This window comes from Phyllobates terribilis, unplaced genomic scaffold, assembly GCF_046119375.1.
Source record: "Phyllobates terribilis strain yellow unplaced genomic scaffold, ASM4611937v1 Scaffold_9__5_contigs__length_417890890, whole genome shotgun sequence".
NCBI classification, from domain to species: Eukaryota; Metazoa; Chordata; class Amphibia; order Anura; family Dendrobatidae; genus Phyllobates; species Phyllobates terribilis.
In genome coordinates this window covers 224,047,784-225,201,216 of record NW_027362769.1, presented here as the reverse complement: position 1 = coordinate 225,201,216, position 1,153,433 = coordinate 224,047,784, and the positions used below count along the sequence as shown (strand labels likewise).

The 1,153,433-nt window shown below is 46.7% G+C and overlaps 3 long non-coding RNA genes across 3 annotated transcripts; 2 read left to right on the top strand and 1 right to left on the bottom strand.

The window, feature by feature from the left end:
* Positions 1-844,718: 844,718 nt before the first annotated feature.
* LOC141160935 (uncharacterized) lies at positions 844,719-845,867 on the bottom strand. Its single transcript, XR_012250581.1, has 5 exons — positions 845,481-845,867; positions 845,217-845,328; positions 845,043-845,138; positions 844,894-844,965; positions 844,719-844,814 (listed from the first exon to the last, which is right to left on the bottom strand). It is a non-coding gene; the product is annotated as an uncharacterized lncRNA (long non-coding RNA).
* A 3,385-nt stretch (positions 845,868-849,252) lies between these two features.
* Positions 849,253-849,872, top strand: LOC141160934 (uncharacterized). The gene is made up of 4 exons (XR_012250580.1): positions 849,253-849,374; positions 849,453-849,548; positions 849,626-849,697; positions 849,777-849,872. It is a non-coding gene; the product is annotated as an uncharacterized lncRNA (long non-coding RNA).
* Positions 849,873-853,718: 3,846 nt separating this feature from the next.
* On the top strand, positions 853,719-854,593 carry LOC141160933 (uncharacterized). Its single transcript, XR_012250579.1, has 3 exons — positions 853,719-854,102; positions 854,253-854,364; positions 854,443-854,593. It is a non-coding gene; the product is annotated as an uncharacterized lncRNA (long non-coding RNA).
* The last annotated feature ends 298,840 nt before the right edge of the window (positions 854,594-1,153,433 follow it).

Here is a 1,153,433-nt window from a genome sequence, read left to right as displayed (position 1 = left end):
GTGGGTTGACAGTAAGTGGGATCTCCAACCTCGTCATCATCACCCTGTGTGTTCTCACACCCGTCGTCCTCAGAGCCAACCTCTTCCTGCCCTAACCGAAAAGCCAAGCTGTCGCTCCCATCAGGTATTTGAGTCTCATCATCGTCTTCATCATTGTCTCCACCAACAGGAGTTACAGTTTGGGAACGAGGGTCTACATTATGCTCAGAACCTTCTTCATCTGGTCCTGGATCCGACTCATAAGGATTCTGGGCATCAGTGCAGATCATTTCCTCGTCTGGATTAACAGAAGCTCTGGAGCAGACCTCCATTTCACAGGCTATAGTATGAGTAAACAGCTGTGCAGACTCAACCATCTGTGTTACCCCATACTCAGACGGGCAGCTGGAGACTTGGGAGCTGTGAGGAAGCAAGTGCGATTTGGGTGACACCTCTGAGGACTGGAGTATTTGTGATGTTGAAGTTGAGGTGGAGGAGAGCCCACTTGAAGAAGCACTTGATATCCATTGAAGGACCTGCTGTTTTTGTGCCTCATCTGGAATTTGTAGCGATGGGCGTGTGCGTAAGAAAGGGATCGTATCACATTGTCCACGAAAAGAAGTAGACATCTTAGTTTGGCTGGAAGATGGTCTTTCTTCTGCAGATGTTACCCCCCCCCCACCGCGGGAGGGCTCGACCCACCAGCGGACAAGCACCAGTATTGGGAGAGGGGGGCTGGCCGTCAGGGTCCACTGCGGCTCTGGCACAAACCCGGCGACACGGAGGTCGCACGGGCAGGAACGGACTGGCCGTGTCGGCTTGGCACTCCAGTGTAGTCCCTCTGCCCGCTCGCGCCCGTAACCTCAAAGGGATGCACAAGCGGCTTTTCTTCCCAGGGCTGTTCCCCGCCCAGCAGGAACGTGGGGGAGCTCAGGTCGGCCTTCCACTCTACTCCCTTACCTCCCTCGCCCTCTTTCCTTCTTCCGTTCTCCATCTAACCCCTAGGCTCTGTGGTGTGCGCTCTCCCTCCTGCTCTCTCCTTCTCACAGGTGGACTACCGCGTGTATTCACACTGTGGCGAATCTTTTGGGCCCAGGCATAAGAAGTTGTCGAGGTAATGGATAATATGTGCCCCCTTAGAAACGTCCATTACAACCCATTCGAGGAAGCAACTAAATGCCTCAAATAGTAAGCAGGATCTGGACCACCCCATGGGCAAACAGCGATCTATATAGTATGCTCCTTCCCAAAAGCAGCCCAATAGGTGGACACTATTCAGAGGCACAGGTAGTAAGTAACCGGAACGCCACATCAATGTCTGTTTTGGCCATTAGGGTGACCCTTCCCAACTTCTTGATCCGCCTGATTGCCTTGTCAAAGGATGTACAGTATATACTACTGTACTTGGTTCCGCGTCGATGTTGTCGTTTACTGACCTGCCCCTTGGATATGACAAATGGTGGATTAGTCCGAATGTATTGGGTTCCGTTTTTGGCACAAGTCACAACGGGGATACCACTACGTCTTGTAAGGAAAGTGTTCTGAATGGAACCGCCATTCTACCTGAAGATATTTCTTTTTTTAATTTTCTTGTCACGACGTCTGGGTGTTGGTAGGCTGATTTTTAGATTTTTACTCCAGCCTTTCTTGATTTTAGAAATGCATGACATGCCTATATCTGTGTCTCCCCCTCCTTTTACTCCTCCACCTCTTTTCTTTTCGCATGACTATATGTACTTGGCCCTTTTCCATGTGTTAGTTGTGTTTTCTGAGCAGTTTTTCAGCTTTTGGACACCTTTGAAGTGTTTTCTATGTGTTTTTGTTTGCCTGCCAATGGTTTTAAAGGTGTTCGAAGGTGTTCGATGAACAGTTCGACGGACAGTTCGGCGAACATATGGGTGTTCGACGAACCGAACTAGAACACTACGGGGGTGGCTCAACTCTAGTCTCTAGGTTAGCAGACGGGTGGTCATGGCACGTGACGGCAGAGCAGGTAACAGGCAGGTAACAGGCGAGTGCTCCCAGGTGAGCGGGCTAGCAGGCACGGCAGGTAACAGGCAGGTAACTGGCAGGTGCTTCCTGGTAAGCAGGCGGACTTGCCCATAGACAGACTGGTGGGTAGAACGGAAGGCAGATTGTCGGGCTGGAGAGTAGTCAGACTGGCGGACTGGAACAGTAGTCAGGCTGGCAACTGGACCTGAGGGCTGAAGCAAAGGTAAGTATGCTGTGCTACAACTTTGCTCGGGCACCTCCATTTTGGAGGAGGTGCCTTATATATGGGAGGTCCTCCGGCTATTGGCCGGGGACTCCTTAGGACGGCGCGCAACCCCTTTAAGAGAGGGGGAGCGTGCGCGCGCCCTAAGCACAGTGCCCGGGAAGCTGCGCGCGCAGGCAGCAGCAGGAAGAGGAGCGCAGGAGGATGCAGCACGGGGAGCGGAGAGGTGAGAAGGACGGCGTCTCTGCCTGGCAGGGGGCAGAGACGCCGATGCTACAGTACCCCCCCCTTTACGCCCCCTCTTATTTAGGCCAGACAAAAAAATTTCTACGAGAAGCGGGGCATGGATGTTCTCCCTGGGTTCCCAAGTTCTCTCCTCTGGGCCAAACCCCTTCTAATCCACCAGAAAAAAGTTTTTTCCTCTTATCCTTTTGGTGGCCAGAATATTCTCTACCTCAAAAACGTCCTCAGCGGAAACTGGAGCAGGGGGAGTACCTGGATTATTGGAAAAAGAAGTTAAAGACAACTGGTTTGAGGATAGATACGTGGAAGGAGTTTGGAATCCGTAAGGTGGACGGGAGTTTTAACTTGTAGGCCACTGGGTAGATTTGTTTAAGGACTTCAAATGGATCGATGAACCGAGAACCCAACTTGTAGTAGGGTATTTTGAGCCGAACATGTTTGGAGGAGAGCCAAATCTTGTCTCCCGGATGTAATTGAGGCGGATCCAGACGTCTCTTGTCACCATGTCTCTTCATCCGCTCAGAGGACTGAAGAAGAGCGGACCTAGTATTCTCCCAAATGGTTCAAAATTCACTGACCAGAGACTCCGCGGCAGGGTTGTCCACAGAAACGGAGACAGGAAACGGAATCCGGGGATGTTGACCATAGACTATAAAGAACGGAGACTTGGAAGACGATTTGCTCTCATGATTGTTGTAGGAGAATTCGGCCCATGGCAGGAGATCTAAACAATCGGTATGGTGAGCGTTAACAAAGTGCCGGAGGTAGCTGGCAAGGATCTGGTTGATCCGCTCCACTTGACCATTGGACTGTGGATGGTAAACGGAGGAGAAATCCAGGGTGACATCCAGCAGCTTACACGTAGCTCTCCAGAAACGTGAGGTGAACTGAACCCCTCGATCCGACACGATATGGCAGGGTAGGCCATGGAGACTGAAAATGTGAAGGAAGAAGTCCTTAGCTAGCTCTGATGTAGACGGAAGACCAGGCAGAGGGATGAAGTGGGCCATTTTAGAGAAGCTGTCGGCGACCACCCAAATGACTGTACAACCGGCAGAGACAGGGAGATCTGTAATAAAGTCCATAGCAATGTGTTGCCACGGGGCATCAGGTATGGGAAGAGGCAGGAGATGACCGGCTGGTAGATGTCTGGGAACTTTGTTGTGGGCACAGGACGAACAGGCTGAGATGAAGTCTACCACATCCTTGCGCAGGGTAGGCCACCAGTAATGCCGGGTGATGAGCAGGAAGGTCTTCTTTTGGCCAGCATGGCCGGCTAGTTTAGATGAATGAAGAACCTTCTCACGATCTGGTACAGTTACAAACGTCTTACCAGGTGGAAGAAGAGTCAGATCCAAGGGGGCCACATTCATCACTTTGGAGGGGTCGATGATGTGCATAGGCTCCTCATCTTGATCGGAGGACAGGAAGGATCGGGACAAGGCGTTGGCTTTGACATTCTTGTCCGCCAGGCGGAAATGTAGGACGAAGTCGAAGCGGGCGAAGAACAAAGACCACCGGGCCTGACGCGGATTGAGTCTTTGGGCATTTTGGAGATATGCCAGATTTTTGTGATCCGTATAAATGATCACCGGGTATAGAGCCCCTTCAAGCAGGTAGCGCCATTCCTCCAGTGCCAATTTAACGGCTAACAATTCTCGGTCTCCAATGGAGTAGTTGCGCTCAGACGAGGAGAAGAGTTTGGAGAAAAAGCCGCAGGTAACCATTCTCCCGGATGAAGACTTTTGGGTGAGCACCGCTCCGGCTCCGGAGGAGGAAGCATCAACCTCCAGGTAGAATTGTTTGTTGCAGTCCGGACAGTACAGTACCAGAGCAGAGGAGAAGGCTTGCTTTAAGGAGAGGAAGGCCTCCTCAGCTTCGGGCGACCATACCTTAGGATTTTCTCCCTTACGGGTGAGCGCAGATATGGGAGCAGTCCGGGAAGAGAAGTGCGGAATGAAGAGACGATAATAGTTGGTGAAGCCCAGGAACCACTGAATCGCCTTCAACCCCTCCGGATGGGGCCACTTTAGGACAGCAGAGAGTTTCTCGGGATCAATTCGTAAGCCTGTCTGGGAGATAACGTAGCCCAGGAATGGAAGAGAGGTCTGCTCGAAGAGGCACTTCTTGTATTTTGCATAAAGGTGGTTCTGCCTGAGCCTAAGCAGGACCTGACGAACGTCCCTCCGATGTGTGGGAAGTTCTGGAGAGAAGACCAAGATATCATCCAGGTATACCACCACGCAGGAGTAAAGAAGATCACGGAAGATGTCATTGACCAATTCTTGGAAGACAGCAGGAGCATTGCAGAGAGCTAAGGGCATCACACGGTATTCATAGTGACCGTCCCGGGTATTGAATGCCGTCTTCCACTCATCTCCTTGACGGATTCGGACCAGGTTATACGCTCCATGTAGATCCAGCTTGGAAAAGATCTTGGCGCCTTTAAGGTGATCAAACCACTCGGAGATGAGCGGCAGGGGATATTTGTTTTTTACCGTGATCTGATTGAGTCCTCTATAATCAATACAGGGGCGTAGCGAGCCATCCTTTTTCTTGACAAAGAGGAATCCGGCTCCAGCCGGGGAGGTAGATTTCCGGATGAATCCCCTAACCAGATTCTCCTCAATGTACTCAGACATGGCCCGGGTTTCGACCGCCGACAATGGGTAAATACGCCCACGGGGTGGAGTGGCGCCAGGTACCAGGTCGATCGGGCAATCATATGGCCTATGAGGTGGCAGTGTCTTTGTTTCCTTTTTACCGAAGACATCCGCGTAGGACTAGTAAGGAGCCATTAGACCGGGTAAATTAGCTGGGGTAGGTGGTGGACGAGTCGGGCGCACCGGAATCAGGCAGGTCCTATGGCAGTCCTGCCCCCATCGGAGTACTTTACCGGACTGCCAATTCAGCACGGGTTCATGTGTCTGGAGCCAGGGTAGACCTAGCAATAGGGAGTGAGAGAGTCCAGACAGTACATGGAAGGAGATTTTCTCCGAGTGCAGCATTCCCACCTGCAGTGATAGGGGCTCAGTGACGAGCAGGAGGGTCACCGGAAGGAGTCTTTCATCCACGGAGGTGACGGACAATGGTTCAGCCAGAGGTTTGGTGGGAATTCGGTATCTCTCTACCAGGGACTGGGAAATGAGATTTCCAGCTGCTCCAGAATCCAGATAGAGACAAAGTCAGGGATGGAGAGGGCTTACTCTTGCCTAGGACGACCTCTCCGAGCGGTCCTAGACACTGAAGTTTCCAGGCCTCTCTGGGCAGGAACGGATCAGGTGCTCTTTACTGCCACAATAGAAACAGCTCCCCTCGGCTCGACGTGACTCTTGGCGAAATTTGACCATCTTGGTCTGGTCGATCTGCCTGGGTTCGGGGAGTGACTGGTTGAGAGGCAGGTCTCTGGAGAGTAGGAGCAAGGCAGAGGAATTTTCTCTCCCGGGTAGTCTCTTTGGTGCGTTCTTGGAACCGGATGTCAATCCGGGTAGCAAGTGACACCAGGTCATCCAGGGTGGTAGGAATGTCCGGACCAGCTAGCTCGTCCTTAATCCGGTCGGAAAGACTCTCCCGGAAGACAGACACCAGAGCCTCGTTATCTCAGGCAAGCTCAGAAGCCAGGGTACGGAACCGTATGGCATATTGGCCCATGGTGAGACTCTCTTGGCTGAGACGTAGCAGAGAGGAGGCTGAAGAGGATTTTCTTTCTGGTTCATCGAAGACTCTCTGGAAAGCAGCGAGGAAAGACAATAGGTCGGACACCAGGGGATGCCCTCTCTCCCACAGGGGATTTAGCCATGCCAGTGCTTCCCCAGTGAGATGGGACATGATGAATGCCACCTTGGCCCGGTTGGAGATGAACTGATGTGCCAAGAGTTCAAAGTGCAGGGTGCACTGGTTTATGAAACCCCGAGCTAAGGCGGGGTTGCCAGCAAAACGTGGAGGTGCCGAGAGTCGGGGTCCATAGCCGGACGCCATAATAGGACTAGGTTGTGGTGCCGCGGAAGTAGGCGCTGCCTGACCAGAGAAGGACACAGACGGATTGGACAATGCACCTAGGCGAGAGTTAACAGACCGCAGGTAGGACAGGACCGACTCCTGTAGAGCCCTCTGACGTAAGACCTCCTGGTGCAGGTCGTAGATTGCGGGGGTCTGGGGGCAACCGGGTTCCATGGCCCGAGCAAACTGTTACGGGTCCGGGTGGTGGAACCTCTGTGCCGCGGTGCAAGGTGGGACCCAGAGGGGCGTAACTAAGTATCAATTCAGACCGACCCTGGTCGTACGGCGGCTAACGACTCCGTGACCAGGGAGGGACCGAGCAGAGGGACCAGGTGCTACTCTGGGGACGACCTTGTAAGAGAGCAGGTGGTTCCCACGGGTCAGCAGACTGGAACTGACCGGTATAGCGGATGGACACAACCAGCAGGCAGAAGTCTCTAGGTAGCAGACGGGTAGTCACGGGAAGTGACAGCAGGAGCCTCCAGGTAGGCTATCAGGTGGTCACGGCAAGTGACGGCCAAGCAGGCAGAAGTCTCTAGGTTAGCAGACGGGTGGTCACGGCACATGACGGCAGAGCAGGATGAAGTCTCTAGGTTAGCAGATGGGTGGTCACGGCACGTGACGGCAGAGCAAGCTGAAGTCGCTAGGTTAGCAGACGGGTGGTCACGGCACGTGACGGCAGCGCAGGCTGAAGTCTCTAGGTTAGCAGACAGGTGGTCACGGCACGTGACGGCAGAGCAGGTAACAGGCAGGTAACAGGCGAGTGCTCCCAGGTGAGCGGGCTAGCAGGCACGGCAGGTAACAGGCAGGTAACTGGCAGGTGCTTCCTGGTAAGCAGGCGTACTTGCCCATAGACAAACTTGCAGTTAGAACGGAAGGCAGACTGTCAGGCTGGAGAGTAGTCAGAATGGCGGACTGGAACAGTAGTCAGGCTGGCAACTGGACCTGAGGGCTGAAGCAGAGGTAAGTATGCTGTGCTACAACTTTGCTTGGGCACCTCCATTTTGGAGGAGGTGCCTTATATATGGGAGGTCCTCCGGCTATTGGCCGTGGACTCCTTAGGACGGCGCGCGCGGCCCCTTTAAGAGAGGGGGAGCGTGCGCGCGCCCTAAGCACAGTGCCCAGGAAGTTACGCGCGCAGGCAGCAGCAGGAAGAGGAGCGCAGGAGGGCGCAGCGTGGGGAGCGGGGAGGTGAGAGGGACGGCGTCTCTGCCTGGCAGTGGGCAGAAACGCCGATGCTACACTTCCCAAAGGTCATGGTGCCTGATTTACCAACTATATGTGTGAAGGTTGAGTTTAAGCCAGTACATTGTGCTTTTGTCAAAAATTATTTGTGGTGTTTGTGCTAAAAGCAAGGGCATAATACAGCTGAGAAAGCACTAGTTATGTTACCATAAGAAAATAAAAAAAACAACAATTGGTATGATTATAGTGTACACCTACCCACATCCCGGACAGATTTGGCCAAAAATAATGAGCACCAACTCTAAATGTCTTTATATTAGAAGATATAAACTTTTGCTAAGCTTTAAACATATTATCATTTTATTGTCATTCAGTTTCCCATTTCTTTTTGGCCCAACTTAATTAATTTGCATTTTACATAGACAGTTAAAACTAATGCTCACATCATTTTTTTATCAAATGCCAAAATGTGAATATCTATTGAACTTTGACTACTTTAACTTTAGACCTCAATAATTTCCCTCTTCACTACTGCAGATGGGCTAAGCAATTTCCATATTAATGGACTGGCAAAAAGTGACACATTTGTAGAAAATGAATTTGCAAATTGAAGTAATTCCAAATATCCTAGTACTGTGTTAAAATACAATTAAATGTAGCAAGTTATTGATTATTTTTCTATTATAAGCTCCATGTGTAATCAGGCAGATGCAACTGCAGACAGATTTTTGCTTACATTAAAGAATGTAATGAATGTTATCATTTTCATAATAAAAACTGTTGTCAGGCTCTGAAGAAGTATCACCTGGCCTACTTAGCAAAGAAGGGAGAGAAAAGAGATGTCATTATGAATTAAAATTTTATTTCCACTCTAATAAAATATAAAAAAAGGATTTTGATTTTGTGTAATGTCTTTTTTAAAGCCTTTAACTATACAATTCATCCTGACCATACGTTATAGCTCAAAAAACATGTCCATGGCAAGGGCAGAACATTTAGCTGAGGCCCCCTATTTTGGAATTTTGCTCAACCAAATGAAAACCTATGAAAAGTCCCTAGGGACTGACAATCTGCACCACAGAGTATGTGTGCAGAGCAGGCTGTCAATCAAATTCCCAGGGAGTGACTACAGCGCACTCACCCTATAACTGAAAGTGATCAGTTTTTGAGTAGTATATAGGTTCATGTTCTCCCTGTAGATGCTCTTCCATTAAGGAAGCCAAGCAGAATTTTAAAGCTACTTTCTTGCATATCTACCCTATATCTGCAGGGAAATAGCATTTTTTGGACATGATATGTTTATTTTACATATTTACTAGTGATGAGCGAGCACTAAAATGCTCGGGTACTCGTTGCTCAAGTCGAGCAAATTTGAATGCTCGAGTGTGTGGCGCCCCTGAGGGTTCAGTCGCCACAGAGGTACTTTATCGCACCCAGAGGTGTGGTATCTCACTCTTAGGTAAGGAAGGAGTATGGTTCGGGACCCTAACACCTTCATTCACTACACCACATTTCCGGGGGACAGGGCGAGATTGCTCCTACGGGAGAGCACAGTCCCTGGTCCCTGGCTGGAGTGGGGGGAACCACCTAGAGAGGGGGAACCATGTAGTGGATGGGGTGGAGGATGTAGATCAAGGGAGAACTTCAGAAGGAGGTATAAAATAGAGACACCATCTTAGATCAGGGAGTTCATTCAGTCAGAGGAGGAGAAGTGAAGGAGCAGAGGCTCTGTATGAGCTCTGCTCCAGAGGCAGGCCTAGCCTGTGAGGCCCAGGACTGAAGGAGAGAAGAGAGGAGTGGGAGCAGGAAGGCTCCAGGAACAGAAGGGACCCTAGGGGTACGGGCCATGCAGAAGGCCACCCGTACGCCCGCTGCTACCAGGAGGTAGAGGGGTCAGGCCAGATAAGGGGAACTGGTCCCTCAACTAGCGGAGAAACAGCAAGGCTCAACTAGAAACCGGAGGCTGCAGCACCTTATGTACCGTAAGCCAAGAGTCCACACCAGTCTCACTAAGAAGGTAGCCACAGAGGACCCAGTGGACGGAACATACATCGCCCGCCAAGGCCCGAGGGTACCGGATAGAAGTGTCACGGAGTGTGAGGTGCAGGGAGAAGGCCAGAGAAAGGACACACGAAAGGGGGTCCTGCTAAATACTCCGGAGTTACCTGGGGGTCGGCTCAACCCCTCACTGAGTGAGCACAGAACGACGAGGGCCATTACATGGGTCCCTGTAACCAGAACTGCAACAACTGTGAGTAAAGATCTTGTGACTGCATCACACGGACTCTGTGTTCATTACTGACTCCCTGCACTACAACCACCATCATCCACCCACACTGCCCTGAAGCTACACTCCTCCTGTGTGGAGTAATAATACCCTTGCTGTCATGCCACCAGCTTTGGTGGACTGTTCCGCAGCGGCGGCCCCCTTTAGCCGCACTCCACAGGTGGCGTAGTCGGACATTATAAAAACCCATATAAATAACCCCATGGATTGACCGCCCTGGGTCACGGACCGGGTTACCGCCACAGTGACTACAACCCCCAGCATCTACCGGCCCGGCTCCGGGTACCCCATGGCCCAGGGGGCGCGTCAAGTGCCCGACCCGAGCAATGAGACCAATGTAAGTCTATGGGAAACTCAAGCATTTTTCCGACTGCCCCCCTGGATGTCTGCAGGGGGCCTAGAAATTGACGAAATCGATGGGAACAGTGCTCAAATGACATAAGAACAGCATGGGGAAGACCCCTGGAAGCATCTCTGACTCCCAGGTCACTCCTGTGAACAATGTTGTCAGAGAATTACGCCACTTATATGGACTCACAATAAAACATACAAAAATGAAACCAAAATGGATTTTCCTGAGAAAAATGTTAAGGAACATCCTTTCCAGGGTAATGACTTGTATATAAGGTAAAATAAATATCCCAAATTAAAAATGCTCCTCCACACCCTGGGCTATGTTCACACATAGCGTTTTTGATGCGTTTTTGCACTTTTGCATTGCTTTCAAAGGTGAAAAATACATTCATCGGTAAATGTAATTTTAACATTTTCCTACTTTATCTGGCCATGTGGTGTGTGAGACATGATCAGACACATCCATGCAGTGCTGAAAAGACATGGGAACAGCATGGGGAAGACCCCTGGAAGCATCTCTGACTCCCAGGTGACTGCCTAAAACTGTGGTCATCAGACATGATCCTATATTACTGCGGTATTAATACAGACATTTTTGACAAATATTAAACTCCATTTAAAATGGGCAATGTGTGTGGCAAGGGAAGGGAAGTGGATGTTATGGTGATGAAGCACGCAGAGGCCGAGGCCGTGGGCAAGATGAAACTGTGCCTGCTGAGGGAGCACAACAAAACACCCACATCATGTCAAACTACCTTCCTGTCCCAATTTCTAAGGTGCCGTGGAACACCACCATTGAAGCTAGAGCAGTGTGAAAAGATTGTTGGTTGGATAGCAAAGAGATAATGCTTCCAGTCAGTTTGCTACCACCACCTCCTTGTCTTCCACACAGTCCAGTCTCAGTAGCCGTGAGTCTGGACCACATTATTTTTATTACTTTAGCACTAGTGTTGAGCGAACATGCTAGACACTGATCAGTACTCGCCCGAGCATCACGCTACTCGGGATGTTCGGCGAGCACCGAGCATTTCCGGGTTACTCGGGCGGGAGCTCGGGTCTCCGCCCTGCATGTTTGGCGCTTTTTACAGAGCCAATGAACATGCAGGGATTGCCAGCCAGTCATTGTAATGCCGCAGCCGTGTTGTTTGTGGGCATTACAGTGATTGGCTGGCCGCACAGCGTCACCTCGAGTATTTAAAACCGGGCGCCGCCATCTTGGACACAGTCGCTCCAGATCAGACAGTGTAGGGACAGCGCTGCTGATTTAGGGAGAGATATATCCTGCAAAATAGTTAGTGTAGGGTCTGTAAAGGCTGCCAGATCAAACAAACAGTCCGTCTCAGGACTAATATCCATCCCAGGTGTATCAGGCAGGCAGGCAAGCAGGCTGTATAGGAGACGCAGTGGTTATACCAGCAAACGCTGCATTACAGTCCTGTGTGCTGCTCCTGTTGCTGAAATTGCTGGACTTAGCTCCAGGTCCCGGGGGCCAGGAAAAATCCTTTTTTTTATCTAAATCCTCTTTTTTTTTTCCTCCTTCACAATGTACGAATACCCATCTTATTAACCTTTTGGTACCCCCCCCCCCCAAAAAAAAAGTGTGCCTCTGATTTTTCAGACACAAATATATCTGTTGAAAATAGTCTGGTGTAGGCCAGAGAAATAGAAGTGTGGTTTTGCAGTTCTGTGGGCCATTTGTATCTAAAAAAAACAGTTTGAGTGTGTCGCTCACTGTTCAGCCGCAAATATTTATATATTTTAAAAAGCCTGGTATACACCAGTAAATTATTACTGTGGTTTTGATGTTCCACGGTAAAACATCTCTATTATCCTGTTTTTGGCATTTTTTGCTGTATAAAAATAATAATAGTGTCTCCCTGATTTTTCAGAAACAAATATATCTGTTGAAAATAGTCTGGTGTAGGCCAGAGAGACAGAAGTGTGCTTTTGCTGTTCCACAGTAAAAAATCTCTATTATCCTGTTTTTTGCATTTTTTGCTGTAAAAAAAAAAAATATAGTGTCTCCCTGATTTTTCAGACACAAATATATCTGTTGAAAATAGTCTGGTGTAGGCCCGAGAAATACAAGTGTGGTTTTGCAGTTCCACGGTGCAAACCTCTGTATTATCCACTTTTGGGCCATTTGTATCTAAAAAAAACAGTTTGAGTGTGTCGCTCACTGTTCAGCCGCAAATATATATATATTTTAAAAAGCCTGGTATACACCAGTAAATTATTACTGTGGTTTTGATGTTCCACGGTAAAACATCTCTATTATCCTGTTTTTGGCATTTTTTGCTGTATAAAAATAATAATAGTGTCTCCCTGATTTTTCAGACACAAATATATCTGTTGAAAATAGTCTGGTGTAGGCCAGAGAGACAGAAGTGTGCTTTTGCTGTTCCACGGTAAAAAAATCTCTATTATCCTGCTTTTTGCATTTTTTGCTGCAAAAAAAAAAAAAATAGTGTCTCCCTGATTTTTCAGACACAAATATATCTGTTGAAAATAGTCTGGTGTAGGCCCGAGAAATACAAGTGTGGTTTCGCAGTTCCACGGTACAAACCTCTGTATTATCCACTTTTGGGTCATTTGTATCTAAAAAAAACAGTTTGAGTGTGTCGCTCACTGTTCAGCCGCAAATATATATATATTTTAAAAAGCCTGGTATACACCAGTAAATTATTACTGTGGTTTTGATGTTCCACGGTAAAACATCTCTATTATCCTGTTTTTGGCATTTTTTGCTGTATAAAAATAATAGTGTCTCCCTGATTTTTCAGACACAAATATATCTGTTGAAAATAGTCTGGTGTAGGCCCGAGAAATACAAGTGTGGTTTTGCAGTTCCACAGTACAAACCTCTGTATTATCCACTTTTGGGCCATTTGTATCTAAAAAAAAACAGTTTGAGTGTGTCGCTCACTGTTCAGCCGCAAATATATATATATTTTAAAAAGCCTGGTATGCACTAGTAAATTATAACTGTGGTTTTGCTGTTCCACGGTAAAAAATCTCTATTATTCAGGTTTTGGTAGTTTTTTCCGTAAAGAAAAACAGTAGTGTCTCCTGACTGTTGTGACACAAAAATATATCTGTTAAAAATAGTCTTGTGTAGGCCCGACATCCCAGTGTGGTTTCGCAGTTCCACGGGTCAAATCGCTGTACTATCCAGTTTTGGGCCTTTGGTATCTAAAAAAAAAGCAGTTTGAGTGTGTCGCTCACTGTTCAGCCGCAAATATCTCTATTTAAAAAAGTGTGGTATACCCCAGTATACAATAACTGTGGTTTTCCTCTTCCACGGTTCTAATCTACTCTTTATTACCCTTTTTCCATTGATAGTGCAAGTGTAAGCTATTTTACTTCATTTACAATGGGCAAGGCGCGTGGCAAGGGACGTGGAAGTGCACGTTCTGGTGATGGTTCGTGCAGAGGACGGGGCCGTGGCAAAGGTGAAAATGTGCCACAACCAACAGCCACATCTTCTCGCTCCCACTTCTTGACCGAATTACTAGGGAAGCACAGAACAACACCAGTATTGAGAACTGATCAGTGTGAACAGGTTATTAATTGGATAGCAGACAATACTTCCAGTTACCTGGGCACCACCACCTCCGGTCTGTCTTCCACACGGTCAACTCTTAGTAGCCGTGAGTCTCGACCGCATACTCCTCCTCACCCTGATGCTCCTTCCTCCCACCATGCCGAGTGTCGTCAGACAGCAAGTGATCCCACACTTGGACACTCTGAAGAGCTGTTCACTGGTCCATTTCCATATTTGGGCCCCTCGCCTGATACGCTTGAAGTGGTGGAAGAGGAGATCCCATGTTGCGATGCCCAAATATTTGAACAGCCACGGCCACAGGAAGTTGACGTTGGCAATCTGTCACAAGAGGTGGACGATGACGAGACACAATTTCCAGGAAGTGAGGAGGAGGATCGTGGTGCGCAAGTGGAAGAGGAGGAGGTGGTAGATGATCTGATGATCTAGTAACTGACCCAACGTGGAAGGAGGACATGCAGAGTGAGGCCAGCAGCACACAGGGGGAGGGAGGCAGAGTACCCCAACAGGCAGGAAGAAGCAGTGTGGTGGCCGCAGACAGAAGGCAGGCAACCGTTCCCCGTAGCACCAACACGAGGGACGTTGCCAGTACAAGCGGTAGGTCTTCCAGAGTCTGGAATTCTTTTAAAGACTCTGCTGATAACCCCAAAAAGGCCATATGTTCCTCCTGCCATGCCAGCATCAGCAGGGGTGACAAAACTGCCAGCCTGACCACCACCAGCATGATCAGGCACATGGCAGCAAAGCACCCGACTTTGTGGGGCGAAACCCTGGGTCCACGACCAGTGTCAGCGGGTGTCACCACTGCTTCTTCCACTGTTGTGCGTGCAATAGAACCCCCTGTTGTGTGTGTGCAAGGCAATCCCCTGTCCATACTGCATGTAAAGATGCCCCCTCCTCTCAGTCTTCACTTGTTATGGCAGTTTCTCAAGAAACAGCATCAACGTCCACGTCCACGTCCCACCGCAGCGTTCAATTGTCCATATCCCAGACCTTTGAACGACCTTTGAACGAAAGCGGAAATTCGCAGCTAACGCCCCACAGGCCACAGTCCTAAATTCGCACATTTCACGACTGCTTGCATTGGAAATGCTGCCTTTTAGGCTGGTGGAGACGGAATCCTTCCGCAATCTTATGGCGGTGGCCGTCCCTCGGTACTCGGTCCCCAGCCGACACTATTTTGCCCGGTGTGCCATCCCCGCACTACACAAGCACGTGTCCCAAAGCATCTGCCGTGCCCTCAACAACGCAGTTACTGGGAGAGTCCACCTGACAACGGACACGTGGACAAGTGCTTGTGGCCAGGGACGGTACATCTCTCTGACGGCACACTGGGTAAACATAGTGGAAGCCGGGACCCAGTCGGACCTTGGGATGGAACACATCCTCCCCACACCGAGGATTGCAGGCCCTATGTCAGTCAGAGTTGCCCCCACAGTGTACAGCTCCTGCGCATCCTCCTCCTCCTCCTTCTCCTCATGTTCAGCCTCCATCTCAGATATCACCACATCAGTTACAAGCTGGAAGCATTGCAGTACTGCCTCCGCCAAGCGGCAACAGGCTGTGCTGAAACTCATAAGCTTAGGTGATAAACCTCACACTGCTTGTGAGTTGTGGACAGCTGTGAAAGAGCAGGCAGATCTGTGGCTGAGACCGCTGAACCTACATCCCGGCATGGTCGGGTGTGACAATGGCCGTAACCTGATGGCGGCTCTGAGGCGAGGTGAGATCACACACGTACCATGCCTGGCCCATGTGCTTAACCTCGTGGTTCAGCGGTTTCTTAAATCGTACCCCGAGTTGCCAGATCTGCTCGTGAAAGTACGCCGCCTGTCAGCTCATTTTCGCAAGTCGGCTACAGCTTCCGCCGCCCTTGCTGTGTTGCAGCAGCGTTTGCAGCTTCCGGCACACCGACTGGTGTGATGTCCCCACACGTTGGAACTCTACCCTCCACATGTTGCAAAGGATTTGTGAGCAGAAGAGAGCAGTTGTGGAGTACCAGCAGCAACAAGGCAGTCGATATTCAGGTCAGACTCCACACATAAGACCTCAGGAGTGGACCTGGAGTGGACGATGATGAGACTCAAATACCTGATTGGAGCGACAACTTTAGTTTTTTGTCAGGGCAGGAACAGGTTGGCTCTGAGGACGACGGGTGTGATGACACACAGGGTGATGATGATTAGTGTTGAGCCACCCCCGTAGTGTTCGAGTTCGGTTCGGTTCGTCGAACACCCGTGTGTTCGCCGAACTGTTCGTCGAACTGTTCGCCGAACTGTTCGTCGAACTGTTCATCGAACACCTTCGAACACCGTTAAAAGCAATGGCAGGCAAACAAAAACACATAGAAACACATAGAAAACACCTTCAAAGGTGTCCAAAAGCTGACAAACTGCTCAGAAGACACAACTAACACATGGAAAAGTGACAAGTACATATAGTCATGCGAAAAGAAAAGAGGTGGAGGAGTAAAAGGAGGGGGAGACACAGATATAGGCATGTCATGCCCTTCTAAAATCCAAAAAGTGAGAAGCCGACACGTTCAGTCCGCTCCTGCCCGTGCCAACTCCGTGTCGCCGGGTTTGTGCCAGAGCCGCGGTGATCCCTGACAGCCAGCCCCCCTCTCCCAATACTGGTGCCTGTCCGCTGGTGGGTCAAGCGAGCCCCCCTGTGGTGGAGGCAGCTCTAAGCTTTTTAATTTAAATTGTCTCTCTAATTTGAATGAATACACTTTAAATCCATTTACCAGGATCTATTGGAGGGCAAGTCTCATGCCAGCAGCCGCGTAATTCCAGCTCCAGTAGCGTCCACTAAAGCTGCTGCAGTTAAAAAGCTTTTAGAAGGATCGAGCTCGGCTGTCCACCGCAAGGCATCCTACTGCCAGTCCCAGCCCCTATGCCTTGGGGTGCCTCCTGATGCTCTTCACTGAGTATCCCGTGGTCCCGAAGCATTTCCTTTGAAAAAATTAAGTGTCCAAACTACAGGTGGTGTAGCTTGCTTAACAGCCGGGATAATCCGCTGACTAGCAGACACTGCTACTAGGCACAAAGTATTTCCTGGGCTAGATGCAGTTAAAAATTTGTAATTAGATACTCTCGTTGGATGCTGAGAAAGCATTCCATAGAGTCTCCTGGCACGCCATATATGATTCTCTTAAAAAGCTTGGGGTAGGGGTCTAGGGGACCCTTTTACATCCAAACTCACGGCCCTGTATCACAATACGTCAACTAGGCTGAAGATAAATGGAACTGTAGCACCCTGAAGGCTCGGTTGCTACAGAGGTATTGCACCTCACCCAGAGGTGTGATATCTCACTCTCAGGTAAGGATGGAGTGTGGATCAGGACCCGACACCTGCATGCATTACACCACATTGCCGTGGGGCAGGGCGACCAATATGCCTCTGAGATGGGCACGACAGTCCCTGTCCCTGGCTGGAGTGGGGGGAGGGAACACTGAGGAAGGGGAACCCTGTAGTGCAGGAGCAGAGAGGAAGCAGTTCCTGGGTGCATTGAGAAGGGAGTATAAAAGGTGGGCACCATCTTAGTTCAGTGCAGAGAAGTCTGAGCAGAAGTGGCAGGGAGCAGGGGCTTTGCATGAGCTCTGCTCCGGAGGCGGGCCTAGTAACAGAGGCCCAGGCCTGGAAGAGGGAGAAGGAAGGAAGAGGAGCGGAGAAGGCTCCAGGAACGAGGAATGAAGGGATCCCAGGGGTGCGGACGGGCGAGTCGCCACCGCACGCCCGAATCCACCTGCGTGGAGGGGTCAGGCCAAAGGGGGAGACCGGTCCCCGAAACTAGTGGAGGCAGGAAACGACCCTCAGCTAGAAACTGGAGGCTGTGACATTTTATGTGGCGCAGCCCCTCGCTACACCCGCTAGGAAGGCACCACATAGGGTCAGGGAAACTGGCGCCAAGTTTACCAAGAGGAGGCCCGAGGCAGCCGGACAGAAGGCTTGGTACATAGTGATACATAGTTTGTAAAGCCGAATAAAGACTTGCGTCCATCAAGTTCGACCTGTAAGTTCTGTAGTTGCTAAAGTTGATCCAGAGGAGGGCAAAAAACCCCAAATGATTTAGCCAATCTTCACCTGAGGAAAAATTCCCTCCCGACTCTGAAACCAGCAGTCAGAATAAATCCCTGTATCAACCTACTATTTTATTCTATTTTTAAGTATATGCAGAAATCTGCCTGGTATCTAGAAAAGCATCCAGTCCCCGCTTGAACTGGTGTAGTGAATCCGACATTACCGTCTCCTCACTCAGTGAATTCCATATTCTCACTGCTCTTACCGTAAAGAACCCCTTCCTATGCTGGTGCTGAAACCTTTTCTCTTCCAGTCTTAGTGAGTGCCCTCTTGTTACCGTAATATCCCTCCTTTTGAACAAATCCCGGGCAAGGTCTCTATACTATCCCCTAACATATTTGTACACATTTATTATGTCCCCCCTCAACCTTCTCTTTTCCAGGCTGAATAGTCCTAGTTTTGCCAACCTCTCTGGGTATTGCAGTCCCTCCATTCCCTTTATTAATTTTGTTGCCCTCCTTTGTACCTTTTCAAGCTCATTTATATCCTTTCTATATATTGGGGCCCATAACTGAGCACAGTATTCCAAGTGTGGTCTGACCAGTGCTTTGTACAGTGGAAGAACAATGTTCTCATCCTTTGCAGCTATACCTCTTCTGATACATCCCATTACCCTGTTTGCCCTTACAGCAGCGGCCTGACTTTGGGCACTCCAATTTAGTTTGCTATCAATCAAGATGCCCAAGTCCTTCTCCATCTCTGAATTCCCCAATGATTTCCCATTCAGTGAGTACTGGTGACTTCCATTTTTCCTTCCCATATGTATGACCTTACATTTCTCCTCGTTAAACCTCATTTGCCATTTAATGCTGCACCTACCTAGCTTATCCAAATCCCTCTGAAGGTCTTCACTATCCTCTTTTGTATTAATTGTTTTACATAACTTTGTGTCATCTGCAAATATTGATATTTTACTATTTATCCCGTTGACTATGTCGTTAATAAAGATATTAAATAACATTGGGCCTAGTACAGACCCCTGTGGTACCCCACTAGTGACGCTTACCCAATCTGAGTATATTCCATTTATAACCACCCTCTGCCTTCTATCCTTTAGCCAGTTAGCTACCCACTTGCAGACATTTTCCCCCAGCCCCATCATTCTCATTTTGTATACCAACCTATTATGTGGCACGCTATCGAACGCTTTTGAGAAGTCGAGATACACGACATCCACTGGTTCCCCCTGATCTACTCGAGAGCTAACCTCCTCGTAGAAGTCAATCAGGTTTGTTTGGCAGGAGCGATTCCTCATGAATCCATGTTGGTTCGGGGTTAATAGATTATTAGCGTCAAGATGCTCCATGATTGCCTCATTAATAAAGCCTTCAAAAATTTTGCCCACAACGGACGTCAGACTCACCGGCCGATAGTTTCCGGCGTCACTTTTTGCTCCCTTTTTGAATATTGGCACTACATTCGCCTGTCGCCAATCAAGTGGTACAGACCCAGTCTCAACAGAGTCCTTAAATATAAGATATAACGGTCTGTCTATCACATTACTTAGTTCCCTTAGTACCCGTGGGTGTATGCCATCAGGTCCTGGTGATTTGTTTATTTTAATGTTACTGAGGCGTTTCTGTACCCCAGCTTGGGTTAGATTTGTCATACTTAGTGGAGGATTAAGCTTGTCACTTCTCATTTCGCCTGTTAGTTCTTTTTCCTTTGTGAAAGTTGACGAAAAAAAATGTATTTAATAGATTAGCTTTATCCTCATCTTTCTCTATGATTTTGCCTTCATCACTTTTTATCGGTCCAATATTATTCGATTTAATCCTTTTACTATTTATATACGTAAAGAACAGTTTGGGATTTGATCTACTTTCCCTAGCAATACGTCTCTCTGTTTCCTCCTTTGCTATTTTTATTTGTTTTTTGCAGGTTCTCGTTTTTTCCTTGTAACACATTAGTGCCTCCTTGCTGTTTTCCTGTTTTAATCTCTTGAATGCCTCTTTTTTGCTATTTAACGCCCCTTTTACGTTCTTATTCAACCATATTGGTTTCCTCTTATTTCTGGCCCTTTTATTCCCATACGGTATATACCTCTCGCACTGAGTATTCAGAATTCTTTTGAAGGTTTCCCATTTACTATTCGTATTTCCTTGATTAAGAACTTTGTCCCAGTCTATAAGTTGAAGGTTTTCTTTCAGCTGATCAAACTTCGCCCTCCTAAAGTTTAATGTTTTAGTTGTTCCCTTATTGATAACCCTACTGAAGGGCATTTTGAAATTGATAATATTATGATCGCTATTACCTAGGTGCCCCCCTATCTGTACCTCAGTTAATCTATCAGGCCTATTAGTCAATATTAAGTCCAACACTGCCTTCCCTCTCGTTGGTTCCTGCACTAGTTGGGAGAGATAATTATCCTTGATATTTGTCAAGAACCTTTTTCCTTTCTGAGATCTACAGGTTTCTGTTTCCCAGTCAATATCCGGGTAGTTGAAGTCCCCCATTACAATCACCTCATTATGTTTTGCTACTTTGTCTATTTGTCCTAAAAGGACACACAAAGGGGGTCCTGTGAAGCGCTCCAAAGTTATCTGGGAGTTGTCTGAGCCCCTCACCTGGTGAGCACAGTACGACGTGGGCAGCCGTTACCTGCAGACCTGGTCTGGATAATAAGAACTGTGAGTAAAGGCCCTGGACTGCATCACTGACTCCGTGTCGTTACTGCTGCTGCCCTGCACCATCACCCCCATGCTCCGCATACACTGCCCTGAGGCTATACTCCTCCCGTGGGGAGTTATGCTACGCTCTGCTGCACCCACAACACCAGCCTCAGCGGTCTGCCCTGCAGCGGCGGTTCACTCTGACCGCAATCCACGGGTGGCGTAGTCGGACATTTAAACATCAAAACCACATAAATAGTTCCGCCACTGGTTTGACCACCCTGAGCCACGGAACCGGGTCGCCGCCACGAAGACTACAACCACCAGCATCCACCAAAAAGGGTCCGGCTCCGGGTGTCCCAAGGCACAGGGGGTGCATCAGAACATTTTCATCACCTTTCACAATCACCAATGGGACAAGGTAGGGATGTCCTCTGTCCCCTCTCTTATACATCCTAGTGACGGAGCACCTGCTCTCATCAATTCGCCATAACCCCAATATTAGGTGGATTGAGGTGGGAGGCACCGAGTACAAGTGCTCTCTATTTGCTGATGATGTACTAGTATATATCACTCAATCACATATATCCATCCATGCTGTTATGGCTGAAATAGATCACTTTGTTACATGGTCAAATTTTAAAATCAATGCAGCGAAGTCTGAGGCCATCGATGTCTCCCTCCCCAAATCCATATAGGATTCCATCCAGTCCAACTTTCCCTTTGCCTGGCCCTCACAGGGTATCAAATACTTAGGAATTCCTATTCATAGAGACCTCTCCCATCTATGTTATCTTAATTTTGGGCCCTTTATTGAACAACTCCATACAGACCACGGTTGGCAAGTTAGAACTGTAAGATTCACTACGTGAACCACTGGTGTTTTGTGGAAAAGCACATGTACACTGTGTTCCAAATTATTATGCAAAAAGTGTTTAGGAGTGATAAGGGAAGAATTTGTTTGTTTGTCAGTTAAACTCATTGATGGTGATGTGTGTCAGGGCTCTTTATATCACTGTAAGCAATTGCAGACACCTGTGCTAATTAGTTTGGCAGGTGTGTCCAATGAAAGGCAAGACTACTTAAGAAGGCTGTCTCACATTATTAAGCAGCCTACATTTTCTGCCAAAATGGGAAAGAAAAAGGATGTGTCGGCTGCTGAGAAGCAACAAATTGTGGAGTGTTTAGGTCAAGGCATGACTACAATCAACATTGTGCGATGATCAGGATGAAGTGTCTTGGCAATCAAGAAGTATGTAGCTGATTCACAGTACACACGTGTGCGTGCTGATAAGTGCAAATTGAGGACTCTTTCCTACAGGCAATTACGTCAGGTTAAAAGAGCAGCGGCAAAAAAGCCTTGTCATAGCAGCAGACAAATTTTGAAGCTGCTGGTGCCTCCAACGTCCCCCGAACAACAAGATGCAGGGTCCTTCAGAGGTTTGCAGCTGTGCATACGCCATCCTGTCGACCTCCTCTATCCACTTCACACAAGCAGAAACGGCTCCAGTGGGCCAAACATTACATGAAGACAGATTTCAAAACTGTTTTGTTCACGGATGAGTGCCGTGCAGCGCTCGATGGTCCAGATGGATGGAGTGGAGGATGGTTGGTTGATGGACACCCCACGCAAACACGGCTACAGCGCCAACAAGGAGGAGGTGGAGTAATGTTTTGGGCTGGATTCATGGGGAGAGAGATTGTCGGCCCCTTTAGGATCCCTGAAGACGCTAAAGATGAATTCCATAATGTATGTGGATTTTCTCAAACAGCACTTCCTGCCATGGTTCAAGAAGAAGAACCGTGTATTTCACAGCAAGATCATTTTTTTGCATGATAATGCACCATCTCATGCTGCACATAAAACATCTGCATCTCTGGCTGATATGGGCATAAAAGGGGACAAACTTATGGTGTGACCCCCATGCTCCCCTGACCTCTACCCCATTCAGAACCTCTGGAGCATCATCAAAAGGAGTGTCTATGATGGCGGGAGGCAGTTCACATCTAAGCAACAGCTCTGGGAGGGTTTTCTGTCCTCATGCAAAACAATTGAAGCAGAAACCATCCAAAACCTGACAAATTCAATGGACGAGAGAGTTCAGAAGCTCCTTTCGAACAAGGGGTCCTATGTGAAAATGTAACATCACCTAGAATAAAGTTTTGAGTTGAAAACTGTTTGATTTCAGTTTCTAATAACCTGCTAATGCTTATAATTGCAAAAATGACCATTTTTTTGGTCTTTATTAAAATGAAAAGTTGATCGAAAAGTTTGGGGGATCTAAGAGTGTGGCAACCCAGTAGTCATGATTATTTCGAATTCTGACAATATGAGGGACATGTTGCAGGTAGTGCAGCAAGAAGGCACTTATATGTCTTGCGCATCTCGGAGCCCAAAAATTATTTTCCGGGCTAGATGCAGCTAAAAATTATTATTAATTTTAAATCTGGTGGAGCTTAGTATAGATGGCCTAATAGGATCAGTGCTGCACACTGCTACAAAGCCCAAATTATTTTCCAGTCAAGATACAGATAAACATGATTAGTAATTTTAAATCTGGTGGAGCTTATTATAGATGGCCTAATAGGATCAGTGCTGCACACTGCTACAAAGCCCAAATTATTTTCCAGCCAAGATACAGATAAACATGATTAGTAATTTGAAAGCTTAAAACTGTTGGTAGGGTGATTTTAACCAATCATCAAGCTTTTACTCTCCCCAGGATGACACAGGGGTAGAAAAGTCGTTTCGGATCCATGATTTGTTCATCTTTATGAACGTGAGTCTGTCTACATTATCAGTGGAGAGCCGCGTGCGCTTATCTGTCAGCACACCACCAGCAGCGCTGAACACACGTTCAGACAGAACGCTGGCTGCGGGGCATAACAAGATCTCCAAGGCATAAGTGGCTAGCTCCGGCCATTTATCCAGATTGGAAGCCCAAAAAGAGCAAGGGTCCAGTGACACAGTCATGGCTTCAATGTTTACTTGGAGATACTCCTGTACCATCGTCTCTAGGCGTTGACTATGTGTCAGACTTCTTGTCTCCTGTGGCCTTGCAAAGGATGGGCTAAAAAAGTGGTGAAATGATTCCGCAAAATTGATGTTACCAGCAGATACTGTGGTTCTGTTACGGTTTGAGTGCTGAACACTTGACGGTCCCAGGGTTGGCAAGTTGGAACTGTGAGATTCACTACGTGCACCACTGGTGTTTTGTGGAAAAGCACATGTAAGATTCTGCAACAGTCTCTGCTGATACTCCTGCATGCATGCATCCCTTTCTATGGCAGGAATAATTTCTGCAAATTTACTTTTGTACCGGGGATCTAACAGTGTGGCAACCCAGTAGTCAGGATTATTTCTAATTCTCACAATTCGAGGGTCATGTTGCAGGTAGTGCAGCAAGAAGGCACTCATGTGTGTTGCGCATCCAGGAGCACCAAGTCCCTGTTGTGTTGGTGGCGAGGTAACAATCATGCTTCCTTCCTCTGTCCTCTCCCCCCAACCTCGCACAACAGAAATGTGATCAAGGTCTCCCTCATCTGATGAGTCTTCCATCAGTTCGTCCTCAACTTCTTCCTGGGCTCCTGCACCTTCCTCACTAGTTTGGCTGCTACCATGCGCCCTGGTAAAACCATCTCCCCCACCCTCACATGCCTGCCACCTTGGTGCTGCCGACCGTCTGGACCTTGCAGATGTTAGCCCTTCCGCATACAACTCCTCCTCCTCTACTTCCTCCACCTCCTCTTGTGCCACCACCTGACTCCGAATTCTGTTTAACATGTGCTCCAGCATGTAAATCACCGGAATAGTCATGCTGATAATGGCATCGTCAGCACTAAACATCTTCGTCGCCATTTCAAAACTGTGCAGAAGGGTGCATAGGTCCCTGATCTGAGACCACTCCTCCAGCGTGATTTGCCCCACCTCTGGATCTCGTTGGCCCAGGCTATATGTCAGAACGTATTGCACCAATGCTTGTCGGTGCTGCCACAGTCGCTGCAACATGTGCAGAGTTGAATTCCACCGGGTAGGCACATCGCATTTTAGCCGGTGAAGTGGCAGGCCCAACGACTTCTGTAGAGATGTAAGTCGCTGAGCTGTGGGATGCGAACAGCGGAAGTGAGCACACAGCGACCGTGCCCTCTGCAGAAGGCCATCTAGTCTGGGATAGTGGGCTAAAAATTGCTGGACAACCAGGTTCAACACGTGAGCCATACAAGGCATGTGTGTGACATAGCCCCGGCGAAGGGCCGCACCCAGGTTTGCAGCATTGTCGCACACGGCCTTCCCTGGTTTCAGGTCCAGTGGAGACAACCATTCATGAAATTGGTTCTCCAGAGCTGACCACAACTTCTCAGCTGTGTGACTCACATTTCCCAGACATTTCAAAGTAAAAACCGCCTGATGACGTTGAGCCCTACTGCCAGTATAGTAAGGAGGTGTGCAGGATCCCTTCTGCGCAGTTAGAAAGCTTGTGGCATGACCAGACAGGCTTTGGGTGCAGGTGGAAGACCGAGAGGAGGTTGAGGAGGCAGAAGTAGTGGAGGAACTTTGACATAAAGAGGATTGACGCACAACTCGTGGGGATGGCAAGACTTGGACAGCAGCCCCTTGTCCTGCTGTCACCATAGTTACCCAGTGCCCAGTCAGCGACATGTAACGCCCCTGTCCATGCCTACTCGTCCAAGTGTCTGTGGTGAAATGCACCCTGTCACACACAGAGTTTCTCAAAGAAGCGGTGATGTTGTGTGCGACATGCTGGTGGAGCGCAGGCACACCTTTCTTTGAGAAGTAGTGCTGACTGGGCATCTGGTACTGGGGCACTGCGACGGACATAAGGTCTCGAAAATCCTCTGTGTCCACCAGGCGGAAAGGCAGCATTTCTGTAGCCAAGAGCTTGCAGATGGTGAAATTCAACCTCTTAGCTTTCTCATGGCTAGGAGGAAATGGTCTTTTACTTGTCCACATCTGAGGGACCGAGGCCTGGCTATTGTGCTTAGACGGGGTTGATAAGGGTGTCCCCGGCAAACTGCCGGTCTGTAAGGAAGATGCAGGCGGACATGTTAGGTTGCCTTGATCCAAAGGTGGTGCTATCGATGTCGGACAGCGCTCAACACCAGCTGGTGTTACCACCTCCAAAGAAAATGATGACCTGCCAATCACGCTGGCTGTTGCGGGTAAAGAGGTGGCAGGTCTGCGCCCCAAAACAGGTGTGACTGCTGTCCCCCCAGTCACAGAGGATGAAGAGGCCGCGGATGCACAAGATATGGCAGACGGTGGTTGGCCCGGCCGGCTAGGCCGCATTGTAGCACACTGAGCTTCCCACTGCAACTTATGCTTCATGTCCATGTGCCGGTTCATGCATGAAGTACTCAAACTATGTATTTTTTGGCCTCTACTTAGCTTTTGCTGACAAATGTTACAGATAACACGAGTTGGGTCATCTTTATCGATCTGAAAAAATGCCCAGGCTATGCAAGGCTTAGCACCCATGCGACCTGAAGAGCCACCACGACTTGTGGTCAGAGGCAGAATTGTGTTTGAGGATGCAGTTGTTGACATGCTTCCAGTACTACGTCTCTGTCCAGGAAGGCGCAACCTGACCTCGTCGTCACTAGCATCTTCCTCCACCTCCTCTGCTGACCTCATCTCTTGGCTGACTGTGGGTTGACAGTAAGTGGGATCTCCAACCTCATCATCATCACCCTGTGCGTTATCACACCCGTCGTCCTCAGAGCCAACCTGTTCCTGCCCTGACAAAAAACTAAAGTTGTCGCTCCAATCAGGTATTTGAGTCTTATCATCGTCTTCCTCATTGTCTCCACCAACAGGAGTTACAGTTTGGGAATGAGGGTCTACGTTATGGTCAGAACCTTCTGCGTCTGGTCCTGAATCCGACTCATAAAGATTCTGGGCATCAGTGCAGATCATTTCCTCGTCTGGATTCACAGAAGCGCTGGAGTCGACCTCTGATTCCCAGGCTATAGTATGAGTAAAGAGCTCTGCAGACTCAACCATCTGTTCTACCTCATACTCAGACGGGCAGCTGGAGATTTGGGAGCTGTGAGGAAGCAAGAGCGATTGGGGTGACACCTTTGAGGACTGGAGTATTTGTGATGTTGAAGTTGATGTGGAGGAGAGCCCACTTAAAGGAGCACTTGATATCCATTGAAGCACCTGCTGTTTTTGTGCCTCATCTGGAATTTGTAGCGATTGACGTGGCCGTAAAAAAGGGATCTTATCACATTGTCCGCTAAAAGAGGTAGACATTTTAGTTTGGCTGGAAGATGGTCTTTCTTCTGCAGATGTTACTGTTTCTTTAACACCTACCCCACGGACACAACCTTTTTTCCCCTTCCCAACACGCCTATTCCCCTTTCCACCAGCAGCAGGCCTTTTTCCACTCATTTTGGTGGTTAACTAATTCACAACTCTGGAGTTGTTTGCACAAAAAAACAATGGATGGGAACCGAGCAGAGCTGAGTGGCCACACTGTAGTATTAGGCCAAAACTATTGGATGGGTTAGATGCAGAAAAAAATTATATTCAATTTGCAACCTGATGGAGGTCAGTATAGATGGACTAATAGAACAAGTCCCACACACAGCTAGAAGCCCAAATATTTTTTCAGAGGTAGATGCAGAAAAAAATTGTATTCAGTTTGCAACCTGATGGAGGTCAGTATAGATGGACTAATAGAACAAGTCCTACACACAGCTAGAAGCCCAAATATTTTTTCAGAGGTAGATGCAGAAAAAAATTGTATTCAGTTTGCAACCTGATGGAGGTCAGTATAGATGGACTAATAGAACAAGTCCTACACACAGCTAGAAGCCCAAATATTTTTTCAGAGGTAGATGCAGAAAAAAAATATATTCAGTTTGCAACCTGATGGAGGTCAGTATAGATGGACTAATAGAGAAAGTCCCACACACTGCTAGAAGGCCAAATATTTTTTCAGAGCTAGATGCAGATATAAATTGTTTTTAATTTGCAACCTGATGGAGGTCAGTATAGATGGACTAATAGAGAAAGTCCCACACACTGCTAGAAGGCCAAATATTTTTTCAGAGCTAGATGCAGAAAAAAATTATATTCAGTTTGCATCCTGATGGAGGTCAGTATAGATGGACTAATAGAACAAGTCCCACACACTGCTAGAAGCCCAAATATTTTTTCAGAGCTAGATGCAGAAAAAAATTATATTCAATTTGCAACCTGATGGAGGTCAGTATAGATGGACTAATAGAATGATGCTATGCCCAAAAGATTTTACTTCACTAGGTGTAGTAAAAAAATTGGTATTCTATACACAGGTGGTATATCTTGCAACACAGATAGGCTACTCCACTGACTAACACACTCTGCAATAGGCCAAAAAGGATTAGCTTTGCTAGATTCAGCCAAATGCTGTGAAAAAAACTTGCACAGCACTGGCACAGACCTGCCTGGCAAAAACTGATAGGAACTGATGTAACCTAGTCCTGAAAAGGACTGCAATTACAATTAGTCTTTACTCCCACAATCTATCTATTTAAGAGCACAGACCCGCCTGATAAAAGTCGTAGGAAATGCTGTAACCTAGTCCTTAAAAGGACTGCAATCACAACTATTCCCTACTCCCAAGCTATCTGTATATTTGTGCGAAAATTGGCTTGAAATTAACAAGGTATAGCGCACACAGCAACAGCGGTGCCGTCTAACACGCAGCTGCAGCAGTGAGAAAATGGTGGCGACTGGGAAAATGGCTTGGTCTTATAGGGCAAGGACATGTGACATACACTGCCAATGACACATGCCCTTGCTTGTGTGAAAAAAAGCACTTCGCTCCGTGTGTGCGCTGCTGATTGGCTGACAGATTGCACCTCCCCACTGTAAATGCGGGAAAGAGAAAAAAAAATGGAGATCTTCATTATTCCTGCAGAGATCCATCCCCTGCCCCTCCCCCCACCCCGCTGTACACTCAAACTGCGTATTAACATTAATTTTCATCATTACTGAGAAAAAATCCAGTTATGATTTTGGTGCACGAACAGTTATCGAACATAACCTCGAACAGCCGAATTTTTCTCAAATCGTTCGTGTTCGCCGAGCGGCTCGAACACCGCCCAAAACAGCTCGAATTTGAGATTGGCGAACAGTTCGAGTCGAACAACGCTCATCTCTAATGATGATGAGGTTGGAGATCCCACTTACTGTCAACCCACAGTCAGCCAAGAGATGAGGTCAGCAGAGGAGGTGGAGGAGGATGCTGGTGACGACGAGGTCAGGTTGCGCCTTCCTGGACAGAGACGTAGTACTGGAAGCACGTCAACAACTGCATCCTCAAACACAACTCTGCCTCTGACCACAAGTCGTGGTGGCTCTTCAGGTCGCATGGGTGCTAAGCCTTGCATAGCCTGGGCATTTTTTCAGATCGATAAAGATGACCCAACTCGTGTTATCTGTAACATTTGTCAGCAAAAGCTAAGTAGAGGCCAAAAAATACATAGTTTGAGTACTTCATGCATGAACTGGCACATGGACATGAAGCATAAGTTGTAGTGGGAAGCTCACTGTGCTACAATGCGGCCTAGCCGGCCGGGCCAACCACCGTCTGCCCCATCTTGTGCATCTGCGGCCTCTTCACCCTCTGTGACTGGGGGGACAGCAGTCACACCTGTTTTGGGACGCAGACCTGCCACCTCTTTACCCGCAACAGCCAGCGTGATTGGCAGGTCATCATTTTCTTTGGAGGTGGTAACACTAGCTGGTGTTGAGCGCTGTCCGACATCGATAGCACCACCTTTGGATCAAGGCAACCTAACAAGTCCGCCTGCATCTTCCTCACAGACTGGCAATTTGCCGGGGACACCCTTATCAACCCCGTCTAAGCACAACAGCCAGCCCTCGGTCCCTCAGATGTGGACAAGTAAAAGACCATTTCCTCCTAGCCATGAGAAAGCTAAGAGGTTGAATTTCACCATCTGCAAGCTCTTGGCTACAGAAATGCTGCCTTTCAGCAGCAGAAAGGACGGAAGGGAGACACAAATCCATTACTTAGTGGGTAGGCGGAGCACCATAGGATAGTTCACCTCAGATTAGTAAAAGTGACGACCGGCCCCTCCAGTATAAAGGCTCCTCCTACTCCCATGTTCTCCAGTCTTTTATCTGAGGTCTCAGAGGATAGTCGCTGCCTCGGCAGCTCCTCAGAAGAGTTTGTTATTTTATATCCAGCGAGACCTGGACCCCCCGTGGTCTAGAGGTCTCAGGGGGTCTCGGCACTACTGAGACCCCTGACCCTCCCCTGGCAGCTCTGTGTACCCCTTGAGGAGGTCCCCACAAAACGCCTGCCGGCCCCGGTGGATACAGGGCGCTCCCTGGCGGAGGCGCACACCACATCTGGGGGTCCCTGCGTGTTCCGCCATAGGGGGGAGCGAAGGGCCACGGCGCCACACATCCCTGAGGATCTCTGTGGCGTTCAGCCGGGTAAGTGCTCTTTTGTATAAGAGTGCCATAACGGCTGCGGCAGCAGCCGCCATTTCTAAAAGTGTGACTGCCTGTGTGTTTTTGTTTATTGCAGACGCTGCCTTTACTGGGGGGAGCAGAGACGGAGGCCAGTAATGTTTATATGTGGCCCCACATTGCTTAGCTTCCTGCCGTGTATCAGGCAGGAAGCTTTTTGTATAAGCGCACATTTTTTTCTTTAAGTTTTTGGCTTCCTGCCATCATTGGGGCAGGAAGCTCTCTTTATTAGCGCACGCTTTTTCTTTTCTTGCTTCCTGCCTTCATAGAGGCAGGAAGCTCTCTGTCTAGCACGCTTTTGCTTGAATAGCGTGGGCTCTGTCAGGGGCGTGACTTAGCGGGGGCGTGGCTTAGCGGGGCGTGGATTAGTGTCTCCTGGCTTCCTGCCGTCATATCTCAGGCAGGAAGCTCTTGGGTTGGGCGCACGCTGTGTCAGTCCCTGCTTCTCCTCCGGCTTCCGTGTCCATCGGGCACCTCCTGCTCTCTGCTCCCCGTCCACCGCCACACACTCAGGAGGAGCGGTCGCCGCGGTATCGGTGAGTTCCCGGTTCCCTGGCAGCGTTTTTCACTTTGGCTAACCTGCTAGGGAGACATAGTGAGTGCTACCGCTTCTCATTTGAAACTATTTACTTCGCTGACCTTAGTAGGCAGTGTAGTATTTTAGTTGCAGTGATATTAACCCCTACTGAACAGAATGGTTCTTTAGGGTTGTTTTTTCTTTTCCTGGGGAAACACCTTGTGTTTGAGGGCTCTTCTCCCAGTTGATTTAGTTAAATTATTTGCTCTGCAGCTCTGGGGTAGCTCTCTCTAAGGGTGAGCTTTAACCCTTCAGAGCTTGAGGCATACAAAAAAAAAAAAAAAAGAGTTTTTGAAAACAGGCTGTGCAACTTTCACACTTTTATTTGCCATCCTTATTGTAACATCCTGGCATCTGGAGTGGGTGGCATGTCGGATCAGGGGCCTGGGAGTGCGTACCACTCTCCTGATCCGTTCCAAGTTCGGTCGCACGCTTCTGATACACCCAGGCCTTCCATGACGTCAAGTTCGACCCTTAGTGATGTTAAGGTGGAAGCGCTCACTCGCTCCATTGATAGTCTTTCTAGCCTCCTGGGTCAGTGGGTGTCAGCCAGATCGCATCCGTCGCCACGAGGAAAAAAGCGCCACAGGACTGTCGCACTATCTCCCTCGCACAGCGCATCAGAGGTTTCGGTTTCACCATCGAGTTCGGTTGAGGAAATCGAAGATTCCGAGGAAGAGGATCGACGAGGTCGCTCTATATCACTTTCAGGCCGTGTAGATATGCTTATTAAGGACATGCGGGAAGTGTTACAGCTGTCTGAAGAGCAGGTAAGACCGTCTAAGTCTGCCCGGCTATATCAGGAAACGCGCCGTGCTCGTACAACGTTGCCTGCGCATGAGGAACTTAATGAGGCAGTGGAGAAGGAGCGCCGGTGTCCAGATAAATGCTTCCAGGGGATGCGGTTTTTTGATGCTCTGTATCCCTGCGCTAAGGAGATGGTCACTGATTGGGTTCCTTCTCCCGAGGTGGATATATCCCTGTCTCAGTTAAGCAAGTCCTCCTTGCTTCCGGTTAAAGGGAAAGCCAATCTTCAGGATCCTCTGGACAGGAGATCGGAGTCAGCGGCGAAATCCATCTATGAAGCCGCAGGTCATGGTTTCCGAGTGGCCTTAGGGGCCATGTGGGCCGGTGAGGCTTCCCTGCAGTGGTTGGATCAGCTGCGAACGGCATGGCAAGATGGGACTTCGCGTTCAAAAGTGGAAAGGCTTTTTCAGTTGATGGAAGAAGCCATGTGTTATGGCAGGGATGCAGTACTGGACACTACTTCAATTTTGTCCAAGGCTCAAGCTTCGGCCGTCACAGTTAGAAGAGCACTGTGGCTTAAGCAGTGGACCGGAGATACAGTATCCAAGCAAGGTTTACTTAGTCTTGCATATAGGGGCGGTCAGATTTTTGGTTCGGACCTTTCAGAGCTGATTGCCAAGGCCAAGGACAAGGATGTTTCCATGCCTCTAAAGAAGGCAGCGACATCCACATCTGGCAGGTCAGGGCCCGGTAGAGGTCATCGGTCCTTTCGGACCAGGGGACGATTCAGTCAGCCTTCTTGTAGATCAGGTCGTCCTTCGTCCTCCGGCAGATCCTCCCAGAAATCTCGTACTCCTTGGAAGCAACAGTCCCGTCAGGACAGACGGGAGGTTGACAAAAGATCCGCTAAGGCTAATTGACGCCAGGGATCCCCCGAGGGTTCTCGGGTGGGAGGTCGTCTGCTACAATTCGGGTCAATTTGGGCATCCCACATATCGGACGCCTGGGTGACGCGGGTTATGTTGGCAGGCTATTTCATAGAGTTTCATTCTCCACCTCCAGACAGGTTTCGTCAGACGTGCATTCCATCCGTGCCAAGGCTGGCTGCTGCACTGTTACAGGATGTCGACTCTCTCCTGCAGCAGGGTGTGGTGGTTCAGGTTCCTCCGGAAGACCTGGGAAGGGGTTTTTACTCCAACCTTTTTGTGGTCCCGAAAAAGGAGGACAAGTTTCGCCCGGTACTGGTTCTCAGAGATTTGAACATTTACGTCGGAACACGGAAGTTCCGCATGGAGTCTCTCCGTTCGGTGATAGCGACCCTGTCGCAGTACGATTTCTTGGAGTCTATCGACATCTGCGACGCCTATTTGCATATCCCTATCGGCAGGGCTCACCAGCGTTTTTTGCGTTTCGCCATAGGTCAAACCCATTACCAGTTTGTGGCCCTACCATTCGGGTTGGCCTCGGCACCCAGGGTTTTTACAAAGGTTCTGGCTCCTCTCATGGCGCTTCTTCGAAGACAAGGGGTTACAATCCTCCCCTACCTGGACGACCTGTTCATAGTGTCGCCCACAGCGGAGGAGGTGATAACAGCTCGCGACCCCTCCCTTCAGTACCTGATGGACTTCGGGTGGCTGATCAATTGGAAGAAGTCGTCATTGGAACCAGCGCAGTCCATTCTGTTCCTGGGGATGCATTTCGATACAGTTCGGGCAGTTGTGTCTCTGCCTCCTGTCAAACAGGCGAACCTTCGGCTTCTGGTCCAGGCTATGAGGTCGGCGTTGTCAATGTCCCTTCGGGAATGCATGCGCCTTCTGGGTCAAATGGTGGCAGCTATGGAAGCAGTACCGTTTGCACAATTTCATTCCCAGGATCTCCAAAATCTTATTCTGACACATTGGGATCGATCTCTGACTTCTCTGGATCACTCGGTCGTTATCTCCCGCAGGGTGCGAGAGTCTCTTGGATGGTGGTTACGTCCAGAGACTCTATCCCTGGGGAAATCCTTCCTTCTCCCGAGATGGTTGGTGATTACCACCGACGCCAGCCTGACGGGTTGGGGGGGAGTTTGGAACGACCTCTGGGTTCAGGGGGTCTGGTCGTCAGAGGAGTCGTCTCTCCCGATCAACATTTTGGAGTTGAGAGCGATATTTCTCTGCCTCCAATATTGGACGGTCTTTTTGAATGGTCTACCGGTCTGGATTCAGTCGGACAATGCGACAGCGGTCGCGTATATCAACCATCAGGGCGGGACGAGAAGTTCCAGACTCATGATGGAGGTCTCTCGGATCTTGGTTTGGGCCGAGTCCAGGATTCCAGCAATCTCTGCGATCCACATCCCAGGTGTGCTGAATATCTCGGCAGACTTCCTCAGTCGCGAGCAGGTGGATCCTGGGGAATGGAGTCTCCATCCAGATGTTTTTTCTCTGCTGTGTTCCCGTTGGGGGACTCCTCAGGTGGACTTGATGGCGTCCAGGCTGAATGCCAGGGTTCCGACGTTCATGTCCAGGTACAGGGATCCGGAGGCTGTGGCGGTAGATGCTCTAGTAGCCCCGTGGGACCAGTTCGAGCAGGTCTATGTATTTCCGCCGACATCCTTACTTCCTCTGGTAATCCGACGGATCAAACTCGAACGAGTATCAGTAATCTTGGTAGCACCGGATTGGCCACGAAGAGTGTGGTATTCGACGCTGGTATCTCTTCGAGCGGCGCTTCCATTTCCAGTACCCCTTCGCTCGGACTTGTTAAGCCAGGGGCCCATTCGTCATCCGGACCTGAGGTCACTTTGTTTGATGGCGTGGCTCTTGAGACCGAGATCTTGACCCGTCGCGGGTTTTCGCCCGAGGTCATTGCTACCTTGCGGGCAGCCAGGGGTCCAGCTACGACTAGGATTTATCACAGAACTTGGGAATCTTTCTATTCATGGTGTTCTGGATCTTCAAGAAACCCGAGGGTTTTTTCCATCCCCAACTTCTTGGCTTTTTTTGCAATATAGTTTGGCCAGGGGTCTAGCGGTTAGTACTGTGCGGGGTTAGGTATCTGCACTTTCCGCACTTTTTAGAAGGGCTATTGCCTCACGCAGGGATGTGCGTTCTTTTTTTTCGCGGAGTCGCACGTCAGTTTCCGCCGCGTAGGGCAGTTGTGGCTCCGTGGCGGCTTAATCTAGTCCTGGAAGCCCTTCAGCATAGGCCTTTTGAGCCTATGGATTCTGCTAAACTTTCGTTACTTTCTTGGAAGGTGGCCTTCTTGGTGGCAGTCACCTCTTTGAGAAGGGTGTCGGAGTTGGCGGCACTATCTTGCTCGCCTCCTTTTCTGGAATTCTTTCCGGATCGCGTGGTGCTTCGTACCCGTGAAGATTTTTTACCTAAGGTAGTGTCACAATTCCACATTAATCAGGACATTGTGTTGCTTTCTCTTTGTCCAAAACCTAAGAATCCAAGGAAGCGGGCCTTGCACTCGTTGGACTTAGTGCGGGCATTGAAGTTCTATCTTACAATCACACAAGGTTTTCGGAAGTCGGACTCTCTTTTTGTGATTCCGGCTGGTCGTCGGCGTGGTCAACGTGATTCCAACGTGCTTCCATAGCTCGGTGGATCCGTTCGGCTATCCTGGAAGCGTACCGGCTCAAGGGTGAGCCTTGTCCGGTTAAAGTTCAAGCTCCTTCCACGAGAGCCATTGGCTCATCATGGTCTTTTCGTCAGGGGGCCTCGGCAGCGCAGCTCTGCCGGGCGGCCACCTGGCGCTCCGTTCACATCTTTACTAAGTTTTATAAAGTGGACGTGAGTGCTTCCGCTGATGCGGCCTTGGGACGCAGGGTCCTGCAGGCGGCGGTAGTTTAAGTTATCTCTTTATTGTTTGTTTTTTCTTTATTCAGAGCGGTTTGCGCTCTTGCCTAAATTGTTGGGGTGCTGGAGATTCTGCCACTATTTCCCACCCTTAAGTGAGGTACTGCTTTAGGACGTCCCACTAAGTAATGGATTTGTGTCTCCCTTCCTTCCCCCTTCTGCTGCTGAAAGTCGGATTTTGGTAAGAACTTACCTGTAAAATCCTTTTCAGCGAAGGAAGGAAGGGAGACACAGCACCCTCCCATGGCAGAAGTGTTTTTTTTGTGTTTCCAGATGCAGCGCGTCTCCTTCCTGAGGACGACCATCTGGACTGGGTTTAGCACTCTACGGCTCTCCTTCAAGTATCGCCAGCTCTACACAGTTGTCAGGTCCAGTGAGGAATGCCAAAGACTGTGTGTTTCTATTACATAACCTGTTTTCTCTCATTTCTGAACTTTCAGAAGGGGATGTGTTGTTCTGCTGGTGTTGTCTGCTCTTCCTTAGCTTGTGTACGGACTGGAGAACATGGGAGTAGGAGGAGCCTTTATACTGGAGGGGCCGGTCGTCACTTTTTCTAATCTGAGGTGAACTATCCTATGGGGCTCCGCCTACCCACTAAGTAATGGATTTGTGTCTCCCTTCCTTCCTTCGCTGAAAAGGATTTTACAGGTAAGTTCTTACCAAAATCCGACTCTCCGCCTGGTGGACACAGAGGATTTTCGAGACCTTATGTCCGTCGCAGTGCCCCAGTACCAGATGCCCAGTCGGCACTACTTCTCAAAGAAAGGTGTGCCTGCGCTCCATCAGCATGTCGCACACAACATCACCGCTTCCTTGAGAAACTCTGTGTGTGACAGGGTGCATTTCACCACAGACACTTAGACGAGTAGGCATGGACAGGGGCGTTACATGTTGCTGATTGGACACTGGGTAACTACGGTGACAGCAGGACAAGGGGCTGCTGTCCTAGTCTTGCCGTCCCCACGAGTTGTGCGTCAATCCTCTTTATCTCAAAGTTCCTCCACTGCTTCTGCCTCCTCAACCTCCTCTCGGTCCTCCACCTGCACCCAAAGCCTGTCTGGTCATGCCACAAGCTTTCTAACTGTGCAAAAGGGATCCTGCACACCTCCTTACTATGCTGGCAGTAGGGCTCAACACCATCAGGTGGTTTTTACTTTGAAATGTCTGGGAAATGTGAGTCACACAGCTGAGGAGTTGTGGTCAGCTCTGGAGAACCAATTTCATGAATGGTTGTCTCCACTGGACCTGAAACCAGGGAAGGCCGTGTGCGACAATGCTGCAAACCTGGGTGCGGCCCTTCGCCGGGGCAATGTCACACACGTGCCTTGTATGGCTCACGTGTTGAACCTGGTTGTCCAGCAATTTTTAGACCACTATCCCGGACTAGATGGCCTTTTGCAGAGGGCACGGTCGCTGTGTGCTCACTTCCGCCGTTCGCATCCCGCAGTTCAGCGACTTGCATCTCTACAGAAGTCGTTGGGCCTGCCACTTCACCGGCTAAAATGCGATGTGCCTATCCGGTGGAATTCAACTCTGCACATGTTGCAGCGACTGTGGTAGCACCGACAAGCCCTGGTGCAATACGTTCTGATGTATAGCCTGGGCCAACGAGATCCAGAGGTGGGGCAAATCACGCTGGAGGAGTGGTCTCAGATCAGGGACCTATGCACCCTTCTGCACAGTTTTGAAATGACGACGAAGATGTTTAGTGCTGATGATGCCATTATCAGCATGACTATTCCGGTGATTTACATGCTGGAGCACATGTTAAACAGAATTCGGAGTCAGGTGGTGGCACAAGAGGAGGTGGAGGAAGTAGAGGAGGAGGAGTTGTATGCGGAAGGGCTAACATCTGCAAGGTCCAGACGGTCAGCAGCACCAAGGCGGCAGGCATGTGAGGGTGGGGGAGATGGTTTTACCAGGGCGCATGGTAGCAGCCAAACTAGTGAGGAAGGTGCAGGAGCCCAGGAAGAAGTTGAGGACGAACTGATGGAAGACTCATCAGATGGGGGAGACCTTGATCACATTTCTGTTGTGCGAGGTTGGGGGGGGGGGGGACAGAGGAAGGATGCATGATTGTTACCTCGCCACCAACACAACAGGGACTTGATGCTCCTGGATGCACAAAACACATGAGTGCCTTCTTGCTGCACTACCTGCAACATGACCCTCGAATTGTGAGAATTAGAAATAATCCTGACTACTGGGTTGCCATACTGTTAGATCCCCGGTACAAAAGTAAATTTGCAGAAATTATTCCTGCCATAGAAAGGGATGCACGCATGCAGGAGTATCAGCAGAGACTGTTGCAGAATCTTACATGTGCTTTTCCACAAAACACCAGTGGTGCACGTAGTGAATCTCACAGTTCCAACTTGCCAACCGTGGGACCGTTGAGTGTTCAGCACTCAAACCGTAACAGAAACACAGTATCTGCTGGTAACATCAATTTTGCGGAATCATTTCACCACTTTTTTAGCCCATCCTTTGCAAGGCCACAGGAGACAAGAAGTCTGACACATAGTCAACGCCTAGAGACGATGGTACAGGAGTATCTCCAAGTTAACATTGAAGCCATGACTTTGTCAATGGACCCTTGCTCTTTTTGGGCTTCCAATCTGGATAAATGGCCGGAGCTCGCCACTTACGCCTTGGAGATCTTGTCATGCCGCGCAGCAAGCGTTCTGTCTGAACGTGTGTTCATCGCTGCTGGTGGTGTGCTGACAGATAAGCGCACGCGGCTCTCCACTGATAATGTAGACAGACTCACGTTCATAAAGATGAACAAATCATGGATCCGAAATGACTTTTCTACCCCTATGTCATTCTGGGGAGACTGAAAGCTTGATGATTGGTTTAAATCACCTCACCAACCATTTTAAGCTTTCAAATTACTAATCATGTTTCTCAGTATCTTGGCTGGAAAATTATTTGGGCTTTGTAGCAGTGTGCAGTACTGATTCTATTAAGCCATCTATAATAAGCTCCACCAGATTTAAAATTACTAATCATGTTTCTCTGTATCTTGGCTGGAAAATAATTTGGGCTTTGTAGCAGTGTGCAGTAATGATTCTATTAGGCCATCTATACTAAGCTCCACCAGATTTAAAATTAATAATAATTTTTAGCTGCATCTAGCCCGGAAAATAATTTTGGGGCTCCTAGATGCGCAAGACACATGAGTGCCTTCTTGCTGCACTACCTGCAACATGACCCTCAGATTGTCAGAATTCGAAGTAATCCTGACTACTGGGTTGCCACACTCTTAGATCCCCCACACTCTTTGATCAACCTTTTCATTTTAAAAAAGAACAAAAAAATGGTCATTTTTGAAATTATAAGCATTAGCAGGTTATTAGAAACTGAAATCAAACAGTTTTCAACTCAAAACTTTATTCTAGGTGATGTTATATTTGCACATAGGACCCCTTGTCCGAAAGGAGCTTCTGAACTCTCTCGTCCATTGAATTTGTCAGGTTTTGGATGATTTCTGCTTCAATTGTTTTGCATGAGGACAGAATACCCTCCCAGAGCTGTTGCTTAGATGTGAACTGCCTCCCGCCATCATAGACACTCCTTTTGATGATGCTACAGAGGTTCTGAATGGGGTTGAGGTCAGGGGAGCATGGGGGTCACACCCTAAGTTTGTCCCCTTTTATGCCCATATCAGCCAGAGATGCAGATGTGTTATGTGCAGCATGAGACTGTGCATTATCATGCATGAAAATGATCTTGCTGTGGAATACACGGTTCTTCTTCTTGAACCATGGCAGGAAGTGCTGTTTGAGAAACTCCACATACATTATGGAGTTCATCTTTACCCCTTCAGGGATACTAAAGGGGCCAACAATCTCTCTCCCCATGATTCCAGCCCAAAACATTACTCCACCTCCTCCTTGTTGGCGCTGTAGCCGTGTTTGCGTGGGGTGTCCATCAACCAGCCATCCTCCACTCCATCCATCTGGACCATCGAGCGTTGCACGGCACTCATCCGTGAACAAAACAGTTTTGAAGTCAGTCTTCATGTATTGTTTGGCCCACTGGAGCCGTTTCTGCTTGTGTGCAGTGGATAGAGGAGGTCTACAGGATGGCTTATGCACGGCTGCAAACCTCTGAAGGACCCTGCATCTTGTTGTTCGGGGGACGTTGGAGGCACCAGCAGCTTCAAAAACTTGTCTGCTGCTATGACAAGGCTTTTTTGCTGCTGCTCTTTTTACCTGACGTAATTACCTGTGGGAAAGAGTCCTCAATTTGCCCTTATCAGCACGCACACGTGTGTACTGTGAATCAGCTACATACTTCTTGATTGCCAAGACACTTCATCCTGATCATCGCACAATGTTGATTGTAGTAATGCCTTGACCTAAACACTCCACAATTTGTTGCTTCTCAGCAGCCGACGCATCCTTTTATTTCCCATTTTGGCAGAAAATGTAGGCTGCTTAATAATGTGGGACAGCCTTCTTAAGTAGTCTTGACTTTCATTGGACACACCTGCCAAACTAATTTGCACAGGTGTCTGCAATTGCTTACAGTGATATAAAGAGCCCTGACACACATCACCATCAATGAGTTTAACTGACAAACAAACAAATTCTTCCCTTATCACTCCTAAACACTTTTTGCATAATAATTTGGAACACAGTGTACATGTTCTTTTCCACAAAACACCAGTGGTTCACGTAGTGAATCTTACAGTTCTAACTTGCCAACCGTGGTCTGTATGGAGTTGTTCAATAAAGGGCCCAAAATTAAGATAACATAGACGGGAGAGGTCTCTATGAATAGGAATTCCTAAGTATTTGATACCGTCTGAGGGCCAGGCAAAGGGAAAGTTGGACTGGATGGAATCCTGTATGGATTTGGGGAGGGAGACATCGAGGGCCTCAGACTTCGCTGCATTGATTTTAAAATTTGACCATATAACAAAGTGATCTATTTCAGCCATAACAGCAGGGATGGATATATGTGATTGAGTGATATATACTAGGACATCATCAGCAAATGCAGAGCACTTGTACTCGGTGCCTCCCACCTCAATCCACTTAATATTGGGGTTATGGCGAATTGATGAGAGCAGGTGCTCCATCACTAGGAAGTATAAGAGAGGGGACAGAGGACATCCCTGCCTTGTCCCATTGGTGATTATGAAAGGTGATGAAAATGTTCTGACGTGCTTCCTGGGCCTTGGGACACCCGGAGCAGGACCCTTTTTGGTGGATGCTGGTGGTTGTAGTCTCCGTGGCGGCAACCCGGTTCCGTGGCTCTGGGCGGTCAAACCAGTGGCGGAACTATTTATGTGGTTTTGATGTTTAAATGTCCGACTACGCCACCCGTGGATTGCGGTCAGAGTGAACCGCCGCTGCAGGGCAGACCGCTGAGGCTGGTGTTGTGGGTGCAGCAGAGCGCAGAATAACTCCCCACGGGAGGAGTATAGCCTCAGGGCAGTGTATGCGGAGGATGGGGGTGATGTGCAGGGCAGCAGCAGTAACGACACGGAGTCAGTGATGCAGTCCAGGGCCTTTACTCACAGTTCTTATTATCCAGACCACTTCTGCAGGTAATGGCTGCCCACATCGTACTGTGCTCACCAGATGAGGGGCTCAGACAACTCCCAGATAACATTGGATCGCTTCACAGGACCCCCTTTGTGTGTCCTTTGTCTGGCCTATCTTACCAACGCTTCTGTCCGGCTGCCTCGGGCCTCCTCTTGGTAAACTTGGCGCCAGTTTCCCTGACCCTATGTGGTGCCTTCCTAGCGGGTGTAGCGAGGGGCTGCGCCACATAAAATGTCACAGCCTCCGGTTTCTAGCTGAGGGTCGTTTCCCACCTCCACTAGTTTCGGGGACCGGTCTCCCCCTTTGGCCTGACCCCTCCATGCACGTCCGCACCCCTGGGATCCCTTCGTTCCTCGTTCCTGGAGCCTTCTCCACTCCTCTTCCTTCCTTCTCCCTCGTCCAGGCCTGGGCCTCTGTTACTAGACCCGCCTCCGGAGCAGAGCTCATGCAGAGCCCCTGCTCCCTGTCACTTCTGCTCAGACTTCTCTGCACTGAACTAAGATGGTGCCCACCTTTTATACTCCCTTCTCAATGCACCCAGGAACTGCTTCCTCCCTGCACCTGCACTACAGGGTTCCCCTTCCTCGGTGTTCCCTCTCCCCACTCCAGCCAGGGACAGGGACTGTCGTGCTCATCTCAGGGGCATATTGGTCGCCCTGCCCCACGGCAATGTGGTGTAATGCATGCAGGTGTCAGGGGTCCTGATCCACACTCCATCCTTACCTGAGAGTGAGATATCACACCTCTGGGTGAGGTGCAATACCTCTGTAGCAACCGAGCCCTCAGGGTGCTACAGTTCCATTTATCTTCTGCCTAGGTGACGTATTGCGATACAGGGTCGTGATTTTGGCTATAAAAGGGTCCCCTAGACCCCTACCCCAAGCTTTTTAAGAGAATAATATATGGCGTGCCAGGAGACTCTATGGAATGCTTTCTCAGCATCCAACGAGAGTATCTAATTACAAATTTTTAACTGCATCTGACTCGCCCCCTGGGCCGTGGGGCACTCGGATCCGGGCAATAGGGAAATGGTGGGAGTAGTAGTGGCAACCCGGTTCCGTGGCTCAGGGTGGTCAGGCCAGTGGTAGTCCGTTATGTGCTGATGGTTATGTCCGACTACGCCACCCGTGGATTGCGGTTATTAGGAACCGCCGCTGCATGCAGACCGCTGGGGCTGATGAGGTGTGCAGCTAGGGTAGTGTGACTCCCCACGGGAAGAGTGCGGCCCCAGGGCAGTATAATGGATGGTGGGAGTGATGGTGGTGAGAGTCCCAGTACCGGTAGTGCTGGAGGCGCAAAGGAGCACACAGACAACAAGTTACAGTCCAGGGTCTTTACTCACAGTTCATGTGCTCCGGGTCACTTCGGCACCTGTAGTCACCGCCCGAACCGTGCTGCGTCCACCAGGTGTGGGGCTCGGTCAACTCTCAGGCAGTTCAGAAGTATGGCTCAGGACCCCCTTTTGTCCTTTCTCTGGCCTGCTTCACCAGTGACCCACTTTTGTCCTGCTGCCGCGGACCTGTGCGGTTAAACGTGGGCCCCGTCCTCCGCTGTCCTATATCGTGCCTTCCTAGCAGGTTTGATGAGGTGTCGCACCAATAAATGATCACGACGACCGGTCTTTGGCTGAGGGTAGTTTCTCCTCCACCAACTTGGGATCCGGTACCCTTAATCTGCCTGACCCTGCACCCTAGATTCTCGTGGGTTCTTAGGGTCCCTTCCACCTTCTTGTTCCTGAGCCCTTCTGTTTCTCTGTCTCTTCTTCTCCTTTTCTGTTCCTTCCTGTTCCTTTCTGTTCCTTTCTCTTGGAGCTGGGATGAGACGCAATCTCAGCTCCCCTTCACCTCCTCCTCGGCCTCTCACTAGGCCCTCCTGGAGTAGAGCTCCTACAGAGCCTCTACTCCCTGTCTTCTCCTCTCTGGACAGAACGAACCGAACTCCTCCTAGAGCTAAGATCGTGCCCACCTTTTATACCTCCCTCTGACCATGAGCCCAGGTGACCAGCAACCAACGGGCTCCTACCTACGATCATTAACCAACCCCTATCTGCCCCTACAGCACTGGGTGTTCCACCCCCCTCCCCACTCCAGTCAGGGACATAGTCGGTCGTGCCTGCACTTCTGTCTAGTGGGAGCACCGTTGAGCTGTCCCTCGGAAATGGGGTGTGTGTGCTGTATGCAGCTAACTGAGCCCTGGTCCATACTCCATCCTTACTCGGGAGTGGAATATCACACCTCTGGTCTGAGGTGCAATACCCCTGTAGCGGCCGAACCCTCAGGGCACTACATTCCCCCCTGGTAAAGCACAGCACGTCCTCGGGCTGGAAAAGAGCAAAAACAGTTGATTACAGGACATGCAAAAACTTTTTCAAACTTTTTACGTTTAGAAACGGACGACACAGTTCAGTTCCCTTTAAGGGAAACACTTTTCTTTTCTTGTCACACTATTATAAAACGCTTACTAATACTTCTGGAACTCTTTTGACATATAAACACTATAGAAAACATTCACATTACTATCTAGCAGCATATAAAAACTTTTCATATAAAACATTTGCAGGAAAACATTTTTACAACACATTCTTGGATCCTGGCGGCGGTGCAACTTGCGACCAGGTGTGCATTCTTCTAAGTGCAAAACTTCAGTAAACTTGTGAACTTGAGGGACTTGCTGTCCCGAGGTAGACGTAGTAGTCTTTTTATAAAACCAGTAGGGGGCGCTTTAGGAAGCGCAACTATTTACAGGGATGGCCGCTCTCAGTCCTCGGCCAGTTTTGGGAAAGGAATGGCTGCTCACAGTCCTCAGCCTGGTAGGGGATGGAGGGGGTTAACTTGCACACTGTCAACAGTTCCATAGCAGTAAACAGTTCTCTGTACCCTGACGGGTAACTATGTACACAGGTACGTGGCTACTTACTAGTAGTGGTGTCCTCCATATGCTCCTTCTTCCTCCTCATATGGTTCTTCAGACCCGTCCGGATCCTCTTGGCTCTCCTCATAGCCGCGGTGTTGTAGTTCCTCCTCAGTGAGCCGATGAACATGTAGGGCGTATGGTCCTTTTGCACCTACGTAGCGGGTGAAGGTGACTACATCACCAGGGTACAAGTCACGGCCATGATGTCCCTCAAGTAGATGACTCTCAACGTCCCTGCGGGTCACAAAGACGTCGCCTGCGGTTTCTGGGCCCCTGATGAAACCCCAGCCGTTTTCCATGTGGAATTTGACTATGGTCCCGGTGATTCGGGGACCACGGGCTGCTCGGGGGTCTTGGCGGGCCATGCGTTTCTGTTCGGCACTCTGGGCCTGCAGCCGCTCCTCTCTGACGTGCCTCTCTCATCGTTCCCGCTCAAAGGTCGCCAGTTGTTGATGACAGGCCTCCAGACGACGGACCGCGTCTGCCCGGGTCTCTTGCGTGAACCCCATCAAGTTCTCGCCGGCGGGGTCCCACTCAAATTGGATGTCCTCCAGTGGGGGTAGGGTTACCTCTACTTGTTCTGGAGCCGGTATCAGAGGCTCGCGCGGGGGCTGGGCCTTCCATGGCTGACTGCTGGTCACTTCAGCCGGCCACTCCAGCGGCAGTCCATCCGGACCGGAATGATGTGCAATCAGGTCCACACCCAGCCGTGGTATAGTGGAGGGACCTGGTCTGGGAGCAGCGCCCGGGGGCACTCGGCCTTGCGACCAGGCCGGGGGTCTCTTGGTTGCGCTAGGTGGCAGTCCCGTCCGGGACAGGGGCGCAGGCTTAGCAATGGCGCCCGGGTCATCCAGGCCTTGCGACCGGGCCGATGACGCTTCTCTCTTTACGGCGCCCGGGGTCAAGGGGCATGGCGCCGGGCAGGGCGTGGCCGCGGCTTTTGCCGCTTGAGGCCTAGCGGGGAGCAGTGGCGGCGCAGCAACAGGTGCGGTGAGTGGGGCTTCGGGTCCTGCAATGGGAGGCTGGGGCAGGCTTGCGGTTGCTGGGCTTGGGGTGGTGACGTTGCCTTCACTTGCCTCAATCCTCGTGGCTCCCTCCGCGGCGTCGCCTCCGGTCCTCTCTCCTCCTGCGCCGTCCTCAGAGGCAGGAAGACTCCGGGGTGCAGTTGAGGCTTGTCGCTGGTGGATTCCAGCCTGCCGGGCCAGCTCTCCTCTCCACTCGCTGAGCGCACCCCGCTGCTCTTGGACCATCCTCCTCTCCAGATCCTCCAGTGCAGCTCGTGCACGCTCCGGGTCTCGGGGGAGCTGCGCTAGGACTTCTGCTAGGCTGCAGAGCGGTTCAGCCTGCAGCAGGCTTCGGGCCAGGAGGCTGATGCTGCTGAGGGCGTCCATCCCCGGGTGAGGTCTGTCTGGACTGATCCAGACCACCCCCTGCCCCGCAGTTTTCTTCTCTTTCCGCCCACATGGGGGGTGGTCCTGGGGCATTCTGCTGACAATCACTCTCAGGGACAGCCCCCCACGTCGACGGACATTTACACAGCCGTGCTCATGGTTGTTGGGGGCGGGCTTCCTCTTTGGCGCCATTCTGGGACCCGGCCCACGATGGGAGGCGGACTCCTGTGGTCTTTTGGCGTGCACATTATGGCGCTCGTTCTTCTGGGGCGGGCGCCATCTTTAGTACCGTAAAACAGTCTCTTTTCAGGCGCGCAGTACCCGTTGTTAGCGGGCACGAAATCAGGCCAGTGGTAGTCCGTTATGTGCTGATGGTTATGTCCGACTACGCCACCCGTGGATTGCGGTTATTAGGAACCGCCGCTGCATGCAGACCGCTGGGGCTGATGAGGTGTGCAGCTAGGGTAGTGTGACTCCCCACGGGAAGAGTGCGGCCCCAGGGCAGTATAATGGATGGTGGGAATGATGGTGGTGAGAGTCCCAGTACCGGTAGTGCTGGAGGCGCAAAGGAGCACACAGACAACAAGCTACAGTCCAGGGTCTTTATTCACAGTTCATGTGCTCCGGGTCACTTCGGCACCAGCAGTGACTGCCCGAGCCGTGCTGCGTCCACCAGGTGTGGGGCTCGGTCAACTCTCAGGCAATTCAGAAGTATGGCTCAGGACCCCCTTTTGTCCTTTCTCTGGCCTGCCTCACCAGTGACCCACTTTTGTCCTGCTGCCGCGGACCTGTGCGGTTAAATGTGGGCCCCGTCCTCCGCTGTCCTATATGGTGCCTTCCTAGCAGGTTTGATGAGGTGTCGCACCAATAAATGATCACGACGACTGGTCTTTGGCTGAGGGTAGTTTCTCCTCCACCAACTTGGGATCCGGTACCCTTAATCTGCCTGACCCTGCACCCTGGATTCTCGTGGGTTCTTAGGGTCCCTTCCACCTTTTTGTTCCTGTGCCCTTCTGTTTCTCTGTCTCTTCTTCTCCTTTTCTGTTCCTTTCTCTTGGAGCTGGGATGAGACGCAATCTCAGCTCCCCATCACCTCCTCCTCGGCCTCTCACTAGGCCCTCCTGGAGTAGAGCTCCTACAGAACCTCTACTCCCTGTCTTCTCCTCTCTGGACAGAACGAACCGAACTCCTCCTAAAGCTAAGATGGTGCCCACCTTTTATACCTCCCTCTGACCATGAGCCCAGGTGGCCAGCAACCAACGGGCTCCTACCTACGCTCAGGAGCCAACCCCTATCTGCCCCTACAGCACTGGGTGTTCCACTCCCCTCCCCACTCCAGTCAGGGACATAGTCGGTCGTGCCTGCACTTCTGTCTAGTGGGAGCACCGTTGAGCTGTCCCTCAGAAATGGTGTGTGTGTGCTGTATGCAGCTAACTGAGCCCTGGTCCATACTCCATCCTTACCCCGGAGTGGAATATCACACCTCTGGTCTGAGGTGCAATACCCCTGTAGCGGCCGAACCCTCGGGGCACTACACATCTAGCCCAGGAAATACTTTGTGCCTAGTAGCAGTGTCTGCTAGTCAGCGGATTATCCCAGCTGTTAAGCAAGCTACACCACCTGTAGTTTGGACACTTAATTTTTTCAAAGGAAATTCTTCAGGACCCCGGGATACTCAGTGAAGAGCATCAGGAGGCACCCCAAGGCATAGGGGCTGGGACTGGCAGTAGGACGCCTTGCGGTGGACCGCCGAGCTCGATCCTTATAAAAGCTTTTTAACTGCAGCAGCTTTAGTGGACGCTACTGGAGCTGGAATTACGCGGCTGCTGGCATCAGACTTGCCCTCCAATAGATCCTTGTAAAAAGATTTAAAGTGTATTCATTCAAATTAGAGAGACAATTTAAATTAAAAAGCTTAGAGCTGCCTCCACCACAGGGGGGCTCGCTCGACCCACCAGCGGACAGGCACCAGTATTGGGAGAGGGGGGCTGGCCGTCAGGGTCCACAGCGGCTCTGGCACAAACCCGGTGACACGGAGGTAGCACGGGCAGGAACGGACTGGCCGTGTCGGCTTCGCACTTCTTTGCTTTTAGAAGTGCACGGCATGCCTATATCTGTGTCTCCCCCTCCTTTTACTCCTCCACCTCTTTTCTTTTCGCATGACTATATGTACTTGGCACTTTTCCATGTGTTAGTTGTGTCTTCTGAGCAGTTTGTCAGGTTTTGGACACCTTTGAAGGTGTTATCTATGTGTTTCTATGTGTTTTTGTTTGCCTGCCATTGGTTTTAACGGCGTTTGAAGGTGTTCGACGAACAGTTCGACGAACAGTTCGGCGAACACACGGGTGTTCGACGAACCGAACTCGAACACTACGGGGGTGGCTCAACACTAGTAGTGAATCTCACAGTTCTAACTTGCAAACCGTGGGACTGTCGAGTCTTCATCACTCAAACCTTAACAGTAACACAGTATCTACTGGTAACAGCAATTTTGTGGAATCGTTTCACCACTTTTTTAGACCATCCTTTGCAAGGCCACAAGAGACAAGAAGTCTGACACATAGTCAACGCCTAGAGAGGATGGTACAGGAGTATCTCCAAGTGAACATCGAAGCCATGACTGTGTCACTGGACCCTTGCTCATTTTGGGATTCCAATCTGGAAAAATGTCCAGAGCTCGCCACTCACACCTTGTAGATCTTGTCATGCCCTGCAGCCAGAGTTCTCTCTGAAAGTGTGTTCAGCGCTGCTGCTGATGTGCTGACAGATAAGCGCACGCGGCTGTCCACTGAGAATGTAGACAGACTCACGTTCATAAAGATGAACAAATCATGGATCTGCAAGGACTTTTCTACCCCTGTGTCATCCTGGGGAGACTAAAAGCTTGAGGATTTGGTAAAATCACCTCACCAACCGTTTTAAGCAACTCTGGGGCAATTGATGCCACTTAAGTGGTGTCTGTAGCACAATTTTTGGAGAAAATGGAGACTCTTTTTGGAGTCCCCTTGCTTCGTTTTACGTCAAGTTGGCATCGTCAATTCCAGGTGGGTTGGGTCACCACCCCCCTTTTTAACTGTAAGAAACTACATACACTATGGATTGGGGTAACACAGATGGTTGAGTCTGAAGAGCTGTTTACTCAGTGGTCTGCTCCAAAGCTTCAGTGTCTGCTAGTCAGCGTAGAATTTTTAACTGCATCTAGCCTAGGCAATACTTTGGGTGTAGTAGCCCAGCTGTGAAGCAAGCTGCACCGCCTGTGTATCTAATAAGAATTTTTAAATGCATATAGCCTAGGCAGACTGTGGGGACCTACAACCAAACCCAGACGCTCAGCCCCCCTACTGCCCCCCTTTCCTTTACAATACAATAATGTAACTCTTACAACTGGATGGGTGAGGATCGGTAACAGCTTTATTAACTCTTTATACTCATTCCATTAGAAAGGCATTTTATTTCGAAAATAATTCTGCTTGTTGCAGCATGCCCTGGGTCTCCACACCGGCAAGTTGGCCAACAAGTGTAACTCTCCAACATGTCCTTTCTATTTCCAGGCCACGGAGGATCCTGCGTACTCATATGCAGGACTCTGACCCCCATCCATCACTCTTAACGCTTGTTCCACTCCGTCCGTGATGTCTCGCGCACCTTGCCATACCGCTATCGGCACAATCTCTGACCATACTATAGTTAGTTTTGTGAAAAATTCTCTGAAGCGCTCAGTGTCTAGTTTCATTATTGCCATTAGTTATGCGCTCTTGTGATGACCTAGGTTTTTTTCCCCCGGCCTGTATAACTAAGATGACCGGACCTCTTGCCTCTCTCCCTACCTTGATTACCTCCATTAGTACCTGTGGCCATAGCAGGCCTCTAATACCTCTCCAGTTGAAATATGTGTTATGAAACTCTAATTTCCTCCCGCCTGGGCGGACTTTCGCCCTTTTTTCTGCCCAATATATATACGAGTGGCCTATCACCCACACTGTTGGCTTAGCGTCACCTGTAAAAGAAACAAACCACGTTAGGATAACAAGTCCAGTCTTATGTATCTTGCCAAACACGTGGATCGCCATCTCCCTATCCTCTGAACTTCCGTTTCTGACAGTCCTGCTCTTGCTGCTTCTGTGGCCTCGCCTATGTGGAATGAGTGTGTCCCGTAATCTTTGGGGTGGTTCCCTGCCGATGTTATGCATTTATTAAATATAGCTTGGAACTGGTATCTTGATAATGGCATTCCATCAATGTGTGATAGGGAGAAATTACTTTGTGATCTGATGGTTATATATCTTTTTACTATTGTTACCCGACTCAGTGTACCGTTTGTGGGTTGTAGAAGTACCCAAGTGCCCCTGCCCGCTGGAACCGTTTTCGATTGGCGTATGCGTAGATGTATTGCATTATTGGCTATGACTACGTCCTGGTGTAATAAGCCTCCACTGGTGGTAATTTTGGATTGAGGGACTAATTCGCTTATGCATAGCGCCCCGAAGAAGGCGATCGCAAATGCAGTAGACAGTAGTGTTGCTTCAAATTGTGAGTGTCATGTTAATGGTGTTAGGGATATGATGTGAGAAATCAGTTTTAGTGACACATGATGGGACGTCTACACTCCTGACTTGGCTGACCCCTTTTCCACCCTTTTATGGATTGTCTGATGATGAATCTTTTTGTCACATCTCCCCAATACAGTAGTTGGAAGTGAAATGCTACTCCGGTCAGACACCGCTGTACTGACGCCCCTGATATGCCCCTCATCATTAGCTGGTGGAGAAATTCTATGGTGACTTGTAATCTGGCTTGTTCACATTCGTCAACCCGTCTGCCTGCTACTAGTCATGTCCACTCTTCCCATGCCTTACCGTATGCTTGCCACGTCGATGGGGCAACTGACGCTCTGATTAATGGCATCAACTATTCGCCACTAGATCCCATAGGGAGGATGGGCAACTGTTGCCCGATGGGTGGGTGTTGAGGAGGAGCTCTGTGAAAATCTGCCAATTGAATTGTGATAAAGTGTTAGCAGCAGCTTTAGACCCCTCAGCATCGAGGCTAGCGCGGACCCATACATTGTGTTTTAGGCACAGGAATGCTAGCCGGCGTAGTAGGCCTAGCACTGGGAGAGACGATGATGCTATCTTATTAATGCAGTGCGCTAGGCTGGTGTTTTTTGTTATGAAGCGTATATTTTTGTTAGCCAGGCGCGTGCCCCATATTTCTATTGCTACCACTATTGGGAAGAAAAATTATTTTCCGGGCTAGATGCAGCTAAAAATTATTATTAATTTCAAAGCTGGTGGAGCTTGGTATAGATGGCCTAATACAATGAGTACCACACACTGCTACTATGCCCAAAATTATTTTCCAGGCAAGATGCAGATAAAAATTATTTGTAATTTGCAAGCTGGAGGAGCTTCATATAGATGGACTAAGAATAAGTCCCACACACTGCTACAAGCCCAAAATTATTTTCCGAGCTAGATGCAGATAAAAATTATTACTAATTTGCAAGCTGGTGGAGCTTAGTATACAGTCATGGCCAAAAGTATTGAGAATGAGACAAATAGTAATTTTTCCAAAGTTTACTGCTTCATTTTTTGTAATGGCAATTTGCATATACTCCTGAATGTCAAAGAGTGATCAGCTTAACAGCAATTACTGTACTTGCAAAGTCAATATTTGCCCAGAAAATTAACTTTAACCCCCAAAACACATTTCAACATCATTGCAGTCCTGCCTTAAAAGGAGCAGCTAACATCTTTTTAGTGATTGATCCATTAACACAGGTGTGGGTGTTGATGAGGACAGGGCTGGCGATCAATCAGTCATGATTAAGTAAGAATGACATCACTGGACACTTTAAAAGGAGGCTGGTTCTTGGTATCATTGTTTCTCTTCAGTTAACCATGGTTATCTCTAAAGAAACACGTGCAGCCATCATTGCACTGCACAAAAATGGCCTAACAGGGAAGAGTATCGCAGCTACAAAGATTGCACCTCAGTCAACAATCTATCGTATCATCAAGAACTTGAAGGAGAGAGCTTCCATTGTTGTCAAAAAGGCTCCAGGGCGCCCAAGAAAGACCAGCAAGCGCCAGGACCGTATCTTAAAACTGTTTCAGCTGCGGGATCAGACTACCAGCAGTGCCGAGCTTGCTCAGGAATGGCAGCAGGCTGGTGTGAGTGCTTCTGCACGCACTGTGAGGCGGAGACTCTTTGAGCAAGGGCTGGTTTCAAGGAGGGCAGCTAAGAAGCCACTTCTCTCCAGAAAAAACATCAGGGTCCGACTGATATTTTGCAAAAGGTACAGGGAGTGGACTGCTGAGGACTGGGGCAAAGTCATTTTCTCTGATGAATCCCCTTTTCGATTGTTTGGGACATCTGGAAAACAGCTTATTCGGAGAAGAAGAGGTGAGCGCTACCACCAGTCTTGTCTCATGCCAACTGTAAAGCATCCTGAAACCATTCATGTGTGGGGTTGCTTCTCAGCCAAGGGAATCGGCTCACTCACAGTCTTGCCTAAAAACACAGCCATGAATAAAGAATGGTACCAGAATGTCCTCCAAGAGCAACTTCTCCCAACCGTCCAAGAGCAGTTTGGCGCCCAAAAATGCCTTTTCCAGCATGATGGAGCACCTTGCCATAAAGCAAAGGTGATAACAAAATGGCTCATGGAACAAAATATAGAGATTTTGGGTCCATGGCCTGGAAACTCCCCAGATCTTAATCCCATTGAGAACTTGTGGTCAATCATCAAGAGACGGGTGGACAAACAAAAACCAACAAATTCTGGCAAAATGCAAGCATTGATTATGCAAGAATGGACTGCTATCAGTCAGGATTTGGTCCAAAAGTTGATTGAGAGCATGTCACGGAGAATTACAGAGGTCTTGAAGAAGAAGGGGCAACACTGCAAATATTGACTTGCTCCATTAACTCATTCTAACTGTCAATATAACCAATTGGTACTCATAATATGATTGCAATTATATTTCTGTATGTGATATAAACATCAGACAAACACTAATAAAAACCAGAGGCCAGCAGATCATGTGAAAATATAATTTTGGTGTCATTCTCAAAACTTTTGGCCATGACTGTAGATGGCCTGATAGAATGATGCTATGCCCAAAAGGTTGTACTTGGCTAGGTGCAGGTGGTGTAGCTTTCAACACAGATACGCTACTCCACTAACTAACACACACTGCAAGAGGCCAAAAAGGATTTGCTTAGCTAGATTTAGCCAAATGCTTTGAAAAACACTTGCACAGCCCTTTCACGGACCTGCCTGGCAAAAAGTCCTAGGAAATGCTGTAAAATAGTCCTCAAAAGGACTGCAATTACAATTAGTCCCTACTCCCAACCTATCTATTTCAGAGCACAGACCTGCCTGTTAAAAGCCGTAGGAAATGCTGTAACCTAGTCCTCAAAAGGACTGCAATCACAACTATTCCCTACTCCCAAGCTATCTGTGTATTTCAGAGAAAATTGGCTTGAAATTAACACTGAAAGTATAGTGCACACAGCAACAGCGGTGCCGTCTAACACGCAGCTGCAGCAGTGAGAAAATGGTGGTGACGGGGAAAATATAGGGCAAGGACATGTGACTTACACAGCCAATGACACATGCCCTTGCTTGTGTGAAAAAAAGCAGTTCACTCCGTGTGTGCACTGCTGATAGGCTGACAGATTGCACCTCCCCACTGTAAATGCGGGAAAGAGAAAAAAAAAATGGAGATCTTCATTATTTCTGAAGAGATCCATCCCCTGCCCCTCCCCTCGCCCTGCTGTACACTCAAACTGCGTATTAACGGCTCTAACACCTCTCAAAACAGCTTGAATTTGAGATTGGCAAACAGTTCGAATCGAACAACGCTCATCTCTACTAGAGACTTCAGCCTGCTCTGCCATCACGTGCCGTGACCACCCGTCTGCTAACCTAGAGACTTCAGCCTGCTCTGCCGTCACGTGCCGTGACCACCCGTCTGCTAACCTAGAAACTTCAGCCTGCTCTGCCGTCACGTGCCGTGACCACCCGTCTGCTAAACTAGAGACTTCTGCCTGCTTGGCCATCACTTGCCGTGACCACCTGATAGCCTACCTGGAGGCTTCTGCTGTCACTTGCCGTGACTACCCGTCTGCTACCTAGAGACTTCTGCCTGCTGGTTGTGTCCATCCGCTATACCGGTCAGTTCCAGTCTGCTGACCCGTGGGAGCCACCTGCTCTCTTAAAAGGTCATCCCCAGAGTAGCACCTGGTCCCTCTGATCGATCCCTCCCTGGTCATGGAGTCGTTAGCTGCCGTGCGACCAGGGTCGGTCTGAGTTGATACTTAGTTACGCCCCTCTGGGTCCCTCCTTGCACCGCGGCACAGAGGTTCCACCACCCGGACCCGTAACAGGAAGCTTTCTTTTTGTTGTTGTTGAACTCACTAGAGAATAGGTATAGCCATCAATAGTGGGAAGTAGTGCTGACCTGTCACTATAGAGAGAGACAAGACTAGTCCTGCTCTTCCCACAGCTGGTTTCTACCTACTCCACTCCAAGTGATTGACAGATCTCTCCCTATATACACATATGGGAAAGACCTGTCCATCAATTACAGTGGGGCAGAGAGAAATCAGCAGGAGGCGGTGCCAGACAAGTTTTGTCTCTCCATATAGTCTCCAGCCAAATTTTCAAACTATTTTTTCTATTAACACTGTAGCGCTTCAGAGGAAAACTTTCCTGGCTGCAGTCATGCAGTTAAGCTCTGATACATGCTGTCCGTGGTTTTGGTAGCATTAATTAAATGGCAGTTTCCCTTTAAATGTTGTGCAAATGAGTGTAATATCTTATGGACAACAGGGTCCACTCTCTTCCCTGTAGAGTGTAAACTCTCATGATTAACGTGGTCCTTTCTCTCTCGGATCGCAAGTGTAAGGTCTTACGGTAAGCCAGGTCCTCTCAGTGACTACTGTAGAATATAAGCTCTTATGGCCAACTGTGTTCTCTCATTCTCATTCTTTCTCCTCTCCCTCACATGTATTTTCCGAGCAACTGCAAGCTTCCTAGTATTAAGATCAATGCTATTTTATTCGCCGTCAACCTAATTCTTTGGGCGAAAGTTCAGAGAAGACGGTAAATTCGAATTTTAAAACATCTACTCATCTCTAATAGCTAGTTCAGATCTTCTACAATGCTGATCCAGAGGAAATAAACATTTTTCCCCAATGTCATAAATACAAGAGAATAGATCCCTGGCTCAACCAACCATATCTAGTGATCCAGTTCAAATAAATTTTATTTTCACCAAAGGGTGAAATGTTAGAAACCTAATAATTCCAGGGATTGAACTCATTAAACATTACAATAAATTGTGGTAGCATTATTAAAAATAAGAGGGGATGTCCTTGTGACTTCACTGAGAAATACAGGACTGGGTTCACCTGAGTTCTGTAAGGACATTCTTTGTTTAGAGATGTAGCAGCCACAACATAATTGCTACCACACTATAGTATAGTATGAACCTGCATGAGTCATCATGAGTCTTCAACTTCTGACCCAGCTACTCAGCTCCTCCCTGCCAGGGACTTTTACAGTGATGACTCATGCAGGGAGAAGAGACTTCCTGTTTCTACATTGAGCTTAGAAGGATTCAGCTAGTCAGTATCTAATCACATGATGTCATAGACCTAATGGAAAACAGAAGAATTAACTGGGTAGAAAGGCAAAATGAGCAATAGTAAGTACACAGTGCTATTTAATATGATGACTGCAATATATTAAGAGGATATCAATTTTGACGGGAGTATTTCTTTAAAGCAATGTATTTTTTATATAAAACATTTATATCTACTCCCTGCCCATAGAATAAATGTCAGATCTGTGGTGGACCAACCACAAGGACCTCCCTGTTATGCGCTGTGTATCTGCGGTCTATTCTAGATGCCTCTGTAATTTAAACTGTGAAATTCCCTCCTGTACCACATGGGTTAATGCCAGTTCTATTGCCGTGTCCTGGTGGATGTGAGTTTCTGTGTGTCTTCTCCCCCTAGCCATTAAGTAGCCTCTCCTTCCATCAGGTGGTGCTGCTGATAGAGTTTCACTCTATACCTGGAAGCTCTGCTGTGCAGTCCTGTTCGCTTGTGCCACTGAAGTCCTTTCCTTTGAGATTGCTGTACCTTTGTTCTGTGGAGGGAGGTGAGGGGGATTAGCGCAGGGATTATGGAGGAGTTAGGGCTTAGGGTGGAGACTCAAACCTTCTCAACATCAGAGATACCTTCGGGGCCAGGGCTATTCAGGGTACCCAGTCTAGGGACAGACTAGTTTTCCCCGCTTACCCTGCCCGAATCTGCCATTTCTTCACCAGCATTCCCACTACACCGTGACAATCCCCTGAAAGGTCCTGTTTCATCCCACATCAATCAATCTCTTTGTGATTGCTGGTGGAAGTGCCAGGAGTCTGATCCTCACTGATTTATTACCTATCCAGTGGATTGCTAAAAATGTTATATGCCAATATTACAGGTAAAAAAAGATAAAAAAAATAGGTGGTATCAAAAAGTGAGGGTAACATTTAATAATTAAACAAACATTTTCTCTAAGGAAGTTTCGCACTTGAGAAAGACAATTTTATTTTAGATAAATGATTGCCTATTCTTTAACTGAAGTACACAACCCCATGCATCTCCATATTTCTTTCACTTTCTACATTACAGTTAGTTTTTCTACTCCATATATTATGACTTTTGTTTCAGCTAACATAAATTTAAACTCTCTCTTAGCATAATATTTATTGTGTTTCTTCTTAGCAATGTCTACTGTATTTTATCTTTATGTTACATTTTTTATTATTAATAGAAAGCCTGAAAGCAACTAATACATTGTCATAAATTAACATAGTTATCAACTCAGATCATTTATTCATGAAGATGTCAAAGAGAATAAACGGATTGGTGGATTTCATGTTTTCTGACACTGTTTTCTGTTTCCAGCCCAGCCTAAAAGTTTGCAACTTGCATTATATTATAAAAAATAATGTCACAGGCCAGACTCATTTCAGTGCAAATTTTCATCTAATATTTAGTTAAAATACTTGACAGTGAAATATATTTTAAGCTTTGTATCAGACAATTTAGAAACATAATGAAATAATATTATATAATAATAGTATAAAGAGAATACTACGGAAGACATGGTCTAACCTATGTATTAATGTTATATAATAGTGCTATAGTCAATAGTTTGATAGACATGTCATCTAATATATAGTATATACTAAACAAAGAGGAAATAAATTGCTCACCGTGCAGTAAATGACTAAATCTGTCCTTTGTATGCAATGGGTGCCATTTCAAATACTGCTGACCATCAGAAAATTAGTCCAAGAAAAAGTAAAGCTGAACGGCACATCCAAAAAATAGATAAAATCTTCAAATTCTATTCCAAAAGTATTAAATAATGAAAATCCACATGTTGGTGATAGAAAAACACGGTGACGAGTTTCTGACGTCCTATAGCTAAGGGCGCATGCAGCGCCAGAAATGCGTCAGTGTTTTTCTATCACCAACATGTGGATATTCATTGCTTAATACTTATGGGATAAAATTTGAAGATTTTATCTATTTTTTGGATGTGCTGTTCAACTTTACTTTTTCTTGGACTAATATATAGTATAATTTTATAACTAGAGATGAGCGTTGTTCTACTCGAACTGTTCGCCAATCTCAAATTCGAGCTGTTTTGGGCGGTGTTCGAGCCGTTCGGCGAACACGAACAATTTGAGAAAAATTCGGCTGTTCGAGGTTATGTTCGATAACTGTTCGTGCACCAAAATCATAACTGGATTTTTTCTCAGTAATGATGAAAATTAATGTTAATACGCAGTTTGAGTGTACAGCGGGGTGGGGGGAGGGGCAGGGGATGGATCTCTGTAGGAACAATGAAGATCTCCATTTTTTTTTCTCTTTCCCGCATTTGCAGTGGGGAGGTGCAATCTGTCAGCCTATCAGCAGCGCACACACGGAGCGAAGTGCTTTTTTTCACACAAGCAAGGGCATGTGTCATTGGCAGTGTATGTCACATGTCCTTGCCCTATAAGACCAAGCCATTTTCCCCGTCGCCACCATTTTCTCACTGCTGCAGCTGCGTGTTAGACGGCACCGCTGTTGCTGTGTGCGCTATACCTTGTTAATTTCAAGCCAATTTTCGCACAAATCTACAGATAGCTTGGGAGTAGGGAATAGTTGTGATTGCAGTCCTTTTAAGGACTAGGTTACAGCATTTCCTACGACTTTTATCAGGCAGGTCTGTGCTCTTAAATAGATAGATTGTGGGAGTAAAGACTAATTGTAATTGGAGTCCTTTTCAGGACTAGGTTACATCAGTTCCTATCAGTTTTTGCCAGGCAGGTCTGTGCCAGTGCTGTGCAAGTTTTTTTCACAGCATTTGGCTGAATCTAGCAAAGCTAATCCTTTTTGGCCTATTGCAGAGTGTGTTAGTCAGTGGAGTAGCCTATCTGTGTTGCAAGATATACCACCTGTGTATAGAATACCAATTTTTTTACTGCACCTAGTGAAGTAAAATCTTTTGGGCTTAGCATCATTCTATTAGTCCATCTATACTGACCTCCATCAGGTTGCAAATTGAATATAATTTTTTTCTGCATCTAGCTCTGAAAAAATATTGGGCTTCTAGCTGTGTGTGGGACTTGTTCTATTAATCCATCTATACAGACCTCCATCAGGTTGCAAACTGAATATATTTTTTTCTGCATCTACCTCTGAAAAAATATTGGGCTTCTAGCTGTGTGTGGGACTTGTTCTATTAATCCATCTATACAGACCTCCATCAGGTTGCAAACTGAAAATATTTTTTTCTGCATCTACCTCTGAAAAAATATTGGGCTTCTAGCTGTGTGTGGGACTTGTTCTATTAATCCATCTATACAGACCTCCATCAGGTTGCAAACTGAATATATTTTTTTCTGCATCTACCTCTGAAAAAATATTGGGCTTCTAGCTGTGTGTGGGACTTGTTCTATTAATCCATCTATACAGACCTCCATCAGGTTGCACACTGAATATATTTTTTCTGCATCTACCTCTGAAAAAATATTGGGCTTCTAGCTGTGTGTGGGACTTGTTCTATTAGTCCATCTATACAGACCTCCATCAGGTTGCAAACTGAATATATTTTTTTCTGCATCTACCTCTGAAAAAATATTGGGCTTCTAGCTGTGTGTGGGACTTGTTCTATTAATCCATCTATACAGACCTCCATCAGGTTGCAAACTGAATATATTTTTTTCTGCATCTACCTCTGAAAAAATATTGGGCTTCTAGCTGTGTGTGGGACTTGTTGTATTAATCCATCTATACTGACCTCCATCAGGTTGCAAACTGAATATATTTTTTTCTGCATCTACCTCTGAAAAAATATTGGGCTTCTAGCTGTGTGTGGGACTTGTTCTATTAATCCATCTATACAGACCTCCATCAGGTTGTAAATTGAATATAATTTTTTTCTGCATCTAACCCAGCCAATAGTTTTGGCCTAATACCACAGTTTGGCCACTCAGTTCTGCTCGGTTCCCATCCATTGTTTTTTTGTGCAAACAACTCCAGAGTTGTGAATTAGTTAACCACCAAAATGAGTGGAAAAAGGCCTGCTGCTGGTGGAAAGGGGAATAGGCATGTTGGGAAGGGGAAAAAAGGTTGTGTCCGTGGGGTAGGTGTTAAAGCAACAGTAACATCTGCAGAAGAAAGACCATCTTCCAGCCAAACTAAAATATCTACTTCTTTTAGCGGACAATGTGATAAGATCCCTTTCTTACGGCCACGCCAATTGCTACAAATTCCAGATGAGGCACAAAAACAGCAGGTGCTTCAACGGATATCAAGTGCTCCTTTAAGTGGGCTCTCCTCCACATCAACTTCAACATCACAAATACTCCAGTCCTCAAAGGTGTCACCCCAATCGCACTTGCTTCCTCACAGCTCCCAAATCTCCAGCTGCCCATCTGAGTATGAGGTAGAACAGATGGTTGAGTCTGCAGAGCTGTTTACTCATACTATAGCCTGGGAATCAGAGGTCGACTCCAGCGCTTCTGTGAATCCAGACGAGGAAATGATCTGCACTGATGCCCAGAATCTTTATGAGTCGGATCCAGGACCAGACGCAGAAGGTTCTGACCATAATGTAGACCCTCATTCCCAAACTGTAACTCCTGTTGGTGGAGACAATGAGGAAGACGATGATAAGACTCAAATACCTGATTGGAGCGACAACTTTAGTTTTTTGTCAGGGCAGGAACAGGTTGGCTCTGAGGACGACGGGTGTGATAACGCACAGGGTGATGATGATGAGGTTGGAGATCCCACTTACTGTCAACCCACAGTCAGCCAAGAGATGAGGTCAGCAGAGGAGGTGGAGGAAGATGCTAGTGACGATGAGGTCAGGTTGCGCCTTCCTGGACAGAGACGTAGTACTGAAAGCAAGTCAACAACTGCATCCTCAAGCACAACTCTGCCTCTCACCACAAGTCGTGGTGGCTCTTCAGGTCGCATGGGTGCTAAGCCTTGCATAGCCTGGGCATTTTTTCAGATCGATAAAGATGACCCAACTCGTGTTATCTGTAACATTTGTCAGCAAAAGCTAAGTAGAGGCCAAAAAATACATAGTTTGAGTACTTCATGCATGAACCGGCACATGGACATGAAGCATAAGTTGCAGTGGGAAGCTCAGTGTGCTACAATGCGGCCTAGCCGGCCGGGCCAACCACCGTCTGCCATATCTTGTGCATCCGCGGCCTCTTCATCCTCTGTGACTGGGGGGACAGCAGTCACACCTGTTTTGGGGCGCAGACCTGCCACCTCTTTACCCGCAACAGCCAGCGTGATTGGCAGGTCATCATTTTCTTTGGAGGTGGTAACACCAGCTGGTGTTGAGCGCTGTCCGACATCGATAGCACCACCTTTGGATCAAGGCAACCTAACATGTCCGCCTGCATCTTCCTCACAGACCGGCAGTTTGCCGGGGACACCCTTATCAACCCCGTCTAAGCACAATAGCCAGCCCTCGGTCCCTCAGATGTGGACAAGTAAAAGACCATTTCCTCCTAGCCATGAGAAAGCTAAGAGGTTGAATTTCACCATCTGCAAGCTCTTGGCTACAGAAATGCTGCCTTTCCGCCTAGTGGACACAGAGGATTTTCGAGACCTTATGTCCGTCGCAGTGCCCCAGTACCAGATGCCCAGTCGGCACTACTTCTCAAAGAAAGGTGTGCCTGCGCTCCACCAGCATGTCGCACACAACATCACCGCTTCTTTGAGAAACTCTGTGTGTGACAGGGTGCATTTCACCACAGACACTTGGACGAGTAGGCATGGACAGGGGCGTTACATGTCGCTGACTGGGCACTGGGTAACTATGGTGACAGCAGGACAAGGGGCTGCTGTCCAAGTCTTGCCGTCCCCACGAGTTGTGCGTCAATCCTCTTTATGTCAAAGTTCCTCCACTGCTTCTGCCTCCTCAACCTCCTCTCGGTCTTCCACCTGCACCCAAAGCCTGTCTGGTCATACCACAAGCTTTCTAACTGCGCAGAAGGGATCCTGCACACCTCCTTACTATGCTGGCAGTAGGGCTCAACGTCATCAGGCGGTTTTTACATTGAAATGTCTGGGAAATGTGAGTCACACAGCTGAGGAGTTGTGGTCAGCTCTGGAGAACCAATTTCATGAATGGTTGTCTCCACTGGACCTGAAACCAGGGAAGGCCGTGTGCGACAATGCTGCAAACCTGGGTGCGGCCCTTCGCCGGGGCAATGTCACACACGTGCCTTGTATGGCTCACGTGTTGAACCTGGTTGTCCAGCAATTTTTAGCCCACTATCCCAGACTAGATGGCCTTCTGCAGAGGGCACGGTCGCTGTGTGCTCACTTCCGCCATTCGCATCCCGCAGCTCAGCGATTTACATCTCTACAGAAGTCGTTGGGCCTGCCACTTCACCGGCTAAAATGCGATGTGCCTACCCGGTGGAATTCAACTCTGCACATGTTGCAGCGACTGTGGCAGCACCGACAAGCCCTGGTGCAATACGTTCTGACGTATAGCCTGGGCCAACGAGATTCAGAGGTGGGGCAAATCACGCTGGAGGAGTGGTCTCAGATCAGGGACCTATGCACCCTTCTGCACAGTTTTGAAATGGCGACGAAGATGTTTAGTGCTGACGATGCCATTATCAGCATGACTATTCCGGTGATTTACATGCTGGAGCACATGTTAAACAGAATTCGGAGTCAGGTGGTGGCACAAGAGGAGGTGGAGGAAGTAGAGGAGGAGGAGTTGTATGCGGAAGGGCTAACATCTGCAAGGTCCAGACGGTCGGCAGCACCAAGGCGGCAGGCATGTGAGGGTGGGGGAGATGGTTTTACCAGGGCGCATGGTAGCAGCCAAACTAGTGAGGAAGGTGCAGGAGCCCAGGAAGAAGTGGAGGACGAACTGATGGAAGACTCATCAGATGAGGGAGACCTTGATCACATTTCTGTTGTGCGAGGTTGGGGGGAGAGGACAGAGGAAGGAAGCATGATTGTTACCTCGCCACCAACACAACAGGGACTTGGTGCTCCTGGATGCGCAACACACATGAGTGCCTTCTTGCTGCACTACCTGCAACATGACCCTCGAATTGTGAGAATTAGAAATAATCCTGACTACTGGGTTGCCACACTGTTAGATCCCCGGTGCAAAAGTAAATTTGCAGAAATTATTCCTGCCATAGAAAGGGATGCACGCATGCAGGAGTATCAGCAGAGACTGTTGCAGAATCTTACATGTGCTTTTCCACAAAATACCAGTGGTGCACGTAGTGAATCTCACAGTTCCAACTTGCCAACCGTGGGACCGTCAAGTGTTCAGCACTCAAACCGTAACAGAACCACAGTATCTGCTGGTAACATCAATTTTGCGGAATCATTTCACCACTTTTTTAGCCCATCCTTTGCAAGGCCACAGGAGACAAGAAGTCTGACACATAGTCAACGCCTAGAGACTATGGTACAGGAGTATCTCCAAGTAAACATTGAAGCCACGACTGTGTCACTGGACCCTTGCTCTTTTTGGGCTTCCAATCTGGATAAATGGCCGGAGCTAGCCACTTACGCCTTGGAGATCTTGTCATCCCCCGCAGCCAGCGTTCTGTCTGAACGTGTGTTCAGCGCTGCTGGTGGTGTGCTGACAGATAAGCGCACGCGGCTCTCCACTGATAATGTAGACAGACTCACGTGAGTTCATAAAGATGAACAAATCATGGATCCGAAACGACTTTTCTACCCCTGTGTCATCCTGGGGAGAGTAAAAGCTTGATGATTGGTTAAAATCACCCTACCAACCGTTTTAAGCTTTCAAATTACTAATCATGTTTATCTGTATCTTGGCTGGAAAATAATTTGGGCTTTGTAGCAGTGTGCAGCACTGATCCTATTAGGCCATCTATACTAAAGCTTCACCAGATTTAAAATTAATAATAATTTTTAGCTGCATCTAGCCCGGAAAATAATTTTGGGGCTCCGAGATGCGCAAGACACATAAGTGCCTTCTTGCTGCACTACCTGCAGCATGACCCTCATATTGTCAGAATTCGAAGTAATCATGACTACTGGGTTGCCACACTCTTAGATCCCCCAAACTTTTCGATCAACCTTTTCATTTTAATAAAGACCAAAAAAATTGTCATTTTTGAAATTATAAGCATTAGCAGGTTGTTAGAAACTGAAATCAAACAGTTTTCAACTCAAAACTTTATTCTAGGTGATGTTACATTTTCACATAGGACCCCTTGTTCGAAAGGAGCTTCTGAACTCTCTCGTCCATTGAATTTGTCAGGTTTTGGATGGTTTCTGCTTCGATTGTTTTGCATGAGGACAGAATACCCTCCCAGAGCTGTTGCTTAGATGTGAACTGCCTCCGGCCATCATAGACACTCCTTTTAATGATGCTCCAAAGGTTCTGAATGGGGGACAGGTCAGGGGAGCATGGGGGTCACACCATAAATTTGTCCCCTTTTATGCCCATATCGGCCAGAGATGCAGATGTTTTATGTGCAGCATGAGATGGTGCATTATCATGCAGAAAAATGATCTTGCTGTGAAATACACGGTTCTTCTTCTTGAACCATGGCAGGAAGTGCTGTTTGAGAAAATCCACATACATTATGGAGTTCATCTTTAGCGCCTTCAGGGATCCTAAAGGGGCCGACAATCTCTCTCCCCATGATTCCAGCCCAAAACATTACTCCACCTCCTCCTTGTTGGCGCTGTAGCCGTGTTTGCGTGGGGTGTCCATCAACCAGCCATCCTCCACTCCATCCATCTGGACCATCGAGCGCTGCACGGCACTCATCCGTGAACAAAACAGTTTTGAAATCAGTCTTCATGTAATGTTTGGCCCACTGGAGCCGTTTCTGCTTGTGTGAAGTGGATAGAGAAGGTCGACAGGATGGCGTATGCACAGCTGCAAACCTCTGAAGGACCCTGCATCTTGTTGTTCGGGGGACGTTGGAGGCACAAGCAGCTTCAAAAACTTGTCTGCTGCTATGACAAGGCTTTTTTGCCGCTGCTCTTTCAACTGACGTAATTGCCTGTAGGAAAGAGTCCTCAATTTGCCCTTATCAGCACGCACACGTGTGTACTGTGAATCAGCTACATACTTCTTGATTGCCAAGACACTTCATCCTGATCATCGCACAATGTTGATTGTAGTCATGCCTTGACCTAAACACTCCACAATTTGTTGCTTCTCAGCAGCCGACACATCCTTTTTCTTTCCCATTTTGGCAGAAAATGTAGGCTGCTTAATAATGTGAGACAGCCTTCTTAAGTAGTCTTGCCTTTCATTGGACACACCTGCCAAACTAATTAGCACAGGTGTCTGCAATTGCTTACAGTGATATAAAGAGCCCTGACACACATCACCATCAATGAGTTTAACTGACAAACAAACAAATTCTTCCCTTATCACTCCTAAACACTTTTTGCATAATAATTTGGAACGCAGTGTACATGTGCTTTTCCACAAAACACCCGTGGTTCACGTAGTGAATCTTACAGTTCTAACTTGCCAACCGTGGTCTGTATGGAGTTGTTCAATAAAGGGCCCAAAATTAAGATAACATAGATGGGAGAGGTCTCTATGAATAGGAATTCCTAAGTATTTGATACCCTGTGAGGGCCAGGCAAAGGGAAAGTTGGACTGGATGGAATCCTATATGGATTTGGGGAGGGAGACATCGAGGGCCTCAGACTTCGCTGCATTGATTTTAAAATTTGACCATGTAACAAAGTGATCTATTTCAGCCATAACAGCATGGATGGATATATGTGATTGAGTGATATATACTAGGACATCATCAGCAAATAGAGAGCACTTGTACTCGGTGCCTCCCACCTCAATCCACCTAATATTGGGGTTATGGCGAATTGATGAGAGCAGGTGCTCCGTCACTAGGATGTATAAGAGAGGGGACAGAGGACATCCCTGCCTTGTCCCATTGGTGATTGTGAAAGGTGATGAAAATGTTCTGATGCACCCCCTGGGCCTTGGGACACCCGGAGCCGGACCCTTTTTGGTGGATGCTGGTGGTTGTAGTCTTCATGGCGGCGACCCGGTTCCGTGGCTCAGGGTGGTCAAACCAGTGGCGGAACTATTTATGTGGTTTTGATGTTTAAATGTCCGACTACGCCACCCGTGGATTGCGGTCAGAGTGAACCGCCGCTGCAGGGCAGACCGCTGAGGCTGGTGTTGTGGGTGCAGCAGAGCGTAGCATAACTCCCCACAGGAGGAGTATAGCCTCAGGGCAGTGTATGCGGAGGATGGGGGTGATGGTGCAGGGCAGCAGCAGTAACGACACGGAGTCAGTGATGCAGTCTAGGGCCTTTACTCACAGTTCTTATTATCCAGACCACGTCTGCAGGTAACGGCTGCCCACGTCGTACTGTGCTCACCAGGTGAGGGGCTCAGACAACTCCCAGATAACTTTGGAGCGCTTCACAGGACCCCCTTTGTGTGTCCTTTGTCTGGCCTTTCTTACCAACCCTTCTGTCCGGCTGCCTCGGGCCTCCTCTTGGTAAACTTGGCGCCAGAGTTTCCCTGACCCTATGTGGTGCCTTCCTAGCGGGTGTAGCGAGGGGCTGCGCCACATAAAATGTCACAGCCTCCGGTTTCTAGCTGAGGGTCGTTTCCTGCCTCCACTAGTTTCGGGGACCGGTCTCCCCCTTTGGCCTGACCCCTCCACGCAGGTGGATTCGGGCGTGCGGTGGCGACTCGCCCGTCCGCACCCCTGGGATCCCTTCATTCCTCGTTCCTGGAGCCTTCTCCGCTCCTCTTCCTTCCTTCTCCCTCTTCCAGGCCTGGGCCTCTGTTACTAGGCCCGCCTCCGGAGCAGAGCTCATGCAAAGCCCCTGCTCCCTGCCACTTCTGCTCAGACTTCTCTGCACTGAACTAAGATGGTGCCCACCTTTTATACTCCCTTCTCAATGCACCCAGGAACTGCTTCCTCCCTGCTCCTGCACTACAGGGTTCCCCTTCCTCAGTGTTCCCTCCCCCCACTCCAGCCAGGGACAGGGACTGTCGTGCTCATCTCAGAGGCATATTGGTCGCCCTGCCCCACGGCAATGTGGTGTAATGCATGCAGGTGTCGGGTCCTGATCCACACTCCATCCTTACCTGAGAGTGAGATATCACACCTCTGGGTGAGGTGCAATACCTCTGTAGCAACCGAGCCCTCAGGGTGCTACAGTTCCATTTATCTTCAGCCTAGGTGACGTATTGTGATACAGGGCCGTGATTTTGGCTATAAAAGGGTCCCCTAGACCCCTACCCCAAGCTTTTTAAGAGAATCATATATGGCGTGCCAGGAGACTCTATGGAATGCTTTCTCAGCATCCAACGAGAGTATCTAGTTACAAATTTTTAACTGCATCTAGCCCAGGAAATACTTTGTGCCTAGTAGCAGTGTCTGCTAGTCAGCGGATTATCCCGGCTGTTAAGCAAGCTACACCACCTGTAGTTTAGACACTTAATTTTTTCAAAGGAAATGCTTCGGGACCATGGGATACTCAGTGAAGAGCATCAGGAGGCACCCCAAGGCATAGGGGCTGGGACTGGCAGTAGGATGCCTTGCGGTGGACAGCCGAGTTCGATCCTTATAAAAGCTTTTTAACTGCAGCAGCTTTAGTGGACGCTCCTGGAGCTGGAATTACGCGACTGCAGGCATGAGACTTGCCCTCCAATAGATCCTTGTAAATGGATTTAAAGTGTATTCATTCAAATTAGAGAGACAATTTAAATTAAAAAGCTTAGAGCTGCCTCCACCACAGGGGGGCTCGCTCGACCCACCAGCGGACAGGCACCAGTATTGGGAGAGGGGGGCTGGCCATCAGGGTTCACCGCGGCTCTGGCACAAACCCGGCGACACGGAGGTGGCACGGGCAGGAGCGGACTGGCCGTGTCGGCTTCTCACTTTTTGGATTTTAGAAGGGCATGACATGCCTATATCTGTGTCTCCCCCTCCTTTTACTCCTCCACCTCTTTTATTTTCGCATGACTATATGTACTTGTCACTTTTCCATGTGTTAGTTATGTCTTCTGAGCAGTTTGTCAGCTTTTGGACACCTTTGAAGGTGTTTTCTATGTGTTTCTATGTGTTTTTGTTTGCCTGCCATTGGTTTTAACGGTGTTTGAAGGTGTTCGACGAACAGTTCGACGAACAGTTCGGCGAACACACGGGTGTTCGACGAACCGAACCGAACTCGAACACTACGGGGGTGGCTCAACACTATTTATAACACTACCATAAACCAGTTGAGACTGTATAACGTAAACATACATCATATAGGAGGAGGAGGTTTATGAAATTGGCTCAGAAACTGGAGCCCATGCCATACCTGGTATACACAGCTGGCATCTGCTTATAATAGTTAGCAGAAATTGCAGAGTAAATCAAAACCTAGTTGCTCAACTGGAACCAGGAATAATTTTCCCTGAAATGCTGGGGTAATATACTTAGAAATATAGTTTAAAGGGAAACTATCACTTAATTCATGCTGTTCAAACCATGGGCAGAATGAATTATAGCCAGGATTGGGCCCCTTTGAACATAAAGGGCTTTGGAAATGTTACTTTATTTATACTCTGTGTATTTACTACAAAACAAGTATGAGGTAGCTTTGGATCTTGCTCACTGCTGTTAGTTACATCTTCAAGAGATAGCGAATTAAACAATTATCTTAGGAAAGCATCACTTCTTCAAGGGTTTCAGGTTCAACAGAATTTAATTTACATTAGTAATGGCTAATTCTTCTGGAGATGAGTATCTATTGCTAGTTCTTCAGCTACAACATCACCACTCTCAAATACAGGCTCTTCATTAACACTAAGTTACATGGATGGAGAGTGTGATCATTTGAGGAATAGAACCCTGATACTCTGTTTGCTGTGGTCTGGACATCATGTTACCAATAGAAAGTATCATTCAAAAATGATAGGATACACAGATACAGAGTTGTTGCCACAAGACTAGCCCAGGACCCTTGGTGCATTGTTTATAAAATGCATGGTCAATCAGGTTTGGCGTAGACCACTGGCCTGGACAGGTGAATTCTAAGTTTGCCCCTTGCAGGAAATTTGAAAAATTTTCATGGATTTACAGGCAAGGACAGAATGTTGTGCCTAATCACAAAAGACTAAGAGGGAAAATTTTTGGACTGTCATTTTTAATTCTACAATGCACAAAATATCTGTCTGTGCAGTGTGTTTTTAAAGGGGTTGTTGGTTACCACTGGTTGCAAACTGTTTACCCATAGGCAAATATGTTGAAGTCACTTAGACATTACTAATGCTGTGTTTGCTTTTAGGAGCTCAAAGGGGTTAAATGCAGTTATAGATGACCTCAGAGAGTTATATATGTATTTTCTGGGCAAGTAGAAGCTCCACAAAGTTGAGAATAGTGAGGAATTTACTCACTGTGAATTGAATTTTTGTGAAAAATTTGTCATATGTGGCAAATTTCAATTGAAAAAAATTCAACCATCTTTAGTAGCAGCTTATCCTGGAAATATAGTTTGGTAGTCCGGGAGGGACAGCAGTAACAGCTATGTATCCCTAAAACTTGCAATTTAATGGACTTGGACATAGCCTTAGCACGCTATAATTCTTTGAACTTCAAGTATGGATAAACCAAGTGGTAGTACTAATTCAATGGCCTTTTCGTCTTTTGTACTGCTAAAATAACTAAGAAAGAAATAGCTGCTATTGATGAGTGCCTTAGATTTTCTTCTACTTGACAACTTATAAAATTCCCATTTACAGTGTATATACAGTGTATTCTTTTCAGTTAATTTATTAGGCTTCGGCCTAAAATAAACTTTTTTTTTTAAATTTGTGCAGCTATGACTCACTGCATTTTTTAATAAGATCCAGCAAGTATTGTACTCGTCTTGATTCTTCCCAGACAAAAGTCAATGAAATTCAGCAGAGCTAGTAATACACTATAATAAAGTTTTGGAATGATTACTGACTAAAATAATTGCTAACTTTCATAATAAAATGTCAATCACGCTAGATTTAGCCAGCATGTAGTAACATTTTAAAATAAACTAACATTGTGCAACATACAATCAAATGCGAAACATGATTGTTAATTTTCCTACTAATACAAAAGAATAAAATAATGTCTATTTGCCAATGCAAATTCACTTGTAAATGCATACATATTTTTTGGTCATGAAACCCATTGTCTAAGATAAAATGGGGTTGTCTAATCGATGGAGGTTTTGTTCATTAGAACAAGGCAGCAGCTAAGTTAACTTTTTCTCCTGTAAGCTCTGCTTGGCTTTGTTTTTCATTGGGTCTTTGTAATCAAACCAATCTACAGCCTTGGAGAAAAGTTTTGGCTTTAACAAAGTTTGCTGTTTCAGTTTTTATAGCAGCATTATTTCTATATTGTTATGAAAAGTGATCAGATGAATTGAAAAGTCATTCTTTGCCATGAACATTAACCCTTTCACGACATATGACATATATATATATATATACGTCATATGTTTCCGCCCTTTAATGCGGGCTCTGGCACTGAGCCCGCATCATTTTATGCACTTGACAGATGATCTGATCAGCTGTTATGTGTCTCTAACAGCTGCAGGTGTAATCGCAATCCACCCGCGGCTGTTAACATGTTGAATGCCGCTGTCAATCTCTGAGAGCATCATTTAACATGGCTGCGCCAGAAGGACGTCATAAGACACACCCATCAGCGCACCCATCACATGATCGTGATGGGTTGGCATAACAACCAGGGGTCTGCAGGAGACCCCTGTGGTTGTCATAGTCAATCTGCATAGAGTGCCGCCCAGCAGTCGGCGTTCATATCAGGTGAGCATTTTTGTTACTATGTGTTTCACAAGCAATCAGAAAATCCCAGCTTCAAGTCTCCTATGGAGACTATTGAAGCATGTAAAAAGTGTAAAAAAAGGTTTTAAAAATATAATAAAAATATAAAAGTTCAAATCACCCCCCTTTTTCCCCATTCAAAATAAAACAAAAAAATCAAAAATACACATATTTGGTATCGTCGCATTCCAATCTATCAAAATATAAAAATAATTACTCCGATCAGTAAATGGTGTAACAAGAAAAAAAATTAAAATGCCAGAATTACGTTTCTTTGGTTGCCACAGCATTAGAATAAAGTGCAATAACAGGTGATCAAAACATTGTATCTACACCAAAATGGTGTCAATAAAAACATCAGCTCAGCACGCAAAGAATTAGTCCTCACCCAGCCCTACATTCCGAAAAATGAAGATGCAATTTCACCACACTTGGAATTTTGTTCCCGTTTTCCAGTACACGATATGGTAAAATCAATGGTGTTGTTCAAAAGTACAACTCGTCCCGCAAAAAACAAGCGCTCACACGGCCATATTGACGAAAAAATAAAAAAGTTATAAAAAACGGAAAATGGCCCGGGGGTGAAGAGGATAACTTAATAAAAAAAACTCCTTTCCCACTGAATTTCGTCCTTGCCACAAAATGGTCTGCTTTGATCAATTCAGTGATTTTTTCATTAGTTCAGGCAAAAGTGTTAATATGGACAAGCCAGCTTATGTAATTTTGTAATGCTGATTGAATTAAAAGAGCTGATTGGTTACTTTAAAAGGAGCTGGTGGTTGAAATCATTGTATTCTGTTAATCATAGTTACCTCTAAAGAAACATGTTCAGTCATCATTGCTTTGCATCAAAATGGCTTTACAGGGAAGGACATTGCTACTTGTAAAATTGCACTTAAATCCACCATTTTTCACATCAGCAAGAACTTCAAAAAGAAAGATTCAGCTGCTGTGCAGATGGCTTTAGGTTGCCCAACAAAATCCAGCAAGTACCAGGACCTTCTCCTAAAGAGGATGCAAGTACAGGATTACTTCAACACCAATGCAGAGCTTGCTCAGGAAAAGCATCTTTGCACACAGGGAAGCAAAGGTTTTTGAAGGCTAGCCTGATGTCAAGAAAGGTTGCAAAGAATCAACTTGTCTCCAAGAAAAACATCAAAGACAGATTGACATGCTGCAGGAAGTACAGGAAATGACTGGGGTAATGTTAATTTTTCTAATAAAGCCCCCTTCAGACTGTTTGGTACATCTGGAAGAATGATTGTCTGGAGAAAAGAGGTGCCCGATCATGTGTACTGTATTATGCCAATAATAGTGCATCTGAAGATCATTCATTTGTGGGGTTGGTTTTCATTCAAGGGACTAGAAAGATAGGTGGGTGGACAATACAAGCGCAATAGGGTCTTATCTGATCCAATATAGGATTGAGAAATACAGTAACTGCTCACCTTGTGTGGTTTTAAAACTCACAACAAAGGTTAATAGGCTTTAAAACCAATTGTTCCAGCAGCTGCACCATCAACAGGTTGAAGGCTTCAGCTTAATTATCAGACAATAGAGAGGCGTTAGTGATCAGGACAGATCAACAACTTCTCTCTATTAGCATTCAAGGGACTAGGCTCACTCTCAATTCAGCCTAAGAACACTGCCATGAATGAGAAATGGAGTGAGGAGCTGCCCATTTGCTAAAGACTTTTCCAGCACGTAGCACCCATTTTTGTCAATCTTATTGTGTTTTGTTAGAAATTTACTTGCTGTGTTTTATTAGTGATTTGTTTGCTTATCAGTTCAACCTCAGGTATCAATGCTTCCATTCAGTGACCTTATCTCAGGGGCCTTGGGTCATTGTTCTCTCAGCCAATAGACCCCTTGTGCAGATAGGAAGAGTAGATGCAGATTTGAAGTCACCACAGGGAGTCTCACATGCAGACCCAGGTGATGGGTTAGACCTGAGAAAATATCTCCACTAAAACACACTTAGCTTTGGGGGGAGGGATGAGTTCTTCTGCCCATTCAGGGGCTGATCCCAGTGAAGGAAAAAAGAAGCCACATGTTTAATGCAGAGTTGGTGGAATGTCGTCGAAGGGAGAGGGTCTAATCTGAGGACCTGGACCATGGATGGATCGATGGCATATGGAGATCAGTACCGACTAGGCTGGCTAAACATGCTACAGTTGGGGGATATGTTGTTGGGATTTAAACTTTCTTAAAGGACTGTTGCTACTGGATAACTGTGCTTCCATTGTTTTATCTATCGTATGGAGGACTGTGGACTGAAATAATTGTATTTTGGACATTTACTTGGAATTGCTGTGTTACCTTGGATGTAAGGAATAAAATATTGTTGCATCGTTAACCTGCCTAGGTGATTAATAAAACCCACAATCTCAGATCTTCACAAGTGGTGGCAAGCAGTGGGATCACCTATCTCTGGACAGCATACCAGGGAAAGTTACTGAGAGGTGACTTGGCAGAAGAGATGGCAGACTCCATCTATAAGAGCCTCAAGAAGAAGGAGTTGAGAGCCCTTTGCTCTGAGAGAGAATTAGAGTGGTTGCCGGAACACAATCGGGCAACCCTAATGCAGCGCTTGGACAATTGGGACCATGAACAACCAAATGAGGAGGTCAGTTCAGACGCGGATAAGGGACAACAGCCCAGTGCTATCATCCAGATGACAGAAGATCGACCGACAGAGTTAAGACGGATGCTGGATGCACTAGCAGAGCGGGCCATGGAGATAGAGCGGGCAACAGCGTTAAGCAAATATCTTGTGTGCATGTAGCAGTACCCCCACATGCCCCAGCACAGAGGACAGTGGATTACAGGAGAGAGGGGCCCACATGTTTAAGGTACTGAAATATACCACAGTTCAAAGAGGACACCTTGGATATTGATGAACATCAGTGACTGGCCCAGTTTGTTGAGCATTGGCCTGACCGGAAAAGCAAAAAAAGCTATTAATAACTTGTCTTATGGGGATCAGAGATGGTATTATACAATTCGAAGTGCATTATTAGAGAGGTATGTCATCACACCTGAAACCTACCAGAGGAAGTTTCGGGAGACTGACAAGCCCGCTACACACATGCATCGGGAGTTTTCCAACACACTACGTATGGCATGCACTCGGTGGATAGAAGGACTGAAGATCTCGGGAAGCAAAACATGTCTTGGATATATTCATGCTGGAACAATTTATGTCCAAGCTCCCAGGTGACGTAAAAGAATGAAGGGCGGATAGAAAACCACTCAGCCTTGATGTGGTTGCAAGATTGGCTGATGATTGGTCTGCTGATCGACCAGGGCTACGTGGAAGTACAGCCCCAGCAAGTCGGGAACAGGAGCTTACAGGTAGTGTTGAGCAAATTTGTCCGGCATTTCAAATTCATGTTCCTGTGAGGGGTTCCGACTTGTTTGCGCCAAAAAATCGGCTCTGCCCATGAACATCCCGGAATAAAATATTGTTGCATCTTTAATCTGCCTAGGTGATTATTAAAACCCACAATCTCAGATCTTCACAAATGGGATCTAAAAATCCTCCTAAAGAAACTTCTCCTAATGATCCTTGAGCAATTTAGTGATGAACAATGATTTTTCCAACATGATGGAGACCATGTCACAAGGCAAAAGTGATAACTAAGTGGCTCGGTGAACAAAACATTGAAATTTTAGGTCCATGGCAAGGAAATATCCCAGATCTCAATCCTATTGACATCGAAAAACTGGAGAAAATTCAGAAAAGAGCTATCAGGATGGTGAGCGGACTGCAAAGTATGTCCTACGAGGAATGGTTAACAGATCTGGGAATATTTAGCTTGCAAAAAAGAAGGCTAAGAGGAGACTTAATAGATGTCTACAAATTTCTGAAGGGATGTCACAGTGTAGAGGGATCATCCTTATTCTCATTTGCACATGGAAACACAAGAAGCAATGGAATGAAACTTAGGCTATGTGCCCACGATTCAGAAATGCTCAGGATTTTTTCCTGAGCGTTTCTGCATCTCCTGGGCAGAAAAAACGCATGCGGATTGTACATGTTTTTTTCCTGCCAGGGACATGCCGATGTGAAGTGTTCTTCACATGCATTTCCGCATGTGGGTTGACAAGCGCTTTCCAAACTATTTTAGCATTACTTGGAAAGTGCTTGTCAACTTGGTCACACTATATAAATCCATGCAAACGGCATGGATTTATATAGTGTGACCTAAAGAATGGTTAAAAATAAAAAAATAAATCTACACTTACCTTCCAATGGCCCCTGGAGTCTTTATTCGCTCCGTCCTAGCTTGCCGGCAGCTCGCGGTACACTACACTGAAGGACCTGCCGTCACATGACTATGAAGTCAGCGCAGGTCCTTCAGTCCACCACGAGCTGCCGGCAAGTGAAGACGAGCGCACCGCGGGCCATCAGAAGGTAAATATAATATTTATTTTTTATTTTATTCTTTTTTTCACAGGTTCTATGGTACCTGGGTCCGGAGGAGAGTCTCCTCTCCTCCACACCTGGGTACCATCCGCACATTGATATGCTTGGATTCCGCATGTACAGATCCAGTGATGCAGAATCCAAGCGTTCCAATGAAAGTCAATGGTGGCGAAAACGCAGCGCTTCCGCAAAATAATTGGTAGTGCTGCATTTTTGTCCGCAATGATAACCCGCAGCGTATCCCGTATTATCTTTGGGGAACATGGCAGGCCTTCTACCATGCATTTTTTAAGCATTTCTGCAGCGTTTTTGCCGCTGCGGAAACGCTTAAAAACGCATCGTGGGCACACAGCCTTAAAAGGCGAAGATACAGATTAGATATTAGAAAAAACTTTTTGACAGTGAGGGTGATCAATGAGAGGAACAGGCTGCCACAAGAGGTGGTGAGTTCTCCTACAATGGAAGTCTTCAAACAGAGGCTGGACAGACATCTGTCTGAGATGGTTTAGTGAATCCTGCATTGAGCAGGGGGTTGGGCATGATGATCCTGAAGGTCCCGTCCAACTCTAACATTCTACAGTATGATTCTTTGATTCTAACCTTTGGTCAATCCTTAACAAGCGGGTGGACAAACAAAAATTGTGATAAACTCCACTCACTGATTAGGCAACATTGGACTGTCATCAGTCAGGGTTTGACCTAGAAGTTTATATTTAGCTACCAGAGTGAATTGCAGAAGTCTTGAAAAATAATGGTCAAGACCTTAAGGATATGTGTCCACGGTCAGGAGCCACTGCAGGTTTGAAGCTGCGTGTCTATGCAGTGTCAAACCCGCAGTGGCCAGATGTTACAGCATAGTGGATGGGATTTCTAGAAATCCCATGTCCACTATGTGTCCCTGTGCACCTGCGGATCACCCACAGAAACAGACATGTCAGGATGTCAATTTCTCTTGTGGGTCTGCTACTGGACTTTCCCCATAGATTAACATCTATGAGGAAAGTCCGCATGTAAAAAAAAAAAAATTGTGCCGCTCATTTGCATAAAATGAGGGTGGAAGCCGCACTGCTATTCCGCAGCGTCGGGGCCACAGGTGGCTCCTGACCATGGGCACATACCCTAAATACTGAGTCTTTGCATAAACTTGATGTATATGTCAATAAAAGTGTAAGAACATATTAAATCCTTAAATAATTAAAATTAAATTGTAACTAATTCTAATTCAAGTATTACTTCAGCAATTATACAAACAGCTGACTAGCACTGAAGCAAAAAGCTTTGTGAAAACTAAAATTTGTGTCTGTCTCAAAACTTTTGACTACAAATGTAGTGATCTTCAAGAGTCCGTCCATTTCAATAATAGTACAACTCCTAGCACCACCAATAATTAGCATAATGCTAGAATGTGCTTTCAGTGTCTATCCTAAGATATAATCTTAAAAGGGAACTGTTCATGTGTAGGCAGCAAGTTCTAGAGCTAGCGTTTACTTTTGTGGGAAATAGTGATGAGCGAGCATGCTCGTTTAACCCTTTCATCGAGCACGCTCGGGTGCTTTCCGAGTATCTTTGGCGTGCTCGTATATTATTTTCGAGTCACTGCGTCTGCATGATTTATGGCTGTTAGCTTCAACACATGCAGGGATTGCCTGTTTGTTAAGGAATAGTCACATGTGTTGAGGCTGTATAACAGCCATAAATCATGCAGACGCAGGGACTCCAACATAATATACGAGCACGCCAAAGATATTCGGAAATCACCCGAGCGTACTCGGTGAAAGGATTAAACAAGCACGCTCACTCATCATAGTGGGGAAATATCAAGTTCAACAATTCACAATGATTGGGTTTTGATCATTTGAACCACTGCTTACATTAAGTTTTGTGATTCAAAGCTCCCCCTATAAATGTACATACAGTGGTAGCTGCCAGTTCCTGAGTAGTACTGCCCAATACACTACTAAATCCGGTGAGCAGGAAAATACAAGTTCTATGGGACTTTTCCCTACAAAACTGTAGGAATCAACTCATCTCTTCAAGCTCTATCAGATCGGACAGCATGGTTAATGTGACAGTTTACCATTAAATTCGAGTAGACAACCTGAGCTTTGGTAGCTAAAAGAAAATATACTTGTACAAAAAATGCAATGTAAATAGGATCTCTTTAGAAGAAATTACCAAAGGAAATGTTGAACCCTGTTGACCCAAGGAGTTTAGCAAAAAAAAAAATCAGCACATGAATATTACTGCATAATAGTTTTTTACGCATTTACTCACTATAATAACCTTTGTAAGATTCTTTATGATAATAAATGCATCATTTGTGAAAATAATATTTTGTAGAAGAATTGAAATGTTTGTGAAAGAAGAAAAGTAGAAAAATACAGACTATAATTTTGAATTGCTTTTAAGGAGCAGTTTTTAGAAATTGTCAATACATCAGTGAATCAAGAACCTTTGCTAATGCCAGCCAAGTAGACGTAATGCTGAGAGTCGGTACAAAAAGTCACTGCGTGCTCATAATTGTATGCCTTTTAAAGCAATGATTTTTTGTAATAATATAACAAACTCCCGATATAAGCCTCCAGCTAATAATGGTGCATAAAGAAAACTAAAACATTAATTATCTAGAGTACAAAGTCGACATTTCTAAGAGTTAGTTATGCTTTTACTATAGTTTTTATATACACATAAGGAATTATTTAGGTAACTATCATTTTGCTTCAAGACTGAAGTTGAAAAATATGGTGACTGGGTCAACATTGCCCTTTGGATTTTTTTCTGATTAAACTCATGATCAGTCCTGCTGCAAATAAAATACATTTTGTTTCCAATCTGGATAATTTTTCTTGACGGTACTGATTTCTGTAAGGGCTCGTGCACACGACTGTTAAAATCCGACTAGTGCTATCAGTCGTTTTGCTAGATAGCACTCGTTCCCATGTTATTCTATGGGGTTGGCCCAAGGAGAATATTGCAGCATGCACATGTTGTATCAGACTATCAGATTGCACTTGGCTATGCATGTCTATGGGTTCATGGATAAAATCGGACCACACTCGGGTGACATCTGAGTGCCGGATGTTTTTTACAGGCTAACAGAACAGAGAAGATGGAGAATTTTTTCATTTCTATTTTATTCTTCTCATCCTAGGTAATCAGATCACACTTTGATGAAACTATGATCAGAGTATGATTAGCATGATCAGACTTATTCTCTTGGAAGAGAGAAAAATGGTCGTGTGACCCTAGCCTTGGGGCACAGTCAGACGGCAGTATAACATTGTGACGAAATAGCTTCTTATCTTAATCAGCCAGACGTTTAGATTTGTTAAGCCAGGAGAAATACACTATTATCTTTGTGTTGACCTTTCAATGTATGTGTTTCTTTTGCTGGTCAAGAAGGACAGTGACTCAGTGTTTGGGAACAATGATGTTTGTTACTATGCTAATTGCATATTGTACTAAACCAGGAAGTTTATTTACCAGAGCAGGGGGATTAGCTCACATAATGAGACCTGAGTGAGCCCTGAACCTTTACCTCTGACCTGTGACTGATGACCTTAGCCACTTATGTAAATATAAAAAGGGTTTTCTATCCTGCTGCAAAGAGAATCAAGGAGAAGCAGAGAATCAGACAGACATTCTTCAGAAGAGCAGCTTGGTAGCATGTCTCGATCCAGAGACACACAGATTTGGATTCTGCATGATTCTGGCCTAAGGTTATACAGCCCTGACTGGAAGGATACAGATCCGCTCCATTGACCATCAGAGAACCCATGGATACATTTGGGGAGATCAGGTTGGGACGATGAAGTCACCTGCCCCATGGATATGTTGTTTGGGATTGCCAGGTGGGACCCTCCAGTCGCTTGGAGCTCATGGAGACATTCGGAGAAGCCAGATTGGGACCAGCTGGTCATCTGGCCCCATGGAAACTCTCGGTATAGCCAGGGTGGGACCTTCGGTTCTCCTGGCCTTGTACCTCGATGGACTGTCAGCTTCTTAAGCTTGCTGCTACCTCCTCTCTGTGGGGGCCTGCCAAAAGCGAGGGGCCACTGGTTGAAGTAGTTGGCCCTGGAAGTTCCGAAGTCGCAGCTGATCGATTCTCTGTGGGCTAGAAGAAGGGTGAGACTGTGTTATATTGTACCATCTATTTGCTGGGACTGTTCTATCTGTTTATTGTTTGTTTGGTGGTTCAATAAAATATTGCCTCACCCTGTGTTGTCTGAGTAGTATTGTGCCCAGGGAAGACCCCGTGTCTTCACAAGCATTGCAGAATGTATTTCTATGCAGCTGTCACGCTTGGATCAGGAGAACCGCCGGCCAGTCTATACATTGCGATGAGATCGTAGTCTGTGTTATACGTCCATCTGAATGCTCCCATAATGTATATTTTCTCTCTCAAAGTAGATGGGCTCCTTCCGATGTGACGTAAGAGGTGTGGTGTGTGCGCTGACCAAATGAAAAGTATACTTTATGTCCCTCTGCTTCCATTATTGTGGCATGCAACATTTCATACATTGAAGAGGGCAAAGGGGCCTAAAGTAGTTCTTTAATTTGCTAAGTAGTACATAATTTAATTTGCATATGTGGATTTATGGTAAAGGGGTTGTCCGGTCTAAATTGATAAATCTGCCGTCACTGTAAGACTGCAGACTGATGAATCTGTGAGGGTAGTGAGGATGGTATCCCACTCCTCTGATATTTCTGTTGGTTAAATGTGTGAAAATATATTTTACATGTATGTTACTGCTATGTAGTTAATGGTTATTTCCCTGTGGACTGCAGTGCTGACTGGAGGCCACAAGATGTCACGGTCTTCCTTTTCACTCTTGTATAGAATGTAAGTGAAAAATGAAATATGCTTAGTAACACAGATGCAGCAGGCACAAAGACAGTTAGAGGGTTAATTAGAAGTACAGCCCGTAGTGGGAGGGAGTTCTGTGGATTCTGGGAGAAAGGAATCCATTTTAGTCAGTCTAGAAGAGGAAGAGAAAGAGGCAAGACAGGTTGTTCCTAGTGTGGAACTAGAAGGCTCATGAGGAAAAGGATCTAGTTACAGAGGCAGCAGGACGACACAGGCAAGTGGGGAACCCTGCAAGAGAGAAGCTTACAAGTCCGGGAAGCATACTGTCCAGTAAGAAAGGGAAAATTAAGATGAGGTAGCACCCTGCTGTGGGTACTGAAGGTACTGTCCAGTGAGAAAGGGACCTTGGGACAAGATATCGCCCTACTGGGGGTACTGAAACAGGGAGCATGTCTCAACGAGCGGCACCTGGGACTGAACTGCACCTGCACCTCGAACTGCACCTGATGAAACAGAGGAATGGAAGCATGTGACCCACAGAAGCAGGAGGATCGAGAGGCAGTCAGCACCCATACTGCTCAGGAACCAGTACCAGGCTCTCACGCAGGAGAACCATGAAGAAATACAGCAAAATAAGACTTTGCCAGCAATGAATAACCTTGTAAGCCCTCAGAATCCTCCTGGATGGAGAAAGAAGAATGTTGTGAAGAAAAAACGGAGAGTGGTGGTCATGGGGGATTCCCTGTTAAGAGGAACAGAGGCCGCTATCTGCAAACCAGACATAACCTCAAGAGAAATGTGCTGTCTTCCAGGAGCAAAAATTAAAGATGTGTCTGACAGGATATCAAGACTCTTCAGACCTACAGATCACTACCCATTCCTGCTAATACATGTGGGGACAAATGACACCGCAACAAAGGACCTGGAAACCATCTGCAGTGACTTTAAATACTTAGGCAAGAAAGTGAAAGAATTGGGAGCGCAGGTGGTCTTCTCATCCATCCTCCCAGTGGATGGCCATGGAACAATGAGGTGGAATAAGATTCTACAGGTGAACAACTGGCTACGTCGATGGTGCCGTCAACAAGGATTTGGATTTCTGGATCACGGAATGAATTACCTATACGATGGACTACTTGCTAGAGATGGGGTGCACCTTACGAAGACTAGAAAACATGTATTTGGAAGTCGCCTTGCTACACTCATCAGAAGAGCTTTAAACTAGAACAATGTGGGAAGGGAAGCAAGAGGCCAGAAATAGCCATACAGCTGACAAATACTATTGAGATCTCTGCTACTGGAAGTGGAAAGGAAGAACAAAGACAAAACAATTTAAATAATAAAAATATGGGAGGAAGAGAAACCAATCACAAACTAAAATGTTTTTATACAAATGCACAAAGCATGGGCAACAAACAAGGAGAATCGGAAATACTAATGCAGGAAAAGGAATATGATGTCATTGGAATCACTGAAACTTGGTGGGACGATACACATGATTGGAATAAAAGGCTAAAAGGACACAACTTATTTGCAAGAAACAGACTTGATAAACGAGGAGGAGGTGTTGCATTGTATGTTAGAAAAGCGTATATCTGCACAGTGATTGAAGCTTCAGAGACTGGGAGTTCTGTGGAAACTGTTTGGGTAAGAATACAAGGAGAGAACAACGGAAAGGACACCATTGTAGGCATTTACTACAGGCCACCTGGGCAAGCTGAAGATATGGATGAACTCTTTATGTATCAAATGACCAAGTTCTCCAAAAAATATGACGTAGTGGTCATGGGAGATTTCAACTATCCAGACATTTGTTGGGAATCTCTCTCAAGTAAAACTAACAGGTCAAGCAAATTCTTATCCTCTCTTGCTGACAACTTCATCTTCCAAAAGGTAGGGGAGAAAACAAGGGGATCTGCTACTTTGGATCTAATCCTTATAAGCAGGGAGGAAATGGTTGAGGAGGTAAAGGTGGCTGGGACCCTAGGAGGCAGCGATCATGCTATTATAGAATTTTGGATAACTAGAGGAGGAAGACATGTGAAGACTCAAACTTCAAGGTTAGATTTTAGAAAGGCAGATTTTAAGAGACTCAGAAAGAGAATAGGAGGGATCCAATGGCTGGATGTCCTTAAGGACAAAAATGTCCAGGAAGGATGGGAAATTTTTAAAAATGAGATTCTCAAAGCACAATCGTTAACAATCCCGAAACGTAGGAAGAATGGGAAGCATTTAAGGAAACCAGGATGGATGAACACAGAACTTAAACACATGCTAAAAAGAAAGAAAGAAATGTTTATTAAATGGAAAGAGGGAGGCATATCTAAAGAAGATTATAATGCAGTCTGCAGATCCTGCAGGGCACGTATCAGGTTAGCTAAAGCTGACAATGAATTAAGGCTTGCAAGAGATGTCAAAAGCAATAAAAAAGGATTTTGGGGGTATGTCAAAAGTAAAAGAAAAGTCAAAGATGCTATAGGATTTTTACAGGATGAAAATGGAGAAATGGTAAGAGAGGATGTTGAGAAGGCCGAACTTTTTAATTCCTATTTTGCATCTGTTTTCTCTCAGAAAGAAAATGTAACATCAACTGATCTTCACTGTCCTTTTAAAGGAATAGAGGAATCCAAGTTATCTGTAAACAGAAAGATTGTGAGGGAATATTTAGCTAACATAAATGAGTTCAAGTCTCCAGGTCCAGATGAATTACACCCCAGAGTACTGAAGGAGATCGTAGAAGAAATTTTAGAACCACTCTCCATAATCTTTGAAAATTCTTGGAGAACAGGAGAAGTCCCAGAAGACTGGAGAAGAGCAAATGTTGTTCCTATCTTCAAAAAGGGGAAGAAGGTGGACCCAGGGAACTATAGGCCGGTGAGTCTGACTTCTATACCAGGAAAGATCTTTGAACAAATTATTAAACAACATGTATGTAAGTACATGGATAAGAATGAACTGATTAACCAGAGTCAGCATGGGTTTGTAACTAACAAGTCATGTCAGACTAACTTAATTTCCTTCTATGACAGAATCACTGACTGGGTGGATCAGGGAAATGCTGTAGATATAGTATATCTTGACTTCAGCAAAGCATTTGACAAAGTATCTCACACCATCCTTATTGAAAAAATGACCAAGTATGCAATGGACCAGGCAACTGTTAGGTGGATTCATAACTGGCTTAGTGATCGGACTCAAAGGGTGGTTGTAAATGGCTTCACATCCAGCTGGATGAATGTCTCAAGTGGGGTACCACAGGGCTCCGTCCTGGGAACTGTATTGTTCAACATCTTTATCAATGATTTAGATGAAGGAATTGAGGGTAAACTGATTAAATTTGCTGATGACACAAAGCTAGGAGGGATAGCTAATACTAGAGAAGAGAGAGAGAGGATTCAAAAAGACCTAAATAAACTGGAGCAGTGGGCAGCAACCAACAGAATGGTTTTTAACAGGGAAAAATGCAAAGTACTACATCTGGGCAATAAAAATGAAAAAAGCATATACAGAATGGGAGGAATAGAGCTAAGCAACAGTACATGTGAAAAAGACTTAGGTATACTAATAGATCATAGACTGAACATGAGTCAACAGTGTGATGCAGCAGCAAAAAAGGCAAATACAATTCTGGGATGTATTAACAGAAGCATACAGTCTAGATCACGTGAAGTCATTATCGGTCTTTACTCCTCTTTGGTCAGACCTCATCTGGAATACTGTGTACAGTTTTGGGCACCACATTTTAAAAAAGACATAGACAAACTGGAGCAAGTTCAGAGAAGAGCGACCAGAATGGTGACTGGTCTGCAAACCATGTCCTATGAGGAACGGTTGCAGGATTTGGGAAAGTTTAGCTTGCAAAAAAGAAGACTGAGAGGAGACTTAATAGCTGTCTACAAATATGTCAAGGGCTGTCACATTGTAGAAGGATCATCTTTATTCTCATTTGCACAAGGAAAGACTAGAAGCAATGGGATGAAACTAAATGGGAGGAGACACAGATTAGATATTAGAAAAAACTTTTTGACAGTTAGGGTGATTAATGAGTGGAACAGGCTGCCACGAGAGGTGGTGAGTTCCCCTTCAATGGACGTCTTCAAACAGAGGCTGGACAGACATCTGTCTGAGATGATCTAGTGAATCCTGCTTTGAGCAGGGGGTTGGACCAGATGACCCAGGAGGTCCCTTCCAACTCTACCATTCTATGATTCTATGATATAAGCAAAGACACGGGATCAGGGCATAGCGACACACGTGGACCCTTATGACTCTACGCCTAAGGAAAACGCAGGCATTTAAGATCTCTCCTCACTACTGTGCCGTACCTGTTGCCAGAAACAAAGTGCAGACTGTAACACTGAGAATGGAGCCTGTGGAATGTGTGGCAAGTGATGAAAAATGCATAAACTGTCACTCTCTATTCACCTGTTTGACTGTGCACAAAATGAACAGCATTAGTGTTGAGCGAGCACTAAAATGCTCGGGTGCTCGAAGCTCGGGCCGAGCTCGCCGTGATACTCGGGTGCTCGACCCGAGCAACGAGCCCAATGTTAGTCTATGGGAGACTGGAGCATTTTTGCAGTGGCACCCCCGGCAGTCTTTTAAAAGCCTAACAAGTGCCCAAAACGATAGTGACAGTGCTCAAATGACATGGGGACAGCATGGGGATCGCCCCAGGAAGCATTTCTGACCCCCAGGTCACTGCTGTCAACAACGTGGTCAGAGGTATTAAGCCACTTTTGCAGGCTCACAATAAAACGAAAGTGAAACTTTTTTCCTGTGAAATATGTTAAGGAACATCCTTTCCAGGGAAAAGACTTCTGTATAAGTTAAAATAAATGACCAAAAACAAAAATACTCCTCCACACCTTCGGCTATGTTCACAAGTAGCATTTTTTATGCGTTTTTGCACTTTTTTATTGCTTTCAACTATGACAAATGCATTCACCGGGAAATGTCATTTTAACATTTTACAACCTTATCTGGTCATGTGCTGTGTGACACATGCATAAAGTGCTGAAAAGACATGGGAACAGCATGGGGAAGACCCCAGGAAGCATCTCTGTCTCCCAGGTCACTGTCTAAAAGTGTGCCCATCATAAGTGATCCTTGCCGCATCAGAAGATGCAGACTTGCAACTATCCCCATGCAAGTTCTAGTCCCAGGGCAGTGTTCAATTGTAACTCCCCCATTCCTTGCAATACAAGCGCAAGTATGCAGCCTGCCACCCACCCACCCCCAGGCTGCAATACCATACTGCTTGCTTGCTTGAACTTGAAATTGGGCCTTTTAGGCACGTGGAGGCGGAATCTGGCCACCACGTCATGGCTGTGTTGGCGGCCTGGAATCCATACTCAGTCCCCAGCCGCCCGGCGGCCGGGTGTCCATAAACGGTCCCCAGCAGCCCCCATTTCTCCTTGGAACATCCCCCCACACACTTTTCTTAGCCCGGCCTGCTTTAGGCAGCATTGGACGAGCCCACCAGAGAACCAGACTCCTCCGGTGGGCCCTGACTTCTCCATCGGTGGAGTTGAGAGTGCCAAGGTGAGGAGCATGATGATGATGACAGAAGTTAGCATCTGCTATGTTTTCTTTTAATGCAAGTGTAAGTGTGCAGCCTGCCACCCACCCACCCACCCCCAGACTGCAATTCATACTGCTAGCTTGCACTTGAAATGGGGCCTTTTAGTTTAGAGGAGGCCGAAGCTGGCCACGACCTCATGGCTGCTTCGGCAGCGAGGTATCCATACTCAGTCCCCAGCCGTCCCTATTTGTCCTGGTGTGCCTTATACATAAGATTAAGCGCGTATACCAAAACATTACATGTGCCCCCCCCAGTGCATTTAGTGGGAAGGAGAGCCTATTCCGCTGTAGTGTGTGCATGCCAAACCCCTGTTCATGGTACATGCGAAGATGCCTCCCACCTTGCACCTGTCGTTGCAGACTTGCAACTATCCCCATTCAAGTCCTTGTCCCAGGGCAGTGTTCAATTGTACCTCTCCCATTCCTTGCAATGCAAGCGCAAGTATGCAGCCTGCCACCCACCCACCCCCCGGCTGCAATACCATACTGCTTGCTTGCTTGCACTTTAAACTGGGCCTTTTAGGCATGTGGAGGCGGAATCTGGCCACCACGCCCTGGCTGTGTCGGCGGCCTGGTATCCATACTCAGTCCCCAGCCACCTGGTGGCCGAGTGTCCCCGCTTGCTCCCCAGGCTCCAGGGGGTGGCCGGGTGTCCATACTCGGTCCCCAGCCACCCCTATTTGTACCGGTAACCTTTCCCACACTTTTCTTAGCCTGGCCTGCTTTAGGGCAGCATTGGCCGAGCCCACCGGACTATCAGACTCCTCCGGTGGGCCCTGGCTTCTCCATCAGGGGAGTTGAGAGTGCCAAGGTGAGGAGCATGATGAGGATGATAGAAGTTAGCATCTGCTTTGTTTTGTTGTAATGCAAGCGCATGTATGTAGTAGCGGCTAGGCCTGAGGAGGTCAGCGTTTTGGCGCATATCCTACCTCCTCCGAGGATTGCTGGATGTTTTCCTGCTACTATCCAAGTTCTATGACTCCCGTTAAAACAAAGCTTCAGGTGATAAATGATGGATGAGGTAGTGGCAAAGGAGAAAGAGCAGGAGGAACAGGGACCATTCACATCAATATCAGGCCAGTCAACCAGATATGTCTTGTAGGATATGTTTCTGTAACAACAGGAGCGGTTTGGCTACATAGTTATAGGGCATACAGTGAGTTCAATACCTACCAAAAATTTCGAGGCACTCCAATGCCCCTTGGAAATGACATGGAGGTCAGAGGGCGTTAACTAAACCTTTTTTTCCATTTATAGCAACTGGGTCTCCTGTGCACTGTTGGCCTAAGCAGTGAATGTAATGCTTTCCAAAAATTATGAGGTACTGCAATGCCCCTTACAAGAGCCATGTGTGGCACCCCAGGGGTCTGGTCACCACAGTAATAGAGATTACGTCGGAGAGCAAGTGGGAGGTTTCCTGGTCAGGATCCCTTAAACATGCAACATCGTCCTGCCCCAGTCCTGGGAGGGGAGAATTCTGCCCTTATAAACTGGATCTGGGGTGGGGTTGAGTGAGTCAGAGAACAGTCAGAGTCAGAGTGAGAGCAAGGGAAAGTAACAGCAAGGAGCTCTGTAGGAGCTAGGAGCTAAAGACGAGGGGCTGGAAGCTGAGCAGAGCTCGCCCTGGCAGAAGACAATAGGAACCGGACACAGGAGTCCGAAGCTGTGAGGACTTATATATCCAGCAGCAGAAACCAGCCGGCAGGGGATTTCAGGACCTCTGGCCATAGAAGCCCGGAGGCTCAGTCACAAGCAAGGGACCAGCACCGCTGTCGTGGTGCGGAGGCTAACAGAAGGCCCCAAGTCACCAGCCATACTGGTGAGCACTACACGGTACACTCAGGGACGTGGGCTACTTCTACCCGCTTACAGCAAGGTAGCCAGGAAGAGTGCAGACAGACGGGGAGGCCTACAACTCCACCTGGCCAGGGGAACTCCTGCTTGCTCACAGACTGACCAGGCATCTTATGCTAGCCAGTACTCCCGGGAAGGTCTACCTTATAATCATCAGTAAAGACCCTGAACTGCACTGCAAAGACTCTGAGTCATTCCTGCTGCGCTCGTGCACCATCACCCCCATCATCCACACTCACTGCCCTGAGGCTATACTCCTCCCGAGGGGAGTTATCCCATTTTATGCTGTGCACACAACACCAGCCTCAGCGGTCTGCCTCGCAGCGGTGGTACTCCCTGACCGCAATCCACGGGTGGCGCAGTTGGAAAATTAACCTCAAAACCTAAGAAAGATTGCCACTGGTTTTACGAGCCTGAGCCACGGGACCGGGTCACTGCCACGGAGACTACAAACCCCAGAGACCTGGCACCGGGTATCCCACACACGTGTACACACGGCCCAGGGGGCGCGTCACATGCAGTACAGCATATTACAAATATAAGTCCCATTATTGGGGAGTGGGTGTCCCATAGTATTTGCTTATGCCTTGCAAGCAAAAGCTGCCAAAAATTAGGACGGAGCAACTTGCAATGCCCCTTACAAGAGCCATGCAGTACAGCATATTACAAACATAAGTCCCATTATTGGGGAGTGGGTCTCCCATAGTATTTGCTTATGCTTTCCCAGCAAAAGCTGCCAAAAATTGGGACCCAGCAACTTGCAATGCCCCTTACAAGAGCCATGCAGTACAGCATATTACAAACATAAGTCCCATTATTGGGGAGTGGGTCTCCCATAGTATTTGCTTATGCTTTCCCAGCAAAAGCTGCCAAAAATTAGGACGGAGCAACTTGCAATGCCCCTTACAAGAGCCATGCAGTACAGCATATTACAAACATAAGTCCCATTATTGGGGAGTGGGTCTCCCATAGTATTTGCTTATGCTTTCCCAGCAAAAGCTGCCAAAAATTAGGACGGAGGAACTTGCAATGCTGGCACCCTGGTGGTATAGTGGTGGTGGAGGCTGAGGATAAGGAGAAGAAGATTAAACAGCCGAAACGAGGAAGCGTATACCCATGTGTGGGTGTGAAGCGGTGCATGTGAATACACCTCCCGAAATAACACAGTAGATTTGACTTTATGTTATTCTGCTGTCATTTGGTGGTGATGAGAAGTCTGGCCCAATCTAGCCCTTGTTCATTTTGATAAGGGTCAGCTTGTCAGCATTGTCAGTTGACAGGCGAGTGAGCTTATCAGTTATAATTCCCCCAGCGGCACTAAAAACACGCTCCGATAACACGCTAGCGGCAGGGCAGGCCAGGACCTCCAAGGCGTACAGAGCGAGTTCATTCCAAGTGTCCAGCTTGGATACCCAATAATTAAAAGGCACAGAGGAATCACGGAGGATGCTGGTACGATCGGCAAGGTACTCCCTCACCATCTTTTGAAACTTTCCACTCCTTGTGAGAATACCCCGCGCCTCAGGGCCTGTAAGCTGGGCGGGTGTCAGAAAACTGTCCCAGAACGTTGACAGTGTTCCCCTGCCTCTGCTGGATTGGAGTTGCATCTCTCTCGCCTGTACGCCTTGGTTGGGCAACGAACTGTGACCTCTGCCGCTAGCGTGTTCAGATGGGAATTTTTTTAAGAGTTCTGCAGCAAGGGCCTTCTGGTATTGCCCCATTTTTGTAGACCTCTCCACCTCAGGAATAAGACAGTGAAAGTTCTCCTTGTAGCGGGGGTCTACAAGTGTCACCAACCAGTAGTGACTGTCACCCAACATTTTGACAACGCGAGGGTCACGGTTAAGGGAGCGTAACATAAAGTCAGCCATGCGTGCCAGACTGGTAACGGGCAAGATTTCCGTGTCATCACCAAGATGACGACTGACCATGCTCTCCTCCTCCTCCTCTTCCTCCTCCCCCCTGTCCTCAGGCCACCCACGCTGAACCGACGGTATGACACTTGTACAGGTACTACCGTCTACAACGCATGATAGCAGCTTCTGTTCTTCCTCCTCCTCCTCCTCCTCCTCTCCCTCATTGTCCCCTAATGCACGTTGGGATGAGATGAGGCTGGGCTTTGTGTAATCGCCCGCTATGGCTTCTTGATCCATCTCATCATACTCTGGTTGCAATGCCTCCTCTTTAATTCTCTGCAGAGAAGTGGGATGCTGACACTAATGATGTCGTCATCGCCACTCACCATCTTGGTGGCCTCCTCAAAGTTTGTCAGGATGGTACATATGTCAGACATCCAGGTCCACTCCTGAGGTCTTATGTGTGGAGTCTGACCTGAATATCGACGGCCTTGTTGCAGCTGGTACTCCACAACTGCTCTCTTCTGCTTACAAATCCTTTGCAACATGTGGATGGTATAGTTCCAATGTGTGGGGACATCACACACCAGTCAGTGTGCCGGAAGCTGCAAACGCTGCTGCAACACAGCAAGGGCGGCGGAAGCTGTAGCCGACTTGCGAAAATGAGCTGACAGGCGGCGTACTTTCACGAGCAGATCTGGCAACTCGGGGTACGATTTAAGAAACCGCTGAACCACGAGGTTAAGCACATGAGCCAGGCATGGTACGTGTGTGATCTCACCTCGCCTCAGAGCCGCCACCAGGTTACGGCCATTGTCACACACGACCATGCCGGGATGTAGGTTCAGCGGTCTCAGCCACAGATCTGCCTGCTCTTTCACAGCTGTCCACAACTCACAAGCAGTGTGAGGTTTATCACCTAAGCTTATGAGTTTCAGCACAGCCTATTGCCGCTTGGCGGAGGCAGTACTGCAATGCTTCCAGCTTGTAACTGATGTGGTGATATCTGAGATGGAGGCTGAACATGAGGAGGAGGAGGAGGAGGATGCGCAGGAGCTGTACACTGTGGGGGCAACTCTGACTGACATAGGGCCCGCAATCCTCGGTGTGGGGAGGATGTGTTCCGTCCCAAGGTCCGACTGGGTCCTGGCTTCCACTATGTTTACCCAGTGTGCTGTCAGAGAGATGTACCGTCCCTGGCCACAAGCACTTGTCCAAGTGTCCGTTGTCAGGTGGACTCTCCCAGTAACTGCGTTGTTGAGGGCACGGCAGATGCTTTGGGACACGTGCTTGTGTAGTGCGGGGATGGCACACCGGGCAAAATAGTGTCGGCTGGGGACCGAGTACCGAGGGACGGCCACCGCCATAAGATTGCGGAAGGATTCTGTCTCCACCAGCCTAAAAGGCAGCATTTCCAATGCAAGCAGTCGTGAAATGTGCGAATTTAGGACTGTGGCCTGTGGGGCGTTAGCTGCGAATTTCCACTTTCGTTCAAAGGTCTGGGATATGGACAATTGAACGCTGCGGTGGGACGTGGACGTGGACGTTGATGCTGTTTCTTGAGAAACTGCCATAACAAGTGAAGACTGAGAGGAGGGGGCATCTTTACATGCAGTATGGACAGGGGATTGCCTTGCACACACAACAGGGGGTTCTATTGCACGCACAACAGTGGAAGAAGCAGTGGTGACACCCGCTGACACTGGTCGTGGACCCTGGGTTTCGCCCCACAAAGTCGGGTGCTTTGCTGCCATGTGCCTGATCATGCTGGTGGTGGTCAGGCTGGTAGTTTTGTCACCCCTGCTGATGCTGGTATGGCAGGTGGAACATATGGCCTTTTTGGGGTTATCAGCAGAGTCTTTAAAAAAATTCCAGACTCTGGAAGACCTACCGCTTGTACTGGCAACGTCCCTCGCGTTGGTGTTACGGGGAACGGTTGCCTGCCTTCTGTCTGCGGCCACCACACTGCTTCTTCCTGCCTGTTGGGGTACTCTGCCTCCTTCCCCCTGTGTGCTGCTGGCCTCACTCTGCATGTCCTCTTTCCACGTTGGGTCAATTACTAGATCATCCACCACCTCCTCCTCTTCCACTTGTGCACCACGATCCTCCTCCTCACTTCCTGTGTCTCGTCATCGTCCACCTCTTGTGACAGATTGCCAACGTCGACTTCCTGTGGCCGTGGCTGTTCAAATATTTGGGCATCGCTACATGGGATCTCCTCTTCCACCACTTCAAGCGTATCAGGCGAGGGGCCCAAATATGGAAATGGACCAGTGAACAGCTCTTCAGAGTGTCCAAGTGTGGGATCACTTGCTGTCTGACGACACTCGGCATGGTGGGAGGAAGGAGCATCAGGGTGAGGAGGAGTATGCGGTCGAGACTCACGGCTACTAAGAGTTGACCGTGTGGAAGACAGACCGGAGGTGGTGGTGCCCAGGTAACTGGAAGTATTGTCTGCTATCCAATTAATAACCTGTTCACACTGATCAGTTCTCAATACTGGTGTTGTTCTGTGCTTCCCTAGTAATTCGGTCAAGAAGTGGGAGCGAGAAGATGTGGCTGTTGGTTGTGGCACATTTTCACCTTGGCCACGGCCCCGTCCTCTGTACGAACCATCACCAGAATGTCCACTTCCACGTCCCTTGCCACGCGCCTTGCCCATTGTAAATGAAGTAAAATAGCTTACACTTGCACTATCAATGGAAAAAGGGTAATAAAGAGTAGATTAGAACCGTGGAAGAGGAAATCCACAGTTATTGTTTACTGGGGTATACCACACTTTTTTAAATAGAGATATTTGCGGCTGAACAGTGAGCGACACACTCAAGCTGCTTTTTTTTTAGATACCAAAGGCCCAAAACTGGATAGTACAGTGATTTGACCCGTGGAACTGCGAAACCACACTGGGATGTCGGGCCTACACAAGACTATTTTCAACAGATATATTTTTGTGTCACAACAGTCAGGAGACACTACTGTTTTTCTTTACGGAAAAAACTACCAAAACCTGAATAATAGAGATTTTTTACCGTTGAACAGCAAAACCACAGTTATAATTTACTGTTGTATACCAGGCTTTTTAAAATATATATATATTTGCGGCTGAACAGTGAGCGACACACTCAAACTGTTTTTTTTAGATACAAATGGCCCAAAAGTGGATAATACAGAGGTTTGTACCGTGGAACTGCAAAACCACACTTGTATTTCTCGGGCCTACACCAGACTATTTTCAACAGATATATTTATGTCTGAAAAATCAGGGAGACACTATTTTTTTTTTCTTTTACAGCAAAAAATGCAAAAAGCAGGATAATAGAGATTTTTTTTACCATGGAACAGCAAAAGCACACTTCTGTCTCTCTGGCCTACACCAGACTATTTTCAACAGATATATTTGTGTCTGAAAAATCAGGGAGACACTATTATTATTTTTATATAGCAAAAAATGCCAAAAAACAGGATAATAGAGATGTTTTACAGTGGAACATCAAAACCACAGTAATAATTTACTGGTGTATACCAGGCTTTTTAAAATATATATATATTTGCGGCTGAACAGTGAGCGACACACTCAAACTGTTTTTTTTAGATACAAATGGCCCATAGAACTGCAAAACCACACTTCTATTTCTCTGGCCTACACCAGACTATTTTCAACAGATATATTTGTGTCTGAAAAATCAGAGGCACACTTTTTTTTTGGGGGGGGGGGGGGCACCAGAAGGTTAATAAAATGGGTATTTGTACATTGTGAAGGAGGAAAAAAAAAAGAGGATTTAGATAAAAAAAAAGGATTTTTCCTGGCCCCCGGGACCTGGAGCTAAGTCCAGAAATTTCAGCAACAGGAGCAGCACACAGGACTGTAATGCAGCGTTTGCTGGTATAACCACTGCGTCTCCTATACAGCCTGCCTGCCTGCCTGCCTGATATACCTGGGATGGATATTAGTCCTGAGAAGGACTGTTTGTTTGATCTGGCAGCCTTTACAGACCCTACACTAACTATTTTGCAGGATATATCTCTCCCTAAATCAGCGGCGCTGTCCCTACACTGTCTGATCCGGAGCGACTGTGTCCAAGATGGCGGCGTCCGGTTTTAAATACTCGAGGTGACGCTGTGCGGCCAGCCAATCACTGTAATGCCCACAAACAACATGGCTGCGGCATTACAGTGACTGGCTGGCAATCCCTGCATGTTCATTGGCTCTGTAAAGAGCGCCAAACATGCAGGGCGGAGACCCGAGCTCCCGCCCGAGTAACCCGGAAATGCTCGGTGCTCGCCGAACATCCCGAGTAGCGTGATGCTCGGGCGAGTACCGAGCAGTGTGGAGCATGTTCGCTCAACACTAAACAGCATTTATAAGAGCTGGTTTGGCTTCTTGACTGAGAGGGTTAAACGGGACAGTTCTGCACCCAGCGCATTAGCAGGGATTGTGGAGATCTCACATCCCAAAGCATCGTCACACATGCAACCTCACAGTACACTATTTCCTGTAGCGGGCCGGTGGGCCAAAGAAGCGACACTCGGTCATGACTACCACTCTGAGCCCCATTACAAATCCCCTCAGCAAAATTGCTGAAATTGCTATAGACTGACTGACAGCCGCGTATGGGTGGCTTTAGGCATGCAACTTTTAATCTTCCTCTTTGACTAGATAGGCAGTGTTCTGATCATGAAATTAGAGCTAGGGTACTAAGTCTATCTCTGTTCCAAAGAGCATCAATACTATTGTGACTAACTTTGAAGAAGATCACTCAAGGAGTAGACTCAGGGTTGCCATCCGTCCAAAAATTCTAGGACAGTCAATAAAAATAGGGCACTTTTTTTGCCCTGTCCATAAAATGTTTTTAAGGTGTCTGTGATTTTTTTGAAGCTGAACAAACATATTCAGATTAATATGACTGTAATTTTTGTCATTTTCCAGTTTCCAGTGCATGCAGCTGATATCTTCATATCAGAATTATGGGCTTTAGACCTGTATCACTGATAATCATAATGATTTATTATGGTTTTCCATAAAAAAGATGTCTGTCCGTGAATTTTTGATAAGCTGTCCAGATAAAATAAAATGTCAAGTTGGCAAACTGTGAAGTGGGTTTGTCTGAAAAGCCTATGATGAGACATAGCTGCCTTCTGCAGCAGAACATAAATGTTCAAGCTTGGACATCTACCCCCAAAAAAAGGGCAGTGGACCAAGCCTGTTTGTAATTCAAACAGGCAAATATATTGTAAAAGTCTTTATTATCTCTAGTGTATGACATAAGCTTCTCCATCCGCATTGTACAGTTAACATAGTAAAGAGTGATTTGCTTTTTCAAGGCATGCAACACCCATTTGGTGGCATTAAAGATCTTCCTGCTCCAGAGACCCTGTACTCATAGCCCTATAGCTGATTTTTGTCATGATGGCATGAGAGAGGGTCTGGAGTTTCTAAAAACTATCAACTACTTTTTAGAATGCATTAGAAAATCTATTGGAATAACAGTACCCTCATATAATCTCCTGCTGCTTAAATTGATTCTGTTGAAGGCCTGATATGTTTACTGGGTCTAATTCATATACTCTATTGATTATTTTGCAAATTCTATTTGATTAATTAATTGATTGGGTCACCTCTTAGTTCTCTTGTTTAGTCAGCACTGATGCTCTGATAAACCTCCATGTCTTTCTTTTGCTTGCAGCTGTTACAGGACTGCTGCTGACAATCAGTGGCCTTAGTAGTCACATACTGTAATACTGGCAGCACGGCTCCCATTGCTCAGCAATTATGTAAATAGTAAGGCATTTGATTTCTGTGGCTACTGAATGCCCACTGGAAATGAGCGATGAGCATAGTGTATGTTTCCTACTTTATTATATTTACAGCTATTTTTTATAAACATTGCATCCATTTAATCAGATAATGTAATCTCTACTCACAAACTATTTAAGAAATTTAATTGAGATTTTGTTCCACTCAGGTATGAGTTAAAGATTGCATAATTGTTCTGCAGTGTTTTAAAATAGTCAAAACTTTCCCAAACGTGTCCTATAGATATTATCTGTTAGTTCATTTTTTAGATATTCCTAATATATCTTGAGAAATTATTGTGCTACTGTCATGCGTCAGGGTTTGAGCCCTTAAGCCTGTGCTTTGTGGTCGACTTTTCAGTCTACCGAGCCACAGCACATACACATTTTCTCCCAGTGTTTAGTATCTGTTATCCTTTCTTCAGTCTTTTCAGGGTAACTGGTGTTTTCATTTACTTATTTGTCTGCCCTATCACCTTTCGGTGCGGTTTTATATACTTCTCCCTGTTGGTATTTCCTGGTGGTGAAAATCTCATTTGGATGTCCAGCCATACTGGTGTAGTTTAAGCCAGTCAGTGACAGACCAGCTAGGGTTTATCTCTCTGCTGTTTATGTTCTTTATCCTGCACATAGCTTCTGCTTCTTTTTAAGAAGTAGGCAGCATATTCTCTAACAGTGCATACTTAATCCTTTATTTTGTATTTCACAGTTTGTCTTTTTCTCTTTCTATTTCAGTACACTTTCCCTTCTGTAGGTAATTTGCACTCTGCTCTGTCCTCCAGTTCTTTAGGAGGAACATGAAGCACTCGACGGCCTTTCAGGCAGCATAGGTCAGAGTTGCCATCGTCTAGTCTATGGTTAGGGTTATCTCAGCTCACGCAGGAACCACTAGGGACTACGGGGTCAGGATCTCTAGTCTTTTTCAGGAACTGACGGGGTCAGTTGCAGTTTTTAGTGTGTTACCTATTTTACTGAGTGAGTTACCACACTATCATAACAGCTACATAAGCTGTTACACACCAGTCCCTGTATCCTGGACTCTGCTTCCTTCACTTTGATCCGCTGCCCTCTTTTGTACTCCACGTCAAGTTTTGCAGGTTATCTCTCATAGCTCAGCGATATCAACTCTCTAATCCCATTTAAGGTCCATAAGAGTCTCAATCCTAAAACACAGGTGTGTGTCCTAGTGGGCACACACCTGTGTTTTAGGATTGAGACTCTAGTGTGCCATGTTTGTTTTGCTACATTACATGTACTTTCTGTATTTTAAATTTGCATCCATCCCTATTGGGTTCCACTCCATCTGTCTGGCTGCTTCTGAGACTCTGGATAGTCCAAGTCTGCAATTCCACATATCCTCTGGGAAGCTGTACCAACTCCTGGAGTCCATGTATCCCCCCCCCCCCCCCCACCAGGCCAGAAGCCTAGTGGATCCACCTCACAAGATGAGCCTTACAGAACCATTCTACAATAGTGCAATCCACATTTTGCTTATTGGAAGGGTATTTTCTAACAGGTGCGTCCAATTTTTCTCTTCTTACAGTTTTGGTTTTAAATTCTACTCCATGTTAAATATACAATAAATTTCACGCCCCGGCTCTCTGAGTGACAGCCTGCCTGCAGCGTATTTGTGCAGATCAAGCTGTCACTCAAAGTGCCAGTGATTGATTACAGCCGCGCTCCCAGTATCTCGAGTGGTGACATAGTCACTCTCTTGCATCGACTGGGTGACTCAGAAAACCGTTACGTGATGATTACACCATGATTAAAACTTCATTTTCTCTGAGTGGCTATACTTCAAGTCAGCCCACTACACGGTGTTTTAACACAATTTACCTGCAGATTAACCCTATATCTGCAGGTAAATATTTTTGGAGGGTAATATCAGGTTCCCTTTAAACCCAATCTGAACTGTAACTTAGTTGTAAGAAATTTTTTCTAAACAAAGCAAGAGACAGTAATAACTATACAATCAGTTTCTAACAGAACTTGCACCTGCTATTCACTCATCTAGTTGTTTAGAAGCAAAACAGATTAGTTGAACGGCATTCCCAGTTTAATTCTAGATTGATACCTATGAGTCAGGAAAATACTTCTGCTAAGTTATAAGCTATAATTTATTTCCTGCCAGAGGCGGTGGACTTAGTCACCTAATAAACCCCTTTCTGCTCATTCTTTTGGAATGAATTGAGTTTTGCAATCACTAATAAAATGGTGGCCTCATGTTTTGTTGAGAGAAATTTCACCAAGAGGCCATCTGTGCATGTGCACAGGACCCTGGCTGTGGTACATTTGGAAGTAGATGAATGACTCTGTATTGAAATATCACTCTTTTTTACTTTTATTAAGCTTATTTTGTTTGTTTCCTGCTGTGGAGGATGATCCTTTAGATATGCTCATGGCTCAGTAATACACATAATTAATTACAGATACCTGGGGCATAACTGCTCATTGCATTTCTAATTACATTTGTATGCCAGAATGGATATTTCCATCTTTTGTGTTGCAAGCAAATTAAATGAGTTATGGTTTATAAACAGGAGGATATAGATTGAAAATGCCAGACTGTGTATGATTCTGACAAAACTCAGATTTAAATGCCATTTTATAGGATAGTTGGATAATGGTCGTAGCTTGAGGCAAAGAATAGGGAATCACAGAGGATACTCACGTCTGTGAATCTGGTCTGCTTTGTCCTAGCGTGATAGAAACCTTTTGCATATGCTACCTGGAGCTACATTATTTAACATAAAAAGCAGCCATTCAAATAACATGTATTGTGGAAATATACTATAATCTGACTTCATGACATAGAGGCAGCAGCCAGATTTAGAAGATTGTACTGTGAGGCTAAGTGCCCACGATGCAGAAATGCTGCATATTTTTTCAGCTTCTCCCTGGCAGGAAAAATGCATGTGGATTTTACATGCGTTTTTCCTGTCAGGTAGAAGCGTTTGTCAAGCGTTCTTCACATGCATTTCTGCATGGAGGTTATCAAGCGCTTTTCCAAGCGATTTTAGCATCACTTGGAAAAGTGCTTGACAACTTGGTCACACTATATAAATCCATGCAACCGGCATGGATTTATATAGTGTGACCAAGTAATAGTTTAAAAAAAAGAATAAAAATGGTAAAAAAATAAAAGATAAAGATTATACTTACCTTCCGATGGCCCCAGGTATTTTCTCCGCTCCGTCCGGTCTGTTGTATGGGTCGCGGTGGTGTGAAAGGACCTGCGATGACGTCATTGAGTCATGTGACAGGTCACGCGATCGCCGACGTCAGGGGTCGCGTGACCTGTCACATGACTAATTGACGTCATGGCAGGTCCTCACACAACCGCGACCCATACAACAAACTGGACGCATCGCTGAGGAGACTGGGGGTCATCAGAAGGTGAGTATAATCTTTATTTTTTATTTTAAATTCTTTTTTTAACAGGTTCTATGGTACCCAAGTCTGGAGGAAAGTCTACTCTTCTCCAAACCCGGGTACCATCCGCACATAGAATCGCTTAATATCCGTGTGTGCAAATGTGCTGACACGGATGTTATGCATTTCAATGCAAGTCAATGGCGGCAATTACGCTGCATGCCCACAAAATTAATGAACATGCTGCATATTTTTCCGCAATGATAATCCGCAGCGGAAATTTCCGCAGCATGTGCACAGCACATGCGGATTATCATTGGGGACCATGGGGCACGTATTACCAAGCGTTTTTTAAGCGTTTTCGCTGCAGAAATTCCGCGGCAAAAACGCTTGAAAAACGCATAGTGGGCACGCAGCCTGAGACTACGAAGTGCATTCCAAGTAAGACAAAATTAGTATTTTGAAGAAATAGCTAGGGTATCTGACTGTAATTAGGAACATAGTCCAAAATAGGGGAAACTCTTGGAAGATATGCAGCAATACACTGTGTTCCAAATTATTATACAAATAATATTTTCTCAGATTTTCCCAAATTACCTATATGAATTGCAGTCATTGTAATTTTCCAGTCAAATAACTATTAGAGTACAATTGAAAGGTTTTTATACAAACTGCCTATGATAACAGTATATTTTTAAAAAAATAAAACACTCAAACTGCACTCAAAATGCATGTTCCAAATTATTATGCACAGCAGAGTTTTCAACCTTTTCATTTTAATAAAGAACAAAAAAATGGTCATTTTTGAAATTATAAGCATTAGCAGGTTATTACAAACTGAAATCAAACAGTTTTCAACTCAAAACTTTATTCTAGGTGATGTTACATTTGCACATAGGACCGCTTGTTCGAAAGGAGCTTCTGAACTCTCTCGTCCATTGAATTTGTCAGGTTTTGGATGGTTTCTGCTTTAATTGTTTTGCATGAGGACAGAATACCCTCCCAGAGCTGTTGCTTAGATGTGAACTGCCTCCCGCCATCATAGACACTCCTTTTGATGATGCTCCAGAGGTTCTCAATGGGGTTGAGGTCAGGGGAGCATGGGGGCCACACCATAAGTTTGTCCCCTTTTATGCCCACAGCAGCCAGAGATGCAGATGTGTTATGTGCAGCATGAGACACAGTTATATGTGATAAATGTGATGGAAAACCACAGTTTTAAATAGCTGGCTTGTAGGTTACTGTTTTTCACAGTGACCTGGTGTCAATAACTACACTGACACACTGCAACAAAATTTAAATTGAGGCCAGAAATGGCTGAATTTGGAGCGCACCTATATGTGATACGTGTGATGGAAAACCACAGTTTTAAATAGCTGGCCTGTAGGTTACTATTTTTCACAGCAACCTCGTGTCAAGGACTTCACTGACACACTGCAATAAAATTTAAATGGAGGCCAATATTTTTCACGTTCACTAGAAATTTTTGGATTTTTATCGCTGTAATATGGAAAGGATCTGGCTGTATTCTGCAGTGCCAACAAGCAAATGGAGCAGAAAAACGATGTTTTCTGTATTGCTTTTTAAGTAGAGATGAGCGTTGTTCTACTCGAACTGTTCGCCAATCTCAAATTCGAGCTGTTTTGGGCGGTATTCGAGCCGTTCGGCGAACACGAACAATTTGAGAAAAATTCGGCTGTTCGAGGTTATGTTCGATAACTGTTCGTGCACCAAAATCATAACTGGATTTTTTCTCAGTAATGATGAAAATTAATGTTAATACGCAGTTTGAGTGTACAGCGGGGTGGGGGGAGGGGCAGGGGATGGATCTCTGCAGGAACAATGAAGATCTCCATTTTTTTTTTCTCTTTCCCGCATTTACAGTGGGGAGGTGCAATCTGTCAGCCTATCAGCAGCGCACACACGGAGCGAAGTGCTTTTTTTCACACAAGCAAGGGCATGTGTCATTGGCAGTATATGTCACATGTCCTTGCCCTATAAGACCAAGCCATTTTCCCCGTCGCCACCATTTTCTCACTGCTGCAGCTGCGTGTTAGAGGGCACCGCTGTTGCTGTGTGCGCTATACCTTGTTAATTTCAAGCCAATTTTCGCACAAATCTACAGATAGCTTGGGAGTAGGGAATAGTTGTGATTGCAGTCCTTTTAAGGACTAGGTTACAGCATTTCCTACGACTTTTATCAGGCAGGTCTGTGCTCTTAAATAGATAGATTGTGGGAGTAAAGACTAATTGTAATTGGAGTCCTTTTCAGGACTAGGTTACATCAGTTCCTATCAGTTTTTGCCAGGCAGGTCTGTGCCAGTGCTGTGCAAGTTTTTTTCACAGCATTTGGCTGAATCTAGCAAAGCTAATCCTTTTTGGCCTATTGCAGAGTGTGTTAGTCAGTGGAGTAGCCTATCTGTGTTGCAAGATATACCACCTGTGTATAGAATACCAATTTTTTTACTGCACCTAGTGAAGTAAAATCTTTTGGGCATAGCATCATTCTATTAGTCCATCTATACTGACCTCCATCAGGTTGCAAATTGAATATAATTTTTTTCTGCATCTAGCTCTGAAAAAATATTGGGCTTCTAGCTGTGTGTGGGACTTGTTGTATTAGTCCATCTATACTGACCTCCATCAGGTTGCAAACTGCATATATTTTTTTCTGCATCTACCTCTGAAAAAATATTGGGCTTCTAGCTGTGTGTGGGACTTGTTCTATTAATCCATTTATACAGACCTCCATCAGGTTGCAAACTGAATATATTTTTTTCTGCATCGACCTCTGAAAAAATATTGGGCTTCTAGCTGTGTGTGGGACTTGTTGTATTAGTCCATCTATACTGACCTCCATCAGGTTGCAAACTGAATATATTTTTTTCTGCATCTACCTCTGAAAAAATATTGGGCTTCTAGCTGTGTGTGGGACTTGTTCTATTAATCCATCTATACAGACCTCCATCAGGTTGCAAACTGAATATAATTTTTTTCTGCATCTAGCTCTGAAAAAATATTTGGCCTTCTAGCAGTGTGTGGGACTTTCTCTATTAGTCCATCTATACTGACCTCCATCAGGTTGCAAATTGAATATAATTTTTTTCTGCATCTAACCCAGCCAATAGTTTTGGCCTAATACCACAGTTTGGCCACTCAGCTCTGCTCGGTTCCCATCCATTGTTTTTTTGTGCAAACAACTCCAGAGTTGTTAATTAGTTAACCACCAAAATGAGTGGAAAAAGGCCTGCTGCTGGTGGAAAGGGGAATAGGCGTGTTGGGAAGGGGAAAAAGGTTGTGTCCGTGGGGTAGGTGTTAAAGCAACAGTAACATCTGCAGAAGAAAGACCATCTTCCAGCCAAACTAAAATGTCTACTTCTTTTAGCGGACAATGTGATAAGATCCCTTTCTTACGGCCACGCCAATCGCTACAAATTCCAGATGAGGCACAAAAACAGCAGGTGCTTCAACGGATATCAAGTGCTCCTTTAAGTGGGCTCTCCTCCACATCAACTTCAACATCACAAATACTCCAGTCCTCAAAGGTGTCACCCCAATCGCACTTGCTTCCTCACAGCTCCCAAATCTCCAGCTGCCCGTCTGAGTATGAGGTAGAACAGATGGTTGAGTCTGCAGAGCTGTTTACTCATACTATAGCCTGGGAATCAGAGGTCGACTCCAGCGCTTCTGTGAATCCAGACGAGGAAATGATCTGCACTGATGCCCAGAATCTTTATGAGTCGGATCCAGGACCAGACGCAGAAGGTTCTGACCATAATGTAGACCCTCATTCCCAAACTGTAACTCCTGTTGGTGGAGACAATGAGGAAGACGATGATAAGACTCAAATACCTGATTGGAGCGACAACTTTAGTTTTTTGTCAGGGCAGGAACAGGTTGGCTCTGAGGACGACGGGTGTGATAACGCACAGGGTGATGATGATGAGGTTGGAGATCCCACTTACTGTCAACCCACAGTCAGCCAAGAGATGAGGTCAGCAGAGGAGGTGGAGGAAGATGCTAGTGACGACGAGGTCAGGTTGCGCCTTCCTGGACAGAGACGTACTACTGGAAGCACGTCAACAACTGCATCCTCAAACACAACTCTGCCTCTCACCACAAGTCGTGGTGGCTCTTCAGGTCGCATGGGTGCTAAGCCTTGCATAGCCTGGGAATTTTTTCAGATCGATAAAGATGACCCAACTCGTATTATCTGTAACATTTGTCAGCAAAAGCTAAGTAGAGGCCAAAAAATACATAGTTTGAGTACTTCATGCATGAACCGGCACATGGACATGAAGCATAAGTTGCAGTGGGAAGCTCAGTGTGCTACAATGCGGCCTAGCCGGCCGGGCCAACCACCGTCTGCCATATCTTGTGCATCCGCAGCCTCTTCATCCTCTGTGACTGGGGGGACAGCAGTCACACCTGTTTTGGGGCGCAGACCTGCCACCTCTTTACCCGCAACAGCCAGCGTGATTGGCAGGTCATCATCTTCTTTGGAGGTGGTAACACCAGCTGGTGTTGAGCGCTGTCCGACATCGATAGCACCACCTTTGGATCAAGGCAACCTAACATGTCCGCCTGCATCTTCCTCACAGACCCTTATCAACCCCGTCTAAGCACAATAGCCAGCCCTCGGTCCCTCAGATGTGGACAAGTAAAAGACCATTTCCTCCTAGCCATGAGAAAGCTAAGAGGTTGAATTTCACCATCTGCAAGTTCTTGGCTACAGAAATGGTGCCTTTCCGCCTGGTGGACACAGAGGATTTTCGAGACCTTATGTCCGTCGCAGTGCCCCAGTACCAGATGCCCAGTCGGCACTACTTCTCAAAGAAAGGTGTGCCTGCGCTCCACCAGCATGTCGCACACAACATCACCGCTTCTTTGAGAAACTCTGTGTGTGACAGGGTGCATTTCACCACAGACACTTGGACAAGTAGGCATGGACAGGGGCGTTACATGTCGCTGACTGGGCACTGGGTAACTATGGTGACAGCAGGACAAGGGGCTGCTGTCCAAGTCTTACCGTCCCCACGAGTTGTGCGTCAATCCTCTTTATATCAAAGTTCCTCCACTGCTTCTGCCTCCTCAACCTCCTCTCGGTCTTCCACCTGCACCCAAAGCCTGTCTGGTAATGCCACAAGCTTTCTAACTGCGCAGAAGGGATCCTGCACACCTCCTTACTATGCTGGCAGTAGGGCTCAACGTCATCAGGCGGTTTTTACATTGAAATGTCTGGGAAATGTGAGTCACACAGCTGAGGAGTTGTGGTCAGCTCTGGAGAACCAATTTCATGAATGGTTGTCTCCACTGGACCTGAAACCAGGGAAGGCCGTGTGCGACAATGCTGCAAACCTGGGTGCGGCCCTTCGCCGGGGCAATGTCACACACGTGCCTTGTATGGCTCACGTGTTGAACCTGGTTGTCCAGCAATTTTTAGCCCACTATCCCAGACTAGATGGCCTTCTGCAGAGGGCACGGTCGCTGTGTGCTCACTTTCGCCGTTCGCATCCCGCAGCTCAGCGACTTACATCTCTACAGAAGTCGTTGGGCCTGCCACTTCACCGGCTAAAATGCGATGTGCCTACCCGGTGGAATTCAACTCTGCACATGTTGCAGCGACTGTGGCAGCACCGACAAGCCCTGGTGCAATACGTTCTGACGTATAGCCTGGGCCAACGAGATCCAGAGGTGGGGCAAATCACGCTGGAGGAGTGGTCTCAGATCAGGGACCTATGCACCCTTCTGCACAGTTTTGAAATGGCGACGAAGATGTTTACTGCTGACGATGCCATTATCAGCATGACTATTTCGGTGATTTACATGCTGGAGCACATGTTAAACAGAATTCGGAGTCAGGTGGTGGCACAAGAGGAGGTGGAGGAAGTAGAGGAGGAGGAGTTGTATGCGGAAGGGCTAACATCTGCAAGGTCCAGACGGTCGGCAGCACCAATGCGGCAGGCATGTGAGGGTGGGGGAGATGGTTTTACCAGGGCGCATGGTAGCAGCCAAACTAGTGAGGAAGGTGCAGGAGCCCAGGAAGAAGTGGAAGACGAACTGATGGAAGACTCATCAGATGAGGGAGACTTTGATCACATTTCTGTTGTGCGAGGTTGGGGGGAGAGGACAGAGGAAGGAAGCATGATTGTTACCTCGCCACCAACACAACAGGGACTTGGTGCTCCTGGATGCGCAACACACATGAGTGCCTTCTTGCTGCACTACCTGCAACATGACCCTCGAATTGTGAGAATTAGAAATAATCCTGACTACTGGGTTGCCACACTGTTAGATCCCCGGTACAAAAGTAAATTTGCAGAAATTATTCCTGCCATAGAAAGGGATGCACGCATGCAGGAGTATCAGCAGAGACTGTTGCAGAATCTTACATGTGCTTTTCCACAAAATACCAGTGGTGCACGTAGTGAATCTCACAGTTCCAACTTGCCAACCGTGGGACCGTCAAGTGTTCAGCACTCAAACCGTAACAGAACCACAGTATCTGCTGGTAACATCAATTTTGCGGAATCATTTCACCACTTTTTTAGCCCATCCTTTGCAAGGCCACAGGAGACAAGAAGTCTGACACATAGTCAACGCCTAGAGACGATGGTACAGGAGTATCTCCAAGTAAACATTGAAGCCACGACTGTGTCACTGGACCCTTGCTCTTTTTGGGCTTCCAATCTGGATAAATGGCCGGAGCTAGCCACTTATGCCTTGGAGATCTTGTCATGCCCCGCAGCCAGCGTTCTGTCTGAACGTGTGTTCAGCGCTGCTGGTGGTGTGCTGACAGATAAGCACACGCGGCTCTCCACTGATAATGTAGACAGACTCACGTTCATAAAGATGAACAAATCATGGATCCGAAACGACTTTTCTACCCCTGTGTCATCCTGGGGAGAGTAAAAGCTTGATGATTGGTTAAAATCACCCTACCAACCGTTTTAAGCTTTCAAATTACTAATCATGTTTATCTGTATCTTGGCTGGAAAATAATTTGGGCTTTGTAGCAGTGTGCAGCACTGATTCTATTAGGCCATCTATAATAAGCTCCACCAGATTTAAAATTACTAATCATGTTTATCTGTATCTTGACTGGAAAATAATTTGGGCTTTGTAGCAGTGTGCAGCACTGATCCTATTAGGCCATCTATACTAAAGCTTCACCAGATTTAAAATTAATAATAATTTTTAGCTGCATCTAGCCCGGAAAATAATTTTTGGGCTCCGAGATGCGCAAGACACATAAGTGCCTTCTTGCTGCACTACCTGCAGCATGACCCTCATATTGTCAGAATTCGAAGTAATCATGACTACTGGGTTGCCACACTCTTAGATCCCCCAAACTTTTCGATCAACCTTTTCATTTTAATAAAGACCAAAAAAATGGTCATTTTTGAAATTATAAGCATTAGCAGGTTGTTAGAAACTGAAATCAAACAGTTTTCAACTCAAAACTTTATTCTAGGTGATGTTACATTTTCACATAGGACCCCTTGTTCAAAAGGAGCTTCTGAACTCTCTCGTCCATTGAATTTGTCAGGTTTTGGATGGTTTCTGCTTCAATTGTTTTGCATGAGGACAGAATACCCTCCCAGAGCTGTTGCTTAGATGTGAACTGCCTCCCGCCATCATAGACACTCCTTTTAATGATGCTCCAAAGGTTCTGAATGGGGTAGAGGTCAGGGGAGCATGGGGGTCACACCATAAGTTTGTCCCCTTTTATGCCCATATCAGCCAGAGATGCAGATGTTTTATGTGCAGCATGAGATGGTGCATTATCATGCAGAAAAATGATCTTGCTGTGAAATACACGGTTCTTCTTCTTGAACCATGGCAGGAAGTGCTGTTTGAGAAAATCCACATACATTATGGAGTTCATCTTTAGCGCCTTCAGGGATCCTAAATGGGCCGACAATCTCTCTCCCCATGATTCCAGCCCAAAACATTACTCCACCTCCTCCTTGTTGGCGCTGTAGCCGTGTTTGCGTGGGGTGTCCATCAACCAGCCATCCTCCACTCCATCCATCTGGACCATCGAGCGCTGCACGGCACTCATCCGTGAACAAAACAGTTTTGAAATCAGTCTTCATGTAATGTTTGGCCCACTGGAGCCGTTTCTGCTTGTGTGAAGTGGATAGAGGAGGTCGACAGGATGGCGTATGCACAGCTGCAAACCTCTGAAGGACCCTGCATCTTGTTGTTCGGGGGACGTTGGAGGCACAAGCAGCTTCAAAAACTTGTCTGCTGCTATGACAAGGCTTTTTTGCCGCTGCTCTTTCAACCTGACGTAATTGCCTGTAGGAAAGAGTCCTCAATTTGCCCTTATCAGCATGCACACATGTGTACTGTGAATCAGCTACATACTTCTTGATTGCCAAGACACTTCATCCTGATCATCGCACAATGTTGATTGTAGTCATGCCTTGACCTAAACACTCCACAATTTGTTGCTTCTCAGCAGCCGACACATCCTTTTTCTTTCCCATTTTGGCAGAAAATGTAGGCTGCTTAATAATGTGAGACAGCCTTCTTAAGTAGTCTTGCCTTTCATTGGACACACCTGCCAAACTAATTAGCACAGGTGTCTGCAATTGCTTACAGTGATATAAAGAGCCCTGACACGCATCACCATCAATGAGTTTAACTGACAAACAAACAAATTCTTCCCTTATCACTCCTAAACACTTTTTGCATAATAATTTGGAACACAGTGTACATGTGCTTTTCCACAAAACCCCAGTGGTTCACGTAGTGAATCTTACAGTTCTAACATGCCAACCGTGGTCTGTATGGAGTTGTTCAATAAAGGGCCCAAAATTAAGATAACATAGATGGGAGAGGTCTCTATGAATAGGAATTCCTAAGTATTTGATACCCTGTGAGGGCCAGGCAAAGGGAAAGTTGGACTGGATGGAATCCTATATGGATTTGGGGAGGGAGACATCGAGGGCCTCAGACTTCGCTGCATTGATTTTAAAATTTGACCATGTAACAAAGTGATCTATTTCAGCCATAACAGCATGGATGGATATATGTGATTGAGTGATATATACTAGGACATCATCAGCAAATAGAGAGCACTTGTACTCGGTGCCTCCCACCTCAATCCACCTAATATTGGGGTTATGGCGAATTGATGAGAGCAGGTGCTCCGTCACTAGGATTTATAAGAGAGGGGACAGAGAACATCCCTGCCTTGTCCCATTGGTGATTGTGAAAGGTGATGAAAATGTTCTGACGCACCCCCTGGGCCTTGGGACACCCGGAGCCGGACCCTTTTTGGTGGATGCTGGTGGTTGTAGTCTCCGTGGCGGCAACCCGGTTCCGTGGCTCAGGGCGGTCAAACCAGTGGCGGAACTATTTATGTGGTTTTGATGTTTAAATGTCCGACTACGCCACCCGTGGATTGCAGTCAGAGTGAACCGCCGCTCCAGGGCAGACCGCTGAGGCTGGTGTTGTGGGTGCAGCAGAGCGTAGCATAACTCCCCAGGGGAGGAGTATAGCCTCAGGGCAGTGTATGCGGAGGATTGGGGTGATGGTGCAGGGCAGCAGCAGTAATGACACGGAGTCAGTGATGCAGTCCAGGGCCTTTACTTACAGTTCTTATTATCCAGACCACGTCTGCAGGTAACGGCTGCCCACGTCGTACTGTGCTCACCAGGTGAGGGGCTCAGACAACTCCCAGATAACTTTGGAGTGCTTCACAGGACCCCCTTTGTGTGTCCTTTGTCTGGCCTTTCTTACCAACCCTTCTGTCCGGCTGCCTCCGGCCTCCTCTTGGTAAACTTGGCGCCAGTTTCCCTGACCCTATGTGGTGCCTTCCTAGCGGGTGTAGCGAGGGGCTGCGCCACATAAAATGTCACAGCCTCCTGTTTCTAGCTGAGGGTCGTTTCCTGCCTCCACTAGTTTCGGGGACCGGTCTCCCCCTTTGGCCTGACCCCTCCACGCAGGTGGATTCGGGCGTGCGGTGGCGACTCGCCCGTCCGCACCCCTGAGATCTCTTCGTTCCTCGTTCCTGGAGCCTTCTCCGCTCCTCTTCCTTCCTTCTCCCTCTTCCAGGCCTGGGCCTCTGTTACTAGGCCCGCCTCCGGAGCAGAGCTCATGCAGAGCCCCTGCTCCCTGACACTTCTGCTCAGACTTCTCTGCACTGAACTAAGATGGTGCCCACCTTTTATACTCCCTTCTCAATGCACCCAGGAACTGCTTCCTCCCTGCTCCTGCACTACAGGGTTCCCCTTCCTCAGTGTTCCCTCCCCCCACTCCAGCCAGGGACAGGGACTGTCGTGCCCATCTCAGGGGCATATTGGTCGCCCTGCCCCACGGCAATGTGGTGTAATGCATGCAGTTGTCCGGTCCTGATCCACACTACATCCTTACCTGAGAGTGAGATATCACACCTCTGGGTGAGGTGCAATATCTCTGTAGCAACCGAGCCCTCAGGGTGCTACAGTTCCATTTATCTTCAGCCTAGGTGACGTATTGCGATACAGGGCCGTGATTTTGGCTATAAAAGGGTCCCCTAGACCCCTACCCCAAGCTTTTTAAGAGAATCATATATGGCGTGCCAGGAGACTCTATGGAATGCTTTCTCAGCATCCAACGAGAGTATCTAATTACAAATTTTTAACTGCATCTAGCCCAGGAAATACTTTGTGCCTAGTAGCAGGGTCTGCTAGTCAGCGGATTATCCCGGCTGTTAAGCAAGCTACACCACCTGTAGTTTGGACACTTCATTTTTTCAAAGGAAATGCTTCGGGACCACGGGATACTCAGTGAAGAGCATCAGGAGGCACCACAAGGCATAGGGGCTCGGACTGGCAGTAGGATGCCTTGCGGTGGACAGCCGAGCTCGATCCTTATAAAAGCTTTTTAACTGCAGCAGCTTTAGTGGACGCTACTGGAGCTGGAATTACGCGGCTGCTGGCATGAGACTTGCCTCCAATAGATCCTTGTAAATGGATTTAAAGTGTATTTATTCAAATTAGAGAGACAATTTAAATTAAAAAGCTTAGAGTTGCCTCCACCACAGGGGGGCTCGCTCGACCCACCAGCGGACAGGCACCAGTATTGGAAGAGGGGGGCTGGCCGTCAGGGTTCACCGCGGCTCTGGCACAAACCCGGCGACACGGAGGTGGCACGGGCAGGAGCGGACTGAACGTGTCGGCTTCTCACTTTTTGGATTTTAGAAGGGCATGACATGCCTATATCTGTGTCTCCCCCTCCTTTTACTCCTCCACCTCTTTTCTTTTCGCATGACTATATGTACTTGTCACTTTTCCATGTGTTAGTTGTGTCTTCTGAGCAGTTTGTCAGCTTTTGGACACCTTTGAAGGTGTTTTCTATGTGTTTCTATGTGTTTTTGTTTGCCTGCCATTGGTTTTAACGGTGTTCGAAGGTGTTCGACGAACAGTTCGACGAACAGTTCGGCGAACACACGGGTGTTCGACGAACCGAACCGAACTCGAACACTACGGGGGTGGCTCAACACTATTTTTAAGTAAATAATCAGGATTAAGATAAAAAAAAATTTCTCTGGCCCCTGATACCTGTGGCTATGTCTACAAATATCTGTAAGGACAGCAGCAGCAGGAACGTTCAATGGACCCTCATGTGCTGTACGCATTGCAGTCTGACAGATACCCTGCCTGCCTGCCTAGCTCTTGCTGTCACCACTGAATAGATGCAGCTGGATTAGCCCTCAGTAGGACTGTTAGTTGAGATGGATATATATATATATATATGTTGTGGAATACCTATACTAACTATAATCAAGCAAATTTCTCCCTGACTCAGCAGTACCTCTCCCTACTCTGCCTGTCTGAAGGTCAGACTGTGACGAGCATAGCGGAGCCAGGTCTTATATACACTTGATGATGCTGTGTGGCCAGCCAATCACTGTAATGCCACAACCAACACGGCTACGGCATTACAATGCGTGGCAGGCAATCCCTGCATTTTCATTGGCTCTCTAAAGAGTGTCAAACCTGCAGGGAGGGCACCCGAGCTCCCGCCCGAGCAACTCGGAAGTACTCGCCGAGCATCTCGAGCAGTAAGATGCTCGGGCGAGTACCGAGCAGTGGCGAGCACGTTCGCTCATCACTACTAATTATAGATATACAGTGGTGGCCAAAAGTATTGGCACCCCTGCAATTCTGTCAGATAATACTCAGTTTCTTCCTGAAAATGATTGCAATCACAAATTCTTTGGTATTATTATCTTCATTTAATTTGTCTTCAATGAAAAAACACAAAAGGATTGCCCTAAAGCCAAATTGGATATAATTCCACACCAAACCTAAAAAAGGGGGTGGACAAAAGTATTGGCACTGTTTGAAAAATCATGTGATGCTTCTCTAATTCGTGTAATTAACAGAACCTGTAACTTACCTGTGGCACCTAACAGGTGTTGGCAATAACTAAATCACACTTGCAGCCAGTTAACATGGATTAAAGTTGACTCAACCTCTGTCCTGTGTCCTTGTGTGTACCACATTGAGCATGGAGAAAAGAAAGAAGACCAAAGAACTGTCTGAGGACTTGAGAAACCAAATTGTGAGGAAGCATGAGCAATCTCAAGGCTACAAGTCCACCTCCAAAGACCTGAATGTTCCTGTGTCTTCCGTGCGCAGTGTCATCAAGAAGTTTAAAGCCAATGGCACTGTGGCTAACCTCCCTAGATGTGGACGGAAAAGAAAAATTGACCAGAGATTTCAACGCAAGACCTCGACTAACATCTAAACAAGTTCAAGCTGCCCTGCAGTCCGAGGATACAACAGTGTCAACCCATACTATCTGTTGGCGTCTGAATGAAAAGGGACTGTATAATAGGATACCCAGGAAGACCCCACTTCTTACCCTGAGGCATAAAAAAGCCAGGCTGGAGTTTGCCAAAACTTACCTGAGAAAGCCTAAAACATTTTGGAAGAATGTTCTCTGGTCAGATGAGACAAAAGTAGAGCTTTTTGGGAAAAAAGCATCAACATAGAGTGTACAGGAAAAAAAAAAGAGGCATTCAAAGAAAAGAACACGGTCTCTACAGTCAAACATGGCGGAGGTTCCCTGATGTTTTGGGGTTGCTTTGCTGCCTCTGGCACTGGACTGCTTGACCGTGTGCATGGCATTATGAAGTGTGAGAAAGCTGGGTCTCCCTCAGAGGTCATGGGTCTTCCAGCAGGACAATGACCCAAAACACACTTCCAAAAGCACTATAAAATGGTTTGAGAGAAAGCACTGGAGACTTCTAAGGTGGCCAGCAATGAGTCCAGACCTGAATCCCATAGAACACCTGTGGAGAGATCTCAAAATGGCAGTTTGGAGAAGGCACCCTTCAAATATCAGGGACCTGGAGCAGTTTGCCAAAGAAGAATGGTCTACAATTCCAGCAGAGCATTGTAAGAAACTCATTGATGGTTACCGGAAGCGGTTGTTCGCAGTTATTTTAGCTAAAGGTTGTGCAACCAAGTATTAGGCTGAGAGTGCCAATACTTTTGTCTGGCCCATTTTTGGAGTTTTGTGTGAAATGATCAATGATTTGATTTTTGCTTCATTCTCTTTTGTGTTTTTTCCTTGCAAGCAAATTAAATGAAGATAATAATACCAAAGAATTTATGATTGCAATAATTTTCAGGAAGAAACTAAGTATTATCTGACAGAATTGCAGGGGTGCCAATACTTTTGGCCACCACTTTAGCATGGGTTCGTCATTTAACCCTTTCATTATAAGGATAATTTTCACATTTTTTTTTTTAATACAAAACTTCATTTATAGTCAATGACGTCACGGCAGACCTACTAATTAGAGGAGGCAATGCATAGGTGCGCATTCACATTGTGGCCATTTTACAGAACCAAAGATAAAAACAAAATAAGCAAATACCCTGTAGTAAGTAAATGAATAAATTGTAATAGTACATGTAAATAACTTAGGGTACTTAGTTAATATTTTTTTGATCAAAAAGTGTTAAAGCCATCCTACTGTGACAAAGTGTACCCAATGAGATATCAAAATAGATAAGGACATAGCAGTATCGGGTCCAGACTGTTCATACACCTCCCCGTTGAAATGTAAATGGCCACAGAGTGAATGCCCACCTACCTATGCATTTCACTTACATAAACACCAGGACTGGCTCCCTCTTTTTGGGCTGTTCATTTTGTTTATATAGCTTTCCACAGGCAGGTGTCTAACCAGTTGGGACCTAATGCAGCTATGCCCTTATCTATTTTGACGTCTGCTGACACATAGTGAGGTAAGCTATAGTGTTGAGCGAGCACTAAAATGCTCGGGTGCTCGAAGCTCGGGCCGAGCTCACTGTGATACTCGGGTGCTCGACCCGAGCAACGAGCCCAATGTTAGTCTTTGGGAGACCCGAACATTTTTGCGGCGGCTCCCCCGGCAGTCTGTAGAAAGCCTAAAAAGTGCCCAAAACGATAGTGACAGTGCTCAAATGACATGGGGACAGCATGGGGATCGCCCCTGGAAGCATTTCTGACCCCCAGGTCACTGCTGTCAACAACGTGGTCAGAGTTATTAAGCCACTTTTACAGGCTCACAATAAAACGTTCAAAAATGAAAGTGAAAGTGCTTTCCTGTGAAATATGTTAACCCCTTAACGACCATGGGTCTTTCTGTTTTTGTGTTTTCCTTTTTTGCTCCCCTTCTTCCCAGAGCCAGAACTTTTTTAATTTTTGTTCAATATGGCCATGTGAGGGCTTATTTTTTGCGGGACGAGTTGTACTTTTAAACACCATCACTGGTTTTACCATATTGTGTGCTGGAAAATGGGAAAAAAAATTCAAGTGCAGTGAAACTGCAAAAAAAATGCAATTCCACAGTTGTTTTTTGGGTCCTTTTCTTACCACGTTCACACATTGCTAAAACTGACCTGCCATCATTATTTTTCAGGTCGTTATGAGTACATAGACACCAAACATGTATAGGTTCTTTTTTATTTAAGTGGTGAAAAAAAAATCCAAAGCTTGCTAAAAAAACCAAAAAAAATGACGCCATTTTCCGAGACCCTTAGCTTCTCCATTTTTCGGGATCTGGGGCCAGGTGAGGGCTTATTTTTTGCGTGCCGGGCTGACGTTTTTATTGATACCATTTTGGGGTAGATCCGATGTTTTGATCGCCCGTTATTGCATTTTATTGCAAAGTTGTAGCGACCAAAAAAACTTAATTCTGGCGTTTAAAATTTTTTTCTCGTTACGCCGTTTACTGATTGTATTAATTCTTCTTTTTTATTGATAGATCGGGCGATTCTGAACGCGGCGATAGCAAATATGTGTATGTGTTTTTTTTTTTATATATATATATTTTATTTTGAATGGGGCGAAAGGGGGGTGACTTAAACTTTTATATATTTTTTATTTCCTTTATTGTTTTAAAAACTTTTTTTTTTACACTTTCTGCTTGCTTCTATAGTCTCCAGAGGAGACTAGAAGCAGCAGTTGTCTGATTGCTTCTACTGCATACAAACGATGAGCAGATCGCTTGTATGCAGGAGAAATGCTCACTTGCTATGAGCGCTGACCACTAGGTGGCGCTCATAGCAATTGAGACATGACAACCACAGGCGTTTGCTGCAGACCCTGAGTTGTCATGCCCACCCATTGGTGACCCGCGATCACGTGACGGGGTCACTGATGGGCGGTTCTTAGGACTCCCGGAAGCGCGAGTTAAATGCCACTGTCAGAGATTTAACGTGTTAACAGCCGCGGGTGGATTGCGATTCCAATAATCAGCTGACATGTGCTCGCTTCAGTGCGGGCTTACCGCCGGAGCCCCCGCTGAACCGGCCTTCCCGACCTGGTGCGTACTATTACTGACCAGGTCGGAAAGGGGTTAAGGAACATCCTTTCCAGGGTAAAGACTTGTGTTTAAGGTAAAATAAATAACCAAAAACAAAAATACTCCTCCACACCTTGGCTATGTTCACAAGTAGCATTTTTTATGCGTTTTTGCACGTTTGTATTGCTTTCAACCGTGACAAATGCATTCACCGGGAAATGTCATTTTAACATTTTACAACCTTATCTGGCCATGTGCTGTGTGACACATGCATACAGTGCTAAAAAGACATGGGAACAGCATGGGGAAGACCCCTGGAAGCATCTCTGACACCCAGGTCACTGCCTAAAAGTGTGCCCATCAGAACTGATCCTTGCCGCATCAGAAGATGCAGACTTGCAACTATCCCCGTGCAAGTCCTTGTCCCAGGGCAGTGTTCAATTGTACCTCCCCCATAACTTGCAATACAAGCGCAAGTATGCAGCCTGCCACCCACCCACCCCCAGGCTGCAATACCATACTGCTAGCTTGCTTGCACTTGAAATTGGGCCTTTTAGGCATGTGGAGGTGGAATCTGGCCACCACGTCATGGCTGCGTCGGTAGCCTGGTATTCATACTCAGTCCCCAGCCGCCCGGCGGCCGGGTGTCCACGCTTGGTCCCCAGCCGCCAGGGGGCGGCCGGGTGTCCATACTCAGTCCCCAGCCGCCCCGCGGCCGGGTGCCCTCACACAGTCCCCAGCCGCGTTGGGGTGGCCGGGTGTCCATAAACTGTCCCCAGCCGCCCCCATTTGTCCCGGTGCGCCTTATACACAAGCGCGCATACCAAAACATTACCTGTGCCCTCCCCAGTGCATTTAGTGGGAATCACAGCCTAACCACAAACACGTGGACAAGTGAATGTGGCCAGGAATGGTCCATCTCACTGACACCTTCACACTGGGTTAATATTGTGGAAGCCAGGACACAGTTGGACACTGGGATGCAACACGTCCTCCAGACATAGAGGATTGCGGGTCCTGGGTCAATCAGGCTTCAACACAAAGTTCAGAAGGTAGACAGCAGCAGTGGTCGGCCTCCTACACAACGAGTAAATTATTCATAATCATGAGGCCATCCACCTCCTTAGCTTTCTGTTCCTTGGAATGCAAGCGCATGTATGTAGTAGCAGCTAGGCCTGAGGTGGTCAGCGTTTTGGCGCATATTCTACCTCCTTCGAGGATTTCTGGATGTTTTCCTGCTACTATCCCAGTTCTATGACTCCCGTTAAAACAAAGCTTCAGGTGATGAATGATGGATGAGGTGGTGGCAAAGGAGAAAGAGCAGGAGGAACAGGGACCATTCACATCAATATCAGGCCAGCCAACCACACATGTCTTGTAGGATATGTTTCTGTACCAAAAGGAGCGGTTCAGCTACACAGTTATAAGGCATACAGTGAGTGCAATGCCTACCAAAAATTTCGAGGCACTCCAATGCCCCTTGGAAGTGACATGGAGGTCAGAAGGCCTTAACTAAACCGTTTTTTCCATTTATAGCAACTGGGTCTCCTGTACACTGTTGGCCTAAGCAGGGAATGGAAGGCTTTCCAAAAATTATTAGGCAGTGTAATGCCCCTTGAAACAGATGTGGATTACAGCGTATTAAAAACCTTCTACCCATTATTGGGGAGTGGGTCTCCCTTAGTGTTCGCCTATGCATTGAAAAGCAAAAGCTGACAAAAATTAGGAGGAAATGCAATGCCCGTTGCAAGAGTCGTGGAGGTTAGAGGTAATTAAAAACAACATGTCAATGCCCCTTGGAAGAGCTGTGGAGTTCAGAGTGGTTTAACAAGACGGTTTTAATGCCCCTTAGAAGAGACGTGGAGTTCAGAGTGGTTTAACAAGACAGTTTTAATGCACCTTGGAAGAGATGTGGAGGTCACAGTAGCTTAACAAGATGGTTTTAATGCCCCTTGGAAGAGACGTGGAGTTCAGAGTGGTTTAACAAGACAGTTTTAATGCCCCTTGGAAGAGTGGTGGAGGTTACAGTGGAATAAAAAGACAATATCAATACCCCGTGGAAGAGACGTGGAGGTCACAGTAGCTTAACAAGACGGTTTTAATGCCCCTTGGAAGAGTGGTGGAGGTCGCAGTGGAATAAAAAGACAATATCAATGCCCCTTGGAAGAGTGGTGGAGGTTACAGTGGAATAAAAAGACAATATCAACGCCCTGTGGAAGAGACGAGGAGGACACAGTAGCTTAACAAGACGCTTTTAATGCCCCTTGGAAGAGTGGTGGAGGTCGCAGTGGAATAAAAAGACAATATTAACGACCCTTGGAAGAGACATGGAGGTCACAGTAGCTTAACAAGACGATTTTAATGCCCCTTACAAGAGCCATGCAGTACAGCATATTAAAAACATTATTCCCATTATTGGGGAGTGGGTCTCCCATAGTCTTTGCCTATGCCTTCCAAGCAAAAGCTGCCAAAAATTAGGAAGGGGGAACTTGCAATGTCCCTTACAAGAGCCATGCAGTACAGCATATTAAAAACATTATTCCCATTATTGGGGAGTGGGTCTCCCATAGTCATTGCCTATGCCTTCCAAGCAAAAGCTGCCAAAAATTAGGTCAGAGGAACTTGCAATGCTGGCAACATGGACCACGGTCACCCTGGTGGTATAGTGGTCGTGGAGGCTGAGGATAAGGAGAAGAGCAAAAAACAGCCGAAATGAGGAAGCGTATACCCATGTGTGGGTGTGAAGCGATGCATGGGAATACACCTCCCGAAATAACACAGTGGATTTGACTTTATGTTACTCTGCTGTCATTTGGTGGTGATGAGAAGTCTGGCCCAATCCAGCCCTTGTTCATTTTGATAAGGGTCAGCTTGTCAGCATTGTCAGTTGACAGGCGAGTGCGCTTATCAGTTATAATTCCCCCAGCGGCACTAAAAACACGCTCCGATAACACGCTAGCGGCAGGGCAGGCCAGGACCTCCAAGGCATACAGAGTGAGTTCATTCCAAGTGTCCAGCTTGGATACCCAATAATTAAAAGACACAGAGGAATCACGGAGGACGCTGGTACTCCCTCACCATCTTTTGAAACTTTCCACTCCTTGTGAGAGTACCCTGCGCCTCAGGGCCTGTAAGCTGGGCCGGTCTCAGAAAACTGTCCTAGAACATTGACAGTGTTCCCCTGCCTCTGCTGGATTGGAGTTGCGTCTCTCTCGCCTGTATGCCTTAGTTGGGCAGCAAACTGTGACCTCTGCCGCTACCGTGTTCAGATGGGAATTTTTTTAATAGTTCTGCAGCAAGGGCCTTCTGGTACTGCCCCATTTTTGTAGACCTCTCCAACTCAGGAATAAGAGAGTGAAAGTTCTCCTTGTAGAGGGGGTCTAAAAGTGTCATCAACCTGTAATGACTGTCACCCAACATTTTGACAATGCGAGGGTCACGGTTAAGGCAGCGTAACATAAAGTCAGCCACGGGTGCCAGACTGGTAACGGGCAAGACTTCCGTGTCCTCACCAAGATGACGACTGATAGTGTTGAGTAGTGTTGAGCGATACCTTCCGATATCGGGAAATATCGGATCGGATTGGATCGGACCGATACCGAAAAAGTATCGGATATCGCCGATTCCGATACCGGAAACCAATGCAAGTCAATGGGACAGAAATATCGGAATGAAAATAAACCCTTTCTTTCCTTGTAGGTTAATTCTACATGAAGGAAAACAACTAAGAATAATGTAGAATGTATTGGGGGAGGTGGGGGAGACAATAAAGGCATAGAGGTTTAGCCCAATCAAATGGAATAGCAGGAATTAATATATTTTTTTAAGACGTTCTGAGTTACGGAAATATTGACTATGTTAAGTATTTTTATATTTTGTCAGATATTTATGTTTCACTACTTCCATGCTCTTCACCTTCTTTTTTACTTCTCCCACACTTTCTCCTTCATCATCCTCAGCATCTTTTTCATCCACTTCTTCTTCACCTTCTTCATCTTCTTCTTCTTCACCTTCTTCGTTTTATTCTTTTTTTTTTACATTCTTCATATTCTACTTCCTCATCTTCTTCATCTTCTTCTTCTTCATCATATTCTTATTTGTGGCAGGCATTCCTGTAGTTGTTATCTATAAAAGGTTGGACATTACACCTTTCGTTCTGCCCGTCACAAAAGATTTACAACAGGATTTGTCCGCATTCAGTTTGGCCTGCAGCAGCAGGTCTTTTCCAGGGGCACCACGAGGAGGAACGGACTCACCCCCATACACTGCTTAGTCATCTTCTGCTTATAATTTAGATATTATCTTTTGCTCTGATTTTTAGTCTTATGCTTAATGTTCTTCCGCTTTTTGTTCTGCAGCTTCTTGTATTTCTGCTTCTTGGTTTTCTGTCTCTTGTTCTTCTGTATCTTGGTGCTTGTCTTCTCTTCTTTGTCCTCTTGGTCAACTTCTTCAGGGTCATCTTCTTGGTCTTCTTCGGGGTGGTCTTCAGGGTCGTCGTCTTCGGGGGTCCTCGTCTTCGGGGTCCTCGTCTTCTTCGAGTTGGTCTTCTGGGTCCTCGTCTTCGGGGTCCTCGTCTTCTTCGGGGTGGTCTTCAGGGTCCTCGTCTTCTTCGGGGTGGTCTTCAGGGTCCTCGTCTTCTTCGGGGTGGTCTTCAGGGTCCTCATCTTCAGGGTCGTCGTCTTCGGGGTCCTCGTCTTCTTAGGGTTGGTCTTCAGGGTCCTGGTCTTCAGGGTTCTCGTCAGGGAGATCTAGAGTGATTACCAAGAACCATTTCAAAAAGCTTGAACTTGGAAATGTAGCAGAAGGTACAAGAAAGCTGAGGAACTACCGAGGACCAGCTGACGGTACTGGAACCCGGATGGGTAGCAGAAGGTACAAGAGCCAATGGAACTGCCGAAGACCAGCTGACGGTACTGGAACTCGGTTACTAAGCAGGAGGTACCTGTGCCAGAAAGCACTTCCAAGGACCAGCAGACGTTGGTGGAACTTGGATACCGAGAAGGAGGCACCTAATCCAAAGGCACTGCCGAGAACCAGCTGACGGTACTGGAACCCGGATGGGTAGCAGAAGGTACCCATGTAAAAAAAAGTTCAAGGCCGCGAGCCGGCCGCAGTTACCAAAACCCACAGTCCTACAGAGGGTGCTTGTCCTATTGGCACTATGGAACCAGCCTTCATTGCCAGATCCTGCAGCCCACATAGGAGTCACCTAAACTGCAGGCACCATAGAGTCGGCTAACCCGAACGCAACACGACAGGACAATGCATTGGAGGCAAAGTGACGTTGACACTACCCGGAAACAGCTGGCGTGCTGGAACCAGGCTGGGCAGGAGGGAGTACCCGTGCCAATGTCACTGCCGAGAACCAGCTGACGGTACTGGAACCCGGATGGGTAGTAGAAGGTACAAGAGCAAATGGAACTACCGAGGACCAGCTGACGGTACTGGAACCCGGATGGGTAGCAGAAGGTACAAGAGCCAATGGAACTGCCGAAGACCAGCTGACGGTACTGGAACTCGGTTACTAAGCAGGAGGTACCTGTGCCAGAAAGCACTACCAAGGACCAGCAGACGTTGGTGGAACTTGGATACCGAGAAGGAGGCACCTAATCCAAAGGCACTGCCGAGAACCAGCTGATGGTACTGGAACCCGGATGGGTAGCAGAAGGTACCCATGTAAAAAAAAGTTCAAGGCCGCGAGCCGGCCGCAGTTACCAAAACCCACAGTCCTACAGGGGGTGCTTGTCCTATTGGCACTATGGAACCAGCCTTCATTGCCAGATCCCGCAGCCCACATAGGAGTCACCTAAACTGCAGGCACCATAGAGTCGGCTAACCCGACCGCAACACGACAGGACAACGCATTGGAGGCAAAGTGACGTTGACACTACCCGGAAACAGCTGGCGTGCTGGAACCAGGCTGGGCAGGAGGGAGTACCCATGCCAAAGTCACTGCCAAGAACCAGCTGACGGTACTGGAACCCGGATGGGTAGTAGAAGGTACAAGAGCAAATGGAACTACCGAGAACCAGCTGGCGGTGCTGGAACCCAGGGTAAATACTAAAAACAGAGTGGAGCCAGAGGTGTAATTGGAGCAAGTTTTAAATCCGTAGTACAGTGGATGTGGACAAAGCAGGAGAATTTGCTGGACACACAGCTGGGGATCAGCTGACGTTACTGAACCCCAATAACACTGGAGCAAGCGTTGACTGTGCAGACGGCACTTCTGAGCAGCGACTAGCGGTATTGGAGCCCAGGGTAAATACTAAAAACAGAGGAGCCAGAGGTGTATTTGGAGGAGGTTTTAAACCCGTAGTACAGTGGATGTGGACAAAGCAGGAGAATTTGCCGGACACACAGCTGGGGATCAGCTGACGTTACTGAACCCCAATAACACTGGAGCAAGCGTTGACTGTGCAGACGGCACTTCTGAGCAGCAACTAGCGGTATTGGAGCCCAGGGTAAATACTAAAAACAGAGGAGCCAGAGGTGTATTTGGAGGAGGTTTTAAATCCGTAGTACAGTGGATGTGGACAAAGCAGGAGAATTTGCCGGACACACAGCTGGGGATCAGCTGACGTTACTGAACCCCAATAACACTGGAGCAAGCATTGACTGTGCAGACGGCACTTCTGAGCAGCAACTAGCGGTATTGGAACCCAGGGTAAATACTAAAAACAGAGGAGCCAGAGGTGTATTTGGAGGAGGTTTTAAATCCGTAGTACAGTGGATGTGGACAAAGCAGGAGAATTTGCCGGACACACAGCTGGGGATCAGCTGACGTTACTGAACCCCAATAACACGGCAGCAAGTGTTGACTGTGCAGACGGCACTTCCGAGCGCCAACTGGCGGTGTTGGAGCTCAGGGATAATACTGAAAACAGAGGAGCCAGAGGTGTAATTGGAGCAACTTTAAAATCTGTAGTAGTGAGAATGTGGACAGAGCAGGAGAAATTGCCGTCCGCACAGCAGGGGAACAGCTGACGTTACTGAACCCCAATAACACGGCAGCAAGTGTTGACTGTGCAGACGGCACTTCCGAGCGCCAACTGGCGGTGTTGGAGCTCAGGGATAATACTGAAAACAGAGGAGCCAGAGGTGTAATTGGAGCAACTTTAAAATCTGTAGTAGTGAGAATGTGGACAGAGCAGGAGAAATTGCCGTCCGCACAGCAGGGGAACAGCTGACGTTACTGAACCCCAATAACACGGCAGCAAGTGTTGACTGTGCAGACGGCACTTCCGAGCGCCAACTGGCGGTGTTGGAGCTCAGGGATAATACTGAAAACAGAGGAGCCAGAGGTGTAATTGGAGCAACTTTAAAATCTGTAGTAGTGAGAATGTGGACAGAGCAGGAGAAATTGCCGTCCGCACAGCAGGGGAACAGCTGACGTTACTGAACCCCAATAACACGGCAGCAAGTGTTGACTGTGCAGACGGCACTTCCGAGCGCCAACTGGCGGTGTTGGAGCTCAGGGATAATACTGAAAACAGAGGAGCCAGAGATGTAATTGGAGCAACTTTAAAATCTGTAGTAGTGAGAATGTGGACAGAGCAGGAGAAATTGCCGTCCGCACAGCAGGGGAACAGCTGACGTTACTGCACCCCAATAACACGGCAGCAAGTGTTGACTGTGCAGACGGCACTTCCAAGCGCCAACTTGCGGTGTTGGAGCTCAGGGATTACAGTTCAGGTGGTAGAAACATGAACATAACAGGAGACCTGGATACTGTTGCCAACGAATTATTTATTCTGGAAGAGGACTGGCAAATTCATGAGAGATCCAGGCCTTGTTCATTTTGAGAAAAGTAAGCCGGTCAACGTTATCGGAGGATAGTCGCATGCGACGGTCTGTTAGTACACCACCTGCGGCACTAAAGACGCGTTCCGATAATACACTAACAGCAGGGCAAGCTAGCACCTCCAATGCATACTGACTAAGCTCTGGCCATGTATCCAGCTTACAGACCCAAAACTTGAAGGGAGAAGAGCCGTCTGGGAGTACACTAAGAGGGCAAGACATGTAGTCTGTCACCATCTGACGAAAACGTTGCCTCCTGCTGACTGGAGCCGTCTGTGATGGTGTAGACATTTGTGGCGGCGGGGACACAAAACTTTGCCACATTTCGGCCATACTGGTCTTGCCTTGTGCTGAGGCGCTGCTTCTGCTCCCTCTTTGTGCAGAGCTTCCTCCACTGCCTCGACGCACTGAGCTGCTTTGTAAAGCACTAGCAGCACTGCTCTCGGTTGGAATGGAGAACATGATGGAATGCACCAGTGCGTCTTGGTACTCCCGCATTTTACGCTCCCGGTTCAACGGTGTTATGAGGCTTTGTAAGTTGTCCTGGTAGCGAGGATCTAGGAGGGTGGACACCCAATAATCAGCCGTGTTGAGAATGTGGGCGATGCGGTGGTCGTTTCTCAGGCACTGCAGCATGAAATCAACCATGTGCTGCAGACTGCCAACTGGCCAAGAAACGCTGTCCCCTGCTTGAGGCGTGATCTCTGCCTGCTCTGCATCACCCCACCCTCGCTCTAGATACTGACCACTAGAGCATTGTGTACCTCCCTCCTCTGGACAGATGTCTTCCTCATCCATTGACTCCTCCTCATCCTCCTCACAAAGTGTCCCCTGCCTAGGCCTTTGTGAGGAACCACGTTGCGCAGACTGTAGAGAAGCAGATGGCATTTGTGACTCCTCATCCTCCACCTCTTCCAAAACCTCGTCCCTTAGTGCTTGCAGTGTTTTTTCAAGCAGGCAGATAAGGGGGATAGTCATGCTGACTAGTGCATCATCTGCACTCGCCATCCGCATGGAATAATCGAAGGCACGCAAAACGTGGCAAATGTCCTTCATAGAGGCCCACTCAGTGGTGGTGAAGTGTGAACGGCGCGCACTGCGACTTGTTTGCGCCTGCTGCAGCTGGTACTCCATTACTGCTGCCTGCTGCTCACACAACCTCTCCAACATATGTAACGTTGAATTCCACCTGGTGGGTAGGTCGCATATGATGCGATGTTCCGGAAGACGTAATCGGCGCTGCAGAGCTGCAATGCGCGATCTTGCATTGCTGGAACGCCGCAAGTGAGCGCACTCTATGCGGACCTTGTGAAGCAGTGCATCAAGATCCGGATAGTCCCTCAAAAAACTCTGCACGACCAAGTTGAGCACATGTGCCAGACATGGGATGTGAGTGAGGTTGCCTAGGCCCAGAGCTGCCACCAGATTTCGGCCATTGTCACACACTACCATGCCTGGCTGGAGATTCGCTGGCACAAACCACACGTCGCTCTGCTGCTTGATGGCATTCCAGAGCTCCTGCGCTGTGTGGCTTCGATTCCCCAAAGAAATGAATTTTAATACGGCCTGTTGACGTTTGGCCACGGCTGTGCTCATATTGGTCACCATAACAGGTAACCGTTCACGGGTCGATGTGGAGGTAGACCGTGACGGCTCCTGCAGCGCTGATTCAGAGGAACTGGAGTATGAGGAGGAGTCAATGTGTACAGACTGGATTCCTGCAATCCTTGGAGTTGGCAGAACACGTACAGCGCCACTCTCAAGATCTGTACCCGGCTCCACAACATTTACCCAATGGGCAGTGAGGGAAAGGTATGTCCCTGTCCATGCTTACTGGTCCACGCATCGGTGGTCAGGTGGACCTTGCTACTGACGGCGTTTTGTAGCGCATGTTTAATTTTTCCCTCCACATGATGTTGCAGGGCAGGGACGGCTTGCCTGCTGAAATAAAATCGGCTGGGCACGTTGTATTGTGGGACTGCCAATGCCATAAAGTTACGGAATGTGTCAGTCTCCACCAGCCTGAATGATAGCATTTCAAGGGCCAGAAGTTTAGCAATGCCAGCATTCAGAGCCTGTGCTCGGGGGTGGTTTGCCGAGTATGGGCGCCTTTTCTCCCATGCCTGTGCTAACGATGGCTGTAGACTGGCCTGGGAGTGTGAGGATGACTGGGAAAGTGGTGCTGTGGGTGGAATTACACTGTGTCTCTGTACAACAGTGCCAGAGATTCTTCCATGGCGATCCTGTGAGGAAGCCGAACCAGCTGTGTGTGAGCTGGAGGAAGAGGCTACAACATGAGCTGAAGAGGTGGTAGGTGGCGCTGTAGGTTGGCCTAGGTCTTCAGTGTGTTTTTGTAACTCCACCACGTGCTTGGTCCGCACATGTTTCCACATATTTGTGGTATTGAGGTTGCTGACACTTTTCCCTCTTTTCACCTTCTGATTACACAGCCTGCATTTGACAAAGCAAATGTCATCTGCAACTGTGTCAAAAAAGGACCAGGCACTGCAAGTCTTGGGAGCGCCCGCTTTGGATTTTGGAAGAGCCATGCTCCTAATGGGTGCCGAAGTGGAGGCTACAGGCAACCAAGTCTGCCCCCTCCCTCTCCCTCCTTTTTGGGCTGTTCGGGGAATCTCTTCCTCAGAGCTGCTCCCACCACCTTCCTGTCCCTCACACCATGATGGGTCAAGGACCTCATCATCTACACCACCCTCTTCAAACAACTGCTTCTCCTGGGTAGTCTCGACAGCACAGTACGCACCAGAAAGTGGCACCTGAGTCTCATCATCAGATGCGTACTGAGGTGTGCTGCTGACCATAGGCACTGGCCCACCCGCCTCTTCAGATTCAGAGAGACAAAACGGTTGCGCATCACTGCATACTACCTCTTCTTCAAATTCTCGAATTCTGCTTGGCTGGCCCCCTCTTTCCAAGCCAAGAGATTCAGAGAACAGAAGTAGAGATGGCTCCTGTCCAGGGCTCTCTGACTGCCTGGGCAATTTGGCAGGTGGTGAAGAGACAGATGGGTGCTCTTCAGTGCTCAGGACCTGAGAGGATCTGGAACTAATTGAAGTTGATGCGTTAGCTGCCATCCATCCGACAACGGCTTCAATTTGGTCCTCGCGCAGCAGTGGGGTACGGCTAGCTCCTACAAAGCTGCGCATAAAGGACTGTTCCCTGGTAAGACTGGGGGATGCTGAGTCACTGGTGCCCGCAGCAGGCACAGAATCCCCACGTCCTCTCCCTGCAGGCACAGAATCCTCACGTCCTCTCCCTGCAGAAACTCCACGCCCACGCCCACGACCACATGCCTTACTCCCTGCCTTCTTCATCTTGGTAGACTGATAAAGATAGGCAGAAAAGTACTAAGGGCTTAGTGTGCTTATTCCTGAACAGCTGCTAACAGGTATAAGAAACACTAATTTTATAAAGTGTGGACTAGACTTTAATATGAGCTAATGTGGCCTACACAACTGTAAAGTGGAGTGTTTGGTGAACTTTATTTAGGTTTTTTTTGTCACAAAAAGACACTGGATGTGCCTAAAGATGTAATAACGATAGTATCACAAACTTTTTGTAGCTATTACAATGTAGGAAGGTAACCTACAATGCAATAGATGAGGCTGCAAAAAATAGGCTAATACTAATCTGGCTGGGGCTGCAGGGCCCAATGCTGCAGAAAGGCTCCTCTAACTACTCCTATATAGTGTGTTTGGAACCAATTTAGCTGAATACGGATGGAACCACCACACTAATAGGAGAAATCAGGAAAAATTATGAATTGGCAAAAAAGGACAATGTATGAGGCAGTGACACACACTGAGTGCACTACAACCAGACGTGGTTGAAGCACACACTACAGGGTGAGCTGCACTCACACATCAGACCTTGCAGACAGCGGTGAACAGTACAGATGCATAGCACTGTGCACTAGCGCTGCAAGACCAAAAAAAATTCTCTATCTACTCCTATATAGTGTGTTTGGAACCAATTTAGCTGAATACGGATGGAACCACCACACTAATAGGAGATATCAGGAAAAATTATGAATTGGCAAAAAAGGACAATGTATGAGGCAGTGACACACACTGAGTGCACTACAACCAGACGTGGTTGAAGCACACACTACAGGGTGAGCTGCACTCACACACCAGACCTTGCAGACAGCGGTGAACAGTACAGATGCAGAGCACTGTGCACTAGCGCTGCAAGACCAAAAAAATTTCTCTATCTACTCCTATATAGTGTGTTTGGAACCAATTTAGCTGAATACGGATGGAACCACCACACTAATAGAAGATATCAGGAAAAATTATGAATTGGCAAAAAAGGACAATGTATGAGGCAGTGACACACACTGAGTGCACTACAACCAGACGTGGTTGAAGCACACACTACAGGGTGAGCTGCACTCACACACAGAGACCTTGCAGAAAGCGGTGAACAGCACAGAGAACTGTGCACTAGCACTGCAAGGCACAGCGATTTATAAAGTAGCTTGGGTAAAGCAGAATAGACCAAATAGGTAGCTTAAACTGTCCCTCAGAACAACAGCGTCCTATCCCTAACTGAATTCACAGCAGAGTGAGCTCAAAATGGTGGGGGCGGCTTTTATAGTGCATCATGACATCATTTCAGCAGCCAATCACAGCCATGCCATTAGTTAAGATGCCTATATGCCTAACAGGATGTGCCCACACTTCTTAGGATCCTCATTGGCTGAATAAAATGAAAATGGCTCATTGCATTATGGGAACTTCCGATTCCGGTATACGATATTGCAAAAGTATCGGAATTAAGTATCGGAATTCCGATACCGCGAATATCGGCCGATACCCGATATTTCAGTATCGGAATGCTCAACACTAGTGTTGAGCGATCACTAAAATGCTCGGGTGCTCGAAGCTCGGGCTGAGCTTACCGTGATACTCGGGTGCTCGACCCAAGCAACGAGCCCAATGTTAGCCTATGAGAGACCCGAGCATTTTTGCGGCAGCACCCCCGGCAGTCTGTAGAAAGCCTAAAAAGTGCCCAAAACGATAGTGACAGTGCTCAAAAGACATGGGGGCAGCAAGAGGATCGCCCCTGGAAGCAATTCTGACCCCCAGGTCACTGCTGTCAAAAACGTGGTCAGAGGTATTAAGCCACTTTTGCGGGCTCACAATAAAACGTTCAAAAAGAAAACTGAAACGGTTTTCCTGTGAAATATGTTAAGGAATTTCCTTTCCAGGGTAAAAACTTGTGTATAAGGTAAAATAAATAACCAAAAACAAAAATACTCCTCCACACCTTGGGCTATTTTCACAAGTAGCATTTTTCATGCGTTTTTGCACTTTTGTATTGCTTTCAACCGTGACAAATGCGTTCACCGGGAAATGTCATTTTAACATTTTACAACCTTATCTGGCCATGTGCTGTGTGACACATGCATACAGTGCTGAAAAGACAAGGGATCAGCATGGGGAAGACCCCTGGAAGCATCTCTGACCCCCAGGTCACTGTCTAAAAGTGTGCCCATCAGAAGTGATCCTTGCCGCATCAGAAGATGCAGACTTGCAACTATCCCCGTGCAAGTCCTTGTCCCAGGGCAGTGTTCAATTGTACCTCCCCCATTCCTTGCAATGCAAGCGAAAATATGCAGCCAACCACCCACCCACCCGCAGGCTGCAATACCATACTGCTAGCTTTCACTTGAAATGGGGCCTTTTAGTTTGGAGGAGGCCGAAGCTGGCCACTACCTCATGGCTGCTTCGGCAGCGAGGTATCCATACTCTGTCCCCAGCCGCCCGGCGGCCGGCTGTCCACGCTCGGTCCCCAGCCGCCCTGATTTCTCCTGTCACCTTCCCCCACACTTTTCTTAGCCTGGCCTGCTTTAGGGCAGCATTGGACAAGCCCACCAGAGAACCAGACTCCTCCGGTGGGCCCTGGCTTCTCCATCAGGGGAGTTGAGAGTGCCTAGGTGAGGAGCATGATGATGATGATAGAAGTTAGCATCTGCTTTGTTTTCTTGGAATGCAAGCGCATGTATGTAGTAGCGGCTAGGCCTGAGGTGGTCCGCGTTTTGGCGCATATCCTACCTCCTCCGAGGATTGCTGGATGTTTTCCTGCTACTATCCCAGTTCTATGACTCCCGTTAAAACAAAGCTTCAGGTGATAAATGATGGATGAGGTGGTGGCAAAAGAGAAAGAGCAGGAGGAACAGGGACCATTCACATCAATATCAGGCCAGTCAACCAGATATGTCTTGTAGGATATGTTTCTGTAACAAAAGGAGAGCTTCGGCTACACAGTTATAGGGCATACAGTGAGTGCAATGCCTACCAAAAATTTCGAGGCACTCCAATGCCCCTTGGAAATGACATGGAGGTCAGAGGGCGTTAACTAAACCTTTTTTTCGATTTATAGCAACTGGGTCTCCCGTGCACTGTTGGCCTAAGCAGTGAATGGAAGGCTTTCCAAAAATTATGAGGAACTGCAATGCCCCTTACAAGAGCCATGTGTGGCACACCAGGGGTCTGGTCACCACAGTAATAGAGATATTACGTCGGAGAGCAAGTGGGAGGTTTCCTGGTCAGGATCCCTTAAACATGCAACATCCTCCTGCCCCAGTCCTGGGAGGGGAGAATTCTGCCCTTATAAACTGGATCTGGGGCGGGGTTGAGTGAGTCAGAGAACAGTCAGAGTCAGAGTGCGAGCAAGGTAAAGTAACAGCAAGGAGCTCTGTAGGAGCTAGGAGCTAAAGACCAGGGGCTGGAAGCTGAGCAGAGCTCGCCCTGGCAGAAGACAATAGGAACCGGACACAGGAGTCCGAAGCTGTGAGGACTTATATATAGCTAAGCAACAGTACATGTGAAAAAGACTTAGGTATACTAATAGATCATAGACTGAACATGAGTCAACAGTGTGATGCAGCAGCAAAAAAGGCAAATACAATTCTGGGATGTATTAACAGAAGCATACAGTCTAGATCACGTGAAGTCATTATCGGTCTTTACTCCTCTTTGGTCAGACCTCATCTGGAATACTGTGTACAGTTTTGGGCACCACATTTTAAAAAAGACATAGACAAACTGGAGAAAGTTCAGAGAAGAGCGACCAGAATGGTGACTGGTCTGCAAACCATGTCCTATGAGGAACGGTTGCAGGATTTGGGAAAGTTTAGCTTGCAAAAAAGAAGACTGAGAGGAGACTTAATAGCTGTCTACAAATATGTCAAGGGCTGTCACATTGTAGAAGGATCATCTTTATTCTCATTTGCACAAGGAAAGACTAGAAGCAATGGGATGAAACTAAATGGGAGGAGACACAGATTAGATATTAGAAAAAACTTTTTGACAGTTAGGGTGATTAATGAGTGGAACAGGCTGCCACGAGAGGTGGTGAGTTCCCCTTCAATGGACGTCTTCAAACAGAGGCTGGACAGACATCTGTCTGAGATGATCTAGTGAATCCTGCTTTGAGCAGGGGGTTGGACCAGATGACCCAGGAGGTCCCTTCCAACTCTACCATTCTATGATTCTATGATTCTATGATATAGAGCAGCAGAAACCAGCCGGCAGGGGATTTCAGGTCCTCTGGCCATAGAAGCCCGGAGGCTCAGTCACAAGCAAGGGACCAGCACCGCCATCGTGGAGTGGAGGCTAACAGAAGGCCCCAAGTCACCAGCCATACGGGTGAGCACTACACGGTACACTCAGGGACGTGGGCTACTTCTAACCGCTTACAGCAAGGTAGCCAGGAAGAGTGCAGACAGACGGGGAGGCCTACAACTCCACCTGGCCAGGGGAACTCCTGCTTGCTCACAGACAGACCAGGCCTCTTATGCTAGCCAGTACTCCCGGGAGGGTCTACCTTATGATCATCAGTAAAGACCCAGAACTGCACTGCAAAGACTCTGAGTCGTTCCTGCTGCACTCGTGCACCATCACCCCCATCATCCACACTCACTGCCCTGAGGCTATACTACTCCCGAGGGGAGTTATTCCATTCTATGCTGCGCACACAACACCAGCCTCAGCGGTCTGCCTCGCAGCGGTGGTACTCCCTGACCGCAATCCACGGGTGGCGCAGTCGGACAATTAACCTCAAAACCTAAGAAAGACTGCCACTGGTTTGACCAGCCTGAGCCACGGGACCGGGTCACCGCCACGGAGACTACAGACCCCAGAGACCCGTCACCGGGTATCCCACACACGTGTACACACGGCCCAGGGGGCGCGTCACATGCAGTACAGCATATTACAAACATAAGTCCCATTATTGGGGAGTGGGTGTCCCATAGTATTTGCTTATGCCTTGCAAGCAAAAGCTGCCAAAAATTAGGACGGAGCAACTTGCAATGCCCCTTACAAGAGCCATGCAGTACAGCATATTACAAACATAAGTCCCATTATTGGGGAGTGGGTCTCCCATAGTATTTGCTTATGCTTTCCCAGAAAAAGCTGCCAAAAATTAGGACGGAGCAACTTGCAATGCCCCTTACAAGAGCCATGCAGTACAGCATATTACAAACATAAGTCCCATTATTGGGGAGTGGGTCTCCCATAGTATTTGCTTATGCTTTCCCAGCAAAAGCTGCCAAAAATTAGGACGGAGCAACTTGCAATAACCCTTACAAGAGCCATGCAGTACAGCATATTACAAACATAAGTCCCATTATTGGGGAGTGGGTGTCCCATAGTATTTGCTTATGCCTTGCAAGCAAAAGCTGCCAAAAATTAGGACGGAGCAACTTGCAATGCCCCTTACAAGAGCCATGTAGTACAGCATATTACAAACATAAGTCCCATTATTGGGGAGTGGGTCTCCCATAGTATTTGCTTATGCTTTCCCAGCAAAAGCTGCCAAAAATTAGGAGGGAGCAACTTGTAATGCCCCTTACAAGAGCCATGCAGTACAGCATATTACAAACATAAGTCCCATTATTGGGGAGTGGGTCTCCTATAGTATTTGCTTATGCTTTCCCAGCAAAAGCTGCCAAAAATTAGGACGGAGCAACTTGCAATGCCCCTTACAAGAGCCATGCAGTACAGCATATTACAAACATAAGTCCTATTATTGGGGAGTGGGTGTCCCATGGTATTTGTTTATGCTTTCCCAGCAAAAGCTGCCAAAAATTAGGACGGAGGAACTTGCAATGCTGGCACCCTGGTGGTATAGTGGTGGTGGAGGCAGAGGATAAGGAGAAGAAGATTAAACAGCCGAAACGAGGAAGCGTATACCCATGTGTGGGTGTGAAGCGGTGCATGTGAATACACCTCCCGAAATAACACAGTGGATTTGACTTTATGTTACTCTGCTGTCATTTGGTGGTGATGAGAAGTCTGGCCCAATCCAGCCCTTGTTCATTTTGATAAGGGTCAGCTTGTCAGCATTGTCAGTTGACAGGCGAGTGCGCTTATCAGTTATAATTCCCCCAGCGGCACTAAAAACACGCTCCGATAACACGCTAGCGGCAGGGCAGGCCAGGACCTCCAAGGCATACAGAGCGAGTTCATTCCAAGTGTCCAGCTTGGATACCCAATAATTAAAAGGCACAGAGGAATCACGGAGGACGCTGGTACGATCGGCAAGGTACTCCCTCACCATCTTTTGAAACTTTCCACTCCTTGTGAGAGTACCCCGCGCCTCAGGGCCTGTAAGCTGGGCGGGTGTCAGAAAACTGTCCCAGAACGTTGACAGTGTTCCCCTGCCTCTGCTGGATTGGAGTTGCATCTCTCTCGCCTGTACGCCTTGGTTGGGCAACGAACTGTGACCTCTGCCGCTAGCGTGTTCAGATGGGAATTTTTTTAAGAGTTCTGCAGCAAGGGCCTTCTGGTATTGCCCCATTTTTGTAGACCTCTCCACCTCAGGAATAAGAGAGTGAAAGTTCTCCTTGTAGCGGGGGTCTACAAGTGTCACCAACCAGTAATGACTATCACCCAACATTTTGACAACGCGAGGGTCACGGTTAAGACAGCGTAATATAAAGTCAGCCATGCGTGCCAGACTGGTAACGGGCAATATTTCCGTGTCCTCACCAAGATGACAACTGACCATGCTCTCCTCCTCCTCCTCTTCCTCCTCCCCCCTGTCCTCAGGCCACCCATGCTGAACGGACGGTATGACACTTGTACAGGTACTACCGTCTACAACGCATGATAGCAGCTCCTTTTCTTCCTCCTCCTCCTCCTCTCCCTCATTGTCCCCCAATGCACGTTGGGATGAGATGAGGCTGGGCTGTGTGTAATCGCCCGCTACGGCTTCTTGATCCATCTCATCATACTCTGGCTGCAATGCCTCCTCTTTAATTCTCTGCAGAGAGCGTTGCAAAAGACAGACAAGTGGGATGCTGACACTAATGATGTCGTCATCGCCACTCACCATCTTGGTGGCCTCCTCAAAGTTTGTCAGGATGGTACATATGTCAGACATCCAGGTCCACTCCTGAGGTCTTATGTGTGGAGTCTGACCTGAATATCGATGGCTGGTACTCCACAACTGCTCTCTTCTGCTCACAAATCCTTTGCAACATGTGGAGGGTAGAGTTCCAACGTGTGGGGACATCACACACCAGTCGGTGTGCCGGAAGCTGCAAACGCTGCTGCAACACAGCAAGGGCGGCGGAAGCTGTAGCCGACTTGCGAAAATGAGCTGACAGGCGGCGTACTTTCACGAGCAGATCGGGCAACTCGGGGTACGATTTAAGAAACCGCTGAACCACGAGGTTAAGCACATGAGCCAGGCATGGTACGTGTGTGATCTCACCTCGCCTCAGAGCCGCCACCAGGTTACGGCCATTGTCACACACGACCATGCCGGGATGTAGGTTCAGCGGTCTCAGCCACAGATCTGCCTGCTCTTTCACAGCTGTCCACAACTCACAAGCAGTGTGAGGTTTATCACCTAAGCTTATGAGTTTCAGCACAGCCTGTTGCCGCTTGGCGGAGGCAGTACTGCAATGCTTCCAGCTTATAACTGATGTGGTGATATCTGAGATGGAGGCTGAACATGAGGAGGAGGAGGAGGATGCGCAGGAGCTGTACACTGTGGGGGCAACTCTGACTGACATAGGGCCCGCAATCCTCGGTGTGGGGAGGATGTGTTCCGTCCCAAGGTCCGACTGGGTCCCGGCTTCCACTATGTTTACCCAGTGTGCCGTCAGAGAGATGTACCGTCCCTGGCCACAAGCACTTGTCCACGTGTCCGTTGTCAGGTGGACTCTCCCTGTAACTGCGTTGTTGAGGGCACGGCAGATGCTTTGGGACACGTGCTTGTGTAGTGCGGGGATGGCACACCGGGCAAAATAGTGTCGGCTGGGGACCGAGTACCGAGGGACGGCCACCGCCATAAGATTGCGGAAGGATTCCGTCTCCACCAGCCTAAAAGGCAGCATTTCCAATGCAAGCAGTTGTGAAATGTTCGAATTTAGGACTGTGGCCTGTGGGGCGTTAGCTGCGAATTTCCGCTTTCGTTCAAAGGTCTGGGATATGGACAATTGAACGCTGCGGTGGGACGTGGACGTTGATGCTGTTTCTTGAGAAACTGCCATAACAAGTGAAGACTGAGAGGAGGGGGCATCTTTACATGCAGTATGGACAGGGGATTGCCTTGCACACACAACAGGGGGTTCTATTGCATGCACAACAGTGGAAGAAGCAGTGGTGACACCCGCTGACACTGGTCGTGGACCCTGGGTTTCGCCCCACAAAGTCGGGTGCTTTGCTGCCATGTGCCTGATCATGCTGGTGGTGGTCAGGCTGGTAGTTTTGTCACCCCTGCTGATGCTGGCATGGCAGGTGGAACATATGGCCTTTTTGGGGTTATCAGCAGAGTCTTTAATAAAAATTCCAGACTCTGGAAGACCTACCCCTTGTACTGGCAACGTCCCTCGTGTTGGTGTTACGGGGAACGGTTGCCTGCCTTCTGTCTGTGGCCACCACACTGCTTCTTCCTGCCTGTTGGGGTACTCTGCCTCCCTCCCCCTGTGTGCTGCTGGCCTCACTCTGCATGTCCTCCTTCCACGTTGGGTCAGTTACTAGATCATCCACCACCTCCTCCTCTTCCACTTGCGCACCACGATCCTCCTCCTCACTTCCTGGCAATTGTGTCTCGCCATCGTCCACCTCTTGTGACAGATTGCCAACGTCGACTTCCTGTTGCCGCGGCTGTTCAAATATTTGGGCATCGCAACATGGGATCTCCTCTTCCACCACTTCAAGCATATCAGGCGAGGGGCCCAAATATGGAAATGGACCAGTGAACAGCTCTTCAGAGTGTCCAAGTGTGGGATCACTTGCTGTCTGACGACACTCGGCATGGTGGGAGGAAGGAGCATCAGGGTGAGGAGGAGTATGCGGTCGAGACTCATGGCTACTAAGAGTTGACCGTGTGGAAGACAGACCGGAGGTGGTGGTGCCCAGGTAACTGGAAGTATTGTCTGCTATCCAATTAATAACCTGTTCACACTGATCAGTTCTCAATACTGGTGTTGTTCTGTGCTTCCCTAGTAATTCGGTCAAGAAGTGGGAGCGAGAAGATGTGGCTGTTGGTTGTGGCACATTTTCACCTTGGCCACAGCCCCGTCCTCTGCACGAACCATCACCAGAACGTCCACTTCCACGTCCCTTGCCACGCGCCTTGCCCATTGTAAATGAAGTAAAATAGCTTACACTTGCACTATCAATGGAAAAAGGGTAATAAAGAGTAGATTAGAACCGTGGAAGAGGAAAACCACAGTTATTGTGTACTGGAGTATACCACACTTTTTTAAATAGAGATATTTGCGGCTGAACAGTGAGCGACACACTCAAACAGTTTTTTTTAGATATAAATGGCCTAAAAGTGGATAATACAGAAGTTTGAACCGTGGAACTGCAAAACCACACTTGTATTTCTTGGGCCTACACCAGACTATTTTCAACAGATATATTTGTGTCTGAACAATCAGGAGACACTATTTATTTTTTACGGCAAAAAATGCCGAAAGCAGGATAATAGAGATTTTTACTGTGGAACAGCAAAACCACAGTTATAATTTACTGGTGTATACCAGGCTTTTTAAAATATATATATATTTGCCGCTGAACAGTGAGCGACACACTCAAACTGTTTTTTATAGATACAAATGGCCCAAAAGTGGATAATACAGAGGTTTGTACCGTGGAACTGCAAAACCACACTTGTATTTCTCGGGCCTACACCACACTATTTTCAACAGATATATTTGTGTCTGAAAAATCAGGGAGACACTATTATTTTTTTTTTTTTACAGCTAAAAATGCAAAAAGCAGGATAATAGAGATTTTTTACCGTGGAACAGCAAAAGCACACTTATGTCTCTCGGGCCTACACCAGACTATTTTCAACAGATATATTTGTGTCTGAAAAATCAGGGAGACACTATTATTGTTTTTATACAGCAAAAAATGCCAAAAACAGGATAATAGAGATGTTTTACCGTGGAACAGCAAAACCACAGTAATAATTTACTGGTGTATACCAGACTTTTTTAAATATATATATTTGCGGCTGAACAGTGAGCGACACACTCAAACTGTTTTTTTTTAGATACAAATGGCCCATAGAACTGCAAAACCACACTTCTATTTCTCTGGCCTACACCAGACTATTTTCAACAGATATATTTGTGTCTGAAGAATCAGAGGCACACTTTTTTTTTGGGGGGGGGGACACCAAAAGGTTAATAAGATGGGTATTTGTACATTGTGAAGGAGGAAAAAAAAAAGAGGATTTAGATTAAAAAAAAAGGATTTTTCCTGGCCCCCGGGACCTGGAGCTAAGTCCAGCAATTTCAGCAACAGGAGCTGCACACAGGACTGTAATGCAGCGTTTGCTGGTATAACCACTGCGTCTCCTATACAGCCTGCCTGCCTGATATACCTGGGATGGATATTAGTCCTGAGAAGGACTGTTTGTTTGATCTGGCAGCCTTTACAGACCTTACACTAACTATTTTGCAGGATATATCTCTCCCTAAATCAGCAGCTCTGTCCCTACACTGTCTGATCCGGAGCGACTGTGTCCAAGATGGCGGCGCCCGGTTTTAAATACTCGAGGTGACGCTGTGCGGCCAGCCAATCACTGTAATGCCCACAAACAACATGGCTGCGGCATTACAGTGACTGGCTGGCAATCCCTGCATGTTCATTGGCTCTGTAAAGAGCGCCAAACATGCAGGGCGGAGACCCGAGCTCCCGCCCGAGTAACTCGGAAATGCTCGGTGCTCGCCGAACATCCCGAGTAGCGTGATGCTCGGGCGAGTACCGAGCAGTGTCGAGCATGTTCGCTCAACACTAGTAAGCTACAAGAGTTAGGTACTGCCCTAATTTGGGTACACCTTGTCGTGGTGGGGTGGGTTTTAAGCTTTTTTGATCAAAACAGTGACTGTTAACTAAGTAGCCTATGTTATTTACATGTACAATTAGCATGTATTCATCTACTTACTACAGGGTATTTTCTAATTTTCTTGTTATTTTAGGTTCTGTCTAATTAGAAGAGGCCATGATATGCTAGCAGGTTGGAGGAGTGTCGCTGGACTCTGGTACAGGGGCCACAAACTATGGATGTGCCAATGTGGCCACTGGACCAGGGCCCGTCAAATTTTTTTGCTCAACCTAAATGTCAGCACGGTGGCGCAGTGGTTAGCACTGCAGCCTTGCAGCGCTGGGGTCCTGGATTCAAATCCCACCGAGGACAACACCTGCAACGAGTTTGTATGTTCTCCCTGTGTTTGCGTGGATTTTCTCTGGGTTCTCCGGTTTCCTATGTTGGCACTATATAAATAAAACGATTATTATTATATTTCACCATTATATATATTTTTTTTTTCAAAAAGGATATACCTGGCATTATGAACTCCTTCATATAATTTGGCACCAAAGCAAAGCACACTTTTTTTTGAAAATAAAATCATTAAAATTGTTTGTGGCTAAATGTCTGTCTAAAGCAGAACATTAGAAACCTGTAAAAAAAAATCAGTATAGGTAGAGTTTATACATGTCACTTATGTGTACACGTACATATTATCTCATGTTCACAAGAAATTTTTAACCAAAAATATCAAAGATCCACATGGCAATTAAGCATTCATTTAAGCTGAGTTCATAATTTATCTGATAATTAAACATCATCGCACTCCTTTGGTAAAAAAAAAAATAAAAGAACCCAGCTCCATCCCCAAAGTGACAACCAAAGGGAACTTATACTCACGGGTTGGCAAGGGAGTGATCACATGAAAATAATGTGTCTGTATCATTGCGCTGGGGACTGTACTGTAAGAGAATTGACAGTAAACAACTATGATTTTTATTCCTGATGTCGCTTACAGAATCCCTCTGCCACCTCTCACTTAGGCCTCATTCACACGTCCGTGTTTAAACATGTATGTGAAAAAATGATACCGTGTCATCAGTGTTTATGATCAGGGTGTCATCAGTTTACGGACGGGGTGTCCATTTTTACCATCAGTGTGTGATCGGTGTTTTTCACAGATGGATAAATAAATAAATAAATGACAAAGCTGCTCCTATCCTTTGCCATGTTAAATACAGACAGCACAAGGACTGTACACTGATGCCCTCCGTATGCTGTACGTGTTTTTCACTGACCTATAGACTTGTTTTGGCTCTTTCCATTTGTGACACCGGAAAAAAAGGGACATGTCTCCTTGAATTTTGCATGAATACATGGTCAGTGAAAAAAGACAAACAGGTGAATAACACCATAGATTATAATGGGTACGTGTTGTATCCGTGAAAAAAAATGGATACAACACATACTTGCAACATGGACATCTGAATGAGGCCTTAGGCTGTGTGCCCACGATGCGTTTTTTAAGCGTTTCCGCAGCGGCAAAAACGCTACAGAAATGCTTAAAAAAGCATGGCAGAAGGTCTGCCATGTTCCCCAATGATAATCCGCATGTGCTGTGCACATGCTGCGGAAATCTCCGCTGCGGATTATCATTGCGGAAAAAAACGCAGCACTGCCAATTATTTTGCAGAAGCGCTGCTTTTTCGTCGCCATTGACTTGCATTAGAACGCGTGCATTCCGCTTCACTAGATAAGGACATGAGGAATCCATGCGTTCAATGCGCGGATGGTACCCGGTTCCGGAGAAGAGGAGACTCTCCTCCGGACCCGGGTACCATAGAAACTGTGAATAAAAGAATAAAATAAAAAATAAAGATTAAATTTACCTTGTGGTGGCCCCCGCTGCACTCGTCCTTTCATGCCAGCAGCTAGCAATGGACTGAAGGACCTGCGCTGACGTCATAGTCATGTGACGGGTCACGCGACGCTGACGTCGGCAGGTCCTTCAGTGTACCGCTGCCGGCAGCCAGGACGGAGGGAAGCAAGACTGCGGGGGCCATCAGAGGGTAAATATATATATATATTTTTATTTTTTACCATTCTTTCGGTCACAGTATATAAATCCATGCCGTTTGCATGGATTTATATATATAGTGTGACCAAGTTGACAAGCACTTTCCAAGAGATGCTAAAATAGCTTGGAAAGCCCTTGACAACCCGCATACGGAAATGCATGTGAAGAACGCTTCACATCCGCATGTCCCTGCCAGGAAAACGCATGTACAATCCGCATGCTTTTTTTTCTGCCAGGGAGATGCACAAACGCTCAGGAAAAAATCCTGAGCATTTCTGCATCGTGGGCACATAGCCTTAGAGACATAAAAAAACAGGATGTTCAGTTTCCAAAGCTGCTTCCTGAAGTCAAATGAGTTTTGTGCCTAGATCCCCTTGGCTTTGATATACCATACAACTAGCCTTTATAGTCTAGCTTTTTTTGGAAAACCTATTTAAAGTGAACCTGTCACCTAATTCAAGTTGTCCAAACCCTGACAGCATGAATCAGATCCTAAATAAATGATTGCAGCTAGGTATATTTTTCTCGGAAAACCCACGGTGTCTTAGTGAAAATATACTTTAAAGATCTGGCCTAGGAGCATAGCCAGAGATAAGACTAGTCCAGATCTGCCCGTTGGCTGACTTCTTCCAGCACCACTCTAGGTAATTGACAGGTTTCTCACATAGAGAGATACCTGTCAATCACCTCTAGCAGAACTGGGGGAAACTGGTCAGGGGTGGAGCCGGACTTCAGTCATATTTGGCTATTGTCCAAGGCCAGATCTTTAAAGTATGTTTTCTCCTAAATGCTAAGGTGTGCCACCAGGCTCTGATTCATGCTGCCCACAGTTTGGGCAGAGAGAATCAAGTGAAAAGTTCCCTTTAACTGCTTCTCATCTGAACTCTATCTATTTATACTTGTTATATAATGACTGCCAGTATATTATATCTGATCATTTAAAGTATAATTACTCTACATTATTCCTGCAATGCACAAAAAGAGGAAAAGTGACTACTATGCAATTATGGATAAGCTACTCTCTTGAGACCTGCAAATACAATACTGGCAAGAAAGCCATCAGTTTGAGATGTCCTTGGTAAAAATAAAACCTTACCAAAGATTTTCTCTGCCGAGGTTACTTTTCCCAATACAGGTTTCTCCTTTCTTTCTCTTGCTCTTGGCTCAACATAAACAGCTTTAATTACTTGCTTTAATTACTTCCAGACTGCCAATAGATGATAAACGTTTGGGTGGTCTGCAATCTACTCTGCAGTAATGTTAGAAAACATCACTCCGTAGTAGAGCAGCAGCTGGACTCCCCATACAAAAGGCAAGGATGCTTTGTTACTGTCTCTGCCTTCTTGATTTCTATATACACAGCACAAACAAGTTCTGTGTATGCAGTAAAAAAGAGCACTGTCAGGGCTTTCTCCTCTGGACCCAGCGGCCATTTGATTTCTTGATGTAGGGAGGAGCTGCTGGGTTTTAAGAGACATAGACAGCCAGAAAGCTGCATTTCCACTGTAACTGGGGCTAATATACCAGCCCAAGTTACAGGGAAAATCAGATAAAAAAAAAAAAGTATTTAAATGTTGAAATGTCCCCAAAGGTATTTAATGACCTGATGATGGGCACAATATGTGAAATAGATTAAAAATATAGAAATAAATAAAAAGTGAAAAACAGACATGTAGTTGCATTATTTTCTACCTGATATCGGCAACCAAATTTAAAAAGAGAGTTTGACAATGATAATGAAAAATAAAGCCTAATGTGTCACAAAAAAAGATGCAAAAATTATTTGACTATCTGAATGAGAAAAATTGCCCCATTCTGTTCCATAAAAAATAAAACAATTGAAGAAAAATATCAAATACACATATTTGGTATCATTGCATTCATAAAAGTCTGATCTGACATAATATAAAATAAATTAATCTGATCTTTAAACAGTGTAATGTGAAAAAAAAACAAAATGCCAGAATTACGTTTTTTTTGGCCGCCACAACTTTGCAATAAAATGCAATAAGAAGCAAGGAAAACATTGTATGTACCTCAAAATGGTACAGTATAATTAAAAACAGATACCAGCAGGTGTAGTTCTATAGAAACTTAAAACTTAACGTTTAATACCATTAGATAAAATATATGCCAAATGCAAGGACCTAAAAACACACAGTTTAACTGCCTGTGGTATATAATAACCAAGAGAACTTCCATATATTGTTACTTCCAGAGATATAAATATATGTCATATAAGCATATTACATCTCTAAAACAAACCAGGGAAGGAATGGCAAATAAGAAAAAAGATAATGAAGCCCACAGTACACTATAATGAAGCCCACAGTACACTATATCAACTTATTGTACCCCAATATGTGGGAACATGAAGGCATTCACCCTGAGATATGGGAACATGAAAACACTCGCCCCATCAATGGTGACCATTTAACTCTGCTATATAGAAATGGAACATCCTCACCAATTTTGATGACTGTCCATGCTCTCGGATCTCAGAGGGGGCTCCATATGATGGTGGTGAACCAAAATTCATAAGGTCACCAAACCAAATACCGCTCCCCAGATGCCGCTCCCGACGCGTTTCTTAGCCTTAGCTATTCATCAGGGGAAAGAAGAAAGAGGACATGCGGTATGCACGCTGCCCAAAGTCGCGCAGCTCATTCACCAGACAGCGCTACTTCATGCTCTATTAGATCCTCTTTTGAATCCTAATCGCGCTCTGTTCATAATCGTATCACTTCCGGTTCCGGTCACCTGACATCCGGTATGTGGAACGCAGATGCCGGCCGTGACACGCAAACGTCACTTCCGGTATGCGCGTCATAGACAAGGAAACATCGCACATAGCGGAGCGATAGCTAGGGGACATGCAGGATCACCAGCCGGCATCCTGCTTTGGATGTCACCATAAAAGGAGTCTCATCCATGAATATCCCAAGCCATGGAAAGTGTCCAGAACATATAATAACTGGCACTTATCCTGGCAACATACCATATGTACCGCGGTATATATAAAACACGCGTTCATTTTACCCCAGTGGTTAGAAGGCTGGAAATGCTTCATAGGTCCAGAATCGCACAGTGAAGCTACAGCCCAACCCCAAGAGCGCACTTTAAGCCCAAAATAGTAATGAAAAAAGAATGACAAAAACAGAAACAGAAAAAATAGAAACAGAAAAAAATATAAAAAAAAAATATAAAAAAGGAAGGAGAGGGGTATGAAGGGATATGAGGGAACAATGGAGAGGGACCGCACCTCATAGATTTGGAGAGTTAGAGGAAATGTATGTAGGGAGCCAGGGGACCTATAAACATCCCTATTCAGCACCTGAAAGAATATCCCTACCTGACAGTGGAGGTTGGCACCCTATAAACCTGCGCAAATGGCGCCCCCACTCCTCGACGGCTGTCCCTACACTCCTCTCCCTAATTCACCCTATATCTATAGGAACGGCCTGTAGGACAGCTGCTCGTTGAGGCCGTAGGGAGCCGTTGTCCGCATTCTGAAGATCCACTTCGTCTCTCTTTGCAGTATCAGTTTGTCCCAGTCGCCCCCTCTTGGTGGGGCCGTAACTTTGTCAATTCCCATATAGCGTATTATATCCCTACTGTTCGGATGTACGTTATTCACGTGTTTTGCCAGGGGGGTATCTCTTTTCAGGGCGATATCTCTTTGGTGCTCTCCTATTCTTCTTCTCAACTCTCTCTTTGTCTTCCCTATATATTCCATTCCGCAGACACATTTAGCCATATAGATAATTCCCTTCGATCTACAATTAATGAAATGTTTGACAACAAATGTTTTTCCGGTGACATTACTTATGAAGTCTTTCCCTTGCGTAATAACTTTACATGATACGCATCCACTACATCTAAAACAGCCAGTTATGGAGCTTTTCAGCTTTTTGTTCCCCATATGGCCCATATAGTGACTATGAACCAATCTGTCCCTAAGGGATCTGCCCTTTTTATATGTAATCATAGGTCTTGAGTCAACCATGTTACCAATATCCTCGTCCATTAATAGAATCGGCCAATGTTTTTGTAATATCCTACGGACTGTATACGACTGATTAGTGAAAGTAGTGATGAGTCTGCAGAAGGTGTTGTCCTTGTCCACATTTGGGGATGAGTGTAAAAAGGAGGAGCGGTCCCTGGCCAGAGTCCCCCCATAGGCCTCAGCTATCACCTTCTTTGGGTAACCCCTCTCATGAAATCTCTGACAGAGTATTATCTACTTTTGTGTAGTTGTTTCCATTATCCCCGTTGCTGCATTTTTATAATTAAAAACATCAGCAAAGGGCGCAAAAAATAAACCATCACACAGCCCCATATCCTGAAAAATGAAAACGTTATGGGTCTTGGAAAATGACGTCACAAGCTGATTTTTTTTTAACAAATATCTGAATTTTTTTATTTCCATACTCATACTGACCTGGTGATTAATATTACCAGGTCAATTTTACCATATAGTGAATATGGTAAATAAAAAACCCAAAAAACAATAGCATTTTTTCAATTTCAACACATTTGTAATTTTTTCCCACTTTCCAGTGCATCACGTGATGTCATTCAAAAGTCATCCAAAAAAGCCCTCATAAGGCTGTATTGATGGAAAAATAAAGTCTTTATGGCTCTTGTAAGAAGAGGGAAAAAAAACTAAATAGAAAAAATGGAAAATTACAAGACCCCTTAAAAAAGGGTGCTAAAAAGTGGAACAATCAGAATTCCTGAAATGTCTGTTTAGTAAAAATTAGCATTCCCTATGACAACTGGGCATTGCCATTGCCGATGTCCATAGGTTGTTTTCTACACAATATCTATATATATAATTGTCTTATCCCGTCTGTCTGTCTGTTTGTCTGTCTATCTGTCTGTCTTTCTGTCTGTCTGTCTGTCTGTCCAGGAAATCCCGCGACTCTCATTGGTCCGGCAGCGGCCAATCAGCGCCGCGGGATTTCTGAAAAAAGATGGCGGCTCATCAGCCGGACGGAGGTCAGCGGCGATGCAGCGGGGAGATGAGCAGCGCTAGCAGCACAACTATCCCCGACCGGCGCCGCAGACCTCCATGCGGCTAACGTCGGAAGATCAGCGGCTTGGCCCGCTGATCTCCCGACAGCAAGTGTGAACGGAGGACCGGGGAGCGGCGCCGCCGGTCGGGATGCTTCTGCTGCGAGTAGCCGCTCATCTCCCGGCTTCTCGCAGCAGAAGGAGCCGCACAGGCAGCGCCGCTCCCCGGTCCTCGCTAATACGGAGCCGCACAAGCAGCGCCGCTCCCGGGCCCACACTAATACGACGCTGATTGGTCGCGGTGGCCGGCCGCGACCAATCAGCGAGATGGGCGGCACATTTAAACGCCGCTGTGCTGATTGGTCGCGGTGGCCGACTGCGACCAATCAGCGAGATGGGCGGCAAATTTAAACGCCGCTGTGCTGATTAATCGCGGCCAGCCACCGCGACCAATGAGCTAGATGAGCGGCAAATTTAAACGCCGCTCTGCTGATTGGTCGCGGTCGCCGGCCGCGACCAATCAGCGATATAGGCTGCAAATTTAAACATCGCTGTGCTGATTTGTCATGGCCGCCGGCGACCGCTACCAATCAGCGATATCGGCGGAAAACTTAATCGCCGCTCTGCTGATTGGTCGCGGTCGCCGGCCGCGACCAATCAGCGATATAGGCTGCAAATTTAAACGCCGCTCTGCTCATTGGTCGCGGACGCCAGACGCGACCAATCAGCGATTTTGGTGCCAAATTTAAACAACGCACTGCTGATTGGTCGCGGTGGCCGGCCGCGACCAATCAGCAATTTTGGTGACAAATTTAAACAACGCTCTGCTGATTGGTCGCGGTCAACGGCCGCGACCAATCAGCAGTATTGGCGCCAAATTTAAACCTCGCTCTGCTGATTAGTTGCAACCACCGGCCGTGACCAATCAGCGATATTGGCGCCAAATTTAAACACCGCTTCGCTGGTTGGTCGTGGTGGCCGGCCGCGACCAATCAGCGATATTGGCGCCATATTTAAACACCGCTCTGCTCATTGGTCGCGGTTACCAGTCACGAATAACCAGCATTATTGGCGACAAATTTAAACACCGCTCTGCTGATTAGTCGCGGTCGTGACCAATCACCATTATTGGCGTCAAATTTAAATAACGCTCTGCTGATTGGTCGCGACCGCCGGCCGCAAACAATCAACATTATTGCCGCCAAATTTAAACCCCGCTCTGCTGATTGGTCGCGTTCGCTGGCCGCGACCAATCAGCATTATTGGCGCCAAATTTAAACCCCGCTCTGCTGATTAGTCGCGACCGCCGGCCGTGACCAATCTGCGATATAGGTGCCAGATTTTAACACCGCTTTGCTAATTGGTCGCGGTTGCCAGCCTCGACCAATCAGCGATTTTGGCGCCAAATTTAAATGCTGCTCTGCTAATTGCGCCCCGTCGGCCACATGCCTATTCTAGAATACCCGATGCGTTAGAATCGGGCCACCATCTAGTATTTTGATAAGGTTCCAGAATGTGAAGTGTTGCTACACCATTACCAAGACTCATCCTAGGAGGAAAGTAATCTTTAAATGTCATTACTACTTTAATGTTCTACTGTATTTATCAAACTGTTTGAATATTTCATATAAAATAAACAAGCCTCCGTCATAATATTTTTCTAGAAATATTTTATCTATCCTTTGTTTTAATAAGTTTGTCACCGACTATGTTAATATTTTAAGGTAAAACCATGTAGATTGCAGATTTTGTAGAGCCCTAATGGTGCATCATACTTGAATGCATTATGATCTTACTGGGACTATAAAAAATTAAGTGGCGTACTCAGGATAAAAACACTGATTGATTGCGATCTCTTTAATCTTCAGAATGCCAATGTAAATGACCATTATTTCTTTATATGGGCTATTAGGAAAACATGATAGACCGTATAAGTTAATTTGGCAGCTTTTATGTCTTCATAAAATTATATTAATTTTAAGTAAAAACATAAAACAAGCAAGAGAAAAATAACTATGGCAAGATCCTATTATTGAATCTATAATGTGTTTAACCCCTTTTTAGCTGTTATTAACCCCTTAAGAACCGAGCAATTTAAGGCCTTGAGAACACAGCTATTTTTTTATTATTGTATTCCAAAACACATTGCTGTTTCTTTTCTAATTAGAGATGATCAAAAAGATCTGTAGGATGTTGGGTCATGCAAAAATGCCTCATATCTACTAGAATTCCCTATGCCTTTTCTGATTTACAGGCTTGGAGTGATAACATCGTTGTGTCATGAGTAGTGTTGAGCGATACCTTCCGATATCAGGAAATATCGTATCGGATTGGATCGGACCGATACTCAAAAAGTATCGGATATCGCCGATTCCGATACCGGAAACCAATGCAAGTCAATGGGACAGAAATATCGGAATGAAAATAAACCCTTTCTTTCCTTGTAGGTTAATTCTAATGAAGTAAAACAACTAAGAATAATGTAGAATGTATTACGCGAAAAGCCGGCAATTCATCAGCGCATACACCGGTACCCGACAATTTAGAATAGAAAGAATAGAGCTTCACACATAGATTAGATAGAAACATGTCAGTCACATATATAATAATTACAGTGACAGTGTTGCTTAATGTACTTGTCATTTAGTGCAAAGGATTTATTAAAAAAAATATTAGTGTTTTCATGCACCGTCTCTTTAAAAAAGCCGGCCGGCAATTCAGCAGCGGTACCCGACAATTTATAACAGACAGAATAGAGCTTCACACATAGATTAGATAGATAGAAACATGTCAGTCACATATATATGAAGTACAGTGACAGTGTTGCTTACTGTACTTGTCATTTAGTGTTAAAATAAAGGATTTATTTAAAAGAAAATTGTCGTGGGGCTCTCCTTAATTTTAGTCTCTAGCGGAGGTTAAGCAGACAGCTGGGGCAGATGTTTGAAGCCTGGGAAGGGGGTAATACCCACGGAGCTTCCCAGGCTGCTAATATCAGCCCCCAGCGGAATACTTAGCCTTTACTAGCTATTAAAATGGGGGACCCCCCCAAAAAAATGACGTGGGGTTCCCCCTAATTTAATAGCTAGCAAAGGCTAGGCAGACAGCTGGGGGCTGATATTAATAGCCCAGGAAGGGTGCCATGAATATTGGCCCCCTCCCAGGCTAGAAACACCAGCCGTCAGCCGCCCCAGAAATGGCGCATCCATAGGATGTGCCAATTCTGGCACTTAGCCTCGCTCTTCCCACTGCCCTGTAGCGGTGGCAGTGGGGTAATAGGGTTGGGGTTATAATACCAGCTGACTTCAAGCCCAGGTTAGTAATGGAGAGGCGTCTATAAGACACCCCCATTACTAACCCCATAGTCAAAGTTAAAAAAAAAACACAAACACCCAGAATAAAGTCCTTTAATTGAAATAAACACACAATGCTTTATTGTTCTAAATTAAACCATACTTACCGTCACGCCCATTCCAGCTGAAGCCAATGATCTCCTGCAATAAAAGAAAAATAATAAAGCAACCTCATCCTTACCTTTCCATGGTTCCCACGATGGCTCCAGCTCTGCTGCATCGAGATGACAGGCTGGACCGCAGGAGAAAGCTGCCATCCAGCCTGTCATCCCGCAGACACTGAGAAGCGCAGGCATGCTTGCGCTCCTCAGTGTCTCTCTGTGACGGCATCCAGATGAGCTGACAATGAACTCAGCTCAACTCATGCACGTCACTGACAGCGTGGGAGAATTCTCCTGCACTCAGCGCTTCAGTGTGAGAATTTTCCCACGCTGTCAGTGACGTGCATGAGGTGAGGTCATGTCCAATGAACTCAGCTCACCTCATGTACGTCACTGACAGCGTGGGAGAATTCTCACGCTGAAGCGCTGAGTGCAGGAGAATTTTCCCACGCTGTCAGTGACGTGCATGAGGTGAGCCGAGTTCATTGGACATGATCTCACCTCATGCACGTCACTGACAGCGTGGGAAAATTCTCCTGCACTCAGCGCTTCAGCGTGAGAATTTTCCCACGCTGTCAGTGACGTGCATGAGGTGAGCTGAGTTCATTGGACATGAACTCGGCTCATCTGGATGACGTCACAGAGAGACACTGAGGAGCGCAAGCATGCCTGCGCTTCTCAGTGTCTGCGGGATGACAGGCTGGATGGCAGCGTTCTGCTGCGGTCCAGCCTGTCTTCTCGATGTAGCAGAGCTGAAGCTGTCGTGGGCTCCATGGGAAGGTAAGGATGAGGTTGGTTTATTATTTTTCTTTTATTGCAGGAGATCGTTGGCTTCAGCTGGAATGGGCGTGATGGTAGGTATGGTTTAATTTAGAACAATAAAGAATTGTGTCTTTATTTCAATTAAAGGACTTTATTCTGGGTGTTGTGTTTTTTTTAAATACTTTACTAGAAATTCATGGTGGTCATGTCTAATATTGGCGTGACCTCATGAATTTCGGGCTTAGGGCCAGCTGATAATGCCAAGCTGGCCTTAACCCCTTTATTACCCAGTGAGCCACCGCACCAGGGCCCTGGATGAGTTGGGTACAGCGCCAGAAGATGGCGCTTCTATGAACGCGCCATTTTCCTGGGCGGCTGCGGACTGCAATTTGCAGCGGGTGGGGCCCAGAAAGCTTGGGCCTCACTGCGCTGCAGATTCCAGCCCCCAGCTGCCTAGTTGTACCTGGCTGGACACAAAAATAGGGCGAAGCTCCACGTATTTTTTTTTAAATTATTTCATGAAATTCATGAAATAATTAAGAAAAAAAGGGCTTCCCTATATTGTTGTGTCCGGCCAGGTACAAATAGGCAGCTGGTGGTTGGGGGCATCCCGTTCCTGCCTGCTGTACCTCGCTGGACACAAATATAGTGCGAAGCCCCATGTCAATTTTTTTTTAATTATTTCATGAATTTCCTGAAATAATTAAAAAAAAATTGACGTGGGGCTTCGCACTATATTTGTGTCCAGCCAGGTACAGCAGGCAGGAACGGGCTGCCCCCAACCACCAGCTGCATATTTGTACCTGGCCGGACACAACAATATCGGGAAACCCTTTTTAAAAAAAAATATTTCATGAAGTAATTAAAAAAAAAAATACGTGGGGCTTCTCCCTATTTTTGTGTCCAGCCAGGTACAACTAGGCAGCTGGGGGATGGAATCTGCAGCGCAGGGAGGCCCAAGCTTTCTGGGCCCCCCCCACTGCAAATTGCAGTCCGCAGCCACCCCGGAAAATGGCGCGTTCATAGAAGCTGGATGCTGTACCTGGCTGGCATACAAAAATATGGCAAAGCCCACGTCAAAATTTTTGGGAAAAATTTATTAAAAAATAAATAATAATTTAGGGACTGCATCTTTATTAACTCCTCAAATGTCATTTAGTGTTAAAATAAAGGATTTATTTAAAAAAAAAATTGGCGTGGGATGCCCCATAATTTTAGTCTCTAGCGGAGGTTAAGCAGACGGCTGGGGCAGATGTTTGAAGCCTGGGAAGGGGGTAATACCCACGGAGCTTCCCAGACTACTAATATCAGCCCCCAGCTGCATACCTAGCCTTTACTAGCTATTAAAATGGGGGACCCCCCCCAAAAAAATGACGTGGGGTCCCCCCTATTTTAATAGCTAGCAAAGGCTAGGCAGACATCTGGGGGCTGATATTAATAGCCCAGGAAGGGTGCCATGAATATTGGCCCCCTCCCAGGCTAGAAACACCGGCCGTCAGCCGCCCCAGAAATGGCGCATCCATAGGATGCGCCAATTCTGGCACTTAGCCTTGCTCTTCCACGCTGCCCTGGTGCGGTGGCAGGGGGTAATGGGGCTGGGGTTCATGTCAGCGCCAGCTGCCATGAAGCCCAGGTTAGTAATGATGGGCGTCTATAAGACACCCCCATTACTAACCTACAAAGTGTTAAAAATAAAAAACACACTACACCCAGAAAAAAATAATTTATTTGAAATAAAACACACCATTTTATTTAATTCTTAGTTTACTAAAAAAAAATAGTTACCTGTCCACGTTCCTGCGCTGATCTCCCATGCACAGCTGTCACATCTGGAGATGGTGACAGCTGTGCATGGCTGCTGTAAGCTCACGCTGTAGGGAACACATCCGCTCCCGGCAGCAGGAGCCACTGACTGAGGTCACCGGAGTGCATTCAGGCAGCGCAGCTCCGGAGACCTCCTTTGCGGCACTGCTGTACCGTGGGAATTTCTCACGATACAGCAGGGCCGTAAAGGAGCTGACTGGAGCAGCGCTGCCTGAACTCCGGCGAACCCGCTTATGCAATGACGGGGCTGCTTTACGGCCCCATCATTCTAGCGGCGGCAGCAGTTCAGAGCGGTCACATTCTATGTGGCTGCTCTGAACTGGAGATCATCGTGGGACACTCGTGGACTACTACGGAGGGGTAAGGATAAGGTTGTGGTTTATTATTTTATATTTTATTACAGGAGATCGATGGCTTCGGGGAATTAGGTGTCTAGGTGAGTATAGGTGTAGTTTTTTATTTTTTACTTTATTTTAGGTGGCGATCGGCGGGGACAGGTTATGTATGAACTAATTTATTGTAGGTAACCACTGGCCACCAATGACATGTATTTAAAATTTATTGGGGACACAGTAGGGCAATTTAAATAGCAGGATCAGGCTGATGGGAACTACTGCTCCCATCGAGCTGATCCTGCTGGCACGAGTGGACGGGGGACAGACATAGGCCGATGGGAGTAGTAGTGTCACATCGGCCTATGTCTGCCTGCACGCACACACCCCCAGACATCGCACAGACACCGCACACACTCGCAGACATCGCACAGACACCGCACACACTCGCAGACATCGCACAGACACCGCACACACCCGCAGACATCGCGCAGACATCGCACAGACACCGCACACACTCGCAGACATCGCACAGACACCGCACACACCCGCAGACACCGCACAGACACCGCACACACCCGCAGACATCGCGCAGACATCGCACAGACACCGCACACACTCGCAGACATCGCACAGACACCACACACACCCGCAGACACCGCACAGACACCCCACACACCCCACACACCACGCACACCCGCACAGACACCCACACACACCAATCATGACCGGTCTGGGAGGTGTGGCTGACCTGTGCGACCGTGGGAGATTTCATTTCAGTTCATGCAGTCAAGCATGAACTCACATGAACCCTCCGAGGGCACCGCGGCGACTTCAAATGAACAGCTGATCAGCATCACCTGATACCTCAGCTGTTCATTTGAAATAACCAGCGGGAAAGCGCAGCACAGAACGGGAAAGCCGGCGGTGAAGTCTTTTCACTGCCGGCTTCCCCGCCCGGGTTCTTCGCTCCCCGCTCCTTGGTGCTGCGCTCCCCGCCCGGTCCTAACTTACGATCGGGATGGGAGGTGGCGAGGGGAGCGGAGGATCGGGGTGGGAGGCTGCGGGGAAGCAGTATGGGGCTGTGTGATTGTTTAAAAGCCGGCGGCTTTTACCGCGCACCGGCTTTTAAACAATCAGGAGAATTCTCCCACGCTGGGATGGCATTCTGATGACAGGCTGGATCGCAGCGGAGCGCTGCCATCCAGCTTGTCATCCTTCAGAGACACTGCAGAGCGCAGGCATTATGGGAACTTCCGATTCCGGTATTCGATATTGTAAAAGTATCGGAATTAAGTATCGGAATTCCGATACCGCGAATATCGGCCGATACCCGATATTTCAGTATCGGAATGCTCAACACTAGTCATGAGTAGAGATGAGCGTTGTTCTACTCGAACTGTTCGCCAATCTCAAATTCGAGCTGTTTTGGGCGGTGTTCGAGCCGTTCGGCGAACACGAACAATTTGAGAAAAATTCGGCTGTTCGAGGTTATGTTCGATAACTGTTCGTGCACCAAAATCATAACTGGATTTTTTCTCAGTAATGATGAAAATTAATGTTAATACGCAGTTTGAGTGTACAGCGGGGTGGGGGGAGGGGCAGGGGATGGATCTCTGCAGGAACAATGAAGATCTCCATTTTTTTTTCTCTTTCCCGCATTTGCAGTGGGGAGGTGCAATCTGTCAGCCTATCAGCAGCGCACACACGGAGCGAAGTGCTTTTTTTCACACAAGCAAGGGCATGTGTCATTGGCAGTGTATGTCACATGTCCTTGCCCTATAAGACCAAGCCATTTTCCCCGTCGCCACCATTTTCTCACTTGTGCAGCTGCGTGTTAGACGGCACCGCTGTTGCTGTGTGCGCTATACCTTGTTAATTTCAAGCCAATTTTCGCACAAATATACAGATAGCTTGGGAGTAGGGAATAGTTGTGATTGCAGTCCTTTTAAGGACTAGGTTACAGCATTTCCTACGACTTTTATCAGGGAGGTCTGTGCTCTTAAATAGATAGGTTGTGGGAGTAAAGACTAATTGTAATTGGAGTCCTTTTCAGGACTAGGTTACATGAGTTCCTATCAGTTTTTGCCAGGCAGGTCTGTGCCAGTGCTGTGCAAGTTTTTTTCACAGCATTTGGCTGAATCTAGCAAAGCTAATCCTTTTTGGCCTATTGCAGAGTGTGTTAGTCAGTGGAGTAGCCTATCTGTGTTGCAAGATATAACACCTGTGTATAGAATACCAATTTTTTTACTGCACCTAGTGAAGTAAAATCTTTTGGGCATAGCATCATTCTATTAGTCCATCTATACTGACCTCCAGCAGGTTGCAAATTGAATATAATTTTTTTCTGCATCTAGCTCTGAAAAAATATTTGGGCTTCTAGCAGTGTGTGGGACTTGGTCTATTAGTCCATCTATACTGACCTACATCAGGTTGCAAATTAAAAATAATTTTTTTCTGCATCTAGCTCTGAAAAAATATTTGGGCTTCTAGCAGTGTGTGGGACTTGGTCTATTAGTCCATCTATACTGACCTCCATCAGGTTGCAAATTAAAAATAATTTTTTTCTGCATCTAGCTCTGAAAAAATATTTGGGCTTCTAGCAGTGTGTGGGACTTGGTCTATTAGTCCATCTATACTGACCTCCATCAGGTTGCAAATTAAAAATAATTTTTTTCTGCATCTAGCTCTGAAAAAATATTTGGGCTTCTAGCAGTGTGTGGGACTTGGTCTATTAGTCCATCTATACTGACCTCCATCAGGTTGCAAATTAAAAATAATTTTTTTCTTCATTTAGCTCTGAAAAAATATTTGGGCTTCTAGCAGTGTGTGGGACTTGTTCTATTAGTCCTTCTATACTGACCTCCAGCAGGTTGCAAATTGAATATAATTTTTTTCTGCATCTAGCTCTGAAAAAATAGTTGGGCTTCTAGCAGTGTGTGGGACTTGGTCTATTAGTCCATCTATACTGACCTCCATCAGGTTGCAAATTAAAAATAATTTTTTTCTGCATCTAGCTCTGAAAAAATATTTGGGCTTCTAGCAGTGTGTGGGACTTGGTCTATTAGTCCATCTATACTGACCTCCATCAGGTTGCAAATTAAAAATAATTTTTTTCTTCGTTTAGCTCTGAAAAAATATTTGGGCTTCTAGCAGTGTGTGGGACTTGTTCTATTAGTCCTTCTATACTGACCTCCAGCAGGTTGCAAATTGAATATAATTTTTTTCTGCATCTAGCTCTGAAAAAATAGTTGGGCTTCTAGCGGTGTGTGGGACTTGGTCTATTAGTCCATCTATACTGACCTCCATCAGGTTGCAAATTAAAAATAATTTTTTTCTGCATCTAGCTCTGAAAAAATATTTGGGCTTCTAGCAGTGTGTGGGACTTGGTCTATTAGTCCATCTATACTGACCTCCATCAGGTTGCAAATTAAAAATAACTTTTATCTGCATCTACAGTACCTCTGAAAAAATATTTGGGCTTCTAGCAGTGTGTGGGACTATTTGTATTAGTCCATCTATACTGACCTCCATCAGGTTGCAAATTCAAAATATTTTTTTTCTGCATCTAACCCAGCCAATAGTTTTGGCCTAATACCACAGTTTGGCCACTCAGCTCTGCTCGGTTACCATCCATTGTTTTTTTGTGCAAACAACTCCACAGTTGTGAATTAGTTAACCACCAAAATGAGTGGAAAAAGGCCTGCTGCTGGTGGAAAGGGGAATAGGCATGTTGGGAAGGGGAAAAAAGGTTGTGTCCGTGGGGTAGGTGTTAAAGCAACAGTAACATCTGCAGAAGAAAGACCATCTTCCAGCCAAACTAAAATGTCTACTTCTTTTAGCGGACAATGTGATAAGATCCCTTTCTTACGGCCACGCCAATCGCTACAAATTCCAGATGAGGCACAAAAACAGCAGGTGCTTCAACGGATATCAAGTGCTCCTTTAAGTGGGTTCTCCTCCACATCAACTTCAACATCACAAATACTCCAGTCCTCAAAGGTGTCACCCCAATCGCACTTGCTTCCTCACAGCTCCCAAATCTCCAGCTGCCCGTCTGAGTATGAGGTAGAACAGATGGTTGAGTCTGCAGAGCTGTTTACTCATACTATAGCCTGGGAATCAGAGGTCGACTCCAGCGCTTCTGTGAATCCAGACGAGGAAATGATCTGCACTGATGCCCAGAATCTTTATGAGTCGGATCCAGGACCAGACGCAGAAGGTTCTGACCATAATGTAGACCCTCATTCCCAAACTGTAACTCCTGTTGGTGGAGACAATGAGGAAGACGATGATAAGACTCAAATACCTGATTGGAGCGACAGCTTTAGTTTTTTGTCAGGGCAGGAACAGGTTGGCTCTGAGGACGACGGGTGTGATAACGCACAGGGTGATGATGATGAGGTCGGAGATCCCACTTACTGTCAACCCACAGTCAGCCAAGAGATGAGGTCAGCAGAGGAGGTGGAGGAAGATGCTAGTGACGACGAGGTCAGGTTGCGCCTTCCTGGACAGAGACGTAGTACTGGAAGCACGTCAACAACTGCATCCTCAAACACAACTCTGCCTCTCACCACAAGTCGTGGTGGCTCTTCAGGTCGCATGGGTGCTAAGCCTTGCATAGCCTGGGCATTTTTTCAGATCGATAAAGATGACCCAACTCGTGTTATCTGTAACATTTGTCAGCAAAAGCTAAGTAGAGGCCAAAAAATACATAGTTTGAGTACTTCATGCATGAACCGGCACATGGACATGAAGCATAAGTTGCAGTGGGAAGCTCAGTGTGCTACAATGCGGCCTAGCCGGCCGGGCCAATCACCGTCTGCCATATCTTGTGCATCCGCGGCCTCTTCATCCTCTGTGACTGGGGGGACAGCAGTCACACCTGTTTTGGGACGCAGACCTGCCACCTCTTTACCCGCAACAGCCAGTGTGATTGGCAGGTCATCATTTTCTTTGGAGGTGGTAACACCAGCTGGTGTTGAGCGCTGTCCGACATCGATAGCACCACCTTTGGATCAAGGCAACCTAACATGTCCGCCTGCATCTTCCTCACAGACCGGCAGTTTGCCGGGGACACCCTTATCAACCCCGTCTAAGCACAATAGCCAGCCCTCGGTCCCTCAGATGTGGACAAGTAAAAGACCATTTCCTCCTAGCCATGAGAAAGCTAAGAGGTTGAATTTCACCATCTGCAAGCTCTTGGCTACAGAAATGCTGCCTTTCCGCCTGGTGGACACAGAGGATTTTCGAGACCTTATGTCCGTCGCAGTGCCCCAGTACCAGATGCCCAGTCGGCACTACTTCTCAAAGAAAGGTGTGCCTGCGCTCCACCAGCATGTCGCACACAACATCACCGCTTCTTTGAGAAACTCTGTGTGTGACAGGGTGCATTTCACCACAGACACTTGGACGAGTAGGCATGGACAGGGGCGTTACATGTCGCTGACTGGGCACTGGGTAACTATGGTGACAGCAGGACAAGGGGCTGCTGTCCAAGTCTTGCCGTCCCCACGAGTTGTGCGTCAATCCTCTTTATGTCAAAGTTCCTCCACTGCTTCTGCCTCCTCAACCTCCTCTCGGTCTTCCACCTGCACCCAAAGCCTGTCTGGTCATGCCACAAGCTTTCTAACTGCGCAGAAGGGATCCTGCACACCTCCTTACTATGCTGGCAGTAGGGCTCAACGTCATCAGGTGGTTTTTACATTGAAATGTCTGGGAAATGTGAGTCACACAGCTGAGGAGTTGTGGTCAGCTCTGGAGAACCAATTTCATGAATGGTTGTCTCCACTGGACCTGAAACCAGGGAAGGCCGTGTGCGACAATGCTGCAAACCTGGGTGCGGCCCTTCGCCGGGGCAATGTCACACACGTGCCTTGTATTGCTCACGTGTTGAACCTGGTTGTCCAGCAATTTTTGGCCCACTATCCCAGACTAGATGGCCTTCTGCAGAGGGCACGGTCGCTGTGTGCTCACTTCCGCCGTTCGCATCCCGCAGCTCAGCGACTTACATCTCTACAGAAGTCGTTGGGCCTGCCACTTCACCGGCTAAAATTCGATGTGCCTACCCGGTGGAATTCAACTCTGCACATGTTGCAGCGACTGTGGCAGCACCGACAAGCCCTGGTGCAATACGTTCTGACGTATAGCCTGGGCCAACGAGATTCAGAGGTGGAGCAAATCACGCTGGAGGAGTGGTCTCAGATCAGGGACCTATGCACCCTTCTGCACAGTTTTGAAATGGCGACGAAGATGTTTAGTGCTGACGATGCCATTATCAGCATGACTATTCCGGTGATTTACATGCTGGAGCACATGTTAAACAGAATTCGGATTCAGGTGGTGGCACAAGAGGAGGTGGAGGAAGTAGAGGAGGAGGAGTTGTATGCGGAAGGGCTAACATCTGCAAGGTCCAGACGGTCGGCAGCACCAAGGCGGCAGGCATGTGAGGGTGGGGGAGATGGTTTTACCAGGGCGCATGGTAGCAGCCAAACTAGTGAGGAAGGTGCAGGAGCCCAGGAAGAAGTGGAGGACGAACTGATGGAAGACTCATCAGATGAGGGAGACCTTGATCACATTTCTGTTGTGCGAGGTTGGGGGGAGAGGACAGAGGAAGGAAGCATGATTGTTACCTCGCCACCAACACAACAGGGACTTGGTGCTCCTGGATGCGCAACACACATGAGTGCCTTCTTGCTGCACTACCTGCAACATGACCCTCGAATTGTGAGAATTAGAAATAATCCTGACTACTGGGTTGCCACACTGTTAGATCCCCGGTACAAAATTAAATTTGCAGAAATTATTCCTGCCATAGAAAGGGATGCACGCATGCAGGAGTATCAGCAGAGACTGTTGCAGAATCTTACATGTGCTTTTCCACAAAATACCAGTGGTGCACGTAGTGAATCTCACAGTTCCAACTTGCCAACCGTGGGACCGTCAAGTGTTCAGCACTCAAACCGTAACAGAACCACAGTATCTGCTGGTAACATCAATTTTGCGGAATCATTTCACCACTTTTTTAGCCCATCCTTTGCAAGGCCACAGGAGACAAGAAGTCTGACACATAGTCAACGCCTAGAGACGATGGTACAGGAGTATCTCCAAGTAAACATTGAAGCCACGACTGTGTCACTGGACCCTTGCTCTTTTTGGGCTTCCAATCTGGATAAATGGCCGGAGCTAGCCACTTACGCCTTGGAGATCTTGTCATGCCCCGCAGCCAGCGTTCTGTCTGAACGTGTGTTCAGCGCTGCTGGTGGTGTGCTGACAGATAAGCGCACGCGGCTCTCCACTGATAATGTAGACAGACTCACGTTCATAAAGATGAACAAATCATGGATCCGAAACGACTTTTCTACCCCTGTGTCATCCTGGGGAGAGTAAAAGCTTGATGATTGGTTAAAATCACCCTACCAACCGTTTTAAGCTTTCAAATTACTAATCATGTTTATCTGTATCTTGACTGGAAAATAATTTGGGCTTTGTAGCAGTGTGCAGCACTGATCCTATTAGGCCATCTATACTAAAGCTTCACCAGATTTAAAATTAAAAATAATTTTTAGCTGCATCTAGCCCGGAAAATAATTTTGGGGCTCCGAGATGCGCAAGGCACATAAGTGCCTTCTTGCTGCACTACCTGCAGCATGACCCTCATATTGTCAGAATTCGAAGTAATCATGACTACTGGGTTGCCACACTCTTAGATCCCCCAAACTTTTCGATCAACCTTTTCATTTTAATAAAGACCAAAAAAATGGTCATTTTTGAAATTATAAGCATTAGCAGGTTGTTAGAAACTGAAATCAAACAGTTTTCAACTCAAAACTTTATTCTAGGTGATGTTACATTTTCACATAGGACCCCTTGTTCGAAAGGAGCTTCTGAACTCTCTCGTCCATTGAATTTGTCAGGTTTTGGATGGTTTCTGCTTCAATTGTTTTGCATGAGGACAGAATACCCTCCCAGAGCTGTTGCTTAGATGTGAACTGCCTCCCGCCATCATAGACACTCCTTTTAATGATGCTCCAAAGGTTCTGAATGGGGTAGAGGTCAGGGGAGCATGGGGGTCACACCATAAGTTTGTCCCCTTTTATGCCCATATCAGCCAGAGATGCAGATGTTTTATGTGCAGCATGAGATGGTGCATTATCATGCAGAAAAATGATCTTGCTGTGAAATACACGGTTCTTCTTCTTGAACCATGGCAGGAAGTGCTGTTTGAGAAAATCCACATACATTATGGAGTTCATCTTTAGCGCCTTCAGGGATCCTAAAGGGGCCGACAATCTCTCTCCCCATGATTCCAGCCCAAAACATTACTCCACCTCCTCCTTGTTGGCGCTGTAGCCGTGTTTGCGTGGGGTGTCCATCAACCAGCCATCCTCCACTCCATCCATCTGGACCATCGAGCGCTGCACGGCACTCATCCGTGAACAAAACAGTTTTGAAATCAGTCTTCATGTAATGTTTGGCCCACTGGAGCCGTTTCTGCTTGTGTGAAGTGGATAGAGGAGGTCGACAGGATGGCGCATGCACAGCTGCAAACCTCTGAAGGACCCTGCATCTTGTTGTTCGGGGGACGTTGGAGGCACAAGCAGCTTCAAAAACTTGTCTGCTGCTATGACAAGGCTTTTTTGCCGCTGCTCTTTCAACCTGACGTAATTGCCTGTAGGAAAGAGTCCTCAATTTGCCCTTATCAGCACGCACACGTGTGTACTGTGAATCAGCTACATACTTCTTGATTGCCAAGACACTTCATCCTGATCATCGCACAATGTTGATTGTAGTCATGCCTTGACCTAAACACTCCACAATTTGTTGCTTCTCAGCAGCCGACACATCCTTTTTCTTTCCCATTTTGGCAGAAAATGTAGGCTGCTTAATAATGTGAGAGAGCCTTCTTAAGTAGTCTTGCCTTTCATTGGACACACCTGCCAAACTAATTAGCACAGGTGTCTGCAATTGCTTACAGTGATATAAAGAGCCCTGACACACATCACCATCAATGAGTTTAACTGACAAACAAACAAATTCTTCCCTTATCACTCCTAAACACTTTTTGTATAATAATTTGGAACGCAGTGTACATGTGCTTTTCCACAAAACACCAGTGGTTCACGTAGTGAATCTTACAGTTCTAACTTGCCAACCGTGGTCTGTATGGAGTTGTTCAATAAAGGGCCCAAAATTAAGATAACATAGATGGGAGAGGTCTCTATGAATAGGAATTCCTAAGTATTTGATACCCTGTGAGGGCCAGGCAAAGGGAAAGTTGGACTGGATGGAATCCTATATGGATTTGGGGAGGGAGACATCGAGGGCCTCAGACTTCGCTGCATTGATTTTAAAATTTTACCATGTAACAAAGTGATCTATTTCAGCCATAACAGCATGGATGGATATATGTGATTGAGTGATATATACTAGGACATCATCAGCAAATAGAGAGCACTTGTACTCGGTGCCTCCCACCTCAATCCACCTAATATTGGGGTTATGGCGAATTGATGAGAGCAGGTGCTCCGTCACTAGGATGTATAAGAGAGGGGACAGAGGACATCACTGCCTTGTCCCATTGGTGATTGTGAAAGGTGATGAAAATGTTCTGACGCACCCCCTGGGCCTTGGGACACCCGGAGCCGGACCCTTTTTGGTGGATGCTGGTGGTTGTAGTCTTCGTGGCGGCGACCCAGTTCCGTGGCTCAGGGCGGTCAAACCAGTGGCGGAACTATTTATGTGGTTTTCATGTTTAAATGTCCGACTACGCCACCCGTGGATTGCGGTCAGAGTGAACCGCCGCTACAGGGCAGACCACTGAGGCTGGTGTTGTGGGTGCAGCAGAGCGTAGCATAACTCCCCACGGGAGGAGTATAGCCTCAGGGCAGTGTATGCGGAGGATGGGGGTGATGGTGCAGGGCAGCAGCAGTAACGACACGGAGTCAGTGATGCAGTTCAGGGCCTTTACTCACAGTTCTTATTATCCAGACCACGTCTGCAGGTAACGGCTGCCCACGTCGTACTGTGCTCACCAGGTGAGGGGCTCAGACAACTCCCAGATAACTTTGGAGCACTTCACAGGACCCCCTTTGTGTGTCCTTTGTCTGGCCTTTCTTACCAACACTTCTGTCCGGCTGCCTCGGGCCTCCTCTTGGTAAACTTGGCGCCAGTTTCCCTGACCCTATGTGGTGCCTTCCTAGCGGGTGTAGCGAGGGGCTGCGCCACATAAAATGTCAGAGCCTCCGGTTTCTAGCTGAGGGTCGTTTCCTGCCTCCACTAGTTCGGGGACCGGTCTCCCCCTTTGGCCTGACCCCTCCACGCAGGTGGATTCGGGCGTGCGGTGGCGACTCGCCCGTCCGCACCCCTGGGATCCCTTCATTCCTCGTTCCTGGAGCCTTCTCCGCTCCTCTTCCTTCCTTCTCCCTCTTCCAGGCCTGGGCCTCTGTTACTAGGCCCGCCTCCGGAGAAGAGCTCATGCAGAGCCCCTGCTCCCTGCCACTTCTGCTCAGACTTCTCTGCACTGAACTAAGATGGTGCCCACCTTTTATACTCCCTTCTCAATGCACCCAGGAACTGCTTCCTCCCTGCTCCTGCACTACAGGGTTCCCCTTCCTCAGTGTTCCCTCCCCCCACTCCAGCCAGGGACAGGGACTGTCGTGCCCATCTCAGGGGCATATTGGTCGCCCTGCCCCACGGCAATGTGGTGTAATGCATGCAGGTGTCGGGTCCTGATCCACACTCCATCCTTACCTGAGAGTGAGATATCACACCTCTGGGTGAGGTGCAATACGTCTGTAGCAACCGAGCCCTCAGGGTGCTACAGTTCCATTTATCTTCAGCCTAGGTGACGTATTGCGATACAGGGCCGTGATTTTGGCTATAAAAGGGTCCCCTAGACCCCTACCCCAAGCTTTTTAAGAGAATCATATATGGCGTGCCAGGAGACTCTATGGAATGCTTTCTCAGCATCCAACGAGAGTATCTAATTACAAATTTTTAACTGCATCTAGCCCAGGAAATACTTTGTGCCTAGTAGCAGTGTCTGCTAGTGAGCGGATTATCCCGGCTGTTAAGCAAGCTGCACCACCTGTAGTTTAGACACTTAATTTTTTCAAAGGAAATGCTTCGGGACCATGGGATACTTAGTGAAGAGCATTAGGAGGCACCCCAAGGCATAGGGGCTGGGACTGGCAGTAGGATGCCTTGCGGTGGACAGCCGAGCTCGATCCTTATAAAAGCTTTTTAACTGCAGCAGCTTTAGTGGACGCTACTGGAGCTGGAATTACCGCGGCTGCTGGCATGAGACTTGCCCTCCAATAGATCCTTGTAAATGGATTTAAAGTGTATTCATTCAAATTAGAGAGACAATTTAAATTAAAAAGCTTAGAGCTGCCTCCACCACAGGGGGGCTCGCTCGACCCACCAGCGGACAGGCACCAGTATTGGGAGAGGGGGGCTGGCCGTCAGGGTTCACCGCGGCTCTGGCACAAACCCGGCGACACGGAGGTGGCACGGGCAGGAGCGGACTGGCCGTGTCGGCTTCTCACTTTTTGGATTTTAGAAGGGCATGACATGCCTATATCTGTGTCTCCCCCTCCTTTTACTCCTCCACCTCTTTTATTTTCGCATGACTATATGTACTTGTCACTTTTCCATGTGTTAGTTATGTCTTCTGAGCAGTTTGTCAGCTTTTGGACACCTTTGAAGGTGTTTTCTATGTGTTTCTATGTGTTTTTGTTTGCCTGCCATTGGTTTTAACGGTGTTCGAAGGTGTTCGACGAACAGTTCGACAAACAGTTCGGCGAACACACGGGTGTTCGACGAACCGAACCGAACTCGAACACTACGGGGGTGGCTCAACACTAGTCATGAGGCATGCATGACATGGATTTGTTCCTTCTAATCAGTAGAGGCGCTGGAAATTCACCTTTCAACTATACCCAAAGTATTTTGGTCCTTGCTCTTAAAAGAATAGTGCAAGATTTATTGAAAAAAAGTAAACTTAAATCACAGACCTTTGTTGGATAACTAAATGGAGTATAATTGCAAGCTTTCCAAGATACTTAGATCTGTTTGAAATAAAACTTTTAATGTAAGACAAAACTTCATCTCAGCGCTAATGATAGTTATTCATATTGTAGAGGACAATGCACCATTCACGTTAAGTTGGATTATTCCATTATTTAAATGCTATGACATTAGAAAGTTATAAAGAGCTTTCCAGTGACAGAAACATAACCCCGCACTTAAAGTCTTAATGCCGAAATTCATTTAAAGTACATTACAAATAAAGTACTAAAGGTTTAATGAAGTTGGTGTCATTTTTTTTCAAGAAGTTAAAGAAAGTTTTGAAACATTATGGATCAAAATGAAGTATTAATTTTACTGTTTCCACACTAATAATATATTTTATATTTCACGCCAAGTATATACTAAGAAGGATAAAATTTTTTTTGCTGAATTAACAATGGTAACTGATAACTGGATCTTAGTAACAAATACAGTATAAAATGTGATATTGTTCTGCAACATTCAAGCCTTCTAGTTACACAGCTTGTGAGGGGTAAGTGTGCTTGTCGAAATGTGCAAAAATAATACAGAATGTGGTGGCCCTTGATGGTAGATTGGTTCACAAGTGAGAGTTTAACAATTTTACTCACAAGGAAGCAACAAGCCTGAGAGTTACAGAGTCTTACTTGAGGCAATGAACTTGTTGGTTTCAACAATCTTAAAAGAGGCAATGGCTTGATTTAAACAGAGACAGATAATTGACATAAGCAATGGTTGGCTATCACCTTCAACTCTATACTGTGTTGGACTGTATATAGCTGGCACAAAGTGCTTGTCACTAGAGGTGAACAGATCTTTTGAAATTCAATTTCTCTGACTTTGCTGAATTTTCCTAAAAAATTTGACTTGCTTCAAATAAATTAGCTTGAACCTTAAAGTGAATGTGTCACATAAATAAACACTATTAAGCTGCAGATATGGGGTTAGTCTGCAGGTTCATAGTGTTTTGAACCTGCCTGGTGCTTGAACTTAGACCCTCGGAATTTGAATTTATTCCTTCGGTAACATACAGGTTTCAGTCACTGGGAAGGCACCAGCACAGTTTCAGTTACCACTTTGTTAATAGAGAGCAGCAGCTGTATCCGCACCCCCGGCATTGACTGACAGTGGCTCAGCAATAGGGTCAGGTGCCAGTCAGTGTCAGATGTGCAGTTACAGCCGCCACGCTCTATACACAGAGCGATGACTGAACTAGCACAACCCCCCATCCCCCGTGACTGAAACCCGAATGTTACTGGAGGAATAAAGTTTATTTCATCCCGGCAGCATGGGTTTAAGTGCCGGTTCTGGGCAAGTTCCGAATGCTATTAACCTGCAGATTAACTTAATATCTGCAGGTTAATAGTGTTTTTTCACATGACAGCTTTCCTTTAATGCTGGAAAACTTGTAATTGCCTGAAAAATACATATGGGAGAGCAAGTAGAAAGAGAGAAACCGGCTGATCATAGGAGCTTAAACTCTACAGAAAAAGGAGAGAGAAGAACCGTTGGTAATCTTTATAGTAAAATGTGAATGTAGAGGGTATTAAAATATTATCCCTAATCAGACAAAACGATAAATAGACTAAAATTTATGACGTTCTGATGTTACCGTGGAGAGTCATCACTAGAGCTGAATGGGATAAATAAATCTCAGCACATGTCCCCCCTCAGATTAAAAGTTAAATATTATAGCCTGTTTAGAGAGGGATAATTATATGGGTTTTCCCATTTGGTTCATTATTTGTACCTACATTCCTTCAAGGCTATCCTTTTCCTCTTTGGTTGTGATAATCAATAGGATGTCATAGCTGCAGGGCATTATGGGGAGGCCCGCAATGCAAAATGTCATTAGCCCACTCCCTGATGCTTCAGCAGTGTGGGAAATTGTTCTGAGCAATTTGTTTTTTTTTTAACGAACCATGAATAAAATCTCAAAATGTCGAATTTGTGTGAAACCGTGAATTTCAGGAAATTTGCCTCAATTGATCCGTTCATGTCTACTAGTCACAACTAGTGTTGAGCGAACATGCTCGACACTGCTCGGTACTCGCCCGAGCATCACGCTACTCGGGATGTTCGGCGAGCACCGAGCATTTCCGGGTTACTCGGGCGGGAGCTCGGGTCTCCGCCCTGCATGTTTGGCGCTCTTTACAGAGCCAATGAAAGGGCAGGGATTGCCAGCCAGTCACTGTAATGCCGCAGCCATGTTGTTTGTGGGCATTACAGTGATTGGCTGGCCGCACAGCGTCACCTCGAGTATTTAAAACCGGGCGCCGCCATCTTGGACACAGTCGCTCCGGATCAGACAGTGTAGGGACAGCGCTGCTGATTTAGGGAGAGATATATCCTGCAAAATAGTTAGTGTAAGGTCTGTAAAGGCTGCCAGATCAAACAAACAGTCCTTCTCAGGACTAATATCCATCCCAGGTATATCAGGCAGGCAGGCAGGCAGGCTGTATAGGAGACGCAGTGGTTATACCAGCAAACGCGGCATTACAGTCCTGTGTGCTGCTCCTGTTGCTGAAATTGCTGGACTTAGCTCCAGGTCCCGGGGGCCAGGAAAAATCCCTTTTTTATCTAAATCCTCTTTTTTTTTTCCCTCCTTCACAATGTACAAATACCCATCTTATTAACCTTTTGGTGCCCCCCCCCCCCCAAAAAAAAAAGTGTGCCTCTGATTTTTCAGACACAAATATATCTGTTGAAAATAGTCTGGTGTAGGCCAGAGAAATAGAAGTGTGGTTTTGCAGTTCTATGGGCCATTTGTATCTAAAAAAAACAGTTTGAGTGTGTCGCTCACTGTTCAGCCGCAAATATATATATATTTTAAATAGCCTGGCATACACCAGTAAATTATTACTGTGGTTTTGATGTTCCACGGTAAAACATCTCTATTATCCTGTTTTTGGCATTTTTTGCTGTATAAAAATAATAATAGTGTCTCCCTGATTTTTCAGACACAAATATATCTGTTGAAAATAGTCTGGTGTAGGCCAGAGAGACAGAAGTGTGCTTTTGCTGTTCCACGGTAAAAAATCTCTATTATTCAGGTTTTGGTATTTTTTTCCGTAAAGAAAAACAGTAGTGTCTCCTGACTGTTGTGACACAAAAATATATCTGTTGAAAATAGTCTTGTGTAGGCCCAACATCCCAGTGTGGTTTCGCAGTTCCACGGGTCAAATCGCTGTACTATCCAGTTTTGGGCCTTTGGTATCTAAAAAAAAAGCAGTTTGAGTGTGTCGCTCACTGTTCAGCCGCAAATATCTCTATTTAAAAAAGTGTGGTATACCCCAGTAAACAATAACTGTGGTTTTCCTCTTCCACGGTTCTAATCTACTCTTTATTACCCTTTTTCCATTGATAGTGCAAGTGTAAGCTATTTTACTTCATTTACAATGGGCAAGGAGCGTGGCAAGGGACGTGGAAGTGGACGTTCTGGTGATGGTTCGTGCAGAGGACGGGGCCGTGGCCAAGGTGAAAATGTGCCACAACCAACAGCCACATCTTCTCGCTCCCACTTCTTGACCAAATTACTAGGGAAGCACAGAACAACACCAGTATTGAGAACTGATCAGTGTGAACAGGTTATTAATTGGATAGCAGACAATACGTCCAGTTACCTGGGCACCACCACCTCCAGTCTGTCTTCCACACGGTCAACTCTTAGTAGCCGTGAGTCTCGACCGCATACTCCTCCTCACCCTGATGCTCCTTCCTCCCACCATGCCGAGTGTCGTCAGACAGCAAGTGATCCCACACTTGGACACTCTGAAGAGCTGTTCACTGGTCCATTTCCATATTTGGGCCCCTCGCCTGATACGCTTGAAGTGGTGGAAGAGGAGATCCCATGTTGCGATGCCCAAATATTTGAACAGCCACGGCCACAGGAAGTCGACGTTGGCAATCTGTCACAAGAGGTGAACGATGACGAGACACAATTGCCAGGAAGTGAGGAGGAGGATCGTGGTGCGCAAGTGGAAGAGGAGGAGGTGGTGGATGATCTAGTAACTGATCCAACGTGGAAGGAGGACATGCAGAGTGAGGCCGGCAGCACACAGGGGGAGGGAGGCAGAGTACCCCAACAGGCAGGAAGAAGCAGTGTGGTGGCCGCAGACAGAAGGCAGGCAACCGTTCCCCGTAACACCAACACGAGGGACGTTGCCAGTACAAGCGGTAGGTCTTCCAGAGTCTGAAATTTTTTTAAAGACTCTGCTGATAACCCCAAAAAGGCCATATGTTCCACCTGCCATGCCAGCATCAGCAGGGGTGACAAAACTACCAGCCTGACCACCACCAGCATGATCAGGCACATGGCAGCAAAGCACCCGACTTTGTGGGGCGAAACCCAGGGTCCACGACCAGTGTCAGCGGGTGTCACCACTGCTTCCTCCACTGTTGTGCGTGCAATAGAACCCCCTGTTGTGTGTGCAAGGCAATCCCCTGTCCATACTGCATGTAAAGATGCACCCTCCTCTCAGTCTTCACTTGTTACGGCAGTTTCTCAAGAAACAGCATAAACGTCCACGTCCCACCGCAGCGTTCAATTGTCCATATCCCAGACCTTTGAACGAAAGCGGAAATTCGCAGCTAACGCCCCACAGGCCACAGTCCTAAATTCGCACATTTCACGACTGCTTTCATTGGAAATGCTGCCTTTTAGGCTGGTGGAGACGGAATCCTTCCGCAATCTTATGGCGGTGGCCGTCCCTCGGTACTCGGTCCCCAGCCGACACTATTTTGCCCGGTGTGCCATCCCCGCACTACACAAGCACGTGTCCCAAAGCATCTGCCGTGCCCTCAACAACGCAGTTACTGGGAGAGTCCACCTGACAACGGACACGTGGACAACTGCTTGTGGCCAGGGACGGTACATCTCTCTGACGGCACACTGGGTAAACATAGTGGAAGCCGGGACCCAGTCGGACCTTGGGACGGAACACATCCTCCCCACACCGAGGATTGCGGGCCCTATGTCAGTCAGAGTTGCCCCCACAGTGTACAGCTCCTGCGCATCCTCCTCCTCCTCCTCCTCCTCATGTTCAGCCTCCATCTCAGATATCACCACATCAGTTACAAGCTGGAAGCATTCCAGTACTGCCTCCGCCAAGCGGCAACAGGCTGTGCTGAAACTCATAAGCTTAGGTGATAAACCTCACACTGCTTGTGAGTTGTGGACAGCTGTGAAAGAGCAGGCAGATCTGTGGCTGAGACCGCTGAACCTACATCCCGGCATGGTCGTGTGTGACAATGGCCGTAACCTGGTGGCGGCTCTGAGGCGAGGTGAGATCACACACGTACCATGCCTGGCTCATGTGCTTAACCTCGTGGTTCAGCGGTTTCTTAAATCGTACCCCGTGTTGCCAGATCTGCTCGTGAAAGTACGCCGCCTGTCAGCTCATTTTCGCAAGTCAGCTACAGCTTCCGCCGCCCTTGCTGTGTTGCAGCAGCGTTTGCAGCTTCCGGCACACCAACTGGTGTGTGATGTCCCCACACGTTGGAACTCTACCCTCCACATGTTGCAAAGGATTTGTGAGCAGAAGAGAGCAGTTGTGGAGTACCAGCTGCAACAAGGCCGTCGATATTCAGGTCAGACTCCACACATAAGACCTCAGGAGTGGACCTGGATGTCTGACATATGTACCATCCTGACAAACTTTGAGGAGGCCACCAAGATGGTGAGTGGCAATGACGCCATCATTAGTGTCAGCATCCCACTTGTCTGTCTTTTGCAACGCTCTCTGCAGAGAATTAAAGAGGAGGCATTGCAGCCAGAGTATGATGAGATGGATCAAGAAGCCGCAGCGGGCGATTACACACAGCCCAGCCTCATCTCATCCCAACGTGCATTGGGGGACAATGAGGGAGAGGAGGAGGAGGAGGAGGAGGAGGAAGAACAGGAGCTGCTATCATGCGTTGTAGACGGTAGTACCTGTGCAAGTGTCATACCGTCGGTTCAGCGTGGGTGGCCTGAGGACAGGGGGGAGGAGGAAGAGGAGGAGGAGGAGGAGGAGAGCATGGTCAGTCGTCATCTTGGTGAGGACACGGAAATCTTGCCCGTTACCAGTCTGGCACGCATGGCTGACTTTATGTTACGCTGCCTTAACCGTGACCCTCGCGTTGTCAAAATGTTGGGTGACAGTCATTACTGGTTGGTGACACTTGTAGACCCCCGCTACAAGGAGAACTTTCACTCTCTTATTCCTGAGGTGGAGAGGTCTACAAAAATGGGGCAATACCAGAAGGCCCTTGCTGCAGAACTCTTAAAAAAATTCCCATCTGAACACGCTAGCGGCAGAGGTCACAGTTCGTTGCCCAACCAAGGCGTACAGGCGAGAGAGATGCAACTCCAATCCAGCAGAGGCAGGGGAACACTGTCAACGTTCTGGGACAGTTTTCTGACACCCGCCCAGCTTACAGGCCCTGAGGCGCGGGGTACTCTCACAAGGAGTGGAAAGTTTCAAAAGATGGTGAGGGAGTACCTTGCCGATCGTACCAGCGTCCTCCGTGATTCCTCTGTACCTTTTAATTATTGGGTATCCAAGCTGGACACTTGGAATGAACTCGCTCTGTACACCTTGGAGGTCCTGGCCTGCCCTGCCGCTAGCGTGTTATCGGAGCGTGTTTTTAGTGCCGCTGGGGGAATTATAACTGATAAGCGCACTCGCCTGTCAACTGACAATGCTGACAAGCTGACCCTTATCAAAATGAACAAGGGCTGGATTGGGCCAGACTTCTCATCACCACCAAATGACAGCAGAGTAACAAAGTCAAATCCACTGTGTTATTTCGGGAGGTGTATTCACATGCACCGCTTCACACCCACACATGGGAATACGCTTCCTCGTTTCGGCTGTTTAATCTTCTTCTCCTTATCCTCAGCCTCCACCACCACTATACCACCAGGGTGCCAGCATTGCAAGTTCCTCCGTCCTAATTTTTGGCAGCTTTTGCTGGGAAAGCATAAGCAAATACCATGGGACACCCACTCCCCAATAATGGGACTTATGTTTGTAATATGCTGTACTGCATGGCTCTTGTAAGGGGCATTGCAAGTTGCTCCGTCCTAATTTTTGACAGCTTTTGCTGGGAAAGCATAAGCAAATACTATGGGAGACCCACTCCCCAATAATGGGACTTATGTTTGTAATATGCTGTACTGCATGGCTCTTGTAAGGGGCATTGCAAGTTGCTCCGTCCTAATTTTTGGCAGCTTTTGCTGGGAAAGCATAAGCAAATACTATGGGAGACCCACTCCCCAATAATGGGACTTATGTTTGTAATATGCTGTACTGCATGGCTCTTGTAAGGGGCATTGCAAGTTGCTCCATCCTAATTTTTGGCAGCTTTTGCTGGGAAAGCATAAGCAAATACCATGGGACACCCACTCCCCAATAATGGGACTTATGTTTGTAATATGCTGTACTGCATGGCTCTTGTAAGGGGCATTGCAAGTTGAGGGAAGTAGAGAAAGTTAAGGGGGTATTTATATGTTGTTAAAGTGCTTTAGTTAGTTGTTAGTTAGAAAGCATGCAAATAAGCAAGTTTGCAATTGAATAGTTTTTTCTATCTGCTGTCATTCTCCAGCAATGAGAGTTTTTATCTTACATAGTGTACAGCTGGTTTCTATGGAGCTTGGCCACTAGCGTCTACCCAGATCCTGGCTGAGTGTGCAAAGAAGTTACATTCAAGTAGAGAAATTAACTCCTAACATACTAGTTAGCTCTATCCTGCCTACATTCCAGCCCATCGATTACTAAACAACAGTTAACTACTCACCTCTCTACCTCGCTCTTAGATCCTGACATATTGCTGTTATAAATCTTGCAAAATAACCAGCTACTGAGCAGGTCTCACAATCACGGTTCTCACTGTCTTAGCTGTGTGCTTGTTCAAATGCACTGTTATCTCAATAAGCTAGTATAGTGATATCAGTATAGCCTTCAGAACAATCCCTTGACAATTGAATATGCTGCAGGAGAACTTGTGCTGACCTTTACAGTTCAACTAATAGTTAACTCTTCTACTTACCAGAACTGTCAATCATAAAGGAGTGTACACCCTGCTAGAAACCGGAAAGTAAGGAGACTATATAAATCTGAGCTGCTCAAGAGTCAACATGAGAATAGCCCTTTAATGACATGACTTCATTATTAGTGTTGAGCCACCCCCGTAGTGTTCGGGTTCGGTTCGGTTCGTCGAACACCGGGATGTTCGAGGAACTGTTCGTCGATCTGTTCTTCGAACACCTTAGAACACCGTCGAACACCGTTAAAACCAATGGCAGGCAAACAAAAACACATAGGAACACATAGAAAACACCTTCAAAGGTGTCCAAAAGCTCACAAACTGCTCAGAAGACGCTTTCTTTAAAAAAGCCGGCCGGCAATTCAGCAGCGGCATACACCGGTACTCGACAATTTAGACATGAAGGAATAGAGCATCACACATAGATTAGATAGATAGAAACATGTCAGTCACATATATATGAAGTACAGTGACAGTGTTGCTTACTGTACTTGTCATTTAGTGTAAAGGATTTATTAAAAAATATAATAGTGTTTTCGTGCACCGTCTCTTTAAAAAAGCCGGCCGGCAATTCAGCATCTGTACCCGACAATTTATAACAGAAAGAATAGAGAATCACACATAGATTAGGTAGATAGAAATATGTCAGTCACATATATATGAAGTACTGTGACAGTGTTGCTTACTGTACTTGTCATTTACTGCAAAGGATTTATTAAAAAAAATAATAGTGTTTTCATGCACCGTCTCTTTAAAAAAGCCGGCCGGCAATTCAGCATCTGTACCCGACAATTTATAACAGACAGAATAGAGCTTCACACATAGATTAGATAGATAGAAACATGTCAGTCACATATATAATAAGTACAGTGACAGTGTTGGTTACTGTACTTGTCATTTAGTATTAAAATAAAGGATTTATTATTAAAAAAAATTGGCGTGGGGTTCCCCGTAATTTTAGTCTCTAGCGGAGGTTAAGCAGACAGCTGGGGCAGATGTTTGAAGCCTGGGAAGGGGGCAATACCCACGGAGCTTCCCAGGCTACTAATATCAGCCCCCAGCTGAATACCTAGCCTTTACTAGCTATTAAAAGGGAGGACCCCCCCCAAAAAAAATGACGTGGGGTCCCCCTAATTTAATAGCTAGCAAAGGCTAGGCAGACAGCTGGGGGCTGATATTAATAGCCCAGGAAGGGAGCCATGAATATTGGCCCCCTCCCAGGCTAGAAACACCAGCCGTCAGCCGCCCCAGAAATGGCGCATCCATAGGATGCGCCAATTCTGGCACTTAGCCTCGCTCTTCCACGCTGCCCTGGTGCGGTGGCAGGGGGTAATAGGGTTGGGGTTGATGTCAGCTTATAATGCCAGCTGACATCAAGCCCAGGTTAGTAATGGAGAGGCATCTATAAGACACCCCCATTACTAACCCCATAGTCAAAGTTAAAAAAAAAACACAAACACCCAGAATAAAGTCCTTTAATTGAAATAAAGACACAATTCTTTATTGTTCTAAATTAAACCATACTTACCATCACGCCCATTCCAGCTGAAGCCAACGATCTCCTGCAATAAAAGAAAAATAATAAAGCAACCTCATCCTTACCTTTCCATGGTTCCCAGGACAGCTTCAGCTCTGCTACATCGAGATGACAGGCTGGACCGCAGCAGAACGCTGCCATCCAGCTTGCCATGCCGCACACACTGAGAAGCGCAGGCATGCTTGCGCTCCTCAGTGTCTGACTGTGACGGCATCCAGATGAGCCGACAATGAACTCGGCTCACCTCATGTACGTCACTGACAGCGTGGGAAAATTCTCCTGCACTCAGCGCTTCAGCGTGAGAATTTTCCCACGCTGTCAGTGACGTGCATGAGGTGAGCTGAGTTCATTGGACATGACCTCGGCTCATCTGAATGCCGTCACAGCCAGACACTGAGTAGCGCAAGCATGCCTGCGCTTCTCAGTGTCTGCGGGATGACAGGCTGGATGGCAGCGTTCTGCTGCGGTCCAGCCTGTCATCTCGATGTAGCAGAGCTGAAGCTGTCGTGGGAGCCATGGAAAGGTAAGGATGATGTTGCTTTATTATTTTACTTTTATTGCAGGAGATCATTGGCTTCAGCTGGAATGGGCGTGGCGGTAAGTATGGTTTAATTTAGAACAATAAAGAATTGTGTGTTTATTTCAATTAAAGGACTTTTTTCTGGGTGTTTGTGTTTTTTTTAAATACTTTACTAGAAATTCATGGTGGTCATGTCTAATATTGGCGTGACCCCATGAATTTCGGGCTTAGGGCCAGCTGATAATGCCAAGCTGGCCTTAACCCCTTTATTACCCAGTGAGCCACCGCACCAGGGCCCTGGATGAGTTGGGTACAGCGCCAGAAGATGGCGCTTCTATGAACGCTCCATTTTCCGGGGCGGCTGCGGACTGCAATTTGCAGCGGGTGGGGCCCAGAAAGCTTGGGCCTCCCTGAGCTGCAGATTCCAGCCCCCAGCTGCCTAGTTGTACCTGGCTGGACACAAAAATAGGGCGAAGCTCCACGTATTTTTTTTTTAAATTCATGAAATTCATGGAATAATTAAGAAAAAAAGGGCTTCCCTATATTGTTGTGTCCGGCTAGGTACAAATAGGCAGCTGGTGGTTGGGAGCAGCCCGTTCCTGCCTGCTGTACCTGACTGGACACAAATATAGGGCGAAGCCCCACATCAATTTTTTTTTCATTATTTCATGAATTTCCTGAAATAATTTAAAAAAAATTGACGAGGGGCTTCGCCCTATATTTGTGTCCAGTCAGGTACAGCAGGCAGGAACGGGCTGCCCCCAACCACCAGCTGCCTATTTGTACCTGGCCAGACACAACAATATAGGGAAGCCCTTTTTTAAAAAAATTATTTCATGAAATAATTTTAAAAAAATTGACGTGGGACTTCGCACTATATTTGTGTCCAGCCAGGTACAGCAGGCAGGGACGGGCTGCCCCCAACCACCAGCTGCCTATTTGTACCTGGTTGGACACAACAATATAGGGAAGCCCTTTTTTTCTTAATTATTCCATGAATTTCATGAAATAATTTATAAAAAAAATGCGTGGGGCTTCGCCCTATTTTTGTGCCCAGCCAGGTACAACTAGGCAGCTGGGAGCTGGAATCCGCAGCGCAGGGAGGCCCAAGCTTTCTGGGCACCACCCGCTGCAAATTGCAGTCTGCAGCCGCCCCAGAAAATGGCGCGTTCATAGAAACGCCATCTTCTGGCGCTGTACCCAACTCATCCAGGGCCCTGGTGCGGTGGCTCACTGGGTAATAAAGGGGTTAAGGCCAGCTTGGCATTATCAGCTGGCCCTAAGCCCGAAATTCATGGGGTCACGCCAATATTAGACATGACCACCATGAATTTCTAGTAAAGTATTTAAAAAAACACAACACCCAGAATAAAGTCCTTTAATTGAAATAAACACACAATTCTTTATTGTTCTAAATTAAACCATACTTACCGTCACGCCCATTCCAGCTGAAGCCAATGTCTTCTGCAATAAAAGTAAAATAATTAAGCAACCTCATCCTTACCTTTCCATGGTTCCCACGACAGCTTCAGCTCTGCTACATCGAGATGACAGGCTGGATGGCAGCAGAAAGCTGCCATCCAGCCTGTCATCCCGCGGACACTGAGAAGCGCAGGCATGCTTGCGCTCCTCAGTGTCTCGCTGTGACGGCATAAAGATGAGACAAGTTCATGTCCAATGAACTCGGCTCACCTCATGCACGTCACTGACAGCGTGGGAAAATTCTCCTGCACTCAGCACTTCAGCGTGAAAATTCTCCCACGCTGTCAGTGACGTACATGAGGTCAGCTGAGTTCATTGGACATGAATGAGCTCACCTCATGCACGTCACTGACAGCGTGGGAAAATTCTCACGCTGAAGCGCTGAGTGCAGGAGAATTTTCCCACGCTGTCAGTGACGTGCATGAGGTGAGCTCATTCATGTCCAATGATCTCAGCTCACCTCATGCACGTCACTGACAGCGTGGGAAAATTCTCCTGCACTCAGCGCTACAGCGTGAGAATTCTCCCACGCTGTCAGTGACGTGCATGAGGTGAGCTCATTCATGTCCAATGAACTCAGCTGACCTCATGTACGTCACTGACAGCGTGGGAGAATTCTCACGCTGAAGTGCTGAGTGCAGGAGAATTCTCCCACGCTGTCAGTGACGTGCATGAGGTGCGCCGAGTTCATTGGACATGAACTCGTCTCATCTTTATGCCGTCACAGCCAGATACTGCAGAGCGCAAGCATGCCTGCGCTTCTCAGTGTCTGCGGGATGACAGGCTGGATGGCAGCGTTCTGCTGCGGTCCAGCCTGTTATCTCGATGTAGCAGAGCTGAAGCTGTCGTGGGAACCATGGCAAGGTAAGGATGAGGTTGCTTTATTATTTTTCTTTTATTGCAGGAGATCGTTGGCTTCAGCTGGAATGGGCGTGATGGTAAGTATGGTTTAATTTAGAACAATAAAGGAATGTGTCTTTATTTCAATTAAAGGACTTTATTCTGGGTGTTTGTGTTTTCTTTTAACTTTGACTATGGGGTTAGTAATGGGGGTGTCTTATAGACGCCTCTCCATTACTAACCTGGGCTTGATGTCAGCTGGCATTATAAGCTGACATCAACCCCAACCCTATTACCCCACTGCCACCGCTACAGGGCAGTGGGAAGAGCGAGGCTAAGTGCCAGAATTGGCGCATCCTAAGGATGCGCCATTTCTGGGGCGGCTGACGGCTGGTGTTTCTAGCCTGGGAGGGGGCCAATATTCATGGCTCCCTTCCTGTGCTATTAATATCAGCCCCCAGCTGTCTGCCTAGCCTTTGCTAGCTATTAAAATAGGGGGGACCCCACGTCATTTTTTTGGGGGGTCCCCCATTTTAATAGCTAGTAAAGGCTAGGTATTCCGCTGGGGGCTGATATTAGTAGCCTGGGAAGCTCCGTGGGTATTACCCCCTTCCCAGGCTTCAAACATCTGCCCCAGCCGTCTGGATAACCTCCGCTAGAGCCTAAAATTATGGGGATCCCCACGCCAATTTTTTTTTAAATAAATCCTTTATTTTAACACTAAATGACAAGTACAGTAATCAACACTGTCACTGTACTTCATATATATGTGACTGACATGTTTCTATCTATCTAATCTATGTGTGATTCTCTATTCCTTCTATTCTAAATTGTCGGGTACAGATGCTGAATTGCAGGCCGGCTTTTTTAAAGAGACGGTGCATGAAAACACTATTATTTTTTTTTAATAAATCCTTTACACTAAATGACAAGTACAGTAAGCAACACTGTCACTGTACTTCATATATATGTGACTGACATGTTTCTATCTATCTAATCTATGTGTGATTCTCTATTCCTTCTATTCTAAATTGTCGGGTACAGATGCTGAATTGCCGGCCGGCTTTTTTAAAGAGACAGTGCATGAAAACACTATTATTTTTTTTAATAAATCCTTTATACTAAATGACAAGTACAGTAAGCAACACTGTCACTGTACTTCATATATATGTGACTGACATGTTTCTATCTACCTAATCTATGTGTGATTCTCTATTCCTTCTATTCTAAATTGTTGGGTACAGATGCTGAATTGCCGGCTGGCTTTTTTAAAGAGACGGTGCATGAAAACACTATTATTTTTTTTAATAAATCCTTTACACTAAATGACAAGTACAGTAATCAACACTGTCACTGTACTTCATATATATGTGACTGACATGTTTCTATCTATCTAATCTATGTGTGAAGCTCTATTCTGTCTGTTATAAATTGTCAGGTACCGCTGCTGAATTGCCGGCCGGCTTTTTTAAAGAGACGGTGCATGAAAACACTATTATTTTTTTTGATAAATCCTTTACACTAAATGACAAGTACAGTAAGCAACACTGTCACTGTGCTTCTTATATGTGTGACTGACATGTTTCTATCTATCTAATCTATGTGTGAAGCTCTATTCTTTCGGTTCTAAATTGTCGGGTACCGGTGTATGCCGCTGATGAATTGCCGGCTTTTCATGTTTCACTGTTGGCACTGTTCCCATCGATTTGGGCAATCACTGTAATGCCACAACCACCATGGCTGTGGCATTACAGTGAGTGGCAGACAATCCCTGCATGATTGGTGCTCTAAATAGCGCCAGACATGCAGGACACGCTTTTGGTGCACGAACAGTTATCGAACATAACCTCGAACAGCCGAATTTTTTGCAAATCGTTCGGGTTCGTCGAACAACTCGAACACCGCCCAAAACAGCTCGAATTTGAGATTGGCGAACAGTTCTAGTCGAACACCGCTCATCTCTATTCATTATATTCTTGTTTTTTTTGTTTTTGAGGGGTGAGGGTAAAAATCTTCAAAACGTGAAATATTTCACTGGGTGAATAGGGCACTTACAGGAATCTCTCCCAAAAGTGAAAATTCCAAGAGTATTTTTCTGACCATTGGTGATCCTTTGATCTGATGAAACTTCTTTTAAATTAAACCCGTCAAGTTGAACGAAAAATGTTTGGAGAACTTTGTAATTTAGTTGCTGGTCTCATGGGGTGATAGGATCATTCTCACGGTATCAGACAATAAGCAATTGAAAATACAGTAAAGTCACTATGTCCTAGCATTGCTCTGCACTATACTTTTAATATTATGGCAATGTATATGAGGTTTTATGAGCAAAAGCAGGTGACTCCTCAAAGAGGAGACAAATCTCCCAAGCAGGATTGAAGAAGACTGCAGATTGCTTACTGCTAATTCTGGTCTTGGAACTGTATCTATTTAGTGGTCTGTATTTATTTTTGGGTCTTTCTAGGGTCTTACTTTAATGTTTGATTTGTACTGCAGTCTGTATTGATTTCAGGGTCTAATCTCTTCTCAAGGGTCTGTATTTATTTAATGATTTATTCTGGGGTCTGCATTTATTTTGGCGTCTGTTCTGTGGTCTCACTTTATTTTTTGGTTTGGATTACAATCTGTATTGATTTTGGGGTCTAATCTCTATTTATGGGTCTGTATTTATTTAATGATTTATTCTGGGGTCTGCATTTATTTTGGGATCTGATCTGGAGTCAAAATTTTTTTGGGGGGTCTTACTCTATTGTCTGTTTTCATTTTGAAGTGTGATAAAGAGGTATTTGGAACAATTTAAAATGAATATGCATTTTGGAACTCTTACTATGTACTTACAGTACTCCTTACAAGTGTAGATCTTTTGTAATGTATTGGGTGGTCTCTTTGAGTATATTATTTGGATATTTTGATTTTTGTATTGGATTTGATAAATAATATATTATCTTTTGAATTACTTTTTGGTTCTGTTGGACTTATTTGTATATTAGGTGATTTAATTTTATGTTATTAATACTAAGCCTCCTAGATTATATTAGGTAATGAAGGATATGATCTTTTTGGTTGAGACATAGATTTGGCTGTAGGTTTTTAGAGCAATGTTCTTCCTGTCTCTCTGATGTTGCTGCTTAAAGTAAGGCCACGTTCACACGTTCGATATTTGGTTAGTATTTTACATCAGTATTTGTAAGCCCAAATCAGGAGTGGGTGATAAATACAGAAGTGGTGACGTGTTTCTATTATGCTTTTCCTCTGATTGTTCCACTTCTGATTTTTTCTTACAAATACTGTTGCAAAATACTGACCAAATGCGGAATGTGTGAACGTGGCCTAATCTTGAGCCCAGAGGGCAGCCCTACACATTGATTTACATCCTCAGATGGATAAGCATGCCTGAAGCTTAATTTATTGCACTGCCTGTGCAAGGAATGAACAAAAATTTTGAGGTTCACACTTTAAAGTCAAGTTGTTTTTTGCTGTGATCGCAACAAAATAACGCAACTTGACCACAACATATCAACATAAGCTAATGGCTTTATATTTTCTTTTCTGTGAGGCTGGTAGCTTGACCACTTAAAGACCTTATACAAAAAGTTAATTGTCTCAAAACAGTGGAAATAATTTTGAGAACTAGTTGGAACATTTTGCATATTCTGCGCTCAAAGGTCAAGTGCCTTGTAAAAAAACAAAAAAAAAACAAAAAAAACAAATCGGTATTCCCTGTGAGCTTTTAATGTTTAATATTCTTATCCAATCTTTTTTTATCCTCACTCTTAGAAAATATTTTATTGTTTTAATATTTACATGGAACAGATGGCACATATAACCTGTGCTGCAAAGTGACTGCTAATTTATTGATTGCTTGATAAGCAGCCTCAAGGAACAAACATAATGCTATAAATTTATTATATTATTTGATTATGCCTTATTTGTAATCCTTGGAGGCAAGCTAGATCAGGCAGCAGAAAAAAAAGATCAAAGAGGAGAACCTTCTTTAATTCCTATGCTTTTCTAACTATTTCAGATAAGACATTACTTTGCCAGCTGCTTTCTTCCTTGCCTCTAATAACACTTAATATGTAACAGAATTGTCTGGTACTTGTTTCTGAAATTGAAGCCTTAAAGGAATTTTCTTTTTTTATTTTTAATGTAAGAAAAGTAGAATTATTGTTTAATAAAAAGTGATAAAGCTTTCTTACTTATTTTGTATATTATTTACTTAGCATTTTCAAGATCTTCGCTTGTTGACAGTGAAATAAAACATTGAGGGGGATTTACTAAGCTAAAGGCACAAAAATTGCATCACGTTTCTTTTGTGTTTTAGACTATTTGTGCACGGTGCTCGACAAGGGGGATGTGACTTCGCAGGAAATGTGTGTAGATTAGCAAAGAAGGGCAGAGCTTAAGATGTGTTTGTGGTAACTTTGCAACAAAATTGTGCAGCACATTTCTGGTGCAAAGTAAGCCAAGTAATAGATCTTATATAAAAAGTTAATGCAGATCCTTTTGGACTATACAATAACTACAGGCTTATACTGTGGAGTGTTAACCCCTTCACTCCTTCGTGAGCCATTTTCTTTTTTTCTTCTTTTCTTTCAAGATCCATAACTTTTTTTCTTTTATAGCTGTATGCGGGCTTGTTTTTTATGGGACGAGTTGTACTTTTGAATGACACCATTCATTTTACCATGTAGAGTACTGGAAAACGGGAAAAGATTTCCAAGTGCAGTGAAATTGCAAAAACGTGCAATTCCACAATTGTTTTTTTTGTGTGTACAGCCAAATATTAAGTTGGGGGTGCCAACAATTTTATCCGGCTCATTTTTGGGGTTTAGTATGAAATTATGTCCAGTTTTATTTTTTTCTCTTTTTTTGTCTTGTTCCCATACTCATAAAGGAAATAAACATGTGTATAACAAAATATATGTACTTTGCAATAATTTTCAGGGAGAAATACTTAATTTTCTGGAACAATTTCAAGGATGCCAACACTTTCGGCCATGACTGTATGTCATAAGCATATGTCATATATCGTGAAAGGATTAAGCAGACAACAGATGTGTCTGTATTAACTGTTCAGATTTATGTGCATGTATTTCCTTTTTAGAGTGTATTTAATGACCTCTACTTTCCTATAATCCTCCATGTGATGATGAAGCTAATGGTTTCTGTACGTCCCAAGTAAACAGTGCTGATGATTCTGCTATAGGATGAGATTGCAACGGGTTATGGGCCCCAGCCTACAGAAAGAGAAAGAGCCAAGACACACAGGAAGAAAACAGCACAGCTTGCTGAACAGACTGATACAAAGAATCTTTCAGAGGTTCTGTATGCAAGTAAGAGACTCTGTATATATCGAACATACAAAAAGGAAACTGTCCAGCAACTCAGAGTTTAAAGAGAACCTGTCAGTACGATTTTGTAATGTAAAGTAAAGACATGGTTGTAATGGTGCTGTAATGCAGATTAAATTGATACTTTAGTGAAGAAATCTGCTTTGTGGTTCTTTTTTTATCACCATTAGAAGTGTTCTGCTAATTCGATTTCAGCGCACAGGGGCCAGACTGTACAGTGGGTCTTCTCTTCCCTGTATGTGAGTCCCGGCCCGTCCAACTGCTACCGGTCTTTGGATAACAGGTCACTGCTGAAATTTCAAACACATGAGGCAGGCCATTCACAGACTGAAGGCAGTCGGAGGGGTCAGGAATTACAGACAAGGAGGAGAAGACCCAGTGTACAGTCCGGCCCCTGTGTACCGAAAGCTAATTAGCTGAAAACTTCAAAAGGTGATTAACAAAGAACAATAAAATAGATTTCTTCACAAAAGGTATCAATATAATCTGTATTACTGCACCATTACAGCAATGTCTGTATTTTACAATACAAAATCGTGCTGACAGGTTCCCTTTCAACTTACAGTGGCGAAACTGAGCAATGACAATTAGCAGCTTTGGAAGTTTAAATATTACTGCCCAGACATGATTTGTGGGAGATTATTACTACAGAGAGATCACAAATTAATAATTTGGAATTGAACAAAAACAGGTAGGCATGAACCATCATACAATTATTGTAGAGGATAAAGAGCACTGATAAAACATATGGCATGATTTGCAAAAGCTGCATGAAAAATCCAGTCTAAATAGTAATTTATTGTCACAATTCCACCCCTCAGTGTGTCTGGGATGCAGTTACTGACGGCTCAGCTGTCTAATCTGGTACAGGGGCGTGCTGAAGCTGTCAGTACTTTGATTGACAGCTCAGTGTTCATTCTGGTGCAGGGTGTGCTGAGCTGTCGGCTTTTTGATTGACAGCTCAGCTGTCCAATCTGAGACTGGGAGGTGCTGGTTGTCTCCAGGTGTTCATTGTCCCAGGTGATTGCCCGGCTACTTAACTGAGCTGTTAGTCCCAGACCTCTGCCAGGCGTACATTCAGCTTTTGTGTGGTTTGGCTCTCTGTGCCTTGTGTTCTGTTTGTTAATCTTTTGTTGCCTGACCTTGGACCCCATTCTGACCATCCATCTGTTTAACTCCTTTGTTATTATATGCTATCTTCCTGGTATTTTAACCTTGTACTACGCCTTTGTCTCTTCCTTCTGTTTATGACGTAACCTCCCGGATTTTGACCTCAGACTCCTTGACTATCCCAACTCACAGATTGTTCTTGAGAAGGGACGCTGCGTAACATTACGTCTGTCCAATAGGTTTCTCTTTTTCACCAGTATGGATCCTGTTCACATGCTTAGCGACCAGGTGGCAAATTTGATGCAGGAGACTCAGGATCTGGCTAAGAAATGCCAGAGTCTGGAGTCATCACAATATCAGTTGCAGGGTCAGATAATAAATTTTGTGAATTCCTCCTATAGCCCTGCACTGCCGGCAGTGGCTGTGACGTTGGCACCCTCTGATGTACAGTTGGTCTCTCCCAAACCTGTAATGGCCCTCCCTGATACATTTTTGGGAGATAAAGACCAGTTTAGTGTATTTAGGAATAGATGTAGGTTATTTTTTACCCTGCGCCCCATGAGTTCCAGCAGGTGGGAATAATCATGTCCCTACTGTGATGGGGTTCTCAGACCTGGGCATTTTCCTTGTCCTCACAAACTCCAGAACGGTCTTCTGTTGATGCTTTTTTTGACAGTTTAGGTCCGATCTATGACAAACTCGACAGGATTCCGGTCGCTGAGGCTAAGATCATGAACCCAGCACAGGTGGGTTGCACAACTGAAGTTATGTGGAAAGATGCAGCTGTCAGGTGGCGGTTCCACAAAGGCCTTTCCAAAACTCTTAAGGATGCTCTTGTCATTCATGACGCCCCTTGTTCTCTGGTGGAGGCCATGACAAAGGCCATACGAATGGAATCCATGAGAGACACGGTGAACAGCAGGTTGCCCGTTATACTTTCCCGGAGCAGGTCCATTGACAAAAGGTGGAGCCGTTGGGGGTTAAAATTGCCAGTCTTCATGTTGTGGAGAAAAGATGTAGACAAGATCTTGGACTCTGTCTGTACTGTGGTCTCTTTGCACATTTTCTCAAGAACTGTCCAACTCGTTCTCAGGCTAGCAAACTGTCGGGAGAACGTCTGAGTCTAGGTGACAGCCGAGGAGGTCACCCAGACTACCAGGTACCTTTTTCTTCCTTTGATAAAGTACTGATAAATACAGTGTTATCCTTCAAGAACCAGGTGTTATCAACATTAGCGTTCATTGACTATGGGTTTGCTGCTAACGTTATTGATTCGGAACTGGATCTGAAGTTAGGGTTAGGGAAATTTAGTTTAGAAAGACCCATTCAAGTCTTTGCCCTTGACAAGACACTATTAGCCCAGAATTTGGTCAAGAGGATAATGGTGGATTTCACTCTCCAAGTGTTAGCACTCCACTATGAATCCATCTCCTGTTTTGTTTTGGATAATTTAGCTGCTGGGTTGGTACTGGGGCATTCATGGTTTGGTTACAGATTCACAGTCCTGTTATTGATTGGTGTTAGAAGGAGATTGTTTAATGGAGCCCCAATTGTTACAAGAAATGTCTAAAATCTGTATAAATATGCTTCGCTTGTCTGAAGGGTCTGCCGGGGTACTGAAGGAATTCACAGGAAAAGAGGTGGAGATACTACCTCCCCATCATCCTTATGATTGTACTATTAATCTTCTCCCTAATGCCAAATTATCTAAAGCTCACCTTTAGAAATTGTCTGGGCCTGAACAGACCGCAAGGAAAGAATATGTTAACGAAAGTTTACAGAAGGGTCATATCTGTCCTTCCTCCTCCTCTGTAGCTGCTGGATTTTTCTTTGTAAAAAAGAAAGATGGGGGTCTCCTTCCATGCCTCAATTTCCAAGAACTAAACAAAATAACTGATAAAAATGCTTACCCACTTCCACTCAACCCTGACCTATATAATCATCTTCTGGGGGCCAGGTTGTTTTCTAAACTTGATCTTAGAGGGGCTTAAAATTTGATACGCATTTGGAAGGGTGATGATGGAAAATGGCGTTCTTAACTTCTGAGACTGAGAGTCTAATAGAAAATCTTGTCATGCCATCTGGATTATCCAGCGCATCCTCTGTGTTACAAAATTTTATGAATGATATTTTCTCTGATTGCATTGGAATATATGTTGTGATTTACCTGGATGATATTCTAATTTTTTCTCCTGATTTGGACTCTCACCAGTAACATGTTCATGTTGTATTACAAAGGTTGAGGGAGAACTCTTTGTTTGCTAAATTAGAGAAATATGTTTTTTTTGTTCAGGAAATCTCATTTTTGGAGTTTATCGTGTCAGCAGAAGGGTGTAAGATGCACCCTGGGAAGGTGCAGGCCACAATTGATTGGGTTCAACCTCACGATCTTAAGGCTTTGCAGCGTTTTCTGGGATGTGCCAACTATTATAGGAAATTTATTAAGGGTTTTTCTCAGATTGCTAAATTTCTTACTGACCTTACACATAAAGGGGGGAATCTCAAGGTTTGGTCGCCGGGTGCTATCAGGGCTTTCGAAAAATAAAAAGAATATTTCATGTCTGCTCCCATTCTAATCCAACCCGACATCCAAGAAACGTTCATTGTGGAGGTGGATGCTTTGGAGGTCGGGGTAGGTGCAGTTTTATCTCAGGGGCCCAAAACTTTGACTAACCTGCGTCCATGTGTTTTTTTTCCTAAAAAATTTCCGGCGGCGGAAAGAAATGATGATGTTGGGAATCATGAGTTACTTGATGTTAAATTGGCCTTTGGGGAGTGGAGGCATTTTTTGGAGGGGGCGGTTCATCCTGTTACTGCGGTCACTGATCACAAGAATCTAGCTTACATTGAATCAGCTAAATGGTGTTACGCTCACACCCGGACTGACTGGCGTGAGCATGATTAGTGATCCCACTGTACCATGAACCGAGGAGTGCCTGGAGGGCGTAACTAAGTATCAACCCGATCTGACCAAGGTTGCACGGTGGCTCAGTCGACTCCGCGAACCAAGGAGGAACCGAGCAGAGGGACCAGGTGCTACTCCAGGTCAGACCCCGGTCACAGCTGTTGACCCACACTGGGGAATGCAGGAACAGGCAGGTTAGACTGGCATGTAGACAGGTGGGTACTGGCAAACACGGCTGGTATGCAGACAGGTGGATATTGACAGGCACAGCTGGTATGCAGACAGGTGGGCACTGGCAGGCACGGCAGACATGCAGAGAGGCGGGTACTGGCAGGTAGAAACGCAGGCAGGATAGGGACCTGTACAGACTGGGACACAGGAACGGAGCCGCAGGTGCGGTAGACGAGCAGAGCAGAGCAAAACCCGCAGATGCGGTAGACGAGCTGAGCAGAGCAAAACCCGCAGATGCGGTAGACGAGCTGAGCAGAGCAAAAGCCGCAGATGCGGTAGACAAGCAGAGCAGAGCAAAACCCGCAGATGCGGTAGACAAGCAGAGCAGAGCAAAACCCTCAGATGCGGTAGACAAGCTGAGCAGAGCAAAACCCGCAGATGCGGTAGACTAGCTGAGCAGAGCAAAACCCGCAGATGCGGTAGACAAGCTGAGCAGATCAAAACCCGCAGATGCTGTAGACAAGCAGAGCAGAGCAAAACCCGCAGATGCGGTAGACAAGCTGAGCAGAGAAAAACCCACAGATGCGGTAGACAAGCAGGGCAGAGCAAAACCCGCAGATGCGGTAGACAAGCTGAGTAGAGCAAAACCCGCAGATGTGGTAGACAAGCAGAGCAGAGCAAAACGCACAGATGCGGTGGAGAAGCAGAGCAGAGCAAAACCTGCAGATGCGGTAGAACAAGCAGAGCGGAGCAAAACCGCAGGTGTGGCAAACAAGCAAAGCAGAGCGGAACCGCCGGAGCGGTGAACAAGCAGAGCAGAAGGTAAAGGCAGGCAGGACAGGGCTCTGTTCACATGGAACAGACTGGAAAATATAGGAAGATGGTTAAAACACAGGCGGTAGATACGGAGGCAGGGAAAGGGGACAAGCAGAACCAGATACACACAAGGTACTTACAATGAAGTAGTGAGTGGACACAAAACTCACAAACAGAAGTACAGAGACATCGAGTTGGAGTTAGGTGCAAGTTGAGACACTGCAGGCAAAGTGAAGGTACGGACATAGAGAGAAACAAGTAATGGGCTAGGACACTGTTCAGACAGGAACTGAACCGGGAATAAGATACAGGAACGAGCCAGGGAACTCAGCCCCCAGGGTGGCGGAAACAGACTAGAAGTCAGAGATACAAGTAGTGGCCCTGGGTACTCGGCCCCCAGGGTGGCGGAAACAGACTAGAAGTCACAGGTACAGGAAAAGGTCCTGGGTACTCAGCCCCCAGGGTGGCGGACAGACTAGAGTCTGGACAGGACCTGGCACCTCAGTTGAAAAAGACAAACTGAGTGAAAGTGTTGCTCTGGCCGCTCCTATTGAGTGGAGGGGGTTTAAGTATCCACTCACTCACAGCAATAGGCTGGGGACGCATTAGGACTGTGCACATGGTAGCTATAAGAAACAAGCAGAAAGCCGTGCCGACGCCCTAAGTAATCAGACAAGAGACATGGACACAGCAGGAACTGAAACAAAGAGTGCAGCATGGACTGACAGGTAAGATTGCGGTCTTGCATAGTGGGAGGTGGTTCACCATGCAAGCATGCCGCCAGGAATGTTACAAATGGTTAACTCCTAGACAGGCCACAAGATCCTTGTTTTTTTCTATGTTTAATTTTTCCATTACATTTAGACCGAGGTCTAATAATGTGAAAGTTGACACATTATGTTGTAGTCTCAATTCAGTTTCTCCTCCTGAAACTCCATCCTACATTATTCCTCAGGGTATTGTGGTTTCAAAGGTAACCTCAGAGTTGGAAGAGGAGATAACGTCCAGTTGTTTGAGCCTTCTCCTTCTCCAGGGTCCAAATTATTTGTGCCTGTGTATCTAAGATTGCATGTGTTACAGGAATTTCATGATTCTGTCTTGAATGGTCATCCTGGGGTTACTTCTACATGGAAAGCCATTGCCAGCTTTTTTGGTGGCCGTCCATGAATAATGATATTAAAGATTTTACATCTGCTTGTGAAGTCTGCGCACGCGCTAAAGTCTGTCATAACCGACCGCTCCATTGGCAATTCCAGAAAGACCATGAACTCATTTGTCTAAAGATTTCATCACAAATTTGCCTCTGTCTCGTGGGAAAACTGCTATCTGGGTGGTTGTTGACCGATTCAGCAAACAAGCTCATTTTGTTCCTTTGTCAGGATTACCTAATGCAGAGACTCTTTCCAGTTCGTTTAATTCTCATATTGTAAGGTTGCATGGAATCCCTCTTAACATTCTGATAGAAGAGTGCAATTTCTCTCTAATTTCTGGAGCACTTTTTGTGGTAAACTTGGAATTGACTTGCCATTTTCATCTGCTAACCAACCTGAAACCAACGGTCAGATGGAGAGGAAAAATCAATCTTTGGAACAAAGCTGCTTTTTGGTGGCGTTACCTCTCTCTGAATTTGCCTTTAGCAGTCGAATAAATCAGTTTACTGGTACCTCACTGTTTTTCTGTAATTATCGTTTTCATCCCCATTTTGGTGAATTTTCTAGGATTAGTTCTGAATGTCCTGGGGTGGATGTCACCCTGCAGAGACTTGAGGATGTCTGGAGGAAAGTTCAATAGAATATTAGAATCTCTCAGATTTGCCAAAAACAGAAGGTCGATAGAAGATGTTCGGTGGGTCTTGTTTTTAAGATTGGGGACTAGGTTTGATTGTTATCTAGGAACATTACACTTAAAAGTGCTGTTGGCGAAGTTGAGTCCAAAGTTTATTGGTCCATATGAGATCGTAGAGGTGATCAATCCAGCAGCATTCAGGTTGAAGCTTTCTCCATCCCTTTGCATCCCTAAAGTGTTCCATAAATCTCTACTAAAGGAGTTTGTCTTTTTGGCAGTGTCTCCCTCATCCCCGCTTCCTCCGGTTTCTGTCAACGGTGGCATATGGAGTATGAGGCTCAGAGGGTTGTGGATTCTTGTAGGGTCCAAAATTTTCTCCAATACCTCATCCACTGGAGGGGATACAAACCAGAGGAAAGATCCTGGGTCACAGCTTGAAATTTGAAGGCTGAGCGGTTAGTCAGGGCCTTCCATCTAAAATTTCCTGGGAAGCCAAGGGGTCCAGTGCCCCCCCCCAGATGAGGGGGTACTGTCACGATTCCACCCCTCAGTGTGTCTGGGATGCAGTTACAGATGGTAGAGTTGTCCAGTCTGGTGCAGGGGCGTGCCGAGCTGTTGACTGATAACTCGGCTATCCAATCTGAGACTGGGAGGTGCTGGGCTGTCTCCAGGTGATCATTGTCTTAGGTGGTTGCCCGGCTACTTAACTGGGCTGTTAGTCCCAGACCTCTGCTAGCCATTAGAGATGAGCGTTGTTCGACTCGAACTGTTCGCCAATCTCAAATTCGAGCTGTTTTGGGCGGTGTTCGAGCCGTTCGGCGAACACGAACGATTTGAGAAAAATTCGGCTGTTCGAGGTTATGTTCGATAACTGTTCGTGCACCAAAATCATAACTGGATTTTTTCTCAGTAATGATGAAAATTAATGTTAATACGCAGTTTGAGTGTACAGCGGGGTGGGGGGAGGGGCAGGAGATGGATCTCGGCAGGAATAATGAATAACTCCATTTTTTTTTCTCTTTCCCGCATTTACAGTGGGGAGGTGCAATCTGTCAGCCTATCAGCAGCGCACACACGGAGCGAAGTGCTTTTTTTCACACAAGCAAGGGCATGTGTCATTGGCAGTGTATGTCACATGTCCTTGCCCTATAAGACCAAGCCATTTTCCCCGTCGCCACCATTTTCTCACTGCTGCAGCTGCGTGTTAGACGGCACCGCTGTTGCTGTGTGCGCTACACCTTGTTAATTTCAAGCCAATTTTCGCACAAATCTACAGATAGCTTGGGAGTAGGGAATAGTTGTGATTGCAGTCCTTTTAAGGACTAGGTTACAGCATTTCCTATGACTTTTATCAGGCAGGTCTGTGCTCTTAAATAGATAGATTGTGGGAGTAAAGACTAATTGTAATTGCAGTCCTTTTCAGGACTAGGTTACATCACTTCCTATCAGTTTTTGCCAGGCAGGTCTGTGCCAGTGTTGTGCAAGTTTTTTTCACAGCATTTGGCTGAATCTAGCAAAGCTAATCCTTTTTGGCCTATTGCAGAGTGTGTTAGTCAGTGGAGTAGCCTATCTGTGTTGCAAGATATACCACCTGTGTATAGAATACAAATTTTTTTACCGCACCTAGTGAAGTAAAATCTTTTGGGCATAGCATCATTCTATTAGTCCATCTATACTGACCTCCATCAGGTTGCAAATTGAATATAATTTTTTGTCTGCATCTAGCTCTGAAAAAATATTTGGCCTTCTAGCAGTGTGTGGGACTTTCTCTATTAGTCCATGTATACTGACCTCCATCAGGTTGCAAATTCAAAATCATTTTTTGTCTGCATCTAGCTCTGAAAAAATATTTGGCCTTCTAGCAGTGTGTGGGACTTTCTCTATTAGTCCATCTATACTGACCTCCATCACGCTGCAAATTAAAAATAATTTTTATCTGCATCTACCTCTGAAAAAATATTTGGCCTTCTAGCTGTGTGTGGGAATTGTTCTATTAGTCCATCTATACTGACCTCCATCAGGTTGCAAACTGAATATAATTTTTTTCTGCATCTAGCTCTGAAAAAATATTTGGCCTTCTAGCAGTGTGTGGGACTTTCTCTATTAGTCCATCTATACTGACCTCCATCAGGTTGCAAATTAAAAATAATTTATATCTGCATCAAGCTCTGAAAAAATATTTGGCCTTCTAGCAGTGTGTGGGACTTTCTCTATTAGTCCATCTATACTGACCTCCATCAGCCTGCAAATTAAAAATAATTTTTTGTCTGCATCTAGCTCTGAAAAAATATTTGGCCTTCTAGCTGTGTGTGGGACTTGTTGTATTAGTCCATCTATACTGACCTCCATCAGGTTGCAAATTAAAAATAATTTTTTGTCTGCATCTAGCTCTGAAAAAATATTTGGCCTTCTAGCAGTGTGTGGGACTTTCTCTATTAGTCCATCTATACTGACTTCCATCAGGTTGCAAATTAAAAATAATTTATATCTGCATCAAGCTCTGAAAAAATATTTGGCCTTCTAGCAGTGTGTGGGACTTTCTCTATTAGTCCATCTATACTGACCTCCATCAGGTTACAAATTAAAAATAATTTTTTGTCTGCATCTAGCTCTGAAAAAATATTTGGCCTTCTAGCAGTGTGTGGGACTTTCTCTATTACTCCATCTATACTGACCTCCATCAGGTTGCAAACTGAATATATTTTTTTTCTGCATCTACCTCTGAAAAAATATTGGGCTTCTAGCTGTGTGTGGGACTTGTTCTATTAATCCATCTATACAGACCTCCATCAGGTTGCAAACTGAATATAATTTTTTTCTGCATCTACCTCTGAAAAAATATTTGGGCTTCTAGCTGTGTGTGAGACTTGTTCTATTAATCCATCTATACAGACCTCCATCAGGTTGCAAACTGAATATAATTTTTTTCTGCATCTACCTCTGAAAAAATATTTGGGCTTCTAGCTGTGTGTGGGACTTGTTCTATTAGTCCATCTATACTGACCTCCATCAGGTTGCAAATTAAAAATAATTTTTATCTGCATCTAGCTCTGAAAAAAAATATTTGGCCTTCTTGCAGTGTGTGGGACTTTCTCTATTAGTTCATCTATACTGACCTCCATCAGGTTGCAAATTAAAAATAATTTTTTGTCTGCATCTAGCTCTGAAAAAATATTTGGCCTTCTAGCAGTGTGTGGGACTTTCTCTATTAGTCCATCTATACTGACCTCCATCAGGTTGCAAATTAAAAATAATTTATATCTGCATCTAGCTCTGAAAAAATATTTGGCCTTCTAGCAGTGTGTGGGACTTTCTCTATTAGTTCATCTATACTGACCTCCATCAGGTTGCAAATTAAAAATAATTTTTTGTCTGCATGTAGCTCTGAAAAAATATTTGGCCTTCTAGCAGTGTGTGGGACTTTCTCGATTAGTCCATCTATACTGACCTCCATCAGGTTGCAAACTGAATATATATTTTTTCTGCATCTACCTCTGAAAAAATATTGGGCTTCTAGTTGTGTGTGGGACTTGTTCTATTAGTCCATCTATACAGACCTCCGTCAGGTTGCAAACTGAATATAATATTTTTCTGCATCTACCTCTGAAAAAATATTTGGCCTTCTAGCTGTGTGTGGGACTTTTTCTATTAATCCATCTATACAGATCTCCATCAGGTTGCAAACTGAATATAATTTTTTTCTACATCTACCTCTGAAAAAATATTTGGGCTTCTAGCTGTGTGTGGGACTTGTTCTATTAGTCCATCTATACTGACCTCCATCAGGTTGCATACTGAATATAATTTTTTTCTGCATTTAGCTCTGAAAAAATATTTGACCTTCTAGCAGTGTGTGGGACTTTCTCTATTAGTCCATCTATACTGACCTCCATCAGGTTGCAAATTCAAAATAATTTTTTGTCTGCATCTAGCTCTGAAAAAATATTTGGCCTTCTAGCAGTGTGTGGGACTTTCTCTATTAGTCCATCTATACTGACCTCCATCAGGCTGCAAATTAAGAATTATTTTTATCTGCATCTACCTCTGAAAAAATATTTGGCCTTCTAGCTGTGTGTGGGACTTGTTCTATTAGTCCATCTATACTGACCTCCATCAGGTTGCAAACTGAATATAATTTTTTTCTGCATCTAGCTCTGAAAAAATATTTGGCCTTCTAGCAGTGTGTGGGACTTTCTCTATTAGTCCATCTATACTGACCTCCATCAGGTTGCAAATTAAAAATAATTTATATCTGCATCTAGCTCTGAAAAAATATTTGGCCTTCTAGCAGTGTGTGGGACTTTCTCTATTAGTCCATCTATACTGACCTCCATCAGGTTGCAAACTGAATATATTTTTTTTCTGCATCTACCTCTGAAAAAATATTTGGGCTTCTAGCTGTGTGTAGGACTTGTTCTATTAGTCCATCTATACTGACCTCCATCAGGTTGCAAACTGAATACAATTTTTTTCTGCATCTACCTCTGAAAAAATATTTGGGCTTCTAGCGGTATGTGGGACTTGTTTTATTAGTCCATCTATACTGACCTCCATCAGGTTGCAAATTGAATATAATTTTTTTCTGCATCTAACCTAGCCAATAGTTTTGGCCTAATACCACAGTTTGGCCACTCAGCTCAGCTCGGTTCCCATCCATTGTTTTTTTGTGCAAACAACTCCAGAGTTGTGAATTAGTTAACCACCAAAATGAGTGGAAAAAGGCCTGCTGCTGGTGGAAAGGGGAATAGGCGTGTTGGGAAGGGGAAAAAAGGTTGTGTCCGTGGGGTAGGTGTTAAAGCAACAGTAACATCTGCAGAAGAAAGACCATCTTCCAGCCAAACTAAAATGTCTACTTCTTTTAGCGGACAATGTGATAAGATCCCTTTCTTACGGCCACGCCAATCGCTACAAATTCCAGATGAGGCACAAAAACAGCAGTTGCTTCAACGGATATCAAGTGCTCCTTTAAGTGGGCTCTCCTCCACATCAACTTCAACATCACAAATACTCCAGTCCTCAAAGGTGTCACCCCAATCGCACTTGCTTCCTCACAGCTCCCAAATCTCCAGCTGCCCGTCTGAGTATGAGGTAGAACAGATGGTTGAGTCTGCAGAGCTGTTTACTCATACTATAGCCTGGGAATCAGAGGTCGACTCCAGCGCTTCTGTGAATCCAGACGAGGAAATGATCTGCACTGATGCCCAGAATCTTTATGAGTCGGATCCAGGACCAGACGCAGAAGGTTCTGACCATAATGTAGACCCTCATTCCCAAACTATAACTCCTGTTGGTGGAGACAATGAGGAAGACGATGATGAGACTCAAATACCTGATTGGAGCGACAACTTTAGTTTTTTGTCAGGGCAGGAACAGGTTGGCTCTGAGGACGACGGGTGTGATAACGCACAGGGTGATGATGATGAGGTTGGAGATCCCACTTACTGTCAACCCACAGTCAGCCAAGAGATGAGGTCAGCAGAGGAGGTGGAGGAAGATGCTAGTGACGACGAGGTCAGGTTGCGCCTTCCTGGACAGAGACGTAGTACTGGAAGCACGTCAACAACTGCATCCTCAAACACAACTCTGCCTCTCACCACAAGTCGTGGTGGCTCTTCAGGTCGCATGGGTGCTAAGCCTTGCATAGCCTGGGCATTTTTTCAGATCGATAAAGATGACCCAACTCGTGTTATCTGTAACATTTGTCAGCAAAAGCTAAGTAGAGGCCAAAATATACATAGTTTGAGTACTTCATGCATGAACCGGCACATGGACATGAAGCATAAGTTGCAGTGGGAAGCTCAGTGTGCTACAATGCGGCCTAGCCGGCCGGGCCAACCACCATCTGCCATATCTTGTGCATCTGCGGCCTCTTCATCCTCTGTGACTGGGGGGACAGCAGTCACACCTGTTTTGGGGCGCAGACCTGCCACCTCTTTACCCGCAACAGCCAGCATGATTGGCAGGTCATCATTTTCTTTGGAGGTGGTAACATCAGCTGGTGTTGAGCGCTGTCCGACATCGATAGCACCACCTTTGGATCAAGGCAACCTAACATGTCCGCCTGCATCTTCCTCACAGACCGGCAGTTTGCCGGGGACACCATTATCAACCCCGTCTAAGCACAATAGCCAGCCCTCGGTCCCTCAGATGTGGACAAGTAAAAGACCATTTCCTCCTAGCCATGAGAAAGCTAAGAGGTTGAATTTCACCATCTGCAAGCTCTTGGCTACAGAAATGCTGCCTTTCCGCCTGGTGGACACAGAGGATTTTCGAGACCTTATGTCCGTCGCAGTGCCCCAGTACCAGATGCCCAGTCGGCACGACTTCTCAAAGAAAGGTGTGCCTGCGCTCCACCAGCTTGTCGCACACAACATCACCGCTTCTTTGAGAAACTCTGTGTGTGACAGGGTGCATTTCACCACAGACACTTGGACGAGTAGGCATGGACAGGGGCGTTATATGTCGCTGACTGGGCACTGGGTAACTATGGTGACAGTAGGACAAGGGGCTGCTGTCCAAGTCTTGCCGTCCCCACGAGTTGTGCGTCAATCCTCTTTATGTCAAATTCCTCCACTGCTTCTGCCTCCTCAACCTCCTCTCGGTCTTCCACCTGCACCCAAAGCCTGTCTGGTCATGCCACAAGCTTTCTAACTGCGCAGAAGGGATCCTGCACACCTCCTTACTATGCTGGCAGTAGGGCTCAACGTCATCAGGCGGTTTTTACTTTGAAATGTCTGGGAAATGTGAGTCACACAGCTGAGGAGTTGTGGTCAGCTCTGGAGAACCAATTTCATGAATGGTTGTCTCCACTGGACCTGAAACCAGGGAAGGCCGTGTGCGACAATGCTGCAAACCTGGGTGCGGCCCTTCGCCGGGGCAATGTCACACACGTGCCTTGTATGGCTCACGTGTTGAACCTGGTTGTCCAGCAATTTTTAGCCCACTATCCCAGACTAGATGGCCTTCTGCAGAGGGCACGGTCGCTGTGTGCTCACTTCCACCGTTCGCATCCCGTAGCTCAGCGACTTACATCTCTACAGAAGTCGATGGGCCTGCCACTTCACCGGCTAAAATGCGATGTGCCTACCCGGTGGAATTCAACTCTGCACATGTTGCAGCGACTGTGGCAGCACCGACAAGCCCTGGTGCAATACGTTCTGACGTATAGCCTGGGCCAACGAGATCCAGAGGTGGGGCAAATCACGCTGGAGGAGTGGTCTCAGATCAGGGACCTATGCACCCTTCTGCACAGTTTTGAAATGGCGACGAAGATGTTTAGTGCTGACGATGCCATTATCAGCATGACTATTCCGGTGATTTACATGCTGGAGCACATGGTAAACAGAATTCGGAGTCAGGTGGTGGCACAAGAGGAGGTGGAGGAAGTAGAGGAGGAGGAGTTGTATGCGGAAGGGCTAACATCTGCAAGGTCCAGACGGTCGGCAGCACCAAGGCGGCAGGCATGTGAGGGTGGGGGAGATGGTTTTACCAGGGCGCATGGTAGCAGCCAAACTAGTGAGGAAGGTGCAGGAGCCCAGGAAGAAGTGGAGGACGAACTGATGTTAGACTCATCAGATGAAGGAGACCTTGATCACATTTCTGTTGTGCGAGGTTGGGGGGAGAGGACAGAGGAAGGAAGCATGATTGTTACCTCGCCACCAACACAACAGGGACTTGGTGCTCCTGGATGCGCAACACACATGAGTGCCTTCTTGCTGCACTACCTGCAACATGACCCTCGAATTGTGAGAATTAGAAATAATCCTGACTACTGGGTTGCCACACTGTTAGATCCCCGGTACAAAAGTAAATTTGAGGAAATTATTCCTGCCATAGAAAGGGATGCACGCATGCAGGAGTATCAGCAGAGACTGTTGCAGAATCTTACATGTGCTTTTCCACAAAACACCAGTGGTGCACGTAGTGAATCTCACAGTTCCAAGTTGCCAACCGTGGGACCGTCAAGTGTTCAGCACTCAAACCATAACAGAACCACAGTATCTGCTGGTAACATCAATTTTGCGGAATCATTTCACCACTTTTTTAGCCCATCCTTTGCAAGGCCACAGGAGACAAGAAGTCTGACACATAGTCAACGCCTAGAGACTATGGTACAGGAGTATCTCCAAGTAAACATTGAAGCCATGACTGTGTCACTGGACCCTGGCTCTTTTTGGGCTTACAATCTGGATAAATGGCCGGAGCTAGCCACTTATGCCTTGGAGATCTTGTCATGCCCCGCAGCCAGCGTTCTGTCTGAACGTGTGTTCAGCGCTGCTGGTGGTGTGCTGACAGATAAGCGCACGCGGCTCTCCACTGATAATGTAGACAGACTCACGTTCATAAAGATGAACAAATCATGGATCCGAAACGACTTTTCTACCCCTGTGTCATCCTGGGGAGAGTAAAAGCTTGATGATTGGTTAAAATCACCCCACCAACCGTTTTAAGCTTTCAAATTACTAATCATGTTTATCTGTATCTTGGCTGGAAAATAATTTGGGCTTTGTAATGATCCTATTAGGCCATCTATACTAAGCTCCACCAGATTTAAAATTAATAATAATTTTTAGCTGCATCTAGCCCGGAAAATAATTTTGGGGCTCCGAGATGCGCAAGACACATAAGTGCCTTCTTGCTGCACTACCTGCAACATGACCCTCATATTGTCAGAATTCGAAGTAATCATGACTACTGGGTTGCCACACTCTTAGATCCCCCAAACTTTTCGATCAACCTTTTCATTTTAATAAAGACCAAAAAAATGGTCATTTTTGAAATTATAAGCATTAGCAGGTTATTAGAAACTGAAATCAAACAGTTTTCAACTCAAAACTTTATTCTAGGTGATGTTACATTTTCACATAGGACCCCTTGTTCGAAAGGAGCTTCTGAACTCTCTCGTCCATTGAATTTGTCAGGTTTTGGATGGTTTCTGCTTCAATTGTTTTGCATGAGGACAGAATACCCTCCCAGAGCTGTTGCTTAGATGTGAACTGCCTCCCGCCATCATAGACACTCCTTTTGATGATGCTCCAGAGGTTCTGAATGGGGTAGAGGTCAGGGGAGCATGGGGGTCACACCATAAGTTTGTCCCCTTTTATGCCCATATCAGCCAGAGATGCAGATGTTTTATGTGCAGCATGAGATGGTGCATTTTCATGCAAAAAAATGATCTTGCTGTGAAATACACGGTTCTTCTTCTTGAACCATGGCAGGAAGTGCTGTTTGAGAAAATCCACATACATTATGGAGTTCATCTTTAGCGCCTTCAGGGATCCTAAAGGGGCCGACAATCTCTCTCCCCATGATTCCAGCCCAAAACATTACTCCACCTCCTCCTTGTTGGCGCTGTAGCCGTGTTTGCGTGGGGTGTCCATCAACCAGCCATCCTCCACTCCATCCATCTGGACCATCGAGCGCTGCACGGCACTCATCCGTGAACAAAACAGTTTTGAAATCAGTCTTCATGTAATGTTTGGCCCACTGGATCCGTTTCTGCTTGTGTGAAGTGGATAGAGGAGGTCGACAGGATGGCGTATGCACAGCTGCAAACCTTTGAAGGACCCTGCATCTTGTTGTTTGGGGGACGTTGGAGGCACCAGCAGCTTCAAAAACTTGTCTGCTGCTATGACAAGGCTTTTTTGCCGCTGCTCTTTTAACCTCACGTAATTGCCTGTAGGAAAGAGTCCTCAATTTGCCCTTATCAGCACGCACACGTGTGTACTGTGAATCAGCTACATACTTCTTGATTGCCAAGACACTTCATCCTGATCATCACACAATGTTGATTGTAGTCATGCCTTGACCTAAACACTCCACAATTTGTTGCTTCTCAGCAGCCGACACATCCTTTTTCTTTCCCATTTTGGCAGAAAATGTAGGCTGCTTAATAATGTGAGCCAGCCTTCTTAAGTAGTCTTGCCTTTCATTGGACACACCTGCCAAACTAATTAGCACAGGTGTCTGCAATTGCTTACAGTGATATAAAGAGCCCTGACACACATCACCATCAATGAGTTTAACTGACAAACAAACAAATTCTTCCCTTATCACTCCTAAACACTTTTTGCATAATAATTTGGAACACAGTGTACATGTGCTTTTCCACAAAACACCAGTGGTTCACGTAGTGAATCTTACAGTTCTAACTTGCCAACCGTGGTCTGTATGGAGTTGTTCAATAAAGGGCCCAAAATTAAGATAACATAGATGGGAGAGGTCTCTATGAATAGGAATTCCTAAGTATTTGATACCCTGTGAGGGCCAGGCAAAGGGAAAGTTGGACTGGATAGAATCCCATATGGATTTGGGGAGGGAGACATCGAGGGCCTCAGACTTCGCTGCATTGATTTTAAAATTTGACCATGTAACAAAGTGATCTATTTCAGCCATAACAGCATGGATGGATATATGTGATTGAGTGATATATATTAGGACATCATCAGCAAATAGAGAGCACTTGTACTCGGTGCCTCCCACCTCAATCCACCTAATATTGGGGTTATGGCGAATTGATGAGAGCAGGTGCTCCGTCACTAGGATGTATAAGAGAGGGGACAGAGGACATCCCTGCCTTGTCCCATTGGTGATTGTGAAAGGTGATGAAAATGTTCTGATGCACCTCCTGGGCCTTGGGACACCCGGAGCCGGACCCTTTTTGGTGGATGCTGGTGGTTGTAGTCTTCGTGGCGGCGACCCGGTTCCATGGCTCAGGGTGGTCAAACCAGTGGCGGAACTATTTATGTGGTTTTCATGTTTAAATGTCCGACTACGCCACCCGTGGATTGCGGTCAGAGTGAACCGCCGCTGCAGGGCAGACCGCTGAGGCTGGTGTTGTGGGTGCAGCAGAGCGTAGCATAACTCCCCACGGGAGGAGTATAGCCTCAGGGCAGTGTATGCGGAGGATGGGGGTGATGGTGCAGGGCAGCAGCAGTAACGACACGGAGTCAGTGATGCAGTCCAGGGCCTTTACTCACAATTCTTATTATCCAGACCACGTCTGCAGGTAACGGCTGCCCACGTCGTACTGTGCTCACCAGGTGAGGGGCTCAGACAACTCCCAGATAACTTTGGAGTGCTCCACAGGACCCCCTTTGCGTGTCCTTTGTCTGGCCTTTCTTACCAACGCTTCTGTCCGGCTGCCTCGGGCCTCCTCTTGGTAAACTTGGCACCAGTTTCCCTGACCCTATGTGGTGCCTTCCTAGCGGGTGTAGCGAGGGGCTGCGCCACATAAAATGTCACAGCCTCCGGTTTCTAGCTGAGGGTCGTTTCCCGCCTCCACTAGTTTCAGGGACCGGTCTCCCCCTTTGGCCTGACCCCTCTACGCAGGTGGATTCGGGCGTGCGGTGGCGACTCGCCCATCCGCAACCCTGGGATCCCTTCGTTCCTCGTTCCTGGAGCCTTCTCCGCTCCTCTTCCTTCCTTCTCCCTCTTCCAGGCCTGGGCCTGTGTTACTAGGCCCGCCTCCGGAGCAGAGCTCATGCAGAGACCCTGCTCCCTGTCACTTCTGCTCAGACTTCTCTGCACTGAACTAATATGGTGCCCACCTTTTATACTCCCTTCTCAATGCACCCAGGAACTGCTTCCTCCCTGCTCCTGCAATACAGGGTTCCCCTTCCTCAGTGTTCCCTCCCCCCACTCCAGCCAGGGTCAGTGACTGTCGTGCCCATCTCAGGGGCATATTGGTCGCCCTGCCCCACGGCAATGTGGTGTAATGCATGCAGGTGTCGGGGTCCTGATTAGAGATGAGCGTTGTTCTACTCGAACTGTTCGCCAATCTCAAATTCGAGCTGTTTTGGGCGGTGTTCAAGCCGTTCGGCGAACACGAACAATTTGAGAAAAATTCGGCTGTTCGAGGTTATGTTCGATAACTGTTCGTGCACCAAAATCATAACTGGATTTTTTCTCAGTAATGATGAAAATTAATGTTAATACGCAGTTTGAGTGTACAGCGGGGTGTGGGGAGGGGCAGGGCATGGATCTCTGCAGGAACAATGAAGATCTCCATTTTTTTTTTCTCTTTCCCGCATTTACATTGGGGAGGTGCAATCTGTCAGCCTATCAGCAGCGCACACACGGAGCGAAGTGCTTTTTTTCACACAAGCAAGGGCATGTGTCATTGGCAGTGTATGTCACATGTCCTTGCCCTATAAGACCAAGCCATTTTCCCCGTCGCCACCATTTTCTCACTGCTGCAGCTGCGTGTTAGACGGCACCGCTGTTGCTGTGTGCGCTATACCTTGTTAATTTCAAGCCAATTTTCGCTCAAATCTACAGATAGCTTGGGAGTAGGGAATAGTTGTGATTGCAGTCCTTTTAAGGACTAGGTTACAGCATTTCCTATGACTTTTATCAGGCAGGTCTGTGCTCTTAAATAGATAGATTGTGGGAGTAAAGACTAATTGTAATTGGAGTCCTTTTCAGGACTAGGTTACATCAGTTCCTATCAGTTTTTGCCAGGCAGGTCTGTGCCAGTGCTGTGCAAGTTTTTTTCACAGCATTTGGCTGAATCTAGCAAAGCTAATCCTTTTTGGCCTATTGCAGAGTGTGTTAGTCAGTGGAGTAGCCTATCTGTGTTGCAAGATATACCACCTGTGTATAGAATACCAATTTTTTTACTGCACCTAGTGAAGTAAAATCTTTTGGGCATAGCATCATTCTATTAGTCCATCTATACTGACCTCCATCAGGTTGCAAATTGAATATAATTTTTTTCTGCATCTAGCTCTGATAAAATATTGGGCTTCTAGCTGTGTGTGGGACTTGTTGTATTAGTCCATCTATACTGACCTCCATCAGGTTGAAAATTAAAAATAATTTTTATCTGCATCTACAGTACCTCTGAAAAAATATTTGGGCTTCTAGCTGTGTGTGGGACTTGTTCTATTAGTCCATCTATACTGACCTCCATCAGGTTGCAAATTGAATATAATTTTTATCTGCATCTAGCTCTGAAAAAATATTTGGCCTTCGAGCAGTGTGTGGGACTTTCTCTATTAGTCCATCTATACTGACCTCCATCAGGTTGCAAATTAAAAATAATTTTTATCTGCATCTACCTCTGAAAAAATATTTGGGCTTCTAGCTGTGTGTGGGACTTGTTCTATTAATCCATCTATACAGACCTCCATCAGGTTGCAAACTGAATATATTTTTTTCTGCATCTACCTCTGAAAAAATATTGGGCTTCTAGCTGTGTGTGGGACTTGTTGTATTAGTCCATCTATACTGACCTCCATCAGGTTGCAAACTGAATATATTTTTTTCTGCATCTACCTCTGAAAAAATATTGGGCTTCTAGCTGTGTGTGGGACTTGTTCTATTAATCCATCTATACAGACCTCCATCAGGTTGCAAACTGAATATATTTTTTTCTGCATCTACCTCTGAAAAAATATGTGGCCTTCTAGCAGTGTGTGGGACTTTCTCTATTAGTCCATCTATACTGACCTCCATCAGGTTGCAAACTGAATATAATTTTTTTCTGCATCTAGCTCTGAAAAAATATTTGGCCTTCTAGCAGTGTGTGGGACTTTCTCTATTAGTCCATCTATACTGACCTCCATCAGGTTGCAAATTCAAAATAATTTTTTGTCTGCATCTAGCTCTGAAAAAATATTGGGCTTCTATCTGTGTGTGGGACTTGTTGTATTAGTCCATTTATACTGACCTCCATCAGGTTGCAAATTAAAAATAATTTTTATCTGCATCTACAGTACCTCTGAAAAAATATTTGGGCTTCTAGCTGTGTGTGGGACTTGTTCTATTAGTCCATCTATACTGACCTCCATCAGGTTGCAAATTAAATATAATTTTTATCTGCATCTAGCTCTGAAAAAATAGTTGGCCTTCTAGCAGTGTGTGGGACTTTCTCTATTAGTCCATCTATACTGACCTCCATCAGGTTGCAAATTAAAAATAATTTTTATCTGCATCTACCTCTGAAAAAATATTTGGGCTTCTAGCAGTGTGTGGGACTCATTGTATTAGGCCATCTATACCAAGCTCCACCAGCTTTGAAATGAATAATAATTTTTAGCTGCATCTAGCCCTGAAAATAATTTTTCCCAATAGTGGTAGCAATAGAAATATGGGGCGCGCGCCTGGCTAACAAAAATATACGCTTCATAACACAAAACACCAGCCTAGCGCACTGCATTAATAAGATGACATCATCGTCTCTCCCAGTGCTAGGCCTACTACGCAGGCTAGTATTCCTGTGCCTAAAACACAATGTATGGGTCCACGCTAGCCACTATTCTGAGGGGTATAAAGCTGCTGCTTTATAACAATTCAATTGGCAGATTTTCACAGAGCTCTTCCACAACGCCCACCCATCGGGCAACAGTTGCCCACCCTCCCTATGGGATCTAGTGGCGAATAGTTGATGCCATTAATCATAGCGTCAGTTGCCCCGTCAACGTGGCAAGCATACGGTAAGGCATGGGAAGAGTGGACACGAATAGTAGCAGGCAGACGGGTTGACCAATGTGAACAAGCCAGATCACAAGTCACCATAGAATTTCTCCACCAGCTAATGATGAGGGGCATATCAGGGGCGTCAGCGCAGCGGTGTCTGACCGGAGTAGCATTTCACTTCCAACTACTGAATTGGGGAGATGTGACAAAGTTTCATCATCAGACAATCCATAAAAGGGTGGAAAAGCGGTCAGCCAAGTCAGGAATGTATACGTCCCGTCCTGTGTCACTAAAACTGATTTCTCACATCTTATCCCTAACACCATTAACATGACACTCACAATTTGAAGCAACACTAATGTCTACTGCATTTGTGATCGCCTTCTTCGGGGCGCTATGTATAAGCGAATTAGTCCCTCAATCCAAAATTACCACCAGTGGACGCTTATTACACCAGGAAGTAGTCATAGCCAATAATGCAATACGTTTACGCATACACCAATCGAAAACGGTTCCAGCGGGCAGGGGTACTTGGGTACTTCTACAACCCACAAACGGTACACTGAGTCGGGTAACAATAGTAAAAACATATCTAACCATCAGATCACAAAGTAATTTCTTCGTATCACACATTGATGGAACGCCATTATCAAGATACCTGTTCCAAGCTATATTTAATAAATGCATAACATCGGCAGGGAACCACCCCAAAGATTACGGGACACACTCATTCCGCATAGGTGCGGCCACGGAAGCAGCAAGAGCAGGACTGTCAGAAACGGAAGTTCAGAGGATAGGGAGATGGCAATCCACGTGTTTGGCGAGATACATAAGACCGGACTTGTTATCCTAACGTGGTTTGTTTCTTTTACAGGTGACGCTAAGCCAATAGTGTGAGTGATAGGCCACTCGTATATATATTGGGCACAAAAAAGGGCGAAAGTCCGCCCAGGCGGGAGGAAATTAGAGTTTCATAACACATATTTCAACTGGAGAGGTATTAGAGGCCTGCTATGGCCACAGGTACTAATGGAGGTAATCAAGGTAGGGAGAGAGGCAAGAGGTCCGGTCATCTTAGTTATACAGGCCGGGGGAAACAACCTAGTTCATCACAAGAGCGCATAACTAATGGCAATAATGAAACTAGACACTGAGCGCTTCAGAGAATTTTTCACAAAATTAGCTATAGTATGGTCAGAGATTGTGCCGATAGCGGTATGGCAAGGTGCGCGAGACATCACGGCCATCGAACGGACAAGGCGGGTAATAAATATTCGGATGGCAAAATTTAGAAGAGACAGAGGCGGTGTAGTGATACGACACCGGCAACTGGAAGGAGATAAAGCAGGCCTCATACGGCCCGACGGTGTTCACTTAATAGATATTGGACTGGACATATTCCTGTCAGGACTCCAGGATGGAGTGGAACAAGCGTTAAGAGTGATGGGTGGGGGTCAGAGTCCTGCATACGAGTACGCTGGATCCTCCGTGGCCTGGAAATAGAAAGGACATGTTGGAGAGTTACACTTGTTGGCCAACTTGCCGGAGTGGGGACCCAGGGCATGCTGCAACAAGCTGAATTATTTTAGAAATAAAATGCCTTTCTAATGGAATGAGTAAAAAGAGTTAATAAAGCTGTGACCGATCCTCACCCATCCAGTTGTAAGAGGTACATTATTGTATTGTCCATGAAAGGGGGGCGGTAGGGGGGCTGAGCGTCTGGGTTTGGTTGGGGGTCCCCACAGTCTGCCTAGGCTAGATTCATTTAAAAATTCTTATTAGATACACAGGCGGTGCAGCTTGCTTCGCAGCTGGGCTACTACGCCCAAAGTATTGCCTAGGCTAGATGCAGTTAAAAGTTCTACGCTGACTAGCAGACACTTAAAATTTGGAGCAGACCTCTGAGTAAACAGCTCTTCAGACTCAACCATCTGTGTTACCCCAAGCCATAGTGTATGTAGTTTCTTACAGTTAAAAGGGGGGGTGCGACCCAACCCACCTGGAATTGACGATGCCAACGTCACGTAAGACACAGCAAGGGGACTCACAAAATTGTGGCACAGACACCACTTAACCCTAGAACGCATACCTGTGGCCTTGCAGGCCCGCCCAGTTAATTGTTTTCTATTTTCTGCAAGATTGCTTTAGTTAGAATTTTGAAACTCTAGGTATTCTTCATGTATATAGTTGTTTGTCATTTGAGTTTGAGTTATTCCATGTTATTTGCACACGGGCCTAAAGGGCCCCAGGTATGTGAAAGTGTAGATTTTTATGGTCATGCGTTCTAGGGTTAAGTGGCATCAATTGCCCCACTGTTGCTTAAAACGGTTGGTGAGGTGATTTTACCAAATCCCCAAGCTTTTAGTCTCCCAAGGATGACACAGGGGTAGAAATGTCCTTGCGAATCCATGATTTGATCATCTTTATGAACGTGAGTCTGTCTACATTCTCAGTGGACAGCCGCGTGCGCTTATCTGTCAGCACACCACCAGCAGCGCTGAACACACGTTCAGAGAGAACGCTGGCTGCATGGCATGACAAGATCTCCAAGGCGTGAGTGGCGAGCTCCGGCGATTTTTCAAGATTGGAATACCAAAATGAGCAAGGGTCCAGTGACACAGTCATGGCTTCGATGTTCACTTGGAGATTCTCCTGTACCATCCTCTCTAGGCATTGACTATGTGTCAGACTTCTTGTCTCCTGTGGCCTTGCAAAGGATGGTCTAAAAAAGTGGTGAAACGATTCCACAAAATTGCTGTTACCAGCAGATACTGTGTTACTGTTACTGTTTGAGTGATGAAGACTCGACAGTCCCACCGTTGGCAAGTTAGAACTGTGAGATTCACTACGTGCACCACTGGTGTTTTGTGGAAAAGCACATGTAAGATTCTGCAACAGATACTCCTGCATACGTCAATACCTTTTTATGGCAGGAATTATTTCGGCAAATATACTTTTGTACCGGGGATCTAAGAGTTTGGCAACCCAGTAGTCGGGATTACTTCGAATTCTGACAATCCGGGGGTCATGTTGCAGGTAGTGCAGCAAGAAGGCACTCATGTGTCTTGCGCATCCAGAAGGACCAAGTCCTTGTTGTGTTGGTAGCGAGGTAAGAATCATGCTTCCTTCCTCTGCCCTCTCCCTCCAACCTCGCACAACAGAAATGTGATCAAGGTCTCCCTCATCTGATGAGTCTTCCATGCCCATTGCCAGTTCGTCCTCCACTTCTTCCTCGGCTCCTGCACCTTCCTCAACAGTTTGGCTGCTACCATGCGCCCTGGTTAATCCCTCTCCCCCACCCTCCCATGCCTGCCGCCTTGGTGCTGCCAACCGTCTGGACCTTGGAGATGTTATCCCTTCCGCATACGACTCCTCCTCTACTTCCTCCACCTCCTCTTGTCCCACCACCTGACTCCGAATTCTGTTTAACATGTGCTCCAGCATGTAAATCACCGTAATAGTCATGCTGATAATGGCATCGTCAGCACTAAACATCTTCTTCGCCATTTCAAGACTGTGCAGAAGGGTGCATAGGTCCCTGATCTGAGACCACTCCTCCAGCGTGATTTGCCCCACCTCTGGATCTCGTTGGCCCAGGCTATACGTCAGAACGTATTGCACCAGGGCTTGTCGGTGCTGCCACAGTCGCTTCAACATGTGCAGAGTTGAATTCCACCGTGTCGGCTCATCGCATTTCAGCCGGTGAACTGGCAGGCCCAACGACTTCTGTAGAGATGTAAGTCGTTGAACTGCGGGATGCGAACGGCGGAAGTGAGCACACAGCGACCGTGCACTCTGCAGAAGGCCATCTAGTCCGGGATAGTGGGCTAAAAATTGCTGGACAACCAGGTTCAACACGTGAGCCATACAAGGCACGTGTGTGACATTGCCCCGGCGAAGTGCCGCACCCAGGTTTGCAGCATTGTCGCACATGGCCTTCCCTGGTTGCAGGTCCAGTGGAGACAACCTTTCATGAAACTGGGTCTCCAGAGCTGACCAAAACTCCTCAGCTGTGTGACTCACATTTCCCAGACATTTCAAAGTAAACACTGATGCGTTGAGCCCTGCTGCCAGCATAGTAAGGAGGTGTGCAGGATTCCTTCTGCGCAGTTAGAAAGCAGGTGGCATTACCAGACAGGCTTTGGGTGCAGGTGGAGGACCGAGAGGAGGTTGAGGAGGCAGAAGCAGTGGAGGAAGTTCGAGATAAAGAGGATTAACACACAACTCGTGGGGACGGTAAGACTTGGACAGCAGCCCCTTGTCCTGCTGTCACCATAGTTACCCAGTGCCCAGTCAGCGACATGTAACGCCCCTGTCCATGCCTTCTCGTCCAAGTGTCTGTGGTGAAGTGCACCCTGTCACGAACAGAGTTTCTCAAAGAAGCGGTGATGTTGTGTGCGACATGCTAGTGGAGCGCAGGCACACCTTTCTTTGAGAAGTAGTGCCGACTGGGCATCTGGTACTGGGGCACTGTGACGGACATAAGGTCTTGAAAATCCTCTGTGTCCTCCAGGTGGAAAGGCAGCATTTCTGTAGCCAACAGCTTGCAGATGGTGAAATTCAACCTCTAAGCTTTCTCATGGCTAGGAGGAAATGGTCTTTTACTTTTCCACATCTGAGGGACCGAGGGCTGGCTGTTGTGCTTAGACGGTGTTGAGTAGGGTGTCCCCGGCAACTGCCGGTCTGTGAGGAAGATGCAGGCGGACATGTTAGGTTGCCTTGATCCAAAGGTGGTGCTCTCGATGTCGGAGAGCGCTCAACACTAGCAGGTGTTTCCACTTCCCAATGAACTGACGACCTGCCAATCACACTGGCTGTTGCGGGTAAAGAGGTGGCAGGTCTGCGTCCAAAAACATGTGTGACTGCTGTCCCCCCAGTCACAGAGGATGAAGAGGCTGCGGATGCACAAGATGGGGCAGACGGTGGTTGGCCCAGCCGGCTAGGCCGCATTGTAGCACAGTGAGCTTCCCACTGCAACTTATGCTTCATATCCATGTGACGGTACATGCATGAAGTACTCAAACTATGTATTTTTTGGCCTCTACCTAGCTTTTGCTGACAAATATTACAGATAACACGAGTTGGGTCATCCTTATCGATCTGAATAAATGCCCAGGCTATGCAAGGCTTAGAGCCCATGTGACCTGAAGAGCCACTACGACTTGTGGTCAGAGGCAGAGTTGTGGTTGAGGATGCAGTTGCTGACGTGCTTCCAGTACTCCGTCTCTGTTCAGGAAGGCGCAACCTAACCTCGTCGTCAATAGCATCTGTGATGCCCCGCTGCGCTTGGTATCACAGATCCTACAAGAGTGCATTGATGGAATCCTCCACAAGAGGCCCCCATAAACATTCACACATCTCCACCTTCCACCTCAGACCAGCAGAGGGAGCCCATTAGGGATATAAATAGGGAAGGTGGAGCTAGGCAGTTCAGTTCCTCTGAAGAGTTCCTGCAGTAGAGAAGCCTAAGAGAGGTCAGTCTGCAGTGGAGCTCAGTCTAGTCTAGAGAACGCAGTTAATAGTTCAGCAGTGGAGCACGAGGCTCCTGCTTGCTAGATTCAGGGAGCCCAGATAGAGCTTAAGGTGTGCCGGTGCCGTAAGATCAGTGAAGCGCGGCAAGCTGCCGTTAGTGTGTATAGCCTAGTGAGGGCCCGAGTAGGCCGAAGGCGAGTGGCGAGTTAGTACATAAGGGGCAGAGGAGCTTAACCAGCTCACCCCGAAGCATTTACCGGACACAGGATCCGAGCTTACCGGTATCTCTATGACCCAGTAAGGCATAACCGGAATCCCTGGAGAACTACAAGTCCCAGGATCGCTAAGGTGCTGATATGTAACAGAGCCAGGAGATGCTTAGGCCCCGCATACTGGGAGCGTGAACTTCAAGAGAAGGCCCTACCACAAGGTCAGCCAGCGCAGGACAGAGACAAAGTTAGGCCTAGCTCCAGGCAGGTCAGAAACTTACTACGCAGAGGCAAGAAACAGGAAGCCCTACACCCGCTCATTGGGGAGGATCCTGATATGCACCCTTCACCCTACAGTGCTCCGGGATGTGCCTGAATTTCCACCAGTAAAAGGTACTGAAGTGACTACCGTGTCCATTCCAGTTCTTGCTCTGACCCAGCTGGGTCTCGCCTGTCCTGCATTCCCCCTGCATATGCTGCCCTGAGACCTAGCTCCACCTGTGGGGAGCTATACCATCGAGCTGCCTTATCACCGGCCTCAGTGGACTGCTGCAGCGCTGGTGCTTGTCACCAGATATCACAGGTGGCATCATGAACTCTTATAAAATTAACAATTATCCACCCTTTTAAAGAGAGACCCCAGGGTACGGGCCAGGGAGCCGACCACCGCGACATCCCCAAGGCCAGGCAAATGCCCGGGTACCGAGTCATCCCCATCCCCAGGGCTAGTCACATCCTCCTCCACCTCCTCTGCTGACCTCATCAACTGTCTGACTGTGGGTTGACAGTAAGTGGGATCTCCAACCTCGTCATCATCACCCTGTGTGTTATCACACCCGTCGCCCTCAGAGCCAACCTCTTCCTGCCCTGACCGAAAAGTCAAGTTGTCGCTCCAATCAGGTATTTGAGTCTCATCATCGTCTTCATCATTGTCTCCACCAACAGCAGTTACAGTTTGGGAACAAGGGTCTACATTATGCTCAGAACCTTCTTCATCTGGTCCTGGATCCAACTTATAAAGATTCTGGGCATCGGATCAGATCATTTCCTCATCTGGATTAACAGAAGCTCTGGAGCAGACCTCCGTTTCCCAGGCTATAGTATGAGTAAACAGCTGGGCAGACTCAGCCATCTGTGTTACCCCATACTCAGACGGGCAGCTGGAGACTTGGGAGCTGTGAGGAAGCAAGTGCGATTGGGGTGACACCTCTGAGGACTGGAGTATTTGTGATGTTGAAATTGAGGTGATGGAGAGCCCACTTGAAGGAGCACTTGATATCCGTTGAAGCACCTGCTGTTTTTGTGCCTCATCTAGAATTTGTAGCGATGGGCGTGTCTGTAAGAATGGGATCGTATCACATTGTCCACGAAAAGAAGTCGACATCTTAGTTTGGCTGGAAGATGGTCTTTCTTCTGCAGATGTTACTCCCCCCCCCACCGTGGGGGGCCTCGACCCACCGGCGGACAGGCACCAGTATTGGGATAGGGGGGCTGGCCGTCAGGGTTCACCGCGGCTCTGGCACAAACCCGGCGACACAGAGGTGGCACAGGCAGGAACGGACTGGCCGTGTCGGCTTCTCACTTTTTGGATTTTAGAAGGGCATGACATGCCTATATCTGTGTCTCCCCCTCCTTTTACTCCTCCACCTCTTTTCTTTTCGCATGACTATATGTACTTGTCACTTTTCCATGTGTTAGTTGTGTCTTCTGAGCAGTTTGTCAGCTTTTGGACACCTTTGAAGGTGTTTTCTATGTGTTTCACTGTGTTTTTGTTTGCCTGCCATTGGTTTTAACGGTGTTCGAAGGTGTTCGACGAACAGTTCGGCGAACACACGGGTGTTCGACGAACCGAACCGAACTCGAACACTACGGGGGTGGCTCAACACTAGTCCTGATCCACACTCCATCCTTACCTGAGAGTGAGATATCACACCTCTGGGTGAGGTGCAATACCTCTGTAGCAACTGAGCCCTCAGGGTGCTACAGTTCCATTTATCTTCAGCCTAGGTGACGTATTGTGATACAGGGCCGTGATTTTGGCTATAAAAGGGTCCCCTAGACCCCTACCCCAAGCTTTTTAAGAGAATCATATATGGCGTGCCAGGAGACTCTATGGAATGCTTTCTCAGCATCCAACGAGAGTATCTAATTACAAATTTTTAGCTGCATCTAGCCCAGGAAATACTTTGTGCCTAGTAGCAGTGTCTGCTAATCAGCGGATTATCCCGGCTGTTAAGCAAGCTACACCACCTGTAGTTTGGACACTTAATTTTTTCAAAGGAAATGCTTCGGGACCACGGGATACTCAGTGAAGAGCATCAGGAGGCACCCCAAGGCATAGGGGCTGGGACTGGCAGTAGGATGCCTTGCGGTGGACAGCCGAGCTCGATCCTTATAAAAGCTTTTTAACTGCAGCAGCTTTAGTGGACACTACTGGAGCTGGAATTACGCGGCTGCTGGCATGAGACTTGCCCTCCAATAGATCCTTGTAAATGGATTTAAAGTGTATTCATTCAAATTAGAGAGACAATTTAAATTAAAAAGCTTAGAGCTGCCTCCACCACAGGGGGGCTCGCTCGACCCACCAGCGGACAGGCACCAGTATTGGGAGAGGGGGGCTGGCCGTCAGGGTTCACCGCGGCTCTGGCACAAACCCGGCGACACGGAGGTGGCACGGGCAGGAGCGGACTGAACGTGTCGGCTTCTCACTTTTTGGATTTTAGAAGGGCATGACATGCCTATATCTGTGTCTCCCCCTCCTTTTACTCCTCCACCTCTTTTCTTTTCGCATGACTATATGTACTTGTCACTTTTCCATGTGTTAGTTGTGTCTTCTGAGCAGTTTGTCAGTTTTTGGACACCTTTGAAGGTGTTTTCTATGTGTTTCTATGTGTTTTTGTTTGCCTGCCATTGGTTTTAACGGTGTTCGAAGGTGTTCGACGAACAGTTCGACGAACAGTTCGGCGAACACACGGGTGTTCGACGAACCGAACTCGAACATTACGGGGGTGGCTCAACACTACTAGCCATACATTCAGCTGTATGTGTGGTTTGTCTCTCTGTGCCTTGTGTTCTGTTTGTTGATCTGTCATTGCCTGACCTAGGACCTAATTCTGACCATCTGTCTGTTCAATCATTACCTGACTATGCCTGTGTTTCTTCCTTATGTTTTTGACGGACCCTCCTGGCATTAGACTTCGGACTCCTTGACTATCCCGACTCATGGCTTGCCCGTGAGAAGCAACTCAGCATCACACTTATTTTTGCTAATGAAACAAAGTAAGGCTTGGGATACAAAATGTGACTCATTAAAGAAAGGCTATGCAGGAGCTCATATATGCTAGACTGAAAGTAATTTCGTAACTAAGATCAGTGGGTAAAGATGTGAAAAACAGGCATGGTGCAGTCATATTGTTAAGCCGTTTATCTGACTCACAGTGCACTGATTATTGCAACAGAGAAAAAGCCTAAGCTAGATCTAACATAAAAAAAAAGTTTTAAAGACCAGTATATGCAAAGGCTAGTAGATGAATAACAGAGAAGAAAGGAACTAGTGCAGAACTCCACAAAAAGTGACAATAGAAATGATTTTAATGTCACAGATACAAGGTCATACAAAAAGGAATGTAGTGCATGTGTCAAATTCCACAAACATGAACACTTAATGAAAGACTGTATGTGGAAAACATAACAACAGAAATCATTTACAAAAGTGACAAAACAAAAGGTCCAAGCTACAATCTATGATCCAAGTGTAAATAATTGGAATGACACGTTCAAAGTGATGAATATTTAGAAGGCCGGTGCATTGATTCTGAAGCAACAAGTCACATGGAAAGAGATAGAAGCTTTTTTACAAAACCTGACTCAAAGTGTAACTGTAATTTCTGGAAAACTTCCAGCAGTATGTCTGTGTCTAATTCCTCCCACCTTCACCTTCTATATATGGGCCCCAATATATAGTTATGGGCCCCAATATATAGCTATGGGCCCCAATATATAGAAAGGATATAAATGAGCTTGAAAAGGTACAAAGGAGGGCAACAAAATTAATAACGGGAATGGAGGGACTGCAATACCCAGAGAGGTTGGCAAAACTAGGACTATTCAGCCTGGAAAAGAGAAGGTTGAGGGGGGACATAATAAATGTGTACAAATATGTTATGGGACAGTATAGAGATCTTGCCCGGGATTTGTTCAAAAGGAGGGATATTACGGTAAGAAGAGGGCATTCACTAAGACTGGAAGAGAAAAGGTTTCAGCACCAGCATAGGAAGGGGTTCTTTACGGTAAGAGCAGTGAGAATATGGAATTCACTGAGTGAGGAGACGGTAATGTCGGATTCACTAAACCAGTTCAAGCGGGGACTGGATGCATTTCTAGATACCAGGCAGATTTCAGCGTATACTTAAAAATAAAATAAAATAGTAGGTTGATACAGGGATTTATTCTGACTGCTGGTTTCAGAGTCGGGAGGGAATTTTTCCTCAGGTGAAGATTGGCCAAATCATTTGGGGTTTTTGCCCTCCTCTGGATCAACTTTAGCAATTACAGAACTAACAGGTCGAACTTGATGGACGCAAGTCTTTATTCGGCTTTACAAACTATGTTACTATGTTCTCCTATCTCCGTTCTCCATAGAGTTTTATAAACATTAACTGTCATCTTCTATCTCAGTGATGTGAAATTCTGTCTTCAGTGAATACAGATTTTACCTATGAATGTAATATAAACCAACAGTGTAAGAGTAGAAAGAAGCAGATGTCTCTAGTAACATGCAATATATTGCAAAGTTTCTTACCTTCACTTGTATTGTTTATGAAAAAAATACAGTGACAAGCAAAAGAGAAAAGAGACCTGGGATCAGATTTCGGTTGAGTCATGCTTGAATCTGATCAAGAGCATGCCCAGAAGGATTCAGGTAGTGTTGAAAGCCAAAGGTGGATTTACAAAATACTAACAAAATAATAAACATTTAAATTTAGATTTTTAGGAGCAAAACAGTTAGGCTATGTGCTCTGTGGCAGAAAAAACGCATGCGGATTTTACATACGTTTTTTCTGCCAGGTAGAAGCGTTTGTGAAGCGTTTTTAGCATGCGATTACGCATGCGGGTTGTCAAGCTCTTTTCCAAGCGATTTTAGCATCACTTGGAAAAGTGCTTGACAACTTGGTCACACTATATAAATCCATGCAACCGGCATGGATTTATATAGTGTGACCAAGATACGATGTTGCAAATGCAGCATCAGTAGTAAAAAAAAAATAATAAAAATGGTGAAAATAAAAAGTAAACACTATACTCACCTTCTGATGGCCCTCGGTCTCCTGTGCGATACGTCCGGTGTCTTCGGCGGCTCACGGTGGTGTAAAAGGACCTTCCATGACATCATTTAGTCATGTGACAGGTCACGTGACCGCCGATGTCAGCGGTCGCGTGACCTGTCACATGACTAAATTACGTCATGGAAGGTCCTTTTACCACCGCGAGCAGCCGAAGACACCGGAGAAGGAGACCGGGGGCTATCAGAAGGTGAGTATATGTTTATTTTAATTCTTTTTTTAACTACAGGTACTATGGTACCCGGGTCTGGAGGAGAGCCTCCTCTTCTCCAGACCCGGGTACCATCTGCGCATTGAACCGCATAATATCCACATGTGCACGTGTAGTCGTGCAGATATTATGCGGTCCAATGCAAGTCAATGGCGGCTCAAACGCCGCGATTCTTCAAAATAAATGGACATGCTGCGGATTTTTCCACAATGATAATCCGCAGCGGAAATTTCCGCAGCATGTGCACAGCACATGCGGATTATCATTGGGGAACACTGCAGACCTTCTACCAAGCGTTTTTTAAGCGTTTCCGTGGCGGAATTGCCGCTGCAGAAATGCTTAAAAAACTCATTGTGGGCACACAGCCTAACAATGCAGTGACATGACAAGAATTTGCATAATTTCAAAACATTGTTATCCTTTTGCTTGTCACTGTAAATAAAACATTCATCCTTAGGCTATGTTCACACACATTGTGTTTTGCTGCGTATTTTGCAGCAGATTTTTATGCAAATTTTCAGCTGCCTCTTGCAGTACCAGCAAAGTGTTTGAAAAACCAGAATTCTCTGTTCACACATGTTGCCTTTTGTTTGCTGCATATTTTCTGCCTTGCTTGCGTTTTCGTAAAATAGAGCATGTCACTTCTTTCAGTGTTTTTCCACTCATAGGAAGTAATGGATGGTGAAAAAAATGCTTTTTTAGTGTTTTTTCAGCGTTTTTGATTGCAAAATATGGGTTCTATTTTGTGATTAACCATCTTGTCTTGGTCACTCAGATGGTTGTTTCTATTGTAGAGTTTAAATAAATTAGTGATGTGTAAGGTGTAAACATTAGCTGAGCTATATGTGAGAATGACCAATAACTGTCACGCAGTGAGGTGGGAAATTGAACAATGCCTATGCAAACTGAATGGCAGGCCCCATAGTGTTAAAGCAAATAGTGTCATACAAGCTCAATGCATTGCCAGTGTCTAAACTATGCCTGAACAATACATCTCCCCCACTATGCCAAAACCAGAATCATATTTTTTTTCACAGAACTTTATGTACATGCATGGATAGAGACAGAAGGACAGTGAAAAAAAAACGCATAATAAACGCATCAAAAAATGCAGCAAAACCTACATTTTTTATGCAGCTGTTTTCCTGCCAGAGAAAAGTTGCCAGCAGATTTAGCTGCAGGAAAAAGCACAATATGTGTGAACATAGCCTTAAATAGCAAGGAAACAAAGTTACTTATGGAAACAAAATACATGCATAAGCAAGGAGATGGAATCCTCACGTAACCTCAAAAAAATGGACAGAATTTTGCCATAGCAGTAAAAGATGTATTGTACTTTCCCTGTCTAGAAGGAGGACAGATATTCATAAACTATATGACAGTTAAATAACTTACCAATAAATTCCAAGGTGATGAGTATACTATGCTTAGGAAGCGGGTGATAGCCATTACCAAAGTGGATAAGCAGTTATATTTTCTGAACATAGATGAGATCCTGCACATATGGAAACCATAACTGTATCCACATATGTGTAACGGGTCTGGGAGGCGGAACCTCTGGGCTACTATACAAGGGAGCGGTCCTTGTAAGGGAGCGGGTGGCGACCAGGCAGGCAGTCACAGCAGGTGACCGGGACAGTCTCTGGGTGTACGGGCAGGAGGTCACGGCAAGTGATCAGGGCAGTCTCTGGAAGAACGGGCTGGAGGTCACGGCAAGTGACCGGGGCAGTCTCTGGAAGAACGGGCTGGCGGTCACGGCAAGTGACCGGGGCAGTCTCTAGGTAAGGGGTAGGTACGACCTGTGATGGCTGAACCTCCAGGTAGGCTAGCAAGGCAGATGGAGGATGTGTGCTCCCAGGTGAGCAAGCGAGAGTCTCTGGAATAGCAGGTGGTCACAGCACGTGACGGCGGAGCCTCCAGGTAGGCAAGCAGGCAGGTAGCGGAGAAGCGCTCCCAGGTGAGCGGGCAAGAGTCTGGAATAGCTGGTGGTCACAGCACGTGACAGCGGAGCCTCCGGGCAGGCAAGCAGGCAGGTAGCGGAGAAGCGCTCCCAGGTGAGCGGGCAAGCTGGTCCATAGACAGACTGACCGGAGTTGTAAGGCAGACCGTCGGACCTCAGGCAAGCAGGCAGGTAGCTGATGTGCGCTCCCAGGTGAGCGGGCAAGTTGGTCCTTAGACAGACTGACCGGAGTTGTAAGGCAGACCGTCGGACCTCAGGCAGGCAGGCAGGTAACAGGAAATCAGGCAGGATTAGGACAGCAAGCTGGCAGGAATCTGGCAGGTAACTGGCAACGGGACCTGAGGGCTGAAGCAGAGTAGAACGGTGCAACAACATTGCTCGGGCACCTCCATTTTGGAGGAGGTGCCTTATATATGGTAAAGTCCTCCGGCCATTGGCCGGGGACTCCTTAGGACGGTGCGCGCGGCCCCTTTAAGAGGGAGGGAGGGCGCGCGCGCGCGCCCTAAGCACAGTGGCCGGGAAGGAGCGCGCGCTGCCAGCAGAGCGGGAGAGGGACGCCAGGCACGGAGCAGAGCGGTGAGGGGAACAACGTCCCTGCCTAGCAGAGGGCAGGGATGCCGGCACTACAATATGCCAATGTACAAAAATGAAGAATCAGAAGTTCTGCCATAACTAAAGATGAAGCTCAAGGTCTTTATTATGATGATTAGGGAACATGTTTTGAGACTGGTCTGAACTCTTCCTCAGGTCCAGATAACATAGATGCTTTAAATACTGGTTGATGACTTAGATATGTAGTGAAAACAACATAGTAAAATACATATAAAATTAGTCAATATCACTTGATAATAAAAATGAGCTAAATAAGTAAATCAAGTTTAAGGTGGATAATTGCAATGGATCAATTAAAGGAACAGTATCTTAGGGAAGAAGAATAGAAAAATATTGAAAAATACTAAGCAGTACTGACTGGGTAGTGAACTTTCACAGGGGTATAGCAATTTGCAAGTTTAGTAGAAAATGTATATAAAGTATAAAATAAAAAGAAAACAAAATTACTCTTTTTAAGTAGCAACCGCATGAATGCAACTAAGAATTGTATTATGAGACAATGTTTTTATTATCCTTGTGCAATATGTATTTTAGGCAAATATTCAAATATAAATGGTTAACATCTGACTGGAATCCTGTTCTGATACTTTCTTGTCAACAATTTTTCTGATAACATTCCGATACTGAAATATCGGGTATCGGCCGATATTCGCGGTATCGGAATTCCGATACTTAATTCCGATACTTTTACAATATCGAATACCGGAATCGGAAGTTCCGATAATGCCTGCACTCTGCAGTGTCTCTGAAGCTGGATGGCAGCGCTCAGCTGAGATCCAGCCTGTCATCAGAATGCCATCCCAGCGTGGGAGAATTCTCCTGATTGTTTAAAAGCCGGCGGGCGGTAAAAAGCCGCCGGCTTTTAAACAATCACACAGCCCCATACTGCTTCCCCGCAGCCTCCCACCCCGATCCTCCGCTCCCCCCGCCACCTCCCATCCCGATCGTAAGTTAAGACCGGGTGGGGAGCACAGCACCAAGGAGCGGGGAGCGAAGGACCCGGGCGGGGAAGCCAGCAGTGAAAAGACTTCACCGCCGGCTTTCCCGTTCTGTGCTGCGCTTTCCCGCCGGTTATTTCAAATGAACAGCTGAGGTATCAGATGGTGCCGTTCAGCTGCTCATTTGAAGTCGCCGCGGTGCCCTCGGAGGGTTCATGTGAGTTCATGCTTGACTGCATGAACTCACATGAACTTTCCCACGGTCGCACAGGTCAGCCTCACCTCCCAGACCCGTCATGATTGGTGTGTGTGGGTGTCTGTGCGATGTGTGCGGGTGTGCGCGATGTCTGTGCGATGTCTGCGGGTGTGTGTGGGTGTCTGTGCAATGTGTGCGGGTGTCTGCGATGTGTGCGGGTGTGCGCGGTGTCTGTGTGATGTCTGCGGGTGTGCGCGGTGTCTGTGCGATGTGTGCGGGTGTGCGCGGTGTCTGTGCGATGTGTGTGGGTGTGTGCGTGCAGGCAGACATAGGCCGATGTGACACTACTACTCCCATCGGCCTATGTCTGTCCCCGGTCCACTCGTGCCAGCAGGATCAGCTTGATGGGAGCAGTAGTTCCCATCAGCCTGATCCTGCTATTTAAATTGCCCTACTGTGTCCCCAATAAATTTTAAATACATGTCATTGGTGGCCAGTGGTTACCTACAATAAATTAGTTCATACATTACCTGTCCCCGCCGATCGTCACCTAAAATAAAGTAAAAAATAAAAAACTACACCTATACTCACCTAGACACCTAATTCCCCGAAGCCATCGATCTCCTGTAATAAAATATAAAATAATAAACCACAACCTTATCCTTACCCCTCCGTAGTAGTCCACGAGTGTCCCACGATGATCTCCAGTTTAGAGCAGCCACATAGAATGTGACCGCTCTGAACCGCTGCCGCCGCTAGAATGATGGGGCCGTAAAGCAGCCCCGTCATTGCATAAGCGGGTTCACCGGAGTTCAGGCAGCGCTGCTCCGGTTAGCTGCTTTACGGCCCTGCTGTATCGTGAGAAATTCCCACGGTACAGCAGTGCCGTAAAGGAGGTCTCCGGAGCAGCGCTGACTGAATGCACTCCGGTGACCTCAGTCAGTGGCTCCCGCTGCCGGGAGCGGACGTGTTCCCGACAGCGTGAGCTTACAGCAGCCATGCACAGCTGTCATCATCTCCAGATGTGACAGCTGTGCATGGGAGATCAGCGCAGGAACGTGGACAGGTAACTATTTTTTAAAATGGTGTTTTATTTCAAATAAATTATTTTTTTCAAGGTGTAGTGTGTTTTTTCTTTTTAACACTTTGTAGGTTAGTAATGGGGGTGTCTTATAGACGCCCATCATTACTAACCTGGGCTTCATGGCAGCTGGCGCTGACATGAACCCCAGCCCTATTACCCCCTGCCACCGCACCAGGGCAGCGTGGAAGAGCGAGGCTAAGTGCCAGAATTGGCGCATCCTATGGATGCGCCATTTCTGGGGCGGCTGGTGTTTCTAGCCTGGGAGGGGGCCAATATTCATGGTACCCTTCCTGGGCTATTAATATCAGCCCCTAGCTGTCTGCCTAGCCTTTGCTAGCTATTAAAATAGGGGGGACCCCATGTCATTTTTTTGGGGGGGTCCCCCATTTTAATAGCTAGTAATGGCTAGGTATTCAGCTGGGGGCTGATATTAGTAATCTGGGAAGATCCGTGGGTATTACCCCCTTCCCAGGCTTCAAACATCTTCCCCAGCCGTCTGCTTAACCTCCGCTAGAGACTAAAATTATGGGGGATCCCACGCCAATTTTTTTTAAAATAAATCCTTTATTTTAACACTAAATGACATTTGATGAGTTAATAAAGATGCAGTCCCTAAATTATTATTTATTTTTTAATAAATTTTTCCCAAAAATTTTGACGTGGGCTTTGCCATATTTTTGTATGCCAGCCAGGTACAGCATCCAGCTTCTATGAACGCGCCATTTTCCGGGGCGGCTGCGGACTGCAATTTGCAGTGGGTGGGGCCCAGAAAGCTTGGGTCTCCCTGCGCTGCGGATTCCAGCCCCCAGCTGCCTAGTTGTACCTGGCTGGACACAAAAATAGGGCGAAGCTCCACGTATTTTTTTTTTTAAATTATTTCATGAAATTCATGAAATAATTAAAAAAAAATTGATGTGGGGCTTCGTCCTATATTTGTGTCCAGCCAGGTACAACTAGGCAGCTGGGGGCTGGAGTCCACAGCGCAGGGAGGCCCAAGCTTTCTGGGCCCCACCCGCTGCAAATTGCAGTCCGCAGCCGCCCCGGAAAATGGCGCGTTCATAGAAGCGCCATCTTCTGGCGCTGTACCCAACTCATCCAGGGCCCTGGTGCGGTGGCTCACTGGGTAATAAAGGGGTTAAGGCCAGCTTGGCATTATCAGCTGGCCCTAAGCCCGAAATTCATGGGGTCACGCCAATATTAGACATGACCACCATGAATTTCTAGTAAAGTATTTAAAAAAAACACAACACCCAGAATAAAGTCCTTTATTTCAATTAAAGACACAATTCTTTATTGTTCTAAATTAAACTATACTTACCATCACGCCCATTCCAGCTGAAGCCAACGATCTCCTGCAATAAAAGAAAAATAATAAACCAACCTCATCCTTACCTTCCCATGGATCCCACGACAGCTTCAGCTCTGCTACATCGAGATGACAGGCTGGACCACAGCAGAACGCTGCCATCCAGCCTGTCATCAAGCAGACACTGAGAAGCGCAGGCATGCTTGCGCTCCTTAGTGTCTCTCTGTGACGGCATAAAGATGAGCTGAGTTCATGTCCAATGAACTCAGCTCACCTCATGCACGTCACTGACAGCGTGGGAAAATTCTCCTGCACTCAGCGCTTCAGCGTGAGAATTCTCCCACGCTGTCAGTGACGTGCATGAGGTGAGCCGAGTTCATTGTCGGCTCATCTGGATGCCGTCACAGAGAGACACTGAGGAGCGCAAGCATGCCTGCGCTTCTCAGTGTCTGCGGGATGACAGGCTGGATGGCAGCGTTCTGCTGCGGTCCAGCCTGTCATCTCGATGTAGCAGAGCTGAAGCTGTCGTGGGAACCATGGAAAGGTAAGGATGATGTTGGTTTATTATTTTTCTTTTATTGCAGGAGATCGTTGGCTTCAGCTGGAATGGGCATGACGGTAAGTATGGTTTAATTTAGAACAATAAAGAATTGTGTGTTTATTTCAATTAAAGAACTTTATTCTGGGTGTTTGTGTTTTTTTTTTAACTTTCACTATGGGGTTAGTAATGGGGGTGTCTTATAGACGCCTCTCCATTACTAACCTGGGCTTGATGTCAGCTGGCATTATAAGCTGACATCAACCCCAGCCCTATTACCCCACTGCCACCGCTACAGGGCAGTGGGAAGAGCGAGGCTAAGTGCCAGAATTGGCGCATTCTATGGATGCGCCATTTCTGGGGCGGCTGACGGCTGGTGTTTCTAGCCTGGGAGGGGGCCAATATTCATGGCTCCCTTCCTGGGCTATTAATATCAGCCCCCAGCTGTCTGCCTAGCCTTTGCTAGCTATTAAAATAGGGGGGATCCCACGTCATTTTTTTTGGGGGGTCCCCCATTTTAATAGCTAGCAAGGGCTAGGTATTCAGCTGGGGGCTGATATTAGTAGCCTGGGAAGCTCCGTGGGTATTACCCCCTTCCCAGGCTTCAAACATCTGCCCCAGCTGTCTGCTTAACCTCCGCTAGAGACTAAAATTAAGGGGAACCCCACGCCAATTTTTTTTTAAATAAATCCTTTATTTTAACACTAAATGACAAGTACAGTAATCAACACTGTCACTGTACTTCATATATATGTGACTGACATTTTTCTATCTATCTATCTAATCTATGTATGATTCTCTATTCCTTCTATTCTAAATTGTCGGGTACAGATGCTGAATTGCAGGCCGGCTTTCTTAAAGAGACGGTGCATGAAAACACTATTATTTTTTTAAATAAATCCTTTACACTGAATGACAAGTACAGTAACCAACACTGTCACTGTGCTTCTTATATGTGTGACTGACATGTTTCTATCTATCTAATCTATGTGTGAAGCTCTATTCTGTCTGTTATAAATTGTCGGGTACCGCTGCTGAATTGCTGGCCGGCTTTTTTAAAGAGATGGTGCATGAAAACACTATTATTTTTTTAAATAAATCCTTTACACTAAATGACAAGTACAGTAAGCAACACTGTCCCTGTACTTCATATATATGTGACTGACATGTTTCTATCTATCTAATCTATGTGTGAAGCTCTATTCTTTCTGTTGTAAATTGTCGGGTACCGGTGTATGCGCTGATGAATTGCCGGCTTTTCGCATAATACATTCTACATTATTCTTAGTTGTTTTACTTCATGTAGAATTAACCTACAAGGAAAGAAAGGGTTTATTTTCATTCCGATATTAGTGTCCCATTGACTTGCATTGGTTTCCGGTATCGGAATCGGCGATATCCGATACTTTTTGAGTATCGGTCCGATCCAATCCGATACGATATTTCCTGATATCGGAAGGTATCGCTCAACACTAGTTATGGGTCATGATCACTGATGTTGCTGCAACCGGCATGGATTTATATAGTGTGACCAATTTAATAGTCAAAAAAAGAATAAAAATGGTAATGTGACCTGTCACATGACTAAATGATGTCATGGAAGGTCCTTTTACACCACGGCGAGCCGCCCAAGACACCAGACGCACCGTACAGGAGACCGGGGGCCATCAGAAGGTGAGTATAATGCTTTTTTTTATCTTAATTCTTTTTTAACTACAGGTACTATGGTACCCGGGTCTGGAGGAAAGTCTCCGTGCATTGAATCTCTTAATATCCGCATGTGAATATGTACTCATGGGGATATTATCCGATTCAATGCAAGTCATTGGCGGCAATTAGGCAGCGTTTCCACAAAATTAATGGACATGCTGCGTATTTTTCCGCAATGATAATCCACAGCGGAAATTTCTGCAGCATGTGCACAGCACCTGCGGATTATCATTGGGGACCATGAGGTACGTATTACCAATCATTTTTTAAGCGTTTTCGCTGCGGAAATTCCAAGGCAAAAACGCTTGTAAAACGCATAGTGGGGACGCAGCCTTAATCTGAAAGCAGCATAATAGAGAGACAGAGACTCTAATTCCAGCAATGTGTCACTTACTGGGCTGCTTGCTGTAGGTTTGATAAAATCCCCCTTTTTTAGCAGGAGATTATCAATTGAGGACTAGTAAATCTGCGGCCAAGTATTCATCCATATTCATAATCTCTGTATAATTCTGCCCTACTACTGATTGGCAGCTTTCTACCTATGCACAGTGTACACAGAAAGTTGCCAATCAGCGCTGTGGGAGGAGTTATATAGTACTCAAAATGTAGAGAACTGGTAGATCTGCAGCAGATAAAACAGGCATTTTATCAAAACTTCAGCAAACAGTCCAGTAAGTGATACATCTCTGGAATCAAGGTTTCTGCTCCTACATCATGCTGCATTCAGAATGGGTAGCCTGGTGACAGTTTCTCTATAATAGTATTTCAGGACTGATCACTAGTATGGCATTATACCACTAGGAATTAGGTTTCTAAGTTTAAAGAATAAAAATTGTTATGTATCTTCGGGGTGGTTAGCTTATTAGATACATGCAGGGCAATTCATTAACGCCGGCAATTCTCTCGCCTGCCTTGATGAGGGGACGTTTTGAAGCAGCTCAAACTAGGCGCCTAGTGGCGTGCTCCGCTATGTGCGCCTCTCCACAAATCTTACCTTAGCCTCAGCTGGGGTAAGATCTGTGGTGTAGCAAACACCACCGCTTGTCATAATTTTGACGAGCGGGTGTCGCCATGTCCCATCACGCCCCAATTCCACCCCAGCTTTGCCCACATTGTCATATCTGGGGCGAGAATGTTGTAAAAAATGAAAAAAGTCTAATTATTTTTGCGCAACCTCGCACTGCGCAAAAATTTTTACTTTTCAAAGCATTTTTCGCCAGACATCTGGCGAAAAAGCTTTGATGAATCATCTCCAAATGTCTGCTATTTGCTCTATAAAGAGGAGTTTGAGAGAGGATGGAATCGAGTTATTATCCATGATACACTGTGTTGAGAATGTGATGCTTTTATTTTTGATCTATGAACATTTATAAGGGATTTCACTTGATTTACGGCACATATGGGCACTCCAATAGATAGATAACAAACTGATGACTACAATTAATGAATGGTTTTATTTGAAGTGTTTCGCCTCTAATATGGGATTCAACTTATTTCCTCCCTTGGATGAAAAAGTTGGCAACAGTAATACTGTGCATGGTTATTCCTAGAGCTACTTATAACTAATGCAAACTAAATAACAGTTTCTGGGATTTTTTTGCATTTTGATTTTCTATAGGCAATTTGATTGTTTTTATGGTAGGAGCTCTTCTATCATGTCCCACAACTTGGGAATCATGCAGTATTGTATTATCATTGTATTGTTGCTATTACACTGCTTTGGAATCAGTTTGCTTTTTAAAGTTTGTCTTTTTTCTCTCCCTGTAGCCCAGCTTTGATATAAGTAACACCTCCATTCTTCCACCTTTGTCAGTGTTTGTGATCCATCATCATGGTTCATTTCTGTGCATCTCTGGTTCAGAATTGTCTTTTTACCTACTGTAGTGGTTTCAGCTGCTGCAGTTGTTGCAGCTGCTGCAGTTGTTGCTATTGTGCATAATACAAGAATTCAGCCTGAGAAGAAACTTCTTCTGGAGTCTTCATACATGCCTCCCTCTGCAGTGGAGTCAAGCGATCTGATGAAGTTTCTTCGTGTGAGTACTGGTTCATAGGTTCATACAAACATCCATAGAAATGCTGTCTCAAGAGCCCCACACTTGCAGCCTAGTTATAAGTTAGAATTCCTTCTAAATGTAAGACCTGTTTTAAATTGCAAGATTTTGTTCAAATAAGGATCCTCTAAGTAGATATGCCAATGTTTGTGTATTATTTTTCTTAATTTCAATTTAATTGCCAGTGAACATAGCAATGAAATTATGTTTAAAATTATCATAAATGATTCAGATCATTTTCCAAACTAACATACGTATTATATCTTTATCATAGCAGCATTAAGTATATTCAGTCTTGCCTCCTAGATTTTTTTTTTAATTCTGGGCAATAACATATTGCACCTAATTTACCAACTGAAATGCCAGCTCATTAATTCATAGGCAGACAAAAGCTCCGATGGACACCATTAACAAAAATCTGAATGCCAAGAATAATGAACATTGCAAAGGAAAATAGTAATGAGGTTCAATTTGATGGTATTTGTTTTCCACAAAACATTAGTAATTAGTGGCGTGAATAATGATGTCGGATTTACTTATCTGTAGAAAATCATTACTGTTATTCAGTAGTATTTCCATTATGAGAGTTCTTTCTAGATCGAGAATAAACAGTTTATTTTTACTTCTTCTTTTACATTGTTACATAGATTAGGAAGTAATTTGCAAAGTATTCTTTCATGGTCTTGTAAAAATAGGCGCCAGTCGCCGGAAGTGGGAATGGCACTGCCCTTACAGTCCCAAACAGACTGAGGCGTTCACAGAACTCTTGTTATGAGATCTCGTATCTTGAACAGATGCAACTGGACACCATGAGGTACATTGGCCATATGGAACCTCTTATCAACGTAAAGTGCAAATTCCTTTTTCAGATTTAAGGTCCTCAATAAGTCTTAAGCCTCAATACATATCACTTGCTGCAACAGATTTGTCCTAGCTTCTTCCACTGTTACCAACATTAAACCATCTGCACAAAATGGGGGTGATTCATTAAGACTGATGTTTTTGGATCCTTGGAGTATTCTGACTTGATCCATTAAACAACGTGTGTTGCTTAATAAATCAGGCGTGTTTCATACCTAGCATATGCCAGTGGGGTCTCAAATATATTTCTTTTTTTGTGAACTACAAATTGAATCTCAAAATTTTTTAATTCCAGTGAAACTTTGAATTTCATGAAATTCAATAAGAACTCCATCCTCCGTGGTTTCATACACTCATCTCTACAGAATATATATGAGGGCAGCACGGTGGCTCAGTGGTTAGCACTGCAGCCAGGGTTCAAATCCCACCAAGGATAACATCTGCAAGGAGTTTGTATGTTCTCCCCGTGTTTGTGTGGGTTTCCCCCGGATTCCTCGTTTTCCTCCCACACTCCAAAGACATGTAGGGAATGTAGATTGTGAGCACCAATGGGGACAGTGGCGATAATGTCTGTAAATTGTCTGAATTGTAACGCGCTGCAGAATATGTTGGCGCTATATAAATAAAAAGATTATTACTTATTATTAATATCATTCTGCAGTCATGTGTTTCACTCTCTACAAGGAGAAAATTTACACTTTGTATCATCTGTCAAAGGTCTCTTGTTTTGCACTGATGCGGGGCAAAAACCCCAAATGAGTCCGCAAATGGAGATTCTGGATTGGCTTTCTCTTGAGTCATGTGTCAAGGCTCTTTAAAGGGTTAATACTGACTTTTAAGATTGTTACTTCCAACAAATGGCACTAGAGTCCTTGTTCTCTTCCTCTGCCATCTCCTATTTCAGTAATATAACAATCTGTCTTCAATGAATACAGATTCTACCCGTGAATTGAAAATTTTGAGACTGAATTATCAGTCCAGGGGGGAGAACGAAGCAGATTTCTCTCATAAGATATATTACAAAATTTCTTATTTTCATGTGTACTATTGATTTATCAGATGAAAATTAAAATGACTGTTACTCTTTAAATACGAAAAAAGGAATATAACCAAATGTGAAAAAATTTCTTAAAAAATGTATTGTGGAAAAGAATGTGTTTCTTTGACTTTTCATTAGGTGTTTATCATAAATTAAAATGACTGAGGATCCTGGCGATTCATTCCGTCTCTTTCTGTCGTGTTCATATTTTGAATTATGTCAGTTATGATTTGTATTGTATTTTTCTATGAATGTCTTTTTTGTGAAATGGATTTTCCTAGACAGCGGGTACTCTCTATAGAATATAAGTAATGCATGAAAAGACAGAGCCCATTCACAGTCCATAAAGAATAGCACAAGACCATTTTAGACTTTGCAATTTTCCTTTTTCCATATAATAGAGACATGATTTGGTTTTCAGTAGAGGCAAAGATTGTCTAATGTTTTCAGGAAGAAGCAGATCATGTCAATCATCCTTTATATGAATCAAAAGAGAACTTGGCCTTCATTAAAGAAACATTATATCCAAAATGACACCCATTCAAATGTCATCAATTATTTTTTTTGAGTATGCTACATTAGTATAATTTTAGATTTCCAGTTATGCCTTATACTTTGCGCTATAGAGGAGTTATGGATTAGGTAAATAAATTCAATATCACTGGACAACTGGCAGCATCTCCAATAAGTAAATAATTAAATTAGCAATGCACTGATACATGGCAGAAAGGAAAAATTATCTTTTTGTATTTTTACAGCTAGAAGAGGGGTGCTAAAATATGCAGGAGAAGATAATGAACCCCAGGGTAGACTGTACGTCTCCAGCATACCTGGGACATCACATGATAATGGAAATGTAGTATTTCCATGCCATATCCATAATAATCTGATATCACCACTCTTCATGGATCTATCTGTGATCGGGGACACACCGTATTTTTAAATTATAAGGCGCACTTTCCAGCGGCCATTTTCCCGAAGCCCACCGCAGAGAACTGAATGGGAAAGGGGACTCCGCTCACCGGCGCCGACATCCAATGAACACCCAGGCACCGCCCCACTCCTGCCGCCAGCCTCCTGAAGCAGTGACTCTGCCCCCTGTGACCCTGCTCCACCACCGCCCACCCCCACGGTAAACTGCCATTAAAATGAACTATAAGACACACCACCATTTTATAAAAAAAAAAGTTTTTTTCCTATTTTCCACCCCAAAAATTGGGGAGGTGTCTTATAGTGTGGTGCATCTTATTGTCTGCAAAATACAGTAATTGCTTTTGGGGTTCAAACAACAGGATTTTGGGCTTTGGAAGACCACAGAAATGTAATATCAACCTAAATTATAGATATATCATAGTTGTGTTTGGTGTGTCTAGGATGGTGGAAGTAAGCTCAGAAATATGGCAGTCATATTATTCCACTAGGAGGATCCTGTAGGATAAAATAATATAAATTAGAATTATGTCTGCACGCCATCTTTCCCTGCATACAATTAGCCATCCAACCAGGGGAGGAGTCCTGAGGAGATAATTTGCATATTCCCACTGCATTTTGGGGTAAGTGAAGAGTCTCCGCGAGCTCAAAGAACACTGGATTTTGGCTGTTGGAGCTGAAAAGAGGACATCGGTAAACCAGGGGAGGAGTCCTGAGGAGATAATTTGCATATTCCCACTGCATTTTGGGGTAAGTGAAGAGTCTCCGCGAGCTCAAAGAACACTGGATTTTGGCTGTTGGAGCTGAAAAGAGGACATCGGTAAACCAGGGGAGGAGTCCTGAGGAGATAATTTGCATATTCCCACTGCATTTTGGGGTAAGTGAAGAGTCTCCGCGAGCTCAAAGAACACTGGATTTTGGCTGTTGGAGCTGAAAAGAGGACATCGGTAAACCATTTTGAAGCTTTTTTTTTAAGCTTTTTTCACTGTTTTCAGAACATTAACAATAAGAACATGGAAGAGTCCAGGAGCCATTTGGTGAGCTGCATATCCTGCTACATGTTCACAGACTTGCCAGTGGAAAAGCCAGACTTCACATGCCAGAAATGCAAGCTTGTGTCCCTGTTGGAGGAAAAGTTGCGAAATCTAGAAGAGAGGTTAACTACCTTGAAAATCATTAAGGAAGGTGAAGAGTTCTTAGACAGAGCAGAATTATCTCTTCATGATTCAGAAAGAGAAGAAATTCGAACTGCACCTGACGAAACAGAGGAATGGAAGCATGTGACCCACAGAAGCAGGAGGATCGAGAGGCAGTCAGCACCCATACTGCTCAGGAACCAGTACCAGGCTCTCACACAGGAGAACCATGAAGAAATACAGCAAGGTAAGACTTTGCCAGCAATGAATAACCTTGTAAGCCCTCAGAATCCTCCTGGATGGAGAAAGAAGAATGTTGTGAAGAAAAAACGGAGAGTGGTGGTCATGGGGGATTCCCTGTTAAGAGGAACAGAGGCCGCTATCTGCAGACCAGACATAACCTCAAGAGAAATGTGCTGTCTTCCAGGAGCAAAAATTAAAGATGTGTCTGACAGGATATCAAGACTCTTCAGACCTACAGATCACTACCCATTCCTGCTAATACATGTGGGGACAAATGACACCGCAAGAAAGGACCTGGAAACCATCTGCAGTGACTTTGAAGACTTAGGCAAGAAAGTGAAAGAATTGGGAGCGCAGGTGGTCTTCTCATCCATCCTCCCAGTGGATGGCCATGGAACAATGAGGTGGAATAAGATTCTACAGGTGAACAACTGGCTACGTCGATGGTGCCGTCAACAAGGATTTGGATTTCTGGATCACGGAATGAATTACCTATACGATGGACTACTTGCTAGAGATGGGGTGCACCTTACGAAGACTGGAAAACATGTATTTGGAAGTCGCCTTGCTACACTCATCAGAAGAGCTTTAAACTAGAACAATGTGGGAAGGGAAGCAAAAGGCCAGAAAAAGCCATACAGCTGACAAATACTATTGAGATCTCTGCTACTGGAAGTGGAAAAGAACAAAGACAAAAAAATCTAAATAATAAAAATATGGGAGGAAGAGAAACCAATCACAAACTAAAATGTTTTTATACAAATGCACAAAGCATGGGCAACAAACAAGGAGAATTGGAACTACTAATGCAGGAAAAGGAATATGATGTCATTGGAATCACTGAAACTTGGTGGGACGATACACATGATTGGAATAAAAGGCTAAAAGGATACAACTTATTTGCAAGAAACAGACTTGATAAACGAGGAGGAGGTGTTGCATTGTATGTTAGAAAAGCGTATATCTGCACAGAGATTGAAGCTTCAGAGACTGGGAGTTCTGTGGAAACTGTTTGGGTAAGAATACAAGGAGAGAACAACGGAAAGGACACCATTGTAGGCATTTACTACAGGCCACCTGGGCAAGCTGAAGATATGGATGAACTCTTTATGTATCAAATGACCAAGTTCTCCAAAAAATATGACGTAGTGGTCATGGGAGATTTCAACTATCCAGACATTTGTTGGGAATCTCTCTCAAGTAAAACTAACAGGTCAAGCAAATTCTTATCCTCTCTTGCTGACAACTTTATCTTCCAAAAGGTAGGGGAGAAAACAAGGGGATCTGCTACTTTGGATCTAATTCTTATAAACAGGGAGGAAATGGTTGAGGAGGTAAAGGTGGCTGGGACCCTAGGAGGCAGCGATCATGTTATTATAGAATTTTGGATAACTAGAGGAGGAAGACATGTGAAGACTCAAACTTCAAGGTTAGATTTTAGAAAGGCAGATTTTAAGAGACTCAGAAAGAGAATAGGAGGGATCCAATGGCTGGATGTCCTTAAGGACAAAAATGTCCAGGAAGGATGGGAAATTTTTAAAAATGAGATTCTCAAAGCACAATCGTTAACAATCCCGAAAAGTAGGAAGAATGGGAAGCATTTAAGGAAACCAGGATGGATGAACACAGAACTTAAACACATGCTAAAAAGAAAGAAAGAAATGTTTATTACATGGAAAGAGGGAGGCATATCTAAAGAAGATTATAGTGCAGTCTGCAGATCCTGCAGGGCACGTATCAGGTTAGCTAAAGCTGACAATGAATTAAGGCTTGCAAGAGATGTCAAAAGCAATAAAAAAGGATTTTGGGGGTATGTCAAAAGTAAAAGAAAAGTCAAAGATGCTATAGGATTTTTACAGGATGAAAATGGAGAAATGGTAAGAGAGGATGTTGAGAAGGCCGAACTTTTTAATTCCTATTTTGCATCTGTTTTCTCTCAGAAAGAAAATGTAACATCAACTGATCTTCACTGTCCTTTTAAAGGAATAGAGGAATCCAAGTTATCAGTAAACAGAAAGATTGTGAGGGAATATTTAGCTAACATAAATGAGTTCAAGTCTCCAGGTCCAGATGAATTACACCCCAGAGTACTGAAGGAGATTGTAGAAGAAATTTTAGAACCACTCTCCATAATCTTTGAAAATTCTTGGAGAACAGGAGAAGTCCCAGAAGACTGGAGAAGAGCAAATGTTGTTCCTATCTTCAAGAAGGGGAAGAAGGTGGACCCAGGGAACTATAGGCCGGTGAGTCTGACTTCTATACCAGGAAAGATCTTTGAACAAATTATTAAACAACATGTATGTAAGTACATGGATAAGAATGAAGTGATTAACCAGAGTCAGCATGGGTTTGTAACTAACAAGTCATGTCAGACTAACTTAATTTCCTTCTATGACAGAATCACTGACTGGGTGGATCAGGGAAATGCTGTAGATATAGTATATCTTGACTTCAGCAAAGCATTTGACAAAGTATCTCACATCATCCTTATTGAAAAAATGACCAAGTATGCAATGGACCAGGCAACTGTTAGGTGGATTCATAACTGGCTTAGTGATCGGACTCAAAGGGTAGTTGTAAATGGCTTCACATCCAGCTGGATGAATGTCTCAAGTGGGGTACCACAGGGCTCCGTCCTGGGACCTGTATTGTTCAACATCTTTATCAATGATTTAGATGAAGGAATTGAGGGTAAACTGATTAAATTTGCTGATGACACAAAGCTAGGAGGGATAGCTAATACTAGAGAAGAGAGAGAGAGGATTCAAAAAGACCTAAATAAACTGGAGCAGTGGGCAGCAACCAACAGAATGGTTTTTAACAGGGAAAAATGCAAAGTACTACATCTGGGCAATAAAAATGAAAAAAGCATATACAGAATGGGAGGAATAGAGCTAAGCAACAGTACATGTGAAAAAGACTTAGGTATACTAATAGATCATAGACTGAACATGAGTCAACAGTGTGATGCAGCAGCAAAAAAGGCAAATACAATTCTGGGATGTATTAACAGAAGCATACAGTCTAGATCACGTGAAGTCATTATCGGTCTTTACTCCTCTTTGGTCAGACCTCATCTGGAATACTGTGTACAGTTTTGGGCACCACATTTTAAAAAAGACATAGACAAACTGGAGCAAGTTCAGAGAAGAGCGACCAGAATGGTGACTGGTCTGCAAACCATGTCCTATGAGGAACGGTTGCAGGATTTGGGAATGTTTAGCTTGCAAAAAAGAAGACTGAGAGGAGACTTAATAGCTGTCTACAAATATGTCAAGGGCTGTCACATTGTAGAAGGATCATCTTTATTCTCATTTGCACAAGGAAAGACTAGAAGCAATGGGATGAAACTAAATGGGAGGAGACACAGATTAGATATTAGAAAAAACTTTTTGACAGGGTGATTAATGAGTGGAACAGGCTGCCACGAGAGGTGGTGAGTTCCCCTTCAATGGACGTCTTCAAACAGAGGCTGGACAGACATCTGTCTGAGATGATCTAGTGAATCCTGCTTTGAGCAGGGGGTTGGACCAGATGACCCAGGAGGTCCCTTCCAACTCTACCATTCTATGATTCTATGATTCTATGATTCTCTTCTCACCTGACTAGGAGGATGGGTGAGGGGTGTGGATGAAACCCTTTATATTATTTCATCCAGAAAACCTCAAAATCAGATCGAGGAGAGACAACATGAATTGTAAATCTGTCCTAATGTTTGATGCAATCTCCTCTGAAAAGAATCACTCCTCAATCTAATCATAACTTTTATGATTGTTATTGTTATTTATTATTGAACACAGATGACGTCACGCCAGGTCGGAAAATCAAATGATGAGCTGGGGAGCCTGGACGCTCAGGAAATTTGTGCAGCTCCTGTTATTGGCCAGGGACCAATGACCTCAACCTTCGACAGGAGTTGGTGAACATGGACCAGGGTTGTAATCCTGCATTTTATGATAAAGAGCCTACTGAAAACTCTTACTGAAAGGACCTGAATGTAATGTACAAAAGCCCCAGCAGCTAGTGTGAAAAATGCAAGATTACTATTTATTTTAATAAAGATCATCATATAAAAATTTAAATTGCCAATTCAACCACTACATTTACTCCCACTCCTCCCAGCATCATGGCTGACTTGTCCAAACACCTCTTTATGCCAAATAATGAACAATTTAATGGCAAAAGTCACAACTTTATCTATCTAATTACTTTGAATTAGGAGTTGTGCAAGCGGCCGTATATTTGGTCCCAGTGCGATCAAGCAAAACATCAGATTGCACTGCGACTAATATTATTCTATGAGGTCTTGAAGAGCTGGTCCAAGGAAAAAATTGCTACATGTCTGAGTTTGATACGATATTCTAATCGCACAAGGCCATGCAAGTCAACGAGTCCATGGAACCATCGGATGACATCTGAGTGCTGTCCGATTTCCGCGGACTGACAGAAAGTCCTAAACCAGAATTCTCCTCATCCAAGAGAATCAGAGCACACTGTGGTCACACTCTGATCAGAGTGTGATTAGCATAATCAGCCCAATTCTCTCAGAAGAGAGAATACAAGGTCGTCTACACCTAGCCTAAAGAACATAAGCTACATATGCAACATTGGCTGTCCTATTCAGAATAGAGTTCTGGTTTACTCTAGACAGATTTCTGGTGATGGAACCCAATTTAATTGGCTTGAGGTCTGGACTCTGACTACATCATTGCAACACCTTGATTCTTTTAGTTTTCAGCCATTCTGATGTAGATTTGCTGGTGTGTGCTTGGGATCATTATTGACACATCTCCAGTAGAACCTGTTCCTGTGACTTCTGTTTCTGCCGTAAGGCGCTGCCATATTCACTTTGTGGATGTCACTGGTGATAAAGGAGATGTCAGAACCAGAAGCTCTGGACAGCAGTCTCTGTCCAGCCACTAAAGTTAGAGTGGCTGGACCTGCAGTACTGTCCAATCTAGCAGTATAGGTGTGTGTGCTGTCCAGTTGAAGTTATCAGCTCCCTGACTCAGCCAATTGGAGAGCACCACACCTACTTAAGCTTCCAGTTTGCTGCTGGAAGCTGCCAGATGTAGCTTAGTGTTTCCCTGGCTAGGTGTGCGTGTTCTGCTCCTGCTTGGTTTAGGGTACTCCTGTTTTGACCCCAGCTGGTTTGTGACTATTCTTACGGATCCTGATTTTGTCCTTGATGTGACCTCTTGGCTCTAACCCTGCTTGGCGACTATTTCTACCTCTGGACTACAACCCTTCCATGGTAGCATTCTACTGGGTCCTATTGTAAAACCAGATCCCTGTACAGGGGTTAAAGGGTATTGAGATTTCTCTGCAGTATGCACACAGAGTGGCTTGTGCCAAGTCTGTCCAAGGCATCCTATTGAGCCTGTGGCTTCAGACAGATGTTACAATTATCCTCTTGCATGACCCAGTTTTGGTCAAGCATTAAGTTTTATTGGATAGATGGCCCCACATTTAACTTTAGAATACTTTAGTATACAGAGGAATTCATAGTGACCGAAAGGGAACTTTTCACGTTGGACCTGGAAATGTATGGTTGCATATATAAAGGAAGTGCGGCATCCATTAAAAAATCAACTATATTCCTTCCGGGAGCTGCTGGCTTTCAGCCATAGGGTGCAGACAGGCAGATGTATTTCTCATGCGAGGATTGCATTGCAGTGCGAAGGACTGGCCCCGCACCTCTCCTGACCTGAGCGTGACAGCGTGATGTATTTCTATGCTGCTGTAACACTTAGGTCAGGAGAGTCCACGGTTAGTCCGAGGATTGCAAGGCTATCCTCGCATGAGAAATATGGCCCTCTGTACTGGTATGCAGACACAGTTACAGTCACAAGCTGTTTGCACGCCCCGACACTTTGACTGACAGTAACAGACATTTTCTCTTGGGTGCGGCATGGCTGGGCACCTTCCTAAAGCTATTAACGAGCAGATTAACCCTATATCTTCAGGTTAATAGCATTATCCAACATGAAAGGTTCTCTTTAAAAAACAGGTCCTTTGGCTGCAAAGCAAGATGCAAAACTCATATTGATATGCACCACCAGCGCTCCCAGACACTACACATTAGAGATGGAGCATGAGATTCTAGATATGTATTATTATAATTATTATTACTAAAAAAAAAAAAAATTCCTGCTTGGTTTTGGATGAAACAAGCTATGTATTTAAAAGAAAAACCCTTATATATTGGAGGCACTGATTTTACCAGGGAAATCCTTCTCTGGTCAAACCTTAGCCTTGCTAAGAGAGGATGCAATAAATGGACAGCTCTACTTGAACAAAAGCAGCTCTTACCCCCCCCCGTGGATCATTGAGGGGGTTCAGTGACATCAATATGGCCTAAGATGGCATATGGACTGGGGTTATCAAGGCAGTAGAGAAATTAATGTAAATATGAACGTATCTCATCGCAATGATTTTTCTATAATACACTGTATGTCTTTTCACAAAGACTGTACAAATATTGATGCTAAATACATGGAAGATTAATCACTATTTGGGGAGAGAATATTGAAACACTCTTGTTTGAATTCAATACGGTTTATTAACACAGCATAAGTGAGAAAATGATGGCATTGGAGAAATTAATTAATTTTGTGCCAGTAGCTTTTTGGCATCTGTTCAGTGAGCGAAAAGGTGGAATATAATTATATAAAATGTAAGTCATGTATGAGAAGACAAGGGAATTTTCCATTTTTCTGACAGATAATCTTCTGTTGATAGCACTGATTGGATAGTTACTACATCTTCAGACTCCAGGTTTAATTTACATTAAATGTAACATTAACTCCATGATGACTAAGTGCCAGAAATGTAATCATGCGCTATAATAAATTTACAGCGCGGGATTAAAGCTCCTGCAATCTAGCAGGATCAGTAGGTTCTGTCAGGCACAACCCGGGATTTTCTACATTTTCTTCATAATAAAATTATATAAATTATACAGTAGTTTAAATGTACCCCAAAACGGCATTAAAAAGTAATACATCACTGCTCTAGAGGAGATCTGCATGGAGGAATGGGCCAACATACCAGCAACAGTGTGTGCCAACCTTGTGATGACTTACTGAAAACGTTTGATCTCTGTCATTGCCAACAAAGGATATATAACAAAGTATTGAGATGAACTTTTGTAATTGACCAAATACTTATTTTCCACCAAAATTTGAAAAGAAAATCTTTCCAAATCAGACAATGTGATTTTCAGGATTTGTTTTCTCATTTTGTCTCTCATAGTTGAGGTCTACCTATGATGTCAATTACAGGCCTCTCTCATCTTTTTAAGTGGGAGAACTTGCACAATTGGTGGCTGACTAAATACTTTTTTCCCCACTGTATTCTGATCACTCTTTTCTTGATGATTGGTAATATCCATGTCTTGATTCATGTTTTATCCCTTTAAATAGGTTTCTCCATCTTTAAAAATTATTGCACATTTCTAGGATACACAATCACTATATGATCAGTGGGAGTCCAGCCAGCAGTACTCCCACAATCCTGAGAATAAATGGCCCAAGGCTGGACAACGATATACAAGTGCTTCTCACTAAATTGGAATATCACCAAAAAGTTAATTTATTTCAGTTCTTCAATGCAAAAAGTGAAACTCATATTATATAGAGTCATTACAAACAGAGTGATCTATTTCAAGTGTTTATTTCTGTTAATGTTGATGATTATGACTTACAGCCAATGAAAATACAAAAGTCATTATCTCAGTAAATTAGAATACTTTATAACAACAGCTTGAAAAATGTTTTTAAAATCCGAAATGTTGGTCTACTGAAATGTATGTTCAGTAAATGCACTCAATACTTGTTCGGGGCTCCTTTTGCATCAATTACTGCATCAATGCGGCGTGGCATGGAGGCAATCAGCCTGTGGCACTGCTGAGGAGTTATGGAAGCCCAGGTTGCTTTGATAGAAGCCTTCAGCTCGTCTGCATTGTTGGGTCTGGTGTCTTTCATCTTCCTCTTGACAATACCCCATAGATTCTCTATGGGGTTAAGGTCAGGCGAGTTTGCTGGCAAATCAAGCACAGTGATACTGTTGTTTGTAAACCAGGTATTGGTACTTTTGGCAGTGTGGACAGGTGCCAAGCCCTGCTGGAGAAAGACATTTTCATCTCCAAAAAACTTGTCGGCCGAGGGAAGTGTGGCGCCCGTGTCTATAGCGTCACAAAAAAGCCTGCATGTGTGATATAATTCATATGTATTGCCAGTTATGGGGAGGGTAAGTTCTCTGCTGTTTTCATTACATACACATATTGTTATGGAAAAGAAGATGTGCCCACATGGACTAATGTGAGCTTTCAGCAGCCATTACGCTTTCTTTTCCTACAAGAACTCTTGTAAGGACTTATGAACTAAATGGAGCCTGATACATTGTGCCTTTGTCAAGGAGACATCCAAAACAGCCAGTGCAGTGAATTATATATTATGGTCTGTGTGCCCCACAGCTGCATTCGGGGACAATCAGGAGTGGTTTTGGGCTGTAATCCACAACTAGATTAATACGACTGTTTATGTGTTCAGGTTAATGTTATTTTGTTTTATTATGGACTGCCTATCGGCTAAGTAACCCAAGGATGTGTTACTCTTCACTAGGGGGTAATGTGACATCCGTGTCTATAGCGCCACAGAAATGCCTTCATGTGTGATATAATTCATATGTGTTGCCAATTATGGTGAAGGTAAGTTCTCTGCTGTTTTCATTGCATACACATATTGTTACCCGATCCCTTACTGGAGGATCGTGCATTTTTGTCCAAACCAGGAAGTTGTGCACAATCCCTTAGATAGGGGAGGAGGTGCTTCAGTTGTAGTTGTAGTTTTGAGGAGGAAAGATATAGCATCATGGAGGGTCCTGGTGCAAGGGAGAGAAGTGCTCCCTCTGCAAGGACAAGCTGCACAAGGCCGGGTCTCAGTCCCGCGAGCACAGAGATTTCCAGGGTCCGTGCTAAACTGAAAGACTGTTCAGTCTTTATGACTGGCAGAAAAGTGCTTTTTCCTAAGGTCTCAGGAACACTACAGGAAAAGTAGGGTTTTTTCACAGGATTAAAGCTGGCTGCTTGCTAGAAGGGATCACGGATCCAGTAACTGTTCACCTTGGACCCCTGAGGATCCATGGAATCGTCTACCAGAGGTATAATTAGCAGCAGGAAAGCTACACAACCTCACAGCAGAGAGTCTGAACCCTCACCATGCAGGTCTGTCCAAAACCCTGTATGTGCAGAAGCTTCTGGAACTGTTTGCAGAACTCCAGTAAATGGTACAAACTGGTTATCACCCTGTCTCAAGCTGATTATTTCCTGCTGTGCCATTCCTGCTCCAAATCCCCTGGGAGCCAGCCCTGGTTGGGAAGTGTTAATCATCTGACACTGCCCATCACAACCTAACTCCCAGGTGTTAGGCGTCGGTCTGATGCTGGATTCAAAATGGGTCCAGGACTTTCTGTGGTCTCCCATTTCAGTCCAGCTGGGGCTGATGCTGCTCAGCATCATCGTCAGCCCTAACGCCTAGCTGGTCCGCGAGCACTGTTTATCTCCCAGGTAGTTGTGCCTAACAATGTTAAGCCTGGGTTGCAGAGAGAGACAGTGCTTGCGGAGTCTAAGTCCAGAGTTTGCCGTACTGAGCATGTCCGTGACCTGGCGGATCATGATTGGTGGTTTGGCACCCACCTGACCCGGTGACCTGGCACCGCCTGATTGGTCCACGGGTAATGTCACCAATGGCGCGTTGGTGGGCAGGGCTTAGTCTTTAAAAGGCCCACCCACAAACATGGCGATGCGCTCAGATCATTTGAGCTGGTTGTTTGTGGTGTGCACGCTTAATCTCTTAGGCTCCTCTAAGAGCAATAGTTTTATGCAGGCAGGTAGCTTGAGTCATATAGAGCGGGTCTGCTCAGTCTGGTAGCACGCCGGCTAAGTGCACGAATACCCGGCGGGTTTCACACCCACATACTAGCGCCGTCTCCTATAGCGTAGCGCCTGTACCGAAGACAGGGCTACTGCTTCTTCTCCGGTCACCCGTCTCCCTGCGGTTCTTGGAGATTGTGTGAACTGCTTTAGCGCCATTCCCCATAGCGTAGCGCCTGTATCAAAGACAGGGCTACTGCTTCTCCCACGGTCGCACGTCTCCCTGCAGTTCTTGGAGATTGTGCGAACCGTCTTACCCTTCCGTGTGCATTACACGAAGGGCTAAGATAGTTGATAGGTGCGTCGCCGGTCGCTCTTCCTCCATGCAGTTAACGGAGATAGAGCGTATCGCCTTACCCGATCCGGTGTGCTGTTAACACGGATGGGTTATCAGTTTAGTTGTCGCATTCCTTTCCACCCGGAAAGTGTTCGGCAGCAGTCCATTAGGCTGCATTGCAGACCCCGGGGTCTGTTGCGTTCCATTAAAATAAAGTTGTCTGCAACCGCCCTCCTAACACCAGGGATCTTCATCAGTGCCCGGCCATACCAGGTTGAACATCCCAACTGGCGTCACGAACCCTTTTTATTATTTTATTATTAACCCCCACAATTGATAAAGACTGGCGTGTGCCCCCAGTCGAACCATACCAGCACTCGGACCGCCATGCACCAGTACCATGACCACAGTGGCTCGGACAGGGCGGCACAGAAGCATGAAGTGCTCTAAAATTTCCAGGTAGATGGCTGCGCTGACTTTGGTCTTGATAAAACACAGTGGACCTACACCAGCAGATGACATGGCTCCCCAAACCATCACTGATTGTGGAAACTTCACACTAGACCTCAAGCAGCTTGGATTGTGGCCTCTCCACTCTTCCTCCAGACTCTGGGACCTTGATTTCCAAATGAAATGCAAAATTTACTTTCATCTGAAAACAACACCTTGGACACTGAGCAACAGTCCAGGTCTTTTTCTCCTTGGCCCAGGTAAGACGCTTCTGGCATTGTCTATTGGTCATGAGTGTCTTGACTAGTGTTGAGCCACCCCCGTAGTGTTCGAGTTCGGTTCGGTTCGTCGAACACCCGTGTGTTCGCCGAACTGTTCGTCGAACACCTTCGAACACCGTTAAAACCAATGGCAGGCAAACAAAAAACACATAGAAACACATAGGAAACCCCTTCAAAGGTGTCCAAAAGCTGACAAACTGCTCAGAAGACACAACTAACACATGGAAAAGTGACAAGTACATATAGTCATGCGAAAAGAAAAGAGGTGGAGGAGTAAAAGGAGGGGGAGACACAGATATAGGCATGTCATGCCCTTCTAAAATCCAAAAAGTGAGAAGCCGAGACGGCCAGTCCGCTCCTGCCCGTGCCACCTCCGTGTCGCCGGGTTTGTGCCAGAGCCGCGGTGAACCCTGACGGCCAGCCCCCCTCTCCCAATACTGGTGCCTGTCCGCTGGTGGGTCGAGAGAGCCCCCCTGTGGTGGAGGCAGCTCTAAGCTTTTTAATTTAAATTGTCCCTCTAATTTGAATGAATACACTTTAAATCCATTTTTTTTTCAAGGATCTATTGGAGGGCAAGTCTCATGCCAGCAGCCGCGTAATTCCAGCTCCAGTAGCGTCCACTAAAGCTGCTGCAGTTAAAAAGCTTTTATAAGGATCGAGCTCGGCTGTCCACCGCAAGGCATCCTAGTGCCAGTCCCAGCCCCTATGCCTTGGGGTGCCTCCTGATGCTCTTCACTAAGTATTCCGTGGTCCCGAAGCATTTCCTTTGAAAAAATTAAGTGTCCAAACTACAGGTGGTGTAGCTTGCTTAACAACCGGGATAATCCGCTGACTAGCAGACACTGCTACTAGGCACAAAGTATTTCCTGGGCTAGATGCAGTTAAAAATTTGTAAGTAGATACTCTCGTTGGATGCTGAGAAAGCATTCCATAGAGTCTCCTGGCACGCCATATATGATTCTCTTAAAAAGCTTGGGGTAGGGGTCTAGGGGACCCTTTTATAGCCAAAATCACGGCCCTGTATCACAATACGTCACCTAGGCTGAAGATAAATGGAACTGTAGCACCGAGGGCTCGGTTGCTACAGACGTATTGCACCTCACCCAGAGGTGTGATATCTCACTCTCAGATAAGGATGGAGTGTGGATCAGGACCCGACACCTGCATGCATTACACCACATTGCCGTGGGGCAGGGCGACCAATATGCCCCTGAGATGGGCACGACAGTCCCTGTCCCTGGCTGGAGTGGGGGGAGGGAACACTGAGGAAGGGGAACCCTGCAGTGCAGGAGCAGGGAGGAAGCAGTTCCTGGGTGCATTGAGAAGGGAGTATAAAAGGTGGGCACCATCTTAGTTCAGTGCAGAGAAGTCTGAGCAGAAGTGGCAGGGAGCAGGGGCTCTGCATGAGCTCTGCTCCGGAGGCGGGCCTAGTAACAGAGGCCCAGGCCTGCAAGAGGGAGAAGGAAGGAAGAGGAGCGGAGAAGGCTCCAGGAACGAGGAATGAAGGGATCCCAGGGGTGCGGACGGGCGAGTCGCCACCGCACGCCCGAATCCACCTGCGTGGAGGGGTCAGGCCAAAGGGGGAGACCGGTCCCCGAACTAGTGGAGGCAGGAAACGACCCTCAGCTAGAAACCGGAGGCTCTGACATTTTATGTGGCGCAGCCCCTTGCTCCACCCGCTAGGAAGGCACCACATAGGGTCAGGGAAACTGGCGCCAAGTTTACCAAGAGGAGGCCCGAGGCAGCCGGACAGAAGTGTTGGTAAGAAAGGCCAGACAAAGGACACACAAAGGGGGTCCTGTGAAGCGCTCCAAAGTTATCTGGGAGTTGTCTGAGCCCCTCACCTGGTGAGCACAGTACGACGTGGGCAGCCGTTACCTGCAGACGTGGTCTGGATAATAAGAACTGTGAGTAAAGGCCCTGAACTGCATCACTGACTCCGTGTCGTTACTGCTGCTGCCCTGCACCATCACCCCCATCCTCCGCATACACTGCCCTGAGGCTATACTCCTCCCGTGGGGAGTTATGCTACGCTCTGCTGCACCCACAACACCAGCCTTAGCGGTCTGCCCTGTAGCGGCGGTTCACTCTGACCGCAATCCACGGGTGGCGTAGTCGGACATTTAAACATCAAAACCACATAAATAGTTCCGCCACTGGTTTGACCGCCCTGAGCCACGGAACCGGATCGTCGCCACGAAGACTACAACCACCAGCATCCACCAAAAAGGGTCCGGCTCCGGGTGTCCCAAGGCCCAGGGGGTGCGTCAGAACATTTTCATCACCTTTCACAATCACCAATGGGACAAGGCAGGGATGTCCTCTGTCCCCTCTCTTATACATCCTAGTGACGGAGCACCTGCTCTCATCAATTCGCCATAACCCCAATATTAGGTGGATTGAGGTGGGAGGCACCGAGTACAAGTGCTCTCTATTTGCTGATGATGTCCTAGTATATATCACTCAATCACATATATCCATCCCTGCTGTTATGGCTGAAATAGATCACTTTGTTACATGGTCAAATTTTAAAATCAATGCAGCGAAGTCTGAGGCCCTCGATGTCTCCCTCCCTAAATCCATATAGGATTCCATCCAGTCCAACTTTCCCTTTGCCTGGCCCTCACAGGGTATCAAATACTTAGGAATTCCTATTCATAGAGACCTCTCCCATCTATGTTATCTTAATTTTGGGCCCTTTATTGAACAATTCCATACAGACCACGGTTGGCAAGTTGGAACTGTGAGATTCACTACGTGCACCACTGGTATTTTGTGGAAAAGCACATGTAAGATTCTGCAACAGTCTCTGCTGATACTCCTGCATGCGTGCATCCCTTTCTATGGCAGGAATAATTTCTGAAAATTTACTTTTGTACCGGGGATCTAACAGTGTGGCAACCCAGTAGTCAGGATTATTTCTAATTCTCACAATTCGAGGGTCATGTTGCAGGTAGTGCAGCAAGAAGGCACTCATGTGTGTTGCGCATCCAGGAGCACCAAGTCCCTGTTGTGTTGGTGGCGAGGTAACAATCATGCTTCCTTCCTCTGTCCTCTCCCCCCAACCTCGCACAACAGAAATGTGATCAAGGTCTCCCTCATCTGATGAGTCTTCCATCAGTTCGTCCTCCACTTCTTCCTGGGCTCCTGCACCTTCCTCACTAGTTTGGCTGCTACCATGCGCCCTGGTAAAACCATCTCCCCCACCCTCACATGCCTGCCGCCTTGGTGCTGCCGACCGTCTGGACCTTGCAGATGTTAGCCCTTCCGCATACAACTCCTCCTCCTCTTGTGCCACCACCTGACTCCGAATTCTGTTTAACATGTGCTCCAGCATGTAAATCACCGGAATAGTCATGCTGATAATGGCATCGTCAGCACTAAACATCTTCGTCGCCATTTCAAAACTGTGCAGAAGGGTGCATAGGTCCCTGATCTGAGACCACTCCTCCAGCGTGATTTGCCCCACCTCTGAATCTCGTTGGCCCAGGCTATACGTCAGAACGTATTGCACCAGGGCTTGTCGGTGCTGCCACAGTCGCTGCAACATGTGCAGAGTTGAATTCCACCGGGTAGGCACATCGCATTTTAGCCGGTGAAGTGGCAGGCCCAACGACTTCTGTAGAGATGTAAGTCGCTGAGCTGCGGGATGCGAACGGCGGAAGTGAGCACACAGCGACCGTGCCCTCTGCAGAAGGCCATCTAGTCTGGGATAGTGGGCTAAAAATTGCTGGACAACCAGGTTCAACACGTGAGCCATACAAGGCACGTGTGTGACATTGCCCCGGCGAAGGGCCGCACCCAGGTTTGCAGCATTGTCGCACACGGCCTTCCCTGGTTTCAGGTCCAGTGGAGACAACCATTCATGAAATTGGTTCTCCAGAGCTGACCACAACTCCTCAGCTGTGTGACTCACATTTCCCAGACATTTCAATGTAAAAACCGCCTGATGACGTTGAGCCCTACTGCCAGCATAGTAAGGAGGTGTGCAGGATCCCTTCTGCGCAGTTAGAAAGCTTGTGGCATGACCAGACAGGCTTTGGGTGCAGGTGGAAGACCGAGAGGAGGTTGAGGAGGCAGAAGCAGTGGAGGAAAAATGACATAAAGAGGATTGACGCACAACTCGTGGGGATGGCAAGACTTGGACAGCAGCCCCTTGTCCTGCTGTCACCATAGTTACCCAGTGCCCAGTCAGCGACATGTAACGCCCCTGTCCATGCCTACTCGTCCAAGTGTCTGTGGTGAAATGCACCCTGTCACACACAGAGTTTCTCAAAGAAGCGGTGATGTTGTGTGCGACATGCTGGTGGAGCGCAGGCACACCTTTCTTTGAGAAGTAGTGCCGACTGGGCATCTGGTACTGGGGCACTGCGACGGACATAAGGTCTCGAAAATCCTCTGTGTCCACCAGGCGGAAAGGCAGCATTTCTGTAGCCAAGAGCTTGCAGATGGTGAAATTCAACCTCTTAGCTTTCTCATGGCTAGGAGGAAATGGTCTTTTACTTGTCCACATCTGAGGGACCGAGGGCTGGCTATTGTGCTTAGACGGGGTTGATAAGGGTGTCCCCGGCAAACTGCCGGTCTGTGAGGAAGATGCAGGCGGACATGTTAGGTTGCCTTGATCCAAAGGTGGTGCTATCGATGTCGGACAGCGCTCAAGACCAGCTGGTGTTACCACCTCCAAAGAAAATGATGACCTGCCAATCACGCTGGCTGTTGCGGGTAAAGAGGTGGCAGATCTGCGCCCCAAAACAGGTGTGACTGCTGTCCCCCCAGTCACAGAGGATGAAGAGGCCGCGGATGCACAAGATATGGCAGACGGTGGTTGGCCCGGCCGGCTAGACCGCATTGTAGCACACTGAGCTTCCCACTGCAACTTATGCTTCATGTCCATGTGCCGGTTCATGCATGAAGTACTCAAACTATGTATTTTTTGGCCTCTACTTAGCTTTTGCTGACAAATGTTACAGATAACACGAGTTGGGTCATCTTTATCGATCTGAAAAAATGCCCAGGCTATGCAAGGCTTAGCACCCATGCGACCTGAAGAGCCACCACGACTTGTGGTGAGAGGCAGAGTTGTGTTTGAGGATGCAGTTGTTGACGTGCTTCCAGTACTACGTCTCTGTCCAGGAAGGCGCAACCTGACCTCGTCGTCACTAGCATCTTCCTCCACCTCCTCTGCTGACCTCATCTCTTGGCTGACTGTGGGTTGACAGTAAGTGGGATCTCCGACCTCATCATCATCACCCTGTGCGTTATCACACCCGTCGTCCTCAGAGCCAACCTGTTCCTGCCCTGACAAAAAACTAAAGTTGTCGCTCCAATCAGGTATTTGAGTCTTATTATCGTCTTCCTCATTGTCTCCACCAACAGGAGTTACAGTTTGGGAATGAGGGTCTACATTATGGTCAGAACCTTCTGCGTCTGGTCCTGGATCCGACTCATAAAGATTCTGGGCATCAGTGCAGATCATTTCCTCGTCTGGATTCACAGAAGCGCTGGAGTCGACCTCTGATTCCCAGGCTATAGTATGAGTAAACAGCTCTGCAGACTCAACCATCTGTTCTACCTCATACTCAGACGGGCAGCTGGAGATTTGGGAGCTGTGAGGAAGCAAGTGCGATTTGGGTGACACCTTTGAGGACTGGAGTATTTGTGATGTTGAAGTTGATGTGGAGGAGAGCCCACTTAAAGGAGCACTTGATATCCGTTGAAGCACCTGCTGTTTTTGTGCCTCATCTGGAATTTGTAGCGATTGGCGTGGCCGTAAGAAAGGGATCTTATCACATTGTCCGCTAAAAGAAGTAGACATTTTAGTTTGGCTGGAAGATGGTCTTTCTTCTGCACCTACCCCACGGACACAACCTTTTTTCCCCTTCCCAACACGCCTATTCCCCTTTCCACCAGCAGCAGGCCTTTTTCCACTCATTTTGGTGGTTAACTAATTCACAACTCTGGAGTTGTTTGCACAAAAAAACAATGGATGGTAACCGAGCAGAGCTGAGTGGCCAAACTGTGGTATTAGGCCAAAACTATTGGCTGGGTTAGATGCAGAAAAAAATTATTTTTAATTTGCAACCTGATGGAGGTCAGTATAGATGGACTAATAGACCAAGTCCCACACACTGCTAGAAGCCCAAATATTTTTTCAGAGCTAGATGCAGAAAAAAATTATTTTTAATTTGCAACCTGATGGAGGTCAGTATAGATGGACTAATAGACCAAGTCCCACACACTGCTAGAAGCCCAAATATTTTTTCAGAGCTAGATGCAGAAAAAAATTATTTTTAATTTGCAACCTGATGGAGGTCAGTATAGATGGACTAATAGACCAAGTCCCACACACTGCTAGAAGCCCAAATATTTTTTCAGAGCTAGATGCAGAAAAAAATTATTTTTAATTTGCAACCTGATGGAGGTCAGTATAGATGGACTAATAGACCAAGTCCCACACACTGCTAGAAGCCCAAATATTTTTTCAGAGCTAGATGCAGAAAAAAATTATTTTTAATTTGCAACCTGATGGAGGTCAGTATAGATGGACTAATAGACCAAGTCCCACACACTGCTAGAAGCCCAAATATTTTTTCAGAGCTAGATGCAGAAAAAAATTATTTTTAATTTGCAACCTGATGGAGGTCACTGTAGATGGACTAATAGACCAAGTCCCACACACCGCTAGAAGCCCAAATATTTTTTCAGAGCTAGATGCAGAAAAAAATTATATTCAATTTGCAACCTGCTGGAGGTCAGTATAGAAGGACTAATAGAACAAGTCCCACACACTGCTAGAAGCCCAAATATTTTTTCAGAGCTAGATGCAGAAAAAAATTATATTCAATTTGCAACCTGCTGGAGGTCAGTATAGAAGGACTAATAGAACAAGTCCCACACACTGCTAGAAGCCCAAATATTTTTTCAGAGCTAAATGAAGAAAAAAATTATTTTTAATTTGCAACCTGATGGAGGTCAGTATAGATGGACTAATAGACCAAGTCCCACACACTGCTAGAAGCCCAAATATTTTTTCAGAGCTAGATGCAGAAAAAAATTATATTCAGTTTGCAACCTGATGGAGGTCAGTATAGATGGACTAATAGAATGATGCTATGCCCAAAAGATTTTACTTCACTAGGTGCAGTAAAAAAATTGGTATTCTATACACAGGTGGTATATCTTGCAACACAGATAGGCTACTCCACTGACTAACACACTCTGCAATAGGCCAAAAAGGATTAGCTTTGCTAGATTCAGCCAAATGCTGTGAAAAAAACTTGCACAGCACTGGCACAGACCTGCCTGGCAAAAACTGATAGGAACTGATGTAACCTAGTCCTGAAAAGGACTCCAATTACAATTAGTCTTTACTCCCACAATCTATCTATTTAAGAGCACAGACCTGCCTGATAAAAGTCGTAGGAAATGCTGTAACCTAGTCCTTAAAAGGACTGCAATCACAACTATTCCCTACTCCCAAGCTATCTGTATATTTGTGCGAAAATTGGCTTGAAATTAACAAGGTATAGCGCACACAGCAACAGCGGTGCCGTCTAACACGCAGCTGCAGCAGTGAGAAAATGGTGGCGACGGGGAAAATGGCTTGGTCTTATAGGGCAAGGACATGTGACATACACTGCCAATCACACATGCCCTTGCTTGTGTGAAAAAAAGCACTTCGCTCCGTGTGTGCGCTGCTGATAGGCTGACAGATTGCACCTCCCCACTGCAAATGCGGGAAAGAGAAAAAAAAATGGAGATCTTCATTGTTCCTGCAGAGATCCATCCCCTGCCCCTCCCCCCGCTGTACACTCAAACTGCGTATTAACATTAATTTTCATCATTACTGAGAAAAAATCCAGTTATGATTTTGGTGCACGAACAGTTATCGAACATAACCTCGAACAGCCGAATTTTTCTCAAATTGTTCGTGTTCGCCGACCGGCTCGAACACCGCCCAAAACAGCTCGAATTTGAGATTGGCGAACAGTTCGAGTAGAACAACGCTCATCTCTAGTCTTGACACAAGGAATGCAACACTTGTAGCCCATGTCCTGGATACATCTGTGTGTGGTGACTCTTGAAGCAATGACTCCAGCAGCACTCTACTTCTTGTGAATCTCCCCCAAATTTTTGAATGGCCTTTTCTTAACAATCCTTTCAAGGCTGCGGTTATCCCGGTTACTTGTGCACCTTTTTCTACCACACTTTTTCACTCCACTCAACCTTCTATTAATATGCTTGGATACAGCACTCTGTGAACAGCCAGCTTTTTTAGCAATGACCTTTTGTGGCTTACCCTCCTTGTGGAGTGTGTCAATGACTGCCTTCTGGAAATCTGTTAAGTCAGCAGTCTTCCCCATGATTGTGGAGCCTACTGAAACAGACTAATGGACCTTTTAAACGCATCGGAAGCCTTTACAGGTGTTTTTTTGTTAATTATAATTTACTGAGATAATGACTTTGGTACTTTCATTGGCTGTAAGCCATAATCATCAGCATTAGCAGAAATAAACACTTGAAATAGATTACTCTGTTTGAAATGACTCTATATAATGAGTCTCACTTTTTGTATTGAAGAGCTGAAATAAATTAACTTTTTGATGATATTCTAATTTATTTAGAAGCACTTGTAATTAGGGGGTCGCTTGGGTTTTCCTCTTATTACCTCCTTCTGAATAGTCCCCACCATCAATGAAACGAGGTTGCGGATCCCGTTATCTCCTCACTTCTTCTGGCAATAAATGGAGAGGCATGGTGGAGCATATATGAAACCACTCAATTCTGTGACCTCTGTATCAGTGCCTACCCTTCCTGCCTCTGCTTCTGTCGCCAGGTGGCTCTACACGCTCATTGACAGTTCTAGTTTTTGTTCTCTGGGACTTATTGTCCCATCCATACTAAAAGACGAAGAGCTGTTGTGTGGTTTGGGTGGGGCTGCCAGCTATTTAAGATCCTGAAATACTTCTGTCCCCAGCCAGTTATATTCTGACCTGCTTCAGTGTAACTTGCCTTGATATTCTCGCAGTGGACAATCCTGACTTTTGACCTCGGATTGCTTTTTTGACTATTCTTTTTCTTCACAATTCTGTCCCTGCACCAACCTCCTGATTCTGACTCTGGCTTGAATTCTGACTACCCGCTTGCCTTCTGATTTTGGCATTTAGGCCATGGCCCCACTATCAGTATTTGGTCAGTGTTCGGTCAGTATTTTTTCTCAGGAGTGGGAGACAAAACCAGGAGTGGGTGATAAATTCAGAATTGGTGCAATTGTTTCTATTGTACCCTTTCTCTGATTGTTCCTCACGTAGTTTTGACTCCCACTCATGAGAAAAAATACTGACCGAATACTGACCAAATACTGATAATGGGGCAGTGGCCTAACTCTATTTCTCAGCTTTGACCCTGCTTGGCGACCATTCCTGCCTCTGGATGTCAGCCCTACCATGGTAGCTATCCACTGGATCCCGTTGTAAAACCAGATCCCTGTATAGGAGTTAAAGTGTGTTGGAGTTCCTCTGGAATCTGCCAGATGGAGTGATTTGCACCAAGTCTTTCTGAGGTAGCCATTTTGAGCCCATGGCCATGACAGATGTAGCAAATCCACTGTCTATGGGACTAATACATATATCCAGGAAAAATATTCCGCTATCTCCATCAATGATGGACCCCTATTCTAGTGATTGATGGGGGTTCAAGCAGTGGAACCCCCAGCAATCAGTGTATGTGTGCATGTCTTGCAGATGCCACTACATAAATGAAAAAAATATATAGCTATGGTCTGATCACACGACTTTAATGCACTGAGCTACTGTATAAAGAAAAACTGATATTTATCTGGATGATCTGGAAGAGTTTTGGTGGATTGTCAATTACAATGTGCACTGGGCACAAGAAAATGGAAGGAATCATGAATACAATTTTGCTGTTTTTTTATATGCAAATAAAACTGAATTGCCTCCATTGTCCAAGCTGGAAAGAGAATTAATACAACATGTTGACATTAAATGACTGTTTTGTTGGCAGAGTGATACCTATTTCTCTGCCCATAACCATTCCTGGGTAAAGTGAGAACATGGCAATGTTAATGTTTTTATAGATATTGAAAGTGAAGACATTTAGATTGGCAGACAAATTGGCATGGCCATTTTTTTTTCTAAGTGACTCAAACTAGTCTGTCTTTGCTAAAATAGAATAATATGTGATACAAATGGTATTTTTTTCCAGCAAAAATAAGGCTCAAGTTTTACCACATTTTAAGCCGAATATCATAGATATTTGACCTACAAGAAGTTTTAGTTCTTATCATCATGATTATGCAGTTTTACAAAATATAAATATTCATTATTAATACCAGTAGACGACTACAAAATATACCCAATATGATGGAATCAAAGCCTAGCCCACAAAAAGTAACAATAATGTATAGGGTAGTCTGAGAACATGTGTTGGATGTACCATGAAAGGTTGAGCCTACTACTCATTCCGAGAATGGGGTCCATATACTGAACTACACATAGGCCCTCAAATTTATTTCAATATTACAGGGAATCTTGGCACCCTGATACCACAAGGCACTTATTCCCATCTCCAAGGTCCTGTCCCAATATGTGTTAGATATAATAATAATATTACCAAATGCCTCCAATTAAAAATATAGTGTAGTTCTTCTGATTCGCTATGTCACTTACCCCATGTGCAGGGCATTTCAGTTGCTTGGATATTCCTGGTTACGAACATTAACAACAAGCTAACTGTCACTCTACTATAGGAGCGGTGGTAACTAGAGATGAGCGAATGCGAACTTCGGTGTTCATCCTTCACAGTTACTGTCTGGTGCTAAACGCCAAACACAGACTCTCCCCGGAAGTCTGTTGCTATCAGCTTTCTGGGGGAAGTCCGCTGCAGACAGAGATTTTTTTTTCCAGCTCGAGAGTTTAGGTTCCCATTGTTTTCAATACAGTTCGGGTTCTGGTTCAAGTTCGGGTAGTGTTCTGGTAACCAAAACCGAACTTTGGACTAAAGTTTGGGTTAAGCACCAGAACCCAAACTTCATCCCTATTCGTAACCAATCCATGGATATCTAAGGTACTGCAATGTCCCCACTTGGGGTAATTGACATAGCTTATCAGAAAAACAATACTATTAGTGATGAGCGATGTCTATTTCTTACATATTCCTCACATGTATTAAAGCTGTCAAACAGTTGAAAATCATGCACACGGGAGTGATTCAAACATAACACCGAGCAGCTGTAAATACTCGGTACTCGCCCGAGCATACTCGGCGAAAGGTTTAACAAAACATACTCGCTCATCACTAGATACAATATTTCTAATTTGAGATATTTTCTAATATTATTATTATTATTACACCTACTACATATTGGGATAGGATCTTGGAGATGGGAATACCCCTTTAAATTAAAAAGGAAAAACTTACCTTTATGGCGAATGAAAAATTACTTGGAATATATGACATTACCACATTTCTAAAATCAAACCTTGTTTAATAACTGTATCCATGTATCAAGGCAGGAACAGAATCCACTAATGTACAGTTTCTTCTGGGTATCTCTATTGTGCTAAAAAAGAGGCCAAGTGACAATATTAGAGGGTAGTAAGAACCCTTGCAGGGTCTACTGGCATATAACACAATTGTGAATCTGTATTTGCCTTTGACATTAATAAACCATGCCCTAGATCCGTAGGCAGAGCCACTATCAGAGGTTCACCCACATAAGAAAGTCCAAACTCATTTTGTCAATTTCTCATCTGGAAAGTGTACGTATTGTGTCAGATGGATAGATATGTTCAGGGAATTGTATGATAGTGAAAACATGACATTTAGGCAATAACAATAAAAAGCATCTCTCTAGTCTATGCCAACTCCTACACTGTTATTGTTGCCCTAGGCATGGTCACAGCGTTTACACTGAGGCTTTGCCAATATCAATGTAAAAATGTAGTTTTTATTGTTTACATGATGCCAATGACAGGCATCTCCCAGCATGGACGTCTGCATGGAGCTACAATGTAATGAGGCAGCTGTTACCTACCTTGGTAATGCCAATCCAACTGTAAAGTGAAGTTTCTCCTTTAGATCAGAGGAAAATTCATAAATTTATAAAGCTTTTCTGCAACTGTAAAATAATAGTTTGGAGGTAGGTCATCTATATTTGATACAGCGACAAGTAAAGAGCAGGGCTTTATTACAACTCAGTCCTACTTACTTGAATGCGATTGAGTTGCAGTATCAACCAGAGTCAGAACCGTATGTACAAACTCACTGTACCTGGGTACACAGAGAAGGGGACACAATTAGGGATTAGAGATGAGCGGTGTTCAATTCGAACTGTCCGCCAATCTCAAATTCGAGCTGTTTTGGGCGGTGTTCGAGTCGTTCGATGAACTCGAACGATTTGCAAAAAATTCGGCTGTTCGAGGTTATGTTCGATAACTGTTCGTGCACCAAAAGTGTAACTGGATTTTTTCACAGTAATACTGTTAATCAATGTTAATAGACAGTTTCAGTGTAGAGTGGGCGGGGGGAGGGGCAGGGGATGGATCTCTGCAGAAATAATGCCGATCTCCATTTTTTTTTTCTTTCCCGCATTTACAGTGGGGCGGTGCAATCTGTCAGCCTATCAGCAGCGCACACACGCAGCGAAGTGCTTTTTTTTCACACAAGCAAGGGCATGTGTAATTGGCTGTGTATGTCACATGTCCTTGACCTATAAGACCCAGCCATATTCCCCATCGCCACCATTTTCTCACTGCTGCAGCTGAGTGCTAGACTGCACCGCTGCTACTGTGGGTGCTATACAATATAATTGTGTGAATTGCGAGCGAATTTCCAGTTACATAGAGAGATAGGTTTAGGGAGTAGGGACTAGTTCTAATTGCAGCCCGCTTGAGGACTAGGTTACAGCAGTTCCTAGCACTTTTTGCCAGGCAGGTCTGTGCCAGTGCTGTGCAAGTGTTTTTCACAGCATTTGGCGAAATGTAGCTCAGCCAATCCTTTTGGGCCTGTAGCAGTGTCTGTTAATCATTGGAGTAGCCTATCTGTGTTGCAAGCTACACCACCTGTGTATCTAATACCAATTTTTTACTGCATCTAAGCCAGTCAATCCTTTTGGGCCTGTAGCAGTGTCTGGTAGTCAGTGGAGTAGCCCATCTGAAGCAAGCTACACCACCTGTGTATCTAATAACAATTTTTTACTGCATCTAACCCAGTAAATCTTTTTGGGCATAGTAGCAGTGTCTCGTAGTCAGCGGAGTAGCCCACCTGTGAAGGAAGCTATACCGCCTGTGTATCTAATTCTAATTTTTTACTGCATCTAACCCAGGAAATCTTTTTGGGCCTAGTAGCAGTGTCTCGTAGTCAGCGGAGTAGCCCGCCTGTGAAGGAAGCTACACCGCCTGTGTATCTAATTCTAATTTTTTACTGCATCTAACCCAGGAAATCTTTTTGGGCCTAGTAGCAGTGTCTGGTAGTCAGTAGAGTAGCCCATCTGAAGCAAGCTACACCACCTGTGTATCTAATAACATTTTTTTACTACATCTAACCCAGGAAATCCTTTTGGGCTAGTAGCAGTGTCTCGTAGTCAGCGGAGTAGCCCACCTGTGAAGGAAGCTACACCGCCTGTGTATCTAATAAAATTGTTTTACTGCATCTAACCCAGCCAATCCTTTTGGGCTAGTACCACAGCTTGGCCACTAGGGTTTCCATCCATCGTTTTTTGTGCAAACAACTACAGAGTTGCCAATTAGTTAACCACCAAAATGAGTGGCAGAAGGCCTGCTGCTGGTGGAAAGGGGAATAGGCGTGTTGGAAAGGGAAAAAAAAGGTTGTGTCTGTAGGGTAGGTGGTAAAGCAACAGTAACATCTGCAGAAGAAAGACCATCTTCCAGCCAAACTAAGATGTCGACTTCTTTTTGTGGACAATGTGATACGATCCCTTTCTTACGGACACGCTCATCGCTACAAATTCCAAATGAGGCAAAAAAACAGCAGGTGCTTCAACGGATATCAAGTGCTCCTTCAAGTGGGCTCTCCTCCACCTCAACTTCAACATCACAAATACTCCAGTCCTCAGAGGTGTCACCCCAATCGCACTTGTTTCCTCACAGCTCCCAAATCTCCAGCTGCCCATCTGAGTATGGGGTAACACAGATGGTTGAGTATGCAGAGCTGTTTACTCATACTATAGCCTGGGAATCAGAGGTCTGCTCCAGAGCTTCTGTGAATCCAGACGAGGAAATGATCTGCACTGATGCCCAGAATGTTTGTGAGTCGGATCCAGACCCAGATGAAGAAAGTTCTGAGCATAATGTAGACCCTCGTTCCCAAACTGTAACTCCTGTTGGTGGAGACAATGAGGAAGACGATGATGAGACTCAGATACCTGATTGGAGCGACAACTTGACTTTTCGGTCAGGGCAGGAAGAGGTTGGCTCTGAGGACGACGGGTGTGAGAACACACAGGGTGATGATGACGAGGTTGGAGATCCCACTTACTGTCAACCCACAGTCAGCCAGAGGTCAGCAGAGGAGGTGGAGGAGGATGCTAGTGACGACGAAGTTAGGTTGCGCCTTCCTGGACAGAGACAGAGTACTGGAACACGTCAACAACTGCATCCTCAACCTCAACTCTGCCTCTGACCACAAGTCGTGGTGGCTCTTCAGGTCGCATGGGCTCTAAGCCTTGCAAAGCCTGGGCATTTTTTGAGATCGCAAAGAATGACCCAACTCATGTTATCTGTAACATTTGTCACCAAAAGCTAAGTAGAGGCCAAAAAATCCATAGTTTGAGTACTTCATGCATGAACCGTCAAATGGATATGAAGCATAAGTTGCAGTGGGAAGCTCACTGTGCTACAATGCGGCCTAGCGGGCCGGGCCAACCACCGTCTGCCCCATCTTGTGCATCCGCGGCCTCTTCATCCTCTGTGACTGGGGGGACAGCAGTCACACATGTTTTTGGACGCAGACCTGCCACCCACAACAGCCAGTGTGATTGGCAAGTCGTCAGTTCATTTGGAAGTGGAAACACCTTCTGGTGTTGAGCACTCTCCGACATCGAGAGCACCACCTTTGGATCAAGGCAACATAACATGTCTGCCTGCATCTTCCTCACAGACCGGCAGTTTGCCGGGGACACCCTACTCAACCCAGTCTAAGCACAACAGCCAGCCCTCGGTCCCTCAGATGTGGACAAGTAAAAGACAATTTCCTCCTAGCCGTGACAAAGCTAAGAGGTTGAATTTCACCATCTGCAAGCTGTTGGCTACAGAAATGCTGCCTTTCCACCTGGTGGACACAGAGGATATTCGAGACCTTATGTCTGTCGCAGTGCCCCAGTACCAGATGCCCAGTCACCACTAATTCTCAAAGAAAGCTGTGCCTGCGCTACACCAGCATGTCACACACGACATCACCGCTTCCTTGAGAAACTCTGTGTGTGACAGGGTGCATTTCACCACAGACACTTGAACGAGTAGGCATGGACAGGGGCGTTACATGTCGCTGACTGGGCACTGGGTAACTATGGTGACAGCAGGACAAGGGGCTGCTGTCCAAGTCTTGCCGTCCGCACGAGTTGTGCGTCAATCCTCTTTATCTAGAAGTTCCTCCACTGCTTCTGCCTCCTCAACCTCCTCTCAGTCCTCCACCTGCACCCAAAGCCTGTCTGGTAATGCCACCCGCGTTCTAACTGCGCAGAAGGAATCCTGCACATCTCCTTACTATGCTGGCAGCAGGGCTCAATGGCATCAAGCGGTGTTTACTTTGAAATGTCTGGGAAATGTGAGTCACACAGCTGAGGAGTTGTGGTCAGCTCTGGAGACCCAGTTTCATGAATGGTTGTCTCCACTGAACCTGCAGCCAGGGAAGGCCGTGTGCGACAATGATGCAAACCTGGGTGCGGCCCTTCGCCGTGGCAATGTCACACACGTTCCTTATATGGCTCACGTGTTGAAACTGGTTGTCCAGCAATTTTTAGCCCACTATCCCGGACTTGATGGCCTTCTGCAGAGGGCACGGTCGCTGTGTGCTCACTTCCGCCATTCGCATCCCGCAGCTCGACGACTTACATCTCTACAGAAGTCGTTGGGCCTGCCAGTTCACCGGCTGAAATGCGATGTGCCGACATGATGGAATTCAACTCTGCACATGTTGCAGAGACTGTGGCAGCACCGACGAGCCCTGGTGCAATACGTTCTGACGTATAGCCTGGGCCAACGAGATCCAGAGGTGGGGCAAATCACGCTGCAGGAGTGGTCTCAGATTAGGGACCTATGCACCCTTCTGCACAGTTTTGAAATGGCGACGAAGATGTTTAGTGCTGACGATGCCATTATCAGCATGACTATTCCAGTCATTTACATGCTGGAGCACATTTTAAACAGTATTCGGAGTCAGTGGTGGGACAAGAGGAGGGGGAGGAAGTACAGGAGGAGTCGTATGCGGAAGGGATAACATCTCCAAGGTCCAGATGGTCGGCAGCACTAAGGCGGCAGGCATGGGAGGGTGGGGGAGAGGGATTAACTAGGGCGCATGGTAGCTGCCAAACTTTTGAGGAAGGTGCAGGAGCCAAGGATGAAGTGGAGGATGAACCGGCGATGGGCATGGAAGACTCATCAGATGAGGGAGACTATGATCACATTTCTGTTGTGCGAGGTTGGGGGGAAAGGGCAGAGGAAGGAAGCATGAATCTTACCTCGCTACCAACACAACAAGGACTTGGTCCTCCTGGATGCGCAAGACACATGAGTGCCTTCTTGCTGCACTACCTGCAACATGACCCTCAGATTGTCAGAATTAGGAGTAATCCCGACTACTGGGTGGCCACACTCTTAGATCCCCGGTACAAAAGTAAATTTGACAAAATAATTCCTGCCATAGAAAGGGATTCACGCATGCAGGAGTATTAGCAGAGGCTGTTACAGAATCTTGCATCTGCATTTCCACAAAACACCAGTGGCGCACGTACTGAATCTCACAGTTCTAACTTGCCAACTGTGGGACTGTCGAGTCTTCATCACTCAAACCGTAACAGTAACACCGTATCTGCTGGTAACAGCAATTTTGTGGAATCGTTTCACCAATTTTTTAGACCATCCTTTGCAAGGCCACAGGAGACAAGAAGTCTGACACAGTCAACGCCTAGAGAGGATGGTACAGGAGTATCTCCAAGTGAACATCGAAGCCATGACTGTGTCTCTGGACCCTTGCTCATTTTGGGCTTCCAATCTGAAAAAATGGCCTGAGCTCGCCACTCACGCCTTGGAGATCTTGTCGTGCCCTGCAGCCAGCGTTCTCTCTGAACTTGTGTTCAGCACTGCTGGTGGTGTGCTGACAGATAAGCGCACGCGGCTTTCCACTGAGAATGTAGACAGACTCACGTTCATAAAGATGAACAAATCATTGATCCGCAAGGACTTTTCTACCCCTGTGTCATCCTGGGGAGACTAAAAGCTTGAGGATTTTGGAAAATCACCTCACCAACCGTTTTAAGCAACTCTGGGGCAATTGATGCCACTTAAGTGGTGTCTGTGCCACAATTTTTGGAAAAAATGGAGACTCTTTTTGGAGTCCCCTTGCTGTGTTTTACATGACGTTGGCATCGTCCATTCCAGGTGGGTCGGGTCGCTCTCTCCCCCTTTTAACCATAAGAAACTACATACACTATGGCTTGGGGTAACACAGATGGTTGAGTCTGCAGAGCTGTTTACTCATACTATAGCCTGGGAATCAGAGGTCTGCTCCAAAGCTTCAGTGTCTGCTAGTCAGCGTAGTAGCCCAGCTGTGAAGCAAGCTACACTGCCTGTGTATCTAATAACTATTTTTTACTGCATCTAACCCAGCCAATCATTTTGGGCTAGTAGCAGTGTCTCGTAGTCAGTGGAGTAGCCCATCTGAAGCAAGCTACACCACCTGTGTATCTAATAACAATTTTTTACTGCATCTAACCCAGGAAATCCTTTTGGGCTAGTAGCAGTGTCTCGTAGTCAGTGGAGTAGCCCATCTGAAGCAAGCTACACCGCCTTTGTTTCTAATAACAATTTTTAACTGCATCTAGCCCAGGTAATACTTTGGGCTTAGTAGCAGTGTCTGCTAGTCAGCGGAGTAGCCCAGCTGTTTTGCAAGCTACACCGCCTGTTGATCTAATTACAAATTTTTAACTGCATCTAGCCCAGGCAATACTTTGGGCCTAGTAGCAGTGTCTGCTAGTCAGCGGAGTAGCCCAGCTGTTAAGCAAGCTACACCACCTGTGCTTTGGACACTTAATTTTTTCAAAGGAAATGCTTCTAGCCCCCGGGACACTCAGTCAAGAGCATTGGGGAGGCGCCCCAAGTCAAAGGAGCTGGGACTGGCGGTAGCACGCCTTGCGGCGGACCGCCAAGCTCGATCCTTATAAAAGCTTTTTAACTGCAGCAGCTTTAGTGGACGCTACTGGAGCTGGAATTACCGCGGCTGCTGGCACTAGACTTGCCCTCCAATAGATCCTTGTAAAAGGATTTAAAGTGTACTCATTCAAATTACAGAGCCAATTTAAATTACAGAGCTTAGACCTGCCTCCACCACGGTGGGTCTCAACCCACCAGCAGACAGGCACCAGTATTGGGAGAGGGGGGCTGGCCGTCAGGGTCCACCGCGACTCTGGCACAATCCCGGCGACACGGAGGTCGCACAGGCAGGAACGGCCTGGCCGTGTTGGCTTCGCACTCCAGCATAGTCCCTCTGCCCGCTGGCGCCTGTAACCTCAAAGGGATGCGCAAGCGGCTTTTCTTCCCAGGGCTGTTCCCCGCCCAGCAGAAACATGGGGGAGCTCAGGTCGGCCTTCCACCATACTCCCTTACCTCCCTCGCCCTCTTTCCTTCTTCCGTTCTCCATCTATCCCCTCGGTTCTGTGGTGTTCGCTCTCCCTCCAGCTCTCTCCTTCTCACAGGTGGACTAACACGTGTATTCACACTGTGGCGAATCTTTTGGGCTCAATCATAAGACGTCGTCGAGGTAATGGATAATATATACCCCCTTAGAAACGTCCATGATGACCCATTCGAGGTAGCAACTAAATGCCTCAAATAGTGAGCAGGATATGGAGCACCCCATGGGCAAACAGCGATCTATATAGTATGCTCCTTCCCAGAACCAGCCCAATAGGCATACACTATTCAGAGGCACAGGTAGTAAGTAACCGGAACGCCCCCTCAATGTCTGTTTTGGCCCTTAGGGTGCCCCTTACCAACTTCTTGACCCGCCTGATTGCCTTGTCAAAGGAGGTACAGTATATACAACTGTACTTGGTTCCGCGTCGATGTTGTCGTTTACTGACCTGTCCCTTGGATATGACTAATGGTGGATTAGTCCGAATGTATTAGGTTCCGCTTTTGGCACGACTCCCAATGGGGATACCACTACATCTTTTAAGGACAGTGTTCTGAATGGAACCGCCATTCTACCTAAAGATATTTCTTTTTTTTAATTTTCTTGTCACGACGTCTGGGTGTTGGTAGGCTGATTTTAGATTTTTTCTCCGGCCTTTCTTGATTTTAGAAGGGCATGACATGCCTATATCTGTGTCTCCTCCTCCTTTTACTCCTCCATCTCTTTTCTTTTCGCATGACTATATGTACTTGTCACTTTTCCATGTGTTAGTTGTGTCTTCTGAGCAGTTTGTCAGCTTTTGGACACCTTTGAAGGTGTTTTCTATGTGTTTATATTAGTGTTGAGCGAGCACTAAAATGCTCGGGTGCTCGAAGCTTGGGCCGAGCTCGCCGTGATACTCGGGTGCTCGACCCGAGCAACGAGCCCACTGTTAGTCTATGGGAGACTCGAGCATTTTTGCGGTGGCACCCCTGGCAGTCTTTTAAAAGCCTAACAAGTGCTCAAAACGATAGTGACAGTGCTCAAATGACATGGGGACAGCATGGGGGATCGCCCCAGGAAGCATTTCTGACCCCCAGGTCACTGCTGTCAACAACGTGAAATGAGTGAGGCTGGACATGTCTAGTCAGAATGTGGCCGGAAATAAGCAAATTTTATACTTGCGTTCACATGGCTGCCTACTCAAGAGAGAGAGAGACCGCTAGCCCTTACTATGACCATTTTACAGCCCTTTTACACCATCAAAGTTTGGGTCACCATTGACCTCTATGGGGTTCTGGTTCAAGATTGGGAAGAGTTCTGGTACTGGAACCAAACTTTGGCCTAAAGTTCAGTCGAATCCAACGAACCCGAACAACCACAGGTCCGCTCATCCCTAATAGCATTGAGCCACCCCCATAGTGTTCAGGTTCGGTTCTTCGAACACTGGCATGTTCGCCGAATGGTTCATTGAACACCGTTAAAACCAATGGCAGGTAAACAAAAACACATAGAAACTAGTGTTGAGCGAACATGCTCGACACTGCTCGGCACTCGCCTGAGCATCACGCTACTCGGGATGTTCGGCGAGCACCGAGCATTTCCGGGTTACTCGGTCGGGAGCTCGGGTCTCCGCCCTGCATGTTTGGTGCTCTTTACAGAGCCAATGAACATGCAGGGATTGCCAGCCAGTCACTGTAATGCCGCAGCCATGTTGGTTGTGGGCATTACAGTGATTGGCTGGCGGCACAGCGTCACCTCGAGTATTTAAAACCGGGCGCCGCCATCTTGGAGACTACATTTCCATGCGCCTCAATTTTTTTTACTTATTGGGGTGTTAGTATTACTGTGGACATTTAGCTTTCAAAATGCCATTGATGTCATTATTGGATATTTGCTGAATACGCTACTGAGGACGCTGTTTGCAAAATTCATATGTGTACTCGTTGAATTGCATTATTAAGGTTCCTTGGGGACTAGGTGAAGGATAGCCGTGGTACAGTGGGGGCACTATTTGAATATTGGGGGCTGATATACTCCACTGCCAGAAAGGGATTAGTCTATTATCCCTTATAGCGTATTATTTACGGCCTAGCTGACACTATTTCTATTCCTTTTTCACCTTTATGTCCCTCTATGTCTCCTTTCTTATATGTTAGTTTGTCCCAACTGTACTATTGAGTACATTATTTTAGTGTGTTTAAATTAAAAGTTAATTTTTAATGGGTAATTGTCTTTTTTGGTAGATAACCTGTATGGCCCATATTAGAGGTCTACTTGCTTTGTAATAGCTTTTTATTAAATTAGTTTCAGCAAGCTTTGCGTTTGGGGGATGTGAAGAAATCCCAGCCTATTAGCTTAATTTCCATATTCCACCCCCCCTGCCCTGTGACGTGCAGTTCCCGGCCGGATCCCGCACCTGTGCAACTTACCCTGTACGGAAGTCGCTCTTCTTCCTGCTGTCTGTGTAGCCTTGTGGAGCAGGAAACTTGTGTGCAGGCGTCGGGAAGGCAGAGTGACTCACCGGTGCCTGCACACAAGTATCCTGCTCCACAAGGCTACACAGACGGCAGGAAGAAGAGCGACTTCTGTACAAGGTAAGCTGAGCAGGTATAGGGGATCGGCTCTTTAATTGGACATTGAATACACTGTGACTTTAAGGCATCATGCTCCCATCTGAGTGTTGTGTTTGGACTATTTGCCTCCCCCTGCTCTGGTTGGTATATGCTGAGAGAGAAGAACCAGGAAGAAGATACCTAGTGTGTGTCTGAGGTAACTGGGAGAGACCCATGCAGGATTCTGATCACAGAGACTATAAAGAAGACACTGTTACTCTATGGAAAGAGAAGATTATGGACTATAGCAAGTTTTGTTGTTGGGGAATGTGTCAAGTAGAAGTGAAATTTATCCTTTTCCTGAATGTTTTTCCCTGAAGATTGAACACTTGAGATAACACACAATACATCGTGTCAGCCATTTCTGTGAGAGTCAAACAAGGCTTGCCTGCTGTCTGCAAGAAAGAGATCCCATATACAAGGAAAGGATTCAACTGAATTCATCTCTTTCCCACCAGGAATAAGTGGCAGCCGCCATCTGCTCCTGATCTGTGCAACCATGAGTGACTCATCAGCGTGAACTGTTAGGGTTTAGCATAGTTTGCTGTAGCTATGACACTGTAGCAGCGTGGCCCGAATAGGGGATTAGCTCAGAGTAGTTTTTGAAAGTTGCTGTGCACTGTTCTGAGCTTTTTTTGCCATAGCTGAAGCATAGTTTGTGACTCACTTCCCATGTTCATTTTGATAATATTATTGTAAATATTGTTATTTTCATCTCCCGGCATATAATTTCTTTGTACATAATAAAGCCGTAGTTTTGTTTCAGTCTTCTCGTCTGCTGTCCCGTACTTGAATCTGCCTTGCGGTTTTCTTTGGATGCTACTACAAGTGGCGCTGCGAGCAGGGTACGGTCACAGAGATGGAGATGGCTGACAGCAATGTAGCTAATTTGAGTACTGCGGGTAATGGTGGAACCCCTGCAAGGGCCCTCCCCATGAGCTTGTTGTTAGTGTTCTGCCCAAATTTGATGGCCAGAATATAACCCTGACAGACTGGGTCACCAGATTGCAGAGCATTGCCAATATTTACAGTGTCAGCCCAGAACTACAAGTTGAAATCGCTCTGGCCGCCCTGGAGGGTGAGGCGTGCAGAAATGTTTTCTTGCAACCGGAAACCACACGTAGCACCTTAGAAGAGATGGTGAAGTTTATGGAAGAGATACACGGTGAAACTGCTTGTGCGGGGCACCTCCGGACAAAATTCTTCTATCGATTGCAGCGAGAAGAGGAAGGAGTCTCCCAATTGCCACAGCATTGCAGGAAGTACTTGCAGAGGTACAAAAGAAGGAGGCAGACTGAGTAGGCGGCTTAGGATCTGTAGACTGGATATTATGAGAATAATTTATTCTGGGACTCCACAGTACTTCACTGAGACAGATTCTGCGTGAACGAGTGAGAGTGAATCCGGCCTTAAGTTTTCGACAAATATTAGCAGAAGCGGTGGGCCGAAGTAAGGAAGATAGCTGTGCCTCCGGAGTGGTGTGTACTCAGGCCGTCACAACTGTCGGGGGCGGAGGTAATGAAGAAACTCTGTTCAGGGTAGTGCAGGACCTTCAGAGTTCTCTGAATATTATACAAGAAAAACTAATACAAATGGAAAGGAGGATGAGAGCCAGCTCCACCGCTGGGATCACATACCCGTCCCTAACAGATCCTTATCAGACCTTCCCTCAGGCCCCTGAACATAGACCTCACTACACTGGTCCGTTGAACCCTTACGGTCCCCTGCCTACAATGTCTGTGGGTTGGCCGTGTTATCAAGGTCCTCAATATCCTCCACCAGCGGACCCCCGGCCTGAGCCACTCTACTCGAGGCTCCAGCATTCTTCACAGTGGCCAGCCGGTTGGATGTCAAGGGCCCCGCCCACACGCGGATGAAGAGAGGGAAACCGATTTGCACAGTGCTGGCGATGTGGAAGTGAAAGACATTTCGCTAGAGAGTGTCGGAGTGATTTGCAGGGATGTCCAGTGCCGCCATTAAACTTCCATCCCCTGCAATAGTGTGGCATACTGCAGGGGGGGTAAGAGGACAAACCACCCAGCACAACTCTGAACATCTGGTTGCAGGCTGTCCCATCCTGCGAGCTGAGTTTGAAGGGATTTCAGTGGACTGTTTGGTAGATACCGGATCACAGGTGAAGACTATGCCGAGTCATACTTCACTCGCTACTTCAGGCGATGGCCAAGCCAGAGCGGGAGACGTTAATTCGGGTGATGGCAGCTAATCAGCAACTGATCCCAGTCACAGGGGTTGTGTGGATAAACGTGTGGTTATGTGGACAAGATGTGGGAAGGAAAGGTATACTGTTGGTCCCTGAACCATTCAAAGAAGATGTATCAGTGATAATAGGTATGAATATTCTGTGGGAGTTAGACAAGATCATGTTCACTAAATGGGGGCCTGGCTACTGGAAACAGGCCACCCCACATAAACCCACTCAGAAAGTGTTTCAACGGCTGATCAGCATTTGTGGGACTCAGAAGGGCGTCCCGATACACCAGTCTGGGAATTATCTGAGTGCTGGGAAGGGCGTTCCTCAACCTCCCTTCTGGTCAGGAGACCATTCTCCCACTGCTCGTGGGAACATTCCACAACCTTATGGGTACGGAGGTGGCTATTGAACCAGTGGGCCTAGGTGAAATCGACCAAAATGTCCTGGTGGCCCAGACCCTGGCAGTGGTCCGAGAAGGGAGAGTAGCCATCCAAGTCGTGAATATAGGGCAGAGAGAAGTCCATTTACCACCGAGAGTGGAGCTGGCCCAGGTGTACCTACATAGAACTGAAGTGTTGAGTCCGAAAGAAATGACCCTGGCCCCAGTCCAGTCTGGACTTTTGCCATCACAGCTGAAGAGACGGGGGCACCGAATCCAGAATGGAATGGGCGAGTCCTCTTGACTCAGATGGGGGTGGATGTGAAAGCCCTAATTCAGATCAGATACAAGCAGTGGAAGCAATGCTGTGGGAGGATCACGCCGCCTTCACTTGTCATGCTGACGACTTTGGCTGCACGGACGCCATCATTCATGAGATACTGACGGGGGACACTCCTCTGATTCAAGAAAAATATCGACAGATACCCCCTAAGCTGTACCAAGAGGAGAAGTCCCTGCTGAAACAGATGTTGGATTCGGGAGTGGTGCAGAGTAGTCAGAGCCCATGGGCAGCACCAGTTGTGCTTGTCAAGAAGAACAGGACCCTTCGTTTCTGCGTGAACTACAGGCGGTTGAACGCTTGCACTGTGCGAGATTTATACCCCCTGCGCCGTATCGAAGAGTCTTTGACAGCCGTGGGAAAAGCGAAGTACTTCTCTACTCTGGATTTAGCTAGCGGGTACTGGCAAGTACCGGTGGCAGAAAAGGATAAGGCAAAGACAGAGTTCATACTCCCCATGGGACTGTTTGAATTTAATAGGATGCCGTTCGGATTATCCAATGCATCGGGGACGTTACAGCGGTTGAGGAGAAGTGTTTGGGTGACCAAAACTTTGAAGCTACTCTGATATACCTGGATGATATCATCATTTACTCTGCTACTTTTCAGGAGCATCTGGACAGACTCGGGCAGGTGCTGGGACGATTGCGGACGCATGGCCTGAAGATAAAGCCGAAGAAGTGTTATCTTTTCAAGAAAGATATCGAGTACCTGGGCCACAAGGTGTCTCAGGATGGGGTCTTGCCTTCCCAAGCTAAAGTTGCTGCGATACAACAATGGCCAGCACCTAGGATCCGACTGGAGTTAAAGGCCTTCCTTGGATTGACCGGGTACTACCGGCGGTTCATCAAAGACTATGCGAAAATAGCAGGCCCACTACATGAGCTACTGAGAGGGATTGTTGGGGGACCAAGAAACCAGGGCATACCTTTGGAACATAAACACGAGAGGGCCTTCCAGACACTGAAAGACGCCCTGACATCAGCCCCCATCTTGGCCTACGCAGATTTTGACTGACCATTTCTCTTATACACGGATGGCAGTCTTCATGGACTAGGAGCAGTCCTCTCGCAGATTCAAGACGGGCATGAAAGAGTCATTGCCTATGCTAGTAGGTCCTTGAGGGATATGGAGAGGAACCCCCATAACTACAGCTCCTTCCGGATGGAACTCCTCGCCCTACTATAGGCCATGACGGAGAAATTCGCAAAGTACTTAACGGGAGCCAGGATCCAAGTGCGAACGGATAACAACCCGTTGGTGTTAGAATCTATGTTGTTTTACTTTTTGGCCATCTTTTGTGGTTTGCTGGCTTCTAGTCTTTTCCTCTGGTGCTGGGTGTCTTGGTCACGTGATCTCCTCACTCTTTATTACTCAGCACCTGTCTCCCATTCCTTGCTGGACATCAGTGTTGTTACTCTTGTGCTCTGGCTTAGTTGCCTTGTTAGTTCTTTGTGTTTAGGACAATTGATATCCTGGGACTTCTTGTTCCACCAGTTTTGTTCCCTTTAATCTTTGTTTCTGCAACTAAATTTTCTGTTAGGAGGTCTCCTGTTTTTGCTCCTAGTCCTTATAACTTTTAGGGACCCCTTTCCCCTTCCTTCTTGTGAGTTCAGTGCAGGAGTCGGTGGGGCTATTCACAAGGAATAGGGCATCCACCCCAGCGTAGGGTTTAAGCTGAGTCTCAGTGCAGGGACAGATTTTCCCTCCTATTCCTTAGTTCTTAGTTGCAGTACTTAACAGTATTTCCAGCCACGTTTAAAAAAGAAAAGAAAAGAAAAAAAAAAGTTTTTTCATTTAAAAACGCTTGTTTGTTGTATTTTCGGCTCAGACCTAGATCTTCTGAGAGTGAACTACAGCGTGTAGGGATTATTACTGTATGTCTCTATTGCTTAAAGAACCTCAAATCTGGGCATTTTCCTTGTCTCCTGATGATCATTGTCTGAGGTCTGTGGAGGCATTTTTTGATGCCATGGGTTTGCTGTATGATGATCCTGATCAGGTTACATCAGCTGAGGCAGAGCTCAGTCAACTCAAACAGGGTTTTCTTGATGCTGAGAGTTATTGCACCCTGTTCAGATGATGGTCTGCAGAGGTCAGGTGGAACGACCCTGCACTCAAGTTTCAGTTTCTGGCAGGCTTGAGTGAAAGGGTTAAAGATTTGCTCATTGCATTCCCTGCACCTGATACTTTGCAAGTTGCCATGCAGTTAGCTATCCGTGTGGATAGAAGGTTGAGGGCCAGACAGAATGAGGAGAAGTTTCCTGTATTGCTGGCTTCTGTTTCTCATGATAATCCTGCCGACACTGGGGAACCTATGCAAGTGGGGGCAATGTCATCCCGTTCCAAGGAGAGGGACAGGAGGTTCTCTGAGGGACTTTGCTTCTATTGCATTAAGGCTGATAATTTTTTAAAGCAATGCGAGGTTTGCTTAAGGAAAGAAAAAAAAATGGTCAGTAGAAATAACACTCTCGTTCGCATTGCGTTTTTACGTTCTGCTGGGGTGTTTTTTCCTGGTAATACCACCTGTCAGGGTCGTTCGATTGAGTTTCAGGTAATGGTGGATTGTGGTTCAGTACTTAATTTTATTGATCAACAATTTCTTGAAAAGTATAAGTTCGGTTCTGAACTTTTGTCGTCTCCTTTTCCTGTGGTGGCGATTGATAATACTCCCGTGGAGCATGGGAGCATTCTTCGAAAGGTCACTGGGTTTCCGCTTACTATGAATATGGAACATCAGGAGCAGATTGACTTATTTGTACTTGCTAAATTGCCTTCCCCGGTCGTCCTTGGGTTGCCCTGGTTAAAAGTGCATAATCCTTTGCTGGACTGGTCGTCTGGTTGCATAAGATCCTGGGGTCAGGGGTGTTATGGTGTTATGATAAGTGTTGTAATGTTCACATTGCTGCTGTTGTGAAGGGGGAGTTACCTGAACCCATTCAGGATTTTTGGAGGGTTTTTCCGGAGGTGGAGTCAAAAGCTTTACCACCTCATAGAGATTATGATTGCGCTATTGAGTTCGTCCCTGATGCTAAGCTCCCAAAGAGTCGGTTGTTTAATCTAACAATTCCCGAGAGAGAGGCTTTGAAAGAAAACATTCAGACTAGTTTAGCTGCAGGTCACATAAGACCCTCTAAGTCTCCTGTGGTGGTTGGGTTCTTTTTTGTCAAAAAGAAGGATGGGGGTCTTTGGTCATGTCTGGATTTTCAGGAGATTAATAAGATCACTGTGAGCAATCCTTACCCGTTACCACTTATTCCGGATTTGTTTAACGAATTGACCGGAGCTAAATGGTTTTCTAATATTGACCTTCGTGGGGCATGTAATTAGCTGAGGGTGAAGGACGGAGATGAATGGAAGACAGCTTTTAACACCCCGGAAGGTCATTTTGAGTGTTTGGTGATGCCTTTTGGGCTTACTAACGCTCCTGCATTTTTTCAAAATTTCATCAATGACATTCTGAGACCCTTGATCGGTAGGAGTGTTATTGTTTATCTGGATGATATTTTGATTTATTCATCGGATCTTGAGTCTCACTGGCAGAGAGTTGGCGAAGTTCTTCAGATACTGAGAGATAACACACTCTTTGCTAAATTGGAGAAGTGTCAGTTTGCTGTCCAGAAAATTAGTTTTTTGGGTTACTTTGTCTCTTGTGATGGTTTTGAGATGGACCCGGTGAAAGTTCAGGCTGTGCTGGAGTGACCAAGGCCTGAAGGTTTGAAGTCCGTACAGATGTTTTTGGGGTTTGCCAATTATTACAGGAAATTCATAAAGAATTTCTCTGTCATCGCTAAACCCATTATTGTTCTCACCAAGAAGGGTGCTAATACAGTCCAATGGTCCACTAAGGCTATTGAAGCTTTTAAGTATCTCAAGGAGAGGTTCAGCTCTGCTCCTGCTCTTATTCTGACTGATGAGCCAAAGCCGTTTTTGGTTGAGGTGGATGCCTCATCTATAGGCGTGGGGGCAGTTCTGTCCAAGGAGGGAGAGGATGGGGTGCATCCCTGTGCTTTCTTTTCAAAAAAAATTTCTGAGACAGAGCTCAACTATGATGTTGGAAATCGTGAGTTGTTGGCTATTAAACTCGCGCTCGAGCATTGGCTCATTTTTTGGAGGGGGCTCGACTTCCTATACAGGTTTTCACTGATTATAAGAATTTGATTTATCTGGACACAGCTAATTGTTTGAATGCCCGTCAGGCTAGGTGGGCACTATTTTTTGCCCGGCTCAATTTTTCCGTAACCTTTGTCCCGGGGACAAAGAATGTTAAGGCTGACGCTTTGTCTCATAGTTTCTCTCCAGCGGTGAGTGCTGAGAGGGAGGAGTGTATTTTGCACAGAGAGGTGGTGGTGGCCGTTGTGGATTCTGAGTTGGAGAATAGCATCCTAGGAGCTCAGAGTGCGCCACCAACTAACACTCCGTGTGGTAAATTGTTTGTGCCTAGAGGCTTGAGGAGAGCGTTGTTTGTTGAATGTCATGAGTCTCGGTTGGCTGGTCACCCAGGGATTTCGGAAACTAGGAAGTCTATCGGTCGGAGTTTCTGGTGGCCAGGGTGGCAAAGGGAAGTCATCAAGTGGGTGCATCAGTGTTCTGTGTGCGCTAGGTCGAAGGCCTCTCACGCTCCGGCTGCAGGGTTGCTATGCCCCTTGGAAGTTCCTAGATCGCCATGGATGCACCTTGCCATGGATTTTATAACTGATCTGCCTGTATCGGAGGGTTTTTCTGTCATCTGGGGTGTTGTGGACTGGCTTAGTAAAATGTGTCATCTGGTTCCATTCAACAAGTTACCTTGCGCCAAGACTCTTGCTAAGGCTTTTGTGAAGGAGATTGTCAGGCTCCATGGTGTTCCCACGGACATTGTTTCCGATAGAGGACCACAGTTTGTGGCTCGCTTTTGGCGTGCTTTTTGTGACAGATTGAAAATTCATTTGTCATTCTCGTCGGGGTATCATCCAGAGTCCAATGGACAGACTGAAAGGAAGAACCAGGATGTCGAGCAGTTTTTGAGATGTTTTGTGGCAGACAATCAGGAAATGTGGTCAGAATTTCTACCACTTGCGGAGTTTGCCCTTAATAATCATACTTCTTCCTCGGCTGGGTGTTCTCCTTTTTTTGTTGTACTGGCAGGTATCCATCTTTTGGTCCATTTTCCAAAGTTGGGGCTGCTGTACCGGAGGAGGACAGTTTTTCTGGTGATTTGGAGAGGGTTTGGACAAGTGTACAACTGAACCTTAAAGAGGCTAACAGGAGATCAAAAAGGTATTTTGACAAAAAAAGAAAGGAGTCCTTGCTTGCTGTTGGGGAAATGGTTTGGTTGCCCTCTAGGAATCTTCATTTGAAAATTCCTTCTAAAAACTGGGGCCTAAATTTGTGGGTCCTTTCAAAGTGGTTCAGATTGTCAACTCGGCAGCGGTGAGGTTGGGCATTCCCTCATCCTGGAGGATTAATTCTGTGTTTCATGTGTTGTTACTTAAGGAGGCGGACACGCCTGATAACAAGTCGAAGCCTACTGTTGTTCCTCCTGTTGATGAGGACGGTGAATTTCAGATTTCTCGCATTTTGAATTCCAGGTGTCATAGAGGGAGATTACAGTATCTTGTGTCCTGGAGAGATTTCGGCCACGAGGATAATTCCTGGGTGAAGGCCGAGGACGTCTCGGCCTCAAGGCTAATTAAGGCTTTTCACAGGAGATTTCCTGGTAAGGCTCGGCCAAGAGGATCCGTAGGATCCTCGTAAAAGGGGAGGTACTGTTAGAATCTATGTTGCTTTACTTTTCGGCCAACTTTTTGTGGTTTGCTGGCTTCTAGTCATTTCCTCTGGTGCTGGGTGTCTTGGTCACGTGATCTCCTCACTCTTTATTACTCAGCACCTGTCTCCCATTCCTTGCTGGACATCAGTGTTGTTACTCTTGTGCTCTGGCTAAGTTGCCTTGTTAGTTCTTTGTGTTTAGGACAATTGATATCCTGGGACTTCTTGTCCCACCAGTTTTGTTCCCTTTAATCTTCGTTTCTGCAACTAAATTTTTCTGTTAGAAGGTCTCCTGTTTTTGCTCCCAGTCCTTAGATCTTTTAGGGACCCCATTCCCCTTCCTTCAGGTCTTCTTTTGAGTTCAGTGCAGCAGTCGGTGGGGCTATTCACAAGGAATAGGGCACCCACCCCAGCGTAGGGTTTAAGCTGAGTCTCAGTGCAGGGACTGCTTTCCCTTCTATTCCTTAGTTCTTAGTTGCAGTACTTAACAGATGGCCCATCTGGACACTGCCAAGCTGGGGGCCATGGAGCAGCGTTGGCTTGCCCCTCTCGTGAAATTTGACTTCTCGATTCGCTACCGCTCTGCCACGGAGAATACCAATGCTGATGGATTGTCAAGAGTAACCTTCGAGACTCCGGGAGAAGACCTTGATAAGCACCTAGAAGAAGAGGAGATTCCAGATTTCCACAGATTGAAAGTTCGAGAAGCCTTTCTATACTGCAAATGGCAACAGCCTGCTGACTTAGAGGAGAGATGGCAAGTAGTAGTCCCTGGAAGAGTGGCACGAGAAATTACCAAAGAAGCTCATGAGTTTGGAGCTCACTTCGGCCCGGGAAAAACTTACAAGTGGCTGCAGCATTATGTATATTGCCCCCGGCTGGAGGAGACGGTTGAAGAAGTGTGCCGACAGTGTCAAATGTGTGACCTCACCAAAAGCACAGAACAGAGGGCACCCATACAGACCATAAGGACCAAGGAGCCACTTGAAGTGTTGATGATAGATTACCTCCTAGTGGGACAATCGATTAGAGGCCCACAGTACTGCCTGGTAATGACCAACCACTTCTCAAAGTTTGCGGTGGTCACCCCGACTTGGGACCAGACGACTGAGTCTGCTGCGCGAGCCGTCTGTCAGGATCTCATCCAGGTCTATGGGTGTCCGAAGTTGATCCATTCAGACCAAGGAGCGTGTTTTCAGGGTAAAGTGATGGAGGAACTGTACCAACTGTACGTCATTGGAACAACCCCATATCACCCCCAAGGGAATGGGGCCTGTGAGCACTTTAATCGAACTCTGCTTCAAATGTTGAGTTCATTAGAAGAAGACAAGAAGACGCATTGGCCTGACTATGTACCCGAACTAGTCTGGACCTATAACAATCGGGTCCACACCACCACAGGTTATACCCCATTCACGCTACTGTTTGGTAGAGCAGGCAGAGAAATCATCGAGCTAAATCTGGAACAGCCAGAGGATCTATCTTAATGATCTACCACCTCCTGGGTGAAAGAGCATTGGTCGACGACTTCAGACAATCCGCCGGATAGCAGGCCAGCGACTACAAGAGAAGGTGCACAACAGTCAACCGCCAATTCTGGAAGTTACGCTCCAGCCTGGAGACCGAGTGCTGGTGCAGTAAAAACGCCCCAAAGGGAAGCTGAGTGGACGTTGGGAGGTACAGCCATACAAAGTGATCAAGAGAGTGTATCCCAACAGTCCAGTATATGAAGTGCAAGCTGAAAATGAGGAGTCTTGTCGGAGAACTCTACATAGGAATATGTTACGACCATTCTGCTCCGAGGATCCAACACCTGTCCCAAGAGTTACTCCTCCTGTTCCTTCACCAAGACCGTTTTTTCCTGACAGTGACTTTGTTGAAAACTGGTGGACCGTTCTTGAGTCCGCGGAAGGTCCCCAGAAAGTGGGAGTTCGCGGAGAGGAGGAAACCATGGCTCCAGAAGAACCTTCATTTGAAGAGGACAGTCACAAGGCCGTTATGCCTATGGAGGACAGTCAAGATTTCCGAAGATCCAGTAGGCCTAATGCAGGGATTCCACCAGAAAGGTACAATGCTGATCAGTTTATTTGGTCCACTCATATGTATTGTATTGAAAGTGGTCCTGTGTTGTATACCGCTGCATGAAGCCTTTATTTCTTTCAGAGTTATACAGCGAGGCCGAGGACGGCTGTCTTTAAGTAGGGAGGCATGCAGGGGATCGGCTCTTTTATTGGACATTGAATACACTGTGACTTTAAGGCATCATGCTCCCCTCTGAGTCTTGTGTTTGGACTAGTCGCCTCCCCATGCTGTGGTTGGTATGTGCTGTGAGAGAAGAACCAGGAAGTAGATACCTGGTGTGTGTCTGAGGTAACAGGGAGAGACCCCTGCAGGATTCTGATCACTATTGGGAATTAATATTTTAGTAGCTTTGGATGATGCTCTTGATATCATAACTCATGTAGACTTGGCCGATAGCCTAAGGAACAAGTTATAAACTATAGGAAAAAATCAGTCTTTTCCTGAGAGTGGAGAGGATTTGCAAGAGATAAATTGCTTGTTTTTGCAAAAATTTTGAAAATGTAACCATTTAAGAACTTGGGGCAACTGTTTAAATCCATTGCTCTAATTGATCAATTTCTAAGAAAGCTGTTTTTGACAATACATTTTTGGCATAAAAAATTATCAAACATTCTAACTAGAGATAAGTGAATAAGTTAGAGTGGAATTGAATTCTACGTGTATTTTTTTAAAATAAATCTCCATTTGCCAAAACATTGATTTTTTGTGATTCACTTCTAGTAAATTTAGCAAAATGGCAATTGCTGTTCGCCATTTTTCTGAACTGAAGAAGGCCATCAAAAAGTAAAAAAAATACTCACCTTACTTATAATGACCTTATCAATCACGTCTCACGTCTCCAGGTCCTCCGTTACTCGCTGTCACCTGTCTCGTCTCTTTGCTGCATCTTCAAATTGCTGCTAAAATCCTCATGTGCATGGGCACACAAAGTCATGGCATCATGAAGTCATGGGGATTTCAGAGCGAGTGGCAGCGATGTCAAGATGCGGTGAGGACTGGATGGGTAATAATAAGGAGCGGAGAGAATTTTTTTATCCTTTACATCTTATTTTTATTATGCTCTGGATGCTCTGGGGACTGGAGAGTCCTCAAAGCAAAATAAGGGACATAAAATTCATGAAAAATAACTTCTCCGCAAATTAAGTTTCATGGGAAAATCCACACAAACTGGAAAATAAGAATTTTTATTTATCTCTAATTATTATTATTATTATTATTATTATTATTATTATTAGGAGAATTAGAAGGAGATTACACTGTGTTCTGCTGCAGGGACCCCCAAGATTAAATTTCAAAAGATCTAATGAATACAGCAAAATTAAATTTATTCTCTTAGACAAGCAAAGTATCAATATATTCCCTATAAAATATACATGACTGTATATAGCACTAATATCAAATCCCTAATATTGTGTTACAAGCAGAATCATTACCTACTACAATGTATGATGGTCATGCAGCTTTCTAATAATAACATGAATGTCTGCAGGGAAAATCTAATTGCTAGTACAAGACCCATCAGCAGCCCTGAAGGTTTTATCAGAATGCTGTTAATGCCTAAAGTAAAGCTTCACTTTTATAGGTCCTTAGACATGTCATTGAGAGTTGAGACATATCACAAAATATCAATGGAATCCATGAACTGGGATATTCTTTGTGATATACCGATGTAGTTCTAATGGCTAATGGGGGTGGTGCATGTACAATATTGCTATATATTACATCCTGTTTAAGTCCAAAAAAATCCACCAGCAGAAGGGCTTGCAATAAAATCCATAGATTTATTGTTGAATTCTTTGTACAAGAGTAAAAAACACCAAGCAGTCTGCACATAAAATCACATAGGAAAGAAACACAGGTTACTCATTTCTGGCCCTCAGGCACTTAGTCTCTACCTGTGAGCTGAAATACTAACTCTTTGTGCATTACATCCTGTTGCTCAAAAAAATTAGGAAAATATAACATGCATCATATTTATGAAAGCCTCCGTTTCAGACAGATATAATGTAGCCATATCTTACTGTCTAAACCCAAACTCCATAGTAATTAATGGTGATCTTAGTCCGGTTTAGTGATGAGTGAGCATGCTCGTTACTCGAGATTTGTGTGCATGCTCCGGTGTTTTCCGAGTATCTTCAGCGTGCTCGGGTGTTATGTTTTAGTCACTCCGTGCTCATGATTTGCAACTGTTTGACAGCTTTAATACATGTGAGGAATACTTGTTTCTTAGGCATTCCTCACATGTATTAAAGCTGTCAAACAGTCGCAAATCATGAGCACGGGATGACTAAAACATAACACCTGAGCACGCTGAAGATACTCGGCAAGCACCCGAGCATGCTCGACGAAAGGGTTAACAGAACATGCTCGCTCATCACTAGTCCTGTTCAAAAGAACCCATAAGAGGTGTCACAGTACAACAGTCTGTAAAATACATTATTTTTAATCATGCCCTTTCACAAATGTCAGATTTGTAAAAAGACAAAGGAGTGTGATTGAGCAACACAAGAGTGAGTTATTCCAAATAGAGATGAGCGAATATGTTCGGCGAATGATCGCCATTTTCAAATTCGGCACTAATATGGCACATTCGAATTAGTGTTCAGGTTACCGAGCTTTTTCGTAAAAATCTGCGAAAGTCAGCCCCGAACACGAGCATGGCCCTAAACATCCCTGGTTTCCCACGCTGTCATCTGTGTGACAGCGCGGGAATCACGGGCTGTGACCGGTGGTAAGATCATTACTGCCAGTAACAGCGCTGCGGGGATCATGCTGTCAGCTGTCAGCATGATCCCAGCAGCTGTGACAGTGACCCGGGAATCAGGGGCTGTGACCGGCAGTAAGATCGCTACCACTGGTCACAGCGCTGCAGGATGATACTGACAGCTGTCAGCATGATCCTCACAGCGGTGACAGTGACCCGCGATAATATCGCTACCACTGGTCACAGCGCTGCAGGATAATACTGACAGCTATCAGCGTGTTCCCACAGCTGTGACAGTGACCCGCAGTAATATCGCTACCGCCGGTCACAGCTCTGCGGGATTTAGCCCCATCATCCGGCACCTTCTGTCTCTGTTCACAAGCGCAGCTGATGGGAGAAGTAATGCTCACCTGCAATAAAGGTAAAATAATATATATCCATATACCAAGTGTCCCACGACGATCTTTCTGATAGCACAGCCACATCCGGAGATGTGACCATGCTATCAGGCAGCTGGAGATATACTGACAGGAGCAATGGCTCCTGCAGTGTATTGCCAGGCTCAGGTCCCCGGAGTTCAAACAGCTGATCATCAGCTGAGAGCTCTGGTGATCTCACTTACGCCATTAGTGCTGTGTGGGAATTTTCCTATGCAGCACTTAATGCCGTAAGTCAGATCACTGGAGCTCTCAGCTGATCATCAGCTGTTTGAACTTTGGTGATCTGAGCCAGCAACTTCTGGCAATACACTGCGGGAGCCATAGCTCCTGTCAGTGTATCGCCGGCTTCCTGAACATCTTTGGCTAATGGTTCCCTCCCCGGCTAGTAATATCAGCCCCCAGCTGTCGGATTTCCCTCTGCTGGTTACAAAAATGACGCAGGAGCCCACACCATTTTTTTAATTTAATTCTTCAATTTATTTAATTTATAAGAAATCCCATGCCCACTGTGCTTGTTTTTGACACTGTGTAAACTCACCCACAGCATGTAAATTTCTGTAGCAGAGACGCAACTCTCTGCTGCAGATTTTGACTGATTGAAAAGTCATTACATGAGGTGGATCCGCACGTACCAACAAAACAAGTGTGGCAGTAGAACATAGCTTTTTGGATGCAGCAAAAATGCTCACCCCTGGTCCGACGGTAATACAATGGTTAGGGTATGTGTACACGATCCGGACAAGCAGCATTATGGATGCAGTATTGCATCCAAAGCACCGTGTCCTATTGAACGCAGGTGAATCTGTGGCGCCCCTGCTGCGCATTCGTGCCACAGATCCTAGAGGGGTGCATGGACGGATTCCTCCACAAGGGGCCTTCACAGCATACACACACCTCCATCTTCCACCTCAGACCACCAGAGGGAGCCTGATAGGGATATAAATAGGGAAGGTGGAGCTAGGCTAGTCTGGAGAACAGTTTCCTCAGGGGACAGAGCTAGTTCCAGTCTGTGAGAATCCAGTCTGTAGATGGAAGCCTGTTGAGAGGAGCTCCTGCAGAAGCCATCCTGCAGTGAAGCACAGTCCAGACTCATTGAGCTCAGGTTAGTGAGCCTAAGGCGTGCCGACACCATAAGAGCGGTGAAGAGTAGCGAGGCCCACTGCCAGTGTGAAGCCTAGTGAGGGCCCCGAGCGTGGCCGAAGGCAAGTGGAGTAAGCGAGTACTGTGCAACTTTAATCAAAAACTGTGTATTTAACTATGGCGAAGATTGCCGCCATTGTTGGGCCGCCGAGCGGGAAGAAGGGCGTAACCGCGGGAAACTGAGGGGCGTACCTGCTAAAGCGCGCGAAGCCCCAGACACGCCCCACGCCTCGACGTCAAACCAGGAAGCGCCAGGTCCTGGAAGGAGCGTCGCTGAACGCTCTGACATAGGACGCAAGGTCCTGAAGAAGACCGTCACCTGCGGAGCTGCATTCTACCGGAAGAAAAGAAAAGAAGGTAGGCCATGGTTCGCTAGGGGGGCGCCAGAATGTCCGAAGAGCAGCACAATGCCGGAGTACCGGTTACCGGCTCTGATAACCAACCCGCGCTCGGCGCCGAGCAGGCCGAAGCAGCCGCTCCACCAGCAGGGCCTGTAACCCCTGTCATACCCATGGCCCTACCGTACATCCCTGGAGCAAAGTGGCTCCCCCAGTACAGCGGCAAACCAGATACCCTGTCTGGATTTAACGGAAATTATGCGGTATACTGCATATGTACTCTATGACAGGCAAGCAAAGAGCCGCTGTAGTATTAGGAGAATTGACTGGTGCTGTGGAGTGAGAAGTAGAAACCTGGTCGGCCGCAGACCAAGAGTCAGTGTCCGCAATCTTTAAAAAGTTACAGGCTGTCTTTGAGAATCGTACTGAGACAGACCTCCCGATGAGGTTCTACAACTGCTCTCAGCAACCGGAGGACAGTGTTCGGGACTATGCCTGGAGTTTACAAGGGGCCCTGCGAGCTCTGAAACAGGTTAGTCCAACCAGCATCGATAATGAAAATAAAATGCTGAAGGAACAGTTCATCCGGGTGTTGGCATATACAACAGATTAGAACTTATTGTAAGTGAAAGGAGGACTTTATACTAACCAGACAGCAGATGTCGATAGTGTGTTAAGTTATATGCTTGCTGTAATGTGTGGGAGGAAAGCTCTCAATTGTTGGTTGTTTTTACTTCCTGTGTGTTTTCTTCTTTTTCCTGAATGTGTTATGTCAGCAGTGCATGGACTGTGTGACACTGAATTGTATCTCTTGTTTAACCAGTATGAAGTAAATACTGTTTACTCAAGATATCTTGCTGATTGAAGCTCTCGTAAGTACAGTGGTGACTGTAAGAAGATGCACTCTGTGACAGGTTATGGGCCCAGGCCGGAGCGCAGACACTACAGCCCAGACACTACAGGACTGCACTACAAGAGGATCCTGGTTTATAACCCCAGATAATGGAGCACACAGATAAGCTCTGCAAACAGAAGGAAATAAATCCAGATACAGAGTGACAGAGGAATTCATGATCTCAGGGGCTGGATATAATTACAGAGAATTCAACACAGGCAGGACATACAGGAACTATCAGCAAGAAGAAAAAACAGGAGAATATCTTCAGTACAACTCTCTAAACAAGTAAGACTATATAAAGATGATGAGTAACACAGAACTGAAATTCACAGTAGCTAAACTCAATAGTGAAAATTATCAGTTATGGAAATTCAAAGTAGAGATGTGGTTATCTAAGGATGATTTATGGGAAGTAATTGTTACAGAAAGACCAGATCAAGATAATCAGACATGGGATAAGAAGAATAGACAAGCGAGAGCCACCATTAGCTTATTAGTGGATGATGCTCAATTAATACATATAAGAAATGAAGAAACAGCTAAAGGAATGTGGGAAGAATTAAGAAAACTGTATGAAAGACCTAGCTTGAATTACAAGTTATTTTTATTAAGAAAGCTTTACAGTATGAGATTGAGTGCAAATGATGACATGCAGAAGCACATATTCTCAATGATGGAAGTGATATCACAGCTAAGATCTATTGGTTAAGACATTAAAGATAGTCATGTAGCAGCCATATTATTGTGCAGTTTACCAGATTCGTATACAGCCTTGATAAATGCCCTTGAGACGAGACTAGAAACTGACATTACATTAGATTTTGTGAAAACAAGACTAATAGATGAATATCAGAGAAGAAAAGAGCAAAGAAATGATTCTTCTACTGAAAAGGACAGTGAAAATGCTCTTAAAGCTACAGAATTTAAAAAACCCTATAATAAAGAGACAAGAGAATGCTTCAGATATAAGAAAAAAGGTCATTTAAAGAAAGACTGTACCATATGGAAAGCAGAACAACAAAAATTAAAACATAAAAAGCATACACAGAAAGTAAAAAACACAATTTCCTATTCATGTGAGAATAATTGGAATGGCACATTTAAAGTAACAGACAAGAAATCATCACTTGATTGGTTTATTGATTCAGGAGCAACGAGTCATATGACAAGTGACAAGAATTTCTTTACTGATCTTGATTTAGATAAGAAAGAAGCCATTTATCTTGCAGATGGAAGCAAAATAACCGCAGAAGGTATCGGACAAGGTATGCTAAATTGTTTAAACAAGTTCGGACAAGATTCAAAGATACTTGTACAGGATGTGTTGTATGTTCCAAAATTGGAAGGTGGATTATTATCTGTGAAACGTTTAACAGCAAAAGGACTTACAGTAAAATTCAAAGACAATGAGTGTGCAATTATTGCAGGAAACAAGGTGATAACCAAAGTCAAGGCAGATGAACAACAATGTCATTTTGACACACCAAAGGAACAGATGAAGGTATGTACACATGATCACAAAAATTGTATTCACATGTGGAATAGGCGTCTAGGACATAGACACCCTAACAGTATAAGGGAACTACAGAGAAAAGAATTGACAAAAGATTTAAAGATATCAGATTGCTCAATTACCGTAAGATGTGAATGTTGTATAAAATCCAAAGTCACAAGGATATCTATTCCAAAAGAAAGTGAGATGAAAAGCGAAAGACCACTTGATTTGGTGCATACTGATGTATGTGGACCCATGAAAGTGACTACATCAGGAGGCAATAGATACATGTTGACTTTTATATACGACTACTCAAGATACACAGTCATATACTTAATTAAGAACAAAAGTGAAGTTTTTGATAAACTTGTAGACTATGTTACAAGATCAAGTAACAAATTTCAAAGGAAGCCAATTGTCATCAGAAGTGATAATGGAGTTGAATTTACAGGTCACAGAATAGAAGACTACTTAAGACAAAATGGAATAGAACACCAGAAAACTGTCCCATACACACCTGAACAAAATGGAGTAGCAGAAAGGAAAAACAGAACTCTAACAGAAATGATAAGATGTATACTGACGGATTCCAAACTACCAGAGAAATATTGGGGTGAGGCAGCAATGACAGCTACATATCTACAGAACCGACTTTTTTCCAGAAAACTGACGAAAACTCCATATGAACTGTGGCAAGGTATGAAACCAAGTGTCAATCATTTAAAAGTTTTTGGATGTAAAGTTTTTATATTCATTCCAACAGAAAAACGTTTCAAACTTCAAAACAGATCCATGGAAGGAATATTCGTTGGATATAGTGAAAATTGCAAAGGATATAGAATCCTAGATCCCAAAACAGACAGAGTTACGGTAAGTAACAGTGTGACATTCATTGAAGATTTAAATGAAGATATTATGATTTCAGTTGAAACAAAAAATGAGAAAAACGATAGTGATATAACTGAAGAAATATCTGATGAGAAAGAAGTAGAAATGAATGAAGAACAAAATACTGAAAGTGAAGAATCACAACTACAAACAGACACAGAACCAAGACGTTCAATGAGAGAGAACAAAGGAAAACCACCAAAACGTCTCTCATACAAGACAAGCATAAGAAAAATCTTTGAGCCTACCTCTTGGGAAGACATATCTAAACTTCCTAAAGAAGAAGCTAATAAATGGATAGAAGCAACAGAAACAGAAATTAAATCCATGCATGATTCAAATACATGGACACTAACAGATTTACCAGAAGGAAGAAAAGCCATAGGATGTAAATGGATTTTTAAAGTGAAATACCAAACAGATGGCACAGCTGAAAGATACCGAGCAAGACTCGTAGCTAAAGGGTAGTCTCAAAAATATGGAGAAGACTATGATGAGACATTTGCTCCAGTTGTCAAACACACTACAATAAGAACTTTACTTACAGTTGCAGCAATGAAACAGATGGAACTGAGACATCTGGATGTAAAGACAGCTTTTCTGAATGGAGATTTAACAGAAGACATTTACATGGAACAACCTCCAGGATTCAAAGATGAAAGAAATCCAAACAAAGTTTGCAAACTACAAAAAAGCATATATGGTTTAAAGCAAGCAGCTAAAGCGTGGAATGACAAAATCACGGAAGTACTTACAAATGAAAAATTTCAAAGAAGCAAAGCTGATCCATGCTTGTTGACAAAAAGGCTGATTAATAGATGGATTTATGTACTCATATGTAGTCAACATTTTGATTTGTTTTCAACAAGAAAGGGATAAAGAAAACATTCTAAAAATCCTGAAGCAACATTTCGAAATCAAAGACTTGGGAAATGTGAAACAGTACCTAGGAATACAGGTAGAAAGAGAAGAAGACGGAAGTTTCCTACTGAATCAAAATCACATGATTCAAGACATAACAGAAAAATTTGGATTAAAGGATGCAAAAACAGTAAAGTCTCCAATGGAAACTAATTATCTCAAAGAGATGAACAGTGAAAAAAATATGCTACCAAATAATGAAGAATACAGAACAGCAATAGGAAAACTACTGTATCTAGTGACCGTTACAAGACCAGACATCGCAGCAGCAGTAGGAATCCTGAGTGGAAAGGTATCAAAACCAAATAAAGCTGATTGGAATGCCGTTAAGAGAGTAATGCGTTATTTGAAAGGAACTAGCAATGTGAAGCTTAAATTACCCACAAGTGATAATTGCATTTTAACAGGATATGTTGATGCAGATTGGACTGGAGATCCAACTGACAGAAGATCTACCAGTGGACATATTTTTTTTCTCTCAGGTGGACCAATAAGTTGGACAAGTAAGAAACAGTCAATTGTGACACTGTCTTCAACAGAAGCAGAATATGTTGCTGCCACAAATGCGAGTCAAGAAGTACTGTGGTTAAGACAATTGTTGACAGAATTAGGACAACCACAGTTGGAACCAACAAAACTGAAAGAGGACAATCAAGGATGTCTTGTTCTTGCTCAGATGGAAAGAGTCAATCCAAGAACCAAGCATATTGATGTGAAATATCATTTCTTGAGAGATCATCAGGAACAAGGAGTCTTGAAGCTAGAGTATTGTCCTACTGAAGAAATGACAGCAGACATCTTCACGAAGGCGTTGAATGCTGATAAACACCAGAGACTAATAAAAATGTTGGGTTTGATTGAATATACAACAGATTAGAACTTATTACAAGTGAAAGGAGGACTTTATACTAACCAGACAGCAGATGGCGATAGTGTGTAAAGTTATATGCTTGCTGTAATGTGTGGGAGGAAAGCTCTCAATTGTTGGTTGTTTTTACTTCCTGTGTGTTTTCTTCTTTTCCTGAATGTGTTATGTCAGCAGCACACGGACTGTGTGACACTGAATTGAATCTCATGTTTAACCAGTATGAAGTAAATACTGTTTACTCAAGATATCTTGCTGATTGAAGCTCTCGTAAGTACAGTGGTGACTGTAAGAAGATGCACTCTGCGAAACCGGGGACTGAGGTCCCAAGAGGAGAACAGGACTGTGCGTTGGTGGTCCCTGGATCATCCAGATGCCACCTTTGACACCCTTAAGGACATGGCTATAAAATGACTACAGCCCCTGGAAACAACTGCTATCCAATGTTACCAGGGTGGGGCCACCCCAGTGCCTGCAGCATCCACCTTTTCCCTGGTGGCTGCTGAAGCCAAGGTGCAAGCAACGTCCCCTAGTGAGCTGGACAGCCTGCGCTCTGAAGTGCGTCAGTTGAGCAAAACCCTCACCACTGTACTGAGTGCCCTGCAGCTGCGGACGGAGCCCGAGGAGGAAGGAAGGATCCTGCTAGCTGACAGCCCTGAGGATGTCCCTTGGATGAGAAGGAGGATGACAATGCTACCCCATGGGAGGATCAGCGACCAACGCCGTCCACCGAGGGACCCTGTCTGCCACCGCTGCCACAAGTCAGGTCACACCATTCAGAGCAGTCCTTTAAACGAGAAAACCCTGGGGGGCGAGGGCCGACACCCAGGAGTAGACTCCCCAGGCCCAACAGACTGGTACAGCACGTTCGTGCGAGGAAGACCTTTCCTGTCCATTGTGCTGGACAGCATCGCGACATCCACTCTGTTGGACACAGGATTTCAGGTAACCATCATGCCTAACGTCCTCTACAAAAGGTTCTGGTCCATGGATGACCTAAGCCCACCAGTTCCAAATCTTTCCGTTCATGCCTCAAACGGCCTCCCCCTTAACCTAGTCAGGGTTAAGGATGTGGCAGTAAAGGTGGGAAGAGTGGAACTGAAGGACCAGGGACTAATTGTAGTAGAGACTGATCCTGATGATACAAACTTGTATATGGTACTTGGCACTAACATTGTTAGTAACTGTTTGGGAGAAGTTGTGTTCTTGCTCCAACAGATAGCTGACACTGCCAGACCAGGGCAGTGAAGGTCGCTGCAGAAAGAGATCCGAGCCCTTATGTACCAACAACAGGTAAAGCTAACAGGCGGTGAAATTGGTAATGTACGGGTGACAGACCCGGTACCCATTGTGATTCCCCCAATGAGTGAAATGCTGATATGGTGCAGATCAGCAATAGGCCTAAAAGGACGAACCTACCAGGCGGTAGTAGAGCCCATTAGCTTGGAACATAGGCCTACACTCTTGACTGCCAGAGGGATAGTAGATGTACGCAATGGGAGGGTGCCCATACGCCTCCTAAACTATGGGGAGGACGAGGTTAGATTACCACGCTATGCCACTGTTGCCAAGTTGTACACAGTAAATAACAACTCCATACATACGGCGGAGTCCTTAACCTCACCAGAAGAAGTGGAGGATAATGACCCGGCAACCCAGGTGGAGGATTGGTGTCAACAGCTCCATGTTGGGACAGACACCACTGCTGCCCATCAGAAGCAGGGTGTACACATGGTGGTTCAGGAATACGCGCAGGTATTCAGTAAGAACCCACTTGACTTTGGGAGGATTAAGGGGGTTCAACACCATATCCCCACAGGTGACCATCCACCCATCAAAGAACGTTACAGGCCTATACCACCCGCACACTACCAGAAGGCGAAGAAGATGTTGCACGACATGAAGAAGGCAGGGGTAGTAAGGGATAGTTGTAGTCCCTGGGCAGCTCCCCTAGTTCTAGTCAGGAAAAAGTACGGAAGCATGAGAATGTGCGTAGATTACAGACAAGTAAATCGCATTACACATAAAGATGCATACCCTTTACCACGTATAGAGGAATCCCTGGCTGCCTTAAAGTCTGCAAATTACTTCTCCACCCTTGACCTCACTAGTGGGTACTGGCAAGTAGCTGTTGCTGAGGAGGATCGGGAGAAGACGGCCTTCACCACCCCGATGGGACTCTGCGAGTTCAATAGTATGCCATTTGGACTCTGCAATGCCCCCGAAACGTTCCAGAGATTGATGGAGTGCTGCCTGGGACACCGCAACTTCGAGACTGTACTACTATACCTGGATGACATGATAGTGTACTCCAAAACGTATGAGGACCACTTGAAGCACCTGGCGGAGGTATTTGAGTCACTGTCCCGGTATGGGATGAAGCTGAAGCCCTCAAAGTGCCACCTGCTCAAGAGAAAGGTACAGTACCTGGGGCACATCATTAGTCCAGAGGGAGTAGCACCAGACCCGGAGAAGGTCACTGCCATCCAGAAATGGCCGGAGCCGAAGAGCCTCAAGGAGGTACGTCAGTTCCTGGGAATAGTTGGATACTACCGGAGGTTTATGAAGGACTATACTAAGAAAGCGGCGCCTCTGCAAAACCTCCTGGTAGGGCAGTCCCCCAGAGGCAGAAATCCCCCCTTCCAGTGGGGTAAGGAGCAAGCTGAATCCTTTAATGTGATGAAGGAGATCCTGACCGGCGAAGAAATACTAGCCTACCCTGACTACAGCCAACTGTTCCTACTGTACACTGATGCCAGCAACGAAGGATTAGGATCTGTACTGAGTCAGAAGCAGAATGGCAAAGAGAAGGTGATCACCTATGCAAGCAGGAAGCTCCGCCCGACCGAGAGGAACCCAGAGAGCTATAGCAGCTTCAAGTTGGAGTTCCTGGCCCTGGTCTGGGCCATCACCGAGCGGTTCAAGCAATATCTAGCCCCCAGTAAATTCACTGCCTTCACTGATAACAACCCCTTGACTCATCTAGAAACAGCTAAGCTAGGAGCCATGGAACAATGATGGATGGCTAGGCTGTCAAACTACCAATTCACTATTAAGTACCGGGCGGACCGCAAGAACACCAACGCCGATGCCCTGTCCAGGATGCCTCATCAGTCAGACACTGAAGAAGTGGATGACCTGGAGGAGATTGAACTACCTGCCTTTCATTGGAATGGAATGGTCCACGAGCAACGAACCTCCAGGAGGCCTCGCGGTAAGACGTTAAACCCCCAGCCTCACCACAGCTGGAAGGAGACCCAGGACAGCAACCCGGTAGTCAGCCGTATCAAAGAACTGATAACCCAGGAAGGTTCCTCCCTGGAGAAGGAAGCGTCTCTGCAAGCAAAGCAGCTGTGTAATGAGAGAAGCTGGCTGTTTATCTGCCGTGAGAAGCTGTGCCGGAGGTACGTCAATCCAAAAACCCAGATGGTATGGCAGATAGTAGTGCCCAAGACAGACATCCAGATGGTGTTGGAGGCCTACCACGATCAGGCGGGACACTTTGGCTGGAAAAAGCTAGAGACTTTGCTGAAGTGTCGATTCTACTGGGTGGGAATGCGCAGCTTCACTGAGAGGTGGTGCTGGAATTGTGGACCCTGTAGCCTCAGAAGAAAAGACTACAGCAGCCAGAGGGCACCCCTGCAACCCATCAAGACAACTCGACCTTTGGAGATCGTGGCCCTGGACCATATCAAGCTGTCACCCAGAAGGTCGGGATATTCCTATGCTCTGACCATGGTGGATCACTACTCACGTTTCCTGGTGGTCGCCCCCGTCAAAGAGACAGCAGCAAAGACATTCCAAGCGTATTTCTGCAGACCCCATGGATACCCTGAGCAGGTACTGACGGATCAAGGCCCAGCTTTTGAAGCCAAATTGTTCAAGGAGTTCTGCCATCTGTACGGGTGTAAAAAGATCAGAACTACACTGTACCACCCCCAAACCAACGGTCTCTGTGAAAAGATGAATAACATCATCATCTACCTGCTGAAGACCATAACACTAGAGGAGAGAAATCAATGGCCAGACCTACTACCTGACCTGGTAGATTTGTACAACCACATACCTGTGAGTTCCACCAATTGTACTCCAGCATATCTCATGCGAGCCAGACCCGGGAAGTTGCCCATGGACCTGGAGCTTGGTGTAGTAGAACCAGAAGCAGATATGTCCACTGAGGACTGGGACATGACCAGACAGGAGCAGTACAGAAGAGTACAGGCCTGTGCTGAAGACAGTCTCACTCGGGTGAGGGACAAGCAGGAAGCCCACTACAATAAAAGTGCGCCCGCAGAACCCTTCACACCAGGAGAAGTGGTGTTAAAAAGGAAAAGGAGAAACCACAAACTTGATGACCAGTGGGAGAGAGAACCCTACACTGTGTTAAATTCTTGGTAACAAGAAGACCTCTTTGATTAGCAAAGACGGAGGAATAATGACTGCAACGGTATCTAGAGATCATCTGAAGTTGAGTCCAGACCTGCTAAAGCCCCAAAAAGAAGTGCCTCTCACCGTACCGGAGGAGCCTAAAGAAGCAGAACTCCATACTGACTTAGGAGATTTCCCGGCAGATTGGCCTCACCTAGGAGGAGCAGTAATAATACCTGTGATCCACTTCTTTCAACAGCCAGAAGACCCTCCACAGCAAGTAGAGCCTGTAAGTGCTTCAGAAGAGCCTGCTCAAGAAGAATCCCCGGAAGAAGGATCCCCAGTTGGAGCAGAGCAAGAAGCCAGAGCCAACGGTATACTTGCCAGTCCTGTAGAGAGGTTAAGGCAACCCTGCAGTTCCCCAACACTTAGAACTGACAGAATGGGAGGTAGTGTAAATACTAGTGCCTCACGCATTCCAGTACCACGTAGGTCTACACGTAGTACACTAGGTCAAACCCCTGTCAGATACAGAGAGTTAAGAAGGAAACTCTGACAGTGTAAATAGTTGCCCTCGGGGTATTATATTGTATATTTTCATGTATATGTCTTTATTAATATGTGCTTTGCTTTATAATGGACAGTTTAAGTGAAATGGACACCTTCCCTAGTTACATACAGAACTTTGCGGCTGAGGACTATGTGCAGCCCAAAAACTATTTTCTTGTAAATAATTGCACTCACTGGAGTGCCCCTTTAGGTGACCTCAGAAGAAAAACCTGTCTGGTGTGGCACTAACGGAGGTCCAACTCAGGATCGCCATGCCCTGAAGCCACCCCAGGGCCTACGTGGAGGGTTTGAGACAGGTCCCTCAAGCTACCAAGTACTCTGCCCTGTGAGATGGACATCCTATCGGGGAACCTCACCAAAAGAGACTTGAATTCTAAGGTTGCTTATTGTAAATGTATTTATATATATTTGTTATTTATAATGTTTTATTATGTAACATTCAAGCAAATAGCCTCCCATAAAGGGAAGATTGTTATTATTGTTGTTATAAAAAAGTACTTCAGTCTGGGAATACTGAGCTTTGCTAGGGGGGAATGTGGCGCCCCAGCTGCGCATTTGTGCCACAGATCCTAGAGGGGTGCATGGACGGATTCCTCCACAAGAGGCCCTCACAGCATACACACACCTCCATCTTCCACCTCAGACCACCAGAGGGAGCCCTATAGGGATATAAATAGGGTAGGTGGAGCTAGGCTAGTCTGGAGAACAGTTTCCTCAGGGGACAGAGCTAGTTCCAGTCTGTGAGAATCCAGTCTGTAGATGGAAGCCTGTTGAGAGGAGCTCCTGCAGAAGCCATCCTGCAGTGGAGCACAGTCCAGACTCATTGAGCTCAGGTTAGTGAGCCTAAGGCATGCCGACGCCATAAGAGCGGTGAAGAGTAGCAAAGCCTACTGCCTGTGTGAAGCCTAGTGAGGGCCCCGAGCGTGGCCGAGGGCAAGTGGAGTAAGCGAGCTACATAGGGGGCAGAGGAGCTTAACCAGCTCACCCCTAACCATATACCGGACACCGGGTCCGAGTCTTCAAGGATCTCTAGGACCAGCAGAAACAACCGGAACCCCTGGCAAACTACATGTTCCAGGAATACCAAAAGCTGACTGTAATGACAGGGTCAGGAGTCACTGAGGCCCAAGAGACAAGGGAGTGTGATCTCCATCAGAAGGCCCTACAACCAGGTCAGCAGGTGCAAGACAGAGACCAAGTTAGGCCTAGCTCCAGGCAGGTCATAAACTTAACAGGAAAAGGCAAGAAACAGGAGGCCTCACACCCGCTCACTGGAGATAGTCCTGAAATACACCCTTCACCCTACAGTGCCCTGGATCGTGCCTGAAACACCACCAGTAAAGATACTGAAGTGAACTGTCATGTGTGTGCCTATTCTTCTTCTGACCCGGCCGGGTCCCCTCTGTCCTGCATCCCTTCTCCTACGCTGCCCTGAGGTCCCGCTCCACCTGTGGGGAGCTGCACCAACTAAGCTGCCGGACCACCAGCCTCAGAGGACTGCAGCAGCGCTGGTGATCCTCACCAGACACCACGGATGGCGTCACGAACTTTTCCTATCCCATACACCTTTCCCCCATTATCCATTCCTTGCTTTTTAAGAGTGACCCCAGGGTACGGCCCCGGGAGCCGGCCACCGCGGCATCCCCCCAAAACTAACAGCAAAGCCCGGGCGCCGAGTCGTCCCCATCCCCTGGGCGTGTCAAATACGCATGGGTTCATTGAACCATGCGGATTCACCGCATTCAATACATTGTATGGATCAGATTTCTCTTGCGGACTCTGCAAGAGAAATTAACATGCTGCAGTCTTGAAAGACGCGCCGCATGACCATGTATGCAGGTGACCCGCAGGCACAGATGAACGTGACTCGCCCAGGGGGGGAAAAGGGGGTTACTCGGTACCTTCATTGTAGGATGTCACGGCAGTCGGCTCTCTGTCCCGTCCTCTGGAGTCACTCTTTAAAAGGGGGTTTTTGTTAACAGTTTGTCTCATGACGCCACCTGTGGTTCCCGGTAATGAACACCGGCGCTGCTGCAGACCTCCGGGGGTGATGGGATGGCAGCTGGGATGTTTCTGCTCCCCACAGGCGGAGCGGGCCCCCGGGGCAGGGTTGATGGAAGGGATGCAGGTGAGAGGTGGCCCGATCGGGTCAGGGGGAATGACGGACACGCACACAGGGGATTCTCTTAAGTACCTTTACTGGTGTAGACGGCAGGTACGGTCCAGGGTACTTGATAGGAAGGGTGCACTTCTGGACTCTCCCCAGTGAGCGGGTATAAGGCCTCCTGATCTGTTTCTTCCTCTCTCTCTGAAGCTTCTGACCAGCCTGAAACTAGGCCTAGCTTCTGTACTCTTTCACTCTCCTCACCTGCATGCTTGGTGGTAAGAACTTTCTTCTGGCTACCACTATCCCTGGACACTGGGGATTCCTAGTTCTTTAAATGATTGTAGCTTTAGGTGGACCAGGGGTCTAGAATCCTCCTGGTATACCGGTTATTCCTACTGGGCGTAGAGGACCCTGTAGGCGTGGACCCGGTGTCTGGCTTGTGTTCTGGGGTGAGCCTAAGATGCTCCTCTGTTCCAATAACTCCTCTCACTCTTCTCCTTGCCTCCGGCCCCGCTCTAGGCCCCAAGGCTTCAGCACATGCTTTAGGCCCTGGCTGGCCCTCAGCACAGCAGCTCACATGCTGCTTCTTCACTGATCTGATGTGCCAGCACACTCTGCCTGCCTAACTCCACCCTCCAGTATATATATCCCTAACAGGGCTCCCTCTGGTGGTATGAGGTGGAAGGGTGGAGGTGTCTGTTATGTAATGAGGGTCTCTTGTGGAGAAGTCTGTCCATGCATCCTTTGGGTCCTGTGGTACCTGTAATAGCAGGGTGCCACATTCCCCCCTAGTACAACTCAGTACTCCCAGACTGAAGCATTTCCTTAAAACAGGTAACAACAATTACAATTACAATAACACATATCAAAGTTACAGTGAGTCCCATAACCAGGTGTCCATTTCACTGATAAAGGTGCAACATGAGTAGCATGAGGGACCCGTCCGAAAACCCTCAACGTAGACCCTGGGCGTGGCTACAGGGCATAAATGATCCAGGTGTTGGACCACGTCTTCGGCCATGCCAAACGGGTTTTTGTTCAGTGGTCTTTCAATATAAAGCCAATAGGGGGCACTTTAATAAGTGCAACTATTTACAATGGACAGTTTTTGGCTGCTCACAGTCCTCAGCCTACAAGTCCCTATACCCTTTACGGGTAATTAAATGCACACATAACTTTTTCAGTTCACACAAACAAATAACAGTAGGCAATACCCAACTGGGTAACTATTTACAGTACTTTAAAAGAACAGTTTAATAGTGGTGCTCCCTCCAGAGAAGCACCTGTCCACAATAGGCTGGCCCAGCCGGGTCATCAGCTCTAGGTTGCGAGGGTTTGCTCTCCTTCACCACCCTGTGGACATAAGGCAGGGCCATGGGTATCACTGGAGCTACGACCCCTGCTGGTGGGGCGGCCACTCCGGCCTGAGCAGCGCCGGGCGCGAGTTGCGCATCAGGAGCATTAACCGGTTCTCCGGCGTTTTTCTGGTCGTTGACCATGGTTGCGCCCCCCTAGTAAACCCTAGCCTACCTTCTTTACTTTTATCAGGTAGGCCGCTGCTCCGCAGATCACGGTCTCCTTCCAGGACCTGACTCTTTCTGATGCTGCGTTAGAGCGTGAGGCGGGGCTTGAGCTTCACGCGCTACCAATGGTCACGCCTCTCTTGTTCCCGCGGTTACACCCCTCTTCTTCCCGCGCGGCGACGCGGTAATGGCGGCGATGTTCACCACAGTTCAAACACAGTTCAAATACGGCACACAGTACTCGGTGATAACGGGCACAAAATCCTGTTCGTGACGCCAGGAAGAGCTGACTCGCCCAGGGTGGGATACAGGGGTTACTCTGTACCCGGGCCTTTACCTTCTTTGTAGGATGTCACGGCAGTCGGCTCCCGGGCCCGTCCTCTTGGGTCACTCTTTAAAAGGGGGTTTTTGTTAACAATTTGTCTCGTGACGCCACCTGTGGTTCCCAGTAATGAACTCCGGCGCTGCTGCAGACCTCCGGGGGTGATGGGGTCGCAGCTGGGATGTTTCTGCTCCCCACAGGCGGAGCGGGCCCCCGGGGCAGGGTTGATGGAAGGGATGCAGGTGAGAGGTGGCCCGGTCGGGTCAGGGGGAATGACAGACACGCACACAGGGGATTCGCTTCAGTACCTTTACTGGCGTAGATGGCAGGTACGGTCCAGGGTACTTGATAGGAAGGTTGCACTTCTGGACTCTCCCCAGTGAGCTTGTATAAGACCTCCTGATCTGTTTCTTCCTCTTTCTCTAAAGCTTCTGACCAGCCTGAAACTAGGCCTAGCTTCTGTACTCTTTCACTCTCCTCACCTGCATGCTTGGTGGTAAGAACTTTCTTCTGGCTACCACTATCCTTGGAAGCTGGAGCCTTCGTGGTTCCTAGTTCTTTAAATGATTGTAGCTTCAGGTGGACCAGGGGTCTAGAATCCTCCTGGTATACTGGTTATTCCTACTGGGCGTAGAGGACCCTGTAGGCGCAGACCCAGTGTCCGGCTTGTGTTCTGGGGTGAGCCTAAGATGCTCCTCTGTCCCAATAACTCCTCACTCTTCTCCTTGCCTCCGGCCCCGCTCTAGGCCCCAAGGTTTCAGAACATGCTTTAGGCCCTGGCTGGCCCTCAGCACAGCAGCTCACATGCTGCTTCTTCACTGATCTGACATGCCAGCACACTCTGCCTGCCTAACTCCACCCTCCAGTATATATATCCCTAACAGGGCTCCCTCTGGTGGTATGAGGTGGAAGGGTGGAGGTGTCTGTTATGTAATGAGGGCCTCTTGTGGAGAAGTCCGTCCATGCACCCTTTTGGGTCCTGTGGTACCTGTAATAGCAGGGTGCCTTAAACGCATAGTGGACATGGGATTTCTACAAATCCCATCCACTATGCTGTAACATCTGGCGCTGCGGGTTTGACGCTGCATAAGCCAACAGTGTCAAACCAGCAGCGGCTACTGATTGTGTGCACATACCCTTAAAGCGATGTCCCATGTTTATTTTTTCAAATATCTTTATTTAGCTCCAAAAACCATTCATTGCTGTACAAAAATGCATGCAAAAAATGCACCAAAAACTCAGCAGCAAAGTAAATGAGAAACGTGAAGTGTCATGCACACCCTGAGTATTTTTGACTTGCAAATTTGGTGCAAAAAATAATTATCAGCATGTCAATTCTCTGTGCATTTTTGCCGTGTTTTTTGCCTGCATTTTTTCAATGGAAAACGCACCAAAACCAAAATCGAAAATAATCTTCAGCATGTCAATTTTCTGTGCATTGAATGCACTGAAAAAATGCATCAAAATCGTGACAAAAAATGAGGCAAAATCTCAGCAAAAATGCAGGCAATAAAACGCATCAATATCGGGGAAAAATCATGGCAAAAACGCAATGTGCGAACATGTCACTTCTAGCATTTTTTCAGCGTTTTTCGCCCATTGTAAATAATGGGTGGTGAAAAAAAGCTGGAAAAAACGCAGGTGTCAGTTTTTTCAGTGTTTTTTCAGCGTTTTTTGTGCCAAAACCTGATGAGATTTTTTTTTTTTCACTGAACTTTAAGTACATGCATAAAGAGACAAAAGGACAGTGAAAAAACCTCATAAAAAAAGCAGCAAAAAAGCAAGAAAAATCCTGAAGAAACCTTCCTGGCAAGACATCAGGATTTGCTGCAGAAAAAAAAATGCAGCAAAAACTCATTGCTTTTTTCTGCGTTTTTTTATGCACATTTGCAGCTACGTTTTACAGTTCCAGCTAAGTCTATGAGACTTCCGAAATCTCATGCACACATTTTGTTTTTTTATCAGGATTTTGTGCTTTGCATGTTTTTTTTGCAGAATAGGGCTATGTTCACACATTGCATTTTTGCTGCGATTTTACCGCGATTTTGATGTGTGTTATTGCCTGCGTTTTTGCCGCATTTGTACCGCGATTTTCTGCACCAAATCTGCAAGTCAAAAATACTCAGCGTGTGCTTGGCATTTCACGTTTCTCGTTCACTTTTCTGCAGAGTTTTTGGTGCGTTTTTTGCATGTGTTTTTGTACAGCAATGAATGGTTTTTGGAGCTAAATAAAGATATTTGAAAAAAGAAATGTGGGACATCGCTTTAAGGGTAAGTGCACACAATCAGGAGCCACTGCGGGTTTGACGCTGCGTGCTTATGCAGCGTCAAACCCGCAGCTCCAGATGTTACAGAATATTGGATGGGATTTGTAGAAATCCCATGTCCACTATGTGTTCATCTGTGCCTGCGGCTCACCCGCGGACACTGACATGCGGCGCGTTTTTCAAGACCGCACCATGTCAATTTCTCTTGCGGAGTCACTAGTTTCTGCCAGAGAAATCTGATCCGTACAATGTATTGAATGCGGTGAATTCGCATGGTTCAATGAACACATGCGGATTCTCCTGCGTTCAACAGAACATAGCACTTTGGATGCAGCATAAAGTATGCTGCGTCCAAAATGCTGCCTGTCTGGTTCGTGTACACATACCCTAACCCTTGGATTACCGTTGAACCAGGGGTGAGTATTTTTGCTGCATCCAAAATGCTGCGTTCTAATGCCGCACTTGTTTTGTCAGCACATGCAGATCCACCTCATGTAATGACATTTCAATCGGTCAAAATCTGCAGTGGAGAGTTGTGTCTCCGCTACAGAAATTGACTTGCTGCGTGTGAGTTTACACAGCGTCAAAAACAAGCACAGTGGGCATGGAATTTCTTACAAATGAAATAAAATGAAGAATTAAATAAAAAAAAGTCGTGGGCTCCCGCGTCATTTTCGTAGTCAGCAGATGGAAAGCCGACTGCTGGGAGCTGATATTACTAGCCGGAGAGGGGGTTATTAGCCAAAGATGTTTCCTGGCTATTAATAACAGCTCACAGCTGTTTGCTTAGCCTTTTCTGGCTAGATTACAGGGGAACCCAAGAAAAAATTGACGTAGGGTCCCCCTATAAAATCTAACCAGCAAAGGCTAAACAGATTGCTGTAAGATGATATTAATAGCCAGGGAATGGCCATGGATCCTGGCCCCCCTGAGGCTAATAACATTGGCCCTCAGCAGTCCCAGATATGGCGCACCCATAAGAAGCGCCAATTCTGGCATTTAGGCTTGCCCTTCCCACTGCCGTGTAGTGGTGGCGAGTGGGGTAATAGGGCTGGGGTTCATGTCAGCCTTGTATTGGTGGCTGACATGAAGCCCAGGTTAGTAATGGTGCGGCATCTATAAGACATCCCCATTACTAAACCCGTAGTAACAGTTTACAACTCTTTTTCAATAAAGACACCGCCAGAATAAAGTCTTTTATTTAAATAAAATTTCACACGGTTTTAATAATGTATTTATTACTCACCCAGTGCCCGAAGCCCTCAATCTTCTGTAAAAAAAAAAAAACACAAAAATAAATAGCAACCATATATGTACAGTAACTATGAGATGGCATACAGCTAAAATTCATCTGTCAGCTCACTTAAACATTGCATTATAGGTGCCTATTGAAGTCTATGGATACTGTAGGGAGGAGAAGAATGAAAAATATGTAGAGATGTTGTTTTCTAGTAAGTGTTTTAACTCTCCCCAGTGTTACATTCACAGCAACACTTCTCAGTACTTCTACATAATACCTTATATGTTGCTGCAGCTTCTGAACATATGCTGCATAAAGCCAGGAGATTAGTAATCTCTCCTGACTCTGTATAATGGGTATGGTAAACATCATAGCAACTAACCCCACACACTAAATACCTATATTTTACCATATAGAATAAATGGATACTCCCAAAACTATATCTATCCAAAATAGACAGGAGTAGTACACCAATAGAATAAAAATTTAGATTTTTATTATTTATAGTAATTAAAAACCAAAAAACACTAAAAATTCATGGGGAGGAAAAATACAAGGCAGAGTGACGCTTCACCCAGTATGAACACATTAAGCCAAGCCAAACCCATGTATAGTAAGTATAGTGGAATACAAAGGTACTATTTTGTCATACAGAGATCACATGTACTAGTATCAATTAAATATTTCAAAAGATGTGAGACGCCTCCTGGAAGAAGCTAGTGCGAAACGCGAGTCTGGGGTTCCGCTCACCCAGCTGCCATGGTCACGCCAGGTACTGTTCTTGCACATGCTTTTATGCAATGTCTATATATATGATCATATTCACAGTCTCTGATACAAACCTATATGTAACATGGCTTCTTGGTATTACTCCAAATGATGCACCTTATATGTATAATGCACAAACAGCACTTTACTTTTATAGCTACCTTTTATGTATGATTTTGCCTATATGGTGCATAACCAACATTAGTTCAATATAGCTTCTGATCTTTACTTACAAACACATATACTGTGGCCATGTGTATTTTATTTTTATCTTTTGAGATATTTCATTGATACTAGTGCATGTGATCTCTGTATGACAAAATAGTTCCTTTGTATTCCACTATACTTACCATACATAGGTTTGCCTTGGCTTAATGTGTTTATACTGGGTGAGGCGTCACTCTGCCTTGTATTTTTCCTCCCCATGAATTTTTAGTGTTTTTTGTTTTTTTTACTACTATGTATAATAAATAATCAAAATTTTTATTCTATAGGTGTATTACTCCTAGCCCTACGCATTAGCTGAGAGACAACTGAAAGTTAGAGAAGTGGCAGAGGAGAAAACTGGTGAAACTATAGAGTACAAATCGTCTAATGGAAGAAGGAAGAATATAATGTTATTCCTCATTTACACACATGACAGCTTATTTCGAACAGTCATTTGAAATGACAGGCATTGTTTAATGTACACCTCCATTGGTGTTCTCATGTCATCCCTTATAGCTTCTTGCATTAGCTTCTTACATTATCATTTTCAGTCAATAAAGGAAAAATGAAAGAAAAGTTATAATTTTAAATCCCGGGGAAGATATTTATTTTCTAGTTATTGCTGGCTCTAAAGTTGCAGTTCATTTGAAATTCATTATTTATTTTAGAGAACACTGGATTTGGTGTTCTCGTCCTTATTACAATTACAGAGGACTTCATCTGAATATAATTTCTCCCGTTCTCCCGCAAGTAAATCCTTTGGTACACACTTTAATTCAATTACATGACACTCTGACCTTTTAAAGATAATAATACTATGAAACTTTGCAATTAAACTGAATGCAATTAGAATTTTTGGTTTTAATGTTATAAAGCAGTGTGTTATCTCTGCACTAAATTAAAACACCATTTCTTTATTTGACTTGCTTAATATAATGTAACAAGATCTACCACCCAGTGTCTGGGCACTTTTCTGTATGTAAAGTTAAGAAGTCATTAGACAATGGTTAGTTTTGCAAGCAGTTAGAATATTAACGCTGCATATTAAAGCATTGAAGAGATTAGATATCTGTAAGGGTGCGGCCAAACCATGGAGTTAGATGACCTGTCGAAAAGCCCCCCCACATACATTATAACAGTGGCAGCATGATTTCACACCAAAAAAGTGTGGGCGCACTTTGTTCATGTGGTAGACATTAATGAGGTTTGTAAAGGGAAGTGTGCCAGGTTGTACATGTATATATGTATCTGCATGCTAGCCATGCTTGCAGATAAGTATACATGTATATATTGGCCCCACATCTCCCCATGGGTTTCAGTGTGTTTGCTGCTGGGGGAGGATTCAATAGAATGTCCAGCCATGTGCTAAAACAGGTTTTGCTATTATGGTTGGACATGAACAAAGACCTTAGCCAGTGGGGGGGGGGGGTAATACATAATTTCCTGCGACATGAAGCTGGACACTTGCTGGACTTAAAACCCTAGAGCCCACATGTGCTAGCCCCTCTTTGACTCTTGGAGATGGACACAACAACACAAGGCTGAGTATCTCTCATCCCCTGTAACTTCTTTACTTACTAGCCCTACATACCCTGTACTAACTGTATATATATAGGGAAAGATAGCATAGTTGGGTGGGCCGATATTGCATGAGTGATTAGGTAACGTGGGTGGAAAATATATTAGGTAATTGGGAATTGTATATCCGTCTTGTGTGCTATTGTTATTATTATTGTGTACTGTGTTAGTGTGATAAATAGTAGTATATTAACTGTAGACTTGGTGTAATCAATACCTTTTATTAGTGCACGGTTTTGTCTAAGTTGGTATATAATATAAGGCACAGATAACATTAGTGGATATTAATTATTAATAGTCAAGTTTGATATTAAAAGTTAATATCGGACCTCAATAGAGGTGTAGGAGAGTGCCCCCATTAATTACTGATATTTTTGGAGGGAAACATGTCCTTTAACAAGGTTCAAAGTCTCAGAGAAATTTATGGACTCTCATAATGTACACATGCTAATCTGAAATTACTGGTTAAAGAGGATGTCCCGTTTCGATGAAATTTGTCCCTGAGTGCAGTTTGTTTTACAAAAAAACAAAGCTCGATGTACTCACCTTCCCCACTTCCACTGGAGAGTTTCTGCCGCTGTTCCCAATGTCTCACACAGGTGCCGTAATTCCATGGGTGTCCCATGTACAATGACATCCTGATGATGTTGCCAGAGCTGGAATATCTATCTGCACATGTGCCACCCCCAGGAATGATGACACCTACATCTCAATCCAGCGACAGCCCCGAAACCTGATAGATCTGGAGAAGATCTGTATGAAGGAGTGGGCCAAAATCCCTGCTGCAGTGTGTACAAACTTGGTCAAGAACCACAGGAAACGTCTAACCTCTTTAATTGAAACAAAGGTATCTGTACCAAATATTAAGTTCTGTTTTTCTATTGTATCAAATAATTACTTCATGCAATAAAATGCAATTTAATTATTTAAAAATCATACAATGTGATTTTCTTGATTTTATTTTAGATTCTGTCTCTTACAGGTGAACTGTATCTATGATAAAAATTACAGACCTCTCCATTCTGTGTAGGTGGGAAAACTTGCAAAATCGGCAGTGTATCAAATACTTATTTTCCCCACTGTACATGTGTTACAAACAAACAGTAAAGACAAATATGCCAAACAAAATATAGGAATTAGCATTTCTGAAAGTAAATGTGAGAAAATGGAAGAATACCCAAAATGTATATTCACAAATCCCAGTGGCCTTGGTACCACATTGATGTGGTTTATATTGCTGATGGATGATTGGACTCTTCACATACTTGAGCTGTGAATCTTCCTGGTTTTATACTTTTTCGAAAAGACAGGGCAAATAGGGAAGTAAGAAGAGCATGTCTGTACAGTATGTTACGAGTAACATGAAAGTTTGACAGATGCACTAATGGGGGAAGATTGGAAGTTGACATTTTGTGGATGGAATTACATAGTGAGGTAAACATTGAAAAAGTAATTTTTGGTATAATCTATAGACCCCCCCAACATCCCTGAGGAGTGGGAGGCCGTCTTTTTAATCATATGGCACATTACGTACAAACTGGAACAGTAGTGATTATGGGAGATTTTAACTACCAAGGTATTAACTGAGGTCATGGTCCAGTCTCAACTGTGAAGGGGAGAAAATTCCTCAGCTTGTTGCAGGATAATTTTATGGGCCAGTTTGTGGCACACCCAATAAGAGGTGATTCCCAGTTGGATCTGGTCATTCTAACTATGTCAGTATTTTGGGAATGTCATTGTTCATGAAAACCTTGGTACCAGTGACCAAAATTACATTTATTTTTGATTTTAACAAAAAAAAAGCATACTTGGAAGAGAAGGGAAAAATACAATTTTATAAAAAGGCAAATTTCTCCAAGTTGAAGGCTGCACTTCAGAGCATTGACTGTGAACAGCTACTGTCAGACACAAGTGATAAATAGGAGTGCTTTAAATCTATATTTATTAATCAGACTGTCAAATATTTCCCTGTAGGTAAGATGTATAGAAGGCAAATATTAAACCCCATATGGCTTAAACTTCTGGTTAAGATGGCTATTAAAGAGAAAAAAGGGCATTTAGAATATATTATACTGAGGAATCAGCTCTAGCATTTAAACATTATAAAGAGCTAAATAGAATCTGTAATAAAGTAATCAATGTAGCTAAAGTAGAAAATGAATAGCAGGTAGCCAAGGAAAGTAAAACCCAAGAATTTCTTTGTTTAAATATAGATATTATCCAAGCTAAGATACATAAAATTAATGTTAACAAGGCCCCAGGTCAGGATGGGCTGCAACCAATGGTTCTTAAGGAAGTCAGCTCAGTTATTGATGTGCCCCCCATACTTAATTTTTAGAGACTGGTACTGTGCAGTGAATGTGGCGAAGCTAATTTGGTGCCCATTTTCAAACATGACTCCAAGCCTTTTTCAGGTAATTATAAGTCAGGAAGCTTAACATCCTGCATGGAAATGTTTGAGGAACTTGTAAGGGATTATTTACAGGAGTATATGATAGAAAAGAACATTCTAAGTGATTTCATTTTCTTCTCCAAACAATTATTTTTCCAGATGCTCCAAACAGTTGAAAGGGGGCTTCAGAGAAACTAACTTAACCCAGTCATCTGTATTCCAATTCCTGTTCTTTCTGTAAAATTATTTTCTCTGATGAAGCCCCCTTTCAACTGTTTGGGACATTGAAAAGAATGATTATCTGGAGTAGAAAAGGTGAGCACTAGCACTACCATGAGTCCTGTGTCATGCCAACAGTAAAACATCCTGAGACCATTCATTTGTGGGGTTGCTTTTCATCCATGGAGGGGTCTCACTCACAATTTTACCTAAGAACACTGCTATGACTAAAGAATGAGATCTATACAAGAGCAATTTCTCAAAACTATCTAGGAGCAATATTGTGATGAGCAATGCTTTTTTTCCAGCATAATGGAGACCATGTTACAAGACAACAGAGATAACTAGGTGGCTCAGTTAACAAAACATTGAAAATTTAGGTTAGTAGCCAGGAAACTCCACAGATCTCAATTCCATTGAGAATCTGTGATTTATCGATTAATCCTCAAAAAGGAGGACAAACAAAAATATCGAAAAAATTGTAATGAACTCCAAGAACTAATTGGACACTAATGGATCGTCGTCATAATTCGGGATTTGGCCCAGAAGCTGATATCCAGCTGCCAGGGCGAATTGCAGACGTCTTGAAAAATAAGGATCAATACTATAAATATTGAGTCTTTGTATAAACTATATGTATTTATTGATAAAAAGTTTAAAAACTTAAGAAATACTTATAATTGTATTTCAGTAACTATTAGTGATGAGAGAGCACTAAAATGCTCGGGTACTCGTTGCTCGGGTCGAGGAAATTGGAATGCTCGACCAGAGCAACGAGCCCAATGTAAGTCTATGGGAAACTCGAGCATTTTTCCGGCGGCATCCCCCCGAGGTCTACAGGGGGCCTAAAAATTGCCAAGATCGATGGGAACACTGCTGAAATGACATGAGAACAGTGCTGAAATGACATGGGAACAGCATGGGGAAGACCCCTGGAAGCATCTCTGAATCCCAGGTCACTGCTGTCAACAATGTTGTCAGAGTATTATGCCACTTTTACTGGCTCACAATAAAACATAAAAAAACAAAACCAAAATGGATTTTCATGGGAAAAATGTTAAGAATATCCTTTCCAGGGTAATGACTTGTATAATAGGGCAAAATAAATAACCAAAAACAAAAATGCTCCTCCACACCTTTGGCTATTTTCACACGTAGCGTTTTTGATGCGTTTTTGCACTTTTGCATTGCTTTAAACCGTGAAAAAAACATTTACTAGTAAATGTCATTTTAACATTTTACTACCTTATCTTCCTATGTGGTTTGTGAGACATGATCAGACACATCCTGTTTCATTTATGAAGGAGGGACTCTGACATTCACAAAGCCTATTTTTATAGGGCCATCAAGCTACCCTTACGATTCTTAAAGGGCCAGCAGTTGGCCCTCACTATTGTTAAAGGACCATCAGCCGGCTATGCTTTGTTGTTCCCATTATTAAAGAGTGGGTCTCCTATACTGTTATTGCGTATGCAGTGACTCTAAGGGCTGCCAAAAATTTGGACGCACACAAATACCCCTTTGAAAAGACATAGAGGGGGGCCTCAGTAAAATAAATGTTCCCATTATAAAGGAGTGGGTTTCCTGTAGTGGTAATGCCCATGCAGTGACTGCAAGGTCTGCCTAAATTTGTGAGATACCCCAATACCAATTTGAAGACACATAGAGGTTGGCCTCAGTAATGACATGTTCCCATTAGAAAGTAGCGTTTCTGCTATACAGTTATTGCGTATGCAGTGACTGCAACGGCTGCCTAAATGTAGGAAAAACCCTAATACCAATTTAAAGAGGGCCTCCATAACAACATGTTCCCATTAGAAAGGAGAGGTTCTGCTATACAGTTATTGCGTATGCAGTGATTACAACGGCTGCCTAAATTTGGGGAATACCCTAATACCAATTTGAAGACACATAGAGGTTGGCCTCAGTAACAAAATGTTCCCATTAGAATGTAGCGGTTCTGCTATACAGTTATTGCATATGCAGTGACTGCAACGGCTGCCTAAATTTAGGAGGACAAGGACATGGATGTGGTTGCTGATGGTGGTAGTTGTGAGTGTGCAATGACAGGTGCAGGGTGGGAGGCATCTTTGCATGCGCCATGGACAGGGGATTGGCATGCACGCACAACAGCGGAACAAGCAGTGGTGTCACCCGCAGAAACTGTTTCCGGACCCTGGCGTTCGGTCCACCTGGTCAGGTGCTTTGCTGTCATGTGCCTGAGCATGCTGGTGGTGGCCAGGCTGTTAGTATTGCTATCTCTGCTGATGCTGGCCTGGCAGATGGTGCAAATTGTTTTTTTGGGGTTATCTGCAGAGTCTTTAAAAAAGAACCAGACTCGGGAAGACCTAACAGTTGTACTGGCAACTTCCGTCGTATTGGTGCTCCGGGGAGTGGTTGCCCGCTTTGTGTCTGTGGCCACCACACTGCTTTTTCCTGCCTGTTGTGGCGCTATGCCTCCCTTCCCCTGTGTGTTGCTGTCCTCGCTCTGCATGTCACCTTGCCAGGTTGGGTCAGTGACTTCATCGTCCATCACATCGTCTTCCACTACCCCAACCTGGTCCTCCTCGTGACTTTCTGGCAATTGTGTCTCATCATCATCCACCTCTTTCGACAGTAATTGCATTTTTCCATCGTTGCCTTCATGTGATCGTGGCTGCTCAAATATTTGGGCATTGCTACACGCGATCTCCTCTTGCCCCGCTTGAAGCTGGCCGGGCAAGAGGCACGAATCTATAAATGGAAAAGTGAACAGTTCTTCGGAGTGTCCGAGTGTGGGATCAGTTGTCTCTGGGCACTTGGCATGGTGGAAGAAAGGAGGATCAGGGTGAGGAATATGCAATCAAAACTCACAGCTACTGAGACTTGACAATGTGGAAGACAGGGTGGTGGTTGTGGCAAAGTAACTGGAAGCATTATCTGCTATCCAACCAACAACCTTTTGACACTGCTCTGGCTTCAATAGTGGTGTGCTGCAGTCCCCTAGTAAATGGGACAGGAAGGTAGGGCGACATGATATGGGTGCTTGATGTGACACAATTTCAGCTTCCTCACGGCCTCGGCCTCTGCATGCACCATCACCATCACGTCCAATTCCCCGTTCCTTGCCACACGCCTTTCCCATTTTAAGTGGAATATAATATCTTGAACGTCCCCTACAAATTTCTGGATTTGTACCGCAGTAATATCTGATACGTATGACAGGGTGCCCACGGTTTTAAGCACTGCCCTTCTAGTTTAATATTGCTCAGTGACCATGTGTGAATAGGTTCACTACCACACTGCTGACAAACTGTAAATGGAGTATAATATCTAAAACGTCCCCTACAAATGGCTGGATTTGTACCGCAGTTATATGTGATACATCTGATGGACGTCCACGGTTTTAAATAGCGGGCTTGTAGTTTCCTATTATTGCCAGTGACAACGTGTGAATAGCTTCACTGACACACTTCTACAAACAGTAAATGGAGGACAATATTTTCCATGGTGCATACAAATGGCTGGATTTGTACATCAGTAATATAGGATATGTCTGCCGGACGCCTTCGGTTTTAAATAATGTAATATTGGATCATGTCTGATGATGGAAAAGATCTGGCAGTATTCTGCAGTGCTAGCAAGCAAATGGAGCAGTAAAATGTTGGACACTATTACTTTTTTAGAAAATAATTAGGATTAAGATAAAAAAAAAAATTAGCTTTGGCCCCGGATATCTATGGCTATGTCTACGCATATCTGTAAGAGCAGGAACAGACAGAACGTGCAATGGACACTATTGAGCTGTATAGTGTTCACAAATTTTTCTGCCTGCCTAACTCCTGCTATCACCACTGAATGCATGCAGCTGGATTAGTCCTCAGAAGAACTGTTAGTTCAGATGGATATATATATATATATATATATATATATATATATATATATATATATATATATATATATATACTCCTGGAGTACCTACAGTGGGTACGGAAAGTATTCAGACCCCTTTAAATTTTTCACTCTTTGTTTCATTGCAGCCATTTGGTGAATTCTAAAAAGTTCATTTATTTTCTTATTAAAGTACACTTTGCACCCCATATTGACTGAAAAAAACAGAAATGTAGAAATTTTTGCAAATTTATTAAAAAAGAAAAACCGAAATATCACATGGTCATAAGTATTCAGACCCTTTGCTCAGTATTGAGTAGAAGCACCCTTTTGAGCTAATGCAGCCATGAGTCTTCTTGGGAATGATGCAACAAGTTTTTCACACCTGGATTTGAGGATCCTCTACCATTCTTCCTTGCAGACCCTCTCCATTTCCGTCAGGTTGGATGGTGAACGTTGGTGGACAGCCATTTTCAGGTCTCTCCAGAGATACTCAATTGGGTTTAGGTCAGGGCTCTGGCTGGGCCAGTCAAGAATGGTCACAGAGTTGTTTTGAAGTTACTCCTTTGTTATTTTAGCTGTGTGCTTAGGGTCATTATCTTTTTGGAAGGTGAACCTTCGGCCAAGTCTGGGGTCCAGAGTACTCTGGAAGAGGTTTTCATCCAAAATATCTTTGTCTGCATTGGCTGCATTCATGTTTCCTTCAATTGCAACCAATCATCCTGTCCCTGCAGCTAAAAAACACCCCCATAGCATGATGCTGCCATCACCATGTTACACTGTTGGGATTGTATTGGGCAGGTGATGAGCAGTGACTGGTTTTCTCCACACATACCGATTAGAATTATCACCAAAAAGTTCTAGCTTTGTCTCATCAGACCAGAGAATCTTATTTCTCATAGTCTGGGAGTCCTTCATGTGTTTTTGAGCAAACTCTATTTGGGCTTTCATATGTCTTGCACTGAGGAGAGGCTTCCATCGGGCCACTCTGCCATAAATACCCGACTGGTGGAGAGCTGCAGTGATAGTTGACTTTGTGGAACTTTCTCCCATCTCCCTACTGCATCTCTAGAGCTCAGCCAGAGTGATCTTGGGGTTCTTCTTTACCTCTCTCACCAAGGCTCTTCTCCCACGATTGCTCAGTTTGGCTAGACGGCCAGGTCTAGGAAGACTTCTGGTGGTCTCAAACTTCTTCCATTTAAGGATTATGGGCGCCACTGTGCTCTTAGGAACCTTGAGTAATGCAGAAATTCTTTTGTAACCTTGGTCAGATCTGTGCCTTGCCACAATTCTGTCTCTGAGCTCCTTGGGCAGTTCATTTGAGCTCATGATTCTCATTTGGTCTGACATGAACTGTGAGCTGTGAGGTCTTATGTAGACAAGTGTGTGCCTTTCCAAATCAAGTCCTATCAGTTTAATTAAGCACAGCTGGACTTCAATGAAGGAGCAGAACCATGTCAAGGAGGATCACAAGAAAATAGACAGCATGTAACTTAAATATGAGTGTTTGAGCAAAGGGTCTGAATACTTATGAACATGTGATATTTCAGTTTTTCTTTTTTAAGAAATTTGCAAAAATTTCTACATTTCTGTTTTTTTCAGTCAAGATGGGGTGCAGAGTGTACTTTAATGAGAAAAAAATGAACTTTTTAGAATTTACCAAATGGCTGCAAAGAACAAAGAGTGAAAAATGTAAAGGTGTCTGAATACTTCCCATACCCACTGTATATCTAACTATTACACTGCCAATTCTGTTCCTCACACAACAGCACCTCTACCTACTCTGCGTGTCTGAAGGTTAGACTGTGACGAGCCGAGCGTCACCAAGTCTTATATAGACCTGATGATGCTATGCGGCCAGCTAATCACTGTAATGCCACAACCAACATGGCTATGGCATTACAGTACAGTGGCAAGTGATCCCTGCATGTTCATTGGCTCTCTATAGAGCACCAAACATACAGGACAGGGACCCGAGCTTCCGCCCGAATATCCCGGAAATCTTCACCGAGCATCTCGAGCAGTGAGATGCTCGGGCTAGTAGCTATATAAAAGTCTCACTAAAAGATCTAAATCTCTGAAGTATGAAACTTTGTGTAAACCAAAATTCTTGTCAGTCTCAAAACTTTTGGCCATGACTGTATATAAGAAGATTATGTATATGGGTCCATATTGGATAATTCCACAAGAACCTAAGAACTTAATTGTTTATTTATTTGCTTCCTTTTGTTACAACTTGGAGAAAGATATGGTTGTCTATTTCAGTTTCCTAAAATTATTTCTTTAAAGCTAATAACAATGCAGAAAAAGAAACATAACCGAGAGGCACAAAGCAAACTCTGGTAATCTTACCTCAAGGGTATAGCATACATAACACAATATGATTATGTTGTTTTCTATATTTTTCTTACTGAGGGGGACAGTATCCTAATATCCTATTACATTTGCATAAGTAGTATATCACTTTGAAAGCTTAGATTCCAAAAAGACATTTTGCCTGTCTTCCAAATCCAAGTGGTAACAGAGATAATGCCATTTAAACATTTGTAAGAATTTGCACAGGATCTAAAAAGCATATGGTGGTTATTTTAAGTGGCATTATCTCTTGTGCCACATGGCATTTCAAGAATATTATTTTTTAGAATGGTGCAAGGCATGACTTGAAATTTAAATTGCTTATGGAAATGGTGATATTTAAAAGAATGTAGAAAAACTCATTCCTGCTTCTTATTTTTATCCTCAGTACAGTCAACTAATTATTTTTTATTAAATCTGTACATTATGTGTTTCTTCCTACTTATTTCTTTTTTTATGTTTAAATGTATCAGTATAATACAAAACCTATATAGGATTTCTATGTTAAATAACTGCTCTCCAGCAATAAAAAAACTATTGGCATGTCTGTTTTGAAGAATATGAAATGTGTAATTCTTCTGTTATTCTCTCTCAAAATATATGAAGTTATTACTAGCTAGGTTTTATTATTACCCTTTTCAATGGTGGCGAGTTTCTCCTTTGTCTCAGTCTGTCTACTCAGTGCTGTGCTGATGGCATCAGACAGTTTAGTGAAACAGTAATGGTCCCCCTAAGTCTCCATAATCTACCATTGATTGTGAGTTAAGATGAGTGGATTGTTTGAAATTCATATTCCACACCTTTGCCGAATTTTCAAAAGCGATTTGATTCGCGAAAAATAATTCCACACGAATCACATGATTAAAAAGCCTCTAATTGCTCCCCTTAGAGTCAAATTGACACATTTTAAGCTCTGTAATGGATATGCAACATTTTTAATGTGCTGATGACTTGAACCTATCTGGTTAGGAAAAATGGTTGGTAGCCAGAAGTATCCAACAGCATATTTAACAGCACACTACAGCATCAGACTTTTAAGGTAACTTAAATTGAATATGCAAATTGCCTCTTCAGAGTAAAAGAGGACTTGAACTTTATAGCACCACCTATTGGAAGCAGCAATCCTACAAGTCACAATCAACCCTTTAACGAGTCAATAAAAGCCAAATCCGAATCTCAATTTGCAGACACGGTGTTTCAGGCTGTTGGCTCTCGTCAGTGCAAAGTATGAGAACTGATTTGGCTAGATGAGAGGCTCTGGACTGAGGTCTAAGGGGTAACGTTTCTCCTTGTGGAGAGTGACATACCGACTCTGGCATGTCAAGGTAAGGAGACCTATTCACCATGCACTGCTCCTGTCATGTCAGGTGTGGGAAGGAATTAGTGCAATACAGAGGGAAAAGGGAAAGGGGGAAGTGAAGACCTCCTAGTCTGGTCTATCGTCACCCTGTCTCCCCTAACGTCCTTATATTACCTCCTCAGAAATCGCTGCACACGTGCCTCGCCCTACTCTCCCTGGTGTATGGCTATGGCTAGGGATGAAAGGAGATGAGCACTAGTCAACCTCCACTAAACGCTATAGACAACAAGGGTGGACAAAACAGGGGAAATGGCTTAGATGAACTCCAAATAATCCCACAAGCTCAAGCTCCAGAGAAGACAAAGTACTGCTCCTGCTAAGCTTCATAAGTAGAAATGGATATAGCCGGTGACTTCCTCTCAGACACACCAGGTATATATACACCCAGGCCAGAGAGCCAATTAGCAAGAGACAGGTAGCCGCTCGGTCCTAAAGACAGCCTCTTATCTAAGAAACTGTCTGCAATGCCAAACGTAGAGATCTCCTGCAACCTACTGCAGGGCGACTGTCTGTCAACTCTAAAAAAAAAACCTTGGCACTCAGTAGTATTGTGAATGGTGAGAATTTAATGCAGAGTGAATAGATGTAGGACTGAGAACCTGGTGTTGTAGGATGGTGGATGGATAACCTTGTTCTAAAAATTTTTGACGTTGTGTCCGTAGTGGCTCGTTAGAGACAATTTTATTGACCCTTTGAAATTGGAGTTTGGGTAGAACACTTCATGGCCCTAGGGTGGTTACTGGGAAAATGTAGTAGACTGTTCCAGTCTGTGGACTTGGTGTAAAGATCTGTTGTTAGAAGGCCGGATTCATCTTTCATGACCATAATGTCCAGTAAACTGACTCTCTGTGAGTTACTGGTCATGGTAAAACTTAGGTCTGGCCATGACGTATTGAGAATGGAGAAGAACTCCTCCAAGTACTCCAGTGGGCCTCCCAATATGCAGAAAATATCATCAATGAAACGTTTCCATATGATGGAGTGTTTCTGAAATAAAAGGTTGGGGTAGGCAACTTGACTCTCAAAAGCGGCCATATATCAATTAACATATGGGGGGGCCACATTGGACCCCATTGCGATCCCCTTGATTTTCAGATAAAAGGAGTCTTGAAACAAGAAGTAATTTTTGGTATGTACCAAAGTGAGAAGATCAATGCAGAGATCTATAATGCGGGGGTCTGTACGTGAATGCATCAATAAACGTTGTACTGTGTTTATGCCCTGGTCATGAGGATAGATGTATACAGATTTCTTACATTGAAGGATACCAATTTAGCACCCGAAGGGAACTGTTTAAGGTCTGCTAGAGTCATGAGGAATGCTCCTGTGTCGAGTAGGAATGAAGTACTTAATTTGGTTAAGAGTGTCAGGATTTTCTCGAGAAAAATGGAGAAAGGTGATAGGAGAGACTTGGTAGAAGACACAATAGGTCGGCCCGGTGGTTGGGTAAGGCTCTTGTGAATCTTGGGTAACACGTAAGGTATGGTTCATTTTTTCCTGTATCGGCACAGCACCAATGTATAGTAGCGGCACTCATTATATTCTCCATATTCTCCCTGTAGATCCCATGGAATTGGTTCCACCCCCTCCTCCAAATCTATTTCCTCACAGCAGTCGAGTAGGTGGTCCTTCTATTTCACTCCATTACTACTTGATACCTTATAATGCCTTATCATATCTCTGCATTAGAGCTAAGGTCCTTACAGTCTTTGACAATGAGACTCAATTTTGTAAATATTGATTTAATTTTAGTTACTTTGTTTTTGAATTTTGGTTTTATTTACATTTGTTCTTTTGCCTTAGAATGCACTGATGAAGATCATGTAGACAAAAACGTTTGTGTTGACTGCATTAAATTTTCACCATTCACAATACCACTGAGTGCTGAGGTTTTTTCATAGTAACAGTCTGGCATTGGACCCTACTCGTGCACCTGAGTCTGGTAGTGCTGCGGTTTTCTTCAATAAATATGTCTGTCAACTCTGACACACCCGTGACAGCTCCTCTGGGAAATTTAATATGCAAAGTGCTCAAATGACAGCATGGGGAAGACCCCTGGAAGCATTTCTGACTCCCAAGTCACTGCTGTCAACAACGTTGTCAGAGGTATTATGCCACTTTTACAGACAATAAAACATACAAAAACAAAATCAAAATGGATTTTCCTGGGAAATATGTTAAGGAACATCCTTTCCAGGGTAATGACTTGTATATAAGGCAAAATAAATAACCAAAAACAAAAATACTCCTCCACACCTTTGGCTATGTTCACACATAACGTTTTTGATGCATTTTTGCACTTTTGCATTGCTTTCAACCGTGACCAATGCATTCACCGGGAAATGTCATTTTAACAATTTACAACCTTATCTGGCCATGTGGTGTGTAAGACATGATCGTAAACATCGTGTTGTATTTATGAAGGAGGGACTCTGAAAGTCACAAAGCCTATTTTTATAGGGCCATTAGGCAGCCTGTACTATTCTTAAAGGGCCCACAGTAGGCCCTCGTTATTCTTAGAGAGCCATCAGCCGGCTATGCTTTGTTATTCCCATTACTAAAGAGTGGGTCTCCTATACTGTTATTGCATATGCAGTGAGTGGCAGGACTGTCCAACATTTGGACACACCCCAATACCCCTTTGAAAATTTGGACGCACCTCAATACCTCTTTGAAAAGACTTCGAGGACGGCCTCCTGAAAACAATGTTCTTATTATTAGTAAGTGGGTCTCCCATTGTGTTTGCCTGTGCAGTGAATGCAAGGGTTGCCAAAAATTTGGAGGCACTCCAATGCCCCTTGGAAGAGAAGTGGAGGTCAGAGGGCCTCCTGAAAACAATGTTCCCATTATAAGGAAGTGGGTCTCCCATTGTGTTTGCCTATGCAGTGAATGCAAGGGTTTCCAAAAATTTGGAGGCACTCCAATGCCCCTTGGAAGAGACGTGGAGGTCAGAGGGCCTCCTAAAACAATGTTCCCATTAATAGGAAGTGGGTCTCCCATAGTGTTGGACTATGCAGTAAATGCAAGGGCTGCCTAAAACTGGGAGGCACTCCAATGCACCTTGGAAAAGACGTGGAGGAGAGCCTCATAAAAAAATAATCCCATTAGATAGGAGTGGGTCTCCTATACTTGTAATGCCCATGCGCTAAGTGTATAGGCTGACAAATATTTACGCCTTGGGGGTATACATGAACATACTGTATATATTTTTTTTTTTATGGGCGTCATAAACACCCTTTAAAAAAACTATGTGGGTGTTGCATCACGGACCACGGTCACCCTGGTGATATGGTGGTGGAGGATGAGGATGAGGAGAAGGAGGAGGACAAGAGCAAATAGCCAAAATCAGAAAGTGTATACCCACGTGTGGGTGTGAAAAGGTGCATGGGAATACACCTCACAAAAAAAGACACAGAATTTGAGTTTGTTACGCTGCTATCATTCAGTAGTGTTGAGAAGTCTGGCCCAATCCAGCCTTTGTTCATTTTTATAAGAGTCAGCCTGTCAGCATTTTCAGTTGACAGGCGGATGCGCTTATCAGTTATAATTCCACCAGCAGCACTAAAAGCCCACTCTGATAAAATGTTAGCGGCAGGGCAGGCCAGGCACTCCAAGGCGTAGAGAGCCAGTTCATTTCAGGTGTCCAGCTTGGATACCCAATAATTATAAGGCACAGAGGAATCACGGAGGACATTGGTATGGTCGGCAAGGTACTTCCACAGCATCTTCCCAAACTTTGCACTCCTTGTGAGAGTACCCCGTGCCTCAGGGCCTATGCAATGGGAGGAGCTGAGATTACTCTGCTGAATTGGAGTTGTCTCTCTCGGCTGTACTCCTTGATTGTCCAACGAACTGTGACCTCTGCTGCCAGCGTCTTCAGATGTGAATTTTTTTTAATAGTTCCGCAACAAGGGCCTTCTTGTACGGCCCCATTTTTGCAGACCTGTCCGCCTCAGGAATAAGAGATATACAGTTGTCCTTGTAGCATGGGTCTAGAAGTGTCACCAACCAGTAATGACTGTTACCAAAAATTTTGAGAATGTGAGGGTCACGGGAAAGGCAGCGTAACATGAACTCAGACATGTGTGCCAGACTGCTAACAGGCAAGACTTCCGTGTCCTCACCAAGAGGACGACTGACAATGCTCTTCTCCTCCTCCTCCCTGTCCTCAGGCCATCCACGCTGAACAGACGGTATGACAGTTGTGCAGGTAGTACCATCTATAGCGCATGAAACTAGCTCCTGTTCTTCCTCCTCCTCCTCATTGTCACTCAATCCAAGTTGGGATGAGATGAGGCTGGGCTGTGTGCAAGCACACTGTATGGTTCCTTGCTCCATCTCATCGTGCTCCGCATGCAATGCATCCTCTTTGATTATGAGCAGAGAGCTTTTCAGAAGACAGAGAAGTGGGATGGTGATGCTAATTATGGCGTCATCACCACTCACCATCTTGGTGGAGTCCTCAAAGTTTTGGAGGATGGTACATATGTCTGACATCCATGTCCACTCCTGAGGTCTTATGTGTGCAGTCTGAACTGAATACCGACGGACTTGTTGATGCTGGTACTCAACAACTGCCCTCTCCTGCTCGCAAATCCTTCCCAAAATCTGCAGTGTAGAGTTCCAATGCACCACCAGTCGGTGAGCCGGAGGCTGCAAACGCTGCTGAAGTACGGCAAGGGCGGCGGAAGCTGTAGCTGACTTTCTAAAATGGGCACACAGGCAGCGTACTTTGACAAGCAGATACGGCAGCTCCGGGTAGCTTTTGAGAAACCGCTGAACCACGAGGTTAAGCAGATGGGCCAGGCATGGTACATGTGTGAGCTTGCCTCTCCTCAGAGCCACCACCAAGTTCCGGCCATTGTCACACACGACCATGCCTGGCTGTAGGTTCAGTGGTGTCAGCCACAGATCTGCCTGCTCTTTCAGAGCTGTCCACAACTCTTCAGCATTGTGCGATTTGTCACCTAAGCATATTAGCTTCAGCACAGCCTGTTGTCGCTTGGCCGAGGCAGTGTTGCAGTGCTTCCAGCTTATGACTGATATGGTCATTTCGGAGATAGAGGTTGAAGAGGAGGAGGAGGTTGAGGAGGATGAGATGCAGGAGCTGTAGAATTGGGGGCATCCCTGATTGACCTAGGGCCCGCAATCCTCGGCGTCGGGAGGATGTGTTCCGTCCCAAGGTCCGACTGGGTCCCAGCTTCCACTATGTTAACCCAGTGTGCCGTCAGTGAGATGTACCGTCCCTGCCCATAAGCACTTGTCCACGTGTCCGTCGTTAGGTGGACTTTCCCTATAACTGCATTGTTGAGGGCACGGTTAATGTTGTGGAACACATTCTTGTGTAATGCGAGGACGGCACACCCGGAGAAATAGTGGCGGCTGGGAAAAGAGCACGGAGGGACGGCCGCCGCCATCAGGTTGCGGAAAGCTTCCATCTCCACCAGCCTAAAAGGCAACATTTCAAGCGCAAGCAGTCGCGAAATGTGGGAATTTAGTAGTGTGGCCTGTGGGGTGTTGGCTGTATATTTGCGCTTGCATTCCAAGGAGTAGGGTATGGACAACTGAACGCTGCGCTGGGACAAGGACGTGCTTGCTGTTGGTGCTAGTTGAGAGTGTACAATGACAGGTGCAGGGCAGGAGGCATCTTCGCATGCACTATGGACAGGGGATTGGCTTGCACGCACAATAGCGGAAGAAGCAGTGGTGTCACCCACAGAAACTGTTCCTGGACCCTGGGGTTCGGCCCACAAAGTCGGGTACTTTGCTGCCATGTGCCTGATCATGCTGATGGTGGTCAGGCTGGTAGTTTGGCTACCCCTGCTGATGCTGGCCTGGCAGGTGGTGCAAATGGCCTTTTTGGGGTTATTGGTAGAGTCTTTAAAAAACAACCAGACTTGGGAAGACGTAACAGTTGTACTGGCAACTTCCATCGTGTTGGTGTTACGGGGAACGGTTGCCCGCCTTCTGTCTGCGGCCACCACACGGCTTCTTCCTGCCTGTTGGGGCGCCTGCCTCCCTCCCCCTGTGTGTTGGTGTCCTCGCTCTGCATTTTCTCCTGCCAGATTGGGTCAGTTACTATATCATTCACCACCTCATCTTCCATTTCCTCACCCGGGTCCTCCTCCTGATTTTCTGGCAATTGTGTCTCATCATCATCCACCTCTTCTGACACTTTCCCACCGTCGCTTTTGTATGACCGTGGCTGGTCAAATATTTGGGCATCGCTACATGCGATCTCTTCTTGCCCCGCTTCAAGTGGACCAGGCGAGAGGCCCGAATCTATAAATGGAAAAGTAAACAGCTCTTCAGAGTGTCCAAGTGTGGAATCAGTTGTCTTCAGGCACTCGGCATGGTGGAAGGAAGGAGGATCAGGGTGAGGAATATGGGGTCCTGACTCACGGCGAGTGAGACTTGACCATGTGGAAGAAAGGGTGGTGGTGGTGGTGATGGCTAAGTGACTGGAAGCATTACCTGATATCCAACCAATGCATATACAACACCTAGAAACGGAACCAAAATCTGCCAAAACACATCAAATTAGGTGTAGACACCAGGGAAATGCCATCAATTGACCCAGAGTACAAGTGCTATAATTATTATTACTGTGACAGAGACATTTATTCATTTGCGCTTTACATGTCAAAAGGGGTCACCAACTGGTACAACAGGAGAGAGGACCCTGCCTGCAAGGGCGCACTGTCATGGATGTGATTTGTGGAATCACTGTGTCACGGACCCCGGAGAGCCTGGAGGGGCGTGACTAAGCGAGCATCGGACTGTTCACTAAAGCCTCTGATGGTGAGGTTAGACTGGCTCCCGATGAATGCCTGGTGCCACTCCAGGACAGACCAACGGAAGCGCAGCAGCTGGACCCAGTAAGACAGACTAGATGGTGCAGCAGGCAGAGTCTGTATCAGGAGTGCAGCAGGCAGAGTTTGTATCAGGAGTGCAGCAGGCAGAGTCTGTATCAGGAGTGCAGCAGGCAGAGTCTGTATCAGGAGTGCAGCAGGCAGAGTCTGTATCAGGAGTGCAGCAGGCAGAGTCTGTATCAGGAGTGCAGCAGGCAGAGTTTGTATCAGGAGTGCAGCAGGCAGAGTCTGTATCAGGAGTGCAGCAGGCAGAGTCTGTATCAGGAGTGCAGCAGGCAGAGTCTGTATCAGGAGTGCAGCAGGCAGAGTCTGTATCAGGAGTGCAGCAGGCAGAGTCTGTATCAGGAGTGCAGCAGGCAGAGTCTGTATCAGGAGTGCAGCAGGCAGAATCTGTATCAGGAGTGCAGCAGGCAGAGTCTGTATCAGGAGTGCAGCAGGCAGAGTCTGTATCAGGAGTGCAGCAAGGACTGGTACGCAACTTTACACAACTTAGACTGCAGAACAGGAAGGTTCCACTACAGCCAACCCAATAGGTGGAGACCCAATCAGGATTCCCCACATTTAAAAAAAATGTGTGGCAATTGACAGCAAAGTGGCATCAATTTCACTACAGTAGAAATAGTATAAATAAGACCCACACCTCTTCCAGCACAGCCAACCCAGGAGATGGAGACCTAACCAGGAGTGATCACATTGCCCTAAATGAAGGCTTAACACGGCCGATGTGGCATCAATGTCATCAGACTACAAGTAGTTTAACGCAGACCCATACCTGTCCCACTACAGCCAACCCAGGAGATGCAGACTCAATCGGAAGTGTTTACATTTAAAAAAATAGGGCCTAAGACCACCATTTTGTGGCCAACAGATTGGAGATGGTGGAGTTCAACCTCTTAGCTTTGTCATGAGTAGGATGAAACAATCTTTCACGTGACCACAACAGTGGGATTGAGGGCTGGCTGCAGTGCTGAGAGAGGGAAGAGTACGGTGAAACGGACAAACCTATAGACCGTGAGTGAGGTGCAGGCGGAAATGTTCGGGTGGATTGAGAAACTTGTGGCGTGCTCAGAGAAACAAACACAGCATGCATGTCCGCTTCACTTACAGCTGACAGGCTGTCACTCAGCCTAACTGAAGCGGGTATACAGCTGGTTCTGTCGGACACCTGTGTGACACAACTTGGCGTGGTAACAGAGGAGGAGGAAGAAGCAGCAGAGGTGTTTGATGGGGTGGCTGATGGTTGTTTATTGAAAATCAATTTAGAGTTTATCATGTTTGTGTTGCTGTTTGGGGAGAATAATATCTGCACCAAATGCTCAATTTCACTACAGTATAACTATAGAAATGCATGAAGACCAAAACCTCTTCCACTACAGTCAACCCAATGAATGGAGACCCATTCAGGATTCCCCACATTTCCAAAAATTTGCGGCAGACACCAGCAAAGTGTAATCAATTTCACTACAGTAGAAATAGTGTAAATGAGACCCACATCTCTTCCAGTACAGACAACCTAAGAGATGGATACTTAACCAGGAGTGTTCACTAGTGTTGAGCATTCCGATACTGAAATATCGGGTATTGACCGATATTCGGGGTATCGGAGTTCCGATACTGAGTTCCGATACTTTTAGAATATCGAATACCGGAATCGGAAGTTCCCATAATGCAATGAGCCAGTTTGATTTTATTCAGCCAATGAGGATCCTAAGAAGTGTGGGTTCATCCTGTTAGGCATGTTAGGCATGTTAACTAATGGCATGGCTGTGATTGGCTGCTGAAATGATGTCATGATGCACTATAAAAACCGCCGCCGCCATTTTGGGTTCACTCTGCTGTGAATTCAGTTAGGGACAGGACGCTGCTGTTCTGAGGGACAGTTTCAGCTACCGATTTGCTTTATTGTGCTTTACCCAGGCTACTTTATAAAGCTTTCTTTTGCCTTGCAGCGCTAGTGCACAGTTCTCTACACTGTTCACAGCTGTCTGCGAGGTCTCTGTGTGTGAGTGTAGCTCACACTGTAGTGTGTTCTGCAGCCACGTCCAGTTGTAGTCCACTCAGCGTGCATCATTGCCTCATACATTGTCCTTTTTTGCATTAGTGCTGCTCATTTTTCCTGATTTCTCCTATTAGTGTGGTTCCATCCGTATCCAGCTGGATTGCTTCCAAACACACTATATAGGAGTAGATAGAGAAGCTTTCTTTTGCCTTGCAGCGCTAGTGCACAGTTCTCTGCACTGTTCACAGCTGTCTGCGAGGTCTCTGTGTGTGAGTGCAGCTCACGCTGTAGTGTTTTCTGCAGCCACGTCCTGTTGTAGTCCGCTCAGTGTGTGTCACTGCCTCATACATTGTCCTTTTTGCATTAGTGCTGCTCATTTTTCCTGATTTCTCCTATTAGTGTGGTTCCATCCGTATCCAGCTAGATTGCTTCCAAACACACTATATAGGAGTAGATAGAGGAGCCTTTCTGCAGCCTTGTGCCCTGCAGCCCCAGCCAGATTAGTATTAGCCTATTTTTTGTAGCCTCATCTATTGCATTGTAGGTTACCTTCCTGCATTGTAATAGCTACAAAAAGTTTGTGATACTATCGGTTTTACATCTTTGGGCACATCCAGTGTCTTTTTGTGAAAAAAAAAACGTAAATAAAGTTCACAAAACACTCCACTTTACAGTTGTGTAGGCCACATTAGCTCATATTAAAGTCTCGTCCACACTTTATAAAATTAGTGTTTCTTATACCTGTTAGCAGCTGTTCAGGAATAAGCACACTAAGCCCTTAGTACTTTTCTGCCTATCTTTATCAGTCTACCAAGAAGAAGAAGGCAGGGAGTAAGGCATGTGGTCGTGGGCGTGGGTGTGGAGTTTCTGCAGGGAGAGGACGTAGGGATTCTGTGCCTGCAGGGAGAGCACGTGGGGATTCTGTGCCTGCTGCGGGCACCAGTGACTCAGCATCCCCCAGTTTTACCAGGGAACAGTCCTTTATGCGCAGCTTTGTAGGAGCTCGCCATTCCCCACTGTTGCGGGAGGACCAAATTGAAGCCGTTGTCGGATGGATGGCAGCTAACGCATCGACTTCAATTAGTTCCAGATCCTCTCAGGTCCTGAGCATTGAATAGCACCCATCTGTCTCTTCACCACCTGCCAAATTGCCCAGGCAGTCAGAGAGCCCTGGACAGGAGCCATCTCTACTTCTGTTCTCTGAATTTCTTGGCTTGGAAAGCGGGGGCCAGCCAAGCAGAATTCTAGAATTTGAAGAAGAGGTAGAATGCAGTGATGCGCAACCGCTTTGTCTCTCTGAATCTGAAGAGGCGGGTGGGCCAGTACCTATGGTCAGCACACCTCAGTACGCATCTGATGATGAGACTCAGGTGCCACTTTCTGGTGTGTACTGTGCTCTCAAGACTACCCAGGAGAAGCAGTTGTTTGAAGAGGGTGGTGTAGATGATGAGGTCCTTGACCCATCATGGCGTGAGGTACAGGAAGGTGGTGGGAGCAGCTCTGAGGAAGAGATTCCCCGAACGGCCCAAAAAGGAGGGAGAGGGAGGGGGCAGACTTGGTTGCCTGTAGCCTCCACTTCGGCACCCATTAGGAGCATGCCTCTTCCAAAACCCAAAACGGGCTCTCCCAAGACCTGCAGTGCCTGGTCCTTTTTTGACACAGTTGCAGATGACATTTGCTTTGTCAAATATAAGCTGTGTAATCAGAAGGTGAAAAGAGGGAAAAGTGTCAGCAACCTCAATACGACAAATATGTGGAAACATGTGCGGACCAAGCACGTGGTGGAGTTACAAAGACGCACTGAAGACCTAGGCCAACCTACAGTGCCACCTACCACCTCTTCAGCTCATGTTGTAGCCTTTTCCTCCAGCCCACACACAGCTGGTTTGGCTTCCTCACAGGATCGCCATGGAAGAACCTCTGGCACTGTTGTACAGAGACACAGTGTAATTCCACCCACAGCACCACTTCCCTGTCATCCTCACACTCCCAGGCCAGTCTACAGCCATCGTTAGCACAGGCATGGGAGAAAAGGCGCCCATACTCGGCAAACCACCCCCGAGCACAGGCTCTGAATGCTGACATTGCAAAACTACTGGCCCTTGAAATGCTATCATTCAGGCTGATGGAGAATGACACCTTCCGTAACTTGATGGCATTTGCAGTCCAACAATACAACGTGCCCAGTCGCTTTTATTTCAGCAGGCAAGCCGTCCCTGCCCTGCAAAAGCATGTGGAGGGAAAAATTAAACATTTGCTACAAAACGCCGTCAGTAGCAAGGTCCACCTGACCACCAATGTGTGGACCAGTAACCATGGACAGGGACGATACCTTTCCCTCACTGCTCATTGGGTAAATGTTGTGGAGCCGGGTACAGATCTTGAGAGTGGCGCTGTACGTGTTCTGCCAACTCCAAGGATTGCAGGAATCCAGTCTATACACATTGACTCCTCTTCATACTCCAGTTCCTCTGAATCAGCGCTGCAGGAGCCGTCACGGTCTACCTCCACCTCGACCCGTGAACGGTTACCTGTTACGACAGATATGAGCACAGCCGTGACCAAACGTCAACAAGCCATATTGAAATTAATTTATTTGGGGAATCAAAGCCACACAGCGCAGGAGCTCTGGAATGCCATCAAGCAGCAGAGCGACGTGTGGTTTGTGCCAGCGAATCTCCAGCCAGGCATGGTAGTGTGTGACAATGGCCGAAATCTGGTGGCAGCTCGGGGCCTAGGCAACCTCACTCACATCCCATGTCTGGCACATGTGCTCAACTTGGTCGTGCAGAGTTTTTTGAGGGACTATCCGGATCTTGATGCACTGCTGCACAAGGTCCGCATAGAGTGCGCTCACTTGCGGCGTTCCAGCATCGCAAGATCGCGCATTGCAGCTCTGCAGCGCCGATTACGCCTTCCGGAACATCACATCATATGTGACCTACCCACCAGGTGGAATTCAATGTTACATATGTTGGAGAGGTTGTGTGAGCAGCAGGCAGCAGTAATGGAGTACCAGCTGCAGCAGGCGCAAACAAGTCACACTACGCATCGTTCACACTTCACCACCACTGAGTGGGCCTCTGTGAACGACATCTGCCACGTTTTGCGTGCCTTCGATTATTCCACGCGGATGGCGAGTGCAGATGATGCACTAGTCAGCATGACTATCCCCCTTATCTGCCTGCTTGAAAAAACACTGCAAGCACTAAAGGAGGAGGTTTTGAAAGAGGTGGAGGATGAGGAGTCACAAATGCCATCTGCTTCTGTACAGTCCGCGCAACGTGGTTCCTCACAAAGGCCTAGGCAGGAGACACTTTGTGAGGAGGATGAGGAGGAGTCAATGGAGGAGGAAGACATCTGTCCAGAGGAGGGAGGTACACAATGCTCTAGTAGTCAGTATCTAGAGCAAGGGTGAGGTGATACAGAGCAGGCAGAGATCACGCCTCAAGCAGGGGACAGCGTTTCTTGGCCAGTTGGCAGTCTGCAGCACATGGTTGATTTCATGCTGCAGTGCCTGAGAAACGACTGCCGCATCGCCCACATTCTCAACACGGCTGATTATTGGGTATCCACCCTCCTAGATCCTCGCTACTGGGACAACTTACAAAGCCTCATAACACCATTGAAACAGGAGCGTAAAATGCGGGAGTACCAAGAACACTGGTGCATTCCATCATGTTCTCCATTCCACCTGAGAGCAGTGCTGCTAGTGCTTTACAAAGCAGCTCAGTGCGTCGAGGCAGTGGAGGAAGCTCTGCACAAAGAGGGAGCAGAAGCAGCGCCTCAGCACAAGGCAAGACCAGTATGGCCCAAATGTGGCAAAGTTTTGTGTCCCCACCATAAATGTCTACACCATCACAGACGGCTCCAGTCAGCAGGAGGCAACGTTTCCGTCAGATGGTGACAGACTACATGTCTTGCCCTGTCAGTGTACTCCCAGATGGCTCTTCCCCCTTCAAGTTTTGGGTCTCTAAGCTGGATACATGGCCAGAGCTTAGCCAGTATGCATTGGAGGTGCTGGCTTGCCCTGCTGCTAGTGTATTATCGGAACGTGTCTTTAGTGTCGCAGGTGGTGTACTAACAGACCGTCGCATCCGACTATCCTCCGATAACGTTGACCGGCTTACTTTTCTGAAAATGAACAAGACCTGGATCTTGCATGAATTTGCCAGTCCTCTTCCAGATTAAATAATTGTTTGGCAACAGTATCCAGGTCTCCTGTTGTATTCATGTTTCTACCATCTGAACTGTAATCCCTGGGCTCCAACACCGCCAGTTGCTGCTCAGAAGTGCCGTCTGCACAGTCAACACTTGCTCCAGTGTTATTGGGGTTCAGTAACGTCAGCTGATCCCCTGCTGTGTGCCCGGCAATTTCTCCTGCTCTGTCCACATTCACACTACTACTGATTTTAAACTTGCTCCAATTAGGCCTCTGGCTCCTCTCTGTTTTCAGTATTTACCCTGGGCTATAACACCACCAGTTGCTGCTCAGAAGTGCCATCTGCACAGTCAACACTTGCTCCAGTGTTATTGGGGTTCAGTAACGTCAGCTGATCCCCTGCTGTGTGCCCGGCAATTTCTCCTGCTCTGTTCACATTCACACTACTACTGATTTTAAAATTGCTCCAATTAGGCCTCTGGCTCCTCTCTGTTTTCAGTATTTACCCTGGGCTCCAACACGGCCAGTTGCTGCTCAGAAGTGCCGTCTGCACAGTCAACACTTGCTCCAGTGTTATTGGGGTTCAGTAACGTCAGCTGATCCCCTGCTGTGTGCCCGGCAATTTCTCCTGCTCTGTCCACATTCACACTACTACTGATTTTAAACTTGCTCCAATTAGGCCTCTGGCTCCTCTCTGTTTCCAGTATTTACCCTGGGCTATAACACCACCAGTTGCTGCTCAGAAGTGCCATCTGCACAGTCAACACTTGCTCCAGTGTTATTGGGGTTCAGTAACGTCAGCTGATCCCCTGCTGTGTGCCCGGCAATTTCTCCTGCTCTGTTCACATTCACACTACTACTGATTTTAAAATTGCTCCAATTAGGCCTCTGGCTCCTCTCTGTTTTCAGTATTTACCCTGGGCTCCAACACCGCCAGTTGCTGCTCAGAAGTGCCGTCTGCACAGTCAACACTTGCTCCAGTGTTATTGGGGTTCAGTAATGTCAGCTGATCCCCTGCTGTGTGCCCGGCAATTTCTCCTGCTCTGTCCACATTCACACTACTACTGATTTTAAACTTGCTCCAATTAGGCCTCTGGTTCCACTCTGTTTTTAGTATTTACCCTGGGTTCCAGCACCGCCAGCTGTTTCCCAGCAGTGTCTTTGGCACGGGTACTCCCTCCTGCCCAGCCTGGTACCAGCACGCCAGCTGTTTCCGGGTAGTGTCAATGTTACTTTGCCTCCAATACGTTGTCTTGTCATGTTGCGGTTGGGTTAGCCGACTCTATGGTGTCTGCAGTTTAGGTGACTCCTATGTGGGCTGCGGGATCTGGCAATGAAGGCTGGTTCCATAGTGCCAATAGGACAAGCACCCCCTGTAGGACTGTGGGTTTTGGTAACTCCGGCCGGCTCGCGGCCTTGCAACTTTTTTTTTTTATGTGTCAATCTTGAATATGTCCCCCTGTGTTCCAGTAACATCAGCTGGTTCCAGGCAGTGCCTTTGGCTTAGGTGCCTCCTTCTCGGTATCCGAGTTCCACCAACGTCTGCTGGTCCTTGGTCTGCTTTCTGGCACAGGTACCTCCTGCTTAGTAACCGGGTTCCAGTACTATCAGCTGGTCCTCGGTAGTTCCATTGGCTCTTGTACCTTCTGCTACCCATCCAGGTTCCAGTACCGTCAGCTGGTTCTCGGCAGTGTCTTTGGCATGGGTACTCCCTCCTGCCCAGCCTGGTTCCAGCACACCAGCTGTTTCCGGGTAGTGTCAACGTCACTTTGCCTCTAATACGTTGTCCTGTCGTGTTGCGGTCGGGTTAGCCGAATCTTTGGTGCCTGCAGTTTAGGTGACTCCTATGTGGGCTGCGGGATCTGGCAATGAAGGCTGGTTCCATAGTGCCAATAGGACAAGCACCCCCTGTAGGACTGTGGGTTTCGGTAACTCCGGCCGGCTCGCGGCCTTGCAATTTTTTTTTTTCATGTGTACCTTCTGCTGCCTATCTGAATTCCAGTACCATTAGCTGGTTCTTTGTAAGTCAATCTTGAATATGTCCCCCTGTGTTCCAGTAACATCAGCTGGTTCCAGGCAGAGCCTTTGGCTTAGGTGCCTCCTTCTCGGTATCCGAGTTCCACCAACGTCTGCTGGTCCATGGTAGTGCTTTCTGGCACAGGTACCTCCTGCTTATTAACCGGGTTCCAGTACCATCAGCTGGTCCTCGGTAGTTCCATTGGCTCTTGTACCTTCTGCTACCCATCCGGGTTCCAGTACCGTCAGCTGGTTCTCGGTGGTTCCTCAGCCTTCTTGTACCTTCTGCTACATTTCCAAGTTCAAGCTTTTTGAAATGGTTTTTGGTAATCACTCTGGATCTCCCTGATGACGACCCTGAAGACGACGACCCTGAAGACCACCCCAAAGAAGACGAGGACCCCGAAGACGATGATCCTGAAGACCACCCCAAAGAAGACCAAGAAGATGACCCTGAAGAAGATGACCAAGAGGACAAAGAACAAGAAGACAACCACCAAGATACAGAAGGACAAGAGACAGAAAACCAAGAAGCAGAAGAACAAGAAGCTGCAGAACAAAAAGCAGAAGAACATTAAGCATAAGACTAAAAATCAGAGCAAAAGATATTATCTAAATTATAAGCAGAAGAAGACTAAGCAGTGTATGGAGGTGAGTCCGTTCCTCCTCGTGGTGCCCCTGGAAAATACCTGCTGCTGCAGGCCAAACTGAACGCGGACAAATCCAGTTGTAAATCTTTTGTGACAGGCAGAACGGAAGGTGTAATCTTCAAACTTTTATAGATAACAACTACAGGAATGCCTGTCACAAATAAGAATATGATGAAGAAGAAGAATATGAAGAAGATGAAGAAGTAGAATATGAAGAAGAATAATAGTTGAATAAGAAGAATATGAAGAATGTAAAAAAAAAGAATAATACGAAGAAGGTGAAGAAGAAGAAGATGAATAAGGTGAAGAAGAAGTTGATGAAAAAGATGCTGCTGCTGAGGATGATGAAGGAGAAAGTATGGGAGAAGTAAAAAAGAAGGTGAAGAGCATAGAAGTAGTGAAACATAAATATCTGACCAAATATAAAAAAGCTTAACCAAGTCAAAATCTTTGTAACTTTGAACGTCTTAAAAAAAATATTAATTCCTGCTATTCCATTTGATTGGGCTAAACCTCTATGCCTTTAATGCCTCCTCCACCTCCCCCAATACATTCTACATTATTCTTAGTTGTTTTCCTTCACGTAGAATTAACCTACAAGGAAAGAAAGGGTTTATTTTCATTCCGATATTTGTGTCCCATTGACTTGCATTGGTTTCCGGTATCGGAATCGGCGATATCCGATATTTTTTGGGCATCGGTCCGATCCAATCCGATCCAATATTTCCCGATATCAGAAGGTATCGCTCAACACTAGTGTTCACATTGCCCTAAATGAGGGCCTAACAAACCCTACCAAAGTGGCATCAATTTCACTAGAGTATAAGTATTGCAAAGGAGGCCAAAACCAGTTCCTCTACAGCCAACCCAATAGATGGAAACCCAATCATGATTCTCCACATTTCAAAAAATTAGTGTCAGACACTAGCAATGTCTAATCAATTGCACTACAGTAGAAATAGTGTAAATAAGACCCACACCTGTGCCAGTACAGCCAACCCAGGAGATGGAGACCTAACCAGGAGTGTTCACATTGCCCTAAATGAGGGCCTAACACCACCAAAGTGGCATCAATGTCATCAGACTACAAGTAGTTTAACGCAGACCCAAACCTGTCCCACTACAGCCAACCCAATGGATGGAGACACTATCAGAATTCTCCACATTTCCCAAAATTAGGGCCTAAAACCTGCAGCAGCAACAAGTGCAGGCACAGAAGCCATATCACAGACTGCAATTTCAAGAGATCAATGCAGCACACTCAAAACGACAACATCGTCTACTCTGTACTGTCTGCAATTGGGGTGCAAACGTCCTTGGAAATCCATGACTTGTTCATCTTTCAGGGGACAGCCCGGTGTGCTTATCCATCAAGTCACTACCAGCAGCGCTGAAGACACGTTCAGAGAGATTCGTGAGAGGCGAGCTCAGGCCATTCATCCATTTTTGAAGACCAAAATGAAAAAGGGTCCAAACCCTCCCTGATGGTATTGATATTGAACTCTAGATACTCCTGCACCATCCTCTCCAGTCGTTCACCACGTGTCAGACTTGTACACTGTTGTGCTGGTGCGCGAGCTGGTGCCAAAATTGTGTGTGAAAGGACTCCCAGAAATTGCTTCTGCCACTTACTCTGCTGCTGCTGTTAAAGTTTTGGCGTTCACGAACTGACGTGCCGGAGGTTGAAAGACTACAGCTGCGATGCACACTGTGTGCCTCACTATTATCTTGAGGAAAACCTCTATTAAGGTTGCTTAAAAGCTTGTTTTAATACTCCAACATAAGCGGGTTCCTTTTCCAGGGCGGGAAGCATCTGGCAAAATTGACTCTTATAACGTGGATTTAACAGAGTGGCAGTCCAGTAGTCAGCATTATTTCGAATCCTAAATATACGGAGATCATGTTGCAGATAATACATCAAGAAGGCACTCATATGTCGGGCTCTTCCAGGAGGTCCAAAGCCAGGCTGTATTGTGGGCTGCGTAACACTGATGCTTGTTTCCTCCGTCCCCTCCTGCCAACCATGTGCAAATGAGAGGGGATGATTATCCTCTTCATCCTCTGACAGCTGCTCGGCCATCACCTCTTCCTCCTCCATTAGTTCCTCGGCTCTTGCAACTTCACTAACAGTTTGCCTGGTATCACTAAACCCCCTTGATCACTGTAATCCACCATCACTTGGCATGCCTTCCGCCTACTCCTCTTCTTCTGGGGCCACCACCTCCTCCCGTAGGTTATTCAAAGTTTGCTCCAGCATGTATATGACCGTAATAGTGATGCTGACGACTGCATTGTCAGCGCTAACCAGTTTAGTAGCCATTTCAAAACCATGCGGAATGGTGCTGAGGTCGTTAATCTGTTCCCACTCAGCAAACTTGATATACCTGTAACATACCTGGCGGCGTCCTTGCATGGTGGTCCATCTCCCACTGTGCAAGAGCGCGCACTTGATCTCCAGTCCAGAATGTCTCTCTGGCTTCCCTCCATGCTGTCTGTTTGTGTCTGTTTCTGCTGCTTAAGGGCGGCGCCCGATCACTTCCTGCTTTTTGTACCTGCTGTGGGTCACACCCCTTGTGCGTCCTCAGCCTATTGCTCTCTGTCACCTGGTATATAGCTCAGCTGCTCCCATCTATTCCTGCCTGAGCATAGTGTTTCTTTCAGTGTGTGCTTGCACTCTGAAGGTGCCAGGTCCCGTTCTGTGTTCTCTTGTCTGCCTATCCTGGAGGCTGTATTTCCAGGCCTGTCTAACACGCTCCTTGCCTGTTCGTCCCGCCTCTCTGGGGGCCGTATTCCCAGACCCGCTCCTGTATTCCGCTGCAGTGTCGGTCTCCTCCGTACACTCAGTTCCAGTCTGAACTCTCTCCTATCCTTTACCTGTTTTGCCTCTATGTCCGTTCCCTTCCTTTTTCTGCAGAGTCTGAACTCGTACCTAACTCCTGCTTGTTGTCTCTGTACTCCCGTTTGTGGTCCACTCGCTACTTCTCTGCTAGTACCCTGTGGGTGTCTGGCTCTGCCTTTCCCTTCCTGTCTGTTCCGTGTGAACAGAGCCCTGTCCCCCCTACTCAGCCTAGCCTGCTCTGACTCCTTTGCTCACCGCTCCGGCGGTTCTAGCCTGCTCTGACTCCTTTGCTCACCGCTCCGGCGGTTCTAGTCTGCTCTGACTCCTTTGCTCACCGCTCCGGCGGTTCTAGTCTGCTCTGACTCCTTTGCTCACCGCTCCGGCGGTTCTAGTCTGCTCTGACTCCTTTGCTTACCGCTCCGGCGGTTCTAGCCTGCTCTGACTCCTTGCTCACTGCTCCGCAGCCTTGCTCCGCTCTGACCCTTTTGCTCACTGCTCCGGCAGCCTTGCTCCGCTCTGACCCTTTTGCTCACTGCTCCGGCAGTCCTGTCCTGCCCTGCTTCTGCCCGCTGCTCCGGCAGTCCTGTCCTGCCCTGCTTCTGCCCGCTGCTCCGGCAGTCCTGTCCTGCCCTGCTTCTGCCCGCTGCTCCGGCAGTCCTGTCCTGCCCTGCTTCTGCCCGCTGCTCCGGCAGTCCTGTCCTGCCCTGCTTCTGCCCGCTGCTCCGGCAGTCCTGTCCTGCCCTGCTTCTGCCCGCTGCTCCGGCAGTCCTGTCCTGCCCTGCTTCTGCCCGCTGCTCCGGCAGTCCTGTCCTGCCCTGCTTCTGCCCGCTGCTCCGGCAGTCCTGTCCTGCCCTGCTTCTGCCCGCTGCTCCGGCAGTCCTGTCCTGCCCTGCTTCTGCCCGCTGCTCCGGCAGTCCTGTCCTGCCCTGCTTGTGCTCGCTGCTCCTGCAGCCCCGTCCTGCTCTGTTCTTGCCCACCGCTTCGGGCGTTCCCTCTCTGCTGTGGTTGTCTACCGCATCTGCGGTTCTGTGACCCAGTCTGTACTAGGTCTTAACCTTTCTGTGCTCCAGCCCGTCCTTTCGGCCAGTACCTCCCTGCCTGCATACTCGCCTGTATCCACCCATCTGCATACCTGCCGTGTTTGCTTACATCCACCAGTCTGTGCCAGCCTAACCTGCCTGTTCCTGAGTCCCAGTGTGTACTGGGTCCTATCCCGCCTGTGTTCCTACCTGCTAGTGCCTCCCTGTCTGCACTCTAGCTGCGCTTGCCTTTACCCGCCTGCCTGCATACCAGTCGTGCCTGCCTATACCCTCCAGTCTGTGCGCCAGCCTAACCAGCCTGTTCCAGTAATCCCTGTGTGGGTCAACCCCCGTGTCCGGAGTTTGACCTGGAGTAGCACCTGGTCCCTCTGCCCGGTTTCTCCCTGGTGCACTGGCGTCGTATGCCGTCGTGCCATCTTGGTCGGATCGGCCAGATACTTAGTCACGCCCCTCCAGGCACTCTCCGGTTCATGGTCCAGTGGAACCACAACACCCGCACACGCCAGTCAGTCCGGGCGTGTGCATAACAATACCCCAAGTCCGTACTGCGTTGCCCCAAGCTATACGTCATGACATACTGCGTCAGAGCTCGTTGTTGCTGGCACAGTCACGGCAACATGTGCAGAGCAGAATCCCACTGCGTCAGCGTATCGCAGATCAACCTGTTAACTGGCACGGACAAAGACCTCTGTATAGATGCAAGTCGATAACTTGAGTGGTGCGAACGGCTGAAGTGAGCACACAGCTTCCATACTTTGTGAAGCAGCTTATCCAGGCCAGGATAGTGGCGGAGAGATCATTGTACCACCAGATTGAGGACGTGATCCATGCAAGGCACATGTGCGAGCTTGCCTCGGCCTAGGGCCGCTAACAGGTTCACACTGTTATCGCACACGGCCTTCCCTGGCTCTAGGTTCAGCGGAGACAGCCATTGCTCAAACTGAGCCTGGAGAGCTGCCCACAACACTTCACCTGTATGACTGCGATCTCCAAGGCATATTAATTTAAAGACTGCCTGATTACAGTGAGCCCTGACTGCGCAGTAAGGAGGTGGCGTGTATTTGCTCTGCACCCTTGGAACGCGTGTCTCGTTAAGGCAGAGGTTGAGTGCGCTGGTGGAGGCCCTAGAGGAGGTGGAGGACGTAGAAGCAGCGGAGGTAGTGGGAAATACAGAGGTTTGTGGAGGAGCCCCTTCCCCGCCTGCCCCCACAGCCACCTCAGTCACCCAGTGCCCAGTCAGCGAGATGTAACGCCCTTGGCCATGCTTACTCATCCAGGTGTCTGTGGTGAAATGCACCCTGGCACACGTAGATTTAGACAAGGAATGGGTGATGTTGTCTGCGACATGCTGGTGTAGCACAGGCACAGCTTTCTTAGAGAAGTAATGGCAACTGGGCAACTGGTACTGGGGAACTACGACGACCATCAGTTTTCAGAAACTGTGTGTATCTACCAGGCGGAAAAGCAATATTTCCGTGGCCAACAGATTGGAGATGGTGGAGTTCAACCTCTTAGCTTTGTCATGCTTAGGATGAAACAATCTTTTACATGACCACAACTGCGGGAATGAGGGCTTGCTAAGGTGCTAAGAGAGGGCGGAGTATGGTGAAGGGGAAAAACTGGTGGATTGTGAGTGAGGTGCAGATGATACGGTGGATTGAGAAACATGCGGTGTGCTCGGTGAAAAAAACATAGCAGGAGTGTCCGCTTCCATTACAGCTGACGGGCTGTCACTCAGCCTGACTGGAGCGGATAAAGAACTGGAGTTTCTGCGATGGGAGACCTGCGTGACAATACTTGGCATGGTAACAGAGGAGGAGGAAGAAGCAGTGGATGCGTTTGATGGGGCAGCTGATGGTTGTTGAGGTGAGCTGGTCCGCATTTCAGTGCGGTAAGATTCCCAGCGTCAAGAATGTTGTTTGAGCATGTGAATATTCATGCATGTAGTAGTTAAATTATTGCAGTTTTTCCCTCTACTGAGTTTTTTATCTCAAAGTTTGCAGATAACGTGAGTTGGCTCATCCTTTGCAGTGACAAAAAAAGGCCCATGCTAGGCAACCCTTGCTGCCCCTGTGAGCTGCAGACCTGTGACCGCTGCTGGCCACAGCCACGGTTGTGGCTAAGGATACAGTGCTCCTCGTGCTTGCATCACTCTGTATCTGCACCGTAGGGCGAAATGTAACCTTCTCGTCTTCCTCTTTCACCTCCACAGATGAGCTACTCGGCTGCGTGACTCTGGGTTCACACCAAGTAGGATCTTCAACCTCGTCATCATCCAATGTGTTATCCCATTCCTTGCCCTCAGAGTGACCCCTCTCCTCTTGTTGCCCTGACAGCACAGTCCGCATGAGCTTCAGGTATCCGAGTCTCATCAGGATCACCTCCCTCCCCTGCGGTTAACATCTGGTGACGAGGGTCAGGAACCTGCTTGGACCCTACTTCGTCCTACACCCGAATCCAAGCTAAAAAAAATTTGGGCATCAGTGCACATGCTTTCCTCCCCTTGACTTTGTGACTGTTTGGAGTACACTTCTGATGCCCATGGTGTAGAATGGGTGAAGGGTTCTACAGACTCGCCCATCTGTGGTTCGCTACAGTCAGTTGGGCAGTTGGCCAGTTGTGACGCGGGAGGAAGCATGGGTAATTGGGGTGCCACCTCTGTGGACTGTGATGTTGAGGTGGAGGAAGATGAGGAGAGGCCACTGGAAGCAGAGCTTGCCATCCACTGGAGCATCTGCTCTTTCTGGGCCTCATCAACAAGGTGCATCACTGTGCGGCTACCAAAGGAAGGGAGTGCAGTAGGCTGTCCACTAACATAAGTTGTTAGTTGCCTTTGGATAGGACCTGTTTGTATTGGTTCACTAGTGCTTTCACTAACATTACCACATACCCCATGTACACCTTGAACACCAAGCCTATTCCCCCTTCCACCATGCCCTCTCTTTTTTCCCACTCATGTTGGTCAGATACAGTGGTAGGAGCATGCAATTCACTAAAGAAAAATACGTTTTTTTTCCTGTGCAATAGCTCAGCACACACCTGAATTTCAGCGACACTAAATGACAAGGTAAGATATGGCCTGCCGTATAACATTACTAACAGACAAAATAAATTTGTTAGTGTGCATGAGGCCGATAAAACCTACAAGATATTCTCCAAACAATTTCAAACTGACATGTCCCCTGCTGTATTACTTTAGGAACAAAATATATATATTTTTTAATGTGAATGAGGCCAATATGACATAGAATATATGCTCCAAAATATTTCAAACTCAGATCTAGCCAGCTGTATCACTTTACCCAGAGCAAAAAATATTTTGGGGTTACTCTGCATAAGCTCTGCGTCCAGCTGACTTTGACCGCCACTGACGTAGTAGCTGGCTTATAGCACTGTATGACTTTTAGCACAGGAAAAAATATTTTTTGGACTGGGCCTAGTAAGAGAAGTTTTTTTTTTTTACTGTGAAACCAGGACAAGTTCAACACCACTAAAATAGGATCTGCCTTTTAGCAGACTGGATCAACTTTGCCACAGTAAAAAACCTTTGGTGGACTCTGCCTGCCAACCAAAAATATATATAGGTTTGACTGTGCATGCAAGCTGAATTTGACCACCACTGATGTAGTAGCTGGCTTATATCACTTTATGACTTTTGGCACAGGAAAAAATATTTTTTGGGCTGGGCATAGCAAGAGAAAAAATTTATTTTTTTACTCTGAAACCACCTGAAGTTCAACTCCACTGAAATAGTATCTGACACTAAAAAAACTTTAGTGCACACAGCTTTTAATATCGCAATAGCAACAGAAAAAAAATAGATTTTGTGCTCTGCAATAAAAAGCTCTGTAGACTGCAGAGCACAATTTCAACCACACTAAATGAAAAGGTGCACTGCGCTTGCTTGAACACATTAGCAAGTGCAAAAAAAGATTCAAGGTATACTGAGACATGGAGCTCTATACCAGAGGTGCACAGCACTATTGTACGGCATGGGCCCCCTGTTTCTGTCAGAATCTCAGTACTTGCACAAGAACACCAAAAATGCGCTGCAGAGGTACACAGGCCAGGAATTATCTACACTATTTGACTACCACACAAGCGCCCATCTATCTAGCTAATATCTCTCATAACACAGGAGAACACTGAGCTGCGTCTGTCTCCAGCAGTGACATGGATATAATGGCGCTGAGGGAACATGGCCGCTTTTTATATTGAGAAAACTTATGATTTCTGCAACCAATTGCAGAAGCCCTTATGTCTGGACAGTGTAGATGCTTTCTGCGCTATGATTGGCTGGCCTTGCTTTTCTCAGTTAAAGTTACCGCCCACAGGAAGAAAAACAAAAAACAGCACACCGCTGATCTGACCTGTTCTAAGCTCTCCACAGCCCCCACATTCACCTGGCACATGTCACCGCTCATCATACACTTGCACTATGCTAACAAAACTTGTGTGCTTCTGGAATCTGGTACGGCTTCAGATTCACTCTTACATGTGGCTCTGTTAGCACGTTATGCTCTACCACCTGAGTATGCCCAGGCAAATCTGAGAACAGCTACCGATTCAGCTGCTACAGTTCTCGACACTGTTGCTTCTGGGCCGGCGATAGAGTCTCTGCAATAGTGATCTCCTCCACCTTTCCACCGCTTCCTGGTCCCTCCACGGCTTGAACAAGTTTACATTGTATATTTGGTGAGGCTTCCTTTCCCAGGCTGGTACACTTTATAATTAAGCTCGCTGACTTACTCCACCACCTCGTACAGACCTTGCCATTTGGCCAGGAACTTGCTCTCGACTGTAGAGATTAGAACCAAAACACGGTCCCAGGGCTGGAACTGCCTCAGCCTCACCGATCGGTTTTAGACCCATACCTGGGCTTACTGCACCTGGAGGAGTTGCGCTTTTACGATCGGCATCACTCTCGCCTTTCTTTCCTGCATCTGGGCGACATGTTCAATGATGAACATCATTGACGTCCACTTTGAGAGGATTATTATGGACCTAGTATGGCCCTTAGTTAAATCAGCCTGAGGCCACCAATACATTCTAGTAATCATGGACTATGCGACCCGGTATCCAGAAGCGGTACTGCTAAGGAACTCTTCGAGGAAATGCATAGCCAGGGAACTGGTTCATATATTTTCCAGGACCAGGCTGCCGAAGGAAATCCTAATGGATCAAGGGACCCCATTCATGAGCAAGGTAATGAAGGAGCTGTGCAAGGTCCTCCAGATTACCCAGCTGTGAACATCTGTTTACCATCCGCAGACAGACGGCTTAGTAGAGCTCTTTAATAAGACCCTGAAAGCAATGCTCAAGAAAGTCGTAGAGAAGGATGGACGTGACTGGGATTACCTGCTGCCATTCCTGATCTTCTCGGTAAGGGAGGTTCCGCAAGCCTCTACCGGCTTTTCTCCATTTGAGCTTCTGTATGGACGACATCTGGGAGGGTTCCTGGACAGCACTAAGGGAAACCTGGGAAGCCGAGGTTACGCCACACCATTCTCTGTGGCAGGTACACGTGTTCCTGGATCTTTGCCAACTGTGGTAAAGAGAGTTGCTCCACTCTCCAGAGGCAGACACAGGACACACGGTTTGGGTTTGTTGCTCTCTGGTTTCACCCAAACACAGCCTGGAGACTTCCCTTTCCAGACCTCACACTCCAGACAAAGAAAGCTGACTGACCATTTAACCCTGCTCAACACCACCCTGAGAGGAGGTAGGGGAATGACTTCCCTCCCTTCTCTATGTCATTCCCATAAAACCACACCCTTTAAAAGAGGTAACCCGCAGCATATAACATGCTGGCAGAAAGTTTATTGGTTTTAGTTCACACACCTAGCAACCTGCGTGACACATAACTCCCCTCATATATTATACCAGAGACTCTGTCAAAGTATAAACAAAGCACATACATACAGATATTTATGTATACAAAAAATGCATAAATACATACACATTCTGAAAAAATGGTACCACAGCGAAGATCTACAGCAATTATTCCCAACGTCCGCGGGACAATCAGCTTCACAGATTTTGGAAGAGCTGTCTGAGGATAATGATCCCAGTTTGTTTGGTAGGGTACCATCCTGTATTTATCGCAGATCGCAAAGGTTTTCACCTTTGTCCACCTGTACTAATGTTGAGCTGATTGTCCAGCTGGTTTCCTCTGAATTTGAAAAAATTTCTACCAATATCCATATGTATAATTTGACGTGGGAAGAGCAAATTAGTCTGAACAAGCTTGCAAAAATCAGTGATGTAGCATACAAGCTTCCGGACAAGGGTGGAAATATTGTGATCTGGCCGACGAATGTATGAACAGCAGGCACGTCACCAGCTATGTAATAAACAGTTATCAAAAACCTACATTTAATCCCCTCTCTGCATACTGTGAATCCCTTTTAAAGATTCAGGATGGAGCATGCAATGAGGGGATTATTTATAAACAAATGAGGGATGCACTGATCGTATAAGATTAGTGATGAGCGAGCATTCTAGCAAGTACTCGGTACTCGCCTGAGCATCTCAGTACTCAAGATGCTCGGAGCTCGTCGAGTACTTGCGAGATGCTCGGGAGGATGCTAGGGTCCACTCCCTGCATGTTTGGTGCTCTTTAGAGCGCCAATCAACAAGCAGGGATTACCTGCCACTCATTATAATGCCGCAGCCATGGTGGTTGTGGCATTACAATGATTGGCTGGCCGCACGGCGTCATCAGGTCTATGTCAGACCTGTGCTCGTCAGTCTACTCCGCAATCCAGTGTAGGGAGAGGTGCTGCTGAGCTAGGGAGAGATTTGGTTGTGTATTACAGCCCCTGGCAAAAATTATGGAATCACCGGGCTCGGAGGATGCTCATTCAGTTGTTTAATGTTGTTGAAAAAAAGCAGATCACAGACATTGGCAAAAAGCTAAAGTCATTTCAAGTGGCAACTTAAGGGCTTTAAGAAGCACTAAAAGAAATCAAGATAAAAAATGTGGTACTCAGTAAGGGTATTTTTTTCAGACCAAGCAGAGGGAAATAAATATGGAATCACTCAATTCTGAGGAAAAAATTATGGAATCATGAAAAACAAACACACAAAAGAACACTCCAATACATCACTAGTATTTTGTTGTACCACCTCAGGCTTTAATAGCTGCTTGCAGTCTCTGAGGCATGGACTTAATGAGTGACAAACAGTACTCTTCATCAATCTGCCACCAACTTTCTCTGATTGCTGTTGCCAGATCAGCTTTGCAGGTTGGAGCCTTGTCGTGGACCATTTTCTTCAACTTCCAGCAAAGATTTTCAATTGGATTGAGATCTGGACTATTTGCAGACCATGACATTGACCTTATGTGTCTTCATTCAATGAATGTTTTCACAGTTTTTGCTCTATGGCAGGATGTATTATCATCTTGAAAAATGATGTCATCATCCACAAACATCCTTTTAATTGATGGGATAAGAAAACTGTCCAAAATATCAATGTAAACTTGGGCATTTATTGAAGATGTAATGACAGCCATCTCCACAGTACCTTAACCTGACAAGCAGCCCCATATCATCAATGACTGTGGAAATTTGCATGTTCTCTTCATGCAGTCATCTTTATAAATCTCATTGGAACGGCAGCAAACAACAGATCCAGCATCATCACCTTGCCCAATGCAGATTCGCGATTCATCACTGAATATGACTTTCATCCAGTCATCCACAGTCCACGATTGCTTTTACTTAGCCCATTGTAACCTTGTTTTTTTCCGTTTAGGTGTTAATGATGGCTTATGTTTAGCTTTTCTGTATGTAAATCCCATTTCCTTTAGGCAGTTTCTTACAGTTCGGTCACAGACATTGACTCCAGTTTCCTCCCATTCGTTCCTCATTTGTTTTGTTGTGCATTTCCTGTTTTGGAGACATATTGCTTTAAGTTTCCGGTCTTGACGCTTAGATGTCTTCCTTGGTCTACCAGTATGTTTGCCTTTAACAACCTTCCCATGTTGTTTGTATTTGGTCCAGATTTTAGACACAGCTGACTGTGAACAAATCTTTTGCAACATTGCGTGATGATTTACCTTCTTTTAAGAGTTTGATAATCCTCTCCTTTGTTTCAATTGACATCTCTCGTGTTGGAGCCATGATTCACGTCAGTCCACTTGGTGCAACAGCTCTCCAAGGTGTGATCACTCCTTTTTAGATGCAGACTAACGAGCAGATATAATTTGATGCAGGTGTTAGTTTTGGAAATGAAAATTTACAGGGTGATTCCATAATTTTTTCCTCAGAATTGAGCGATTCCATAATTTTTTCCCTCTGCTTGGTCTGAAAAAAATTGCCCTTACTGAGTACCACATTTTTTATCTTGATTTCTTTTAGTGTTTCTTAAAGCCCTAAAGTTGCCATTTGAAATGACTTTAGTTTTGTGCCATGTCTGTAATCTGCTTTTTTTCAACAACTTTAAATAACTGAATGAACATCCCCCGAGCCCGGTGATTCCATAATTTTTGCCAGGGGTTGTAGGCAGTGTAGGGAGAAAACAAGTACATTATGCAACATCCCTGGCGGCGTGCTTGCATAGTGCATCACCTCCCACCATGCAAGACCGCAATCTTACCCATCAGTCCAGCCTGCAAACCTTGCTCCAGTTCATGCTGTGTGCATGGCTCTTGTCTGACTGCTTAGGGCGGCCCGGTTACTTCCTGATTCTTGTAGCTGCTGTGGGCGCACCCCTAATGCGTCTCCAGCCTATTGCTGTGAGTCACTGGATATTTAAAACCCCTCCACCCAGAAGGAGGTGCCTGAGCAACACTATCTATCAGTGTGCTCCTTGCCTCTGAGTTTCCAGGTCTTATCCTGTATCTTGTCTGTTTCTGCCACCTTGGGGGCCGCATACCCAGGCCTGTTGTCTCTGACTTCTAGTCCATTTCCGCCACCCTGGGGGCCGTATACCCAGGCTCGTTCCTGTATCTCGTTGCAGTATCAGTTCCTGTCTGAACTGTCTTCTAGCCTGTTACCTGTTTGTCTCTATGTCCATACCCTCCCTTTTCCTGCAGTGTCTGAACTTGCACCTAACTCCAACTCGTTGTCTCTGTACTTCTGTTGGTGAGTTTTGTGTCCACTCGGTACTTCATTGTAAGTACCTTGTGTGTATCTGGTTCTGCTTGTCCCTTTTCCCTTCCTCCGTATCTACCTCCTGTGTTCTAGCCATCTTCCTGTATTTTCCATCTGTTCCATGTAAACAGAGCCCTGTCCTCTCTGCCTGCACCATCAGCCCTGTTCTGCTCTGCTTGCTCACCGCTCCGGCGGTTTGGCTCTGCTCTGCCTTGTCCACCGCACCTGTGGTTCCGCTCTGCTCTGCCTTGTCCTCCGCTCTGGCGGTTTCGCTTTACTCTGCTTGTCTACCGCATCTGCGGCTCTGTTCCTGTCTCCCAGTCTGTACTGGACCCAATCCAGCCTGTGCTCCAACCTGCTAGTACCTACCTGTATGCACTCCAGCTATACTTGCCAGTATCTCCCTGTCTGCACTCCAGCCATGCTTGCCAGTACCCACCTGTCCGCATACCAGCCGTGCTTGTCAGTACCCACCTGTCTGCATACCAGCCGTGCTTGCCAGTACCCACCTGTCTGCATACCAAGCCGTGCTTACCAGTACCCACCTGTCTGCATACCAGCCGTGCCTGCCAATACCCACCTGTCTGTATGCCAGTCTAACCTGCCTGTTCCTGCATTCCCCGGTGTGGGTCAACAGCTGTGACTGGGGTCTGACCTGGAGTAGAACCTGGTCCCTCTGCTCGGTTCCTCCTTGGTTCACGGAGTCGACTGAGCCGCCGTGTGACCTTGGTCGGATCGGGTTGATACTTAGTTATGCCCCTCCAGGCACTCCTTGGTTCATGGTACAGTGGGATCACTAATCACGCTCATGCCAGTCAGTCCGGGCGCGAGTGTAACAGTTTTCTCAGGCCATGGTTCCCCTTGAGCCCCATGGCCCTTCGCTCTCAGAGACATTTTGAATCCTTGTCTGGCGAATACGTGCACCAAGAAAAAAATTTTTTTTTCTCAAGCTGTGGCCCAGGCGATTTACGCACCAGCCCAAATGGATCTATCAGCACTCGTTCCTGCGGATCCATCACGGTACTAAGGGGATCCAAAACTAATTTGTGCATTTGTGGAGCAATGCATGCTGCATTTCAAGTTATATGCTCACTATTTTCCTACCGATCGGGTTAAAGTGGCATTTATGATGTCCTACCTAGCGGGTGACGCCTTGAAGTGGATCACACCCCTATGGGAAGCATGGGACCCTATCGTCTTTGACCTGCAGGCCTTCCTGGTGGCCTTTCTAATAGTCTTCGATGACCCTAATCCTGAAGCCTCTGCTAAAGCTTCCCTTCCCAATATCCCAGAGCAGCCCCGATGGGTAATGTTTGTAGGTAGCCTACCAGTTCTCCAGCCCGAAGAGACTGCTGCTCACCCAGAATCCACACTGGATGGCTATGGTCCACAGAATACTTCTCTTCCCAACCTCAAGAGGCAGTCCAGACGTGCAAGGCGTAGAGGTAAACCATCAAGCCAGGTTCTGTCCTCCCAAAGACCTCCTCTTCCCCAGGCTGTAGATGCAGCTTTCCGCACAGAATCCATGAAGGATGACTATGTTCGTCAGGCAAAGCAGAGGCCAGAACTCAGTCACAAAATCGGATTGCGGTCCTGCTGTGGTTGTTTGGAACCCCCTGACGGTCTTTGTCCAGCAAAGGTTGGAGAATCCCAAGACATTAGGCCTGTAGGAGAGGCTGCTCTTGGCGTAAGTGTTTGCTCTCCACAGATGACCATGACTGTCTCCGTGGCAAGTGAAGGCCTCGGATTAACCGGAAGTTTTGGGCTTAAAGCCTTGTAGAGTCGGTGTCTGATTCCCGTCCAAAAACTCCAGAAGCCGGTTTGGGCATTGTCAGCGGAAGGACGAGCCCTACTCAGAAACAGTCAAAATATGTCTGTACAAATTAAGCTCCAGATTGGAGCATTACAAATGAAAAAGTTCACATTCCAGGTGCTGACTGGCTTGCCCACAGGTCGTCCAGAGCCGAGAGATCTAGTGCCCGCTCAGGTCTGGAGATCCTGCATGGTGTATCCTGGGGGACTGCTAAGGTACAAGGGGTGTCCAGTCCCCATATCTTCAGGACAGTCAGCAGTTTCTTCTTCTTCTTCACCAGATCTGATAGTCGCTGACTCGCTGTGCGCAGAAGTCTCCGAGGGAAGAGAAGCGGAGGCGATGTCCCCACTCAGTCTCGACGATTGTACCAATGATCTGGCTAGAGGTACCGTCCCGCCTCACAGACATGTCATCTCTGAAACCAGATTGAAGATGGTCCCAAAGCACGCACTCTCCATCTCTAATAAATCTGGTCTTTCGTCCTTCAAGGCGGTGTTTACCCCCGAGGCTCTGCACCCCTTCAACCAGGCGGAGGACCTCCAGTTGTCTCCTGAGTCCTCCGGGGTACTACCTGATAACAAATGGAGAGAGACTTTCCTACACCTGGTACCTGGTACGCCGCCCACTTCTTCCAGTAAGCTTGGCAAAGTATACATCATGGTGGTGGTTACCCCCGAGTCTCTGCACCCCTCCAACCAGGCGGAGGACCTCCAGTTGTCTCCTGAATTCCCCGGGGTGCTACCTGATAAACGGAGAGAGATTTTCCTACACCCGGTACCTGGTACGCCGCCCACTTCATCCAGTAAGCTTGGCAAAGTGTACGTCAAGGCGGTGGTTACCCCCGAGTCTCTGCACCCCTCCAACCAGGCGGAGGACCTCCAGTTGTCTCCTGAATCCACCAGGGTGCTACCTGATAACAAATGGAGAGAGACTTTTCTGTGTGCTGTTCCTGGAACTTCACCCACTTCATCTGTTGCTGAGGATGGCTTGATAGGAGGAAGCATCCTAGTCACCAAGATGATGAAACCAGTTTCGTTTCCTCTAGTGGAAAGAAGAGGCAATCCTCTTGAAGAGAAGGATTGGCCTCCAAATTCTCTGCAGAAGACCCTTGCAGGCCTGAAGAAGAGGGGACGTAAAGGGGGGGGTACAGTAACATCCCTGGCGGCGTACTTGCATAGTGCACCATCTCCCACCATGCAAGACCGCAATCTTACCCATCAGTTAAGCCTGCAAACCTTGCTCCAGTTCATGCTGTGTGCATGGCTCTTGTCTGACTGCTTAGGGCGGCGGCCCAGTTACTTCCTGATTCTTGTAGCTGCTGTGCGCACACCCCTAATGTGTCTCCAGCCTATTGCTGTGAGTCACTGGATATTTAAACCACCTCCACCCAGAAGGAGGTGTCTAAGTCACACTATCTATCAGTGTGCTCCTTGCCTCTGAGTTGCCAGGTCTTGTCCTGTATCTTGTCTGTTTATGCCACCCTGGGGGCCGCATACCCAGGCCTGTTATCTCTGACTTCTAGTCTGTTTCTGCCACCCTGGGGGCCGCATACCCAGGCCTGTTATTTCTGACTTCTAGTCTGTTTCTGCCACCCTGGGGGCCGTATACCCAGGCTCGTTCCTGTATCTCTTTGCAGTATCAGTTCCTGTCTGAACTGTCTCCTAGCCTGTTACCTGTTTGTCTCTATGTCCGTACCCTCCCTTTTCCTGCAGTGTCTGAACCTGCACCTAACTCCAACTCGTTGTCTCTGTACTTCTGTTTGTGAGTTTTGTGTCCACTCGCTACTTCATTGTAAGTACCTTGTGTGTATCTGGTTCTGCTTGTCCCTTTTCCCTTCCTCCGTATCTACCTCCTGTGTTCTAGCCATCTTCCTGTATTTTCCATCTGTTCCATGTGAACAGAGCCCTGTACTCTCTGCCTGCACCGTCAGCCCTGTTCTGCTCTGCTTGCTCACCGCTCTGGCGGTTTCGCTCTGCTCTGCCTTGCCCACCGCTCTGGTGGTTCCTCTCTGCTCTGCCTTGTCCACCGCACCTGCGGTTTCGCTCTGCTCTGCCTTGTCCTTCGCTCCGGTGGTTCCTCTCTGCTCGGCCTTGTCCACCGCTCTGGCAGTTTCGCTCTGCTCTGCCTTGTCCACCGAACCTGCGGTTTTGTTCTGGTCTGCTTGCTCACCGCGCCAGCGGTTTCTCTCTGCTCTGCCTTGCCCACCGCTCCGGTGGTTCCTCTCCGCTCTGCTTGCTCACCGATCTGGCGGTTTCGCTCTGCTCTGCCTTGTCCACCGCACCTGCGGTTCCGCTCTGCTCTGCCTTGTCCTCCGCTCCGGGGGTTTCGCTTTACTCTGCTTGTCTACCGCGGCTCTGTTCCTGTGTACCAGTCTGTACTGGACCCTATCCAGCCTGCGCTCCAACCTGCTAGTACCTACCTGTCTGCACTCCAGCTGTACTTTGCAGTATCTCCCTGTCTGCACTCCAGCCATGCTTGCCATTACCCACCTGTCTGCATACCAACCGTGCCTGCCAATACCCACCTGTCTGTATGCCAGTTTAACCTGCCTGTTCCTGCATTCCCCGGTGTGGGTCAACAGCTGTGACCGAGGTCTGACCTGGAGTAGCACCTGGTCCCTCTGCTCGGTTCCTCCTTGGTTCACGGAGTCGACTGAGCCGCCGTGTGACCTTGGTCGGATCGGGTTAATACTTAGTTACGCCCCTCCAGGCACTTCTCGGTTCATGGAACAGTGGGATTACTAATCACGCTCATGCCAGTCAGTCCGGGCGCGAGCGTAACACATTACACATATTCATCTCAACAAACAGTCCTTCTGAGGACTAATCCATCGGCAGAGATATCAAGCAGGCAGTGTATATAGGCAGGCAGGCATTGTATATAGCAGACTGCAGTGGATATAGCACAAGAGGCTCCATTCCAGTTCTGTCTGCTGCTGCTGTTATATTTCTAGAAATAGGTCCAGGTCTCAGGGGCCAGGAATAATTTGTTTTTGGATCTTAATCCTCATTATTTGCTTAAAAAACAATCCAGTGAACACAGTTTTTCTATGCTATTTGCTTGTTGGCGCTGCAATACAGCCAGGTCCTTTCCATATTACAGCGCTAAAAATCCAGCTATCTAAAACTGTGTTTTCTCACACGGATCACATATACGTTTTCAGAAAATACTGCCATTTTTGGCCTCCATTAAATTTTTTTTTTCAGTGTGTCAGTGAAACAATTGACAACAGATTGCTGTTCAAAATAGCTACCTACAGGCCAGGTATTTAAAACTGTGTTTTCTCCATCACACGGATCACATATATGTTTTCAGAAAATAATGCCATTTCTGGCCTCCATTAAAAATTTGTTTCAGTGTCCCAGTGAAGCAATTGACACCAGTTTGCTGTTCAAAATAGTTACCTACATGTCAGGTATTTAAAACTGTGGTTTGTCCGTCACGCTGATCACATATACAGTGCAAACCAAAAGTTTGGACACACCTCATTTAATGATTTTTCAGTATTTTCATGACTATGAAAATTGTACATTCACACTGAAGGCATCAAAACTATGAATTGACACATGTGGAATTATATACTTAACAAAAAACTGTGAAACAACTGAAAATATGTCTTATATTCTAGGCTCTTCAAAGTAGCCACCTTTTGCTTTGATGACTGCTTTGCAAACTCTTGGCATTCTCTTGATGAGCTTCAAGTGGTGGTCACCGGAAATGGTTTTCTCTTCACAGGTGTGCCCTGTCAGGTTTAATAAGCGGGATTTCTTGCCTTATAAATGGGGTTGGGACCATCATTTGTGTTGTGCAGAAGTCAGGTGGATACACAGCTGATAGTCCTACTGAATAGACTGTTAGAATTTGTATTATGGCAAAAAAAAAGCAGCTAAGTAAAGAAAAACGAGTGGCCAACATTACTTTAAGAAATGAAGGTCAGTCAGTCCGAAAAATTGGGCAAACTTTGAAAGTGTCCCCAAGTGCAGGTGCAAAAACCATCAAGCGCTACAAAGAAACTGGCTCACATGAGGACCGCCCCAGGAAAGGAAGACCACGAGTCACCTCTGCTTCTGAGGATAAGTTTATTCGAGTCACCAGCCTTAGAAATCGCAGGTTAACAGCAGCTCAGATTAGAGACCAGGTCAATTCTACACACAGAGATCTAGCAGCAGACACATCTCTACAACAACTGTTAAGAGGAAATTTTGTGCAGCAGGCCTTCATAGTAAAAATAGCTGCTAGGAAACCACTGCTAAGGACAGGCTACAAGCAGAAGAGACTTGTTTGGGCTGAAGAACACAAGGAATGGACATTAGACCAATGGAAATCTGTGGTTTGGTCTGATGAGTCCAAATTTGAGATCTTTGGTTCCAACTACCGTGTCTTTGTGCGACGCAGAAAAGGTGAACGGATGGACTCTACATGCCTGGTTCCCACCGTTAAGCATGGAGGAGGAGGTGTGATGGTGTGGGGGTGCTTTGCTGGTGACACTGTTGGGGATTTATTCAAAATTGAAGGCATACTGAACTAGCATGGCTACCACAGCATCTTGCAGCGGCATGCTATTCCATCCGGTTTGCGTTTAGTTGGACCATCATTTATTTTTCAACAGGACAATGACCCCAAACACTCCTACAGGCTGTGTAAGGGCTATTTGACCAAGAAGGAGAGTAATGGGGTGCTACAACAGATGACCTAGCCTCCACAGTCACCAGACCTGAACCCAATCGAGATGGTTTGGGGTGAGCTCCACCGCAGAGTGAAGGCAAAAGGGCCAACAAGTGCTAAGCGTACTCCTTCAAGATTGTTGGAAGACCATTTCCGGTGACTACCTCTTGAAGCTCATCAAGATAATGCCAAGAGTGTGCAAAGCAGTTATCAAAGCAAAAGGTGGCTACTTTGAAGAACCTAGAATATAAGACATATTTTCAGTTGTTTCACACTTTTTTGTTAAGTGTATAATTCCACATGTGTTAATTCATAGTTTTGATTCCTTCAGTGTGAATGTACAACTTTCAAAGTCATGAAAATACAGAAAAATCTTTAAATGAGAAGGTGTGTCCAAACTTTTGGTCTGTAATGTAAGTTCGCTCCAAATTCAGTCAATTGTTGTGAGCATGGAAGATATTGTCCTCCATTTAAAATGGGCAAGGCACGTGGCAAGGGACGGGAACTGGACGTGATGATGATGATGGTGCATGCAGAGGCCGAGGCAGTGGGCAAGCTGAAATTGTGCCACAACAAACACCCACATCTTCTCGCTCGACCTGCCTGTCCCAATTAATATAGGACCACAGAACACCACTATTGAACACAGAGCAGTGTCAAAAGGTTATGGGTTGGATAGCAGATAATGCTTCCAGTCAATTAGCCACCACCACCACCTTGTCTTCCACACGGTAAAGTCTCAGTAGCTGTGAGTCTGGACTGCATATTCCTCACCCTGAACCTCCTTCCTCCCACCATGCCGAGTGACCAGAGACAACTACTCCCACACTTGGACACTCCGAAAAGCTGTTCACTTTCCCACTTATAGATTCAGTCCTCTCGCCCAGTTCACTTGAAGCGGGGCAAGCGGAGATCGCGTGTAGCGATGCTCAAATATTTGAGCAGCCACGGTCACACGAAGGCGATGGTGGGAAAGTGTCACAAGGGATGGTGGATGATGAGACACAATTGCCAGAAAGTCAGGAGGAGGACCAGGGTGCGAAAGTGGAAGACGAGGTGGTGGATGATATAGTAACTAACCCAACCTGTCAGGAGGACATGCAGAGCGAGGACAGCAGCACACAAGGGGAGGGAGGCAAAGCACGACAACAGGCAGGAAGAAGCAGTGTGGTGGCCGCAGACAGAAGGCAGGCAACCGTTCCCCGTAATAGCAACACGAAGGAAGTTGCCAGTACAACTGTTAGGTCTTCCCGAGTCTGATTGTTTTCTAAAGACTCACGCCGATAATCCCAAAAAGGCCATTTGCACCACCTGCCAGGCCAGCATCAGCAGGGGTGGCAAAACGACCAGCCTGACCACCACCAGCATGATCAGGCACATGGCAGGAAAGCACCCGACTTTGTGGGCCGAACCCCAGGGTCCAGGAACAGTGTCTGCAGGTGGCACCATTGCTTCTTCCGCTGTTGTGCATGCAAGCCAAACCCCTGTCCATGGTGCATGCGAAGATGCCTCCTGCCCTGCACCTGTTGTTGCGCACTCTCAAGTAGCACATCCATGTCCTTGTCCCAGCGAGAGTTCATATATCCATACCCCTGTCCTTGGAACGCAAGCGCAAATATGCAGCCTACGCCCCACAGGCCACACTACTAAATTCTCACATTTCACGACTGCTTGCGCTCGAAATGTTGCCTTTTAGGCTCGTGGAGATGGAAGCATTCCACAATATGATGGCGTCAGCCGTCCCTCGGTACTCAGTCCCCAGCTGCCACTATTTCTACCGGTGTGCGTCCCCGCATTACACAAGAACGTGTCCCAAAACATTAGCCGTGCTCTCAACAACGCAGTTACTGGTAAAGTCCACCTAACCACGGACACGTGGACAAGTGCTTGTGGGCAGGGACGGTACATTTCGCTGACGGCACACTGGGTTAACATAGTGGAAGCCGGGACCCACTCGGAACTTGGGACAGAACACGTTCTCCCGACACCAAGGATTGCGGGCCCTAGGTCAATCAGGGTTTCCCCCACGGTCTACAGCTCCTGCACCTCATCCTCCTCAGCCTCCATCTCCGAAATGACCACATCAGTCACAAGCTGGAAGCACTGCAGCACTGCCTCGGCCAAGCGGCAACGGGATGTGCTGAAGCTAATATGCTTAGGAGAAAAACCACACAATGTTGAAGACTTGTGGACAGCTCTGAAAGAGCAGGCAGATCTGTGGCTCACACTGCTGAACCTACAGCCAGGCATGGTCGTGTGTGACAATGGGTGGAACCTGGTGGTGGCTCTGAGGTGAGGCGAGCTCACACACGTACCATGCCTGGCCCATCTGCTTAACATCGTGGTTCAGCGGTTTCTCAAATCCTACCCGGAGCTGCTGGATCTGCTTGTTAAAGTACGCCACCTGTGTGCCCATTTTAGAAAGTCACCTACAGCTTCCACCGCCCTTGCAGTATTTCAGCAGCGGTTGCAGCTTCTGGCTTACAGACTGGTGTGTGATGTACCCACGCATTGGAACTCTACACTGCAGATGTTGGGAAGGATTTGTGAGCAGAAGACGTCAGTTGTTGATGCTGGTACTCAACAAGACCGTCGGTATTCAGTTAAGACTCCACACATAAGACCTCAGGAGTGGACATGGATGTCAGACATATGTACCATCCTCTAAAACTTTGAGGACTTCACCAAGATGGTGAGTGATGATGACACCATAATTAGCATCACCATCCCGCTTCTCTGTCTTCTGAAATCCTCTCTGCTCACAATCAAAGAGGATGCATTGCAGGCGGAGCACGATGAGATGGAGCAAGGAACTATACAGGGTGATGACACACAGCCAAGCCACATCTCATCCCAACGTGGATTGGGTGACAATGAGGAAGAGGAGGAGGAGAAGGAGGAAGGACTGGAGCTAGTTTCATGCATTATAGACGGTACTACCTGCACAGCTGTCATACCGTCTGTTCAGCGTGGATGGCCAGAGGACAGAGAGGAGGATGAGGAGGAGAGCATGGTCAGTCATCCTCTTGGTGAGGACACGGAAGTCTTGCCTGTTAGTAGTCTGGCACGCATGGCCGAGTTTATGTTACGCTGCCTTTCCCATGACCCTCGCATTCTCAAAATTTTGGGTGACAGTCTTTACTGGTTGGTGACATTTCTAGACCCACGCTACAAGGAGAACTTTATATCTCTTATTCCTGAGGCGGACAGGTCTACAAAAATGGGGCTGTACCAGAAGGCCCTTGTTGCGGAACAATTTAAAAAATTCCCATCTGAAAACGCTAGCGCCAGAGGGCACACTTTGTTGAACAACCAAGGAGTACAGTCGAGAGAGACACAGCTTCAATCCAGCAGGGGAACACTGTCAAATTTCTGGGAGAGTTTTCTCAGACCCTCCCATCGGACAGGCCCTGAGGCGTGGGGTACTCTCACAAGGAGTGCAAAGTTTGGGAAGATGCTGAGGGAGTACCTTGCCGATCGTACCAACGTCTTCCGTGATTCTGCTGTGCCTTATAATTATTGGGTATCCAAGCTGGATACATGGAATGAACTGGCTCTCTATGCCTTGGAGGTCCTGGCCTGCCCTGCCGCCAGCGTTTTATCAGAGCGGGCTTTTAGTGCCGCTGGTGGAATTATAACGGATAAGCGCATCCGCCTGTCAACTGAAAATGCTGACAGGCTGACTTATAAAAATGAACAAGGGCTGGATTGGGCCAGACTTCTCAACACCACCGAATGATAGCAGCGTAACATTAACTCCAATCCAGTGTTTTTTCTTGGGAGGTGTATTCCCATGCACCTTTTCACACCTACACATGGGTATACTCTTCCTGATTTAGGCTATTTGCTCTTCTCCTCCTCCTTCTCCTCATCCTCCACCACCATATCACCAGGGTGACCATGGTCCGTGATGCAACACCCACCTAATTTTTTTAAAGGGTTTTTATGATGCCCGTAAAAAAATGTTTTTATACAGTATGTTCATGTATACCCCCCAGGGGTAAATGTTTGTCAGCCCTTACACTTAGTGCATGGTCATTACAAGTATAGGAGGCCTGCTCCTTTCTAATGGGAACATTTTTTTATGAGGCCCTCCTCCACGTCTCTTCCAAGGGGCATTGAAGTGCCTCCAAATTTTTGGCAGCCCTTGCATTCACTGCATAGGCCGACACTCTCCTTTCTAATGGGAATTTGTCGTTACTGTGGCCCTGCTCTTTGTTTCTTTAAATTCTTAGTGGGGTTTTTCCTAAAATTGTCAGCTGTTGGACTCACTGTATACCCTAAAACTGTATAGCAGACTCTCTCCTTTCTAATGGGAACATGTCGTACTTGTTACTGTGGCCCTGCTCCATGTGTCTTTAAATTCTTAGTGGGGTTTTTCCTAAAATTGGTCAGCCGTTGGACTCACTGCATACCCTATAACTGTATAGCAGATCCTCTCCATTCTAATGGGAACATGTCGTACCTTGTTACTGTTTTTCCCAAATTTTTGCTGCCCTTGCAGTCACAACATGGGCATTACCACTATAGGAGACCCGCTCCTTTATAATTGGAACATTTTTTTTACTGAGACCCTCCTCTATGTCTCTTCAAAGGGGTATTGGGTTGCGTCCAAACTTTTGGCAGCCCTTGCAATCACTGGATACGCAATAACAGTATAGGAGACCCACTTGTTAATAATGGGAACAACAAAGCATAGCCGGCTGATGGCTCTCTAACAATAGTATGGGCCGTCTGATGTCCCTTTAAAAATAGGCTTTATGACTTTCAGAATCCCTCCATCATAAATAAAACAGGATGTGTCTGATGATGTGTCACACACCACATTGCCAGATAAGGTTATAAAATGTTAAAATGACATTTCCCGGTAAATGCATTTGCCTTAAAAAAAAACGTAAAAAAACCCCAAAACAATAGGATCTTTCTTTATTATAAAAAACAGCGTCACCAATTTAACAACAATGTAATCACATTGTTCAGCTCATGCACCTCCTCATCCATCTCCGAAATGACCACATCAGTCACAAGCTGACAGCACTGCAGCACTTCCTTGGCCAAGCGGCAACAGGCTGTGCTGAAGATAACATGCTTAATGCTTAATTGATAAACTGCCCATCGCTGCAGAGTTGTTGAAAGCTGTAACACAGCAGCCTGATCTGTGGCTCTCACCGCTGAATATACAGCCAGGCATGGTTGTGTCACACTGTCTCTGTATACTGGAGGTAGGGGGCCTAAGCTGACCCTAAGCTGGGGCCCTGACTAATCCCTCAACCTGGAGGTACTGTTAAAGGTACAGAGGTCCAGGCCGCCAGCGTAACCCCTACCTCCTGAGGATCCCTGCACCTAAGTAATCTAGTCCTGAGAAGGACCCCGATCACAACAAAAGAGGACAAGTAATAATATGCCCACACACAGTACTTAGACGAACGAGACAGTACAAGGGAAAAACCAAAACCACCTTGCATACAAAGACTACACAACTACAACAGAGGGAACACGAACGGGAAAGGAGATAAATGATAAAGCGAGGAAGGGAAAATACACTCCAAATACACTTATCTCAGAAACTCCAAATACCACGATCCGCTCTGTAAGTCTGTATGAAATGCTTTCACCGACACTTCCCAAACAGACCAGCAGGCATTTGAAGGAGACTCACTACAGCAGCATTGATTGCAGCTGGGCGAGGCTGGACCTCGTCTAGCACAGAGAGAAAGAGAATTAACTCCCTCACTGCCGAAAACACAAAGCACCAAAAAGTCAGCTGCGAGAAGTCAGGCTGTGTAATCGTGACGATCTTCGTGGCGACACACCCGTGACAGGTTGTGTGTGACAATGGGCGGAACCTGGTGACTAGTGTTGAGCCACCCCCGTAGTGTTCGAGTTCGGTTCGGTTCGTCGAACACCCGTGTGTTCGCCGAACTGTTCGTCGAACTGTTCGTCGAACACCTTCGAACACCGTTAAAACCAATGGCAGGCAAACAAAAACACATAGAAACACATAGAAAACACCTTCAAAGGTGTCCAAAAGCTGACAAACTGCTCAGAAGACACAACTAACACATGGAAAAGTGACAAGTACATATAGTCATGCGAAAAGAAAAGAGGTGGAGGAGTAAAAGGAGGGGGAGACACAGATATAGGCATGTCATGCCCTTCTAAAATCCAAAAAGTGAGAAGCCGAGACGGCCAGTCCGCTCCTGCCCGTGCCACCTCCGTGTCGCCGGGTTTGTGCCAGAGCCGCGGTGAACCCTGACGGCCAGCCCCCCTCTCCCAATACTGGTGCCTGTCCGCTGGTGGGTCGAGAGAGCCCCCCTGTGGTGGAGGCAGCTCTAAGCTTTTTAATTTAAATTGTCCCTCTAATTTGAATGAATACACTTTAAATCCATTTACAAGGATCTATTGGAGGGCAAGTCTCATGCCAGCAGCCGCGTAATTCCAGCTCCAGTAGCGTCCACTAAAGCTGCTGCAGTTAAAAAGCTTTTATAAGGATCGAGCTCGGCTGTCCACCGCAAGGCATCCTAGTGCCAGTCCCAGCCCCTATGCCTTGGGGTGCCTCCTGATGCTCTTCACTAAGTATCCCGTGGTCCTGAAGCATTTCCTTTGAAAAAATTAAGTGTCCAAACTACAGGTGGTGTAGCTTGCTTAACAGCCGGGATAATCCGCTGACTAGCAGACACTGCTACTAGGCACAAAGTATTTCCTGGGCTAGATGCAGTTAAAAATTTGTAAGTAGATACTCTCGTTGGATGCTGAGAAAGCATTCCATAGAGTCTCCTGGCACGCCATATATGATTCTCTTAAAAAGCTTGGGGTAGGGGTCTAGGGGACCCTTTTATAGCCAAAATCACGGCCCTGTATCACAATACGTTACCTAGGCTGAAGATAAATGGAACTGTAGCACCGAGGGCTCGGTTGCTACAGACGTATTGCACCTCACCCAGAGGTGTGATATCTCACTCTCAGATAAGGATGGAGTGTGGATCAGGACCCGACACCTGCATGCATTACACCACATTGCCGTGGGGCAGGGCGACCAATATGCCCCTGAGATGGGCACGACAGTCCCTGTCCCTGGCTGGAGTGGGGGGAGGGAACACTGAGGAAGGGGAACCCTGCAGTGCAGGAGCAGGGAGGAAGCAGTTCCTGGGTGCATTGAGAAGGGAGTATAAAAGGTGGGCACCATCTTAGTTCAGTGCAGAGAAGTCTGAGCAGAAGTGGCAGGGAGCAGGGGCTCTGCATGAGCTCTGCTCCGGAGGCGGGCCTAGTAACAGAGGCCCAGGCCTGCAAGAGGGAGAAGGAAGGAAGAGGAGCGGAGAAGGCTCCAGGAACGAGGAATGAAGGGATCCCAGGGGTGCGGACGGGCGAGTCGCCACCGCACGCCCGAATCCACCTGCGTGGAGGGGTCAGGCCAAAGGGGGAGACCGGTCCCCGAACTAGTGGAGGCAGGAAACGACCCTCAGCTAGAAACCGGAGGCTCTGACATTTTATGTGGCGCAGCCCCTTGCTCCACCCGCTAGGAAGGCACCACATAGGGTCAGGGAAACTGGCGCCAAGTTTACCAAGAGGAGGCCCGAGGCAGCCGGACAGAAGTGTTGGTAAGAAAGGCCAGACAAAGGACACACAAAGGGGGTCCTGTGAAGCGCTCCAAAGTTATCTGGGAGTTGTCTGAGCCCCTCACCTGGTGAGCACAGTACGACGTGGGCAGCCGTTACCTGCAGACGTGGTCTGGATAATAAGAACTGTGAGTAAAGGCCCTGAACTGCATCACTGACTCCGTGTCGTTACTGCTGCTGCCCTGCACCATCACCCCCATCCTCCGCATACACTGCCCTGAGGCTATACTCCTCCCGTGGGGAGTTATGCTACGCTCTGCTGCACCCACAACACCAGCCTTAGCGGTCTGCCCTGTAGCGGCGGTTCACTCTGACCGCAATCCACGGGTGGCGTAGTCGGACATTTAAACATCAAAACCACATAAATAGTTCCGCCACTGGTTTGACCGCCCTGAGCCACGGAACCGGATCGCCGCCACGAAGACTACAACTGTTATGTTCTGCTACCAAAGCTAAGGAAAGAGAGGAGATCTGTCCCTACTATAGGACTCAGCTGAATCCCTACGATGTAACAGGGAACCTGATCCTGCGATCAGACCTGCTAAAGTCCTAATCTAGTCTGTACGGAGACCTATAGATGTGGGGAGGGAATCCCTACAAGTACTAAGGACTGGGAGGAATATGGGACACCTCCTAACAGAAATAGTAGCAGACAGACGAACAAACAAAATAGATAGAACATAGAGGTCCGTAGACCAAGCAAACTAACAGAGTTAGATACAGAGCACAGGCTAGCTAGAAAGTAGATATACAATGAAGTCCAGCAAAGCCAGAAGGGCGGAGCAGGATTAAATAGGCCAACAAGGTCATGTGACCAGCAAAGGAAAAAAAACCTAACAGCAAGGTTCTAACAACAACCACCAGCATCCACCAAAAAGGGTCCGGCTCCGGGTGTCCCAAGGCCCAGGGGGTGCGTCAGAACATTTTCATCACCTTTCACAATCACCAATGGGACAAGGCAGGGATGTCCTCTGTCCCCTCTCTTATACATCCTAGTGACGGAGCACCTGCTCTCATCAATTCGCCATAACCCCAATATTAGGTGGATTGAGGTGGGAGGCACCGAGTACAAGTGCTCTCTATTTGCTGATGATGTCCTAGTATATATCACTCAATCACATATATCCATCCCTGCTGTTATGGCTGAAATAGATCACTTTGTTACATGGTAAAATTTTAAAATCAATGCAGCGAAGTCTGAGGCCCTCGATGTCTCCCTCCCTAAATCCATATAGGATTCCATCCAGTCCAACTTTCCCTTTGCCTGGCCCTCACAGGGTATCAAATACTTAGGAATTCCTATTCATAGAGACCTCTCCCATCTATGTTATCTTAATTTTGGGCCCTTTATTGAACAATTCCATACAGACCACGGTTGGCAAGTTGGAACTGTGAGATTCACTACGTGCACCACTGGTATTTTGTGGAAAAGCACATGTAAGATTCTGCAACAGTCTCTGCTGATACTCCTGCATGCGTGCATCCCTTTCTATGGCAGGAATAATTTCTGCAAATTTACTTTTGTACCGGGGATCTAACAGTGTGGCAACCCAGTAGTCAGGATTATTTCTAATTCTCACAATTCGAGGGTCATGTTGCAGGTAGTGCAGCAAGAAGGCACTCATGTGTGTTGCGCATCCAGGAGCACCAAGTCCCTGTTGTGTTGGTGGCGAGGTAACAATCATGCTTCGTTCCTCTGTCCTCTCCCCCCAACCTCGCACAACAGAAATGTGATCAAGGTCTCCCTCATCTGATGAGTCTTCCATCAGTTCGTCCTCCACTTCTTCCTGGGCTCCTGCACCTTCCTCACTAGTTTGGCTGCTACCATGCGCCCTGGTAAAATCATCTCCCCCACCCTCACATGCCTGCCGCCCTGGTGCTGCCGACCGTCTGGACCTTGCAGATGTTAGCCCTTCCGCATACAACTCCTCCTCCTCTACTTCCTCCACCTCCTCTTGTGCCACCACCTGACTCCGAATTCTGTTTAACATGTGCTCCAGCATGTAAATCACCGGAATAGTCATGCTGATAATGGCATCGTCAGCACTAAACATCTTCGTCGCCATTTCAAAACTGTGCAGAAGGGTGCATAGGTCCCTGATCTGAGACCACTCCTCCAGGAGTGGGTGCAGGTGGAAGACCGAGAGGAGGTTGAGGAGGCAGAAGCAGTGGAGGAAAAATGACATAAAGAGGATTGACGCACAACTCGTGGGGACGGCAAGACTTGGACAGCAGCCCCTTGTCCTGCTGTCACCATAGTTACCCAGTGCCCAGTCAGCGACATGTAACGCCCCTGTCCATGCCTACTCGTCCAAGTGTCTGTGGTGAAATGCACCCTGTCACACACAGAGTTTCTCAAAGAAGCGGTGATGTTGTGTGCGACATGCTGGTGGAGCGCAGGCACACCTTTCTTTGAGAAGTAGTGCCGACTGGGCATCTGGTACTGGGGCACTGCGACGGACATAAGGTCTCGAAAATCCTCTGTGTCCACCAGGCGGAAAGGCAGCATTTCTGTAGCCAAGAGCTTGCAGATGGTGAAATTCAACCTCTTAGCTTTCTCATGGCTAGGAGGAAATGGTCTTTTACTTGTCCACATCTGAGGGACCGAGGGCTGGCTATTGTGCTTAGACGGGGTTGATAAGGGTGTCCCCGGCAAACTGCCGGTCTGTGAGGAAGATGCAGGCGGACATGTTAGGTTGCCTTGATCCAAAAGTGGTGCTATCGATGTCGGACAGCGCTCAAGACCAGCTGGTGTTACCACCTCCAAAGAAAATGATGACCTGTCAATTACGCTGGCTGTTGCAGGTAAAGAGGTGGCAGGTCTGCGCCCCAAAACAGGTGTGACTGCTGTCCCCCCAGTCACAGAGGATGAAGAGGCCGCGGATGCACAAGATATGGCAGACGGTGGTTGGCCCGGCCGGCTAGACCGCATTGTAGCACACTGAGCTTCCCACTGCAACTTATGCTTCATGTCCATGTGCCGGTTCATGCATGAAGTACTCAAACTATGTATTTTTTGGCCTCTACTTAGCTTTTGCTGACAAATGTTACAGATAACACGAGTTGGGTCATCTTTATCGATCTGAAAAAATGCCCAGGCTATGCAAGGCTTAGCACCCATGCGACCTGAAGAGCCACCACGACTTGTGGTGAGAGGCAGAGTTGTGTTTGAGGATGCAGTTGTTGACGTGCTTCCAGTACTACGTCTCTGTCCAGGAAGGCGCAACCTGACCTCGTCGTCACTAGCATCTTCCTCCACCTCCTCTGCTGACCTCATCTCTTGGCTGACTGTGGGTTGACAGTAAGTGGGATCTCCGACCTCATCATCATCACCCTGTGCGTTATCACACCCGTCGTCCTCAGAGCCAACCTGTTCCTGCCCTGACAAAAAACTAAAGTTGTCGCTCCAATCAGGTATTTGAGTCTTATCATCGTCTTCCTCATTGTCTCCACCAACAGGAGTTACAGTTTGGGAATGAGGGTCTACATTATGGTCAGAACCTTCTGCGTCTGGTCCTGGATCCGACTCATAAAGATTCTGGGCATCAGTGCAGATCATTTCCTCGTCTGGATTCACAGAAGCGCTGGAGTCGACCTCTGATTCCCAGGCTATAGTATGAGTAAACAGCTCTGCAGACTCAACCATCTGTTCTACCTCATACTCAGACGGGCAGCTGGAGATTTGGGAGCTGTGAGGAAGCAAGTGCGATTTGGGTGACACCTTTGAGGACTGGAGTATTTGTGATGTTGAAGTTGATGTGGAGGAGAGCCCACTTAAAGGAGCACTTGATATCCGTTGAAGCACCTGCTGTTTTTGTGCCTCATCTGGAATTTGTAGCGATTGGCGTGGCCGTAAGAAAGGGATCTTATCACATTGTCCGCTAAAAGAAGTAGACATTTTAGTTTGGCTGGAAGATGGTCTTTCTTCTGCACCTACCCCACGGACACAACCTTTTTTCCCCTTCCCAACACGCCTATTCCCCTTTCCACCAGCAGCAGGCCTTTTTCCACTCATTTTGGTGGTTAACTAATTCACAACTCTGGAGTTGTTTGCACAAAAAAAGAATGGATGGTAACCGAGCAGAGCTGAGTGGCCAAACTGTGGTATTAGGCCAAAACTATTGGCTGGGTTAGATGCAGAAAAAAATTATTTTTAATTTGCAACCTGATGGAGGTCAGTATAGATGGACTAATAGACCAAGTCCCACACACCGCTAGAAGCCCAAATATTTTTTCAGAGCTAGATGCAGAAAAATTTTTTATTCAATTTGCAACCTGATGGAGGTCAGTATAGATGGACTAATAGACCAAGTCCCACACACCGCTAGAAGCCCAAATATTTTTTCAGAGCTAGATGCAGAAAAAAATTATTTTTAATTTGCAACCTGATGGACGTCAGTATAGATGGACTAATAGACCAAGTCCCACACACCGCTAGAAGCCCAAATATTTTTTCAGAGCTAGATGCAGAAAAAAATTATATTCAATTTGCAACCTGCTGGAGGTCAGTATAGAAGGACTAATAGAACAAGTCCCACACACTGCTAGAAGCCCAAATATTTTTTCAGAGCTAAATGAAGAAAAAAATTATTTTTAATTTGCAACCTGATGGAGGTCAGTATAGATGGACTAATAGACCAAGTCCCACACACTGCTAGAAGCCCAAATATTTTTTCAGAGCTAGATGCAGAAAAAAATTATTTTTAATTTGCAACCTGATGGAGGTCAGTATAGATGGACTAATAGACCAAGTCCCACACACCGCTAGAAGCCCAAATATTTTTTCAGAGCTAGATGCAGAAAAAAATTATTTTTAATTTGCAACCTGATGGAGGTCAGTATAGATGGACTAATAGACCAAGTCCCACACACCGCTAGAAGCCCAAATATTTTTTCAGAGCTAGATGCAGAAAAAAATTATATTCAATTTGCAACCTGCTGGAGGTCAGTATAGAAGGACTAATAGAACAAGTCCCACACACTGCTAGAAGCCCAAATATTTTTTCAGAGCTAAATGAAGAAAAAAATTATTTTTAATTTGCAACCTGATGGAGGTCAGTATAGATGGACTAATAGACCAAGTTCCACACACTGCTAGAAGCCCAAATATTTTTTCAGAGCTAGATGCAGAAAAAAAATATTTTTAATTTGCAACCTGATGGAGGTCAGTATAGATGGACTAATAGACCAAGTCCCACACACCGCTAGAAGCCCAAATATTTTTTCAGAGCTAGATGCAGAAAATGTTTTTATTCAATTTGCAACCTGATGGAGGTCAGTATAGATGGACTAATAGACCAAGTCCCACACACTGCTAGAAGCCCAAATATTTTTTCAGAGCTAAATGAAGAAAAAAATTATTTTTAATTTGCAACCTGATGGAGGTCAGTATAGATGGACTAATAGACCAAGTCCCACACACTGCTAGAAGCCCAAATATTTTTTCAGAGCTAGATGCAGAAAAAAATTATTTTTAATTTGCAACCTGATGGAGGTCAGTATAGATGGACTAATAGACCAAGTCCCACACACCGCTAGAAGCCCAAATATTTTTTCAGAGCTAGATGCAGAAAAAAATTATTTTTAATTTGCAACCTGATGGAGGTCAGTATAGATGGACTAATAGACCAAGTCCCACACACCGCTAGAAGCCCAAATATTTTTTCAGAGCTAGATGCAGAAAAAAATTATATTCAATTTGCAACCTGCTGGAGGTCAGTATAGAAGGACTAATAGAACAAGTCCCACACACTGCTAGAAGCCCAAATATTTTTTCAGAGCTAAATGAAGAAAAAAATTATTTTTAATTTGCAACCTGATGGAGGTCAGTATAGATGGACTAATAGACCAAGTCCCACACACTGCTAGAAGCCCAAATATTTTTTCAGAGCTAGATGCAGAAAAAAATTATTTTTAATTTGCAACCTGATGGAGGTCAGTATAGATGGACTAATAGACCAAGTCCCACACACCGCTAGAAGCCCAAATATTTTTTCAGAGCTAGATGCAGAAAATTTTTTTATTCAATTTGCAACCTGATGGAGGTCAGTATAGATGGACTAATAGACCAAGTCCCACACACTGCTAGAAGCCCAAATATTTTTTCAGAGCTAGATGCAGAAAAAAAATATTTTTAATTTGCAACCTGATGGAGATCAGTATAGATGGACTAATAGACCAAGTCCCACACACTGCTAGAAGCCCAAATATTTTTTCAGAGCTAGATGCAGAAAAAAATTATTTTTAATTTGCAACCTGATGGAGGTCAGTATAGATGGACTAATAGAACAAGTCCCACACGCTGCTAGAAGCCCAAATATTTTTTCAGAGATAAATGAAGAAAAAAATTATTTTTAATTTGCAACCTGATGGAGGTCAGTATAGATGGACTAATAGACCAAGTCCCACACACTGCTAGAAGCCCAAATATTTTTTCAGAGCTAGATGCAGAAAAAAATTATTTTTAATTTGCAACCTGATGGAGGTCAGTATAGATGGACTAATAGACCAAATCCCACACACCGCTAGAAGCCCAAATATTTTTTCAGAGCTAGATGCAGAAAAAAATTATATTCAATTTGCAACCTGCTGGAGGTCAGTATAGAAGGACTAATAGAACAAGTCCCACACACTGCTAGAAGCCCAAATATTTTTTCAGAGCTAAATGAAGAAAAAAATTATTTTTAATTTGCAACCTGATGGAGGTCAGTATAGATGGACTAATAGACCAAGTCCCACACACCGCTAGAAGCCCAAATATTTTTTCAGAGCTAGATGCAGAAAAAAATTATATTCAGTTTGCAACCTTATGGAGGTCAGTATAGATGGACTAATAGAATGATGCTATGCCCAAAAGATTTTACTTCACTAGGTGCAGTAAAAAAATTGGTATTCTATACACAGGTGGTATATCTTGCAACACAGATAGGCTACTCCACTGACTAACACACTCTGCAATAGGCCAGAAAGGATTAGCTTTGCTAGATTCAGCCAAATGCTGTGAAAAAAACTTGAACAGCACTGGCACAGACCTGCCTGGCAAAAACTGATTGGAACTGATGTAACCTAGTCCTGAAAAGGACTCCAATTACAATTAGTCTTTACTCCCACAATCTATCTATTTAAAAGCACAGACCTGCCTGATAAAAGTCGTAGGAAATGCTGTAACCTAGTCCTTAAAAGGACTGCAATCACAACTATTCCCTACTCCCAAGCTATCTGTATATTTGTGCGAAAATTGGCTTGAAATTAACAAGGTATAGCGCACACAGCAACAGCGGTGCCGTCTAACACGCAGCTGCAGCAGTGAGAAAATGGTGGCGACGGGGAAAATGGCTTGGTCTTATAGGGCAAGGACATGTGACATACACTGCCAATCACACATGCCCTTGCTTGTGTGAAAAAAAGCACTTCGCTCCGTGTGTGCGCTGCTGATAGGCTGACAGATTGCACCTCCCCACTGCAAATGCGGGAAAGAGAAAAAAAAATGGAGATCTTCATTGTTCCTGCAGAGATCCATCCCCTGCCCCTCCCCCCACCCCGCTGTACACTCAAACTGCGTATTAACATTAATTTTCATCATTACTGAGAAAAAATCCAGTTATGATTTTGGTGCACGAACAGTTATCGAACATAACCTCGAACAGCTGAATTTTTCTCAAATTGTTCGTGTTCGCCGACCGGCTCGAACACCGCCCAAAACAGCTCGAATTTGAGATTGGCGAACAGTTCGAGTAGAACAACGCTCATCTCTACTGGTGACAGAGAAATGACAGCCAGGGTAGATACGGTTTCCCTCTATGCGAGTCCTTTCACCGAGCTAAAGAATATGGCTGTGGTGAAATACAACTCTCACTGAGAAGCTGTTTCTGATTGAAAAACATTGTGCCCACCAGAGGATTTGATTCTGAGCGCTCACCTTTCTCCCCTGCTCAAGAGCCCCTTTGCAGCTGCAAAGTTAGCGCTATCATGAACTCTCCTGAGGTAGAAGCCAAGGCACACCAGAGGATTCTCTGGTGGGACTGTCCAACCCTGCCAAGAAGCAGTCCTGGCTAAGTAAAATGTGTGGAAAGGTTCCCGGACACTCTATGGCTGCTTTTTTACTGAGGAGGAAACACATGCAAACACGGGGAGAACATACAAAGTCCTTGCAGATGTTGTCCTTGCTGGGATTTGAACCCAGGATCCCAGCGCTGCAAGTCTTCAGTGGTAACCACTGATCCAATGTGCTGCTGTTCACCCTCTAATATCTAACAGGCTGGAGAAACTTGCACCTACTGCCACTCTATCTTCGGCTCCTTTGTGAGAAAATGTATTTGGGCAGCCACTCGGTCTACCAAATAAAATTTCTGAGAAGGAAATTGGGGATGGCTTCGGTACTGGTACTGGGGGCAGTGCTAATACCATGGCGTCGTACCATAGTTTGCTGGTAATATTCCAGGCTGGTAGGAGGCAAGCAAATTCCCACAGAAAAGTACCAGCAGTAATGTTCAGGGACCCCCGCTTGTAGAAGACGGAGACAACACCGGGAGAAATAGTGACGGCTGGGGACCGAGTATGGACACGAGGTATGAGGCATGTGGTTGTGAAAAGCTTCCGCCTCCAGTCCTTTCACCTAGCTAAATACAACTGTCAGCAAAAAAAGTTGTGGACTGGCTCCATACCGTCCCTGGTCACATTCACCTGTCTACGTGTTTGTGGTTAGGTGGTCCTTTCCAGTAAGTGCACTGGGGAGGGCATGGGTAATGTTGTGGAACCTGTGCTTGTGGAAGGCGGAGGCGATACCGGGAAATATAGTGGCGGCTGGGGACCAAGTATGGACACCCGGCCGCCGCCGGCATGAGGTTGTGAAAAGCTTCCGCCTCCATGAGATTCAAAGGCCATATTTCAAGTGTAAAAAGCTGCCCAGAAATCTGGCAGTTTAGTGTTGCGGCCTGTGGGTGGGTGGGTGGCTGGCTGCATACTTGCACTTACATTCATAGTAACAGAAAACTAAGCAGATGGTGGCCTCTATCATCATCATGGCCTCACCTCGGCACTATGATCTCTCCTTAAGCAGAAGCCAGGGCCCGCCGGAGGAGTCTGCGGTTCTCTGGTGGGCCCATCAAACCCTGCCGAAAAGCGGCCCTGGCTAAGAAAAGTTTGGGGGAAGGTTGGCTGCCTGCATACTTGCACTTGCATTCCAAGGAATGGGGTATGGACAACTGGATGCTGCACTGGGACAAGGACGTGAACGGTGACTGTTGCAAGTCTGCAACGACAAGTTCATGGCGGGAGGCATCTTCGCATGCGCCAAGGATCACTTATGATGGGCACACTTTTAGGCAGTGACCTGGGAGTCAGAGATTCTTCCAGAGGTCTACCCCATGCTGTTCCCATGACTTTTCAGCACTGTATGCATGTGTCTGATGATGTGTTACACACCACATGGCCAGATAAGGTTGTAAAATGTTAAAATTAAATCTCCTGGTGGATGCATTTGTCTTGGTTGAAAGCAATGCAAAAGTGAAAAACGCATAAAAAACGCTATGTGTGAACATAGCCCAAGGTGTGGAGGAGTATTTTTGCTTTTGGTTATTTATTTTGCTTTATATACATTGTACATGTCATGGTAAGGATGATCCTTAACATATTTCCCAGGAAAATCCATTTTGGTTTCGTTTTGATATGTTTTATTCTGAGTCCATAAAAGTCGCGTAATACCTCTGACAACGTTGTAAGACAGAAGTGACCTGGGAGTCAGAAATTCTTCCAGGGGTCTTCCCCATGCTGTCCCTATGTCATTTGAGCACTGTTCCCATCGATTTGGGCAATTTTTAGGCCCCCTGCAGAACGCCGGGGGGGGCACCTGAAAAATGCTCGAGTTTCCAATAGACTTACATTTGGCTCGTTGCTCGGGTCGAACACCCGAGTATTCTAATTTGCTCGACCCGAGCAACGAGTAGCATTTTAGTGGTCGCTCATCACTAATTCCTACCTGTCTTAGAAAAAATGGTAGTCCAAATGAAGCACTTCAGATATACGCGTGCAGCTTCCAGAGGTCCTTTGAAGAAGTCACAACTGCAACTAGAGGTGATGGACACGTGCCGGAGTCTATAGAACAAGCCGTGAGTATGGAAGAAAATGGGTTCAGACTGCGTGTTAACGCCGGAGATAGAGGGTTGCAGAGACTCTCAGAGACTCGGGCTTTCAGGTACATGCAACCGTTGCACTAAGTGGATACAGGGATGAAGATCATGGGTGAGATGAACTGCAGGCAGTCTGATAGGTGTGCCTGCCGGTCACACCTGCAGGACAGCTGATAATCAAGGATGTGAGCCCTTAGTATCTGTGTGATGTCACAACAGCTGGGGAATTCCACTGACCGAAAAACAGTCCAGCACTTATCCGACACGTGTCCAAGGTCACGGCCTCCTTCGTCAGGGATTTGCAGACATAGGGCGCTCCCTTGTATATATAGGTGGATAATCATCCCATAAATTAGCAAAAAGAAAAAAGTTGTTTGTTTTTTTTTAATTGAAAGCAAAGAGCTTGATCTCACTGTTGAGGCTATGTGGTTTCAGTGAGTTCATTCTGAATATCCATCTGCTTTCTGCTTTGGACATTAGTTTGACATAATCGCCACCTCTCCAATGTTTTTTAATTTATTCAATTCCCCAGAATTTAGTGACTGTTAATTTACCTTTATGGGCCATTTTGTAATGTAGAGATGTCGTCTGAACTAGTGTTGAGCGAGCACTAAAATGCTCGGGTGCTCAAAGCTCAGGCCGAGCTCGCCGTGATACTCGGGTGCTCGACCCGAGCAACGAGCCCAATGTTAGTCTATGGGAGACTGGAGCATTTTTGCGGTGGCACCCCCGGCAGTCTTTTAAAAGCCTAACAAGTGCCCAAAACGATAGTGACAGTGCTCAAATGACATGGGGATCGCCCCAGGAAGCATTTCTGACCCCCAGGTCACTGCTGTCAACAACGTGGTCAGAGGTATTAAGCCACTTTTACGGGCTCACAATAAAACGTTCAAAAACGAAAGTGAAAGTGCTTTCCTGTGAAATATGTTAAGGAACATCCTTTCCAGGGTAAAGACTTGTGTATAAGTTAAAATAAATGACCAAAAACAAAAATACTCCTCCACACCTTCAGCTATGTTCACAAGTAGCATTTTTTATGCGTTTTGCACGTTTGTATTGCTTTCAGCTATGACAAATGCATTCACCGTGAAATGTCATTTTAACATTTTACAACCTTATCTGGCCATGTGCTGTGTGACACATGCATAAAGTGCTGAAAAAACAAGGGAACAGCATGGGGAAGACCCCTGGAAGCATCTCTGACTCCCAGGTCACTGTCTCAAAGTGTGCCCATCAGAAGTCATCCTTACCGCATCAGAAGATGCAGACTTGCAACTATCCCCATGCAAGTTCTAGTCCCAGGGCAGTGTTCAATTGTACCTCCCCCATTCCTTGCAATACAAGCTCAAGTATGCAGCCTGCCACCCACCCACACCCAGGCTGCAATACCATACTGCTTGCTTGCTTGAACTTGAAATTGGGCCTTTTAGGCATGTGGAGGCGGAATCTGGCCACCACGTCATGGCTGTGTTGGCGGCCTGGAATCCATACTCAGTCCCCAGCCGCCCGGCGGCCGGGTGTCCATACTCGGTCCCCAGCCGCCCCGCGGCCGGGTGTCCACACACGGTCCCCAGCTGCCGTTGGGGCAGCCGGGTGTCCATAAACGGTCCCCAGCCACCCCTACTTCTCCTTGGAAGATCCCCCCACACACTTTTCTTAGCCCAGCCTGCTTTAGGCAGCATTGGACGAGCCCACCAGAGAACCAGGCTCCTCAGGTGGGCCCTGACTTCTCCATCGGTGGAGTTGAGAGTGCCAAGGTGAGGAGCATGATGATGATGACAGAAGTTAGCATCTGCTATGTTTTCTTTTAATGCAAGTGTAAGTGTGCAGCCTGCCACCCACCCACCCCCAGACTGCAATTCCATACTGCTAGCTTGCACTTGAAATGGGGCCTTTTAGTTTGGAGGAGGCCAAAGCTGGCCACTACCTCATGGCTGCTTCGGCAGCGAGGTATCCATACTCAGTCCCCAGCCGCCCATATTTGTCCTGGTGTGCCTTATACATAAGATTAAGCGCGTATACCAAAACATTACCTGTGCCCTCCACAGTGCGTTTAGTGGGAAGCAGAGCCTATTCCGCTGTAGTGTGTGCATGCCAAACCCCTGTTCATGGTACATGTGAAGATGCCTCCCACCTTGCACCTGTCATTGCAGACTTGCAACTATCCCCATTCAAGTCCTTGTCCCTATTCCTTGCAATGCAAGCGCAAGTATGCAGCCTGCCACCCACCCACCCCCAGGCTGCAATACCATACTGCTTGCTTGCACTTTAAATTGGGCCTTTTAGGCATGTGGAGGCGGAATCTGGCCACCACGCCATGGCTGTGCCGGCGGCCTGGTATCCATACTCAGTCCCCAGCCGCCAGGTGGCCGGGTGTCCCCGCTTGCTCCCCAGCCTCCAGGGGGTGGCCGGGTGTCCATACTCGGTCCCCAGCCACCCCTATTTGTCCCGGTAACCTTTCCCACACATTCCTTAGCCTGGCCTGCTTTAGGGCAGCATTGGCCGAGCCCACCGGACTATCAGACTCCTCCGGTGAGCCCTGGCTTCTCCATCAGGGGAGTTGAGAGTGCCAAGGTGAGGAGCATGATGAGGATGATAGAAGTTAGCATCTGCTTTGTTTTGTTGTAATGCAAGCGCATGTATGTAGCATCGGCTAGGCCTGAGGTGGTCAGCGTTTTGGCGCATATCCTACCTCCTCCGAGGATTGCTGGATGTTTTCCTGCTACTATCCAAGTTCTATGACTCCCGTTAAAACAAAGCTTCAGGTGATAAATGATGGATGAGGTAGTGGCAAAGGAGAAAGAGCAGGAGGAACAGGGACCATTCACATCAATATCAGGCCAGTCAACCAGATATGTCTTGTAGGATATGTTTCTGTAACAAAAGGAGCGGTTCGGCTACACAGTTATAAGGCATACACTGAGTGCAATGCCTACCAAAAATTTCGAGCCACTCCAATGCCCCTTGGAAATGATATGGAGGTCAGAGGGCATTAACTAAACCTTTTTTTCAATTTATAGCAACTGGGTCTCCCGTGCACTGTTGGCCTAAGCAGTGAATGGAAGGCTTTCCAAAAATTATGAGGAACTGCAATGCCCCTTACAAGAGCCATGTGTGGCACCCCAGGGGTCTGGTCACCACAGTAATAGAGATATTACGTCGGAGAGCAAGTGGGAGGTTTCCTGGTCAGGATCCCTTAAGCATGCAACATCCTCCTGCACCAATCCTGGGAGGGGAGAATTCTGCCCTTATAAACTGGATCTGGGGCGGGGTTGAGTGAGTCAGAGAACAGTCAGAGTCAGAGTGAGAGCAAGGGAAAATAACAGCAAGGAGCTCTGTAGGAGCTAGGAGCTAAAGATCAGAGGCTGGAAGCTGAGCAGAGCTCGTCCTGGCAGAAGACAATAGGAACCGGACACAGGAGTCCGAAGCTGTGAGGACTTATATATCCAGCAGCAGAAACCAGCCGGCAGGGGATTTCAGGTCCTCTGGCCATAGAAGCCCGGAGGCTCAGTCACAAGCAAGGGACCAGCACCGCCGTCGTGGAGCGGAGGCTAACAGAAGGCCCCAAGTCACCAGCCATACGGGTGAGCACTACACGGTACACTCAGGGATGTGGGCTACTTCTACCTGCTTACAGCAAGGTAGCCAGAAAGAGTGCAGACAGACAGGGAGGCCTACAACTCCACCTGGCCAGGGGAACTCCTGCTTGCTCACAGACTGACCAGGCCTCTTATGCTAGCCAGTACTCCCGGGAGGGTCTACCTTATAATCATCAGTAAAGACGCTGAACTGCACTGCAAAGACTCTGAGTCATTCCTGCTGCGCTCGTGCACCATCAACCCCATCATCCACACTCACTGCCCTGAGGCTACACTCCTCCCGAGGGGAGTTATCCCATTCTATGCTGCGCACACAACACCAGCCTCAGCGGTCTGCCTCGCAGCAGTGGTACTCTCTGACCGCAATCCAGGGGTGGCGCAGTCGGACAATTAACCTCAAAACCTAAGAAAGACTGCCACTGGTTTGACCAGCCTGAGCCACGGGACCGGGTCACCGCCTCGGAGACTACAGACCCCAGAGACCCGGCACCGGGTATCCCACACACGGATACACACGGCCCAGGGGGCGCGTCACATGCAGTACAGCATATTACAAACATAAGTCCCATTATTGGGGAGTGGGTGTCCCATAGTATTTGCTTATGCTTTCCCAGCAAAAGCTGCCAAAAATTAGGACGGAGCAACTTGCAATGCCCCTTACAAGAGCCATGCAGTACAGCATATTACAAACATAAGTCCCATTATTGGGGAGTGGGTGTCCGAGAGTATTTGCTTATGCTTTCCCAGCAAAAGCTGCCAAAAATTGGGACGGAGCAACTTGCAATGCCCCTAACAAGAGCCATGCAGTACAGCATATTACAAACATAAGTCCCATTATTGGGGAGTGGGTGTCCCATAGTATTTGCTTATGCTTTCCCAGCAAAAGCTGCCAAAAATTGGGACGGAGCAACTTGCAATGCCCCTAACAAGACCCATGCAGTACAGCATATTACAAACATAAGTCCCATTATTGGGGAGTGGGTGTCCCATAGTATTTGCTTATGCTTTCCCAGCAAAAGCTGCCAAAAATTAGGACGGAGCAACTTGCAATGCCCCTTACAAGAGCCATGCAGTACAGCATATTACAAACATAAGTCCCAGTATTGGGGAGTGGGTGTCCCATAGTATTTGCTTTTGCTTTCCAAGCAAAAGCTGCCAAAAATTAGGATGGAGCAACTTGCAATGCCCCTTACAAGAGCCATGCAGTACAGCATATTACAAACATAAGTCCCATTATTGGGGAGTGGGTGTCCCATAGTATTTGCTTATGCTTTCCCAGCAAAAGCTGTCAAAAATTAGGACGGAGCAACTTGCAATGCCCCTAACAAGAGCCATGCAGTACAGCATATTACAAACATAAGTCCCATTATTGGGGAGTGGGTGTCCCATAGTATTTGCTTATGCTTTCCCAGCAAAAGCTGCCAAAAATTAGGACGGAGCAACTTGCAATGCCCCTTACAAGAGCCATGCAGTACAGCATATTACAAACATAAGTCCCATTATTGGGGAGTGGGTGTCCCATAGCATTTGCTTATGCTTTCCCAGCAAAATCTGCCAAAAATTAGGACAGAGCAACTTGCAATGCCCCTTACAAGAGCCATGCAGTACAGCATATTACAAACATAAGTCCCATTATTGGGGAGTGGGTGTCCCATAGTATTTGCTTATGCTTTCCCAGCAAAAGCTGCCAAAAATTAGGACGGAGCAACTTGCAATGCCCCTTACAAGAGCCATGCAGTACAGCATATTACAAACATAAGTCCAATTATTGGGGTGGGTGTCCCATAGTATTTGCTTATGTTTTCCCAGCAAAAGCGGCCAAAAATTAGGACGGAGCAACTTGCAATGCTCCTTACAAGAGCCATGCAGTACAGCATATTACAAACATAAGTCCCATTATTGGGGAGTGGGTATCCCATAGTATTTGCTTATGCTTTCCCAGCAAAAGCTGCCAAAAATTAGGACGGAGCAACTTGCAATGCCCCTTACAAGAGCCATGCAGTACAGCATATTACAAACATAAGTCCCATTATTGGGGAGTGGGTGTCCCATAGTATTTGCTTATGCTTTCCCAGCAAAAGCTGCCAAAAATTGGAACGGAGCAACTTGCAATGCCCCTTACAAGAGCCATGCAGTACAGCATATTACAAACATAAGTCCCATTATTGGGGAGTGGGTGTCCCATAGCATTTGCTTATGCTTTCCCAGCAAAATCTGCCAAAAATTAGGACGGAGCAACTTGCAATGCCCCTTACAAGAGCCATGCAGTACAGCATATTACAAACATAAGTCCCATTATTGGGGAGTGGGTGTCCCATAATATTTGCTTATGCTTTCCCAGCAAAAGCTGCCAAAAATTAGGACGGAGCAACTTGCAATGCCCCTTACAAGAGCCATGCAGTACAGCATATTACAAACATAAGTCCAATTATTGGGGTGGGTGTCCCATAGTATTTGCTTATGTTTTCCCAGCAAAAGCGGCCAAAAATTAGGACGGAGCAACTTGCAATGCTCCTTACAAGAGCCATGCAGTACAGCATATTACAAACATAAGTCCCATTATTGGGGAGTGGGTATCCCATAGTATTTGCTTATGCTTTCCCAGCAAAAGCTGCCAAAAATTAGGACGGAGCAACTTGCAATGCCCCTTACAAGAGCCATGCAGTACAGCATATTACAAACATAAGTCCCATTATTGGGGAGTGGGTGTCCCATAGTATTTGCTTATGCCTTGCAAGCAAAAGCTGCCAAAAATAAGGACGGAGGAACTTGCAATGCTGGCACCCTGGTGGTATAGTGGTGGTGGAGGCTGAGGATAAGGAGAAGAAGATTAAACAGCCGAAATAAGGAAGCGTATACCCATGTGTGGGTGTGACGCGGTGCATGTGAATACACCTCCCGAAATAACACAGTGGATTTGACTTTATGTTACTCTGCTGTCATTTGGTGGTGATGAGAAGTCTGGCCCAATCCAGCCCTTGTTCATTTTGATAAGGGTCAGCTTGTCAGCATTGTCAGTTGACAGGCGAGTGCGCTTATCAGTTATAATTCCCCCAGCGGCACTAAAAACACGCTCCGATAACACGCTAGCGGCAGGGCAGGCCAGGACCTCCAAGGCGTACAGAGCGAGTTCATTCCAAGTGTCCAGCTTGGATACCCAATAATTAAAAGGCACAGAGGAATCATGGAGGACGCTGGTACGATCGGCAAGGTACTCCCTCACCATCTTTTGAAACTTTCCACTCCTTGTGAGAGTACTCCGCGCCTCAGGGCCTGTAAGCTGGGCGGGTGTCAGAAAACTGTCCCAGAACGTTGACAGTGTTCCCCTGCCTCTGCTGGATTGGAGTTGCATCTCTCTCGCCTGTAGGCCTTGGTTGGGCAACGAACTGTGACCTCTGCCGCTAGCGTGTTCAGATGGGAATTTTTTTAAGAGTTCTGCAGCAAGGGCCTTCTGGTATTGCCGCATTTTTGTAGACCTCTCCACCTCAGGAATAAGAGAGTGAAAGTTCTCCTTGTAGCGGGTGTCTACAAGTGTCACCAACCAATACTGACTGTCACCCAACATTTTGACCACGCGAGGGTCACGGTTAAGGCAGCGTAACATAAAGTCACTCATGCGTGCCAGACTGGTAACGGGCAAGATTTCCGTGTCCTCACCAAGATGACGACTGACCATGCTCTACTCCTCCTCCTCCTCCTCTTCCTCCTCCCCCCTGTCCTCAGGCCACCCACGCTGAACCGACGGTATGACACTTGTACAGGTACTACCGTCTACAACGCATGATAGCAGCTCCTGTTCTTCCTCCTCCTCCTCCTCCTCTCCCTCATTGTCCCCCAATGCACGTTGGGATGAGATGAGGCTGGGCTGTGTGTAATCGCCAGCTACGGCTTCTTGATCCATCTCATCATACTCTGGCTGCAATGCCTCCTCTTTAATTCTCTGCAGAGAGCGTTGCAAAAGACAGACAAGTGGGATGCTGACACTAATGATGGCGTCATCGCCACTCACCATCTTGGTGGCCTCCTCAAAGTTTGTCAGGATGGTACATATGTCAGACATCCAGGTCCACTCCTGAGGTCTTATGTGTGGAATCTGACCTGAATATCGACGGCCTTGTTGCAGCTGGTACTTCACAACTGCTCTCTTCTGCTCACAAATCCTTTGCAACATGTGGAGGGTAGAGTTCCAACGTGTGGGGACATCACACACCAGTCGGTGTGCCGGAAGCTGCAACGCTGCTGCAACACAGCAAGGGCGGCGGAAGCTGTAGCCGACTTGCGAAAATGAGCTGACAGGCGGCATACTTTCACGAGCAGATCTGGCAACTCGGGGTACGATTTAAGAAACCGCTGAACCACGAGGTTAAGCACATGAGCCAAGCATGGTACGTGTGTGATCTCACCTCGCCTCAGAGCCGCCACCAGGTTACGGCCATTGTCACACACGACCATGCCGGGATGTAGGTTCAGCGGTCTCAGCCACAGATCTGCCTGCTCTTTCACAGCTGTCCACAACTCACAAGCAGTGTGAGGTTTATCACCTAAGCTTATGAGTTTCAGCACAGCCTGTTGCCGCTTGGCGGAAGCAGTACTGCAATGCTTCCAGCTTGTACCTGATGTGGTGATATCTGAGATGGAGGCAGAACATGAGGAGGAGGAGGAGGATGCGCAGGAGCTGTACACTGTGGGGGCAACTCTGACTGACATAGGGCCCGCAATCCTCGGTGTGGGGAGGATGTGTTCCGACCCAAGGTCCGACTGGGTCCCGGCTTCCACTATGTTTACCCAGTGTGCCGTCAGAGAGATGTACCGTCCCTGGCCACAAGCACTTGTCCACGTGTCCGTTGTCAGGTGGACTCTCCCTGTAACTGCGTTGTTGAGGGCACGGCAGATGCTTTGGGACACGTGCTTGTGTAGTGCGGGGATGGCACACCGGGCAAAATAGTGTCGGCTGGGGACTGAGTACCGAGGGACGGCCACCGCCATAAGATTGCGGAAGGATTCCGTCTCCACCAGACTAAAAGGCAGCATTTTCAATGCAAGCAGTCGTGAAATGTGCGAATTTAGGACTGTGGCCTGTGGGGCGTTAGCTGCGATTTTCCGCTTTCATTCAAAGGTCTGGGATATGGACAATTGAACGCTGCGGTGGGACGTGGACGTAGACGTTGATACTGTTTCTTGAGAAACTGCCATAACAAGTGAAGACTGAGAGGAGGGGGCATATTTACATGCAGTATGGACAGGGGATTGCCTTGCACACACAACAGGGGGTTCTATTGCACGCACAACAGTGGAAGAAGCAGTGGTGACACCCGCTGACACTGGTCGTGGACCCTGGGTTTCGCCCCACAAAGTCGGGTGCTTTGCTGCCATGTGCCTGATCATGCTGGTGGTGGTCAGGCTGGTAGTTTTGTCACCCCTGCTAATGCTGGCATGGCACGTGGAACATATGGCCTTTTTGGGGTTATTAGCAGAGTCTTTAAAAAAATTCCAGACTCTGGAAGACCTACCGCTTGTACTGGCAACGTCCCTCGTGTTGGTGTTACGGGGAACGGTTGCCTGCCTTCTGTCTGCGGCCACCACACTGCTTCTTCCTGCCTGTTGGGGTACTCTGCCTCCCTCCCCCTGTGTGCTGCTGGCCTCACTCTACATGTCCTCCTTCCACGTTGGGTCAGTTACTAGATCATCCACCACCTCCTCCTCTTCCACTTGCGCACCACGATCCTCCTCCTCACTTCCTGGCAATTGTGTCTCGTCATCGTCCACCTCTTGTGACAGATTGCCAATGTCGACTTCCTGTGGCCGTGGCTGTTCAAATATTTGGGCATCGCAACATGGGATCTCCTCTTCCACCACTTCAAGCGTATCAGGCGAGGGGCCCAAATATGGAAATGGACCAGTGAACAGCTCTTCAGAGTGTCCAAGTGTGGGATCACTTGCTGTCTGACGACACTCGGCATGGTGGGAGGAAGGAGCATCAGGGTGAGGAGAAGTATGCGGTCGAGACTCACGGCTACTAAGAGTTGACCGTGTGGAAGACAGACCGGAGGTGGTGGTGCCCTGGTAACTGGAAGTATTATCTGCTATCCAATTAATAACCTGTTCACACTGATCAGTTCTCAATACTGGTGTTGTTCTGTGCTTCCCTAGTAATTCGGTCAAGAAGTGGGAGCGAGAAGATGTGGCTGTTGGTTGTGGCACATTTTCACCTTGGCCATGGCCCCGTCCTCTGCACGAACCATCACCAGAACGTCCACTTCCACGTCCCTTGCCACTCGCCTTGCCCATTGTAAATGAAGTAAAATAGCTTACACTTGCACTATCAATGGAAAAAGGGTAATAAAGAGTAGATTAGAACCGTGGAAGAGGAAAACCACAGTTATTGTTTACTGGGGTATACCACACTTTTTTAAATAGATATATTTGCGGCTGAACAGTGAGCGACACACTCAAACTGCTTTTTTTTTAGATACCAAAGGCCCAAAACTGGATAGTACAGCGATTTAACCCGTGGAACTGGGAAACCACACTGGGATGTCGGGCCTACACAAGACTATTTTCAACAGATATATTTTTGTGTCACAACAGTCAGGAGACACTACTGTTTTTCTTTACGGAAAAAACTACCAAAAGCTGAATAATAGAGATTTTTTACCATGGGATGGCAAAACCACAGTTATTGTTTACTGGGGTATACCACACTTTTTTAAATAGAGATATTTGCGGCTGAACAGTGAGTGACACACTCAAACTGTTTTTTTTTTTTAGATACAAATGGCCCAAAATGGATAATACAGAGGTTTGAACCATGGAAGTGCAAAACAACACTTCTGTTTCTCTAGCCTACACCAGACTATTTTCAACAGTTATATTTGTGTCTGAAAAATCAGAGACATGCTTTTTTTTGGGGGGGGGGGGGACACCAAAAGGTTAATAAGACGAGTATTTGTACAGTGTGAAGGAGGAAAAAAAAGGATTTTTCCTGGCCCCCGACACCTGGTGCTAAGTCCAGCAATTTCAGCAACAGGAGCACACAGGACTGTAATGCAGCGTTTGCTGGTATAACCACTGCGTCTCCTATACAGCCTGCCTGCCTGGTATCTGGGATGGATATTAGTCCTGAAAAGGACTGTTTGTTCTGGCAGCCTTTACAGACCCTACACTAACTATTTCGCAGTTTATATCTCTCCATAAATCAGCAGCGCTGTCCCTACACTGTCTAACCCGGAGCGACTGTGTCCAAGATGGCGGCGCCCCATTTTAAATACTCGAGGTGACGCTGTGCGGCCAGCCAATCACTGTAATGCCCACAACCAACATGGCTGCAGCATTACAGTGACTGGCTGACAATCCCTGCATGTTCATTGGCTCTGTAAAGAGTAGAGATGAGCGTTGTTCTACTCGAACTGTTCGCCAATCTCAAATTCGAGCTGTTTTGGGCGGTGTTCGAGCCGTTCGGCGAACACGAACGATTTGAGAAAAATTCGGCTGTTCGAGGTTATGTTCGATAACTGTTCGTGCACCAAAATCATAACTGGATTTTTTCTCAGTAATGATGAAAATTAATGTTAATACGCAGTTTGAGTGTACAGCGGGGTGGGGGGAGGGGCAGGGGATGGATCTCTGCAGGAATAATGAAGAACTCCATTTTTTTTTCTCTTTCCCGCATTTACAGTGGGGAGGTGCAATCTGTCAGCCTATCAGCAGCGCACACACGGAGCGAAGAGCTTTTTTTCACACAAGCAAGGGCATGTGTCATTGGCAGTGTATGTCACATGTCCTTGCCCTATAAGACCCAGCCATTTTCCCTGTCGCCACCATTTTCTCACTGCTGCAGCTGCGTGTTAGACGGCACCGCTGTTGCTGTGTGTGCTATACCTTGTTAATTTTAAGCCAATTTTCGCACAAATCTACAGATAGCTTGGGAGTAGGGAATAGTTGTGATTGCAGTCCTTTTAAGGACTAGGTTACAGCATTTCCTACAACTTTTATCAGGCAGGTCTGTGCTCTTAAATAGATAGATTGTGGGAGTAAAGACTAATTGTAATTGCAGTCCTTTTCAGGACTAGGTTACATCAGTTCCTATCAGTTTTTGCCAGGCAGGTCTGTGCCAGTGCTGTGCAAGTTTTTTTCACAGCATTTGGCTGAATCTAGCAAAGCTAATCCTTTTTGGTCTATTGCAGAGTGTGTTAGTCAGTGGAGTAGCCTATCTGTGTTGCAAGACATACCACCTGTGTATAGAATACCAATTTTTTTACTGCACCTAGTGAAGTAAAACCTTTTGGGCATAGCATCATTCTATTAGTCCATCTATACTGACCTCCATCAGGTTGCAAATTGAATATAATTTTTTTCTGCATCTAGCTCTGAAAAAATATTTGGGCTTCTAGCAGTGTGTGGGACTTGTTCTATTAGTCCATCTATACTGACCTCCATCAGGTTGCAAACTGAATATAATTTTTTTCTGCATCTAGCTCTGAAAAAATATTTGGCCTTCTAGCAGTGTGTGGGACTTGTTCTATTAGTCCATATATACTGACCTCCATCACGTTGCAAATTCAAAATAATTTTTTGTCTGCATCTAGCTCTGAAAAAATATTTGGCCTTCTAGCAGTGTGTGGGACTTTCTCTATTAGTCCATCTATACTGACCTCCATCAGGTTGCAAATTAAAAATAATTTATATCTGCATCTACCTCTGAAAAAATATTTGGCCTTCTAGCAGTGTGTGGGACTTTCTCTATTAGTCCATCTATACTGACCTCCATCAGGTTGCAAATTAAAAATAATTTTTTGTCTGCATCTAGCTCTGAAAAAATATTTGGCCTTCTAGCAGTGTGTGGGACTTGTTCTATTAGTCCATCTATACTGACCTCCATCAGGTTGCAAATTGAATATCATTTTTTTCTGCATCTACTTCTGAAAAAATGTTTGGGCTTCTAGCAGTGTGTGGGACTTGGTCTATTAGTCCATCTATACTGATCTCCATCAGGTTGCAAATTAAAAATAATTTTTATCTGCATCTAGCTCTGAAAAAATATTTGGTCTTCTAGCAGTGTGTGGGACTTGTTCTATTAGTCCATCTATACTGACCTCCATCAGGTTGCAAATTGAATATCATTTTTTTCTGCATCTACTTCTGAAAAAATGTTTGGGCTTCTAGCAGTGTGTGGGACTTGGTCTATTAGTCCCTCTATACTGATCTCCATCAGGTTGCAAATTAAAAATAATTTTTATCTGCATTTAGCTCTGAAAAAATATTTGGGCTTCTAGCTGTGTGTGGGACTTGTTCTATTAGTTCATCTATACTGACCTCCATCAGGTTGCAAACTGAATATCATTTTTTTCTGCATCTACCTCAGAAAAAAAATTTGGGCTTCTAGCAGTGTGTGGGACTTGTTTTATTAGTCCATCTATACTGACCTCCATCAGGTTGCAAATTGAATATAATTTTTTTCTGCATCTACTTCTGAAAAAATATTTGGGCTTCTAGCAGTGTGTGGGACTTGGTCTATTAGTCCATCTATACTGATCTCCATCAGGTTGCAAATTAAAAATAATTTTTATCTGCATCTAGCTCTGAAAAAGTATTTGGGCTTCTAGCAGTGTGTGGGACTTGGTCTATTAGTCCATCTATACTGACCTCCATCAGGTTGCAAATTGAATATCATTTTTTTCTGCATCTAGCTCTGAAAAAATATTTGGGCTTCTAGCAGTGAGTGGTACTTGTTCTATTAGTCCATCTATACTGACCTCCATCAGGCTGCAAATTGAATATAATTTTTTTCTGCATCTAGCTCTGAAAAAATATTTGGGCTTCTAGCAGTGTGTGGGACTGGGTCTATTTGTTCATCTATACTGACCTCCATCAGGTTGCAAATTAAAAATAATTTTTATCTGCATCTAGCTCTGAAAAAATATTTGGGCTTCTAGCAGTGTGTGGGACTCATTGTATTAGGCCATCTATACCAAGCTCCACCAGCTTTGAAATTAATAATAATTTTTAGCTGCATCTAGCCCTGAAAATAATTTTTCCCAATAGTGGTAGCAATAGAAATATGGGGCGCGCGCCTGGCTAACAAAAATATACGCTTCATAACACAAAACACCAGCCTAGCACACTGCATTAATAAGATGGCATCATCGTCTCTCCCAGTGCTAGGCCTACTACGCAGGCTAGCATTCCTGTGCCTAAAACACAATGTATGGGTCCGAGCTAGCCACTATGCTGAGGGGTATAAAGCTGCTGCTAACGCTTTATAACAATTCAATTGGCAGATTTTCACAGAGCTCTTCCACAACGCCCACCCATCAGGCAACAGTTGCCCACCCTCCCTATGGGATCTAGTGGCGAATAGTTGATGCCATTAATCAGAGCGTCAGTTGCCCCGTCAACGTGGCAAGCATACGGTAAGGCATGGGAAGAGTGGACACGACTAGTAGCAGGCAGACGGGTTGACCAATGTGAACAAGCCAGATCACAAGTCACCATAGAATTTCTCCACCAGCTAATGATGAGGGGCATATCAGGAGCATCAGCGCAGCGGTGTCTGACCGGAGTAGCATTTCACTTCCAACTACTGAATTGGGGAGATGTGACAAAGATTCATCATCAGACAATCCATAAAAGGGTGGAAAAGGGGTCAGCCAAGTCAGGAATGTAGACGTCCCGTCCCGTGTCACTAAAACTGATTTCTCACATCATATCCCTAACACCATTAACATGACACTCACAATTTGAAGCAACACTAATGTCTACTGCATTTGTGATCGCCTTCTTCGGGGCGCTATGTATAAGCGAATTAGTCCCTCAATCCAAAATTACCACCAGTGGAGGCTTATTACACCAGGACGTAGTCATAGCCAATAATGCAATACGTCTACGCATACACCAATCGAAAACGGTTCCAGCGGGCAGGGGTACTTGGGTACTTCTACAACCCACAAACGGTACACTGAGTCAGGTAACAATAGTAAAAACATATCTAACCATCAGATCACAAAGTAATTTCTTCCTATCACACATTGATGGAACGCCATTATCAAGATACCTGTTCCAAGCTATATTTAATAAATGCATAACATCGGCAGGGAACCACCCCAAAGATTACGGGACACACTCATTCCGCATAGGTGCGGCCACGGAAGCAGCAAGAGCAGGACTGTCAGAAACGGAAGTTCAGAGGATAGGGAGATGGCGATCCACGTGTTTGGCGAGATACATAAGACCGGACTTGTTATCCTAACGTGGTTTGTTTCTTTTACAGGTGACGCTAAGCCAACAGTGTGAGTGATAGGCCACTCGTATATATATTGGGCACAAAAAAGGGCGAAAGTCCGCCCAGGCGGGAGGAAATTAGAGTTTCATAACACATATTTCAACTGGAGAGGTATTAGAGGCCTGCTATGGCCACAGGTACTAATGGAGGTAATCAAGGTAGGGAGAGAGGCAAGAGGTCCGGTCATCTTAGTTATACAGGCCGGGGGAAACAACCTAGGTCATCACAAGAGCGCATAACTAATGGCAATAATGAAACTAGACACTGAGCGCTTCAGAGAATTTTTCACAAAATTAGCTATAGTATGGTCAGAGATTGTGCCGATAGCGGTATGGCAAGGTGCGTGAGACATCACGGCCATCGAATGGACAAGGCGGGTAATAAATATTCGGATGGCAAAATTTAGAAGAGACAGAGGCGGTGTAGTGATACGACACCGACAACTGGAAGGAGATAAAGCAGGCCTCATACGGCCCGACGGTGTTCACTTAATAGATATTGGACTGGACATATTCCTGTCAGGACTCCAGGACGGAGTGGAACAAGCGTTAAGAGTGATGGGTGGGGGTCAGAGTCCTGCATACGAGTACGCTGGATCCTCCGTGGCCTGGAAATAGAAAGGACATGTTGGAGAGTTACACTTGTTGGCCAACTTGCCGGAGTGGGGACCCAGGGCATGCTGCAACAAGCGGAATTATTTTAGAAATAAAATGCCTTTCTAATGGAATGAGTATAAAGAGTTAATAAAGCTGTGACCGATCCTCACCCATCCAGTTGTAAGAGGTACATTATTGTATTGTCCATGAAAGGGGGGCTGTAGGGGGGCTGAGCGTCTGGGTTTGGTTGGGGGTCCCCACAGTCTGCCTAGGCTAGATTCATTTAAAAATTCTTATTAGATACACAGACGGTGCAGCTTGCTTCGCAGCTGGGCTACTACGCCCAAAGTATTGCCTAGGCTAGATGCAGTGAAAAATTCTACGCTGACTAGCAGACACTGAAGATTTGGAGCAGACCTCTGAGTAAACAGCTCTTCAGACTCAACCATCTGTGTTACCCTAAGCCATAGTGTATGTAGTTTCTTACAGTTAAAAGGGGGGGGGGTGCGACCCAACCCACCTGGAATTGACGATGCCAACGTCACGTAAGACACAGCAAGGGGACTCCCAAAATTGTGGCACAGACACCACTTAACCCTAGAACGCATGCCTGTGGCCTTGCAGGCCCGCCCAGTTAATTGTTTTCTATTTGCTGCAAGATTACTTTAGTTAGAATTTTGAAACTCTAGGTATTCTTCATGTATATAGTTGTTTGTCATTTGAGTTTGAGTTATTCCATGTTATTTGCACACGGGCCTAAAGGGCCCCAGGTATGTGAAAGTGTAGATTTTTATGGTCATGCGTTCTAGGGTTAAGTGGCATCAATTGCCCCACTGTTGCTTAAAACGGTTGGTGAGGTGATTTTACCAAATCCCCAAGCTTTTAGTCTCCCAAGGATGACACAGGGGTAGAAATGTCCTTGCGAATCCATGATTTGTTTATCTTTATGAACGTGAGTCTGTCTACATTCTCAGTGGACAGCCGCGTGCGCTTATCTGTCAGCACACCACCAGCAGCGCTGAACACACGTTCAGAGAGAACGCTGGCTGCATGGCATGACAAGATCTCCAAGGCGTGAGTGGCGAGCTCCGGCGATTATTCCAGATTGGAATACCAAAATGAGCAAGGGTCCAGTGACACAGTCATGGCTTCGATGTTCACTTGGAGATTCTCCTGTACCATCCTCTCTAGGCATTGACTATGTGTCAGACTTCTTGTCTCCTGTGGTCTAAAAAAGTGGTGAAACGATTCCACAAAATTGCTGTTACCAGCAGATACTGTGTTACTGTTACTGTTTGAGTGATGAAGACTCGACAGTCTCACCGTTGGCAAGTTAGAACTGTGAGATTCACTACGTGCACCACTGGTGTTTTGTGGAAAAACACATGTAAGATTCTGCAACAGCGTCTGCAGATACTCCTGCATTCGTCAATACCTTTTTATGGCAGGAATTATTTCGGCAAATATACTTTTGTACCGGGGATCTAAGAGTGTGGCAACCCAGTAGTCGGGATTACTTTGAATTCTGACAATCCGGGGGTCATGTTGCAGGTAGTGCAGCAAGAAGGCACTCATGTGTCTTGCGCATCCAGAAGTACCAAGTCCTTGTTGTGTTGGTAGCGAGGTAAGAATCATGCTTCCTTCCTCTGCCCTCTCCCTCCAACCTCGCACAACAGAAATGTGATCAAGGTCTCCCTCATCTGATGAGTCTTCCATGCCCATCGCCAGTTCGTCCTCCACTTCTTCCTCGGCTCCTGCACCTTCCTCAACAGTTTGGCTGCTACCATGCGCCCTGGTTAATCCCTCTCCCCCACCCTCCCATGCCTGCCGCCTTGGTGCTGCCAACCGTCTGGACCTTGGAGATGTTATCCCTTCCGCATACGACTCCTCCTCTACTTCCTCCACCTCCTCTTGTCCCACCACCTGACTCTGAATTCTGTTTAATGTGTGCTCCAGCATGTAAATCACCGGAATAGTCATGCTGATAATGGCATCGTCGTCAGCACTAAACATCTTCGTCGCCATTTCAAAACTGTGCAGAAGGGTGTGTGGCGCCCCTGAGGGTTCAGTCGCCACAGAGTTACTGCATCTCACCCAGAGGTGTGGTATCTCACCCTCAGGTAAGGAAGGCGTATGGCTCGGGACCCTGACTCCTGCATCCAACACATACCCGCAGTGGGGGTAGGGCGAGATTGCTCCTAAGGGAGAGCACAGTCCCAGGTCCCTAGCTGGTTTGAGGGTCCTATGTAGTGGGTGCTTAGGGGAGCAGCTTAGGGGAGCACATGACAAGGAGAGTATAAATAGGAAGCCATCTTAGAAAGAGCAAGCCAGACAGAGGAGGAAAAGTGACAGGAGCAGAGACTAGGCATGAGCTCTGCTCCGGAGGTGGGTCTAGCCTGGGAGGCCCAGGACTGAAGGAGAGAAGAGAGGAGTGGGAGCTGGAAGGCTCCAGGAACCGAAGGGACCCTACGGCTACGGGCCGTGCCGAAGGCCACCCGTACTCCCGCTGCTACCAGGAGGTAGAGGGGTCAGGCCAGATAAGGGGAACCGGTCCCTCAACTAGCGGAGAAACAGCAAGGCTCAACTAGAAACCGGAGGCTGCTGCATTTCATGTACTGCAGGCCAAAGTCCACACCAGTCTCACTAAGAAGGTAGCCACATAGGACCCAGGGGACGGAACACACGTCACCCGCCAAGGCCCGAGGATACCGGATAGAAGTGTCACTGGGTGTGAGGTGCAGGGAGAAGGCCAGAGAAAGGACACACGGAAGGGGGTCCTGCTAAGTACTCCGGAGCTATCTGGGGGTGGACTGAGCCCCTCACTGAGTAGTCACAGCACGACGGGGGAGATTGCTCTGGTACCTGTAATCTGGACTACAACAACTGTGAGTAATATCTTGAGACGGCATCACACGGACTCTGTGTTCATTACTGACTCCCTGCACTACAACCACCATCATCCACCCACACTGCCCTGAAGCTACACTCTTCCTGTGGTGAGTAATAATACCGTTGCTGCAAAACCACCAGCTTCAGAGGACTGTTCCGCAGCGACGGCCCCTTTGGCCGCACTCCACAGGTGGCGTAGTCAGACATTATAAAATCCATATATACAAATTACCCTTGGATTGACCGCCCTGGGTCACGGACTGGGTCACCGCCACAGTGACTACAACCCCCAGCGTTTACCGGCCCGGCTCAGGGTACCCCATGGCCCAGGGGGCGCGTCAACTTCATAGGTCCCTGATCTGAGACCACTCCTGCAGCGTGATTTGCCCCACCTCTGGATCTCGTTGGCCCAGGCTATACGTCAGAACGTATTGCACCAGGGCTTGTCGGTGCTGCCACAGTCGCTGCAACATGTGCAGAGTTGAATTCCACCGTGTCGGCACATCGCATTTCAGCCGGTGAACTGGCAGGCCCAACGACTTCTGTAGAGTTGTAAGTCGTTGAACTGCGGGATGCGAACGGCGGAAGTGAGCACACAGCGACCGTGCCCTCTGCAGAAGGCCATCTAGTCCGGGATAGTGGGCTAAAAATTGCTGGACAACCAGGTTCAACACGTGAGCCATACAAGGCACGTGTGTGACATTGCCCCAGCGAAGTGCCGCACCCAGGTTTGCAGCATTGTCGCACATGGCCTTCCCTGGTTGCAGGTCCAGTGGAGACAACCTTTCATGAAACTAGGTCTCCAGAGCTGACCACAACTCCTCAGCTGTGTGACTCACATTTCCCAGACATTTCAAAGTAAACACTGATGCCGTTGAGCCCTGCTGCCAGCATAGTAAGGAGGTGTGCAGGATTCCTTCTGCGCAGTTAGAAAGCAGGTGGCATTACCAGACAGGCTTTGGGTGCAGGTGGAGGACCGAGAGGAGGTTGAGGAGGCAGAAGCAGTGGAGGAACTTCGAGATAAAGAGGATTGACGCACAACTCCTGGGGACGGTAAGAGTTGGACAGCAACCCCTTGTCCTGCTGTCACCATAGTTACCCAGTGCCCAGTCAGCGACATGTAACGCCCCTGTCCATGCCTTCTCGTCCAAGTGTCTGTGGTGAAGTGCACCCTGTCACACACAGAGTTTCTCAAAGAAGCGGTGATGTTGTGTGCGACATGCTAGTGGAGCGCAGGCACACCTTTCTTTGAGAAGTAGTGCCGACTTGGCATCTGGTACTGGGGCACTGTGACGGACATAAGGTCTTGAAAATCCTCTGTGTCCTCCAGGTGGAAAGGCAGCATTTCTGTAGCCAACAGCTTGCAGATGGTGAAATTCAACCTCTTAGCTTTCTCATGGCTAGGAGGAAATGGTCTTTTACTTTTCCACATCTGAGGGACCGAGGGCTGGCTGATGTGCTTAGACGGTGTTGATAAGGGTGTCCCCGGTAAACTGCCGGTCTGTGAGGAAGATGCAGGCGGACATGTTAGGTTGCCTTGATCCAAAGGTGGTGCTCTCGATGTCGGAGAGCGCTCAACACTAGCAGGTGTTTCCACTTCCCAATGAACTGACGACCTGCCAATCACACTGGCTGTTGCGGGTAAAGAGGTGGCAGGTCTGCGTCCAAAAACATGTGTAACTGCTGTCCCCCCAGTCACAGAGGATGAAGAGGCTGCGGATGCACAAGATGGGGCAGACGGTGGTTGGCCCAGCCGGCTAGGCCGCATTGTAGCACAGTGAGCTTCCCACTGCAACTTATGCTTCATATCCATGTGACGGTACATGCATGAAGTACTCAAACTATGGATTTTTTGGCCTCTACTTAGCTTTTGCTGACAAATATTACAGATAACACGAGTTGGGTCATCCTTATCGATCTGAATAAATGCCCAGGCTATGCAAGGCTTAGAGCCCATGTGACCTGAAGAGCCACTACGACTTGTGGTCAGAGGCAGAGTTGTGGTTGAGGATGCAGTTGTTGACGTGCTTCCAGTACTCCGTCTCTGTTCAGGAAGGCGCAACCTAACCTCGTCGTCAATAGCATCTGTGATGCCCCGCTGCGCTTGGTATCACAGATCCTAGAAGAGTGCATTGATGGAATCCTCCACAAGAGGCCCCCATAAACATTCACACATCTCCACCTTCCACCTCAGACCAGCAGAGGGAGCCCGTTAGGGATATAAATAGGGAAGGTGGAGCTAGGCAGTTCAGTTCCTCTGAAGAGTTCCTGCAGTAGAGAAGCCTAAGAGAGGTCAGTCTGCAGTGGAGCTCAGTCTAGTCTAGAGAACGCAGTTAATAGTTCAGCAGTGGAGCACGAGGCTCCTGCTTGCTAGATTCAGGGAGCCCAGATAGAGCTTAAGGTGTGCCGGTGCCGTAAGATCAGTGAAGCGCGGCAAGCTACCGTTAGTGTGTATAGCCTAGTGAGGGCCCGAGTAGGCCGAAGGCGAGTGGCAAGTTAGTACATAAGGGGCAGAGGAGCTTAACCAGCTCACCCCGAAGCATTTACCGGACACAGGATCCGAGCTTACCGGTATCTCTATGACCCAGTAAGGCATAACCGGAATCCCTGGAGAACTACAAGTCCCAGGATCGCTAAGGTGCTGATATGTAGCAGAGCCAGGAGACGCTTAGGCCCCGCATACTGGGAGCGTGAACTCCAAGAGAAGGCCCTACCACAAGGTCAGCCAGCGCAGGACAGAGACAAAGTTAGGCCTAGCTCCAGGCAGGTCAGAAACTTACTACGCAGAGGCAAGAAACAGGAGGCCCTACACCCGCTCATTGGGGAGGATCCTGATATGCACCCTTCACCCTACAGTGCTCCGGGATGTGCCTGAATTTCCACCAGTAAAAGGTACTGAAGTGACTACCGTGTCCGTTCCCGTTCTTGCTCTGACCCAGCTGGGTCTCGCCTGTCCTGCATTCCCCCTGCATACGCTGCCCTGAGACCTAGGTCCACCTGTGGGGAGCTATACCATCGAGCTGCCTTATCACCGGCCTCAGTGGACTGCTGCAGCGCTGGTGCTTGTCACCAGATACCACAGGTGGCGTCATGAACTCTTATAAAATTAACAATTATCCACCCTTTTAAAGAGAGACCCCAGGGTACGGGCCAGGGAGCCCACCACCGCGATATCCCCAAGGCCAGGCAAATGCCCGGGTACCGAGTCATCCCCATCCCCAGGGCTAGTCACATCCTCCTCCACCTCCTCTGCTGACCTCATCGACTGGCTGACTGTGGGTTGACAGTAAGTGGGATCTCCAACCTCGTCATCATCACCCTGTGTGTTATCACACCCGTCGTCCTCAGAGCCAACCTCTTCCTGCCCTGACCGAAAAGTCAAGTTGTCGCTCCAATCAGGTATTTGAGTCTCATCATCGTCTTCATCACTGTCTCCACCAACAGGAGTTACAGTTTGGGAACAATGGTCTACATTATGCTCAGAACCTTCTTCATCTGGTCCTGGATCCGACTTATAAATATTCTGGGCATCAGATCAGATCATTTCCTCATCTGGATTAACAGAAGCTCTGGAGCAGACCTCCGTTTCCCAGGCTATAGTATGAGTAAACAGCTGTGCAGACTCAACCATCTGTGCTACACCATACTCAGACGGGCAGCTGGAGACTTGGGAGCTGTGAGGAAGCAAGTGCGATTGGGGTGACACCTCTGAGGACTGGAGTATTTGTGATGTTGAAATTGAGGTGATGGAGAACCCACTTGAAGGAGCACTTGATATCCGTTGAAGCACCTGCTGTTTTTGTGCCTCATTTAGAATTTGTAGCGATGGGCGTGTCCGTAAAAATGGGATCGTATCACATTGTCCACGAAAAGAAGTCGACATCTTAGTTTGGCTGGAAGATCGTCTTTCTTCTGCAGATGTTACTCCCCCCCCACCGTGGGGGGCCTCGACACACCGGCGGACAGGCACCAGTATTGGGATAGGGGGGCTCGCCGTCAGGGTCCACCGCGGCTCTGGCACAAACCCGGTGGCACGGGCAGGAACGGACTGGCCGTGTCGGCTTCTCACTTTTTGGATTTTAGAAGGGCATGACATGCCTATATCTGTGTCTCCCCCTCCTTTTACTCCTCCACCTCTTTTCTTTTCGCATGACTATATGTACTTGTCACTTTTCCATGTGTTAGTTGTGTCTTCTGAGCAGTTTGTCAGCTTTTGGACACCTTTGAAGGTGTTTTCTATGTGTTTCTATGTGTTTTTGTTTGCCTGCCATTGGTTTTAACGGTGTTCGAAGGTGTTCGACGAACAGTTCGGTGAACACACGGGTGTTCGACGAACCGAACCGAACTCGAACACTACGGGGGTGGCTCAACACTAGTAAAGAGCGCCAAACATGCAGGGCGGAGACCCGAGCTCCCGCCCGAGTAACCCGGAAATGCTCGGTGCTCGCCGAACATCCCGAGTAGCGTGATGCTCGGGCGAGTACCGAGCAGTGTCGAGCATGTTCGCTCAACACTAGTCTGAACCCATTTTCTGCAATACTTACGGCTTGTTCTACAGACTCCGGCACTTGTTCATCACCTCTAGTTGCAGTCGTGACTTCTTCAAAGGACCCCTGGAAGCTGCACGCGTATATCTGAAGTGCTTCATTTAGACTACCATTTTATCTAACACAGGTAGGAATCACTCTTTTTGTATTTTATGAGTGGTTTGCAGCGCATCTCTTTTCTTCTAATCAGGGTTACAATTTTGTTTCTGGTGTCCTTTGACAGCTCTTTGGTCTTCACCATAGTGGAGTTTGGAGTGTGACTGTTTGAGGTTGCGGACAGGTGTCTTTTATACTGATAAGAAGTTCAAACAGGTGCAAGTACTACAGGTAATGAGTGGAGGACAGAGGAGCCTCTTAAAGAAGAAGTTACAGGTCTGTGAGAGCCAGAAATCTTTCTTGTTTGTAATTGACCAAATCCTTACTTTCCACCAAAATTTGAAAAAAATTTATTTCCAAATCAGACAATGTGATTTTCAGGATTCGTTTTCTCATTTTGTCTCTCATAGTTGAGGTCTACCTATGATGTCAATTACAGGCCTCTCTCATCTTTTTAAGTGGGAGAACTTGCACAATTGGTGGCTGACTAAATACATTTTTCCCCACTGTATATTGAATGCATATTTATAATTGTAATGGCCACTTGAGCCACCTTCTATGTAGCCTCAGATTATGGCTATTTATACTATGCCTCAGTCTCAACCCTGGATTATGGCCATCTATATGGTGGTTTAGTCTTCCCCCTTCCCTCTCCCTTTACCTTGACATATGTTTTGTATATGGAATCAGAGTTTTAGCTAGCCTCTGTGTATAACCTCCAGATCGAGCTGCTCAGCATTTAGATATGCCGGGTATTTGATATACCTGTTCCGTCATGCTGGTGTCCGGTGTGCATGTGATGCTGGTGCCCTGTGTTCCCTGTCGCTCTGAGGCACGCATCTGGGGGGTGTTTCTATAGGTGGCGCCGTAGTGACACCATCTGATCCATTCCCTTCTGGGTGTTTTTTTCAGGTTGCGTCATCGGACCGCTTCCCTTGATGCGTCCTCTGGATACGCCTCTCTAGGAGAGTGAGTGGACGTGGGCCGCTGCGGGCACTGATAGAGATGCACTTGGGAAGTGTGTGTGGGGGAGTGACAGTGACACCTCCCTCCCCCTCTCTATTATCTGTATCGTTGACGTGTTTATTACTACTGGTATCATAGGGGATGTATGGGAGGAAGAATAGAGGAAATACGGTAATGCCTCTCCCCTTCCTCCCTCCTAACATTTTCATTCTGACGTAGTGAGTGATAATGGGAGGCAGGTGTGTGTGATTGTGTTTGGTTAGCGGCAGTGAACTATTTAATGAGACCCAGCCTGAGTGTGGCAGTACCCCGGAAGCAGGCTAAGTGAGCCGAAATGTGCATAGGGTATGTGATGCCCTCTAACATGCATCAGGTAACCCTGTCTTGTCAGTAACTCCCTTCAGAGTGTGTGGGGGATATTGTACTCTTAGAATACATACTACTCCAACTCAAGTTAGGTTGGCGGAATGTGTTGTACCTATGTTAGTAGTAAATAGTGTATGTGTGGCGCCCCTGAGGGTTCGAACGCCACAGAGTTATTGCATCTCATCCAGAGGTGTGGTACCTCACTCTCAGGTAAGGAAGGAGTATGGCTCAGGACCCTAACACTACATTTACTACACCACATTTCCGGGGGACAGGGCGAGATTGCTCCTACGGGAGAGCACAGTCCCTGGTCCCTGGCTGGAGTGGGGAGGAACCACTTAGAAAGGGGGAACTATGTAGTGGATGGGTGGAGGACGTAGATCCTGGGAGCACTGGAGTAGGAGTTTAAGTATGGGAGCCATCTTAGATCAAGGGAGTCCCGACAGATAGTTCCAGTCCAGACGGACTGAGGTGAAGACAGGGAGCAGGGGCTCTGTATGAGCTCAGCTCCACAGGCGGGCCTAGTCAGGAGGCCTGAGCCTGAGAGGAGTGGGAGCAGGAAGGCTCCAAGAACAGAAGGTACCCCAGGGGTACGGGCCGTGCAGCAAGCCACCCGTACGCCCGCCGCTACTAGCATAGTAGGGGGGTCAGGCCAGAAAAAGGGAACCGGTCCCTCAACTAGCACGGTGCTACAAGGCCCAACTAGGAAACCGGAGGCTGCAGCACTTCAAGTACCGCAGGCCACAAGTCCACACCAGTACACTAAGAAGGTAGCCGCATAGGACCCAGGGGACGGAACACGCGTCGCCCGAGGATACTGGATAGAAGTGGAACTGGGTATGAGGTGCAGGGATCAGGCCAGAGAGAAGACACAAAGAAGGGGGTCCTGTAAAATGCTCCGGAGTTACCTGAAGGTCGGCTGAACCCCTCGCTGAGTGAACACAGGACGCCGTGGGCCTTGCACTGGCGCCTGTAACTGGAACTGCTATAATCGTGAGTAAAGACCCTGGGACTGCACTATCTGACTCCGTGTCATTACTGACTACCTGCACTATAACCACCATCATCTATACACGCTGCCCTGGAGCTACACTCTTCCTGTGGGGAGTTACACTACCTTAGCTGCTATACCACCAGCTTCAGAGGACTGTTCCGCAGCGGCGGTTCCTATTGATCGCATCCCACAGGTGGCGTAGTTGGACATTATAGACCTATACATAAACTACCCTTAGATTAACCACCTGGGTCACGGACCGGGTCACCGCCACGGTGACTACAACCCCCAGCATCTACAGGCCCGGCTCCGGGTACCCCTCGGCCCAGGGGGTACGCCAATTTTGGCTTAGTCGGCAGGATATGCAATCAACCCGTTATCACCGGGTATTGTGCGCCTAGAGACTGTTTCACTGTACTGAATGTGACGCCCGCCCCAGAAGAACGGATGCCATTATGTGCATGCTAAAAGACGACAAGAAACCACCTCCTATCGTGGGTCAGGTCCCAGAATGGCGCCAAATGCAGAACCCGCCCCAAACAGCAATGGTCATGTATGCAAGTGTGTCCATCAAGGTGGGGGGCTGACCCTGAAAGTGACCGACAGCAGGCTGCCATGGGACCGCAGCAAATTGCCCTGGGACCGCCCCCAGCAGGGGAGGGGAGAGAGGAAAACTGGCAGACAGGGTGTGGTCTGGATTAGTCTAGACAGACCGCATCCGGAGGGGAAGATGGAGGATGGCAGCACTAGAGCCCCAGCCAGCGTCCTGCTGCTGGCTGCAGCACCCTACACCCTGGAGGAGCTAGTGGCTAAGCTGCCCCAGGAGGACTCAGAGTTCCTCCGCTCCGGGATGGAAGACCTGGGCCGGAGGATGGAGAAGGCCCAGCACGACGCCATCGCCGGATGGAAGCGGGAGATGGAGCAGAGGATGGCGGACCGGAAGCAGATGACGCTGCCCAGCACCGGTAGTGCCCCAGCCGTCGTGGATCCCGACCAGCGTCCGGAGGCAACTTGTGACTCAGGAGTGGCCGTGGGAGCAGGTAGGAGGAGTCTCCCTGTCCCGGGCGTTGCCAGCGTTGACCTGCTCCTGGGCCCCCTGGTGGAGCCGCCGATCCCGGGCGCTACCGACACCGGCCTGTTCCTGGCCCCGCAGCAAGCCCCGCAGCCAAGTCCTCTAACCCCGGGCGCTGCCACCACAAGCCTGCGCCCAGGCCCAAGATCAAGCCCTCCAACCCTGAGCGCTGCCACCACCAGCCCGCGCCCAGGCCCAAGATCAAGCCCTCCAACCCTGAGCGCTGCCACCACCAGCCCGCGCCCAGGCCCAAGATCAAGCCCTCCAACTCTGGGCGCTACTACCACCAGCCCGCGCCCAGGCCCAAAGCTGCGCCCTCTGACCCCGGGCGTCATCAGCAGCGGCCCTTTCCAGGCCCGGCCGCAAGGCCTACAAGCCACGGGCGCATCCGCCCAGCAAGCTCCCCAGATCCTTGAAGCATCCAGCCAGCTTCTGGGCCCCCTGCAGGAGCCATCTCCCCCGCCAGCCGAATGGATGTACCGCCGCCGCCAGTGGGACTGGTCCGCGGAGGTAGAAGACCAGTGCCCCTCGGTCCAGCCCGCCCCGCAGCCGGCCGTCGTCTCCCAAATACCTGAGGACAAGGCCCAGTTTCAATGTATTATGTGCAGCATGAGACGGTGCATTATCATGCATGAAAATGATCTTGCTGCGGAATGCACGGTTCTTCTTCTTGAACCATGGCAGGAAGTGCTGTTTGAGAAACTCAACATACATTATGGAGTTCATCATTACCCCTTCAGGGATCCTAAAAGGGCCAACAATCTCTCTCCCCATGATTCCAGCCCAAAACATTACTCCACCTCCTCCTTGTTGGCGCCGTAGCCGTGTTTGCATGGGGTGTCCATCAACCAGCCATCCTCCACCCCATCCATCTGGACCATTGAGATCATTTCATGCATGATAATGCGCCGTCTCATGCTGCACATAACACATCTGCATCTCTGGCTGCTATGGGCATAAAAGGGGACAAACTTATGGTGTGGCCCCCATGCTCCCCTGACCTCAACCCCATTGAGAACCTCTGGAGCATCATCAAAAGGAGTGTCTATGATGGCGGGAGGCAGTTCACATCTAAGCAACAGCTCTGGGAGGGTATTCTGTCCTCATGCAAAACAATTAAAGCAGAAACCATCCAAGACCTGACAAATTCAATGGACTAGAGAGTTCAGAAGCTCCTTTCGAACAAGGGGTCCTATGTGCAAATGTAACATCAACTAGAATAAAGTTTTGAGTTGAAAACTGTTTGATTTCAGTTTGTAATAACCTGCTAATGCTTATAATTTCAAAAATGACCATTTTTTTGTTCTTTATTAAAATGAAAAGGTTGAAAACTCTGCTGTGCATAATAATTTGGAACATGCATTTTCAGTGCAGTTTGAGTTTTTTATTCTTTTAAAAATATACTGTTATCATAGGCATTTTGTACAAAAACCTTTCAATTGTACTCTAATAGTTATTTGACTGGAAAATTACAATGACTGCAATTCATATAGGTAATTTGGGAAAATCTGAGAAAATATTATTTGCATAATAATTTGGAACACAGTGTATAGCTGACTACAGAAAAAGTAGATCTGTCCCTGGAAGATATTTTGTCCAGTTGTAGGCAGTCCTCTTTATTGCTGATGGCGCAACCTTCTCCTCTGATGACATCACTATGACAACCTCCTCTCTTGTACCAAAATTCTGTCCACCACCCAATCATCATCATCATCCCTGATTCAGCTGACTGTTGTATTAGCGTGGGGAATGTCCTGAGCTCCTTTATCCCTCTCCTGATTCCCATCTCTAGATTTGCCCTGCCATTACTTTGAAATATTCACCTGGCAAAGTAGATTGGCCTTGCTGTAGGACAAAGTAACGTGGACTGTACCAGAGGTGAAATAATGGTATAGTAGGGCAGGTCTTGACTACAGTGCTGCAAGGCAACTCTGTTAACCACTGAGCCGCTGTGCTTCTCTGCTGCAAACTAGATATGTTAATAAGTAAATCTCTCAAACCTGATAAGACTGGTGTAATTACTTAGACTTACTTATGTCTACATAATCCTTTTAGGAAATCTAAACTCATCTCTACCCACTTGGATTAACAGTCCCTCATTGTCCCTCCTCTTTGCTTTTGCTGAGATCTCACATGGCTCAGTACAAGCTGCAGCTGTCACTTATGCTACATGGGCGGAGACCGAATACACTTGGACTCATGAGCAATTTCATTCTATAGCTGCACTCAAATGCTCATCTTAATATCAGAATTACACATTCATTCGATTTTCAAAGTAAAAACACCAGTGTTATCCAGACTATGAACTATGATGACAGATCTTTTTTAAATTTCAGCAGAACATTTTGTTGTTGTAATTCTTTACAACTAGGGATATTTCTTGCTTAAAATCTGATGGGCAATTTTATATTTATAAAACCACCTGCACTTATAATCCGCTTTGTATAAGTCTATCAAAAGGAATGGTGGGAGCATAAAGTTATTCTTGTGCATCTAATGAAAGACATGCAAGTTTATTTTGCCATTTAACAAGGATAATTTAAAGAGTAATTCTCATTTCTCACTCAACGAAAGATATTTAGTATAAATCCTTACAAAATCTAATTAGGATTTAAATGAAAGACTAGTCAATCACCAAGAGAGTAAGATTGAAATCTCTACAATATAGTAAAACATTATCCATGATATCTATATAAATAGATCTCTTTCCATGAAAAATACTGTTGTACTTAATAGGACTTGTCTATATGTCTTAAAGGGAACTTGTCAGGAGCTTTAGGTTCGCAAAACTAATTACATTGCTGGGTAGAGTAGTAAAAGACAAATTCACACATACCTTTGCGACTACTGTTAGCAGCAGCTGAACGGATGTCAATTAAGTCCATGGATTGATGGCCATGTTTTGAATTAATGCATTAGCCCGCCCATGGCAAAGTTGATCCTTAGCAAAGTTACCTACTGAAAATCAAATAGTTAATGACATTTAACTAATACCCCCAAAAGGTATAAATATATATGCCAAAACCTAAAAATCTTAAAGTATTTATTGTACTAAATGATAGTGATGGAAATTTTTAGGGAAACCTGATATTTTTAACATTAAACTTTCATCACTGTTTACCAGTGAGCTGTCAATGCCAGATATTATTCTGGGTGATAATAGTCAGGATTTCCTTGCCCAGAGAGCATAAATTCAAAAGTATTGAGGAAACTGAATATGGCAGTTGATAAACCAATAAATCTTTCCGTAACAGGGTTAAATAAAATTCATCACCTTTGTAAGTGACAATGCCAGAAACACCATGGCTGTCATGCATTTGGGCAAAGTAACAAATCCTCACTGCATGACACATGTCCTCAATTTCATCATACATAAAAGATGTAAAAAAATTTCAAACAAAAATTTTTAGTGATTTAAAAAAACTTTTAGGGATTGATTGATAAAACCCAGGAGAACAGGATTAGACGCTGTGCAGTACTGGGCGCAAAATGGCTTTAAGTCCCAGAAAAGAGTAACCAAAGGGGCCGGAGATGTGCCGAGAACAAGACAGTGGCCAGGGAGTAGCAGGGGGCAGAAAAGTGAGTGGTGAAGTGAGTATGAGTTTTTTTTCATATTTTACATTTATTATGCTCTGGCATCTGGAGATACCCCAGAACATAATAGGGAATATTTAATTAGTGGAGAATAACTTTTCTGCAAATTGAATTCCCCTGCAAAATCCACACGATTTGGCAAGTTCAAATTTTGTCAGATCAGATGATCTCTACCGATTACTTACTATTTGTTTATATGGTGAGATCACTGACATTACTAAGACTGTGATAAACCAAGTGAAAGAGTCAGCACTCACATCTTCATAAAAACTTCTTTATTTAGTCCAGATTAAAAAGCGATGGTAGACACAAGTGGCACAGAAAAAACTAAATGGCACCAGGGTAACACATAGTTACACAAACTAATACTAAGCTTAATGGTCTAGAATTCTGGCCTTATTTGTGACAAAAATAGCATGCATTACTTGTAGTGATGAGTGAGCACTAAAATGCTCGGGAACTCGTTGCTCGGGTGGAGCAAATTGGAATGCTTGAGTGCTCAGTCCGAGGAACGAGTCCAATGTAAGTCAATGGGAAACTCGAGCATTTTTCCAGTGCCCCCCCCCCCCCGGAGGTCTGCAGAGGGCCTAAAAATTTCCCAAATCGATGGGAACAGTGCTCAAATGACATGGGAACATCACGGGGAAGACCCCTGGAAGCATCTCTGACTCCCAGGTCACTGCTGTCAACAATGTTGTCAGAGGTATTACGCCACTTTTACGGACAATAAAACATACAAAAAGAAAACCAAAATGGATTTTCCTGGGAAAAATGTTAAGGAACATCCTTTCCAGGGTAATGACTTGCATATAAGGCAATATAAATAGCCAAAAACAAAAATGCTCCTCCACTCCTTGGGCTATGTTCACATGTAGCGCTTTTGATGCATTTTTGTACTTTTGCATTGGTTTCAACAGTGAAAAATGCATTCACCGGGAAATGTCATTTTAACATTTTACTACCTTATCTGGTCATGTGGTGTGTGAGACATCCGACACATTCATACAGTGCTGAAAAGACATGGGAATAGCATGGGGAAGACCTCTGGAAGCATCTCTGACTCCCAGGTCACTGCCTAAAACTGTGGTCATCTCATCAGACGTGATCCTATATTACTGTGGTAGTAATAAAGACATTTTTGTCAACGTGACAAATATTAAACTCCATTTAATATGGGCAAGGTGTGTGTCAAGGGACGGGGAAGTGGACGTTATGGTGATGGTGATAGTGCAGAGGCCGTGGGCAAGATGAAACTGTTACTGCTGAGGAAGCACAACAAACACCCACATCATGTCGAACTACCTTCCTGTACTAATTTCTAGGGGACCACGGAAAACCATTATTGAAGCCAGAGCAGTGTGAAAAGGTTGTTGGTTGGATAGCAGATAAAGCTTAAAGTCTGTTTGCCACCACCACCATCCTGTGAGTCTAAGGAGTATACATCGCAAAAACAATTACAATAATCTTGAACAAAAATGTGACAGCGACTGGTACAGTAGAGGAGAGGAGAGGACCCTGCCCATGAGGGCTCACAGTCTACAAGGGATGGGTGAGGATACAGTATGTGAGGATAGAGATGGTCATGCAGTAGTACGGTGGAGCGAGGGTTACTGCAGGTTGTACGCATGTCGGAAGAGGTGGGTCTTCAGATGCTTTTTGAATATTTCAACAGTAGGCGAGAGTCAGAAATGGTGGGATAGAGCATTCCAGAGGAGGGGGGATGCACAGGAGAAATCTTGTATGCGATTCTGGGAAGAGGAGATAAGAGGGGAGTAGAGAAGGAGATCTTGTGAGGATCGAAGGTTGCATGCAGGTAAGTACTGGGAGACTAGGTCACAGATGTATGGAGGAGACAGGTTGTAGATGGCTTTGCATGCCGAGGTTAGGGTTTTGAACAGAAGTCTCTGGGCAATGGGGAGCCAGTAAAAGGATTGACAGAGAGGAGAGGCCGGGGAATAGCGAGGGGACCAGTGGATTAGTCGGGCAACAGAGTTGAGGATATATTGGAAGAATGTGAGAGTGTTAGAAGGGAGGCCACAGAGCAGGAGTTTGCAGTTGTCGAGAAGGGAGATGATGAGGGCGTGCACTGGTGTTTTTGTGGATTCATGGTTGAGGAATGTGCTGATCCGGGATATTTTTTTACTTAAAGTCGGTATCTTCCTCACCCTGATCCTCCTTTCTCCCACAATTCCGGGTGCCCTGAGACAACTGATCCCACACTTGGACACTCCGAAGAGTTGTTTTGTTCATCTTTCCATTTACAGATTCTGGCCTCTTGCTCGGTCCGCTCGGAAGTGGAAAGAGCTTGGATATGTAGTTTGAAGGAGAAATTAGAGTCCAGGGTTACCCCAAGACCTGTTTAATTTTCCATCCATAGATTCGGGCCTCTCGACCGGCCAGCAGGGAAACAGAAGATCGCAAGTAGCGATTTGAGCAGCCATGGTCACCCAAAGGTAACGGTGGGAAAGTGCAATTACTGTCACAAGAGGTGGATAATGATGAGACACAATGGACAGAAAGTCAGGAGGTGGACCAAGGTGCAAAAGTGGAAGACGAAGTGGTGGACGATGAAGTCACTGACCCAACCTGGCAAGGGGACATGTAGAGCGAGGACAGCAGCATACAGGGGGAGGGAGGCATTGCACCTCAATAGGCAGGAACAAGCAGTGTGGTGGCTACAGACAAAAGGCGGGCAACTGTTCCCTGGAAGACCAACATGACGGCTGCAACATATCTGGACTGCTTGCACTTGAAATGTTGCCTTTTAGGCTCGTGGAGGCGGAAGCTTTCCACAACCTCATGGCGGCAGCGGCCGGATGTCCATACTCGGTCCCCAGCAGCCACTATTTCTTCCGGTGTCGTCTCTGCCTTCCACAAGCATGGGTCCCAGAACATTACCCATGCCCTCCCCAGTGCATTTAGAGGGAAGGACCGCCTAAAGACAAACACGTGGACAAGTGAATATGGTCAGGGACGGTACATCTCACTGGAGCCAGGCCACAGTAAAAAAGCAGACATAAAGTGTCTAGGAACCTTTCCGCAGACTTTTCTTAGCTAGGGCTGCTTCTCAGCAGGGTTGGACGGGTCCACCAGAGAACTGGAGACTCCTCCGGTGGGCCCTGGCTTCTCCTTTATTAGAGTTCATAGTGCCGAGGTTGTGCTGATGATAGAGGCCACCATCTCCTTAGCTTGCTGCTGGTACTTTTCTATGGGAATCGGCTTGGCTTCAACCAGCCTGGAAAATTTCCAGTGAACTATGGCACGACGCCATGGCATTAGCAGTGCACCCAGTACCAGTAGCGAAACAATCCACAATTTCCTTTTCTTCTGCCCAAACACATTAGTTTCTCACAGAGTAGCTGAAGATACTGATTGACAGTAGGTGCAAGCTTCTTCATCATATTACACTGCTCAAAAAAATAAAGGGAACACTCAAATAACACATCCTAGATCTGAATGAATTAAATATTCTGATTGAATACTTTGTTCTGTACAAAGTTGAATGTGCTGACAACAAAATCACACAAAAATCATCAATTGAAATCAAATTTATTAACCAATGGAGGCCTGGATTTGGAGTCACCCCCAAAATTAAAGTGGAAAAACACACTACAGGCTGATCCAACTTTGATGTAATGTCCTTCAAACAAGTCAAAATGAGGCTCAGTATTGTGTGTGGCCTCCATGTGCCTGTATGACCTCCCTACAATGCCTGGGCAAGCTCCTGATGAGGTTGCGGATGGTCTCCTGTGGGATCTCCTCCCAAACCTGGACACAAGCATCCACCAACTCCTGGACTCCTGTGGTGCAACGTGACATTGGTGGATGGAGCGAGACATGATGTCCCAGATGTGCTCAATCAGATTCAGGTGTGGGGAACGGGCCGGCCAGTCCATAGCTTCAATGCCTTCATCTTGCAGGAACTGCTGACACACTCCAGCCACATGAGGTCTGACATTGTCCTGCATTAGGTGGAACCCAGGGCCAACCGCACCAGCATATGGTCTCACAAGGGGTCTGAGGATCTCATCTCTGTACATAATGGCAGTCAGGCTACCTCTGGGAAGCACATGGAGAGCTGTGCGGCCCTCCAAAGAAATGCCACCCCACATCATTACTGACCCACTGCCACACTGATCATGCTGAAGGATGTTGCAGGTAGCAGATCGCTCTCCATGGCGTCTCCAGACTCTGTTACATCTGTCACATGTGCTCAGTGTGAACCTGTTTTCATCTGTGAAGAGCCAGAGCGCCAGTAGCGACTTTGCCAATCCTGGTGTTCTGTGGCAAATGCCAAGCGTCCTGCACAGTGTCGGGCTGTGAGCATACCCCCCATCTGTGGATGTTGGGCCCTCATACCACCCTCATGGAGTCTGTTTGTAATGGTTTGTGCAGACACATGCACATTTGTGGCCTGCTGGAGGTCATTTTGCAGGGCTCTGGCAGTGCTCTTCCTGTTCCTCCTTGCACAAAGGCAGAGGTAGCGGTCCTGCTGCTGGGTTGTTGCCCTCCTACAGCCCCCTCCACGTTTCCTGGTGTACTGGCCTGTCTCCTGGAAGTGCCTCCAGCCTCTGGACACTACGCTGATAGACACAGCAAACCTTCTTGCCATAGCTCGCATTGATGTGCCATCCTGGATGAGCTGCACTATCTGAGCAACTTCTGTGGATTGTAGAGTCCGTCTCATGCTACCACGAGTGTGAAAGCACAACCATCATTCAAAAGTGACCAAAACATCAGCCAGAAAACATTGGTACTGAGATGTGGTCTGTGGTCCCCACCTGCAGAACCACTCCTTTATTGAGTGTGTCTTGATAATTGCCAATAATTTCCATCTATTGTCTATTCCATTTGCACAACAACATGTGAAATTGATTGTCAATCAGTGTTGCTTCCTCAGTGGACAGTTTGATTTCACAGAAGTTTGATGTACTTGGAGTTATATTCTGTTGTTTAAGTGTTCCCTTTATTTTTTTGAGCAGTGTAGATATCAGAGGGAGAACATAAAGGGTAGCACAGTGGCTCAGTGGTTAGCACTGAATCCTTGAAGTTCTGGGTTCCTGGGTTCAAATTCCAAGAAGGACAACATCCTCAGGATTTTGTATGTTCTCAGCGTTTTTGCGTGGGTTTCCCCCTCAGTAAAAAATCAGCCATAGAGTGTCCGGGAACCTTCCCACAGACTTTTCTTACCCAGGGCTGCTTCTCGGCCGGGTTGGACGGGCCCACCAGAGATTCCTTGGGTGGGCCCTGGCTTCTCCATCAGGAGAGTTCATGATAGTGTGGCGCCCCATGGGCCGGTCACCACAGTAGCGTTGTCTCCTTCACCGGAGGTGATATTATGCTTGGAAGCAGGAGGAGCTCCCCCTGTCAAGTAAACCCCACATGCACACACTGGTTCTGATCACTGACCTGAAGGGGGAACTCTACACCCTATTTTGGGGAGCTGCCTTTTCGGGCTGGGGGGAGGAGTTAGTCAGTGAGTGTGAGAGGGGGGAGAAAGCAGCAGAGGGAGAAGGAGAAAGTTCTGGGGAGCAGAGCAAGGGAAGAGCTCACCCCAGGCAGCGGATGCCAGAGTCCTGGGTTGTACGGACATTGCACGTCCCAGCAACCAAATCTGGGGGACAGGAGACTGCAAGTTTCCTGGCCACAAGCAGAGGCCCGGCAGCACAGTGGTATAACTAGAGCCCGGAGTTGCACCCAAGACGGCAGTACTCGTTATAGGTTTGCACTGCCTGCTAGTACAGAGCTTAAGGCAGGAGTGAAGAAAAGGGACCGCATGATAGCTCACAGGCAGCGGGGCTCGCAATGGAGAAGTGCAGCAGGCAGGCCTCCAAACCCACCTGACGGGGTGGACTCCGATGGCTTCCAGGCTGACCGGACCCTCCTGGACCTAGTGCCCAGTGCCCCAGACTCCACAGCTTTCTCTGCAGTAAAGATAACCGTACTGCATTCCCCATGTCTGTCTTCTTCTTCTGCTCCTCCCTGCATCTGTGCTACCACCGCGACTATCATAACTGCTGCCGCCCTGCTCTCTGCACCCTGTTTCCCCCGCCGCCATACTTCATATAAGCTTTCTCAATCCCTGGGGGCCCACTTCACCCGTGGGAAGTGTTTCATCCAAGCTGCTATACCATCTATCCACCAGGGTCCCCACAGCAGCACTGGTCATCCCTGACCAGGCACCACAGGTGGCGTCATATAAAGACTACAAATCCCCTGTAAATACTCCCTTCATCTGCTCGGCCAGGGCCACGGAGCTGGGCCACTGCCACCGTGACCTCCCTGTAAGACTGCCGGCCCATCTACCGAGTACCCTAGGCCCTTACGTCCGCTGCATTAGCGCAAACTTTGCAGCTGCTATGGGACTCTTGAGCTGGGGAGAAAGGTGGGCACTCAGAATCAAATCCTCTGGTGGGCACAATGTTTGTTCAGTTTGACACTGCTTCTCGGTGAGAATTGTATTTCACGACAGTCATATTCTTTAGCTCGGTGAAAGGACTGACATAGAGGGAAAACGTATCTACTCCTGCTGTCATTTCTCCGCCACCGGGTTCCACCCATTATCACACATGACCATGCCTGGCTGTATGTTCAGCAGTGAGAGCCACAGATCAGACTGCTGTGTTACAGCTTTCAACAAATCTGCAGCGGTGGGCGGTTTGTCACCTAAGCATTAAGCATATTATCTTCAGCACAGCCTGTTGCCACTTGGCTAAAGCAGTGCTGCAATGCTTCCAGCTTGTGACTGATTATTTCGGAGATGGAGGCCGAACAAAAGAGGAGGAGGAGGTCCAGGAGCTGAACAATGTTGAGGTTACATTGTTCAACATTGAAGTTACATTGGCGAGTCTGTTTTTTTTACTAAAGAAAGATCCTACTGTGCTTTTATTTAATTATATATATATTTTTTTTTACGTCTCTTCAAATGTGTATTGGAGTTCGTCGTAATTTTTGGCTGTCCTAGAAATTGTTGGATATGCACTAACTGTATAGGAGACACACTCCTTAATAATGGGAAGGACAATTCAAATATATTCTATACTCTAGAATATTAACTGTCTTATCTGAAATTCCTTTACAGGTGAGGTATCGCAGTATGGATAGCGTATTACACTGATCCAGACACGTATTATTTGCTTTATACTGCTTGCTGCTTGTGCTGTCCAAAAAAAATTTAAAATCTATTCCCTATTGATAACGCTGTTAGATGCTTTTACAAAAGGGACAGGTGCCGTTAGGTGGTATAATCGCAGCTACAGATAAGTGTTCATTCTGGTCGCATAATTGTCTTCCACAGTCCATAACTTTATTTTTTTTTATGTCTTTTGGCTTTATACCCAAGTCATTACCCTGGAAAGAATGTTTCTCAAAAATTTTTCCATTTTAGCTTATTTTTTGTATGTTTTTTTGTCAGTCTGTAAATGTGGCATAATACTCTGACAATATTGTTCACAGATATGCTATTTGTCAGCAGCCAACTGTGAATAGGTTTGAACCCTCAACTGCAATACTTTAAATGGAGATTAATATTTGACACTCTCACAAAAATTGCTGGATTATTAGGGTAGTCATATGGGATAACGTCTGATGGCCACGGTTTCAGGCAGTCGCTTAATAGTATGGCATTTGTCAGCGACCAAGTGTCAATTGGTTCAACAAAACACAGGCGGCTGACATTAAATGGAGTGGAATATTTGGCACGCTCCACAAAATTTCTGTATTATTACAGCAGTCATATGGATCACGTGCGTCTGATCATTGAAAAAAGTTCCTCTGCTTCCACAATACCGTAATATGAATAAAACTAAAAAAATTTGGCTGTATTCTGTGAACAAGCAAATTGAGCTGTAAAATGGTGTACACTGACACACTGCTAAAATCTATAAATGGAGGACAATATTTTCCACGTTCACTATAAATGGCTGATTTAAGAACACTGTTATATGTGATTGTCGCGCCCCCGTGGGCCTTACTGTTTGGGGATGATATGTTTAATATGTATATCACGGTGGCTGGCCCAGGGCGGACAGTGCACAAACGGGGTAGTGTTTACTAATAAAGTTCTGAGAAATGCGTGACGCCACCTGTGGTGTCTTGTGAAGTTCACCAGCGCTGCAGCAGTCCTCTGAGGCAGTTTACAAGGCAGCTAAAGATGGTACAGCTCCCCATAGGTGGAGCGGGCCTCAGGGCAGTGTAGATAGATAGATGGTGGAATAGTGTGCTGGGCGGACAGACAAAGGGGGTTTTGCTTCGTTACCTTTACTGGTACACCTGGTATCCAGGGTACTCTAGGTGAAGGGCGCACTTTTGGATTTCTCCCCAAGGAGCGGGTATAAGGCCTCCTGATCCATGTCTGCCTCTGTGTAAGCTCCTGACCTGCCTGGAGCTAGGCCTGGCTTCTATGCTAGATCTCTCCTTCACCTGCTGACTTGGTAGTAGGACTTTCTTTTGGCAATCACTCTCCCTGGACGCTGGGGCCTTTGTGATTCCTAGTCCTGTATATGAGTTCAGCTTGGTATTCCAGGGACCTGTAGTTCTCTAGGGGCGCCGGTTGTCCCTACTGGGTGTAAAGTGTCCCTGTAGGCTTGGACCCAGTGTCCGGTATATAAATCGGGGTGAGCTTATTATGCTCCTCTGCCCCCTTTATCACTCCTTCCTTCCTCTCGCCTTCGGCCACACTCGGGGCCCTCACTAGGCTTCAGGGCTGCTGGAGATCTAGCTTGCCACACATAGCAGCCTGTGTGTTGCTACATCCTGAGCACACTAACTGTACTGTAATACTAATCTATTCTGAGCTGCCTAGCTCCACCTTCCCTTTATATATCCCTATCAGGGCTCCCTCTGCTGGTATGAGGTGGAAGGTGGAGGTGTTTACATGTAGTGAGGGCATCTTGTGGAGAAATCCATCTGTGCAGCCTTCTTGGTTCTGTGGCACCATACGCAGCAGGGCGCCACATGATATGTCTGACGGAGAACCACGGTTTTAAAAAGTGGGCCTGTAGTTTACTAATACTATTCTTCATAGCAACCTCATGTGAATAGCTTAACTGACACACTGCAAAAAAAAGGAAATGGAGGCCAATATTTTCCACGAACACCACAAATTTCTGAATTTTTATCGCTATAATATGGAAAAGATCTGGCTGTATTCTTCAGTGCTAAAAAGCAAATGGAGCAGAAAAAATGTGTACTCTGGATTGATTTTTAAGCAAATAACCAGGATTAAGATAAAAAAAAATAGCCCTGGCCCCTGATACCTGGGGCTATGTCTACAAATATTTGTCACAGCAGGATCAGTCAGAAATTTAACATGCAATGGACCTTCTTGTGTTGTATCATGAACTGTGGTCTGTCGCATACCCTGCCTGCCTTGGTTTTTAAGCAAATAACCAGAATTAAGGTCAACAAAAAAATTTGCCCTGGCCCCTGATACTTGGTGCTATGTCTACAAATATTTGTCACAGCATGGTCAGTCAGATCAGTCAGAAGTTGAACATGCAATGGACCCTCTTGTTCTGTATCATGCACTGCAGTTTGTCACATATCCTGCCTGCCTTGGTTTTTAAGCAAATAACCAGGATTAAGATTGAAAAAAATTTGCCCTGGCCCCTGATATCTTGGGCTATGTCTACAAATATCTGTAAGAACAGCAGCAGCAGACAGATCGTTCAATGTACCCTCTTGCACTATATGCACTGCAGTCTGCCACATACACTGCCTGCCTAACTCCTGCTATCACCACTGAATATATTCAGATGGATTAGTCCTCAGAAGGACTGTTAGTTCAGATTGATATATACACTGCTCAAAAAAATAAAGGGAACACTTAAACAACACAATGTAACTCAATTCAATAACACTTTTGTGAAATCTACCTGTCAAGTTATGAAGCAAAACTAATTGTGAATAAATTTCTCTTGCGGTTGTGCAAATGGAACAGACAACTCGTAGAAATGATCGGCAATTAGCAAGATACCCCCTATAAAGGAGTGATTCTGCAGGTGGTGACCATAGACCATTTCTCTGTTCTCATCCTTTTTGGCTGTTGTTTTGGTCACTTGTTCATTTTGCCATTGCTCTCAACCCTAGAGGTACTGTAGCTTAAGGCGGTGTCTACAGTACAACCCACAGAAGTTTCTCAGGTAGTGAAGTTCATCCAGGATGGCACATCAGTGCGAGCTGTGGCAAGAAGGGTAGCTGTGTCTGTCAGCATAGTGTCCAGAGCATGGAGCAGATACCAGGAGATGTGGAGGGAGCAACAACCCAGCAGCAGGACTGTTACCTCCTCCTTTCTGCAAGGAGGAAGAGGAGGAGCACTGCCAGAGCCCTGTAAAATGACTTCCAGCAGGTCACAAACATGCATGTGTCTGCACAAACTGTTAGAAACCGACTCCATGAGGTTGGTATGAGGGCCCAACTTCCACAGATGGGGGTTGTGCTCACAGCCTGACTGTTAGGCGTCAGGCGTTTGCTGGATCTGAATTGGGTTCAGAGCCATCTGAGGATTCTGTGGTCTCCCATTCAGGTCCAGCCAAGGCTGATGTTGCACAGCATTTCCTTCAGTCCCAACGCCTAGCTAGTGCACAAGATACTCGGGTTGTATCTCGGGTGTTTGTGCCTAGCACTATGAAGTATAGGTTGCGGAGGTAGTCGGGGCTCCGGCAGCCTAAGTCCGAGATGCGCCGCACTGAGCATGTCCGTGACATGGCGGACCGTGATTGGTGGTTCAGGAACCAGCTGATCCGGTGACCTGGCACCGCCTGATTGGTCACGGGTGTCGTCACCAATGGTGCGACAGTGGGGCAGGGCTTAATCTTTAAAAGGCCCGCCCACAAACATGGCGGCGCGCTCAGATCATTTGAGCAAGTGATGCCGTTGTTTGGACGAAGTGATGCCGTTGTTCGGACAACTCTGTTCCACGTGCTCCGTAGCTGTTCACTCCGTGGCCTGCCGATGCCAGAGTTCGCTCGGCTGATTAGCACAGGTCGCATAAGCAGGTTAGCTCCATAGAGGCAGGTAGCATCGCCTGGCAGCCTGGCTCAGCCAAAGGGGTCGCCTATCACCCCGAGCAGCCTGCAGACGTCCTGTGCACGGCTAACGCCGGTTCGCCACGAGGAGTTGAACCCATCAGTCCGGTAGCACGCCGGCTGGGGGCACGTGTACCCGTTGGCGTAGTCACACATGCATCCTAGCGCCACCAGAGTAGTCCCTGTGCAGTAACAGGGCTACAGATAGTTTCCGGTCTCTCATCTCATGTGCTGCTAATGGAGATTGTACGAACCGTTATACCCATTCCTGTGTGCTGTAACATGGAAGGGCATATCGTTTAAGTTGGTTGTGTACCTTTTCACCCGGAAAGTGTTCGGCAGCAGCCCACCTCGCTGCGTCGCGGACCCCGGGGTCGGTTGCGTTCCATTTAAATAAAGTTGTCTGCAACCGCCCTCCTAACAGTATCTGAGTGCCAGGGTCTTGCCGAACATGGCCGACAATCAGCAACTGCAGCGCTATATACAGCGACTTGATGCCAGACTTAAGTCTCTGGAGCAAGCTGCCCTAGTCGCTGATATTACTGCAGTAGCTACTAGAGATGAGCGTTGTTCGACTCGAACTGTTCGCCAATCTTAAATTCGAGCTGTTTTGGGCGGTGTTCGTGCCGTTCGGCGAACACGAACGATTTGAAAAAAATTCGGCTGTTCGAGGTTATGCTCGATAACTGTTCGTGCACCAAAATCATAACTGGATTTTTTCTCAGTAATGATGAAAATTAATGTTAATACGCAGTTTGAGTGTACAGCGGGGCGGTGGGAGGGGCAGGGGATGGATCTCTGCAGGAATAATGAAGATCTCCATTTTTTTTTCTCTTTCCCGCATTTACAGTGGGGAGGTGCAATCTGTCAGCCTATCAGCAGCGCACACACGGAGCGAACTGCTTTTTTTTCACACAAGCAGGGGCATGTGTCATTGGCAGTGTATGTCACATGTCCTTGCCCTATAAGACCCAGCCATTTTCCCCGTCGCCACCATTTTCTCACTGCTGCAGCTGCGTGTTAGACGGCACCGCTGTTGCTGTGTGCGCTATACCTTGTTAATTTCAAGCCAATTTTCGCACAAATCTACAGATAGCTTGGGAGTAGGGAATAGTTGTGATTGCAGTCCTTTTAAGGACTAGGTTACAGCATTTCCTATGACTTTTATCAGGCAGGTCTGTGCTCTTAAATAGATAGGTTGGGAGTAAAGACTAATTGTAATTGCAGTCCTTTTCAGGACTAAGTTACATCAGTTCCTATCAGTTTTTGCCAGGCAGGTCTATGCCAGTGCTGTGCAAGTTTTTTTCACAGCATTTGGCTAAATCTAGCAAAGCTAATCCTTTTTGGCCTATTGCAGAGTGTGTTAGTCAGTGGAGTAGCCTATCTGCGTTGCAAGCTACACCACCTGTGTATAGAAAACCAATTTTTTTCCTGCACCTAGGGAAGTAAAATCTTTTGGGCATAGCATCATTCTATTAGTCCATCTATACTGACCTCCATCAGGTTGCAAATTCAATATAATTTTTTTCTGCATCTAGCTCTGAAAAAATATTTGAGCTTCTAGCAGTGTGTGGGACTTGTTCTATTAGTCCATCTATACTGACCTCCATCAGGTTGCAAATTAAAAATAATTTTTATCTGCATCTAGCTCTGAAAAAATATTTGGGCTTCTAGCAGTGTGTGGGACTTGGTCTATTAGTCCATCTATACTGACCTCCATCAGGTTGCAAATTGAATATAATTTTTTTCTGCATCTAGCTCTGAAAAAATATTTGGGTTTCTAGCAGTGTGTGGGACTTGTTCAATTAGTCCATCTATACTGACCTCCATCAGGTTGCAAATTGAATATAATTTTTTTCTGCATCTAGCTCTGAAAAAATATTTGGGCTTCTAGCAGTGTGTGGGACTTGTTCTCTTAGTCCATCTATACTGACCTTCATCAGGTTGCAAATTAAAAATAATTTTTATCTGCTTCTAGCTCTGAAAAAATATTTGGGCTTCTAGCAGTGTGTGGGACTTGTTCTAATAGTCCATCTATACTGACCTCCATCAGGTTGCAAATTGAATATAATTTTTTTCTGCATCTAGCTCTGAAAAAATATTTGGGCTTCTAGCAGTGTGTGGGACTTGGTCTATTAGTCCATCTATACTGACCTCCATCAGGTTGCAAATTGAATATAATTTTTTTCTGCATCTAGCTCTGAAAAAATATTTGGGCTTCTAGCAGTGTGTGGGACTTGGTCTATTAGTCCATCTATACAGACCTCCATCAGGTTGCAAATTGAATATAATTTTTTTCTTCATCTAGCTCTGAAAAAATATTTGGGCTTCTAGCAGTGTGTGGGACTTGTTCTAATAGTCCATCTATACTGACCTCCATCAGGTTGCAAATTGAATATAATTTTTTTCTGCATCTAGCTCTGAAAAAATATTTGGGCTTCTAGCAGTGTGTGGGACTTGGTCTATTAGTACATCTATACTGACCTCCATCAGGTTGCAAATTGAATATAATTTTTTTCTGCATCTAGCTCTGAAAAAATATTTGGGCTTCTAGCAGTGTGTGGGACTTGGTCTATTAGTCCATCTATACTGACCTCCATCAGGTTGCAAATTGAATATAATTTTTTTCTGCTTCTAGCTCTGAAAAAATATTTGGGCTTCTAGCAGTGTGTGGGACTTGGTCTATTAGTCCATCTATACTGACCTCCATCAGGTTGCAAATTGAATATAATTTTTTTTCTGCATCTAACCCTGCCAATAGTTTTGGCCTAATACCACAGTTTGGCCACTCAGCTCTGCTTGGTTCCCATCCATTGTTTTTTTGTGCAAACAACTCCAGAGTTGTGAATTAGTTAACCATCAAAATGAGTGGAAAAAGGCCTGCTGCTGGTGGAAAGGGGAATAGGCGTGTTGGGAAGGGGAAAAAAAGGTTGTGTCCGTGGGGTAGGTGTTAAAGCAACAGTAACATCTGCAGAAGAAAGACCATCTTCCAGCCAAACTAAAATGTCTACTTCTTTTAGCGGACAATGTGATAAGATCCCTTTCTTACGGCCACGCCAATCGCTACAAATTCCAGATGAGGCACAAAACCTGCAGGGGCTTCAACGGATATCAAGTGCTCCTTTAAGTGGGCTCTCCTCCACATCAACTTCAACATCACAAATACTCCAGTCCTCAGAGGTGTCACCCCAATCGCACTTGCTTCCTCACAGCTCCCAAATCTCCAGCTGCCCGTCTGAGTATGAGGTAGAACAGATGGTTGAGTCTGCAGAGCTGTTTACTCATACTATAGCCTGGGAATCAGAGGTCGGCTCCAGCGCTTCTGTGAATCCAGACGAGGAAATGATCTGCACTGATGCCCTGAATGTTTATGAGTCGGATCCAGGACCAGAAGCAGAAGGTGCTGACCATAATGTAGACCCTCATTCCCAAACTGTAACTCCTGTTGGTGGAGACAATGAGGAAGACGATGATGAGACTCAAATACCTGATTGGAGCGACAACTTTAGTTTTTTGTCAGGGCAGGAACAGGTTGGCTCTGAGGACGACGGGTGTGATAACACACAGGGTGATGATGATGAGGTTGGAGATCCCACTTACTGTCAACCCACAGTCAGCCAAGAGATGAGGTCAGCAGAGGAGGTGGAGGAGAATGCTAGTGACGACGAGGTCAGGTTGCGCCTTCCTGGACAGAGACGTAGTACTGGAAGCACGTCAACAACTGCATCCTCAAACACAACTCTGCCTCTCACCACAAGTCGTGGTGGCTCTTCAGGTCGCATGGGTGCTAAGCCTTGAATAGCCTTGGCATTTTTTCAGATCGATAAAGATGACCCAACTCGTGTTATCTGTAACATTTGTCAGCAAAAGCTAAGTAGAGGCCAAAAAATACATAGTTTGAGTACTTCATGCATGAACCGGCACATGGACATGAAGCATAAGTTGCAGTGGGAAGTTCACTGTGCTACAATGCGGCCTAGCCGGCCGGGCCAGCCGCCGTCTGCCACATCTTGTGCATCCGCGGCCTCTTCATCCTCTGTGACTGGGGGGACAGCAGTCACACCTGTTTTGGGACGCAGACCTGCCACCTCTTTACCCGCAACAGCCAGCGTGATTGGCAGGTCATCATTTTCTTTGGAGGTGGTAACACCAGCTGGTGTTGAGCGCTGTCCGACATCGATAGCACCACCTTTGGATCAAGGCAACCTAACATGTCCGCCTGCATCTTCCTCACAGACCGGCAGTTTGCCGGGGACACCCTTATCAACCCCGTCTAAGCACAACAGCCAGCCCTCGGTCCCTCAGATGTGGACAAGTAAAAGACCATTTCCTCCTAGCCATGAGAAAGCTAAGAGGTTGAATTTCACCATCTGCAAGCTCTTGGCTACAGAAATGCTGCCTTTCCGCCTGGTGGACACAGAAGATTTTCGAGACCTTATGTCAGACGCAGTGCCCCAGTACCAGATGCCCAGTCGGCACTACTTCTCAAAGAAAGGTGTGCCTGCGCTCCACCAGCATGTCGCACACAACATCACCGCTTCTTTGAGAAACTCTGTGTGTGACAGGGTGCATTTCACCACAGACACTTGGATGAGTAGGCATAGACAGGGGCGTTACATGTCGCTGACTGGGCACTGGGTAACTATGGTGACAGCAGGACAAGGGGCTGCTGTCCAAGTCTTGCCGTCCCCACGAGTTGTGCGTCAATCCTCTTTATCTCAAAGTTCCTCCACTGCTTCTGCCTCCTCAACCTCCTCTCGGTCCTCCACCTGCACCCAAAGCCTGTCTGGTCATGCCACAAGCTTTCCAACTGCGCAGAAGGGATCCTGCACACCTCCTTACTATGCTGGCAGTAGGGCTCAATGTCATCAGGCGGTTTTTACTTTGAAATGTCTGGGAAATGTGAGTCACACAGCTGAGGAGTTGTGGTCAGCTCTGGAGAACCAATTTCATGAATGGTTGTCTCCACTGGACCTGAAACCAGGGAAGGCCGTGTGCGACAATGCTGCAAACCTGGGTGCGGCCCTTCGCCGGGGCAATGTCACACACGTGCCTTGTATGGCTCACGTGTTGAACCTGGTTGTCCAGCAATTTTTAGCCCACTATCCCGGACTAGATGGCCTTCTGCAGAGGGCACGGTCGCTGTGTGCTCACTTCCGCCATTCGCATCCCGCAGCTCAGCGACTTACATCTCTACAGAAGTCGTTGGGCCTGTCACTTCACCGGCTAAAATGCGATGTGCCTACCCAGTGGAATTCAACTCTGCACATGTTGCAGCGACTGTGGCAGCACCGACAAGCCCTGGTGCAGTACGTTCTGACGTATAGCCTGGGCCAACGAGATCAAGAGGTGGGGCAAATCACGCTGGAGGAGTGGTCTCAGATCAGGGACCTATGCACCCTTCTGCACAGTTTTGAAATGGCGACGAAGATGTTTAGTGCTGACGATGCCATTATCAGCATGACTATTCCGGTGATTTACATGCTGGAGCACATGTTAAACAGAATTCGGAGTCAGGTGGTGGCACAAGAGGAGGTGGAGGAAGTAGAGGAGGAGGAGTTGTATGCGGAAGGGCTAACATCTGCAAGGTCCAGACGGTCGGCAGCACCAAGGCGGCAGGCATGTGAGGGTGGGGGAGATGGTTTTACCAGGGCGCATGGTAGCAGCCAAACTAGTGAGGAAGGTGCAGGAGCCCAGGAAGAAGTGGAGGACGAACTGATGGAAGACTCATCAGATGAGGGAGACCTTGATCACATTTCTGTTGTGCAAGGTTGAGGGGAGAGGACAGAGGAAGGAAGCATGATTGTTACCTCGCCACCAACACAACAGGGACTTGGTGCTCCTGGATGCGCAACACACATGAGTGCCTTCTTGCTGCACTACCTGCAACATGACCCTCGAATTGTGAGAATTAGAAATAATCCTGACTACTGGGTTGCCACACTGTTAGATCCCCGGTACAAAAATAAATTTGCAGAAATTATTCCTGCCATAGAAAGGGATGCACGCATGCAGGAGTATCAGCAGAGACTGTTGCAGAATCTTACATGTGCTTTTCCACAAAACACCAGTGGTGCACGTAGTGAATCTCACTGTTCCAACTTGCCAACCGGGGGACCTTCGAGTGTTCAGCACTCAAACTGTAACAGAAACACAGTATCTGCTGGTAACATCAATTTTGCGGAATCATTTCGCCACTTTTTTAGCCCATCCTTTGCAAGGCCACAGGAGACAAGAAGTCTGACACATAGTCAACGCCTAGAGACGATGGTACAGAAGTATCTCCAAGTAAACATTGAAGCCATGACTGTGTCACTGGACCCTTGCTCTTTTTGGGCTTCCAATCTGGATAAATGGCCGGAGCTAGCCACTTACGCCTTGGAGATCTTGTCATGCCCCGCAGCCAGCGTTCTGTCTGAACGTGTGTTCAGCGCTGCTGGTGGTGTGCTGAAAGATAAGCGCACGCGGCTCTCCACTGATAATGTAGACAGACTCACGTTCATAAAAATGAACAAATTATGGATCCAAAACGACTTTTCTACCCCTGTGTCATCCTGGGGAGAGTAAAAGCTTGATGATTTGTTAAAATCACCTCACCAACCATTTTATGCTTTCAAATTACTAATCATGTTTATCTGTATCTTGGCTGGAAAATAATTTGGGCTTTGTAGCAGTGTGCAGTACTGATTCTATTAGGCCATCTATACTAAGCTCCACCTGATTTAAAATTACTAATCATGTTTATCTGTATCTTGGCTGGAAAATGATTTGGGCTTTGTAGCAGTGTGCAGTACTGATTCTATTAGGCCATCTATACTAAGCTCCACCAGATTTAAAATTACTAATCATGTTTATCTGTATCTTGGCTGGAAAATAATTTGGGCTTTGTAGCAGTGTGCAGTACTGATTCTATTAGGCCATCTATACTAAGCTCCACCAGATTTAAAATTAATAATAATTTTTAGCTGCATCTATGTAGCATACCTGGCGGCGTTCTTGCATGGTGTTCCATCTCTCATCATGCAAGATCGCAAACTTCATCTCCCGCCCAGCTTCCTGGTCTGGCTTCTTTCCTTGTGCTCTGCTCTGCTCCACTTTGGCTGCATAGGGCGACGCCCGCTGAACTTCCTGTTTCTTGTACCTGCTGCGGACACGCCCCTGTTGCACCTTCAGCCTATTGCTGTCCATCTTTGGGTATTGATACCACCTTCTTCCTCAAGATGGCGCCTGAGCATTGTTTCTTGTCAGTTGGCTTTTTGTCTCTGACATGCCAGGTCCTATCCTGTTTTCCTGCCTGTTTTCCAGTTCTGTGTCTGAACTGTTGCCTGTTCTTTCGCCTTCTAGGGGCCGTATTCCTAGTCCTGTTTGTGTTCCTGCCTTGCGGTATCTGTTCCCGTCTGAACAGAGTCCTGTTTGTGTTCCTGCCTTGCTGTCTCTGTTCCCGTTCCTCTGTTCCCTGTTGTCTATGCCTCGTTTCTACTTTAACCTTGTCTCCCTTTTCCCTCTATGTCTGTTTTCTGCGTCTTTCTGCAGAGTCTGAACCCGCTCCTAAATTCCTTCTCGTCGTCTCTGTACCTCTGTTGTGAATTTAGTGTACGCTCGCTACTTCTATGTAAGTACTGTGCGTGCTTCTGGTTCTGCCTTTCCTTCTCCGTCTGTTCTTTGTGAACAGCGTCCTATCCCCTTGCCTTGTTTACCGCTCTGCGGTGTCCGCTCTGCTCCTGCTTAGCTTGCCGCTCTTGCGGTTTCTGCTCTGCTCCTGCCTTGTTTACCGCTCTGCGGTGTCCGCTCTGCTCCTGCTTAGCTTGCCGCTCTTGCGGTTTCTGCTCTGCTCCTGCCTTGTTTACCGCTCTGCGGTGTCCGCTCTGCTCCTGCTTAGCTTGCCGCTCTTGCGGTTTCTACTCTGCTCCTGCCTTGTTTACCGCTCTGCGGTGTCCGCTCTGCTCCTGCTTAGCTTGCCGCTCTTGCGGTTTCTGCTCTGCTCCTGCCTTGTTTACCGCTCTGCGGTGTCCGCTCTGCTCCTGCTTAGCTTGCCGCTCTTGCGGTTTTCACTCTGCTCTTGCCTTGCTTGCCGCTCCTGCGGTTTCTGCTCTGCTCTTATCTTGCTTACTGCTTCTGCGGTTTCCGCCCTGCCCTGCTTCTGCCCGCTGCTCCGGCAGTCCTGTCCTGCCCTGCTTGTGCTCGCTGCTCCTGCAGCCCCGTCCTGCTCTGTTCTTGTCCACCACTTCGGGCGTTCCCTCTCTGCTGTGGTTGTCTACCGCATCTGCGGTTCTGTGACCCAGTCTGTACTGGGTCTTAACCTCTCTGTGCTCTAGCCCGTCCTTTCGGCCAGTACCTCCCTGCCTGCATACTCGCCTGTATCCACCCATCTGCATACCTGCCGTGTTTGCTTACATCCACCAGTCTGTGCCAGCCTAACCTGCCTGTTCCAGTAATCCCAGTGTGGGTCAACCCCTGTGTCCGGGGTTTGACCTGGAGTAGCACCTGGTCCCTCTGCCCGGTTTCTCCCTGGTGCACTGGCGTCGTATGCCGTCGTGCCACCTTGGTCGGATCGGCCAGATACTTAGTCACGCCCCTCTAGGCACTCTCCGGTCCATGGTCCAGTGGAACCACAACACCCGCACACGCCAGTCAGTCCGGGCGTGTGCATAACAATCTAGCCCGGAAAATAATTTTGGGGCTCCGAGATGCGCAAGACACATAAGTGCCTTCTTGCTGCACTACCTGCAACATGACCCTCAGATTGTCAGAATTCGAAGTAATCCTGACTACTGGGTTGCCACACTCTTAGATCCCCCACACTCTTCGATCAACCTTTTAATTTTAATAAAGAACAAAAAAATGGTCATTTTTGAAATTATAAGCATTAGCAGGTTATTACAAACTGAAATCAAACAGTTTTCAACTCAAAACTTTATTCTAGGTGATGTTACATTTTCACATAGGACCCCTTGTTCAAAAGGAGCTTCTGAACTCTCTCGTCCATTGAATTTGTCAGGTTTTGGATGGTTTCTGCTTCAATTGTTTTGCATGAGGACAGAATACCCTCCCAGAGCTGTTGCTTAGATGTGAACTGCCTCCCGCCATCATAGACACTCCTTTTGATGATGCTACAGAGGTTCTGAATGGGGTAGAGGTCAGGGGAGCATGGGGGTCACACCATAAGTTTGTCCCCTTTTAAGTTTGTTCATCTTTACCCCTTCAGGGATCCTAAAGGGGCCGACAATCTCTCTCCCCATGATTCCAGCCCAAAACATTACTCCACCTCCTCCTTGTTGGCGCTGTAGCCGTGTTTGCGTGCGGTGTCCATCAACCAGCCATCCTCCACTCAATCCATCTGGACCATCGAGCGTTGCACGGCACTCATCCGTGAACATAACAGTTTTGAAATCAGTCTTCATGTAATGTTTGGCCCACTGGAGCCTTTTCTGCTTGTGTGCAGTGGATAGAGGAGGTCGACAGGATGGTGTACGCACAGCTGCATACCTCTGAAGGACCCTACATCTTGTTGTTCGGGGGACGTTGGAGGCACCAGCAGCTTCAAAAACTTGTCTGCTGCTATGACAAGGCTTTTTTGCCGCTGCTCTTTTAACCTGACGTAATTGCCTGTAGGAAAGAGTCCTCAATTTGTCCTTATCAGCACGCACACGTGTGTACTGTGAATCAGCTACATACTTCTTGATTGCCAAGACACTTCATCCTGATCATCGCACAATGTTGATTGTAGTCATGCCTTGACCTAAACACTCCACAATTTGTTGCTTCTCAGCAGCCGACACATCCTTTTTCTTTCCCATTTTGGCAGAAAATGTAGGCTGCTTAATAATGTGGGACAGCCTTCTTAAGTAGTCTTGACTTTCTTTGGACACACCTGCCAAACTAATTAGCACAGGTGTCTGCAATTGCTTACAGTGATATAAAGAGCCCTGACACACATCACTATCAATGAGTTTAACTGACAAACAAAAAAATTCTTCCCTTATCACTCCTAAAAACTTTTTGCATAATAATTTGGAACACAGTGTACATGTGCTTTTCCACAAAACACCAGTGGTTCACGTAGTGAATCTTACAGTTCTAACTTGCCAACCGTGGTCTGTATGGAGTTGTTCAATAAAGGGCCCAAACTTAAGATAACATAGACGGGAGAGGTGTCTATGAATAGGAATTCCTAAGTATTTGATACCCTGTGAGGGCCAGGCAAAGGGAAAGTTGGACTGGATGGAATCCTGTATGGATTTGGGGAGGGAGACATCGAAGGCCTCAGACTTCGCTGCATTGATTTTAAAATTTGACCAATCAGCAAATAGAGAGCACTTGTACTCGGTGCCTCCCACCTCAATCCACCTAATATTGAGGTTATGGCGAATTGATGAGAGCAGGTGCTCCGTCACTAGGATGTATAAGAGAGGGGACAGAGGACATCCCTGCCTTGTCCCATTGGTGATTATGAAAGGTGATGAAAATGTTCTGACGCGCCCCCTGGGCCTTGGGACACCCGGAGCCGGACCCTTTTTGGTGGATGCTGGTGGTAGTAGTCTCCGTGGCGGCGACCCGGTTCTGTGGTTCAGGGCGGTCAAACCAGTGGCGGAACTATTTATGTGGTTTTGATGTTTAAACGTCCGACTACGCCACCCGTGGACTGCGGTCAGAGTGAACCGCCGCTGCAGGGCAGACTGCTGAGGCTGGTGTTGTGGGTGCAGCAGAGCGTAGCATAACTCCCCACGGGAGGAGTATAGCCTCAGGGCAGTGTATGCGGAGGATGTGGGTGATGGTGCAGGGCAGCAGCTGTAACGACACGGAGTCAGTGATGTAGTCCAGGGCCTTTACTCACAGTTCTTATTATCTAGACCACTTCTGCAGGTAACGGCTGCCCACGTCGTACTGTGCTCACCAGGTGAGGGGCTCAGACAACTCCCAGATAACTTTGGAGCGCTTCACAGGACCCCCTTTGTGTGTCCTTTGTCTGGCCTTTCTTACCAACCCTTCTGTCCGGCTGCCTCGGGCCTCCTCTTGGTAAACTTGGCGCCAGTTTCCCTGACCCTATGTGGTGCCTTCCTAGCGGGTGTAGCAAGGGGCTGCGCCACATAAAATGTCACAGCCTCCGGTTTCTAGCTGAGGGTCATTTCCCGCCTACACTAGTTTCGGGGACCGGTCTCCCCCATTGGCCTGACCCCTCCACGCAGGTGGATTCGGGCGTGCGGTGGCGACTCGGCCATCCGCACCCCTGGGATCCCTTCGTTCCTCGTTCCTGGAGCCTTCTCCGCTCCTCTTCCAGGCCTGGGCCTCTGTTACTAGGCCTGCCTCCGGAGCAGAGCTCATGCAGAGTCCCTGCTCCCTGTCACTTCTGCTCAGACTTCTCTGCACTGAACTAAGATGGTGCCCACCTTTTATACTCCCTTCTCAATGCACCCAGGAACTGCTTCCTCCCTGATCCTGCACTACAGGGTTCTCCTTCCTCAGTGTTCCCTCCCCCCACTCCAGCCAGGGACAGGGACTGACGTGCCCATCTCAGGGGCATATTGGTCGCCCTGCCCCATGGCAATGTGGTGTAATGCATGCAGGTGTCGGGTCCTGATCCACACTCCATCCTTACCTGAGAGTGAGATATCACACCTCTGGGTGAGGTGCAATACCTCTGCAGCAACCGAGCCCTCAGGGTGCTACAGTTCCATTTATCTTCAGCCTAGGTGACGTATTGCGATACAGGGCCGTGATTTGGGCTATAAAAGGGTCCCCTAGACCCCTACCCCAAGCTTTTTAAGAGAATAATATATGGCGTGCCAGGAATGCCTATGGAATGCTTTCTCAGCATCCAACGATAGTATCTAATTACAAATTTTTAACTGCATCTAGCCCAGGAAATACTTTGTGCCTAGAAGCAGTGTCTGCTAGTCAGCAGATTATCTCGGCTGTTAAGCAAGCTACACCACCTGTAGTTTGGACACTTAATTTTTTCAAAGGAAATGCTTCGGGACCACGGGATACCCAGTGAAGAGCATCAGGAGGCACCCCAAGGCATAGGGGCTGGGACTGGCGGTAGGATGCCTTGCGGTGGACAGCCGAGCTCAATCCTTATAAAAGCTTTTTAACTGCAGCAGCTTTAGTGGACGCTACTGGAGCTGGAATTACGCTGCTGCTGGCATGAGACTTACCCTCCAATAGATCCTTGTAAAAGGATTTAAAGTGTATTCATTCAAATTAGAGAGACAATTTAAATTAAAAAGCTTAGAGCTGCCTCCACCACAGGGGGGCTCGTTCGACCCACCAGCGGACAGGCACCAGTATTGGGAGAGGGGGGCTGGCCGTCAGGGTCCACCGCGGCTCTGGCACAAACCCGGCGACACGGAGGTGGCACGGGCAGGAACGGACTGGCCGTGTCGGCTTCTCACTTTTTGGATTTTAGAAGTGCATGACATGCCTATATCTGTGTCTCCCCCTCCATTTACTCCTCCACCTCATTTCTTTTCGCATGACTATATGTACTTGTCACTTTTCCATGTGTTAGTTATGTCTTCTGAGCAGTTTGTCAGCTTTTGGACAACTTTGAAGGTGTTTTCTATGTGTTTCTATGTGTTTTTGTTTGCCTGCCATTGGTTTTAACGGTGTTCGAAGGTGTTCGACGAACAGTTCGACGAACAGTTATTCGAACACTCGGGTGTTCGACGAACTGAACCGAACTCGAACACTATGGGGGTGACTCAACACTAGTAGCTACCCAGGCGGCTTCTCTAGCAGCCAATATGATTAACTCGGCCACGGTGAATACTGCGACCACTGCAAATGCCCCATTACCCCGTTTTGCTCTCCCGGAAAAATTTTCTGGGGACAGTAAAGCCTGCAGGGGTTTTATTAATTTATGCTCCATTCACTTGGAGATGATGGAGACAAGGTTCCCCTCCGAAAGAGCCAAAGTGGGTTATGTCATCTCATTACTAGTGTTGAGTCACCCCCGTAGTGTTCGGGTTCGGTTCGGTTCGTCGAACACCGGGATGTTCGAGGAACTGTTCGTCGAACTGTTCGTCGAACACCTTAGAACACCGTCGAACACCGTTAAAACCAATGGCAGGCAAACAAAAACACATAGGAACACATAGAAAACACCTTCAAAGGTGTCCAAAAGCTGACAAACTGCTCAGAAGACGCTTTCTTTAAAAAAGCCGGCCGGGAATTCAGCAGCGGCATACACCGGTACCCGACAATTTAGACATGAAGGAATAGAGCATCACACATAGATTAGATAGATAGAAACATGTCAGTCACATATATATGAAGTACAGTGACAGTGTTGCTTACTGTACTTGTCATTTAGTGTAAAGGATTTATTAAAAAATATAATAGTGTTTTCGTGCACCGTCTCTTTAAAAAAGCCGGCCGGCAATTCAGCAGCGGTACCCGACAATTTATAACAGACAGAATAGAGCTTCACACATAGATTAGATAGATAGAAACATGTCAGTCACATATATATGAAGTACTGTGACAGTGTTGCTTACTGTACTTGTCATTTACTGCAAAGGATTTATTAAAAAAAATAATAGTGTTTTCATGCACCGTCTCTTTAAAAAAGCCGGCTGGCAATTCAGCATCTGTACCCGACAATTTAGAATAGAAGGAATAGAGAATCACACATAGATTAGATAGATAGAAACATGTCAGCCACATATATACGAAGTACAGTGACAGTGTTGCTTACTGTACTTGTCATTTAGTGTAAAGGATTTATTAAAAAATATAATAGTGTTTTCGTGCACCCTCTCTTTAAAAAAGCCGGCCGGCAATTCAGCAGCGGTACCCGACAATTTATAACAGACAGAATAGAGCTTCACACATAGATTAGATAGATAGAAACATGTCAGTCACATATATATGAAGTACTGTGACAGTGTTGCTTACTGTACTTGTCATTTACTGCAAAGGATTTATTAAAAAAAATAATAGTGTTTTCATGCACCGTCTCTTTAAAAAAGCCGGCCGGCAATTCAGCATCTGTACCCGACAATTTATAACAGACAGAATAGAGCTTCACACATAGATTAGATAGATAGAAACATGTCAGTCACATATATAATAAGTACAGTGACAGTGTTGGTTACTGTACTTGTCATTTAGTATTAAAATAAAGGATTTATTATTAAAAAAAATTGGCGTGGGGTTCCCCGTAATTTTAGTCTCTAGCGGAGGTTAAGCAGACAGCTGGGGCAGATGTTTGAAGCCTGGGAAGGGGGTAATACCCACGGAGCTTCCCAGGCTACTAATATCAGTCCCCCAGCTGAATACCTAGCCTTTACTAGCTATTAAAATGGAGGACCCCCCCAAAAAAATGACGTGGGGTCCCCCCTAATTTAATAGCTAGCAAAGGCTAGGCAGACAGCTGGGGGCTGATATTAATAGCCCAGGAAGGGAGCCATGAATATTGGCCCCCTCCCAGGCTAGAAACACCAGCCGTCAGCCGCCCCAGAAATGGCGCATCCATAGGATGCGCCAATTCTGGCACATAGCCTCGCTCTTCCACGCTGCCCTGGTGCGGTGGCAGGGGGTAATAGGGTTGGGGTTGATGTCAGCTTATAATGCCAGCTGACATCAAGCCCAGGTTAGTAATGGAGAGGCATCTATAAGACACCCCCATTACTAACCCCATAGTCAAAGTTAAAAAAAAAACACAAACACCCAGAATAAAGTCCTTTAATTGAAATAAAGACACAATTCTTTATTGTTCTAAATTAAACCATACTTACCGTCACGCCCATTCCAGCTGAATCCAACGATCTCCTGCAATAAAAGAAAAATAATAAAGCAACCTCATCCTTACCTTTCCATGGTTCCCAGGACAGCTTCAGCTCTGCTACATCGAGATGACAGGCTGGACCGCAGCAGAACGCTGCAATCCAGCCTGTCATCCCGCAGACACTGAGAAGCGCAGGCATGCTTGCGCTCCTCAGTGTCTGACTGTGACGGCATCCAGATGAGCCGACAATGAACTCGGCTCACCTCATGTACGTCACTGACAGCGTGGGAAAATTCTCCTGCACTCAGCGCTTCAGCGTGAGAATTTTCCCACGCTGTCAGTGACGTGCATGAGGTGAGCCGAGTTCATTGGACATGACCTCGGCTCATCTGGATGCCGTCACAGCCAGACACTGAGTAGCGCAAGCAAGCCTGCGCTTCTCAGTGTCTGCGGGATGACAGGCTGGATGGCAGCGTTCTGCTGCGGTCCAGCCTGTCATCTCGATGTAGCAGAGCTGAAGCTGTCGTGGGAACCATGGAAAGGTAAGGATGATGTTGCTTTATTATTTTACTTTTATTGCAGGAGATCGTTGGCTTCAGCTGGAATGGGCGTGATGGTAAGTATGGTTTAATTTAGAACAATAAAGAATTGTGTGTTTATTTCAATTAAAGGACTTTTTTCTGGGTGTTTGTGTTTTTTTTAAATACTTTACTAGAAATTCATGGTGGTCATGTCTAATATTGGCGTGACCCCATGAATTTCGGGCTTAGGGCCAGCTGATAATGCCAAGCTGGCCTTAACCCCTTTATTACCCAGTGAGCCACCGCACCAGGGCCCTGGATGAGTTGGGTACAGTGCCAGAAGATGGCGCTTCTATGAACGCGCAATTTTCCGGGGCGGCTGCGGACTGCAATTTGCAGCGGGTGGGGCCCAGAAAGCTTGGGCCTCCCTGCGCTGCAGATTCCAGCCCCCAGCTGCCTAGTTGTACCTGGCTGGACACAAAAATAGGGCGAAGCTCCACGTATTTTTTTTTTAAATTCATGAAATTCATGGAAAAATTAAGAAAAAAAGGGCACGCCAATTTTTTTTTAATAATAAATCCTTTATTTTAATACTAAATGACAAGTACAGTAACCAACACTGTCACTGTACTTATTATATATGTGACTGACATGTTTCTATCTATCTAATCTATGTGTGAAGCTCTATTCTGTCTGTTATAAATTGTCGGGTACAGATGCTGAATTGCCGGCCGGCTTTTTTAAAGAGACGGTGCATGAAAACACTATTATTTTTTTTAATAAATCCTTTGCAGTAAATGACAAGTAAAGTAAGCAACACTGTCACAGTACTTCATATATATGTGACTGACATGTTTCTATCTACCTAATCTATGTGTGATTCTCTATTCTTTCTGTTATAAATTGTCGGGTACAGATGCTGAATTGCCGGCCGGCTTTTTTAAAGAGACGGTGCATGAAAACCCTATTATTTTTTTTAATAAATCCTTTGCAGTAAATGACAAGTACAGTAAGCAACACTGTCACAGTACTTCATATATATGTGACTGACATGTTTCTATCTATCTAATCTATGTGTGAAGCTCTATTCTGTCTGTTATAAATTGTCGGGTACCGCTGCTGAATTGCCGGCCGGCTTTTTTAAAGAGACGGTGCACGAAAACACTATTATATTTTTTAATAATTCCTTTACACTAAATGACAAGTACAGTAAGCAACACTGTCACTGTACTTCGTATATATGTGGCTGACATGTTTCTATCTATCTAATCTATGTGTGATTCTCTATTCCTTCTATTCTAAATTGTCGGGTACAGATGCTGATTTGCCGGCCGGCTTTTTTAAAGAGACGGTGCATGAAAACACTATTATTTTTTTGATAAATCCTTTACACTAAATGACAAGTACAGTAAGCAACACTGTCACTGTGCTTCATATATATGTGACTGACATGTTTCTATCTATCTAATCTATGTGTGAAGCTCTATTCTCTTTGTTCTAAATTGTCGGGTACCGGTGTATGCCGCTGCTGAATTGCCGGCTTTTCATGTTTCACTGTGAGCACTGTTCCCATCGATTTGGGCAATCACTGTAATGCCACAACCACCATGGCTGTGGCATTACAGTGAGTGGCTGACAATCCCTGCATGATTGGTGCTCTAAATAGCGCCAGACATGCAGGACACGCTTTTGGTGCACGAACAGTTATCGAACATAACCTCGAACAGCCGAATTTTTTGCAAATCGTTCGGGTTCGTCGAACAACTCGAACACCACCCAAAACAGCTCGAATTTGAGATTGGCGAACAGTTCTAGTCGAACACCGCTCATCTTTACTCATTACTCACCCACAGGGCTCTGGAGTGGGCTACTCCACTGTGGGAGCGGAATGACCCGGTAGTAACTAATGCGAGTTTTTTTCTTAGAGCCCTAAAGAGTTTTTTCCTGGGGCCTCAGGTCACGCATGATACGGCCCTTAAACTGCTTGAGTTGATCCAGGGTTCGGCCACCACCAGCCACTATGCCATCCAGTTCAGAACCTTAGCAGCTGAACTGGATTGGTCTGAGCGGTCGCTTATTCCGGTGTTTTGGAGGGGTCTGGCTGGGCATGTCAAAAATGCTCTATCTACCAGGGAGATTCCAACCTCTCTGGAGGAGTTAATCTCCCTAGATAACCGAATAGATTTGCGTCATGCAGAACATAGGTTAGAGCTGGAGGTCCCTGGACCTCAGTATCGGTTGGCACCATCGTTTTCCAGACCCATTTCCAAACCCGCGGCTCCCGACCCGGAGCCTGAGGCTATGGACATATCCCAGACTGTCTCTAGCCCCTCTCGTCCCCGACCTGTACATCTCTTGGAGTGTCCCATTAATAAGGGTTCCAAGCAGTTGGGAGAATGAGTGGGTTTAACCACCGTTGGAGTAGGTGCGTTAGACTCTGGGGCGCTTTCCTCTAAATTATTATGTAAGGTGACATTGTCCTTTGGCACAGCCACGGTTGCTGCCAAGGCCAGGGTGGATTCTGGTGCCGACGACAATTTTTTGTCACTCACATTTGCCCAGAGGCATGCCATCCCTATGGAGTCTTTGCAAAGCCCATGAACATCAGGGTGGTCAACGGTTCTCGGCTGGACACACAGATTGCTCATCAGTTGTTATGCACACGCCCGGGCTGAGCGGCGTGTGCGTGTGATTGTAGTGATTCCACTGGACCATGAACCGGAGAGTGCCTGGAGGGGCGTGACTAAGTATCTGGCCGATCCGACCAAGATGGCACGACGGCATACGACGCCAGTGCACCAGGGAGAAACCGGGCAGAGGGACCAGGTGCTACTCCAGGTCAAACTCCGGACACGGGGGTTGACCCACACAGGGATTACTGGATCAGGCTGGTTAGGCTGGCGCACAGACTGGAGGGTATAGGCAGGCACGACTGGTATGCAGGCAGGCGGGTAAAGGCAAGCGCAGCTAGAGTGCAGACAGGGAGGCACTAGCAGGTAGGAACACAGGCGGGATAGGACCCAGTACACACTGGGACTCAGGAACAGGCAGGTTAGGCAGGCACAGACTGGTGGATATAAGCAAACACGGCAGGTATGCAGATGGGTGGATACAGGCGAGTATGCAGGCAGGGAGGTACTGGCCGAAAGGACGGGCTGGAGCACAGAAAGGTTAAGACCCAGTACAGACTGGGTCACTGAACCGCAGATGCGGTAGACAACCACAGCAGAGAGGGAACGCCCGAAGCGGTGGGCAAGAACAGAGCAGGACAGGGCTGCAGGAGCAGCGAGCACAAGCAGGGCAGGACAGGACTGCCGGAGCAGCGGGCAGAAGCAGGGCAGGACAGGACTGCCGGAGCAGCGGGCAGAAGCAGGGCAGGACAGGACTGCCGGAGCAGCGGGCAGAAGCAGGGCAGGACAGGACTGCCGGAGCAGCGGGCAGAAGCAGGGCAGGACAGGACTGCCGGAGCAGCGGGCAGAAGCAGGGCAGGACAGGACTGCCGGAGCAGCGGGCAGAAGCAGGGCAGGACAGGACTGCCGGAGCAGCGGGCAGAAGCAGGGCAGGACAGGACTGCCGGAGCAGCGGGCAGAAGCAGGGCAGGACAGGACTGCCGGAGCAGCGGGCAGAAGCAGGGCAGGACAGGACTGCCGGAGCAGTGAGCAAGGAGTCAGAGCAGGCTAGAACCGCCGGAGCGGTAAGCAAAGGAGTCAGAGCAGACTAGAACCGCCGGAGCGGTGAGCAAAGGAGTCAGAGCAGGCTAGAACCGCCAGAGCGGTGAGCAAAGGAGTCAGAGCAGGCTAGGCTGAGTAGGGGGGACAGGCCTCTGTTCACACGGAACAGACAGGAAGGGAAAGGCAGAGCCAGACACCCACAGGGTACTTGCAGTGAAGTAGCGAGTGGACCACAAACTCACAAACGGGAGTACAGAGACAACAAGCAGGAGTTAGGTACGAGTTCAGACTCTGCAGAAAAAGGAAGGGAACGGACATAGAGGCAAAACAGGTAAAGGATAGGAGAGAGTTCAGACTGGAACTGAGTGTACGGAGGAGACCGACACTGCAGCGGGATACAGGAGCGGGTCTGGGAATAAGGCCCCCAGAGAGGCAGGACGAACAGGCAAGGAGCGTGTTCAGACAGGACAGACAAGATACAGGAGCGGGTCTAGGTAATCAGCCCCTAGAAGGCGAGAGGAACAGGCTAGGAGCGTGTTCAGACAGGTCAGACAAGATACAGGAACAGGTCTAGGTAATCGGCCCCTAGAAGGCAGGAGGAACAGGCTAGGAGCGTGTTCAGACAGGCCTGGAAATACAGCCTCCAGGATAGGCAGACAAGAGAACACAGAACGGGACCTGGCACCTTCAGAGTGCAAGCACACACTGAAAGAAACACTATGCTCAGGCGCCATCTTGAGGAAGAAGGTGGTATAAATACCCAAAGATGGACAGCAATAGGCTGAAGGTGCAACAGGGGCGTGTCCGCAGCAGGTACAAGAAACAGGAAGTTCAGCGGGCGTCGCCCTATGCAGCCAAAACAGACAAACAGACAGCAAGGAGGAAAGCCAGAGAGACATTCTGGACAGGAGATCAAGTGCGCGCTCTTGCACAGTGGGAGATGGACCACTATGCAAGGACGCCGCCAGGTATGTTACAGTACCCCCCCCCTTACGTCCCCTCTTCTTCAGGCCTGCCAGAATCTTCCGCAGGGAATTCGAGGGCCAATTCTTCACTTCGAAGACATCACTTCCACTGTCCACCGGAAAAACTGGTCTCCTCTGGTTAGCTAGGATGCTACCTCCCATCCAGCCACCCTTAGCAACAGACGAAACGGGTGGAGTACCAGGAACAGCACACAAGGAAGTCTCTCTCCACATATTTTCAGGTGGCACCCCAGAGGGTACAGGAGACAACTGGAAGTCCTCCACCGGGTTGCAGGGGGACAGAGACTTGGGGGTAATCTCTGCTTCGAGGTACATCTTGTCAAGCTCACAGGAAGAAATAGACGGGTTATCAGGTACATAATGAGGAAAAGTCACTGTCTCTTTGTTATCTGGTGGTACCCCGGAGGATTCAGGAAACAACTGGAGGTCCTCCGCCGGGTCAGAAGAGTGCCGAGGCTCAGAGAAAACATCTGCTTCAGAGTACACTAGGTCGGACTCACTGGACGAAGCAGGCGAGGTATCGGGTACCGAGTATAGGAAAGTCTCTCTCCATTCACCACCAGGTGGCACCCCGAAGGGTTCTGGAGACAACTGGAGGTCCTCCACCTGGTCAGAGGGGTGTAGAGACTCACGGGTAACCTCTGCTTCAGAGTACACTAGGTCGGACTCACTGGACGAAGCAAGCGAGGTATCAGATCCAGGATATAGGAAAGTCTCTGTCCATTCACCACCAGGTGGCACCCCGAAGGGTTCTGGAGACAACTGGAGGTCCTCCGCCTGGTCGGAGGGGTGTAGAGACTCGGGGGTAACTACCACTTTGGGGTACCCATTGTCAGGCTCACAGGACGAAGCGGACAAAGTATCGAGTACTGGGTGTAGAGAAGTCTCTCTCCATTTGTCATCGAGTGGTATCCCGGAGGATTCAGGAGGCAACAGGGGGTCCTCCGCCAGGTAGTAGAGGTGCACAGACTCTGAGGTAACCACAGCTTTGGAGCATCCTTGGACATGCACACCGGTTAAAGTGGGTGAAGCATCTGATGCCGGGTGCAGGAAGTTCTCCTGTGTGGAGTCTGGATGGGCAGAAGTCTCTTCGGGCAGGAGAACTGGTGCACTACCCACGCACATTACCCGTTGGGGCTTCTCCGGGATACAGGGAGATGAAGCTTCAGTAGGGACTTCAAGGTTGGGGTCAGGAGGTCTCAGGGAGGACAGACCCTGGCGTGACGGCTTGCCTCTACGTCTAGCACGTCTGGACTGCCTCTTGAGGTTGGGAGAAGTATTCCGGAAAGCGTAGTCACCCTGTGAGGATTCTGGGTGGGCAGTAGTCTCATTGGGCTGGAGGACTATTGCGCTACCCACACACATTACCCATTGGGGCTGCTCCGGGATATTGGGAAGTGAAGCTTCAGCAGGAGCCTCCGGGTTAGGATCATTGAAGACCATTAGAAAGGCCACCAGGAAGGCCATTAGGTCCAGGAGGATCGGATCCTGTGTTTCATATAGGGGGTTGATCCATTCCAAGGCATCACCCGCCAGGTAAGACATAATGAATGCCACCTTAACCCGATCGGTGGGAAAACATAGAGGGTAGAACTTGAAGTGTAGCATGCATTGCTCCACAAATGCACGACTTTGTCTTGGATCCCCATAATAACGTAGCGGATCCGCAGGAACGAGAGCAGATAGATCCATCTGGACGGGTGTGTAATTCGCCTGGAACTCAGCTAAAGGAAAAAAAAAATTTTATTTATTTATTTTAATGCATGTAGTCGCTGGAAAACTTCTCAGAGAGCGAAGGCCGTGGGGCTCAACGGGAACCATGGCCTGAGCATGCTGTTATGCACACGCCCGGGCTGAGCGGCGTGTGCGTGTGATTGTAGTGATTCCACTGGACCATGAACCGGAGAGTGCCTGGAGGGGCGTGACTAAGTATCTGGCCGATCCGACCAAGATGGCACGACGGCATACGACGCCAGTGCACCAGGGAGAAACCGGGCAGAGGGACCAGGTGCTACTCCAGGTCAAACTCCGGACACGGGGGTTGACCCACACAGGGATTACTGGATCAGGCTGGTTAGGCTGGCGCACAGACTGGAGGGTATAGGCAGGCACGACTGGTATGCAGGCAGGCGGGTAAAGGCAAGCGCAGCTAGAGTGCAGACAGGGAGGCACTAGCAGGTAGGAACACAGGCGGGATAGGACCCAGTACACACTGGGACTCAGGAACAGGCAGGTTAGGCAGGCACAGACTGGTGGATATAAGCAAACACGGCAGGTATGCAGATGGGTGGATACAGGCGAGTATGCAGGCAGGGAGGTACTGGCCGAAAGGACGGGCTGGAGCACAGAAAGGTTAAGACCCAGTACAGACTGGGTCACTGAACCGCAGATGCGGTAGACAACCACAGCAGAGAGGGAACGCCCGAAGCGGTGGGCAAGAACAGAGCAGGACAGGGCTGCAGGAGCAGCGAGCACAAGCAGGGCAGGACAGGACTGCCGGAGCAGCGGGCAGAAGCAGGGCAGGACAGGACTGCCGGAGCAGCGGGCAGAAGCAGGGCAGGACAGGACTGCCGGAGCAGCGGGCAGAAGCAGGGCAGGACAGGACTGCCGGAGCAGCGGGCAGAAGCAGGGCAGGACAGGACTGCCGGAGCAGCGGGCAGAAGCAGGGCAGGACAGGACTGCCGGAGCAGCGGGCAGAAGCAGGGCAGGACAGGACTGCCGGAGCAGCGGGCAGAAGCAGGGCAGGACAGGACTGCCGGAGCAGCGGGCAGAAGCAGGGCAGGACAGGACTGCCGGAGCAGCGGGCAGAAGCAGGGCAGGACAGGACTGCCGGAGCAGTGAGCAAGGAGTCAGAGCAGGCTAGAACCGCCGGAGCGGTAAGCAAAGGAGTCAGAGCAGACTAGAACCGCCGGAGCGGTGAGCAAAGGAGTCAGAGCAGGCTAGAACCGCCAGAGCGGTGAGCAAAGGAGTCAGAGCAGGCTAGGCTGAGTAGGGGGGACAGGCCTCTGTTCACACGGAACAGACAGGAAGGGAAAGGCAGAGCCAGACACCCACAGGGTACTTGCAGTGAAGTAGCGAGTGGACCACAAACTCACAAACGGGAGTACAGAGACAACAAGCAGGAGTTAGGTACGAGTTCAGACTCTGCAGAAAAAGGAAGGGAACGGACATAGAGGCAAAACAGGTAAAGGATAGGAGAGAGTTCAGACTGGAACTGAGTGTACGGAGGAGACCGACACTGCAGCGGGATACAGGAGCGGGTCTGGGAATAAGGCCCCCAGAGAGGCAGGACGAACAGGCAAGGAGCGTGTTCAGACAGGACAGACAAGATACAGGAGCGGGTCTAGGTAATCAGCCCCTAGAAGGCGAGAGGAACAGGCTAGGAGCGTGTTCAGACAGGTCAGACAAGATACAGGAACAGGTCTAGGTAATCGGCCCCTAGAAGGCAGGAGGAACAGGCTAGGAGCGTGTTCAGACAGGCCTGGAAATACAGCCTCCAGGATAGGCAGACAAGAGAACACAGAACGGGACCTGGCACCTTCAGAGTGCAAGCACACACTGAAAGAAACACTATGCTCAGGCGCCATCTTGAGGAAGAAGGTGGTATAAATACCCAAAGATGGACAGCAATAGGCTGAAGGTGCAACAGGGGCGTGTCCGCAGCAGGTACAAGAAACAGGAAGTTCAGCGGGCGTCGCCCTATGCAGCCAAAACAGACAAACAGACAGCAAGGAGGAAAGCCAGAGAGACATTCTGGACAGGAGATCAAGTGCGCGCTCTTGCACAGTGGGAGATGGACCACTATGCAAGGACGCCGCCAGGTATGTTACATCAGTCAGTTCCTCTCACCATGTCGTTCCCTCAGGGTCACCGGGAGGTTATCTCCATCCTTATTATCCCCGGGGGATTAGATGAGGTGCTATTGGGTCTTCCATTGCTACGTACTCATGCTCCACACATTGATTGGAGTACGGTGAGGATTTCTTCTTGGGGAAAGAATTGTGTGTCCCAATGTATGGTACCAGTCTCTTGGAGGGTAGCCTCTGAGCCTTCTACTAATTTGACCCCTGGCACAGATTCTTTGTCTGTCCCCGAGACTCAGGTCTCGTCAGTTTATGTCGAAAAGAATCCCCGGATAGACCTTTTGTCCCAGTCCATGAATATGGCTAGTGACGATGACGAGCCCAGTCTTACTCTTCCCCCTGGGAGGATGTTCGTTCCTCCTAATCTACAAAAGGAGGTGCTCTCCTGGGCTCATGCCCCTAAGATCGGAGGTCATTTTGGGGTCAAACGTACCACTAAGTTCCTTAAACGGTCGTATTGGTGGCCCCGGTGGCGCCAGGACGCTAAGGAACATATTCTAGTGTGTGCCATCTGTGCGAGAGATAGATCTTTCTGTCAAAGTCCGGCTGGACGTTGCCACTCGTTATCCGTGGCGGACTCCACAGATAGTGAGTCGGTTGACACTTCTTGTCGTACCGCTCCCGTGTTCTATCCGGGTGACAAAGTGTGGTTCACGGCTCGCAAAAATAAAGTACGCAGGGAATCTGCTAACTTTGCCCCCCGCTCTACTGGTCCTTTTAAAATTTTGGCCCGAGTAGAGCGTCAAGTGGAGGAGGATGTTAAAGGGGGGGATAATGTTAGGCGTCGGGCATTTGCTGGATCTGAATTGGGTTCAGAGCCATCTGAGGATTCTGTGGTCTCCCATTCAGGTCCAGCCAGAGCTGATGTTGCACAGAATTTCCTTCAGTCCCAACGCCTAGCTAGTGCACAAGATACTCGGGTTGTATCTTGGGTGTTTGTGCCTAGCACTATTAAGTATAGGTTGCGGAGGGAGTCGGGCTCCGGCAGAATAAGTCCGAGATGCGCCGCACTGAGCATGTCCGTGACATGGCGGACCGTGATTGGTGGTTCAGGAACCAGCTGATCCAGTGACCTGGCACCGCCTGATTGGTCACGGGTGTCGTCACCAATGGTGCGACAGTGGGGCAGGGCTTAATCTTTAAAAGGTCCGCCCACAAACATGGCGGCGCGCTCAGATCATTTGAGCAAGTGATGCCGTTGGGTGGACAACTCCGAGCAGCCTGCAGACATCCTGTGCACGGCTAACGCCGGTTCGCCACGTGGAGTTGAACCCATCAGTCCGGTAGCACGCCGGCAGGGGGCACGTGTACCCGTTGGCGTAGTCACACACGCATCCTAGCGCCGCCAGAGTAGTCCCTGTGCAGTAACAGGGCTACAGATAGTTTCTGGTCACTCATCTCACGTGCTGCTAATGGAGATTGTGCGAACCGTTATACCCATTCCTGTGTGCTGTAACACAGAAGGGCTTATCGTTTAAGTTGGTTGTGTACCTTTTCACCCGGAAAGTGTTCGGCAGCAGCCCACCTGGCTGCGTCGCGGACCCCGGGGTCGGTTGCGTTCCATTTAAATAAAGTTGTCTGCAACCGCCCTCCTAACACCGACACTGTGCAGGACGCTTGGAATTTGCAACAGAACACCAGGATTGGCGAGGTCGCCACTGGCGCCCTGTGCTCTTCACAGATGAAAGCAGGTTCACACTGAACACATGTGACAGACGTGACAGAGTCTGGAGACGCCGTGGAGAGTGATCTGCTGCCTGCAACATCCTTCAGCATGACCGGTTTGGCAGTGGGTCAGTAATGGTGTGGGGTGGCATTTCTTTGGAGGGCCGCACAGCCCTCCATGTGCTCGCCAGAGGTAGCCTGAATGCCATTAGATACCGAGATGAGATCCTCAGATCCCTTGTGAGACCATATACTGGTGCGGTTGGCCCTGGGTTCCACCTAATGCAGGACAATGCCAGACCTCATGTGGCTGGAGTGTGTCAGCAGTTCCTGCAAGATGAAGGCATTGAAGCTATGGACTGGCCCGCCCGTTCCGCAGACCTGAATCCAATTTAGCACATCTGGGACATCATGTCTCGCGCCATCCACCAACATCACGTTGCACCACAGACTGTCCAGGAGTTGGCGGATGCTTTAGTCTGGGAGGAGATTCCACAGGAGACCATCCGCAACCTCATGAGGAGCATGCCGAGGCGTTATAGGGAGGTCATACAGGCACGTGGAGGCCACACACAATACTGAGCCTCATTTTGACTTGTTTTAAGGACATTACATCAAAGTTGGATCAGCCTGTAGTGTGTTTTCCACTTTAATTTTGGGGGTGACTCCAAATCCAGGCCTCCATTGGTTAATAAATTTGATTTCCATTGATGATTTTTGTGTGATTTTGTTGTCAGCACATTCAACTTTGTACAGAACAAAGTATTCAATGAGAATATTTCATTCATTCAGACCTAGGATTTGCTATTTGAGTGTTCCCCTTATTTTTTTGAGCAGTGTATAGATGTTGTGGAATACCTATACTAGCTATAAACAAGCATATCTCTCCCTGACTCAACAGTAGCTCTCCATATTCTGCCTGTTTCCGGAGTAAACTGTGACGAGCATAGCGGCGCCAGGTCTTATATAGACCTGATGATGTTGTGCGGCCAGCCAATCACTGAAATGCCCACAACCAACAGGGCTATGGCATTACAGTGTGTGGCAATCAATCCCTGCATGCTCATTGGCTCTCTAAAGAGCAACCCGGAAATAGTTGCCAAGCTTGTCGAGCACCGTGATGCTCGGCGAGCGCCGAGTAGTGGCGAGCACATTCGCTCATCACTAATTCCTTGCACCAAATAAATTATATACTTTTGACACTTTTTGCATGCTAATAGAAATTTTTTTAAAGAACCAGAAAGAGGATGCTCTTATTGTGCCCAATTGTGCCAAATTTTTAGTCTAATATTAGTCTAATGGAAACCAAAATATAACCGGTTTACTTTTTCTAACAATATGGTAAATATTACAATGATAAGTGAACTACTGTGGACACATTTTATGATATGTATGCCAGGTTTTTCTGCTTTTTTTGTGAACAATGGCCAAGATTGAATATTTTGAACTGTTTTTACTGCACAGCGATATCTTATTCACAAAAAATATTCATCCTAAATCTGGTATATGAATTCACATGCTGTGCCAATTGTTCCGCCAGACTGATAGCAATACAGCAGAAGGAAGCACAGGAAGTTGAAAGGGAGAGGCATTCATTCCCTGGTGAGTAATATTAACACCAGGTACAGCATAATTCACAGGAGCAAATTAGCAACAACAGGAGGTTTAGTTGTTCTATAGCTTTTCATTGTAATAGCAGTTAATAAATTTACTGCAAGTTTTTGTACATAGATATCTCCATTCACTGAGACCTTCCATTTAAAGAATACTAATGTATAGATCTAGACATTTTGCATTAGGTGTTCTTTCTTAGAACATCTATGCTGCCTACACATAGGGACAAAATTGGCGGTACCCTTCTGCTGAAGTAAGAAAATCCCACAATGGTCACTGAAATAACCTGAAACTGACCAAAGTAGTTTTCAATTGAAATTTACTGAATATCACCTAATGAAAACCAGACTTTAGTTTTGAATTGTGGTTCCATAGAAAAATGTAAAAAAAAATGGCCTAGACTAAAATGAGGATAAGTAGTGATGACGAGCGAGTATGTTTGTTACTCGAGATTTACGAGCATGCTCGGGTGTTTTTCAAGTATCTTCAGTGTGCTCGGGTGTTATGTTTGAGTCGGGCTGTGTGCATGATTTGCGACTGTTTGACAGCTTTAATACATGTGTGGAATGCCTGTTTCTTAGGCAAGAACACGTCTTACCAACGCCAAGGATTGCAGGCCAAGGTCAATCAGGGTTGCCCACACAGTCTACAGCTCCTGCACCTCATACTCTTCAGCCTCCACCTCCTCCTCCTCTTCAGGCTCCATCTCCGAAATGACAACATCAGTCACAAGCTGGAAGCATTGCAGCACTGCCTCGGCCAAGCGGCAACAGGCTGTGCTGAAGCTAATATGACAAACCGCACAATGCTGAAGAGTTGTGGACAGCTCTGAAAGAGCAGGCAGATCTGTGGCTCACACCGCTGAACCTACAGCCAGGCATGGCTGTGTGTGACAATGGCGGCTCTGAGGAGAGGCGAGCTCACACACATACCATGCCTCGCCCATGTGCTTAACCTCGTGGTTCAGCGATTTCTCAAATCCTACCCGGAGCTGCCGGATCTGCTTGTCAAAGTACGCCACCTGTGTGCCCATTTTAGAAAGTCACCTCCAGCTTCCTCCGCCCTTGCCGTGTTTCAGCTGTGTTTGCAGCTTACGGCTCACAGACTGATGTGTGATGTCCCCACGCATTAGAACTCTACACTGCAGATGTTGGGAAGGATTTGTGAGCAGAACAGGGCAGTTGTTTACTACCAGCATCAACAAGGCCGTCGGTATTCACTTCAGACTCCACACATGAGCCTCAGGAGTGGGCATGAATGTCAGACATATGACCCATCCTTCAAAACTTTGAGAACTCCACCAAGATGGTGAGCAGCGATGACGCCATAATTAGCATCACCATCCCACTTCTTTGTCTTCTGAAACGCTCTCTGCTCTCAATTAAAGAGGATGCATTGCAGGTGGAGCACGATGAGATGGAACAAGGAGCCATACAGGGTGATTACACACAGCCCAGCCTCATCTCATCCCAATGTGGATTGGGTGACAATGAGGAAGAGGAGGAGGAAGAGGAAGAACAGGAGATAGTTTCATGCGCTATAGATGGTACTACCTGTACAACTGTCATACTGTCTGTCTGTGTGGATGGCCTGAGGACAGAGAGGAGGAGGAGGAGAGCATGGTCAGTCATCCGCTTGGTAAGGAAACGGAAGTCTTGCGTGTTAGCAGTCTGGCTCACATGGCTGAGTTTATGTTATGCTGCCTTTCCCATGACCCTCGCGTTCTCAAAATTTTGGGTGACATTCATTACTGGTTGGTGACACTTCGAGACCCATGCTACTTTATATCTCTTATTCTTGAGGTGAACAGGTCTGCAAAAATGGGGCAGTACCAGAAGGCCCTTGTCACGGAACTGTTAAAAAAATTCCCATTTAAAAACGCTGGCGGCAGAGGTCATAGTTCGTTGGACAACCAAGGACTACAGGTGAGAGAGACACAGCTCCAATCCAGCAGAGGCAGGGGAACACTGTCAAAGTTCTGGGAGAGTTTTCTCTGCCCCCCCATCGCACAGGCCCTGAGGCGCATGGTACTCTCACAAGGAGTGCAAAGTTTGGGAAGATGCTGACCGTACCAACATCCTCCATGATTCCTCTGTGCCTTATAATTATTGGGTATCCAAGCTGGACACGTGGAATGAACTGGCTCTCTATGCCTTGGAGGTCCTGGGCTGCCCTGCTACTAGCATTTTATCAGAGCGAGTTTTTATTGCGGCTGGTGGAATTATAACTGATAAGCGCATCCGCCTGTCAACTGAAAATGCTAACAGGCTGACTCTTATAAAAATGAACAAGGCTTGGATTGGGCCAGACTTCTCAACACCACCAAATGATAGCAGCATAACAAACTCAAATACAGTGTCTTTTTTTGGGAGGTGTGTTCCCAAGCACCTTTACACACCCACACATGGGTATATGCTTCCTGATTTTGGATATTTGTCCTTGTCCTTCTCCTTCTCCTCATCCTCATCCTCCACCACCATATCACCAGGGTGATCGTGGTCCGTGATGCAACACCCACATAATTTTTTGAAAGGGTCTTTATGATGCCTGTAAAAAAAAATGTATACAGTATGTTCATGTATACCCTCCAGGGGTAAATGTTTGTCAGCCCATACACTTAGTGCATGGGTATTACAAGTATAGGAGACCCCCTCCTTTCTAATGGGAACATTTTTTATGAGACCCTCCTCCACGTCTCTTTCAAGGGACATTGGAGTTCCTCCCAATTTTTGGCAGCCGTTGCTTCACTACATATGCAAACAGTATGGGAGACCCTCTCCTTTCTAATGGGAATTTGTCGTTACTGTGGCCCTGCTCTATGTGTCTTTAAATTGTTAGTGGGGTTTTTCCCAAATTTTGTCAGCTGTTTCAGTCACAGCATTGGCATTACCACTATAGGAGACCCTCTCCTTTCTAATGGGAATTTGTCATTACTGTGGCCCTGCTCTATGTGTCTTCAAATTGTTAGTTGGGTTTTTCCCAAATTTTGGCAGCCCTTGCGTTCACAGCATGGGCATTACCATTATAGGAGACCCGCTCCTTTATAATAGGAACATTTTTTTTACTGAGACCCTCCTCTATGTCTCTTCAAAGGGGTATTGGGTTGCATCCAAATTTTTGGCAGCCCTTGCAGTCACTGCATATGCAATAACAGTATAGGAGACCAACTCGTTAATAATGGGAACAACAAAGCATAGCCAGCTGATGGCTCTCTAACAATAGCCAGAGCCGACTGCTGGCCTTTTAAGAATAGTAAGGGCCACCTGATGGCCCTATAAAAATAGTCTTTGTGACTTTCAGAGTCCCTCGATCATAAATGAAACAGGATGTGTCTAATGATGTGTCACACACCACATGGCCAGATAAGGTTGCAAAAATGTTAAAATGACATCTCCCAGTGAATGCATTTGTCTTAAAAGATAAAGTTAAAAAAAAAAAGCAGTAGGATCTTTCTTTAGAATACAAAAAAGTGTCGCCAATGTAATCTCAATGTAATCACATTGTTCAGCTCCTGCACCTCCTCCTCCATCTCCAAAATGACCACATCAGTCACAAGCTGAAAGCACTGCAGCACTGCTTTGGCCAAGCGGCAACAGGCTGAGCTGAAGATAACATGCTTAATGCTTAGGTGACAAACCGCCCACCGGTGCAGAGTTGTTGAAAGCTGTAACACAGCAGCCTGATCTGTGGCTCTCACCGCTGAACACACAGCCAGGCATGGTCATGTGTGACAATGGGCGGAACATGGTGACGGAGAAATGACAGCCGGAGTAGATATGGTTTCCCTCTATGCCAGTCCTTTCACCAAGCTAAAGAATATGGCTAAGGTGAAATACAACTCCCACTGAGAAGCTGTTTCAGATTGAAAAACACTCGGCCCACCAGAGGATTTGATTCTGAGGCTCACCTTTCTTCCCTGCTCAAGAGCCCCATAGCAGCTGCAAAGTTAGCGCTATCATGAACTCTCCTGAAGTAGAAGCCAAGGCACGCCAGAGGATTCTCTGGTGGGACCGTCCAACCCTGCCGAGAAGCAGTCCTGGCTAAGAAAAGTGTGTGGGAAGGTTCCAGGACACTCTATGGCTACTTTTTTAAACACGGGGAGGACATACAAAATCCTTGCAGATATTGTCCTTGCTGGGATTTGCAAGGCTTCAGTGCTAACCACTGATCCAATGTGCTGCCGTTCACCCTCTGATATCTAACAGGCTGGAGAAGCTTGCACCTACTGCCACTATCTTCAGCTCTTTTGTGAGAAATTAATGTATTTTCGCAGCCACTCAGTCTACCAAATAAAATTCCTGAGCAGGAAATTGGGGATGGCTTCGCTACTGGTACTGGGGGCAGTGCTAATACCATGGCGTCATACCATAGTTTACTGGAAATATTCCAGGTTGGTAGGAGGCAAGCAGATTACCACAGAAAAGTACCAGCAGTAACGTTCAGAGACCCATGCTTGTAGAAGGCGGAGACAATAGAGGGAGAAATAGTGGTGGCTGGGAACCGAATATGAACACCCCGCCGCCGCCGCTGCCATGAGGTTGTAGACAGCTTCCACCTCCACGAGCCTAAAAGGCCACATTTCAATTGCAAGCAGCTACCCAGAAATCTGGCAGTTTAGTTTTGCGGCCTGTGGGTGGGTGGCTGGCTGCATACTTGCGCTTGCATTGCAAGTAACAGAAAACTAAGCAGATGGTGGCCTCTATCATCAACATGGCCTTACCTCGGCACTATGAACTCTTCTGAAGGAGAAGCCAGGGCCCACCGGAGGAGTCTCCGGTTCTCTGGTGGGCCCGTCCAACCCTGCTGAGAAGCAGCCATGGCTAAGAAAAGTGTGTGGGAAGGTTCCCGGACACTCTATGGCTGCATTTTTAATGTGGACTGGCTCCGTATCATCCCTGGCCACATTCACCTGTCCATGTGTTTGTGGTTAGACGGTCCTTTCCAGTAAGTGCACTGGGGAGGGCACGGGTAATGTTGTGGGACCAGTGCTTGTGGAAGGCGGAGACGATACTGGGAGAAATAGCGGCAGCTGGGGACCAAGTATGGACAGTATGGACAGCTCTCTACAGGTCATTCACTAGGTCCCCCCATGTGGCTCTGGGATTTTTGCTCACTGTTCTTGAGATCATTTTGACCCCATGGGGTGAGATCTTGTGTGGAGCCCCAGATCGAGGGAGATTATCAGTGGTCTTGTATGTCTTCCATTTTCTAATTATTGCTCCAACAGTTGATTTCTTCACACCAAGCTGCTTGCCTATTGCAGGTTCAGTCTCCCCAGCTTGATGCAGGGTTACAATTTTGTTTCTGGTGTCCTTTGACAGCTCTTTGGTCTTCACCATAGTGGAGTTTGGAGTGTGACTGTTTAAGATTGCGGACAGGTGTTTTTTATACTGATAAGTTCAAACAGGTGCCTGTTATGATCTGCAACAAGTACTAAGGAAAGATAGGGGAAAGCTGTCCCTACAGTAAGACTAAGCTGAATCTCTACGATGTAGCGGGCTGACTGTTCCTAGTGAACAGACCTGCCTTAGTCCTAGGCTAGTCTGAATGAAGACCTATAGCATAAGGGGAGGGGTCCCTAAAAGAACTAATGACTGGGACAAAAATGGGACACCTCCTAAACAGAGAAGTTGTTGCAGAACACAAAAAGACAAACTGACAAAAAGGTACTAGAGGTCCCAGAAGGACCAAGGAAACTGATAGAGAAAGGCACCGAAGCACCAGGCTAGAGAAACAGTCAAACACTGAAGTCCAGCACAGCCAAAAGGGCGGAGCTGGAATATAAAGGCAGATGGTCACGTGACCGCAAAACACAAGATGGAAAAAACAAACAGGAGGGTTCTAACAGTGCCAGTACTACAGGTAATGAGTGGAGGACAGAGGAGCCTCTTAAAGAAAAAGTTACAGGTCTGTGAGAGCCAGAAATTTTGCTTGTTTGTAATTGACCAAATACTTATTTTCCACCAAGATTTGAAAAAAATTTCTTTCCAAATCAGACAATGTGATTTTCAGGATTTGTTTTCTCATTTTGTATCTCATAGTTGAGGTCTACCTATGATGTCAATTACAGGCCTCTCTCATCTTTTTAAGTGGGAGAACTTGCACAATTGGTGGCTGACTAAATACTTGTTTTCCCCACTGTATGTATAACTTATACATACCCTCCCTTACTGAGTCTGAAACCGGCATGTCTGAGTGCATGCACTGGGGGGATTCATAAGTCTATAGTCAAAGAGTGAAAGCAGACTTATCACTTTTGACCAGACAACACCTTTAACCAGAAACCTGAAGGTTTTGATGCAACATTGGCTGATATTTGGAACTGTTTATAATTCCCTCCACCTTGATAGAGCCCCAGTTAAGAAGATTTAATAAGGACTGGACGGGACATGGTGAGATCTTTTTCACATATAACTTTTCATTATGTTGTGGGGACTTAGGAGACCACAGAGCGAAATAAAGAACATTCTATTAGGAGAGAATAACTGCCCTATGAATCGAATTTCCTGAAAAATTCTGAGAGATCTGGCAAACTCGAATTTTGCTAGATCTGCTCATCTGTAATTCTAATTATTAATGAAGATGTCCTTTAGACTCAGAAAATCATAATTTGAGAGTTCTGTTTGTGCACTAGTTGTTTGAAGATGCTTAAGAAAAAAAGCAGCAAAATCCACAATCATCTGGTGTCAACTTTGATGATCTGGTAGTGTCAATAGCTCAACTTCAAAAGGCCTCGTGTAGTATATTAATTTACACAAAGAACAATTCTTGGAACATTGCAAAAGAAGTGGATCCACTTCAGGATTTTCTGCTTATAATGCTGTGCTGTAAAGGGAAATTGGGGGTCGGGTGGACAGAATTTTATTTTCTCTTTGTCAGAACTCTTCTTTTTTACAGATCATCTGTAAGAGAAAAAAAAACTTTTTTTTTTTTTTTACATATTATTGCCATTCTAGGATACAGAGCTGCAGTCCTTTAAATATGGTTGGTTGGTTGTTAGATTGTTAGATTGAAAATTGCAGTGTCAAATAATAAGATTTTACACAGAAAAGTTTAGCTGAATTCTATATCAGAATATCTGGCAAATTTATCACAGTGCCTCATGCAGTATGATAAATTTTGGCACACCTGTTGTCAAAGCACACACCACATTTTAAATGGCTTAATTTAATGACAGAAAATTTGAAGCCAAATTTTTAGCAGTGTTGCATCTCAAGTCACTACACTTTCATGCTCTATTAGAAAAAGCACAAAGGGTGTCTAAAACATTTAGTAGATGTTGTACAAGGCATAAGTAACAGATTTTTGATGCAATATTCTTAGACTCTCTTGTAACAGGGTTGGTGCCACAGGATTGGATGAAGGCTAATGTGGTATCAATATTTAACCCCTTAATAACATCTGACGTACTAATACGCGTCTGTGCCCTGGGACTTAAGAGCCAGACCCGTATTAGTACGTCATCGCGATCGCGCGCGCACACAGGCTGTGCGGGCGCGATCGCCGCCGGGTGTCAGCTGATTGTCACAGCTGACACCCGGTACTATGTGCAGGGAGCGGTCACGCACCGCTCCCAGCACATTAACCCCCGCGATGCTGCGATCGAAGTCGATCGAAGTCGATCGCGGCATTGCGGGGGCAAGGGGAGGTGATCGGCGATACTCACCTCCTCTTCCGGCTTCCAGCGCAGTCTGCAAAGGCTTCCCGGGTGTTGCCATGACGACCCGATGTCGTCATGACAACATCCGGGTCACCAGAGAGCAGGAAGATTGCTTGGACATGCGCAGTGCATCTCCAAGCAATCTTCACACTGTGCACTTCTGACAGCCTTCATGGCATAGGGATGGTGCTCCATTCCTGTGCCATGCAGGCGATCAGAAAAAAAAAAGTGAAAGTCCCAGAGTGGGACAAAGTAATAAAGTGTATAAACTGTGTGAAAGTGGAAAAAAAAAAAAAAAAAAATGTGCAAAAATATTATAAAAAAATAAAAAAAATAATACACCAAAAATAAAAATATAATGTACCCATCAATAAATATTATTATAAAAAAAATAAAAAAAAGACAATAAAAGTACACATATTTGGTATCGCCGCGTCCGGAACAACCTGACCTATAAAACTGTCCCACTAGTTAACCCCTTCAGTGAACACGGTAAAAAAAAAAAAAAAAAAACAAGCAAAAAACAATGCTTTATCATCATACCGCCAAACAAAAAGTGGAATAACACGCGATCAAAAAGACGCATATAAATAAAAATGATACCGCTGAAAACGTCATCTCGTCCCGCAAAAAACCAGCCGCCATATAGCTCCATCAGCCGAAAAAAAAAAAAGTTATAGCTCTCAGAATAAAGCGATACTAAAAAATATTTTTTTCTATAAAATAGCTTTTATTGTGTATAAGCGCCAAAACATAGAAAAATGATACAAATGTGGTACCGCTGTAAACGTACTGACCCGAAGAGTAAAGCTGCCTCATCAATTTTACCACACGCGGAACAGAATAAAAAAAAAAAAAAAAAACAATTCCTGAATTGTTGGTTTTTGTTTATTCTGCCTCCCAAAAATCGGAATAGAAAGCGATCAAAAAATGTCACGTGCCTGAAAATGGCACCAATAACAACGTCAAGTCATCCCGCAAAAAACGAGCCGTCACATGACTGTCTGCCAAAATCTGGAAAAATTATAGCTCTCAAAATATGGCGATGCAAAAACTAGATTTTACAAAAAATGCGTCTTTTAGTGTGTGACAGCTGTCAGTCATAAAAAACCCATATGATTCTGGCATTGCTGTAATCACACCGACCCGAAGAATAAAGTCATCTAATCACTTATACCGCACAAGGAACGGCGTCAAAAATAAACTCTTGAGTTAGGATTGGGCTAGGGTTAGGGCTGGGTTTGGGGCTAGGGTTGTGCTGGGGCTAGGGTTGTGCTGGGGCTAGGGTTGTGCTGGGGCTAGGGTTGTGCTAGGGTTAGGGCTGGGGTTGGGATTTTTTTCAAAAGTAAGAAAAAAAGATGACGATATGGCGACTAGTGTTGAGAGCAAGTGCTCGCTACTTGAGTTTGCATCGGGTGCTCTGGTATGCATTTAGTATCGTGGGTATTTGAGTGACATGCTCGAGTCTCTGCCCCATATGCTTCGCGGCCAAAAAACTTTACGGGGATTGCCTGCCATGCACGAGCGATCCCCGCATGTTTTTTTTTGGGTGTCTAATAACCGTGAAACATGCGGAGCAGGGACTCGAGCATGTCACTCGAGCACACGCTGTACATGGTGCATACCTGAGTACCCGATGCAAACTCAAGTAGCGAACACTTGCGCTCAAGAATAATGAAAACTTATTCAATATGATGACCTAACGTAAACAAATAATGTGCCGTACCTCTGGGTTCAAAATGTTCACTATACACCTTAATAAAATCTTTGAGGGGTATAGTTTCCAAAATGGGGTTAGTTGTGGTGGAGCTCCACTGTTTAGGCACATCACGAGCTCTCCAAACGCGACATGGTGTCCGCTAACAAATTGAATGGAAAATCGGCTCAAATTGTTAGCGGACGCCACATTGCGTTTGGAGAGCCCCTCTGTGCCCAAACTTTGGAGCTCCCCCACAAGTGACCCCATTTTGGAAACTAGACCCCCCAAGGCACCTTTCTAGATGCATAGTGAGCACTTGGAACCCCCAGGTGCTTCACAAATTGATTCGTAAAAATGAAAAAGTGAAAAAAAAAATACTTTTTCATTTTTATGAATCAATTTGTGAAGCACCTGGGGTTCCAAGTGCTCACTATGAATCTAGATAGGTGCCTTGGGGGGTCTAGTTTCCAAAATGGGGTCACTTGTGGGGGAGCTCCAAAGTTTGGGCACAGAGGGGCTCTCCAAACGCAATGTGGCGTCCGCTAACAATTTGAGCCGATTTTCCATTCAATTTGTTAGCGGATACCATGTTGCATTTAGAGAGTCCCTGTGTGCCCAAACATTGGAGCTCCCCCACAAGTGACCCCATTTTGGAAACTAGACCCCCCAAGGCACCTATCTAGATGCATAGTGAGCACTTGGAACCCCTAGGTGCTTCACAAATTGATTCGTAAAAATGAAAAAGTGTTTTTTTTTTTCACTTTTTCATTATTACGAATCAATTTGTGAAGCACCTGGGGGTTCCAAGTGCTCACTATGCATCTAGAATGGTGCCTTGGGGGGTCTAGTTTCCAAAATGGGGTCACTTGTGGGGGAGCTCCAAAGTTTGGGCACAGAGGGGCTCTCCAAACGCAATGTGGCGTCCGCTAACAATTTGAGCCGATTTTCCATTCAATTTGTTAGCGGATACCATGTTGCATTTAGAGAGTCCCTGTGTGCCCAAACATTGGAGCTCCCCCACAAGTGACCCCATTTTGGAAACTAGACCCCCCAAGGCACCTATCTAGATGCATAGTGAGCAGTTGGAACCCCCAGGTGCTTCACAAATTGATTCATAAAAATGAAAAAGTGTTTTTTTTTTCACTTTTTCATTGTTACGAATCAATTTGTGAAGCACCTGGGGGTTCCAAGTGCTCACTATGCATCTAGATAGGTGCCTTCGGGGGTCTAGTTTCCAAAATGGGGTCACTTGTGGGGGAGCTCCAATGTTTGGGCACACAGCAGCTCTCCAAACGCAACATGGTGTGGCTAACAATTTGAGCCAATTTTGCGTTAAATTTGTTAGCGGACACCATGTTGCATTTAGAGAGCCGCTGTGTGCCCAAATATTGGAGCTCCCCCACAAGTGACCCCATTTTGGAAACTAGACCACCCAAGGCACCTATCTAGATGCATAGTGAGCACTTGGAACCCTCAGGTGCTTCACAAATTGATTCATACAAATGAAAAAGTGTTTTTTTTTTCACTTTTTCATTGTTACGAATCAATTTGTGAAGCACCTGGGGGTTCCAAGTGCTCACTATGCATCTAGATAGGTGCCTTGGGGGGTCTAGTTTCCAAAATGGGGTCACTTGTGGGGGAGCTCCAATGTTTGGGCACACAGGGACTCTCTAAATGCAACATGGTGTCCTCTAACAAATTTAACGGAAAATCGGCTCAAATTGTTAGCGACACCATGTTGCGTTTGGAGAGCCGCTGTGTGCCCAAACATTGGAGCTCCCCCACAAGTGACCCGATTTTGGAAACTAGACCCCCCAAGGCACCTATCTAGATGCATTGTGAGCACTTGGAACCCTCAGGTGCTTTACAAATTGATTCATAAAAATGAAAAAGTGTTTTTTTTTTTCACTTTTTCATTGTTACGAATCAATTTGTGAAGCACCTGGGGGTTCCAAGTGCTCACTATGCATCTAGAAAGGTGCCTTGGGGGGTCTAGTTTCCAAAATGGGGTCACTTGTGGGGGAGCTCCAAAGTTTGGGCACACATGGGCTCTCCAAACACAACATGGCGTCCGCTAATTATTCAAGCAAATTTTACAATCAAAAAGTCAAATAGCGCTCCTTCCCTTCCGAGCCCTGCCGTGCGCCCAAACAGTATTTTTTCCCCAAATATTGGGTATCTGCGTGCCCAGGGGAAATTTCACAACAAATTTTGGGGTCCATTTTTTCTTGTTACCCCTGTGAAAATAAAAAAAATTGGGTCTAAATTAACATTTTTGTGAAAAAAGTTAAATGTTCATTTTTTTCTTCCACATTCAAAAAATTCCTGTGAAGCACCTGAAGGGTTAATAAAGTTCTTGAATGTGGTTTTGAGCACCTTGAGGGGTACAGTTTTTAGAATGGTGTCACTTTTGGGTATTTTCTGTCATAAAGACCTCTCAAAGTGACTTCAAATGTGATGTGGTCCCTAAAAAAATGGTTTTGTAAATTTTGTTGGAAAAATGAGAAATCGCTGGTCAACTTTTAACCCTTATAGCTCCCTAACAAAAAAAAATTTTGGTTCCAAAATTGTGCTGATGTAAAGTAGACATGTGGGAAATGTTATTTATTAACTCTTTTGTGTGACATATCGCTCTGATTTCAGGGCTTAAAAATTCAAATTTTGAAAATTGCAAAATTTTCAAAATTTTCGCCAAATTTCCGTTTTTTTCACAAATAAACGCAAGTGATATCGAAGAAATTTTTCCACAATCATGAAGTACAATATGTCACGAAAAAACAATCTCAGAATCAGGGGGATCCGTTGAAGCGTTCGAGAGTAATTACCTCATAAAGTGACAGTGGTCAGAATTGTAAAAATTGGCCCGGTCATTAACGTGCAAACCACCCGCGGGGCTTAAGGGGTTAATGGGGTTTTGCCCCCATAAAGAATACATTTAACGAAGTAGAAAAGGTGGAAATAAATGGTTTTGTAATTTACAGTTATTAAAAATTATGCTCCATTCAAAAAATAACAAGCTTTCATCTGTTGAAGTGTGCCCCCTGGCGTTTTTCCATTCCAACTTTCCAGTGGCCAATCAGCAGGCAGAGCATGTGCAGTTCCTGTTACCTTAAGATTTCCCCCCACCTCCCAACCCCCAGTGTGCACATCCTATGCTCCCTGCGCTCACACAGGTCTGACAGCGAGTGCAGGGAGCAGATTCTTGAGAAGCACCTTATTTCTACCTTTTCTGCTTAGTTTAATATATTCTTTATGGTGGCACAACCCCTTTAAGAAAGGTAAGAAGGTGGATCTAGGAAACTACAATCCAGTAAGTCTGACATCAGTAGTGTGCAAAGTTTCTAAGGGCATTATAAGAGATGACCTGCAGAGATTGTATATTGCAGAGAATAATATAAAATAATAACTGACAACCAGCATGGATTCATGAAAGATAAGTCATCTCTAACCAATATGTTGGGGGTTTATGAGGAGGTAAGTGCAAATCTGGATGTTGGTAATGTGGCTGATGTGATTTTTCTGGACTTAGCAAAGGCATTTCATATTGTACCACTTAACAGCCTTATATTGAAGCTACAGAAGCAAGAACTGGGAGGACCTATATGCAGATGGGTAAGGAATTGGCTAAATAATAGGAAACAAAGAGTTGTCATAAACAGTACGTTCTCTAAATGGGATATAGTTAACAGTGGGGTGCCACAGGGATCTGTGCTAGGATCAATTATTTTTAATCTCTTTATTAATGAACTTGTGGATGGGATTGAGAGTAAAGTGTCAGTCTCTGCTGATGAAACCAAACTATGTAGGATATTAAAAACTGACCTGGCTTGTAAAATATTACAAAACGATCTGGATAAGATATCTGTATGGGCAAACACTTGGCAAATGAGGTTAAATGTAGATAAATGTAGAGTAATACACTGTGAAGACCCAGGGTCTTCCGTGGGCCGTAACGCTACTCAGACAACACAGGGTGAGGGTAAAACAGAGTGGCAATACTTTATTGAACCACAAAGTGGACAATAAACACACAGAACAGTCCCAGCAAATACCCAAGATGGTACAACATTACACAGTCTCACCCTTCCTCCTCCGACCGCCTGGGATAGAACAGCTGCGACTTTGGAGATTTCCAGGGCTGAGTACCTCAACCAGTGGCCCCACGCTTCTGGCGGGCCCCCACAGAAAGAATGTAGCAGCAAGCTTAGGAAGCTAGCAGTCCATTGAGGTACAAGACCAGGAGACCTGAGGGTCCCAACCTGGCCTCTCCGAGAGTTTCCCTGGAGCCAGGCAACCAGCGAGTCCCTCCTGGCAACTCCAAATGTCTCCATGGGTTCTAGGCGACCGATGGGTCCATCCTAGCAACCCCAAAACAGCATATCCATGGGGCCAGGTGACTTCTTCATCCTCTCCTGGACTCTCCAAAATGTATCCAAGTCTCTCTGATGGTCAATGGAGCAGATCCAAATCTTTCCAGTCAGGGACAGTACTCTTAGGTAGTGTTGAGCCACCCCCGTAGTGTTCGAGTTCGGTTCGTCGAACACCCGTATGTTCGCCGAACTGTTCATCGAGCTGTTCGTCGAACACCTTCGAACACTGTTAAAACCAATGGCAGGCAAACAAAAACACATAGAAAACACCTTCAAAAGGTGTCCAAAAGCTGACAAACTGCTCAGAAGACACAACTAACACATGGAAAAGTGACAAGTACATATAGTCATGCGAAAAGAAAAGAGGTGGAGGAGTAAAAGGAGGGGGAGACACAGATATAGGCATGTCATGCCCTTCTAAAACCAAAAAAGTGCAAAGCCGACACGGCCAGTCCGTTCCTGCCCGTGCGACCTCCGTGTCGACGGGTTTGTGCCAGAGCTGCGGTGGACCCTGACGGCCAGCCCCCCTCTCCCAATACTGGTGCCTGTCCGCTGGTGGGTCAAGCGAGCCCCCCTGCGGTGGAGGCAGGTCTAATCTTTTTAATTTAAATTGTCTCTCTAATTTGAATGAGTACACTTTAAATCCTTTTACAAGGATCTATTGAAGGGTAAGTCTCATGCCAACAGCGGCGTAATTCCAGCTCCAGTAGCGTCCACTAAAACTGCTGCAGTTAAAATGCTTTTATAAGGATCAAGCTCGGCGGTCCACCGCAAGGCGTCCTACCGCCAGTCCCAGCCCCTATGCCTTGGGGTGCCTCCCCGATGCTCTTCACCGAGTGTCCTGGGGGCCCAAACCATTTCCTTTGAAAAAATTAAGTGTCCAAACTACAGGTGGTGTAGCTTGCTTAACAGCTGGGATAATCCGCTGACTAGCAGACACTGCTACTAGGCACAAAGTATTTCCTGGGCTAGATGCAGTTAAAAATTTGTAATTAGATACTCTCGTTGGATGCTGAGAAAGCACTCCATAGAGTCTCCTGGCACGCCATATATTATTCCCTTAAAATATGTAGCGTCGGCGTCCCTGCCTCCTGCTAGGCAGAGACGCCATTCCTCTCACCTCCCTGCTCCGTCCTCGGCGTCCTCTTCCCGCATTGCTGGCAGCGCTCGCCGCTTCCTGGGCACTTTGCTTAGGGCACGCGCGCGCTCCCTCTCTCTTAAAGGGGCCGCACGCGCCGTCCTAAGGAGTCCCCGGCCAATTGCCGGTGGAGCTCCCATATATAAGGCACCTCCTCCAAAATGGAGGTGCCCGAGCAAAGTTGTTGCAAAGCCTTTCACCTCTGCTTCAGCCCTCAGGACCCGTTGCTAGTCTGCTTTCCAGCTCTGTCTACCTGCTTGCATTCCTGCGGTCCGACAGTCTGTCTACCTGCATCCGCCAGTCTGTCTATGGACCAGTCCGCCTGCTGATCAGGAAGCACCTGCCTGATACCTGCCTGATACCATCTGCCAGCCAGCCGAGAGACTCTTACCCACTCACCTGGGAGCGCTCACCTGCTACCTGCCAGCTAGCCTACCTGGAGGCTCTGCCGTCACTTTCCGTGACCACCTGCCAGCCAGCCGAGAGACTCTTACCGGCTCACCTGGGAGCGCTCACCTGCTACCTGCCAGCTAGCCTACCTGGAGGCTCTGCCGTCACTTGCCGTGACCACCTGCCAGCCAGCCGAGAGACTCTTACCCGCTCACCTGGGAGCGCTCACCTGCTACCTGCCAGCTAGCCTACCTGGAGGCTCTGCCGTCACCTGCCGTGACCACCTACCAGCCAGCCGAGAGACTCTTACCCGCTCACCTGGGAGCGCTCACCTGCTACACGCCTGCTAGCCTACCGGGAGGCTCTGCCGTCACTTGCCGTGACCACCTGCCTGTCTAGAGACTCTTACCCTGCTGTCACTTGCCGTGACCACCTGCCTGTCAAGAGACTGTTCCCGTTACTTGCCGTGACCTCCTGCCCTTCTTCCCAGAGACTGTTCCTGTCACTTGCCGTGACTACCTGCCCGCCTTCCCTGGGAGCCACCCGCTTCCTTAAAAGGACTGCCCCTTTGTATAGTAGCTCAGAGGTTCCACCTCCCAGACCCGTTACAGTTTGCTCGGGCCATGGAACCCGGTGGCACCCAAGCTCCCTCGCTCTCGGACCTATGTCATGAACTTTCCAGTCAGAGGTCCCAACAGGACTCCATCTTGGGCCACCTGCGTAGTGTTCACTCCCGCCTGGACACACTGACTGCCTCGTCGGGAGCTGCTTCCACTCGCACAACTACTACCCCGGCAGCGCCGCTGCCCATCAATACCATGGCATCCCTTCCCGGTCCCCGTCTTTCTGCCCCGCCTCGTTTTAGTGGAGATCCCGGTCAGGCACGGGGCTTCATTAACCAGTGCACCCTGCACTTCGAACTTTTGGCACACCAGTTTTCCACCGACCGAGCCAAAGTGGCCTTCATCATGTCCCATCTCACTGGGGAGGCGCTGGCTTGGCTAAATCCTCTATGGGAGAGAGGAGACCCCCTGGTGTCCGACCTGCCAGCCTTTCTCTCGGCCTTCCGGAAAGTCTTCGACGAACCAGGACGAAAGACCTCATCCGCCTCATCTCTGCTGTGCCTCCGTCAAGGGAGTCTCACCGTGGGCCAATATGCCATACGGTTCCGTACCCTTGCTTCTGAGCTTGCCTGGGATAATGACGCCCTGGTGTCCGTCTTCTGGGAAGGTCTATCCGGCCGGATTAAAGATGAACTTGCCGGTCGGGACATTCCTACCACTCTCGATGATTTAATAACACTTGCCACCCGGATTGACATCCGGTTCCAGGAGCGTACCAAAGAGGTCACCCGTGAGAGGAGGTTTCCTCGCCTTGCTCCTACCTTCCAGAATCCCGTCACTTCCTCTGTTACTCCCCAGGCGCACTCACCCGAGTATATGCAGGTCGACCAGACCAAGATGGTCAAAACCCGTCAAGAGTCACGCCGTGCCGAGGGGAGCTGCTTCTACTGTGGCAGTAAGGAGCACCGGATCCGTTCCTGCCCGGAGAGGTCGGGAAACGCCTGTGTCTAGGATCGCTCAGAGAGGTCGTCCTAGACAAGAATAAACCCTCTCCATCTCTGATGCTGTCGGTCTCTATCATCTGCGGGGAGAACCGTTACTTTGAACTAGCTCAACTTGATTCTGGAGCTGCCGGAAATCTTTTTTCTCAGTCCCTGGTAGAGAAATACCGCATTCCTACCAAACCTCTGGCCGAACCCTTATCTGTCGCCTCCATGGACGGGGGTCTCTTACCGCATCCTATCCAACTTAGCACTAGAGATGAGCGGTGTTCGACTAGAACTGTTCGCCAATCTCAAATTCGAGCTGTTTTGGGCGGTGTTCGAGTTGTTCGACGAACCCGAACGATTTGCAAAAAATTCGGCTGTTCGAGGTTATGTTCGATAACTGTTCGTGCACCAAAAGCTTGTCCTGCATGTCTGGCGCTATTTAGAGCACCAATCATGCAGGGATTGTCTGTCACTCACTGTAATGCCACAGCCATGGTGGTTGTGGCATTACAGTGATTGCCCAAATCGATGGGAACAGTGTCAACAGTGAAACATGAAAAGCCGGCAATTCAGCAGCGGCATACACCGGTACCCGACAATTTAGAACCGAAAGAATAGAGCTTCACACATAGATTAGATAGATATAAACATGTCAGCCACATATATACGAAGTACAGTGAAAGTGCTGCTTACTGTACTTGTCATTTAGCGTAAAGGATTTATCAAAAAAAATAATAGTGTTTTCATGCACCGTCTCTTTAAAAAAGCCGGCCGGCAATTCAGCAGCGGTACCCGACAATTTATAACAGACAGAATAGAGCTTCACACATAGATTAGATAGATAGAAACATGTCAGTCACATATATATGAAGTACAGTGATAGTGTTGGTTACTGTACTTGTCATTTAGTATTAAAATAAAGGATTTATTATTAAAAAAAATGGCGTGGGGTTCCCCTTAATTTTAGGCTCTAGCGGAGGTTAAGCAGACGGCTGGGGCAGATGTTTGAAGCCTGGGAAGGGGGTAATACCCACGGAGCTTCCCAGGCTACTAATATCAGCCCCCAGCTGAATACATAGCCTTTACTAGCTATTAAAATGGGGGACCCCCCCAAAAAAATGACGTGGGGTCCCCCCTAATTTAATAGCTAGCAAAGGCTAGGCAGACAGCTGGGGGCTGATATTAATAGCCCAGGAAGGGAGCCATGAATATTGGCCCCCTCCCAGGCTAGAAACACCAGCCGTCAGCCGCCCCAGAAATGGCGCATTCATAGGATGCGCCAATTCTGGCACTTAGCCTCGCTCTTCCACGCTGCCCTGGTGCGGTGGCAGGGGGTAATAGGGTTGGGGTTGATGTCAGCTTATAATGCCAGCTGACATCAAGCCCAGGTTAGTAATGGAGAGGCGTCTATAAGACACCCCCATTACTAACCCCATAGTCAAAGTTAAAAAAAACACAAACACCCAGAATAAAGTCCTTTAATTGAAATAAAGACACAATCCTTTATTGTTCTAAATTAAACCATACTTACCGTCACGCCCATTCCAGCTGAAGCCAACGATCTCCTGCAATAAAAGAAAAATAATAAAGCAACCTCATCCTTACCTTTCCATGGTTCCCACGACAGCTTCAGCTCTGCTACATCGAGATGACAGGCTGGACCGCAGCAGAACGCTGCCATCCAGCCTCTCATCCCGCAGACACTGAGAAGCGCAGGCTTACTTGCGCTGCTCAGCGTCTCTCTGTGACGACATCCAGATGAGCCGAGTTCATGTCCAATGAACTCAGCTCACCTCCTGCACGTCACTGACAGCGTGGGAGAATTCTCCTGCACTCAGCGCTTCAGCGTGAGAATTCTCCCGCTGAAGCGCTGAGTGCAGGAGAATTTTCCCACGCTGTCAGTGACGTGCATAAGGTGAGCTCATGTCCAATGAACTCAGCTCACCTCCTGCACGTCACTGACAGCGTGGGAGAATTCTCCTGCACTCAGCGCTTCAGTGTGAGAATTCTCCCACGCTGAAGCGGTGAGTGCAGGAGAATTTTCCCACGCTGTCAGTGACGTGCATGAGGTGAGCCGAGTTCATTGGACATTAACTCGGCTCATCTGGATGCCCTCACAGAGAGACACTGTGGAGCGCAAGCAAGCCTGCGCTTCTCAGTGTCTGCGGGATGACAGGCAGGATAGCAGCGTTCTGCTGCGGTCCAGCCTGTCATCTCGATGTAGCAGAGCTGAAGCTGTCATGGGAACCATGGAAAGGTAAGGATGATGTTGCTTTATTATTTTTCTTTTATTTCAGGAGATCGTTGGCTTCAGCTGGAATGGGCGTGATGGTAAGTATGGTTTAATTTAGAACAATAAAGAATTGTGTGTTTATTTCAATTAAAGGACTTTTTTCTGGGTGTTGTGTTTTTTTTAAATACTTTACTAGAAATTCATGGTGGTCATGTCTAATATTGGCGTGACCCCATGAATTTCGGGCTTAGGGCCAGCTGATAATGCCAAGCTGGCCCTAACCCCTTTATTACCCAGTGAGCCACCGCATCAGGGCCCTGGATGAGTTGGGTACAGCGCCAGAAGATGGCGCTTCTATGAACGCGCCATTTTCCGGGGTGGCTGCGGACTGCAATTTGCAGTGGGGGTGGCCCAGAAAGCTTGGGCCTCCCTGCGCTGCGGATTCCAGCCCCCAGCTGCCTAGTTGTACCTGGCTGGACACAAAAACAGGGCGAAGCCCCACGTCAATTTTCTTTAAATTATTTCATGAAATAATTAAGAAAAAAAGGGCTTCCCTATATTGTTGTGTCCGGCCAGGTACAAATAGGCAGCTGGTGGTTGGGGGCAGCCCGTTCCTGCCTGCTGTACCTGACTGGACACAAATATAGTGCGAAGCCCCACGTCAATTTTTTTTAAATTATTTCATGAAATAATTAAGAAAAAAGGGCTTCCCTATATTGTTGTGTCCGGCCAGGTACAAATAGGCAGCTGGTGGATGGGGGCAGCCCGTTCCTGCCTGCTGTACCTGGCTGGACACAAATATAGTGCGAAGCCCCACGTCAATTTTTTTTAAATTATTTCATGAATTTCCTGAAATAATTTAAAAAAATTGAAGTGGGGCTTCGCACTATATTTGTGTCCAGCCAGGTACAGCAGGCAGGAACGGGCTGCCCCCATCCACCAGCTGCCTATTTGTACCTGGCCGGACACAACAATATAGGGAAGCCCTTTTTTTCTTAATTATTTCATGAATTTCATGAAATAATTAAAAAAAATTGAAGTGGGGCTTCGCACTATATTTGTGTCCAGCCAGGTACAGCAAGCAGGAACGGGCTGCCCCCATCCACCAGCTGCCTATTTGCACCTGGCCGGACACAACAATATAGGGAAGCCCTTTTTTTCTTAATTATTTCATGAATTTCATGAAATAATTAAAAAAAAAGTACGTGGGGCTTCGCCCTATTTTTGTGTCCAGCCAGGTACAACTAGGCAGCTGGGGGCTGGAATCTGCAGCGCAGGGAGGCCCAAGCTTTCTGGGCCCCCCCCCGCTACAAATTGCAGTCCGCAGCCACCCCAGAAAATGGCGCGTTCATAGAAGCGCCATCTTCTGGCGCTGTACCCAACTCATCCAGGGCCCTGGTGCGGTGGCTCACTGGGTAATAAAGGGGTTAGGGCCAGCTTGGTATTATCAGCTGGCCCCAAGCCCAAAATTCATGGGGTCACGCCAGTATTAGACATGACTGCCATGAATTTCTAGTAAAGTATTTAAAAAAAACACAACACCCAGAATAAAGTCCTTTAATTGAAATAAAGACACAATTCTTTATTGTTCTAAATTAAACCATACTTACCATCACACCCATTCCAGCTGAAGCCAACGATCTCCTGCAATAAAAGAAAAATAATAAACCAACCTCATCCTTACCTTTCCATGGTTCCCACGACAGCTTCAGCTCTGCTACATCGAGATGACAGGCTGGACCGCAGCAGAACGCTGCCATCCAGTCTGTCATCCCGCAGACACTGAGAAGCGCAGGCATGCTTGCGCTCCTCACTGTCTCGCTGTGACGGCATCCAGATGAGCCGAGGTCATGTCCAATGAACTCGGCTCACCTCATGCACGTCACTGACAGCGTGGGAAAATTCTCACGCTGAAGTGCTGAGTGCAGGAGAATACTCCCACGCTGTCAGTGATGTGCATGAGGTGAGCTCATGTCCAATGAACTCAACTCACCTCCTGCACGTCACTGACAGCGTGGGAGTATTCTCCTGCACTCAGCACTTCAGCGTGAGAATTTTCCCACGCTGTCAGTGACGTGCATGAGGTGAGCCGAGTTCATTGGACATGAACTCGGCTCATCTGGATGTCGTCACAGAGAGACGCTGAGCAGCGCAAGCAAGCCTGCGCTTCTCAGTGTCTGCGGGATGACAGGCTGGATGGCAGCGTTCTGCTGCGGTCCAGCCTGTCATCTCGATGTAGCAGAGCTGAAGCTGTCGTGGGAACCATGGAAAGGTAAGGATGAGGTTGCTTTATTATTTTTCTTTTATTGCAGGAGATCGTTGGCTTCAGCTGGAATGGGCGTGATGGTAAGTATGGTTTAATTTAGAACAATAAAGGATTGTGTCTTTATTTCAATTAAAGGACTTTATTCTGGGTGTTTGTGTTTTTTTTAACTTTGACTATGGGGTTAGTAATGGGGGTGTCTTATAGACGCCTCTCCATTACTAACCTGGGCTTGATGTCAGCTGGCATTATAAGCTGACATCAACCCCAACCCTATTACCCCCTGCCACCGCACCAGGGCAGCGTGGAAGAGCGAGGCTAAGTGCCAGAATTGGCGCATCCTATGAATGCGCCATTTCTGGGGCGGCTGACGGCTGGTGTTTCTAGCCTGGGAGGGGGCCAATATTCATGGCTCCCTTCCTGGGCTATTAATATCAGCCCCCAGCTGTCTGCCTAGCCTTTGCTAGCTATTAAATTAGGGGGGACCCCACGTCATTTTTTTTGGGGGGGTCCCCCATTTTAATAGCTAGTAAAGGCTATGTATTCAGCTGGAGGCTGATATTAGTAGCCTGGGAAGCTCCGTGGGTATTACCCCCTTCCCAGGCTTCAAACATCTGCCCCAGCCGTCTGCTTAACCTCCGCTAGAGCCTAAAATTAAGGGGAACCCCACGCCAATTTTTTTAATAATAAATCCTTTATTTTAATACTAAATGACAAGTACAGTAACCAACACTATCACTGTACTTCATATATATGTGACTGACATGTTTCTATCTATCTAATCTATGTGTGATGCTCTATCTTTCTGTTCTAAATTGTCGGGTACCGCTGCTGAATTGCCGGCCGGCTTTTTTAAAGAGACAGTGCATGAAAACACTATTATTTTTTTAAATAAATCCTTTACACTAAATGACAAGTACAGTAAGCAACACTATCACTGTACTTATTATATATGTGACTGACATGTTTCTATCTATCTAATCTATGTGTGAAGCTCTATTCTTTCTGTTCTAAATTGTCGGGTACAGATGCTGAATTGCCGGCCGGCTTTTTTAAAGAGACGGTGCATGAAAACACTAATATTTTTTTTAATAAATCCTTTACACTAAATGACAAGTGCAGTAACCAACACTGTCACTGTGCTTCTTATATGTGTGACTGACATGTTTCTATCTATCTAATCTATGTGTGATGCTCTATTCCTTCTTGTCTAAATTGTCGGGTACCGGTGTATGCCGCTGCTGAATTTGCCGGCCGGCTTTTTTAAAGAGAGTGTCTTCTGAGCAGTTTGTCAGCTTTTGGACACCTTTGCAGGTGTTTTCTATGTGTTTCTATGTGTTTTTGTTTGCCTGCCATTGGTTTTAACGGTGTTCGACGGTGTTCTAAGGTGTTCGACGAACAGTTCGACGAACAGTTCCTCGAACATCCCGGTGTTCGACGAACCGAACCGAACCCGAACACTACGGGGGTGGCTCAACACTACTTAGCACCGAACCCATAACTCTGCAGGTGGGAATGCTACACTCTGAGAGCATCTTCTTTCATGTTCTACCTGGTCTCTCTCATGCCCTTTTGCTTGGCCTACCTTGGCTCCAGAGACATGCACCCGTGCTTGACTGGCAGACCGGAGAAGTCCTTCGCTGGGGACAGGACTGCAATAAGACTTGTTTAGTTCCCGTTCGTCCTGCCCGTCCTTCTCCTCCCCCAGCCAATCTACCCGGCCTGTCGGTACCCTATTGGTCTTATTCTGATGTCTTTAATAAAAAGGAAGCAGAGACATTACCTCCTCATAGACCATACGATTGCCCTATCGAGTTGGTACCTGGCGCTACTCCACCCCGAGGGCATATCTACCCTTTGTCCGCTGCTGAGACCCGGTCCATGTCTGAATATATCGAGGAGAACCTGGCCCGGGGATTTATCCGGAAATCTACCTCCCCGGCGGGAGCAGGCTTCCTCTTCGTTAAAAAGAAGGACGGCTCACTCCGTCCCTGCATAGACTATAGAGGCCTAAACCAGATCACGGTGAAGAATAAATACCCCCTTCTGCTCATTCCTGAATTATTTGACCCTCTGAGGGGTGCTAGAATCTTCACCAAGCTGGATCTCTGTGGGGCCTATAACCTGGTTCGTATCCATCAGGGAGATGAATGGAAGACGGCATTCAACACCCGGGATGGCCACTATGAATACCTCGTAATGCCCTTCAGTCTCTGTAATGCTCCCGCCGTCTTTCAAGAGTTGGTCAATGATATCTTCCGTGACCTTCTCTACTCCTGCGTGGTGGTATACCTGGACGACATCTTGGTCTTCTCTCCGGATCTCCCCACACACCGGAGGGACGTTCGTCAGGTCCTGCTCAGGCTCAGGCAAAACCACCTCTATGCTAAATTTGAGAAGTGCCTCTTTGAGCAGACCTCGCTTCCATTTCTGGGCTACATCATCTCTCAGACCGGTCTACGAATGGATCCTGAGGAACTTTCTGCCATCCAGAAGTGGCTCCGACCGGAGGGGTTGAAGGCTATCCAGCGGTTCCTGGGCTTCGCCAACTACTACCGCCTCTTCATTCCGCACTTCTCTTCTCGGACTGCCCCTATCTCTGCGCTCACCCTTAAGGGTGCTAATCCCAAAGAATGGCCGCCCGAGGCAGAGGAGGCCTTTCTGTCTTTGAAACAAGTTTTCTCCTCCGCTCCTGTGCTGCACCGTCCGGACAGCAACAAACAATTCTTCTTAGAAGTAGACGCCTCCTCCTCCAGAGTCGGAGCGGTGCTCACCCAAAAGGCGTCATCCGGAAGAATGGTAACCTGCGGCTTCTTCTCCAAACTCTTCTCCTCATCTGAGCGCAATTATTCTATAGGAGACCGAGAATTGTTAGCCATTAAGTTGGCACTGGAGGAGTGGCGTTACCTGCTCGAGGGGGCTCTTCACCCGGTAATAATCTACACGGATCACAAAAACTTGGCTTATCTCCAGAGTGCCCAAAGACTTAACCCGCGCCAAGCCCGATGGTCCTTGTTCTTCGCCCGCTTTGATTTCATTCTTCATTTTCGCCCGGCAGACAAAAATATGAAAGCTGATGCCTTGTCCCGATCCTTTTTGCTTTTCGATCTAGAGGAGGAGCCTAAGCACATCATCGACCCCGCCAAGGTAATGCTGGTGGCTCCCGTGGATCTAAATCGTCTTCCACCCGTAAGACGTTCGTAACAGTACCTGATCATGAGAAAGTCCTACACTGGGGACATTCGTCTAAGCTAGCTGGCCATGCCGGCCAGAAAAAGACCCTCCTGCTGATTACCCGGCATTACTGGTGGCCTACCCTGCACAAGGACGTAATAGACTTTGTCTCAGCCTGTGCGTCCTGCGCCCGCAACAAGATTCCTAGACATCTGCCAGCAGGCCGCCTTCTGCCTCTTCCCATACCTGCTGCCCCATGGCAGCATATAGCCATGGACTTTATAACGGATCTCCCTGTCTCTGCTGGTTGTACGGTCATTTGGGTGGTCGCTGACCGCTTCTCTAAGATGGCTCACTTCATTCCCCTGCCGGGTCTTCCGTCTGCATTTGAGTTGGCTAAAGACTTTATCCATCATATTTTCCGTCTCCATGGTCTCCCTCTCCACATCGTATCCGACCGAGGAGTTCAGTTCACCTCTCGCTTCTGGAGAGCCATGTGTAAACTGCTGGGGGTCACCTTGGACTTCTCCTCTGCTTATCACCCACAGTCCAATGGTCAAGTAGAGCGGATCAACCAAATTTTAACCAGTTACCTCCGGCATTTTGTTAATGCCCACCATTCCGACTGGGTGGATCTTTTACCGTGGGCCGAATTTTCCTATAATAATCACGAGAGCGAGTCTTCCTCCAAATCCCCGTTTTTTATTGTCTACGGTCAACATCCTAAGATCCCGTTTCCCGTCTCCGCCTCGGTGGATAATCCGGCCGCGGAATCTCTTGTTAGCGAATTCTCCTCCATTTGGGAGAGTACCAGATCCGCACTTCTTCAGTCCTCCGAGCGGATGAAGAAACAGGCTGACAAAAGACGTCTGGATCTGCCCCAATTCCGTCCTGGAGATAAAGTCTGGCTCTCGTCCAAGTATGTCCGGCTCAAGATTCCTTCCTACAAGTTAGGGCCTCGGTTCATCGGTCCACTGGAAGTTATCAAACAAATCAACCCGGTGGCCTATAAATTGAAACTCCTGGCCAACTTGCGGATCCCTAACTCCTTCCATGTATCTCTCCTCAAACCTGTGGTACTTAACTCTTTTTCCAAGTCTACAGGTATGCCTCCTGCTTCGGTTTCCGCTGAAGACGAGTTTGAGGTAGAGAGCATTCTGGCCACCAAAAGGGTAAGAGGAAAGACCTTTTTTCTAGTGGATTGGAAGGGGTTTGGTCCTGAGGAGAGAACGTGGAAGCCCCGGGAGAACATCCATGCCCCGCTCATCCTTGATAAATTTCTCTCCGGCCTAAAAAAGGGGGGGCCTAAATGGGGGGGGGTACTGTAGCGTCGGCGTCCCTGCCTCCTCCTAGGCAGAGACGCCATTCCTCTCACCTCCCTGCTCCGTCCTCGGCGTCCTCTTCCCGCGCTGCTGGCAGCGCTTGCCACTTCCCGGGCACTGTGCTTAGGGCGCGCGCGCTCCCTCTCTCTTAAAGGGGCCGCGCGCGTCGTCCTAAGGAGTCCCTGGCCAATTGCAGGTGGAGCTCCCATATATAAGGCACCTCCTCCAAAATGGAGGTGCCCGAGCAAAGTTGTTGCAATGCCTTTCACCTCTGCTTCAGCCCTCAGGTCCCGTTGCCAGTCTGCTTTCCAGCTCTGTCTACCTGCTTGCATTCCTGCGGTCCGCCAGTCTGTCTATGGACCAGTCCGCCTGCTGATCAGGAAGCACCTGCCTGATACCTGCTTGATACCTGCTTGATACCTGCCTGATACCTGCCTGATACCTGCCTGAGATCACCTGCCAGCCAGCCGAGAGACTCTTTCCCGCTCACCTCGGAGCGCTCACCTGCTACCTGCCAGCTAGCCTACCTGGAGGCTCTGCCATCACTTGCCGTGACCACCTGCCTGTCTAGAGACTCTTACCCTGCTGTCACATGCCGTGACCACCCGCCTGTCAAGAGACTGTTCCCGTTACTTGCCGTGACCTCCTGCCCTTCTTCCCAGAGACTGTTCCTGTCACTTGCCGTGACTACCTGCCCGCCTTCCCTGGGAGCCACCCGCTTCCTTAAAAGGACTGCCCATTTGTATAGTAGCTCAGAGGTTCCACCTCCCAGACCCGTTACAAAATGCTTGGGGTAGGGGTCTAGGGGACCCTTTTATAGGCAAAATCACGGCCCTGTATCACAATACGTCACCTAGGCTGAAGATAAATGGAACATTTTCATCACCTTTCATAATCACCAATGGAACAAGGCAGGGATGTCCTCTGTCCCCTCTCTTATACATCCAAGTGATGGAGCACCTGCACTCATCAATTCGCCATAACCCCAATATTAGGTGGATTGAGGTGGGAGGCACCGAGTACAAGTGCTCTGCATTTGCTGATGATGTCCTAGTATATATCACTCAATCACATATATCCATCCCTGCTGTTATGGCTGAAATAGATCAATTTGTTACATGGTCAAATTTTAAAATCAATGCAGCGAAGTCTGAGGCCCTCAATGTCTCCCTCCCCAAATCCATACAGGATTCCATACAGTCCAACTTTCCCTTTGCCTGGCCCTCACAGGGTATCAAATACTTAGGAATTCCTATTCATAGAGACCTCTCCCATCTATGTTATCTTAATTTTGGGCCCTTTATTGAACAACTCCATACAGACCACGGTTGGCAAGTTAGAACTGTAAGATTCACTACGTGAACCACTGGTGTTTTGTGGAAAAGCTCATGTACACTGTGCTCCAAATTATTTAGCAAAAACTGTTTAGGAGTGATAAGGGAAGAATTTGTTTGTTTGTCAGTTAAACTCATTGATGGTGATGTGTGTCAGGGCTCTTTATATCACTGTAAGCAATTGCAGACACCTGTGCTAATTAGTTTGGCAGGTGTGTCCAATGAAAGGCAAGACTACTTAAGAAGGCTGTCCCACATTATTAAGCAGCCTACATTTTCTGCCAAAATGGGAAAGAAAAAGGATGTGTTGGCTGCTGAGAAGCAACAAATTGTGGAGTGTTTAGGTCAAGGCATGACTACAATCAACATTGCCAAGACACTTCATCCTGATCATCGCACAATCAAGAAGTATGTAGCTGATTCACAGTACACACGTGTGTGTGCTGATAAGGGAAAATTGAGGACTCTTTCCTACAGGCAATTAAGTCAGGTTAAAAGAGCAGCGTCAAAAAAGCCTCGTCATAGCAGCAGACAAGTTTTTGAAGCTGCTGGTGCCTCCAACGTCCCCCGAACAACAAAATGCAGAGTCCTTCAGAGGTTTGCAGCTGTGCGTAAGCCATCCTGTCGACCTCCTCTATCCACTGCACACAAGCAGAAATGGCTCCAGTGGGCCAAACATTACATGAAGACTGACTTCAAAACTGTTTTGTTCACCGATGAGTGCCGTGCAACGCTCGATGGTCCAGATGGATGGAGTGGAGGATGGCTGGTTGATGGACACCCCATGCAAACACGGCTACGGCGCTAACAAGGAGGAGGTGGAGTAATGTTTTGGGCTGGAATCATGGGGAGAGAGATTGTCGGCCCCTTTAGGATCCCTGAAGGGGTAAAGATGAACTCCATAATGTATGTGGAGTTTCTCAAACAGCACTTCCTGCCATGGTTCAAGAAGAAGAACCGTGTATTACGCAGCAAGATCATTTTCATGCATGATAATGCACCGTCTCATGCTGCACATAACACATCTGCATCTCTGGTTGATATGGGCATAAAAGGGGACAAACTTATGGTGTGACCCCCATGCTCCCCTGACCTCAACCCCATTCATAACCTCTGGAGCATCATCAAAAGGAGTGTCTATGATGGCGGGAGGCAGTTCACATCTAAGCAACAGCTCTGGGAGGGTATTCTGTCCTCATGCAAAACAATTAAAGCAGAAACCATCCAAAACCTGACAAATTCAGTGGACGAGAGATTTCAGAAGCTCCTTTCGAACAAGGGGTCCTATGTGCAAATGTAACATCACCTAGAATAAAGTTTTGAGTTGAAAACTGTTTGATTTCAGTTTCTAATAACCTGCTAATGCTTATAATTTCAAAAATGGCCATTTTTTTGTTCTTTATTAAAATGAAAAGGTTGATCGAAGAGTGTGGGGGATCTAAGAGTGTGGCAACCCAGTAGTCAGGATTACTTCGAATTCTGACAATCTGAGGGTCATGTTGCAGGTAGTGCAGCAAGAAGGCACTCATGTGTCTTGCGCATCTAGGAGCCCCAAAATTATTTTCCGGGCTAGATGCAGCTAAAAATTATTATTAATTTGAAAGCTGGTGGAGCTTAGTACAGATGGCCTAATAGAATCAGTACTGCAAACTGCTACAAAGCCCAAATTATTTTCCAGCCAAGATGCAGATAAACATGATTAGTAATTTTAAATCTGGTGGAGTTTAGTATAGATGGCCTAGTAGAATCAGTACTGCAAACTGCTACAAAGCCCAAATTATTTTCCAGCCAAGATACAGATAACATGATTAGTAATTTTAAATCTGGTGGAGTTTAGTATAGATGGCCTAATAGAATCAGTACTGCACACTGCTACAAGGCCCAAATTATTTTCCAGCCAAGATACAGATAAACATGATTAGTAATTTTAAAGCTTAAAACGGTTGGTGAGGTGATTTTAACAAATCATCAAGCTTTTACTCCCCCCAGGATGACACAGGGGTAGAAAAGTCGTTTCGGATCCATGATTTGTTCATCTTTATGAACTTGAGTCTGTCTACATTATCAGTGGAGAGCCGCGTGCGCTTATCTGTCAGCACACCACCAGCAGCGCTGAACACACGTTCAGACAGAACGCTGGCTACGGGGCATGACAAGATCTCCAAGGCGTAAGTGGCTAGCTCCGGCCATTTATCCAGATGGGAAGCCCAAAAAGAGCAAGGGTCCAGTGACACAGTCATGGCTTCAATGTTTACTTGGAGATACTCCTGTACCATCGTCTGTAGGCATTGACTATGTGTCAGACTTCTTGTCTCCTGTGGCATTGCAAAGGATGGGCTAAAAAAGTGGTGAAATGATTCCGCAAAATTGATGTTACCAGCAGATACTGTGTTTCTGTTACGTTTTGAGAGGTGAACACTCGACGGTCCCACGGTTGGCAAGTTGGAACTGTGAGATTCACTACGTGCACCACTAGTGTTTTGGGGAAAAACACATGTAAGATTCTGCAACAGTCTCAGCCGATACTCCGGCATGCGTGCATCTCTTTCTATGGCAGGAATAATTTCTGCAAATTTACTTTTGTACCGGGGATCTAACAGTGTTGCAACCCAGTAGTCAGGATTATTTCTAATTCTCACAATTTGAGGGTCATGTTGCAGGTAGTGCAGCAAGAAGGCACTCATGTGTCTTGCGCATCCAGGAGCACCAAGTCCCTGTTGTGCTGGTGGCGAGGTAACAATCATGCTTCCTTCATCTGCCCTCTCCCCCCAATCTCGCACAACAGAAATGTGATCAAGGTCTCCCTCATCTGATGAGTCTTCCATCAGTTCGTCCTCCACTTCTTCCTGGGCTCCTGCACCTTCCTCACTAATTTGGCTGCTTCCATGCGCCCTGGTAAAACAATCTCCCCCACCCTCACATGCCTGCCGCGTTGGTGCTGCCGACCGTCTGGACCTTGCTGATGTTAGCCCTTCCGAATACAACTCCTTCTCCTCTACTTCCTCCACCTCCTCTTGTGCCACCACCTGACTCCGAATTCTGTTTAACATGTGCTCCAGCATGTAAATCACCGGAATAGTCATGCTGATAATGGCATCGTCAGCACTAAACATCTTCGTCGCCATTTCAAAACTGTGCAGAAGGGTGCATAGGTCCCTGATCTGAGACCACTCCTCCAGTGTGATTTTCCCCACGTCTGGATCTCGTTGGCCCTGGTTATACGTCACAACGTATTGCACCAGGGCTTGTAGGTGCTGCCACAGTCGCTGCAACATGTGCAGAGTTGAATTCCACCGGGTAGGCACATCGCATTTTAGCCGGTTAAGTGACAGGCCCAACGACTTCTGTAGAGATGTAAGTCGCTGAGCTGCGGGATGCTAATGGTGGAAGTGAGCACACAGCGACCGTACCCTCTGCAGAAGGCCATCTAGTCTGAGATAGTGGGCTAAATATTGCTGGACAACCAGGTTCAACACGTGAGCCATACAAGGCACGTGTGTGACATTGCCCCGGCGAAGGGCCGCACCCAGGTTTACAGCATTGTCGCACACGGCCTTCCCTGGTTTCAGGTCCAGTGGAGACAACCATTCATGAAACTGGTTCTCCAGAGCTGACCACAACTCCTCAGCTGTGTAACTCACATTTCCCAGACATTTCAAAGTAAAAACCGCCTGATGACGTTGAGCCATACTGCCAGCATAGTAAGGAGGTGTGCAGGATCCCTTCTGCACAGTTAGAATGCTTGTGGCATGACCAGACAGGCTTTGGGTGCAGGTGGAGGACCGAGAGGAGGTTGAGGAGGCAGAAGCAGTGGAGGAACTTTGAGATAAAGATGATTGACGCACAACTCGTGGGGACGGCAAGACTTGGACATTAGCCCCTTGTCCTGCTGTCACCATAGTTACCCAGTGCACAGTCAGCGACATGTAACGCCCCTGTCCATGCCTACTCGTCCAAGTGTCTGTGGTGAAATGCACCCTGTCACACACAGAGTTTCTCAAAGAAGCGGTGATGTTGTGTGCGACATGCTGGTGGAGCGCAGGCACACCTTTCTTTGAGAAGTAGTGCCGACTGGGCATCTGGTACTGCGGCACTGCGACGGACATAAGGTCTCGAAAATCCTCTGTGTCCACCAGGCGGAAAGGCTGAATTTCTGTAGCCAAGAGCTTGCAGATGGTGAAATTCAACCTCTTAGCTTTCTCATGGCTAGGAGGAAATGGTCTTTTACTTGTCCACATCTAAGGGACTGAGGGCTGGCTGTTGTGCTTAGACGGGGTTGATAAGGGAGTCCCCGGCAAACTGCCAGTCTGTGAGGAAGATGCAGGCGGACATGTTAGGTTGCCTTGATCCAAAGGTGGTGCTATCGATGTCGGACAGCGATGAACACCTGCTGGTGTTTCCACCTCCAAAGAAAATGATGACCTGCCAATCACGCTGGCTGTTGCGGGTAAAGAGGTGGCAGGTCTGCGTCCCAAAACAGATGTGACTGCTGTCCCCCCAGTCACAGAGGATGAAGAGGCCGCGGATGCACAAGATGCGGCAGACGGTGGTTGGCCTGGCCGGCTTGGTCGCATTGTAGCACAGTGAGCTTCCCACTGCAACTTATGCTTCATATCCATGTGCCGGTTCATGCAAACTATGTATTTTTTGGCCTCTACTTAGCTTTTGCTGACAAATGTTACAGATAACATGAGTTGGGTCATCTTTATCGATCTGAAAAAATGCCCAGGCTATGCAAGGCTTAGCACCCATGCGACCTGAAGAGCCACCACGACTTGTGGTCAGAGGCAGAGTTGTGTTTGAGGATGCAGTTGTTGACGTGCTTCCAGTACTACGTCTCTGTCCAGGAAGGCGCAACCTGACCTCGTCGTCACTAGCATCCTCCTCCACCTCCTCTGCTGACCTCATCTCTTGGCTGACTGTGGGTTGACAGTAAGTGGGATCTCCAACCTCATCATCATCACCCTGTGTGTTATCACACCCGTCGTCCTCAGAGCCAACCAGTTCCTGCCCTGACATAAAACTAAAGTTGTCGCTCCAATCAGGTATTTGAGACTCATCATCGACTTCCTCATTGTCTCCACCAACAGGAGTTACAGTTTGGGAATGAGGGTCTACATTATGGTCAGAACCTTCTGCGTCTGGTCCTGGATCTGACTCATAAAGATTCTGGGCATCAGTGCAGATCATTTCCTTGTCTGGATTCACAGAAGCTCTGGAGCCGACCTCTGATTCCCAGGCTATAGTATGAGTAAACAGCTCTGCAGACTCAACCATCTGTTCTACCCCATACTCAGACGGGCAGCTGGAGACTTGGGAGCTGTGAGGAAGCAAGTGCGATTGGGGTGACACCTCTGAGGACTAGAGAATTTGTGATGTTGAAGTTGATGTGGAGGAGAGCCCACTTAAAGGAGCACTTGATATCCGTTGAAGCACCTGCTGTTTTTGTGCCTCATCTCGAATTTGTAGCGATTGGCGTGGCCGTAAGAAAGGGATCTTATCACATTGTCCGCTAAAAGAAGTAGACATCTTAGTTTGGCTGGAAGATGGTTTTTCTTCTGCAGATGTTACTGTTGCTTTAACACCTACCCCACGGACACAACCTTTTTTTCCATTCCCAACACGCCTATTCTCCTTTCCACCAGCAGAAGGCCTTTTTCCACTCATTTTGGTGGTTAACTAATTCACAACTCTGGAGTTGTTTGCACAAAAAAACAATGGATGGGAACCGAGCAGAGCTGAGTGGCCAAACTGTGGTATTAGCCCAAATGTATTGGCTGGGTTAGATGCAGATAAAAATTATTTTGAATTTGTAACCTGATGGAGGTTAGTATAGATGGACTAATAGAGCAAGTCCCACACACTGCTAGAAGCCGAAATAGTTTTTCAGAGCTAGATGCAGAAAAAAATTATATTGAATTTGCAACCTGATGGAGGTTAGTATAAATGGACGAATAGAACAAGTCCCACACACTGCTACAAGCCGAAGCCCAAATATTTTTTCAGAGCTAGATGCAGATAAAAATTATTTTGAATTTGCAGGAGGTTAGTATAGATGGACTAATAGAACAAGTCCCACATACTGCTAGAAGCTGAAATAGTTACTCAGAGCTAGATGCAGTAAAAAATTATATTGAATTTGCAACCTGATGGAGGTTAGTATAGATGGACTAATAGAACAAGTCCCACACACTGCTAGAAGCCGAAATAGTTTTTCAGAGCTAGATGCAGAAAAAAATTATATTGAATTTGCAAACTGGTGGAGGTTAGTATAGATGGACTAGTAGAACAAGTCCCACATACTGCTTCAAGCCGATGCCCAAATATTTTTTCAGAGCTAGATGCAGATAAAAATTATTTTGAATTTGCAACCTGATGGAGGTTAGTATAGATGGACTAATAGAACAAGTCCCACACACTGCTAGAAGCCGAAATATTTTTTCAGAGCTAGATGCAGAAAAAAATTATTTTGAATTTGCAACCTGCTGGAGGTTAGTATAGGTGGACGAATAGAACAAGTCCCACACAATGCTAGAAGCCTAAATAGTTTTTCAGAGCTAGATGCAGAAAAAAATTATATTGAATTTGCAACCTGATGGAGGTTAGTATAGATGGACCAATAGAACAAGTCCCACACACTGCTAGAAGCCGAAATAGTTTTTCAGAGCTAGATGCAGAAAAAAATTATATTGAATTTGCAACCTGATGGAGGTTAGTATAGATGGACTAATAGAATGATGCTATGCCCAAAAGGTTTTACTTCACTAGGTGCAGTAAAAAAAATTGTATTCTATACACAGGTGGTGTAGCTTGCAACACAGATAGGCTTCTCCACTGACTAACACACACTGCAAGAGGACAAAAAGGATTAGCTTTGCTAGATTTAGCCAAATGCTGTGAAAAAAACTTGCACAGCACTGGCACAGACCTGCCTTGCAAAAAGTGATAGGAACTGATGTAACCTAGCCCTGAAAAGGACTGCAATTACAATTAGTCTTTACTCCCAACCTATCTATTTAAGAGCACAGACCTGCCTGATAAAAGTGATAGTAACTGATGTAACCTAGCCCTGAAAAGGACTGCAATTACAATTAGTCTTTACTCCCACAACCTATCTATTTAAGAGCACAGACCTGCCTGATAAAAGTCATAGGAAATGATGTAACCTAGTCCTTAAAAGGACTGCAATCACAACTATTCTCTACTCCCAAGCTGTCTGTAGATTTGTGCGAAAATTGGCTTGAAATTAACAAAGTATAGCGCGCACAGCAACAGCGGTGCCGTCTAATACGCAGCTGCAGCAGTGAGAAAATGGTGGCGACGGGGAAAATGGCTGGGTCTTATAGAGCAAGGACATGTGACATACACTGCCAATGACACATGCCCTTGCTTGTGTGAAAAAAAAGCAGTTCGCTCCGTGTGTGCGCTGCTGATAGGCTGACAGATTGCACCTCCCCACTGTAAATGCGGGAAAGAGAAAAAAAAAATGGAGATCTTCATTATTTCTGCAGAGATCCATCCCCTGCCCCTCCCCCAGCCCCGCTGTACACTCAAGCTGCGTATTAACATCAATTTTCATCATTGCTGAGAAAAAATCCAGTTATGATTTTGGTGCACAAACAGTTATCAAACATAACCTCGAACAGCCAAATTTTTTTCAAATTGTTCGTGTTCGCCGAACGGCTCGAACACCGCCCAAAACAGCTCGAATTTGAGATTGGCGAACACCACTCATCTCTACTCTTAGGCTAGAATGTAGAATTCAAATCCATGTCTCTTTGGATAATACCACGCAATCCATCTACTTTCCTGAAGGATGTCTCTCATTCTTCTTCTAAGGTGTTTCTGAATCTCTGTCCCAAGACTCACTCTGCTTGATTCTGTCTCAAGACTGCCTGCTACAGAAGAACATCTCCTTTTTAAATACACATCCACTGGTCAAGGGGATTTTGGAGGGCAGCCTCACAGGGCTCAGCTCGCATTGTTTTAGAAAATCAATTTACATAGTTGGTATCACTGGGGCTATTGCAGATAAACCTCTAGCTGACTTAGTACAATTTGTCATTAGCATAGTAAACATCATTGTTTCCAAATGAATAGAATTCAGCATTCAGGGTTATACAGATACACAAATACTGGTCTGTCCACAGACACAGAGATACACATATATTTACAAGTCAATTTAAACTCAATAGTGTACTTCTCTTAACTTAAATCTGAACGTCTGGCTATTTAAGAGTTTACTCTGTATAATCACATGCACCTAGGACAGAGTAATCCTATTGCTGCATATACATTAAGTGGAAGTATACTAAAGGCCCCGTCACACATAACGAGATCGCTAGTGAGATTGTTGATGCGTCACAGTTTTCGTGACGCAATAGCGATCTCGCTAGTGATCTCGTCTTGCTGCATATACATTAAGTGGAAGTATACTAAAGGCCCCGTCACACATAACGAGATCGCTAGTGAGATTGTTGATGCGTCACAGTTTTCGTGACGCAATAGCGATCTCGCTAGTGATCTCGTCTTGTCTGACAGGTAGCAACGATCAGGCCCCTGCTGTGAGATCGCTGATCGTTACAAAGCTTCCTGGACCATTCCTGGGTTGTTGTGCTCCCGCTGGGCAGTGTGCATCGCTGTATTTGACACCTTATCAACGACCTCGTTAGCGATTCAGAACTGAGACACGTAGGCGTGCATAAATTGGACTTTTCCGTGCCCCTCGTCCCCGATTGGTGGTCGCTACTGCGTCCTTGTTTTTCGGATCCCACCAGCGTTCTCCGGCTGTGACTCCACTTTGAAGAAATCAGACATCTTTAGTGAGGAAGTTATTGTTTGGGGTCTCAAATGAGTTTCCGTTTTTAATTCATTTATAGGACATCTACCAATTATCTGCTATCATTGCTCTTCAGGGAGGGAGGGCTTGGCTTCTATCTGTATATATATGCTTTTGCATGGGCAGATATTTTAGGGGTCTCGTGCACACACACCCACACAGCACGTTTTCTGACACGCTGTCCTGGCCAACCGCTTCAGAGTTTTTCACACGCCAATTAACATGAAGCTTAAATCAATTGACTCTGTTGTTTTGGCCTGTTGCACGCTTCACATCTTTCTTCGTCGACGTGATGCAATTACGTACTGTCCGCCTGGCTTCATGGACTCTGTGGACCTAGCCAATGGGGAAGTGGAGCTCGGTGAATGGCGTGCAAACGATCCTGCAATTGAAGGCCTTCAACCAGTGGGACATGGCAGAAACACCCATGATGCGAAGACCTGCCGCGACAACTACTGCCTGTATTTTAACGGTCCTGGTGCTGTTCCTTGGCAGCATCAGAACCTATAGTGGGCAACTACTCATGTTTCTACACTACTGACATTTCTGTACTGATGTGTCTAATAAACTGTGTGTTCTACTATGCAAAAGCTTTGTTTCTCATTCTTTCAGTAGTAGCACCAATTTTCCCGTCTGACCGGAGACGCAGCAGCGATCCCATCTGACTGGAGGCGCAGTAGTGATGTTAAACCAAGGCCGCCCAATCAGAACGCAGTAGCATCCACCAATCGGAGATAAGGGGGCGTGGAAAAGTAATTTTATGCTTGCCTTTGTGACACAGTACAGTCCCTATCAAGGTGTGGATCGTTGAAATAGCTGCTGTGTGAAAGCGTCCCAACGACCGCCGAGATCGTTAGTTAGATCGCTGGGGCGACCGAAATCGTTGGTAAGTTCTGCATGTTTGACAGCTCCCCAGCGATCACAAAACGACTCTCCAGCGATCCCAAAACCGTGACGTAATAACGATCTTGCTAGCGATCTCGTTATGTGTGACGGGGCCTTAAGGCAGGGACAGATTAACAGTAACAAGGGCCCCGGGCAGTTTAGAAGGCATGGGTCCTTCCCCTACTTACTGAAAAGGCGTTGCATGTAACGCGTTGCGCAAGTTTTTCCCTTATGTACAGAACTATATGTAACATAGCGCTATACATAATAGAGCAGGGGTGGGAGATTCATTTTCCCAAATGAGATGGCCCTTATTATAAACCATCTACTCAGGACTACAGAACAGGAGAAGGACTTGGGTATTCTGGTTACAAGTAAGCTGAGCAGTAATACTCAAAGTCAGGCAGCAGCTACAAAAGCAAACAAGATTTTAGGGTGTATAAAAAGAGAGATAAATTCCCGCGATCCCAACATATTGTTACCCCTTTATAAATCACTGATGAGGCCACATCTAGAATATGGGATCCAGTTATTGGCTCCACAATTTTAAAGGATATTCATAAGTAAGAGTCAGTTGAAAGGTGGGCAATTAGATTGTTACAAGGGATGGAAGGCCTCTCATATGATGAGACGTTGGAAAAGTTGGGCTTATTTAGCTTAGAAAAAAGATTCCTCAGAGGAGATCTCATTTACAGGTGTAAATATATGTGTGGTCACTACAAAGACTAGCGGGCACTCATTACGGGTGGAAGAAAGGAGATTTTGGCAGCTAAATAGGAAAGGGTTCTTTACAGTTAGAGCAGTCAGACTGTGAAATGCCAACCACAAAAGGAAGTAATGGCAGACACTATAACAGGTTTTTTTAAAAGAGCTGGATGATTTCTTCATTACACATAACATTGTGGGTTATAGATAATTTAGTAACAAAAATGTACAATTGGTGGAGAAAGGTTGAACTTGGTGAGCCTAGGTCTTTTTTCATCCTGTTTAATTATTTGACAGGTTTTTCAGTATTTCAACCTAAGGATATGTGCACACAGCATCTTTTAGATGCCTGGACAGCCACAAAGTTTTCTCCGGTGAAGCCACATGAGGAAAATGCCACAGCGGTTCACGCAACTAGAGATGAGCGTTGTTCGACTCGAACTGTTCGCCAATCTCAAATTCGAGCTGTTTTGGGCGGTGTTCGAGCCGTTCGGCAAACACGAACGATTTGAGAAAAATTCGGCTGTTCGAGGTTATGTTCGATAACTGTTCGTGCACCAAAGTCATAACTGGATTTTTTCTCAGTAATGATGAAAATTAATGTTAATACGCAGTTTGAGTGTACAGCGGGGTGGGGGGAGGGGCAGGGGATGGATCTCTGCAGGAATAATGAAGATCTCCATTTCTTTTTCTCTTTCCCGCATTTACAGTGGGAGGTGCAATCTGTCAGCCTATCAGCAGCGCACACACGGAGCGAAGTGCTTTTTTTCACACAAGCAAGGGCATGTGTCATTGGCAGTGTATGTCACATGTCCTTGCCCTATAAGACCAAGCCATTTTCCCCGTCGCCACCATTTTCTCACTGCTGCAGCTGCGTGTTAGACGGCACCGCTGTTGCTGTGTGCGCTATACCTTGTTAATTTCAAGCCAATTTTCGCACAAATCTACAGATAGCTTGGGAGTAGGGAATAGTTGTGATTGCAGTCCTTTTAAGGACTAGGTTACAGCATTTCCTACGACTTTTATCAGGCAGGTCTGTGCTCTTAAATAGATAGATTGTGGGAGTAAAGACTAATTGTAATTGCAGTCCTTTTCAGGACTAGGTTACATCAGTTCCTATCAGTTTTTGCCAGGCAGGTCTGTGCAAGTTTTTTTCACAGCATTTGGCTGAATCTAGCAAAGCTAATCCTTTTTGGCCTATTGCAGAGTGTGTTAGTCAGTGGAGTAGCCTATCTGTGTTGCAAGATATACCACCTGTGTATAGAATACCAATTTTTTTACTGCACCTAGTGAAGTAAAATCTTTTGGGCATAGCATCTTTCTATTAGTCCATCTATACTGACCTCCATCAGGTTGCAAATTGAATATAATTTTTTTCTGCATCTAGCTCTGAAAAAATATTTGGCCTTCTAGCAGTGTGTGGGACTTGTTCTATTAGTCAATCTATACTGACCTCCATCAGGTTGCAAACTAAATATAATTTTTTTCTGCATCTAGCTCTGAAAAAATATTTGGCCTTCTAGCAGTGTGTGGGACTTGTTCTATTAGTCCATCTATACTGACCTCCATCACGCTGCAAATTCAAAATAATTTTTTGTCTGCATCTAGCTCTGAAAAAATATTTGGCCTTCTAGCAGTGTGTGGGACTTTCTCTATTAGTCCATCTATACTGACCTCCATCAGGTTGCAAATTAAAAATAATTTTTTGTCTGCATCTAGCTCTGAAAAAATATTTGGCCTTCTAGCAGTGTGTGGGACTTTCTCTATTAGTCCATCTATACTGACCTCCATCAGGTTGCAAATTAAAAATAATTTTTTGTCTGCATCTAGCTCTGAAAATATATTTGGCCTTCTAGCAGTGTGTGAGACTTTCTCTATTAGTCCATCTATACTGACCTCCATCAGGTTGCAAACTGAATACAATTTTTTTCTGCATCTACCTCTGAAAAAATATTTGGGCTTCTAGCTGTGTGTGGGACTTGTTCTATTAGTCCATCTATTCTGACCTCCATCAGGTTGCAAATTGAATATAATTTTTTTCTGCATCTAACCCAGCCAATAGTTTTGGCCTAATACCACAGTTTGGGCACTCAGCTCTGCTCGGTTCCCATCCATTGTTTTTTTGTGCAAACAACTCCAGAGTTGTGAATTAGTTAACCACCAAAATGAGTGGAAAAAGGCCTGCTGCTGGTGGAAAGGGGAATAGGCGTGTTGGGAAGGGGAAAAAAGGTTGTGTCCGTGGGGTAGGTGTTAAAGCAACAGTAACATCTGCAGAAGAAAGACCATCTTCCAGCCAAACTAAAATGTCTACTTCTTTTAGCGGACAATGTGATAAGATCCCTTTCTTACGGCCACGCTAATCGCTACAAATTCCAGATGAGGCACAAAAACAGCAGGTGCTTCAACGGATATCAAGTGCTCCTTTAAGTGGGCTCTTCTCCACATCAACTTCAACATCACAAATACTCCAGTCCTCAAAGGTGTCACCCCAATCGCACTTGCTTCCTCACAGCTCCCAAATCTCCAGCTGCCCGTCTGAGTATGAGGTAGAACAGATGGTTGAGTCTGCAGAGCTGTTTACTCATACTATAGCCTGGGAATCAGAGGTCGACTCCAGCGCGTCTGTGAATCCAGACGAGGAAATGATCTGCACTGATGCCCAGAATCTTTATGAGTCGGATCCAGGACCAGACGCAGAAGGTTCTGACCATAATGTAGACCCTCATTCCCAAACTGTAACTCATGTTGGTGGAGACAATGAGGAAGACGATGATGAGACTCAAATACCTGATTGGAGCGACAACTTTAGTTTTTTGTCAGGGCAGGAACAGGTTGGCTCTGAGGACGACGGGTGTGATAACGCACAGGGTGATGATGATGAGGTTGGAGATCCCACTTACTGTCAACCCACAGTCAGCCAAGAGATGAGGTCAGCAGAGGAGGTGGAGGAAGATGCTAGTGACGACGAGGTCAGGTTGCGCCTTCCTGGACAGAGACGTAGTACTGGAAGCACGTCAACAACTGCATCCTCAAACACAACTCTTCCTCTCACCACAAGTCGTGGTGGCTCTTCAGGTCGCATGGGTGCTGAGCCTTGCATAGCCTGGGCATTTTTTCAGATCGATAAAGATGACCCAACTCGTGTTATCTGTAACATTTGTCAGCAAAAGCTAAGTAGAGGCCAAAAAATACATAGTTTGAGTACTTCATGCATGAACCGGCACATGGACATGAAGCATAAGTTGCAGTGGGAAGCTCAGTGTGCTACAATGCGGCCTAGCCGGCCGGGCCAACCTCCGTCTGCCATATCTTGTGAATCCGCGGCCTCTTCATCCTCTGTGACTGGGAGGACAGCAGTCACACCTGTTTTGGGGCGCAGACCTGCCACCTCTTTACCCGCAACAGCCAGCGTGATTGGCAGGTCATCATTTTCTTTGGAGGTGGTAACACCAGCTGCTGTTGAGCGCTGTCCGACATCGATAGCACCACCTTTGGATCAAGGCAACCTAACATGTCCGCCTGCATCTTCCTCACAGACCGGCAGTTTTCCGGGGACACCCTTATCAACCCCATCTAAGCACAATAGCCAGCCCTCGGTCCCTCAGATGTGGACAAGTAAAAGACCATTTCCTCCTAGCCATGAGAAAGCTAAGAGGTTGAATTTCACCATCTGCAAGCTCTTGGCTACAGAAATGCTGCCTTTCTGCCTGGTGGACACAGAGGATTTTCGAGACCTTATGTCCGTCGCAGTGCCCCAGTACCAGATGCCCAGTCGGCACTACTTCTCAAAGAAAGGTGTGCCTGCGCTCCACCAGCATGTCGCACACAACATCACCGCTTCTTTGAGAAACTCTGTGTGTGACAGGGTGCATTTCACTACAGACACTTGGACGAGTAGGCATGGACAGGGGCGTTACATGTCGCTGACTGGGCACTGGGTAATTATGGTGACAGCAGGACAAGGGGCTACTGTCCAAGTCTTGCCGTCCCCACGAGTTGTGCGTCAATCCTCTTTATGTCAAAGTTCCTCCATTGCTTCTGCCTCCTCAACCTCCTCTCGGTCTTCCACCTGCACCCAAAGCCTGTCTGGTCATGCCACAAGCTTTCTAACTGCGCAGAAGGGATCCTGCACACCTCCTTACTATGCTGCCAGTAGGGCTCAACGTCATCAGGCGGTTTTTACTTTGAAATGTCTGGGAAATGTGAGTCACACAGCTGAGGAGTTGTGGTCAGCTCTGGAGAACCAATTTCATGAATGGTTGTCTCCACTGGACCTGAAACCAGGGAAGGCCGTGTGTGACAATCCTGCAAACCTGGGTGCGGCCCTTAGCCGGGGCAATGTCACACACGTGCCTTGTATGGCTCACGTGTTGAACCTGGTTGTCCAGCAATTTTTAGCCCACTATCCCAGACTAGATGGCCTTCTGCAGAGAGCACGGTCGCTGTGTGCTCACTTCCGCCGTTCGCATCCCGCAGCTCAGCGACTTACATCTCTACAGAAGTCGTTGGGCCTGTCACTTCAGCGGCTAAAATGCGATGTGCCTACCCGGTGGAATTCAACTCTGCACATGTTGCAGCGACTGTGGCAGCACCGACAAGCCCTGGTGCAATACGTTCTGACGTATAGCCTGGGCCAACGAGATCCAGAGGTGGGGCAAATCACGCTGGAGGAGTGGTCTCAGATCAGGGACCTATGCACCCTTCTGCACAGTTTTGAAATGGCGACGAAGATGTTTAGTGCTGACGATGCCATTATCAGCATGACTATTCCGGTGATTTACATGCTGGAGCACATGTTAAACAGAATTCGGAGTCAGGTGGTGGCACAAGAGGAGGTGGAGGAAGTAGAGGAGGAGGAGTTGTATGCGGAAGGGCTAACATCTGCAAGGTCTAGACGGTCGGCAGCACCAAGGCGGCAGGCATGTGAGGGTGGGGGAGATGGTTTTCCAAGGGCGCATGGTAGCAGCCAAACTAGTGAGGAAGGTGCAGGAGCCCAGGAAGAAGTGGAGGACGAACTGATGGAAGACTCATCAGATGAGGGAGACCTTGATCACATTTCTGTTGTGCGAGGTTGGGGGGAGAGGACAGAGGAAGGAAGCATGATTGTTACCTCGCCACCAACACAACAGGGACTTGGTGCTCCTGGATGCGCAACACACATGAGTGCCTTCTTGCTGCACTACCTGCAACATGACCCTCGAATTGTGAGAATTAGAATTAATCCTGACTACTGGGTTGCCACACTCTTAGATCCCCGGTACAAAAGTAAATTTGCAGAAATTATTCCTGCCATAGAAAGGGATGCACGCATGCAGGAGTATCAGCAGAGACTGTTGCAGAATCTTACATGTGCTTTTCCACAAAACACCAGTGGTGCACGTAGTGAATCTCACAGTTCCAACTTGCCAACCGTGGGACCGTCAAGTGTTCAGCACTCAAACCGTAACAGAACCACAGTATCTGCTGGTAACATCAATTTTGCGGAATCATTTCACCACTTTTTTAGCCCATCCTTTGCAAGGCCACAGGAGACAAGAAGTCTGACACATAGTCAACGCCTAGAGACGATGGTACAGGAGTATCTCCAAGTAAACATTGAAGCCATGACTGTGTCACTGGACCCTTGCTCTTTTTGGGCTTCCAATCTGGATAAATGGCCGGAGCTAGCCACTTACGCCTTGGAGATCTTGTCATGCCCCGCAGCCAGCGTTCTGTCTGAACGTGTGTTCAGCGCTGCTGGTGGTGTGCTGACAGATAAGCGCACGCGGCTCTCCACTGATAATGTAGTCAGACTCACGTTCATAAAGGTGAACAAATCATGGATCCGAAACGACTTTTCTACCCCTGTGTCATCCTGGGGAGAGTAAAAGCTTGATGATTGGTTAAAATCACCCTACCAACCGTTTTAAGCTTTCAAATTACTAATCATGTTCATCTGTATCTTGGCTTTAAAATAATTTGGGCTTTGTAGCAGTGTGCAGCACTGATTCTATTAGGCCATCTATAATAAGCTCCACCAGATTTAAAATTACTCATCATGTTTATCTGTATCTTGACTGGAAAATAATTTGGGCTTTGTAGCAGTGTGCAGCACTGATCCTATTAGGCCATCTATACTAAGCTCCACCAGATTTAAAATTAATAATAATTTTTAGCTGCATCTAGACCGGGAAATAATTTTGGGGCTCCGAGATGCGCAAGACACATAAGTACCTTCTTGCTGCACTACCTGCAACATGACCCTCATATTGTCAGAATTCGAAGTAATCATGACTACTGGGTTGCCACACTCTTAGATCCTCCAAACTTTTCGATCAACCTTTTCATTTTAATAAAGACCAAAAAAATCGTCATTTTTTAAATTATAAGCATTAGCAGGTTATTAGAAACTGAAATCAAACAGTTTTCAACTCAAAACTTTATTCTAGGTGATGTTACATTTTCTCATAGGACCCCTTGTTCGAAAGGAGCTTCTGAACTCTCTCGTCCATTGAATTTGTCAGGTTTTGGATGGTTTCTGCTTCAATTGTTTTGCATGAGGACAGAATACCCTCCCAGAGCTGTTGCTTAGATGTGAACTGCCTCCCGCCATCATAGACACTCCTTTTGATGATGCTCCAGAGGTTCTCAATGGGGTAGAGGTCAGGGGAGCATGGGGGTCACACCATAAGTTTGTCCCCTTTTATGCCCATATCAGCCAGAGATGCAGATGTTTTATGTGCAGCATGAGATGGTGCATTATCATGCAAAAAAATGATCTTGTTGTGAAATACACGGTTCTTCTTCTTGAACCATGGCAGGAAGTGCTGTTTGAGAAAATCCACATACATTATGGAGTTCATCTTTAGCGCCTTCAGGGATCCTAAAGGGGCCGACAATCTCTCTCCCCATGATTCCAGCCCAAAACATTACTCCACCTCCTCCTTGTTGGTGCTGTAGCCATGTTTGCATGGGGTGTCCATCAACCAGTCATCCTCCACTCCATCTATCTGGACCATCGAGCGCTGCACGGCACTCATCCGTGAACAAAACAGTTTTGAAATCAGTCTTCATGTAATGTTTGGCCCACTGGAGCCATTTCTGCTTGTGTGAAGTGGATAGAGGAGGTCGACAGGATGGCATATGCACAGCTGCAAACCTCTGAAGGACCCTGCATCTTGTTGTTCGGGGGACGTTGGAGGCACCAGCAGCTTCAAAAACTTGTCTGCTGCTATGACAAGGCTTTTTTGCCGCTGCTCTTTTAACCTGACGTAATTGCCTGTAGGAAAGAGTCCTCAATTTGCCCTTATCAGCACGCACACGTGTGTATTGTGAATCAGCTACATACTTCTTGATTGCCAAGACACTTCATCCTGATCATCGCACAATGTTGATTGTAGTCATGCCTTGACCTAAACACTCCACAATTTGTTGCTTCTCAGCAGCCGACACATCCTTTTTCTTTCCCATTTTGGCAGAAAATGTAGGCTGCTTAATAATGTGAGACAGCCTTCTTAAGTAGTCTTGCCTTTCATTGGACACACCTGCCAAACTAATTAGCACAGGTGTCTGCAATTGCTTACAGTGATATAAAGAGCCCTGACACACATCACCATCAATCAGTTTAACTGACAAACAAACAAATTCTTCCCTTATCACTCCTAAACACTTTTTGCATAATAATTTGGAACACAGTGTACATGTGCTTTTCCACAAAACACCAGTGGTTCACGTAGTGAATCTTACAGTTCTAACTTGCCAACCGTGGTCTGTATGGAGTTGTTCAATAAAGGGCCCAAAATTAAGATAACATAGATGGGAGAGGTCTCTATGAATAGGAATTCCTAAGTATTTGATACCCTGTGAGGGCCAGGCAAAGGGAAAGTTGGACTGGATGGAATCCTATATGGATTTGGGGAGGGAGACATCGAGGGCCTCAGACTTCGCTGCATTGATTTTAAAATTTGACCATGTAACAAAGTGATCTATTTCAGCCATAACAGCATGGATGGATATATGTGATTGAGTGATATATACTAGGACATCATCAGCAAATAGAGAGCACTTGTACTCGGTGCCTCCCACCTCAATCCACCTAATATTGGGGTTATGGCGAATTGATGAGAGCAGGTGCTCCGTCACTAGGATGTATAAGAGAGGGGACAGAGGACATCCCTGCCTTGTCCCATTGGTGATTGTGAAAGGTGATGAAAATGTTCTGATGCACCCCCTGGGCCTTGGGACACCCGGAGCCGGACCCTTTTTGGTGGATGCTGGTGGTTGTAGTCTTCGTGGCGGCGACCCGGTTCCGTGGCTCAGGGTGGTCAAACCAGTGGCGGAACTATTTGTGTGGTTTTGATGTTTAAATGTCCGACTACGCCACCTGTGGATTGCGGTCAGAGTGAACCGCCGATGCAGGGCAGACCGCTGAGGCTGGTGTTGTGGGTGCAGCAGAGCGTAGCATAACTCCCCACGGGAGGAGTATAGCCTCAGGGCAGTGTATGCGGAGGATGGGGGTGATGGTGCAGGGCAGCAGCAGTAACGACACGGAGTCAGTGATGCAGTCCAGGGCCTTTACTCACAGTTTTTATTATCCAGACCACGTCTGCAGGTAACGGCTGCCCACGTCATACTGTGCTCACCAGGTGAGGGGCTCAGACAACTCCCAGATAACTTTGGAGCGCTTCACAGGACCCCTTTTGTGTGTCCTTTGTCTGGCCTTTCTTACCAACCCTTCTGTCCGGCTGCCTCGGGCCTCCTCTTGGTAAACTTGGCGCCAGTTTCCCTGACCCTATGTGGTGCCTTCCTAGCGGGTGTAGCGAGGGGCTGCGCCACATAAAATGTCACAGCCTCCGGTTTCTAGCTGAGGGTCGTTTCCTGCCTCCACTAGTTTCGGGGACCGGTCTCCCCCTTTGGCCTGACCCCTCCACGCAGGTGGATTCGGGCGTGCGGTGGCGACTCGCCCATCCGCACCCCTGGGATCCCTTCATTCCTCGTTCCTGGAGCCTTCTCCGCTCCTCTTCCTTCCTTCTCCCTCTTCCAGGCCTGGGCCTCTGTTACTAGGCCCGCCTCCGGAGCAGAGCTCATGCAGAGCCCCTGCTCCCTGCCACTTCTGCTCAGACTTCTCTGCACTGAACTAAGATGGTGCCCACCTTTTATACTCCCTTCTCAATGCACTCAGGAACTGCTTCCTCCCTGCTCCTGCACTACAGGGTTCCCCTTCCTCAGTGTTCCCTCCCCCCACTCCAGCCAGGGACAGGGACTGTCGTGCCCATCTCAGAGGCATATTGGTCGCCCTGCCCCACGGCAATGTGGTGTAATGCATGCAGGTGTCGGGTCCTGATCCACACTCCATCCTTACCTGAGAGTGAGATATCACACCTCTGGGTGAGGTGCAATACCTCTGTAGCAACCGAGCCCTCAGGGTGCTACAGTTCCATTTATCTTCAGCCTAGGTGACGTATTGCGATACAGGGCCGTGATTTTGGCTATAAAAGGGTCCCCTAGACCCCTACCCCAAGCTTTTTAAGAGAATCATATATGGCGTGCCTGGAGACTCTATGGAATGCTTTCTCAGCATCCAACGAGAGTATCTAATTACAAATTTTTAACTGCATCTAGCCCAGGAAATACTTTGTGCCTAGTAGCAGTGTCTGCTAGTCAGCGGATTATCCCGGCTGTTAAGCAAGCTACACCACCTGTAGTTTGGACACTTAATTTTTTCAAAGGAAATGCTTCGGGACCACGGGATACTCAGTGAAGAGCATCAGGAGGCACCCCAAGGCATAGGGGCTGGGACTGGCAGTAGGATGCCTTGCGGTGGACAGCCGAGCTCGATCCTTATAAAAGCTTTTTAACTGCAGCAGCTTTAGTGGACGCTACTGGAGCTGGAATTACGCGGCTGCTGGCATGAGACTTGCCCTCCAATAGATCCTTGTAGATGGATTTAAAGTGTATTCATTCAAATTAGAGAGACAATTTAAATTAAAAAGCTTAGAGCTGCCTCCACCACAGGGGGGCTCACTCGACCCACCAGCGGACAGGCACCAGTATTGGGAGAGGGGGGCTGGCCGTCAGGGTTCACCGCGGCTCTGGCACAAACCCGGCGACACGGAGGTGGCACGGGCAGGAGCAGACTGAACGTGTCGGCTTCTCACTTTTTGGATTTTAGAAGGGCATGACATGCCTATATCTGTGTCTCCCCCTCCTTTTACTCCTCCACCTCTTTTCTTTTCGCATGACTATATGTACTTGTCACTTTTCCTTGTGTTAGTTGTGTCTTCTGAGCGGTTTGTCAGCTTTTGGACACCTTTGAAGGTGTTTTCTATGTGTTTTTGTTTGCCTGCCATTGGTTTTAACGGTGTTCGAAGGTGTTCGACGAACAGTTCGGCGAACACACGGGTGTTCGTCAAACCGAACCGAACTCGAACACTACGGGGGTGGCTCAACACTACTTGCAACATCTCCACAGTTGGCATCTTTAGCTCTATACTCTCAATAAAGAGCTCCCAGCAGAATGAACAAGTTACTTCTTCATGGTTCCCAAATGAATTAACTATTAACTGTGAAGCAGCTAAAAGAAGTGACATAAGATGGAACATGTGAACAGAAATACCTTAGATCTACAAGAACTGCATCCAAACTCTTTCAAGCTCTTTAACGAAAACACAGCCTTAGCTACGTTAACATATATGCCTACTGTTAGTCGGACGGTAACTGGTGGCAACCTCCACCCCCTCCACCTGCCTTTCAAACATGGGCAGCAAGTCACTGAAATAGCAGTGACCTGTTATTCAAAGACTGGAGACAGACAGAAGGACGGGGAATCCCAGACAAGGAGAAGAAGACCCAGTGCACAATCCGGCCCCTGTGCACCGAAATCTAATTTGCAGAAAACTTCAAATAGTGATTAAAAAAAACACAAAATAGATTTCTTCAGCAAATGTATCAATTTAACCTGTATTACAGTGCCATTACAGCCATGTCTGTACCTTACATTACAAAATTGTGCTGACAGATTCTCTTTAAGTTACTCACATCAAGCAATACAAATAAAAAAGACACTGAACAAAAGAATTGACTTCAAAACATTTTGCACTTGTAGATGTTTTTGTGTATTACACTTTCAGATTCTTTTTTATTGTGAGATCAGGTTTCATATTAGATGCTAGGTAATTAGGTTCTTGAATTTAAATTGCGGATCAATTTGCAGGTGATTGAAATAATTGCTTCTCCGGGTAGCAATCATTTGGTGAAACTGACATAATTAGAGGTCCCCTCTTGGGTTGATTGAAATCCATCCAAAATAGTATGCATTAGCTGAATTTTTTTTAATATTTAATCAGAATGAAGTCGTTTGGAAATGTTTCATACTTTGACACATGGAAAAACAATCAATGTATTTTAAGTTCAAGGGATTATTTATGATAATTTATGAACTGTCAAATAACAAAGAGCTGTTCTCTGAGAAGCTTTCTTTATTTTTTTAACCCACTCACACATATCGGTGTAAGTGTATGTCCACGTCAGGGTGACTGCATGTGTAGGGGTCTCAAAAACTGTGCTCCCTCCACATATATCTGATGTCAGCTATATTAGCCGGCATCTGTCTCTCATTGCTGTGACTGGAAGCGACTAATGACCATTTAAACACTGCTGTCAGTCTCTGACAGCAGGATTTAAATTGTGTCACTAGCACCCCTTGAGGCAATTGTGAGACTCTGATGAGTTATGATGACAGCCAAGGGCCTACTGAAGGCCACTGTCACTGTCATCTTGGTACTCCTCTGAAGTTCAGCTATATAATATATATATATATATATATATATATATATATATATATATATATATATATATATATATATATATATATATATATATATACAGTGGTGGCCAAAAGTATTGGCACCCCTGCAATTCTGTCAGATAATACTCAGTTTCTTCCTGAAAATGATTGCAATCACAAATTCTTTGGTATTATCTTCATTTAATTTGCTTGCAAGGAAAAAACACAAAAGAGAATGAAGCAAAAATCAAATCATTGATCATTTCACACAAAACTCCAAAAATGGGCCAGACAAAAGTATTGGCACCCTCAGCCTAATACTTGGTTGCACAACCTTTATCCAAAATAACTGCGAACAACCGCTTCCGGTAACCATCAATGAGTTTCTTACAATGCTCTGCTGGAATTGTAGACCATTCTTCTTTGGCAAACTGCTCCAGGTTCCTGATATTTGAAGGGTGTCTTCTCCAAACTGCCATTTTGAGATCTCTCCACAGGTGTTCTATGGGATTCAGGTCTGGACTCATTGCTAGCCACCTTAGAAGTCTCCAGTGTTTTCTCTCAAACCATTTTATAGTGCTTTTGGAAGTGTGTTTTGGGTCATTGTCCTGCTGGAAGACCCATGACCTCTGAGCGAGGCCCAGCTTTCTCACACTGGGCCCTACATTATGCTGCAAAATTTGTTGGTAGTCTTCAGACTTCATAATGCCATGCACACAGTCAAGCAGTCCAGTGCCAGAGGCAGCAAAGCAACCCCAAAATATCAGGGAACCTCCACCATGTTTGACTGTAGGGACCGTGTTCTTTTCTTTGAATGCCTCTTTTCTTTTCCTGTACACTCCATGTTGATGCTTTTTGCCAAAAAGCTCTACTTTTGTCTCATCTGACCAGAGAACATTCTTCCAAAACGTTTTAGGCTTTCTCAGGTAAGTTTTGGCAAACTCCAGCCTGGCTTTTTTATGTCTAGGGGTAAGAAGTGGGGTCGTCCTGGGTATCCTACCATACAGTCCCTTTTCATTCAGACGCCGACGAATAGTACGGGTTGACACTGTTGTACCCTCGGACTGCAGGGCAGCTTGAACTTGTTTGGATGTTAGTCGAGGTTCTTTATCCACCATCCGCACAATCTTGCGTTGAAATCTCTCGTCAATTTTTCTTTTCCGTCCACATCTAGGGAGGTTAGCCACAGTGCCATGGGCTTTAAACTTCTTGATGGCACTTCGCACGGAAGACACCGGAACATTCAGGTTTTGGAGATGGACTTGTAGCCTTGAGATTGCTCATGCTTCCTCACAATTTGGTTTCTCAAGTCCTCAGACAGTTCTTTGGTCTTCTTTCTTTTCTCCATGCTCAATGTGGTACACACAAGGACACAGGACAGAGGTTGAGTCAACTTTAATCCATGTTAACTGGCTGCAAGTGTGATTTAGTTATTGCCAACACCTGTTAGGTGCCACAGGTAAGTTACAGGTGCTGTTAATTACACGAATTAGAGAAGCATCACATGATTTTTCAAACAGTGCCAATACTTTTGTCCACCCCTTTTAGGTTTGGTGTGGAATTGTATCCAATTTGGCTTTAGGACAATTCTTTTTGTGTTTTTTCATTGAAGACAAATTAAATGAAGATAATAATACCAAAGAATTTGTGATTGCAGTCATTTTCAGGAAGAAACTGAGTATTATCTGACAGAATTGCAGGGGTGCCAATACTTTTGGCCACCACTGTATATATATTTATATATATATAAACATATTTTATACAACCGCATTCATAAAAGTCTAATTTACTAAAATATTAAAGTCCTCAACTAGAAAAAAATAAAACCGCCAAATTACAGTTACACACCTCCATAAAAACAATACAATAAAAAAGTGATCAACGCGTCATATAAACCCCATAATAGTAACAATGAAAATGGGTCTCTTTTTTTATCAACATTTGCACTTTTTTCACCACTTAAATATAAAAAAATAAGACCAAAAAACAATATAGGAATTTCATGTTTTTTTCAATTTCACCCAATTTGGAATTTTTTTTCCCAATATTCAGTAAATGATACGGTAAAAAGAATGGTGTCATTCAAAACTACAACTCATCCCTCAAAAAACAAGCCTCATAAATTTTCTATCCTTGACTCTATCGTGCAACCTTTCCAAAGATGAAATTTATAACTTTTTAGAACTAAAGAAATATATTAGGGAGAAATTCTTTCCCCTTCCCCTCTATCTTTCCTAACTTTTCCTTCTACATCCTTTTCCTATTGCACCTACCCTTTTTTCTCTCTTGATTCTTCTTTGGATAGAACTTCTTACTTGTTTAGTTGAACTAGTTTTAGATCATTCTGTTATGCTTTATCACTCACTTTATTGACTATAATCCCCTCCCTAAAAATTGTTAAAAAATCTCCAAAATATAAAGAATATTATTATTAAAAAAAAAATTGTGGCTTTTTTTTTGTGTGGAAATGAGCCAAAAACGCTAGGGAATCCATGTGCCAGCTAATGCAATGGCAATCCTTAAGTGCTGTGCACATGATCAGGAATTTTCTTGTCAGGATTGTCATTGCATTTAAATCTGCAGCATGTCAATTGTTTGTGCGTTTCTGCAGCGTTTTTCACCCATTGACTTCAATTGAGTTAGTCAAATCTGCAGCAAAAACGCAGGTCTAAAAATATTTTGCATATTTGCTGCAGATTCTTGCTGCATATTTGACTGATTCAATTCAAGTCAATGAGTCAAAAACGCAGCAAAAACACACAAAGAATTACTCGTGGGAGACTACTCCTCATATCATCCTATGGCTGCTGCAGCTGACAATAGCGGGAGCAGGCGCGGCTGAGGGGAGAAGTAGTCTCCTCAGTCGGCGTCTGTGCACAGTGTAGAAAAAAAACTGTGAAAATAAATTGATAATAAAATAAAAAACCCTTATACTCACCTGTCCGTCGTACCCTGAGTGTATCTAGTGCTGTCTTCTACAACAGTCACACCAGTGATTGCTTGTCTGTCTGCTGTAGAAGTTACCCAGATCTTCGTTGGACACTGTGGATTATGTCATCACGGCGGACAGGTGAGTGATATGGTTGTTTTTTATTTTTGGTTTCTTACATTGGACAATGGCTTCAGCGGAATGGGCATTAGGTGCGTATACAGTGTTTTTTAGTTCTAAATAAATGATTAAAACCGTGTGTAATTTTATTTACAATAAAATACTTTATTCTGGCCGTGTCATTGTTTCAAAAATTTTACTATGGGGTTAGTATTTGGGGTGTCTTACAGACGCCCTCCATTACTAACCTGGGCTTCATGTCAGCTGCCAATACAAGGCTGACATGAACCCCAACCCTATAACCCCACTTGCCACCGCACCAGGGCAAGTAGGAAGAGCGGAGGCTAAGTGCCAGATTTGGCACTTGGAGATGCTCTGAGAGCTGATACTATTAGCCTGGGAGGGGGCCAGGATCCATGGCCCCTTCCTTGGCTAATAATATCAGCCTGCAGCTGTCTGCCTAAACTTTGCTGGTTAGATTTAATAGGGGGACCCTATATCAATTTTTTTCTGAGGTCCCGATGTAATCTAGTTAGTAAAGGGTAAGCAAACAGCTGTGGGCTGTTATTAATAGACAGAGAACATTTTTGCCCCTTCCCTGGCTAGTAATATCAACCCCCATTGGTTTGCTTTCCGCTGCTGGTTGTCAAAATGATGCGGGAGTCCATGCCATTTTTTTTAATTTTAGGCTATGCGCCCACGATCTGGATGTAGCAGCGCTTTGGACGCAGCATATTTTTATTCAATTGAACGCAGGTAAATTTGCATGTGTTCACTGAACCATGCCAGTTTTCCGCATTCAATACATTCTAGAGGTCAAATTTCTGTTGCAGAGACTAGCGACTCCACAAGAGAGATTGAAATGCTGCAGTCCTGAAAGATGTGCCGCATGTCAGTGTCTGCGGGTGATCTGCAGCCTCAGATGCACGCATAGTGGACATGGAATTTCTAGAAATACCATTCACTATGCTGTAACATCTGGTCGCTGCAGGTTTGATGCTGCATTAATATGCAGTGTCAAACCTGCAGTATTTCCTGATCATGTGCACATACCCAAACTCACCCGCAGCATGTCAATTTCTGTAGCAGAGATGCTAGTCTCCACTGCAGATTTTGACAGATTGAAATGTCATTACATGCGGTGGATTCGCATGTACTGACAAAACAAGTGCTGGTTGCTGACTGTGGAGGCGTAGCGGCTAACCAAACAGCTGTGGGATGTTATTAATAGCCAGGGAACATGTTGTCCTAATGGCCCCTTCCTAGGCTAAAAATAGCGGCTTTCAGCTGCCCCAGAATTCACATGAATCAGAATCAGGGCTATAAGTAAAGAGTTAAATAAACACACACATTGAAAGTAAAAAACTTTATTTGAAATACAAGACACATTCCTTAATCATTTAAATTAACCAATATGCTCACCCCAGGTCCAACAGTAATCCAAGGGTTAAAGTGATGTCCCACATTTCTTTTATTAATTACCTTTATTTAGCTCCAAAAAGCATCCATTGCTGTACAAAAACGCATTAAAAATGCACATAAAACACAAAAAATGCATAAAAAACGCATAAAAAATGCACCAAAATTGCAGCAAACTGCACATTTTTGCTGCCAAGAGATGAAGAAATCTTGCAGAAATTTCTGCAATCAAATCCTGATTTCTGCAATCAAATCAGATTGTAAGAATAGGGAAGGGAGGAGGAAGATCAGGGAGGAACTAGAGGCAGACTCAGACATTCTGCTGCAAGTTCTCTTTAAACAAAAGTTACACTTTAAACCTAAACTTTCATCTATGAAACAAAATGTTATAAATGCCCAAAATTATTAGTCGAAATTTAAACACTAAAAAAGTGCTACAAAACAATTAGAGATTTCTAAAATGTCATCTAAAAGTTTATCTATTAAGAGTAGACTAGTGATGATCGAGCACTAAAATGTTCGGGTACTCGTTGTTCGAGTTGAGCAAATTGGAATGCTCGAGTGCTCAGATTGAGTAACAAGCCCAATGTAAGTCTATGGGAAACTCGAGCATTTTTCCGGCAGCTCCCCCCGGCGGTCTGCAGAGGGCCTAAAAATTGCCCAAAATCGATGGGAACAGTGCTCAAATGACATGGGAACAGCATGGGGAAGACCCCTGGAAGCATTTCGGATGACCAGGTCACTGCTGTCAACAATGTTGTCAGAGGTATTACGCCACTTTTACGGACTCACTAAAAAACCAAATGGATTTTCCTGGGAAAAATGTCAAGGAACATCCTTTCCAGGGTAATGATTTGTATATACGGCAAAATAAATAAAAACAAAAATGCTCCTCCACACCTTGGCCTATGTTCACACGTAGCGTTTTTGATGCGTTTTTGCACTTTTGCATTGCTTTCAACCAAGATAAAATGTATTCACAGGGAAATGTCATTTTAACATTTTAAAATCTTATCTGGCCATGAGGTGTGTGACACATCAACAGACACATCCTGTTTCATTTATGATGGAGGGACTCTGAAAGTCACAAAGCCTATTTTTCTAGGGCCATCAGGCAGCCCTTACTATTCTTAAAGGGCCAGCAGCCGGCCCTTGCTATTGTTAGAGAGCCATCAGCCGGCTATGCTTTGTTGTTCCCATTATTAACGAGTGGGTCTCCAATACTGTTATTGCGTAGGCAGTGACTGCAAGGGCTGCCAAAAATTTGGATGCAACCCAATACCCCTTTGAAGAGACATGGAGGAGGGTTTCAGTAAAAAAAAATGTTACCATTATAAAGGAGCGGGTCTCCTATAGTGGTAATGCCCATGCTGTGACTGCAAGGGCTGCCAAATTTTTGGAAAAACCCCACTAACAATTTAAAGATACATACAGCTGGGCCACAGTAATGACATGTTTCCATTAGAAAGGAGAGGGTCTTCTATACAGTTAAAGAGGATGCAGTGAATGCAATGGCTGCAAAAATTTGGAGGAAGTCCAATGCCCCTTGCAAGAGACTTAGGGGTTGAAGGGCCTCCTGAAAACAATGTTCCCATTATTGGAAAGTGTGTCTCCCATAGTGTTTGCCTATGCAGTGAAAGCAACGGCAGCCAAGAATTTGGAGGAAGTCCAATGCCCCTTGCAAGAGACTTAGGGGTTGAAGGGCCTCATGAAAACAATGTTCCCATTATTAGAAAGTGTGTCTCCCATAGTGTTTGCCTATGCAGTGAATGCAACAGGTGCCAAAAATTTGGAGGAACTCCAATGCCCCTTGAAAGAGACGTAGATATGTTGATATGGTACATATGGTGGTGGAGGATGAGGATGCAGACAAGCAGGAGGACAAGAGCAAATGGAAAAAATCAGGAAGCGTATACCGATGTCTGGGTGCGAAGACAGAGGTGAATGGGAATAGAGTTAGAAATCCCAAAAAAAAGACACTGTATTTGAGTTTGTTACGCTGCTATCATTTGGTGATGTTGAGAAGTCTGGCCCCATCCAGCCCTTGTTCATTTTTATAAGAGTCAGCCTGTCAGCACTTTTAGTAGACAGGCGGATGCGCCTATCGGTTATGATCCCACCGGCGGCATTAAAAATCCGCTCTGACAAAAAGCTAGCGGCAGGGCAGGTCAGGACCTCCAAGGCGTAGAGAGTCAGTTCATTCCACGCGTCCAGCTTGAATACCCAATAATTATAAGGCACAGAGGAATCATGGAGGACGTTGGAACAGTCAGCAAGGTATTCCCTCACCATCTTCCAAAACTTTGCACTTCTTGGGAGAGTATCCCACGCCTCAGGGCCTGTGTGACTGGAGGGTCTGAGAAAACTGTTCCAGAACTTTTACAGTTTTCCCCTACATCTGCTGGATTGCATTTGTGGCTCTCTCGCCTGTACTCCTTGGTTATTCAACGAACTGTGACCTCTGCCGCCAGCGTTTTCATATGGTAATTTTTTTTAATAATTCCACAACAAGGGCCTTCTTGTACTGCACTATTTTATTAGGCCTGTCCGGCAATAGAATGAGACATAAAGTTCTCCCTGTAGCGTAGGTCTAGAATCGTCACCGACCAGTAATGACTGTCACCCGAAATATGGACAACTAGAGGGTCAAAGAAAAGGCAGCGTAACATAAACTCATCCATGTGTGCCAGACTGCAAAGAGGAAAGACTTCCGTGTCCTTACCATGAGGACGACTAACCATTCAATCCTCCTCATCTTCCTCCTCCTCTTTCTCCTCCTCCCAGTCCTCAGGCCATCCACACTGAACAGACGGTATGACAGTTGTGCAGGCAGTACCGTCCATAGTGCAGGAAACTAGCTCCTGTTCTTCCTCCTCCTCTTCCTCATTGTCACCCAATCCACGTTGGGTTGAGATGAGGCTGGGCTGTGTGTAATCACCCTGTATGATTCCTTGGTCCATCTCGTCGTGCTCCGCCTTCAATGCATCCTCTTTGATTGTGAGCAGAGAGTGTTTTAGAAGACAGAGAAGCGGAATGATGACGCTAATTATGGCGTCATCGCTGCTCACCATCTTGGTGGAGTCCTCAAATTTTAGAGGATGGTACATATGTCTGACATCCATGTCCACTCCTGAGGTTTTATGTGTGGAGTCTGACCTGAAAACCAACGGCCTTGTTAATGCTGGTACTCAACAACTTGTTAATGCTGGTACTCTTCTGCTCACAAATCCTTCCCAACATCTGCAATTTAGATTTCCAATGCATGGGGACATCGCAGATCAGTCGGTGATCTGGAAGCTGCAAACGTTGCTGAAGCATGACAAGGGCGGTGGAAGCTGTAGGTGACTAAGATGGGCACACAGGTGGCATACTTTGACAAGTAGACCCGGGTAGGTTTTGAGAAGCCGCTGAACTAAGAGGTTAAGCACATGGGCCAGGCATGGTACGTGTGTGAGCTCGCCTTGCCTTAGAGCCACCACCAGATTCTGTCCATTGTCACACATGATCATGCCTGGCTGTAGGGTCAGTGGTGTCACCCACAGATCTGCCTTCTCTTTTAGAGCTGTCCACAACTCTTCAGCGTTGTGTGGTTTGTCACCTAAGCATATTAGCATCAGCACAGCCTGTTGCCGCTTGGCTGAGGCAGTGCTTACAGATTGCGACTGATGTGGTCATTTCGGAGATTGATGCTGAAGAAGAGGATGTGCAGGAGCTATAGAATTTGGGGGCAACCCTGATTGACCCAGGGCCCGCAATCCTCGGCGTCGGTAGGATGCGTTCGGTCCCAAGGTCCGACTGGGTCCCGGCTTCCAATATATATACATTCCAACGATGCTCAAATTTTTGAGCAGCCACGGTCACATGAAGGTTACAGTGGGAAACTCTCACAAGAGGTGGATGATGATGAGGAGACACAATTGCCAGAAAGTCAGGAGGAGGACCAGGGTGCGGACGTGGAAGGCGAGGTGGTGGATGATATAGTAACTGATCCAACCTGGTAGGGGAACACAGAGAGCGAGGAGAGCAGCACACAGGGGGAGGAAGACGTAGCACCACAACAGGCAGGAAGTAGCAGTGTGCTGGCCGCAGACACAAGGCGGGAAAGCGTTCCTCGTAACACCAACACGACGGAAGTTGCCAGTACAACTGTTAGGTCTTCCCGAGTCTGGTTATTTTTTAAAGACTCTGCCGATAACCTCAAAAAGGCCATTTGCACCACCTGCCAGGCCAGCATCAGCAGGGGTGGCAAAACTACCAGCCTGACCACCACCAGCATGATCAGGCACATGGCAGCAAAGTGTTAGAACCCTCCTGTTTCTTTTTTTCCATCTTATGTTTTGCGGTCACGTGACCATCTGCCTTTATATTCCAGCTCCGCCCTTTTGGATGTGCTGGACTTCAGTGTTTGACTGTCTCTCTAGCCAGGTGCTTTCTCTGTCAGTTTGCTTGGTCCTTCTGGGACCTCTAGTACCTTTTTGTCAGTTTGTCTTTTTGTGTTCTGCAACAACTTCTCTGTTTAGGAGGTGTCCCATTTTTGTCTCAGTCCTTAGTTCTTTTAGGGACCCCTCCCCTTATTCTATAGGTCTTCGTTCAGACTAGCCAAGGACTAAGGCGGGTCTATTCGCTAGGAACAGGCAGCCCACTACATCGTAGGGATTCAGCTTAGTCTTACTGTAGGAAAAGCTTTCCCCTATCTTTCCTTAGTACATGTTGCAGATCATAACGCAAAGCACCCGACTTTGTGGGCCGCACCCATGGTCCTGGAACAGTGTCTGCGGGTGGCACCATTACTTCTTCCGCTGTCGTGTGTGCAAGCCAATCCCCTGTCCATGGTGCATGCGAAGATGCCTCCTCCCTGCACCTGTCGTTGCACACTCTCAAGTAGCAGCATCAGGAAGCACGTCCACGTCCTTGTCCCAGCGCAGTGTTCAGTTGCCCATACCACAGTCCTTGGAACGCAAGTGCACCTATACTGCTCAGGAACCAGTACCAGGCTTTCACGCAGGAGAACCATGAAGAAATACAGCAAGATAAAACTTTGACCACATTGAATAACCTTGTAAGCCCTCAGAATCCTCCTGGATGGAGAAAGAAAAATGTTGTGAAGAAAAAACGGAGAGTGGTGGTCATGGGGGATTTCCCTGTTGAAAGGAACAGAGGCCACTATCTGCAGACCAGACATAACCTCAAGAGAAATGTGCTGTCTTCCAGGAGCAAAAATTAAAGATGTGTCTGACAGGATATCAAGACTCTTCAGACCTACAGATCACTGCCCATTCCTGCTAATACATGTGGGGACAAATGACACCGCAAGAAAGGACCTGGAAACCATCTGCAGTGACTTTGAAGACTTGGGCAAGAAAGTGAAAGAATTGGGAGCGCAGGTGGTCTTCTCATCCATCCTCCCAGTGGATGGCCATGGAACAATGAGGTGGAATAAGATTCTACAGGTGAACAACTGGCTACGTCGATGGTGCCGTCAACAAGGATTTGGATTTCTGGATCACGGAATGAATTACCTATATGATGGACTACTTGCTAGAGATGGGGTGCACCTTACAAAGACTGGAAAACATGTATTTGGAAGTCGCCTTGCTACACTCATCAGGAGAGCTTTAAACTTGAACAATGTAGGAAGGGAAGCAAAAGGCCAGAAAAAGATATACAGCTGACAAATACTATTGAGATCTCTGCTACTGGAAGTGGAAAGGAAGAAAAAAGACAAAAAAATTAAATAATAAAAATATGGGAGGAAGAGAAACCAATCACAAACTAAAATGTTTTTATACAAATGCACAAAGCATGGGCAACAAACAAGGAGAATTGGAACTACTAATGCAGGAAAAGGAATATGATGTCATTGGAATCACTGAAACTTGGTGGGACGATACACATGATTGGAATACAAGGCTAAAAGGATACAACTTATTTGCAAGAAACAGACTTGATAAATGAGGAGGAGGTGTCGCACTGTATGTTAGAAAAGTGTATATCTGCACAGAGATTGAAGCAGAGACTGGGATTTCTGTGGAAACTGTTTGGGTAAGAATACAAGGAGAGCACAACGGAAAAGACACCATTGTAGGCATTTACTACAGGCCACCTGTGCAAGCTGAAGATATGGATGAACTCTTTATGTATGAAATGACCAAGTTCTCCGAAAAATATGACGTAGTGGTCATGGGAGATTTCAACTATCCAGACATTTGTTGGGAATCTCTCTCAAGTAAACCTAACAGGTCAAGTAAATTCTTATCCTCTCTTGCTAACAACTTTATCTTCCAAAAGGTAGGGGAGAAAACAAGGGGATCTGCTACTTTGGATCTAATCCTTATAAACAGGGAGGAAATTGTTGAGGAGGTAAAAGTGGCTGGAACCCTAGGAGGCAGTGATCATGCTATTATAGAATTTTGGATAACTATAGGAGGAAGACATGTGAAGACTCAAACTTCAAGGTTAGATTTCAGAAAGGCAGATTTTAAGCGACTCAGAAAGAGAATAGGAGGGATCCAATGGCTGGATATTCTTAAGGACAAAAATGTCCAGGAAGGATGGGAAATTTTTAAAAATGAGATTCTTAAAGCACAATCGTTAACAATCCCGAAAAGTAGGAAGAATGGGAAGCATTTAAGGAAACCAGGATGGATGAACACGGAACTTAAACACATGCTAAAAAGAAAGAAAGAAATGTTTATCAAATGGAAAGAGGGAGGCATATCTAAAGAAGATTATAATGCAGTCTGCAGATCCTGCAGGGCACGTATCAGGTTAGCTAAAGCTGACATTGAATTAAGGCTTGCAAGAGATGTCAAATGCAATAAAAAAGGATTTTGGGGGTATGTCAAAAGTAAAAGAAAAGTCAAAGATGCTATACGATTTTTACAGGATGAAAATGATGAAATGGTAAGAAAGGATGTTGAGAAGGCCGAACTTTTTAATTCCTATTTTGCATCTGTTTTCTCTCAGAAAGAAAATGTAACATCAACTGATCTTAACTGTCCTATTAAAGGAATAGAAAAATCCAAGTTATCTGTAAACAGAGAGATTGTGAGGGAATATTTAGCTAACATAAAAGAGTTCAAGTCTCCAGGTCCAGATGAATTACACCCCAGAGTACTGAAGGAGATCGTAGAAGAAATTTTAGAACCACTCTCCATAATCTTTGAAAATTTTTGGAGAACAGGAGAAGTCCCAGAAGACTGGAGAAGAGCAAATGTTGTTCCTATCTTCAAAAAGGGGAAGAAGGTGGACCCAGGGAACTATAGGCCGGTGAGTCTGACTTCTATACCAGGAAAGATCTTTGAACAAATTATTAAACAACATGTATGTAAGTACCTGGATAAGAATGAAGCGATTAACCAGAGTCAGCATGGGTTTGTAACTAACAAGTCATGTCAGACTAACTTAATTTCCTTCTATGACAGAATCACTGACTGGGTGGATCAGGGAAATGCTGTAGATATAGTATATCTTGACTTCAGCAAAGCATTTGACAAAGTATCTCACACCATCCTTATTGAAAAAATTACCAAGTATGGAATGGACAAGGCAACTGTTAGGTGGATTCATAACTGGCTTAGTGATCGGACTCAAAGAGTGGTTGTAAATGGCTTCACATCCAGTTGGATGAATGTCTCAAGTGGGGTACCACAGGGCTCTGTCCTGGGACCTGTATTTTTCAACATCTTTATCAATGATTTAGATGAAGGAATTGAGGGTAAACTGATTAAATTTGCTAATGACACAAATCTAGGAGGGATAGCTAATACTAGAGAAGAGAGAGAGAGGATTCAAAAAGACCTAAATAAACTGGAGCAGTGGGCTGTAACCAACAGAATGGTTTTTAACAGGGAAAAATGCAAAGTACTACATCTGGGCAATAAAAATGAAAAAAGCATATACAAAATGGGAGGAATAGAGCTAAGCAACAGTACATGTGAAAAAGACTTAGGTAAACTAATAGATCATAGACTGAACATGAGTCAACAGTGTGATGCAGCAGCAAAAAAGGCAAATACAATTCTGGGATGTATTACAGAAGCATACAGTCTAGATCACGTGAAGTCATTATCGGACTTTACTCCTCTTGGGTCAGACCTCATCTGGAATACTGCGTCCAGTTTTGGGCACCACATTTTAAAAAAGACATCGACAAACTGAAGCAAGTTCAGAGAAGAGCGACCAGAATGGTGACCGGTCTGCAAGCCATGTCCTATGAGGAACGGTTACAGGATTTGGGAATGTTTAGCTTGCAAAAAAGAAGACTGAGAGGAGACTTAATAGCTGTCTACAAATATGTCAAGGGCTGTCACATTGTAGAAGGATCATCTTTATTCTCATTTGCACAAGGAAAGACTAGAAGCAATGGGATGAAACTGAATGGGAAGAGACACAGATTAGATATTAGAAAAAACTTTTTTTAACAGTTAGGGTGATCAATGAGTGGAACAGGCTGCCACGAGAGTTGGTGAGTTCCCCTTCAATGGATGTCTTCAAACAGAGGCTTGACAGATATCTGTCTGAGATGATTTAGTGAATCCTGCTTTGAGCAGGGGGTTTGACCAGATGACCCAGGAGGTCCCCTCCAACTCTACCATTGTATGATTCTATGAAATACGCAGTCAATGCCCCACAGGCCACACTACTAAATTTTCACATTTCACGACTGCTTGCGCTCGAAATGTTGCCTTTTAGGCTCATGGAGATGGAAGCTTTCCGCAACCTGATGGCGATGGCTGTCCCTCTGTACTCGGTCCTCAGCCGCCACTATTTCTCCCGGTGTGCCGTCTCTGCATTACACAAGCACGTGTCCCAAAACATTAGCCGTACCCTCAACAACGCAGTTACCGGGAAAGTCCACCTAACCACGGACACGTGGACAAGTGCTTGTGGGCAGGGACGGTACATCTCGCTGACGGCACACTGGCTTAACATAGTGGAAGCCGGGACCCAGTCGGACCTTGGGACGGAATATGTCCTCCCGAGACCAAGGATTGCGGGCCCTGGGTCAATCAGGGTTGCCCCCATGGTCTACAGCTCCTGCACCTTAACCTCCTCAGCCTCCTCCTCCTCTTCAGCCTCCATTTCCAAAATGACCATATCAGTCACAAACTGGAAGCACTGCAGTACTGCCTCGGCCAAGAGGCAACAGGCTGAGCTGAAGCTAATATGCTTAGGTGACAAACCGCACAATACTGAAGAGTTGTGGACAGCTCTGAAAGAGCAGGCAGATCTGTTGCTCACACCGCTGAACCTACAGCCAGGCATGGTCGTGAGTGACAATGGCCGGATACTGGTGTTGTCTCTGAGGCGAGGCGAGCTCACACACGTACCAAGTCTGGCCCATGTGCTTAACCTTGTGGTTCAGTGGTTTCTCAAATCCTACCTGGAGCTGCCGGATCTGCTTGTTAAAGTACGCCGCCTGTGTGCCCATTTTAGAAAGTCATCTACAGCTTCCGCCGCCCTTGCAGTGTTTCAGCAGCATTTGCAGCTTCCGCCTCACAGACTGGTATGTGATGTCTCCACTCATTGGAACTCTACACTGTAGATGTTGGGAAGGATTTGTGAGCAGAAGAGGGCAGTTGTTTTTGTACCAGCATCAACAAGGCCGTCTGTATTCAGTTCAGACTCCACACATAAGACCTCAGGAGTGAACATGGATGTCAGACATACAGTACAGGCATTTAAAGATTTTTCTGTATTTTCATGACTAGGAAAATTGTACATTCACACTGAAGGCATCAAAACTATGAATTAACACATGTGGAATTATATACTTAACAAAAAAGTGTGAAACAACTGAAAATATGTCTAGGTTCTTCAAAGTAGCCACCTTTTGCTTTGATGACTGCTTGCACACTCTTGGCATTCTCTTGATGAGCTTCAAGAGGTAGTCACCGGAAATGGTCTTCCAAAAATCTTGAAGGAGTTCCCAGAGATGCTTAGCACTTGTTGGCCTTTTGCCTTCACTCTGCGCTCCAGCTCACCCCAAACCATCTCGATTGGGTTCAGGTCTGGTGACTGTGGAGGCCAGGTCATCTGGCATAGCACCCCATCACTCTCCTCCTTGGTCAAATAGCCCTTACACAGCCTGGAGGTGTGCCCTGTTGAAAAATAAATGATGGTCCAACTAAACGCAAACCGGATGGAATAGCAAAAGGTGGCTACTTTGAAGAACCTAGACATATTTTCAGTTTTTTCACACTTTTTTGTTAAGTATATAATTCCACATGTGTTAATTCATAGTTTTGATGCCTTCAGTGTGAATGTACAATTTTCATAGTCATGAAAATGCAGAAAAATCTTTAAATGAGAAGGTGTGTCCAAACTTTTGGTCTGTACTGTATGTACCATCCTCCAAAACTTTGAGGACTCCACCAAGATGGTGAGCGGCGATGACGCCATAATTAGCTTCACCATCCCTCTTGTCCGTCTTCTGAAACGCTCTCTGCTCACAATCAAAGAGGATGCATTGCAGGCGGAGCATGATGAGATGGAACAAGGAACCATACAGGGTGATTAAACACAGACCAGCCTCATCTCATCCCAACGTGTATTGGGTGACAATGAGGAAGAGGAGGAGGAAGGACAGGAGCTAGTTTCATGCGCTATAGACGGTACTACCTGCACAGCCGTCATACCGTCTGTTCAGCGTGGATGGCCAGAGGACATAGAGGAGGAGGAGAGCATGGTCAGTCATCCTCTTGGTGAGGACACGGAGGTCTTGTCTGTTAGTAGTCTGGCAAGCAAGGCTGAGTTTATGTTACGCTGCCTTTCCCATGACCCTCGCGTTCTCAAAATTTTTGGTGACAGTCATTACTGGTTGATGACACTTCTAGACCCACGCTACAAGGAGAACTTTATATCTCTTATTCTTGAGGCGGACAGGACTACAAAAATGGGGCTGTACCAGAAGGCCGTTGCTGCGGAACTATTAAAAAAATTCCCATCTGAAAACGCTGGTGGCAGATGGCACACTTCGTTGGACATCCAAGGAGTACAGGCGAGAGAGACACAACTTCAATCCAGCAGAGGCAGGGGAACACTGTCAAAGTTCGGGGAGAGTTTTCTCAGCCCCTCCCATAGCACAGGCCCTGAGGGGCGGGGTACTCTCACAAGGAGTGCAAAGTTTGGGAAGATGTTGAGGGAGTATCTTGCCGACTGTACCAACGTCCTCCGTGATTCCTCTGTGCCTTATAATTATTGGGTATCCAAGCTGGATATGTGGAATGAACTGTCTCTCTATGCCTTGGAGGTCCTGGCCTGCCCTGCTGCCGGCGTTTTATCAGAGCGCGTTTTTAGTGCCACTGGTGGACTTATAACTGATAAGCGCATCTGCCTGTCAACTGAAAATGCTGACAGGCTGACTCTTATAAAAATGAACAAGGGCTGGATTGGGCCAGACTTCTCAACACCACCGAATGATAGCAACGTAATAAACTCAAATCCATTGTCTTTTCTTGGTAGGTGTATTCCCATGCACCTTTTCACACCCAGACATGGGTATACTCTTCCTGATTTGGGCTATTTACAATTGTCATCCTCCTTCTCCTCATCCTCCACCACCATATCACCAGGGTGACCGTGGTCCATGATGCAAGACCCACATAATTTTTTTACAGGGTGTTTATGATGCCCGTAAAAAATTTTTTATACAGTATGTTCCTGCATACCCACCCAGGGGTAAATATTTGTCAGCCCATACACTTAGTGCATGGCCATTAAAAGTAAAGGAGGCCCACTCCTTTCTAATGGGAATATTTTTTTGTGAGACCCTTCTCCACGTCTATTCCAAGGGGCATTGGAGTGCCTCCCAATTTTTGGCAGCCCTTGCATTTACTGCATAGGCCAACACTATGGGAGACCCACTTCCTAACAATGGGAATATTTTTTTATGAGGCCCTCTACGTCTTTTCCAAGGGGCATTGGAGTGCCTCCAAATTTTTGGCAACCCTTGCATTCACTGCATAGGCAAACTCAATGGGAGACCCACTTCTTAATAATGGGAACATTGTTTTCAGGAGGCCCTCTGACCTCCATGTCTCTTTCAAGGGGCATTGGAGTGCCTCTAAATTTTTGGCAACCCTTGCATTCACTGCATAGGCAAACACATTGGGAGACCTACTTCCTAATAATGGGAATATTGTTTTTATGAGGCCCTCCTCTAAGTCTCTTCAAAGGGGTATTGGGATGCATCCAAATTTTCAAAGTGGTATTGGGGTGCGTCCAAATTTTCGGTGGCCCTGGCACTCACTGCAAACACAATAACAGTATAGGAGACCCACTCTTTAGTGATGGGAACAATAAAACATAGCCGGCTGATGGCTCTCTAAGAATAGTGAGGGCCGACTGCTGGACCTTTAAGAATAGTGAGGGCCGACTGCTGGACCTTTAAGAATAGTAAAGGCCGCCTGATGGCCCTATAAAAATAGGCTTTGTGACTTTCAGAGTCCCTCCTTCATAAATGAAACACAATGTGTCTGATGATATCTCACACACCACATGGCCAGATAAGGTTGTAAAATGTTAAAATGACATTTACCAGTGAATGCATTTGTCATGGTTGAAAGCAATGCAAAAGTGAAAAAACGCATCAAAAACGCTACGTGTGAACATAGCCCAAGGTGTGGAGGAGCATTTTTGGTTTTGGTTATTTATTTTGCTTTATATACAAGTCATTACTCTGGAAAAGATGTTTCTTAACATATTTCCCAGGAAATTCCATTTCGGTTTCGTTTTGGTATGCTTTATTGTGAGTCCGTAAAAGTGGCGTAATACCTCTGACAACGTTGTTGACAGAAGTGACCTGGGAGTCAGAAATGCTTCCAGGGGTCTTCCCCATGCTGTTCCCATGTCATTTGAGCACTGTTCCCATCGATTTGGGCAATTTTTAGTTCCTCTGCAGACCGCCGGGGGGAGCCGCCTGAAAAATGCTCGAGTTTCCCATTGGGCTCGTTGCTTGGGTCGAGGACCCGAGTGTTCCAATGTGCTCGTCCCGAGCATCGAGCACCCGAGCATTTTAGTGCTCGCTCATCACTACCACTGTGCCACTAACCTCGGAGAGCCTGGAGGGGGGTGACTAAACGAGCCCCGGACTGTTCACTAGAGCCTCTGATGGTGAGGTTAGACTTGGCTCCCGATGAGCGCCAGGTGCTACTCCAGGACAGACCAACGGACACGGAGCAGATGGATCCAGTAGGACAGACTAGATGGTGCAGCCGGCAGAGTCTGTATCAGGAGTGCAGCAGGCAGAGTCTGTATCAGGAGTGCAGCAGGCAGAGTCTGTATCAGGAGTGCAGCAAGGACTGGTACGCAACCTTACACAACTTAAACTGAAGAACGGGAAGGTTCCACTACAGCCAACCCAATAGATGGAGACCCAATCAGGATTCCCCACATTTAAAAAAATTAGTGACAGATGCCAACAAAGTGGCATCAATTTCTCTACTGTAGAAATAGTATAAATAAGACCCACACCTCTTAGAGTACAGCCATCCCAGAAGATGGAGACCTAACCAGGAGTGTTCAAATCGCTCTAAATGAGGGCCTAACACCACCGAAGTGGCATCAATGTCATCAGACTACAAGTAGTTTAACGCAGACCTATACCTCTCCCACTACAGCCAACCCAGGAGATGCAGACTCAAAAGGAAGTGTTTAGATTTAAAAGAATAGGGCCTAAGACCACCATTTCCGTGGCCAACAGATTGGAGATGGTGGAGTTCAACCTTGTAGCTTTGTCATGCGTAGGATGAAACAATCTTTTACGTGACCACAACTGCGGCACCGAGGGATAGCTAAGGTGCTGAGAGGGGGCCGAGTATGGTGAACCGGAAAAACTGGTGGAGCGTGAGTGAGGTGGAAATGTTATGGTGGATGGAGAAACAAGCAGTGTGCTTGGTGAAACAAACACAGCAGGCGTGTCCGCATCCTTTACCGCTGACAGGCTATCGCTCAGCCTGATTAGAGCTGGTAAAGAACCGGAGTTTCTGCGATGGGTGACAATACTTGGCACGCTAACAGAGGAGGAGGAAGAAGCAGCGGAAGCATTTGATGGGGCAGCTAATGGTTGTTGAGGTGCACTGGTCCGCATTTCAGCGCGGTAAGATTCCCAGCGTAAAGAATGTTGTTTGAACATATGAAGATTCATGCATGTAGTAGTCAAATTATTGCAGTTTTTCCCTTTACTGAGTTTTTTATTGCAAAGTTTGCAGATAAGGTGAATTGGCTCATCCTTTGCAGTGACAAAAAAGGCCCATGCTTGGAAACCCTTGCTGCCCCTGCGAGCTGCAGACATGTGACCGCTGCTTGCCACAACCACAGTTGTGGCTAAGGATGCAGTGCTCCTTGTGCTTGCATCACTCCGTGTCTGTGCCGTAGGGCAAAATGTAACCTCCTTGTCTTCCTCCTCCACCTCCTCAGATGAGCTACTTGGCTGCATGACTCTGGATTCACACCAAGTAGGATCTTCAACCTCGTCATCATCCAATGTGTTATCCCATTCCTTGCCCTCAGAGTGACCCCTCTCCACTTGTTGCCTTGACAGCACAGTACAGTCCGCATGAGCCTCAGATATCTGCGTCTCATCGGGATCACCTTCCTCCCCTGCGGTTAACGTCTGATGACGAGGGTCAGGAACCTGCTCGGACCCTACTTTGTCCTGCCCCGAATCCAAGCTAAAAAAATTTTGGGCATCGGTGCAGATGCTTTCCTCCCTTTGACTTCGTGACTGTTTGGAGTACACTTCTGATGCCCATGGTGTAGAATGGTTGAAGAGTTCTACAGACTCTCCCATCTGTGGTTTGCTGCAGTCAGTTGGGCAGTTGGCCTGTTGTGATGCGGGGGAAGCATGGGTAATTGGGGTGCCACCTTTGTGGACTGTACTGCGAGTGACGTTGAGGTGGAGGAAGAAGAGGAGAGGGCACTGGAAGCAGAGCTTGCCATCCACTGGAGCACCTGCTTTTTCTAGGCCTTATCAACAAGGTGTATCGCTGTGCGGCTGCCAAAGGAAGGGATTGCAGTAGGCCGTCCACTAACATAAGTTGTCAGTTGTCTTTGGATAGGACTTGTTTGTGTTGGTTCACTCGTGCGTTCACTAACATTACCACGTACCCCACGTACACCTTGAACACCAAGCCTATTTCCCCTTCCACCACGCCCTCTCTTTTTCCCACTCATGTTGTTCATATACAGTGATAGGAGCATGCAATTATCTAAAGAAAAATAGCTCAGCACACACCTGAATTTCAGCGACACTAAATGACAAGGTAAGATATGGCCTGCCGTATAACATTACTAACAGACAAAATAAATTTGTTAGTGTGCATGAGGCTGATAAAACCTACAAGATATTCTCCAAACAATTTCAAACTGAGATGTCCCCTGCTGTATTACTTTAGGAACAGAAGACATTTTTTTTCATGTGGATGAGGCCAGTATGACATAGAATATATGCTCCAAAATATTTCAAACTCAGATCTAGCCAGCTGTATCACTTTACTCGGAGCAAAAAATATTTTTGGGTTACTCTGCATAAGCTGATTTTGACCGCCACTGACGTAGTAGCTGGCTTATAGCACTGTATGACTTTTGGCACAGGAAAAAATATTTTTTGGACTGAGCGTAGCAAGAGAAAAAAATAGTTTTTTTACTCTGAAACCACCTGAAGTTGAACTCCACTAAAATAGTATCTCACACAAAAAAAACTTAGTGCACACAGCTTTCAATATCACAATAGCAACATAAAAAACAACAGATTTTGTGCTCTGCAATAAGAAGCTCTGCGGACTGTGCAGAGCACAATTTCAACCCCACTAAATGAAAAGGTGCACTGCGCTTGCTTGATCACATTAGCAAGTGCAAAAAAAGATTCAAGGTATACTGAGACATGGAGCTCTATACCAGCGGTGCACAGTACTATTGTATGGCATGGGCCCTCATGGGCACCAGTGGTTGCAGAGGTACACAGGCCAGGAATTATCTACACTATCTGACTACCACACAAGCGCCCATCTATCTAGCTAATATCTCTCATTACACAGGAGAACACTGAGCTGCGTCTGCCTCCAGCAGTGACATGGATATAATGGTGCTGAGGGAACATGGCTGCTTTTTATATTGAGAGGACATGTGATTTCTGCAGACAATTGCAGAAGCCCTTATGTCTGGACAGTGTAGATGCTTCCTGCACTATGATTGGCTGGCCACGCTTTCCTCAGTTAAAGTTACCGCCCACAGGAAAACAAACAAAAAAATTTTAAAAAGTGCGCCGCTGATCTGACCTGTTCTAAGCTCTCTACACCCCCCACACTCACCTGGCACATGACACCGCTCATCATACACTTGCACTATGCTAGCAAAACTGTTCAAAACGCCATGGTTGCCTTGTATTCACGGTCATGCGCAAAATCATCAAACTTTTCAGATTTTAAGAAAATTTGCTCACCTTTGCGATCACGAATTCGAATGAAACTGTAGAACAAATTTGCTCACCACTTCTCATCACAAGTGATGAGCGAGAATTCTCGCAAGTACTCGGTACTCGCACGAGCATCTCAGTGCCCGAGGTGCTCGGAGTTCGCCGAGTACTTGCGGATGCTCGGGTCCCCTCCCTGCATGTTTGGTGCTCTTTACAGAGCCAATAAACATTCAGGGATTGCTTGCCACTCATTGCAATGCCGCAGCCATGTTGGTTGTGGCATTGCAGTGATTGGCTGGCTGCACAGCGTCATCAGGTATATATCAGACCTGGCGCCGCCGCGCTTATCTGTCTACTCCACAATCAGACAGTGTAGGGAGAGCTGCTACTGAGCGAGGGAGAGATTTGGTCGTTTATTAGGTAGTGTAGGTAAAACAGAAGCATATTACACATATTCATCTCAACAAACAGTCCTTCTGAGGACTAATCCATCTGCAGAGATATCAGGCAGGCAGCGTATATAGGCAGGAAGGCAGTGTATATAGGAGATAGCACAAGAGGCTCCATTCCAGTTCTGTCTGCTGCTGCTGCTGTTAGAAATTTCTAGACATAGACCCAGGTCTCAGGGGCCAGGAATAATTGTTTTGGGGATCTTAATCCTTATTATTTGCTTAAAAAGCAATCCAGAGAACACCATTTTTCTGCGCCATTTGCTTGTTGGCAGTGCAGAATACAGCCAGGTCCTTTCCATATTGCAACGCTAAAAATTCAGATATTTAAAACTTTGGTTTCTCCGTCACACGGATCACATATAACTTCGCTCCAAATTCAGCAATTTGTAGTGAGCGTGGAAGATATTGTCCTCCATTTAAAATGGCCAAGGCACGTGGCAAGGGACAGGGAACTGAATGTGATGGTGATGGTGCATGCAGAGGCCGAGGCCAAGGCTGTGGGCAAGCTGAAATTGTGCCGCAACAAACACCCACATCTTCTCACCCAACCTTCCTGTCCCAATTCCTAGGAGACCGTAGCACACCACTATTGAACCCAGAGCAGTGTCAAAAGTTTGTTTGTTGGATAGCGGATAATGCTTCCAGGCACTTTGCTACCACCACCACCACCACCCTGTCTTCCATACGGTCAAGTCTCAGTAGCCATGAGTCTGGACTGCATATTACTCACCCTGATCCTCCTTCCTCCTACCATGCCGAGTGCCAGAAGACAACTGATCCCACACTTGGACACTCCGAAGAGCTGTTCACTAGTGTTGAGCCACCCCCGTAGTGTTCGGGTTCGGTTCGGTTCGTGTGTTCGCCGAACTGTTCGTCGAACACCTTCGAACACCGTTAAAACCAATGGCAGGCAAACAAAAACACATAGAAACACATAGAAAACACCTTCAAAGGTGTCCAAAAGCTGACAAACTGCTCAGAAGACACAACTAACACATGGAAAAGTGACAAGTACATATAGTCATGCGAAAAGAAAAGAGGTGGAGGAGTAAAAGGAGGGGGAGACACAGATATAGGCATGTCATGCCCTTCTAAAATCCAAAAAGTGAGAAGCCGACACGTTCAGTCCACTCCTGCCCGTGCCACCTCCGCGTCGCCGGGTTTGTGCCAGAGCCGCGGTGAACCCTGACGGCCAGCCCCCCTCTCCCAATACTGGTGCCTGTCCGCTGGTGGGTCGAGCGAGCCCCCCTGTGGTGGAGGCAGCTCTAAGCTTTTTAATTTAAATTGTCTCTCTAATTTGAATGAATACACTTTAAATCCATTTACAAGGATCTATTGGAGGGCAAGTCTCATGCCAGCAGCCGCGTAATTCCAGCTCCAGTAGCGTCCACTAAAGCTGCTGCAGTTAAAAAGCTTTTATAAGGATCGAGCTCGGCTGTCCACCGCAAGGCATCCTACTGCCAGTCCCAGCCCCTATGCCTTGGGGTGCCTCCTGATGCTCTTCACTGAGTATCCCGTGGTCCCGAAGCATTTCCTTTGAAAAAATTAAGTGTCCAAACTACAGGTGGTGTAGCTTGCTTAACAGCCGGGATAATCCGCTGACTAGCAGACACTGCAACTAGGCACAAAGTATTTCCTGGGCTAGATGCAGTTAAATATTTGTAATTAGATACTCTCGTTGGATGCTGAGAAAGCATTCCATAGAGTCTCCTGGCACGCCATATATGATTCTCTTAAAAAGCTTGGGGTAGGGGTCTAGGGGACCCTTTTATAGCCAAAATCACGGCCCTGTATCGCAATACGTCACCTAGGCTGAAGATAAATGGAACTGTAGCACCCTGAGGGCTCGGTTGCTACAGAGGTATTGCACCTCACCCAGAGGTGTGATATCTCACTCTCAGGTAAGGATGTAGTGTGGATCAGGACCCGACACCTGCATGCATTACACCACATTGCCGTGGGGCAGGGCGACCAATATGCCCCTGAGATGGGCACGACAGTTCCTGTCCCTGGCTGGAGTGGGGGGAGGGAACACTGAGGAAGGGGAACCCTGTAGTGCAGGAGCAGGGAGGAAGCAGTTCCTGGGTGCATTGAGAAGGGAGTATAAAAGGTGGGCACCATCTTAGTTCAGTGCAGAGAAGTCTGAGCAGAAGTGGCAGGGAGCAGGGGCTCTGCATGAGCTCTGCTCCAGAGGCGGGCCTAGTAACAGAGGCCCAGACCTGGAAGAGGGAGAAGGAAGGAAGAGGAGCGGAGAAGGCTCCAGGAACGAGGAACGAAGGGATCCCAGGGGTGCGGACGGGCGAGTCGCCACCGCACGCCCGAATCCACCTGCGTGGAGGGGTCAGGCCAAAGGGGGAGACCGGTCCCCGAAACTAGTGGAGGCAGGAAACGACCCTCAGCTAGAAACAGGAGGCTGTGACATTTTATGTGGCGCAGCCCCTCGCTACACCCACTAGGAAGGCACCACATAGGGTCAGGGAAACTGGCGTCAAGTTTACCAAGAGGAGGCCCGAGGCAGCCGGACAGAAGGGTTGGTAAGAAAGGCCAGACAAAGGACACACAAAGGGGGTCCTGTGAAGCGCTCCAAAGTTATCTAGGAGTTGTCTGAGCCCCTCACCTGGTGAGCACAGTACGACGTGGGCAGCCGTTACCTGCAGACGTGGTCTGGATAATAAGAACTGTGAGTAAAGGCCCTGGACTGCATCACTGACTCCGTGTCGTTACTGCTGCTGCCCTGCACCATCACCCCCATCCTCCGCATACACTGCCCTGAGGCTATACTCCTCCCGTGGGGAGTTATGCTACGCTCTGCTGCACCCACAACACCAGCCTCAGTGGTCTGCCCTGTAGCGGCGGTTCACTCTGACCGCAATCCACGGGTGGCGTAGTCGGACATTTAAACATGAAAACCACATAAATAGTTCCGCCACTAGTTTGACCGCCCTGAGCCACGGAACCGGGTCGCCGCCACGGAGACTACAACCACCAGCATCCACCAAAAAGGGTCCAGCTCCGGGTGTCCCAAGGACCAGGGGGCGCGTCAGAACATTTTCATCACCTTTCACAATCACCAATGGGACAAGGCAGGGATGTTCTCTGTCCCCTCTCTTATACATCCTAGTGACGGAGCACCTGCTCTCATCAATTTGCCATAACCCCAATATTAGGTGGATTGAGGTGGGAGGCACCGAGTACAAGTGCTCTCTATTTGCTGATGATGTCCTAGTATATATCACTCAATCACATATATCCATCCATGCTGTTATGGCTGAAATAGATCACTTTGTTACATGGTCAAATTTTAAAATCAATGCAGCGAAGTCTGAGGCCCTCGATGTCTCCCTCCCCAAATCCATATAGGATTCCATCCAGTCCAGCTTTCCCTTTGCCTGGCCCTCACAGGGTATCAAATACTTAGGAATTCCTATTCATAGAGACCTCTCCCATCTATGTTATCTTAATTTTGGGCCCTTTATTGAACAACTCCATACAGACCACGGTTGGCAAGTTAGAACTGTAAGATTCACTACGTGAACCACTGGTGTTTTGTGGAAAAGCACATGTACACTGTGTTCCAAATTATTATGCAAAAAGTGTTTAGGAGTGATAAGGGAAGAATTTGTTTGTTTGTCAGTTATACTCATTGATGGTGATGTGTGTCAGGGTTCTTTATATCACTGTAAGCAATTGCAGACACCTGTGCTAATTAGTTTGGCAGGTGTGTCCAATGAAAGGCAAGACTACTTAAGAAGGCTGTCTCACATTATTAAGCAGCCTACATTTTCTGCCAAAATGGGAAAGAAAAAGGATGTGTCGGCTGCTGAGAAGCAACAAATTGTGGTGTGTTTAGGTCAAGGCATGACTACAATCAACATTGTGCGATGATCAGGATGAAGTGTCTTGGCAATCAAGAAGTATGTAGCTGATTCACAGTACACACGTGTGCGTGCTGATAAGGGCAAATTGAGGACTCTTTCCTACAGGCAATTACGTCAGGTTGAAAGAGCAGCGGCAAAAAAGCCTTGTCATAGCAGCAGACAAGTTTTTGAAGCTGCTGGTGCCTCCAACGTCCCCCGAACAACAAGATGCAGGGTCCTTCAGAGGTTTGCAGCTGTGCATACGCCATCCTGTCGACCTCCTCTATCCACTTCACACAAGCAGAAACGGCTCCAGTGGGCCAAACATTACATGAAGACTGATTTCAAAACTGTTTTGTTCACGGATGAGTGCCGTGCAGCGCTCGATGGTCCAGATGGATGGAGTGGAGGATGGCTGGATGATGGACACCCCACGCAAACACGGCTACAGCGCCAACAAGGAGGAGGTGGAGTAATGTTTTGGGCTGGAATCATGGGGAGAGAGATTGTCGGCCCCTTTAGGATCCCTGAAGGCGCTAAAGATGAACTCCATAATGTATGTGGATTTTCTCAAACAGCACTTCCTGCCATGGTTCAAGAAGAAGAACCGTGTATTTCACAGCAAGATCATTTTTTTGCATGATAATGCACTATCTCATGCTGCACATAAAACATCTGCATCTCTGGCTGATATGGGCATAAAAGGGGACAAACTTATGGTGTGACCCCCATGCTCCCCTGACCTCTACCCCATTCAGAAACTTTGGAGCATCATTAAAAGGAGTGTCTATGATGGCGGGAGGCAGTTCACATCTAAGCAACAGCTCTGGGAGGGTATTCTGTCCTCATGCAAAACAATTGAAGCAGAAACCATCCAAAACCTGACAAATTCAATGGACGAGAGAGTTCAGAAGCTCCTTTCGAACAAGGGGTCCTATGTGAAAATGTAACATCACCTAGAATAAAGTTTTGAGTTGAAAACTGTTTGATTTCAGTTTCTAACAACCTGCTAATGCTTATAATTTCAAAAATGACCATTTTTTTGGTCTTTATTAAAATGAAAAGGTTGATCGAAAAGTTTGGGGGATCTAAGAGTGTGGCAACCCAGTAGTCATGATTACTTCGAATTCTGACAATATGAGGGTCATGCTGCAGGTAGTGCAGCAAGAAGGCACTTATGTGTCTTGCGCATCTCGGAGCCCCAAAATTATTTTCCGGGCTAGATGCAGCTAAAAATTATTATTAATTTTAAATCTGGTGAAGCTTTAGTATAGATGGCCTAATAGGATCAGTGCTGCACACTGCTACAAAGCCCAAATTATTTTCCAGTCAAGATACAGATAAACATGATTAGTAATTTTAAATCTGGTGGAGCTTATTATAGATGGCCTAATAGAATCAGTGCTGCACACTGCTACAAAGCCCAAATTATTTTCCAGCCAAGATACAGATAAACATGATTAGTAATTTGAAAGCTTAAAACGGTTGGTAGTGTGATTTTAACCAATCATCAAGCTTTTACTCTCCCCAGGATGACACAGGGGTAGAAAAGTCGTTTCGGATCCATGATTTGTTCATCTTTATGAACGTGAGTCTGTCTACATTATCAGTGGAGAGCCGCGTGCGCTTATCTGTCAGCACACCACCAGCAGCGCTGAACACACGTTCAGACAGAACGCTGGCTGCGGGGCATGACAAGATCTCCAAGGCGTAAGTGGCTAGCTCCGGCCATTTATCCAGATTGGAAGCCCAAAAAGAGCAAGGGTCCAGTGACACAGTCATGGCTTCAATGTTTACTTGGAGATACTCCTGTACCATCGTCTCTAGGCGTTGACTATGTGTCAGACTTCTTGTCTCCTGTGGCCTTGCAAAGGATGGGCTAAAAAAGTGGTGAAATGATTCCGCAAAATTGATGTTACCAGCAGATACTGTGGTTCTGTTACGGTTTGAGTGCTGAACACTTGACGGTCCCACGGTTGGCAAGTTGGAACTGTGAGATTCACTACGTGCACCACTGGTATTTTGTGGAAAAGCACATGTAAGATTCTGCAACAGTCTCTGCTGATACTCCTGCATGCGTGCATCCCTTTCTATGGCAGGAATAATTTCTGCAAATTTACTTTTGTACCGGGGATCTAACAGTGTGGCAACCCAGTAGTCAGGATTATTTCTAATTCTCACAATTCGAGGGTCATGTTGCAGGTAGTGCAGCAAGAAGGCACTCATGTGTGTTGCGCATCCAGGAGCACCAAGTCCCTGTTGTGTTGGTGGCGAGGTAACAATCATGCTTCCTTCCTCTGTCCTCTCCCCCCAACCTCGCACAACAGAAATGTGATCAAGGTCTCCCTCATCTGATGAGTCTTCCATCAGTTCGTCCTCCACTTCTTCCTGGGCTCCTGCACCTTCCTCACTAGTTTGGCTGCTACCATGCGCCCTGGTAAAATCATCTCCCCCACCCTCACATGCCTGCCGCCTTGGTGCTGCCGACCGTCTGGACCTTGCAGATGTTAGCCCTTCCGCATACAACTCCTCCTCCTCTACTTCCTCCACCTCCTCTTGTGCCACCACCTGACTCCGAATTCTGTTTAACATGTGCTCCAGCATGTAAATCACCGGAATAGTCATGCTGATAATGGCATCGTCAGCACTAAACATCTTCGTCGCCATTTCAAAACTGTGCAGAAGGGTGCATAGGTCCCTGATCTGAGACCACTCCTCCAGCGTGATTTGCCCCACCTCTGAATCTCGTTGGCCCAGGCTATACGTCAGAACGTATTGCACCAGGGCTTGTCGGTGCTGCCACAGTCGCTGCAACATGTGCAGAGTTGAATTCCACCGGGTAGGCACATCGCATTTTAGCCGGTGAAGTGGCAGGCCCAACGACTTCTGTAGAGATGTAAGTCGCTGAGCTGCGGGATGCGAACGGCGGAAGTGAGCACACAGCGACCGTGCCCTCTGCAGAAGGCCATCTAGTCTGGGATAGTGGGCTAAAAATTGCTGGACAACCAGGTTCAACACGTGAGCCATACAAGGCACGTGTGTGACATTGCCCCGGCGAAGGGCCGCACCCAGGTTTGCAGCATTGTCGCACACGGCCTTCCCTGGTTTCAGGTCCAGTGGAGACAACCATTCATGAAATTGGTTCTCCAGAGCTGACCACAACTCCTCAGCTGTGTGACTCACATTTCCCAGACATTTCAATGTAAAAACCGCCTGATGACGTTGAGCCCTACTGCCAGCATAGTAAGGAGGTGTGCAGGATCCCTTCTGCGCAGTTAGAAAGCTTGTGGCATGACCATACAGGCTTTGGGTGCAGGTGGAAGACCGAGAGGAGGTTGAGGAGGCAGAAGCAGTGGAGGAACTTTGACATAAAGAGGATTGACGCACAACTCGTGGGGACGGCAAGACTTGGACAGCAGCCCATTGTCCTGCTGTCACCATAGTTACCCAGTGCCCAGTCAGCGACATGTAACGCCCCTGTCCATGCCTACTCGTCCAAGTGTCTGTGGTGAAATGCACCCTGTCACACACAGAGTTTCTCAAAGAAGCGGTGATGTTGTGTGCGACATGCTGGTGGAGCGCAGGCACACCTTTCTTTGAGAAGTAGTGCCGACTGGGCATCTGGTACTGGGGCACTGCGACGGACATAAGGTCTCGAAAATCCTCTGTGTCCACCAGGCGGAAAGGCAGCATTTCTGTAGCCAAGAGCTTGCAGATGGTGAAATTCAACCTCTTAGCTTTCTCATGGCTAGGAGGAAATGGTCTTTTACTTGTCCACATCTGAGGGACCGAGGGCTGGCTATTGTGCTTAGACGGGGTTGATAAGGGTGTCCCCGGCAAACTGCCGGTCTGTGAGGAAGATGCAGGCGGACATGTTAGGTTGCCTTGATCCAAAGGTGGTGCTATCGATGTCGGACAGCGCTCAACACCAGCTGGTGTTACCACCTCCAAAGAAAATGATGACCTGCCAATCACGCTGGCTGTTGCGGGTAAAGAGGTGGCAGGTCTGCGCCCCAAAACAGGTGTGACTGCTGTCCCCCCAGTCACAGAGGATGAAGAGGCCGCGGATGCACAAGATATGGCAGACGGTGGTTGGCCCGGCCGGCTAGGCCGCATTGTAGCACACTGAGCTTCCCACTGCAACTTATGCTTCATGTCCATGTGCCGGTTCATGCATGAAGTACTCAAACTATGTATTTTTTGGCCTCTACTTAGCTTTTGCTGACAAATGTTACAGATAACACGAGTTGGGTCATCTTTATCGATCTGAAAAAATGCCCAGGCTATGCAAGGCTTAGCACCCATGCGACCTGAAGAGCCACCACGACTTGTGGTGAGAGGCAGAGTTGTGTTTGAGGATGCAGTTGTTGATGTGCTTCCAGTACTACGTCTCTGTCCAGGAAGGCGCAACCTGACCTCGTCGTCACTAGCATCTTCCTCCACCTCCTCTGCTGACCTCATCTCTTGGCTGACTGTGGGTTGACAGTAAGTGGGATCTCCAACCTCATCATCACCCTGTGCGTTATCACACCCATCGTCCTCAGAGCCAACCTGTTCCTGCCCTGACAAAAAACTAAAGTTGTCGCTCCAATCAGGTATTTGAGTGTTATCATCGTCTTCCTCATTGTCTCCACCAACAGGAGTTACAGTTTGGGAATGAGGGTCTACATTATGGTCAGAACCTTCTGCGTCTGGTCCTGGATCCGACTCATAAAGATTCTGGGCATCAGTGCAGATCATTTCCTCGTCTGGATTCACAGAAGCGCTGGAGTCGACCTCTGATTCCCAGGCTATAGTATGAGTAAACAGCTCTGCAGACTCAACCATCTGTTCTACCTCATACTCAGACGGGCAGCTGGAGATTTGGGAGCTGTGAGGAAGCAAGTGCGATTGGGGTGACACCTTTGAGGAGTAGAGTATTTGTGATGTTGAAGTTGATGTGGAGGAGAGCCCACTTAAAGGAGCACTTGATATCCGTTGAAGCATCTGGAATTTGTAGCGATTGGAGTGGCCGTAAGAAAGGGATCTTATCACATTGTCCGCTAAAAGAAGTAGACATTTTAGTTTGGCTGGAAGATGGTCTTTCTTCTGCAGATGTTACTGTTGCTTTAACACCTACCCCACGGACACAACCTTTTTTCCCCTTCCCAACACGCCTATTGCCCTTTCCACAAGCAGCAGGCCTTTTTTCTCTCATTTTGGTGGTTAACTAATTCACAACTCTGGAGTTGTTTGCACAAAAAAACAATGGATGGGAACCGAGCAGAGCTGAGTGGCCAAACTGTGGTATTAGGCCAAAACTATTGGCTGGGTTAGATGCAGAAAAAAATTATATTCAATTTGCAACCTGATGGAGGTCAGTATAGATGGACTAATAGAACAAGTCCCACACACAGCTAGAAGCCCAAATATTTTTTCAGAGCTAGTGTCACGGGTGTGTTGCCACGAAGATCGTCACGAGTACACAGCCTGACTTCTCGCAGCTGACTTGTTGGTGCTTTGTGTTTTCTCGGCAGTGTAGGAGTTAATTCTCTCTCTCTCTGGGCTAGCTGAGGTCCAGCCTCGCCCAGCTGCAATCAATGCTTCTTTAGTGAGACTCCTTTATATTCCTGCAGGTCTGTTTGGGAGGTGTCGGTGAAAGCTTTTCATTCAGACTTACAGAGCGGATCGTGGTGTTTGGAGTTGCTGAGATAAGTGTATTTGGAAGTGTGTTTTCCCTTTCCTCGCTTTATCATTTATCTCCTTTCCCGTTGGTGTTCCCTCTGTTGTAGTTGTTTAGAAGTTGTATGCAAGGTGGTTTTGGTTTTTCCCTTGTACTGTCTCGTTCGTCTAAATACTGTGTGTGAGCATATTATTTCTGGTTCCCTATTGTTGTGATCGGGGTCCTTCTCAGGACTAGATTACTTAGGTGCAGGGATCCTCAGAAGGTAGGGGTTACGCTGGCGGCCTGGACCTCTGTACCTTTAACAGTACCTCCAGGATGAGGGATTAGTCAGGGCCCCAGCTTAGGGTCAGCTTAGGCCCCCTACCTCCAGTATTCTGTGACAGTGTGACATTTTCACCGACCATCTTAGTTTTTCTCCAGCTACCATGGATCCAGTAGCCGGTCTAGCTCGGCAGTTGCAGAGTTTGTCCATGGGGCTGGCGGACGTTAGGTCCAAGGTTTTGCATCCTCTGGAGCAAGCCGGACCAGAACCTAAAGTAGCTCTCCCTGACAGGTTCACTGGGGGGCGGGACAAGTTTTTTGTTTTCCGGGAGGCATGCAAATTGTACTTTCGGCTGCGGCCTCGGTCATCGGGCAGTGAAGAACAAAGGGTGGGAATTGTCATCTCGCTCCTACAAGGGGACCCACAATCTTGGGCGTTCTCTCTTCCCCCAAGCTCCCCGGTTCTCCAGTCAGTGGATAGGTTTTTCGCTGCTCTGGGACTCGTATATGATGACCCAGATCAGATCTCCCTTGCTGAGTCTAAGTTACGTAGGATTCAGCAGGGAGATCGTCCGGCGGAGGAATTCTGTTCGGAGTTCCGTAGGTGGGCCACGGACACCCAGTGGAATGACCCGGCTCTTAGGAGCCAGTTTTGTCATGGTTTATCCGACAAATTACAGGATGTGTTGGCACAGTATGACTCTCCCGCGTCACTGGAAGCCGCTATGGCCCTTGCTATTCGCGTTGACAGACGGCTTCGGGAGAGGTGCGGGATAACTCTACCCCCTGTAATGTCTCCACCTCCTACAAGGTCCCCTCATATGGTGGTTCCCCTGGTCAGTCCGGAGGAGCCTATGCAATTAGGAGGGACATCATTTCGGGGAAGGGGACCGGTGGTGCGCCATAAGACAGGAAGGTGTTTTCTCTGCGGGAAAAAGGGACATTTTATTGGGGGGTGTCCATCCCGTCCCTTGCAGAGTAAAGAGTCGTCGAAAAAACTGTTGATCCCAGGTTGTGTGGTGGACGGCAATCTGGGAGTAGGTATTTCGTCCCTAGGTTCGTCTCAGTTTCTCGTACCGGCGGAGGTGGTGGTGGGTACGAGAACTGAGAGGATATCTGTTCTTCTGGATAGTGGGGCCGGGGCTAATCTGGTTGATGCTCGGTTTGCCCGGGTTCAAGGTATGCGATTGAGTGAGTTGGCTAAACCCATCCCCATATTCTCGATCGATGCCAGACCTCTCGGTCAGGGAAGTTTTTTGCAAGCTGTGCATGGCGTAAAACTTCAAGTGGGGGCAATACATAAAGAACTGTTGTCTTGCTACGTGTTGGAGGGTCTTCCCACTCCTATAGTGTTGGGCCTTCCTTGGTTAGCTAAGCATAACCCGGTTATTAATTGGCAAACCAGAGAGATAAGCCAATGGAGTAAATTCTGTAATAAAAACTGCATGAACACGGTCATCGGTGCGGTTACTCCTTGGGTCTTACCTCCATTTCTGGCGGACTTTGAGGATGTATTCTCGGAGAATGGGTGTCAGGAACTACCTCCTCATCGCGTGTATGACTGTTCTGTAAAACTGCTCCCTGAGGCCAAGTTACCTAAAGCTAGGTTGTATAACCTTTCTGGTCCTGAGAGGCAGGCCATGAAGGATTATATTTCTGAAAGTCTGGCTAAGGGGCATATTAGACCTTCAGCTTCTCCGGTGGCCGCGGGGTTCTTCTTTGTTAAGAAGAAAGATGGAGGCCTACGCCCTTGCCTGGATTTCCGTGAACTTAATCGGATTACGGTCCGAGATCCGTATCCGCTCCCACTTATTCCCGATCTCTTTAATCAGATCGTGGGCGCCAAATGGTTCTCTAAGTTGGATCTCAGGGGGGCGTACAATCTGATTAGGATGAAGGAGGGGGATGAGTGGAAGACGGCTTTTAACACTCCGGAGGGGCATTATGAGAACCTTGTCATGCCATTCGGTCTGACTAATGCCCCGGCGGTGTTTCAACACTTTGTTAATGATATTTTTCGCCACCTGGTGGGACAGTTTGTTGTCATATATCTGGATGATATCTTAATTTACTCGCCGGATCTGGTGTCTCATCAGGAGCACGTTAGACAGGTGTTACAGATCTTGCGGGATAATAAACTGTATGCCAAGTGGGAAAAGTGTGTGTTCGCCGTACAGGAACTCCAGTTTTTAGGCTTCCTGGTTTCAGCGTCCGGTTTTCGTATGGACCCTGGGAAAGTGCGGGCAGTTCTTGAGTGGGATCGGCCGGAGAATCTTAAGGCACTACAACGTTTCCTGGGGTTTGCTAACTATTACCGGAAGTTCATTCGTAATTTCTCGTCCATGGTTAAGCCTCTCACAGACATGACTAAAAAGGGGACGGATTTTTCTAGGTGGTCTGACAAGGCTTGTCAAGCATTCTCCTCCTTGAAAAAATGTTTTGCCTCGGCACCCATACTCATTCAACCTGATGCGTCTCAGCCATTCTTTGTAGAGGTAGACGCTTCCGAGGTAGGGGTGGGAGCAGTATTGTCACAGGGTTCGTCCCCTGGTAAGTGGCATCCGTGCGCCTTTTTCTCTAAAAAATTGTCGTCCGCTGAGAGGAATTACGATGTCGGCAATAGGGAACTCTTGGCCATTAAGTTAGCTTTTGAGGAGTGGCGCCATTTTTTGGAGGGGGCAGTTCATCCGGTCACCGTCATCACCGATCACAAGAACCTGCTATATCTGGAGTCCGCTAAACGTCTGAATCCCAGACAAGCTAGGTGGTCATTGTTTTTTACCAGGTTTAATTTCGTCGTTACATATCGTCCTGGGTCTAAAAATGTAAAGGCGGATGCCTTATCTCGTAGTTTCCCTGGGGCCGGGAATACGGACGACCCGATTCCTATTCTTCAGGAGGGGGTGGTGGTTTCGGCAGTATGCTCTGAGCTGGAGGAGGAGATATTGGAGGCTCAGGGAGACGCCCCTGTTGGACCTCCGGGGAGACTGTTCGTTCCAGATCAGTTGCGACAAAAGGTGATCGAGGCACACCATAACTCAGTTTTTGCAGGACACCCGGGGAGTAAAGCAACTGTGGATCTCCTCTCGCGTCAGTTTTGGTGGCCTAACTTACATAAAGAGGTGGTAACTTTTGTCGCGTCCTGTGGGGTTTGTGCGCGCTCTAAGACCTCACATACCCGTCCGTCTGGGGCCCTCTTACCTTTGAAGATCCCGGAGCGTCCTTGGACTCATCTGTCTATGGACTTTATTACTGACCTCCCTCCGTCTTCGGGTAAAACGGTCATACTCGTTGTAGTGGACAGGTTCAGCAAGATGGCACATTTTATCGCTCTTCCGGCTCTCCCTAATGCTAAAACTCTTGCGCAGGTGTTCATTGGGGAGATTGTGAGGCTTCACGGGGTACCCTCCGAGGTGGTGTCTGATCGGGGGTCTCAGTTTGTGTCCAAGTTCTGGAAGGCGTTTTGTGCACGGCGGGGGATGCATTTGTCATTCTCGTCGGCTTTTCATCCTCAGACCAATGGTCAGACGGAACGTATGAACCAGAGCTTGGAGACATATCTTCGGTGTTTTGTGTCAGAGAACCAGGAGGACTGGGCTTCTTTCCTACCTCTGGCAGAGTTTGCTCTCAATAATAGGCGGAGCGAGTCCACTGGTAAGTCCCCGTTTTTTGGGGCATATGGTTTTCACCCCCAGTTTTGTACTTTCAGTAGGGGGGGCTCTTCGGGGGTTCCGGAGGAGGAACGATTTTCCTCATCTCTCGCTTCAGTATGGACAGGGGTGCTGAAGAATCTGAATACTATGGGGAACCGATACAAACGTATGGCTGATAGGAGGAGAGTGTCTGGTCCGGACCTAAGTGTGAACGATCAGGTATGGTTGTCTACCAGGAATATTAAACTTAAGGTTCCCTCCTGGAAACTGGGTCCCAGGTTCATCGGGCCGTACAGAATCAGTTCTGTTATTAATCCGGTGGCATTCCGTCTTGACCTCCCCCCTACGTTTAAAATTCACAACGTGTTTCACAGATCATTGCTTAAGAGGTATGTGGCGCCGGTGGTACCGTCACCTTTACCTCCCCCTCCTGTGGTTGTCAATGGTAACTTGGAGTTCCAGGTATCGAGGGTTATTGATTCACGCTTTAATCGCCGGTCCCTTCAGTACTTGGTTCATTGGAAGGGGTATGGTCCTGAGGAGAGGATGTGGGTTCCTGCGTCGGATATTAACGCAGACCGATTAGTTCGGGCCTTCCACACGACTCACCCGGATAAACCTGGCCCTGAGGGTCCAGAGGCCCCTCGTAGAAGGGGGGGTACTGTCACGGGTGTGTTGCCACGAAGATCGTCACGAGTACACAGCCTGACTTCTCGCAGCTGACTTGTTGGTGCTTTGTGTTTTCTCGGCAGTGTAGGAGTTAATTCTCTCTCTCTCTGGGCTAGCTGAGGTCCAGCCTCGCCCAGCTGCAATCAATGCTTCTTTAGTGAGACTCCTTTATATTCCTGCAGGTCTGTTTGGGAGGTGTCGGTGAAAGCTTTTCATTCAGACTTACAGAGCGGATCGTGGTGTTTGGAGTTGCTGAGATAAGTGTATTTGGAAGTGTGTTTTCCCTTTCCTCGCTTTATCATTTATCTCCTTTCCCGTTGGTGTTCCCTCTGTTGTAGTTGTTTAGAAGTTGTATGCAAGGTGGTTTTGGTTTTTCCCTTGTACTGTCTCGTTCGTCTAAATACTGTGTGTGGGCATATTATTTCTGGTTCCCTATTGTTGTGATCGGGGTCCTTCTCAGGACTAGATTACTTAGGTGCAGGGATCCTCAGAAGGTAGGGGTTACGCTGGCGGCCTGGACCTCTGTACCTTTAACAGTACCTCCAGGATGAGGGATTAGTCAGGGCCCCAGCTTAGGGTCAGCTTAGGCCCCCTACCTCCAGTATTCTGTGACAGTGTGACAGCTAGATGCAGATAAAAATTATTTTTAATTTGCAACCTGATGGAGGTCAGTATAGATGGACTAATAGAGAAAGTCCCACACACTGCTAGAAGGCCAAATATTTTTTCAGAGCTAGATGCAGATAAAAATTATTTTTAATTTGCAACCTGATGGAGGTCAGTATAGATGGACTAAGAGAGAAAGTCCCACACACTGCTAGAAGGCCAAATATTTTTTCAGAGCTAGATGCAGAAAAAAATTATATTCAGTTTGCAACCTGATGGAGGTCAGTATAGATGGACTAATAGAGAAAGTCCCACACACTGCTAGAAGGCCAAATATTTTTTCAGAGCTAGATGCAGATAAAAATTATTTTTAACTTGCAACCTGATGGAGGTCAGTATAGATGGACTAATAGAGAAAGTCCCACACACTGCTAGAAGGCCAAATATTTTTTCAGAGCTAGATGCAGATAAAAATTATTTTTAATTTGCAACCTGATGGAGGTCAGTATAGATGGACTAATAGAGAAAGTCCCACACACTGCTAGAAGGCCAAATATTTTTTCAGAGCTAGATGCAGATAAAAATTATATTCAATTTGCAACCTGATGGAGGTCAGTATAGATGGACTAATAGAACAAGTCCCACACACAGCTAGAAGCCCAAATATTTTTTCAGAGGTACTGTAGATGCAGATAAAAATTATTTTTAATTTGCAAGCTGATGGAGGTCAGTATAGATGGACTAATAGAGAAAGTCCCACACACTGCTAGAAGGCCAAATATTTTTTCAGAGCTAGATGCAGAAAAAAATTATATTCAGTTTGCAACCTGATGGAGGTCAGTATAGATGGATTAATAGAACAAGTCCCACACACAGCTAGAAGCCCAATTTTTTTTCAGAGGTAGATGCAGAAAAAAATATATTCAGTTTGCAACCTGATGGAGGTCAGTATATATGGACTAATACAACAAGTCCCACACACAGCTAGAAGCTCAATATTTTTTCAGAGCTAGATGCAGAAAAAAATATATTCAGTTTGCAACCTGATGGAGGTCTGTATAGATGGACTAATACAACAAGTCCCACACACAGCTAGAAGCCCAATATTTTTTCAGAGGTAGATGCAGAAAAAAATATATTCAGTTTGCAACCTGATGGAGGTCTGTATAGATGGATTAATAGAACAAGTCCCACACACAGCTAGAAGCCCAATATTTTTTCAGAGGTAGATGCAGAAAAAAATATATTCAGTTTGCAACCTGATGGAAGTCTGTATAGATGGATTAATAGAACAAGTCCCACACACAGCTAGAAGCCCAATATTTTTTCAGAGGTACATGCAGAAAAAAATATATTCAGTTTGCAACCTGATGGAGGTCAGTATAGATGGACTAATACAACAAGTCCCACACACAGCTAGAAGCCCAATATTTTTTCAGAGGTAGATGCAGAAAAAAATATATTCAGTTTGCAACCTGATGGAGGTCTGTATAGATGGATTAATAGAACAAGTCCCACACACAGCTAGAAGCCCAATATTTTTTCAGAGGTAGATGCAGAAAAAAATATATTCAGTTTGCAACCTGATGGAGGTCAGTATAGATGGACTAATACAACAAGTCCCACACACAGCTAGAAGCCCAATATTTTTTCAGAGGTAGATGCAGAAAAAAATATATTCAGTTTGCAACCTGATGGAGGTCTGTATAGATGGATTAATAGAACAAGTCCCACACACAGCTAGAAGCCCAATATTTTTTCAGAGGTAGATGCAGAAAAAAATATATTCAGTTTGCAACCTGATGGAGGTCAGTATAGATGGACTAATACAACAAGTCCCACACACAGCTAGAAGCCCAATATTTTTTCAGAGCTAGATGCAGAAAAAAATTATATTCAATTTGCAACCTGATGGAGGTCAGTATAGATGGACTAATAGAATGATGCTATGCCCAAAAGATTTTTCTTCACTAGGTGCAGTAAAAAAATTGGTATTCTATACACAGGTGGTATATCTTGCAACACAGATAGGCTACTCCACTGACTAACACACTCTGCAATAGGCCAAAAAGGATTAGCTTTGCTAGATTCAGCCAAATGCTGTGAAAAAAACTTGCACAGTACTGGCACAGACCTGCCTGGCAAAAACTGATAGGAACTGATGTAACCTAGTCCTGAAAAGGACTCCAATTACAATTAGTCTTTACTCCCACAATCTATCTATTTAAGAGCACAGACCTGCCTGATAAAAGTCGTAGGAAATGCTGTAACCTAGTCCTTAAAAGGACTGCAATCACAACTATTCCCTACTCCCAAGCTATCTGTAGATTTGTGCGAAAATTGGCTTGAAATTAACAAGGTATAGCGCACACAGCAACAGCGGTGCCGTCTAACACGCAGCTGCAGCAGTGAGAAAATGGTGGCGACGGGGAAAATGGCTTGGTCTTATAGTGCAAGGACATGTGACATACACTGCCAATGACACATGCCCTTGCTTGTGTGAAAAAAAGCACTTCGCTCCGTGTGTGCGCTGCTGATAGGCTGACAGATTGCACCTCCCCACTGTAAATGCGGGAAAGAGAAAAAAAAATGGAGATCTTCATTGTTCCTGCAGAGATCCATCCCCTGCCCGTCCCCCCACCCCGCTGTACACTCAAACTGCGTATTAACATTAATTTTCATCATTACTGAGAAAAAATCCAGTTATGATTTTGGTGCACGAACAGTTATCGAACATAACCTCGAACAGCCGAATTTTTCTCAAATTGTTCGTGTTCGCCGAACGGCTCGAACACCGCCCAAAACAGCTCGAATTTGAGATTGGCGAACAGTTCGAGTAGAACAACGCTCATCTCTACTGTTCACTTTTCCATTTATATATTCGAGCCACTCGCCCGGTCAACTTGAAGCGGGTCAAGAGGAGATCGCATGTAGCGATGCCCAAATATTTGAGCAGCCACGGTCACACGAAGGCGACGGTGGGAAAGTGTCACAAGAGGTGGACGATGATGTGACACAATTGCCAGAGAGTCAGGAGGAGGACCAGGGTGCGGAAGTGGAAGACGAGGTGGTGGATGATATAGTAACTGACCCAACCTGGCAGGAGGACATGCAGAGTGAGGACAACAACACACAGGGGGAGGCAGAGCACCCCAACAGGCAGGAAGAAGCAGTGTGGTGGCCGCAGACTGAAAGCAAGCAACCGTTCTCGTAACACCAACACGAAAGAATTTACCAGTACAACTGTTATGTCTTCCCGAGTCTGGTTGTTTTTTAAAGACTCTGCCGATAACCCCAAAAAGGCCATTTGCAACACCTGCCAGGCCAGCATCAACAACGCAGTTACTGGGAAAGTCCACCTAACCACGGACACGTGGACAAGTGCTTGTGGGTAGGGATGGTACATCTAGTTGACGGCACACTGGGTTAACATAGTGGAAGCCGGGACCCAGTCGGACCTTGGGATGGAACATGTCCTCTCGATGCCAAGGATTGCGGGCCCTGGGTCAATCAGAGTTTCCCCCACAGTCTACAGCTCCTGCACATCATCCTCCTCACCTCCTCCTCCTCTTCAGCCTCCATCTCCGAAATGACCATATCAGTCACAAGCTGGAAGCACTGCAGCACTGCCTCGGCCAAGCGGCAACAGGCTGAGCTGAAGCTAATATACTTAGGTGACAATCCCCACAATGCTGAAGAGTTGTGGATAGCTCTGAAAGAGCAGGCAGATCTGTGGCTCACACCGCTGAACCTACAGCCAGGAATGGTCATGTGTGACAATGGCTGGAACCTGATGGCGTCTCTAAGGCGAAGCAAGCTCACACATGTACCATGCCTGGCCCATGTGCTTTACCTCGTGGTTCATCAGTTTCTCAAATCCTACCCGGAGCTGCTGGATCTGCTTGTTAAAGTACACCGCCTCTGTGCCCATTTTAGAGAGTCACCTACAGTTTCCGCCGCCCTTGCTGTGTTTCAGCAGCGTTTGCAGCTTCCGGTTCACAGACTGGTGTGTGATGTCCCCACGTGTTGGAACTTTACACTGCAGATGTTGGGAAGGATTTGTGAGCAGAAGAGGGCAGTTGTTGAGTACCAGCATAAACAAGGCCGTCGGTATTCACTTCAGACTCCACACATAAGACCTCAGGAGTGGACATGGATGCCAGACATATGTACCATCCTCAAATCTTTGAGGACTCCACCAAGATGGTGAGCGGCGATGTCGTCATAATTAGTGTCACCATCCCGCTTCTCTGTCTTCTGAAACGCTCTCTGCTCACAAATCAAAGAGGATGCATTGCAGGAGGAGCACAATGAGATGGAGCAAGAAACCATACAGGGTGATTAAACACAGCCCAGCCTCATCTCATCCCAACGTGGATTGGGTGACAATGAGGAAGAGGAGGAGGAAGGACAGGAGCTAGTTTCATGTGCTATAGACGGTACCACCTGCACAGCTGTCATACCGTCTGTTCAGCATGGATGGCCAGAGGACAGAGAGGAGGAGGAGAGCATGATCAATCATCCTCTTGGTGAGGACACGAAAGTCTTGCCTGTTAGTAGTCGGGCACGCATGGCTGAGTTTATGTTATGCTGCCTTTCCCATGACCCTCGCGTTCTCAAAATTTTGGGTGACAGTCATTACTGGTTGGTGACACTTCTAGACCCATGCTACAAGGATAACTTTCTATCCCTTATTCCTGAGGCGGACAGGTCTACAAAAATGGGGCTGTACCAGAAGGCCCTTGTTGCGGAACTATTAGAAAAATTCCCATCTAAAAACGCTGGCGGCAGAGGTCACAGTTCGTTGGACAACCAAGGACTACAGGCGAAAGAGACACAACTCCAATCCAGCAGAGGCATGGGAACACTGTCAAAGTTCTGGAAGAATTTTCTCAGCCCCTCCCATCTCACAGGCCCTGAGGCACGGGGTACTCTCACAAGGAGTGAAAGTTTGGGAAGATGCTGAGGGAGTACCTTGCCGACCGTACCAACGTCCTCCGTGATTCCTCTGTGCCTTATAATTATTGGGTATCCAAGGTGGATATGTGGAATGAACTGGCTTCCTATGCCTTGGAGGTCCTGGCCTGCCCTGTCCCTAGCGTTTTATCAGAACTGGTTTTTAGTGCCGCTGGTGGAACTATGGCTGATAAGCTAATCCGCCTGTCAACTGAAAATGCTGACAGGTGGATTCTTATAAAAATGAACAAGGGCTGGATTGGGCCAGACTTCTCAACACCACCGAATGATAGCAGCACAATATAAACTCAAATCCAGTGTCTTTTTTTGGTAGGTGTATTCCCATCCACCTTTTCACACCCACACATGGTTATACGCTTCCTGATTTTGGCTATTTGTTCTTCTCCTCCTTCTCCTCATCTTCATACTTCACTTCCATATCACCAGATTGACTGTGGTCTGTGATGCAACACCCACATCATTTTTTTAAAGGGTGTTTATGATGCCCGTAAAAAAAAATTTCATAAAGTATGTTCATGGGCATGGGCAGTGCACTTATAGGAGACCCGCTCCTTTCCAATGGGAACATTTTTTTATGAGGCCTTCCTCCACTTCTCTTCCAAGGGGCATTGTAGTGCCTCCCAATTTTTTTTACATTTACTGCATAGGCCAACACTATGGGAGACCCACTTCCTAATAATGGGAATATTTTTTCATGAGGCCCTCTGCGTCTCTTCCAATTGGCATTGGAGTGCCTCCCAATTTTTTTTCAGCCCTTGCATTCACTGCATAGGCCAACACTATGGGAGACTCACTTCCTAATAATGGGAACTTTTTTTCATGAGGCCCTCTACGTCTCTTCCAAGGGGCATTGGAGTGCCTCCCAATTTTTGGCAACCCTTGCATTCACTGCATAGGCAAACACAATGGGAGACCACTTCCTAATAATGGGAACATTGTTTTCAGGAGGCTCTCCTCTAAGTCTCTTCAAAGGGGTATTGGGTGCATCTAAATTTTGGGCAGCCCTGCCACTCACTGCATACGCAATAACAGTATAAGAAACCCACTCTTTAGTAATGGAAACAACAAAGCATAGCCGGGTGATGGCTCTGTAAGAATAGTGAGTGCCGACTGCTGGCCCTTTAATAATAGTAAAGGCCGCCTGATGGCCCTATAATAATAGGCCTTGTGACTTTCAGAGTCCCTCCTTCATAAATAAACAGGATATGTCTGATCATGACTCACACACCACATGGCCTGATAAGGTTGTAAAATATTAAAATGACATCTCCCGGTGAATGCATTTGTCACGGTTGAAAGCAATGCAAAAGTGCAAAAACGGATCAAAAACGCTACGTGTGAACATAGCCCAAGGTGTGGAGGAGTATTTTTGGTTTTGGTTATTTATTTTGCCTTATATACAAGTCGTTACCCTGGAAAGAATGTTTCTTAACATATTTTCCAGGAAAATCCATTTTGGTTTCTTTTTTGCATGTTTTATTGTGAGTCCGTAAAAGTGGCATATTAGTCTGACAACAGTGTTGACAGCAGTGACCTGGGAGTCATAAATGCTTCCAGGGGTCTTTCCCATGCTGTTCCAATGCCATTTGAGCACTGTTCCCATCGATTTGGGCAATTTTTAGGCCCTCTGCAGACCGCCGGGGGGGAGCCACCTGAAAAATGCTCAAGTTTCCCATAGACTTACATAGGGCTCGTTGCTTGGGTCGAGCACTCAAGGATTCCAATGTACTCGACCCGAGCAACGAGCACCAGAGAATTTTAGTGCTCACCCATCGCTACTCATCACTATTTAAGACATTACACGAATTCAAAAACTTATTGACATAAAAAGAAACATCAGTATATGTGAATTTACCTTGGTGCTTAGCAAACTTGATCAACTTTTTGAATGCATCTGCCCACAAAAGATATTTTCCTTGGGTTTTAAAATATTTATATTCAATTTTATTAAGAGTGAGATTTTAACATACTGTATATAGAGAAAAATAATAAAAATAATAATAAATGCAAAAGTAATCATGCAGGACTCTTACAAGGTAATTATTAGTGATGACAAGCGAACGTGCTCGCCACTATTCAGTACTCGCCCGAGCATCACGGTGCTCAACAAGCTCGGCGCTCGGTGAGCATTTCCGGGTTGCTTGGGCGGGAGCTCGGGTCCCCGTCCTGCATGTTTGGCTCTCTTTGGAGAGCCAATAAACATTCAGGGATTGCGTGCCACACACTGTAATGCCATAGCCATGTTGGTTATGGGCATTACAGTGATTGGCTGGCTGTACAGCGTCATCAGGTCTATATAAGACCTGGTGGCTCTATGCTCGTCACTGTCAACCCTGGAAACAGGCAGAGTAGGGAGAGGTGCTGCTGAGTCAGGGAGATATTTGCTTGTTTATTAGTTAGTGTAGGTATACCACAACATCTATATATATCCATCTGAACTTACAGCCCTTCTGAGGACTAATCCAGCTGCATATATTCAGTGGAGGTAGCAGTAGTTAGGCAGGGAGGCAGGGTATGTGGCAGACTGCAGTGCATGATACAGCACAAGAGGGTCAATTGAACGTTCTGTCTGCTGCTGCTGTTCTTACAGATATTGTTAGACATAGCCCCAGATATCAGGGGCCAGGGCAAATTTTTATTATCTTAATCCTGATTATTTGCTTAAAAAGCAATTCAGAGTACACCATTTTTCTGCTCCATTTGCTTGTTAGCCCTGCAGAATACAGGCAGATATTTTCCATATTACAGTGATAAAAATCCAGAAATTTGAACTGAACGTGGAAAATATTGGCTTTCATTTCCATTTTGTTGCAGTGTGTTGGTGAAGCTATTCACATGAGGTCTCTGTGAAGAATAGTATTAGTAAACTACAGGACTGCTATTTAAATCCATGGTTCTCTGTCAGACATATCACTTATAACTGCGTTCCAAAATCATCCATTTCTGGCTTCCATTTGCATTTTGTTGAAGTTTGTCGGTCAAGCTATTCACACGAGGTCTCTGTGAAGAATAGTATTAGTAAACTACAGGACTGCTATTTAAAACTGTGGTTCTCTGTCAGACATATCACTTATAACTGCATTCCAAAATCAGCCATTACTAGTGAACGTGGAAAATATTGTCCTCCATTTAAAATGGGCAAGGTGTGTGGCGAGGGACGGGGAAGTGGATGTGATGGTGATGGTGCAGTCAGAGGCCGAGGCCGTGGCCGTGAGCAAGCTGAAACTGTGCCACAACAAACACTCACATCTTGTCGCTCGACCTTTCTGTCCCAATTACTAGAGGAACACAGAACACCACTATTGAACACAGAGCAATGTCAAAATGTTGTTGATTCGATAGTAGATAATGCTTCCAGTCACTTTTCCACCACCACCACCCTGTCCTCCACATGGTCAATCCTCAGTAGCCTTGAGTCTGGACCGCATATTCCTCACCCTGATCCTCCTACCTCCCACCATTCTGAGTGCCCGGCGACAACTGATCCCACACTTGGACACTCAGAAGATCTGTTCACTTTTCCATTTGTAGATTCGGGCTTCTCGCCCAGCCAGCTTCAAGCGAGTCAAGAAGAGAATGCATGTAGTGATGCCCAAACATTTGAGCAGCCACGGTAACATGAAGGCAATGGTGGGAAAGTGCAATTACTGTCGCAAAAGATGGATGATGATGATTAGACACAATTGCCAGAAAGTCAGGAGGAGGACCAGGGTGCGGAAGTGGAAGAAGAGGTGGTGAATGATATAGTAACTGACCCAACCTGGCAGGGGGACATGCAGAGCGAAGATAGCAGCACACAGGGGGAGGGAGGCATAGCACCACAACAAGCTGGAAGAAGCAGTGGGGGTTCCCCGGAACACCAACACGATGGAAGTTGCCAGTACAACTGTTAGGTCTTCCCGAGTTTTTTAAAGACTCTGCAGATAATCCCAAAAAGGCCATTTACACCACCTGCCAGGCCAGCGTCAGCAGGGATAGAAAAATTACCAGCCTGACCACCACCAGCATGATCAGGCACATGGCAGCAAAGCACCTGACTAAATGAGACGAATCTTAGGGTTCAGAAACAGTGTCTTCAGGTGACACCATGGCTTCTTCTGCTGTTGTGCATGGACGCCAATCTCCTGTCCATGGTGCATGCGAAGACGCCTCTTGCCCTGCACTTGTCATTGCACACTTTCAACTAGCACCATCAGCACGCACATTCACGTCCTTGTGCCAGCGCAGCATTCAGTTGTCCCTACCCTAGTCCTTGGAATGCAAGCGCAAATACGCAGCCAATGCACCACAGGCCACATTACTAAATTCATGCATTTCGCGAATGCTTGCGCTCAAATGTTGCCTATTAGGCTTGTGGAGATGGAAGCTTTCTGCAACCTGATTCCGGCGGCATTCACTCGGTACTTGGTCCCCATCCACCACTATTTCTCCTGGTGTGCCCTCCCAGCATAACATGAGCACATGTCCAACAACATTAGCCGTGCCCTCAAAAACACAGTTACTGGGAAATTCCACGTAACCACAGACACGTGGACAAGTGCTTGTGGGCAGGGACGGTACATCTTGCTAATGGCACACTGGGTTAATATAGTGGAAGCAGGGACCCAGTCGGAGCTTAGGACGGAAAACGTCCCCCCGAAGCTGAAGTTTGCGGGCCCTGGATCAATCAGGGTTGCCCCCACATTCTACAGCTCCTGCACCTACTTCTCCTCTTCAGCCTCCATCTCCAAAATGACTACATCTGTCAGAAGATGGAAGCAGTGCTGCACTTCCTCGGCCAAGCGGCAACAGACTGTGCTGAAGCTAATATGATTAGGTGACAAACTGCACAACGTTGAAGAGTTGTGGACTGCTCTGAGCAGGCAGATCTGTGGCTGACACTGCAGACCCTACAGCCAGGCATGGTCATATGTGACAATGGCCAGAACCTGGTGGCGCTCTGAAGCGAGGTGAGCTCACACACGTACCATGCCTTGCCCATGTGCTAAACCTTGTGGTTCAGCGGTTTCTCAAAACCTACCCGGATCTGCCAGTTGTGCTTGTCAAAGTAGGCCGCATGTGTGCCCACTTTAGAAACTCAGCTACAGCTTCCGCCGCCCTTGCCGTGATTCAGCAGCGTTTTCAGCTTCCAGCTCACCGACTGGTGTGCGATGTCCCCATGCATTGGAACGCTACATTGCAGATGTTTGGAAGGATTTGTGAGCAGAAGAAGGCAGTTGTTGAGTACCAGCATCAACAAAGCCGTCTGTATTCAGGTTAGACTCCACACATAAGACCTCAGGAGTGGACATGGATGTCAGACATATGTGCCAGCCTCCAAAACTTTGAGCAGTCCATCAAGATGGTGAGCGGCAATGACGCCATAATTAGCATCACCATCCCGCTTCTCTGTCTTCGGAAACACTCTCTGCTCACAATCAAAGAGGATACATTGCATGATGAGATGGAGCAAGGAACCATACAGGGTGATTCCACCCAGCCTCATCTCATCCCAACATGGATTGGGTGACAATGAGGAAGAGGAGGAGGAGGAGGAAGAGCAGAAGCTAGTTTCCAGCACTATAGATGGTACTACCTGCACAACTGTCGTACAGGGAGGGGGAGGATGTTGAGGAGAGCATGGTCAGTCGTCCTCTTGGTGAGGACACGGAAGTCTTGCTTGTTAGCAGTCTGGCACAAATGGCTGAGTTTATGTTACGCTGCCTTTCATGTGACTCTCGCGTTGTCCAAATTTTGGGTGACAGTCATTACTGGTTGGTGACACTTCTAGGCTCACGCTACAAGGAGAATAAAATGGGGCAGTACAAGAATGCCCTTGTTGAGTAATTGTTAAAAAAAAAATCACATCTGAAAACGCTGATGGCAGAGGTCACAGTTCTTTGGACAATCAAGGAATACAGGCGAGAGAGACACAAATCCAATCCAGCAGAGGCAGGGGAACACTGTCAAAGTTCTGGGACAGTTTTCTCAGACCCTCCCATCACACAGGCCCTGAGGCGCGGGGTGCTCTCACAAGAAGAGAAAACAAGTGGCATGAACTGTCTCTCTACGCCTTGGAGGTCCAGTCCTGCCCTGCTGCTAGTGTTTTGTCAGAGCAGCCTTTTAGTGCCGCTAGTGGAATTATAATCGATAGGCACATCCGCCTGTCAACTTAAAATGCTGACAGGCTGACTCTTATAAAAATGAACAAGTACTGGATTGGGCCAGACTTCTCAACACCATCAAATGATAGCAGCGTAACATAAACTCAAATACAGTGTCTTTTTTTGGGAGGTATAACTCTATTTCCATGCACCTCCGTCTTCACACCAAGACATGGGTATACGGTGCCTGATTTTGTCTATTTGCTCTTGTTCTCCTGCTTCTCCTCCTCCGCCAAGGTATCACCACCATATCTACCATTTCACCATATCTACGTCTCTTGCAAGGGGCATTGGAGCTCCTATAAATTTTTAGCAGACGTTGCATTCACTGCATAAGCAAACAGTATGGGAGACCCACTTCCTAATAATGGGAACATTTTTTTCAGGAGCCCTCCGACCTCTACGTCTCTTGCAAGGGGCACTGGAGTCTCTCCAAATTTTTGGCAGCCATTACACTCACTGCATAGGCAAACATTATGGGAGACCCACTTCCTAATAATGGGAACATTGTTTTCAGGAGGCTCTCCGATCTCTACGTCTTTTGCAAGGGGCATTGGAGTGCCTCCAAGTTTTTGGCAGCTGTTGCAGTCAATGCATACGCAAGAACAGTATGTGAGACCCACTCCTTTCTTATGGGAACATGTCGTTACTGAGGCCCACCTCTAAGTATCTTTAAATTGTTATTGGGGTTTTTCCTAAATTTTGGCAGCCGTTGGACTGACTGCATACCCTATAACTGGATAGCAGACCAGCTCCTTTCTAATGGGAACATGTCATACTCATTACTGAGGCCCACTTTTATGTTTCTTTAAATTGTTATTGGGTTTTTTCCACTTCACCACTATAGGAGATGCAATAACAGTATAGGAGACCCACCCTTTAATAATGGGAACAACAAAGCATATCCGACTGCTGGCTCTTTAAGAATAGTAAGGGCCGCCTGATGGCCCTATAAACAAAGTCTTTGTGACTTTCAGAGTCCCTCCTTCATAAATGAAACAGGATGTGTCTGATCATGTCTCACACAACACATGGCCAGATAAGGTAGTAAAATGTTAAAATTACATTTCCCGATGAATGCAATACAATAGTGCAAAACAGCATCAAAAACGCTACGTGTGAACATAGCCCAAGGTGTGGAGGAGAAATTTTGTTTTTGCCTATTTATTTTGCCTTATTTACAAGTCATTACCCTGGAAAGGATATTTCTTAAAATTTTTCCAAGGAAAATCCATTTTGGTTTTGTTTTTGTATTATTTTATTGTGAGTTCGTGAAAGTGGCGTAATACTCTGACAACTTTGTTGACAGCAGAGACCTGGGAGTTAGAGATACTTCCAAGGGTCTTCCTTATGCTGTTCCCTTGTCAATTGAGCACTGTTCCTGTCAATTTGGGCAATTTTTAGGCCCTCAGCAGACCGCCGGGGGAAGGGGGAGGCAGCCGGAACAATGCTCGAGTTTCCCATAGACTTACAGTGCGCTCTTTGCTCGGACCGAGCACTTGAGCATTCCAATTTGCTCGACCCGAGCAACGAGTAACCGAGCATTTTAGTGCTCACTCATCACTAGTAATTATCATAGTAACAGAACTAACACAAGCCTCATGCTGTAATATTCAGTTGTACTGCCTATAGTCTCATAAACTAAATTGATTCAAATAGTTAAATACTAGTCATTTAAAACCAGAAAAGTTTACATAAGCTCCTTGGAGTAACATTTGGAAGGAATACAACCATTACTTGCAAGAGGCAAAGGGACGAATATCCTCTATACATTATTAACAGTGAAACTCTAATAGTGAAAAAGCAAAGTGTATTAAAGGGAACCTGTCACCAGAAAAAAACGCTATTAACCTGCAGCCATACAGTTAATCTGCATGTTAATAGTTTTATTAACATGTCTGGCACCTGCCCTTAGCTGAACGCTGCGGGGAGAAAATTAACTTTATTTCCCCGGCATTTGGGTTTCAGTCACGTGGGCGCGCACAGGCGCAGGTTCAATCACCGCTCTGAGAATACAGAGTGGCGGCTGTAACCACGCCCCCAGTCCTGACAGACAATTGCCCTAAGGCAGAGAGTGTCAGTCAGGGCCAGGGGGCGCGGTTACAGCTGCCTCTCTGTGTACTCAGAGCCGTCCCCTTGACAGGTTCCCTTTAAGGCTTAAGAGAGTGAAGCATAGAATTGAGAGAATGAGAAGTAAATGGACAGATTAAGGACAGGAAAAAAAAGGGGTAGGCATAGGGAGTGATGTGTTATCATGGGGTTGTGATGAAGGAAGCTTGGTTTGGGAAGGGGGAACCACCAGGTCTTCTCCAGGACATGGGACAATTAATGAGCCACAAGAACCTCAATAAAGAATGGAAATTAAGTCTTAATTAAATCCTACATAAATTGCAGTGTGCACATACCTTAAAGATACTGAAACTAAGGGGAAACCCTGAAAAAAATCCAAACTCTTCAGAGCTGTAAAAATGTATCATTATTACCTGCATTTTCTTCAGAAAACTCCTTCATCTGGCAATGATGTGACATCTCCCTGCATCACTCAACAAGAGTGTATGGTTGGACAGAGCGCCATTGGCATGGGATCACAGAACACGTGGCCGGTAAAGGGACCTACCATGTCCAAAAATGCTATTAACCTGCAGATATGGGGTCAATCTGCAGGCTAAAAGGGTTGTCCAGTCTAAATTGATAAGTCTGCAGTCACTCTGCTTGCAAACACAACAGTGGAAGAAGCAGTGGTGTCACCCGCAGACACTGTTCCTGGACCCTAGGGTTCGGCCGACAAAGTCGGGTGCTTTGCTGCCATGTGCCTGATCATGCTGGTGGTGGTTAGGCTGGTAGTTTTGCTACCCCTGCTGATGCTGGCCTGGCAGGTTGTGCAAATGGCCTCTTTGGGGTTATTGAAAGACAAAAAAGGGTGTGGGGTGTAAAAGCGCAGTGCTTGTGTGAACCTGTATGGAAATAGAATATACGTGCAGATACAGTGGGTTGCTCACCTGAGTGGGTTGTGCAGACCGCACAACCCAGGTTAAACAGCTACTGGCGCTGATGGCGCTGCCAGATGCCTTCAGTGTCTCCTCTGGATTAGCAGATGGAGCTTCCAATCATGTGATTCCGGGTGGAGTCACATGGGTGATGACATCATCGCAGGTCCTACAGGTCCTGCAGCAGAAATTGTATCCAGTTCTCTGCAGCCTCCAGCCACAACTCCCAAGGGAAAAGTGAACAGTGTGCAAATTGAAGTGGTCAGTGGGGCGCTAGAAACTGGATAAGGCGCTGGAAAAGGATAAAACAAACCTCTTTATTGAAGTATTAATGCCCACATTAATGCCACAGTGGGCATTAATACTTCAATAAAGAGGTTTGTTTTATCCTTTTCCAGCACCTTATCCAGTTTCTAGCACCCCACTGATCACTTCAATTTGCACACTCTTTAGGGTTATTGGCAGAGTCTTTAACCCCTTAACAACATTTGATGTACTAATATGCGTCTGTGCCCTGGGACTTAAGAGCCAGACCCATATTAGTACATCATGGCGATCGCGCGCGCACACAGGCTGTGCGGGCGCGATCGCCGCCGGGTGTCAGCTGATTGTCACAGCTGACACCCGGTACTATGTGCAGGGAGCGGTCACGCACCGCTCCCAGCACATTAACCCACGCGATGCTGCGATCGAAGTCGATCGCAGCATTGCGGAGTCAAGGGAAGGTGATCGCAGATACTCACCTCCTCTTCCGGCTTCCAGCGCTGTCTGCCGTGGCTTCCAGGATGTTGCCATGACGACCCGATGTCGTCATGACAACATCCGGGTCACCAGACAGCAGGAAGATTTTTTGGACATGCGCAGTGCATCTCCAAACAATCTTCTCCCTGTCCAGCGCTGACAGCCTGCATGACACAGGGATGGTGCTGCATTCCTGTGCCATGCAGGCGATCAGAGAAAAAAAAGTGAAAGTCCCATCGTGGGACAAAGTAGTAAAGTATAAAAACTATCAGAAAGTGAAAAAAAAATAAAAAAAAAATTTGTAAAAATATAAAAAAAAAATAATAATAATAAAATAATCCACCAAAAATCAAAATATAATGTACCCATCAATAAATATTATTATAAAAAAAAACAAAAAAAACAATAAAAGTACACATATTTGTTATCACCGCGTCCAGAACAACCTGACCTATAAAACTGTCCCACTAGTTAACCCCTTCAGTGAACACGGTAAAAAATAAAAATAAAAAACGAAGCAAAAAACAATGCTTTATCACCATACCGCCAAACAAAAAATGGAATAACACGCGATCAAAAAGACGAATATAAATAAAAATGGTACCGCTGAAAACGTCATCTCGTCCCACAAAAAACAAGCCACCATATAGCTCCATAAGCCGAAAAATAAAAAAGTTATAGCTCTCAGAATAAAGCTATGCTAAAAAATAATTTTTTCTATAAAATTGCTTTTATTATGTAAAAGTGCAAAACATAGAAAAACGATATAAATGTGGTACCGCTGTAAACGTACTGACCCGAAGAATAAAGCTGCCTTATCAATTTTACCACACCCGGAACAGAATAAAAAAAAAAAAACAATTCCTGAATTGTTGGTTTTTGTTTATTCTGCCTCCCAAAAATCGGAATAGAAAGCGATCAAAAAATGTCACGTGCACGAAAATGGCACCAATAAGAACGTCAACTCATCCCGCAAAAAAAAAGCCGTCAAATGACTGTCTGCCAAAATCTGGAAAAATTATAGCTCTGAAAATATGGCGATGCAAAAACTAGATTTTACAAAAAATGCGTCTTTTAGTGTGTGACAGCTGTCAGTCATAAAAACCCCATATGATTCTGGTATCGCTGTAGTCTCACCGACCCGAAGAATAAGGTTGTCTAATCACTTATACCACATGAGGAACGGCGTAAAAAATAAACTCTCAGGTTAGGGTTGTGCTAGGGTTAGGGTTGTGCTAGGGTTAGGGTTGTGCTACGGTTAGGGTTGTGCTACGGTTAGGGTTAGGGCTGGGGTTGGGGTTAGGGTTGGGGTTAGGGTTGTGATGGGGTTGGGATTTTTTTCAAAAGTAAGAAAAAAAGATGACGATATGGCGACTAGTGTTGAGCGCAAGTGCTCGCTACTTGAGTTTGCATCGGGTGTTCTGGTATGCATTGAGTATCGTGGGTATTTGAGTGACATGCTCGAGTCTCCGCCCCATATGCTTCACGGCCCAAAAAACTTTGCGGGGATTGCCTGCCATGCACGAGCGATCCCCGCATGTTTTTTTTGGGTGTCTAATAACCGTGAAACATCCGGGCGGGGACTCGAGCATGTCACTCGAGCACGCGCAGTACATGGTACATACCTGAGTACCTGATGCAAACTCAAGTAGCGAGCACTTGCGCTCAAGACTAATGACAACTTATTCAATATGATGACCTAATGTTATCAAATTCTGTGTCGTACCTCTGGGTTCAAAATGTTCACTATACACCTTAATAAAATCCTGTTTTTTTTTTCACTTTTTCATTTTTACGAATCAATTTGTGAAGCACCTGGGGGTTCCAAGTGCTCACTATGCATCTAGATAGGTGCCTTGTGGGGTCTAGTTTCAAAAATGGGGTCACTTGTGGGGGAGCTCCAATGTTTGGGCACACAGGGACTCTCCAATTGCAACATGGTGTCCGCTAACAAATTGTCGGCTCAAATTGTTAGCGGACACCATGTTGCGTTTGGAGAGCCCCTGTGTGCCCAAACATTGGAGCTCCCCCACAAGTGACCCCATTTTGGAAACTAGAACCCCCAAGGCACCTATCTAGATGCATAGTGAGCACTTGGAACCCTTAGGTGCTTCACAAATTGATTCATAAAAATGGAAAAGTATTTTTTTTCCACTTTTTCATTTTTGCGAATCAATTTGTGAAGCACCTGGGGGTTCCAAGTGCTCACTATGCATCTAGATAGGTGCCTCGGGGGGTCTAGTTTCCAAAATGGGGTCACTTGTGGGGGAGCTCCAATGTTTGGGCACACAGGGACTCTCCAAATGCAACATGGTGTCCGCTAACAAACTGAATGGAAAATCGGCTCAAATTTTTAGCGGACACCATGTTGCGTTTTGAGAGCCCCTGTGTGCCCAAACATTGGAGCTCCCCCACAAGTGACCCCATTTTGGAAACTAGACCCCCCAAGGCACCTATCTAGATGCATAGTGAGCACTTGGAACCCCCAGGTGCTTCACAAATTGATTCATAAAAATGAAAGTGTTTTTTTTTTCACTTTTTCATTTTTACGAATCAATTTGTGAAGCACCTGGGGGTTCCAAGTGCTCACTATGCATCAAGATAGGTGCCTTGGGGGGTCTAGTTTCCAAAATGGGGTCACTTGTGGGGGAGCTCCAATGTTTGGGCACACAGGGGCTCTCCAAACGCAACATGGTGTCCGCTAAAAATTTGAGCCGATTTTCCATTCAGTTTGTTAGCGGACACCATGTTGCATTTGGAGAGTCCCTGTGTGCCCAAACATTGGAGCTCCCCCACAAGTGATCCCATTTTGGAAACTAGACCACCCAAGGCACCTATCTAGATGCATAGTGAGCACTTGCAACCCCTAGGTGCTTCACAAATTGATTCGTTAAAAATGAAAAAGTGAAAAAAAAACACTTTTTCATTTTTGCGAATCAATTTGTGAAGCAGCTGGGTGTTCCAAGTGCTCACTATGCATCTAGATAGGTGCCTTGGGGGGTCTAGTTTCCAAAATGGGGTCTATTGTGGGGGAGCTCCAATGTTTGGGCACACAGGGGCTCTCCAAACGCAACATGGCGTCCGCTAATTATTCAAGCAAATTTTACAATCAAAAAGTCAAATGGCGCTCCTTCCCTTCCGAGCCCTGCCGTGCGCCAAAACAGTGTTTTTTCCCCACATATGGGGTATCTGCGTGCCCAGGGGAAATTGCACAACAAATTTTGTGGTCCATTTTTTCTTGTTACCCCTGTGAAAATAAAAAAAAATTGGGTCTAAAGTAACATTTTTGTGAAAAAAGTTAAATGTTCATTTTTTTCTTCCGCATTCCAAAAATTCCTGTGAAGCACCTGAAGGGTTAATAAACTTATTGAATGTGGTTTTGAGCACCTTGAGGGGTGCAGTTTTTAGAATGGTGTCACTTTTGGGTATTTTCTGTCATAAAGACCTCTCAAAGTGACTTCAAATGTGATGTGGTCCCTAAAAAAATGGTTTTGTAAATTTTGTGGGAAAAATGAGAAATCGCTGGTCAACTTTTAACCCTTATAGTTCCCTGACAAAAAAAAATTTTGGTTCCAAAATTGTGCTGATGTAAAGTAGACATGAGGAAAATGTTATTTATTAACTCTTTTGTGTGACATATCTCTCTGATTTAAGGGCATAAAAATTCAAATTTTGAAAATTGCAAAATTTTCAAAATTTTCACCAAATTTCCATTTTTTTCACAAATAAACGCAAGTGATATTGAAGAAATTTTACCACAATCATGAAGTACAATATGTCATGAAAAAACATTCTCATAATCAGGGGGATCCGTTGAAGCGTTCCAGAGTAATTACCTCATAAAATGACAGTGGCCAGAATTGTAAAAATTGGCCTGGTCATTAACGTGCAAACCACCCTCGGGGGTTAAGGGATTAAAAAACAACCAGACTCGGGAAGTCGTAACAATTGTACTGGCAACTTCCGTCGTGGTGGTGTTACGGGGAACGGTAGCCCGCCTTGTGTCTGCGGCCACCACACTGCTTCTTCCTGCCTGTTTGGGTGCTCTGCCTCCCTCCCCCTGTGTGTTGCTGTCCTCGCTCTGAATGTCCTCCTGCCAGGTTGGGTCAGTTATTATATCATCCACCACCTCATCTTGCACTTTCGCACCCTGGTCCTCCTCCTGACTTTCTTGAAATTGTGTCTCATCATCGACCACCTCTTGTGACACTTTCTCACCGTCGCCTTCATATGAACGTGGCTGCTCAAATATTTGGGCATCGCTACATGCAATCTCCTCTGGCCCCGCTTCAAGTGGACCAGGCGAGATGCCCGAATCTATAAATGGAAAAGTGAACAGCTCTTAGGAGTGTCCAAGTGTGGGATCAGTTGTCTCTGGACACTTCGCATGGTGGGAGGAAGGAGCATCATGGTGAGGAATATGAGGTCCAGACTTATGGCTGCTGAGACTTGACTGTGTGGAAGACAGGGTGGTGGTGGTGATGGCAAAGTGATTGGAAGTATTATGCGCTATCCAACCAACAACCTTTTGACACTGCTCTGTGTTCAATAGTGGTGTTTGTTGTGGCACAATTTCAGCTTGCCCACGGCCTCGTCCTCTTCATGCACCATCACCATCACGTCCAGTTCCCCGTCCCTTGCAATGCGCCTTGCCCATTTTAAATGGAGGACAATATCTTCCACGTTCACTACAAATGGCTGAATGTTAGCGAAGTTATATGTAATCCATGTGACGGAGAAACTACAGTGGCCTGTAGGTAACTATTTTTAACCGGTTCCCGACCGCCCACTGTACATAAACGTCGGCGCTGCCTGGGGTCTGTGCAGCGCCGACGTTTAAAAATGGTGGGTGGTCCCGCAGCGCTCAGGACTCCCAGGGTCCTGCAAGCGCTGCGGTTCCAGTGCAGAGCGATAGCTCTGACATATGGCATCATGGGGACCTGATTGGATCAGGTCCCCATGATGTTAACCTGTTCCTATCTTCTAGATGCCGCTATCCATAGCGATCGCGGCATTTAAAAGATAGTGACAGCCAGTGGCCGGTGATCGGGACCCCCACATACCTTAGCAGCGAGGGGATCCCGGTGCTGTGACCTCTAACATCATCCAGACCTGATTGGCTAAGGTCTCGATGATGTCAGCGTCACACCAGCCAATCAGAGAGATCCCTAGGGAAGTTTGTTTTAGCAACAAACTTTCCCGGGCGATCTGCCTGATAAATGCACTGTTTCTCCTCGGATCTCAGTGAGAGAGCAGAGGAGAAACAGTGTGACAACAGCTGTCAGCCTTGCCACTGTGAAAGTGAAAAAAAACAAAAAAAGAAAGAAAGTAAGAGTTAGGTTAGGGTTAGTCAGTCCTGTCAGGTCAGACAGTCCTGTCAGGTCAGACAGTCCTGTCAGATCAGTCAGTCCTGTCAGTCAGTCAGTCCTGTCAGATCAGTCAGTCCTGTCAGTCAGTCAGTCCTGTCAGATCAGTCAGTCCTGTCAGTCAGTCAGTCCTGTCAGGTCAGTCAGTGCGGTCAGTCCAGTCCGGTCAGTCCAGTCGGTCCTGTCAGTCCAGTCCAAAAATATAAAAACAAATAAAATGGCCCGTCAGACTTATACCGCAGAGGAGGTGTATGCCCTGCTATGTTCTGACAGTGATGACAGTGCAATGTCAGATGGAGATGTGGATTTTGAGGGCTTTAGTCGCGGCGACACTGAGAGCTCAGAAATGAGCAGTGATTCTGGTCCATCCTCAAGCCCAAGGACCAGTACAACAATAGGGGCAAATAGCGCTACTGGAGAAACGTCTCCAAATCAGGGAACACTGCCCAGTACAAGCGCTGTCCCTACTACTAGTGAATTGGTGCATGCCAGTGTACAAGGGGCTTTGCCACATGATCTAGCATTTCCCAGATAGGGGACTTCGGATTCGGCTGCTCCATTCAGCCCTGATTTCAACGCCATTCCTGGTATAAATGTGGAGGTGGAAGATTTTGGACCAATTCATTTTTTTAATTTGTTTTTTACAGACAGCTTGCTAGAGCATATTGTCGTGCAAACAAATATATACACATCCCAATTCATAAGCCAGAATCCCCGATGTTACTATGCTAGGGCAAATTTATGGACACCAACTTATGTCCCGGAAATAAAAAAAATTTTAGGACTTACATTTGCCATGGGGCTTGTTAAAACTACCCTGTTCAAGCCACCCCTATGTTTTCAGTCGTTCTAACTAGGACCCGTTATGAAATGCTCATGCAGTTTTGGCATTTTAACGACAATAGTCAATGCCTGCCCAGAAATGCCACAGAACATGACAGGTTATATAAAATTAGACCCATCACTGAAAATTTGTCAGAAAAAGTCTTAAGGCTCTACACCCCAACACAAAATATTTCTATAGATGAGTCCCTTGTAAAATTCAAAGGAAGACTGCACCTCAAGCAATTTATCCCATCTAAAAGGGCAAGGTTTCGCATATATGAGGGGAAAGATAGCCAACTAAACCCACCAGGATGCCCTACTTATCTGGGGACATCTGGAAAAATTGTTTGGGAGCTGATAAGTCCATTTTTTCAAAAAGGCTACAATCTATAAGTGGACAATTATTACACCAGCATACCCCTATTTAAAAGTCTGGTTGAACACAACATCGGGGCTTGTGGGACCATCCGTAAAAACAATCAGGGGTTTCCACAACCATAGGTCAACCAAAAGTTTCAAAAGGGGCAGTCAGGGGCTGTACGCAATAGAGAGCTGCTTGCCCTCAAATATAGGGATAAGAGGGATATTTTTGTCCTTAGCTTGATCCACACAGATGCCACAAGGGCCACTGTAGAACTAGGATCCACTACTCCGAAGCAAAAACCTGTGTCAGTCATTGACTACAACAAACACATGGGGGGTGTGGACCTTGCAGACCAGGTTCTACAGCCATACCAGGTATCAAGAAAGTCCTATACCTGGTATAAAAAGTTGGTTATTTATTTGCTTCAGGTGGCCACATACAATTCTTTTGTGATGTACAAAAAAGCAGGAAATTCAGATGCTTTTCATGATTATCAAGAAAAGGTAATTGAAAATCTTGTTTTTCAAAGTGTTAGCCCCGCTCATCCATTAGAATCTGAGGATGTGAAAAGACTCACTGAGCGACATTTTATAGCACTTATTCCAGCAACGGAAACGAGAAGGAACCCCCAGAATAGATGTCGTGTATGTACTAAGAGAGAAATGAGGCGTGATACCCGCTACTATTGCCCACAATGCCCATCATTGCCAGCCTTATGCGTCACTGACTGCTTTAAAATCTTCCACACAGAACCATGTTTTTAAACTGTAAAAACGTATCTCATTTTGTCATTCAAACATTTGGTTCATTTAGTGAATGACACAGTCGAGTAGAGCTCACTTAATTTCCAGGGGTGGGGGAGGGTTCTCCAGAATCTAAACCTTCCATTGCGTGCTTGTTTCTGGAAATCATCCATTGAGTTAAAATGGCCACTAAACCCATAGATGAATTCCCAGAGGGGTGTCATTTCCAAAATGGGGTCACTTCAGGGGAGATTCTTTAGTTCTGGTACTTAGCGCCTCTGAAAAGTGCCAGAACAGCAGAATCCCCCCTGAAGTGACCCCATTTTGGAAATGACACCTCTCTGGGAATTCATCTATGGGTTTAGTGACCATTTACCTATCTACTTATTTTCCCACCACTAGATTAATTTATACAGAGGAGTAGATTGTAAAATTCAGTCACTTGTTGGGGGTTTCCTCTGTTTTGGCACCTCAGGGGCTCTCCAAATGCAACAAGGCGTCCGCTATCGATTCCAGCCAAATTTCCATTCCAAAAGTCAAATGGCGCTCCTTACCTTCCAAGCCATGCGGTGCTCCCAAGCAGTGGTTTTGCACCACATATGGGGTATCAGCGTGCTCAGGAAAAATTGCACAACAAATTTTGGGGTCCATTTTTCTGGCTGCCCTTCCCTTGTGAAAATTAAAAATGTGAGGCTAAAGTAGCAGTTTTGTGTTAAAAATGTGTTTTTTTATTTTCACACTTCAACATTATAAAATTCTGTGAAGCCCCTGGGGGTTCAAGGTGCTCACCACACATCTAGATAAGTTCCTTGAGGGGTCTAGTTTCCAAAATGGGGTCACTTGTTGGGGGTTTCTTCTGTTTAGGCACCTCAGGGGCTCTCCAAATGCAGCAAGGCGTCCGCTATCGATTCCAGACAAATTTCCATTCCAAAAGTCAAATGGCGCTCCTTACCTTCCAAGCCATGCCGTGCACCCAAACAGTGGTTTTGCACCACATATGGGGTATCAGCTTGCTCAGGAGAAATTGCACAACACATTTTGGGGTCCATTTTTTCTGGCTGCCCTTGTGAAAATTAAAAATTTGAGGCTAAAGTAGCAGTTTTGTGCTAAAAATGTGTTTTTTTATTTTCACACTTCAACATTATAAAATTCTGTGAAGCCCCTGGGGGTTCAAGGTGCTCACCACACATCTAGATAAGTTCCTTGAGGGGTCTAGTTTCCAAAATGGGGTCACTTGTTGGGGGTTTCCTCTGTTTAGGCACCTCAGGGGCTCTCCAAATGCAACATGGCGTCCTCTATCGATTCCAGCCAAATTTCCATTCCAAAAGTCAAATGGCGCTCCTTACCTTCTAAGCCATGCCGTGTGCCCAAACAGTGGTTTTGCACCACATATGGGGTATCAGCGTGCTCAGGAGAAATTGCACAACACATTTTGGATCCATTTTTTCTGGCTGCCATTGTGAAAATTAAAAATTTGAGGCTAAAGTAGCAGTTTTGTGAAAAAAAGTTAAATGTTCATTGTTTCCTTCCACATTCCAAAAATTCCCGTGAAGCACCTGAAGGGTTAGTAAACTTCTTGAATGTGGTTTTGAGCACCTTGAGGGGTGCAGTTTTTAGAATGGTATCACTTTTGGGTATTTTCTGTCATAAAGGCCCCTCAAAGTCACTTCAAATAAGATGTGGTCCCTAAAAAAATGTTTTTGTAAATTTTGTTGTAAAAGTGAGAAATCGCTGGTCAACTTTTAACCCTTATAGCTTCCTAACAAAAAAAAATTTTGGTTCCAAAATTGTGCTGATGTGAAGCAGACATGTGGGAAATGTTATTTAATAACTATTTTGAGTGACATATCTCTCTTATTTAAGGGCATGAAAATTCAAAGTTTGAAAATTGCAAAATTTTCAAAATTTTCGCCAAATTTCCCATTTTTTCACAAATAAACACAAGTAATATCGAAGAAATTTTACCACTATCATGAAGTACAATATGTCTCGAAAAAGCAATCTTAGAATCAGGGGAATCCGATGAAGCGTTCCAGAGTAATTACCTCATAAAGTGACAGTGGTCAGAATTGAAAAAATTGGCACGGTCACAAAGGCAAAAACAGGCTCTGGTGCGAAGTGGTTAACAGTCAATAAATTCGCTGACACACTGCAACAAAATTTCAATGGAGGCCAGAAATGGCAGAATTTTCAGCGCAATTTTATGTGATCCGTGTGATGGGTAAACCACATTTTTAAATAGCTGGCCTGTAGGTAACTATTTCTAACAGCGACCTCGTGTCAATAAGTTCGCTGACACACTGCAACAAAATTTCAATGGAGGCCAGAAATGGCAGAATTTTCAGTGCAATTATATGTGATCCGTATGACGACCAAACTACAGTTTTAAATAGCTGGATTTTTAGCGCTGTAATATGGAAAGGACCTGACTGTAATCTGCAGTGACAACAAGCAAACAACGCAGAAAAACGGTGTTCTCTGGATTGTTTTTTAAGCAAATAATCAGGGTTAAGATGAAAAAAAAATTATTCCTGACCCCTGATACCTGGGGCTATTTCTACAAATATCTGTAAAAACCAGCAGACTAGTGTTGAGCGAGCACTAAAATGCTCGGGTTCTCGAAGCTCGGGCCGAGCTCGCCGTGATACTCGGGTGCTCGTCCCGAGCAACGAGCCCTATGTTAGTCTATGGGAGACCCGAGCATTTTTGCGGCGGCACCCCCGGCAGTCTTTTAAAAGCCTAACAAGTGACCAAAATGATAGTGACAGTGCTCAAATGACATGGGGACAGCATGGGGATTGCCCCAGAAGGATTTCTGACCCCCAGGTCACTGCTGTCAACAACGTGGTCAGAGGTATTAAGCCACTTTTAGGGCCTCACAATAAAACGTTCAAAAATGAAACTGAAACTGCTTTCCTGTGAAATATGTTAAGGAAGTTCCTTTCCAGGGTAAAGACTTGTGTATAAGGTGAAATAAATAACCAATAACCACCTTGGGCTATGTTCACAAGTAGCATGTTTTATGTGTTTTTGCACTTTTGTATTGCTTTCAACCGTGACAAATGCATTCACCGGGAAATGTCATTTTAACATTTTACAACCTTATCTGGCCATTTGCTGTGTGACACATGCATACAGTGCTGAAAAGACATGGGAACAGCATGGGGAAGACTCCTTGAAGCATCTCTGACACCCAGGTCACTGCCTAAAAGTGTGCCCATCAGAAGTCATCCTTGCCGCATCAGAAGATGCAGACTTGCAACTATCCCCGTGCTAGTTCTTGTCCCAGGGCAGTGTTCAATTGTACCTCCCCCATTCCTAGCAATGCAAGCGCAAGTATGCAGCCTGCCACCCACCCACCCCCAGGCTGCAATACCATACTGCTTGCTTGTTTGCACTTGAAATTGGGCCTTTTAGGCATGTGGAGGCGGAATCTGGCCACCACGTCATGGCTGCGTTGGCGGTCTGGTATCCATACTCAGTCCCCAGCCGCCCGGCGGCCGGGTGTCCACACTCAGTCCCCAGCCGCCAGGGGGCGGCCGGGTGTCCATAAACGGTCCCCAGCCGCCCCGCGGCCGGGTGTCCACACACGGTCCCCAGTCACCTGGGGGCGGCCGGGTGTCCATAAACGGTCCCCAGCCACCCCTATTTCTCCTTGGAACATCCCCCCACACACTTTTCTTAGCCCGGCCTGCTTTAGGGCAGCATTGAACGAGCCCACCAGAGAACCAGACTCCTCCGGTGGGCACTGGCTTCTCCATCAGGGGAGTTGAGAGTGCCAAGGTGAGGACCATGATGATGATGATAGACGTTAGCATCTGCTTTGTTTTCTTGCAATGCAAGCGTAAGTGTGCAGCCTGCCACCCACCCACCCCTAGGCTGCAATGCCATACTGCTTGCTTGCACTTGAAATGGGGCCTTTTAGTTTGGAGGAGGCTGAAGCTGGCCACTACCTCATGGCTGCTTCGGCAGCGAGGTATCCTTACTCAGTCCCCAGCCGCCCCTATTTGTCCCGGTGGGCCTTATACATAAGATTAAGCGCGCATACCAAAACATTAGCTGTGCCCTCCCCAGTGCATTTAGTGGGAAGGACAGCCTATTCCGCTGTAGTGTGTGCATGCCAAACCCCCAATCATGGTACATGCGAAGATGCCTCCCACCCTGCACTTGTCGTTGCAGACTTGCAACTATCCCCGTTCAAGTCCTTGTCCCAGGGCAGTGTTCAATTGTACCTCTCCCATTTCTTGCAATGCAAGCGCAAGTATGCAGCCTGCCACCCCCAGGCTGCAATACCATACTGCTTGCTTGCACTTGAAATTGGGTCTTTTAGGCATGTGGAGGCGGAATCTGGCCACCACGTCATGGCTGCGTTGGCGGCCTGGTATCCATACTCAGTCCCCAGCCACCTGGCGGCCGGGTGTCCAGACCCGGTCCCCAGCCGCCCCGCGGCTGGGTGTCCACACATGGTCCCCAGCCACCTGGGGGCAGCCGGGTGTCCATAAACGGACCCCAGCTGCCCCTATTTCTCCTTGGAACATCTCCCCACACACTTTTCTTAGCCCGGCCTGCTTTAGGGCAGCATTGGACGAGCCCACCAGAGAACCAGACTCCTCCGGTGGGCCCTGGCTTCTCCATCGGGGAGTTGAGAGTGCCAAGGTGAGGACAATGATGATGATGATGATGATGATAGAAGTTAGAATCTGCTTTGTTTTCTTGGAATGCAAGCGCAGGTATGTAGTAGCGGCTGGCCTGAGGTGGTCAGCGTTTAGGCACATATCCTACCTCCTCCAAGGATTGCTGGATGTTCTCCTGCTACTATCCCAGTTCTATGACTCCCGTTAAAACAAAGCTTCAGGTGATAAATGATGGATGAGGTAGTGGCAAAGGAGAAAGTGCAGGAGGAACAGGGACCATTCACATCAATATCAGGCCAGTCAACCACATATGTCTTGTAGGATATGTTTCTGTAACAAAATGAGCGGTTCGTATACACAGTTATAGGGCATACAGTGAGTACAATGCCTACCAAAAATTTTGAGGCACTCCAATGCCCCTTGGAAATGACATGGAGGTCATAGGGCCTCAACTAAACCGTTTTTTCCATTTATAGCAACTGGGTCTCCTGTACACTGTTGGCCTAAGCAGTGAATGGAAGGCTTTCCAAAAATTATGAGGAACTGCAATACCCCTTGAAACAGACGTGGATTACAGCGTACTAAAAACCTTCTACCCATTATTGGGGAGTGGGTCTCCTTTAGTTTTCGCCTTTTCATTGAAAAGCAGAAGATGACTAAAATTAGGAGGAAATGCAATGCCCGTTGGAAGAGTCGTGGAGGTTAGAGGTAATTAAAAACAACATTTCAATGCCCCTTGGAAGAGCTGTGGAGTTCAGAGTGGTTTAACAAGACTGTTTTAATGCCCCTTGGAAGAGACGTGGAAGTCACAGTAGCTTAACAAGACTGTTTTAATGCCCCTCGGAAAAGACGTGGAGGTCCCAGTAGCTTAACAAGACGGTTTGAATGCCCCTAGGAAGAGACGTGGAGGTCACAGTAGCTAAACAATATGGTTTTAATGCCCCTCGGAAAAATGGTGGAGGTCGCAGTAGCTTAACAAGACGATTTTAATGCCCCTTACAAGAGCCATAGAGTACAGCATATTACAAACATTATTCCCATTATTGGGGAGTGTGTCTCCCATAGTATTTGCTTATGCCTTCCAAGCAAAAGCTGCCAAAAAATTAGGATGGAGGAACTTGCAATGCCCCTTACAAGAGCCATGCAGTACAGCATATTACAAACATTATTACCATGATTGGGGAGTGGGTATCCCATAGTATTTGCTTATGCCTTCCAAGCAAAAGCTGCCAAAAATTAGGATGGAGGAACTTGCAATGCCCCTTACAAGAGCCATGCAGTACAGCATATTACATACATTATTCCCATTATTGGGGAGTGGGTCTCCCATAGTCTTTTCTTATGCCTTCCAAGCAAAAGCTGCCAAAAATTAGGAGGAAATGCAATTCCCATTCGAAGAGTCGTGGAGGTCAGAGTTAATTAAAAACAACATTTCAATGCCCCTTGGAAGAGCTGTGGAGTTTGGAGTTGTTAAACAAGACACTTTTAATGCCCCTCAGAAGAGATGTGGAGGTCCCAGTAGCTTAACAAGATGGTTTTAATGCCCCTCGGAAAAGTGGTGGAGGTCCCAGTAGCTTAACAAGACTAGAGATGAGTGGTGTTCGACTCGAACTGTTCGCCAATCTCAAATTCGAGCTGTTTTGGGCGGTGTTCGAGTCGTTCGACGAAGCCGAAGGATTTGAAAAAAATCCGGCTGTTCGAGGTTATGTTCGATAACTGTTCGTGCACCAAAATCATAACTGGATTTTTTCTCAGTAATGCTGAAAATTAATGTTAATACGCAGTTTGAGTGTACAGCGGGGCGGGGGGAGGGGCAGGGGATGGATCTCTGCAGAAATAATGAAGATCTCCATTTTTTTCTCTTTCCTGCATTTACAGTGGGGAGGTGCAATCTGTCAGCCTATCAGCAGCGCACACACGGAGCGAACTGCTTTTTTTCACACAAGCAAGGGCATGTGTCATTGGCAGTGTATGACACATGTCCTTGCCCTATAAGACCCAGCCATTTTCCACGTAGCCACCATTTTCTCACTGCTGCAGCTACGTGTAAGACGGCACCGCTGTTGCTGTGTGCGCTATACTTTGAGTGTTAATTTCAAGCCAATTTTCGCACAAATCTACAGATACTTTGGGAGTAGGGAATAGTTGTGATTGCAGTCCTTTTGAGGACAAGGTTACATCATTTTCTACGACTTTTATCAGGCTGGTCTGTGCTCTTAATTAGATAGGTTGGGAGTAGGGACTAATTGTAATTGCAGTCCTTTTGAGGACTAGGTTACATCAGTTCCTATCACTTTTTGCAAGGCAGGTCTGTGCCAGTGCTGTGCAAGTTTTTTTCACAGCATTTGGCTAAATCTAGCTAAGCAAATGCTTTTTGGCCTCTTGCAGTGTGTGTTAGTCAGTGGAGAAGCCTATCTGTGTTGCAAGCTACACCACCTGTTTATAGAATACAATTTTTTTTACTGCACCTAGCCAAGTAAAACCTTTTGGGCATAGCATCATTCTATTAGTCCATCTATACTAACCTCCACCAGGTTGGAAATTCAAAATAATTTTTATCTGCATCTAGCTCTGAAAACATATTTGGGCTTGTAGCAGAGTGTGGGACTTGTTCTATTAGTCCATCTATACTAACCTCCACCAGGTTGCAAATTCAAAATAATTTTATCTGCATCTAGCTCTGAAAAAATATTTGGGCTTGTAGCTGTGTGTGGGACTTGTTCTATTAGTCCATCTATACTAACCTCCACCAGGTTGCAAATTAAAAATAATTTTTATCTGCATCTAGCTCTGAAAAAATATTTGGGCTTGCAGCAGTGTGTGGGACTTGTTCTATTAGTCCATCTATACTAACCTCCACCAGGTGGCAAATTAAAAATAATTTTTATCTGCATCTAGCTCTGAAAACATATTTGGGCTTGTAGCAGAGTGTGGGACTTGTTCTATTAGTCCATCTATACTAACCTCCACCAGGTTGCAAATTCAAAATAATTTTATCTGCATCTAGCTCTGAAAAAATATTTGGGCTTGTAGCTGTGTGTGGGACTTGTTCTATTAGTCCATCTATACTAACCTCCACCAGGTTGCAAATTAAAAATAATTTTTATCTGCATCTAGATCTGAAAAAATATTTAGGCTTGTAGCAGTGTGTGGGACTTGTTCTATTAGTCCATCTATACTAACCTCCACCAGGTTGCAAATTCAAAATAATGTTTATCTGCATCTAGCTCTGAAAAAATATTTGGGCTTGTAGCAGTGTGTGAGACTTGTTCTATTAGTCTATCTATACTAACCTCCACCAGGTTGCAAATTAAAAATAATTTTTATCTGCATCTAGCTCTGAAAAAATATTTGTGCTTGTAGCAGTGTGTGGGAATTGTTCTGTTAGTCCATCTATACTAACCTTCCCCAGGTTGCAAATTAAAAATAATTTTTATCTACATCTAGCTCTGAAAAAATATTTGGGCTTATAGCAGTGTATGGTACTCATTGTATTAGGCCATCTATACAAAGCTCCACCAGCTCTGAAATTAATAAGCATTTTGAGCTGTATCTAGCTTTGAAAAAATATTTGGGCTTGTAGCAGTGTGTGGGACTTGTTCTATTAGTCCATCTATACTAACCTCCACCAGGTTGCAAATTAAAAATAATTTTTATCTGCATCTAGCTCTGAAAAAATATTTGGGCTTGTAGCAGTGTGTGGGACTTGTTCTATTAGTCCATCTATACTAACCTCCACCAGGTGGCAAATTAAAAATAATTTTTATCTGCATCTAGCTCTGAAAAAATATTTGGGCTTGTAGCAGTTTGTGGGACCTATTCTATTAGTCCATCTATACTAACCTCCACCAGGTGGCAAATTCAAAAGAATTTTTATCTGCATCTAGCTCAGAAAAATAATTTGGGGTTGTAGCAGTGTGTGGGACTTGTTCTATTAGTCCATCAATACCTACCTCCACCAGGTTGCAAATTAAAATTAATTTTTATCTGCATCTAGCTCTGAAAAATATTTGGGCTTGTAGCAGTGTGAGGGACTTGTTCTATTAGTCCATCTATACTAACCTCCACCAGGTTGCGAATTCAAAATAATTTTTATCTGCATCTAGCTCTGAAAAAATATTTGCACTTGTAGCAGTGTGTGAGACTTGTTCTATTAGTCTATCTATACTAACCTCCACCAGGTTGCAAATTAAAAATACTTTTTATTTGCATCTAGCTCTGAAAAAATATTTGGGCATGTAGCAGTGTGTGGTACTCATTGTTAGAGGCCATCTATGCCAAGCTCCACCAGCATTGAAATTAACAAGAATTTTTAGCTGCATCTAGCTCTGAAAAAATATTTGGGCTTGTAGCAGTGTGTGGGACTTGTTCTATTAGTCCATCTATACTAACCTCCACCAGGTGGCAAATTAAAAATAATTTTTATCTGCATCTAGCTCTGAAAAAATATTTGGGCTTGTAGCAGTGTGTGGGACTTATTCTATTAGTCCATCTATACTAACCTCCACCAGGTGGCAAATTCAAAATAATTTTTATCTGCATCTAGCTCAGAAAAAATATTTGGGCTTGTAGCAGTGTGTGGGACTTGTTCTATTAGTCCATCTATACTGACCTCCACCAGGTTGCAAATTGAATATAATTTTTTTCTGCATCTAGCTCTGAAAAAATATTTGGGCTTCAAGCAGTGTGTGGGACTTGTTCTATTAGTCCATCTATACTAACCTCCACCAGGTTGCAAATTCAAAATAATTTTTATCTGCATCTAGCTCTGAAAAAATATTTGTGCTTGTTGCAGTGTGTGGGAATTGTTCTGTTAGTCCATCTATACTAACCTTCCCCAGGTTGCAAATTAAAAATAATTTTTATCTACATCTAGCTCTGAAAAAATATTTGGGCTTGTAGCAGTGTATGGTACTCATTGTATTAGGCCATCTATACAAAGCTCCACCAGCTCAGAAATTAATAAGCATTTTGAGCTGTATCTAGCTTTGAAAAAATATTTGGGCTTGTAGCAGTGTGTGGGACTTGTTCTATTAGTCCATCTATACTAACCTCCACCAGGTTGCAAATTAAAAATAATTTTTATCTGCATCTAGCTCTGAAAAAATATTTGGGCTTGTAGCAGTGTGTGGGACTTGTTCTATTAGTCCATCTATACTAACCTCCACCAGGTGGCAAATTAAAAATAATTTTTATCTGCATCTAGCTCTGAAAAAATATTTGGGCTTGTAGCAGTTTGTGGGACTTATTCTATTAGTCCATCTATACTAACCTCCACCAGGTGGCAAATTCAAAATAATTTTTATCTGCATCTAGCTCAGAAAAATAATTTGGGGTTGTAGCAGTGTGTGGGACTTGTTCTATTAGTCCATCAATACCTACCTCCACCAGGTTGCAAATTAAAAATAATTTTTATCTGCATCTAGCTCTGAAAAATATTTGGGCTTGTAGCAGTGTGAGGGACTTGTTCTATTAGTCCATCTATACTAACCTCCACCAGGTTGCGAATTCAAAATAATTTTTATTTGCATCTAGCTCTGAAAAAATATTTGGACTTGTAGCAGTGTGTGAGACTTGTTCTATTAGTCTATCTATACTAACCTCCACCAGGTTGCAAATTAAAAATAATTTTTATCTGCATCTAGCTCTGAAAAAATATTTGGGCATGTAGCAGTGTGTGGTACGCATTGTTAGAGGCCATCTATGCCAAGCTCCACCAGCATTGAAATTAACAAGAATTTTTAGCTGCATCTAGCTCTGAAAAAATATTTGGGCTTGTAGCAGTGTGTGGGACTTGTTCTATTAGTCCATCTATACTAACCTCCACCAGGTGGCAAATTAAAAATAATTTTTATCTGCATCTAGCTCTGAAAAAATATTTGGGCTTGTAGCAGTGTGTGGGACTTATTCTATTAGTCCATCTATACTAACCTCCACCAGGTGGCAAATTCAAAATAATTTTTATCTGCATCTAGCTCAGAAAAAATATTTGGGCTTGTAGCAGTGTGTGGGACTTGTTCTATTAGTCCATCTATACTGACCTCCACCAGGTTGCAAATTGAATATAATTTTTTTCTGCATCTAGCTCTGAAAAAATATTTGGGCTTCAAGCAGTGTGTGGGACTTGTTCTATTAGTCCATCTATACTAACCTCCACCAGGTTGCAAATTCAAAATAATTTTTATCTGCATCTAGCTCTGAAAAAATATTTGTGCTTGTAGCAGTGTGTGGGAATTGTTCTGTTAGTCCATCTATACTAACCTTCCCCAGGTTGCAAATTAAAAATAATTTTTATCTACATCTAGCTCTGAAAAAATATTTGGGCTTGTAGCAGTGTATGGTACTCATTGTATTAGGCCATCTATACAAAGCTCCACCAGCTCTGAAATTAATAAGCATTTTGAGCTGTATCTAGCTTTGAAAAATATTTGGGCTTGTAGCAGTGTGTGGGACTTGTTCTATTAGTCCATCTATACTAACCTCCACCAGGTTGCAAATTAAAAATAATTTTTATCTGCATCTAGCTCTGAAAAAATATTTGGGCTTGTAGCAGTGTGTGGGACTTGTTCTATTAGTCCATCTATACTAACCTCCACCAGGTGGCAAATTAAAAATAATTTTTATCTGCATCTAGATCTGAAAAAATATTTAGGCTTGTAGCAGTGTGTGGGACTTGTTCTATTAGTCCATCTATACTAACCTCCACCAGGTTGCAAATTCAAAATAATGTTTATCTGCATCTAGCTTTGAAAAAATATTTGGGCTTGTAGCAGTGTGTGAGACTTGTTCTATTAGTCTATCTATACTAACCTCCACCAGGTTGCAAATTAAAAATAATTTTTATCTGCATCTAGCTCTGAAAAAATATTTGTGCTTGTAGCAGTGTGTGGGAATTGTTCTGTTAGTCCATCTATACTAACCTTCCCCAGGTTGCAAATTAAAAATAATTTTTATCTACATCTAGCTCTGAAAAAATATTTGGGCTTATAGCAGTGTATGGTACTCATTGTATTAGGCCATCTATACAAAGCTCCACCAGCTCTGAAATTAATAAGCATTTTGAGCTGTATCTAGCTTTGAAAAAATATTTGGGCTTGTAGCAGTGTGTGGGACTTGTTCTATTAGTCCATCTATACTAACCTCCACCAGGTTGCAAATTAAAAATAATTTTTATCTGCATCTAGCTCTGAAAAAATATTTGGGCTTGTAGCAGTGTGTGGGACTTGTTCTATTAGTCCATCTATACTAACCTCCACCAGGTGGCAAATTAAAAATAATTTTTATCTGCATCTAGCTCTGAAAAAATATTTGGGCTTGTAGCAGTTTGTGGGACCTATTCTATTAGTCCATCTATACTAACCTCCACCAGGTGGCAAATTCAAAAGAATTTTTATCTGCATCTAGCTCAGAAAAATAATTTGGGGTTGTAGCAGTGTGTGGGACTTGTTCTATTAGTCCATCAATACCTACCTCCACCAGGTTGCAAATTAAAATTAATTTTTATCTGCATCTAGCTCTGAAAAATATTTGGGCTTGTAGCAGTGTGAGGGACTTGTTCTATTAGTCCATCTATACTAACCTCCACCAGGTTGCGAATTCAAAATAATTTTTATCTGCATCTAGCTCTGAAAAAATATTTGCACTTGTAGCAGTGTGTGAGACTTGTTCTATTAGTCTATCTATACTAACCTCCACCAGGTTGCAAATTAAAAATACTTTTTATCTGCATCTAGCTCTGAAAAAATATTTGGGCATGTAGCAGTGTGTGGTACTCATTGTTAGAGGCCATCTATGCCAAGCTCCACCAGCATTGAAATTAACAAGAATTTTTAGCTGCATCTAGCTCTGAAAAAATATTTGGGCTTGTAGCAGTGTGTGGGACTTGTTCTATTAGTCCATCTATACTAACCTCCACCAGGTGGCAAATTAAAAATAATTTTTATCTGCATCTAGCTCTGAAAAAATATTTGGGCTTGTAGCAGTGTGTGGGACTTATTCTATTAGTCCATCTATACTAACCTCCACCAGGTGGCAAATTCAAAATAATTTTTATCTGCATCTAGCTCAGAAAAAATATTTGGGCTTGTAGCAGTGTGTGGGACTTGTTCTATTAGTCCATCTATACTGACCTCCACCAGGTTGCAAATTGAATATAATTTTTTTCTGCATCTAGCTCTGAAAAAATATTTGGGCTTCAAGCAGTGTGTGGGACTTGTTCTATTAGTCCATCTATACTAACCTCCACCAGGTTGCAAATTCAAAGTAATTTTTATCTGCATCTAGCTCTGAAAAAATATTTGTGCTTGTTGCAGTGTGTGGGAATTGTTCTGTTAGTCCATCTATACTAACCTTCCCCAGGTTGCAAATTAAAAATAATTTTTATCTACATCTAGCTCTGAAAAAATATTTGGGCTTGTAGCAGTGTATGGTACTCATTGTATTAGGCCATCTATACAAAGCTCCACCAGCTCTGAAATTAATAAGCATTTTGAGCTGTATCTAGCTTTGAAAAAATATTTGGGCTTGTAGCAGTGTGTGGGACTTGTTCTATTAGTCCATCTATACTAACCTCCACCAGGTTGCAAATTAAAAATAATTTTTATCTGCATCTAGCTCTGAAAAAATATTTGGGCTTGTAGCAGTGTGTGGGACTTGTTCTATTAGTCCATCTATACTAACCTCCACCAGGTGGCAAATTAAAAATTATTTTTATCTGTATCTAGCTCTGAAAAAATATTTGGGCTTGTAGCAGTTTGTGGGACTTATTCTATTAGTCCATCTATACTAACCTCCACCAGGTGGCAAATTCAAAATAATTTTTATCTGCATCTAGCTCAGAAAAATAATTTGGGGTTGTAGCAGTGTGTGGGACTTGTTCTATTAGTCCATCAATACCTACCTCCACCAGGTTGCAAATTAAAAATAATTTTTATCTGCATCTAGCTCTGAAAAATATTTGGGCTTGTAGCAGTGTGAGGGACTTGTTCTATTAGTCCATCTATACTAACCTCCACCAGGTTGCGAATTCAAAATAATTTTTATTTGCATCTAGCTCTGAAAAAATATTTGGACTTGTAGCAGTGTGTGAGACTTGTTCTATTAGTCTATCTATACTAACCTCCACCAGGTTGCAAATTAAAAATAATTTTTATCTGCATCTAGCTCTGAAAAAATATTTGGGCATGTAGCAGTGTGTGGTACGCATTGTTAGAGGCCATCTATGCCAAGCTCCACCAGCATTGAAATTAACAAGAATTTTTAGCTGCATCTAGCTCTGAAAAAATATTTGGGCTTGTAGCAGTGTGTGGGACTTGTTCTATTAGTCCATCTATACTAACCTCCACCAGGTGGCAAATTAAAAATAATTTTTATCTGCATCTAGCTCTGAAAAAATATTTGGGCTTGTAGCAGTGTGTGGGACTTATTCTATTAGTCCATCTATACTAACCTCCACCAGGTGGCAAATTCAAAATAATTTTTATCTGCATCTAGCTCAGAAAAAATATTTGGGCTTGTAGCAGTGTGTGGGACTTGTTCTATTAGTCCATCTATACTGACCTCCACCAGGTTGCAAATTGAATATAATTTTTTTCTGCATCTAGCTCTGAAAAAATATTTGGGCTTCAAGCAGTGTGTGGGACTTGTTCTATTAGTCCATCTATACTAACCTCCACCAGGTTGCAAATTCAAAATAATTTTTATCTGCATCTAGCTCTGAAAAAATATTTGTGCTTGTAGCAGTGTGTGGGAATTGTTCTGTTAGTCCATCTATACTAACCTTCCCCAGGTTGCAAATTAAAAATAATTTTTATCTACATCTAGCTCTGAAAAAATATTTGGGCTTGTAGCAGTGTATGGTACTCATTGTATTAGGCCATCTATACAAAGCTCCACCAGCTCTGAAATTAATAAGCATTTTGAGCTGTATCTAGCTTTGAAAAAATATTTGGGCTTGTAGCAGTGTGTGGGACTTGTTCTATTAGTCCATCTATACTAACCTCCACCAGGTTGCAAATTAAAAATAATTTTTATCTGCATCTAGCTCTGAAAAAATATTTGGGCTTGTAGCAGTGTGTGGGACTTGTTCTATTAGTCCATCTATACTAACCTCCACCAGGTGGCAAATTAAAAATAATTTTTATCTGCATCTAGCTCTGAAAAAATATTTGGGCTTGTAGCAGTTTGTGGGACTTATTCTATTAGTCCATCTATACTAACCTCCACCAGGTGGCAAATTCAAAATAATTTTTATCTGCATCTAGCTCAGAAAAATAATTTGGGGTTGTAGCAGTGTGTGGGACTTGTTCTATTAGTCCATCAATACCTACCTCCACCAGGTTGCAAATTAAAAATAATTTTTATCTGCATCTAGCTCTGAAAAATATTTGGGCTTGTAGCAGTGTGAGGGACTTGTTCTATTAGTCCATCTATACTAACCTCCACCAGGTTGCGAATTCAAAATAATTTTTATTTGCATCTAGCTCTGAAAAAATATTTGGACTTGTAGCAGTGTGTGAGACTTGTTCTATTAGTCTATCTATACTAACCTCCACCAGGTTGCAAATTAAAAATAATTTTTATCTGCATCTAGCTCTGAAAAAATATTTGGGCATGTAGCAGTGTGTGGTACGCATTGTTAGAGGCCATCTATGCCAAGCTCCACCAGCATTGAAATTAACAAGAATTTTTAGCTGCATCTAGCTCTGAAAAAATATTTGGGCTTGTAGCAGTGTGTGGGACTTGTTCTATTAGTCCATCTATACTAACCTCCACCAGGTGGCAAATTAAAAATAATTTTTATCTGCATCTAGCTCTGAAAAAATATTTGGGCTTGTAGCAGTGTGTGGGACTTATTCTATTAGTCCATCTATACTAACCTCCACCAGGTGGCAAATTCAAAATAATTTTTATCTGCATCTAGCTCAGAAAAAATATTTGGGCTTGTAGCAGTGTGTGGGACTTGTTCTATTAGTCCATCTATACTGACCTCCACCAGGTTGCAAATTGAATATAATTTTTTTCTGCATCTAGCTCTGAAAAAATATTTGGGCTTCAAGCAGTGTGTGGGACTTGTTCTATTAGTCCATCTATACTAACCTCCACCAGGTTGCAAATTCAAAATAATTTTTATCTGCATCTAGCTCTGAAAAAATATTTGTGCTTGTAGCAGTGTGTGGGAATTGTTCTGTTAGTCCATCTATACTAACCTTCCCCAGGTTGCAAATTAAAAATAATTTTTATCTACATCTAGCTCTGAAAAAATATTTGGGCTTGTAGCAGTGTATGGTACTCATTGTATTAGGCCATCTATACAAAGCTCCACCAGCTCTGAAATTAATAAGCATTTTGAGCTGTATCTAGCTTTGAAAAAATATTTGGGCTTGTAGCAGTGTGTGGGACTTGTTCTATTAGTCCATCTATACTAACCTCCACCAGGTTGCAAATTAAAAATAATTTTTATCTGCATCTAACTCTGAAAAAATATTTGGGCTTGTAGCAGTGTGTGGGACTTGTTCTATTAGTCCATCTATACTAACCTCCACCAGGTGGCAAATTAAAAATAATTTTTATCTGCATCTAGCTCTGAAAAAATATTTGGGCTTGTAGCAGTTTGTGGGACTTATTCTATTAGTCCATCTATACTAACCTCCACCAGGTGGCAAATTCAAAATAATTTTTATCTGCATCTAGCTCAGAAAAATAATTTGGGGTTGTAGCAGTGTGTGGGACTTGTTCTATTAGTCCATCAATACCTACCTCCACCAGGTTGCAAATTAAAAATAATTTTTATCTGCATCTAGCTCTGAAAAATATTTGGGCTTGTAGCAGTGTGAGGGACTTGTTCTATTAGTCCATCTATACTAACCTCCACCAGGTTGCGAATTCAAAATAATTTTTATCTGCATCTAGCTCTGAAAAAATATTTGGACTTGTAGCAGTGTGTGAGACTTGTTCTATTAGTCTATCTATACTAACCTCCACCAGGTTGCAAATTAAAAATAATTTTTATCTGCATCTAGCTCTGAAAAAATATTTGGGCATGTAGCAGTGTGTGGTACGCATTGTTAGAGGCCATCTATGCCAAGCTCCACCAGCATTGAAATTAACAAGAATTTTTAGCTGCATCTAGCTCTGAAAAAATATTTGGGCTTGTAGCAGTGTGTGGGACTTGTTCTATTAGTCCATCTATACTAACCTCCACCAGGTGGCAAATTAAAAATAATTTTTATCTGCATCTAGCTCTGAAAAAATATTTGGGCTTGTAGCAGTGTGTGGGACTTATTCTATTAGTCCATCTATACTAACCTCCACCAGGTGGCAAATTCAAAATAATTTTTATCTGCATCTAGCTCAGAAAAAATATTTGGGCTTGTAGCAGTGTGTGGGACTTGTTCTATTAGTCCATCTATACTGACCTCCACCAGGTTGCAAATTGAATATAATTTTTTTCTGCATCTAGCTCTGAAAAAATATTTGGGCTTCAAGCAGTGTGTGGGACTTGTTCTATTAGTCTATCTATACTAACCTCCACCAGGTTGCAAATTCAAAATAATTCTTATCTGCATCTAGCTCTGAAAAATTATTTGGGCAAGTAGCAGTGCGTGGGACTTGTTCTATTAGCCCATCTATACTAACCTCCACCAGGTTGCAAATTAAAAATAATTTTTATCTGCATCTAGCTCTGAAAAAATATTTGGGCTTGTAGCAGTGTGTGGAACTTGTTCTATTATTCCATCTATACTAACCTCCACCAGGTTGAAAATTAAAAATAATTTTTATCTGCACCTAGCTCTGAAAAAATATTTGGGCTTGTAGCAGTGTGTGGGACTTTTTCTATTAGTCCATCTATACTAAACTCCACCAGGTTGCAAATTCAAAATAATTTTTATCTACATCTAGCTCTGAAAAAATATTTGGGCTTGTAGCAGTGTGTGGGACTTGTTCTATTAGTCCATCTATACTAACCTCCACCAGGTTGCAAATTCAAAATAATTTTTATCTGCATCTAGCTCTGAAAAAATATTTGGGCTTGTAGCAGTGTGTGGGACTTGTTCTATTAGTCCATCTTTACTAGCCTCCACCTGGTTGCAATTTCAAAATAATTTTTATCTGAATCTAGCTCTGAAAAAATTCTTGGGCTTTTAGCAGTGTGTGGGACTTTTTCTATTAGTCCATCTATACTAACCTTCATCTGGTTGCAAATTAAAAATAATTTTTATCTTCATCTAGTTCTGAAAAAATATTTGGGCTTGTAGTAGTGTGTGGTACTTATTGTGTTAGGCCATCTATACCAACTCCACCAGCTTTGAAATTAATAAGAATTTTTAGCTGCATTTAGCTCTGAAAAAAAATTTGGGCTTGTAGCCGTGTGTGGGACTTGTTCTATTAGTCCATCTATACTAACCTCCACCAGGTTGCAAATTAAAAATAATTTTTATCTGCATCTAGCTCTGAAAAAATATTTGGGCTTGTAGCAGTGTTTGGGACTTGTTCTATTAGTCCATCTATACTAACCTCCACCAGGTTGCAAATTTAAAATAATTTTCATCTGCATCTAGCTCTGAAAAAATATTTGGGCTTGTAGCAGTTTGTGGTACTCATTGTATTAGGCCATCTATACCAAGCTCCACCAGCTTTGAAATTAATAATAATTTTTAGCTGCATCTAGCCCGGAAAATAATTTTTCTTCCCAATTGTGGTAGCAATAGAAATATGGGGCGCGCGCCTGGTTACAAAAATTTTACGCTTCATAACAAAAAACACCAGCCTAGCGCACTGCATTAATAAGATGGCATCATCGTCTCTCCCAGTGCTAGGCCTACTACGCCGGCTAGCATTCCTGTGCCTAAAACACAATGTATGGGTCCGCGCTAGCCACGATGCTGAGGGGTCTAAAGCTGCTGCTAACGCTTTATCACAATTCAATAGGCAGATTTTCACAGAGCTCCTCCCCAACACCCACCCATTGGGCAACAGTTGCCCACCCTCCCTATGGGATCTAGTGGCGAATAGTTGATGCCATTAATCAGAGCGTCAGTTGCCCCGTCGACGTGGCAAGCATACGGTAAGGCATGGGAAGAGTGGACACGACTAGTAGCAGGCAGACGGGTTGACCAATGTGAACAAGCCAGATTACAAGTCACCATAGAATTTCTCCACCAGCTAATGATGAGGGGTATATCAGGGGCGTCAGCGCAGCGGTGTCTGACCAGAGTAGTGTCACACTGTCCCAGAATACTGGAGGTAGGGGGCCTAAGCTGACCCTAAGCTGGGACCCTGACTAACCCCTCAACCTGGAGGTACTGTTAAAGGTACAGAGGTCCGGGCCGCCAGCGTAACCCCTACCTCCTGAGGATCCCTGCACCTAAGTAATCTAGTCCTGAGAAGGACCCCGATCACAACAATAGGGAACCAGAAATAATATGCCCACACACAGTATTTAGACGAACGAGACAGTACAAGGGAAAAACCAAAACCACCTTGCATACAACTTCTACACAACTACAACAGAGGGAACACCAACGGGAAAGGAGATAAATGATAAAGCGAGGAAAGGGAAAAAACACTTCCAAATACACTTGTCTCAGCAACTCCAAACACCACGATCCGCTCTGTAAGTCTGAATGAAAAGCTTTCACCGACACCTCCCAAACAGACCTGCAGGAATATAAAGGAGTCTCACTAAAGAAGCATTGATTGCAGCTGGGCGAGGCTGGACCTCAGCTAGCCCAGAGAGAGAGAGAATTAACTCCTACACTGCCGAGAAAACACAAAGCACCAACAAGTCAGCTGCGAGAAGTCAGGCTGTGTACTCGTGACGATCTTCGTGGCAACACACCCGTGACAGTACCCCCCCTTCTACGAGGGGCCTCCGGACCCTCAGGGCCAGGTTTATCCGGGTGAGTCGAGTGGAAGGCCCGAACTAATCGGTCTGCGTTAATATCCGATGCAGGAACCCACATCCTCTCCTCAGGACCATACCCCTTCCAATGAACCAAGTACTGAAGGGACCGGCGATTAAAGCGTGAATCAATGACCCTCGATACCTGGAACTCCAAGTTACCATTGACAACCACAGGAGGGGGAGGTAAAGGTGACGGTACCACCGGCGCCACATACCTCTTAAGCAATGATCTGTGAAACACGTTGTGAATTTTAAACGTAGGGGGGAGGTCAAGACGGAATGCCACCGGATTAATAACAGAACTGATTCTGTACGGCCCGATGAACCTGGGACCCAGTTTCCAGGAGGGAACCTTAAGTTTAATATTCCTGGTAGACAACCATACCTGATCGTTCACACTTAGGTCCGGACCAGACACTCTCCTCCTATCAGCCATACGTTTGTATCGGTTCCCCATAGTATTCAGATTCTTCAGCACCCCTCTCCATACTGAAGCGAGAGATGAGGAAAATCGTTCCTCCTCCGGAACCCCTGAAGAGCCCCCCCTACTGAAAGTACAAAACTGGGGGTGAAAACCATATGCCCCAAAAAACGGGGACTTACCAGTGGACTCGCTCCGCCTATTATTGAGAGCAAACTCTGCCAGAGGTAGGAAAGAAGCCCAGTCCTCCTGGTTCTCTGACACAAAACACCGAAGATATGTCTCCAAGCTCTGGTTCATACGTTCCGTCTGACCATTGGTCTGAGGATGAAAAGCCGACGAGAATGACAAATGCATCCCCCGCCGAGCACAAAACGCCTTCCAGAACTTGGACACAAACTGAGACCCCCGATCAGACACCACCTCGGAGGGTACCCCGTGAAGCCTCACAATCTCCCCAATGAACACCTGCGCAAGAGTTTTAGCATTAGCGAGAGCCGGAAGAGCGATAAAATGTGCCATCTTGCTGAACCTGTCCACTACAACGAGTATGACCGTTTTACCCGAAGACGGAGGGAGGTCCGTAATAAAGTCCATAGACAGATGAGTCCAAGGACGCTCCGGGATCTTCAAAGGTAAGAGGGCCCCAGACGGACGGGTATGTGAGGTCTTAGAGCGCGCACAAACCCCACAGGACGCGACAAAAGTTACCACCTCTTTATGTAAGTTAGGCCACCAAAACCGACGCGAGAGGAGATCCACAGTTGGTTTACTCCCCGGGTGTCCTGCAAAAACTGAGTTATGGTGTGCCTCGATCACCTTTTGTCGCAACTGATCTGGAACGAACAGTCTCCCCGAAGGTCCAACAGGGGCGTCCCCCTGAGCCTCCAATATCTCCTCCTCCAGCTCAGAGCATACTGCCGAAACCACCACCCCCTCCTGAAGAATAGGAATCGGGTCGTCCGTATTCCCGGCCCCAGGGAAACTGCGAGATAAGGCATCCGCCTTTACATTTTTAGACCCAGGACGATATGTAACGACGAAATTAAACCTGGTAAAAAACAATGACCACCTAGCTTGTCTGGGATTCAGACGTTTAGCGGACTCCAGATATAGCAGGTTCTTGTGATCGGTGATGACGGTGACCGGATGAACTGCCCCCTCCAAAAAATGGCGCCACTCCTCAAAAGCTAACTTAATGGCCAAGAGTTCCCTATTGCCGACATCGTAATTCCTCTCAGCGGACGACAACTTTTTAGAGAAAAAGGCGCACGGATGCCACTTACCAGGGGACGAACCCTGTGACAATACTGCTCCCACCCCTACCTCGGAAGCGTCTACCTCTACAAAGAATGGCTGAGACGCATCAGGTTGAATGAGTATGGGTGCCGAGGCAAAACATTTTTTCAAGGAGGAGAATGCTTGACAAGCCTTGTCAGACCACCTAGAAAAATCCGTCCCCTTTTTAGTCATGTCTGTGAGAGGCTTAACCATGGACGAGAAATTACGAATGAACTTCCGGTAATAGTTAGCAAACCCCAGGAAACGTTGTAGTGCCTTAAGATTCTCCGGCCGATCCCACTCAAGAACTGCCCGCACTTTCCCAGGGTCCATACGAAAACCGGACGCTGAAACCAGGAAGCCTAAAAACTGGAGTTCCTGTACGGCGAACACACACTTTTCCCACTTGGCATACAGTTTATTATCCCGCAAGATCTGTAACACCTGTCTAACGTGCTCCTGATGAGACACCAGATCCGGCGAGTAAATTAAGATATCATCCAGATATATGACAACAAACTGTCCCACCAGGTGGCGAAAAATATCATTAACAAAGTGTTGAAACACCGCCGGGGCATTAGTCAGACCGAATGGCATGACAAGGTTCTCATAATGCCCCTCCGGAGTGTTAAAAGCCGTCTTCCACTCATCCCCCTCCTTCATCCTAATCAGATTGTACGCCCCCCTGAGATCCAACTTAGAGAACCATTTGGCGCCCACGATCTGATTAAAGAGATCGGGAATAAGTGGGAGCGGATACGGATCTCGGACCGTAATCCGATTAAGTTCACGGAAATCCAGGCAAGGGCGTAGGCCTCCATCTTTCTTCTTAACAAAGAAGAACCCCGCGGCCACCGGTGAAGATGAAGGTCTAATATGCCCCTTAGCCAGACTTTCAGAAATATAATCCTTCATGGCCTGCCTCTCAGGACCAGAAAGGTTATACAACCTAGCTTTAGGTAACTTGGCCTCAGGGAGCAGTTTTACAGAACAGTCATACTCGCGATGAGGAGGTAGTTCCTGACACCCATTCTCCGAGAATACATCCTCAAAGTCCGCCAGAAATGGAGGTAAGACCCAAGGAGTAACCGCACCGATGACCGTGTTCATGCAGTTTTTATTACAGAATTTACTCCATTGGCTTATCTCTCTGGTTTGCCAATTAATAACCGGGTTATGCTTAGCTAACCAAGGAAGGCCCAACACTATAGGAGTGGGAAGACCCTCCAACACGTAGCAAGACAACAGTTCTTTATGTATTGCCCCCACTTGAAGTTTTACACCATGCACAGCTTGCAAAAAACTTCCCTGACCGAGAGGCCTGGCATCGATCGAGAATATGGGGATGGGTTTAGCCAACTCACTCAATCGCATACCTTGAACCCGGGCAAACCGAGCATCAACCAGATTAGCCCCGGCCCCACTATCCAGAAGAACAGATATCCTCTCAGTTCTCGTACCCACCACCACCTCCGCCGGTACGAGAAACTGAGACGAACCTAGGGACGAAATACCTACTCCCAGATTGCCGTCCACCACACAACCTGGGATCAACAGTTTTTTCGACGACTCTTTACTCTGCAAGGGACGGGATGGACACCCCCCAATAAAATGTCCCTTTTTCCCGCAGAGGAAACACCTTCCTGTCTTATGGCACACCACCGGTCCCCTTCCCCGAAATGATGTCCCTCCTAATTGCATAGGCTCCTCCGGACTGACCAGGGGAACCACCATATGAGGGGACCTTGTAGGAGGTGGAGACATTACAGGGGGTAGAGTTATCCCGCACCTCTCCCGAAGCCGTCTGTCAACACGAATAGCAAGGGCCATAGCGGCTTCCAGTGACGCGGGAGAGTCATACTGTGCCAACACATCCTGTAATTTGTCGGATAAACCATGACAAAACTGGCTCCTAAGAGCCGGGTCATTCCACTGGGTGTCCGTGGCCCACCTACGGAACTCCGAACAGAATTCCTCCGCCGGACGATCTCCCTGCTGAATCCTACGTAACTTAGACTCAGCAAGGGAGATCCGATCTGGGTCATCATATACGAGTCCCAGAGCAGCGAAAAACCTATCCACTGACTGGAGAACCGGGGAGCTTGGGGGAAGAGAGAACGCCCAAGATTGAGGGTCCCCTTGTAGGAGCGAGATGACAATTCCCACCCTTTGTTCTTCACTGCCCGATGACCGAGGCCGCAGCCGAAAGTACAATTTGCATGCCTCCCGGAAAACAAAAAACTTGTCCCGCCCCCCAGTGAACTTGTCAGGGAGAGCTACTTTAGGTTCTGGTCCGGCTTGCTCCAGAGGATGCAAAACCTTGGACTTAACGTCCGCCAGCCCCATGGACAAACTCTGCAACTGCCGAGCTAGACCGGCTACTGGATCCATGGTAGCTGGAGAAAACTAAGTGGGTCGGTGAAAATGTCACACTGTCACAGAATACTGGAGGTAGGGGGCCTAAGCTGACCCTAAGCTGGGACCCTGACTAACCCCTCAACCTGGAGGTACTGTTAAAGGTACAGAGGTCCAGGCCGCCAGCGTAACCCCTACCTCCTGAGGATCCCTGCACCTAAGTAATCTAGTCCTGAGAAGGACCCCGATCACAACAATAGGGAACCAGAAATAATATGCCCACACACAGTATTTAGACGAACGAGACAGTACAAGGGAAAAACCAAAACCACCTTGCATACAACTTCTACACAACTACAACAGAGGGAACACCAACGGGAAAGGAGATAAATGATAAAGCGAGGAAAGGGAAAAAACACTTCCAAATACACTTATCTCAGCAACTCCAAACACCACGATCCGCTCTGTAAGTCTGAATGAAAAGCTTTCACCGACACCTCCCAAACAGACCTGCAGGAATATAAAGGAGTCTCACTAAAGAAGCATTGATTGCAGCTGGGCGAGGCTGGACCTCAGCTAGCCCAGAGAGAGAGAGAATTAACTCCTACACTGCCGAGAAAACACAAAGCACCAACAAGTCAGCTGCGAGAAGTCAGGCTGTGTACTCGTGACGATCTTCGTGGCAACACACCCGTGACAAGTAGCATTTCACTTCCAACTACTGAATTGGGGAGATGTGACAAAGAGATTCATCATCAGACAATCCATAAAAGGGTGGAAAAGGGGTCAGCCAAGTCAGGAGTGTATTTGGCCCATCCCGTGTCACTAAAACTGATTTCTCACATCATATCCCTAACACCATTAACATGACACTCACAATTTGAAGCAACACTACTGTCTACTGCATTTGTGATCGCCTTCTTCGAGGCGCTATGCATAAGCGAATTAGTCCCTCAATCCAAAATTACCACCAGTGGAGGCTTGTTACACCAGGACATAGTCATAGCCAATAATGCAATACGTCTACGCATACGCCAATCGAAAACGGTTCCAGCGGGCAGGGGCACTTGGGTACTTCTACAACCCACAAACGGTACACTGAGTCGGGTAACAATAGTAAAAACATATATAACCATCAGATCACAAAGTAATTTCTTCCTATCACACATTGATGGAATGCCATTATTAAGATACCAGTTCCAAGCTATATTTAATAAATGCATAACATCGGCAGGGAACCACCCCAAAGATTATGGGACACACTCATTCCGCATAGACGCGGCCACGGAAGCAGCAAGAGCAGGACTGTCAGAAACGGAAGTTCAGAGGATAGGGAGATGGCGATCCACATGTTTGGCGAGATACATAAGACCGGACTTGTTATCCTAATGTGGTTTGTTTCTTTTACAGGTGACGCTAAGCCAACAGTGTGGGTGATAGGCCACTCGTATATATATTGGGCAGAAAAAAGGGTGAAAGTCCGCCCAGGCGGGAGGAAATTAGAGTTTCATAACACATATTTCAACTGGAGAGGTATTAGAGGCCTGCTATGGCCACAGGTACTAATCGAGGTAATCAAGGTAGGGAGAGAGGCAAGAGGTCCGGTCATCTTAGTTATATAGGCCGGGGGAAACAACCTAGGTCATCACAAGAGCGCATAACTAATGGCAATAATGAAACTAGACACTGAGCGCTTCAGAGAATTTTTCACAAAGCTAACTATAATATGGTCAGAGATTGTGCCGATAGCGGTATGGCAAGGTGTGCGAGACATCACGGCCATCGAACGGACAAGGCGGGTAATAAATATTCGGATGGCAAAATTTAGAAGAGACAGAGGCGGTGTAGTGATACAACACCGACAACTGGAAGGAGATAAAGCAGGCCTCATATGGCCCGACGGTGTTCACTTAATGGATATTGGACTGGACATATTCCTGTCAGGACTCCAGGACGGAGTGGAAGAAGCGTTAAGTGTGATGTATGGGGGTCAGAGTCCTGCATACGAGTACGCAGGATCCTCCGTGGCCTGGAAATAGAAAGGACATGTTGGAGAGTTACACTTGTTGGCCAACTTGCCGGTGTGGTGACCCAGGGCATGCTGCAACAAGATGAATTATTTTAGAAATAAAATGCCTTTATAATGTAATGAGTATAAAGAGTTAATAAAGCTGTGACCGATCCTCACCCATCCAGTTGTAAGAATTACATTATTGTATTGTCAAGAAAAGTGGGGTGGTAGGGGGGCTGAGCGTCTGGGTTTGGTTGGCGGTCCCCACAGTCTGCCTAGGCTAAATGCATTTAAAAATTCTTATTAGATACACAGGCGGTGCAGCTTGCTTCGCAGCTGGGCTACTACGCCCAAAGTATTGCCTCGGCTAGATGCAGTTAAAAATTCTACGCTGACTAGCAGACACTGAAGCTTTGGAGCAGACCTCTGAGTAAACAGCTCTTCAGACTCAACCATCTGTGTTACCCCAAGCCATAGTGTATGTAGTTTCTTACAGTTAAAAGGGGGGGGGGGCACCCAACCCACCTCGAATTGACGATGCCAACATCACGTAAAACACAGCAAGGGGACTCCAAAAAGAGTCTCCATTTTTTCCAAAAATTGTGACACAGACAGCACTTAAGTGGCATCAATTTACCCAAAGTTGCTTAAAACGGTTGGTGAGGTGATTTTACCAAATCCTCAAGCTTTTAGTCTCCCCAGGATGACACAGGGGTAGAAAAGTCCTTGCGGATCCATGATTTGTTCATCTTTATGAACATGAGTCTGTCTACATTCTCAGTGGACAGCCGCGTGCGCTTATCTGTCAGCACACCACCAGCAGCGCTGAACACACATTCAGAGAGAACGCTGGCTGCAGGGCATGACAAGATCTCCAAGGCGTGAGTGGCAAGCTCCGGACATTTTTCCAGATTGGAATCCCAAATTGAGCAAGGGTCCAGTGACACAGTCATGGCTTCGATGTTCACTTGGAGATACTCCTGTACCATCCTCTCTAGGCGTTGACTATGTGTCAGACTTCTTGTCTCCTGTGGCATTGCAAAGGATGGTCTAAAAAAGTGATGAAACGATTCCACAAAATTGCTGTTACCAGCAGATACTGTGTTAGTGTTACGGTTTGAGTGATGAAGACTCGACAGTGCCACGGTTTGCAAGTTAGAACTGTGAGATTCACTACGTGCACCACTGGTGTTTAGTGGAAAAGCACATGTAAGATTCTGCTACAGTCTCTGCTGATACTCCTGCATGTGTGAATCCCTTTCTATGGCAGGAATTATTTCGGCAAATTTACTTTTGTACCGGGGATCTAAAAGTGTGGCAACCCAGTAGTCGGGATTACTTCGAATTCTGACAATCCAAGGGTCATGTTGCAGGTAGTGCAGCAAGAAGGCACTCATGTGTCTTGCGCATCCAGGAGGACCAAGTCCTTGTTGTGTTGGTAGCGAGGTAAGAATCATGCTTCCTTCCTCTGCCCTCTCCCCCCAACCTCACACAACAGAAATGTGATCAAGGTCTCCCTCATCTGATGAGTCTTACATGCCCATCGCCAGTTCGTCCTCCACTTCTTCCTCGGCTCCTGCACCTTCCTCAACAGTTTGGCTGCTACCATGCGCCCTAGTTAATCCCTGTCCCCAACCCTCCCATGCCTGCCGCCTTGGTGCTGCCGACCGTCTGGACCTTGGAGATGTTATCCCTTCCGCATACGACTCCTCCTCTACTTCCTCCACCTCCTCTTGTCCCACCACCTGACTCTGAATTCTGTTTAACGTGTGCTCCAGCATGTAAATCACCGGAATAGTCATGCTGATAATGGCATCGGCGTCAGCACTAAACATCTTCATCGCCATTTCAAAACTGTGCAGAAGGGTGTGTGGCACCCCTGAGGGTTCAGTCGCCACAGAGGTACTGCATCTCACCCAGAGGTGTGGTATCTCACCCTCAGGTAAGGAAGGAGTATGGCTCAAAACCCTAACACCTGCATCCAACACATACCCGCAGTGGGGGTAGGGCGAGATTGCTCCTAAGGGAGAGCACAGTCCCAGGTCCCTAGCTGGCGGGAGGGTCCTATGTAGTGGGTGTGGGTGGAGAAAGCAGCTTAGGGGAGCACATGACAGGGAGAGTAAAAATAGGAAGCCATCTTAGAAAGAGCAAGCCAGTCAGAGAAGGAGAAGAGACAGGAGCAGAGGCTCTGCATGAGCTCTGCTCCGGAGGCGGTCCTAGCCTGGGAGGCCCAGGACTGAAGGAGAGAAGAGAGGTGTGGGAGTGGGAAGGCTCCAGGAACCGAAGGGACCCTAGGGGTACGGGCCGTGCAAAAGGCCACCCGTACGCCCGCTGCTACCAGGAGGTAGAGGGGTCAGGCCAGATAAGGGGAACCGGTCCCTCAACTAGCGGAGAAACAGCAAGGCTCAACTAGAAACCGGAGACTGCAGCATTTCATGTACTGCAGGCCAAAGTCCACACCAGTCTCACTAAGAAGGTAGCCACATAGGACCCAGGGGACGGAACACACGTGGCCAGCCAAGGCCCGAGGATACCGGATAGAAGTGTCACTGAGTGTGAGGTGCAGGGAGAAGGCCAGAGAATGGACACACAGAAGGGAGTCCTGCTAAGTACTCCGGAGCTATCTGGGGGTTGACTGAGCCCCTCACTGAGTACGCACAGCACGATGGGGGAGATTGCTCTGATACCTATAATCTGGACTGCAACAACTGTGAGTAAAGATCTTGGGACTGCATCACACGGACTCTGTGTTCATTACTGACTCCCTGCACTACAACCACCATCATCCACCCACACTGCCCTGAAGCTACACTCTTCCTGTGGGGAGTAATAATACCATTGCTGCAAAATCACCAGTTTCAGAGGACTGTTCCGCACTCCACAGGTGGCGTAGTCGGACATTATAAAACCCATATATACAAGTTACCCTTGGATTGACCGCCCTGGGTCACGGACCGGGTCACCGCCACAGTGACTACAACCCCCCAGCGTCTACCGGCCTGGCTCTGGGTACCCCATGGCCCAGGAGGCGCGTCAGCTTCAAAGGTCCCTGATCTGAGAACACTCCTGCAGCATGATTTGCCCCACCTCTGGATCTCGCTGGCCCAGGCTATACGTCAGAATGTATTGCACCAGGGCTTGTCGGTGCGGCCACAGTCGCTGCAACATGTGCAGAGTTGAATTCCACCGTGTCGGCACATCGCATTTCAGCCGGTGAACTGGCAGGCCCAACGACTTCTGTAGAGATGTAAGTCGTTGAGCTGCGGGATGCGAACGGCGGAAGTGAGCACACAGTGACCGTGCCCTCTGTAGAAGGCCATCTAGTCCGGGATAGTGGGCTAAAAATTGCTGGACAACCAGATTCAACACGTGAGCCATACAAGGCACGTGTGTGACATTGCCCCGGCGAAGGGCCGCACCCAGGTTTGCAGCATTGTCGCACACGGCCTTCCCTGGTTGCAGGTCCAGTGGAGACAACCATTCATGAAACTGGGTCTCCAGAGCTGACTACAACTTCTCAGCTTTGTGACTCACATTTCCCAGACATTTCAAAGTAAACACCGCCTGATGCCATTGAGCCCTGCTGCCAGCATAGTAAGGAGGTGTGCAGGATTCCTTCTAGAAAGCGGGTGGCATTACCAGACAGGCTTTGGGTGCAGGTGGAGGACCGAGAGGAGGTTGAGGAGGCAGAAGCAGTGGAGGAACTTCTAAATAAAGAGGACTGACGTACAACTCGTGGGGACGGCAAGACTTGGACAGTAGCCCCTTGTCCTGCTGTCACCATAGTTACCCAGTGCCCAGTCAGCGACATGTAATGCCCCTGTCCATGCCTACTCGCCCAAGAGTCTGTGGTGAAATGCACCCTGTCACACACAGAGTTTCTCAAAGAAGCGGTGATGTGTGCGACATGCTGCTGGAGCGCAGGCACACCTTTCTTTGAGAAGTAGTGCCGACTGGGCATCTGGTACTGGGGCACTGCGACGGACATAAGGTCTCGAAAATCCTCTGTGTCCACCAGGCGGAAAGGCAGCATTTCTGTAGCCAACAGCTTGCAGATGGTGAAATTCAACCTCTTAGCTTTGTCATGGCTAGGAGGAAATTATCTTTTACTTGTCCACATCTGAGGGACCGAGGGCTGGCTGTTGTGCTTAGACGGGGTTGAGTAGGGTGTCCCCGGCAAACTTGCCTGTCTGTGAGGAAGATTCAGGCGGAAAAGATAGGTTGCCTTGATCCAAAGGTGGTGCTCTCGATGTCGGACAGCGCTCAACACCTGCTGGTGTTTCCAATTCCAAATGAAATGATGACCTGCCAATCACACTGGCTGTTGCGGGTAAAGAGGTGGCAGGTCTGCGGCCAAAAACATGTGTGACTGCTGTCTCCCCAGTCACAGAGGATGAAGAGGCCGCTAATGCACAAGATGGGGCAGACGGTGGTTGGCCCGGCCCGCTAGGCCGCATTGTAGCACAGTGAGCTTCCCACTGAACTTATGCATCACATCCATGTGACAGTTCATGCATGAAGTACTCAAACTATGGATTTTTTGGCCTCTACTTAGCTTTTGGTGACAAATATTACAGATAACACGAGTTGGGTCATCCTTATCGATCTGAAAAAATGCCCAGGCTATGCAAGACTTAGAGCCCATGCGACCTGAAGAGCCACTACGACTTGTGGTCAGAGGCAGAGTTGTGGTTGAGGATGCAGTTGTTGACGTGCTTCCAGTACTCCGTCTCTGTCCAGGAAGTCGCAACCTAACCTCGTCGTCAATAGCATCTGTGACGCCCAGCTGCGCTTGGTATCACAGATCCTAGAAGAATGCATTGATGGAATCCTCCACAAGAGGCCCCCATAAACATTCACACATCTCCACCTTCCACCTCAGACCAGCAGAGGGAGCCCGTTAGGGATATAAATAGGGAAGGTGGAGCTAGGCAGTTCAGTTCCTCTGAAGAGTTCCTGCAGTAGAGAAGCCTAAGAGAGGTCAGTCTGCAGTGGAGCTCAGTCTAGTCTAGAGAACTCAGTTAATAGTTCAGCAGTGGAGCTTGAGGCTTCTGTTAGCTAGATTCAGGGAGCCTAGTTAGAGCTTAAGGTGTGCCGGCGCCATAAGATCGGTGAAGCGCGGCAAGCTGCCGTTAGTGTGTATAGCCTAGTGAGGGCCCGAGTAGGCCGAAGGCGAGTGGAGAGTTAGTACATAGGGGGTAGAGGAGCTTAACCAGCTCACCCCGAAGCATTTACCGGACACCGAATCCGAGCTTACCGGGATCTCTATGACCCAGTAAGGCATAACTGGAATCCCTGGAGAACTACAAGTCCCAGGATCGCTAAGGTGCTGATACGTAACAGAGCCAGGAGACGCTTAGGCCCCACATACTGGAAGCGTGAACTCCAAGACAAGGCCCTACCTCAAGGTCAGCCAGCGCAGGACAGAGACAAAGTTAGGCCTAGCTCCAGGCAGGTCATAAACTTACTACGCAGAGGCAAGAAACAGGAGGCCCTACACCCGCACATTGGGGAAGTTCCTGATATGCACCCTTCACCCTACAGTGCTCCGGGATGTGCCTGAATTTCCACCAGTAAAAGGTACTGAAGCGACTACCGTGTCCGTTCCCGTTATTTCTCTGACCCAGCTGGGTCTCGCCTGTCCTGCATTCCCCCTGCATACGCTTTTCTGAGGCCTAGCTCCACCTGTGGGGAGCTGTACCATCGAGCTGCCTTATCACCGGCCTCAGTGGACTGCAGCAGCGCTGGTGCTTCTCACCAGATACCACAGGTGGCGTCACGAACTCTTATAAAATTAACAATTATCCACCCTTTTAAAGAGTGACCTCAGGGTACGGGCCCGGGAGCCGACCACCGCGACATCCCAAAGGCCAGGCAAAGAGTACAGAGTCATCCCCATCCCCTGGGCTAGTCACATCCTCCTCCACCTCCTCTGCTGACCTCATCGACTGGCTCACTGTGGGTTGACAGTAAGTGGGATCTCCAACCTCGTCATCATCACCCTGTGTGTTCTCACACCCGTCGTCCTCAGAGTCAACCTCTTCCTGCCCTGACCGAAAAGTCAAGTTGTCGCTCCAATCAGGTATTTGAGTCTCATCATCATCTTCATCATTGTCTCCACCAACAGGAGTTACAGTTTGGGAACGAGGGTCTACATTATGCTCAGAACCTTCTTCATCTGGTCCTGGATCTGACTCATAAAGATTCTGGGCATCAGTGCAGATCATTTCCTCGCCTGGATTAACAGAAGCTCTGGAGCAGACCTCCGTTTCCCAGGCTATAGTAAGAGTAAACAGCTGTGCAGACTCAACTATCTGTGTTACCCCATACTCAAACGGGCAGCTGGAGACTTGGGAGATGTGAGGAAGCATGTGCGATTGGGGTGACACCTCTGCGGACTGGAGTATTTGTGATGTTGAAGTTGAGGTGGAGGAGAGCCCACTTGAAGGAGCACTCGATATCCGTTGAAGCACCTGCTGTTTTTGTGCCTCATCTGGAATTTGTAGCGATGGGCGTGTCCGTAAGAAAGGGATCGTATCACATTGTCCACGAAAAGAAGTAGATATCTTAGTTTGGCTGGAAGATGGTCTTTCTTATGCAGATGTTACTACCCCCCACCGCGGGGGGGCTCCACCCACCAGCGGACAGGCACCAGTATTGGGAGAGGGGGGCTGGCCGTCAGGCTCCACCGCAGCTCTGGCACAAACCCGGCGACACGGAGGTCGCACGGACAGGAACGGACTGGCCGTGTCTGCTTCGCACTCCAGCGTAGTCCCTCTGCCCGCTCGCGTCCGTAACCTCAATGGGATGCGCAAGTGGCTTTTCTTCCCAGGGCTGTTCCCCGCCCAGCAGGAACGTGGGGGAGCTCAGGTCGGCCTTCCACTGTACTCCCTTACCTCCCTCGCCCTCTTTCCTTCTTCCGTTCTCCATCTAACCCCTCGGCTCTGTGGTGTCCGCTCTCCCTCCAGCTCTCTCCTTCTCACAGGAGGACTACCGCGTGTATTCACACTGTGGCGAATCTTTTGGGCCCAGGCATAAGAAGTTGTCGAGGTAATGGATAATATGTGCCCCCTTAGAAACGTCCATTACAACCCATTCGAGGAAGCAACTAAACACTAGTGTTGAGCCACCCCCGTAGTGTTCGAGTTCGGTTCGGTTCGTCGAACACCCGTGTGTTCGCCGAACTGTTCGTCGAACTGTTCGTCGAACACCTTCGAACACCGTTAAAACCAATGGCAGGCAAACAAAAACACATAGAAACACATAGAAAACACCTTCAAAGGTGTCCAAAAGCTGACAAACTGCTCAGAAGACATAACTAACACATGGAAAAGTGACAAGTACATATAGTCATGTGAAAATAAAAGAGGTGGAGGAGTAAAAGGAGGGGGAGACACAGATATAGGCATGTCATGCCCTTCTAAAATCCAAAAAGTGAGAAGCCGACACGGCCAGTCCGCTCCTGCCCGTGCCACCTCCGTGTCGCCGGGTTTGTGCCAGAGCCGCGGTGAACCCTGACGGCCAGCCCCCCTCTCCCAATACTGGTGCCTGTCCGCTGGTGGGTCGAGCGAGCCCCCCTGTGGTGGAGGCAGCTCTAAGCTTTTTAATTTAAATTGTCTCTCTAATTTGAATGAATACACTTTAAATCCATTTACAAGGATCTATTGGAGGGCAAGTCTCATGCCAGCAGCCGCGGTAATTCCAGCTCCAGCAGCGTCCACTAAAGCTGCTGCAGTTAAAAAGCTTTTATAAGGATCGAGCTCGGCTGTCCACCGCAAGGCATCCTACTGCCAGTCCCAGCCCCTATGCCTTGGGGTGCCTCCTGATGCTCTTCACTAAGTATCCCATGGTCCCGAAGCATTTCCTTTGAAAAAATTAAGTGTCTAAACTACAGGTGGTGCAGCTTGCTTAACAGCCGGGATAATCCGCTCACTAGCAGACACTGCTACTAGGCACAAAGTATTTCCTGGGCTAGATGCAGTTAAAAATTTGTAATTAGATACTCTCGTTGGATGCTGAGAAAGCATTCCATAGAGTCTCCTGGCACGCCATATATGATTCTCTTAAAAAGCTTGGGGTAGGGGTCTAGGGGACCCTTTTATAGCCAAAATCACGGCCCTGTATCGCAATACGTCACCTAGGCTGAAGATAAATGGAACTGTAGCACCCTGAGGGCTCGGTTGCTACAGACGTATTGCACCTCACCCAGAGGTGTGATATCTCACTCTCAGGTAAGGATGGAGTGTGGATCAGGACCCGACACCTGCATGCATTACACCACATTGCCGTGGGGCAGGGCGACCAATATGCCCCTGAGATGGGCACGACAGTCCCTGTCCCTGGCTGGAGTGGGGGGAGGGAACACTGAGGAAGGGGAACCCTGTAGTGCAGGAGCAGGGAGGAAGCAGTTCCTGGGTGCATTGAGAAGGGAGTATAAAAGGTGGGCACCATCTTAGTTCAGTGCAGAGAAGTCTGAGCAGAAGTGGCAGGGAGCAGGGGCTCTGCATGAGCTCTGCTCCGGAGGCGGGCCTAGTAACAGAGGCCCAGGCCTGGAAGAGGGAGAAGGAAGGAAGAGGAGCGGAGAAGGCTCCAGGAACGAGGAATGAAGGGATCCCAGGGGTGCGGACGGGCGAGTCGCCACCGCACGCCCGAATCCACCTGCGTGGAGGGGTCAGGCCAAAGGGGGAGACCGGTCCCCGAACTAGTGGAGGCAGGAAACAACCCTCAGCTAGAAACCGGAGGCTCTGACATTTTATGTGGCGCAGCCCCTCGCTACACCCGCTAGGAAGGCACCACATAGGGTCAGGGAAACTGGCGCCAAGTTTACCAAGAGGAGGCCCGAGGCAGCCGGACAGAAGTGTTGGTAAGAAAGGCCAGACAAAGGACACACAAAGGGGGTCCTGTGAAGTGCTCCAAAGTTATCTGGGAGTTGTCTGAGCCCCTCACCTGGTGAGCACAATACGACGTGGGCAGCCGTTACCTGCAGACGTGGTCTGGATAATAAGAACTGTGAGTAAAGGCCCTGAACTGCATCACTGACTCCGTGTCGTTACTGCTGCTGCCCTGCACCATCACCCCCATCCTCCGCATACACTGCCCTGAGGCTATACTCCTCCCGTGGGGAGTTATGCTACGCTCTGCTGCACCCACAACACCAGCCTCAGTGGTCTGCCCTGTAGCGGCGGTTCACTCTGACCGCAATCCACGGGTGGCGTAGTCGGACATTTAAACATGAAAACCACATAAATAGTTCCGCCACTGGTTTGACCGCCCTGAGCCACGGAACCGGGTCGCCGCCACGAAGACTACAACCACCAGCATCCACCAAAAAGGGTCCGGCTCCGGGTGTCCCAAGGCCCAGGGGGTGCGTCAGAACATTTTCATCACCTTTCACAATCACCAATGGGACAAGGCAGTGATGTCCTCTGTCCCCTCTCTTATACATCCTAGTGACAGAGCACCTGCTCTCATCAATTCGCCATAACCCCAATATTAGGTGGATTGAGGTGGGAGGCACCGAGTACAAGTGCTCTCTATTTGCTGATGATGTCCTAGTATATATCACTCAATCACATATATCCATCCATGCTGTTATGGCTGAAATAGATCACTTTGTTACATGGTAAAATTTTAAAATCAATGCAGCGAAGTCTGAGGCCCTCGATGTCTCCCTCCCCAAATCCATATAGGATTCCATCCAGTCCAACTTTCCCTTTGCCTGGCCCTCACAGGGTATCAAATACTTAGGAATTCCTATTCATAGAGACCTCTCCCATCTATGTTATCTTAATTTTGGGCCCTTTATTGAACAACTCCATACAGACCACGGTTGGCAAGTTAGAACTGTAAGATTCACTACGTGAACCACTGGTGTTTTGTGGAAAAGCACATGTACACTGCGTTCCAAATTATTATACAAAAAGTGTTTAGGAGTGATAAGGGAAGAATCTGTTTGTTTGTCAGTTAAACTCATTGATGGTGATGTGTGTCAGGGCTCTTTATATCACTGTAAGCAATTGCAGACACCTGTGCTAATTAGTTTGGCAGGTGTGTCCAATGAAAGGCAAGACTACTTAAGAAGGCTCTCTCACATTATTAAGCAGCCTACATTTTCTGCCAAAATGGGAAAGAAAAAGGATGTGTCGGCTGCTGAGAAGCAACAAATTGTGGATTGTTTAGGTCAAGGCATGACTACAATCAACATTGTGCGATGATCAGGATGAAGTGTCTTGGCAATCAAGAAGTATGTAGCTGATTCACAGTACACACGTGTGCGTGCTGATAAGGGCAAATTGAGGACTCTTTCCTACAGGCAATTACGTCAGGTTGAAAGAGCAGCGGCAAAAAAGCCTTGTCATAGCAGCAGACAAGTTTTTGAAGCTGCTTGTGCCTCCAACGTCCCCCGAACAACAAGATGCAGGGTCCTTCAGAGGTTTGCAGCTGTGCATGCGCCATCCTGTCGACCTCCTCTATCCACTTCACACAAGCAGAAACGGCTCCAGTGGGCCAAACATTACATGAAGACTGATTTCAAAACTGTTTTGTTCACGGATGAGTGCCGTGCAGCGCTCGATGGTCCAGATGGATGGAGTGGAGGATGGCTGGTTGATGGACACCCCACGCAAACACGGCTACAGCGCCAACAAGGAGGAGGTGGAGTAATGTTTTGGGCTGGAATCATGGGGAGAGAGATTGTCGGCCCCTTTAGGATCCCTGAAGGCGCTAAAGATGAACTCCATAATGTATGTGGATTTTCTCAAACAGCACTTCCTGCCATGGTTCAAGAAGAAGAACCGTGTATTTCACAGCAAGATCATTTTTCTGCATGATAATGCACCATCTCATGCTGCACATAAAACATCTGCATCTCTGGCTGATATGGGCATAAAAGGGGACAAACTTATGGTGTGACCCCCATGCTCCCCTGACCTCTACCCCATTCAGAACCTTTGGAGCATCATTAAAAGGAGTGTCTATGATGGCGGGAGGCAGTTCACATCTAAGCAACAGCTCTGGGAGGGTATTCTGTCCTCATGCAAAACAATTGAAGCAGAAACCATCCAAAACCTGACAAATTCAATGGACGAGAGAGTTCAGAAGCTCCTTTCGAACAAGGGGTCCTATGTGAAAATGTAACATCACCTAGAATAAAGTTTTGAGTTGAAAACTGTTTGATTTCAGTTTCTAACAACCTGCTAATGCTTATAATTTCAAAAATGACCATTTTTTTGGTCTTTATTAAAATGAAAAGGTTGATCGAAAAGTTTGGGGGATCTAAGAGTGTGGCAACCTAGTAGTCATGATTACTTCGAATTCTGACAATATGAGGGTCATGCTGCAGGTAGTGCAGCAAGAAGGCACTTATGTGCCTTGCGCATCTCGGAGCCCCAAAATTATTTTCCGGGCTAGATGCAGCTAAAAATTATTTTTAATTTTAAATCTGGTGAAGCTTTAGTATAGATGGCCTAATAGGATCAGTGCGGCACACTGCTACAAAGCCCAAATTATTTTCCAGTCAAGATACAGATAAACATGATTAGTAATTTGAAAGCTTAAAACGGTTGGTAGGGTGATTTTAACCAATCATCAAGCTTTTACTCTCCCCAGGATGACACAGGGGTAGAAAAGTCGTTTCGGATCCATGATTTGTTCATCTTTCTGAACGTGAGTCTGTCTACATTATCAGTGGAGAGCCGCGTGCGCTTATCTGTCAGCACACCACCAGCAGCGCTGAACACACGTTCAGACAGAACGCTGGCTGCGGGGCATGACAAGATCTCCAAGGCGTAAGTGGCTAGCTCCGGCCATTTATCCAGATTGGAAGCCCAAAAAGAGCAATTGTCCAGTGACACAGTCGTGGCTTCAATGTTTACTTGGAGATACTCCTGTACCATCGTCTCTAGGCGTTGACTATGTGTCAGACTTCTTGTCTCCTGTGGCCTTGCAAAGGATGGGCTAAAAAAGTGGTGAAATGATTCCGCAAAATTGATGTTACCAGCAGATACTGTGGTTCTGTTACGGTTTGAGTGCTGAACACTTGACGGTCCCACGGTTGGCAAGTTGGAACTGTGAGATTCACTACGTGCACCACTGGTATTTTGTGGAAAAGCACATGTAAGATTCTGCAACAGTCTCTGCTGATACTCCTGCATGCGTGCATCCCTTTCTATGGCAGGAATAATTTCTGCAAATTTACTTTTGTACCGGGGATCTAACAGTGTGGCAACCCAGTAGTCAGGATTATTTCTAATTCTCACAATTCGAGGGTCATGTTGCAGGTAGTGCAGCAAGAAGGCACTCATGTGTGTTGCGCATCCAGGAGCACCAAGTCCCTGTTGTGTTGGTGGCGAGGTAACAATCATGCTTCCTTCCTCTGTCCTCTCCCCCCAACCTCGCACAACAGAAATGTGATCAAGGTCTCCCTCATCTGATGAGTCTTCCATCAGTTCGTCCTCCACTTCTTCCTGGGCTCCTGCACCTTCCTCACTAGTTTGGCTGCTACCATGCGCCCTGGTAAAACCATCTCCCCCACCCTCACATGCTTGCCGCCTTGGTGCTGCCGACCGTCTGGACCTTGCAGCTGTTAGCCCTTCCGCATACAACTCCTCCTCCTCTACTTCCTCCACCTCCTCTTGTGCCACCACCTGACTCCGAATTCTGTTTAACATGTGCTCCAGCATGTAAATCACCGGAATAGTCATGCTGATAATGGCATCGTCAGCACTAAACATCTTCGTCGCCATTTCAAAACTGTGCAGAAGGGTGCATAGGTCCCTGATCTGAGACCACTCCTCCAGCGTGATTTGCCCCACCTCTGAATCTCGTTGGCCCAGGCTATACGTCAGAACGTATTGCACCAGGGCTTGTCGGTGCTGCCACAGTCGCTGCAACATGTGCAGAGTTGAATTCCACCGGGTAGGCACATCGCATTTTAGCCGGTGAAGTGGCAGGCCCAACGACTTCTGTAGAGATGTAAGTCGCTGAGCTGCGGGATGCGAACGGCGGAAGTGAGCACACAGCGACCGTGCCCTCTGCAGAAGGCCATCTAGTCTGGGATAGTGGGCTAAAAATTGCTGGACAACCAGGTTCAACACGTGAGCCATACAAGGCACGTGTGTGACATTGCCCCGGCGAAGGGCCGCACCCAGGTTTGCAGCATTGTTGCACACGGCCTTCCCTGGTTTCAGGTCCAGTGGAGACAACCATTCATGAAATTGGTTCTCCAGAGCTGACCACAACTCCTCAGCTGTGTGACTCACATTTCCCAGACATTTCAATGTAAAAACCGCCTGATGACGTTGAGCCCTACTGCCAGCATAGTAAGGAGGTGTGCAGGATCCCTTCTGCGCAGTTAGAAAGCTTGTGGCATGACCAGACAGGCTTTGGGTGCAGGTGGAAGACCGAGAGGAGGTTGAGGAGGCAGAAGCAGTGGAGGAACTTTGACATAAAGAGGATTGACGCACAACTCGTGGGGACGGCAAGACTTGGACAGCAGCCCCTTGTCCTGCTGTCACCATAGTTACCCAGTGCCCAGTCAGCGACATGTAACGCCCCTGTCCATGCCTACTCGTCCAAGTGTCTGTGGTGAAATGCACCCTGTCACACACAAAGTTTCTCAAAGAAGCGGTGATGTTGTGTGCGACATGCTGATGGAGCGCAGGCACACCTTTCTTTGAGAAGTAGTGCCGACTGGGCATCTGGTACTGGGGCACTGCGACGGACATAAGGTCTCGAAAATCCTCTGTGTCCACCAGGCGGAAAGGCAGCATTTCTGTAGCCAAGAGCTTGCAGATGGTGAAATTCAACCTCTTAGCTTTCTCATGGCTAGGAGGAAATGGTCTTTTACTTGTCCACATCTGAGGGACCGAGGGCTGGCTATTGTGCTTAGACGGGGTTGATAAGGGTGTCCCCGGCAAACTGCCGGTCTGTGAGGAAGATACAGGCGGACATGTTAGGTTGCCTTGATCCAAAGGTGGTGCTATCGATGTCGGACAGCGCTCAACACCAGCTGGTGTTACCACCTCCAAAGAAAATGATGACCTGCCAATCACGCTGGCTGTTGCGGGTAAAGAGGTGGCAGGTCTGCGCCCCAAAACAGGTGTGACTGCTGTCCCCCCAGTCACAGAGGATGAAGAGGCCGCGGATGCACAAGATATGGCAGACGGTGATTGGCCCGGCCGGCTAGGCCGCATTGTAGCACACTGAGCTTCCCACTGCAACTTATGCTTCATGTCCATGTGCCGGTTCATGCATGAAGTACTCAAACTATGTATTTTTTGGCCTCTACTTAGCTTTTGCTGACAAATGTTACAGATAACACGAGTTGGGTCATCTTTATCGATCTGAAAAAATGCCCAGGCTATGCAAGGCTTAGCACCCATGCGACCTGAAGAGCCACCACGACTTGTGGTGAGAGGCAGAGTTGTGTTTGAGGATGCAGTTGTTGACGTGCTTCCAGTACTACGTCTCTGTCCAGGAAGGCGCAACCTGACCTCGTCGTCACTAGCATCTTCCTCCACCTCCTCTGCTGACCTCATCTCTTGGCTGACTGTGGGTTGACAGTAAGTGGGATCTCCGACCTCATCATCATCACCCTGTGCGTTATCACACCCGTCGTCCTCAGAGCCAACCTGTTCCTGCCCTGACAAAAAACTAAAGTTGTCGCTCCAATCAGGTATTTGAGTCTTATCATCGTCTTCCTCATTGTCTCCACCAACAGGAGTTACAGTTTGGGAATGAGGGTCTACATTATGGTCAGAACCTTCTGCGTCTGGTCCTGGATCCGACTCATAAAGATTCTGGGCATCAGTGCAGATCATTTCCTCGTCTGGATTCACAGAAGCGCTGGAGTCGACCTCTGATTCCCAGGCTATAGTATGAGTAAACAGCTCTGCAGACTCAACCATCTGTTCTACCTCATACTCAGACGGGCAGCTGGAGATTTGGGAGCTGTGAGGAAGCAAGTGCGATTTGGGTGACACCTTTGAGGACTGGAGTATTTGTGATGTTGAAGTTGATGTGGAGGAGAGCCCACTTAAAGGAGCACTTGATATCCGTTGAAGCACCTGCTGTTTTTGTGCCTCATCTGGAATTTGTAGCGATTGGCGTGGCCGTAAGAAAGGGATCTTATCACATTGTCCGCTAAAAGAAGTAGACATTTTAGTTTGGCTGGAAGATGGTCTTTCTTCTGCAGATGTTACTGTTGCTTTAACACCTACCCCACGGACACAACCTTTTTTCCCCTTCCCAACACGCCTATTCCCCTTTCCACCAGCAGCAGGCCTTTTTCCACTCATTTTGGTGGTTAACTAATTCACAACTCTGGAGTTGTTTGCACAAAAAAACAATGGATGGTAACCGAGCAGAGCTGAGTGGCCAAACTGTGGTATTAGGCCAAAACTATTGGCTGGGTTAGATGCAGAAAAAAATTATTTTGAATTTGCAACCTGATGGAGGTCAGTATAGATGGACTAATACAAATAGTCCCACACACAGCTAGAAGCCCAAATATTTTTTCAGAGGTACTGTAGACGCAGATAAAAATTAGTTTTAATTTGCAACCTGATGGAGGTCAGTATAGATGGACTAATAGAGAAAGTCCGACACACTACTAGAAGGCCAAATGTTTTTTCAGAGGTAGATGCAGAAAAAAATATATTCAGTTTGCAACCTGATGGAGGTCAGTATAGATGGACTAATACAAATAGTCCCACACACAGCTAGAAGCCCAAATATTTTTTCAGAGGTACTGTAGATGCAGATAAAAATTATTTTTAATTTGCAACCTGATGGAGGTCAGTATAGATGGACTAATAGACCAAGTCCCACACACTGCTAGAAGCCCAAATATTTTTTCAGAGCTAGATGCAGAAAAAAATTATTTTTAATTTGCAACCTGATGGAGGTCAGTATAGATGGACTAATAGACCAAGTCCCACACACTGCTAGAAGCCCAAATATTTTTTCAGAGCTAGATGCAGAAAAAAATTATTTTTAATTTGTAACCTGATGGAGGTCAGTATAGATGGACTAATAGACCAAGTCCCACACACCGCTAGAAGCCCAAATATTTTTTCAGAGCTAGATGCCGAAAAAAAATATTTTTAATTTGCAACCTGATGGAGGTCAGTATAGATGGACTAATAGACCAAGTCCCACACACTGCTAGAAGCCCAAATATTTTTTCAGAGCTAGATGCAGAAAAAAATTATTTTTAATTTGCAACCTGATGGAGGTCAGTATAGATGGACTAATAGACCAAGTCCCACACACCGCTAGAAGCCCAACTATTTTTTCAGAGCTAGATGCAGAAAAAAATTATATTCAATTTGCAACCTGCTGGAGGTCAGTATAGAAGTACTAACAGAACAAGTCCCACACACTGCTAGAAGCCCAAATATTTTTTCAGAGCTAAATAAAGAAAAAAATTATTTTTAATTTGCAACCTGATGGAGGTCAGTATAGATGGACTAATAGACCAAGTCCCACACACTGCTAGAAGCCCAAATATTTTTTCAGAGCTAGATGCAGAAAAAAATTATTTTTAATTTGCAACCTGATGGATGTCAGTATAGATGGACTAATAGACCAAGTCCCACACACTGCTAGAAGCCCAAATATTTTTTCAGAGCTAGATGCAGAAAAAAATTATTTTTAATTTGCAACCTGATGGAGGTCAGTATAGATGGACTAATAGACCAAGTCCCACACACTGCTAGAAGCCCAAATATTTTTTCAGAACTAGATGCAGAAAAAAATTATTTTTAATTTGCAACCTGATGGAGGTCAGTATAGATGGACTAATAGACCAAGTCCCACACACCGCTAGAAGCCCAACTATTTTTTCAGAGCTAGATGCAGAAAAAAATTATATTCAATTTGCAACCTGCTGGAGGTCAGTATAGAAGGACTAATAGAACAAGTCCCACACACTGCTAGAAGCCCAAATATTTTTTCAGAGCTAAATGAAGAAAAAAATTATTTTGAATTTGCAACCTGATGGAGGTCAGTGTAGATGGACTAATACAAATAGTCCCACACACAGCTAGAAGCCCAAATATTTTTTCAGAGGTACTGTAGATGCAGATAAAAATTAGTTTTAATTTGCAACCTGATGGAGGTCAGTATAGATGGACTAATAGAGAAAGTCCGACACACTACTAGAAGGCCAAATATTTTTTCAGAGGTAGATGCAGAAAAAAATATATTCAGTTTGCAACCTGATGGAGGTCAGTATAGATGGACTAATACAAATAGTCCCACACACAGCTAGAAGCCCAAATATTTTTTCAGAGGTACTGTAGATGCAGATAAAAATTATTTTTAATTTGCAACCTGATGGAGGTCAGTATAGATGGACTAATAGACCAAGTCCCACACACTGCTAGAAGCCCAAATATTTTTTCAGAGCTAGATGCAGAAAAAAATTATTTTTAATTTGAAACCTGATGGAGGTCAGTATAGATGGACTAATAGACCAAGTCCCACACACCGCTAGAAGCCCAACTATTTTTTCAGAGCTAGATGCAGAAAAAAATTATATTCAATTTGCAACCTGCTGGAGGTCAATATAGAAGGACTAATAGAACAAGTCCCACACACTGCTAGAAGCCCAAATATTTTTTCAGAGCTAAATGAAGAAAAAAATTATTTTTAATTTGCAACCTGATGGAGGTCAGTATAGATGGACTAATAGACCAAGTCCCACACACCGCTAGAAGCCCAAATATTTTTTCAGAGCTAGATGCAGAAAAAAATTATTTTTAATTTGCAACCTGATGGAGGTCAGTATAGATGGACTAATAGACCAAGTCCCACGCACTGCTAGAAGCCCAAATATTTTTTCAGAGCTAGATGCAGAAAAAAAATATTTTTAATTTGCAACCTGATGGAGGTCAGTATAGATGGACTAATAGACCAAGTCCCACACACCGCTAGAAGCCCAAATATTTTTTCAGAGCTAGATGCAGAAAAAAATTATTTTTAATTTGCAACCTGATGGAGGTCAGTATAGATGGACTAATAGACCAAGTCCCACACACTGCTAGAAGCCCAAATATTTTTTCAGAGCTAGATGCAGAAAAAAATTATTTTTAATTTGCAACCTGATGGAGGTCAGTATAGATGGACTAATAGACCAAGTCCCACACACCGCTAGAAGCCCAACTATTTTTTCAGAGCTAGATGCAGAAAAAAATTATATTCAATTTGCAACCTGCTGGAGGTCAGTATAGAAGGACTAATAGAACAAGTCCCACACACTGCTAGAAGCCCAAATATTTTTTCAGAGCTAAATGAAGAAAAAAATTATTTTTAATTTGCAACCTGATGGAGGTCAGTATAGATGGACTAATAGACCAAGTCCCACACACTGCTAGAAGCCCAAATATTTTTTCAGAGCTAGATGCAGAAAAAAATTATTTTTAATTTGCAACCTGATGGAGGTCAGTATAGATGGACTAATAGACCAAGTCCCACACACCGCTAGAAGCACAACTATTTTTTCAGAGCTAGATGCAGAAAAAAATTATATTCAATTTGCAACCTGCTGGAGGTCAGTATAGAAGGACTAATAGAACAAGTCCCACACACTGCTAGAAGCCCAAATATTTTTTCAGAGCTAAATGAAGAAAAAAATTATTTTGAATTTGCAACCTGATGGAGGTCAGTATAGATGGACTAATACAAATAGTCCCACACACAGCTAGAAGCCCAAATATTTTTTCAGAGGTACTGTAGATGCAGATAAAAATTAGTTTTAATTTGCAACCTGATGGAGGTCAGTATAGATGGACTAATAGAGAAAGTCCGACACACTACTAGAAGGCCAAATATTTTTTCAGAGGTAGATGCAGAAAAAAATATATTCAGTTTGCAACCTGATGGAGGTCAGTATAGATGGACTAATACAAATAGTCCCACACACAGCTAGAAGCCCAAATATTTTTTCAGAGGTACTGTAGATGCAGATAAAAATTATTTTTAATTTGCAACCTGATGGAGGTCAGTATAGATGGACTAATAGACCAAGTCCCACACACTGCTAGAAGCCCAAATATTTTTTCAGAGCTAGATGCAGAAAAAAATTATTTTTAATTTGAAACCTGATGGAGGTCAGTATAGATGGACTAATAGACCAAGTCCCACACACCGCTAGAAGCCCAACTATTTTTTCAGAGCTAGATGCAGAAAAAAATTATATTCAATTTGCAACCTGCTGGAGGTCAATATAGAAGGAGTAATAGAACAAGTCCCACACACTGCTAGAAGCCCAAATATTTTTTCAGAGCTAAATGAAGAAAAAAATTATTTTTAATTTGCAACCTGATGGAGGTCAGTATAGATGGACTAATAGACCAAGTCCCACAGACCGCTAGAAGCCCAAATATTTTTTCAGAGCTAGATGCAGAAAAAAATTATTTTTAATTTGCAACCTGATGGAGGTCAGTATAGATGGACTAATAGACCAAGTCCCACACACTGCTAGAAGCCCAAATATTTTTTCAGAGCTAGATGCAGAAAAAAAATATTTTTAATTTGCAACCTGATGGAGGTCAGTATAGATGGACTAATAGACCAAGTCCCACACACCGCTAGAAGCCCAAATATTTTTTCAGAGCTAGATGCAGAAAAAAATTATTTTTAATTTGCAACCTGATGGAGGTCAGTATAGATGGACTAATAGACCAAGTCCCACACACTGCTAGAAGCCCAAATATTTTTTCAGAGCTAGATGCAGAAAAAAATTATTTTTAATTTGCAACCTGATGGAGGTCAGTATAGATGGACTAATAGACCAAGTCCCACACACCGCTAGAAGCCCAACTATTTTTTCAGAGCTAGATGCAGAAAAAAATTATATTCAATTTGCAACCTGCTGGAGGTCAGTATAGAAGGACTAATAGAACAAGTCCCACACACTGCTAGAAGCCCAAATATTTTTTCAGAGCTAAATGAAGAAAAAAATTATTTTTAATTTGCAACCTGATGGAGGTCAGTATAGATGGACTAATAGACCAAGTCCCACACACTGCTAGAAGCCCAAATATTTTTTCAGAGCTAGATGCAGAAAAAAAATATTTTTAATTTGCAACCTGATGGAGGTCAGTATAGATGGACTAATAGACCAAGTCCCACACACTGCTAGAAGCCCAAATATTTTTTCAGAGCTAGATGCAGAAAAAAATTATTTTTAATTTGCAACCTGATGGAGGTCAGTATAGATGGACTAATAGACCAAGTCCCACACACCGCTAGAAGCCCAACTATTTTTTCAGAGCTAGATGGAGAAAAAAATTATATTCAATTTGCAACCTGCTGGAGGTCAGTATAGAAGGACTAATAGAACAAGTCCCACACACTGCTAGAAGCCCAAATATTTTTTCAGAGCTAAATGAAGAAAAAAAATATTTTTAATTTGCAACCTGATGGAGGTCAGTATAGATGGACTAATAGACCAAGTCCCACACACTGCTAGAAGCCCAAATATTTTTTCAGAGCTAGATGCAGAAAAAAATTATATTCAGTTTGCAACCTGATGGAGGTCAGTATAGATGGACTAATAGAATGATGCTATGCCCAAAAGATTTTACTTCACTAGGTGCAGTAAAAAAATTGGTATTCTATACACAGGTGTTATATCTTGCAACATAGATAGGCTACTCCACTGACTAACACACTCTGCAATAGGCCAAAAAGGATTAGCTTTGCTAGATTCAGCCAAATGCTGTGAAAAAAACTTGCACAGCACTGGCACAGACCTGCCTGGCAAAAACTGATAGGAACTCATGTAACCTAGTCCTGAAAAGGATTCCAATTACAATTAGTCTTTACTCCCACAACCTATCTATTTAAGAGCACAGACCTCACTGATAAAAGTCGTAGGAAATGCTGTAACCTAGTCCTTAAAAGGACTGCAATCACAACTATTCCCTACTCCCAAGCTATCTGTATATTTGTGCGAAAATTGGCTTGAAATTAACAAGGTATAGCGCACACAGCAACAGCGGTGCCGTCTAACACGCAGCTGCAGCAGTGAGAAAATGGTGGCGACGGGGAAAATGGCTTGGTCTTATAGGGCAAGGACATGTGACATACACTGCCAATGACACAAGCCCTTGCTTGTGTGAAAAAAAGCACTTCGCTCCGTGTGTGCGCTGCTGATAGGCTGACAGATTGCACCTCCCCACTGCAAATGCGGGAAAGAGAAAAAAAAATGGAGATCTTCATTGTTCCTGCAGAGATCCATCCCCTGCCCCTCCCCCCACCCCGCTGTACACTCAAACTGCGTATTAACATTAATTTTCATCATTACTGAGAAAAAATCCAGTTATGATTTTGGTGCACGAACAGTTATCGAACATAACCTCGAACAGCCGAATGTTTCTCAAATTGTTCGTGTTCGCCGAACGGCTCGAACACCGCCCAAAACAGCTCGAATTTGAGATTGGCGAACAGTTCGAGTAGAACAACGCTCATCTCTAGTGTTTAGTAGAGATGAGCATTGTTCTACTCGAACTGTTCGCCAATCTCAAATTCGAGCTGTTTTGGGCGGTGTTCGAGCCGTTCGGCGAACACGAACAATTTGAGAAAAATTCGGCTGTTCGAGGTTATGTTCGATAACTGTTCGTGCACCAAAATCATAACTGGATTTTTTCTCAGTAATGATGAAAATTAATGTTAATACGCAGTTTGAGTGTACAGCGGGGTGGGGGGAGGGGCAGGGGATGGATCTCTGCAGGAACAATGAAGATCTCCATTTTTTTTTCTCTTTCCCGCATTTGCAGTGGGGAGGTGCAATCTGACAGCCTATCAGCAGCGCACACACGGAGCGAAGTGCTTTTTTTCACACAAGCAAGGGCATGTGTCATTGGCAGTGTATGTCACATGTCCTTGCCCTATAAGACCAAGCCATTTTCCCCGTCGCCACCATTTTCTCACTGCTGCAGCTGCGTGTTAGACGGCACCGCTGTTGCTGTGTGCGCTATACCTTGTTAATTTCAAGCCAATTTTCGCACAAATATACAGATAGCTTGGGAGTAGGGAATAGTTGTGATTGCAGTCCTTTTAAGGACTAGGTTACAGCATTTCCTACGACTTTTATCAGTGAGGTCTGTGCTCTTAAATAGATAGGTTGTGGGAGTAAAGACTAATTGTAATTGGAGTCCTTTTCAGGACTAGGTTACATGAGTTCCTATCAGTTTTTGCCAGGCAGGTCTGTGCCAGTGCTGTGCAAGTTTTTTTCACAGCATTTGGCTGAATCTAGCAAAGCTAATCCTTTTTGGCCTATTGCAGAGTGTGTTAGTCAGTGGAGTAGCCTATCTGTGTTGCAAGATATAACACCTGTGTATAGAATACCAATTTTTTTACTGCACCTAGTGAAGTAAAATCTTTTGGGCATAGCATCATTCTATTAGTCCATCTATACTGACCTCCATCAGGTTGCAAACTGAATATAATTTTTTTCTGCATCTAGCTCTGAAAAAATATTTGGGCTTCTAGCAGTGTGTGGGACTTGGTCTATTAGTCCATCTATACTGACCTTCATCAGGTTGCAAATTAAAAATAATTTTTTTCTTCATTTAGCTCTGAAAAAATATTTGGGCTTCAAGCAGTGTGTGGGACTTGTTCTATTAGTCCTTCTATACTGACCTCCAGCAGGTTGCAAATTGAATATAATTTTTTTCTGCATCTAGCTCTGAAAAAATAGTTGGGCTTCTAGCGGTGTGTGGGACTTGGTCTATTAGTCCATCTATACTGACCTCCATCAGGTTGCAAATTAAAAATAATTTTTTTCTGCATCTAGCTCTGAAAAAATATTTGGGCTTCTAGCAGTGTGTGGGACTTGGTCTATTAGTCCATCTATACTGACCTCCATCAGGTTGCAAATTAAAAATAATTTTTTTCTACATCTAGCTCTGAAAAAATATTTGGGCTTCTAGCAGTGTGTGGGACTTGGTCTATTAGTCCATCTATACTGACCTCCATCAGGTTGCAAATTAAAAATAATTTTTTTCTGCATCAAGCTCTGAAAAAATATTTGGGCTTCTAGCAGTGTGTGGGACTTGGTCTATTAGTCCATCTATACTGACCTCCATCAGGTTGCAAATTAAAAATAATTTTTTTCTTCATTTAGCTCTGAAAAAATATTTGGGCTTCTAGCAGTGTGTGGGACTTGTTCTATTAGTCCTTCTATACTGACCTCCAGCAGGTTGCAAATTGAATATAATTTTTTTCTGCATCTAGCTCTGAAAAAATAGTTGGGCTTCTAGCGGTGTGTGGGACTTGGTCTATTAGTCCATCTATACTGACCTCCATCAGGTTGCAAATTAAAAATAATTTTTTTCTGCATCTAGCTCTGAAAAAATATTTGGGCTTCTAGCAGTGTGTGGGACTTGGTCTATTAGTCCATCTATACTGACCTCCATCAGGTTGCAAATTAAAAATAATTTTTTTCTGCATCTAGCTCTGAAAAAATATTTGGGCTTCTAGCGGTGTGTGGGACTTGGTCTATTAGTCCATCTATACTGACCTCCATCAGGTTGCAAATTAAAAATAATTTTTTTCTGCATCTAGCTCTGAAAAAATATTTGGGCTTCTAGCAGTGTGTGGGACTTGGTCTATTAGTCCATCTATACTGACCTCCATCAGGTTGCAAATTAAAAATAATTTTTTTCTGCATCTAGCTCTGAAAAAATATTTGGGCTTCTAGCGGTGTGTGGGACTTGGTCTATTAGTCCATCTATACTGACCTCCATCAGGTTGCAAATTAAAAATAATTTTTTTCTGCATCTAGCTCTGAAAAAATATTTGGGCTTCTAGCAGTGTGTGGGACTTGGTCTATTAGTCCATCTATACTGACCTCCATCAGGTTGCAAATTAAAAATATTTTTTTTCTTCATTTAGCTCTGAAAAAATATTTGGGCTTCTAGCAGTGTGTGGGACTTGTTCTATTAGTCCTTCTATACTGACCTCCAGCAGGTTGCAAATTGAATATAATTTTTTTCTGCATCTAGCTCTGAAAAAATAGTTGGGCTTCTAGCGGTGTGTGGGACTTGGTCTATTAGTCCATCTATACTGACCTCCATCAGGTTGCAAATTAAAAATAATTTTTTTCTGCATCTAGCTCTGAAAAAATATTTGGGCTTCTAGCAGTGTGTGGGACTTGGTCTATTAGTCCATCTATACTGACCTCCATCAGGTTGCAAATTAAAAATAATTTTTATCTGCATCTACAGTACCTCTGAAAAAATATTTGGGCTTCTAGCTGTGTGTGGGACTATTTGTATTAGTCCATCTATACTGACCTCCATCAGGTTGCAAACTGAATATATTTTTTTCTGCATCTACCTCTGAAAAAATATTTGGGCTTCTAGTAGTGTGTCGGACTTTCTCTATTAGTCCTTCTATACTGACCTCCAGCAGGTTGCAAATTGAATATAATTTTTTTCTGCATCTAGCTCTGAAAAAATAGTTGGGCTTCTAGCGGTGTGTGGGACTTGGTCTATTAGTCCATCTATACTGACCTCCATCAGGTTGCAAATTAAAAATAATTTTTTTATGCATCTAGCTCTGAAAAAATATTTGGGCTTCTAGCAGTGTGTGGGACTTGGTCTATTAGTCCATCTATACTGACCTCCATCAGGTTGCAAATTAAAAATAATTTTTTTCTGCATCTAGCTCTGAAAAAATATTTGGGCTTCTAGCGGTGTGTGGGACTTGGTCTATTAGTCCATCTATACTGACCTCCATCAGGTTGCAAATTAAAAATAATTTTTTTCTGCATCTATCTCTGAAAAAATATTTGGGCTTCTAGCAGTGTGTGGGACTTGGTCTATTAGTCCATCTATACTGACCTCCATCAGGTTGCAAATTAAAAATAATTTTTTTCTGCATCTAGCTCTGAAAAAATATTTGGGCTTCTAGCGGTGTGTGGGACTTGGTCTATTAGTCCATCTATACTGACCTCCATCAGGTTGCAAATTAAAAATAATTTTTTTCTGCATCTAGCTCTGAAAAAATATTTGGGCTTCTAGCAGTGTGTGGGACTTGGTCTATTAGTCCATCTATACTGACCTCCATCAGGTTGCAAATTAAAAATAATTTTTATCTGCATCTACAGTACCTCTGAAAAAATATTTGGGCTTCTAGCTGTGTGTGGGACTATTTGTATTAGTCCATCTATACTGACCTCCATCAGGTTGCAAACTGAATATATTTTTTTCTGCATCTACCTCTGAAAAAATATTTGGGCTTCTAGTAGTGTGTCGGACTTTCTCTATTAGTCCTTCTATACTGACCTCCAGCAGGTTGCAAATTGAATATAATTTTTTTCTGCATCTAGCTCTGAAAAAATAGTTGGGCTTCTAGCGGTGTGTGGGACTTGGTCTATTAGTCCATCTATACTGACCTCCATCAGGTTGCAAATTAAAAATAATTTTTTTATGCATCTAGCTCTGAAAAAATATTTGGGCTTCTAGCAGTGTGTGGGACTTGGTCTATTAGTCCATCTATACTGACCTCCATCAGGTTGCAAATTAAAAATAATTTTTTTCTGCATCTAGCTCTGAAAAAATATTTGGGCTTCTAGCGGTGTGTGGGACTTGGTCTATTAGTCCATCTATACTGACCTCCATCAGGTTGCAAATTAAAAATAATTTTTTTCTGCATCTATCTCTGAAAAAATATTTGGGCTTCTAGCAGTGTGTGGGACTTGGTCTATTAGTCCATCTATACTGACCTCCATCAGGTTGCAAATTAAAAATAATTTTTTTCTGCATCTAGCTCTGAAAAAATATTTGGGCTTCTAGCGGTGTGTGGGACTTGGTCTATTAGTCCATCTATACTGACCTCCATCAGGTTGCAAATTAAAAATAATTTTTTTCTGCATCTAGCTCTGAAAAAATATTTGGGCTTCTAGCAGTGTGTGGGACTTGGTCTATTAGTCCATCTATACTGACCTCCATCAGGTTGCAAATTAAAAATAATTTTTATCTGCATCTACAGTACCTCTGAAAAAATATTTGGGCTTCTAGCTGTGTGTGGGACTATTTGTATTAGTCCATCTATACTGACCTCCATCAGGTTGCAAACTGAATATATTTTTTTCTGCATCTACCTCTGAAAAAATATTTGGCCTTCTAGTAGTGTGTCAGACTTTCTCTATTAGTCCATCTATACTGACCTCCATCAGGTTGCAAATTAAAACTAATTTTTATCTGCATCTACAGTACCTCTGAAAAAATATTTGGGCTTCTAGCTGTGTGTGGGACTATTTGTATTAGTCCATCTATACTGACCTCCATCAGGTTGCAAATTAAAAATAATTTTTTTCTTCATTTAGCTCTGAAAAAATATTTGGGCTTCTAGCAGTGTGTGGTACTTGTTCTATTAGTCATTCTATACTGACCTCCAGCAGGTTGCAAATTGAATATAATTTTTTTCTGCATCTAGCTCTGAAAAAATAGTTGGGCTTCTAGCGGTGTGTGGGACTTGGTCTATTAGTCCATCTATACTGACCTCCATCAGGTTGCAAATTAAAAATTATTTTTTTCTGCATCTAGCTCTGAAAAAATATTTGGGCTTCTAGCAGTGTGTGGGACTTGGTCTATTAGTCCATCTATACTGACCTCCATCAGGTTGCAAATTAAAAATAATTTTTATCTGCATCTACAGTACCTCTGAAAAAATATTTGGGCTTCTAGCTGTGTGTGGGACTATTTGTATTAGTCCATCTATACTGACCTCCATCAGGTTGCAAACTGAATATATTTTTTTCTGCATCTACCTCTGAAAAAATATTTGGCCTTCTAGTAGTGTGTCGGACTTTCTCTATTAGTCCATCTATACTGACCTCCATCAGGTTGCAAATTAAAACTAATTTTTATCTGCATCTACAGTACCTCTGAAAAAATATTTGGGCTTCTAGCTGTGTGTGGGACTATTTGTATTAGTCCATCTATACTGACCTCCATCAGGTTGCAAATTAAAAATAATTTTTTTCTTCATTTAGCTCTGAAAAAATATTTGGGCTTCTAGCAGTGTGTGGGACTTGTTCTATTAGTCATTCTATACTGACCTCCAGCAGGTTGCAAATTGAATATAATTTTTTTCTGCATCTAGCTCTGAAAAAATAGTTGGGCTTCTAGCGGTGTGTGGGACTTGGTCTATTAGTCCATCTATACTGACCTCCATCAGGTTGCAAATTAAAAATTATTTTTTTCTGCATCTAGCTCTGAAAAAATATTTGGGCTTCTAGCAGTGTGTGGGACTTGGTCTATTAGTCCATCTATACTGACCTCCATCAGGTTGCAAATTAAAAATAATTTTTATCTGCATCTACAGTACCTCTGAAAAAATATTTGGGCTTCTAGCTGTGTGTGGGACTATTTGTATTAGTCCATCTATACTGACCTCCATCAGGTTGCAAACTGAATATATTTTTTTCTGCATCTACCTCTGAAAAAATATTTGGCCTTCTAGTAGTGTGTCGGACTTTCTCTATTAGTCCATCTATACTGACCTCCATCAGGTTGCAAATTAAAACTAATTTTTATCTGCATCTACAGTACCTCTGAAAAAATATTTGGGCTTCTAGCTGTGTGTGGGACTATTTGTATTAGTCCATCTATACTGACCTCCATCAGGTTGCAAATTCAAAATAATTTTTTTCTGCATCTAACCCAGCCAATAGTTTTGGCCTAATACCACAGTTTGGCCACTCAGCTCTGCTCGGTTACCATCCATTGTTTTTTTGTGCAAACAACTCCAGAGTTGTGAATTAGTTAACCACCAAAATGAGTGGAAAAAGGCCTGCTGCTGGTGGAAAGGGGAATAGGCGTGTTTTGAAGGGGAAAAAAGGTTGTGTCCGTGGGGTAGGTGTTAAAGCAACAGTAACATCTGCAGAAGAAAGACCATCTTCCAGCCAAACTAAAATGTCTACTTCTTTTAGCGGACAATGTGATAAGATCCCTTTCTTACGGCCACGCCAATCGCTACAAATTCCAGATGAGGCACAAAAACAGCAGGTGCTTCAACGGATATCAAGTGCTCCTTTAAGTGGGCTCTCCTCCACATCAACTTCAACATCACAAATACTCCAGTCCTCAAAGGTGTCACCCAAATCGCACTTGCTTCCTCACAGCTCCCAAATCTCCAGCTGCCCGTCTGAGTATGAGGTAGAACAGATGGTTGAGTCTGCAGAGCTGTTTACTCATACTATAGCCTGGGAATCAGAGGTCGACTCCAGCGCTTCTGTGAATCCAGACGAGGAAATGATCTGCACTGATGCCCAGAATCTTTATGAGTCGGATCCAGGACCAGACGTAGAAGGTTCTGACCATAATGTAGACCCTCATTCCCAAACTGTAACTCCTGTTGGTGGAGACAATGAGGAAGACGATGATAAGACTCAAATACCTGATTGGAGCGACAACTTTAGTTTTTTGTCAGGGCAGGAACAGGTTGGCTCTGAGGACGACGGGTGTGATAACGCACAGGGTGATGATGATGAGGTCGGAGATCCCACTTACTGTCAACCCACAGTCAGCCAAGAGATGAGGTCAGCAGAGGAGGTGGAGGAAGATGCTAGTGACGACGAGGTCAGGTTGCGCCTTCCTGGACAGAGACGTAGTACTGGAAGCACGTCAACAACTGCATCCTCAAACACAACTCTGCCTCTCACCACAAGTCGTGGTGGCTCTTCAGGTCGCATGGGTGCTAAGCCTTGCATAGCATGGGCATTTTTTCAGATCGATAAAGATGACCCAACTCGTGTTATCTGTAACATTTGTCAGCAAAAGCTAAGTAGAGGCCAAAAAATACATAGTTTGAGTACTTCATGCATGAACCGGCACATGGACATGAAGCATAAGTTGCAGTGGGAAGCTCAGTGTGCTACAATGCGGCCTAGCCGGCCGGGCCAATCACCGTCTGCCATATCTTGTGCATCCGCGGCCTCTTCATCCTCTGTGACTGGGGGGACAGCAGTCACACCTGTTTTGGGGCGCAGACCTGCCACCTCTTTACCCGCAACAGCCAGCGTGATTGGCAGGTCATCATTTTCTTTGGAGGTGGTAACACCAGCTGGTGTTGAGCGCTGTCCGACATCGATAGCACCACCTTTGGATCAAGGCAACCTAACATGTCCGCCTGCATCTTCCTCACAGACCGGCAGTTTGCCGGGGACACCCTTATCAACCCCGTCTAAGCACAATAGCCAGCCCTCGGTCACTCAGATGTGGACAAGTAAAAGACCATTTCCTCCTAGCCATGAGAAAGCTAAGAGGTTGAATTTCACCATCTGCAAGCTCTTGGCTACAGAAATGCTGCCTTTCCGCCTGGTGGACACAGAGGATTTTCGAGACCTTATGTCCGTCGCAGTGCCCCAGTACCAGATGCCCAGTCGGCACTACTTCTCAAAGAAAGGTGTGCCTGCGCTCCACCAGCATGTCGCACACAACATCACCGCTTCTTTGAGAAACTCTGTGTGTGACAGGGTGCATTTCACCACAGACACTTGGACGAGTAGGCATGGACAGGGGCGTTACATGTCGCTGACTGGGCACTGGGTAACTATGGTGACAGCAGGACAAGGGGCTGCTGTCCAAGTCTTGCCGTCCCCACGAGTTGTGCGTCAATCCTCTTTATGTCAAAGTTCCTCCACTGCTTCTGCCTCCTCAACCTCCTCTCGGTCTTCCACCTGCACCCAAAGCCTGTCTGGTCATGCCACAAGCTTTCTAACTGCGCAGAAGGGATCCTGCACACCTCCTTACTATGCTGGCAGTAGGGCTCAACGTCATCAGGCGGTTTTTACATTGAAATGTCTGGGAAATGTGAGTCACACAGCTGAGGAGTTGTGGTCAGCTCTGGAGAACCAATTTCATGAATGGTTGTCTCCACTGGACCTGAAACCAGGGAAGGCCGTGTGCGACAATGCTGCAAACCTGGGTGCGGCCCTTCGCCGGGGCAATGTCACACACGTGCCTTGTATGGCTCACGTGTTGAACCTGGTTGTCCAGCAATTTTTAGCCCACTATCCCAGACTAGATGGCCTTCTGCAGAGGGCACGGTCGCTGTGTGCTCACTTCCGCCGTTCGCATCCCGCAGCTCAGCGACTTACATCTCTACAGAAGTCGTTGGGCCTGCCACTTCACCGGCTAAAATGCGATGTGCCTACCCGGTGGAATTCAACTCTGCACATGTTGCAGCGACTGTGGCAGCACCGACAAGCCCTGGTGCAATACGTTCTGACGTATAGCCTGGGCCAACGAGATTCAGAGGTGGGGCAAATCACGCTGGAGGAGTGGTCTCAGATCAGGGACCTATGCACCCTTCTGCACAGTTTTGAAATGGCGACGAAGATGTTTAGTGCTGACGATGCCATTATCAGCATGACTATTCCGGTGATTTACATGCTGGAGCACATGTTAAACAGAATTCGGAGTCAGGTGGTGGCACAAGAGGAGGTGGAGGAAGTAGAGGAGGAGGAGTTGTATGCGGAAGGGCTAACATCTGCAAGGTCCAGACGGTCGGCAGCACCAAGGCGGCAGGCATGTGAGGGTGGGGGAGATGGTTTTACCAGGGCGCATGGTAGCAGCCAAACTAGTGAGGAAGGTGCAGGAGCCCAGGAAGAAGTGGAGGACGAACTGATGGAAGACTCATCAGATGAGGGAGACCTTGATCACATTTCTGTTGTGCGAGGTTGGGGGGAGAGGACAGAGGAAGGAAGCATGATTGTTACCTCGCCACCAACACAACAGGGACTTGGTGCTCCTGGATGCGCAACACACATGAGTGCCTTCTTGCTGCACTACCTGCAACATGACCCTCGAATTGTGAGAATTAGAAATAATCCTGACTACTGGGTTGCCACACTGTTAGATCCCCGGTACAAAAGTAAATTTGCAGAAATTATTCCTGCCATAGAAAGGGATGCACGCATGCAGGAGTATCAGCAGAGTCTGTTGCAGAATCTTACATGTGCTTTTCCACAAAATACCAGTGGTGCACGTAGTGAATCTCACAGTTCCAACTTGCCAACCGTGGGACCGTCAAGTGTTCAGCACTCAAACCGTAACAGAACCACAGTATCTGCTGGTAACATCAATTTTGCGGAATCATTTCACCACTTTTTTAGCCCATCCTTTGCAAGGCCACAGGAGACAAGAAGTCTGACACATAGTCAACGCCTAGAGACGATGGTACAGGAGTATCTCCAAGTAAACATTGAAGCCACGACTGTGTCACTGGAACCTTGCTCTTTTTGGGCTTCCAATTGTAGTGCCGGCGTCCCTGCCCTCTGCTAGGCAGGGACGCTGCTCCTCTCACCGCTCTGCTCCGTGCCCGGCTTCCTCCCCCCGCTCTGCTGTCAGCGCGCGCTCCGTCCCGGCGTCCTCCTCCTGCTCTGCTCTCAGCGCGCTCTCCTTCCCGGCCCCTGTGCTTAGGGCGCGCGCGCTCCCCTCCTCTTAAAGGGGCCGCGCGCGCCGCCCTAAAGAGTCCCCGGCCAATGGCCGGAGGACTTCATCATATATAAGGCACCTCCTCCAAAATGGAGGTGCCCGAGCAATGTTGTTTGCACCTGTGTCTCACCTGTGCTTCAGCCCTCAGGTCCCGTTGCCAGTTACCTGCCAGTTTCCTGCCAGTTTCCTGCCAGTTTCCTGCTAGTTACCTGCCAGTACCTGCCAGTTACCTGCCTGATTCCTGCCTGAATACTTGTTACCTGTCTGCCAGTCTGAGGTCCGACGGTCTGCCTTACTACTCCTGTCAGTCTGTCTAAAGGACCAGCCTGCCCGCTCACCTGGGAGCGCATATCAGCTACCTGCCTGCTTGCCTGAGGTCCGACGGTCTGCCTTACTACTCCGGTCAGTCTGTCTATGGACCAGCTTGCCCGCTCACCTGGGAGCGCTTCTCCGTTATCTGCCTGCTTGCCAGCCCGGAGGCTCCGTTGTCACGTGCTGTGACCACCAGCTACTCCAGACTCTTGCCCGCTCACCTGGGAGCGCATCTCCGTTACCTGCCTGCTTGCCAGCCCGGAGGTCCCGTTGTCACGTGCGGTGACCATCAGCTATTCCAGAGACTCTTGCCCGCTCACCTGGGAGCGCTTCTCCATTACCTACCTGCCTGCCAGCCCGGAGGTTCCGCCGTCACGTGCCGTGACCACCTGCTATTCCAGAGACTCTCGCTTGCTCACCTGGGAGCACACATCTACCACCTGCCTGCTAGCCTACCCGGAGGCTCTGCCATCACAGGTCGTACCTACCCCTTACCCAGAGACTGCCCTGATCACTTGCCGTAACTCCCTGTCCGTTCACCCAGAGACTGCCACCCGCTCCCTTACAAGGGCCGTCCCCTTGTATAGTAGCTCAGAGGTTCCGCCTCCCGGACCCGTTACAGTCCGCCTCCCGGACCCGTTACAGTTTGCTCGGGCCATGGAACCCGGTGGCACCCAAGCTCCCTCGCTCTCGGACCTCGGTCTTGAACTGTCCCGTCAGAGGTCCCAACAGGAGGCCATCCTGGGTCACCTGCGGAATGTTAATACTCACCTGAACACTCTGTCTGATCCACCAACAACCTCCGCCAGTGCCATATCTTGCAATCCGGCGGCTCCGCTGCTCACTAATACTATGGTATCCTACCCCGGACCCCGGCTTTCTGCACCTCCTCGCTTCGGAGGCGACCCCGTCCAGGCTCGGGGCTTCTTGAATCAGTGCACCCTGCATTTTGAACTTTTGTCCTACCAGTTTAACTCCGACCGGGCCAAAATTGCCTTCATCATGTCCCATCTCACCGGGGAGGCCCTGGCCTGGCTGAATCCTCTATGGGAGAGAGGAGACTCCCTGGTGTCCAACTTGCCTGCTTTTCTCACGGCTTTCCGGAAAGTCTTCGACGAACCCGGACGGAAGACCTCATCTGCATCATCGTTGCTACGCCTCCGTCAGGGGAGTCTCACCGTGGGCCAATATGCCATACGGTTCCGTACCCTTGCCTCGGAGCTGGCCTGGGATAACGACGCTCTGGTTTCCGTCTTCTGGGAGGGTCTGTCCGGCCGTATTAAAGATGAACTTGCCGGTCGGGACATTCCTACCACTCTCGATGACTTAATAACTCTTGCCACCCGAATTGACCTACGGTTTCAGGAGCGTGCCAAAGAGGTCACCCGTGAGAGAAGGATTCCACGTTTAGCTCCTACTTTCCAGAGACCCGTCATTCCCTCCATCTCTCCCCAGGTACACTCTCCTGAGCCTATGCAGGTCGACCAGACCAAGATGGTCAAAACCCGTCAGGACTCACGCCGTGCCGAGGGGAGCTGCTTCTACTGTGGCAGTAAGGAGCACCGGATCCGTGCCTGCCCGGAGAGGTCGGGAAACGCCTGTGTCTAGGTTCGCTCAGAGAGGTCCACCTAGACAAGAATAAATCCTCTCCATCCCTGCTGTTGTCAGTTTCGATCATCTACGGGGAGAACCGTTATTTCGAACTAGCCCAACTTGACTCTGGAGCAGCCGGGAACCTTATTTCACAGTCCCTGGTTGAGAAATACCGCATCCCCACCAAACCTCTGGCTGTACCCTTGTCTGTCGCTGCCGTGGATGGGGGCCTCTTACCTCGCCCCATTCAACTCATCACCGAATCCATTACCCTGCAGGTGGGAATGCTGCATTCTGAAAGTATCTCCTTTCATGTTCTGCCTGGACTCTCTCACGCCCTCTTGCTAGGTCTGCCCTGGCTCCAGAGACATGCACCCGTGCTAGACTGGCAAACCGGAGAGGTCCTTCGCTGGGGACAAGACTGTCATAAAACCTGCCTGGTTCCCGTCCATCCCGTCCGTCCCTCTCCTACCCCAGCTAATCTACCTGGACTTCCGATTCCTTATTGGTCTTATGCAGATGTCTTTAATAAAAAGGAGGCAGAGACATTACCACCACATAGACCATACGACTGTCCCATCGATCTGCTACCCGGTACTACTCCTCCCCGTGGGCGTATCTATCCTTTATCCGCTGCTGAGACCCGGTCAATGTCCGAATATATTGTGGAGAATCTGGCCAGAGGATTCATCCGGAAATCTACCTCCCCGGCGGGAGCAGGCTTCTTTTTCGTCAAAAAGAAGGACGGCTCTCTCCGTCCCTGTATAGACTATAGAGGCCTAAACCTGATCACGGTGAAGAATAAGTACCCCCTTCCACTCATTCCAGAATTATTTGATCGTCTGAGGGGGGCTAGGATCTTCACCAAACTGGACCTTCGTGGGGCGTACAACCTGGTTCGTATTCGTCAGGGGGATGAATGGAAGACGGCATTCAACACCCGGGACGGCCACTATGAATACCTGGTAATGCCCTTTGGTCTCTGTAACGCTCCTGCCGTCTTTCAAGAGTTGGTCAATGACATCTTCCGGGACCTTCTCTACTCCTGCGTAGTGGTGTACCTGGACGACATCTTGGTCTTCTCTCCGGATCTCCAGACTCACCGGAGGGACGTTCGTCAGGTCCTGCTCAGGCTAAGGCAGAACCATCTCTACGCTAAATTTGAGAAGTGCCTCTTTGAGCAGACCTCGCTTCCGTTTCTGGGCTACATTATCTCTCAGACCGGCCTTCAAATGGATCCTGAGAAACTGTCTGCCATCGAGAAATGGCCCCGACCGGAGGGGTTGAAGGCCATTCAGCGTTTCCTGGGCTTCGCCAACTACTACCGCCTCTTCATACCACACTTCTCTTCCCGGACGGCCCCAATTTCTGCGCTCACCCGTAAAGGTACTAATCCCAAAGAGTGGCCACCCGAAGCAGAGGAGGCCTTTCTTTCCCTTAAACAGGCCTTCTCTTCCGCCCCGGTGCTGCATCGCCCAGATGGCAACAAGCAGTTCTTCCTGGAAGTTGACGCCTCCTCCTCTGGAGCCGGAGCGGTACTTACTCAAAAATCATCTTCCGGGAGGATGGTAACTTGTGGCTTCTTCTCTAAACTCTTTTCCTCCTCTGAGCGCAACTATTCCATAGGAGATCGAGAGTTATTGGCCATCAAACTGGCATTGGAGGAGTGGCGTTACCTGCTCGAGGGGGCTCTTCACCCGGTAATAATTTACACTGACCACAAGAACTTGGCTTACCTCCAGCATGCCCAGAGACTTAACCCGCGCCAAGCCCGGTGGTCCTTGTTTTTTGCTCGTTTTGATTTTGTCCTTCATTTTCGCCCGGCTGACAAAAACGTCAAGGCGGATGCCTTGTCTCGATCCTTTCTGGTGTCTGATCTCGAGGAGGATCCGAAACATATCATCGATCCCGCCAGAGTAATGCAGGTGGCTCCCGTGAGTCTAAATCGTCTTCCTCCTGGTAAGACGTTCGTACCAGTACCTGATCGGGAGAAGATTCTACACTGGGGTCATTCGTCTAAACTAGCTGGCCACGCCGGTCAGAAAAAGACCCTCCAGCTTATTACCCGGCACTACTGGTGGCCTAACCTGCACAAGGATGTAATAGACTTTGTTTCTGCTTGTGTGTCCTGCGCCCGCAACAAAGTTCCGAGACACCTGCCGGCCGGCCGCCTCCTACCTCTGCCAGTACCTGCTGCCCCCTGGCAGCATATAGCGATGGACTTCATTACTGATCTGCCCGTCTCTGCCGGTTGTACGGTCATTTGGGTGGTCGCTGACCGCTTCTCCAAGATGGCTCACTTCATTCCACTGCCAGGTCTTCCGTCTGCACCCGAGCTGGCTAAAGACTTTATCCGCCACATCTTCCGTCTTCATGGCCTGCCCCGTCACATCGTGTCGGATCGTGGGGTACAGTTCACTTCCCGTTTCTGGAGAGCCACTTGTAAATTGCTGGACGTCACCCTGGACTTCTCCTCCGCTTACCACCCACAGTCTAATGGTCAAGTGGAGCGGATCAATCAGAACCTGACCAGTTACCTTCGGCACTTCGTTAATGCCCACCATTCTGACTGGGTGGATCTCCTGCCATGGGCCGAATTCTCGTACAACAATCACGAGAGCGAGTCTTCCTCCAAATCCCCGTTTTTTGTAGTCTACGGTCAGCATCCTCGGATCCCGTTTCCCGTCTCCACCTCGGCGGACAATCCGGCTGCGGAATCTCTTGTTAACAAATTTTCCTCCATATGGGAGAGTACCCGGTCCGCACTCCTTCTGTCATCCGAGCGTATGAAAACACACGCTGACAAAAAACGTCTGGACCCTCCTCAATTCCGCCCTGGGGATAAAGTCTGTGTCACGGGTGTGTTGCCACGAAGATCGTCACGAGTACACAGCCTGACTTCTCGCAGCTGACTTGTTGGTGCTTTGTGTTTTCTCGGCAGTGTAGGAGTTAATTCTCTCTCTCTCTGGGCTAGCTGAGGTCCAGCCTCGCCCAGCTGCAATCAATGCTTCTTTAGTGAGACTCCTTTATATTCCTGCAGGTCTGTTTGGGAGGTGTCGGTGAAAGCTTTTCATTCAGACTTACAGAGCGGATCGTGGTGTTTGGAGTTGCTGAGATAAGTGTATTTGGAAGTGTTTTTTCCCTTTCCTCGCTTTATCATTTATCTCCTTTCCCGTTGGTGTTCCCTCTGTTGTAGTTGTGTAGAAGTTGTATGCAAGGTGGTTTTGGTTTTTCCCTTGTACTGTCTCGTTCGTCTAAATACTGTGTGTGGGCATATTATTTCTGGTTCCCTATTGTTGTGATCGGGGTCCTTCTCAGGACTAGATTACTTAGGTGCAGGGATCCTCAGGAGGTAGGGGTTACGCTGGCGGCCTGGACCTCTGTACCTTTAACAGTACCTCCAGGTTGAGGGGTTAGTCAGGGTCCCAGCTTAGGGTCAGCTTAGGCCCCCTACCTCCAGTATTCTGTGACAGTGTGACATTTTCACCGACCCACTTAGTTTTCTCCAGCTACCATGGATCCAGTAGCCGGTCTAGCTCGGCAGTTGCAGAGTTTGTCCATGGGGCTGGCGGACGTTAAGTCCAAGGTTTTGCATCCTCTGGAGCAAGCCGGACCAGAACCTAAAGTAGCTCTCCCTGACAAGTTCACTGGGGGGCGGGACAAGTTTTTTGTTTTCCGGGAGGCATGCAAATTGTACTTTCGGCTGCGGCCTCGGTCATCGGGCAGTGAAGAACAAAGGGTGGGAATTGTCATCTCGCTCCTACAAGGGGACCCTCAATCTTGGGCGTTCTCTCTTCCCCCAAGCTCCCCGGTTCTCCAGTCAGTGGATAGGTTTTTCGCTGCTCTGGGACTCGTATATGATGACCCAGATCGGATCTCCCTTGCTGAGTCTAAGTTACGTAGGATTCAGCAGGGAGATCGTCCGGCGGAGGAATTCTGTTCGGAGTTCCGTAGGTGGGCCACGGACACCCAGTGGAATGACCCGGCTCTTAGGAGCCAGTTTTGTCATGGTTTATCCGACAAATTACAGGATGTGTTGGCACAGTATGACTCTCCCGCGTCACTGGAAGCCGCTATGGCCCTTGCTATTCGTGTTGACAGACGGCTTCGGGAGAGGTGCGGGATAACTCTACCCCCTGTAATGTCTCCACCTCCTACAAGGTCCCCTCATATGGTGGTTCCCCTGGTCAGTCCGGCGGAGCCTATGCAATTAGGAGGGACATCATTTCGGGGAAGGGGACCGGTGGTGTGCCATAAGACAGGAAGGTGTTTCCTCTGCGGGAAAAAGGGACATTTTATTGGGGGGTGTCCATCCCGTCCCTTGCAGAGTAAAGAGTCGTCGAAAAAACTGTTGATCCCAGGTTGTGTGGTGGACGGCAATCTGGGAGTAGGTATTTCGTCCCTAGGTTCGTCTCAGTTTCTCGTACCGGCGGAGGTGGTGGTGGGTACGAGAACTGAGAGGATATCTGTTCTTCTGGATAGTGGGGCCGGGGCTAATCTGGTTGATGCTCGGTTTGCCCGGGTTCAAGGTATGCGATTGAGTGAGTTGGCTAAACCCATCCCCATATTCTCGATCGATGCCAGGCCTCTCGGTCAGGGAAGTTTTTTGCAAGCTGTGCATGGTGTAAAACTTCAAGTGGGGGCAATACATAAAGAACTGTTGTCTTGCTACGTGTTGGAGGGTCTTCCCACTCCTATAGTGTTGGGCCTTCCTTGGTTAGCTAAGCATAACCCGGTTATTAATTGGCAAACCAGAGAGATAAGCCAATGGAGTAAATTCTGTAATAAAAACTGCATGAACACGGTCATCGGTGCGGTTACTCCTTGGGTCTTACCTCCATTTCTGGCGGACTTTGAGGATGTATTCTCGGAGAATGGGTGTCAGGAACTACCTCCTCATCGCGAGTATGACTGTTCTGTAAAACTGCTCCCTGAGGCCAAGTTACCTAAAGCTAGGTTGTATAACCTTTCTGGTCCTGAGAGGCAGGCCATGAAGGATTATATTTCTGAAAGTCTGGCTAAGGGGCATATTAGACCTTCATCTTCACCGGTGGCCGCGGGGTTCTTCTTTGTTAAGAAGAAAGATGGAGGCCTACGCCCTTGCCTGGATTTCCGTGAACTTAATCGGATTACGGTCCGAGATCCGTATCCGCTCCCACTTATTCCCGATCTCTTTAATCAGATCGTGGGCGCCAAATGGTTCTCTAAGTTGGATCTCAGGGGGGCGTACAATCTGATTAGGATGAAGGAGGGGGATGAGTGGAAGACGGCTTTTAACACTCCGGAGGGGCATTATGAGAACCTTGTCATGCCATTCGGTCTGACTAATGCCCCGGCGGTGTTTCAACACTTTGTTAATGATATTTTTCGCCACCTGGTGGGACAGTTTGTTGTCATATATCTGGATGATATCTTAATTTACTCGCCGGATCTGGTGTCTCATCAGGAGCACGTTAGACAGGTGTTACAGATCTTGCGGGATAATAAACTGTATGCCAAGTGGGAAAAGTGTGTGTTCGCCGTACAGGAACTCCAGTTTTTAGGCTTCCTGGTTTCAGCGTCCGGTTTTCGTATGGACCCTGGGAAAGTGCGGGCAGTTCTTGAGTGGGATCGGCCGGAGAATCTTAAGGCACTACAACGTTTCCTGGGGTTTGCTAACTATTACCGGAAGTTCATTCGTAATTTCTCGTCCATGGTTAAGCCTCTCACAGACATGACTAAAAAGGGGACGGATTTTTCTAGGTGGTCTGACAAGGCTTGTCAAGCATTCTCCTCCTTGAAAAAATGTTTTGCCTCGGCACCCATACTCATTCAACCTGATGCGTCTCAGCCATTCTTTGTAGAGGTAGACGCTTCCGAGGTAGGGGTGGGAGCAGTATTGTCACAGGGTTCGTCCCCTGGTAAGTGGCATCCGTGCGCCTTTTTCTCTAAAAAGTTGTCGTCCGCTGAGAGGAATTACGATGTCGGCAATAGGGAACTCTTGGTCATTAAGTTAGCTTTTGAGGAGTGGCGCCATTTTTTGGAGGGGGCAGTTCATCCGGTCACCGTCATCACCGATCACAAGAACCTGCTATATCTGGAGTCCGCTAAACGTCTGAATCCCAGACAAGCTAGGTGGTCATTGTTTTTTACCAGGTTTAATTTCGTCGTTACATATCGTCCTGGGTCTAAAAATGTAAAGGCGGATGCCTTATCTCGCAGTTTCCCTGGGGCCGGGAATACGGACGACCCGATTCCTATTCTTCAGGAGGGGGTGGTGGTTTCGGCAGTATGCTCTGAGCTGGAGGAGGAGATATTGGAGGCTCAGGGGGACGCCCCTGTTGGACCTTCGGGGAGACTGTTCGTTCCAGATCAGTTGCGACAAAAGGTGATCGAGGCACACCATAACTCAGTTTTTGCAGGACACCCGGGGAGTAAAGCAACTGTGGATCTCCTCTCGCGTCGGTTTTGGTGGCCTAACTTACATAAAGAGGTGGTAACTTTTGTCGCGTCCTGTGGGGTTTGTGCGCTCTCTAAGACCTCACATACCCGTCCGTCTGGGGCCCTCTTACCTTTGAAGATCCCGGAGCGTCCTTGGACTCATCTGTCTATGGACTTTATTACGGACCTCCCTCCGTCTTCGGGTAAAACGGTCATACTCGTTGTAGTGGACAGGTTCAGCAAGATGGCACATTTTATCGCTCTTCCGGCTCTCCCTAATGCTAAAACTCTTGCGCAGGTGTTCATTGGGGAGATTGTGAGGCTTCACGGGGTACCCTCCGAGGTGGTGTCTGATCGGGGGTCTCAGTTTGTGTCCAAGTTCTGGAAGGCGTTTTGTGCTCGGCGGGGGATGCATTTGTCATTCTCGTCGGCTTTTCATCCTCAGACCAATGGTCAGACGGAACGTATGAACCAGAGCTTGGAGACATATCTTCGGTGTTTTGTGTCAGAGAACCAGGAGGACTGGGCTTCTTTCCTACCTCTGGCAGAGTTTGCTCTCAATAATAGGCGGAGCGAGTCCACTGGTAAGTCCCCGTTTTTTGGGGCATATGGTTTTCACCCCCAGTTTTGTACTTTCAGTAGGGGGGGCTCTTCGGGGGTTCCGGAGGAGGAACGATTTTCCTCATCTCTCGCTTCAGTATGGAGAGGGGTGCTGAAGAATCTGAATACTATGGGGAACCGATACAAACGTATGGCTGATAGGAGGAGAGTGTCTGGTCCGGACCTAAGTGTGAACGATCAGGTATGGTTGTCTACCAGGAATATTAAACTTAAGGTTCCCTCCTGGAAACTGGGTCCCAGGTTCATCGGGCCGTACAGAATCAGTTCTGTTATTAATCCGGTGGCATTCCGTCTTGACCTCCCCCCTACGTTTAAAATTCACAACGTGTTTCACAGATCATTGCTTAAGAGGTATGTGGCGCCGGTGGTACCGTCACCTTTACCTCCCCCTCCTGTGGTTGTCAATGGTAACTTGGAGTTCCAGGTATCGAGGGTCATTGATTCACGCTTTAATCGCCGGTCCCTTCAGTACTTGGTTCATTGGAAGGGGTATGGTCCTGAGGAGAGGATGTGGGTTCCTGCATCGGATATTAACGCAGACCGATTAGTTCGGGCCTTCCACTCGACTCACCTGGATAAACCTGGCCCTGAGGGTCCGGAGGCCCCTCGTAGAAGGGGGGGTACTGTCACGGGTGTGTTGCCACGAAGATCGTCACGAGTACACAGCCTGACTTCTCGCAGCTGACTTGTTGGTGCTTTGTGTTTTCTCGGCAGTGTAGGAGTTAATTCTCTCTCTCTCTGGGCTAGCTGAGGTCCAGCCTCGCCCAGCTGCAATCAATGCTTCTTTAGTGAGACTCCTTTATATTCCTGCAGGTCTGTTTGGGAGGTGTCGGTGAAAGCTTTTCATTCAGACTTACAGAGCGGATCGTGGTGTTTGGAGTTGCTGAGATAAGTGTATTTGGAAGTGTTTTTTCCCTTTCCTCGCTTTATCATTTATCTCCTTTCCCGTTGGTGTTCCCTCTGTTGTAGTTGTGTAGAAGTTGTATGCAAGGTGGTTTTGGTTTTTCCCTTGTACTGTCTCGTTCGTCTAAATACTGTGTGTGGGCATATTATTTCTGGTTCCCTATTGTTGTGATCGGGGTCCTTCTCAGGACTAGATTACTTAGGTGCAGGGATCCTCAGGAGGTAGGGGTTACGCTGGCGGCCTGGACCTCTGTACCTTTAACAGTACCTCCAGGTTGAGGGGTTAGTCAGGGTCCCAGCTTAGGGTCAGCTTAGGCCCCCTACCTCCAGTATTCTGTGACAGTGTGACAGTCTGGCTCTCGTCCAAATATGTCCGGCTCAAGATCCCTTCCTATAAGTTAGGGCCTCGGTTCATCGGCCCACTGGAGGTCATCAGTCAGATCAACCCGGTGGCCTATAAATTGAAACTCCCGGCCAACTTACGGATCCCTAACTCCTTCCATGTGTCTCTCCTCAAACCTGTGGTACTTAACTCTTTTTCCAAGTCTACAGGTACGCCTCCTGCTCCGGTTTCTGCTGAGGACGAGTTTGAGGTAGAGAACATTCTTGCCACCAAAAGGGTAAGAGGAAAGACCTTTTTCCTGGTAGATTGGAAGGGGTTTGGTCCTGAGGAGAGAACGTGGGAGCCCCGGGAGAACATCCATGCCCCTCTCATCCTAGCTAAATTTCTGTCTGGCCTAAAAAAGGGGGGGCCTAAAGGGGGGGGTACTGTAGTGCCGGCGTCCCTGCCCTCTGCTAGGCAGGGACGCTGCTCCTCTCACCGCTCTGCTCCGTGCCCGGCTTCCTCCCCCCGCTCTGCTGTCAGCGCGCGCTCCGTCCCGGCGTCCTCCTCCTGCTCTGCTCTCAGCGCGCGCTCCTTCCCGGCCCCTGTGCTTAGGGCGCGCGCGCGCGCGCTCCCCTCCTCTTAAAGGGGCTGCGCGCGCCGCCCTAAAGAGTCCCCGGCCAATGGCCGGAGGACTTCATCATATATAAGGCACCTCCTCCAAAATGGAGGTGCCCGAGCAATGTTGTTTGCACCTGTGTCTCACCTGTGCTTCAGCCCTCAGGTCCCGTTGCCAGTTACCTGCCAGTTTCCTGCCAGTTTCCTGCCAGTTTCCTGCTAGTTACCTGCCAGTACCTGCCAGTTACCTGCCTGATTCCTGCCTGAATACTTGTTACCTGTCTGCCAGTCTGAGGTCCGACGGTCTGCCTTACTACTCCTGTCAGTCTGTCTAAAGGACCAGCCTGCCCGCTCACCTGGGAGCGCATATCAGCTACCTGCCTGCTTGCCTGAGGTCCGACGGTCTGCCTTACTACTCCGGTCAGTCTGTCTATGGACCAGCTTGCCCGCTCACCTGGGAGCGCTTCTCCGTTATCTGCCTGCTTGCCAGCCCGGAGGCTCCGTTGTCACGTGCTGTGACCACCAGCTACTCCAGACTCTTGCCCGCTCACCTGGGAGCGCATCTCCGTTACCTGCCTGCTTGCCAGCCCGGAGGTCCCGTTGTCACGTGCGGTGACCATCAGCTATTCCAGAGACTCTTGCCCGCTCACCTGGGAGCGCTTCTCCGTTACCTACCTGCCTGCCAGCCCGGAGGTTCCGCCGTCACGTGCCGTGACCACCTGCTATTCCAGAGACTCTCGCTTGCTCACCTGGGAGCACACATCTACCACCTGCCTGCTAGCCTACCCGGAGGCTCTGCCATCACAGGTCGTACCTACCCCTTACCCAGAGACTGCCCTGATCACTTGCCGTAACTCCCTGTCCGTTCACCCAGAGACTGCCACCCGCTCCCTTACAAGGGCCGTCCCCTTGTATAGTAGCTCAGAGGTTCCGCCTCCCGGACCCGTTACAGTCCGCCTCCCGGACCCGTTACACCAATCTGGATAAATGGCCGGAGCTAGCCACTTACGCCTTGGAGATCTTGTCATGCCCCGCAGCCAGCGTTCTGTCTGAACGTGTGTTCAGCGCTGCTGGTGGTGTGCTGACAGATAAGCGCACGCGGCTCTCCACTGATAATGTAGACAGACTCACGTTCATAAAGATGAACAAATCATGGATCCGAAACGACTTTTCTACCCCTGTGTCATCCTGGGGAGAGTAAAAGCTTGATGATTGGTTAAAATCACCCTACCAACCGTTTTAAGCTTTCAAATTACTAATCATGTTTATCTGTATCTTGACTGGAAAATAATTTGGGCTTTGTAGCAGTGTGCAGCACTGATCCTATTAGGCCATCTATACTAAAGCTTCACCAGATTTAAAATTAAAAATAATTTTTAGCTGCATCTAGCCCGGAAAATAATTTTGGGGCTCCGAGATGCGCAAGGCACATAAGTGCCTTCTTGCTGCACTACCTGCAGCATGACCCTCATATTGTCAGAATTCGAAGTAATCATGACTACTGGGTTGCCACACTCTTAGATCCCCCAAACTTTTCGATCAACCTTTTCATTTTAATAAAGACCAAAAAAATGGTCATTTTTGAAATTATAAGCATTAGCAGGTTGTTAGAAACTGAAATCAAACAGTTTTCAACTCAAAACTTTATTCTAGGTGATGTTACATTTTCACATAGGACCCCTTGTTCGAAAGGAGCTTCTGAACTCTCTCGTCCATTGAATTTGTCAGCTTTTGGATGGTTTCTGCTTCAATTGTTTTGCATGAGGACAGAATACCCTCCCAGAGCTGTTGCTTAGATGTGAACTGCCTCCCGCCATCATAGACACTCCTTTTAATGATGCTCCAAAGGTTCTGAATGGGGTAGAGGTCAGGGGTGCATGGGGGTCACACCATAAGTTTGTCCCCTTTTATGCCCATATCAGCCAGAGATGCAGATGTTTTATGTGCAGCATGAGATGGTGCATTATCATGCAGAAAAATGATCTTGCTGTGAAATACACGGTTCTTCTTCTTGAACCATGGCAGGAAGTGCTGTTTGAGAAAATCCACATACATTATGGAGTTCATCTTTAGCGCCTTCAGGGATCCTAAAGGGGCCGACAATCTCTCTCCCCATGATTCCAGCCCAAAACATTACTCCACCTCCTCCTTGTTGGCGCTGTAGCCGTGTTTGCGTGGGGTGTCCATCAACCAGCCATCCTCCACTCCATCCATCTGGACCATCGAGCGCTGCACGGCACTCATCCGTGAACAAAACAGTTTTGAAATCAGTCTTCATGTAATGTTTGGCCCACTGGAGCCGTTTCTGCTTGTGTGAAGTGGATAGAGGAGGTCGACAGGATGGCGCATGCACAGCTGCAAACCTCTGAAGGACCCTGCATCTTGTTGTTCGGGGGACGTTGGAGGCACAAGCAGCTTCAAAAACTTGTCTGCTGCTATGACAAGGCTTTTTTGCCGCTGCTCTTTCAACCTGACGTAATTGCCTGTAGGAAAGAGTCCTCAATTTGCCCTTATCAGCACGCACACGTGTGTACTGTGAATCAGCTACATACTTCTTGATTGCCAAGACACTTCATCCTGATCATCGCACAATGTTGATTGTAGTCATGCCTTGACCTAAACACTCCACAATTTGTTGCTTCTCAGCAGCCGACACATCATTTTTCTTTCCCATTTTGGCAGAAAATGTAGGCTGCTTAATAATGTGAGAGAGCCTTCTTAAGTAGTCTTGCCTTTCATTGGACACACCTGCAAAACTAATTAGCACAGGTGTCTGCAATTGCTTACAGTGATATAAAGAGCCCTGACACACATCACCATCAATGAGTTTAACTGTCAAACAAACAAATTCTTCCCTTATCACTCCTAAACACTTTTTGTATAATAATTTGGAACGCAGTGTACATGTGCTTTTCCACAAAACACCAGTGGTTCACGTAGTGAATCTTACAGTTCTAACTTGCCAACCGTGGTCTGTATGGAGTTGTTCAATAAAGGGCCCAAAATTAAGATAACATAGATGGGAGAGGTCTCTATGAATAGGAATTCCTAAGTATTTGATACCCTGTGAGGGCCAGGCAAAGGGAAAGTTGGACTGGATGGAATCCTATATGGATTTGGGGAGGGAGACATCGAGGGCCTCAGACTTCGCTGCATTGATTTTAAAATTTTACCATGTAACAAAGTGATCTATTTCAGCCATAACAGCATGGATGGATATATGTGATTGAGTGATATATACTAGGACATCATCAGCAAATAGAGAGCACTTGTACTCGGTGCCTCCCACCTCAATCCACCTAATATTGGGGTTATGGCGAATTGATGAGAGCAGGTGCTCCGTCACTAGGATGTATAAGAGAGGGGACAGAGGACATCACTGCCTTGTCCCATTGGTGATTGTGAAAGGTGATGAAAATGTTCTGACGCACCCCCTGGGCCTTGGGACACCCGGAGCCGGACCCTTTTTGGTGGATGCTGGTGGTTGTAGTCTTCGTGGCGGCGACCCGGTTCCGTGGCTCAGGGCGGTCAAACCAGTGGCGGAACTATTTATGTGGTTTTCATGTTTAAATGTCCGACTACGCCACCCGTGGATTGCGGTCAGAGTGAACCGCCGCTACAGGGCAGACCACTGAGGCTGGTGTTGTGGGTGCAGCAGAGCGTAGCATAACTCCCCACGGGAGGAGTATAGCCACAGGGCAGTGTATGCGGAGGATGGGGGTGATGGTGCAGGGCAGCAGGAGTAACGACACGGAGTCAGTGATGCAGTTCAGGGCCTTTACTCACAGTTCTTATTATCCAGACCACGTCTGCAGGTAACGGCTGCCCACGTCGTACTGTGCTCACCAGGTGAGGGGCTCAGACAACTCCCAGATAACTTTGGAGCACTTCACAGGACCCCCTTTGTGTGTCCTTTGTCTGGCCTTTCTTACCAACACTTCTGTCCGGCTGCCTCGGGCCTCCTCTTGGTAAACTTGGCGCCAGTTTCCCTGACCCTATGTGGTGCCTTCCTAGCGGGTGTAGCGAGGGGCTGCGCCACATAAAATGTCAGAGCCTCCGGTTTCTAGCTGAGGGTTGTTTCCTGCCTCCACTAGTTCGGGGACCGGTCTCCCCCTTTGGCCTGACCCCTCCACGCAGGTGGATTCGGGCGTGCGGTGGCGACTCGCCCGTCCGCACCCCTGGGATCCCTTCATTCCTCGTTCCTGGAGCCTTCTCCGCTCCTCTTCCTTCCTTCTCCCTCTTCCAGGCCTGGGCCTCTGTTACTAGGCCCGCCTCCGGAGCAGAGCTCATGCAGAGCCCCTGCTCCCTGCCACTTCTGCTCAGACTTCTCTGCACTGAACTAAGATGGTGCCCACCTTTTATACTCCCTTCTCAATGCACCCAGGAACTGCTTCCTCCCTGCTCCTGCACTACAGGGTTCCCCTTCCTCAGTGTTCCCTCCCCCCACTCCAGCCAGGGACAGGGACTGTCGTGCCCATCTCAGGGGCATATTGGTCGCCCTGCCCCACGGCAATGTGGTGTAATGCATGCAGGTGTCGGGTCCTGATCCACACTCCATCCTTACCTGAGAGTGAGATATCACACCTCTGGGTGAGGTGCAATACGTCTGTAGCAACCGAGCCCTCAGGGTGCTACAGTTCCATTTATCTTCAGCCTAGGTGACGTATTGCGATACAGGGCCGTGATTTTGGCTATAAAAGGGTCCCCTAGACCCCTACCCCAAGCTTTTTAAGAGAATCATATATGGCGTGCCAGGAGACTCTATGGAATGCTTTCTCAGCATCCAACGAGAGTATCTAATTACAAATTTTTAACTGCATCTAGCCCAGGAAATACTTTGTGCCTAGTAGCAGTGTCTGCTAGTGAGCGGATTATCCCGGCTGTTAAGCAAGCTGCACCACCTGTAGTTTAGACACTTAATTTTTTCAAAGGAAATGCTTCGGGACCATGGGATACTTAGTGAAGAGCATCAGGAGGCACCCCAAGGCATAGGGGCTGGGACTGGCAGTAGGATGCCTTGCGGTGGACAGCCGAGCTCGATCCTTATAAAAGCTTTTTAACTGCAGCAGCTTTAGTGGACGCTACTGGAGCTGGAATTACCGCGGCTGCTGGCATGAGACTTGCCCTCCAATAGATCCTTGTAAATGGATTTAAAGTGTATTCATTCAAATTAGAGAGACAATTTAAATTAAAAAGCTTAGAGCTGCCTCCACCACAGGGGGGCTCGCTCGACCCACCAGCGGACAGGCACCAGTATTGGGAGAGGGGGGCTGGCCGTCAGGGTTCACCGCGGCTCTGGCACAAACCCGGCGACACGGAGGTGGCACGGGCAGGAGCGGACTGGCCGTGTCGGCTTCTCACTTTTTGGATTTTAGAAGGGCATGACATGCCTATATCTGTGTCTCCCCCTCCTTTTACTCCTCCACCTCTTTTATTTTCGCATGACTATATGTACTTGTCACTTTTCCATGTGTTAGTTATGTCTTCTGAGCAGTTTGTCAGCTTTTGGACACCTTTGAAGGTGTTTTCTATGTGTTTCTATGTGTTTTTGTTTGCCTGCCATTGGTTTTAACGGTGTTCGAAGGTGTTCGACGAACAGTTCGACGAACAGTTCGGCGAACACACGGGTGTTCGACGAACCGAACCGAACTCGAACACTACGGGGGTGGCTCAACACTACTAAACACCTCAAATAGTGAGCAGGATCTGGAGCACCCCATGGGCAAACAGCGATCTATATAGTATGCTCCTTCCCAGAAGCAGCCCAATAGGTGGACACTATTTGGAGGCACAGGTAGTAAGTAACCGGAACGCCGCATTAATGTCTGTTTTGGCCATTAGGGTGACCCTTCCCAACTTCTTGATCCACCTGATTGCCTTGTCAAAGGATGTACAGTATATACTACTGCACTTGGTTCCGCGTCGATGTTGTCGTTTACGGACCTGCCCCTTGGATATGACAAATGGTGGATTAGTCCAAATGTATTGGGTTAAGTTTTTGGCACTACTCACAACGGGGATATCACTACATCTTGTAAGGAAAGTGTTCTGAATGCAACCGCCATTCTACCTAAAGATATTTCTTTTTTTAATTTTCTTGTCACGACGTCTGGGTGTCGGTAGGCTGATTTTAGATTTTTACTCCAGCCTTTCTTGACTTTAGAAGGGCATGACATGCCTATATCTGTGTCTCCCCCTCCTTTTACTCCTCCACCTCTTTTCTTTTCGCATGACTATATGCAGGGCCGGCTCCAGGTTTTTCTGGGCCCTGGGCGAAAGAGTCTCAGTGGGCCCCTTTAACACATACCACGATTCATGATGCAGAGATACCGCAGAGAAATATATATATATATAGTACAATGCAAAGATTTCACTTCTTACATTACATGAGTGATATCTACTGTAAATTCCACAATAGCTCAGAAACCGGTGAATCGCTCCACACAGAATAGTGGCCCCCATATAAGGCTCCATACGGAATACTGGCCCCCATATAACGCTTCATACGGAATACTGGCCCCCATATAAGGCCCCATAAGGAATACTGGCCCCCATATAAGGCCCCATACGTAATACTGGCCCTCATATAAGGCTCCATGCGGAATACTGACCCCCATATAAGGTTCCATGCGGAATACTGACCCCCATATAAGGCTCCATGCGGAATACTGGCCCCCATATAAGGCTCCATACGGAATACTGGCCCCCATATAAGGCTCCATACGGAATGCTGGCCCCCATATAAGGCTCCATACGGAATACTGGCCCCCATATAAGGCTCCATACGGAATACTGGCCCCCATATAAGGCTCCATAGGGAATACTGGCCCCCATATAAGGCTCCATATGGAATACTGGCCCCCATATAAGGCTCCATGCGGAATACTGACCCCCATATAAGGTTCCATGCGGAATACTGACCCCCATATAAGGCTCCATGCGGAATACTGGCCCCCATATAAGGCTCCATGCGGAATACTGGCCCCCATACGGAATACTGGCCCCCATATGGAATACTGGCCCCCATATAACGCTCCATACAGGATTCCGGTCCCCATATAATGCCCCATACAGGCTGTCCCCCCCTTATAATGCTCCATGCAGGCTGTTACCCCCCACATAATGCCCCATACAGGCTGTTACCCCCCCACATAATGCCCCATACAGGCTGCCCCCCCCCTTTATAATGCCCCATGCAGGCTGTTCCCCACCTTATAATGCCCCATGCAGGCTGTCACCCCTCCTCTTTATAATGCCCCATGCAGGATGTCACCCCTCCTCTTTATAATGCCCCATGCAGGATGTCCCGCCCCCTTCTTTATAATGCCCCATGCAGGCTGTTCCCCACCTTATAATGCCCCATGCAGGCTGTCACCCCTCCTCTTTATAATGCCCCATGCAGGATGTCCCCCCCTCTCTTTATAATGCCCCATGCAGGATGTCCCCCCCTATCTTTATAATGCCCCATGCAGGATGCCCCCCGCCCTTCTCTTTATACTGCCCCATGCCTCCATACATTAAAAAAAAAAAATCAAATACTCACCTCCCTTCTCCTCACCTGCTACCTGCTACCTGATGCCCGCTGCCCGCTGCCTGCTGCTCGGGTCCGAACTCCAGCGTTGTCGGCGTCTTCCCGCTCAGCGCTCCCTGTGACGGCTCAGGGGAGGGCACGGTGTAAAGACGTCACTGCGCCCTCTGACCTGAGACGTCACAGGGAGCGCAGAGCAGGAAGACAGCTGATCTGCAGAGGCACGGGGAGAGGTAAGTATCCGCCTGCCGGGGCCCTGAGCAAGCGGCGGAGAAGGGCGGGCGCTGACACCGCTCTCCTCCGTTCATAGCCCAGCGGGGTGCGCGACCGCCAGTGGGCCCCTCTGCCTGCTCAGGGCCCCGGCATTTGACCGGGTGCGCCGGGTGCTGACGCCGGCCCTGACTATATGTACTTGTCACTTTTCCATGTGTTAGTTGTGTCTTCTGAGCAGTTTGTCAGCTTTTGGACACCTTTGAAGTGTTTTCTATGTGTTTTCTATGTGTTTCTATGTGTTTTTGTTTGCCTGCCATTGGTTTTAACGGTGCTCGAAGGTGTTTGACGAACACTTCGACGAACAGGTCGGAGAACATACGGGTGTTCGACGAACCGAACCGAACTCGAACACTACGGGGGTGGCTCAACACTAAACAAGACTCTTTTAATGCCCCTCGGAAAAGTGGTGGAGGTCCCAGTAGCTTAACAAGACGCTTTAAATGCCCCTCAGAAGAGACGTGGAGGTCCCAGTAGCTTAACAATACGCTTTTAATGCCCCTCAGAAGAGACGTGTAGGTCCCAGTAGCTTAACAAGACGCTTTTATTGCCCCTCGGAAAAGTGGTGGAGGTCCCAGTAGCTTACCAAAACGCTTTTAATGCCCCTCAGAAGAGACGTGGAGGTCCCAGTAGCTTAACAAGACGCTTTTAATGCCCCTCGGAAAAGTGGTGGAGGTCCCAGTAGCTTAACAAGACTCTTTTAATGCCCCTCAGAAAAGACGTGGAGGTCCCAGTAGCTTAACAAGACGGTTTTAATGCCCCTCGAAAAAGTGGTGGAGGTCCCAGTAGCATAACAAGACGCTTTTAATGCCCCTCAGAAGAGACGTGGAGGTCCAAGTAGCTTAACAAGACGCTTTTAATGCCTCTCAGAAAAGTGGTGGAGGTCCCAGTAGCTTATCAAGACGTTTTTAATGCTCCTCAGAAGAGACATGGAGGTCCCAAAAGCTTAACAAGACGCTTTTAATGCCCCTCGGAAAAGTGGTGGAGGTCCCAGTAGCTTAACAAGACCCTTTTAATGCCCCTCAGAAGAGAAGTGGAGGTCCCAGTAGCTTAACAAGACCCTTTTAATGCCCCTCAGAAGAGACGTGGAGGTCCCAGTAGCTTAACAAGACGCTTTTAATGCCCCTCAGAAGAGAGGTGGAGGTCCCAGTAGCTTAACAAGACGCTTTTAATGCCCCTCGGAAAAGTGGTGGAGGTCCCAGTAGCTTAACAAGACGCTTTTAATGCCCCTCAGAAGAGAGGTGGAGGTCCCAGTAGCTTAACAAGACGGTTTTAATGCCCCTCGGAATAGTGGTGGAGGTCCCAGTAGCTTAACAAGATGCTTTTAATGCCCCTCAGAAGAGACGTGGAGGTTCCAGTAGCTTAACAAGACACTTTTAATGCCCCTTGGAAAAGTGGTGGAGGTCCCAGTAGCTTAACAAGACCCTTTTAATGCCCCTCAGAAGAGACGTGGAGGTCCCAGAAGCTTAACAAGACGCTTTTAATGCCCCTCGGAAAAGTGGTGGAGGTCCCAGTAGCTTAACAAGATGCTTTTAATGCCCCTCAGAAGAGACGTGGAGGTTCCAGTAGCTTAACAAGACACTTTTAATGCCCCTTGGAAAAGTGGTGGCGGTCCCAGAAGCTTAACAAGACCCTTTTAATGCCCCTCAGAAGAGACGTGGAGGTCCATTCATGATGCAGAGATACCGCAGAGAAATATATATATATATAGTACAATGCAAAGATTTCACTTCTTACATTACATGAGTGATATCTACTGTAAATTCCACAATAGCTCAGAAACCGGTGAATCGCTCCACACAGAATAGTGGCCCCCATATAAGGCTCCATACGGAATACTGGCCCCCATATAACGCTTCATACGGAATACTGGCCCCCATATAAGGCCCCATAAGGAATACTGGCCCCCATATAAGGCCCCATACGGAATACTGGCCCCCATATAAGGCTCCATGCGGAATACTGACCCCCATATAAGGTTCCATGCGGAATACTGACCCCCATATAAGGCTCCATGCGGAATACTGGCCCCCATATAAGGCTCCATACGGAATACTGGCCCCCATATAAGGCTCCATACGGAATACTGGCCCCCATATAAGGCTCCATACGGAAAACTGGCCCCCATATAAGGCTCCATACGGAATACTGGCCCCCATATAAGGCTCCATACGGAATACTGGCCCCCATATAAGGCTCCATATGGAATACTGGCCCCCATATAAGGCTCCATGCGGAATACTGACCCCCATATAAGGTTCCATGCGGAATACTGACCCCCATAAAAGGCTCCATGCGGAATACTGGCCCCCATATAAGACTCCATGCGGAATACTGGCCCCCATACGGAATACTGGCCCCCATACGGAATACTGGCCCCCATATAACGCTCCATACAGGATTCCGGTCCCCATATAATGCCCCATACAGGCTGTACCCCCCTTATAATGCTCCATGCAGGCTGTTACCCCCCACATAATGCCCCATACAGGCTGTTACCCCCCCACATAATGCCCCATACAGGCTGCCCCCCCCCTTTATTATGCCCCATGCAGGCTGTTCCCCACCTTATAATGCCCCATGCAGGCTGTCACGCCTCCTCTTTATAATGCCCCATGCAGGATGTCACCCCTCCTCTTTATAATGCCCCATGCAGGATGTCCCCCCCCCTTCTTTATAATGCCCCATGCAGGCTGTTCCCCACCTTATAATGCCCCATGCAGGCTGTCACCCCTCCTCTTTATAATGCCCCATGCAGGATGTCCCCCCCTCTCTTTATAATGCCCCATGCAGGATGTCCCCCCCTCTCTTTATAATGCCCCATGCAGGATGCCCCCCGCCCTTCTCTTTATACTGCCCCATGCCTCCATACATTAAAAAAAAAAATCAAATACTCACCTCCCTTCTCCTCACCTGCTACCTGCTACCTGATGCCCGCTGCCCGCTGCCTGCTGTCCGCTGCTCGGGTCCGAACTCCAGCGTTGTCGGCGTCTTCCCGCTCAGCGCTCCCTGTGATGGCTCAGGGGAGGGCGCGGTGTAAAGACGTCACTGCGCCCTCTGACCTGAGACGTCACAGGGAGCGCAGAGCAGGAAGACAGCTGATCTGCAGAGGCACGGGGAGAGGTAAGTATCCGCCTGCCGGGGCCCTGAGCAAGCGGCGGAGAAGGGCGGGCGCTGACACCGCTCTCCTCCGTTCATAGCCCAGCGGGGTGCGCGACCGTCAGTGGGCCCCTCTGCCTGCTCAGGGCCCCGGCATTTGACCGGGTGCGCCGGGTGCTGACGCCGGCCCTGACTATATGTACTTGTCACTTTTCCATGTGTTTGTTGTGTCTTCTGAGCAGTTTGTCAGCTTTTGGACACCTTTGAAGTGTTTTCTATGTGTTTTCTATGTGTTTCTATGTGTTTTTGTTTGCCTGCCATTGGTTTTAACGGTGCTCGAAGGTGTTTGACGAACAGTTCGACGAACAGGTCGGAGAACATACGGGTGTTCGACGAACCGAACCGAACTCGAACACTACGGGGGTGGCTCAACACTAAACAAGACTCTTTTAATGCCCCTCGGAAAAGTGGTGGAGGTCCCAGTAGCTTAACAAGACGCTTTTAATGCCCCTCAGAAGAGACGTGGAGGTCCCTGTAGCTTAACAAGACGCTTTTAATGCCCCTTGGAAAAGTGGTGGAGGTCTCAGTAGCTTAACAAGACGCTTTTAATGCCCCTCAGAAGAGACGTGGAGGTCCCAGTAGCTTAACAATACGCTTTTAATGCCCCTCAGAAGAGACGTGTAGGTCCCAGTAGCTTAACAAGACGCTTTTATTGCCCCTCGGAAAAGTGGTGGAGGTCCCAGTAGCTTACCAAAACGCTTTTAATGCCCCTCAGAAGAGACGTGGAGGTCCCAGTAGCTTAACAAGACGCTTTTAATGCCCCTCGGAAAAGTGGTGGAGGTCCCAGTAGCTTGCCAAAATGCTTTTACTGCCCCTCAGAAGAGACGTGGAGGTCCCAATAGCTTAACAAGACGCTTTTAATGCCCCTCGGAAAAGTGGTGTAGGTCCCAGTAGCTTAACAAGACTCTTTTAATGCCCCTCAGAAAAGACGTGGAGGTCCAAGTAGCTTAACAAGACGGTTTTAATGCCCCTCAAAAAAGTGGTGGAGGTCCCAGTAGCATAACAAGACGCTTTTAATGCCCCTCAGAAGAGACGTGGAGGTCCAAGTAGCTTAACAAGACGCTTTTAATGCCTCTCAGAAAAGTGGTGGAGGTCCCAGTAGCTTATCAAGACGTTTTTAATGCTCCTCAGAAGAGACATGGAGGTCCCAAAAGCTTAACAAGACGCTTTTAATGCCCCTCGGAAAAGTGGTGGAGGTCTCAGTAGCTTAACAAGACCCTTTTAATGCCCCTCAGAAGAGACGTGGACGTCCCAGTAGCTTAACAAGACCCTTTTAATGCCCCTCAGAAGAGACGTGGAGGTCCCAGTAGCTTAACAAGACGCTTTTAATGTCCCTCAGAAGAGAGGTGGAGGTCCCAGTAGCTTAACAAGACGGTTTTAATGCCCCTCGGAATAGTGGTGGAGGTCCCAGTAGCTTAACAAGATGCTTTTAATGCCCCTCAGAAGAGACGTGGAGGTTCCAGTAGCTTAACAAGACACTTTTAATGCCCCTTGGAAAAGTGGTGGAGGTCCCAGTAGCTTAACAAGACCCTTTTAATGCCCCTCAGAAGAGACGTGGAGGTCCCAGAAGCTTAACAAGACGCTTTTAATGCCCCTCGGAAAAGTGGTGGAGGTCCCAGTAGCTTAACAAGATGCTTTTAATGCCCCTCAGAAGAGACGTGGAGGTTCCAGTAGCTTAACAAGACACTTTTAATGCCCCTTGGAAAAGTGGTGGCGGTCCCAGAAGCTTAACAAGACCCTTTTAATGCCCCTCAGAAGAGACGTGGAGGTCCATTCATGATGCAGAGATACCGCAGAGAAATATATATATATATAGTACAATGCAAAGATTTCACTTCTTACATTACATGAGTGATATCTACTGTAAATTCCACAATAGCTCAGAAACCGGTGAATCGCTCCACACAGAATAGTGGCCCCCATATAAGGCTCCATACGGAATACTGGCCCCCATATGACGCTTCATACGGAATACTGGCCCCCATATAAGGCCCCATAAGGAATGCTGGCCCCCATATAAGGCCCCATACGGAATACTGGCCCCCATATAAGGCTCCATGCGGAATACTGACCCCCATATAAGGTTCCATGCGGAATACTGACCCCCATATAAGGCTCCATGCGGAATACTGGCCCCCATATAAGGCTCCATACGGAATACTGGCCCCCATATAAGGCTCCATACGGAATACTGGCCCCCATATAAGGCTCCATACGGAATACTGGCCCCCATATAAGGCTCCATACGGAATACTGGCCCCCATATAAGGCTCCATACGGAATACTGGCCCCCATATAAGGCTCCATATGGAATACTGGCCCCCATATAAGGCTCCATGCGGAATACTGACCCCCATATAAGGTTCCATGCGGAATACTGACCCCCATATAAGGCTCCATGCGGAATACTGGCCCCCATATAAGGCTCCATGCGGAATACTGGCCCCCATACGGAATACTGGCCCCCATACGGAATACTGGTCCCCATATAACGCTCCATACAGGATTCCGGTCCCCATATAATGCCCCATACAGGATGTCCCCCCCTTATAATGCTCCATGCAGGCTGTTACCCCCCACATAATGCCCCATACAGGCTGTTACCCCCCCACATAATGCCCCATACAGGCTGCCCCCCCCTTTATAATGCCCCATGCAGGCTGTTCCCCACCTTATAATGCCCCATGCAGGCTGTCACCCCTCCTCTTTATAATGCCCCATGCAGGATGTCACCCCTCCTCTTTATAATGCCCCATGCAGGATGTCCCCCCCCTTCTTTATAATGCCCCATGCAGGCTGTTCCCCACCTTATAATGCCCCATGCAGGCTGTCACCCCTCCTCTTTATAATGCCCCATGCAGGATGTCCCCCCCTCTCTTTATAATGCCCCATGCAGGATGTCCCCCCCTCTCTTTATAATGCCCCATGCAGGATGCCCCCCGCCCTTCTCTTTATACTGCCCCATGCCTCCATACATTAAAAAAAAAATCAAATACTCACCTCCCTTCTCCTCACCTGCTACCTGCTACCTGATGCCCGCTGCCCGCTGCCTGCTGTCCGCTGCTCGGGTCCGAACTCCAGCGTTGTCGGCGTCTTCCCGCTCAGCGCTCCCTGTGACGGCTCAGGGGAGGGCGCGGTGTAAAGACGTCACTGCGCCCTCTGACCTGAGACGTCACAGGGAGCGCAGAGCAGGAAGACAGCTGATCTGCAGAGGCACGGGGAGAGGTAAGTATCCGCCTGCCGGGGCCCTGAGCAAGCGGCGGAGAAGGGCGGGCGCTGACACCGCTCTCCTCCGTTCATAGCCCAGCGGGGTGCGCGACCGCCAGTGGGCCCCTCTGCCTGCTCAGGGCCCCGGCATTTGACCGGGTGCGCCGGGTGCTGACGCCGGCCCTGACTATATGTACTTGTCACTTTTCCATGTGTTAGTTGTGTCTTCTGAGCAGTTTGTCAGCTTTTGGACACCTTTGAAGTGTTTTCTATGTGTTTTCTATGTGTTTCTATGTGTTTTTGTTTGCCTGCCATTGGTTTTAACGGTGCTCGAAGGTGTTTGACGAACAGTTCGACGAACAGGTCGGAGAACATACGGGTGTTCGACGAACCGAACCGAACTCGAACACTACGGGGGTGGCTCAACACTAAACAAGACTCTTTTAATGCCCCTCGGAAAAGTGGTGGAGGTCCCAGTAGCTTAACAAGACGCTTTTAATGCCCCTCAGAAGAGACGTGGAGGTCCCTGTAGCTTAACAAGACGCTTTTAATGCCCCTTGGAAAAGTGGTGGAGGTCCCAGTAGCTTAACAAGACGCTTTTAATGCCCCTCAGAAGAGACGTGGAGGTCCCAGTTGCTTAACAATACGCTTTTAATGCCCCTCAGAAGAGACGTGTAGGTCCCAGTAGCTTAACAAGACGCTTTTATTGCCCCTCGGAAAAGTGGTGGAGGTCCCAGTAGCTTACCAAAACGCTTTTAATGCCCCTCAGAAGAGACGTGGAGGTCCCAGTAGCTTAACAAGACGCTTTTAATGCCCCTCGGAAAAGTGGTGGAGGTCCCAGTAGCTTGCCAAAATGCTTTTACTGCCCCTCAGAAGAGACGTGGAGGTCCCAATAGCTTAACAAGACGCTTTTAATGCCCCTCGGAAAAGTGGTGGAGGTCCCAGTAGCTTAACAAGACTCTTTTAATGCCCCTCAGAAAAGACGTGGAGGTCCCAGTAGCTTTACAAGACGGTTTTAATGCCCCTCGAAAAAGTGGTGGAGGTCCCAGTAGCATAACAAGACGCTTTTAATGCCCCTCAGAAGAGACGTGGAGGTCCAAGTAGCTTAACAAGACGCTTTTAATGCCTCTCAGAAAAGTGGTGGAGGTCCCAGTAGCTTATCAAGACGTTTTTAATGCTCCTCAGAAGAGACATGGAGGTCCCAAAAGCTTAACAAGACGCTTTTAATGCCCCTCGGAAAAGTGGTGGAGGTCCCAGTAGCTTAACAAGACCCTTTTAATGCCCCTCAGAAGAGACGTGGAGGTCCCAGTAGCTTAACAAGACCCTTTTAATGCCCCTCAGAAGAGACGTGGAGGTCCCAGTAGCTTAACAAGACGCTTTTAATGCCCCTCAGAAGAGAGGTGGAGGTCCCAGTAGCTTAACAAGACGCTTTTAATGCCCCTCGGAAAAGTGGTGGAGGTCCCAGTAGCTTAACAAGACGCTTTTAATGCCCCTCAGAAGAGACGTGGAGGTCCCAGTAGCTTAACAAGACGGTTTTAATGCCCCTCGGAATAGTGGTGGAGGTCCCAGTAGCTTAACAAGATGCTTTTAATGCCCCTCAGAAGAGACGTGGAGGTTCCAGTAGCTTAACAAGACACTTTTAATGCCCCTTGGAAAAGTGGTGGAGGTCCCAGTAGCTTAACAAGACCCTTTTAATGCCCCTCAGAAGAGACGTGGAGGTCCCAGAAGCTTTACAAGACGCTTTTAATGCCCCTCGGAAAAGTGGTGGAGGTCCCAGTAGCTTAACAAGATGCTTTGAATGCCCCTCAGAAGAGACGTGGAGGTTCCAGTAGCTTAACAAGACACTTTTAATGCCCCTTGGAAAAGTGGTGGCGGTCCCAGAAGCTTAACAAGACCCTTTTAATGCCCCTCAGAAGAGACGTGGAGGTCCCAGTAGCTTAACAAGACACTTTTAATGCCCGTCAGAAGAGACGTGGATGTCCCAGTAGCTTAACAAGACGCTTTTAATGCCCCTCAGAAGAGACGTGGAGGTCCCAGTAGCTTAACAAGACGCTTTTAATGCCGCTCAGAAGAGACGTGGAGGTCCCAGTAGCTTAACAAGACGCTTTTAATGCCCCTCAGAAGAGACGTGGAGGTCCCAGTAGCTTAACAAGATGCTTTTAATGCCCCTCGGAAGAGTCGTGGAGGTCCTAGTAGCTTAACAAGACGCTTTTAATGCCCCCCGGAAGAGACGTGGAGGTCCCAGTAGCTTAACAAGACGCTTTTAATGCCCCTCGAAAAAGTAGTGGAGGTCGCAGTAGCTTTACAAGATGCTTTTAATGCCCCTTACAAGAGCCATGCAGTACAGCATATTACAAACATTATTCCCATGATTGGGGAGTTGGTCTCCCATAGTATTTGCTTATGCCTTCCAAGCAAAAGCTGAAAAAATTAGGATTGAGGAACTTGCAATGCCCCTTACAAGAGCCATGCAGTACAGCATATTACAAACATTATTCCCATGATTGGGGAGTGGTTCTCCCATAGTATTTGCTTATGCCTTCCAAGCAAAAGCTGCCAAAAATTAGGATGGAGGAACTTGCAATGCCCCTTACAAGAGCCATGCAGTACAGCATATTGCAAACATTATTCCCATAATAGGGGAGTTGGTCTCCCATAGTATTTGCTTATGCCTTCCAAGCAAAAGCTGCCAAAAATTAGGATGGAGGATCTTGCAATGACCCTTACAAGAGCCATGCAGTACAGCATATTACAAACATTATTCCCATGATTGGGGAGTGGGTCTCCCATAGTTTTTGCTTATGCCTTCCAAGCAAAAGCTGCCAAAAATTAGGATGGAGGAACTTGCAATGCCCCTTACAAGAGCCATGCAGTACAGCATATTAAAAACATTTTTCCCATTATTGGGGATTGGGTCTCCCACAGTCTTTGCTTATGCCTTCCAAGCAAAAGCTGATAAAAATAAGGACGGAGGAACTTTCAATAATGGCAACACGGACCACGGTCACCCTGGTGGTATAGTGGTGGTGGAGGCTGAGGATAAGGAGAAGAACATAAAACAGCTGAAATGAGGAAGCGTATACCCATGTGTGGGTGTGAAGCCGTGCATGTGAATACACCTCCCGAAAAATTTGACTTTATGTTACTCTGCTGTCATTTGGTGGCGATGAGAAGTCTGGCCCAATCCAGCCCTTGTTCATTTTGATAAGGGTCAGCTTGTCAGAATTGTCAGTTGACAGGCGAGTGAGGTTATCAGTTATAATTCCCCCAGCGGCACTAAAAACACGCTCCGATAACACGCTAGCGGCAGGGCAGCCCAGGACCTCCAGGGCGTACAGAGCGAGTTCATTCCAAGTGTCCATCTTGGAAACCCAATAATTAAAAGGCACAGAAGAATCACGGAGGACGCTGGTATGGTCGGCAAGGCCTCCCCATCTTTTGAATCTTTCCACTCCTTGTGAGAGTACCCCGCGCCTCAGGGCCTGTAAGCTGGGCAGGTCTCATAAAACTGTCCCAGAACATTGACAGTGTTCCCCTGCCTCTGCTGGATTGGAGTTGCCTCTCTCTCGCTTGTACGCCTTGGTTGGTCAACGAACTGTGACCTCTGCCGCTAGCGTGTTCAGAAGGGAACTTTTCTAACAGTTCTGCAGCAAGGGCCTTCTGGTACTGCCCCATTTTTGTAGACCTCTCCACCTCAGGAATCAAAGAGTGAAAGTTCTCCTTGTAGCGGGGGTCTAAAAGTGTCACCAACCAGTAATGACTGTCACCCAACATTTTGACAACGCGAGGGTCACGGTTAAGGCAGCGTAACATAAAGTCAGCCATGGGTGCCAGACTGGTAACGGGCAAGACTTCCGTGTCCTCACCAAGATGACGAATGACCATGCTCTCCTCCTCCTCCTCCCCCCTGCCCTCAGGCCACCCATGCTGAACCGACGGTATGACAGTTGTACAGGTACTACTGTGGCACCCCAGGGGTCTGGTTGCCACAGTAATAGAAATATTATGTCTGAAAGCAAGTGGGAGGTTTCTCTGGTCAGGATCCCTAAGCATGCAACACGGCCCACCCAGACCTGGGAGGGGAGGAATCTGCCCTTATAAACTGGGTCTGGGGCGGGATTAAGTTAGTTCCAGACACAGGGAGAGTTACAACAGGAGCTCTGTAGGAGCAGGAGCGAGTACCAGAGGCTGGAAGCTAGAAAGCTCGCCTTGGCTGAAGACACTAAACCCGGACACGGAGTCCGAGGCTGTGGGGACATCCAGGTCCAGCAGCAGAATCCAACCGGCAGGGGATTCCATGTCCTCTGGCCTTAGAAGCCCGGAGGTACGGTCACAAGCAAGGGACCAGCACCGCCATCGTGAAGCGGAGTCTAACGGAAGGCCCCAAGTCACCGGCCATACGGGTGAGCACCACACGGTATACTCAGGGACGTGGGCTACTTCTACCCGCATACAGCAAGGTAGCCAGGAAAGAGTGCAGATAGCCGGGGAGGCCTACAACTCCACCTGGCCAGGGGAGATCCTGCTTGCTCACAGACTGACCAGACCCCTACTGCTAACCAGTACTCTGCTTTACACCATCAGTAAAGACCCTGAACTGCACCACACGTCTCTGTGTTCCATCGCTGCACCAGCACCATTACTACTGGGACGCTCACACCATCACTCCCATCTTCCACACTAGCTGCCCTGAGGCAATACTTCTCCCGTGGGGAGTTATCCCATACTCGGCTGCGCAAACAACATCAGTCTCAGCGGTCTGCAGTGCAGCGGCGGTCCCCACTGACCACAATCCACGGGTGGCGTAGTCGGACATTGTTATTACTTAAGACTGCCACTGGTTTGACCGCCCTGGGCACGGACTGGGTCACCGCCACACTGAGACTACAACCCCCAGCGATCCGGCTCCGGGTATCCCCCTGCACAGCACAGGCCCAGGGGGCGCGTCAACGTTGGCATAGTTGCCAGGATTTCGTGCCCGCAACCTCCGGGTACTGCGTGCCTGAAAAAGACTTTTATACTTACCTGTGGTGAAGTTTCCCGCCGTCCGGAGCCGTTTCCCGCCATCGGACGCCATCTTGCGTCGTTTCCCGCCGTCTTCTGCTGTCTTCCCGCCATCAGCAGCTGCTTCCCGCCTTCGGACGCCATCTTCGGGACGCCGCACGGGAAGAAGAGGGGCGTGGACGCCGAAAGTGCGTGAGATCCGAAGCTCCGCCCCACACTCCGACGCTGCGTAAGGTCCTGGAAGGGAGGAAGAGCGACGCTGACGTCATCGGAGCGCGACGCAAGGTCCTCTACCCCGACGATTGACTGCGGAGCCGCGGCCTACGGAAGAAGAGCATCGCAAGGTAGGCCACGGTACACTAGGGGGGAAGGAGGATGTCGGACACCGAGGGGAGCTCCACCGCCACACCGCCGCCAGCGCAACCGCTGCTGCGGTCATGCCATTCACCATGCCCTATATCCCGGGGGCAACCTGGCTACCCCAGTACTCAGGGGAGTCACATACCCTGAATGACTTTAGGGAAAGACTTGATAGCCTCTTCCAGGTATACCCCCTCACGGAAGAGCAAAAAGTGAGCATCCTGGTGGCCCAGTTAATCGGGGCGGCCCAAAGGGAGGTAAAGTCCTGGTCACCTGGGAAGAAGAGGACTGTCAGAGAAATACTAACCCGGCTGAAAGACAAATTTGATACCCGATCCTCAGCCAAAATAAAGCTCAGATTTTACGGGTGCAAACAATGGGCACATGAAAGTATAAGAGACTATGCTCTAAACCTACAAGAGGCCCTGAGAGCCATTAAACAGGCAGACCCTGACAGCGTGGGGAATGAAGACAAGCTGTTGACCGAACAATTTATTGAGGGTTTACTGTGCAATGCCCACCGAACCCAGTTGCGGGCAATGGCCTTACAGGACCCTGACCTGGACTTTGAACAGTTCAAGGACTGAGCCATCCGGGTGCTCCGAAATCCGGCACCAGGTGGCGCTGTGACCCACAGGCGCCCTGCTATCACTTATCACCAGGACGCGGCGCCCTTGTCTGTAGGGCCTGTGGGAGCTGATGCGCAGGCTTTGAACAATGACCCGGCAACAGACCTGCACCATCAGGTCCAAGAGCTGACTAAGAGCGTTGCCGCGCTAACCAGAACTGTGCAGTCTTTACAGGTCTCTTCTCCAGGAAAGATCCAGCTGCCATCCGGACCGGAGGATGTCCCGTGGCGCCGACTGAAGAGGACCCCACCGGCCAGAGGAAGACCCAGCGACCGATACAACGAGGACGGACAACCCATCTGCCGCCGCTGCAATCAACCCGGACATATGGCAAGGTACTGTCATTTAAACCGGCACAACCTGGGGTAGAGGGCCAACCCCCAGGCTTAAGATCATCAGGCCCATCAAACTGGCGTGACAAATACGTAGGGGGACGTCCGGTCTTGCCTGTGGTACTGGATGGCATTCCTATGAGTGCCCTACTAGACACCGGGTCGCAGGTCACCACCATCCCGTACGTGCTCTTCAAGCGGTACTGGAATGACTCGGACATAACCCGCTACCCAGATGACGACCTGAGCATTATCGCCAGCAATGGTCAGCCCGTGCCACAGATAGGATTTAAGGAAGTGACCATCAAGGTCGGTAAAGTTGAACTGCCGGCACAAGGACTTATCATTGTGGACATTGACCGTCGCGAGAGTCACCCAAAAATAACCCTAGGTACTAACGTAATTGAAAACTGTCTTGCAGAGGTGATTCTTATTTTGCAACAGGTTGCCAAGAACGCCAGTTCCAGCCAGCAGCGTGTGCTCCAAAAAGAGATCCGGGCACTGATGAAGCAGCAACAAGTAGAACTATCTGGTGGTGAGATAGGTAGCGTGAGAATGTGTGACCCGTTCCCTGTTGCCATGCCCCCGAAAAGTGAGATGATGATTTGGTGCCGGGAAGCTATTGGTCTAAGAGGTAGAGACTACCAAGCAATGGTAGAACCCGTCTACTCAGACAGTAGGCCCACCATTTTGACAGCACGGGGGGTGGTCGATGTACGCCATGGGAGTGTGCCCGTCCGCATCATAAATATCGGGGAGAGAGAAGTGTACCTGCCCCGGTATGCCACGCTAGCCAAATTGTTCACCATCAACCAGAACTCTGTACAGGCCGTGGAACCCTTGCCTCCATCTCAACCAGAGGAAGGTAACGGCTCTAAGAAACCAATGGAGGACTGGTGTCAGCAACTGCATTTGGGTACTGACTCCACTTCCTCACACCAAAAACAGGGAGTCTATCGGGTGGTTCAAGAGTATGAGAGGGTGTTTAGTAAACACCCGCTGGACTTCGGGCGAGTAAAGGGGGTAGAACATCACATCCCCACGGGAGACCATCCTTCCATAAAGGAGAGATACCGACCCGTACCCCCTGCACACTATCAACACGCCAAGGGGATGCTAAAAGACCTGAAGGAGGCTGGGGTAATTAGGGACAGCTGGAGCCCCTGGGCAGCTCCACTAGTCTTAGTGAAAAAGAAAGACAACACCATGAGAATGTGTGTAGACTACAGGAAGGTCAACCGTATCACACACAAAGATGCGTTCCCGTTACCAAGGATAGAAGAGTCCTTAGCTGCATTAAAATCTGCTAACTTCTTCTCTACTTTGGACCTCACTAGCGGGTACTGGCAGGTTCCTGTAGCAGAGGCAGACCGGGAGAAGACCGCATTCACCACCCCGATGGGACTCAGCGAATTTAACTGTATGCCGTTCGGGCTCTGCAACGCACCAGGAACCTTCCAACGGTTGATGGAATGCTGTCTGGGACACCGGAACTTTGAGACGGTCCTATTATACCTGGACGATGTCATCGTCTATTCCAAGACCTATGAGGACCATCTGGAACACCTGGCAGAAGTGTTTGAAGCCCTGGCAAACTATGGCCTAAAGGTAAAACCCTCAAAGTGTCATCTACTGAAGCCAAAGGTACAGTACCTGGGACACGTGGTGAGTGCTGACGGGTGGCCCCCAACCCTGACAAGATCACCGTGATTAAGGACTGGCCAAGAACATCCAGCATAAAGGAAGTGAGGCAGTTCCTCCGGTTGGTAGGCTACTACCGAAGATTCATTCCCGGCTTTACCAAGAAGGCAGCTCCTATGCAGGACCTCCTGATAGGCCAGTCCAGGAAGGCCAAAAACCAGAAGCCACCCTTCAAATGGGAACAGCTGGAAGAGGAGTCCTTCCGCCAGCTGAAGATGGCCCTCATGGGGGATGAAATCCTGGCGTACCCTGATTACAGCCAGCCCTTTATCCTCCACATGGACGCAAACAACATCGGGCTAGGAGCCGTACTGTCCCAGATCCAGCAGGGGAGAGAACGGGTAATTGCTTACGCCAGCCGAAAACTGCGACCCACGGAAAGAAACCCTGAGAATTACAGCTCGTTCAAGCTAGAGTTCCTGGCAGTGGTGTGGGCAGTAACCGAACGTTTCAAGCATTACCTTGCCTCTTCCAGGTTCACCGTGTACACAGACAACAACCCGCTGACACACCTGGACACTGCAAGACTGGGTGCCCTGGAGCAGAGATGGATGGCCCGCCTGTCCAATTTTGACTTCACAATCAAATACCGGGCAGGACGCTCCAATACCAACGCGGACGCCCTGTCCAGGATGCCAAACCTACCGGACGAAGGGGAGGATCCAGAAGAATTGGAAGAGATCGAACTCCCTGCGTTTCACCGTCATGGGATTACCCAGTATTCCCACCGTGTGAGGGGCCAGCGATCCACTACGTTCAACCCCTTACCCCACTACAACTGGGCGGAGACGCAAGACAGTGACCCCGCAGTCCGTCTGGTGAAGGAGATGCTGACCCAGGTTGACGCCCGCCTGGACCCAGACGCTCCGGAAGAGACCAAGCAACTGTGGACGGAAAAGAGCAGACTGTTTCTCTACAAGGAGAAGTTGTGCCGCAGAATGGTCAATTCCCGGACACATGAACTGATCTGGCAGGTTGTGGTACCGAGACGGGACGTAGCTATGGTGCTGGAGGCCTACCACAATGGGGCAGGGCACTTCGGATGGAAGAAGCTGGAGTTCCTGCTGCGTGAACGGTTCTACTGGATAGGCATGAGAGAAGCCATTGAGAGGTGGTGTAGAGACTGTGGCCCGTGCAATCTAAGAAGAAGGGACCGTGCCAGCCAGAGGACTCCCCTTCATCACCAGGCAGCCGCTGGAACTGGTCGCTCTGGACCATGTTAAACTGGCTCCAAGCAGAAGCGGGTATGTCTACGCCCTAACCATCGTGGATCACTACTCCCGGTTCCTGGTGGTGGTCCCTGTCAAAGACTTGACGGCTCAGACAGCAGCCAGAGCCTTCCAGCTGCACTTCTGCCGCCCACACGGGTACCCGGACCAAGTGCTGACTGACCAAGGACCAGCCTTCGAGGCGGAGGTCTTCCAGGAGTTCTGCAACCTGTATGGCTGCAAGAAGATAAGAACAATGCCCTATCACCCCCAAACAAATGGACTCTGCGAGAAGATGAACCAGGTGGAGATAGATCTGCTAAAAACATTGCCCCTGGAATAACGCAGTCTGTGGCCTGAGAAACTGCCCGATCTGGTGGACCTGTATAACCACATCCCGGTAGGTTCCACCAACTGTACCCCGGCTTACCTAATGCGAGCAAGACCTGGTAAGCTGCCTGTCGACATGGATATGGGAGTCCTGACACCCGAGGACACCTCGCCAGAGACAGACTGGGATACAGAACGGCAGCAGCAGTACCGGAAAGTACAGGAAAGCGTCGAGCGAAGTCTCTGTCAATCAAGAGAAAGGCAGGAGAGGACTTATAACCAACATGCTCCCGCTGTTCCCCTGGTACCTGGAGAGCAGGTCTTGAAAAGAAAAAGGTGGCTCCATAAGTTGGATGATCAGTGGAAAATGGACCCTTACACCGTACTGCCCTCAAGCCACAATAAACCAAAAGTGTACGTCATCAGCAAGGATGGAGGAGAGACCACAGCCACTGTCTCCAGAGACCACCTGAAAAAGTGCCCCGAGAAGTTGCAAAGCACGGATGAAGATCAGGAAGACCCTCAACCCGTAGAGGAAAAGGAGGAAATGATCAGCACCGTACTCGGAGACTTTCCCCAGTCCTGGACACAAGTAAACAACGCTATCGTGGTGCCCGTCCTCACCTTTCTCCAGCCAGCCCCTCAAGTGCCTACAGAAGACCAGGTAGAGCTGGAAGAGCAGCCGGCCCAGGAGGCAGAAGAGTCCACACCAGCAGCGCAGGAGGATCAACCCTCTGCTAGTAGTGAGCCTGCCGTGCCCCTAGTGAGCCAAAGAGTGCGCAGACGGCTGCCCAGCATGCCCATAACACCTCCTACACCCTGTAGTGCAGGACCAGTTAGTGAGCTCCGTAGATCCACTAGAGTCACTAGAGGTCAGATGCCCGCTCGCTGGAAAATCTAAACTAATGCACTGTGAATTTATCTGTTTAACTGTTTATGGTTTATGTTTGTTGCCTGTTATTAATTATGTTTCTCAGTTACCCTGCAGATTTCTTTGGACTAACAGGTTATGGACGCTGGATAACCGGAACAATTCTTGTAGATAGTTGCACCTTGGTGCCTCTTGCGAAGATGGCCGCGGAAGAGAAAACCTGTCTGGCGTGGCCTCCTTGCGGCCCAAAGTAGCTAGCTTCAGCCTTGCAGCCACGCCCAAGGCCAACGCAAGGGGTTTGCTTTGGACAGGTCCCCTACTTCGCTTAAAGCTTCACCTTGGGTGACATGGACACCCTCTTGTTTCAAAAACTTCACCTTGGGTGATATGGACACCCGGTTGCGGACACGCCGTGACCTTTAAAGAACTAAAGCTTCTTGTAAATATGTTATTGTGTTATTGTTATACCCTGCATTTATGTTTCTTTAAAAATGTGTTTAGTCCTGGAGTACTAAAATTTACTGGGGGGGAATGTGGCACCCCAGGGGTCTGGTTGCCACAGTAATAGAAATATTATGTCTGAAAGCAAGTGGGAGGTTTCTCTGGTCAGGAGCCCTAAGCATGCAACACGGCCCACCCAGACCTGGGAGGGGAGGAATCTGCCCTTATAAACTGGGTCTGGGGCGGGATTAAGTTAGTTCCAGACACAGGGAGAGTTACAACAGGAGCTCTGTAGGAGCAGGAGTGAGTGCCAGAGGCTGGAAGCTAGAAAGCTCACCTTGGCTGAAGACACTAAACCCGTACACGGAGTCCGAGGCTGTGGGGACATCCAGGTCCAGCAGCAGAATCCAACCGGCAGGGGATTCCATGTTCTCTGGCCTTAGAAGCCCGGAGGCATCGTCACAAGCAAGGGACCAGCACTGCCATCGTGAAGCGGAGGCTAACGGAAGGCCCCAAGTCACCGGCCATACGGGTGAGCACCACACGGTATACTCAGGGACGTGGGCTACTTCTACCCGCATAGAGCAAGGTAGCCAGGAAAGAGTGCAGATAGTCGGGGAGGCCTACAACTCCACCTGGCCAGGGGAGATCCTGCTTGCTCACAGACTGACCAGACCCCTACTACTAACCAGTACTCCCGGGAGGGTCTGCTTTATACCATCAGTAAAGACCCTGAACTGCACCACACGTCTCTGTGTTTCATCGCCGCACCAGCACCATTACTACTGGGACGCTCACACCATCACTCCCATCTTCCACACTAGCTGCCCTGAGGCAATACTTCTCCCGTGGGGAGTTATCCCATACTCGGCTGTGCAAACAACATCAGCCTCAGCGGTCTGCAGCGCAGCGGCGGTCCCTGCTGACCGCAATCCACGGGTGGCGTAGTCGGACATTGTTATTACTTAAGACTGCCACTGGTTTGACCGCCCTGGGCACGGACCGGGTCACCGCCACACTGAGACTACAACCCCCAGCGATCCGGCTCCGGGTATCCCCCTGCACAGCACAGGCCCAGGGGGCGTGTCACTACCGTCTACAGCGCATGATACAAGCTCCTGTTCTTCCTCCTCCTCCTCCTCTCCCTCATTGTCCCCCAATGCACATTGGGATGAGATGAGGCTGGGCTGTGTGTAATCGACCGCTACGGCTTCTTGATCCATCTCATCATACTCTGGCTGCAATGCCTCCTCTTTAATTCTCTGCAGAGAGCGATGCAAAAGACAGACAAGTGGAATGCTGATGCTAATGATGGCGTCATCGCCACTCACCATCTGGGTGCACTCCGCAAAGTTTGTCAAGATGGTACAGATGTCAGACATCCAGGTCCACTCCTGAGGTCTTATGTGAGGAGTCTGACCTGAATATCGACGGCCTTGTTGCAGCTTGTACTCCACAACTGCTCTCTTCTGCTCACAAATCCTTTGCAACATGTGGAGGGTCGAGTTCCAACATGTGGGGACATCACACACCAGTCGGTGTGACGGAAGCTGCAAACGCTGCTGCAACACAGCAAGGGCGGCGGATGCTGTAGCCGACTTGCGAAAATGAGCTGACAGGCGGCGTACTTTGACGAGCAGATCTGGCAACTCGGGGTACGCTTTAAGAAATCGCTGAACCATGTGGTTAAGCACATGAGCCAGGCATGGTACGTGTGTGATCTCGCCTCGCCTCAGAGCCGCCACCAGGTTACGGCCATTGTCACACACGACCATGCCTGGATGTAGGTTCAGCGGTCTCAGCCACAGATCTGCCTGCTCTTTCACAGCTGTCCACAACTCACAAGCAGTGTGAGGATTCTCACCTAAGCTTAGGAGTTTCAGCACAGCCTGTTGCCGCTTGGCGGAGGCAGTACTGCAGTGCTTCCAGCTTGTAACTGATGTGTTGATATCTGAGATGGAGGCTGAACATGAGGAGGAGGAGGAGGATGATGCGTAGGAGCTGTACACTGTGGGGGCAACTCTGACTGACATAGGGCCGCAATCCTCGGTGTGGGGAGGATGTGTTCCGTCCCAAGGTCCGACTGGGTCCCGGCTTCCACTATGTTTACCCAGTGTGCCGTCAGGGAGATGTACCGTCCCTAGCCACAAGCACTTGTCCACGTGTCCGTTGTCAGGTGGACTCTTGCAGTAACTACGTTGTTGAGGGCACGGCAGATGTTTGGGGACACGTGCTTGTGTAGTGCGGGGATGGCACACCGGGCAAAATAGTGTTGGCTGTGGACCGAGTTCCAAGGGACGGCCACCGCCATAAGGTTGCGGAAGGATTCCGTCTCCAACAGCCTAAAAGGCAGCATTTCCAACACAAGCAGTCGTGAAATGTGCAAATTTAGTACTGTGGCCTGTGGGGCGTTAGTTGCGAATTTCCGCTTTCATTCAAAGGTCTAGGATATGTTCAATTGAACGCTGCGGTGGGACGTGGACGTGGACATTGATGCTGTTTCTTGAGAAACTGCCATAACAAGTGAAGACTGAGAGGAGGGGGCATCTTTGCATGCAGTATAGACAGGGGATTGCCTTGCAAACACAACAGGGGGTTCTATTGCATGCACAACAGCGGAAGAAGCAGTGGTGACACCCACTGACACTGGTCGTGGACCCTGGGGTTCGCCCCACAAAGTCGGGTGCTTTGCTGCCATGTGCCTGATCATGCTGGTGGTGGTCAGGCTGGTAGTTTTGTCACCCCTGCTGATGTTGGCATGGCAGGTGGTACAAATGGCCTTTTTGGAGTTATCAGCAGAGTCGTTAAAAAAATTCCAGTACAACCGGTAGGAAGACCTACCGGTTGTACTGGCAACGTCCCTCGTGTTGCTGTTGTTACGGGGAACGGTTGCCTGCCTTCTGTCTGCGGCCACCACACTGCTTCTTCCTGCCTGTTGGGGTAATCTGCCTCCCTCCCCCTGTGTGCTGCTGGCCTCACTCTGCATGTCCTCCTGCCACATTGGGTCAGTTACTAGATCATCCACCACCTCCTCCTCTTCCACTTGCGCACCACGATCCTCCTCCTCACTTCCTGGCAATTGTGTCTCGTCATAGTCCACCTCTTGTGACAAATTGCCAACGTCGACTTCCTGTTGCCGTAGCTGTTCAGATATTTGGGCATCGCTACATGGGATCTCCTCTTCCACCACTTCAAGCGGGGCAGGCGAGGGGCACAAATCTGGAAATGGACCAGTGAACAGCTCTTCAGAGTGTCCAAGTGTGGGATCAGTTGCTGTCTGACGACACTCGGCATGGTGGGAGGAAGGAGCATCAGGGTGAGGAGGAGTATGCGGTCGAGACTCACGGCTACTAAGACTTGACCGTGTGGAAGACAGCCCGGAGGTGGTGGTGCCCATGTAACTGGAAGTATTATCTGCTATCCAATTAATAACCTGTTCACACTGATCAGTTCGCAATACTGGTGTTGTTCTATGCTTCCCTAGTAATTCGGTCAAGAAGTGGGAGCGAGAAGATGTGGCTGTTGGTTGTGGCACATTTTCACCTTGGTCACGGCCCCGTCCTCTGCACGCACCATCACCAGAACGTCCACTTCCACGTCCCTTGCCACGCGCCTTGCCCATTGTAAAGGAAGTAAAATAGCTTACACTCACACTATCAATGGAAAAAGGGTAATAGAATGTAGATTAGAACCGTGGAAGGCGAAAACCACAGTTCTATTTCTCTGGCCTACACCCGACTCTTTTAAACAATCTGAACAATCAGGGAGAAACTATTACTGTTTTTCTTTACGTAAAAAATGTCAAAAGCAGGATAATAGAGATTTTTTACCATGGAACAGCAAAAGCACAGTTATAATTGACTGGTGTATACCAGACTTTTTTAAATATATATATTTGCGATGAACTGTGAGCGACACACTCAAACTGTTTTTTTTAGATACAAATGGCCCAAAAGTGGTTAATACAGAGGTTTGAAAATTGGAACTGCAAAACCACACTTGTATTTCTCGGGCCTACACCAGACTATTTTCAACAGATATATTTGTGTCTGAACAATCAGGAGACACTATTATTTATTTTTTACGGCAAAAAATACCAAAAGCAGGATAATACAGAGATTTGACCCGTGGAACTGCAAAATCACACTTGTATTTCTCGGGCCTACACCAAACTATTTTCAACAGTTATATTTGTGTCTGAACAATCAGGAGACACTATTATTTATTTTTTACAGCAAAAAATGCCAAAAGCAGGATAATACAGAGATTTGACCAGTGGAACAGCAAAACCACACTTGTATTTCTCGGGCTTGTACCAGACTATTTTCAACAGATATATTTGTGTCTGAAAAATCAGGGAGACACTATTATTTTTTTTTTTACGTCAAAAAATGCCAAAAACAGGATAATAAAGATTTTTACCATGGAACAGCAAAACCACAGTTATAATTTACTGGTGAATACCAGACTTTTTTAAATATATATATTTGCGGCTGAACAGTGAGCGTCACACTCAAACTGTTTTTTTTACATACAAATGGTCCAAAAGTGGATAATACTGAGGTTTGAAACGTGGAACTGCCAAACCACACTTGTATCTCTCGGGCCTACACCAGACTATTTTCAACAGTTATATTTGTGTCTGAACAATCAGGAGACACTATTATTTATTTATTATGGCAAAAAATTCCAAAAGCAGGATAATACAGAGATTTGACCCGTGGAACTGCAAAACCACACTTGTATTTCTCAGGCCTACACCAGACTATTTTCAACATATATATTTGTGTCTGAACAATCAGGAGACACTATTATTTATTTTTTACGGCAAAAAATGCCAAAAGCAGCATAATAGAGATTTTTTTACCATGGAACAGAAAAACCTCAGTTATAATTGACTGGTGTATACCAGACTTTTTTAAATATATATATTTGCGGCTGAACAGTGAGCGACACACTCAAACTATTTTTTTTAGATACAAATGGCCCAAAAGTGGATAATACAGAGGTTTGTACCGTGGAACTGCAAAACCACACTTGTATTTCTCGGGCCTACACCAGACTATTTTCAACAGATATATTTGTGTCTGAATAATCAGGAGACAGTATTATTTATTTTTTACGGCAAAAAATGTCAAAAGCAGGATAATAGAGATTTTTTACCGTAGAACAGCAAAACCACAGTTATAATTGACTGGTTTATATCAGACTTTTTTAACTATATATACAGTACAGACCAAAAGTTTGGAGACACCTTCTCATTTAAAGATTTTTCTGTATTTTCATGACTATGAAAATTGTACATTCACACTGAAGGCATCAAAACTATGAATTAACACATGTGGAATTATATACTTAACAAAAAAGTGTGAAACAACTGAAAATATATCTTATATTCTAGGTTCTTCAAAGTAGCCACCTTTTGCTTTGATGACTGCTTTGCACACTCTTGGCATTCTCTTGATGAGCTTCAAGAGGTAGTCACCGGAAATGGTCTCCCAACAATCTTGAAGGAGTTCCCAGAGATGCTTAGCACTTGTTGGCCCTTTTGCCTTCACTCTGCGGTCCAGCTCACCCCAAACCATCTCGATTGGGTTCAGGTCTGGTGACTGTGGAGGCCAAGTCATCTGGCGTAGCACCCAATCACTCTCCTCCTTGGTCAAATAGACCTTACACAGCCTGGAGGTGTGTTTGGGGTCATTGTGCTGTCGAAAAATAAATGATGGTCCAACTAAACGCAAACCGCATGGAATAGCATGCCGCTGCAAGATGCTGTGGTAGCCATGCTGGTTCAGTATGCCTTCAATTTTGAATAAATCCCCAACAGTGTCACCAGCAAAGCACCCCCACACCATCACACCTCCTCCTCCATGCTTCACGGTGGGAACCAGGCATGTAGAGTCCATCCGTTCACCTTTTCTGCGTCGCACAAAGACACGATGGTTGGAACCAAAGATCTCAAATTTGGACTCATCAGACCAAAGCACAGATTTCCACTGGTCTAATGTCCATTCCTTGTGTTCTTAAGCGCAAAGAAGTCTCTTCTGCTTGTTGCCTGTCCTTAGCAGTGGTTTCCTAGCAGCTATTTTACCATGAAGGCCTGCTGCACAAAGTCTCCTCTTAACAGTTAATGTAGAGATGTGTCTGCTGCTAGAACTCTGTGTGGTATTGACCTGGTCTCTAATCTGAGATGCTGTTAACCTGCGATTTCTGAGGCTGGTGACTTGGATAAACTTATCCTCAGAAGCAGAGGTGACTCTTGGTCTTCCTTTCCTGGGGCGGTCCTCATGTGAGCCAGTTTCTTTGTAGCGCTTGATGGTTTTTGCAACTGCACTTGGGGACACTTTCAAAGTTTGCCCTATTTTTCGGACTGACTGACCTTCATTTCTTAAAGTAATGATGGCCACTCGTTTTTCTTTACTTAGCTGCTTTTTTCTTGCCATAATACAAATTCTAACAGTATATTCAGTAGGACTATCAGCTGTGTATCCACCAGACTTCTGCACAACACAACTGATGGTCCCAACCCCATTTATAAGGCAAGAAATCCCACTTATTAAACCTGACAGGGCACACCTGTGAAGTGAAAACCATTTCCGGTGACTACCTCTTGAAGCTCATCAAGAGAATGCCAAGAGTGTGCAAAGCAGTCATCAAAGCAAAAGGTGGCTACTTTGAAGAACCTAGAATTAGAATATAAGACATATTTTCAGTTGTTTCACACTTTTTTGTTAAGTATATAATTCCACATGTATTAATTTATAGTTTTGATGCCTTCAGTGTGAATGTACAATTTTCAAAGTCATGAAAATACAGAAAAATCTTTAAATGAGAAGTTGTGTCCAAGCTTTTGGTCTGTACTGTATTTGCGGCTCAACAGTGAGCGACACACTCAAACTGTTTATTTTATATACAAATAGCCCAAAAGTGGATAATACAGAGGTTTGAACCGTGGAACCTCAAAACCACACTTGTATTTCTCGGGCCTACACCAGACTATTTTCAACAGATATATTTGTGTCTGAACAATCAGGAGACACTATTATTTATTTTTTGCAGCAAAAAATGCCAAAAGCAGGATAATACAGAGATTTGACCTGTGGAACTGAAAAACCACACTTGTATTTCTCGGGCCTACACCAGACTATTTTCAACAGATATATTTGTGTCTGAAAAATCAGGGAGACACTATTATTTTTTTTTTACGGCAAAAAATGCCAAAAGCAGGATAATAGAGGATTTAGATGAAAAAAAATGGATTTTTCCTGGCCCCTGAGACCTGGAGCTAAACCCAGCAATTTCAGCAACAGGAGCACACAGGACTGTAATGCGTTTGCTGGTATAACCACTGCGTCTCCTATACAGCCTGCCTGCCTGATATCTGGGATGGATATTAGTCCTGAGAAGGACTGTTTGTTTGATCTGGCAGCCTATACAGACCCTACACTAACTATTTTGCAGGATATATCTCTCCCTAAATCAGCAGCACTGTCCCTACACTGTCTGATCCAGAGTTTTAAATACTCGAGGTGATGATGTGCGGTCAGTCAATCACTGTAGAGCCCTTTTTTTCCTACAGACCCATTGAATACATGCATAGGTGAGTTACCATCCAACCTAAAGATACACTACATGTATATGTAACAGTACACTTTTAGCACCTCCCCCCTAATACACAAGTCTACCACCACGGTGTCAATATGACAAGCTATGCACATGACGCTCCGCCTCCGGGTATTATATGACATACATATGGGGTGCTTAATACCTGTATCTCTCTGGATGTACTCCCTATAGACAATGTACTGCTCTATAACATATGCCACCACAAGCACAATACCAAATCTTACTTCTGGCTGCCTTGGAATATTTCCCCTGTGGCACATTACCCTATATTCTGCTCTACATGCTCCACTATGCTCTGCGCATGCGTTAGCTAACGCACCATAGCAACCGAAACACCCACACATGAGTCTCTTAGTAGCGCGACGTCACTTCCGGGTTCCCGCCCACGTGTGTGACGCACTTCCGCCCCAACGCCTGGCGCGCACATACTTAAGTGAGAGCTCCCAGTACATAACCCACAGCGCTGGGAGACGCTCACGCTGCCCTTCCTCCACAAGCCATACCTGGGAGCCCCACACCACCACAGACAACAAACAGGAACAAGGTACGCAGCTCCTAGGAGCGCCCCCCACCCCCCTTTTTATCCCCTTCCCCCCTTGTACACTGGTTACTAACTGGGACGCTCTTTCCACTCCAGACTCCCATGGTGCACAAATAACAATACAGAGAAACGGCTATACCGCCCCTCCTCTCCTCTCCCTGCCATATCTGAGACACCAGCACTGTACCAAGACACAGATGTGTCATACCACACCAGCAAATGAATCTCTTATAGATTGTGGTACACGTGATACAAGAGGTATAGATCCTTTTATAAAAATCTACTATTTGACCATGTTGTGTGCATTCCCTTAACATGCATTTCTTGCTATTACAGCACCATTAAAAAGATTTCTATCTTTACCTCTGTCGGCACATACCTGCATGTAAACCTATATAAGGTAACCCTACTAAATACTGTACGACACTCGGCAACCCCCTTTTTTGTATATAATGTATATATGTAATAATTGTGATTTTATTAAGTCTTATCTCTGTCACCTGCCTCTATCCCTCTTCTTCTCTCCTGATACCCTTCCCTCCCTCCCACCCTCCATCTTTTTCCCCCCTTTCCCACCCCCACCACCCCCACCCTCCCCTCTACCTTTCCCTATCCCATTTCCTCTTTTTTTCGTCTATCAACATCTTTCACAATGGAACTCCTACTTACATCATGTTTTAATTTCATATGTCTGTATCCTTAACACTGTATTTCCCTTTTTTAGTAGCGCGACTTAATGAATAAGGCCTGGATGAGGCCGAAACGTCTTCAGTCGCCAATCACTGTCACAACTACAACTATTTGGTTTGATGTTATGCCTCATTAATAAACGAACACTGCATTTGAACCTCTGAGTGTGCGATGATATAATTTACTGTACGTATTGGGCACAACGTGTCCCTTCATCAGCACCTCCCTCTTTCTGACGAGAGTGCACGCTAACTATCTATTCTGCATTATAGTGTGTGGCAGACAATCCTTGCATTTTGATTGGCACTCTAAAAAGCGGACCCAATCTAAAAAGGGGACCCGAGCATCCGCCCGAGCATCTCGGAAGTACTCGGCGAGCTCTGAGCATTTAGTATACTGAGATGCTCGGGCGAGTACCGAGTACTTGCGAGGATGCTCACTCATCACTAATAATAATAATAATAATAAATAGGTACTCTATAAGGCCCTCCTACACAAGAGGCTTACTGTACTATTCACATAGAACCCAAACGGCCAAAATTACCACCTAAACAATCTTCAGTCATTGTGTTCAAAAACAAAAGATTGGCAGGGAGTCTGCCTGTTATTTGTCCTTAAAACCACTGCCCTCTATTGCTAATGAGATACCTCTGAAAGTCCTGCCCCAACCTACATAGCAACACTGGCAATTCTGCTGAAGGAATCAAGAGATGATAAAGTGATAAGTAAAGAAGCGTCCTTTATTTTCAGTTACTCAATGATGCAATATAATTGCATCATGTGAGCATCAAGTGATTAATTACATCTATTGACTACAATAGGATGACCGAATAATTGCTCAGCCAGGCAAATTTTTAGAGCTTCTGCATAGAAAATGCTCATTGAAACAGAAGATATAGGAGACATTATTTGGTCAGGGTGATTAACCTCATTAGAGTAGCATAAAGTAGATCAATATTTCCTTGGTTATTAATCTCAGTGATTTAATCATGGTTAGGCAACACTGGAGAAAATGAAAGAAGATTTCACTTTGCAAAATATTCATGTTTAAGGAAAACGGCTATAACAGCTGAATATACTGTATGCTGTTACTGACAGTCGTAGAATGTATATGACTCGCCCCCTGGGGCCATGGGGTACTCGTTAGCCGGGCTGGTCGGTTCTATTGGGGTAGTCATGGTGGCAGTGACCCGGTCCGTGGCCCAGGGTGGTCAATAGGGAAAGTCAATTGGGGAAATAAAGATTTGTGACGCCACCCGTGGTATGCAACTATAGGTGGTCGCCGCTGCTGTTCATGTCCAACTGGGGCCGTTGGTGATGCAGCAGAGATGGTTCAGCTCTCCACAGGTAGAGCTAGGCCCCAGGGCAGTTAAATAGGAGATTTTGGATGTTGGTGTTGTAGTGCAAGGCAGGGGACGCAGCAATTAAGTCAAGGACACACCAGGGTGCAGTCTTCAAGTGTTTACTCACAGTTTTTATGGTGTTCCAGATTACAATGGCTAGCCAGGTTATAACTGCCCACCGAGTCCTATGTCCTCTGGGGAAGTGATCCAGACAACGCTCAGATAACTTGAGTGCACTTGATCGGGACCCCCTTTTTGTGTACCTTCCCAAGTCATTTCTCTGCGCTGTCTCTCGCCCTCCTGCCCTGTGCCTCACACACAGTGTCCCAAGCCAGTGGCCGCGGGCCTTGTTGGGCAATGTCCTTTCTGTCCCCTTTGTCCTATATGGCCACCTTTTCAGTGAATGTGTGTGGCTGTTGGCTATGGCACTTGAAGATACCGCAACCTCCGGTTTGCTAGCTGAGTCTTGCAGTCCTCCACTAGTCTGGGGCCGGTCCCCTGCTGTGACCTGATCTCTTCACGGTCGGCATGAACTCGGGCGCACGGGTGGACTCCGCACTTCCCATGCCCCTAAGATCCTTTCTCTCTCTGGAGTCCTTCTCACTGCTCCGGTCTTCTCTCTTCACTCCCTGTGACAGACTCCTGTCACCAACTGTTCCAACTGACTAACTCTCTAACGCCTCCATGGTCCTCTCTTACTGCGCTCTTGCTCCTAGGACCGGAACTGAATGCTCTAGCTCTTTCTACCCTTCTTTTTATACTCTCTCTCATGTGACCCACATCACCAACTGTCACTCTATGTGGTCCCCTCTATTTTCAGTCCTTCCTTCAGTGCTCCCCTTAACTACTTCCTCCACCCACCTCCTCTACTTAGTTCCATCCTCTAGACAGGGACCGGGTCTGTGCTCTCCCTTAGGAGCAATCTTGCCCTTCCCTGAAGGAGTGGTGTATTGTTGGATGTGAGTGTGTGGGTCCCCTGTAGTGCTCCCTCCTTACCTGATAGTGGGGTACCACACCTCTGGCTGAGATGCAGTACCTCTGTGGCAACTGGACCCGCAGGGGCGCCACATTTATACCATAGAGGCAGCTATTATGGGGGCTTTAGAAGGGAGGGCCCAGCCTTGACTAAACGCAGCCACAATTTTATCTATGCTATGTGGTCAACTCTGTTATTTTACATCAGTGTGACAGTCATGCTTACTTTTATAGAGAATGGATACTCAAAAAACTTTAGTTTTTAAGAAGGACTTAAGCCTCCTATTCTCAGTAAGAATTGAGGTCCAAGAGGTAAGAGCTTCCATGACACTTTATAAATTGTCTGACAGTTCACAAATTAAAACGTACCTGGTAAAGTATCTTAACAGATGAAACATTAATGCAAAAATAATTTATGAGGTATCTAAGGTCTTTAAATTAGTTTCAGTTCATATGTCACATTTTAGGAGAGCTTATCATGGTTAGAGATCAGCTGATCAATCTGCGGAGAATCAACTTCAGGTTGAGGTTCCCAAAATATGCAGCTCTACTCGAATTCGAACACCATAAGGATCACAAAAAAAAACATGCCTCGCACCATTTCTCACACTGCTGAATAATCAGAGAGTGGGCTAATGATATTTTGAGTGGCCATGCTGGATTCGCCATAATTCTCTGCAGTTATGGCCTATTCATGACATCACATGGCCTATTCTAGTTTATCGGGTGGATTATCATAGTTTATATGGTGGTGTATAGTACCTGGGAGATCAGCAGATCAAACTGCAACACAAATGGGTTCCAGACTGCCAACTTGTACAGTAGATTTGGACTCCATTTCCAGATTCACTGCGTGAGTGGATTATACAGTTTATAAACACAAACTGTATCTCTCCTTTTCCCTCTCTCCACCGCAAATCAAATCTACTTGAATAATTTGGCAAAGCCGATGAATTTGAATCTAAAACAATCTGCTCAACTTTAGTCAATTCTAGTCTTCTTAAATGTTGACTGCCAAAAAAGCATTTTTCATGTTCTTCCAGGGACTCTAGCTGGTTTTAGTTTATTTTTCTGGGGCAATAACCTGACCACTTTAGCCACTCACTGGCTTTAACGGCCCAGCATGATCAAAAAACATATGTGCATACAGCATCAATTAGACACTGGCGCAGCCACTGAGTTTTCCCAGGAAAACACTTCAGGAAGACTCGTTTTCATAAGGTGGCATACAATCCAATTCATGGAGGGGGTGGCTGTGTAGCATTATACACTGCATGTGGCCAGGCCTCTTTAGTGACTGGGTGACTGGGTGAATTGGGGCGTCTGTCCTGTGGGGGTGCACATATATAGTGCTGGGCAGCTCGCCTGATCTAATAGTAAGGGTGTCATCAATAGGCTGCAAGCCAGACACTGTGCACCACACATATTTGTGTGACTGGTGCCCTAAGAAAATTCCATCGGTGTGCATGTATAATACTACACAGCCACCCCCTCTATGAATTGGTAAGTTAGTGAGTGGCTGTCTGCATCAGTATCCTGCACATGTGTTGCCCCCGCCTTTATCATGGAGGATTGCTGCATCCTGCAGTGCATTGATAATCTGTCTTGGTGTTGGTAAGGCATTATCTTTTACTGTAATGTTTTTTTTCCAAACACTGAAGCAGTTAAAAGAAGTGACATAAGATTGATCACGTGCACAGCAATGTCGCTTTGACATTGCTGTGCATTATGTTCATTTATTTGGGGCGCTATTGCGATATATTTTCAGATGGATTCTTGAAAAAGACCCAATGTGCACATAACCTAAGGCAAGTCATTTTGCTGCAGTAGTCACCTTATGCTACAGCAAGCAATTGCTCCAGAAAAGTACACAGCGTGGACCACATAAGCATTGCCAATTAAGAGGTAGGGGATTTAACAGGGAAGTAAAATAATTTATTTCCTTTGACTTCTCTTTTAGTTGAATTACAGCTACATATCCTTAATTATTATCTAAGTTCTGTTCTCACAGCATGTTTATTTGGTGGACACATTAGTCAATGCCCAAAAACTACTTTGGACTTTGAGATGGAAAATTTCCGGCTCTAGCCTCAAGGAAGACACCAGTTGAAAAATGAACTAAATTTTGGACTGCCAGAATTTTCCAACATTCTAATCTTGAATTATTTTTTTTCCCAGTTTTTTTCCTTAGAGTTTACCTTTGAAGTCAAAGCTATACATCCTTAATTAAAAGAAGAATTTTGTTCTCACATTTATTTCATAGAAACATTAATCTATGTCAATGTAAAATGAAAAATATATACTCAACCTGCTATTAAACATTTAATTAGTGAAGGTTTTTACACTAAATTCAATAATAGATCAAAATCCATATGAAGAAGATAAATTAGTCATTAATAAATATGAATAAGATAAAGACATAGTTGTCCTTGGTAATAATCATTTTAATTTTACAGCATTTGAAAAATATGGCCGATTAGGATGTAAATTCTGGAAATCCCCGGCCTCAGTTGCAGAAAAGCATATTGGTCAAGGTCTTAATAATAATGTTTAATAAAGTCGGATGCTAAATTTCATTTACTAAGGATTCATTATTGCATTTGCGCTCTACTTTTTGTCTAATTATTGAATTTTGCCTTTTTTAAAGTCTAATTTCTATTTTTCTTTTTTTTCATGTTTTCATCACACTGCAGTTTCCCCCCTAGAGAAATTTTATGTACGTCTGGAATTTTTGCTCAAATTTTATGACATTTTGGTGGAACATGTGACTTTTTGCACTAAAAAAGATCTTTCTATTTTTTAAAAAGTAAAAATTTAAAAAAGCCTGATTCATTATGGCATTTTGACTCTAAATTAGTTATTTTGATTTGCATAAAAATTCATCAAAAGATATGCACTTTTCTAAAGCTGCCTTTTGTTGTTTAATTTCCTTATGTTTATGTCAAAATGGCATTTCCAGATGTTTTACACTGATTCATCAACAACAACTTTTTAAAATGTCTGAAAATGTTTGCGCAAATATACACTAGTTCCCCTTGGAGTGATTTTTTTCATGCCTGAAATTTTGGTGCAAATTTTGCTGAACATATAACTTTTTGCTCTAAAAAAAAGTTTGAAGACAAAAATAAAATTCCTGGAGAATCTGTAAAAAAAGAGCATTCCTTACCGGATTTGTAAAAAAACATCTGATGTTTCCAAGAAGCTGGAAAAACTTGTACAGATGATTATGACTAGGGACGAGTGAATCTGAATGGAAAAGTTGTGGTTCATACTGTACACCTAGTGTCTGGTGCTGAATCTTGAACACGAACTTGTAACCAGAAGTCAGTTTTACTGTTTGGCTATGTGCCCACGATGCAGAAATGAAGCAGAACATTTCTGCAGCATTTCTGCATCTCCCTGGCAGAAAAAACGCATGCAGATTGTGCATGCGTTTTTCCTGCAGAATACATGCGGAATACATGCGGATTCACATGCGTACCCACATGCGTTAGCGCATTTGTTTCCGCATGCGGACTGACAAGCACTTTCCAAGCGATAGCATCACTTGGAAAGTGCTTGACAACTAGGTCACACTATATAAATCCATGCAAAAGGCATGGATTTATATAGTCTGACCGTAAAAATAAAAAAATAAAGCTATACTTACCCCCGATCCCCTGCCGCGTGTGCTGTCGCGCTCGTCCTGGCTTCTTCCGGGTTGCCGGCATCTCGCGAGACAGCCTGCGGTCACATGACCGCGACGTCATCTCAGGTCCTGGAAGGTAAGCGCTGCAGGGGCCGCCGGACAGGTGAATATAAACTTTATTTATTATTTTATTCTTTTTTTTACAGGTACAATGGTACCCAGGTCTGGATGAGAGTCTTCTCTCCTCCAGAACTGGGTACCATCCGCACATAGAGATGCATAAAATCCGCTTGTACAAATGTACAGACACGGATTCTATGCTTTTCAATGCAAGTCAATGGCGGCGCATCCGCTGCGCTTCCGCAAAATTAATGAACATGCTGCGGATTTATTTGCGTTGCAGAAACACTGCAGAAAAATCCGCAGCATGTGCATTGACATTGCGGAATGCCATTGGGGACCATGGGGTGCGGATTACCATGCGTTTTTGATGCATTTCCGCTGCTGAAATTCCGCAGCATAAACGCATGTAAAACGCATCGTGTGCACGCAGCCTTAGGGTTCGCCAGGCGAATAACACTTGTTGAAAGGCTGCTGCACAGCCGATCAACAAGCCTTAATTTTAAGGCTGTGGGCAATTCCACCCAGTGATTTTCCAGTGCACCACATGACCTGGCCTGTATAACCATGTTAATAAAATAAATAAATAATTAAAAAAAACATCTTGCGGTCCCCCCTATCTATCTATATAATTGTCTTATCCTGTCTCTCTGTCTTTCTGTCTGTCTGTCTGTCCAGGAAATCCTGGTCGGTGATTGGTCCGGCAGCGGCCAATCAGCGACGCGGCATTTCAGAAAAACATGGCGGCCATTAGCGGCTCATGTGCGGCACCGAGGTCAGCGGCGATGCAGCCGGGAGATGCAACTGGCTGCTCGCAGCATAAGTCCCCCGACCGCAGGCGCCGCTGACCTACATGCGGCTATTGTCGGAAGATCAGCGGCTACGGCCGCTTATCTCCCGATGACAAGTGTGACGCCCCTCCCCTCCTCTCCCCTCCCCTCCTCTTCCCTCCCCTCTCATCTCCTCTCCTCCCATCCCTCCCCCCGCTCGATCAGGACCCCGGCACCCGGCGTCATACTTACCCCTCCCCGTGGCTGCGCAGTAGCACCTGTGTCTTCCGCTGATGCTCTGTGACGTCTCAGATCAGAGGGCGCGGTGACGTCTTTACACCGTGCTCTCTCCTGAGCGGTCACAGCGCACAGCGGAAAGATGCGGGGGATGTGACATCCTGCATGGGGTATTATATGCATGGGGTATTATATACGGGGGATGTGACATCCTGCATGGGGTATTATATAGGGGGGATGTGACATCCTGCATGGGGCACTATAGGGGGATGTGACATCCTGCATGGGGTATTATATAGGGGGATGTGACTTCCTGCATGGGGCATTATATAGGGGGGATGTGACATCCTGCATGGGGTATTATATACGGGGGATGTGACATCCTGCATGGGGTATTATATACGGGGGATGTGACATCCTGCATGGGGTATTATATAGGGTGGATGTGACTTCCTGCATGGGGCATTATAAGGGAGGGGGGGATGTGACATCCTGCATGGGGTATTATATAGGGGGGATGTGACTGCCTGCATGGGGAACTATGAAGAGAAGTGACATCCTGCATGGGGTATTATATAGGGGGGATGTGACATCCTGCATGGGGCACTATAGGGGGATGTGACATCCTGCATGGGGTATTATATAGGGGGATGTGACTTCCAGCATGGGGCATTATATAGGGGGGATGTGCCATCCTGCATGGGGTATTATATACGGGGGATGTGACATCCTGCATGGGGTATTATATGCATGGGGTATTATATACGGGGGATGTGACATCCTGCATGGGGTATTATATAGGGGGGATGTGACTTCCTGCATGGGGCATTATAAGGGAGGGGGGATGTGACATCCTGCATGGGGCATTATAAAGGAGGGTCGGGAGACATATGCTAGAATACCCGATGCATTAGAATCGGGCCACCATCTAGTTTTTTATAAGCAGCCAAGGGAAAGCAGACAGCGGTGAGCTTGTTTTATTATGCTGGAAAGGGGCCAATATCCATGGACCTAATACTATCAGCCCACAGCTGTCTGCTTAGCCTTTCACTATTTTTAATAACCAGCAAAGGCTAAGTCAATCAGATATACAAAAGGTATTTAATTCAGACGTTGTCCCAATAGATATATCAAATAAAGGTAAATGGAATTCTTAATATGTAAAGAGTATATCATGCAAAATACTAAATATCAACATGATAAAATGATAAAATTACCACCAGTCAAATAAGAATAAAATATACATATACATATAAAAGTGACATAAATGATATACCCAAGAAATGTTATAAATGATTGCATGAAAAAATACCAGTAATCCCACAAGGTTAAAACCTTGTGAGTATATCAGAGATGAGTGCCAAGTGTGAGCGAAATACGCTCTCTTCTATGCCTTCCGAACTCCAAATATTAAAATTATATTTTCAAGATCTCGAGGAAATCAATACAGCACAGCCTTGTATGGTGTACTAGAAAAGACTTCTGCTTTATTAACACATGTGGCACCTTTAAATAGGATCAGTGACAAAGGAATATTTCCCTCTGACCTATGAACCAATAGTAACCTTAGGGAAGTGAACAGTAATGTGAAACCTCACTGCCCATCAGTGTTACCTGATGACCATTACATGAGAGTGAAAACAAAATGGATACCACAGACAAACAAGATGGATTCTTTTCTCTCACATTTCCCCCCTTTTGTGACCAATTATGGCATCTCAGTAGGTATATAGGAGCGCGCTAGTCGCGTCCTCAGGACTTTCCTACCTGCTTCGACTCAGTTCCCTACCTAAATACCTATAATTGCATCACAACAATGGATATTTTCTTGTCTGAGGTCCATAGTATACAATCAGGGGTTCTGTGACACGGTTTTCCTTACATATAAACCTGAGTAACTTAGGTGTAACATAGATCAGCGCTTTTATGGCTACATACAGTACAGACCAAAAGTTTGGACACACCTCATTTAAAGATTTTTCTGTATTTTCATTACTATGAAAATTGTACATTCATACTGAAGCCATCAAATCTATGAATTAACACATTTGGAATTATATACTTAACAAAAAAAGTGTGAAACTACTGAAAATATGTCTTACATTCTAGGTTCTTCAAAGTAGCCACCTTTTGCTTTGAAGACTGCTTTGCACACTCTTGGCATTCTCTTGATGAGCTTCAAGAGGTAGTCACCGGAAATGGTTTTCACTTCACAGGTGTGCCCTGTCAGGTTTAATAAGTGGGATTTCTTGCCTTATAAATGGGGTTGGGACCATCAGTTGTGTTGTGCAGAAGTCTGGTGGATACACAGCTGATAGTCCTACTGAATAGACTGTTAGAATTTGTATTATGGCAAGAAAAAAGCAGCTAAGAAAAGAAAAACGAGTGGCCAACATTACTTTAAGAAATGAAGGTCAGTCAGTCCGAAAAATTGGGCAAACTTTGAAAGTGTCCCCAAGTGCAGTTGCAAAAACCATCAAGCGCTACTAAGAAATTGGCTCACATGAGGACCGCCCCAGGAAAGGAAGACCAAGAGTCACTTCTGCTTCTGAGGATAAGTTTATCCGAGTCACCAGCCTCAGAAATCGCAGGTTAACAGCAGCTCAGATTAGAGACCAGATCAATGCCACACAGAGTTCTAGCAGCAGACACATCCCTTCAACAACTGCTAAGAGGAGACTTTGTGCAGCAGGCCTTCATGGTAAAATAGCTGCTAGGAAACCACTGCTAAGGACAGGCAACAAGCAGAAGAGACTTGTTTGGGCTAAAGAACACAAGGAATGGACATTAGACCAGTGGAAATCTGTGCTTTGGTCTGATGAGTCCAAATTTGAGATCTTTCGTTCCAACCATTGTGTCTTTGTGCGACGCAGAAAAGGTGAACGGATGGACTCTACATGCCTGGTTCCCACCGTGAAGCATGGAGGAGGAGGTGTGATGGTGTGGGGGTGCTTTGCTGGTGACACTGTTGTGGATTAAATTGAAGGCATACTGAACCAGCATTGCTACCATAGCATCTTGCAGCGGCATGCTATTACATCCGGTTTGCGTTTAGTTGGACCAACATTTATTTTTCAACAGGACAATGTCGACAAACACACCTCCAGGCTGTGTAAGGGCTATTTGACCAAGATGGAGAGTGATGGGGTGCTGCGCCAGATGACCTGGCCTCCACAGTCACCAGACCTAAACCCAATCAAGAGGGTTTGGGGTGAGTTGGACTGCAGAGTGAAGGCAAAAGGGCCAACAAGTGCTAAGCATCTCTGGGAACTCCTTCAAGATTGTTGTAAGAGCATTTCCGGTGACTACCTCTTGAAGCTCATCAAGAGAATGCCAAGAGTGTGCAAAGCAGTCATCAAAGCAAATGGTGGCTACTTTGAAGAACCTAGAATATAAGACATATTTTCAGTTGTTTCACACTTTTTTGTTAAGTATATAATTCTACATGTGTTAATTCATAGTTTTGATGCCTTCAGTGTGAATGTACAATTTTCATAGTCATGAAAATACAGAAAAATCTTTAAATGAGAAGGTGTGTACAAACTTTTGGTCTGTACTGTATACTGTTGATGACCATGAGTAAAAGCAAATAAATACTGGCAGTCTGGGTGCAGAGGCACAGAAAAAAATGCATTTGCTAAGTCAATCACCGTGAAATATGTGGAATTGTGTAGGATTTGAGCCAATAAAGTGTGAGGATTTGGCATTATGGGTGTTATAAGTAGTGTTGAGCCACCCCCGTAGTGTTCGAGTTCGGTTCGGTTCGTCGAACACCCGTGTGTTCGCCGAACTGTTCGTCGAACTGTTCGTCGAACACCTTCGAACACCGTTAAAACCAATGGCAGGCAAACAAAAACACATAGAAACACATAGAAAACACCTTCAAAGGTGTCCAAAAGCTGACAAACTGCTCAGAAGACATAACTAACACATGGAAAAGTGACAAGTACATATAGTCATGCGAAAATAAAAGAGGTGGAGGAGTAAAAGGAGGGGGAGACACAGATATAGGCATGTCATGCCCTTCTAAAATCCAAAAAGTGAGAAGCCGACACGGCCAGTCCGTTCCTGCCCGTGCCACCTCCGTGTCGCCGGGTTTGTGCCAGAGCCGCGGTGGACCCTGACGGCCAGCCCCCCTCTCCTAATACTGGTGCCTGTCCGCTGGTGGGTCGAGCCCCCCGCGGTGGGGGGGGAGTAACATCTGCAGAACAAAGACCATCTTCCAGCCAAACTAACATGTCGACTTCTTTTCGTGGACAATGTGATACGATCCCTTTGTTACGGACACGCCCATCGCTACAAATTCCAGATGAGGCACAAAAACAGCAGGTGCTTCAGCGGTTATCAAGTGCTCCTTCAAGTGGGCTCTCCTCCACCTCAACTTCAACATCACAAATACTCCAGTCCTCAGAGGTGTCACCCCAATCGCACTTGCTTCCTCACAGCTCCCAAGTCTCCAGCTGCCCGTCTGAGTATGGGGTAACACAGATGGTTGAGTCTGCACAGCTGTTTACTCATACTATAGCCTGGGAAACGGAGGTCTGCTCCAGAGCTTCTGTTAATCCAGACGAGGAAATGATCTGCACTGATGCCCAGAATCTTTATAAGTCGGATCCAGGACCAGATGAAGAAGGTTCTGAGCATAATGTAGACCCTCGTTCCCAAACTGTAACTCCTGTTGGTGGAGACAATGATGAAGACGATGATGAGACTCAAATACCTGATTGGAGCGACAACTTGACTTTTCGGTCAGGGCAGGAAGAGGTTGGCTTTGAGGACGACGGGTGTGGTAACACACAGGGTGATGATGACAAGGTTGGAGATCCCACTTACTGTCAACCCACAGTCAGCCAGTCGATGAGGTCACCCGGGCCTTTGCCTGGCCTTTGGGATGTCGCGGTGGTCGGCTCCCTGGCCCGTACCCTGGGGTCACTCTTTAAAAGGGTGGATAATTGTTAATTTTATAAGAGTTTGTGACACCACCTGTGGTATCTGGTGAGAAGCACCAGCGCTGCAGCAGTCCACTGACGCCCGTGATAAGGCAGCTCGATGGTATAGCTCCCCACAGGTGGAGATAGGTCTCAGGGCAGCGTATGCAGGGGGAGTGCAGGACAGGCGAGACCCAGCTGGGTCAGAGCAAGAACGGAAACGGACACGGTAGTCACTTCAGTACCTTTTACTGGAGGAAATTCAGGCACATCCTGGAGCACTGTAGGGTGAAGGGTGCATATCAGGATCCTCCCCAATGAGCGGGTGTAGGGCCTCCTGTTTCTTGCCTCTGCGCAGTAAGTTTCTGACCTGCCTGGAGCTAGGCCTAACTTTGTCTCTGTCCTGCGCTGGCTGACCTTGTGGTAGGGCCTTCTCTTGAAGTTCACGCTCCCAGTATGCGGAACCTAAGCGTCTCCTGGCTCTGTTACGTATCAGCACCTTAGCGATCCTGGGACTTGTAGTTCTCCAGGGATTCCGGTTATGCCTTACTGGGTCATAGAGATCCCGGTAAGCTCGGATCCGGTGTCCGGTAAATGCTTCGGGGTGAGCTGGTTAAGCTCCTCTGCCCCTTATGTACTAACTCGCCACTCGCCTTCGGCCTACTCGGGCCCTCAATAGGCTATACACACTAACGGCAGCTTGCCGCGCTTCACCGATCTTATGACGCCGGCACACCTTAAGCTCTATCTGGGCTCCCTGAATCTAGCTAGCAGGAGCCTCGTGCTCCACTGCTGAACTATTAACTGAGTTCTCTAGACTAGACTGAGCTCCACTGCAGACTGACCTCTCTTAGGCTTCTCTACTGCAGGAACTCTTCAGAGGAACTGAACTGCCTAGCTCCACCTTCCCTATTTATATCCCTAACGGGCTCCCTCTGCTGGTCTGAGGTGGAAGGTGGAGATGTGTGAATGTTTATGGGGGCCTCTTGTGGAGGACTCCATCAATACACTCTTCTAGGATCTGTGATACCAAGCGCAGCGGGGCGTCACAGATGCTATTGACGACGAGGTTAGGTTGCGCCTTCCTGGACAGAGACGGAGTACTGGAAGCACGTCAACAACTGCATCCTCAACCACAACTCCGCCTCTGACCACAAGTCGTAGTGGCTCTTCAGGTCGCATGGGCTCTAAGCCTTGCATAGCCTGGGCATTTATTCAGATCGATAAGGATGACCCAACTCGTGTTATCTGTAATATTTGTCACCAAAAGCTAAGTAGAGGCCAAAAAATCCATAGTTTGAGTACTTCATGCATGTACCGTCACATGGATATGAAGCATAAGTTGCAGTGGGAAGCTCACTGTGCTACGATGCGGCCTAGCAGGCTGGGCCAACCACCGTCTGCCCCATCTTGTGCATCTTGTGCATCCGCAGCCTCTTCATCCTCTGTGACTGGGGGGACAGCAGTCACACATGTGTTTGGACGCAGACCTGCCACCTCTTTACCTGCAACAGCCAGTGTGATTGGCAGGTCGTCAGTTCATTGGGAAGTGGAAACACCTGCTGGTGTTGAGAGCTCTCTGACATCGAGAGCACCACCTTTGGATCAAGGCAACCTAACATGTCTGCCTGCATCTTCCTCACAGACCGGCAGTTTGCCAGGGACACCCTACTCAACCCCGTCAAAGCACAACAGCCAGCCCTCGGTCCCTCAGATGTGGACAAGTAAAAGACCATTTCCTCCTAGCCATGAGAAAGCTAAGAGGTTGAATTTCACCATCTGCAAGCTGTTGGCTACAGAAATGCTGCCTTTCCGCCTGGAGGACACAGTGGATTTTTGAGACCTTATGTCCGTCGCAGTGCCCCAGTACCAGATGCCCAGTCGGCACTACTTCTCAAAGAAAGGTGTGCCTGCGCTCCATCAGCATGTCGCACAAACTCTGTGTGTGACAGGGTGCATTTCACCACAGACACTTGGACGAGTAGGCATGGACAGGGGCGTTACATGTCGCTGACAGGGCACTGGGTAACTATGGTGACAGCAGGACAAGGGGCTGCTGTCCAAGTCTTGCCGTCCCCGCGAGTTGTACGTCAATCCTCTTTATCTAGAAGTTCCTCCACTGCTTCTGCCTCCTCAACCTCCTCTCCGTCCTCCACCTGCACCCAAAGCCTGTCTGGTAATGCCACCTGCTTTCTAACTGCGCACCTCCTTACTATGCTGGCAGCAGGGCTCAACGGCATCAGTGTTTACTTTGAAATGTCTGGGAAATGTGAGTCACACAGCTGAGGACTTGTGGTCAGCTCTGGAGACCCAGTTTCATGAATGGTTGTCTCCACTGGACCTGCAACCAGGGAAGGCCGTGTGCGACAATGCTGCAAACCTGGGTGCGGCCCTTCGCCGGGGCAATGTTACACACGTGCCTTGTATGGCTCACGTGTTGAACCTGGTTGTCCATAAATTTTTAGCCCACTATCCCGGACTAGATGGCCTTCTGCAGAGGGCACGGTCGCTGTGTGCTCACTTCCGCCGTTCGCATCCCGCAGCTCAACGACTTACATCTCTACAGAAGTCGTTGGGCCTGCCAGTTCACCGGCTGAAATGCGATGTGCCGACACGGTGGAATTCAACTCTGCACATGTTGCAGCGACTGTGGCAGCACCGACAAGCCCTGGTGCAATAGTTTCTGACGTATAGCCTGGGCCAACGAGATCCAGAGGTGGGGCAAATCACACAGCAGGAGTGGTCTCAGATCAGGGACCTATGAAGTTGACGCGCCCCCTGGGCCGTGGGGTACCCGGAGCCGGGCCGGTAGACGCTGGGGGTTGTAGTCACTGTGGCGGTGACCCGGTCCGTGACCCAGGGCGGTCAATCCAACGGTAATTTGTATATATGGATTTTATAATGTTCGACTACGCCACCTGTGGAGTGCGGCCAAAGGGGCCGCCGCTGCGGAACAGTCCTCTGAAGCTGGTGGTTTTGCTGCAATGGTATTATTACTCACCACAGGAAGAGTGTAGCTTCAGGGCAGTGTGGGTGGATGATGGTGGTTCTAGTGCAGGGAGTCAGTAATGAACACAGAGTCCGTGTGATGCAGTCCCAAGATCTTTACTCACAGTTGTTGCAGTTCAGATTACAGGTACCAGAGCTATCTCACCCGTCGTGCTGTGCGTACTCAGTGAGGGGCTCAGTCCACCCCCAGATAGCTCCGGAGTACTTAGCAGGACCCCCTTCTGTGTGTCCTTTCTCTGGCCTTCTCCCTGCACCTCACACCCAGTGACACTTCTATCCGGTATCCTCGGGCCTTGGCGGGCGACTTGTGTTCCGTCCCCTGGGTCCTATGTGGCTACCTTCTTAGTGAGACTGGTGTGGACTTTTGCCTGCAGTACATGAAATGCTGCAGCCTCCGGTTTCTAGTTGAGCCTTGCTGTTTCTCCTCTAGTTGAGGGACCGGTTCCCCTTATCTGGCCTGACCCCTCTACCTCCTGGTAGCAGCGGGAGTACAGGTGGCCTTCTGCACGGCCCGTAGCCCTAGGGTCCCTTCGGTTCCTGGAGCCTTCCTGCTCCCACTCCTCTCTTCTCTCCTTCAGTCCTGGGCCTCCCAGGCTAGGCCCGCCTCCGGAGCAGAGCTCATGCCGAGCCTCTGCTCCTGTCACTTTTCCTCCTCTGACTGGCTTGCTCTTTCTAAGATGGCTTCCTATTTATACTCTCCCTGTCATGTGCTCCCCTAAGCTGCTCCCCTAAGCACCCACTACATAGGATCCTCCCACCAGCTAGGGACCTGGGACTGTGCTCTCCCTTAGGAGCAATCTCGCCCTAACCCCACTGCGGGTATGTGTTGGATGCAGGTGTTAGGGTCCCGAGCCATACGCCTTCCTTACCTGAGGGTGAGATACCACACCTCTGGGTGAGATGCAGTAACTCTGTGGTGACTGCACCCTCAGGGGCGCCACACACCTTTCTGCACAGTTTTGAAATGGCGACGAAGATGTTTAGTGCTGACGACGATGCCATTATCAGCATAACTATTCCGGTGATTTACATGCTGGAGCACACATTAAACAGAATTCAGAGTCAGGTGGTCGGACAAGAGGAGGTGGAGGAAGTAGAGGAGGAGTCGTATGCGGAAGGGATAACATCTCCAAGGTCCAGACGGTTGGCAGCACCAAGGAGGCAGGCATGGGAGGGTGGGGGAGAGGGATTAAACAGGGCGCATGGTAGCAGCCAAACTGTTGAGGAAGGTGCAGGAGCCGAGGAAGAAGTGGAGGATGAACTGGCGATGGGCATGGAAGACTCATCAGATGAGGGAGACCTTGATCACATTTCTGTTGTGCGAGGTTGGGGGGAGAGGGCAGAGGAAAGAAGCATGATTCTTACCTCGCTACCAACACAACAAGGACTTGGTCCTCCTGGATGCGCAAGACACGTGAGTGCCTTCTTGCTGCACTACCTGCAACATGACCCTCAGATTGCAGAATTCGAAGTAATCTCGACTACTGGGTTGCCACACTCTTAGATCCCTGGTACAAAAGTAAATTTGCCGAAATAATTCCTGCCATAAAAAGGGATTGACGCATGCAGGAGTATCTGCAGACGCTGTTGCAGAATCTTACATGTGCTTTTCCACAAAACACCAGTGGTGCACGAAGTGAATCTCACAGTTCTAACTTGCCAACCGCGGGACTGTCGAGTCTTCATCACTCAAACCGCAACAGTAACACAGTATCTGCTGGTAACAGCAATTTTGTGAAATCGTTTCACCACTTTTTTAGACCATCCTTTGCAAGGCCACAGGAGACAAGAAGTCTGACACATAGTCAATGCCTAGAGAGGATGGTGCAGGAGTATCTCCAAGTGAACATCGAAGCCATGACTGTGTCACTGGACCCTTGCTCATTTTGGTATTCCAATCTGGAAAAATGGCCGGAGCTCGCCACTCACGCCTTGGAGATCTTGTCATGCCCTGCAGCCAGTGTTCTCTCTGAACGTGTGTTCAGCGCTGCTGATGGTGTGCTGACAGATAAGCGCACGCGGCTGTCCACTGAGAATGTAGACAGACTCACGTTCATAAAGATGAACAAATCATGGATTCGCAAGGACTTTTCTAATCCTGTGTTATCCTTGGGAGGCTAAAAGCTTGAGGATTTGGTAATATCACCTCACCAACCGTTTTAAGCAACTGTGGGGCAATTGATGCCACTTAACCCTAGAACGCATGACCATAAAAATCTACACTTTCATATACCTGGGGCCTTTTAGGCCCGTGTGCAAATAACATTGAATAACTCAAACTCAAATGACAAACAACTATATACATGAAGAATAACTAGAGTTTCAAAATTCTAACTAAAGTAATCTTGCAGAAAATAGAAAACAATTAACAGGGCGGGGCTGCGAGGCCCCAGGTATGCGTTCTAGGGTTAAGTGGTGTCTGTGCCACAATTTTGGGAAAAAATGGAAACTCTTTTTGGAGTCCCCTTGCTGTGTCTTACGTGACGTTGGCATCGTCAATTCCAGGTGGGTTGGGTCGCTCCCCCCCCCCTTTTAACTGTAAGAAACTACATACACTATGGCTTGGGGTAACACAGATGATTGAGTCTGAAGAGCTGTTTACTCAGAGGTCTGCTCCAAATCTTCAGTGTCTGCTAGTCAGCGTAGAATTTTTAACTGCATCTAGCCTAGGCAATACTTTGGGCGTAGTAGCCCAGCTGCGAAGCAAGCTGCACCGCCTGTGTATCTAATAAGAATTTTTAAATGTATCTAGCCTAGGCAGACTGTGGGGACCCCCAACCAAACCCAGACGCTCAGCCCCCCTACCGCCCCCCATTCCTTGACAATACAATAATGTAACTCTTACAACTGGATGGGTGAGGATCGGTCACAGCTTTATTAACTCTTTATACTCATTCCATTAGAAAGACATTTTATTTCTAAAATAATTCAGCTTGTTGCAGCATGCCCTGGGTCTCCACTCCGGCAACTTGGCAAACAAGTGTAACTCTCCAACATGTCCTTTCTATTTCCAGGCCACGGAGGATCCTGCGTACTCGTATGCAGGACTCTGACCCCCACCCATCACTCTTAACGCTTGTTCCACTCCGTCCTGGAGTCCTGACAGGAATATGTCCAGTCCAATATCCATTAAGTGAACACCGTCGGGCCGTATGAGGCCTTCTTTATCTCCTTCCAGTTGTCGGTGTCGTACCACTACACCGCCTCTGTCTCTTCTAAATTTTGCCATCCGAATATTTATTACCCGCCTTGTCCGTTCGATGGCCGTGATGTCTCGCGCACCTTGCCATACCGCTATCGGCACAATCTCTGACCATACTATAGTTAGTTTTGTGAAAAATTCTCTGAAGCGCTCAGTGTCTAGTTTCATTATTGCCATTAGTTATGCGCTCTTGTGATGACCTAGGTTGTTTCCCCCGGCCTGTATAACTAAGATGACCAGACATCTTGCCTCTCTCCCTACCTTGATTACCTCCATTAGTACCTGTGGCCATAGCAGGCCTCTAATACCTCTCCAGTTGAAATATGTGTTATGAAACTCTAATTTCCTCCCGCCTGGGCGGACTTTCGCCCTTTAATCTGCCCAATATATATACGAGTGGCCTATCACCCACACTGTTGGCTTAGCGTCACCTGTAAAAGAAACAAACCACGTTAGGATAACAAGTCCGGTCTTATGTATCTTGCCAAACACGTGGATCACCATATCTCTATCCTCTGAACTTCCGTTTCTGACAGTCGTGCTCTTGCTGCTTCTGTGGCCGCGCCTATGCGGAATGAGTGTGTCCCGTAATCTTTGGGGTGGTTCCCTGCCGATGTTATGCATTTATTAAATATAGCTTGGAACTGGTATCTTGATAATGGCGTCCCATCAATGTGTGATAGGAACAAATTACTTTGTGATCTGATGGTTAGATATGGTTTTACTATTGTTACCCGACTCAGTGTACCGTTTGTGGGTTGTAGAAGTACCCAAGTGCCCCTGCCCGCTGGAACCATTTTCGATTTGTGTATGCGTAGACGTATTGCATTATTGCCTATGACTACGTCCTGGTGTAATAAGCCTCCACTGGTGCTAATTTTGGATTGAGGGACTAATTCGCTTATGCATAGCGCCCCGAAGAAGGCGATCACAAATGCAGTAGACAGTAGTGTTGCTTCAAATTGTGAGTGTCATGTTAATGGTGTTAGGGATATGATGTGAGAAATCAGTTTTAGTGACACGGGACGGAACGTCTACACTCCTGACTTGGCTGACCCCTTTTCCACCCTTTTATGGATTGTCTGATGTTGAATCTTTGTCACATCTCCCCAATTCGGTAGTTGGAAGTGAAATGCTACTCCGGTCAGACACCGCTGCGCTGACGCCCCTGATATGCCCCTCATCATTAGCTGGTGGAGAAATTCTATGGTGACTTGTGATCTGGCTTGTTCACATTGGTCAACCCGTCTGCCTGCTACTAGTCGTGTCCACTCTTCCCATGCCTTACCGTATGCTTGCCACGTCGACGGGGCAACTGACGCTCTGATTAATGGCATCAACTATTCACCACTAGATCCCATAGGGAAGGTGGGCAACTGTTGTCCCGATGGGTGGGCATTGTGGAAGAGCTCTGTGAAAATCTGCCAATTGAATTGTTATAAAGCGTTAGCAGCAGCTTTAGACCCCTCAGCATAGTGGCTAGCGCGGACCGATACATTGTGTTTTAGGCACAGGAATGCTAGCCTGGGTAGTAGGCCTAGCACTGGGAGAGACGATGATGCCATCTTATTAATGCAGTGCGCTAAGCTGATGTTTTTTGTTATGAAGCGTATATTTTTGTAAGCCAGGAGCGCGCCCCATATTTCTATTGCTACCACTATTGGGAAGAAAAATTATTTTCAGGGCTAGATGCAGCGAAAAATTATTATTAATTGAAAAGCTGGTGGAGCTTGGTATAGATGGCCTAATACAATGAGACCCACACACTGCTAGAAGGCCAAATATTTTTTCAGAGTTAGATGCAGAAAAAAATTATATTCAGTTTGCAACCTGATGGAGGTCAGTATAGATGGACTAATAGAACAAGTCCCACACACTGCTAGAAGGCCAAATATTTTTTCAGAGGTAGATGCAGACAAAAAATTATTTTGAATTTGCAACCTGATGGAGGTCAGTATAGATGACTAATAGAACAAGTCCCACACACTGCTAGAAGGCCAAATATTTTTTCAGTGCTAGATGCAGAAAAAAATTATATTCAGTTTGCAACCTTATGGAGGTCAGTATAGATGGACTAATAGAACAAGTCCCACACACAGCTAGAAGCCCAAATATTTTTTCAGAGGTAGATGCAGAAAAAAATTATATTCAGTTTGCAACCTGATGGAGGTCAGTAGAGATGGACTAATAGAACAAGTCCCACACACAGATAGAAGGCCAAATATTTTTTTAGAGCTAGATGCAGACAAAAATATATTCAGTTTGCAACCTGATGGAGGTCTGTATAGATGGATTAATAGAACAAGTCCCATACACAGCTAGAAGCCCAATATTTTTTCAGAGGTAGATGCAGAAAAAAATATATTCAGTTTGCAACCTGATGGAGGTCAGTATAGATGGACTAATACAACAAGTCCCACACACAGCTAGAAGCCCAATATTTTTTCAGAGGTAGATGCAGAAAAAAATATATTCAGTTTGCAACCTGATGGAGGTCTGTATAGATGGATTAATAGAACAAGTCCCACACACAGCTAGAAGCCCAATATTTTTTCAGAGGTAGATGCAGAAAAAAATATATTCAGTTTGCAACCTGATGGAGGTCTGTATAGATGGATTAATAGAACAAGTCCCACACACAGCTAGAAGCCCAATATTTTTTCAGAGGTAGATGCAGAAAAAAATTATATTCAGTTTGCAACCTTATGGAGGTCAGTATAGATGGACTAATAGAACAAGTCCCACACACAGCTAGAAGCCCAAATATTTTTTCAGAGGTAGATGCAGAAAAAAATTATATTCAGTTTGCAACCTGATGGAGGTCAGTAGAGATGGACTAATAGAACAAGTCCCACACACAGATAGAAGGCCAAATATTTTTTCAGAGGTAGATGCAGAAAAAAATATATTCAGTTTGCAACCTGATGGAGGTCTGTATAGATGGATTAATAAAACAAGTCCCACACACAGCTAGAAGCCCAATATTTTTTCAGAGGTAGATGCAGAAAAAAATATATTCAGTTTGCAACCTGATGGAGGTCAGTATAGATGGACTAATACAACAAGTCCCACACACAGCTAGAAGCCCAATATTTTTTCAGAGGTAGATGCAGAAAAAAATATATTCAGTTTGCAACCTGATGGAGGTCTGTATAGATGGATTAATAGAACAAGTCCCACACACAGCTAGAAGCCCAATATTTTTTCAGAGGTAGATGCAGAAAAAAATATATTCAGTTTGCAACCTGATGGAGGTCTGTATAGATAGATTAATAGAACAAGTCCCACACACAGCTAGAAGCCCAATATTTTTTCAGAGGTAGATGCAGAAAAAAATATATTCAGTTTGCAACCTGATGGAGGTCTGTATAGATGGATTAATAGAACAAGTCCCACACACAGCTAGAAGCCCAATATTTTTTCAGAGCTAGATGCAGAAAAAAATTATATTCAATTTGCAACCTGATGGAGGTCAGTATAGATGGACTAATAGAATGATGCTATGCCTAAAAGATTTTACTTCACTAGGTGCAGTAAAAAAATTGGTATTCTATACACAGGTGGTATATCTTGCAACACAGATAGGCTACTCCACTGACTAACACACTCTGCAATAGGCCAAAAAGGATTAGCTTTGCTAGATTCAGCCAAATGCTGTGAAAAAAACTTGCACAGCACTGGCACAGACCTGCCTGGCAAAAACTGATAGGAACTGATGTAACCTAGTCCTGAAAAGGACTCCAATTACAATTAGTCTTTACTCCCACAATCTATCTATTTAAGAGCACAGACCTGCCTGATAAAAGTCGTAGGACATGCTGTAACCTAGTCCTTAAAAGGACTGCAATCACAACTATTCCCTACTCCCAAGCTATCTGTAGATTTGTGCGAAAATTGGCTTGAAATTAACATGGTATAGCGCACACAGCAACAGCGGTGCCGTCTAACACGCAGCTGCAGCAGTGAGAAAATGGTGGCGACGGGGAAAATGGCTTGGTCTTATAGGGCAAGGACATGTGACATACACTGCCAATGACACATGCCCTTGCTTGTGTGAAAAAAAGCACTTCGCTCCGTGTGTGCGCTGCTGATAGGCTGACAGATTGCACCTCCCCACTGCAAATGCGGGAAAGAGAAAAAAAAATGGAGATCTTCATTGTTCCTGCAGAGATCCATCCCCTGCCCCTCCCCCCACCCCGCTGTACACTCAAACTGCGTATTAACATTAATTTTCATCATTACTGAGAAAAAATCCAGTTATGATTTTGGTGCACGAACAGTTATCGAACATAACCTCGAATAGCCGAATTTTTCTCAAATTGTTCGTGTTCGCCGAACGGCTCGTACACCGCCCAAAACAGCTCGAATTTGAGATTGGCGAACAGTTCGAGTAGAACAACGCTCATCTCTAGTTATAAGCTCAGTGACATTGTTTACAGCCCTCAAATCATGAACCATATGGTAGTTTGCTGGTTGTCCTTTTTCAACTTTTTCTTTATTGGGTACAGGGGCGTATTACAGGTGGAGGTGGCAGGAATGATTGTCCCTGACTTGAGTAATTCTTGAATTGATACTCCAATGGCTGCATCTTGTCCAGTGCTGAGGGGGTACTGTTTAACACGTGGCAGTGGAGCATCTGGTTTTAACTTTATCTCCACTGGTGGGACTGGTAGTCGGCCGACATCAGTCTTCCCAGTTGCCCACAATGTTTCAGGGACCTGAGCTAGAAAATCATCTGGCAAATGATTTTTGTCCTCAGTTGTAGACTGGTGAAGGTACAAAAATGCTCCAATTGCACCACTTGCTCTTCTGTAAGCTTAGAGGTTAATGATACTGTCCCATCTCCGTTGTATTGAATATTTGCTTGCAGGGCACGAAGGACATCTGCTCCCAACAGATTTGTTGGTGCTGTGTGTAGCGGGTCTGGGAGGCGGAACCTCTGAGCAACTATACAAGGGGGCGATCCTTGTAAGGAAGCGTGTGGTGACCAGGGAAGACGGGCAGGTAGTCACAGCAGGTGACCGGGACAGTCTCTGGGTAAACGGGCAGGAGGTCACAGCAAGTGACCGGGACAGTCTCTGGGTAAACGGGCAGGAGATCACAGCAACTGACCGGGGCAGTCTCTGGGAGAACGGGCAGGGGGTCACAGCAAGTGACCGGGACAGTCTCTGGGTATAGGGTTGGTACGACCTGTGACGGCTGAGCCTCCAGGTAGGCTAGCAGGCGGATGGCAGGTGTGTGCTCCCAGGTGAGCAGGCGAGAGTCTCTGGATAAGCAGGTGGTCACAGCATGTGACGGCGGAGCCTCCAGGTAGGTTAACAGGCGGATGCAGGTGAGCGCTCCCAGGTGAGCGGGCAAGAGTCTCTGGACAGGCAGGTGGTCACAGCTTGTGACGGCGGAGCCTCCAGGTAGGCTAACTGGCAGGTAGCAGATGAGCGCTCCCAGGTGAGCAGGCAAGAGTCTCTGGACTGGCAGATGGTCACAGCACGTGACGGCGGAGCCTCCAGGTAGGCTAACAGACAGGTAGCAGGTGAGCGCTCCCAGGTGAGCGGGCAAGCTGGTCCATAGACAGACTGACAGGTGTCGGAAGGCAGACCGTCGGACCTCAGGCTAGCAAGCAGGAAAGCGGATGACAGGCAGGAATCAGGCAGCAAACTGGCAGGCAACTGGCAGGCAACAGGCAGGCAACAGGCAGGTAACAGGCAACGGGACCTGAGGGCTGAAGCAGAGTAGTGAACAGTGCAACAACATTGCTCGGGCATCTCCATTTTGGAGGAGATGCCTTATATATGGTGAAGTCCTCCGGCCATTGGCCGGGGACTCCTTAGGACGGCGCCCGGCCCCTTTAAGAGGGGGGGAGCGCGCGCGTGCCCTAAGCACCGTGGCCGGGAAGGAGCGTGCGCTTCCAGCAGAGCGGGAGGAGGACGCCGGGCTCGGAGCGGAGGGGTGAGGGGAACAGCGTGCCTGCCTAGCAGGGGGCAGGGACGCCGACGCTACAGTACCTCCCCCTTTAGGCCCCCCCTTTTTTAGGCCAGACAGAAATTTAGCAAGGATGAGAGGGGCATGGATGTTCTCCCGGGGCTCCCACGTTCTCTCCTCAGGACCAAACCCCTTCCAATCTACTAGAAAAAAGGTCTTTCCTCTTACCCTTTTGGTGGCCAGAATGTTCTCTACCTCAAACTCATCTTCAGCAGAAACCGGAGCAGGAGGCGTACCTGTAGACTTGGAAAAAGAGTTAAGTACCACGGGTTTGAGGAGAGATACATGGAAGGAGTTAGGGATCCGTAGGTTGGCCGGGAGTTTCAATTTATAGGCCACCGGGTTGATCTGACTGATAACCTCCAGAGGACCGATGAACCGAGGCCCTAACTTATAGGAAGGAATCTTGAGCCGGACATACTTGGACGAGCACCAGACTTTATCCCGAGGACGGAATTGTGGAGGATCCAGACGTTTTTTGTCAGCGTGTCTTTTCATCCGCTCGGACGACTGAAGGAGTGCGGATCGGGTACTCTCCCAAATGGAGGAAAATTTGTTAACGAGAGATTCCGCAGCCGGATTATCCACCGAGGTGGAGACGGGAAATGGGATCCGAGGATGCTGACCGAAGACTACAAAAAACGGGGATTTGGAGGAAGATTCGCTCTTGTGGTTATTGTACGAGAATTCAGCCCATGGCAGGAGATCCACCCAGTCAGAATGGTGGGCATTAACGAAGTGCCGGAGGTAACTGGTCAGGTTCTGATTGATCCGCTCCACTTGACCATTAGACTGTGGGTGGTAAGCGGAGGAGAAGTCCAGGGTGACGTCCAGCAGTTTACAAGTGGCTCTCCAGAAGCGTGAGGTGAACTGTACCCCACGATCCGACACCATGTGGAGGGGCAGGCCATGAAGACGAAAGATGTGGCGGATAAAATCTTTAGCCAGCTCGGGTGCAGACGGGAGGCCTGGCAGGGGAACGAAATGAGCCATCTTGGAAAAGCGGTCAGCGACCACCCAATTGACCGTACAACCAGCAGAGACGGGGAGATCAGTTATGAAGTCCATAGCTATATGCTGCCAGGGGGCAGCAGGTACAGGAAGCGGAAGGAGGCGACCGGCTGGCAGATGTCTCGGAACCTTGTTGCGGGCGCAGGACACACAGGCAAAAACAAAGTCAATTACGTCCTTGTGCAGGGTAGGCCACCAGTAGTGCCGGGTAATAAGCTGGAGGGTCTTTTTCTGACCGGCGTGGCCAGCTAGTTTAGACGAGTGACCCCAGTGTAGGATCTTCTCCCGATCAGGTACTGATACGAACGTCTTACCGGGAGGGATACGATTTAGACTCACGGGAGCCACCTGCATTACTCTGGCGGGATCGATGATGTGTTTAGGTTCCTCCTCGAGATCAGACACCAGAAAGGATCGGGACAAGGCGTCCGCCTTGATGTTTTTGTCAGCCGGGCGAAAATGAAGAACAAAATCAAAGCGAGCAAAAAACAAGGACCACCGGGCTTGGCGCGGGTTAAGTCTCTGGGCATGCTGGAGGTAAGCCAAGTTCTTGTGGTCAGTGTAAATTATTACCGGGTGAAGAGCCCCTTCGAGCAGGTAATGCCACTCCTCCAATGCCAGCTTGATGGCCAATAACTCTCGATCTCCTAAGGAATAGTTGCGCTACGAAGGGGAGAAGAGTTTGGAGAAGAAGCCACAAGTTACCATTCTCCCGGAAGACGATTTTTGGGTAAGTACCGCTCCGGCTTCAGAGGAGGAGGCGTCAACTTCCAGGAAGAACTGCTTGTTGCCATCTGGGCGATGCAGCACCGGGGCGGAAGAGAAGGCCTGTTTTAAGGAAAGAAAGGCCTCCTCTGCTTCGGGCTGCCACTCTTTGGGATTAGTGCCCTTACGGGTAAGCGCAGAAATTGGGGCAGTCCGGGAAGAGAAGTGCGGTATGAAGAGGCGGTAGTAGTTGGCGAAGCCCAGGTACCGCTGAATGGCCTTCAACCCCTCCGGTCGAGGCCACTTCTCGATGGCAGACAGTTTCTCAGGATCCATTCGTAGGCCGGTCTGAGAAATTATGTAGCCCAAAAACGGAAGCGAGGTCTGCTCAAAAAGGCACTTCTCATATGTAGCGAAGAGGTGGTTCTGCCTGAGCCTGAGCAGGACCTGACGAACATCCCTCCGGTGAGTCTGGAGATCCGGAGAGAAGACCAAGATGTCGTCCAGGTACACCACCACGCAGGAGTAGAGAAGGTCCCGGAAGATGTCATTGACCAACTCTTGAAAGACGGCGGGAGCGTTACAGAGACCGAAGGGCATTACCAGATATTCATAGTGGCCGTCCCGGGTGTTGAATGCCGTCTTCCATTCATCCCCCTGACGGATACGGACCAGGTTGTACGCCCCACGAAGGTCCAGTTTGGTGAAAATTCTAGCCCCCCTCAGACGATCAAATAATTCCGGAATGAGCGGAAGGGGGTACTTATTCTTCACCGTGATCTGGTTTAGGCCTCTATAGTCTATGCAGGGACGGAGAGAGCCGTCCTTCTTTTTAACGAAGAAGAAGCCTGCTCCCGCCGGGGAGGTAGATTTCCAGATAAGTCCCCGGGCCAGGTTCTCCTCAATATATTCGGACATAGACCGGGTCTCAGCAGCGGACAATGGGTAAATACGCCCACGGGGAGGAGTAGTACCGGGTAACAGGTCGATAGGGCAGTCGTATGGTCTATGAGGGGGTAGTGTCTCTGCCTCCTTTTTATTAAAGACATCAGCATATGACCAATAAGGAATCGGAAGTCCAGGTAGATTAGCAGGGGTAGGAGAAGGTCTGACGGGATGGACGGGAACCAAACAAGTCTTATGGCAGTCCTGTCCCCAGCGAAGGACTTCTCCGGTCTGCCAGTCAAGCACGGGTGCATGTTTCTGGAGCCAAGGTAGGCCTAGCAAGAGGGCATGAGAGAGTCCAGGCAGAACATGAAAGGAGATACTCTCAGAATGCAGCATTCCCACCTGCAGAGTAATGGATTCGGTGATGAGTTGGATGGGACGTGGTAAGAGGCCCCCATCCACGGCAGCGACAGATAAGGGTACAGCCAGAGGTTTGGTGGGGATGCGGTATTTCTCTACCAGGGACTGTGAAAAAGATTCCCGGCTGCTCCAGAGTCAAGTTGGGCTAGTTCGAAATAACGGTTCTCCCCGCAGACGATTGAGACTGACAACAGCAGAGATGGAGAGGATTTATTCTTGTCTAGGACGACCTCTCTGAGCGATCCTAGACACAGGCGTTTCCCGACCTCTCCGGGCAGGTACGGATCCGGTGCTCCTTACTGCCACAGTAGAAGCAGCTCCCCTCGACACGGCGTAAGTCTTGACGGGTTTTGACCATCTTGGTCTGGTCGACCTGCATAGGCTCAGGAGAGTGTGCCTGGGGAGAAATGGAGGGAATAACGGGTTTCAGGAAGATGGGAGCTAGACGTGGAAACCTTCTCTCACGAGAGACCTCTTTGGCGCGCTCCTGGAACCGTAGGTCAATCCGGGTGGCAAGAGTTATTAAGTCGTCGAGAGTGGTAGGAATGTCCCGACCGGCGAGTTCATCTTTACTACGGCCGGGCAGACCCTCCCAGAAGACAGACACCAGAGCGTCGTTATCCCAGGCCACCTCCGAGGCAAGGGTACGGAACCGTATGGCATATTGGCCCACGGTGAGATCTCCCTGACGGAGGCGTAGCAGAGACGATGCGGATGAGGTCTTCCGTCCGGGTTCATCGAAGACTTTCCGGAAAGCCGTGAGAAAGGCTGACAAGTCGGACACCAGAGGGTCTCCTCTCTCCCATAGAGGATTCAGCCAAGCCAGAGCCTTCCCCGTGAGGTGGGACATGATAAAGGCCACTTTGGACCGGTCGGAGATAAACTGGTGGGACAAGAGTTCGAAGTGCAGGGTGCACTGGTTTATGAAGCCCCGAGCTTGAGCGGAGTCACCTCCGTAGCGAGGAGGTGCGGAAAGCCGGGGTCCAGGAAAGGATACCATGGTATTGGTGGGCAGCGGCGCTGCCGGGTTGCGAGTCATGACACTAGCGGTGGTTGCTGGTGGAGCAGTCAGAGTGTCCAGGCGAGAGTTGACATTCCGCAGGTGACCCAGGATGGACTCCTGTTGGGACCTCTGACGGAACAGTTCATGACATAGGTCCGAGAGCGAGGGAGCTTGGGTACCACCGGGTTCCGTGGCCTGAGCAAACTGTAACGGGTCTGGGAGGCGGAACCTCTGAGCAACTATACAAGGGGGCGATCCTTGTAAGGAAGCGGGTGGTGACCAGGGAAGACGGGCAGGTAGTCACAGCAGGTGACCGGGACAGTCTCTGGGTAAACGGGCAGGAGGTCACAGCAAGTGACCGGGACAGTCTCTGGGTAAACGGGCAGGAGATGACAGCAAGTGACCGGGGCAGTCTCTGGGAGAACGGGCAGGGGGTCACAGCAAGTGACCGGGACAGTCTCTGGGTATAGGGTTGGTACGACCTGTGACGGCTGAGCCCCCAGGTAGGCTAGCAGGCGGATGGCAGGTGTGTGCTCCCAGGTGAGCAGGCGAGAGTCTCTGGATAAGCAGGTGGTCACAGCATGTGACGGCGGAGCCTCCAGGTAGGCTAACAGGCGGATGCAGATGAGTGCTCCCAGGTGAGCAGGCGAGAGTCTCTGGATAAGCAGGTGGTCACAGCATGTGACGGCAGAGCCTCCAGGTAGGCTAACAGGCGGATGCAGGTGAGCGCTCCCAGGTGAGCGGGCAAGAGTCTCTGGACAGGCAGGTGGTCACAGCTTGTGACGGCGGAGCCTCCAGGTAGGCTAACTGGCAGGTAGCAGATGAGCGCTCCCAGGTGAGCAGGCAAGAGTCTCTGGACTGGCAGATGGTCACAGCACGTGACGGCGGAGCCTCCAGGTAGGCTAACAGACAGGTAGCAGGTGAGCGCTCCCAGGTGAGCGGGCAAGCTGGTCCATAGACAGACTGACAGGTGTCGGAAGGCAGACCGTCGGACCCCAGGCTAGCAAGCAGGAAAGCGGATGACAGGCAGGAATCAGGCAGCAAACTGGCAGGCAACTGGCAGGCAACTGGCAGGTAACAGGCAACGGGACCTGAGGGCTGAAGCAGAGTAGTGAACAGTGCAACAACATTGCTCGGGCACCTCCATTTTGGAGGAGGTGCCTTATATATGGTGAAGTCCTCCGGCCATTGGCCGGGGACTCCTTAGGACGGCGCGCGCGGCCCCTTTAAGAGGGGGGGAGCGCGCGCGCGCGCCCTAAGCACCGTGGCCGGGAAGGAGCGCGCGCTTCCAGCAGAGCGGGAGGAGGACGCCGGGCTCGGAGCGGAGGGGTGAGGGGAACAGCGTCCCTCCCTAGCAGGGGGCAGGGACGCCGACGCTACACTGTGTCACCAATTAAAAATCTGGTAATCAGTCTTTGGGATGGGTGTAGTGTCACTGCAAGAGGTTTGGTAAGTGGTGTATTTCTTGGATCACCATCCACCCCAATACATTCAATAAAATCATCGGTGATTTCCCACGGAAAAACATTCTTTGCATGCATGACTGACTTGGCTACCCCAGTATCTAATAAGAAATCTAATGTTCTATCTCCAGGCAGAGTTAATTTAACCATTGGGGTAGGACCTGTAGAACTTGGACCTAAAATAGGGTGCATGCTTGCTACTGGGTTGCCGAATTCCTAGTGTGAAGAAGAATCATTCACAGCAATCTGCTGAGTGGGAGGAGGCTGCTGCTTGGGGGGTACTCTGCAGTTTCTTTGTATGTGACCCTGCTGTCCACAGTTGTAACAGACGATAGAGCCACGCCTCCTGCCATATCCTCCCTTCCTCCCCCCTTCCTGGTAAGACATAACGCCTTTTGTTCTGCGAGTTTGAATCAACTCTTGCTCCATCCCTTTGGCTACTTGTAACAAATCCTTTGGGTCCTTTCCTCTCCACTCTGGGCACGCTTTTACAAGTCCCTCTCTAATTGGTTTCTTTAACCCATCCACAAAAGCATTTCCAATATACGTATATTAAGAGTGTCCCCTGGAAAATATCCCATATCTGTCCAAGTCATCTGTATATGGGCAAAATATTTTTCTACAGCTTCATCTTTTTCTTGAGTTATGTAATTTAAAGATATAGATTGTTCTCTCTGTTTTGTCAATGCCCAACGCTGCAACATCTTACAATATTCTTCCCCTGACTCTAATGTCTGTAAATATTCTGTTCCATGTCTGTCAATCAGATAGTCTTTTGATGGTCCTGTGTCTTGCTTTATAATATGTGCAGTCATATCTCCTCCTTTTGCATCTACTAATGATTCTAAATCCTGCCATGTACAGTTGTATGTAATCTGTATCTGCTGAATTTGTCTATAGAAAGGAACAGGCTTCTTGTCAGGGTCAGAAAGTTGTTTCATCATAGCTAATTGCTCACTGGGACTCCAAGGCTTGTATTCCCTTATAGTCACCTTGTGAGGGGGGGGGCATGCCTCGTGTGCGAGGAGTACTGGTCGTTGGTATGTGAAAGTATCCTCTATCAGTCTCCCCCTCTCACTGCTTTCTTCCCCCTCCCCATCCCATGTAATTAGCTTTGGGGGAGGAGGTGTATTATCAGCTACCACATGCATCTTTGCTATAACTGGTAGAATAGGAGCATATGGAGAACTGAATTTAGATTTAGTTATCTTGCAAATTGAACAGTTATTTTTCCATCCCAAATTCTGTACCCTACAAATTGTAAATGTCCACCGTCCTGGTCCGTTATAAGGAGGAGGTACTGATGATTCTGTCTCATTATGTCCGTCCAGTCCATTATCAAAACATTCATACAAAATTCTATTTCCCATCGTGGTTTCTTTACAACCTCCACTTATTACCTCTTCAGCCACTTTCTTCCACTGTTCAGCTTTTCCTGTCAGCCCATTATCCAACAACCAACCACGATGCTCTTTCATGAACAGTCTCCACTTAATCACATCCAGACTTCCCTCAGAGGGCATTCCAGCCTTTTTCAACATTCTTGTACAATCTCTGACAGCATCTTTTCCTTGACGTTCTCTAACTATTCTTTTTGCTGTTTTTCCGATTGTATCTTTGTTCCATTTACTCGACAAGTTTCCCATACTTGCTTTAAAATCAGTGCTAGCACAATATCAACAATAGGCACCCAGGGTCAAATTCTGTAGTCAGGCACCTAGCCACTAATACTACAATACACCCAGTAAATGGTCTATAAGATACCCTTCCTGCTGAGTTGATCACTCTCCAAAGTCAAACAAGATACAGCAACACCAACAATCCTCCAAGTATAAGTACCATGATATCACACTCATACACTGATCACATCACATGCACACAGTTCAAAAAGGCATAGGTATCTCTTCCCTGTTCTTGGACTAAACTATTAATTGCAAAAATAACTCACCCAGATTGGAGGTGACCAGCTCGCAGTAAAAGTGAAATACAATTGTAAGAATAAGCTTCTTACCTTATGCTGCAGCGATTGAATTCACTTTTCCTGGAGGGTCCTCCTCACTCTTTATCCGGATGGTATAATGCGCGTCTAGTCCCGGGACTTTTCGGCACCAAATTCTGTGAGCAAAATACGCTCTCTTCTATGCCTTCCAAACTCCAAGTATTACAATTATATTTTCGAGATCTCAAGGAAATCAATACAGCACAGCCTTGTATGGTGTACTAGAAAAGACTTCTGCTTTATTAACACATGTGCACTTTTAAATAGGGTCAGTGACAAAGGAATAGTTCCCTCTGACCTATGAACCAAGAGTAAACTTAGGGGAGTGAACAGTAATGTGAAACCTTGAAACCTCACTGCCCATCAGTGTTACCTAATGACCATTACATAAGAGGGAAAACAAAATGGATACCACAGACACACAAGATGGATTCTTTTCTCTCACACAAGTTATAAGTCTAAATTTGTTTTTGAACGGGGCTCCATACACTGGACCATGGAGAAAGGGATCGTAATGGGACCTCGATGTGGACTACAGCGGACCGGCGTTTGTTTTTTTTTCTTTAAATAAATGGTTGAAAAAGAGAAATTGTTGTTTTTTTCAATTAAAGGACTTTAGTGTATGTGTTTATTTCTATTGACTACGATTGCCAATGCACCAGGGCAATCAGGAAGAGCCAAGGCTAAGCTCCATCTAAAGGATGGACCATTTCTAGGGTGACTGAGGGCCAGTATTTTTAGGCTGGGAAGGGCAAGATAACCATGGGCCTTCCCAGCCTATTAATATCAGTCTGCAGCTGTCTGCTTTGCCTTAGCTGGTTATTAAAAATAGGAGGACCCCAAGTCACTTTTTTGCATCCCCTATTTTTTATAACCAGCAAAGCAGACAGCTATGGGCTGATATTAATAACCTGGGAACATCCATGGTTATCTGGCCCTTCCCAGTCTAAAAATACCAGTCCACAGCTCGCTGCTTTCCCTTAGCTGGTTATTAAAAATAAGGGGCACCTCAAGTTGTTTTTTTAAAATATATTTATTTAATAGGTTAAATAAGGCTAAAAAAAACCCTTTAGTGCCACATGAAAGTCACTAAAGGCAGCTAGTTTATTATATTTTGGGGGCTTGCGGCATTAAATATATACAGGACATCTATCCTATCTATTCTATCTATCCATCATTTTTTATCCACATTTGTTTGCAGGGCAATTATCCTGCTCTTCCCCCCATTTTTCAGCCCCATACCATTTACTGCCCCCGTTTTACAGCCATTTTACAGCACCACAGTTCAGGTCCCCATTGGCTCCTATGAGTTTGGGGTTCGGTGTCAAGTTCGGGTGCCCGAACCAAACTTTGGACTAAAGTCCGGCTGAACCCGACGAACTCAAACTTTTACCGGTCTGCTCATCCCTAATTATGACTGAAATTTTCATAATTTTACAGGTCGTAGTAAATGCAGCTAATGTTTTCATATCTGAATTTCAGGCACAGGACATGTATCACTTAAAAACCTAATGATTAATTGTGGTTTTTCATCCATATCAGTAAAAATTTTGTTTGTCCGTGATTTTTTGGTAAGATTAGCTGTATCAAGTTGATGACCCTGGGCACAGTACACCGTCTAAATGAGTACTTTGCTGCTTTTGGACTGATATTCCAGCAGAATATTTTTTGATCCACTCTTAAATTGCTCTGAGGATCTAGGCCATGACTCATCATTGCCTTTGCACCTGTTTTTTCTCTAGTTTTATGTGTTTTGTACCTTGTTTGCACCCAATTCATTATTACATTGCTCCTTTTTTCAAATGTGTTTTATATGTGCTACCCTGTTTTTTTTTTTAGCTTACTTTATGGACACAGTCTAGCGATTCCAGATGTTTTCATTTTTACTCATTAATTGCGACTTTTTAAAAAGACGTAACATTTTGTACAAGTTTCCCTGTTGTGTATTTTTGAGTACTACAGACTTTCGGCACAATTTTTCTGACTTTTTGTAGAAAAAGTTGCTAAAACAGCTAAGACAGGAAGAAAGCCGATACTGACTTTGTGTCAAATTCATTTATCATGTGTGCGCCATTTTGATGAATTTGGCTTAAAAATGCCAACTAATACCGCAAGACAGAAAAGGAAAGTGACTTTAAAAAGTGCAACTGATGAATCGGGCCCTTAGTCTTCAGGCATCTCCTATAAAACAATGTCTTTGGTCAGTTGCTCAATATGACACTCCTAAAACCATTCCTGCAAGTATGATACATAAACAGAGGTTTCATATAATATTAAAAACTGTTTGCAGTTTTTTTGCCCCAAAATTCAATATAGTGTACAGAGTCTATTGACTTTCTTTAAAACTGACAGTAGTCCGCCTGATGAATTCAGAGGTGTAAATGATTGCGATACAGATACATTTGTTGTATTGATTAGTATTTTTCTTGAGAAGGTTTTGCAGTTTTTCTTCTGCTTCAGGATACAAAACAGTATTTTCTCACTGTGAACCATTTTTCCTACTGCAATAAGTGCTGAAATGATAGTCTTGTTACACAGACTTTTTTCCCCTCCGTAGAGAGTATTTTGATGTTTAGATTGGAAAAACAATGATTTCATCATCCGCCAGAATTTTTTTCTGAGCCATTTTCAAGCAGAGAAGCAGTTTCACATGAACACTTATACTCTGGTGTCTCTGTTATGATGTTTATAGCACTATTTCTAGCAGCAAATCATACAAACCTAATGCACAGCATATTAATAGATACGTAAGCCAAGATACTTTTATAAATGTATTCATGAATAAAATAATTACGAAAATTTCAAATGATGTCACACCATGACAGCGGGTGCAAGATGGTTCACATTATATACTGTACATTGAATATATAGAGATTATTTGTAAAATAGTTTAGAACCAAATTCTTGAGATCAGTTGATGTCCCAGGAGTCATACCCTCACAGATTTGCGAGTTGTCATAAATACTTTTGATAGGTGATAACCTTTATTGATGGGAACGCACAGGTTCAATATTCATAGCCTAGGTTAGGAGCAGAGAGATCAGGATAAACTGTAAACAAGTAGGGTCAGGCTACTAGGGATAGGCTGAGGAAGGCAAACCCTGCAGGACAAAGCAAGGTTAAATTCCTGCAGGATCTGTCCTCGCCTCCCTATAGCCAGGTAGAGATTCTCTAGGAGCAGAACTGGCAGTGAGCACAAGATAGCTGAGGGAGAAGGTCTGACACTGGGGTAGTGAAGCAGGACCGGCGTCAGCAACCGGGCAAGTGCCAGGGCCCTGAGCAGGCGCGGGGGGGCCCACTCACCGTCGGGCACGCCGATGCGCTATTGGACCCCTGAGCAGTGCGGTGCCGGTGTCAGCGCCCGCTCTCCCCTGCTTGCTCAGGACCCTGACACAATACTTACCTCTCCCCGTGCCTCCGCAGCAGCTTCGGTCTCTTCCACGGTGGCTGCACTGTGACATCTCAGGAGAGAGGTTGCGGTGATGTCTTTACACCGCGTTCTCTCCTGAGCTGTCACAGGCAGCGCAGAGTGGGAAGACGCCAGCGCGGGTGAGGGGTCCGGAGCAGTGGCAGCAGGTGAGAAGTGAGGTGAGTATTTGATTTTTTTCTTTATATGTATGGAGGCATGGGGCATTATATGGTGGGGGGGACAAGTGACATCCTGCATGGGGCATTATGTGGGGGGGGGGAAACAAGTGACATCCTGCATAGGACATTAAATGGGGGGAGGTAACATCCTGCATGGTGCATTATATGGGGGGGGAGAGGTGACATCCTTCATGGGGCATTATATGGGGAGAGAGGGGACATCCTGCATGGGCATTATATGGGGGGTGACATCCTGCATGGGGCATTATATGGGGGGGGAGAGGTGACATCCTGCATGAGGAATCATATGAGGGGGGAGAGGTGACATCCTGCATGGGTCATTATATGGGGGGAGAGGTGACGTCCTGCATGGGGCATTATATGGGGGGAGAGAGGTGACATCTTGCATGGGGCATTATAAGGGGGGAGATGACATTCTGCATGGGGCATTATATGGGGGGAGGTGACATCCTGCATGGGGCATTATATGGGGGGGAGGTGATGTCCTGCATGGGGCATTATATGGAGAGAGAGGTGACATCCTGCATGGGGCATTATATGGGGCTGACATCTTGCATGGGGCATTATATAGGGGGGAGAGGTGACATCCTGCATGGGGCATTATATGGGGGGGAGAGGTGACATCCTGCATGGGGCATTATATGGGGGGGTGACATCCTGCATGGGGCATTATATGGGGGGAGGTGACATCTTGCATGGGGCATTATATGGGGGGTGACATCCTGCATGGGGCATTATGTGGGGGGGGGGAAGTGACATCCTGCATAGGACATTATATGGGAGGAGGTAACATTCAGCATGGTGCATTATATGGGGGGGGGTGACATCTTGCATGGGGCATTATATGGGGAGAGAGGAGACATCCTGCATGGGGCAATATATGGGGGGTGACATCCTGCATGGGGCATTATATGGGGGGAGAGGTGATATCCTGCATGAGGAATCATATGAGGGGGGAGAGGTGACATCCTGCATGGGTCATTATATGGGGGGAGAGGTGACGTCCTGCATGGGGCATTATATGGGGGGGAGAGAGGTGACATCCTGCATGGGGCATTATATGGGGGGAGGTGACATCCTGCATGGGGCATTATATGTGGGTAGGTGACATTCTGCATGGGGCATTATATGGGGGCGAGGTGACATCCTGCATGGGGCATTATATAGGGGGGGTGACGTCCTGCATGGGGCATTATATGGGGAGAGAGGTGACATCCTGCATGGGGCATTATATGGGGCTGACATCTTGCATGGGGCATTATATGGGGGGAGAGGTGACATCCTGCATGGGGCATTATATGAAGGGGGAGAGGTGACATCCTGCATGGGGCATTAAATGGGGGGGAGAGGTGATGTCCTGCATGGTGCATTATATGGGGGGAGGTGACATCTTGCATGGGGCATTATATGGGGGGTGACATCCTGCATGAGACATTATATGGGGGGAGAGGTGTCATCCTGCATGGGGCATTATATGAGGGGGAGAGGTGAAATCCTGCATGGGGCATTATATGGGGGGAGAGGTGACATCCTGCATGGGGCATTATATGGGGAGTAGAGGTGACATCCTGCATGGGGCACTATATGGGGGGAGAGGTGACATCTTGCATGGGGCATTATATGGGGGGAGAGGTGACATCTTGTATGGGGCATTATGAGGGGGGTGACATCTTGCATAGGGCATTATATGAGGGGGAGAGGTGAAATCCTGGATGGGGCATTATATGGTTGGGAGAGGTGATATCCTGGATGGGGCATTATAAGGGGGTGACATCCTGTATGGGGCATTATGTGGGGGCCAGTATTCTGTATGGAGAGTTATAAGGGGGCCAGTATCCTCTATGAAGCATTATATGAGGGCCAGTATCCTGTATGGAGCATTATATGAGGACCAGTATCCTGTATGGAGCGTTATATGGGAACCAGTATCCTGTATGGAGTGTTATATGGGGACCAGTATCCTGTATGGAGCGTTATATGGGGACCAGTATTCTGCATGGAGTGTTATATGGGGACCAGTATCCTGTATGGAGCGTTATATGGGGACCAGTATCCTGTATGGAGTGTTATATGGGGACCAGTATTCTGCATGGAGCAATAATACTGTGGGGCCCATAATACTGTATGGAGGACTATACTTTCCGGTCTGTACTGTGCGTTGAGAGAATTCACCGGTTTTTGAGCTATTGTAGAATTTACAAAAGATTTCGCTTATGTAATGTAAGAAGTGAAATCCTCGGCATTGTACTATATATATGACGCGCCCCCTGGGCCGTGGGTTACTCGTTGCCAGGCCAGTCATTGCTAGGGGAGATGTCACTGTGGCGGTGACCCGGTCCGTGACCCGGGCGGTCAATAAAAGGGGATATTTACAGGGGATTTATAGTTTTTATATAAAGTTCATGACACCACCTGTGGTATGCGGCAAAAGGGAGCCGCCACTGCAGAGCAGGTCCTCTGGAGCTGATGTTAGTGCAGCAGAGTTGGTTCAGCTCTCCACAGGCAGAGCTTAGCTCCAGGGCAGGAAATGGTGATGTTATAGATGTTGCTGTGCAGTGTAGTGCAGGGGATGATGGCGCAGTAATAATTCGCAGAGACAGTGGGGTGCAGTCTTCAGGGTTTTACTCACGATTTTTAGACTCCAAGTTACCAGGGCCAGGGTAACTTCCCATGTCGTCCTGTGCTTACTTAGGGAGGGGTTCAGCAAACCCGCAGGTACCTCCGGAGTACATAAAGGGACCCCCTTCTGTGTGTTCCTTCTGGCCTAGTCCCTGCACCTCACACCCAGTGTCCCAAGCCAGTGACCGCGGACCTTGTCGGGCGACATCTTCTCTGTCCCCTGGGTCCTCTTCGGCCACCTTTTTGGTGTGTTAGATGTGGCTTTTGGCTGCAGCACCTGAAATGCTGCACCCTCCGGTTACCTAGTTGAGGCTTGAAGAACTCTGCTAGTTTAGGGGCCAGTCCCCTTCTGCGGCTCAATCCCTCCACTGCCTGGTAGATTCGGGCATACGGGTGGCCTCCAGCACTGCCCGTACCCCTGGGATCCTTTCTGCTTTACTGGAGCCTTCCTTTCTGCTCCTCTCCTCTCTTCTTTCTGTGCTGGGCCTCTCTCACTAGGCCCTCCTCCTGAGCAGAGCTCCTGCTGAGCTCCTGCTCCACACACTCTCTTCCTCTGACTGAACTCACCAGACTGACCACCACTCACAAGATGGCTTCCCCTTTTTATATCCTCCTTCTCAAGTGGTCCCCTAATCTGCTTCCTCCACCCACACCCACTACATGGTTCCCCCTACTTTTGTTCCTCCCAATCCAGCCAGGGACAGGGCTCAGCAAAGGAGCAGCGCATCTTGCCCCTCCTGCTGGTCTGGAGTAGTGTAATGTTGGATGCAGGTGTTAGGGACCCGGGCAGTACTCCTTCCTTACCTGAGAGGGAGATACCACCCCTCTGGGTGAGATGCAGTACCTCTGCGGCGACTGAACCCTCAGGGGCGCCACATATACACTGCTCAAAAAATAAAGGAACACTTAAACAACAGAATATAACGCCAAGTAAATCAAACTTCTGTGAAACCAAACTGTCCACTTAGGAAGCAACACTGATTTACAATCAATTTCACATGCTGTTGTGCAAATGGAATAGACAATAGATGGAAATTATTGGCAATTATCAAGACACCCTCAATAAAGGAGTGGTTCTGCAGGTGGGGACCACAGACCACATCTCAGTACCAATGCTTTCTGGCTGATGTTTTGGTCACTTTTGAATGTTGGTTGTGCTTTCACACTCGTGGTAGCATGAGACGGACTCTACAACCCACAGAAGTTTCTCAGGTAGCACAGCTCATCCAGGATGGCACATCAATGCGAACTGTGGCAAGAAGGTTTGCTGTGTCTGTCAGCGTAGTGTCCAGAGGCTGGAGGCAGTACCAGGAGACAGGCCAGTACACCAGGAGATGTGGAGGGGACCGTAGGAGGGCAACAACCCAGCAGCAGGACAGCTACATCTGCCTTTGTGCAAGGAGGAACAGGAGGAGCACTGCCAGAGCCTTGTAAAATGAACTCCAGCAGGCCACAAATGTGCATGTGTCTGCACAAATGGTTAGAAACCGACTCCATGAGGGTGGTATGAGGGCCTGACGTCCACCGATGGGGGTTATGCTCACATCCCAACACCGTACAGGACACTTGGCATTTTTCCACAGAACACCAGGATTGGCAAAGTCGCCACTGGTGCCCTGTGCTCTTCACAGATGAAAGCAGGTTCACTCTGAGCACATGTGCCAGATATGACAGAGTCTGGAGACGCCGTGGAGAGCGATCTGCTTTCTGCAACATTCTTCAGCATGACCGGTTTGGCAGTGGGTCAGTAATGGTGTGGGGTGGCATTTCTTTGGAGGGCCGCACAGCCCTCCATGTGCTCGCCAGAGGTAGCCTGACTGCCATTATGTACTGAGGTGAGATCATCCTCAGACCCTTTATGAGACCATATGCTGCTGCGGTTGGCCCTGCGTTCCTCCTAATGCAGGACAATGCCAGACCTCATGTGGCTGGAGTGTGTCAGTAGTTCCTGCAACATGAAGGCATTGAAGCTATGGACTGGTCCGCCCATTCCCCAGACCTGAATCTGATTGAGCACATCTGAGACGTCATGTCTCGCTCTATCCACCAACGTCACATTGCACCACATACTGTCCAGGAGTTGGTGGATGCTTTAGTCCAGGACTGGGAGGAGATCCCACAGGAGACCATCCGCAATCTCATCAGGAGCATGCCCAGGCGTTGTAGGGAGGTCATACAGGCACGTGGAGGCCACACAATACTGAGCCTCATTTTGACTTGTTTTAAGGCACGTGGAGGCCACACACAATACTGAGCCTCATTGATGATTTTTGTGTGATTTTGTTGTCAGCACATTCAACTTTGTACAGAGCAAAGTATTCAATGAGAATATTTCATTCATTCAGATCTAGGATGTGTTATTTGAGTGTTCCCTTTATTTTTTTGAGCAGTGTATATTTGTCTGTGATATCTGTGCATCATGAATCGTGGTATGTGTTAAAGGGGCCCACTGAGACTCTTTCGCCCAGGGCCCACAAAAACCTGGAGCCAGCCCTCTAGTGAAGGCAGTGAGCAGGGCAGTGCTCAGAAGGTGTAAGAGACACCGGCGTGACATTAGGTAATATGGATGATGTTGCAACTCTTTACAGCATTTCGAGTTTTGCGTCAGTCTGGGGCACAGCAGACTCTTTGCAATAACTTTTGCAAAGAACTTGCAGTAGTGAGTCATATCGAACACAAATGAATATTACACTACAGGTCTCCTCACAGTGGGAAATCCATCACTGCTTATGTAACATTTATAGAGCCCAAGCAGTTCTAGATCTGCAGTATACCTAACAAAGGAGACACCAAAACTGCTGTGTAAACTTCACATAGGAGACACTGAGACAGCTGTATATACATCAAAGGACACATGGGGCTGCGGTATATACATCACAGGAGATATGGAGCTGGGGCATAGACATCACAGGAGACATAAGGATTGAGCATAGACATCACAGGAGACGTGTAGGTGGTGCATAGATGTCACAGGGGGCATGAGGCTGGTTCATAAACATCACACGAGACATGGAGCTGTCTGGTACCGAACTCTGACTTTTTCCCGGAAGTCTGTTTTACTGTTCGCGTTCAGTGCCGAATAAAGTTTGTTGAAAGGCTCCATCATAGCCAATCAACAAGCTTTTAGGCTGCGGGCCCTTTTAGAGTCATTACAGTCATGCCAAGTATCAACATGTCTGTGATTGGCTGGCACAACACGTGACCCGGCCTGTATAAACATCAGATCAAGGATGGTGTCACCATTGTGCTCTGATAAGGGTAGAGACAATATAAAATATATAAATAATTGAACAAAAGATGTGGGGTTCCCCCTATTTTTAATAACCAGCCATGTAAAAGCAGAGAGCTGTGAGATGGTCTTATTATGCTGGGAAGGGGCAAATATCAACGGGTCTTCCCAGCCTATTAATATCAGCCGCCAGCTGACTGCTTTGCCTTTTCTGGTTATTAAAAATGGGGGGACCCCACATCATTTTTTTGGGGTCTCCCCATTTGTAATAATCAGCAAAGACAAAGCAGACAGATGGGGGCTGAAATTAATAGGCTGCTGATCTCCATGGGTATTGGCCCTTTCCCAGGATAATAAGACCAGCTCACAGCTGTCTGCTTTACCTTGGCTGGTTATTAAAAATAGGGTAAACCCCACATGGGACCCCACGTCATTTTATTCATTAATTTATTTATTTATTAACAAGTACAGTAAACTACACATGCAAGGCACTTTTCCACTCCTCCACTTGGAACTCTGCCTCCTGGTTCAAGATTATTATTTTAATACTTTTTTATTCTATGTTATTTTAAGTAATTTCCCTATTTACATTTGTTTGCAGGGCAATTGTCATGCTCTTACTCCCATTTTGCTTCTTTTTGCAACCCCATAGCTCTTACTACAACCATTTTACAGCACCAAAGTTTGAGTCCCCATTGACTTATATGGGGTTTGGATTTGGAGTAAAGTTCGGGTCAAGCTCTGGTACCCGAACTGAACTTTGGACTAAAGTTCGACCGATCCCGACAAATCTGATCTTCCATGGGTACACTCATCACTAGTCACTGCTGGAACAGTGGTTGAAATGCACCACCTAGCAGGAGATTAGCATACACTATTTTTATGTTAATTGAGTTCTTGAATTAATTAGGCTAGAGTGATCCAATAGTGGACAGCCCTTTTAAATCTTCTCTATTGTGCATAAGACTTAAAGACTACAAGACTTAAAGGTGATTCAAGGGCCATATTACCTCCAGTCTCATAGGACCAAATCCGAGAATCCTACAGATTTTTCTTCAACACTTTTGGGCATTAGTAGAAGCTCAAAGTGTTTTTTTTTCATACTTGGCTTCTTTATTCAATCTATCCAGATTTCCTTTGTTTAGAGCCCTGTTCACTTCATCCCATTATAGTGGCACGAGTCTTTGATTTTTCTAAGGAGAACATTCTTAGAAGTCACAGACACTCCAGCCTCTCCCCTTAATGATAATCCAACTTTGGTGCTAATCCTATAAGACAACAGAGGACAGATTTGTCTTTATCTTCATAGGGATGTGAGCCTTAAAAGGGTGGACCAGAACTAAAATTTATTTTAATCCTAAATGCCAATGCTAATGTCATGACCTAATATATTTTCTGATATGCATTAATTAAAAAGTCCTTACCATTCACTCACTGTAAATAACTGCTTTATTTTATTTTTTAACTACTTCTTCTTTGATGGCACTTCATTTGAGAATACCCAATGCATGCTGGGATAGTCAAACGAGTTATCATAAGGGAGCAGAAGCTGCGGTAACTGACGCAGCTTCTTCCCCCTCCCTGAAATGAAGCATCATCAGTGACGCCCACTTCAGTAGCTGGGCCAGTCCCTACTGTCAATTCCGACGTATGCTCAGTAGATTCTTGCCACTGCACTTGCTCACGGACTCTGGTTATAAGTAAGTAGCTGGCAAGAGAGAGCACTATCAGTGTGTATTCTAAGAAGAATACCTGGTGTGTAAGAAAACCAGAGATCAGCACTGCCCCCAAAGCAGTTGCAGGGGCGACACTGGTCTCTGCTTTTCCCACATGTTGGGTATTCTTCTTGAAACGCACACTCACAGTGTGCTCTCTTGCCAGCTCCTTACTTCTGATCAGAGCCAGAAAGCAAGCGCACTGTCACTATGGAGGTTCAGTAGAGTGTTGTGACTGTACAATATGCACAGTGCGCTCCCTTACCGTCCGTGAACAGAAATAACGAGCCACCAACAAGAGAGTGCTCTGTTAGTGCACGTTGTAAGAATACCAGATGTGCAGAGACTTCCACAAGTGACATCACACTGTAATAAAAATCTACTGAGCATACGACAGAATTGACAACCAAAACATGCTCAATAGAGCAGGGACTAGTCCAGCCCCTGAAACAGATGTCTCTGATGATGCTTCATTTCAGGAAGGGAGCAGAAGCCTCAGCAGTGACCACAGCCTCTGCCCTCTGAAGATGACTTGTTTGACTTTCCCACCATGCACTGGGATTCTCAAACAAAGCATCATCAAAGAGGAAGTAGTAAAATAAATAAATAAATAAAGCAGTTAGTGTAATTAAGGAATGATAGGGACTTTTTAATTAAAGTATACTAAAAAAACAGATTAGTTTATGACATTAAATAAATAAGCATTTAAGATTAAAATACATTTTAGTTTGGGACCATCCATTTAAAGTAATATAGAATCTCTGGATCTGATAGATGGATATTTAAATAATTCTGAATTTGTTTTGGAATCTCAATATACACTGGGCTATATCTGTGGGTACCGTAATATGGTTGATTTCCTATTGAGGTATCACATTTAATTGTGCCAAATGACAAACTCCTGACATAAATCCTGTTGTTAATGTGTACTGAAAATAAAAATGCTGAAAATGAAACTGTGAGAGGTCCCTTAGATTCATGTTGCAACTTAGTGTTTTCCGCATTTTATATTTATGCATCCTTATGCAATAATGATGTATAATACAATAGATGCACATTATCATAAACCTGGAATTACGACTGAAAATCTAGTTTATTATGTGTAGGAAAACATACACCCCGGAGCAGAAGCAAGCTCTGATAAGCTTCATTAGCCTTTCTAACAAAGTATTTTCTTGACTGAAATTCGTCTTTCATGTCATTTCTCAGGGGAAAAACATGCATCATGGTCATCACAACATAATAGAAGAATACATGTATTCCATGTAGTAAACAGGTGTAAAATATTTATATAATGTGCCTACTGTGCTTTGATTGTTTATTACATTTTGATAAATTATTTCTACCGGCTTCGTAGTGAAAGGGCCACTCAGCAGATTTTGGTAACAGGAGAAAACTGCTTTGTAAAACATTTAGCCCAATTGAAAGCCATTGTAAATGATTTATGATTCCCTGTGTTGTTACTAAAGAAAAACCATTATAAACTAAAACTGTACTGCATCACAAGGGATTCCATCACACAGGGGCAGACAAAGACATTAGAGGCCCCCTGTGCAAGAACAGTAAACAGCATGGGCCCCTTGTGTTCCATTAGCCCATCATAAAGCCCCTCTACAGTCGGTCTGTAATATAAATTAACAGTAATTGTCATCTAGGAAGCATCCTTACATGAAACCTAACTGACATTAGAAAGCTACTAGCTGCTTTAAAGTTGATAAAAGTTGCCCCTTTATTTATTTTCTTTAGTTTCACCAATAGTATTGCCACCGTTAGGAGCGTACATATCATTGGTGCAACCTGTGCAGCTGCACAGGGGCCCAAGAGGTAAGAGGGTCCATTTCCACCTCCAAAAGATGTGGGATTGTGCATTATGATGACCTAGAGCTATTGGACTGCAAACAGCCCTTATATTCTTCTTGCATTGGGGCCCTTTTCTGCCTGTGTCCACCAGTGGCCACCTTTATCGTAATGTGCTAGAAATGATATATGAGTAGAACCATAAAAATGAAAATTCAAGCAAAACAAAGTAATGTGACTCGCCCCCTGGGCTGTGGGGCACCCGGAACCGGGCTTCTATGCGATGCTGGGGGTAGTAGTGGCAACCCGATCCCGTGGCTCAGGGTGGTCAGACCAAATTGTAGCAGTCTATTTATCAGTGTTTTGAATGTCCGACTACGCCACCCGTGGATTGCGGTCAGAGATAACCGCCGCTGCGAGGCAGACCACTGAAGCTGGTGTTGGTGTGCAGCACAGGGGTAGGACAACTCCACACGGGAAGAGTGTAGCCTCAGGGCAGTGTAGGTGAATGCTGGGGGTGATAGTGCAGGCTGCAATAGTAAGAGTTCAGAGTCCGCTTCAAACAGTCCAGGGTCTTTATTGTAGATGTTATTACTGACCCAACAGTAGTACCGGTTAGGAATGTGCCTGGGTATCTGAGAGCATTCGGGCAAGCATCACTGGTCAGGGTGAGTGTGTAGGCCTACCATTCTCTCTCTACGCTCTTGCTGACTATCCCCCTTTTCGTGGTGTAATAGCCCACGTCCCTGAGCTGGCCGTGTACTTTGCCTGTATGGCTTGCAACTCGGGCCTTGGGTACCTTTTGCTTCTCCTTGCTGTACTGGTCCCTCTGTGTGGCTGAACCTCCAGGCTTTTTAGGCCAAGGGACCTGAAATCCCTCGCGGGTTGGTTCTCTGCTGCTGGGCTTGCAACCCTGACAGCCTCGGACCCCAATGTCCGGTTGTGTACTTCTCTCAGCCAGATCCGGATCTCGTCGCCTCTGTCCCTGGCTCGCAGTCTCTCCTCTGCCTCACGGACTCCTCAGCTGCTGCTGACCTGTCCCTCTTCTCTAAGAACCCTTCTGGACACTTCAGAACTGGGTTCTGGTCTCTCTAACCCTGCCTCAGTTCCAGCTTTTATAGGGGCAGCCTGCTCCCCCTACTGGCCTGGGACAGGAGGTACTGCATGCTAATGGTCCCTGACCAGGGAACCTCCCTCCTGCTCTCAGACACAGCCTTTAATATTTGTGGCATCCAGGCCTGGGGTGACACATTCCCCCCTAGTAAAATGTAGTACTCCGGGACTAAACAGGAAACACAAATACAGGGTATAAACAATAACATAACATATATACAAGTACATTTTATCCTTAAGGTCACGGCGCTTCCGTGACCGGGTGTCCATATCACCCAACAAGGTGAAGTTTTCCACAGTGTGTGGACCTGTCCCTATAAACCCCAAGTTCCTGGCCTTGGGCGTGGCGACAAGGCCGAGCTAACTACTTTGGGCCACAAGGGAGCCACGCCGGACAGGTTTTTCTTCTGTGGCCATCTTCACAAGAGGGCACCAAGTGCAACTATCTACAAGACAGTTCCGGCCATTCAGTGTCCATGACCTGTCAGTCCATTATACTAGGAAAAACTGGAAAAACATTATTAATTATCAGGTAACAACCATAAAACATTAAATATTTACAGGTAAATGTAGACTTTGTACTTAGATCTTCCAGCGAGCTGGTACTTGACCCCTAGTGCTCCGGGTTGACCTGCGTAACCCACTGTCTGGTGGTGGTCTAACCTGGCTTTCCCCACTTGCATTTAGGGTACAGCTACTAGCTGGGTTTACAGGCAGGGCAGGCAGCTGTCTGCGGGTCCTTTGGCTTACCGCAGACATGGCAGGCTCACTGTCTATAAAAAATGTGTTTATGATATCCTGGATGATAATGAGACGTATAAAAGGATACAATTTAATCCTACAGAATCATGCAGGAAAATCTTGAGTAAATTGGTTGAAGATGGAGATAAAATGGGGGTGTTTACTGAAAAAATGAGTTATAATATAATACCTGATAATCCGATGGCACCAATTTTTCATGGGCTCCCTAAAACCCACAAACTAGAATTTCCTACACCTTTACGCCCCATCATATCGAGTATTTCTTCTTTGAACGAAAATTTAAGTCGGTGGGTAGAATTTTATCTACAGCCATTAATTCCCAGAACACTGGGTTATTTAAAAGACACGTCATCAGTGATTGATTATATGAAAAATGTAAAATGGTCTGAAAAATCTAAATTTCTGTCTTGTGATGTGGTAAATCTGTTTTCATCTATTCCACATAATCTGGCATTAACTGCTGTGTTCCACCATCTACAAAAATATAGTGGCTATACGGATGAAACAAAAGAAATGATTATCCGGAGTATTGAATATCTTCTGGAGCATAATTTTTTTATGTTCAATGAAGAATATTATTTCCAAATCAAAGGTTGCCCAATGGGCTCATGTTTCTCCCCATCCTTAGCCATACTTTTTGTATCATGGTGGGAAGAAAGTACTATTTTTACAGACAAAAATCCTTTCAAAAATGACATTGAACTATATGTTAGATATTTGGACGATGTTCTGTTAATATGGGTAGGAGAAGTGGAAAAAATTCCATACTTTTTATCTTATATCAATGCTAATGATGTTAATCTAAAATTTACTTATACTGAACCGCAGGATAAAATTAGCTTTTTGGATTTGTATCTCATGGGGGATGTAAAACAACAAAGGGTTAAATATCGCAACTATAGAAAACCTGTCAGTGGGAACACTACACTTAGAGCAGACAGCTGCCACCCCGCCCATACTGTGAATTCAATCCCCTATGGGGAATTAAATAGAATTTATAGAAATAGCTCTGATATCACACTATTTAATGAACAAGCAAAGGTAGCAACATCTAGCTTAATAGAAAGGGGGTATAAGAAAAAACATATTGATTCAGCATTAAAAAAAGTTCTTGCAAGAAACACTCATTTAAACAACAGAGATGATGGTATTAATAACAGTCAGAAACTAATAACAAAAAACCAAACAATATGGACAAAAAAAACATCTTCAGTACCCCATATAGCTGCCAATTTCAGGAAATAAAAAATATTGTAAACTGATCTGTCCCTATATTATTTCAGGATCGAGATTTAAACAAAATCCTGGAAAATGGATTAGTATGTGTGCCGAGAAAAGGGAGATCATTAGGTGCTACTCTTTCCCCAAGTCTATACATACCACAAAAAAAGTGATAAAAAAATCTGGCTTAGTAGTAAAGGTTTTTCTAAATGTGCATGTTCCAAATGTACGATGTGCAAGTATACATTGCAAACTCAGAAAATTGATGCAGCCAATGATATAAAAAGGTTTATTAATTGCAATACTAACTATGTTGTGTATTGCATATTTTGCAAAGAATGTAAAATTAAATACATTGGCTGCACAATACGCAAATTAAAGAAAAGGATGGCAGAACATGTCACCAACATCAAAAATAAAAATGCATCCTATTCAGGAGCTTGCAAACATTTTGTAGAGAGACATAAAGGGGAATTAAATAATTTTTCTTTCTATGGGTTAGAAAAAGTGGATATTCCTATTAGAGGAGGGGATTGGAGGAAAAAACTCCTCCTAAGAGAGTTATTTTGGATTATCAAACTGGATACAAAATACCCCAATGGCATGAACTATAGGAATGATACCCTTTATCTATATTAGATCTCAGAGAATTTAATGTCGTTTTTTTTTTTTTTTCTCTCTCTTTTTTTCTGGCTTTCTTGGATTTAGGCTTGTGATTATGCTGATTATTCTCAAGTGTGATTGATTGCTAACATATGTGTTTATTGATCAACGGTTAGTCACTATTTGTTTTTATACCATGTATCATAAGGAATCTGTATCTCAGTGAATAAGGGCTTTTGCCAGAAACGCGTTGAGATGTATCCCCAACCTGTATGATCTTTTAATTATTTTCTAATAAATTGAGGATTTTAATTATTCTTGGGACTCACCAAATTTATTTTTCCCATCATAAAGCACCTCTACAGTCGGTCTGTAATATAAATTAACAGTAATTGTCATCTATGAAGCTTCCTTACATGAAACCTAACTGACATTAGAAAGCTACTAGCTGCTTTAAAGTTGATAAAAGTTGCCCCTTTATTTATTTTCTTTAGTTTCACCAATAGTATTGCCACCGTTAGGAGCGTACATATCATTGGTGCAACCTGTGCAGCTGCACAGGGGCCCAAGAGGTAAGAGGGTCCATTTCCACCTCCAAAAGATGTGGGATTGTGCATTATGATGAGCTAGAGCTATTGGACTGCAAACAGCCCTTATATTCTTCTTGCATTGGGGCCCTTTTCTGCCTATGTCCACCAGTGGCCACCTTTATCGTAATGTGCTAGAAATGATATATGAGTAGAACCATAAAAATGAATATTCAAGCAAAACAAACTAATGTGACTTGCCCCCTGGGCTGTGGGGCACCCGGAACCGGACTTCTATGCGATGCTGGGGGTAGTAGTGCAACCCGATCCCGTGGCTCAGGGTGGTCAGACCAAATTGTAGCAGTCTATTTATCAGTGTTTTGAATGTCCGACTACGCCACTCGTGGATTGCGGTCAGAGATAACCGCCGCTGCGAGGCAGACCACTGAGGCTGGTTTTGGTGTGCAGCACAGGGGTAGGACAACTCCCCACGGGAAGAGTGTAGCCTCAGGGCAGTGTAGGTGAATGATGGGGGTGATAGTGCAGGCTGCAATAGTAAGAGTTCCGAGTCCGCTTCAAACAGTCCAGGGTTTTTATTGTAGATGTTATTACTGACCCAATAGGAGTACCGGTTAGGAATGTGCCTGGGTATCTGAGAGCATTCGGGCAAGCCCCACTGGTCAGGGTGAGTGTGTAGGCCTACCGTTCTCTCTCTATGCTCTTGCCTACTATCCCGCTTTTCGTGGTGTAATAGCCCACGTCCCTGAGCTGGCCGTGTACTTTGCCTGTATGGCTTGCGACTCGGGCCTTGGGTACCTTTTGCTTCTCCTTGCTGTACTGGTCCCTCTGTGTGGCGGAGCCTCCAGGCTTCTTAGACCAAGGGACCTGAAATCCCTCGCGGGTTGGTTCTCTGCTGCTGGGCTTGCAACCCTGACAGCCTCGGACCCCAATGTCCGGTTGTGTACTTCTCTCAGCCAGGTCCGGATCTCGTCGCCTCTGTCCCTGGCTCATAGTTTCATAGTTTCATAGTTTATAAGGCTGAAAAAAGACAATCGTCCATCCAGTTCAGCCTATTTCTTGTGCACTGCAGCTATTCCGCAGCGTTGATCCAGGGGAAGGCAACAAAAAAACATGCGGTATAGGCCAATTTACATCATTGAGGAAAAATTCACTTCCCGACACCAATCTGGCAGTCAGATTAAATCCCTGGATTAATTAACTAAGCATAAGATGTAATTTTATTGTTCTCAAGAAAGGCGTCCAGGCCTCTCTTGAACTCGTTAAGTGAGTTGGACATCACCACTTCCTCTCCCAGAGAGTTCCAGAGTCTCACGGCTCTGACCATAAAGAATCCCCTTCTATGCTGGTGCAGGAACCTCCTTTCCTCCAGACGCATAGTGTGCCCCCTCGTCTTTGTCACCATCCTTGGTATAAACAGGTCATGGGAGAGATCTCTGTACTGCCCCCTGATGTATTTATACATGTTTATGAGGTCTCCCCTAAGCCTTCTCTTTTCCAACGTAAATAGGCCTAATTTTGACAACCTCTCTGGGTATTCTAGTCCCTCCATTCCCTTTATTACCTTAGTCGCCCTCCTTTGTACCCTCTCTAGCTCCAATATGTCTTTCCTGACATATTGGAGCTAGAGAGGGTACAAAGGCTCGCAGTCTCTCCTCTGCCTCATGGACTCCTCAGCTGCTGCTGACCTGTCCCTCTTCTCTGAGAACCCTTCTGGACACTTCAGAACTGGGTTCTGGTCTCTCTAACCCTGCCCCAGTTCCAGCTTTTATAGGGGCAGCCTGCTCCCCCTACTGGCCTGGGACAGGAGGTGCTGCATGCTAATGGTCCCTGACCAGGGAACCTCCCTCCTGCTCTCAGTCACAGCCTTTAATATTTGTGGCATCCAGGCCTGGGGTGACACATTCCCCCCTAGTAAAATGTAGTACTCCGGGACTAAACAGGAAACACAAATACAGGGTATAAACAATAACATAACATATATACAAGTACATTTTGTCCTTAAGGTCACGGCGCTTCCGTGACCGGGTGTCCATATCACCCAACAAGGTGAAGTTTTCCACAGTGTGGGGACCTGTCCCTATAAACCCCAAGTTCCTGGCCTTGGGCGTGGCGACAAGGCCGAGCTAACTACTTTGGGCCACAAGGGAGCCACGCCGGACAGGTTTTTCTTCTGTGGCCATCTTCACAAGAGGACACCAAGTGCAACTATCTACAAGACAGTTCCGGCCATTCAGTGTCCATGACCTGTCAGTCCATTATACTAGGAAAAATATTATTAATTATCAGGTAACAACCATAAAACATTAAATATTTACAGGTAAATGTAGACTTTGTACTTAGATCTTCCAGCGAGCTGGTACTTGACCCCTAGTGCTCCGGGTTGACCTGCGTAACCCACTGTCTGGTGGTGGTCTAACCTGGCTTTCCCCACTAGCATTTAGGGTACAGCTACTAGCTGGATTTACAGGCATGGCAGGCAGCTGTCTGCGGGTCCTTTGGCTTACCGCAGGCATGGCAGGCTCACTGTCAGCAGAGGGTTGACTCTCCTGGGCTGCTGGCATGGGTTCTTCTGCCTCCGGGGCTGCTTGTTCCTCTTGTTCTTCCTGCTTTCCTGTAGGCTCCTGCTGGGTAAGTTGAAGGAAGTGTAGGACGGGTACCACTATTGCGTCGTTTATCAGAGTCCAGGTCTGGGGGAACTCTCCAAGCACTGTTCTGATCATTTCTTCTTTGTCCTCTTCGGGTTCAAGGTCATCTTGATCTTCTCCTGCACTCTGTAGTTGCTCGGGGCACCTTTTAAGGTGGTCTCTGGAGACGGTGCTAGTGGTTTCTCCTCCATCCTTGGTAATTACACATACCTTCGGGTTGTTGTGGTCGGACTGCAGTACTGTGTACGGATCGCTCTCCCACTGGTCATCTAGCTTGTGAAGCCTTCTCTTCCGCTTCAGGACCTGCTCTCCAGGTTCCAGGGGACCAGCAGGGGCGTGTTGGTTGAAGAGCCTCTCTTGCTTTTCTCTCTCTTGAGCCAGACTCCTCTCCACACTCTCCTGTACCTTCTTGCACTGTAGCCGCCGTTCCGTATCCCAGTCCGCATCTGGGGAGGTGTCCTCGGGTGTCAGAACTCCCATCTCCAGGTCCATAGGCAGCTTACCTGGTCTTGCTCGCATCAGGTAAGCCGGGGTGCAGTTGGTAGCATTCACCGGGATATGGTTGTATAAGTCTATCAGGTCTGGCAGCTTCTCTGGCCACAGGCTGCGTTCTTCCAGGGGCAACGTCTTGAGGAGATCAATGACGATATTGTTCATTTTCTCACACAGGCCGTTGGTTTGTGGGTGGTAAGGCGTTGTCCGAATCTTCCTACAGCCGTAGAAGTTGCAGAACTCCTGGAAGACTTCCGCCTCAAACGCTGGACCTTGATCTGTCAAGACCTGTTCCGGATACCCGTGTGGACGGCAGAAGTGTTGTTGGAAGGCTCTGGCCGCTGTTTGGGCCGTCAAGTCTTTAACCGGGACCACCACCAAGAACCGGGAGTAATGGTCCACAATCGTGAGGGCATAGATGTAGCCGGACCGGCTTGGAGCCAACTTCACATGGTCCAGAGCTACCAGCTCAAGAGGCTGCCTGGTGACGATGGGCCTCAAGGGTGTCTTCTGGCTGGTACGGTCGTTCCTTCTGAGGTGACATGGGCCGCAGTCTCTGCACCACTTCTCTATGGCCCCTCTCATACCGATCCAGTAGAACCGCTGTCTCAGTAGGAACTCCAGTTTCTTCCACCCGACGTGTCCTGTCATGGTAGGCCTCCCGGACCATTGCTGCATCCCGTCTCGGGACCACTACCTGCCAGGTCAGCTCGTGCGTCCGGTAGTTGACAAGCCTTCTGCACAGCTTACCTTCGTAGAGGAATAGCCTGCTTTTCTCCTTCCATAACTGCTTGGCTTCCTCTGGAGCGTCCGGGCCAGGGCTAGCGTCTGCCTGGGTTAACAGGTCTTTCACCAGGCGAACTGCAGGGTCACTATCTTGCGTTTCAGCCCAGCCATGGTGGGGTAAGGGGTTGAACATGATGGTGGTTAGGTCTTTGTCTCTTACCCGGTGAGAATATTGAGTGGCCCCATACCGGTGGAACGCAGGGAGCTCTACTTCCTCCAGCTCTTCCGAGTCTTCTTCTCCTTCGGGTAGGTGGGGCATTCTTGATAGGGCATCTGCGTTGGCGTTGGTTCTGCCTGCCCGGTATTTGATTGTGAAGTCGTAGTTTGATAGCCGGGCCATCCACCGCTGTTCTAGGGCACCTAGTCTTGCATTGTCCAGGTGTGTCAACGGGTTGTTGTCCGTGTACACAGTGAACTTTGCGGAGGCCAGGTAATGTTTAAACCGTTCTGTGATGGCCCACACCACTGCTAAGAATTCTAGCTTGAAGGAGCTGTAATTCTCCAGGTTCCTTTCAGTGGACCTCAGCTTCCGGCTGGCGTACGCAATCACCCTTTCTCTGCCCTGTTGGTTTTGGGACAGTACGGCTCCTAGCCCCACATTACTGGCGTCTGTGTGGAGGATAAAAGGTTGGCCATAATCGGGGTAGGCCAGGATCTCATCCCCGGAGAGGGCCATCTTCAGCTAGCGGAAGAACTCCTCTTCCGGCTTGTCCCACTTGAAGGGTGGCTTTTGACTTCTGGATTTAGACTGACCTATCAGGAGGTCCTGCATTGGAGCCGCCATCTTTGTGAACCCGGGGATGAACCTTCGGTAGTAGCCTACCAACCCGAGGAACTGCCTCACTTCTTTGATGTTTGAGGGGCTTGGCCAGCTCTTGATTACTGTGACCTTGTCGGGGTCGGGGGCTACTCCTTCTGCACTCACCACGTGCCCCAGGTACTGAACCTTCAGCTTTAACAGATGGCACTTGGAGGGTTTCACTTTCATGCCAAAGCCTGCCAGGGCCTCGAACACCTCGGCCAGGTGCTTTAGATGGTCCTCATAAGTCTTTGAATAGACAATCACGTCGTCCAGGTAAAGTAGGACCGTCTCAAAGTTTCGGTGCCCTAGACAGCGTTCCATCAGCTTCTGGAAGGTCCCGGGTGCGTTGCAGAGACCAAATGGCATACAGTTGAATTCGCTCAATCCCATCAGGGTGGTGAAGGCGGTCTTCTCCTTGTCAGCCTCTGCTACAGGAACCTGCCAGTAACCGCTAGTAAGGTCCAAAGTAGAGAAGAAATTAGCTGATTTTAGTGCGGCTAAAGACTCCTCTATCCTAGGTAACGGGTACGCGTCTTTATGGGTGATACGATTGATTTGTCTATAGTCCACGCACATTCTCATGGTACCGTCTTTCTTTTTTACCAGAACCAAAGGGGCTGCCCAGGGGCTACAGCTGTCTCTAATGACCCCGGCTTCTTTCATTTCTCTCAGCATGCCCTTTGCATTCTGATAATGTGCAGGAGGTACAGGTCTGTATCTCTCTTTTATTGGTGGGTGGCAACCCGTGGGGATGTGGTGTTCTACCCCTTTCACCCTGCTGAAGTCTAGCGGGTGCTTACTAAAGATTCTCTCGTACTCCTGAACCACCCGGTAGACTCCTTGTTTTTGGTGCAAGGGAGTGGAGTCTGCACCCACGTGGAGTTTCTGGCACCAGTCCTCCTTAGGTTTCTGGGAGCCATTACCCTCCGCCTGGTGAGATGGAGGCAAGGGTTCCACAGCCCTGACAGCATTGTGTTCAACAGTATACAATTTGGCTAGTGTAGCGTACCGGGGCAAGTGTACTTCCCTTTCCCCAATGTTTAAGATCCGGACGGGCACTCTTCCATGGCGGACATCAACCACCCCCAAGGCTGTCAAAATGGTGGGCCTGCTGTGTGAGTACACAGGTTCTACCATGGCTTGGTAGTCTCTCCCTCTTAACCCGATTGCAGTCCGACACCAGATCATCATTTCACTTTTGGGAGGCATGGCAATGGGGAACGGGTCGCTCATCCTCACGCTACCGATCTCACCACCAGACAGTTCTACCTGTTGCCGTCTCATCAGGGCTCGTATCTCCTTCTGGAGGACCCTCTGTTGGCTGGAGCTCGCATTCATCGCCACCTGCTGCAAAATTACAATCACTTCTGAAAGACAATTTTCAATCACGCTAGTACCCAAGGTTATTTTAGGGTGACTTTCTCGACGGTCAATGTCCACAATGATCACTCCCTGTGCCGGCAGTTCAACTTTACCAATCTTAATGGTCATCTCTCTGAACCCCACCTGCGGCACGGGCTGGCCATTGCTGGCGATGATGCTCAAGTCACTGTCTGAATAGAGGGTTATGTCAGTGTCGCTCCAATACTGCTTGAAAAGTACATAGGGGATGGTAGTCACTTGGGACCCGGTGTCCAGCAGTGCACTCATGGGGATACTGTCCAGCACTACGGGTAAAATCGGGCGTCCCCCTCCATACTTATCACGCCAATTAGACGGGCCTGGTGACCTTATGCCTGGGGGTTGGCCCTCTGCCCCAGGTCGGACCCATTTAAAGTACAGTACCTGGCTACGTGTCCCGGCTGGCTGCAACGGCGGCAAATCTGCTGTCCATCCTCAGTGTAACGATCGGCGGGTCTCCCTCTGAACGACGGGATCCTCCTCCGTCGACACCACGGGACATCCTCCGGACTGGAAGCCAGCTTGATTGGTCCTGACGGGTCCATCTGTAACGACTGTACGGTCCTGGTCAATGCATCAACACTCTTTGTTAGTTCTTGGACCTGATGGTGCAGGTTTGCAGGCGGGGATGGGTTTAGGGCCTATGCATCAGCCCCCACAAGGTCTGCAGGGTAGGGCGCTGCCTCCTGGTGGTAAGTGATGGCAGGGCGCCGGGAAACTACAGTGCCACCTGGTGCGGATTATCGGAGCACCCGGATGGCCCTATCTTTGAACTGTGCAAAAGTCAAATCGGGGTTGTGTAGGGCCATGAGGCGCAGCTGAGTTCTGTGGGCGCTGGACAGCAGACCTTCTATGAACTGGTCAGTCAATAGTTTATCTGTATCCTGCACGATGCCAGGGTCAGCTTGCTTGATGGCTCCCAAGGCTTCCTGTAAATTTAGGGTATAGTCTCTAATGCTATCTTGAGCTCGCTGCTTACATCCATAGAACCGCATCTTGATTTCTGCTGAGGTACGGGTATCAAAGGTGTCCCGCAGACGGGTCAGAACCCCCTTTACAGTCCTTTTCTCCTCAGCTGTCCAAGACTTTACCTCCCGCTGGGCCGCACCAGTTAACTGCCCTATCAGAATGCTTACTTTCTGTTCTTCTGTCAGGGGATAAACTTTGAACAGGCTATACAGCCTTTCTTTAAAGTCGCCCAAGGTATGCGACTCGCCGACATACTGTGGCAGCCAGGCCGCTCCAGGGATATAGGGCATTGAAAACGGCATCACAGCTGCAGCGGCTATGCTGGTGGTAGAGGGTCCCTCCGCGTCTGACATCTTCCTCCCCCCTAGTTAACCGTGGCCTACCTCTTCTGTAGGCCGCGGCTCCGCTCGCGATGCTCTGGGCGAGGACCTTGCGTCGCTTGGTGATGACGTCGGCGTCCTCTGGATCTCCTTCCAGGACCTTGCGCAGCGTCTCAGCGTAGGGCGGGGCTTCAGGTCTCGCGCGGTTTTGATGTCCACGCCCCTCTTCTTCCCGCCCGGCGTCCCGAAGATGGCGCCCGATGGTGGGAAAACGGCTCCGATTGTCGGGTAATGGCCCCGAATGGCGGGAAACTTCACTCAGGTAAGTATAAAGTCTTTTTCAGGCACGCAATACCCGTTTGTGGCGGGTTGGTCACGATCCTGCCGACTATGCCAAAAGCTGACTCGCCACCTGGGCTGTGGGGCACCCGGAACCGGGCTTCTATGCGATGCTGGGGGTAGTAGTGGCAACCCGATCCCGTGGCTCAGGGTGGTCAGACCAAATTGTAGCAGTCTATTTATCAGTGTTTTGAATGTCCGACTACGCCACGCATGGATTGCGGTCAGAGATAACCGCCGCTGCGAGGCAGACCACTGAGGCTGTTGTTGGTGTGCAGCACAGGGGTAGGACAACTCCCCACGGGAAGAGTGTAGCCTCAGGGCAGTGTAGGTGAATGCTGGGGGTGATAGTGCAGGCTGCAATAGTAAGAGTTCAGAGTCTGCTTCAAACAGTCCAGGGTCTTTATTGTAGATGTTATTACTGACCCAACAGGAGTACCGGTTAGGAATGTGCCTGGGTATCTGAGAGCATTTGGGCGAGCCCCACTGGTCTGGGTGAGTGTGTAGGCCTATCGTTCTCTCTCTATGCTCTTGCTGACTATCCCCCTTTTCGTGGTGTACTTTGCCTGTATGGCTTGCGACTCGGGCCTTGGGTACCTTTTGCTTCTCCTTGCTGTACTGCTCCCTCTGTGTGGCGGAGCCTCCAGGCTTCTTAGGCCAAGGGACCTGAAATCCCTCGCAGGTTGGTTCTCTGCTGCTGGGCTTGCAACCCTGACAGCCTCGGACCCCAATATCCGGTTGTGTACTTCTCTCAGCCAGGACTGGCTCTCGTCGCCTCTGTCCCTGGCTCGCAGTCTCTCCTCTGCCTCACGGACTCCTCAGCTGCTGCTGACCTGTCCCTCTTCTCTGAGAACCCTTCTGGTACGCTTCAGAACTGGGTTCTGGTCTCTCTAACCCTGCCCCAGTTCCAGCTTTTATAGGGGCAGCCTGCTCCCCCTACTGGCCTGGGACAGGAGGTGCTGTATGCTAATGGTCCCTGAGCAGGGAACCTCCCTCCTGCTCTCAGACACAGCCTTTAATATTTGTGGCATCCAGGCCTGGGGTGACACAAATGCATCATGTAAACTATAGTAGTGCATTTCAGAGCCCCGTCTCATGCTGCACATAACACATCTGCATCTCTGGCTGATATGGGCATAAAAGGGGACAAACTTATGGTGTGGCACCCTTGCTCCCCTGACCTCAACCCCATTGAGAACCTCTGGAGCATCATCAAAAGGAGTGTCTATGATGTCGGGAGGCAGTTCACATCTAAGCAACAGCTCTGGGAGGGTATTTTGTCCTCATGCAAAACAATTAAAGCAGAAACCATCCAAAACCTGACAAATTCAATGGACGAGAGAGTTCAGAAGCTCCTTTCGAACAAGGGGTCCTATGTACAAATGTAACATCACCTAGAATAAAGTTTTGAGTTGAAAACTGTTTGATTTCAATTTGTAATAACCTGCTAATGCTTATAATTTCAAAAATGACCATTTTTTTGTTCTTTATTGAAATGAAAAGGTTGAAAACTCTGCTGTGCATAATAATTTGGAACATGCATTTTGAGTGCAGTTTGAGTTTTTTGTTTTTTTTTAAATATACTGTTATCATAGGCAGTTTGTACAAAAACCTTTCAATTGTACTCTAATAGTTATTTGACTGGAAAATTACAATGACTGCAATTCATATAGGTAATTTGGGAAAATCTGAGAAAATATTATTTGCATAATAATTTGGAACACAGAGTAGAGCAAGGAAATAAGGAAATATAAGGAAAAAAAAAACAACACCTTACAACAAAAGGGAACCTTTCTCGTTGGAAAATGCTATTTACCTGCAGATATAGGATTAATCCGCAGGTAAATTACATAAAATCACTGCCCTGAGTCTGACGCCTTACTGAAAATGTGGCCAGGAGCCACAGGCTTTCAGTCATAGGGCTCTGAAACACATCTGTTCCAGGGCATGCTTACAGCCAGCACTCACAGTATGGTGAGCGGTGCTGTGAGAGGTGACTGAAGCTGCTCCTTTCATGCCTTATAACTGAATTCTGGCTGCTCCCGGAATGAAATAAGTTAATCTTCTAGTTGCTGCACTTTCAGTAAGGAAACCATGCAGCATTGTTGTGCTGTACAACTGCGGATTCACCCTATACAGTCATTGCCGAAAGTGTTGTCAACCTTGAAATTGTTAAAGAAAATGAAGTATTTCTCCTCAAAAAAATTATTGCATGCTTTGTTATACACATGTTTATTTCATTTGTGTCTATTGGAACAACAGAAAAAAGGCAAATTGGACATAAGGTCACACAAAACTCCAAAAATAGACCAGACAAAATTGTTGGCAGACAACTTTGTTTCAAGCATGTGATGTTCCTTCAAACTCACATGTGGCAAGTAACAGGAGTGGGTAATATGAAAATCTTACCTGAAACCAGATAAAAAGGGGAGAAGTTGACTCAATCTTTGCATTGTGTGTCTGTGTGTGCCACACTAAGCATGGAGAACAGAAAGAGAAGAGAACTGTCAGAGGACTTGAGAACCAAAGTTGTTGAAAAATACCAACAATCTCAAGGTTACAAGTCAATCTTCAGAGATGTACCATTGTCCATGGTGCAGAACATAATCAAGACGTTTACAACCCATAGCGCTGTAGCTAATCTCCCTGGATGTGAACGGCAGAGAAAAAATGATGAAAGGTTGCAATGCAGGATAGTGCGGATGGTGAATAAGCAGCCCCAATCAAGTTCAAAGAAATTCAAGCTGTCCTGCAGGCTCAGGGTGTATTAGGGTCAGTGTGAACTATCCATTGATATTTGAACTAAATGAAGCGCTATGGCAGCACACCCATGAAAATCCTACTACTGAAAAAAATATAAATATAAAAAATATAAAAAAAGCTAGACTGCAGTTTTCCAAAATGTACATGTACATGAGTAAGCCATTTTTTTTTCCTGGGAAAGTGTCTTGAGGACAGATGAGACCAATCTAGAGCTCTGTAATAAAGCACATCATTCTACTGTTTACCAAAAACAGAATGAGGCCTAAAAACAAAAGCACATTGTACCTACAGTCAAATATGGTGGAGGTTCAAATAATGTTTTGGGGTTGTTTGGCTGCTTTTGGCACTGGGTGCCTTGACTGTGTGCAAGGCATCATGAAATCTGAAGATTACCAAAATATTTTGGGTTGCAATGTAGTGCCCAGTTTCAGAAATTTGGATTTGCCTCCCAGGTCATGGAAACTTTCAGCAGGACAATGACCCCAAACATACTTCATGAAGCACCCAGAAATAGATGGAAACAAAGCACTGGAGAGTTCTGAAGTGACCATCAATGAGTCTGGATCTAAATCCTATTGAAGATCTGTAGAGAGATCTGAACATTGCTGTTGGGAGAAGGTGCCTTCAGATATGAGGGACCTGGAGCAGTTTGCAAAAGAAGAGTGGTCCAAAATTCCAGCTGAGAGGTGTAAGAAGCTTGTTGATGGTTATAGGAAGCGACTGATTGCAGTTATTTATTCCAAAGTGTGTGGAACCAAATATTAAGTTGAGGGTGGCAACAATTTTGTCTGGCCCAATTTTGGGGTTTTGCGTTAAATTATGTCCAATTTGCCTTTTTTTCTCAGTTTTTTTTTTGTGTTGTTCCAATACACATAAAGGACATAAACGTGTGTATAACAAAACAAATATAATTACAATAACTTTCTGGGAGAAATACTTCATTTTCTGGAACAACTTCAAGGGTGCCAACACTTTCGGCCATGATTGCATCTGCAGGGAAATAACGTTTTCCAACATAAGTTCCCTTTAAAAAACACTTAAAAAAGAAAACCCTACAATTCTAGCTCTTTACTCATGATGTATAATACGAAGTTATATTGTGGAACTGTGTTAGCCAGAAAAATCGATGTAAATACTTTTATGTCACAGATGACAAAAGTATTCTCGGAGTGATACCCTTATTGGCTAACCAGAAATATATATATATATATATATATATATATATAATATATATATAATATATATTATATAATAATAATATAATAATAATAATATAATATATAATATAATATAATATATATATATATATATATATATTATATACAGTACAGACCAAAAGTTTGGACACACCTTCTAATTTAAAGATTTTTCTGTATTTTCATGACTATGAAAATTGTACATTCACAGTGAAGACATCAAAACTATGAATTAACACATGTGGAATTATATACTTAACAAAAAAGTGTGAAACAACTGAAAATATGTCTTATATTCTAGGTTCTTCAAAGTAGCCACCTTTTGCTTTGATGACTGCTTTGCACACTCTTGGCATTCTCTTGATGAGCTTCAAGATGTAGTCACCGGAAATTGTTTTCACTTCACAGGTGTGCCCTGTCAGGTTTAATAAGTGGGATTTCTTGCCTTATAAATGGGGTTGGGACCATCAGTTGTGTTGTAAAGTAGTGTGGTGGATACATAGCTGATAGTCCTACTGAATAGACTGTTAGAATTTGTATTATGGCAAGAAAAAAACAGCTAAGTAAAGAAAAATGAGTGGCCATCATTACTTTAAGAAATGAAGGTCAGTCAGTCCAAAAAATTGGGAAAACTTTGAAAGTGTCCCCTAGTGCAGTTGCAAAGTCCATCCAGCGCTAAAAAGAAACTGGCTCACATGAGGACGGCCCCAGGAAAGGAAGACCAAGAGTCACCTCTGCTTCTGAGGATAAGTTTATCCGAGTCACCAGCCTCAGAAATCGCAGGTTAACAGCAGATCAGATTAGAGACCAGGTCAATGCCACACAGAGTTCAAGAAGCAGACACATCTCTTCAACAAGTGTTAAGAGGAGACTTTGTGCAGCAGGCCTTCACGATAAAATAGCTGCTAGGAAACCACTGCTAAGGATAGGCAACAAGCAGAAGAGACAAGTTTGGGCTAAAGAACACAAGGAATGGACATTAGACCAGTGGAAATCTGTGCTTTGGTCTGATGAGTCCAAATTTGAGATCTTTGGTTCCAACCACCGTGTCTTTGTGCGACGTAGAAAAGGTGAACGGATGGACTCTACATGCCTGATTCCCACCGTGAAGCATGGAGGAGGAGGTGTGATGGTGTGGGGGTGCTTTGCTGGTGACACTGTTGGGGATTTATTCAAAATTGAAGGCATACTGAACCAGCATGGCTACCACAGCATCTTGCAGCGGCATGCTATTCCATCCGGCTTGCGTTTAGTTGGACCATCATTTATTTTTCAACAGGACAATGACCCCAAACACACGTCCAGGCTGTGTAAGGGCTATTTGACCAAGAAGGAAAGTGATGGGGTGCTACGCCAGATGACCTGGCCTCCACAGTCACCAGACCTGAACCCAATCGAGATGGTTTGGGGTGAGCTGGACCACAGAGTGAAGACAAAAGGGCCAACAAGTGCTAAGCATCTCTAGGAACTCCTTCAAGATTGTTGGAAGACCATTTCTGGTGACTACCTCTTGAAGCTCATCAAGAGAATGCCAACAGTGTGCAAAGCAGTCATCAAAGCAAAAGGTGGCTACTTTGAAGAACCTAGAATATAAGACTTATTTTCAGTTGTTTCACACTTTTTTGTTAAGTATATAATTCCACATGTGTTAATTCATAGTTTTGATGCCTTCAGTGTGAATGTACAATTTTCATAGTCATGAAAATACAGAAAAATCTTTAAATGAGAAGGTGTGTCCAAACTTTTGGTCTGTACTGTATATATATATATATATATATATATATATATATATATATATATATATATGCGCAAGCTTTCAGAGCACAGAGGCTCCTTCGTCAGGCAAGATTACAAATGAATTCATAAGTAGTGTTGAGCGATACCTTCCGATATCAGGAAATATCGTATCGGATTGGATCGGGCCGATACCCAAAAAGTATCGGATATCGCCGATTCTGATACCGGAAACCAATGCAAGTCAATGGGACACAAATATCGGAATGAAAATAAACCCTTTCTTTCCTTGTAGGTTAATTCTACATGAAGTAAAACAACTAAGAATAATGTAGAATGACATGAAAAGCCGGCAATTCATCAGCGGCATACACCGGTACCCGACAATTTACAACAGAAAGAATAGAGCTTCACACATAGATTAGATAGATAGAAACATGTCAGTCACATATATATGAAGTACAGTGACAGTGTTGCTTACTGTACTTGTCATTTAGTGTAAAGGATTTATTAAAAAAAATATTAGTGTTTTCGTGCACCGTCTCTTTAAAAAAGCCGGCCGGCAATTCAGCAGCGGTACCCGACAATTTATAACAGACAGAATAGAGCTTCACACATAGATTAGATAGATAGAAACATGTCAGCCACATATATAAGAAGTACAGTGACAGTGTTGCTTACTGTACTTGTCATTTAGTGTAAAGGATTTATTTAAAAAAATAATAGTGTTTTCATGCACCGTCTCTTTAAGAAAGCCGGCCGGCAATTCAGCATCTGTACCCGACAATTTAGAATAGAAAGAATAGAGAATCACACATAGATTAGATAGATAGAAACATGTCAGTCACATATATATGAAGTACAGTGACAGTGTTGATTACTGTACTTGTCATTTAGTGTTAAAATAAAGGATTTATTTAAAAAAAAATTGGCGTGGGGTTCCCCTTAATTTTAGGCTCTAGCGGAGGTTAAGCAGACAGCTGGGGCAAATGTTTGAAGCCTGGGAAGGGGGTAATACCCACGGAGCTTCCCAGGCTACTAATATCAGCCCCCAGCTGAATACCTAGCCTTTACTAGCTATTAAAATGGGGGAACCCCCCAAAAAAAATAACGTGGGGTCCCCCCTAATTTAATAGCTAGCACAGGCTAGGCAGACAGCTGGGGGCTGATATTATTAGCCCAGGAAGGGTGCCATGAATATTGGCCCCCTCCCAGGCTAGAAACACCAGCCGTCAGCCGCCCCAGAAATGGCGCATCTATAGGATGCGCCAACTCTGGCACTTAGCCTCGCTCTTCCACGCTGCCCTGGTGCGGTGGCAGGGGGTAATAGGGTTGGGGTTGATGTCAGCTTATAATGCCAGCTGACATCAAGCCCAGGTTAGTAATGGAGAGGCGTCTATAAGACACCCCCATTACTAACCCCATAGTCAAAGTTAAAAGAAAACACAAACACCCAGAATAAAGTCCTTTAATTGAAATAAACACACAATTCTTTATTGTTCTAAATTAAACCATACTTACCATCACGCCCATTCCAGCTGAAGCCAACGATCTCCTGCAATAAAAGTAAAATAATAAAGCAACCTCATCCTTACCTTTCCATGGTTCCCACGACAGCTTCAGCTCTGCTACATCGAGATGACAGGCTGGACCGCAGCAGAACGCTGCCATCCAGCCTGTCATCCTGCAGACACTGAGAAGCGCAGGCATGCTTGCGCTCCTCAGTGTCTCTCTGTGACGTCATCCAGATGAGCCGAGTTCATGTCCAATGAACTCAGCTCACCTCATGCACGTCACTGACAGCGTGGGAAAATTCTCCTGCACTCAGCGCTTCAGCGTGAGAATTCTCCCACGCTGTCAGTGACATACATGAGGTGAGGTCATGTCCAATGAACTCAGCTCACCTCATGCACGTCACTGACAGCGTGGGAAAATTCTCACGCTGAAGTGCTGAGTGCAGGAGAATTTTCCAACGCTGTCAGTGACGTACATGAGGTGAGCTGAGTTCATTGGACATGACCTCGGCTCATCTGGATGCCGTCACAGCCAGACACTGAGGAGTGGAAGTATGCCTGCGCTTCTCAGTGTCTGCGGGATGACAGGATGGATGGCAGCATTCTGCTGCGGTCCAGCCTGTCATCTCGATGTAGCAGAGCTGAAGCTGTCGTGGGAGCCATGGAAAGGTAAGGATGATGTTGCTTTATTATTTTACTTTTATTGCAGGAGATCGTTGGCTTCAGCTGGAATGGGCGTGATGGTAAGTATGGTTTAATTTAGAACAATAAAGAATTGTGTGTTTATTTCAATTAAAGGACTTTTTTCTGGGTGTTGTGTTTTTTTAAATACTTTACTAGAAATTCATGGTGGTCATGTCTAATATTGGCGTGACCCCATGAATTTCGGGCTTAGGGCCAGCTGATAATGCCAAGCTGGCCTTAACCCCTTTATTACCCAGTGAGCCACCGCACCAGGGCCCTGGATGAGTTGGGTACAGCGCCAGAAGATGGCGCTTCTATGAACGCGCCATTTTCTGGGGCGGCTGCGGACTGCAATTTGCAGCGGGGGTGGCCCAGAAAGCTTGGGTCTCCCTGCGCTGCGGATTCCAGCCCCCAGCTGCCTAGTTGTATCTGGCTGGGCACAAAAATAGGGCGAAGCCCCACGCATTTTTTTTTTAAATTATTTCATGAAATTCATGGAATAATTAAGAAAAAAAGGGCTTCCCTATATTGTTGTGTCCAACCAGGTACAAATAGGCAGCTGGTGGTTGGGGGCAGCCCATTCCTGCCTGCTGTACCTGGCTGGACACAAATATAGTGCGAAGCCCCACGTCAATTTTTTTTTAATTATTTCATGAAATAATTTTTTTAAAAAAGGGCTTCCCTATATTGTTGTGTCCGGCCAGGTACAAATAGGCAGCTGGTGGTTGGGGGCAGCCTGTTCCTGCCTGCTGTACCTGGCTGGACACAAATATAGGGCGAAGCCCCACGTCAATTTTTTTTAAAATAAATCCTTTATTTTAACACTAAATGACATTTGAGGAGTTAATAAAGATGCAGTCCCTAAATTATTATTTATTTTTAAATTAATTTTTCCCAAAACTTTTGACGTGGGCTTCGCCATATTTTTGTATGCCAGCCAGGTACAGCATCCAGCTTCTATGAACGCGCCATTTTCCGGGGTGGCTGCGGACTGCAATTTTCAGCGGGGGGGGGGGGCAGAAAGCTTGGGCCTCCCTGCGCTGCAGATTCCATCCCCCAGCTGCCTAGTTGTACCTGGCTGGACACAAAAATAGGGAGAAGCTTCACGTATTTTTTTTTTAAATTATTTCATGAAATTCATGAAATAATTAAGAAAAAAAGGGCTTCCCTATATTGTTGTGTCCAACCAGGTACAAATAGGCAGCTGGTGGTTGGGGGCAGCCCGTTCCTGCCTGCTGTACCTGGCTGGACACAAATATAGTGCGAAGCCCCACGTCAATTTTTTTTAAATCATTTCAGGAAATTCATGAAATAATTAAAAAAAATTGATGTGGGGCTTCGCCCTATATTTGTGTCCAGTCAGGTACAGCAGGCAGGAACGGGCTGCCCCCAACCACCAGCTGCCTATTTGTACCTAGCCGGACACAACAATATAGGGAAGCCCTTTTTTTCTTAATTATTCCATGAATTTCATGAATTTAAAAAAAAAAAACGTGGAGCTTCGCCCTATTTTTGTGTCCAGCCAGGTACAACTAGGCAGCTGGGGGCTGGAATCTGCAGCGCAGGGAGGCCCAAGCTTTCTGGGCCCCACCCGCTGCAAATTGCAGTCCGCAGCCGCCCCGGAAAATGGCGTGTTCATAGAAGCGCCATCTTCTGGCGCTGTACCCAACTCATCCAGGGCCCTGGTGCGGTGGCTCACTGGGTAATAAAGGGGTTAAGGCCAGCTTGGCATTATCAGCTGGCCCTAAGCCCGAAATTCATGGGGTCACGCCAATATTAGACATGACCACCATGAATTTCTAGTAAAGTATTTAAAAAAAACACAAACACCCAGAAAAAAGTCCTTTAATTGAAATAAACACACAATTCTTTATTGTTCTAAATTAAACCATACTTACCATCACGCCCATTCCAGCTGAAGCCAACGATCTCCTGCAATAAAAGAAAAATAATAAAGCAACCTCATCCTTACCTTTCCATGGCTCCCACGACGGCTCCAGCTCTGCTACATCGAGATGACAGGCTGGACCGCAGCAGAACGCTGCCATCCAGCCTGTCATCCCGCAGACACTGAGAAGCGCAGGCATACTTCCACTCTTCAGTGTCTGGCTGTGACGGCATCCAGATGAGCCGACAATGAACTCGGCTCACCTCATGTACGTCACTGACAGCGTGGGAGAATTCTCCTGCACTCAGCGCTTCAGCGTGAGAATTTTCCCACGCTGTCAGTGACGTGCATGAGGTGAGGTCATGTCCAATGAACTCGGCGCACCTCATGCACGTCACTGACAGCGTGGGAAAATTCACACGCTGAAGCGCTGAGTGCAGGAGAATTTTCCCACGCTGTCAGTGACGTGCATGAGGTGAGCTGAGTTCATTGGACATGACCTCGGCTCATCTGGATGCCGTCACAGCGAGACACTGAGGAGCGCAAGCATGCCTGCGCTTCTCAGTGTCTGCGGGATGACAGGCTGGATGGCAGCGTTCTGCTGCGGTCCAGCCTGTCATCTCGATGTAGCAGAGCTGAAGCTGTCCTGGGAACCATGGAAAGGTAAGGATGAGGTTGCTTTATTATTTTACTTTTATTGCAGGAGATCGTTGGCTTCAGCTGGAATGGGCGTGACTGTAAGTATGGTTTAATTTAGAACAATAAAGAATTGTGTCTTTATTTCAATTAAAGGACTTTTTTCTGGGTGTTTGTGTTTTTTTTAAATACTTTACTAGAAATTCATGGTGGTCATGTCTAATATTGGCGTGACCCCATGAATTTCGGGCTTAGGGCCAGCTGATAATGCCAAGCTGGCCTTAACCCCTTTATTACCCAGTGAGCCACCGCACCAGGGCCCTGGATGAGTTGGGCACAGCGCCAGAAGATGGCGCTTCTATGAACGCGCCATTTTCCGGGGCGGCTGCGGACTGCAATTTGCAGCGGGTGGGGCCCAGAAAGCTTGGGCCTCCCTGCGCTGCGGATTCCAGCCCCCAGCTGCCTTGTTGTACCTGGCTGGACACAAAAATAGGGCGAAGCCCCACGTATTTTTTTTTTTAATTATTTCATGAAATTCATGGAATAATTAAGAAAAAAAGGGCTTCCCTATATTGTTGTGTCCGGCTAGGTACAAATAGGCAGCTGGTGGTTGGGGGCAGCCCGTTCCTGCCTGCTGTACCTGACTGGACACAAATATAGGGCGAAGCCCCACATAATTTTTTTTTAATTATTTCATGAATTTCCTGAAATAATTAAAAAAAAATTGACGTGGGGCTTTGCACTATATTTGGGTCCAGCCAGGTACAGCAGGCAGGAACGGGCTGCCCCCAACCACCAGCTGCCTATTTGTACCTGGTTGGACACAACAATATAGGGAAGCCCTTTTTTTCTTAATTATTCCATGAATTTCATGAAATAATTTAAAAAAAAAAAACGTGGAGCTTCTCCCTATTTTTGTGTCCAGCCAGGTACAACTAGGCAGCTGGGGGATGGAATCTGCAGCGCAGGGAGGCCCAAGCTTTCTGCCCCCCGCTGAAAATTGCAGTCCGCACCCGCCCCGGAAAATGGCGCGTTCATAGAAGCTGGATGCTGTACCTGGCTGGCATACAAAAATATGGCGAAGCCCACGTCAAAACTTTTGGGAAAAATTAATTAAAAAATAAATAATAATTTAGGGACTGCATCTTTATTAACTCCTCAAATGTCATTTAGTGTTAAAATAATGGATTTATTTAAAAAAAAAATGGCGTGGGATCCCCCATAATTTTAGTCTCTAGCGGAGGTTAAGCAGACGGCTGGGGCAGATGTTTGAAGCCTGGGAAGGGGGTAAAACCCACGGAGCTTCCCAGGCTACTAATATCAGCCCCCAGCTGAATACCTAGCCTTTACTAGCTATTAAAATGGGGGACCCCCCCAAAAATATGACGTGGGGTCCCCCCTATTTTAATAGCTAGCAAAGGCTAGGCAGACAGCTGGGGGCTGATATTAATAGCCCAGGAAGGGTGCCATGAATATTGGCCCCCTCCCAGGCTAGAAACACCAGTCGTCAGCAGCCCCAGAAATGGCGCATCCATAGGATGCGCCAACTCTGGCACTTAGCCTCGCTCTTCCACGCTGCCCTGGTGCGGTGGCAGGGGGTAATAGTGGTGGGGTTCATGTCAGCGCCAGCTGCCATGAAGCCCAGGTTAGTAATGATGGGCGTCTATAAGACACCCCCATTACTAACCTACAAAGTGTTAAAAAGAAAAAACACACTGCACCCAGAAAAAAATAATTTATTTGAAATAAAACACACAATTTTATTTAATTCTTAGTTTACTAAAAATAATAGTTACCTGTCCACGTTCCTGCGCTGATCTCCCATGCACAGCTGTCACATCTGGAGATGGTGACAGCTGTGCATGGCTGCTGTAAGCTCACGCTGCCGGGAACACGTCCGCTCCCGGCAGCGGGAGCCACTGACTGAGGTCACCGGAGTGCATTCAGGCAGCGCAGCTCCGGAGACCTCCTTTACGGCACTGCTGTACCGTGGGAATTTCTCACGATACAGCAGGGCCGTAAAGGAGCTAACTGGAGCAGCGCTGCCTGAACTCCGGCGAACCCGCTTATGCAATGACGGGGCTGCTTTACGGCCCCGTCATTCTAGCGGCGGCAGCGGTTCAGAGCGGTCACATTCTATGTGGCTGCTCTGAACTGGAGATCTTCGTGGGACACTCGTGGACTGCTACGGAGGGGTAAGGATAAGGTTGTGGTTTATTATTTTATATTTTATTACAGGAGATCGATGGCTTCGGGGAATTAGGTGTCTAGGTGAGTATAGGTGTAGTTTTTTATTTTTTACTTTATTTTAGGTGGCGATCGGCGGGGACAGGTAATGTATGAACTAATTTATTGTAGGTAACCACTGGCCACCAATGACATGTATTTAACATTTATTGGGGACACAGTAGGGCAATTTAAATAGCAGGATCAGTCTGATGGGAACTACTGCTCCCATCGAGCTGATCCTGCTGGCACGAGTGGACGGGGGACAGACATAGGCCGATAGGAGTAGTAGTGTCACATCGGCCTATGTCTGCCTGCACGCACACACCCGCACACATCGCACAGACACCGCGCACACCCGCACAAACATCGCGCACACACCCCGCACACACACCCCGCACACACACTAATCATGACGGGTCTGGGAGGTGAGGCTGACCTGTGCGGCCGTGGGAAAGTTCATGTGAGTTCATGCAGTCAAGCATGAACTCACATGAACCCTCTGAGGGCACCGCGGCTACTTCAAATGAACAGCTGATCGGCATCAGCTGATACCTCAGCTGTTCATTTGAAATAACCGGCGGGAAAGCGCAGCACAAAACGGGAAAGCCGGCGGTGAAGTCTTTTCACTGCCGGCTTCCCCGCCCGGGTCCTTCACTCCCCGCTCCTTGGAGCTGCGCTCCCCGCCCGGTCCTAACTTACGATCGGGATGGGAGGTGGCGAGGGGAGTGGAGGATCGGGGTGGGAGGCTGCGGGGAAGCAGTATGGGGCTGTGTGATTGTTTAAAAGCCGGCGGCTTTATACCGCCCGCCGGCTTTTAAACAATCAGGAGAATTCTCCCCCGCTGGGATGGCATTCTGATGACAGGCTGGATCGCGCTGCCATCCAACTTGTCATCCTTCACAGACACTGCAGAGCGCAGGCATTATGGGAACTTCCGATTCCGGTATCCGATATTGTAAAAGTATCGGAATTAAGTATCGGAATTCCGATACCGCGAATATCGGCCGATACCCGATATTACAGTATCGGAATGCTCAACACTATTCATAAGACAAAAGGCACAACATTTGAGAGATGTTACAACAAGACATTTGTTCATGAGGTGTAAGTTGTGATGCCTCCTACTGATAAGTTAGGGAGATCAAGTTAGTTTTTTTTTTGTTGCAAAATGAGAGGCCTTGGGAATGTTTAATTATCTGGAGGTGTGAATTGTGTCCATGTAGTGAGTCATAAACCCAGGTGTTATATTTAGTCCTGTTGGAGGATGTACATGAAAAGACATCCATGATTTTGTAGTCCTGATTTGTGTTCTTCTCTTATCTCCTACAAACAGCCCCCTAACTTAAGGAATCTCCTTGTCAGAAGTGTCCTCTCATCACCATCAGTGACGGACACATTCCCATGTGAAAACAAAAAATGCAAAACTTGTACCCACATATTACCATCGAATACAGTCTGCATACCTAACACAAATCAGGACTACAAAATCATGGATGTCTTTTCATGTACATCCTCCAATGTGGTGTACATGATACAATGTACAAGGTGCCCAGAAGGAGTTTATATTGGAGAAACGATGCAAAAACTGCAAACGAGAATGAATTTACACACAAACACAATAAAGAATGAACTTAACACACCTGTGGGAAAACATTTCTCTGGCCGGGGACACTGTATGAAAGATCTAAAAGTTTTAATACTAAAAGGTCACTTCAAGGGCAACAGAGAAAGAAAAATTTGGGAATTCAAATTGATAAGGATGTTCAGTTCACTGACAACAGAACTAAATATAACACCTGGGTTTATAACTCACTACATGGACACAATTCACACCTCCAGATAATTAAACATTCCCAAGTCCTCTCATTTTGCAACAAAAAAAAAACTAATTTGATCTCCCTAACTTATCATTAGGAGGCATCACAACTTACACCTCATGAACAAATGTCTTGTTGTAACATCTCTCAAATGTTGTGCCTTTTGTCTTATGAATTCATTTGTAATCTTGCCTGACAAAGGAGCCTCTGTGCTCTGAAAGCTTGCATATATATATATATATATATATATATATATATATATATATATATATATATATATATATATATATATATATATATATTTCTGGTTAGCCAATAAAGGTATCACTTTGAGAATACTTTTGTCATTTTTGGCATAAAAGTATTTACATAGCTCTTTACTCCAAACCTTCGGCCCAACTGAAGATTAATAATGAACTTTCTCCCATCTTATAAAAAATAAAGAATGGGATGAGACAAGGCTGCCCGTTTTCTCCTATCCTGTTTGTTCTGGAAATGGAAACTTTCCTACAAAACATAAGACAAAATGCAACAATTCAGGGCATCAAGTGTGGTAAAACAGAACATAAAACTGCTGCGTTTGCAGATGATGTCCTTTTCTACCTCACAGATCCTTGGTAATCTATTAAATCACTTCTCAAAGAAATTCAAATGTTTGGTTTAGTATCAAACTTTAAAATACATTTTCAAAGTCTGAGTTGTTAAATATTAACACAGAGCCTGACAACTGGATCCTCTTGTCCAAAATTGCTCCATTCAAACATAACTGTTTATTTTTTATGTACATATTATGTACCTAGGAACCAAGATCAGCAATTCCATTTCCTCATTGTAGGACTTAAACTTTGTACCATTACTCCATAGGCTAGAACGTGATATCTCTTAGTGGAAGGAAGCCCCTGTCTCTTGGTTCCGTAGAATCAACTTATTAAAGATAATTGCCCTACCCAAAATTTTATATCTTCTTCAGGCTCTACATATTAACATCCCACAACCCTTTTTTCGAAAAAACAAAACTGTCATTTCTAAATTGATCTGGCAAAATAAATGCCACAGAATGAAATACTCCACACTAATAAAAAGGAAAAAAAGAGGAGGACTGGGATTTCCAGACTTCGATAAGTATAGACTTGCCACATACCTGGCTAGAATCAGGGAATGGCGAACATCCCCACCCAGGAAACTATGGTTGACTTGGAGCTCAGCTCCCTTAATGGAAAGATTAATCAATATCTCTAGACAACACCGTACAATAAATGTAAATACTGTGAAATAAAGAATCCACTTACCAAGCTAACTATAGGTATCTGGAACAGGACTAATAAAAAATATAATCTGGTCCCTAATATATGTCTTCACACTCCGTTAATGTATCTGATTCCAAATAGATATAAATCCATCAAAAATAAAATTAAATTCTCAGGAAACTTCTCTAGCATGCAAGTCGGCCAATTAATTCAAAAAATAATATCCCCCCATCAGTAAACTTAAAATCTTATTTAAAAACATGAAATTGACAGACCCTGAACTTGAGATTCTCAAGGAAACAGCTAGAATCAACTTACTAGATATCTCCAAAGACCAAACTAATAACACAATACAAAATATCTTTATCAAGACAAATGAAAACAAGAAAGTAATCTCTAAAATATACAAAATCCTCTGTGACTCAGGAGAAACTACCCAATTTATTAGCAAATGGGAGAAGGAATTAAATATTGAATCAGAAGAAATTAAAAAATTACTACAAGATATACACTTTATCTCCCCCTAAGTTAAATATCAAGAGTTAAACTACAAAATTACATCCAGATGGTATAAAACCCCAGATATTCTCAATAGAATGAATAATTCCAATTCACCTAATTGCAGGAGATGCAATCTAGTGCATGGAACGCCTTCCAATATTTGGTATAATTGTGCCAAAATCACATCTTTCTGGGATACAATATATAAACATACAAAAAGAGCTATAAACGTATCATTCCCTTTAACTCCTCAACTAATCCTCCTCAATCTTCATTCCCAACGTCAACATCTGAACACTTGCAGTGGGGAAAAAAAGTATTTATTCAGCCACCAATTGTTCAGATTCTCCCACTTAAAAAGATGAGAGAGGCCTGTAATTTACATCATAGGTAGACCTCAACTATGAGAGGCAAAATGAGAAAAGAAATCCTGAAAATCACATTGTCTGATTTGGAAAGAATTTTTTTTCAAATTTTGATGGAAAATAAGTATTTGGTCAATTACAAACAAGCAACATTTCTGGCTCTCACAGACCTGTAACTTCTTCTTTAAGAGGCTCGTCTGTCCTCCACTCATTACCTGTAGTACTGGCACCTGTTTGAACTTGTTATCAGTATAAGAGACACCTGTCTGCAACCTCAAACAGTCACACTCCAAACTCCACTATGGTGAAGACCAAAGAGCTGTCGAATGACACCAGAAACAAAACTGTAGCCCTGCACCAGGCTGGGAAGACTGAATCTGCAACAAGCAAGCAGCTTGGTGTGAAGAAATCAACTGTGGGAGCAATAATTAGAAAATGGAAGACATACAAGACCACTGATAATCTCCCTTGATCGGGGACTCCACAAAAGATCTCACCCTGTGAGGTCAAAATAATCTCAAGAACGGTGGGCAAAAATCCCAGAACCACACGGGGGGACCTAGTGAATGACCTACAGAGAGCTGGGACCAACGTTACACAGGCTACCATCAGTAGCACACTATGCCACCAGAGACTCAGATCCTGCAGTGCCAGACGTGTCCCCCTGCTTAAGCCATTACATGTCCGGGCCTGTCTGAAGTTTGCTAGTGAGCAATTGGATGATCCAGAAGAGTATTGAGAGAATGTTATATGGTCAGATGAAACCAAAGTTCAGCTGTTTGGTAGAAACACAACTCGTCGTGTTTGGAGGAGAAAGAATGCTGAGTTGCATCCAAAGAACACCATACCTACTGTGAAGCATGGCGGTGGCAACATCATGCTTTAGGGCTGTTTCTCTGCCAAGGGACCTGGATGACTGATCCGTGTACATGAAAGAATGAATGGGGCCATGTATCATGAGATTTTTAGTGTAAACCTCCTTCCATCAGTAAGGGCATTGAAGATGAAACGTGGCTGGGTCTTTCAGCATGACAATGATCTCAAGCACACCGCCAGGGCAACGAAGGGGTGGCTTCGTAAGAAGCATTTCAAAGTCCTGGAGTGGCCAAACCAGTCTCCAGATCTAAACCCTATAGAAAACCTTTGGAGAGAGTTGAAAGTCTGTGTTGCCCAGCGACAGCCCCAAAACATCACTGCTCTATAGGAGATCTTCATGGAGGAATGGGCCAACATACCAGCAACAGTGTGTGCCAACCTTGTGAAGACTTACAGAAAACGTTTGACCTCTGTCATTGCCAACAAATGATATATAACAAAGTATTGAGATGAACTTTTGTAATTAACCAAATACTTATTTTCCACCAAAATTTGAAATTTCTTTTTTCCAAATCAGACAATGTGAATTCTGGATTTATTTTCTCATTTTGTCTCTCATTGTTAAGGTCTACCTGTGATGTGAATTACAGGCCTCTCCCATCTTTTTAAGTGGGAGAACTTGCACAATTGGTGGCTGACTAAATACTTTTTTTCCCCACTGTTTATTACAACATCTCATCTTCTCAATGCAGACAAAGGTCTTATTGCAAGACATTGGAAAAACACCTATCCTTCCTCCCTTTTAGAATGGGTCAACGAGGCCAATAGTATATATCTATTTGAAAAGATACAGAAGGAACTCCTGAAAAATTGGCATTAATGGCATGAATATCAAAATAGAACTATATTACAACCCATGGATTTAAGCAATTAAATATGTTTGTGCTATATTTACCTATACATTTTCATAATTTTCCTACCATAAATGTCAAATTTCGCCTTCTCTCAACAGGACTTCTCCCCTACCCTCCCCTTCTACTCCCCCTTCCCAGTTTAATATTCCCCTTCCCCTTCCCACCTCTCTTAGTTCTCACCAACCATTGTTTCCTTAACATAAAATGAATGTTGTTTTCTCAGATATTATGTTTATATGTATACATTGGTTGTTTATTATGTATGCATATGTTTGTTACTTGCCACAAAATTCTAAAATAAAGAATTTATAAAAAAAAAAAAGAAAACCCTATTTGGCGAAAGGAGATATTAAAAAAATAATCTGTGCTTTTCCTTCAGCATATTAGAGGTGCACAGTGGTAAAATATGGGTGAATGGCAAGCTATGGACATTGTATTATTAATCTGTACAAAGCAAATTTCAATATATCATTAAAAATTGCAGGTGTACCAAGGTGCTGTTGATCCAATTGAAAAAAGTTCAGGACGAGTTGAAAAAAGAAATTTTATTGTATTTATTTTACCATTGCCTTCAACAGGATAAGCAATGTTTAGCATCGCTATTACAAATCAAATCTATACTTTGCCTGTGTACATGAACCATAAATTCTGTTCATTTCATTTCATTTTATTCACAAGGAATTAAAAATTATTTCTGCTGATTTGCCTTTCTATCACCTTTGAAGCAATAATCAGGCCACAGGGTTCAAAAATTCCTCTTGATTAGTGTTGAGCATTCCGATACTGAAATATCGGGTATCGGCCGATATTCGCGGTATCGGAATTCCGATACTTAATTCCGATACTATTGCAATATCGTATACCGGAATCGGAAGTTCCCATAATGCAATGAGACATTTTCATTTTATTCAGCCAATGAGGATCCTAAGAAGTGTGGGCACATCCTGTTAGGCATGTAGGCATCTTAACTAATGGCATGGCTGTGATTGGCTGCTGAAATGATGTCATGATGCACTATAAAAGCCACCGCCGCCATTTTGAGCTCACTCTGCTGTGAATTCAGTTAGGGATAGGACGCTGTTGTTCTGAGGGACAGTTTTAGCTACCTATTTGCTCTATACTGCTTTACCCAAGCTACTTTCTAAATCACTGTGCCTTGCAGTGCTAGTGCACAGTTCCCTGTGCTGTTCACCGCTATCTGCAAGGTCTGTGTGTGTGAGTGCAGCTCACCCTGTAGTGTGTGCTTCAGCCAAGTCTGGTTGTAGTGCACTCAGTGTGTGTCACTGCCTCATACATTGTCCTTTTTTGCCAATTCATAATTTTTCCTGATATCTCCTATTAGTGTGGTGGTTCCATCTGTATTCAGCTAAATTGGTTCCAAACACACTATATAGGAGTAGATAGAGAAATTTTTTTCCGTCTTGCAGCACTAGTGCACAGTGCTCTGCATCTGTACTGTTCACCGCTGTCTGCAAGGTCTGGTGTGTGAGTGCAGCTCACCCTGTAGTGTGTGCTTCAACCCCGTCTGGTTGTAGTGCACTCAGTGTGTGTCACTGCCTCATACATTGTCCTTTATTGCCAATTCATAATTTTTCCTGATATCTCCTATTAGTGTGGTGGTTCCATCTGTATTCAGCTAAATTGGTTCCAAACACACTATATAGGAGTAGATAGAGAATTTTTTTCCGTCTTGCAGCACTAGTGCACAGTGCTCTGCATCTGTACTGTTCACCGCTGTCTGCAAGGTCTGGTGTGTGAGTGCAGCTCACCCTGTAGTGTGTGCTTCAACCCCGTCTGGTTGTAGTGCACTCAGTGTGTGTCACTGCCTCATACATTGTCCTTTATTGCCAATTCATAATTTTTCCTGATATCTCCTATTAGTGTGGTGGTTCCATCCATATTCAGCTAAATTGATTCCAAACACACTATATAGGAGTAGATAGAGGAGCCTTTCTGCAGCATTGGGCCCTGCAGCCCCAGCCAGATTAGTATTAGCCTATTTTTTGCAGCCTCATCTATTGCATTGTAGGTTACCTTCCTACATTGTAATAGCTACAAAAAGTTTGTGATACTATCGTTATTACATCTTTAGGCACATCCAGTGTCTTTTTGTGACAAAAAAAACCTAAATAAAGTTCACCAAACACTCCACTTTACAGTTGTGTAGGCCACATTAGCTCATATTAAAGTCTAGTCCACACTTTATAAAATTAGTGTTTCTTATACCTGTTAGCAGCTGTTCAGGAATAAGCACACTAAGCCCTTAGTACTTTTCTGCCTATCTTTATCAGTCTACCAAGATGAAGAAGGCAGGGAGTAAGGCATGTGGTCGTGGTCGTGGGCGTGGGCGTGGAGTTTCTGCAGGGAGAGGACGTGAGGATTCTGTGCCTGCAGGGAGAGGACGTGGGGATTCTGTGCCTGCTGCGGGCACCAGTGACTCAGCATCCCCCAGTTTTACCAGGGAACAGTCCTTTATGCGCAGCTTTGTAGGAGCTAGCCGTACCCCACTGCTGCGCGAGGACCAAATTGAAGCCGTTGTCGGATGGATGGCAGCTAACGCATCGACTTCAATTAGTTCCAGATCCTCTCAGGTCCTGAGCACTGAAGAGCACCCATCTGTCTCTTCACCACCTGCCAAATTGCCCAGGCAGTCAGAGAGCCCTGGACAGGAGCCATCTCTACTTCTGTTCTCTGAATCTCTTGGCTTGGAAAGAGGGGGCCAGCCAAGCAGAATTCGAGAATTTGAAGAAGAGGTAGTATGCAGTGATGCGCAACCGTTTTGTCTCTCTGAATCTGAAGAGGCGGGTGGGCCAGTGCCTATGGTCAGCAGCACACCTCAGTACGCATCTGATGATGAGACTCAGGTGCCACTTTCTGGTGCGTACTGTGCTGTCGAGACTACCCAGGAGAAGCAGTTGTTTGAAGAGGGTGGTGTAGATGATGAGGTCCTTGACCCATCATGGCGTGAGGGACAGGAAGGTGGTGGGAGCAGCTCTGAGGAAGAGATTCCCCGAACGGCCCAAAAAGGAGGGAGAGGGAGGGGGCAGACTTGGTTGCCTGTAGCCTCCACTTCGGCACCCATTAGGAGCATGGCTCTTCCAAAATCCAAAGCGGGCGCTCCCAAGACTTGCAGTGCCTGGTCCTTTTTTGACACAGTTGCAGATGACATTTGCTTTGTCAAATGCAAGCTGTGTAATCAGAAGGTGAAAAGAGGGAAAAGTGTCAGCAACCTCAATACCACAAATATGTGGAAACATGTGCGGACCAAGCACGTGGTGGAGTTACACAAACACACTGAAGACCTAGGCCAACCTACAGCGCCACCTACCACCTCTTCAGCTCGTGTTGTAGCCTCTTCCTCCAGCTCACACACAGCTGGTTCGGCTTCCTCACAGGATCGCCATGGAAGAATCTCTGGCACTGTTGTACAGAGACACAGTGTAATTCCACCCACAGCACCACTTTCCCAGTCATCCTCACACTCCCAGGCCAGTCTACAGCCATCGTTAGCACAGGCATGGGAGAAAAGGCGCCCATACTCGGCAAACCACCCCCGAGCACAGGCTCTGAATGCTGGCATTGCTAAACTACTGGCCCTTGAAATGCTATCATTCAGGCTGGTGGAGACTGACACATTCCGTAACTTTATGGCATTGGCAGTCCCACAATACAACGTGCCCAGCCGCTTTTATTTCAGCAGGCAAGCCGTCCCTGCCCTGCAACATCATGTGGAGGGAAAAATTAAACATGCGCTACAAAACGCCGTCAGTAGCAAGGTCCACCTGACCACTGATGCGTGGACCAGTAAGCATGGACAGGGACGATACCTTTCCCTCACTGCCCATTGGGTAAATGTTGTGGAGCCGGGTACAGATCTTGAGAGTGGCGCTGTACGTGTTCTGCCAACTCCAAGGATTGCAGGAATCCAGTCTGTACACATTGACTCCTCCTCATACTCCAGTTCCTCTGAATCAGCGCTGCAGGAGCCGTCACGGTCTACCTCCACATCGACCCGTGAACGGTTACCTGTTATGATGACCGATATGAGCACAGCCGTGGCCAAACGTCAACAGGCCGTATTAAAATTAATTTCTTTGGGGAATCGAAGCCACACAGCGCAGGAGCTCTGGAATGCCATCAAGCAGCAGAGTGACGTGTGGTTTGTGCCAGCGAATCTCCAGCCAGGCATGGTAGTGTGTGACAATGGCCGAAATCTGGTGGCAGCTCTGGGCCTAGGCAACCTCACTCACATCCCATGTCTGGCACATGTGCTCAACTTGGTCGTGCAGAGTTTTTTGAGGGACTATCCGGATCTTGATGCACTGCTTCACAAGGTCCGCATAGAGTGCGCTCACTTGCGGCGTTCCAGCAATGCAAGATCACGCATTGCAGCTCTGCAGCGCCGATTATGTCTTCCGGAACATCGCATCATATGTGACCTACCCACCAGGTGGAATTCAACGTTACATATGTTGGAGAGGTTGTGTGAGCAGCAGGCAGCAGTAATGGAGTACCAGCTGCAGCAGGCGCAAACAAGTCGCAGTGCGCGCCGTTCACACTTCACCACCACTGAGTGGGCCTCTATGAAGGACATTTGCCACGTTTTGCGTGCCTTCGATTATTCCACGCGGATGGCGAGTGCAGATGATGCACTAGTCAGCATGACTATCCCCCTTATCTGCCTGCTTGAAAAAACACTGCAAGCACTAAGGGACGAGGTTTTGGAAGAGGTGGAGGATGAGGAGTCACAAATGCCATCTGCTTCTCTACAGTCTGCGCAACGTGGTTCCTCACAAAGGCCTAGGCAGGGGACACTTTGTGAGGAGGATGAGGAGGAGTCAATGGATGAGGAAGACATCTGTCCAGAGGAGGGAGGTACACAATGCTCTAGTAGTCAGTATCTAGAGCGAGGGTGGGGTGATGCAGAGCAGGCAGAGATCACGCCTCAAGCAGGGGACAGCGTTTCTTGGCCAGTTGGCAGTCTGCAGCACATGGTTGATTTCATGCTGCAGTGCCTCAGAAACGACCGCCGCATCGCCCACATTCTCAACACGGCTGATTATTGGGTGTCCACCCTCCTAGATCCTCGCTACCGGGACAACTTACAAAGCCTCATAACACCATTGAACCGGGAGCGTAAAATGCGGGAGTACCAAGACGCACTGGTGCATTCCATCATGTTCTCCATTCCAACCGAGAGCAGTGCTGCTAGTGCTTTACAAAGCAGCTCAGTGCGTCGAGGCAGTGGAGGAAGCTCTGCACAAAGAGGGAGCAGAAGCAGCGCCTCAGCACAAGGCAAGACCAGTATGGCCGAAATGTGGCAAAGTTTTGTGTCCCCGCCGCCACAAATGTCTACACCATCACAGACAGCTCCAGTCAGCAGGAGGCAACGTTTCCGTCAGATGGTGACAGACTACATGTCTTGCCCTCTTAGTGTACTCCCAGACGGCTCTTCTCCCTTCAAGTTTTGGGTCTGTAAGCTGGATACATGGCCAGAGCTTAGTCAGTATGCACTGGAGGTGCTAGCTTGCCCTGCTGCTAGTGTATTATCGGAACGCGTCTTTAGTGCCGCAGGTGGTGTACTAACAGACCGTCGCATGCGACTATCCTCCGATAACGTTGACCGGCTTACTTTTCTCAAAATGAACAAGGCCTGGATCTCTCATGAATTTGCCAGTCCTCTTCCAGAATAAATAATTGGTTGGCAACAGTATCCAGGTCTCCTGTTCTGTTCATGTTTCTACCACCTGAACTGTAATCCCTGAGCTCCAACACCGCCAGTTGGCGCTCGGAAGTGCCGTCTGCACAGTCAACACTTGCTGCCGTGTTATTGGGGTTCAGTAACGTCAGCTGTTCTCCTGCTGTGCGGACGGCAATTTCTCCTGATTTGTCCACATCCACTGTACTACACATTTTAAAGTTGCTCCAATTACTCCTCTGGCTCCTCTGTTTTCATTCTTATCCCTGGGCTCCAGCACCGCCAGTTGGCGCTCGGAAGTGCTGTCTGCACAGTCAACACTTGCTACCATGTTATTGGGGTTCAGTAACGTCAGCTGTTCCCCTGCTGTGCGGACGGCAATTTCTCCTGCTCTGTCCACATTCTCACTACTACAGATTTTAAAGTTGCTCCAATTACACCTCTGGCTCCTCTGTTTTCATTCTTATCCCTGGGCTCCAGCACCGCCAGTTGGCGCTCGGAAGTGCCGTCTGCACAGTCAACACTTGCTGCGGTGTTATTGGGGTTCAGTAACGTCAGCTGTTCCCCTGCTGTGTTCACGGCAATTTCTCCTGCTCTGTCCATATTCACTGTGCTACTTATTTAAAACTTGCTCCAATTACACCTCTGGCTCCTCCGTTTTTAGTATTTACCCTGGGCTCCAACACCGCCAGTTGGCGCTCGGAAGTGCTGTCTGCACAGTCAACACTTGCTGCCGTGTTATTGGGGTTCAGTAACGTCAGCTGTTCTCCTGCTGTGCGGACGGCAATTTCTCCTGCTTTGTCCACATCCACTGTACTACACATTTTAAAGTTGCTCGAATTACACCTCTGGCTCCTCTGTTTTCATTCTTATCCCTGGGCTCCAGCACCGCCAGTTGGCGCTCGGAAGTGCCGTCTGCACAGTCAACACTTGCTGCCGTGTTATTGGGGTTCAGTAACGTCAGCTGTTCTCCTGCTGTGCGGACGGCAATTTCTCCTGCTTTGTCCACATCCACTGTACTACACATTTTAAAGTTGCTCGAATTACACCTCTGGCTCCTCTGTTTTCATTCTTATCCCTGGGCTCCAGCACCGCCAGTTGGCGCTCGGAAGTGCCGTCTGCACAGTCAACACTTGCTACCATGTTATTGGGGTTCAGTAACGTCAGCTGTTCCCCTGCTGTGTTCACGGCAATTTCTCCTGCTCTGTCCATATTCACTGTGCTACTTATTTAAAACTTGCTCCAATTACACCTCTGGCTCCTCCGTTTTTAGTATTTACCCTGGGCTCCAACGCCGCCAGTTGGCGCTCGGAAGTGCTGTCTGCACAGTCAACACTTGCTGCCGTGTTATTGGGGTTCAGTAACGTCAGCTGTTCCCCTGCTGTGCGGACGGCAATTTCTCCTGCTCTGTCCACATTCTCACTACTACAGATTTTAAAGTTGCTCCAATTACACCTCTGGCTCCTCTGTTTTCATTCTTATCCCTGGGCTCCAGCACCGCCAGTTGGCGCTCGGAAGTGCTGTCTGCACAGTCAACACTTGCTACCATGTTATTGGGGTTCAGTAACGTCAGCTGTTCCCCTGCTGTGCGGACGGCAATTTCTCCTGCTCTGTCCACATTCTCACTACTACAGATTTTAAAGTTGCTCCAATTACACCTCTGGCTCCTCTGTTTTCATTCTTATCCCTGGGCTCCAGCACCGCCAGTTGGCGCTCGGAAGTGCCGTCTGCACAGTCAACACTTGCTGCGGTGTTATTGGGGTTCGGTAACGTCAGCTGTTCCCCTGCTGTGTTCACGGCAATTTCTCCTGCTCTGTCCATATTCACTGTGCTACTTATTTAAAACTTGCTCCAATTACACCTCTGGCTCCTCCGTTTTTAGTATTTACCCTGGGCTCCAACACCGCCAGTTGGCGCTCGGAAGTGCTGTCTGCACAGTCAACACTTGCTGCCGTGTTATTGGGGTTCAGTAACGTCAGCTGTTCTCCTGCTGTGCGGACGGCAATTTCTCCTGCTTTGTCCACATCCACTGTACTACACATTTTAAAGTTGCTCGAATTACACCTCTGGCTCCTCTGTTTTCATTCTTATCCCTGGGCTCCAGCACCGCCAGTTGGCGCTCGGAAGTGCCGTCTGCACAGTCAACACTTGCTGCGGTGTTATTGGGGTTCGGTAACGTCAGCTGTTCCCCTGCTGTGTTCACGGCAATTTCTCCTGCTCTGTCCATATTCACTGTGCTACTTATTTAAAACTTGCTCCAATTACACCTCTGGCTCCTCCGTTTTTAGTATTTACCCTGGGCTCCAATACCGCTAGTTGCTGCTCAGAAGTGCCGTCTGCACAGTCAACGCTTGCTCCAGTGTTATTGGGATTCAGTAACGTCAGCTGATCCCCAGCTGTGTGTCCGGCAAATTCTCCTGCTTTGTCCACATCCACTGTAGTACGGATTTAAAACCTCCTCCAAATACACCTCTGGCTCTTCTGCTTTTAGTATTTACCCTGGGCTCCAGCACCGCCAGCTGGTTCTCGGCAGTTCCATTGGCTCTTGTACCTTCTGCTACCCATCCGGGTTCCAGTACCGTCAGCTGGTCCTCGGTAGTTCCATTTGCTCTTGTATCTTCTGCTACCCATCCGGGTTCCAGTACCGTCAGCTGGTTCTCGGCAGTGTCTTTGGCACGGGTACTCCCTCCTGCCCAGCCTGGTTCCAGCACGCCAGCTGTTTCCGGGTAGTGTCAACGTCACTTTGCCTCCAATGCGTTGTCCTGTCGTGTTGCGGTCGGGTTAGCCGACTCTATGGTGCCTGCAGTTTAGGTGACTCCTATGTGGGCTGCGGGATCTGGCAATGAAGGCTGGTTCCATAGTGCCAATAGGACAAGCACCCTCTGTAGGACTGTGGGTTTTGGTAACTGCGGCCGGCTCGCGGCCTTGAACTTTTTTTTTACATGGGTACCTTCTGCTACCCATCCGGGTTCCAGTACCGTCAGCTGGTTCTCGGCAGTGCCTTTGGATTAGGTGCCTCCTTCTCGGTATCCAAGTTCCACCAACGTCTGCTGGTCCTTGGTAGTGCTTTCTGGCACAGGTACCTCCTGCTTAGTAACCGAGTTCCAGTAACATCAGCTGGTCCTCGGTAGTTCCATTGGCTCTTGTACCTTCTGCTACCCATCCGGGTTCCAGTACCGTCAGCTGGTCCTCGGTAGTTCCATTTGCTCTTGTATCTTCTGCTACCCATCCGGGTTCCAGTACGGTCAGCTGGTCCTCGGTAGTTCCATTTGCTCTTGTATCTTCTGCTACCCATCCGGGTTCCAGTACCGTCAGCTGGTTCTCGGCAGTGCCTTTGGATTAGGTGCCTCCTTCTCGGTATCCAAGTTCCACCAACGTCTGCTGGTCCTTGGTAGTGCTTTCTGGCACAGGTACCTCCTGCTTAGTAACCGAGTTCCAGTAACATCAGCTGGTCCTCGGTAGTTCCATTGGCTCTTGTACCTTCTGCTACCCATCCGGGTTCCAGTACCGTCAGCTGGTCCTCGGTAGTTCCATTTGCTCTTGTATCTTCTGCTACCCATCCGGGTTCCAGTACCGTCAGCTGGTTCTCGGCAGTGCCTTTGGATTAGGTGCCTCCTTCTCGGTATCCAAGTTCCACCAACGTCTGCTGGTCCTTGGTAGTGCTTTCTGGCACAGGTACCTCCTGCTTAGTAACCGAGTTCCAGTAACATCAGCTGGTCCTCGGTAGTTCCATTGGCTCTTGTACCTTCTGCTACCCATCCGGGTTCCAGTACCGTCAGCTGGTCCTCGGTAGTTCCATTTGCTCTTGTATCTTCTGCTACCCATCCGGGTTCCAGTACCGTCAGCTGGTCCTCGGTAGTTCCATTTGCTCTTGTATCTTCTGCTACCCATCCGGGTTCCAGTACCGTCAGCTGGTTCTCGGCAGTGCCTTTGGATTAGGTGCCTCCTTCTCGGTATCCAAGTTCCACCAACGTCTGCTGGTCCTTGGTAGTGCTTTCTGGCACAGGTACCTCCTGCTTAGTAACCGAGTTCCAGTAACATCAGCTGGTCCTCGGTAGTTCCATTGGCTCTTGTACCTTCTGCTACCCATCCGGGTTCCAGTACCGTCAGCTGGTCCTCGGTAGTTCCATTTGCTCTTGTATCTTCTGCTACCCATCCGGGTTCCAGTACCGTCAGCTGGTTCTCGGCAGTGCCTTTGGATTAGGTGCCTCCTTCTCGGTATCCAAGTTCCACCAACGTCTGCTGGTCCTTGGTAGTGCTTTCTGGCACAGGTACCTCCTGCTTAGTAACCGAGTTCCAGTAACATCAGCTGGTCCTCGGTAGTTCCATTGGCTCTTGTACCTTCTGCTACCCATCCGGGTTCCAGTACCGTCAGCTGGTCCTCGGTAGTTCCATTTGCTCTTGTATCTTCTGCTACCCATCCGGGTTCCAGTACCGTCAGCTGGTTCTCGGCAGTGTCTTTGGCACGGGTACTCCCTCCTGCCCAGCCTGGTTCCAGCACGCCAGCTGTTTCCGGGTAGTGTCAACGTCACTTTGCCTCCAATGCGTTGTCCTGTCGTGTTGCGGTCGGGTTAGCCGACTCTATGGTGCCTGCAGTTTAGGTGACTCCTATGTGGGCTGCGGGATCTGGCAATGAAGGCTGGTTCCATAGTGCCAATAGGACAAGCACCCTCTGTAGGACTGTGGGTTTTGGTAACTGCGGCCGGCTCGCGGCCTTGAACTTTTTTTTTACATGGGTACCTTCTGCTACCCATCCGGGTTCCAGTACCGTCAGCTGGTTCTCGGCAGTGCCTTTGGATTAGGTGCCTCCTTCTCGGTATCCAAGTTCCACCAACGTCTGCTGGTCCTTGGTAGTGCTTTCTGGCACAGGTACCTCCTGCTTAGTAACCGAGTTCCAGTAACATCAGCTGGTCCTCGGTAGTTCCATTGGCTCTTGTACCTTCTGCTACCCATCCGGGTTCCAGTACCGTCAGCTGGTCCTCGGTAGTTCCATTTGCTCTTGTATCTTCTGCTACCCATCCGGGTTCCAGTACCGTCAGCTGGTTCTCGGCAGTGTCTTTGGCACGGGTACTCCCTCCTGCCCAGCCTGGTTCCAGCACGCCAGCTGTTTCCGGGTAGTGTCAACGTCACTTTGCCTCCAATGCGTTGTCCTGTCGTGTTGCGGTCGGGTTAGCCGACTCTATGGTGCCTGCAGTTTAGGTGACTCCTATGTGGGCTGCGGGATCTGGCAATGAAGGCTGGTTCCATAGTGCCAATAGGACAAGCACCCTCTGTAGGACTGTGGGTTTTGGTAACTGCGGCCGGCTCGCGGCCTTGAACTTTTTTTTTACATGGGTACCTTCTGCTACCCATCCGGGTTCCAGTACCGTCAGCTGGTTCTCGGCAGTGCCTTTGGATTAGGTGCCTCCTTCTCGGTATCCAAGTTCCACCAACGTCTGCTGGTCCTTGGTAGTGCTTTCTGGCACAGGTACCTCCTGCTTAGTAACAGAGTTCCAGTAACATCAGCTGGTCCTCGGTAGTTCCATTGGCTCTTGTACCTTCTGCTACCCATCCGGGTTCCAGTAACATCAGCTGGTCCTCGGTAGTTCCATTTGCTCTTGTATCTTCTGCTACCCATCCGGGTTCCAGTACCGTCAGCTGGTTCTCGGCAGTGTCTTTGGCACGGGTACTCCCTCCTGCCCAGCCTGGTTCCAGCACGCCAGCTGTTTCCGGGTAGTGTCAACGTCACTTTGCCTCCAATGCGTTGTCCTGTCGTGTTGCGGTCGGGTTAGCCGACTCTATGGTGCCTGCAGTTTAGGTGACTCCTATGTGGGCTGCGGGATCTGGCAATGAAGGCTGGTTCCATAGTGCCAATAGGACAAGCATCCTCTGTAGGACTGTGGGTTTTGGTAACTGCGGCCGGCTCGCGGCCTTGAACTTTTTTTTTACATGGGTACCTTCTGCTACCCATCCGGGTTCCAGTACCGTCAGCTGGTTCTCGGCAGTGCCTTTGGATTAGGTGCCTCCTTCTCGGTATCCAAGTTCCACCAACGTCTGCTGGTCCTTGGTAGTGCTTTCTGGCACAGGTACCTCCTGCTTAGTAACCGAGTTCCAGTAACATCAGCTGGTCCTCGGTAGTTCCATTGGCTCTTGTACCTTCTGCTACCCATCCGGGTTCCAGTAACATCAGCTGGTCCTCGGTAGTTCCATTGGCTCTTGTACCTTCTGCTACCCATCCGGGTTCCAGTACCGTCAGCTGGTTCTCGGCAGTGCCTTTGGATTAGGTGCCTCCTTCTCGGTATCCAAGTTCCACCAACGTCTGCTGGTCCTTGGTAGTGCTTTCTGGCACAGGTACCTCCTGCTTAGTAACCGAGTTCCAGTAACATCAGCTGGTCCTCGGTAGTTCCATTGGCTCTTGTACCTTCTGCTATCCATCCGGGTTCCAGTACCGTCAGCTGGTCCTCGGTAGTTCCTCAGCTTTCTTGTACCTTCTGCTACATTTCCAAGTTCAAGCTTTTTGAAATGGTTCTTGGTAATCACTCTGGATCTCCCTGACGAGGACCCTGAAGACGAGGACCCTGAAGACCAACCCTAAGAAGACGAGGACCCCGAAGACAATGACCCTGAAGACGAGGACCCTGAAGACCACCCCGAAGAAGACGAGGACCCTGAAGACCACCCCGAAGAAGACGAGGACCCTGAAGACCACCCCGAAGAAGACGAGGACCCCGAAGACGAGGACCCAGAAGACCAACCCGAAGAAGACGAGGACCCCGAAGACGAGGACCCCCGAAGACGACGACCCTGAAGACCACCCCGAAGAAGACCAAGAAGATGACCCTGAAGAAGTTGACCAAGAAGACAAAGAAGAGAAGACAAGCACCAAGATACAGAAAAACAAGAGACAGAAAACCAAGAAGCAGAAATACAAGAAGCTGCAGAACAAAAAGCGGAAGAACATTAAGCATAAGACTAAAAATCAGAGCAAAAGATAATATCTAAATTATAAGCAGAAGATGACTAAGCAGTGTATGGGGGTGAGTCCGTTCCTCCTCGTGGTGCCCCTGGAAAAGACCTGCTGCTGCAGGCCAAACTGAACGCGGACAAATCCTGTTGTAAATCTTTTGTGACGGGCAGAACGAAAGGTGTAATGTCCAACCTTTTATAGATAACAACTACAGGAATGCCTGTCACAAATAAGAATATGATGAAGAAGAAGAATATGAAGAAGATGAAGAAGTAGAATATGAAGAATGTAAAAAAAAGAATAATACGAAGAAGGTGAAGAAGAAGAAGGTGAAGAAGAAGTGGATGAAAAAGATGCTGAGGATGATGAAGGAGAAAGTGTGGGAGAAGTAAAAAAGAAGGTGAAGAGCATGGAAGTAGTGAAACATAAATATCTGACAAAATATAAAAATACTTAACATAGTTAATATTTCCGTAACTCAGAACATAATAAAAAAATATTAATTCCTGCTATTCCATTTGACTGGGCTAAACCTCTATGCCTTTATTGTCTCCCCCACCTCCCCCAATACATTCTACATTATTCTTAGTTGTTTTCCTTCATGTAGAAATAACCTACAAGGAAAGAAAGGGTTTATTTTAATTCCGATATTTATGTCCCATTGACTTGCATTGGTTTCCGGTATCGGAATCGGCGATATCCGATACTTTTTCGGTATCGGTCCGATCCAATCCGATCCGATATTTCCCGATATCGGAAGGTATCGCTCAACACTACTCTTGATTAATAGCAGTTAGAAAAAATAAAACTAAATCTAAGGCTGCGTTCACATGCTGATTGTTGCTGCAGTTTTTTCATTGCTTCTTTGTGCAATCTCATATTTTTACAGTGAAACAGTTGTTTCAAATGCAAGACTACATGGCCATTAAGGGCATTGTCCAGGCTTGGTACAGTGCGCAAGCCGTTGTGATTTCTTGTTATTCCCGCAGCAAATGGGCAGTTGTAGCACCCCGAGGGCTCGGTTGCTACAGAGGTATTGCACCTCACCCAGATGTGCAATATCTCACTCTCAGGTAAGGATGGAGTGTGGATCAGGACCCCGACACCTGCATGCATTACACCACATTTCCGGGGGGCAGGGCGACCTATATGCTCCAAGTAGAGCACGACAGTCCCTGTCCCTGGCTGGAGTGGGGGGAGGGAACACCGAGGAAGGGGGAACCCTGTAGTGCATAGGAGGGAGAGGGCAGTTCCTGGGTGCACCTAGAGGGAGGTATAAAAGGTGGGCACCATCTTAGCTCAGTGAGAAGTCAGTGAGAGAAGAAGAGGGAGCAGGAGGTGGAAGCAGAGTCTCTGCATGGGTTCTGCTCCGCAGGCAGGCCTAAGAGGGAGGCCAGAGCCTGGAGGAAGCAGAAGGAAGGAGAAGGAAGAAAGAGGAGCGGAGGAAGCTCCAGAAACAAGGAACGAAGGGACCCCAGGGGTGCGGACCGGGGAGTCGCCACCGCACGCCCGAATCTACCTGCGTAGAAGGGTCAGGCCAAAGGGGGGGAACGGTCCCCGAAACTAGTGGAGGCGGGGAACTACCCTCAGCTAGAAACCGGAGGCTGTGACATTTCACGTGGTGCAGCCCCTCGCTACACCCACTAGGAAGGCACCATATAGGGTCAGGGAAACTGGCGCCAAGGTTTACCAGAGAAGGCCCGAGGCAGCCGGACAGAAGCGAGGTCACTGGCGGGGTATGACAGGCCGGAGAAAGGACACATAAAAGGGCTCCTGTGAAACGCTCCAAAGTTATCTGGGAGTAGGCCGAGCCCCTCACCTGGTGAACACAGTGCGACGAGGGACATTATGACCAGCTGTAGTAACGTGGATAAAGAACTGTGAGTAAATACTCTGGACAGCATTACAGAGACTCTGTGTCGTTACTGCTGCTCCCGTGCACCATCACCCCCAACATCTCCACTTGCTGCCCTGAGGCTATACTCCTCCCGTGAAGAGTTATACTATTTCCTGCTGCACTCATAACACCAGCCTCAGCGGTCTGCCCTGCAGCGGCGGTTCACTCTGACCGCAATCCACGGGTGGCGTAGTCGGACATTTAATATCCCAAAACCCTATAAATAGACTGCCATTTGGGTTGACCACCCTGAGCCACGGGACCAGGTCCCCGCCACACGAGGACTACAACCCCCAGCATCCGCAACGGGTCCAGTTCCGGGTATCCCCACACACGCACGGCCCAGGGGGCGCGTCACAGTCATGTGACTCTATGTATTTGTAGCACCCCGAGGGTTCGGTTGCTACAGGGGTATTGCACCTCAACCAGTGGTGTGGTATTCCACTCCTGGGTAAGGATGGAGTATGGACCGGGACCCAGTTAGCTGCATGCATCACACACACCCCATTTCCGGGGGACAGCTCAACGGTGCTCCCATTAGACAGTAATTCAGGCACGACAGAATCTGTCCCTGGCTAGAGTGGGGAGGGGGGAGGAAAACCCAGTGATGTAGGAGCAGAAGGGGACGGTTTCTGAGCATAGGTAGGAGCTCATTTGTTGCTGGTCACCTGAGCTCACACACTAAGGGGAGGTATATAAGGTGGGCACCATCTTAGTTCTGTGTGCAGAAAGAAGCTGAGTTCAGTGAGAGAAGGAGTTCAGCCAGAGAGGGCTGACAGGAGGCTGTGGCTCAGTCTGGGCCCAGCTCCACGAGGCAGGCCTAGCGTGAAGGCCGGAGCCAGAAGAAAGGAACAGAAACAGAAAAGAACAGAAACAGAAAGGAACAGAAACAGAAAGGAACAGAAAGGAACAGCAAAGAAAAGAGAAGAACCCAAAGTGTAGAAGGGCTCATAAACAAGAAGGCAGAAGGGACCCTAAGAGCCCATGAGAATACCGGGTGAAGGGTCAGGCAGATTAAGGGTACTGGATCCCAGGTTGGTGGAGGAGAAACTACCCTCAGCCAAAGACCGGAGGTCGTGATCATTTATTGGTGCGACACCTCACCAAACCTGCTAGGAAGGCTCCATATAGGACAGCGGGAAACGGGGCCCACGTTTACCCGCGCAGATCCGCGGTAGCTGGACAAAAGTTGGTCACTGGTGGGGCTGGCCAGAGAAAGGATGAAAGGGGGTCCTGTGCCATATTCCTGAACTGCCTGGGGGTTGACCGAGCCCCTCACCTGGTGGACGCAGCACGGCTCGGGCGGTCATTGCTGACAGAAGTGACTGGGAATATACGAACTGTGAGTAAAAGACCCTGGACTGCAGCACGTTGTCTTTGTGCTTTTTGCTTCGCCAGCACTAACGGTACTGGGACTCCCTGCACCATCACCCCCACCATCCACTACACTGCCCTGGGGCTGCACTCTTCCTGTGGGGAGTTACACTACCTCAGCTGCAAACACCATCAGCCTCAGCGGTCTGCCTTGCAGCGGCGGTTCATAATAGCTGCAATCCATGGGTGGCGTAGTCAGACATTACCTACAGCACATAGCAGACTACCACTGGTCTGACCACCCTGAGCCACGGAACAGGGTCGCCACCACTACACCCCAGCGTCTCCCTATTGCCCGGCTCCGAGTGCCCCACGGCCCAGGGGGCGAGTCATATTCATTTGATTTGTATCCTTGAGGGCATGTACCAACTAAACACATTCATCTTCTCTCAGTGGAAGTGAATTGAGAGAAGCCAGATGTGTTTAGAGTAGACATCACGTACCCAAAAGTTTACAAGTTGCATACTTACATGACTGCCCACTTGCTCCTGGAATATCAGGATATCGTGATAAATCAGAATATCATGAAATCATATTAAGTGACTGCAGACTTTTGTTCCAAACCAGAGCGATCCCTTTAAATGTAAAATCAAATATGTCTTTTAAATAAATCGAGTCAATCAACAAATCTTTCACTCTAGAATTCTGGAGTAAAAACTTAAAAAAGTCACAAAATGTAGGCGCAACTTGGAGTTGTGGCTAAATTGTCTGACTTTTGGCGTCTTCATTCCAGTTTCTCCAATCTTTGCTAAAATGGGCAGAGCTGGGGCAGAACGGGGGCATGGTGACCACTGCTGGTTAATTTCATGATGACTGGTGGCTTTCTCTACTCCACAAATCTTACTCCATAAGAGGTTATAGTAGGATTTGTAGGAGGTGTATGCCGTACGGCCAATGCTCCTGATTCATGAAGAGTCATGCGCCAATTCATGAATCAGAAGCGTCTGACTCTAGCACATCTACCCATCAAGACTGGCATGAACAATGCTGATCTTGATGAATCAAGCCCATAGTTTAAATTGTTTTAAGTTCATTAGAGAAGGACTGCATATACTGTATATGTACCGCTCTCCATATAATGGTAGGTTCACACAACCTTATAAAAAAAGTTCAGTTTCATCCTCAAAACTAAGATGATTTTCTTCTCACCTATCATCCATACACAATCTGCCTTTTATAGTTTTCTATTTTACAAAATTGCAATGTATCTGTTAACAATGTATTCTATACTGTGGCTCTGTATGTGCACCCATTGTCTTGAATGGGTGAGTCTCACCCGATTCATGGAATAAATTACTGCATGCTTCAATTTTTTTCACAGGCAGATTTGGCAGTGAAAAAAAAAATCGCTCATCTGTACTACCCCATTGAATAACATTAGTTTAAGTGCTGCCCGATTTCTTCATAGACAGCCCTCAGAAATATATCCAAAATACAGCCGTGTGAAGAAGACCTTAGAGAAACACTTCAGGAACAAATAAAGTTTCTTCTCCTCCTAACTAATACATTGATGTTCTTGTTTGTATCACAGCAGAGGATATCAACACGTACAAATCATTTGTAATTCTTTGTTAAATGGTTAAAATATAATATAAAATCATACTGAGACAGAAGCAATTTATCTTACTAAAATATCCGCGATTCAGCAGGGAGCAAAGAGATCTTGATTTCCATTCTAATCAGATAAATGAGCTGTAATTCTGCCCTGACAGACTCGAACTGTCATTTAAAATGGTCTTTCTCTTAAAATCATTTCATTAAAATCTTAGAAAATGTTCACTCCTCGCTGAATTTTGTCTGCTATTATATAGGCCTTTTATGACAGATGTGATTCATACTCCAAGGAGAAATGGGCACATTTTTGCATGTTATTGGAGTTTCATATCACAGAAAGTGTATATTCACCATGGAACTGAATATCATTTCACAGCATCCATGATACATATAGAGTTGCAATCAAAATGATTTAATCTCCAATGAAAATGATGCTTTTTAACTAGTGTTGAGCCACCCCCGTAGTGTTCGAGTTCGGTTCGGTTCGTCGAACACCCGTGTGTTCGCCGAACTGTTCGTCGAACTGTTCGTCGAACACCTTCGAACACCGTTAAAACCAATGGCAGGCAAACAAAAACACATAGAAACACATAGAAAACACCTTCAAAGGTGTCCAAAAGCTGACAAACTGCTCAGAAGACATAACTAACACATGGAAAAGTGACAAGTACATATAGTCATGCGAAAATAAAAGAGGTGGAGGAGTAAAAGGAGGGGGAGACACAGATATAGGCATGTCATGCCCTTCTAAAATCCAAAAAGTGAGAAGCCGACACGGCCAGTCCGTTCCTGCCCGTGCCACCTCCGTGTCGCCGGGTTTGTGCCAGAGCCGCGGTGGACCCTGACGGCCAGCCCCCCTCTCCTAATACTGGTGCCTGTCCGCTGGTGGGTCGAGCCCCCCGCGGTGGGGGGGGAGTAACATCTGCAGAAGAAAGACCATCTTCCAGCCAAACTAACATGTCGACTTCTTTTCGTGGACAATGTGATACGATCCCTTTGTTACGGACACGCCCATCGCTACAAATTCCAGATGAGGCACAAAAACAGCAGGTGCTTCAGCGGATATCAAGTGCTCCTTCAAGTGGGCTCTCCTCCACCTCAACTTCAACATCACAAATACTCCAGTCCTCAGAGGTGTCACCCCAATCGCACTTGCTTCCTCACAGCTCCCAAGTCTCCAGCTGCCCGTCTGAGTATGGGGTAACACAGATGGTTGAGTCTGCACAGCTGTTTACTCATACTATAGCCTGGGAAACGGAGGTCTGCTCCAGAGCTTCTGTTAATCCAGACGAGGAAATGATCTGCACTGATGCCCAGAATCTTTATAAGTCGGATCCAGGACCAGATGAAGAAGGTTCTGAGCATAATGTAGACCCTCGTTCCCAAACTGTAACTCCTGTTGGTGGAGACAATGATGAAGACGATGATGAGACTCAAATACCTGATTGGAGCGACAATTTGACTTTTCGGTCAGGGCAGGAAGAGGTTGGCTTTGAGGACGACGGGTGTGATAACACACAGGGTGATGATGACAAGGTTGGAGATCCCACTTACTGTCAACCCACAGTCAGCCAGTCGATGAGGTCACCCGGGCCTTTGCCTGGCCTTTGGGATGTCGCGGTGGTCGGCTCCCTGGCCCGTACCCTGGGGTCACTCTTTAAAAGGGTGGATAATTGTTAATTTTATAAGAGTTTGTGACACCACCTGTGGTATCTGGTGAGAAGCACCAGCGCTGCAGCAGTCCACTGAGGCCCGTAATAAGGCAGCTCGATGGTATAGCTCCCCACAGGTGGAGCTAGGTTTCAGGGCAGCGTATGCAGGGGGAATGCAGGACAGGCGAGACCCAGCTGGGTCAGAGCAAGAACGGAAAAGGACACGGTAGTCACTTCAGTACCTTTTACTGGAGGAAATTCAGGCACATCCTGGAGCACTGTAGGGTGAAGGGTGCATATCAGGATCCTCCCCAATGAGCGGGTGTAGGGCCTCCTGTTTCTTGCCTCTGCGCAGTAAGTTTCTGACCTGCCTGGAGCTAGGCCTAAATTTGTCTCTGTCCTGCGCTGGCTGACCTTGTGGTAGGGCCTTCTCTTGAAGTTCACGCTCCCAGTATGCGGGGCCTAAGCGTCTCCTGGCTCTGTTACGTATCAGCACCTTAGCGATCCTGGGACTTGTAGTTCTCCAGGGATTCCGGTTATACCTTACTGGGTCATAGAGATCACTGTAAGCTCGGATCCGGTGTCCGGTAAATGCTTCGGGGTGAGCTGGTTAAGCTCCTCTGCCCCTTATGTACTAACTCGCCACTCGCCTTCGGCCTACTCGGGCCCTCAATAGGCTATACACACTAACGGCAGCTTGCCGCGCTTCACCGATCTTATGACGCCGGCACACCTTAAGCTCTATCTGGGCTCCCTGAATCTAGCTAGCAGGAGCCTCGTGCTCCACTGCTGAACTATTAACTGAGTTCTCTAGACTAGACTGAGCTCCACTGCAGACTGACCTCTCTTAGGCTTCTCTACTGCAGGAACTCTTCAGAGGAACTGAACTGCCTAGCTCCACCTTCCCTATTTATATCCCTAACGGGCTCCCTCTGCTGGTCTGAGGTGGAAGGTGGAGATGTGTGAATGTTTATGGGGGCCTCTTGTGGAGGATTCCATCAATACACTCTTCTAGGATCTGTGATACCAAGCGCAGCGGGGCGTCACAGATGCTATTGACGACGAGGTTAGGTTGCGCCTTCCTGGACAGAGACGGAGTACTGCAAGCACGTCAACAACTGCATCCTCAACCACAACTCTGCCTCTGACCACAAGTCGTAGTGGCTCTTCAGGTCGCATGGGCTCTAAGCCTTGCATAGCATGGGCATTTATTCAGATCGATAAGGATGACCCAACTCGTGTTATCTGTAATATTTGTCACCAAAAGCTAAGTAGAGGCCAAAAAATCCATAGTTTGAGTACTTCATGCATGTACCGTCACATGGATATGAAGCATAAGTTGCAGTGGGAAGCTCACTGTGCTACAATGCGGCCTAGCAGGCTGGGCCAAACACCGTCTGCCCCATCTTGTGCATCCGCGGCCTCTTCATCCTCTGTGACTGGGGGGACAGCAGTCACACATGTTTTTGGACGCAGACCTGCCACCTCTTTACCTGCAACAGCCAGTGTGATTGGCAGGTCGTCAGTTCATTGGGAAGTGGAAACACCTGCTGGTGTTGAGAGCTCTCTGACATCGAGAGCACCACCTTTGGATCAAGGCAACCTAACATGTCCGCCTGCATCTTCCTCACAGACCGGCAGTTTGCCAGGGACACCCTACTCAACCCCGTCAAAGCACAACAGCCAGCCCTCGGTCCCTCAGATGTGGACAAGTAAAAGACCATTTCCTCCTAGCCATGAGAAAGCTAAGAGGTTGAATTTCACCATCTGCAAGCTGTTGGCTACAGAAATGCTGCCTTTCTGCCTGGAGGACACAGTGGATTTTTGAGTCCTTATGTCCATCGCAGTGCCCCAGTACCAGATGCCCAGTCGGCACTACTTCTCAAAGAAAGGTGTGCCTGCGCTCCACCAGCATGTCGCACACAACATCACAGCTTCTTTGAGAAACTCTGTGTGTGACCGGGTGCATTTCACCACAGACACTTGGACGAGTAGGCATGGACAGGGGCGTTACATGTCGCTGACAGGGCACTGGGTAACTATGGTGACAGCAGGACAAGGGGCTGCTGTCCAAGTCTTGCCGTCCCCGCGAGTTGTACGTCAATCCTCTTTATCTAGAAGTTCCTCCACTGCTTCTGCCTCCTCAACCTCCTCTCGGTCCTCCACCTGCACCCAAAGCCTGTCTGGTAATGCCACCTGCTTTCTAACTGCGCACCTCCTTACTATGCTGGCAGCAGGGCTCAACGGCATCAGTGTTTACTTTGAAATGTCTGGGAAATGTGAGTCACACAGCTGAGGACTTGTGGTCAGCTCTGGAGACCCAGTTTCATGAATGGTTGTCTCCACTGGACCTGCAACCAGGGAAGGCCGTGTGCGACAATGCTGCAAACCTGGGTGCGGCCCTTCGCCGGGGCAATGTTACACACGTGCCTTGTATGGCTCACGTGTTGAACCTGGTTGTCCATAAATTTTTAGCCCACTATCCCGGACTAGATGGCCTTCTGCAGAGGGCTCGGTCGCTGTGTGCTCACTTCCGCCGTTCGCATCCCGCAGCTCAACGACTTACATCTCTACAGAAGTCGTTGGGCCTGCCAGTTCACCGGCTGAAATGCGATATGCCGACACGGTGGAATTCAACTCTGCACATGTTGCAGCGACTGTGGCAGCACCGACAAGCCCTGGTGCAATAGTTTCTGACGTATAGCCTGGGCCAACGAGATCCAGAGGTGGGGCAAATCACACAGCAGGAGTGGTCTGAGATCAGGGACCTATGAAGTTGACGCGCCCCCTGGGCCGTGGGGTACCCGGAGCCGGGCCGGTAGACGCTGGGGGTTGTAGTCACTGTGGCGGTGACCCCGTCCGTGACCCAGGGCGGTCAATCCAACGGTAATTTGTATATATGGATTTTATAATGTCCGACTACGCCACCTGTGGAGTGCGGCCAAAGGGGCCGCCGCTGCGGAACAGTCCTCTGAAGCTGGTGGTTTTGCTGCAATGGTATTATTACTCACCACAGGAAGAGTGTAGCTTCAGGGCAGTGTGGGTGGATGATGGTGGTTGTAGTGCAGGGAGTCAGTAATGAACACAGAGTCCGTGTGATGCAGTCCCAAGATCTTTACTCACAGTTGTTGCAGTCCAGATTACAGGTACCAGAGCTATCTCACCCGTCGTGCTGTGCGTACTCAGTGAGGGGCTCAGTCCACCCCCAGATAGCTCCGGAGTACTTCGCAGGACCCCCTTCTGTGTGTCCTTTCTCTGGCCTTCTCCCTGCACCTCACACCCAGTGACACTTCTATCCGGTATCCTCGGGCCTTGGCGGGCGACTTGTGTTCCGTCCCCTGGGTCCTATGTGGCTACCTTCTTAGTGAGACTGGTGTGGACTTTTGCCTGCAGTACATGAAATGCTGCAGCCTCCGGTTTCTAGTTGAGCCTTGCTGTTTCTCCTCTAGTTGAGGGACCGGTTCCCCTTATCTGGCCTGACCCCTCTACCTCCTGGTAGCAGCGGGAGTACAGGTGGCCTTCTGCACGGCCCGTAGCCCTAGGGTCCCTTCGGCTCCTGGAGCCTTCCTGCTCCCACTCCTCTCTTCTCTCCTTCAGTCCTGGGCCTCCCAGGCTAGGCCCGCCTCCGGAGCAGAGCTCATGCCGAGCCTCTGCTCCTGTCGCTTTTCCTCCTCTGACTGGCTTGCTCTTTCTAAGATGGCTTCCTATTTATACTCTCCCTGTCATGTGCTCCCCTAAGCTGCTCCCCTAAGCACCCACTACATAGGATCCTCCCACCAGCTAGGGACCTGGGACTGTGCTCTCCCTTAGGAGCAATCTCGCCCTAACCCCACTGCGGGTATGTGTTGGATGCAGGTGTTAGGGTCCCGAGCCATACGCCTTCCTTACCCGAGGGCGAGATACCACACCTCTGGGCGAGATGCAGCAACTCTGTGGTGACTGCACCCTCAGGGGCGCCACACACCTTTCTGCACAGTTTTGAAATGGCGACGAAGATGTTTAGTGCTGACGACGATGCCATTATCAGCATAACTATTCCGGTGATTTACATGCTGGAGCACACATTAAACAGAATTCAGAGTCAGGTGGTCGGACAAGAGGAGGTGGAGGAAGTAGAGGAGGAGTCGTATGCGGAAGGGATAACATCTCCAAGGTCCAGACGGTTGGCAGCACCAAGGAGGCAGGCATGGGAGGGTGGGGGAGAGGGATTAAACAGGGCGCATGGTAGCAGCCAAACTGTTGAGGAAGGTGCAGGAGCCGAGGAAGAAGTGGAGGATGAACTGGCGATGGGCATGGAAGACTCATCAGATGAGGGAGACCTTGATCACATTTCTGTTGTGCGAGGTTGGGGGGAGAGGGCAGAGGAAAGAAGCATGATTCTTACCTCGCTACCAACACAACAAGGACTTGGTCCTCCTGGATGCGCAAGACACATGAGTGCCTTCTTGCTGCACTACCTGCAACATGACCCTCAGATTGCAGAATTCGAAGTAATCTCGACTACTGGGTTGCCACACTCTTAGATCCCCGGTACAAAAGTAAATTTGCCGAAATAATTCCTGCCATAAAAAGGGATTGACGCATGCAGGAGTATCTGCAGACGCTGTTGCAGAATCTTACATGTGCTTTTCCACAAAACACCAGTGGTGCACGAAGTGAATCTCACAGTTCTAACTTGCCAACCGCGGGACTGTCGAGTCTTCATCACTCAAACCGCAACAGTAACACAGTATCTGCTGGTAACAGCAATTTTGTGAAATCGTTTCACCACTTTTTTAGACCATCCTTTGCAAGGCCACAGGAGACAAGAAGTCTGACACATAGTCAATGCCTAGAGAGGATGGTGCAGGAGTATCTCCAAGTGAACATCGAAGCCATGACTGTGTCACTGGACCCTTGCTCATTTTGGTATTCCAATCTGGAAAAATGGCCGGAGCTCGCCACTCACGCCTTGGAGATCTTGTCATGCCCTGCAGCCAGTGTTCTCTCTGAACGTGTGTTCAGCGCTGCTGATGGTGTGCTGACAGATAAGCGCACGCGGCTGTCCACTGAGAATGTAGACAGACTCACGTTCATAAAGATGAACAAATCATGGATTCGCAAGGACTTTTCTAATCCTGTGTTATCCTTGGGAGGCTAAAAGCTTGAGGATTTGGTAATATCACCTCACCAACCGTTTTAAGCAACTGTGGGGCAATTGATGCCACTTAACCCTAGAACGCATGACCATAAAAATCTACACTTTCATATACCTGGGGCCTTTTAGGCCCGTGTGCAAATAACATTGAATAACTCAAACTCAAATGACAAACAACTATATACATGAAGAATACCTAGAGTTTCAAAATTCTAACTAAAGTAATCTTGCAGAAAATAGAAAACAATTAACAGGGTGGGACTGCGAGGCCCCAGGTATGCGTTCTAGGGTTAAGTGGTGTCTGTGCCACAATTTTGGGAAAAAATGGAAACTCTTTTTGGAGTCCCCTTGCTGTGTCTTACGTGACGTTGGCATCGTCAATTCCAGGTGGGTTGGGTCGCTCCCCCCCCCCTTTTAACTGTAAGAAACTACATACACTATGGCTTGGGGTAACACAGATGATTGAGTCTGAAGAGCTGTTTACTCAGAGGTCTGCTCCAAATCTTCAGTGTCTGCTAGTCAGCGTAGAATTTTTAACTGCATCTAGCCTAGGCAATACTTTGGGCGTAGTAGCCCAGCTGCGAAGCAAGCTGCACCGCCTGTGTATCTAATAAGAATTTTTAAATGCATCTAGCCTAGGCAGACTGTGGGGACCCCCAACCAAACCCAGACGCTCAGCCCCCCTACCGCCCCCCTTTCCTTGACAATACAATAATGTAACTCTTACAACTGGATGGGTGAGGATCGGTCACAGCTTTATTGACTCTTTATACTCATTCCATTAGAAAGACATTTTATTTCTAAAATAATTCAGCTTGTTGCAGCATGCCCTGGGTCTCCACTCCGGCAACTTGGCCAAGAAGTGTAACTCTCCAACATGTCCTTTCTATTTCCAGGCCACGGAGGATCCTGCGTACTCGTATGTAGGACTCTGACCCCCACCCATCACTCTTAACGCTTGTTCCACTCCGTCCTGGAGTCCTGACAGGAATATGTCCAGTCCAATATCCATTAAGTGAACACCGTCGGGCCGTATGAGGCCTGCTTTATCTCCTTCCAGTTGTCGGTGTCGTACCACTACACCGCCTCTGTCTCTTCTAAATTTTGCCATCCGAATATTTATTACCCGCCTTGTCCGTTCGATGGCCGTGATGTCTCGCGCACCTTGCCATACCGCTATCGGCACAATCTCTGACCATACTATAGCGAGTTTTGTGAAAAATTCTCTGAAGCGCTCAGTGTCTAGTTTCATTATTGCCATTAGTTATGCGCTCTTGTGATGACCTAGGTTGTTTCCCCCGGCCTGTATAACTAAGATGACCAGACATCTTGCCTCTCTCCCTACCTTGATTACCTCCATTAGTACCTGTGGCCATAGCAGGCCTCTAATACCTCTCCAGTTGAAATATGTGTTATGAAACTCTAATTTCCTCCCGCCTGGGCGGACTTTCACCCTTTAATCTGCCCAATATATATACGAGTGGCCTATCACCCACACTGTTGGCTTAGCGTCACCTGTAAAAGAAACAAACCACGTTAGGATAACAAGACCGGTCTTATGTATCTTGCCAAACACGTGGATCACCATCTCTCTATCCTCTGAACTTCCGTTTCTGACAGTCCTGCTCTTGCTGCTTCTGTGGCCGCGCCTATGCGGAATGAGTGTGTCCCGTAATCTTTGGGGTGGTTCCCTGCCGATGTTATGCATTTATTAAATATAGCTTGGAACTGGTATCTTGATAATGGCGTCCCATCAATGTGTGATAGGAACAAATTACTTTGTGATCTGATCTTTAGATATGGTTTTACTATTGTTACCCGACTCAGTGTACCGTTTGTGGGTTGTAGAAGTACCCAAGTGCCCCTGCCCGCTGGAACCATTTTCGATTTGTGTATGCGTAGACGTATTGCATTATTGCCTATGACTACGTCCTGGTGTAATAAGCCTCCACTGGTGCTAATTTTGGATTGAGGGACTAATTCGCTTATGCATAGCGCCCCGAAGAAGGCGATCACAAATGCAGTAGACAGTAGTGTTGCTTCAGATTGTGAGTGTCATGTTAATGGTGTTAGGGATATGATGTGAGAAATCAGTTTTAGTGACACGGGACGGGACGTCTACACTCCTGACTTGGCTGACCCCTTTTCCACCCTTTTATGGATTGTCTGATGATGAATCTTTGTCACATCTCCCCAATTCAGTAGTTGGAAGTGAAATGCTACTCCGGTCAGACACCGCTGCGCTGACGCCCCTGATATGCCCCTCATCATTAGCTGGTGGAGAAATTCTATGGTGACTTGTGATCTGGCTTGTTCACATTGGTCAACCCGTCTGCCTGCTACTAGTCGTGTCCACTCTTCCCATGCCTTACCGTATGCTTGCCACATCGACGGGGCAACTGACGCTCTGATTAATGGCATCAACTATTCGCCACTAGATCCCATAGGGAAGGTGGGCAACTGTTGTCCCGATGGGTGGGCATTGTGGAAGAGCTCTGTGAAAATCTGCCAATTGAATTGTTATAAAGCGTTAGCAGCAGCTTTAGACCCCTCAGCATAGTGGCTAGCGTGGACCCATACATTGTGTTTTAGGCACAGGAATGCTAGCCTGGGTAGTAGGCCTAGCACTGAGAGAGACGATGATGCCATCTTATTAATGCAGTGCGCTACGCTGGTGTTTTTTGTTATGAAGCGTATATTTTTGTAAGCCAGGAGCGCGACCCATATTTCTATTGCTACCACTATTGGGAAGAAAAATTATTTTCAGGGCTAGATGCAGCGAAAAATTATTATTAATTGAAAAGCTGGTGGAGCTTGGTATAGATGGCCTAATACAATGAGACCCACACACTGCTAGAAGGCCAAATATTTTTTCAGAGTTAGATGCAGAAAAAAATTATTTTGAATTTGCAACCTGATGGAGGTCAGTATAGATGACTAATAGAACAAGTCCCACACACTGCTAGAAGGCCAAATATTTTTTCAGTGCTAGATGCAGAAAAAAATTATATTCAGTTTGTAACCTTATGGAGGTCAGTATAGATGGACTAATAGAACAAGTCCCACACACAGCTAGAAGCCCAAATATTTTTCAGAGGTAGATGCAGTAAAAAATTATATTCAGTTTGCAACCTGATGGAGGTCTGTATAGATGGATTAATAGAACAAGTCCCACACACAGCTAGAAGCCCAAATATTTTTTCAGAGGTAGATGCAGAAAAAAATTATATTCAGTTTGCAACCTGATGGAGGTCTGTATAGATGGATTAATAGAACAAGTCCCACACACAGCTAGAAGCCCAATATTTTTTCAGAGGTAGATGCAGAAAAAAATATATTCAGTTTGCAACCTGATGGAGGTCAGTATAGATGGACTAATAGAACAAGTCCCACACACTGCTAGAAGGCCAAACATTTTTTCAGAGCTAGATGCAGAAAAATATTATATTCAATTTGCAACCTGATGGAGGTCAGTATAGATGGACTAATAGAACAAGTCCCACACACAGCTAGAAGGCCAAATATTTTTTCAGAGGTAGATGCAGAAAAAAATTATATTCAGTCTGCAACCTTATGGAGGTCAGTATAGATGGACTAATAGAACAAGTCCCACACACAGCTAGAAGCCCAAATATTTTTTCAGAGGTAGATGCAGAAAAAAATTATATTCAGTTTGCAACCTGATGGAGGTCAGTATAGATGGACTAATAGAACAAGTCCCACACACTGCTAGAAGGCCAAACATTTTTTCAGAGCTAGATGCAGAAAAATATTATATTCAATTTGCAACCTGATGGAGGTCAGTATAGACGGACTAATAAAACAAGTCCCACACACAGCTAGAAGGCCAAATATTTTTTCAGAGGTAGATGCAGACAAAAAATTATTTTGAATTTGCAACCTGATGGAGGTCAGTATAGATGACTAATAGAACAAGTCCCACACACTGCTAGAAGGCCAAATATTTTTTCAGTGCTAGATGCAGAAAAAAATTATATTCAGTTTGCAACCTTATGGAGGTCAGTATAGATGGACTAATAGACCAAGTCCCACACACATCTTGAAGCCCAAATATTTTTCAGAGGTAGATGCAGAAAAAAATTATATTCAGTTTGCAACCTGATGGAGGTCTGTATAGATGGATTAATAGAACAAGTCCCACACACAGCTAGAAGCCCAATATTTTTTCAGAGGTAGATGCAGAATAAAATATATTCAGTTTGCAACCTGATGGAGGTCTGTATAGATGGATTAATAGAACAAGTCCCACACACAGCTTGAAGCCCAATATTTTTTCAGAGGTACATGCAGAAAAAAATATATTCAGTTTGCAACCTGATGGAGGTCTGTATAGATGGATTAATAGAACAAGTCCCACTCACAGCTAGAAGCCCAATATTTTTTCAGAGGTAGATGCAGAAAAAAATATATTCAGTTTGCAACCTGATGGAGGTCAGTATAGATGGACTAATAGAACAAGTCCCACACACTGCTAGAAGGCCAAACATTTTTTCAGAGCTAGATGCAGAAAAATATTATATTCAATTTGCAACCTGATGGAGGTCAGTATAGATGGACTAATAGAACAAGTCCCACACACAGCTAGAAGCCCAAATATTTTTTCAGAGGTAGATGCAGAAAAAAATTATATTCAGTTTGCAACCTGATGGAGGTCAGTATAGATGGACTAATAAAACAAGTCCCACACACAGCTAGAAGGCCAAATATTTTTTCAGAGGTAGATGCAGAAAAAATTTATATTCAGTTTGCAACCTTATGGAGGTCAGTATAGATGGACTAATAGAACAAGTCCCACACACAGCTAGAAGCCCAAATATTTTTTCAGAGGTAGATGCAGAAAAAAATTATATTCAGTTTGCAACCTGATGGAGGTCTGTATAGATGGATTAATAGAACAAGTCCCACACACAGCTAGAAGCCCAATATTTTTTCAGAGGTAGATGCAGAAAAAAATATATTCAGTTTGCAACCTGATGGAGGTCTGTATAGATGGATTAATAGAACAAGTCCCACACACAGCTAGAAGCCCAATATTTTTTCAGAGGTAGATGCAGAAAAAAATATATTCAGTTTGCAACCTGATGGAGGTCTGTATAGATGGATTAATAGAACAAGTCCCACACACAGCTAGAAGCCCAATATTTTTTCAGAGGTAGATGCAGAAAAAAATATATTCAGTTTGCAACCTGATGGAGGTCTGTATAGATGGATTAATAGAACAAGTCCCACACACAGCTAGAAGCCCAATATTTTTTCAGAGGTAGATGCAGAAAAAAATATATTCAGTTTGCAACCTGATGGAGGTCAGTATAGATGGACTAATAGAACAAGTCCCACACACTGCTAGAAGGCCAAACATTTTTTCAGAGCTAGATGCAGAAAAATATTATATTCAATTTGCAACCTGATGGAGGTCAGTATAGATGGACTAATAGAACAAGTCCCACACACAGCTAGAAGGCCAAATATTTTTTCAGAGGTATATGCAGAAAAATATTATATTCAATTTGCAACCTGATGGAGGTCAGTATAGATGGACTAATAGAACAAGTCCCACACACAGCTAGAAGGCCAAATATTTTTTCAGAGGTAGATGCAGAAAAAAATTATATTCAGTTTGCAACCTTATGGAGGTCAGTATAGATGGACTAATAGAACAAGTTCCACACACAGCTTGAAGCCCAAATATTTTTTCAGAGGTAGATGCAGAAAAAAATTATATTCAGTTTGCAACCTGATGGAGGTCAGTATAGATGGACTAATAGAACAAGTCCCACACACTGCTAGAAGGCCAAACATTTTTTCAGAGCTAGATGCAGAAAAATATTATATTCAATTTGCAACCTGATGGAGGTCAGTATAGATGGACTAATAAAACAAGTCCCACACACAGCTAGAAGGCCAAATATTTTTTCAGAGGTAGATGCAGAAAAAATTTATATTCAGTTTGCAACCTTATGGAGGTCAGTATAGATGGACTAATAGAACAAGTCCCACACACAGCTAGAAGCCCAAATATTTTTTCAGAGGTAGATGCAGAAAAAAATTATATTCAGTTTGCAACCTGATGGAGGTCTGTATAGATGGATTAATAGAACAAGTCCCACACACAGCTAGAAGCCCAATATTTTTTCAGAGGTAGATGCAGAAAAAAATATATTCAGTTTGCAACCTGATGGAGGTCTGTATAGATGGATTAATAGAACAAGTCCCACACACAGCTAGAAGCCCAATATTTTTTCAGAGGTAGATGCAGAAAAAAATATATTCAGTTTGCAACCTGATGGAGGTCTGTATAGATGGATTAATAGAACAAGTCCCACACACAGCTAGAAGCCCAATATTTTTTCAGAGGTAGATGCAGAAAAAAATATATTCAGTTTGCAACCTGATGGAGGTCTGTATAGATGGATTAATAGAACAAGTCCCACACACAGCTAGAAGCCCAATATTTTTTCAGAGGTAGATGCAGAAAAAAATATATTCAGTTTGCAACCTGATGGAGGTCTGTATAGATGGATTAATAGAACAAGTCCCACACACAGCTAGAAGCCCAATATTTTTTCAGAGCTAGATGCAGAAAAAAAATTATATTCAATTTGCAACCTGATGGAGGTCAGTATAGATGGACTAATAGAATGATGCTATGCCCAAAAGATTTTACTTCACTAGGTGCAGTAAAAAAATTGGTATTCTATACACAGGTGGTATATCTTGCAACACAGATAGGCTACTCCACTGACTAACACACTCTGCAATAGGCCAAAAAGGATTAGCTTTGCTAGATTCAGCCAAATGCTGTGAAAAAACTTGCACAGCACTGGCACAGACCTGCCTGGCAAAAACTGATAGGAACTGATGTAACCTAGTCCTGAAAAGGACTCCAATTACAATTAGTCTTTACTCCCACAATCTATCTATTTAAGAGCACAGACCTGCCTGATAAAAGTCGTAGGAAATGCTGTAACCTAGTCCTTAAAAGGACTGCAATCACAACTATTCCCTACTCCCAAGCCATCTGTAGATTTGTGCGAAAATTGGCTTGAAATTAACAAGGTATAGCGCACACAGCAACAGCGGTGCCGTCTAACACGCAGCTGCAGCAGTGAGAAAATGGTGGCGACGGGGAAAATGGCTTGGTCTTATAGGGCAAGTACATGTGACATACACTGCCAATTACACATGCCCTTGCTTGTGTGAAAAAAAGCACTTCGCTCCGTGTGTGCGCTGCTGATAGGCTGACAGATTGCACCTCCCCACTGCAAATGCGGGAAAGAGAAAAAAAAATGGAGATCTTCATTGTTCCTGCAGAGATCCATCCCCTGCCCCTCCCCCCACCCCGCTGTACACTCAAACTGCGTATTAACATTCATTTTCATCATTACTGAGAAAAAATCCAGTTATGATTTTGGTGCACGAACAGTTATTGAACATAACCTCGAACAGCCGAATTTTTCTCAAATTGTTCGTGTTCGCCGAACGGCTCGAACACCGCCCAAAACAGCTCGAATTTGAGATTGGCGAACAGTTCGAGTAGAACAACGCTCATCTCTATTTTTAACAAAATGTACAAACTTTCTGCTGTTTATAGCTCAACACAACTAATACAAGTAGTTTCTCCAAATTCAGCAGAAAATTATACTTTTAATCATGGGCAGTCACAGACAGAAGAGGACCCTTGTACAAGAACAATATATGTGCCCTTTGCAATCCAATATCTCATAATGCACAATTCTACCTACTGGAAATTGACCCCCTTTTCTCTTGGGCCCTTGTGCTGCTGCCCAGATTGCACCAATGGTATGTCCACCCCTGCTTTTAATGACTACTGCATTCTCAGAATTATTCAGCCATTTTGTGACAAATGTCTTTAGTAATTAGTAGAGCTTCCTTTGACCTTTATGACTTTTATGTCTTACTGCAAACATGGTTGTAATTGCCACTATGCACCCTCGAGCAATTGCCTAAAGCGGCAATATTTTGAGGGTGGAATTTTAAATGTTCCATTCAGCCGATTCTGGGGATTGTTGGACCCGCAGGGATTGGAAAGTTATCCCCAAAACTGTGACTCTATTCTTCTGTAGCCGTTCTTTTGTAGAACGACTTGTGTGCTTCGGTCGGTCTCTTGCTGCATGGTCCAAGTTCTTTTGAGTTTCAGCTCGTGGACAGATTTCCTGACAATTTACTTTAGAATTTGCTGGAAAAAATAAGAATTCATTGTTTCATCAATGATTTCAAGTCATCCTTGCCCAGATTCAACAAGGAGGTATTCAACAAGCCTTGGGTATCAATGACCCTGTCGTTTCGCCAATGTCTTTACTTCAACTTCTTTTGATGCCTACTTTTAGGAACAAAACATTGTATGCTGGGAACATCCCACTTTGCAGATGCTCTAACGTAATTGTCTAAGATTTTGCATTTGTCAAAATCACTCAGTTCATTAAGATTACTCCTTTTTCCATCTTATAACACATCAAATTCAATATCTAACTGTTCATTGGCTTTTATAATATGCTTCCTTTTGATTGGTAGCTTTGTAACAAGATTATCAATGTTACTCCTTTCACCTGGAACATGACACATTTTGTTTTTCTTTCCTTGCGAAATCTGTATGAAGTCATGAAGAAACCTATTGTGCGTCCCCATTTAGGCTGACTGAATTATGGATCAATGGACAAAACTGTAATACAACTGTGTGCATGGACCTATTGTTACTCTGTACCCCCGAAGTATATTCTTATTTACTTTTCTATCTGTAAATAGTCTGTATAAGAGATTGTAAAAGGTATTACTTCGTGTCAAAGTTCCTATTAGAAGACTAAGAGGCACCAGAAAGAATCTAATGATCATTTTTTAGTTGTACACTGAATGAATTCAAAAGTTTTATTTTTCAAGTTTTGAAAAATGATTCAAAATGTTTTGTTACACCTTACATTAGATTGTACGCAAGATTTTCCAGACAACTCCTTCCTGTAAGATTTATTATAACTTTATTTTACTTTAGCTTACATGTTATTTTTATGAGGCCGAGTTATTGTTTTTTTAGGAAACTGAGAAAAGCACTATTGTTAATCTTAATACTTTCTAAACAATTATTGTATTTTTCCACTTCTGAATACAGAAAGCTGCACTTCATAGCCCATACAGTGTAATGCACCACCATATAGTATAATGCACCCCCATAGCCCATACAGTATATTGCACCCCATAGCCCATACACTATATTGCACCCCATAGCCCATACACTATAATGCACCCCCATAGCTTATACAGTATAATGCACCCCAAAATAGTATAATGCACCCCATACAGTATAATGCAACCCTATAGCCCATACAGAATAATGCACTCCCATACAGTATAATGCACCCCCATATAGTATAATTCACCCCCATAGCCCATACAGTATAATGCACCCCCATATAGTTTAATGCACCTCCAGAGCCCATACAGTATAATGCACCCCTATACAGTATAATGCAACCCCATAGCCCATGTAGTATAATTCTTCCTCAAATAGTATAATCCACCCCCATAGCCCATACAGTAAAATGCACTCCCATACAGTATAATGCACCCCATAGTCCTCAATACAGTTTTATGGCCATCACAATGTTTTTTTTTAAAAAAAATACTATACTCACCTCTCCTTTCTCATTCCCTGCTGATCCGGTCACCGCAGCTTGTCTTCTGAAGCATCGCAGATCTCAGCGTAGAGGATGCCATGTAGTGAATTATGGGGGAGGAAGCATCAGCTGACGCTCCCTCCTCCATCGCTTTCAACTGTATCAGCAGGTGCCGATACAGTTGAACTTGCAGTGGGGCCCCTCAGCTCATGGGCCCCATGGTGGCAATGGAGGGAGATAGTGTCTCTTTGCTCTGCTGCAGAGTTTACCTGTATCGGTGGGCGCTGATACAGTTAAAAGCGTAGCTCCAAGTAGGCCCCTTAGAGCGTGGGGCCCGGGGCGACCGCACCCTTTGCCCCCCGGTAGCTATGCTACTGGTCTACAGTAACCTTGTTACTAGTGTTGAGCCACCCCCATAGTGTTCGAGTTCGGTTCGGTTCGCCGAACACCCGTATGTTCGCCGAACTGTTCGTCGAACTGTTCGTCGAACACCTTCGAACACCGTTAAACCAATGGCAGGCAAACAAAAACACATAGAAACACATAGAAAACACCTTCAAAGGTGTCCAAAAGCTGACAAACTGCTCAGAAGACGCAACTAACACATGGAAAAGTGACAAGTACATATAGTCATGCGAAAAGAAAAGAGGTGGAGGAGTAAAAGGAGGGGGAGACACAGATATAGGCATGTCATGCCCTTCTAAAACCAAAAAAGTGCGAAGCCGACACGGCCAGTCCGTTCCTGCCCGTGCGACCTCCATGTCGCCGGGTTTGTGCCAGAGCCGCGGTGGACCCTGACGGCCAGCCCCCCTCTCCCAATACTGGTGCCTGTCTGCTGGTGGGTCGAGCGAGCCCCCCTGCGGTGGAGGCAGGTCTAATCTTTTTAATTTAAATTGTCTCTCTAATTTGAATGAGTACACTTTAAATCCTTTTACAAGGATCTATTGAAGGGCAAGTCTAATGCCAGCAGCCGCGGTAATTCCAGCTCCAGTCGCGTCCACTAAAGCTGCTGCAGTTAAAAAGCTTTTATAAGGATCGAGCTTGGCGGTCCACCGCAAGGCGTCCTACTGCCAGTCCCAGACCCTGTGCCTTGGGGTTCCTCCCTGATGCTCTTCACTGAGTGTCCCGGGGGCCCGAACCATTTCCTTTGAAAAAATTAAGTGTCCAAACTACAGGTGGTGTAGCTAGCTTAACAGCTGGGATAATCCGCTGACTAGCAGACACTGCTTCGAGGCACAAAGTATTTCCTGGGCTAGATGTGACGCGCCCCCTGGGCCAGTGCTGTTTGGGGATTACCAGGAGCCGGATCAGATGGGGGTTGTAGTCTCCGAGTGGCGGCGACCCGGTCCGTGCCCAGGGTGTCAAACTCAGTGTGTGGCAGTCTTTACAGATGTTATTAGTTGTTCTTAGTGTCGACTACGCCACCCGTTGATTTGCGGTCAAAAGGCCGCCGCTGCAGCAGGGTCCGCTGAGGCTGGTGGTATATGTGCAGCTGTGGTAGTATAACCCCCAACGGGAGGGGTATAGCCTCAGGGGGTCAGGTGTAGAGGATGGTGGTAGTGGTGGTGCAGTGTGGATGGTAAGAAGACTCAGAGTCGGGCTGTGCAGTTCAGGGTTTTTACTTACTGCTGTTTTGTTGGTCACTCTGGCCTTGAGTGACCGCCCGAGCCGTGCTGCGTCCACCAGGTCCTGGACTCGGCCAACCCCCAAGCAATTCTGGAGCGTGGTCCTGAGCTCCCTTTCTGACTGTCCTCTCTACTGGCCGTTCCCACCAGGGGTCCACTTATGTCCGGCTCCCTCGGGTCTCCTGTTGGGTGAACCTTATTTGGCTTCCCTGACCCTATGCTCGGTGTGCCTTCTTAGTGGACTTGGTGAGGGGCTGCTCCACATGTAATGTCGCAGCCTCCGGTTCTTAGTTGAGGGTAGTTTCTCTCCTCCACTAATTTGGGATCCGGTTCCCTTGCGTGCCAACCCTTCACCCTTCTGGTTGTATACTGGGTTCTTGGGGTTCCTTCTTCTCCCCCTCTGGGTCCTTCTCTTCTCCTCTCTCTCTTCTCTCTGCAGGCGCTCCTGAACCTCTCTCAGGACTGACTGACCCTCTACAGAAGACTGACCCTGATCTAAGATGGTGCCCACCTTATATACTCCCTCTATGTGTGAGCTCAGGTGACCAGCACCCAATGAGCTCCTAGCCTTACCCAGACTACTCCCCCTATCTGCCCCTACACTACTGGGATGTTCCACCCCCCCTCCCACTCCAGCCAGGGACAGACGCTGTCATACCTGCACATATACTGGTGGGAGTACCGTCGGTCTGTCCCCCGGAAATGGGATGTATGTAGTGTACGCAGCTATCTGAGCTCAGTTCCACACTCCATCCTTACCCGGGAGTGGAATACCACACCTCTGGCTTGAGGTGTAATACCCCTGTAGCAGCCGAGTCCTCAGGGTGCTACATTCCCCCCTGGTAAATCACAGCACGTCCTCGGGCTGTAAGAGAATAAAACATCCATAAACATACAATTTTTTTTCATAACAACATAAACATATAAAACATTATATATATATAATTCTGCAGCATAAAACTTTTTCATAATAAACATTCTTGCAAACTTTCTTGTTCCTCCGGCCACGGTGCAACTTGTGACCGGGTAAAGTGCGACAGTCTCTTGTAGAATAACACAGCTTTCCTATAAAACCAGTAGGGGGCGCCTTAAAAAGCGCAACTATATACAAGGGAAAATATGGCCGCTCTCAGTCCTCGACCAGTGGGGAAAAGGGATGGCTGTTCACAGTCCTCAGCCTGTGGGGAGATGGGACACACTGTAACTGTTCACTGGTCCCAACGGGGACTATATTTTAACTAGCAGTAGTAAAAGTTCTTATACCCTGGCGGGTAACTATGTATAGTCTCTTTACCGTACTTTAATGACGGCATACTCCTGCTCCTCCTTCAGACCCGTCCGGGTCCTCTTGCTCCTCTTCACACCGTAGCTACTCCTCCGTCAGCCGGTGTACATGGAGGGCGTAGGGTCCTTTGGCACACTTGTGCCGGGTGAACGTGACCTCGTCCCTTACATATAGGTCACGACCTCTGTGTCCCTCCGGCAGATGGGACTCCACGTCTCTTCTGGTCACAAAGACGTCGCCGGGGGTGTGGTGATCCCTGATGAAGCCCCACCCGTGCTGCAATTGAAACTTAATCACAGTCCCTGTGGTATGGGGACCATGAGCTGCACGGGGGTCTCTCCTGGTCCTGCTCTTCTGCCCTGCGCTCTGTTCCTGCAGCCGCTGCTCACGGACCCACCTCTCTCTCCGTTCTTGCTCGAAGACTGCCAACTGCTGGCGGCAGCACTCCACACGCTCCGCTGCGGCTGCCCGAGTTTCCTGAGTGAACCCCATGAGTTCTCCTCCGGTGGGGTCCCACTCGAACTGCGCTTCTTCCAGCGGGAGCGGGGTCCTCTTAACGGGCTTCGGAGCCGGAATCAGGGGCTCGCACAGGGGCCTTGCTTTTTGGAGTTCCAGTTGGTAATACTCCGGTGGCCATATAAAGGGCTGCCCATCCGGGCACGTATGCTGGGCAAATAGGTCTTCACCCAGGTGTGGCGCTGTGGATGTTGAGGGCGCGGTGGTGGTAGCGGCGCCCGGGTTGACCAGGCCTTGCGACCAGGCCTGGGGTACCCTGAACGTAAAGGGCACCGTGAAGACGGCGGCGCCCGGGGTTACTTGGCCCAGCGACCAGGCCGGTGGTGTTTCCTGCTTTGCCGCGCTCAGGGTTGAGGCGCGTGATGTCACAGGGGTCGCGGCCGCGGCTTCTGCTTGAGGCCTTGTCTGGAGCGGTGACGATGCAGCAACGGGCACGGCAGGGGGAATTTCGGGCTCTGCGACGGGGAGCTGGGGCAGGCACGCGGTTTCTCGGCTCGGGGTAGTGACGTCCCCTTTACCTGCCTCCATCTGTTCAGCTCCCTCTTCGGCGCCGTCTCCGGCCTTCACTCCTCCTGCACCATCCTCAGAGGCGGTCTGTCTCCTCGTCTCGGGTGGCGTGCTTCGCTGGCGGGTTCTTGCCTGCAGGGCCATCTCTCGGCTCCACTCCGTCAGCGTCTCTCGCTGCACCTGGGCCATCCTCCATGCGAGGCGCTCCAGCGCGGTCTGCGCACACTCCCGGTCTCGGGGGAGCTGTGCCAGGATCTCCACTAAGCCTAGTGGGGTTGTTGCTTGCAGCAGGCTCCTGACCACAGGGTCGGTGCTGCCTGACTCTCCTTCCATCTCCGGGTACGACTTCTCCGGAGTCCTCTCCAGACTTCTTGTCTCCGGGTGCACTCTCTCCAGACTCCTCCAGGCTGCACCCATCTTCGCTCTCTTGTTCTGTCTCCGCCCACATTGGGGGTGGTCCTGGGGCAACTTTGTGATTGTCAGTTCCAGGGGCAGTTCTCTCACGCTGATGGACATCTCTAGCATCACAGTCTCCGTTGGTGGGGGCGGTTTCCGCTTTTGGCGCCATTCCTTGACCTGGCCCACGATGGGAGGTGACCTCTTGCCACCCTCTGGCACGCCCATAATGGCGTCCGCTCTTCCAAGGCGGGAAATCTTCTGGAAATGGCGGGAATCGTCTCCCAGTGGCGGGAAACTCCGTGGATGGCGGGAAAAAGCTGCAGATGGCGGGCAACCGGCGGGAAACAATCCGTGATGGCGTCCCATGGCGGGGACCCTCTGGAACCGGCGGGAGACTTCTTCTTGAGGTAAATTTGAACTTTTCTTCAGGCACACAGTACCCGGTGGTTGCGGGCACGAAATCCTGCCGACTACGCCAAAGTTGACGCGCCCCCTGGGCCAGTGCTGTTTGGGGATTACCCGGAGCCGGATCAGATGGGGGTTGTAGTCTCCGAGTGGCGGCGACCCGGTCCGTGCCCAGGGTGTCAAACTCAGTGTGTGGCAGTCTTTACAGATGTTATTAGTTGTTCTTAGTGTCGACTACGCCACCCGTTGATTTGCGGTCAAAAGGCCGCCGCTGCAGCAGGGTCCGCTGAGGCTGGTGGTATATGTGCAGCTGTGGTAGTATAACCCCCAACGGGAGGGGTATAGCCTCAGGGGGTCAGGTGTAGAGGATGGTGGTAGTGGTGGTGCAGTGTGGATGGTAAGAAGACTCAGAGTCGGGCTGTGCAGTTCAGGGTTTTTACTTACTGCTGTTTTGTTGGTCACTCTGGCCTTGAGTGACCGCCCGAGCCGTGCTGCGTCCACCAGGTCCTGGACTCGGCCAACCCCCAAGCAATTCTGGAGCGTGGTCCTGAGCTCCCTTTCTGACTGTCCTCTCTACTGGCCGTTCCCACCAGGGGTCCACTTATGTCCGGCTCCCTCGGGTCTCCTGTTGGGTGAACCTTCTTTGGCTTCCCTGACCCTATGCTCGGTGTGCCTTCTTAGTGGACTTGGTGAGGGGCTGCTCCACATGTAATGTCGCAGCCTCCGGTTCTTAGTTGAGGGTAGTTTCTCTCCTCCACTAATTTGGGATCCGGTTCCCTTGCGTGCCAACCCTTCACCCTTCTGGTTGTATACTGGGTTCTTGGGGTTCCTTCTTCTCCCCCTCTGGGTCCTTCTCTTCTCCTCTCTCTCTTCTCTCTGCAGGCGCTCCTGAACCTCTCTCAGGACTGACTGACCCTCTACAGAAGACTGACCCTGATCTAAGATGGTGCCCACCTTATATACTCCCTCTATGTGTGAGCTCAGGTGACCAGCACCCAATGAGCTCCTAGCCTTACCCAGACTACTCCCCCTATCTGCCCCTACACTACTGGGATGTTCCACCCCCCTCCCACTCCAGCCAGGGACAGACGCTGTCGTACCTGCACATATACTGGTGGGAGTACCGTCGGTCTGTCCCCCGGAAATGGGATGTATGTAGTGTATGCAGCTATCTGAGCTCAGTTCCACACTCCATCCTTACCCGGGAGTGGAATACCACACCTCTGGCTTGAGGTGTAATACCCCTGTAGCAGCCAAGTCCTCAGGGTGCTACAGATGCAGTTAAAAATTTGTAATTAGATACTCTCGTTGGATGCTGAGAAAGTCTCCTCGCACACCATATATTATTCTCTTAAAAATCTTGGGGTAGGGGTCTAGGGGACCCTTTTATAGGCAAAATCACGGCCCTGTATCACAATACGTCACCTAAGCTGAAGATAAATGGAACATTTTCATCACCTTTCATAATCACCAATGGGACATGGCAGGGATGTCCTCTGTCCCCTCTCTTATACATCCTACTGACGGAGCACCTGCTCTCATCAATTCGCCATAACCCCAATATTAGGTGGATTGAGTTGGGAGGCACCGAGTACAAGTGCTCTGCATTTGCTGATGATATCCTAGTATATATCACTCAATCACATATATCCATCCCTGCTGTTATGGCTGAAATAGATCACTTTGTTACATGGTCAAATTTTAAAATCAATACAGCGAAGTCTGAGGCCCTCGATGTCTCCCTCCCCAAATCCATACAGGATTCCATCCAGTCCAACTTTCCCTTTGCCTGGCCCTCACAGGGTATCAAATACTTAGGAATTCGTATTCATAGAGACCTATGTTATCTTAATTTTGGGCCCTTTATTGAACAACTCCATACAGACCACGGTTGGCAAGTTTGAACTGTAAGATTCACTACGTGAACCACTGGTTTTTGTGGAAAAGCACATGTACACTGTGTTCCAAATTATTATGCAAAAAGTGTTTAGGAGTGATAAGGTAAGAATTTTTTTGTTTGTCAGTTAAACTCATTGATGGTGATGTGTGTCAGGGCTCTTTATATCACTGTGAGCAATTGCAGACACCTGTGCTAATTAGTTTGGCAGGTGTGTCCAATGAAAGGCAAGCCTACTTAAGAAGGCTGTCCCACATTATTAAGCAGCCTACATTTTCTGCCAAAATGGGAAAGAAAAAGAATGTGTCGGCTGCTGAGAAGCAACACATTGTGGAGTGTTTAGGTCAAGGCATGACTACAATCAACATTGCCAAGACACTTCATCCTGATCATCACACAATCAAGAAGTATGTAGTTGATTCACAGTACACACATGTGCGTGCTGATAAGGGAAAATTGAGGACTCTTTCCTACAGGCAATTACGTCAGGTTAAAAGAGCAGCGGCAAAAAGCCTTGTCATAGCAGCAGACAAGTTTTTGCAGCTGCTGGTGCCTCCATCGTCCCCCGAACAACAAGATGCAGGGTCCTTCAGAGGTTTGCAGCTGTGCGTAAGCCATCCTGTCGACCTCCTCTATCCACTGTACACAAGCAGAAATGGCTCCAGTGGGCCAAACAATACATGAAGACTGACTTCTAAACTGTTTTGTTCACCGATGAGTGCCGTGTAACGCTCGATGGTCCAGATGGATGGAGTGGAGGATGGCTGGTTGATGGACACACCATGCAAACACGGCTGTGGCGCCAACGAGGAGGAGGTGGAGTAATGTTTGTGGCTGGAATCATGGGGAGAGAGATTGTAGGCCCCTTTAGGATCCCTGAAGGGGTAAAGATGAACTCCATAATATATGTGGAGTTTCTCAAACACTTCCTGAAATGGTTCAAGAAGAAGAACCGTGTATTCCGCAGCAAGATCATTTTCATGCATGATAATGCACCGTCTCATGCTGCACATAACACATCTGCATCTCTGGCTGATATGGGCATAAAAGGGGACATACTTATTGTGTGACCCCCATGCTCCCCTGACCTCAACCCCATTGGGAACCTCTGGAGCATCATCAAAAGGAGTGTCTATGATGGCAGGAGGCAGTTCACATCTAAGCAACAGCTCTGGGAGGGTATTCTGTCCTCATGCAAAACAATTGAAGCAGAAACCATCCAAAACCTGACAAATTCAATGGACGAGAGAGTTCAGAAGCTCCTTTCGAACAAGGGGTCCTATGTGCAAATGTAACATCACCTAGAATAAAATTTTGAGTTGAAAACTGTTTGATTTCAGCTTGTAATAACCTGCTAATGCTTATAATTTCAAAAATGACCATTTTTTGGTTCTTTATTAAAATGAAAAGGTTGATCGAAGAGTGTGGGGGATCTAAGACTGTGGCAACCCAGTTGTCAGGATTATTTCGAATTCTGACAATCTGAGGGTCATGTTGCAGGTAGTGCAGCAAGAAGGCACTTGTTACGGGTCCGGGTGGTGGAATCTCTGTGCCGAGGTGCAAGGAGGGACCCAGAGGGGCGTGACTAAGTATCCACCCGAACCGACCCTGGTCATACGGCAGCTAACGACACCGTGACCAGGGAGGATCCGGGCAGAGGGACCAGGTGCTACTCTGGGGACGACCTTGTAAGAGAGCAGGTGGCTCCCACGGGTCAGATGGCTGGGACTGACCGGTATGGTGGATGGACACGGCAAGCAGGCGGAAGTCTCTGGTAGCTGACAGGTGGTCACAGTTAGAGAAAGCAGGGCAAGTAGCAGTCTTTAGGTTTACCAGGAAGGTGGTCACAGCAAGTGACGGCACGGTCTCCAGGCAGGCTGGCAGAAAACAGGCAGGTGCTCCCAGGTGAGCGGGCAGACAGACGAGGCGGGTAACTGACAGGTAATTGGTGGGCACTCCCAGGTGAGCGGGCTGACGGACACAGCAGGTAACAGGCAGGTAACTGGTGGACGCTCCCAGGTGAGCAGGCAGACAGACGAGACAGGTAACAGGCAGGTAACTGGTGGACGCTACCAGGTGAGCGGTCTGACAGACGAGGCAGGTAACAGGCAGGTAACTGGTGGACGCTCCCAGGTGAGCGGTCTGACAGACGAGGCACATAACAGGCAGGTAACTGGTGGACGCTCCCAGGTGAGCAGTCTGACAGACGGGGCAGGCGGATGGTCCCAGGTGAGCGGGCAGATAGCCAAGGCAGGTAACAGGCAGGTAACAGGGGAGCGCTCCAGGTGAGGAGGCTGGCAGGCTCGGCAGGTAGCGGACAGATAACAGGCTGGCAGGCAGGACGAGAAGTCAGGCTAGCAGCAGAACCTGAGGGCTGAAGCACAGGTGAGACACAGTGCAAACAACTTTGCTCGGGCACCTCCATTTTGGAGGAGGTGCCTTATATATGGGAAGTCCTCCGGCAATTGGCCAGGGACTCCTTAGGACGGCGCGCTGCCCCTTTAAGAGAGGGGGGGCACGAGCACCCTAAGCACAGTGCCCGGGAAGGAGCGTGCGCCGGCAGCAGCGAGGGAAGGAGCGCTGGAGGACGCCGCACGCTGAACAGGAAGGTGAGAGGGACGGCGTCTCTGCCTAGTAAGATGCAGAGACGCCGATGCTACAGTACCACCCCCTTTAGGCCCCCCCTTTTTTAGGCCAGAGAGAAATTTCTCAAGGAGAAGCGGAGCGTTGATGTTCTCTCTGGGTTCCCAAGTTCTTTCCTCAGGACCAAACCCCTTCCAATCCACCAGGAAAAAGGTTCTCCCTCTTACCCTCTTGGTGGCCAGCATGCTCTCCACTTCAAAGACGTCCTCAGCAGAAACCGGAGTAGGAGGAGTACCTGGATTGTCGGAAAAAGTGTTAAGGACAACGGGTTTGAGGAGGGATACGTGGAAGGAGTTGGGAATGCGCAGGGTGGCCGGAAGTTTTAATTTGTAGGCCACTGGGTTAATTTGCCTGAGGACTTCGAATGGTCCAATGAACCGAGGGCCCAACTTGTAGGAGGGTACTTTGAGCAGCACATATTTGGAAGAGAGCCAAACCTTGTCTACTGGACAGAATTGAGGTGGATCTAGACGTCTCTTATCAGCATATCTCTTCATCCGCTCGGAGGACAGAAATAGAGCGGACCTGGTACTCTCCCAAATAGTAGAAAATTCGCTGACAAGAGACTCTGCGGCAGGGTTGTCCACAGAAGCGGAGTCAGGAACTGGATTCCGGGGGTACTGGCCATAGACAATAAAGAATGGGGATTTGGAAGAGGATTCGCTCTCATGGTTATTATAAGAGAACTCGGCCCATGGTAGGAGATCCACCCAATCCGAATGGTGGGCATTAACGAAGTGCCGGAGGTAGCTGGTCAGGATCTGATTGATCCGCTCCACTTGACCATTGGACTATGGGTGGTAAGCGGAGGAGAAATCCAGGGTGATGTCTAGCAGCTTACATATGGCTCTCCAGAAGCGTGAGGTGAACTGAACCCCACGATCCGACACGATGTGGAGGGGTAGTCCATGGAGACGGAAGATGTGGCGGATAAAGTCTTTAGCCAGCTCGGGTGCAGATGGGAGACAAGGCAGGGGAATGAAGTGGGCCATTTTAGAAAAGCGGTCAACGACCACCCAAATGACTGTACAACCGGCAGAAACAGGAAGATCGGTGATAAAGTCCATAGCAATGTGCTGCCATGGAGCAGCAGGTACGGGCAGGGGCAAGAGATGGCCATCTGGTAGATGTCTGGGAACTTTGTTACGGGCACAGGATGAACAGGCCGCGACGAAGTCTACAACGTCCTTACGCAGGGTAGGCCACCAGTAATGCCGGGCAATGAGCTGGAAGGTCTTCTTTTGGCCAGCATGGCCAGCTAGTTTAGAAGAATGTCCCCAGCGAAGAACCCTCTCCCGATCTGGTACTGCTACAAATGTCTTACCGGGTGGAAGACGAGTCAGATCCAAGGGGGCCACATTCATCACCTTGGAGGAGTCAATAATGTGCCTAGGCTCCTCCTCTTGATCAGAGGACAGAAAGGACCGGGACAAGGCATCAGCTTTGACGTTCTTATCCGCCGGGCGGAAATGAAGAATGAAGTCGAAGCGGGCAAAAAACAACGACCATCGGGCCTGGCGAGGATTGAGTCTCTGGGCATTTTGGAGATATGCCAGGTTTTTGTGATCCGTGTAGATAATTACCGGATACAGGGCCCCTTCAAGCAGATAGCGCCACTCCCCCAGTGCCAATTTGACGGCTAGCAGTTCACGGTCTCCTATGGAGTAGTTGCGCTCAAACGAGGAAAAGATTTTGGAGAAGAAGCCGCAGGTTACCATTCTCTCGGTATAAGATTTTTGGGTGAGAACCGCTCCGGCTCCGGAGGAGGAGACATCAACCTCCAGGTAGAATTGTTTATTACAGTCGGGACGGTGCAGGACGGGAGCAGAGGAGAAGGCTTTCTTTAAAGAAAGGAAGGCCTCCTCGGCTTCAGGCGACCATACCTTGGGATTTGCCCCCTTAGGGGTAAGCGCAGATATGGGAGCAGTCCGGGACGAGAAGTGTGGGATGAAAAGACGATAGTAATTGGCGAAGCCCAGGAATCGCTGTATCGCCTTCAAACCTTCTGGACGGGGCCATTTTAGAACGGAAGAGAGCTTCTCGGGATCCATTTGCAGACCTGTCTGGGAGATAACTGTTAGAACCTTGCTCTTAGGTTTTTTCCTTTGCTGGTCACATGACCTTGTTGGCCTATTTAATCCTGCTCCGCCCTTCTGACTTTGCTGGACTTCATTGTATAACTACTTTCTAGCTAGCCTGTGCTCTGTATCTAACTCTGTTAGTTTGCTTGGTCTACGGACCTCTATGTTCTATATATTTTGTTTGTTCGTCTGTCTGCTACTATTTCTGTTAAGAGGTGTCCCATTTTCCTCCCAGTCCTTAGTACTTGTAGGGATTCCTTCCCCACATCTATAGGTCTCCGTACAGACTAGCTTAGGACTTTAGCAGGTCTGATCGCAGGATCAGGTTCCCTGTTACATCGTAGGGATTCAGCTGAGTTCTATCGTAGGGACAGATCTCCTCTCTTTCCTTAGCTCTGGTAGCAGAACATAACAATAACATAGCCCAAGAAAGGTAGGGAGGTCTGGTCGAAGAGGCACTTCTCATATTTGGCATAGAGGTGGTTCTGCCGAAGCCTAAGCAGGACCTGACGAACATCCCTTCGGTGTGTGGAGAGATCCGGAGAGAAGACCAAGATATCGTCCAGGTATACCACTGCGCAGGAGTACAGGAGGTCACGGAAGATGTCATTGACCAGCTCTTGAAAGACAGCGGGAGCATTACAGAGACCAAAGGGCATCACAAGGTACTCATAGTGACCGTCCCGGGTATTGAATGCTGTCTTCCACTCGTCTCCTTGGCGGATACGGACCAGGTTATATGCTCCTCATAGATCCAGCTTGGAGAAGATCCTGGCGCCCTTCAGACGGTCAAACAATTCGGAGATGAGCGGCAGGGGGTATTTGTTTTTTACAGTGATTAGATTGAGTCCTCTCTAGTCAATACAGGGACGTAGCGAGCCATCTTTCTTTTTAACAAAGAAGAATCCGGCTCCAGCCGGGGAGGTAGATTTTCGGATAAATCCCCTAGCCAGATTTTCTTCAATGTATTCAGACATGGCCCGGGTCTCGGCTGCAGACAATGGGTAGATACGCCCACGGGGAGGAGTGGCGCCAGGTACCAGGTCGATGGGGCAGTCACATGGCCTATGGGGTGGCAACGTCTCTGCCTCCTTTTTACCGAAGACGTCCGCATACGGCCAGTAAGGAGCCGGGAGACCTGGTAGATTAGCTGGAGTAGGCGGAGGGCGAGCTGGGCGGACCCGAACCAGGCAGGTCTTATTGCAGACTGGACACCACCGGAGTACATCACGGATCGCCAGTTCAATACGGGTTCGTGTGTCTGGAGCCAAGGTAGACCTAGCAACAGGGAGTGAGAGAGTCCGGACAGCACATGGAATGAGATTTCCTCAGAGTGCAGCATTCCCACCTGCAGGGTTATGGGTTCAGTGAAGAGCAGGATGGTCACCGGGAGAAGACTTCCATCCACGGATGCGACTGACAATGGTTCAGCCAGGGCCTTGGTGGGAATACGGTATCTCTCTACCAAAGACTGGGAGATGAGGTTTCTAGCAGCTCCAGAATACAGGTGGGCGAGTTCAAAGTGACGGTTTTCTCCCCAAGCAATAGAGACCGACAAAGTCAGAGACGGAGAGGGCTTACTTTTGTCTAGGACGACCTCTCCGAGCGGTCCTAGACACTGGCGTTTCCCGGCTTCTCCGGGCAGGAACGGATGGAGTGCTCCATACTGCCACAATAGAAACAGCTTCCCTCGGCTCGGCGAGATTCTTGGCGAGATCTGACCATCTTGGTCTGGTCGATCTGCATAGGTTCAGGCGAGTGCGCCCAGGGAGTGACTGGTTGAGAGGCAGGTCTCAGGGAAGTAGGAGCAGAGCGAGACAAGTCTCTCTCCCAGGCAGTCTCTTTGGCACGTTCTTGGAGCCGGATGTCAATCCGGGTAGCTAGTGACACCAGGTCATCCAGAGTGGTAGGAATGTCCCGACCAGCTAACTCGTCCTTAATCCGGCCGGAAAGACCCTCCCAGAAGACGGACACCAGGGCCTCATTTTCCCAGGCAAGCTCAGAAGCGAGGGTGCGGAACCGTATGGCATATTGGCCCACGGTGAGACTCTCTTGGCGGAGATGTAGCAGAGAGGAGGCAGAAGAGGTTTTCCATCCAGGTTCATCGAAGCCTTTCCGGAAAGCGGCGAGGAAAGACGGCAGGTCGGACACCAGGGGGTCCCCTCTCTCCCACAGGGGATTTAGCCATGCCAGTGCCTCCCCAGTGACATGATGAAGGCCACCTTGGCCTGGTCGGAGATGAACTGTTATGCCAATAGCTCAAAGTGCAGGGTGCACTGGTTTATGAAACCCCGAGCTAAAGCAGGTTCGCCGGCAAAGCGTGGAGGTGCCAGAAGCCGAGGTCCATAGCCGGGTGCCATGAAGGGACTGGATTGCGGTACCGCAGGAATAGGCACGGCTGGGCCAGAGGTAGACATAGACAAGTCACACAATGCACTTAGACGAGAGTTAACGGACCGTAGATAGGCCAGTACCACTTCCTGCTGAGTTTTCTGACGTAAGACTTCCTGGTGTAGAACGGAGATCTGGGGGCCACCGGGTTCCATGGCCCGAGCAAACTGTTACGGGTCCGGGTGGTGGAACCTCTGTGCCGAGGTGCAAGGAGGGAGCCAGAGGGGCGTGACTAAGTATCCACCCGAACCGACCCTGGTCGTACGGCAGCTAACGACACCGTGACCCGGGAGGATCCGGGCAGAGGGACCAGGTGCTACTCTGGGGACGACCTTGTAAGAGAGCAGGTGGCTCCCACGGTTCAGATGGCTGTGACTGACCGGTATGGTGGATGGACACGGCAAGCAGGCGGAAGTCTCTGGTAGCTGACAGGTGGTCACAGTTCGAGAAAGCAGGGCAAGTAGCAGTCTTTAGGTTTACCAGGAAGGTGGTCACAGCAAGTGACGGCACGGTCTCCAGGCAGGCTGGCAGAAAACAGGCAGGTGCTCCCAGGTGAGCGGGCAGACAGACGAGGCAGGTAACTGACAGGTAATTGGTGGGCACTCCCAGGTGAGCGGGCTGACGGACACAGCAGGTAACAGGCAGGTAACTGGTGGACGCTCCCAGGTGAGCAGGCAGACAGACGAGACAGGTAACAGGCAGGTAACTGGTGGACGCTCCCAGGTGAGCGGTCTGACAGACGAGGCAGGTAACAGGCAGATAACTGGTGGACGCTCCCAGGTGAGCGGTCTGACAGACGAGGCAGGTTACAGGCAGGTAACTGGTGGACGCTCCCAGGTGAGCGGTCTGACAGACGGGGCAGGCGGATGGTCCCAGGTGAGCGGGCAGATAGCCAAGGCAGGTAACAGGCAGGTAACAGGTGAGCGCTCCAGGTTAGGAGGCTGGCAGGCTCGGCATGTAACGGACAGATAACAGGCTGGCAGGCAGGACGAGAAGTCAGGCTAGCAGCAGAACCTGAGGGCTGAAGCACAGGTGAGACACAGTGCAAACAACTTTGCTCGGGCACCTCCATTTTGGAGGAGGTGCCTTATATATGGGAAGTCTTCCGGCAATTGGCCGGGGACTCATAAGGACGACGCGCGCGGCCCCTTAAAGAGAGGGGGAGCGCGAGCGCGCGCCCTAAGCACGGTGCCCAGGAAGGAGCGCGCGCAGGCAGCAGCGAGGGAATGAGCGCTGGAGGACGGTGAGAGGGACGGCGTCTCTGCCTAGCAGGAGTCAGAGACGCCGATGCTACAGCACTCATGTGTCTTGCGCATCTAGGAACCCCAAAATTATTTTCCGGGCTAGATGCAGCTAGCAAGTTGGAACTGTGAGATTCACTACGTGCACCACTAGTGTTTTGTGGGAAAGGACGTGTAAGATTCTGCAACAGTCTCTGCTGATACTCCTGCATGCGTGCATCTCTTTCTATGGCAGGAATAATTTCTGAAAATTTACTTTTGTACCAGGGATCAAAGAGTGTGGCAACCCAGTAGTCAGGATTATTTCTAATTCTCACAATTTGAGGGTCATGTTGCAGGTAGTGCAGCAAGAAGGCACTCATGTGTCTTGCGCATCCAGGAGCACCAAGTCCCTGTTGTGTTGGTGGCGAGGTAACAATCATGCTTCCTTCCTCTGCCCTCTCCCCCCAACAGAAATGTGATCAAGGTCTCCCTCCTCTGATGAGTCTTCCATGAGTTCGTCCTCCACTTCTTCCTGGGCTCCTGCACCTTCTTCACTAGTTTGGCTGCTACCATGCACCCTGGTAAAACCATCTCCCCCACCCTCACATGCCTGCCGCCTTGGTGCTGCCGACCGTCTGGACCTTGCAGATGTTAGCCCTTCCGCATACAACTCCTCCTCCTCTACTTCCTCCACCTCCTCTTGTGCCACCACCTGACTCCGAATTCTGTTTAACATGTGCTCCAGCATGTAAATCACAGGAATAGTCATGCTGATAATGGCATCGTCAGCACTAAACATCTTCGTCGCCATTTCAAAACTTTGCAGAAGGGTGCATAGGTCCCTGATCTGAGACCACTCCTCCAGCGTGATTTGCCCCACCTCTGGATCTCGTTGGCCCAGGCTATACGTCAGAACGTATTGCACCAGGGCTTGTCGGTGCGGCCACAGTCTCTGCAACATGTGCAGAGTTGAATTCCACCGGGTAGGCACATCGCATTTTAGCCGGTGAAGTGGCAGGCCCAACGACTTCTGTAGAGATGTAAGTCGCTGAGCTGCGGGATGCGACCGGCGGAAGTGAGCACAGAGTGACCATGCCCTCTGCAGACGGCCATCTAGTCCGGGATAGTGGGCTAACCATTGCTGGACAACCAGGTTCAACACGTGAGCCATACAAGGCACGTGTGTGACATTGCCCCGGCGAAGGGCCGCACGCAGGTTTGCAGCATTGTCGCACACGGCCTTCCCTTGTTTCAGGTCCAGTGGAGACAACCATTCATGAAACTGGTTCTCCAGAGCGGACCACTACTCCTCAGCTGCGTGGCTCACATTTCCCAGACATTTCAAAGTAAAAACTGCCTGATGATTTTGAGCCCTGCTGCCAGCATAGTAAGGAGGTGTGCAGGATCCCTTCTGTGCAGTTAGAATGCTTGTGGTATGACCAGACAGGCTTTGGGTGTAGGTGGAGGACCGAGAGGAGGTTGAGGAGGCAGAAGCAGTGGAGGAACTTCGAGATAAAGAGGATTGACGTACAACTCGTGGGGATGGCAAGACTTGGACAGCAGCCCCTTGTCCTGCTGTCACCATAGTTACCCAGTGCCCAGTCAGCGACATGTAACGCCCCTATCTATGCCTACTTGTCCAATTGTCTGTGGTGAAATGCACCCTGTCACACACAGAGTTTCTCAAGAAGCGGTGATGTTCTGTGCGACATGCTGGTGGAGCGCAGGCACACCTTTCTTTGAGAAGTAGTGCCGACTGGGCATCTGGTACTGGGGCACTGCGATGGACATAAGGTCTCGAAAATCCTCTGTGTCCACCAAGTGGAAAGGCAGTATTTCTGTAGCCAAGAGCTTGCAGATGCTGAATTTAAACGTCTTAGCTTTCTCATGGCTAGGAGGAAATGGTCTTTTACTTGTCCACATCTGAGGGACCGAGGGCTGGCTGTTGTGCTAAGACGCGGTTGAGAAGGGTGTCCCCGGCAAACTGCTGGTCTGTGAGGAAGATGCAGGCGGACATGTTAGGTTGCCTTGATCCAAAGGTGGTGCTATCGATGTCAGACAGCGCTGAACACCAGCTGGTGTTTCCACCTCCAAAGAAAATGATGACCTGCCAATCACACTGGCTGTTGCGGGTAAAGAGGTGGCAGGTCTGCATCCCAAAACAGGTGTGACTGCTGTCCCCCCAGTCACAGAGGATGAAGAGGCCACGGATGCACAAGATGTGGCAGACGGTGGTTGGCCCGGCCGGCTAGGCCGCATTGTAGCACAGTGAGCTTCCCACTGCAACTTATGCTTCATATCCATGTGCCGGTTCATGCATGTAGTACTCAAACTATGTATTTTTTGGCCTCTACTTAGCTTTTGCTGACAAATGTTACAGATAACACGAGTTGGGTCATCTTTATCGATCTGAAAAAATGCCCAGGCTATGCAAGGCTTAGCACCCATGCGACCTGAAGAGCCACCACGACTTGTGGTCAGAGGCAAAGTTGTGTTTGAGGATGCAGTTTTTGACGTGCTTCCAGTGCTAGGTCTCTGTCCAGGAAGGCGCAACCTGACCTCGTCGTCACTAGCATCCTCCTCCACCTCCTCTGCTGACCTCATTGACTGGCTGACTGTGGGTTGACAGTAAGTGGGATCTCCAACCTCGTCATCATCACCCTGTGTGTTATCACACCCGTCGTCCTCAGAGCCAACCTCTTCCTGCCCTGACAAAAAACTAAAGTTGTCGCTCCAATCAGGTATTTGAGTCTCATCATCATCTTCCTCATTGTCTCCAACAACAGGAGTTACAGTTTTAGAACGAGGGTCTACATTATGGTCAGAACCTTCTGCGTCTGGTCCTGGATCCGACTCGTAAAGATTCTGGGCATCAGTGCAGATCATTTCCTCGTCTGGATTCACAGAAGCTCTGGAGCTGACCTCTGATTCCCAGGCTATAGTATGAGTAAACAGCTCTGCAGACTCAACCATCTGTTCTACCCCTTACTCAGACGGGCAGCTGGAGACTTGGGAGCTGTGAGGAAGCAAGTGCGATTGGGGTGACACCTCTGAGGACTGGAGTATTTGTGATGTTGAAGTTGAGGTGGAGGAGAGCCCACTTAAAGGAGCACTTGATATCCGTTGAAGCACCTGCTGTTTTTGTGCCTCATCTGAAATTTGTAGCGATTGGCGTGGCTGTAAGAAAGGGATCTTATCACATTGTCCGCTAAAAGAAGTAGACATCTTAGTTTGGCTGGAAGATGGTCTTTCTTCTGCAGATGTTACTGGTGCTTTAACACCACGGACACAACCTTTTTTTCCCTTCCCCACACGCCTATTCCCCTTTCCACCAGCAGCAGGCCTTTTTAATTCACAATTCTGGAGTTGTTTGCACAAAAAACAATGGATGGCAACCGAGCAGAGCTGAGTGGCCAAGCTGTGGTATTAGCCCATAAGTATTGGCTGGGTTAGATGCAGATAAAAATTATTTTGAATTTGCAACCTGGAGGAGGTTAGTATAGATGGACTAATAGAACAAGTCCCACACACTGCTACAAGCCGAAATATTTTTCAGAGCTAGATGCAGATAAAAATTATTTTGAATTTGCAACCTGGTGGAGGTTAGTATAGATGGACTAATAGAACAAGTCCCACACACTGCTACAAGCCGAAATATTTTTTCAGAGCTAGATGCAGAAAAAAATTATATTGAATTTGCAACCTGGTGGAGGTTAGTATTGATGGACTAATAGAACAAGTCCCACACACTGCTACAAGCCGAAATATTTTTTCAGAGCTAGATGCAGATAAAAATTATTTTGAATTTGCAACCTGGTGGAGGTTAGTATAGATGGACTAATAGAACAAGTCCCACACACTGCTACAAGCTGAAATATTTTTTCAGAGCTAGATGCATATAAAAATTATTTTGAATTTGCAATCTGGTGGAGGTTAGTATAGATGGACTAATAGAGCAAGTCCCACACACTGCTACAAGCCGAAATATTGTTTCAGAGCTAGATGCAGATAAAAATTATATTGAATTTGCAACCTGATGGAGGTTAGTATAGATGGACTAATAGAACAAGTCCCACACACTGCTACAAGCCCAAGCCCAAATATTTTTTCTGAGCTAGATGCGGATAAAAATTTTTTTGAATTTGCAACCTGGTATAGGTTAGTATTGATGGACTAATAGAACAAGTCCCACACACTGCTACAAGCCGAAATATTTTTTCAGAGCTAGATGCAGAAAAAAATTATATTGAATTTGCAACCTGGTGGAGTTTAGTATAGATGGACTAATAGAAGAAGTCCCACACACCGCTACAAGCCAAAGCCCAAATATTTTTTCAGAGCTAGAGGCAGATAAATATTATTTTGAATTTGCTACCTAGTGGAGGTTAGCATAGATGGACTAATAGAACAATCCCACACACCGCTACAAGCCCAAGCCCAAATATTTTTTCAGAGCTAGATGCAAATAAAAATTATTTTGAATTTGCAACCTGGTGGAGGTTAGTATAGATGGACTAATAGAACAAGTCCCACACACTGCTACAAGCCCAAGCCCAAATATTTTTTCAGAGCTAGATGCAGATAAAACTTATTTTGAATTTGCAACCTGGTGGAGGTTAGTATAGATGGACTAATAGAATGATGCTATGCCCAAAAGGTTTTACTTCACTAGGTGCAGTAAAAAAAATTGTATTCTATACACAGGTGGTGTAGCTTGCAACACAGATAGGCTACTGCACTGACAAACACACACTGCAAGAGGCCAAAAAGGATTTGCTTTGCTAGATTTAGCCAAATGCTGTGAAAAAAACTTGTACAGCACTGGCACAGACCTGCCTGGCAAAAAGTGATAGGAACTGATGTAACCTAGCCCTCAAAAGGACTGCAATTACAATTAGTATTTACTCCCAACCTATCTATTTAAGAGCACAGACCTGCCTGATAAAAGTCGTAGGAAATGATGTAACCTAGTCCTCAAAAGGACTGCAATTACAATTAGTCTTTACTCCCAACCTATCTATTTAAGAGCACAGACCTGCCTGATAAAAGTGATAGGAACTGATGTAACCTAGCCCTGAAAAGGACTGCAATTACAATTAGTCTTTACTCCCAACCTATCTATTTAAGAGCACAGACCTGCCTGATAAAAGTCGTAGGAAATGATGTAACCTAGTCCTTAAAAGGACTGCAATCACAACTATTCCCTACTCCCAAGCTATCTGTAGATTTGTGCGAAAATTGGCTTTAAAATTAACACTGAAAGTATAGCGCACACAGCAACAGTGGTGCCGTCTAACACGCAGCTGCAGCAGTGAGAAAATGGTGGCGATGGTGAAAATGGCTGGGTCTTATAGGGCAAGGACATGTGACATACACTGCCAATGACACATGCCCTTGCTTGTGTGAAAAAAAAGCACTTCGCTGCGTGTGTGCGCTGCTGATAGGCTGACAGATTGCACCTCCCCACTGTAAATGCGGGAAAGAGAAAAAAAAATGGAGATCTTGATTATTTCTGCAGAGATCCATCCCCTGCCCCTCCCCCCGCCCCGCTGTACACTCAAACTGCGTATTAACATTAATTTTCAGCATTACTGAGAAAAAATCCAGTTATGATTTTGGTGCACGAACAGTTATCGAACATAACCTCGAACAGCCGATTTTTTTTCAAATTGTTCGTGTACGCCGAACGGCTCGAACACCGACCAAAACAGCTCAAATTTGAGATTGGCGAACAGTTCGAGTCGAACACCGCTCATCTCTACTTGTTACTTGTCTGAGGTCTACAGTAACTCTGCTATCTGCTTTAGGTCTTCAGTAACTCTACTATCTGTCTGTGGTTTCCAGGACTTTATTAAACTTTTAGTTTGCATTCCATGTGTCCGTGATGGAGCAAGTGTTCCATCTGGCTGCTACACCGATGCCCGTAGCCCATGTGCCCACCAGGACCTTAGAGGATCCACCTCACTGTATGATCACGCTGTACGTAACAAATTGGTTAGTTTGAACCATACCTCTAGGCTTAAATCTTTCAGAAACCCTGAGAAGACATGTTAAGCTCAACTTACACCACCCAACTAGCAGCATTAAACGAATGCCAAATGGCAACATGCCTACCAATTGACAGTCATCTAATATGTATAAAAAGGCAGACCACGAATCAGATGAACACAGAATTATCAGTAGTAGATTGTTCTGTGCCCATAGACTGCCACTGTTTTTTGGCAGCACAGGTCTTGTTTGCACAGGAGGATGTCCTTCTTAGAACAATGATTATTTAACTAAGTCAAAAGATTATTTCACCCAACTAACGTGTTTTCACAGGAATGCTTTTTCTCAATTATAAAGCAGTGATTTTACATTTTAATCTGAAGACCTACAAAAACCATGTTAAAAAACAAATCGTACAATTTCATTTCTTCTAAAAAACTGAGCTTACATCAATCCTTGAGTAGGCAAGTGGCCTACAAATGAAAAAAATCTGAATTATTCTTATAACATAACAAGCAATCCTGAAAGAGGTGAGAAAAAAACCCCAAGGATAATAGTAAAAAAGACTGAAACAAATCACAGTTAGCTGCAAAATATTAGAGATGAGTGAATACATTCGAGTGAAATTTAATTGTACTTAAATATTACAAAAGCCTTAGTTACTTACCGATAACAGGATTTTTCGGAGCCCATGACAGCACCACAAGAGAGAAGATCCGCCCATCAGGGACAGGAAACCTACAGGTTAAAAAGGGTGGCACCTCTCTCCCGCCTCAGTTTAAGTTAACAGAGCATGAGAGGACCGCCAAGGTTAATTACAAAAAGACAAAAAACACAATATTCATTTTAAGCCAAAGACGTTAACTAACTTTCCCCGAGGGTGCAAAAAAAGAAAATAACCCTACGGGGGTGCAATGTAGTTACTTACCGGTAAGTAACTAAGGCTTTATTTGTACTCCCATGACAGCATCACGAGAGAATTACAGAGACGAAGAAGGTTAGGGAGGGACCACAGCCTGACGCACCCTTCTCCCAAAGGTGAGATCAGAGGAATCACCCAAATCTAACCTATAATGCCTATAGAAGGTGGAGGGAGAAGACCAGGTGGCAGCCTTACATATGTGTTCGATGGAAACCCCCGTCTTCTCGGCCCAGGAAGTTGCTACTGCTCTGGTGGAGTGTGCCCTCAACCCCTCCGGTACTTCCTTATCTCCCGAAGAGTAGGCGAGGGTGATGGCCTCTCTAATCCACCTCGCAATTGTAGATTTTGAAGCTTTAAAACCTTTCCTAGCCCCCTGATGGCATATAAATAGGGAACTATCTTTCATAAAACTCTGTGAGGCCTCCAGATATTTAAGTACGCACCTCCTAACATCTAATGTGTGTAGTTTCTCCTCTTTCTGATTTTTAGGGGGAAAAAAAAAGTTGGAAGAATTACCTCTTGAGTCCTATGAAATCATGAGACTACTTTTGGAAGAAAGGCTGGGTCAGGCCTTAGTACAATTCTATCATCCAGAATTCGAGTAAACGGTGGGGATATAGAGAAAGCCTGTATGTCACTTATAGAGATGAGCGTTGTTCTACTCGAACTGATCGCCAATCTCAAATTGAACTGTTTTGGGCGGTGTTCGAGCCGTTCGGCGAACACGAACAATTTGAGAAAAATTCGGCTGTTCGAGGTTATGTTCGATATCTGTTCGTGCACCAAAATCATAACTGGATTTTTTCTCAGTAATGATGAAAATTAATGTTAATACGCAGTTTGAGCGTACAGCGGGGTGGGGGGAGGGGCAGGGGATGGATCTCTGCAGGAACAATGAAGATCTCCATTTTTTTTTTCTCTTTCCCGCATTTACAGTGGGGAGGTGCAATCTGTCAGCCTATCAGCAGCGCACACACGGAGCGAAGTGCTTTTTTTCACACAAGCAAGGGCATGTGTCATTGGCAGTGTATGTCACATGTCCTTGCCCTATAAAACCAAGCCATTTTCCCCGTCGCCACCATTTTCTCACTGCTGCAGCTGCATGTTAGACGGCACCGCTGTTGCTGTGTGCGCTATACCTTGTTAATTTCAAGCCAATTTTCGCACAAATCTACAGATAGCTTGGGAGTAGGGAATAGTTGTGATTGCAGTCCTTTTAAGGACTAGGTTACAGCATTTCCTACGACTTTTATCAGGCAGGTCTGTGCTCTTAAATAGATAGATTGTGGGAGTAAAGACTAATTGTAATTGGAGTCCTTTTCAGGACTAGGTTACATCAGTTCCTATCAGTTTTTGCCAGGCAGGTCTGTGCCAGTGCTGTGCAAGTTTTTTTCACAGCATTTGGCTGAATCTAGCAAAGCTAATCCTTTTTGGCCTATTGCAGAGTGTGTTAGTCAGTGGAGTAGCCTATCTGTGTTGCAAGATATACCACCTGTGTATAGAATACCAATTTTTTTACTGCACCTAGTGAAGTAAAATCTTTTGGGCATAGCATCATTCTATTAGTCCATCTATACTGACCTCCATCAGGTTGCAAATTGAATATAATTTTTTTCTGCATCTAGCTCTGAAAAAATATTGGGCTTCTAGCTGTGTGTGCGACTTGTTGTATTAGTCCATCTATACTGACCTCCATCAGGTTGCAAACTGAATATATTTTTTTCTGCATCTACCTCTGAAAAAATATTGGGCTTCTAGCTGTGTGTGGGACTTGTTCTATTAATCCATCTATACTGACCTCCATCAGGTTGCAAACTGAATATATTTTTTTCTGCATCTACCTCTGAAAACATATTTGGGCTTCTAGCTGTGTGTGGGACTTGTTCTATTAGTCCATCTATACTGACCTCCATCAGGTTGCAAATTAAAAATAATTTTTATCTGCATCTACAGTACCTCTGAAAAAATATTTGGGCTTCTAGCTGTGTGTGGGACTTGTTCTATTAATCCATCTATACAGACCTCCATCAGGTTGCAAACTGAATATAATTTTTTTCTGCATCTACCTCTGAAAAAATATTTGGCCTTCTAGCAGTGTGTGGGACTTGTTCTATTAGTCCACCTATACTGACCTCCATCAGGTTGCAAATTCAAAATAATTTTTTGTCTGCATCTAGCTCTGAAAAAATATTTGGCCTTCTAGCAGTGTGTGGGACTTTCTCTATTAGTCCATCTATACTGACCTCCATCAGGTTGCAAACTGAATATATTTTTTTCAGCATCTACCTCTGAAAAAATATTGGGCTTGTAGCTGTGTGTGGGACTTGTTCTATGAATCCATCTATACAGACCTCCATCAGGTTGCAAACTGAATAAAAAATTTTTCTGCATCTACCTCTGAAAAAATATTTGGGCTTCTAGCTGTGTGTGGGACTTGTTCTATTAATCCATCTATACAGACCTCCATCAGGTTGCAAATTGAATATAATTTTTTTCTGCATCTAACCCAGCCAATAGTTTTGGCCTAATACCACAGTTTGGCCACTCAGCTCTGCTCGGTTCCCATCCATTGTTTTTTTGTGCAAACAACTCCAGAGTTGTGAATTAGTTAACCACCAAAATGAGTGGAAAAAGACCTGCTGCTGGTGGAAAGGGGAATAGGCGTGTTGGGAAGGGGAAAAAAGGTTGTGTCCGTGGGGTAGGTGTTAAAGCAACAGTAACATCTGCAGAAGAAAGACCATCTTCCAGCCAAACTAAAATGTCTACTTCTTTTAGCGGACAATGTGATAAGATCCCTTTCTTACGGCCACGCCAATCGCTACAAATTCCAGATGAGGCACAAAAACAGCAGGTGCTTCAACGGATATCAAGTGCTCCTTTAAGTGGGCTCTCCTCCACATCAACTTCAACATCACAAATACTCCAGTCCTCAAAGGTGTCACCCAAATCGCACTTGCTTCCTCACAGCTCCCAAATCTCCAGCTGCCCGTCTGAGTATGAGGTAGAACAGATGGTTGAGTCTGCAGAGCTGTTTACTCATACTATAGCCTGGGAATCAGAGGTCGACTCCAGCGCTTCTGTGAATCCAGACGAGGAAATGATCTGCACTGATGCCCAGAATCTTTATGAGTCGGATCCAGGACCAGACGCAGAAGGTTCTGACCATAATGTAGACCCTCATTCCCAAACTGTAACTCCTGTTGGTGGAGACAATGAGGAAGACGATGATAAGACTCAAATACCTGATTGGAGCGACAACTTTAGTTTTTTGTCAGGGCAGGAACAGGTTGGCTCTGAGGACGACGGGTGTGATAACGCACAGGGTGATGATGATGAGGTTGGAGATCCCACTTACTGTCAACCCACAGTCAGCCAAGAGATGAGGTCAGCAGAGGAGGTGGAGGAAGATGCTAGTGACGACGAGGTCAGGTTGCGCCTTCCTGGACAGAGACGTAGTACTGGAAGCACGTCAACAACTGCATCCTCAAACACAACTCTGCCTCTCACCACAAGTCGTGGTGGCTCTTCAGGTCGCATGGGTGCTAAGCCTTGCATAGCCTGGGCATTTTTTCAGATCGATAAAGATGACCCAACTCGTGTTATCTGTAACATTTGTCAGCAAAAGCTAAGTAGAGGCCAAAAAATACATAGTTTGAGTACTTCATGCATGAACCGGCACATGGACATGAAGCATAAGTTGCAGTGGGAAGCTCAGTGTGCTACAATGCGGCCTAGCCGGCCGGGCCAACCACCGTCTGCCATATCTTGTGCATCCGCGGCCTCTTCATCCTCTGTGACTGGGGGGACAGCAGTCACACCTGTTTTGGGGCGCAGACCTGCCACCTCTTTACCCGCAACAGCCAGCGTGATTGGCAGGTCATCATTTTCTTTGGAGGTGGTAACACCAGCTGGTGTTGAGCGCTGTCCGACATCGATAGCACCACCTTTGGATCAAGGCAACCTAACATGTCCGCCTGTATCTTCCTCACAGACCGGCAGTTTGCCGGGGACACCCTTATCAACCCCGTCTAAGCACAATAGCCAGCCCTCGGTCCCTCAGATGTGGACAAGTAAAAGACCATTTCCTCCTAGCCATGAGAAAGCTAAGAGGTTGAATTTCACCATCTGCAAGCTCTTGGCTACAGAAATGCTGCCTTTCCGCCTGGTGGACACAGAGGATTTTCGAGACCTTATGTCCGTCGCAGTGCCCCAGTACCAGATGCCCAGTCGGCACTACTTCTCAAAGAAAGGTGTGCCTGCGCTCCACCAGCATGTCGCACACAACATCACCGCTTCTTTGAGAAACTCTGTGTGTGACAGGGTGCATTTCACCACAGACACTTGGACGAGTAGGCATGGACAGGGGCGTTACATGTCGCTGACTGGGCACTGGGTAACTATGGTGACAGCAGGACAAGGGGCTGCTGTCCAAGTCTTGCCGTCCCCACGAGTTGTGCGTCAATCCTCTTTATGTCAAAGTTCCTCCACTGCTTCTGCCTCCTCAACCTCCTCTCGGTCTTCCACCTGCACCCAAAGCCTGTCTGGTCATGCCACAAGCTTTCTAACTGCGCAGAAGGGATCCTGCACACCTCCTTACTATGCTGGCAGTAGGGCTCAACGTCATCAGGCGGTTTTTACATTGAAATGTCTGGGAAATGTGAGTCACACAGCTGAGGAGTTGTGGTCAGCTCTGGAGAACCAATTTCATGAATGGTTGTCTCCACTGGACCTGAAACCAGGGAAGGCCGTGTGCGACAATGCTGCAAACCTGGGTGCGGCCCTTCGCCGGGGCAATGTCACACACGTGCCTTGTATGGCTCACGTGTTGAACCTGGTTGTCCAGCAATTTTTAGCCCACTATCCCAGACTAGATGGCCTTCTGCAGAGGGCACGGTCGCTGTGTGCTCACTTCCGCCGTTCGCATCCCGCAGTTCAGCGACTTACATCTCTACAGAAGTCGTTGGGCCTGCCACTTCACCGGCTAAAATGCGATGTGCCTACCCGGTGGAATTCAACTCTGCACATGTTGCAGCGACTGTGGCAGCACCGACAAGCCCTGGTGCAATACGTTCTGACGTATAGCCTGGGCCAACGAGATCCAGAGGTGGGGCAAATCACGCTGGAGGAGTGGTCTCAGATCAGGGACCTATGCACCCTTCTGCACAGTTTTGAAATGGCGACGAAGATGTTTAGTGCTGACGATGCCATTATCAGCATGACTATTCCGGTGATTTACATGCTGGAGCACATGTTAAACAGAATTCGGAGTCAGGTGGTGGCACAAGAGGAGGTGGAGGAAGTAGAGGAGGAGGAGTTGTATGCGGAAGGGCTAACATCTGCAAGGTCCAGACGGTCGGCAGCACCAAGGCGGCAGGCATGTGAGGGTGGGGGAGATGGTTTTACCAGGGCGCATGGTAGCAGCCAAACTAGTGAGGAAGGTGCAGGAGCACAGGAAGAAGTGGAGGACGAACTGATGGAAGACTCATCAGATGAGGGAGACCTTGATCACATTTCTGTTGTGCAAGGTTGGGGGGAGAGGACAGAGGAAGGAAGCATGAATGTTACCTCGCCACCAACACAACAGGGACTTGGTGCTCCTGGATGCGCAACACACATGAGTGCCTTCTTGCTGCACTACCTGCAACATGACCCTCGAATTGTGAGAATTAGAAATAATCCTGACTACTGGGTTGCCACACTGTTAGATCCCCGGTACAAAAGTTCCAACTTGCCAACCGTGGGACCGTCAAGTGTTCAGCACTCAAACCGTAACAGAACCACAGTATCTGCTGGTAACATCAATTTTGCGGAATCATTTCACCACTTTTTTAGCCCATCCTTTGCAAGGCCACAGGAGACAAGAAGTCTGACACAGTCAACGCCTAGAGACGATGGTACAGGAGTATCTCCAAGTAAACATTGAAGCCATGACTGTCACTGGACCCTTGCTCTTTTTGGGCTTCCAATCTGGATAAATGGCCGGAGCTAGCCACTTACGCCTTGGAGATCTTGTCATGCCCCGCAGCCAGCGTTCTGTCTGAACGTGTGTTCAGCGCTGCTGGTGGTGTGCTGACAGATAAGCGCACGCGGCTCTCCACTGATAATGTAGACAGACTCACGTTCATAAAGATGAACAAATCATGGATCCGAAACGACTTTTCTACCCCTGTGTCATCCTGGGGAGAGTAAAAGCTTGACGATTGGTTAAAATCACCCTACCAACCGTTTTAAGCTTTCAAATTACTAATCATGTTTATCTGTATCTTGGCTGGAAAATAATTTGGGCTTTGTAGCAGTGTGCAGCACTGATTGTATTAGGCCATCTATAATAAGCTCCACCAGATTTAAAATTACTAATCATGTTTATCTGTATCTTGACTGGAAAATAATTTGGGCTTTGTAGCAGTGTGCAGCACTGATCCTATTAGGCCATCTATACTAAAGCTTCACCAGATTTAAAATTAATAATAATTTTTAGCTGCATCTAGCCCGGAAAATAATTTTGGGGCTCCGAGATGCGCAAGACACATAAGTGCCTTCTTGCTGCACTACCTGCAGCATGACCCTCATATTGTCAGAATTCGAAGTAATCATGACTACTGGGTTGCCACACTCTTAGATCCCCCAAACTTTTCGATCAACCTTTTCATTTTAATAAAGACCAAAAAAATGGTCATTTTTGAAATTATAAGCATTAGCAGGTTGTTAGAAACTGAAATCAAACAGTTTTCAACTCAAAACTTTATTCTAGGTGATGTTACATTTTCACATAGGACCCCTTGTTCGAAAGTAGCTTCTGAACTCTCTCGTCCATTGAATTTGTCAGGTTTTGGATTGTTTCTGCTTCAATTGTTTTACAGGAGGACAGAATACCCTCCCAGAGCTGTTGCTTAGATGTGAACTGCCTCCCGCCATCATAGACACTCCTTTTAATGATGCTCCAAAGGTTCTGAATGGGGTAGAGGTCAGGGGAGCATGGGGGTCACACCATAAGTTTGTCCCCTTTTATGCCCATATCAGCCAGAGATGCAGATGTTTTATGTGCAGCATGAGATGGTGCATTATCATGCAAAAAAATGATCTTGCTGTGAAATACACGGTTCTTCTTCTTGAACCATGGCAGGAAGTGCTGTTTGAGAAAATCCACATACATTATGGAGTTCATCTTTAGCGCCTTCAGGGATCCTCTCTCCCCATGATTCCAGCCCAAAACATTACTCCACCTCCTCCTTGTTGGCGCTGTAGCCGTGTTTGCGTGGGGTGTCCATCAACCAGCCATCCTCCACTCCATCCATCTGGACCATCGAGCGCTGCACGGCACTCATCTGTGAACAAAACAGTTTTGAAATCAGTCTTCATGTAATGTTTGGCCCACTGGAGCCGTTTCTGCTTGTGTGAAGTGGATAGAGGAGGTCGACAGGATGGCGTATGCACAGCTGCAAACCTCTGAAGGACCCTGCATCTTGTTGTTCGGGGGACGTTGGAGGCACCAGCAGCTTCAAAAACTTGTCTGCTGCTATGACAAGGCTTTTTTGCCGCTGGTCTTTCAACCTGATGTAATTACCTGTAGGAAAGAGTCCTCAATTTGCCCTTATCAGCACGCACACGTGTGTACTGTGAATCAGCTACATACTTCTTGATTGCCAAGACACTTCATCCTGATCATCGCACAATGTTGATTGTAGTCATGCCTTGACCTAAACACTCCACAATTTGTTGCTTCTCAGCAGCCGACACATCCTTTTTCTTTCCCATTTTGGCAGAAAATGTAGGCTGCTTAATAATGTGAGACAGCCTTCTTAAGTAGTCTTGCCTTTCATTGGACACACCTGCCAAACTAATTAGCACAGGTGTCTGCAATTGCTTACAGTGATATAAAGAGCCCTGACACACATCACCATCAATGAGTTTAACTCACAAACAAACAAATTCTTCCCTTATCACTCCTAAACACTTTTTGCATAATAATTTGGAACACAGTGTACATGTGCTTTTCCACAAAACACCAGTGGTTCACGTAGTGAATCTTACAGTTCTAACTTGCCAACCGTGGTCTGTATGGAGTTGTTCAATAAAGGGCCCAAAATTAAGATAACATAGATGGGAGAGGTCTCTATGAATAGGAATTCCTAAGTATTTGATACCCTGTGAGGGCCAGGCAAAGGGAAAGTTGGACTGGATGGAATCCTATATGGATTTGGGGAGGGAGACATCGAGGGCCTCAGACTTCGCTGCATTGATTTTAAAATTTGACCATGTAACAAAGTGATCTATTTCAGCCATAAGAGCATGGATGGATATATGTGATTGAGTGATATATACTAGGACATCATCAGCAAATAGAGAGCACTTGTACTCGGTGCCTCCCACCTCAATCCACCTAATATTGGGGTTATGGCGAATTGATGAGAGCAGGTGCTCCGTCACTAGGATGTATAAGAGAGGGGACAGAGGACATCCCTGCCTTGTCCCATTGGTGATTGTGAAAGGTGATGAAAATGTTCTGACGCGCCTCCTGGGCCTTGGGACACCCGGAGCTGGACCCTTTTTGGTGGATGCTGGTGGTTGTAGTCTCCGTGGCGGCGACCCGGTTCCGTGGCTCAGGGCGGTCAAACCAGTGGCGGAACTATTTATGTGGTTTTCATGTTTAAATGTCCGACTACGCCACCCGTGGATTGCGGTCAGAGTGAACCGCCGCTCCAGGGCAGACCGCTGAGGCTGGTGTTGTGGGTGCAGCAGAGCGTAGCATAACTCCCCACGGGAGGAGTATAGCCTCAGGGCAGTGTATGCGGAGGATGGGGGTGATGGTGCAGGGCAGCAGCAGTAACGACACGGAGTCAGTGATGCAGTCCAGGGCCTTTACTCACAGTTCTTATTATCCAGACCACGTCTGCAGGTAACGGCTGCCCACGTCGTACTGTGCTCACGAGGTGAGGGGCTCAGACAACTCCCAGATAACTTTGGAGCGCTTCACAGGACCCCCTTTGTGTGTCCTTTGTCTGGCCTTTCTTACCAACCCTTCTGTCCGGCTGCCTCGGGCCTCCTCTTGGTAAACTTGGCGCCAGTTTCCCTGACCCTATGTGGTGCCTTCCTAGCGGGTGTAGCGAGGGGCTGCGCCACATAAAATGTCACAGCCTCCTGTTTCTAGCTGAGGGTCGTTTCCTGCCTCCACTAGTTTCGGGGACCGGTCTCCCCCTTTGGCCTGACCCCTCCACGCAGGTGGATTCGGGCGTGCGGTGGCGACTCGCCCGTCTGCACCCCTGGGATCCCTTCGTTCCTCGTTCCTGGAGCCTTCTCCGCTCCTCTTCCTTCCTTCTCCCTCTTCCAGGCCTGGGCCTCTGTTACTAGGCCCGCCTCCGGAGCAGAGCTCATGCAGAGCCCCTGCTCCCTGCCACTTCTGCTCAGACTTCTCTGCACTGAACTAAGATGGTGCCCACCTTTTATACTCCCTTCTCAATGCACCCAGGAACTGCTTCCTCCCTGCTCCTGCACTACAGGGTTCCCCTTCCTCAGTGTTCCCTCCCCCCACTCCAGCCAGGGACAGGGACTGTCGTGCCCATCTCAGGGGAATATTGGTCGCCCTGCCCCACGGCAATGTGGTGTAATGCATGCAGGTGTCGGGTCCTGATCCACACTACATCCTTACCTGAGAGTGAGATATCACACCTCTGGGTGAGGTGCAATACCTCTGTAGCAACCGTGCCCTCAGGGTGCTACAGTTCCATTTATCGTCAGCCTAGGTGACGTATTGCGATACAGGGCCGTGATTTTGGCTATAAAAGGGTCCCCTAGACCCCTACCCCAAGCTTTTTAAGAGAATCATATATGGCGTGCCAGGAGACTCTATGGAATGCTTTCTCAGCATCCAATGAGAGTATCTAATTACAAATTTTTAACTGCATCTAGCCCAGGAAATACTTTGTGCCTAGTAGCAGTGTCTGCTAGTCAGCGGATTATCCCGGCTGTTAAGCAAGCTACACCACCTGTAGTTTGGACACTTAATTTTTTCAAAGGAAATGCTTCGGGACCACGGGATACTCAGTGAAGAGCATCAGGAGGCACCCCAAGGCATAGGGGCTGGGACTGGCAGTAGGATGCCTTGCGGTGGACAGCCGAGCTCGATCCTTATAAAAGCTTTTTAACTGCAGCAGCTTTAGTGGACGCTACTGGAGCTGGAATTACGCGGCTGCTGGCATGAGACTTGCCCTCCAATAGATCCTTGTAAATGGATTTAAAGTGTATTCATTCAAATTAGAGAGACAATTTAAATTAAAAAGCTTAGAGCTGCCTCCACCACAGGGGGGCTCGCTCGACCCACCAGCGGACAGGCACCAGTATTGGGAGAGGGGGGCTGGTCGTCAGGGTTCACCGCGGCTCTGGCACAAACCCGGCGACGCGGAGGTGGCACGGGCAGGAGCGGACTGAATGTGTCGGCTTCTCACTTTTTTGGATTTTAGAAGGGCATGACATGCCTATATCTGTGTCTCCCCCTCCTTTTACTCCTCCACCTCTTTTCTTTTCGCATGACTATATGTACTTGTCACTTTTCCATGTGTTAGTTGTGTCTTCTGAGCAGTTTGTCAGCTTTTGGACACCTTTGAAGGTGTTTTCTATGTGTTTTTCTATGTGTTTCTATGTGTTTTTGTTTGCCTGCCATTGGTTTTAACGGTGTTCGAAGGTGTTCGACGAACAGTTCGACGAACACTTCGGCGAACACACGGGTGTTCGACGAACCAAACCGAACTCGAACACTACGGGGGTGGCTCAACACTAGTCACTTAGGGCAATTAACAGGGCTGTCGTAAGAAGAAAAATTTTATGGGAGTCTTAATCTAGGGGCTCGAAGGGAGGGTTAGTCAAGGCTTTTAAGACCAGGTTTAAATCCCAGGGAGAGGATCTGGATTTAATAATAGGTCTACACCTGAAGGAGGCTTTTATAAACTGTGTTACCCAAAAATTAGCCGCTATATCAAAAGAAAATTAGGCTAATAAAGCTGAAACTTGTACTTTCAATGTACTAGTGGTTAGGCCCTGTTCTAAACCCTGCTGTAGAAATTCTAGTATCTTCCCAATAGGGACCCCATCCTCTGGTTTGAAGTCTGAAAAGGACAGGAACTTCCTCCAGGTTTTAGCGTAGATGCGGGTAGTAACAGGCTTTCTGCTACATAGGAGAGTGTTTACTAAATTCGTGGAAAACCCTTTGCTGTTTAACAGTGCCCTTTCAAATTCCATGCCGTTAAATGGAAATTTGAGGCTCGAGGATGGGAAACCGGACCCTGAGTGAGAAGGTCCGGAATCTCCGGAAGGACCCAGGGGTCTGATATTGACATTCTCCGGAGACAAGAGAACCATGGTCACTTCGGCCAAAAGGGGCATATGAGGATAATTCTGGCTCTGTCTGCCCTGATTTTCCTTATGACTGACGGAAGCAGGATCATGGGAGGGAATGCATACGCCAAAGGAAACTCCCAGGGAATCATGAAGGCGTCCACTGCCAGGGGCCTTTCTCTGGGGTTTAGAGAACAAAACGTTGCCACCTTCCGATTGCATTTTGTCGCAAACAAGTCCACTGTTGGAAGACCCCACATTGTGACAATCTTGGAGAATATCTGAGGTTTCAAGGACCATTCTCCTTCTTTTAGGGAATTGTGGCTGAGAAAATCTGCTCTGATGTTTTCTTTTCCTCTTAGATGTACAGCAGAAAGGGAGAGAAAATGTTCTTCTGCTTTCTGAAGAAGTTTGTCTGCTACTCTCATTAAATCTTTTGAACGGGTTCCCCCTTGATGATTTATATATGCTACTGTCACTTGATTGTCCGAGAGTATGCGGACATCCTGGCCCTGTAAATATAGGTACAAGGAACCCATTGAGCGCATGATCAACCGCCAAAAGTTCCTTAACATTCGAGGAAAATTGTACCTCATTGGTTGACCAGGTCCCCTGAATTAAGTTACCTTCAAAATGAGCTCCCCAACCTGTAGAACTTGCATCCATCGTCAAGACTGCAGTAGGTTTACTTTCCCAAGGGACTCCCCTAGAAAGATTAGTATATACCAACCACCAACGAAGGGATTGTAAGGAGCGAGGGACCAAGGTGAATTCCTGGTCTAGATGACCATCTAGAATTGAGTGGTTATATAATATATCCCATTGAAGTGCCCTTGAGTGAAATTGGGACCAATGCATCGCGGTAAAACGTCAGGTCAGGGTCCCCAATAATGACATGGCTCTACGGAGTGACATAGAGGGTCTATCCATACATTGTTTCACTAGGCCCTGGATTTTTGCAATCTTTTTCTCTGACAAATGGCATACTGACTTTCTGAATCTAAAACGACCCCCAGGAACTGTTGAGCCTTTTGTGGTGTCAACCTAGATTTTTCCAGAGTTTGAAACCAACCTAGGCTTTCTAAGACAGAAATTGTCACTTGAAGGTGGGCTTCGCATTGTACAAAGGAGTCCCCCACTATCAGGAAATCATCAAGGTAAGGGATTATCAAGATGTCTTTTTCTCTTATATGGGCCATAACCTCTGCCACTAGTTTGGTAAAAACTCTCGGGGCTATTGCCAACCCAAAGGGAAGGGCGGTATACTGGAAGTGTTTAACTACCCCTTTTATTTCAATGGCCACCCTCAAAAACGTTTGATAATCATTATGAATGGGAACATGGTAATATGCGTCTTTAAGATCCAAGACCACCATATAACAGTGGGGAAAAAGTAATTTTATTGTTGTTTTTAATGATTCCATTTTAAAGGTATCTATTTTAAGAAAGCTATTGAGGATCTTAAATTTATGATTGTCCTGAAGTACCCATCTGGTTTGGGGACCAGGAAGAGCGGGGAGTAGAATCCGTATCCCTCTTCTGTTTTCGGAACCTCAATCAGGACGTCTTTCCTTATTAGTTCTGGAATGTCCGATACGAGGGCTGTCTGCAGCTCTGGGGAGGAACTAGAGGGAATAATCATGAATCTTCTGTAAGGAAGGGTTTGAAATTGAAATTGAAGGCTAAATCTAATTAGGCTCAAAATCCAACTGCTATGTGAAATATGTTCCCAAGCCGGGAAAAAAAACGATAATCTCCCTCCCATCTGGGCCGATTGTGATTCCCCTGGCTTCTGCTCATCTTTGGAAGAAGAACCAAAGAGTAGGCCTCTACCTTTGCAACCTTTTTCTTCTAATTTTTCCTGTTCTCTAAAAAATCTTCTTCGGACAAATTTCTTTCTCCGAAATGATTTCTTAAGAGAGGGTAGAGATACAGACGGAAACCCCTTCTTAGGATCTCCAGCTTTTTCCAAAGGTTCATCCATGGTTTGGCCGAAAAGATATTCCCCCTCACAAGGAATTATACAAAGTCTAGATTTTGTATATACATCCCCAGGCCAGCATTTAAGCCATATGGCTCTCTGAGCAGCATTTGATAGAGCTGATGATTTCGCTGCCAGTCTAACTGAGTCCGCAGACGCTTCAGCAAGAAAGGCCGCTGCACCCTGGGCTAGGGAAAGGGAAGAGATAATCTCCTTCCTGGAGACACCCTTCTTCAGTTGGTTGTCTAGCTGTTCCAGCCAGACCATCAGGGCTCTGGATGTGCAGGTGGCTGCTACTGCTGGTTTCAGGGCTCCTGCAGTTGTCTCCCATGCACCTTTCAAAAAGGTATCTGCTCGTCTGTCCAGGGGGTCTCTTATTGCTCCCATGTCGTTGAAGGGGATAGAAGACTTTTTTGATGCCTTAGCAATGGCAACATCTAGCTTTGGTGCCTTTGACCAAGAGGAACTTGCAGCATCATCAAACGGATACCTCCTTTTGAAGGAGGGAGGAATGCTGCCTTTCCTCTCTGGCTTTTGCCACTCTCTATCAATGAGATCTTTAATTTTAGTATTCATAGGGAAATATCTCTTCTTTTTCTGACCTAATCCCCCAAACATTACATCCACCAAAGATTTTTCTGGTCTAGTGTCCACAATGCCCATGGTAGTTTGGACAGCTTTCACCAAGGCATCAACCTCATTCAGAGGAAAACATTGTCTATCAGACTCGCTATTAGAGGTAGAGAGGGAAGAGGAAGAAATGCTTGAGATATCAGAGTCTGAGTCTGACTGAGGGTCCTGAGAAGAATGCCTGGGCTCAGAATTCCCTCGCAAAGCCTTGCCTATTTCTTCTTTAATTAAAGTTTTTAGACCTAAGGAAAACCCTGGAGTTTCTTCCGTCATCACCTTGTCAATACAAGGTTGGCACAATTTCTTAACATATGCATCAGGGAGCGGGTTGCTGCATAGGGCACATTCCTTATGTTTTGATTTAAATGAACATTTCTTGGTCTGAAAAAATTATAGACAGAGAAGTAGAAGAAAAATTAGTAGAACTTTCACGAAGATTCCACTTACCCCCTGGAATATGTGGTAACGTAGAAACAGAGGAATTCTTCTTAGCCGGTGGAGAATCACACCGAGCAATAGGACCTTCCTTCCTGCTTTTTGCGGTGAACTTCCTAGTCGAACGACTGGACTGAGAACGGGAACGACGTTGCACCGCCTGTTGTGAGTGCTCCCCAGAGGGCTGCTCCTGCAGCAGTTGTTCTTGCTGAGGTGATAGCTGCTCCTGTGAATCTCCCGTGTTGAAAAAACAATGGGCTGGGAAGCACCTCTGTATGCTGCCAGGTCCTTTTTATACTGGCCATACCTGGTACCTGTGTGGTGGGCCCCCTCCCCCCTTGTCAGCGGTGAACAGACCGCTAAGCCCCGCTCCAGCGTCCTCACTCGCACGCGGCCCATACACTTCCTGGCCTCACGCGCGAACCACGCCCACTTCCAACGGAAGCCTCTGGCGCACTGGAAATACGTCATAGGGCCGCGCCTGCCACGTTCCCCGCCGGCGCGGCCCGATCTCCTGCATAGTATAGCGGGGGGTGTTGCCCGCATGCGGACAGTCACACATAGTGGACAATCCACCTCATGAAGAGGGGATGTCACACTCACCGCAACGCACACTGAGGTGCCCCAATGAGCCCTGCCGTGGCGTCTCCAGAAGTCCAGAACCGACCAGGGCAGGGACTTCACCGCCCCAGGCACCCTGTCTATTCCATCTGGGACAAGAGATCTTTTCTTCTTCCTGCAGGTAAGCCTGATAGGTCTCCCATCAAGGACAGGAAACCTAAACTGAGGCGGGAGAGGTGCCGCCCTTTTTAACCTGTAGGTTTCCTGTCCTTTATGGGCGGATCCTCTCTCTCATGGTGCTGTCATGGGAGTACGAATAAAATCTGCATTTGATAAAATGCAGAATTTTTGTAATTCGCTTTTGTGTGGTTTCAGTAAAATTATGGCCACTCGCATATCCAGCCCATCCGCTCCTCATTGTTACGGTACTCATAACATCTGATCCTTGGCAAGAGCTTGATATCCCAGGGTCTCTCACACTACCAGCTTTGATGAGGTCCAGGGTGGATTTGCGCATGCACACTCAAGTCATGTGCACATGTCGTGACGTTGTTATGTCACAACATTGTGACCTTTTGTGTGTTTGTGCATAGCACTCCGGGGCCTTATCAGAGCTGGAAGGTACGGTTCAGTGTGAGAGGCCCATGGATTTCAGCACTCATGTCTGAAAACAGAAGACGCTAAGAGGACAGGATATGTGACGGTGAGGAGCAGAGGGGCAGAGAGGTAAGAGGTGAGATGAGTATGAGTTTCTTTTATTTTTTACATATTACATATATCATGCTATCGGGTCTAAAAAGAGACCCCCCAGAGAATAACAGGGAACATTAAATTTGCAGAGAATACATTTTCTGTAAATCTAATTTTCCAGGAAAATCCGCACAAACAGGCAAATCCAAATCTTGCCTGATCCACTCATTTTACTAAAGACTCTACAAAGCGCAAAAACATTTGTTCATGTGTCCCCTAAAAAACACTATACTAGAATGGTGTTCATAGCGGAGCACTACAAAAGAAGCTAGTAAAAAAAAATGGTTGGATGTTACACAATGTTTTTTTGTTTTTTTTTACAGAGATCTATGGGGGTTTTTCCAGCAAGCATATGGACATAGGAAAACTAGAGAATAGGGAGGAAAAATGGAGTCTCATTGACTCAAGATACAACAGATTTTTATTAAAGAATAATTAAAAACAGTTATTACATGTAACAAACAGTACAAAAGACAAGAGACAAATAAAGTGAGGCTGTGCATAGCCTCACTTTATTTGTCTTTTGTCTTTTGTACTGGTTGTTACATGTAATAACTGTTTTTAATTATTCTTTAATAAAAATCTGTTTTATTTTGAGCCAATGAGACTCCATTTTTCCTCCCGATTCTCTATAATTATACAGTTAGACTGAGGGTTCTCTTGGGGCATTTTCCCCTTTGACTCCCTCAACATGCATTTTTTGCCATATTTGGGGTCACGCTTATTTACATAGGAAAACTAGTAGGAAAATAATCTGTTGTTTTATATGAGATGTGAGCAATGCATGACAAGTCACATGTGCAGAGGGAAGGAGAACTTCAGTTATTTCAATCACTTATAGCATAATTTTGTATTGTCTGCTTTCAGCATGATAAGCCCTCTCATAATTATATGATGAATACTGACCGTCACTCAGAAATGTATAGATAACAAACAGCAGGTAACTCTATGCTTTAGGCTACTAATTGTCATCCAAGACATGTTATACAAAATTTACCAGTAGGAAAATATGAGGGAAAATAGATGTTGCACTACAGAAAAACAGTATTCCCATGAATGTTCCATCATAGACACCCGATTTTTTGAAAAAAGGATACTCAAATCAAATCCTAACTTGAGCAAAAAAGATAGCCAATTCCAAATCCCGAAATCAATACCTTACACAATATAACACGGTAAAGAAAAAGATATATAGAAAATAACCCTATAATTTTTTCTACCCAGTATAGCAGCTCATATTCGCAAATTACCAATATTATAAAAAAAATTTGACTATTCAGTATACTGATAATTCCTTGACAAATATTTTACAATGGGGTTACAAATTTGTGTCTAAACGTGGAACACTATGGGCAATATATCGCCAAGTGATCACACTAATACAAATAAAAACATTTCTGAAAATTAGCTATCAACAAATGGTTCTTTCAAATGTGGTAAAAAACTGTGTGGTTTGTGTGCCTATATGATAAACACAAAAGCCTGCATTCTTCGTCTACTAATAAGGAATGCAAATTAATTTCTTTATCAACAGTAGTACCACCCACACCATTTATTTTATTACTAGTGTTGAGTAGAGATGAGCGTTGTTCTACTCGAACTGTTCGCCAATCTCAAATTCGAGCTGTTTTGGGCGGTGTTCGAGCCGGTCGGCGAACACGAACAATTTGAGAAAAATTCGGCTGTTCGAGGTTATGTTCGATAACTGTTCGTGCACCAAAATCATAACTGGATTTTTTCTCAGTAATGATGAAAATTAATGTTAATACGCAGTTTGAGTGTACAGCGGGGCGGGGGGAGGGGCAGGGGATGGATCTCTGCAGGAACAATGAAGATCTCCATTTTTTTTTCTCTTTCCCGCATTTGCAGTGGGGAGGTGCAATCTGTCAGCCTATCAGCAGCGCACACACGGAGCGAAGTGCTTTTTTTCACACAAGCAAGGGCATGTGTGATTGGCAGTGTATGTCACATGTCCTTGCCCTATAAGACCAAGCCATTTTCCCCGTCGCCACCATTTTCTCACTGCTGCAGCTGCGTGTTAGACGGCACCGCTGTTGCTGTGTGCGCTATACCTTGTTAATTTCAAGCCAATTTTCGCACAAATATACAGATAGCTTGGGAGTAGGGAATAGTTGTGATTGCAGTCCTTTTAAGGACTAGGTTACAGCATTTCCTACGACTTTTATCAGGCAGGTCTGTGCTCTTAAATAGATAGATTGTGGGAGTAAAGACTAATTGTAATTGGAGTCCTTTTCAGGACTAGGTTACATCAGTTCCTATCAGTTTTTGCCAGGCAGGTCTGTGCCAGTGCTGTGCAAGTTTTTTTCACAGCATTTGGCTGAATCTAGCAAAGCTAATCCTTTTTGGCCTATTGCAGAGTGTGTTAGTCAGTGGAGTAGCCTATCTGTGTTGCAAGATATACCACCTGTGTATAGAATACCAATTTTTTTACTGCACCTAGTGAAGTAAAATCTTTTGGGCATAGCATCATTCTATTAGTCCATCTATACTGACCTCCATCAGGTTGCAAACTGAATATAATTTTTTTCTGCATCTAGCTCTGAAAAAATATTTGGGCTTCTAGCAGTGTGTGGGACTTGTTCTATTAGTCCTTCTATACTGACCTCCAGCAGGTTGCAAATTGAATATAATTTTTTTCTGCATCTAGCTCTGAAAAAATATTTGGGCTTCTAGCGGTGTGTGGGACTTGGTCTATTAGTCCATCTATACTGACCTCCATCAGGTTGCAAATTAAAAATATTTTTTTTCTGCATCTAGCTCTGAAAAAATATTTGGGCTTCTAGCTGTGTGTGGGACTTGGTCTATTAGTCCATCTATACTGACCTCCATCAGGTTGCAAATTAAAAATAATTTTTTTCTTCATTTATCTCTGAAAAAATATTTGGGCTTCTAGCAGCGTGTGGGACTTGTTCTATTAGTCCATCTATACTGACCTCCATCAGGTTGCAAATTAAAAATAATTTTTTTCTGCATCTAGCTCTGAAAAAATATTTGGGCTTCTAGCAGTGTGTGGGACTTGGTCTATTAGTCCATCTATACTGACCTCCATCAGGTTGCAAATTAAAAATAATTTTTTTCTGCATCTAGCTCTGAAAAAATATTTGGGCTTCTAGCAGTGTGTGGGACTTGGTCTATTAGTCCATCTATACTGACCTCCATCAGGTTGCAAATTGAATAAAAAAATTTTCAGCATCTAGCTCTGAAAAAATATTTGGGCTTCTAGCGGTGTGTGGGACTTGGTCTATTAGTCCATCTATACTGACCTCCATCAGGTTGCAAATTAAAAATAATTTTTTTCTGCATCTAGCTCTGAAAAAATATTTGGGCTTCTAGCAGTGTGTGGGACTTGGTCTATTAGTCCATCTATACTGACCTCCATCAGGTTGCAAATTAAAAATAATTTTTTTCTTCATTTAGCTCTGAAAAAATATTTGGGCTTCTAGAAGTGTGTGGGACTTGTTCTATTAGTCCTTCTATACTGACGTCCAGCAGGTTGCAAATTGAATATAATTTTTTTCTTCATTTAGCTCTGAAAAAATATTTGGGCTTCTAGCAGTGTGTGGGACTTGTTCTATTAGTCCTTCTATACTGACCTCCAGCAGGTTGCAAATTGAATATAATTTTTTTCTGCATCTAGCTCTGAAAAAATATTTGGGCTTCTAGCGGTGTGTGGGACTTGGTCTATTAGTCCATCTATACTGACCTCCATCAGGTTGCAAATTAAAAATAATTTTTTTCTGCATCTAGCTCTGAAAAAATATTTGGGCTTCTAGCGGTGTGTGGGACTTGGTCTATTAGTCCATCTATACTGACCTCCATCAGGTTGCAAATTAAAAATAATTTTTTTCTGCATCTAGCTCTGAAAAAATATTTGGGCTGCTAGCAGTGTGTGGGACTTGGTCTATTAGTCCATCTATACTGACCTCCATCAGGTTGCAAATTGAATAAAAAAATTTTCTGCATCTAGCTCTGAAAAAATATTTGGGCTTCTAGCGGTGTGTGGGACTTGGTCTATTAGTCCATCTATACTGACCTCCATCAGGTTGCAAATTAAAAATAATTTTTTTCTGCATCTAACCCAGCCAATAGTTTTGGCCTAATACCACAGTTTGGCCACTCAGCTCTGCTCGGTTACCATCCATTGTTTTTTTGTGCAAACAACTCCAAAGTTGTGAATTAGTTAACCACCAAAATGAGTGGAAAAAGGCCTGCTGCTGGTGGAAAGGGGAATAGGCGTGTTGGGAAGGGGAAAAAAGGTTGTGTCCGTGGGGTAGGTGCAGAAGAAAGACCATCTTCCAGCCAAACTAAAATGTCTACTTCTTTTAGCGGACAATGTGATAAGATCCCTTTCTTACGGCCACGCCAATCGCTACAAATTCCAGATGAGGCACAAAAACAGCAGGTGCTTCAACGGATATCAAGTGCTCCTTTAAGTGGGCTCTCCTCCACATCAACTTCAACATCACAAATACTCCAGTCCTCAAAGGTGTCACCCAAATCGCACTTGCTTCCTCACAGCTCCCAAATCTCCAGCTGCCCGTCTGAGTATGAGGTAGAACAGATGGTTGAGTCTGCAGAGCTGTTTACTCATACTATAGCCTGGGAATCAGAGGTCGACTCCAGGGCTTCTGTGAATCCAGACGAGGAAATGATCTGCACTGATGCCCAGAATCTTTATGAGTCGGATCCAGGACCAGACGCAGAAGGTTCTGACCATAATGTAGACCCTCATTCCCAAACTGTAACTCCTGTTGGTGGAGACAATGAGGAAGACGATGATAAGACTCAAATACCTGATTGGAGCGACAACTTTAGTTTTTTGTCAGGGCAGGAACAGGTTGGCTCTGAGGACGACGGGTGTGATAACGCACAGGGTGATGATGATGAGGTCGGAGATCCCACTTACTGTCAACCCACAGTCAGCCAAGAGATGAGGTCAGCAGAGGAGGTGGAGGAAGATGCTAGTGACGACGAGGTCAGGTTGCGCCTTCCTGGACAGAGACGTAGTACTGGAAGCACGTCAACAACTGCATCCTCAAACACAACTCTGCCTCTCACCACAAGTCGTGGTGGCTCTTCAGGTCGCATGGGTGCTAAGCCTTGCATAGCCTGGGCATTTTTTCAGATCGATAAAGATGACCCAACTCGTGTTATCTGTAACATTTGTCAGCAAAAGCTAAGTAGAGGCCAAAAAATACATAGTTTGAGTACTTCATGCATGAACCGGCACATGGACATGAAGCATAAGTTGCAGTGGGAAGCTCAGTGTGCTACAATGCGGTCTAGCCGGCCGGGCCAACCACCGTCTGCCATATCTTGTGCATCCGCGGCCTCTTCATCCTCTGTGACTGGGGGGACATCAGTCACACCTGTTTTGGGGCGCAGACCTGCCACCTCTTTACCCGCAACAGCCAGCGTGATTGGCAGGTCATCATTTTCTTTGGAGGTGGTAACACCAGCTGGTCTTGAGCGCTGTCCGACATCGATAGCACCACCTTTGGATCAAGGCAACCTAACATGTCCGCCTGCATCTTCCTCACAGACCGGCAGTTTGCCGGGGACACCCTTATCAACCCCGTCTAAGCACAATAGCCAGCCCTCGGTCCCTCAGATGTGGACAAGTAAAAGACCATTTCCTCCTAGCCATGAGAAAGCTAAGAGGTTGAATTTCACCATCTGCAAGCTCTTGGCTACAGAAATGCTGCCTTTCCGCCTGGTGGACACAGAGGATTTTCGAGACCTTATGTCCGTCGCAGTGCCCCAGTACCAGATGCCCAGTCGGCACTACTTCTCAAAGAAAGGTGTGCCTGCGCTCCACCAGCATGTCGCACACAACATCACCGCTTCTTTGAGAAACTCTGTGTGTGACAGGGTGCATTTCACCACAGACACTTGGACGAGTAGGCATGGACAGGGGCGTTACATGTCGCTGACTGGGCACTGGGTAACTATGGTGACAGCAGGACAAGGGGCTGCTGTCCAAGTCTTGCCGTCCCCACGAGTTGTGCGTCAATCCTCTTTATGTCATTTTTCCTCCACTGCTTCTGCCTCCTCAACCTCCTCTCGGTCTTCCACCTGCACCCAAAGCCTGTCTGGTCATGCCACAAGCTTTCTAACTGCGCAGAAGGGATCCTGCACACCTCCTTACTATGCTGGCAGTAGGGCTCAACGTCATCAGGCGGTTTTTACATTGAAATGTCTGGGAAATGTGAGTCACACAGCTGAGGAGTTGTGGTCAGCTCTGGAGAACCAATTTCATGAATGGTTGTCTCCACTGGACCTGAAACCAGGGAAGGCCGTGTGCGACAATGCTGCAAACCTGGGTGCGGCCCTTCGCCGGGGCAATGTCACACACGTGCCTTGTATGGCTCACATGTTGAACCTGGTTGTCCAGCAATTTTTAGCCCACTATCCCAGACTAGATGGCCTTCTGCAGAGGGCACGGTCGCTGTGTGCTCACTTCCGCCGTTCGCATCCCGCAGCTCAGCGACTTACATCTCTACAGAAGTCGTTGGGCCTGCCACTTCACCGGCTAAAATGCGATGTGCCTACCCGGTGGAATTCAACTCTGCACATGTTGCAGCGACTGTGGCAGCACCGACAAGCCCTGGTGCAATACGTTCTGACGTATAGCCTGGGCCAACGAGATTCAGAGGTGGGGCAAATCACGCTGGAGGAGTGGTCTCAGATCAGGGACCTATGCACCCTTCTGCACAGTTTTGAAATGGCGACGAAGATGTTTAGTGCTGACGATGCCATTATCAGCATGACTATTCCGGTGATTTACATGCTGGAGCACATGTTAAACAGAATTCGGAGTCAGGTGGTGGCACAAGAGGAGGTGGAGGAAGTAGAGGAGGAGGAGTTGTATGCGGAAGGGCTAACATCTGCAAGGTCCAGACGGTCGGCAGCACCAGGGCGGCAGGCATGTGAGGGTGGGGGAGATGATTTTACCAGGGCGCATGGTAGCAGCCAAACTAGTGAGGAAGGTGCAGGAGCCCAGGAAGAAGTGGAGGACGAACTGATGGAAGACTCATCAGATGAGGGAGACCTTGATCACATTTCTGTTGTGCGAGGTTGGGGGGAGAGGACAGAGGAAGAAGCATGATTGTTACCTCGCCACCAACACAACAGGGACTTGGTGCTCCTGGATGCACAACACACATGAGTGCCTTCTTGCTGCACTACCTGCAACATGACCCTCGAATTGTGAGAATTAGAAATAATCCTGACTACTGGGTTGCCACACTGTTAGATCCCCGGTACAAAAGTAAATTTGCAGAAATTATTCCTGCCATAGAAAGGGATGCACGCATGCAGGAGTATCAGCAGAGACTGTTGCAGAATCTTACATGTGCTTTTCCACAAAATACCAGTGGTGCACGTAGTGAATCTCACAGTTCCAACTTGCCAACCGTGGGACCGTCAAGTGTTCAGCACTCAAACCGTAACAGAACCACAGTATCTGCTGGTAACATCAATTTTGCGGAATCATTTCACCACTTTTTTAGCCCATCCTTTGCAAGGCCACAGGAGACAAGAAGTCTGACACATAGTCAACGCCTAGAGACGATGGTACAGGAGTATCTCCAAGTAAACATTGAAGCCACGACTGTGTCACTGGACCCTTGCTCTTTTTGGGCTTCCAATCTGGATAAATGGCCGGAGCTAGCCACTTACGCCTTGGAGATCTTGTCATGCCCCGCAGCCAGCATTCTGTCTGAACGTGTGTTCAGCGCTGCTGGTGGTGTGCTGACAGATAAGCGCACGCGGCTCTCCACTGATAATGTAGACAGACTCACGTTCATAAAGATGAACAAATCATGGATCCGAAACGACTTTTCTACCCCTGTGTCATCCTGGGGAGAGTAAAAGCTTGATGATTGGTTAAAATCACCCTACCAACCGTTTTAAGCTTTCAAATTACTAATCATGTTTATCTGTATCTTGACTGGAAAATAATTTGGGCTTTGTAGCAGTGTGCAGCACTGATCCTATTAGGCCATCTATAATAAGCTTCACCAGATTTAAAATTAAAAATAATTTTTAGCTGCATCTAGCCCGGAAAATAATTTTGGGGCTCCGAGATGCGCAAGACACATAAGTGCCTTCTTGCTGCACTACCTGCAGCATGACCCTCATATTGTCAGAATTCGAAGTAATCATGACTACTGGGTTGCCACACTCTTAGATCCCCCAAACTTTTCGATCAACCTTTTCATTTTAATAAAGACCAAAAAAATGGTCATTTTTGAAATTATAAGCATTAGCAGGTTGTTAGAAACTGAAATCAAACAGTTTTCAACTCAAAACTTTATTCTAGGTGATGTTACATTTTCACATAGGACCCCTTGTTCGAAAGGAGCTTCTGAACTCTCTCGTCCATTGAATTTGTCAGGTTTTGGATGGTTTCTGCTTCAATTGTTTTGCATGAGGACAGAATACCCTCCCAGAGCTGTTGCTTAGATGTGAACTGCCTCCCGCCATCATAGACACTCCTTTTAATGATGCTCCAAAGGTTCTGAATGGGGTAGAGGTCAGGGGAGCATGGGGGTCACACCATAAGTTTGTCCCCTTTTATGCCCATATCAGCCAGAGATGCAGATGTTTTATGTGCAGCATGAGATGGTGCATTATCATGCAGAAAAATGATCTTGCTGTGAAATACACGGTTCTTCTTCTTGAACCATGGCAGGAAGTGCTGTTTGAGAAAATCCACATACATTATGGAGTTCATCTTTAGCGCCTTCAGGGATCCTAAAGGGGCCGACAATCTCTCTCCCCATGATTCCAGCCCAAAACATTACTCCACCTCCTCCTTGTTGGCGCTGTAGCCGTGTTTGCGTGGGGTGTCCATCAACCAGCCATCCTCCACTCCATTCATCTGGACCATCGAGCGCTGCACGGCACTCATCCGTGAACAAAACAGTTTTGAAATCAGTCTTCATGTAATGTTTGGCCCACTGGAGCCGTTTCTGCTTGTGTGAAGTGGATAGAGGAGGTCGACAGGATGGCGTATGCACAGCTGCAAACCTCTGAAGGACCCTGCATCTTGTTGTTCGGGGGACGTTGGAGGCACAAGCAGCTTCAAAAACTTGTCTGCTGCTATGACAAGGCTTTTTTGCCGCTGCTCTTTCAACCTGACGTAATTGCCTGTAGGAAAGAGTCCTCAATTTGCCCTTATCAGCACGCACACGTGTGTACTGTGAATCAGCTACATACTTCTTGATTGCCAAGACACTTCATCCTGATCATCGCACAATGTTGATTGTAGTCATGCCTTGACCTAAACACTCCACAATTTGTTGCTTCTCAGCAGCCGACACATCCTTTTTCTTTCCCATTTTGGCAGAAAATGTAGGCTGCTTAATAATGTGAGAGAGCCTTCTTAAGTAGTCTTGCCTTTCATTGGACACACCTGCCAAACTAATTAGCACAGGTGTCTGCAATTGCTTACAGTGATATAAAGAGCCCTGACACACATCACCATCAATGAGTTTAACTGACAAACAAACAAATTCTTCCCTTATCACTCCTAAACACTTTTTGCATAATAATTTGGAACGCGGTGTACATGTGCTTTTCCACAAAACACCAGTGGTTCACGTAGTGAATCTTACAGTTCTAACTTGCCAACCGTGGTCTGTATGGAATTGTTCAATAAAGGGCCCAAAATTAAGATAACATAGATGGGAGAGGTCTCTATGAATAGGAATTCCTAAGTATTTGATACCCTGTGAGGGCCAGGCAAAGGGAAAGTTGGACTGGATGGAATCCTATATGGATTTAGGGAGGGAGACATCGAGGGCCTCAGACTTCGCTGCATTGATTTTAAAATTTTACCATGTAACAAAGTGATCTATTTCAGCCATAACAGCAGGGATGGATATATGTGATTGAGTGATATATACTAGGACATCATCAGCAAATAGAGAGCACTTGTACTCGGTGCCTCCCACCTCAATCCACCTAATATTGGGGTTATGGCGAATTGATGAGAGCAGGTGCTCCGTCACTAGGATGTATAAGAGAGGGGACAGAGGACATCCCTGCCTTGTCCCATTGGTGATTGTGAAAGGTGATGAAAATGTTCTGACGCACCCCCTGGGCCTTGGGACACCCGGAGCCGGACCCTTTTTGGTGGATGCTGGTGGTTGTAGTCTTCGTGGCGGCGATCCGGTTCCGTGGCTCAGGGCGGTCAAACCAGTGGCGGAACTATTTATGTGGTTTTGATGTTTAAATGTCCGACTACGCCACCCGTGGATTGCGGTCAGAGTGAACCGCCGCTACAGGGCAGACCGCTAAGGCTGGTGTTGTGGGTGCAGCAGAGCGTAGCATAACTCCCCACGGGAGGAGTATAGCCTCAGGGCAGTGTATGCGGAGGATGGGGGTGATGGTGCAGGGCAGCAGCAGTAACGACACGGAGTCAGTGATGCAGTTCAGGGCCTTTACTCACAGTTCTTATTATCCAGACCACGTCTGCAGGTAACGGCTGCCCACGTCATACTGTGCTCACCAGGTGAGGGGCTCAGACAACTCCCAGATAACTTTGGAGCGCTTCACATGACCCCCTTTGTGTGTCCTTTGTCTGGCCTTTCTTACCAACACTTCTGTCCGGCTGCCTCGGGCCTCCTCTTGGTAAACTTGGCGCCAGTTTCCCTGACCCTATGTGGTGCCTTCCTAGCGGGTGGAGCAAGGGGCTGCGCCACATAAAATGTCAGAGCCTCCGGTTTCTAGCTGAGGGTCGTTTCCTGCCTCCACTAGTTCGGGGACCGGTCTCCCCCTTTGGCCTGACCCCTCCACGCAGGTGGATTCGGGCGTGCGGTGGCGACTCGCCCGTCCGCACCCCTGGGATCCCTTCATTCCTCGTTCCTGGAGCCTTCTCCGCTCCTCTTCCTTCCTTCTCCCTCTTGCAGGCCTGGGCCTCTGTTACTAGGCCCGCCTCCGGAGCAGAGCTCATGCAGAGCCCCTGCTCCCTGCCACTTCTGCTCAGACTTCTCTGCACTGAACTAAGATGGTGCCCACCTTTTATACTCCCTTCTCAATGCACCCAGGAACTGCTTCCTCCCTGCTCCTGCACTGCAGGGTTCCCCTTCCTCAGTGTTCCCTCCCCCCACTCCAGCCAGGGACAGGGACTGTCGTGCCCATCTCAGGGGCATATTGGTCGCCCTGCCCCACGGCAATGTGGTGTAATGCATGCAGGTGTCGGGTCCTGATCCACACTCCATCCTTATCTGAGAGTGAGATATCACACCTCTGGGTGAGGTGCAATACATCTGTAGCAACCGAGCCCTCGGTGCTACAGTTCCATTTATCTTCAGCCTAGGTGACGTATTGTGATACAGGGCCGTGATTTTGGATATAAAAGGGTCCCCTAGACCCCTACCCCAAGCTTTTTAAGAGAATCATATATGGCGTACCAGGAGACTCTATGGAATGCTTTCTCAGCATCCAACGAGAGTATCTACTTACAAATTTTTAACTGCATCTAGCCCAGGAAATACTTTGTGCCTAGTAGCAGTGTCTGCTAGTCAGCGGATTATCCCGGCTGTTAAGCAAGCTACACCACCTGTAGTTTGGACACTTAATTTTTTCAAAGGAAATGCTTCGGGACCACGGGATACTTAGTGAAGAGCATCAGGAGGCACCCCAAGGCATAGGGGCTGGGACTGGCACTAGGATGCCTTGCGGTGGACAGCCGAGCTCGATCCTTATAAAAGCTTTTTAACTGCAGCAGCTTTAGTGGACGCTACTGGAGCTGGAATTACGCGGCTGCTGGCATGAGACTTGCCCTCCAATAGATCCTTGTAAATGGATTTAAAGTGTATTCATTCAAATTAGAGGGACAATTTAAATTAAAAAGCTTAGAGCTGCCTCCACCACAGGGGGGCTCTCTCGACCCACCAGCGGACAGGCACCAGTATTGGGAGAGGGGGGCTGGCCGTCAGGGTTCACCGCGGCTCTGGCACAAACCCGGCGACACGGAGGTGGCACGGGCAGGAGCGGACTGGCCGTCTCGGCTTCTCACTTTTTGGATTTTAGAAGGGCATGACATGCCTATATCTGTGTCTCCCCCTCCTTTTACTCCTCCACCTCTTCTTTTCGCATGACTATATGTACTTGTCACTTTTCCATGTGTTAGTTGTGTCTTCTGAGCAGTTTGTCAGCTTTTGGACACCTTTGAAGGTGTTTTCTATGTGTTTCTATGTGTTTTTGTTTGCCTGCCATTGGTTTTAACGGTGTTCGAAGGTGTTCGACGAACAGTTCGACGAACAGTTCGGCGAACACACGGGTGTTCGACGAACCGAACCGAACTCGAACACTACGGGGGTGGCTCAACACTAGTGTTGAGCGAGCACTAAAATGCTCGGGTGCTCAAAGCTCGGGCCGAGCTCACCATGATACTCGGGTGCTCGACCCGAGCAACGAGCCCTATGTTAGTCTATGGGAGACCCGAGCATTTTTTGCGGCGGCACCCCCGGCAGTCTGTAGAAAGCCTAAAAAGTGCCCGAAACGATAGTGACAGTGCTCAAATGACATGGGGACAGCATGGGCATCGCCCCAGGAAGCATTTCTAACCCCCATGTCACTGCTGTCAACAACGTGGTCAGAGGTATTAAGCCACTTTTAAGGGCTCACAATAATACGTTCAAAAACGAAACTGAAACTGTTTTCCTGTGAAATACTGTATGTTAAGAAACATCCTTTCCAGGGTAAAGACTTGTGTATAAGGTAAAATAAATAACCAGAAACAAAAATACTCCTCCACACCTTGGGCTATGTTCACAAGTAGCATTTTTTTATGCGTTTTTGCACTTTTGTATTGCTTTCAACCGTGACAAATGTATTCACCGGGAAATGTCATTTTAACATTTTACAACCTTATCTGGCCATGTGCTGTGTGACACATGTATACAGTGCTGAAAAGACATGGGAACAGCATGGGGAAGACCCCTGGAAGCATCTCTGACACCCAGGTCACTGCCTAAAAGTGTGCCCATCAGAAGTGATCCTTGCTGCATCAGAAGATGCAGACTTGCAACTACCCCGTGCAAGTCCTTCTCCCAGGGCAGTGTTCAATTGTACCTCCCCCATTCCTTGCAATGCAAGCACAAGTATGCAGCCTGCCACCCACCCACCCCCAGGCTGCAATACCATACTGCTTGCTTGCACTTGAAATTGGGCCTTTTAGGCATGTGGAGGCGGAATATGGCCACCATGTCATGGCTGCGTCGGTGGCCTGGTATCCATACTCAGTCCCCAGCTGCCCCGCGGCCGGGTGCCCACACATGGTCCCCAGCCGCTTGGGGGCGGCCGGGTGTCCATAAACGGTCCCCAGCCACCCCTATTTGTCCCGGTGCGCCTTATACACAAGCGCGCATACCAAAACATTACCTGTGCCCTCCCCAGTGCATTTAGTGGGAAGGACAGCCTAACCACAAACACGTGGACAAGTGAATGTGGCCAGGGATGGTCCATCTCACTGACGCCTTCACACTGGGTTAATATTGTGGAAGCCGGGACACAGTTGGACACTGGGATGCAACATGTCCACCAGACATAGAGGATTGCGGGTCCTGGGTCAATCAGGCTTCAACACAAAGTTCAAAAGGTAGACAGCAGCAGTGGTCGGCCTCCTACACAACAAGTAAATTATTCATGATCATGAGGCCATCCACCTCCTTAGCTTTCTGTTCCTTGGAATGCAAGCGCATGTATGTAGTAGCAGCTAGGCCTGAGGTGGTCAGCGTTTTGGTGCATATTCTACCTCCTTCGAGGATTGCTGGATGTTTTCCTGCTACTATCCCAGTTCTATGACTCTCGTTAAAACAAAGCTTCAGGTGATGAATGATGGATGAGGTGGTGGCAAAGGAGAAAGAGCAGGAGGAACAGGGAACATTCACATCAATATCAGGCCAATCAACCACAGCAAAAGCTGACTAAAATTAGGAGGAAATGCAATGCCCGTTGGAAGAGTCGTGGAGGTTAGAGGTAATTAAAAACAACATTTCAATGCCCCTTGGAAGAGCTGTGGAGTACAGAGTGGTTTAACAAGATGGTTTTAATGCCCCTTGGAAGAGACGTGGAGGTCACAGTGGAATAAAAAGACAATATCAATGCCCCTTGAAAGAGTGGTGGAGGTCGCAGTGGAATAAAAAGACAATATCAATGCCCCTTGGAAGAGTGGTGGAGGTCCCAGTGGAGTAAAAAGACAATATCAATGACCCTTGGAAGAGACATGGAGGTCACAGTAGCTTAACAAGATGATTTTAATGCCCCTTGGAAGAGACGTGGAGTACAGAGAGGTATAACAAGACGGTTTTAATGCCCCTTGGAAAAGACGTGGAGTTCAGAGTGGTTTAACAAGATGGTTTTAATGCCTCTTGGAAGAGACGTGGAGGTCACAGTGGAATAAAAAGACAATATTAATGCCCCTTGAAAGAGACATGGAGGTCCCAGTGGAATAAAAAGACAATATCAATGACCCTTGGAACAGACGTGGCGGTCACAGTAGCTTAACAAGATGATTTTAATGCCCTTTACAAGAGCCATGCAGTACAGCATATTAAAACATTTTTCCCATTATTGGGGAGTGGGTCTCCCATAGTCTTTGCCTATGCCTTCCAAGCAAAAGCTGCCAAAGATTAGGACGGAGGAACTTGCAATGCCCCTTACAAGAGCCATGCAGTACAGCATATTAAAAACATTATTCCCATTATTGGAGAGTGGGTCTCCCATAGTCTTTGCCTATGCCTTCCAAGCAAAAGCTGCCAAAAATTAGGATGGAGGAACTTGCAATGCTCCTTACAAGAGCCATGCAGTACAGCATATTAAAAACATTATTCCCATTATTGGGGAGTGGGTCTCCCATAGTCTTTGCCTATGCCTTCCAAGCAAAAGCTGCCAAAAATTAGGACGGAGGAAATTGCAATGCCCCTTACAAGAGCCATGCAGTACAGCATATTAAAAACATTATTCACATTATTGGGGACTGGGTCTCCCATAGTCTTTGCCTATGCCTTCCAAGCAAAATCTGCCAAAAATTAGGACGGAGGAACTTGCAATGCTGGCAACACGGACCACAGTAACCCTGGTGGTATAGTGGTGGTGGAGGCTGAGGATAAGGAGAAGAGCTAAAAACAGCCGAAATGAGGAAGCGTATACCCATGTGTTGGTGTGAAGCGGTGCATGGGAATACACCTCCCAAAATAGCACAGTGGATTTGACTTTATGTTGCTCTGCTGTCATTTGGTGGTGATGAGAAGCCTGGCCCAATCCAGCCCTTGTTCATTTTGATAAGGGTCAGCTTGTCAGCATTGTCAGTTGACAGGCAAGTGCGCTTATCAGCTATAATTCCCCCAGCAGCACAAAAAACATGCTCCGATAACATGCTAGTGGCAGGGCAGGCCAGGACCTCCAAGGCGTACAGAGCGAGTTCATTCCAAGTGTCCATCTTGGATACCCAATAATTAAAAGGCACAGAAGAATCACGGAGGACGCTGGTACGGTCGGCAAGGTACCCCCTCATCATCTTTTGAAACTTTCCACTCCTTGTTAGAGTACCCTGTGCCTCAGGACCTGTAAGCTGGGCGGGTCTCAAAAAAACTGTCCCATAATGTTGACAGTGTTCCCCTGCCTCTGCTGGATTGGAGTTGCGTCTCTCTCGCCTGTACGCCTTGGTTGGGCAACGAACTGTGACCTCTGCCGCTAGCGTGTTCAGATGGGAATTTTTTTAACAGTTCTGCAGCAAGGGCCTTCTGGTACTGCCCCATTTTTGTAGACCTCTCCACCTCAGGAATAAGAGAGTGAAAGTTCTCCTTGTAGCGGGGGTCTAAAAGTTTCACCAACCAGTAATGAATGTCATACATGAAGAAAGCGAGGTGGCACACTGATGTAACACAATCTTCTTTTAATTCCATTTCCATTAAAAATGCAGGGAAGCGGCGCCTTTTGCGGACGACGGCCGTTTCGCGTGTCTATCACGCTTCTACGGGTCCAGGCATATGGCCATGGGGGTGTGCAGGGGTAAAATACTCCCGACCCAACCCCCTGGACCAAACAGCCATACAAAATTAAAAACAACTGTTTTTAAAAAAATAAAAAATGTATACAAAATATTCATGGAACCATCATAAAAATACTGCCATGTCTAGCTTGTCGATTAAGCCGAGGTGTCGCTGGGCATTAGTTCGGAGGATCCATTTCACCTCCCTCTGTAAGAGGATCCTATTGTGGTTTCCTCCCTTGCGTGGCAATTCCACTTTTTCTAATCCTGTGAAGCGCAAGACTTCAGGATTACCCCTATGCTCAGTGCGAATATGCTCTATTAACCTTTTAGAGCCCTTCCCTGAAAGGATTGAATTGAAATGCTCTCTGAACCGTGTGAACAGGGGTCTAATTGTTTTGCCTATATAGAACCTTCTACACGGGCAAAAAATTGCATAAACCGTGAATTTGGTTCTACATGTAATCAGATCCCTGATCACATGGTGTACCCATCCAAGTTCTATTTGCCGGGCATTCTCATGAAAACTGCAAAAATTACACGTACTACATTTGTGATTGCCCGTGATTACTGATTTATTTAACCAATTCCTCGCCGAGTTACCCTCTATGCGATTCTTTACAAGCTTGTCTTTCAAATTTTTTCCCCGGCAGTAAGTAATCAATGAGTTTCCCACTCCCACCTGGAAATCCCTGTCTGCAGTGACAAGATGCCAGTTTTTCAGAATTGCTGATCTAATTTTTTTATCCATAGGACCAAACTTTAAAATTGAAAATGAATCTCTTAAACTTATCTGTATTGTCCTCATTTTTTGGGTGATTTAATAACGAGGTCTGAGGAAATTGGCATGCCCTTTGATAGGCATTATCTATGATATCGTCTGGATATCCTCTTTGTTTGAACTTCATTTTCAGATTTCGTGCTTCTTTTACAAAGGAGGCAGTATTGTTATTAATTTTTCCAAAGCGTAAAAATTGACTGTAGGGTAGAGATTGCTTCATGTGTAAAGGATGCGCACTCTGATAGTGAAGCAGTGCATTACAGGATGTGGGTTTTGAAAAAGATTCTGTGGATAGATTGCCATCCACAATTTTAAGTTTTACTTCCCAAAAATTCAATTCCGTGTTTCTAAACACTGAGGTGAACGACATGTTCATGTCATTGTCATCATTCAAATACTTGACAAAGGAGTCAAAATCACTCCTATTGCCTGACCAGACAATGAAAATGTCGTCCACAAATCGGACATAGAATTTAAGGAATTGGGAGAAACGGTTATTACTGGAGGAGATTAATTTTTCTTCAAAGGAATCCAGGAACAAATTAGCCAGAACACAAGCCGCTGGGGTCCCCACCGCGGTCCCAGTGCACTGAACGTACCACTGGTCCATAAATTTGAATGAGTTGTGACTCAAATTAAATCCTATCGATTCACACACAAACGATATCAAATTTTCACTCCTGTTTGTGTGGGAGAGGATGTTGCGAACAGCCCCAATATTTTGATGATGTGGGATCCTCGTATAGAGGCTCTCCACATCTATTGAGGCTAAGGCAAAATCCCCCTGCCATTCAAAATCCTTTAAGGACTTTAAAAAATCTCCCGTGTCCTTAATATACAATGGAATCTCCCTCAGCAGAGGCTGGAGAAGCCAGTCAATATATCTGGACAACGGTTCAGTAAGTCATAAGTACAATATTCCCCCCTTGTCTGCCTCTCGTATTACAGTGTCCTCCCATTTCTGAATCTCTTTTAAGGCCTCCCACTCTCCTTTTTCTACATTTTTAGGTAATTCAGGATATATTAAAGCCTCTACATTCCTGATCACAGCTTCCTGAAATAAATCAATGTTATTACCAGGAATAATGGGGGGGCATAAAGGTTGATGTAACACCCCCCTGAAAAAAAAGGATTTAAACAGATACATGTATCATCCGAGGCACTAGAGTCAGTATCAGATGTCCAGTAATTACGTGGTATGCTTTTTTTATTTATATTTTTCTTGCTTTTATTTTTACGTGGACGTGTTTTTTGGGACATCTGATACTGACTCTAGTGCCTCGGATGATACTTTCCAGCAGGAACGTAAGGCAGGATTGACAACTAAAAGGAGGCCCCCTTTGGGAAACGAACAAGGAGGGGGGTAAGAAAACATAGGTCGAGGAGGAACAAAATGAAAACAGGTGTCTTGGCGGAGATAACTGAAGGAACAGATCAATCTTTAAATATTATTAATTTAACACAGCATATGCTTGATAAAGATATGGTATCTCTGTTGAAAAAAGGACTCAAGTATTGTATACCCGATAAATTTGATATTGTGGACTTTAAGGTGGACTTATTTAAGGCTACATGTAAAATGCATCTGTTTAAATCCTTTTTGAAGAATAAATCAGGAGTGAACCAAGAATTAGAGGGAGAGATCCCCTGATCAACGGGTGCCGGAGGTTTCATGACGGATGAGACAACCAGACACCTGTTGGGCAGTGATGTATCCCTATTGTTGAGTTTGAATGATGATGACACAATTGGGGCGCACTCCACACAGACTAGTAGGGAGGCTTTTCAGGGGGTTATTACATCAACCTTTATGCCCCCCACAATTCCTGGTAATAACATCGATTTATTTCAGGAAGCTGTGATCAGGGATGTAGAGGCTTTAATATATCCTGAATTACCTAAAAATGTAGAAAAAGGAGAGTGGGAGGCCTTAAAAGAGATTCAGAAATGGGAGGACACTGTAATATGAGAGGCAGACAAGGGGGGAATATTGTACTTATGACTAAGGAATATTACATACACGAAGCACACCGCCAGCTGTCAGATAAAAATACGTATAAACCCCTCAAATTCAATTCCTTAACAAAATTTCAATTGAGATTGAAGTCTCTATTGGAGAAGTATGATGCAAAAGGAATTCTTACGGCTAAAAAAGCGAACAAATTGTATCCGGATTTTCCACAGATCGCTAATTGGTATTTTATACCGAAGGTCCACAAATCCACAACGCAGCCGCCGCGTCGCCCCATCATTGCGGGCATTGGCTCGCTTACTGAACCATTGTCCAGATATATTGACTGGCTTCTCCATCCTCTGCTGAGGGAGATTCCATCGTATATTAAGAACACGGGAGATTTTTTAAAGTCCTTAAAGGATTTTGAATGGCAGGAAGATTTTGCCTTGGCCTCAATAGATGTGGAGAGCCTCTATACGAGGATCCCACATCATCAAAATATTGGGGCTGTTCGCAACATCCTCTCCCACACAAACAGGAGTGAAAATTTGATATCGTTTGTGTGTGAATCGATAGGATTTAATTTGAGTCACAACTCATTCAAATTTATGGACCAGTGGTACGTTCAGTGCACTGGGACAGCGATGGGGACCCCGGCGGCTTGCGTTCTGGCTGATTTGTTCCTGGATTCCTTTGAAGAAAAATTCATCTCCTCCAGTAGTAACCGTTTCTCCCAATTCCTTAAATTCTATGTCCGATTTGTGGACGACATTTTCATTGTCTGGTCAGGCAATAGGAGTGATTTTGACTCCTTTGTCAAGTATTTGAACTATGACAATGACATGAACATGTCGTTCAGCTCAGTGTTTGGAAACACGGAATTGAATTTTTTGGATGTAAAATTAAAATTGTGGATGGCAATCTATCCACAGAATCTTTTTCAAAACCCACATCCTGTAATGCACTGCTTCACTATCAGAGTGCGCATCCTTTACACATGAAGCAATCTCTACCCTACAGTCAATTTTTACGCTTGAGAAAAATTAATAACAATACTGCCTCCTTTGTAAAAGAAGCACGAAATCTGAAAATGAAGTTCAAACAAAGAGGATATCCAGACTATATCAAAGGGTATGCCTATTTCCTCAGACCTCGTTATTAAATCCCCAAAAAAATGAGGACAATACAGATAAGTTTAAGAGATTCATTTTCAATTTTAAAGTTTAGTCCTATGGATAAAAAAATTAGATCAGCAATTCTGAAAAACTGGCATCTTGTCACTGCAGACAGGGATTTCCAGGTGGGAGTGGGAAACCCATTGATTACTTACCGCCGGGGACCAAATTTGAAAGACAAGCTTGTAAAGAATCGCATAGAGGGTAACTCAGCGAGGAATTGGTTAAATAAATCAGTAATCACGGGCAATCACAAATGTGGTACGTGTAATTTTTGCAGTTTTCATGAGAATGCCCGGCAAATAGAACTTGGAGGGGTACACCATGTGATCAGGGATCTGATTACATGTAGAACCAAATTCACGGTTTATGCAATTTTTTGCCCGTGTAGAAGGTTCTATATAGGCAAAACAATTAGACCCCTGTTCACACGGTTCAGAGAGCATTTCAATTCAATCCTTTCAAGGAAGGGCTCTAAAGGTTAATAGAGCATATTCGCACTGAGCATAGGGGTAATCCTGAAGTCATGCGCTTCATAGGATTAGAAAAAGTGGAATTGCCACGCAAGGGAGGAAACCACAATAGGATCCTCTTACAGAGGGAGGCGAAATGGATCCTCCGAACTAATGCCCAGGGATCCCTCGGCTAAAACGACAAGCTAGATATGGCAGTATTTTTATGATGGTTCCATGAATATTTTGTATAAATTTTATTTTTTTATTTTTTTTTTTTTTAAAACAATTGTTTTTAATTTTGTATTTTTTGTTGTAACATTTTGTATGGCTGTTTGGTCCAGGGGGTGGGGTCAGGAGTATTTTAACCCCTGCACACCCCCATGACCATATGCCTGGACCCGTAGAAGCGAGATAGACACGAGAAACGGCCGTCGTCCGCAAAAGGCGCAGCTTCCCTCCATTTTTAATGGAAATAGAATAAAAGAAGATTTTATTACATCGGTGTGCCACCTCGCTTTCTTCATGTATGAATTGTGACTTACTTTGTTTCTGTAGGGAGTTGCACCCGATGGTAAGATTGATTGCTCCAGCTGATGAGGTCGAGCTTCTGGAGTCTCTGCACAAGGACTGAGTCACTGCAGTGCTGGTTGCCTGTGCATTAGCAATGACTGTCACCCAACATTTTGACAATGCGAGGGTCACGGTTAAGGCAGCGTAACATAAAGGCAGCCATGCGTGCCAAACTGGTAATGGGCAAGACTTCCGTGTCCTCACCAAGGTGATGACTGACAATGCTCTCCTCCTCCTCCTCCCCCCTGTCCTCAGGCCACCCACGCTGAACCGACGGTATGACAGTTGTACAGGTACTACCGTCTACAGCGCATGATACCAGCTCCTGTTCTTCCTCCTCCTCCTCCTCCTCCTATCCCTCATTGTCCCCCAATGCACGTTGGGAGGAGATGAGGCTGGGCTGTGTGTAATCGCCCGCTACGGCTTCTTGATCCATCTCATCATACTCTGGCTGCAATGCCTCCTCTTTAATTCTCTGCAGAGAGCGTTGCAAAAGACAGACAAGTGGGATGCTGACGCTAATGATGGCGTCATCGCCACTCACCATCTTGGTGGACTCCTCAAACTTTGTCAGGATAGTACATCTGTCAGACATCCAGGTCCACTCCTGAGGTATTATGTGTGCAGTCTGACCTGAATATCGACGGCCTTGTTGCAGCTGGTACTCCACAACTGCTCTCTTCTGCTCACAAAACCTTTGCAACATGTGGAGGGAAGAGTTCCAACCACCCAGCATATCCGGGATCACATCTCACAACACAAATCTACCATTAGATGCTCCTGTACAATGCTACCCATTCCGGCTCACTTCCAGACAATGTCCCATGAGGTGTCACAATTGAGATTCCAGGTAATTTAGTATATCCCATTAAGTAGGAGAGGAGGCGATCGTGTATTAAGACAGAAAGAACGGGAATCCTATTGGATTCACACACTACAGACTCTCACACCAGAGGGTCTCAATAGAGAGTATGAAACCCAATACCGATAAACAGTATATTGTTAATATGTTAAAATTCTTACTACTATTGCCAATGTTATGGTTGGATTGATTTATTATTTTATATCTCATGATTGTCTCCCCTTTTTTTCTTCCCCTTTTCTTCCCCACAGGTTAATACCTAAAACAAAACTATTCTTTTTGCCCAAAATAGGGGATTTCAGCTATCCCTTTTCCTTCCTTTTATGTTAGGCATCCCTAGTTCCTTATTCATTGCAGTCTCTCGTTTCCTATACGTTGTGCGCACGCGCAAGTATCCCCGTGCGTTCCACAGTGCGTTCCAATAAGCGGAAGTAGCCATCACAGGCACCGGAAGTCGCACGATAACACGTGACTGAATGCACATGCAATGCATCTGACAAGCCCACATTTCACTTACGCAGCGCATATATAATAGCGCCATAACGGATCACTTCATGCACTGCCCTGAGCACCAGCACATCCCCTTTGGAGGCTCCGTTCTCTATTATACCAGGTATGCTTGACTTATATATACACTTCACCCTGTTAGATGCACTCATACCAGCTATCATAATATCTTTATGATTGTCTTCTACTTCTCTTTAGTATCCCTCTGGTCCAACCAGCAAATGTCTATTTGAGCCAGTAAGTCCCCTTTCCAAATCTTTGTTTGCATTTATTATGGACTCCCTCTTTTGACACATACAGTTATATGAAAAAGTTTGGGCACCCCTATTAATCTTAAGCTTAATGTTTTATAAAAATTGGTGGCTTTGCGTCAGCTATTTCAGTTTGATATATGTAATAACTGTTGGACACAGTAATGTTTCTGCCTTGAAATGAGGTTTATTGTACTAACAGAAAATGTGCAATCTGCATTCAAACAAAATTTAACAAGTGCATAAGTATGGGCACCTCACCAGAAAAGTGACATTAATATTTAGTAGATCCTCCTTTTGCAGAAATAACGGCCTCTAGTCGCTTCCTGTAGCTTTTAATGAGTTCCTGGATCCTGGATGAAGGTATTTTTGACCATTCCTCTTTACAAAACAATTCCAGTTCAGTTAAGTTTGATGGTCGCCGAGCATGGACAGCCCTCTTCAAATGATCCCACAGATGTTCAATGATATTCAGGTCTGGGGACTGGGATGGCCATTCCAGAACATTGTAATTGTTCCTCTGCATGAATGCCTGAGTAGATTTGGAGCGGTGTTTTGGATCATTGTCTTGCTGAAAGATCCATCCCCTGCGTAACTTCAACTTTATCATTGATTCTTGAACATTATTGTCAAGAATCTGCTGATACTGAGTGGAATCCATGCGTCCCTCAACTTTAACAAGATTCCCGATGCTGGCATTGGCCACACAGCCCCAAAGCATGATGGAACCTCCACCAAATTTTACTGTGGGTAGCAAGTGTTTTTCTTGGAATGCTGTGTTTTTTTGCCGCCATGCATAACGCCTTTTTGTATGACCAAACAACTCAATCTTGGTTTCATCAGTCCACAGGACCTTGTTCCAAAAAGAAATTGGCTTCTCCAAATGTGCTTTTGCATACCTCAGCCGACTCTGTTTGTGGCGTGCTTGCAGAAACGGCTTCTTTCGCATCACTCTCCCATACAGCTTCTCCTTGTGCAAAGTGCGTTGTATAGTTGAACGATGCACAGTGACACCATCTGCAGCAAGTTGATGCTGCAGCTCTCTGGAGGTGGTCTGAGGATTGTCCTTGACTGATCTCACCATTCTTCTTCTGTGCCTTTCTGATGTTTTTCTTGGCCTGCCACTACTGGCCTTAACAAGAACTGTCCCTGTGTTCTTCCATTTCCTTACTATGTTCCTCACAGTGGAAACTGACAGGTTAAATCTCTGAGACAGCTTTTTGTATCCTTCCCCTGAACAACTATGTTGAATAATCTTTGTTTTCAGATCATTTGACAGTTGTTCTGAGGAGCCCAAGATGCCACTCTTCAGAGGAGATTCAAACAGGAGAACAACTTGCAAGTGGCCACTTTAAGTAGCTTTTCTCATGATTGCATACACCTGGCTATGAAGTTCAAAGCTCAATGAGGTTACAAAACCAAAAAAGGGCTTTAGTAAGTCAGTAAAATGTAGGTAGGAGTATTTAAAACAAGAAAATGATAAGGGTGCCCATACTTATGCACCTGTCAAATTTAGTTTGAATGCAGATTGCACATTTTCTGTTAGTACAATAAACCTCATTTCAAGGCAGAAACATTACTGTGTCCAACAGTTATTACATATATCAAACTGAAATAGCTGTTGCAAAAACACCAATTTTTATAAAACATTAAGCTTAAGATTAATAAGGGTGCCCAAACTTTTTCATATAACTGTATGTTTATCCACTCTGATTCTTCTATTTAGTGAGATGACCAGTTTGCCTCCATTTCACCTTTTTCTTTTCTTTTCATTCTGAATGACCAAAAACATTTTTTATATGCAATATTTCTGTATACTATGTATCAACTATGTTTACTATGTATTATGTATTTACTGTCTTCCCCCCCCCCCTTGCCTCCCTCCCTTTTTATCCCTTTTTAATTTGCATCACTTGTTTTTTCATAGAGTAAACCTTGACAAAGACCTACACAGGTCGAAACGTTGGTCCATTATGTTTGACCTACAAAAGCTTTAAGATGCATGATGAATATATTGCCAAATGAAAGGGATCATGCTTGGTGTGAATAAAATTTGATTTTGCTGCACCTCCAGAACTCTTTGGAATTTTCTTCATACACATATTGGTGTGCCGAGGTTTCTCTTTATACAATAATTTGCACTTTACCTCTGAGCACCCACTCTACAGTGAGCGACCCCTCATTTATTATTGACATCACACACTAGTCGGTGTGCCGGAAGCTGCAAACGCTGCTGCAACACAGCAAGGGTGGCGGAAGCTGCAGTCGACTTGTGAAAATGAGATGACAGGCGGCGTACTTTGACGAGCAGATCTGGCAACTCGGGGTACGATTTAAGAAACCGCTGAACCACGAGGTTAAGCACATGAGCCAGGCATGGTACGTGTGTGATCTCGCCTTGCCTCAGAGATGCCACCAGGTTACGGCCATTGTCACACACGACCATGCCTGGATGTAGGTTCAGCGGTCTCAGCCACAGATCTGCCTGCTCTTTCACAGCTGTCCACAACCCAAAAGCAGTGTGAAGTTTATCACCTAAGCTTAGGAGTTTCAGCACAGCCTGTTGCCGCTTGGCTGAGGCAGTACTGCAGTGCTTCCAGCTTGTAACTGATGTGGTGATATCTGAGATGGAGGCTGAACATGAGGAGGAGGAGGAGGAGGAGGAGGATGATGCGCAGGAGCTGTACACTGTGGGGGCAACTCTGACTGACATAGGGCCCGCAATCCTCGGTGTGGGGAGGATGTGTTCCGTCCCAAGGTCCGACTGGGTCCCGGCTACCACTATGTTTACCCAGTGTGCCGTCAGGGAGATGTACCATCCCTGGCCACAAGCACTTGTCCACGTGTCCGTTGTCAGGTGGACTCTCCCAGTAACTGCGCTGTTGAGGGCACGGCAGATGTTTTGGCACACGTGCTTGTGTAGTGCGGGGATGGCACACTGGGCAAAATAGTGTCGGCTGGGGACCGAGTACCGTGGGTCGACCACCGCCATAAGGTTGCGGAAGGATTCCGTCTCCACCAGCCTAAAAGGCAGCATTTCCAACGCAAGCAGTCGTGAAATGTGCGAATTTAGGACTGTGGCCTGCGGGGCGTTGGCTGCGAATTTGCGCTTTCGTTCAAAGCTCTGGGATATGGACAATTGAACGCTGTGGTGGGACGTGGACGTTGATCCTGTTTCTTGAGAAACTGCCATAACAAGTTAAGACTGAGAGGAGGGGGCATCTTTGTATGCAGTATGGTCAGGGGATTGCCTTGCACACACAACAGGGGGTTCTCTTACACGCACAACAGCAGAAGAAGCAGTGGTGACACCCGCTGACACTGGTCGTGGACCCTGGGGTTCACCCCACAAAGTGGGGTGCTTTGCTGACATGTGCCTGATCATGCTGGTGGTGGTCAGGCTGGTAGTTTTGTCACCCCTGCTGAAGCTGGCCTGGCAGGTGGTACAAATGGCCTTTTTGGGGTTATCAGCAGAATCTTTAAAAAAATTCCAGACTTTGGAAGACCTACTGGTTGGAATGGAAACGTCCCTCGTGTTGGTGATACGGGGAGCAGTTGCCCGCCTTCTGTCTGCGGCCACCACACTGCTTCTTCCTGCCTGTTGAGGTACTCTTCCTCCCTCCCCCTGTGTGCTGCTGGCCTCACTCTGCGTGTCCTCCTACCACGTTGGGTCAGTTACTAGATCATCCACCACCTCCTCCTCTTCCACTTCTGCACCACGGTCCTCCTCCTCACTTCCTGGCAATTGTGCCTTGTCATCGTCCACCTCTCGTGACAAATTGCCAGCGTCGCCTTCCTGTGGCCGTGGCTGTTCAAATATTTGGCCATCGCTACATGGGATCTCCTCTTTCACCACTTCAAGCGGAGCAGGCGAGGGGCACAAATATGGAAATGGACCAGTGAACAGCTCTTCAGAGTGTCCAACTGTGGGATCAGTTGCTGTCTGACGACACTCGGCATGGTGGGAGGAAGAAGCATCAGGGTGAGGAGGAGCATGCGGTCGAGACTCACGGCTACTAAGACTTGACCGTGCGGAAGACAGACCGGAGGTGGTGGTGCCCAGGTGACTGGAAGTATTATCTGCTATCCAATTAATAACCTGTTCACACTGATCAGTTCGCAATAGTGGTGTTGTTGTGTGCTTCCCTAGTAATTCGATCAAGAACTGGGAGCGAGAAGATGTGGCTGTTGGTTGTGGCACATTTTCACCTTGGCCACTGCCCCATCCTCTGCACGCACACTCACCAGAATGTCCAGTTCCACGTCCCTTGCCACGCGCCTTGCCCATTGTAAATGAAGTAAAATAGCTTACACTTGCACTACCAATGGCAAAAGGGTAATAAAAAGGAGATTAGAACCGTGGAAGAGGAAAACCACAGTTCTCTTTCTCTGGCCTACACCAGAATCTTTTAAACAGATATATTTGTGTCTGAACAGTCAGCGAGACATTCAAACTGTTTTTTTTATGTAAAAAAGGCAAAAAGGTGGATTACACCCAGATTTGAACCGTGGAAGAGGAAAACCACAGTTCTAATTTCCTGGCGTATACCAGACTTTTTTAAATAGATATATTTGTGTCTGAACAGTCAGCGAGACACTCAAAGTGTTTTTTTTTATGTAGAAAAGTGGATAATACAGAGATTTGAACCGTGGAACTGCAAAACCACAGTTCTAGTTATTTGGCCGAAACCAGACTCTTTTAAACAGATATATTTGTGTCTGAACACTCACAAACACACTCAAATTTTTTTTTTGGGGGGGGAAATACCAAAAGGTTAATATGACGGGTATTTGTACAGTCTGACTGAGGAAAAAAAAAAAAGAGGATTTAGATGAAAAAAAAAGGATTTTTTCCTGGCCCCTGAGACCTGGGTCTAAGTCTAGCAATTTGAGCAGCGGCAACACACAGGACTGTAATGTAGTGTTTGTTGGTATAACCACTGCGTCTCCTATACAGCCTGCCTGCCTGATATCTGGGATGGATATTAGTCCTAAGAAGGACTGTTTGTTTGGTTTTGCAGGCTTTAGAGACTCTACACTACCTATTTCGCAGTATAAATCTCTCCCTAGCTCAGCAGCACTCTCCCTACACTGTCTGATCCGGAGCGACTGTGTCCAAGATGGCGACGCCCGGTTTTAAATACTCGAGGTGACGCTGTGCGGCCAGCCAATCATTGTAATGCCCACAAACAACATGGCTGAGGCGTTACAGTGACTGGCTGGCAATCCCTGCATGCTCATTGGCTCTGTAAAGAGCACCAAATATGCAGGGCGGAGACCCGAGCTCCTGCCTGAGTAACCCGGAAATGCTCAGTGCTCACCGAACATCCCGAGTAGTGAGATGCTCGGGCGAGTACCGAACAGTGTTGAGCATGCTTGCTCAACACTAGTTATTACACGTGAAGCCTGCAAATTACAATTTGTGGGGTGTACTACACGCCTGCTTAGAAAACATTTATCAGAACACATATATGAAGATCGAAACAAAGCCACACAAAGTCTTTCAGGTGCTTCCCAACATTTTCTACATATTCACAAAGGGAATATCAGCACTTTGAGGATTAACACTATAGAAAAAGTATCCATACCCAAATGAGGAGAAGATATATTCCATGCCTTAAAATACAGAGAGACTTCTTGGATCTTTAATTTAATACTCCAAAAGGGATGAATATTAGATCAGACCCTATGTACATCTATTGAAGTGGCATATTCCATAATTTATCCATTAATTATATTTTCTTCTTAATATATGAACATCACTTCTCCTTTACTTGGATAAAAATAGACTCTATACTTACCGTAATTGGATATGAATAAGAACTGACCTGTTGAGTAGAAATTTGCTTCTTCTTTGGTCAGGTTGAGAGCAGGTGATGCTGCACATGCTGTTGATGGAGGAGGAAAACTGGAGCTTGGGTTACTTTGAAATACGCCATTGGCAGCAGTTGAGGGCCATGTGTCGCCTACATTAGCCCTGTAAAGGATACTAAATTTGTCAATAGGGTGAACTGTGGCATCAGCAATGTCATCCTCTCATATTTATCTTGGGAAAAAAACTCACCAGGATGAAACAGGGGAAGGAGGAAGAACAGTAACTTGTACATGTTCACTGCCACCCTGTCACTGTTGGGTACTCTCAAGGTTCATTTAACATGCAGCTGGATGTGGAGAAAGAAGAGAAAGGAGGAACAGCGGCAGGCATATGTATAGGGTGACATTGAGTTATTCCTAGCACAGGAATGATACAAGGCTGACAGTAAGAGTGAAAATTCCGACAATGGGAATGTTGGTCATGACGACCATCTGTTACAATGGGGTTTGGAAAGCGAACCAACATGTTCCTCATTCATGCTGGTGAGCATGTTAAGCTGCATGCCCTCTTGCTTGAGTGATGACACGTGTATCAATAACATCAAACAAAGGGATGATTATTAGTGATGAGCGAGCATGTTCGCTACTGCTCGGTGCTCGCCCGAACATCACACTGCTCGACATGCTAGGCTCTCGCCGAGTATATCTGGGGTTGTTCGGCGTGAGCGCGGGTCTACTCCCTGCATGTTTGGCACTCTTTACAGAGCCAATAAACATGCAGGGATTGTCTGACACTCACTGTAATGCCGCAGCCATGTTGGTTGTGGCATTACAGTAATTGGCTGGCCGCACAGTGTCATCAGGTCTATATCAGACCTGGAGCAGCCATGCTCGTCACAGTCACTCCAGAATCAGACAGTGTAGGGAGAAGTGCTGCTGAGCTAGGGAGAGATTTGCTTGTTTCTAGTTAGTGTAGATGTACAAAACTAAACTAGAAAGATATATTCATCTAAACAAACAGTCATTTTGAGGACTAATCCATCTGCAGAGATATCAGGCAGCAGTGTATATAGGCAGGCAGGCAGGGTATATAGCAGACTGCAGTGCACATAGCACAAGAGGCTCCATTCCAGTTTTGTCTGCTGCTGCTGATTCTAGAAATAGGCCCAGGTCTCAGGGCCCAGGAATAATTTTTTTGGGGGTCTTAGACATCATTATTTGCTTAAAAAGCAATCCAGAGAACACAGTTTTCTGCGCCATTTGCTTGTTGGCACTGTTGAAAACAGCCAGGTCCTTTCCATATAACAGCGGTAAAAATCCAGCTATTTAAAACTGTGGTTCGTCCGTCACAAGGATCACATATAATTGCACTGAAAATGTTGCCACTTCTGACCTCCATTAAAAATTTGTTTCAGTGTGCCAGTGAAGCAATTGACACCAGATTGCTGTTCAAAATAGTTACCTACAGGCTAGGTATTTAAAACTGTGGTTTGTCCGTCACACGGATCACTTATAAGTTAGCTCCAAATTCAGTCATTTGTTGTGAACGTGGAAGATATTGTCCTTCATTTAAAATGGGCATGGCAAGTGCATGTGACGCGCCCACTGGGCCGTGGGGTACTCGGTGCCGGGCCGGTCGTTGCTATGGGAGATGTCACAGTGGTGGTGACCCAGTCCGTGACCCAGGGCGGTCATTCAATAGGTGATTTTTATAGGAGATTATGTACAAAGTTTGTGACGCCACCTGTGGTATGCGGCTAAAGGGAGCTGCCGCTGAGGAGCAGGTCCTCTGGAGCTGTTGATGTTACTGCAGTAGGGATGGTGTGGCTCTCCACAGGTAGAGCTTAGCTCCAGGGCAGTGTAGATGTTATGGGTTATGCTGGGCGTTGTAGTGCAGGGGTTGATGGCGCAGCAATAATCACAGAGACAAGGAAGTGCAGTCCTCAGAGTCTTTACTCACGGTTATTGCAGTCCAAGTTACAGGTACCACAGTAACTTCCCTCGTCGTGCTGCGCTTACTCAGGGAGGGGTTCAGTCCACCCTCTGATATCTCCGGGGTACTTAGCAGGACCCCCTTCTGTGTCGTCTCTCTGGCCATCTCCCTGCACCTCATACCAAGTGTCCCAATCCAGTACCTGCGGGCCCTGTCGGGCGACGTCTGTTCCGTCCCCTGGGTCCACTATAGCTACCTTCTTGGTGAGATTGATATGGACTGTTGGCTGCAGGACTTGAAATACTGCAGCCTCTGGTTTCTAGGTGAGTCATAAAGTTCTCTGCTAGTTGAGGGACCGGTCCCCTTTGTGTGGCCTGACCACTCCACCTCCCGGTAGATTCGGGCGTATGGGTGGCCTCCAGCACTGCCCGTACCCCTGGGGTCCCTTCTTCCGTTCCTGGAGCCCTTCCTGCTCCCTCTCCTCTTTCTTCAGTCCTGGGCCTCTCCTCAGGCCCTCTGCCTGAGCAGAGCTCCTGCAGAGCCCTGCTCCACTCCTCTCACTGTAGACTGTTCTCTCTCTCTCCTCAGACTGACTGGCATGTCTTTCTAAGAAGGCTTACCTTTTTATACCTTCCTCTCATGTGCTCCCCTAAGCTACTTCCTCCACCCACACCCACTACATAGTTCCTGCCCCCCAGCTAGGGACCGGGGACTGTGCTCTCCCTTAGGAGCAATCTCGCCCTACCCCCACTGCGGGTATGTGTTGGATGCAGGTGTTAGGGTCCTGAGCTGTACTCCTTCCTTTCCTGAGAGTGAGATACCACACCTCTGGTTGAGATGCAGTACCTCTGTGGCGACCGAACCCTCAGGGGCGCCACACACCCCCCTGGTAAAAGACAGCACTTCCACGGGCTGGAATAGAGTAAAACACAGGGTATTTCAGACATGCAAATTTTTAGATGCATCACATATAAGATCATAAACACAACATCTTTTCTTCCCTTTATGGGAGGCACTTTTTCTTGAACGTTACTGGTTACGTTTTTATCAAAACATTATAAGACTTTTTAAAGAACATCTTACTTTACACTTATAAAACATTTCTGCACATAAAACATTTTTCATATTGAACATTTGTCAACAGGTTACAGCACGTTCTGCAACTGGGTGTCCATTTTCTTTATCAAGGTCCGAAAACCCCCAACATAGGCCCTGGGCGTGGCTGCAGGGCATAGGTGATCCAGGTGTTGGACCACGTCTTCGGCCACGCCAAACGGGTTTTTGTTTTGAGGTCATTTTTGTATATATAAAACCAATAAGGGGCACTTTAAGAAGTGCAATTATGTACAATGAAAAGTTTTTAGGGAGATCACCGTCCTCTTCCCCAATGTCTCTATATCCTTACCAGGTAACTAAATGAACACACATATAAATCAGTCAAAGTTGCAGTGTCTCTGCCATACCTTTCCAGGGAACTATATACAAGCAGATTTTAGAGCAAACAGTTCAGCAGTGAGGTTCCCTCCGGGGAGGAAATTTCTGATTTTTACAGGCTGACCCAGCCAGGTCTTCTGCCTGGGGCTGCGGGGGCAGGTCTCCTTTCTTTACCACGCGGTATACTTGCAGGGCATACCAGCCGCGCTCGCCCTTGTGCCGGGTAAATGTGAAGTAGTCACCGGGATACAGATTTCGACCGGGATGCCCCTGTTGGAGGTGGGGTTCCACATCTTGCTGGTTTACAAACACATCCCTGTCGGTATGTGGTTCCCTCACAAAGCCCCACCCCGCGTTTAGGTCGAACTTAACGACGATCCCCTCCAGACGGGGACTAGGGGTGGTAGCTCAGGCTTGGCGGGCCCGGTTTTTGGCCGCCATGTTCCGGGCCTCCATCTTTTCCCACCGCACCTGTCGGTCATGACGTTCCCGCTTCAGCTGCAGGAGCTCCCTCCTGCAGTGCTCTTCCCTCCGGAGCGCCTGGGCCTGCGTTTCCCATGGGAACCCCATGATGTCCCCTCCCCGGTTATCCCACTGGAACTCTTCTCCTCCTGGGAAGGTAACTGGGGTTGCAGGCGCAGGTGCGTGTGGAGGTCCTTGCTGGTCCTCATATCGGGCGGACCAGTCATAGCCAGTGTCTCCGTAGATCCACTAAGGTGAGGGGACAGATGGCTCCGGTAGGGAGCCCAGGAGCAGGTTGGCGGAGCAAGCTTCCGGGTGTGGGATTTCCGCCAGGGGGTCCGGGAGCAAGTCTGCTTAGCAGATGTCCAGGAGGGAAGAATCCGCCTGGGACCGGCAGCAGATCGGCAGAGCAGGCACCCGGGATCAGAGGTTCCGCCGGGGAGCCCAGGGGCAGGTCAGTGGAGCAGGCGCCCGGGATCGGAGGTTCCGCCGGGGAGCCCAGGAGCAGGCTAGCACTCTCAGCGCCCGGGACAGGAGTCTCTCCTTACCTGCTCCCTCGGCCGCGCTTGTGCCATCCTCTGTCTCCTGGCTCCGTTCAGGTTCCTCCGGGGCTGGAGCGCTGCTGGTGGAGTGCAGCACTGGCTGCTGCCAGATCATCAGCTTCTCCAGCAGCTCCTTGCTCCAGCCGGCGATGGTGTCCTGCTGGGCCCTCTCCATTCTCCTTCCCAGCTCCTGGATTTCCACCTGGAGGAATTCAATATCCTCCAGGGATAGCTTTGCCATGGCCTCCTCCAAGGTAAGAGGCCTGGCCGCCTGTTGCAGACCACGGATGGGAGCTGGCTCCTGACTCTCCATCTTGCCCTCCGGGTGCGGTCTGTCTGGACTGTTGGAGACCACACCCTGTCTCCAAGGTTTCTTCTCTCCTCTCCCCTTTTGGGGGTGGTTACATGGCAACTTGCTGTTGGACACACTTTGGGGCGGCCCCCCCAGCTTTACAGACACATCCACATACATGGTCACTGTTGCTCGGGACGGGCCTCGCTTTTGGCGCCATTCAGGAACCCAGCCCCCTGGGCCGTGGGGTACTCAGTGCCGGGCCGGTCGTTGGGAGATGGGAGATGTCACAGTGGCGGTGACTCGGTCCTTGACCCAGGGTGGTCATTCAGTAGGTGATTTTTATAGGGGATTATGTACAAAGTTTGTGACACCACCTGTGGTATGCTTCTAAAGGGAGCTGCCACTGCGGAGCAGGTCCTCTGGAGCTGATGATGTTACTGCAGCAGGGATGGTGTTGCTCTCCACAGGTAGAGCTTAGCTCCAGGGCAGTGTAGATGTTATGGGTTATGCTGGGCGTTGTAGTGCAGGGGCACAGCAATAATCACAGAGACAAGGAAGTGCAGTCCTCTGGGTCTTTACTCACGGTTGTTGCAGTCCAAGTTACAGGTACCACAGTAACTTCCCTCGTCGTGCTGCGCTTACTCAGGGAGGGGTTCAGTCCACCCTCTGATATCTCCGGAGTACTTAGCAGGACCCCCTTCTGTGTCCTCTCTCTGGCCATCTCCCTGCACCTCATACCAAGTGTCCCAATCCGGTACCTGCGGGCCTTGTCGGGCGACGTCTGTCCCGTCCCCTGGGTCCTCTATAGCTACCTTCTTGGTGAGACTGATATGCTGCAGGACTTGAAATACTGCAGCCACCGGTTTCTAGTTGAGTCATAAAGTTCTTTGCTAGTTGAGGGACCGGTCCCCTTTGTGTGGCCTGACCCCTCCACCTCCCGGTAGATTCTGGCATACCGGTGGCCTCCAGCACTGCCCGTACCCCTGGGGTCCCTTCTTCTGTTCCTGGAGCCCTTCCTGCTCCCTCTCCTCTTTCTTCAGTCCTAGGCCTCTCCTCAGGCCCTCTGCCTGAGCAGAGCTCCTGCAGAGCCCTGCTCCACTCCTCTCACTGTAGACTGTTCTCTCTCTCTCCTCAGACTGACTGGCTTGTCTTTCTAAGATGGCTTCCCTTTTTATACCTCTGGTTGAGATGCAGTACCTCTGTGGTGACCGAACCCTCAGGGGCGCCACACATGCAGTGGCTGAGGCCGTTGGCAAGCTGAAAATGTGCCACAACAAATACCCACATCTTCTCGCTCGACCTTCCTGTCCCAATTAGTAGGGGACCGCAGAACACCACTATTGAACACAGAGCAGTGTGAAAAGGTTATTGGTTGGATAGCAGATAATGCTTCCAGTCACTTAGCCACCACGACCACCACCTTGTCTTTCACACAGTCAAGTCTAAGTAGCTGTGAGTCTGGACCGCATATTCCTCACCCTGAGCCTCCTTCCTCCCACCATACCGAGTGCCCAGAGACAACTGATCCCACACTTGGACACTCCGAAGAGCTGTTCACTTTCCCATTTATAGATTCTGGCCTCTCGCCCGGTCCACTTGAAGCAGGGCAAGAGGAGATCGCATGTAGCAATGCCCAAATATTTGAGCAGCCAGGGTCTCATGAAGGCGACGGTGGGAAAGTGTCACAAGAGGTGGACGATGAGACACAATTGCCAGAAAGTCAGGAGGAGGACCAGAGTGCGGAAGTGGAAGACGAGGTGGTGGATGATATAGTAACTAACCCAACCTGGCAGGAGGACATGCAGAGCGAGGAGAGCAGCACACAGGGGGAGGGAGGCAGAGAACTCCAACAGACAGGAAGAAGCAGTGTGGTGGCAGCAGAAAGAAGGCAGGCAACTGTTCCCCGTAATACCAAAACGAAGGAAGTTGCCAGTACAACTGTTAGGTCTTACCGAGTCTGATTGTTTTTTAAAGACTCTGCCGATAACCCTAAAAACGCCATTTGCACCACCTGCCAGGCCAGCATCAGCAGGGGTAGCAAAATGACCAGCCTGACCACCACCAGCATGATCAGGCACATGGCGGCAAAGCACCCGACTTTGTGGACCGAACCTCAGGGTCCAGGAACAGAGTCTGCGGGTGGCACCATTGCTTCTTCCGCTGTTGAGCATGCAAGCCAATCCCCTGTCCATGGTTCATGGGAAGATGCCTCCTGCCATGCACCAGTCATTGCACACTCTCAAGTAGCAGCATCAGGAAGCACGTCCCCATCCTTGTCCCAACACAGCGTTCAGTTGTCCTTACCCCAGTCCTAGGAACGCAAGCGCAAATACGCAGCCAACGCCCCACAGGCCACACCACTAAATTCCCACATTTCACGATTGCTTGTGCTCGAAATGTTGCCTTTTAGGCTCGTGGAGACGGAAGCATTCCGCAACCTGATGGCGGTGGCCGTCCCTCGGTACTCAGTCCCGAGCCGCCACTATTTCTCCCAGTGTGCCGTCCCCGCATTACACAAGCACGTGTCCCAAAACATTTGCCTGCCCTCAACAAAACAGTTACCGGGAAAGTCCACCTAACCACGGACATGTGGACAAGTGCTTGTGGGCAGGGACGGTATATGTCGCTGACGGCACACTGGGTTAACTTAATGGAAGCCGGGACCCAGTCGGACATTGGGACGGAACATGTCCTCCCGACGCCAAGGATTGCGGGCCCTAGGTCAATCAGGGTTGCCCCCACAGTCTACAGCTCCTGCACCTCATCCTCCTCAGCCTCCTCCTCCTCTTCAGCCTCCATCTCCGAAATGACCACATCAGTCACAAGCTGGGAGCACTGCAGCACTGCCTCGGCCAAGCGGCAACAGGCTGTGCTGAAGCTAATATGCTTAGGTGACAAACCGCACAATGCTTAAGAGTTGTAGACAGCTCTGAAAGAGCAGGCAGATCTGTGGCTCACACCGCTGAACCTACAGCCAGGCATGATCTTGTGTGACAATGGCCAGAACCTGGTCGCGGCTCTGAGGCTAGGCGAGCTCACACACGTACCATTCCTGGCCCATGTGCTTAACCTCGTGGTTCAACGGTTTCTCAAATCCTACCCGGAGCCGCCGGATCTGCTTGTTAAAGTACGTCGTCTGTGTGCCCATTTTAGAAAGTCACCTACAGCTTCCGCCGCCCTTGCCGTGTTTCAGCAGCGCTTGCAGCTTCCGGCTAACAGACTGGTGTGTGATGTCCCCATGCATTGGAACTAGTGTTGAGCCACCCCCGTAGTGTTCGAGTTCGGTTCGGTTCGTCGAACACCCGTGTGTTCGCCGAACTGTTCGTCGAACTGTTCGTCGAACACCTTCGAACACCGTTAAAACCAATGGCAGGCAAACAAAAACACATAGAAACACATAGAAAACACCTTCAAAGGTGTCCAAAAGCTGACAAACTGCTCAGAAGACATAACTAACACATGGAAAAGTGACAAGTACATATAGTCATGCGAAAAGAAAAGAGGTAGAGGAGTAAAAGGAGGGGGGGACACAGATATAGGCATGTCATGCCCTTCTAAAATCCAAAAAGTGAGAAGCCGACACGTTCAGTCCGCTCCTGCCCGTGCCACCTCTGTGTCGCCGGGTTTGTGCCAGAGCCGCGGTGAACCCTGACGGCCAGCCCCCCTCTCCCAATACTGGTGCCTGTCCGCTGGTGGGTCGAGCGAGCCCCCCTGTGGTGGAGGCAGCTCTAAGCTTTTTAATTTAAATTGTCTCTCTAATTTGAATGAATACACTTTAAATCCATTTACAAGGATCTATTGGAGGGCAAGTCTCATGCCAGCAGCCACGTAATTCCAGCTCCAGTAGCGTCCACTAAAGCTGCTGCAGTTAAAAAGCTTTTATAAGGATCGAGCTCGGCTGTCCACCGCAAGGCATCCTACTGCCAGTCCCAGCCCCTATGCCTTGGGGTGCCTCCTGATGCTCTTCACTGAGTATCCCGTGGTCCCGAAGCATTTCCTTTGAAAAAATTAAGTGTCCAAACTACAGATGGTGTAGCTTGCTTAACAGCCAGGATAATCCGCTGACTAGCAGACACTGCTACTAGGCACAAAGTATTTCCTGGGCTAGATGCAGTTAAAAATTTGTAATTAGATACTCTCGTTGGATGCTGAGAAAGCATTCCATAGAGTCTCCTGGCACGCCATATATGATTCTCTTAAAAAGCTTGGGGTAGGGGTCTAGGGGACCCTTTTATAGCCAAAATCACGGCCCTGTATCGCAATACGTCACCTAGGCTGAAGATAAATGGAACTGTAGCACCCTGAGGGCTCGGTTGCTACAGAGGTATTGCACCTCACCCAGAGGTGTGATATCTCACTCTCAGGTAAGGATGGAGTGTGGATCAGGACCCGACACCTGCATGCATTACACCACATTGCCGTGGGGCAGGGCGACCAATATGCCTCTGAGATGGGCACGACAGTCCCTGTCCCTGGCTGGAGTGGGGGGAGGGAACACTGAAGAAGGGGAACCCTGTAGTGCAGGAGCAGGGAGGAAGCAGTTCCTGGGTGCATTGAGAAGGGAGTATAAAAGGTGGGCACCATCTTAGTTCAGTGCAGAGAAGTCTGAGCAGAAGTGGCAGGGAGCAGGGGCTCTGCATGAGCTCTGCTCCGGAGGCGGGCCTAGTAACAGAGGCCCAGGCCTGGAAGAGGGAGAAGGAAGGAAGAGGAGCGGAGAAGGCTCCAGGAACGAGGAATGAAGGGATCCCAGGGGTGCGGACGGGCGAGTCGCCACCGCACGCCCGAATCCACCTGCGTGGAGGGGTCAGGCCAAAGGGGGAGACCGGTCCCCGAAACTAGTGGAGGCAGGAAACGACCCTCAGCTAGAAACCGGAGGCTGTGACATTTTATGTGGCGCAGCCCCTCGCTACACCCGCTAGGAAGGCACCACATAGGGTCAGGGAAACTGGCGCCAAGTTTACCAAGAGGAGGCCCGAGGCAGCCGGACAGAAGGGTTGGTAAGAAAGGCCAGACAAAGGACACACAAAGGGGGTCCTGTGAAGCGCTCCAAAGTTATCTGGGAGTTGTCTGAGCCCCTCACCTGGTGAGCACAGTACGACGTGGGCAGCCGTTACCTGCAGACGTGGTCTGGATAATAAGAACTGTGAGTAAAGGCCCTGGACTGCATCACTGACTCCGTGTCGTTACTGCTGCTGCCCTGCACCATCACCCCCATCCTCCGCATACACTGCCCTGAGGCTATACTCCTCCCGTGGGGAGTTATGCTACGCTCTGCTGCACCCACAACACCAGCCTCAGCGGTCTGCCCTGCAGCGGCGGTTCGCTCTGACCGCAATCCACGGGTGGCATAGTCGGACATTTAAACATCAAAACCACATAAATAGTTCCGCCACTGGTTTGAACACCCTGAGCCACGGAACCGGGTCACCGCCACGAAGACTACAACCACCAGCATCCACCAAAAAGGGTCCGGCTCCGGGTGTCCCAAGGCCCAGGGGGCGCGTCAGAACATTTTCATCACCTTTCACAATCACCAATGGGACAAGGCAGGGATGTCCTCTGTCCCCTCTCTTATACATCCTAGTGACGGAGCACCTGCTCTCATCAATTCGCCATAACCCCAATATTAGGTGGATTGAGGTGGGAGGCACTGAGTACAAGTGCTCTCTATTTGCTGATGATGTCCTAGTATATATCACTCAATCACATATATCCATCAATGCTCTTATGGCTGAAATAGATCACTTTGTTACATGGTCAAATTTTAAAATCAATGCAGCGAAGTCTGAGGCCCTCGATGTCTCCCTCCCCAAATCCATATAGGATTCCATCCAGTCCAACTTTCCCTTTGCCTGGCCCTCACAGGATATCAAATACTTAGGAATTCCTATTCATAGAGACCTCTCCCATCTATGTTATCTTAATTTTGGGCCCTTTATTGAACAACTCCATACAGACCACGGTTGGCAAGTTAGAACTGTAAGATTCACTAGGTGTTTTGTGGAAAAGCACATGTACACTGTGTTCCAAATTATTATGCAAAAAGTGTTTAGGAGTGATAAGGGAAGAATTTGTTTGTTTGTCAGTTAAACTCATTGATGGTGATGTGTGTCAGGGCTCTTTATATCACTGTAAGCAATTGCAGACACCTGTGCTAATTAGTTTGGCAGGTGTGTCCAATGAAAGGCAAGACTACTTAAGAAGGCTGTCTCACATTATTAAGCAGCCTACATTTTCTGCCAAAATGGGAAAGAAAAAGGATGTGTCGGCTGCTGAGAAGCAACAAATTGTGGAGTGTTTAGGTCAAGGCATGACTGCAATCAACATTGTGCGATGATCAGGATGAAGTGTCTTGGCAATCAAGAAGTATGTAGCTGATTCACAGTACACACGTGTGCGTGCTGATAAGGGCAAATTGAGGACTCTTTCCTACGAGCAATTATGTCAGGTTAAAAGAGCAGCGGCAAAAAAGCCTTGTCATAGCAGCAGACAAGTTTTTGAAGCTGCTGGTGCCTCCAACGTCCCCCGAACAACAAGATGCAGGGTCCTTCAGAGGTTTGCAGCTGTGCATACGCCATCCTGTCGACCTCCTCTATCCACTTCACACAAGCAGAAACGGCTCCAGTGGGCCAAACATTACATGAAGACTGATTTCAAAACTGTTTTGTTCACGGATGAGTGCCGTGCAGCGCTCGATGGTCCAGATGGATGGAGTGGAGGATGGCTGGTTGATGGACACCCCACGCAAACACGGCTACAGCGCCAACAAGGAGGAGGTGGAGTAATGTTTTGGGCTGGAATCATGGGGAGAGAGATTGTCGGCCCCTTTAGGATCCCTGAAGGCGCTAAAGATGAACTCCATAATGTATGTGGATTTTCTCAAACAGCACTTCCTGCCATGGTTCAAGAAGAAGAACCGTGTATTTCACAGCAAGATCATTTTTTGTGCATGATAATGCACCATCTCATGCTGCACATAAAACATCTGCATCTCTGGCTGATATGGGCATAAAAGGGGACAAACATTTTTGGTGTGACCCCCATGCTCCCCTGACCTCTACCCCATTCAGAACCTCTGGAGCATCATCAAAAGGAGTGTCTATGATGGCGGGAGGCAGTTCACATCTAAGCAACAGCTCTGGGAGGGTATTCTGTCCTCATGCAAAACAATTGAAGCAGAATCCATCCAAAACCTGACAAATTCAATGGACGAGAGAGTTCAGAAGCTCCTTTCGAACAAGGGGTCCTATGTGAAAATGTAACATCACCTAGAATAAAGTTTTGAGTTGAAAACTGTTTGATTTCAGTTTCTAATAACCTGCTAATGCTTATAATTTCAAAAATGACCATTTTTTTGGTCTTTATTAAAATGAAAAGGTTGATCGAAAAGTTTGGGGGATCTAAGAGTGTGGCAACCCAGTAGTCATGATTACTTCGAATTCTGACAATATGAGGGTCATGTTGCAGGTAGTGCAGCAAGAAGGCACTTATGTGTCTTGCGCATCTCGGAGCCCCAAAATTATTTTCCGGGCTAGATGCAGCTAAAAATTATTATTAATTTTAAATCTGGTGGAGCTTAGTATAGATGGCCTAATAGGATCAGTGCTGCACACTGCTACAAAGCCCAAATTATTTTCCAGTCAAGATACAGATAAACATGATTAGTAATTTTAAATCTGGTGGAGCTTATTATAGATGGCCTAATAGAATCAGTGCTGCACACTGCTACAAAGCCCAAATTATTTTCCAGCCAAGATACAGATAAACATGATTAGTAATTTGAAAGCTTAAAACGGTTGGTAGGGTGATTTTAACCAATCATCAAGCTTTTACTCTCCCCAGGATGACACAGGGGTAGAAAAGTCGTTTCGGATCCATGATTTGTTCATCTTTATGAACGTGAGTCTGTCTACATTATCAGTGGAGAGCCGCGTGCGCTTATCTGTCAGCACACCACCAGCAGCGCTGAACACACGTTCAGACAGAACGCTGGCTGCGGGGCATGACAAGATCTCCAAGGCGTAAGTGGCTAGCTCCGGCCATTTATCCAGATTGGAAGCCCAAAAAGAGCAAGGGTCCAGTGACACAGTCATAGCTTCAATGTTTACTTGGAGATACTCCTATACCATCGTCTCTAGGCGTTGACTATGTGTCAGACTTCTTGTCTCCTGTGGCCTTGCAAAGGATGGGCTAAAAAAGTGGTGAAATGATTCCGCAAAATTGATGTTACCAGCAGATACTGTGGTTCTGTTACGGTTTGAGTGCTGAACACTTGACGGTCCCACGGTTGGCAAGTTGGAACTGTGAGATTCACTACGTGCACCACTGGTATTTTGTGGAAAAGCACATGTAAGATTCTGCAACAGTCTCTGCTGATACTCCTGCATGCGTGCATCCCTTTCTATGGCAGGAATAATTTCTGCAAATTTACTTTTGTACCGGGGATCTAACAGTGTGGCAACCCAGTAGTCAGGATTATTTCTAATTCTCACAATTCGAGGGTCATGTTGCAGGTAGTGCAGCAAGAAGGCACTCATGTGTGTTGCGCATCCAGGAGCACCAAGTCCCTGTTGTGTTGGTGGCGAGGTAACAATCATGCTTCCTTCCTCTGTCCTCTCCCCCCAACCTCGCACAACAGAAATGTGATCAAGGTCTCCCTCATCTGATGAGTCTTCCATCAGTTCATCCTCCACTTCTTCCTGGGCTCCTGCACCTTCCTCACTAGTTTGGCTGCTACCATGCGCCCTGGTAAAACCATCTCCCCCACCCTCACATGCCTGCCGCCTTGGTGCTGCCGACCGTCTGGACCTTGCAGATGTTAGCCCTTCCGCATACAACTCCTCCTCCTCTACTTCCTCCACCTCCTCTTGTGCCACCACCTGACTCCGAATTCTGTTTAACATGTGCTCCAGCATGTAAATCACCGGAATAGTCATGCTGATAATGGCATCGTCAGCACTAAACATCTTCGTCGCCATTTCAAAACTGTGCAGAAGGGTGCATAGGTCCCTGATCTGAGACCACTCCTCCAGCGTGATTTGCCCCACCTCTGGATCTCGTTGGCCCAGGCTATACGTCAGAACGTATTGCACCAGGGGTTGTCGGTGCTGCCACAGTCGCTGCAACATGTGCAGAGTTGAATTCCACCGGGTAGGCACATCGCATTTTAGCCGGTGAAGTGGCAGGCCCAAGGACTTCTGTAGAGATGTAAGTCGCTGAGCTGCGGGATGCGAACGGCGGAAGTGAGCACACAGCGACCGTGCCCTCTGCAGAAGGCCATCTAGTCTGGGATAGTGGGCTAAAAATTGCTGGACAACCAGGTTCAACACGTGAGTCATACAAGGCACGTGTGTGACATTGCCCCGGCGAAGGGCCGCACCCAGGTTTGCAGCATTGTCGCACACGGCCTTCCCTGGTTTCAGGTCCAGTGGAGACAACCATTCATGAAATCGGTTCTCCAGAGCTGACCACAACTCCTCAGCTGTGTGACTCACATTTCCCAGACATTTCAATGTAAAAACCGCCTGATGACGTTGAGCCCTACTGCCAGCATAGTAAGGAGGTGTGCAGGATCCCTTCTGCGCAGTTAGAAAGCTTGTGGCATGACCAGACAGGCTTTGGGTGCAGGTGGAAGACCGAGAGGAGGTTGAGGAGGCAGAAGCAGTGGAGGAACTTTGACATAAAGAGGATTGACGCACAACTTGTGGGGACGGCAAGACTTGGACAGCAGCCCCTTGTCCTGCTGTCACCATAGTTACCCAGTGCCCAGTCAGCGACATGTAACGCCCCTGTCCATGCCTACTCGTCCAAGTGTCTGTGGTGAAATGCACCCTGTCACACACAGAGTTTCTCAAAGAAGCGGTGATGTTGTGTGCGACATGCTGGTGGAGCGCAGGCACACCTTTCTTTGAGAAGTAGTGCCGACTGGGCATCTGGTACTGGGGCACTGCGACGGACATAAGGTCTCGAAAATCCTCTGTGTCCACCAGGCGGAAAGGCAGCATTTCTGTAGCCAAGAGCTTGCAGATGGTGAAATTCAACCTCTTAGCTTTCTCATGGCTAGGAGGAAATGATCTTTTACTTGTCCACATCTGAGGGACCGAGGGCTGGGTATTGTGCTTAGACGGGGTTGATAAGGGTGTCCCCGGCAAACTGCCGGTCTGTGAGGAAGATGCAGGCGGACATGTTAGGTTGCCTTGATCCAAAGGTAGTGCTATCGATGTCGGACAGCACTCAACACCAGCTGGTGTTACCACCTCCAAAGAAAATGATGACCTGCCAATCACGCTGGCTGTTGCGGGTAAAGAGGTGGCAGGTCTGCGCCCCAAAACAGGTGTGACTGCTGTCCCCCCAGTCACAGAGGATGAAGAGGCCGCGGATGCACAAGATATGGCAGACGGTGGTTGGCCCGGCCGGCTAGGCCGCATTGTAGCACACTGAGCTTCCCACTGCAACTTATGCTTCATGTCCATGTGCCGGTTCATGCATGAAGTACTCAAACTATGTATTTTTTGGCCTCTACTTAGCTTTTGCTGACAAATGTTACAGATAACACGAGTTGGGTCATCTTTATCGATCTGAAAAAATGCCCAGGCTATGCAAGGCTTAGCACCCATGCGACCTGAAGAGCCACCACGACTTGTGGTGAGAGGCAGAGTTGTGTTTGAGGATGCAGTTGTTGACGTGCTTCCAGTACTACGTCTCTGTCCAGGAAGGCGCAACCTGACCTCGTCGTCACTAGCATCTTCCTCCACCTCCTCTGCTGACCTCATCTCTTGGCTGACTGTGGGTTGACAGTAAGTGGGATCTCCAACCTCATCATCATCACCCTGTGCGTTATCACACCCATCGTCCTCAGAGCCAACCTGTTCCTGCCCTGACAAAAAACTAAAGTTGTCGCTCCAATCAGGTATTTGAGTCTCATCATCGTCTTCCTCATTGTCTCCACCAACAGGAGTTACAGTTTGGGAATGAGGGTCTACATTATGGTCAGAACCTTCCGCATCTGGTCCTGGATCCGACTCATAAAGATTCTGGGCATCAGTGCAGATCATTTCCTTGTCTGGATTCACAGAAGCGCTGGAGTCGACCTCTGATTCCCAGGCTATAGTATGAGTAAACAGCTCTGCAGACTCAACCATCTGTTCTACCTCATACTCAGACGGGCAGCTGGAGATTTGGGAGCTGTGAGGAAGCAAGTGCGATTGGGGTGACACCTTTGAGGACTGGAGTATTTGTGATGTTGAAGTTGATGTGGAGGAGAGCCCACTTAAAGGAGCACTTGATATCCATTGAAGCACCTGCTGTTTTTGTGTCTCATCTGGAATTTGTAGTGATTAGCGTGGCCGTAAGAAAGGGATCTTATCACATTGTCCGCTAAAAGAAGTAGACATTTTAGTTTGGCTGGAAGATGGTCTTTCTTCTGCAGATGTTACTGTTGCTTTAACACCTACCCCACGGACACAACCTTTTTTCCCCTTCCCAACACACCTATTCCCCTTTCCACCAGCAGCAGGCCTTTTTCCACTCATTTTGGTGGTTAACTAATTCACAACTCTGGAGTTGTTTGCACAAAAAAACAATGGATGGGAACCGAGCAGAGCTGAGTGGCCAAACTGTGGTATTAGGCCAAAACTATTGGCTGGGTTAGATGCAGAAAAAAATTATATTCAGTTTGCAACCTGATGGATGTCAGTATAGATGGACTAATAGAGAAAGTCCCACACACTGCTAGAAGGCCAAATATTTTTTCAGAGCTAGATGCAGACAAAAAATTATTTTTAATTTGCAACCTGATGGAGGTCAGTATAGATGGACTAATAGAGAAAGTCCCACACACTGCTAGAAGGCCAAATATTTTTTCAGAGCTAGATGCAGATATAAATTATTTTTAATTTGCAACCTGATGGAGGTCAGTATAGATGGACTAAGAGAAAGTCCCACACACTGCTAGAAGGCCAAATATTTTTTCAGAGCTAGATGCAGAAAAAAATTATATTCAGTTTGCAACCTGATGGAGGTCAGTATAGATGGACTAATAGAGAAAGTCCCACACACTGCTAGAAGGCCAAATATTTTTTCAGAGCTAGATGCAGACAAAAAATTATTTTGAATTTGCAACCTGATGGAGGTCAGTATAGATGGACTAATAAAGAAAGTCCCACACACTGCTAGAAGGCCAAATATTTTTTCAGAGCTAGATGCAGACAAAAAATTATTTTTAATTTGCAACCTGATGGAGGTCAGTATAGATGGACTAATAGAGAAAGTCCCACACACTGCTAGAAGGCCAAATATTTTTTCAGTGCTAGATGCAGATAAAAATTATATTCAGTTTGCAACCTGATGGAGGTCAGTATAGATGGACTAATAGAACAAGTCCCACACACAGCTAGAAGCCCAAATATTTTTTCAGAGGTAGATGCAGAAAAAAATTATATTCAGTTTGCAACCTGATGGAGGTCTGTATAGATGGATTAATACAAGTCCCACACACAGCTAGAAGCCCAATATTTTTTCAGAGGTAGATGCAGAAAAAAAATATATTCAGTTTGCAACCTGATGGAGGTCAGTATAGATGGACTAATAGAGAAAGTCCCACACACTGCTAGAAGGCCAAATAATTTTTCAGAGCTAGATGCAGACAAAAAATTATTTTTAATTTGCAACCTGATGGAGGTCAGTATAGATGGACTAATAGAGAAAGTCTCACACACTGCTAGAAGGCCAAATATTTTTTCAGAGCTAGATGCAGAAAAAAAATATATTCAGTTTGCAACCTGATGGAGGTCAGTATAGATGGACTAATAGAGAAAGTCCCACACACTGCTAGAAGGCCAAATATTTTTTCAGAGCTAGATACAGAAAAAAATTATATTCAGTTTGCAACCTGATGGAGGTCAGTATAGATGGACTAATAGAACAAGTCCCACACACAGCTAGAAGCCCAAATATTTTTTCAGAGGTAGATGCAGATAAAAATTATTTTTAATTTGCAACCTGATGGAGGTCAGTATAGATGGACTAATAGAGAAAGTCCCACACACTGCTAGAAGGCCAAATATTTTTTCAGGGGTAGATGCAGACAAAAAATTATATTCAGTTTGCAACCTGATGGAGGTCAGTATAGATGGACTAATAGAATGATGCTATGCCCAAAAGATTTTACTTCACTAGGTGCAGTAAAAAAATTGGTATTCTATACACAGGTGGTATATCTTGCAACACAGATAGGCTACTCCACTGACTAACAAACTCTGCAATAGGCCAAAAAGGATTAGCTTTGCTAGATTCAGCCAAATGCTGTGAAAAAAACTTGCACAGCATTGGCACAGACCTGCCTGGCAAAAACTGATAGGAACTGATGTAACCTAGTCCTGAAAAGGACTGCAATTACAATTAGTCTTTACTAGTGTTGAGCCACCCCCGTAGTGTTCGAGTTCGGTTCGGTTCGTCGAACACCCATGTGTTCGCCGAACTGTTCGTCTAACTGTTCGTCGAACACCTTCGAACACCGTTAAAACCAATGGCAGGCAAACAAAAACACATAGAAACACATAGAAAACACCTTCAAAGGTGTCCAAAAGCTGACAAACTGCTCAGAAGACACAGCTAACACATGGAAAAGTGACAAGTACATATAGTCATGCGAAAAGAAAAGAGGTGGAGGAGTAAAAGGAGGGGTAGACACAGATATAGGCATGTCATACCCTTCTAAAATCCAAAAAGTGAGAAGCCGACACGTTCAGTCCGCTCCTGCCCGTGCCACCTCCGCGTCGCCGGGTTTGTGCCAGAGCCGCGGTGAACCCTGACGGCCAGCCCCCCTCTCCCAATACTGGTGCCTGTCCGCTGGTGGGTCGAGCGAGCCCCCCTGTGGTGGAGGCAGCTCTAAGCTTTTTAATTTAAATTGTCTCTCTAATTTGAATGAATACACTTTAAATCCATTTACAAGGATCTATTGGAGGGCAAGTCTCATGCCAGCAGCCGCGTAATTCCAGCTCCAGTAGCGTCCACTAAAGCTGCTGCAGTTAAAAAGCTTTTATAAGGATCGAGCTCGGCTGTCCACCGCAAGGCATCCTACTGCCAGTCCCAGCCCCTATGCCTTGGGGTGCCTCCTGATGCTCTTCACTGAGTATCCCGTGGTCCCGAAGCATTTCCTTTGAAAAAATTAAGTGTCCAAACTACAGATGGTGTAGCTTGCTTAACAGCCGGGATAATCCACTGACTAGCAGACACTGCTACTAGGCACAAAGTATTTCCTGGGCTAGATGCAGTTAAAAATTTGTAATTAGATACTCTCGTTGGATGCTGAGAAAGCATTCCATAGAGTCTCCTGGCACGCCATATATGATTCTCTTAAAAAGCTTGGGGTAGGGGTCTAGGGGACCCTTTTATAGCCAAAATCACGGCCCTGTATCGCAATACGTCACCTAGGCTGAAGATAAATGGAACTGTAGCACCCTGAGGGCTCGGTTGCTACAGAGGTATTGCACCTCACCCAGAGGTGTGATATCTCACTCTCAGGTAAGGATGTAGTGTGGATCAGGACCCGACACCTGCATGCATTACACCACATTGCCGTGGGGCAGGGCGACCAATATGCCCCTGAGATGGGCACGACAGTCCCTGTCCCTGGCTGGAGTGGGGGGAGGGAACACTGAGGAAGGGGAACCCTGTAGTGCAGGAGCAGGGAGGAAGCAGTTCCTGGGTGCATTGAGAAGGGAGTATAAAAGGTGGGCACCATCTTAGTTCAGTGCAGAGAAGTCTGAGCAGAAGTGGCAGGGAGCAGGGGCTCTGCATGAGCTCTGCTCCGGAGGCGGGCCTAGTAACAGAGGCCCAGGCCTGGAAGAGGGAGAAGGAAGGAAGAGGAGCGGAGAAGGCTCCAGGACCGAGGAACGAAGGGATCCCAGGGGTGCGGACGGGCGAGTCGCCACCGCACGCCCGAATCCACCTGCGTGGAGGGGTCAGGCCAAAGGGGGAGACCGGTCCCCGAAACTAGTGGAGGCAGTTAACGACCCTCAGCTAAAAACAGGAGGCTGTGACATTTTATGTGGCGCAGCCCCTCGCTACACCCGCTAGGAAAGCACCACATAGGGTCAGGGAAACTGACGCCAAATTTACCAAGAGGAGGCCCGAGGCAGCCGGACAGAAGGGTTGGTAAGAAAGGCCAGACAAAGGATACACAAAGGGGGTCCTGTGAAGCGCTCCAAAGTTATCTGGGAGTTGTCTGAGCCCCTCACCTGGTGAGCACAGTACGACGTGGGCAGCCGTTACCTGCAGACGTGGTCTGGATAATAAGAACTGTGAGTAAAGGCCCTGGACTGCATCACTGACTCCGTGTCGTTACTGCTGCTGCCCTGCACAACACCAGCCTCAGCGGTCTGCCCTGCAGCGGCGGTTCACTCTGACCGCAATCCACGGGTGGCGTAGTCGGACATTTAAACATCAAAACCACATAAATAGTTCCGCCACTGGTTTGACCGCCCTGAGCCACGGAACCGGGTCGCCGCCACGGAGACTACAACCACCAGCATCCACCAAAAAGGGTCCGGCTCCGGGTGTCCCAAGGCCCAGGGGGCGCGTCAGAACATTTTCATCACCTTTCACAATCACCAATGGGACAAGGCAGGGATGTTCTCTATCCACTCTCTTATACATCCTAGTGACGGAGCACCTGCTCTCATCAATTCGCCATAACCCCAATATTTGGTGGAATGAGGTGGGAGGCACCGAGTACAAGTGCTCTCTATTTGCTGATGATGTCCTAGTATATCACTCAATCACATATATCCATCCATGCTGTTATAGCTGAAATAGATCACTTTGTTACATGGTCAAATTTTAAAATCAATGCAGCGAAGTCTGAGGCCCTCGATGTCTCCCTCCCCAAATCCATATAGGATTCCATCCAGTCCAACTTTCCCTTTGCCTGGCCCTCACAGGGTATCAAATACTTAGGAATTCCTATTCATAGAGACCTCTCCCATCTATGTTATCTTAATTTTGGGCCCTTTATTGAACAACTCCATACAGACCACGGTTGGCAAGTTAGAACTGTAAGATTCACTACGTGAACCACTACGTGAACCACTGGTGTTTTGTGGAAAAGCACATGTACACTGTGTTCCAAATTATTATGCAAAAAGTGTTTAGGAGTGATAAGGGAAGAATTTGTTTGTTTGTCAGTTAAACTCATTGATGGTGATGTGTGTCAGGGCTCTTTATATCACTGTAAGCAATTGCAGACACCTGTGCTAATTAGTTTGGCAGGTGTGTCCAATGAAAGGCAAGACTACTTAAGAAGGCTGTCTCACATTATTAAGCAGCCTACATTTTCTGCCAAAATGGGAAAGAAAAAGGATGTGTCGGCTGCTGAGAAGCAACAAATTGTGGAGTGTTTAGGTCAAGGCAGGACTACAATCAACATTGTGCGATGATCAGGATGAAGTGTCTTGGCAATCAAGAAGTATGTAGCTGATTCACAGTACACACGTGTGCGTGCTGATAAGGGGAAATTGAGGACTCTTTCCTACGAGCAATTATGTCAGGTTAAAAGAGCAGCGGCAAAAAAGCCTTGTCATAGCAGCAGACAAGTTTTTGAAGCTGCTGGTGCCTCCAACGTCCCCCGAACAACAAGATGCAGGGTCCTTCAGAGGTTTGCAGCTGTGCATACGCCATCCTGTCGACCTCCTCTATCCACTTCACACAAGCAGAAACGGCTCCAGTGGGCCAAACATTACATGAAGACTGATTTCAAAACGGTTTTGTTCACGGATGAGTGCCGTGCAGCGCTCGATGGTCCAGATGGATGGAGTGGAGGATGGCTGGTTGATGGACACCCCACGCAAACACGGCTACAGCGCCAACAAGGAGGAGGTGGAGTAATGTTTTGGGCTGGAATCATGGGGAGAGAGATTGTCGGCCCCTTTAGGATCCCTGAAGGCGCTAAAGATGAACTCCATAATGTATGTGGATTTTCTCAAACAGCACTTCCTGCCATGGTTCAAGAAGAAGAACCGTGAATTTCACAGCAAGATAATTTTTTTGCATGATAATGCACCATCTCATGCTGCACATAAAACATCTGCATCTCTGGCTGATATGGGCATAAAAGGGGACAAACTTATGGTGTGACCCCCATGCTCCCCTGACCTCTACCCCATTCAGAACCTTTGGAGCATCATTAAAAGGAGTGTCTATGATGGCGGGAGGCAGTTCACATCTAAGCAACAGCTCTGGGAGGGTATTCTGTCTTCATGCAAAACAATTGAAGCAGAAACCATCCAAAACCTGACAAATTCAATGGACGAGAGAGTTCAGAAGCTCCTTTCGAACAAGGGGTCCTATGTGAAAATGTAACATCACCTAGAATAAAGTTTTGAGTTGAAAACTGTTTGATTTCAGTTTCTAACAACCTGCTACTGCTTATAATTTCAAAAATGACCATTTTTTGGTCTTTATTAAAATGAAAAGGTTGATCGAAAAGTTTGGGGGATCTAAGAGTGTGGCAACCCAGTAGTCATGATTACTTCGAATTCTGACAATATGAGGGTCATGCTGCAGGTAGTGCAGCAAGAAGGCACTTATGTGTTTTGCTCATCTCGGAGCCCCAAAATTATTTTCCGGGCTAGATGCAGCTAAAAATTATTATTAATTTTAAATATGGTGAAGCTTTAGTATAGATGGCCTAATAGGATCAGTGCTGCACACTGCTACAAAGCCCAAATTATTTTCCAGTCAAGATACAGATAAACATGATTAGTAATTTTAAATCTGGTGGAGCTTATTATAGATGGTCTAATAGAATCAGTGCTGCACACTGCTACAAAGCCCAAATTATTTTCCAGTCAAGATACAGATAAACATGATTAGTAATTTGAAAGCTTAAAACGGTTGGTAGGGTGATTTTAACCAATCATCAAGCTTTTACTCTCCCCAGGATGACACAGGGGTAGAAAAGTCATTTCGGATCCATGATTTGTTCATCTTTATGAACGTGAGTCTGTCTACATTATCAGTGGAGAGCCGCGTGCGCTTATCTGTCAGCACACCACCAGCAGCGCTGAACACACGTTCAGACAGAACGCTGGCTGCGGGGCATGACAAGATCTCCAAGGCGTAAGTGGCTAGCTCCGGCCATTTATCCAGATTGGAAGCCCAAAAAGAGCAAGGGTCCAGTGACACAGTCATGGCTTCAATGTTTACTTGGAGATACTCCTGTACCATCGTCTCTAGGCGTTGACTATGTGTCAGACTTCTTGTCTCCTCTGGCCTTGCAAAGGATGGGCTAAAAAAGTGGTGAAATGATTCCGCAAAATTGATGTTACCAGCAGATACTGTGGTTCTGTTACGGTTTGAGTGCTGAACACTTGACGGTCCCACGGTTGGCAAGTTGGAACTGTGAGATTCACTACGTGCACCACTGGTATTTTGTGGAAAAGCACATGTAAGATTCTGCAACAGTCTCTGCTGATACTCCTGCATGCGTGCATCCCTTTCTATGGCAGGAATAATTTCTGCAAATTTACTTTTGTACCGGGGATCTAACAGTGTGGCAACCCAGTAGTCAGGATTATTTCTAATTCTCACAATTTGAGGGTCATGTTGCAGGTAGTGCAGCAAGAAGGCACTCATGTGTGTTGCGCATCCAGGAGCACCAAGTCCCTGTTGTGTTGGTGGCGAGGTAACAATCATGCTTCCTTCCTCTGTCCTCTCCCCCCAACCTCGCACAACAGAAATGTGATCAAGGTCTCCCTCATCTGATGAGTCTTCCATCAGTTCGTCCTCCACTTCTTCCTGGGCTCCTGCACCTTCCTCACTAGTTTGGCTGCTACCATGCGCCCTGGTAAAACCATCTCCCCCACCCTCACATGCCTGCCGCCTTGGTGCTGCCGACCGTCTGGACCTTGCAGATGTTAGCCCTTCTGCATACAACTCCTCCTGCTCTACTTCCTCCACCTCCTCTTGTGCCACCACCTGACTCCGAATTCTGTTTAACATGTGCTCCAGCATGTAAATCACCGGAATAGTCATGCTGATAATGGCATCGTCAGCACTAAACATCTTCGTCGCCATATCAAAACTGTGCAGAAGGGTGCATAGGTCCCTGATCTGAGACCACTCCTCCAGCGTGATTTGCCCCACCTCTGGATCTCGTTGGCCCAGGCTATACGTCAGAACGTATTGCACCAGGGCTTGTCGGTGCTGCCACAGTCGCTGCAACATGTGCAGAGTTGAATTCCAGTGGAGACAACCATTCATGAAATTGGTTCTCCAGTGCTGACCACAACTCCTCAGCTGTGTGACTCACATTTCCCAGACATTTCAATGTAAAAACCGCCTGATGACTTTGAGCCCTACTGCCAGCATAGTAAGGAGGTGTGCAGGATCCCTTCTGCGCAGTTAGAAAGCTTGTGGCATGACCAGACAGGCTTTGGGTGCAGGTGGAAGACCGAGAGGAGGTTGAGGAGGCAGAAGCAGTGGAGGAACTTTGACATAAAGAGGATTGAAGCACAACTCGTGGGGACGGCAAGACTTGGACAGCAGCCCCTTGTCCTGCTGTCACCATAGTTACCCAGTGCCCAGTCAGCGACATGTAACGCCCCTGTCCATGCCTACTCGTCCAAGTGTCTGTGGTGAAATGCACCCTGTCACACACAGAGTTTCTCAAAGAAGCGGTGATGTTGTGTGCGACATGCTGGTGGAGCGCAGGCACACCTTTCTTTGAGAAGTAGTGCCGACTGGGCATCTGGTACTGGGGCACTGCGACGGACATAAGGTCTCGAAAATCCTCTGTGTCCACCAGGCGGAAAGGCAGCATTTCTGTAGCCAAGAGCTTGCAGATGGTGAAATTCAACCTCTTAGCTTTCTCATGGCTAGGAGGAAATGGTCTTTTACTTGTCCACATCTGAGGGACCGAGGGCTGGCTATTGTGCTTAGACGGGGTTGATAAGGGTGTCCCCGGCAAACTGCCGGTCTGTGAGGAAGATGCAGGCGGACATGTTAGGTTGCCTTGATCCAAAGGTGGTGCTATCGATGTCGGACAGCGCTCAACACCAGCTGGTGTTACCACCTCCAAAGAAAATGATGACCTGCCAATCACGCTGGCTGTTGCGGGTAAAGAGGTGGCAGGTCTGCGCCCCAAAACAGGTGTGACTGCTGTCCCCCCAGTCACAGAGGATGAAGAGGCCGCGGATGCACAAGATATGGCAGACGGTGGTTGGCCCGGCCGGCTAGGCCGCATTGTAGCACACTGAGCTTCCCACTGCAACTTATGCTTCATGTCCATGTGCCGGTTCATGCATGAAGTACTCAAACTATGTATTTTTTGGCCTCTACTTAGCTTTTGCTGACAAATGTTACAGATAACACGAGTTGGGTCATCTTTATCGATCTGAAAAAATGCCCAGGCTATGCAAGGCTTAGCACCCATGCGACCTGAAGAGCCACCACGACTTGTGGTGAGAGGCAGAGTTGTGTTTGAGGATGCAGTTGTTGACGTGCTTCCAGTACTACGTCTCTGTCCAGGAAGGCGCAACCTGACCTCGTCGTCACTAGCATCTTCCTCCACCTCCTCTGCTGACCTCATCTCTTGGCTGACTGTGGGTTGACAGTAAGTGGGATCTCCAACCTCATCATCATCACCCTGTGCGTTATCACACCCGTCGTCCTCAGAGCCAACCTGTTCCTGCCCTGACAAAAAACTAAAGTTGTCGCTCCAATCAGGTATTTGAGTCTTATCATCGTCTTCCTCATTGTCTCCACCAACAGGAGTTACAGTTTGGGAATGAGGGTCTACATTATGGTCAGAACCTTCTGCGTCTGGTCCTGGATCCGACTCATAAAGATTCTGGGCATCAGTGCAGATCATTTCCTCGTCTGGATTCACAGAAGAGCTGGAGTCGACCTCTGATTCCCAGGCTATAGTATGAGTAAACAGCTCTGCAGACTCAACCATCTGTTCTACCTCATACTCAGACGGGCAGCTGGAGATTTGGGAGCTGTGAGGAAGCAAGTGCGATTGGGGTGACACCTTTGAGGACTGGAGTATTTGTGATGTTGAAGTTGATGTGGAGGAGAGCCCACTTAAAGGAGCACTTGATATCCGTTGAAGCACCTGCTGTTTTTGTGCCTCATCTGGAATTTGTAGCGATTGGCGTGGCCGTAAGAAAGGGATCTTATCACATTGTCCGCTAAAAGAAGTAGACATTTTAGTTTGGCTGGAAGATGGTCTTTCTTCTGCAGATGTTACTGTTGCTTTAACACCTACCCCACGGACACAACCTTTTTTCCCCTTCCCAACACGCCTATTCCCCTTTCCACCAGCAGCAGGCATTTTTCCACTCATTTTGGTGGTTAACTAATTCACAACTCTGGAGTTGTTTGCACAAAAAAACAATGGATGGGAACCGAGCAGAGCTGAGTGGCCAAACTGTGGTATTAGGCCAAAACTATTGGCTGGGTTAGATGCAGAAAAAAATTATATTCAGTTTGCAACCTGATGGAGGTCAGTATAGATGGACTAATAGAGAAAGTCCCACACACTGCTAGAAGGCCAAATATTTTTTCAGAGCTAGATGCAGAAAAAAATTATATTCAGTTTGCAACCTGATGGAGGTCTGTATAGATGGATTAATAGAACAAGTCCCACACACAGCTAGAAGCCCAAATATTTCTTCAGAGGTAGATGCAGATAAAAATTATTTTTAATTTGCAACCTGATGGAGGTCAGTATAGATGGACTAATAGAGAAAGTCCCACACACTGCTAGAAGCCCAAATATTTTTTCAGAGGTATTGTAGATGCAGATAAAAATTATTTTTAATTTACAACCTGATGGAGGTCAGTATAGATGGACTAATACAACAAGTCCCACACACAGCTAGAAGCCCAATATTTTTTCAGAGGTAGATGCAGAAAAAATTATATTCAGTTTGCAACCTGATGGAGGTCTGTATAGATGGATTAATAGAACAAGTCCCACACACAGCTAGAAGCCCAATATTTTTTCAGAGGTAGATGCAGAAAAAAATATATTCAGTTTGCAACCTGATGGAGGTCAGTATAGATGGACTAATAGAACAAGTCCCACACACAGCTAGAAGCCCAATATTTTTTCAGAGCTAGATGCAGAAAAAAATATATTCAGTTTGCAACCTGATGGAGGTCAGTATAGATGGACTAATAGAATGATGCTATGCCCAAAAGATTTTACTTCACTAGGTGCAGTAAAAAAATTTGTATTCTATACACAGGTGGTATATCTTGCAACACAGATAGGCTACTCCACTGACTAACACACTCTGTAATAGGCCAAAAAGGATTAGCTTTGCTAGATTCAGCCAAATGCTGTGAAAAAAACTTGCACAGCACTGGCACAGACCTGCCTGGCAAAAACTGATAGGAACTGATGTAACCTAGTCCTGAAAAGGACTCCAATTACAATTAGTCTTTACTCCCACAATCTATCTATTTAAGAGCACAGACCTGCCTGATAAAAGTCGTAGGAAATGCTGTAACCTAGTCTTTAAAAGGACTGCAATCACAACTATTCCCTACTCCCAAGCTATCTGTAGATTTGTGCGAAAATTGGCTTGAAATTAACAAGGTATAGCGCACACAGCAACAGCGGTGCCGTCTAACATGCAGCTGCAGCAGTGAGAAAATGGTGGCGACGGGGAAAATAGCTTGGTCTTATAGGGCAAGGACATGTGACATACACTGCCAATGACACATGCCCTTGCTTGTGTGAAAAAAAGCACTTCGCTCCGTGTGTGCTGCTGCTGATAGGCTGACAGATTGCACCTCCCCACTGTAAATGCGAGAAAGAGAAAAAAAAAATGGAGATCTTCATTGTTCCTGCAGAGATCCATCCCCTGCCCCTCCCCCCACCCCGCTGTACACTCAAACTGCGTATTAACATTAATTTTCATCATTACTGAGAAAAAATCCAGCTATGATTTTGGTGCACGAACAGTTATCGAACATAACCTCGAACAGCCGAATTTTTCTCAAATCGTTCGTGTTTGCCGAACGGCTCGAACACAGCCCAAAACAGCTCGAATTTGAGATTAGCGAACAGTTCGAGTCGAACAACGCTCATCTCTAATTGGAACGCTACACTGGAGAGGTTGGGAATGATTTGTGAGCAGAAGAGGGCAGTTGTTGAGTACTAGCATCAACAAGGCCGTCGGTATTCAGTTCAGACTCCACACATAAGACCTCAGGAGTGGACATGGATGTCAGACATATGTACCATCCTCCAAAACTTTGAGTACTCCACCAAGATGGTGAGCGGCGATGACGCCATAATTAGCATCACCATCCTGCTTCTCTGTCTTCTGAAACGCTCTCTGCTCACAATCAAAGAGGATGCATTGCAGGCAGAGCACGATGAGATGGAGCAAGGAACCATACAGGGCGATTACACACAGCCGAGCCTCATCTCATCCCAACGTGGATTGGGTGACAATGAGGAAGAGGAGGAAGAACAGGAGATAGTTTCGTGCGCTATAGACGGTACTACCTGCACAACTGTCATACCGTCTGTTCAGCGTGGATTGCCAGAGGACAGAGAGGAGGAGGAGGAGGAGGAGAGCATGGTCAGTAATCCTCTTGGTGAGGACACGGAAGTCTTGCCTGTTAGCAGTCTGGCACGCATGGCTGAGTTTATGTTACGCTGCCTTTCCCATGACCCTCGCATTCTCAAAATTTTGGGTGGCAGTCATTACTGGTTGGTGACACTTCTAGACCCACGCTACAAGGAGAAATTTATGTCTCTTATTCCTGAGGTGGACAGATCTACAAAAATGGGGCAGTACCAGAAGGCCCTTGTTGCGGAACTAGTAAAAAAATTCCCATCTGAAAACGCTGGCGGCAGAGGTCAATGTTCGTTGGACAACCAAGGAGTAAAGGAGAGAGAGACACATGCAATCCAGCTGAGGCAGGGGAACACTGTCAAAGTTCTGCGACAGTTTTCTCAGACCCTCCCATCGCACAGGCCCTGAGGTGCGGGGTACTCTCACAAGGAGTGCAAAGTTTGGGAAGATGCTGAGAGATTACCTTGCCGACCATACCAACGTCCTCCGTGATTCCACTGTGCCTTTTAATTATTGGGTATCCAAGCTGGATACGTGGAATGAACTGGCTCTCTACGACTTGGAGGTCCTGGGCTGCTCTGCCACTAGCGTTTTATCAGGGCGGGTTTTTACTGCCGCTGGTGGAATTATAACTGATAAGCGCATCCGCCTGTCAACTGAAAATACTGACTGGCTAACTCTTATGAAAATGAACAAGTGCTGGATTGGGCCAGACTTCTCAACACCACCGAATGATAGCAGCGTAACAAACTCAAATCCAGTGTCTTTTTTTGGGAAGTGTATTCCCATGCACCTCTTTACACCCACACATGGGTATACGCTTCCTGATTTTGGCTATTTGCTCTTGTCCTCCTCCTTTTCCTCATCCTCTTCCTCCACCACCATATCACCAGGGTGACCGTAGTCTGTGATGCAACAACCACATATTTTTTTTTAAATGGTGTTTATGATGCCTGTGACAAAATGTTTTTATATAATATGTTCCTGTATACCACTCAGGGGTAAGTATTTGTCAGCCCATGCACTTAGTGCATGAGCATTACAAGTATAGGAGACCGGCTCCTTTCTAATGGGAACATTTTTTTATGAGGCCCTCTAAGTCTCTTCCAAGGGGCATTGGAGTGCCTCCCAATTTTTGGCAGCCCTTGCATTCACTGCGTAGGCCAACACTATGGGAGACCCTCTGCTTTCTAATGAGAGTTTGTCGTTACTGTGGCCCTGCTCTTTGTGTCTTTAAATTCTTAGTGGGGTTTTTCCTAAAATTGGTCAGCCGTTGGACTCACTGCATACCCTATAACTGTATAGCAGACTCTCTCCTTTCTAATGGGAATTTGTCATTTCTGTGGCCCTGCTCTATGTGTCTTTAAATTCTTAGGGGGTTTTTCCTAAAATTGGTGAGCCGTTGGACTAACTGCATACCCTATAACTGTATAGCAGACCCTCTCCTTTCTAATGGGAACATGTTGTACTTGTTACTGTGGCCCTGCTCTATGTGTCTTTAAATTGTTAGTGGGGTTTTTCCTAAAATTGGTCAGCCATTGGACTCACTGCATACCCTATAACTGTATTGCAGACTCTTTCCTTTCTAATGGTAATTTGTCATTACTGTGGCCCTGCTCTATGTGTCTTTAAATTCTTAGTGGGGTTTTTCCTAAAATTGGTCAGCCGTTGGACTCACTGCATACGCTATAACTGTATAGCAGATTTTCTCGTTTCTAATGGGAAATTGTCGTTACTGTGGCCCTGCTCTATGTGTCTTTAAATTCTTAGTGGGGTTTTTCCCAAATTTTGGCAGCCCTTGCAGTCACAGCATGGGCATTACCACTATAGGAGACCCGCTCCTTTATAATGGGAACATTTTTTTAACTGAGACCCTCCTCTATGTCTCTTCAAAGGGTAATTGGGTTACGTAAAATTTTTGGCAGCCCTTGCAGTCACTGCATACGCAATAACAGTATAGGAGTTAATACTTGTTAATAATGGGAACAACAAAGCATAGCCGGCTGATGGCTCTCTAACAATAACTAGGGCCAACTGCTGGCCTTTTAAGAATAGAAAGGGCCGTCTGATGGCCTTATAAAAATAGGTTTTAAGACTTTCAGAGTCCCTCCATTATAAATGAAACAGGATGTGTTTGATGATGTGTCACACACCACATTGCCAGATAAGGTTGTAAAATGTTAAAATAACATTTCCCGGTGAATGCATTGGTCTTAAAAAATTATGTAAAAAAAAAATAACAATTTGGATCTTTTTTTAGAATAAAAAAAAGCGTCGCCAATTTAACCCCAATGTAATCACATTGTTCAGCTCCTGCACCTCCTCCTCCATCTCTGAAATAACCATATCATTCACAAGCTGACAGCACTGCAGCACTGACTTGGCCAAGCGGCAACAGGCTGTGCTGAAGATAACATGCTTAATGCTTAGGTGACAAACCGCCCAGCGCTGCAGAGTTGTTTGAAAGCTGTAACACAGAAGCCTGATCTGTGGCTCTCACTGCTGAACATACAGCCAGGCATGGTTGTGTGTGACAATGGGCAGAACCTGGTGATGGAGAAATGACGGCCGGAGAAGATACCGTTTCCCTCTATGCCAGTCCATTCACCGATCTAAAGAATATGGCTCTGGTGAAGCACAACTGAGAAGCTGTTTCAGACTGAAAAGCATTGTGCCAACCAGAGGATTTGATTCTGAGGGCTCACCTTTCTCCCCCGCTCAAGAGCCCCATACCAGCTGCAAAGATAGTGCTATCATGAACTCTCCTGAGGTAGAAGCCAGGGCACACCAGAGGATTCTCTGGTGGGAACATAAAACCCTGCCGAGAAACAGTCCTGGCTAAGAATAGTGTGTGGGAAGGTTCCCGGACACTCTATGGCTGCTTTTTTACTGAGGAGGAAACACACACAAACACGGGGAGAACATACAAAGTCCTTGCAGATTTTGTCTTTGCTGGGATTTGAACAAAGGATCCCAGCGTTGCAAGGCTTTACGGGGAGAAATAGTGACGGCTGGGGCCAAGCATGGACACGAGGCATGAGTCATGAGGTTGTGAAAAGCTTCCGCCTCCACGAGCCTAAAAGGCCACATTTCAAGTGCAAGCAACTGCCCAGAAATATGGCAGTTTAGTATTGTGGCCTGTGGCTGGGTGGCTGGCTGCATACTTGCGCTTGCATTCCAAGTAACAAAAAACTAAGCAGATGGTGGCCTCTATCATCATCATGGCCTCACCTTGGCACTATGAACTCTCCTGAAGGGGAAGCCAAAGCCCACCAGAGGAGTCTCCGGTTCTCTGGTGGGCCCGTCCAACCGTGCCGAGAAGCAGACCTGGCTAAGAAAAGTGTGGGGGAAGGTTCCCGGACTCTCTATGGCTGCTTTTTTAATGTGGATAGGACGTGGTTATGCATGTTATTTCTCAAACTGCATTGCAGATCAGGCCATTGCCTAACTCTGTAGTCATGAAATTAAATGCGCAAAGAAAGATGTTTGTGTGTCAAAGCACCACCGACAAGTGCGAGTTGATGTTGGACAGGCTGCCATTGCTTCTGCAACAAGCTGCATTAGAGGACTTCCTGGGAAAAATGACACCCAGAGTAGATACGGTTTCCCTCTATGCCAGTCCTTTCACCGAGCTAAATACAACTCTCAGCAAAAAAAGCTGTGGACTGGCTCTGTACCTTCCCTGGCCACATTCACCTGTCCACGTGTTTGTGGTCAGGTGGTCCTTCCCAGTAGGTGCACTGGGGAGGGAACGGGTAATGTTGTGGGACCCGTGCTTGTGGAAGGCGGAGACGATACAGAGAGAAATAGTGGCGGTTGGGGACCGAGTATGGACATCCGGCCGCCGCCGCCATAAGATTGTGGACAGCTTCTGCCTCTACGAGCCTAAAAGGCTACATTTCAAGTGAAAGCAGCTGTCAAAAATTTGGCAGTATAGTATTGCAGCTTGTGGGTTGGTGGGTGGCTGGCTGCATACTTGCTCTTGCATTCCAAGGAATGGGGTAGGGACAACTGAACGCTGCACTGGGACAAGGACATGGACGGTGATTGTTGCAAGTCTGCAACGACAGGTGCATGGCGGGAGGCATCTTCACATGCGCCAAGGATCACTTATAATGGGTACACTTTTAGGCAGTGACTTGGGAGTCAGAAATGCTTCCAGAGGTCTTCCCCATGCTGTTCCCATTTCTTTTCAGCACTGTATGCATGTGTCTGATATCTCACACACCACATGGCCAGATAAGGTTGTAAAATGTTAAAATGACATTTCCCAGTGAATGCATTTGTCTTGGTTGAAAGTAATGCAAAAATGCAAAAACGCATCAAAAACGCTACTTGTTAACATAGCCCAAGGTGTGGAGGAATATTTTTGGTTTTGGTTATTTATTTTGCCTTATATACAAGTCTTTACCCTTTTAAAGGATGTTCCTTAACATATTTCCCAGGAAAATCCATTTTTGTTTAGTTTTTGTATGTTTTATTGTGAGTCCGTAAAAGTGGCGTAATACTCTGACAATGTTGCTGACAGCAGTGACCTGGGAGTCAGAAATGTTTCCAGGGGTCTTCCCCAAGCTGTTCCCATGTCATTTGAGCACTGTTCCTGTCGATTTGGTCAATTTTTAGGCCCTCTGCAGACCGCTGGGGGGGAGCCGCCTGAAAAATTACTTGAGTTTCCCATAGACTTACATTGGGCTCATTGCTCGGGTCGAGCACCCGAGCATTCCAATTTGCTTGACTCGAGCAACGAGTACCCGAGCATTTTAGTGCTCACTCATCACTTATGATTATTGGATATATTTACTTTTAAACCCTTGGTTTAAAGGCAAAATGCATGGTGCATTTCCTGGGTAAACTGTGTTCCATGCTCAGAGAAAGCTTCCATCGCTTGTGTCAGCGCTAGGGCTAGAACAAGCAGTAGAGACAGCAACTGTGATTAGGGTATATATAATATGATGTACCAAATGTTTTTCCTGCCAGGGCACCAATTTGACGCACTTCAGTAAATAGTGATGCAGCCAGGTTTAGTCTTATATGGACTTTGACTTTTTTAGGGCAGATACCCATTAACTTCTGGGTCAGCAGATTGGACCAGTGGGAAGATTGGACCACGTTTGCCATTGGCATATTCTTATGTTCCTCTTCCAATGTACAGGGTGGGCCATTTATATGGATACACCTAAATAAAATGGGAATGGTTGGTGATATCAACTTCCTGTTTGTGGCACATTAGTATATGGGAGGGGGGAAACTTTTTCAGATGGGTGGTGACCATGGTGGCCATTTTGAAGTCGGCTATTTTGGATCCAACTTTATTTTTTGCAATGGGAAGAGGGTCATGTGACACATCAAACTTATTGAGAATTTCATAAGAAAAACAATGGCGTGCTTGGTTTTAACGTAACTTTATTCTTTCATAAGTTATTTACAAGTTTCTCTCCATTGACATGTCGCAGAGTTTAACACGTGAGGAGAGGATAGAAATTGTGTTGATGTTTGGTGAACGCAGTACTTGCAGTCATTGCAGCAGATTTCAATGCAAGACACCCAATGAGACCACCCATCTCCCATGCTACAGTTAGCAAACTGCTTGCAAAATTTCGTGAAACAGGTTCAGTGTTGGATTTGACAAAATGTGGACGCAAGAAAACTGCACTAATGAAGAAACATCAGTGGCTGTCCTAGCTTCATTCAGCAAGAGCCCACAGCGTAGCACTCGCCACATTTCACTGGAGAGTGGCATCAGTCGAACATCCCTTCGGCGGATATTAGCTACTCATAAATGGCACCCTTACAAAATCCAGCTGCTGCAGCATCTCAATGAGGATGACCCAGATTGGCGCACTGAATTTGCAGAATGGGCCAAACAAAAATTGGAACAGGACCCTCAGTTTATACAGAACATTATGTTCAGTGATGAGGCAAACGTTTTTGTGAATGGTGAAGTTAACAAACAAAACCACCGCTATTGGTCTGACACTAACCCACAGTGGATAGATTCCTCCAAGACTGTTGGAACACAAAAATTGATGGTATGGTGTGGTATATGGGGTACAAAGATAGTGGGGCCATTCTTCCTCAATGGAAACCTCAATTCCACTGGATATCTAAAATTGCATGATGATGCGTTGCCCTCTTTATGCACTGAAGATGGCACGTTCCCTGAGTTTTTCCAACAAGATGGTGCACCACCACATTATGGGTGTCAGGTCCAAGCATTCCTACATGAACAGTTTCCTGGAAAGTGGATTGGTCATCATGGGCCAGTTGAATGGCCACCAAGGTCTCTCGATCTGACCCCCTTAGACTTTTATCTTTGGGGTCATCTGAAGGCAATTGTCTATGCTGTGAAGATACGAGATGTGCAGCATCTGAAACAACGAATACTGGAAGCCTGTGCTAGCATTTCTTCTCCGGTGTTGCTATCAGTTTGTCAAGAGTGGGAGAAGAGGGTTGCATTGATAATCCAACACAATGGGCAGCATTTTGAACACATTTTAGAAGTGGTCATAAACTTGTAAATAAGTCATGAAAGAATAAAGTTACGTTAAAACCAAGCACACCATTTTTTTTCTTATGAAATTTTCAATAAGTTTGATGTATCACATGATCCTCTTCCCATTGAAAAAAATAAAGTTGGATCCAAAATGGCTGAATTCAAAATGGCCACCATGGTCACCACCAATCTGGAAAAGTTTTCCCCCTCCCATATACTAATGTGCCACAAACAGGAAGTTGATATAACCAACCATAGCCATTTTATTTAGGTGTATCCATATAAATGGCCCACCCTGTACTGTCAAAGAGGGTATTCAGCATGGCTGGTGGATTTGTCATGCTCAAGCAGAACAGGTTGTTATACACAAGAGAGTAAAACCTAACATTTGTCAAAGTAAATCAGACATGAATCAGTGCTAACTTTGATTCACCTACAGCTGATGCCAATGTTTGGACTTGCCATCTGCCTGCCTTCTTGTCCATTGTGTTCTATACTGTTTTTCTGCCACCATTGCTGATATTCCATGCCCTTCCCGATATCTACTCCCTGTCCATCATGTTACCTATTCTATGCTGCTCCTGCCAGAGCTGCCTGTGCTGCCTCTACACTGTCAGATACCTCCTTGTCTTCTCATCATATTCTATAGGGTGCAGCTTCTGCCTCTTCCATTGCCACAAGACAGCAATGCCAACCCCATACCTCCTACGAGTCCACTATGTTTTTTATATATTATACTGTACTGCTACTACTGGGTCTGCCAGTGCTGGCCCTATGCTGCCAGACATCTCCTTGCCTGCTCTGTCATAATATTCTATACTATACAGTTGCTGCCCCTGCCACTTCAGCTGACACTGCTGGTAGATGGCTATACATATCTCCTGATTGTCCAATTTGTTGTATAGCTATACTGTACTGCTGCATGCAAACATGCTTCTGCTCCCACAAAAGGGATAATTTTTGCACAGCTTCTTGCTTCTTCACTTTCAAACCAGCTATCTGTTACTGGTCCCCAAAATAGAGATAATTATTTTTGGAAAGATTGGTAAAAATACATGACTTTGTTTTGCAAACAGCTAACTTGTTGCTTATCCTAAATCAATAGAGATAATTTTTGCATGGCTTGTTGAGAAGTCAATGACTTTCAAAACAGCATATCTGTTCCCTATCCCTGAATAAAGGGATACTTTTTCTTTGGCTTGATAGGAAGCTATTGTTTCTCCATTTTGCAATCAGCAAACCTGCTGATAAACCCAAAATATGGATAATTTTTGGAAGGCTTATGATATAGCTACAGCATCTTCATTTAGCAAACAGCAAACCTCTAACTGATCCCCAAACAGGAATTATTTCTGAAATAAACGAGATCTACTGCGCTGGTATACTCACTTTAAATGACACGAGAGGTTAAGGAGATAAAAAATATATTTTTATTTTTATTCATACAAAAGCTAGTTAAAATAAGGATAAAATATGAGGCTAAAAATTCCCAGAAGAAGCGAGGTTCAGTGGAGGAATATGAGCGAAATATCAGTGGATTATTCTCGGTATGTCCAGGACGTACAGGTACCTGTGAAGGGTATATATACTATGGTAAGTATAGGAATAGTTGGCGGATTATCTTATTAGTATATAGAGATTTTAGTTACCTGAAACGTAATTAGGTGGTGGAAGAGTAATCACATATGGATGCCTCTGGTTAGTTCTCTTGAACCTGTCAGCTGTGAGTAAAAGAAGGGGGGCTAATTATTAAGAGACAGGGTATTACCACGTTTAGAGTTTGAGTTGGGTATTTTACCTGTATAGTAGAAATCTTAAATAAGTGGAGGGGTCTGTATATATCTGGTAGGATTAGGGGGTTACTCCCCTGGGTTATTGCAGAGACTATAGGGTACTATAAAGTGGAAATAGAAAATTAAAACGTTAAAACGTATATAAATCTAAATAGCACACTTATCACAGTTTATCTTACCCGTAGGGAAGTAGTTTTGTGGATCTAGAGGGTAGTAGTTGTCCAATGGTGGTGGATGTAGTCACAGTATAGTCATCCAGACTAGTGTAGTCATCAAGATTAGTTATACCACCTAGGGGAGCTGTGTGTCAATTGTGGTTATTATAAATAATAACTATTATAATACAGTACTCATAGGTAAAAAGAAAAGTAAAATGATCTCATATATATATATATATATATGTATAGAGTTACGTACTGCTGCAATAAAATGAGAGGTCTTACCACTATTGGCTCTGTGTGATGGAAAAAGAATCAGCTTTGGAGTAGGTTGAGCTGTATAGAAAAAATCCTGGTTTGTAGCAAGAGGTAGAGAGCGCTGGTAAGTGTTTTAAAGCTGTTTCTTTCAACAGTGGTGCTGATAAGAATTCCTTGGGGCGGTGGAGTCTGTCGTTCGTGCACGTGTAGTCCCGGATGGGCACGTGCTGCTGGAGTTGTTATCTTTGTCGGCGTCCTGGTTAGAATGCCTGCTTCGTGGGGACGGGACTGCTGGATGTCAGGGCTGAGGGCGTCGGAGTCCCGGCCGGAGACTCCGGCACCTGCGTGCAGCACCCGAGAAAAGAAAGATGATGATCTCAGTAGGACCTGCGTAGCGTAAGGTCCTACTAGTCACGTGACTGGGAGACGGAGAGCAGGAGAGGCCAAACTTCCTACGCGTTTCGGATACTACGGTATCCTTCCTCAGGGATGGTCATGATTCTCACTGCTCTCATTATATACCCGCCAAAGCTTCTGGGAGGTATTTGTGGTTAATTATCATTAAAGGCAAAAAGTTCAATTCCGGTGTTTAGGCCCCTTGGCCTCAAAGAGTCCATCTTAAATATCCATTCTGTTTCCTTTTTAGACATTTGTTTAATGTAATTGCCATTCCTCCAGTTTTTTTGGATAATCTGTATCCCTATAACTTCCATGTCTTTTATGGATCCTTTGTGCTTATCTTTAAAATGTTTGGATAGGGGATGTCCCTCAAATTTGTTTTTAATATTTCTAACGTGTTCACTGATCCTTTTATTGAGAGCCCGTATGGTCCGTCCCACATATAATTTTTTACATGGACACTTTAACCCATATATCACACCTTTAGTGGTGCACGTAATCTGGTCTTTTATGGGGAATTTTATAAGTCCATGAGAGATGTGGCTTTGTTTTTTTGTGTGTAGAGCTTTACATATTTTACAGTCTCTACATGGAAAGAAGCCCACAGTATCTGTTGTGTGGAGGGGCTGTGGATTTTTGATTGTAGGTGCCACTTTTATGCCAATGTTTTTAGCTTTCTTAAAAATAAATTGGGGGTATGGAGGTATCAAATCCCCAATTATCTTATCATCCTTTAAAATGTCCCAGTGTTTTTTAATGATAGTTTTAAGTATATTAGAGTTGGAGTTGTAGGTGGTAATAATGGGCACTTCCAGTGTGGGTTCCATACGTATGGGGCGGTTCGTATTTTTGGAGTTATTAGTTATTAATAGTTGGCCGCGTGGAATTGTTTTAATCTGATTTTTGGTTTTTTGTAGAAAGTCTTGTTGGTACCCTTTGACAATAAATTTATCTGTAAGGAGATTCGCCTCTTCGTTAAAATCTGATGTTTTTGAGCAATTCCTGCGTAATCTTACATATTGACTCTTTGGTACATTTAAGAGCCATCTGGGTAGATGACAACTATCCAGATGGATATATCCGTTTGTATCCGTGGGCTTAAAAAAGGTGTTAGTACATAGTTGTTCATTATCAATGAAGATGTTTAAGTCCAGGAAGTTAACCTGTTCTTTGCTAATGGAGGCAGTAAATTTCAAGAAGTATTCATTTTGATTAATATCCTCTAAAAATTGGTCTAGGGCTGGTGGGCTGCCTGACCAGATGAAGAGGATATCATCTATAAACCGACGCCATAAGACTAGGTTAGAACGTAGGTGTCCTTCTGGGTAAATGTTAGAATGTTCCCACATACCCACATATAAATTTGCATAACTAGGTGCAAATCTCGTACCCATAGCGGTACCCCACCTCTGGGTATAGTAGTTCTTACCATATTTGAAAGAGTTGTGATTCAAAATGAAGTACATACATTCCTCTATGAAGTGAATTTGTGTGTCTGGTATATTACTTAGCTTTTTTAGAAAGAAAGTAGTGGCTTCACAGCCTTTGTGATGCTGAATTACCGTGTAGAGGGAGGTAATATCCAATGTACCTAGGATATAATGTTTTTGCCATTGGATTTGGCTTAGCAATTGAAGAGCATGCTTTGTGTCCTTCAAGTGGGCAGGTAATTGTGGTACTAAAGATTGGATATGGCGATCCACATATCTTGAAAGATTAGAGGTGAGGCTCTGGATACCGGATATAATAGGTCTACCTGGGGGGTTCACTAGGGATTTGTGTATTTTAGGGAGGTGATAGAGGATTGGTGTTCTGGGGTGAAGGGTCTGTATATAATCAAACTCATTTTTGTTTAGGAAACCTTCATTGAGGCCTTTTTCAAGGAGAACTTTCATTTCTCTTAGATGTTCTCTAGTAGGATCCTCTTTTAGTAGTTCGTATGTACGGGTGTCGTTGAGAAGTCGCATAGCTTCCGCATGATATTGCGAGTAGTCCAGAATTACTATGCCTCCTCCTTTGTCCGCTGGGCGTATGGCGATACTTTCGTTATTAGCCAAACTATGCATTGCTGTGCGTTCCTTGTTGCTGAGGTTATTTTTAAACCTCATGCATTTTTTCTCACTAATTCTTCTAATATCATCCACGACATTTTTTTGGAAGGTTTCCATTGATTCTGAATATTCATGGATAGGGTGAAAATTAGATTTTTTCTTTAGATCTGTGTGTATAAACATAGAATCTGCAGATGTAGAAAACGTAGAAAACGTAGTTGGACATGTTTTTTTCTTGAGAAAATGTTTTTTAAGAGCTAGATTACGCATGAATTTTTTTACTCCTATGAAGGCATCAAATTTATTGAATTTTGTGGATGGGGCATATTTTAACCCCTTATTTAATAGTTGTATTTCATTTGGTTGGAGAATGTATTGACTTAAATTAAAAATTGATGTAGTTTTTGTTGTGTTTAATTCCTGAGATTGTATCTTTTTCTTTTTGGCGAATTTCCTCCCCCTACAGCCCCTCTGACGTTTCCTCGATTGGCCACACGAAAAAAATCCGTGGTAGTAGGTCTTTTTCTAACTTGTGGATGTTGGGGATTTCTATCTTTGGGCCTGGTATCGGTATTAATATGATTGATAGTATTCTGAGAGGGCAAGTGGGTAGATGTAGAGGGTAAGGAGAGAAGGGGGGGAGGGGGAGGGGGAGGAGGAGAGGGAGAGGGAGGGGAAGAGAGGAGGGGGAGAGGAGGTGATCCTCCTATGTTATGTAATGCCCTGTATCTATTGTGAATAGAAATAGGGGTCCCGATATTATTTAGATCTGGTTCCTGGTTATTAGGTGTTTCTCTATTCCTTGGGGTGATGTTGCGTTGGTTATCATCTTCAGGAGTTGAATGTATAGAGAAGTCTTCTGGGTTGGTTATAGGGCTAGTTGGACTGGCATCTATTTGGTCAATGATCTTATAACCATTCTCTGTAATTAATGCACTTAGAGTGGGTTCAGGGATGCAGTCCCTGCCAAATTTTTTGCGTTTCCTTTCAATGATCTCTTGCTCTTTATTATCTATTCTATTTATAATATTTTTAGATAATTTGATAATAGCTGGGTGGTTCTGGTGGGGTTTAATGGTTCGAAATAGTTTAGAGATTTTACTCTTACTTTCCATAAGTTGCTGTTTCCTTTTCTATATAATGAATATTACAGCTTGTTTAGAGAAAGATTTAAACATGTCTTCCCATTCAGTTAGGGTTGTTGGATCACCTATGTCTCATTTTATTGCAGCAGTACGTAACTCTATACATATATATATATATATATAAGAGATCATTTTACTTTTCTTTTTACCTATGAGTACTGTATTATAATAGTTATTATTTATAATAACCACAATTGACACACAGCTCCCCTAGGTGGTATAACTAATCTTGATGACTACACTAGTCTGGATGACTATACTGTGACTACATCCACCACCATTGGACAACTACTACCCTCTAGATCCACAAAACTACTTCCCTACGGGTAAGATAAACTGTGATAAGTGTGCTATTTAGATTTATATACGTTTTAACGTTTTAATTTTCTATTTCCACTTTATAGTACCCTATAGTCTCTGCAATAACCCAGGGGAGTAACCCCCTAATCCTACCAGATATATACAGACCCCTCCACTTATTTAAGATTTCTACTATACAGGTAAAATACCCAACTCAAACTCTAAACGTGGTAATACCCTGTCTCTTAATAATTAGCCCCCCTTCTTTTACTCACAGCTGACAGGTTCAAGAGAACTAACCAGAGGCATCCATATGTGATTACTCTTCCACCACCTAATTACGTTTCAGGTAACTAAAATCTCTATATACTAATAAGATAATCCGCCAACTATTCCTATACTTACCATAGTATATATACCCTTCACAGGTACCTGTACGTCCTGGACATACCGAGAATAATCCACTGATATTTCGCTCATATTCCTCCACTGAACCTCGCTTCTTCTGGGAATTTTTAGCCTCATATTTTATCCTTACTTTAACTAGCTTTTGTATGAATAAAAATAAAAATATATTTTTTATCTCCTTAACCTCTCGTGTCATTTAAAGTGAGTATACCAGCGCAGTAGATCTCGTTTATTTTAGGTTTTATGCTTATGTGGTATATGGTGCCCCTTACTACGTGCTGCAGGTTAACTTAACTATACCCACCAGCGCCCTTAAGACCCTTTTTTTATATACTTTTACTTGTACACCACCATAGTAAGTGGCAGCGGTGGGCACACATGACACGAGTATATTAAAATTAGCCCCAGACGTCTCGAAATCCAATATCTTTAAATACTTCAGTAGATCCGGAAACTACCAATCAATATGAGTGACCTCTGGACTCATAGAACTGATAGAATCCAAAACATTCAAAAATTTTTTAACATACGACAAGAATCCACTAATTCTCTCCCTACAGGTAACTTAGATCATATTAAAGAATCGCTCAAAATATTGGAGCAATTACTACTAAAAGAAATGCGTGACCTATGGGAAGTGGCTACACTGGAAAGATATTTGACCTATGACACATTTCCAGCGGGTTTATGTGTCACAAAACCTCTATCAGGAGACATAGGTGATCCAACAACCCTAACTGAATGGGAAGACATGTTTAAATCTTTCTCTAAACAAGCTGTAATATTCATTATAGAGAAAAGGAAACAGCAACTTATGGAAAGTAAGAGTAAAATCTCTAAACTATTTCGAACCATTAAACCCCACCAGAACCACCCAGCTATTATCAAATTATCTAAAAATATTATAAATAGAATAGATAATAAAGAGCAAGAGATCATTGAAAGGAAACGCAAAAAATTTGGCAGGGACTGCATCCCTGAACCCACTCTAAGTGCATTAATTACAGAGAATGGTTATAAGATCATTGACCAAATAGATGCCAGTCCAACTAGCCCTATAACCAACCCAGAAGACTTCTCTATACATTCAACTCCTGAAGATGATAACCAACGCAACATCACCCCAAGGAATAGAGAAACACCTAATAACCAGGAACCAGATCTAAATAATATCGGGACCCCTATTTCTATTCACAATAGATACAGGGCATTACATAACATAGGAGGATCACCTCCTCTCCCCCTCCTCTCTTCCCCTCCCTCTCCCTCTCCTCCTCCCCCTCCCCCCCTTCTCTCCTTACCCTCTACATCTACCCACTTGCCCTCTCAGAATACTATCAATCATATTAATACCGATACCAGGCCCAAAGATAGAAATCCCCAACATCCACAAGTTAGAAAAAGACCTACTACCACGGATTTTTTTCGTGTGGCCAATCGAGGAAACGTCAGAGGGGCTGTAGGGGGAGGAAATTTGCCAAAAAGAAAAAGATACAATCTCAGGAATTAAACACAACAAAAACTACATCAATTTTTAATTTAAGTCAATACATTCTCCAACCAAATGAAATACAACTATTAAATAAGGGGTTAAAATATGCCCCATCCACAAAATTCAATAAATTTGATGCCTTCATAGGAGTAAAAAAATTCATGCGTAATCTAGCTCTTAAAAAACATTTTCTCAAGAAAAAAACATGTCCAACTACGTTTTCTACGTTTTCTACATCTGCAGATTCTATGTTTATACACACAGATCTAAAGAAAAAATCTAATTTTCACCCTATCCATGAATATTCAGAATCAATGGAAACCTTCCAAAAAAATGTCGTGGATGATATTAGAAGAATTAGTGAGAAAAAATGCATGAGGTTTAAAAATAACCTCAGCAACAAGGAACGCACAGCAATGCATAGTTTGGCTAATAACGAAAGTATCGCCATACGCCCAGCGGACAAAGGAGGAGGCATAGTAATTCTGGACTACTCGCAATATCATGCGGAAGCTATGCGACTTCTCAACGACACCCGTACATACGAACTACTAAAAGAGGATCCTACTAGAGAACATCTAAGAGAAATGAAAGTTCTCCTTGAAAAAGGCCTCAATGAAGGTTTCCTAAACAAAAATGAGTTTGATTATATACAGACCCTTCACCCCAGAACACCAATCCTCTATCACCTCCCTAAAATACACAAATCCCTAGTGAACCCCCCAGGTAGACCTATTATATCCGGTATCCAGAGCCTCACCTCTAATCTTTCAAGATATGTGGATCGCCATATCCAATCTTTAGTACCACAATTACCTGCCCACTTGAAGGACACAAAGCATGCTCTTCAATTGCTAAGCCAAATCCAATGGCAAAAACATTATATCCTAGGTACATTGGATATTACCTCCCTCTACACGGTAATTCAGCATCACAAAGGCTGTGAAGCCACTACTTTCTTTCTAAAAAAGCTAAGTAATATACCAGACACACAAATTCACTTCATAGAGGAATGTATGTACTTCATTTTGAATCACAACTCTTTCAAATATGGTAAGAACTACTATACCCAGAGGTGGGGTACCGCTATGGGTACGAGATTTGCACCTAGTTATGCAAATTTATATGTGGGTATGTGGGAACATTCTAACATTTACCCAGAAGGACACCTACGTTCTAACCTAGTCTTATGGCGTCGGTTTATAGATGATATCCTCTTCATCTGGTCAGGCAGCCCACCAGCCCTAGACCAATTTTTAGAGGATATTAATCAAAATGAATACTTCTTGAAATTTACTGCCTCCATTAGCAAAGAACAGGTTAACTTCCTGGACTTAAACATCTTCATTGATAATGAACAACTATGTACTAACACCTTTTTTAAGCCCACGGATACAAACGGATATATCCATCTGGATAGTTGTCATCTACCCAGATGGCTCTTAAATGTACCAAAGAGTCAATATGTAAGATTACGCAGGAATTGCTCAAAAACATCAGATTTTAACGAAGAGGCGAATCTCCTTACAGATAAATTTATTGTCAAAGGGTACCAACAAGACTTTCTACAAAAAACCAAAAATCAGATTAAAACAATTCCACGCGGCCAACTATTAATAACTAATAACTCCAAAAATACGAACCGCCCCATACGTATGGAACCCACACTGGAAGTGCCCATTATTACCACCTACAACTCCAACTCTAATATACTTAAAACTATCATTAAAAAACACTGGGACATTTTAAAGGATGATAAGATAATTGGGGATTTGATACCTCCATACCCCCAATTTATTTTTAAGAAAGCTAAAAACATTGGCATAAAAGTGGCACCTACAATCAAAAATCCACAGCCCCTCCACACAACAGATACTGTGGGCTTCTTTCCATGTAGAGACTGTAAAATATGTAAAGCTCTACACACAAAAAAACAAAGCCACATCTCTCATGGACTTATAAAATTCCCCATAAAAGACCAGATTACGTGCACCACTAAAGGTGTGATATATGGGTTAAAGTGTCCATGTAAAAAATTATATGTGGGACGGACCATACGGGCTCTCAATAAAAGGATCAGTGAACACGTTAGAAATATTAAAAACAAATTTGAGGGACATCCCCTATCCAAACATTTTAAAGATAAGCACAAAGGATCCATAAAAGACATGGAAGTTATAGGGATACAGATTATCCAAAAAAACTGGAGGAATGGCAATTACATTAAACAAATGTCTAAAAAGGAAACAGAATGGATATTTAAGATGGACTCTTTGAGGCCAAGGGGCCTAAACACCGGAATTGAACTTTTTGCCTTTAATGATAATTAACCACAAATACCTCCCAGAAGCTTTGGCGGGTATATAATGAGAGCAGTGAGAATCATGACCATCCCTGAGGAAGGATACCGTAGTATCCGAAACGCGTAGGAAGTTTGGCCTCTCCTGCTCTCCGTCTCCCAGTCACGTGACTAGTAGGACCTTACGCTACGCAGGTCCTACTGAGATCATCATCTTTCTTTTCTCGGGTGCTGCACGCAGGTGCCGGAGTCTCCGGCCGGGACTCCGACGCCCTCAGCCCTGACATCCAGCAGTCCCGTCCCCACGAAGCAGGCATTCTAACCAGGACGCCGACAAAGATAACAACTCCAGCAGCACGTGCCCATCCGGGACTACACGTGCACGAACGACAGACTCCACCGCCCCAAGGAATTCTTATCAGCACCACTGTTGAAAGAAACAGCTTTAAAACACTTACCAGCGCTCTCTACCTCTTGCTACAAACCAGGATTTTTTCTATACAGCTCAACCTACTCCAAAGCTGATTCTTTTTCCATCACACAGAGCCAATAGTGGTAAGACCTCTCATTTTATTGCAGCAGTACGTAACTCTATACATATATATATATATATATGAGATCATTTTACTTTTCTTTTTACCTATGAGTACTGTATTATAATAGTTATTATTTATAATAACCACAATTGACACACAGCTCCCCTAGGTGGTATAACTAATCTTGATGACTACACTAGTCTGGATGACTATACTGTGACTACATCCACCACCATTGGACAACTACTACCCTCTAGATCCACAAAACTACTTCCCTACGGGTAAGATAAACTGTGATAAGTGTGCTATTTAGATTTATATACGTTTTAACGTTTTAATTTTCTATTTCCACTTTATAGTACCCTATAGTCTCTGCAATAACCCAGGGGAGTAACCCCCTAATCCTACCAGATATATACAGACCCCTCCACTTATTTAAGATTTCTACTATACAGGTAAAATACCCAACTCAAACTCTAAACGTGGTAATACCCTGTCTCTTAATAATTAGCCCCCCTTCTTTTACTCACAGCTGACAGGTTCAAGAGAACTAACCAGAGGCATCCATATGTGATTACTCTTCTGACGCGCCCCCTGGGCCATATTCTTTAGGGGAATACCCGGAGCCGGATCAGATGGGGGTTGTAGTCTTCCGAGTGGCTGTGACCCGGTCCGTGCCCAGGGTGTCAAGCTCAGTTGTATGTGGCAGTCCTACAGATGTTATTAAGTTCTTTATTGTCGACTACGCCACCCGTTGTATTGCGGTCACTATGGCCGCCGCTGCAGCAGGGTCCGCTGAGGCTGATGGTGTTGGTGCAGCTTTTGGTAGTATAACCCCCAACGGGTGGGGTATAGCCTCAGGGGGTCAGGTGCAGAGGATGGGGGTTGTGGTGGTGCAGCATAGATGGTAATGAAGACAGAGTCGGGTTGTGCAGTTTAGGGTATTTACTCACTGCTGATGTTCCGGTCACTCCAGCTTCAAGTGACCACCCGTTCTGTGCTGCGTCCACCAGGTCCTGGACTCAGCCAACCCCCAAACAAGTCCGGAGCGTGACCCTGAGCTCTCCTTCTGTCCTTTCCTCTGGCCGTCCCCACTAGTGATCCACCTAGGTCCAGCTCCCTCGGGCCTTCTGTTGGGAGACCCTTGGCCTTGGGTTCCCTGACCCTCCACGTGGTCTGCCTTCGGGGTGGATGTGGTGGGTGGCCGTGGCAGACGCTGCCCACGGCCTCCGGTCTCTGGCTAGGGTGTGCTTTTGCCCCCACCAGTTTGGGATCCGGTACCCTATTGCCGACTCTTCACCCGGGGATTGAATTTGGGTTCTCAGAGTCCTTTCTTCTTCCCTCTCTGGGTCTTTCCTTCTCTGCTCCACTCTCTCTCTGCAGGCTCATCTGGACCTCTGCTTCTTACTGGCTCGGACAGACTGACCCTGATCTAAGATGGTGCCCACCTTATATACTCCCTCTATGTGTGAGCTCAGGTGACCAGCACCCAATGAGCTCCTAACTTTACCCAGGCTGCTCCCCCTATCTGCCCCTACACTACTTGGGATGTACCACCCCCCTCCCACTCCAGCCAGGAACAGACTCGGTCGTACCTGCACATTTCTAAGTGGGAGTACCGTTGGTCTGTTCCCCGGAAATGGGATGTGTGTAGTGCATGCAGCCTACCGAGCTCAGGTCCACACTCCATCCTTACCCGGGAGTGGAATATCACACCTCTGGGTTGAGGTGCAATACCCCTGTAGCAGCCGAATCCTCAGGGTGCTACATTCCCCCCTGGTAAATCACAGCACGTCCTCGGGCTGTAAGAACAAAACACCACAAACATACAAATTTTTGCATAAACATATAAAACATCATACAAACATTATATATATATATATCAATAAAACTTTTCATATAAAACATTCTTGTAGACTTTTCCTCGCTTCTAGCTCCTCCTCCGGTCACTGTGCAACGCGTGACCGGGTAAAGTGCGACAGTCTTTTCTTGAAAAATGGTTTTCCTATAAAACCGGTAGGGAGCGCTTTAGGACGCGCAACTATATACAGGGGAAATGGCCGCTCTCAGTCCTCGGCCAGGTATAAGGGAGGAATGACCGCTCTCAGTCCTCGGTCAGTGGGATTAAGGGTTAAACGGGTAAACAGTTCACACTTGCTGGTCCCAACGGGGACTATATTAGCAGCAGTAACAGTTCACTGTGCCCCGACGGGCAACTATATACAGCTTCTGCTCCGCTGTACTTAACGACGACGTCCTCCTGCTCTTTCTTTGTGGTTTCCTTTAACTTCAGACCCGTCCGGGTCCTCTTGTTCTTCCTCCTCACACCGCAGCTCTTCCTCCGTCAGGCGATGCACATGGAGGGCGTAGGGTCCTTTGGCACACTTGTGCCGGGTGAAGGTGACCTCATCCCCGATGTAAAGGTCACGACCTCTGTGTCCCTCCGGTAGGTGGGATTCCACGTCTCTCCTGGTTACAAAGACGTCGCCTGGGGTGCGGTGGTCTCGGATGAAGCCCCACCCATGCTGCATGTTAAACTTGATCACAGTCCCGGTGGTGCGGGGACTATGCACTGCACGGGGGTCTCTCCTGGCCCGGCTCTTCTGCTCCGCGCTCCTTACTTGAGCTTGCTGTTCCCGGACCCGCCTCTCTCTCCGCTCCCTCTCGAAGACCTCGAGCTGTTGGCGGCAGCACTCAGCACGCTCCGCTGCAGCTGCCCGAGTCTCCTGAGTGAACCCCATGAGATCTTCTCCGGTGGGGTCCCACTCAAATTGGGCCTCTTCTAGCGGGGGCGAGATCCTCTTTACGGGCTTTGGAGCCGGGATCAGGGGTTCATCTAGGGGCCTCTCTTTCCGGAGTCGGGGATGGTGAAACTCCGGTGGCCATATGAAGGGCTGCCCATCCGGGCACGTGTGTTGGGTAAACAGGTCCTCTCCCAGATGCGGCACTCTTGGTCTTATGGGCGCGGTGGTGTTAGCGCCCGGGTTGCCCGGGCCTTGCGGCCAGGCCTGGGGTATCTGGAAGGTGAAGGGCACCGTAAGGACGGCGGCACCCTGGGCTACTTGGCCCTGCGACCAGGCCGGGGGCTCCGCGGAGGAAGGGGGTGCTGTTGGTATTGCGGCGCCCGGGGGTACTAGGCCTTGCGACCAGGCTGGTGGTACTTCCTGCTTGGTCACGCTCGGGGTCGAGGCGTGTGACGTCACAGGGGTCGCGGCTGCGGCTTCCGGTTGAGGCCTAGTCTGTGGCGGTGACGTTGCGGTTACGGGCACGGCAGGGGATACTTCGGGCTCTGCGACGGGGAGCTGGGGCAGGTACGCGGTTTCCCGGTTTGGGGTGGAGACGTCCCCTTTACCTGCCTCCACTCGTTCGGCTCCCTTCTCGGCGCCGTCTCCGGCCTTCAGTCCTCCCGCGCCATCCTCAGAGGCGGTCTGTCTCCTCGTCTTGGGTGGCGTGCTCCGCTGACAGGTCTCGGTCTGCTGGGCCATCTCACGGCTCCACTCCGCCAACGTCTCTCGCTGCACCCGGGCCATCCTCCTTGCGAGGCCCTCCAGAGCGGTCTGTGCACACTCCCGGTCTCGGGGGAGCTGTGCTAGGACCTCCACTAGGCCTAGTGGGGTCGTTGCTTCCAGCAGGCTCCTGACCAACGGGTCGGTGCTGCTCTGCTCTCCTTCCACTGTTTCCAGCAGGCTCCTGGCCAACGGGCCGGTGCTGCTCTGCTCTTCCTCCTCTGTTTCTAGCAGGCTCCTGGCCAACGGGACGGTGCTGCTCTGCTTTCTCGCCATCTCCGGGTAAGCTCCTCCGATACGCTTCTCCAGGCTTCTTGCCTCCGGGTGCGCTCTCTCCAGACTGCTCCAAGCGACACCCATCTTTGCTCTCTCCTTTTGTCTCCTCCCCCTTCGAGGGCGGTCCCGGGGCCACTTGGTGATTGTCAGCTCCAGGGGCTGTTCTTTCACGCTGACAGACACCTCTAGCATCACAGTCTCTGTTGGTGGGGGCGGTTTCCACTTTTGGCGCCATTTTCGGTCCTGGCCCACGATGGGAGGTGGCCTCTTGCCACCCTCTGGCACGCCCATAATGGCGTCCGCTCTTCCAAGGCGGGAAACCTTTGGAAATGGCGGGAACCGCTTCCCAGTGGCGGGAAACTCTGCAGATGGCGGGAAAACGCTGTTAATGGCGGACAACCGGCGGGAATCGACTGGTGATGGGGTCCGATGGCGGGGACCCTCCGGAACCGGCAGGAGACTTCTTTTTGAGGTAAACTTGCACTTTTCTTCAGGCACGCAGTACCCGGGTGTTGCGGGCACGTAATCCTGCCGACTACGCCAAAGTTGACGCGCCCCCTGGGCCATATTCTTTAGGGGAATACCCGGAGCCGGATCAGATGGGGGTTGTAGTCTTCCGAGTGGCTGTGACCCGGTCCGTGCCCAGGGTGTCAAGCTCAGTTGTATGTGGCAGTCCTACAGATGTTATTAAGTTCTTTATTGTCGACTACGCCACCCGTTGTATTGCGGTCACTATGGCCGCCGCTGCAGCAGGGTCTGCTGAGGCTGATGGTGTTGGTGCAGCTTTTGGTAGTATAACCCCCAACGGGTGGGGTATAGCCTCAGGGGGTCAGGTGCAGAGGATGGGGGTTGTGGTGGTGCAGCATAGATGGTAATGAAGACAGAGTCGGGTTGTGCAGTTTAGGGTATTTACTCACTGCTGATGTTCCGGTCACTCCAGCTTCAAGTGACCACCCGAGCCGTGCTGCGTCCACCAGGTCCTGGACTCAGCCAACCCCCAAACAAGTCCGGAGCGTGACCCTGAGCTCTCCTTCTGTCCTTTCCTCTGGCCGTCCCCACTAGTGATCCACCTAGGTCCAGCTCCCTCGGGCCTTCTGTTGGGAGACCCTTGGCCTTGGGTTCCCTAACCCTCCACGTGGTCTGCCTTCGGGGTGAATGTGGTGGGTGGCCGTGGCAGACGCTGCCCACGGCCTCCGGTCTCTGGCTAGGGTGTGCTTTTGCCCCCACCAGTTTGGGATCCGGTACCCTATTGCCGACTCTTCACCCGGGGATTGAATTTGGGTTCTCAGAGTCCTTTCTTCTTCCCTCTCTGGGTCTTTCCTTCTCTGCTCCACTCTCTCTCTGCAGGCTCATCTGGACCTCTGCTTCTTACTGGCTCTGACAGACTGACCCTGATCTAAGATGGTGCCCACCTTATATACTCCCTCTATGTGTGAGCTCAGGTGACCAGCACCCAATGAGCTCCTAACTTTACCCAGGCTGCTCCCCCTATCTGCCCCTACACTACTTGGGATGTACCACCCCCCTCCCACTCCAGCCAGGAACAGACTCGGTCGTACCTGCACATTTCTAAGTGGGAGTACCGTTGGTCTGTTCCCCGGAAATGGGATGTGTGTAGTGCATGCAGCCTACCGAGCTCAGGTCCACACTCCATCCTTACCCGGGAGTGGAATATCACACCTCTGGGTTGAGGTGCAATACCCCTGTAGCAGCCGAATCCTCAGGGTGCTACACTTCCACCACCTAATTACGTTTCAGGTAACTAAAATCTCTATATACTAATAAGATAATCCGCCAACTATTCCTATACTTACCATAGTATATATACCCTTCACAGGTACCTGTACGTCCTGGACATACCGAGAATAATCCACTGATATTTCGCTCATATTCCTCCACTGAACCTCGCTTCTTCTGGGAATTTTTAGCCTCATATTTTATCCTTACTTTAACTAGCTTTTGTATGAATAAAAATAAAAATATATTTTTTATCTCCTTAACCTCTCGTGTCATTTAAAGTGAGTATACCAGCGCAGTAGATCTCGTTTATTTTAGGTTTTATGCTTATGTGGTATATGGTGCCCCTTACTACGTGCTGCAGGTTAACTTAACTATACCCACCAGCGCCCTTAAGACCCTTTTTTTATATACTTTTAGGAATTATTTCTGCATCACCCCTTGTGAAAAAAACCACGGCTTCTTCCATGAGCACCACCTGTGTACAACTAACAGCAAGGCAGACATCTGCCCCACAAATAGATAATTTTTGGAACTGTTTTACAATTAAAATGCTAAAAATATCTGTTACTGCAGTGGGTTGTTTAACAGACTGGTATTTACCACTTTTTTTCCCATAACCAGGTACAGTACAGACCAAAAGTTTGGACACACCTTCTCATTTAAAGATTTTTCTGTATTTTCATGACTTTGAAAATTGTACATTCACACTGAAGGCATCAAAACTATGAATTAACACATGTGGAATTATATACTTAACAAAAAAGTGTGAAACAACTGAAAATATGTCTTATATTCTAGGTTCTTCAAAGTAGCCACCTTTTGCTTTGATGACTGCTTTGCACACTCTTGGCATTCTCTTCATGGACTTCAAGAGGTAGTCACCAGAAATGGTTTTCACTTCACTGGTGTGCCCTGTCAGGTTTAATAAGTGGGATTTCTTGCCTTATAAATGGGGTTGGGACCATCAGTTGTGTTGTGCAGAAGTCTGGTGGATACACAGCTGATAGTCCTACTGAATAGACTGTTAGAATTTGTATTATGGCAAGTAAAAAGCAGCTAAGTAAAGAAAAATGAGTGGCCATCATTACTTTAAGAAATGAAGGTCAGTCAGTCTGAAAAATTGGGCAAATTTTGAAAGTGTGCCCAAGTGCAGTTGCAAAAACCATCAAGCGCTACAAAGAAACTGGCTCACATGAGGACCGCCCCAGGAAAGGAAGACCAAGAGTCACCTCTGCTTCTGAGGATAAGTTTATCCTGGTCACCAGCCTCATAAATGGCAGGTTAACAGCAGCTCTGATTAGAGACCAGGTCAATGCAACACAGAGTTCTAGCAGCAGACACATCTCTTCAACAACTGTTAAGAGGGGACTTTGTGCAGCAGGCCTTTATGGTAAAATAGCTGCTAGGAAACCACTGCTAAGGACAGGCAACAAGCAGAAGAGACTTGTTTGGGCTAAAGAACACAAGGAATGGACATTAGACGAATGGAAATCTGTGCTTTGGTCTGAGGAGTCCAAATTTGAGATCTTTGGTTCCAATCACCGTGTCTTTGTGCGACGCAGAAAAGGTGAACGGATGGACTCTACATGCATGGTTCCCACCTTGAAGCATGGAGGAGGAGGTGTGATGGTGTGGGGGTGCTCTGCTGGTGACACTGTTGGGGATTTATTCAAAATTGAAGGCATATTGAACCAGCATGGCTACCACAGCATCTTGCAGCGGCATGCTATTCCATCCGGTTTGTGTTTAGTTGGACCATAATTTATTTTTCAACAGGACAATGACCCCAAACACACCTCCAGGCTGTGTAAGGGCTATTTGAGCAAGAGGGAGAGTGATGGGGTGCTACGCCAGATGACCTGGCCTCCACAGTCACCAGAACAGAACCCAATCGAGATGGTTTGGGGTGAGCTGGACCGCAGAGTGAAGGCAAAAGGGCCAACAAGTACTAAGCATCTCTGGGAACTCCTTCAAGATTGTTGGAAGACCATTTCCGATGACTACCTCTTGAAGCTCATCAAGAGAATGCCAAGAGTGTGCAAAGCAGTCATCAAAGCAAAAGGTGGCTACTTTGAAGAACCTAGAATACAAGACATATTTTCAGTTGTTTCACACTTTTTTGTTAAGTATATAATTCCACATGTGTTAATTCATAGTTTTGATGCCTTCAGTGTGAATGTACAATTTTCATAGTCCTGAAAATACAGAAAAATCTTTAAATGAGGTGTGTCCAAACTCTTGGTTTGTACTGTATATTAAGGTCACTTTCACATTTCTAAGGCTGTGTTTGCATTCAAGAGCTCAAAAGGGGATAAATATAGCCATAGGAGACCTCATACTGTTCCACATCATTTCTTGGCAATTGAAGGCTTAGCAGTACTTGTGATTCACTGAAAATTGATTCATTGCAAATTAATATTTTTGAAAACTTTTGACAAAGCTAACAAATTTGAATTTTAAAAGATTCAATCATCTCTAGCAATATGCATTGATATACTGTAATTAGGATTGTGTTCCACCAATGCAGTAACGTATCCTTGATCGTTATTCCTCCACCGTTATCTGCTGGTTTCCTCACTAAAGTCTTATTTTTTTATAAGATTATCCAGACCTTTATGTTAGTTAGAGGAGACGTTCCACTGTAATCAGAACTCCCCTCGATGTATCTGATCCAATTTCTGTCTCAATTAACGAGAAAGATGTATGTCTCAACAGGATAGTAGGTTTTAAGAGGGTTGTAGCTGCTCCAGCTCTGGAGGTCTAGTTGATGATGGGAGAACTGAGTTGTTTGCTTCATCTGGCTTAGCATGTGTCCTGCCATCTGTACACTCGTCTGTGGAGATAATCCTGTAATGGCTCTGATATCTTGGATTTTTGATTTCTAATTTGTTCTTGAATTCAGCTGTAGATTTTACAATATTAGATTTAACCGTATGCCATTCATCAGTGGAAAAGTGTTAATAAGTTGTTCAATGGTTTCAATCTGTTTTTCTTAATTTCACTTATTGTTGTATATAGATATTCTAAAGTAAGCAGTATTAGGTCAATGGAACACACATTGTGAATGGTTTAAAATTTCGTACAGTAATCCATTTTAATTTGAATAAGGGTTGAGTGTAGTTGAACCTGAAGACCTCTCATAATTAATTTTACTCAATTTTATTGTCACACTAGGGTATGGAGAGAACCCAGCGTATAACAGGAAAAGGGGATAGAGCCCTGCAACTAGGTAAAGGGAGAATGAAGACCCCTAAACAGATCTAAAGACAAACCCTGACTCCCCTATAGACCCTAAATAGGTTCTACACGTATTGCCGAGCAGAAAACCTGGCCCTAGCTGACCCTAAGGCTAGGCCTTAGGTAGGGAGCTAGAGGGGTGAGCACTGAGTCAGCCCCACTACAAACTAAAGTACACTCAGGGGAAACAAACAGGGGAATGCAATGAGCTCCAAGATGTCACCGGAGAAAGCACAGCAACAATCCACAAAGGAACTCCAAGGTAATTCTAGTCAACTACTAGAATCCCAGGCCTGAATAGGTATAACACCCTATCACCAGCAACTCTCTGAGGATCTGAGTGTATTTAAGGACACAGCAAGGAAGTGCTGGTTAACAGCAGAAAGGAGAGGATACCTCAGGGTCCTAAAGGGAAAGGTATAGTCCCCAAGCAATTTGAGGATCACCACTGGGTCATAAAGAGAGAGGAGTCATAAAAGGATCAGGGAGATGTTTGTAAGGCGAAATGCAGCGACCTTTTACAGCCGGACACCGTATGATTGTCTGTCAACCTTGACACACCCTGACACATCCGTGACAGGTATTCAGCAAGGGTTGCATTGTGAAGAGAAATATAGATTATCAGTTCCCGTTCATAGTCTCTGGTTTTGATTTCACCAGTTCAGACCTGTAGAAGACATTTGCTTCATGATGAAATCTTTGAGATTATCTCCATTCCTTCTGCCTCATTGTAGGCTATATTTGTAAGCTACACAGTTACATAAATTGAAAAAAAGACTTCGGTACATCAAGTTCAACCTTTCTCCACTAGTTCTACATTCTCTGTTGCTAAGTTATTTATAACCCAAAAGGCCATTTGCTGTAAAAAAAAAAAAAAGCATTCTGCCCTTTTTTTCTGTTAGCAGATTTTTGCTATGCAATCGGAGAGCTGCATGATGTAGGGACAGAGATCCTGATTCTAATGATGTGTCACTTATTGGATTGCTTGGTTTAGTTTTGATAGAATCCCTGTTTTCTCTGTTGTAGATGTAACAGTTGTAAGAATGCTGAGCTGTTAATAACCCCGGACACAACCCTGATTGGCAGCTTCCTGTATTTTCGACAAGCTGCTAATCAGTGGTAGGGGTGGAGTTACACAGATTAGCCTGACTGGTCTGCACATGAGACCTAGTCAGGCAGGCATACTCTTCTGCTAGTAAAACACTGATTGCATTGAAACTACAGCAAAAAGCCAAATAAGTGAAACATCCCTGCAATCAGGGTGTCTGCCTCTACATTATGCTGTTCTCAGGTTAAATCGCAAAAACCTGGTGACATTTCCTTTAAATGTAGATATAGTATCTGCCTTTGAAGTGACGCTAAATTTGCAATATTCCAATTTTAAAATGTGGAGCCCAAAACTTGATCCTATATTCGAGATGTGGCCTTATGAATAATTTAAAGAAGGGTAATAATAATTGGGATCATGGGATTTTATTTCTCTTTTTATACATCCTAAAATTTAGTTTGCTTTTGCAGCTGCTGCTTGACATTAATCAATGCTCCTTATGCTCCTTAGCTTACTTGTAATTGTCATACCCAGTTTCTTCTCCTGTTCTGTAGTCTTGAGTATGCTCCCATTTAATGTATATGCAGCAATAGGATGACTGTGACCAAGGTACATTATTCTACAGTTATCAATATTACACTTCATCTGCCATGTGTTTGCTCATGGAGACATCTTATCTAAATTGTTCTGTAATATTATGCTGTCTAGCTCAGTTTTTATGATCTCACAAAGTTTTGTGTCATCATCAGCAAAGACTGACACTTTACTCTCATTTCCATCCACAAGGTCATTAATGAAGAGAATAAAAAGAATTGGACCTAAGACTCATCCTTGTGGTCCCGACTGCTGACTTTAGCCCATTTAGAGAATGAAGCATTGACAATGAATCTGTACAAGTTTGAACAGGTGAGATGGCCAATTAATATGAATAGCCAATGTAAGAGGAAAAAGCCAGCACCTTTCCTATTCTGGAGGATTTGTGCACAGGAAAAAGGACTGTGATCTAAGTACCGTATACCTTCACCATAAAACCCCAGCACAGAAAAGAATGAAGATAGTCGGTATCATTCATTTACTGTAGTCAACTTTTATTTGACCTAGCAATGTGTAAAGCACATATAGTTTACTGTTTTAGCCTGTGAAAAAGTATTTTTCAAGAACATCTAGTAATATAAGTTACCGTATTTTTTCGGATTAAAAGACAGACTATCTTTCCTCCAAATTTGGGAGCAAAAGGGGGTGCGTTTTATAATCCAAAGTGAGCTTACAGGGTTGTGGCGGGGTGGAGCTGGGTCACAAGAGGCAGGGTCACTGCTTCAAGAGGTCAGCGGCAGGAGCGAGGTGATGCTGTGGTGCCTGGACTCTCAGAAGAGGTCGGTGCCAGTGAGCGAAGTCACCTTTCCCTTAGATTTACCTGTCGTGGGCTTTGGGAAAATGGCCGCTGAAGTAGCCGCATGCGCAGATTGAGATCGTGGCTCCTGCTCCTGCCACCGGCCTGCTGAATCAGCGACCCTGCCTCCTCAAACCCTGCTCCATTGCATCTGCCCCTCAAGTAAGCTACCGTTAAAATGGAGTATAACAGATTCGACCTCAAGGCTGTGGGGTCTAAAAGATAGGGGGAGGTCGAGAAACAAGCGCAGATCTAAGTGTAGATTTTCTATGTAGGTTAAAAAAGAAAAAGGTTTTAGGCTCACCCTTAAATTATCATCTGGATGCTGAATTTTTGGACATATGTACTAAACATAAAATTATACCAAAAGGTTTACAAATCCATTTCAATAGTACTTTTCCTATGGATACAGATTTTTCGAGTAGATGGCAAGAAATTTTGAATACTTGTTCATATGGTCTAATGTCACTACTAATATCGAAACGCAAGGAGCTAGCACTCCAAGCAACAAAAAAATGTGAGTCGTTGGTTGAAGATCTCAACCAATATAAAATGATTCCATACTATGATACATTGAATAGTGATATGAATAAGAATTTAAAACATTTTGAGAACAATCTTATGGAAACAAAAACAAAAAAATTATGTAGGGATGTGTTTTTAAATAATAAAATCGACCTAAGTGTTGGGAATAAATCTAGACCCACTAATAACCAACTGGGATCCAAATCTTTGGATTCCCTTTCTAAAAAACAGAGAGATACAGTAGATCATTTACGGACATTCTATAAGTCTCGATTAGCAAAAAATACTGCTTATAAACCCTTGAGACATACAGGTGCGATACCTAAAAAAAATATGCAAATCATTCTACTCCGGTTAACAAACATAAATGTGATCTAGAAAATTTCCCCATGATTACTAATAATAATATAAATCGCCACCTTGTAAATAATAAAGACCAAAACAAGGATAATAACAGTCCTATGAAATCAATGCCACCAGCACCGAACCCAGGATTACCGGCTTTGGATAAGCCCATAATCCGGGGTGATATACAACAGGTTATTTTACCCAATTCGAAAAAATTTATAGGCATTTTGGGCGATACCGCTAATGGAATTTCAGATGCTGAAAATGGCTTCTTTGATTTGAATGATTTGACAACACATAGCAATGAAGATACCCCATCCACTCTTGTTACGATGATATAAGCACCCATCTCATCACCGACCTCCCTTAGTTCACAGATATCTTTTTTAGAGACTGGCCCCATGCGCCCCCTACCGTTCGTGGAGACGATAGTACCATCAATATTGCGCCAGTCCAATCTAGCTCCCACTTTGATTCCATCCATGCATATTCTCCCATCACAACCACAGATCACCAAATTTTTCCCCCCACTAATAACTACCTTAAGAAAAAGAAAAGGAGGCCCCGAGGGACTAGAGGAGGCAGAAACTCCGAAAAAAATACTAAAAAATCCCACCATTTCGGACATAAAAAAGAAATAGAAATAAAAACAAATTTGAAAATATCTCCTACATGTGCACTTGAGGAAAGGCCAACACAGGATGGAGATTCTCCCAGAAAAAGAATCTTCAATCTATCTAAATACAATCTTAAAGAGGCAGAGGAGAGGATATTAGTAAAGGGACTTAATTTTTGCCCCAGTCAAGAGGCGAATAATTTTGATCTCTTCGTTGATCTAAATAGATTTGTAAGACGACTGACTCTCACAAGACATTTTGCACTTCAGAAGAGAAACAATGATATACAGATTCTAAAAACTAAAGTAAGTACATCAATAGCTACAGGTACTGAAACGGTAGAGGATACTAATATACATATGGAAGTGAAAACTCGCTCCAATTTTAACCCTATACAACATAGGGGGAGCTATATAGAAACCTTTCTTGCTCTAGTGGGTGAGGAATTCCGTTCTATGTGAAATTAAAAAGGCGTTAAAACATCCTTTAGAAAACTGACTAAAATAATGACTAATCAAAATGGAAGATATAAAACAAATATTACAGCTGAAGTAAAAACAGCGATAATCAATTTAAAAAATAATAGAGAAATTGTTATTTGTGAAGCGGATAAATGGGGGGGGGGTCGTAATATTGGATAGAGATGCCTATCTCAAAAGGGCATCAAATATCCTATCAGATCTTAAATATTATGAAAAATTAAGTATAGATCCATCAAAAACCTTTTCCAAGGAATATCACACCATGATTAATAATGCCTTTATGGAAGGAATCCTGACCAAAAAAGAAAAAAGTTTTTTGACTAACAAAGAATTTTCCGTGGCTTTTTTCTATCATTTACCAAAATTACATAAGGATCCCAATAACCCCCCCAGGTCGTCCTATCATCTCAGGGATCAACTCATTGAACAGTTATTTATCCCATTTTCTTGATCTCTATCTTCAGGAACATGTTAAAACATTACCCTCTTTTTTAAGAGATTCTACACAGCTTATTCATGATTTAAATACTCTGGAATGGGGGGAGGACTATCTAATGCTGACACTTGATGTGAATGCATTATATTCAAATATTGATCATAATTTAGGCATAGATGCAGTCAAATTTTATTTAGAGAAAAATTGAAATATGCCAGGGAAACAGATCGAATTTCTCTTAAAAAGCCTCAAGCACAATGTTTTTGAATTTGAGGGTCAGCTTTATCTGCAGAGACATGGTACCGCGATGGGGACTCGGGTAGCCCCAAGTTTTGCTAATTTATTTATGGGGCTATTAGAGTCCCAATCGCCCCTCTGCTCATCTGAGTATACAGATAGGCTCATACTCTATAAACTATATATTGATGATCTGTTTGTCATGTGGAAGGGGGGGTTTAGAGAGGCAGAAACATTAGTAAAAGAACTCAATAATAATAACTGGGGAATTTTCTTTGTGGCTAACATTGAAAAGGAAAGAGACAATTTTCCTAGATTTGGAAATTACACATGAAAATAAAAAAATTATTACCAAAACACATTTTAAAAAAGTTGATGTCAATGGGTATCTTGATTATCAAAGTGCCCATTACCTCAAATGGAAGAACAATATTCCATTTAGTCAGTTTTTTCGTATTAGAAAAAACAATATTAAAAAATCTGATTATGTTCTGCAATCTCAAATACTAAAGAAAAGGTTTTCTGAAAAAAAGTATCTGAAGCAGGTAGTAAATGAGGCGTATCAGATAAATCTGAAAAAAACTCAGGATGATTGTTTAATAATGAAAACACAGGAAAATGGAGTTAGAGTTAATAGGAACGACAAACTAGTAATTAATGCACATTCAGGTAAAAATACGACGGAGGGTAATAATAATAAAAAATGTCATCAAAATTTTATCACTTCATTTAATAAAGATAATGTATGGATTAGAGAGGTTTTACAAAGACATTGACATAATTTACTACAGGACCCCGTCCTAGGTGATACTCTGCCGAATAGACCAGGTATCACATTTAGAAGAGGAAAAACGCCGAGAAATATCATCGCACCAAGTCGTTTGAAAAGACAATGCACAAAAGAACAGATAAATATTTCCAAAAACAATATTATAGGATATGTTCCAAGTAAACAAAGTGGCACCTTTAAGTGATTACAAAAAAAATGCCAGTGTTGTCAATCCATTACACATGGGCACCAATCTATAAAATCAAAAAGGACAGGTGAGACCTTTCCTATTCAAAGCCATCTTACAAGTACCAGCAGCTATGTTATTTATGTGATCACGTGTGAATGTGGGCTTCAATATGTCGGTCGGACAACACAGATGGTCAGATCACGCTTGAACGCACACAGACATAATGCCAAGTTCGGACTCCTAATGCACAGTCTATCAATACATCTCTTAACAGCCCATGATAAGAAATTTGTAGTAAACATATCGACAGTGGAGGAGATTCCTTCCTACCTGATAGAATCCATCAATTGAATAGGAAAGAGGCCTTATGGATATATAGGCTACGTTGTCTATATCCTGACAGCCTCAATGATAAAATTGAAAATGTGTGAAAGTTGTTTTTTTTTTTCCTTTGATGGCGATTCTAATGCTACATACTGCGAATCAACTGGATATTGAATTATCAGAGATACCTATATAAGCTTCTTAAAGAAAAGAAAGGAAAAGTAGGGAGGGGGAATAATAATCAAAAGAAAATAAATTTTATAGATAATATATGATAACTTGAAAATTAAAAAAAAATGTTGAACCTACCATTCAAAAGTTTGGGGTCACCCAGACAATTTTGTGTTTTCCATGAAAACTCATACTTTTACAGTATTTATCAAATGAGTTGCAGAATGATTAGAAAATATAGTCCAGACATTGACAAGATTAGAAATAATGATTTTTACTAGAAAGAATAATTTTCTCCTTCAAACTTTGCTTTTGTCAAAGAATGCTCCCTTTGCAGCAATTCCAGCATTGCAGACCTTTGGCATTCTAGCTGTTAGACTGTGTGCCCACGATGTGTTTTTTAAGCGTTTCCACAGTGGCAAAAACACTGCAGAAACGCTTAAAAAATGCATGGTAGGAGGCCTGCCATGTTCCCCAATGATAATCCGCATGTGCTGTGCACATGCTGCGGAAATTTCCGCTGCGGATTATCATTGCGGAAAAAAACGCAGCACTACCAATTATTTTGCGGAAGAGCTGCGTTTTTGCCGCCATTGACTTGCATTAGAACGCATGGATTACGCATCACTGTATATGTAGATGCGCATTCCATGCATTCCAATGTGCGGATGGTACCCAGGTCTAGAGAAGAGGAGACTCTCCTCCGGACCCGGGTACCAAAGAACCTGTAAAAAAAAAAGAATAAAATAAAAAATAAATAAATATATACTTACCTTCTGGCGGCCCCCGATGCGCTCCTCCTCTCATGCCGGCAGTTCGCGATGGACTGAAGGACAAGCGCTGACGTCATAGTCATGTGACGGGTCACGCGACGCTGACGTCGGCAGGTCCTTCAGTGTAACGCGATCTGACGGCAGCCGGGACGGTGAAGCAAGACTGCGGGGGCCATCGGAAGGTAAGTATAGATTTATTTTTTATTTTTTGACATTCTCTCGGTTCACACTATATAAATCCATGCTGTTTGCATGGATTTATATAGTGTGACTAAGTTGACAAGCACTTTCCAAGTGATGCTAAAATCGCTTGGAAAGTGCTTGACAACCTGCATGCAGAAATGCATGTGAAGAACGCTTCACATCCGCATGTCCCTGGCAGGAAAAACGCATGTACAATCCGTATGCGTTTTTTCTGCTAGGGGAGATGCAGAAACCCTCAGGAAAAATCCGGAGCATTTCTGCATTGTGGGCACATAGCCTTAATTTGCTGAGGTAATCTTGAGAGATTTCCCCCCATGCTTCATGAAGCCCCTTCCACAAGTTGGATTAGCTTGATGGGCACTTTTTGCGTACCATACGGTCAAGCTGCTCCCACAACAGCTCAGTGGGGTTGAGATCTGGTGACTGCGCTGGCCACTCCATTACAGATAGAATACCAGCTGCCTGGTTGTTCCCTAAATAATTCATGCATAATTTGGAGGTGTGCTTTGGGTCATTGTCCTGTTGTAGGCTGAAATTGGCTCCAATCAAGCGCTGTCCACAGGGTATGGCATGGTGTTACAAAATGGAGTGATAGCCTTCCTTATTCAAAGTCCCATTTACCTTGTACAAATCTCCCACTTTATTAGCACCAAAGCAACCCCAGACCATAACATTACCTCCACCATGCTTGACAGATGGTGTCAGGGACTCTTCCAGCATCTTTTCAGTTCTTCTGCGTCTCACAAATGTTCTTCTGTGTGGTCCAAACACCTCAAACTTTGATTTGTCTGTCCATAAAACTTTGTCCAATCTTCCTCTGTCCAATGTCTGTGTTCGTTTGCACATATTAATCTTTTCCTTTTATTAGCCAGTCTCAGATATGGCTTTTTCTTTGCCACTTTGCCCTGAAGGCCAGCATCCCGGAATCGCCTCTTCACTGTAGACGCTGACACTGGCGTTTTGACTGTGTACTATTTAATGAAGCTGCCATTTGGGGAGCTGTTAGGCGTCAATTTCTCAAACTAGAGACTCTAATGTACTTGTCTTGTTGCTCAGTTGTGCAGCGGGGCCTCCCACTTCTCTTTCTACTCTGGTTAGAGCCTGTTTGTGCTCTCCTCTGAAGGGAGTAGTACACACCGTTGTAGGAAATCTTCAGTTTCTTGGCAATCTCTCGCATGGAATAGCCTTCATTTCTAAGAACAAGAATAGACTGTCGAGTTTCACATGAAAGTTCTCCTTTTCTGGCTATTTTGAGAGTTTCATAGAACAAACAAATTTAATGCTCCAGATTCTCAACTAGCTCAAAGGAAGGTCAATTTTATAGCTTCTCAAATCAGCCAAACCATTTTCAGCTGGGCTAACATACTTGTGCAAGGGTTTTCTAGGGTTTTCTAAACATCCATTAGCCTTCTTACACAGTTAGCAAACACAATGTACCATTAAAACACTGGAGTGGTGGTTGTCGGAAATGGGCCTCTATACACCTATGTAGATATTGCAATAAAAACAAGACGTTTGCAGCTAGAATAGTCATTTACCACATTAACAATGTATAGAGTGTATTTCTGATTCATTTAATGTTAGCTACGTTGAAAAAAAATGTGCTTTTCTTTCAAAAATAATGAAATTTCTAAATGACCCCAAACTTTTGAACGGTAGTGTATATGTATAGAAAAACAGCTGACACGATTCACTGAAACAATACCCGGTATTTATATGGTTAATCCAATCTAATTAACACAACCAGGTGCAATTGTGAAGACTATATAACTTTCATATACTCTAAGATATGTTCTACCTGAAGAAGGCTATGTGTTTTTTATTTTTATAGCCGAAACACGTTGTTTTATTGTTTTAATATATGCTATATTGAGAAAACAGAGTGAAATAAACCTTTTGAAGACCAAGAGTTAATTTTTCAATCCTTGCAAGTCTGGGAGCGCTAGTCCTATCGGGTACTTTTTTTTTGTTAAAATGGAGTATAAGAAGCACCATCATTTTATTGAAACATTTTTTTTCCCTTTTTTCCACCCGAAAGTTTGGGGTGCGTCTTATGGTCCAGTGCGTCTTATAATCCGCAAAATACGGTACATTAGTGTGGAGAATAGAAAGAGGTGGGAATGAGGAGAAGGGGGAAGAAAAAAGGACAAAAATCTAGTATAAATGCTAACTATAGAGCACAGTAATAACAAATTCATATTGGGATGCAAAGAGAATAAGTTAATATAAGACACTAGGAATAATGTATAAATAAAAATAAATAAATGAGACTGGAGCATAGGTGAGAGATTCAAAATTGTAATAAACTGATATATATTAATATATAATGTGGCCTGTATGGGAAAGTTCTCGTATCCAAAGAAAATGGGTGAATAAGAAAAACAAGATACTAGAGGAGGTGGAGGGAAGAGATGAGGATAATGAGAAAAAAAGAATGAAAAAACAAGATGAAGAAAAGAAGGGAAAGAGAGAATGGATCAAACTGAAAAGGGGTGAAAGATCTACAATTATATAAATGAATAAAAATAGGATTGTAGGCAAAATAAAGCATATGTGTCAATTAATCATAAAAGATGTTTCAAATAGTAAGTATAACATATAATTACTAGTGTTGAGCGAGCACTAAAATGCTCGGGTGCTCGAAGCTGGGGCCGAGCTCACTGTGATACTCGGGTGCTCGACCCGAGCAACGAGCCCAATGTTAGTCTATGGGAGACCCGAACATTTTTGCGGCGGCTCCCCCGGCAGTCTGTAGAAAGCCTAAAAAGAGCCCAAAACGATAGTGACAGTGCTCAAATGACATGGGGACAGCATGGGGATCGCCCCTGGAAGCATTTCTGACCCCCAGGTCACTGCTGTCAACAACGTGGTCAGAGGTATTAAGCCACTTTTACAGGCTCACAATAAAACGTTCAAAAACGTAAGTGAAAGTGCTTTCCTGTGAAATATGTTAACCCCTTAACGACCATGGGTCTTTCTGTTTTTGTGTTTTCCTTTTTTGCTCCCCTTCTTCCCAGAGCCAGAACTTTTTTAATTTTCGTTCAATATGGCCATGTGAGGGCTTATTTTTTGCGGGACGAGTTGTATTTTTAAACAACATCACTGGTTTTACCATATCGTGTGCTGGAAAATGGGAAAAAAATTCCAAGTGCAGTGAAACTGCAAAAAAATGCAATTCCACAGTTGTTTTCTGGGTCCTTTTTTTACCACGTTCACAGATTGCTAAAACTGACCTGCCATAATTATTTTCCAGGTTGTTACGAGTTCATAGACACCAAACATGTATAGGTTCTTTTTTATTTAAGTGGTGAAAAAAATTCAAAGCTTGCTAAAAAAGCAAAAAAAAATTACGCCATTTTCCGAGACACTTAGCTTCTCCATTTTTCAGAATCTGGGGCCAGGTGAGGGCTTATTTTTTGCATGCCGGGCTGACGTTTTTATTGATACTATTTTGGGGTAAATCCGATGTTTTGATCGCCCGTTATTGCATTTTATTGCAAAGTTGTAGCGACCAAAAAAACGTAATTCTGGCGTTTAAATTTTTTTTCTCGTTACGCCGTTTACTGATTGTATTAATTCTTCTTTTATATTGATAGATCGGGCGATTCTGAACGCGGCGATACCAAATATGTGTATGTTGTTTTTTTTTATATATATATATTTTATTTTGAATGGGGCGAAAGGGGGGTGACTTAAACTTTTATATATTTTTTATTTTTTTTATTTTTTTAAAAACTTTTTTTTTACACTTTCTGCTTGCTTCTATAGTCTCCAGAGGAGACTAGAAGCAGCAGTTGTCTGATTGCTTCTACTGCATACAAGCGATGAGCAGATCGCTTGTATGCAGGAGAAATGCTCACTTGCTATGAGCGCTGACCACTAGGTGGCGCTCATAGCAATTGAGACATGACAACCACAGGCGTCTGCTGCAGACCCTGAGTTGTCATGCCCACCCATTGGTGACCCGCGATCACGTGACGGGGTCACTGATGGGCGGGGCTTGGGACTCCCGGAAGCGCGAGTTAAATGCCACTGTCAGATTTAACATGTTAACAGCCGCGGGTGGATTGCGATTCCAATAATCAGCTGACATGTGCTCGCTTCAGTGCGGGCTCACCGCCGGAGCCCCCGCTGAACCGGCCTTCTTGACCTGGTGCGTACTATTACTGACCAGGTCGGAAAGGGGGTTAAGGAACATCCTTTCAAGGGTAAAGACTTGTGTATAAGGTAAAATAAATAACCAAAAACAAAAATACTCCTCCACACCTTGGGCTATGTTCACAAGTAGCATTTTTATGCGTTTTTGCACGTTTGTATTGCTTTCAACCGTGACAAATGCATTCACCGGGAAATGTAGTTTTAACATTTTACAACCTTATCTGGCCATGTGTTGTGTGACACATGCATACAGAGCTAAAAAGACATGGGAACAGCATGGGGAAGACCCCTGGAAGCATCTCTGACACCCAGGTCACTGCCTAAAAGTGTGCCCATCAGAAGTGATCCTTGCTGCATCAGAAGATGCAGACTTGCAACTATCCCCGTGCAAGTCCTTGTCCCAGGGCAGTGTTCAATTGTACCTCCCCCATAACTTGCAATACAAGCGCAAGTATGCAGCCTGCCACCAGGGCCGGTGTCAGCACCCGGCGCACCCGGGCAAATGCCGGGGCCCTGAGCAGGCAGAGGGGCCCACTGGCGGTCGCGCACCCCGCTGGGCTATGGCCGGAGGAGAGCGGTGTCAGCGCCCGCCCTTCTCCGCCGCTTGCTCAGGGCCCCGGCAGCTGGATACTTACCTCTCCCCGTGCCTCCGCAGATCAGCTGTCTTCCTGCTCTGCGCTCCCTGTGACGTCTCAGGTCAGAGGGCGCGGTGACGTCTTTACACCGCGCCCTCCCCTGAGTCGTCACAGGGAGCGCTGAGCGGGAAGACGCTGACAACGCTGGAGTTCGGACCCGAGCAGCGGGCAGCAGGTAGCAGGTGAGGAGAAGGGAGGTGAGTATTTGATTTTTTTTTTTTTTTTTAATGTATGGAGGCATGGGGCAGTATAAAGAGAAGGGGGGGGGTGGCATCCTCCATGGAGCATTATAAAGAGAGGGGGGGGCATCCTGCATGAGGCATTATAAAGAGGGGGGGTGACATCCTGCATGGGGCATTATAAAGAGGGGGGGCAGCCTGTATGGGGCATTATAAGGTGGGGAACAGCCTGCATAGTGCATTATAAGGGGGGGGGCAGCCTGTATGGGGCATTATGTGGGGGGTAACAGCCTGCATGGAGCATTATAAGGGGGGGACAGCCTGTATGGGGCATTATGTGGGGGGTAACAGCCTGCATGCAGCATTATATGGGGGCCAGTATCCTGTATGGAGCGTTATAAGGGGACCGGTATCCTGTATGGAGCGTTATATGGGGGCCAGTATCCTGTATGGAGTTTTATAAGGGGACCAGTATCCTGTATGGAGCGTTATATGGGGGCCAGTATCCTGTATGGAGCTTTTTAAGGGGACCAGTATCCTGTATGGAGCGTTATATGGGGGCCAGTATTCTGTACGGAGCCTTATATGGGGGCCAGTATTCCGTATGGAGCCTTATATGGGGTCCAGTATTCCGTATGGAGCCTTATATGGGGGCCAGTATTCCGCATGGAGCCTTATATGGGGGCCAGTATTCCGCATGGAGCCTTATATGGGGGCCAGTATTCTGCATGGAGCCTTATATGGGGGCCAGTATTCCGCATGGAGCCTTATATGGGGGTCAGTATTCCGCATGGGGCCTTATATGGGGGCCAGTATTCCGTATGGGGCCTTATATGGGGGCCAGTATTCCTTATGGGGCCTTATATGGGGGCCAGTATTCCGTATGGAGCCTTATATGGGGGCCAGTATTCCGTATGGGGCCTTATATGGGGGCCAGTATTCCGTATGGGGCCTTATATGGGGGCCAGTATTCCGTATGGGGCCTTATATGGGGGCCAGTATTCTGTGTGGAGCGATTCACCGGTTTCTGAGCTATTGTGGAATTTACAATAGATATCACTCATGTAATGTAAGAAGTGAAATCTTTGCATTGTACTATATATATATATATTTCTCCGCCGTATCTCTGCATCATGAATCATGGTATGTGTTAAAGGGGCCCACTGAGACTCTTTCGCCCGGGGCCCAGAAAAACCTGGAGCCGGCCCTGCCTGCCACCCACCCACCCCCAGGCTGAAATACCATACTGCTAGCTTGCTTGCACTTGCAATTGGGCCTTTTAGGCATGTGAAGGTGGAATCTGGCCACCACGTCATGGCTGCGTCGGTAGCCTGGTATTCATACTCAGTCCCCAGCCGCCCGGCGGCCGGGTGTCCACGCTTGGTCCCCAGCCGCCAGGGGGCGGCCGGGTGTCCATACTCAGTCCCCAGCCGCCCCGTGGCCGGGTGCCCACACACAGTCCCCAGCCGCGTGGGGGTGGCCGGGTGTCCATATACGGTCTCCAGCCACCCCTATTTGTCCCGGTGCGCCTCATACACAAGCGCGCATACCAAAACATTACCTGTGCCCTCCCCAGTGCATTTAGTGGGAAGGACAGCCTAACCACAAACACAAGGACAAGTGAATGTGGCCAGGAATGGTTCATCTCACTGACGCCTTCACACTGGGTTAATATTGTGGAAGCCGGGACACAGTTGGACACTGGGATGCAACACGTCCTCCAGACATAGAGGATTGCGGGTCCTGGGTCAATCAGGCTTCAACACAAAGTTCAGAAGGTAGACAGCAGCAGTGGTCGGCCTCCTACACAACGGGTAAATTATTCATAATCATGAGGCCATCCACCTCCTTAGCTTTCTGTTCCTTGGAATGCAAGCGCATGTATGTAGTAGCAGCTAGGCCTGAGGTGGTCAGCGTTTTGGCGCATATTCTACCTCCTTCGAGGATTGCTGGATGTTTTCCTGCTACTATCCCAGTTCTATGACTCCCGTTAAAACAAAGCTTTAGGTGATGAATGATGGATGAGGTGGTGGCAAAGGAGAAAGAGCAGGAGGAACAGGGACCATTCACATCAATATCAGGCCAGCCAACCACACATGTCTTGTAGGATATGTTTCTGTACCAAAAGGAGCGGTTCAGCTACACAGTTATAAGGCATACAGTGAATGCAATGCCTACCAAAAATTTCGAGGCACTCCAATGCCCCTTGGAAGTGACATGGAGGTCAGAGGGCCTTAACTAAACCGTTTTTTCGATTTATAGCAACTGGGTCTCCTGTACACTGTTGGCCTAAGCAGGGAATGGAAGGCTTTCCAAAAAGTATTAGGCACTGCAATGCCCCTTGAAACAGACGTGGATTACAGCGTATTAAAAACCTTCTACCCATTATTGGGGAGTGGGTCTCCCTTAGTGTTCGCCTATGCATTGAAAAGCAAAAGCTGACAAAAATTAGGAGGAAATGCAATGCCCGTTGCAAGAGTCGTGGAGGTTAGAGGTAGTTAAAAACAACATGTCAATGCCCCTTGGAAGAGCTGTGGAGTTCAGAGTGGTGTAACAAGACGGTTTTAATGCCCCTTAGAAGAGGCGTGGAGTTCAGAGTGGTTTAACAAGACAGTTTTAATGCCCCTTGGAAGAGATGTGGAGGTCACAGTAGCTTAACAAGATGGTTTTAATGCCCCTTGGAAGAGTGGTGGAGGTTACAGTGGAATAAAAAGACAATATCAACGTCCTGTGGAAGAGACGTGGAGGACACAGTAGCTTAACAAGACGCTTTTAATGCCCCTTGAAAGAGTGGTGGAGGTCGCAGTGGAATAAAAAGACAATATTAACGACCCTTGGAAGAGACGTGGAGGTCACAGTAGCTTAACAAGACGATTTTAATGCCCCTTCCAAGAGCCATGCAGTACAGCATATTAAAAACATTATTCCCATTATTGGGGAGTGGGTCTCCCATAGTCTTTGCCTATGCCTTCCAAGCAAAAGCTGCCAAACATTAGGACAGAGGAACTTGCAATGCTGGCAACATGGACCACGGTCACCCTGGTGGTATAGTGGTCGTGGAGGCTGAGGATAAGGAGAAGAGCAAAAAACAGCCGAAATGAGGAAGCGTATACCCATGTGTGGGTTTGAAGCGATGCATGGGAATACACCTCCCGAAATAACACAGTGGATTTGACTTTATGCTACTCTGCTGTCATTTGGTGGTGATGAGAAGTCTGGCCCAATCCAGCCCTTGTTCATTTTGATAAGGGTCAGCTTGTCAGCATTGTCAGTTGACAGGCGAGTGCGCTTATCAGTTATAATTCCCCCAGCGGCACTAAAAACACGCTCCGATAACACACTAGCGGCAGGGCAGGCCAGGACCTCCAAGGCATACAGAGTGAGTTCATTCCAAGTGTCCAGCTTGGATACCCATTAATTAAAAGGCACAGAGGAATCACGGAGGACGCTGGTACTCCCTCACCATTTTTTGAAACTTTCCACTCCTTCTGAGAGTACCCTGCGCCTCAGGGCCTGTAAGCTGGGCAAGTCTCAGAAAACTGCCCTAGAACATTGACAGTGTTCCCCTGCCTCTGCTGTATTGGAGTTGCGTCTCTCTCGCCTGTATGCCTTAGTTTGGCAGCGAACTGTGACCTCTGCCGCTACCGTGTTCAGATGGGAATTTTTTTAATAGTTCTGCAGCAAGGGCCTTCTGGTACTGCCCCATTTTTGTAGACCTCTCCAACTCAGGAATAAGAGAGTGAAAGTTCTCCTTGTAGAGGGGGTCTAAAAGTGTCAACCAGTAATGACTGTCACCCAACATTTTGACAATGCGAGGGTCACGGTTAAGGCAGCGTAACATAAAGTCAGCCATGGGTGCCAGACTGGTAATGGGCAAGACTTCCGTGTCCTCACCAAGATGACGACTGATAGTGTTGAGCGATCACTAAAATGCTCGGGTGCTCGAAGCTCGGGCCGAGCTCACCGTGATACTCGGGTGCTCGACCCGAGCAACGAGCCCAATGTTAGTTTATGAGAGACCCGAGCATTTTTGCGGCAGCACCCCCGGCAGTCTGTAGAAAGCCTAAAAAGTGCCCAAAACGATAGTGACAGTGCTCAAAAGACATGGGGGCAGCATGGGGATCGCCCCTGGAAGCATTTCTGACCCCCAGGTCACTGCTGTCAACAACGTGGTCAGAGGTATTAAGCCACTTTTGCGGGCTCACAATAAAACGTTCAAAAACGAAACTGAAACGGTTTTCCTGTGAAATATGTTAAGGAATTTCCTTTCCAGGGTAAAAACTTGTGTATAAGGTAAAATAAATAACCAAAAACAAAAATACTCCTCCACACCTTGGGCTATGTTCACAAGTAGCATTTTTCATGCGTTTTTGCACTTTTGTATTGCTTTCAACCGTGACAAATGCGTTCACCGGGAAATGTAATTTTAACATTTTACAACCTTATCTGGCCATGTGCTGTGTGACACATGCATACAGTGCTGAAAAGACAAGGGATCAGCATGGGGAAGACCCCTGGAAGCATCTCTGACCCCCAGGTCACTGTCTAAAAGTGTGCCCATCAGAAGTGATCCTTGCCGCATCAGAAGATGCAGACTTGCAACTATCCCCGTGCAAGTCCTTGTCCCAGGGCAGTGTTCAATTGTACCTCCCCCATTCCTTGCAATGCAAGCGAAAATATGCAGCCAACCACCCACCCACCCGCAGGCTGCAATACCATACTGCTAGCTTTCACTTGAAATGGGGCCTTTTAGTTTGGAGGAGGCCGAAGTTGGCCACTACCTCATGGCCGCTTCGGCAGCGAGGTATCCATGCTCTGTCCCCAGCCGCCCGGCGGCAGGGTGTCCACGCTCGGCCCCCAGGTGTCCATACTCGGTCCCCAGCCGCCCTGATTTCTCCTGTCACCTTCCCCCACACTTTTCTTAGCCTGGCCTGCTTTAGGGCAGCATTGGACGAGCCCACCAGAGAACCAGACTCCTCCGGTGGGCCCTGGCTTCTCCATCAGGGGAGTTGAGAGTGCCTAGGTGAGGAGCATGATGATGATGATAGAAGTTAGCATCTGCTTTGTTTTCTTGGAATGCAAGCGCATGTATGTAGTAGCGGCTAGGCCTGAGGTGGTCCGTGTTTTGGCGGATGTTTTCCTGCTACTATCCCAGTTCTATGACTCCCTTTAAAACAAAGCTTTAGGTGATAAATGATGGATGAGGTGGTGGCAAAGGAGAAAGAGCAGGAGGAACAGGGACCATTCACATCAATATCAGGCCAGTCAACCAGATATGTCTTGTAGGATATGTTTCTGTAACAAAAGGAGCGGTTCGGCTACACAGTTATAGGGCATACAGTGAGTGCAATGCCTTCCAAAAATTTTGAGCCACTCCAATGCCCCTTGGAAATGACATGGAGGTCAGAGGGCGTTAACTAAACCTTTTTTTCGATTTATAGCAACTGGGTCTCCCGTGCACTGTTGGCCTAAGCAGTGAATGGAAGGCTTTCCAAAAATTATGAGGAACTGCAATGCCCCTTACAAGAGCCATGTGTGGCACCCCAGGGGTCTGGTCACCACAGTAATAGAGATATTACGTCGGAGAGCAAGTGGGAGGTTTCCTGGTCAGGATCCCTTAAACATGCAACATCCTCCTGCCCCAGTCCTGGGAGGGGAGAATTCTGCCCTTATAAACTGTATCTGGGGCGGGGTTGAGTGAGTCAGAGAACAGTCAGAGTCAGAGTGAGAGCAAGGGAAAGTAACAGCAAGGAGCTCTGTAGGAGCTAGGAGCTAAAGACCAGGGGCTGGAAGCTGAGCAGAGCTCGCCCTGGCAGAAGACAATAGGAACCGGACACAGGAGTCAGAAGCTGTGAGGACTTATATTTATTTATATATCCAGCAGCAGAAACCAGCCGGCAGGGGAATTCAGGTCCTCTGGCCATAGAAGCCCGGAGGCTCAGTCACAAGCAAGGGACCAGCACCGCCGTCATGGAGCGGAGGCTAACAGAAGGCCCCAAGTCACCAGCCATACGGGTGAGTACTACACGGTACACTCAGGGACGTGGGCTACTTCTACCCGCTTCAAGCAAGGTAGCCAGGAAGAGTGCAGACAGACGGGGAGGCCTACAACTCCACCTGGCCAGGGGAACTCCTGCTTGCTCACAGACTGACCAAGCCTCTTATGCTAGCCAGTACTCCCGGGAGGGTCTACCTTATAATCATCAGTAAGGACCCTGAATTGCACTGCAAAGACTCTGAGTCGTTCCTGCTGAGCTCGTGCACCATCACCCCCATCATCCACACTCACTGCCCTGAGGCTATACTCCTCCCGAGGGGAGTTATCCTATTCTATGCTGCGCACACACCAGCCTCAGCGGTCTGCCTCGCAGCGGTGGTACTCCCTGACCGCAATCCACGGGTGGCGCAGTCGGACAATTAACCTCAAAACCTAAGAAAGACTGCCACTGGTTTGACCAGCCTGAGCCACGGGACCGGGTCACCGCCACGGAGACTACAGACCCCAGAGACCCGGCACCGGGCATCCCACACACGTGTACACACGGCCCAGGGGGCGCGTCACATGCAGTACAGCATATTACAAACATAAGTCCAATTATTGGGGAGTGGGTGTCCCATAGTATTTGCTTATGCCTTGCAAGCAAAAGCTGCCAAAAATTAGGACGGAGCAACTTGCAATGCCTGTTACAAGAGCCATGCAGTACAGCATATTACAAACATAAGTCCCATTATTGGGGAGTGGGTCTCCCATAGTATTTACTTATGCTTTCCCAGCAAAAGCTGGCAAAAATTAGGACGGAGCAACTTGCAATGCCCCTTACAAGAGCCATGCAGTACAGCATATTACAAACATAAGTCCCATTATTGGGGAGCGGGTGTCCCATAGTATTTGCTTATGCCTTGCAAGCAAAAGCTGCCAAAAATTAGGATGGAGCAACTTGCAATGCCCCTTACAAGAGCCATGCAGTACAGCATATTACAAACATTAGTCCCATTATTGGGGAGTGGGTCTCCCATAGTATTTGCTTATGCTTTCCCAGCAAAAGCTGCCAAAAATTAGGACGGAGCAACTTGCAATGCCCCTTACAAGAGCCATGCAGTACAGCATATTACAAACATAAGTCCCATTATTGGGGAGTGGGTGTCCCATGGTATTTGCTTATGCTTTCCCAGCAAAAGCTGCCAAAAATTAGGACGGAGCAACTTGCAATGCCCCTTACAAGAGCCATGCAGTACAGCATATTACAAACATAAGTCCCATTATTGGGGAGTGGGTGTCCCATGGTATTTGCTTATGCTTTCCCAGCAAAAGCTGCCAAAAATTAGGACGGAGGAACGTGCAATGCTGGCACCCTGGTGGTATAGCGGTGGTGGAGGCTGAGGATAAGGAGAAGAAGATTAAACAGTAGAAACGAGGAAGCATATACCCATGTGTAGGTGTGAAGCGGTGCATGTGAATACACCTCCCGAAATAACACAGTGGATTTGACTTTATGTTACTCTGCTGTCATTTGGTGGTGATGAGAAGTCTGGCCCAATCCAGCCCTTGTTCATTTTGATAAGGGTCAGCTTGTCAGCATTGTCAGTTGACAGGCGAGTGCGCTTATCAGTTATAATTCCCCCAGCGGCACTAAAAACACGCTCCGATAACACGCTAGCGGCAGGGCAGGCCAGGACCTCCAAGGCGTACAGAGCGAGTTCATTCCAAGTGTCCAGCTTGGATACCCAATAATTAAAAGGCACAGAGGAATCACGGAGGACGCTGGTACGATCGGCAAGGTACTCCCTCACCATCTTTTGAAACTTTTCACTCCTTGTGAGAGTACCCCGCGCCTCAGGGCCTGTAAGCTGGGTGGGTGTCAGAAAACTGTCCCAGAACGTTGACAGTGTTCCCCTGCCTCTGCTGGATTGGAGTTGCATCTCTCTCGCCTGTACGCCTTGGTTGGGCAACGAACTGTGACCTCTGCCGCTAGCGTGTTCAGATGGGAATTTTTTTAAGAGTTCTGCAGCAAGGGCCTTCTGGTATTGCCCCATTTTTGTAGACCTCTCCACCTCAGGAATAAGAGAGTGAAAGTTCTCCTTGTAGCGGTGGTCTACAAGTGTCACCAACCAGTAATGACTGTCACCCAACATTTTGACAATGCGAGGGTCACGGTTAAGGCAGCGTTACATAAAGTCAGCCATGCGTGCCAGACTGGTAGCGGGCAAGATTTCCGTGTCCTCACCAAGATGACGACTGACCATGCTCTCCTCCTCCTCCTCCCCCCTGTCCTCAGGCCACCCACGCTGAACCGACGGTATGACACTTGTACAGGTACTACCGTCTACAACGCATGATAGCAGCTCCTGTTCATCCTCCTCCTCCTCCTCCTCCTCTCCCTCATTGTCCCCCAATGCACGTTGGGATGAGTTGAGGCTGGGCTGTGTGTAATCGCCCGCTACGGCTTCTTGATCCATCTCATCATACTCTGGCTGCAATGCCTCCTCTTTAATTCTCTGCAGAGAGCGTTGCAAAAGACAGACAAGTGGGATGTTGACACTAATGATGGCGTCATCGCCACTCACCATCTTGGTGGCCTCCTCAAAGTTTGTCAAGATGGTACATATGTCAGACATCCAGGTCCACTCCTGAGGTCTTATGTGTGGAGTCTGACCTGAATATCGAAGGCCTTGTTGCAGCTGGTACTCCACAACTGCTCTCTTCTGCTCAAATCCTTTGCAACATGTGGAGGGTAGAGTTCCAACGTGTGGGGACATCACACACCAGTGTGCCGGAAGCTGCAAATGCTGCTGCAACACATCAAGGGCGGCGGAAGCTGTAGCCGACTTGCAAAAATGAGCTGACAGGCGGCGTACTTTCACGAGCAGATCTGGCAACTCGGGGTACGATTTAAGAAACCGCTGAACCACGAGGTTAAGCACATGAGCCAGGCATGGTACGTGTGTGATCTCACCTCGCCTCAGAGCCGCCACCAGGTTACGGCCATTGTCACACACGACCATGCCGGGATGTAGGTTCAGCGGTCTCAGCCACAGATCTGCCTGCTCTTTCACAGCTGTCCGCAACTCACAAGCAGTGTGAGGTTTATCACCTAAGCTTATGAGTTTCAGCACAGCCTGTTGCCGCTTGGCGGAGGCAGTACTGCAATGCTTCCAGCTTGTAACTGATGTGGTGATATCTGAGATGGAGGCTGAACATGAGGAGGAGGAGGATGCGCAGGAGCTGTACACTGTGGGGGCAACTCTGACTGACATAGGGCCTGCAATCCTCGGTGTGGGGAGGATGTGTTCCGTCCCAAGGTCCGACTGGGTCCCGGCTTCCACTATGTTTACCGAGTGTGCCGTCAGAGAGATGTACCGTCCCTGGCCACAAGCACTTGTCCACGTGTCCGTTGTCAGGTGGACTCTCCCAGTAACTGCGTTGTTGAGGGCACGGCAGATGCTTTGGGACACGTGCTTGTGTAGTGCGGGGATGGCACACCGGGCAAAATAGTGTCGGCTGGGGACCGAGTACCGAGGGACGGCCACCGCCATAAGATTGTGGAAGGATTCCGTCTCAACCAGCCTAAAAGGCAGCATTTCCAATGCAAGCAGTTGTGAAATGTGCCAATTTAGGACTATGGCTTGTGGGGCGTTAGCTGCGAATTTCCGCTTTCGTTCAAAGGTCTGGGATATGGACAATTGAACGCCGCGGTGGGACGTGGACGTGGATGTTGATGCTGTTTCTTGAGAAACTGCCATAACAAGTGAAGACTGAGAGGAGGGGGCATCTTTACATGCAGTATGGACAGGGGATTGCCTTGCACACACAACAGGGGGTTCTATTGCACGCACAACAGTGGAAGAAGCAGTGGTGACACCCGCTGACACTGGTCGTGGACTCTGGGTTTCGCCCCACAAAGTCGGGTGCTTTGCTGCCATGTGCCTGATCATGCTGGTGGTGGTCAGGCTGGTAGTTTTGTCACCCCTACTGATGCTGGCATGGCAGGTGGAACATATGGCCTTTTGGGGTTATCAGCAGAGTCTTTAAAAAAATTCCAGACTCTGGAAGACCTACCGCTTGTACTGGCAACGTCCCTCGTGTTGGTGTTACGGGGAACGGTTGCCTGCCTTCTGTCTGCGGCCACCACACTGCTTCTTCCTGCCTGTTGGGGTACTCTGCCTCCATCCCCCTGTGTGCTGCTGGCCTCACTCTGCATGTCCTCCTTCCACAGTGGGTCAGTTACTAGATCATCCACCACCTCCTCCTCTTCCACTTGCGCACCACGATCCTCCTCCTCACTTCCTGGCAATTGTGTCTCGTCATCGTCCACCTCTTGTGACAGATTGCCAACGTCGACTTCCTGTGGCCGTGGCTGTTCAAATATTTGGGCATCGCAACATGGTATCTCCTCTTCCACCACTTCAAGCGTATCAGGCGAGGGGCCCAAATATGGAAATGGACCAGTGAACAGCTCTTCAGAGTGTCCAAGTGTGGGATCACTTGCTGTCTGACGACACTCGGCATGGTGGAAGGAAGGAGCATCAGGGTGAGGAGGAGAATGCGGTCGAGACTCACGGCTACTAAGAGTTGACCGTGTGGAAGACAGACCAGAGGTGGTGGTGCCCAGGTAACTGGAAGTATTGTCTGCTATCCAATTAATAACCTGTTCACACTGATCAGTTCTCAATACTGGTGTTGTTCTGTGCTTCCCTAATAATTCGGTCAAGAAGTGGGAGCGAGAAGATGTGGCTGTTGGTTGTGGCACATTTTCACCTTGGCCACGGCCCCGTCCTCTGCACGAACCTTCACCAGAACGTCCACTTCCACGTCCCTTGCCATGCGACTTGCCCATTGTAAATGAAGTAAAATAGCTTACACTTGCACTATCAATGGAAAAAGGGTAATAAAGAGTAGATTAGAACCGTGGAAGAGGAAAACCATGTTATTGTTTACTGGGGTATACCACACTTTTTTAAATAGAGATATTTGCAGCTGAACAGTGAGCAACACACTCAAACTGCTTTTTTTTAGATACCAAAGGCCCAAAACTGGATAGTACAGCGATTTGACCCATGGAACTGCGAAACCACACTGGGATGTTGGGCCTACACAAGACTATTTTCAACAGATATATTTTTGTGTCACAACAGTCAGGAGACACTACTGTTTTTCTTTACGGAAAAAACTACCAAAACCTGAATAATAGAGATTTTTTACCGTGGGATGGCAAAACCACAGTTATTGTTTACTGGGGTATACCACACTTTTTTAAATAGAGATATTTGCGGCTGAACAGTGAGCGACACACTCAAACTGCTTTTTTTTTAGATACAAATGGCCAAAAATGGATAATACAGAGGTTTGAACCGTGGAAGTGCAAAACAACACTTCTGTTTCTCTAGCCTACACCAGACTATTTTCAACAGTTATATTTATGTCTGAAAAATCAGAGACACGCTTTTTTTTTTTTTTTGGGGGGGGGGGGGGGACACCAAAAGGTTAATAAGACGGGTATTTGTACAGTGTGAAGGAGGAAAAAAAAGGAGGATTTAGATGGAAAAAAAATGATTTTTCCTGGCCCCCGACACCTGGTGCTAAGTCCAGCAATTTGAGCAACAGGAGCACACAGGACTGTAATGCAGCGTTTGCTGGTATAACCACTGTGTCTCCTATACAGCCTGCCTGCCTGGTATCTGGGATGGATATTAGTCCTGAAAAGGACTGTTTGTTTGTTCTGGCAGCCTTTACAGACCCTACACTAACTATTTCGCAGTTTGTATCTCTCCCTAAATCAGCAGCGCTGTCCCTACACTGTCTAATCCGGAGCGACTGTGTCCAAGATGGCGGCGCCCGGTTTTAAATACTCGAGGTGACGCTGTGCGGCCAGCCAATCACTGTAATGCCCACAACCAACATGGCTGCAGCATTACAGTGACTAGCTGGCAATCCCTGCATGTTCATTGGCTCTGTAAAGAGCGGCAAACATGCAGGGCGGAGACCCGAGCTCCTGCCCGAGTAACCCGGAAATGCTCGGTGCTCGCCGAACATCCCGAGTAGCGTGATGCTCGGACGAGTACCGAGCAGTGTCGAGCATGTTCGCTCAACACTAATAATTACCATTAAAGAGGTTGTCCACTACTATATAAAATGCCCAAATGTATTTAAACAGTGGAGATAAGAGTTTTTGTAAATACCTTCTGCTGTGCGTCTTGCCTGTGAGTGGCGCTATCGCTGGCCGCTCAAAGTAAGCACGTGATCCCCGGCTCTGACATCCGCTGATATCATGTCAAGTTCTGGCTGCAGTTGGGCATGACCCGGTGACGCGCTCCCCCTGATTGATGGGCTGTGGGCGGGTTTCAATGCACGTCACAGCCCCGTATCCACCACAGGCTTTCCCAAAGTGTGCAGAGGAGAGAGAAAGCGTTGTCATGGCTGACAGGGGCCTAACAATGATTGCCATCTTGGTCCTCCTTTTAAACCCAGCCAAAAAGAATGCCTCTCAATGTTATGCTGGCTAGAATAATACACTACAATGCAGAAATGTTATAGTGTAATATATGAGAGATCAAGAGCAATCAACTTCAACTTCCAGTCCCCAAGTTTTCTCTATAGTAGTGGAAAACGTCTTTAACCAGTTTTCTCAAATTTAAAATAAAGTACATTCCACATTTTAATTATTTGAAATTTTCTAACTATATATTTTTTTAAGACTGTTTACAATGCAGTTTGACATCTGTGATCTCTCTCCAGTAAGCACATTAATATGGATAAACTAGCAGGAAAATAATCTGTTGATTTAGATGAGATATGAGCATGCTAGGTGACATGTGCAGAGGTCACTGCACAGAGAGGGGGGAGGAGAAGCTGTGCGATTTCAATCACCTATAGTGTGATCTTGCATTGTCTGCCTCCAGCTTTATAAGTCCTCTCATAATAACGAAATGGCTTCTGACACTGCCTCAGCGTAAAAAGTATAGGCACATTTTCTTTTATGTATTAAATTATCACATTTGAATATGTATTAATTGTTTGTCAGTGAAATCAATTCAGTTTAGTAAATTTATTCAGGATGATATCAATAGCCATAGTTTTAACCATATGTCTTTTACAATGTGAAATTCATGCCCATAATAACTTACGTTGTAGAAGCAAATGCATAAAGGTTATACAAACCAAGAACAAATGTCTTTGCTTGGTTTAATTGATGAACGCATGCTTTAATATGTATTGACAAGTCAAGATCATTTCATGTTACAAAGGACAAAATCACCAAACCATGCCTGAATTTTATTTCCAAAGACTTTGGGAACTAATCACAAAATAGAAAAATGTTAAATGACTGAATCTTTTAATCTTATACATGTAACCTTGTAATGCTATATAACAGCTATAGCCATCATGCTGGTCGGTCGGGTATTGCTTGTGTACCCATGCGATGAGCTGCGGGAGCCCAGCTGATATATAGGAGGGTTCCTGCTGAAACTTTGGTGATTGCTATGGTTAATAGCAACTGATGCATCTAGTTGATTCAGCAGAGACCAGTCCACAGAGATGCCAATCTGTTGTCATGGCTGACAGAGACCTAACAATGGACCCAATGATTGCCATCTTGGTCCTCCTTTTAGGCCCAGCCAAAAAGAATGCCTCTCAATGTTATGCTGGCTAGAATAATACACTACAATGCAGAAATATTATAGTGTATTATATGAGAGATCAAGAGCAATCAACTTCAAGTTCCAGGTCCCAAGTGGGACAACAAAAAAAAAGTTTATGAAAATGTTAGTGACGCGCCCCTGGGCCTGTGTCGCGCTGCGTTGCGCACGCGGGAGCTTACCCGGAGCCGGATCTGTTTAGGGTTGTAGTCTCGTGGCGGTGACCCGGTCCGTGCCCAGGGAGTCAAACTGGACGGCAGTCTGTTAGCGGTAGAAAATGGTTGATGACTACGCCACCCGTTGAATGCAGCCAGGGGGCTGCTGCTGCAGGGCAGACCGCTGAGGCCGGTGGAAGGATGGTGCAGCGTGATAGTATAACCCCCAACGGGAGGGGTATGGCCTCAGGGCAGCCGACGTGGATGATGGGGGTAGCAGGAACCACTCAGAGACGGTATGGTAGCGTTCAGGGTCTTTACTGGTAACAACGATAGACCCTCCCGGAGTACTTGCTAGCGAACGGGGCCTGGTCAGTCCTTGAGCAGATGGGATCTCCCCTGGCCAGGCGTAGTTGTAGGCCTCCCAAGCTGACTGTACTCTTCTGGCTACCTTGCTAGAAGCTGATGTAAGTAGCCCACGTCCCTGAGTGTACCGTGTGGTGCTCACCCGTATGGCCGGTGACTCGGGGCCTTCTAATGGCTTCCGCTCCACGATGGCGGTGCTGGTCCCACGCGTGTGACCGGGCCTTCGGGCTTCTGGGCCAGGGGACCTGAAATCTCCTGCCTGACGGATTCTGCTGCTGGGTAGAAGTTAGTCCCCACAGCCTCGGACTCCGGGTCCGGTAAAGAATCTTCTTAGTCAGGGCGAGCTCTTTAGCTGCCAGCCCCTGACTCCTTGTGACTCTGCTGCTTCCTATGCTGCTCTTGTCTCTACTCTTCCTGGACTCACCAACCCTGCCTCAGCCCCGGGTTTATACAGGGGAAGTTCTTCCCCTCCCAAGGCTGGGCAGGAGGTGTGGCATGCACAGGATCCCTGACCAAAGGACCTCCCACCTGCTCTCAGACGTAATATCTCTATCACTGTGACAACCAGACCCCTGGGGTGTCACACTCCCCCCTAGTGAAATGTAGTACTCCGGGACTAAACACTTTTTAGAAAAATATAACAAGGTATATCAAAGAACAATAAAATACAATAAGGAAACACAATAAGATGGTCACGGATGTCCGCAACCGGGTGCAGTCTTTGAAGAAAAGCAAAGGTGTCCATTTCACCAACACAGGGAGACGTAACCAGGTAGGGGTCTGTCCTACCCCGAGTCCTTAACAGTCTCTAGTCCATCCTGGGTTACGCTCCAACTATATACAAAGGATTCCCGGTAAATCCACCGAAGACTCCTAAAAACAACTAGAAACACAAAATTACACACAAGCAACAATAAACAGGTAAACATTGTAAAACAACTTAAACATTTAGATCCTCCAACGTGCGGGTAACTGGCCTCTAGTGGCCCTAGTGGACCTACGGAGCTGACTGTCTGGCCCTGAACTACAGGGTGTAGGAGCTGTCAAGGGTAAACTGGGCAGCTGTCTACCGGCTCTTTGTCTCACTAGGGGTACGGCAGGCTCACTATAAGCAGAGGGTGGATTCTCCTGTTCCGCTTGGGTGGAGTCTTCTGCCTCCTGGACCGGCTGCTCTTCCAGCTCTACCCGTTGCTCCGTAGGTTCTTGGGATGATGGTTGGAGGAAGGTGAGTACGGGTACCACAACTGCACCATTGACTTGAGTCCAAGACCGAGGGAAGTCCCCGAGCACGGTACTAACCATATCTTCCCTTTCTTCCACGGGTCGATGGTCTTCCTGTTCCTCCTCAGGGTTCCTCAGTTGTTCGGGGCACTTCTTCAGGTGGTCCCGGGATACAATGGCTGTGGTTTCCCCTCCGTCTTTACTGATGGTACAGACCTTCGGGTTCTCGTGGCTTGAGGGCAGTACGGTGTACGGGTCCTTCTCCCACTGGTCGTCCAACTTGTGGAGCCGTCTCTTCCTCTTCAAGACCTGCTCTCCGGGTACCAGGGGAACAGCGGGAGCATACTGGTTGTAAGTCTTCTCTTGTCTTTCCCTAGCCTGACAGAGACTTCGCTCCACGCTCTCCTGTACTTTCCGGTACTGCTGCTGCCTCTCTGTGTCCCAGTCTGTTTCTGGTGAAGTGTCCTCGGGCGTCAGGACTCCCATTTCCAGGTCAACAGGTAACTTACCAGGTCTTGCCCTCATTAGGTAAGCCGGGGTACAGTTGGTGGAACCTACCGGGATGTGGTTGTATAGGTCCACCAGATCGGGCAACTTCTCAGGCCACAGACTGCGTTCTTCCAGGGGCAACGTTTTTAGAAGATCCATTACCACCTGGTTCATTTTCTCACAAAGTCCATTAGTTTGCGGATGGTAGGGTGTCGTCCTTATCTTCCGGCAGCCATACAGATTGCAGAATTCCTGGAAGACCTCCGCTTCAAAGGCAGGTCCCTGGTCCGTCAGCACTTGGTCCGGGTACCCGTGTGGACGGCAAAAGTGCTGCTGGAAGGCTCTAGCTGCTGTTCGAGCCGTTAAGTCCTTGACGGGGACGACAACCAGAAACCGGGAGTAATGATCCACGATGGTTAACGCGTAGACGTAGCCACTTCTGCTGGGGGTCAGTTTTACATGATCCAAGGCTACCAGTTCCAACGGTTGCCGGGTGACGATGGACTGCAGGGGAGTCTTCTGGCTGGCCCGGTCCTTCCTTCTCAGATTGCACGGGCCACAGTCTCTGCACCACTTCTCGATGGTTCCCCTCATGCCTACCCAGTGGAACCGCTCGCGCAGCAGGAACTCCAGCTTTTTCCACCCGAAGTGTCCAGCTCCGTCGTGGTATGCCTCCATCACCATGGCTGCGTCTCTTCGTGGCACCACTACTTGCCAGAGTAGTTCATGCGTCCTGGAGTTAACCATTCTGCGGCACAACTTCCCCTTGTAAAGGAACAGTCGACTCTTCTCTGCCCATAGTTGTTTGGCTTCCTCTGGAGCGTCTGATTCCAGGCTAGCCTCCGGGCGAGTCAGCATCTCCTTCACCAGTCGGACGGCAGGGTCGCTGTCTTGCGTTTCCGCCCAGTTGTAGTGAGGTAAGGGGTTCAACGTAGCAGCCTGCTTACTCCTTACCCGGTGGGAATACTGGATAGTCCCATGACGGTGGAACGCAGGGAGTTCAGCTTCTTCCAGTCCCTCCGGATCTTCTCCTCCGTCCGGCAGGTTGGGCATCCTGGACAGGGCGTCCGCGTTGGTATTGGAGCGCCCTGCCCGGTATTTAATTGTGAACTCGTAGTTGGACAGACGGGCCATCCACCTCTGCTCCAGGGCACCGAGTCTTGCCGTGTCCAGGTGTGTCAGCGGGTTGTTATCCGTGTATACGGTGAACCGGGAAGAAGCGAGGTAATGCTTAAAGCGCTCGGTGACTGCCCATACCACGGCCAGGAACTCTAGCTTGAATGAGCTATAATTCTCGGGATTCCTTTCGGTGGGTCGCAGTTTTCGGCTGGCATAGGCGATTACTCGCTCTTTCCCCTGCTGAATCTGGGACAGTACGGCTCCTAGCCCGACGTTACTGGCGTCGGTGTAGAGGATGAAGGGCTGGCTATAGTCCGGATACGCCAAGATTTCATCCCCCGTGAGGGCCATCTTCAGCTGGCGGAAGGACTCTTCCTCTAGCTCTTCCCATTTGAAGGGCGGCTTCTGGTTCTTGGCCTTCCGGGACTGGCCTATCAGGAGGTCCTGCATAGGCGCCGCCTTTTTGGTGAAACCGGGAATAAACCTTCGGTAGTAGCCTACCAACCCTAGGAACTGCCGCACTTCTTTTACGCTGGAAGGGCTTGGCCATCCTTTGATTGCGGTGATCTTATCGGGGTCGGGAGCCACTCCGTCAGCGCTCACCACGTGTCCCAGGTATTGCACCTTTGGTTTCAGGAGGTGACACTTGGAGGGTTTCACCTTTAGGCCGTAACTCGCCAGAGCTTCGAACACCTCCGCCAGGTGTTTCAGGTGGTCCTCATAAGTTTTGGAGTATACGATGACATCGTCCAGGTACAACAGGACCGTCTCGAAGTTTCTGTGGCCCAGACAGCACTCCATTAATCGTTGGAAGGTTCCTGGGGCGTTGCAGAGTCCGAACGGCATGCAGGTGAACTCGCTAAGTCCCATCGGGGTGGTGAATGCGGTCTTCTCCCGGTCCGCCTCTGCTACAGGAACCTGCCAGTACCCGCTAGTGAGATCCAAGGTAGAGAAGAAGTTAGCAGATCTTAAAGCAGCCAATGACTCCTCTATCCTTGGTAAGGGGTACGCATCCTTGTGTGTGATACGGTTGATTTTCCGGTAATCTACACACATCCTCATGGTGTTGTCTTTCTTTTTGACTAAAACTAGTGGGGCTGCACAGGGGCTACAGCTATCCCGGATTACCCCAGCCTCCTTCATGTCTCTAAGCATCCCCTTGGCGTGTTGGTAATGTGCAGGGGGTACGGGTCGATACCTCTCTTTTATGGGAGGATGATCTCCCGTGGGGATGCGGTGTTCTACCCCCTTGACTCGCCCGAAGTCTAACGGGTGTTTACTAAACACTCTCTCATACTCTTGAACCACCCGATAGACTCCTTGTTTCTGGTGTGAGGGAGTGGAGTCAGTACCCAGATGTAGTTGCTGACACCAGTCCTCCATGTCTTTCTTAGAGCCGTTACCTTCCTCCGGGTGAGATGGAGGCAAGGGTTCCACAGATTGTATAGAATTTTGATTAGTGGTATATAATTTGGCTAGCGTGGCATACCGGGGCAGGTACACTTCCCTCTCCCCGATATTTATTATGCGAACGGGCACCCTCCCATGGCGTACATTGACCACCCCCCGTGCTGTCAAAATGGTGGGCCTACTGTCTGAGTAAACTGGTTCTACCATTGCCTGGTAATCTCTACCTCTCAGACCAATAGCTGCCCGGCACCAAATCATCATTTCACTTTTTGGGGGCATGGCAATAGGAAAAGGGTCACACATTCTTACGCTACCAATCTCACCGCCGGAGAGTTCCACTTGTTGCCGTTGCATCAGTGCCCGGATCTCTTTCTGGAGCACCCGCTGCTCGCCGGAGCTGGCATTCTTGGCAACCTGCTGTAAAAGGAAAATCACCTCTGCAAGACAATTTTCAATTACATTAGTTCCTAGAGTTATTTTTGGGTGACTCTCATGTTTGTCAATATCTACAATGATCAGTCCCTGTGCGGCCAGTTCGACTCTACCAATTTTGATGGTCACCTCTTTAAATCCGATCTGTGGCACGGGCTGACCATTGCTGGCGATGATACTCAAGTCGTCGTCAGGGTAGCGGGTAATATCCGAGTCATTCCAGTACTGCTTGAAGAGCACGTACGGGATGGTGGTGACCTGTGACCCGGTGTCCAGTAGGGCACTCATGGGAATGCCATCCAGTACCACAGGCAAGACTGGACGTCCTCCCACATATCTGTCGCGCCAGTTCGATGGGCCTGGTGATCTTTTTCCTGGGGGTTGGCCCTCTACCCCAGGTTGTGCCCGTTTAAAGAACAGTACCTTTCCATATGTCCGGGTTGATTGCAGCGGCGGCAGATGGGTCGTCCGTCCTCGCTGTATCGGTCACTGGGTCTTCCTCTGGCCGGTGGGGTCCTCCTTGGTCGACGCCACGGGATGTCCTCCGGTCCGGATGCCAGCTGGATCTTCCCTGGAGTGGAAACCTGTAAAGACTGCACAGTTCGGGTTAGCGCAGCAACGCTTTTAGCTAGCTCTTGGACCTGATGGTGTAGGTCTGGAGCCGGGTCATTGTCCAAAGCCTGCGCATCAGCTCCCACAGGCCCTGCTGACAAGGGCGCCGCCTCCTGGTAGTAAGTGGTAGTGGGGCGTCTGTGGGTCACAACGCCACCTGGTGCCGGTTCTCGGAGCACCCGGATGGTTCTGTCCTTGAACTGTGCAAATTCTAGATGAGGGTCCTGTAAGGCCATTGCCCGCAACTGGGTGCGGTGGGCATTGCAATATAAACCCTCTATAAATTGTTCGGTCAACAGCCTGTCCTCGTTTCCCACTCCATTAGGGTCGGTCTGCTTAATGGCCCTCAGGGCCTCTTGTAGGTTGAGTGCATAGTCCCTTATACTCTCATGCGCTCGCTGCTTGCACCCGTAGAATCTAAGTTTAATCTCGGCTGAGGTGCGGGTATCAAAGGTGTCCTTCAGCCGGGTTAGTATCCCTGCGACAGTCTTCCTCCCAGGTGGCCAGGATTTTACTTCCCTTTTGGCTGCCCCAGTTAGTTGGGCCACCAGGATGCTCACTTTTTGCTCTTCTGTGAGGGGGTACACCTGGAAGAGGCTATCCAGCTTTTCTCTAAAGTCATGCAGGGTATGTGACTCCCCTGAGTACTGGGGTAGCCAAGCTGCTCCCGGGATATAGGGCATGGTGAAGGGCATAACTGCAACAGCGGTAGCGCTGGCGGGGGTTGAGGCAGTGGAGCTCTCCTCCGTATCCGACATCTTCCTCCCCCCTAGTGGACCGTGGCCTACCTTGCGATGATCCTGTTCCGTAGGCCGCGGCTCCGCAGTGGATCGTCAGGGTTGAGGACCTTCCGTCGCGCTCCTGTGACGTCGGCGTCTGCTGGGCTCCTTCCAGGACCTTACGCAACGTCCGGACGTGAGGCGGGGCTTCAGTTCTCGCGCGCTTTCGGAGTCCACGCCCCTCTTCTTCCCGCGCGGCGTCCTCAAGATGGCGTCCAATGGCGGGAAAACTCCACGGATGGCGGGAAGAAGGTCGAAGATGGCGCCGGATGGCGGGAAAACTTCGCAGATGGCGGGAAGAAGGTAGAAGATGGCGCCGGATGGCGGGAAACCTTCACCACTGGTAAGTTTGAACAGTCTTTGCTTTTCAGGCACGCAGTACCCGGTGGTTGCGGGCACGAAATCCTGCCGACTACGCCAAAGTTGACGCGCCCCTGGGCCTGTGTCGCGCTGCGTTGCGCACGCGGGAGCTTACCCGGAGCCGGATCTGTTTAGGGTTGTAGTCTCGTGGCGGTGACCCGGTCCGTGCCCAGGGAGTCAAACTGGACGGCAGTCTGTTAGCGGTAGAAAATGGTTGATGACTACGCCACCCGTTGAATGCAGCCAGGGGGCTGCTGCTGCATTGCAGACCGCTGAGGCCGGTGGAAGGATGGTGCAGCGTGATAGTATAACCCCCAACGGGAGGGGTATGGCCTCAGGGCAGCCGACGTGGATGATGGGGGTAGCAGGAACCACTCAGAGACGGTATGGTAGCGTTCAGGGTCTTTACTGGTAACAACGATAGACCCTCCCGGAGTACTTGCTAGCGAACGGGGCCTGGTCAGTCCTTGAGCAGATGGGATCTCCCCTGGCCAGGCGTAGTTGTAGGCCTCCCAAGCTGACTGTACTCTTCTGGCTACCTTGCTAGAAGCTGATGTAAGTAGCCCACGTCCCTGAGTGTACCGTGTGGTGCTCACCCGTATGGCCGGTGACTCGGGGCCTTCTAATGGCTTCCGCTCCACGATGGCGGTGCTGGTCCCACGCGTGTGACCGGGCCTTCGGGCTTCTGGGCCAGGGGACCTGAAATCCCCTGCCTGACGGATTCTGCTGCTGGGTAGAAGTTAGTCCCCACAGCCTCGGACTCCGGGTCCGGTAAAGAATCTTCTTAGTCAGGGCGAGCTCTTTAGCTGCCAGCCCCTGACTCCTTGTGACTCTGCTGCTTCCTATGCTGCTCTTGTCTCTACTCTTCCTGGACTCACCAACCCTGCCTCAGCCCCGGGTTTATACAGGGGAAGTTCTTCCCCTCCCAAGGCTGGGCAGGAGGTGTGGCATGCACAGGATCCCTGACCAAAGGACCTCCCACCTGCTCTCAGACGTAATATCTCTATCACTGTGACAACCAGACCCCTGGGGTGTCACATTAGCAACTATAAGAAAATAATCTCCTTTTATCCCTTACCTATTTCTTTCTTAGGTTAATAAATTAAATATTACATCTTGTACATAATTGTTATTGTTGTTATTGTCAGATTTGTAATAACCCCAGCTATAAAGATTTCATATTAGTTAAATTATACTGCTTTAAAAAATATGGCAGAATAGCACAGGTTTAAAACACCCTAAGAGGAAAAAAAAAAAAATAAGCAAAAAATGTAATTGAAACAATAGAAATCAATCAAAAATATCATATGTTCCCCAAAATGGTACAAATAAAAACTGAAACAATGCCAAACCAAGCCTTAGCACAGCACAGCTCTAGTGACACAGAAATGAAAAAGTTACATCTCAGAAAATGGTAACAGAAATCAAATTTTTAGAGTTCAGAATTTTTTTTTAACCATTACAATAGAAAAAACTATACAAGTTTAGTATCACCCAAAAAGTTAAACAGCTATTTGTCTTGGAAAACAGGAATGAAAAACCTAGTAAATGACTGCGTTCTCAAAGGGCAGGATATTTGCATCTTTGGGTGTTGCTCAGAAGAACATACATTTGTACATGTGCACCATGGACTGCACACGGACATCCTATAGATACAGAATAGTCAGTGTTTCAGTGCATATGGGCAATTTTCCACATGGACCATTGGTCTATTAGAGCATATGGATAGAGATTATCAACATAGATTCAAATGATAGGTCAATGAGGTCCTGAAACTCAATTCTATATGCCCCAAGTGATGCATATGGGGTATTAGGATTTGGGATAGAATCAGGACTATGCTAGGCTAGGTTCACACATATATATTGCACCACAAACAGGATTTCAAGAGAAACTTATATGTCAAGTGATTGTTTACATCTGACTCCATCAACCTCGTAATATTGAATGGCCCCAACAGGACTCTGTCTGGTTTCCATCGGAATCATGTTTTTCGGGCATTCATATGGAAACCCCAACCAGTGCTCAGAAGAAAACAGACTGCATGTGTAAAACTACCTTAAGAGGTAAAATAAAGTAATAATCAGATTATCGGAAAGTGACCTCATGGATACTGTATAAATCATCATCACTATGAGAATCACTATGAGAAAAATTCACTTTATGAAATGTACATATGCAAGGTTCAAGGTCCTTATTAGTGCAAATAAACCATAAAGCAAGGTGAGAAACTGACCAAGAAAATGCAAGAAGAGATAAGGTTATGATTAGTAAAAAATTAAAAGACTTGTACAGTGAAAATATCACTAATCGACACTTAAATAATTTTAAATAAGTTCATTGTTTATATATGAAAATGAGTTAAAAAATGTGAAGAAGGTCAGAAATTTACTCTATCAAATAGTGAACCTGTTACAGCTAAGAGAACAAAGAATCTGCTTTCATTTTTTAAATGATTTTGTTGTGCCTTGTGGCATTAGGCTTATAATTGAAAACTACATTTTGGGGGTTTGGCATTTTGAATGTTCTCTAATGAAATGATAATGAGTTTAATTAAAGCTTTTGAAGTGACATATAAATGCCAGCCATTGTTACAACAAATTGTTAATAATTTGCATACATTAGGTGTTAAGAACATTCTTAACTCTTTTATTGGTGATATTCAATATTTAATCTTTTCTGTAGCTACATATTATTTTCTAAGAAACTTAAAGGGAACCTGTAGCCAGGTTTTTCCTATATAAACTAAAACCAATACCTTTAAGGTCTCTCTTATCACAGTTCAGCAACTTGCCTCCAACTACCTCTGCATATCCATTATACTGTGTATAGGGGAGCTAAGTGAAGCTAAGTGGCATCAAACTGTGTATAGGGGTTATGGGCCATCATACTGTGTATAGGGATTATGGGCCATCGTGTTGTCTGTGTATAGCTATTGGGCATCATACTGTACTGTATATGGAGCTATGGACCATCATACTGTGTGTAAGAGGACTATGAGGATCATACTGTTTACAGGGAAACTATGGGGTATTGTAGTATGTGGTTTGATGTGGGGAATAATAATATGTGTGTGGAATTGTACTTCGGGGGCCATCGTACTGTGAATGGGAGATTGTGGGAGCCATCATACTGTGTATGGGAGAATGTACTGTAGGGTCCATCATACTGTATATAGGGGGATGTTGGTGACATCATAATTGTATAAAGGCTATGGTGACCATCATACTGTGTATTGGGGCAGTGGGTCCGTCATACTGTGTATGGAGTCTGTGGGGACAATTATACTGTGTAAGGGGAGCTGTGTTGGCCATCAAACTATTTATAGTGGACTTTGGAGGCCATCATACTGTGTTGGTGGCTTTGGGGGTCATATTAATGTTTTAGTGGCAGTGGGGACCATGATCCTGTATAGGGGGGCTGTGGTTGCAATCATACTATGTGGGTGGAAAGGTGCACTGAACAGTTTGGCCACTCCAAGGATGCACAGAGTGCCTGTCCTTGGTTTAACAGTAATTTTGGGCTAATAGACTCTATTTAAAATAGTTGTCCCATGATTAAAGAGGTTTTCCACTACTAGGATATTGATGGCTTATTCTAAGATAGGTTATAAATATTAGATAGGTGGGGATTAGCAAGCAGTCCATAGAGATCAGCTATTACCCTCTCTGGCAGTGGCCGAACATATAGAGTATGAAGCAGAATACCACTGCAATGTCCAGATCATAGGCATAGATGAGACTGTTGAGTTTGGGTCAGGATTCCTATGGTTGGTCCAGGCATCTCAGTCTGCACTCGCACTGAGAATGTGGGGCATTAGATATCAGCTTTAATGATGAATATCCAATTTTAGAAATTTCAATCTTTTCACACCAAAAAAATGTAATTGAATGAATCCTACAAATAAATGCCAATATTTAAGGATTGACATTTGGTTTCATTATAAGTACATTGGCCAATGTTCAATGTGCTTTGTTAAAGACCAAATTAAAGTATGGACCAACATCACAGAGCTCACATTTTGCAAGATAGACCATACTGCTCGTTTTAATGATCCTCACAGGCATTATAATGCTTTGTTAGTTTCAAATGACACAATAATTCTTTGTTATATGTTGACTTTTTATTTTTTTTAATTGCTTACTTTTCAGTGGTGAACACTTAGGGAACACTTGGGGATGAGTTTAAAGGTCTCCTTGCTTGTGTAGTGTAATTGCATCAATGTGCATATAGTGTATAATGAAAAACTTGATTGAGATCATATATGATTCACTGTAGATTGATAGGGGTGGGGGGGATTTTTACTATGGCAGCAGCCATAAAGGCTGAAGTAATTTCTATTTCAGAATACTTTAATCTACTGTATGATCTGCTATCTTCACACTTGCATTAGCTCTTTTCTAATTAGTATAAATAAAAGATTACTTGATATAAACAGGAGAGACACATTAGTCAATTCAATATAACAGATCATAAATATATCAATAATTATTAAATGATCTATCATATTAAAGTCATGACATTTATGCAAGCAGAGCTGAGGATAAATATACATCCTGCAGTTATGGGATGGCATCAAGCTCTGCTCCTTCTGTACCGCAAAAGCTGAAGAAACTTGAGAGCTAGAAAGTTATAGAAACACCATACAGGTGCATCTCACTAAATTAGAATTTCATCAAAAAGTTAATTTATTTCAGTTCTTCAATACAAAAAGTGAAACTCATATATTATATAGAGTCATTACAAACAGAGTGATCTATTTCAAGTGTTTATTTCTGCTAATGTTGATGATTATGGCTTACAGCCAATGAAAACACAAAAGTCATTATCTCAGTAAATTAAAATAATTAACAAAAACACCTGCAAAGGCTGCCTAAGCATTTAAAAAGGTCCCTTAGTCTGTTACAGTAGGCTCCACAATCATGGGGAAGACTGCTGACTTGACAGATGTCCAGAAGGCAGTCATTGACACACTCCACAAGGTCCCAGAGTTCCAATTTTCATTTGGAAATCAAGGTCCCAGAGTCTGGAGGAAGAGTGGAGAGGCCACAATCCAAGCTGCTTGAGGTCTAGTGTGAAGTTTCCACAATCAGTGATGGTTTGGGGAGCCATGTCATCTGCTGGTGTAGGTCCACTGTGTTTTATCAAGATCAAAGTCAGTGCAGCCGTCTACCAGTAAATTTTAGAGCGCTTCATGCTTCCCTCTGCCGACAAGCTTTTTGGAGATGGAAATTTCATTCTCCAGCAGGACTTGGCACCTGTCCACACTGCCAAAAGTACCAATACCTGGTTTACAAACAACAGTATCACTGTGCTTGATTGGCCAGTAAACTCGCCTGACCTTAACCCCATAGAGAATCTATGGGGTATTGTCAAGAGTAGTGTTGAGCCACCCCCGTAGTGTTCGAGTTCGGTTCGGTTCGTCGAACACCCGTGTGTTCGTCGAACTGTTCGTCGAACACCTTCGAACACCGTTAAAACCAATGGCAGGCAAACAAAAACACATAGAAACACATAGAAAACACCTTCAAAGGTGTCCAAAAGCTGACAAACTGCTCAGAAGACATAACTAACACATGGAAAAGTGACAAGTACATATAGTCATGCGAAAATAAAAGAGGTGGAGGAGTAAAAGGAGGGGGAGACACAGATATAGGCATGTCATGCCCTTCTAAAATCCAAAAAGTGAGAAGCCGACACGGCCAGTCCGCTCCTGCCCGTGCCACCTCCGTGTCGCCGGGTTTGTGCCAGAGCCGCGGTGAACCCTGATGGCCAGCCCCCCTCTCCCAATACTGGTGCCTGTCCACTGGTGGGTCGAGCGAGCCCCCCTGTGGTGGAGGCAGCTCTAAGCTTTTTAATTTAAATTGTCTCTCTAATTTGAATGAATACACTTTAAATCCATTTACAAGGATCTATTGGAGGGCAAGTCTCATGCCAGCAGCCACGTAATTCCAGCTCCAGTAGCGTCCACTAAAGCTGCTGCAGTTAAAAAGCTTTTATAAGGATCGAGCTCGGCTGTCCACCGCAAGGCATCCTACTGCCAGTCCCAGCCCCTATGCCTTGGGGTGCCTCCTGATGCTCTTCACTGAGTATCCCATGGTCCCGAAGCATTTCCGTTGAAAAAATTAAGTGTCTAAACTACAGGTGGTGTAGCTTGCTTAACAGCCGGGATAATCCACTGACTAGCAGACACTGCTACTAGGCACAAAGTATTTCCTGGGCTAGATGCAGTTAAAAATTTGTAATTAGATACTCTCGTTGGATGCTGAGAAAGCATTCCATAGAGTCTCCTGGCACGCCATATATGATTCTCTTAAAAAGCTTGGGGTAGGGGTCTAGGGGACCCTTTTATAGCCAAAATCACGGCCCTGTATCACAATACGTCACCTAGGCTGAAGATAAATGGAACTGTAGCACCCTGAGGGCTCGGTTGCTACAGAGGTATTGCACCTCACCCAGAGGTGTGATATCTCACTCTCAGGTAAGGATGGAGTGTGGATCAGGACCCGACACCTGCATGCATTACACCACATTGCCGTGGGGCAGGGCGACCAATATGCCTCTGAGATGGGCACGACAGTCCCTGTCCCTGGCTGGAGTGGGGGGAGGGAACACTGAGGAAGGGGAACCCTGTAGTGCAGGAGCAGGGAGGAAGCAGTTCCTGGGTGCATTGAGAAGGGAGTATAAAAGGTGGGCACCATCTTAGTTCAGTGCAGAGAAGTCTGAGCAGAAGTGGCAGGGAGCAGGGGCTCTGCATGAGCTCTGCTCCGGAGGCGGGCCTAGTAACAGAGGCCCAGGCCTGGAAGAGGGAGAAGGAAGGAAGAGGAGCGGAGAAGGCTCCAGGAACGAGGAATGAAGGGATCCCAGGGGTGCGGACGGGCGAGTCGCCACCGCACGCCCGAATCCACCTGCGTGGAGGGGTCAGGCCAAAGGGGGAGACCGGTCCCCGAAACTAGTGGAGGCAGGAAACGACCCTCAGCTAGAAACCGGAGGCTCTGACATTTTATGTGGCGCAGCCCCTCGCTACACCCGCTAGGAAGGCACCACATAGGGTCAGGGAAACTGGCGCCAAGTTTACCAAGAGGAGGTCCGAGGCAGCCAGACAGAAGGGTTGGTAAGAAAGGCCAGACAAAGGACACACAAAGGGGGTCCTGTGAAGCGCTCCAAAGTTATCTGGGAGTTGTCTGAGCCCCTCACCTGGTGAGCACAGTACGACGTGGGCAGCCGTTACCTGCAGACGTGGTCTGGATAATAAGAACTGTGAGTAAAGGCCCTGGACTGCATCACTGACTCCGTGTCGTTACTGCTGCTGCCCTGCACCATCACCCCCATCCTCCGCATACACTGCCCTGAGGCTATACTCCTCCCGTGGGGAGTTATGCTACGCTCTGCTGCACCCACAACACCAGCCTCAGCGGTCTGCCCTGCAGCGGCGGTTCACTCTGACCGCAATCCACGGGTGGCGTAGTCGGACATTTAAACATCAAAACCACATAAATAGTTCCGCCACTGGTTTGACCACCCTGAGCCACGGAACCGGGTCGCCGCCAAGAAGACTACAACCACCAGCATCCACCAAAAAGGGTCAGGCTCCGGGTGTCCCAAGGCCCAGGGGGTGCATCAGAACATTTTCATCACCTTTCACAATCACCAATGGGACAAGGCAGGGATGTCCTCTGTCCCCTCTCTTATACATCCTAGTGACGGAGCACCTGCTCTCATCAATTCGCCATAACCCCAATATTAGGTGGATTGAGGTGGGAGGCACCGAGTACAAGTGCTCTCTATTTGCTGATGATGTCCTAGTATATATCACTCAATCACATATATCCATCCATGCTGTTATGGCTGAAATAGATCACTTTGTTACATGGTCAAATTTTAAAATCAATGCAGCGAAGTCTGAGGCCCTCGAGGTCTCCCTCCCCAAATCCATATAGGATTCCATCCAGTCCAACTTTCCCTTTGCCTGGCCCTCACAGGGTATCAAATACTTAGGAATTCCTATTCATAGAGACCTCTCCCATCTATGTTATCTTAATTTTGGGCCCTTTATTGAACAACTCCATACAGACCACGGTTGGCAAGTGTAGCGCCGGCGTCCCTGCCCTCTGCTAGGCAGGGACGCTGTTCCCCTCACCTCTCTGCTCCGTGCCCGGCGTCCTCCTTCCGCTCTGCTGGCAGCGCGCGCTCCTTCCCGGCCACTGTGCTTAGGGCGCGCGCGCTCTCCCTCCCTCTTAAAGGGGCCGCGCGCACCGTCCTAAGGAGTCCCCGGCCAATGGCCGGAGGACTTCACCATATATAAGGCACCTCCTCCAAAATGGAGGTGCCCGAGCAATGTTGTTGCACTGTTCACTACTCTGCTTCAGCCCTCAGGTCCCGTTGCCAGTTACCTGCCAGATACCTGCCAGATTGCTGTCTTATTCCTGCCTGATTATCTGCTACCTGCCTGCTAGTCTGAGGTCCAACGGTCTGCCTTACTACTCCTGTCAGTCTGTCTAAGGACCAGCCTGTCCGCTCACCTGGGAGCGCACTTCAGCCACCTGCCTGCTTGCCTGAGGTCCGACGGTCTGCCTTCCAACTCCTGTCAGTCTGTCTATGGACCAGCTTGCCTGCTCACCTGGGAGCACACATCTGCTACCTGCCTGCTAGCCTACCTGGAGGCTCCGCCGTCACGTGCTGTGACCACCTGCCTGTCCAGTGACTCCTGCCCGCTCACCTGGGAGCGCTCATCTGCTGCCTGTCTGCTAGCCTACCTGGAGGCTCTGCCGTCACGTGCTGTGACCACCCGCCTGTCCAGAGACTTCTGCCCGCTCACCTGGGAGCGCTCATCTGCCACCTGTCTGTTGGTCTTCCTGGAGGCTCCGCCGTCACATGCTGTGACCACCCGTTCATCCAGAGACTCTCGCCTGCTCACCTGGGAGCTCACGTTTATCATCAGCCGCCACAGGTCGTACCAACCCTTTACCCAGAGACTGCCCCGGTCACTTGCCGTGACCATCTGCCCGTTCATTCAGAGACTGCCCCGGTCACTTGCCGTGACCATCTGCCCTTTCATTCAGAGACTGCCCCGGTCACTTGCCGTGACCATCTGCCCGTTCATTCAGAGACTGCCCCGGTCACTTGCCGTGACCATCTGCCCGTTCATCCAGAGACTGCCCCGGTCACTTGCCGTGACCTCCAGCCCGTTCACTCAGAGACTGTCCCGGTCACCTGCTGTGACTTCCTGCAGGTCTTCCCTGGTCGCCACCCGCTCCCTTACAAGGACCGCCCCCTTGTAAAGTAGCTCAGAGGTTCCGCCTCCCAGACCCGTTACAGCAAGTTAGAACTGTAAGATTCACTACGTGAACCACTGGTGTTTTGTGTTAAAGCACATGTACACTGCGTTCCAAATTATTATGCAAAAAGTGTTTAGGAGTGATAAGGGAAGAATTTGTTTGTTTGTCAGTTAAACTCATTGATGGTGATGTGTGTCAGGGCTCTTTATATCACTGTAAGCAATTGCAGACACCTGTGCTAATTAGTTTGGCAGGTGTGTCCAATGAAAAGCAAGACTACTTAAGAAGGCTGTCTCACATTATTAAGCAGCCTACATTTTCTGCCAAAATGGGAAAGAAAAAGGATGTGTCGGCTGCTGAGAAGCAACAAATTGTGGAGTGTTTAGGTCAAGGCATGACTACAATCAACATTGTGCGATGATCAGGATGAAGTGTCTTGGCAATCAAGAAGTATGTAGCTGATTCACAGTACACACGTGTGCGTGCTGATAAGGGCAAATTGAGGACTCTTTCCTACAGGCAATTACGTCAGGTTGAAAGAGCAGCGGCAAAAAAGCCTTGTCATAGCAGCAGACAAGTTTTTGAAGCTGCTTGTGCCTCCAACGTCCCCCGAACAACAAGATGCAGGGTCCTTCAGAGGTTTGCAGCTGTGCATACGCCATCCTGTCGACCTCCTCTATCCACTTCACACAAGCAGAAACGGCTCCAGTGGGCCAAACATTACATGAAGACTGATTTCAAAACTGTTTTGTTCACGGATGAGTGCCGTGCAGCGCTCGATGGTCCAGATGGATGGAGTGGAGGATGGCTGGTTGATGGACACCCCACGCAAACACGGCTACAGCGCCAACAAGGAGGAGGTGGAGTAATGTTTTGGGCTGGAATCATGGGGAGAGAGATTGTCGGCCCCTTTAGGATCCCTGAAGGCGCTAAAGATGAACTCCATAATGTATGTGGATTTTCTCAAACAGCACTTCCTGCCATGGTTCAAGAAGAAGAACCGTGTATTTCACAGCAAGATCATTTTTCTGCATGATAATGCACCATCTCATGCTGCACATAAAACATCTGCATCTCTGGCTGATATGGGCATAAAAGGGGACAAACTTATGGTGTGACCCCCATGCTCCCCTGACCTGTACCCCATTCAGAACCTTTGGAGCATCATTAAAAGGAGTGTGTATGATGGCGGGAGGCAGTTCACATCTAAGCAACAGCTCTGGGAGGGTATTCTGACCTCATGCAAAACAATTGAAGCAGAAACCATCCAAAACCTGACAAATTCAATGGACGAGAGAGTTCAGAAGCTCCTTTCGAACAAGGGGTCCTATGTGAAAATGTAACATCACCTAGAATAAAGTTTTGAGTTGAAAACTGTTTGATTTCAGTTTCTAACAACCTGCTAATGCTTATAATTTCAAAAATGACCATTTTTTTGGTCTTTATTAAAATGAAAAGGTTGATCGAAAAGTTTGGGGGATCTAAGAGTGTGGCAACCCAGTAGTCATGATTACTTCGAATTCTGACAATATGAGGGTCATGCTGCAGGTAGTGCAGCAAGAAGGCACTTATGTGTCTTGCGCATCTCGGAGCCCCAAAATTATTTTCCGGGCTAGATGCAGCTAAAAATTATTATTAATTTTAAATCTGGTGAAGATTTAGTATAGATGGCCTAATAGGATCAGTGCTGCACACTGCTACAAAGCCCAAATTATTTTCCAGCCAAGATACAGATAAACATGATTAGTAATTTGAAAGCTTAAAACGGTTGGTAGGGTGATTTTAACCAATCATCAAGCTTTTACTCTCCCCAGGATGACACAGGGGTAGAAAAGTCGTTTCGGATCCATGATTTATTGATCTTTATGAACGTGAGTCTGTCTACATTATCAGTGGAGAGCCGCGTGCGCTTATCTGTCAGCACACCACCAGCAGCGCTGAACACACGTTCAGACAGAACGCTGGCTGCGGGGCATGACAAGGTCTCCAAGGCGTAAGTGGCTAGCTCCGGTAATTTATCCAGATTGGAAGCCCAAAAAGAGCAAGGGTCCAGTGACACAGTCGTGGCTTCAATGTTTACTTGGAGATACTCCTGTACCATCGTCTCTAGGCGTTGACCATGTGTCAGACTTCTTGTCTCCTGTGGCCTTGCAAAGGATGGGCTAAAAAAGTGGTGAAATGATTCCGCAAAATTGATGATACCAGCAGATACTGTGGTTCTGTTACGGTTTGAGTGCTGAACACTTGACGGTCCCAGGGTTGGCAAGTTGGAACTGTGAGATTCACTACGTGCACCACTGGTATTTTGTGGAAAAGCACATGTAAGATTCTGCAACAGTCTCTGCTGATACTCCTGCATGCGTGCATCCCTTTCTATGGCAGGAATAATTTCTGCAAATTTACTTTTGTACCGGGGATCTAACAGTGTGGCAACCCAGTAGTCAGGATTATTTCTAATTCTCACAATTCGAGGGTCATGTTGCAGGTAGTGCAGCAAGAAGGCACTCATGTGTGTTGCGCATCCAGGAGCACCAAGTCCCTGTTCTGTTGGTGGCGAGGTAACAATCATGCTTCCTGCGCTGAGCCCTCACTGAACGGAGCACATGTCAGCTGATTCTTACAGCTGACATGTGCCCGCAACAGCCGCGGGTGGAATCGCGATCCACCTGCGGCTGTTAACATGTTAAATGCCGCTGTCAATCTCCGACAGCAGCATTTAACGCGCGCTTCCAGGTAGCGCGTCATAAGCCCCGCCCACCGGCGACCCAGTCACGTGATCGCGGGTCGCCGATGGGTGGGCATGACAACCCAGGGTCTGCAGCAGACGCCTGTGGTTGTCATGATCTTGTCGCTATGAGCGCCACCTAGTGGTCGGCGCTCATAGTACAGGACCATTTCTGCTGCATGCAGGGGACCTGCTCATCCCCTGTATGTAGCAGAGGTGATCGGATAGTTGCTGCTTCTAGTCTCCTATGGAGACTATATTAGCATGCAAAAAGTAAAAAGAAAAAGTTTTTAAAAATATAAAAAAAAATAAAAAAATATAAAAGTTTAAATCACCCCCCTTTCAAAATAAAATATAAAAAAAAAAAAAGCCACATACACATATTTGGTATCGCCGCGTTCAGAATCGCCCGATCTATCAATATAAAAAAATAATTAATCCGATTGGTAAACGGCGTAACGAGAAAAAAATTCTAAACTCCAGAATTACGTTTTTTGGTTGCCGCAAAATTTCAATAAAATGCAATAACGGGCGATCAAAACATCGGATCTACCCCAAATGTTATCAATAAAAACGTTTGCCCGGTGCGCAAAAAATAAGCCATCAAACAGCCCCAGATCACGAAAAATGGAGACGCTACGGGTCTTAGAAAATGGCGCTATTTTATTTTTTTTTTTTACCAAATTTTGGATTTTTTTTTCACCACTTAAATATAAAAGAACCTATACATGTTTGGTGTCTATGAACTCAAAATGACCTGTAGAATAAGAAGGGCAGGTCAGTTTTAGCATTCAGTGAACGTGGTAAAAAAAATAAATAAAAAACAACTGTGGTATTGCACTTTTTTTGCAATTTTACCGCACTTGGAATTTTTTTCCTGTTTTCCCGTACAGGATATGGTAAAACTAGTAATGGCGTTGAAAAGTACAACTCGTCCCGCAAAAAATAAGCCCTCACATGGCCATATTGACCAAAAAATAAAAACGTTATGGCTCTGGGAACAAGGGGAGCAAAAACGAAAATGCAAAAACGGAAAATGCTCCGGGGCTTAAGGGGTTTTTAATATCCCAACTATAAAAAAGCTGAGATGGAAATATTCCTTTAAGTTGTAAAAAAATATATAAGATAAACTTTGACATCTTATTTATTAATACACGGTCATTCTTAGGCTATGTGTCAAAGTTTTAGTTAAAAATGTGGTTCTTTTTAAAATGCCCTTTGGTTCCTCTATTATCTCAGCTTGATTTCAGTCGGCACCAACCTCAGGTGCAGGAACCTGACGCTGAGCAGTACAGATTATAGGTTTAATCAGCTTTTTACATTAATGTTGCAGCTTCCATTCATTTAGCAATGACAGATCGAAAGGATTCCAACAATAATGGAAAGGATCCTATTGACGCATTCATTATCTTTTTTTATATCTTATATGGCAAAAATAATAATGCAGACAATGCCATTCTTGTTCTTAAAAGTAACAGAAACCCAACAAATTGGAAACCAGCGCCAGCGTGAAAGTTGCCCTAGGGTTAATTTGAAAATTGTTCTATTAAATTAGATCCCTATATTGCCAGCTCTCAGAGGTGAGATTGTAGGGTATGCAGAGCCCTGGTGCCAGAGGGGCAGACTAACAGTACCACAAACCTATGGACACACATGTACTCATAAGCACGCTCCCCACATAGTCATATATAAAATACATGCTATATTTTTGGTCTCTTATCTCTCTCAGTGATACAGGCATTTGAATTCCAAATAGTCCATATGACTCTTTCATAACTCTTCAAAATGAATAGAAATCCCTTACAAAGACCTCCAGACCAAACTCACTAAAGAAATAGTAGCTACCAGAACAGACCCCCTTGAACACATGTGGTCCTTGAATAAGACCAACTAAATACAGACCCAGACTCAACTCTTGACTTGATTAGGAATGGGCATATAATTACGTTGATAGGTTTACCATTCTATACCTTAGTGTACTTTTGTGTGTGTCATATTGACCTTTCCCATTTTACTATTCTTTGTTTTTTGTCTTTTAATATGTTTTTATTAATTACTTAATAAAAGTCAGTAATTTTATCCATTCTTATGGTTTTGTGTCTATCTGTCGGTTATACATTGATTAGGAAAGTCGAAGATTATAAATAAATGGCATATTACCTAACTGTGTGGCCATCAGTAAGAGAGGAAAGAGAGAAATGTAGGATGCACCTTTTCGACACATCTCAGATGAAGCGATGATGAGCCGTATAGACTTTTTTATATTCAGGCCCAGTAAATGGACCACTGGGCCCCAGACAGTCCACATGATTGTGACCCTTAGGCCACACTTTAAGTATTTGGTGAGTTTTTTAAGCCAAAACCAGGAGCGGGACAATCAGAGGAAAAGTATCATGGAAACACGTCACCACTTCTGCACTTTTCACCCACTCCTAGTTTTGGCCTACAAATACTGAGGTAAAAAACTCAAATAATCAGAGTGTGCACATGGCCTTATATTATGCACTTCTACATAGATTTGTCAAAGATTTTGTACTGGGTCGGTGGTCTTCTGACATGAACCTGCAGCCTCATGTATGCCTATGAGGTCATAAATTCAAGTCAGAAGGCCCATGGTCAGTCTGGTCACTGTTGTCCATCTATAGACCATAAAATATGGCCACCTGAACATGGCTTTACATAGATTAGGTCTATCACACAGAAAAATAGTAAGATAAATAAAGTCAGGCATAAGATAACAAAAAAAGGAAAACTATAAAACACTCACGTTAGCCCTTTCTTTTTTGCCCTTCATTTTCCTGATTTTATCTATCCTCGGGAAAATCATTTCTCATCATTAAAATATATTTCCTGATTAAATATCCTTGTCTTTAATAATGCAAGAATGCTTTTCAATATCACATTATGCAAAAAAAAAAAAAATGATTAGGGTAGTACAGTATATTGTGTCATATTGTTTGCTACTAGAGATGAAAGAGATTTTGTGGGGGTACTCCGCTTACTTTGACAGACCCCTAGCCCTTACTATGGCCATTTTGCAGCACACAAAGTTTGGGTCCCCATTGACTTCCAAGGGGTTCGGGTTCAAGTTCGAGTAGAGTTCTGGTACCCGAACCAAACTTTGGACTAAAGTTCGGTCGAACCCGACGGACCCGAACATCCACAGGTCCTCTCATCCCTGTATGCTACACATTACCAATGGATTGAATGAGAATACTTGATTCTGGTCTTCAGTTCCTGTGAGGGTAAGGGCTCTTGCAAACAACTGTATTATCAATCCAAGCACGATTTGACAAAACATCGGATCACACTCGGACTAATGTATACTATGCAGCCGTTCGTATGTCCGATTTCTTTCCATGGATAGAGACTGTCCAAGGAAAAAATTGCAGCATGCACAATTTGCATCCGAAATTCAGATCGCACTCAGCCATCCAAGTCAACAAGTCAGTTGAAAAAAAACTGGACTGCATTCGCATGACATCTGAGTACAGTCCAATTTCCACTGACTGACAGAATGGAGACATTTTTTTTTCTATCTTATCCTCATCCAAGAAAATCGGATCAGACTCGGATCAGACTCGGATCAGACTTGGATCAGAGTGTGATTAGCATAATCGACCCAATTCTCTCGGATTTGAGAAAATACGCTGGTGTGACCCTAGCCTTAATCTTATTTATCTCAACACAAAATAAAAGGAAAAAAAAACTGTGCAAAATCCCCATAAATCTCCACCAGCTGAGGTCTCCATTAAGTATACCAACAATGCATTAATAAAACAAGCACATAAACGTTATGATAAATCCATATACACCTACTTGGTTAATCTTTTTACCTTGTACCAAGGGCCAATTATACTTTCATTTATTTGTGACTGAAGGGTGGAAGAAATAGGTCATTAAGCGAATGTCTCCTGACTCCAGCTGTTTTTTCTCCATCAGATCTCTTCAAACTACAGAGAGCAAAAAGCTGCTGAAGCTATTTAGTGTATCATTGAAAAATAACACTCAGCTGCTACAAAGTCATACCAGGAAATGTACCATGCACTGAGAATGTACGTGAGCAATTTGTAAAGCAAAAACTGCACACCTCTGTGTCTTTTAGATTTATCAAGAGGGATGTTTTTAATGAGCATTTTTATTAGGAGTATTAGTCATTGCAGTATAAATATGTCGTATGTGAATATTACGCTATCACCGTTTTTTTATCATAGCGCTCTGTTGAGATGTTCCTTATTATTAATTTTTCGTTAATTGCTTAGCTTCCCATGGAAGTAGATGGATATAGGTTTCATTAATAACAAAAATTCAACCTTTGGCTGAAGCATGCAGAAAAAAAAATTATTATGGTGTTACAAAAAGACAAAAGCTCTGTGATTAGCGTGAGCACATTCTCTGGTGTTTTGGGGATACTATACTGTTACTATTGTATTAAAAGTGGCCATCATTATTACTATATTTTAAATTCTAAAGTTTGGCAAAATTTTGGTCTGCTCTTTTAGAAACAGCACCAGACTTACAGTATCTGTCCAAGGGCTGTATCTGTATTGTGTGGCTCAGATTCATTATGGTAAATGGCGCAGGACTACTGTTTTTAGAAACAATTTTTTTAATCCAGTGCAACCCTTTTTTATAGACATTGTAGGGGTTCAGTTCTCTGTTGCTTGGATACAAACAGGAATATAGTTTTAATGTCAAAAATAAAATTAATTTTCCTTCATACACTTTACAGGTTCAAAATGAAAGCAGCCTTTCTTCAGCACAAATGAATAAAATAAATAGTCCTTTCTTCAGCACAATAGAACAAAGTAAAGTTAGCAGTCTCACCAATTTCGGTATTGCAAGCAATAGAAGCTTAACTAGTTTTAAATGCTTTCACCAACAAAAACACCTCTGTGCAGCTCCAGCACCACTCATTCAGCCTAACCCAGCTGCCTGGTAAGACCTGGTAAGACTTGTAAAACCTGGACTTGAGTACGGGCGCGACTTCTCCCACCCAGGTTCTTTTGGTAACTCCAAAATCCCTGACCAAAAATCCGGTCAAAATAAATCCATCTCAGCAACCTTATTTTCTGCTTAATTACAACATGGACTTCATATAGGATATAAGGTGAAAATCTGGTCTAAAAAAATTATTTACTTTTCCTTAGGCCTCAATCAGACGACAAACATTTGATATTTTTGCATAAAAAACAGACCCTTTTTCATCAGTGTGCTGAATTAAATTCACATCTATCTTTGGTCCATGTGCCCATTTTTACAACAAGCGTGGTATTCTTGTTTTTTTATGCAAAAAAAAAAAATCCAAGCTTCTCCTGGCCAATAGGACTCATTCAGACCTCCATGTTGCATGTACGTGTTAAACTATACAACACGTACCCATTAACATCTATGCTGCTATTCATATGTCCATGTTTCTCTGGCAACACAGATGAAAAGTGGCAATACAAGTCTAAGGGTCCATGAATATCACAGACAGCACATGGATGCCATCAATGTGCCCTCTGTGTGCTGTCCATGTCTAACATTGATAGGAGCTTACCAACTTAATAAAAAATATAAATAATAACTGTGGCCGGGTTTCAAAGGAGACCGATATTAGGCTATGTTCATACGTTGCATTTTTGCAGCGTTTTTTCCCCGCAGTCAAAACCTGCTCTCTTGGCATTAAAGAAGCAACGTCAAAAAAGCAGGTTTTGCTGAGTTTTTGCCTCGCTTTTGATGTATTTTTTTTACTGCGGTTTTGTTAGTGTTCATTTGTCTCTTGTGCAGGTTGATAAAGTTTAGTGCAGAAAAAAATAACCTGATTCAACTTCAGCAGTTTTGGCAGCCGAAACGGCTCGAAACCTGATACCTGCGTTTTTCCTGCGTTTTTACACTTCCTATTTCTTTCTTTGGGTGAAAAATGCTGAAAAAACGTTAAATTAACACTGAAAGGAGTGACATGCTCTATTTTGTAAAAAATGGCTCTTTGACAAAACAGTCAGGAAAAAAACAAGCTGTGTGCATGAGATTTCTGAAATCTCATAGACTTTGCTGGTACTGTAAAACACAGCTGAAAATTTGCATAAAAAAAGACATTAAAAAAAGCTGTCAAAATGCAAAGTGTGAACATAGCCTTAAGGAAAGTGAAAAGTAAAAAATAAAAAAAAAAATATGAAGAAAAAATAAAAAAAACATAAAAGTTAAAATCATCCTCCTTTTCCCCCCATTAAAATAAAGATAATGATAAAAATATGTATATACATATATGGCATCGCCGCGTTCAGAAAAGTCTGATCTATCAAAATAAAAAAATAATTAACCCGATCGGTAAACACCATAAACGAAAAAAATTCAAGAACGTCACAATTACGTTTATTTAGTGATATCAATAAAGACATCATATTGCCCCATGAGCCGAAAAATTAAAATGCTACGGGTCTTGGAAAATGGCAACATAACCCGCCAAATTTTTCTTTTACAAACGTCAGATTTTTTTTTCACCACTAAAATAATAAAAAAACTGGACATGTTTGGTATCGCCATAATGATACTGATGAGCAGAACCATATTTCAAGGTCATTTTTACCATAAAAAGTAAAAAGTACATAATAGCAACAATTCCAAAAAGCAATGTCAGAATTGCTTTTTTTTTTTTTCACAATTTCTCCCCACTTGGAATTTTTTTCTCATTTTCCAGTACACTATGTGGAAAAATGAATGGTGCCATTCAAAAGTGCAACTCGTCCTGCAAAAAACAAGCCCTCATATTTCTATGTGGACAGAAAAATAAAAGCGTTCTGGCTCTGGGAAGAAGAGGAAGAAAAAATGAAAACACAAAAATGAAAATTGGCCCAGTATAGAAAGGGATTAAAGAATTAATATGCAGCAACATACATCTATGCATAATAATAGAGCAAATAAAACATGATCATAAAAGTAATGAATAAGTACCCAAATACTATAGAAAATGACTGAGCTCAGACACGTTTCGAAAACTGCTTTCTCAAGAGGCTCAACATTGATCCTTCATCAGGTATATAAACAGAGTAGCAGTGAGAAAATTTATATGCATATACTCCGTGTATATACTTTATGAAGGCTGGATACAGCTGAAACGCGTTGCTTTATACTTTTGATCATCCCTCTTTAAATATAAAATGTTTCATCTGATGGTGATTGTTTTGCTGGAGCGCCTAACTACCTGGTGAACTTTTTTTCTGTCCAGGATATGTGAACACACTCTAATTGAGCACACTCTCCTGTGTCATTTTATCAGTAAGATTTGCCCTAGGCAAGCAGTGGTACCGGATACTATGGCTATATAAAATCTTTACAAGAATGCCTTTTTTGTCTCTATTTTATGCTTCCTCTTATGTATAATTAGCTTCACAAATTAAGCAGTGCATGTGGGGAGAAACACAAAAAGAGCAGGGGACTGCAAGTGCACAGATATATCTATCACTGCACTTACATGCTAAATTTGCATATGCATAAAAATAGAATTTCCCAGCAAGGGAGCACCAAAAAGAGACAAAAATGTATTCTTGCAAAGGTATACCTTATCATTTAGTACCACTACTTACTTACGTAAATCTTACTCAACACATTCTATTTAAACTTCAGATTTTGCAGAGCGCAGCAGTCACATTATCACCAGTTGCTGCACTCTGCCATCTGAACTGGGTTTTGTCAGTTTAACTGCTGCCTATGCAGAGTACAGCAGATGAGCTGACTTTGTCACTGGCTGCTACACTCTGTGCACTGAATTTGAATGTGCAGAGCACAGCAGATCTCTGTCCAGAGGCAGCAGTTGAACTGAAAAAGTCACAAAGAAGAGCTTAGTAAGTATTCAGTGTGCAGAATACAGGAGCAAGTGATGATTGAACTGTTGTAAAAGTTCGGAGTTCGTACCAGACAGTTAGTGTCCAGTGCTAAACACTATTGCAATGTTCGGAGTTCGGGGAGAAGAGGGAGAGAGAATTTTCCAGCTCAAAAGTTCAGGTCCCCCTTGTTTCCAATGGGGTTTGGATTCTGGTACAAGTTTGAAATAAAGTTTGGGTCGGGTACATAGGCGGATTATAATGAGGGCAATTAGGGCTACCGCCCGGGGCCCGGCCGTTCGCTAGGGCCCATTGTCCAAAGAGTAATTGCCCCCATTATAATCCGCACAGCGGCCACCGCAGCCGCAGCTTGTTTAAATAAAGCTGGGTCCGCCATGCCGAATGACGTCTGGCAGGACGTACCCAGCATACAGAGCGCGGGCGAGTCTGTTTAAGTCACACCTACCATCTCTCTGCTGGAGAGAAGCATCTGATGGCGTCGCTCCTGAAGACAGGAGAAGCTGTGCCTGCCTGCGTCGTCTCTCAGTCCTCTGCACATCACCGTCTGCTTCCTGTGTGCACACGGAGTGTAAAGTATCTATGTGGCAGACTGGGAGTGTGCTCTCTATGTAAAGGCAGGGAGCTGGGGGCCATTGTAATTACTACAACTTGTGGGGGGATGGGAGTGTGTTTGAACTACATGGGGCAGATGCCCCTCACAATGTGCTCTCCACTTTGGAAATTAGCTTGTATCATGTATTTATATAGCACATGAAGAGATCACAGTTAAATAGATGTAATGTTTTCAGCCTCAGTGTGACCTCAGGCTTCTCCTATGAGCCTGGATCACCCCTTTCATTTGAGATGGATAAGGCTATGGGCTCATGATGCAGAAATGCTTCGGATTTTTTCCTGAGCGTTTCTGCATCTCCCTGGCAGAAAAAACGCATGCGGATTGTACATGCGGATTGTACATGCGGATTGTGCATGCGGATTCTACATGCGTTTTTACTGCCAGGGACATGCGGATGTGAATCGTTTTTCACTTGCATTTCCGCATGCGGGTTGACAAGCACTTTCCAAACCATTTTAGCATCACTTGGAAAGTGCTTGAAAACTTGGTCACACTATATAAATCTATGCAACCAGCATGGATTTATATAGTGTGACCAAGAGAATGTCAAAAAATAAAAAATAAACCTATACTTACCTTCCGATGGCCCCTGCAGTCTTGCTGCACTCCTGTGCTGGCTGCCGGCACATCGCGGTACGCTGTACTGAAGGACCTGCTGTCACATGACTGTGACGTCACCGCAGGTCCTTCAGTCCTGCGTGATCTGTCGGCAGCGAACACAGGGAAGGAGTCCAGGGGCCGTCGGAAGGTGAATATAATCTTTATTTTTTATTTTATTCTTTTTTTTACAAGTTCTATGGTACCTGGGTGTGGATGAGACTCTCCTCTCCTCTACACCCGGGTACCATCCGCACATTAGAACGCGCCAGTTGCGCAAGTGCAGATGCAGTCTTGCGGAATTGGCGCATTCTAATGCAAGTCTATGGCGGCGAAAACGCCGCGCTTCCGCAAAATAATTGGTAGTGCTGCGTTTTTTTTCCACAATGCGGATTATCATTGGGGAACATGGCAGGCCTTCTACCATGCGTTTTTTAAGCGTTTCTGCAGTGTTTTTGCCGCTGCGGAAACGCTTAAAAAACGTATCGTGGGCACGCAGCCTTAGGCTGCGTGCACACGATGCATTTTTCATGCGTTTATGCTGCGGAATTTCCGCAGCGGAAACGCATCAAAAACGCATTGTAATCCGCACCCCATGGTCCCCAATGGCATTCCGCAATGTCAATGCACATGCTGCGGATTTTTCCGCAGCGTTTCTGCAGCGCTCATAAATCCGCAGCATGTTCATTAATTTTGCGGAAGCGCCGCCATTGACTTGCATTGAGACGCATAGAATCCGTGTCTGTACATTTGTACAAGCGGATTCTATGCGTCTCTATGTGCGGATGGTACCCAGTTCTGGAGGAGAGAAGACTCTCATCCAGACCTGGGTACCATTGTACCTGTAAAAGAAAGAATAAAATAATAAATAAAGTTATATTCACCTTTCCGACGGCTTCTCTCGGCATGCCGGCAGCGCTGAAGGACCTTCGGTGACGTCACAGTCATGTGACCGCAGGCCCTTCACCGCTGTGTCTCGCGATATGCCGGCAGCCGGGAACCAGACAGGAAGGAGCGCTGCAGCATACGCCGGGGCATCGGGGGTGAGTATAGCTTTATTTTTTTTATTTTTACGGTCACACTATATAAATCCATGCCGTTTGCATGGATTTATATAGTGTGACCTAGTTGTCAAGCACTTTCCAAGTGATGCTATCGCCTGGAAAGCGCTTGTCAATCTGCATGCGGAAACGCATGTGAATCCGCATGTATTCCGCATGTATTCTGCAGGAAAAAGCATGCACAATCTGTATGCGTTTTTTCTGCCAGGGAGATGCAGAAATGCTGCAGAAATTTTCTGCTTCATTTCTGCATCGTGGGCACATAGCCTTAGGGTATGTGCACACGATGCAGAAATGAAGCAGAAAATGTCTGCATCATTTCTGCATCTCCCTGGCAGAAAAAACGCATGCAGATTGTGCATGCATTTTTCCTGCGGAATACATGCGTTTCCACATGCGTTTCCGCATGCGGATTGACAAGCGCTTTCCAGGCGATTTTAGCATCACCTGGAAAGTGCTTGACGACTAGGTCACACTATAGAAATCCATGCAAACAGCATGGATTTATATAGTGTGACCCGAGAGAATGGTAAAAATAAAAAATAAATGTATACTTTACCCTCTGATGGCCCCCGGTGTCCTGCTTTACACTCCGTTCTCCCTCGCCGGCAACTTTGAATTGAAAGACCTGCCGACGTCAGCGTCATGTGACCCGTCACATGACTCTGACGTCAGCGCAGGTCCTTCAACTCACTGCCAAGTGCCGGGAACCAAACAGGAGCGGTGCACGGGCCGACAGAAGGTAAATATACATTTATTTTTTATTTTATTCTTTTTTTTACAGCTTTTTTAATGGTACCTGGGATGTGGATGAGAGTCTCCTCTCCTCCACACTCGGGTACCATCCGCACATTAGAACACGCCAATAGCGCAAATACAAATGCAGTCTTGCAGAATTGGCGCGTTCTAATGCAAGTCAATGGCGGTGAAAACGCCGCGTTTACGCAAAATTAATTGACATGCTGCGGATTTTTGAGCGCAGCGTTTACGCTGCGGAAAAATCCGCATCATGGGCACAGCACATGCGGATTTTAATTGGGGAACATTGCTGCCCTTCTACCATGCGTTTTTAATGCGTTTCCGTGGCGTTTACGCAACTGCAAAAACGCCGTGGAAATGCATTAAAAACGCATCGTGTGAACTCAGCCTTATAGAGGAATTTCTGCTGGCAGCCCAGTAAAATATTACATTTAATTAACTGGGATCTGTTTACGTGGTTTATAAATATATGATGCAAGCAAAATGCCAAAGTGGAGGGCACAGTGTGCAGGGGCATTTGCCCCATGTAGTTCAATCACACTCCCATCACCCACATTTTATCCATAACAATAATGGCCAATTGCCTTTAGATACAGAGCACTGCTGCAAATTCTGCTTCTGTCTATTTCACATTCTAATATGCAGTTAATAAAGACCAGTGCACTGGGAGTCCAGCTGCCAGCAGTAATTATACTTTATTCCTCTCAGTTGCCTCAGGCTTTCCGTCATAGATGTGCGTCCAGCATGGCTTTATGGCTGTAACCACATCCTAGCGCTCAGCATTAGGCAGGATTCACACGGTATCGGAAATATCCGTGTGTCCGTGTGCCACATCAGGATCACACGGACCGGCGCCAGGGAATCCGTGTACAGTTAACGCTGTTCCCAAGTGCAGGGTGCTGAACACTGCTCTCGCAATGTCCCTGTGTAAAAATAAGAATAAAATAATAAAATTCTTATACTCACCTGTCCGGAGATGTCCCCCCCTCTAATCCTCCGACCGCTGAGGAGCCGGGCAGAATGAGCCGCTCCAGCGAGTGGGCCCCGGAGCTGTGCTGAGCTCAGGAGCAGTGTCCTGTCACTCACTGAGCGCAGCTCCGTAGCAACTCATTCTCCCCGGCATCAGCGGTCAGAGGATTGCAGCGGGGGAATCTCCGGACAGGTGAGTATATGGATTTTATTATTTTATTCTTATTTTTCAACAGGGACACAGCAAGAGCTGACACTACTACCCCCATCATTGTCCCTGCTGGTGCTGATCGCAGGGACAATCGGCGCTTGGGAACAGTGCTAACTGTGGCGCTGGTTCCCAGGCGTCATCCGTGTGGGATGTTTTGCGGACCATGCATCCACAAAAAAACTGACATGTCAGCGTGTGGAGCACATGGACACACGGTCTGTGGAAACACACTGACATGTGCACAGAACCATTCATTTGAATGGGTCTGCGTGTGTCAGTGTCTCCAGTACGTGTGGAAACTGTCACCACATGTACTGGAAACACGGACGTGTGAAAGAGCCCTTAGATCCAGCTTTCAATCAATGCAGGGATTCAGTTACAGCCGCTGCTCACTATGCACAGAGCAGTGACTGAGGCCGTGCCGGCCTCACCCCTATGACTGGAAAGTTAGGGTCACACAAGCATATAAAAAAAAAATCGGTCCCATTCTCATGAATAAAATTGGTACGATTTTTTTCTCACTTGTGATATATAGGAGGCTCTGTGCGGGCTCATACTGTATATAGGGGTTTATACTGTTGGGGGTTATGTGCGGACTCATACTTTATATTGGAGGCTATGTGGGGGCTCATTATGTATATGAGAAGCTATGTGCAGGCGCATTCTCTATATAGGGAGCTATGTGCGAGCTTTTTCTGCATATAGGGAGCTATGTGTGGGCTCATATTGTATAAAGGAGATTATATGGGGGCTCACTCTGTATATAGGGAGCTATGTGGGGGCTCACTCTGTATGTAGGGAGCTATGTGCGAGCTTATTCTGTATATAGATAGCTATGTGCAAGCTCATACTGTATATAGGAGGCTATATGGGAGCTCATACTGTATATATGGAGCTACGTGGAGCTTATACTGTATATAGGTAGTCATGCAAGTGCTCATACTGTAGGTAGCTATGTGGGGGCTCAGTGTGTGTGTGTGTGTGTGTGTGTGTGTGTATATGTGTGTATATATATATATATATATATATATATATATATATATATATATATGCATGTGGGGCTCATACTGTATCTAGGGAGCTATGTGTGGGCTCATACTGTATGTAGGGGGCTGTGTCCTCATTGCAGTACAGCTTATGGTCTCCTTTTCTTGTCCTGATTGAAGGAATAACCTGATGAATCCCTGAATGACCAAAAGAGGGGCGAAACTCGTTGGAAGAAAATGCCAATAAGCTAAGTACACAAGTGTTCAGGCTATATACATATATAGGATATTCAATGTCCATAGAAACGTGACTGAGGTATATGGAAGCTTTAGGGTTTTAATTGCACTGCCACATGACCGGCTATTTATGATCTGAAGGGTTATTCTTTGTTTGACAAGGACATCATATACACTTCTTCTTGGACTTTGTTAGGATTTTTTTCTGATCAGATAGTTGAATAATATTTCTGATACATACCCCTCAGCCCACTAGTATATGTTCATTACATATTATCTGATCACCTACTGAGGATGCCTGGTCAGTTAGAGTAGTGGTAGGGCTACATAGGGGCAGTCGGCGAGGAGCGGTGGCGCCATACTGTTTCAAGTTAGGGTGGCAACCTCCGCTGTCAGGAAGGGAATTGTGAAGGCCAAAACGAATCCCTATCTCCCCTCATTTCTGCTCTTATTTTATATCACTGTTTTTCTGTGCAAAGTGTTTGCATTTATGTATGGGGTTTTTAAACTAAATAGAGATTTTTTTTTTATTTTTTTTGTTATGGTTTACATGTATAAGAGCCCCCACAGGTTGATCACTCTGTTCTATTTTATGTAGCGCTATGTACAGTGCTGTACATAAGGGAAAAAAATTGTCGTTTTCCATCTACAGATGTGAACTAGAGCACCTGTGTGTTACTCACATGACCCATCACATGAGCTATCAAAGGAGATTATGTGACATGATGGGGGCCCATGCCTTCCAAACTGCCCGGGGCCCTGGCTACTCTTAATCCACCCCTGGTCGGGTACCAGAACCTGAACTTCCACAGGTCCGCTCATTCTTAGTCAGGAGTATGCCAATCTATAATTGTTGGCCAGGTGCGCGCACCTTCTCCCCTCGTGCTAGCTACTCCACTGGAGTGCAGCATAGGCCACAATACACACCTCTTACACTTTACTTTCAAACAACTTACTGAATGTTCTCCATTCGAGTTCAGTTGTCGCAGTAAATTTTCTGATAAGTCACTTAGTGTGCAATAAATAATGTGCTCATAATTAACATGTTACTGGGAATATGCAATAATTGCTTTGCTTCCACATTTCAGGTTAATAAACCAATATACGCCATATGCTTGCTCTGCATTATTTAAAGTATGTGTTTGAACAGACAGAAAATGTGAAAAGAGATTTCAATATAATTTCCCATTTGGATTATTTGACTATATTGCTTGCTTGTCTTATTAATATTAATCACTTCTATTTTTCCAAGCAAAATTAAACTGATTTGCTAAAATGGATTTCTTTCGTAAATGGAGCTTACCTTTATTATATTCATTATTTATTTATATGCTTATGTATTCCATTTCGATTCAGAAGCCATGCCCAGGAGATTTCTAGGGAAATCAAATCTTGTTTATATAGGAAAAATTGTAAATTATTCAGTATAATAAAAGATAACATATACAAGCTGGGCACATTTAGAAACCAGATAAGACAAACAAGTGTAAGTGTGAATATAGTTTCTTTCTATTTCAATATTGAATAATTCTGTATTTACCCCTTAGGGAGGCTGAGTACATTCCTACCGCAGTGCAATTAGGAGGGTCTGGCAACACTTTTCCTGTAATGAAATATAGTGATTTTACAGATCTATGAACAATACTAGTGTGTACTATTACTCTAGAGAGGTACTGAGAGCCTTGCTATCTTGTGTGCTGTCTATGCAGTTTATGCCTACAAGAGCCAAGAGTCTTAAGCCTGGGTCAGATGAGCATATGAAAAATCATCAGATTTTCATCTAGAAAAATCGGACGATTTTCAGCTGTATTGTCATCTATATTTTACATCTTTATAGGGATCCATTTTATACATCAAGATTTTAAAATATAACAATGTTCAAGTATGGTCTCCTAGATTAGTAATGGCAAAGTATCGTAAAAAAAATTTCCGTATGGGATCCCATTATTTTTTTTTTGTGCACTGTAGGGTTTGGTACTCACTCAGCCGCGTTAGTGGTATACACAGGATACTGTTTCTTTAAAACGTCCAAGGCAGGTTTATTATGCCTGCATAAACCACACTTTTAGAAGTAAGCAAAAGACAGCTTTGTCCAGCACAGAGTAATAAAACAGAAAATAAACAGTCCATACACTATGGAGGTTTCGCCCGCACATGGTCAGTGTCCTTTAGCACAGACACGCTGGAGGTCTCCACACCTACAGCCACAGACACTGAATGAGACACTTGGTCTCCATTTTATACACACAACCTGGGGTGGGGATATGTGAGCTGCTAATCCCACCCATCTCTTATGACTGCTCAAAAAAAAACGGCCCTGATACGCCCTATTAACCCTCTCAGCACCATGTGTGCTGGAGCATGCTTTCCTGGTTTTACATCACTGAAGCTGCCAACCTCAGCGATACATATCTCCCCTCAAGGACATGTCCGGCGGCCATCCTACAAAACCCCCCTTCTGCCCAAAGCCAGGGGGCTTGGCACCTTCCGCTGACATACAGTGGACCTTTGTCAATGCGTCAGCACTGCCATGCAGTTTCCCAGGCCTATGCGCTACCTGGAAACTTAACTCCTGAAAAGCTAGGAACCACCTGGTCACTCGAGCATTGCTCCCCTTCTTCTCGCACATCCACCTTAGTGGGGCATGGTCTGACACCAGCCTGAACTTCCTGCCTAAGAGGTAATATCTTAAGAGTGTCTAGCGCCCACTTGATGGCCAAACATTCCTTCTCTACTATGGAGTAATTTCTCTCACAAGACGTCAGCTTCCAGCTTAAATACATTATGTGGTGCTCTTCGCCGTTCATTTCTTGTGAAAGGACGGCACCCAGCCCGATATCTGACGCGTCCGTCTGGACCACAAACTCCTTCGAGAGATCCGGTGTCATCAACACCGGCTGTTTTCACAGGGCTTGCTTGAGTTCCTGGAAGGCCGTCTTGGTTTCTGGAGACCACTTAGCCATAGCCGATTTTGTCCCCTTAAGGAGGTCTGTCAAAGGGGCGGCTATCATGGCGAAGTGAGGGATGAACCGGCGGTAGTAGCCCACGATGCCCAGGAACGCTCTGACCTGCTTTTTTGTGAGAGGTTGTGGCCAACCCCAGATCGTGTCAATTTGATTTATTTGGGGCTTTATCACGCCTTTACCTTCGACATAGCCCAAATATCTGGCCTCCTCCATGCCCATGGCACATTTCTTTGGGTTGATGGAAAACCCTGCCTTCCGTCGAGCATCGAATATTGCCTTGACTTTGCTCAGATGGCTAACCAAATCCTGGCTGTAGATCATGATATCATACAGGTAGGCTGCTGAATACTTCTTGTGGGGAGCTAGAATCCGGTCCATGGCTCTCTGGAAGGTAGCTGGAGCTCCTTGCAATCCAAATGTCATTCTGGTATATTGGAAACACCCAACTGACATTGAAAGGCCATCTTCTCTTTGGCCTCTTGGGACATAGGGATCTGCCAATACCCTTTTGTGAGGTCAAAGATGGTAATGTACCGGGCCGGCACTAGTCTCTCAATTAGTTCATCTACCCTGGGCACTTAAAGACTAGAGATGAGTGTTGTTCTACTCGAACTGTTCGCCAATCTCAAATTCGAGCTGTTTTGGGCGGTGTTCGAGCCGTTCGGCGAACACGAACAATTTGAGAAAAATTCGGCTGTTCGAGGTTCTGTTCGATAACTGTTCGTGCACCAAAATCATAACTGGATTTTTTCGCAGTAATGATGAAAATTAATGTTAATACGCAGTTTGAGTGTACAGCGGGGTGGGGGGAGGGGCAGGGGATGGATCTCTGCAGGAACAATGAAGATCTCCATTTTTTTTTCTCTTTCCCGCATTTGCAGTGGGGAGGTGCAATCTGTCAGCCTATCAGCAGCGCACACACGGAGCGAAGTGCTTTTTTTCACACAAGCAAAGGCATGTGTCATTGGCAGTGTATGTCACATGTCCTTGCCCTATAAGACCAAGCCATTTTCCCCCGTTGCCACCATTTTCTCACTGCTGCAGCTGCGTGTTAGATGGCACCGCTGTTGCTGTGTGCGCTATACCTTGTTAATTTCAAGCCAATTTTCGCACAAATCTACAGATAGCTTGGGAGTAGGGAATAGTTGTGATTGCAGTCCTTTTAAGGACTAGGTTACAGCATTTCCTACGACTTTTATCAGGCAGGTCTGTGCTCTTAAATAGATAGATTGTGGGAGTAAAGACTAATTGTAATTGGAGTCCTTTTCAGGACTAGGTTACATCAGTTCCTATCAGTTTTTGCCAGGCAGGTCTGTGCCAGTGCTGTGCAAGTTTTTTTCACAGCATTTGGCTGAATCTAGCAAAGCTAATCCTTTTTGGCCTATTGCAGAGTGTGTTAGTCAGTGGAGTAGCCTATCTGTGTTGCAAGATATACCACCTGTGTATAGAATACCAATTTTTTTACTGCACCTAGTGAAGTAAAATCTTTTGGGCATAGCATCATTCTATTAGTCCATCTATACTGACCTCCATCAGGTTGCAAATTGAATATAATTTTTTTCTGCATCTACTTCTGAAAAAATATTGGACTTCTAGCTGTGTGTGGGACTTGTTCTATTAATCCATCTATACAGACCTCCATCAGGTTGCAAACTGAATATATTTTTTTCTGCATCTACCTCTGAAAAAATATTGGGCTTCTAGCTGTGTGTGGGACTTGTTCTATTAATCCATCTATACAGACCTTCATCAGGTTGCAAACTGAATATAATTTTTTTCTGCATCTACCTCTGAAAAAATATTTGGCCTTCTAGCTGTGTGTGGGACTTGTTCTATTAGTCCATCTATACTGACCTCCATCAGGTTGCAAATTGAATATAATATTTTTCTGCATCTAGCTCTGAAAAAATGTTTGGCCTTCTAGCAGTGTGTGGGACTTGTTCTATTAGTCCATCTATACTGACCTCCATCAGGTTGCAAACTGAATATAATTTTTTTCTGCATCTACCTCTGAAAAAATATTTGGGCTTCTAGCTGTGTGTGGGACTTGTTCTATTAGTCCATCTATACTGACCTCCATAAGGTTGCAAACTGAATATAATTTTTTTCTGCATCTACCTCTGAAAAAATATTTGGCCTTCTAGCTGTGTGTGGGACTTGCTCTATTAGTCCATCTATACTGACCTCCATCAGGTTGCAAATTGAATATAATATTTTTCTGCATCTAGCTCTGAAAAAATGTTTGGCCTTCTAGCAGTGTGTGGGACTTGTTCTATTAGTCCATCTATACTGACCTCCATCAGGTTGCAAACTGAATATATTTTTTTTCTGCATCTACCTCTGAAAAAATATTGGGCTTCTAGCTGTGTGTGGGACTTGTTCTATTAATCCATCTATACAGACCTCCATCAGGTTACAAACTGAATATAATTTTTTTCTGCATCTACCTCTGAAAAAATATTTGGGCTTCTAGCTGTGTGTGGGACTTGTTCTATTAGTCCATCTATACTGACCTCCATCAGGTTGCAAATTGAATATAATATTTTTCTGCATCTAGCTCTGAAAAAATGTTTGGCCTTCTAGCAGTGTGTGGGACTTGTTCTATTAGTCCATCTATACTGACCTCCATCAGGTTGCAAACTGAATATAATTTTTTTCTGCATCTACCTCTGAAAAAATATTTGGGCTTCTAGCTGTGTGTGGAACTTGTTCTATTAATCCATCTATACAGACCTCCATCAGGTTGCAAACTGAATATAATTTTTTTCTGCATCTAGCACTGAAAAAATATTTGGCCTTCTAGCAGTGTGTGGGACTTGTTCTATTAGTCCATCTATACTGACCTCCATCAGGTTGCAAATTCAAAATAATTTTTTGTCTGCATCTACCTCTGAAAAAATATTTGACCTTCTAGCAGCGTGTGGGACTTGTTCTATTAGTCCATCTATACTGACCTCCATCAGGTTGCAAACTGAATATAATTTTTTTCTGCATCTAGCACTGAAAAATATTTGGCCTTCTAGCAGTGTGTGGGACTTGTTCTATTAGTCCATCTATACTGACCTCCATCAGGTTGCAAATTCAAAATAATTTTTTGTTTGCATCTACCTCTGAAAAAATATTTGGCCTTCTAGCAGCGTGTGGGACTTGTTCTATTAGTCCATCTATACTGACCTCCATCAGGTTGCAAACTGAATATAATTTTTTTCTGCATCTAACTCTGAAAAAATATTTGGCCTTCTAGCAGTGTGTGGGTCTCATTGTATTAGGCCATCTATACCAAGCTCCACCAGCTTTTCAATTGATAATAATTTTTCGCTGCATCTAGCCCTGAAAATAATTTTTCTTTCCAATAGTGGTAGCAATAGAAATATGGGGCGCGCTCCTGGCTTACAAAAATATACGCTTCATAACAAAAAACACCAGCTTAGCGCACTGCATTAATAAGATGGCATCATCGTCTCTCCCAGTGCTAGGCCTACTACCCAGGCTAGCATTCCTGTGCCTAAAACACAATGTATGGGTCCGCGCTAGCCACTATGCTGAGGGGTCTAAACTGCTGCTAACGCTTTATAACAATTCAATTGGCAGATTTTCACAGAGCTCTTCCACAATGCCCACCCATCGGGACAACAGTTGCCCACCTTCCCTATGGGATCTAGTGGCGAATAGTTGATGCCATTAATCAGAGCGTCAGTTGCCCCGTCGACGTGGCAAGCATACGGTAAGGCATGGGAAGAGTGGACACGACTAGTAGCAGGCAGACGGGTTGACCAATGTGAACAAGCCAGATCACAAGTCACCATAGAATTTCTCCACCAGCTAATGATGAGGGGCATATCAGGGGCGTCAGCGCAGCGGTGTCTGACCGGAGTAGCATTTCACTTCCAACTACTGAATTGGGGAGATGTGACAAAGATTCATCATCAGACAATCCATAAAAGGGTGGAAAAGGGGTCAGCCAAGTCAGGAGTGTAGACGTCCCGTCCCGTGTCACTAAAACTGATTTCTCACATCATATCCCTAACACCATTAACATGACACTCACAATTTGAAGCAACACTACTGTCTACTGCATTTGTGATCGCCTTCTTCGGGGCGCTATGCATAAGCGAATTAGTCCCTCAATCCAAAATTAGCACCAGTGGAGGCTTATTACACCAGGACGTAGTCATAGGCAATAATGCAATACGTCTACGCATACACAAATCGAAATTGGTTCCAGCGGGCAGGGGCACTTGGGTACTTCTACAACCCACAAACGGTACACTGAGTCGGGTAACAATAGTAAAACCATATCTAACCATCAGATCACAAAGTAATTTGTTCCTATCACACATTGATGGGACGCCATTATCAAGATACCAGTTCCAAGCTATATTTAATAAATGCATAACATCGGCAGGGAACCACCCCAAAGATTACGGGACACACTCATTCCGCATAGGCGCGGCCACAGAAGCAGCAAGAGCAGGACTGTCAGAAACGGAAGTTCAGAGGATAGAGAGATGGTGATCCATGTGTTTGGCAAGATACATAAGACCGGACTTGTTATCCTAACGTGGTTTGTTTCTTTTACAGGTGACGCTAAGCCAACAGTGTGGGTGATAGGCCACTCGTATATACAGTCATATGAAAAAGTTTGGGCACCCCTATTAATCTTAAGCTTAATGTTTTATAAAAATTGGTGTTTTTGCAACAGCTATTTCAGTTTGATATATGTAATAACTGTTGGACACAGTAATGTTTCTGCCTTGAAATGAGGTTTATTGTACTAACAGAAAATGTGCAATCTGCATTCAAACAAAATTTGACAGGTGCATAAGTATGGGCACCCTTATCATTTTCTTGTTTTAAATACTCCTACCTACTTTTTACTGACTTGCTAAAGCACTTTTTTTGGTTTTGTAACCTCATTAAGCTTTGAACTTCATAGCCAGGTGTATGCAATCATGAGAAAAGCTACTTAAAGTGGCCACTTTGCAAGTTGTTCTCCTGTTTGAATTTCCTCTGTAGAGTGGCATCATGGGCTCCTCAAAAAAAACTGTCAAATGATCTGAAAACAAAGATTATTCAACATAGTTGTTCAGGGGAAGGATACAAAAAGCTGGCTCAGAGATTTAACCTGTCAGTTTCCACTGTGAGAAACATAGTAAGGAAATGGAAGAACACAGTGACAGTTCTTGTTAAGGCCAGAAGTGGCAGGCCAAGAAAAACATCAGAAAGGCAGAGAAGAAGAATGGTGAGATCAGTCAAGGACAATCCTCAGACCACCTCCAGAGAGCTGCAGCATCAACTTGCTGCAGATGGTGTCACTGTGCATTGGTCAACTATACAACGCACTTTGCACAAGGAGAAGCTGTATGGGAGAGTGATGCGAAAGAAGCCGTTTCTGCAAGCATGCCACAAACAGAGTCCGCTGAGGTATGCAAAAGCACATTTGGAGAAGCCAATTTCTTTTTGGAAGAAGGTCCTGTGGACAGATGAAACCAAGACTGAGTTTTTTGGTCATACAAAAAGGCGTTATGCATGGTGGCAAAAAAAACACAGCACTCCAAGAAAAACACTTGCTACCCACAGTAAAATTTGGTGGAGGTTCCATCATGCTTTGGGGTTGTGTGGTCAATGCTAGCACTGGGAATCTTGTTAAAGTTGAGGGACGCATGGATTCCACTCAGTATCAGCAGATTCTTGACAATAGTGTTCAAGAATCAGTGATAAAGTTGAAGTTACGCAGTGGATGGATCTTTCAGCAAGACAATGATCCAAAACACCGCTCCAAATCTATTCAGGCATTTATGCAGAGGAACAATTGCAATGTTCTGGAATGGCCATCCCAGTCCCCAGACCTGAATATCATTGAACATCTGTAGGATCATTTGAAGAGGGCTGTCCATGCTCAGCGACCATCAAACTTAACTGAACTGGAATTGTTTTGTAAAGAGGAGTGGTCAAAAATACCTTCATCTAGGATCCAGGAACTCATTAAAAGCTACAGGAAGCGACTAGAGGCTGTTATTTTTGCAAAAGGAGGATCTACTAAATATTAATGTCACTTTTCTGGTGAGGTGCCCATACTTATGCACCTGTCAAATTTTGTTTGAATGCAGATTGCACATTTTCTGTTAGTACAATAAACCTCATTTCACGGCAGAAACATTACTGTGTCCAACAGTTATTACATATATCAAACTGAAATAGCTGTTGCAAAAACACCAATTTTTATAAAACATTAAGCTTAAGATTAATAGGGGTGCCCAAACTTTTTCATATGACTGTATATTGGGCAGATTAAAGGGCGAAAGTCCGCCCAGGCGGGAGGAAATTAGAGTTTCATAACACATATTTCAACTGGAGAGGTATTAGAGGCCTGCTATGGCCACAGGTACTAATGGAGGTAATCAAGGTAGGGAGAGAGGCAAGATGTCTGGTCATCTTAGTTATACAGGCCGGGGGAAACAACCTAGGTCATCACAAGAGCGCATAACTAATGGCAATAATGAAACTAGACACTGAGCGCTTCAGAGAATTTTTCACAAAACTAGCTATAGTATGGTCAGAGATTGTGCCGATAGCGGTATGGCAAGGTGCGCGAGACATCACGGCCATCGAACGGACAAGGCGGGTAATAAATATTCGGATTGCAAAATTTAGAAGAGACAGAGGCGGTGTAGTGGTACGACACCGACAACTGGAAGGAGATAAAGCAGGCCTCATACGGCCCGACGGTGTTCACTTAATGGATATTGGACTGGACATATTCCTGTCAGGACTCCAGGACGGAGTGGAACAAGCGTTAAGAGTGATGGGTGGGGGTCAGAGTCCTGCATACGAGTACGCAGGATCCTCCGTGGCCTGGAAATAGAAAGGACATGTTGGAGAGTTACACTTGTTGGCCAAGTTGCCGGAGTGGAGACCCAGGGCATGCTGCAACAAGCTGAATTATTTTAGAAATAAAATGTCTTTCTAATGGAATGAGTATAAAGAGTTAATAAAGCTGTGACCGATCCTCACCCATCCAGTTGTAAGAGTTACATTATTGTATTGTCAAGGAAAGGGGGGCGGTAGGGGGGCTGAGCGTCTGGGTTTGGTTGGGGGTCCCCACAGTCTGCCTAGGCTAGATGCATTTAAAAATTCTTATTAGATACACAGGCGGTGCAGCTTGCTTCGCAGCTGGGCTACTACGCCCAAAGTATTACCTAGGCTAGATGCAGTTAAAAATTCTACGCTGACTAGCAGACACTGAAGATTTGGAGCAGGCCTCTGAGTAAACAGCTCTTCAGACTCAATCATCTGTGTTACCCCAAGCCATAGTGTATGTAGTTTCTTACAGTTAAAAGGGGGGGGGGGAGCGACCCAACCCACCTGGAATTGACGATGCCAACGTCACGTAAGACACAGCAAGGGGACTCCAAAAAGAGTTTCCATTTTTTCCCAAAATTGTGGCACAGACACCACTTAACCCTAGAACGCATACCTGGGGCCTCGCAGTCCCGCCCTGTTAATTGTTTTCTATTTTCTGCAAGATTACTTTAGTTAGAATTTTGAAACTCTAGGTATTCTTCATGTATATAGTTGTTTGTCATTTGAGTTTGAGTTATTCAATGTTATTTGCACACGGGCCTAAAAGGCCCCAGGTATATGAAAGTGTAGATTTTTATGGTCATGCGTTCTAGGGTTAAGTGGCATCAATTGCCCCACAGTTGCTTAAAACGGTTGGTGAGGTGATATTACCAAATCCTCAAGCTTTTAGCCTCCCAAGGATAACACAGGATTAGAAAAGTCCTTGCGAATCCATGATTTGTTCATCTTTATGAACGTGAGTCTGTCTACATTCTCAGTGGACAGCCGCGTGCGCTTATCTGTCAGCACACCATCAGCAGCGCTGAACACACGTTCAGAGAGAACACTGGCTGCAGGGCATGACAAGATCTCCAAGGCGTGAGTGGCGAGCTCCGGCCATTTTTCCAGATTGGAATACCAAAATGAGCAAGGGTCCAGTGACACAGTCATGGCTTCGATGTTCACTTGGAGATACTCCTGCACCATCCTCTCTAGGCATTGACTATGTGTCAGACTTCTTGTCTCCTGTGGCCTTGCAAAGGATGGTCTAAAAAAGTGGTGAAACGATTTCACAAAATTGCTGTTACCAGCAGATACTGTGTTACTGTTACGGTTTGAGTGATGAAGACTCGACAGTCCCGCGGTTGGCAAGTTAGAACTGTGAGATTCACTTCGTGCACCACTGGTGTTTTGTGGAAAAGCACATGTAAGATTCTGCAACAGCGTCTGCAGATACTCCTGCATGCGTCAATCCCTTTTTATGGCAGGAATTATTTCGGCAAATTTACTTTTGTACCGGGGATCTAAGAGTGTGGCAACCCAGTAGTCGAGATTACTTCGAATTCTGCAATCTGAGGGTCATGTTGCAGGTAGTGCAGCAAGAAGGCACTCATGTGTCTTGCGCATCCAGGAGGACCAAGTCCTTGTTGTGTTGGTAGCGAGGTAAGAATCATGCTTCTTTCCTCTGCCCTCTCCCCCCAACCTCGCACAACAGAAATGTGATCAAGGTCTCCCTCATCTGTTGAGTCTTCCATGCCCATCGCCTGTTCATCCTCCACTTCTTCCTCGGCTCCTGCACCTTCCTCAACAGTTTGGCTGCTACCATGCGCCCTGTTTAATCCCTCTCCCCCACCCTCCCATGCCTGCCTCCTTGGTGCTGCCAACCGTCTGGACCTTGGAGATGTTATCCCTTCCGCATACGACTCCTCCTCTACTTCCTCCACCTCCTCTTGTCCGACCACCTGACTCTGAATTCTGTTTAATGTGTGCTCCAGCATGTAAATCACCGGAATAGTTATGCTGATAATGGCATCGTCGTCAGCACTAAACATCTTCGTCGCCATTTCAAAACTGTGCAGAAAGGTGTGTGGCGCCCCTGAGGGTGCAGTCACCACAGAGTTACTGCATCTCACCCAGAGGTGTGGTATCTCACCCTCAGGTAAGGAAGGCGTATGGCTTGGGACCCTAACACCTGCATCCAACACATACCCGCAGTGGGGTTAGGGCGAGATTGCTCCTAAGGGAGAGCACAGTCCCAGGTCCCTAGCTGGTGGGAGGATCCTATGTAGTGGGTGCTTAGGGGAGCAGCTTAGGGGAGCACATGACAGGGAGAGTATAAATAGGAAGCCATCTTAGAAAGAGCAAGCCAGTCAGAGGAGGAAAAGTGACAGGAGCAGAGGCTCGGCATGAGCTCTGCTCCGGAGGCGGGCCTAGCCTGGGAGGCCCAGGACTGAAGGAGAGAAGAGAGGAGTGGGAGCAGGAAGGCTCCAGGAACCGAAGGGACCCTAGGGCTACGGGCCGTGCAGAAGGCCACCTGTACTCCCGCTGCTACCAGGAGGTAGAGGGGTCAGGCCAGATAAGGGGAACCGGTCCCTCAACTAGAGGAGAAACAGCAAGGCTCAACTAGAAACCGGAGGCTGCAGCATTTCATGTACTGCAGGCAAAAGTCCACACCAGTCTCACTAAGAAGGTAGCCACATAGGACCCAGGGGACGGAACACAAGTCGCCCGCCAAGGCCCGAGGATACCGGATAGAAGTGTCACTGGGTGTGAGGTGCAGGGAGAAGGCCAGAGAAAGGACACACAGAAGGGGGTCCTGCTAAGTACTCCGGAGCTATCTGGGGGTGGACTGAGCCCCTCACTGAGTACGCACAGCACGACGGGTGAGATAGCTCTGGTACCTGTAATCTGGACTGCAACAACTGTGAGTAAAGATCTTGGGACTGCAACACACGGACTCTGTGTTCATTACTGACTCCCTGCACTACAACCACCATCATCCACCCACACTGCCCTGAAGCTACACTCTTCCTGTGGTGAGTAATAATACCATTGCAGCAAAACCACCAGCTTCAGAGGACTGTTCCGCAGCGGCGGCCCCTTTGGCCGCACTCCACAGGTGGCGTAGTCGGACATTATAAAATCCATATATACAAATTACCGTTGGATTGACCGCCCTGGGTCACGGACCGGGTCACCGCCACAGTGACTACAACCCCCAGCGTCTACCGGCCCGGCTCCGGGTACCCCACGGCCCAGGGGGCGCGTCAACATCATAGGTCCCTGATCTGAGACCACTCCTGCTGTGTGATTTGCCCCACCTCTGGATCTCGTTGGCCCAGGCTATACGTCAGAAACTATTGCAACAGGGCTTGTCGGTCCTGCCACAGTCGCTGCAACATGTGCAGAGTTGAATTCCACCGTGTCGGCACATCGCATTTCAGCCGGTGAACTGGCAGGCCCAACGACTTCTGTAGAGATGTAAGTCGTTGAGCTGCGGGATGCGAACGGCGGAAGTGAGCACACAGCGACCGTGCCCTCTGCAGAAGGCCATCTAGTCCGGGATAGTGGGCTAAAAATTTATGAACAACCAGGTTCAACACGTGAGCCATACAAGGCACGTGTGTAACATTGCCCCGGCGAAGGGCCGCACCCAGGTTTGCAGCATTGTCGCACATGGCCTTCCCTGGTTGCAGGTCCAGTGGAGACAACCATTCATGAAACTGGGTCTCCAGAGCTGACCACAAGTCCTCAGCTGTGTGACTCACATTTCCCAGACATTTCAAAGTAAACACTGATGCCGTTGAGCCCTGCTGCCAGCATAGTAAGGAGGTGCGCAGTTAGAAAGCAGGTGGCATTACCAGACAGGCTTTGGGTGCAGGTGGAGGACCGAGAGGAGGTTGAGGAGGCAGAAGCAGTGGAGGAACTTCTAGATAAAGAGGATTGACGTACAACTCGTGGGGACGGCAAGACTTGGACAGCAGCCCCTTGTCCTGCTGTCACCATAGTTACCCAGTGCCCTGTCAGCGACATGTAACGGCCCTGTCCATGCCTACTCGTCCAAGTGTCTGTGGTGAAATGCACCCTGTCACACACAGAGTTTCTCAAAGAAGCGGGGATGTTGTGTGCGACATGCTGGTGGAGCGCAGGCACACCTTTCTTTGAGAAGTAGTGCCGACTGGGCATCTGGTACTGGGGCACTGCGACGGACATAAGGTCTCAAAAATCCACTGTGTCCTCCAGGCGGAAAGGCAGCATTTCTGTAGCCAGCAGCTTGCAGATGGTGAAATTCAACCTCTTAGCTTTCTCATGGCTAGGAGGAAATGGTCTTTTACTTGTCCACATCTGAGGGACCGAGGGCTGGCTGTTGTGCTTTGACGGGGTTGAGTAGGGTGTCCCTGGCAAACTGCCGGTCTGTGAGGAAGATGCAGGCGCACATGTTAGGTTGCCTTGATCCAAAGGTGGTGCTCTCGATGTCAGAGAGCTCTCAACACCAGCAGGTGTTTCCACTTCCCAATGAACTGACGACCTGCCAATCACACTGGCTGTTGCAGGTAAAGAGGTGGCAGGTCTGCGTCCAAAAACGTGTGTGACTGCTGTCCCCCCAGTCACAGAGGGTGAAGAGGCCGCAGATGCACAAGATGGGGCAGACGGTGGTTGGCCCAGCCTGCTAGGCCGCATTGTAGCACAGTGAGCTTCCCACTGCAACTTATGCTTCATATCCATGTGACGGTACATGCATGAAGTACTCAAACTATGGATTTTTTGGCCTCTACTTAGCTTTTGGTGACAAATATTACAGATAACACGAGTTGGGTCATCCTTATCGATCTGAATAAATGCCCAGGCTATGCAAGGCTTAGAGCCTATGCGACCTGAAGAGCCACTACGACTTGTGGTCAGAGGCGGAGTTGTGGTTGAGGATGCAGTTGTTGACGTGCTTCCAGTACTCCGTCTCTGTCCAGGAAGGCGCAACCTAACCTCGTCGTCAATAGCATCTGTGACGCCCCGCTGCGCTTGGTATCACAGATCCTAGAAGAGTGTATTGATGGAATCCTCCACAAGAGGCCCCCATAAACATTCACACATCTCCACCTTCCACCTCAGACCAGCAGAGGGAGCCCGTTAGGGATATAAATAGGGAAGGTGGAGCTAGGCAGTTCAGTTCCTCTGAAGAGTTCCTGCAGTAGAGAAGCCTAAGAGAGGTCAGTCTGCAGTGGAGCTCAGTCTAGTCTAGAGAACTCAATTAATAGTTCAGCAGTGGAGCACGAGGCTCCTGCTAGCTAGATTCAGGGAGCCCAGATAGAGCTTAAGGTGTGCCGGCGTCATAAGATCGGTGAAGCGCGGCAAGCTGCCGTTAGTGTGTATAGCCTATTGAGGGCCCGAGTAGGCCGAAGGCGAGTGGCGAGTTAGTACATAAGGGGCAGAGGAGCTTAACCAGCTCACCCCGAAGCATTTACCGGACACCGGATCCGAGCTTACCGGGATCTCTATGACCCAGTAAGGCATAACCGGAATCCCTGGAGAACTACAAGTCCCAGGATCGCTAAGGTGCTGATACGTAACAGAGCCAGGAGACGCTTAGGCCCCGCATACTGGGAGCGTGAACTTCAAGAGAAGGCCCTACCACAAGGTCAGGCAGCGCAGGACAGAGACAAAGTTAGGCCTAGCTCCAGGCAGGTCAGAAACTTACTGCGCAGAGGCAAGAAACAGGAGGCCCTACACCCGCTCATTGGGGAGGATCCTGATATGCACCCTTCACCCTACAGTGCTCCAGGATGTGCCTGAATTTCCTCCAGTAAAAGGTACTGAAGTGACTACCGTGTCCGTTTCCGTTCTTGCTCTGACCCAGCTGGGTCTCGCCTGTCCTGCATTCCCCCTGCATACGCTGCCCTGAGACCTAGCTCCACCTGTGGGCAGCTATACCATCGAGCTGCCTTATCACGGGCCTCAGTGGACTGCTGCAGCGCTGGTGCTTCTCACCAGATACCACAGGTGGTGTCACAAACTCTTATAAAATTAACAATTATCCACCCTTTTAAAGAGTGACCCCAGGGTACGGGCCAGGGAGCCGACCACCGCGACATCCCAAAGGCCAGGCAAAGGCCCGGGTGACCTCATCGACTGGCTGACTGTGGGTTGACAGTAAGTGGGATCTCCAACCTTGTCATCATCACCCTGTGTGTTATCACACCCGTCGTCCTCAAAGCCATCCTCTTCCTGCCCTGACCGAAAAGTCAAGTTGTCGCTCCAATCAGGTATTTGAGTCTCATCATCGTCTTCATCATTGTCTCCACCAACAGGAGTTACAGTTTGGGAACGAGGGTCTACATTATGCTCAGAACCTTCTTCATCTGGTCCTGGATCCGACTTATAAAGATTCTGGGCATCAGGGCAGATCATTTCCTCGTCTGGATTAACAGAAGCTCTGGAGCAGACCTCCGTTTCCCAGGCTATAGTATGAGTAAACAGCTGTGCAGACTCAACCATCTGTGTTACCCCATACTCAGACGGGCAGCTGGAGACTTGGGAGCTGTGAGGAAGCAAGTGCGATTGGGGTGACACCTCTGAGGACTGGAGTATTTGTGATGTTGAAGTTGAGGTGGAGGAGAGCCCACTTGAAGGAGCACTTGATATCCGCTGAAGCACCTGCTGTTTTTGTGCCTCATCTGGAATTTGTAGCGATGGGCGTGTCCGTAACAAAGGGATCGTATCACATTGTCCACGAAAAGAAGTCGACATGTTAGTTTGGCTGGAAGATGGTCTTCTGCATTTGTTACTCCCCCCCCACCGCGGGGGGCTCGACCCACCAACGGACAGGCACCAGTATTAGGAGAGGGGGGCTGGCCGTCAGGGTCCACCACGGCTCTGGCACAAGCCCGGCGACACGGAGGTGGCACGGGCAGGAACGGACTGGCCGTGTCGGCTTCTCACTTTTTGGATTTTAGAAGGGCATGACATGCCTATATCTGTGTCTCCCCCTCCTTTTACTCCTCCACCTCTTTTATTTTCGCATGACTATATGTACTTGTCACTTTTCCATGTGTTAGTTATGTCTTCTGAGCAGTTTGTCAGCTTTTGGACACCTTTGAAGGTGTTTTCTATGTGTTTCTATGTGTTTTTGTTTGCCTGCCATTGGTTTTAACGGTGTTCGAAGGTGTTCGACGAACAGTTCGACGAACAGTTCGGCGAACACACGGGTGTTCGACGAACCGAACCGAACTCGAACACTACGGGGGTGGCTCAACACTATTAAAGACCTCATTCAGTTTCCTATAGTCATTGCAGAACCGCCATTCTCCATCTGGTTTCGGCACTAAGACTATGGAACTGGACCAGCCACTCTTGGACTCCTCGATGACCCCCAAATTCAGCATGCGCTTCACCTCCTTCGAGATTACCTCTCGGCGGGTTTCAGGAATCCTATATTGCTTTAGGTTCATTCGGACACGAGGCTCTGTAAGCACCTCATGTTCTATGATCTGAGCTCACCCTGGTAGACCTGAGAACAGGTCCTTGTTCCGTTGCAGCAACTCTTGGCATTATTGCTTCTGGGCATGTGACAGCGATTCTGCCACCTTGACATCTCCCACGTCGACTTCCGACTTCGCCACAAAACACAGAGCTTCCACGGGCTCCCTATCCTGACATGCCTTTATCAGGTTGATATGGTACACCTGGTAGGTCTTCCTTCTCCCAGGTTGGTGGACCCTATAGTTGACATCACCATCCTTTTCAACCACTTCATAGGGGCCCTGCCATTTGGCCAGGAATTTGCTCTCTACCATAGGTACCAGCACCAGTACCCGATCCCCAGGGTTGAAGTGTCTCACCCTTGCTGACCTGTTGTACACCCTCGACTGCGCCTCTTGTGCTTTGAGGAGGTGTTCTTTCACAATGGGCATCACCTCTGCAATCCTCTCTTGCATCTGAGCCACATGTTCGATTACACTCCTGTAGGGTGTGGATTCCACCTCCCAGGTCTCGTTTACCACGTCCAGGAGTCCACGGGGGTGTCGACCATACAGCAGTTCGAAAGGGGAGAATCCAGAAGAGGCCTGTGGCACTTCTCTGATGGAAATAAAAGGTACGGAAGTAGCCAGTCCCAGTCCCGGCCGTCTTTCTCTACAACCTTCTTCAACATGGCCTTCAAGGTTTTATTAAACCTCTCCACCAAGCCATCTGTCTGCGGGTGGTAGACTGAGGTCCGGAGTTCTGTGATCTGCAGGATCTTGCACAACTCCCTCATTACCTTTGACATAAATGGAGTCCCTTGGACCGTTAGGATCTCTTTAGGCACCCCTGTCCTGGAAAAGATCTGGACCAACTCCCGGACTATACACTTGGAGGAGGAGTTTTGGAGTGGTACGGCCTTCGGATACCATGTAGCATAGTCCAGTACCAGCAGGATGTACTGATGTCCTCTGGCGGATTTGACCAGGGGTCCCACTAAATCCATGGTGATGCGATCGAACGACACCTCAATGATAGGCAGAGGCACTAAAGGGTAGAGATGAGCGGTGTGCGACTAGAACTGTTCGCCAATCTCAAATTCGAGCTGTTTTGGGCGGTGTTCGAGTTGTTCGACGAACCCGAACGATTTGCAAAAAATTCGGCTGTTCGAGGTTATGTTCGATAACTGTTCGTGCACCAAAAGCGTGTCCTGCATGTCTGGCGCTATTTATTTCACCAATCATGCAGGGATTGTCTGCCACTCACTGTAATGCCACAGCCATGGTGGTTGTGGCATTAGAGTGATTGCCCAAATCGATGGGAACTGTGCTCACAGTGAAACATGAAAAGCCGGCAATTCAGCAGCGGCGTACACCGGTACCCGACAATTTAGAACTGAAAGAATAGAGCTTCACACATAGATTAGATAGATAGAAACATGTCAGTCACATATATAAGAAGTACAGTGACAGTGTTGATTACTGTACTTGTCATTTAGTGTAAAGGATTTATAAAAAAAAATATTAGTGTTTTCATGCACCGTCTCTTTAAAAAAGCCGGCCGGCAATTCAGCAGCGGTACCCGACAATTTAGAATAGAAGGAATAGAGAATCACACATAGATTAGATCGATAAAAACATGTCAGTCACATATATAAGAAGTATAGTGACAGTGTTGATTACTGTACTTGCCATTTAGTGTAAAGGATTTATTAAAAAAAATAATAGTGTTTTCATGCACCAGTCTCTTTAAAAAAGCCGGCAGGCAATTCAGCAGCGGTACCCGACAATTTAGAATGGAAGGAATAGAGCATCACACATAGATTAGATAGATAGAAACATGTCAGTCACATATATATGAAGTACAGTGACAGTGTTGATTACTGTACTTGTCATTTAGTGTTAAAATAAAGGATTTATTTAAAAAAAAATTGGCGTGGGGTTCCCCATAATTTTAGGCTCTAGCGGAGGTTAAGCAGACAGCTGGGGCAGATGTTTGAAGCCTGGGAAGGGGTAATACCCACGGAGCTTCCCAGGCTACTAATATCAGCCCGCAGCTGAATGCCTAGCCTTTACTAGCTATTAAAATGGGGGACCCCCCAAAAAATTGACGTGGGGTCTCCCCTATTTTAATAGCTAGCAAAGGCTAGGCAGACAGCTGGGGGCTGATATTAATAGCCCAGGAAGGGTGTCATGAATATTGGCCCCCTCCCAGGCTAGAAACACCAGCCGTCAGCCGCCCCAGAAATGGCACATCCATAGGATGCGCCAATTCTGGCACTTAGCCTCGCTCTTCCCACTGCCCTGTAGCGGTGGCAGTGGGGTAATAGGGTTGGGGTTGATGTCAGCTTATAATGCCAGCTGACATCAAGCCCAGGTTAGTAATGGAGAGGCGTCTATAAGACACCCCCATTACTAACCCCATAGTCAAAGTTAAAAATAAAACACAAACACCCAGAATAAAGTCCTTTAATTGAAATAAAGACACAATTCTTTATTGTTCTAAATTAAACCATACTTACAATCACGCCCATTCCAGCTGAAACCAACGATCCCCTGCAATAAAAGAAAAATAATAAAGCAACATAATCCTTACCTTTCCATGGTTCCCACGACAGCTTCAGCTCTGCTACATCGAGATGACAGGCTGGACCGCAGCAGAAAGCTGCCATCCAGCCTGTCATCCCGCAGACACTGAGAAGCGCAGGCTTGCTTGCGCTCCTCAGCGTCTCTCTGTGACGGCATCCAGATGAGCCGAGTTCATGTCCAATGAACTCGGCTCACCTCATGCACGTCACTGACAGCGTGGGAAAATTCTCACGCTGAAGCGCTGAGTGCAGGAGAATTCTCCCACGCTGTCAGTGACGTGCATAAGGTGAGCTCATGTCCAATGAACTCAGCTCACCTCATGCACGTCACTGACAGCGTGGGAAAATTCTCCTGGACTCAGCGCTTCAGCGTGAGAATTCTCCCACGCTGAAGCGCTGAGTGCAGGAGAATTTTCCCACGCTGTCAGTGACGTGCATGAGGTGCGCCGAGTTCATTGGACATGACCTCGGCTCATCTGGATGCCGTCACAGCGAGTCACTGAGGAGCGCAAGCATGCCTGCTCTTCTCAGTGTCTGCGGGTTGACAGGCTGGATGGCAGCGTTCTGCTGCGGTCCAGCCTGTCATCTCGATGTAGCAGAGCTGGAGCTGTCCTGGGAACCATCGAAAGGTAAGGATGATGTTGGTTTATTATTTTATTTTTATTACAGGAGATCGTTGGCTTCAACTGGAATGGGCGTGACGGTAAGTATGGTTTAATTTAGAACAATAAAGAATTGTGTGTTTATTTCAATTAAAGGACTTTATTCTGGGTGTTTGTGTTTTTTTTAACTTTCACTATGGGGTTAGTAATGGGGGTGTCTTATAGACGCCTCTCCATTACTAACCTGGGCTTGATGTCAGATGGCATTATAAGCTGACATCAACCCCAGCCCTATTACCCCACTGCCACCGCTACAGGGCAGTGGGAAGAGCGAGGCTAAGTGCCAGAATTGGCGCATCCTATGGATGCACCATTTCTGGGGCGGCTGACGGCTGGTGTTTCTAGCCTGGGAGGGGGCCAATATTCATGGCACCCTTCCTGAGCTATTAATATCAGCCCCCAGCTGTCTGCCTAGCCTTTGCTAGCTATTAAAATAGGGGGGACCCCACGTCATTTTTTGGGGGGGGTCCCCCATTTTAATAGCTAGTAAAGGCTAAGTATTCAGCTGGGGGCTGATATTAGTAGCCTGGGAAGCTCCATGGGTATTACCCCCTTCCCAGGCTTCAAACATCTGCCCCAGCCGTCTGCTTAACCTCCGCTAGAGACTAAAATTACGGGGAACCCCACGCCAATTTTTATTTTAATAAATCCTTTATTTTAACACTAAATGACAAGTACAGTAACCAACACTGTCGCTGTACTTATTATAAATGTGACTGACATGTTTCTATCTATCTAATCTATGTGTGATGCTCTATCTTTCTGTTCTAAATTGTCGGGTACAGATGCTGAATTGCCGGCCGGCTTTTTTAAAGAGACGGTGCATGAAAACACTATTATTTTTTTAAATAAATCCTTTACACTAAATGACAAGTACAGTAAGCAAAACTGTCACTGTACGTATTATATATGTGACTGACATGTTTCTATCTATCTAATCTATGTGTGAAGCTCTATTCTTTCTGTTCTAAATTGTCGGGTACCGCTGCTGAATTGCCGGCCGGCTTTTTTAAAGAGACGGTGCATGAAAACACTAATATTTTTTTTAATAAATCCTTTACACTAAATGACAAGTGCAGTAACCAACACTGTCACTGTGCTTCTTATATGTGTGACTGACATGTTTCTATCTATCTAATCTATGTGTGATGCTCTATCTTTCTGTTCTAAATTGTCGGGTACAGATGCTGAATTGCCGGCCGGCTTTTTTAAAGAGACGGTGCATGAAAACACTAATATTTTTTTAAATAAATCCTTTACACTAAATGACAAGTACAGTAAGCAAAACTGTCACTGTACTTATTATATATGTGACTGACATGTTTCTATCTATCTAATCTATGTGTGAAGCTCTATTCTTTCTGTTCTAAATTGTCGGGTACCGCTGCTGAATTGCCGGCCGGCTTTTTTAAAGAGACGGTGCATGAAAACACTAATATTTTTTTTAATAAATCCTTTACACTAAATGACAAGTGCAGTAACCAACACTGTCACTGTGCTTCTTATATGTGTGACTGACATGTTTCTATCTATCTAATCTATGTGTGATGCTCTATTCCTTCTTGTCTAAATTGTCGGGTACCGGTGTATGCCGCTGCTGAATTTGCCGGCCGGCTTTTTTAAAGAGAGTGTCTTCTGAGCAGTTTGTCAGCTTTTCGACACCTTTGCAGGTGTTTTCTATGTGTTTCTATGTGTTTTTGTTTGCCTGCCATTGGTTTTAACGGTGTTCGACGGTGTTCTAAGGTGTTCGACGAACAGTTCGACGAACAGTTCCTCGAACATCCCGGTGTTCGACGAACCGAACCCGAACACTACGGGGGTGGCTCAACACTACTAAAGGGCTATGAAAGTGAGCCACTGGGGAGGTCAGTTGACAGGTGGGACAGGACCTACAATAATTCACTATCTCTCGGTGATACCCAAGCCAGTAGAACCTCTGAAAGATCCTTTCTTGGGTTTTCTACCCCAAGATGACCTCCTAGGACATGTGCATGGGCCATATCTATCACTTTGCGTCTATGCGGCCCAGGCGCTAGTAACTGCTTGAGAACCCCCCCTCTGATCTTGGTGACCCAATATAACAGCTTTCCATTTACGGCAAAGTGCGGATATTGGGTGTCAACCCCTGGCTCTTGAGCAACACCATTAAGAACAGTCACATTATCAAATGCCCCTTTTAAGGTTAAGTCCCTGAGCTGGGCGGTTCCAAAGTTTCCTCCGGACACCTCCAGATAAGAAATGTTGGCCTCCAAGGATGCTGCCTCATCCTCATCCCCAACCAGCACACAAAAATGAAACCTGTCGACGGCAGGCTGCGATGAGGTTTCTTCAGGAGCGAACCTGGCTTCCTTCCTTTCTCACACAAGTCCCAAAACAAGGCAAAATCCCGCCCTATTATAACAGGGTGCAACAGGTCCTTGACTACGCCCACCTCATGGGACTCTGTGCCACAGTTTGTGTCTATGACCACTCAGGCCACAGGGTAGTCCTTAGCATCCCCATGGACACAACAGATGTCGACCTTTTTCCCTGGAACCAGCCAATGATGAATTGTGGCCCTCACTAGGGTTACCAAACTCCCTGAGTCTAACAGAGCAGTCACTTGCACAACATTCACTGACACGAGGAACACCTGTGGTCCCTCGCCTGGTTGAGGAACAGCACTGCAGGCAGTATATGCAAAGTACGAGCAGCGCTGTCCTGCACTACAGTCCATTGGCTCAGTTGTCATGGGGTAACGGGCGGCTATGTGACCTGGAGTGTGACATCTCCAACATACTATATTATGGGGCAGGACCTTTGGCAGCAACACAGACCCCTCCTGAGCTCTAAGACGCCCCCCAGATGTGGTTCTAGCTCCCCTCTTTTGGTTGTCCGCCCCCTTTTGGGTACTTCAGTATGGAGACGCTACAACCCCTTGTTTCCAGGATTGCACCGACCTCAGAAGGGAGTGTATGAACCTGTCCATGACAACTTTCTCAACTATTTGTACTGGGAAGATTCAGGTTGCAACCACTTTTGGACCAGGTGTAGGAGGTCGAATATTTGGGACTGGGGAGGTTTGTGGTGCACCCTTTGCGTCCTGACAGTCAGAGTCACTCCCAAGCATGCCAAAATCTCAGTTTTCAATTTGACGCACTCCTTGACATCCTGCAAGGCCAGGTCATAACAGGCCTTCTGCGGCTCCCCTGTTAAATATGGTGCCAGCACCTTTGCCCACTGCTGTGGAGGCAATTTCTCCTGTTCCGCCACCCTTTCAAATATAGTCAGGAACGCCTCAACGTCATCTTTTGCAATGCTTTCCTTACCGTCTTCCTCACGTGAGAGTCATCACCTGGAGTAAGCGGTGGGGCAGTTGCCCTGCCACGGATCACCTCGGCCAGGAGCTCCATCTGCTGCTTATGCCTGCTGCTGCTCTTGCCACTGCTGCTGCTGCTGTTAATGCTGCTGGAGGTTAGTCTACACCAGTTGCTTAATCAGCTCCTCCATGTTGCCGGACTTCCCTTGCTGGTTGGCGGTCTTCACCCAGGACATAAACGTTTTTCTGTAGCAGTCACCCTGCCCCTTGGGATTCGTGCCCGTGCTTCTAGCACCAGTTGTAGGGTTTGGTACTCACTCAGCTGCATTAGAGGTAGCCACAGGATATTGTTTCTTTAAAACGTCTAAGGCAAGTTTATTGTGCCTGCATAAACTGCACTTTTAGAAGTAAACAAAAGACAGCTTTGTCCGAAACAGAGTAACAAAACAGGAAAATAAACAGTTCATACAATGTGGCGGTTTCACCCGCACACGGTGAGTGTCCTTTAGCACAGACACGCTGAAGGTCTCCACACCTCCAGCCACAGACACTTAATGAGACACTCGGTCTCCATTTTATACACATGTTCTGGGGTGGGGATATGTGAGCAGCCAATCCCATCTGTCTCTTATGACTGCTCAAAAAAGACGGCCCTGATAAGCCCTATTAACCCTCTCAGCACTATGTGTGCTGGAGCATGCTTTCCCGGTTTTACATCACTGAAACTGCCAACCTCAGCGATACATATCTCCCCTCAAGGACATGTCCGGTGGCCATCTTACAGCACCCATAGACTTGAATAGGCGGGTCTCATCCAGGATACAGAAGAGAATAGTGAATGCTGCAATTTTTTTTCACAACGACACCCTGTTCTTGTGAACAAAACTTTCACCTGAATAGCCCTATTGAATTATATTGTCAGTGTGATGTATGATTTTTACATTTTTATATACAAATTGTCTCTTTAAGTGGACTTGAACTCTAGTGGCACCTTTTGAACATAGCAATCCTAAAAGTCAATATCGATCCTTTAAGGAACCTTGCCATATGACTTAGGATAAAAACCAAACTAGAGTGTCAATTTGCAGATACGTGTCTCTGGGTGTTGCCCCTCCTCAGTGCAAAGCATGAAATCTGATTTTACCTAAATAAGATGCTTCTGATTGGGGTGTAAGGGGTAACGTCTCTCCTTTTGGAGAGTAACATGCCTGATATGTGTAGTGACAGTGTCCCTGCACGCTGCTTTCCCCTCCCCCTATCAGGGACACCAACATACGGTCACGAGTGCCTAGTTGCATCCTCTGTTCCGGGTCTTGCCGTGCCTCCTGTGTACCAGGGCCTGCGCTTGTCGCACAGGTCTTCTTACAGCGCACTAAGGAAGAAAGCGTGCGCACACTTGATGTGTCCCCAGCCAATGGATAGGAGGCACATAGTACTTAGATCACCTTCACGTGTTGGATGGTGCCTGTGAAAAATTTGTATTTAGTTAGTCTGCAAGCTGCTAAGTCTATAGTAAGGTCCCTGTTCCCGTACCTGTCCCGTTACCCAGAACCTTAACTAGTTCTGTTTTCCTGAACCTGCCTAGTCTGAACCAAAACCTGCACCTGCTACCATCCTGTCTGAACCTGTACCTATACCCTGAGTCAGTTCTGTCTCATCCTGCCATTCAGTTGTGCCTGAATCCTGAGCCAGTCCTATTGTTCTGAATCCGCTGCGTCTGAACCTGCTCCAATATCCGTTCTGGCAATTGACGCGCCCCCTGGGCCATATTCTTTAGGGGAATACCCGGAGCCGGATCAGATGGGGGTTGTAGTCTTCCGAGTGGCTATGACCCGGTCCGTGCCCAGGGTGTCAAACTCAGTTGTATGTGGCAGTCCTACAGATGTTATTAAGTTCTTAATGTCGACTACGCCACCCGTTGTATTGCGGTCACTATGGCCGCCGCTGCAGCAGGGTCCGCTGAGGCTGATGGTGTTGGTGCAGCTTTTGATAGTATAACCCCCAACGGGTGGGGTATAGCCTCAGGGGGTCAGGTGCAGAGGATGGGGGTTGTGGTGGTGCAGCATGGATGTTAAATGAAGACAGAGTCGGGTTGTGCAGTTTAGGGTATTTACTCACTGCTGATGTTCCGGTCACTCCAGCTTCAAGTGACCACCCGAGCCGTGCTGCGTCAACCAGGTCCTGGACTCAGCAAACCCCCAAACAAGTCCGGAGCGTGACCCTGAGCTCTCCTTCTGTCCTTTCCTCTGGCCGTCCCCACTAGTGATCCACCTAGGTCCAGCTCCCTCGGGCCTTCTGTTGGGACACCCTTGGCCTTGGGTTCCCTGACCCTCCACGTGGTATGCCTTCGGGGTGGATGTGGTGGGTGGCCGTGGCAGACGCTGCCCACGGCCTCCGGTCTCTGGCTAGGGTGTGCTTTTGCCCCCACCAGTTTGGGATCCGGTACCCTATTGCCGACTCTTCACCCGGGGATTGAATTTGGGTTCTCAGAGTCCTCTCTTTGTCTCCTCTGGGTCTTTCCTTCTCTGCTCCACTCTCTCTCTCTGGGCCTTGGGCTGCTCTGCTCCTCTGCTTCTTACTCTGACAGACTGACCCTGTTCTCTGATGGTGCCCACCTTATATACACCCTCTATGTGTGAGCTCAGGCGACCAGCACCCAATGAGCTCCTATCTTTACCCAGGCTGCTCCCCCTATCTGCCCCTACACTACTTGGGATGTTCCACCCCCCTCCCACTCCAGCCAGGAACAGACTCGGTCGTACCTGCACATTTCTAAGTGGGAGTACCGTCGGTCTGCTCCTCGGAAATGGGATGTGTGTAGTGCATGCAGCCTACCGAGCTCAGGTCCACACTCCATCCTTACCCGGGAGTGGAATATCACACCTCTGGGTTGAGGTGCAATACCCCTGTAGCAGCCGAATCCTCAGGGTGCTACATTCCCCCCTGGTAAATCACAGCACGTCCTCGGGCTGTAAGATATGAAACACCAAAACATACAAATTTTTGCATAAACATATAAAACATATAAAACAACATATATTAGCAGCATCATAAAACTTTTTATATAAAACATTCTCGTCGCCTTTGGCTCCTCCTCCGGTCACTGTGCAACGCGTGACCGGGTAAAGTGCGACAGTCTTTTCTTGAAAAATGGTTTTCCTATAAAACCGGTAGGGGGCGCTTTAGGAAGTGCAACTATATACAAAAGGGGTAGTGGCCGCTCTCAGTCCTCGGCCAGGTATTAGGGAGGAATGACCGCTCTCAGTCCTCGGTCAGTGGGATTTAAGGGAAATACGGGTAAACAGTTCACACTTGCTGGTCCCAACGGGGACTATATTAGCAACAGTTACAGTTCCCTGTGCCCCGACGGGCAACTATATACAGCTTGTACTCTGCTGTACTTAACGACGGCGTCCTCCTGCTCTTTCTTTATGTTTTCCTTTAGCTTCAGACCCGTCCGGGTCCTCTTGCTCTTCCTCCTCACACCGCAGCTCTTCCTCCATCAGGCGATGCACATGGAGGGCGTAGGGTCCCTTGGCACACTTGTGCCGGGTAAAGGTGACCTCGTCCCCGATGTAAAGGTCACGACCTCTGTGTCCCTCCGGTAGGTGGGACTCAACGTCTCTCCTGGTCACGAAGACGTCGCCTAGGGTGCGGTGGTCTCGGATGAAGCCCCACCCATGCTGCATGTTAAACTTTATCACAGTCCCGGTGGTGCGGGGACTATGCGCTGCACGGGGGTCTCTCCTGGCCCGGCTCTTCTGCTCCGCGCTCCTTATCTGAGCTTGCTGTTCCCGGACCCGCCTCTCTCTCCGCTCCCTCTCGAAGACCTTGAGTTGTTGGCGGCAGCACTCAGCACGCTCCGCTGCAGCTGCCCGAGTCTCCTGAGTGAACCCCATGAGATCTTCTCCGGTGGGGTCCCACTCAAACTTTGTCTCTTCTAGCGGGGGCGAGATCCTCTTTACGGGCTTTGGAGCCGGGATCAGGGGTGCACACATGGCCCCAGCCTTCCTCTGCCGTTCCAGTTCATGATATTCCTGGGGCCAGATGAAAGGCTGCCCATCCGGGCACGTGTGTTGGTTAAACAGGTCCTCTCCCAGATGCGGCACTCTTGGTCTTATGGGCGCGGTGGTGTTAGCGCCCGGGTTGCCCGGGCCTTGCGGCCAGGCCTGGGGTATCTGGAAGGTGAAGGGCACCGTAAGGACGGCGGCGCCCTGGGCTACTTGGCCCTGCGACCAGGCCGGGGGCTCCGCGGAGGTAGGGGGCGCTGTTGGTATTGCGGCGCCCGGGGGTACTAGGCCTTGCGACCAGGCTGGTGGTACTTCCTGCTTGGTCACGCTCGGGGTCGAGGCGTGTGACGTCACAGGGGTCGCGGCTCCCGTTTGAGGCCTAGTCTGCGGCGGTGACGTTGCAGCGACGGGCACGGCAGGATAGACTTCGGGCTCTGCGACGGGGAGCTGGGGCAGGTACACGGTTTCCCGGTTTGGGGTATAGACGTCCCCTTTACCTGCCTCCACTCGTTCGGCTCCCTTCTCGGCGCCGTCTCCGGCCTTCAGTCCTCCCGCGCCATCCTCAGAGGCGGTCTGCCTCCTCGTCTCGGGTGGCGTGCTCCGCTGACAGGTCTCGGTCTGCTGGGCCATCTCACGGCTCCACTCCGCCAACGTCTCTCGCTGCACCCGGGCCATCCTCCTTGCGAGGCCCTCCAGAGCGGTCTGCGCACACTCCCGGTCTCGGGGGAGCTGTGCTAGGAACTCCACTAGGCCTAGTGGGGTCGTTGCTTCCAGCAGGCTCCTGACCAACGGGTCGGTGCTGCTCTGCTCTCCTTCTGTTGTCTCCAGCAGGCTCCTGGCCAGCGGGCCGGTGCTGCTCTGCTCTCCCTCCTCTGTTTCTAGCAGGCTCCTGGCCAACGGGCCGGTGCTGCTCTGCTTTCTCGCCATCTCCGGGTAAGCTCCTCCGATACTCTTCTCCAGGCTTCTTGCCTCCGGGTGCGCTCTCTCCAGACTGCTCCAAGCGACACCCATCTTTTCTCTCTTCTTCTCAGTCCTCCCACTTCGAGGGCGGTCCCGGGGCCACTTGGTGATTGTCAGCTCCAGGGGCAGTTCTTTCACGCTGACAGACACCTCTAGCATCACAGTCTCTGTTGGTGGGGGCGGTTTCCACTTTTGGCGCCATTTTCGGTCCTGGCCCACGATGGGAGGCGGCCTCTTGCCATCCTCTGGCACGCCCATAATGGCGTCCGCTCCGACAAGGCGGGAAACCTTTGGAAATGGCGGGAATCGTCTCCCAGTGGCGGGAAACTCTGCAGATGGCGGGAAAAAGCTGTTAATGGCGGACAACCGGCGGGAATCGATCTGTGATGGAGTCCGATGGCGGGGACCCTCCGGAACCGGCAGGAGACTTCTTTTTGAGGTAAACTCGTTCTTTTCTTCAGGCACGCAGTACCCGGTTGTTGCGGGCACGTAATCCTGCCGACTACGCCAAAGTTGACGCGCCCCCTGGGCCATATTCTTTAGGGGAATACCCGGAGCCGGATCAGATGGGGGTTGTAGTCTTCCGAGTGGCTATGACCCGGTCCGTGCCCAGGGTGTCAAACTCAGTTGTATGTGGCAGTCCTACAGATGTTATTAAGTTCTTAATGTCGACTACGCCACCCGTTGTATTGCGGTCACTATGGCCGCCGCTGCAGCAGGGTCCGCTGAGGCTGATGGTGTTGGTGCAGCTTTTGATAGTATAACCCCCAACGGGTGGGGTATAGCCTCAGGGGGTCAGGTGCAGAGGATGGGGGTTGTGGTGGTGCAGCATGGATGTTAAATGAAGACAGAGTCGGGTTGTGCAGTTTAGGGTATTTACTCACTGCTGATGTTCCGGTCACTCCAGCTTCAAGTGACCACCCGAGCCGTGCTGCGTCCACCAGGTCCTGGACTCAGCAAACCCCCAAACAAGTCCGGAGCGTGACCCTGAGCTCTCCTTCTGTCCTTTCCTCTGGCCGTCCCCACTAGTGATCCACCTAGGTCCAGCTCCCTCGGGCCTTCTGTTGGGACACCCTTGGCCTTGGGTTCCCTGACCCTCCACGTGGTATGCCTTCGGGGTGGATGTGGTGGGTGGCCGTGGCAGACGCTGCCCACGGCCTCCGGTCTCTGGCTAGGGTGTGCTTTTGCCCCCACCAGTTTGGGATCCGGTACCCTATTGCCGACTCTTCACCCGGGGATTGAATTTGGGTTCTCAGAGTCCTCTCTTTGTCTCCTCTGGGTCTTTCCTTCTCTGCTCCACTCTCTCTCTCTGGGCCTTGGGCTGCTCTGCTCCTCTGCTTCTTACTCTGACAGACTGACCCTGTTCTCTGATGGTGCCCACCTTATATACACCCTCTATGTGTGAGCTCAGGCGACCAGCACCCAATGAGCTCCTATCTTTACCCAGGCTGCTCCCCCTATCTGCCCCTACACTACTTGGGATGTTCCACCCCCCTCCCACTCCAGCCAGGAACAGACTCGGTCGTACCTGCACATTTCTAAGTGGGAGTACCGTCGGTCTGCTCCTCGGAAATGGGATGTGTGTAGTGCATGCAGCCTACCGAGCTCAGGTCCACACTCCATCCTTACCCGGGAGTGGAATATCACACCTCTGGGTTGAGGTGCAATACCCCTGTAGCAGCCGAATCCTCAGGGTGCTACAGCAATGATCTGTTTTTTTTACCATTTTCACTAAATGCTAAAAATGACCTACCATTATGATTCTCCAGGTCATTACGAGTTTTTAGATACCAAACATGTATAGGTTCTTTTTTATTTAAGTCGTGAAAAAAAAAACAAAGTTTGTTAGAAAAAAAGTCGCCATTTTCCGAGACGCGTAGCATCTCCACTTTTTGGGATCTGGGGCTAGGTGAGGTGTTATTTTTTGTCCGCCAAGTTGGAGTTTTTATTGATATCATTTTGGGGTAGATATGATGTTTTGATCGCCTGTTATTGCATGTTGCATGTTTTGGAATTTTGATTTTTTTTATCATTACGTCGTTTACTGATCAGATTACTTCTGTTTATATATTGATAGATCAGGTGATTCTGAACGCGGCAATACCAAACATGAGCATTTGTGATTTTTTTTATTGTTTTATTTTGAATGGGGCGGCGCTCATAGCATCCTGGTAATGACAACCGCAAAGGTCTCCTGCAGAAACTGTGTTGTCATGCCAACCCATCGGCGACTCGTGGTCTTGTGACTCGGGTGCTGATGGGCAAGAGGAATTAATGATGCCCTTCCGGCGTGACCATGATAAATGCCGCACTTCCGGCGCAGTCATGTAAAATGCCGCTGACGGAGATTAACAGCAGCATTTAACATGTTAACAGCCGCGGGTGGATCGTGATTCCACCCGCTGCTGTTAGGGGTACATGACAACAGATCAGATCAGCTGTCATGTCCCTGGAAAGGTGCGGGCTCATCGCCGGAGCCCGCATCAAAGGGGGAGACATGCCGTACATGTTCGGCGCATGTCGTGAAAGGGTTAAGGGATTAAATACCTATTTAACCATTAGTGATTAAAATAAATATTATATTGTTTTAATTCAACCTATGTTGTTATTAATTCTTGAATACAGTCCTATCTGTATTAAATTAGTTTTAGTTCCAGCATATATTTTGTGCTGCATTGCATTATTTTTTTTTTCATTTATTGTAATATATTTCTTTATTCTACGCCAGGATACAACAATGAAGCATTTGGAGATTCCCTGCAAGTTGGGGGCAGTGAGTGGAGTTGGGTATTTGGTCAAGATTAATAGTGTCCTCAATGCTGAGAAAACCAGTCAGATCGATTTCCATCATATAATACTAACAGGGAGGCATTTGGTTGCTTCCAAATTTATTCTGCAGCAGAAAAACGATCCCAAACTTCCAGCCAATGTAGTAAAGAACTATCTTCAGTATAAAGAATAACAAAGAGTCCTAAAAGTGATGATATTGATTCCCAGATCCCTGATCTTAATATTATTGAGTCTGTCTGGGATTACATTTAGAGACAGAAGGATTTCTACAAACAACATCCAGAGAAGTGGGTGGTTAGTTCTCCAAGATATTTGGGAATCCTCACTGCCAAAAACTGTTCTTCAAAAAGTGTCAGGATTCCTGTTGTCCTTCTTCAGTTTGACCACTAGCAGCTGCTATTGTTCACCTTAATAATTCTGCTGCAATCAAACTCCTTACCATTGGAGGCTGCTGTGTTCTGCAATTGCACTTTATTAACATGGCAGACTCTGAACCTGTGGAATCCATCTTGTTTCCTGTTTGGGCCTACTTTAAGCAGCATGGATCTCTCACTCATTGCTTGAGTATTGTGTCTAGTTGGTTTGTCTAGTTCCAGTCTCCAGCTCCTGGACTGTCTTACCCAGGTTGTTCTCACATATCTACAGATTGTTTACTACAACTCCTTTGCTAACTCCAAGAACTTCTACTACCACTTACTGTTCCTGCTTGTGCTCCTTTGGCCACTGGATTCCAGCAGTGCTACGCCAGTATCATAACAGGATTCTCAAGCCTTCATCATGGAAGTCATCGAGGGAAAATTGGAAGTTTGTGTAAATAAGATGAACTGTTTGCTTACTAACATCTATGCAGATATGCAAACACTAAAAACAAAATACACGGCATTTCAATCTAAACTTATAAAGTTAAAATTTTTGGACAAGCTACACAGGATCTACAGAATATTGTGCAAGATCTAAGCAATAACATTACACTGCAGTCTGAGCAGATCCTTCAGTTACAAAATCAACATATAGCTCTGACCCCTCCACCCACTCTTCCACTGCCACCTTTCAGGTTTGGTGGAGACCATGACAAATTTTGTAGATTCATCAACCAGTGCAGATTGTACTTTGGTTCTCACCCTGCTCACTTCCATACTGACAGATCAAAGGTATTGTGTATAATTATGCTACTGACACACAAAGCTTTAGCTTGGGCCAGCCCTCTAATTGAAACTCATGATGATCGACTTAAAGGGAACCTGTCACATCCTCGCTATTATGTACACTGCACCCATAGCATTGTTAGTGATGCAATGTGCATCACTAACAAGCTTTTTTCATTAAAATTGGTGCAACTATAATGATTTTATAAGCTTTAATATACTTAGATCCTACATGCTCATTCAGTCATAGGGGTGTGATTCTCATATTCAGTCATGGGCGGGCACAGCATTCAGTCACTGCTAGCACCGCCCACGTATTTGAATATTGCTTCCTGCAAACACTCTTATAGTGGGGTGCATGCGCATTTGTCCATGTCAGGCCGCTGGTCCGGCGCCTGCGTAGTGAGACTACATGATCACCAGCTTCACTGAGCACGTGCTATGTTCCCCGCGCATGCGCAGTGAAGCTGTGTAGTTCGCAGCTTCACTGCACATGTGCTATGACACTCTGTTCCCCCCGCATGCGCAGTGAGGCTGTGTAGTTACCAGCTTCACTGCGCATGCGCTATGTGCTCCACGCGTGCTCAGTGAAGCTGTGAACTACACAGCCTCACTGTGCAGGCACGGGGAACAGAGCATCATAGTGCATGCGCAGTGAAGCTGCGAACTACACAGCTTCACTGCGCATGCACGGGAACATAGCGCATGTGCAGTGAAGCTGGTAATCACGCAGCCTCACTGCGCAGGTGCGGGACCAGTGGCCTGACATGGACAATTGCGCATGCGCCCCACAATAATAGCGCTTGCCAGAAGCAATGTTCAAATACTGTTGGCATATGCAACAGATTAGGACTTATTATAAGTGAAATGAGGACTTTATGCTAACCAGACAGCAGATGGCGATAGTGTGTAAAGTTATATGCTTGCTGTAATGTGGGGAGGGAAGCTCTCATTGTTGGTTGTTTTCTATTTCCTGTGCTTTTCTTTTTTTTTTTCCTTTCCTGAATGTGTTATGTCAGCAGCACACGGACTGTGTGACACTGAATTTTATCTCATGTTTATCCAGTATGAAGTAAATACAGTTTGCTAAAGCTATCTTGCTGATTGAAGCTCTCGTAAGTACAGTGGTGACTGTGAGAAGATGGACTCTGCGACAGGTTATGGGCCCAAACACTGCAGGCCCGCACTACAAGCCCAGACAGCAAGAACCCGGTTTATAACCCCAGATAATGGAGCACACAGATAAGCTCTGTAAACAGAAGGAAATAAATCCAGATACAGAGTGACAGAGGAATTCATGATCCCAGGAGCTGGATATAATTACAGAGAATTCAACACAGGCAGGACATAAAGGAACTATCAAGAAGAAAAAAAACAGGAGAATATCTTCAGTACAACTCTCTAAACAAGTAAGACTATATAAAGATGATGAGTAACACAGAACTGAAATTCAGAGTAGCTAAACTGAATAGTGAAAATTATCGGTTATGGGTTATGGAAATTCAAAGTAGAGATGTTGTTATCTAAGTATAATTTATGGGAAGTAATTGTTACAGAATGACCAGATCAAGATAATCAGACATGGGATAAGAAGAATAGACAAGCGAGAGCCACCATTAGCTTATTAGTGGATGATGCTCAATTAATACATATAAGAAATGAAGAAACAGCGAAAGGAATGTGGGAAGCATTAAGAAAACTGTATTTAAGACCTAGCTTGAATCACAAGTTATTTTTATTAAGAAAGCTTTACAATATGAGATTGAGTGCAAATGATGACATGCAGAAGCACATATTCTCAATGATGGAAGTGATATCACAGCTAAGATCTATTGGTGAAGACATTAAAGAAAGTCATGTAGCAGCTATATTATTCTGCAGTTTACCAGATTTGTATACAGCCTTGATAAATGCCCTTGAGACGAGACCAGAAACTGACATTACATTAGATTTTGTGAAAACAAGACTAATAGATGAATATCAGAGAAGAAAAGAGCAAAGAAATGATTATTCTACTGAAAAGGACAGTGAAAACGCTCTTAAAGCTACAGAATTTAAAAAACCCTATAATAAAGAGACAAGAGAATGCTTCAGATGTAAGAAAAAAGGTCATTTAAAGAAAGACTGTACCATATGGAAAGCAGAACAAAAAAAATTACAATATAAAAAGCATACACAGAAAGTAAAAAACACAATTTCCGATTCATGTGAGAATAATTGGAATGGCACATTTAAAGTAACAGACAAGAAATCATCACTTGGTTGGTTTATTGATTCAGGAGCAACGAGTCATATGACAACTGACAAGAATTTCTTTACTGATCTTGATTTAGATAAGAAAGAAGCCATTTATCTTGCAGATGGAAGCAAAATAACCGCAGAAGGTATCGGACAAGGTATGCTAAATTGTTCAAACAAGTTCGGACAAGATTCAAAGATACTTGTACAGGATGTGTTGTATGTTCCAAAATTGGAAGGCGGATTATTATCTGTGAAACGTTTAACAGCCAAAGGACTTACAGTAAAATTCAAAGACAATGAGTGTGCAATTATTGCAGGAAACAAGGTGATAACCAAAGTCAAGGCAGATGAACAATTATATCATTTTGACACACCAAAGGAACAGATGAAGGTATGTACACATGATCACAAAAACTGTATTCACATGTGGAATAGACGTCTAGCACATAGACACTCTGACAGTATAAGGGAACTACAGAGAAAATAATTGACAAAAAATTTAAAGATATCAGATTGCTCAATTACCGTAAGATGTGAATGTTGTATAAAATCCAAAGCCACAAGGATATCTATTCCAAAAGAAAGTGAGATGAAAAGTGAAAGACCACTTGATTTGGTGCATACTGACGTATGTGGACCCATGAAAGTGACTACATCAGGAGGCAATAGATACATGTTGACTTTTATAGACGACTACTCAAGATACACAGTCACATACTTAATTAAAAACAAAAGTGAAGTTTTTGATAAACTTGTAGACTATGTAACAAGATCAAGTAACAAATTTCAAAGGAAGCCAATTGTCATCAGAAGTGATAATGGAGGTGAATTTACAGGTCACAGAATAGAAGACTACTTAAGACAAAATGGAATAGAACACCAGAAAACTGTTCCATACACACCTGAACAAAATGGAGTAGCAGAAAGGAAAAACAGAACTCTAACAGAAATGATAAGATGTATGCTGACGGATTGCAAACTACCAGAGAAATATTGGGGTGAGGCAGCAATGACAGCTACATATCTACAGAACCAACTTTTTTCCAGAAAACTGAGGAAAACTCCATATGAACTGTGGCAAGGTATGAAACCAAGTGTCAATCATTTAAAAGTTTTTGGATGTAAAGTTTTTATATTCATTCCAACAGAAAAACGTTCCAAACTTCAAAACAGGTCCATGGAAGGAATATTTGTTGGATATAGTGAAAATTGCAAAGGATATAGAATCCTAGATCCCAAAACAGACAGAGTTACGGTGAGTAACAGTGTGACATTCATTGAAGATTTAAATGAAGACATTATGATTTCAGTTGAAACCAAAAATGAGAAAAACAATAGTGACATAACTGAAGAAATATCTGATGAGAAAGAAGTAGAAATTAATGAACAAAATACTGAAAGTGAAGAATCACAACTACAAACAGACACAGAACCAAGACGATCAATGAGAGAGAACAAAGGAAAACCACCAAAACGTCTCTCATACAAGACAAGCATAAGAAAAATCTATGAGCGTACCTCTTGGGAAGACACATCTAAACTTCCTGAAGAAGAAGCTAATAAATGGATAGAAGCAACAGAAATGGAAATTAAATCCATGCATGATTCAAATACATGGACACTAACAGATTTTCCAGAAGGAAGAAAAGCCATAGGATGTAAATGGATTTTTAAAGTAAAATACCAAACAGATGGCACAGATGAAAGATACCGAGCAAGACTAGTTGCTAAAGGGTATTCTCAAAAATATGGAGAAGACTATGATGAGACATTTGCTCCAGTTGTCAAACACACTACAATAAGAACTTTACTTACAGTTGCAGCAATGAAATAGATGGAACTGAGACATCTGGATGTAAAGGCAGCTTTTCTGAATGGAGGTTTAACAGAAGACATTTATATGGAACAACCTCCAGGATTCAAAGATGAAAGAAATCCAAACAAAGTTTGCAAACTACAGAAAAGCATATATGGTTTAAAGCAAGCAGCTAAAGCGTGGAATGACAAAATTACGGAAGTACTTACAAATGAAAGATTTCAAAGAAGCAAAGCTGATCCATGCTTATACACAAAAAGGCTGAATAATAGATGGATTTATGTACTCATATACAGTATGTAGACGACATTTTGATTTGTTTTAAACAAGAAAAGGATAAAGAAAACATTCTAAAAATCCTGAAGCAACATTTCGAAATCAAAGACTTGGGAAATGTAAAACAGTACCTAGGAATACAGGTAGAAATAGAAGAAGACGGAAGTTTCCTACTGAATCAAAATCACATGATTCAAGACATAACAGAAAAATTTGGATTAAAGGATGAAAAAACAGTAAAGTCTCCAATGGAAACTAATTATCTCAAAGAGATGAACAGTGAAAAAAATATGCTACCAAATAATGAAGAATACAGAAAAGCAATAGGAAAACTACTGTATCTAGCGACCGTTACAAGACCAGACATGGCAGCAGCAGTAGGAATCCTGAGTAGAAAGGTATCAAAACCAAATAAAGCTGATTGGAATGCCATGAAGAGAGTAATGTGACTCGCCCCCTGGGCCGTGGGGCACTCGGATCCGGGCAGTAGGGGAACGATGGGAGTAGTAGTGGCAACCCGGTTCTGTGGCTCAGGGTGGTCAGGCCAGTGGTAGTCCGTTATGCGCTGATGATTATGTCCGACTACGCCACCCGTGGATTGCGATTATTAGGAACCGCCGCTGCATGCAGACCGCTGGGGCTGATGAGGTGTGCAGCTAGGGTAGTGTGACTCCCCACGGGAAGAGTGCGGCCCCAGGGCAGTATAATGGATGGTGGGAGTGATGGTGGTGAGAGTCCCAGTACCGGTAGTGCTGGAGGCGCGAAGGAGCACACAGACAACAGGTTGCAGTCCAGGGTCTTTACTAAACAGGTAAACTGACCCATGAACAGTCCCGGCTAGGAGGGGACCTGGATGTCTGAGAGCAATGGGGAAATTGGCCCTGGTCAGGGTGAGGGTGTAGGCCTACCGTGCTTTCTGTGCTCCTTCTGGCTATCTCCTCCTTATAGGGTAACAGCCCACGATTCCGAGCTCACCGTGTACTCTCGCCTGTATGGCCTGCGACATGGGTTCCTTTCTGCTCCTGGCCTGGTACGGCTTTCCTGGTCCCTTCTGTTGTGGCAGGGCCTTCAGGTTTCTTAGGCCAAGGAATATACAGTCCCCTGTGGACTGGTTATCTGCTGTGGGATGTGGAATCCTCCCAGCCTCAGACACCAAAGTCTGGTAAATTAAGTCCTTTATCTGCCAAGACAGGCTCACTTCGCCTCTTGTCTCTGGCTTGTGGCTCTCCTCCTGTCACACTTCCTCTTAGGTGCAATACAACTTTCTGTCCCTGCTCTGCTCCGGGACACGTCTCAATACTGAGACAGGTCATCCAGTTCTCTCAAACCCTGCCCCCAGTTCCAGCTTTAATAGGGGCAGCCTGCTCCCCCTACTGGCCTGAGACAGGAGGTACTGCATGCTAATGTTCCCCTGACTAGAGAACCTCCCCCCTGCTCTCAGACACAGCTTTATTACATTTTGTGGCATCCAGGCCAGGGTGACACATTCCCCCCTAGTAGAATTTAGAACTCCGGGACTAAACAGTAAACAAGAATAACATGTATGACCATAAAACATTAATAGACAAACGATGCACAGATTGAGTTCTTAAGTAGAGATGAGCGTTGTTCGCCAATCTCAAATTCGAGCTGTTTTGGGCGGTGTTCGAGCCGTTTGGCGAACACGAACGATTTGAGAAAAATTCGGCTGTTCTAGGTTATGTTCGATAACTGTTCGTGCACCAAAATCATAACTGGATTTTTTCTCAGTAATGATGAAAATTAATGTTAATACGCAGTTTGAGTGTACAGCGGGGTGGGGGGAGGGGCAGGGGATGGATCTCTGCAGGAATAATGAAGATCTCCATTTTTTTTTCTCTTTCCCGCATTTACAGTGGGGAGGTGCAATCTGTCAGCCTATCAGCAGCGCACACACGGAGCGAAGTGCTTTTTCTCACACAAGCAAGGGCATGTGTCATTGGCAGTGTATGTCACATGTCCTTGCCCTATAAGACCAAGCCATTTTCCCCGTCGCCACCATTTTCTCACTGCTGCAGCTGCGTGTTAGACGGCACCGCTGTTGCTGTGTGCGCTATACCTTGTTAATTTCAAGCCAATTTTCGCACAAATCTACAGATAGCTTGGAAGTAGGGAATAGTTGTGATTGCAGTCCTTTTAAGGACTAGGTTACAGCATTTCCTACGACTTTTATCAGGCAGGTCTGTGCTCTTAAATAGATAGATTGTGGGAGTAAAGACTAATTGTAATTGCAGTCCTTTTCAGGACTAGGTTACATCAGTTCCTATCAGTTTTGCCAGGCAGGTCTGTGCCAGTGCTGTGCAAGTTTTTTTCACAGCATTTGGCTGAATCTAGCAAAGCTAATCCTTTTTGGCCTATTGCAGAGTGTGTTAGTCAGTGGAGTAGCCTATCTGTGTTGCAAGATATACCACCTGTGTATAGAATACCAATTTTTTTACTGCACCTAGTGAAGTAAAATCTTTTGGGCATAGCATCATTCTATTAGTCCATCTATACTGACCTCCATCAGGTTGCAAATTGAATATAATTTTTTTCTGCATCTAGCTCTGAAAAAATATTTGGGCTTCTAGCAGTGTGTGGGACTTGTTCTATTAGTCCATCTATACTGACCTCCATCAGGTTGCAAACTGAATATATTTTTTTTCTGCATCTAGCTCTGAAAAAATATTTGGCCTTCTAGCAGTGTATGGGACTTGTTCTATTAGTCTATCTATACTGACCTCCATCACGTTGCAAATTCAAAATAATTTTTTGTCTGCATCTAACTCTGAAAAAATATTTGGCCTTCTAGCAGTGTGTGGGACTTTCTCTATTAGTCCATCTATACTGACCTCCATCAGGTTGCAAATTAAAAATAATTTTTATCTGCATCTACCTCTGAAAAAATATTTGGGCTTCTAGCTGTGTGTGGGACTTGTTCTATTAATCCATCTATACAGACCTCCATCAGGTTGCAAACTGAATATATTTTTTTTCTGCATCTACCTCTGAAAAAATATTTTGGCTTCTAGCTGTGTGTAGGACTTGTTCTATTAGTCCATCTATACTGACCTCCATCAGGTTGCAAACTGAATACATTTTTTTTCTGCATCTACCTCTGAAAAAATATTTGGGCATCTAGCAGTGTGTGGGACTTTCTCTATTAGTCCATCTATACTGACCTCCATCAGGTTGCAAATTAAAAATATTTTTTATCTGCATCTAGCTCTGAAAAAATATTTGGCCTTCTAGCAGTGTGTGGGACTTTCTCTATTAGTCCATCTATACTGACCTCCATCAGGTTGCAAATTAAAAATAATTTTTTGTCTGCATCTAGCTCTGAAAAAATATTTGGCCTTCTAGCAGTGTGTGGGACTTTCTCTATTAGTCCATCTATACTGACCTCCATCAGGTTGCAAATTCAAAATAATTTTTTGTCTGCATCTAGCTCTTAAAAAATATTTGGCCTTCTAGCAGTGTGTGGGACTTTCTCTATTAGTCCATCTATACTGACCTCCATCAGGCTGCAAATTAAAAATAATTTTTATCTGCATCTACCTCTGAAAAAATATTTGGCCTTCTAGCTGTGTGTGGGACTTGTTCTATTAGTCCATCTATACTGACCTCCATCAGGTTGCAAACTGAATATAATTTTTTTCTGCATCTAGCTCTGAAAAAATATTTGGCCTTCTAGCAGTGTGTGGGACTTTCTCTATTAGTCCATCTATACTGACCTCCATCAGGTTGCAAATTAAAAATAATTTATATCTGCATCTAGCTCTGAAAAAATATTTGGCCTTCTAGCAGTGTGTGGGACTTTCTCTATTAGTCCATCTATACTGACCTCCATCAGGTTGCAAATTAAAAATAATTTTTTGTCTGCATCTAGCTCTGAAAAAATATTTGGCCTTCTAGCAGTGTGTGGGACTTTCTCTATTAGTCCATCTATACTGACCTCCATCAGGTTGCAAATTAAAAATAATTTTTGTCTGCATCTAGCTCTGAAAAAATATTTGGCCTTCTAGCAGTGTGTGGGACTTTCTCTATTAGTCCATCTATACTGACCTCCATCAGGTTGCAAACTGAATATATTTTTTTTCTGCATCTACCTCTGAAAAAATATTGGGCTTCTAGCTGTGTGTGGGACTTGTTCTATTAATCCATCTATACAACCTCCATCAGGTTGCAAACTGAATATAATTTTTTTCTGCATCTACCTCTGAAAAAATATTTGGGCTTCTAGCTGTGTGTGGGACTTGTACTATTAATCCATCTATACAGACCTCCATCAGGTTGCAAACTGAATATAATTTTTTTCTGCATCTACCTCTGAAAAAATATTTGGGCTTCTAGCTGTGTGTGGGACTTGTTCTATTAGTCCATCTATACTGACCTCCATCAGGTTGCAAACTGAATATAATTTTTTTCTGCATCTAGCTCTAAAAAATATTTGGCCTTCTAGCAGTGTGTGTGACTTTCTCTATTAGTCCATCTATACTGACCTCCATCAGGTTGCAAATTAAAAATAATTTTTATCTGCATCTAGCTCTGAAAAAATATTTGGCCTTCTAGCTGTGTGTGGGACTTGTTCTATTAGTCCATCTATACTGACCTCCATCAGGTTGCAAACTGAATATAATTTTTTTCTGCATCTAGCTCTGAAAAAATATTTGGCCTTCTAGCAGTGTGTGGGACTTTCTCTATTAGTCCATCTATACTGACCTCCATCAGGTTGCAAATTAAAAATAATTTTTTGTCTGCATCTAGCTCTGAAAAAATATTTGGCCTTCTAGCAGTGTGTGTGACTTTCTCTATTAGTCCATCTATACTGACCTCCATCAGGTTGCAAATTAAAAATAATTTTTATCTGCATCTAGCTCTGAAAAAATATTTGGCCTTCTAGCTGTGTGTGGGACTTGTTCTATTAGTCCATCTATACTGACCTCCATCAGGTTGCAAACTGAATATAATTTTTTTCTGCATCTAGCTCTGAAAAAATATTTGGCCTTCTAGCAGTGTGTGGGACTTTCTCTATTAGTCCATCTATACTGACCTCCATCAGGTTGCAAATTAAAAATAATTTTTTGTCTGCATCTAGCTCTGAAAAAATATTTGGCCTTCTAGCAGTGTGTGGGACTTTCTCTATTAGTCCATCTATACTGACCTCCATCAGGTTGCAAACTGAATATATTTTTTTTCTGCATCTACCTCTGAAAAAATATTTGGGCTTCTAGCTGTGTGTAGGACTTGTTCTATTAGTCCATCTATACTGACCTCCATCAGGTTGCAAACTGAATACAATTTTTTTCTGCATCTACCTCTGAAAAAATATTTGGGCTTCTAGCTGTGTGTGGGACTTGTTCTATTAGTCCATCTATACTGACCTCCATCAGGTTGCAAATTGAATATAATTTTTTTCTGCATCTAACCCAGCCAATAGTTTTGGCCTAATACCACAGTTTGGCCACTCAGCTCTGCTCGGTTCCCATCCATTGTTTTTTTGTGCAAACAACTCCAGAGTTGTGAATTAGTTAACCACCAAAATGAGTGGAAAAGGCCTGCTGCTGGTGGAAAGGGCAATAGGCGTGTTGAGAAGGGGAAAAAAGGTTGTGTCCGTGGGGTAGGTGTTAAAGCAACAGTAACATCTGCAGAAGAAAGACCATCTTCCAGCCAAACTAAAATGTCTACTTCTTTTAGCGGACAATGTGATAAGATCCCTTTCTTACGGCCACGCCAATCGCTACAAATTCCAGATGAGGCACAAAAACAGCAGGTGCTTCAACGGATATCAAGTGCTCCTTTAAGTGGGCTCTCCTCCACATCAACTTCAACATCACAAATACTCCAGTCCTCAAAGGTGTCACCCCAATCGCACTTGCTTCCTCACAGCTCCCAAATCTCCAGCTGCCCGTCTGAGTATGAGGTAGAACAGATGGTTGAGTCTGCAGAGCTGTTTACTCATACTATAGCCTGGGAATCAGAGGTCGACTCCAGCGCTTCTGTGAATCCAGACGAGGAAATGATCTGCACTGATGCCCAGAATCTTTATGAGTCAGATCCAGGACCAGACGCAGAAGGTTCTGACCATAATGTAGACCCTCATTCCCAAACTGTAACTCCTGTTGGTGGAGACAATGAGGAAGACGATGATGAGACTCAAATACCTGATTGGAGCGACAACTTTAGTTTTTTGTCAGGGCAGGAACAGGTTGGCTCTGATGACGACGGGTGTGATAACGCACAGGGTGATGATGATGAGGTTGGAGATCCCACTTACTGTCAACCCACAGTCAGCCAAGAGATGAGGTCAGCAGAGGAGGTGGAGGAAGATGCTAGTGACGACGAGGTCAGGTTGCGCCTTCCTGGACAGAGACGTAGTACTGGAAGCACGTCAACAACTGCATCCTCAAACACAACTCTGCCTCTCACCACAAGTCGTGGTGGCTCTTCAGGTCGCATGGGTGCTAAGCCTTGCATAGCCTGGGCATTTTTTCAGATCGATAAAGATGACCCAACTCGTGTTATCTGTAACATTTGTCAGCAAAAGCTAAGTAGAGGCCAAAAAATACATAGTTTGAGTACTTCATGCATGAACCGGGACATGGACATGAAGCATAAGTTGCAGTGGGAAGCTCAGTGTGCTACAATGCGGCCTAGCCGGCCGGGCCGACCACCGTCTGCCATATCTTGTGCATCCGCGGCCTCTTCATCCTCTGTGACTGGGGGGACAGCAGTCACACCTGTTTTGGGGCGCAGACCTGCCACCTTTTTACCCGCAACAGCCAGCGTGATTGGCAGGTCATCATTTTCTTTGGAGGTGGTAACACCAGCTGGTGTTGAGCGCTGTCCGACATCGATAGCACCACCTTTGGATCAAGGCAACCTAACATGTCCGCCTGCATCTTCCTCACAGACCGGCAGTTTGCCGGGGACACCCTTATCAACCCCCTCTAAGCACAATAGCCAGCCCTCGGTCCCTCAGATGTGGACAAGTAAAAGACCATTTCCTCCTAGCCATGAGAAAGCTAAGAGGTTGAATTTCACCATCTGCAAGCTCTTGGCTGCAGAAATGCTGCCTTTCCACCTGGTGGACACAGAGGATTTTCGAGACCTTATGTCCGTCGCAGTGCCCCAGTACCAGATGCCCAGTCGGCACTACTTCTCAAAGAAAGGTGTGCCTGCGCTCCACCAGCATGTCGCACACAACATCACCGCTTCTTTGAGAAACTCTGTGTGTGACAGGGTGCATTTCACCACAGACACTTGGATGAGTAGGCATGGACAGGGGCATTACATGTCGCTGACTGGGCACTGGGTAACTATGGTGACAGCAGGACAAGGGGCTGCTGTCCAAGTCTTGCTGTCCCCACGAGTTGTGCGTCAATCCTCTTTATGTCAAAGTTCCTCCACTGCTTCTGCCTCCTCAACCTCCTCTCGGTCTTCCACCTGCACCCAAAGCCTGTCTGGTCATGCCACAAGCTTTCTAACTGCGCAGAAGGGATCCTGCACACCTCCTTACTATGCTGGCAGTAGGACTCAACGTCATCAGGCGGTTTTTACTTTGAAATGTCTGGGAAATGTGAGTCACACAGCTGAGGAGTTGTGGTCAGCTCTGGAGAACCAATTTCATGAATGGTTGTCTCCACTGGACCTGAAACCAGGGAAGGCCGTGTGCGACAATGCTGCAAACCTGGGTGCGGCCCTTCGCCGGGGCAATGTCACACACGTGCCTTGTATGGCTCACGTGTTGAACCTGGTTGTCCAGCAATTTTTAGCCCACTATCCCAGACTAGATGGCCTTCTGCAGAGGGCACGGTCGCTGTGTGCTCACTTCCGCCGTTCGCATCCCGCAGCTCAGCGACTTACATCTCTACAGAAGTCGTTGGGCCTGCCACTTCACCGGCTAAAATGCGATGTGCCTACCCGGTGGAATTCAACTCTGCACATGTTGCAGCGACTGTGGCAGCACCGACAAGCCCTGGTGCAATACGTTCTGACGTATAGCCTGGGCCAACGAGATCCAGAGGTGGGGCAAATCACGCTGGAGGAGTGGTCTCAGATCAGGGACCTATGCACCCTTCTGCACAGTTTTGAAATGGCGACGAAGATGTTTAGTGCTGACGATGCCATTATCAGCATGACTATTCCGGTGATTTACATGCTGGAGCACATGTTAAACAGAATTCGGAGTCAGGTGGTGGCACAAGAGGAGGTGGAGGAAGTAGAGGAGGAGGAGTTGTATGCGGAAGGGCTAACATCTGCAAGGTCCAGACGGTCGGCAGCACCAAGGCGGCAGGCATGTGAGGGTGGGGGAGATGGCTTTACCAGGGCGCATGGTAGCAGCCAAACTAGTGAGGAAGGTGCAGGAGCCCAGGAAGAAGTGGAGGACGAACTGATGGAAGACTCATCAGATGAGGGAGACCTTGATCACATTTCTGTTGTGCGAGGTTGGGGGGAGAGGACAGAGGAAGGAAGCATGATTGTTACCTCGCCACCAACACAACAGGGACTTGGTGCTCCTGGATGCGCAACACACATGAGTGCCTTCTTGCTGCACTACCTGCAACATGACCCTCGAATTGTGAGAATTAGAAATAATCCTGACTACTGGGTTGCCACACTGTTAGATCCCCGGTACAAAAGTAAATTTGCAGAAATTATTCCTGCCATAGAAAGGGATGCACGCATGCAGGAGTATCAGCAGAGACTGTTGCAGAATCTTACATGTGCTTTTCCACAAAACACCAGTGGTGCACGTAGTGAATCTCACAGTTCCAACTTGCCAACCGTGGGACCGTCAAGTGTTCAGCACTCAAACCGTAACAGAACCACAGTATCTGCTGGTAACATCAATTTTGCGGAATCATTTCACCACTTTTTAGCCCATCCTTTGCAAGGCCACAGGAGACAAGAAGTCTGACACATAGTCAAGGCCTAGAGACGATGGTACAGGAGTATCTACAAGTAAACATTGAAGCCATGACTGTGTCACTGGACCCTTGCTCTTTTTGGGCTTCCAATCTGGATAAATGGCCGGAGCTAGCCACTTACGCCTTGGAGATCTTGTCATGCCCCGCAGCCAGCGTTCTGTCTGAACGTGTGTTCAGCGCTGCTGGTGGTGTGCTGACAGATAAGCGCACGCGGCTCTCCACTGATAATGTAGACAGACTCACGTTCATAAAGATGAACAAATCATGGATCCGAAACGACTTTTCTACCCCTGTGTCATCCTGGGGAGAGTAAAAGCTTGATGATTGGTTAAAATCACCCTACCAACCGTTTTAAGCTTTCAAATTACTAATCATGTTTATCTGTATCTTTGCTGGAAAATAATTTGGGCTTTGTAGCAGTGTGCAGCACTGATCCTATTAGGCCATCTATACTAAGCTCCACCAGATTTAAAATTACTAATCATGTTTATCTGTATCTTGACTGGAAAATAATTTGGGCTTTGTAGCAGTGTGCAGCACTGATTCTATTAGGCCATCTATAATAAATGTAACATACCTGGCGGCGTCCTTGCATGGTGGTCCATCTCCCACTGTGCAAGAGGGCGCACTTGATCTCCTGTCCAGAATGTCTCTCTGGCTTCCCTCCATGCTGTCTGTTTGTGTCTGTTTCTGCTGCTTAAGGGCGGCGCCCGATCACTTCCTGCCTTTTGTACCTGCTGTGGGTCACACCCCTTGTGCGTCCTCAGCCTATTGCTGTCTGTCACTTGGTATATAGCTCAGCAGCTCCCTTCTATCCCTGCCTGAGCATAGTGTTTCCTTCAGTGTGTGCTTGCACTCTGAAGGTGCCAGGTCCCGTTCTTTGTTTCCTTGTCTGCCTTTCCTGGAGGCTGTATTTCCAGGCCTGTCTGAACTGAGTCCTGTATGTCTTCTGCTTTGCGGTATCAGCTCCCGTGTCTGAACTGAGTCCTGTATGTCTCCTGCTTTGCGGTATCAGCTCCTGTGTCTGAACTGAGTCCTGTATGTCTCCTGCTTTTCGGTATTAGTTCCCGTGTCTGAACTGAGTCCTTTCTGTGTTCTCTTGTCTGTCCTGTCTGAACACGCTCCTAGCCTGTTCCTCCTGCCTTCTAGGGGCCGATTACCTAGACCCGTTCCTGTATCTTGTCTGACCTGTCTGAACACGCTCCTTGCCTGTTCGCTCCGCCTTCTAGTGGCCGATTTCCTAGACCCGCTCCTGTGTCTGGTCTGTCCTGTCTGAACACGCTCCTTGCCTGTTCGTCCCGCCTCTCTGGGGGCCGTATTCCCAGACCCGCTCCTGTATCCCTCTGCAGTGTCGGTCTCCTCCGTACACTCAGTTCCAGTCTGAACTCTCTCCTGTCCTTTACCTGTTTTGCCTCTATGTCCGTTCCCTTCCTTTTTCTGCAGAGTCTGAACTCGTACCTAACTCCTGCTTGTTGTCTCTGCAAGTACTGTGTGAGTATCTGGCTCTGTCTTTCCCTTCCTGTCTGTTCCGTGTGAACAGAGCCCTGTCCTCCCTGCTCAGCCTTGTCTGCACTCTAGCTGTGCTTGCCTGTAACCCTCTGCCTGTATTGTTCCTGAGTCCCGGTGTGTACTGGGTCCTATCCCGCCTGTGTTCCTACCTGCTAGTGCCTCCCTGTCTGCACTCTAGCTGTGCTTGTCTTTACCCCCCTGCCTGCATACCCGCCTGCCTGCATACCAGTCGTGCCTGCCTATACCCACCAGTCTGTGTGCCAGCCTACCAGCCTGTTCCTGTATTCCCCTGTGTGGGTCAACAGCCGTGTCCGGGGTCTGTCCTGGAGTAGCACCTGGTCCCTCTGCTCGGTTCCTCCTTGGTGCACTGGCGTCGTATGCCGTCGTGCGACCCTGGTCGGATCGGGTGAATACTTAGTCACGCCCCTCCAGGCATTCACTCTCCGGCACGGTCCAGTGGAATCACTACCAATCACACGCACACGCCGCTTAGCCCGGGCGTGTGCATAACAGCATGCTCAGGCCATGGTTCCCGTTGAGCCCCACGGCCTTCGCTCTTTGAGAAGTTTTTCCAGCGAATACATGCATTAAAATAAATAAATAAATTTTTTTTCCCCCTTTAGCTGAGTTCCAGGCGAATTACGCACCCGTCCAGATGGATCTATCAGCTCTCGTTCCTGCGGATCCGCCACGTTACTATGGGGATCCAAGACAGTGTCGTGCATTTGTGGAGCAATGCATGCTACACTTTAAGGCCTACCCTCTCTATTTTCCTTCCGATTGGGCTAAAGTGGCCTTTATGATTGACTACCTAGCGGGTGATGCCTTGAAATGGGTCACCCCCCTATGGGAAGCATGGGATCCTGTCATTCTTGACCTGCAGGCCTTCCTGGTGGCCTTTCGTATGGTCTTCGAGGACCCTAACTCTGAAGCCCCTGCTGAAGCTTCACTTCCCAATATCCCGGAGCAGCCCCGACGGGTAATGTGTGTGGGTAGCGCAATAGTCCTCCAGCCCAATGAGACTACTGCCCACCCAGAATCCTCACAGGGTGACTACGCTTTCCGGAATACTTCTCTCAACCTCAAGAGGCAGTCCAGACGTGCTAGACTTAGAGGCAAGCCGTCACGCCAGGGTCTGTCCTCCCTGAGACCTCCTGACCCCAACCTTGAAGTCCCTACTGAAGCTTCATCTCCCTGTATCCCGGAGAAACCCCAATGGGTAATGTGCGTGGGTAGTGCACCAGTTCTCCTGGCCGAAGAGACTTCTGCCCATCCAGACTCCACACAGGAGAACTTCCTGCACCCGGCATCAGATGCTTCTTTCTCTTTAACCGGTGTGCATGTCCAAGGATGCTCCAAAGCTGTGGTTACCTCAGAGTCTGTGCACCTCTACTACCTGGCGGAGGATCCCCTGTTGCCTCCTGAACCCTCCGGGATACCACTCGATGACAAATGGAGAGAGACTTCTCTACACCCGGTACTCAATACTTTGTCCGCTTCGTCCTGTGAGCCTGACAATGGGTACCCCAAAGTGGTAGTTACCTCCGAGTCTCTACACCCCTCCGACCAGGCGGAGGATCTCCAGTTGTCTCCTGAACCCTTCGGGGTGCTACCTGGTAGCGAAAGGACAGAGACTCTCCTATACTCTGTACCTGATACCTCGCTCGCTTCGTCCAGTGAGTCCAACTTAGTGTACTCCGAAGCAGAGGTTACTCCTGAGTCTCTACACCCCTCCGACCAGGCGGAGGACCTCCAGTTGTGTTCAGAATCCTTCGGGGTGCCACCTGGTGGTGAATGGACAGAGACTTTCCTATATCCTGGATCTGATACCTCGCTTGCTTCGTCCAGTGAGTCCGACCTAGTGTACTCTGAAGCAGAGGTTACCCGTGAGTCTCTACACCCCTCTGACCAGGCGGAGGACCGCCAGCTGTCTCCAGAACCCTTCGGGGTGCCACCTGGTGGTGAATGGACAGAGACTTTCCTATACTCGGTACCCGATACCTCGCCTGCTTCCTCCAGTGAGTCCGACCTAGTGTACTCTGAAGCAGAGGTTACCCGTGAGTCTCTACACCCCTCTGACCAGGCGGAGGACCGCCAGTTGTCTCCAGAACCCTTCGGGGTGCCACCTGGTGGTGAATGGACAGAGACTTTCCTATACTCGGTACCCGATACCTCGCCTGCTTCCTCCAGTGAGTCCGACCTAGTGTACTCTGAAGCAGTTGTTTTCTCTGAGCCTCTGCACTCTTCTGACCCGGCGGAGGACCTCCAGTTGTTTCCTGAATCCTCCGGGATACCACCAGATAACAAAGAGACAGTGACTTTTCCTCATTATGTACGTGATAACCCGTCTATTTCTTCCTGTGAGCTTGACAAGATGTACCTCGAAGCAGAGATTACCCTTAAGTCTCTGTCCCCCTCCAACCCAGTGAACGACTGGCCCTCGAATTCCCTGCGGAAGATTCTGGCAGGCCTGAAGAAGAGGGGGCGTAAGGGGGGAGGTACTGTAACATACCTGGCGGCGTCCTTGCATGGTGGTCCATCTCCCACTGTGCAAGAGGGCGCACTTGATCTCCTGTCCAGAATGTCTCTCTGGCTTCCCTCCATGCTGTCTGTTTGTGTCTGTTTCTGCTGCTTAAGGGCGGCGCCCGATCACTTCCTGCCTTTTGTACCTGCTGTGGGTCACACCCCTTGTGCGTCCTCAGCCTATTGCTGTCTGTCACTTGGTATATAGCTCAGCAGCTCCCTTCTATCCCTGCCTGAGCATAGTGTTTCCTTCAGTGTGTGCTTGCACTCTGAAGGTGCCAGGTCCCGTTCTTTGTTTCCTTGTCTGCCTTTCCTGGAGGCTGTATTTCCAGGCCTGTCTGAACTGAGTCCTGTATGTCTTCTGCTTTGCGGTATCAGCTCCCGTGTCTGAACTGAGTCCTGTATGTCTCCTGCTTTGCGGTATCAGCTCCTGTGTCTGAACTGAGTCCTGTATGTCTCCTGCTTTTCGGTATTAGTTCCCGTGTCTGAACTGAGTCCTTTCTGTGTTCTCTTGTCTGTCCTGTCTGAACACGCTCCTAGCCTGTTCCTCCTGCCTTCTAGGGGCCGATTACCTAGACCCGTTCCTGTATCTTGTCTGACCTGTCTGAACACGCTCCTTGCCTGTTCGCTCCGCCTTCTAGTGGCCGATTTCCTAGACCCGCTCCTGTGTCTGGTCTGTCCTGTCTGAACACGCTCCTTGCCTGTTCGTCCCGCCTCTCTGGGGGCCGTATTCCCAGACCCGCTCCTGTATCCCTCTGCAGTGTCGGTCTCCTCCGTACACTCAGTTCCAGTCTGAACTCTCTCCTGTCCTTTACCTGTTTTGCCTCTATGTCCGTTCCCTTCCTTTTTCTGCAGAGTCTGAACTCGTACCTAACTCCTGCTTGTTGTCTCTGCAAGTACTGTGTGAGTATCTGGCTCTGTCTTTCCCTTCCTGTCTGTTCCGTGTGAACAGAGCCCTGTCCTCCCTGCTCAGCCTTGTCTGCACTCTAGCTGTGCTTGCCTGTAACCCTCTGCCTGTATTGTTCCTGAGTCCCGGTGTGTACTGGGTCCTATCCCGCCTGTGTTCCTACCTGCTAGTGCCTCCCTGTCTGCACTCTAGCTGTGCTTGTCTTTACCCCCCTGCCTGCATACCCGCCTGCCTGCATACCAGTCGTGCCTGCCTATACCCACCAGTCTGTGTGCCAGCCTACCAGCCTGTTCCTGTATTCCCCTGTGTGGGTCAACAGCCGTGTCCGGGGTCTGTCCTGGAGTAGCACCTGGTCCCTCTGCTCGGTTCCTCCTTGGTGCACTGGCGTCGTATGCCGTCGTGCGACCCTGGTCGGATCGGGTGAATACTTAGTCACGCCCCTCCAGGCATTCACTCTCCGGCACGGTCCAGTGGAATCACTACCAATCACACGCACACGCCGCTTAGCCCGGGCGTGTGCATAACAATAAGCTCCACCAGATTTAAAATTACTAATCATGTTTATCTGTATCTTGACTGGAAAATAATTTGGGCTTTGTAGCAGTGTGCTGCACTGATCCTATTAGGCCATCTATACTAAGCTCCACCAGATTTAAAATTAATAATAATTTTTAGCTGCATCTAGCCCGGAAAATAATTTTGGGGCTCCGAGATGCGCAAGACACATAAGTGCCTTCTTGCTGCACTACCTGCAACATGACCCTCAGATTGTCAGAATTCGAAGTAATCATGACTACTGGGTTGCCACACTCTTAGATCCCCCAAACTTTTCGATCAACCTTTTCATTTTAATAAAGACCAAAAAAATGGTCATTTTTGAAATTATAAGCATTAGCAGGTTATTAGAAACTGAAATCAAACAGTTTTCAACTCAAAACTTTATTCTAGGTGATGTTACATTTTCACATAGGACCCCTTGTTCGAAAGGAGCTTCTGAACTCTCTCGTCCATTGAATTTGTCAGGTTTTGGATGGTTTCTGCTTCAATTGTTTTGCATGAGGACAGAATACCCTCCCAGAGCTGTTGCTTAGATGTGAACTGCCTCCCGCCATCATAGACACTCCTTTTAATGATGCTCCAAAGGTTCTGAATGGGGTACAGGTCAGGGGAGCATGGGGGTCACACCATAAGTTTGTCCCCTTTTATGCCCATATCAGCCAGAGATGCAGATGTTTTATGTGTAGCATGAGATGGTGCACTATCATGCAGAAAAATGATCTTGCTGTGAAATACACGGTTCTTCTTCTTGAACCATGGCAGGAAGTGCTGTTTGAGAAAATCCACATACATTATGGAGTTCATCTTTAGCGCCTTCAGGGATCCTAAAGGGGCCGACAATCTCTCTCCCCATGATTCCAGCCCAAAACATTACTCCACCTCCTCCTTATTGGCCCTGTAGCCGTGTTTGCGTGGGGTGTCCATCAACCAGCCATCCTCCACTCCATCCATCTGGACCATCGAGCGCTGCACGGCACTCTTCCGTGAACAAAACAGTTTTGAAATCAGTCATCATGTAATGTTTGGCCCACTGGAGCCGTTTCTGCTTGTGTGAAGTGGATAGAGGAGGTCGACAGGATGGCGAATGCACAGCTGCAAACCTCTGAAGGACCCTGCATCTTGTTGTTCGGGGGACGTTGGAGGCACCAGCAGCTTCAAAATCTTGTCTGCTGCTCTGACAAGGCTTTTTTGCCGCTGCTCTTTTAACCTGACGTAATTGCCTGTAGGAAAGAGTCCTCAATTTGCCCTTATCAGCACGCACACGTGTGTATTGTGAATCAGCTACATACTTCTTGATTGCCAAGACACTTCATCCTGATCATCGCACAATGTTGATTGTAGTCATGCCTTGACCTAAACACTCCACAATTTGTTGCTTCTCAGCAGCCGACACATCCTTTTTCTTTCCCATTTTGGCAGAAAATGTAGGCTGCTTAATAATGTGAGACAGCCTTCTTAAGTAGTCTTGCCTTTCATTGGACGCACCTGCCAAACTAATTAGCACAGGTGTCTGCAATTGCTTACAGTGATATAAAGAGCCCTGACACACATCACCATCAATGAGTTTAACTGACAAACAAACAAATTCTTCCCTTATCACTCCTAAACACTTTTTGCATAATAATTTGGAACACAGTGTACATGTGCTTTTCCACAAAACACCAGTGGTTCACGTAGTGAATCTTACAGTTCTAACTTGCCAACCGTGGTCTGTATGGAGTTGTTCAATAAAGGGCCCAAAATTAAGATAACATAGATGGGAGAGGTCTCTATGAATAGGAATTCCTAAGTATTTGAGGGCCAGGCAAAGGGAAAGTTGGACTGGATGGAATCCTATATGGATTTGGGGAGGGAGACATCGAGGGCCTCAGACTTCGCTGCATTGATTTTAAAATTTGACCATGTAACAAATTGATCTATTTCAGCCATAACAGCATGGATGGATATATGTGATTGAGTGATATATACTAGGACATCATCAGCAAATAGAGAGCACTTGTACCCGGTGCCTCCCACCTCAATCCACCTAATATTGGGGTTATGGCGAATTGATGAGAGCAGGTGCTCCGTCACTAGGATGTATAAGAGAGGGGACAGAGGACATCCCTGCCTTGTCCCATTGGTGATTGTGAAAGGTGATGAAAATGTTCTGATGCACCCCCTGGGCCTTGGGACACCCGGCGGAACTATTTATGTGGTTTTGATGTTTAAATGTCCGACTACGCCACCCGTGGATTGCGGTCAGAGTGAACCGCCGCTGCAGGGCAGACCGCTGAGGCTGGTGTTGTGGGTGCAGCAGAGCGTAGCATAACTCCCCACGGGAGGAGTATGTCCTCAGGGCAGTGTATGAGGAGGATGGGGGTGATGGTGCAGGGCAGCAGCAGTAACGACACGGAGTCAGTGATGCAGTCCAGGGCCTTTACTCACAGTTCTTATTATCCAGACCACGTCTGCAGGTAACGGCTGCCCACGTCGTACTGTGCTCACCAGGTGAGGGGCTCAGACAACTCCCAGATAACTTTGGAGCGCTTCACAGGACCCCCTTTGTGTGTCCTTTGTCTGGCCTTTCTTACCAACCCTTCTGTCCGGCTGCCTCGGGCCTCCTCTTGGTAAACTTGGCGCCGGTTTCCCTGACCCTATGTGGTGCTTTCCTAGCGGGTGTAACGAGGGGCTGTGCCACATAAACTGTCACAGCCTCCAGTTTCTAGCTGAGGGTCGTTTCTTGCCTCCACTAGTTTCGGGGACCGGTCTCCCCCTTTGGCCTGACCTCTCCACGCAGGTGGATTCGGGCGTGCGGTGGCAACTCGCCCGTCCGCACCCCTGGGATCCCTTCATTCCTCGTTCCTGGAGCCTTCTCCGCTCCTCTTCCTTCCTTCTCCCTCTTCCAGGCCTGGGCCTCTGTTACTAGGCCCGCCTCCGGAGCAGAGCTCATGCAGAGCCCCTGCTCCCTGCCACTTCTGCTCAGACTTCTCTGCACTGAACTAAGATGGTGCCCACCTTTTATACTCCCTTCTCAATGCACCCAGGAACTGCTTCCTCCCTGCTCCTGCACTACAGGGTTCCCCTTCCTCAGTGTTCCCTCCCCCCACTCCAGCCAGGGACAGGGACTGTCCTGCCCATCTCAGAGGCATATTGGTCGCCCTGCCCCACGGCAATGTGGTGTAATGCATGCAGGTGTCGGGTCCTGATCCACACTCCATCCTTACCTGAGAGTGAGATATCACACCTCTGGGTGAGGTGCAATACCTCTGTAGCAACCGAGCCCTCAGGGTGCTACAGTTCCATTTATCTTCAGCCTAGGTGACGTATTGTGATACAGGGCCGTGATTTTGGCTATAAAAGGGTCCCCTAGACCCCTACCCCAAGCTTTTTAAGAGAATCATATATGGCGTGCCAGGAGACTCTATGGAATGCTTTCTCAGCATCCAACGAGAGTATCTAATTACAAATTTTTAACTGCATCTAGCCCAGGAAATACTTTGTGCCTAGTAGCAGTGTCTGCTAGTCAGCGGATTATCCCGGCTGTTAAGCAAGCTACACCACCTGTAGTTTGGACACTTAATTTTTTCAAAGGAAATGCTTCGGGACCACGGGATACTCAGTGAAGAGCATCAGGAGGCACCCCAAGGCATAGGGGCTGGGACTGGCAGTAGGATGCCTTGCGGTGGACAGCCGAGCTCGATCCTTATAAAAGCTTTTTAACTGCAGCAGCTTTAGTGGACGCTACTGGAGCTGGAATTACGCGGCTGCTGGCATGAGACTTGCCCTCCAATAGATCCTTGTAAATGGATTTAAAGTGTATTCATTCAAATTAGAGAGACAATTTAAATTAAAAAGCTTAGAGCTGCCTCCACCACAGGGGGGCTCGCTCGACCCACCAGCGGACAGGCACCAGTATTGGGAGAGGGGGGCTGGCCGTCAGGGTTCACCGCGGCTCTGGCACAAACCCGGCGACACGGAGGTGGCACGGGCAGGAGCGGACTGAACGTGTCGGCTTCTCACTTTTTGGATTTTAGAAGGGCATGACATGCCTATATCTGTGTCTCCCCCTCCTTTTACTCCTCCACCTCTTTTCTTTTCGCATGACTATATGTACTTGTCACTTTTCCATGTGTTAGTTGTGTCTTCTGAGCAGTTTGTCAGCTTTTGGACACCTTTGAAGGTGTTTTCTATGTGTTTCTATGTGTTTTTGTTTGCCTGCCATTGGTTTTAACGGTGTTCGAAGGTGTTCGACGAACAGTTCGACGAACAGTTCGGCGAACACACGGGTGTTCGACGAACCGAACCGAACTCGAACACTACGGGGGTGGCTCAACACTATTCTTAAGGTCTCAGTGTGGTCTGTGACCGGGTGTCCATATCACCAACAGAACGGGGAGCCTTAACCAAGTAGGGGTCTGTCCTACCCCAAGTCCATCACAGTCTTAGTTCATTCCTTGGTTAGGCTCCGAACGCAGTCCATACAAGATTCCGGTTATAAAAAGTCCATAACCTTCGAGTCTGTATGACAACTGTAAGGAACTGAAACACACAATTACTAATCATGCAGTTAACTTGGCAAACAATTCAACATTTGGCAACAGGGTTATTTACAATTTTAGCGCGCTCTTTTTTTTCCAGCGAGCGGGTATCTGCCCCTTTGTGCTCCTGGTTGACCTCCTTAACCCACTGTCTGATGGTGGACCAACTTAGCTTTCCCCACTAGCATTAGGGGTACAGCTACCAGCTGGGTGTACAGGTAGGGCAGGCAGCTGTCTGCGGGTTCTTTGGCTTACCGCAGGCATGGCAGGCTCACTGTCAGCAGAGGGTTGACTCTCCTGGGCTGTTGATACAGGCTCTTCTGCCTCTGGAACCGCTTGCTCCTCTTCACCTTCCGGCTCTGGTGTTGGTTGTTGCGCAGTCGGTTGCAGGAAATGCAGGACGGGTACCACTATAGCATCATTTATTCGAGTCCAGGACTGAGGGAACTCTCCGAGAACGGTGCTGATCATTTCTTCCTTGTCCTCTGCGGGTTCAAGGTCACTCTGATCCTCTTCTGCACTACGGAGTTGCTCGGGGCACCTTTTGAGGTGGTCTTTGGAGACGGTACTAGTGGTTTCTCCTCCGTCCTTGGTGATCACGCACACCTTCGGGTTGTCGTGACCAGACTGCAGTACGGTGTAGGGTTCCCTTTCCCACTGGTCGTCCAACTTGTGAAGCCTTCTCTTTCACTTCAGGACTTGCTCACCAGGTTCTAGGGGACCAGCAGGGGCGTGTTGGTTGAAGAGTCTTTCTTGCCGTTCTCTCACCTGGGCCAGTCTCCTCTCCACACTCTCCTGTACCTTCTTGTACTGCAGTTGCCTTTCCGTATCCCAGTCCACATCCGGGGAGGTGTCCTCAGGCGTCAGGACTCCCATCTCCAGGTCTACGGGCAGCTTACCTGGTCTGGCTCGCATCAGGTAAACCGGGGTGCAGTTGGTAGCATTCACCGGGATATGATTGTATAAGTCTATCAGGTCCGGCAGTTTTTCTGGCCACAGGCTGCGTTCCTCCAGGGGCAACGTCTTCAGGAGATCAATGACTATATTGTTCATTTTCTCACACATCCCGTTGGTTTGTGGATGGTAAGGCGTTGTCCAAATCTTCTTACAGCCATAGAGGTTGCAGAACTCTTGGAAGCTTTCAGCCTCGAACGCTGGACCCTGGTCTGTCAGGACCTGTTCCGGATACCCGTGTGGACGGCAGAAGTATTGCTGGAAGGCTCTGGTGGCTGTTTGGGCTGTTAAGTCCTTTACCTGGACCACCACTAGAAAACGGGAATAGTGGTCCACGATTGTCAGGGCATAGATGTATCCTGACCGGCTTGGAGCCAATTTGACGTGGTCCAGAGCTACCCGCTCAAGAGGCTGCGTGGTGATGATGGGCCTCAAGGGTGTCTTCTGGCTGGCACGGTCCTTCCTCCTTAGGTGACAAGGGTCACAGTCTCTGCACCACTTCTCTGCAGCCCCCCTCATTCCGACCCAAAAGAACCGTCCTCTTAGCAGGAACTCCAGTTTCTTCCAACCGAAGTGCCCCGCTCTGTCATGGTAAGCCCCCAGGACCATAGCTGCATCCCGCCTTGGAACCACGACTTGCCAGGTCAGCTCGTGCGTCCGGTGGTTGACAATCCTTCTGCACAGCTTGCCTTCATAGAGCAACAGCTTGCTCTTCTCTTTCCATAGCTGCTTGGCTTCCTCTGGAGCATCCGGATCCATGCGGGCGTCTTCCTGGGTCAGCAGATCTTTCACCAGGCGGACTGCAGGGTCACTATCTTGGGTCTCGGCCAAGCTGTGGTGAGGTAGGGGATTGATCATAACGGTGGTTAGATCTTCCTCCTTCATGCGGTGGGAGCATTGAGCGGCTCCGTACCGGTGAAACGCGGGGAGTTCTACCTCCTCCAGGTCCTGCATAGGAGCTGCCATCCTAGTGAACCCGGGGATGAACCTTCGGTAGTAGCCTACCAATCCGAGAAACTGTCTCACCTCTTTGATGTTCGAGGGGCTTGGCCAGCTCTTGATTGCCGTGACCTTGTCAGGGTCGGGGGCCACTCCTTCCGTGCTTACCACGTGCCCTAGGTACTGGACCTTTGGTTTCAGCAGGTGACTCTTCGATGGTTTCACCTTCAGGCCATAGCCTGCCAGGGCTTCGAACACCTCGGCCAGGTGCTTTAGATGGTCCTCGTAGGTTTTCGAATAGACGATCACGTCGTCCAGGTAAAGGAGGACCGTCTCAAAGTTTCGGTGCCCTAGACAGCCTTCCATCAGCCGCTGGAAGGTCCCTGGTGCGTTGCAGAGCCCGAAAGGCATACAGTTGAACTCGCTCCGTCCCATCGGGGTGGTGAAGGCGGTCTTCTCCTTGTCAGCCTCTGCCACAGGAACCTGCCAGTACCCGCTAGTAAGGTACAAAGTAGAAAAGAAGTTAGCTGATTTTAGTGCGGCTAAAGACTCCTCTATTCTAGGCAGCGGGTATGCGTCTTTATGGATGATACGGTTGATTTCTCTATAGTCTACGGACATTCTCATGGTGCCGTCCTTCTTTTTCACCAGAACCAAGGGGGCTGCCCAGGGGCTACAGCTATCTCTAATGACCCCAGCTTCTTTCATTTCTCTTAGCATGCCCTTGGCGTTCTGATAATGTGCAGGGGGTACGGGCCTGTGTCTCTCTTTTATCGGTTGGTGGCTCCCTGTGGGGATGTGGTGTTCTATCCCCTTTACTCTGCCGAAGTCTAGCAGGTGCTTACTAAAGACTCTCTCGTACTCCTGTACCACCCGGTAGACTCCTTGTTTTTGGTGCAGGGGAGTGGAGTCAGCACCCACATGGAGTTTCTGGCACCAGTCCTCCTTTTGTTTCTGGGAGCCATTACCCTCCGCCTGTGGAGATGGAGGCAAGGGTTCCACGGCCCTGATAGCTTTGTGTTCGACAACAAACAGTTTGGCGAGTGTAGCGTACCTGGGTAAGTGTACTTCCCTCTCCCCAATGTTGAGGATGCGGACGGGCACCCTCCCATGACGGACATCAACCACCCCCCGGGCTGTCAAAATGGTGGGCCTGCTGTCCGAGTACACGGGTTCTACCATGGCTTGGTAGTCTCTACCTCTCAACCCGATTGCAGTCCGACACCAGATCATCATTTCACTTTTGGGAGGCATGGAAATGGGGAATGAGTCACTCAGTCTTACGCTACCGATCTCACCACCAGACAGTTCTACCTGCTGCCGTCTCATCAGGGCTTTTATCTCCTTGTTGAGGACTCTCTGTTGGCTGGAACTAGCATTCACCGCCACCTGTTGTAGAATTACAATTACCTCTGAAAGACAATTTTCAATCACGTTAGTACCCACTGTTATTTTAGGGTGACTTTCACGACAGTCAATGTCCACAATAATTACTCCCTGTGCTGGCAGTTCAACTTTACCAATCTTAATGGTCATCTCCTTGAACCCCATCTGCGGCACGGGTAAGCCATTACTGGCGATGATGCTCAAGTTACTGTCTGGATACCGTGTGATATCAGCATCAGTCCAATACTGCTTAAAAAGTACATAAAGGATAGTGGTTACTTGCGACCCAGTATCCAGCAAGGCGCTCATGGGGATACCGTCCAGCACCACGGGTAAAACCAGGCGCCCCCCAACGTACTTATTACGCCAATTGTAAGGGCCTGGTGATCTTATGCCTGGGGGTTGGCCCTCTGCCCCAGGTTGTACACGTTTAAATTACAGTACCTGGAAATGTGTCCGGGCTGGTTGCATCGACGGCAAATGGGCTGTCCATCCTCTGCGTAGCGGTCTGTGGGCTTCCCTCGGAACGACGGGATCCTCCTCTGTCGACGCCACGGGACATCCTCCGGACTTGAAGCCAACTCGATGGGTCTTGACGGGTCCACTTGTAACGCCTGGACGGTCCTGGTCAACGCCGCGACGCTCCTGGTCAGCGCCTGGACTTGGTGGTGCAGATCTTTCGACGAGGCTTGGTTCAGGGCCTGTGCATCAGCCCCCACGGGGTCCAAAGAGGAGGGCGCCGCCTCCTGGTGGTAGGTGAGAGCAGGGCGCCGGGGGTTTATAGCACCACTGGTTGCGGGTTCACGGAGCACCCTTATGGCCCTGTCCTTATATTGGGCAAAGGTCAGATCGGGTTCTGAAAGAACATGAGGCGCAGTTGGGCCCTGTGGGCGCTAGACAGTAGACCTTCTATGAATTGTTGTGTTAGCAGCTTATCCGTTTCCTGCACACTGCCAGAGTCAGTTTGTTGAATAGCCCTCAAAGCTTCCTGCAGAGTTAGGGCATAGTCTCTGATGCTGTCCTGTGCCCGCTGCTTACATCCATAGAACCTCATTTTAATTTCAGCGGAGGTACGTGTGTCAAAGGTACCCCGCAGCCGGGCCAGAATACCCTTTACAGTCCTTTTCTCCTCAGCGGGCCATGACTTCACCTCCCTTTGGGCCGCGCCAGTTAACTGCCCTGTTAGTATGCTAACCTTCTGTTCCTCTGTCAGGGGGTAAACCTGGAACAAGCTGTACAGCCTTTCCTTAAAGTCAGTTAGGGCATGGGGCTCCCCTGAGTACTTAGGCAGCCAGTCCGCTCCAGGGATGTAGGGCAGGGAAAATGGCATCACCGCTGCTGCAGCTGCGTTGGTGGTAGTGGGCGCCTCTGTATCCGACATCTTCCTCCCCCCTAGTTAAGCGTGGCCTACCTTCTGACGATCCTCTTCTGTAGGCCGCGGCTCCACTTCTGCTGCTCTGGACGAGGACCTTGCGTCGCGTCCTGGTGACGTCAGCGTCGCTCTCTCTCCCTTCCAGGACCTTGCGCAGCGTCGGTGCGTGGGGCGGAGCTTCGGGTCTCGCGCGGTATGGACGTCCACGCCCCTCTTCTTCCCGCGCGGCGTCCTGAAGATGGCGTCCGATGGCGGGAAAACGGCTGAAGATGGCGGGAACCGATGGAAGATGGCGGGAGACAGCTGGAAATGGCGGGAAACGGCTCCGGACGGCGGGAAACCTCTTTTCAGGTAAGTGCAAAGTCTTCTTCAGGCACGCAATACCCGTTTGTGGCGGGTTGGTTGCAATCCTGCCGACTACGCCAAAATTTACTTGCCCCCTGGGCCGTTGGGCACTCGGATCCGGGCAGTAGGGGAACGATGGGAGTAGTAGTGGCAACCCAGTTCCGTGGCTCAGGGTGGTCAGGCCAGTGGTAGTCCGTTATGCGCTGATGATTATGTCCGACTACTCCACCCGTGGATTGCGGTTATTAGGAACCGCTGCTGCATGCAGACCGCTGGGGCTGATGAGGTGTGCAGCTAGGGTAGTGTGACTCCCCACCGGAAGAGTGCGGCCCCAGGGCAGTATAATGGATGGTGGGAATGATGGTGGTGAGAGTCCCAGTACCGGTAGTGCTGGAGGCGCAAAGGAGCACACAGACAACAGGTTGCAGTCCAGGGTCTTTACTAAACAGGTAAACTGACCCATAAACAGTCCCGGCTAGGAGGGGACCTGGATGTCTGAGAGCAATGGGGAAATTGGCCCTGGTAAGGGTGAGGGTGTAGGCCTACCGTGCTTTCTGTGCTCCTTCTGGCTATCTCCTCCTTATAGGGTAACAGCCCACGATTCCGAACTCTCCGTGTACTCTCGCCTGTATGGCCTGCAACGTGGGTTCCTTTCTGCTCCCGGCCTGGTACGGCTTTCCTGGTCCCTTCTGTTGTGGCAGGGCCTTCAGGTTTCTTAGGTCAAGGAATATACAGTCCCCTGCGGACTGGTTATCTGCTGTGGGATGTGGAATCCTCCCAGCCTCAGACACCAAAGTCTGGTAAATTAAGTCCTTTATCTGCCAAGACAGGCTCACTTCGCCTCTTGTCTCTAGCTTGTGGCTCTCCTCCTGCCACACTTCCTCTTAGGTGCAATACAACTTTCTGTCCCTGCTCTGCTCCGGGACACGTCTCAATACTGAGACAGGTCATCCAGTTCTCTCTAACCCTGCCCCCAGTTCCAGCTTTTATAGGGGCAGCCTGCTCCCCCTACTGGGCTGAGACAGGAGGTACTGCATGCTAATGTTCCCCTGACTAGAGAACCTCCCCCCTGCTCTCAGACACAGCTTTATTACATTTTGTGGCATCCAGGCCAGGGTGACACATATGCGTTATTTGAGAGGAACTAGCAATTACATAGTTACATAGTTACATAGTTTATAAGGCTGAAAAAAGACAAGCGTCCATCCAGTTCAGCCTATTTCTTGTGCACTGCAGCTATTCCGCTATTCCTATACCATGCGGTATAGGCCAATTTACATCATTGAGGAAAAATTCACTTCCCGACACCAATCTGGCAGTCAGATTAAATCCCTGGATTAATTAACTAAGCATAAGATGTAATTTTATTGTTCTCAAGAAAGGCGTCCAGGCCTCTCTTGAACTCATTAAGTGAGTTGGACATCACCACTTCCTCTCCCAGAGAGTTCCAGAGTCTCACGGCTCTGACCGTAAAGAATCCCCTTCTATGCTGGTGCAGGAACCTCCTTTCCTCCAGACGCATAGTGTGCCCCCTCGTCTTTGTCACCATCCTTGGTATAAACAGGTCATGGGAGAGATCTCTGTACTGCCCCCTGATGTATTTATACATGTTTATGAGGTCTCCCCTAAGCCTTCTCTTTTCCAATGTAAATAGGCCTAATTTTGACAACCTCTCTGGGTATTCTAGTCCCTCCATTCCCTTTATTACCTTAGTCGCCCTCCTTTGTACCCTCTCTAGCTCCAGTATGTCTTTCCTGAGCACCGGAGCCCAGAACTGTGCACAATATTCTAAGTGCGGCCTTACCAGCGCTTTATACAGAGGAAGAACAATGTTCTCATCATATGCCCCTATTCCTCTTCTGATGCATGCCATGACTCTATTTGCCTTCGCAGCTGCTGCCTGACACTGGGCACTCCAATTTAATTTGCTATTAACCAAGACGCCCAGGTCCTTCTCCATGTCAGATTTCCCCAACGGTTTCCCATTTAATATGTATGGGTGACTGCTGTTTTTCTTTCCCATGTGCATGACCTTTCATTTATCGGCATTGAACCCCATTTGCCATTTTTTGGCCCAACTCCCCAATTTATCTAAATCCTCCTGTAGCTGTGCCCTATCCTCATCTGTATTAACTACTTTACAAAGTTTAGTATCATCTGCAAATATTGCTATTTTACTATGCAACCCTTCCACTAGATCATTAATAAATATATTAAATAATATAGGGCCCAAGACAGACCCTTGAGGCACCCCGCTAGTAACCCGGACACACCCTGAGCTTACTCCATTGATAACCACCCTTTGCCTTCTATCACTCAGCCAGCTATTTACCCACTTGCACACATTATCCCCCAGACCAAGCATTCTCATTTTATATACCAACCTTTTGTGTGGCACAGTATCAAACGCTTTGGAGAAGTCAAGGTATACAACATCCACTGACTCTCCCCGGTCCAGCTGTGAGCTCACCTCCTCGTAGAAGGCGATCAGGTTTGTTTGGCAGGAGCGATCCCTCATGAATCCATGTTGATATTGAGTTAGACAGTTATTATCATTAAGATATTCTACAATAGCATCTCTAAGAAATCCTTCAAACAATTTACCCACAACAGACGTTAAGCTTACTGGTCTATAGTCACTTTTAGACCCCTTTTTGAATATTGGTACCACATTTGCTTGGCGCCAGTCTAGTGGGACAGTCCCTGTCCATAAAGAGTGCTTGAATATAAGATACAGTGGCCTGTCTATCACATTACTTAATTCTTTTAGTATCCGGGGGTGTATGTCATCTGGGCCTGGTGACTTGTCTATTTTGATATTATTTAGGCGTTTCTGAACTTCCTCCTCGGTTAGGTGGGTGATATTTAGCGGAGGGTTTACTTTATCACTCTGCATTTCCTCCGATAAATTGTTTTCTTTTGTGAAAACAATGGAGAAGAAGCTATTGAGTAGGTTTGCTTTACCCTCATCGCCCTCTATGATTTTACCCAGGTTATTTTTCAATGGGCCAACGCCATCAGTTTTAATCCTTTTACTGTTTATATAGTTAAAGAACAGTTTGGGATTCGTTTTACTTTCCTTGGCAATTAGTCTCTCTGTCTCCTCTTTTGCTATTCTTATTTGTTTCTTACAGATTTTGCTTTTTTCCCTATAAGATATTAGCGCTTCCTCGCTGCCTTCTTGTTTAAGTTTACCGAAAGCCCTTTTTTTGTTTTTCATTGCCCTCTTGACTTCCTTATTTAGCCACATTGGCTTCCTCCTATTCCAATTCCAATGTTAAGCTGAAATTACCCACAAGTGATAATTGCATTTTAACAGGATATGTTGATGCAGATTGGGCTGGAGATCCAACTGACAGAAGATCTACCAGTGGACATATTTTTTTTCTCTCAGGTGGACCAATAAGTTGGACAAGTAAGAAACAGTGAATTGTGACACTGTCTTCAACAGAAGCAGAATATGTTGCCGCAGCACATGCAAGTCAAGAAGTACTGTGGTTAAGACAATTGTTGACAGAATTAGGACAACCACAGTTGGAACCAACAAAACTGAAAGAGGACAATCAAGGATGTCTTGTTCTTGCTCAGATGGAAAGAGTCAATCCAAGAACCAAGCATATTGATGTGAAATATAATTTCTTGAGAGATCATCAGGAACAATGAGTCTTGAAGTTAGAATATTGTCCTACTGAAGAAATGACAGCAGACATCTTCACGGAGGCGTTGAATGCTGATAAACACCAGAGACTAATAAAAAAGTTGGGTTTGATTGAATAAGTCCTTACTGTTGAGAAAGGGTGTTGGCATATGCAACAGATTAGGACTTATTATAAGTGAAAGGAGGACTTTATACTAACCAGACAGCAGATGGCGATAGTGTGTAAAGTTATATGCTTGCTGTAATGTGGGGAGGGAAGCTCTCATTGTTGGTTGTTTTCTATTTCCTGTGCTGTTATTTTTTTTTCCTTTCCTGAATGTGTTATGTCAGCTGCACACGGACTGTGTGACACTGAATTGTATCTCATGTTTATCCAGTATGAAGTAAATACTGTTTACTAAAGATATCTTGCTGATTGAAGCTCTCGTAAGTACAGTGGTGACTGTGAGAAGATGCACTCTGCGACAAATACATGGGCGCCAGCACTGACTGAATGCTGCACCCGCCCATGACTGAATATGAGAATCACACCCCCATGACTGAATGAGCATGTATGATCTAAGTATATTAAAGGTTATAAAATCATTATAGTTGCACCAATTTTAATGAAAAAAGCTTGTTAGTAACTAACAACGCTATGGGGGCAGTTTACATAGTAGCTAGGACGTGACAGGTTCCCTTTAATCATCTGGAAGCCTTCTTAGCAGCCATGAGCCAGGTGTTTAATGACCCTAATCATTGTGCAACAGCTTCAGCTACACTATGGACTCCACGTTAGGGTAAGCGCTCTGTTGCAAAGTATGCCACAGAATTCAAATGGTGGATGATTGATATCGAATGGAATAATGCTGCAAAATTATCTATTTTTAAGAACAGATCCTCCAGCGCATTTAAAGATGAATTAGCCCACGTCGATGCCACCACAAATTTTGATGACTTCATTCACAATTGTATTTGTATAGACACCCGAATATCAGATAGAATATTGGAAAAGTGGAATTCAAACTGGTCCTGTAACAGTAACCATTATCTACCTGCTTCAACCCCCAGTCCTAGAGACTTTGAGGTAAAGAGTCCTCATATATCTGAAGTTGAATCCATGCAGGTTGACAGCCTGTTAAAATGTGAAAGTGCTGAGAAAAAAGAATGGAGACTTCGGAAAAATCTGTGTTTTTATTATGGCAAGACTGACCACTCTTTCATCAAGTGTCCTTCTCGACTATGCAAAACAGTGGTGGTGGTAGTGGATCCCAACTTTTCCAGCGAAGAATCAGTCTTGCCTGAACCAGTACCTCCAGTGAATGCTGTCATCCATTCAATTTCCTCTATTAAACATTAAAAAAAGAAAACAAAGACTCCCATTGCTTCCTCTTTACCAAGTTTGAACTTGATTTTCAATGGATTTCCACATCTGCCATGGTTGATTCAGGAGCAAACAGAAATTTTATGCAAATCTCTTTTGCAAAGGAACATGAGGTAAAAACTCAAAACAGATTTTCATCTATTATCATGGAAACTGTTGACGGCTCTCTACTAAATTCAGGACCAGTGAATCAAGAAACTGAACCCCTAGAGACAGTTATGGAACCTAATCACCATGAGGTTTTATCCTTCCTACTAATCTCCTCTCCACATTTTCCAATAATCCTGGGGTTGCCATGGCTACAGACTCAAGATCCCACAATCAATTGGGGAACCAAAGAAGTGTTTTTTCCATCTACTGTACACTTCCCACAGTCTTCACCAAAATGAAGTGGTTATAGAGGATCCTGAACAATCTTCTAAACTACCATCTATATATAGGAAATTTGCTGATGTATGTGACAAGAAAAATGCAAACAAACTCCCTCCTCATCTGCGTATGATTGTCCAATTGATCTATTGCCTGGAGCAGCAATACCCTTTGGAAGCATTTACCCACAGGCAGAGCAGGAATTAAAAACACTCAAGGAATACATTATTGAAAATTTAGCTAAAGGGTTTATTCACTATCTTCATCACAAGCAGGTGCACCTACGTTGATTACAGAGAATTGAATAAAATTACTGTAAAGAATCTCTACCCTTTGCCTTTGATCCCTGAGTTGCTGGACAGAGTTAGTCATGCAAAGTTGTTCACAAAACTGGATCTTCGATGGGCATACAACTTGGTTCGTATTAGACCAGGTGATGAATGGAAAACGGCATTCAGATCATGTTATGGACACTATGAGTACTTAGTCTTGTTGTTTGGACTGTGAAATGCTTCTGCAACATTTCAGCATTTTGTTAATGACATTTTCAGAGACTTGCTTGATCAATTTGTAGTCATTTAGTTAGATGATATACTAATCTTTTCTAATTCTGCAGAAGAGCATCAAAATCATGTGAAAACTGTGCTAGAGCATCTAAGAACCCACCATCTTTATATTAAGCTGGTGTATAAAGACATATAAATATATATATATATATATATATATATATATATATATATATATCTTCATGTCTGTATTACTCCCTAATGGCAGTGGTTTCTTCTAGCAGTATGATGTGCCCAGCCGCACTATACAATTTTTTCAGGAATTCTATGAGAAACTTGAAAAAGTTAAAAGTGTTGACCTCCTAATTCTTCATATTTCAGCCCATTGAGCATCTGCGGAATGTGTTGAGAAATAAAAGTCTTATCCAGTTAGGCCCCACCTGGCAACCTGACTTTAAAGGATCTGCTTTTAATATCTTGGTGTCAGGTATCACAGAACACTTTCAGATAATATTTTCTGTAGAGGTTTATTTCAAATCACAATGTATAAGATCACATTCCTCATATAATGAGCACATCATTTTGTAACATTTAATTCATATGCTGCAAATATTAATTTCACCTGAGAGAAAAATATACTGTATGTAACACTTGATAATAGAAATTCAACATCTGGCTCATTTAAGTCGAATAGATAATTTTGTGTGGTTAATAAAACAATCTGCTGTTTTTCCAGATGGCACATAAAATGTTTTTTTTTCTGTAACTGAGTGATTTTTATTTTGTATAGTAAATTAATTTCTGCCTTTATATTTATATACAAGCTTAAATATTTCATCATAAGAATATATTCATTTATTCTCACCTTGTGTTTTCCTATTTTTGAAAAAAAGGATTTAATTTAACTCTTTTAACCCGAAGGGTGGTTTGCACGTTAATGACCGGGCCAATTTTTACAATTCTGGCCACTGTCACTTTATGGGGTAATAACTCTGGAACGCTTCAATGGATCCCACTGATTCTGAGATTGTTTTTTCGTGACATATTGTACTTCATGATAGTGGTAAAATTTCTTCGATATGACTTGTGATTAATTGCGAAAAAATAGGAAATTTAGCAAAAAATATAAAAATTTCACAATTTTCAAAATTTAAATTTTCATGCCCTCAAGTCAGAGAGAAATAACATTTCCCACATGTCTACTTTACACCAGCACAATTTTGGAGCCAACATATTTTTTTGATAGGAAGTTAAAAGGGTTAAAAGTTGACCAGCGATTTCTCATTTTTCCAACAAAATTTACAAAACCATTTTTTTAGGGACCACATCACATTTGAAGTCACTTTGAGGGGCCTTTATGACAGAAAATACCCAAAAGTGAAAGCATTCTAAAAACTTTACCCCTCAAGGTGCTCAAAACCACATTCAAGAAGTTTATTAACTCTTCAGGTGGGTTACAGGAATTAAATGAACATTTAACTTTTTTCATAAAAGTGTTAATTTAGACCCCAATTTTTTTATTTTCGCAAGGGTATCAGGAAAAAATGGACCCCAAAACTTGTTGTGCAATTTCTCCTGAGTAAGCCGATACCCCATATGTGGGGAAAAAACAGTGTTTGAGCGCACTGCAGGATTCGGAAGGGAAGGAGTGCCATTTGACTTTTTGAATGTAAAATTTGCTTGAATAATTAGCGAACGCCATGTTGCGTTTGGGGAGCCCCTGATGTGCCTAAACAGTGGAAACCCCCCACAAGTGACACCATTTTGGAAACTAGACCCCTCATGAAACTTATCTAGGTGTGTGATGAGCACCTTGAACCCTCTGGTGCTTCACGGAAGTTTATAACATTGAGCCGTAAAAATAAAATTTTCACATTTTTCCCACAAAATTCTTTTTCAGCCTCCAATTTGCATTTTAATTAGGGCAACAGGAGAAATTGCACCATTCAGTTTGTTGTGCAATTTCTCCTGAGTAAGTCGATACCCCATATGTGGGGGAAAACCACTGTTTGGGCGCACGGCAGGGTTCAAAAGAGAAGGAGCGCCATTTGACTTTTTGAATGTAAAATTTGCTTGAATAATTAGAGGACGCCATGTTGCGTTTGGGGAGCTCATGATGTGCCTAAACAGTGAAACCCCCCCCACAAGTGACCCTATTTTGGAAACTACATTTTGAACCCAGAGGTACGACACAAATTGATAGCATTAGGTCATCATATTGAATAAGTTGTCATTAGTCTTGAGCGCAAGTTCTCGCTATTTGAATTTGCATCGGGTACTCGGGTATGCACCAAGTATCGCAGGTGCTCAAGTGACATGCTCGATTCCCCGTCCCGCATGTTTCACGGTTGTTAGAAACCCTCCAAAAAACATGCAGGGATCACTGTGCATGGCAGGCAATCCCGCAAGGTTTTTCTGGCTGTATAACAGCTGCAAAACATATGGGGCGGAGATTTGAGCATGTCACTCGAGTACCTGCGATACTTCGTGCATAACTGAGCACCCGATGCAAACTCAAGTAGTGAACACTTGCGCTCAACACTAGTCGCCATGTCGTCGTCATTTTTTTTCATTACTTTTGAAAAAATCCCAACACAACCCTAACCCCAACCCTAATACAACCCCAAACCTAGCATAACCCTAACCATAGCACAATCCTAACCCTAGCACAACCCTACTCCTAGACCAACACTAACCCTAGCACAACCCTAATCCTAGCCCAACCCTTCCCCAACCGTAATCCTAGCACAACCCTAACCCTAGCCCAACCCTAACCCTAGTACAACCCTAACCTTAGCCAACCCTAACCCTAGTCCAACCCTAACCCTAGCCCAACCCTAACCATAACCTTAACCCTAACCCTAGCCCAACTCTAACCCAGCCCAACCCTAACCCTAGCACAACCCTAACTCTAGCACAACCCTAACCCTAGCCCAACTCTATCCCTAGCCTAACCCTAGTCCAACCCTAACCCTAGCCCAACCCTAACCCAAACCCAACCTCAACACTAACCCTAGCACAACTCTAACCCTATCACAACCCTAACCCTAGCAAAACCCTAACCCTAGCACATCTCTAACCCTAACACAACCCTAGCACAACCCTAACCTTAGCATAACCCTAACCCTAGAACAACCCTAACCCTAGCACAGCCCTAACCTTAGCACAAGCCTAACCCTAGCACAACCCTAACCCTAGCATACCCTAGAGTTTATTTTATGGTATAAGTAATCAGACAACTTTATTCTTCGGGTCGGTGCAATTACAGCAATACCAGATTCATATCGGGTTTTTATGATTGACAGCTGTCACATACTAAAAAAACATTTTTGCAAAGACTAGTTTTTGCATCGCCATATTTTGAGAGCTATAATTTTTCCATATTTCGGCTGACAGAGTCATGTGATGGCTTGTTTTTTGCGGGACAAGTTGACATTTTTATTGGTATCATTTTCGGGCACGTGACATTTTTTGACTGCTTTCTATTCCGATTTTTGGGAGGCAGAATAAACAAAAAACAACAATTTCGGAATTGTTTTTTTTTTTATGCCGTTCCACGTGTGATAAAATTGGTAAGGCAGCGTTATTCTTCGGGTCAGTACGTTTACAGATGTACCTCATTTATATCTTTCTTTTATGTTTTGGCGCTTTTTCACTATAAAAACTATATTATAGAAAAAAAATTTTTGTTTGTATCGCTTTATTCTGAGAGCTATAACTTTTTTATTTTTCGGCTGATGGAGCTGTATGGTGGCTTGTTTTTGGCAGGACAAGATGACATTTTCAGTGGTACCATTTTTTTACATTTTTACATTTGTCTTTTTGATCGTGTATTACTTCATTTTTTGTTTGGCATTATGATGATTAAGTATTGTTTTTTTGCTTAGTTTTTTTTTTTTTACTGTGTTCACTAAAGAGGTTAACTAGTGGGACCGTTTTATAGGTCAAGTCGTTCCCGACGTGGCAATACCAAATATTTGTATTTTTATTGTTTTTTTTTTCAGAATAATTTATTTATGGGTACAGTATATTTTTATTTTTTCTGGATTATTTTTTCATATTTTTTTAAAATATTTTTACAATTTCACTTTCTGTTTTTTTTTTTACTTTTACACATTGTCCCACTATGGGACTTTTACTTTTTTAACCCTGATCGCTTGCATAGCATAAAAATGCTGCAGCAGCATCTCTATGCTATGCAGGCTGCAACCCCTGCACACAAGTTAGTTAGACCTCGCACTGAGATGCGATCTACCTAACTTCCTGCTGTCTGGTAACCCGGATGTCGTCATGACGACATCGGGTCACCATGACAACATCTGGGACGTCGGAGAAGAGGTCAGTAAGCAGCGCTTACCTCCCCTTGCCACCGGAATGCTGCGATAGACTTTGATCGCAGCATTTCGGGGGTTAATGTGCTGGGAGTGGTGCGGGACCACTCCCAGTACATAACACCGAGTGTCAGCTGTGACAATCACGTGACACCCGGCAGCGATCGAGCCGCATCGCTTGTGTGTGGGCGATATCACATTCTGCGTAATAGTACGTAGCTGGTTCATAAGGCCCAGGGTGCAGCTACGTACTATTATGGACGTCATCATAAAGGGATTAAATTGCCCTTTTTCTAAATGGTTCACCTTGTTACTTGAACGTCAGTTAATTTTTGGTAAAGTTCACATCTACTCAAGGATAAAGGCCTTTTTTACTTTTTTGTCTTGTGGTATTTGCTAACCTTTTTTTTACACCAAATTCTCCAAAATGGTGCACATGGTTCATGAATTTGAAGCAAAATCAAAAATGCATTTTTTTTGTCTATAACGAGTTTTTGCAACTTTTTAGCATCAAAAGTTGAAAATCATTTTAAAAGTTGCAAAAAAGCACCAAATTGAAAACTCATCATGAAACCTTATTCCGGGAGGGGGCATTGGACTGAGATGCAACAAAAAAAAGGTAACATCGGGTAAAAGTTGCATTTCATGAATCTGTCTAAAACATGTGTGTAAGCAAAGTTGAAGAGGGAAAAAAATGACAAAATAGAAAGATAACTTAAAAAGTGGAGCAAAAGCTATAGAGAATAAAGATAGACAGCACAAATAATAAAGCTGCTAAAAGGGAGCAAATTGCTCCAGAAAACTGTAAAAACAGCAATGATGAATTGGGGCTATAGTGTTTATTTTTTTACCTACTTCCAGTTTGATGATGCTTCATTTGGGAATGCCCTGTGTAAGCTGGAATACTCAAACGAGACACAATCAGGGGGACAAGCTGCGGTCACTGCCACAGCCTCTGTCCCCATCCTGAAACAAAGTGTCATCAAGGACATTGGTATCGGGCTGAGCTATTTCCAGCTCTTGTGCGAATGTGTCGGTTGTTATTTCCAACGTATGCTCAGTACAACCTCCCTTGTCACTCTATTCATTTTAAATGCACAGTGACAGTGCAGTCTCTTGCCAGCTCTAACAAGAAGTGATGAGCCGGCAAGAAAGTTCATTATCAGTGCATTATCAGTAGAGATGAGCGTTGTTCTACTCGAACTGTTCGCCAATCTCAAATTCGAGCTGTTTTGGGCGGTGTTCGAGCCGTTCGGCGAACACGAACAATTTGAGAAAAATTCGGCTGTTCGAGGTTATGTTCGATAACTGTTCGTGCACCAAAATCATAACTGGATTTTTTCTCAGTAATGATGAAAATTAATGTTAATACGCAGTTTGAGTGTACAGCGGGGTGGGGGGAGGGGCAGGGGATGGATCTCTGCAGGAACAATGAAGATCTCCATTTTTTTTTCTCTTTCCCGCATTTGAAGTGGGGAGGTGCAATCTGTCAGCCTATCAGCAGCGCACACACGGAGCGAAGTGCTTTTTTTCACACAAGCAAGGGCATGTGTCATTGGCAGTGTATGTCACATGTCCTTGCCCTATAAGACCAAGCCATTTTCCCCGTCGCCACCATTTTCTCACTGCTGCAGCTGCGTGTTAGACGGCACCGCTGTTGCTGTTTGCGCTATACCTTGTTAACACTAGAACTACTGATGGAGTCATTTTGACTCCTTTCGTTTTTTATTTCTCTTCTGTGACTACATTTTTCAGAATTCCGGCTTGAAACTCGGTGACTTTTCCTCAAATATGATGTGAAAAAAGATTTTGTGAGAATAAATAATTTTGGTGAAAAATTTGCGCGTTTTTTTCAAAATTTACCAAGAACTACTGAAGGGAGTCATTTTGACTCCCTACTATATTTTGAGGTCCTTTTGTCACTAAATGTTGCTATAAAGTTTTGTGCATAATTTTTTCACTCTGTCTTATTTACCCTGATGTTCATATAGATGTAGTTCAATTTACATGTCAACTTTTCACATTTTCCTTGTGTTTTACCTGCTTGTATTACTGTGTAATGCTGAACAAACTCTATCTGATGAGGAGCTAGATGCATTCATTGCGATATTCTATGCTCGTGGAATATCTGGCACGAACCATCACTCGATTAGCAGTATTTGGTGTAATGACTGGGGAATACCGTTTTGCAAAGCGACAATGTCTAGGGACCGCTTTGTTGAAATTATGAGGTTTCTCAGATTTGATGAGAAATCTACTCGATCGGAGAGACTGCAAACGGACAAGTTTGCTCTATTTTCTACTGTGTGGGACAGGTTTAATGAAAATTGTATTGCGTGTTACAAACCTGGCCCATACATAACGGTGGATGAGCAACTTTTCCCAAGCAAAACTAGGTGTCCATTCACGCAGTACATGCCTTCCAAACCAGATAAATATGGCCACAAATATTGGCTAGCTGTTGATAAGAGGAGCAAATATCTGGCAAATGGCTTCCCTTATCTAGGCAAAGATGACACACGCCGTGCTGAGGACCGTTTAGCTGACCAGGTGGTAATGAAGTTATTGGACCCGTTTTTGAAAAAAGGTCGCAATGTTACAACCGATAATTATTTTACTTCAGTAAAATTAGCTAAACAGCTAAAAAGCAAAGGAACAACCATCGTGGGAACACTGAACAAGATAAGGTGAGAAGTGCCTAAAGAAATAAAATCCATGAAAGAGGACTTGTACAACACTAAAGTTTTTAGAAATGAAGACAATTTTACACTTACAGTATATCAAGGAAAGCCCAACAAAAATGTTGTCATTTTGAGTTCCGTCCATCCAGATGTTGTTGTTGCGTCTGATTCCACTAAAAAAACTCCAGAAACGGTAAAGTTTTACAATGAAACAAAATATGGAGTAGATGTAGTGGATCAGATGGCACGAAAATATACCACACGAACATGCACAAGGAGATGGCCTGTTCATGCATTTGAAAATGCCTTAGACTTTGCGGGTATAAATGCATGGATAATATTCAAGGAGATTACCCACCAAAAAATGTCACGCAAGGCATTTTTGCAAACGCTTGTGAGAGAGTTGAGTGGTCCTTATGTCACAGATAGGGAAAAGGGTTCCACGTCCCAAGTTTCTACATGCTCAGAAGTGATGGTTCAAACAAAATTTTGCCAGATCAAAGAAAAGTGCAAGAAAAATAGATCTGTCGGAAATTTTAAGACTTGTGGTAAGTCTTTGTGTGGGCAATGTACTGCCATAAATCAAAGGCAATGCCTAAAATGCGAAACACCAAATGTTTAGAAGGTGAATTCTGCGCCATATTTTCATTTTTATGCTCCTCCACCTACATTTTCTCTGCTTTTTGTTCTTCAGTTGTTGTTTATATGTGTGCACTTGAATAAAAAAAAATGTTTGAAAAACGTCTATTATAATTATTGTTATTTTCTGTAGAAAAATAAGAAAAGCAGAAAAAAAACAATCAAAAGCATTACTGTTGGATCTCACAATAATAATACATTACAAAAAATATAATTATTAATAAATAACCACAAATGAAACTCTAAAAATAAACGAAAACAAGCAAGGAGTCAAAATGACTCCTTTCAGTAGTTCTAGGCGGGGTCACGAGTCCAGTAGTCCTAGTGTTAATTTCAAGCCAATTTTCGCACAAATATACAGATAGCTTGGGAGTAGGGAATAGTTGTGATTGCAGTCCTTTTAAGGACTAGGTTACAGCATTTCCTACGACTTTTATCAGGGAGGTCTGTGCTCTTAAATAGATAGGTTGTGGGAGTAAAGACTAATTGTAATTGGAGTCCTTTTCAGGACTAGGTTACATGAGTTCCTATCAGTTTTTGCCAGGCAGGTCTGTGCCAGTGCTGTGCAAGTTTTTTTCACAGCATTTGGCTGAATCTAGCAAAGCTAATCCTTTTTGGCCTATTGCAGAGTGTGTTAGTCAGTGGAGTAGCCTATCTGTGTTGCAAGATATAACACCTGTGTATAGAATACCAATTTTTTTACTGCACCTAGTGAAGTAAAATCTTTTGGGCATAGCATCATTCTATTAGTCCATCTATATTGACCTCCATCAGGTTGCAAATTGAATATAATTTTTTCCTGCATCTAGCTCTGAAAAAATAGTTGGGCTTCTAGCGGTGTGTGGGACTTGGTCTATTAGTCCATCTATACTGACCTCCATCAGGTTGCAAATTAAAAATAATTTTTTTCTGCATCTAGCTCTGAAAAAATATTTGGGCTTCTAGCAGTGTGTGGGACTTGGTCTATTAGTCCATCTATACTGACCTCCATCAGGTTGCAAATTAAAAATAATTTTTTTCTGCATCTAGCTCTGAAAAAATATTTGGGCTTCTAGCGGTGTGTGGGACTTGGTCTATTAGTCCATCTATACTGACCTCCATCAGGTTGCAAATTAAAAATAATTTTTTTCTGCATCTAGCTCTGAAAAAATATTTGGGCTTCTAGCAGAGTGTGTGGGACTTGGTCTATTAGTCCATCTATACTGACCTCCATCAGGTTGCAAATTAAAAATAATTTTTTTCTGCATCTAGCTCTGAAAAAATATTTGGGCTTCTAGCGGTGTGTGGGACTTGGTCTATTAGTCCATCTATACTGACCTCCATCAGGTTGCAAATTAAAAATAATTTTTTTCTGCATCTAGCTCTGAAAAAATATTTGGGCTTCTAGCAGTGTGTGGGACTTGGTCTATTAGTCCATCTATACTGACCTCCATCAGGTTGCAAATTAAAAATAATTTTTTTCTTCATTTAGCTCTGAAAAAATATTTGGGCTTCTAGCAGTGTGTGGGACTTGTTCTATTAGTCCTTCTATACTGACCTCCAGCAGGTTGCAAATTGAATATAATTTTTTTCTGCATCTAGCTCTGAAAAAATAGTTGGGCTTCTAGCGGTGTGTGGGACTTGGTCTATTAGTCCATCTATACTGACCTCCATCAGGTTGCAAATTAAAAATAATTTTTTTCTGCATCTAGCTCTGAAAAAATATTTGGGCTTCTAGCAGTGTGTGGGACTTGGTCTATTAGTCCATCTATACTGACCTCCATCAGGTTGCAAATTAAAAATAATTTTTATCTGCATCTACAGTACCTCTGAAAAAATATTTGGGCTTCTAGCAGTGTGTGGGACTATTTGTATTAGTCCATCTATACTGACCTCCATCAGGTTGCAAATTCAAAATTATTTTTTTCTGCATCTAACCCAGCCAATAGTTTTGGCCTAATACCACAGTTTGGCCACTCAGCTCTGCTCGGTTACCATCCATTGTTTTTTTGTGCAAACAACTCCAGAGTTGTGAATTAGTTAACCACCAAAATGAGTGGAAAAAGGCCTGCTGCTGGTGGAAAGGGGAATAGGCGTGTTGGGAAGGGGAAAAAAGGTTGTGTCCGTGGGGTAGGTGTTAAAGCAACAGTAACATCTGCAGAAGAAAGACCATCTTCCAGCCAAACTAAAATGTCTACTTCTTTTAGCGGACAATGTGATAAGATCCCTTTCTTACGGCCACGCCAATCGCTACAAATTCCAGATGAGGCACAAAAACAGCAGGTGCTTCAACGGATATCAAGTGCTCCTTTAAGTGGGCTCTCCTCCACATCAACTTCAACATCACAAATACTCCAGTCCTCAAAGGTGTCACCCAAATCGCACTTGCTTCCTCACAGCTCCCAAATCTCCAGCTGCCCGTCTGAGTATGAGGTAGAACAGATGGTTGAGTCTGCAGAGCTGTTTACTCATACTATAGCCTGGGAATCAGAGGTCGACTCCAGCGCTTCTGTGAATCCAGACGAGGAAATGATCTGCACTGATGCCCAGAATCTTTATGAGTCGGATCCAGGACCAGACGCAGAAGGTTCTGACCATAATGTAGACCCTCATTCCCAAACTGTAACTCCTGTTGGTGGAGACAATGAGGAAGACGATGATAAGACTCAAATACCTGATTGGAGCGACAACTTTAGTTTTTTGTCAGGGCAGGAACAGGTTGGCTCTGAGGACGACGGGTGTGATAACGCACAGGGTGATGATGATGAGGTCGGAGATCCCACTTACTGTCAACCCACAGTCAGCCAAGAGATGAGGTCAGCAGAGGAGGTGGAGGAAGATGCTAGTGACGACGAAGTCAGGTTGCGCCTTCCTGGACAGAGACGTAGTACTGGAAGCACGTCAACAACTGCATCCTCAAACACAACTCTGCCTCTCACCACAAGTCGTGGTGGCTCTTCAGGTCGCATGGGTGCTAAGCCTTGCATAGCCTGGGCATTTTTTCAGATCGATAAAGATGACCCAACTCGTGTTATCTGTAACATTTGTCAGCAAAAGCTAAGTAGAGGCCAAAAAATACATAGTTTGAGTACTTCATGCATGAACCGGCACATGGACATGAAGCATAAGTTGCAGTGGGAAGCTCAGTGTGCTACAATGCGGCCTAGCCGGCCGGGCCAATCACCGTCTGCCATATCTTGTGCATCCGCGGCCTCTTCATCCTCTGTGACTGGGGGGACAGCAGTCACACCTGTTTTGGGGCGCAGACCTGCCACCTCTTTACCCGCAACAGCCAGCGTGATTGGCAGGTAATCATTTTCTTTGGAGGTGGTAACACCAGCTGGTGTTGAGCGCTGTCCGACATCGATAGCACCACCTTTGGATCAAGGCAACCTAACATGTCCGCCTGCATCTTCCTCACAGACCGGCAGTTTGCCGGGGACACCCTTATCAACCCCGTCTAAGCACAATAGCCAGCCCTCGGTCCCTCAGATGTGGACAAGTAAAAGACCATTTCCTCCTAGCCATGAGAAAGCTAAGAGGTTGAATTTCACCATCTGCAAGCTCTTGGCTACAGAAATGCTGCCTTTCCGCCTGGTGGACACAGAGGATTTTTGAGACCTTATGTCCGTCGCAGTGCCCCAGTACCAGATGCCCAGTCGGCACTACTTCTCAAAGAAAGGTGTGCCTGCGCTCCACCAGCATGTCGCACACAACATCACCGCTTCTTTGAGAAACTCTGTGTGTGACAGGGTGCATTTCACCACAGACACTTGGACGAGTAGGCATGGACAGGGGCGTTACATGTCGCTGACTGGGCACTGGGTAACTATGGTGACAGCAGGACAAGGGGCTGCTGTCCAAGTCTTGCCGTCCCCACGAGTTGTGCGTCAATCCTCTTTATGTCAAAGTTCCTCCACTGCTTCTGCCTCCTCAACCTCCTCTCGGTCTTCCACCTGCACCCAAAGCCTGTCTGGTCATGCCACAAGCTTTCTAACTGCGCAGAAGGGATCCTGCACACCTCCTTACTATGCTGGCAGTAGGGCTCAACGTCATCAGGCGGTTTTTACATTGAAATGTCTGGGAAATGTGAGTCACACAGCTGAGGAGTTGTGGTCAGCTCTGGAGAACCAATTTCATGAATGGTTGTCTCCACTGGACCTGAAACCAGGGAAGGCCGTGTGCGACAATGCTGCAAACCTGGGTGCGGCCCTTCGCCGGGGCAATGTCACACACGTGCCTTGTATGGCTCACGTGTTGAACCTGGTTGTCCAGCAATTTTTAGCCCACTATCCCAGACTAGATGGCCTTCTGCAGAGGGCACGGTCGCTGTGTGCTCACTTCCGCCGTTCGCATCCCGCAGCTCAGCGACTTACATCTCTACAGAAGTCGTTGGGCCTGCCACTTCACCGGCTAAAATGCGATGTTCCTACCCAGTGGAATTCAACTCTGCACATGTTGCAGCGACTGTGGCAGCACTGACAAGCCCTGGTGCAATACGTTCTGACGTATAGCCTGGGCCAACGAGATTCAGAGGTGGGGCAAATCACGCTGGAGGAGTGGTCTCAGATCAGGGACCTATGCACCCTTCTGCACAGTTTTGAAATGGCGACGAAGATGTTTAGTGCTGACGATGCCATTATCAGCATGACTATTCCGGTGATTTACATGCTGGAGCACATGTTAAACAGAATTCGGAGTCAGGTGGTGGCACAAGAGGAGGTGGAGGAAGTAGAGGAGGAGGAGTTGTATGCGGAAGGGCTAACATCTGCAAGGTCCAGACGGTCGGCAGCACCAAGGCGGCAGGCATGTGAGGGTGGGGGAGATGGTTTTACCAGGGCGCATGGTAGCAGCCAAACTAGTGAGGAAGGTGCAGGAGCCCAGGAAGAAGTGGAGGACGAACTGATGGAAGACTCATCAGATGAGGGAGACCTTGATCACATTTCTGTTGTGCGAGGTTGGGGGGAGAGGACAGAGGAAGGAAGCATGATTGTTACCTCACCACCAACACAACAGGGACTTGGTGCTCCTGGATGCGCAACACACATGAGTGCCTTCTTGCTGCACTACCTGCAACATGACCCTCGAATTGTGAGAATTAGAAATAATCCTGACTACTGGGTTGCCACACTGTTAGATCCCCGGTACAAAAGTAAATTTGCAGAAATTATTCCTGCCATAGAAAGGGATGCACGCATGCAGGAGTATCAGCAGAGACTGTTGCAGAATCTTACATGTGCCTTTCCACAAAATACCAGTGTTGCACGTAGTGAATCTCACAGTTCCAACTTGCCAACCGTGGGACCGTCAAGTGTTCAGCACTCAAACCGTAACAGAACCACAGTATCTGCTGGTAACATCAATTTTGCGGAATCATTTCACCACTTTTTTAGCCCATCCTTTGCAAGGCCACAGGAGACAAGAAGTCTGACACATAGTCAACGCCTAGAGACGATGGTACAGGAGTATCTCCAAGTAAACATTGAAGCCACGACTGTGTCACTGGACCCTTGCTCTTTTTGGGCTTCCAATCTGGATAAATGGCCGGAGCTAGCCACTTACGCCTTGGAGATCTTGTCATGCCCCGCAGCCAGCGTTCTGTCTGAACGTGTGTTCAGCGCTGCTGGTGGTGTGCTGACAGATAAGCGCACGCGGCTCTCCACTGATAATGTAGACAGACTCACGTTCATAAAGATGAACAAATCATGGATCCGAAACGACTTTTCTACCCCTGTGTCATCCTGGGGAGAGTAAAAGCTTGATGATTGGTTAAAATCACCCTACCAACCGTTTTAAGCTTTCAAATTACTAATCATGTTTATCTGTATCTTGACTGGAAAATAATTTGGGCTTTGTAGCAGTGTGCAGCACTGATCCTATTAGGCCATCTATACTAAAGCTTCACCAGATTTAAAATTAAAAATAATTTTTAGCTGCATCTAGCCCGGAAAATAATTTTGGGGCTCCGAGATGCGCAAGGCACATAAGCGCCTTCTTGCTGCACTACCTGAAGCATGACCCTCATATTGTCAGAATTCGAAGTAATCATGACTACTGGGTTGCCACACTCTTAGATCCCCCAAACTTTTCGATCAACCTTTTCATTTTAATAAAGACCAAAAAAATGGTCATTTTTGAAATTATAAGCATTAGCAGGTTGTTAGAAACTGAAATCAAACAGTTTTCAACTCAAAATTTTATTCTAGGTGATGTTACATTTTCACATAGGACCCCTTGTTCGAAAGGAGCTTCTGAACTCTCTCGTCCATTGAATTTGTCAGGTTTTGGATGGTTTCTGCTTCAATTGTTTTGCATGAGGACAGAATACCCTCCCAGAGCTGTTGCTTAGATGTGAACTGCCTCCTGCCATCATAGACACTCCTTTTAATGATGCTCCAAAGGTTCTGAATGGGGTAGAGGTCAGGGGAGCATGGGGGTCACACCATAAGTTTGTTCCCTTTTATGCCCATATCAGCCAGAGATGCAGATGTTTTATGTGCAGCATGAGATGGTGCATTATCATGCAGAAAAATGATCTTGCTGTGAAATACACGGTTCTTCTTCTTGAACCATGGCAGGAAGTGCTGTTTGAGAAAATCCACATACATTATGGAGTTCATCTTTAGCGGCTTCAGGGATCCTAAAGGGGCCGACAATCTCTCTCCCCATGATTCCAGCCCAAAACATTACTCCACCTCCTCCTTGTTGGCGCTGTAGCCGTGTTTGCGTGGGGTGTCCATCAACCAGCCATCCTCCACTCCATCCATCTGGACCATCGAGCGCTGCACGGCACTCATCCGTGAACAAAACAGTTTTGAAATCAGTCTTCATGTAATGTTTGACCCACTGGAGCCGTTTCTGCTTGTGTGAAGTGGATAGAGGAGGTCGACAGGATGGCGCATGCACAGCTGCAAACCTCTGAAGGACCCTGCATCTTGTTGTTCGGGGGACGTTGGAGGCACAAGCAGCTTCAAAAACTTGTCTGCTGCTATGACAAGGCTTTTTTGCCGCTGCTCTTTCAACCTGACGTAATTGCCTGTAGGAAAGAGTCCTCAATTTGCCCTTATCAGCACGCACACGTGTGTACTGTGAATCAGCTACATACTTCTTGATTGCCAAGACACTTCATCCTGATCATCGCACAATGTTGATTGTAGTCATGCCTTGACCTAAACACTCCACAATTTGTTGCTTCTCAGCAGCCGACACATCCTTTTTCTTTCCCATTTTGGCAGAAAATGTAGGCTGCTTAATAATGTGAGAGAGCCTTCTTAAGTAGTCTTGCCTTTCATTGGACACACCTGCCAAACTAATTAGCACAGGTGTCTGCAATTGCTTACAGTGATATAAAGAGCCCTGACACACATCACCATCAATGAGTTTAACTGACAAACAAACAAATTCTTCCCTTATCACTCCTAAACACTTTTTGTATAATAATTTGGAACGCAGTGTACATGTGCTTTTCCACAAAACACCAGTGGTTCACGTAGTGAATCTTACAGTTCTAACTTGCCAACCGTGGTCTGTATGGAGTTGTTCAATAAAGGGCCCAAAATTAAGATAACATAGATGGGAGAGGTCTCTATGAATAGGAATTCCTAAGTATTTGATACCCTGTGAGGGCCAGGCAAAGGGAAAGTTGGACTGGATGGAATCCTATATGGATTTGGGGAGGGAGACATCGAGGGCCTCAGACTTCGCTGCATTGATTTTAAAATTTGACCATGTAACAAAGTGATCTATTTCAGCCATAACAGCATGGATGGATATATGTGATTGAGTGATATATACTAGGACATCATCAGCAAATAGAGAGCACTTGTACTCGGTGCCTCCCACCTCAATCCACCTAATATTGGGGTTATGGCGAATTGATGAGAGCAGGTGCTCCGTCACTAGGATGTATAAGAGAGGGGACAGAGGACATCACTGCCTTGTCCCATTGGTGATTGTGAAAGGTGATGAAAATGTTCTGACGCACCCCCTGGGCCTTGGGACACCCGGAGCCGGACCCTTTTTGGTGGATGCTGGTGGTTGTAGTCTTCTTGGCGGCGACCCAGTTCCGTGGCTCAGGGCGGTCAAACCAGTGGCGGAACTATTTATGTGGTTTTCATGTTTAAATGTCCGACTACGCCACCCGTGGATTACGGTCAGAGTGAACCGCCGCTACAGGGCAGACCACTGAGGCTGGTGTTGTGGGTGCAGCAGAGCGTAGCATAACTCCCCACGGGAGGAGTATAGCCTCAGGGCAGTGTATTCGGAGGATGGGGGTGATGGTGCAGGGCAGCAGCAGTAACGACACGGAGTCAGTGATGCAGTTCAGGGCCTTTATTCACAGTTCTTATTATCCAGACCACGTCTGCAGGTAACGGCTGCCCACGTCGTACTGTGCTCACCAGGTGAGGGGCTCAGACAACTCCCAGATAACTTTGGAGCACTTCACAGGACCCCCTTTGTGTGTCCTTTGTCTGGCCTTTCTTACCAACACTTCTGTCCGGCTGCCTCGGGCCTCCTCTTGGTAAACTTGGCGCCAGTTTCCCTGACCCTATGTGGTGCCTTCCTAGCGGGTGTAGCGAGGGGCTGCGCCACATAAAATGTCAGAGCCTCCGGTTTCTAGCTGAGGGTCGTTTCCTGCCTCCACTAGTTCGGGGACCGGTCTCCCCCTTTGGCCTGACCCCTCCACGCAGGTGGATTCGGGCGTGCGGTGGCGACTCGCCCGTCCGCACCCCTGGGATCCCTTCATTCCTCGTTCCTGGAGCCTTCTCCGCTCCTCTTCCTTCCTTCTCCCTCTTCCAGGCCTGGGCCTCTGTTACTAGGCCCGCCTCCGGAGCAGAGCTCATGCAGAGCCCCTGCTCCCTGCCACTTCTGCTCAGACTTCTCTGCACTGAACTAAGATGGTGCCCACCTTTTATACTCCCTTCTCAATGCACCCAGGAACTGCTTCCTCCCTGCTCCTGCACTACAGGGTTCCCCTTCCTCAGTGTTCCCTCCCCACACTCCAGCCAGGGACAGGGACTGTCGTGCCCATCTCAGGGGCATATTGGTCGCCCTGCCCCACGGCAATGTGGTGTAATGCATGCAGGTGTCGGGTCCTGATCCACACTCCATCCTTACCTGAGAGTGAGATATCACACCTCTGGGTGAGGTGCAATACATCTGTAGCAACCGAGCCCTCAGGGTGCTACAGTTCCATTTATCTTCAGCCTAGGTGACGTATTGTGATACAGGGCCGTGATTTTGGCTATAAAAGGGTCCCCTAGACCCCTACCCCAAGCTTTTTAAGAGAATCATATATGGCGTGCCAGGAGACTCTATGGAATGCTTTCTCAGCATCCAACGAGAGTATCTAATTACAAATTTTTAACTGCATCTAGCCCAGGAAATACTTTGTGCCTAGTAGCAGTGTCTGCTAGTGAGCGGATTATCCCGGCTGTTAAGCAAGCTGCACCACCTGTAGTTTAGACACTTAATTTTTTCAAAGGAAATGCTTCGGGACCATGGGATACTTAGTGAAGAGCATCAGGAGGCACCCCAAGGCATAGGGGCTGGGACTGGCAGTAGGATGCCTTGCGGTGGACAGCCGAGCTCGATCCTTATAAAAGCTTTTTAACTGCAGCAGCTTTAGTGGACGCTACTTGAGGTGGAATTACCGCGGCTGCTGGCATGAGACTTGCCCTCCAATAGATCCTTGTAAATGGATTTAAAGTGTATTCATTCAAATTAGAGAGACAATTTAAATTAAAAAGCTTAGAGCTGCCTCCACCACAGGGGGGCTCGCTCGACCCACCAGCGGACAGGCACCAGTATTGGGAGAGGGGGGCTGGCCGTCAGGGTTCACCGCGGCTCTGGCACAAACCCGGCGACACGAAGGTGGCACGGGCAGGAGCGGACTGGCCGTGTCGGCTTCTCACTTTTTGGATTTTAGAAGGGCATGACATGCCTATATCTGTGTCTCCCCCTCCTTTTACTCCTCCACCTCTTTTATTTTCGCATGACTATATGTACTTGTCACTTTTCCATGTGTTAGTTATGTCTTCTGAGCAGTTTGTCAGCTTTTGGACACCTTTGAAGGTGTTTTCTATGTGTTTCTATGTGTTTTTGTTTGCCTGCCATTGGTTTTAACGGTGTTCGAAGGTGTTCGACGAACAATTCGACGAACAGTTCGGCGAACACACGGGTGTTCGACGAACCGAACCGAACTCGAACACTACGGGGGTGGCTCAACACTAATTATCAGTTCGCATTGTAAGGAGAGAACTAGGCAGTGGTCTCTGCTATCTGGGTTCTCTCCTTACAATTCGCACTGACATTGTGATCTCTTGTCGGCCCATGACACTTCTGATTAGAGCCGATGAGGGTGCACACTATCAATTGCTCATTGAAAAGTATAGCGTACAGTGACAAGGTAGTTCATACTGAACATACATTGGAATTGTCGATCTATGCATGCTTAGAAGACCTGGGGCTAGCCCAGTTCCTGATACGGACGTCACTAATGACACATCGTTTTATGGTGGAGACAGGTTGCGGCTGTGACCACAGCCTCTGTCCCAGTTGACATCTCGTTTGAGTGTCCCAGCATGCATTGGGTATTCTCAAATGAAATATCATCAAACTGGAAATAGGGAGAGGGAACGCTAGGGACTTTTTAATCCAAGTATATTAGAAAAGCAATTAGATTACTACATTTAATAGATGGAAATTTAGGGTTAAATCAATAACAGATTGATCTTTGATGCTAAAAAATGTGTAATAATGACAAATCATTGAATCAGAGGTGTAACCTGAAGGTGTAATGTGGCCCCACCTACCATGTGCCATTAATAACACGTGTATCTTCTCATGTGACAGAAATCCTTTATGCCCACACAGGCACCAGAGCCTAGAAGGATTAGTTGATTGAGCCATAATTTTCAGATGTTTTTCTCAAATGTATTTATCCAACTATGACATATTTTTTTTCTTCCTTCAGACCTGCAAATATGATTGTCATAATCATCTACATTTCTGTAGAGATAAATATTATGGCCCTGATTCATCAAGACCAGTCGCTTTCTCACCGGTCTTGATGAGGTGACATGTTGGAGCAGCCATTCTTGATTTATTGAGAGGCGCATTCTTCTTAATGAATCAGGCAAGGCGTGTAGTGGTGTGTAAATGTGCACATTGCCAATCCCTGCTGAAGATTTGTGATATAAATGCTGTCATTTATCATGAATTTGATGAATGTGGGTTGCCACGCTTCACTCTGGTGTAAGGTGCCAGAGGGCAGTATTCGTAGGTGAGCTGCTGCTCTATGTTGCCCTGGCACTCAACAGGAAATTTGTGTTCCAGATCAAATGTGCTTTAATTTGTGGGGTGCATCATTCTCATTTGCAGGCCTCAGCTGTCTCCAAGTCTTCTGTTTAAGGAGCCACTGCACATGAATCAGGGGACACTCAGTTCATTTCATGAGAATGACATTTACTCAACAGTCCGTATGCATCATATTGCAAAATGTTGTATCGGGCACAATACTTTCCATTTCTTGTTTCCAGGGATTCCCCGTCCAGACCCACAGTACACTCAAGATCCATTACCTTTTACACATGCTGTTCCAAGTCCATCTTCCTCTGCACGGAAGGGGTGGAGGTGTCCTCTATAGCACCTGTCTTGAGCCTTGAGCTTCGGACCTTGCAAAGATGTCCGCAGGGAATCTTGTAAGCCCTCGTACCACCCAGAACAATATGTACTCTTTGTGCTATCAGCCCACTGCACCTTGAACTTGACCTTGTCACACTTCTCAATCAACTGTATCTCTATCTGCTTTACTTATCAGAAAATGGTCTGCTTTTACTGGAAATTTCCCCTCCTACTGTAGGCTAGTCCCGAACATTAACTGTACCCGTCCCTAATGTCACTAACTTAAGTTACTGCAGTGACTATTAGTGATGGGCGAGCACAAAAATGCTCGGGTGCTCGATGCTCGGGTCGAGAACATTGGAATACTCTGGTGCTGGACCCGAGCAACGAACCCAATATAAGTCTATGGGAAACTTGAGAATTTTTCAGGCGGCTCCCCCCGGCGGTCTGCAGAGGGCCTAAAAATTGCCCAAATTGATGGGAATAGTGCTCAAATGACATGGCAACAGCATGGGGAAGACCTCTGGAAGCATTTCTGACTCCCAGGTCACTTCTGTCAACAACATTGTCAGAGGTATTACGCCACTTTTACAGACTCACAATAAAACATACAAAAACAAAACCAAAATGGATTTTCCTGGGAAATATGTTAAGGAACATCCTTTCCAGGTTAATGACTTGTGTATAAAGCAAAATAAATAACTAAAAACAAAAATGCTCCTCCACACCATGGGCTATGTTCACATGTAGCGTTTTTAATGCTTTTTTGCACTTTTGCATTGCTTTCAACCGTGACAAATGCATTCACCAGGAAATGTCATTTTAACATTTTACAACTTTATCTAGCCATGTGGTGTGTGAGATATCATCAGACACATCATGTTTCATTTATGAAGGAGGGACTCTGAAAGTCACAAAGCCTATTTTTATAGAGCCATCAGGCGGCCTTTACTATTCTTAAAGGGCCAGTAGTCGGCCCTCACTATTCTTAGAGAGCCATCAGCCAGCTATGTTTTATTGTTTCCATTACTAAAGAGTGGGTCTCCTATACTGTTATTGCATATGCAGAGAGTGGCAGGGCTGCCCAAAATTTGGACGCAGCCCAATACCACTTTAAAAATTTGAACGCACCCCAATACCCCTTTGAAGAAAATTAGAGGAGGGCCTCCTGAAAACAATGTTCCCATTATAAGAAAGTAGGTCTCCCATTGTGTTTGCCTATGCAGTGAATGCAAGGGTTGCCAAAAATTTGGAGGCACTCCAATTCCCCTTGGAAGAGAAGTAGAGGAGGGCCTCTTGAAAAAAATGTTCCCATTATTAGGAAGTGGGTCTCCCATTGTGTTTGCCTATGCAGTGAATGCAAGGGCTGCCAAAAATTGGGAGGCATTCCAATGCCTCTTGTTAGAGACGTGGAGAAGGGCCTCATAAAAAAATGCTTTCATTAGAAAGGAGCGGGTCTCCTATTATTGTAATACCCATGCACTAAGTGTATGGGCTGACAAACATTTACCCCTGGGGGGTATACATGAACCTACTGTATAAAAAATTTTTTTACGGGCATCATAAAAGGCCATTAAAAAAATTATGTGGGTGTTGCATTATGGACCACGGTCATCCAGGTGATATGGTGGTGGAGGAAGAGGATGAGGAGAAAGAGGAGGACAAGAACAAATAGCCAAAATCAGGACGTGCATACCCATGTGTGGGTGTGAAGAGGTGCATGGGAATACACCTCCCAAAAAAAGACACTGGATTTGAGTCTATGTTACGCTGCTCTCATTCAGTGGGGTTGAGAAGTCTGGCCCAATCCAGCCTTTGTTCATTTTTATAAGAGTCAGCCTGTCAGCATTTTCAGTTGACAGGCGGATGCGCTTATCAGTTATAATTCCACCAGCGGCACTAAAAACCTGCTCTGATAAAACGCTGGCTGCAGGGCAGGCCAGGATTTCCAAGGCGTAGAGAGTAGTGTTGAGCCACCCCCGTAGTGTTCGAGTTCGGTTCGGTTCGTCGAACACCCGTGTGTTCGCCGAACTGTTCGTCGAACTGTTCGTCGAACACCTTCGAACACCGTTAAAACCAATGGCAGGCAAACAAAAACACATAGAAACACATAGAAAACACCTTCAAAGGTGTCCAAAAGCTGACAAACTGCTCAGAAGACACAACTAACACATGGAAAAGTGACAAGTACATATAGTCATGCGAAAAGAAAAGAGGTGGAGGAGTAAAAGGAGGGGGAGACACAGATATAGGCATGTCATGCCCTTCTAAAATCCAAAAAGTGAGAAGCCGACACGTTCAGTCCGCTCCTGCCCGTGCCACCTCCGTGTCGCCGGGTTTGTGCCAGAGCCGCGGTGAACCCTGACGGCCAGCCCCCCTCTCCCAATACTGGTGCCTGTCCGCTGGTGGGTCGAGCGAGCCCCCCTGTGGTGGAGGCAGCTCTAAGCTTTTTAATTTAAATTGTCTCTCTAATTTGAATGAATACACTTTAAATCCATTTACAAGGATCTATTGGAGGGCAAGTCTCATGCCAGCAGCCGCGTAATTCCAGCTCCAGTAGCGTCCACTAAAGCTGCTGCAGTTAAAAAGCTTTTATAAGGATCGAGCTCGGCTGTCCACCGCAAGGCATCCTACTGCCAGTCCCAGCCCCTATGCCTTGGGGTGCCTCCTGATGCTCTTCACTGAGTATCCCGTGGTCCCGAAGCATTTCCTTTGAAAAAATTAAGTGTCCAAACTACAGGTGGTGTAGCTTGCTTAACAGCCGGGATAATCCGCTGACTAGCAGACACTGCTACTAGGCACAAAGTATTTCCTGGGCTAGATGCAGTTAAAAATTTGTAATTAGATACTCTCGTTGGATGCTGAGAAAGCATTCCATAGAGTCTCCTGGCACGCCATATATGATTCTCTTAAAAAGCTTGGGGTAGGGGTCTAGGGGACCCTTTTATAGCCAAAATCACGGCCCTGTATCACAATACGTCACCTAGGCTGAAGATAAATGGAACTGTAGCACCCTGAGGGCTCGGTTGCTACAGAGGTATTGCACCTCACCCAGAGGTGTGATATCTCACTCTCAGGTAAGGATGGAGTGTGGATCAGGACCCGACACCTGCATGCATTACACCACATTGCCGTGGGGCAGGGCGACCAATATGCCTCTGAGATGGGCACGATAGTCCCTGTCCCTGGCTGGAGTGGGGGGAGGGAACACTGAGGAAGGGGAACCCTGTAGTGCAGGAGCAGGGAGGAAGCAGTTCCTGGGTGCATTGAGAAGGGAGTATAAAAGGTGGGCACCATCTTAGTTCAGTGCAGAGAAGTCTGAGCAGAAGTGGCAGGGAGCAGGGGCTCTGCATGAGCTCTGCTCCGGAGGCGGGCCTAGTAACAGAGGCCCAGGCCTGGAAGAGGGAGAAGGAAGGAAGAGGAGCGGAGAAGGCTCCAGGAACGAGGAATGAAGGGATCCCAGGGGTGCGGACGGGCGAGTCGCCACCGCACGCCCGAATCCACCTGCGTGGAGGGGTCAGTCCAAAGGGGGAGACCGGTCCCCGAAACTAGTGGAGGCAGGAAACGACCCTCAGCTAGAAACCGGAGGCTGTGACATTTTATGTGGCGCAGCCCCTCGCTACACCCGCTAGGAAGGCACCACATAGCGTCAGGGAAACTGGCGCCAAGTTTACCAAGAGGAGGCCCGAGGCAGCCGGACAGAAGGGTTGGTAAGAAAGGCCAGACAAAGGACACACAAAGGGGGTCCTGTGAAGCGCTCCAAAGTTATCTGGGAGTTGTCTGAGCCTCTCACCTGGTGAGCACAGTACGACGTGGGCAGCCGTTACCTGCGACGTGGTCTGGATAATAAGAACTGTGAGTAAAGGCCCTGGACTGCATCACTGACTCCGTGTCGTTACTGCTGCTGCCCTGCACCATCACCCCCATCCTCCGCATGCACTGCCCTGAGGCTATACTCCTCCCGTGGGGAGTTATGCTACGCTCTGCTGCACCCACAACACCAGCCTCAGCGGTCTGCCCTGCAGCGGCGGTTCACTCTGACCGCAATCCACGGGTGGCATAGTCGGACATTTAAACATCAAAACCACATAAATAGTTCCGCCACTGGTTTGACCACCCTGAACCACGGAACCGGGTCGCCGCCACGAAGACTACAACCACCAGCATCCACCAAAAAGGGTCCGGCTCCGGGTGTCTTAAGGCCCAGGGGGTGCATCAGAACATTTTCATCACCTTTCACAATCACCAATGGGACAAGGCAGGGATGTCCTCTGTCCCCTCTCTTATTCATCCTAGTGACGGAGCACCTGCTCTCATCAATTCGCCATAACCCCAATATTAGGTGGATTGAGGTGGGAGGCACCGAGTACAAGTGCTCTCTATTTGCTGATGATGTCCTAGTGTATATCACTCAATCACATATATCCATCCATGCTGTTATGGCTGAAATAGATCACTTTGTTACATGGTCAAATTTTAAAATCAATGCAGCGAAGTCTGAGGCCCTCGATGTCTCCCTCCCCAAATCCATATAGGATTCCATCCAGTCCAACTTTCCCTTTGCCTGGCCCTCACAGGGTATCAAATACTTAGGAATTCCTATTCATAGAGACCTCTCCCATCTATGTTATCTTCATTTTGGGCCCTTTATTGAACAACTCCATACAGACCACGGTTGGCAAGTTAGAACTGTAAGTTTCACTACGTGAACCACTGGTGTTTTGTGGAAAAGCACATGTACACTGTGTTCCAAATTATAATGCAAAAAGTGTTTAGGAGTGATAAGGGAAGAATTTGTTTGTTTGTCAGTTAAACTCATTGATGGTGATGTGTGTCAGGGCTCTTTATATCACTGTAAGCAATTGCAGACACCTGTGCTAATTAGTTTGGCAGGTGTGTCCAATGAAAGGCAAGACTACTTAAGAAGGCTGTCTCACATTATTAAGCAGCCTACATTTTCTGCCAAAATGGGAAAGAAAAAGGATGTGTCGGCTGCTGAGAAGCAACAAATTGTGGAGTGTTTAGGTCAAGGCATGACTACAATCAACATTGTGCGATGATCAGGATGAAGTGTCTTGGCAATCAAGAAGTATGTAGCTGATTCACAGTACACATGTGTGCGTGCTGATAAGGGCAAATTGAGGACTCTTTCCTACAGGCAATTACGTCAGGTTAAAAGAGCAGCGGCAAAAAAGCCTTGTCATAGCAGCAGACAAGTTTTTGAAGCTGCTGGTGCCTCCAACGTTCCCCGAACAACAAGATGCAGGGTCCTTCAGAGGTTTGCAGCTGTGCATACGCCATCCTGTCGACCTCCTCTATCCACTTCACACAAGCAGAAACGGCTCCAGTGGGCCAAACATTACAGGAAGACTGATTTCAAAACTGTTTTGTTCACGGATGAGTGCCGTGCAGCGCTCGATGGTCCAGATGGATGGAGTGGAGGATGGCTGGTTGATGGACACCCCACGCAAACACGGCTACAGCGCCAACAAGGAGGAGGTGGAGTAATGTTTTGGGCTGGAATCATGGGGAGAGAGATTGTCGGCCCCTTTAGGATCCCTGAAGCCGCTAAAGATGAACTCCATAATGTATGTGGATTTTCTCAAACAGCACTTCCTGCCATGGTTCAAGAAGAAGAACCGTGTATTTCACTGCAAGATCATTTTTTTGCATGATAATGCACCATCTCATGCTGCACATAAAACATCTGCATCTCTGGCTGATATGGGCATAAAAGGGGACAAACTTATGGTGTGACCCCCATGCTCCCCTGACCTCTACCCCATTCAGAACCTCTGGAGCATCATCAAAAGGAGTGTCTATGATGGCGGGAGGCAGTTCACATCTAAGCAACAGCTCTGGGAGGGTATTCTGTCCTCATGCAAAACAATTGAAGCAGAAACCATCCAAAACCTGACAAATTCAATGGACGAGAGAGTTCAGAAGCTCCTTTCGAAAAAGGGGTCCTATGTGAAAATGTAACATCACCTAGAATAAAGTTTTGAGTTGAAAACTGTTTGATTTCAGTTTCTAATAACCTGCTAATGCTTATAATTTCAAAAATGATCATTTTTTTGGTCTTTATTAAAATGAAAAGGTTGATCGAAAAGTTTGGGGGATCTAAGAGTGTGGCAACCCAGTAGTCATGATTACTTCGAATTCTGACAATATGAGGGTCATGTTGCAGGTAGTGCAGCAAGAAGGCACTTATGTGTCTTGCGCATCTCGGAGCCCCAAAATTATTTTCCGGGCTAGATGCAGCTAAAAATTATTATTAATTTTAAATCTGGTGGAGCTTAGTATAGATGGCCGAATAGGATCAGTGCTGCACACTGCTACAAAGCCCAAATTATTTTCCAGTCAAGATACAGATAAACATGATTAGTAATTTTAAATCTGGTGGAGCTTATTATAGATGGCCTAATAGAATCAGTGCTGCACACTGCTACAAAGCCCAAATTATTTTCCAGCCAAGATACAGATAAACATGATTAGTAATTTGAAAGCTTAAAACGGTTGGTAGGGTGATTTTAACCAATCATCAAGCTTTTACTCTCCCCAGGATGACACAGGGGTAGAAAAGTCGTTTTGGATCCATGATTTGTTCATCTTTATGAACGTGAGTCTGTCTACATTATCAGTGGAGAGCTGCGTGCGCTTACCTGTCAGCACACCACCAGCAGCGCTGAACACACGTTCAGACAGAACGCTGGCTGCGGGGCATGACAAGATCTCTAAGGCGTAAGTGGCTAGCTCCGGCCATTTATCCAGATTGGAAGCCCAAAAAGAGCAAGGGTCCAGTGACACAGTCATGGCTTCAATGTTTACTTGGAGATACTCCTGTACCATCGTCTCTAGGCGTTGACTATGTGTCAGACTTCTTGTCTCCTGTGGCCTTGCAAAGGATGGGCTAAAAAAGTGGTGAAATGATTCCGCAAAATTGATGTTACCAGCAGATATTGTGGTTCTGTTACGGTTTGAGTGCTGAACACTTGACGGTCCCACGGTTGGCAAGTTGGAACTGTGAGATTCACTACGTGCACCACTGGTGTTTTGTGGAAAAGCACATGTAAGATTCTGCAACAGTCTCTGCTGATACTCCTGCATGCGTGCAACCCTTTCTATGGCAGGAATAATTTCTGCAAATTTACTTTTGTACCGGGGATCTAACAGTGTGGCAACCCAGTAGTCTGGATTATTTCTAATTCTCACAATTCGAGGGTCATGTTGCAGGTAGTGCAGCAAGAAGGCACTCATGTGTGTTGCGCATCCAGGAGTACCAAATCCCTGTTGTGTTGGTGGTGAGGTAACAATCATGCTTCCTTCCTCTGTCCTCTCCCCCCAACCTCGAACAACAGAAATGTGATCAAGGTCTCCCTCATCTGATGAGTCTTCCATCAGTTTGTCCTCCACTTCTTCCTTGTCTCCTGCACCTTCCTCACTAGTTTGGCTGCTACCATGCGCCCTCGTAAAACCATCTCCCCCACCCTCACATGCCTGCCGCCTTGGTGCTGCCGACCGTCTGGACCTTGCAGATGTTAGCCCTTCCGCATACAACTCCTCCTCCTCTACTTCCTCCACCTCCTCTTGTGCCACCACCTGACTCCAAATTCTGTTTAACATGTGCTCCAGCATGTAAATCACCGGAATAGTCATGCTGATAATGGCATCGTCAGCACTAAACATCTTCGTCGCCATTTCAAAACTGTGCAGAAGGGTGCATAGGTCCCTGATCTGAGACCACTCCTCCAGCGTGATTTGCCCCACCTCTGGAACTCGTTGGCCCAGGCTATACGTCAGAACGTATTGCACCAGGGCTTGTCGGTGCTGCCACAGTCGCTGCAACATGTGCAGAGTTGAATTCCACTGGGTAGGCACATCGCATTTTAGCCGGTGAAGTGGCAGGCCCAACGACTTCTGTAGAGATGTAAGTCGTTGAGCTGCGGGATGCGAACGGCGGAAGTGAGCACACAGCGACCGTGCCCTCTGCAGAAGGCCATCTAGTCTGGGATAGTGGGCTAAAAATTGCTGGACAACCAGGTTCAACACGTGAGCCATACAAGGCACGTGTGTGACATTGCCCCGGCGAAGGGCCGCACCCAGGTTTGCAGCATTGTCGCACACGGCCTTCCCTGGTTTCAGGTCCAGTGGAGACAACCATTCATGAAATTGGTTCTCCAGAGCTGACCACAACTCATCAGCTGTGTGACTCACATTTCCCAGACATTTCAAAGTAAAAACCGCCTGATGATGTTGAGCCCTACTGCCAGCATAGTAAGGAGGTGTGCAGGATCCCTTCTGCGCAGTTAGAAAGCTTGTGGCATGACCAGACAGGCTTTGGGTGTAGGTGGAAGACCGAGAGGAGGTTGAGGAGGCAGAAGCAGTGGAGGAACTTTGACATAAAGAGGATTGACGCACAACTCGTGGGGACGGCAAGACTTGGACAGCAGCCCCTTGTCCTGCTGTCACCATAGTTACCCAGTGCCCAGTCAGCGACATGTAACGCCCCTGTCCATGCCTACTCGTCCAAGTGTCTGTGGTGAAATGCACCCTGTCACACACAGAGTTTCTCAAAGAAGCGGTGATGTTGTGTGCGACATGCTGGTGGAGCGCAGGCACACCTTTCTTTGAGAAGTAGTGCCGACTGGGCATCTGGTACTGGGGCACTGCGACGGACATAAGGTCTCGAAAATCCTCTGTGTCCACCAGGCGGAAAGGCAGCATTTCTGTAGCCAAGAGCTTGCAGATGGTGAAATTCAACCTCTTAGCTTTCTCATGGCTAGGAGGAAATGGTCTTTTACTTGTCCACATTTGAGGGACCGAGGGCTGGCTATTGTGCTTAGACGGGGTTGATAAGGGTGTCCCCGGCAAACTGCCGGTCTGTGAGGAAGATGCAGGCGGACATGTTAGGTTGCCTTGATCCAAAGGTGGTGCTATCGATGTCGGACAGCGCTCAACACCAGCTGGTGTTACCACCTCCAAAGAAAATGATGACCTGCCAATCACGCTGGCTGTTGCGGGTAAAGAGGTGGCAGGTCTGCGCCCCAAAACAGGTGTGACTGCTGTCCCCCCAGTCACAGAGGATGAAGAGGCCGCGGATGCACAAGATATGGCAGACGGTGGCTGGCCTGGCCGGCTAGGCCGCATTGTAGCACACTGAGCTTCCCACTGCAACTTATGCTTCATGTCCATGTGCCGGTTCATGCATGAAATACTCACACTATGTATTTTTTGGCCTCTACTTAGCTTTTGCTGACAAATGTTACAGATAACACGAGTTGGGTCATCTTTATCGATTTGAAAAAATGCCCAGGCTATGCAAGGCTTAGCACCCATGCGACCTGAAGAGCCACCACGACTTGTGGTGAGAGGCAGAGTTGTGTTTGAGGATGCAGTTGTTGACATGCTTCCAGTACTACGTCTCTGTCCAGGAAGGCGCAACCTGACCTCGTCGTCACTAGCATCTTCCTCCACCTCCTCTGCTGACCTCATCTCTTGGCTGACTGTGGGTTGACAGTTAGTGGGATCTCCAACCTCATCATCATCACCCTGTGCGTTATCACACCCGTCGTCCTCAGAGCCAACCAGTTCCTGCCCTGACAAAAAACTAAAGTTGTCGCTCCAATCAGGTATTTGAGTCTCATCATCGTCTTCCTCATTGTCTCCACCAACAGGAGTTACAGTTTGGGAATGAGGGTCTACATTATGGTCAGAACCTTCTGCGTCTGGTCCTGGATCCGACTCATAAAGATTCTGGGCACCAGTGCAGATCATTTCCTCGTCTGGATTCACAGAAGCGCTGGAGTCGACCTCTGATTCCCAGGCTATAGTATGAGTAAACAGCTCTGCAGACTCAACCATCTGTTCTACCTCATACTCAGACGGGCAGCTGGAGATTTGGGAGCTGTGAGGAAGAAAGTGCGATTGGGGTGACACCTTTGAGGACTGGAGTATTTGTGATGTTGAAGTTGATGTGGAGGAGAGCCCACTTAAAGGAGCACTTGATATCCGTTGAAGCACCTGCTGTTTTTGTGCCTCATCTGGAATTTGTAGCGATTGGCGTGGCCGTAAGAAAGGGATCTTATCACATTGTCCGCTAAAAGAAGTAGACATTTTAGTTTGGCTGGAAGATGGTCTTTCTTCTGCAGATGTTACTGTTGCTTTAACACCTACCCCACGGACACAACATTTTTCCCCTTCCCAACACGCCTATTCCCCTTTCCACCAGCAGCAGGCCTTTATCCACTCATTTTGGGGGTTAACTAATTCACAGGTAGATGCAGAAAAAAATTGTATTCAGTTTGCAACCTGATGGAGGTCAGTATAGATGGACTAATAGAACAAGTCCTACACACAGCTAGAAGCCCAAATATTTTTTCAGAGGTAGATGCAGAAAAAAAATATATTCAGTTTGCAACCTGATGGAGGTCAGTATAGATGGACTAATAGAGAAAGTACCACACACTGCTAGAAGGACAAATATTTTTTCAGAGCTAGATGCAGACAAAAAATTATTTTTAATTTGCAACCTGACGGAGGTCAGTATAGATGGACTAATAGAGAAAGTCCCACACACTGCTAGAAGGCCAAATATTTTTTCAGAGCTAGATGCAGAAAAAAATTATATTCAGTTTGCAACCTGATGGAGGTCAGTATAGATGGACTAATAGAACAAGTCCCACACACAGCTAGAAGGCCAAATATTTTTTCAGAAGTAGATGCAGATAAAAATTATTTTTAATTTGCAGCCTGATGGAGGTCAGTATAGATGGACTAATAGAGAAAGTCCCACACACTGCTAGAAGGCCAAATATTTTTTCAGAGGTAGATGCAGAAAAAAATTATATTCAGTTTGCAACCTGATGGAGGTCAGTATAGATGGATTAATAGAACAAGTCCCACACACAGCTAGAAGCCCAATATTTTTTCAGAGGTAGATGCAGAAAAAAATATATTCAGTTTGCAACCTGATGGAGGTCAGTATAGATGGACTAATGGAGAAAGTCCCACACACTGCTAGAAGGCCAAATATTTTTTCAGAGCTAGATGCAGACAAAAAATTATTTTGAATTTGCAGCGTGATGGAGGTCAGTATAGATGGACTAATAGAGAAAGTCCCACACACTGCTAGAAGCCCAATATTTTTTCAGAGGTAGATGCAGAAAAAAAATATGTTCAGTTTGCAACCTGATGGAGGTCAGTATAGATGGACTAATAGAGAAAGTCCCACACACTTCTAGAAGGCCAAATATTTTTTCAGAGCTAGATGCAGATAAAAATTATTTTTAATTTGCAACCTGATGGAGGTCAGTATAGATGGACTAATAGACAAAGTCCCACACACTGCTAGAAGGCCAAATATTTTTTCAGAGCTAGATGCAGAAAAAAATTATATTCAGTTTGCAACCTGATGGAGGTCAGTATAGATGGACTAATAGAACAAGTCCCACACACAGCTAGAAGCCCAAATATTTTTTCAGAGGTAGATGCAGAAAAAAATTATATTCAGTTTGCAACCTGATGGAGGTCTGTATAGATGGATTAATAGAACAAGTCCCACACACAGCTAGAAGCCCAAATATTTTTTCAGAGGTAGATGCAGAAAAAAATTATATTCAGTTTGCAACCTGATGGAGGTCTGTATAGATGGATTAATAGAACAAGTCCCACACACAGCTAGAAGCCCAATATTTTTTCAGAGGTAGATGCAGAAAAAAAATATATTCAGTTTGCAACCTGATGGAGGTCAGTATAGATGGACTAATAGAGAAAGTCCCACACACTGCTAGAAGGCCAAATATTTTTTCAGAGCTAGATGCAGACAAAAAAATATTTTTAATTTGCAACCTGATGGAGGTTAGTATAGATGGACTAATAGAGAAAGTCCCACACACTGCTAGAAGGCCAAATATTTTTTCAGAGCTAGATGCAGATATAAATTATTTTTAATTTGCAAGCTGATTGAGGTCAGTATAGATGGACTAAAAGAGAAAGTCCCACACACTGCTAGAAGGCCAAATATTTTTTCAGAGCTAGATGCAGAAAAAAATTATATTCAGTTTGCAACCTGATGGAGGTCAGTATAGATGGACTAATAGAACAAGTCCCACACACAGCTAGAAGCCCAAATATTTTTTCAGAGGTAGATGCAGAAAAAAATTATATTCAGTTTGCAACCTGATGGAGGTCTGTATAGATGGATTAATAGAACAAGTCCCACACACAGCTAGAAGCCCAAATATTTTTTGAGAGGTAGATGCAGAAAAAAAATATATTCAGTTTGCAACCTGATGGAGGTCAGTATAGATGGACTAATAGAGAAAGTCCCACACACTGCTAGAAGGCCAAATATTTTTTCAGAGCTAGATGCAGACAAAAAATTATTTTTAATTTGCAGCCTGAAGGAGGTCAGTATAGATGGACTAATAGAGAAAGTCCCACACACTGCTAGAAGGCCAAATATTTTTTCAGAGCTAGATGCAGATATAAATTATTTTTAATTTGCAACCTGATGGAGGTCAGTATAGATGGACTAATAGAGAAAGTCCCACACACTGCTAGAAGGCCAAATATTTTTTCAGAGCTAGATGCAGAAAAAAATTAGATTCAGTTTGCAACCTGATGGAGGTCAGTATAGATGGACTAATAGAACAAGTCCCACACACAGCTAGAAGCCCAAATATTTTTTCAGAGGTAGATGCAGAAAAAAATTATTTTCAGTTTGCAACCTGATGGAGGTCTGTATAGATGGACTAATAGAGAAAGTACCACACACTGCTAGAAGGCCAAATATTTTTTCAGAGCTAGATGCAGACAAAAAATTATTTTTAATTTGCAACCTGACGGAGGTCAGTATAGATGGACTAATAGAGAAAGTCCCACACACTGCTAGAAGGCCAAATATTTTTTCAGAGCTAGATGCAGAAAAAAATTATATTCAGTTTGCAACCTGATGGAGGTCAGTATAGATGGACGAATAGAACAAGTCCCACACACAGCTAGAAGGCCAAATATTTTTTCAGAAGTAGATGCAGATAAAAATTATTTTTAATTTGCAGCCTGATGGAGGTCAGTATAGATGGACTAATAGAGAAAGTCCCACACACTGCTAGAAGGCCAAATATTTTTTCAGAGGTAGATGCAGAAAAAAATTATATTCAGTTTGCAACCTGATGGAGGTCGGTATAGATGGATTAATAGAACAAGTCCCACACACAGCTAGAAGCCCAATATTTTTTCAGAGCTAGATGCAGAAAAAAATATATTCAGTTTGCAACCTGATGGAGGTCAGTATAGATGGACTAATGGAGAAAGTCCCACACACTGCTAGAAGGCCAAATATTTTTTCAGAGCTAGATGCAGACAAAAAATTATTTTGAATTTGCAGCGTGATGGAGGTCAGTATAGATGGACTAATAGAGAAAGTCCCACACACTGCTAGAAGCCCAATATTTTTTCAGAGGTAGATGCAGAAAAAAAACATGTTCAGTTTGCAACCTGATGGAGGTCAGTATAGATGGACTAATAGAGAAAGTCCCACACACTTCTAGAAGGCCAAATATTTTTTCAGAGCTAGATGCAGATAAAAATTATTTTTAATTTGCAACCTGATGGAGGTCAGTATAGATGGACTAATAGAGAAAGTCCCACACACTGCTAGAAGGCCAAATATTTTTTCAGAGCTAGATGCAGAAAAAAATTATATTCAGTTTGCAACCTGATGGAGGTCAGTATAGATGGACTAATAGAACAAGTCCCACACACAGCTAGAAGCCCAAATATTTTTTCAGAGGTAGATGCAGAAAAAAATTATATTCAGTTTGCAACCTGATGGAGGTCTGTATAGATGGATTAATAGAACAAGTCCCACACACAGCTAGAAGCCCAAATATTTTTTCAGAGGTAGATGCAGAAAAAAATTATATTCAGTTTGCAACCTGATGGAGGTCTGTATAGATGGATTAATAGAACAAGTCCCACACACAGCTAGAAGCCCAATATTTTTTCAGAGGTAGATGCAGAAAAAAAATATATTCAGTTTGCAACCTGATGGAGGTCAGTATAGATGGACTAATAGAGAAAGTCCCACACACTGCTAGAAGGCCAAATATTTTTTCAGAGCTAGATGCAGACAAAAAAATATTTTTAATTTGCAACCTGATGGAGGTTAGTATAGATGGACTAATAGAGAAAGTCCCACACACTGCTAGAAGGCCAAATATTTTTTCAGAGCTAGATGCAGATATAAATTATTTTTAATTTGCAACCTGATGGAGGTCAGTATAGATGGACTAATAGAGAAAGTCCCACACACTGCTAGAAGGCCAAATATTTTTTCAGAGCTAGATGCAGAAAAAAATTAGATTCAGTTTGCAACCTGATGGAGGTCAGTATAGATGGACTAATAGAACAAGTCCCACACACAGCTAGAAGCCCAAATATTTTTTCAGAGGTAGATGCAGAAAAAAATTATATTCAGTTTGCAACCTGATGGAGGTCTGTACAGATGGATTAATAGAACAAGTCCCACACACAGCTAGAAGCCCAATATTTTTTCAGAGGTAGATGCAGAAAAAAAATATATTCAGTTTGCAACCTGACGGAGGTCAGTATAGATGGACTAATAGAGAAAGTCGCACACACTGCTAGAAGGCCAAATATTTTTTCAGAGCTAGATGCAGACAAAAAATTATTTTTAATTTGCAGCCTGATGGAGGTCAGTATAGATGGACTAATAGAGAAAGTCCCACACACTGCTAGAAGGCCAAATATTTTTTCAGAGCTAGATGCAGATATAAATTATTTTTAATTTGCAACCTGATGGAGGTCAGTATAGATGGACTAATAGAGAAAGTCCCACACACTGCTAGAAGGCCAAATATTTTTTCAGAGCTAGATGCAGAAAAAAATTATATTCAGTTTGCAACCTGATGGAGGTCAGTATAAACGGACTAATAGAACAAGTCCCACACACAGCTAGAAGGCCAAATATTTTTTCAGAGGTAGATGCAGATAAAAATTATTTTTAATTTGCAGCTTGATGGAGGTCAGTATAGATGGACTAATAGAGAAAGTCCCACACACTGCTAGAAGGCCAAATATTTTTTCAGAGCTAGATGCAGACAAAAAATTATTTTGAATTTGCAACCTGATGGAGGTCAGTATAGATGGACTAATAGAGAAAGTCCCACACACTGCTAGAAGGCCAAATATTTTTTCAGAGCTAGATGCAGATAAAAATTATTTTTAATTTGCAACCTGATGGAGGTCAGTATAGATGGACTAATAGAGAAAGTCCCACACAATGCTAGAAGGCCAAATATTTTTTCAGAGCTAGATGCAGTAAAAAATTATATTCAGTTTGCAACCTGATGGAGGTCAGTATAGATGGACTAATAGAACAAGTCACACACACAGCTAGAAGCCCAAATATTTTTTCAGAGGTAGATGCAGATAAAAATTATTTTTAATTTGCAACCTGATGGAGGTCAGTATAGATTTACTAATAGAGAAAGTCCCACACACTGCTAGAAGGCCAAATATTTTTTCAGAGCTAGATGCAGACAAAAAATTATTTTGAATTTGCAGCGTGATGGAGGTCAGTATAGATGGACTAATAGAACAAGTCCCACACACTGCTAGAAGGCCAAATATTTTTTCAGAGCTAGATGCAGAAAAAAATTATATTCAGTTTGCAACCTGATGGAGATCAGTATAGATGGACTAATAGAACAAGTCCCACACACTGCTAGAAGCCCAAATATTTTTTCAGAGCTAGATGCAGAAAAAAATTATATTCAATTTGCAACCTGATGGAGGTCAGTATAGATGGACTAATAGAATGATGCTATGCCCAAAAGATTTTACTTCACTAGGTTCAGTAAAAAAATTGGTATTCTATACACAGGTGGTATATCTTGCAACACAGATAGGCTACTCCACTGACTAACACACTCTGCAATAGGCCAAAAAGGATTAGCTTTGCTAGATTCAGCCAAATGCTGTGAAAAAAACTTGCACAGCACTGGCACAGACCTGCCTGGCAAAAACTGATAGGAACTGATGTAACCTAGTCCTGAAAAGGACTGCAATTACAATTAGTCTTTACTCCCACAATCTATCTATTTAAGAGCACAGACCTGCCTGATAAAAGTCGTAGGAAATGCTGTAACCTAGTCCTTAAAAGGACTGCAATTACAACTATTCCCTACTCCCAAGCTATCTGTAGATTTGTGCGAAAATTGGCTTGAAATTAACAAGGTATAGTGCACACAGCAACAGCGGTGCCGTCTAACACGCAGCTGCAGCAGTGAGAAAATGGTGGCGACGGTGAAAATGGCTTGGTCTTATAGGGCAAGGACATGTGACATACACTGCCAATGACACATGCCCTTGCTTGTGTGAAAAAAAGCACTTCGCTCAGTGTGTGAGCTGCTGATAGGCTGACAGATTGCACCTCCCCACTGTAAATGCGGGAAAGAGAAAAAAAAATGGAGATCTTCATTATTCCTGCAGAGATCCATCCCCTGCCCCTCCCCCCACCCCGCTGTACACTCAAACTGCGTATTAACATTAATTTTCATCATTACTGAGAAAAAATCCAGTTATGATTTTGGTGCACGAACAGTTATCGAACATAACCTCGAACAGCCGAATTTTTCTCAAATCGTTCGTGTTCGCTGAACGGCTCGAACACCGCCCAAAACAGCTCGAATTTGAGATTGGCGAACAGTTCGAGTCGAACAACGCTCATCTCTAGTAGAGAGCCAGTTCATTCCACGTATCCAGCTTGGATACCCAATAATTATAAGGCACAGAGGAATCACGGATAACGTTGGTACGGTCGGCAAGGTACTCCCTCAGCATCTTCCCAAACTTTGCATTCCTTTTGAGGGTACCCCACGCCTCAGGGCTTGTGCGATGGGAGGGGCTGAGAAAATTCTCCCAGAACTTTGACTGTGTTCCCCTGCCCCTGCTGGATTGAAGTTGTGTCTCTCTCACCTGTACTCCTTGGTTGTCCAACGAACTGTGACCTCTGCCGTCTGCGTTTTCAGATGGGAATTTTTTTAATAGTTCCGCAACAAGGACCTTCTGGTACTGCCCCATTTTTGTAGACCTGTCCGCCTCAGGATTAAGAGATATAAAGTTTTCCTTGTAGTGTGGGTCTAGATGTGTCACCAACCAGTAATGACTGTCACCCAAAATTTTGAGAACTCAAGGGTCATGGGAAAGGAAGCGTAAAATAAACTCAGCCATGCGTGCCAGACTGCTAACAGGCAAGACTTCCGTGTCCTCACCAAGAGGATGACTGACCATGCTCTCCTCCTCCTCCTCCTCCTCCTCCTCTCTGCCCTCTTGCCATCCACGCTGAACAGACAGTATGACAGTTGTGCAGGTAGTACCGTCTATAGCGCATGAAACTAGCTCCTGTTCTTCCTCCTCCTTCTCTTCCTCATTATCACCCAATCCACGTTGGGATGAGATGAGGCTGGGCTGTGTGTAATCACCCTATATGGTTCCTTGCTCCATCTCATGGTGCTCCATCTGCAATGCATCCTCTTTGATTGTGAGCAGAGAGCATTTCAGAAGATAGAGAAGTGGGATGGTGATGCTAATTATGGCGTCATCGCCGCTCACCATCTTGGTGGAGTCCTCAAAGTTTTGGAGGATGGTACATATGTCTGACATTCATGTCCACTCCTGAGGTCTTATGTGTGGAGTCTGAACTGAATACCGACGGCCTTGTTGATGCTGGTACTCAACAAGTGCCCTCTTCTGCTCACAAATCCTTCCCAACATCTGCAGTGTAGAGTTCCAACGCGTGGGGACATCACACACCAGTCTGTGAGCCAGTCCTTACGGAAGCTGCAAATGCTGATGAAACACAGCAAGGGCGGCGGAAGCTGTAGCTGACTTTCTAAAATGGGCACACAGGTGGCGTACTTTAACAAACAGATCTGGCAGCTCCGGGTAGGATTTAAGAAACCGCTGAACCACGAGATTAAGCACATGGGCCAGGCATGGTACGTGTGTGAGCTCGCCTCACCTCAGAGCCGCCACCAGGTTCCGGCCATTGTCACACACGACCATGCCTGGCTGTAGGTTCAGCTGTGTGAGCCACAGATCTTCCTGCTCTTTCAGAGCTGTCCACAACTCTTCAGCATTGTGCGGTTTGTTACCTAAGCATAATAGCTTCAGCACAGCCTGTTGCTGCTTGGCCGAGGCAGTGCTGCAGTGCATCCAGCTTGTGACTGATGAGGCCATTTTGGAGATGGAGGCTGAAGAGGAGGAGGAGGCTGAGGAGGATGAGGTGCAGGAGCTGCAGACTGTGGGGGCAACCCTGATTGACCTAGGGCCCGCAATCCTTGGCATTGGGAGGACGTGTTCCGTCCCAAGGTCCAACTGGGTCCCGGCTTCCACTATGTTAACCCAGTGTGCCGTCAGCGACATGTACTGTCCCTGCCTACAAGCACTTGTCCACGTGTCCGTGGTTAGGTGGACTTTCCCGGTAACGGCGTTGTTGAGGGCACGGCTTATGTTTTGGGACACGTGCTTGTATAATGCGGGGACGGCACACCGGGACTGAGTACCGAGGGACGGCCGCCACCATCAGGTTGCGGAATGCTTCCGTCTCCATGAGCCTGAAAGGCAACATTTCGAGTGCAAGCAGTCGTGAAATGTGGGAATTTAGTAGTGTGGACTGTGGTGCGTTGACTGCGTATTTGCGCTTGCGTTCAAAAGACTGGGGTATGGACAACTGAACACTGCGCTGGGACAAGGATGCGTGCTTTGCTGCCAAGTGCCTGATCATGCTGGTAGTGGTCAGGCTGCTAGTTTTGCCACCCCTGCTGATGCTGACCTGGCAGGTGGTGCAAATGGCCTTTTTGGGGTTATCGGCAGAGTCTTTTAAAAACAACCAGACTCGGGAACAGTTGTACTGGCAACTTCCTTCGTGTTGGTGTTATGGGGAACCGCTACCTGCCTTCTGTCTGCAGCCACCACACTGCTTCTTCCTGCCTGTTGGGGTGCTCTGCCTCTCTCCCCCTGTGTGCTGCTGTCCTCAATCTGCATGTCCTCCTGCCAGGTTGGGTCAGTTACTATATTATCCACCACCTCGTCTTCCACTTCCGCACCAGGTCCTCCTCCTGACTTTCTGGCAATTGTGTCTCATCATCGTCCACCTCTTGTGACACTTTCCCACTGTTGCCTTTGTGTGACAGTGGCTGCTCAAATATTTGGGCATCGATACATGCGATCTCCTCTTGCCCGCTTCAAGTGGACTGGGCTACAGGCCCAAATCTATAAATGGAAAAGTGAACAGCTTTTCAGAGTGTCCAAGTGTGGGATCAGTTGTCTCTGGGCACTCGGCATGGTGGGAACAAGGAGGATCAGAGTGAGGAATATGCAGTCCAGACTCACGGCTACTGAGACTTGACCGTGTGGAAGACAGGGTGGTGGTGGTGGCTAAGTGAGTGGAAGCATTATCCGCTATCCAACCAACAACCTTTTCACACTGCTCTGGGTTCAATAGTGGTTTGCTGCGGTCCCCTAGGAATTGGGACAGGAAGGTCGGGCGATAAGATGTGGGTGCTTGTTGTGGCACAATTTCAGCTTGCCCATGGCCTCTAACTTGGCCTCTGCATGCACCATCACCATCACGTCCAGTATCCTGTCCCTTGCCACGAGCCTTGCCCATTTTAAATGGAGGACAATATCTTCCACACTCACTACAAATGGCTGAATTTGGAGCGAAGTTATGTGTAATCCGTGTGATGGAGAAACCACAGTTTTAAATACCTGACCTGTAGGTAACTATTTTGAACAGGAAACCGGTGTCAAAAACTTCGCTGACACACTGAAAAAAAATTAGAATGGAGGCCAGAATTGGCAGAATTTTCAGAAAACTTATATGTGATCTGTGTGACAGACAAACCACAGGTTTAAGTAGTTGGATTTTTAGCGCTGTAATGTGGAAAGGACCTGGCTGTATTCTGCGGTGCCAACAAGGAAATGGCGCAGAAAAACGGTGTTCTCTGGATTGCTTTTTAAGCAAATATTGAGAATTAAGATCGAAAAAAAAATTATTCCTGGCCACTGAGACCTGGGCCTTTGTATAGAAATATCTAACAGCAGCAGAAGGCAGAACTGGAATGGAGCCTCTTGTACTACATGCACTGCAGTCTGCTATATACACTGCCTACCTGCCTATATACACTGCCTGCCTTATATCTCTGCAGATGTATTAGTCCTCAGAAGGACTGTTTGTCAAAATGGATATGTGTAATGTACTTGTTTTCTCCCTACACTACCTAATACACAACCAAATCTCTCCCTAGCTCTGCAGCACCTCTCCCTACACTGCCTGATTGCGGAGTAGACTGACGAGCACAGCGGCGCCAGGTCTGATATAGACCTGATGATGCTGTGCGGCCAGCCAATCACTGTAATGCCACAACCAACATGGCTGCGGCATTACAGTGAGTGGCAGGCAATCCCTGCATGTTCATTGGCGTTCTAAATAGCGCCAAACATGCAGGGAGGGGACCCGAGCATCTTCCCTAGCGTTTCGCAAGTACTCGGCAAGCTCCGAGCATCTCGAGTACCGAGATGCTCGGGCGAGTACCGAGTACTTGCGAGTGTGCTTGCTCATCACTAGTGACTTTCTTATGTCCTAAATCCTTATCTATGCATCACTGTATACTGTACCCTGCTCACAATTAGGTATTAAATAACATGCACGCTTGCTCGAGCTAAATTTTCATTTGTATATGACAGCAAGGAGAGATGCTGGTCGGCTTACTGAGATATCTAAAGGGTTTGCTCATCTTAAAGGGAATCTGTCACCATGACTTTACCCCTCAAGCTACTTATATTTGCACTAGATCGTGGCCCGATTCTAACGCATAGGGTATTCTAGAATACGTATGCAGCCGACCGGGCGCGACTAAGCAGCGAAGGAGTGTTTAAAAGGGTTGTGCACTACTTTAAATTTACCGCCCAATGCATGCCCCTGGGGCCCCTAATGAATTGTGGAATTACATCATGTTGTCAATACTGCTTGTGCCAACATCGCTGACCACGCACAGCCAGCACGTAATTCCCCCGGCTGCAGCCGGCTGTTGTTTCTGCTTACATCACGACTATTTGTGGCTGCAGCCAGGGGTCTGCTGTTTCGCGTACCACGGTGAATGATGGGCTGTGGGCGGGCTTATCCCCCATCATGTCACACCCACCATCCACCGCGCGCTATGTCAATGAATGCTCGTGCGGTGAATGCCGGGTGTGACGGGATGGGGATAACCCCGCCCACAGCCCATCACTCACCGTGGAATGCGAAACAGGAGACCCCTTGGCTGCAGTTGAAAATAGTCGTGACATAAGCGGAAGCAAGAGCCAGCGGCAGCCGGGGGTCACATGCTGCCTGTGCGCGGTGACCTGAGTATAAGCCGAGACCCCGAATTTTTCATCCAAAAAAAAGGGACAATTTATTGACTTGAGTATAAGCCTAGGGTGGGAAATGCAGCACCTACTGTAAAATTTCCATATCCTGGTATGTATGGCTCCCTCATCCCCTAATTGTGGTTTGTATGGCTCCATCATTCCACTAATCCTGGTTTGTATGGCTCCCTTATCTTGGATTGGACTGCTTCCTCATCCTGGCTTGTATGGCCACCTTATCCTGTTTTTGTACGACCTACTCATTCCACATCGCCACAGCACAGTTCAAAAACTAAACCCTAATACTCACCTTGTTTTCTTTTCTCTGGTCTAGCGTTGTCTGTCCTGTTTTCAGCAGCTCCTGGCAGGATCGGAGGCACTGCATGCGCTCTCAGATACTGCTTTGAGTTGCTGCTGTCTGTAGATTCGCTCCTTTCTACGCCGGGACTAAGTGCGTGGAGAGGCACAGCATTCACTTTAGTAGCAGATGCTGCAGATGCCGCTATGAAGATTTAAGAATAATGCAATGAATACAGAGGATTTTGTGGGTAAAATAATGCTTTATTATTACATATTATTGCTTATAGAACTTAATACAACTGAACAAAATTATTAAACAGATGATCCAAATATATAAACTATTCCATGAATATCTAACTATATTTTTAAATAAATCATCGGACAAAAGAAGTACGACCCTATAATATATTTCTTAACAATATCAACCCAAAATATTTTTGTACACTACATTTTTGGTGAATACTTTTGGACTATCTCTAAGCAACTTTCCTTGTAAATGGGTATCTAAAACTTGCACCTTGACGTTGGATCTTATTTTAACTCTTGAAAATGCAACATAGAGTTGTCCATGACCAAAAACGGGCTCCGGTAAATATATGCCAATACGGTGTAGAGTTTGACCTTGTGACTTGTTTATTGTCATGGCAAATGCTGGTTTTATTGGAAACTGTCGACACCGAAGCCTAAATTGAAGACCGGTGTCCGAAGGACATAAATCAATGCGTGGAATGAACACTTCGTCTCCTTTCGCTGATCCAGTGATCACTTTTGATTGAATTATGTGGGAATGGAGTCCAGTAACAATAAGGCGAGTTCCATTACATAGACCATTTCTTGTATTTAGATTCCGCAGCAACATGACTATTGCTCCAACTTTAAGTTGTAGTCTGTGGGATGGCATTCCTGATGGCATAACACTATTTAAAAATTCAACTGGATAATGCTCTCGTTCATCTTCATTGTCTACATCCACCGAATCATCACTTTTGTACAATTTATACTCTCCAGGCATTCTATCCATCACACGGGAATTTAGCAGAGCCACGTCATCGTTCTTGGGACAGAGAATTGCATAGGAAGAGGCCCTCTCAACACTGCTTTGGTCGTTGACATCAATGTCAACACGTTGTCCAAAAACATCACTTACGATGCAGTCAGTGCACAACATGTCTTCTGGTATTTCAATAATGTCTTCTCCAAGGTTATATTCATTGCTAAGTTCACTATTACCAAGTTTAAGAAGCCAGTTGCTGTACTCTGGGTCAGAAGATCACATGTTGTTAATTAGTTGGAGTTTATTAAACTCTTTCCAAAGGTCAGACATTTTTAAGGTAGACTCGATAATATTTGTTCTTGTTCCATTTGGTATAACTGGAAGGCATTGCCTAAAATCTCCGCCAATGACAAAAACTTTACCTCCAAAAGGAATTTCATTTTTTTGAGCAACATTTGTAGTCATAACTTCACGCAGAAGTCTGTCAATTAAGCTCAAAGCATATTTGGGTGCCATGGTGCACTCATCAAGTATCAAAAGATTTGCACTGTTTAACTGTCTTCCTGCAAATGTGTCTTGTTTGCTTCTGGAAATGGAGATTTCATTGACTGGAACTGGTATCCCAAAGAGTGAATGCATAGTGCGACCTCCTCGTAAAAGGTTTGCTGCAATACCTGTTGTAGCCGATGGCAATACGACTTTTCCCAACCCTCTAACGTGATGCATTAAAACTTCATAGAGGTATGTTTTACCGCTGCCTCCAGGACCGTCAATAAAGAAACATTTTGGCGTTGTATCTGCTTGGTTTTCTACAGCGCTCACAATAGTGTCATATGCAATCCGTTGTTGTTCATTTAAGGAGTTTTTCTTCTCTGTTGCCAACAATAATTCATAATCTTCATCATACTCTTGAATTTGTGGAACTTGACTTGCAGGCTGTGGCAAATTAAAGTCAGAAAATGTTTTTCCATGCAGTAGTAGGACATTTGGACATCTTGCATGGCATAAGATTCGCAATTTAGACAATTTCCACTTCTGTTGTGAAAACGTAAGCAGTAATCCTCAATTATATGTTCTTTGAAATTTGTAAAAAGTTGAGCGGGATTTGTAGGCGGTCCAAAGACACAAATGTAGGCAAACAATTTGCGAAGTTTCTTAGGCATATGAAGGGTAACTGCGTCTTCTAAAGTAAGTGTCCACACAGTATCATCCAATAGTCCTAAAGCCAAAGCTGCAGCTTTAAATGTATCGTGCAATACCCCGTTAACTGTTTTAAAATTGTCGTAACTTCTAGCTCCTTTGACATGCAGTAGTAACAGCCGAAGGCAATATCTTTCTTGATCCTTGACACTAACAGTATACATGCGTCCAATTATTCTGCTAAGTCCTCACATATCTTGAGTCTACAAAACGTGATGATTCATCGTGATTGACTGTTTTCTGTTGTATTTCGACGTTAGCTTTGTCATGCCCCTTGTAGATGTACTTGAAAAGATATTTTACACTTTTTATTGAAGCGCAGATTTCAACGTTGATGTGACAGTTGTAGCGTTTTAATAAGTATGGGTTGTATGGAACTATCCATGAGTTATTTATAATTTTTTTGTTGTGTACAATGTTATCAATGAGTTGTCGCCAGTAGTATGGGTAGCCATCCTAATATTTAACAGTGTGCTGTTTCAACTGCTTTGGAAACCCTTTTGTACACTTTCCGTTTTGCATGCATGGACTTTTCGGATTTGCTACACCGCATGGGCCATGAACCATATTGCAGATTACAATATTATACAATTCAGGATACTTTGCTTGGTTAAGAATTTCAGCCCACACTATGTTGTCTATTTCGTCCTCCATGCGAAACTTGGAATCCGCGTCTAAGATAATTAGTATATGCGCATGTGGAAGACCTCTTTTCTGAAACTCTATGACGTGTACTATTGCTACGACAGTTCCAAAAAGCCCATTTTTGATGTCTTTAAAAAGGCTGCTGAGTTTTAGTTGAAATACGCGTGCAACTAAGTCCGGCCTGTGTTCAACTTGCTGCCAGGGTTGTAGATTTTCGGTAATTTCCGGCCATTTAGGATTACAGGTCATTGTTAAAAAATGTCAGGTCTTCCATACTTTGTTACTATAGCCATTGCATCTTGATAACGCTGATGCATGTTGCGGGGGCTACCTTCAAATGACGACGGGAGAATTACTGTTTTTCCAATTTGAATTCTTTTTTGAATGGATTGCTTTTGCAAATGTTCTTGAAGAACGCAGTAGTCTTCAACTTTAAGTTGTTTTTGGTTCATTCGTATAAAATTGAGCCGATTAGCTTAAATTTTAATGTATGCGTCGACTAAGTACTGTTGTGTCAGTTTCCCACCGTTTAAAATAGGATTGAAGTAATTTCGGACAGACAGAAGAAAACTGTAGTACTGGAGTTGTGTAATTCTTCTTGAAGTTCCTTGCTGGTGTAGGTTTTCATGCCACCCTTGATCACCGCTTGGAAAGAATAGCGGATACAGAAGAGCATCAAGGTTGCTGTGCAAAATGCTAATTCGTTGTGTTTTAGGAATGAAAGGGTTGGTTTGGTCTGGCTTAAGATGGACTAATATATCCCTTTGAAAAGAAGGCTCTCCATCGTCGTTTTGAAAAACAACTGCGACCTCACTTACACGAGGTTTGTTGTAACATCGGGGATCTTGTTGACATTCTTGTTTAATGGCCATGATAATAGAAGGCATTTCCGTCCCATTTTGTATAGCTCTCTGTTCCTCCTCAGCTTCAACATCTTTTAGCATGCGATATGCAGCAGCAAATGGGCTGATTGTTTGTAAATGTACGGCAATTAGGTTCATCAGTTCTGCATTACACTTTTCATTTTCTTTCAGGTTCATCCTTTGTTCTGTAGCTTCATTTGGATCAAAGATGTATAATTGTGCAAATTTTGGTGGTTGTCCTATTTCTGGGTGAAGTGTTCCAGTGTGGTGGTGTTATGTTCTGCTACCAGAGCTAAGGAAAGAGAGGAGATCTGTCCCTACGATAGAACTCAGCTTAATCCCTACGATGTAACAGGGGACCTGATCCTGCGATCAGACCTGCTAAAGTCCTAAGCTAGTCTGTACGGAGACCTATAGATGTGGGGAAGGAATCCCTACAAGTACTAAGGACTGGGAGGAATATGGGACACCTCCTAACAGAAATAGTAGCAGACAGACGAACAAACAAAATATATAGAACATAGAGGTCAGTAGACCAAGCAAACTAACAGAGCAAGACACAGAGCACAGGCTAGCTAGAAAGTAGATATACAATGAAGTCCAGCAAAGCCAGAAGGGCGGAGCAGGATTAAATAGGCCAACAAGGTCATGTGATCAGCAAAGGAAAAAAACCTAAGAGCAAGGTTCTAACAGTACCCCCCCTTCTAAGAGGATCCTCCGGATCCCCTAGGACCAGGCTTATCAGGAAATCTCCTGTGAAACGCTCTGATAAGTCTGGACGCGGAAACATCATCCGACCTCACCCAAGAGTTATCCTCGGGACCGAAACCTTTCCAGGCCACAAGATACTGCAAACTACCTCTATACCGTCTAGAGTTAAGGATGCGAGAAATTTCATATTCCCCGTCCTCCACCACCGGAGGAACAGAGGCAGAGGCGTCACAATCCGATACAACAGCTTTTTTCAACAGAGAGACATGAAATACCGGATTAATTCTCCAGGAGGTAGGAACCTCCAACCTAACAGCAGATTGGTTGACAACCTGAAGCACCTTAAAGGGCCCTACAAACTTGGGACCCAATTTCTTTGAAGGAATCCTCAACCGCAGATTCCTAGAGGACAACCAAACCATGTCACCAACAGCGAACAAAACCTCCTGTCGTTTCCTATCAAAGTAGTCTTTAGATTTTCTGTTGGCCTCCTGAAGATTACCATGCACATCCGTCCAAACTCTCTCCAAATCACCGGAAAAATTCTCCTCCTCAGGCACGGCAGATCCCAACTTGGAGAACGACCCAAACGACGGATGTCTCCCAGAACAACAAAAAAAAGGCGAACAACCAGCAGAAGAAGATGTATGATTGTTCAGAGCAAATTCAGCAAGTGGCAGAAACTCAGACCACCCCTCTTGATTGTCTGCCACAAAACAACGCAAGAACTGCTCAACATCCTGGTTTTTCCTTTCTGTCTGGCCATTAGATTCAGGATGATATCCGGACGAGAACGACAAATGAACTCCCAACCTATCACAAAAGGCACGCCAAAAACGAGCCACGAACTGAGGACCCCTATCAGAAACAATGTCAGTAGGAACGCCATGAAGTCTGACAATTTCCTTGACAAAGGCCTTAGCGAGAGTTTTAGCGCAGGGCAGTTTGACGAAAGGAACCAAGTGACACATCTTGCTAAAACGGTCCACGACCACCCAGATGACAGTAAAACCCTCAGAGGGGGGAAGGTCAGTTATAAAGTCCATAGCCAAATGTGTCCAAGGAGCACTGGGAACCTCCAAAGGACAAAGCAACCCCGCAGCAGGAGTATGTGAGGACTTAGATCTAGCACATATAGTACATTGACGCACCCACTTAATGACTTCCTTCTGCCATCCAGGCCACCAAAAACTGCGACCCACCAGTCTCTTGGTCTCAGAGATTCCGGGATGACCTGCCAACCGAGATTCGTGACACTCAACAAACAAATCTCTCCTAAAGGTCCCAGGCACAAACAACCTCCCATGAGGAGTGTTAGAAGGGGCATTCTCCTGTGCTTTAAGAATCTCATTTTCCAAAACGGAGTCCAAAGCAGCTATCACAACACCTTCTTGTAAAATGTTCTCCTCTTTCTCAGCACCGACTATGGGAGAAAAACTGCGAGACAAGGCATCCGCCTTAACATTCTTAGTACCAGGGATGTAAGTAACGGAGAAATTAAACCGCGAGAAAAACAGTGCCCACCTAGCCTGACGGGCATTCAGGCGCTTGGCAGCATCAAGATATATCAGATTTTTATGATCCGTAAGAACCTGAACGGGAAATTCCGCACCTTCCAAGAAGTGGCGCCAGTGTTCAAATGCGAGTTTAATAGCCAATAATTCCCGATTACCAATATCGTAATTCAGTTCAGTCTCCGAAAATTTTTTTGAAAAAAAGGCACAGGGATGTAATCCATCCCCGTTATCCTGAGACAATACTGTGCCAACCCCCACAGAGGAAGCATCAACCTCAACCAAAAACGGCCTAGTAACATCAGGCTGCATAAGGATGGGAGCAGAGGTGAACCTCTCCTTGAGATACACAAAAGCTTCAATGGCCTCAGAAGACCACTGAACCGCATCAGCACCTTTCCTGGTGAGATCAGTCAGAGGTTTGACAATACTAGAAAAAATTTTTATGAATTTTCTGTAGTAATTGGCGAAACCCAAAAACCTCTGTATCGATTTCAAACCAATAGGCCTAGGCCATTCCTGCACAGCCTGAACCTTAACCGGATCCATCTCAAAACCTTTGCTGGAGATAATGTAGCCCAAAAAACTAATTCTCTGTACAGCGAACTCACATTTCTCCAGCTTAGCAAAAAGCGAATTGTCCATTAATAACTGTAATACCTCACGCACGCTCCGCCAATGAGACTCCAGATCTGGCGAATAAATCAAAATGTCATCCAAATACACAACCACATTTTTACCGATCAAAGGTCTAAGGATGTCATTAATCAGATTCTGAAAAAATGCAGGAGCATTAGTAAGACCAAAAGGCATAACCAGATTCTCAAAATGACCCACAGGAGTGTTAAAAGCAGTCTTCCATTCATCACCCTCCTTCATGCGCAACAGATTGTATGCCCCCTTAAGGTCAATTTTAGAGAACCACTTGGCCCCCATTAACTGGTTAAACAGATCAGGAATCAATGGCAGTGGGTAAGGATTGCGTACAGTAATTTTGTTAATCTCACGAAAATCCAGACAAGGACGTAAACCGCCGTCCTTTTTTTTTTACAAAAAAAAATCCAACCGCCACAGGAGACTTAGAGGGCCTAATGTGACCGGCGGCCAAACTTGTCTGTATGTATTCCTCCAAAGCCTTCCTCTCAGGAATAGTAAGGTTAAATAAACGACTTTTAGGAAGAGTCGCTCCAGGGACAAATTCAATAGAACAATCATAGTCTCTATGGGGAGGCAAAACCTGCGATTCCTTCTCAGAAAAAACTCTCCAAAAATCCTGAATAGGAACAGGCAATTCTCCCCTATCCAAAGCTGCAATACGCCCGTTACAACACTTGTCATAACATTTATGGCTCCAGGATTTAATTTCACTGGTAGACCAATCCAGTACAGGATTGTGAAATTTTAACCAGGGCAATCCCAATATTACTGGAGAAGGCAAGTTATTCAACACTACCAAATCCAATTTCTCATGGTGAACATCATTAATAGTGAGAGGAAATTCACAGACCTTGAGAGTAATATTCTTCAAAGGGGAACCATCCACAGAAACCACAGCAATGGGGGATGATAAAGGTTCAGGTTTTAAATTGAGTCTTTCCACGAATCCCCCATCAATTACATTCAGAGTAGACCCGCAATCAACAAACACCCGAAATTCCATTAATTTTTTCTGAGCAATCGTGGAAGCAGCTAAAAATATACCCTTGGAATTTAAACAGGCAATACGGGCGTGACTGACCATTTTTTTTTCTTTCTTCATACGAAGCTCACAGCCTTTAATCAAATGACCAGATTTTCCGCAATAGAAACACAAGCCTTCAGAAAATCGACGATCTTTTTCTTGAGAGCGAGGTGCCACCGATCCAATCTCCATCGGTTCACCACTGTTAGTACACACATTCTAATAACCAGAAACTGACATAGCAGAGGATTTGCTCTCATTAACCCTTGCACGCAGTCTTCTATCCACCCGTATAGCTAATTGCATAGCCTGTTGCAAATCTTCAGGTGTAGGATAAGCAATTAGCAGGTCTTTAACCCTTTCACTGAGCCCAGCAAGAAATAGACTTTTCAGAGCAGAATCGTTCCACCCTGTTTGAGTAGACCAATGACGGAAATGAGTACAATATTTTTCCACATTACCTGATCCTTGTTTTAAACGTCTCAACTCAGTCTCAGCTGATGCGACACGGTCAGGATCATCATATAATAGTCCCAAAGCAGAAAAAAAACTATCCACTGATCTGAAGCATGAATCACTAGGTTGCAAAGAAAAGGCCCACTCCTGAGGCTCTTTGCGCAAAAGTGACATTATGAACCCTACGTGCTGGGATTCATCCCCAGAGGACTTAGGTCTCAAACGAAAATACAATAAGCAAGCATTTTTAAATGAAAAAAATTCTCGGTGTTCACCAAAAAATAAATCCGGCAAACATACCTTAGGCTCCAAGAAATGTGCTCCAGGACAGTTACTCACGTGCTGACGGAGCTCGGCCACCTCCAGAGAGAGTCCCTGCAGGCGATGAACCAAATCCTGAACCGACACCATGATGGAACAGAAAAATCTTTCCTTAGAGAATTTGCTGGCTGGACTTACTGTTATGTTCTGCTACCAGAGCTAAGGAAAGAGAGGAGATCTGTCCCTACGATAGAACTCAGCTTAATCCCTACGATGTAACAGGGGACCTGATCCTGCGATCAGACCTGCTAAAGTCCTAAGCTAGTCTGTACGGAGACCTATAGATGTGGGGAAGGAATCCCTACAAGTACTAAGGACTGGGAGGAATATGGGACACCTCCTAACAGAAATAGTAGCAGACAGACGAACAAACAAAATATATAGAACATAGAGGTCAGTAGACCAAGCAAACTAACAGAGCAAGACACAGAGCACAGGCTAGCTAGAAAGTAGATATACAATGAAGTCCAGCAAAGCCAGAAGGGCGGAGCAGGATTAAATAGGCCAACAAGGTCATGTGACCAGCAAAGGAAAAAAAACCTAAGAGCAAGGTTCTAACAGGTGGTAGATCTGGCCATGAATTTTAAAACAATATGGTCCAAATCCAGGGGGCGGTGCAATGTTGGCACCAAATGAAGCAAACGCATGAGAACTGTTGATACTTCTGATATTTTTCATAAAATTTCTACTGTATTTAAACGTTCCTTTCATCAACTGCTCAAACAGATCTGAGTAGTGACGTCTCGGTAGCATAACTTTTCCTTTTTGGCTGCATTGAGAAAACTGATTGTCAGATGTTTTTTCTTCAATAAAATTCAGAGAGTCGCATTTAGAACAAACTACATTTATATTCCCACAGTAGTGTGGAATAATGTTAGTTTCATTGTCGTTACGTAACGTGCAAGTTGTTGAATATTCTTCTGGGTTTGCCTTAGTTGGTAGAGCATTCGTTTTTGATAAATTTGGCGATCATGTTGTTCTCTGTTTGTCCTGGATTCTGGAGATTCATTCACCCGACATTGTCTATGGGATTCCGCATCGCGTTCCTGTCTAGTGGCAGGGTGTTGCGGTGTCTCCCGTTCCCGACGTTTTCTGTGTGCTTCCGCATCCTGAGCTTGTCTGGTGGCAGTGTGTTGTGGCGTCTTCTGTTCCCGACGTTTTCTGTGAGCTTCCGCATCCTGGGCTTGTCTGGCGGCAGTGTGTTGTGGTGTCTCCTATTCCCGACGTTGTCTGTGAGATTCCGCATCCGGGGCTTGTCTGGCGGCAGTGTGTTGTGGTGTCTTTGTCTCTCGACGTTGTCATTTTCTTGCTGCTTCTGCTACTTTTCTGTCATCCTCCGTGGCGTATTTTCGCTTACGACCCATTGGAAGACAGTAAGCGTCAAGAAGTATCTCTTCAGCGCGCTGTCACTGGCAGAACGTGTTCAATAAGTGTGACTGAAGTCCATCACACACTGTGACTGACAAAACATGTTCAGTACGTTATGGGCAGTTGGTGAGTCACATGACCACATGGGCGGAGTCAGCCCTGCTATCTCCGAAAGGTGGCGTACTTCTTTGAAATCCGGCGCCAATTGGCCGGAGACAGTGTTTAAATTTGGCGCCCAAATCGCTGATTGGTCGCGGGCGGCGACCGCGACCAATCAGCAGAGCGGCGTTTAAATTTGCCGCCCATATCGCTGATTGGTTGCGGCCGGCAGCTGCAACCAATCAGCGACCCATGTTACTGAGGACGGGGAGTGGCGTTGATGTGCGGGTACTTTCGGTGTGAGCAGCTGGGAGATGAACGGCTAGCGCCGGTCATCTCCCGGCTGCATCGCGCTGACTTCCATGCGGCTACCATCGGGAGATGGTTGCATGCGTGTTTAAAATCCCGCGGCCAGACCAATCAGCGACCCGGGATTTCCTGGACAGAAGGACAGACAGACAGACGGGATAAGACGATTATATATATTAGATGTAGCTCTTTTACAGAAAAGTCCATCAATATCTTTACATGGCCTGTCCGTTCCACCATTACTAAGAAATCCACATTTGAATTGATATGCAATGAGGGTGGAGATCTGAAGCCTCTATCACTCCAGTTCTATTTACCAGAGGAGCGCCACCTCCTCCTTCTTGACTAGTGCTTTTAAATAGGGCTTGAAAATGTTAGTCAGATCCACAGACCACAAAGCAAGCAATGTCACTTTGCAGCCATTGGTTGAGGTTGATATATTACACCACTGCTTTTGTTGTCCAAATAAATGTAATGAAGATCGATGCTGATGTAAAGAGGTGGACATAGTGCCCACATTCCCCCTTAAAGATACAAGTTTAATGTGAAATGTGATGTATAATGTGAATTGTGATGTGTGTTAAAGGTGTAATATTGCTAGTGTGAGTAGTTGGACAGAAGGGATATTGAAAGTTAATGTTTGGGATTAGCCCAGAGTGGGGGTTTTGAAGGGAAAGTGACAGTTTCCTGTTAGAAAGCAAGATAGGGCCTGGAGTGCATAGAAAGACCACCTAAGATCCATTGTGAACAGTGCCACATTCTCGGCTGTCCCTAAAGTGAGAGGAGACCGAAGGAAAGAGATAGTGAGATCCGGCGCAGAAGTAACTGAAAAGACGCCTAGCAGAGGTTATAACTCCAGAAGGCAACAGGCCTAGACAGGACTGAGTATGTGAGATGAATAGATTGTCCCATACTGGCACCCTAAGGGGAAAAAAGACACAAAACCACGAGTTGAGTAAAGGACTCTTGCTAAACAGGACTGTAGAGCCAATCTGGGTTGTGGTGAAGTAGTAAGAAAAAGTGGAGACAGAGGACAAGAGAATGAGTAAAGAGGAAAGGTGAACAGAGAGAAAGAAGGAAGGAAACTGTGTGGAAAATGCTTCTAGTTATAAAGGAAACATTCATAAGACTGTATACCTGCTATCTCTTGTGTATATTGCCTATCAAGTTCCCGTTCAGTTTATTTTCAAATGGTGGTATCCCTCATTGATCTATCCAACACCTGATTCTGGCAAACTAGCAACATCAGTTACATGTGACCTGCATGTGCGTGGCACCCTCACAGCACAAGTCTACACATCCAGCCAGGACCCTCATCTTCATATAATGCACCTGGTGAGTACCTCGCTCACGGCTACTGCCCCGCGCCATGTTATGCTGGTGTTAGAGCAAGAATTTATGTTCTGTTATGGTGGGGATCATAAGGGATCTTGTAACCATAATGAAGGTTTACTTGGACCTTTGCACAATATACAATGTACAGATGTATCCAACCGTATTTTTTTGATGAGTTGAGGTAAAGACTCCAATTTCTTTCTAAACAATTTCTTTACAATTTTGGAAGAATATAATAACAAAACGGTTGACAGTCTGCAATTCCAACTACAATCACTAGGAGGCCTCAATTTGTCACATAAAGCATATACATCTCATGACAAAAGTACTGGAAAACCATGTTTTTTTTAAAACTTTAATCCTGCACTAAACAGAAAAACCAAGGAAGGAGAGACATCTGTGGTTTTTAACAAAATGTAAGCACCAAATTCATTTTCTGGAGGTGTAGTTTGCAGTATATATGGGAATGTAATATACTTATGTGCGATTTAACCAAAACTATAAGTATTCAGTGATCGAGTCATTTTGGAGGTGCCACTTAGTATTTCTTTATTTTATGTGATGTGCTGCATAACTATAGTATGCTCAGGTATCAGTGTACTCATAGTGTATTATCCCTTTAAGAAATATGGAGTTATGCAGGTCTGTATTTAAAGCCTGTTCTCTGGAAAAAAAAATCATATAATGTGTTATTCATGAAAATTGTACCTCTTAATGCCACATAAATGTATTGTATTTGACAAAATGGTTTAAGCAATTAAATTTAGATAAAAGTGCCTTAATTGTAAGGTTCTAAATTATTCAATATTCAATAGGGATATTTTATTAATAATGTGATAAAAAAGTAAAGAATCAGAAGTGATTTTTTATTCAAATAATTACCATTTGAAGACTGGCTTATGGCTTACTAGGCTCTACCTAAAACACTTATAATAATTTGTTAATTATAAGAATAATATATTTAGAATATATTACCAAAGGGCTATTGTGCAATGTATTTTGCTAAATATTCACTGTGTATTAAATCCACTGTGTATTACAAAAATGTAACAAAATCTCATTCGCATTCTATAGATAAAGATAAAATATGCAGCATAAATTGACCAGTATCTCTTCAGCATGTCACCATGGACTTGCATACTTTTTCAGCAATTAAATCTGTGGCATATGTATTTATGGGTGCAGATTTCACAGCATTTTTTTCTACTGCATTCCATTGAAATGTCTTTGGACACCAGTCCAAGCTGTAGAATGTTCCCAGTGATACTTAATTAAATGAGTAACATTCAACCATATTACATTACACACAACAGTCATGTAATATCATCATGTGCCGTTTTGTATATGACATCAAGCTTTGTCCATGTTTCGGATCTTAGATTGCCATAGAAGCTTTCAGAATTTGCATACATATGCATTCACAGCCAATTGTCATGAATAGTACAGTGTTAATACATGATATTATCACATGATTGATTGGTGATTGGGCCCGTGTAGGAGGAGGGCCAGCTGACCTCAGTGCCTATTTCAGATTGATATGCATTCTAGGATGCTGAAATGTATTGCAGGGCAGAGAATCGCTGGCTCCCTGCACCGCAATACACACCACTGACCAATCAGAGGCCAGCAGCTGATGTTGTCGTGTCCGTTACAGGCAGCACATGGTACTGACTTCATGCGCCGCCCGTGGTAAGCACACCGATGTCTGAGCTGACAGTGAAGAGGATGTCGCCCATCGTGGGAGCGGGGGAAGGGTAAGAAAAATAGTTTTTTTTTTTTAAGTGTGTTAGTGAAAAGCGGCACAACATGAGGACATTATCAATGCAAGGGGCTTAGGATAGGGGACAGTATACCAGGAAGGGGGGAAAATTAACTTTATTCTCCCCAGCAGCGTCCCAGTTTCAGTCACTGGGGCGGCACCGGCGCTGGTTCAGTCATCACTCTGAGAATACAGTGCGGCGGCTGTAACAGCGCCCCTGGCTGTGACTGTCACTCGCTTTGCATTGGAGCTGGATGTCAGTCAAGGCTGGGGGCACGGTTACAGCGGCCACTCTGTATTCTCAGAGCGTTGACTGAACCAGCGCCGTTGCTGCTCCCGTGACTGAAACCGAGATGCTGCTGAGGAGAATAAAGTTCATTTTCTTACCACAGCTTTCGTATAAGTCCGGGTGCTGTGCAGGTTAGTAATGCTATCAACCTGTAGATTAACCCCACATCTGCAGGTTAATAGCATTTTTTTCTGGTGGCAGATTCCCTTTAACATATAACTTGGCCTCTTAAGATGTTTTTGAGTGAAAAAGTGTTATAATAGTGTAGCAACTCACTTGGGAAAATAGGCAACACACTAAAAAACTGCAACTAACCCTTACGGTTCCTGTACAGAGTAGAGATCCTGACCCAGCAGACCCTAGTGGTCCCTGCATGAGCTGAGATAGTCCTAACCACAGACTAGACAATGGCAACTCGAACCTGCTTGAAAGGCCATTGAATGCTTCACGTTCCTCCTAAAGATCTGGGGGCAGAGCAGAGTGCAAATTAAATACAGAAGGGAAAGTGTGCTGAAATAAATGATTAATTACATACTGTTAGAGAATATGCTGTATACCTCCTAAAAAAAGAATCAAAAGATAGGTGCAGGGTAAAGAACATAAACAGCAGAGAGATAAACCCTAGCTGGTCTTCACTGACTGACTTAATATCACGGTTGTGTCAGAAGTGACAGACAGTCGGTTGCAGGAGATCTCTTTGTTTGGCATTACAGACATCTTCTTAGAAGCTGTATCTCTAGGATCCAGTGGCTATCTTCCTCTAGCTAATTAACACCCTGGCCTGGGTGTATAAATACCTGCTGTATTCCAGAGGGAGGTGCTGGCGATATTCATTACTCCTTGTGAAGGCTTGAGCAAGAGCAGTACTTCTTCCAATCTGGTGCTAGAGGACGTGTGCGCATTTGTCTAGAGTCGACTAAAGCTAAGCGATTTTCCCTTGTTTGTCCCCCCTTGTTGTATTTAGTGTTCAGTGGGGATCGACTAGGGCTCATCCCTTCCCTTCCCTAGCCTGAGCCTAATGCCAGGGAAAGACAGGGTGAGATACGCATGCGGCGATTGGTGAAGAACCAATATAGGGACATTAGTGAAGACAGGGTGACACTAGATCAACCTAGGAGATGTCTACTCCCCTCTTTCCTTAGAGTCTGGGATCCCTTTCCCTCTTCCCTTTTTGTTGCACTTAGTCTCTCCCACACCTTGCGTGACACTGAAACTACAGCAGTATGGCTGGACATCCAAATGAGACTATCACCAGCAGGAAACACCAGCAGGAGGAAAGTATATAAAGCCGCACCTAAATGGTGATAGAGCAGCGAAATGAGTGAATGAAAACAACTGTTACCCTAAATAGACTAAAGCAAGGATAACAGAACCTAAACACCCAGTGAAAAGATGTATCTGCTGTGGCTCTGCAGACAGAGAAGTTGACCACGAAGCACAGGCTCAATGGTTCAAACTCAGACGGACAACAAAAAGGTTTTGATTTTAGTAAATGTGACCTCTTAGTGCTCAAAATTCATTAAATTACCATTTTCAGTTCGTTATAACCTATAAAATGTTTTGAAACTCTGTTGTGTATAATTATTTGGAACAATGGATTTTAACTTTTTTTAGTTTTGAAACAAAAAAAATACTCTCATCATTGGGAGATTTGTCCAATCAAATTTGATTTATACTCTAACGGTTGATAATTTGAACATTATACTGACTCATTTGTATCGATCATTTAGGAAAATCAAAGAAAAATAGCAATAATTTGGAATGCTGTGTATTACAGTATGGGGCCCAGGACAGGTGACATTATTAAAGGAAAAACCTAAGTTGGGGAACATTATAACAAGAAAGGATGTGGGACATTATAACAAGAAAGAGCCCAGGATGGGGGACATTATCACAGCATAGGCTACTTTATTACAAGAAAGAACCCTTGATTGGACATTATTATTGGAAGGGGCCTAGAATAAAAGACATTATAAATGAAAGAGGCCTAAGATGGGGGACATTAGTACAGAATGGGGGACATTATTAGAGGAAACGGCCCACAATGGGGACATTATTACAGAATGGGGAAATTATTATAGGGTGAGGGCCAGGATGCGGGACATTATTATAAGAAGGGACCCAGGATGGGTGACATTGTAACTAGAGATGAGCGAACATATTCGGAAAAAGTTCAGTAATTTAAAATTCAGCACTAACATTGCACACTCGGATTCATGATCGGACCCCTGAGCGTTTTTTACTCAAAATCGGAAAAATTCGGCCGATGTTTGTCCATTTAATTTTTGAGAATTGACCACAAGTTCTAAATAGAATTGAGATTTCCTGGCCATGGACCCCAAATTTCAATGTTTTGTTCACTGATTCACTCAGTTGTCAATTTTGTCTTGTGACATGGTCTCCATCATGCTAGAAAAAGCATTGTCCAACACCCAACTCCTACAAGATCGTTGGGAGAAGCTCCTCTTGGAAGATGTTTAAATCCCATTCTTTATTCATCTGAATTATCTTAGGCTAAATTGTGAATGAGAGTGAGAAAAGCAACCCCACCAATGATTGATCACAGAATGCTTTACTGTTGGCATGACACAGGACTCATGGTAGCTTCCTCCTTTTCTACTCTGGAAAATCATTCTCCTAGATGTCTCAATCAGTCTGAAGGAGACTTCATCTGAAAAATTAGCTTTATCCCAGTACTTTGCTAATCTCTGTCCTTTCAGCAGAATGTTAGTCTGTCCTTGATGTTTTTCTTGGAAAGAAGTGGCTTCTTTGCTGCCATTCTTGACACCAGGCCAGCCTCAAAAAGCCTTCTCCTTATTGTGCGTGCTGATGCACTGATATCTGCCTGCTGCCATTCCAGAGCAAGCTCTGCACTGGTGTTGATACCATAGTTGAATCCTTTTTAGGAGACAGTACTAGCACTAGCTGGCACCCTGAAACCTTCTTCTCAGCAATTGAACTTCTTTCTTTAAAGTTCTTGATGATCCGATAAATGGTTGATTTACATTTGCAATTCATTTGATCATTGTTTATCACAATCTAGAGTTAATAAAAATTGCCACTTTTAAAAAATGAGGCTGCAAACTTTATAAAAATCAAAGTTGTGTCAGTCTCAAAACTTTTTGCCATGACTGTATGAACCAATAAATGACTCAATAATATGAAACAGGGAAACCTTTGCTTTACAGAAAGGCATTTAAAAGTTGGACACACTTTTACAACAACCAGTGGGTTACCAATATGAATTGAATAACATTTTCTGTACCTATCAAAAGCATAGATAACAAAGTTAGTGTAACGGGTCTGGGAGGCGGAACCTCTGAGCAACTTATACAAGGGGGTGGTCCTTGTAAGGAAGCGGGTGGCGACCAGGGAAGACAGGCAGGCAGTCACAGCAGGTGACCGGGACAGTCTCTGGGTAAACGGGCAGGAGGTCACGGCAAGTGACCGGGACAGTCTCTGGGTAAACGGGCAGGAGGTCACAGCAAGTGACCGGGACAGTCTCTGGGTAAACGGGCAGGAAGTCACGGCAAGTGACCGGGGCAGTCTCTGGGTAAACGGGCAGGAGGTCACAGCAAGTGACCGGGACAGTCTCTGGGTAAACGGGCAGGAGGTCACAGCAAGTGACCGGGACAGTCTCTGAGTAAACCGGCAGGTACGACCTGTGATGGCTGAGCCTCCAGGTAGGCTAGCAGGCAGATGGCAGATGAGTGCTCCCAGGTGAGCAGGTGAGAGTCTCAGGATAAGCAGGTGGTCACAGCATGTGACGGCGGAGCCTCCAGGTAGGCTAACAGGCAGGTAGCAGATGAGCGCTCCCAGGTGAGCGAGCAAGAGTCTCTGGACTGGCAGGTGGTCACGGCACGTGACGGCGGAGCCTCCAGGTAGGCTAACAGGCAGGTAGCAGATGAGCGCTCCCAGGTGAGCGGGCAAGAGTCTCTGGACTGGCAGGTGGTCACAGCACGTGACGGCGGAGCCTCCAGGTAGGCTAACAGGCAGGTAACAGATGAGCGCTCCCAGGTGAGCAGGCAAGAGTCTCTGGACTGGCAGGTGGTCACAGCACGTGACGGCGGAGCCTCCAGGTAGGCTAGCAGACAGGTAGCAGGTGAGCGCTCCCAGGTGAGCGGGCAAGCTGGTCCATAGACAGACTGACAGGTGTCGGAAGGCAGACCGTCGGACCTCAGGCTAGCAAGCAGGAAAGCGGATGACAGGCAGGAATCAGGCAGCAAACTGGCAGGAAACTGGCAGGCAACTGGCAGGCAACTGGCAGGCAACTGGCAGGTAACAGGCAGGTAACAGGCAGGTAACAAGCAGGTAACAGGCAACGGGACCTGAGGGCTGAAGCAGAGTAGTGAACAGTGCAACAACATTGCTCGGGCACCTCCATTTTGGAGGAGGTGCCTTATATATGGAGGGATCCTCCGGCCATTGGCCGGGGACTCCTTAGGGCGACGCACGCGGCCCCTTTAAGAGAGGGGGAGCGCGCGCGCCCTAAGCACAGTGACCGGGGGAGAGCGGGCGCTGCAGGCAGAGCGGGAGGAAGCCGCCGGGCACGGAGCAGAGAGGTGAGGGGAACAGCGTCCCTGCCTAGCAGGAGGCAGGGACGCCGATGCTACAGTAAGTATGATCTGATTCTAACCTTTCTACAACATGCTAGATCAGAATTGTTTCTTTTCCCTATTGAATTGATGTAATTTCTATAATATGCCTTATACCACACTGAGAGAATTCTTGTTCCCCAATGTATTTTATTTTTCAGATATGTTCACTTTGTATTATGACTTAGAATACAGCAATAATTACCCCCTAATTGCTGATTTCAAGCATGCAAAAGTGCATTTTCAGTAATTTATTGAAAGATGCTTTTAAAAATGTTCATCAGATTATTTTATTTTCTATTATTTAAACCATATTACCATATTGTTACAGCTGTTTTCTGCCTGTCCACTCCTTCCATTGACATAATGTTAATTTAATTTTCATTGTGAGATCCCTATTGCATGTGGGGTGCTCCTAATAGCCTTCTCAGACGTCAGTGTTGCCTTATGGTTCACATAAAAAAATGAAGACATATTCCACACTAGTCAATTTTATCAACCATAATCTCCCATTCAAGCAAATGTGTGCTAAAAAAAAGAAAGGCCAACAAAAGGATGGCTTGTGCGTGCTGTCTGTTTTTCATGGACAGCACACAAAAGCATGATGTCAAGTGCATGACCTGGGGTGGAATGGGGTGTAATGAAGCCCGTCTGTCTAATTCATCATAAATTTGCACTACAAAAGTGGTGTACATTACACCAGAAATGCACGCCAATTAGAAATGAGCAGGTCGATCAGCAGAGGATTGAGTTCGAGACAAATTTTCTGAAATTCGTGGTTTTCCAAGAATTTAAACATTTTGAGATTTGATTTGCAGTTTGCAAAAAAACTTTGCAGGCACTTTCTCTTTTGTATCATAAAAGCTTTTATAGTCAGCGCTGTCCTCACTACTCTCCCTCACGTGTATTTTCTTGAGTCATTACAAGGTTTCCAGGACTGAATTTTGCATGATTTTATCATCACAAATCATTTTTTTGGGAAAACCTGGAATTTCAAAGGATCCACTCATCTCTAATGACAACACCTGGATGAAGTAACATTTCTGATGGAGGTGCATGCCACTTGTAAGATGCACTAAATTTAAAAAAGGGGTACACCTCTTAATGAATTTGGCACATTTTACTTATGCTGTGCAACTTTTTTAGAGCTGTGGTTTTGCTGTAAATACAGTAAAACAGCCAAGTTGCAGGAAAGTTGCATTGAAGTTGCATGTCGTTTGCAACTTGCATTGAAGTCTATTGCAAGTGTGCGAAATGCTACTTGCAACCAGCGACAGAAAATAGATCACATTTGGAAACAAATGCAACTTGCTTTTCAAGTGCAGTATGTTAGAGGTTGCAACGCGACACCAATGAGAACAATTACATCCAATGTTGCAATGGGTCACTACTAGTGTTGAGTGAGTATGTGCTATTAACCCTTTCGCCGAGTATGATCGGGCCGAGCTCCGAGTATTTACAGCTGCTCGGTGATAAGGTAAAATCGCTCCCGTTTGACGGCTTTATTACATATGAGGAATGTCTATTTCTTACACATTCCTCACATGTAATAAAGCTGTCAAACAGTTGCAAATCATGCACACGGGAGCGATTTAACCTTATCACCGAGCAGCTGTAAATACTCGGAGCTCAGCCCGAGCATACTCAGACAGAACATACTCGCTCAACCCTAGTCACTACGATTTCAGTGTCGCACAATACATGTATCCCTATCTGAAGTTTGATAACAATGGTTCCATGGGTAATCAGGAGCATGAGAACCATCCAATGCCATTGAATCAAACTCCAAAATAGGTGGTTTACTTCTGATGCCTTTTCCAATGAGCTCAATAAGTTCTATCAATTCTGCTATGTTGGCATAGATAGCGCTGCAAGGAAAGCCACACATCTCTACTCATAGTCCATAATTTACACCACCAGATGCTTATCTTACCTTCTCCACATTGGTGGAATGACTGATCTTTTCCATTTCATACTAGTCTAACAAATGGATATAGCAGTCTCTGAACGGTAATGGCTAGAAATTCTCAGGCTACAACTGTTCAAAGGGTTTTTAGTAACAACATGCGACAATGCACCTGCTCAACCTCACGTAATAATAAGGTCTGTCTGACCTTATTATTAGTCGGATTGCTTGTTTATCAAATGTCCTGTCAACCCCGGAAGGTCCCTTGACCCTTGACCCTAATGCTCAGGCTTGAACTGGCTCACAGGAGAAAAGGAGAATCCTCTGGTGGGTCCCTGTGCGGGAGTGGGCCACTACCCTCTTATATGAGCAGTACTTGGCACAATATACTTGAATCAGACAAAGGCAGCATCTTTTTCATGTAACAATCTGCTATATAAATTTATGATTGAGGATAATGTCACATTTGCATGTAGCTTAAAAGTGGGGCCATGGAGTTAGTCCAACACTGCTGATGCTACATGATGAACTGCAGTGAATTGCTTCTTTCAGGCGCAAACTCAGTATGGACTAAAAAACTGTCTTTGTCCTCTCAACTGTCCCATTTTATTTCTGGTCTCACACTCTGGAAACGCACCAATTGCTTTAATTAGGGCTCTACTGATAATTCTCCAAATGCCTCCCCCAGAACAATTCTTTGTTCTCATTCTTTAAGTTACACTCTCACTTTAGGCTGCACCCCTCTGTTCCATGACTTTAACATTTTCAACATCATAAAGTCACTTTAGATTTCCAGGTATTATTTGTAACTAAAAGTGCCTTTTCTTAACCTTAGTGTAAAATAAAGAGGACTATATCCAAAGCATTAGATATCTGAGAACTGTACTTTTGTCAGCTATATCAAAAAGCAGTTATAATTAAGGAGTAGTGATGAGCGAGCACTAAAATGCTCGGGTACTCGTTGCTCGGGTCGAGCAAATTGGAATACCTCGACCCGAGCAACGAGCCCAATGTAAGTCTATGGGAAACCCGAGCATTTTTCAGGCGGCTCCCCCCAGCGGTCTGCAGAGGGCCTAAAAATTGCCCTAATCGATGGGAACAGTGCTCAAATGACATGGGAACAGCATGGGGAAGACCCTTGGAAGCATTTCTGACTCACAGGTCACTCCTGTCAACAATGTTGTCCGAGTATTACGCCACTTTTACGGACTCAGAATAAAACATACAAAAACAAAACCAAAATGGATTTTCCTGGGAAATATGTTAAGGAACATCCTTTTCAGGGTAATGACTTGTATATAAGGCAAAATAAATAACCAAAAACAAAAATGCTCCTCCAAACCTTGGGCTATGTTCACAAGTAAGTTTTTGATGCGTTTTTGCACTTTTGCATTGCTTTAAACCAAGACAAATGCATTCACAAGGAAATGTCATTTTAACATTTTACAACCTTATCTGGCCATGTGGTGTGTGACACATCATCAGACACATGCATACAGTGCTGAAAAGACATGGCAACAGCATGGGGAAGACCTCTGGAATCATTTCTGACTCACAGGTCACTGCCTAAAAGTGTGCCTATCATAAGTGATCCTTGGCGCATGCGAGGATGCCTCTCGCCATGCACCTCTCATTACAGACTTGCAACAATTACCGTCCACGTCCTTGTCCCAGTGATACGTTCAGTTGTCCCTACCCCATTCCTTGGAATGCAAGCGCAAGTATGCAACCAGCCACTCACCCACCCACAGGCTGCTATACTATACTGCCAAATTTTTGACTGCTGCTTGCACTTGAAATGTGGCCTTTAAGGCTCGTGGAGGCAGAAGCTTTTCATAACCTCATGCCGGCGGCGGCCGGGTGTCCATATTCGGTCCCCAGCCGCCACTGTTTCTACCGGTGTCGTCTCCTCCTTCCACAAGCACGGGTCCCACAACATTACCCGTGCCCTCCCCAGTGCACTTACTGGGAAAGACCGCCTAACCACAAACATGTGGACAGGTGAATGTGGCCAGGGACAGTACGGAGCCAGTCCACAGCTTTTTATGCTGAGTTGTATTTCACCACAGCCATATTCTTTAGCTTGGGAAACTTGGGACTTGGGAAACCATATCTACCCAGCTGTCATTTCTCCCAGGAAGTCCTCTAAAGCTCCTTTCACTTGAAATGTGGCCTTTTAGGCTCATGGAGGCGGAAGCTTTTCATAACCTCATGCCGGCGGCGACCGGGTGTCCATACTCGGTCCCCAGCCGCCACTATTTCTCCCGATATCGTCTCCGCCTTCCACAAGCACGGGTCCCACAACATTACCCGTGCCCTCCCCAGTGCACTTACTGGGAAGGACTGCCTAACCACAAACACGTGGACAGGTGAATGTGGCCAGGGACGATACGGAGCCAGTCCACAGCTTTTTTTGCTGAGAGTTGTATTTAGCTCTGTGAAAGGACTGGCATAGAGGGAAACCGTATCTACCCTGGGTGTCATTTCTCCCAGGAAGTCCTCTAATTCAGCTTGTTGCAGAAGCAATGGCAGCCCATTCAACATCAACTTGCACTTGTCGGTGGTGCTTTGACACACAAACATCTTTCTTTGCGCATTTAATTTCATGAATATAGAGTTGGACAATGGCCTGATCGGCAATGCGGTTTAAGAAATAACATGCATAAGCATGTCCGATCTACATTAAAAAAGCAGCCATAGAGTGTCCGGGAACCTTCCCCACACTTTTCTTAGCCAGGTCTGCTTCTCGGCAGGGTTGGACGGGCCTACCAGAGAACAGGAGACTCCTCCGGTGGGCCCTGGCTTCTCCTTCAGGAGAGTTCATAGTGCCGAGGTGAGGCCATGATGATGATAGAGGCCACCATCTGCTTAGTTTTCTGTTACTTGGAATGCTAGCGCAAGTATGCAGCCAGCCACCCACCCACAGGCCGCAACACTAAACTGCCAGATTTTTGGGCAGCTGCTTGCACTTGAAATGTGGCCTTTAAGGCTCATGGAGGCGGAAGCTGTCCACAATCTTATGGCGGAGGCGACCGGATATCCATACTCGGTCCCCAGCCGCCATTATTTTTCCCGGTATCGTCTCTGCCTTCCACAAGCACGGGTACCACAACATTACCCGTGCCCTCCCCAGTGCACTTACTGGGAAGTTCTGCCTAACCACAAACACATGGACAGGTGAATTTGGCCAGGGACAGTACGGAGTCAGTCCACAGCTTTTTTTGCTGAGTTGTATTTCAACACAGCCATATTCTTTAGCTTGGTGAAAGGACTTGGGAAACCATATCTACCCAGCTGTCATTTCTCCCAGGAAGTCCTCTATAGCTGCTTTCACTTGAAATGTGGCCTTTTAGGCTCGTGGAGGCGGAAGCTTTTCATAACCTCATGCCAGAGGCGGACGGGTGTCCATACTCGGTCACCAGCTGCCACTATTTCTCCCGGTATCGTCTCCGCCTTCCACCAGCACGGGTCCCACAACATTACTCGTGCCCTCCCCAGTGCACTTACTGGGAAGGACTGCCTAACCACAAACACGTGGACAGGTGAATGTGGCCAGGGACAGTACGGAGCCAGTCCACAGCTTTATTTGCTGAGAGTTGTATTTAGTTCGGTGAAAGGACTGGCATAGAGGGAAACCGTATCTACTTCGGCTGTCATTTCTCCGTCAACAGGTTCCGCCCATTGTCACACACGACCATGCCTGGCTGTATGTTCAGCGATGAGAGCCACAGATCAGGCCGCTGTGTTACAGCTTTCAATAACTCTGCAGCTCTGGTCGGTTTGTCAATTAATCATTAAGCATGTTATCTTCAGCACAGCCTGTTGCCGCTTGGCCAAGGCAGTGCTGCAGTGCTGTCAGCTTGTGACTGATGTGGTCATTTCGGAGATGGAGGCTGAAGAGGAGGAGGAGGCTGAAGAGGATGAGGTGCAGGAGTTGTAGACCGCGGGGGCAACCCTTATTGACAGAGGGGCCCGTAATCCTTGGCGTCGGGAGGACGTGTTCCGTCCCAAGGTTCGACTGGGTCCCCGCTTCCACTATGTTAACCCAGTGTGCCGTCAGCGAGATGTACCATCCCTGCACACAAGCACTGGTCCACGTGTCTGTGGTTAGGTGGACTTTCCCAGTAACTGCGTTGTTAAGGGCACGGCTAATGTTTTGGGACACGTGCTTGTGTAATGCGGGGAGGCACACCGGGAGAAATAGTGGCGGCTGAGGACCGAGTACCGAGGGACGGCCGCCGCCATCACATTGCGGAATGCTTCCATCTCCACAAGCCTAAAATGCAACATTTCGAGCGCAAGCAGTCGTGAAATGTGAGAATTTAGTACTGTGGCTGCATATTTGCGCTTGCGTTCCCAGGACTGGGGTATGGACAACTGAACGCTGCGCTGGGACAAGGACATGGACGTGCTTCCTGATGCTGCTATTTGAGAGTGCGCAACGACAGGTGCAGGGCAGGAGGCATCCTCGCATGCACCATGGACAGTGGATTGGCTTGCATGCACAACAGCAAAAGAAGCAATGGTGCCCCCTGCAGACACTGTTCCTAGACCCTGGGGTTCGGCCCACAAAGTCGGGTGCTTTGCTGCCATGTGCCTGATCATGCTGGTGGTGGTCAGGCTGGTCGTTTTGCAACCCCTGCTGATGCTGACCTGCCAGGTGGTGCAAATGGCCTTTTTGGAGTTATTGTCAGAGTCTTTAAAAAACAACCAGACTCGGGAAGACCTAACAGTTGTACTGGCTACTCCCTTCGTGTTGGTGTTACGGGGAACGGTTGCCTGCCTCCTGTCTGCGGCCACCACACTGCTTCTTCCTGCCTGTTGGGGTGCTCTGCCTCCCTCCCCTTGTGTGCCGCTGTCCTCGCTCTGCATGTCCTCCTGCCATGTTGGGTCAGTTACTATTTCATCCACCACCTCGTCTTCCACTTCCGCACCCTGGTCCTCCTCCTGACTTTCTGTCAATTGTGTCTCGTCATCGTCCACCTCTTGTGACACTTTCCCACCATCTTCTTCATGTCACTGTGGCTGCTCAAATATTTTGGCATTGCTACAAGCAATCTCCTCTTTCCCCACTTCAAGTGGACCGGGCCAGAGGCCCGAATCTATAAATGGAAAAGTGAACAGCTCTTCAGAGTGTCCAAGTGTGGGATCATTTGTCTCCGGGCACTCGGCATGGTGGGAGGAAGGAGGATCAGGTTGAGGAATATGTGGTCCAGACTCACGGCTACTGAGACTTGACCGTGTGGAAGACAGGGTGGTGGTGGTGGCTAAGTGACTGGAAGTATTATCCGCTATCCAACCAACAACCTTTTGACACTGCTCTGGGTTCCATAGTGGTGTGCTGCCGTCCCCTAGGAATTGGGACAGGAAGGTAAAGAGAGAAGATGTGGGTGTTTGTTGTGGCACAATTTCAGCTTGCTCACGGCCTTGTCCTCGGCCTCTGCATGCACCATCACCATCACGTCCAGTTCCCCATCCTTTGCCACGTGCCTTGCCCATTTTAAATGGAGCACAGTATCTTCCACGCTCACTACAAATGACTGAGTTTGGAGCAAACTTATATATGATCCATGTGACGGAGAAAACAGAGTTTTAAATACCTGGCCTGTAGGTTAGTAGTTTGAACAGCAAACTGCTGTGAATTGCTCCATTACTAACCTGGGCTTGATGTCAGCTGGCATTATAAGCTGACATAAACCCCAGCCCTATTACCCCACTGCCACCGCTACAGGGCAGTGGGAAGAGCGAGGCTAAGTGCCAGAATTGGCGCATCCTATGGATGCGCCATTTCTGGGGCAGCTGACGTCTGGTGTTTCTTGCCTGGGAGGCGGCCAATATTCATGGCACCCTTCCTGGGCTATTAATATCAGCCCCCAGCTGTCTGCCTAGCCTTTGTTAGCTATTAAAATAGGGGGGACCCCACGTCATTTTTTGGGGGGTCCCCCAATTTTATAGCTAGTAAAGGCTAGGTATTCAGCTGGGGGCTGATATTAGTAGCCTGGGAAGCTCCGTGGGTATTACCCTCTTCCCAGGCTTCAAACATCTGCCCCTGCCGTCTGCTTAACCTCCGCTAGAGACTAAAATTACGGGGAACCCCACGCCAATTTTTTTTTTAATAAATCCTTTATTTTAACACTAAATGACAAGTACAGTAATCAACACTATCACTGTACTTCTTATATATGTGACTGACATGTTTCTATGTATCTAATCTATGTGTGATGCTCTATTCTTTCTATTCTAAATTGTCAGGTACCGATGCTGAATTGCCGGCCGGCTTTTTTAAAGAGACGGTGCATGAGAACACTATTATTTTTTTTAATAAATCCTTTAACACTAAATGACAAGTACAGTAAGCAACACTGTCACTGTACTTCTTATACATGTGACTGACATGTTTCTATCTATCTAATCTATGTGTGATGCTCTATTCTTTCTGTTCTAAATTGTCGGGTACCGGTGTATGCCGCTGCTGAATTGCCGGCTTTTCATGTAATACATTCTACATTATTCTTAGTTGTTTTCCTTCATGTAGAATTAACCTACAAGGAAAGAAAGGGTTTATTTTCATTCCGATATTTGTGTCCCATTGACTTGCATTGGTTTCCGGTATCGGAATCGGCGTTATCCGATATTTTTTGGGTATCGGTCCGATCCAATCCGATCCAATATTTCCCGATATCGGAAGATATCGCTCAACACTACTGACAACATATATGTGATCCGTGTGACGGAGGAAACAGAGTTTTAAATACCAGGCCTGTAGGTAAGTAGTTTGAACAGCAAACTGCTGTGAATTGCTTCACTGACACACTGAAAGAAATTTTTAATGGAGGCCAGAAATGGCAGTATTTTCTGACAACGTATATGTCATCTGTGTGACAGGGAAAACAGAGTTTTGAATACCTGGCCTGTAGGTTAGTAGTTTGAACAGCAAGCTGCTGTGAATTGTTTCACTGACACACTAAAGGAAATTTTTAATGGAGGCCAGAAATGGCAGCATTTTCTGACAACGTATATGTGATCCGTGTGACGGAGAAAACAGAGTTTTAAATACCTGGCCTGTAGGTAAGTAGTTTGAACAGCAAACTGCTGTGAATTGCTTCACTGACACACTAAAGGAAATTTTTAATGCAGGCCAGAAATGGCAGTATTTTCTGACAACGTATATGTGATTCGTGTGACGGAGAAAACAGAGTTTTAAATACCTGGCCTGTAGGTAAGTAGTTTGATCAGCAAACTGCTGTGAATTGCTTCACTGACACACTGAAAGAAATTTTTAATGGAGGCCAGAAATGGCAGTATTTTCTGACCACGTACAGTATATGTGATCCGTGTGATGGAGAAAACAGAGTTTTAAATACCTGGCCTGTAGGTAAGTAGTTTGAACAGCAAACTGCTGTGAATTGCTTCACTGAAACACTAAAGGAAATGTTTAATGGAGGCCAGAAATGGCAGTATTTTCTGACAACGTATATGTGATCCGTGTGACGGAGAAAACAGAGTTTTAAATACCTGGCCTGTAGGTAAGTAGTTTGATCAGCAAACTGCTGTGAATTGCTTCCCTGACACACTGAAAGAAATTTTTAATGGAGGCCAGAAATGGCAGTATTTTCTGACAACGTATATGTGATCCGTGTGACGGAGAAAACAGAGTTTTAAATACCTGGCCTGTAGGTAAGTAGTTTGAACAGCAAACTGCTGTGAATTGCTTCACTGACACACTGAAGGAAATTTTTAATGGAGGCCAGAAATGGCAGTATTTTCTGACAACGTATATGTGATCCGTGTGATGGAGAAAACAGAGTTTTAAATACCTGGCCTGTAGGTAAGTAGTTTGAACAGCAAACTGCTGTGAATTGCTTCACTGACACACTAAAGGAAATTGTTAATGGAGGCCAGAAATGGCAGTATTTTCTGACAACGTATATGTGATCCGTTTGGTGGCGAAAACATGGTTTTACATAGCCGGATTTCTAGCGTTGTAATATGGAAAGGACCTGGCTGTATTCTGCAGTGCCAACAAGCAAATGGCGCAGAATAACGATGTTCTCTGGATTGCTTTTTAAGCAAATAATGAGGATTAAGATCCAAAAAAGTATTCCTGGCCCCTGAGACCTGGGCCTTTGTATAGAAATATCTAACGGCAGCAGAAGGCAGAATTGGAATGGAGCCTCTTGTGCTATATGCACTGCAGTCTGCTATATACACTGCCTGCCTGTATACAATCCCTGGCAAAAATTATGGAATCACCGGGCTCGGAGGATGTTCATTAGAGATGAGCGGTGTTCGACTAGAACTGTTCGCCAATCTCAAATTCGAGCTGTTTTGGGTGGTGTTCGAGTTGTTCGACGAACCGAACAATTTGCAAAAAATTCGGCTGTTCGAGGTTATGTTCGATAACTGTTCGTGCACCAAAAGCTTGTCCTGCATGTCTGGCGCTATTTAGAGCACCAATCATGCAGGGATTGTCTGCCACTCACTGTAATGCCACAGCCATGGTGGTTGTGGCATTACAGTGATTGTCCAAATCGATGGGAACAGTGCCAACAGTGAAACATGAAAAGCCGGCAATTCAGCAGCGGCATAGACCGGTACCCGACAATTTAGAACCGAAAGAATAGAGCTTCACACATAGATTAGATAGATAGAAACATGTCAGCCACATATATATGAAGTACAGTGACAGTGTTGCTTACTGTACTTGTCATTTAGTGTAAAAGATTTATCAAAAAAAATAATAGTGTTTTCATGCACCGTCTCTTTAAAAAAGCCGGCCGGCAATTCAGCAGCGGTACCCGACAATTTGGAATAGAAAGAATAGAGAATCACACATAGATTAGATAGATAGAAACATGTCAGTCACATATATAAGAAGTACAGTGATAGTGTTGATTACTGTACTTGTCATTTAGTGTTAAAATAAAGGATTTATTTAAAAAAAAATTGGCGTGGGGTTCCCCGTAATTTTAGTCTCTAGCGGAGGTTAAGCAGACGGCTGGGGCAGATGTTTGAAGCCTGGGAAGGGGATAATACCCACAGAGCTTCCCAGGCTACTAATATCAGCCCCCAGCTGAATACCTAGCCTTTAGTAGCTATCAAAATGGGGGACCCCCCCAAAAAATGACGTGGGGTCCCCCCTATTTTAATAGCTAGCAAAGGCTAGGCAGACAGCTGGGGGCTGATATTAATAGCCCAGGAAGGGTGCCATGAATATTGGCCCCCTCCCAGGCTAGAAACACCAGCCGTCAGCCGCCCCAGAAATGGCGCATCCATAGGATGCACCAATTCTGGCACTTAGCCTCGCTCTTCCCACTGCCCTGTAGCGGTGGCAGTGGGGTAATAGGGCTGGGGTTGATGTCAGCTTATAATGCCAGCTGACATCAAGCCCAGGTTAGTAATGGAGAGGCGTCTATAAGACACCCCCATTACTAACCCTATAGTCAAAGTTAAAAGAAAACACAAACACCCAGAATAAAGTCCTTTAATTGAAATAAAGACACAATCCTTTATTGTTCTAAATTAAACCATACTTACCGTCACGCCCATTCCAGCTGAAGCCAACGATCTCCTGCAATAAAAGTAAAATAATAAAGCAACCTCATCCTTACCTTTCCATGGTTCCCAGGACAGCTTCAGCTCTGCTACATTGAGATGACAGGCTGGACCGCAGCAGAACGCTGCCATCCAGCCTGTCATCCCGCGGACACTGAGAAGTGCAGGCATGCTTGCGCTCCTCAGTGTCTCGCTGTGACGGCATAAAGATGAGCCGACAATGAACTCGGCTCACCTCATGCACGTCACTGACAGCGTGGGAGAATTCTCACGCTGAAGCGCTGAGTGCAGGAGAATTTTCCCACGCTGTCAGTGACGTGCATGAGGTGAGCCGAGTTCATTGGACATGAATGAGCTCACCTCATGCACGTCACTGACAGCGTGGGAAAATTCTCACGCTGAAGCGCTGAGTGCAGGAGAATTTTCCCACGCTGTCAGTGACGTGCATGAGGTGAGCTCATTCATGTCCATTGAACTCAGCTGACCTCATGTACGTCACTGACAGCGTGGGAGAATTCTCACGCTGAAGCGCTGAGTGCAGGAGAATTCTTCCACGCTGTCAGTGACGTACATGAGGTGAGCTGAGTTCATTGGACATGACCTCGGCTCATCTGGATGCCGTCACAGCGAGACACTGAGGAGCGCAAGCATGCCTGTGCTTCTCAGTGTCTGCGGGATGTCAGGCTGGATGGCAGCGTTCTGCTGCGGTCCAGCCTGTCATCTCGATGTAGCAGAGCTGAAGCTGTCTGGGAACCATGGAAAGGTAAGGATGAGGTTGCTTTATTATTTTACTTTTATTGCAGGAGATCGTTGGCTTCAGCTGGAATGGGCGTGACGGTAAGTATGGTTTAATTTAGAACAATAAAGAATTGTGTGTTTATTTCAATTAAAGGACTTTTTTCTGGGTGTTGTGTTTTTTTTAAATACTTTACTAGAAATTCATAGTGGTCATGTCTAATATTGGCGTGACCCCATGAATTTCGGGCTTAGGGCCAGCTGATAATGCCAAGCTGGCCCTAACTCCTTTATTACCCAGTGAGCCACCGCACCAGGGCCCTGGATGAGTTGGGTACAGCGCCAGAAGATGGCGCTTCTATGAACGCGCCATTTTCCGGGGCGGCTGCGGACTGCAATTTGCAGCTGGGGGGACCCAGAAAGCTTGAGCCTCCCTGCGCTGCAGATTCCAGCCCCCAGCTGCCTAGTTGTACCTGGCTGGACACAAAAATAGGGCGAAGCCCCACGTATTTTTTTTTTTAATTATTTCATGAAATTCATGAAATAATTAAGAAAAAAAGGTCTTCCCTATATTGTTGTGTCCGGCCAGGTACAAATAGGCAGCTGGTGGTTGGGGGCAGCCCGTTCCTGCCTGCTGTACCTGGCTGGACACAAATATAGTGCGAAGCCCCACGTCAATTTTTTTTTTAATTATTTCATGAAACTAGATGGTGGCCCGATTCTAATGCATCGGTATTCTAGAATATGTATGCGGCAGACCCGGCGCAATCAGCAGAGCGGTGTTTAAATTTGGCGCCAAAATCGCTGACTGGTTGCGGCCAGCAACCGCAACCAATCAGCAAAGCGGTGTTGAAATTTGGCGACTATATCACTGATTGGTCACGGCCGGCGGTCGCGACTAATCAGCAGAGCGGGGTTTAAATTTTGCACCAATAATGCTGATAAGTTGTGGTCGCGACCAATCAGCAAAGCGGTGTTTAAATTTGGCGCCAATAATGGTGATTGGTCACGACCTCGACCATTCAGCAGAGCGGTGTTTAAATTTGGCGGCAACAATGTTGATTAGTCGCGGCCGGCGGTCACGACCAATCAGCAGAGCGGGGTTTAAATTTGGCGCCAATAATGCTGATTGGTCGCAATCGCCGGCCGCGACCAATCAGCAGAGCGGTGTTTAAATTTGGCGTCAAAATCGCTGATTGGTCGCGGAAGGCAACTGTGACCAATCAGCAGAGCGGGGTTTAAATTTGGCGCCAATACTGCTGATTGGTCGCGGCCGGCAACCGTGACCAATCAGCCGAGCAGGGTTTAAATTTGGCGCCAATACTACTGATTGGTCGCGGACGGCGACCGCGATCAATCAGCAGAGCGGTGTTTAAATTTGGCGCCAATAATGCTGATTAGTCGCGGCCGGCATCCGCGACCAATTAGCAGAGCGGGGTTTAAATTTGGCGCCAATCTCGCTGATTGGTCGCGGCTGGAGTCCGCGACCAATCAGCAGAGCGTTGTTTAAATTTGGCGCCAATCTCACTGATTGGACGCATCTGGCGTCCGCGACCAATCAGCAGAGCGTTGTTTAAATTTGGCGCCAAGCTCGCTGATTGGTCGCGGCCGCTATTTAAATGTGGCGCCCAAATCGGTGATTGGTCGCGTGCAGCGTCCGCGACCAATCAGCAGAGCAGTGTTTAACTTTAGCGCCAAGATCACTGATTGGTCGCGTGCGGAGAGCGCGACCAATCAGCTAATCGTATTGGTGAGGACCGGGGAGCGCCGCTGCCTGGTCGGATACTTCCGTTGCGAGAAGCCGGGAGATGAGCGACTACTCGCAGCAGAAGTATCCCGACCCGCAGCGCCGCTCCCCGATCCTCCCTTGACACCCTAGCCGCTGATGTCCCCACAGTATCCGCATGGTGTTACAAAGATCCGGACATTTGTGTTAAAAATCGCTGATTGGTCGCGGGCGCTGCCCGCGACCAATCACCGATTTGGGCGCCAAATTTAAATATCGGCCGCAACCAATCACCAATCTTGGCTCCACATTTAAACACCGCTGTGCTGATTGGTCGCCGACGCTGGGCGCGACCAATCACCGATTTTGGCGCCACATTTAAATAGCGTCCGCGACCAATCAGTACAGCGGTGTTTAAATGTGGAGCCAAGATGGGTGATTGGTCGCAGAGGATATTTAAATTTGGCGCCCAAATCGGTGATTGGTCGCGGCTGATATTTAAATTTGGCGCCCAAATCGGTGATTGGTCGCGGGCAGCGCCAGCGACCAATCAGCAATTTTTAACACAAATGTCCGGACCTTTGTAACACCATGCGGATACTGTGGGGACATCAGCGGCTAGGGTGTGAAGGGAGGACCGGGGAGCGGCGCTGCGGGTCGGGATACTTCTGCTGCGAGCGCCCGCTCATGTCCCGGGTTCTCGCAGCGGAAGTATCCGCACAGGCAGCGCCGCTGACATCCATGCGGCTAGGGTGTGAAGGGAGGACCGGGGAGCGGCGCTGACATCCAATTGGTCGCGGCCGCTATTTAAATGTGCGGCACAAATCGGTGATTGGTCGCCGTCTTGACCGCGACCAATCACTGATCTTGCCGCCAAAGTTAAACACTACTGTGCTGATTGGTCGGATATTTAAATTTGGCGCACAAATCGGTGATTGGTCGCGGGCAGCGTCCGCGACCAATCAGCACGGTAGTGTTTAACTTTGGCGGCAAGATCAGTGATTGGTCGCGGTCTTGGCGCGCGACCAATCACTGATCTTGCCGCCAAAGTTAAACACTACCGTGCTGATTGGTCACGGACGCTGCCCGCGACCAATCACCGATTTGTGCGCCAAATTTAAATATCAGCCTCATGCACGTCACTGACAGCGTGGGAAAATTCTCCTGCACTCAGCGCTTCAGCGTGAGAATTCTCCAACGCTGTCAGTGACGTACATGAGGTGAGCCGAGTTCATTGTCGGCTCATCTTTATGCCGTCACAGAGAGACACTGAGGAGCGCAAGCATTCCTGCGCTTCTCAGTGTCTGCGGGATGACAGGCTGGATGGCAGCATTCTGCTGCGGTCCAGCCTGTCATCTCGATGTAGCAGAGCTGAAGCTGTCGTGGGAACCATGGAAAGGTAAGGATGAGGTTGCTTTAATATTTTTCTTTTATTGCAGGAGATCGTTGGCTTCAGCTGGAATGGGCGTGACGGTAAGTATGGTTTAATTTAGAACAATAAAGAATTGTGTGTTTATTTCAATTAAAGGACTTTATTCTGGGTGTTTGTGTTTTTTTTTTTAACTTTGACTATGGGGTTAGTAATGGGGGTGTCTTATAGACGCCTCTCCATTACTAACCTGGGCTTGATGTCAGCTGGCATTATAAGCTGACATGAACCCCAGCCCTATTACCCCCTGCCACCGCACCAGGGCAGCGTGGAAGAGCGAGGCTAAGTGCCAGAGTTGGCGCATCCTATGGATGCGCCATTTCTGGGGCGGCTGACGGCTGGTGTTTCTAGCCTGGGAGGGGGCCAATATTCATGGCACCCTTCCTGGGCTATTAATATCAGCCCCCAGCTGTCTGCCTAGCCTTTGCTAGCTATTAAAATAGGGGGGACCCCACGTCATTTTTTTGGGGGGGTCCCCCATTTTAATAGCTAGTAAAGGCTAGGTATTCAGCTGGGGGCTGATATTAGTAGCCTGGGAAGCTCCGTGGGTATTACCCCCTTCCCAGGCTTCAAACATCTGCCCCAGCCGTCTGCTTAACCTCCGCTAGAGACTAAAATTACGGGGAACCCCACGCCAATTTTTTTTTTAATAAATCCTTTATTTTAACACTAAATGACAAGTACAGTAACCAACACTGTCACTGTACTTATTATATATGTGACTGACATGTTTCTATCTATCTAATCTATGTGTGATGCTCTATCTTTCTGTTATAAATTGTCGGGTACCGATGCTGAATTGCCGGCCGGCTTTTTTAAAGAGACGGTGCATGAAAACACTATTATTTTTTTAAATAAATCCTTTACACTAAATGACAAGTACAGTAACCAACACTATCACTGTACTTATTATATATGTGATTGGCATGTTTATATCTATCTATGTGTGATGCTCTATTCTTTCTGTTATAAATTGTCGGGTACCGCTGCTGAATTGCCGGCCGGCTTTTTTAAAGAGACGGTGCATGAAAACACTATTATTTTTTTTAATAAATCCTTTACACTAAATGACAAGTACAGTAAGCAACACTGTCACTGTGCTTCTTATATGTGTGACTGACATGTTTCTATCTATCTAATCTATGTGTGAGGCTCTATTCCTTCTTGTCTAAATTGTCGGGTACCGGTGTATGCCGCTGCTGAATTGCCGGCCGTCTTTTTTAAAGAGAGTGTCTTCTGAGCAGTTTGTCAGCTTTTGGACACCTTTGAAGGTGTTTTCTATGTGTTTCTATGTGTTTTTGTTTGCCTGCCATTGGTTTTAACGGTGTTCGACGGTGTTCTAAGGTGTTCGACGAACAGTTCAACGAACAGTTCCTCGAACATCTCGGTGTTCGACGAACCGAACCGAACCCGAACACTACGGGGGTGGCTCAACACTAATGTTCATTCAGTTGTTTAATGTTGTTGAAAAAAGGCAGATCACAGACATGGCACAAAACTAAAGTAATTTCAAATGGCAACTTTAGGGCTTTAAAAAACACTAAAAGAAACCAAGATAAAAAATGTGGTACTCAGTAACGGTAATTCTTTTCAGACCAAGCAGAGGGAAAAAATCATGGAATCACTCAATTCTGAGGAAAACATTATGGAATCATGAAAAACAAACATACAAAAGAACACTCCAATACATCACTAGTATTTTGTTGCACCACCTCTGGCTTTAATAACAGCTTGCAGTCTCTGAGGCATGGACTTAATGATTGACAAACAGTACTCTTCATCAATCTGGCTCCAACTCTCTCTGATTGCTGTTGCCAGATCAGCTTTACAGGTTGAAGCCTTGTCATGGACCATTTTCTTCAACTTCCACAAATGATTTTGAATTGGATTGAGATCTGGACTATTTGTAGGCCATGACATTGACCTTAAGTGTCTTCTTTCAAGGAATGTTTTCACAGTTTTTGCTCTATGGCAAGATGCATTATCATCTTGAAAAATGATGTCATCATCCCCAAACATCCTTTCAATTGATGGGATAAGAAAACTGTCCAAAATAACAATGTAAACTTGGGCATTTATTGAAGATGTAATGACAGCCATCTCCCCAGTGCCTTTACCTGACATGCAGCCCCATATCATCAATGACTGTGGAAATTTGCATGTTCTCTTCATGCAGTCATCTTTATAAATCTCATTGGAAAGGCACCAAACAAAAGTTCCAGCATCATCACCTTGCCCAATGCAGATTCGCGATTCATCCCTGATTATGACTTTCATCCAGTCATCCACAGTCCACGATTGCTTTTCCTTAGCCCATTGTAACCTTGTTTTTTTCTGTTTAGGTGTTAATGATGGCTTATGTTTAGCTTTTCTGTATGTAAATCCAATTTCCTTAAGGCAGTTTCTTACAGTTCGGTCACAGACATTGACTCCAGTTTCCTCTCATTCGTTCCTCATTTGTTTTGTTGTGCATTTCCTGTTTTGGAGACATATTGCTTTAAGTTTCCGGTCTTGACGCATTGATGTCTTCCTTGGTCTACCAATATGTTTGCCTTTAACAACCTTCCCATGTTCTTTGTATTTGGTCCAGATTTTACACACAGCTGACTGTGAACGACCAACATCTTTTGCAACATTGCATGATGATTTACCTTCTTTTACGAGTTTGATAATCCTCTCCTTTGTTTCAATTGACATCTCTCATGTTGGAGCCATGATTCATGTCAGTCCATTTGGTGCAACAGCTCTCCAAGGTGTAATCACTCCTTTTTAGATGCAGACTAACGAGCAGATCTAATTTGATGCAGGTGTTAGTTTTGGAAAAGAAAATTTACAGGGTGATTCCATAATTTTTTCCTCAGAATTGAGTGATTCCATAATTTTTTCCCTCTGCTTGGTCTGAAAAAAAATTGCCCTTACTGAGTACCACATTTTTAAACTTGATTTCTTTTAGTGTTTCTTAAAGCCCTAAAGTTGCCATTTGAAAATACTTTAGTTTTGTGCCATGTCTGTGATCTGCTTTTTTTCAACATCATTAAACAACTGAATGAACATCCTCCGAGCCCGCCGATTCCATTATTTTTGCCAGGGGTTGTACACTGCATGCCTGATATCTCTGCAGATGGATTAGTTAGTCCTCAAAAGCACTGTTTGTTAAGATGGATATGTGTAATGTATGTTTTTTGTCCCTACACTACCTAATACACAAGGAAATCTCTCCCTGACGCAGCAGCACCTCTCCCTACACTGTCTGATTCCGGAGTGACTCTGACGAGCATGGCAGCGCCCGGTCTGATATAGACCTGATGACGCTATGTGGCTAGCCAATCACTGTAATGCCACAACCACCATGGCTACGGCATTACAGTGAGTGGCAGGCAATCTCTGCATGTTGATTGGCGCTCTAAAGAGTGCCAAACATGTAGGGAGGAGACCAAAGCTCCTGCCGAGTAACCCCGGAAATACTCAGGAGGCGCCGAGCATCTCGAGCAGTGAGATGCTCGGGCGAGCACCGAGCAGTAGCGAGCATGCTCGCTCATCACTATTAAGGAGTAATTGCAGACAAGTAATTATTAGAAAGATAAAATAAAATAGATTGGTTGCGATTTATTACCGTTAAAATGCAGTAGAACTCTGATTTGAAAAAACTCTTTCTTTGACATCATCTTCAAACTACCAGCTGCTATCCTGCTCTTTACTGGATTCTGAAGGGACCTATTCAAGGAAATTACAGTTTCCAGAATTGGACCTTTTTAACCATTTCACATTACATACAGTATGTTATTGCTCTTGTGTTTGAATGGAAAATTTTACCTTTTACAAAATATATTTTCACTGAATCCAAGTTCTTGTCACCTCATGAATGCCTTTTCTCATATTAAATAGAAGTTTAAAGCTCCAACGGGAGTTATTACATAGTATTACACAGCTACTGGGCTTCTGATCTTAGCACAAAGGCAATACTGCCATAATTATGTAGAAATTAGCACCCTGGTACTTTTATAATAAAAGTGCTGAATTATACTGTAAAGATAAGCATTATGTTCTTCTGGAAAAAGAAAGCTTCCAGGAAAAATAGCGTCACGAGAAGCTTTTATTTACACATGAAACATTTCTTCCCCATTCTTTTACTGTGGAGTATCTATTTTGGGTCAAGAAACAAACCTATGAAGATTTTGGGAGCTTCATTCAGATGGAATCTATGTGTATTTGGGCATTGGGAAGAGTCACAGTGGACCCTCTGTGTCCATGACGGTTAGCTTGACAAGCATGAAACATGTTTACCCTGACCACCATGCTTCCTTGTGTCTTCAGACATATGGAGTGCCTTCTCTGAGGAAACAAGTAGGCAATGTTTACACATGACTAGAGCTGCATTCATTATTATGACAACTGTGTCACTGATGATGGTCTGTCAAGGGAGGCAAGGCAAACTGGAGGGAAGATCACATGATTGGCAGTTGAGACATCTTACTGCAACATAAAGCCCTTAACCTCTTAATAACATATAATGTACTGGGTATATCATATGCCGGCTCCCTACAAAAAAACAAGGTGAAAGAGCATTACAGAAGTAATAAGCACACCAATCCGCATTAATCTAAAAATATATATTTTTGTATTGAGACAAATATGCACAATTAAAATCAGTTAAAAAACATAAAATTAACCATAACACTGACTGCCATACGAATATCCAAATGATTAAGTAAATACTATAATGACATTATATCAAGTCTCTGGAAACAATAAAAATAATATATAGGAAAATATAACCCAATAATCAAAAAAATGTATACAAAATGTGTGATCACTAAAATTAAAGTGACCAGGAACAATACTACATAACAGTAAAGTGCAAAGTGTATTAAGTATAGCATATATATAATATATTATGCATATAATAAATTAATATCCACAGTACCCATATGCCTAATACCTATTTGAGGGTGAATCATCCCTAAATATTGTCAAATACCTGACAAATAAATTGTACCAGTCATTTAAGGGTTCAGCAGTATGGGATGGAAGAAAATGGAGCAAGCAAGTCAAAGAAAATGAGCCAACAGTAAGCATATGGGATTCCTAGCAACTATGCCTAATACTTATTAGAGGGACAATTGTGGCGCCCCTGCGGGTTCAGTCGCCACAGAGGTACTGCATCTCACCCAGAGGTGTGGTATCTCACTCTCAGGTAAGGAAGGAGTACTGCCCGGGACCCTAATACCTGCATCCAACACTACACTACTCCAGACCAGCATGAGGGGCAAGATGCATCGCTTCCCTGCTGAGCCCTGCCCCTAGCTGAAGTGGGGGGAGGGAACCAAAGTAGGGGGAACCATGTAGTGGGTGTGGGTGGAGGAAGTAAATCAGGGGAGCACTTGTTAGGGATAGTATAAAGAGGGAAGCCATCTTGGGTGTGTGGCCAGTCAGTCAGTGGAGTCTGAGAGGAGCAGGAGCTCTGCAGGAGCTCTGCTCAGGAGGAGGAGGGCTATCCAGAGAGGCCCAGGACAGACTGAAGAGAGAGATGAGCAGGAGAGGCTCCAGGAATGTGGAAGGACCCCAGGGGTACGGGAAGTGCTGGAGGCCACCCGTATGCCCGAATCTGACAGGCGGTGGAGGGGTCAGGTCGCACAGAGGGGACCAGTCCCTAAACTAGCAGAGTTCTTCAAGTCTCAACAAGGAAACCAGAGGCTGTAGTATTTCAGGTACTGCAGCCATAATCCACATCTGTCTCACCAAGAATGTGGCCATAGAGGACCCAGGGGACAGAGAAGACGTCGCCTGACAAGGTCCACGGTCACTGGATTGGGACACTAGGTGTGAGGTGCAGGGAGACGGCCAGAAGGAACACACAGAAACGGGTCCCGCTATGTACTCTGGAGGTACCTGAGGGTTGGCTGAACCCCTCCCTGAGTAAGCACAGGATGACGTGGGAGGTTACCCTGGCCCTGGTAACTTGGAGTCTGAAAATCGTGAGTATAACCCTGAAGACTGCACCCCACCGTCTCTGTCAGTTATTGCTGCTGCGCCATCACTCCTCTGCACTACACCGCAACATCTTTAATATCTACACTGCCCTGAAGCTAAGCTCTACCTGTAGAGAGCTGAACCAACTCTGCTGCATTTACATCAGCTCCAGAGGACCAGCTCCGCAGCGGCGGCTCCCTTTAGCCGCATACCACAGGTGGTGTCACGAACTGTATATAAAAACTATAAATCCCCTGTAATAAACCCCTTTTTGATTGACCGCCCTGGGTCATGGACCGGGTCACCGCCACTGTGACATCTCCCCTAGCAACGACCGGCCCAGCACCGAGAACCTCACGGCCCAGGGGGCGCGTCACAATCATCCCTAAATATCTGGCAGATAGCTGACAAATATATCATACCAATCATTTAAGGGTTAGGCAGCATGGGATCCAGAGACCAGAATAAATGTTGGCTCCCTGACTTTGACGCTGGTTCGCAAGCTGAGTCCACATCTTCGTCAGCAGATGATGGCTATTCAGACATCATCTATCTTTAACAGCTGCGGTGTCTATGACAGCGGCACTTGCAGTGTTTCAGAAGCACGACATTCTATGTGCCCCTCTGTGCTCCTGTGCCATGATACCTGGCCACTGATGGGTTGTCATGATGATTAGAGGTCTGCTGAAAAACCCTATGCCTGTAATGACGTTTCTCCTGTTCACTGTTTCTGACCATAACAGTGTCAAACACCATGATATACTGTTTTCTGTGACTGTAAATCCATGTCTGTCTCTTTGATTACAGTCAGGTTCAGAAATATTTGGACTGTGATCGAATCTTCGTGATATTGGCTCTGCATGCCGCTATTTTTTATTTAAAATGAAATAACTGAGATGCAATTGAATTGTAGAATTTCAGGTTTAATTAAAGGGGTTGAACAAAAATATCCTGTAAAACGTTTAGGAATTGTAACCATTTTTCTACAAAGCATTTAAGGGGCTCAAAAGAAATCGGACAAATTAACTTTATCATAAATAAAAAAATGTAATTTAATTTAATTTTTTAATACTTTATAGAGAATCCTTTGCAGGCAATGACTGCCTGAACGCTGGAAGCCAGGCATGTTACTAACCACTGGGTTTCCCCCTTTGTGATGCATTGCCAGGCCTGTACTGCAGATGACTTCAGTTGTTGCTTGTGTGTGGGTCTTTCTGCCTTCAATTTTGTCTTAAGCATATGAAATGTATCCTTGATGGGTTTGAGAGCTGGTGATTGACTCAGCCATTGCAGAATATTCAAATATTTGCCTTAAAAGCCTCCTGGGTTGCTTTCACAGTATGTTTTGGGTCATTGCCCATCTGTACTGTACTGTGCACATCATCAATAAACACTAGTGACCCAGTGGCATTGGAAGCCAGGCATGTCCATGCCATCATACTGCCTCCACCATGTATTACAGAGGATGTGCTGTGCTTTGGATCATGAGCCGTTCCAAGCCTTCTCCATATTTTCTTCTTCCCATCTTCTGGTACAGGTTGATTTTAATTTCCTCTGTCCAAACAATGCTTTTCCAGAACTGGGCTGGCTTCTTTAGATGTTTTTCGGCAAAGTCTAATATGGCCTTTCTATTTTTAAGGCTGATTAATGGTTTGCTCCTTGTGATGAGAACCCTCTGTATTTGCTCTCATGCAGTGTCCTCTTTATGGTAGACTTAGATACTGAAACACCTACTCCCTGGAGAGCGTTCTTCATTTGGATGGATGTTGTAAAGGAGTTTTAACTTCACCATGGAAAGGATTCAACGATCATCTGTCACTATTGTCTTCTGTGGATGACCAGGCTTTTATGACTTCCCAAGCTTACCAGTGCACTCTATTTTTTGTAGAATGTACCAAACTGTTGATATGGCCACTCGTAACATTTCTGCTATCTCTCTGATGGATTTTTTCAGTCTAATGTTTCACTTCCATTGAGAGCTCATTTGAGTGCATGTTGTGGGTTCCCAGCAACAGCTTCCAAATGCAAATGCCACACCTAGAATCAGTTCCAGACCTTTTACCTGCTTAACTGATGCGGGAATAGCCCATGCAGCCCATTAAAGAGCTTTTGAAATACCTATGGTCCCTTGAAAAATAGGCTGCTAAATATTAAAGAGCTGTAATTCCTAAACCCTTACATCAATTAAGATGTGAATACCCTCAAATTAAAGCTGAGAGTCTGCACTTTAAGCCCATATTGATTATATAACAGTATCTTGAATATGTTTTGGTAAAAAGCTAAAATGCCAAAACTTGTCACAGTCCAAATATTTCTGGACCTAACTGTATAAACAATAAAGATATTGTGATTATATGTATATGTACAGTATATATATTTCTTGTTTTTTTGCTACTGTGTAGTTTTTACACTATGCTTTGAGCACTCTACTCTCTTTTCTGTGTGGTGCCCACCTTTTTTATAGCAGAAATTCTGGTGGTATGGAATTATAAACACATGTACGCCAATACACATTATACATTTTGTAGATATCTGATGTGCCAATCATAAGAAATCTTGCATAAAAGCGATATGCAAATAAGGATGGAAGTGTATTTGGGTCCAGTGCTACTGTACTGCTTCATTGAAGTGCATTGACACCCCTCCAAAGCTTTTTGAGCATGATTTGCATACAGTTTCTAAGCTAGATTTCTCATAATTGTCACATCAGTTCTCTTACAAAAACAAGTATTATTTTTTGAGGAGACAATCGCCTTTACAGCCATACATTTGCTTACATACAGTATATAAAAAAATGCTGATAGGTTTTCTTTAACCACTTCCCGACATTTGCAGTATATATATGTCATTGTCGGGAAAGACTTCTAAACTAATGCAGTGTATATATACGTCATGGTGATAGTCCGCACACAGGGGGCTGTGCGCAGGCGATTGCTGCCAGGTGCCAGCTGATTCTGACAGCTAACACCCACGACTCAGTGCCAGAAGCAGTGCCCGCTTTTCTTGTATACTACAAATTACAACCTGTTCTCACATTCCCTAATAGCTCAGTGTGTTATTAGGTTGATTCCCAAGCGAAAGGTTTTGAATTGAGGAGCAGTCATGAAGAAGATTTCCCAAGAAGTGAAATAGCATCATCCAGCCGCATGTACAGCGGTCTTTTGACCAAGAAAATTGCCAACCTGCATCATGCAAGTGCCATGACAGTTGGAAGAATACAAAATGAAGTCCATCCATCCATTCAAAAGCCAAGAGGTGGAAGTCCAGGCAAAATATTGGCGTCAACAAGTCAAGTCTTTACAAGGTCTATCAGTTCTGGCATAACAAACATATCAGTGGACGTGGCTCATATGCTTCATAATAGTGAGCTATACAAGCACCGTGCAACACACATTACACAAATTTGGAATGGTGGCCCGAAAAAAGGTGAAGGAGCCTTGATTTCAATATCATCATAAGAAGCATCGGCTCAAGTTTGCAAAAAGGTACCAAAAGTGGACAGTAGAAGATTGGAAATGGGTGACTTGGAGCTATGAGATGAAAGTCATTAGACTAGGCTCTGATGGGTGCAAATGGATCTGTAAAAAACACAGGAAATGGATCGAGAAATTGAAGGAACTGTCTAGTTCAGCGAAGGAAGCCTGATAATATGGAGTTGTTTCACACCCAAAGCATTGGATACTTGACCAGGATCAATAGTGGTCTCGATGTTGAGCTATATGTGAGCATCCTACAAGATGAGTTACTTCGTACATTCGAGAACTATGGGTATAATAATGACGAAAAAATATTCCAGCAGGAAAATGACCCGAAGTATATGTCAAAATTGACAAAGAAATGATTGAATGACATTGAAGTAGAAGTGTTGGATTGGCCCCCCGAGTCCCCAGACCTCAACCCAATCTAACACTTGTGGATGGAATTGAACAAAAAGCTGTATACATACACTAGTGAGTCAACCAGTATGCACCAATTTTTGAAACGTGTAAAAGAGACCTGTCATCAGATTTGGGTCGAGACATGCTTGAATCTGATCGAGAGCATGCTCAGAAGGATTCAGGCAGTGTTGAAAGCCAAAGGTGGATTTACAAAATACTAACAAAATAATAAAAATGAAAATTTCGATTTTTAAGAGCAAAACAGTAACAATGCAGTGACATTACAATAATCTGCAAAACTAATTATATGCGAAATAATTGCAAGTCAAATTTAAGTATGAGATAGCCAAGATGATTGTCTTTAAAATGATGGTAGTCTCATGTTCAAAGCAGTAGTAGATAGTGAGATATGGAAGCTGAAAGTCAAAAGTTCAAAACATTGTTACCCTTTTGCTTGTCAGTGTAAAATGCTCCTATAATGCTATGTTACAGATTTTGCAATTGAACCCTGAAGCTTTAAGTTACACCTCTGGATATCACACACACCTGATTGAAGTTAAAGGGAATCTGTCATCAGGTTTTTGCTATATAATCTGAGAGTAGCATCATGTAAGGGCTGAGAGCCTGATTACAAAGATATGTCACTTACTAGACTTTGTGATGTTGTTTCAATAAAAGCAGTGTCTCATCAGCAGTAGATTATCACCATAGGCCGATTATAATGAGGGCAATCTGGGCTACCGCCCGAGACCTGGGGCTACGGGGGAGCCCTTGACCAGATTGCCCTCATTATAATATGTGCGGCGTGGCGGCGTCAATGCTGCAGACATCGGCAGACAGAGGCGGGGGGGCCCCCGAACCGCTCCCCCAGCAGTGAGGCAGGGCCGCTGCTTCTTCTTCGGCCGGGCCAGCACTGCTCCTGTTAACTTCCCTGTGTGCTTGTGCTGGCCCGGCCTCGTCATAGCTAGGAGACACCATTCGGCCTCCTCCCTCTGTATCTTGGGGGTGCCGTGCGGCCTCCTCCCTCTGTATCTGGGGGGCGCAGTGTGGCTGTGGCGCCCCTGAGGGTTCGACCGCCACAGGGATGCTGCACTTCTCTAATGAAGTGTAGTGTTCCTCCTCTGAGGTAAGAACAGCGTGATGGTCGTGAGCCAACCTTTGCATCCAACACCACATTTCTCCACCAGAGGGGGCTAATATGCACTAGGTGCTGCCCTCCTGGTTACAGGGAGACTGGGGAACCAAGAGAGAGGGGAACCAGTTAGTGCGTGAGGGTGGAGGACTTACAAGTTAGTTACACTTTAAATTTCATATTTAATAAAAAGCCATCTTGGGTTTTGGTTCTTTGACTGTCTTTATGCTGTCAATTGCGGAGGGTACTGTGATCTCCCACCCTAACACGGATCCTGTGTGGGCCCGCATCGGATGGAGACACAGCCCTCGTGCCCCAGCCTTGGGACGAGGGGTAGGTTGTAGACAAGGAATGTCTCGACCCGGTCAAGGACCAGGACCAAGAAGGCCCGGAGCTTAAGAGTGTGGCTCCATAGCAAATGGATCCCGGGGAGGATGCAGACGGAGCGGTGTACGCCACCTCTCCTCGCCAACCTGATATATTCAGAGGGAGTCCGGCTGCAAGAAGGGTACCGGTCCCCGACACCCGACCTTGCTACTCCATGTCCTGGTCAGGAAAGCCTGGTAGGCCTTGCAGATCCCACCGGGTATTGGAAGGAGTGGAGCTGCCACCCGTACCCTTGTTCTGAGAGGAGCTCAGAGGGAGACCCGGCCTATTCGCACACACACGGACAGGAAAGGATTCGGTCTGTAGCTCAGGAACACTCTGGTGTAGGGTCCCGATTGAATGCTGGACTTACTCGGAGGTTGTCGGACCCCTGTCTCTGGTGACCGCAGGACTCCGCGGGGAGCAGGGAGTCGCCTTCCTTCTGCCAACTCTAAAGTGAGTAAAGCCTTTAAAGTTCACCCCTATGGCCTCCGGACTGTTTATTCTGCGCCACACTGCACGACGTGGCATCTGTTCTCCTCTACTACTACCCCCTCCATCCTGGCTCTCTGCCCTGAGGCCTCGCTCCGCCTGTGGGGAGTAGTAATAACTTTGGCCGCCATAACACCATGCCTCAGCGGCGCTGGTGGCCTTCGCCAGGTGCCACAGGTGGCGTAGTCGTAAATCAGCCACTCAACCCGGATAAGCCCACACCATCCTTTTAATGTGACGGCCCTGAGCATGGGTCTGGTCCGGGCCACGGCTGCACCCCATCTCTCCATCACAGGACCCGACTCCGAGTCCCCCATCTCCCAGGGTAAAGAAAAGGGCTTTTCGAGTAGAGGTGTCACAACCTGGCGTAGTCGGCAGAATTGCGTGCCCACAGCAAAGGAAGGAGTTACCCATTGCTACCGGGTACTGTGTGCCTTACACCTTGAACTGTCAGTTTTACACTTAAAATGGCGCCCGCCCAAGAAGAACAGGCGCCATAATGTTGTGAAAAGACTGTGTTTGAACACCTCCCATCGTGGGCTGGGCTCCCGCTTGGCGCCAAAAATGTGGACTGCCCCTTCCATCAGAGACTGTCCGCGGGGTAATGCCCGTCAAACCGGATGGGCTGAACGAAGGTGGGCCTGTCAGCATGCCGCCCAGGAACCACCCCGAAAGAGGAGGAAGGAGAAAAGTAACAAGGTGCGGCCATTGCAGTCGGAGGTTGGCATTCTTCAGAGGCAGACATGGATGCTTCTGGAGCGCAACCTACCGAGCTTTCTGAAGCCAGTTCAGGCCCTTCACCCGGCAAGGAGCGACGCAGCAGTGTTCTCACAGCGGGAGATTTTGAATTTCTCTGGCAGGAAGCCTCGGGTCTCTTGCGGAGACAGAGAGAGGCCCAGGAGGCGGCGACGGCTGCGTGGCGGGAGGAGATGTTGCTACCTATCCGGGCCCGCCGCCAAGGAGTTGAGGTCCCAGGACGGGGAGACGCGGTGACAGAGGTCGTGAGCGGCCCAGCGGCAGGTGAGTGTGCTACCCCTGCCCCGGCTGCAGAGCCTACCGTCCCTATCCTGGACCTCATGGCCGAATACCTAATACCCCACGCGGCCACCTGGGAGCAAGTCTTGGCTCCGGAGCTGCAAGCGGCAGCTATAGGTGGGGACCTGCGATGCCGCCCTACTCCTGAACCCGAAGTGCCTGAAGCTTCAGAGGTGTCCACCGGCTCCAACCCGGACTGGTCCGCGCCTGTAGAGGACCCGCAGCAACCCTTGATGGGCTTCCCCCGGGAGACCCGGGCTGAAGCGCACAGGAGGAGCCAGTGGTGCAGCGACCAAATATTCCAGCTCGCTCGGGAGCAACGTCAACGGGAGCTCCGCTGCGAACACCTAGAGGTTCGGGCCAAAGCTGCCAAATCCCGGGCTCGTCAGGAAGAGGCCACCCGTCCCAGTCCCCGAGTGGAAGGGCAAGTTGTCCGCTTCCACCATGAGGTGGGGTGGGGGTTCATTAGAAGTCCCCAGTACCAGGACGACGTCTTTGTCAGCCGGCGGGACGTCGAGCCACGTTTGAAGAAGGGACACCCTGGTCGGAACCTCTTCCCGGGCGATATAGTGACCTTTTCTCGCCACCAGGGGGTGCGGGGGTGGTACGCCCTGGATGTACGCAAAGTGTCCAGGAGTGACGCCCCCTCGCGCCCAGCCTCAGGGGACCGGTCAGCCTCCGTCGGGAGGAACGAGCCTTTTCCCAGGAGGGAACCCGAGGTTTAAGCAGCCCCGGCTGTTGCACTATGTTTAAAAGTTCATGTGTTGACATTTCTATTCTTTTACTTTATGACCCCGGTTTCTAGAGACATGTGTCCCTGCGGACTGGCAGCAGACAGACTCTTCCCTTAGTATATAGTTTGCATCTTTTTAGGTGCTCCATATTGGTTTTATATGAAAACCGCGGACACTTCTGCCTCAAGACCTCAGAAGGAAAACCTGTCAGGGTGGCTCTCTGGGAGGTCCAACTCGGGATCTTCATGCCCTGCAGCCACCCCAGGGCCCATGTTGAGGGTTTGGGACAGGTCCCTCGCACTTCTGAACTGACTCTGCGTCTTTGCACCTTAACCCGTCCGTCTGCACATGATGTCTCTGGAAAATGCTAGCACTTTTATAATTTTATACTTTTGTATTTTTGTACTGTATAACCTGTTTCACAACGTTTAAGAAGATGTGCCTCCCATAAAGGGAAGATGGTTTTGTTATATAAAAAGAAAATTTCCTGGGTGTTACTCTTTTGCAGCCCGTGGACGTGCTGTGTTTCACCAGGGGGGAATGTGGCGCCCCTAAGGGTTCAACCGCCACAGGGATGCTGCACTTCTCTAATGGAGTGTAGTGTTCCTCCTCTGAGGTAAGAACAGCGTGATGGTCGTGACCCAACCTTTGCATCCAACACCACATTTCTCCACCAGAGGGGGCTAATATGCACTAGGTGCTGCCCTTCTGGTTACATGGAGACTGGTGAACCAAGAGAGAGGGGAACCAGTTAGTGGGTGAGGGTGGAGGACTTACAAGTTAGTTACACTTTAAATTTCATATTTAATAAAAAGCCATCTTGGGTTTTGGTTCTTTGACTGCTCTTTGATCGCTCTTTGACTGTCTTTATGCTGTCAATTGCGGAGGGTACTGTGATCTCCCATCCTAACGTGGATCCTGTGTGGGCCCGCATCGGACGGAGACATAGCCCTCGTGCCCCGGCCTTGGGATGAGGGGTAGGTTGTAGACAAGGAATGTCTCGACCCGGTCACGGACCAGGACCAAGAAGGCCCAGAGCTTAAGAGTGTGGCTCCATAGCAAATGGATCCCGGGGAGAATGCAGATGGAGCGGTGTACGCCACCTGTCCTCGCCAACCTGATATATTCAAAGGGAGTCCGGCTGCAAGAGGGGTACCAGCCCCCGACACCCGACCTTGCTACTCCATGTCCTGGTCGGGAAAGCCCGGTAGGCCCTGCGGATCCCACCGGGTATCGGAAGAAGCGGAGCTGCCACCCGTACCCTTGTTCTGAGAGGAGCTCAGAGGGAGACCCAGCCTATTCGCACACACACGGACAGGAAAGGATTCGGTCTGTAGCTCAGGAACACTCTGGTGTAGGGTCCCGATTGAACGCTGGACTTACTCGGAGGTTGTCGGACCCCTGTCTCTGGTGACCGCAGGACTCCGCGGGGAGCAGGGAGTTGCCTTCCTTCTGCCAACTCTAAAGTGAGTAAAGCCTTTGAAGTTCACCCCTATGGCCTCCGGACTGTTTATTCTGCGCCACACCGCGCGACGTGGCATCCGTTCTCCTCTACTACTGCCCCCTCCATCCTGTATCTCTGCCCTGAGGCCTCGCTCCGCCTGTGGGGAGTAGTAATAACTTTGGCCGCCATAACACCTTGCCTCAGCGGACTGCAGCGGCGCTGGTGGCCTTCACCAGGTGCCACAGGTGGCGTAGTCGTAAATCAGCCACTCAACCCGGATAAGCCCACACCATCCTTTTAATGTGACGGCCCTGAGCACGGGTCAGGTCCGGGCCACGGCTGCACCCCAACTCTCCATCACAGGACCCGACTCCGAGTCCCCCATCTCCCAGGGTAAAGAAAAGGGCTTTTCGAGTAGAGGCGTCACATGGCCTCCTCCCTCTGTATATGGGGGGCGCAGTGTGGCCTCCTCCCGCTGTATTTGGGGCGTGCCGTGCGGCCTCCTCCCGCTGTATCTGGGGGGCGCCGTGTGGCCTCCTCCTGCTGAATCTGGGGGGCACCGTGTGGCTTCCTCTTGCTGTGTATAGATGGCGCCGTTCGGCCTCCCGCTGTGTATAGATGGCTACGTGCGGCCTCATGCTGTATATAGATGGCTACATGTGGCCTCATGCCTCATATAGATGGCTATGTGCGGCCTCGCGCTGTGTTTAGATGACTACATGCGGTCTCCCGCTGTCTATAGATGGCTACGTGCGGCCTCCCGCCAAGTATAGATGGCTACGTGCGGCCCCCTGCCGTGTATAGATGGCTACGTGCGGCCCCCTGCCGTGTATAGATGGCTACGTGCGGCCTCCTGCTGTGTATAGATGGTTACGTGCGGCCTCCCGCTGTGTATAGATGGCTACGTGCGGCCTCCCGCTGTGTATAGATGGCTACGTGCGGCCTCCTGCCGTGTATAGATGGCTATGTGCGGCCTCCTGCTGTGTATAGAAGGCTACATGCGGCCTCCCGCTGTATATAGATGGCTACGTGCGGCCTCCCGCTTTGTATAGATGGCTACGTGCGGCCTCCCGCCGTGTATAGATGGCTACGTGCGGCCCCTTGCCGTGTATAGATGGCTACGTGTGGCCGCCTGCTGTGTATAGATGGCTATGTGAAGCCTCCTGCTGTGTATAGATGGCTACCTGAGGCCTCCTGCTGTGTATGGATGGCTACGTGCAGCCTCCCGCTGTGTATAGAAGGCTATGTGTGGCCTCCCGCTGTGTATAGATGGCTACGTGCAGCCTCCCGTTGTGTATAGATGGCTATGCGCGGCCCCCTGCTGTGTATAGATGGCTACGTGTGGCCCCCTGCTGTGTAAAGATGGCTACGTGCGGCCTCCTGCTGTGTATAGATGGCTACGTGCGGCCCCCTGCTGTGTATAGATGGCGCTGTGCAGCCTTCCGCTGTGTATAGATGGCTACATACCTCCTCACGCTGTGTATAGATGGCTACGTGCAGCCTCCCGTTGTGTAAAGATGGCTACGTGCGACCTCCCGCTGTGTATAGATGGCTACGCGCGGCCCCCTGCTGTGTATAGATGGCTACGTGCGGCCCCCTGCTGTGTATGGATGGCTACGTGCGGCCTCCTGCTGAGTATAGATGGCTACGTGCGGCCCCCTGCTGTGTATAGATGGCTACATGCGGCCTCCCGCTGTGTATAGATGGCGCCGTGCGGCCTCCTGCTGTGTATAGATGGCTCCGTGTGGCCTCTCGCTGTGTATAGATGGCTACGTGCGGCCTCCCGCTGTGTATAGATGGCTACGTGCAGCCTCCTGCTGTGTATAGGATTATATGGCAGCTCATATTGTGTGTAGGGTCTCATACTGTATATAGGGGATGTCAGCATACTTAATTGTGCTCAATATTAAGTCATACAATTAATGTAAAAAAATTATTGTAATATATTAATATTGTGCAAAATTAATTTCACGTGAACTATCACATGATCTATCACAAGGGATCATGTAACATGTCACATGATACATCAAGTGTGTGTGTATGTGGAGGGGGCACGCCTTCTAAACTGCCCTGGGCCCTTGCTACTCTTAATCCACCCCTGATTATCACTACAGGACTAGGTGTCTCATGACTCCTAGTCATCCTGCTCTGTGTAACCCCACCCCCACCACTGATTAGCAGTCAATATGCAGTGTACACTGCTGCCAATCAGTGGTGTTGGATGGATTATACAGGGATCAGCATTCAGAGAACTGGTGGATCTGCAGCAGAGAAAACATTGATTGTATCAAAATGAGAGCAGGTAGACCAGCAAGTGACAAATTGCTGGAATCAGGATCTCGGCAGCTACATCATTCTGCTCTCATAATATAAAGCAAAAACTTGCTGACAAATTCTCTTTAAACATGGCCTCTCTGCATGGTTTACATCTTTATTTCTTAGATTTGAGATGCAACAAGCCATAATTGATAATATAGCAGAATCATTATTCTATAAAACTCTAATCTAGCCGGTTATTGAATAGCTGATATAAGTTTAGTATAGCTGTAAAGCTCCAGTAATGAAATGAATGAAATATATTTCATTTATCTAATGATATATAATGAAATCAGTTTTTACACTTTTTTGCCAACTTTGGGGTTTCCTTATTCCATAAATTACCCTCCTCTACGGGATGTTTAATTCCACTGTGTTTTCACATAATAGCTCATTTTTATGTTAAAGCAAGACAAAGATGAGATTAAAAGTTTTTTTAAATGCATGTTTCCCTAGCAACATCATTCAGTTGCACAAAGGAATAAAATGAGGGCATTACAGAGAGAATTAAAATATTAGGTTATCAAAGAGCTACAATTGCTTGGGTTTTATCTGCAGATACTGTTGTAGTTTGTATGCCATTATATGAAATCTCTCAGTTTGCTGATATGCTGTGAATGGGGATCGATCCTAAAATGCAGATTAATTGCATTGTAATGGATTTTATATTTTGGTAAGTATCTTTGAGAGGCCTGTTTTAGAGATATCACAGCAGCCGTGACTGGATTAGACTCAAGTTTTATTATTTTATTTATGCTTAGCCATAAAAATTTTGAAAGAGCCATTAAAGAGATCTTTCTTACAAAGACAACTACTCTATAAATTGTAGATGTGAAATCAACACTCAACCGATATCCATACCTTATACGGAGAGGCCACTTCAAGGGGCCAAGAGCAACACTTTAATCCTGCGAGACAAATTATTGTCATGCTTTTCCCATGGAACATTGCCAATAAAAAAATTATATACAGTTTGTCTCTGTCACAGGGATACTGCGACAGAGTGGGGTCAGACGATCGCAGTGTCTGGTGACACATATACCTGCAGTAATTAGAATGGCTTCACTGTTCTATTAGCAGTTCTGACTTTGTTTGCTCTGGTTCTGTAAGGGTTAAACTGCTTACTTGGACTCCAGGAGTTCTCTGTCTTCGGTTGTATCAGTTGTTCTGAGTTCGTTACTCCCAGCAGGTATAAGAACCCTCCTCCTTGCTTTTGACCTTGTCTGTGATAGTTACCACTATCTGTTTTGGAGTTGAAGGAGAGAGTTCAGTGTTTGGAGTCAGCGGTTGGAGTTTTTCGGGAGATTGCTGCGTGGAGTTGGTTTGTATGTTTATCCTTATCCTCTCCCATTTGGTTTCTTCCTTCCTATTCCTCCCCTGTTTTCCACTCTGTTATTTTGTGAGTGTATTTGTATGATTGTAGATTTATTTTATCCTTGTCTGCTTACCCCTGTCTGTCTGGTTAGTGTTTGCCTATACACTAAAGCCTCACATCTTCCTGAGTGGGGGAGGGAACAGATAAAGGTAAGATAGGAGCAGAGCAAGGTACGAGACACTGGCATCTCCACCATCTGGGGTAATTCGTGGGACAGGTGCCCCTAGCTCGAGGGATCGGGTAGGTGTCCACAGTACATTGTCACTACATGATAGTCTCCTTATCCCTTTAAGGGTTGGGCTGTTTTTAGTTTTGGGCAGAGTGGAGGAGGGAGAAGTTGAGTCAGGAGTTGAAGAGAGGAATTAGTCATGCAGAGACAAGAGACGTTTCTACATAGAATAGAGAAAATAGAATAATTAACTGGGTAGAAAGGCAAAATGAGCAATTGTAAGTACACCGTGCTATATAATATAATGATAGCAATATATTAAGAGGATTCGAATTTTGATGGGAGGAGTGCTTCTTTAACTTTTTTGGGACACGTAATAGGTATTCTTTAAGTTGAAAAGAAATAGGATGTCGACTATTTTTCTTCATCAATAGGTTATGGGGAAAAAAGTGCTTGGGCTTTCTCTCTTCATATTTTTTTGATACTCATCACCACATAACATTACCAGGTATATATTCAGTATTCTAACAAGAAAAGACTGGGAATAGTGAAAGAAAAGTTAGTGAAGAAGGACAATACATAGCCTTTCTGCAATCCAAACTTTACTTACAATTATCGCTAGATTATTTGACCCCTTCTCAGCTGTTTTACATTTCACATCCATGCTAGAAAGAAGAAGAATAAAGCAGTGCAGCTTTTTGCTAAGCCACAATTGAAGTCCATTGTTAAAAATACTGGAAAATGACAATTAATTGTAGCTGCTCTTCATGAGTCCAATTTTAATAATGAAATGTTTATTTTTCCAGTGACAAGAAAAGCATTAAAGATTCCTATTGTACTCTCAGCATCATGCTGCGCTTACTAGTATATCAGCATGCTGTAATTTGTGAAACACTAACAATAAAATTGCAATTTAATCCTTCAGGCCTATGCAAATGTATTTTTTGATTCAGCTTTGTAAAAAAAAAAATATATATATATATATATATATATATATATATATATATATATTGCAATTTAGTTCAAGATTCTGTCCTCCTTAATCCTCTAATGATCCAGGAATTTATCGGTTTTGTGTTTTTGGTTTTTTTTCCTCCCTTTCTTCCAAGATGCATAACTTTTTTATGTTTCCACCGACATAGCCACAGGAGTGCATTTTTTTATGGAACGGGTTGCAATTTTTATTAACACCGTACCATATAATGTACTGAAGAATGGGAAAAAATTTCAGCTGCAGTGAAATAGCAAAAAAAAAACATTATTCTGCCATTGTTTTTTTAGTTTTGTTTTTACTCCATCCATTGTGCAAATAAAAATGACTAGGTAACTTGATTGTGTAGGTTAGTACAATTATGGCATGATTAAATCTATTAATTTTTTTGTTATTTTAATTGTGAAACAAAATGTCTGAATTTTGTAAAAAAAAAAAAAAAACATTTTTGCTTCTGATGCCATTTTCTGACACTGTATCTTTTTATTTTTCCACTCATAGTGCAGTATGAGGGCTTGTTTTTGCACTTTAAGCTGATTTTTTAAATTATGCCATTTTTAGGTACATAAAACATTTTGATCGCTTTTTATTTTTATTTTTTTTTGGAAGTGCAGAGACCAAAAAAATGCATTTCTAGCATTTCATTTTTTTTTTTTTTTAGTGTCCAACTTATGACTTTAACAATTTTATATTTTGAAGACCAGACTTTTTGGGACACAGCAATACCACGTATGTTTATTTCTTTGTTTGATTTTTTTTTTTAATGGGGAAAAAGGAGTGGGTGATTCAAATTTGAAATATTTATTTCATTTAAATTTTTCATTTTTATTTTTGCTTCGTCCTAGAGGACTTGGCCTTGCAATCGCCCAATTGCGTTTATTTTATGCCACAATATGAAATCATTTAAATGCAGTTGTAGTGGTTAGACTACAGTGTATGAAGGGCACACCAGCAACAGTAGTTATAGGCAGATGCTGGATGTGTACTACAGCTAGCATCTGCCTGGGATAAAGCAGGCTCAGCTTCACACATACATTTCTTATTGACCTATGATGAAAATAGACGTCATGGGTCATTTAGTGGATTAAAGGGGTATTTAAAAAAAAAAATAGTTGAATATAGCGAATGTTCCAAAATAAAGAAGTTTGCGTTATTTACCAGCTGCATCTTCTGAGGCTCCAGGCCTCTACTTCTGCAGTATAGATGTCATATCCGTATTTTATATCATCATCAGCGTTAGTGATAATATTTGCATTCCACAGCTTGTTACAACAGTGACCAGTATTACACTGCTATGGTCACGTGAAATGATATAGGGGATGTCATCATCAGGACAGGTACGGAATAGTGATAAGTGAACGTGCTCAGCGCTGCTTGGTACTCGCCCGAGCATCACTGTGCTCGACGAGCTCGGCGCTCGGCAAGTATTTCCGGGTTGCTCGGCGGAAGTTCGGGTCTCCCCCCTCTTTAGAGCGCCAATGAACATACACGGATTGTCTGCCACACACTGTAATGCCGCAGCCATGTTGATTGTGGGCATTACAGTGATTGGCTGGCCGCACAGCATCATCAGGTCTATGTAAGACAGGGTGCTGCCATGTTCGTCACAGTCTACTCCGGAATCAGGCAGTGTAGGGAGACATGCTTCTTCATAGTTAGTATAGGTATTCCTCAACATATATATATACACTGCTCAAAAAAATAAAGGGAACACTCAAATAACACATCCTATATCTGAATGAATGAAATATTCTCATTGAATACTTTGTTCTGTACAAAGTTGAATGTGCTGACAACAAAATCACACAAAAATCATCAATGGAAATTAAATTTATTAACCAATGGAGGCCTGGATTTGGAGTCACCTCCAAAATTAAAGTGGAAAAACACACTACAGGCTGATCCAACTTTGATGTAATGTCCTTAAAACAAGTCAAAATGAGGCTCAGTATTGTGTGTGGCCTCCACGTGCCTGTATGACCTCCCTACAACTCCTGGGCATGCTCCTGATGAGATTGCGGATGGTCTCCTGTGGGATCTCCTCCCAGACCTGGACTAAAGCATCCGCCGACTCCTGAACAGTCTGTGGTGCAACGTGATGTTGGTGGATGGAGCGAGACATGATGTCCCAGATGTGCTCAATCGGATTCAGGTCTGGAGAACGGGTGGGCCAGTCCATAGCTTCAATGCCTTCATCTTGCAGGAACTGCTGACACACTCCAGCCACATGAGGTCTTGCATTGTCCTGCATTAGGAGGAACCCAGGGCCAACCGCACCAGCATATGGTCTCACAAGGGGTCTGAGGATCTCATCTCGGTACCTAATGGCAGTCAGGCTACCTCAGACGAGCACATGGAGGGCTGTGCAGCCCTCCAAAGAAATGCCACCTGTGGAGCCCTGCTGCGCATGGTGCCACAGAACCCGGAAGGGTGCATGGACGGATTTCTCCACAAGAGGCCCTCACTTCATGCAAACACCTCCACCTTCCACCTCATACCAGCAGAGGGAGCCCTGATAGGGATATCTAAAGGGAAGGTGGAGCCAGGCAGCTCAGGAGATTAGTCCACAGTTAGTGTTCAGAGAGGAGCACGCAGGCTGCTGTGTGAGGCAAGCTAGGCCTCCAGCAGTACAGAAGCCTAGTGAGGGCCCCGAGCGTGGCCAAAGGCAAGTGGAAGAAAGGAGTCATAAAGGGGGCAGAGGAGCATACCAGGCTCACCCCAGTATATACACCGGACACCGGGTCCGAGCTTACTGGGACCCTTTACACCCAGTAGGGATAACCGGAATCCCAGGAGGACTACAAGTCACTGGTAAACCTGAAGCCAGACATGTACAGGACCAGGTACCACGAAGGCCCCGACGTCCAGGGAAAGTGGTCACCAACCGGAGGTCCTACTTCAGAGCAACAGGTAGAAGAAAAAGCAAGACACATAAGCTAGGCCCAGTTGCAGGCTGGCCAGGAGCTTACACAGAGGCAGACACGAATCAGGAGGCCCTATAACCGCTCACTGGGGAGAAGTCCAAAAGTGCGCCCTTCACCTAGAGTACCCTGGACCGTATCTAACAGCTGTACCAGTAAAGGTAACGAAGCAAAACCCCTGTCTCTGTCCGTTACTCCGGCTGCGCTTTGAGCAGGGGGTTGGACCAGATGACCCAGGAGGTCCCTTCCAACTCTACCATTCTATGATTCTATGATTCTATTATATTTCTACCTGCACCACAACGCCCAGCGCACCCACCATCTATCTATCTACACTGCCCTGAGGCTCGCTCCACCTGTGGGGAGCTATACCATCTTTAGCTGCCTTGTCACCTGCCTCAGTGGACTGCTGCAGCGCTGGTGACCTTCACCAGACACCACAGCTGGTGTGACGAAAATCTCAGAACTTTTATTAATAATCGCTACCCCTTTTTGTGCATTGTCCGCCCTGGGCCAGCCACCGTGATATATATATACTGTCCCCAAAACAGTAAGGCCCACGGGTGCGCAACACACCCCACACCATTACTGACCCACTGCCAAACCGGTCATGCTGAAGGATGTTGCAGGCAGCAGATCGCTCTCCACGGCGTCTCCAGACTCAGTCACGTCTGTCACATGTGCTCAGTGTGAACCTGCTTCCATCTGTGTAGAGCACAGGGGGCCAGTGGTGACTTTGCCAATCCTGGCATTCTGTGGCAAATGCCAAGCGTCCTACACGGTGTTGGGCTGTGAGCACAACCCCCATCTGTGGACGTCGGGCCCTCAAACCACCCTCATGGAGTCGGTTTCTAACTGTTTGTGCAGACACATGCACATTTGTGGCCTGCTGGAGGTCATTTTGCAGGGTTCTGGCAGTGCTCCTCCAGTTCCTCCTTGCACAAAGGCAGAGGTAGCGGTCCTGCTGCTGGGTTGCTGCCCTCCTATGGCCCTCTCCACGTCTCCTGGTGTACTGGCCTGTCTCCTGGTAGCGCCTCCAGCCTCTGGACACTACGCTGACAGACACAGCAAACCTTCTTGCCACAGCTCGCATTGATGTGCCATCTTGGATGAACTGCACTACCTGAGCAACTTCTGTGGGTTGTAGAGTCCGTCTCATGCTACCATGAGTGTGAAAGCGCAACCAACATTCAAAGTGACCAAAACATCAGCCAGATATATTGGTACTGAGATGTGGTCTGTGGTCCCCACCTGCAGAACCACTCCTTTATTGAGTGTGTCTTGATAATTGCCAATAATTTCCATCTATTGTCTATTCCATTTGCGCAACAGAATATGAAATTGATTGTCAATCAGTGTTGCTTCCTAAGTGGACAGTTTGATTTCACAGAAGTTTGATTTACTTGGAGTTATATTCTGTTGTTTAAGTGTTCCCTTTATTTTTTTGAGCAGTGTATATATATATACAACTGAACTAACAGTCCTTCTGAGGACTAATCCAGCTGCATATATTCAGTGGTGATAACAGGAGTTAGGCAGGCAGTGTATGTGGCAGGACGTTCAATGGACCCTCTTGTGCTGTATGCACTGCAGTCTGTTAGTATAGGTATTCCGCAACATATATATAGCCATCTGAACAAACAGTCCTTCTGAGGACTAATCCAGCTGCATATCTTCAGTGGTGATAGCAGGAATTAGGCAGGCAGTGTATGTGGCAGACTGCAGTGCATATAGTGCAAGAGGGTCCATTGAACGTTCCTGCTGCTGCTGTTCTTAGAGATATTCGTAGACATAGCCCTAGATATCAGGGGCCAGGGAAAAAAAAAATTTTGATCTTAATCCTGGTTATTTGCTTAAAAATCAATCCAGAGTACACCATTTTTCTGCTCCATTTGCTTGTTCTCACTGCAGAATAAAGCCAGATCTGTTCCATATTTCAGCAATAAAAATCCAGAAATTTAAACTGAACGTGGAAAATATTGGCCTCCTTTTCCATTCTGTTGCAGTGTGTTGGTCAAGCTTTTCACACTAGGTGTCTATGAAGGATAGTATTAGCAAATTACAGGCCTGCTATTTAAAACCGTGGTTCTCTGTCAGACATAACACCTATAACAGTGTTCCAAAATCAGCCATTTCTTCCATTTTCATTCCGTTGCAGTGTGTCGGTCAAGCTTTTCACACTAGGTGTCTGTGAAGAATAGTATTAGCAAATTACAGGCCTGTTATTTAAAACTTTGGTTTTCTGTCAGACGTATCACCTATAACTGCATTCCAAAATCAGCCATTTCTTGTGAACATGGAAAATACTGTTCTCCATTAAAAATGGGCAAGGTGCGTGGCAAGGGATGGGGAAGTGGACGTGATGGTGCATGCAGCGGCCGAGGACGTGGCCGTGGGCAAGCTGAAATTGTGCAACAACAAACACCCACATCTTGTCGCTCGACCTTCCTATCCCAATTACTAGGGAACCGCAGAACACCACTAATGAACACAAAGCAGTGTCAAAAGGTTATTGGTTGGATAGCAGATAATTCTTCCAGTCACTTAGCCACCACCACCACTACACTGTCTTGCACACGGTTAAGTCTCAGTAGTCGTGAGTTTGAACCGCATATTCCTCACCCTGATCCTCCTTCCTCCCACCATGCCGAGTGCCCGGAGACAACTGATCCCACACTTGGACACTAAGAAGAGCTGCTCACTTTTCTATTTGTAGATTCAGGCCTCTCGCCGGGCTAGCTTCAAGCGAGTCAAGAGGAGAACGTGTGTAGCGATGCCCAAATATTGGAGCAGCCACGGTCACACAAAGGCGACGGAGGGAAAGTACAATTACTGTTGCAAAAGTGGATGATGATGATGATGATGAGACACAATTGCCAGAAAGTCAGGAGTAGGACCAGGGTGCGGAAGTGGAAGACGAGGTGGTGGATGATATAGTAACTGACCCAACCTGGCAGGAGGACATACAGAGCGAGGACAGCAGCACACAGGGGGAGAGAGGCATAGCACAACAACAGGCAAACGTTGTCCAAATTTTGGGTGACAGTCATTATTGGTTCATGACACTTCTAGACCCACGCTACAAGGAGAACTTTCTGTCTCTTATTCCCTTGCAGGACAGGCTTAAGAAAATGGTGCAGTACGAGAAGGCCCTAGTTGCGGAATTATTAAAAAAATTCCCATCTGAAAACGCTGGTGGAAGAGGTTACAGTTCATTTTACAACCAAGGAGTACAGGCAAGAGAGGCACAAATGCAATCGAGCAGAGGCAGAGGAACACTGTCAAAGTTCTGGGACAGTTTTCTCACACCCTCCCATTGCACAAGCCCTGATGCGCAGAGTACTACCTCAATGAGGGAATAGTTTGGGAAGATGCTGAGGGAGTACCTTGCTGACCGTACCAATGTCCTCCATGATTCCTCTGTGCCTTATAATTATTGGGTATCCAAGCTGGACACGTGGAATGAACTGGGTCTCTATGCCTTGGAGGTCCTGGCCTGCCCTGCCACTAGCATTTTGTCAGAGCGAGATTTTAGTGCCGCTGGTGGAATTATAACCAATAGGTGCACCGCCTGTCAACTGAAAATGCTGACAGGCTGACTCTTCTAAAAATAAACAAAGGCTGGATTGGGCCAGACTTCCCAACACCACTGAATGATAGCAACGTAACATACTCAAATACAGTGTCTTTTTTTTGGGAGGTCTAACTCTATTCCCATGCACCTCTGTCTTCACACCCAAACATGGGTATACGCTTCCTGATTTTGTCTTTTTGCTCTTGTCCTGCTCCTTTTCCGCATCCTCATCCTCCACCACCATATCACCACCATATGTACCATATCAACATTTCTACGTCTCTTGCAAGGGACATTGGAGTTGCTCCAAATTTTTGGCAACCGTTGCTTCACTGCATAGGCAAACAGTATGGGAGACACACTTCCTAATAATGGGAGCATTTTTTCCAGGAGGCCCTCCGACCTCTACATCTCTTGCAAGGGGCATTGGAGTTTCTCCAAATTTTTGGCAGCCATTGCTTCACTGCATAGGCAAACAGTATGGGAGACACACTTCCTAAAAATGGGAACATTGTTTTCCGGAGGCCCTCCGACCTCTACGTCTCTTGCAAGGGGCATTGGAGTTCCTACAAATTTTTGGCAGCCATTGCTTTACTGCATAGGCAAACAGTATGGGAGACACACTTTCTAATAATGGGAGCATTTTTTGCAGGAGGCCCTCTGACCTCTACGTCTCTTGCAAGGGGCATTGGAGTTACTCCAAATTTTTGTCCGTCTTTGCAGTCATTGCATACGCAATAACAGTATAAGAGACCCACTCGTTAATAATGGGAACAACAAAGCATAGCCGACTGCTAGCCCTTTAAGAATAGTAAAGTTCGCCTTATGGCCCTATAAAAATAGTCTTTGTGACTTTCAGAGTCCCTCCATCATAAATGAAACAGGATATGTCTGATGATGTGTCACACACCACATGGGCAGATAAGGTTGTAAAATGTTAAAGTTACATTTCCCAATGCATTTGTCTTGGTTGAAAGCAATGCAAAAGTGCAAAAAACGCATCAAAAACGCTACGTGTGAACATAGCCCAAGGTGTAGAGGAGTATTTTTGGTTTTGGTTATTTATTTTGCCTTATATACAAGTCATTACCCTGGAAAGGTTAATCCTTAACATATTTCCAAGGAAAATACATTTTGGTTTCGTTTTTGTATGTTTTATTGTGAGTCCGTAAAAGTGGCGCAATACCTCTGACAACATTGTTGGTAGCAGTGACCTGGGAGTCAGATATGCTTCCAGGGGTCTTCCCCATGCTGTTCACATGTCATTTGAGCACTGTTCCCATCGATTTGGGCAATTTTTAGTCCCTCTGCAGACCGCTGGGGGGAGCCGCCTGAAAAATGCTTCGAGTTTCCCTTAGACTTACTTTGGGCTCGTTAATCGGTCCGAGCACCCGAGTATTCCAATTTGCTCGAGTCCAACAACGAGTACTCGAGCATTTTATTGCTCACTCATCACTAGTATGGAACACTGGATTGGTGGTAGTGGAGCTTAAGAGGTTGCCCATTTTTTAACTCCTTTATGACATGTTCCATAATAGTACGACACACATCATATCCCCCTGTTTGCTGGGGGCTTCGGCACTGACAATAGTGTGAGCAGATGCGTCTGAGGGGAGAAGTAGTCTCCTCAGCCAGTGTCTTTGCGCTGTGTAAAAAAAAAAGTTAAAATAAAATGTAAAAAAAAAATTATTCTCACCTGTCTGTTTCACCCTGAGTGTCCCACGGCGATCCCATCACCCGGCAGCCGGCAATACACTGACCGTGTATAGAGCTGAGTTGTGGGCACTGAGGTCACTGGAGTTCAAACAGCTGAAGATCAGCTGAGAACTCCGGTGCCCTCACTTACGGCATCAGTGCTACGTGAGAATTTTCCCACGCAACACTGATGCAGTAATTGAGGGCACCAGAGCTCTCAGCTGATCTTCACCTGTTTGAACCCTCAATCCTGCAGCACAGCGTTATACACTAACAGGAGTGATTACAATTCTGTCAGTGTATATAGTGCTATAGAAAAAACATCGGCACTCAAAGGCATAAATTAAAAGTAATTTAATGGCAGTAATTTAATCCACAGCAAAATGTTTCAGTCAACACGACCTTCATCAGTGTAATGCAACATATATAGAGAGACAAGACAAAAAACATAAAAAAATCAGTATGAGTACATATACATACAGTGCCTACAAGTAGTATTCAACCCCCTGCAGATTTAGCTGGTTTGATAAGATGCAAATAAGTTAGAGCCTTCAAACTGCAAACGAGAGTAGGTTTTATGAACAGAAGCATAAATCTTACAAACCAAAAAGTTATGTTGCTCAGTTGAATTTTATTAAATTTTAAACATAAAAGTGTGGGTCAATTATTATACAACCCCTATGTTTAATATTTTGTGGAATAACCCTTGTTTGCAATTACAGCTAATAATCGTCTTTTATAAGACCTGATCAGGCCGGCACAGGTCTGTGGAGTTATCTTGGCCCACTCCTCCATGCAGATCTTCTCCAAGTTAGCTAGGTTCTTTGGGTGTCTCATGTGGACTTTATTCTTGAGCTCCTTCCACAAGTTTTCAATTGGGTTAAGGTCAGGAGACTGACTAGGCCACTCCAACACCTTGACTTTTTCCCTCTTGAACCAGGCCTTGGTTTTCTTGGCTGTGTGCTTTGGGTCGTTGTCTTGTTGGAAGATGAAATTACGACCCATCTTAAGATCCTTGATGGAGGAGCGGAGGTTCTTGGCCAAAATCTCCAGGTAGGCCGTGCTATCCCTCTTCCCATGGATGCGGACCAGATGGCCAGGCCCCTTGGCCGAGAAACAGCCCCACAGCATGATGCTGCCACCACCATGCTTGACTGTAGGGATGGTATTCTTGGGGTCGTATGCAGTGCCATCCAGTCTCCAAGCGTCACGTGTGTGGTTGGCACCAAAGATCTCGATCTTGGTCTCATCAGACCATAGAACCTTGAACCAGTCTGTCTCAGAGTCCTCCAAGTGATCATGAGCAAACTGTAGACGAGCCTTGACATGACGCTTTGAAAGTAAAGGTACCTTACGGGCTCGTCTGGAACGGAGACCATTGCGGTGGAGTACGTTACTTATGGTATTGACTGAAACCAATGTCCCCACTGCCATGAGATCTTCCCGGAGCTCCTTCCTTGTTGTCCTTGGGTTAGCCTTGACTCTTCGGACAAGCCTGGCCTCGGCACGGGAGGACACTTTCAAAGGCTGTCCTGGCCGTGGAAGGCTAACAGTAGTTCCATAAGCCTTCCACTTACGGATGATGCTCCCAACAGTGGAGACAGGTAGGCCCAACTCCTTGGAAAGGGTTTTGTACCCCTTGCCAGCCTTGTGACCCTCCACGATCTTGTCTCTGATGGCCTTGGAATGCTCCTTTGTCTTTCCCATGTTGACCATGTCTGAGTGCTGTTCACAAGTGTGGGGAGGGTCTTAAATAGTCATGAAAGGCTGGCAAAAGAGATCTTTAATCCACACATGTGAAGCTCATTATTCTTGGTGCCTGAACTACTTCTTAATACTTTTGGGGGACCAAACAGAATTATTGTGGTTTGAGGGGTTGAATAATAAATGACACTCTGAATTAACTTTTAACGTTTTTTTTAAAAAAAAATAAAAAATAAAAAATTTGCTGCAGTGCATTTCCCACTTCCAGGCTGATCTACAGTACAAATGTCACAATGCCAAGTTAATTCCGCATGTGTCAACCAGCTAAATCTGCAGAGGGTTGAATACTACTTGTAGGCACTGTAATAGAAAAGTTGATGAACAATGGTCATAGTGTCAAGTTCACAAATCTAAGCATAACATTATGCAGTTAAAGCTTATGGGAACATGGACAGAGCAGCTACCCAGATGCTGGGAATGTAATTAGAAGGGAAGAGTGAGGACGCAGTGTCTAAGCATCATGGTTTCTGTGGATAGGGAAAAAGCACAATGTTTGAGGATCAAAGGTCTTGTGCAAGCAGTGGGCTAAGAGAAACAGCAACAGTGCCTGTGGAGAAGCCTACTTAGAAGCAAAAGTGTTCAGGAATAGCAGCCAGGACCTGGTATCCACCGCTTGTATCAGATGTGCTAAGGGCTTAAGGAAAGGGCTGTCCTAATATGGAAGGTGGGTGGGAAGTAGTGCGGCCGGTGTCCAATCCCAGAGAGGCTCGTTTGATGAAGGCTGGAGTGTTCCGGTGATGTCACCGGAAGTGAAGCTATAGAGCTGTGCTGAGAGGGTTTGCGAGTCACAGGCCTTATGATGCGTTCCACAGACCGGGCATTTACGTTTCAAGAGGCGGGATATGCGTTCCACGGATAGGAAGAAGAGTAAAGCAGTAGTGTACAATGCGGTCATAGGGTCATAGAATTGGGAAGACGAGGAGAGGACCCAGAGGAAGAAAAGAGGCACCATATAGGGGACAATCTGCAATATAAGGACATATGGGTCAAAACTTATAAACATCAGAGGACTAATGTTACATGCAGTACGTACGTAGATATGTCCCCATAAGAGGACTAAAGTGAAAACTTTCTATGAGACAGTAGATTGCCACATGTCATGGCATCCGGTACTTCTGTAAAGTAGACTCAATTAAAAATAAAGTATGACTTCATCGTGAGCAAAAAACTGATAAGACAGCAAACATAATAAGCAAGTTGATCAATGTATCAATGTATTTCATGCAAATGCAAGGAGATCATAGTCCCTATTTAGTCCTTTGGGAGATAAGGACTGAAGCTCATGAATCCAAAGTGCTTATCTGCGTTTCAGAATACGTATCCGGTCAGTCTCCCCATGCGTGGTAGTAAAATCTGCCCTATCACCTGAAACCAGAGTTGTGCAATGGTATGACCTGCCGAGATGAAATGTTGGGGGATTGCTAGAAGTAGATTCTTGCATCTAATAGTCGATTTAGATGTGCATCTCACTAAATTAGAACATCATCAAAAGGTTAATTTATTTCAGTTCTTCAATACAAAAAATGAAACTCATATATTATATAGAGTCATTACAAACAGAGTGATCTATTTCATGTGTTTATTTCTGTTAATGTTGATGATTATGGCCTACAGCCAATGAAAACACAAAAGTCATTATCTCAGTAAATTAAAATAATTAACAAAAAACACCTGCAAAGGCTTCCTAAGCATTTATAAAGGTCCCTTAGTCAGTTTCAGTAGGCCCCACAATCACGATGAACACTGCTGACTTGACAGATTTCAAGAAGGCACTCATTGACACACTCCACAAGGTCCCAGAGTTCCAATTTTCATTTGAAAATCAAGGTCCCAGAGTCAGGAGGAAGAGTGGAGAGCCAAACAATCCAAGCTGCTTGAGGTCTAGTGTGAAGTTTTCACAATCAGTGATGGTTTGGGGAGCAATGTCATCTGCTGGTGTAGGTACACTGTGTTTTATCAAGAACAAAGCCAGCACAGCCGTCTACCAGCAAATTTTAGAGCACTTCATGCTTCACTCTGCCGACAAGCTTTTTGGAGATGGAAATTTCATTCTCCAGCAGGACTTGGCACCTGTCCACACTGCCAAAAGTACCAATACCTGGTTTAAAAACAACAGTATCACTGTACTTGATTGGCCAGCAAACTCGCCTGACCTTAACCCCATAGAGAATCTATGGGGTATTGTCAAGAGGAAGATGAGAGACACCAGACCCAACAATGCAGATGACTCGCCCCCTGGGCCGTGGGGCACTCGGATCCGGGCAATAGGGGAACGATGGGGGTAGTAGTGGCAACCCGGTTCCGTGGCTCAGGGTGGTCAGACCAGTGGTAGTCCGTTATGTGCAGATGTTTATGTCCGACTACGCCACCCGTGGATTGCGGCTATTAGGAACCGCCGCTGCATGCAGACCGCTGGGGCTGATGAGGTGTGCAGCTAGGGTAGTGTGACTCCCCACGGGAAGAGTGCGGCCCCAGGGCAGTATAATGGATGGTGGGAGTGATGGTGGTGAGAGTCCCAGTGCTGATAGTGCTGGAGGAGCAAGGAGCACGCAGACAACAGGTAGCAGTCCAGGGTCTTTACTAGAACAGGTAAATTGACCCACAAACAGTCCCGGCTAGGAGGGGACCTGGATGTCTGAGAGCAACGGGGAAATTGGCCCTGGTCAGGGTGAGGGTGTAGGCCTACCGTGCTTTCTGTGCTCCTTCTGGCTATCTCCTCCTTATAGGGTAACAGCCCACGTTTCCGAGCTCTCAGTGTATTCTCGCCTGTATGGCCTGCGACGTGGGTTCCTTTCCTCTCCCAGCCTTGTACGGCTTTGCTGGTCCCTTCTGTTGTGGCAGGGCCTCCAGGCTTCTTAGGCCAAGGAATATACAGTCCCCTGCGGACTGGTTATCTGCTGGGGGATGTGGAATCCTCCCAGCCTCAGACACCAAAGTCTGGTAAATTAAGTCCGTGATCTGCCAAGACAGGCTCTCTTCGCCTCTTGTCTCTGGCTTGTGGCTCTCCTACTGCCACACTTCCTCTTAGGGGCAATACAACTGTCCCTCTCTGCTCTGGGACAAGTCTCAGTCCTGAGACAGGTCATCAAGTTCTCCCTAACCCTGCCCCCAGTACCAGCTTTTATAGGGGCAGCCTGCTCCCCCTACTGGCCTGAGACAGGAGGCATTGCATGCTAATGTTCCCCTGACTAGAGAACCTCCCCCTTGCTCTCAGACACAGCTTTAATATACTTGTGGCATCCAGGCCAGGGTGACACATTCCCCCCTAGTGAAATTTAGTACTCCGGGACTAAACAGTAAACAAAGACAATATACATGACTATAAAACATTAGTAGGCAAACGACGCACAGATTGAGTTCTTAAGGTTACAGTGTGGTCTGTGACCGGGTGTCCATATCACCAGCACAACGGGGAGCCTTAACCAGGTGGGGGTCTGTCCTACCCCAAGTCCTTTACAGTCTTAGTTCATTCCTGGGTTAGGCTCCGAACGCAGTTCATACAAGGTCCCGGTTATAAAAAGTCCTTAACCTTTGAGTCTGTACGGCAACTGTAAGGAACTGAAACACACAATTACTAATCGCGCATGTAACTTGGCAAACAATTCAACATTTGGCAACAGGGTTATTTACAACTTTAGTACACTATATTTTCCAGCGAGCGGGTTTCTGCCCCTTTGTGCTCCTGGTTGACCTCCTTAACCCACTGTCTGGTGGTGGACTGACCTGGCTTTCCCCACTAGCGTTAGGGGTACAGCTACCAGCTGGGTGTATAGGTAGGGCAGGCAGCTGTCTGCGGGTCCTTTGGCTTACCGCAGGAATGGCAGGCTCACTGTCAGCAGAGGGTTGACCCTCCTGGGCTGCTGGTACAGGCTCTTCTGCCTCTGGAACCGCTTGCTCCTCTTCACCTTCCGGCTCTGGTGTTGGTTGTTGCTGTGCCGGTTGCAGGAAATGCAGGACGGGTACCACTATGGCATCGTTTATCAGAGTCCAGGACTGAGGGAACTCTCCGAGAACGGTGCTGATCATTTCTTCCTTGTCCTCTGCGGGTTCAAGGTCACTCTGATCCTCTTCTGCACTACGGAGTTGCTCGGGGCATCTTTTGAGGTGGTCTCTGGAGACGGTGCTAGTGGTTTCTCCTCCGTCCTTGGTGATCACGCACACCTTCGGGTTGTCGTGATCAGACTGCAGTACGGTGTAGGGTTCCCTTTCCCACTGGTCGTCCAACTTATGTAGCCTTCTCTTCCGCTTCAGGACTTGCTCACCAGGTTCTAGGGGACCAGCAGGGGCGTGTTGGTTGAAGAGTTTTTCTTGCCTCTCTCTCACCTGGGCCAGGCTCTTCTCCACACTCTCCTGTACCTTCTTGTACTGCAGTTGCCTTTCCGTATACCAGTCCGCATCCGGGGAGGTGTCCTCAGGTGTTAGGACTCCCATCTCCAGGTCTACGGGCAGCTTACCTGGTCTGGCTCGCATCAGGTAAGCCGGGGTGCAGTTTGTAGCATTCACCGGGATATGATTGTATAAGTCTATCAGATCCGGCAGTTTTTCTGGCCACAGGCTGCGTTCCTCCAGGGGCAACGTCTTCAGGAGATCAATAACTATATTGTTCATCTTCTCACACATCCCGTTGGTTTGTGGATGGTAAGGCGTTGTCCGAATCTTCTTACAGCCATAGAGGTTGCAGAACCCCTGGAAGATTTCAGCCTCGAACGCTGGACCCTGGTCTGTCAGGACCTGTTCCGGATACCCGTGTGGACGGCAAAAGTATTGCTGGAAGACTCTGGCCGCTGTTTGGGCTGTCAAGTCCTTTACCGGGACCACCACTAGAAAACGGGAATAGTGGTCCACGATTGTCAGGGCATAGATGTATCCTGACCGGCTTGGAGCCAATTTGACGTGGTCCAGAGCTACCAGCTCAAGAGGCTGCGTGGTGACGATGGGCCTCAAGGGTGTCTTCTGGCTGGTGCGGTCCTTCCTCCTTAGGTGACAAGGGCCACAGTCTCTGCACCATTTTTCTACAGCTCCTCTCATGCCGACCCAAAAGAACCGTCCTCTTAGCAGGAACTCCAGTTTCTTCCAACCGAAGTGCCCCGCTCTGTCATGGTAAGCTCCCAGGACCATAGCTGCATCCCGCCTTGGGACCACGACTTGCCAGGTCAGCTCGTGCGTCCGGTGGTTGACAATCCTTCTGCACAGCTTGCCTTCGTAGAGGAACAGCTTGCTCTTCTCTTTCCATAGCTGCTTGGCTTCCTCTGGGGCATCTGGATCCATGCGGGCGTCTTCCTGGGTCAGCAGATCTTTCACCAGGCGGATGGCAGGGTCACTATCTTGGGTCTCGGCCCAGCTGTGGTGAGGTAGGGGATTGATCATCACGGTTGTTAGATCCTCCTCCTTCACGCGGTGGGAGTATTGAGTGGATCCATACCGATGGTCCTCGTAGGTCTTCGAATAGACGATCACGTCGTCCAGGTAAAGGAGGACAGTCTCGAAGTTTCGGTGCCCTAGACAGCATTCCATCAGCCGCTGGAAGGTCCCTGGTGCGTTGCAGAGCCCGAAAGGCATACAGTTGAACTCGCTCAGTCCCATCGGGGTGGTGAAGGCTGTCTTCTCCTTGTCAGTCTCTGCCACAGGAACCTGCCAGTACCCGCTAGTAAGGTCCAAAGTAGAAAAGAAGTTAGCTGATTTTAGTGCGGCTAAAGACTCCTCTATTCTAGGCAGCGGGTATGCATCTTTATGGGTGATATGGTTGATTTGTCTATAGTCTACGCACATTCTCATGGTGCCATCCTTCTTTTTCAACAGAACCAAGGGGGCTGCCCAGGGGCTACAGCTATCTCTAATGACCCCAGCTTCTTTCATTTCTTTTAGCATGCCTTTTGCATTCTGATAATGTGCAGGGGGTACAGGCCTGTGTCTCTCTTTTATTGGTGGGTGGCTCCCTGTGGGGATGTGGTGTTCTATCCCCTTTACTCTGCCGAAGTATAGCGGGTGCTTACTAAAGACTCTCTCGTACTCCTGTACCACACGGTAGACTCCTTGTTTTTGGTGCAGGGGAGTGGAGTCAGCACCCACATAGAGTTTCTGGCACCAGTCCTCCTTTTGTTTCTGGGAGCCATTACCCTCCGCCTGAGGAGATGGAGGCAAGGGTTCCACGGCCCTGATGGCTTTGTGTTCGACAACAAACAGTTTGGCGAGTGTAGCGTACCTGGGTAAGTGTACTTCCCTCTCCCCAATGTTGAGCATGCGGACGGGCACCCTCCCATGACGGACATCAACCATCCCCCGGGCTGTCAAAATGGTGGGCCTGCTGTCTGAGTACACGGGTTCTACCATGGCTTGGTAGTCTCCACCTCTCAACCCGATTGCAGTCCAACACCAGATCATCATTTCACTTTTAGGAGGCATGGAAATGGGGAATGGGTCACTCAGTCTTACGCTACCGATCTCACCACCAGACAGTTCTACCTGCTGCCGTCTCCATCAGGGCTTTTATCTCCTTGTTGAGGACTCTCTGTTGGCTGGAACTAGCATTCACCGCCACCTGTTGTAAGATTACAATTACCTCTGAAAGACAATTTTCAATCACGTTAGTACCCACAGTTATTTTAGGGTGACTTTCACGACGGTCAATTACCACAATAATCACTCCCTGTGCCGGTAGTTCAACTTTACCAATTTTAATGGTCATCTCCTTGAACCCCATCTGCGGCACGGGCAAGCCATTACTGGCAATGATGCTCAAGTTACTGTCTGGATACCTTGTGATATCAGCATCAGTCCAATACTGCTTAAAAAGTACATAAGGGATAGTGGTTACTTGCGACCCAGTATCCAGCAAGGTGCTCATGGGATACCGTCCAGCACCACGGGTAGAGCCGGGCGCCCCCCAACGTACTTATCACACCAATTATAAGGGCCTGGTGATCTTATGCCTGGGGGTTGGCCCTCTGCCCCAGGTTGGACCCGTTTAAATTACAGTACCTGGAAATGTGTCCGGGCTGGTTGCATCGACGGCAAATGGGCTGTCCATCCTCTGCGTAGCGGTCTGTGGGCCTCCCTCGGATCCTCCTCTGTCGACGCCACGGGACATCCTCCGGACTTGAAGCCAGCTCGATGGGTCTTGACGGGTCCACTTGCAACGCCTGGACGGTCCTGGTCAATGCCGCGACGCTCCTGGTCAGCACCTGGACTTGGTGGTGCAGGTCTTTCGACGAGGCTTGGTTCAGGGCCTGTGCATCAGCCCCCACGGGGTCCATAGAGGAGGGCGCCGCCTCCTGGTGGTATTTGAGAGCAGGGCACCGGGGGTTTATAGCGCCACTGGTTGCAGTTTCACGGAGCACCCTTATGGCCCTGTCCTTAAATTGGGCAAAGGTCAGGTCGGGGTTCTGAAAGAACATGAGGCGCAGTTGGGCCCTGTGGGCGCTAGACAGCAGACCTTCTATGAATTGTTCTGTTAGCAGCTTATCCGTTTCCTGCACACTGCCAGGGTCAACTTGTTGGATGGCCCTCAAGGCTTCCTGCAAATTTAGGGCATAGTCTCTGATGCTGTCCTGCGCCCGCTGCTTACATCCATAGAACCTCATTTTAATCTCAGCGGAGGTACGTGTGTCAAAGGTACCCCGCAGCCGGGCCAGAATACCCTTCACAGTCCTTTTCTCCTCAGTGGGCCATGATTTTACCTCCCTTTGGGCTGCGCCAGTTAACTGCCCTGTTAGGATGCTGACCTTCTGTTCCTCTGTCAGGGGCTAGACTTGGAACAAACTGTACAGCCTTTCCTTAAAGTCAGTTAGGGCATGGGGCTCCCCTGAGTACTTGGGCAGCCAGGCCGCTCCAGGGATGTAGGGCAGGGAAAAGGGCATCACAGTTGCTGCAGCTGCGTTGGTGGTAGTGGGCGCCTCTGTGTCCGACATCTTCCTCCCCCCTAGTTAAGCGTGGCCTACCTTCCGACGATCCTCTTCTGTAGGCCGCGGCTCCGCTGCTGCTGCTCTGGACGAGGACCTTGCGTCGCGTCCTGGTGACGTCAGCGTCGCTCTCTCTCCCTTCCAGGACCTTGCGCAGCGTCGGTGCATGGGGCGGAGCTTCGGGTCTCGCGCGCTTTGGACGTCCACGCCCCTCTTCTTCCCGCGCGGCGTCCTGAAGATGGCGTCTGATGGCGGGAAAACGGCTGAAGATGGCGGGAACCGATGGAAGATGGCGGGAGACGGCTGGAAATGGCGGGAAACGGCTCCGGATGGCGGGAAACCTCTTTTCAGGTAAGTGCAAAGTCTTTTCAAGGCACGCAATACCCGTTTGTGGCGGGTTGGTTGCCGTGGGGCACTCGGATCCGGGCAATAGGGGAACGATGGGGGTAGTAGTGGCAACCCGGTTCTGTGGCTCAGGGTGGTCAGACCAGTGGTAGTCCGTTATGTGCAGATGTTTATGTCCGACTACGCCACCCGTGGATTGCGGCTATTAGGAACCGCCGCTGCATGCAGACCGCTGGGGTGTGCAGCTAGGGTAGTGTGACTCCCCACGGGAAGAGTGCGGCCCCAGGGCAGTATAATGGATGGTGGGAGTCATGGTGGTGAGAGTCCCAGTGCTGATAGTGCTGGAGGAGCAAGGAGCACGCAGACAACAGGTTGCAGTCCAGGGTCTTTACTAGAACAGGTAAATTGACCCACAAACAGTCCCGGCTAGGAGGGGACCTGGATGTCTGAGAGCAACGGGGAAATTGGCCCTGGTCAGGGTGAGGGTATAGGCCTACCGTGCTTTCTGTGCTCCTTCTGGCTATCTCCTCCTCATAGGGTAACAGCCCACGTTTCCGAGCTCTCAGTGTATTCTCGCCTGTATGGCCTGCAACGTGGGTTCCTTTCTGCTCCCAGCCTTGTACGACTTTGCTGGTCCCTTCTGTTGTGGCAGGGCCTCCAGGCTTCTTAGGCCAAGGAATATACAGTCCCCTGTGGACTGGTTATCTGCTGGGGGATGTGGAATCCTCCCAGCCTCAGACACCAAAGTCTGGTAAATTAAGTCCGTGATCTGCCAAGACAGGCTCTCTTCGCCTCTTGTCTCTGGCTTGTGGCTCTCCTACTGCCACACTTCCTCTTAGGTGCAATACAACTGTCACTCTCTGCTCTGGGACAAGTCTCAGTCCTGAGACAGGTCATCAAGTTCTCCCTAACCCTGCCCCCAGTACCAGCTTTTATAGGGGCAGCCTGCTCCCCCTACTGGCCTGAGACAGGAGGCATTGCATGCTAATGTTCCCCTGACTAGAGAACCTCCCCCTTGCTCTCAGACACAGCTTTAATATACTTGTGGCATCCAGGCCAGGGTGACACACAGACAAGCTGAAGGCTTCTATCAAAGCAACCTGGGCTTCCATAACACCTCAGCATTGCCACAGGCTGATTGCCTCCATGCCACGCCACATTGATGCAGTCATTGATGCAAAAGGAGGCCCAACCAAGTATTGAGTGCATTTACTGAACATACATTCAGTAGGTCAACATTTCAGATTTTAAAATAATTTTTCAAGCTGGTGTTATGAAGTATTCTAATTTACTGAGATAATGACTTTTGTGCTTCCATTGGCTGTAAGCCATAATCATCAACATTAACAGAAATAAACACTTGAAATAGATCACTCTGTTTGTAATGACTCTATGTAATATATGAGTTTCACTTTTTGTATTGAAGAACTGAAATAAATTAACTTTTTGATGATATTCTAATTTAGTGAGATGCACCAGTATGTTTTAAGGTTCTGTCTTTGATGGGCTGTGTCGTTTCACTGACGTAGATCAGGCCACATGGACATTTTATTAGGTAGACCACATATTTTGTGTCGCATGTGAAATAGTCCTTAATAAAATATTTCTTCCCTGTGTGGGGGTGGTGTATGATGTCGCCCCTGAGAATGCTATGACATTGATGACATTGTAAACAGGGAAAGGTTCCTTCAGGCCTTAGGCCCAAAAGTCCATACAGACCACCTCACTGCTCCCATGCATTAGAGACTTTCATCAGGTTTGTAGACAGTGCCTTCCAAAGGTTACAGGTGAATATTGACAGGGGCAAATTACATTACCAACCTAATTTAACCCCCCTAGACCATCAGGCCCACAAGAGCCTTCGGGAAGACAAGGATATAGTGATCAAGTCCGCCGACAAGGGGGGTGCCATTGTTGTCATGAACAAATGTGATTACACCTAAGAAATTGAGAGACAACTAAGTGACGAGACTACCTACCGTAAACTTCCCAGTGATCCCACGTCCCAGACTAGTGCCCTCGTTGCCTCAGTCCTACAACGTTTCCTGATTGCAAGAGTAATTGACATCAAAACATGCGAGTACCTTACTAATAAACATCCGATCACCCCGGTCTTTTACGTATTACCAAAAATACACAAGAGTCTGAATCATCCTCCGAGCCGCTCAATAGTTGCCTCCACAGAGTCACTCCTCTCACCTATAGCAATCTTTTTTAAAAAAGATTCTCACACCATTAACCCATAACAGTCCTTCTTTCCTACTCGACACAGGAGACTTTTTGAAAGCACTAAGTGAATTGAATCAGGTTCCCCCGGTGCGATCTTAGTGTCTTTCAAAGTAACTAGTCTCTACACATTGATCCCTCATGAACAAGGCATCTGAACAGTTCAACAGATGCTCAGAAAATTCACACACTGATCCACTGATCATTGACTTATGTGTAGAACTACTCACACTGGTATTGATAAGTAACTATTTCCTGTTCCAAGACTCCTTCTATCTACAGGTTAAGGGGACCGCCATGGGCTCTAATGTGGCCCCCCCCATGTGCAAATTGCTTCATGGCCGCTTTTGAATCCCAGATCGTATATCCCAATAGCATTTTCAAAGCCCATTCAATCATATGGAAATGCTACATCGAAGACCTATCTTACATATGGGGGGGGCCCACCCGAGACTCTGGAGGAATTCTTCCACTACCTCAACACATCCTGGCAAGGCCTCGACTTTACCATGACCCACGATTTCCATCAGGTCAGCTTCTTAGACACCTTGGTAACCAAATATGAATCAGGCCTCTTATCAATGGATCTTTTCAGAAAACCCATGGACCGTAACGCTTTTTACATTTTTCTAGTAATCACCCTGTACCTATGAAACGGGCTATCCTGAAGTCCCAGTTACAGAGAGTCAAACGTATTGTCACTAGTGAGCAACTTCGCAACCAAAGGTTGGATGAGATGACTCAGAAATTCACTGAAAGAGGTTATCCCATAGAGCTCTTACAAACCCATGATGAAATTAGCCCAAGACCCACCCTGATAAGTGTGATCGCGTCCCTTTCGTTCATACATTCCACCCCTTTGCTTACATTCTACACAGAACGATACAGAAACACTGGAACATCTTACAGACAGCATATCCCACCATAACAGCCTTCCAAAAACCCTTCATACCATGCTTTAAAAGAGCCCCCAATCTTAGAGACTCATTGGTCCATGCTGATTTGGGCTCCACACGCCCTGGACCACATCAACGTTTCCTACAAAATCCTAAAAAAGGCACCTTTCCCTATTTACAATGTTGTCAATGTCATAACATTCTCAGGGGCAACATGACACACCACCCATACACAGGGAAGAAATATATTATTAAGGACTATTTCACATGCGACATCAACTACGTTATCTACCTAATAAAATGTCCATGTGACCTGATCTATGTCGGTGAAACGACACAGCACATCAAAGACAGAATCCCAACACGCGAGGGGGTGACCGGATACGTATTCTGAAATGCAGAGAAGCGTTTTGGATTCATGAGCTTCAGTCCTTATCTCCCAAAGCACTAAGAAAGGACTATAATCTCCTTGCATTTGCATGAAATACATTGATCATCTTACTTATTATGTTTGCTGTCGTATCAACTTTTTGCTCACAATGAAGTCATACTTTATTTTTAATTGAGTCTACTTTACAGAAGTACCGGATGCCATGACATGTGGCAATCTACTGTCTCATAGAAAGTTTCCACTTTAGTCCTCTTATGGGGACATATCTACGTATGTATTGCATGTAACATGAGTCTTCTGATGTTTATAAGTTTTGACTCATATCTCCTTATATTGCAGATTGTCCCCTAAATGGTGCCTCTGTTCTTCCTTTCCTCTCCTTGTCTTCCTAATGCTATGACCACATTGTACACTACTGCTTTACCCTTCTTCCTATCCATGGAACGCATATCCCGCCTCTTGAAACGCAAATTCCCGATCTGTGGAACGCATCATGTGGCCGGTGACACTCACGCCCTCTCAGCACAGCCTGTCCCGCTCTATAGCGTCACTTCCGGTGACGTTACCAGAACACTCCGGCCTCCACCAAACGAGCCTTTCCGGGATTGACCGCTGGCCGTGCTACTTCCCGCCCACTTTCGATATTAGGACTGCCCTTTCCTTAAGCCCCTAGCACACGAGACACAAGCGGTGGATACCGCATCCTGGCTGCTATTCCTGCACACACTGGCTTTTAGGTAGGCTTCTCCACATGCATTGTTGCTGTGTTTCAAAGCCCACTGCTTGCACAAGACATTTGGTCCACAACCATTGTGCTTTTTCCCTATCCACAGAAACCACGCTGCTGAGACACTGCGTCCTCACTCTTCCCTTCTAATACCATTCCCAGCATCTGGGTAGGTGCTCCGTCCATGCTCCCATAATCTTTATCTGCATTATGTTATGCTTAGATTTGTGAACTTGACACTATGACCATTGTTCATCAACTTTTCTATTATGTATATGTACTCACACTTATTTTGTGATGTTTTTTGTCTTGTCTCTCTATATATGTTGCATTACACTGATGAAGTTCGTGTTGACCGAAATGTTTTGCTGTGGACTGCCATTAAATCACATTTAATTTATGCCTTTGAGTGCAGAAGTTTTCTCTATATTAATTATGATATTGGACCCTACTCGAGCACCTTGTCCAGTAGTGCTGTGGTGTTTACTTTGTATACAGTGCTGTCTTTTACAACAGTCACATAAGTGATTGCTGATGTGGCTGCTGTAGAAGTGACCCGAATCCTCATGGGACATTGTGGATTAAATCATGATGGCAGACAGGTGAGGGATATTGTCGTTTTTATTTTTGATTTCTTAAAGGAGATGAGGGTTTTAGAGATTAGGCATTAGGTGAGTATGCAGTGTTTTTTTTTTTAATAAATGATTAAAACCATGTGGAATTTTATTTGAGTAAAAGACTTTATTCTGCCCGTGTCTTTATTTAAAAAAAACTTACTACGGGGTCAGTAATGGGGGGCGTCTTATAGACGCCATCCATTACTAACCTGGGCTTCATGTCAGCCGCGAATACAAGCTTGACATGAACCCCAACCCTATTACCCCACTTGCCATCACACCAGGATAAGTGGTAAGAGCGGAGGCTAAGTGCCAGATTTGGCACATTTTATGGATGCGCCAGTTCTGGGGCCGCTGAAGGCTGATATTATGAGCCTCGGAGGGGGCAAGGATCCTTGGCCCCTTCCCTGGCTATTAATATAATCCCGCCACTATCTACCTAGCCTTTGCTGGTTAGAATTTATAGGGGGACCTTACGTTAATTTTTTTCTGCTGTCCCCCTGAAATCTAGCCAGTAAAGGCTAGACAAACAGCTGTGGGCTGGTATTAATAGCAAGGGAACATTTTTGGCTAATGGCCCCTTCCCTGGCTAGTAATATCAGCCCCCAGTGGGTGGATTTCCCTCTGCTGGTTATGAAAATGATGCGGGAGCCCATGCCATTGTTTTTAATTTTAGGCTATGTGCCCACGATCAGGACGTAGCAGCGCTTTGGACACAGCATATTTTTGCTGCGTCAAACAGGCTGCATTTTATTGAATGCAGGTAAATCCGCATGTGTTCACTGAACCATGCGAATTTACCGCATTCAATACATTCTAGTGGTCAAATTTCTATTGGGGAGACCAGTGATTCTGTAAGTGAATTTGACATGCTGCGGTCCTGAGAGACGCGCCGCATGTCAATGTCCGTGGGTGATCCGCAGCCTCAGGTGCACGCATAGTGGACATCCATGAAGAACAACACACAAATTAGGAGATATAGGGCAGACATAGTTCTCTTCAAATTCAGATGACAGATGTTTCTGCTCTTTTCTTGTATCCTGAATATAGTGACATACTAGGAAAACTTTTAGCAGTCTGCAATTCACATGACAAGCATTGGGTGGTCACACGTATAGCATAGAAGACAGCTAATGACAGGATATTGATAAATATTTTTTTTAAAAGCTTGTAATCTCACATTGCACATATCAGGTTATGTAAGACGATGAGACACATATGTATATGGTTATTGTTGTCAGGCTTAAAGGTTCACCCTTGTGATTTACCTTTTATTAAAAACTAGATGGTGGCCCAATTCTAACGCATCGGGTATTCTAGAATATGTATGCGGCCGACCGGGCGCAATGAGCAGAGCGTTGTTTAAATTTGCCGCCAAAATCGCTGATTGGTCGCGGCCGGCAACCGCAACCAATCAGCAGAGGGGTGTTTAAATTTTGCGGCAATATCGGTGATTGGTCGCGGGTGGCGGCCGCGACCAATCAGCAAACTGTGTTAGTGAGGACCGGAGAGCGTGTTTAAATTTGGCGATAAAATCGCTGATTAGTTGTGACCGTGACCAATCAGCAAAACGGTGTTTAAATTTGGCGCCAATATCGCTGATTGGTCGCAGCTGGCGGTTGCGACCAATCAGCAGAGCGGTGTTTCAATTTGGCGCCAATAATGCAGATTGGTCACGTCCGGCAACCGCGACCAATCAGCAGAGGGGTGTTTAAATTTGGTGGCAATATCGCTGATTGGCCACGGCCGGCGCTCGCGACCAATCAGCAGAGCGGGCTTTAAATTTGGCCCCAATAATGCTGATTGGTTGCGGCCGGCGACCGCGACCAATTAGCATAGCGGTGTTTAAATTTGGCGCTAATGTCGCTGATTGGTCGCAGCTGCCGGTCGCGACCAATCAGCAGAGCGGTGTTTAAATTTGGCGCCAATAATGCTGATTGGTCGCGGCCGGCGACCGGGACCAATCAGCAAAGTGGTGTTTAAATTTGGCGCCAATAATGCTGATTGGTCGCGGCCGTGACCGCGACCAATCAGCAAACTGTGTTAGTGAGGACCGGAGAGCGTGTTTAAATTTGGCGATAAAATCGCTGATTAGTTGCGACCGCGACCAATCAGCAAAACGGTGTTTAAATTTGGCGCCAATATCGCTGATTGGTCGCAGCTGGCGGTTGCGACCAATCAGCAGAGCGGTGTTTCAATTTGGCGCCAATAATGCAGATTGGTCTCGTCCGGCAACCGCGACCAATCAGCAGAGGGGTGTTTAAATTTGGTGGCAATATCGCTGATTGGTCACGGCCGGCGCTCGCGACCAATCAGCAGAGCGGGCTTTAAATTTGGCCCCAATAATGCTGATTGGTTGCGGCCGGCGACCGCGACCAATTAGCATAGCGGTGTTTAAATTTGGCGCCAATGTCGCTGATTGGTCGAAGCTGCCGGTCGCGACCAATCAGCAGAGCGGTGTTTAAATTTGGCGCCAACAATGCTGATTGGTCGCGGCCGGCGACCGGGACCAATCAGCAAAGCGGTGTTTAAATTTGGCGCCAATAATGCTGATTGGTCGCGGCCGTGACCGCGACCAATCAGCAAACTGTGTTAGTGAGGACCGGAGAGCGTGTTTAAATTTGGCGATAAAATCGCTGATTAGTTGCGACCGCGACCAATCAGCAAAACGGTGTTTAAATTTGGCGCCAATATCGCTGATTGGTCGCAGCTGGCGGTTGCGACCAATCAGCAGAGGGGTGTTTAAATTTGGTGGCAATATCGCTGATTGGTCACGGCCGGCGCTCGCGACCAATCAGCAGAGCGGGCTTTAAATTTGGCCCCAATAATGCTGATTGGTTGCGGCCGGCGACCGCGACCAATTAGCATAGCGGTGTTTAAATTTGGCGCCAATGTCGCTGATTGGTCGCGACCGGCAGCTGCGACCAATCAGCAGAGCGGTGTTTATATTTGGCGCCAATAATGCTGATTGGTCGCGGCTGGCGACCGGGACCAATCAGCAAAGCGGTGTTTAAATTTGGCGCCAATAATGCTGATTGGTCGCGGCCGTGACCGCGACCAATCAGCAAACTGTGTTAGTGAGGACCAGAGCGTGTTTAAATTTGGCGATAAAATCGCTGATTAGTTGCGACCGCGACCAGTCAGCAAAACGGTGTTTAAATTTGGTGCCAATATCGCTGATTGGTCGCAGCTGGCGGTTGCGACCAATCAGCAGAGCGGTGTTTCAATTTGGCGCCAATAATGCAGATTGGTCACGTCCGGCAACCGCGACCAATCAGCAGAGGGGTGTTTAAATTTGGTGGCAATATCGCTGATTGGTCACGGCCGGCGCTCGCGACCAATCAGCAGAGTGGGCTTTAAATTTGGCCCCAATAATGCTGATTGGTTGCGGCCGGCGACCGCGACCAATTAGCATAGCGGTGTTTAAATTTGGCGCCAATGTCGCTGATTGGTCGCAAACTGTGTTAGTGAGGACCGGAGAGCGTGTTTAAATTTGGCGATAAAATCGCTGATTAGTTGCGACCGCGACCAATCAGCACAGCGTTGTTTAAATTTGGCGCCAATCTCGCTGATTGGTGGAGGTCGGCTGGCGGCCGCGACCAATCAGCACAGCGTTGTTTAAATTTGGCGCCAATCTCGCTGGTTGGTGGAGGTCGGCTGGCGGCCGCGACCAATCAGCAGAGCGTTGTTGAAATTTTGCGCCAATCTCGCTGATTGGTCGCGGACGCCAGCCGCGACCAATCAGCAGAGCGTTATTGAAATTTGGCGCCAATCTCGCTGATTGGTCGCAGCTGGCGGCCGCGACCAATCAGCAGAGCGGGGTTTAAATTTGGCGCCAATACTGCTGATTGGTCGCGACTAGCGTCCGCGACCAATCAGCAGAGTGTTGTTGAAATTTTGCGCTAATCTCGCTGATTGGTCGCGGCTGGCGTCTGCGACCAATCAGCAGAGCTTTGTTAAAATTTGGCGCCAATGTCGCTGATTGGTCGCGGCTGGTGGACGCGACCAATCAGCAGAGCGGGGTTTAAATTTGTCGCCAGTACTGCTGATTGGTTGCGGCTGGCGTCCGCGGCCAATCAGCAGAGCGTTATTGAAATTTGGCGCCAATCTCGCTTATTGGTCGCGGCTGGCGGCCGCGACCAATCAGCACAGCAGTGTTTAAATGTGTCGGCAAGATCGCTGATTGGTCGCGGACGGAGACCGCGACCAATCAGCGAATCGTATTGGTGAGGACTGGGGAGCGGAATCGTATTAGTGAGGACCGGGGAGCGGCACTGCCTGTGTGGCTACTTCCGCTGCGAGAAGCCGGGAGATGAGCGGCTGCTCGCAGCAGAAGTATCCCGACCCACAGCTCCGCTCCCCGGTCCTCCCTTCCGCATGGAGGTCAGCGGTGCCGGCGGTCAAGGTCCTTCTGCTGCTACCGGCCGGGAGATGAGCGCCTCACGCTGGTCATCTCCCGGCTGCATCTCCGTCCCGCAGATGAGCCGCTAACGGCCGCCATCTTTTTTCTGAAATCCCGCGTCGCTGATTGGCCACTGCTGGACCAATGAGCGACGCGGGATTTCCTGGACAGACAGACAGACAGACAGACGGGATAAGACGATTATATATATAGATACTCTCTGCACTTAAGAGCTGATGGACTTTTAATTCTGTTGTGTACGGCTTGCTGCCAAGATTATTTGCCAAATCAGAGGTGGCCAATCTCCTAGCAAAAAGTGTGCTCTTGCTAGCTGTTTGCTACAAACCCTGGCAAAAATTCTGGAATGTTTAATGTTGTTGAAAAAAAAGCAGATCACAGACATGGCACAAAACTAAAGTCATTTCAAATGGCAACTTTAGGTCCTTAAGAAACACTAAAAGAAATCAAGATTAAAAATGTGGTACTCAGTAAGGGTAATTTTTTTTCAGACCAAGCAGAGGGAAAAAAATTATGGAATAACTCAATTCTGAGGAAAAAAATATGGAATCATGAAAAACAAACACACAAAAGAACACTCCAATACATCACTAGTATTTTGTTGCACCACCTCTGGCTTTAATAGCAGCTTACAGTCTCTGAGGCATGGACTTAAAGAGTGACAAACAGTACTCTTTGTCAATCTGGCTCCAACTTTCTCTGATTGCTGTTGCCAGATCAGCTTTGCAGGTTGGAGCTTTGTCATGGACCATTTTCTTCAACTTCCACAAAAGATTTTCAATTGGATTGAGATCCGGACTATTTGCAGACCATGAGCTTGACCTTATGTGTCTTCTTTCAAGGAATGTTTTCACAGTTTTTGCTCTATGGCAGGATGCATTATCATCTTGAAAAATGATGTCATCATCCCCAAACATCCTTTCAATTGATGGGATAAGAAAACTGTCCAAAATATCAATGTAAACTTGGGCATTTATTGAAGATGTAATGACAGCCATCTCCCCAGTGCCTTTACCTGACATGCAGCCCCATATCATCAATGACGGTGGAAATTTGCATGTTCTCTTCATGCAGTCATCTTTATAAATCTCACTGGAATGGCACCAAACAAAAGTTCCAGCGTCATAACCTTGCCTAATGCAGATTCGCGATTCATCACTGAATATGACTTTCATCCAGTCATCCACAGTCCATGATTGCTTTTCCTTAGCCCATTGTAACCTTGTTTTTTTCTGTTTAGGTGTTAATGATGGCTTATGTTTAGCTTTTCTGTATGTAAATTCCATTTCCTTTAGGCGGTTTCTTACAGTTCGGTCACAGACATTGACTCCAGCTTCCTTCTATTCATTCCTCATTTGTTTTGTTGTGCATTTCCTGTTTTGGAGACATATTGCTTTAAGTTTCCGGTCTTGAAGCTTTGATGTCTTCCTTGGTCTACCAGTATGTTTGCCTTTAACAACCTTCCCATGTTGTTTGCATTTGGTCCAGATTTTATACACAGCTGACTGTGAACAACCAACATTTTTTGCAACATTGCATGATGATTTACCTTCTTTTAAGAGTTTGATAATCCTCTCCTTTGTTTCAATTGACATCTCTCTTGTTGGAGCCATGATTCATGTCAGTCCACTTGGTGCAACAGCTCTCCAAGGTGTGATCACTCCTTTTTAGATGCAGACTAACGAGCAGATCTAATTTGATGCAGGTGTTAGTTTTGGAAATGAAAATTTACAGGGTGATTCCATAATTTTTTTCTCAGAATTGAGTGATTCCATATTTTTTTCCCTCTGCTTGGTCTGAAAAAAATGACCCTTACTGAGTACTACATTTTTAATCTTGATTTCTTTTAGTGTTTCTTAAGGCCCTAAAGTTGCCATTTGAAATGACTTTAGTTTTGTGCCATGTTTGTGATCTGCTTTTTTTCAACAACATTAAACAACTGAATGAACATCGTCCGAGCCCGGTGATTCCATAATTTTTGCCAGGGGTTGTATATAGCTTGCAAGTGCAGCTCTCAACCAGCCAACCAGCCTCAGTGTTTTTGTGCTTCTCCCATACTGTAGAGGCAAAGCTACTAGCATGGGAGAACGCATAGTTTGTGCCACCAACCCAGCAATGCCATGGTCCGAACTGTCAATCTTCAGGAGCGTACCACCCCACAGTAAACAGGATGTCGGGAGATAGAGGAGCGGTATGCTCCTGAAGATAGGAACATGAGACAACCCGTTTAACTTTGTTGGTGTTCAGTTAAGAGTGCATTGGCATTAAAATGTAGTGTTCACATGTATGTACGTATATATACAGGGTGGGCCATTTATTTGGATACACCTAAATAAAATGGGAATGGTTGGTTATATCAACTTCCTGTTTGTGGGACATTAGTATATGGGAGGGGGAAAACTTTTCCAGATGTGTGGTGACCATGGTGGCCATTTTGAAGTTAGCCATTTTGGATCCAACTTTATTTTTTTCAATGGGAAGAGGGTCATGTGACACATCAAACCTATTGAGAATTTCATAAGAAAAACAATGGTGTGCTTGGTTTTAACGTAACATTATTCTTTCATGAGTTATTTACAAGTTACAAGTTTACAAGTTATTTACAACGACGATGACCCAGTTGGCGCACTGAATTTGCAGAATGGGCAAAACAAAAATTGGAACAGGACCCTCAGTTTACACAGAACATTATGTTCAGTGATGAGGCAAACTTTTTTGTGAATGGTGAAGTTAACAAACAAAACCACCGCTATTGGTCTGACACTAACCCACAGTGGATAGATCCCTCCAAGACTGTTGGAACACAAAAATTTATTTTATGGTGTGGTATATGGAGTACAAAGATAGTGGGGCCATTCTTCATCAATGGAAACCTCAATGCCACTGGATATCTGAAATTGCTACATGATGATGTGTTGCCCTCTTTATGCACTGAAGATGGCACGTTCCCTGAGTTTTTCCAACAAGATGGTGCACCACCACATTATGGGTGTCAGGTCCGAGCATTCCTACATGAACAGTTTACTGAGAAGTGGATTGGTCGTCGTGGGCAAGTTGAATGGCTACCAAGGTCTCCCGATCTGACCCCCTTAGACTTTTATCTTTGGGGTCATCTGAAAGCAATTGTCTATGCTGTAAAGATACGAGATGTGAAGCATCTGAAACAACGGATACTGCAAGCCTGTGCTAGCATTTCTTCTGCGGTGTTGCTATCAGTGTGTCAAGAGTTGGTGAATAGGGTTGCATTGACAATCCAACACAATGGGCAGCTCTTTGAACACATTTATAAGTGGTCATAAACTTGTAAAAAACTCATGAAAGAATTAAGTTACATTAAAACTAAGCACACCATTATTTTTTATATGAAATTCTCAATAAGTTTGATGTGTCACATGACCCTCTTCTCATTGAAAAAATAAAGTTGGATCCAAAATGGCTGACTTCAAAATGGACGCCATGGTCACCACCCATCTGGAAAAGTTTTCCCCCTCCCATATACTAATGTGCCACAAACAGTAAGTTGATATCACCAACCATTCCCATTTAATTTAGGTGTATCCATATAAATGGCGCACCCTGTATACATAAATATACATATATATAGATATATATATTTAGATATATATCTATATATATATATAGATATATATCTATATAGATATATAGATATATATATGCAAGGAGTGTATTCTATCTATCTATCTATCTATCTATCTATCTATCTATCTATCTATCTATCTATCTATCTATCTATTTATCTCCAAAGAAAAAAAGGCAGCACTCCATATGTAGTGGAAAAAATTGGACTTTATTAGCCCATCAAAATTGTGGCAACATTTCGGCTGAGCACAGCCTTTCTCTTGAGATCTATAGATTTATCTATCTATCTATCTATCTATCTATCTATCTATCTATCTATCTATCTATCTATCTATCTATCTATCTATCTATCTGTCTGTCTGTCTGTCTGTCTGTCTGTCTATCTATCTACTTTTGTTACATGTCTTCAGTCCTATTAAACAATGAAAATAAAATGCCTTAGGCTGAGTTCACACGATGCGTATTTCATGCGTTTCCGCGGCGTTTTTGCAGTTGCGGAAACGCCGCGGAAACGCATGAAAAACGCATGGTAGAAGGGAAGCAATGTTCCCCAATGGAAATCCGCATGTGCTGTGCCCATGATGCGGATTTTTCCGCAGCGTGAACGCTGCGGTCAAAAATCCGCAGCATGTCAATTAATTTTGCGGAAACGCGGCGATTTCGCCACCATTGACTTGCATTAGAACGCGCCAATTCCGCAAGACAGCATCTGTACTTGCGCTATTGGCGCGTTCTAATATGCGGATGGTACCCGGGTGTGGAGGAGAGGAGAGTCTCATCCACACCCAGGTACCATTAAAAAAGCTGTAAAAAAAGAATAAAATAAAAAATAAATGTATTCTTACCTTCTGTCGGCCCGCGCAGCGCTCCCACTTGGTTCCCGGCACTTGCAGTGAGTTGTAGGACCTGCGCTGACGTCAGAGTCATGTGACGGGTCATGTGACGCTGACGTCGGCAGGTCTTTCAATTCAAAGTTGCCGGCAGCCGGGAGAACGGAGTGAGCAGGACAGCGCGGGCCATCGGAGGTAAGTATATACACTCTCTCGGGTCACACTATATAAATCCATGCTGTTTGCATAGATTTATATAGTGTGACCTAGTTGTCAAGCACTTTCCAAGTGATGCTAAAATCGCCTGGAAAGCGCTTGTCAATCTGCATACGGAAACGCATGTGAATCTGCATGTGGATCCGCATGTATTCTGCAGGAAAAACGCATGCACAATCTGCATGCGTTTTTTCTGCCAGGGAGATGCAGAAATGATGCAGAAATTTTCTGCTTTATTTCTGCATCGTGTGCACATACCCTTATAGTGAATCAGCAGCTCTATGCATGTCCTTGGACTAGATACAATACATATTACATTTTAAGTAGCAAAGTAAAATGTGACCTAGGCTTTGAACCATTAGTTTTACCAGCACAGCAGAAAGATATTGCAGTACAATGTTCTGCAGGCAACATACCAACTATTTACATTGCAAGTCGCATTAGGTCTCTGAAGGTAGTTTTGATAGAAGGGCACAAAACAGTTCTAATTTTCTTCAACTACTAGAGCATGAAAATGTATTTTTTCGCCTGTGGCAGCACAGTTAATACGGGGCTAGCTATACATGTAGTCATATCGCTTGCCTTTCCATCATTTGATTACATTATTTAAACTCCACTGGAGAATTTCTGTACTCCTGACGTTGATTTGTAAAATTCACATAAAATAATGTACTTTACACACAAACTCAGATACAGAACATATAACTGGCTGTATGGAGGGTGCCGAAGTAACAGTGGCACCTGGGTGCTGCTACCAGAGATAGTCCAAAAACCCTTCGGTAAAATAAGGAAACACCTTAAACATCTTAAATTGAAATTGTCAGGTCCCCTGAGTGTCCCCATATATATATACACTACTCAAAAAAATAAAGGGAATACTCAAATAACACATCCTAGATCTGAATGAATGAAATATTCTCATTGAATACTTTGTTCTGTACAAAGTTGAATGTGCTGACTACAAAATCACATAAAAATCATCAATGGAAATCAAATTTATTAACCAATGGAGGCCTGGATTTGGAGTCACCCCCAAAATTAAAGTGGAAAAACACACTACAGGCTGATCCAACTTTGATGTAATGTCCTTAAAACAAGTCAAAATGAGGCTCAGTATTGTGTGTGGCCTCCACGTGCCTGTATGACCTCCCAACAACGCCTGGGCATTCTCCTGATGAGGTTGCGGATGGTCTCCTGTGGGATCTCCTCCCAGACCTGGACTAAAGCATCCGCCAACTCCTGGACAGTCTGTGGTGCAACATGACGTTGGTGGATGGAGCGAGACATGATGTCCCAGATGTGCTCAATAGAATTCAGGCCTGGGGAATGGGTGGGCCAGTCCATAGCTTCAATGCCTTCATTTTGCAGGAACTGCTGACACACTCCAGCCACATGAGGTCTGGCATTGTCCTGCATTAGGAGGAACCCAGGGCCAACTGCACCAGCATATGGTCTCACAAGGGGTCTGAGGATCTCATCTCGGTACCTAATGGCAGTCAGGGTACCTCTGGCGAGCACATGTGACTAGCCCAGGGGGATGGGGACAACTCGGTGCCCGGGCCTTTGCTTGGCCTTGGGGATGTCGCGGTGGTCGGCTCCCGGGCCCGTACCCTGGGGTCAGCTTTTAAAAGGGGATTGATTGTTTATTTTATAAAAGTTTTTGACGCCACCTGTGGTATCTGGTGAGAAGCACCAGCGCTGCAGCCATCCACTGAAGCCGGTGATACGGCAGCTCGATGGTATAGCTCCCCACAGGTGGAGCTAGGCCTCAGGGCAGCATATGCAGGGGGGATGCAGGACAGGCGAGACCCAGCCGGGTCAGAGCAAGAACAGGGACAGACACGATAGTCACTTCAGTACCTTTTACTGATGGGAATTCAGGCACATCCTGGAGCACTGTAGGGTGAAGGGTACACGTCAGGATCTTCCCCAATGAGCGGGTGTAGGGCCTCCTGTTTCTTGCCTCTGCGTAGTAAGTTTCTGACCTGCCTGGAGCTAGGCCTAACTTTGTCTCTGTCCTGCGCTGGCTGACCTTGTGGTAGGGCCTTTTCTTGGAGTACACGCTCCTCAGCTTGCGGGGCCTATGTGTCTCCCGGCTCTGTTACGTATCAGCACTTTAGCGATCCTGGGACCTGTAGTTCTCCAGGGATTCCGGTTATGCCTTACTGGGTCATAGAGATCCTGGTAAGCTTCGGACCTGGTGTCTGGTAAATTCTTCGGGGTGAGCTAGTTAAGCTTCTCTGCCCCCTATGTACTAACTCTCCACTCACCTTCGGCCTACTCGGGCCCTCACTAGGCTATACACACTAACAGCAGCTTGCCGCGCTTCACCGATCTTATGGCACCGGCACACCTTAAGCTCACTATTCTGAGCTACAACTCAACTGAGCTCGACTCTATATTCAGATGTATACTAACTGAACTCTCCAGAGGAACTGCTGAATCACTGAGCTCCACTGCAGACTGACCTTTCTTTGGCTCATCTCCTGCAGGAACTCAACTGCCTGGCTCCACCTTCCCTATTTATATCCCTAAGGGGCTCCCTCTGCTGGTCTGAGGTGGAAGGTGGAGATGTGTGAATGTTTATGGGGGCCTCTTGTGGAGGAATCCATCAATGCATACTTCCAGGATCTGTGATACCAAGCGCAGCTGGGCGCCACACATGGAGGGCTGTGTGGCCCTCCAAAGAAATGCCACCCACACCATTACTGACCCACTGCCAAACCGGTCATGCTGAAGGATGTTGCAGGCAGCAGATCGCTCTCCACTGCGTCTCCAGACTCTGTCACGTCTGTCACATGTGCTCAGTGTGAGCCTGCTTTCATCTGTGAAGAGCACAGAGCGCCAGTGGCGACTTTGCTAGTCCTGGCATTCTGTGGCAAATGCCAAGTGTCCTGCACGGTGTTGGGCTGTGAGCACAACCCCCATCTGTGGACGTCGGGCCCTCATACCACCCTCAAGGAGTCAGTTTCTTACCGTTTGTGCAGATACATGGACATTTGTGGCCTGCTGGAGGTCATTTTGCAGGGCTTTGGCAGTGCTCCTCCTGTTCCTCCTTCCACAAAGGAGGAGGTAACAGTCCTGCTGCTGGGTTGTTGCGCTCCTATGGCTCCCTCCACATCTCCTGGTATCTGCTCCATGCTCTGGACACTCTGCTGACAGACACAGCTACCCTTCTTGCCACAGCTCGCACTGATGTGCCAACCTGGATGAACTGCACTACCTGAGCAACTTCTGTGGGTTGTACTGTAGACACCGCCTCATGCTACTGTACCTTTAGTGGTGAGAGCAATGGCAAAATGAAAAAGTGACCAAAACAACAGCCAAAAAGGATGAGAACAGAGAAATGGTCTGTGGTCACCACCTGCAGAACCACTCCTTTATAGGGGGTATCTTGCTAATTGCCTATCATTTCTACCAGTTGTCTGTTCCATTTGCACAACAGCAGTAGAAATTGATTCACAATCAGTGTTGCTTCATAACTGGACAGGTAGATTTCACAGAAGTTTTATTGACTTGGAGTTACATTGTGTTGTTTAAGTGTTCCCTTTATTTTTTTGAGCAGTGTATATAGCGGTATACAAGGGGACTTCTGTATCCTGTTGATGTGTTTTATGTACTCTGCAGTAGAGATGAGCGAACCTTTCAAGGTTTGGTTCAGTTCTGATCTGCAAACTTCCCAATGTTTATCCAAACCCCATTGAACTCAATGGGAGGCAAAACCTAACGCATAGGCAACACCTTCAGGGGGGCCCAAGAGCTGTCAAAACAGCTCAAATTAAGGGCAGACACCAGGAAAAGTGGCATCAATTGACCCAGAGTAAAAATAATATTATTATTATTATTTTTTATTATTATAGCGCCATTTATTCCATGGCGCTTTACATGTGAAAAGCAAATAACAAGTACAGTAATCTTGAACAAAAACGAGTCACCGACTTTTATAGGAGGAGAGAGGACCCTGCCTGTGAGGGCTCACAATTTACAAGGGATGGGTGAGGATACAGTAGATGAGAGTAGAGCAGGTCATGCAGCGGTATGGTGGAGAGAGGGTTACTGCAGTTTGTACGCTTGTTGGAAGAGGTAGGTTTTTAGGTTCCATTTGAAGGGTTCCACGGTAGGTGAGAGTTTTATATTTAGGAGTAGAGAGTTACATAATAGGGGAGATGCACAAGAGAAATCTTGTATGCGATTGCGGGAAGAGGAAATAAGAGGGGAGTAGAGAAGGAGATCTTGTGAGGATCGGAGGTTGCATGCAGGTAAGTACCAGGAGACTATGTCACAGATGTATGGAGGAAACAGGCTGTGGATGACTTTGTATGCCAAAGTTAGGGTTTTGAGCTGGAGTCTCTGGGCAATGGGGAGCCTATACAGGGATTGACAGAGGGGAGAAGTCGGGGAATAATGGGGTGACAAGTAGATTTGTCAGCCAGCAGAGATTAGGATAGATTGGAGGGGTGTGAGAGTGTTAGAAGGGAGGCCGCAGAGCAGGAGGTTGCAGTAATAGAGGCGGGAGAGGATGAATGCATGCACTAGTGTTTTTGCAGACTCAAGGTTGAAGAATGTGTGGATCCCTGAGATATTTTGGATTTGGAGCCAGCAAGAAGTGGAAAAGGCTTGGATCTCAGGTTTGAAGGAGAGATCAGAGTCAAGCTTTGGGACTGGGGAGAGTGGGCAGCCATTGGCTTCGATGGATAGGTCATGTGGGGGGGATGAATGAGATGATGGAAAGATGATGAATATAGAAGAAAGATGAAATAGGGGACAGAAATTGTAGGATTCTGGTTAGTAAGGAGGATATATCAGGTCCAGAGAGGTAGATCTGTGTGTCATCAGCGTAGAGGTGATACTGAAAGCCGTGAGACTCTGAGCTGTCCCAAGATGAAGGTGTAGATGGAGAAGAGCAGGGGTCCTAGAACTGAACCTTGGGGGAAACCGACAGGTAGGGGGCGAGATGAAGAGGTGGTGTGTGAGTGGGAGACACTAAATGTCCTGTCTGTTAGGTATGAGGAGATCCAAGATAAGGCCAATTCTGTGATGCCAATACATAAGAGAGTCTGTAGTAAGAGGGAATGGTCCACTCTGTCGAAGGAAGATGACAGATCCTCCAGCAGGAGGACAAAGTAGTGTCTAGTGATGAGCGAGCACTAAAATGCTCGGGTGCTCGAAGCTCGGGTCGAGCACATTAGAATATTCGGGTGCTCGATCCGAGCAACGAACCCAATGTAAGTCTATGGGAAACTCAAGCATTTTTCTGGCGGTCCCCCCCCCCCCGGCGGTCTGCAGAAGGTCAAAAATTGCCCAAATCGAAGGTAACGGTGCTCAATTAAACGTCAGGCAGGCAGAATATATAGGCAGAAAGGCAGGCAGGGTTTATAGGAGGGTGCATGAAAAACATAGCAGGGCAACTGGAACACACTAGTGCCCTCCGATTTTCATGCACCCGTCTCTTTAAAAAAGCCGGCAATACATCAGCGGCATACACCGGTACCCGACAATTTAGAACAGAAAGAATAGAGCATCACACATAGATTAGATAGATAGAAACATGTCAGTCACATATATAATAAGTACAGTGACAATGTTGATTACTGTACTTGTCATTTAGTGTTAAAATAAAGGATTTATTAAAAAAATAATTGGCGTACGGTTCCCCATAATTTTAGTCTCTAGCGGAGGTTAAGCAGACGGCTGGGGCAGATGTTTGAAGCCTGGGAAGGGTGTAATACCCACTGAGCTTCCCAGGCTACTAATATCAGCCCCCAGCTGAATACCTAGCCTTTACTAGCTATTAAAATGGGGGACCCAAAAAAAAAATGACGTGGGGTCCCCCCTATTTTAATAGCTAGCAAAGGATAGACAGACAGCTGGGGGCAGATATTAATAGCCCAGGAAGGGTGCCATGAATATTGGCCCCCTCCCAAGCTACAAACACCAGCCGTCAGCCGCCCCAGAAATGGCGCATCCATAGGATGCGCCAATTCTGGCACTTAGCCTCGCTCTTCCCACTGCCTTGTAGCTGTGGCAGTAGGGTAATAGGGCTGGAGTTGATGTCAGCTTATAATGCCAGATGACATCAAGCCCAGGTTAGTAATGGAGACACCCCCATTACTAACCCCATAGTCAAAGTTAAAAAAAAATACAAACACCCAGAATAAAGTCCTTTAATTGAAATAAACACACAATTTTTTAATGTTCTAAATTAAACCATACTTACCATCACGCCCTTTCCAGCTGAAGCCAATGTCTTCTGCAATAAAAGTAAAATAATAAAGCAACCTCATCCTTACCTTTCCATGGTTCCCAGGACAGCTTCAGCACTCTGATACATTCACATGACAGGCTGGATCGCAGCCAAAAGCTGCCATCCAGCTTGCCATGCCACAGACACTGAGAAGCGCAGGCATGCTTGCGCTCCTCAGTGTCTGGCTGTGACGGCATCCAGATGAGCCGAGTTCATGTCCAATGAGCTCAGCTCACCTCATGCACATCAGCACTTAGCGCTTGAGCCGGAGAATTCTCCCATGCTGGGATGGCATTGAGATGACAGGCTGGATTGCAGCCGAAAGCTGTCTTCCAGCTTTTCATCCTTCAGAGACACTGCAGAGCGCAAGCATGCCTGCGCTCTGCAGTGTCTTTGAAGGATGACAAGCTGGATGGCAGCAATCAGCTGCGATCCAGCCTGTCATCTCAATGCCATCCCAGCATGGGAGAAATCTCCTGCGCTCTGCAGTGTCTATGAAGGATGGCATGCTGGATGGCAGCGCTCAGCTGTGATCCAGCCTGTCATCTCAATGCCATCCCAGCGTGGGAGAATTCTCCTGCTCAAGCGCTGAGCGCAGGAGAATTCTCCCACACTGTCATTGACGTGCATGAGGTGAGCTGAGTTCATTGGACATGAGCTCACCTCATGCATGTCACTGACAGCGTGGGAGAATTCTCCTGCTCTCACCGCATGCGCAGGAGAATTCTCTCACGCTCACCACATGCGCAGGAGAATTCTCCCACGCTGTCAGTGACGTGCATGAGGTGAGCTGAGTTCATTGGACATGAACTCTGCTCATCTGGATGCCGTCACAGCCAGACACTGAGGAGCGCAAGCATGTCTGCGCTTCTCAGTGTCTGCGGCATGGCAAGCTGGATGGCAGCTTTCGGCTGCGATCCAGCCTGTCATGTGAATGTAGCAAAGCTGGAGCCATCCTGGGAACCATGGAAAGGTAAGGATGAGGTTGCTTTATTATTTTACTTTTATTGCAGAAGACATTGGCTTCAGCTGGAATGGGCGTGATGGTAATTATGGTTTAATTTAGAACATTAAAGAATTGTGTCTTTATTTCAATTAAATGACTTTATTCTGAGTGTTTGTGTTTTTTTTAAACTTTGATTATGGGGTAAGTAATGGGGTTGTCTTATAGACGCCTCTCCATTATTAACCTTGGCTTGATGTCAGCTGGCATTATAAGCTGACATCAACTTTAGCCTTATTGCCCCACTGCCACCGCTACAGAGCAGTGGGAAGAGCGAGGTTTAATGCCAGAATTGGCGCATCCAATGGATGCGCCTTTTCTGGGGCGGCTGACGGCTGGTGTTTCTGACGCGCCCCCTGGGACATATTCCTTTTTGAGGGGAATACCCGGCACCGGATCAGATGGGGGGTTGTAGTCTCCGAGCGGCTGTGACCCGGTCCCGTGCCCAGGGCGTCAAGCTAAGTGTTATGTGGCAGTCCTTACTGATGTTATAAGAGTTCTTTTGTGTCGACTACGCCACCCGTTGTAATGCGGTCACTGTGGCCGCCGCTGCAGCAGGGTCCGCTGAGGCTGATGGTGGATGTGCAGCTTGGTGGGATAACCCCCAACGGGAGGGGTATAGCCTCAGAGGGGACAGGCGCAGAGGATGGGGGTTGTGGTGGTGGGGTGCAGCCGGCAATGAAGACAGACTCGGGTTGTGCAGTTAAGGGAGTTTACTTACTGCTGATGTTTCGGTCACTCCAGCTGTTAGTGACCACCCGAGCCGTGCTGCGTCCACCAGGTCCTGGATCCGGCCAACCCCCAAACAAGTCCGGAGCGTGGCCCTGAGCTCTCCCTCTGTCCTTTCTTCAGCCGTCCCCACCAGTGATCCACCTAGGTCCAGCTCCCTCGGGCCTTCTGCTGGGCAACCCTTGGCCTTAGGTTCCCTGACCCTCCATGTGGTATGCCTTCAGGGTGGATGTAGTGGGTGGCCGTGGCAGATGCTGCCCACAGCCTCCGGTCTCTGGCTAGGGATGTTTTTGCCCCCACCAGCTTGGGTTCCGGTACCCTTGTGCTGACTCCTCACCCGGTGCTCTAATTTGGGTTCTTGGGTCCCTTCAGTCTTCCCCCTCTGGGTCTTTCTCTTTCTTTCTCCTCTCTCTCTCTACAGGGCTGCTGTTTCCTTCTCTCTCTCCAACTGACTTGTTCTCAGCGTCTGACCCTGATCTAAGCTGGTGCCCTCCTTATATATCCCTCTATGTGTGAGCTCAGGTGACCAGCACCCAATGAGCTCCTATCACTACCCAGACTGCTCCCCCTATCTGCCCCTACACTACATGGGATGTACCACCCCCCTCCCACTCCAGCCAGGAACAGGCTCGGTTGTACCTGCACATTTCTAAGTGGGAGTACCGTCGGCCTGCTCCTCTGGAATGGGATGTATGTAGTGCATGCAGTCTATCTGAGCTCAGTTCCACACTCCTTCCTTACCCGGGAGTGGAATATCACACCTCTGGGTTGAGGTGCAATACCCCTGTAGCAGCCGAATCCTCAGGGTGCTACATTCCCCCCTGGTAAATCACAGCACGTCCTCGGGCTGTAAGACATAAAACACCAAAAACATACATATTTTTATAAACATAAACATATAAAACATCATATAAAACTTTTCATATAAAACATTCTCGTAGACTTCTCTGGTCTCTGGTTTCAGGTTCCTCCTCCGGACACTGTGCAACGTGTGTCCGGGAAAAGTGCGACAGTCTTTCTAGAAAAATGGTTTCTCCTATAAAACCGGTAGGGGGCGCTTTAGAAAGCGCAACTATGTACAGGGAAATTTGGCCGTTCTCAGTCCCCGGCCAAGTAAAGGGAATGGGATGGCTGCTCACAGTCCTCAGCCTGGTTTGGGTAGGGGACACACGGGTTAAACTGTTCACTGGTCCCAACGGGGACTAAACTTTAAAGCAGCCACGGTTACTTGGGTACCCCGACGGGTAACTATTTACATCTCCTTTGTACTATTTCAGTCATAGTACCTTCTAGCCTTGAACCCGTCCGGGTCTTCTGGCTCCTCCTCCCTACACCGCAACTCCTCCTCTGTCAGGCGATGCACGTGGAGGGCGTAAGGTCCCTTGGCACACTTGTGCCGGGTGAACGTTACCTCGTCACCGACGTAGAGGTCACGGCCTTTGTGACCCTCTGGCAGGTGAGACTCGACATCCCGTCGGGTAACGAAGACGTCACCCATGGTGTTCCGGTCCTTTATGAAGCCCCACCCATGCTGCGCATTAAACTTTATTACCGTCCCGATGGTACGGGGACGATCTGCTGCATAGGGGTCCCTTCTGGTCCGACTCTTTTGCTCCGCGCTGCGGGTCCGGGCCCATTGCTCTCTGGCCCGCCTCTCCTCCCGTTCTCTCTTAAACTCGGCCAGCTGTTGACGGCAACACTCTGTGCGTTCAGCTGCAGCTGCCCGAGTCTCTCCGGTGAACCCCATCAAATCTTCTCCCGTGGGGTCCCACACGAACTGGGCTTCCTCGAGTGGAGGCGAGACCCGAGTCACGGGCTTTGGAGCCGGGATCAGGGGCTCACACAGGGGACCTAACTTCTTTTGTCGCTCCAGTTCCAAGAATTCTTCGGGCCAGATGAAGGGCCGCCCGTCCGGCCACGCTAGCTGGCTGAAGGGGTCCTCTCCCAGATTTGGCACCCTTGATGTTACGGGTGCGGGCGCGATGGTGGGGGCGCCCAGGTTGCCCAGGCCTTGCGGCCAGGCCTGGGGCATCTGGAAGGTAAATGGAACTGTTAACACGGCGGCACCCTGGGCCACCTGGCCTTGCGACCAGGCCGGAGGCTCCGCGGAGGTAGATGGCTCTGCTGGGGATGCGGCGCCCGGAAACGCTAGGCCTTGCGACCAGGCCGGAGGCTTCCCTTCCTTCGCCACGCTCCGGGTCACGACGCGTGACGTCACTGGGGTCGCGACGGCGGCTTCCGGTCGGGGCCTAGTCGGTGGCGGTGTCATGGCGGTCTCGGGTACGGCAGGGGGACTTTCGGGCTCTGCGACGGGGAGCTGGGGCAGGTAAGTGGTCTTCCGGTATGGGGTATAGGCATCCCCCTTACCTGCTGCCATGCGTCTCGCTCCCTCTTCTGCGCCGTCTCCGGCCTTGGGTCCTCCCGCGTCATCCGCAGAGGTAGTCGGTGTCTTCTTCCAAGGGAGCGGGTTCCGTGGACGGGTTCCAGCTTGCTGGGCCATCTCCCGGCCCCACTCCGCCAGGATCTCCCTCTGCACTCGGGCCATCCTTCCCGCGAGGCCCTCCAGGGCACTCCGCGCGCACTCCCGATCTCGGGGAAGCTGCGCCAGGATCTCCGCTAAGCCTAGCGGGGTTGTTGACTCTAGCAGGCTCCTGACCATCGGGTCGGTGCTGCTCTGCTCTTCTTCCGGCAGGCTCCTGGCCAGCGGGCCGGTGCTGCTCTGCTCTCCTCTTTCTTCCTTTTGCAGGCTCCTGGCCAGCGGGCCGGTGCTGCACTGCTGCCGCTCCATTCCCGGGTCTACTCTTTCTCTCCTCGACTCCGGGTGCTCTCGCTCTGGACACCTTGCCTCCGGGTGCGCTCGTTCTAGACTGCTCCAAGCGACACCCATCTTTTCTCTTTTCTTTCGTCTCCTCCCACTTCGAGGGCGGTCCCGGGGCAACTCGGTGACTGTCAGCTCCAGGGGTAGTTCTTTCACGCTGACAGACACCTCCAGCATCACAGTCTCTGTTGGTGGGGGCGGTTTCCACTTTTGGCGCCATTTTCTGTCCTGGCCCACGATGGGAGGTGGCCTCTTGCCCTCCTTTGGCACGCCCATAATGGCGTCCGCTGCTCTTCCAAGGCGGGAAATCTGCGGTTTTGGCGGGAATCGCTTCCCAGTGGCGGGAAACTCTGCAGATGGCGGGAACAAGCTGGAAATGGCGGACAATCGGCGGGAAACGACTGGTGATGGAGTCCGATGGCGTGGACCCTCCGGAACCGGCAGGAGTCTTCTTTCTGAGGTAAACTTGCACTTTTCTTCAGGCACGCAGTACCCGGGTGTTGCGGGCACGTAATCCTGCCGACTACGCCAAAGTTGACGCGCCCCCTGGGACATATTCCTTTTTGAGGGGAATACCCGGCACCGGATCAGATGGGGGGTTGTAGTCTCCGAGCGGCTGTGACCCGGTCCCGTGCCCAGGGCGTCAAGCTAAGTGTTATGTGGCAGTCCTTACTGATGTTATAAGAGTTCTTTTGTGTCGACTACGCCACCCGTTGTAATGCGGTCACTGTGGCCGCCGCTGCAGCAGGGTCCGCTGAGGCTGATGGTGGATGTGCAGCTTGGTGGGATAACCCCCAACGGGAGGGGTATAGCCTCAGAGGGGACAGGCGCAGAGGATGGGGGTTGTGGTGGTGGGGTGCAGCCGGCAATGAAGACAGACTCGGGTTGTGCAGTTAAGGGAGTTTACTTACTGCTGATGTTTCGGTCACTCCAGCTGTTAGTGACCACCCGAGCCGTGCTGCGTCCACCAGGTCCTGGATCCGGCCAACCCCCAAACAAGTCCGGAGCGTGGCCCTGAGCTCTCCCTCTGTCCTTTCTTCAGCCGTCCCCACCAGTGATCCACCTAGGTCCAGCTCCCTCGGGCCTTCTGCTGGGCAACCCTTGGCCTTAGGTTCCCTGACCCTCCATGTGGTATGCCTTCAGGGTGGATGTAGTGGGTGGCCGTGGCAGATGCTGCCCACAGCCTCCGGTCTCTGGCTAGGGATGTTTTTGCCCCCACCAGCTTGGGTTCCGGTACCCTTGTGCTGACTCCTCACCCGGTGCTCTAATTTGGGTTCTTGGGTCCCTTCAGTCTTCCCCCTCTGGGTCTTTCTCTTTCTTTCTCCTCTCTCTCTCTCCAGGGCTGCTGTTTCCTTCTCTCTCTCCAACTGACTTGTTCTCAGCGTCTGACCCTGATCTAAGCTGGTGCCCTCCTTATATATCCCTCTATGTGTGAGCTCAGGTGACCAGCACCCAATGAGCTCCTATCACTACCCAGACTGCTCCCCCTATCTGCCCCTACACTACATGGGATGTACCACCCCCCTCCCACTCCAGCCAGGAACAGGCTCGGTTGTACCTGCACATTTCTAAGTGGGAGTACCGTCGGCCTGCTCCTCTGGAATGGGATGTATGTAGTGCATGCAGTCTATCTGAGCTCAGTTCCACACTCCTTCCTTACCCGGGAGTGGAATATCACACCTCTGGGTTGAGGTGCAATACCCCTGTAGCAGCCGAATCCTCAGGGTGCTACATTTCTAGCCTGGGAGGGGGCCATTATTCATGGCACCCTTCCTGGGCTATTAATATTAGCCCCCAGCTGTCTGCCTAGCCTTTGCTAGCTATTAAAATAGGGGGGACCCCACGTCATTTTTTTGGGGGGGGTCCCCCATTTTAATAGCTGGTAAAGGCTAGGTATTCAGCTGGGGGCTAATATTAGTAGCATGGGAAGCTCCTGGGGTATTACCCCCTTTCCAGGCTTCAAACATCTGCCCCAGCCGTCTGCTTAACCTCCGCTAGAGACTAAAATTACGGGGAACCCTACACCAATTTTTTTTTTTTAATAAATCCTTTATTTTAACACTAAATGACAAGTACAGTAACCAACACTGTCACTGTACTAATTATACACTGCTCAAAAAAATAAAGGGAACACTTAAACAACAGAATATAACTCCAAGTAAATCAATCTTCTGTGAAATCAAACTGTCCACTTAGGAAGCAACACTGACTGACAATCAATTTCACATGCTGTTGTGCAAATGGAATAGACAATAGATGGAAATTATTGCCAATTATCAAGACACACTCAATAAAGGAGTGTTTCTGCAGGTGGGGACCACAGACCACATCTCAGTACCAATGCTTTCTGGCTGATGTTTTGGTCACTTTTGAATGTTGTTTGTGCTTTCACACTCATGGTTGCATGAGACGGACTCTACAACCCACAGAAGTTGCTCAGAGAGTGCCGCTCTTTCAGGATGGCACATCAATGCGAGCTGTGGCAAGAAGGTTTGCTGTGTCTGTCAGAGTAGTGTCCAGAGACTGGAGGCGCTACCAGGAGACAGGCCAGTACACCAGGAGACATGGAGGGGGCCGTAGGAGGGCAACAACCCTGCAGCAGGACCACTATCTCTGCCTTTGTGCATGGAGGAACAGGAGGAGTACTGCCAGAGCCCTGCAAAATGACCTCCAGCAGGCCAAAAATGTGCATGTGTCTGCACAAACGGTTAGAAACCGACACCATGAGGACGGTATGAGGGCCCGATGTCCACAGATGTGGGTTGTACTCACAGCCTAATACTGTGCAGGATGCTTGGCATTTTTCCACAGAACACCAGGATTGGCAAAGTCGCCATTGGCGCCCTGTGCTCTTCACTGATGAAAGCAGGTTCACACTGAGTACATGTGACAGACGTGACAGAGTCTGGAGACGCCGTGGAGAGTGATCTGTTGCCTGCAACATCCTTCAGCATGACCAGTTTGGCAGTGGGTCAGTGATGGTGTGGGGTGGTATTTCTTTGGAGCGCCGCACAGCCCTCCATGTGCTCGCCAGAGGTTGCCTGACTGCCATTAGGTACCGAGATGAGATCCTCAGACCCCTTGTGAGACCATATGCTGGCGCAGTTGGCCCTGGGTTCCTCCTAATGCAGGACAATGCCAGACCTCATGTGGCTGGAGTGTGTCAGCAGTTCCTGCAAGATGAAGGCATTAAAGCTATGGACTGGCTTGTCCGTTCCACAGACCTGAATCCGATTGAGTACATCTGGGACATCATGTCTCACTCCATCTACCAACGTCACGTTGCACCACAGACTGTCCAGGAGTTGGCGGATGCTTTAGTCCAGGTCTGGCAGGAGATACCACAGGAGACCATCCGCAACCTCATCAGGAGCATGCCCAGGTGTTGTAGGGAGGTCATACAGGCACGTGGAGGCCACACACAATACTGAGCCTCATTTTGACTTGTTTTAAGGACATTACATCAAAGTTGGATCAGCCTGTAGTGTGTTTTTCCACTTTAATTTTGGGGGTGACTCCAAATCCAGGCCTCCATTGGTTAATAAATTTGATTTCCATTGATGATTTTTGTGTGATTTTGTTGTCAGCACATTCAACTTTGTACAGAACAAAGTATTCAATGAGAATATTTCATTCATTCAGATCTAAGATGTGGTATTTGAGTGTTCCCTTTATTTTTTTGAGCAGTGTATATGTGACTGACTGACATGTTTCTATCTATCTAATCTATGTGTGATGCTCTATTCTTTCTGTTCTAAATTGTCGGGTACCGATGTATGCCGCTGATGAATTGCCGGCTGGCTTTTTTAAAGAGACGGGTGCATGAAAACACTTATTTTTTTAAATAAATCCTTTATTTTAACACTAAATAATTAGTACAGTAACCAACACTATCACTGTACTTATTATATATGTGACTGACATGTTTCTATCTATCTTATCTATGTGTGATGCTCTATTCTTTCTGTTCTACATTGTCGGGTACCGGTGTATGCCGCTGCTGAAGCTGAATTGCTGGCTTTTCATGTTTCACTGTGAGCACTGTTCCCATCGATTTGGGCAATCACTGTAATGCCACAACCACCATGGCTGTGACATTACAGTGAGTGGCAGACAATCCCTGCATGATTGGTGCTCTAAATAGCGCCAAACATGCAGGACGGGGACCCGAGCTCCCGCCCGAGCATCTTGAAAGTACTCGGGCACCGAGCAGTGGCGAGCATGCTCTCTCATCACTAGTAGTGTCGCCAGAGGTTGCCTGACTGCCATTAGGTACCGAGATGCGATCCTCAGACCCCTTGTGAGACCATATGCTGGCGCGGTTGGCCCTGGGTTCCTCCTAATGCAGGACAATGCCAGACCTCATGTGGCTGGAGTGTGTCAGCAGTTCCTGCAAGATGAAAGCATTAAAGCTATGGACTGGCCCGCTCGTTCACCAGACCTGAATCCGATTGAGAACATCTGGGACATCATGTCTCACTCCATCCACCAACGTCACTTTGCACCACAGACTGTCAAGGAGTTGGCGGATGCTTTAGTCCAGGTCTGGCAGGAAATACCACAGGAGACCATCCGCAACCTCATCAGGAGCATGCCCAGGTGTTGTAGGGAGGTCATACAGGCACGTGGAGGCCACACACAATACTGAGCCTCATTTTGACTTGTTTTAAGGACATTACATCAAAGTTGGATCAGCCTGTAGTGTGTTTTTCCAATTTAATTTTGGGGGTGACTCCAAATCCAGGCCTCCATTGGTTAATAAATTTGGTTTCCATTGATGATTTTTGTGTGATTTTGTTGTCAGCACATTCAACTTTGTACAGAACAAAGTATTCAATGAGAATATTTTATTCATTCAGATCTAAGATGTGGTATTTGTGTTCCCTTTATTTTTTTGAGCAGTGTATATGTGACTGACTGACATGTTTCTATCTATCTAATCTATGTGTGATGCTCTATTCTTTCTGTTCTATATTGTCGGGTACCGATGTATGCCGCTGATGAATTGCCGGCTGGCTTTTTTAAAGAGACGGGTGCATGAAAACACTTATTTTTTTTAATAAATCCTTTATTTAACACTAAATAACAAGTACAGTAACCAACACTATCACTGTACTTATTATATATGTGACTGACATGTTTCTATCTAATCTATGTGTGATGCTCTATTCTTTTTGTTCTATATTGTCGGGTACCGGTGTATGCCGCTGCTGAATTGCTGGCTTTTCATGTTTCACTGTGAGCACTGTTCCCATCGATTTGGGCAATCACTGTAATGCCACAACAACCATGGCTGTGACATTACAGTGAGTGGCAGACAATCCCTGCATGATTGGTGCTCTAAATATCGCCAAACATGCAGGACGGGGACCCGAGCTCCCGCCCGAGCATCTTGAAAGTACTCGGCCACCGAGCAGTGGCGAGCATGCTCTCTCATCACTAGTAGTGTCGCTTTGATTTGGTGGTTAGTAGGTCATTGATGACTTTAGTCAGGGCAGATTCAGTGGAATGGTGAAGTTGGAAGCCAGATTGTAAGCGGTCAAAGAGGGAGCAGGAGGAGAGGTGGGAGGACATTTAAAAATGGATGTGTTGTTCCAGTAGTTTTGAGGCATAGGGGAGAAGTGATATGGGGCGATAGCTTGTTTCAGAGGATGGGTCAAGGGAGGACTTTTTAAGGATGGGTGTGATCGAGGTATGTTTGAAGCATGCAGGTGAAACACTCGTTGGTGACAGGTTGAATAAGTGGGTTAGGGTTGGGATGAAGACTGTGGTAAGGTTTGTTACGAGTTGGGGCGGGATTGGGTCAAGTTCACAGGTGGTGAGATGGGATTTGGAGAGTAAAAAGGAAAGTTGATCTTCTGTGATGGTGGAGAAACTGGTTTTGGAGGAGGAGAGTTGAGTAGTTATGAGGTGAGGCTGTAGGGACTTTAGGCAAAAGCTTTGCCTTATGTTGTCAATCTTCTTCTTGAAGAATGAGGCAAAGTCTTCAGCTAAGATGAGAGGAGAGGGAGGCGAAGCTGGAGGACGGAGGAGAGAATAATTGAAAGTACTGAATAGCTGTTTAGGGCTGTGAGAAAGAGATGATATAAGAGATGAGAAATAGGTTTGTTTTTCTGCAGTAATTGGGCAAGATTTTGAAAATGTCTGTTACTGGACAGGCTACACGACTCCCTTTCTTTGGCAGCTGCACAGTGGTATACCTTGTACATAAGGGCCAGAAAAAACATGTGCTCAAGTGGATGGCAAGCGCTGCATCAAGTGGCCTCTCCTCCTCTTCCTTCACCTTAACATCACACACAGTACAGTCATCAGAGGTGGCACTCCTATTACCCTTGTTTCCCTCCGCATCATAACTCTCCAACAACCCACCTGACTGTGGGGAACCACAGATGGGCGAGTCTGCAGAGCTGTTCACACATTCTATTTTATGGGCATCAGAGGTCTGCTCTAAAGTTTCACAGACTCAAGAGGAGGAAAGCATGTGCACCGCTGCCTAATTTTTTTTCAGTTGGATCCAGGTAGGGTCCGAGCAGAATCCAGACCCAGAGGAGGAGGGTGACTCTCAGTGCGAGGAGTAGGGAAACAGAGAGGATGACTATGAGGTTGTAGATCCCACTTGGTGTGAACCCAGAGGCACACTGCTGAGTAGCTCACAAGAGGAGGTTGAGGAGGAGGAAGACGAGTAGGATATGTTGCGGCATCACGCACAGACACAGAGTGATGCAACCATGACAAGCACTGCATCCTCAGCCACAAAAGTGGCTCTGGCCAGCCGCGATCGCAGGTCTGCAGCTCACAGAGGCGGCAAGGGTTTTTTTTTGAGGCCGCAAAGGATGACTCAAATCATGTTCTCTGCCAACCTTGTAAAAAATGACTCACTAGAGGCAAAATATCCCAAAAATTGACAAGTACATGCTTGAACCGCCATATTCTTGATCAACATGTGTTAGTCTGGGAATCTCACTGCGCTAAAATGTGGACTAGAGGGCTTCATCAACCACCGGCCTCCCCATCAATGGCATCTGCTACTTCATCCTCCTCCATTACTGTAGCTAGTGTTCTCACACAGGTCTACATTTGTTTACCCGCTACAGTCGGGGTTAGTGAGAGCACGTTAGCTGTTATGTGTAACATACCTGGCGGCGTCCTTGCATAGTGGTCCATCTCCCACTGTGCAAGAGCGCGCACTTGATCTCCTGTCCAGAATGTCTCTCTGGCTTCCCTCCATGCTGTCTGTTTGTGTCTGTTTCTGCTGCTTAAGGGCGGCGCCCGATCACTTCCTGCTTTTTGTACCTGCTGTGGGTCACACCCCTTGTGCGTCCTCAGCCTATTGCTGTGTGTCACCTGGTATATAGCCCAGCTGCGGCAATCAATCCCTGCCTGAGCATAGTGTTTCATTCAGTGTGTGCTTGCACTCTGAAGGTGCCAGGTCCCTTTCTTTGTCTCCTGCCTTGCGGTATCAGTTCCCGTGTCTGAACTGAGTCCTGTCTATGTCTCCTGCCTTGCGGTATCAGTTCCCGCGTCTGAACTGAGTCCTGTCTATGTCTCCTGCCTTGCGGTATCAGTTCCCGTGTCTGAACTGAGTCCTGTCTTTGTCTCCTGCCTTGCGGTATCAGTTCCCGTGTCTGAACTGAGTCCTGTCTATGTCTCCTGCCTTGCGGTATCAGTTCCCGTGTCTGAGCTGAGTCCTGTCTATGTCTCCTGCCTTGCGGTATCAGTTCCCGTGTCTGAACTGAGTCCTGTCTATGTCTCCTGCCTTGCGGTATCAGTTCCCGTGTCTGAACTGAGTCCTGTCTATATCTCCTGCCTTACGGTATCAGTTCCCGTGTCTGAACTGAGTCCTGTCTGTGTTCTCTTGTCTGCCTATCCTGGAGGCTGTATTTCCAGGCCTGTCTGAACACGCTCCTAGCTTGTTCCTCCCGCCTTCTAGGGGCCGATTACCTAGACCCGTCCCTGTATCTTGTCTGTCCTGTCTGAACACGCTCCTAGCCTGTTCCTCCCGCCTTCTAGGGGCCGATTACCTAGACCTGTTCCTGTATCTTGTCTGTCCTGTCTGAACACGCTCCTTGCCTGTTTGTCCCGCCTCTCTGGGGGCCGTATTCCCAGACCCTCTCCTGTCTCCCGCTGCAGTGTCGGTCTCCTCCGTACACTCAGTTCCAGTCTGAACTCTTTCCTATCCTTTACCTGTTTTGCCTCTATGTCCGTTCCCTTCCTTTTTCTGCAGAGTCTGAACTCGTACCTAACTCCTGCTTGTTGTCTCTGTACTCCCGTTTGTGAGTTTGTGGTCCACTCGCTACTTCACTGCAAGTATCCTGTGAGTATCTGGCTCTGCCTTTCTCTTCCTGCCTGTTCCGTGTGAACAGAGCCCTGTCCCCCCTGCTCTGACTCCTTTGCTCACCGCTCCGGCGGTTCTAACCTGCTCTGACTCCTTTGCTCACCGCTCCGGCGGTTCTAGCCTGCTCCTTCTCCTTTGTTCACCGCTCCGGCGGTTCTAGCCTGCTCTGACTCCTTTGCTCACCGCTCCGGCGGTTCTAGCCTGCTCTGACTCCTTTGCTCGCTGCTCCGGCAGCCTTGCTCCGCTCGGACCCTTTTGCTCGCTGCTCCGGCAGTCTCGCTCCGCTCTTATCCTTTTGCTCACTGCTCCGGCAGTCTTGCTCCACTCTTGCTCACCGCTCCAAGCGGCCTCGTCCTGCTTTACTCTTGCTCACTGCTCCGGCAGTCTCGCTCAGCTCTGACCCTTTGTTCACCGCTCCTGGCGGCCTTGTCCTGCTCTACTCTTGCTCACCGCTCCAGGCGGCCTTGTCCTGCCCTGTTCTCGCTCACCTCTCTGGGCAGCCTCACTCTGCTGTGTTTGTCCGCCACATCTGTGGTTCTGTTCCTGAGTCCCAGTGTGTACTGGGTCCTATCCCGCCAGTGTTCCTACCTGCTAGTGCTTCCCTGTCTTCACTCTAGCTGTGCTTGCCTGTACCCCCCTGCCTGCTTACCCGCCTGCCTGCATACCAGTCGTGCCTGCCTATACCCACCAGTCTGTGTGCCAGCCTACCAGTCTGTTCCTGTATTCCCCTGTGTGGGTCAACAGCCGTGTCCGGGGTCTGTCCTGGAGTAGCACCTGGTCCCTCTGCTCGGTTCCTCCTTGGTGCACTGGCGTCGTATGCCGTCGTGCGACCCTGGTCGGATCGGGTGAATACCTAGTTACGCCCCTCCAGGCATTCACTCTCCGGCACGGTCCAGTGGAATCACTACAATCACACGCACACGCCGCTCAGCCCGGGCGTGTGCATTACAGCATGCTCAGGCCATGGTTCCCGTTGAGCCCCACGGCCTTCGCTCTCTGAGAAGTTTTCCAGCGAATACATGCATTAAAATAAATAAATAATTTTTTTTTCCCTTTAGCTGAGTTCCAGGCGAATTACGCACCCGTCCAGATGGATCTATCAGCTCTCGTTCCTGCGGATCCGCCACGTTACTATGGGGATCCAAGACAGTGTCGTGCATTTGTGGAGCAATGCATGCTACACTTTAAGGCCTACCCTCTCTATTTTCCTTCCGATTGGGCTAAAGTGGCCTTTATGATTGACTACCTAGCGGGTGATGCCTTGAAATGGGTCACCCCCCTATGGGAAGCATGGGATCCTGTCGTCCTTGACCTGCAGGCCTTCCTGGTGGCCTTTCGTATGGTCTTCGAGGACCCTAACCCTGAAGCCCCTGCTGAAGCTTCACTTCCCAATATCCCGGAGCAGCCCCGATGGGTAATGTGTGTGGATAGCGCAATAGTCCTCCAGCCCAATGAGACTACTGCCCACCCAGAATCCTCACAGGGTGACTACGCTTTCCGGAATACTTCTCCCAACCTCAAGAGGCAGTCCAGACGTGCTAGACGTAGAGGCAAGCCGTCACGCCAGGGTCTGTCCTCCCTGAGACCTCCTGACCCCAACCTTGAAGTCCCTACTGAAGCTTCATCTCCCTGTATCCCGAAGAAGCCCCAACGGGTAATGTGCGTGGGTAGTGCACCAGTTCTCCTGCCCGAAGAGACTTCTGCCCATCCACACTCCACACAGGAGAACTTCCTGCACCCGGCATCAGATGCTTCACCCACTTTAACCGGTGTGCATGTCCAAGGATGCTCCAAAGCTGTGGTTATCTCAGAGTCTGTGCACCTCTACTACCTGGTGGAGGACCCCCTGTTGCCTCCTGAATCCTCCGGGATACCACTCGATGACAAATGGAGAGAGACTTCTCTACACCCGGTACTCGATACTTTTTCCGCTTCGTCCTGTGAGCCTGACAATGGGTACCCCAAAGTGGTAGTTACCCCCGAGTCTCTACACCCCTCCGACCAGGCGTAGGACCTCCAGTTGTCTCCTGAACCCTTCGGGGTGCTACCTGGTAGTGAAAGGACAGAGACTCTCCTATACTCTGTACCTGATACCTCGCTCGCTTCGTCCAGTGAGTCCAACCTAGTGTACTCCGAAGCAGAGGTTACTCCCGAGTCTCTACACCCCTCCGACCAGGCGGAGGACCTCCAGTTGTCTCCAGAACCCTTCGGGGTGCTACCTGGTAGCGAAAGGACAGAGACTCTCCTATACTCTGTACCTGATACCTCGCTCGCTTCGTCCACTGAGTCCAACCTAGTGTACTCTGAAGCAGAGGTTACCCATGAGTCTCTACACCCCTCTGACCAGGCGGAGGACCTCCAGTTGTCTCCAGAACCCTTCGGGGTGCCACCTGGTGGTGAATGGACAGAGACTTTCCTATATCCTGGATCTGATACCTCGCTTGCTTCGTCCAGTGAGTCCGACCTAGTGTACTCTGAAGCAGAGGTTACCCGTGAGTCTCTACACCCCTCTGACCATGCGGAGGACCGCCAGTTGTCTCCAGAACCCTTCGGGGTGCCACCTGGTGGTGAATGGACAGAGACTTTCCTATACTCGGTACCCGATACCTCGCCTGCTTCGTCCAGTGAGTCCGACCTAGTGTACTCTGAAGCAGATGTTTTCTCCGAGCCTCTGCACTCTTCTGACCCGGCGGAGGACCTCCAGTTGTTTCCTGAATCCTCCGGGGTACCACCTGATAACAAAGAGACAGTGACTTTTCCTCATCCTGTACCTGATAACCCGTCTATTTCTTCCTGTGAGTTTGACAAGATGTACCTCGAAGCAGAGATTACCCCCAAGTCTCTGCTCCCCTCCAACCCGGTGGAGGACTTCCAGTTGTCTCCTGTACCCTCTGGGGTGCCACCTGAAAATATGTGGAGAGAGACTTCCTTGTGTGCTGTTCCTGGTACTCCACCCGTTTCGTCTGTTGCTGAGGATGGCTGGATAGGAGGTAGCATCCTAGCTAACCAGATGAGATCAGTTTTTCCTGTGGACAGTGGAAGTGATCTATTCGAAGTGAAGAATTGGCCCTCGAATTCCCTGTGGAAGATTCTGGCAGGCCTGAAGAAGAGGGGGCGTAAGGGGGGGGTACTGTAACATACCTGGCGGCGTCCTTGCATAGTGGTCCATCTCCCACTGTGCAAGAGCGCGCACTTGATCTCCTGTCCAGAATGTCTCTCTGGCTTCCCTCCATGCTGTCTGTGTCTGTTTCTGCTGCTTAAGGGCGGCGCCCGATCACTTCCTGCTTTTTGTACCTGCTGTGGGTCACACCCCTTGTGCGTCCTCAGCCTATTGCTGTCTGTCACCTGGTATATAGCCCAGCTGCGGCAATCAATCCCTGCCTGAGCATAGTGTTTCATTCAGTGTGTGCTTGCACTCTGAAGGTGCCAGGTCCCGTTCTTTGTCTCCTGCCTTGCGGTATCAGTTCCCGCGTCTGAACTGAGTCCTGTCTATGTCTACTGCCTTGCGGTATCAGTTCCCGTGTCTGAACTGAGTCCTGTCTTTGTCTCCTGCCTTGCGGTATCAGTTCCCGTGTCTGAGCTGAGTCCTGTCTATGTCTCCTGCCTTGCGGTATCAGTTCCCGTGTCTGAACTGAGTCCTGTCTATGTCTCCTGCCTTGCGGTATCAGTTCCCGTGTCTGAACTGAGTCCTGTCTATATCTCCTGCCTTACGGTATCAGTTCCCGTGTCTGAACTGAGTCCTGTCTGTGTTCTCTTGTCTGCCTATCCTGGAGGCTGTATTTCCAGGCCTGTCTGAACACGCTCCTAGCCTGTTCCTCCCGCTTTCTAGGGGCCGATTACCTAGACCCGTTCCTGTATCTTGTCTGTCCTGTCTGAACACGCTCCTAGCCTGTTCCTCCCGCCTTCTAGGGGCCGATTACCTAGACCTGTTCCTGTATCTTGTCTGTTCCGTCTGAACACGCTCCTTGCCTGTTTGTCCCGCCTCTCTGGGGGCCGTATTCCCAGACCCGCTCCTGTCTCCCGCTGCAGTGTCGGTCTCCTCCGTACACTCAGTTCCAGTCTGAACTCTTTCCTATCCTTTACCTGTTTTGCCTCTATGTCCGTTCCCTTCCTTTTTCTGCAGAGTCTGAACTCGTACCTAACTCCTGCTTGTTGTCTCTGTACTCCCGTTTGTGAGTTTGTGGTCCACTCGCTACTTCACTGCAAGTATCCTGTGAGTATCTGGCTCTGCCTTTCTCTTCCTGTCTGTTCCGTGTGAACAGAGCCCTGTCCCCCCTGCTCTGACTCCTTTGCTCACCGCTCCGGCGGTTCTAACCTGCTCTGACTCCTTTGCTCACCGCTCCAGCGGTTCTAGCCTGCTCCTTCTCCTTTGTTCACCGCTCCGGCGGTTCTAGCCTGCTCTGACTTCTTTGCTCACCGCTCCGGCGGTTCTAGCCTGCTCTGACTCCTTTGCTCGCTGCTCCGGCAGCCTTGCTCAGCTCGGACCCTTTTGCTCGCTGCTCCGGCAGTCTCGCTCCGCTCTTATCCTTTTGCTCACTGCTCCGGCAGTCTTGCTCCACTCTTGCTCACCGCTCCAAGCGGCCTCGTCCTGCTTTACTCTTGCTCACTGCTCCGGCAGTCTCGCTCAGCTCTGACCCTTTGTTCACCGCTCCTGGCGGCCTTGTCCTGCTCTACTCTTGCTCACCGCTCCAGGCGGCCTTGTCCTGCCCTGTTCTCGCTCACCTCTCTGGGCGGCCTCACTCTGCTGTGTTTGTCCGCCACATCTGTGGTTTTGTTCCTGAGTCCCAGTGTGTACTGGGTCCTATCCCGCCAGTGTTCCTACCTGCTAGTGCTTCCCTGTCTTCACTCTAGCTGTGCTTGCCTGTACCCCCCTGCCTGCTTACCCGCCTGCCTGCATACCAGTCGTGCCTGCCTATACCCACCAGTCTGTGTGCCAGCCTACCAGTCTGTTCCTGTATTCCCCTGTGTGGGTCAACAGCCGTGTCCGGGGTCTGTCCTGGAGTAGCACCTGGTCCCTCTGCTCGGTTCCTCCTTGGTGCACTGGCGTCGTATGCCGTCGTGCGACCCTGGTCGGATCGGGTGAATACCTAGTTACGCCCCTCCAGGCATTCACTCTCCGGCACGGTCCAGTGGAATCACTACAATCACACGCACACGCCGCTAAGCCCGGGCGTGTGCATTACAGCATGCTCAGGCCATGGTTCCCGTTGAGCCCCACGGCCTTCGCTCTCTGAGAAGTTTTCCAGCGAATACATGCATTAAAATAAATAAATAATTTTTTTTTCCCTTTAGCTGAGTTCCAGGCGAATTACGCACCCGTCCAGATGGATCTATCAGCTCTCGTTCCTGCGGATCCGCCACGTTACTATGGGGATCCAAGACAGTGTCGTGCATTTGTGGAGCAATGCATGCTACACTTTAAGGCCTACCCTCTCTATTTTCCTTCCGATTGGGCTAAAGTGGCCTTTATGATTGACTACCTAGCGGGTGATGCCTTGAAATGGGTCACCCCCCTATGGGAAGCATGGGATCCTGTCGTCCTTGACCTGCAGGCCTTCCTGGTGGCCTTTCGTATGGTCTTCGAGGACCCTAACCCTGAAGCCCCTGCTGAAGCTTCACTTCCCAATATCCCGGAGCAGCCCCGATGGGTAATGTGTGTGGGTAGCGCAATAGTCCTCCAGCCCAATGAGACTACTGCCCACCCAGAATCCTCACAGGGTGACTACGCTTTCCGGAATACTTCTCCCAACCTCAAGAGGCAGTCCAGACGTGCTAGACGTAGAGGCAAGCCGTCACGCCAGGGTCTGTCCTCCCTGAGACCTCCTGACCCCAACCTTGAAGTCCCTACTGAAGCTTCATCTCCCTGTATCCCGGAGAAGCCCCAACGGGTAATGTACGTGGGTAGTGCACCAGTTCTCCTGCCCGAAGAGACTTCTGCCCATCCAGACTCCACACAGGAGAACTTCCTGCACCCGGCATCAGATGCTTCACCCACTTTAACCGGTGTGCATGTCCAAGGATGCTCCAAAGCTGTGGTTATCTCAGAGTCTGTGCACCTCTACTACCTGGTGGAGGACCCCCTGTTGCCTCCTGAATCCTCCTGGATACCACTCGATGACAAATGGAGAGAGACTTCTCTACACCCGGTACTCGATACTTTTTCCGCTTCGTCCTGTGAGCCTGACAATGGGTACCCCAAAGTGGTAGTTACCCCCGAGTCTCTACACCCCTCCGACCAGGCGTAGGACCTCCAGTTGTCTCCTGAACCCTTCGGGGTGCTACCTGGTAGTGAAAGGACAGAGACTCTCCTATACTCTGTACCTGATACCTCGCTCGCTTCGTCCAGTGAGTCCAACCTAGTGTACTCCGAAGCAGAGGTTACTCCCGAGTCTCTACACCCCTCCGACCAGGCGGAGGACCTCCAGTTGTCTCCAGAACCCTTCGGGGTGCTACCTGGTAGCGAAAGGACAGAGACTCTCCTATACTCTGTACCTGATACCTCGCTCGCTTCGTCCACTGAGTCCAACCTAGTGTACTCTGAAGCAGAGGTTACCCATGAGTCTCTACACCCCTCTGACCAGGCGGAGGACCTCCAGTTGTCTCCAGAACCCTTCGGGGTGCCACCTGGTGGTGAATGGACAGAGACTTTCCTATATCCTGGATCTGATACCTCGCTTGCTTCGTCCAGTGAGTCCGACCTAGTGTACTCTGAAGCAGAGGTTACCCGTGAGTCTCTACACCCCTCTGACCAGGCGGAGGACCGCCAGTTGTCTCCAGAACCCTTCGGGGTGCCACCTGGTGGTGAATGGACAGAGACTTTCCTATACTCGGTACCCGATACCTCGCCTGCTTCGTCCAGTGAGTCCGACCTAGTGTACTCTGAAGCAGATGTTTTCTCCGAGCCTCTGCACTCTTCTGACCCGGCGGAGGACCTCCAGTTGTTTCCTGAATCCTCCGGGGTACCACCTGATAACAAAGAGACAGTGACTTTTCCTCATCCTGTACCTGATAACCCGTCTATTTCTTCCTGTGAGTTTGACAAGATGTACCTCGAAGCAGAGATTACCCCCAAGTCTCTGCTCCCCTCCAACCCGGTGGAGGACTTCCAGTTGTCTCCTGTACCCTCTGGGGTGCCACCTGAAAATATGTGGAGAGAGACTTCCTTGTGTGCTGTTCCTGGTACTCCACCCGTTTCGTCTGTTGCTGATGATGGCTGGATAGGAGGTAGCATCCTAGCTAACCAGATGAGATCAGTTTTTCCTGTGGACAGTGGAAGTGATCTATTCGAAGTGAAGAATTGGCCCTCGAATTCCCTGCGGAAGATTCTGGCAGGCCTGAAGAAGAGGGGGCGTAAGGGGGGGGGTACTGTAACATACCTGGCGGCGTCCTTGCATAGTGGTCCATCTCCCACTGTGCAAGAGCGCGCACTTGATCTCCTGTCCAGAATGTCTCTCTGGCTTCCCTCCATGCTGTCTGTTTGTGTCTGTTTCTGCTGCTTAAGGGCGGCGCCCGATCACTTCCTGCTTTTTGTACCTGCTGTGGGTCACACCCCTTGTGCGTCCTCAGCCTATTGCTGTCTGTCACCTGGTATATAGCCCAGCTGCGGCAATCGATCCCTGCCTGAGCATAGTGTTTCATTCAGTGTGTACTTGCACTCTGAAGGTGCCAGGTCCCGTTCTTTGTCTCCTGCCTTGCGGTATCAGTTCCCGCGTCTGAACTGAGTCCTGTCTATGTCTCCTGCCTTGCGGTATCAGTTCCCGTGTCTGAACTGAGTCCTGTCTTTGTCTCCTGCCTTGCGGTATCAGTTCCCGTGTCTGAGCTGAGTCCTGTCTATGTCTCCTGCCTTGCGGTATCAGTTCCCGTGTCTGAACTGAGTCCTGTCTATGTCTCCTGCCTTGCGGTATCAGTTCCCGTGTCTGAACTGAGTCCTGTCTATATCTCCTGCCTTACGGTATCAGTTCCCGTGTCTGAACTGAGTCCTGTCTGTGTTCTCTTGTCTGCCTATCCTGGAGGCTGTATTTCCAGGCCTGTCTGAACACGCTCCTAGCCTGTTCCTCCCGCTTTCTAGGGGCCGATTACCTAGACCCGTTCCTGTATCTTGTCTGTCCTGTCTGAACACGCTCCTAGCCTGTTCCTCCCGCCTTCTAGGGGCCGATTACCTAGACCTGTTCCTGTATCTTGTCTGTCCTGTCTGAACACGCTCCTTGCCTGTTTGTCCCGCCTCTCTGGGGGCCGTATTCCCAGACCCGCTCCTGTCTCCCGCTGCAGTGTCGGTCTCCTCCGTACACTCAGTTCCAGTCTGAACTCTTTCCTATCCTTTACCTGTTTTGCCTCTATGTCCGTTCCCTTCCTTTTTCTGCAGAGTCTGAACTCGTACCTAACTCCTGCTTGTTGTCTCTGTACTCCCGTTTGTGAGTTTGTGGTCCACTCGCTACTTCACTGCAAGTATCCTGTGAGTATCTGGCTCTGCCTTTCTCTTCCTGTCTGTTCCGTGTGAACAGAGCCCTGTCCCCCCTGCTCTGACTCCTTTGCTCACCGCTCCGGCGGTTCTAACCTGCTCTGACTCCTTTGCTCACCGCTCCAGCGGTTCTAGCCTGCTCCTTCTCCTTTGTTCACCGCTCCGGCGGTTCTAGCCTGCTCTGACTCCTTTGCTCACCGCTCCGGCGGTTCTAGCCTGCTCTGACTCCTTTGCTCGCTGCTCCGGCAGCCTTGCTCCGCTCGGATCCTTTTGCTCGCTGCTCCGGCAGTCTCGCTCCGCTCTTATCCTTTTGCTCACTGCTCCGGCAGTCTTGCTCCACTCTTGCTCACCGCTCCAAGCGGCCTCGTCCTGCTTTACTCTTGCTCACTGCTCCGGCAGTCTCGCTCAGCTCTGACCCTTTGTTCACCGCTCCTGGCGGCCTTGTCCTGCTCTACTCTTGCTCACCGCTCCAGGCGGCCTTGTCCTGCCCTGTTCTCGCTCACCTCTCTGGGCGGCCTCACTCTGCTGTGTTTGTCCGCCACATCTGTGGTTCTGTTCCTGAGTCCCAGTGTGTACTGGGTCCTATCCCGCCAGTGTTCCTACCTGCTAGTGCTTCCCTGTCTGCACTCTAGCTGTGCTTGCCTGTACCCCCCTGCCTGCTTACCCGCCTGCCTGCATACCAGTCGTGCCTGCCTATACCCACCAGTCTGTGTGCCAGCCTACCAGTCTGTTCCTGTATTCCCCTGTGTGGGTCAACAGCCGTGTCCGGGGTCTGTCCTGGAGTAGCACCTGGTCCCTCTGCTCGGTTCCTCCTTGGTGCACTGGCGTCGTATGCCGTCGTGCGACCCTGGTCGGATCGGGTGAATACCTAGTTATGCCCCTCCAGGCATTCACTCTCCGGCACGGTCCAGTGGAATCACTACAATCACACGCACACGCCGCTCAGCCCGGGCGTGTGCATTACATTATGGAAGTGGACATGCCTGCTGTTTTTGTTTCACCGAGAACACCACATCTTTCCCAATCCACAAGCACATCCCCACCTGCACCTCACTCACAGAACATCAGTTTGTGTTGTTCACCCTACTCTGCTCTCTCTCAGAAGAGCACCCATCCCTCGGTCCCACAGTTCTGGTCACGTAAAAGATTGTTTCCTCCTACACATGCCAAAGCTAAGAGCTTGAACTTCACCATCTACAATCTGTTGGCCACGGAAATGCTGCCTTTCTGTCTGGTGGAAACAGATGGTTTCTGAAACCTGATGGCAGTCGCAGTCTCCCAGTACTAGATTCCGAGTCGCCATTACTTCTTTAAGAAATCTGTACCTGCGTTACACTAGCATGTTGCAGACAACATCAATTGTTCCTTGAAAAAATCTATGTCTGCCAGGATGCATTTCACCACTGACACCTTGTCGAGCAAGCATTGCCAGGGGCGTTACATCTCGCTGACTGGGCACTGGGTGACTCTGGTGGCTGTGGGAGCAGGCAAGGAAGGGGCTTGCAGGGCACTTGGGGATGGAGAAATAAACCACTACACACCAGAAGATGGAGAACTAAACTACTAGAAAACAGGGGTTGGATAACTATGCTACTAAACTGCTAGACAACAGGGGTTAGAGAATTAAACTACTAGGGTTGGAGAACAAAACAACTACACACCAGAAGATGAAGAACTAAACTACTAGACAACATGGGTTGGAGAACTAAACTACTAAGCACCTAGGGTTGGAGAACTAAATCACTACACATCAGAAGATGGAGAACTAAACTACTAGACAACAAATGTTGGAGAACTAAACTACCAAACACCTAGGGATGGAGAACTAAACCACTACACAACAGAAGATGGAGAACTAAACTAATAGACAACTGGGGTTGGAGAACTAAACCACTACACACCAGGGGATGGAGAACTAAACCACTAGACACCAAGTCTTGGAATCCTCAAGGCTTGCGGGAGAAACCTATGTATCTAACACTATGTCCACTGCTTCTGCCTCTTCTACATCCTTTAGACCTTCCACCTGCACTCTCAACCTCTCCATTAATGAGACACACGTTCCAACAGTGCCCAGAGTATCCACCCACCTCTGTACTGCGCAGCCAGAGCTCACCGCAATCAGGCAGGGTTTAAATTAATATGCCTTGGCGATCGTAGTCACACAGCTCAAGAGTTGTGGAAGGCTATCCAGGCTGGGTTTGAGCAATGGCTTTCTCCACTAAACTTGGAGCCAAGGTAGGCCATGTGCGATAATGGTGTTGGCCCTGTGTCGGGGCAACCTCACACACGTAACTTGCATGGCTCACATCCTCAACCTGGTGGTACAACTATTTCTCTGACATTATCCCGGCCTGGATGCCCTGCTGCAGAATCCACTGTCACTGTGTGCTCACTTCCGCCGTTCGCACCCCGCGAGTCATCGAGACTACAGAGATCTTTTAGCCTACTGGTTAACTGGTTGATATGTGATGTGCCGACATGGGGGAATTCCACTCTGCACATATTGTAGCGACTGTGGCAGCAGCGATGAGACCTGGTGCAGTATGTAATTTTGCATAGCCTGGGCCAGTGCAGTATGGACGTGGTGCATATCACGCTTGTGAAGTGGACACAGATAAAGAACCTCTGCACACTTCTGCAAAGTTTCAAAATGGCTACTAATATGGCTAGCACTGAAAATACCATTATCAGCATCACTATTCCGGTCATCTACATGCTGGTGAACACTTTGAATAGATTGAGGGAGGAGATGGTGGTCCCAGAGGAAGAGGAGGAAGCAGAAGAGGATACGGAAGGGATAACAATATCTCTAAGTTCCGGACTGTCATCTCACAGGCAGGTGCAAAGGGAGGGTAGATTACAGCAATCGAGGGGCGCTTACGGTACCAGACAAACTGTTTGTGCAGGAGCCTAGGAATAAATGGAGAAGGACGAGGAGGAGGAAGAGATCATGGGCATGCAATAATCAGGAGATGAAGAGGATAATGGTCCCCTCTCTGTTGTCCATGGTTAGCGGAAGGGGTCGGAGGAAGCAAGCTTGAGTGTTACCCCTCCACCAATATACCATGGACTTGAACTTAATGGAAGCGCCCGACACATGAGCGCCTTCCTGCTGCACTATTTGGATTGCAGTTCTAGACTTCCAACCCCGGGAACGTCGAGCTGTCAACGCAAAAACAATAGCAGTTTTGCAGCACTGGGGTCCTGGATTCAAATCCCACCAAGGACAACATCTGCAAGGAGTTTGTTTGCCTGGGTTTCCTCCAGGTACTTCGGTTTCTTCCCACACTCCAAAGGCATACTGATAGGAAATTTAGATTGTGAGCCCCAATGGGGACAGTGCCAGTAATGTCTATGAATGTCTGTAAAGCGCTGTGGAATTAATACATAGTAACATAGTAACATCGTTTTTAAGGTTGAAGGAAGCCTAAGTCAATCTAGTTCAACCCATAGCCTAACATGTTGATCCAGAGGAAGGCAAAAAAAAAAAACATGTGGCAAAGACTAAGCTCCAGATTGGGAAAAAAAATTCCTTTCTGACTCCATACGACAATCAGACTAGTTCCCTGGATTAACGCCCTATCAAGGAATCTAGTATATACAGTACAGACCAAAAGTTTGGACACACCTTCTCATTTAAAGATTTTTCTGTATTTTCATGACTATGAAAATTGTACATTCACACTGAAGGCATCAAAACTATGAATTAACACATGTGGAATTATATACTTAACAAAAAAGTGTGAAACAACTGAAAATATGTCTTATATTCTAGGTTCTTTAAAGTAGCCACCTTTTGCTTTGATGACTGCTTTGCACACTCTTGGCATTCTCTTGATGAGCTTCAAGAGGTAGTCACCGGAAATGGTCTTCCAACAATCTTGAAGGAGTTCCCAGAGATGCTTAGCACTTGTTGGCCCTTTTGCCTTCACTCTGCGCTCCTGCTCCATCTCGATTGGGTTCAGGTCTGGTGACTGTGGAGGCCAGGTCATCTGGCGTAGCACCCCATCACTCTCCTTCTTGGTCAATAGCCCTTACACAGCCTGGAGGTGTGTTTGGGGTCATTGTCCTGTTGAAAAATAAATGATGGTCCAACTAAATGCAAACCGGATGGAATAGCATGCCGCAGCAAGATGCTGTGGCAGCCATGCTGGTTCAGTATGCCTTCAATTTCGAATAAATCCCCAACAGTGTAAACAGCAAAGCACCCCCACATCATCACACCTCCTCCTCCATGCTTCACGGTGGGAACCAGGCATGTAGAGTCCATCCGTTCACCTTTTCTGCGTCGCACAAAGACACGGTGGTTGGAACCAAAAATCTCAATTTGGACTCATCAGACCAAAGCACAGATTTCCACTGGTCTAATGTCCATTCCTTGTGTTCTTTAGCCCAAAAAAGTCTCTTCTGCTCGTTGCCTGTCCTTAGCAGTGGTTTCCTAGCAGCTATTTTACCATGAAGGCCTGCTGCACAAAGTCTCCTCTTAACAGTTGTTGTAGAGCTTTGTCTGCTGCTAGAACTGTGTGTGACATTTACCTGGTCTCTAATCTGAGCTGCTGTTAACCTGCGATTTCTGAGGCTGGTGACTCGGATAAACTTATCCTCATAAGCAGAGGTAACTCTTGGTCTTCCTTTCCTGGGGCTGTCCTCATGTGAGCCAGTTTCTTTGTAGCGATTGATGTTTTTTGCAGTTTTTCAGACTGACTGATCTTCAGTTCTTAATGTAATGATGGCCACTCGTTTTTCTTTATTTAGCTGCTTTTTTCTTACCATAATACAAATTCTAACAGTCTATTCAGTAGGACTATCAGCTGTGTATCCACCTGACTTCTGCACAACACAACTAATGGTCCCAACCCCATTTATAAGGCAAGAAAACCCACTTATTAAACCTGACAGGGCACACCTGTGTGGTGAAAACCATTTCCGGTGACTACCACTTGAAGCTCATCAAGAAAAAGCCAAGAGAAGAACCTAGAATATAAGACGTATTTTCAGTTGTTTCACACTTTTTTTTAAGTATATAATTGCACATGTGTTAATTCATAGTTTTGATGCCTTCAGTGTGAATGTACAATTTTCATAGTCCTGATAATGCAGAAAAATCTTTAAATGAGAAGGTGTGTACAAACATTTGGTCTGTACTGTATAACCTGTAATATTATACTTTTCAAGAAAGGCATCCGTGCCCTTCTTAAATTTTAGTAGTGAATCACTCATTACAACATCATGTGGCAGAGAGTTCCATAGTCTCACTGCTCTTACAGTAAAGAATCCGCTTCTGTGATTATGATTAAACCTTCTTTCCTTCAGACGTAGAAGATGCCCCCTTGTCCCCGTCTCAGTTCTCAGAGTAAAAAGATCAGTAGAAAGGTCTTTGTACTGTCCCCTCATATATTTGTACATGGTAATAAGATCACCCCTAAGCCTTCATTTTTCCAAAGTAAATAACCCCAAGTGTAATAACCTGTCTTGGTATTGCAGACCCCCCAGCCCTCTAGTAACCTTGGTCGCTCTTCTCTACACCCGCTCTAGTTCAGCTATGTCTTTCTTATACACTGGATTCCAGAACTGTACAAAGCATTCTAAGTGTGGTCGCACTAGTGTCTTGTATAGCGGTAAAATTATGTTCTCCTCATGAGCATCTATGCCTCTTTTAATGCATCTGACTCGCCCCCCTGGGCCGTGGGGTACCCGGAACCGGGCCTTCTAGTGTACGGTGCTGATGGGGGTAGTAGTGGCAACCCGATCCCGTGGCTCAGGGTGGTCAGACCAAATGGTGGCTGTCTATTTATCAGTGTTTTGAATGTCCGACTACGCCACCCGTGGATTGCGGTCAGGGATGACCGCCGCTGCGAGGCAGACCACTGAGGCTGATGTTGGTGTGCAGCACAGGGGTAGGACAACTCCCCACGGGAAGAGTGTAGCCTCAGGGCAGTGTAGGTGAATGCTGGGGGTGATAGTGCAGGCTGCAGTAATAAGAGTTCAGAGTCCGCTTCAAACAGTCCAGGGTCTTTATTGTAGGTATTACTACTGACCCAACAGGAGTACCGGGCAGGAATGGGCCTGGGTGTCTGAGAGCATTCGGGCGAGCCCCACTGGTCAGGGTGAGTGTGAACGGCTACCGTTCTCTCTCTGCCCTTGCTGACTATCCCCCTTTTCGTGGTGTAATAGCCCACGTCCCTGAGCTGGCCGTGTACTTCGCCTGTATGGTTTGCGACTCGGGCCTTAGATACCTTTTGTTTCTCCGTGCTGTACTGGTCCCTCTATGTGGCGGAGCCTCCAGGCTTCTTAGGCCAAGGGACCTGAAATCCCTCGCGGGTTGGTTCTCTGCTGCTGGGCTTACAACCCTGACAGCCTCGGACCCCAATGTCCGGTAGTGTAGTTCTCTCAGCCAGGACCGGCTCTCGTCGCCTCTGTCCCTGGCTCGCAGCTTCTCCTCTGCCTCACGGACTCCTTGGCTACAGCTGAACTGTCCCTCCTTCTCTGGGACTAGTCTCAGTCCTGAGCTAGGTCGTCCAGTTCTCTCTAACCCTGCCCTCAGTTCCAGCTTTTATAGGGGCAGCCTGCTCCCCCTACTGGCCTGGGACAGGAGGTGCAGTATGCTAATTGTTCCTGACCAGGGAACCTCCCTCCTGCTCTCAGACACAGCCTTTAATATTTGTGGCATCCAGGCCTGGGGTGACACATTCCCCGCTAGTAAAATTTAGTACTCCGGGACTAAACAGGAAACACAAATACAGGGTATAAACAATAACATAACATATATACAAGTACATTTTGTTCTTAAGGTCACGGCGCTTCCGTGACCGGGTGTCCATATCACCCAACTAGGTGATGTTTTCCACGGTGTGGGGACCTGTCCCTATAAACCCCAAGTTCCTAGCCTTGGGCGTGGCGGCAAGGCTGAGCTACCTACTTTGGACCACAAGAGGGCCTCGCCGGACAGGTTTTTCTTCCGTGGCCATCTTCGAAAGAGGGCACCCAGGTGCAACTATCTACGTGGTAGTTCCGGTTATTCACCGTCCATAACCTGTCAGTCCATTGTATCTAGGGAAACTGGAAAAACATTATCAATAACCAGAGTACAAACATAAAACATTAAATATATACATTGTGCATTTAGATCTTCCAGCGAGCTGGTATTTGACCCCTAGTGCTCCGGGTTGACCTACGTAACCCACTGTCTGGTGGTGGTCTAACCTGGCTTTCCCCACTAGTATTAAGGGTACAGCTACTAGCTGGGTTTACAGGCAGGGCAGGCAGCTGTCTGCGTGTCCTTTGGCTTACCGCAGGCAGGGCAGGCTCACTGTCAGCAGAGGGTTGACTCTCCTGGGCTTCTGGCATGGGTTCTTCTGCCTCCGCAGCTGCTTGTTCTTCTTGTTCTTCCTGCTCTCCTGTAGGCTCCTGCTGGGTAGGTTGAAGGAAGTGTAGGACGGGTACCACTATGGCGTCGTTTATCCGAGTCCAGGACCGGGGGAACTCTCCGAGAACGGTGCTGACCATTTCCTCCTTGTCCACTGCGGGCTCAAGGTCATCTTGATCTTCACTTGGATTCTGCAGTTGCTCGGGGCACCGTTTTAGGTGGTCTCTGGAGACAGTGCTAGTGGTTTCTCCTCCATCCTTGGTAATTACACATATCTTCGGGTTGTCGTGGTTGGACGGCAGTACCGTGTACGGGTCTCTCTCCCACTGGTCATCCAGCTTGTGAAGCTTTCTCTTCCGCTTCAGGACCTGCTCACCAGGTTCCAGGAGACCAGCAGGGGCGTGTTGGTTGAAGAGCCTCTCTTGCTTTTCTCTCGCCTGAGCCAGACTCCTCTCCACGCTCTCCTGTACCTTCTTGTACTGTAGCCGCCATTCCGTATCCCAGTCCGCATCTGGGGAGGTGTCCTTGGGTGTCAGGACTCCCATCTCCAGGTCCATAGGCAGCTTACCTGGTCTTGCTCGTATCAGGTAAGCCGGGGTGCAGTTGGTAGCATTCACCGGGATATGGTTGTACAAGTCTATCAGGTCTGGCAGCTTCTCCGGCCACAGGCTGCGTTCCTCCAGGGTCAACGTCTTGAGGAGATCAATGACGATATTATTCATTTTCTCACACAGCCCGTTGGTTTGCGGGTGGTAAGGCAGAGCTACCAGCTCAAGAGGCTGCCTGGTGACGATGGGCCTCAAGGGTGTCTTCTGGCTGGTACGGTCGTTCCTTCTGAGGTGAGATGGGCCGCAGTCCCTGCACCACTTCTCTATGGCCCCTCTCATACCGATCCAGTAGAACCGCGCTTTCAGTAGGAACTCCAGTTTCTTCCACCCGAAGTGTCCCGCTCTGTCATGGTAGGCCTCCAGGACCATTGCTGCATCCCGTCTCGGGACCACTACCTGCCAGGTCAGCTCGTGCGTCCGGTGGTTGACAAGCCTTCTGCACAGCTTACCTTCGTAGAGGAATAGCCTGCTTTTCTCCTATCATAACTGCTTGGCTTCCTCTTGAGCGTCCGGGCCAGGGCTAGCGTCTGCCTGGGTTAACAGGTCTTTCACCAGGCGAACTGCGGGGTCACTATCTTGCGTTTCAGCCCAGCCATGGTGGGGTAAGGGGTTGAACATGATGGTGGTTAGGTCTTTGTCTCTTATCCGGTGAGAATACTGAGTGGCCTAATACCGGTGGAACGCAGGGAGCTCTACTTCCTCCAGCTCTTCCGAGTCTTCTTCTCCTTCGGGTAGGTGGGGCATTCTTGATAGAGCGTCTGCGTTGACGTTGGCTCTGCCTGCCCGGTATTTGATTGTGAAGTCATAATTTGATAGCCGGGCCATCCACCGCTGTTCTAGGGCACCTAGTCTTGCATTGTCCAGGTGTGTCAACGGGTTGTTGTCCATGTACACGGTAAACTTTGCGGAGACCAGGTAATGCTTAAACCATTCTGTGTCGGCCCACACCACTGCTAAGAATTCTAGCTTGAAGGAGCTGTAATTCTCCGGGTTTCTTTCAGTGGGCCTCAGCTTCCAGCTGGCGTACGCGCTCACCCTTTCTCTGCCCTGTTGGTTTTGGGACAGTATGGCTCCTAGCCCCACATTACTGGCATCTGTGTGGAGGATAAAAGGCTGGCCATAATTGGGGTAGGCCAGAATCTCATCCCCCGTGAGGGCCATCTTCAACAGGCGGAAGGACTCATCTTCCGGCTTGTCCCACTTGAAGGGTGGCTTGTGACTTCTGGATTTAGACTGACCTATCAGGAGGTCCTGCATTGGAGCTGCCATCTTAGTGAACCCAGGGATGAACCTTCGGTAGTAGCCTACCAAGCCGAGGAATTGCCTCACTTCTTTTATGTTAGAGGGGCTTGGCCAGCTCTTGATGGCTGTAACCTTGTCGGGGTATGGGGCTACTCCCTCAGCACTCACCACGTGCCCTAGGTACTGTACCTTCGGTTTTAACAGGTGACACTTTGAGGGCTTCACTTTCAGGCCATAGCCTGCCATGGCTTCGAACACCTCGGCCATGTGGTTTAGATGGTCCTCGTAAGTCTTTGAATAGACAATCACGTTGTCCAGGTAAAGTAGGACCGTCTCGAAGTTTCGGTGCCCTAGACAGCATTCCATCAGCCTCTGGAAGGTCCCGGGTGCATTGCAGAGCCCGAATGGCATACAGTTGAATTCACTCAATCCCATCGGGGTGGTGAAGGCGGTCTTCTCCATGTCAGCCTCTGCCACAGGAACCTGCCAGTACCCGCTAGTAAGGTCCAAAGTAGAGAAGAAATTAGCTGATTTTAATGCGGCTAAAGACTCCTCTATCCTAGGTAACGGGTACGCGTCTTTAAGGGTGATACGATTGATTTGCCTATAGTCCACGCACATTCTCATGGTACCGTCTTTCTTTTTTACCAGAACCAAGGGTGCTGCCCAGGGGCTACAACTGTCTCTAATGACCCCAGCTTCTTTCATTTCTCTCAGCATGCCCTTTGCATTCTGATAATGTGCAGGGGGTACAGGTCTGTATCTCTTTTTCATTGGTGGGTGGCTCCCCGTGGGGATGTGGTGTTCTACCCCTTTCACCCTGCCCAAGTCTAGCGGGTGCTTACTAAAGATTCTCTTGTACTCCTGAACCACCCAGCAGACTCCTTGTTTTTGGTGCGAGGGAGTGGACTCAGCACCCACGTGGAGTTTCTGGCACCAGTCCTCCTTGTGTTTCTGGGAGCTATTATCCTCCACCGGTGGAGATGGAGGCAAGGGTTCCATGACCCTGAGAGCATTGTGTTCGACAGCAAACAATTTGGCTAATGTAGCGTACCGGGGCAAGTGTACTTCCCTTTCCCCAATGTTTAAGATCCGGATGGGCACCCTTCCATGGCGGACATCAACCATCCCCCCGGGCTGTCAAAATGGTGGGCCTGCTGTCTGAGTACACGGGTTCTACCATGGCTTGGTAGTCTCTCCCTCTTAACCCGATTGCAGTCCGACACCAGATCATCATTTCACTTTTGGGAGGCATGGCAATGGGGAACGGGTCGCTCTTCCTCACGCTACCGATCTCACCAGCAGACAGTTCTATCTGTTGCCGTCTCATCAGGGCTCTTATCTCTTTATGGAGGACCCTCTGTTGGCTGGAGCTCGCATTCATCACCACCTGCTGCAAAATTACAATTACTTCTGAAAGACAATTTTCAATCAAGTTAGTACCCTAGGTTATTTTAGGGTGACTTTCTCGACGGTCAATGTCCACAATGATCACTCCCTGTGCCGGCAGTTCAACTTTACCAATCTTAATGGTCATCTCTCTGAACCCCACCTGCGGCACGGGCTGGCCATTGCTGGCAATGATGCTCAAGTCACTGTCTGGATAGCGGGTTATGTCAGTGTCACTCCAGTACTGCTTGAAAAGTACATAGGGGATGGTAGTCACTTGGGACCCGGTGTCCAGCAGTGAACTCATGGGGATACCGTCCAGCACTACGGGTAAAACCGGGCGTCCCCCTACGTACTTATCATGCCAATTAGACGGGACTGGTGACCTTATGCCTGGGGGTTGGCCCTCTGCCCCAGGTCGGACCCATTTAAAGTACAGTACCTGGCTACGTGTCCCGGCTGGCTGCAACGGCGGCAAATCGGCTGTCCATCCTCAGTGTAGCGGTCGGCGGGCCTCCCTCTGAATGACGAGATCCTCCTCTGTCGATGCCACGAGACATCCTCCGGACTTGAAGCCTGCTTGATTGGTCCTGACGGGTCCATCTGTAACGACTGTACGGTCCTGGTCAATGCAGCAACACTCTTTGTTAGTTCTTGGACCTGATGGTGCTGGTTTGCAGGCG